The sequence below is a fragment of the Lepisma saccharinum genome, chromosome 11, assembly GCF_977018435.1.
Source record: "Lepisma saccharinum chromosome 11, izLepSacc3.1, whole genome shotgun sequence".
NCBI classification, from domain to species: Eukaryota; Metazoa; Arthropoda; class Insecta; order Zygentoma; family Lepismatidae; genus Lepisma; species Lepisma saccharinum.
Genome location: NC_139239.1, coordinates 13,007,968 through 13,885,467, shown reverse-complemented (window position 1 = coordinate 13,885,467; position 877,500 = coordinate 13,007,968). Strand labels below are relative to the sequence as shown.

The window sequence follows — 877,500 nt, the reverse complement described above, 5'->3', positions numbered from 1 at the left end:
ATTACCGAGTAATTGGAATTCTCCAAATTCGAATTAAAAAGAGTCCAATGTATATGGAATGTAGTAGAACTATTTAAAAAAAATTACAACTGCCATTCCACATAACTTGGCACAAAATTATAACATTATATTGTGTACTGTATTTTGTTAACGCTCGGCCTTCACACACATAAACACGGGTCTTCCCTTACCCGTTTTTTAAAACCTTTTCTGGCATCCCTGTTACCACCATTCAACAGTCTTATGGCTCTAGGTGGAGGTGCCGAAAATTTCATAAGAGGAAAGATATGATCGTAAACATAGGACAATTTCCTGAATTCGACGTTCCTTTTTCTTTTTTTGGAGCAGTAGGGTCTTAAATAACTCCCTGGGCAGGCCACTGTGCGTGTGGCATGTGCTGTAAAAACTATTTTTTTAAATGAAAAATTTAGGAACAGCCTCGAAATCTGGCTTTCGCATATCCACTTATCCAGTATCCGTTTTGAAACCAAAAGATAAACTGGATGACGTATAGATATCTGGTATCCGGATTGCGATTTAACACATTTAACGTCACAGCTTCTTCGTTGGTCGATCTATCAATTCAATATCTCGTCACACAAGGTTCCAGGTTCGAGTCGGACTTGGGTATGAATGTCCCTTTGTGAGTGTCGCCTCATTAGTTTCATCCATTCATCATTCATCCACATTGATACGCATTGATTTGTCCATCCACATCCTAAAATCATTCCCCCAAACTTTCCAAAAAATCCACCCTAAAGTTCTTCACAAATGTTATATTTGTGGTTATTTTGACCATAAATTCAGTTTTTACACCCTATAAAAACGACCTTACATCCCCCAGAAGAACAACCTCTGTGTCAGGGTTAACGTTAAAAGTGTAGAAAATTATGTAAAAATCATAGAGCACAAAACATAAATACAAAAGTAAATAACAGGCCTAGATTTATGTATTTGAAGCCCTAACAACATTGTGAGACCCCTCTAAATATAATGTCAGTTGTAATTTTAAGGTTGTCAGGCGTTTGATGTACTTATTTTATATTTTTACCACATTTTTAATATCTCATTTCTGAAGAAATTTGATGGCTCTTTCCAAGGCAGTGAAGGTCCCTCCTTTGCAACTCGAGTTGTAGCCCCCGCCCCCCAAACCCCACCCCTAAATTCAGGCCTGGCAAAATGCGTTCCTGCGCTATACTCTGTCGCGGAAATCAAGTCTCTGCGCAAGTGCTGACTCGAGAGGGCTCGTCCAAAGATGCGATGTGAGTGCATGGAGGGGGAAACGTGACTGCAGCTACCAGCTGTTTGTATCAGCGCGCACAGCTTTGCTCCGCCCACTCGCTTCTTCCCCTTCTCTTCCGTTATGCGCGGCGTTGCTCCACAGATTCCACAGACTTCCATCGATATAAATTGTCAAATTAATCCTGAATTATCTGCTCCATTTCAGCTGCAACGTGCTCCGTATGCTCTGACCACATCCCTCACAAGCTTGTAGAAGCTTTTTTTCTCACTCTTATCTACCTCTTAGCTCGAAGTCTTATCAGATATATAGTCTCTCCACTTCTACCCTCCCGGAGCGCCCATAGTTCCAGCACGCACACAGGCCCATTTGAGAAAGTGATTATCGATTCAAGGTAATTAACTGTAGTAATTATCGCCTTGCGTCATGGGGCATTGTTCCCCCTCACAACATCAATAACGACCTCATTCTCTTGCCTGTTGTTTTCTTTAGATCTGCCTAAGCCCCAATAGCGCCCTCATCTAAGTTCAATAAAGAAAGAGCTCCAAAAAAGCCTCTCCAAGGTTCAAGGTTAAAAGGGTAGGCTCATCGCTTCTCAACGCCCTCTGGTTTCACTTTCCTAAACGAATTTAAAATGGAGCTCAATTTATTTACACTCATTAATTTAAGGATGGCGACGGCCTCTCCCAATAGACCCACATACACCCTGCAACAAGAGATGATCTTATCCTCCCCCCCCCCCATAAAGCCATAAAGCGTATTAACATTATATTTTCAAATGTAAGCTTGTTCATAATGCAAGATGTTTTCAAATGCCATCATCTCCGAGTGGTTAGCACGTGTCTCACTTATCGCACAACACTTGAGCAACCTTGTGTTCTGACGTCACGACAGCTTTTTAATTTTAGGCTAAGTGCCTACATTGTTAGGCTAGGCTAGCTAGGTTTAGTTCTCTTAGCCTACATAATATAATTTTTCATTGTATTTATGCTAATGGAACCTAACCTGACAGGCCTAACCTAACCTCGTAGGCATTCCTCGTCTGACGTCAGAACACAAGGTAGCAAGGCTGTTGTGCGAAGAGGAAGACCCGGTTAGCACAGCGCGCTACGACGCCAGGGGTACCAGGTTCGAATCCAGGTCTGGGCATGGATGTTCTTTGTGAGTGTCCCTTCATCAAAATCATATCATCATCACTCATCTTCATCTTCGCAATTAGCCAAAATGGCAGAAAAGTGAAGAAAAATAAACAAAACCAAATCAAATGCCATCAATGCAATGAAAGACAAAACAGCTGACTATTTTTAAACTGAGAGCATTTACCATATTTTATCATTAGAATGGCATATTGTGAATATAAGAAAATTGACTCAGAAACTAATGGCTTTGGAATATGATATCGACATTATTTGAACCATATAGGAGATACTTTGCAAAATAGGTAGCCAATCAAAAGAACAACCTCTTACAATAAAGTTTTCGTAAATAGTTTTGGAATCATTATATTAAAAAGCAGTGGCGGCGATTAGGGGGGCAAGGGGGGCAGTTGGCCCCCAATTTTCGCCACTTTTGCACCCGCACTATGTTAAATCTTATCTACAAGGGGAAATATACTGTCTTTGCTCCCTTAGGTTTGGCACCTTGCCCCCCAGTTTTGGGACCCATCGCCGCCACTGTTAAAAAGATATTGCCTAGTGTCTGGCAAAATCTGTAGACGGACACTGGACCTCAGTACGGCAAAACATACTATTTCATACAGGAAAGAACTCGGACATATGTGCATCCAATGATTGATTGATTTAGTTTATTTTACTTCGCGTTTTGTGCCTCTTGGCTAATTTGCGAAGATGGGGATGAGTGATGAAATGATGAAATTGATGAATGGACATTCACAAACAACCAAGCCCGACCGGGATTCGAACCCGGGACCCTTGGCGTCGCAGCGCGATGTGCTAACCACTCGGCCACAGGGTCGGGCGCATCCAATGAAAACAGGCTTTATCTGTAATAATGAACATAAGTGAGGTACGCGAAATGAATTTGCAACACTTCCTTCAGACTCATTGGAGGTTTGGATTGATTTTAACGTGGCTTTTATTTCTCGCTGTTAGCTAATCGCGGCTATGAGCATGAATGATAATAAGGTAAAATGGGTGAATAGTCAAACACAAACACACGAGGACAGACAACGCTATCAGATGTGCATCCAAGCACCAGGGCCTCGTTTGCCTACAGGAATACCTCCAGGGTGTGCTGCGCGGAAGACTTGATTTGAGTGACTTCCGTCTTACTGGAGACTAAAGCTCCTCTTCGGATTGATCACAGCCATTGTGAGAATTGAGATTTTATCGCTCACAAGAAGTTCACAAACATGACCCTAATTACAATCATTGGGAGAAACGACGCCATCATTCTCATCACGATTACAGATGAACACTTACAGTTAGCAACTTCAAGCGGGACTCTGACACAATTCACTGCTGAAGAGTAATGATGATTACATCTCCGCTCTATTGACTTGTAGAGAGCCTACATGCTAACATGCATGCATTATACATAGCAGATGCATAAATCTAGAATGTAAGAATGACCGTATGCTTATTCTGTTTGGTCATGTCTATGATTAAAACAATATCAACAATTAAGTATCAATATCGATTACACTCGGATGGAAAATCACTGTTCATCCAAATAGGTTTGCTTTCATGTAGATATGATAAAATTATTATAATTTATTTGTGATTATTATTTGATTTTATCACAAGAAACGTATGGTTAGAAACAAAGGTGAGGGAGACTTGACCCCTACTGAAATAAGGAGAAAATATAGAGTTATTTGTTCTTCTTTTTTGTAACTCTTTCTGTTTTTTTTATTTTCTTCTATGCTCTTTGTAGCTTTGGATCTGCATTTCTCAGTCTAATTTTCTTTGTTCGTGCTTTCTTCCTTTCTTTTTATCTTCCTCTTTCTGTTTCATTTCCTTCTTTATTTCTCTTCCTTTCTCTCGATTCTTTTTTCTCTCTATTTGTTTCTCCTTTCTCTCTGTCTTACCTCTTCCTCTCCCTTCTTTCTTTCTTGTTTCTCTACTTCCTTCTCTCTCTATGTTGCGAATTTTTACTTTTCTTTGTTACTTTCTCTTTCTCTATTCCTTTTTATATCCTTTCGTTTTCCTTTCTATGTGCATGGTTTCTCTATTTATTTATTTTTCATCTGTCTCCCACTTCATTATACCGCTTCCATTCTGTCTCTATCCTCTCTTCTTTATTTCTTTACTGTCTCTCCTCTTCTCACTCCCTATCGCTTCTTTCATATCTCGTCTTTCCTCTCTCCGAAAAAAGTTTCTTTCATGTGATGTTACGTAAACATGACGTCATTACATTACAATTTTCGATGTTGAATCCCCTTCTTTGGAAACTTTTTTCTGCTGCAAGAGTCCATGGTTGAATATTCTTCCAGAGTTCATCTTAAGATAATGAAATTAGTTAACAAAATGAACACAAGAGGAATCACAACCAAAGACCCCTGGTATCGTAACATGTTAACTAAACTCTCCACTACAGAGGCCAGCTACGATTAACAATCACTGCTGTCGGGTAAATTGAGCCATACCTGATGTTTCCCCACCTCAACATGAAATTCAACACGTCATGATGCAAACATCATATCAGATTTCATTGCACAATCGCAACTGGAGCCACTTTTGACCACACGATAAGCCCAGGTCCAGATTCTGAAACAGCCTCGTAAATAACACACATGAAACACAATATGATACAATGTCCCACCTCCCACATGAACGCATGGGAATAGCATCTTCTTTTGTTTTGGTTTGATGTGACAGGCACGAAATGAAGCAATAAAACTGTTACATCTTTTCTTGTTCTCTTGGGACGAAGGCCATGAGATTTCTAGGGCACTGTGTAAGGAAATATTTCTCGGCAGCCATATTTAATCCTTTAAGATGATCGGATTGCAGCACGACTTGACGGACTCCTCTCGGGGCAGATAGAAAGTTCTGTACCTTTCAAGGTCAGCTGGATCTTGTGTTAGTTTGATAAATAAGCGGGTTCACTTGGTTTGAAAATTCTTACCTTCAGGGTACGAAATTCCTCTCTCTGAGTGGTTATTAACTCTGTTCATTGTTGGTGATTGTTGACGCAGAGCGCAGACGAGGGTCATGCTTGAAGTGTTTGTGTCTAGGTTAAAGCTTTTTGTTAGATTTCAAGAGCTTCGGTGAGCCCTTGGGAATTTTCTGAATGAAAAGGAAAGGGTAGAGGTAAATAGGTGGGTTGTGCAACGTATGCAAGGTTGAAATTGAACTGGTCAATCTTCCAGTATGTAGTGGTCAAATCTAGATGATCATTTTCTTCATTCGTTTTAAGTTTTCAACACACTTGGTAGAAAGGGAACAGCATCTCATACGCGCGGATCCTTTCATACTTTCTACGTATTTCGGTTAGGTTAATCGCAGCGATGAGGATGGATATTGACTGATAAAATGATTAACGAGGCAATCATAATTATACACACCTATGCCACATTTCTGGGTTCGAACCTTGGACCTCTGCATTCATGACGCGTTACAGTAACCACTACACAATTGTGGTCGTTGAGATCCGGTTTCAAGTCCTTTCTAGCAAACATTTCTCGCTGTTATTATATGTACAGTGTGAGTCAAAAGTGCCTGACCACCCCTTATAAAATGAAAGGGAGTGTATATTGCAGCAATTGGTCATGGTAGTAATATGTTAGGCCTAGGGGGAAACTTTTTGGTGCATGTCATGACTAGGTTTTTAACCTATTTATTCCTTTACAGGTATGTAAGAAATAATAAGTTATGTCAGAGTTTCGTTAAAAAACGCAACAACTGATGAAGTTTTATAGTGCCTAAAAGAACTATTTTGCTTGTTAGAACCTATTTTAGGTTCATGGGCCTAAATCAAACCTTGTTTTAGGTTTTTATATATTATTAAAGGTTTTACAGGATTTTTATGTCTCACAGAGACATTTGCTTTGTTTGGTCACGAAAAGATTCAATGACGAACGTGTTTGAAAGGTACTCTCTGTCGATTTCCCTTCCTCCAAGTCCATGGTGACTTTTCAAAGCTCTAAACAAAACAAAATGTCTGGTGCCACTGTTACCTGTATGACCCAAAGTGGTCTGGTCTGTGTGCTCTTGCTCACTTTAGCGTCACTTCGGTGCTTTGTGGCATTCACGCCTTGCAAACTTAACATTCCAGCATTGAAGTTTGCACCACTGACTATGCTTTTGTTGAAGGATTATTTTCAGCATATAAGATGATCCTCACAGACAAAATTGCGGAGTTTGACTGTGGATAACATGAAGAAAATTTTTTGCTTAACTATACGGCGAGGAGTGGATTTTAATAGCAACTTTCCAATGATAAGTTTTCCATCGCCGTAGGGTTAGGCAACACACATAACGTTATGCAAGATAGTACGTATTTCAGGGTATAGGTGTCCCATTTTCATTGTCGGTGACTATACCTAATCAGCATTTTTCAGGAACTTTGAACTATTTGAAGTTTTTTTCAGGATTTTTCGATCTTAACTTAAGATTTTTAAAACCAACGTATTTTAGGATTTTTAGAATCTATTTTAGGATTTTTAGAGACTATTTTAGGAACCGAAAAGCACACTTTTTTAGAACCTAAAAATCCGAGGTGTAGTCATGACAACGTCCGCCATCTTGGATCCAACTTCATTTATTTAAATGGGGGCATGTGGGGTACGGTTTTGGGCTAGAATTTCACCAGGAATTCAGTGGTGAGGTCAGATCTATGATTGATTTTATAAATTTTGGGCACTTCAGCACATAGGCTATTTTTGCCCCTCACACAATACGGGGATAAGCCTCTTAACTAAAACGAAATTGAGGTCAGGCCCTAATAAGAAAATAAAAGGTGTCCATTAAAATTTCGTTACTCATTTTTCAAAACGCATTCATTCATTACTAAACAAGAATTAAAACTGTACTATTTCCAAGGATAAAAAATTTCCTCACCTATTAAAAGCTGAGGCTGTAAAGGGACACTCAGCACACACAAGGAGAAACACAGGACTCCACGACTCCTCAGAGGATTATCCTGGCGCCAGAGCCTCGTTGTCATGCACGTAATAGTTACCGGTGTGTTCTACGGGAAAATGAGGTTGATTTTTTGGGTGTCTTACCAGATCACCCCTTACACTCTACCGCATTGATTACATACATTCATATGCACAAACACACAAACACATCCAGGCCGGCAACCAAACCATACTCTTTCACATGGGAGTCACACGCCCTATCGACTGTTACGTTATTTAACAGATCTACCATCCGTGACGGTTAAAGCTTCTACTAGGCTACCTATCAAAGCGCCTACGTATTAAGTTTCTCATTATTTTTTCTTCTTCTTTCAGTGAGTTCCTTCACGTATTACTGTTTTTGATTTTCTGAAGACAATACCTTTCTCTGATTCATGTACTTGTTTCGATGTTATGTTCTCTTGTATACTTCTACTTCCTTTCTAACAAGGGAGGTTATCTAAGTGTCCCCCTCCGATTTCCATGAAACTTGACAGGTGTATAGAGGGGCCCAAAGGAAGAAATACGTGTTTTTTTGTTTCGGCTAAAAAACAGTTTTAGGGGGCAAAACCCTATCAAATGTCAAAAAGAGGACAAATTGAAGTGGGCATTTGACCCCTGTGTCCCTCTCCGATTTCCATTAAACTTGGCAGGTATATAGAGGGGCCCAAAGGAAGGAATACGTGTTTTTTTTGTTTCGGCTAAAAAAACGGTTTTAGGGGCAAAACCCGACTCGAATGTCAAGATGAGGACAAATTGACGTGGGGATCTGACCCCTGTGTCCCCCCCCGATTTCCATGAAATTTGGTAGGTGTATAGAGGGGGCCTATACTGCCTGTTTCTTCGTATGCCATATTTACGTGGTTTCGGGGTCAGATCCCCACTTCAATTTCTCCTCATCTTGACATTTGAGGGGGGTTGCCCCCTAAAACAGTTTATTAACTGAAACACAAAAACACGTATTTCTTCTCTTGAGCCCCTCTATACACCTGCCAAGCTTCATGGAAATCGGAGGGGGACACAGGGGTCAGATCCCTACTTCAATTTGTCCTAATTTTGACATTTGAGGGGAGGTTACCCCTAAAATAGTTTTTTAGCCGAAACAAAAAAACACGTATTTCTTCCCTTGAGCCCTTCTATACACCTGCCAAGTTTCATGGAAATCGGAAGGGGGGCACTTAGATAACTTCCCTTGTAAGTACTTCTTTGTGGTGTCAATGAATCATTTTTTATTTCGCATCTTCTTGTTAGCGCACACAGCTTGTCCTGTTTCCTCCTCTTCACCACACTTTGTGGCCTTGAGCCGCTGCGAAATCTGCAATTAGCAACTGATGAACTTCCTCCCTCCTCAGTTCACATGTGAAGAGTGGTCTCTTGCAGGAAGTAATTTGTCTTCAATGCCTTTTCGTTGAACGATTATTACTTTTTTTTGCACGTGTGAAGAAACGCGAGTGTTGCCGCTGATTAGAAGTGGCATAGCTGATGGTCACATCCCAAAAATAAAGACTTTGGGCCACTCGCTTCTTTCGACAGTATCGGAGCTCATCAATCTTGAGTACCGTGAGGATATGTTGCTTAATTGGTTTGATGTGTGCTCAAGTGTGTTCATGTTCAGTGGAGAAAAAGAAGAGTTTAAAAGACAATGAAATGCAGTGGTAATATTGGTTGTTGTGGTACTGGTAGTTGAAGAACATGTCTACTCTGATTCGACATGTCGTTCCTCATGGCATCAGTACACGTTTTGTTGCGGTTCGCAGAAGTAAAACTAGTTTGGTAAAGAACATCCTGTCGCAGACAAAGATACACCACAATGAATGCAAAGAAATACAAGGAGAGGACAATGTTCGAGGAATAAGGACGAACTGAAATATTTACCTTCGAAGCTAACCTCGTTTCGTAGGAGATGGGGAACAAGAGAGGGCAGAAATATAGAAAAAAGATGCGAATTGTGGAACGGGTTTTCCTCGAGTTCTTTGGCCCTTGCCATATTGCTTGAAGACAATGAGATGCAACGTTTTCAGTTCGTGTACGGAAAATTGAGTTTGTCGTTCCAGGTACAAGAGATATCCTCAAGGTTCAACGTTCTCGGATGCATCGATAAAGGATAATGTTGCAGACAGAGCCAAAAAGAAGATTTTAGAAAGAATGTCCAATATATACTGTTGATGACAAGAACTGAACCGGTCTACAAGATGTAGTAGTTATAATTTGTTTCAAATCTTGGGCCGACTTTCGTAGCGGAGTGGTTACCACAGCACACTACGCCCCTGGTTCGAATCCCGGCATGTGCATGAGTGTTCTTCGTGAGTGTTCCTTCATCAATTTCCTTATATCATCACTCATCGTCGCGATTAGCCATAAGTGGCAGAAAAGGACGCTAAGGAATAAAAATTCAAATAAGAAATCTTGCGTAAGGCATTGGAGTTTGTTAAAGTATTGCCCAATTTATCCTTATTAAACTAAAGATGTGGGAAGGTAATGTAATGGTAATGCTAAGATAAGAACGCTTGTGCGTTCTTCCAACGTTTCTTCATTCCCTGAAGATGAGAGCAATGTATGCCCTCGAAACGTTGGAAGCTAACTCCAATTTAACCTGGCTGGTAACCCGAGAACACTTGTTCGAATCACGTCACCAATAAAGCTACAACTCCCACCACCGTTACTGTTAAAAGTTTCAGTTGGAATGAATACCAAAAACTACGTAAGAATAAAACAAACCACCATTTCAGAGTGATTCAAGCAGAATCAGACTACAATCTGGTAAATGTTGACTTTGAATAAAACAAATAACAAAAATTTTGAAAATTGTCACATAAAGTTTGGTTCAGTCATTTCAAAATTTATTTGAAGGTAGGGGGGAGGGAAATTATAAAGTAAGTTGCGTGAACATGAACATATTTATATTTTGATTTTCATAATGGACTCGTTGCTGCCTTCATAAATCACTCACTTCTGGAAAGCCTTGTTGCAAAGGTTTGTTAATGATTTGGAAATATTTTCTGTTTATTTTTAGATTGATTCTTAGTATATGATAACTTGACCTTTAACTTACCTTTCTCATCTCAAAGTTTTGCAACCTCTGTATGATGTTTTATACCAAGAAACCTAAAGGTTATCAATTTCAATAGAATATAAAACTAGATTTGAATATTAACATCATTGTATTGATCACTTGTATTTTGTACAAATCCAGTACATATTTTTTTTTTCCTAGAGATATACATTCATAGATTCAATTAAAGTGTCATCATTGATTGTAACGGATACTATAAACGTGGTGATCACAACCTGTATCAATAATTTCAACGAAATTTTATACCTAATTACTTTCAATTAATGCATATTTATGTACGTTTTCAAAGGTAATGACTAACTTCCCATTGCATTGTACGAGGTTCTCATTTATTTAGTGCCTCTTTCAATGCACAACATGCTAATGTAATGCTTCTCATTAACTGATTTAATGATTATTTCATATAACAGTGCATGCTGCCATCTACCGGTATAGATATCCACATTTTACTACCGTTTTCTAATTTTAGGGATTTTTAGAGTATATGAGTCCTGCTAGCAAGCATAATAATACAACTGAAATGTATGTGTGTATATATAAATGTGTTACATAGTTTAACGTAGTAACCATGTAAAGAATTGCAACCATTTCTTTCGTTCAACGAAGCCTTGTGCAAAAGTGTACAACATGGAAGAGGACTTTCGGAGAAAAAAATGTCTGCTCGTGAAAAACGACTAAATAAATATGTCTGCTGCTGTACACGCTGTGTTTTCTTTGCTGTGTGACAGAAACGAGTGGGGAAATACAACACAGAGCAGAGCTTGTTTTGGTGAAGAAAAATGAAGAAAAGTGACGCATACTAGAATGAAAATAATTACTTTGTGTGAACTGGAAAAGTTAGGGAAGAATCCGTGGACAGAGTCAGTATCCGGACGTGGTGTGTGATGTGAATTATTATAATGAAAGGGCTTTCTAGGGCCATAAAATCGTAGCATTACTTTAAATCAAATTAACTTATTATGGCTTGCAGTAGGTTTTCATTTATGATATATCAATGTTTCTGCTCGTTTAACAGCATACCTCGTTAAAACAGCCGCTCTTGCACTGCCATCGTTCATGTTGAATTGGTTATTCGGCAGGGAAACTTCTTGAAATACAGGAGTAAATTCATTCGGTGCTAAGTCTGGGATATAGGGGGGATGAACCGTATGTTCTCCCGAACATTTGAGTCGACAGCGCCCCAAATCATCACTGGCTAAACCATACGATAGCTCAGAGGCGTCTCCTGGACGCATGCGTCAATTGTGGGAAAAGGGACAGCTTGCTCTGTGACGACATTAATGAGCATTTCTACATTCTAATTTCTTCATATAGGAGAAGTATTTATTTTACACGAGAGCGCTCAACTAATATTATATTACATTTATTGGATCTGAAGTGGCGCATGCATCAATTGTGGGAAAATAATTATTACTTTCTTTCACTTCAGATCCAAGAAATGTAATATAATCTTAGTTGAGCGCTCTCGTGTAAAATAAATACTTCTCATATATGAAGAAATTAGAATGTAGAAAGGCTCATTAATGTCGTCGCAGAGCAAGCTGTCCTTTTTCCCACAATTGACACATGCGCAGCATGCACCGCATGCGTTCAGGAGACACCTCTGCGATCGCTACACATCTCGTCATGCACGATTTCATTACCTTGGTTGAACTTTACGATCTATTCCATCTCTCACGGCATTTTGACTGAACATTTCAAATATTTGGCAGTGAATTTTACATATATTGCATTCAAAATGCGGATAAGAGTATCAAAACAGCCATCTTTAACTAGGGTATCCACGCGGCTTCGTTCTAAGGGGATGGAATACACAAAAATTAGTATCCTAAAGTGATTACTGCCTCAATAAATGTGCATTTTGTTGAAAAGTAAGTAAACATAATAAATTCTGATAAAAATAACTACCGTTGGGCTATTAAAATCAAGTATCTTCAAACAATTCAAATTCAAATTATTTTTTTTATAGCATAACGATGTTTACTTTCAGAATATGCCTCACTACATTAGCGATTACGGAACCAGGTGCTGTAAACTAAGATCCAACTTGGCTAATTAAAACTACACAACAGTAATGACTAGATGTTTGATACAACTGGGCCTTATTATACTGTAAATGCGTGAGGCTAAGTTTGTGTTGCCCGAGCAGACCAATACGGAAACCAATGTTGTCTTTAAATCTTGCCTCTCTGTTCCCAATCAATACGGCACTGAAAAGAGGAAAAAGTGAAGAAGGAGATTTATTGAGAAATAAAATACCATCGAAGCAAATCCAAACAAACTGGGACTATAAAAGTCATAGATGAAAGAAGAGGTGGGGGCGCACCTCATACGTTGAGGATAAATAAAGGGGGAAGGGAAAAAGTGGATAAGGTGCGTGATAGGGAGAGAGGAGTATATGGTAGCACGTGACTAGAGGGAGCAAAAATTAAGGGGAGACGCCGAACAAAACTGTTTCGCGTAACACTCACAAGATGCCGCTAGTGCTGCTGCACTTGATTCCCTTCCCCCTTCTTTACAGCTGTTTAAAAGAGTCGAGATTTCAAAGCGGGTTGAAGGGAAGTTGTAGTCTTTCTGGAGGTATTTTTTTCTCGTGTTTTCTTTCATGATATCGAAAGCGGAACCACTAAAAGCCTCGTACGAGGGAGTGACGGTGCGGATTTACAAGGGATGCGATGGTGTTGCCATCTAGCGATAAATAATGCAACAGCACGGGTTTAATCTTTATGGGTAAGTACACTTGCTTACTTCCGTGTAATGTTGGATATAAAACATTAAACTTTAACCACACACATACACAGCAGCGGAAGAAGGTGCAAAACGTTGTTCGGGATGTAAAGGAGCGGCTGGTCTTACCTTTGAAGCTGTACAATTATCATCGTAACGTGACTGTCAATGTCAACCCCCCCCCTTTCCATTGTGCAGTTTCAGTTATAACTTTTAAGGCAAAGTATATTTACCACATCACAAATACCTCTTTTTAACTTTGTGGCCGTTTTCAAAGTAAGGCCTGGGCCTCCCCGATGGCGCAGTGGTAGCGTCGTCAACTTGTAATCAAGGGGACACGGGTTCGATATCCGGTGGAGGCACAAGTGGTTCGGAACCTACTTTAAACTGTAGGTCCAGTCCCGATTAGCCTTACTGTGTATAAAGTGGACTTAAAACAACAAATAAAATAAAATCAAAATCAAAGTAAGGCCTCTCCGATGGAGCAGTGTTAGCGTCGTTGCCTGGTAATCTACAGGTCCCGCGTTGGATACCCGGTGGAGGCACATAGTGGTTCGGATCCCGATTTAAACTGTAGGTCCAGTCCCAATTAGCCTTACTTTGCATAAGGTGGACTTAAAACATGAAATCAAATCAAAGTAAAGTTTTTCAGAGATCTAAAAAATCAAAGGTTTTTGTTCCGTAGTCTGAAGGACAGGTTACAATATAAACATTATTAAACAATTAATTTATGTATTTCGTAGAATAATATAAGAGCCATAAGAATAACGTGTTGAAGGTTAAAACCAAGAACTATGGGAGAATAATAAGGATATCTAAACTATTGTTTTTCAGACGTGCCACTGATTCGACATTCAATATCAAACATTTTTTTTCTATCAAAGTGTAAATTTTAAATATACAATAACATTCGCAATCACAATTCTCTTGTGTTTACTTTTAATCTAATTCATTCGCTGTAGCGAATTTACATTGTTTCACAAGGATAACACTCTCACATCATGTTTTCATTCTATAATTAAATGAATAGTGCATATTAACTAATCTTGATTGAAATAATTGAACATTATTTTTATGTACTGGGTGGGAAATAACCTTTTGCTAGGGGTTCACAGTAAAAAGTAACAACAATTAAGAAATTATGGTAATACCAAATGTTTACTACGACAATTGTGGTTACAAAAACAAAATTAAAAGTTAGTATGTCCACCGTTTGCTTCTTTCACAGCACGAAGACGATCAAGAGCTCAGAAGATTCGCAAACAAGTTTTCACTGATGATGTCTTTGCTTTCTTGAGATAGTTTTTGTGGACGCCCACCACTATAGTGGGCATAGCAATCGTCGTACCCTTTCTTCCAATTGTCAGTTACCCAACGTTCACTTCGATGCGGTTTCTTCGCGACCCATTTGCAGTTGATGAATGCTGCTCCACCTTCCATTGCTTCTCGAAATGCATTGGTTCTTATTCGATCGACAACTCACTGCTCCTCGCTGTCACACAATAGATTCGCCATCTTGGAATTTATTCCTGAAACACAGAAAAGAGCCTACTTTAACACGCCACACTTCAAATGACTCCATGTTAACGCAGTTTTCCTTCAGACCCCTAGCAAAAGGTTATTTTCCACCCTGTAGTACTTCGTTTGGCATATGGTTTTACTTAGGACTTTATCTGGCCAGGACTGTAGCCTCTTCCCTCCCCCCCAATAATTGGGCCAGAATAAATGTGAGACGAGAAAACAAACCCAGGATCACTGTTTTTGCAGCATGATTGTAACTACTCAACCGCGGAAACAAGTTTGTAGTGAAAGCACAAGCTCATTGATGGCAACACTACATACGATAGGGTAAATCTAGATGGTGTGAGCTGTTATTGCCCCTCCAAAAGTGGCCCGGTGCGACACGTAAGGGAGGGTTTTGCACTTGTGGTGACATGGAAACTGGTTCGAAATAAAAGGAAATAAAAAACAAAGCTTAGCAACGCTCCAATGAAAGTCCGAACCCGTAGCAGCTGCGACAGAATTATCACCGTCATTACATCGGAGTGTGACGAAATATATGAAGCGGGGAGGGCACCCTGTTACGTACTTTGATTGCATTATGCAGAGTGGAGCGTTACGCCAAGGGGCAATTGTTTGGAGGGGGGGGGTAAAGGGGATTATCTTGCATATGCTATTCCTCCCCATTATTACTAATTGAGGCACACTGGTGTCAGGAGATTCGACCAGCTTCGTCAGTTCTTAGCAAAGGATGTTTGTTCGTTTGGGCCGTCCTGAACATGGCGCCACTTCTTTCCTTGACAGTGTATTGTGATGCAGAGGCGTCTCGTGAACGCATGCGGTGCATGCTGCGCATGCGTCACTTGTGGGAAAAAGGACAGCTTGCTCTGCAACGACATTCATGAGCATTTCTACATTCTAATTTCTTCATATAGGAGAAGTATTTATTTTACACGAGAGCGCTCAACTAAGCTTATATTACATTTCTTGGATCTGAAGTGACGCATGCGTCAATTGTGGGAAAATAATTATTACTTTATTTCACTTCAGATCCAAGAAATGGAATATAAGCTTAGTTCAGCGCTCTCGTGTAAAATAAATACTTCTCATATATGAATAAATTAGAATATAGAAATGCTCATGAATGTCGTCGCAGAGCAAGCTGTCCTTTTTCCCACAATTGACGCATGCGCAGCAAGGACCGCATGCGTTCACGAGACGCCTCTGGTTAACAGACTTGATGGTGTGGATTTTAACTGTTTTCGGTTCATTACACAGAGTGTTTTAAAAGTCCTGTAGGATTATAAAAAGCTATAACTTTAAAGTAATAGATTTATTACAACGAAATATTGTTTTTTTTTTACACAGAAGAACATTTAGAATGTTGTTCTGCCCACACTGCTGAATGACGTGAGTGCAGGTGATCACGTGATTCCAATATGGCGTCGATGCAAGAAAAAGCTCATCCACACGGACTGCAAGGTCACCAGACCTTACGCTGGCTGTGGGGACATGTATGCACAGAAACCGACAGATCTTGACCACCTGAAGTTAAAGATACGTGATTCACAACATTCCGGACGAGCACCGTCAGAAAGTAATTATCGGATTCAAATAAATATTGCAAGAGTGTTTGAATGTGAATGATGCCCAGCTCGAGATCTGGCGATGAACCAAACCACACCAAACATTAATATTAAAGTTTCCTCTGTGTAACGAACAATATAGAATCCACAGTGGCCACGAACAGAAGTTTCGCAAGGGATATGATATGGCTGTAAAGTGGGGGAGACTTCTTTCTGTTAGTAAACAAGTGTTTTTATATTGTTTTCATGAACCTTGAGTTAGAAAAGCTATACTAAAACGAGGCATCCATATACCCCATCACCCATACCCGGACATGGACGTCCGCAGGATTTTTTCCAGGGAGGGGCAAGGAAGGTATTTTTTTCCAGGGGGGGCAAACGAAGGCAAATTTTCCCCCCAAATAGTGTTGTTCCCTAAAAAACATTACTTAAATTTGAATTTATGGTGTTCATGCAATAATTAACACATATTATTGTGGCTAAAATGAAATTATATGTGTGAAATACATATTTTTTGGTTGACTTTCATTTTCCAGGGGGGGGGCCACGGCCCCCCCTTGCCCCCCCTTCCGGACGCCCATGTACCCGGATACACCACTGCTTCCGCTGAACATTTTCTCTCTCTGGAACAGAACCAACAACACTATTGTAAATTTCATCTCCTTTGAATATCTCGTAGAGAAATCATTCTCAAGTGGGAAAGAGTACAAGATTTATTATTAATATTATTAACTATAATGATTTTATTATTAATGATGGGAAGCCACAGGTTTGACTGACTGGTTGATTTTGATATTATGGACACTTCAGCACATAGGCTATTTTGACCAGCCACACAATTCGGGGATACGTCACTTAACTAGAAAAAAACTGAACCACAGGGTCTTAGCAAAAAAAAATAAGATACGCCTGTTAAAATCTTCCTATATCAACTGCTAGAATTAATACTACTGAAAACACTGAAACTATACTGTCTTCGAGAATAGAATCATACAGTGAAGTAAATCGTTGGGTGTTCAAACCCAGCCTAAATTAAGAGAAGATTTTAACCCTCGCCCCGCAGACCGAGATGGGCTATAGACACATAGAAAATCAAGAAAATCAATCGTTGATCACAATCACAGAGAAGAAAACGCTAAATGTGAGTAACACTGATTAAGAGAGCATACAAAAAAGTTAACAAATTGTAGAGTACAAGGAGAAAATAATAAAATAAAGTAAAACAAGAAATATGAATTTAATAATGCATGTTTTATGAAGAATACGAGCCTGGGACCTTGTATTGTGCTAGCCACTCCTCCAGAGCGCCCAGCGAAAATCCATTTACGAAACACAAGTCAATTTTCATTTATTTCTATTCAGTGGCGGCGATTGAGTCCAGAACCGGGAGGGGGGCAAGGTGCCAAAACTGGGGGCGGGGGCAATGACAGTAGAGGGAAAGGTCTAAATATGGACCCCCCTTAATTAATATATCAAGCACCTGCCTTTAAAAGGCATATCTATGAAATATATACTTAAATGTAAAGTATAGAAGGTCTCCATTTTTTTTTTAAAAAAAAGCAATTTACAAAAAATGGTAAAATGATGTATTTCAAAATTGTGGTCTAAATATGGGCTACTAGTGGCAATATCACAAAAACCAATTACAATTTTAAAAAACAGTCATTTATCGCTAAAACCTTATAAAATTCATATTTACGAATAATATGTTATTTTGAAAATCACACGGAATGGGAAAAATCGAAATTAAGAAAAGCATCCAAATATTTGTTGAAAATGTGATCTCAACATTAGACCTCATGTCATAGCCCATATTTAGACCATCACGCTTCAATTTATTTTCGCTCTCTGTGGTATATATTTCACAAACAAATCATGGCATTATAAAAGCCCACATTTGTTTTATGTACCGCTAATATCATAACCTATACAAAGCATATGAGAATTCAGAAAACGCTGAGTTAAAACATACCTGCAAAACGTTTTCGGAGGTCGCAATTCTATAACAGCGTCGAAGGCCGAAACTAACCACCACTTTCTCTTGCGAATTGGCGCCGCAACCTTTGTCCTTGACAGATAACCAGTTCCAATAGCCTCTGCCAGGCTGCAGCACGCGGCAGCGCTGATAACTCCAAAACCCATATTTAAACCTTCGCCCATATTTAGACCTTCTCCTCTATATTTCCCTCCGTATATAATGTTTAGCATAGTTCGGGAGAAAAAATTGGGGCAACTGCCCCCTCGCCCCCTCCCCCTTAATCGCCGCCACTGTTTCGATTTATCTTTCCGCTTAACACCTTGCTGTCTGATCTGGTGCGCTTTTCTTGTCAACAGTCGGAGAAAATTCGTAAATTTGAAGCATCATGAAGGAATGTAGTGTTTTATAAAGCAGAGAAGAAAACAAATTGAAGTTTTTTTCGTTTTCAGTTGGGGGTTCGTGTGTTCCGTGAACCCCCTTCAGGCGACGCCTCTGGAATCATATCATAGATAGAAGCTGAGCTGTAAAGGGACGCTCAGTACATATAAGGACAAGTACAAGACAACACGATCCCTGACCATGGATCCAGGCGCCAGAGCGTCGTTAGCCTACAAGAAGAAATTACCCGGTGTGTGGAAGTGAGGTTGTCGTTTGGGTGTCTGCTTAGAAGGTAGCTCCTTGCACCACGGGAGGAGGCCACGGGAAGGGCCAGAGAAGTTATTTGACAATTTGAAAATCTCCTGCAGGTTTGTCTCTGTTCTTAATTATCAATTATCTTGACCTTCATTACGTGTATAAATTGTTGAACATAAACGTTTGTCTTCTCGTTTAATATCTAAGAAACTAAATGAATGGCTTATTGCAGAAAGGGACCTGAGTCACTTTTGCACAATTCTGAGAAAAACAATGAAAAATCGTATAATATTAATAGTGTAAGAAAGAAATGTGCCGTTGTTGGCTCAAATATTCAACATAATGAATAGTTAATTTTGCAACCCTCAATGCACCCCCCTGCAGTATGCTGCTAGACACAGTGGAGATGAAAAAATTAACTCCGATAACTCAAAAATGTGACTCAGGTCCCTTTCTGCAATAAGCCATTCAAATGTTAAAATATACAAAACAGTAATTTTGCCTGTAGTATTATATGGATGTGAAACATGGTCCCTTACATTGAAAGAGGAACATAAAATGAGAGTATTTGAAAATAAGATCCTTAGGAAAATATGTCGGCCTAAAAGGGATGAGGAGACAGGTGAGTGGAGAAGGTTACATAATTTAGAACTACATAATTTGTATTCATGTCCAGATATTACTAGAATAATTAAATCAAGATGACTTAGGTGGGCAGGCCATGTGGCACGAATGGAAGAGGAAAGAGGAGTTTACAGGATTGTTGTTGGGAAACCTGATGGTAAGAGACCTGTAGGAAGGCCAAGACGAAGATGGAGGGACAACGTTGAGATGGACCTAAGGGAAATCGGTAGGGATGGAAAGGAGTATATAGATCTTGCTCAAGATAGGGACAGATGGAAGGTCTGTATTGCTGCAGCCATGAACCTTCGGGTTTAAGAAGGCTAGAGAGTTAGTTAGTTAGTTAGAACATCAATAATTGCCCGTTCTTAACGTTTAAATGTAATTATCTGTGGCATTTCATATGCAGTCAATAGGTGGTCATAGTAAGATTCTTGCAAATGTGTGACGTTTCTTGTTGAGTAATCAGTTACCAACCTGATGCTCCTGCTACAGGGAGAATGATGATTGGCCAGGTTTGATAACAGGTGGAGGCATACAGCACAGGCATATTTCTTCTCTCAAACGGAAAAAACTATATAAATATAGGCCAATAGTACGCCAATACTGTAAAATGTTATATGGCTAACTTATATCTATATTTAAGTGTCATAAGCAGACTAGCAAGTTGAAAAATCATATTTTGTTATGGGTTTTCAAGACTGTCAAACCTGATGGTAGTTACTTTCACTTAACTTAGAACCAGACAACATTATATTCCATTTTTTTTTTCATTTCCGGCTTTCTTGGCTTTTAGATCATTTTTCAGTATTTTTTTGCCATTTGTGTTGCATATTTTATCATTTTTGAGGCTTCTTTTTGTTCCTTTCTCAGTTTTTTTAAAAAATAATTAAATGCATTTGATAGCAAAACTTACAAAATTAAATTTCATAACATCGTCTTCTTAGTAACTAAAATATTTAGCAATGAATTAAACAATTAATTGTCGTAAATCTATTTTTACTCCAGCAAACTTGAAATGCTTTGGGTGAGGCCTATTTCGAGGTTCGCTTTTCAGGCACCATTACTTTAATTTGTGGCCTTGAGGTAAAATTGTCAAAACTTTTTAAAAAAATGCAGCGGTTTTAAACTTTGTATTGATCAGGGTTTATATTGTACATTATAGTTTATTTGTTGTAATATGTGGCAAAAATACTGTTAATTAAACGTGTAGGTCTTAGAGTTTAACGTCATAAATTAACAAACATATTTTAAAGTGTATTTATCCATCATTAACATTAATGCTTTGGATTATCCAGCACTTATGCTTGAAATGTAGTTACAAACTGATTCAAAGTGTACAAGTAACACTAATATACTAAATGAAGCACAGCAGAGCTATCTGTTGGATAAAGTCAGTACTGGTCAGACATGTAAAAGAAATGAAGAAGGTTAGATTGCTAACTTTAAAAAGAAGATGAGGACCTTAACTGGTTAAAATATAGCTTGTCCCTTCTCTCTTATTTCGGAGATTAACTTTTTCTCCCCGGTATGCGGTTAATTAGCTTCTTGTGTGAAGTTACCTCTTAGTCTTCAATGTCAACCGTGACCGTGGCCCTTCCCTTGATTATTGCCCTAAGGCCACTGTTAGCTAACTAGTTCGGTTCGCAGATAAAACGGATCCACGAGAAGCTGTTTTTTTTCTCTTTTTATTTTCCTGTTCCTTTTGCGAGCGGGGAATTTATACGCGGTGATATTTCAGTAATTGGTTTGGCTTTTTCTTTCTGATACACTATTTCTTTCTCGGCGGAAGCAAAAAAAATGTCGTTGAGAGGCCTCTGACCCAATCTGCCTTTTGCCGCTGCCAAATTTGCATTCAAGTGAGAGTTTCTGTTATAATATATGTTGAAGAAAGGCGCTTAGCGTCGTTAAGACGTCACAGTGCTTATAGGGATACTTTTTCCAGTGCGTGTAAGAGAACTGACGACTCCAATCACTGAACTCTCCTGATTGCAGAACACAAAATGCTCATTTTTTATCAGGGCAAACCGTTGGCACAGAGAATAGATATTCCTTTTTTGAAAAACCAACAAGTCAACGCTTGTGGTAAGATATTTGTTTAAACAGGCAACAAACAAATTCTTGCTCAACATCATTACAGCAACAATTGGTTTATGTCAGTGCTCGAAGTGAGGGGGAATGCAGGGGGATGGTATCCCCCAGTTAGCAATATTTTTGCAAGGCTTCTTCACAGCTATCTCATTGTCACCTCGTTAAACCACAAGGCTCGATCAAACATACCTCCAGCTAACGATTTCCACTTCAAGCGCTGGTTTTTGTAATGAGTATCAAATCGAGCCCATTTACTAATAATTACTAAATAATTCAGTCAAATGTACCTCATTCCCTTAAGATAGTACTGGTTATGGACTCAACGCGCACCCTTAGGCTCGGCATGTTCCTCGAGCTGGCTTTGCCCTTATTTGCTAGTACACAATACACATTTAAAGTGTACTAATTTCTAGAGACATGCACATATCTATAGGTCTCGCGGGACAACTTGAGCTCAGGGTAAAGTGGTAATTGGAGGGGGCCATGTGGGTTTTGTCAAGAAAAAGGCAGGCTGGTGAAGCAAAATTCCAATGTTGCAACCTACAGTTTTTGATTGATTGATTGATTTGGTTTTTTAAGTCCACTTTATGCACAGTAAGGCTAATCGGGATTGGACCTACAGTTTAAAGTGGGATCCGAACCACTATTTTCCTCCACCGGGTATCGAACACGGGACCCCTTGATTACAAGGCGACGACGCTACCACTGCGCCATTGGGGAAGCCTACAACAATATCTGGTCACTCAGTTTAGATGTAGATTTGCATAATTGCCAGGCAAGAAATGTGGGAATAAAAGCACAATCCCCGTTTCCAAATATACCCGCCGATCTCCGTGGTGGAGTACTGGGTTCGAATCACGGCCTGTGGGTGGTATTTTTTGTGTCTATTCATCAATAAATCAATCATCCTCATCTTTGCGATTAGCCAAAAAGTGGCAGAAAAGCGAAGTAAAGTAAATCAAATCAATCAATTGAAAACCAACAATGCCATTGAGGCAAACCCAAAAGAGAGCCGCTGGCTACTCTTAAAAAGATAAAAACGGAATTTCGTGAAATCAGGGGAAAGTTTTCAACTCCTGAGAAATGGAGAAATTGTGAAAGAATGCTATAATGTACGATTTCAATAAAGAGGCTATTAGAAGGGTTTCAAGAGATTCGTTCGTTGTGGACAATACTGTACCTTTTAAAGAAGCTGCGAGAAAAAAAAATTCAATTTGGAACCATATTAAGGAAATGTTTACGTGATCTTTGTTTTCCTTGCAATAGAACTGAATCCAATTCGCGATTAAAATTATCGGATATGCCATCTGGTGAGATTTTCAGGAACCACTCCAAGTCGGACACTTCGCTTCACTTCGCTGTGTTGAAGCCGTTCAAAGCAAGGGGAACATGTGAAAAAATAACGTCTACTGTTCAGTTTTTTCCTCTAAATCATTTTGTGGGTCAGGACAAGTAAAAAGCTTACATGTGTCTTCCACCCCGTGGAATCAACAAAATGAAATTTGTAAATAAATCAGGGAAAATTGCTTTATTTTCAAACCATTTCTGAGAGCCCCAGTTAGGCAGTTACAACCGAGGTGCACTGCAGATGATACAGCACTGCTTTGAAGAACCAGTGTGTATACATTAGTTTCGTCTGCGTTTTCCGTGTTATTTTTGCCTATCATAATTAAATGCTTTGCTCTCAGCACAGCTTCACCTTCGTTATAGTTCCTGGAATTCACATCGCATTCGCAATATTTAAAAATATCGCGTATTTTAAAAGTGTCTTCCATACCAGCAATTACAACACACTGCCATTATGTACTACTACTGAATGTAAACAAAGATTTATCCTACATAGAGCGGCTATATTGGAAGCGACACTAGCGCTCAGGTGGTAATTTTAATCGCGAATAGGAATGTCTTAATGGAAGAACCAGATATTGTTATGTATATTGCGTGCGGATTTCTTGAGATATATTCTTGACTGCCAAAAGAGCCGTGTAATATTTAGACGAAACAAACATAAACGAAAATCATACGGTGCCAGTGGTAATCTGACAAAGACGTTGTAGTGCCTTTACCACCAAGTGGATAACGAGGAAGCTTATAATGGCAACTATTGACGTACCGCAGTTTCCTGTGGACTTCCGCAAATAAGATATTTGGGGCCCGTAGTGAATAATAGTATATATATCGAGAATACCATAACGTATATAGTATTGATGATGTCAGAGGGAGTGGACGAACGTTTTAACCTAAATACTTCCGTTACGGAAGGGAGAGGGAAGGAAATGGGGGAAGAGGAGCTCGCAGCACTGCGTACAAAGCAACCATGGCTGTAATAGATAATGTTAGAAGGTTGATATACTTCTTTTGTCAATTAAAATAGCATACTCTATGTATACAGAAATGTTCCTGGTTATCAGGCATTCTGGTAACATTTATTGGGAATAGCAAGAAATTAGTGCGGTTGCAAACATTGTTTTCGAAGGGCGAAGAACTCATTATGAGGGTTGTTACTGCCTCCGCGGTCAACTCGAATACTTTCTCCCCAGGCTAAAGTTGTGGCGCTAGACCTATAGAAATATATTTCAGGAGGGTCCTCATACGTTAAACTAGTGTCTCAAGTGTAAATAGTAATAATAATATATTTTTTTAAAAAAATAAAGTGCTTCCCTGTGCTTTGCACCAATCCATGAAGGCGTATAGGGAATGTGGAGTTAGGGCCCCACACTTTCTTGATCTCGGCCGAAGATGGGAGTGATGTGATCAGCACCACGCCCCTGGCCGCCTTTACCACCAGGAGTTTGCTCCAGGTACCCACTTTCTACGACGCTGGGTGGGCGCCGGAGCCGCTTGAACAGGTGGAAAGAATCCCTGTTCTCCCCCGCCGAGGATCGAGCACGAGTCAGAGGCCCTAACGACTGAGCTACCGCGGCTCAGTAATAATAATAATAATAATAATAATGAATTTATTGGTTTGTTAATTGGATCAGTAATTTTGTTGTTACCAAAAGGTCTGGAAATAAAAATAATAGTTATTACTTGCATAGATATGGTGCAACAATAGAGATTTGGGTTTGAATTATATTTGTACGCAATGACTGTCTCCTGTACTGCGGGTCAAGCAAATTAGAAAAAGTAATTTCAAATATTGAGAAAAACATGGTCGTTTTCACGTTCAGAAGACACAACGGCGCTTATGGAGAAACCGCACAGTGTTGCCAATACAGCGCTAGCTCATGTAGCCGGGAAATGATTACCTTCCTTCACAATGAAGGTGTTACATATTTTGTATATATAATGATAATTGTATGTAATTATTAATATTATACTGTGAAGGTTACAGTTACCCTTTTTACTATGATCCATTGCGATCACTACACACGCGAGTGTAATGCACGAATATGACACCTCAGAAATCACTTAAAAAAGTAAAAATCACTGAGCGCTCACGCAACTGAAAACACTTTTTGGAGAGAGGGAAAAAGTCTAAACAGACCAAAGCAGATCTCTCACTCAAGTAAGGAGAACCTGGCACATGGGTTACATTCAAGTTGCAACCCAAACAAACAAATGAGTTATGGCCCACGTGAACTGATAAGACGTAAATGACTCAAGCAAGGCATGTCATATTTCTATCTTGAAGCCCCATATTTTGTCACGTGTTGGAAAGCCTTTCAAAGGTTAATATGGTGTCTATGAATTTATGTGTACGTTGGAAACTGAAAGGTGATCTTCATTTCAGTATTAATGTCGAGAGTAATGTAAACAAAAACAACGTGTATTTGCGACAGCACTAATGTTGCTCACAACAGCAGCATTGGAAATAATTGTCAATTATTAAATTAAAGTAATTGCAATTCTATTATAACAAACTGCATGAAGTTCATATTTTTACTGAATGGAAATAAAATAACAACTCGAAAACTTGGTGGTGATTACCCGGAATGCTGCGGTGAGCCAGCTCAAGATGGCCAGACAACGTCTCCTTACTTCGCACGCAGTTCGGGTTAAAAAGAAACTCCAAATGCATGGAAATAATATTTCTGGGAACCTTTGAGTGGTTATAAAAAATAATTTCATTATTTTCTCCACAACTTTGTCGCTGGAAGTTTTTACTTGGAATTACAGAACAAAAAATGGCCAGCGACGACATTTTCTACTGCACGAATATAAAAAATCTCCACATACTTTATTTGAATATTTTTTAATGCAAATATGCTTTAAAGTATTGATAAATTCTGAGTACCACCGTCACCTATGACAATTAAAAAACAGTGTCAATTTTTTTAATAATGAATGCTTCAATTTTACGGCATGTTTCAACGTTAGGAATGAAAACAATGTAAAAATTGTGTTTTCACAGAAAATTTGCGTTTTTAATTTATCTAAAATTATGTAAGCTGTTGTGGTATTGACCGACTTATGATGCGTTGATACTCTGGTAATTTAAGTTAACTGTTTTACCTTAGGCGTAGTTCTACCAGATGAATAACACGGTACATCGATTTAGATTTTAGAATATTTATAATACTAAATAATACATATTGGTATGTAGAACCGTAATTACAACTGTCTAATATCGTAGATAATAGGAGACGCGCGCGTAGTATGTTGCACGGCCGAGCTCACATGAGCAAGTTTGTTAGTCTCTTCGCTGCGCGCGCATGCGCCGCAGACGGCTCGCAGCAGAATGCTTTCATTCCCGAACATACTCCCCCCGGTTGAATGAACATAATTCAACTAATCTCCGTCTTTACCTATGGGGAGGAGCACAATTTTACTAACACTTCTTCTAAAAACTCCGTCTTTCGTTTTCACTATCACTACACGCACTAGTCCATCGTTCCCAGGATGCACCGCTTCCACCTTAGCTAGTTTCCACTGTAGTGGGGGTACGTCGTCCTCCTTCAGTAGTACAACTGTCCCTGGAGATAAGTTCTTGGTGGAGGAGGTCCACTTCTGGCGTTGTTGAAGAGAATGGAGGTATTCTTTATTCCACTGCTTCCAAATGGATCTTCTCATCTTCTGTATCAGCTGGTATCTGCTGAGTCTATTGTCAGGTATGAGGGTAAGGTCAGGTTCTGGGAAGGTGGTTATAGGTCTGCCAATGAGAAAATGCCCTGGAGTTAATATCTGGTAATCTGATTCGTCGGGTAAAATGCAAAGTGGTCTTGAATTTAATATTGCTTCAATCTGGCAAAGTAAAGTACTTAACTCTTCGTAGGTTAGTATGGTGCTTCCCATCACTCTTCGTAGATGATGTTTTAGCGATTTAATCGCCGCTTCCCAGAGTCCACCGAAATTTGGCGCTCTTGGCGGTATGAATTTCCATTCAAAGTGCTCATTTGCAGCGTAGTCTTGAATGACATCTTGAAACTGGGTAGATTCAAACATATTGCGTAGTTCCTGAAGTTCTCTGTGTGCACCTCGAAAGGTACTGGCGTTGTCACTGTAAATGGCTGCACATTTTCCTCTTCGAGATATAAATCTTTTCAATGCAGCTAAAAATGCTTCGGTTGTTAAATCTGTAACAATTTCAACGTGTACAGCCTTCGTTGAGAAACACACAAAAAGTGCAATGAAACATTTTCTCGTCGATTTGCTCCTTGGCGCTCCAGTCTTTATCATTATAGGCCCCGCGTAGTCTACGCCACTGTACATGAATGGATAAGCGGCTCGGATTCTGTGCTCCGGTAGATATCCCATCAGTTGCTTACTAGCTTCTGATTTAAGTCTATGGCATTTAATACAATAGTGTAGGATGTGCTTAACTATTTGTCTTCCCCGGACGATCCAATATTTTTGTCTGATAGAGGAAAGTAGTAACTGTGTTCCAGCATGAAGTAATCTGCGATGTTCGTATTCAATTAACAGCCGTGTAAGATGGGCCTTAGGAGGCAAGATTATCTGATGTTTAGCTTCAAAAGCTAGATCGCTGTGTTGTAAACGTCCGCCCACGCGAACAATGGAATCGGCGTCGAGAAATGGATACAGATTTTTTATTCCACTGTTCGGAGAAACTTCTCTCTCGTGAGTCAAGTCTTCTATTTCCTTCGCGTAGAATAAGGCTTGCGTTACTTTAATGCACGTATCTGTGGCTCGTTGCAAATCCTTGGCATTCAGTTTCGAAGTACAAACATTTCTCTTCGTGGGCCCCTTGCAATTATCAATGAAAATATGACAAAGTGCCATAACTCTTATCATTGTCAAAAAGTTAGAGAATCTCGTAAGAATTTCATCTGATTTGTGGGTAGTTACCAATGAGGTTATTTTCACCTTCTTTCGTTCTGGTACTTCTGTAGGTGGATTCATTCCAAAACTGATCTCGTTGATGGCTAAATTCGGATCTTTATCTGATTGGCTTAGAAATGCTGGTCCTTGGAACCAAAGTGAGTTTTCCTTTAGCTTCAGGGGTTCGACTCCTCTCGATAACATATCAGCAGGATTATCCTTTGACCTTACTTGCCGCCAATCACACACCTGCGTATATTCCTGTCTCTGGGTCCTTTGCAATCCATGCCAAAACAATCTGCGAGTCTGTATATAAATATACCTTGTTTATTTGGAGATTCAATAAAGGTATCACTTTATTAACTAATTTTGCCAAGATAAGTGCTGCGCACAGCTCAAGACGAGGCAAAGTTATTTTCTTAATCGGTGCAACTTTCCTCTTGCTGCACAATAACCGTGAATTAACTTCTCCTCCTGCAGTTACAGTTCTGACGTAAATGCATGCGCCGTACATTCTCTCAGACGCGTCAGAAAACCCGTGGATTTGAATGTTTATAATCTTCCCTTTAGGTAAAATACATCGTGGAACCTTCATGTCTGAAATGTGACATATTTGTGCTTGTAAAGTCTTCCATTCGCTTAATACATCTGAAGGTAACTCATCGTCCCAGGATACATTTAATTTCCATAGTTTCTGTAGAAATTGTTTAAACAGTGCAATAACAGGCCCAATAATTCCGAGCGGATCGAAGAGTTGCGCGATTTGACTGGCAACCCTGCGCTTGCTTAATGTTTCTTGAACGTTCAAATCGTAGCAGGCTAAATTGTTTTCTTTCTTTGCACGTATCGTCGAAAAGCTTTGTTTATCGTAAGGAGTTTTGCTGCAACCAGCAGCCGTATTGTTTCTTTGATTGTTGATAGCTGGGTGATTGTTTACAAAACAAGCGTTGCTGTCTTTCTCTGCTTGATCCCGCGTAGGGGAAGTTATAATGCATTTCTTCCTCCCGTCGACTGGATTGCTGCGTGGATGGTAGGTTGTAAGATGATGTTTCTTCGCCGGTGCGAGTGTAGCCAACTCAGCATTGCGTTCTGGCGCTAGCGCTGAATCTCCGGCCGTTAATATGCAAAGGGTGTCAGCGGTGGTATTCCAATTGACACCTAGAGTTTTTGTACTGTCGTCGTTAAACAGAATCGTGTCTTTAACTTCCCGTAGTTCTAAAGGTATAGTTTCCATTACTCTTGCAGAATTGGATGCCCATTTTCGTAGCTTAAATCCTCCTGCCGATAATAATGCTGACAGTTCTTTACGTAGATTAATGGCTTGATTTTCGTCTTCTTGCCCTGACAGCAAGTCATCTATATAAAAGTCTCTCTTCAGTATTTCAGCAGCTTGTGGATAGTTGTGCATTTCGTCTGTCGCTAGTTGCTGTAGGCATTTAGTTGCTAGATATGAGCTAGATGTCAGGCCATAAGTTACAGTGTTTAATTCGTAGATCATCAGTGGTTCGTCGTGAGATTTTCTCCATAATATGCACTGTAATTTCCTATCAGAAGGGTGCATATGAATCATCCTATACATCTTCTCAATATCAGATTTCAGAGCGATTATATGGGTCATAAAGCGAAGCAGTAACCCGAACAGGTCTTCTTGTAGAACCGGTCCTGCACTTTGTAGGCAATTGAGTGACCTGCCACTGGTCGTTTTTGCTGAACCGTCGAATACGACTCGTACTTTCGTCGTGGAGCTGGCTATATTCACAACTGGGTGATGGGGGATGAAATATCGGATGTCTCCCGTTGCTGGCGCCTCTCGCACTTCCTGCACTGCTTGCATGTGGTGTAATCTCTCGTACTCGTTCATAAATTCTACATATTCTTCTTTCAATTCCAGTTCTCTATCTAGTCGGCGTTCTAACTGTAAAAATCTGGAGTGTGCATGTTCCAAAGATTCCCCTAATGCTGATCTATCTTCCGTCAAAGGTAAGCGTACCGTGTAAGTGCCATCTTCATTCCTTTCTGTAGTTTGGCGAAAATGTGCTTCCATTTTCTTTTCTTTAGGCGACATAATTTCTTCCGACAAATCTTCGACCGACCAGAAACGATGTAAGAGCATTTCCAACGGCTCACCCTGTATAAAGAATGATCTGCTTGGATGTGACGTTGTATTTGGAGTGTTGCCCACTACAATCCAGCCAAACTGTGTGTTTTGTAACGTAGGATAAGGTCCTTGTTTCGACATCTTCTCTGGCAGTAAGATATCGAAAAATATACTTGCAGAAATTAATATGTCAATCCTTGCAGGAACATTGAAGTTTTCATCCGCCAGGGCAATATCTGTAGGTATCTCCCATGTTGAAATATCCATTTTTTCTGCAGGCAAACGTTCCGTAATATTTTTCAAGGCAGAACATTGTGCTTCTACAGTAAATTCATTGAATCTTGATTTTAATTCCACATTCACAGCAAAAGGTGAATTTACAGTGTTGGAACTTATTCCCTGTATCAACGTATTTTGTCTCTGTCTTCGTAACCCAAGACGTTGTACCGTATCCATACTAATGAGGCTCACTTGAGACCCCGGGTCCAATAAGATGCGGCAGGGCAAGTATTTTCCATCTTTGTCCTTTGCTAGAACACAGGCAGTAGCCAGCAAAACATTCTGGTTCTTATTCTTTACTGAATACGATGAGCTGGTTCCCTCTCCGACTTGAGGGTTGGAAACACTGCTTGTTTCGTTCGCAGCTGATCTTCCTGGAGGAAGGGGACGTACACGGCGCTCGCCACCCCTTTCTTCGTGCAAACTCGTGTGATGACGCAACCTACAGTACCTGCAAGAGCCGGCTTTACAATTTAACACTGTGTGATTAGCAAAACGCAAACAGTTCGTGCATATGCGGTTCTCATGCAGGAATTTATATTTCTGTTTATTCGTCAATTTCAAAAATGACTGGCATCTGAATAAAGGATGAAAAGGAGAGGCATCCTTGCAATAGATGCAGCTTTTACCTGATGCAGTAAAATACGTGTTAGATGCTTGTGGCGTTCTTGACCTGACGTTACTAACAGCTGGTGACCTTGAAAACGACTTCGTTGATGTCGAAGGTTCATTCGCTTCGAATTTCTGTAGATAGTTGCACTTAGCTTCTAAGAATATAAGCAATTCTTCGATGGTACTGAATTCTGTATTGCTTGATTGTTTCTCAAAGTCTCTTCTCGTACATTTATCCAATTTGGCTGAAAGATACTGAACGAGAAAAATATCAATTAGGTCCGCGTCTCCCTGCATGTTTCTTAATGCTTCTATAGAACTTCTAATCGTAGTCGTGAACTTTCTTAATTCTGTTACACTTTCCTTAGTGACTGAAGATACATTCAAAATGTCATTTACGTAAGCAGCGGCTATTAACTTTGGATTATTGTATTTGCGCTGAATCAAGTCCCAGGCAACCTTGTAATTAGCACCTGTGAGTTGCAAATTCTCAATCGTTTGTAATGCATCACCCTTTAACGAAAGCCGTAAATACTGCAATCTTTGTATGTCTGACAAGGTTTCATTTTTTTCTATGAGGGCTACAAAAATATCTTGAAACGATGAAAATTGAGTATAGTTTCCGTCAAACGTTGGTAAAGTTACATCTGGGAGCTTGACTGGAGATTTAGTTTCAGGCTTACATGTGTTATTCTTTCTCGTCGAGTCTTTGTCTATTATTGAAAGCATTTTAGCTTCTAACGTGAAGTAACTTTGCTCAAGTGACGCTCTCTTCTCGTCGTGAGATTGCTCATCTGATAATTCGGATATCTTGTCCATTACATCCTCTAGTTTTGACCAAACACTGCCGAGTTGCTTATGCCTTGCTACAATTTCGTTTACATGACCACTTGCTTCGTCATAATTCGACACGTAGTTCTGAAGCCGAGTTAATTGTCCTTGAATTACACTGCGTTGTCTCACGAGCTTCTCAAGCATTTCACTTTCTTCCGGCATTTTCTCAGGCAAGGTTAGGAATATGAACAAACAAGCATGGAAAAGGAAAATAAAAGGATTTACTCACGTACATGGAATCTGCAGCCGTCGATAATTCCTCTGCTCTTGGCAACCCTGTGACTGGATCGTGCTGTCCGTTGATTCTCCTAGCTCGCTCTAATTTCCCCTCGCGCGGCGTGGCTGAAGTGGCGGGAAAACGGCTTTGTTCTGTAACTTCACTGTACTTTCACTGTCGGTAACACTTCACTTCACTAAACTGCACTTTCACCAGTCCCGTCGTTTACCGATATCCGTAATTCATCCGGTTTTGCGGAGGACCATATGTTGCGGTAATGACCGACTTATAATTCGTTGAGACTCTGGTTATTTAAGTTAACTGTTTTACCTTAGGCGTAGTTCTACCAGATGAATAACACGGTACATCGATTTAGATTTTAGAATATTTATAATACTAAATAATACATATTGGTATGTAGAACCGTAATTACAACTGTCTAATATCGTAGATAGTAGGAGACGCGCGCGTAGTATGTTGCACGGCCGAGCTCACATGAGCAAGTCTGTTAGTCTCTTCGCTGCGCGCGCATGCGCCGCAGACGGCTCGCAGCAGAATGCTTTCATTCCCGAACATAAGCAAGTTAACAGTTTTTTGTGTTCACCATCGTATTCTCTACAAAATTTCCTGCAAAACTGCAGGTACCGATTTTACTTAAGCTACATTTGTAAATCGAGAAATTTCACAACAGCGCGCTCGTATTTCCCATAAGAAAAGCATTGCCCATAAGAGCCCATTGTGTCTTCTGAACGTGAAAACGACTCAGAATAAAGCGCGTGCAGCACCTAGAATCAAGCAGTTTCAATTTGTCTGTAAATATAAACACCTTGCCCATAAATTAGCATTCTACAAAGCAATTATTAGGCCGTTACTTGAATACTGTTCCTCTGTACTCTATGGGGTTAATAGAAATAACACCACGAAACTAGAGAAAATGCAAAATTGGCCTATTCGTAGCATAAGAAATACGGCGCACACGAGCTCTCGAGCAAGCAGAGAAGAGCTCCCAATTACCCACGCTGAAATCCAGGCGAAAATATGCATTTCTAATAAAAATTCACAAGGCAATTAACACGCACCACCACTTATTAAAGGACAAAGTAATGATATCTAGTAATATACATTATCCCAATCTGCGATCCAATTATCACCAACAGTATCCGAGTATCAAAATGTAACAAGGCAAGATACGGATCAAAATCCCTGTCATCTCTGGCAAGTAAAGCGTGGAATCAACTGCCTGTAAATTGCAGAAAGGAGAGAAATTTGGCCAAATTTAAACGACAGATTAGGACATTAATCTATGAATACTGACACAGTGCATCATCTACCTCATTGCCTCCTTCATATAACGTAGCTGCAAAAATGTTTATTTTATTCAATTTCTTATATTTTTCAATTATATAAATTTATAATATTCCATTTTATGTATACTTATAATTTAACAAATAGCATAACTGTAAATTAATTCATGTAGGGCAAAATGCTGTTTTTGTAGTTACGGAATCAATGTACAGAAAATTGTAAGCTTAATTGTAACCCTACTTTAATAATAATAATAACAGCATACATTCACTATCTTCATTTTTCTAATTATGACCGTGCTATAATTTATGTGAAAATCAGCTGTTCTACCAAAGAAATTAACACATTGGTGTTAGATTTACAGAATGAGATTGTTTGTTCCAGCTGATGAAAGTAAGTGTCTGATTGTTTTACTCATATTAAAAAAATAATAATAGCCTATACTATTATCATTACGGTTATAAATATTTTCATGCATTAATTCTTGTAGACAACTGTCAAGAAACAATTTCCACAAGAAACGTTATGGAAGGTTTTATTTTAACGTGAATCCACTGCATTGCACCAATTCTAAATGCGTCATTGTCTCAATAGTATAAGAAAGAATTTCCAAACGCGGTAAACCTTAATATTCGTAATCTTTTATCCTTTCATCTATTATAAAAAAGCTAAAGGTTAAAATATACACAACAGTAATTCTGCCTATAGTGTTGTATAGATGTTAAACGTAGATCCTTACACTAAAAGAGGAACATAAATTAAGATTTTTTTTAAAAATAAAATCTTAAGAATTACATTTCAACCTAAAAGAGATGAAACATCAGGGAAGTGGAGAAGGTTACATAATACTCAACTGCGCCATCTCTACTCATCTGATATTATTAGAATAGTTAAATGAAGAAGACTTTTCAATGGACAGGCCATGTAACACGCATGGAAGAGAATAAAAAAGGGTTACAGGATCCTTGTTAGGAAACCTGATGGGGTAAGAAACCTGTGGGAAATCAGGGACAATTATAGTGTGACAATAGCTATAAAGATGCACCTTAAGGAAATTGGTAAGGATGGCCAAGAATGGATTATTCTTGCCCAGGATAAGGACAGATGGCGGGCATATATTGTTGCGGCAATAAACGTTCGGGTTTTGGAATACCAGAGCGATAGTTATTTATAAACGCACGTTGAACAACAATTGGTTTCCCGTTTTTTTAATTTTTTTCCCAACGGATTTCCTTGTGATAACTCTTTCCCTCTGCAAGATTTAGTTCAATGACCCATGACAAAATCATGCAATTCTCTCTGCAGACTGTGACGGTATATTCGCAACATAATTTACATTATTTTTGAAACGAGATCGTGCCTTTCCATCCTTACAAACCTCATTATCTCGGTAACTTCGACAACAGACGGAAGTGTTGAGGAAGTCCCATTAACAACAGCGCATGAGTATTTGAAGGTGAAAAGTGTTAGTTCCAGCAATTCGGTGGCCTTTGAGAACGCGTTGTGTTCTCGCCTTCATCGTTCGAGGAAAATGAGATTTTAACTTCTTGCACGTTATGAAGAGAAAAATAAGCGGCTGTTTTTCTAATGTCAGTATTATAGTTAATGACATGGGTTAGGAAGGAACACTTCCAGAAACGTATTTAAAGGCCTGTACAGCGGTAACAGAACGACAATATCGTCCATTATAACTGCATCGGTGTAACTTAGAATACGCGGATTTCAAGCGAGTTAGCAAAGTTCAGTTACCGCCACGGTCCAATTTGCTGACGACACTCAAAACTTCGTCGAAATGAAGGTCCTGTACAGTTGTTACTTGGATTCTTCTGTATCCCACTTATTCACTACCATGAGAACAACAATATTTATGTACGAGGAGCATCCAGAAAGTAAGTTCCGAAAGTGCCCCAAGATGGCACGAGTGGTCAGAGCGGGACGCGCTTGCGCAGGAGTGGAGGAGGAACACGTAGTCATAACCTGGCGCGAGCGCAGTTGTGTGGAGTCGGTGATGAGAGAAATGTGGTAAGGTGACACTTTGCGGCAACTGCGAAGGGCGATCCAGAACAAAAGACGTGAAATGTTGAGCGCAGGAATAACGTTATTGCATGACGACGCACGTCCCCATACAGCAAGGCTCACGCAGGCTACTCTGCAGCAATATGGTTGGGATATCTTTGACCACCCCCCTACGGGTGTGACATCCTGGTTCCAGTCCTTGGCTGCAGAATTCTTTGACACAGGCATACAAAAGCTGGTGCCGCGTTACGACAAATGCCTCAACAAGGATGGTGCATATGTTGAAAAGTAGGTTATGCATCACTAACTCCACGGTAATAAAATCATTGTCTTCTGATATTCGTCTTTCATTTTACAGTCCATCGGAACTTACTTTCTGGATGCGCCTCGTAGTACAAATGTGACCTGCATGCGATCTCATGAGCCTTGGTTTCGGGGTTGTGCGTGTTGTGGCTCTACATTATACATGAATTCAGGGGGTGGGCGCTGGTTACACTATACACATGAACAGTGGCGGCGATTGGGTTCCAAAACTGGGGGGGGAGGGGACAAGGGCAGTTTACTTTCCCTTATTATATAAGGTTTAGCATAATGCAGGGGAAAAAGTGGCAATAAGTGGGGGGACAGTTGCCCCCATGCACTTCCTAATCCCCGCCCATGAACATGAAGAGTATTCGAAATATTAAGAAAACGCTTTCTCGTGAACCAATTGTTTCACTCCTGTCTTTAGTACAAGCTGTACCAGGTTCGATTCCTTGTGGAGCTGAGCCAGATAATAGCGACGATGGGACTTAATGGGCTGACTGCTCGTCGCTCAATGTAAACGGCTTCTTCAAAGTGGAATTGTACCGTACCAGGGACGTCGGAACTTATTTCGGAATGGGGGGGGGGCAAGTTCACAAATCCACCAACTTCTTTTTCTAAATATCTTTTCCTATATGTAATTAATTAATTATTAATATAGTAAATTATAGTAATAATTATATTATTTATATATATATATATATATATATATATATATATATTCATTCATGTAATTTATATTACATTTTAGATTAAATTATAGATGCTGTCGTCCTCTCCGCTCTAGGTAATATAATTGCACAAACAAGCGGTGATAAATACATTAACCAGTCAATCGATACTCTTGACGTATTTAATGGCATTTATTCTCACCTCAGTGTTAGCTAAACTGTGATGCATGCATGTAGACATTGGAGCAATACCAGCTTCGTTGGGGTCACGTCACGATGTAGAGGAGCTCCTTAATACTGTAAATCAAAGTTCTTAGTTGTTCAAGACTTTCTTTTAATCATATCATTTAAATATAGAAAATTACCAATGGTTAGAACAAAGTTAGAAGAACGCAATGGCTGAGAATAGAAACCAACATTTTGAGAAGCCCTTGCATCGCGAGTTAGCGGGGTCCTGTAGAACAATTGTCCCCACATGGATCCTTGCAACCTGCTATTCAATAGAAGTAAATAGGTATACCTGGAAGGTGAAATGCTTTCTACGTGACTACCGGTTGCATTATCCCCTCTGCTATGTAGATTATCAATTGAAAATTGAAACCAGACATTTTTGTTTCAGTTCTTACGTTTATGACTTGCAAAAATTACTTAACATCGGTATTAATGCTACAGTTGGGAATTGGAAATCAAATTAGTTTCTTCATTGGAACCACCAGGGGCATTTAAACCCACAATAAACTGTGCACAATCAATAATTATATTTATCTGACACGGGGCAGCGCTGGGCCTCAGGAGAGTGCCCGAGTTGCCCCTCCCCGGGCCGGCTCTGCCCCCTCGCCCCCCTCTTCCCGAAAAAAGAGACGACATGCGGTGCGATGTGTTACAGTACCGTGGGATTAATATTTGCATTCCGTTTTAAATGTATACTATCAAACAGAGGCAATTACAGTTGCACATGTAGGGCCTCCCCGATGGCGCAGTGGTAGCGTCGTCGCCTTGTAATTAAGGGGTCCCGGGTTCGATACCCGGTGGAGCCACATAGTGGTTCGGGTCCTACTTTAAACTGTAGGTCCAGTCCCGATTAGCCTTATTGTGCATAAAGTGGACTTAAAACACCAAATCCAACCAACAGTTGCACATGTAACAGACTCTTGTGCAATGGATAAAGGATATGATGTTGATAGTCATAAATGAAGGAATCATGTATGTGCTTCCTCGGAAATCGAACACCTTGTTGTTAAGCTTTTAATTTTGGCGGCTTTACCATTACCACAATAGCTTCGTCTCATGTAAATGATCAAGAATAATTTTATTCTACTGCTTTCCTCCAAAAAGACGTATTTTGTGTTGGTTGTTCATTCACTCTTCCCCTGCAACCACATTTTCAGAAATACATTTGTTATTCACAAGTTTTCGATGCACCTGATAACTAACTATTGACGTGTGGTTTATGGATGGGCCAACCCAACACCAAACTTCAACTGAAAAGTTCGAGACGAAGCGTGGGAAAATTCAATCATCCTCCGAAACGCGCATCTGGACAAAGCTTTCCCGACAAGGAGGTTGTGGACATGCGACAGCAGGAGGGATGCAAAGAGAGCGTGGCCAGGAATTCTTCGAAGGATATTTGGTTCCTTCACAACACCTGTTTCACGGAAATATGCCACCTTGGATCTATTTCGGAACTGCAGACCGTTCTTATCTGAGTGCACCGACCTTTGCCCTCAGCCCAACCCTCCCTGAAGTATTGTTACGAGCGAGGCATCATTCCTAGAAGGGACAATTCACTTTTGCACTTGCTTTGAAAAGACGAAACTGCCATTCCTAATTTGCTTAGGGATGTGTCAGTCAAGTACTTCTTTTCTTGTTCTTGCGGAAACATCAGCCCACGTTCATTTGACGAGTGCAAAAATATTTTCTCAAATTTTCTTCAGAACCAAAAATGAGCAAAAAAATAGTATATTTTTTATGGCGCGACTGGGGGGGGGAATACCATATTCCCCCCCTTCGACGATTAGTGGGGGGCACAATGCCCCCCGGTTCCGACGTCCCTGTACCATACAATTTAGTATTTTGAACAGTGGCGTAGCATGGGCATTTCGGGTGGGAAGTCCGAAGGAAGGGTCGGCCCTTTCTTGCTTAATAATTTACTTATGGTATTAGTCGCCACAGGTATTGTTTATTTGCCTGAAGTCAGCTGGGTTTTCAATAAAACACCATCCATGCATGTTTTAGCTAGAAAATGAGATGCCTCACTTTGCAACAAATGTTTTGAACTCTGGTGTTTTAAACCTTTCGGTATGACGCAAATCATTATAAAACCTACCTGAATCACAAGCGCCTGCACAACAGTAGACGTCATTGTTGTGGATGATCCAACTACTGATTGATTTGGTTTATTTTACTTCGCTATTCTACTTCTTTTGGTTAATCGCGAATATGAATATGAGTGATGATATTGATGAAGGGACACTCACAAAGAACACCCGTGCTCACGCCGAGATTCGAATGAGGGGCCTCTGTCGTCTTGGCGCACTGTGCAAAACACTCTGACACGGAGGTGGGTGGATGATCCAACTATCGTACACTCAACTGACGTAACAGTGCCGATTAGTAATTCAGACCACTGTTTATTACATCTTGAGAATGCTGATGAACATTTTAAAATAATTTTGTCCAGAGACCATTCGATGTTAAGAGTTTTCAAATGAATGCTAAACATTTCCATTGACACAATATTAAGGAGTTAGATAATAACGAATAATAATAATTAAAAAATAATGGTTTTGAGGGTTAAGTGGTATAGCAGCCACAGGCTGAACTTCTACCACGAGGACTTCACCAACTTATTTGACAAAAACTGTGTTGATCTTTTAGTTTTTAATGCACATCGCTGTTCGTGCGATAAATTATACAATGCAGTGGCCATTAAGAAGTGGTATATTTGAGTTTGGTAAAGTTACGTCAGTCAATATTGCGTTTTGTAGCATCACATAGCACGAGTGGCAATGAGCGCGAATAACTGGGTAGGAATTCTACCGCTGTCGTCTGCTTCAGAAGGCAGGAAGGGTCACATGAACCAATCACGTAGCGTAGCCCTCTGCTCCGTACGCTGGCGAGAGCATTTGCGCGCGTGCTGTAGAGCTTTCCCACCAGATAGACAGCAAGGAATATAGAGTCCTTTACAGCGAATCTGCCCGGCGTCCGGCCAGGAAAGGGATTGAAAAAAATGCTAGAACGAGTGTTGTTAGTGGAGCGTTGCAAGCGAATCGCGAAAAATAGCTATTATAATGCCATGAAGGTTAAACATATATGAAATTAGTGAAGTTTTACTTTATATTTACAGCATTTACGCATTTTTGAAATTTTAAATCGGGGAACGCCGGGCGTACGGGCGTACTATAATGCTACCCCACTTATTTTGAGATACGTGTTTGTTTACGAAAAGAGATCATTCATTTTATTCTAAAGCACTATTCTGCGTAAAATGTGATTTCAACTTAAAAAAATGTATGATTATTAGGTACTATAAGGTAATAATAACAACGATAATTAACTTCTAATTTCCAAGCGTAGGTTGAAATGTACATGGAGAGTGCAAATCAATATTCCTCCTGGTTCAGTCGTAATGGTTAAGGGTACTGCTTCGTCATTATGAGAACTGCAAAAGAATTCAATGAAAATAAAGCGTTGTTATCATTATTTAACCTATATGTTAGGCCCAAATTAGAGTACGCATATATAGTGCGGAGTCCACAAACCAGTAAACAAATAGATCTTATTGAAAAAGTTCAAAATAAGTTCACTCGCTATAAAGTTTTTAGGATAGATGGTGCATATCCAAAGATGACACCTTATAACGAATTACTAATTAAATTACACATTACCTCTCTTGCAAACAGAAGAACCATACATCAGCTCCTTTTTCTTTTCAAACTTCTTAACGACAAATTGGATTCTTCATCTCTGCTTTCAAAAATAGCTTTCTATGTCCCCCATCCAAAGTTGCGATCAAGAAAGCAACTCTTTGCAATTTCCCGCACCCGTACAAAATCCGCAGAAATGGCTCCCCTGCGAAGAATGTGTAGCTTGAATGGTTAGAGAGGGGCATACACTTGCACATATTTGCTAAATTTTCTGAGTATAAACGCTATTTAATGGACAACATTCTTACTTAATTTTTTAATTTTTAATTATTTTTATTATTATTATTGCAATTATTATTATCTTTACCTTCATTCTGTGTGTATATATACCCATACATATATGAATGTAATTGTGTTAAGGTTTGATTCATTTTTTTATCCACGGTAATGTTTAAGGACGATATATATAACCTCTATATGTATTTTTATATATATCTGAAATGTGTATAAATATTATTTTTATGTGTATAAATCCTATGTAAGACATTTACTGTGCACTGTAAAAGGCAGATGCCTGTTGTGCGCAGGATAATAAATAAATAAAAAAACTCCGATGGTGTAAAAGTCACAGCTCAGATTTGAGCAAAAGTGCAAGACAAAGTAGCCTCTACCACACAGTGGTAACGCCGCAATCCTATAATCAGTGAGTACCGTGTTCGATCCTCGGGAAAGAACATTGTACAGCAGTTGGGATTCCACTATATCCAGTACCGATTAGCTCACATGAGCATTTAGTGGACGTAACTGTTGACCAGGCCTGAACGAAAGTTTTCAGCTGAACACCCATTTTTGTCATTTGGACGGAGTGGCGTTAGAATGCCAATGATAACATTGGTTTATTGTGAATATTCGTCTGAAGAAGATCCTGTTAGAAGGTAGAAACGTTACGTTTTTATGTATATTTTTTCTTTTATAAAAGTGTACCTTGGTCAGCATTTTAATGTTTTAATAGAATACCAGCATATTTGACTTTAGAGACTGAAATATGTTTTTGAATTTGATGCCCAATTGTTCGAGCTTATTATCGAACCCAGGACAGCTTGCATCGAAGGTGGGAGTATTAGCTTGGAATCCCATCTTATTTTCTGGCTTTGAGCATGTGGTAAACATAGGTTTGAGTCATCAAGAAGTTTGTTTACGAAGTGAGGTAGCGACGGTACTGAATCCAGACAGTCTTGGTTGAATGAAGAAGAGGTTCGTAATAGTAGGCGTACGTAGTGCTAGCTAGTATGTATACCAAGCGCGCGGTTGAAGCCCACTCGCAAGACAAGTCTGTCTAGAGTAGCGGACGACTTCGGAAACACAAAACAATTCTGGACAAAATCGTTGTTCCCTCTGGCTGAAGGCTCGAACCAGCATACTCCGCGTCTTAAACGTCACGTAGCGAAGCACCAATCGGTGACCGCGATTCGAGAGAGACCGCTCGACGTAGGAGCCGAGCGAGAGCCGAACTTGAACGCGAAAACAGTCAGGCCCGAGCTTTTCCGAGTGTCGGTAGGATTCTAGCGCAAGCCCGTGTGCTGCGAAACGAGAATTCTTGCCATCAAAACGTAAACACAATTCGTCATCATTCATCAACGTGCTGGATACGCTGACGTAAAGTTGTGCTTAGGATTTACCCAGACGCCAATCAACAAAATACTAACTGTGACAGTGTGTTGAAAGAAAGGAGAGAGAAAAGTTTAAAATTACCGTTTGTGTTAACAGTGTACGATGTGTGTGCTGTAAGAATGTTTTGAAACGAGTAAAAAGAAAATTGATAACGAGAGAAATACACAATTTTTAAGGAGAGCTAACTGTGAGTGTTGTGTCCCAGTGTTGTTTTGAAAGCACAAGAAGTTCTTGTAAAAAAAAAAATAGTGATTATAGTTGTTCCATTATGGAGTTTCGTGTATTTACAAGAACAAATCAGTGTTGACGATTACTTTATCGTTATTTCAGTTCCGAAAGTATAAATAGTGTGTGAACCTGACTAAAATCTACTAGAAGACAAGAATTGAGGATAAGAATCTTCTGGTCAAGTTGACTAAACTTCAAATGATGCGTGAGGTAAGTTATCGCTTTGGCTGTTGTGCTATAGTATATTTACAGATTACCGTATTTTAAAAGCATTAGATAAGTATTTATTTTATGATTAGATATAGATTTGCAATCTGTATTGGATAAGAAAGATTATTCCAGGGAGTATAGAAAGGGGGAGGAATATGTAACGGAATGTAGGCCTATTTCTTCAGTGGATTCCTTCGGTGTTTAGCAGAGGCGTCGGTCCTTCGCTTCGTAGCCAACGGTTTCTTTCGTAGACCCCGAACTGTCTGGAGTGGCGTTTGAACCGCGTGTGTTTCTTCAACCCACGCTCATTTCAGATTCCATTTAAACACCCAGCAGAGTCTCTTTCCGTTTTCCTGTTCGGCCAAAGTGTCGCCAAAGCAAAATACTTATCACGTGGCGAGATCTGCTGAAGAAGCTTCCAGCTCGCAGTAAATGCGATTTTGCTTTCGTGTTAGTACGAAACTTCCAAGTACTACTTCTTACCAGCGCAATTGAGTTAACATTTTTCAGCATTCTGCCGTTGACTATTCGACACACTATGACGACTTGAATCACAAATAAATTTCTGTTAGAAGTCGTACACCTGCCTCAATTAGTACTCCGGCAGTTTGTTTCTTTACACAGCATATTTGCAGAAGATACATTTGTATCTACAAGTGTATCAAGATACGCTGGATAAAACACAACTTATTACTAACTTCGTTGACCCTGTACGCTCAGAGCCTCGGATACAGTTTCTTCTCTTTCATAGTGAACCTATGCAAGGCTCCGGTTGGCCTTATAATGCTGTCGACTACAACCTCAAAATAGGATCGCACCCGGTACCATTCGCATCAGAGGTCAGAGCGCTACTTAGGGTATCAAAGGATTTATATTACAATATTCACTTCTTACGAAGGAACATACTGTATGTGCACTGCATCAGAATTTATTTATGATTGGGTTTATTTTGCTTCTCTTTTCTGCCATTTTTGGCTAATCACGAATATGAGGATGAGTGATGATACGATGAAATTGATGAAGAAAATTACACCCATACCCAGGCCGGGATTCGTACCCACGAGCATATATAATTAATCTTGACCGTGAATAGTGCTTCTTTTACTTGCATATTTATATTAATATCTTCTTGTATTGTAACTCATTTACCTCGAAGCGTTTTACAGAGCCCGCATTAATAAGCCGGAAGTTCAGTTCAAATTCTACGTTTGGCATTGATTAACACATATTGATCGAAATACTATATGAAAATATTGATAATGAGAGATTTCAAACATAACGCGGAACGCACAAAATAAACAATATTGTATCACGCGAGTACCCTCTATTTTTACGTTTTATGTGATGATCTGTGAATATTGAAATTATTTTTACATCGCTCCAGCCTTTTCGTATAATTTGCTCATTTTAGTTAACTTTGCATAAAGCATTCCGCTAAACAAACCGGTTTATTCAACTGTAGAACCAAGATACTGGCGTAGTCACCCATGGGTTCACCGGTTCGGTGGCCCTTCCGTAATGGATTTTTTACAGAAAATAAGTGTCGTTCACTGTAGATTCTGGGAAGCTGAATTACAAAATTACGTTAACTTCTGTCGATTCGTTCTTGTTTTCATTACCGTGCAAGGAAATGCAACGGGAACGACCCGCAGAACGGTCGTAGGCTTTTGTAGGGTCGATAACATTGCTTGTAGGTGGATAAAATTACATTGTTAGATTTTTAATGCATACTAAGTCGTGAAATTATGCGTGATTCTTCTTTCGCAAATTTCATATTTTGTAAAAAGCATAGACGCAATTATTATACACAGTGACCAATAATACATTCCAAATTATTTCAAGATTACCTGCTAAAAGAGAAGCAGTAATATTGAATGGAAGGAAAACAAGAAAAAATAACCAATAGGTGTCAGTGCTGTGAATACTTTTGTTTACAGAGGTGATTAATTTATATTTGGATTTTTTCCTCTAACATTTTCAATATTTATAATAAACATTTCAGCTACTGTTCATTACTATGCTGGCCACTCTTATCTCTTGAACAGTGCATTTTGCAACAAACAGTAATCTATTCGTACACAGTATATAATTGCAACAAATAGTAATCTATTCGTACACTAAGTATGGAGATACCATATTAATCCAGTTTTTCAAGTTTTGGCACTTTGGAGATAATTTTGACCGCGAAGAAAAGCGCATGTCTAGAGATTAGTTCAAAGTTTGAAATTTGCACTAAATCGGTTAACAAAATCAAAGAAAATAGTATCTTATCAAATAGTGTCAACTCGTATACAGGTGAAAGTAATTATGTTGTTTTATCCAAAGCAGAAACTGTTGATGAAGAAATTACATATAATAATCAAAACAATGATTCATATTCTATGCTGCCATTATACTTGGCAGAAAAGCGTTCGCAGCTGTGTTTCTTTTTTCACATCTTCAGCAAAATCGAAACGCATGATTGCCTATTTGCGCCCATTACATTGTTTCAGCGCAACTGTGCGTTCCTTGTCTGCGTGTAGACGGGCCTCTGCGATGTTGTGTTAACGTCGTCGCCTTGGGGTACAGGAACACTGGGTTCGATACCCCGTGGAGGATCATAGTGGTTCGGATTCAACTTTACACTGTAGGTCTTTGTCCCGATTAGCCTATCTGTGCATAAAATGGATTCAAAACTTGCAACTTCTACGTGTAGATACTCGTCGTGGATTTTATTCCTGCACTCTCAGGACCATCCCACATGGTTCCAAGACGTGCATAGGCCCGGTTTAGGCAGGGAAACGTTTGCGAACGTTTTATCTAGGGTATGTCAAAAGTCCTTGCATTTTAATAAAAGAAACACCTCTATTGCATATTTTATATTAAGATCTCTTATCTAGTTCATGCAAAATATATTATACAATCAACTTACTTTCTAATCACTTTCTGAAAAGAAATATCATTTTAAGAACTTAGAAAATTAAATATTTTGTAAACTTATCAGATTTTTGAGCAAATATTAACTGCCGTGGTAGCAATAGCACCAATTTGAAATAATTTTAGGGCAGGATTGATGTAAAAAATATTTTATATGTAATATGTGCAAAAACTGTGTATATAATAACCGGTCTTCTTGAGAAATTTTGGGGAAGCAGAAAGTGCCTTGCCCTCCCCCACAAAGTCGACGCCTTTGCATGGTGCATTCACATCTGACCCCAGACAACATACTGAAATGTCCCACTAAAGGCTTATGTACTTTTGTTTTGTGAATGTACTATTGCCATTGAACTGGTCATATGTATTGTGATTGATTGATTGATTTGTTTTATTTGACTTCGCTATTTGTGCCAGTGTTGGCTAATTTGCGAAGATTGGGATGAGTGATGAAATTTATGAATGGACATTCGCATTCACAAACAACCATACCCAGGATTCGAACCCGGGACCCCTGGCGTCGTAGCGCGATGTGCTAACCACTCCGTCACGGGGGCCGGCTCATATGCATTGTGTCAGCAATCTCTGATACTGATAAATTAAGGTCAATAAAATACAATTATTGTGGGTTTTTCAAATGTAAACATAATTGGGGTCGGATGTGACGGCTCTCGGAGAACGCGAATTCGATTCCTGTGGTATGTGAGCTTAATTTAAATTTTCTATGAATAAGCGACGACTTGCGGAGAAAATAAACCTTAGGGGAACAGCGGCCAGAACATTGTGTTGGTCATATCACGGGTCTGCCCGTTCGCACTTCATTTCTGCAACCTTGTGTTCTGACGTCAGACGAGGAATGCCTACGAAGTTAGGTTAGGCCTGTTAGGTTAGGTTCCATTAGCATAAATACAATTAAAAATTATTATTTAGGCTAAGAGAACTAAACCTAGGTAGCCTAGCCTAACAGTGTAGGCATGTATCCTAAAGTTAAAAAGCTTTCTCCCGTGACGTCAGTACACAAGGTTGCTAAATTGTTGTGCGATATGTGAGACCAATCACCGCCACTATATCAGAGATCGAAAATGCGTGTACCTTTCTGCAGAAAATGAAAACAGTTAAGCATCGCACACTCAATGACGACTTACTAACCATACTGCGACTATTCTACTTTACCCAGGCATATTCACATAGGTACGCCCTACTAGATCAAATTGTTACATATACATTCCTTGCAAGTTTTCTATTGATGGCTGAATCCTACCTATATTCTTAGAATGTGTGAATGAGTACCTATGTTGCATGTACATATTTTAAACATTATTTCTATTCGATTTTCCGAATATTATTGCGAGTTTCTTTTGAAACTGGTGTTGATTGTCGCTGTTACCGAACGCAGAGCCATCTATAGTTAGAAGATGCAGTAATATTGGCGGTTGTTTGTGGTTCTTTCTCGTTACTGTTAAAAAGTATTCTTTTATATCTATTTTGTCAGTGTTTCGATTGTGAAAAATGTTAATTACAAGGTCATTTTGCATAAGTGACGTCGAAGAATATTTATCTATAGCGTACACAAGGCAATATGACTTACCATGTGGAGAAAAGTTACCTTTTTGGTGCTGCAAAGTTGTCGGTTTATTTTGCACAAACATGTTATCTACCAACGTTCTTCCTTTCTACAAGTACGTGTTCAATTTGTGTTATGGAGTGCTCTGATTAGGTTATAGTTTGTGTAACAAAGAATATGATAGAACATTAACACTGTAAGGAGAAGAAGCGGTACGATTTGCGTAGTAATTAGTGAAAGATATTTCAATTCATTTATCTCCCTAGAGGAATGCTTGAAAATGATTGTAATTTTTGACGTTGTTGTGAGGTTAGGAGTGCTACGTTTGAAGGCGTTATCATTTGCGCGTGCTATTTTGCTGCTCGAGTGTGTATAAAACCTGTTTTTACGATTGAAAACGATTAAAGTATTGAGCCCCCCCCCCCCTCAATACTCCGGCTGTACTTTGGGATCAAATATATCTTGTTATTTGTAGTTTTCGCGCCCTGGGACACATTTTTTATTACATAAAACATCGAAATCAATCAGTTAAATAATAATTCGACATAATTCCAAGGCCCCCGCTACTATCGGATTAAGAATTATAGATACTCGAGTTTAAACTCCAATTAAAAATTAACCAGTAGACCTACATAAAAATGAGTTACATCAAAATTTAGCTTATTCAATTCTGTATGCTAACCAATGTTTTTTCGAGTATGTGTATAATTTTTATCGTCGTGAGAACAATAATACAAGATACTAATAATGTTAAACAGTAAAATAGTGTCATTAACATTAAACTGTAAATAAACATGGCAACTGATGTTACGCAAACTATTATTAATAAAATTGCCTAAATTCAGCTACATAGACTATTACAAAATTTAAATTGCAATTATATAGTTCATCCAGAATGTTATATCTTCTTTAGAAAAAAAGCTACTGAAATTATTTTAGTTTCATTAACACACTTAACAAACATTTTCATAGTAAATTCATATATATATAGTATCAGTATCAGAAACAGAAAAATAAATATATTTACTTATAATTTTTATTTGCTGTAATGAAACTGTTCAAATATTTTACAAGGCCGTTTATAAGAAAAACCGTTGCTATGAAAAACATATATCTATGTGTGTGGTGCCAAAAACCACACAATCAATTTTAAGCTTGTTATTTTAAAAAAAAAATAATAAAAAAAGATTTTTTTAAAATAAAAATCATGATTTGTATCCACCCTGCTTGCTTTCTATTTACATGAAGCTAATTAATTGTATGGTCCATATTTAGAAGAATGTTGGTCCCTTGCTTTTACTGGGAAGTTACATGTACTTGGATGCTATAATCATGGGAGACATATGATAATTCATCCCCTAAAAATAGCTATACAGCTCATATTAATAATTGCAGTTTGACAGAACCGTTTTCGGGGGAAATATTTGTGCCTAGTGGCGTGAACAGACATTTTATAAAGGGGAGAAAGATAAAGGGATTCAGTAGCCATTGATATAGCCTGTGTGTGCAAAGAATTTTGTTTTCTTGTTGAGGAAAGGGGCACCATTTAATGAACACGCCACTGCACATACTCCTCGGTGGTCGTGTCGAACTCCATTGTTCATTGGTTAGTTAGCAAAGATCGCTACGACGCCTGGTGATGCGGTTTTAAATCCTGGGTAAAACTTGGATGTTTGTCTGTTCTAAATGGAAAGGTACCTACAACTTTTACGGGTTCTTCTTTAAAAGAAAATGTAAAAAAAGCGCGGTAAGTGGTTGACATTCTATCTCGCCTCCAAAGTTTCTGTGTTCGAGTCCCGCCTCGGTATGCGTAGGCTATTACTTGAGAGAGTATTCCTTCACGGTTTCATCTAATCAGCACTTATCCTCATCGCCGCGGTTAGTCAAAAGAAGCAGAGAAGCGACGTAAAATAGCTCAAGTACAAAACAAAGGTATTTAATTCTTAAAAAAAGATTTATAATGTATTTCTCATTTTCTCTTGTTCATCTCTCTCTCAGTCTGTATAGAGATGTGTGTTTGATTGATTGAACTGATGTTTTCAGTCCACTTGATAAACAGTAAGGCTAATCGGGACTGGATATACAGTTTAAAGTGGGATCTGAACCACTATGTGCCTTCACCGGGAATCGAACCCGGGACCCCTTGATTACAAGGCGGCGACGCTACCACTACGCCATCGGAGAGGCCCTAGAGATGTGTGTGTGTGTGTGTGAGAGAGAGAGACAGAGAGAATGATTCCGTCTTTATTTTCAGATAGCCTAACCAAGACTAAATCTTAGTTTAAAGTTGAAATCAAACCGATTAATGACTGTAGGCAAATAGTGGTTCTGATCCCACTTTAAACTGTAGGTCCAGTCACATAAAGCTAACTCAAACCACTGTGCAATGTGCCTCTACAGGGGATCGAATCTTGGGCCTCTTTACCACACGGCTGTGTATATATTCATACTAGTGTTCGAGTGTTAAAGTCTCATTTAAGGGTTGCCAACTCCCAACACATCGAGTGTTAAAGTCTCATTTAAGCGTTGCCAACTCCCAACACAATCACAAATGGGTATCTTGTCTCGAAAACAGAATCAGCATTGTGTTCGCTGGCAATCCCGTTAACGTTAAGTATGTTCCAAAGGTCCCATTCTTCTTGTGAGCCGCGGTTTGCCAACCACTTTACATGTTGGTTTGGAGAAGTAAAGACCTCCCTCAGCATCCACTAATCTTCGTTCGCAGTGGTCCAGTTTTCGCCAAAATGCGGCGACCATCTCTCTTGCTTAAATCCGTTATCTTGACTTCGGGTACTGTTTGGCTGTATAATGGGCCGGAAATTATCTTAAGTAGGTATAAATATATGGGGCAACTGTTTATCTCTTTTGCTAATGGCGCCACCTGCAGGGGACGCTTTACGACCGTGTATCCTCATCCAGCAGAGACACCTGTGGGAGAGGGACAACAACACATCTTGTTGCGTGCTAACATGCAGAATTTAGAGGCCGGGTCCCGCTGTGGCCTGAGTCATGGGACTTGGGAGATGTAAAGTATTTTGGAGCACACTGCACAGATGGGAGGCACAATTTAACAGTATAATTCCCCAGACATTATTTATGTTTAGCAGTGTTGTAAATATTTGTTGAGGGTGTAGCCCACAGTAAGATAGTTTTTAGCCATCTGAGTAACTTTTGAGAATCATTTATGGTAAAGAAAGGGGTAAACAAAACGCAGAAGTAGAGATAAATGGAAATATAAAAGACGCAGAGAGAAAGGAAGGAACAGGGAAGATAGCAGGTAGATTTTATTGTTTATTTATTGATTTGGTTTCTTTTACGTCACTTTTGGCTAATTACCGTATCGTACCCAAGGAAGATGAGGATGCGTGATGATAGGATGAAATTGATGAAGGGACACATAGAACACCCATGCCCAGGTCAAACCCGGAACCTCTGGCGACGTAGCGCGGTGTGCTAACCACACTGTCACGGAGGTAGGCAGAAAATAGGTAGAAACACAGGAAGAAAGATAAAGCATGAAGCGCATAGAGAAGCATGGGATTAAAGAAAGAAATAGAGATAGAGAATAACAGGCAGATAGAGGATAAAAGGGAGACAGGAGAAGAAACAAAGCAAATCTTGTAGCATGATTTTTTTATTACTCCATATAAACCATATACATTGGTATACATATACACTTGTACATATATACATGTATGTTACTTTTTGTACATGGCTACCTGTGCTGGAGCAGTTTTAAAGGCAGTGACTGCGATTGGGTTGCAAGACTGGGGGGCAAGAACAGTTTACTTTCTCTGGTAGATAAGGCTTAGCATAGTGAGGGGGCAAAAGTGGGGGGCAAGTGCCCCCCTAATCGCCGGCACTGTTTAAAGGGCATACATGTTTCATGCCGTAAACACTACTAGAGAAAGTTTACCTGCACAGCCGATGCTAGGCCTCCACGATGTCGCAGTGGTAACGTCACCACATTGTAATCAAGAGGTCCAGGGTTCGACACCCGGTGGAGGCACATGGTGGTTCTCATTCCACTTTAAATTGTAGCTCCAGTGCCGATTAGACTTTCTGTGCATAAAGTATACTTAAGAACAAACTCAAACCCAGCAGAGGCTGGTAATCTTGACTCCGGACCTGGTGCCCAGTGAAACCTTTCAATTTTTTTCCCACCCGTTCAGGCCCATCCATTCTCGTCGTTGGAACTGTCCACCGCTTTTTTTTTGTGCCCGTGTGTGTCTCCGGATCAAATCACTTGTCGGTTACAGATTCCGTTTCATCAGATGCAATGAATTAATGATTCGCAGGAGCGGGTATGTGTCATCTAGATTGTTTGATTCTCTTCCTGGTATTATTTATAGATGTCGTCCCGAACGATTCGCAGTCGCATCCCTTGTTCCCGACATATCTGGTCCGCTGAAGGGGTGGGGAGGCGGATACAGGAAACAATGAAATATCGCCAGCCTGAAATTCACAATGGTAGGACTGGCCCTGTGTGACGGTGTTTTTGTCTCTCTCGTGTTGTGTCAAAAAATCTCATTCCTGGTCTTGTTTTCGCGCGACGAATGTTCTAAGTGATACATCAACGTTAGTTTTGTGATATCACCCGTGAGCGGTGAATGGTAACGCAGAGCTCGTTATATTTTTGTCCAAACAAGCAAAATTAATGCTTCTATGTGGATGAAATACGCGGGAATATGGCGTTGAGGAATTTAATCGTAATATTTTGCAAAAGGGGGTTGAAACTAATTTGACCTGTAAACTGAGTTGCTAGGGCTTCACCCATTCTTGGTTTCAGTACTGACAACAGATGTCAGGATGCTAGGCTGGACTGAACTATTATAAGAAACTCGTTCATATTATAAGAACTCCATTATTTCTACTTCTGAAAAATGAGTCTTCTCTAACCTCGTGCGAGAAGTGGTCCATCTCGTTCGCTCGTCAATTTGTAAATACCCGTCAAGATGAAACCAATGTTGACCATTTTTGCCAGTTTCCCTCAGGTCCATCTTAACATCGTGGTAAGGGTATCGTACCATCAATTTCCCAAAAAGGCTCCTGTTGCATATTGTCGACATTTTCCCAACCAGTGAGGTAAAAGAAAGGCAAGTTCATTAAGAGCTTGAAAGACGGAAGCCACATATTGGACAGGTTAGCCGTAGAAAGGCGTGAATATTCCGTAACCGGCCGTGACATAAGGTATGAAAGATTATGAGGAAATTGGAAGATAATTATCAAGCACTTTCAGTTAAAGGATTCAAACTGCTTCTTGTATTTCTGCACTTTTCCGGCTTTCAAGACAGGCAGGAGAGGGGAGGGGAGAGCTTCACTGCAGAAAAGAGAAAGTCGTGTTATTAGAGTTCCGCCTGTTTTTTTGGCTACCGCAAAGGAGAGGCCGCTTTGACATTCACAGCCTGTTAAATATTGCTTTTTTTTCTTGTTTCTTGAACCTTTAGCAGACAAGATATAAATTTTGAGGTTTTCGGTCTGTCGTCAGTGTACACAGTATTTGTAGGGCGTATCAACACTTTAGCAACCCACTCCATTGGTTCTATAAGGAAATAATTGTCACGTCCACACTATTCAGTCAAAGTGGAGGCGGAGTTTTTTTTTGGGGGGGGAGGGTCGCTTCTGGATATGTCGCTCTTTCCTGCTCCAGCGATATGACCAATAAGGAAGTGGTCTCTCGTAAAGTGACGGAGTAGCATATGCTGGTGCCTCTGAATCGAAACTGTCGCTTTAGATAACATTATCGTTTTTCCCGCCTTCGATTTGCCATTGCTAAGGAAGGATCCAGAGTTGTATGTGACGGATAACATGATATGTGGGCAGCTTATCCTATGAGACTTCTCCTCGGTTCTCTATTGTCTGTGATCTATGCTTCTGGCTCAAAAAGCAGAGTCTTACCCTAAACTTAGAGCCACTAGTAGAATTATGGTACTTGCCAGCGTTTTTACAAAGGATCTTAGTTCAGTCATAAAGGTTACATAATTGTGGAAGCCCTGCATAATTTCAATCTCGGTCCTGGTTAGCACCACTTACTTATCAGGGTAGAATGTGTGTGCATTCCCAGCACGAGTGTTACTTTGCCTTTGAGAGTTATACAGTAATAGACGTTGTCTTCGTTCTCTACCCGCTTATATCTTTACAGCATCGGGATGCCATTCTTCTCTGTTGTTGGCCATTGGAATATCTTCCCTAGTTTTCTTCCTATTTCTTTCACCATGGCCTCGCATGATTCCTTTTGATCTTGCCTCCAAGAACTGCTCGAGTTTCATTTCCTCCTCCATTCTGGTTACATGGCCAAACCATTTCATTTGTCTTTTGATGAGTTGGTTTTCAATTGATGTTTGCTCCAGCTCTTCCCTTATCCTTTCATTTCTTTCTGTCTCTTGTAACAGTCTCTATGGGTGATTTATCCACACACCCAACACCACCAAAATAACCTCAACATCCCCTAAACTTGTTCACAAAGGCCCAATTTGGGATCACACAATAATCACTTACACCCCTAGATAGAAAATTCTGGATAATTCCATGGTCTCTCAGAGATACTAAAGGCATTGTTAACGTTGAATGTAGGACAGTTATTGAAGTAGCATAAACAATGCTGCAACTCTCGATTGGTGCAGCGACTCCTTAAATGGTAGCACTCTTGATATGCAGTTCAGAGAAGGAGGTTATGAGTGCATTTCGCTTGAAATTTTGCATTGTTGCACTCGCAATAAAATTTTTACTTGGTTTACACGTGCTCGTTTCTGTACCTCTGCACGGGAGAGGAGAAGTGGATTGTGTTCATTTTGAATGAGAAAATGAGTGCGTTTGCACTGTTCCGGTTACTGCGTTCTCAGGCGTTCATTTCAGAATTGCGGTTCTCATAGAGGTTGATATTTCCTATTGGCTTTTCATCGACCGCAGGGGAAGATGGCAAGCGACGCGAGTTGATGCCTTTTCACGTTGATTCGAAGTCCTGAATGGGGTGAGACGTTGATATGAAGGCAAATATTTGGCTAAGCGTTAAAGGGTTCCTCCCCGTCTCTTATTGACTTCATTTCTATCGAAGTCGCAACTGGGAGAGGGGATAAAAGTGTCCCTCAAAGCGTTTCACTCCGATCAATTTCCCGTCCGCCTTGACAAACTTAGGAAGTAAGTGGTGGTACTAGAGGAACATTACCTGTTATTCTTGTCCAGGTGTATCCATAAAGATGGTCCCTGGTTCGATTCGAGGAAGGGCACATGCGTAAAATCTCTGCCTTCATCGTCATAGGTTCATTTTTGGCTATCGTGCACCATCCTCTTTAAATCTATGAAACTTTCCCCTTTCAAGTCCGCCAGAAAAGTGTCACCACACGCTCCTTTTGTTACTGATGCTTCTGGATACTCTTGGGCATTGCTTCATTTCCTCTGCTGTCCTATTACACTTGGACAGGCTAATCGGAACTGGGCCTACAGTTTAATGAGGGATGCAATGTGCATCGTGCCTCCACCGGGAATCGAATCTTTGTCCTCTTTATTATATATAGCTTTAGGCACGTCTATCTTTCGTGACGCCATACGCTTCTAGACAACAGCTAAATTAACTCATGTTCGGACACATTCCGAGTCATAAACTTAACATCTTGGTAATCTCAGTCCTGCCTTGCTTCGATTTCTAATATTTTCCACTGAAAATTATTCATGTGACAAAGTTGTTCATTTCGTGAAACTACCTTGAATCTGGCAACTTTTACAAGCAATTAAGACCTTTCGTTGCACGTAACTTTCCACGAAAGTCGTGTTTTCCTTCGGCTGTATGTCGCAGACAGCAATTGAAGTCTAGTTACTCATCGCCGTGGGCAAGTGTTCCACTGGTTGACAACATAATTCACATATATTTTCGAGAGCACGGCCTCGGCTCGCAGTAAATAAGCAAGCCTGTCTCACCAAAGCGGAAAAATACCAGTTATCTTAGCGAAGGTAAGAAATAACGGAACTAATGGCGAAATAATGTGCGACCAATGCAGAGACTTGTTTGGAATTTTGCAACATTATGATCAGCTCGAGTGTGATGTAGAAAGCCAAGCAGAAGAATGAGATACAGAGAGGAAAGAGAGAACGAAGAGACGAAAGAGAAGAGTGAGACTGGAAAAAAGAAGGATGGAAAAAGGCAACAGGAGAATTAAGACAGAAAAAGAAGAGCGGATATAGATAATCATGTAGAGAGAGAGAGCTGGAGGAGATGGAAGAGAGAGGGAAATGGGTAGAAAACAAGAGAGAGAGGGGGGGAGGGATAGAATGTAGAGAAAGGTGCGAGAAAGGGAAAGTAAAGAGATAGGGAGAGAGGGAGAGGAGGAAAGGGCCAATGAAGAGACTAAAAGAGGAGCAGGGAAAGACAAAGACGTAGAGGGAAGAAGATAAGGGAGGAGGAAGAGAGAGAGAAGGGGAAATGTGAGATACAAGAAAGATATTGAGACAGAGAGGGAGAGAGATTGAACAGGAAAGGGAAAACGAAGAGAGATGGTGAACTGAGACAGATGGAAAAAGGCAACGGGAAGATAGAAGCGAGGAAAAGAAAAGCAGAGAGAGAGAAAACCTAGAGAGATTATATTGATGACAACAAGATATAGAATAATGAGAAACAGGAACAGGTACGAGAAAGGGAAAATGAAGACAGAGAGGGAAAGAGGGAAACTGAAAAAAAAATAATAGGTGAGAGGACGAGAAAAATAGAGATGGAAAAAAAAAGAAGTAAGAATGAGTTCAGTTGAAGAGGAGTTTGTCCTTGCAGCCAGAAGACCTGTTTCTCGTTTCCGAACCTAACTGTCCAACAACAGGAGCGTGGCGCAATGAGGACATGCAAGTGTCCACAGCGTGGGCATTGCCATGCGAAAGTCTCTGCATAATTAGCACGGGCGCTCTTGATAGCGATGGTCATAAATTGCACCCTAGATTTGTCTTGGCCGACCAGCGGCGTACACGACATATCTCTCTTAGCATTAAAACAATTGCCGCTCGCATGGGGTCAAGTGGATTAATGACGCAGGAAGTCTTCCATAACTTATAAGCAAGATGGAGACTGTGTAGCACAGCGGGAGGGGGGGGGAGTGTCCCTTGCATGCGATTTGCATACAGAACATTTTTAGATGAATATACCTCATAAAAGAGAGAGATCTTGTGTGTGTGTCTTGGATGTGCAACGTAGTTAGAAATTAAAATGTTAAAAAAAAAAAAAAATTAAAACATCGCTGATTGCGCATATAACAATCATGGTACCATAACATGAAGTTAATCGGTGTATAGCAACACCTTTCAATTCCCTTATTATCTTGAATACCAACACGGATGAGTTCCAGCACATACTCAAGTGCATTCCTGTGCATCTCCGATGGCGCAGTAGTAGCGTCGTTGCCTTGTAATCAAGGCGTTCAGGGTTCGATACCTGGCGGAGGCACACAGTGGTTCGGATCCCACTTTAAAACTGTAGGTTCAGTCCCGATGAGCCTAACTGTGCATAAAGTGGACTTAAGACACCAACCCAACCAATGAATCATGTGTATTCCAGTAGAAAATGTATGATTGAAACCATGAAACACAATTATCCGATTTAATACTAAATCTTATATGTATATCTGTAAGATACTATAGTACTTTAGTATACTATATGAAGTTGGTTTTTATCTTCTTTTATGGTTAAATTGATCGGATTCGAACCTCTGCACTGTGCGTCAGTCGAGTGTCGAAGCCAGAATCATTTACTGTCCCAATTCGTCTCTGTAATTTAAAGAAAAAAATGTTAACAATTTTATCCATTATTGCTGTTAAGTACCTGTGCACGCTGCAGTTCTTTTCTTTTCTTTGTAGTTACAAATTCAAATTCGCAGCGTTTATGTAGTGAACTAATCTTATCTCATACGTTAATTGAAGCTGAAAATGAAAGATTGCACAATGATGTGACGAAATTTCGAAGTCTCTGCACGTAGAAGAAAAAAATGTCCACAAATGACAAGACATTTCACATTTTCATTCATTTATTTTCCTTTTCTTACCATTGTTTCTATTCTTGTTCATTTTTATCTGGCTTTCCTTGTGCTTTTCGTTTTCTTTACTTCTCATTCATTTCTTCCTTTTCTCTTCCCTTTCATTTATTTCCCCTTTTTTTCTTACTTTCTACCTTATTTTACTTTTGTATTTTCTTTCATTTCCGTCACTTTTCCTCTATTTTATCGCTTTTCTTTTCGTTTATTCCAATTTTCTATTTTCTTCTCTACCCTCTCATGTCCTTTCTTTTCCCCCTTATTTTTCTCTTCTCTTTTGTTTATTTCATTTCCACCCTTTTCCTCACTTTTATTACTTTTCCCTCTGTTTCCTTATCTTTCCCCTTCTTCCCCCATTTTACCTTATTTTCAATTCCCTTTATCGCCATATTTCTTCTCATTTTGTTGCTTCACTACCTTCTTTATCTTTGGAAACACCATACTTGCATTTAGAGACTCATATCGATTTTCCCTTCTAAATGGCAATTCATACATCTACGTAGCTCGTTTTAGAGGACAGAAGTTCTGAATCCTGTGGTTGGCGAGAGGGAGAATCTTGTAGATCTCGAAGCCAGTTAAAGCAACCTTGTTTACCGAAGCATCTTGCTGTTGATGAATCGCAGTCTCTGCTCGGAAAGCAGACGGATTAGAACCAGCAGGAACCATGCTGGCTCAGTGTTGCCATAACCACGGAGCTTAAAATTCCTAAATCATTTGGAATCTGATATATCTCAAGTATATTTGTAAAAATACTTTCCAAAAGTGGTGAAAGAAGGGGGGGGGGGGCAGTGTGTGAGTAACTGAAATTGCTGCGTCATTAAACGTCAAGACATGTTTGTTGTGCATTAGGACCCTATTTTTTTTTTTTTAAAAAAAAAGGTTTTGAAAAGGAATCAACCCTGTAATCATACGGTAGTGGTCCCTGATTCGAATCATGGACGAGATATGCATGTTGATTTATTCCCTCGCTTGTTTCATTTCACTCATCTTCATTTCCGCAAATAAACATAAAATAATGAAGACAAATTCGAAGCATTTGTTGTATACTGTGGTGTATAACACTGGTTTGGTTGTAGGCCACTCCCGATGAGTGTTTGTGTATAAAGTGAGCTTACACACAAGATGTTTGCTATTATTATTATTATTATTATTTTAATAATGTAACATCATTGTGTTCACTCCTTACCGTCAAATGTCTGAAGTCAGACATTGTTCAACACTTAAGAGTAATGTTACTTCATCACTGTAAGCAAAAAGACAAGTTGTTGTCCCAAAAAATGTCCCACTTCAATTCAAAATTAAGGACATACGTTCATTCACCGTAAACACTATATATTAATGGAATCATTAGCAAATAATATGTAATTGATACATTTTCATTACCAAAATAATGACTTACTTTATGATTACAATAATTACATAATTGTTCACATCATCTTCACACCATCTTTCGGATAATTAAATAATTTTGAATGAATTCCGTATAACACACTGCACGGTCATATGTACTAGGATATAAATAATTACGTTTGAGCTCATAGATCTATTGCTTAGTGTAAATTATGTGATGCTAAAAATGTTGAATATCTATGATTATTTTTTTTTCAATTTCTCCCAGCTGTAAATCTAATTGATTTGGATTGGATTGTTGTTTTAAGTCCACTTTATGCACAGTAAGGCTAATTGGGACTGGACCTACAGTTTAAAGTGGGATCTGAACCACTATGTGCCTCCACCGGGAATCGAACCCGGGATCCCTTGCTTACAAGGCGACGACGCTACCACTGCGCCATCGGGGAGGCCAGCTGTAAATCTAAAACGAGACATCAGACAAGTAGTACAATCTAAAATATGAAGGAAATATGACAAAATTTGGTTTGACATGCACATGAACTGATATCATTCATGCAAATTCACCAGCAGTTCTGCCGCCTTTTTGCATTCAGTTTAGTTTTCAATATCCCTATATCGACGATTGTTTAGAGTCATAGGGCAACACTGATCGTGGTTCGCCTGTGAACACGAGGAAAGAAGCATGCGCACAGTTGTATACGCGTGTGTGTTTTCTTTCACCACAACTCAGTGTTGCCAGACTTCGATGTGACTCTCCCCCTTTACTTTCTTCCGCGTTTCAGTGCCAAGGAGAAAGACAGGAATACACCCAGACACTGACGTCACGTAGGGGTGCACCTTTTCACTCTTTTTTGCGTCCTCGGCAAATTTTGGAGTAGTGGGGCGATGTGGAAAGAAAACATGCATGTTGTAGGCGCGTGTGTGAATCGGCTGGGCGTGTTTGTGTTTCGTGTTGCATGTGGAAGAGGGTGCGATCCTGAACTTCATAAAATCTCTCATTCGGGCGACGTTGCCAGATTTTTTTGGGAATAATCACGAAGTTGGAATAATTACTCAGCAGGCAATGAAAGAGGATACGTATTCGCAATTACTCCCTGTGCTAATTTCAGCTCATTTCATAATAACTTCAATATTAAAAAATCTGTTTTTGACATTAATAAATAAATACTCGAGATATTTATCGAAGCACTGAACCTAGTGTTGCCAATTGTATAGTTAAGAAACTAGCATTTTTGCAAATTTTGTGAGTGATCTTTCCTAAGTTTTAAAAGCTTCCAAATCCGTTTACAACAAAGGATCCAATTGTTATATTTGTATTGTCCATCAACAGTCGATAATGTTGGCATGATTACATGTACTTCCGTGTATACAGTATAAATAATTTACACATTCGATGCATAAAAGTTTTATGTTCGAATATATATATGCGCAGTAAGTTGGTTATTACTGCCATAAATTTTTGTAACTTTGCTAGGGAATTTGCAAAACTGGCCGTTTTCGTTGTTCAAAGGATTGGAACAAAATTCTTGTACGTACTGCATGAAAATATCAGCTAATATAAAGAACTGTTGGTCTTCCTATCATAATGCTCATATCTAATGGTGATACTTATTTTCATAACCAGAGGGCAGCACACAAAAAGGTGGTCTGCTTGGGCAAAAATGGAGAAATCGTTTTGAGGAGGATTCGCGCAATGCGTAATTTATTTGTTAAAGAAATAATTATACAAAATAGAAATCGGTTCAAGCAGTGTTAAATTTGATAGCAAATGGTTTATAATCAGAGTTAGTGCATTTAAATTATGTTTTTGTGTGTTTTTCTTTCTATTAATTTCTTATTATGTTGGTGTTTTGTAGTGGTGCTTCTAATGCTGATGTTTTGTGTTACAAAAACATACTGCATGTCTTGATGACTGCTGTTGCCGACCTCCGTGGCAAAGTGGTTATCACAGTGCGTTGCGGCGCGAAGGATCTCGGGTTCGAATCCCGTCCTGGGCATGAGTCTTCTTGGTAAATCTCCCACAATCGATTTCATCATATTATCACTCATCCTAATCTTCGCAATAAGCCAAAAGCGACAGGAATGCGTAGTAAGATATGTTGTGCTAACCACTCCGCCACGGGGCGGGTGTGATTACTTTTCACTTACGTAAGTGTCCTTTCATGAACTCCATCCTCATCGTCGCGATAGCCCGACCCTTTGGCCGAGTGGTTAGCACATCGCGCTGCGACGCCAAGGGTCCCGGGTTCGAATCCCGGTCGGGCTTGGTTGTTTGTGAATGTCCATTCATCAATTTCATCATTTCATCACTCATCCCCATCTTCGCAAATTAGCCAAGAGGCACAAAACGCGAAGTAAAATAAACTAAATCAAATCAAAATCAAATCATCGTCGCGATAAAATCGAGGTAAAATGAGAAATACAGAATTTGATATTCGAATATCTAATCTTAGTTTTGGAATCGACTGCCCATATTGGAATAATCTATGTAGGGAATTGTATACATAGACTATCGAATGTCGGTTAATTATACACACAGAGCGGTTCCATGTCAGTAATCGTGCCTTACCTCATTAGATCTTAATCGGCACCCAGGGAGGAGGAGAAAATCTCAACATGAGCATCGACCCAAGCTCATAACAGATTGAAGGCCAGTGTCGTTTGGGTGTGTGTCAGCGTACCGGTACTTAATCTAAAGCACATTTTCGTGCAACTTGCATATCCGTCGTTATTCCATTATCGTGCTGCAACCTTCAACCCTTTTTGAAGTCGGACCTAGCGTGCGCCAAATGATTTTATCGCTTATGGTCAACCCAAAACACGACATGACAACAAAACACATGTGCCGGACTTGGTAAGAAGGAAGGTCGTTGGCGTTATCCTGAGTTGAATGTGCAGAAAAACGTGTCGCAAGGTAAAACGTTATCACTTGCTGTTAGATATTGTAGGGAACAAACCTATCAGCTGGTGTTTAGTATTGTAGGTAACAATCACTAACACTATCATTTGCTGTTCATTATTTTAGGCAAAAACCACTAACATAATCAGCTTCTGTTGAGTATTGTAGGCAACAACCGCTAACATAATCAGCTTCTGTTCTGTATTGTAGGCAACAACCACTAACATAATCACCTGCTGTTGTGTATTGTAGGCAATAAGACCTTCTATTGAGTATTGTAGGCAACAGCCACTAACATAATAAGCTGCTGTTGAGTATTGTAGGCAAGAAGCACGAACATAATCAGCTTCTTTTGAGTATTGTAGGCAACACAACAATCACTAACATAATCACCTGCTGTTGTGTATTGTAGGCAACAAGAGCTTTTATTTAGTATTGTAGGCAACAAAAGCTTCTATTTAGTATTGTAGGCAACAAGCACTAACAGAATAAGCTGCTGTTGAGTATTGCAGGCAACAACCACTAACATAACCAGCTTCTGTTGAGTATTTTAGGCAACAACCACTAACACTCTTATCTGCTGTTAGGTATTATAGGCAACAAATAATGGCATCAGCTACCGTTATGGATTGTAGGGATGACTCTGGCGTTGATGACCAAAAATTCACAAATAATCCCTAAAACATTCATCAAATTAAAAGTACTTCAGATAGGCAAGGTTGATTTTTTTCATAATTGACAAAAGAGTCAGTATAACTAGATATTTGATGGTCGAAGCTTATTGGAGAAAATAGTAATTCAGTACCATTGTACTGGCAGCAACTCTAAGCTTTCGAGGTCTCGGGATCGATACCCGGTGGAGGCACAAGTGACTCTCGGATCCCACTATAAACTAGTCCCGATTAGCCTCACTGTGCATAAAGTGGACTCCAAGCTTTCGATTCTTTTCAAACTGTTGTTACCTGCGAATGGAACCTCCCTCAGCACTTGAACCAAAGTGAAAGATTGCGACTAAACTGCACGAGGGGTCGAAAACATTACAATGTAATAATTATGTTTAAGGAATTACCAGTAACGCCTCAAAAAGTTTGAAAAAATACAATATGAAAACTATGCTTTCTGGTTCTAACTAAAGTGAAACGGACTATGTTTAGCATCATCTTAAAGCTCTGAAAAAAAAACCAACTTGGAAGCCCTTATTATAAGCAGCAACCAGTACTTCTTGATCTTTTCGGTCCCCATTTACTTGTTCTCAGTAGCAGGTTTAACATTGAGCGGAAGTGTTTATAGATCACTAATTGCTAGCTTAAAAATATGTTTTTCATAACAGTACAGTAACTGACATACTGTTGAGAATGGAAGAGAAAGTAGAAAAATATGAAGAAATCAACGTTTGAAGAATGTTGATCTGCGATAACTGAGATACTGTATCTCATTTATATTTGCTTCCTGCAGTGATGGTAAACTGATACGGAATTTTTTTTACATGGAACCTTTGCCCTTAGTGTAATGACCCCATGATGAAATCAAGAAGATCCTATGACCGATACCAGTCTTAGTACGAGAGATTTCGTATACGTTGCTGGGCGCAATATGTATGAGTGTTCTCTGGCTTTACTTAGGTCGTAAGGGGACGGGAGGGGGTGGGGGTTGTGGCATCTGGAAGCTGCTCTTCAAATTCACCGTGGCGTTTATGAACAAGTGACAAACCGTGTCACTTGAAATGTTTTTACAATTTCCAACGTTGACTCATGAACAGGATGGCTAATCTGGACTGGTGCACTTTGCCATGAAGGCACATAGAGCTTTGTGTGGAAGTAGGGTCCCACACGTTCTCGAGCTCGGCTATGGAGGTTATGTGAGCGGCACCACGCTCCGGCCTCCTTGAAACCCCAACCCCTTCCAGGTATCCACTGATTCGAGACCGGATGATTAACTGGAATCCGAAATGATGCAGATGCAGAAGTCAACCTAAGGCTCTCGATCCACTTCTTTGTTCGATTACCGTGGGACATAACACCCTACAAGTACAACCTCTCGGCGTGACCCTTTCCGAAGACACCCAAATCCAAGTGTCAACATCCCTTGCACGTAGTGCACCCTGGACTGTATATTGAAGACTATGGAGGCTCTGGCGTCTTTACTCACGCCACTATAATCTTACCTAGGGCTCGTGTTGTGTCGTCCATATATGTTTCTGATTTTCGTTTCATCCATTTTATGATGTCACCATTCATCCTCATCTTCCCGATTAGCCGCAAGTGGCAGAAGAGGTAAATAAAAATAAATCATATCAATCAATTAATTAAGTGCAATCTTCCATAATCCATCGTCGCGATTGGACAAAGTAAAGAAAATGCATTTTCTGTCACCTCGGTTGAGGTGGATTCAAGTCTACTAACACGTACTAAGATCTGGATTCGAGCACCGAACTTGCAAGCCTTAATCACTTTGCATGAATGCCTGGAGCAGGAAGATATCTCCAGAATCCTTCAAGTAGTCAAGATATCCTCCAGCACAGACTGGAGAATCTTGAGAGACGCGCGGACTTTGAACATCTCCATCCAGTTCCGCTCGAGTGATCCCGAGCATCAGCCAATAACCTGCCCGCCAGCATTTTCTACGGATAAGCAGATGACTCAGAAGTCCACATCAAAGGGTACCCTGTGCCCCGTTTCCTGACTGCGTGTACTGTACTTACACGTTAACGGTATGTCTTCACCACAATTATCAGTAGATTGATACTAGTCCTAGGGCGGGATGCAAATTTCAGAGGTTATCGTGGCGTGCTGCTTTGTGATTCACACGGCCTGAAATGTTCATTATTGGTTGATTGATTCACACGGCCTGAAATGTTCATTATTGGTTGATTGTTGGGTAAGCTGATTAATATAGCTTACTCGTGCCACTGGATTCTCCGGTAGAATGAAAGTGAGATTATATGACATGAAACAACTGATTACCAATACTGTTTCGCAAAAAAAAAAAAAAAAAAAAAGGTAACAGTTCGTTATATCGGAGACACATTACAATCGAATATTTTGTGTTTCTTATGGTTCGTACTTACGAAATGTGTATTGCGGAACATAGTTGAAGGTGCCATTATGCTTTTTACACGAAAATCACATCGATTTTTCACATTACGAGTAATTCTTTTGGTTCCTTTCTTCCGTTGCGGAACATACAATATGGTGTGCACAGCTGTGGATCATCGCGCGTCGTGCTTGTGTTTTGTCGATTTGGAGTGGGTAAGCAGTGTTCAACCTTCTTAACCGAAAAATACCTACTTTCGTGTTCATTATGTCATCACAAACCAAACCATTGACGGATAGCCCCAAAAAAACCATTCGCGATAGCACCACAAACCATTGACGGATAGCCCCACGAACCATTGACGGATAGCTCTAAAACCCATTCACGATTGCCCCAAAAACATTCACGACAGCCCCACGGACCATTTCCGGCAAGGTTAGGTTAGGTTGAGTTAGGTTAGGTACGCATAGTTAAAAAAAAATCTCGTAAAAAAAGGCACGTTTGGAAACACTGGCGAGACCGCGTGACTTTCGACGCTCGCGCCATCTTTAGGTACATAATGGAAACAACGGCATAATGTTGTCGCTTTACAGAAAATGCAAGTTCCTTACATAAAAAGTGATTATTTCTTGTTCTGCAGCATTCTATGGTGAAGTTTTCAGTTTTCGAGAAAGAAAATACGAAGAACTAAGACAATGCTACAGAAACTTATTTCAGTAAGTAATTTCTCCTGTAAATTTGAAGAAAAGTGTCTCCGATACAACGAACTGTTACCAAAAAAATGTGTATCAATGCAGTGTTTTTTTGATCGATGCGCGTATACGTATGGCTGTTTTTTTGTATGTATGGCTAATAGCTTACTGTTAGCTTGCGATTTGGCACCTGTTGATTGAGCAATGGAATGGTGTGCCAAGGACCCGGGTTCCAATCCTGGTAGAGCATGCATATTTTGCTGAAATTTCTACTGTGTGTATAATAATAACAACCGTGGCTCAACAGCCGTGATTGCCTGGGCCTATCTACCGGCTGCCGGCCTCACTCCTACCTGCCGAGGTGGGAGATCATCCAACCAATTCCAGGGTGTGTATGTATAGTAAATATTATACGAAGTGGCAAAGATAAAGCTATATTCTACACATTGCAACATGCTAGCAAGTCTTATGGGATCATGTGCAGGTAATACGCCACACACTCCCAATATAGGCAATTTGTGAAGCTGATGTGATCAGCACCACCTCCCAGATTTGCCCCCAGGTACCCATTGAGTGAGGCTGGGTGAACCCCAGAGGACATTCCGACCTGAAATCGAACCAGGGTCTCCTGGTTGACAGTCAGACACGGACTGGACCAACGTTCCAGTGAAAACTGCAAAATCAAACATGGACGCAAAACTTTAGTAACTATTTAAATGTGTAAACTGTAATAGGTAAAGACGTGTAAAATTATGTAAACTAACAGAAATTAATAGAATAGATCTATCCTGGAGCTCCCGGGCATTCCAGGGTTCAATACCCGGTGAGAATTTTGGTGTTACCTCTGGCTTGTTAGGACAATTGTAGTAGAGAACTCTGGTCTAGAAAACTGGTTGATAGCGCGATGGGACTCGATACCAGTTATCACCCATTAAAAAAGCATTTGTTACGCATTGGCACTGAAACGTCTGTTGAATCATCAATTTTTGACGGTGGAAGGAAGATACTATCCCAGCATTTGCCTGGAATGACTTTGAAAAACCACTGAAATCCAGCTTTCTCAGTCCACACTTTTTGATTGATTGATTGATTTGGTGTTTTAAGTCCACTTTATGCACAGTAAGGCTAATCGGGACTGAACCTACAGTTTAAAGTGGGATCCGAACCACTATGTGCCTCCACCGGGTATCGGACCCGGGACCCCTTCAGTCCACACTTTTTAAATTTGTCTATCCATTAAGATGACATACCGTTTGATGGTCTTCTGCTTGCGCAAACAAGAAACGCCTCACATATACCACCAAAGTGATGAAATATTCAAATTTCTACCCCCTCAGCATCACCTTTTCATCAACCCAAATGAGAACTCAACCAAAATTTGCCATGTTTATTCGTCCACACGCAGCCGACATGCTGGTGATAATGATTCTCCACATAGACAAGCTGCACAGGAAGTGACGTAACGTAGCGTGCGGGCGGATTAAAAATGATAAAACAATTACGCAGCACACGGAAAGATAGAAAGTGGCATCCGAGTCCTTGACCTTATTTAAATGAGAACTGGTGAAGTATCGTTTGTCTACTGGGCGAAAGACACGAAAAGCTGTTCCTGGAGTAGCGTGACTGGATTGTTTGCTGTCTACTTACCTCGACCCTCCTAATCCTTTTTGGATCTGGGGTCGATGTGATTCTCCGAATAGTAGTTACTGCATCATCTGACCATTCCAGGAAGACACGAAAAAGCGCATTGCACTCTGGTTACCTGGGATCCCAAAGAGATTTTCAGGAAACCCTACCTACAGAGCAATGTGGATACTTTTCTCAATCCAGTTTTGTTAAGAGAAGATGCCGTTGATAACTATTTTTATTGTCTTTACAATTTGTAAAAGAAGGAGATTGGCTATTTTCCCTTCTATCTACAATTGTTGAAAGATGGAGGAGACTGACTATGTTCCCTTCTACCTACAATTGTTGAAATATGAAGATTGACTGTGTTCCCTTCCATCTACAATTGTTGAAAGATGAAGATTGACTATGCTCCCTTCCATCTACAATTGTTGAAAGATGGAGACTGACTATGCTTTCTTCTACCTTCTTTCTATAGATTGACTATATTCCCTTCTTCTACTACAATTGTTGAAATATGGACATGGCTATGTTTCCTTCTATCTACAATTGTTGAGATATGGATATGGCTATGTTCCCTGCTATCTACAATTGTTGAAAGAGGGAAATTAGCTAGGTTCCCATCTACCTACAATTGATAAAAGAGGAGATTGGCTATTCCTCCCTCTATCTACTATTGGGTATTCTCCCTTCTACGTATAATTGGTTAAAGGAGCAAATTGAACATATTTACTATTATTGGTAAAGAGGGAAATATTGAATAATGTTTATGTCGAAGTGGTAGTAGGAAATTAAGTAGTTTTCTCTATTTGGTGTTAGTAAATATGAAGAGTTCAGATATTATTAGAATAATTAAATCAAGACTTAGGTGGCCAAGCCATGTTGCACGAATGGGGGAGGAATGAAGAGTTTACAGTATTCTTGTTGGGAAATCTGATGATAAGAGGCCTGTAGGAAGGCCAAGACGAAGATGGAGGGATAACGTTGAGATGGACCTAGAGGAAATCGGTATGGATGGAAGAGATTGGATTGATCTTGCTTGTGTTGCTGCAGCCATAAACATTTGGGTTTAAGAAATCTACAGAGTTAGTTAGTTAGTTGAAGATGAAGAGTGCGTTTAATTTCGTTAGGTATCCTTAGTAAGTAACAATACTGGTAAGATTGGCGGATATTTTTATCTTGTCGTTGGTTAAAGAAATAATGAATGAAAAGAAACTGGGTTTGTTGCCCCCTTCAGGCACTAGTCTTTACAAGATCACATACCAACCTTATTATTATCATAGCGACCATTATGAACGTACAAATTGTAGATCGTCCATTCCAGTTGAGCGTTGTCCGTGTGTATTTTACAGATCTTCCGGGAAAATTGAACGAGGGAAATTTAATTGAACTGCTATGCAATAGAAAGACCAGATAATTTGTTTAGATTAAATTCCACGGGTCATCCATCCCCTTATCTTATTAGCAAGATGCCCTACGAATGCACTGAAAATGGTCGATTTCTTCAACGATCCCTGAAAATTCTGAGGCAAGATCTGGAATTGACAAGAGAATTTGTATACAAAGAAAACCGATGGAGATGCTACTCATAATTGTGCTGCGAAGGGAGGAAAAATTAATCCAAAAGTTTGACGCTGGAGCACAACCCTTTTATCGATATTGACTCTTCGCTGCTCTTTTTTTTTCCAACTGAAGAAGAAATCTCGGTAGTTTACAGAGGAAATCCATCATCCTTCACAGTCAATTCGTTCCAGGATCGATACTTTTTCAATTAATAAAAGTTGAGTCGTCGTCGAAATGACTTCTCTCGATTTCGCTAAGTGATGGACTCCTTTTGTTGACTTTTCCAGGATTCCACCGGAAAGGGGCAAATGAAAGTTGATGTCGAGAGCGTCATCGCTCTCCAGCTTCTTTTCGTGACCCCCGGTTCCTCCCCGACCCTCCAACTTTACCCGTTTGCCCTTATTAATGCGTTGGTTTAGCTGTTCGTGCATCAGTGCATGTATGCGGTTTGGGAAACTGTGGAAAACTGAGAGAATCAATCGCATTGAAATTATTGTAACAGTTTTAATTTTAGGCGAAAATGCCTGCAAAAGAACCCAAATATCAGTAAAGGAACGCTATGGGGCACTCGAATATTTCCCCCTGTGATACTATATTGGAAGTTGAAAAACTAATTAACATGTTATTGGTTACCTCTACGTACTATCTCCGTAGGCGTAACTAGCAGGTACCTTTTGAATTAACCCCCTATTTTCCACTTCATTTTCAATGCACAGCGTGTGGAATATCTCAATGTAAATAACTTATAGAAGAATCGATTAATTTGGATCCCGGAAAATATACTCCCAATTAAATCCACAAACATCTGTTCCATTCAATGTTTGTCGACAATGTTTTTCATTGCATTTGCTGTTCGTTGTTCCTTTCTTCTGCGGGCATTGTTTTTATTCTACAATGAGAGTTCAGATGACACTTATGCAATGTCTCAATCGTACCTGCGTTGCCTGTCTCCATGCAAGGTTTGGAAGCGTGATTGAGATTCAAAGTGCACTTTCCTACGTCTGCAAAAGACTTACAGGGAACTCTATGCTCAACAATTTTGGCATCTATGCAGTTTTGAATATGTGATGTCTAAGTAGGAATCGACTGGTCAGACTTTTCCGACTATCCCTCGTATATAGATATGTGCAGTATAATTCCTCGATGGCCGAGAGGGTTGAATGTTCGACTCACGAGCTTGCTGACGATAGTTCCGGGTTCGAATCCCGGCATATGAGTTTCGTTCGCCCTGTCACACATTATAGTCGTATGCCCAATTCCTGTGCTCTATTTTGTAATTAACGATTGCGTGAACAGGAAAAATCATAACATGAAAATTACATTTGTCCGGTGGAGAAAAATTACAAAACTGCAGAAAAAGGAAATAATCACAAAATTAAATTCAAGAACGCAACGTAACCTAACAAGCTAATTTAGAATCGTGTTCTAATTGCATACAAAAATTCAATAACTGCATCTAAATTTACAATTACATCTAAATAGGTTTATGCTGGGGATTGTGTTGAGAAACTGCTTTAACTAACTTGCATATTCTCTTCATGTATGCCAGTGCTGCCATCTAGGGTGTTCCATGGAGGATTTGAAAGATGCCATTTTTGAGTTTATTGTTCAACAATGTAACTTTGAGAGTAGATGGGAAGAATCAATTTTACCATTAACAAGTAACTATTAACCAATACGGGAAGAAGAGCGTTGATAACCAAATTAAAAGAAACCGAATAACTTTTGTTCGAGGTTGTATGTGTTGTATGTGGAGTTTAGAACATTGTGGCAGTATTTCCTACTCACTGTGTCTTAGTCAAGAATGTGAAGAAAGTCAAGATATTTTGCTATCTTTTTACAGTATAGTGAATTTACATTGTTATATACCTGTACTGGGATTTTATACAATTGAATATTTGGAAATCTAAAATTGTATTCAGTTGCTGTTAAGATGTGTTCACTTTGTTTCTTACCAATTACATTATTGTATGCGTGAAGTTTTGTAAAAATATTAAATAAAGTAATGTGGCTATTCCCCATCCAGTATGAAGTCTGAAGCATTTATTTTTACGTGCATTAATGATTAAAGCAAGTCTAAATTCATTCTAAAAGTACCGGCCTTGTGGTAAGGATTTCTCAATGAATCAAAATATCTATTTTTTTAAATTTACAACTACAATATCTTAAGTACGGGACGATTAAATAAATGTTAAGAAAAAAGGGGGCAATGGCCAAGAAAAAATCAAGAATTTTGGATTTATTATTTCGGTAGACATTCTGCTGTTGCACTGCACAAGACCTCCACACAGGAACACGAGTTTCCGATTAAAATCGTACTTCATAAACGTTACATGCAAACAATGGGATATAAACATTGAAAAGGCCTTATTAACACAAAGGAACTACCCGTTTAATAAGAGTGTCCGCGAGGAAACAGAATCGAGCGAAGTTCATGAACTGTTTTTTTTTCTGAAGCGCTGCCGTGTCGACGCTATCTTGAGAGACATCGCTTATTCTGAGCGCTATGAGAATTTTCCTTGTCAATTTCCCGCCATTGTTTCGCCTCTGTTTGTTGCTGCTGTGTGAATTTTCCCTTCCTCTTTTGATTCCTTTCCTTGCCTCTGTCTCGTCCTTCTTTTGTATATATTTTCTTGCCAGACAGGTTCATTGATATGACGTTACGTCAAAACGGATGTCGCTTAAAGCCACAGGACGTACTTTCGCTCCGAACATCACCGTCTCTTTTTTTAAATCTTTCGACGCGTCCGACTGTCCCTTTACGTCAAAGCCATTTAAACCATTACGTAAGTAGTTATGCCTTTAACACGTTTTCATTCTTGGAGCATTGCTTTTAATTTGCTGCAAGCTTGTCTGCAAGGCCTTTACATACATTACGTTAACGATCGGACGTAACTGAGCCCTCAAGTGCAATGCTGCTTCTCAGGCAGGGTGTCTCAAAAGTTACTTGGCTCTACAAGAGGAAATCCACATTAGGCAAACAGCATGGTTTTAACCAGGGCTCGAAAAATCCCGGTCGCCATGGCGACTGTGAGCTTTTGCTGTAATATTGCCGTTTTTTAAGTTTGCATGTGCGAAATTTTGAAAATTCTAAGTTCAAATTGCAGTAGAGCGTAAGTTAGCAAATGTGTTCTTTTATCAACGTTGTGAACATTCCATAGAATCAGTAACAATTTCTTACCCCTTGTCCTCGAACCCTTTAGCAATGTTTTTAATACAGTGATGCTCAGCTTCTTATAGATTGATTGATTTTTTATTGATTTGCTTTATTTTACTTCGTTTTTTGCCACTTTTGGATAATTTGCGAAGATGGGTATGAGTGATGATATGATGAATGAACACTCACAAACATCCATGCCCAGGCCGGTATTCGAACACGGGACCCCTGGCACATAACGCGATGTGCTAACCACTCCGCCACAGGGGCCGGCTCAGCTTCTTATAGTAAGCACTCAGGGTGCAAAATCCTGGGTGGGGACGGGGGGAAATCTCCCTCACCAACAATCTTGGCCTCAAAAATCCCCCTACCAAAAAATCCCGTGGGGAGAGTTTTGTTATAATAAACAAAAGATAAGGAATTACTTTTAATTTTTAATATACTTTACTAAGAATAATATCGAAAACACACACACATTCGTGTGGTTGTGAGTATTGAATGCTTTCTCTCTCAAGAGATCATTAACAAATCTACGTCAATACGCACAATAAAAGTAAAATAACTATGAAATCTAATTAATTTGTATTAACATAAAGCAAAAACTAAACAAAAACTTACACATAATAAAACCACTTCAACTATTTCATAATTTATTAACATCTTTAACCGGTTAGTAAAGGAATTAGTTAGCTGCTTTGCAATATCTCAAATCTGATATGTATAAAAGTAACAAATTAATTTCCTTTATGTAATTAATAATAATAATATATTTTTAATTGAGTGATTTATTTTTACTTTTAATAATACACATGTGGGGGAGGGGGGTTGTAGATTAAGAACTTTCTCCCCCAACCAGTTATCAATGATTTCGCACCCTGTGCACAATTACCAATAGGTGGTTTCCTGGCGCCTGATTTTTAGAGCTGGCGCCTAGCTCTGAAGAAGATTTTTCGAGCACTGGTTTTAACAACATTTTCAGGTAATGAATTCACCTTATTTTCTGATAATCCCCTGCATATGATCTTGTAAGCTTGTACAGTCTTGTAATCAGATTCCCAGGTTAGATTTCCGCTAAGGTCGCTTTAGGGTCTAACCTCACTCTACGTAAAGTGGTTAGTACAGTGCAGTACACGCCAGGGGTCCTGGGTTCGAATCCCGGTCTGGGCATTCCCGGTGTTCTTTGTGAGAATATCTTCATTCATCAATTTCGTCGTCGCGATTAACCAAAGTGGCAAAAAGAGCGACGCTAAATAACAAAAATCTAATCAAATCAAGTCACTCTGTGTAAAGTGAATTTCTGTTTGTTTTTTTTACAGTATTTATCATGTTACCCCCCCTTAATACACGGGCATCCCCAATGGCGTAACGGTAACGCTCCTGCCTCGGGGACAAGAGGTTCAGCTTCGATTGCCGGTGATGACACATTGCACAGTGGGTCTGGCCCTTTTTTCGCGGAGAACGTGGCAAGTTTTCAAATTCCCCTCGCAATAGAAACTGCCCGAACAAAATACGTGCTCTCTCCAGCGCCCCTGGCAATGGATGGAAGCATTCACGTGACGCAACACTTCGTGGCGGGAACTGTGCCTGGATAAGCTTTTTCGGCTATAAACATATTCTGATAGGCAGAAACCATCCTCCTTGGTCAGAAAACCCACGTCAAAGACGAAAAAATGTACATAGAAGCGTTGAAAGCAATATGTCCGTCAGTGTTGCTCCGCGTATAAATAATCCAGATAACAAGCTAAGAACTCATGAATTATAAAAATTGACATGTTTAAGGGAATGATGCTTGGAGTAGCGCTGACCTCGCAGTTACAAAACCGTGTTAAGATAACCGAAATTGCGCTTGGTGATTGACGTTCGCTTGGTTTATCTCCTTTCTAAATATCTTGGAGCTCTAAGGTCAGTGTAAGGTTGCTGTGGAACCTTTCCAGAAACAAACAAGAAACGGAAAGCGTAGATCTATCATTAAACGCTCGTATGGGATCGTTGTTTATTCATGATGTAACTGCAGATGAACAAGAAACAGCCATTGTTCACTTAGATTTTCTTAAATGCTGATCTCTCGTAATAAACGGTGAAAAAATGACAATCGGAAATAAAGTTTGCGCAAACTATCAAGGAACGCATTGAAGTAAGTAGCAATATTGAACATGATATTATACGCTCTTGAAGTCCATAAAACACCGAATATCATCCACATAATATCGGAATATACTGTTGATTCGTTGATAAGAATATGATAAATTAACGAAGAATTATATAGTTTTAGATGTGGATAGAATCATCTTATTTTGTAAAGCACTAGTTATAGTCCGGGCCAAAGTTAAAGTTTTTTTTCCTGGAATATATCTGTAACTGTCAACAGCACGCCCCCTACATCTCTCAGCTGATAGGATCATAGCTGGGGCTACGTCTACAGCGTTGCCACATTTTTGTGTTTCAGCCATCCTCCCATCTCTTGTGTTTTCTTCTGAACTTCCTTAGGAAAGTAAATTCTCCACGGACTACCAGTACGGTAGGTGTCCGTAAAAGATGTTGCAACACTGAAGTGACATGTGGTGGCTACATGCCTCGTGAAGATTGTGAGCAAAATAAGGTCCGGGTTTCTCTATAAGTTTGTCCGGAACTATAGGTAATCTCACATCCGCCTCGGTGAGCGAGTGCGTTGATTGAGAGTCCCACGAAGGTTTCGGGTTCGAGTCCTGACCTGTGTCTTTCATTTGTTTCCTCTAATCATCATTCACCCTCGTCGTTGCGATTAGGGCCTACCGATGGCGGAGCGTTGATGTCGTTACCTTGTAATCAAGGGGTTCCGCGTTCGATACCCGGTGGAGGCACGTAGTGGTTTAACTGTAGGTCCATTCCCGATTAGCCTATCTGTGCGTAAAGTGGACTTAAAAACTCAAACTCATGGTTACGATGAATCAACAGCGGGAGAAAAGCATCGTTAATCAAGAACATTACAAATACAATGCAACGGCATCCTCAGCTCTAGCGTATAGGAGAATGGATGTGCGTTCGTTCAAGATCTTACTTCATTTCACGAAGGCATCAGGGAAGAAAGACCACGACAGGTGTTATAAATCTGACACCTTGCATAAATACCTTCCATCAAACAAAAATGTCTCAATTCTCTCCAATTGATCAAGCCGGTTCACACTGACGCTGAAAAGAAATGACGTGATAAAAAGGCGAGGACGGACTTCTGACATCAAGGGAATGGCGTCTGCTTGGCCTCCGCCCAAGAAATGCATCCAGACAGATCCTCCTTTGCAGACTAAAATAAGTCGCGAGAGACACCTCCTACCCACTGCTTTCTCAAGAACCCATAGAAATAACTTTGGAAGAATGCGCGCTTCAACACTGCCAGCTGAAGAACGATTGTCAGGTAGAACAGTACATATTTCTTCCCCTTTTTTGTCCTCTTGCCTCGTGTTTTTTCTCTTGCAGTGCCCGAAATAACGGTTAGCTTCAAAGGAGAAAAAGTATAGCCTTAGATATAAAAAAAGGTGAACACTGTGCACGGGAACGGTGTTAGTTTACAAAGTAATATTCAAGTTGGATGGCTAGATATCATAGTCTCCCTCGTACCATTTAGTATAATGGAGACAAATTTGTCATGCCATAAATTAATTTTCTCAGATTTGTCGGAATGAATAGTAAAAGAGTACTAAAGTGCGCGTCAAATCTCCTGCATATGGCGATAGCCAATAGCAGCGCACTGCAGCGGTGCCATATCGAAATCTCACACGGAAAAGAGACAGCGTGGTTGAGCGAAACGCCTTGTCAAGGAGAGCACGGCAACGCCGCACGTCTGTGATTCGCTGGTGCTGTTCAGCCGTTCAAGGCCATATGCAGGATATTTGACGCGCACTCTAGTACTAGACTTGGCGTGTTCATTTGCTTCTCTAATGGTCTAGTTGCTAACGATGTCTCCAATCAGCAGACCTTTGGCTCAACGACCGGAAATGACGTAGTCTGCTCGAACTGCTGCGGAAACGTAGGATTTATTAAAGCGATGCACTTTCGTTAATGCCGTAAGAAAGTACTGAAAGAGCATCTTTAAAAAGTGTACAAGAAAGTGGAATAAACTACCAAACAACAATAAGAATTGCAAAGTGTCATTATATTCTGCTGAACCAACACAGAATGTGCTGAGCTAGAAAGCTTAATATGCAGTCTAATGTGATGCGGCATTTTTTTAAAGGTCGTCCTTAGTTATTGTCTAAAACTGTGTGAAAAGTATTTGTTGTGCTCAGGATACGAGGACAGCGTGTGTATTACATGGTTCATTACTCTTCGTATTTGTATACCATTATTTTCTTATTCATTCAACAATTCGTTGATGCAGATTAGTTTCTTTCAGTTCTGTCAGGGTCGTACTGCAGTGAAGCCAATTTCTTTCAGTTCTGTCAGGAATGTGCTGTACTAAAACGCACGTTCAATTCTACCAAGAACGTAGTACATTGCAACGAGGCCCGTTTCTTCCAGTTCTTTGAGAAATATACTGCATTTTGTCAGTCGTGATTCCTACATGACAGCCAAGTAATTAAGGCTACATTGTTTGAATCCAGATTGCTTACATTACAGATACAATTATATGATCAACTCTTGACTACCCATCATTGTCTGCACAGTGAACTTCAGTACAAACCTTGCATTTACTACGCAATGCAACAGGGAAAAAGCATGTGCCCTTGAAAAGTGCTTTCCTCATTGACAGTCAAGGCGTAATTATTTGTCTTGGACTAACCTAGTCTCATGGAGGGCGAAGGTGTGGGTAGGGGAGAGAAAGAGGCGTTGTCGGTTGGAAAAAACAACCACTGTCGTGACAACCCGCGGGGGTTGTGGGTTTCGGGGGGTTCTGAGAGTACAGAATCTGGACCGTTCCCTCTTCTTCCTCCTTTGCTTCTCTTTTTCTGTTATTGTGTGGCGAGCCTGGCTTTCACGTTGTGAAAACCTGCACCCTTTTTTTTCCCGCGGGGGTTAAATGTAAGATGGGGTCCTTTTTTTCCCGTGTCTCTTTCTTCTGCTACGTGCTTGGGTCTGCTTATTACCCTACAGCGTCCTAACCTCCCGCGAGGTGCTTCGAAAATCAGCTATGGCGGAGCTTCCAGGAAGTGTTGCCACACAACTACCCTCTCCAGGTGCGAAATTTCCCTCGTCACTCGATTTTTCCCTCACTTGAACGAAATTCTCAATCACAAGATGATTGATTGATTTGATTTTAATTAGCATTTCTGGCACTTCGAATAATCGCGAAGATGAGGATGATGAACACACTCACGAAGAACACCCATGTCCAGGCCGGTATCACAAAATGATACCATCAACAAAAAATATTAAGTTTTGTAGTCCTTGATTTTTTTTTTTTTTTTTTTTTACGACAAATGGTTTTAGGTATCAAAACCGTCCAACTTGTGTGAGTTTCCGAAAGTTTATTTCTCCCTCCTTTAGTGTTAGCGAACCTGTGTTCAATCCCCAAACATTCGTTGTCGACCCCACATCGTGACGACAATTTAGCGCGAGTTCCAATCAAGAAAGCCAGGAAGCGACGGCCATGGGACTCGAAGCGCTGTCCACGTGGCACTCGGTGAAAAACCGTTTTGGTGGTCTCAAAGTTTTATTGCCACAGCTAGCTCCCAAACTGAGACAACTTTGAGGAACTTTAATCCTATCCCTTCCTACGATTGGTGGCGAAATTTGACAAATAACTCGTCCGCGGAAAAGTTGGCCAATTCCAATTGTATCTATGTTTTCCAAATACCACCCGTGTTATTAACTTTTGACTTGGGAATAAAGTATGTGTCCAAATAAACACACGTTTTTATGCTGTAGAAAATACTTGAACTTAATATCTTCAAATTGATTTGTGACATTACTATTTCTATAGATTTTTTTTTCCTTTCATGGACGACTGTAGGCAGATCGGCGCTGAACAGCCCCCTCTGAGATATCTAAAAATTACAATAAAGCGTCAATTAATATAAGAGGAAATGACGATTGTAGTTACCAGTGGCGTGCCCAAGGGGGGTTGGTGGGGATCATAACCCCCCTTTGGTCCAGTATTCCTAAAAAAAACAACGTGTAAGGCATGAAAAGATGGCAAAATGAAGAATGACTACTAAAAATGTAAACGTAACCTCGTCATCCTGGTCTTAAAATTAAGCGAAACCCATAAAAATAATATAATTATTATTATAATATTAATTAATATAAGAGTAACTAACGATTATCGTCAGGTAACAGTGAGCCGTCCCCCAATGACAACTTCTAATAAAATTAAGCTATAGAGGTGACAACCACCGTCCTCAATTTTACCTCACCGGAGGAAATTTCCCTACGACTGGCAACACTGCTTTCAGTAGAGGGGAAAACCTTGAACCCTTCGCAGGTACACATGGATTGGAAAAAGGATTCCCTGTGCGGCGGACTCGGGGAGTTCCACCTCGTACAAGAAAGTCCACCTCATTTCCAGTCCTCCCATTCATCAGAACCCTCCCTCCCCCCTCCTTTTTTTGGTATCTTTTTCCCTCCTGCACTCTGGACGCGTCTGTCGTAGCGTTCCTCTTTTGTTTCTCTTTGGAAAAAGGTAGCTTGGTGCTGTTGTGTGTCTGTGTAGCTTGCCCTGTGCTCTGAAGTCCTGATGGCCTAGATGGATAGCGTCACGTCTTGTCGATTTGTAGAGCTGTGTTGTTAACTTTTGCCGCCTTGGTTATTAATCTGCAGCTCTAAAATAACGTAGTACTCTGCACTATTTTTCTTTTCTTTTTTTGGAAGGGAGCAGGGCTGTCAGAAAGTGCCATGTTATTTTATTTATTCTTTGTGAGCACGAAAGTCGCCAGGATTTTTTGTAGAAGGGGTCGGAGCATAATCAATTACAAACTGTTAAATAATTACATTGGTCGACACGGGTTTGGTTCAGAAAACAACAATATATTAACTACCTTAATTTCAGAATAAAATGTGTAGTTTCATAATTTCCACAATAGATGGCCCTGTTTACATGGTTGCAAAATATTGATTTTCTACATTACAAATCCTCCAACTTTGAACTATAAATGAATATAGAATTGTAAATATTTAATCCACCATCCCCGTAACACACTGGCATAAAAATGGTGTGGGCGTTGGTTACGTAAAGTGTTGACCAATGTTGTTATTGTTATGAATTTTTTATTTGCATCTCATTATTTGACCTTTTCCACGGGCATGGTTGAACCGCTGTACCCATGCCCATACAACCACATAGTTTCATTGTCATCATAGGAGCGAATATGGAGAGCTAATTATTACTATTTTTTCGCTCGTTTCTTCATTCATTTCACCGTATCCTAGTTCTATTTTAGGAGGGGTGGTTGGTCAGGCAACACACCCACATCTCAACCTCTCTTCCACGTAGTACACCCTGGCCTTAATTTTTTGGAGGCTGATGAGGCTCTGGCGTCTTTGCACACACCCAGGATATTTCTCTGTGTGGATTCTGTAGTCCGTATGTGTTTGTCGTTTCACCTATCTCATCTTATCATCATTCATCTCCTTCGTCGCGATTGGCCAAAAGTGGTAGTAAGCGACGTAAAATGAAAGAAATCCTAAATCGTTTTGTTCTAGGAAATACATGGAAATTTTAAATTTCGTGTTGTTACGTACGTTACAATTACGAAATTGTATTCTATTCGATGTACTATTCGAAGTAAGTAATTATGGTACTAATATTAATGTTTTTGAAAATTACTTGTGAGCGAATTTCTAACCAATAATAATACGTTTTACTTCATACTAATATTCATAACGATGGCTAAATATATTTTGTAATTCTACTCTTATGAATAGCGTCAATGTCTAGGAAACCCAAAATATTTTCACGGGGTGAAATCCAGGGTACTGATGCCCTCTTGCCCTGAGAGCCACTACTCTACTGTTGATTGGTTGTGGGGAAAAATATGTAACGCTAATTATACAATGTATATTATACACCATATATAAAGTAGAGAGAAAAGCTGCTCTCGAGTTTTGGGGGGTGACAGAGGGGAGGGGGAGAATGTTGCTCTCACGGTTCCTATAGAATGTTTTACGTACATTTTCGAGTTTCTGGCAGTTAGTTTCTCGCAAGAGTCATCTTGATGTACAGGCTTTGGAAAACAAACTCTTCTCTGCCATGCAATATTTATTTTTCCTTTACTGAAGTTTTCATCACAGTGGTTTCCATCCAGGTACCGTGGTACTTGGTAATCCTTGCTAATTATATCTACTAGTGTTGCCCACGAGACGAGACTTTGGCCTGTCTCGTCTCGTGGAAATGCTGTGAAATGCTGTCTCGTCTCGAAAATATTCGTTTGTCAAAGGGACACATGATCAATCTCGTCTCGTCTCGAATTTTTAAAAGTCTGTCCCGTCTCGTCCCGTGGGCAACACTAATATCTACATATTACATCAGAAAATTTGTAGTTTCTTCAGCACGTTTTGTAAATTGTAGCAACCTTTTCGCAGCAATTGTGCGTCAATTTGAATTCCACACTTTCGTAAAATTGAAGCGGAACTGGTTCTCCCCCCCCCCTTTTAATGGCCCTCAGAAATAATATAATAGCCTTGGTATAGTGTGAATATGTATCTGCAAACAATGCTTAGATGTTGTTTCACACACATGGACACGCACGATACTCCAACAATGCTAGTCCAAGCCATTCTCTTAAGAGTTTCGACTTTTATTTTCCCACATATCGTCGAATTTTTCACCGCTGAAGTGAAAGTAAATATGAAATTAACTTATCCTAGGCATTACATACAATAGTATTTGTTTTAACTGTATACCATATTGGTGACGTGTATAGTATTTAAGGGTAGCGAACATAAATTGATGGTGATAGATGGCAGCACCGTGAAGCAAACTTATTGTAAGTTGTTATAGACATTATATTAAAGATAATGAGAGTAAATTTTAAATAGAAGGATGGTGAAATATTAGATAAATATAAAAGAAACAGTATCAATGTAGCACAAAAAGGAAAATAACTAATAGAACTTTTGAAGTTGAACAACTCGCACTGATAGAACTTTTAAATAATTCTTGAAGTTTTCCTGGCGGCGAATATTGAAGAGGTTTTCCGGGCAATCAGCCAGGTGATTTCCGGAAAGGCTTTCGCGAGCTAACGTCACTCTCACCTTCAGGGAATGAAGATGAGAGTGACGTTAAAGCTCGAAAGCCTTTCCGGAAATCACATGGCTGATTGCCCGAGAAAACCTTTTCAATAGAACTTTTTAAGTTGAACAACTCGCTTTAGTTAAACTGCTTAGTTAAATAAAGTTTCTTAAGTCATCTCAATCACAAATTTTGTTTTTAGGGTTGTGTCAACATTTTTCCTGATTTTTGTATGTCGTTTTTGTCTCGTTTCGCCATTGGGTAAGCCGCACAAAGCTACTAACAACGTCAACAAAAAAAAAGTTAATTTCGAAATTTTCTCCCTGAAGCATGCTGCTTAGGCAATAGTTCAAAATATTTGCTCTTTATATCCCGGTGACAGAGAGTAATAATGGACCATATTGTTCTATTGACCGCTCCTCCTCCCCCTGCGGATACGATATTTGATCAAACTAATCAATACTAGCTGTATTGTTAATGAGCAGCTCGGAGCAGATGCAAGCAACTGATGACCTTTTATGGCACACGGCTAAAAAAAAAGTTGAAAACTTCCCAAACACACATGCTCAGTGTTGCACCAAGCATCGACAGGAATATTTATGTTCCAGCTTTGTTCTCTTTGATTATGTTTGCAATCAGTAAGTAAACAGCATTGTATTGTGTTTTCTCTGCTTATCTTTTGTGCTAACGTTTGTTTTAGCAGCTCTCTCTATCTCGCGAGCCAAGTATACATTTATTTTTTCCTTTGAGCCTCTCTTTTATTTAAATATATTCATTTGGTTACCTACTCCTCCTATCGGTTAGTTTGCACTTCTAAAGCATGATTTCTACTGCATAAATAAGAAATTAACATTACGTGTGGGCTCTTTCCCCTTTTTTTGCAATATAAAATTATTATGCTTTTATGTGATAACGCTGAAATTCAGTGTTTATTATTTTACACCGATACACCAGTGGCGGCGCCTAAGGGAATAGGGAAACGGTGCCGTTATATTAACCTGCCGAAGACAAACAAAACTAATTATTCATATCCTTCAGCTCCCTCCCAGACAAGAAATACTAGATATATAAATTCTCTTTTCACCCATGTTTGTTTTTTTCTGACGGCCGCCCCCCTTCCCCCCACAATCGTATTACATTTTGCCCCCAAAGACATGAACCAAAGTTCGTTTCAGGGTCCATTTTAGGCAAAAATAATAATAATGAAAAAAAATTAATTGAAACAATGAGAACCGAACTTACCACACCAAATCCTGGATATACTGACTTTTTCACCATGGACGTGTACGCTGATGATTCATTTTTTTTCACCTGAAAGTTTCGTAAGTTCATTTAAAAGTTTTAAGACATCAAAGGGTGTCGCCTGCCTATATTAGTATCATAGTCTGGCACTATTTAGGTATTCTATGTCCACTTTAAGTGCGAAGACAATGTAAACAAATACTCGTGACTTCTGAGAAATCCTATTGACTGTTCCCATGGAAACCGTGCAGGAATCTTGCGCGTACGAATATAGTACATTAATAAACCCATTTAACTCAACGTAGCTGCTATATTGAAGCTATGAGCTACTACCAATGTATGTATTCATGGGCAAAAGATCACCAGAACTAACACATAGAAGTCACGTGGTTTGGTTTATATTGACTTCGTTTTTACAGCGGATGGAGAATACAATATGTATCACATGCTTGCATACATACAGGATAGAAGATGCACCGAGATCCCAAACAAAATTTCGCCTTGATGTCTTCTACACGCACTGAAAACATTTCCATGCTGTGCTGTGCCCCTCCTCCCCAACACACACACACACACATACTTTCTCAAAATAGCAAGAGGTACGTACACGAGAATCTGGAGGAATGCAAAAAATATTCAGATCACGTTGGACCTCGAAAGTTCGAGCTGAGCACCGAGCACGTTGCCATGGTGATCGAAGTCTTGCGTTCAGCTCGTTTTTGAACCTACTGGAAGACTAAATTAAGAGATTGAGTTTTTTCGTGCCTGAAGAGAAAGCATTTGTAAAATTTTTAAGAGTCGTTGAGAAACGTAGATAGCGAGGTGGGGGCAGAGAAGTAATTTTATTCGCAACTCGATTCTTTGTTGTTGTTTCTGACGTCATTGAAGAAACGACAGAGGATTTATATTTATTTCTCTACCGGTTGAGTATTATTCGGACTTTTCGTTTGGCGTGGATATAGGGATAGTAACAAGACATTTTCATTACTATGTAACCTCTTCATACATACCAAGGGGGATATCTGAGAAAGTGTAACCTCTTCATACATACCAAGGGGGATATATGATAAGTGTAACCTCTTCATACATACCAAGGCGATTATCTGATAAAGTGTAACTTCCTCATACATACTAAGGGGGATATCTGATAAAGTGTAACTAACCTCTTCATACATACCAAGGGGGGATATCTGATAAAGTGTAACCTCTTCATACATACCAAGGGGGGATATCAGATAAAGTGTAACCTCTTCATACATACCAAGGGGGATATCAGATAAAGTGTAACCTCTTCATACATACCAAGGGGGATATCAGATAAAGTGTAACCTCTTCATACATACCAAGGGGGATATATGATAAGTGTAACCTCTTCATACATACCAAGGCGATTATCTGATAAAGTGTAACTTCCTCATACATACTAAGGGGGATATCTGATAAAGTGTAACTAACCTCTTCATACATACCAAGGGGGGATATCTGATAAAGTGTAACCTCTTCATACATACCAAGGGGGGATATCAGATAAAGTGTAACCTCTTCATACATACCAAGGGGGATATCAGATAAAGTGTAACCTCTTCATACATACCAAGGGGGATATCAGATAAAGTGTAACCTCTTCATACATACCAAGGGGGATATCTGATAAAGTGTAACCTCTTCATACATACCAAGGGGGATATATGATAAGTGTAACCTCTTCATACATACCAAGGAGATTATCTGATAAAGTGTAACTTCTTCATACATACTAAGGGGGATATCTGATAAAGTGTAACTTCTTCATACATACCAAGGGGGGATATCAGATAAAGTGTAACCTCTTCATACATACCAAGGGGGATATCAGATAAAGTGTAACCTCTTCATACATACCAAGGGGGATATCAGATAAAGTGTAACCTCTTCATACATACCAAGGGGGGGGATATCAGATAAAGTGTAACCTCTTCATACATACCAAGGGGGGATATCAGATAAAGTGTAACCTCTTCATACATACCAAGGGGGATATCAGATAAAGTGTAACCTCTTCATACATACCAAGGGGGATATCAGATAAAGTGTAACCTCTTCATACATACCAAGGGGGATATCAGATAAAGTGTAACCTCTTCATACATACCAAGGGGGATATCAGATAAAGTGTAACCTCTTCATGCATACCAAGGGGGATATCAGATAAAGTGTAACCTCTTCATGCATACCAAGGGGAATATCAGATAAAGTGTAACCTCTTCATGCATACCAAGGGGGATATCAGATAAAGTGTAACCTCTTCATGCATACCAAGGGGGATATCAGATAAAGTGTAACCTCTTCATGCATACCAAGGGGGATATCAGATAAAGTGTAACCTCTTCATGCATACCAAGGGGGATATCTGATAAAGTGTAACCTCTTCATGCATACCAAGGGGATATCAGATAAAGTGTAACTTCTTCATACATACCAAGGGGGATATCTGATAAAGTCAATCAATTAGTAACAGATGATGTGGATATATTAGATAATATATACAGCGTGAAAGGCACACCGAGCTACACGGTTTACATTAAATAACTATTAACTTTAAAGAGGAAGAGTTGCAATTTGAAAGAGGAAATGGTTATTTAATTGACGTTATATTGTGTTAACAAACTGAAAGTACACACATATTTTTCTTGTAACTTTAAGTAACCACCAACCTCATCTATGTATTGAGATACTACTGCTGTTCATGAGGCAGTACCTGGTGTTTGCATTTGAACTCCTAACTTATTCTTCCATACTATTATATCTGCTATAACGTATGTACTTAAATGGCGCCATTGCTTTGTACATAGAACCGTTTCGTAGGGAACGTTTTTTCGTATAGGTTGAATAGTTATTGGCTTTTTAAAACATGAGGCGCTATGTTGTTTACATTTCACTCGGGCGCCATTACATCCGAACTTATGACGTAGTACTCGTTTCTGATTGGCTATGCCACGCGAAATGGAAAGAATATTAGGACTGATTCTATCTGTGAAATACGCTAGGGCATCAACATGCTACAAGATTTCTTCGTAGTAGAAATATTAAAATACGAAGGAAAATGATTTCGTCTAAAGTGAGCGTTAAGAATAATGCTTTCCAAGGGGTTCCAACAAAATGAAGGGAAAATTGGAAATTTATCCCCGAAAACGGAAATTTTTATTTTGCCACTTTGGTACTTAGTAAAATATCAATACTGTTAATTTCCAGTACGCAGTATCAATATGTCACGCAGCATCCCCTTCCCCTCCTCCTTCTAGCCAGAGCTGAACGTAAACTGATCGTATTTTTTAGGTTCACGACCCTAACAGTTCGACTGATGGAGACCATATGTTGCGCACGTGTGTTACTCAACCTTTCTTTTTTCATATACGTTGGCCTCGCAGCCCTTAGGCCTTGTTACCTAACAGGCGACCATTGTTTCCAGAAAATTATAGCTTGCCATTGGTGTACCAGTTTGGCAGTCGTTTGAGCGAAAGTTATAGAGAAAGGTTGTAAAAGTTCCAGTGTAGGACAGTTGACGTCCGCAGGACTTTTTCCAGGGAGGGACAAGCAAAGGAATTTTAACCCCCAAAGGGTGCTGCACCCTAAGAGAAAAAAACTGCTCTGGTTTGAAGTTAACGTTTTCCTGGTACTATCTTTAACAGACTTAATAGCCCCTTAATTAAGGCAAATTACTTTGATTTAAATGAGATAAAATGTGTGGAATATCATCTTCGTCATTTTCCCCATCTTCCTCTCTCACTACCCCCTGTCTTCTGCTATCTCTCTCTTTCTCTCTCTCTTTCTATATACATAATAAGTAAACAAATGTGTATACATACACAGGAAAATGGGAGACTTACTCCTAGTCATTGCGCCGGCCCCCGGGGCGGAGTGGTTAGCACATCGCGCTACGACGCAAGGGGTCGAATCCCGGCCTGGGCATGGATGTTTGTGAGTGTTCATTCATCAATTTCATCATATCATCACTCATCCCCATCTTCGCAAATTAGCCAAGTGGCACAAAAAAGCGATGTAAAATAAAGCAAATCAATCAATCAATCCTAGTCATTGCACAGTGTTTGTCAAAGCACGGTGGGGGGAGGCAGATCCCATATATTCAAGGGGTGTGGGGGGTGACCTTCTGAGAAGGTGCCTAAATATCAACCTCACTTCCACCTAGTACAACTCGGTAACTGCAGTTTTGCAAGCCAACGGGACTCTGGCGCTTGAACGGCCAGTATAGTCTTCTGTAGGGGTGTGTTTGTCCATCTACGGGCTGAGTGCATCTTTACAGATTTAGCTTAACTAGGTAGGGAGATTTTAGATATCAGAGACAGGTATTGATTGTAGCTACGGTAAGGGACTAGACCCCCTAATATGACGGGGCAAATAGCCTAAGTGCTGACACATCCATAATTCAAATTCCAACCAATCAATCAAACCCATACATTGAAGTGCTGTCATAAGCATCGGCCCCCTTTATCCCCAGGGTTTGCGCCAGTTACCCATAGAGGCTGGATGAACTCCAGGGCCACTTTAGTCTTTGACGTTACGGGAAAAGTTGAGATCATCACCCTGTGAATTAAACCCGAGTCTTTCACGTGGCTCTCTCTACCAGAGCGTTTAAATACACACACACATTTCTTCATATTCCACTCCTCCATCTCTCTCTGCATCCATATATTTTGCTCTTTCTCCATACCTCTTGCTCTGCATATCTCTACCAGGAGCGAATATTCTAGGCTAGCTAGGCTATCTGCGAAGCCTGAAGTCTAGGGAATAAAATTCAGGAGAAAAATCGATCAGAAATTGTAAATATTATTATTCGTATCAGTGAGTTGGCAACCTGATTTCTTATGGGTTGGCAACCTGATTTCTTATGAGTTGGCAACCTGATTTCTTATGGGTTGGCAACCTGATTTCTTATGAGTTGGCAACCTGATTTCTTATGGGTTGGCAACCTGATTTCTTATGAGTTGGCAACCTGATTTCTTATAAGTTGGCAACCTGATTTCTTATGAGTTGGCAACCTGATTTCTTATGAGTTGGCAACCTGATTTCTTATGAGTTGGCAACCTGATTTCTTAGCAGTTGGTACATTTATTTCTATTCATAGCCTAGGACCACGTGACATAGTGAGATAGCCCAGATATTGGACCCAGTATACGCCACTGAATTCTACCTATCCCTCTCTCCGTTTCCCCTCCGAATTTAGATATCACCGTGATTCTTCGAAACTAGATATTTTTGAGGTGAGTCATTGCCGACACAACCAAAGGATCCAAAGTAGCCTTGCTCAGCAGCCTCGCCAAGAAACACAGCGAGACGTTGAATAATGGAGGAATATTCATTCCTGTCAGATGCTTCCTATTTCGCGTTCTTGCCAAAAGAAGGAAAAAAAGTTATTGTTTGTGTTCGTGCGAGAGAGTTAGTAGTTACCCGGAGTTAACTGCAATCATGTCATTTAACTTTTCCCCTCGCCCTCACGAATGCTAATCCGAGGGCATGTCCCGCTGCTCCTTAGTTTTGTGGGAAAGTAACCAGATCTTTGTCTCGGATCGACGTGAGTCGGAAGCAAAATTAATTCTCTCTTCTAATGAGGGTGGCTTCTGCTAACCTCCTGAAGACTTTAGTCATCCTCTCTCTGCTCTGTCCTCAGAGTTGCCAACTCGCAATAAAAAATCACTATTTGTTCAGTCTAGAGACTAGGAATTGAGATTTTTTTGAGCCGCGACTAGAAATTGAGACTTGTGGACTGAGATTTTTGGTGCCGAGAGTAAAAATTGAGACTTGTGGTCTTAGATTTTTGCAGCTGAGACTTGTGGACTGAGATTTTTGGAGCCAGGACTGGAAATTGAGACTTTTGGAGTCGAGACTAGAAGCTGAGACTTATGGACTGAGACCTTTAGAGCTGAGACTAGAAACTGAGAGTTAAGGACTGAGATTTTCGAGCCGAGACTAGAGATTGAGACTTAAGGACTGAAATTTTTGGAGCCGAGACTAGAAACTGAAACTTATGGACTGAGACTAGAAACTGAGAGTTAAGGACTGAGATTTTCGAGCCGAGACTAGTAATTGAGACTTAAGGACTGAGACTAGAAACTGAGACTTTTGGAGCTGAGACTAGAAACTGAGACTTAAGGACTGAGATTTTTGGAGCTGAGACTAGAAGCTGAGACTTATGGAGCTGAGACTAGAAACTGAAACTTATGTACTGAGACTTTTGGAGCGGAGACTAGAAACTGAGAGTTAAGAACTGAGATTTTCGAGCCGAGACTAGAAATTGAGACTTATGGACTGAAATTATTGGAGCCGAGACTACAAATTGAGACTGACGAACGGAAATTTTTGGAACCAAGACTAGAAACTGAGATTTTTGGAACAGAGACTAAATTTCTATGAGACTTATGAACTAAGATTTTTGGAGTCGAAACTAGAAGCTGAGACTCATAGACTGAGATTTTTGGTTCCAAGACTAGATACTGAGCCGTATGGACTGAGATTTTTGGGACTCCAACATCGAAGATAGCAGCTACATACTTCCTAGAGAAGCACGATGTATGCAATTAATTTATAAAACACGCATTCACACTCATATAACGCTACACGGCTTCATTGTTAGTGTTTTAATTGATCTCTGCGTGTTGCTTTCAGAACAAACGAATTCTAAGATTTGTCTGGTTTGAACCAGCAACCGCTGCGCGGTGCTTCGTTCGATTTGAAGCCTTTTCAGAAAGTTTGTCGTCTTTGTAATTGGAATCTTAAAATTATCAAGTTCCAGGAAAAGGAATTCCAAGAGACCAAAGCCAGTCAGTTTGCTAACGTTTCAATCGACAATATGAGGAACGGAGAGAAAGTGTTTCAACCGAATCGTATTCAATTTTCCAATATACTTTCACCCATTGTTCTCTTTAACACGTGACAGGTTCCTCTTGTGTGGTTGCTTTTGACAACAGTTCAAACGTTGCGTAAAGAAACAGGTATTTTTGCCGCGGTTGCGAAAACGACAGAGCAGAAGTGGGAGAAAAGAAAACAGAGCGAGAGAGATGAAAGACGCTAGTCGTTAAACGCTGTGGAATATTCATAGGGAAACCTAATTACTTGTTCATTAGAGAGAACAAACCACACAGCCTCAGTGTTTACCATTCGTTTCTAACTTTCCGTCACGACGGAAATTGGGAGAGCTGGGAGTCGCAAAGGGTACGACAATACAAGTGTTTTCCGCCCTGAAAGTATGGGATATTCGTGTTGGGTGCATGAGCCTTGCGTGACTATTGAGTTGACCTGCGAAATGTGATCAAAGACCCCGTTTCACCGTTGTACCTGCTGGAAACTTAGAATTCAGTGTACAGTCATCGTCAGAAGTGGATGTGGATCCTTACGCTTAAGTAAACCAGTTTGCCTACCGGGCAAGGTTGTTATTACTACGACGCATTACGACCGTATATGGCCCAATCCTAGCTGAGGATCACTCTCTGGAATGTGAATACTTAGTAGAATAAGCAAAAAATGTAGATTATTTACTGAAGAGGGTGTTAGCCCGTCCATTATTTCACCCGTAGGACAATCTGTGGTGACGTGATATTCCTTTCTGTACCATGTTGTCAGCTTGGAGAAAAATGAAGTTTCTGTCTTTGTAATCGAATCCTTCGAGTTTTTGTCTCATTATCTCCTCACCCGAGGTCCCGAACTCGATTTCCGGTCTCTTCAACAACTTGATGTGATCAATATTAAAGCACATCGTCGCGATCAAGAGATACAAAAGCAACGTAAGAATAAGCAAAGTACAGAAAAGAAATGTCACTGGCAACAGTGGATTTGTGGTGCTGGAGGATAAAGATTGAAGAAGTAAACAAACTTTTGCAAGAAAGGAGGGGGTCATGGCGTCATCATCGCGTTATAGTCTTAGAATTGTATCTGGAAAAGGAAAAATCATCTGAAACAGTGTCATTAAGATGAATCCGGTAATCGAGAATAGACCTGCAGTTTAAACTGTGTTCCAAACCACTCAGCAGGGCTCTAAACCGGAATTCCTTCATGACAAGACGAGAGCGTAATGCACTACATTGGAGTGGAGAGGCCGATGATAGCAAGAAATTTTAAGAGTATTGGTAAGGATAAATATAATAAATCTTCCAGTCGAACTCTTGTATATTCTTTCTGTAATTTCCTTGTATATTCAATGCATGGAGCCCTTCAGAGGGAATATTTAAAAACCAAATCCGTTTTTAACGCCTTATGCTATTGGCAGCACAGCAAGTAACCTACTGTGCCATTGGAGCCATATCTTACTTTTTCAGCTCCATTCGTATGTATTGTGAGTGACAAGGAGTTGGAAACTCTGACGATGAAACTTCTCTTCCAACACACAAAGGCGGAATAAAACGAGAAATCATCTCCGGTTGGGAACGTTTAAAGAAAATGTCACTCCCCTTAATAGCGTGCGCCCTTCTGATTACAGAAATTTCTTTGCCCCTTCGTACGGGGAATCAAATATCAGAGAGTTATTTAAATCTATCAAACGAATCGGCAGCAACATTAGGGGGAAAGATCAGCGGCAAATAAGCTCCACCAGGCCGCCAAAAGATTAAATGTAAATGGACTGTCTGGCCTGTCACAAATAATTGTTGCTGTCAAGTTAGCGGATAGATAGGCAGACGCAAGCCGCGCGTTTCTCACAGGATGCATACCTTCCAGGGGAAGCCATGCTATCGATCTTTCCCCTAGACAAGCGGACAAACGTAATGCGGGTATCCGTGCTGTAATATTATTAGACCTTTTAGTAAGGCCTCTTGTGTCTCCTGAGAGGTGGAGAACGTGCAAATGGAGACTGGAAAGTCTGGAGCTTCCAGTAGTATCAGCAAATTCCTCACGCTCTGATTTTTGCAGTAGCCAGATTGTGAATTAGTGATGGGTCGTTCGTGAACGAGTCGTTCAAAAGTAACGACTCTCTCTTGTGAGCGGTGAACGACTCGTTCACCAGAATTGAACGACACGTTCAAAGAGTCGTATGTGTGCCACGACTCCTCCGCCCGCCAAGCAACTATTATTCCATTATTCCCTCTCCTTTCCACGAATTTTGCGAGGAAGGCGCATGCGCAAGTGTATACTCGCCTGGCGGCCGGAATTTTTGAAAGAAAGCAAGTCGATTCTGCGGGCAGAAAATGGGGACTGGAGAGGAGAGGGAGGGGGGGGGTCCTCTCTGTTCCTTTTCCCTACCCCTAGTTGAGTGAAGCGGGCAGAAACGTGCCGTGTACGATGAGAGGGGAAGGAGCATGCTCGCGAGTCGACTCTTTCCTTCGTTCAAAGAGTCGTGGCACACCTTAGCGACTCTTTGAACGAAGGAAAGAGTCGACTCGCGAGTGTTGTTTGCAGAGAGAGAGCGCGCAACCTCAGCCCATGACGGGCAGCGAAGAACAGCCAACACATTTGTCCTGTAGTTTCAAGTTCGGCCAAACCATTAGCGCTAAAATTACAAGAAATTAAATGTTAGTAAAAAATATTAGGGGAGTCTTGTAAAAATTTTGAGAAGGTGTTAGGCACAGACCTCTTGATTACAATATTCCGATTAGCCTTTATGTGCAGATAGGATAGTCGGGACTGGACCTACAGTTTAAAGGAGGATCCGAACCTCCACTTTGTATTGAACACGGTACCCCTTGATTACCGGCGACGTTATCACTACGCCATCGGGGAGACCCGATTAGCCTATTGGAGCATAAAAGTGGACTTTAAACATTGTCTGACAAAATCGTTTTCATATGACGTGAAATATTTCATTAACATTAACGTGTAAATATTTTACTAATGAAAACAGCATTAAAGAATAAATATAGAAGTTTAATCATAAATCTCATCGTACATGATACTGCAAAAAAGCTTTTATTGAATGACTGCAGAATTAGGAACAACTACGTAAGATGGACATGGGTCATGTTCACGAGTGATATAAACAGCTGTTGGCCATCTGCGGTGAGCCTACGTGTTAAGGTGTTTTACTAGTAGAAAGCAACATTAAAAAAAAATACATACGTATAATTTGGCCCGCTTTATAGAAATTCGATCATACATTATGATATTGGCAGAAACTTATATTGAATGACTGTAGAACAACAAAAAGCTATGGATATGGGATGGACATGGATAATGTTCAAGAGCGATATATATTTCTTAAACACAGCTGTTAGCCATCCGCGGAGAGCGAGCGGGTGGATCCTACTTTAAACTGTAGATCCAGTCTGCTGGCGAGACTGCCGCCGCCGCGCCTTGTGTAAGAGAGCTCGCGACTCGCGAGCGAACGATGAGTGAGCAGAAGAGTCGCTAAGGCGAGCGAGTCGTTAAGGTGCTCCACGACTCTTCGTGCCGTCTCGAGAGTCGTGAACGATGAGTGAGCAGAAGAGTCGCTAAGGCGAGCGAGTCGTTAAGGTGCTTAATGACTCTTCGTGCCGTCTCGAGAGTCGTGAACGAATGATGGGGAAAGAGTCGTGGGACTGTGCTGTGACTCTTCGTGCTGTTTCAAGAGTCGTGAACGAGCGATGATGTGTCGCAGCGCAGATCTGGAGTGCATTTTGTTGACTCGCTTTCTCACATTTGTTGCGATATTAAAACCAGTGATCGAATGAAAAAAAGGAAGAATATGTAAATGCACGTTATTACTAATAAAAGGTTGATATAATTATATAGCATTTCTGTGTATGCTATCGTACTGCATAATTTGCATTATCCGCAGCATGAAATGTAAACTGAAACAAGATACAAATATAGAAAATCTCACTCATGAGGCAGAGTAATGAAAACAAGTATGTGCAATAAATTTTGTTTGTGTGTGTGTGTGTTTACTGTTTACACATATATGTATATCCATACACATACAGAATCGTATTTGTATTTTTCTTATTTTATGCCGCTTTTCTTCAAATTTTAAGTAATCGCGACGATGAGGATGATGCGTGATGATACAGATGAAGGGACACTCGTAAAGAATATCCTTGACCAGACCGGGACTAGAACCCGGGAACTTCTGTGGCAAGATCAAATGTCGATTACTTCAGAATCTTGGCCATCTAGTCGGCTACACGCACACACATATACACAAAAATGCAATACAATTTATTAATCTTGAAGGACGTACGTTGTGTTCGTTTACTTAAATACAATCATCTGCTTCAACACCTCCTACCCCCTTCCCCCTCTTCAGGCATGTGTTTCGAGAAAAAGAAGCTTGGCGACTCTTTTGAACGACTCATTTGAACGACTCTTCTCAGTGAGCGAGCGCTCATGAGTCGACTCGCACAAATGAACGGCTTGAACCCATCACTATTGTGAATACAGTGGCAGAGCTTGTTTTTAACGTTATTATATGCACGTACAAACTAATCGGGACTGGGCCTGCTATTTTAAGTGGGATCTGAACCATGAAAAATTTGATCTATAAATTATAAACTGTAGTCGCGATCTGCTTAGCTAAGACAAAACCCATGTTGCTGTGTCAGCATTGCCTGGTTCGAGCTTCGATTAATCACAGTCTTTCAGTTAGAATTTCTACATTTAATTTCTTCCGCGTTCAACACATTGATTCTAAAGTCATGGATATCATAGGCGTCCGCATAAAATTTTCGAAAATGGAGATACTGAAAAGTTGTTAGTTTCAAGAAAAAACAATGGGCCAAAAATCTTGTTGCACAAAAAAAATAATGTCTATGTCATCATAAGAAAGAAGTGTTTTATGGGAGATAGAAAAAAGAGAGATGAAAGAAGACGTAGAGATGACAAACACGCACACAGAGGAAAGAGAAATAAAGACACGTCAGAGAAGGAAGTAGGAAGCGAGAGAAAGAGAAAGAAGAAAAAGTAGCGAGATAGGGATAGAGAGATAGAGAGAGAGAAAGTAAGAAAAAAGAAATAGTGAAACGAGAGAGAGAAAGAATAAAGAACAAACAGAAATTTGAAAGCATGGAAAATGAATTATGTACTAAAATTGAGAAAAGAAGATCGAAAACTAGAAAGAAGTTTCAAGTCAAAGAATTTGACGAAGGAGTTACAATAAAGGGGAAGGAGAAATAGTCAATTTTCCTTATTGGAAAGAGAGGAGAGAGTGACCCCCCCTTGACACTCTTTGCGGGCGCCCATTCTAAAGTTGCCATACCGCCATTGAAAATCTGAGGTGGTTACATCTGAACCAGATCATAACAAAGATGCTAGTGCGAAGGGTTGGAGACAGGCAATCGTAAGTTGTCATCCCTTTTAGTAACTTCTACGTGCTCACCCTGCTGTTAGCTGTGCATGGTCCTGAAGACAGTTGTACACACTCGTAATGGTAGAGGCAGACGACTTGAAACCTGTAATCAAGAGCATTTTGAAGGCCACTCCAAGGGCAACTTAGGTTTGTCCAAAAGTCAGAAAAACGTGGGAATGTATCTGACTGGTAACGTTGTCTCTGTTTCCACCTTGTTCACTCGCTTCATCTCCTTTACAGATCTCTTGCAGCTTTCGTTTTTATACCTCCTGACGGAAACATTGCAGTTTTGTGTATTATTTGACCTCGGAAGCGAACAACGGAAGTGTGAGTCATATCTAGTCAACCAGCTGCTCTTGTTCAAGGTTAGAACCCACTACACTTCTATCTGGTTCACCACTTTTGATGGTGTTGCTCAAAGTATTTGCCCATTCTTCCTTACGGCCGAGCACATCGAAGGTTCCGGGTTCGTGTTCCGGTTTGCGAGTGAGTGTCTGTGAACGCCTCTTCATGCTCATCGTCACAACAATTCAAAAGCGGCAGAAAAGCGACGCAAAATAAAGAAAATAGCTAATGTCATAGGAAAGAGTGTTGAAGAGCTGTTATGGATAAAGCATGTACAATCAGGAGGAGGATAATTATGAGATGACGTTGTGATGTTTTCCACGTCACGGTAACCTGCCCAATCTCTTTGCGCGGTAGAGTTATGGGACACACTTAAAATTATGGTAGGAATGAGCCTTTTTAGTAAGTGATGTGAAAATGAAAACTTATCACTTATCTTGTGGCCGAGGTTTATTGAGATCATATTACTAGCCTATCAACACACATAGCAACAGGGCCTTCCCGATGTCGGTAGTAGTAACGTCGACACCTTGTAATGAAAGGGTCTCGGGTTCGATATCCGGTATTGGCACAAGTGGTTCGGATCCCACTTTAGGTTCAGTCCCGATTAGTGCATAAAGTAAACTTAAAACAAACAAAAAATGTCACTATTATCATAAACAACACTCACAATATAAATACGACGATCTTTCACAAACTGTCCCTTGATATATCTTCTTGTATACCTGATTCCGCCTCATTGCTTGATTCTGGATATTTCTAAACGCTTCTGAAAACCTGAAATAGGCTTGGTTTCCGGTGCAAATGCACTTGGAAAGACTACAAACAAGGGGCAAAAGGTATTGAGGCAGTATACAGTGTGGTGTTATAAAACTGTTGAGAATCATCGGGACTACAAGAAGAGGTAAGGTGAGAAATAAGAACAAACAGAATAGCAAAAAACGTAAGACTAGAATAGTCTGAATGATGAGAAGTTAAAGGCAAGACACCAACGGATAATGAGATGCTAGGATATATAATGGCCAATGGTATTGAGGGGGAAGTGTGGAGTACAGCGGTCGAACTAGAAGCCTTGACTCCTCAGTTCTCCATTTTTCACTGATCAGCACGAACGATACTATGATACAATGCCCTGCAAACAATGATTACGATAGCAGAAGTGCATTAACGAATACAAAGCTTTCACAGTTGCATGTACGTGACTTTATCTTACCAATGGTGTGTTCGGTGCCAGTCCGAAAGACAATGAGGAAACAATAAGTGGTCATTGACCAGGTGTTAAATTTTCCAGAGAACATGGCCATTGAGCAAGAGAATTTCGAGAACAGTCGAACCAATTCGAAAGAGAGTAAATGATTAGCACAAAGCGAGCGTTATCAAAGGTGACCGCTCGTCTTGTAATTATCTTTTATCGACCTATCCTCTCCGAGCGCCAATTGGAAATATCTTCCTCCCATTGTTCCCGACAGAGCTGAAAATTTCGTGCACTTTCTCCCTCGAACCATCAGGCAGAATTTGCATTGCAGTACCTGGTAATTTGGTGCAACGTTATGCTCTTTATGGAAGATTCGCCTTTCAATTTCCCACAAGAAACGCCAAACCCTCAGGGGGATATTTATTTTGAGAAGTCTTCACCTTCTCACAAACAAGCACGCACGCGTTCTCAGAAAGCAACAGTATTGTTGAACTCGTGTGCAGCGCGTTACTAGTCATGGCACAAAAACATTTTATATCTTATAATGGAATTAAGAGAAACAGTTTATACTGTAGGCGTATCTCAGCCGGAAGTATCTTTCCCATTTCTTAAGTTCAGAACTTCCCAGTGGTTTCAACTGAAAAATCACACACTTGTGTCTTGTGAACATGTGAAAGTATAGCGGTGTATACCATGATGGAGCATAAGTGAGCTGGTTCCTGTTTCTTTTGTGGATGGAAATTCCTTCCACCAGTGTGGCAGGAAGTTCTCACAGAAAAGCACCTGGTGGTTCTAGAACTATATGCCGTATAGTTTCGCACACGTAGATCGGTTCTCCTTCTGCTTGATAGATCGAAGCGCACTGGTGAAAATTGTTGGTAAAATTTAGGTAACAATGCAGCCGTTAGGAAGCCGTATATTGAGAGAATTAAACATGAAAACAGGGGACGTGGTGAGTACAATTTGGTTTGTATGTTGCGTGAGACCCACTGCTCAAAAATACAAGGAATCCATATAAAGGAGTTCTGGCGAGAGGATATACATTAGAGATATTGATTATCCTTTCTCTGTGTGTGTGTCTGCAAACATTCAGCTGAACAGGGATGGTCAAGATACTTTATCTTCCCATATGTAGTGCATATTGTAAGTAATCTCCCACGCATACACGCACACGTATACAATCTCGTTATTTTCAGTCACGATGCTATCAGTTTCTAAGAAAAATGAAACCCCACTCTGTAAGATTTTCTTTTAAACAGGTGAGTGAAAGTGTAAGGGTATGTAAGAAAATAGGGTCCCCACACATTTGAGGGGTCTAGTGAGAGAGGGAGCTATGCCATAAATCTTGACATTTTTATTTTTTGCCATTTTCAGTCTTGTCCTACCATCTGTCATCTATCATGTGAACTACAACCATGTGGCATAGCTCCCGCTTGTTCTGCAGCAGATTTTCTGAGTTCTTGAATACGTCCTCATCATTCTGAGTGAGAGAAGGAGGTATGCCACTTACTGATGGTGTCTGCAATAGGAGTAGCAGAGGTTGTGTTGCAGTAACCGGTGCTAGATTTAATATCAGCCCTGAAGTTAAAAGATCTCATGGCAATAATGCCTTATATTCCTCCAGTTCTTCATGGTGTTTACCAAAAACTAAAATCCACAGAAACAATGGACAGTGAAGAACCTCCAGAAGACATATGAAGTTGTCTTTATGTAGATCATATGTAACCCTGTGAACATGATTTACACTGAGGGAAAAGTATTTAAGCCTTGTTCAAAGTATTTGATGTGCTAGATTAATTTTTCCACATGGGTATACTACAACAATATACCATACATGTCCATAATAAATGGTATTTATATTGAAATTCATATTTTTCCTTTTGAATAATTTACCTAACAATATGTTCAGAAAAGAAAATTACCCTTTGTTATACAAATTATGACTCAACGCAATGCTTTAGAAAACTCAATTTATTTTCATTTCTTGTCAAAGTGGCATAGCTCTCTCAGTAGACCCCTCATTTACAAACTCAGTCATTTGTGGGGAGATGTGTTCAGCACCACTGCCCGGTCGTTTTTATTCCCTACGGTTCCCCCAGGGTTCCCTTTTTATTAAAAAAATTAAATTAGGGGCTTTGTGAATTCCAGGGACATTGCTGGAAAATTCTGCACCGGGAATCGAACCCGCTTCTCCCGCGTGACAGGCAGATACCCCACCGACTGGACCACTGCGAGTAAGAAATTGTTAAAGTATCGTAAAATAACGATGGTTACTTTGAAAAAGTAACAACCTTACGTGCGTTGAGCCACTTTGTTGGTTGAAGAGGTAGATGTACAGTAATCGACAATTCTGGGTTGCAATGGCCCCTCAAGTGGGGTCCGTCTATACAAGAGCAAACAGTACTCTGTCTGAAAAATACCGAACACCTAAGCTGTGCACAGCCATTTCGAGAAACTGCGAACGATTCTTGATCAGCGCTGCACTAAAAATCGATTCAGCCGTTCAAGATCTAACTGGAGAGAATATCGAAAGGGTTAGCAGGAGGAAAATCGCTCTCCTCACAAGAAGCAGGAATCCTCTTCCGTCGACACAACCGCTGGAGGCTGATCTTTACGCTTCTTGCTTCGTGATAAATAGTGGTATTTACATAATGTTCGCTCCCATCCCATTCTCTCTCTCTCTCGGAAGACGAACGGAGCCCCTCCTTATCATTGATCCCCGCTTCGGCTACGCCAAAGAAACAAGGCAGACGTTAATATTCCTCGGAGGAGGACTTCGACAGTAACAAGGTGGAGCATCGGAAAGATCACCAGACCGCTCCTCTTCTCCAGGAACGCGCAAGAACACTTCACATGAGAGAGCCGGATGCCTCTTTCATAAGCTTCGTGGTTCCCCTTCGGTGGTTTGGAACTTGGAGATGTTCCCAATTGCAGGAACAAGGAGAGCGAAAGGAATTCAGATCTGGTTTGCTACGTCGTGAGGGGGGGTTCAGATAAAAAAAAATAACCTAGTCGGATTCGTCGTTGAGTTTTCCGTCCGGTGTCGAGGATCACAAGCAGAGGAATATGTCCGGGTGTCTTCTTCTTTCATTGTAAGTGCTCAACCATGAGGTTGCAAGCTCTTTTAGTTTTCCTCTCACGAAAGCTTACACGCTCTCAATAATTTTCCTCCACATTTCCAAGTCCTCTTTTCATTTCTGGTCTTCTCTTCACCGAATTCTTTTCTTTTCACCCCTTCTCTGTCCTTCACTTCTCTACTCTACTCTTCCCTTTTATTTCGTACTGCATTCTTATTTTCATTTCTATATCCTTTGATTTTTTCCAGGATTCTTTTCTTTTCTCTTTTTTACTTTACCCATAGTCTCGTCTTATCCGCTTCTCTGCTCTGTTTTCCAGTCCTCTCACCTTTCATTCCTCACCTTATGTCCTCTTCATTTTCACCTCTTCTGTCCTCTCTTTTGTTCTCCGGACTGGGGGCTAATTTTGAATATGATTTAAGGAAAATTATTGCTGTACTTTACATTCCACTTCTCCCCTGCACTTCTCTCCAATTCTGTCCTCTCTTCTCTCGTCTCCGCTTCTCTCCTCTCATTTCGTCCCCTATCTTCTCCTCTTCTCTGCTCTGTTCCCCATTGCTCTCCTCTCCTTTCTTCTCTTCTCTCCTTGCCTCTCCTCTTGACATCTTTGGTATCCCTGTACACTTTCGGTGCAACTCGTAGCATATTTTTTTAGACCGACGGTCCGCCAAGATACCCCTGGAAACAGGTTGCCATGGTACCCTGTGTGCAAGACAGATTGGCAGACACTGATCTTCAAGATGAATATCTCTTGCACAGTTCTATTGTCTCTGTGCACCTGTGTGATGCACGGAACGCCAACGAGCGAACACCTCTGTCGCTCCGAGACTAACGGAGCGAAAAGAAAGGTGACGCGTCTTGGATCCCGCCTGATAGTCCGGACGGATGTTTGACTGGGAAACGTCACAAAAGAGGGGTCCGGAAATTTAATTTGCCCCCTAATGGGATTCTGTTGTAGCGAAGCAGTAGGAGCCGGAAAGTCGGACACATCCACTTGTTATTCCAAGCGTTCCTTTTCTATTACACCCCACTCTTCCGTGTTTCCCCACTTTCTGTATTTCTTTACCCCCTTTTCTTCCTATTCTCTCTCCCTTTTTTGTACTCCCTCTCTCCGAACGAACCCTGAATACAAGAACGTGAATCGCTTCATGAATTGGAGTAAAAACTATGCAATTTGCAAATGCCCCTACCTTATGTCCCCACTCTTCATTCTCCTCTCTAGGCATAACAATCTGTTCGAGGTTACTTACTAAAATGAAGTACTGACTGAGGTACAACGAATTTCGCATATGCAGTTTTCATATATTCTTTTGTTTTTATTTTATTTTATTATTCTGCATTTATGAATTTGCCGGCCCCCGTGGCGGAGTGGTTAGCACAGCGCGCTACGATGCCAGGGGTCTCGGGTTCGAATCCCTGTCTGGGCAATGGTGTTCTTTGTGAGTTGAGTCGTTGTTGTTATGTCCATTTTATGGGACTGTACGATTACGGCCCGTTTCGCCTTATTCCTTATCCAGTTTCGCATTATGCCTTATCCCGTTTCGCCTTATGCGTTATCCCATTTCGCCTTATGCCTTATCCCGTTTCGCCTTATGTCTTATCCCGTTTCACCATATGCCTTATCCCGTTTCGCCTTATTGCGTTTTCACTTCCCCTAATACAATTTCGCGTGATTTATGTGGCACTAACTTTCTAAGGCGAAACGGGACATCCCATTTCGCCTTATCCTGTTTCTCCTTACACACAAAAAAATCCCACCAGGGAATATTATCGACATGAAGGGTCATTATTATTAATGTATTATTAACCTAATCTAACCTAACCCACAGGACAATGAGAGCCAAGGTAGGCAACATCATCACAAGCTCTGCGCTCCCATTAACTCGATAATATTCCCAGGTGGAAATTTTTTTATGTGTACGGCGAAATGGGATGTCCCGTTTCGCCTTAGAAACTTCGTGTCACATAAACAATTTGAAATTCTATTGGGGGAGGTGAAAACTCAATAAGGCGGAATGGGATAAGGCGAAACTTGAGGACACGGACTGGACCTACAGTTTAAAGTGGAATCAGAAATACTCTGATGCTTCACCACCACCACGTATCATACCCGCTACACTTTTTCTCTTTGTGAGTATCCCTTCATGAGTTTCATCACTCATTCTCATCTTCGCGATTAGCCAAAGTCGCAGAAAAGCGAACTAAAATCAATCCAATCAATCAACATTTCTGAGTTTGAAAGCACGCGGTTTTCCGGTCATCAGAGCGTCTGACTGTCACGCTGTAGACCCGGGTTCAATTCCGGTGGTGGGAGGTTTTCAAGGAATATCCCTGAACAAAGTGGCTTTGAGGTTCACCCAGCCTCTAGTAAATGGGTACCAGGGAAGGGGTAAAAACAGCCGGAGCGTGGTGCTGATCACATCACCTCCAGAAAATTGTAGACATCGAGAATGTGTGTCCCCTCGACACACTCTATATGCCTACATGACACGACGCACAAGGGATATCTTTACCGTTTCTGTTATAAAAAATAATAAATCTTTTAGTTTATTTTCTAAATTGGATTGAGGGGTTCGGAGTTCGAATCCCATACTGTGCATGTCTTTGGGTGTCCCCTTATAATATCGTCACTCATCCCCATCTTCGCGATTAGCCAAAAGTGGCAGAAAATCGAAGTAAAATGAACCAAATCTAATCTAATTTTAAATTTAACGATACCGCTGTCCTTGAGCGGGTTGAACAACCCCCGCCCTCCTCACGACGCCCATCGTTATTAATAACAATTTACCCAAACCTACTGAAGTGTAAAAAGCTTCTAAATTTTCTCAAAATGATTGCACCTCAAAGTCATTGGATTACTTGGGGATGAAATTTCAAATGCTCGAATGAACAGCAGACACTTTACCACACAAATGGCCACTAATTCCGTTCTTAGAAGATATTGCATTGGTCCCAGAATTTCCTTCTCCAAGGCGAACACGGTTAAAGTAAATGTCACCCAATTGGCATTTATTCTGCTTCACATACCGTTCCGCAACTCGTGTAGGGCTTTTCCCTGGCACATAACTCCAGGCAAGTTTGGAAAACAATACGTACTTCCAGGTTTCCGCCAAGCCATCAAGCAAGTATATGGCTCGGCAATTAAATGTTGGTTACCGTACTTGACTTTGCCAAAGCTCTTCCGCGCGTAGCGTTTAATCTTCGAGATAGAAGTCGGTAACTCAGGAGTACGGCCTCAGAACCAAGAAGCAGGTCTTATTCTTAATTAAGTTTGTAACTGGGAGGAAACCCTTAGCAACGGAGTAAGCCGCGCTCTAAACAGGGGCGCCAACTGTATTGGGTGTGTAAAGTGTGTCCCAAACATGAAAATGTACTTATAAGATCCTTTTCCAGTCTTAGTTATTCAGTTACTTTATCTAGTACAAGTTTTATTATTTTAAAACACTAATCTGCCATTATGGAAAGCATTGGCAAGAATGTAGCGTAGAGGGCGTTTCAAGAAACGTTCAACAGTCAGTTTGCTTTAACAGAGGTTATCGACACAACTGCGCATGCACGAACTGGATGAGCCCAGTGGCAAAACAGGGGTGACGGCTGCAAGTGAAACAAACTATTGTCTCTTCTTACCACTTTTAAGGCGAAGAGGGACAATTACGCACCAAGCATGCAATTATTCCAATATCGTCGGAATGAGCAATGCTACTAAAAAGATCTCCGCCAGAAATGAAGAGTATGAATTTCTCCCCATGTGGCAAGTGGAAGCGGTTTCCTAAGTTGATTAGTAAGCCTTATACGATTTTTGAAAAATATGATGAATTAGTATTTACCGAATCCCATGTATTCCTTATGGGACATCAACTTCAACTTCAAGTTATGGCTCATCAAATGGGAGTTTCGACTTTTCCTACTACTATGACATACGTAGTTCAACGTGTCCTTTTTCCATCCATGTACTTTTCTACGTCATCGGATGTTTGATATTCCCGAGAGAACGAATAAAATAATGGTCCCATAAGCCTAGTGCATTTCTCCTTGCCTCCCACGGTCATCCTGGCAGTGTTGCCAAACCTGATGTTCATAATAGAGCTAAATTTCACCATTAATATAGCTAAAGAGGACTTTCAAGCAGCTAGATTAACGAAGGCTGCATAAAGTGCCTACTAGGGTAATTTTAGTTGTCAGAGGGGTGGGGGTGCTGCTATTACCGTTAGCTTTAAAGTGATGGCAATTTATTCTTAGTTTTCACCGCCTAGATTTGGCGGCATCACCCATCTCAACAATCCAATGATGTTAATATAAAATCGAAAATAAAGGGTTCCCGGATAACAAAATTGTCATCTTCATCTTAGCCACAGCGCTATATATAAAAATACATGGGGAGGAAAGAAGAGGTGGGTGACGCAGCCTATAGCTATACGAATATCACGTCACGTGCAAAATGTACACTCATGGCAAAAGTTGGTATTTATGGGCCGGAGCCTGTGGTGGCATCATAGTGGGGCAGAGGGCGGGTGCCACAGTTCACAGTCAAACGAGTGCACGAAAGAGCCAGATCTGGCTCCAAAAGAGCAAAGTTGGCAACAGTGATCAGCAGCTGCCCCAGCGAGAAAGACCTAGGGGAAATTGTCCCTCCTCGCCTTAAGCACATTCGAAAGTGTATCCAAAGCGTGTGTACAGGTTTTGTGATACGATACTCTGAATCTAATTCATTCGATCAGAATTCACACACACATCAAGTTTAAAAGTATTACAATTTGTACATATGTGTACGTACTTAATCTAATCGTATAACCTCTGATATGTATATTATCTCTTGACTGACCTCTGTCCGTGATATTTACTAAACGGACTATCGTTCTATTTACTTACGATTTGATAAATGACCACATCTTCTCTAAAGCTCAAACGTATATAAATATTGAACTTCAAGTTCAATTTGCCACTTACTATTTATCTTATATCTTTGCTAACATTGTCTAGACTATTTTAACAATTCACATCGGGAGTGTTCATGTTGTCTGCAAGAGGAATATTTTGTGTTATATAAGTGATTAAATGCATGAAGGGTAATGTGTTTCTCAACATCGGTTATGACTTATGGTTGTATATAAAGGCACTCTTGATAGCACATATACACATGTGATCGCGACGATGGGGATGAATAATATGAAGGATCAAGAGGCATTCACAAACGCATATGGACGACACAACACCAACCCCAGAGGATTGATTATTTATATAATATATATATATATATATCAGTAATAAACTATTGATATAGGCCCTTCCCGTTGGAGTAACGCCATCACCCTGCAATGAAGGAGTTCCGGGTTCGATACCCGGTAGAACCACATAGTTCTTTGCCACTCTAAACTGTAGATCCAGTCCCAAGTAACCTTTCTGCATAATTTTTTGTATTTGATTTTTTTTTACTTCGCATCTTGTGCCACTTTTGGCTAATTTGCGAAGATGGGGATGAGTGATGATATGATGAAATTGATGAATAGACACTCACAAACATCCATGCCCAGACCAGGATTCGAACCCGGGACCCCTGGCGTTATAGCGCGATGTTCATTTCTGCATAAAGTGGACTTAAAAGAAACTTCGTATTGATGCAAAAATTGATCAACAGGCCTACTGAAATACGCGTATGCTAGAGCATATTCGTACATCATTGCACGTTCGCACATGTGTATGTATATTTCTTTCCTTGGCATGAACTCCGTGACCCAGCACGAGGAGTGCTGCAGTCAATATATTGCTACGGAGGTTTAAGGTTCCAGTCTTGGGCATGGGTAGTCCTTGTGAGTTTCCCTGGCATAGAAGAACGTTACAGGAAATAGTATTCTCCTGAAAGTTGTTAAATCACGAAGTAGATGCTGAACATCTACTCTGCCAGATACATTTTCGAATCCCGTCGTCGAAAACTAGACTCAGAAATGAAGTTTTTCTTATAAAGAAGGCTAGATCTGAAATTGAAAAGAAATCTCCATTGTGGAGAATGTGCACCAGTTACAATAAACTGCTAATCAAGAATAACACCATTGACATATTTTCTATGATCCTAAGGGACCTCAGTAAAGCCACTATTAACACAATGGCCTAAGCTTAAACACAAAATTTCTTATTGAAATTATGTGATAAGTGTGTGTGTATATATATATATATATATAAAATAATTTTAATTATATTTTACATATGTGTGTTTGTATATATATATATGTATATGTATATGTATGTGTGTATTTATGTACATAATTTCTCTATATATTATAGAAATATACGTAATTGTATTCACTATGTATCCTTCATATGAGCTCTGTAATTAGGTATGTACCTGTTGAGTTCAATAAATAAATAAATAAAATAGACTAATACCAAAATCCAACACTTAATGTGTTTGTGTGTGTGTGTAGCATGTATGTACGTATATATAGGTACTGATGCCCAACTTTTGGTTTTTCTCTTTCTCATGCCTCGTTTCTTTTCCTTCCAGGGTGAACACAGAACCAATCCGCAGTAAATATGGCCTGATTACCGGTTCGCTATGCTGGAACATGTGCTACCTTCCGGGCCTCGAGCCCGAGTTCCCGATAGTACTCCACCCACCATCCCCGCGTTGCTGCTCCTCATCTTCATCGTGCAGGTGTTGCATTCGGCCGCCTGGGTCGAGGACGTGCGCACCAAGATGTATGTGCAGCTAGGTAAGCGTTGCGTCAGTTTCCTCTACTTTTTCTATGCATAGATACAGTTATTCTAGTGATGTGAGATAGCATTTATGTTTAGTAGCCAATTCTTGAGAACGAAAGTGATAAATTGGTTGATGCCTCATTAAAATTCTCTTCACCTGTAGTCTGTTATTTGTAGTGTTAAGTCGGCGGCGTTTAGAACCTTAGATAGAGTTTCCACTGGCCTGAAAAATCTAAAAACTCGGAGAAATAAACTCTATAGAAATAAGGGCATTTTCAAAATACACCCCAAAATCCTAGAAAAGACCGATAAAATTAAGAGTAATTGGAAATAGAAATAGAAATTCCATTTTTTCGTAAGTTATTCTACATGAAAATATTGTTATGAGAATATAGCACAACAGAATGCTGTGGAAATGTGTTCTGAAATTGCCTGAAAAACGTGGAAAAGTCGAGGAATTTCTTTTGGCAGAATAAGTTGGAAACCCTGTATTTTTGTTGGTATTATTTCTCAGACCCTCATATACTTTAAAGATCGTGGCCCTCGCATCAAATCCCATTGCCGCGGCTTTCTAGGCCCCGAACCTGCTGCTTCTGTTTTTTTCAAGTACCTTCCGTATTGTCCTCACGATGCTTGGTCGAGCGACACCGAAATGTTCAAGCTATATAGGGAATCAAACAGTGACGGGAGAGACGCCAGTTCCTAATAATCTTGGCTGCATATTTGATCCACCAATTATCCAGTCAAATATCTATTCGCAAGCATAGCTCAGTCAAATGCCTATACACAAGCATAGCTCAGTCAAATACGTATTCAAATGCATAACACAATCAAACATCTATTCACCATCATACCTCAGTCCAATACCTATCCGCAAGCATAGGACCGTCAAATGCTTATTCACAAGCATAACTCAGCGAAATGCCCAGTCAAAAGAATAGATCATCCAAATACCTATTTACAAGCATAACTCAGTAAAATGCCTATTCACAAGCATAGAACATTGAAATACCTATTCACAAGCATAGCCCAGTCCAATGCCTATTCACGAACATAGCTCAGTCAAATGCCTTCTCGCAAGCATACCTCAGTCCAATACCTAATCGAAAGCATAGGACCGTCAAATGCATATTCACAAGCATAACTCAGCGAAATGCCCAGTCACAAGAATAGATCATTCAAATACCTATTTACAAGCATAACTCAGTAAAATGCCTATTCACAAGCATAGCTCAGTCCAACACCTATTCACAAGCATAGCTCAGTCAAATACAAATTCACAAGAATAGCTCAGTCAAATACCATAAGCTCCACAAGCGTAGGTCAGTCAGATTTGTATTCACAAGCATAGCTCTGTCAAATGCTTATTCACAAGCATATTTCCTGGGCAGTCAGTTGCCACACAAGTTCCGTGCATCGTCAACCAGTTTGCGCCATTCAAAAGTGAATCAGTTTTTGACTCATCTTTTGATTCTCCTTTGATGAGACTTTACACGCAAGCACCACCCTCCTTTTCAAGAGCAGAGGTAAGCATATGTAAAGTAGGTCGCGCGATTGTTGTGCTGTAAAGTTCCTCTGCGTTACTTCTTGCACATACTTGCACATACGTATGGACGTTCCATGCTTGTTCATTCAAGTCCAGTTGTGGGAAACTGGTTCGCTCTGGGAGGACTTGCATAACGCTTTTGACTTGAGGTTTCTCGCTTCCGAGAAGAGAAAGTTGGAGTGAATTTGCGACGAAGAAAGTGCGACTACAACACAACCGGTGAAACTCCCACTCTTAAACAGGCGGATACGGCAAGTTTGACAATATGAATAGACCTGTAATCAGCCGAAATGAGAGGTAATTTCTTTTCATGGAGATTTTTTTTCCTGCGCGCCATCTACCTCTCTCTCTTTACGCCAAAAGCTAATGTGGCCTGACGGAAGTGAAGTTTACTTCGGCGCACACTTGTACACTTATCCGTCCGTATGTGGATGGAGCGACCAGGTTAGTGAAGAGGCTGAACTCGATGTCATATGGAGAGAGAATAGGAAATGGTGGAGACAGGAAGAGTTAGAGGGAGATGAAGAGAACGGAACACATGGAAGAATTAGGGGAAAAGTGAGAGAATGGGACACACATGCAGGGATAAAGGAGTAGAGGATAGAGAGAGAGAGAAAGTGAGTTACAGTGAGCAAGATTTAGAGAGGAAGAAAGAGGGTAGAGTGATGCGAGGAAGGGAGGGAAATGCAGATAGAGAGAAAAAATAGGGAGATTCAGAGAGAGAGAGAGAGAAAGACAGATGGAGGTTTAGAGAGAGAAAGAGAGAAGTCTAGGTAGAGAAAATATTTAGAGATGGAAATTGAGAAGTAGAGGGATAGTGGAAATTTAGATAGAGAAAAGAAATTGGTTGATTTGGTGTTTTAAGTCCACTTTATGCACAGTAAGGCTAATCGGGACTGGACCTACAGTTTAAAGTGGGATCCGAACTATTATGTGCCTGCCTTAACCGGGTATCGAACCCGGGACCTCTTGATTACAAGGCGATGACGCTACCACTGCGCCATCGGGAAGGCCTAGAGAGAAAAGAGATAGGGAGTTTAGATTGAGAAGGAAGGGGGGAGAGGGAGAGAGAAATCCTGTCTTCTGTCCTCACTTGCGTTTCATGTTTAACTCATACATATCATTGCCTTGTCTCTTCAGTGGCGTATTTAAGGGGCCAACGGAGATAAGCCCTTAGAAATGTTTCTGCGTAATATATAATATTGAATTTATATGTATCGAATATATATACATATGAGCGAAATAGGGCCAATATGCACTGCCAGTGCCAAAATTCACCAAACATTTTACAACACACTGTCATGATGTGTGTGTTGGCAGTGCAAAAGCTAATGAGCATCTTAGAAATGAATGCATATGTACTAGGTACATACCACTGCTCCGTCTTTGCCCTGTATGTTCATTCATAAGGTATTCAATACTTTACACCTTCCGCTCATAACCTGCTGGATACAGCCTAGAGAAGCACGTGTTTGCGCATCTGACGCGGAATCAGCAAAGAATCAATGATGAACCTGTCCAGTCTTATATTACGGTCAGCTCGAAGACAAGAGGCGTGTCGAATCAACCGCAGGAACAAAGTTAAGCTTCTGGCGGTGGAATTTTTGCACTAATCTTGTTGACGACGCACAGAGGAAAAGACAAAGCTGCTTCCTTAGAACTTAATTTTTTGTGAAGGTAACTTTGTGGGATTCCTGGGCAACGACCAATTAAAGAAGTTTCAAGGCAAACATGCCTACCTAACATGTAAGCTCCCTCGACATTAATTTTCTGCGTATGACTAAGGCGATTAAAAAGGTATGTGGGCATTGTTTTGGATTTTCCTAGAACTTCCAATACCGTATTAGCATAACCGCGTTGAGATTTCCTGGAAATGTCTGGAAAAACAATGGCACGGATCGGGAAGGGAAAATGCGGTTGAGCCACTTCTGGAACAAAGCTTATCCCATAGCGTATTTATCATCTACCAGTTGAGAGGGAGCCCTTTGGGGGGTGGTGATGCTGACTGAAGCTTTTCCTCCCTCGCTTTGTGCACACCAGGGGTCTCTCTTGCTAATGGCAGGTTTTCTGTTTTCTCTGCCGTCCATTTCTTCAACTTCCCTCCTCCCTGCATGGCAGGTATTCACTCACTCAACCTTTTTTCTTTCCCTCTTCAAGCTGTGCCAGCAGAACCGTTTCAACCGGCTTGATCGCTCGGGCATCAAGGGAATGTCAGATCTGATCGTGCCTGGTGAATGGGTGGCTGGTCGGTGCCTGTGAAAGTGTTACTACTTCCTAAATCCCGCCCACGCCCTGTTCTTTTTCTCTTTGTGATAGTTCAGGACGTTGGTCGCTCCTACGTAGAATAAATGCTCTCGGGATCTAAGCTTCCAAGTACTGTAGCTCCGGAGAAACCATGTATCTTGTGTTGACTGGACTGTATCATAATGAGCACCTCTGCAACTTACCTCTACTATGAGCTTATTTATAGTTTAATTATGTTTTTGACTTACAACAGATAATTTATATCATGAGAACAATGCATACCATCTCTCTTCTCTCTGTTTCTGGACAATGAACTTACCGGTTAACATTATTCGATTATTAGTAGCGCCCAAATTATTATGTAGGTACATCATTTTTGTTTTGTAAAGCAAAAATGATAAAGGTAGGCGAATTACACTGTAGAGAAAGGGATGCCTGAATTTCATATCAAATATTTTTTTCGGAGGTATTTTAACATATTTTTCATATTTTGAGGTATTGTATCATATTTTTTTCATATTTTGTGGTATTTTACATATTTTCCAATTAGAGTACATATTTTTGCAAAAATATGTTATTGGCTCCATTTCTCTAGTTTTCCAATTATCACATCAACGTCCTCCTCCCGTCCTAGCACTCAAGTATATAATACATAATCGGAACTACTATAATGTGACTGTTTCTGGTGATTCAAATGGAGAAATTTCTTGGCTTGGTTTGGTGTTTTAAGTCCACATTATGCACAGTAAGGCTAATCGGGACTGAACTACAGTTTAAAGTGGGATCCGAACCACTATATGTCTCCACCGGGTATCGAACCCGGGACCAAGAACTTTCCTGGCATAGCATAAGAAAATAAAACGGATATTGTGGTGGCATTATTCCTTACCGCTAGTCGGCCCTTTCAGAAGATAAAGACACAATCCAAATACGAGGTCTGCAGCTGTAGCACGCTTGTCAACTGGAAGATAGCCTAACGAGTACTCATTTTCTCGCAAACTCCATTTTCTGAAAATGCCCGTCGTTCATCTAAGTGAGGTGTGTATCTCATGATCTTTCGAACTGCATTTTAGCATCCGTGAAACTCCCATCAGCGAATCCTTTATGCGGCAAATTTAAGAGGAACAGTAGTAGTGAGCCTTACCTTCTGTCCCACTCGACCGCGCTCTTTTACGTGGGGAAAAGTGCTGTAACATCCCATCCGAGAGTGAAATCGTGACGCAGCATCATGATCTTCAACCAAGCTTTAAAAAAGAAAAGAAAAGCAACTCAATTTGCAACGCTGATTCTTTGATCCACTTTGCATTTCCCCTACGGGGCGAAAAAAATGAAAAGGAGAACAAGGAAGATGGAAACAAAACAACTCTTGAAGATCTACTTTAGAGGCGATAAAAGGTGCGGGAGTCTACGAGATGTTGAATCACAGCACGTTTCCGATGACGCAGATCGTGAAGCCGGGATCATTACCGGTGACCTTGAACCGAAAGAGGGCAAAATGGCCTAGTCACGATTTCAGTGTTTGTGTAAGATAACAGAGGGCAGCTCCAAAGATGCTGCTGGTTGTTCTGATTACTCTTTTGTTACTCATTAGCAGCATCCACAGCCGTCGTATCAAGCAGGATGTGCCCATGAATACGTCAAGAGCTCTTGCAGCATCGTTAGTTGATGCATTCTCTACCAAGTACACCAGCCACTGCGGGGAGAAGAGATGTAACGTTAATCTAATGGAAGGAGACTGCCTCAACCACTCTTGCTAGTGGAAATTGAGGGTCTTTGGCGTCAAGGTAACAAACAAGAAGCAAGAAATAATACGGTGCAATAGCAAAGGGCAACCTTCGTCAGCTATATTGAGGCTTAACATGTTAACTGCATTTCATATGGTTCTTTCCTGGTAAGACCACTTTGGTTCACTTTCCGTACTTGGCTGTGGCTGACAAGGTTTAGAGGCACACGTTCAGCTTGGAAGTTCTCACAGTTTGCAGTTCCCACTGGGGTGGAAGCGAGGCGAAACGAAGATACATTTTTTTCAAAAGAGTGCTTGTCCTCTCTAAAACGGTGCTTCGGTTGGGAATTATAACATTTCTTCTGCGACCTTGTACCAATTTTTACTTTACTTCCAGATAGTATACCCTGGACTGCATTTTGCAGACTACCGAGACTCCGGCGTCTGGGCTCACAGACGTTATCATCTTCTGTGGAGCTTGTGTTCCATCACAGTTCAAACGTATCTTCGCGATTAGCCAAAAGTGGTAGAGAGGCAAGAAAATCAATCATTCATTAACGTGAGAATATATGATTTTATGCTAACATTAATTTTCAATGGGGGGTCATGTCCCTTTGTACTTCCATCCGGACTCCTATGCCTGCCGGAGAATATTTATCGACTTTGAACAATTTTTGAAACTTGAATAAAATTTACTCTTGTTTCTTGTGTACGTTACGTGGCACCATAAGTCGTCAAGATACCTGGACAACAGCGGCAAAGCCAACTTTTGTGGCGAAGTGGTTAGCACATCACGCTTCGACGTCTGGTGTTTCGGCCTGGGCGTTCTTTGTGCATGAGTTTCATCATATCTTCATTCCTCCCCGTCTTCGCGATTAGCCACAGGTAGCAGAAAAACGAAGTAAAATATCAAATGAAGTAACCAGCGAAAGAAAACTACACGACTCGATACTCTAAAAGGAATTCTAGTCTAAACAGATGTAATTTTTCACAAGGTCGAATAGGCCTATCATAGCAGTGTTTATAGGAGAGGATTTTTTCGGAAACGTCTTTGCTAGCACAGGGAGAAATTCCTGCAAAAAGTTCTATTTTTTAGCTTTCTGACTTGTTTTCGCTTACACCCTAAATGTTCGTCATTCTACCGCTAGATGGGAGAGTCTCTCCACATCTGCGAAAATGACGAGGTCCTCCAAATTACAGCGTCCTCTCCGTGACTGCGGAAATAATAGGAGGAAAAATTCCATCCGGGGGGATCTTGACAATTAATTCCGGTCCCGCGAGCAGTTTTAACATCCCTGCGAAAGTTTCCACCATCCTCTCCCTCTCTCTTTAAAGATGCTTTCGCGATTAATTGTCCAGATCCACGACGGATTGGGACCAGGTAACGGAGCGTTCGCCTGGCAATTAATCAATCCCGGTGGCGAATGCATCAGATGCCATCGAGCGGAGCTAGCGTGCTGGAAACCTCGGAGAGAGTTTCTGCATTGTTGGATCCGGTCCAGGAGCCGGAGATGCCTCGTCTCCCGATTGCCGACTGGAAGAGACGGGAGGGATGCGTTCGGTATGTACGCGGGCACGGACCACTGAGTTTGTGTAATTAATAAACTGCCTGCCCCTCCCCCACTTTGAATGGATCGTTTTACGCTGATCGCAACACCTATTTTTACCTGCGAACTATAACTCTTGTAGCCTTATAGTCAAGGATTCTGGATTCGATTCCAACTCGTCGTGTGAGAACCAGAGGGACAACATAACTCCAATTTGTTAAACTTACAGGAGAGAGGAAAAAATGTATTCTTAGAAATATGTCTTAACTCTTTAAGAGTCAGTAAATTGAAGATAAGTGACTCCACCTTACTGCCAAGGATAAGAGTTCGTTTCATGCTTCATATCCCAGTTCTCTCTGCATTCTTGAACCATGGGGATTTTACGTGCCGTTTATACAGGGCGACCCCAAAAAGTTAACTGCTGTGGTTTTGTAGAAAGTATTTCGGTCACCTTTTTAGACCACCCTCTATAATATGATTTTTCTAGATAGATGAATTATGCTACTAACAATTATTAGTCAACACACACTAATCATCAAAGTGAAAAGCTTGGGAAAGGCATTCGTCTGATTAATGAACCTTTGAAATACCTTTAAAATGTTCTAATAAACGTTGTCGTACTTTTTTAACGTGAAAACAAGTGCATAATCTCAGTCCGTTTATTTCTCAGACCTGAAGAATTTAGACGGTTAAAGTTGTGGATTCGTTTTTGGGAGGTTCAAGTCCCGCCAGCTGTCATCTTGAACTAGGTTTCCCGCCAGTCTCTGTAGAAAAATGCTGGGATTGAGGCTTTCTTGAATTCACGCTCTCATTTTCGTACTATTTTGTTCCCTTACCTCCCACCGCTGTTGAAAAAAACTAATACATATAAGCAACTGCAATTAATTCAGCGAACCAACCAATCACGTCAGTGGAAATCCAACTCAGGACTTCAGCATGGAAGACACGTGATCATTCCAAAGGGGTGGGGAGTTGGATTAAAGTGTTTGAAAATGAAGACGGGTATCACCAACAACCTTTTTTTCAATGAACGTCCGCGAAACCACAATTCTGTGTAGCAATTTCCCGCTGTGTTACGTAAGGCAATAACGAAATTAATTACGCTGTTTCGGTTTTGCGAATTTTCATTACGAGACTCCCTGCTTCAATCTTAACTCTTTCGCCTCGTACCTCCGCTTCTCCGTATTCTGGGGGAAACAATCAGCCTAATGCGGCTTAATTGCTTTTGCAACTGGAGATCCGAGATTAGCAGAAAACCTCATCCATTGATCGGGATGCTGAAGCAGCCGCTTCCATACGGGAAACAACATTTACGGGTTAATTTTCTGCTTAGCCTAGCGAAAGTAGCAGATCTACGGTGGCCAGTTGCATCACCCTTTCCTCCTCCCCTTTTCCAACTCTACGTACCGCAGGCGCTTGATTGTCCGTAATGAAAAAGAACAGGGGAGGCATGTGCTTAAAGGAACATCGTGACGTCAGCAATTTAATTGCAACTGATGGGCTTTTTTGTCGAACCGGGATCACTTACCAGCAGACCAGTCTAATCAGTTCCAGTCCTCACCATTTAGCAGGCAGTGTTCCAGTTATCTACCGGGGTACTGTTCGAACCGCCTTCTTGGGTGACGCCTACTATGGAGCTTTTTGATGTTCTATAGTTTGTGAGGAAGTTGTGGTCAGCCCGTGATCATCGGTAAATTTGGACAGTCTACCCTGCTACTGCCTTCTCGTTCGCATTTTCCATGAGTTTTCTTTTGTGGGGGTTCTTCTATCGTCTCAATCTCATCATGGTTCAAAGGATGATGAAGTGGAAGAGATTTGAATGGAAACAATTGATATCTTGTGTACATTGTCCCTGCATATGTCTCTGTCATATCATCATGATCCTGTAAACTCGTCTCTGCTGTCCCATGCGTGTCACATATTCTAGACACGGAAGTCTTCTCAAGTCTTCTTATGATATTAGGGGAATACTGCATATTGTTTTGTTTAGTTCAGTAGGTATAGGACCTTCTCCAAATTTCTGTTTCTTCATAAAGGACCTTCTCCAAATTTCTGTTTCTTCATAACACAAGTCAGAAAATAGTTGTAGACACACACACACACAACAGAGAGAGAGAGAGAGAGAGAGAGAGAGAGAGAGAGAGAGAGAGAGAGAGAGAGAGAGAGAGAGTGTGGGCAGACAGACAGGGACACAGAGAGAGAGAGAGAGAGAGAGAGAGAGAGAGAGATGGACACACAGATTCAGACATAGAGAGAGAGAGAGAGAGAGATGGACACACAGATTCAGACATAGAGAGAGAGAGAGAGAGAGAAAGAGAGAGAGAGAGAGGGAGAACATGGGGCTTTGTGTCGAAAGAGGGAGGTAGACTCTTGTCCACCCAGGAGCGAGAGAGTGGGCAGATCCAGAGCGAGAGAGAGACGTGGGGGAGAGGGAAAATAAAAGGAATGGAATACAAGAAGGAGAGAGACAGAAAAACGAGAGGATGTAGTAATCCTGTCGAGATGGGGCAGGTCCCTTACTTAACTCAATGAAGACCATTCGTTACTTTTAGGATCTAAACGAATTCGTTAAGCAAATCTAGTTTTTATTGCCAGCAAGCGATCAGGAAAGAAGATTCTAGTAGTATTGTAAAAGAGCAAGTCACCCGTCACCATTGCCTCACATGAAAGATTAATGTTAGAAGACTAGGGAAGAACTATTAGCCTTACTTTCCAGTACAATGTCTTTTCTTCTCCCCTCCTTAAACCATTAGGGACTGCAGAAGCGATCCGTACACTGAACCTCATTTGAATGATTCTATTTACCCCGTAGGGCGTGGAAAGGGGAGAAGCATGTAACGTATCAAACAGTAGCACTGGGATATGGAAATAGCTTCTCTCTCCGCTTTTTGCTAGTATCAATAGTAATTTGTCTCCTGGCGTTGCTGAAAACTAATTGTAATCTTATTGTCCAATAAAGGCCCAAAATCCGACCCCCTCCCCTTTCCTCCCTCCTTCCTTCTGCCTCTTTTTTGTCGCCCTCCAATCGATGGCAAGTTCGAGTTATTTGTGGAAGCGGTAGCGAATCCAATTTGAAGTAAATCTCCTCGCTATCAAGGAATTGGTGTTCCCTGACACTACGAATTACGTCATTTCCCTTTAATCCCCGAAATGTTCATACACCCTCATCATTTCTCCTCGGCGCTTTTTTTTTATCCGTTCCCCTCCCCTACCATTTTTCCTTTTTAATCCTGTAAAGAACGGTTGGGAAAATTCGTTCCTCCAGTTCTCATAAAGTGAATTTATGGACTGTTGCGGCCTGTTTCTCACGGCGACTTCTGTTGCGTCGCATTTTAAAGTGGTCAAACAAGACGTGGTCCCTATTGTTGGGTGCGGAAGATAATGGTTCCCGTCTCGTTTGCCCTTCCTGCAAATAATTTTTGCCCCCTCCCCGCCCTTCTCTGCTCTCCACGAGAGGGGAGATTGATGAAAATAATGTTTGTTCAGGGAAAGTTGTTTGCGCTGGGGATTGTGCGAAATTTACAACGATTCGGTTAGCCGGAATGAAGTATTGTTGTTCCTTACTTGCTATCGCAACAATCCTGTCAATATCGTGGTTGTTGTACCTCCTTGGCTATATGCACCGACACGGAGATGCAACCTATGACTATACATACGTGTCATTTTCCTTCAGAGGGCCACTTCCCCCCATCCCTACCCTCGAATCAGATTAAATAAAAGTACTGCAGTCGGAATTGTGGACAATTGAGATCTGGAGCCTCCCTCATGGCGTAACGTCGTCTCCTTGTAATGAAGGGGTCCTGGGTTCGATACCCGATGGACAAAAAATAGTGGTTCGGATCCCATTTTAAGTTGCATATCCAATCACAACTAGCCTATCCATGCATAAAGTGCACTTAAAAGTCAAATTCAACAGTTAATATCGAGTTTTAGAAGTTTTCTTATAACATTCAGGAGAATCTTAGTGTGTTTAGAGCAGTGGCATGCCCAAGGGGGTTGGTGAGGGCCATAACCCCTCTTTTTTGGCCCAGTATTCCTAAAAGAAAACGTCAAAGAAAGGAAAAGATGGCAAAATGAGGGCTCACTACCAAGAAAAAGTGTACAGTGTAGTCTTTGAAGATTTTCCGAAGGGTGTGGCCTAGGATTCTAACACAAGGATAGTATGTACATGCATATACTTCACTCCCTCCAAGATTAAAATTGGCAAGCAGGGGAAGGATGCAGATATCATAGGGGGAAGGAAATTCCTCCACATACCCCTTCAAATACCACCATGTTTATTTGAACATATGACTTAATTTACAATACATGGCTCAGGGTTATCAGAACTGGACCTGCAGGTTAAAGTGGGATTCGATGGTTGAACCCGGAACCCTTTGATTACAAGGTGACGGAGTTGCCACTACGCCATCGGGAGGTCCAACTTGGTTATTTGCGTATATTAATCAGCATGTATGTTAACATAAGCGTGTACATCATGCGTTTCTACATATGTGAACATGTAGTACCTCAAAACCTCCATAAACCATTCCTCCACTTCTTCAATCAACAACTGACAACGGATAAACTTTAAACCGCTCAACACAACCTGGGCCGTGTGCTTTTCAGTTAGAAAAACATCGGAGCGTCAACGGACACATGAGCAGTGTTGCCACGTATGACGTCGATTCTCATTGAAGCAGAACTTGTCTGCAATCAATGGCAACGCTTGTGACGGACCATTTGACCCGTTGCGACCCGCCTTTCATGTAGATTGATTCCCGAGGTAACGGTGGAAAGCTCCTTCCCAGGTAGACAGAACCACGTGCGAGGCTAGACAGAGAGTTTGGCCTTGAACCAGCCACCCTGCGGGCACCGGTAAAGGCAGGCAGGCAGTCTTCGGGCCGGTAAATGGTAGGTTGAGAGTTGAGGGACATAACTTTCGACAGAGGGAAATTTTGGTGAGAATTTCAAAGTTTGAAGGGTAAAAAATGGTTATTTGAAAGTACTGTGGGACTGCGTGAGGAAGAGTGGATTGGATCAAGTGCAGCGTGGTCATGGAGAACTATTTTTTCTTCTAAGCAACAATTAAAAATTCAAAAACTCTGCTCTCCTGGGTCTTGAACAGCTCTAAAGAAATCCTTAAACCAAAAATGAAGTGGATTACATATTACAGATGTATGGGACAAACTCCAACAGAGAATTATACTGGCTTTGAATCAGGACGCCAGTGTCTCATTAGTCTGCAAAATACAGTCCAGTGTGTCCTACGTGGAACGGATATGTCTTCAGAAAGGGTCACTCCTTACTTGTAGGGTTATACTTGTATAGTGTTACATTCCACGGAAATCGAACCAAGAAGTGGATTCCGAGAGCCATGCTTTGCCCTAATCATCTGGATCATTTCAGATTTCCAAATTAACCCAAGCCCGTAGCAGAATTCATCTGGGGGGGGGGGGCTCACGGGTTATCAGGGGTGGCTTTGTAGACCAAGCCTATTTTCGAAAGTTTAACAGTATTAAATGAAGGTAAATTATCTGTGGGGGGAAGGGGGAGTCATCAAGTTAATGTAAAACATAGCATTTATAAATATCATGCAAAAACTACAGTTTTTTCTATATATTTTAAAACATCTCAAGTGTTAATTGACTTCAACTGACATCATCCCTTACTACACACTCCATACTACTTTTGATGATAAATATTTACATCATACAAGAAAAAATACAATATTCAATCATAGTGCCTACAGTACCTTCCACCCCGCCCGAAGCAATAAAACTCTCCTTCGTTCCCAAAAAATGGGACCTGTTGACCTTTGACGCAGATGTGGAAGGGGCAGCGATGATACAGATAAAGAAGTTCCCTTAAAACTTTCTAAAGTCTAGAGAATCTTCTACCTAGACTTTGACTCATAAACAAGATGAATGAATGCAATAGCAGCTGTCTGCATTTTCACTTTTCACTGCAAACAAATTATACAAAAAAATAGTTTTACCTAATGACCTCATGTCAGAGGGGCTGACGGCAGTGTCCCCCCCCCCCCTGGCTACTGGCCTGACATTTTGGCTTCTTCCGAAAAGGTCACCTCTTATATATCCTGTGTGTTGTGTCCTGTCCATCTCTGGCCTTTCATCAGCTTCATCTGATCACCATTTATGCTCATCTTCGCGATTAGCCAAAAGTGGCAGAAATGTGAAGTAAAATAAACCAAATAATCAATTATGTATACTCAAAATATCTGGTTCCTAATGATTGTATTTGCTTGTAATCGGACAAATTTTCTATACAGATTATCCTAATCTTATGTCAGGTTAAACGTAGCAAAGATGATAGAGCCAACATGACTAATCCAGGCTACGAACCCGTGATGCTGCCCGCTACACAGAGGGCACTTCAAAATTCCACTTTCACTATACATTTTAATATATAAGGAAATCAAACCCACTCTGACCCATTGAATAGAATGAATGGCTGTATTTATATCGTGCAAGGCCTCGTGAATACTTGCTCTAGATTCCGAAGAGAAACCGAGACAAAATAATTTCCACCTGCTGTTCCATTTCCTTTCAAATCTGTAACATTAATTACTAAAGAGTACCCGCACAGCAGGATCCAGGGGCTGCTTACCATTGCGTCCTAAGTGTATCGACCGTGAAGACTTTGTAGAAACAAGAAACTTTCCCCACTCATCTATGCTAATTGGAGTGATTATCGAGTAGGCCAAGACTCAAGTTTCTTCAGATTTAAGTCGGGCGTCTCGTGTTACGGAAACCTGATATTCTGATTTCATGTTTTTATCTTCCTTCTTCACCCGGTTTCGGTGAAGAGGTGACAAGTGGTTCTCTAAGTACGCCGACAACAACAAGAGATAACACCTGTGTTTTTCCGAAGGTGAGAAATGGGCAGTGATGCAGCCACGCATTCTTGATATGGAAGTATTGTAGGCTCACGGTAAGGGTGCTTGTTCTTGGTATCGTTTCGAGTTTTGAATGTCCAAAAAATGAAAAAAAGTTGCACAAGAAATTATCCACTATAACTAAAACAATATAATAAGTTCCAGAGCCAGGATTTTAGGCAAAATGCCTATTCGTTTCCGACGCTGGTAGACAAAAATTGAACACAAAAGTACACCGATCCGAAGATTCTTAACATTCTGAACAATACTTTATGTTGCCTTTTTTGCCTATTTCACCTTACGCTGTCTTTTTCAAACATTTTTGCCTTTTTTTGCCTCTTTTGTCACTCCGACAAGGCATTTTTTTAAAAATTATATTTCTCTTCTTCAATTTGATTTCATTTTTCAATAACCCTTGTTATTCAAATTACTATTTGAAAATACATTTTTAAATATTTAAGAAGAATTTAAGTCCTTCTCTTCAATTTTAATGCCTCTTCTTCAATTTTCACTTACTCTTTCTGAAACTTGACTTTCCTTTTTTTGGACATACACTGCCTTTTTTTTTAATTTTTCGTTGCCTTTTTGCCTGCCATTTTTAATGCTTTTCAGTGCCTGTGAAAGCCTACCAACTGCCGGCCTCACTCCCTCCAGAGGAAGATCGTCCAACCAGTTACGGGGTGACGTGTGGTCAACACGACGAACCCCCAATACATTTTTTCTTTTTTTTAGATTATTCATATGTCGCTGCCGTTTTTGAAATCAATGATTTCAGTGTTCGACTCTCAGTGCCGGACACATGGTTTGAATCTCACTTTGAACTTCAAAACCATTCACGTGTAGCCTCTGTATATAAAATGGAGTAAAACATTGTTCGTTTCGTAATAAACGTAGCAAGGAACGAAACGGGATAGATTTATGTACAAAATTTACAGGGATATATCCGTCCCAATTTTAGTGCATTTGTAGGTGTCCCTGCTGGCGTAGTGGTAACGTCGTCGCCTTGTAATCAAGAGATTCCGGATTCGATACCCGGTGGAGGCACATAGTGTTTCGGATCCCACTTTAAACTGTAGCGCCAGTCCTGTGTAGCCTTTCTGTGCATAAACTAGACTTAAAAACAAACTGAAACGTACAGTGAAAACCCATAATGCAGTTCGTTTGAACTTCCATTCACGGCTGAGATCGATGAAGTTTGAAGCCATTCTATACAGCACATCCTGCTCTTTGCACCGGTGCTGAACCTAGGAGAGCTCCACGGCATGTGCCCCTTTACTAGAGGGGAAAAGAGGATGAAGTGGCATTGATGATTGTAAATATTTACCAAGTTCACTGATATATAAAAGTTTGCAAACACTTCAAAAGCTGGCGTACCTTGTTAGCTTTCGCTACCGAAGCATTCTACCGAGGTGAAAGCAACGCGTGTTGCCTTTTGAAGTTACGCTAATGGTCCCGCTCGGAGCAAGAATGGGCAAAGAAATACAATGCATGTCCTCCTATTCGATTGTTACTTAGTCACTGCGGAAGAAAGTTTATTTAGAAACTTTGGTGAAACGACTGCAAGATGGTCTTTTGTGTGATGCCCTAGCATTTGCGGCTAGTTGGCAGTTTCAATCAAAAATAAATTTCCTGAAGGTGGCTGATGTGGTCGGGGATCTTCGACCGTATACGTGTACGTCATCCAGCAGAGCCGAAGTATCTGACATTCGTGTCTCCAGTCGCCATAAAGATATTTGGGACTACAGTTTAAAGTGGGGTCGAATCAACCATGTATCTCCACTGGATATCGAACCAGGGACCCCTTGCTTACGAATCGACGTCGTAACCACTAAGCCATCATGGAGGCCTTCATCAAAAAGGGCGAATACCTACAATTTCCCATCATAAAGCATGGTGCAACAGTTCCCTCAGTGACAGCAACTGTCAGGCAGCTTTTTCATTGGGTGACGCGCTGTCAGCGAATCGACTACCATCGCCGCTGCTATCGAGGCCGGAGTAGTTCCTCAATTGTCCTCACCGAGAATTTACAGGCTTCCATCGGGAATCGAACACGGGACCATACGAATCAAAGGTGATAGCACAAACTATTTGGCTACGCGGGTGTTCTCTTTCAATGATTAATTTCGATGAAATACTACCAATATATTTACCTTTATAATTTTTGAATATATTAAACAGAGGCTGACAATAGGCGATTTTTAAATAGATATCACCAGTATGCACGAAATTGGTGCATCCGTTAATTACAAGACGACAGCGTTACCACTACACCACCCTGGGAAAAGGCGGTCGAAGTGTGGTGCTGATCACACCACAGGAGAGAACTTTAACTATACCGCGTTTGTTACAACCTGTCCCGGTTCCCGTGCTAGCTGATCGCTGGCTTTTCTCCGTGCTGGGGAAAGTCAAAGCCAGGCAGCCAATTAAAATACGCAACGTAGCAACAGCGTCTACGTAAGCGCCTCTCTTCTGGCTTCCATTCGCTCCTCGCTACCCAACAGACGATTTTTTCCTCGTTTCTCATTGGCACCGAAACTGTCGAGCGATCCCTAGCGCGGGAAAAGGGACAGGTTGTGACAAACGCGGTATACATCGCGAATATTGGAATCTTACCTTGGCGCCTCATTCGCGATAAGAGGAAACAAATTCCGGTAAATAACATGACCTGCACTACAAAGCAAGATAGGCTCGTCACTAACAACTGAATATCCAAGACTCGCCACGAACGTGACACGGAAAAAGGGCCGTGACCTCAGAAAGTGAGCATAATCTCTTTCGGGTCATTCGATTTCTGAGGTAATCATCATCATCTCCCTCACCATTTCTACCCCCGAAACCTTTTTGCGGCGGTTTGACCCACTAAACCAATCCATCATTACCGACTTCTTTTTCCTCCGGGTTTTATCTAATGATTCGCGGTTGACTCACCGTGGTCGGTCGCGTGCTGGTGTCCCTCTTTGTGACGCACCAGGACTATATTTAGTGGCGAAAGCGCCGCGAAGCGTACGTAATGTGAGGGGGGCCTGGTGGGAGGTTGGGATCATTCATCTAGACGCGCAAGATAACGCGAGGCTAAGGTAGGAGACGACTCTGATTCAGAATTGCGAGGGCGGAAATGCCAGCTTGAAGCCAGAATGTGATAAGTGCGTTTGGGATTCACTCGTGCAACTTCTCGTCTTCTGCATACTGCCTTGCAGGAGAGTATCTGCTGTCTGTGTGTATAGGCGTAACTTGGCGGAGGCAGAGGGGTCACTCGCCCCTCCCCCCAAAGTTTTAGATTTGTTAAAATTTACAAGTTAAAGGTACTTTTGTTAACCTCCTGAGACTTGAGAAGCAAAACCTTAAAAGTAATATTTGTGATTTCGAAAAGATAACAGTTATTCAGCAAATTAACCTAGGTAAAAAAAGGTAAAGTGTTCCCCTGTGCATAGCACCACGCCATGAAGGCGTATAGGGGGTGTGGGGGTAACACCCCACAATTTCTTTATCCGGTCGTGAGTGGGGGTGATGTGATCAGCATCACGCCCCTGACCGCCTTTACCCCCCAGGGTTTCCCCCAGGTACCCATGTTATTCGACGCTGGGTGGGCGCCGGGGCCGCTTACGTTACTTTTATTGGGTGGGTTATTTACTCTGTCCCACTCCCCCCCCTCAAAATTAAGCCCCAGGTTCGATCCTGGCCATCCAAAGTTAGGTCTCCAGTTACGTCCATGGCTGTGTGCCTAACCTATCTCCAGTGATCGAACTGATTGATTGATTGAATTGTTGTTTTGAGTCCCATTTATGCACAGAAAGGCTAATTGGGACTGGACCTACAGTTTATAGTGGGATCCGAACCACTATGTGCCTCCACCGGGTATCAAAACCGGGACCTCTTGATTACAAAGCGACGACGCTACCACTGCGCCATCGCGGAGGCCCTCCAGTGATCGAAGTATATGCGTAAAGTTCAACTCGCAACAAACATTAACATCTCCATTCACACAAGAGAACCTTATGTCTCTAATCAGCCTTTGGTCCACGAACGTCTACAGGTTTTGTTTTTCAGGAGAGGTCAAGGATTTTTTTTTTTCCAACCGGTGCTGCTAGTGTTCCAATGGAACAAAAAGCCGGGGAAGGAGAGATTTTAGAAATGTCTTTTTTCCACATTTAGATTCTGATTTAGTGAATTATGACTTAACAAACCACAAGTAAATTCAAAGTGCGTCACTACAGCAAGCAGTAGCGGGAAAGTGTAGCATTATTTACTTAAATACCTTTGGATGATTTAAGGTCGGAAGTGTTTCGGTCTTGTCCCTGCATAAAGTTCAACCAGCCTCAAACAAATGGGTACCTGAAGGCAACCCTGGGGTCAACGGCGGCCGGAGCATGGTGCTGGTCACATCACCTCCAAAATGGCCGAGATCGAGAATGTGTGGGGCTCTACCCCTACATCCAATAAATGGTACGCTGCTATGTTTAGTAGGTACGGCCCACTAAAAGACACGGAGCGTGGTGCTGATCACATCCTCTCAACAAATGGCTGAGATCGTGCATGTGTTGGACTATTTCCACATTCCCTTAATACCTTCATAGATGCCAATGGCTCACAATGTGGGAGGGAAAGAAACTAGTTCCGTGGATGGTTGTGTTTGCCTGTCCTGAAAGAAAACATAGAGAATTGAGACAAATTCAGTGGTGTGACCAAGGGGGGTTGGTGGGGGTCGTAACCCTGCTTTGGCCCAGTATTCCTAAAAGCAAAAAGAACGTCAAGTGCATGAAAAGCTGCCAAATGAGGACTGAATACTAAAAAGTATACGTAACCCCTTCTTTCGTAAATACTGTGCCTGCTAGTGGTCAAATTGATATAAGAAAAAGAAAGACAGGGTGGCCTGCATGGAGTGGCTCAGAGGTACACCCAGTCTTTAACCCTTGGACAACCCTGGGGAGTAAATGTTGTCGGAGCTTGGTGTTGATCACATCACTTCCACATTTGCCTTTAAGCCTTCACGATATGTTGCAGGGGCCGATTTGCTTTTACCTTACCACCCTTTAAATATATATATATATATATATATATATATATATATATATATATATATATATATATATCTTCCATTATATTCTGTGGCCCAATTCAAAGAGGTCCCTTTCCAATTGGAAGGTCTAGGACTTTAGTTACTCCACCTTCCCTAAATAAGAGGCTGAGTAATCTTGATTGATTGATTTATTTTTTGTTGTTGAAGTTTCTGCCACATTTAGCTAATCGCGACGATGAGGATGGGTAATAATATGATGACATTGACGAAGATGACAATGATCCATGTCCTGGCCTGGATTTGAACCAGATACTTCTGGCATCGTAGCGCCTGTGCTGACCACTTCGCTAAGCTGAGTAAACTTGCGTAGCCTTCTATTAAGGAAGATCGCAAAGAAATCATTCACCTCTTGTCCTCGCCGTTTTACGATGTGCTTGTCATCGTCATGGACCTAGACTATCATAAATAATTCATGATAACATTACGGTGAATGCAGCAGAACATACCCGAAGATCAAACCTTAGCGTTAGAAAGGCGTTGATGTCGTCGCCACCAAAAGTGCCAACTGCTAATCAGGAAAGAAAACTCCGGTAGGAAATGAGTACAAATGTAGTGAAAGCTAAAGCAGGCATGCCAGGACATCGATGCTGCTCGTAGACAATCGCTGTCGGCGAGGGAGTGTCTCCGGATACGGTTCTGGTTCACCGATCGCTTCTCCCATCTTGGCAAAGCGTCAGGTAATCAAGAAATGACGTCATTCTGTGGTTGCACTCTTTGTGTGTGGCCTCGGAGCGAAGCAACATTGTCTCTCGTTGAGATGTTTTCTACCCCTCGGGCTGCTCTTAATAACATCTCCTCATTGGCTGTAGTCTCGTTTTATAGTTCAGCAAACAAGAAGCCAGAAAAGAACCACGAGGAGATTGCCCGAGGAGGGAAGATGCAGGATTGCCAACCATCTGTTGATACGAAGGATAAGTTAGTGTTGTTTCGTGGTTTTTGGTTGTCGAGGCCCATGTAGCTCTAGAGCGGTTAAATCAAATCGTAGAACATTGCTGGTGAGACGATGCGAACCTCAGTTGCTTGAAAACATGAATATATTGTCATAGTGGTAATCATTGTAGCTCTCGAACGGAGACTTGAACCAAGGCCTCTGGATACTACCTAATTTGTCTGGCATCGCAGCGAAACACGCTAACCACTGTCGCGGACGCAAATTTCTGATTATTACCCCAAACACACACACACACACCCCTTCTCAACCTCAGCGTTGCGATTTGTCCAAGCATATTGCACAGCATTGCAAAACAAAACACAAACATGCACACGAAAACAATGAGTTGTGTTATTAAGTCCACTTTATTCTCAGTACGGCTAATCGGGACTGGACCTACAATTTAAAGTGGGACCCGAACCACTATGTGGCTTCACCGAGTATCGAATCCGGGACCCCTTCATTACAAGACAACGACATTACCACATCGGGGAGGCCCACTGAAACATTGATTTGCATTGAATGTAGTTCACGCATATTGAGAACACTTGACATTTAGTACAAGTGGTCACTTACGCTGAAATCGTTTGTAATTAAAAGAACAAAAAGAAGATTAACGAAAATTAGTCAAAGGTGGCATCATTTGATATTATTTATCAGATAAACATTTATTCTGATACATGGCCGAAAGGCATACTCTCGGGAGAATATATCGACACTTGATTGGAGATCATCATATTGGGTGGGAAGTCTGTGGAAGAGAGATATTTTTTGAATTTCCAATCTAGGCTTTTTAATGTAAAATAGATTTGTGTTACGTGCTGTGCGCACAGGCACTCGAGTGTATTGCAGCGGAATTTACCATTGACAATTCTGTACAGATAATTGAAATCATTCAACAAACGGTGCTGATAGGAAGTCTTATAGGAACAAGGGATTCATTGTTGCGAAACCAGCGACTTTTAATGTTGAATATCAGTAAGGAGTAGTAAGATAAATATAGGTTTTTGAGGTGTCGGTATAATCGAACGATATCACCTATTACTTCTCCTGACCTTGTAACTTCAATTGTCTTTAGAATGCAACACTTCTGCTGTGAACTTTTATGTGTTCTGCCCAGTACCATTCTTTACAATAACTGTCGTTGGAAGCCAAGTTATTGGACTTCCTTCTATATACAACGCTGATGATATTTACGGCTTAGCTATGCAACAGTGATAATGCTTTAGTTGCAAAAGGGGATGGAACTAAGGCGTCTTTCAGCTAGATTCTAATGCTGATCAAGCATCAGCACTTTTTCACGGGCTCATCCTTACAGGATACTGTAGCAAGTTCTGGTGCATGCGTAAGGCAATTCTTCCACACTTCCCACATCCCTTGCTCAACAACCTTTTTGTTACTGCACTCAGGCACAATTGTATTTTGGTGCTCACTCCATGCCCACTGAATAAACAATGCATGCACAGCGAGCGCCATGAATACACATACGATCATTGCGAAGACAGTGAATCTTTGTTTACACCTGTGGCCTTTGTGTGCTGACGTGTCGTGCGTGGAATTTACTTACAGTGTTGATTCTGGGTGCAGCTACACGTTATCATTGCACCGTCAAACTTGCTCTGCTGAGGTTTTCTGCGTCGAAGACAGTCAAGTTTTCGACAAGGGCGTGGCAGGAGGGGTGTCCTGTTCTCTAATTTGCTTCGAACGCTATAGAACACGCACCTTCGAAAATATTCTCTTAATGATGCTCCAGAACTCCAGCCCCCTCACGCAGATTTGACCTCGGCGACTAATGATGGTTGGAGAAGCGACAAACGAGAAAATTCAAGAGGTGGTCCAAATAAAAGGGAGACTGTTACGCTCAGCTCTTATTTTTGGAGGGGAGCCTTCATCTACAGAAGTTGCTCATCATTGATGAGAGCTGACCCTTCAGGCTTGTGTATTGAATGCCTTGCCGGAGCCGGTGCAGTGATGCCCGGTAGGCATAGTGTGGAGATGGAACCGTTGCCCACGTATATGATGGAATGCTCGCCATGCTTGTTACAGTGGCAAGGTTATTGAAGTTCGTGTTCATATCAAGCTTCTGAGACTTGTCTTGGTTCTATGACTGACGCATCAGTCCTCTGAGCTCCTGGACCTACTGAACGGTTTGTCATTGGGTGACGCGTTGTAAGCGTATAGAGTCCCATCGCCACTGTTGTCTGGCTTTATCGGAGCCCACAACTTTTCAAGTAGCTCCCAAAATGCTTAATTAAGTAATATGAATCGACTATTTCTTTTTTTGGCCCAGATGTGAATAATGTAGGTGCACGTACAGTCATGGACACTTCTGGGTTGTAACGATTCCATTGAAAGTTAATTGAACTGTTATAACCCAGACGTGTCCGTGACTGTACATGTTTATTTCAGAATATGTGTAGAACATCTTTCAATAACACAACCGTAGACGGTGTGATCAACACCACACTTTCAAGTTCTCTCTTAAGAGACTGGGTAACAGCCTCAGACTACTGTGTCAATTTAAGTCGCTTTTCTGTCACTTTTGGCTAATCTCGACGTTGGGAATGAATGGTGGTAAGGTGAAATGGATGGAGGGGCAGCCATAAAAACAAAAAGACATTGATTGATTTGCTTTATTTTACTTCTGTTTTTTTGCCACTTTTGGCTAATTTGCGAAGATGGGGATGAGTGGTGATATGATGAAATTGATGAATGGACACTCACAAACATCCATGCCCAGGCCAGGATTCGAACCCAGGACCCCTGGCGTCGTAGCGCGATGTGATAAGCACTCCGCAACAAAAACACATAAACGAGACAAAACGAACTCCTGCAGAGGATTGAACTGGCTGTGCGTCCAAACCCCACAGCCTTGTTGGCCTGCAAACATGTACGTGGAAGAGAGGCTGGCATTGGAATGTCTTCACCCCTTCGTACTTGAACTGGGACGCCAAGACTCAAACCCGGTCTCTTGCAAAACAACTGCTGGAGAACGTTGGACACGAATGATAGTAGAATGTAGGTACTCATAAATGGTCTGAGAGTAGATGCTACAGTGTATATGTCTTCAGCTCTTTACTTCAGGGGTCCTGGGTTCGAATCCCGGCACGGATTCTCTTTGTGAGTGTCCCTTCATCATATCATTACTCATTATCATCTTCGCGATTAGTCAAAAGTAGCAGGAAAGTGAAGTAAAATAAACCAAATCAGTCAGTCAGTTCAGCTCTTGACTGCTTTCCTCTGAAATAACGCATGCCTCCAGTCTACTGCTGGTTTCAAAAGACGGCGGATAACATCTTGGGAGTGATTTTATATAGGAGAGTCTGTTATCCAAAAGACATTTCTGAAGGAACTTGCCTTCCAAACTGCGTGAGAAGCGTATGGAACAAAGCAAAGGCGAATGGGGAGGTGGGGAGGAAGCCCCAAAGACAGTCTGTTGGGGGAAGTTGAAGCCCTAGAAGTGTAGATTTAATGCTGGAATTTTGGCGGGGTGATTTATACCACTGCCGTGACCGTACTGGCTATGGGATTCAAATAAGCCATTCATCATAGTCAGGAAAGAAATCTTATTACTCGTTGACTTGAAGTGCTTCTGCTGCAGTTTACCCCCTAATGCCGGCGAAAATTCCACCCCCTTCTCTCCCCTTCTTTCCCAAAGGGTTAAACGTGTGTGTTGATTCGTAAAGCTTCTTGGTTTTGAAGAAGGTTTTGTGAGGCAACAGGCATACCCGATCGAGAAGTGGATGCGGTGAAAACTTTACATTGTACGTAAAATAGAAGTGAAACTTTCACGTTCGGTTACATTTCGTCACTTTTCTAACTTCATATTCTCATTTTCTGCCAGTGTTTTGCCTTGTATTTCCGTGTACTTTAAATCTTTCTTATCCATGGATTTTCTCTCTCCGTTTTTAGAGTTTTATTCTGTGTAAATTATATATTTACTTTCAGAAATTTTCGTAATCAAATTTCGTTATGGTGCGTACTAATCAGTTATTGTTTTCTCCAAAAAATGTTCTTATTGCTATTTCCATTTTTTTCTTACATTTTCACAAAATTTCGATATTCTTGCTCAATCCTACCCAATGTAATATCATGATCAGAATATTCGTGAACGTTTCGTTGCTCATAACCTCTACTTAAAAGCTTCATATTCACAAGCTTAGTTTATTGTCAAGAGATGGCAGCACAATACACTAAGGCTATCAATCAAAATGTGGAGTTCATGGAGTTATTGAACAGTTTTTGTGTTCCAAAAAGAGGGAGGTAGAGTTATAACTTTTGATTAATTTTATAATTAGAATTTACTGTGGTAGTTTTATTCGATGTGTGTAAAAAGTTTACTTTCTTTCATTTACATATACAGAGAAAAGTGAAATAAAAAAAGAAATAGGTCCAGGTTTTCTTCAAAATTATTTTAGAAGTCTTTCACATTTGTTTAGTTTCCAAAAATTTGGTCAAATTTAGTAAAGTATACCAAAATTTTTGTTTACGTTAAATCAATCACGTTTTGTTAATTGAAACAAATAAGTTTTTGCTGTGTGAAGATGCGGCACGGTGCGATAAACTAAACGATACTTGAGCTTCACCTTCAAGTATACTCAAGTATTGTTAGTTTGTTGTAGTGGCCTATTTTGGGAGATGCAGGACCCCGGTGCTGCTAGTTCATGGATTTAGGTGGAGTCTTGCTGAATGCTAAAGTAATTGTTCGACAGATTCATTCCGTAAACATATTGTACATCAAGCATGGTTAATGCCAACAGAATTTGCAAAGAAATGTGCATGCCCTGAGCAGTTGGCGAGCATTAGCAGGACGTTAACCTAGTTGTAAAACGTGTCAGAGTACGCAATTTTTAATCGCCGTTACAACCTTTCAGCGGAACCCGGTGGTATCTAATCAACAAGAGAGAGTTCTGGGTAGTTTCAAAGCTCAGGTATCGAAGGTTTGATGAAGCAAATTTCTCCGAGGAATTCTTGGAAGCCGAGACGTAAACAGTGATGTTTTGTCGTAACAGGACCACGTGCTTGGATGTGAACGATATGGAACATCGTGATAATTACGGCGTGTAGGTGCCTTCACTTCATTACTTGACTGTTAGTGTGCATTTTAAGTTCTTGTAGATGCTCAGAGACTGGCAAGTGCTATGTTTTTGTAGGTTTTACTTCTCCCTTACTTCGAAGCTTTTGAAAAACAATATGTCTCTCTCTCTCTCACTCTCCATTCTCTTCTCTCTCTCTTTCACTCGCACCCTACTTGTCTGATTCTCACTTCTCCTTCTTCGTCCCCCTTTCTTTTTCTTTCTCATGTCTGCATCTCCTTCTCTCTCTCTCTTTCACTCGCACCCTACTTGTCTGATTCTCACTTCTCCTTCTTCGTCCCCCTTTCTTTTTCTTTCTCGTGTCTGCATCTTCTTCTCTCCCTGTCTCTTTCTCTCTTTCACTCGCACCCTACTTGTCTGATTCTCACTTCTCCTTCTTCGTCCCCCTTTCTTTTTCTTTCTCGTGTCTGCATCTTCTTCTCTCTCTCTCTTTCTCTCTTTCACTCGCACCGATTCTCACTTCTCCTTCTTCGTCCCCCTTTCTTTTTCTTTCTCGTGTTTGCATCTCCTTATCTCTCTCTCTTTCACTCGCACACTACTTGTCTGATTCTCACTTCTCCTTCTTCGTCCCCCTTTCTTTTCCTCCTGCTGCTCGCCCCTCAGTCTTCTATCCCCCTCTATCCGCTCTGGTCCACTCTCCCTCCTTCTCTCCATCTCTTTCACTCTCTCTCCTTTTTGTCCTTATCTCCCCTCTTCCATGAAAATTAGCTTGCAACCCATTTATTTTGGTTTCCCGATCGAAGAATCACTCCAATATTCCAAGTTCTGATAAAATTACATATCGATAGGGTTGTCCCCATGGTATACATGGAAATATTGCTCTGGGATGCCCTTGCTGTTTTCTGTCATTTCCTAATAATTTCGTGTCATAGTAGGCCTACTTTATACGAGTAAATTCAATCTTGTTGTGGGGCCTCCACGATGGTTTAGTGGTACGTGGATCCCGGGTTCAATACCCTGTGGAGGAACATTCTATAGTGGTTCGGATCCCACTTTAATCTGTAGGTCCAGTCCCGATTAGCCTTCTGTCCATAACTGGTCTTAAACCAAAACAGATCTTCATGAAAATTATCCTGGATGGCTCGGGAAGAATTCTAAACGGATTCAGTTTCTTCAGACTTTAGACTTTGCCATTTATATTGAATTTAAAGGACAATAGTGACCGGAACGAAAATCGTACGTACTACTAATTCTTCTGCTACTCCTACTGCCACCAGGAATGAATTATAATCGTTCAGCTAGGCAGGAGATGGGTGCACCAGACCAAATGTGGACATTGTCTTGCATTTTCAAGACGGCCTAGCTCTGTTGATTGATTGATTTGCTGTTTTAAGTCCACTTTGTGCACAGTATGGCTAATCTGGAGTAGTTTAAATTTGGAATCCGAACCACTATGTGCCTCCACCGGGTATCGAACCCGGGACCCCTTGATTACAAGGCTCCTGTCTCTATTGAAATGACTTAGGGACACAGATAGTTGTTGTATTGTTCTTAGTGTCGGTCAACCAAATCTAACTGTAAACTACTTTGTGTTGTTGCTTTGCAGTTGATATCTGATTTGTGGAGGCACATAGTGGTTCGGATCCCACTTTAAACTGTAGGTCCAGTCCCAATTAGCCTTACTGTGCACAAAGTGGACTTAAAACACAAAATCTATCAATCAATCTGATTTGATTTTTTTTTTGTTATTTAGCGTCGCATTTCTGACACTGTTTGCTAATCGCGACGACGAGGATTAATGATGATTTGATGAAATTGATGAAGGGACACTCACAAAGAACACCCATGTCCAATCTGCGATTCGAACCCGGAACCCACGCCGCCACGACGTTCGGTAGTTGATACAATTTTGGAGGCAGTGATTCTATTTGAACGTTAGACAAGGGTACAAGGAAAAATTAAAGTTGTCTTGTGGTAAGTTGCTTGGAGATGGCTTTCAATTTTCAGCTTTTTTTTGCTTTGGAGAAACCTTTGTGCCGTCCTATCATGCATTGTGCAGCTGGCCGATGCTTTTCTTCTTTGATTAGTCTTTCGGTCCTTTTTCTTCTTTTTAAAGTTTTATCAGTCTTCTTTGTCCTTTTGTTGATCTGAATGGTTCGTTCAAAGAGGAGGAAACTCGTCGCATTTTCTCTGCCCCTCCTCTTTCACATCTCTCGTAAAGCACTCTATAAGGGAAAGTTTAATATATAAATACACGGTTTGGATGTCCGCCGGTTTCTCTTCAGTCTTCCTTTTTTTACTGAAAGAAACCGAACGAATTTTATGCCAATTTCCATGACTTTCCTCCTATGAAGATTTCCGCTCCCGGTGACCTTCTGCTTTTATATTTTCTTTGCTTCTTCTCCACCCCCTTTCTAGTATTTCCGCTTTTATTTTGAGTATTCTCCCCCCTCCCCTGTTTCCATTGTCCGTCTTCTGAGCTTACCCCCAGTCTTCCTTTGAAAAGCAAATAAAAACTGGCCATTGAAATTCTCAATGTTCCTTAGGAATTTGCATCGCTTGTATACACCTCCCAACTCTGCATGTTGTGTGCGGCAACCTAACGGTCAAACGTCCATAATCAAGTACTCTCTTTGTCGGGAATAAAGCATTATATTTCCTTTTCAGTGGCACTTTAGAGCGATATCGAGGTCTGGCTGTCAAAATCCCTGCTTTTTAGTTTTAGTATTGTCTTTGCCACTGCTTTTGTCCATCTTCTTCAGTATATTCTTATATGGACCTTGCGTTATTATTATTATTATTATTATTATTATTAAAAAAGCATGGTGTAGTATATGTCCTAAAGTTTACTCGACAACATGTCTGTCACGTTGTAAGGGCCTCGAGTTGGATACACGGTGGAGGCTCACAGTGGTTTGGATCTGACGTTCAAGATAAATTCAAGTTCCGATTAGCATATCTGAGCATAAAGTGTATTAAAAACAGACTTTGACCGTGTATACGACCTGTTATACAAGACTCCACACAAGAAGGTACATTTTCCATGAAGCCAAATACTAAGAGAGGCCTCCCCGATGGCGTAGTGGTAACGTCCTCGCTTTGTCATCAAGGGGTCCCCACATTACACAGTGGTTCCGATCCCACTTTAAATTGTAGGTCCAGTCTCTATTGACCTATCTGTGCATAGAGTGGACTTGTAACAACAATTCAATCAAACAATGCCAAATACCAACATGAAATTTGTAACATCTCATCCTGGCTGTTTTATCGAAGAATGTCGACGTGATAGTTCTATGAACGCAGTCACGTTCACTTACGTGTTACAAGGACCTTATTCAAAGTCAATATGGTCGCTACAATGCAGATCGTCTACGTGACTGTGCATTGCCTCCTGCAATGAAGAATACAGTTAGCCTTAATTGGTTACTTGGAAATGACAAATTAATTTTTCTTCTTTGGCTAATTGCAAGCCCTCAACAATCTAGGGAAATGTATTATGTATATATGTAATACTACATTAGTGCACACACTACACACAAACTAGAGTTGGTGACGCAACTTGTCAATGTATCGAGTGCCATCGCCGCTGTTTCGAGAACAGAGTCCAATACTCTTGCTTCCAAACAGCTCTCGAACTGGATGTACCGAAAAACCCTTGTGTGCTGCTAAAGAAACATTCACTGAATCAATGGTCGATTGTATTAACTAACTTGTTAATTAGATTAAGCCTGTTGATATATTGACATCTTGTTAAGTATTTCACACATTTTTCACGGGATCAAAAATCAACGAAGAAAACTCCTAACATCTCTCGCAACACACAGAAAACTACATGCATCAAATGTATTTGATGCCCCAGTTTTTGGCCTTTGCCTAGATCAGTTTTACAGTTTGATGTAAACTGTATCGTTTATGTATAATCATAACTCCAAAGTGCAAAGTGTCTAGTGACAGTTTCTATCCTTGTCGAGAAAATGAATGCGTTTTTTTACTTCACCTTTCTCGACGATGCATTTAGAATTTTGTTCTGAGCTACAGGCTTTATGCATTCTGATGCATTAACGTTTATGTATGTAGATAGATACCTTTTTCTCGCGAAGGATATGATACATAGAGGAAAGCAGGTCCGTTAGTAATCATTCCGCTCAACTCAACCGCCTGTGATCATTTACTTCAAAATCGCATTCGATTAATTCATCCGTTAATGATTCATTAGCGTATTGTGTAGGTTTCATTTGCCCCCCACACTTCCGCTCTTAACTTTTTTGTTCACTGTGCGTCCAAATACTCGTTTCATCATTTATATGATCGGCTGCAGGGTATTAAAAAAATTCCATTTTGGTTGTGAGGTACAGCTATTGAAAAAAAGAAAAAAAATAGCTCGTGTTATTTAGAACAATTATTTTCATGTTAACGCGTTCAGAAGATCAAAGGCTACTCGTGCTTTTCCGTGCTGTATATAACCACACATCTGGATGCATTACAATAATATCCAGGCGATGTGTTGATGAAGTGATATTGCTGTCAGTTTTGTGTATTAATTAGCTTCAGAACTGGTGTTACGTATTTATTGGTTCCAATTATAATTTTCTGCATATTTCATCAAAAAAGTTGTAATGAATTATCACATAATATTCTTCATATTTTGGAAAATACCGACATTCATTACATCTATTCATTGTTATGAAGGCATTGTCGGCAAAGTTCATTGTTTAATGGGCATTTTTCTGTTACATTGTTGACTCACATCCTCATTTGTTACAAATATAACCTTCCACATACATCATTATTAAAGAGATAGTGTACAAAACACTACATATTTAATATTTAGTTCGAAATTTAGAACGAAGTATTAAATATACGTTTTGCACATTACATGAATGAATGTCAGCATTTTCTCATCTTCCAAAGCATGAAGAATATATATGTATATACAACCTAACGCACCACGCAACTCTTGTGGAATTTTAAATTTATTTTTTCAATTCCTTGGTTCATGATTTTTGTTGCAAGACATACAAATTTGACCTTTTTAGAGTCGTCTGTTTGATGGGAATATTTTACCTCTAAAGCAAATATTGGGCTGCGTATTCTGTAGTGTATGCAATGCACACTACACGCATGAGAGATGGATAATCATACTTCTGAGGTTATTGTTCGGTGACAAATCACTGGTTGCCCAATTATTATCATTCTAATAACGGTAGATTCTTCAATTGATCGAGCTGAATGAGGTTATTGCACGTCGCTTTTCTTCTGATTTTGGCTAATCGCAACGATGGGGGATGAATATTGATGAAAGGATATGGATGAAGGGACAGTCACAAACATGGACGACGCCCCACAATTCCTACAGGAGATTATCCTGGTTGCAGGTCCAGGCGCCAGAGCCTCGTTAGTTTGGAAAAGGCAGTCCATTGTAGGTTCTTCAAGTATGCAAGCCCAACGGAAACATCTTGGTGGATCTGTTTATCGGTTTAAACAAGATTCAGAATATCAGCTCTGTACAAACTTGACATCCCAGTCAAACAACGACCTATATTCTTTGAACCAGACTATGATATCTCCGGTTTTTGCGAACGGAAAAGTCTAGAGCATGAAAGCAACCAATCGACAGTGTTGCCTTCAATTCGGTGTTCCATTTTCCGGTGCCAGATCATTGTTGGGATTCCATTGAAAAGTATCCTCTCATCGATGAAATAATCTGGCTTTGTGGAGAGAAAAATATAAAATGCATAAGCCTTATTACTTTAGCTGTTCTCTTCTGATAAGTTTTCTGTTTTGTACATTTGTTGGATTTTGAATTTCAACAGTGTGTTAAAAGACAAAAAACAAGAACGTAATTTTACACCGTTATCTGGATCTAGCAGGCACCAGATTTCCGCCAATAAAGGCTCGACATTGTGTTATATTGTATAGTTCCATGAATTCACTCCACCCCCTTTTTAGTTTCATGTTGATTCTTTATTTTGAAATTTAACGGCTGATATACTTGAAAAAACAATGACTTTAATGCGATTTGGTAAAGTTGTGTTTGATTCAGTAGCCACTGGCTCGTCAAATACCTTCACAACATTTCTAGTAATAGCCGCCTCATGTTTTGGCTAGTGATTTATGCACTTAAATATGCAATGTAATATGGTGCAGTGGCGGGTCCAGAAATTGCAATTGGTAGGGGTGCATTTCAGTCGGATACCTTACCTCACCTCACCGAGAATCAATTAAGCTACACTTGCTCTTTTTTACATAAACGATATAGCCTATAACATTCTAAACAGGAACCGAGTTGACTTCCGTGTTTTAGAGCTTAAGGTATTATTTTGCAAAAATAAAGTCCAGGGCTGGAATAGATTTCTATTATTGTATGTCGTTATCATAATTCTTCCCATTGCCAGGGTAAACTGAACAATCAGATTTGAGGAGTAAAATGAAAAATAGAAAGGAAACAAATACCTGTTACCCTAAGGGGTCTCGGGTTGGATCCCCCTTTGAGGCATATTGCAGACTGGTTCGAATCCAAATTTAAACTGTAGGTCCAGTTCCGATGATCCTATCCTGGACTGAAATCAAAGTTTAAACAATAGTCTAGAGCATCAGACAGAACATTTGAGTCTTCAAAAATATTAGGCATAAGAATATATCCCCAAAAAACTGGCAGTTGGGAAGTGCCACTCCTATCGCCCTCCCTGGCTCACTTCTCTAAGCAGGATATGGAGACTTGCCCCTTTAGAAACCTGCCCTCGAGAACAACTAGCTCCCTAGAAAGCAAGAAGAATGAGCGGCCCTTGGGGTTTGTTTTATCCTCAACGAGAGAAGGCCTTATAAAATTGGTGGTTTTGCTCCCAAAGAGAGATGTGGGAATGATGGACAGACGGTTGGAAGAAGCGGACAAAAATAGAATTGGAGTGTCCTGGACAGCTTTGTGTGCTTGGATTAACCTCCTGCAGGGGCCCGTCGCCCGTCAAGTAAGGAGGAGATTTTCAAAGAAAAAGAGAAAGTGTATCTCAGGAATTGTAACGGTGGTGGGCTTCCCTAAGGATTATACTCAAAATTCTGAGAATGATGGGGCTGTTCACTTCACTGCCAAACTGTTCAGATGGCGACGCCAGAATAGTTATGTCAAAAACTGATTTGGTTCATTTGGTTGCCCTAAAGCTTTACGTTGGAGCGCGATGCACCCTTGATTTATTTATTTACCAGAAAATTCCTAATGCAGCGTTGCCATTTTACATTGGAATGTAAAAATGGAAAATAACAGTAAGAATAACAATAGAAAGTAACAATAAAGAATAACAACATAAACTAATATATATATATATATATATATATATATATATGTGTGTGTGTGTGTGTGTGTGTGTGTGTGTGTGTGTGTGTGTGTGTGTGTGTGTGTGTGTGTGTGTGTGTGTGTGTGTGTGTGTGTGTGTGTGTGTGTGCGTGCGTGATAAAGTGACTTACATATTATTACACAATAGCCTTCTAAAATTTGCCTGGTTTTCAAAAATATCTATTCGGTTTGCTAAAGTGTTGTATTGGCTGGGTAGTCTGTGGAAGAGAGAACGCTGGATGAGGCATAATCTTAGTTCGTGATATGTGAAAAGCTGAGGGGTACTTGGCTTTACTTTTGGATGAAATTCAAGCAAAATTACTGTTAACACTTTTAACTAACCTGTGCGTGTGTGTTTGGATAAATGTATGTATGCCATAGTTGTGAAAGATGATCATGGCTTCATGTACAGTTGCGTCGGTGGCTAGAATGGCGGGATTTTCCAAATCTGGTGTGAAATATAAATGTTTCCGCAAAATAGAGTTGTAAGTTTTATCTTTATCAACCAGCGTATACGTTCGCACTATGCGTATATTCGTAGTCTCTGCGCCTATCTCAATAGAACACAAAACGTGTTTTACTGCATTTTTTTTTTTAAGAAAGTGCACTTTCGGAACATATATCTGATTATATTCACGAGACAAAGTTTACTTTAAATTTAAATTATATGTGTGTGGTTGACTTTCATTTTCCAGGGGTGGGGGTGAGGGCGGTTCCTCTTGTCCACCGGGAATTGAATCCTGGACACATTAAATATAAGGCGACAGCAGTAGCCATTACGCTAATCAATCATCTGCAATCAATCGTGTTCTCATTATTCTTCCTCCATCCTCTTTAAATGAATGGAAAATTCTATCTTTCCAACTCATCTATTTGCTGTTCTTTGTTCCTTCCACTTTATCTGGGATATGAGGACATACCGGAGTACTACTTCCCCCTTACTGTTCTCGGGGGTTACGTCGCGATCGGTGTTGTAATCGCCTTTGTTCTGGCAATTAAACAAAGGATACCCAAGGAGGACACTGCAGGAGGAAGGGTCCAGTTCCAATTATGAAAATGTTAACAACGTGGGCGTCCGTATAGATAGCCTCCTCGCCTACTGTTCCAAGTTTAATGCCCTGCAAAGTGCTGAGCAAACGCAATTTGGGACGCGCTCCTGGGCGTGGAGGAGGACAAGGAAACAAAGGACTCGGAAGGATTATGTCGAGGAGCTTCCAGATTTTGCCACATTGGTAGTTGAATTCGGCGCATTGTGAGCGGACAATCCTACTCTTGTCTTCAAGAATACTGCATTGCTGGACCGCGGTGAAATTTTAGTTTTGGTGACTTTCAAACAGAGACGCCAAATGCGACACCATATGACCATACGCCCTGAACTTTCCCTCAGATTTCCCCCAATATCCTTTCCCATAAATATTAGCAACAACACCATATTGGAGGTAACTCTCGAACTGGACATTTCGTTAACTATCTGCATCACAAATATCCCACCAAGAAGATTAACGCACAGTTTTCAATGTAAAAACTAAGGTTTATTTTAAATCCATGTTCAGATAGGTTGGTTGGTTGAATTGGATTATTTGACGTCGCTTTCCTGACACCTTTTGAGTAACTGCGAGGATGAGTGATGATATGATGAACCGATGAATTTGATGAAGGGCCACTCGCAGAGAACACCCATGCCCAGAACGGGATTCGAACCCGGAGTCCTGGCGCCATAGAGCGCTGAAGGTCGGCGATGTTCATATGGTTATTCTGAACTGGACGTCTTACACAGGATACAAAAACCTGAGACTTGAGTCTATGTTACGATCATATGTTTATATCTCTGCATGTATGTGTGTGACGGAGCATGTGCTTTGCTTCTTTACACTACCTTCCTGCCAGTTTTGGCTAATTGCGGCGATGAGGATGAATGATGATGAAATAAAATTGACAGAGGGACGCTCACAAGATCACCCGTATCCAGGCTGGGATTTCAACCCTGGAACTTTGGTGGCTAGATCGAACGTCGGCCACTTGACACTTCGGCCAGAGAGTTGAGTGTTGGACTTCCGATTTCCTCACCATCACGGTTCTAGATTCGAGTCCTGAGGTAGGCATGTTCCTTTGTCAATTTTATCCCATCATTACTCACCTTCATTGTCGCAATTAGCCTCAAGAGGCAGATAGCGACTCAAAATAAGAAAAATTAAAAAAGAAACTACTAGATAATAAAGTGCACAGGCGAGGACTCGAACACGGAACCTGCAGTGGTCATGAGTCGACCACTGCACGAGGCTTCTAATAACAATTGAGAAATTGTTCGTTGAAACTCGACTTTGGATTCCAAATCCGTTCTTGAACATCATATCTTCCTCTTAACTTCAATTCCTATTATAGCCCACATTCGACCAAGAACAGATTCCCAGCGTCACCGGCCAGGAAAATACCTTTGCTCTCTCTTGCGGCCGTCAGCGTACATTACCATCTCCCTTCGTTTTCTTCAGGGTTCAATATCCACGGATGTTCTTCCATTTTCTCTTCACGTTCATTCCGTTGTTAGCCGTTCTCATTTCTAAGGGCTTTGTTCTTGGTTTACCTGCGTCTCTCGCTTTCTCATCCATTCTCATAAAGTTCTTTTTTCCCATCCTCGCCCACGCCTCTCCCTTTTTTCAGTGTCTTTCCACACCCTCATTCCCTATTTCTTCTTATTTGAAAAGTCCCTTTTTCGTTTCCACTCTCTGAAAAGAACATCTGCCTCTTTTTTTTTTTTTTACACCGAACTTCGCTGACGCAGTACATTCTTAGTGTCGCGTGCAGTAATGACCTTTGAAAAGTTGCTGATTGGACTTTAAGACAGTGGGTACAAAATTATTCGCAATGAATAATAGGTTCGCGTGCAAAAGCGATATTTAGCACGGCGATTTATCATGTTTGTAAGTGTCGCAAATATTGTCAGGTTTATTACTTAGCTGAAAGTTGTGCTGCTATGCTTGCATGATCATGTAAAATATTTCTCATACTTCAGAGAACACTGGAGACCAAACAAGTAGCCTGTAAAAATATTAAAACAGATTCAAATGATTAGATACATATAATAAAAAAAGTGGTCTTACTTATGAATGCAAGTCATACATCGCTACGGTATTTTAAATGCAACTGATAGTGGACACGAATTTGACTTCCTTTATATGCTGCATTTTCTTGATATTCTGTAAGGACTACACTAACTTGAGATATTTCTAGTTTCTTAATTTCACCTGTCTTTTCCCCTTTTCACGTAGTCAGAGTTGTTCTTTCATTGGAACGTAATCTGTACTGCCTATTGAGAAAGTATGGGCATTATTTTATTTACTTCACAAGTAAAAGTAAATATTATCAGTCCCGAAACAGCACTTCCAAATACCAATTTCTTAGTTTACAGTTGTGAGAAGGTGCTAGGCAAAGTCAAAATTCTTGCGAAAAGAAGAAACAGATAAATACAATTATATCTTACGTATTATTTCACTCATTTCTGTGTCCTGGCGAATTTCAATCGTTTCTTCATGGCGGTATATTTTGCACGTTTAATTATTCTTCCATTTCTCCGTTCGACTGGTTGGACATGGGGCACTGGGTAAGTACGGATGAAGGGGACACACAATGATAATATTCATCCTTATCGCAGCGATTTAACTTTTGCCAGCCTTTATTCCACCTGCCCCCTCCCTTTCTCCGTTTCAAATTGCAGGATGTAAGCTTCTTCTAAGACACTTGAGTGTCATCCTCTTCTGCGTAGTACGCCCTGGATTGCATTCCTACTGGGATTCTGGCGCCTAGACTCACAATCTCTGTGAGGCTTCTGTTGTGTTCATTTCTTATATAAGTACGTGTCTGTCAATTTCATCTAATTTCCGACCTCGCGGGGGAGTGGTTATAGTGCAGGAGGCCTTAGAAAGAGCGCTTCGCGGGCTAACAGCAGACGTCGCTCGCACACTATTGCCGATACTCTCGTGTCGTCTGCTCCTCAGCCGAACAAACAAGCCGAGGTAGCAAGAGGCAGAGGTCACTCACCCTTCCAGAAGGGTGCAGCGAGCTAGCTGTGACAACCGGGCTCGCTCATTCGCAGACCTGATTGGTTCTCGCAGACACACCCCCATATTGTCGTCTGCTGTAAGCCCGCGAAGCGATCTTTCTAAGGGCTCCTGCACTATAGCACAGCGCGCTACGACGCCAGGTGTCCAGGGTAGAAGTCAAGCCTGTGCATGCGTGTTTTCTGTGAGTTGCCCCTAATCAATTTCATCATATCATCACTTGTTCTCATCGTCGCGATTAGCCGAAAGTGGCAGAAAAGCGACGCTAAACAACAAAAATCAATCAATTTTATCTAATCACCATTCATACTTTTCGCGATTATTGAAAAGTGACAAGAAGCGACATAAGATCTTTTATATATATATATATAAAAGTTAAAATTGGTTCATAATTTCCCTGCAAATTCAATGAGCAAAGAACATTCTCGAGTACATTCAATTGACGCTGCAGTGTGTTAGGTTATTGCTTCATCCTTTCAACCAAGACAGGTCCAGACTCAGCATCTTCCGAGGAAGGCATTGCGAAAACTCCTCAGGTGACCATCCGCCAAACAGACCATCCTCTCCTTCCACCTCATGTCGAGCATGAAAACAAGCAGAGGTTCCCTCCATCGGCTGAAACGTCGCATCTGGGCCCCATGGCTAGAGAGAGTCTTCGGGATTATCTCCAGGAGACGGGCTATTTATTAACCGTTTCTCAAAGGGGACCTTCACGTGAAGTCTGGCTTCTTGCCATTCGCAGTTATCGCCGTCCACGCAGAAACTGCAGGACCAGGGTGGGAGGCAGTTGGGAAGATTTATTCCGCTCTCCTAAATTGCCTTAAACATTCACGAACGTCAGCGTTGGAACGAAGAAGAAATAAATAGAACAGTCCCTCGAATTTCGTATGAAATTTTCACTCTAAGGTTCGTTCCGCATTCATGCAATGTTCACGAATTTACTCTATTTTCTGCTCGTTTCACGGGTGATGGTTCTCAACAGTTCATGTATTACGGGTTTGATTTCCACACAGAGGGCATTCTGAAACTTGTTTTATGGCCAGAGATAATACAGGGAGTTCGAGATGACAGGTCCACACGAATCTGTTGAATGTCCTGGAGAAAATACATGTAATCCTGCCGAACAAATGCACCAGCAGTTGAAACGAGCGAAATATGTCCGAGGAAGAAATTAGCGAAATGTACCAGAACAATGAAACTGCGAAATATGCCAGCGAGAAGAAGTGAACGAAATGTACCACCACAATGAAGCGAATGAAATATAGCAGCGGGAAGAAATGTGCGAAATGTACCAGCACACTGAAACGAGCGAAATATGCCAGCGAGAAAAATTGAGCGAAATGTACCAGCACACTGAAACGAGCGAAATATGCCAGCGAGAAGAATTGAACGAAATGTGTCAGCACACTGAAACGAGCAAAATATGCCAGCGAGAAGAACTGAGGAAATGTACCAGCACACTGAAACGAGCGAAATATGCCAGCGAGAAGAATTGCGCGAAATGTACAAGCACACTGAAACGAGCGAAATATTCCAGCGAGAAAAATTGAGCGAAATGTACCAGCACACTGAAACGAGCGAAATATGCCAGTGAGAAAAATTGAGCGAAATATACCAGCACACTGAAACGAGCGAAATATGCCAGCGAGAAAAATTGAGCGAAATGTACCAGCACACTGAAACGAGCGAAATATGCCAGCGAGAAGAATTGAGCGATATGTACGAGCACAATGAAACGAGTTAAATCCCCAGCAGAAGAAAAATAAAAGTTTGAAAACAGTCGGGGTATACACGAATGAAATTACATGTCATCAGTCCTCATAATTAAATTGTGTTACATATATATTGTACATTTTGGTGCGTATTTCCATATTATCAGTTTATTGTTGTAGCTTAATTTGTGTTATTATAATCATTGTTATCAATAGCTCTAAACTAATTTATTTTATTTTATCTTTCAGGTAAGTGACCGATTGTTTGATAAGCAGTTCGCTGTGCTAAGGTAATAATTGTTATTAGTTCTTTATTTGTGTGTGTGAAGGGGTATACATTCATACTCCTAGTATTTATGAAAGATTTGTGGTACTAGCCTATACTGTTAGTTCGAAGCTTGTTGAGCATGTTACTGAGATGGGGCAGATACAAAGCTGTTAACTCCAATCTCAATCGTGGAGGTTTCCGGGAGAAGGCGACGTGATCTTGTATTCTTATCAACAGTCATTCTTCCTATTGTTGCGGTTCTGTTCGTTGCATAGATATGAGTCCTGTCGCATAGTTAACTGTGGTCAGGATCGCCTGGGAACATTTGAAGCTAAAGTCAAGGGAAGAGGGTGGAATAATCAGTAATATTTCTGGCCGTTTGCACCCCACCGTGTCAATGCACTGCAGAATAACAAAGCATTCCACCCCATCAGAAACAGCCTGTAATCCGCCTTTCCTTTGTGGAACACGCACCCCTTGGAATGGGGCAAAGCTTTCCGAATTGTAAGTCGGCCATTAACAAGACACTGGCGTGACCTCGGCGGTTGGTCTTCAGTTCAGGAACCGTGCTTGTGCATCAGGCTTGGTGGATCTGCAGGGAAATATGGTCTCTGATCAATAGAAGAGGCTTTCGCTGGTATTGTGTGGACTTGCTTGCTCTTACCCAAGAGACGCTGAGAATGGTGGTTGGTGCAGGTTGCTGCTTGTGTCAATCACATGGCGTGGACGCTTTTTGTTCTGGATCGAGTGAGAGGTTGACACGTTTTGTTGACTTTTTTGGTTCCAAACTTTAGGCCTATAAATCAAGGTGCAGAACATAAACCTCAGGTTCCAGAAGGTTAAAAAAATACCCGTAACAGCCGCGGTGGTATACTCGGTAGGGCGTCAGACTGCCAAACGGGAGATCCGGGTTCGATTCCCGGGGTGATCGGAATTTTTCCGGCCTTGTCCCCGCCTAAGGCGGCTCTGGGGCTTACCCAAATCAATGGGTACCTGGTGGCAACCCTGGGAGGAGGGGTAAAGGCGGCTGGAGCGTGATGCTGATCACATCTCCTCCAAAATGCCCGAGATCGAGAATATGTGGGGCCCTATTCCCACATTCCCTAAAATGTGCCTTCATGGCACAGTGCTATATGCACAGGAAACTTGACCTTTATCTTACCCGTAACATGAAACATGAAAATTTTTGCCCTCACTAAGTTACGCTTATGGCTCCAAATGGTCACTAATCCGTACATTATTTCGTGGCAAATTTCAGTTGCTGAGAATGGCCAATTTCGGATCTTGCCGTCAGCGATTTATCCAGAAACCGCCAACAAACCCCTAATTTTTTCACAAAAGTCTAATCTGTGGTCATTCTGGCTCTAAATACGAGTATCATCAGGACGAGTGTTATGTGAGAATGGAGAATATTTCTATTGTATCCAAAGTTTATTGTCCTTACTTGTGAAAACGCGGATTCAGACAAAAAGAACTATACCTTCTATAGCACTTTTTTTCAGCGTGTTCGGTAGTTCTAGTGTGGGAACTCCATTACTTTTCCAAGTTTCGTTCCCATCCCCAATTTTTGTTCGCCAACCTATTAAAAGCATGCATTCCAACAGCAATGCTAGAAATGTTTGTAGCAAACACCAGTTTCCTGTCGATAGTACAAATTGAGGTCAGTGTAACTGGTTGTTTGTGCGTTTGCCTCATAAATCAATCGCAAACGTAATGTTGTAAAGCATTACACCTTATCAGCATGCTCAGTTGCTTTTCACATTCCTGACCAGCCAGCAACATTCCAAGTCCTGATAAACGCGAGTAGGTTATCCTGAAAACATTTTTCATTATATATTTTATTTGTATCCCATGCTACAGAGGTAATAAGTATTGCTTAGTACTCTACTCTGTTATTTTAATATACAGTATTTCCGAAGTTACATCATGACCGAAGTCAACGAAAGATAAAGTAGGAGAATTTCATCTTCATGAAGAATCATCGATTGGTGTGTAGGCGACAGTTTCGTGTACACCCTGCATCTCCAAAGATCCAAACTCCAAGAAAAAGAGGGATATATCCAGACATTTATCTAGAAATGCAATGCTGTCCGGCTCCGAGTGCGAGCGTGTTGAGTGGTGGACCTACGAACTCGCCTCCAAATGATCTGCATTCGAGTGGTGATATGCTCAAGAGTGTTCCTCTGCGAGTATCCTTTCAATGATTCTTCTAATCATTCATCCACATTTTCGCGATTGGCCATTAAGCGCGTAAATTGGTGATGGTGTCAACATTAGACTCGTGTGTGATGTGGTGTCTCCCGTGTATGTCGCTGAACAGTATGACACTGCACAACGTTTCACAGAGTACAGAGATCATTTAGAGAAGCAACATTTCTTAATAACATTTTCGTTTTGACGTCTCGTTTCCACGCTACGAACGCGTAGAGGAAATGTATCCTGAAAGTTTGCAACCTTCCTGTACGGTTCAAACAAACTACATGATTATCAATAAATAATCTACTTAGATATCCGCTTCACATGTAAGAGTATCCGAATTAGGGATGGTCATATCAGGATATCGGATATTCTGATATCCAAATTTTCCGGATTATCCGACCAAATTTTCCGGATTATCCGAATTATCCTAAATGTCTGATATCCGGATTATCCGAAATGCCCGATATTCGGATATATTCGGATTATCAGAAATGCCTGATATTCGGATATATTCGGATTATCCGTTGCATCCGAAACGAATATCGGATAATTTGAAATTCGCATTTTGTGGCCATCCCTATCTAAATATTTTCGGTTCTCGTTCTCTGTAAAAGGTCGTCCCGGTATCATTCCTAACATAAAAATCAGAACGTGCAAACGAGAACATTTTTAACTCGATACGAGACCGAGAACGAGCCTATTGCAACTGGAGACTGAATTTCCCGTAGGACAGGACGTCCGTCATGTGCTATTCCGTTCCGCCACCGGCTCAGAACCGTCACCTCCAGAGCAATGTTTACCTTCCACTGGCAGCACCGAAAAACATAAGAGCTCATCTTCCAATCCCCGTCAATATTCCTTTAAGACGGGTCAAATTACTTCCGCAGAAGCTGCCTTCAAAGCGTCCTCTCCAAGAGCCTCCTTCTCAGCCATGATCTTTGGATTCCTGTAATGACTGCTGCGTCCAAAGGCCTCTCCCCATTATCTCGCCGGTGCTCAAACTAGAAGTGCTTGCTGAATCGACAGGCGGCGTATCTTGCAGATCCCGAATCTTCCCGCAGAGTTTTTCTTTTGTTCTGGATGCGCGCACGCTCTTTGCCCTAGGCTAATGGTTCCATGCTTGTGTTTTACAGTGATACCAACCCGTGAATAATATTGCCAAGTCTGGATAAATTTAATTGCAGCTACGCCTTTCGAATCAGCACTTTAACTAATCGCAACGATGAGGATGAAAGGTGAATTGCCTTATTCGGGATCGAAACACGTGTCTTCTTAGATCGCTACTACGTGTACACACTCGGCCAAGGAGTCTGGCCACAAGTGACTACAGGTCCAGTCTTAGCCTGTCTGAGAGATCTTTTTGGCAACATCCATACGCCCAAAGGTGAGCCGACCTCTGTGGCGGAATGGTTATCACAGCGTGCTACGACGACAGGGGTCCCAGGTTCGAACCCCGGCGTGGCCATGGGTGTTCTTTGTGAGTGTCCCTTCATCGGAACTTCTATCTAGAACTTCTGAAGCAAGTATTTATTTATTTAAAATTTGACACCACAGGCAAATTTCCGTGCATATTTGTATTTTAGTTATTTAGCGTCGCCTTTCTGCCACTTTTGGCTAATCGCGACGATGAGGATGATTGATAGCATTATGAAGGAATACTCACAGAGAACACAAATGTTCAGGCTGGGATTCGAACCCTGGATCACTGGCGTCGTAGCTTACTGTGGTAATTACTGCGATACAGGGTCTACAAATCCTTGTGTAGTGTCCTCAAGAGATAACGATAAAACAAATGATAAAACAAAAAGTACAAAATAGCAAAAACTATAAATAATATTTACATAAACTTTCATGGACATTTTGATTTGTCCCTGTGCGATTGTCATTAAGAGTTATGTAAGATACATGCATTGTAGTGTCAGATTATTTTCATAACAACTCCAGCTGACCGTGCGGGTCCAGTTAGTGAGCCTACCAACAGTCCACAGCGCGAGCAACAGGGATAGCGATAGGTTCTGGGTAGAGATGACGCCAGCGGCTAGTTTGTTGATTGGCTGCTCCGGGACTTATGACTCGCTCCAAAGCTGCCAATGCAAGACAGACAAGAGATGTTACGATGTCACTCTACACATTTTTCGCTTCTTTAAAGAAAATTTTAGAACGTCCAGTTCAGTCTCCATAATTGCATTATCTCATTAGTCATGCGGTGTTATTAATTTCTATTATGTTATTGTTGTTATTCACTAACTTTCGGTTGTTGATTTCTGCACAGTGCAATGTAAATCATCACAAACCGCAAGCAGCTCATGTGGCGTTAAGGGGTTGGAAACACTTGCGCGTTCCCTCAAGTGCAGGCTCGTATCGCAACCGTCCCTTTGTGCTTCCCCACGCTCACTCTCTCCTCAGCATCCAGGGTTTATCTCGAAGACTTGAAGCGAGATCTTCGGCTGCCTTCCGCTTTTGGGAGGGTGACTGAAGTGTGTTTAGCTTGTTCTTCCCTCTCTCAACGCCCTTCGTTTTTCGCCCCGGGCGACGAACAGTGGCAGAAACGATGATGTTAACCCTCCCTCACCTCTCTCTCCGCCATCATTTCTCTATCAGGGCATAGGTTGCGGAGTTGGGGGGGGGGAGGGGGGGGTTGGAGCGTATGAAGAACAGAGGTGGTTTTCTGCTTTTACTAGGAACACTCGGGTGTGTTTGTTGGTTTCACACATCGTTGGCTGCATACAATTTTGTCGTATATCCATCTCTTCTAGCTTCTCAGCAGAGATAATTAAAAGTCGGATTTGGAATACACTACAAAATTTACACACGCATTTTATAATTGTGGGAAGGATGTCGAATCCACGCTTCCTAATAGAAATATGCACAATACATCGTTGGAAAGGGTATGCATCAAGGATTCCAGAAATGTATGATTTATGGTGAGGAAACAGTTGGAAGTGGAACAAAACGTAGTATTAAGTTTGGGGAACCTCCATTAAAATGAGATATAATGAGCCTAATTTGCGTGAAGATGTAACTTAAATTGTAACTTAAATGCCTAATTTGTTATGTTAGGCATGTTGGCTTTAGTTATCTTAGCATAAATATTACATTTACAGTGTATTTATGCTAAGATAACCAAACCTAACGGACCTAACCTAACAGTATTCCTCGAGCAACGTCACAATCAGACATCCTAGCTCGTGCGATAAGGGAGACAAGTGAAGTGAGGGTCTCCCTTATCGCACAACGCTAGGACAACCTTGAACATTAAAACAAACAAAAAACATATTTCTAAAACAAATTGAAGAAAAACAATTTACATTAACGAAAATAATTTACAGCTATTATAAAGTAGAAACTTCAATATCCAAAAATAACATGAAAATTATAAATACGGATGAAAACACGAAGTAAAGAAAGTTGAATCCTAGTGGAAATTCGCATCCATATCCACGTTAAAAACCAAAGTTCGACCTGGCAATACTGCGTGTTTACAACATGGATCGCGATAAAGGAAAACACGTATGGTAAGCAATGTAAGAAAGTTTGTATTATTTCACAGAACAGGAACTTCTAATTGAAAAATGCACAGTGCCAATTAGAAGCACGAATTAAGTACTACGAGTGAACAATCTTTTTTATGCTGAAACGGTAAACACAAGGGTCGATTGTGCAGTATAGCTTATAATGGTTGATAATTCACGCCAACTTACAAGCTGATACGTCGCTTCGGAACGTGACACATTAACATGTACGAACACGATAACGGCATCAAATCATTTCCGACTAAATTTGGAGATACGACAAAACATCATTCAGTCGGCGAGGTGTGCAGGTCTGATCTCATAGTCCACTTCCGTGTGGTCAGCTGCAAAGCCAGAGGTCTTGACTTGGAACACTGGGTTGTAATCATTGTGTTTGCTCCGTCATCCATTTTATGAGTTCGTCTTCATCGTTGCTACTAACTTCATAGAAAAGCGACGTACAATAGAGTAAATAGGATGAAAGCAAAAGTAAACAAGGCAGAAACAAAATAATCCTTGGCAAAAGTTGTCAAAATAGGCTAAATCGGACAGGGCAGGGCACAGCTTAAATTACGGCAACGAGAAATATAACCTTTAAGAGTAGCATGGAGTTTGGCATGAAAATAGTTTTCCTGGCCCGACACGATACAGAGACACCTAGCGACATATCAGGCAACTAGGAACGAACTTTGATAACAAGCTTTACGTTGTTAGATTTTTCGATTGTCGTAATGTGTGTGTGTGTGTAGGGGTGAGAAATTTCACCAGAATTTACAATATGATGATGATGCATGATCTGTCACAATGATCTCAAGTGCATTAACAAAGCAGAAGGCCTGGTGTGAGAAAAGTTGAAAAACAATATATATCGACGACCAGTAAGGGAATCATAACACCAGCAGAGCAGAACTAAAGTATCGGGAATTCTCTAGCGATAAAGCCTAACGTTTTGTGCGTGAAAATGTGTTGCTGTGCAGGCAATAGTCGTAGGGTTGAATTCCAAGATTAACCGCCACTTGTCGTTACTAGGGGCCCCACAGGAGTGGCTAATCCGCATACTCACAGCACAGGTCGACTTCATCCTCACATATCTTCCAGAGGATGAAGCCGAGGACTGTCGGAAGTAACCATCTCTGGTGTAGATTAGCCTCAATATATAAAGTTGCTTTTTTGAAGTAGCGCTACCGCCTTTAATGTCAGTGGTCCTGGGTTCGATCATCGCTGAGAGCTCTAAAATTTCAATGCTGACCCATCAGTGTGAGGACAATTGGATAGCCACATGACAGCAATAGCAGCGGCGATGGGCCATGATGGATATTGACCACGAGTCACCTAGTGAAAAGGTGTTCGTGTTGCACCACGAAGTTAGAACCTTACAACGATATTCACAAAACACTGTACTGTACGCCGGAACTTTTTAAACACAAAAAAAATTAAAAGGAGGGCTGTAGGCAGATTTATTCATGGACGAAGAAACTGACGGGAAAGAGTGGTGCCGAAAACTGCACCCTGTCGGTGACAATGCACGATTCGTGTTAGCCTGGGTAGATTTCGCATAACGTATCATTCTCCTCCCTCTCACAGCCCTCTTACTCTGTAGGGGGTGGAAGGGTAACGAAAAAAATCACAAAACACCCGCAGGGCTATGCCACACTCGGCCCGCACAGTGGCTTTCCCACGAAAAGCTCGGTCACACATTATTAAATTACCTTGCGGTAGGGTAACCTGGGGTAATGGGGCGAATGCCATGTTGCGACCCGCCAGATTCAGAGATCGCGCCCCACCCTTCCCCCCTCTTCCTCCGCCCGCGGATTCCCCGGAGCACAATTAAACATTGGGTCGAGCGAGGGGAAACACAATGACAAAGAAGGGTTACAATCGAATGACTACAGCTGTTCGGTTCGATTGAAAACCATGCAACATATCGAATCGAAATGGATTTTCTTGCCATTATATGTGCTCTCTATTGGCGGTTCTAGCAGTAGGGTGTTCCCAACAATTTATGTAGATTGAAATTTAGTGGAAACAATTCACTTTGTTTTGTCTTACGTGCAATTGATGCCGAAACCCCGTGTTTGTAATTAAAAGAGAGGAAATCAAAAGCCAAAACAAGAATGACGTCACATAAACAAGTATACTGATCGCGGGTCCAACTAGCGGCTGACCTACATAGTTCCTTCCATCTGTCCACCAATCGTCTGGGGGGGGTCTCGATGAGTTGTCAACAACGTCACTTGCGATGTAAAAGCTGTAGGGCAGGGGCGTATATTCTAGGCTACCTAGTCTATCTGCAAAGCCTGAAGTCTAGAGAATAAAATACAGGAGAAAAATTGATCAGAAATTGTAAATAATATTATTCATATAAGTGAAATGATGATGGTGATCCTGGAGTTGGCAACCTGATTTCTTTTGAGATGGTAGCCTAATTTCCAATGAGTTGGCAACCTGATTTTATTATGAGTTGGCAACCTGATTTCCTATGAGTTGGCTACCTGATTACCTATGAGTTGGCAACCTGATTTTCTATGAGTTGGCAACCTGATTTTCTATGAGTTGGCAACCTGATTTCCCATGAGTTGGCAACCTGATTTCCCATGAGTTGGCAACCTGATTTCTTATGAGTTGGCAACCTGATTTCGTATGAGTTAGCAACCTGATTTCTTAGGAATTGGTAAAGTTATTTCTATTCATAGTCCATGACCACGTGACATAGTGAGATAGCCCAGATCTTGGACTCAGTATAAGCCACTGCTGTAGGGGTAACATCGCTCTCCCGTTACACCGCTGCCAAGCGTACGTCACATTTTGTCAGTTATTATTAGCTTGTTTGTACAGTGTTTGGTTGTTTTGTGCACTGATTTGTGTATTATTGTACAAATTTTATCCAGTAATGACACTGTTCAACTCTCTCTCGACCCGTTTCGCAATACGTTTGGCAACATGCTCCGTATCCGACGCTCATTTGTTTCGTCCCGCCAGAAACTTTCGATGACACGAAAATGACCGATGTCAGTTGAAGAAATTTCAACCGATCGCTGATTCGTTGTTTTCCAGCAGCTGGAAATGCGACTAGTTTAATGAGGAAAGAAAAGGCGTAACGGACGGATAAAATAGGAAACTAAGGAAAGAAACGGAATTTAAATGCTATAGTCCAGAAGGTTGACCGTGGTACAATTCCCGCCACTGAATTGTTTGTCGTCTGCAGGCCCTGTTGCCAAACGTATGTTTGGTCCGTGCTGTTTCACGAGTCCTTGGAAAATGCATTACCTTATTCTTTTTTTTTCCTCTCGCCATCTGAAATACATCAGCCGTTGCCTACCCATCCCCTCTGCTGTAAATGTGCAACCAAGCGTTCGAATTCCCCTCGCAAAGGAAACGGCGAGCTCTGGGTGGCACAGAGAATAGCACGTGCTTTCTCCATCGCTCCTGTCGATGGATGGAAGCGCTCACGTGATAGCTGACAGATCACCTAGTGGCGAGAAATGTACCTGATAGAGCAAGGGAACTATGAACAAAAGTAATCCCCCCTGACCATAAAGACATGAAGGAGGTTGCGAGGTACGGTTCATATATATTAATGATCTCTGCCATACTTTAGGTGATGTGATAGGCACCATGCTCCGGTTTTATCCAATCAGGGTTGCTGGGTGAGACCTAGTGCGGTTTTGCGCAGCGATATTGTCAAGAAATTTTCCACAGAAGCAATTGAACGCATTAAACAACAATTATAAGCTACATTTAAGCCACACAACCTCCCCTTTCCTCCTCTCGTGAGCGTGTTTGAATAATTAAGTAATGAATCAGTTTTCATTGAGGCGAAAGTCGAATTTTCTAGTCTTAAACGAAACGAGACCCTACTTCAGCAGTCTCGGTCTCATCTCGATTTAATAGACGTCTGTCTCTTGTTCTCTTCCTCGTCTCCATAACAACCGTATTCTATTGTGTTCACTTCCGTTTTTGATGTTATTTTCTTCCTCTTTTTCTCACAGTCTGGAAGAAGTCCTCCTGAGTGGTTATAAAAATGAAAATAAATGTGAAGAAAAGAAACAAAGATAATGGTATGGAGTAGATTAAAGACAAGAACAAATGGAGAAATGCAACAAAGTAATCCTTCTCGATTTCATCTGCTCTTTCTGCTTATTTCTTGCTATAATTCATGATATTTTATCATGGCTTCCCACATGTCCTTGCACGCCTGTTTTTTTATTTTTATTTTTGTATGTGCTTCTAGGTATACTGTATTGATTGAATTATATTATTTTACGTCGCTTTTCTGGCACTTTTGGCTAATCGTCACGATGGAGATGAATGTTGATGTGATAAGATGGACGAACACATGTGGACCACACAACACAGTTTCTACAGAGGGTTATCTTGACTGCAGATCCTGGCGCCAGAGCTTCGTTAGTCTGCAAGGAAAGGAGCCCGGAGTGTACTGCATGTCTTCAGCAAAGGTCACCCCTTACAGCACGGGGTATATGATAAAAAACGTCCATTAGTCAACATACAGAGCTTCCAAGTTTGAGGGGTGAAATAAACAGTTGTCGTGTCAAATTATGCTTCTTCCTGCACTTCTTTTTTTAGGCTACAGCCCTCATATCCCTCAGTCTGTACTTTCACACGTCCTGTCATCAAAGGAAACGTTCACACCCAATACGAACTCCACCTCGTATCCATAACGTTCTGGCAAATCACTGGTTCCCTAACCCCCTGACGACCCCTATCAGCAGATCCAGGGATGAAGAGGTAGCATCCCCGCTCCGGGCTCCCATGAAACTAGGGGGATTCTTGTGGGAACTTGACCTTGGGGGTCATATGACAGGCGACGGCTATGAATTAAGTACCCGGGCTCACGTCCCGTTCATAAAACGTTTAACAAAAGTCCCTTTGTGCCCTCGGTTCGAGGAGGCAGCCGGTCTGCCAAAAACTCTCGTACAGATGAGCTATAATGACGTCACTACCCTTGGCTTGATGCAATTGGAACAGATGGCTCGCCAGTTTTAAATTTCCTCTTTCGTTCCGTAAGTGTTTTCAACCTATAATATTTCCTGCTACCCAGTTCCTTCCTTGAGTAATTATGATCTTGTAAGTTGCTTGCTGTTGTTTGTATTATTCATTCGTGGTAGATCTTAAAACGGGGGCGACATCTGAGATTAATTAATTAAACTGAGCGTGTGAGATTAATTGTATTATATAATATTTTATTCAATGAAGCAATCGGTTTTAAAATTTCACTATTCTCACTCATCTGGAAAAGTAGGAAAATTTTGGAAATATCCAAAACTTAGGAAAATGTCAGGCAAAAATCTTTTTTGCACTTACCAAGATTTAGGAATGAAACTAAAACGGGATGGGATACGTATACTTTATGTAAAATGTTTTTACAGTTCATTATTTGTTCGTTTATTTCTAACAATGTTCAATAAACTTGCTAACACTTAATGCTAGGTTACTTAGTTAAAGCAGTGAAGAAGAACCTGGATAGGTTGTTTTTTTTAATTGCCTGTAAAAGCCTGGAAAAAAAATTAGCCAATTTACTTAGCCAAAATGAGTGGGAACTCATGAATATATTGTAAACTTTATATAATAAGCACAACGCCACCTGTTGAGAAATTCTGTTTACAATTGAAGTATTTGCATGTATCTACGTCGAGAGGCTTGGCTGCAAAAGTATCGAAATTTTTAAAATATTTAACCCCTCTTCCCCTTTCTCAGGTGTTGAATTTCGGAAAATAGGTTCTAGTGAGTGCTTAGCTCATCAGATAAAAACACCCCTGACCTGAACTTTCAGATTTCTAGGTCCGTTGACTCAGTGACTGAGGACACTCTTTTACATATTAATATAATAAGTATAACTAGTACACAGACAATGTTTCCAGAAAATAAATAAACCTGACAATTCATCTTCAACACATTGGCGAACTATCTTATCCACCTTATCTCTTATACTGATTAAACTCATTGTTCATTAAAAATTCCCATTTTTCAATGCTATATTCATTCTTTGCGTCGTTTGCGGTTGTAAAGTTTCAAAAAGAAATACTATACACATTGTATATTTTCAAATATAATTTCAGCTTCAGATATGTGCAAGATACGGGCATTTTTCGGTCAAAGCAGTTTGCACCACTGCGCCAGTGCCCGTTCATATTAACACAACATTCCTTTCTTTCGGAACATTTCTTTTGTTCGGTACTGGGCGTTGAATGGTCGTCTTCGCTTTTTGTCCTATCACAATGCATCTCAATTCTGCCCCCATCCAGTGTGTTTAAAGAGGGGCTCTATTTCGTTTCCCTCCCTCGTGTAATTCATTCTTCTCCACTGCAGCATCTTCCTCTCTTTCTCTCGCAGAGCATGTGGACGGAACAAAAAAACGGTCAGGATATATTCAAGGAAATTGGGATAAATAATAGACTTACCGGGCTTTATTTAGCTTGCCACGGTTTGCACTCGTGCTAACGTGTTACTAAATCTTGCCAAAAAGGCCATTCCCGACCGTTCTTGTACAATCAAGAGCAATAGTGGGTTAGAGTTCGAGCGCACAAGTATGCAACCCGAAACACAAGAATTGACACATTGCATAACCTACAAGGAAGGACGTTAATGGCTATTACAAAGCTTAGTTTTCCCTGTCCCTTTCATGTTTAATTAGGGGTTTACTCTGGAATACAGGGGATTTAACAGATAGATCTCAAGAAGAGAGAGCACAATATGTAATACGGTTGTTATGGAGACGAGGCAGAGAACAAGATACAAATGTCTATTAATTCTGTGTGCCAGCAGTAAATAAATATATGTAGAAGTAAGATAAAATGTTACACTAATTACAAAAATAGAGAATACACCAATAAAAACAGAAATAGGTGAGAAAACGACATTGGAAGAAGCATGTAATAACGCCAGGGATAAGTGGAAAAAATATGAAAAAAATATCAACTGTAAGTGAGTATGCAATAAAAGGAATAAAGTAAAAATTAACACCAAAAACGGGAGTAATGTAAAAAAAATACAAACTACAGGAATAAAGTAGAAAATAATATCAACTTCAGGGATAAAGTAGAAAAATAATTCCAACTACAGGATTAAATTAAAAATTAGTATTAACAGGAGTAAAATGAGTAAAGTAGAAAAATACAAACTATGGAGATAAAGTAAAAATAATACGAACTTCAGGAATAAAGTAAAAAAATACGAACTACAGGAATAAAGTCAAACTAATACAAACTACAGGAATAAAGTGGAAAAATTCCTCAGGAATATAGTAAAAAAATACAAACTACAGGAATAAAGTAAAAAAATAATACCAAGTGCAGAAAGAGAAAGATTGAGACTCATTCTTAGCTACAAGTGTGAGTATACTTGCAAGCTCATTCATTTCCGGTATCGATGAAAATTGGGACAAGCCCTTGAAGCTTGACGATGACGTTTATCTTAAATTATCACCAAATGTCGCATGAACCAGAGTTGCCGGTTTTAATTGTCATCGTCCACACAGCCTGGGAACTCAACGAGACTGCATCTGCAACAAAGATTTCCAGACTTGCGAAACACGTGACACGTCTCCTCCCCCATCGACCACGGGATGCAACTCGAGATTACCCTTTGCCACGTGCTCGGCTCGCGCCTCATTTGTTACCGGAACGAGGAATGCTGGGAGTTCGGGCCAGGGGAAGACCCGCGGCCGGAATTATTGCAAGCGACGTGCAGTGAAAGCGTGTGGCTTCAGGCATCTGGGGGACACCAATGGAAGGGGAGAAGACTCTCTTGCAAATTGATAAACTGACGATCTGATGAATTGACGGTTTCTGCCAAGCTTCGGGTGGCAAAATTTAGGTTGCCTTTTTTTATTATTATTATTATAAAAAGAACTGGATAGTCACGAAAATGGAAATGGAATACAACTGGTTTGTAATCTTCTAGTGAATAGAAATTAATTGTTATTAATTGTTATTAACGTTGTGCCAGGACTAGGAAGTAAATAAAGATTCATAGATACTAGAAACGAAGAAAATAAGTCTAGGTAAAGTTCACAACACAACTAAGATTTTCCCAAATTTGCATCTGCAAAATTACTTTTGATATCTAAAGCAGCATTTTGCTTCGATTGAACAGATAGCTTCTTATATCTGCGTCATCTGTGTTTGATTTTCTAATTGTGAGTTTTTTGGGTACGATTTAACGCTATTTGTACACGTATTTTATTATTATATATATATATATATATATATATACGGGAGTGGAAAGGTCCCACTTAACAATGTAACAATGGGCAAGTAAACATGATTATAAATAAAGAAAGACATACAATCCATCATGATAGAGATGGAAAACCAGCGTCTTTCATAATTTACGTCGCTTTCCTTCCAGTTTAATTTGGGTAATCGAGACGATGACAGAATCCGCGCGCAAGATTTCACACACTCCATCATATCTTCTAAAACATTTTCACATTGGCCATTTTGGGGCTAAATTTATCTTGGTAAATTTCTTATCTCCGGAAAACTGCTGAAATTTGCTAGTTTGCATTTAATTTCAATATTCGTACTTACGTATTCTGCATTGAGAAACATTGCTGAAGGTGGCATTTCGCTTAAATCACGGAAATATGCTCTATTTGCGACATATCGGGTAAGTTTTCTTCGTTTCTTTTTGCCTTCGGTAACACGCAAAATGGAGGTGACAGTTTCACTACCGTACTCGGCATGCAGTGTTTCCACCCCACTGCACCCAAAAATACCTACGTAGCCCCACAAACCATTGACGCATAGCTCCACGAACCATTTCCGGTAAGGTTAGGTTAGGTAGGGTCACGATTAGGTTACAGTAGTTAAAAATAGGTTTAGAAATAAATATGCATAGCCCCACACACCATTCTCGCATAGCCCCACGAACCATTTGCGGAAACGTACCTTCTTCAGTTACAAAAACACGTGTTTGGTAACACTGACCGGGATTACGCCATCACACACAGGCTACATCCACCTGGAAGTAAATGGATGCAAGAGCTTTCGTGCATCGGTCACACATTTATATCGAAAAATAGATGATTTACCGGCAAAATTCAATGAACGATGCGAGAAAACACTTCTGAGAACTTTAACAACTATGAAGAAACTACATTCGGTAAGTAATTTCTCCTGTAAATTTGAAGAAATCCGTTTTCCGGAGATAATAAATTTTCCTTTATCTTTATACATACCTAAAAAACGGCCTTACACTCCTTCGCTTCATCTTTGAACACACTCATCCACGAGGTATAGGCTGTCGAAAGCTAGGGAAATACAACACGCGTCAGTAAACAAAACAGTAGATTACCCTGACAACACAAATAATAATGATAATCGTAACAATATAGCATTACTCTCCTCTTCGAGAAAAATGACCTTCAGGATCTTAAATTATTTTTTGTTGCCATCCCCTCTTCTCCCCACCCTTTCCTTTTATGTGAAGAGGCACTGCATCGCAATGGCAAGGTTGGCCCAACTGCTCCACACCAGTTTGTGCCAGCTGTTTGGAAACAGAAAGACAGCAGCAGAGGGGGGAAGGGAGGTATTAGTGGCGACATCTGGGGACGTAAACCTCCCCCTCCCTCCCTCCCTTCCCACCTTCTACACACAGACACACAACATCTGGTGCAACGCCCTCTACATGGCAGATCCAAAATCGCAGCGGTGGCATTTGAATGCACAAGACAAGAATTTAGCGTTATCGTTGAATTTAATCCACCGGAGGCCATCCCATGAATACTGAATTTCTGCCAGGGAAGGATAAGTTTTTTGGATAAAAGAAAAAGGAAGAGAAGGTAAAAGGAAACAGAAAAGTCACGTTGCATTAAAAAAAAAAAAAAAAAGGGCCGAGTAGTGGAACAGATTTTTTTAAGGCTAAGTAGTGGAACCTGCCCTCACAGTGGTACGAAACTGGGGATATTGGATAATTATCATCTAAATTATCCGAATATTCAAATATCTGTATCGTGTAATTATATGTCTTATCCGTTGCAATCTGATAGTTTGAATATTCAGATTTGAGTATTACACTGCCTGTTGCCTCGGGCGCCAGTGCCTCGTTCTCCTGCAGTTCCAGGCTGTACCACGTTCAAGAGAAATTCACTTCTTACCTTTGATGAAGGTCTAGGATGCTACGTGGCTATGGATGAATCTCTGTAAGTTGTACGTACCTTTCTGATGATGCATTTGGAACAATGTAGATTCCGGGATCCGGGTTCGAGTCACTACCTGGACATGGCTGTTTCTTTGTAAGTGTCCATCAATTTCATCTAATCACCATTCATCCTTGTCGTCGCGATAAGCTAAAGAGTCAGAGAAGCGGCACCGAAAGTACTGAAACAAGACGCACCTTTCCAAAAATGCTTTTGAGGATTTTGCAACAAATTTAACTTCTCGGAAACATAATTTTCCCTTCACGTCACTGTCTATAAGTGCGAATTTTCCTTTTGAAGATTCTTCAGTAGAACTTCTCCAATGTTCTTGCTTCTATCGTATTGTTAATTTTCCGTATTTTGATAAATTAGTAACAAATTATTTGTTGAATATTGCTTGGTAGCGCTGTCTTGTGTTAAATCCCCGGTGAACTCATATTGGACAGCGTGATCCCACTTTTAAACTGTAGGTCCAGTCAAGATTAGCATGTCTCATTACAAAGTGAACACGAAACAAACTGGAGTTTTTGACTTCACCACGACAGACAATCGCCTCTGGTCATTAACAGGTTGTTAGCCAGTCCACTTAATCGGGATACTCAAGTGCTAATAAAGTGTATCCCTTATCGATCTTTCGCCTGGTTCGTACAGCCTGCGGCTACACTCGTTTGCCTGGCTAAGCATTATGGAGAAGATGGGGCTATTTTTCAATCCACCTTCCTCGCCTACACCTTCCAAGCTCTCTTTTTTTCCTTATCGATAACATCACGACGATAAGCGAAGCGAAATGCATGAATTTGCAGATGAACCTCGGGCTATGCTCTCTTTTCGCTATAAATCTCTGTACGTTATGTCCAGCGAAGAGTAATGGGCAACAGGTTTGGAATTATTTTTCATGTTACGCCTGTCCCCCCCCCCCCTCACTCTCTCATAGTGCATCTCCCTTGTTGCAAAATTCGATGTGGCATTTAAATACTATTAACTCTTTTGGGGGGTTGGCAAAGAGAGAGGCTCTTACAGAGAACTCGAAATGCATTAACACAAGGTTCATGCATTTTTAGCGACACACTTAGACGTGAAGTTTTTTTGTATCTTTTCTGAAATGAAATCGTCTACTCTTCTCAGTTGATGCATTTTTGTGCATCCAGGGGCGTATATTCCAGGCTAGCTAGACTATCTGCGAAGCCTGAATCTTAGAAAGTAAAAATACTGAAGATAAATCGATTAGAAACTGCGAATTAACCTAATTTCAAAGAGGAGATAATGGCGATTCTGAATTTGGCAACCTGAATTCTTAGGAGTTAGCAACCTGGATTCTTAGGAGTTGGCAACTTGAATTCTTGGAGTTGGCAACCTAAGTTCTTGGAGTTGGCAACCCGAATTTTTATAAGTTGGCAACCTGAATTTTTATAAGTTGGCAACCTGAATTTTATAAGTTGGCAACCTGAATTTTATAAGTTGGCAACCTGAATTTTATAAGTTGACAACCTGAATTCTTAGGAGTTGGCAACTTGAATTTTAAAAATTTGCAACCTGACTACCGTTGGGATGGCAACGTGGCTTCCTTGAAGACGTTACGAATTAGCCTAGTCTTCTCCCTTCCCACATAGCCTAGGACCAGGCGTCATAGTAGTCTAGGTCTTAGACTCTACATACGCCTCTGTGTGCATCATACAGAACAGTATCTGATAAAAGTGCCATTTATGCATTTGTGTGCACTTTGATGCACCAAAAGTGCGTCATTTATGCATTTTAGTGTGTCACTGGAGTCAAGAAATGTATGCCAATTGACATATTTTGTGTTATGTGCTCGTAAATAAGGGGAAAAAAGAGGTTTAATGGTTTATTGTGAAGCATCTGAACTATGTGCAGATACTTTTTGCTTGCACACGCATTTAAGGCCTATCGAACCCCCATCTCCCGGCAAAAAGGTAAGATTCCGCTGAACGTTTGTCTTATTTCGTTTCGAAAAAAACATTACTATATTTCAAGTTCTGGCAAATCTGTTTGTTTAGATTTCCTTCTAGTAAATTTTCGTGTGGGTTTGTTTCGCTGCGAAATAGAGAGAGTGATCCACTACCGTTAAAGTAAACGAGAAAAGCAAGTTACAGGGAAAAAGTAAAACCAACAGTATCAATCTAACAATAATAATAGCCCGTAGCTCGACAGCTCTTGAAGGGCCTAGGCCGATCTCCCGGCTGCCAGTCTCCCTCCCACAATCCTACCTATAGAGGTGTGGAGATCTGCAACCGGTAATGGAATGACGTGTGATCAGCACGTCGAACCCCAAGCCGTTATAGATAGATTTCCGAGACCGGCTTACGCTACTCACTCTCAGGTCACAAATTTCCTCACGATGGTGCTATACACAGGCCGAGAATCCAGGCTGACTCGAACCCATGCCGCCCGCAGTCGGAGTCCAAAGCACAGTGCCATAGACCGCACGGCCAGGGAACAGGACAACAGTAATCACAAGAATAAATAAAAACTATTACCTACTACAGCAATAACATGAAAAATCATACAAACTTCGGGAATTAAGTAAAGAAGAAAATAATACCAACTACAGAAATAAGGTAAACACTCATACGAACTACGGGAATTAAGTAAAAATATTACCAACTACAGGAACAAAGTAAAAATACCAACTAGCTACTCATTTATTTTTACGAACTCTATATATTGCTGAAGTTGCAACTAGATGGCTCGTCCGTGGTATCGAACACGGGATGACTTCGTTTGACATTCGGGAGCGATGAGGCAATCAAATGATGTCCACTCCTGAATCGATTCCCTGCCGAGGTACCTTTCAATTGTTCGGCATCTTCAAACAGTGATCCCAGTCTCGGCTAGTCCTTCGTTGCATAAACACGGACTTGAAAGAAACGTTTGCTGCTTTCCTGCAACGTGCAGGTACGTTACCAACCCAATCTTACCCAACAGTCGAATATATGCAGTGTGTGATTGCTGGCACAGAGGACACGTTACTACGGCTTCTCCTGAATCACGAAAGAGATACGGGGACCCCTTCACTTATTCAATTTGCCGCCGAGCGTGACTCGTTCCGCTATCACCACGATCAGATGCGGCCTCTCCACACCCAGATAATCGAAACCCATACTTTGTAATCTCGCGACGCCAGCGTTCATCGCAGGGTCACGGCAGAGGTCGGGAGAATCTTGGTTCGTGACCCCGGAGCGTAATTTAATTAGCGTCGGGTGCAATAAATAACGCCCCTGGACTGACTCCGGTGGGTCATTGACTGTCGTCGGCGTCACCAGAAGTAGCTGACAATGACGAATGGCGCCCTCGTCAGCTCGATGACCCAGGCCGATGTCGATTTACTTTTAAGAACTTGTCCTTCTTTTCTCCCTCGCGAAGAAAAGCCTCCCTTCCGCCCCCTTTTTTGTGGGCTCTGTGTGAAGGCAGGTACCGATATCTGAAATCAATACCTTGGGAGCCGGTAGATGGTTCTGGTACGCCATTGTAAGCTGCGTGATGATTTTATGGTATCTGGTCATTAATTCCGATCAGCGCCTTCGATTTTTTTTTATCAGAAAATCCAGCAATTCTACGGTATTTTTTTTTCAAGAGTCATCTGTGGAAACTTGATCAAGTTTCAGTCTTAATTTAATTTCACATGTTTTTATATTTGTTGTGTAATCATTAAAGTGTTCTGTTTAAGTTGGAACTCCTCTTTGTAAAAGTATTTCGTATTTTACTTTAAATCGCACTTCCTCTATGTGATTTTGATTGATTAATTTGATTTATTTTACTTAGCTTTTCTGCCATTTTTGACTAATTTGCGAAGATGAGGATGAGTGATTATATGATTAAATTTATGAGTGGACACTCACAAACACCCATGCCCAGGCCGGGATTCGAACCCGGGACCCCTGGCGTCGTAGCGGGATGTGCTAACCACTCCGCTACGGGGGCCGGCTCTTCCTCTATGTGTTCTATAGGGTATTATGCATGGCATCGAGACCCTGGTCTCTGTAGTATACATTTCCAAACTCATCTGCATGTTTAGCAAAACTAAGTAAAAGAAATTGCTACGAGTAGGCTAAACCAAGTCGTCATGTATAGCAAAGCCACCTGCAGGTTTTTTTTCTCAGAAGGGGGGGGGGGGTAAGCAGTGTTCAAAGCAGGGGAAACGTGGAGTGATTATTTCCCCCAGCTAAGAAAATTCTCCTGAAGCATCCCCACCACTAAGATAATTTGCATACGTGCTTAATGAACTGTCTTTCATGGCACCCCTCGTCCATGGTTTTACCTTAGAATTTCACCATTCCACTTATATGAAACCTTTTCAAATATCTCGGCGGGGGAGGGGGTGCCCTTTGTGGTCACCCTTGATGTGTAGTTTGAAATTTGAACTTCAATCCCGGTTAATTCACGTCCATCTTTGATACGATTGACCGCTTCTCCTTTAGAAAGTAAACCAGTGATCAAAAACGAGTAGGGCCTATCCTAAGATTTGTATTTTACTCAGTGACGATATGTGGTCATTGCAACGTCGTGGAGGCCAGCACATATGCTTTTCAGTGGCGAAGCGTGACATTTTTACGTAGTCATCGCAAGACTTGCCAAACGTCAGGGTCAATCTTTCAACCCAGGAAGGGGAAGGGGGGATTTCCTACATTGATAATGATGATAACAGTGTTCGTACATGACGTGTGAAGTAGAGATGGCTAAATCTATTCTAAAAAAATAATTTAAAAAATGGAAAAATTGTTAAACTTCTCTCTCCGAAATTCGGATTGCTTCCGAAATCCGGGTAGTAGAATTTTTGAATCGAGATTTTTAGATTTTCCGGAATCCTGATATTTTTTGCCATCCCTGGTGTGAAAGTAAGATATGTTAGGGAAAAGGTTCTGTTTGAGTAAGTATGTTCACCTCGAGAACAAAAATCTTGATCAATCTTGTAATTTGTAAGCATAGTAAACACAAAACAGCAGGAAGTAATTCGTGTTTTGTAAACCAAGAACATTTTTTTCTCCCAAAAATCGATATTTGAACCGCAGGATCCAAAAAAAAATTAAAAGAAGAAATACTATGAAGAAAATAGAATGTATCCAGAACTGCTTTTTTTTTCAGTTCTTTCTAGCACTAACCGTGGGGAAATGTATGCTTTTGCTTACTTATATATGTTTTTCTATGCACCATTACTTTCATCATGTATTCTGTGTATGTTGCCTTGCGATGCTCTTCAATATGTTTTTTTTTTCTCTTAAAAAACAAGAGCGTTGCATGCTTTACAGTGCTGAGAAGTTTCATCTTGATGTCACAGAAACCCTGCCGTGGTTGTAAACAAGGAGCCTGAAAAAAAAAGTATCTTATGACCAGACCTTCAAAAGCGGGGGAAAAGCGGTCGAAGGACCTTGGATTCCCAGGCCTGCTGCGATGAGCTGGCCCGCCTGACACCATTGCACTCAACGGAAACGCAGCGGGACGGTTGGGCACGGGGGGAGGGGGTGTAGAACTGGGCTCTCCTTTCGATGCGCTAAACTTAGCGAATCTCTTACGTGTTTCTAGCTGTTTAATGGTGTTACTTGACTAATTTCGCTCAAATATGCGAGTATTCTAATTCTTCTTCTTCCCTAAAATATTAAAAAGCAATATTTTTTATTATTTTGCTTTGTCATCGCTGCATCTCCCGATGACCGAACGCCTCGCCTCTGATGCTTTTCCAATTGTACGTCTGAATCTATTTATTAAATCATGGCGATGACGTTAACGAAGAAGATGCTTGTTTTCTAATTGTATCGTAGGATCTACTGAAATCCCCCCCCCCCAGTCCTTTTAATCGTGTGTCATTTGAATAAAGATGGGAAAGTCTTACCGAAGGCATTAAATCACCTCCTAAAGTGGTTGCTTGGCAGAGGTGAACAGGGCAAGGCTTTGGGTTGGGGGAAATATGCGACGCGATTTTGGAAGTGACGTACGCAGGCTCGCTCGCACCTCATGACGTAGACAGAAGATTTAGAAGCGTGGATGGAAGCGGACCTTGAAGTTTCAAATTTGAATATACGCAAGTTCCAGAGAAGTAGCCTTTGCTGTGTTTTCGCTGTTGCGTGTTTGTGCACTGGAGAAGAACAGATGCTATTGAAGAAGATCTGTAAGATATTTTCGCATATCGATTAACTTATATTTCTTATTGACTTTTTCCATTAAACAAATTGATTAACATTTTCATCTTTATGAGCATGGGTCAACTTAAATTATTATAACAATTATCATCATTATTTGATTCCTGGTTTCAATTTTTAATTCCAAAATGTGAACTAGAAAAAGCACCCCCCCCTTTCCTAACCTTCTCAATGATTTATCATCCACATTTTAGCAAATGTTTTTAGCTTATTGAGAAGTGCGGGCCTTTTACACGGTTACACGTGTTGTTTCTCGTGCGCAGGTCCCTTTACAACTTGCAATGTTAATCTTTCTGAAGGGACTCTTTTCATCCATTTGTCAAAGGCAGTGGCGGCAATTAGGGGGGCGAGAGGGTGCATTTGCCCCCACTTTGTTGCCACTTTTGCTCCCACACTATGCTAAACCTTATGTATCAAGCGAGAGCAAACTGTTCTTGCCCCCCTCCCCCTCAGTATTGGCACCTTGCCCCCCAAGTTTTGGAACCCAATGGCCGCCACTATTCAAGGGTGAGGGTTTTAGATTAAGGGAATGTACATGTACGAAGAAGGGTGCAAAAATTGCCATACGTACTGAATTACCCCAAAATTTCAACTCACTCAATTTTCAATTCGAACAGATGGTGATGTGGCCGAAGTCTTTAACTCGGCATCCTCCATTGAGTGGACTAGCTTGTAAACTCCTGTTCAGATAAAGTGGTACATTCTTCAATTGTACAACCCTATAAAGTATGCCACTTTGTGTGAACAGGAGCGTACAGCTTGTACAGAACTCAAGATTGGTAAACCGTGTGCAGAATGTTGGCGTCCTGTGGAAAGAAAAAACAGGGGCTACAAACTCGGATTATGATTGTACCTTTCCTCAGAATGAAACAACCAGTATGTTTCTCCCACGCACAGAGACCGTGCGACCTTCCCCGCAAATTGATGTGTGTGTGAGAGACCTCAGAACGTTGACCCAACAATAGGAGAACTTTTGTTTGCTCTCCCAGAATGTGTGCCCGACCTCCCTTGCGTGAATTCTGCAACGACCAGCCAAATTGTCCCTCAGCTGGGGGTCGTTGTATCTGCATTCTGATAAACCCCATTGTATTCCAAAGTAGGTCTCGGTGCTCCTTCTTGAAATTAAAACATACGTGTCTCGCGAGCGTGTTGTGAATTTCAGTTTGTACAGCGTCGTACATGCATGTTGAAGGCGATGACAGGTACTGATAAGGACATTTTGTTCTGCAACGGGTGGTGGTTGCATTCTGCCTAGTGATGGGCACCATCGACTAATTTCCACCATCGACTAATTAGTCGTTAGTCGAAACAAAATATCGACTAATTAGTCGAAAAAATTAGTCGACTACTTTTTCGACTAATATTAGTCGAATTAGTCGTTCGACTAATATTAGTCGAATTAGTCGTTTGACTAATATTAGTCGAATTAGTCGTTCGACTAATATTAGTCGAAAAAGTAGTCGACTAATTTTTTCGACTAATTAGTCGAATTAGTCGTTTGACTAATATTAGTCGAATTAGTCGTTCGACTAATATTAGTCGAATTAGTCTTTCGACTAATATTAGTCGAATTAGTCTTTCGACTAATATTAGTCGAATCAGTCGTTAACGACAAATATTAGTCAAAGTGGAACTATATATTTTTCTTATTATTTTCAAATTCCTCCACTCTTGTGCTGAGCTGAGCCAGGCTAAATTGGACTGTTTATAAACGAATGTTTATACACACACACACACACACACACACACACACATATATATATATATATATATATATATATATATATATATATATATATATATATATATGTGTGTGTGTGTGTGTGTGTGTGTGTGTGTGTGTGTAGGCGCACAGAGAATAGACCCGGGATCTCTTCATTACAAGGTCACGCATGAGAACATTGAGAACAGTCTCTGTGGCCCGAAACGTTGAGTTGTGTACTCACGATGTCAGTCACCATCAAGGTTCCGGCTTCAAATAAAGACGTAAAGAAGACATAGGCAGGCCCATAGACGGGAATTATCATGTGTCTTGGGTGGGGGGGGGGACAAATCCTAATTGGAACAAAGAAAAGATGCGAAATGTTGTTTGTTGGAGTGTCAGATGTGACCGATAACTTTACTCTAGTAGTATTACAGTTAGACATACAATTATAGAGATGCTACATTAAAATCTAAAGTAACGGAACAAATCAATCTCACTGATAGATACCTCGCATACGTCGTACAGCTTCATGTTTGATGTTTACATATATTCTTAGAAGTATTCTAATAGTATTCTAATAGTACTGTATTCCTTAACAGTGTTTTCAAATTTCCTTTAATCAACAGTGGAGGCGAGTTCTTGCTCCCATACTATCCAACACATATTGGTCGAAATTTTTAAAGGGGTGTGACCATTATTTGAAGCTTTTAAAAATATAGTTCTGATCAGTTAAAAATTATTTATTACGATGTAAACTGCCTTTGGTGCAATATTAGGATGAATGAAATACTAGCGAATAAGTTGAAATTGAATAGTCTAAAACGACAAACATAATTTATTTGTGACAGTAAGCCTTTTTTCGGTATGAAACAAAAAAGTAAGACATTAGTTGTTATTGATTTGTGCATTATAGTCGAAATATTACACCTGAGAAAATTTACCAGAGTATTGCGAAACTGTGTGGAAAGATCATGCGCCGCTATAATTGGTTTCGTTCTCTAACGCACCAATGCGACGATTACGAGATGAGAGATTATAAACCATTTTTTTGACTGAAAAAGCAGGGTGCGACGGTTAGTTAGAAGAAACTCGGGACAGGGATTAAAAAGATTTGACTGTCCCAAAAAATGTGGATGTCTGGTAGACTTGCCGACTTGCATCAATTGTTATAAAACTACCTGGGTACAATTACCAAATATGGCAGACTGGAGCCTGCCTCTCTCCGCGAACAACCCATTCATTTATGCAAGGACGAAATAAAATTAATTCGTCAATTAGTTTGATAGGTTTTATATAGCATCACATTAAAACATTTCATAATTCGAAGGCGTAAATGCCCTCATCGCCCCTTGATTACGCGGATCTACATGGCTTTCTTTGTGAGTTTCGATTCACTAATTTCTTAATCGTCACTCATCATCGTCGTCGTGTTTACTCAAAAGTGGTAGAAAGGTGACTCTAAATAAAAATTCGAATACTATAAGAGGCTTCAATACACCCTTCTCAAGTAATGAGTTGCTGTTTTAAGTCCACTTTATGCACACTAAGGCTAATCGGGACTGAACCTACAGTTCAAAGTGGGATCTGAACCACTTGTGCCTCCACCGGGTATCGAACCGGGACCTCTTGATTACAAGGCAATGACGCTACCACTGCGCCATGTGGGAGGTCCTCTCTCAACTAATGATTACTTTCCGGTTCGAAAATAAGGTTTACAACTTAGAAGCAATATCATAATGTAAAATGCCTATTTTGTGTAGTGAAACAAACAACTTGAAAGAACGTTACTCATACCTGATGATTATTTGTTACAAGTTTCTGCAGTAAATAATCCTATGTCTTTCGTTATAATTTTCCAAATTTTTAGTCGCTTTTCTGTCTCTTTATGCTAATCAGGACAAAGAGAGAATAAATGGTGATTAAAGAAAATGAATGAGTAGAAACTTACAAAGGAACACTCCCATGAAAGGATTCGAACCCGGAGTCGTGATTGGCGGATAATGTGAATGGCCACTCAGCGCAAAGTGAAGATCAACATACAAGGTTGTATTATAGCGAGTGCAGCAAGTTTGAGATTGTACTTTACAGCGTAAAGTTTAGTATTTGCTCCAAGAACATAATTAGTGTTCATTTTTATTAAAACTAATTTTCCCTTGCCTTGCGTGAGAACTGGTTGATTTTAAACTATATTCTTAAGTTTGACATTAGTTTTAAGTTTAAGAATATTTTCATTACGGTACAATGCTTTTAAGATAAGATCTCTAGTTCACATGAAGGCCATACATTGAGATTTAAATATTGCGATATCTTTCTTGCACCACTAATGATACCTAGGGATGGTTAGGTCTTTGAATTCCAAGAAATTCTCCAAGTCCTGAATGCGTATCTCTTGAGAAAAGACACCATTGTAAACAACAAATAGCCACATGAATGACTACAGCAGGGGCACCTTTCGCTTTCAATTTGGCATGCTGTGAGGCGGTACCGGAATTTTCCAGTCACTCACCTTTCCAAGAAATTAAATACACCTGGGCCATTCTCCCTCGCATCACTTCTTAGCGATAAGCCCTCTCTACTTCAGTGGTCTACGCTTCGTCTGGAAACGGAATCAGAATCTGTTGTGTTCGATTTCCACTGATATTAGTCGGAAATAAAGTCGATTTCGACTGAAATTAATCGTGTGACTATTTCGTCTAATATTAAATGTGAGTAAATTTACTAATGTTGCGAAGTACTTACTTAAAAAAATAATTCTCTGCGTCCAAAGATCATGTGTCGCTCTAACTGGTTTCGTGATCTGATGCGTCAATGCGTTAATGCGACGATTGCGAGATGAAATATTATGCTTTCATAGTGTTAAGCCTTGTCAATCAAGATAGAATCCTCCCCCTCCCCTCAAATTTTGGCACCCAATCCCATCTATGTTTGAGGGCCTCCCCGATGGCGCAGTGGTAGCGTCTTTGCCTTGTAATCAAGGTTCTATACCCGGTTGAGGCACAAGTGGTTCCGATTCCACTGTAAACTGTAGGTCCAGTCCCGATTAGCCTTTCTGTGCATAAAGTGGACTTAAAACATCAATCAATCAATCAATCAAAACCATCTATGTTTGACTATCAATTAACCAATCATGATAATTAGATGTATAAAAAATGATATATTTTTAAATTAAGTATGTGATAGCAATGATACTTATAATGAAGAGCATGTCTGAACTCCACGAACTCTCCCTCAGAGTGCCCAGACATAAAACACGGAGCAAGGAAACTTTCCACACTGCAACGCCCAGACTCTCGCTCATACAACGTTCAATATTCCAAAGGCTACCGAAACAATTCAACAACATCTCAAACCAAGTAGATATATTCACTGCATATTCGTCTTTTATCACCAACTTGAAAAACATTGTACATAAGTAATGCATTGTGTAAATAATCTGTTTACCTTGGTACTGTCTTGTCTTGTTTATTATTTATATTTTGTTTATTTTCTTTTCTTTATTATAATTTTTTAATTTTTTGGTCTTGTTTAGTGTTTAATGTGTTCGTTTTAACACCAGTGTACTTTTTACTGTTGTTTCTTTCCGGTTTAAAATGGCTTCTGCTGTACTGGAAATTTCAATAAATAATTAAATGAAAAAAAAAAACATTTTTTCATCGTGAATGCAGTTCGAAGAAAGTCGGGACGGGGATTTAAAACAAGGACACTCTGGGCTGAATCCGGGCGTCTGATAGATATGCATCAATTAAACCTTTAAAGGTTATAATACTAAAATTATAAAATAACCAAATATTGTAGACTGCAGAGTCCTGGAGCCTATCTCGCTTCGCGAACAACCCATTCATTTATGTAAGAATAAAATCGAATTTCTTGCAAAATCTGAAAAATCGTCAATGTTATTTTCGTAGGTTTTACAGCTTCATATTAAAACATTTCATAGTTGGAGGGGGTAAATGACCCCATTGCCCCACCCCTTGAGTATTAGGCTGGACATGGATGTTCTTTTTGGTCAATTCGTCCTCATCGTCGTGGTTACCCAAAGTGACATACATCCTCTATCTTTCTTTATTATTATCCTCATTTTACATCGCTTTTATGCCTCTTTAGGCTAATCGGGATGATGAGAATGAATTGTGATTACAGGAAATGGATGAGTGGAAACTTACAAGAAACACCCATGTCCACCACAGGATTCGAACCCGGAGCCGTAAAAGGCGTAAATGTGAATGAACCACCCTGCGCGCTCTGCCACCGATGTTGCTGGCAAATTTGTACCCCATAAGGGGCAGAAAGGTAAATTAACATCTAGCGACTGCAGCAAGTTTGAGATCGTTCTGGACAGCGTATATTTTAGTATTTGCCCCACGAACATAATTATATTTTTAATTAAATTAATTTTACCTTACCTTGCATCAGAGCTGGTGTATTGTAAACTCTCTTCTTACATTCGACCGGTTTTTTAAGTTTAAGAATATTTCCATTCCAGTAAAATGCATTTATCATAAACCCTCTAATCCATCTGAAGGTCAGAAATGGATAGTTTTGCTTTTAAAATGTTGCGGTGTCTTTCTTGCACCAACAATGTGCACTGGCCTGTGAATACCAAGAAACTCTCGGAACTATGAATGTGTATCCCTTCAGAGAAAACAAAAATAGCGACATGAATGACGGTAGGCATCGCCCCCTGGAGGTAGGGGGGGGGGGGGTAGAGCTACAGCAGGGTCAGCTTTCCCTTTGCATACCAGCTCTGTCGCGGCATCAAGGGATAAAAGATTCCAGTCACTGACCTTTCCAAGAAATACCTACCTGCTTTGCTTCCCTTCTTGACAATAAGCCCTCTGCTCAAGTAGTCGATTGTTCGTCTGGAAATGAGACATGTTCGGTCATTTCGACTAATATTAGTCGGAATGTTCCCGACTGAAATCAGTCGAAATGTTTCCGACTAATATTAGTCGAAATGTTTCCGACTAATATTAGTCGGAATGTTTCCGACTAATATTAGTCGAACGACTAATCCGACTAATATTAGTCGAACGACTAATTCGACTAATATTAGTCGAACGACTAATTCGACTAATATTAGTCGAATGACTAATTCGACTAATATTAGTCGAACGACTAATTCGACTAATATTAGTCGAACGACTAATTCGACTAATATTAGTCGACTAATTTTTTCAGTCGACTAATTTTCATTAGTCGATAATTTTTTCGATGGTTTTAATAATCGACTAATCGACTAATATTAGTCGACTAATGCCCATCACTAATTCTGCCCCGTGTCTTTCGTGACACAAGAATAAACCGAGATCTGTTATTGGTCTCAAGAGCATGATGTTTACCTAAGAAAGAGCCGTACTGCTGCAAGGGCAATGGAGTATTCTCCGTCCATTGTATGAACGAAGTCAACATAAAGGAATTCACTTGAATTCTGAGACATCGTCACTTTTGCTTAATTGCGACGTTGAGGATGAGCATGGACGTCCGGAAGGGGGGCAAGCTGGGCCGCCCCCCCCCCCTGGAAAATGAATGTCCACCTGAAAATTATATATTTCTCACATAACTGTATTTCAGCTACAGTAATTTATGTTAATTATTATAAATACGTTGAAGGAACATGCTAATTTCAGACTGAAATAGTGGTTTTTGAGGTGGCATCACTATTATTGGTAAATATATTCCTCCTTTGCCCCCCTGAAAAAAATTACCTTGCTTGCCCCTCCCTGGAAAAAAAATCCTGCGGACGTTCATGAGGATGAGTGACGATGTGATTAAATTGAACACGCGTGAAGAACATCCTTGCACAGGCCGAGATTCTAACCAGGAACCTTCGATGGCGATATAAAAAGGGAAAAACGCCTCTTCGGTAACCTAGTGCCATCGAGATTTACCGACCTCGTGGCTAGCACAGCGAGCTACGACGCAAGGTGTTCTTTGCGAGTGTGCCTTCATCAAATCATCACTCATTCTCATGTTCACAATTAGCCACAAGTGGTAGACAAGCGAAGTACGAAAATCATAGAAAATCGAGGGTTTGAGTCGGGTCGGGACCTAGGCATGGGTGTCCACCAGTGGCGGCGATTGGGAGGGGCTTTTGCCCCCCCCCCCAACTTTTAGCCACTTTTGTCCCCCGCACTATGCTAAACCTTATATACCAACGGAAGGTAAACTGTCCTTGCCCCCCAGATTTTGCACCTTGTCACCCCCCAGTAAAACCCAATCGCCCCACTGATGTCCACTCATCAATATAAACCAATAATAATTCATGCTCATCGCCACGATTCCCCTAAAGAGCCAGCAAAGCATCGTAAAGTAAGAAAAAAGGACACCACAATTGGTGTAATTTAACACCCAAGCTGTTGTTAGCTGCTGTTGTTCTGTAGAACTTCAATTCTTCATTGAAAGATTTCTAACCGACAGGAGCAACTATGTATTATGTCGTTCTCTGTTCCTCGGCGATCTATTTCTATTTACATCGCAAAGGAGTGTCCACAAGAGGGATGAAAAACGATCCTACAGAAAACAACTATAAATCAAGCTCTAAAATTACCTTCCCATGAGCGCATGCGCGCACGAGATTTATTTGCAGAAGAATGAACTTTAACTTCTTTCTAAAAGAATTATCTTCAAGAGGCCCTAAAGTACGGATCGCTCCCAAGAGAAAGTTCGAAAAACCTGTTTCACTTTCTCCACAGCTCATAAACCAGAATATCTGCCTGCGAATATGGCGCGTTATGTCCACGATGGATTAGTCATATATGGAGGTTGTTTATCGTTGTTTGTTAAGCCGAGACAACATTCTCCCACGGAAAAAAAGTTGCTATTTCGTTACTTTCTAAGCAGTTATGGTGGATTAATTAATTTTCCCTTGTTTTAATGTTATATTTTATTTACATTGTAGAATTGTGTCTGCAATATTTACGTACAGTCGCGCCAAGGTTTTTGCATTTATGTTGACAATAATGTAGGTCGCTCTCAGGAACGAACAAGTGTGTGGTAGAACTGAAAAAAAAAAATGTGCAAAGTTTCAAATAACCTCGTATAAATGTAGTACCTAGTGTAATAGGAAAAGCACCAATCAAGACTCACCGGACGTGGAATTAACAATTCAAATACTTTACCACTTTCTAACTCTTGGGAGACTTGTAGGTCCAGCGAACTTTTGTTCAGTCCTCAGGGAGAGTTTGCCCAGAATTTCCATCCAGGGGTTTACGAGTACTATATTTTATTTGCGTTCTCGTATTCACAAGTGTTGAAGAGTTATCTTGAAGTTGTAACGCCTACTACATACATAACCTTAATAATATCATTTTTATGATTACGGTGCACACAACTATAATTTATAATAATTATCTCTCTTTGTCTTTCTGTGCGATATAATATTTAAACTGAAATTCGAAAATTTTCTTGTATATCTCAACGCTGTAATATAGGTAAAAAATATAACATGTGTGAGCGCGTTTTGTGATTAATGTTGAAGAGGTTAGCAGCACCATCTTTAGTTCTCATTTTAGCCACAGCTCGGAGAAGTAATGACATGAACGCGCATGCGCTACAAGAAAGGTTGCTTCTTTACTGAATGGACATGCAGACTGTCAAAAGTTGACGGTAAAATATTGTGAAATTTTCTGTCTAACAGTGCAACGTTTTTTAGAAAAGAAAGAATGAGGCAAAGTGAGGTATTTATCCCTCATCCAGGCACGTGTTTAGACAGAAAAATAACCGATTTGTTAGAACTGACAAAACACATTTGGTAACGGCAAACACTTTTTTTACACTTTGGTAATTCTCACCAAATGTGCGCGGTCCCTGAAAGATTTTTGAACTGGTGATCAATCTTTTGTTTGTCGCCAATTTATACAAATATTTGGTTATCTGAAACTATTTTTTGGTTATTCCAAACAACTTTTCCCTCCGTGTAGAAATATATTCTGTCCGTGACAATGGCTGAGTAATCTCACCACCAAAGGTTGTAGATTCGAGTCGTGACCTGCTCAAGTTCCTTTTTGTGGCGTCAGTTTTATCTAATTATCATTCATCCTCATCGTCGCGAAAACAAAAACAAGGGAACACCGCAGAAAAATCTAGAGAGAGGGGTTGATGCAGCGTACAGAGTAAGTCAATTGCATAACGTGTGTCATTGCAAACTATATGTACAGTTTCTTGATAATTGCTTCATACTTTCCCACATTGTTGTTTTAAATGACACCTTCCTCCTCATTTTCCGTCAAGCCATGAAAATTGCCAACAGTCAGAGTAACAATGCCTTCTGTTGACAAAGACACTTGTCATCTCTTACCTCTCTGTGTGCAAATGAAGCTAGAATGTCGTGATTTAAGTTTCGTCTCCAACGCCCTTCTTCTTTTTTTAATCTGCTGAAGCGCCATATCTAGTTACCAGGATAATGCCCCCCCTCCCCCTTCACTCTTCTCCTTTCTGAATATTAGCAAGTGTGGTTGAATGTACAAGATGTTAGCAACAGGCGTGGCGAATGACATTTGAGAATCACATGAGTCAATGCCGTTTGCTTCTTTGATAAATAATGTAGTTTGTTTCGAGGACAAATTTATCATTCGTGATTCACAAAACTGGGCCTTCCCGGTGACTTTGCGGTAACGTCGTCGCCTTGTAATCAAGAGTCCCCGGGTTCGATACCCGAAGACGGCACATAGTGGATCGGATCCTACTTAAAACTGTAGGTCCGGTTCGCTTTGCTTTGCTTTGAGTTGGTGTTTTTAAGTCCACTTTATGCACAGTAAGGCTAATCGGGACTGGACCTACAGTTTAAACTGGGATCCGAACCACTTGTGCCTCCACCGGGTATCGAACCCGGGACCCCTTGATTACAAGGCAATGACGCTACCACTGCGCCATGGGGGAGGCCCTTTGTAGGTACGGTTCCAATTAACCTATGCATAAAGTAGACAAAAGCTCAAAAATGAAACTGGGTTTCACCAAATTGTTATAAGACTTCTGGAAGACATCGGTCTCGTATCAAATCTTGCAATAACGGACAAAAAATGTAAAATGTTCTTGTTAAAACAATTTTTTTTTGCACATAAAATAACATATAAAACCTGTCAATAAACAATTAGACAGGTGGTTTTTCTGAATAAGTCGCAGAGCAAAGCAATTTATCCATATAGGCGATTCATATGCTTGGCTAGAATGTACTAGAGACTCTTCGCCTTGTTCATCATTCATGTATATATATGACTTCATTACAATACAACTTACCCAGACGATATTTGCATACAATGCCATCTCTAATTATGCATTGCTGGAACATATAGTACTTCTACAATGCAATAAAAGGGAGCACTCAGAATGCAAAGGCCAATATTGGTTTCATTTTCAAGGAAAAAGTTAGATCAATTTTGTTACATCTGTTTCCCTTTGTAATTCACCTCCCCCCTCCCAACTCCCCTTAACCATTATTCTTCCAAGCATGCCAGCTGTTCGTGGTATGCAACCTCATTCCAATGCTTCGGGGGCAAAAATCGCTCGATATTTTCTTTTTCTAAGCTTTGCTTATATCTGAATGTTCCCAGATATGGAGCGAGTTACCACTGAATGTCTTCTACATGACTGTCATTTATTTTACCCACTCCTAAAAGAGAGGTGTTTCAGTTTGAACATGAATAAATGTAGAGTTTTTTTTTATGTAGGCCTAAATGGAATATAGCTTCCGAAGCCAATTTTTGTGAAAAAAAATTAATAGTTGTAGTTTTATGGTGGCATCATTTTAGAAAATTGCAAGACAAAGGAATATACGCATACACTCTAAAAAGTATGCAACTGAGTTGCCACCAAAAGTGGTGTAACACCGTAATTGGTGTAGCACAACACCTAATAGAGTGTTCAAGGTCTCCATACTTGGTGTGGTGTGACGTCAAATAGTGCAACAGGACACCAAAAATGGTGTTAAACAACTCCAATTTCGCATTAACACCAAAAGGAGTGTTCTGTTAACACCACTTTTGGTGGCAACTCAGTTGCATATTGTTTTAGTAGAGAGCTTCATACAAAGTTAAGCATGCACAATAAATTTTACATAGATATTACATTGAGCATGCAAAGTTACAATAAGAAATAAAAATGGAAAATATTATAACATTTGCAATATTAACACATGGAATTAACTGTAAAATCCAATTACTTAAAGGTGTTTACTAGTAATAAAATTCATAGTTGTAATATATGCTACTCAGAGTTGTTGTAAAGAAATGTGTAATTCATGTTCCCGGGAAATAGCATTTGCCTGTACTGATAAATCCAAAACTACATATTTAAATATGTCATAATATTTTCGCCTTAGACCGCAACATGGTGATATTTTTGTGATTTTAATAAGCCACTTTATGGTAAAGAAATATTGATAATTTATGTTACTGGTGGAACTAATAGATGTCGATCCAGTAATGTAATTCAGTTTACACTGTTTATTATTCAGCATTAATATATGCACGTTGCCACTTCATTTCACAAAATAGATAAATTTAAAGTTAAATGAAAAATGAAAATAAGGAATGAGAATAAGATCGCGTAATTTGCTTTATCACCTCAATTCAAATAGGCTACTATAGAATAATAGCTATCATTGTTAATATTTTCAAACTAGTTTAACTTCACCCTGGCGAGGTTTTGTTAGATCTACTAATACCATCATATTATTGATGATAACATGCATTCTTGAATCAAGTAATTTAATTCTCACATGCCATATATATTTGAGTGAAAACTTAGATAAATGTATACTAGTGAGCAGTAATAGGACTTGTATGCAAAGTTAGATCTTGAAAAGTACACATGTATTCAGAGTAAGATGCACATTTCTAGCTAAAGGCAGGATCATTGCGTCGTTTTACATCTACTGAAGTATTTGAACTCACTTCACGAGGTCGTAATTGACATAAATAGAAAAGGTATATCCTTCTTGCAAGATAGAACATTTTTAGAGGGGTTTGAACACGACAATGAAAATGATATTTATTGATCACATTGATCAACACACAAATAAATATTTTATTAAGATGAAAAGCATGAACAGATACAAGACAGATATACGTATGTATACCAGGTCGGAAGAGTTTGCAGAAAGCATTCTACTGTACGGATGTACCGCAATATTACACATGGCGAAACAGTGTGCCGTATTCTAAAAAAAGTTTGAGAACCATTAAACTAGTCTCTAGGTACCAGATTGTTTAGTTTTAAGTAAATTCCATGAAGCTAAGTGTGAGATAAAGGCAAAGGTTGAATTTCTTTCTGAAGAATTCTCGGTACGCAGCGCCTCTCGTGGCCGTTTCCCTAAACATCCAGTTTGAGAATTTATTGAACACCCCCAGATATTCATCGCGAACTGTTTTTTCTATATAAAAAAAATTAAAAACTTTGTAATCAACATTCGGCTAGCGAACGGACAGCTCCATCGATATGCATTCCAATAGCCAGTCCACGGGGTCTCACCATATTGAGTTTGTGCAGCGGTTGTCGACGTTCTAATTGGTTCATAATGCTCCCTTTCGCAGCTTCTGGTCGCGGGTGAGGGCGTATGCCCGGAGAATGGGCGGTAATAACAGCATATTAAAACTTCCCCAAGAACACTGCAGTGCGAAATTTTCCCTTCCCTGGCTTGCGTAGGGAGAACCTGGATTTTTTTCCGAGTGGGAATACGGGTTTCTATACACTCTCTCTTCGAATATTCCCCGCTCGTTGGGTCGTCATTTTCTGCTATTACGTCAGGAATTGGTATGTTCAATAACGCCACACTGGAGATTTTGAACCTTAGGCGGACTGGGAGGAGAGAGGAGAGCGAGAAGATGAAAACGCCCTCCCACCGTCCTCTGCTCTTACATACAGACATCTTCGCTTCCATAATGGTGGACTATTTTACGTCACGAACACCCAAACCGTTTTTCGGCCTCCATTTCTGGATTCCTTGGAGAAAATGATCGGAGCGTGCAGAGAAATGTTCTGTTTGTATTTTTTTATATATAGCAAATGAAAGTGTAATCAGTAATTTTGTCGGTAGATGGCCACCCTTACACTTATCTACCTTTCGGTGTTAGATCCGGCATCGCCAAGAGACGGGATCAACTCGAATAAAGAAAGAAGCTGGGTTTTAATATGCTGGCCATCGGCGGTGATTAGGGAGGCATGGGAGGGGGCGTTGCCCCTCACTTTTGCCCCTTTTTATCTGCGCACTATGTGTACCAAGAGAAAATAAGCTACCCTGCTACTTTGCGAGTCCTTGCTCACACATCCACGCACTGACCAGAATTCGAACCCGGGACCCCTGGCGTCGTAGCGCGCTGTGCTAGCCTCTCCGTCACGAAAGTTGACTTTTGTTACAGCAATATACAACATTAATTACATTTTTAACAGTAATGACAGCGTGTTTACATCAGATAGTTATACACTCTGGATTTTAAGCAATATGCATTCAAAAGTTTGGAACATTAATGCTTAATACTTACAGCTTTTATTATAGACATGATACTCATTGGAATATTGTGATGTAATAAACAGTGCTCGAAATATTTTTTTTCAATGCTAGGTGCCAGCTCTGAAAATCAGGCGCCAGGAAACCACCTACTAGCAATTGTGCATACTACGTACATGTTTCAAAAGTTGCGCAATCCAAACTTTGAAAATATATATATCATGAAATATCATTGCATGCAACTGTTGGCATAATTTCGACCTGCTAGTGTTGATATATACGGATATATGTCCCAAAAATGGCACTTTTCACTCAACCCATAAAATCGCCAGTCAAAAATTCATCAAATGTTGCACATGACCAATATTGGTCGCAAATGACAGACTGACATGACATCAGTCCTCAAATGTCTAATTATGACCCTTCGATAATTTCTTACATGTTTTTCTTACTCAGAAGTTCATTTCTGGAAAAAATTGAATGCTGCTTTCCGTCAGTTATTAATTTATATAATTTTCTGTACGGAGTGAACTGATGATTTTAAGCATTGAAAAATATCTCATTGGATGAGGCTTTATAATGCAGAAAACCCGGTGTAAATATCTCGTACGGTTTTCATGATATGCATTTCCAAAGTTTGGGTTGTGCGACTTTTGAAACACTCTGTATAAGATGCTGAGGATTACGGTATTCAAAACATCGCTAAATTATTTGAGAAAGCAGGAAATGGGGTGTTGGGGGACAAAGGGTAAGAAATTGTTACTGATTCTATAAAATGTTCACAACGTTGATAAAAAAAATCATTTGCTAACTTACGCTGTACTGCAATTTGAACTTAGAATCATCAAAATTTCGTACATATTACAGCAAAAAATTACAGTCGCCAGGCTGAAATTTTTAGTCGCCCTGGCGACCGGTATTTTTGGAGCCCTGGTAATAAGATATAGCGATATGATAAGGGCTACCGCGTAGCTAAGTGGTTAACTCTCTGGTCTTTGGAGCGAACGGTCCCGGGTTCGATTCCGGCCTAATGCGCTGACCACACGTCACCCAATGAAAAATCCGCTCTGGCAGGCCCTGGCTGTTGCGCTACGGAGTTTATTTTTTTAGCGGTGATAAAATATGATTTTCACGAAATGTAAAATTTCGTCACAATCACTATTTTCCAATAGACGTGGAAATACATATGCTTTTGAAATCTTGTTTTAGCAAGATTTCCAGATTTCATCTTGTTGCGACGTTATTTTTTATTCCTTCACCTTTATGGCTGCAGAATAAATTTGGAGTAAGTGACAGACGCGGTCTTTTTCTTGCACTTTCAGCTTTGCGAGTGGCGTGTCTTTGGGGCTGTATCGACTGGGTTTAGCAGGGTAAAACAAATGAAGGAGGGGTCCTTGTTTGCAGAGAACTGCCAGTTCTGTTTGTTCCTTGTCCTCTCCAAACACCGTTATTGGGTCGGGGCACCACGCGGGAGGGAAAGGGGCGGACGAGTGTTTGCATTTCTAAGAGAACCTCACCGAGAGGTCCTTCCTAAGATTTTGAGGATGAAGTGCGAGAGTTGGTAATTAGCCGGATATCTATAATTAAAGCACTTGTGTCTTATTTATCTTTTATCAGATTTTCTGTTTTCGAGTCTTCCATCTTTTCTCCCCAGTACGGTAACTGAAGCGCAAGGATATTTGTGCCGTCAGAAAATGTGAACTACTAGCGCCACCACTTGAAGGCCAAGGGCGACGCGCACAACTGTAGAGAAGGGTGCGAAATCATTGAAATCTGGTGAAGGGGAGAGAAAGTTCTTAATCTTCAAACCACCCTCCCCCACAAACAAATGTGTAAATTATACTATATACATAACTAATGCTATTAAAGGTAAAAATAAATTAGTTAAAATATATTATTATTATTAATTACATAAAGGAAATTAATTTGTTACTTTTATACATATCAGATATTGCAAAGCAGCTAACTAATTCCTTTACTAACAGGTTAAAGATCTTAATAAATTATGAAATAGTTGAAGTGGTTTTATTATGTGTAAGTTTTTGTTTAGTTTGTGCTTTATGTTAATATAAATCAATTAGATTTCAAAGTTATTATTGTCTTGCATTCTTGTTTTACTTTTATTGTGCGTATTGATGCAGATTTGTTCATTTTCTCTTGAGAGAGAAAGCATTCAATACTCACAACTACACTAATTTGTGTGTGTTTTCGATATTAATGTTAGTAAAGTATATTTCAAATTAAAAGTAATTGGTTATCTTTTGTGTGTTATAACAAAAAGTACACCCCCTGGAAATGTTTGGTGGCGGGGATTTTTGATGCCAGGATTGTTGGTGGGGGGAAATCCCCCCGCCCCCCCTAAGATTTCGCACCCTGAGAGTGGGCGGAGTAAAAGCCTCCTCCCCTATCATTGGTCAAGCACTCTCGAGTCACTACTTGAGCAGAGACTTGTTTTTTTTTCATTCGCTTGCCCCAGAGATTCCCGAGACAGATTGCAATAAACAACACATTCATTACACTTCTTCTGAGGATACTTCATATAAGAATTAATCTCATTCTCTCTCTTTTTACATTTCTCTTCCCACCCTTTCTACCTTTTCCCCTCCTCTCTTTTGTCTCTCTTTACACCGGCTATACCGACCGAGATATACTTTTATCTGCTCAATACTTTGTCATGAAGGTAGGTTACAAATCTGTCGCCATCTGTCCGAGGTCTTGTATCAGACTTTCTCTGCTTTCGTTTTGCGCAAGGCTCATTTACAATTTGCACTTTTATCTTACTCAAGGAGTCCTTCACACCTCAATTTTAATTTTCGCCTTGCGTTTAAGATAACGACCTGTATAGACTTCTGATCATTCGTTTCCTCCGGTTTCGAATTCTGGCCTGGGCATGGGTCGATTTAATCATATAATCACTCATCCTAATCTTCGCTATCAGCAAAAAGTGGCAGAATAGCGAAGTAAAATAAACCAACTCCCTATTCTTCTTTCTTCTGTCCTCTTTCTTGCTCGTGAAAATTTGAGTGACACAATATTGAGGTAGGAAGAAGGGGGGAGAGAATTTGGAAGTAAGAGAATAGAGAAGTTGGGAAGATGAGAGAGAGGAAAAATGATGCATAAGGGAAGAGTGAAATGGGAAGGAAGAAAAGGAAGATGGGACAAAAAGAGAAATGAGAGCGAGATGAGGACGTTTGCATTTTTATTATTTTACGTTTAAGTTGAGCTGGATTATCATGTTGTACCATTTTATCCAAAGAGGGAAAGACGATTCCTCAGTTTGCAAAATTACAAAAATTGTGGTTTTATGTGCGACGTTATACAACTTTATGAGTAAAATTTTCCTTGAACAAGGTGTGTAAAATTGATTTTTAGTAGTTTTTAATAGTTATTATCAACCACAGTAATAATAATTATTGTTATTATTTCTATTAATATTTATAACTGGCCTGAACCCCCTACAAAAATTTCTGGCGACGCCAATGTTCCCCCAGTAATGTTCTGTACAGTTTCCTTCACGAAGCGAGAGGAGACCAACGAGAAATTACCCGGCTGGATTTTTTACAAGTGAGCTTATAGAGGCATCTAACATAACTGTCCAAGACAAGAATAGAAAGAAGGTTGAAGAAGAACCAGCTGCTACGGAAAATGTCGAAACATTGCTGTTATTATGAATTGTAGAGTGCTCTAATTTTCCATAAGAAATACATGAAAGTCTAAATACTGAATTTTAACTTTCAAGTGCAAGCAGGGATAAATTATAACCTAGAACTGAATGCTTTATTGTATTTTACGTCAGTTTTCTGCTATTATTGGCTAATCGCGACGATGGGAATGAGTGGAAAAATTGATGGACTGGGATTTGAATCCGGGAACTTCGGCCTCGAGATAGAAAGTCGACGGAGGCGGCGAAATGAGGCAGGTCACACATTATGAAAGAGAAGAAAGAAAGAGCAACAGAAAAGGGGAAAGAGAACTACCATAAAGGACCGGGTGTGATGAAATGCAATCAGCAAAGGTGATCGAAGTATACTTCCGTTTTCTCCTTATGACGAATATCGTCTCTCACTCCTAATTCCTTAGCTTCAACATGATTCGCGTGACCTGAACTGTCACACCGCACCGTTAGAAGTGCATGACTCATACGGAAAGGAAGGAATAAAAAAAAGTAGCATTTTTGCATTTCATTTTAATGCCTCCTTACCTGTTCATCGTGCGCAAAAAGAGAGAAAAAATTCATTTGATTCCGCATCGGGTAAGATCACCGCATTACGTGCGGAGGAAGTGACTGAGTCATTGCAGCTTTAAAATCGAATTTTCAAACACGGTTACTGGTGATGCATGGTAGCGGGCGCGAGGAGGGGAGGCTGAGGTACTCGGAAGTTGAGTCATGGATTTGCAAAACGGGCCACGTATACTGGTAACCCTTGTTTGCAGCCTCGTTAGGAGAAACACTGTAACGAACTGCGTGAGTTTTAGTAACGAGAAAACACGTTATACCTTATCTTTTCTTATTTCACATATTCTTGCCGTGTTTCGGGTAAACACTCTTCTCTCTCCTTCCTCAGTGACGTAGCGGTTAGCGTTTCCGGGGCTTTTGGGTTCGATTTCAGGCATATTCAATTCAATGTGTTCGTTATTTGGACCATACCGCCTTTCAAGATGCAAATTTCTTCTACAGACGCTAGGGATTATTAGGTCTTCTGCTTCTGTTTTTAAGTTATTATCTTTATTTTAATTGCAGTTCCCCCTGACAAGAGCGTCGGGACATGGAGTCAGTCAAACCGACCCCCCCCCCCCCCGGAAATTGGCATTGTTTAATTTACAAAAAGGAGAGAGCTCGTTATTTTTGTTGTTCATTTAGTTACTATTCGAAGAGAATAACCAAAGTAAAAACTGTATTAGATCGAAGAAATTAAGTGTAAAGTACAGAAACGAGGTTATTTTTTCATGTTTTACCATTTCATCCAAAGAGGGAAAGACGATTCCACAGTTTGCAAAATTCCAAAACTTGTGGTTTTATGTGAGAAACTTTCCCCCAACTTTTAAAATTTTCCTTGAACGAGGTGTGTAAAATTTAATAACAAAATAAAATAAATATGAATTTCAATACAGTAACTGTATGAAATGTACATAGAAGAAAGGCTGGATATTCAATCATCGAATATCAAAGTCATATTATTCATGTAATAATATTTTTTGTGTAAAATTGATTTTTATTAGTTTTTAAAAGTTATTATCAACCAGGGCCTCCCCGATGGCGCAGTGGTAGCGTCGTCGCTTTGTAATCAAGGGGTGCCGGGTTCGATACCCGGTGGAGGCACAAGTGGTTCGGATCCCACTTTAAACTGTAGGTCCAGTCCCGATTAGCCTAACTGTGCATAAAGTGGACTTAAAACAACATATCAATCAATCAATCAATTATTATCAACCACGATAAAAAATATTATTGTTATTCTTTCTATTAATATTTATAACTGGCCTGAACCCCCTACAAAAATTTCTGGCGACGCCAATGTTCCCCCAGTAATGTTCTGTACAGTTTCCTTCACGAAGCGAGAGGAGACCAACGAGAAATTACCCGGCTGGATTTTTTACAAGTGAGCTTATAGAGGCATTTAACATAACTGTCCAAGACGCGAATAGAAAGGAGGTTGAAGAAGAACTGGCTGCTACGGAAAATGTCGAAACATTGCTGTTATTATGAATTGTAGAGTGCTTTAATTTTCCATAAAAAATACATGAAAGTCTAAATACTGAATTTTAACTTTCAAGTGCAAGCTGGGATAAATTATAAACTGAATGCTTTATTCTATTTTATGTATATATTACATTAAATCTTACAAAATATGTGAGAAAATGAAAAATAGATATAAACATAATAAAATATGTATAAATAATGCAAAAAACTACAAAAGTAGAAAATAGCAGAACTGGCAAATAATATATACATAAACTTTCACTGACATCTTTTACTTATCTTTAGAGTAAAGTTTCTTCCTCCTGGTACTCGTGAGCTTTGAACAGAATTGTAATGTGTCTGATTTTTTCCACTTTCAGTGTCTAATTCCTTCTTTAGATCCTAACTTAGTTGTTCAGGATCGCTTTCCCTTTCCAGTGCCTAACCTCTATTTTAGAAAGATTTTTGCCTCCTTTAAGTGTCTATTTTCCTTCCTACTGCCTATTTGCCTGACCGCCTTGTAGCATTTTAGTGCCTATAAAATCTCACACGTGCCTAAAGAGCGCCATCTGCAAACGAAGTTTGAAAAACAAAACTATCGAAACAGCACGAGCGGGCATTTTATGGAACCATTCTTAGTGTTAAGAGATTTTGCACCGGCGAAATGGAAATGCGTAATTGCTTCCTGCCGAACAAGTGTTCGTTATAAAAATTTCCGGCAAGCCAGACAGACAGCTGCAAGGTCAAGATCCGGTGGATAAGGGCACAACCGTCAATGGGATACCTCCACTTCGGTTTCCGTCCCTCTCGACCAACAATGGAAGCGAAGCAGCTCTGGCGTGACGGCTGTTGCCAAGTTTCTGAGAACGGTGTTCCGGTACTTTCAGAGTTGAGTATTCACTTTGGAGGCACTTACTGGGGCGCGGATGTAGAGCTTCCACATTCTAGATCTCGACATTAAAGCAATGCCCGCTGCTTTAACGCTTTATCCATCCCCTTGGCACGTTTTGTCGGAGACTAAGATGTTAGACACCCAAATGTCAACTTCCCTCCTCTGGACTGCATTGCATTATGCTGACTAGCGAGGCTCTGTCGTCTGGGCTCTAAAAGGTTTTCCAACGCATCGACAATTGGCTGTTATGCATGCTCGTCACGGGTGGAACTACTCTGGCAAAGATACAGGCTCGCTGACCTGCAAGGCGGTGGTTCTCAACCTTTGCGAGCCCGCAGCCCGGCAAATTTGTTTTTTAAAAGGAACTTTACTCCTAAATAGCTTTCTATTTATTTTAACTTTATACGTTAATACGTACCCTTGGAATTTAATAAACAAATTATAGCATAATCATAGAGAGCATTAGTTCCATTATGTCTAAGCTTGTTGACAAATCGAAAATTTTATTGAAGATAGTTCACAACGACTGGATCCAATGTTTCCTCTGGCCAGTATCGTTAAATTGATTTCGAAAGTGCCGATTTTAATTGGAATGTTCCATTTCGGACACGGAAATATTCTGATTTGAAAAATTCAAATTAATTAGAATATTTCCACTTCAATATATTTGTTAATGTAAATTACTGAGCAAACTAAATTGACTGTGGTGTGAGACCCAACCGTTAGAATTCAAATTTGGAGGCTGGACGGGTGAGTCCCCTCTAAGCGGCTTTGATTCCTCACCAGCACTGGCGAGAGAGAGTTTCCTCTTATCTATGGTGAATCCCGAACGAGAGGTCATCTATCCAGGTGATTGCCAGCTTGGGCTGCAAGTCGCTACACCCTTCCGGCTCTAACTCGAGAAAGATCCAACGGTTGAAATTCAAATTTGGAGGCTGAACGGGTGAGAGTTTCCATCCAGTGACCTTGATTTCTCACCTTCATCTTTCCAGGTGGTTGCCAGCTACGGTTGCTACACCCTTCCGGCTCTAACTCGAGAAAGATCCAACCGTTAAAATTCAAATTTGGAGGCTGAACGGGTGAAAGTTCCCATTCAGTGACCTTGATTTCTCACCGTCATCTTTCCAGGTGGTTGCCAGCTACGGTTGCAAGTCGGAAAGTTCAGGAGAACCTCTCGCGGCCTGGCGGTTGAGGAACACTGAGCTAGACCAACAGAGATAAGAGAACTTTATTAGCGATAATTTCCAACTACCACAACCGTGCTCATATCGTTAACCCCAACAGGACGATGCTTCTAATTAATTTTGCGAGCGTTTACGCTGCGTATGTTCCGAGTTAATCAGTTCTCAGGAACATAAAAACTGTGAGGAAGAACCGGAGTTATTTTTGGAAGGGGTATGTTTTCGTTGGTCCGCCACCGCAGGCCGAAATGAGTCTTCCGCTGAACCTTGCAGACAATGCCATCCTCTCCAGTGCCTTCGAAGTTTCCGTCGGGCCATTTCAAGTCGCTCCTCGTCCTCCCGGCGAAGCTAACACGGCGATGGTCGCCGAGCCGTGAAGGTGGATTCTCTGACCACCAGAAAAGCCTGCAAGAAGCGTCTTTTCCCTCTTCTTGCTGCGGCAAAGTTAATTATAGAAGACTCGTGGCGGACATGATTTTTAATTACGTTTTCCAGAGAAAGTTCCAGACCATTGCCCCCACGGTCTTGCCCCCCTCTCCAACCCCCCTCATCCACGCTCTCAACCCTTTCATCTGTGCGTCCTCTGCATTGTCTGTGTTGCGGTTATGCTGGGAACCCACACGGAGGGATGCGCACATACGCGAGCCCCTGGTCCCTCGCAGGTACTATGCACTTTGTCGGTAGAGGATAATCGACCTCGTTGTTCGTCGTTTCAGTTGGGAGTTTTGTATCCGTCCGCGTCACGGATGCTTATCTCGGGTAAAACAATTATGAAAGCTTGGATCATGGAATTAGCTATCTAACACTTGTTTATTGTAATACAAATCACTATTGGGATGTACGGAACAACCTTTTAAGAAGGCACACAAATGTCAATCCCATTTCCACGTAGTACACCCCGATAACTGCATTCTTGCAGGCTAACGATGCTCTAGCGTATGAACCGGTGGCGTATATTGGTCTGGGCTATCTCACTATATCACAAGGTCCTAGGCTATGAATATAAATAAGTTTACCAATTCATAAGATATCAGGTTGCCAACTCATAAGAAAAAATGTTGCCAACTCATAAGAATGATTTCAGTATCGTACTTTGATCAGTGGCGCATACTGAGTTAAAGGTCTGGGCCAACTTCTAAGAAATAAGGTTGCCAACACATAGGATATCAGGTTGCCAACTCATAGGATATCAGGTTGCCAACTCACAAGAAATCAGGTTGCCAACTCCAGAATCACCATCATCATCTCACTGATATGAATAATTTTATTTACAATTTACGCTCCTGGTATTAACGTACGGCCAGTATAATCCTTAGTAGACCTGTGTTTGCCCTTATATGTGCTGACTGTCCATTTACAGCCTCAGCTTTTAAACTAGGAAAAGAGGTTTTAGTAGTCAGAGACACGTGTTGATTTTAGTTACGGGCTAGACCCCGTATAATGTGACTGGGGCAAATAACCCAGGCGTTGACGTACCCCAAAAATATATTTCAATAAATAAATAAATAAATCAAATTATCAGTATTGGTCGAAGAGAACTGCACGATGTAGTGGTTATTGATTGATTGAATTAGGTTGTTTTCGTCGCTTTTCTGCCACTTTTGGCTAATCGCGACGACGAGGGTGATTGATGAAATGGAAGAAGGGGCACTCGCAATGAACATCCACGCTCAGGCCGGGATTTGAATTCGGGACCCCTGGCGTCGTAGCATGCTGTGCTAAGCACTCCGCCACGGAGATCAGCTGTGAGGGGAAATTGAACACTTCGTGTCAATTCGAAGGGAGAGGTGTGGGCTACGTATACTCTTTTTTGTTACTAGTCAGCCCTCATTTTGCCATCTTTTATCGATGTTGATGTTCGTTTTTTTTAGAAATACTGATCCAAGGGGGGTTATGATCCCCCGGGTATGTCACTGATTCAATAAGCCACGTACAGTGGATCTTACGTGCGTGGTGACGTCACAAAAGGGTAAATTTACCCAATACTTCCACTCATCATCCTCACAGAGCTGTTAATTAACGCGTGGCATCGATAACCACGACGCCTCAGATGCTGCTATTATTATAGGCTAATTCAAGTACTATACGTTCAGAGGGCGTTGGTGCCTGCCTGCAAAAGAAGCAATTTAATTTCACCCACGTCGGATGGTGGCAATTTTAAAGTCGTAATTTAGAGAGGGAAGGTGTGGCTTGTCCCTGCTTGGGTGTGGTGAAGTCCTTTGAGTTTTAAAGGGATCGTCGGGGCATCTGAAGAATAGGCATAAAAGTGACATCATGGTTAAAGAAATGTGTTCAAAAGAGTTGCCAATGATTATGAAAATCTTCTGCATGGGGAGTGGTCTTGCTGTCAGGCTCTTGGCTACCATCAGGTTATGTTGGGTTTGGTTCCTGCAGCTGTGATGTTCCTGTTACAGGTGGGATCTTCAGACCAGGAAGTCCTTCGTCTCTGTTCCATGTAATTGGGCGTATAATATTGATTGCTGTCTTATCAATAACACATGCCAACCAACTTCCTTTTCTCTGTGGTGGATTCAATATTGCACTAACTAGCCTTGTCTAGTAGAGTCCGAGTACATTCGGAACATCTCCAGAAGCTGCGCGAGTCTAGCCAGCGAGCCTACGAGCACTGTACAGCGTGAGCAATAGAGTTAGCTATTGGCGCAGAGTAGAGATGACGTCAGCGGTTCACTTCTTGATTGGAGGCGTCGGGAGTTATGACTCGTTCCCAAGGTGCAAGCGCAGAACGGCCAGAGCTGTTACGGTAATAATCTCACTCTACACTGCACTTTTTTTTACTCTGCAGTCGCGCGGCTAGTTGGTTAAATGGTGCAACACCGACTCGTCTACTTCGTTTATTTGGTGTCAAGTAGTGTATTTGGTGTCTGCACCGTTTGCACTACGTTCTGGATCGGTGTAATGTGTGTTGTATGGTCACGTGGTACGTGATAACTAATCAAATTAACGTTTAAACGTCATTTCCTTGCACCAACGACACCAGGATACACCTGCACTACATCTAGTGTCAAAAAATGCAGCGAACTAGACGGGTCTATCGTCGTAGCCACTGTTCGTACCCTGTTTATGGCAAGATTATTGTTGCTGTTCATCCACTTCATTGCTACAAGAGAATCTGATCTCATGGAGATCAATCACACAATCTCGTTCTCGGATATATAAGCAACGTCCCCCACCCCAAGTGCCTTGTTATAAGCTAGATGGTTTGTATTGTACAGTTCTCGCCACTCGATGGTTTGTCATCTACTGCGGTTACAGTGTTGCCACAATATGAGGGCACAATTTCCCTTTCCAAGGGGCAAAATTTCCCTTTTGGACCCATTTTTCCCTTCACCTAAGCAAATCATAAAGTAATAATAAGTATTATTAGTGGTAGTAGCAGTAGCTGTAATTATTATTATAATTGGTGGTGGTGGAAGCAGTAGTAGTAGTAGTATTTCCGTTGGTCCATGTCCGTGTGAATAAAAAATTGTTAAATTTTTCACATGTCACTTGCATCACTTCCTGTCCAGATGTCCTGGGTTTGGATCCTGGTCAGGAATCCATTTAATCTTTAATCCTCATCGTTACTATTATCCGAAGGTGCAGAAAAGCCATTTAACAGAAATATAAATAGGTACAGGCTATATTCAAGGGAGCAGAAAAAAGAACAAATGAAAATGTGAATATGAAAGTGGAACATAACATTAACTGTAATAATGTAGTCAGATGCCTTAAAATTTCCCTGAAATTGTGGTATTTTTAATCGAAATTCCTTTTTTCCCTTTTGGCTAAAAATTCTGTCCTAATTTCCCTGCAAAGGGGAAATTTCCCTTCATGTGGCAACACTGCTGGGATACCTTGGCAGCCATCTGGTGGCTGCTTCCACCCACTGGAGAGAGCACGTGCTTTGTTCTCGGCCTATCAGAGCTCATAGTTTCCCGTATGAGGGGAATTTGAACACTCGGTTGGCACATTCAAGGCGGAGGGGAGGGGATAGCAACAGGAAGCAGCTATTTCAGATGACGAGAGGGAAATAATTCACTTCTTAATCTCTAAGGGCCTCAATTGCTCATTCATATAATTTTTCCTTTCAAATGGCTCGTAGAACAGAAGGGGCCCGGGTTCAATACCCGGTGGAGTTGTAGTCCCGATTAGCCTAACTGTGCATAAGTGGACTTAAAAAAAAACAACTGAAACTCGTGCAACAGCATTGCCAGTCCTCGTGTTTGCACGAGACATACGTTTGGCAACAACAGTTCGCGAACAACAGACCTCTTACTGGCGGGAAATGTACCAGGACGAGCCTTCTGGATTATAGATAAGATAGATCCAGGATACTGAAGGCTGCTGCTTCGTGCTACTGTGCGAAAAAGTCCAGACAGAATGAAGATATGTAATAGAGACATCATGGAGGTCGTTTTGTAGTCAAAATTTATTGCACTAATAAACTTCACCGAATTACGATTTGCTTTTTCAGTGTCAATGAGGGAGCCGGGGTCCCATTGTCTGTCGCTGGGCTCATTCCGCTTTATCTTTTCCCAATCTTAACGGACTTCCGCTTCTGTAACTTTGCGTGTGTTGAGTCACACCCCCACATAACTTTCTGGTGCTGTAAAAGCGTTACGGAATCGGTTCAGTGGAAGGCACTCCCCGCCCAAGAATAATAGTTTTTTGTTTTTTTTTGTTTCAAGTCGCTGTTTTACTCCTCTATGTTAATCGTGGCGACGAAGATGAACTGGTGGTGCTTCAGATGATACGGTCAACGAAGAAATTGTTAATGGTCTTATCTCATCTGAGAAACTAATGCATTTTGATCTATCTAGATGAAAGTAGCTGAAAAGCATCCTTTGGCGTGTTTACCCTGGTGCAAACTTGTTTTGGCGTACCGTGTCCGTAACCAGCATTTTTGCGTCAATTGACATACTTTTGGTTCCGTGTGCAGGAATCGAACCTAGGACTGATGACTATTGTCCTATATCAAGAAGTTATCCAGAAGGTTATAGATGAGAATTTGCCGGTTATCACTCAGTAGGCAAGATTTGGAAGCATTTGAAGTGAACAGTATACAATACAGAATTCTTCAGGGTTTATGTAATACTAGCATATTTAGTATTGTTTTCCATTAAAATTATATGATTGTTAATGATTACACTGACGTTTTTTTTCTTTTTTTAGGTAAGTGTTCCTCAATGGAGGTCAATGCAGAAGGTTAAGCTCCGTAAAGGTAAATGATGTTAACTTATAGTTTGTTCGGTAAAAGTAGCAGTCCGCTGCATCTTTCAGTTCATTTGTCACTCTTCCAAAATGAAATGTACACCCATTAGGTATTTCTAAAGCAGTTGTGGTCCTGTAGGTATGACTGCAACGCGGGATATCCAGTGGGTAATATCAGATGGGAATAGCTACGTTTTCCTTGAATAATCAGCTCTGGGGCTCACTCAGCTTCTAATCAATCTGTACCTGGGACCACATCACTTCCACTGTGGTCGAACACTATACGTAGCACCATTTAAGAAAGAGGTTGTACCTTCTGTCATGCGATTGGAGAACGAGTGCGCTGTTGCCAAATCGAACGTTACTGTCGTCTGCTGCGTTAGCTGGCCAATCCCGGCTAATGTATCACACGGGAAACTCCTTCAAGAACTTCTTCCCTTCTCCACAGTTAACAGTTGGCGAAGATTTGACAACAAAACTCGACCCCTATTCATTGTATATTGATGCGCTTCTCCAGGCTAACCACTTCATAGATGACGCTGCCTTTACCTCCACACTCTTACGTGCTTCACTGCACGGTTCAGTGCACAGGGGAGATTTTTACCTTTCGTCCTGTTACTTTTAATAGCACCCCCGTAAAGGTTAAAATATAGAAAGCAGTAGTTCTGCATACAGCATCATATAGATTTGAAACACATCACTTACACTGACAGAATTGTAAAACCAACATTTTTAGAATTGTGTTGAATTATACAAGAAAGGGCAACGACAGAGTATTAACTTTCCAGTACCTATAAATAATATTTTTATTTTAATCTGCTGCCCTTTCCATTGTTATCTCGCTGACATTTTTCTCTTCATTGGCTTTTTCGGTCCAGACCTTTCATAGAGGATGTCAAAATCACAGGCAAGAGGGAGGATGAATTCAGGTTGTAAATTTGGACAAGTATAGGAAGGTATCGATAGCTGGATCTTTGTGGGTATGCGGTTATATAACTGTCTCCCATAACGTGATATCAGATATTGCAGCGGAGACTTGTCCCATTTTTATAGACCTCGCTCTGGAGGACATTCTCAAATGCATCGGACAGCTGAATATATTTATGCTTGCCCAACTTGGACCGCGTCCAACTGGAGGATGCTCTTTTGTCGAAGATGCCTCTCCCAGAATTCCACACGTAATTTTCGCACGATATATTGTTTCCGGTTCGTAACAGTCGATTTTTTCATCCTCTCTTTTTCCTGGCTGAATGTCGGTGTATGTGGATACATGTTCATGAGCAACATTATATGATTTGCGCGATTCTGATAGGTGAATTTTTGATTTTTTTTGAATTTGAATTTAAATTTTTGGGAGCGTCAGCACTTAGGCTATTTTGCTCCCGTCACATTATACGGGGGCCAGCCCCTTACCATTACAAACAACAACTCTAACATTGCATAACTAAAAATTTTAAAATCTTCTGACTTCTGTTAAAAGCTGAGGCTGTAAACGGGCACTCAGCACACACAAGGACATAAAACAGGACAACACACACAAAATTATACTGGCCATAGTGCCAGTCGCCAGAGCCTCGTTAGTCTCTTGTCCAGGGTGCACTACGTGGAAGTGAGGTTGACTTTTAGGCGCCTAAGTGGAAGGTACCCCTTACACCCCTCTGATAGGTGAGGTATTGAATTTGTTTTATGGCAGTCTTCACTGTTTTAACACCAATGTACGCGTACGTTCAAAGAAAGATACTGTGTAGATTGAATTCACAGCAGTATACTTGAGCATGAGACGGGTCTTTGCCTACCTTGTTATTTGGCAATAGTTTTCATCTCCATTTTCTGCTATGGGAAAGTTATCAGGACTGCAAGGGTTATCCAAAAACACCTGAATTGAGGCACCACCTATAGTCGAACCCGTGGTCATCTGGGCTAAGACAATAACCACATCTACAGGGTTGTCATGTTATTTAGTAGATCTTTTGCAAAAGGCCAATTGCCACACAGAATTGAAGTTTACAAGAAATGTACAAATTATCAACCGTAATGATATGTGCAAGAAAGTGAAGCTATGTCTTGTTGGTGGATTGATTTGGTGTTTTAAATCCACTTTATGCACAGTAAGGCTAATCGGGACTGGACCTACAGTTTAAAGTGGGATGCGAACCACTATGTGCCTCCACTCCACCGGGTATCGAATCCGAAATCCCTTGATTACAAGGGCTATGTCTTGTGCATTACATCTGTTGTGAAGGCACATGCGGTGTGCGTCGTTCGTCTCCACAGATTCTTGATCTCTGCACGATAGAGGCGGTAACGTGATCAGCACCAAGCTGCGCCCGCTGAACACACATAAAAACAACAGTTATAATGTTCCAACCGTTCACGACAGCATCTTAAATAGAAAGTAGTTGTATCTATATGTCGATTCAAGCATACACACACACATAAATGTTTGTATGTACAATGCTCGGAGAGTTACTTCTTAAAGGCAACCGAGTTACAATTACAGTGTCTCATTTTAAAATGTAATTCGGTTGCAGTTACTGAAGTGTCGTAAAGTAACTGTAAAAGTAATTGTTGAAAACGGTATTTCAATTAAAAAAAAAAAAATACAAAAAAAAATTAACTGACCACCTGCCGTGTTCCAAATCCCTCTTTCTACAAGGTCATTAGGCGACCGCGAGCACCTGCAGTGAGCCCGCCGGTCGACAACAGGGTTGCCCTGTCAAGAAAAGTGAAAAAAAGTTCGATGTTCACAAGTAAAATGAATGAATTAATTATGGGGACGTTGCTGCAGAAAATGAAAATATCGATCAGTGGTTCTCTCGAAACATCCTTTCTCAGTGTTCAGTAAAAATTTGAAAATGTCCTGTCGACTGGTTCTTGAGATAATCGTGACCAAAGTTACGCCCATAAGCTTACATGGAAAATTGCTCAAACTTTCGCCGGAGTAAGAGATGGCCTTAATTACAGTTAACATTTCTAAGAAAAGAGTAACTACAGTCCAGCAGAATTAACTTGAGAGAAATGGCCGCTCTGTGAGTGATGCAACTGCGCTCGAATTGGCTAGGGCGGGGGACTTCCCGCTGTAACTCTACTCTAGAGTTTCCGTTGGCCCGTTACAGCGGGAAGTCCCCCGCCCTAGCCAATTCGAGCGCAGTTGCATCACTCACAGAGCGGCCATTTCTCTCAAGTTAATTCTGCTGGACTTGTAGTTATACTGGTCTCATACACACATTCAACTGCGTAATTGTAATGCAGTGCGCACAGCATCAATTATGAAACAGTCAAATTTTGCAGGAAGGAAACGTCTTAGTGAAAACGATGAATGCAACCGTCCATAATATTTATTGAATGTCAATATCTTCTACTTTTTCTGATCTTTCGTTCTATTTTTAAAGCCCGTTTTCCCGCTTAAGTTTGCGAAACCCATTGTCTCGTTCAAAGCGAGACCTCTGTGGTTGAGTAAATCTAGTTGGTTCGTAGAGTTCCCAATTTTAACATGCTTCACCTTAAAGTTAGTGCCGTGGTATATTCATGTATAACAATCCATATATAACTTTTGAAACCACGTGTACATACTTTGCATGGGATTCAGGTTAAGACAACATTGTCAGTTGATGAAGGATGGGGGGAGGGGTGGGGGTAGTAATTCCGGTCAGTGTAATCTACGGTTAACCTTATGCAAATGCGTATGTTACTTACGAGGTATGTTTTCACGACCGGGGGAGGGTAATCTTGGAAGAAACGCGTAACCAGACACCTGATGCATGCAAGCACTATTATATACGTTTCCTGGTGGTGCTTGTCAGGCGTGTGGAGACCCCCAGCTGGGCGGCTGGCGTACACTAGATATGTATACCCACGACGCACGCACGCCATTCACGATGGATATGGTGGGTACTTGATGCACGAAACGTGAATCATACATCATCTTGGAACACGAAGTACTTACTCTCTCCAAAAAAGTCCCCGGCTGATGCCCGCGGAGATCACCGCTAGAGGTCCTTCCAACTCCCATTAACTCAGGTGGAATTGCTTTATTATTCTCACGTGGAAAGAGATAAAGAAAATGGCGCGGTTTTTCTGCTTCGCTGACCATAACAGTTAAGAAATATGAGCCGGAGATGTTTGTCTACTCTCGTGGCTAACCATTACATGATCCTCGCGGAAGGTTTGTTTGTTTGTCAGTGAAGCTTGCGAAACGTATTCTGAAAAATTGCGGAAATGTCCGCTAGGTGTCAGTGATCAATATATTTGGCATCTGAGACAGTCGAATTTTTGAAAATATAGTGTACCATTCAGAGAGATGGTAAAGAAAGAAAGCTTTCTTCATATTGGAAGATCGGAGAAAACTTTTCCTCACCATTGGAAGGTCTGAGAAACTTTTCTTCAGAAAATTTTTCTTCACCATTGCAAGATCGGAGAAGAGTTTCTTCGCCATTGGAAGATCGGAGAAAACTTTTCTTAACCACTGGAAGATGGGAGAAAACTTTTTTCATCATTAGTTGATGGGAGAAAATTATTCTCCATCGTTGGAAGATGGGAGTTATCCTAAGAAAGAATTACACCGAAGCAACAGGCGTCACGTGTCGCTTGAGGATTTCACCAGTCAAGTGCAGGCTTGTGCGGCCTATTATGCAGATACTGTTTGAAATGGTACTGCTGATTGGCTCCTTCCCAAGCGGCATGTGTCGCGTGTTGGTTATCGCTTCGGTGCGAATTCTCCCTCAGAAGTTGCGTTATTATAATTCATGCAAGTACAAGTGATATTTTGTACAACTGTTCGTGACAATGTTGACAGAAGTCGACAGGACGAGAGTACGACGATTAGGACATGTGTGGAGGAAAGAGTGCCTATGAAGTCCGGGCAAAGGAAGGAAGAGGGGAGAATGAAGAGATAATTAAGGAAACTGGGGAAGAGAAAGAAATCGGAAAATAGAGAAGAATACACGGTAGTTATGAAGGAGTCGACGGTCCTTGACGGGCTGCAGCACCAAAGAATAAGTGTTCCTGATAGTATGTTTGGCTCCAAAATGGATCTCAAGATCTCACTGAAAACGTGAAGCGGAAGGGTGAAGGGAAGCATGATGTGCGTATCATTGCGTGCATACGTCGTAACCGCATCACGCCAATGACTGTCAAACAGGATGCCGTGAATTGGAAGCCAAAAGCTTCGGATACTTGTTAACGTAAATCGATATGCCATAACGGTATTGAGTGGAAGGCCATTTCGGCCGCCCCTGCTGAGACCTTATAGCTTCGAAACTCATCATTCTGGGGGAGATAAAAATTTACACCGGAACTTGGTAATGCATTGGAACGAATCTCTCCTCCCCCTCTCAGCTGGAAACGGGTGCTTTTTTTTTGCAAGCAGGAAATATCCGATGAATGATTGATGTTTGCAATGCTGGTGGGGGGGAATCTGGAAAAGGTTGGAAAGGTTTGGGTTCTTCATGTCTCAACTTTCCTACAAGAAATGAAAGCTGGACACTACATTGATCAAACTGTATTTATGCTTTAGGGAATTTTCATACCGAGGCGATAGTGTGTAGCTCGGGCCTCCCACATTGCGTAGTGGTAACGTCGTCGCCTTCTTATCAAGGGATCCCGGGGTCGATACCCCGTGGAGGCACACAGTGGTTCGGATCCCACTGTATACTATAGGCCCAGTTCCTCCTAGCCTATCTGTGCATTTTGTTCACCAGCTATCTATAAATAGATATCTCTAAGACCTCGACAAGTTCGTAGTTTTTGTGTCATAATGTCGATATTTCTATTTGGAGTTACGATTTTTTTATATATATAAATATATATATATATATTATTGTTAACACATATATTGCACCGTAACGACTCTTGCACGTCTTCTTCTTCCATAAAAAGGCGGGAAAATGGCGGCTTCCTCTGAAGAAAAAAGCATTGTGCCCAACAAAGACCGGAATTTTTGTTCCACTACAGTAGTGCCAATAGTTTGCTGCGATCATTTCCATGTCCTGTACTTTGTTGTCCAGGGGCGGAGGGGCATTTTTCTTCTTCCCCCGCATCCATAAATACACTCAATTTGCATAACTTTTATATAGTCCGAATCTATGGTTCATTCCGCGTATAACGGTACTTCATTCGTCCATCTAGAGCAATTAGCCTCCGAGCTACAATCATCTAAATGAAACTCTGCATTTTGCTAAACAAGGCCCGGTCCCAGCGTGCTTACCTGGCAAAATGTGCACGGTAATCAAGAGGTTAAGTGGACTGAATGCAAAAACTCAAACTCAGACGTGTCGCTTGAAGCCAACCCTCATTAATCAGAGCGACCTTTCGAACCGACATTCACAGAAGCTGCACGTGTTGCCTCGGTCTGTTCGCGCATGAACGGGGAATGCTTGCTTGGAGACTGAAGGGGCCTGTGTTGCGTGTCACTTCGGTCTGAAATCTCCTTTACATTACATGCGTCTTCAGTACCTGAAAACGTAGCACAATCGCAGAGCTAGATTTTGAGTTTTATTTCGAAGGGAGTTTAAGGGTCAACGTTTCTTTTCGGTGCAATATAATTGGTTATAATTCTATTTTCGCTGTTTTGCCTCTTGGTTTAATCGCGACGATGAGATGAGATTATGACAGAACAAACCATGACCAGGGTTCGAATCGGGAACCTCTGGGTACGTAGCGCGTTACTCTGACCAATCCGTCGCAGTTATAATCCAGGTCATCTAGAAAACATGCGAGAAACGGTTTTTTTTCCTGGATATATGCAACCACTGGCACAGCTTTACAATTGCCTCTAACGGATTGATTTTGCAATCACGATGAACAAAATGCACGTTTTTTTCTGAAAGTAATCTGGTGCGATTTGGTACGACTGAACAAATCGGGCAAAATTCCGACGATGAGAAAGTGATACCCCTTCCGTAAGATGCCATCGTCTGGCAGCGACTCCACGTCGTCGCCTATTTGCGGCCCTCGTCCCGTGGAGAGAGACATCGGATTCCCGCCCCGGAACTCTTTTTTTTTTTCTGTTACTTTTCCCTTTTTCCTCCCACCTCCGAGTCTAATCGATTTTTTCCATTAGGCGCAACAAATTGATTACCGAAAGGAACATCCTCAAGTCAATTGAGGTTTCCCAAACAAGCGCGTGAAGAAGACGTAAGTTCCTGCGGGGATTCCCCTCCCGTCCCTAAAAAAGCAGAGCGCTTCTCTGTTATCGTCGCCTTTGAGGATTGCCTCAAAGAGGATGGAATGCTTGGATTGCATTTTAGCACGAAACGCTTCTGTGTTAGTCTCGCTGGTAACATTGCACTTCTGGCAAAAAAACCGGAGGTTGATGGTACATTTCTGTTTTTCCAACCAAATTTCAGATTCCACGCCCAGTGTTTGCTTGAGAAAGGAGGTTACTGTAAGATTTCCTCATGTCATTGTTGTCGACAGAATGTTTTGTTCGATTGGGCTCATGGGTAAACCAAATATGTTTGCTTAGTTGTGCTCTACTTTAGTAGCGATTAAGATTCTCTGTCTCTTCTCATCTCCTTGTTTCTCTTTCTCTTTCCTATGTTCGTCAAGCATTTTGTACTGCTTTCTCTAAGTTTATCCCACTGTTTTTTCTTTGTGCTTGTGTTTGCCTATTCTAAATGATTATGGGCATTTCTATTGTCTTGCTATATGGATGGGTAAGAGCCCCCCGCCCCCAGATAGCGACACTTCTACCCCACCTCCAGGCTCTAATTCGTTACCAACTGGGAGAGGAAAATTCCCTTATCTCTGAGAATATGTACTCTCATATTTACTCTTCTTTATTTATATTATGAGTAAATGTTTAAAGTGGGAACGTGATAATTACTAATCTACTAAAATGTCAATTTTTTGGCGAAGAATAGAAAGAAACTTAGAACTCTATAAGTCGTAAAAGCTCAACTGAAAATTCAATCAACCAATGTTTCTTTGTGCATAAATCAGTTTGATTTTACCAACTGAAATATTGGTTTCGTTAGCTTCAATTTATTCAAATAGGTATTGAAATCCGTCCACTGATTTTCTAGGAAATGAACTGTGAAGAGGTCAACACCAAAAATTCAAAATGGCATCATACTTTAGGCGCCCGTCCAGGCCTCACTCTGATGATCTGACGAAGATTAAAAAGTTGTTACTTTATTGTCCTCTTTCTGCATCGTCGACACCTTACGGCGAAGCACCGCGAAACAAGGTCAACACGTAAGGCAGAACAATCGGCCTTTTCGGTTTACTGTGGAGTGGACATCATAATCCCGAAGAACCCTAGTCATCCCAATTTCACATGATGTTGACCTCGTCCGTGTAGATCATTGTGATATCCTTTTAAATCTGCCGCTGCTACAGCGAAGCTCTGTTGCAATTTACTTAAGCGTGGATTCGAAGCCCACGTCGTTGTTGATTCACCATCTTGATCCTCATCCCACACCGACTCACGCAACCCACAATTCCAAGCGGCTCAGTTTGGTTCAGGGAAAGGAACCTGACTTGGGAGGCAAGCTCCATACATTCCAGATCAATGATTCTATTTTGGTTGCTGCGCGTCACTCTAGATTAATCGTGATGAGAACTATGATTAGATGTAATCGATGGTTTCATATCTAAACCTTACAACGAATTCGTACCCGAGACCTTTGGCCCGTGGCTTAGGAGATTGGCACATTTCATATCCTGAGAAGACGGTGGTGTTGTGCCACAAATGTATCTGTAGTCTCGGAAAATGCGAACTAAAGGACCCCCCCCCCCCTTCCTTTTCTCTCTCTGACTATCCCGTTTATCTCAGCGCTCTTGAAGTAGCTTGCCTTTCCTAACGACACGTGTAGCTAATTTTGCTATTTTCATATTGTGGTATGTCCCACAGTTCTATGATTCTAATAAGCCAGAATTTAATCACCGTGGACATCACCTGGTGCCACCGATTCAAGGTCAGAACTACAGATATGTTGGTGGATCTATAGCCTCTTCCTCTGTCCTTAAACCATTACGCTTTCCTCAGCACCGGGGGTTACACATTCGATACTAGCGCCACGCTTTCCAGGTGGAGCAAGGCTGCGCATAGCGACAGAGAATCTCATAGCGACACGCAATCTCATTCCCTCTCACGTTTTCATTGGTAGAGCCGTCTCGCGTCACGGGACAGAGTATAGAAGCTACATGTATGTTGGATTTATACGATAGTGACAAGAAACTGGAGGAAACCCACTGAAAGAATCTCATCCAATAGGCTGGCCGCGAGATTTGAACCTGTGAAACCCTTCATTATTATTTTGTTGCTACAACTGCTTCAGATATATCGTCAATCGCATTTTCTATTTGCGTTACTTTTTTCATATCGTGGGTTGATCGCGACGATGAGATTAAATGATGAACCGATTAAACTGATGATGCCTTACCCAAGGTTCGAATCTGGGACCTCAAAGCGCGTTACATCGACCATTCCCCCGACACCTCATCCGTTCCGGTTTCGCTACTTGTAGAGTGGTTTTCGAAGAAACCGTTACCGTTAGTTTACAAGGGCTTTCGCTTGTCGACTCCCCAGATTGTGTTACTTTCGCTGCAGCCAATCACGTTCGAGCATTCCACGAGTTTTAAAGAAAAACGAGTCCCCAACCGTTTTCCGGTGTCTCAACATCTTTTCACCTAATGATTCACCTATGCATGCAGCTGTACGGTACACGTACATGTTGGAGAGTTATCGGGGATAGCGAGTGGTTTGTGAACGGAGAGAAACCGTTATGATCCCGACGCGATTGACGGTTTCCTGTTCGAGAGAACAGACAATGTGCTCGTCCGCCAGCTGTTTTGGCAGTCTTTTGTTCTGTCACTTTGAATTTATTGAGTGCCGAACTGGCAATTTGCTATTTCAGCAAATCCAATTAGAAGTTGGTTCTCGCCTGAGTGAGTGTTGAAGAAAAACCTCCTGCGCTGATTGGTTTCTTCGTTTCGACGCGGGGAACTCTGGGAGTTATGCAACTTACAGTGACGTTGCACATGCTTTTCAACTGTTTAAAAACGTGCACACATTAAAAAGGAAATTGACAAGAGAAGTTAATTATATTGAGGGAGGTTCCAAAAACTGCAAGACTTGAATTACTTGGATATTTCTGTCGTTACGCTAGCCGTGAAGATTGGACTGATGAACAAGAAATGGCTTAATTGATAAATACCCAGATACAAGCTTGCGTAAAAATCACAAACGAGTTTGCCTTAAACAGATTAACGAAGCTTTTACTGACATGCTTTGCGGTATATATACATAATGCATTTTCCGTATTATTTGATGGGGCGCGCCCACCCCATCCTCGCCACTCCCGACACTCGTGATCAGCACTGTTTGAACTAATGATAAAAAGATATTGTCTATTAACGAGAATGTCAAATCGTGATATACAAAGACACTTACTTAACACTTAACTTAACATTTATTTCTTTATTGATTTTGTTAGCCAACTGATAAATCTCTTTTGTGCACTTCTTAAAGAAAGATGATGGGTTAATTGTAATGTTCATTTTGTACATACAGTAGAGGCATTTTTATTTCCATGAATGCAGTATAACGTAGTTTCTCATTTCATAAAATGTACCTCATTCTATAAAAGTAGAGCGAATGTTGTGCTGAATACACCAGTTCAGTTGCCAATTAACGACTAGACATTATTTTGTATCAGTTAATACATGCATTACCAATTACCGATTGATATACTAGTTATTATTTTGTATTAGTTATTACATGTATAGCTCTCTACAGATTTATGCAGAAGCAACCGTGATAGATTCGTGAGGAACGCTATGTACTAAATATATATAGTCCGTGCCAAACGCTGTTACGTATATTGCGCACAGAGTCAAGTAGCCAATCCCCTTTACTCGCTTATTGCTGAGTCACTGATCGACGAAGTCCCAATCAGGTTTTTACGTTTTCGCGGGGAGCGTAAAAGAAGCTCTGATTCGCATACGTTCCGCATCTCATAAGTCCCAGGATGTTAAAAATCAGTAAAAGATATATGGTTGAAATCGATTTGAAAGAATTTTGAAGTAAGTAGGAGGACAAGTTCATTAGCTTAGAGACTCGCCCTGTGCGCTCGTGTTCTTATGCTGGGGAGGAGAACAAGCTGCCTGATTGAAGCAGAACCGATCCATCAATATCATGGGAGGCTGTGACACATTGATTTTTGTTGAACTGTAGAGGAAGCTCGTTAGGTGGAAAAGTCCGCCTCAGTGTTGTTTCCAAGCAGCAAAACGGACATTACAGCTAAAAAATGGAAAGAGAAGAACTTACGTAGGCTTATCTCTGAAAGTTGAAGAAGCATTTCATGATTGGGTTCCCTTTGTTCATATTCCAGAGAACCTTTTGGGCTGTCAAGGTGAATGTTCACACTAAAATTGGCACGTTACATGTAGCATGTCACCCGAATGTAAACATTCAGCAAAAGAGCATACCATTTACATAAATTTTTTGTGTATCAATAATAGTCGTAATAGACATGATGAAACATTTCAGTAATGATACTAACAACCATGAAACGTTTATACTAATTTAAAATATTATGCTGCCAATAATGTATAATTATTAAGTAATTATGAGTAAATGTACGAAGAAAAGTGTACTTAGGAATGAAAAAGAACTTGTACATTTCAGAAGTATGCCATCTATTGGCATTATAGATTCACTATTGATAAGACTGTCCCTTATCTGTTTGTGGAGTGAAGATTCAATGAATACAGACATTTTGCCTTAGATTGGTCATAGTAACACACCACCCCGTTGCATTGTATGGTAATCTCGTGGTTAAGTGCATAACATCTTTGGTAGAATCTACAATCACATTAGGAGCGATGCTAATAGCATACATTCTCCACATATATGCTGGGATATTTTGGGCAGTCTTATTGCGAAAAAAAAAATACATACGTTGGCGAATCCTGAATTCCCATTTCCTCACATTCTGGTGAGAGATAAGATCTAACAAGGCTTGGACAAGTGAAAGTAGCAAACTGCGTTGTAAATCCATCCTACACACAAGATAACTGTACTTGTTCTAGCACAGGACAGAAAGAATCGTAAGAGAATTATTTAACATTCCCTTCCAACCAGTATCACGTTTCAACTCGGCTGCTAGAAAAGTCAATGACACAATGTTTTTTGTTCAGCTGTTTCCAGCTCAACACCAACAGATGGATCTGTATAAAGGAATAGAAGTTTCTTCCTAATTTTATTAGCTAACTGATAACTCTCTTTTTGTGTATTTCTTGAAGGAAGATGGTAGAAAAATTGTAATGTTTATTTTATACCAGTGTAGGAATCATTCTATTTCCATAAACAAAATTTTACACATAATATATGTAAGAAGATATAAATACAACATATCAGTGGAATATGATAGAATTCTCCAGTCCAGCTAGTACCTATTTTGAGATGAGCAAGAAAGGTTTAAGTTGTCTCCCATTCTCGCCGAAGTGTTGCCAGGTGTTATGGCTTGCCTAGCGTTGAAGCTTTCCCGGAAAAGGGGGGGAAAATTATATCTCTTTAGGCAAATTAAATGATGGAAAATCAAGTTTTAAAGTTTTCTTCCTTGAAAGTCTCATAATTTTGAATTATTGATTTTTGTTATTTTACTTCTCTTTTCTGTCACTTTTGGCCAATGGCGAAGTTGAGGATAAGTGAAGATCCTGGCCGGGATTCGAACCCGACGCCATAGCGCGCTATGCTAACCACTCCGCCACGTAGTTCGGTTTGTTGTTTATGCGGTATACATACTATATGAGTGTATATCTGCGTTCAATAGCACAGAGGTGTGACGTCATGAATGCTTATACGCTAACAAAAAAGAAGCGGTTGAGTGCCCTTCAAATTAACCGTCAGAATATTAATTTTGAAATTAAACTTTTACTGTAACTTCTAACGGTGTATCACGACAAACATTGCAGAACACAGGTCAGGAGTTCCCTCGGTGCAGCTTCTGTTTTTGAAATGCGAAGTGCAACCATCGACCGAAAATTGCAGGAAACTTGGCAGAGGAAACTGCGCTGTGGGAGGTTGCTTTTGCCGTGATGGCAGGAGTTCAAAAACATCAGCACCGAGCTGAAAACATTGCGGTTTTTGCCTTCGGGGAAGTGGGTAAGAGGTCTCGACAAATGTGTACAAATGCGATATGGGGTAGGGAGGGTCTGGGAGACATTGAAGCGAATGGAGACGTGTCCTTGTAAATCGTGTCTGCTTGTAGAATACTAATCTGTGTATTGGTGTGCCAACATTTTAACCTGATTTTTTTTACCTTCTTCATTCCACCGGTTTATAGCGGGTAAAGGTCGATATTTGCTATTTATCATAGCTTTTCTACCACTTTTGGCTAGTCGCGACGGTGAGGATGAGTGATGATTTGATGAAATTGATAAAAGGACATTCACAAAGAACATCCATGCCCAGGGTGGGATTCGAACCCGGGACCCGCTGGCGTCGGAGAGCTCTGCGGTAACCACTCCGCCACGGAGATCGGCAGGGTGAAGTTCGAGAATGTGCCTTAAATAGGCAGACATTAAAATGCATAAACCGCTAATGATTAACTTTTGGTGAATCACAATATACACAAAAATGCATGAAAGGACACTTTTGTCAGCTGCTGTTTCGCATGATGCGTTTAACTGAATCGATTGATGCACAAAAAGTGCATCAACTTTGATTTGATGCATTTCGACTTCAGTGACTGAGATAAAGGCTCCACTAAAAACCATTTCCCCTTTTTTATATCTTCAAAATATGCTTTAATTTCAGTTTTGAATTTTAATCCGCTTTGGAAGATATTCACGATGTCTTCTGATTTCGTAATTTAGTTAAATAACGGGCAATATACATACAAAATATACATATTGCAAAATGATACTGATATGTATTCTTGTTAGATTACGTTCAAAATCAAGCGACGTGGTATCTTACATACTGGAAACTAAAGACAATAAACTTACGAAACTTGATTTATAGGGTCCATAGCCAGTTAGCCAGTCAAGGGGGCTGAAACTAATCTTAGAAAGGCATAATGATTGAGGGAAATACATTATTTAAGAAGTAAAAACATTAAAAGAGAAGTGTATAGCTTCACAAGAAAGAAGGAAGGAAGAATAACAAGATAGAATGATAAAATTATGGGAGAAGAGTTAGAGAGATTTGATATATTCAAATACTTAGAAGCACTCGTAAACAGTACAAATAGAATAACTGATGAAATTGAAGAAATTTCTATGTCTTAAGAAGTAGTTGAACAAATAGTAGCACGACCGGTGGTAGCTTGCAGATCAGAAACTTGGACCTTAGTGAAAATGGCTGAAGAGTTATTGAAAAAATGGGAGAAGATCTTGAGAGATGAAAATTGGAGCAGTTAGAGCAAAGGGAATGCTGAGAATAAGAACAAAACATGTGACTGTTGGAACTGAATAAAGGTGAAGATTTTTGCGCTAGAAATAAGGAGACGAATAAGATGGCGAGGATATGAATGTATAATGAAAGGGGAAATAGTACCTAACAGGAAGAACAAAGAGGAAAAGTAACACCAAGATGGGTTGACGACTTTAGAATTGAGAAGGAAAGCGGAGGATAGAGAACAATGCTTTATGATGGCAGCTCCCTCTATTAATTTATTACGCGATATTATTAAATAGTGTTATTTAAAGTCTCTAGCGCCGAAGAGTAAGCAGCTTCACATTGCAAGTGAGAATACTTATTGTAATGATAATGATAGACTTCTAAACTATGCAGATGATGTGAAAACTCTGAAATCTCGTTCTTCCATAAAGAAGAAACATGTCTCGGTTGATATAGTATCTGCCAAAGCCTGCTCTTTTTATGGTGTCGCGCATGTGCTCCAACATTCTAAAGCAAACTATTACGGGAACCTCCAACCAGTCTTTAGTTGGTTTTTTTACGTCACCATTTGTGTTTTTGGTCTTCCACCCCACATGCCGCAAAAGTCGCACCTTTAAATGCAAATCGCTCTCCCATTATCACTGAATGGGGACTGGAGTCAGGGTGGGGGTTGATGGTGGACGAAAATTGCTGGGAGGACCGGTTCTGTCCACGGTCAAGCAACCCCTACTCTAGACCCTCAAGCACCTGGGTGGTGTTTCGGTTGTTATATCAGGGGGTTGGAACCAGGTGCATTGTCGTGCGTGCAAGGCAGCTGTCGCTGTTTCAAGTGATGGTATTACATGTAGTGTTGCCAACTTTTTTGTAAAAAAAGGAAAAAAATCCCCTTGTATTTTCTAAATCGACATTGAAGTGTGTTTTCTGTGCAAATCTAAGCAAAAAGAAGAGAGACTAATTTTTATCAACATCACTTAGGATATCGGCCAGGCTAGTTCCGAGAAAATGTCATCATCATTCGCAGACGCAGGAAAACGGTTAGTAAATGTCAGTTTTTCTTGATCTGAAATTTGCCACTTTTTCATACTCAGTAAAGCCAGTATTTCTTTGTGTTTGGGTTTGCAGTTTGTTATTTGCGTGTCACTGCTATTGCATTTTGGGGCATACCTAGTCTTACCATAAATACTGTCCCAAAGTTGTAAGTAAATAGACACAAAATGGTGAGAGATATTGTAATATCAGAATAACATGAGGTGCATGGATGCATTATGAACCAAAATCACAAATAATTATTCGAAATGGCCACCTTTAGCACTGACACACTTCTGAAGTCTTCGTGGCCACTCATCAATGGAATTACGCAGCACATCAAGTGGAAACTCCGCAGCTGCCTTCTGAAGAGACCGACCGCTTTAAACTTTCAATATTGGGATGTCTCTTCTTCCAAGCCATCTCCTGAAGCTTGGACCACAATTTGTAGTCCAAAGGGTATAAGTCCGGACTTGCAGAAGGCCAATCTGAAGTGGAAATGAAGTCTGGAACATTTGCTAAGAGGACACGCTCCATTTCTGTGAAAAAGGGGTAAAAACATCAGCCAAAGTGTACCAGCAGACAGTGCTTGAGACACTATGCAAGAATCTTACCGACACCATCTTGCATGGAGAGAACTGGAGCTTCCAGCAGGACTCAGCCCCAGCACACAAAGAACGCACCACCCAGCAGTGGTTGGAGGCAAATGTTCCTGACTTCATTTCCACGTCAGATTGGCCCTCTGCCAGTCCAGACTTAAACCCTTCGGACTACAAATTGTGGTCCAAGCTTCAGGAGATGGCTTGCAAGAAGAGACATCCCAATATTGACAGTTTAAAGCGGTCTCTTCAGAAGGCAGCTGCGGAGTTTCTACTTGATGCGTTGCGTAATTCCATTGATGAGTGGCCACGAAGACTTCAGAAGTGTGTCAGTGCTAAAGGTGGCCATTTTGAATAATTATTTGTGATTTTGGTTCATAATGCATCCATGCATCTCATGTTATTCTGATATTACAATATCTCTCACCATTTTGTGTCTATTTACTTACAACTTTGGGACAGTATTTATGGTAAGACTAGGTATATGGCAACTTCCCAATAAAATGACACTTTTTTCAGTTCAGTTAAAAATTAAGAAAAAAACATTCTACATACACTTTTACCTAACTAGCTATTATTTCACTGACCAAGTAATTCACCTATAAATGTGTTTCTTGAGCATTGGCTTTCGGTATACATATTTCTGGCACTGGAGGCGATTTCTCTTGGTACACAATGCTTAGCATTAACAGGCCGGGCAAAACGTTTGGGGAGGGAAGGCAACTGTCCCCCCTTTACCCTTCGTAATCCCCACCACTGATTTATGTTTTTCTCTGCTTCCTTCTGTTAAGTAGGAAGCACATTACGTACGGCCGGCGAGATCTAGCACGGACCGGCAATCGCCTTTGATTTAACTCTAATGCGCTCTTTGCATTGAAACTGCGGGCTAGTCCTGTGCCTGGCCAACCGTTCATAAGGGGGATTCCCTGCTTCATTCATCATGTTATGTTACCAAGTTACCTTAGTCCACTATTTACTGTTCATAAACTAAAGTCCTAGCTTATCGATACAACATAACAAAATTGGTCAGCAAGTAATCAGTATTTGGTTAGTTGACAATGACTTGGATGAGTTCGCACCTCAGTATTCACCGCCAGATATGAATACATTCAATATAAATTAAGTTCCATTGGAGGAGTTTAAATTTGTAAGTCAACTTCATTCACAGCTAAGGTAATCGGGACTGGGCCTGCAGTTTAAGATGGGGTTCGAACCAGCATGTTCTTCCATCGGGTATCGAACCCGGAACCCTTTGATTATAAGGCGACTACATTATCATCACACCATCGAGGAAATTTCAAGTACTTGTAGGACCAAGCAACTTCAGCATAAAAACAAAAAGCGCAGGAATGCACTATTTATTTCTATGTATACTCTTATTTATGCAGAGAGTAGTAACAGTATAATTTTTACACACACATGAACATAAGACGGAGTATCAGATTTTAGTGAGTTTTTGCTGGATATTGCAACCCTGCTGAAGGAAAATCCAGGCTACAAACTGGTTTCGTACAAATCGAGGAAGGAGCATTGTTGGAAACTCTCATCCCTTGACAAGCTGTCATATTTGCGATGTAAGCAGAATGGATTTTTAAATTGTACTGTTCAGAAGGGTAGAAAACAGGAGAAGGCTATTGTTTATCTCCAACAATCTACCAGAAGCCATATTATTTTTATTGTCGAGTCTAGCATCTGGGAAATGAATAGACTGGTCGTAATATCTTGTGGCGAGTTAACTCGGCATTATAGCCGGTCTTCCAGTCCAGCAAGTTCAACATTTGCAGGCTAAGTTGTTTCTGAAGTAAACGTAGGGGAAAACTGTTGTCTATTGTTGAAGATCGTATATTTGGTTCCCATAGACAAACGGACTCGGTGGGCTAAGTCAGCGGATATAAACTAACATTTTCAAAGTAAACCCTATTAAATCTTACATCTCCGCCTTGATTAGTAACCGATATAACGGGAGTTAAATTATGTCAGTTGCCTTTCAAGAGGATCGTGATAATAAATGGACAAGAACATGAACTGATCAAAATGTACAGAGAAACCGGCAGAAAAATTCAGAAGTCTTATGATCTGTTTAATAGAAGCGGATTTAAATTGTGTCATTATAGCAGCAATGTGTACTATTTAAAATCAATTTTTAAATGCCACATCCGATTATATTTGAAAAGCAAGAGAATGAGAGAGGGCGAGGGAGAGAGATAGATTATGAAATAATGAAATGATGATATATTTCACTAGATTATATCTTATTTATAAATATATCGCATCGGTAAAATTATTGGTAATTATTCTAATAATACTAAAGGAGAGAAGCGAAGAGAGAGGGGGAGATACACCAATATGCCTTATTGATCAATACCAATACAGTTTCAATTAATCCGTCCTATCACTAACAATACAGGGTGATTATAAAGTTTCGATCCATTTCTGTAAAAAGGATATTAGAATCAAACAAATAATGAAAATGGTTTGATTCATTGATTGATTGAGATGGTGTTTTAAGTCCACTTTATTCACAGTAAGGCTAATCGGGACTGGACCTACAGTTTAAAGTGGGATCCGAACCACTATGTGCCTCCACCAGGAATCGAACCTGGGACCCCTTGATTACAAGGCGACAACGCTACCACTGCGCCATCGAGAAGGCCTTAAAAATGAAAATTGAAAACCTAACACTTAGTAACACATAATCTATCAAAGCTTCTACACATAATGTAAACCCAACCTCAGAGTAACACGTAATCCATCACAGGTTGCACTGAGTCTTATTCCAAATGACCACCCTGCACGTCCACACAAAAACTCCCAGCGACGCACCGCTGCACGAAACACCTTTTCTAGCATTGTACAATGTAATAAAGAAGGCGAGGATATTATGGCGAGAAGGGGGAATGGAGGAGGCAATTTTAAAATCAATTAAAAATAGTAATGTAGTATGTATTGGATACTCAGGAAATAAATGAGTACACTGATCTCAGGGAGATCCCAGAGAATATGCATTTGGAGTTCATGTGGAAACTCTTTCTATTTTTTCTCAAAGATTTGATATGCAGTCATCATCATCATCATCCCTTGCCGTTTCCTGCCTCTGGCAGTCTGCCCTCCAAATGGTGCAATTATTACTCTCCCAACCTAAAATTAATATGTAATACTGGAAATTACTGATGAACACTGAAATAGATGATGGTAATACATGCATTATCATTGAGGAGGAAATTTTATTTCCCCAGTTGTGCGCAGAATTTGTATATTCAGTTAGATCACTGTCTATGGTGCCTTGAGCTATCATCATTAGATCTTTACGTCCACCAAGTTTTGTCTTTGTAGCTCTAGTGGTTTCCGAGATATTTACGGTTGACGTCATTGCCTTCTATAATCGATATTCGATAACGTTAAAATTCCGACAGACTTACCATTCAGACAAGATACCCCCTTTCAAATATGTATCCTTTATGGCAGACAACCCAAATTACAGTGAAGATATGCCGGCTGCAGAAATATAAGGCTGTGCTTTCCTATAGGAAACAGAGCTATCGGAAAGGTTGTGTTCCGTATGACGTAGAGGGTCAACATTTTTTTTACGCTTGCGGCTGTACAAAAACTATGGTGGTTGAAACAGCGAGTTAAGAGGCTGCACTCAAGTGGTGACATTCATGTGTGGCACTTCCCTTATAGCGTGGGAGAAGGCTCTTCCGACAACGAATGAGACAAGGGCATTCTTTCAACATGCACGCGTTATGTCATTGCGGTTACAATAAGTTCATTTTTTAAAAGGAGTATCTCAAAACTATGGTTAGCGTAGCAAAGGAAGGTTCCTTTTAGGAAGAAGAAAACTGCAGAAATAGTTCCTTTTGAGAAGGAAAGAACTGGGATTCTTTCTTTCTAGGAAGGAATGAGCTCAAATAATTCCTTCTAGCAAGGAAGAAACAACAACTGGAAATTGGAAATAATAGCTTTTATGAAGGAAATAACCAGAAATGTGTACTTTTAGGGAGGAAATATCTGGAAATATTTACTTTTAGGAAGGAAATATCTGGAAATATTTACTTGTAGAATGAAATAAGTGAATATATTTACTCTTAGGAAAGAAATAACTGAAAATAGTTACTTTTGGGAAGAAAATAACTGGAAATTGTTAATTTTTGGGGAAAAAATAACTGGAAATGTAGGCTATACTCTTACTAACTAACTAACTTACTCTCTAGCCTTCTTAAACCCGAAGGTTCATGGCTGCAGCAACACAGGCCTTCCAGCTGTCCCTATCTTGAGCATGATCTATAAACTCTTTTCCATCCCTACCGATTTCCTTTAGGTCTATCTCAACGTTGTTCCTCCATCTTCGTCTTGGCCTTCCTACAGGTCTCTTACCATCAGGTTTCCCAACAAGAATCCTGTGAACTCCTCTTTCCTCTCCCATTCGTGCCACATGGCCTGCCCACCTAAGTCTTCTTGATTTAATTATTCTAATAATATCTGGACATGAATACAAAATTATGTAGTTTATGTAACCTTCTCCACTCACTTGTCTCCTCATCCCTTTTAGGTCTAAATATCTTATTTTCAAATACTCTCAAGTCTATACTCTTAGAAAGAAAATAACTGCAAAGTTACCTTGTGGAAGGAAATAACTGGAAATTCGGATGGAAATTGAAAACAGGCCATTACAGAAAGAAATAACGGTAATAGTCCCCTTTTAAAGTACAGAACTGATGACAATTGTTTGTAGTAAGGAAGAAGCACATAGTTACAGGTCTTCCTTCATCCATAGCCTTGTCTTCTGTAACGATGCACATCGCAAATTGGAGAAACAGAGCCAGACGAACGTCGTGCTGTCCTATTTTCAGCAACGGTTATTATCATCCTTGACCTTTGCAACGTCGAAACAGCGAGCAGCAACAATTAAGACGTCGTGATACAAGGCAACAGGTGAACACGGCAGCTTCCGACGCGCAAATCTCTCGCAGATAGAGGCGCAGGTGGCCCCACGCGTCCTTCCGCCTATTCTTAGACGATTTCCGAGAAAGAGAACGGGGGAGGAAGAGACAGACAAACAAGACGCACGTTTGACGTCAGCAGACGCCGAGGTCGAGACCCCGGGCTTCCCCGCCAATTGGCCGCCGACGCCCAAGAAATGGGCCAAGAATTTTGGCAACCAGTTGGACCCCTCGACATCAAAAGACAATGAGCCGGTTGCCGCCTCGGACGGAATTCTTGAGTTTTCTGGAGAGGATGTGGTCCTTGACAGCGGATGTTGTCACCCTTCCTTGGCCCTTGAGCCCTAAAGGAAGGGAGAGGGGGGTGCTCATTCAATTAATTCAGTGCATGGTCTCATAAACTTGCATTAAGGTTCACTCGCTTAATTATGTTCGGACGGAGCTATAATTTCTCGCCTGGAATCGATGCTACGTATATTATCTCGATTGTGCAAGTGACCCCGTTATATTTATAATTGTAACTCATCATTATGATGCAGATTTTAACCTGTTCCTTTTGCGTCAATGAGGATGAATGGTGATTGGATGAAATTAATCAAAGTCAGGAGCGTATATTCTAAGCTAGCTAGGATATCTGCGAAGCCTGAAGTGTAGAGAATAAAATACAGGAGGAAAATTGATCAGAAATTGTAAATAAAATTATTCATATCAGCGAGATGATGATGGTGATTCTGGAGTTGGCAACCTGATTTCCTGTGAGTTGGCAACCTGATTTCCTGTGAGTTGGCAACCTGATTTCCTATGAGTTGGCAACCTGATTTCCTATGAGTTGGCAACCTGATATCCTATGAGTTTGCAACCTGACATCCTATGAGTTGGCAACCTGACATCCTATGAGTTGGCAACCTGATTTCTTAGAAGTTGGCCCAGACCTTTTGACTCAATATGCGCCACTGATCAAAGTACGATACTGTCATAATAAATTGTTTTTAAAAACAGCAGGAAGTTGAACTGTAGTTAGTGGAATGAACTGGAAAGGTTTACTTTTAGGGAGAAGGGCCCTGGTAATAGTTCCTACCTAGGAAGGAAAAATTGAAATAGTTCTTTTTAGAATGGATACAGACATACACACGCGTGCGCCCTCACAGCGGCTGGTTGATCGATTTGACTTAGATTTTCTGTCACTTTTGACTAATCGCGAAGATGAGAATGAATGATATGATGAAGAGACAAATCACAAGGAACACTCATGCCCAGGCCTGGTTTCGAACCTGGGAACCGTGGCTTCGTAGCGCACTGTGCTAAACACTCCGCCACGGAGGTTGGCAGAGGAAATTCCTGAAACTTCTATTCTCTTGAAGCGCCCGAATTGTATTCCCCCCCCCCATACCAAAAATTAGCAACCAGACGCGGAAACACCCATATTCTGCCCTCAAATACCACTCTGTGTGTATGCGTGTGGATTGTACATACACTCACCACACCCCCATATATACAGGGTGTCTCATAAGTAATAGCGCAAACTGACACAGGTGAAAGTACACGATAATAGAAGCAAAAAAGTCTCAGTAGACATGGGCCTGCAAACGAGCCGTTTTCGAGATAATCGCGAATGTGTGATTACAAGCCGCCACTGACTTCAATGTTTGTAAACGTCGTCCTAGTTGGTAAAATGCTAATAATGTGTGCGAATGTGTGGTTACAAGCCGTCATTGATTGCATTTTGTAAACACCGAGTGCTTTACTCCTTGCGTGGTCGGAGGTTTGCTCTTTGTTTACAAAAGAGAACATTTCCGAGAGGTAGCGTTGTAATCAAACAGGATGGATACAGTCAGTACACAATCTAATCGTACTATGGGAGTCACGTCAGTTGTGCTGTACTTTTCTTACTGTATTATTAGCATTTTACCAACTAAGACGACTTTTACAAACAATGAAGTCAGTGGCGGCTTGTAAACACACATTCGCAATTATCTCGAAAACGGCTCGTTTGCAGACCCATGTTTACTGAGACTTTTCTGCTTCTATTATCGTGTACTTTCACCGGTGCCAGTTTGCGCTATTACTTTTGAGACACCCTGTATATCTTCTAGGGATATCACACTCTGCTAGAACAGTAACATTTGCAATATTGTGACAACAAGTTAGGCTAGCTACACCAGTACCCTGATAGCAACAATCCGAAGGTAGGGGATGGGCGGATTGCATTAGTTCCTGTATTTTCGGAGGGGATATATACTTTGTTGGCATGGAATAGTATATACGTGATCCTAGTAAATTCGGGCGCGAGGGCCGGCGCGCGTGTGCTTAAAGCAAGTGTTGCTAATTAGGTTTCTCGCGAGACGAGCAGAGTCTGTTCCAAAATGTGACATTTCGCAAATCTTCTTCGACGTTCGGGGGCCTCCCCGAGCGAGCGCTTGCAAGTTTGGCACTATTATTAGCCTCCCATTTATTTGCTCAAGTGATGGGTAGCAGGTCACGCCTTGTCTGGCTCGCACTTAGCAACTTCTGGACAGGCGACGTTGCCAAATTGGCGTTCTGGGCTGAATGGGTTCCATCGGACTCTTTCTTGTGAAAGTCCGACATGTTCGGTTTGTTTTGTCGTTCAACTTGGGGATTGGTGATCGTGATATCTGGAAGGATTCCAAAGCTGTGAAGTCACCGATTCTTTGATCCTTTTGTGAATCCGCCACGGGTCGTTTGGTTCAAAATTGTTTTTGTTCATCATCGTTGCATTTTGCAGACTAACGAGGCTCTGGCGTCTGGACGATCTCTGTGGGACTTGCATTGTCTGTTGTCCATGTGTGTTTGTGATTGTCGTTTCGCCAATTTCATCTTATCACTTATTCATCCTCAACTTCGCGACTAGCTAAAAGTGGCAGAAAAGCGAAGTAATATAAATCAACGAACCATAACCTTCATCATCGTTGATTTTAATCTAGAAAAGCGACTTAGGTTGATCAATTACCTTGCTTTTGTACCCCTTAGGTTCAATGATTAACCCCATTGACTCGTCATTGAAAGTTTCAGGGTCGAGTCTTGACCTCAGTGTGGATGTTAAATTGTGAGCGTCCTTTTATCATTCATTCTCATAGTTGTGATTAGCCAAGTTGCGGAAAAAGAAATTTATTTTTACAACAACTTAGAGGTGTAAGGGGTGACCCTTTCTTAAGACATCTAAGTGTCAAAACCTCATTTCCACCTATAGAGCGTTTCAGCCTAAAAATTCAGTATGGGTTAACTGGAGCGCGGCGTTGCCAGGTCAACAAACTGAGAAGCATCGAGTCGCTGTTAATCGCTAATTATTGTGACAAATTTACTTCCTTAATATCGTATAGCAAATCTTCAAAATGTATGTATTTGATGCATTTTGAAAAAGAAGAAAAACTAGAGTTACCTCAAGATTTGCATGTAAATGTTTACATTTCGACGTAACTATTTACTATTTTACATTTGCTTTATATGTGTAATACATACAACGATTGTTACATCTTTCGTTGAATGTTGTATCCTTTACATAAACAGAATTAAATAAATACAAAAACACACATTAAGATATATTTTTCAGAAAAAAAAAAAACACACTGCACTTCCTACGAACCGGGGCACATGCCTGCAGCTGAATTGTAACCTTGGTGGCGCGCAATGGATTTGATACGCGAGACAGCCCGCATAAACAAACTACGATTGCGGAATAAATAACGGTGCTGTGTAGTAACAATGCATTCTAAAAATAACTTCAAACAATGGTCAACACTTTTCTCGCTTGGTCTGCACGTGTATCGCGACAAACCGAAAAGTTTCTTGCTAACCAACTTTTTCGTGTTATGGTCTGATGATGTATACAAAATATCCAATGTATAGATATATAACTCTTGTCGTAAGCAAATTATTTCACTCTAGCGAAGAATATCATATCTACAAACACCATAGATCCCATAGATCTGGCGACGCAGCGGTGGTAGAGAAGGACAAAGCTATTGGCAAAACTCATGTATTAGAGAGAGAGAAGGAAGTACGCCATTTACTTCCATACTGACTTTTAAAGTTGAGACACTCTATAGTACACCCTGGACTGCATTTTGCAGACTAACGAGATTCTCGCGTCTGTATCCATGGTCAGTATAATCCTCCACGGGACTGTGTTGTGTCCTGTTCATTTGTGTTTGTGAATGTCCCTTCATCCATTTCATCTGATCACCGTCATCACGATTAACCAAAATTGACAGAAAAGCGAAGTAAAATAAATTAAATCAATCAAAATAACAAATTAGCGTAAGAGCAAAGCTCCCGTAGATAAATGGTTAGTGCCCTAGTCTTTCGTGCGATCCATCTACGGATTCGATCTCCAACGAGTGTTCAAAATATTGCTGTTGTCCCAGTGTCCTGAGGAAAAGTGGGGATAGAAGTAGCAGGTCCTAGATAGAAAAACAACATATAAGACATTGGCTGGATGTGCTAACCACGCGTCACTCAATGAAAAATAGTCTTAGCAGGGCTTTTGTCGCCACGGAGTTTTAGTATGGAAATGGGCGTAACTATACCAAAATTACTTTCTGTTACAGAAACGTGATAGATATCCTCTCTTGAAATGAAAATGAAATCGGAAATGGATTGCATTATATTGAGAAACTGATAACGTGCACAGGCACTAAATCGTGAACTTCTTTTCCAATATACATACTTGAACACGTAATGCATTGCTTCGGCTCTACTGTGCGTGCTTTTATTATGTCGTGAAGGTTTTTTTTAACTACAGCATAACCACTGTTGAATTTGTTCTTTCCACACACTTAAACGCGTTATCGTGCCGACCTATTTTCGTCGGTCGATTGGCCATTGGCGCATCCGATGAACGCGCGATTGGCTGCGTGCATCGGCGACCTCAGAAACGCCATCCTTTGCAGCTGAGTGCATCTCCTTGGCAACCTTGTCGAAGATTTCAAACAGAGTACTGGGTCTCCTCGTCTACAAAGCAGGGATATTGATCAGTGCCGTTTTCACAAAGAACTTTTTTCACGCGCAGCGTTGTGGAAGTGATTCGGGCCTTCTCATCGTCTTCCTGGAACGCACTTCAAACATCCCGCTGCCTGCATTTTGTCAGAGCTTGATTTCTGAATGCCTCCTTGGTCGAAGAACTTAGGTGGCTAGAAACCTGTGCTGTGGCGTTTTCGAGAATTTGGCAGAACGTTATCCACGTCCTTTAAGATTATCTGATGTCCATATTTAAGATTTGAGAAACTTGTACGCGTATATAACTTATAGATATTTTGGTTATGTCGGTGAGTGGTCAAGAATATTTCGAGAATCGGTAGACAGAAAATCTTCTAATCGTACCTGAGCACTGAGAAAGGACCTTTCTCGCGATTCATTGTTTGAAAATCTTAATTGTCATATTTCTTACCCAGATAAGAATTAATTAATGTTACTCTTAAAATTGTGATTTTTCATAATTTTTTCTCGACAAGGCAAACCTGCGAACTCAGCAGAGAATATCGTGCTCGTCCAATGAGCTAACAGGAGAGGGGAAACACGGAACAGGCCCTTTCCTCCTAGCATAAAATAGGTGTTAGGGTCTAAACACGAGTCCCCTTCCATACCCAAATAAGCTCTAGTAACGCATATTGCGTTAACCCTTGAACCAATCATTGCACTCGAAACGTCAAGAATTACGAAGGTCTCCCCGATGGCGCAGCGGTGACTTCGTCGCCTTGTAATCAAGGGGTCTCAGGTTTGATACCCGGTGGAGCAAGCTCAGAGTGGTTCGGATTGCACTTTAAACTGTAGGCACAGTCCCGATTAGCCTATCTGTGCATAGGGTGGACTTCAATCTGAAACCTCAAGAACTCTGCAACTTTTCTAACTTCGCAACCTGTGAAGACACCACTTCACAAAGGCTGAAATGAAGGAAAATAAAATTCCTAAACTGTGCATGCGTAGAGAAATGTGGAAGGCTGCGACACTCCAGAGAGTCCTCTGCGGGGTCTTCAGAACACACTCAGCCTTTCCGACTGTGAGCTGGTCTGTAAGAGACACCAAGATCAATGACTCCTGGAATCACATTGTACAGCGGATACCCTTTTTAATGATGGCAATATGTTCCTTCATCCCACACGAAGCAATGGGAAGGCAAACACCATGCTGGCCGGTCTCTTTTGAATCAGCAGGTACCACGTCGTCCTCCCTTGTTTCCATGCAGATCCGTTTATGTAGATTGTCAGCGTCGATTAATAGGCGACCCACGAAAACTCTTGAATGGGAAAGAGCGGATGAATGAAATCTGCGGATTCATGGTCAGCGGGTACAAGTCCACACCTGGGCGATCCGTAGAGGGAGGCATGTGAAGCAACGAATGGTAAACCCCGAAAGAAGCTGGCCTTCCAGCATGGGCAACTTTCTAGTCATTCGCTTCCAGGTTCTCCATAACCGTTCGCTGGACGGAGGACTTTATTTGGCGAAGAAAAAGTGGGAGCAAGGTTTACAACGCATGCGTAAGTGACCCACCGAATTAGGTTACCACTTTTTTTGTTCAGCCAATAGTAACTCCCTTGATTAGCGAACGGCGGCTGTCGCTCGCTTGGTGACATGTACAACAATCGTAAATATATATCACCGGAGAGATCGGACGATGGTAAAAACTAGACGACAAAAAAGGTGCAACCGCCCAGGGTTTTCTAAAGGGAGTGGTCTCGGCGGGTTGATTGAGTGAGAAGCTTTGCGCTTTTCCATGTTTATTAGGTTCCTGCGCGTGAACACCACCTGTTCTTTATCATTCTGGATGACTCTCCCAAAATTTCCGGACAGCCAAGGTCTTAAAGAACACGTGTTCACTCGCTTGATTCACAAAAATATCGTTTACTTTACATCATGTAATAAAACAGAAGCTTGTGCTCATTACAAAAATCCTGGTGAAACGATCCCTTATGAAGCCAAGACTCACTAAGCGAGTTTTTCATTGGGCGTTCAGCTCCTGGCCGTTTGTATCTGGATATCTCGAGCGAAGTTCTCCCTCACGATGCTGGATCAACACCGAATTTTTTTGAATTCGTAGAAGGATCGAACCTGAAACCACCCGAACCAAACCAAGAGCCCTGAGCTGTGTTTGCCGAAGTGCGAAGAAAGACTGGGTCTACCGCTTAAATTGTTCATCCCGTACGACTGGAATGTGCCCTCGCCGGGAATCGAACACACGACACTGATTACAAGACAGCGGTAGCAAATTGATGAAAAGAGGAATCTGGAACGAACTTAACGTATGGAGAAGATGATTATTGATTCAATGATTGGCAATGAGGTCAAGTTTGTATCTGCTTTGAAGCCACTTATGTGTGACTGGCGAGTAGGGTGGATACCAGAGCAACCTCAAATCGTAAAGATGTCATCTCGCTCTGCTACATTTTCGTAACTTTTATGTCTTCAATAGAAGATGGAAAACTTTATGAACAGCTACCTATTAATATTCAATTTCAGAATAACCTAATTAGTTTCTCCTAACATATTCGTTCGCTCTACATGTTCCTGTTAACTAAACTTGTCCGTTACTTTAAACTGAACGGGTCCGAAAGTGAAAAGTCTGTACTTTGAAACGCCCTGTTTTAAATGCCAACAGCAAATTTCCGTCATACATGAAAATAAAAATCCAGTTTGCATCACGATGACTATCTCCAAGGCTCAGTTGTGTGTACATTTATGAGTTGAAGCCCTTTGATTGTTTTGGACGTTGTTGCAGCGCAAAACATAATTCAAAAGAAGAGACGGATGATGTCGAATTATGATAATAAACATAACGCGACGTATGGATGGAATAAAATAGCTGCCCAGGGTCAGGTCGGAACAAACATAAATACCAGCGTGTTGTTCCGATCTCGGAAAGCAAATAGAGGAGACACGGTTCTGTTTGCAAAGCATAGCCTATAGCAATACACGATATGTTCTCCACAATCCTTCCGTCGATGTATCCTGCCCTTTCAGTCCCTAGGAAACATGGGCGTTTTGGAAATTCGTCTGCACCCCAAGATTGTTCTACGATTCTAGACTTGGTATCTTGCTCTTAGAAAAAAATATACGAGGCTCGATCGTTAAGTTAGGTTTATTAAAAGTGTTGGTAATGAAACCGTGGATTGTTTTTCGGGTTTGCCTCCTCGAACAATGATTTTTTTCCCATACATCGCACATGTCTACTGGGTATCTCGCTACGATACCAAGAATCCCGTGTAAGGTGCGTATGAGACTGCGAAATTGTCTATTCATCTTTTTCACGCTGTCCTCTGTTCTGTTTCGAGATTGTGGTCCACCAAAGGAATCCCGGGTTCGATACCCGCTGGAGTTGATTTCCACTTTAAACTGCAAGTTTAGTCTAGATTAGCCTATCTGTGCGTAAAGTGAACTCAAAACAAAAACTCAAACTGTCTGTCGTGGTTTATACAGGGTTTTCGTAGCTACGACTGTTCCTAAAACGTTATCTCGTCTTTCATCTTCTATACTGAACGCAGCTCCAACTGGCGGCTGATCCCCAATCATTTTCGGGGGCGTGTGGTCCGATGGGTGTCAACAAACTCAGTTGCGAAGTAAAAACTGAAGGGATCACATCGCTCTCACGAAGCAACGTTGCCAAGCGTACGTCTGTTTTTGCCAGTTTCTTTATATGACTGTGTGTCCGCCTGCATTGCGACCTGTGGGTGGTCCTTCCGGAAACTTCAACGTGCAGAACCACGTGTGTAATTGTACGATTAACCCCGCTGATTTCTGGTGCTGACAATACCGTTATCCGAGAAGACTCTTTCTCGCTTTACGGCACGTTTGGCAACATGTGGTGGACCCAACGCTAATTTGTTTCGTCCCGCGAACAACGTTCGGTACCTTGTGACTCGAAAATGCCCGATCCCAGTCGAAGAAAATTCAACTGATCGCTGATTCGCTGTTTCCCAGCCGCCAGTTGGAGTTGTGTTCAGTATAGTCGGACAAATAGCGGAGCTTCGCGACCACAAACATCATCAAAATTGACTCTTTCTTGCCATTGATGAGATTACGTTTAGTTGGCATTATCCATTGTCTCGCTAAAGTTCACCACAGTCCAGACTCAAGAGAAAGATAGTATAGCTCACTTATGCCCATAGTGCCCTTATTTTGTCCTATAGCTAGCCAAAATCCTTCTATGGCTCTGTCCGAAAGGTGCAAAGTACATACTTGAAGTGTGGTTTTGACGGAAGTGACGTCACCTAGTACACTTCGAAAGCGCCAAGAACAGAAGCACGCAAGTACGCAGCTCTCAGCACAGATGCTTGGTGACTAGGTCACGTGATATCCACACTCGTTGCTGATTTGTTTTGAATCGCGGAGATAGAAAGCCAGCAACACGGGCTAAATATGCGTTATGGGCCAGCAAGTTGTTGGTTAAAGTGCTTCTAATGTGTGGAAATGTAGCCTATATGTACGAACATTTGAAAATGCTATGTGATTTCTATAGTTACAAACAAGTGTTTAAAACGCGAGGGAAACAACGTATCCTCAGTTCTATCTACTGATCGTATTTGGCGCTGCAGTCGAAGTACAATTCGAAAGACTTTCACTTCCAGTCCACGACTTGAAGACCGCACTGCAAGACCATACTCGGAGGATGCTCGCTTCAAGTAAGGTCTTGCACCTTTCGGACACGGCCTATGTGTCTACGTCTACAGAAGGGAAATAGCAAGTTGGAATAAAGTTTGTGACTATGTATGACTTTATTCACCCCAGCCTCGATGCTTGGCTGTCATTTCGCGGTTATCTACACGATACATCTTTCCACAACTGCTGAAGGGGATTTTTTTTTTAAATCTCAAATGGTGCGTGTATGGTAGCAAATCATTGAAAAAGCAATATGTTTATATCGTTCACAACAAGACTGCTTTACGATGAGAATCTGCTTCAGGGAAAAAAATTGCTATGAAATTATATGCGCAATAAACTTCTGCGCATGCCTAGGAAAGGTGATCTTTCTGAGCAACAGTCAGCCGCATCTCGTGCGCAGGGTGTTTGGCGAATTAACTAACTATATGGTGCACAAGGACAACCCATTGTCATGCAATGTATTGCACTATTGTTTCAGAAACATAAGCAGCGGTCTTCCCTCTCTTTAACGAGCTAGAAATGTGCATAAACTTTATAAAACTCTCCCCTTTTTCTTTCTCGTTTCTCCAGCGCCATTATGACGACAAATGGTCAACGGTGGGCATTTATGACGTATGGTTCGACCAGGTGCGACTGCCAGCCTTATGAAGTGGAAGAAGCAAGCAAGAGGGCAGCGCCGAGAATGGCCATTTGAAATACGAGGAAAGTTTTCGGGGGGGAGAAACTTAATCCTTGCCGGCTTACCCCCTCCCCCGTGGAAGTTAATGCACTCACCGTTCCACACCTGCGGTCGCGCCAGGTCTTGGTGTGGACACCCGAAAGGATACTGTTACTTCCACGCCTACCACAGGGCTTTGGTAGTTTTTGTTGTGTTTTTCGTGTGTGATCACGATCGACTTGCCCAAAAGTAGAGTCCAAGAGTTACCGGAAGGGAAGGATATACATTCTGATTCACCAGGTAATTGATTTCATTTGTAATCCACTTTTTATTCCGGGTCCAGTTAAAGATTGGCCCAGACCATTTTTGGGAGCCGAAAAACAGAAGGGAATCAAAAGGAGACGACTAATTAAGGAAGTAATTAAAGCATAGGAGAAGAGATGTGTCTTCTGATAGTCTCATTCCAGCCATCGGAGTTATTTATTTGCGGTATAATTGGTAATCGGGCAACGGATGCATTCTCTTAGATCTTGGCCAAGAGAAAAAAAACTTGAACCCTCCATCAAACTGTAATAACTATTGGGAAAAACGTCGTTGCACGTGGCCAATGATACGTGGAGGAAACATCTCCTTCCCTTTGTTGCTTGGCGGAAGCTATTCCAGACGCGCTTTCGACAGTTGAAAAACGAAAGTGCAAAGGTTGACCAGAATGAAAAATGTCTAGCACAGGAATCCTACCAGAAAATCCTGTTTGACGCTTTATATGCATTATATCGGGCTGGGTCTTCCGGCTGCTAGTATTTTTTATGGCTATTCTTATCGTAGAAACGCTCGTGCCTTTTATGTAGCTACTTTTTCCATCTGTTTCGTCCCTTTTCCTTTTACACAAAAAGTATAACCGCTTTAGCAAAATCTCTCTCTCTCTCGCGATGAGCAATCAGAAATGCCTGGCTCCAGGCTGCTGGAAGTCAATAGACTGGAAATTAAAGAATTAAAGAAGCAACGAAGGTTTACAAGGATATTCACTTGTGGAACGACCACTGGAAAACTTTTACATCTTATGCATTCCACATGCTTTTATACATGATCTGATTTGGTACAACGTCTTTGGTATAAACATACACAAAAATAAGACTAGACATCAAGATCCTTGCATTTGTGTTGTTTTCCCACACATCTGCTTCGGCTACCCAATTGTATGAGAAGCCTAAGCTCCACTATGTTTGCATTAATATGTGAAACTTTTCTTACATGCTCTTTTCACATGACCTAACGTTTTAAGTGTGTGTGTGTGTGTGTGTGCGAGAGATAGAGTATATGTTTGCAGTATGAGCATCTTCGACGATATAGTGATAATACTGTCGCCTTCTAATCAAGGAGTCCCGGGTTCGATCCACAGTTGGGGCACATTGCACGCTAGTTCGGGTCTGGCTTTGCACTGTAGATTCAGTCCCGGTTAGCCTTTTCGAGCATTAAGTGGACTTAATCTTTAAATAGGCTAAGTTGTGTTTGTATATATTAATGTAACTGAAACAATCGTATGTTCATAGGCTATTGGTATTTGAGTGGAAGAAAATACTCTTTTCGACTTCAACACCGACATGTAAAATAAGGTGAAATACTACTATTATTACAACTACTAGTACTACTATTACTACTACTACTAATAATAATAATAATAATCGATAGTAAAGGGACATCTGTTCAAGAGAATTCTCATCATCACGCATTTCCACTCTGATAAGCAAACTTTACATTTCCGTCAAAGAGGCTCGTCTTTGCCCCCCCCCCCCCCTCCCAAAAAATTAAACGAAGGTTGGAAAAATGAGTTCTGAAACCATTAGAAGGCAAACAAGGCAATATCCGCATTTAAGTCGAAACCAAACACCTGCTGCTCTCGTCACTGTGAACCATTTAACTTCTAAAAGGTTTGTTTTACCTTTTAATAAAGCCGCTAAAGTCCGAAAAAGAAAGTCGATATTTTCCGAAATGACCTTGCCGTTTTTCCATTGGCGCCGACAAGTACAGGACGTTTTAGCCTTGAACTTGAGACCACTTCGTTGGTCTTCTTTGAAGTAAGGCGGGGGAGGTAAGTAACGGATGTGCCTGCGCTTTTCGCCTCGCCGAAAGGCTATTTATTCAATAAATATTGGCAAAATCACTTGTGCCAAGTCATCCTTCCGTTTTGGGTCCATCGCGAGCTTTCAAGCAACTTCAGACCTTCAGCTCGGCTTTCAGTAAATCCTTGTCCTGTCGAAATAGCTTTCAGGTCCAAGGTGCTTTTCTGTCCGGCGATGCGTGGTCAGGACACCGAATCTTATAGTCCCTTGAACTAGAGTGTTAAACTATAACTATTCTTATGATTTAATTCTGATCTCTACCGCTGATATAGTAGAATTCTGATCTATATCGCTGATATAGTAACGGATGAAGACATGAATCCTGATGTAGAGATAACTAATAATGGAAACTCCAATAGAACCGATAGAAACTCATAAAAATAAGTGAGAAATAAGTAACAATTGAAGCGTAAGCCCTAACAATAAGTAACAATTTAAGTATAATTCTGACCCAAGTCCTTAACATTAAGTAACAATTGGAGCATAATCTCCATCCAACACCACAACAATAAATAAGTAACAATTGAATCGCAAGTCCCTAACATTAAGTAACAATTGATGCGTAATCGTAATCCAGATAGATAACAATAGTAAACATTTGAAGCAAAGTTTCTGGTCCAGATGCACAATTATAGGTAACTGAAGAGACATAAATTTTGTTCCAAAGCAATAACAATTGAACCACAATCCTTATCGAAGTCCTTAATAGTAAGAATCGAAGCATGGTCCAAGTCCCTAACAATAAGTAACAATTGGAGCATAATTCTTATCCAAGTCACAAACAATAAGTACCAAAGAGTTATCTTAATCCAAATCTCTTACAATAGTTAACAGTCGAGGAAGAGACAGAAGTCTATGTCCAAGTTTAGAACGATCAATAAATGAGCGAAATTAATCACTATGACTTTACCTGCAATGTCCAGATTTCACAAATTTTGAAATATTTTATGAGAAGGAGTTGATTATTTTCTTCCTAAAAGGAATCAGGAGAAGTAAGATACAGTAAAGATCAACACTAATATTTTTTCATTGCATACGATCTAACATAATAACAAGGAAACCCATGAATGTTTCTCAAAATATCACACTTTTTTCTTTCTTTCTTCGATTGGCGGATCTCGGTCCAGTACTTCCGCATAGTTTGAGGAAAAATCTTTCCACAACATGTTTTCCTGCTCATTTCTGCTCTCAGACCAACATATTTAACATGGAATGACGTCCTTGGCTTGGTGGGTAAATACAAAAACACAAAGCAAACCTTTGGGCTTTTCAAGTATTTTAGAATTCCGCAAGATATTCTTAGAAGCGGGACGGGTAACATTCCAAGAAACTTGCATCCTTTGAAGTGTTTGGTCATTCCACGGTCGTTCTACAACGTAAATCCAGTCACGGCTGCGAAGATTACTTTTATAAGATTCGTTTCATATTTCACGTCTGTCTTTTTGTCTACCCACCCTTTCCCCCTTGATCTCTTCGTGGTCCAGATTTGTAGCTGATACGGGTTAGCTTCCGGCCTGCCATTGTTTCCGTGATGCATCGGTCTGAATCATCCAACTTCTCTTAAGTTTTCCCGAAAGGTGCGTGCGCATTTGCAGTGAACTGTTTGTTTACGAGCACGTTCTGCGTCCCTATGATGCATAACCCTAACTTTCGATGTCTGCCTTCAGCTTCCGAAAGACCAAAGTGAATGATCACAAGAGTAAGTTTTAAGAAAATTGGTTTCGTCGTTTTTCTTTCAAGCTTTCGATAAAACGGGAAAGGACAGCTTCTGGTTCAAGTTGTCACCTAAAACTTCCCACCCATTTCTGCCACTTTTGGCTAATCGCGACGATGAGGACGAGTGATGATATGATGAAGGGACACTCACAAGAAACACCCACGGCCAGGCAGGATTCGAGCCCGGGACCTCTGGCGTCGTAGCACGCTGTTATAACTAGCCACTCCGCCACGAATGTCGGCAATGATATATTGAGTATATCCATTCTGTTCTCTATGAACGTGGAACCTTTATCATGCCTGTTTTCAAGAAATTTAATTGATTCATCTTTGGTTGTCCATTGATGGCAATTTCAACCATGACCATTCTGAAGAAAGCCTTGAACGAGAATGTTTGTGAAATTAGGATATTATGGCAGTCAGAGTGATTAGGTACACTTGTAAATTGTTCGACAATTGGATCAGGTTTTCTTCCTCTTCCCCATTTTATTGTTGTTAGGGTTTATATTTCAATTGTTAATTATTGATATAGATAGGAACAGGATTGTGTTTCAATTGCTACTTTTTGTTAGCGATCAGGAGTAAGATTGTGCTTCAATTGTAGTGTATTGTTACGAGACTTGGACTATGATTGCGCTTCAATTGTTACTTATTTTTATGGACTCTGATCAGGATTGGGTTTCAACTCTTAATGCTTTGGAACAAAATTCATGTTACCTATAATCAGTGCTCGAAAAACCTTCTTCAGAGTTAGGCGCCAGCTCTGAAAATCAGGCGCCAGGAAACCACTTACTAGTAATTGTGGATACTATAAGAAGCTGAGCCAGCCCCTGTGGCGGAGTGGTAAGCATATTGCGCTACGACGCCAGGGGTCCCGGTTTCGAATCCCGGACTGGGCTTGGATGTTTGTGAGTGTCCATTCATCAATTTCATCATATCATAATTAATCACCATCTTTGCAAATTAGCCAAGCGAAGTAAAATAAAGCAAATCAATCAGTCGATAAGCAGAGCATCACCGTATTCAAAACATCGCTAAATTATTTGAGAAAGCGGAAAATGGGGGTTGGGGGACAAAGAGTAAGAAATTGTTACTGATTCTATAGAATGTTCACAACGTTGATAAAAAAACATTTGCTAACTTAATGCAATTTGAACTTAGAATCTTCAAAGTTTCGTACACTGAAACTTAAGAAACGGCAATATTACAGCAAAAGATCACAGTCGCCAAGCATAAATTTTTAGTCGCCATGGCGACCGGGATTTTTCGAACCCTGCCTGTAATTGTGCAGAATTTTTTGCATCAAATGTTATCAGTCTTGACTACGGTTGGCGTCTCGGTTGTTAAGACTGTTTTAGGTTCGTTTTATTCACTGATAGTCCAATCAGGACCTACCTTTTATAGTGTTTTCGAAACCAATGAAATATGACCCAACCGGAAAATGAATTCTGCATTTATCCATTACCGGAAGACAACTGGAACAACTACGCTATCAGGTAGACTCTAAATGGATGTATTTGTGGATGTTCATTGTTTTCAGCTTTACTTGAATCATGGATCTCTTGAAGAACTTCATTAGTTACCCCGTGGATGCACTCTGAAAACAGAAAGCATTTCAGCATGAATGCTCCCGCAAAAATTAACCAATCTTGCGTCTTTCGTACATTCCAGCTCCGTTTTTTTTTCTTCTTCTTATTGGAAGACCCAGTCACTTAAACCCTCCTTCCCGCACAGAATGACTTCCCATGGTCTCTATTGGAAATGGGAGCCGGAAACCCAATTAACGATTATATCTGCAAGATTGTAGTTCAGCAAATTTCTTTTTCTGTTTCCGTCTTATAGGCTCCAGAAACGAGTTTCCTCGCTTAATTTCCAGTTAAGTCTCTGAGGTCCGAATGTATTAAGATTCGAAGAGGTTCTCTGGCATCAGGGGAGGGGAGGAAGGGGATTTAAAGTAAAGAAGAAATGGAAAGTGAGAGAGAAGATAAAAGAGTTCTTCGGCATTCCTAATGGACAAGAATGCTTTTAGTATAATGAGAAGCCACTGGGATGTAGAGCATCCTCATTAGCCAACTCTATTGTGTAGGTGGAGACAAAAAAAATGGCAGGGTGCTTGCTTCTTCAATTATATCCCCCTCCCTGAGGGGAGGTGGAGGCCAAAACGAGATACTGGTAATAGTGAGGAATGTGAGCCTTTTATTCTATACTGAAGTAATCGAGATTATATGCAAGACGAGACCAATACTTCTCTTGTTATATTTGAAAATTTACCTAAACCAAATTTACTGTAGCGTGCAACGTGTTCAGACATATCAAGCAGATATTTATCTGAAGTCATATATTTTGTTGATCGCAATTGCAAAGTCAATCCATCAGTGATAATTGTAAGTGCGTTGTTGCATTTATTAAGGATAAAATTTCGTTTACCGAGGCTTCGTAATGTCGAAGAGTGCCGTCAATATAACAGAAAGGAAATATGTGAAATATATAATTGTCAATGCTTGCCTGGTTCAGCTAAAGTCTTACTTGATGTGATAAGTAAATCCAAAAATCTTAGTGCGACATTCAAGAAAGGTTGTGTCGTGGCGGAGTGGTTAGCACAGTGCGCTACGAGGCCAGGGCATTGGTGTTCTTTATGAGTGTCCCTTCATCACCCATCCTCATCCTCGCGATTAGCCAAAAGTGGCAGAAATGCGAATTAACCAAACAAACCCAACCTCCTTGTCGCAATCAAGCGAGATCTCAGACCGAAGCAACAGGCGACGAGAGACACGTGTCGCTTGGAAGCAAACCCTCAACAATAACTGCAACTTTTGAAACACAGATCTGCATCGTTTAGAATAGAGGTTTATTTTTGTTTGGGCGTTTGCGTTTTCTCAAAGGTGTGCATCGTGTTGCCTCGGTCTGTTGTTCGCGCACCGTGTCGCTTGTCGCTCCGGACTGAAAGCTCCCTAACATAACAGTACAGACCAACCAACATCGACTTTACCATAAAAGCCTTTAGGGTCAAATTATTTTTACAATAGCAGAGGATAACAGTGTTTCCATCCATCCACTCCGTTAACTAGATCCAAATCCAAATTTTCTTACAAGGGTTTCGCACATCCATTATTCTTTCTCTACTTCAAATCTAATGTACCTGTACAATTGGTGAAGTATACATATTCTATATACCTTTGCTACTGTTGTGGCCGTAACGTTACACTTGTTATATTAACATGATCATTGCGTCACAAGTAATATCTCTCTCTGGCTTCAAGCCAATGCGAGGCGACTGTGAATAGGAGTGTCCCTCTACGGGCGTTTTCTTAATACTACTGGAAAAAAATAACACGTCTTATTTGCATTTTAACATCCACCCTATAATTGGCATTGTGGGATGTCATAGTAGATGCATATTTGATGTACCGTCGCAGGAAATTGCATATGGCTTGGAAGAGATCATTTATTTATGCTTTGATGGTCATCGTTCGTTCTATGCATACGCGTAAATGGATTTTGCTCGTGTCAAATGTTTGAGATTGATAATGACTCTTTAGATAGTAGCGAGACAGTTGGAGTTACTGATAGGGCACCAGATGTTTTCGCGGATACTCAAGTTCTGCCTGCTCTGTGTGCGTATCAACACCTACAAGTATTCACAGCGTTTGGAGGGCATCAAGGCGAACAACTTTTTTCAGCAATGTTCTCTTCGTTGAGGCCTATTTTCTCTGCTACGAGCCCTCTGAAAACAGCAACTTTTATCCCGTATGTATGCAACAACGCGGAACGGATTCGCGGTTGCCAGAGACATTTTATTTTTCTCTCGGAATATAACTAATTTTCAGTACAATACAAACAGACCTCCTGGAACGTGAATACCTTTGACAAAGTATTTTTGTCGTGTAAAAGGCAACATATATGACAAATAAAGAATTTTACGCAAATAGATAAGCCCTATACTTTACCCTAAGCGTATTTCTGCTAAACTATTTTGTTGTCATAGCAGATCATCGCTTGTAGTATCGTGTACATTTATATTGATATAGCCGACCGTCGTGGCGGAGTGCTTAGAACACCGCGCTACGACGCCAGAGGTTACGAGTTCGATTCCCAGCCTGAACATGGGTGTTCTTTGTTAGCGGCCGCAATTTCATCATATCACCAGCCATCGTTATCGTCGTGGTTAACCAAAATTGCAAGAAAAGCGATGCTAAATACATATATGAAATCAGAACCTACGCTGATGTTCTCAATTTATCCTCATTTTTGCGATTAATAAAGAGAGACCAAAAATTAATTGAAAAATCCTTAAAGATGGAAAGAAGATACTTTTGTGTTAGAAAGGCTGTCTGACCCTCTCAGGACCAGGAGCGTATATTGTAGGCTAGCTAGGCTATCTGCGAAGCCTAAAGTCTAGAGAATAAAATACAGGAGAAAAATCGATTAGAAATTGTAAATAATATTATTCATATCAGTGAGATGATGATGCTGATTCTGGAGTTGCCAACCTGATTTCTTATGAGTTGGCAACCTGATTTCTTATGAGTTGGCAACATGATTTCCCTTGAGTTGGCAACCTGATTTCTTATGAGTTGGCAACCTGATTTTCTATGAGTTGGCAACCTGATTTCTTATGAGTTGGCAACCTGATTTCTTATGAGTTGGCAACCTGATGTCCTATGAGTTGGCAACCTGAATTCTTATGAGTTGGCAACCTGATTTCCTATGAGTTGGCAACCTGATTTCTTATGAGTTGGCAACCTGATTTCCCATGAGTTGGCAACCTGATTTCTTATGAGTTGGCAACCTGATTTCCCATGAGTTGGCAACCTGATTTCTTATGAGTTGGCAACATGATTTCCCATGAGTTGGCAACCTGATTTCTTATGAGTTGGCAACATGATTTCCCATGAGTTGGCAACCTGATTTCTTATGAGTTGGAAACCTGATTTCTTATGAGTTGGCAACCTGATTTCCTATGAGTTGGCAACCTGAATTCTTATGAGTTGGCAACATGATTTCCCATGAGTTGGCAACCTGATTTCTTATGAGTTGGCAACATGATTTCCCTTGAGTTGGCAACCTGATTTCTTATGAGTTGGCAACCTGATTTTCTATGAGTTGGCAACCTGATTTCTTATGAGTTGGCAACCTGATTTCTTATGAGTTGGCAACCTGATGTCCTATGAGTTGGCAACCTGAATTCTTATGAGTTGGCAACCTGATTTCCTATGAGTTGGCAACCTGATTTCTTATGAGTTGGCAACCTGATTTCCCATGAGTTGGCAACCTGATTTCTTATGAGTTGGCAACCTGATTTCCCATGAGTTGGCAACCTGATTTCTTATGAGTTGGCAACATGATTTCCCATGAGTTGGCAACCTGATTTCTTATGAGTTGGCAACATGATTTCCCATGAGTTGGCAACCTGATTTCTTATGAGTTGGCAACCTGATTTCTTATGAGTTGGCAACCTGATTTCCTATGAGTTGGCAACCTGAATTCTTATGAGTTGGCAACATGATTTCCCATGAGTTGGCAACCTGATTTCTTATGAGTTGGCAACCTGATTTCCCATGAGTTGGCAACTTGATTTCTTATGAGTTGGCAACATGATTTCCCATGAGTTGGCAACCTGATTTCTTATGAGTTGGCAACCTGATTTCCTATGAGTTGGCAACCTGATTTCTTATGAGTTGGCAACCTGATTTCCTATGAGTTGGCAACCTGATTTCTTATGAGTTGGCAACCTGATTTCCTATGAGTTGGCAACCTGATTTCCTATGAGTTGGTAACCTGATTTCTTAGGAGTTGGTAAATTTATTTCTATTCATAGCCTAGGACCACGTGACATTGTGAGATAGCCCAGATCTTGGACCCAGTATACGCCACTGCTCAGGACAGTATGGTAAAGCTGTCATCTTTCAATCAAGGATCCCAGGTTCGATCTCAAGCTGGAGGTACCTTGCATAGTGGCTCGGATTCACTTTAAAGCTGTAGGTCCAGTCCCGATTAGACCAACAAAGCATGAAGTGGGCTTAAACACGATCCAGCTGAGCCAGGATACTTTTGAATCACCCTGCTTACCCTTGAGAGGAAGTTTCTTATTTTTCCTCTTCAGGAACTTGACATTTTTTTCACTTATCTACCTTCATACTTGACCTACTTTTCTTCTTTCGTTTTTCCTTCTCTCCTCTCGCTTTTCGTCCTCTTTGCACGCGCGCCCTTTCTTCAGATAAGTATTGGTAAATTACTTGAGGAACACGCGGTGGAAACTTTGCCGTTTAAAACTTCTGACACTTAACCAGTCCCTAAGGTAATTTCTGTTCCTCCCGACCAGTGGGCAATGCGAGGAAGCTAAAAGCCCTTTCCTGAGAGCAAAGTAGGTGAGGACGGTGGGCGATGAAGTATCTACCTATATAAAAGGAGCTTCCTGCAGTGGTCTCCACAATACTGAGAGGCGAGTCATGTCTGCTGAGGCAAGACGAGTTTCTGCTGTCATTTACGTTTATCTTGTTGATATTTTAACGATGCCTTTATAGTTAGGACTACGATGTATGCAGTACATTCGGAAAATCACTGTAGCGCGGCACTTTTGATCTTTGAGTGTCTAAGTTTTGGGGCCTCCCCGCCCGATGGCGTAGTGGTTATGTCGTCGCCGTGAAATCAAAGAATCCCGGGTTCGATAACCGGTGGAGGCACAGTGGTTCGGATCCCACTTTAAACTGTAGGTCCAGTCCCGATTAGCCTATCTGTGCATAAAGTGGATTACTTTAAGTTTGCTTTAAACAGGATTGAGAATGTGGATAAATTCAACATTACTTCTCAAAACCGTACTTCATCCATCCAAGGAACCCGGTGAATTTGAAATTGTGACCTTGATTTGAAGTGTGGTTTCAGTAATTTATCTACACCCCCTAACACCCCCATCAAATTTTCTCAACACCCAATTTATGTAATTTTGGTACTAAATATGCCATTACATCCCTTAAACACGAACTTACACCCCCTCAAATGAAATATTCTGGACAAACTTCTGTATGGTTTGATTGATCTGCCACTTTTGGATAATCGCGACGACGAGGATGAAATTGATGAACATGGGCAGAAAGTCCCACAGAGCTTTATACTGGCTGTGAGTTCAGACGCCAGAGACTCGTTACTCTGCAATAGTGCCGTAGTGTAGTTGGACATGAGTGTTTTCTAGAAAGGACACTTCTTACACCCCAAATCTCATATGGATTTGATCCCACGAACTTGGATTTCGATATTGATTTGTAGGGATCGGATTGAAAGGTACTAAAAATGTCTAAAATAGGCAAGTGTGCCCTAAAATGACTGAAATAGGCACTTAAGTAGGCAGTGAAACATAACCTTCTTTTTCATTTCCTATCTAGCTGGAATAAATTTTCGGTTGGCATCCTCTTAAAGTACATATAAGTTCTCGCACTATACTCACCGAAGGTTCTGAGTTCGAATGTTTCCTTGAATTGTTACTCGAAGTCCACTTTATACACAGGTAATCGAATCGGGACTGGGGTTACAGTTGACATCTTCACACAAGCTTGAAGCGTATCCTGATCCCCTATATTTCTTGATTTAGCAGTTATCATAACTGACCATAATTAAAATTCGTTCATTTTTTTATTTTTAATTATAAAGGGGGTTTAGTTAATGCTTATTGCTACAAAAAAACATTAAAAAATACGTTCTATGTTAAATTCAAATAAATGAAAGAAAATCAAAGTGAACATGGCTGCTGGATCTCACTTTAAACCGTAGGTCCAGTCCCGATTAGCCTTTCTATGCATAAAGTGGATTAAAACATCAAATCAATCAATCAATCAATGACCATGGCTGCCCATTTTCTTAGCTACTGAATGCTCTGATAAGTTACTGAATTGTTGGTGGGCTTTATATTTTCTGGGGGATTCCCCCTCCTACCCCAGGCCACCCCCTGAATTCGTCACTGGGCACCATCCATCCTCGTCGCCGTGATGACGTAGAGAATCGACATAAGCAAAAGTACAAGTAGAACGAGGAGGGTATAATGTCCCTGGCAGTTGTTTACTTTTAGCCAAACAACCTTGAACACATGTTGCGGCGTATGAACTAATTGGGCCGCATTGTCCGAACAGAGTATCTTCGTTATCTTCCTTGTACACATGTGTATCATTTTTGTGCTTCACGCAACCCTTTCATGTGTGTACTCGGCTCAACAGCGCTTCGTATGACAAATGTTTATTTCCTGTGGCCGTCACACACGTGGCACGCTCGGATGGTAGATGGCGGACCGTTGAAGGCCAAAGTTCGGGCGTGGCCGAGTTGATCGCCGCGCCGCCATGCTGTCTGCGGCCACAACCGGAAGGACACTTCGCAGATGAAAGAAACATCTTGCAAAAAGTCTCCACGGCCGAACCCTTGTTCTTTTTGCATTTTGTCAAAGGGGGAAAGCGAAGATTTCGTATCGCGTACGTGCACGGGTTGCCAATAGGCTCTTTGTGCATATGTGTTCTTCCTTATTCTCTACCACGCCTTTTGATATCCCTAGCGATATTGTGGCTATTTACATACAATGATCAATAATGGAATATTATTAAAAACGACCATTTGTATGCGGACTTCGGCTAACAGCTGGTCGCCTCTATTTGTCATTCTGTCTTTGCTGTAATCGTCGTTTCGCGAACTCTTATATTGAAGTTAACTTGAGTGTCATTGCGATGGGTTTGTAGGCGGAAGGTCACTGGTTCTTGTCTCCGATTCCTGATAATCACAACTTTCTTATGGCCTGCATGGAAAACGTTGAGAATAATTCATATCAGGAATTCCAAAGCGATACAGATACGAGACAGGAGGTGTAGACAGAAAGAGATAGAAAATTGTTACTTATTTTTTTAAATATCATAGTTACTCATTACGATGACAGTTACTCATTTTGAAAAGTAATCAAGTTACGGTGACAGTTACTCATTTTGAAAAGTAATCAAGTTACGGTGACAGTTACTCATTTTGAAAAGTAATCAAGTTACGGTGACAGTTACTCATTTTGAAAAGTAATCAAGTTACGGTGACAGTTACTCATTTTGAAAAGTAATCAAGTTACGGTGACAGTTACTCATTTTGAAAAGTAATCAAGTTACGGTGACAGTTACTCATTTTGCAAAGTAATCAAGTTACGGTGACAGTTACTCATTTTGAAAAGTAATCAAGTTACGGTGACAGTTACTCATTTTGAAAAGTAATCAAGTTACGGTGACAGTTACTCATTTTGAAAAGTACTCAAGTTACGGTTACAGTTACTCATTTTGAAAAGTAATCAAGTTACGGTGACAGTTACTCATTTTGAAAAGTAATCAAGTTACGGTGCCAGTTACTCATTTTGAAAAGTAATCAAGTTACGGTGACAGTTACTCATTTTGAAAAGTAATCAAGTTACGGTGACAGTTACTCATTTTGAAAAGTAATCAAGTTACGGTGCCAGTTACTCATTTTGAAAAGTAATCAAGTTACGGTGCCAGTTACTCATTTTGAAAAGTAATCAAGTTACGGTGCCAGTTACTCATTTTGAAAAGTAATCAAGTTACGGTGACAGTTACTCATTTTGAAAAGTAATCAAGTTACGGTGCCAGTTACTCATTTTGAAAAGTAATCAAGTTACGGTGCCAGTTACTCATTTTGAAAAGTAATCAAGTTACGGTGACAGTTACTCATTTTGAAAAGTAATCAAGTTACGGTGACTGTTATTTTAAAAAAGTGCACCTTCTAAGCTTCTTTTGCAATTACTTTATCCTAGTTAAAGGAAACAACTCTAGTATTGCATGTTTCATGCATGAACCGGAAACACCTTACACTTTTTTCACTAATTTTCATTTCATTATAATTGGGCTCATGTGCTGATATGGGAAAATATAGTGGTAAGAACAGTAAAGCTAATCCAAATGAATAAGAACTTTTAATATGGTTACCATTTGAAGGAGAAATGAATTACAAGTAATTCGTTACTTCCTGTGATATTGTTAGAGGTCACCTCAAAGAGTGATCGCTTAGATGTGATGGAAAGGGTGATCAGATCGCCAATTTTTAAAAGGCAGAGTTCTATGTTCATTGATGATACATTGTTACTTTTAGTCGTTTCCGAAAGCATTGCCCCTTTCGCCCTTACTTAATATATCTACTTGGAAGTATCTTGTAGTGCTTCTTATTCGCTGTAATAGTCATTTACTGCTTTAATGTCGTTGCCATACAGGCACAGGTTCCATCGGAGCCATAAGAGAAGATGGTATAATTCGGTTGTATCTTTAAAACCCAAGACGCATGCGCAAGAGTTGGTATCCGAGCGAAGATAAGGAAACGCAATCGCAGCGAGCTGTGTCCACTGTGGGAGGAGCTTACCGCGCAATGACAGATCGCAGCTCGCATTGCGCTTGCGCTCCCAGGGCCGCTATGGAAGCAAGCCGACCGTACACGAGAAGGCGTGGATGCAAGAACTCTGGGGGAATCAATTCCGCATCGCAGAAGCGGAGACGTAGGCGTTCCTAGGCAATTATCTAAGATGAAGATCTGCTTAGACGCCGTTAAGTGCGAAATTAGCTCGTTAATAGCCTACCGCTTCCTACGCCATCTTTGTCGCGAGTTTCTCACTCTTAATGATTAAATGAGCTTTCTCCATCTTCGCGTTTCTCTTTTTTGGATTTCACCGTCAATCGTTTCCCCCCTCTTATCCCAACTGTCGGTCTTGATTTGCATCCTTCTCATCCTTCTTTCATCTTTCTCTCTGGATCTGCCAGAGTGTAGACACAGCCTCCTGAATCCACTCAAAATCTCCGGTGTTACGCCCCCTATCTCCTTCGTTCCCTTTCTTTATCTTAGTCTCTCACTTTCTCCCCCTTTTCCTTGCTATTTCAGCCAATTTCTTAATTCGCCTCCGTAGAATCAACACAAAGGAAATTGGGTGGATGCTGGGAGGATTGTTTTTAGTCGCCATGGCAACCATCTGCGTGAACGAGTGCCTCAAATGAATTAAATTGACCGACAATTCGCGTCTTCTGTTCGGCGAGTGGAAGGAAAAGATGGGAAAGAAGTGCAAATTAAACGCCATTAGAATTTTTTTTCTCTAAAGTTTTTCCTCTTTTTCTTTTATCAATTCACTACCACATACGGATAGATTTGATTTAGTTTTCTTTGCACGTGTTTCAATAAGCGTTCGGAAGTGACGTAATAGGTTAGGTTGGATTTAGGTAAGAGAGTCGGCAGTCGATGTAATCAAATGATATTTGTTTGTGTTTGAGATCCCACGACCGAGCTTTTCTCTTGGCTTCAATCAGTCGCCTGAGGCAAATGCTTGTATGGTGTCATTATCAACGACCACTGACGATTTTGTTCTCTTCACTTTTTTCCCATTGTCCATTCACTTATCTGATTAACCTAATTTTACAGATAAGTGACGTTTATTAGGTCAATCAACAAATTCTAGAATTTCAAGACGACATTCCACTGTTCATTTTCTAGACTCTCTAGAAGTAGACACTATCTAGGCTTCTGCTTGTCTTCGTGTCAACACAGAAATTTTAGGAACTCCCAACGGAAATCGAACCTGGAACCGCTCGCGCCAAGGGTGAAAGCCCTAGCCATACTCAGCACCCACGTTAAGAAAGTTCTGTTACAGACACTGGATAACGTGATGGAAACTTCGGAGAGTTCGGCTAGGCTAATCTGACTTGAGCCTACAGTATAAAGAGTAATTTCTATCACTAGAATGTACTTTTACCTGGGATCGAACCGTGGAATTCTTGATTAAAACCCGACAGCGTTATTCACTACGCCATCAGAAGCACCCACAGCAGGCTGTAAAGAATTGCCTTTTTCTCTAACCCAGAGAAAAAGCTTTCTCCCAAAGACCCATTGTAGTTATCTGCGTCTACAATAGATGGAGCAATTGAAAACTCGTCTTTAATTGTGTTAGTTAAAGATGGCCGTGATTTATACTCTTCTTCCACTGCTACACGCATGCGCGCACACACGATGGAGCAATCATTTCTTGCCCTCGTCGTGTGTTGAGAGGAATGACAATAATTGATAATAGAGGCTTCGAAGCGGTCCTCGAGAAGTTAACGTCAATCCACTGAGTTAACCCTTGCTTTTGTGATTGAGCAGTAAATTAACCATTGTGAAACTCCATTTCTCAATGGGGGATTCTTGTACGTTGCAGGTGTCCATCTTTCCTTTGGAATTTTCTCCACGCACAGGGTTCATAACCTTTTAGACGGACGGGAAGAAAATGGTGCATTGTATATTCACGACTTTCGCTCACTTTGTTCGTCATCTCATTACAGATCTAAGATACTAGATCTCTTTGATCATGATGTCCAGTTTTGGTGACACTGAGGTCGTTTCTTGGAGTTGAAATTCTGACGGACCTTGAAAGTGTTCGCGTTCCAGATTCAATCTCACGTCACTCTCATTTCGAAATGTTGGATCTCGTTAGCCAGCTACTTCTCCAGAGCGAGCGTAGCTGTTAATCCGAGAGAACCTCTTCACTTCAGGCTCTGAAGATGATAGTGATATTAGCTCTCATTGTTTGCAATCTTCTCCAGAGTTAATGTGGCTGTTAATGTGAGAGAACCTGATCACTTCAGGCTCTGAAGATGATAGTGATATTAGCTCTCATTGTTTGCAATCTTCTCCAGAGCTAATGTGGCTGTTAATGCGAGAGAACCTCATCACTTCAGGCTCTGAAGATGATAGTGATATTAGCTCTCATTGTTTGCAATCTTCTCCAGAGCTAATGTGGCTGTTAATGCGAGAGAACCTCATCGTTTCAGGCTCTGAAGATTATAGTGATATTAGCTCTCATTGTTTGCAATCTTCTCCAGAGCTAATGTGGCCGTTAATGCGAGAGAACCTCTTCACTTCAAGCTCTGATAATGATAGCAACATTAGTTCTCGATAGCTCGTAATATTCTCGTTTTCATGTGGTAATATAATATAATTTGGTTTCTAAATTGGGTTCTCCTATGTTTCGCACTCGGAAAATTTGTATAGCTTTAATGCAATCTGCAATCTGTCGTTTCATTTTCTTTATCGATAAACAAAGAAATGCCAACGTGTGGCAGACATATTGTCGGGCAGACGAAAAAAGCATGATCCCCCATCAAAATTTAACCGACAGCGTAAATTCTCTCGCAGCGTTTCAAATATTACGTAAACCCACACGTGCCAGAAATGAAGTGCAAATGCCAATCCTGGATTTCGGCACGCAGAAAAAAAAGCGTATCCCCACCTCCTCTTCACCGTAACTTCAAAGCCCGAAACCGTAATGGACAGGGGACCACCGATTGGTCGTCACAAAAGTACACATTGAACCAACTTTTATCGTCCATAAACTGCTCGTTTCATGGTTTTTAGCGGAACGTAGTCGCCACGGCATAAATCTAGCGTTTTCATGCGTCGGATCAGCGTGTCACAGAGGGGAAAAAATCTTCAGTGACGTTATTCGACCACAGTTTCCCCCCTCTGGCTATATTTCTCCACGAGGTCTTTCAAATTGGACAAGTTCGGGGCAAAACGCGACAAAACTTTCATCCCGGAGCAGTATACGTAAATGGAAGTTCATTAACCGAATAAAAACAGCACTCATCTTTGCAAATAATCATGTTCAACAATGCATACAACTGTCAGTAATCGAGTACAATGTGATTAATAGACTCATGTGTGTATTGTTGCGCCTCGTTCTGCTGGTAGACGAACCCAACCAGATAAAACTACTAACAATGGTACTCAATAGGCGTAATGTGTAAGACATCTAATAGCCTGTCATTCCTGTAAATTTGTTTTAATGTCAAGCCATATGCCTAATATCATGTATATGAAAACATATTCAGCCGGTGAACGTCATAATTCATGTTTACTTCACATTACTTGCAATTTCCTGTGTGAGGGAAAAAATAATCATATAGTTATGAAAATGATGTTTCTATTCAACCGAATGTCATCGGAAAAACGAATGCTATCTGTACTATAAAATTGCGGTGCAAGGTAACACCACAGATGGTGTAACCGAACACTCTTGTGGTGTTAATGGGGAATTGGTGTTTTGTAGCACCATCTTTAGTATTTTGCTGCACTATTCACTGTTAACATCAAACATGAGAGGCTGTTAACACGATTAGGCGTTGTGCTATACTAATTGTGTACAATTGGTAAAAAATAATAATAATCAAGCTCAAATTTTCGTTGTCCCATTTGGAAAAATGACCATGCGTTTTTCCAAACTATAAAAATTACTGAGTTGTCGCCAAAAGTGGTGTAACGCCCTAATTGGTGTAACGGTACACCTAATCGAGTCTTAAATGCCCTAATAGTTGGTATGATTTAATACCAAAGATGGTGCTAAACAACACCTAACACCTATTGCCACCACTTTCGTTGGCAACTCAGTTGCATAATTTTTTTAGTACTATTATGCTCTTTGCATAGTCTTTTATTGGCTGTGAGTTCACACATCACCATTATACCATTAATTTAAGTCCAAATTTTATTGAAATGAATTCAAATTTTTGTACATTTACTTTGTGGATGTTTTAGCTCATGTATTCTCTCTTTCGTTATAGGTAAGTCACTACCCCCTAAATCAAGTTGTTGCAGAACTCTTTTGGAAGGTATTTAGTATATACACAGTGTATTTTTTTCTTAAATGTAATGAAGTTATTTAATAATAATAATAATAATAGTGTAAGGAAAGTTATGTGGGATTATCCACAGAGAAAAATCTTGAAATATCCCAATTATCCTTTACGTCGCAAACTAAAAATAAAAACCTTCTGAGGAACCGGGTCAGTCCTAATATGAACCTGACAGGTCGGAATTTGCATCCAGTCGATTTTAACTTGTTATAAAGTTATTCGAATCTCTGCATAATTTAGTACCTTTTGGATCACTGAGGAGGTCACCACTGCTTACCTTATGTTTTTTACTAGCATTGGATCATACTTTGAAAGTGCTTTTAGTTCTGAAAGAAGTCATAAAATACAGCACTTTAATGCGTAGGTTGGTTAGAAGTACAACAAATTTATCTAACAAATTTGTTGTACGTGTGATCACCATCAGCACAAAGCTCTTATATAGCTTGTATTTGAAAGGAAAGAAATAGTAATGATAAGCATTGCCTATTTGCTAATTGATTATGTACAGCAACGTTATTCTCGTGGAGATGAATGATGTGATACGTAGAAGATGCCCAAACTTCCCTCTGCCCCATTCCGCTGTACAAGATAACATTTCTCACATTCTAATACCTGCATTGTTCTCCTTGCAAATCTTCCAGCAAATACGCCGATTAATAAGTTGTGGAATTAAGTACCTTAGTTGATATGTACTATATAGCTCACTTGAAAGCTTTACAAGAAATTAAACACTATTAAAGTGAGTGCAAAACGATGAAATTGGCTTTATGTCTTCCTGAATTGTACGTACATGTTTCTAAAACCTGCCAAAACTATCTTGAAAATAGTCATAATTGTTTTTAATTCAAAATTATTTTCTTAGTGTTACTTTTTTATTAACATTAATGTTATGCAGATTTGATTTAAAAATTGAGGGCTGTGTGTGTAGCCTGTTCTAAAATCAAATTACCCATGTTAAATTCGTGGAGGGTGAGCTTTGTACCCCTCCCCTAATCAAAAACGTTGCTGCGCCACTGTTCTTGAAAACATTAGAACCAGTGATGTGCCGTAGACTATAAGTTTACGTCTACATGCGTTGTCTACACGTAATCTACGCGTAGATTACATTGGGTTGTAGTTTACATAGACTACGTAGACAATCTAAAGTGCATTAAAATTAATTTTAAGGGTTTCATGAAAGGAAAGTGACATTTTCGACTATATTGGTGTCTAACGAAATGAAAAGAATCCTATTTACAACAAATTTCTCTTCTCTTCTCTTATCAATTATGGAAGAAGATAAATAGTATGCAAAAAACAAAAACAGATGGCAGTCGTGAGACAAAAGTGGTCTTTTCCCCATAAAACACTAGAATATTTCCTATATTATGTTTCTTCCTAGATGAGAAATTGTTCGAATTTGGAAGAAAGAGTATGAAAAGTTTTCCTCACACATCAGCAACTGATACGCAGTATAATTTTATTTTAATTCCACAGCGCCCTTTGCTATGTTATCACATTTCGCCATGTTGTTTACATATATTACGTAATCTACGTGTATAAAATAGTCTACGTGTAGAATGTAGACTATCGTTGTTTACGCGTAGACGCACATCACTGATTAGAACACAGCAAACAATTGAAGATAAATCAGTGTCATAGAAATGATTAGTAGGGAAGTATCATAGAAAGGAGTGCGAGATCATACTGAGCTCACGGTATCCCCTCCTATGATCAGTTATTACTTTAAGAAATATGGCAACTGGCAGTATCGGTCAAGAACACACTGGAATGAATAATGGAGAGATACTAATGTTTTTGTATGTGTGTGGGTGTAGTGGTGATTTATCGACCCTTGCATCCTTTTCCTTGCAACATGGCAACGGAGGAGAATAGACTTCCACCAAGAGGCATGCAGCTAAATTCCGAAACAACAAGATAGCAAAACCTCCGGATGCTTGTTTATCTCGGGAGAGCGGATTGATCATATCAGACCGATGACCAGGATCGGGTTATCTTCCCATGATAGGATCCGAGGAAGGACGTTTCACGTTGGCGGAAATACGTCAGTCATCGGGGTTGCCACGAGATACGCTTTTTCAGATAGTTCTTTTGTTCCCGCTGGGGGGTGATATGGAGGAAAGGGGATGGGTATGTGTGCCGCATGAGATACGCCTCGAAACAAAAGAAGATCAGATCTCGCTTCCTCTCGCGAACATTGGATATTTGTGTGAACCTGTCACGGTTCTGCTGCCTTATTTTTCATCCTGCCCTTGTCTTCTCTGCTTTTTTGTTCTCTCGAGTCTCCTACGAAAATCAGGCCTGTACTTGTGTTTCGGAATTGCGTTGTGTTTTATTATTAAAATGATCGTCGTTCAGTTATTGATCTATGACTACAGCAAATATAGGAATATCCTAGAGACAAGTTCCTCCAGATACTCTGAAAAATATTTTGTATTTCAATTGTTTTGAACTCTGGAGATTCTAATAGTCGGTGGTTCTTAATTGTACGGTCACCGGCAATGAAATTGAGACACCTACAGGTTCACCTGGAAGGCGTCATGTGTGTTGCCTATCTACACGACGGTGGTAGAAATTGGCATTCAAAATTTGCTATTAAAATTCACTTATCGCCGTGGAGTTGGACAACACACCTAACATCTTGCAGATAGGCGTACCATTTTTATTGTCGGTGACTGTACATGGCGATATTTCTTAGTGCCTTGACAATAGAAATTGCTCATTATAGAAAAACATAACATACATTTCTTCTAGAGAAGGAAGCGGATTGGGTAATGTTGATTACGTCTTTCAAACCACGATTCTAGTTTATCGACAGTCTAAACTGTAGGCCTAGTTCTGATTGGCCTATGTAAGTGTAAAGTGGACCTAAAACATTATATTCTGCGGCTCATATCAGCTCAAAGTGGAAATCGTTAGGGGGAGGGGGTTACGTGATCCTTGGAGCTAGTTTGGGGGGGGGGGATGCTGCGGTGTTTCAACGTGGAGACAATGAGACAACTGGGGGATGCTTTGCATAGGTTTTCCTATCTAGGAAATAGCACCGCACCTCTATCCGTACAATTACATTAATTCGAGCTTTGGAATTTAGTTCTTGAAGTAGATGGCACATATCCTTTGTGGAAGAGAATATAGGAACAATTTCATTGCGCAGACGTATAAATTCGAATTTGTTTCGTCGGATAATCTTGATTTAAAAAACCTATCATCCCGATGTCACAACCAATTTTACTTCCTACTACACACCTACTTTCTTCTCAAGCATCCTCACAACTTCATATTTCTTGAATCTTTACTTCCAACTATTGGTCTACTTTCTTCTCAAACATCCTCACAACTTCATATTCCTTGAATCTTACTTCCAACTATTGGTCTACTTCCTCACAACTTCATATTCCTTGAATCTTACTTCCAACTATTGGTCTACTTCCTCACAACTTCATATTCATTGAATCTTACTTCCAACTATTGGTCTACTTCCTCACAACTTCATATTCATTGAATCTTACTTCCAACTATTGGTCTACTTCCTCACAACTTCGTATTCATTGAATCTTACTTCCAACTATTGGTCTACTTCCTCACAACTTCATATTCATTGAATCTTACTTCCAACTATTGGTCTACTTTCTTCTCAAACATCCTCACACCTTCATATTTCGTGAATCTTACTTCCAACTATTGGTCTACTTCCTCACAACTTCATATTCATTGAATCTTACTTCCAACTATTGGTCTACTTTCTTCTCAAACATCCTCACACCTTCATATTTCGTGAATCTTACTTCCAACTAGAGTCTACTTCTCCACAACTTCATATGCCTTGAATCTTACTTCCAACTACAGGTCTACCTTATCACAACTTCGTATTTCTTGAATCTTACTTCCAACTATTGGTCTACTTTCTGTCAACTTCATATTCCTTTTAACTACAGGTCTACTTCCTCACAACTGTATTCCTTGAATCTCACTTCCAACGATAGGACTGTTTCCTTCCCAAACATCCTCACAGCTTCATATTCCTTGAATCTTACTTCCAATTATAAGTTTACTTCCTTGTCAAGCATCTTCACAACTTCATATTCCTTGTAAGATTGCTCCACGTGCGCCGTTGAAATCACAAGCTCCTTCTTCCACCATCTAACCGTACACCGCGTTCCATGCCGACGCTTATGTGTATTATCCCGAATGCAGGCGACCATAAATTAAATCATGATGGCGACATCTGCTTCGGGGAGAGGAAGCAATTGAGTGCAGAGACGTGACTGTCGTCGGAGCTAAATTATGTCTGAATGTGTGGTACGTAGGCTGCAATTAGTTGCCAAGGCTGAACCCGAAAGGGAACTTCGACGCTGGGATATCCTTTCTCTGCTGCCAGGAAGCGCTCGCACTCGCATTCTGGGTCGACCTAATTGTGATATACGCACCCACCGAATGATTAGTGTGTTTATCTTTCTTAAACGTGGAGGGAAACGGCATAACAAGGTCGGTGTGATTTCGGGGGGGGGGGGGGGGGAGATTGAAGGTGTTTGGAGACGGTCGTGTCCTCTGCGAAAGAACGCGGAATCAGATTTACAACGGCTTGGATTGATTGGATGTTTTACGTCGCTTTTCTTCCACTTTTGGGTCGACGATGAGGATGGACGGTTATAAGATGAAACTGATAAAAGGACACTTGCAAATGCGCATTGCCAGGACGCAACCCAGTAGCCTCATTAGTCTGCAAGAATGCAGTGTAGGGTGGGCAGTTTGGCGGGAGTGGGGACGCAGTTTCAATCCGTATTTACTGCCTTGTGGTGACATGCTCAGGTCCAGATTTAGGGGGACGGAACCTACAGCTACAAAGATCTCACCGGGCCTTTTTACATGACCAATGTTTGACACTTAGTCCGGAGACCGAAGTCCCCTTCCTAGGTGTCGGGCCCAGCTAGCGGTTTTGATTCCAGGGTACGTGTGACCGGATCGGTTTTTACCCCCGACGAATAGCCGACTCGTGCATAAAGTGACGTTGAATAATAATAATAATCAATAGATGTAGATAATAATAATAATTGATGTTAGCCAGCGGAAATGATTTGCTGCCTTAACGTTGAACTAAAATATAAATACCACCAGTTATGAGGATAAGTATACTATATGTTTAAACACAAATCATAGTCAAATCATAAATAACAAAAATGTATATTATATAACACACAAAAATAGACAGATTACACAACCCCTCACTATCATTCAAGCATTCACACACTCTCTCATACCGCAGGGGAATAATTACATTAACATAAATACATTGGCCCTTTTTTAGACACCACGCAATATTTAGTTTTTTTTTTTTATGAATATTAAACTGCGCCCGAAGACGTTAATTTGGTTAGAATTAAAGATACTAAACTTTCATCTGCGCGTGCTCATTACATTCTGCCAACGGGCATGACACGTAAACTTTTTATTCTTGCAATTTACCAAAACATTTAAATAATTATTGTTTAAATTATTACTAATGCGCCTTGGAACTTCAGTAACATTAGGCAGGGCACGCAACTCGTGCAACATAGATATCAACTGCAAGGCATACATGTTTACAGAAAAAATGAAAACACTTATGTATGAATATATATTAAAAATAGCACGCAGTTAATTTACTTCCTCACTTAGCAAACTTGAGGGATGATTTCTGCAATAGATACACGATTTATGCAGTTTTAATCAAATATTACCGAGTAAAGCATATAAGGTGACATAAACAAAAATATTACTCAACAGTTCGGCGCAGAGCGTGGAAAAACAACAGTATGCTGTGAATCGATCTTCCTAATTAGCAATTGTTTTGAAATTTAGATTATGTTGGCAAGAAATAATTATAATCAATACCTTCGCGACTTTTAACTTTAAATACTGGCATCCTTTCGTCCGACGGCCGATCTTTGGAGGCTTGGGTAGATGATCACTCACACATATAAAAAATTAACAGTAGTATACTATACCATCTCGGCGTTCAAGACGTTTCAGCGACGTTTACCGTAGTCCTCTAAACGGCGTGGTGACGTCAATCCGCGGTCCTTTTTGCGACACTAACACTTCCCCACGCTACTTCTTTGTAGCGGCACTTCGCAATCTTCTTGGACACACCTTCCTTCTAAGCTTCTCATCACGGCGATCATCTTGTCGGCCTCGTAATGGAGCGATTAATTGCTTCGCATCGTCTCTCTCTCTCTTTCTGGGGGGACGGCGAAAAACGGGCGAAGTTCCTTTACCGGGGGTACTCGTGGATTCTCGCTGCTAATCTCACGCGGGACGTCGGCGTCGTCTCAAGACGCAGTAGGTGTCGCTTCATTATCTCAATCTCTCTTCTAGACGGTAGATCTAAGTGTGGGCTGGTGTCGCTTCGTCTTCCAATTTCTCTCTCTCTCTCTCTCTTTTTCTCTCTCCGTAGAATCCTCGTCGGGCGTCGGCGTCGGCGTCGAAGTACTCTAGGATGCTGATTCGGCTTCGGCTTTCGGCGGTATCATTTCATGGTTTCTAATCGGGCTGTGGGCGTTATTCGTGGCGATGTGGTGTTTGTGACGGCGTTTTAGTGGTGTGGCGTCGCGACGCTGAGCGATGATCTGCTGCGTTGTCGGCTTCATGTAGGCAGGCTAGGAAGACCCATAGCCCTCCTTCTCTTGATTTTAGCCCGCCATAGTTGTATTAGTGTTCCTCGTCACAAAACGAATAACGCGAATCCAGTGCACAGGTCACTAATTAACACTGCGTATTCGTACAACCAGTCACTGTCACTCACTCACGCAGGATAAAATACACGGCGCGGTAGAAAAAAGACAATGTCCCGAATCTATACTCCGACTGTCGCAGAGGTGTTGTCGGTTCGAAAACTGGCGGTAGACTGTGTTTGTTTGTTCGCTCTGCCACTATATAAAGACAGCTTGAAACTTCGAATACAACGGACTGACTTTTAGGCGCGGGAATCTGAAGTTACGACGTTGGTGGTCAAGCGTCCATTTTTTGCCTGGTCCAGCTTCTTCAAGCACACGTGTTGCGTTAAAACGGGGTGAAAAGAATAGTTCTACCCTCATCCGGTACGTAACATGTTCCTCCAGTAATTGGCCTCCCACGTTGACTTTCCGTCGCCAAATGCACAAAAGTCGCTCAAGAACAGTGAAGGATTTATCACAGCATATTGTTGGTCCCGAGCTCCTACGACCGAAAGGGGGAAAAGTTAACAAAAGCAGAGAAACACAAAAGGTTCAGACACGTGATGTTTTTCTACCGAAGCTTCACGAGGATACGAAGTTACAGAAAAATATAAAATAACGAAAACCTAGGATAAAAAAAGTAGGTGACAAAAACTGATTGTCATAAAGAGGTCTCTCACTAGGTAAAACTTGATCAGAAAAGGGCTCCAAAATGGAAAAATGAGACATTTGAAATGTGTTAAAGACATAAGAAATATAACTAACTACTGGACGTCATCCGGCGTAACTGATAAGTGGGGGAGTTGAGACAAATACAAGAGAACAGAAATTTCCCACGAGCCAAATGTTAAAATTTACCTGGCATGATGCTCAAAATATTTTAAGTGTTTCTAGTGATAATATAAGACTAGAATTAACCTTTCAATCATGTTGTTACTAGATATTCCACAGTCCAACTCCTACCCCCTCCCCTTTGAAGTCTTATTAGGGGTGAAACTTACAAACACTCTTAATTCAAGACAATGCTTTGATATTAGATTCCAAACTCAGATATATATTTTTTTTTATTTAAAAAAGTATTTTTTTAAAAAAAATCCAATCAATACTTTCGTTCACAATCGTTGGCACGAATGAGTTCCGAAAAATTTCAGTAACACGTAGTCATGTATTTGTGGATGAACAAGAGTAAGACTGTTTGAGGCCACCAATACATATTGAAACAAGAACTAAGTTTCTCAAGATAGTTGCAAATATGCATTTTTTTCACTTTCGGACGTTTATTTCAACTAAGTCGTGTCTTTTGCAAACATCAGAAAGTATGTATGATACTTCTTTTACTCCCATCAGCTTTCTCCCCCCCCCCCCCCTTTCTTCATTTATTTTTAAGCCACCCACATAGAGTCAGTGCTTTTCGTCGTGGTTTACAGGCTTGCTTTGGCACCAAGTCACTTCCAAGTCGGTGTAACTGCTTCTTAACAGTAATTAAACTACTACACGACACCTTCTCGTGTTGCAGATGGCGCTTTGTGCTGTCAACAGCGACACCCAACGCCTTGCTTCAACGGATACGCCCTTGTCCTCAAGGAGATCCGACTCGGTGCCGGAACTCTCTGAAGCCCAAGCAAACAATAGTTTTTTTCCCCCCCCAGTTGTTCAGCGACAAGGCTATTCTGAAGCTTGGCCAGCCTTAAATACAGTTTCGCGCCATGCGCGCAGGTGTGATAAAACGTGACCATCGATAGAACAAGGTTTCTGGTGCTCACAGGTGTCGCTGGAACGTGACCGTCTCAGGCGGGACATATTAAACGGAGTTTTGGGACTGGTTATTGCACGATGCCAATAGGTTCATGGGGGTTTTCCCCATTTACGACAGCATTTTCCCGCCAAAAGCCTTTCGAAATGGCGAGAACCGGCTCCCAATTGCCGCGCTTAGAAGCTCTTCCATGGAATATAACGTGGTTTCATTGAAATAAGCTTGGATGTAGGCCAAGATCATTTCTAAAACGGTAAAAGGAAATGCCCCTTGGTACGGTTTTATGAAACGTTTCGTAAACATTAATCCTTGCATGGTTTTACACAATGAAGGTCACCCCGTTTTAAGAAGGGGAGGGGGGTTTACTTCTTATTTTTATTTCCACTTGTTTCTTTTCCTTTTCTTGTATCTTCTTGCAATTACTTGTTTTAGTGCCTTTCTCTTGCGTTCCCTGTCTCGCTATTTCTTTCTCCTTTTTCTGTCTGGATACGAGTATCTCTAGTTTTTTTTGTGCATTTGTCTCTAGTATTTCTGTTCTTCTCTTTGTACGTGTTCACTCCCTGCATTCCCCACTTATCTTTTGTCTCTTTCTTTCCTCTATTTCTGTTATATTTTCAGTCTTTTACTTTCTTTCCCGAATCTTCCTCCCTCTCCCAGTTTCCTCCTCTTCTCTCCCTGTCTGTTTCTCGCTCGTCTTTATGTTCTCCCCCTCTCTCTCCCTCCTGAAACATGTTTATCTCAGGATGACGTCATGTCACTGTTTTCAGCAAGTGACATGTTTATGTCACTTCAGGACCTAGCATTTTGATTTTGACCGTCTGTAGAAAACTTTCTGTAGGCGTCTATGTACTGTATGGATAATATTCAAGTTCATTGTAATTGGTTTGCAGTTAGACTGGACTTCTCATCCTTTTTCAACAGAATTTAGTCTTTTATATTACTTCTGTTGATAAAACGGATTCTACTTTAACCTGTTTTATTCTCATGATGTGAAAAGAAACAGAACTGGTTTCTCATTTGACTACCAGTGTCTATGATAACATGTGCGTTATTGAAAACAAAACAGAACTCCGTGGTGCAAAGATTCTTTGAGGGTTTGAGGGCGAAAGAACTGCCAAGCAGGTGACGCGTGATCAGCTCATCAAGGCTCATCGCCGCATGTTTCTGTCTTTCTAACCCGAGTCTGCGATTTCTTTTCAAGCAGCTTCCCACAATGCTGGATCAAGACCGACATCCGGGGCCTCCACCGGAAATGGAACCTGACATCGCTTGTACGAAATGCGACAGTGTTAACCGTTATCCTAAGCGAGGGCCCACATGACAATACCACAAAAGACAAATGTGCGATTTGTTTAAACTAACTGTAAATAAACAAATTTTGTTATCAGAATTGGATTACATTTCTCTTGTCTTATTTTCACAACTGCAAGAAAAGAGACGAAGCATTGTGACTGCATACTCTGTGAGCATACTCTGCAATTTAACTCGAGTTAAAACTTGGCAGCCTTGTCCCATATTTATCCAGTTAAAAGTTTGTTTTACATGCCAAAGTTAAGGCTGTAATCCTTTTATTCCACTTAAACATCCCTTTACTAACACAGAACAACAAAATAACAAAAAAAATATGCATATACGCGTATACACATGCTCATTGGTTGGTTTGGTCATGCAATCCCTGTAGATGATATCTTGTTTCGTATTTGTTTTTGTTTTTTTCCGAAGCACAATAGATGGTGCTACTGTAGAACAAATTTCAAATCAGCTAATGGTAACAGGTGTTGCAATATACGTAGAGTATACGTAATACACACAGAGCATTTGCGCTTTCTGCAACGTGTTCTTTACTACTGGCCGTTAGGGGGAAACCTTAAAAATTGCCCAATGGGAGGACGTATTTAATCCCGTAACAAAATTAAACAGTTTAACCTACCCTTCCACGACGACAACACGAGGCTAACGCGGGCTGCATAACCACCAGGATGTGATCAATAGAAGAAGCGGGATTTTCGCGTGCACCGTTTGGCTGTGAATCTGGCTTTGTGAGCGCGTTAAGTTATTAATATGGGCTACTTTCCGCGGTTTTTATGGCATTCCACGCCATGCGCTACCCGGATGTCTTTCGCTCCAGCCCCAGAGCCTGTAATCCAGGAGGGAAATATTAAAAGGTGCTAGCTTCACTTGAAACTTTGTCATGTAATTTCATCTTGTAGGAGTAGACTGCAATTCTGGGTGCGTTATACAGCGTGTTAATTCCAACGAATTATACCTTCTTCTGTAGGTATTTTGCTTGTTTTTATTGCTTTAGATCCAGTCACATTACGAAGAATAATTGCCTTTATTAAAGTAAATCTAAGGCCCTGCCATTACTTTGATTGATAGATTTGATTTATTTTACTTCGCTTTTCTCTCGCTTTTGGCTAATCGCTAAGATGAGGATGAGTGATGATGTGAGGAAACTGATGAAGGGACACTCACAAAGAACACCCATGCCCAGGCCGGGATTTGAACTAGGAACCCCCTTTCCTTTTTTCCCACATTAGGTTGCGGAAATGGTAAGACCATACACAAACAAAATCGGTTGAATTAAGGCGAGGAGGGACAATTTCCCCTAGGTCTTTCTCGCTGGGGCAGCTGCTCATCACTGTTGCCAACTTCGCTCTTTTGGAGCCAGATCTGGCTCCTTCGTGCACTTGTTTGACTGTGAACTGTGGCACCCGCCCTCTGCTCCACCATGATGCCACCACTGGCTCCGGCCCATAAATACCAACTTTTGCCATGAGTGTACATTTTGCACGTGACGTGATATTCGTATAGCTATAGGCTGCGTCACCCACCTCTTCTTTCCTGCCCATGTATTTTTATATATAGCGCTGTGGCTAAGAAGAAGATGACAATTTTGTTATCCGGGAACCCTTTATTTTCGATTTTATATTAATATCATTGGATTATTGAGATAGGTGATGCCGCCAAATCTAGGCGGTGAAAACTAAGAATAAATTGCTATCACTTTAAAGCTAACGGTAATAGCAGCACCCCCACTCCTCTGACAACTAAAATTACCCTAGTAGGCACTTTATTCAGCCTTCGTTAATCTAACTCCTTGAAAGTCCTCTTTAGCTATATTAATGGTGTAATTTAGCTCTATTATGCACATCAGGTTTGGCAACACTGCCAGGATGGCCGTAGGAAGCAAGGAGAAATGCACTAGGCTTATGGGACAATTATTTTATTCGTTCTCTCGGGAATATTAAACACCCGATGACGTAGAAAAGTACATGGGCGGAAAAAGGACACGTTGAACTATGTCATAGTAGTAGGAAAAGTCGAAACTCCCATTTGATGAGCCGTAACTTGAAGTTGAATTTGATGTCCCATAAGGAATACATGGGATTCGGTAAATACTAATTCATCATATTTTTCAAAAATCGTATAAGGCTTAATAATCAACTTAGGAAACCGCTTCCACTTGCCACATGGGGAGAAATTCATACTCTTCATTTCTGGCGGAGATCTTTTTAGTAGCATTGGTCATTCCGACGATATTGGAATAAATGCATGCCTGGTGCGTAATTGTCCTTCTTCGCCTTAAGATCTTCGTAAACTAAGGTCGTGCGTTCGAATTATTGATAAGATGGCTTGCATCTTTGTGCATATCGTCTTGATGAACTCAGGACGACAGAAATTCAATGCATAGCTTACCGGTACAAGATATGACATATCGATTGATTGATTGAATTAAGGTATTTTAGGGCGCTTTTCTGCCACTTTTGGCTAATCGCGACGATGATGATGAGCGATGATATGAAATTGATAAAGGGACACAGAAAAGCACCCATGCCCAGGCCGAGATTCGAACCCGGCACCCCTGCCGTCGTAGCGCGCTGTGGTACCCACTTCCCCACGAAGTCTGTATCACTTGAAAACAACAAGAAGGAAGTTCTCGAGACTTGAACCCAAGGGCCCTTTCATGTATCACAAGAATATTTTTATTTCTTCCTTTTTTATTTTTGTGTGCACAAATTTAATGTTGAATATAGAATTTTCTATGAATAGAAACACGTTCAGAAGTGTCCATATTGTGAATTCAAACGTGCCCAAGATGGTAATCGTAGGAGGATGCAATTACGAACAGCCGAATTATGAACCCACCGGGAATCGAACCCGGGAATCCCTGATTACAAGGGGGTAAACGTTAACCATTATGCTGTCGGAGAGGCGCTACTTGTGGCGAAGGGCGAAACATTCTTTCTTGTAAAGGGACGTGTCAGAGTTGGCTTCCCCTTAAACGAAGTAAAAAAAAGAGGCTATCATAAGCTTGGGAATATCAACAGCGCAACTTCATAACTTGTTTTAAGCGTGCTGTATTTTTCACTTCTTCCACGTCATCTCTCCCTCTCTCTCTCTCTCCCCACTTTCTCCCCGAAAATGAGAAAGCAAAATATAAGGAGAGAGAGAGAGAGAGAGAGAGAGAGAAAGAAAGAGGTGAACACGGTGTTCACGTTTAATCTTGGAAAACTAATATAAATGCAAATACAAGCCGACTCTTCCGTGGCGCGCACCCCCCTCCTTCTTTCCCGTTGTAGGTAACCCCGCCGACTTCAGGGAGGAGGAGGTAACCAGGCTTTCCCTTCGCCTGGCTACCTGAAGAGACGGCTCTCTCCTTTTACCATAGGAGAGGCGAAAAAAAAGGAACTCTCTCAGAAGCAGCCTCCGATGCTCATCTGTTCCCGTGCAGATGAAAGGGCTCTGTGTTCTCCGAGAAAATGGCCCCTGAAAGGATTGCCTCGCATCTTGGGGAGAAGCGCGGAGAAAATGTGCCGAAAGGGGTCTCGGAGAAAAAAAATACATTATTTTGACCTCACCATATGCGCTCATGTGTGTGTAATATAATGCTGCCATGTCTCACCTGAGAAGATAATGGGATTTTGTCACAGCGCTGTTGGTGTTGATAGTAAGTGTCATAGTCCTATAGGTATTGCGTCGTTGGACGACCGAAGATGGGTGTCGAGACTGATGTGCCTTAGTCAAAGATCTTACCAGAGACTGTGTGATTACTAGACCTCGGATTTTTAGGTTCTAAAAAGTGTGCTTTTAGGTTCCTGAAATAGGCTCTAAAAATTCTAAAATAGGTTCACAAAACCCTAAAATAGGCTCTAAAAATTCTAAAATAGGTTCACAAAACCCTAAAATAGGCTCTAAAAATCCTAAAATAGGTTCACAGAACCCTAAAATAGGCTCTAAAAATCCTAAAATATGTTCACAAAACCCTACAATAGGTTCTAAAAATCCTAAAATAGGTGCACAAAACCCTAAAATAGGTGCACAAAACCCTAAAATAGGCTCTAAAAATCCTAAAATAGGTTCACAAAACCCTAAAATAGGCTCTAAAAATTCTAAAATAGGTGCACAAAACCCTAAAATAGGCTCTAAAAATCCTAAAATAGGTTCACAAAACCCTAAAATAGGTTCTAAAAATCCTAAAATAGGTTCACAAAACCCTGAAATAGGCTCTAAAAATCCTAAAATAGGTTCTAAAATCCTAAAATAGGTCCTAAAAATCTTAAGTTAGGCTCGAAGAATCCTGAAGTAGGTTCAAAACAACTTAAAATAGATCAAAACTCCTACACCCCCTATACGCCTTCATGGCGTGGTGCTAAGCACAGGGGAACACTTTACCTTTTTTACTCCTAAAAAATGCTGATTAGGTATAGTCACCGGTAATGAAAATGGGACACCTATATCCTGAAATACACACTACCTTGCATAACTTATGTGTTGCCTAACCCTATGGAAATTAGCTATTAAAATCCACTCTTCGCCGTATAGTTTAGGCAACAATTTTTTTCATGTTATCCACTCTGCAATTTTGTCTGTGTGGATCATCTTATATGCTGAAAATAATCGTTCAACAAAAACATAGTAAGTGGTGCCGACTTCAATGCTGAAATGTTAGTTTGAAAGGCGTGAATGCCACAAAGCACCGAAGTGACGCAAAAGTGAGCAAGACCACACAGATCAGACCACTTTGGGTTGTACAGGTAACAGTGGCACCAGACATTTTGTTTTGTTTAGAGCTTTGAAAAATCACCATGGACTTGGAGGAAGGGAAATCGACAGAGAGCAAGTTTCAAACACGTTCGTCATTGATTTTTTCGGATCAAACAAAGCAAATGCCTCTGTGTGACATGAAAATTCTGTAAAACCTTTAAAAATATATAAAAACCTAACAAAAGGCTTGATTTAAGATCGTAAACCTAAAATATGTTCTAACAACCAAAATAATTTTTTTTAGGCATTATGACACTTCATCAGTTGTTGCGTTTTTCACCGAAACGCTCACATAACTTATTATTTCTTACATACCTGTAAAGAAGAAAATAGATTAAAAACCTAAATTCTGACGTCTAGTGATTACCAAAGATGGTCTGTCACTTTCCGGAGGGATACCCTCATGCAGGCAGACCTCGTGAGGGTGAGGGGTTACTAGACGTACACCGTAGGGGTGTAAGGGGTGACTTTCGCACAGGTCAATCAAATGCCAACCTCACTTCCACTTACAAGGGAGGTTATCTAAGTGTCCCCCCTCCGATTTCCATGAAACGTGGCAGGTGTATAGAGGGGCACAAAGGAAGAAATACGTGTTTTTTGTTTCATCTAAAAAACTGTTTTGGGGGCAACCCCCCCCCCCCCCGCAAATGTCAAAATGAGGACAAATTGAAGTGGGCATTTGACCCCTGTGTTCCCATCTGATTTTCGTGAAACTTGACAGGTGTATAAGGGGCCCAAAGGAAGAAATACGTGTTTTTGGCTTCGGCTAAAAAACTGTTTTAGGGGACAAAACCCGCCTCAAATGTCAAGAGGAGGACAAATTGACGTGGGGATCTGACCCCTATGCCCCCTGTTTCTTCCTATGCAATATTTACGTGGTTTCGGGGTCAGATCCCCACTTCAATTTCTCCTCATCTTGACATTTGAGGGGGGTTGCCCCCTAAAACCGTTTATTAGCTGAAACAAAAAACCACGTATTTCTTCCTTTAGGCCCCTCTATACACCTGCCAAGTTTCATGGAAATCGGAGGGGGACACTTAGATAACCTCCCTTGTTAGTATACCCCGGTAACCGCAATGTTGCAGGCTAACAAGGCCCTGGCGTCTGGACCTAGGACCAGTATAATCCCCTCTAGGGCTGTGTGTTGTTCTTTTATATGCTGAGTGCCCCTTTGCAGCCTCAGTTTTAGCCTAGGTAAGGAGTTTTTAGTTCTCGGATACAACGTGTTAAGTTCAGTTATGGTCCCCGTATAATGTGAGGATGAAGATAGCTTTAGTGCCGACGCATCCAAACTTTTTACTTCAATCAATCATTATTCTCAGAGACAATATAGTTTTAGCTCTTGTATGAATGAATGATTGAATTGAAGACTAAAATTGGTAAACTCTGTAAGTGCCACAATAATTCAAACACCGTTTTCCACGTTAAACTGTGAAATGTGCCATGCTTGATAATGTGGTAAACGTGAAATGTGGCTGGTAGCCCTCTTAAGTAGTTCAAAGGGCGTGTAAAGAGACACTAGTGTGAACGTTCCTACGGGCTGAACGATGCGATTTCCCAACACTTTCGCTTTTGGCACTTACAACGTTTACCACTTTTAGTCCTCAATTAGTTTTAAAAATTGGGTGAGGAAGTGTTTAAGACATATTTATTTTCTTGTTAGGAACCTGACCTCAATTTTATTCTTGTTAGGGACTTATTCCAGGCAAAAATAGCCTATGTGCTGATGTACCCACGATATAAAATCAATCACTCAATCGACATACACTGTAATTTTACAGTGAAATCACCGGGTCGTGAACTCCTGGTTGCGTCGTAAAATTATAGTGGTTGTAGGTTTTGATGTTTGCTGGTAGGAAGCTGAAATTTGATATTTGAATGAAGCTTAATCTGACGTAGAAGTCGCCTAAAAGTCTTGATGTTGAAGTAGACAACATCATGTCCACTTGATCCTTGATTCCGATCCGACGAATGTACTTCCAACAATATCTCTTCATTCCGTAAGTCCTGGTTGAGCCTACACTATACCTGAAGATATTTCTCTTGTTATCCACCTATTCCAGTGAATGCCGCCTTGAGAGTATTACAGCAACCGGAAACTGAAATAGATAAAAAAATAGGGCAAAAGTTTAGTCACGAAATACTACATCGAGAGTTGGAGAAAAAAATTCACATCGTCAATACTTTGGTGTTGCGTGATGTTGCTATGACAACGTGAGTCTTTTAAGCCTCAGGTTATGGTAAAATTAGTCCACCCCATCATTTGTACTTGACAGATTCGCGTCATCATGTTCCTCTTTCTCTCTCTCTCTCTCTCTTTGTGTGTCTCCGGGAAACAATTAAAGAGCAGCACCCAAGTTGGAAACATCTGCCGGGGTTGTATCGAGGGACAATCGACTTGCAAATGAACTCCCCCTCGCGAAGATAGAGACACGTTCTGGGGATCCAGTTCACCGACGGATCGATTTCGCCCAACGCTTTTCTCGTTAATAACATTCCCGGTGAGATGCCAGGTTAATTAACGGCTGATTTTGTCCGTCATTTTGACCCGATTTTCAGGATCGCACTTGGGAATCGTTTAGTTCTATTTTCTTTCGCATACTTTGTCTGATGTGGCAAGCATTTCATGTTTGTTTTTGCCTTCTCTGTTTTATGTAGGCTAACTGGATCTGCAGTTTAAAGTGGGATCCGAACCACTATGTGCCTTCACTGGGTTTCGAACTCGCAACCTCATGATTAAAAGGCTGCGACGTTACCAGAAAGCCATCGGAGGTATTGTCTATTCTGTATCTACACTCAGAGAGATGCACCAGAATGCATTGATTGATGCACTAAAGTGTGTTTTATGGCTTCTTCAAAGAATCAGATACACATTTGATGCATTTGGATGCTTTTTTGTATGCCGTCAAAGAAAGACCAAAGTGCATCATTTGATTCAAGTGAGGATTCCTTTCAGTCGAGATGCACCAAAGTTTTGATGCACCTTAATGTGTTTTGATGCACCAGAATACATCTTCTTTGATGATGCACTTAAACGTTTCGTCTGAGCTACACAAACTCATCATCCAAAAAGATGCAGGAAGGTGCATCAAGGAACATCAACTGATGCATTGAAGTGCATCTCGACTGAAAGGAATCTTCACTTGAATCAAATTATGCACTTTGGTGTTTCTTTCACGACATACAAAAATGCACCCAAATGCATCAAATGTGAATCTGATTATTTGAAGAAGCCATTAAACACACTTTAGTGTATCAATCAATGCATTCTGGTGCATCAATCGATATGATGCATTTAGTTTTCTGTGTGTAGGATGTGCTTCAGTCTAGTATGAGATCGTAAGCGCTGACCATTAGATTTCCTCTCCGCACCGAATTTTTAAAAACGTCAACTCTTTTCTATCAACGTGGTAATAATCTACTTTCTAACCATTTAAGAAACGTGAGTTCTTGTTTTGAAGTTCTTTATTTGCGCAGGACGGATAATCGGGACTGGACCTACAGTTTAAAGTGAAATCCGAACCACTATGTGCCTCCGCTGGGTATCAAACCCGGGACCTCTTCATTACAAGGACGACGACGATACCATTACGCCATCGGGGAGGCTCTAAGAATCGTGACGCCGGAAAACGTTTTTTTCTGTTTCAAATAATAGAAAATTCAAGATTCTTCTCAAATCGCAGGACCAATCTAAAATAAATCTACCATGGTTCATAGTTTAGAACGAAGAATCAATGACAAGGCAGACCTGATTACCAGCAAAAATTCAGAACAATCTCGTCAAAATATACTCTGAGGATAGCAATGGTTATGTCCGATTCTTTGAATATTCGGTTATGGGTTCTAAGATTTGGAATTCAGGACATGATATTGGATAAAGTATCCGAGATTCGGATATTGAACTAAGGGTTCCGGACTCAAATATCAGTAACATTATGCAGGAATTGGATATCCTGTTGCATAAAGGATTCGAGTAATTTTGAATCATGTTTGGATCTGAATCCACATCTCTATGTGATCGGAGGGTACATACACACACACGTGCGTGCATATGCATATGCTATGGTCAAGTAATAGGGTTCGTGTCGCGGCCTTGACATGGATGCTTAATCTTTATAAGCGTCCCTTGATCAATTTAAAGCAGCCATCATTTATCCTCATCTTCACAATTAGCATAAAGGTGCAAAAAGCGAGAAGTACAATAAAAAAAAACGCATAACAAAGCTATGACTCAAAGCTTTCTGCACCTAGCGCTATCTTGAGTATCTAGTTTGATATTGTTACTGTGTAACACAATTTATATAATATTAAATCAGTTACATGGATTCATACATTTTTATATTTAAACTTCTTTAACTTACAATAATATCAACAAGAAGTTGCCATAACAATGAAACTATGACTTAAACTTTCGAATATAAAAACCGTTGCCAGGTTTTGCACTTTTCCGTCATCTCCTTCTTGGTTTTGTTTTTCAACGTCTCTTTCTTCACACAAAAAACTAATGCATCAAATCTAATAATGCACCAAAAACACATCGATTGATGCACTAAAGTATATTTTATGGTCTCTTCGAGGAATCAGCTTTACAGTTTTATGCATTCTTTATATCGTAAAAGTAACACCAAATTACATAATATGATGCAAGTGTGTATTTCTGTGGAGATGCACTTTATGCATCAGTTGTTGCGTTTGTTATGCATCTTTTGTCGATCATGCATTTAAACATTTGGTCTGAGCTACAGACATTATGCATTTGTTTTGTTTCAGATGATGCATTTTCTCTTCTGGGTGTTGGTTTCAGTCACGCCATTTGTTTGCATGCACTTTGCTGTTGTCTGCAATTTCCTCCAAGCCTGAGAAAACATTTTGGCAACACGACCATAACAACTTACTTGAATGTCAAGTTGTTTATGAAGTATTGAGTACACTCCGAGTTGGAAACTTTTCTACGTAATAGAACTTGTTTGAAAATCCCACGCCTAGACAAAGGTCGTATCTTTGCTTGCCAGGAACTGCCTGCTCTTGCAGTGTTAGATTTCGAAACGCGACAGTTCTAATCACCGCTAAGCACTTCCAGGAGACATGGCAAGAGCGCTGCATTTATCCAATGATAAGTTTCTCTCGCAGCGTGTAGGATGACTTTAATTGCGATGGTTCGTAAGAGTGTGTCAAGTGCGTGGACTCTATTTCCGCTAATTGAGGGATAAAGAAGAGAGGAAGCTCGCTTGCAAGGACAGCAACCTAGTAACACTTTTTGCTTCTCTTCAGTAATTAGGAAGACCGCCTACAAAGGCAACAATGTCATGGATTTTCTTTTGAAAAATTTCCATGGTTTCTTATGTGGAGTAAGGACGCATTTTATTGACATGGCTGTCTTCCAAGGTTTTCAAGTTCTTACCGTGTGAAGAAATGTCAGTAATTAAATTAAATTCAGTTCACTTTCCGACAGCTCTTATCTACTTAGTTTATGGTGTCAATCTTCTCGCAAATACTGGCTTAAAGTTCTACATGTAATAAAGTATTACCTTCGTTGAAGGTATCATTTCAACGTCCCTGTAACTGCTCGCCGTAAACAAAACGAATGCAACGCCATCTCTTTTCCTAATTCTCCATCATCTGAAATAATACTTCAGGCTTTCCTGGCGGCGAATAATGAAGAGGTTTCCTGGGGATAACCCGGGAAAACCTCTTCATCACCATCATCTGTTTACCTGGAAGATTCATCAAAAGGTGATTTTTTCCTTGCGAGTATTTTTGAAGTTCTTATCTACATGGTATCAACAGAATAAATGTATAATTAGTTGATGGAATTAATGTGTGTAATCTCCTACGATATGTTCCTGGTTTCCTTATTATTACATAATTTTCATTACTATTTTCCTTCTACCTCTCTACATTATTAACCAAGTTGACGATGAATTATAAAGTAATGAAATAGAAGACTCCTCTTTGGAGCAGTGATCAGGCCAAAGGTTTCAGGTTTGAAACCTGGCTAAGGCATGGATGTACCTTTGTATTTGGCCCTTCAATTATTCACCTCATCTTCACAATTAACCCAAGAGAATAATGAAAGCAACGTTAGATAATCTCATAGAAAGAAATACAATGACACATCCGTGTTTCATCACGAATTCCAAGCCTATAGGCCCCTGGAGTCATAGTGCATTATGCTCACCAATACGCTATAGGCGTTGACCTGTTAGTCCTACAGATGTCGCACATTGCCTGCATTGTCTTCTCACCCTATTTTTCATGATTTTCCTTGACAGCATTTTACAGTGGTTGTGACTTACCAAGCATCAATTTCCAGCCTCTATCTATTCCGAAATCATTGCTTCATGTTTTTTACAGAATACCATTCGCCCTTGGTCCATTGGAACTTGTTGATTTCATGCGCAGTTGATTCTGTTCCCGCCACACGGCTGTGACGTAGTAGTGGCACGTGGGCCAAGTAACAAATCAGCAACGCTGTCGCGGTAGCCGATTGGCCTAGTTCGCTTTGCTGAATTAAGATTTTCTCTGGAAGAGGAAACAAGTTACACCTCACGCACTATAGCACACCCTCCTCTCTGCAGATGCCAAAAGGTCGCGCGGCATGAAATGAGCAACGCTACTAACTGCCATAACCTTTCTCCTCTGAAGAATGTTTCTCATTTGTAATTAAACACCATGAGGATCGAGTTGAATAATGACACCATCAAAAAATGAAATTACCTCTCGTCCAAGCTTTCCCCCCACTTTTCAAAGGGGAAAAGATGTGCTGTCTTCAACAACCCCCTCCCCTCCAGCTTTCAATCCCTCGCCATTATATCAGCTCGCCCTTTCCAAAGGTCAAGCGAACTTAATTTCTTACACAACATAAAAAAAAAGAGAAGATGCTTCTCGCAAACGGGATTTCTTTCCACAACGCGTTGATTGCCGGGATAAAACTCCGTCGTGGCGTTTCCATGGAAACTGGAGACTTGGTTGTGATGCCGTGAGGATGCAGAACAACAGCGGCACGGCAATAGCTGAGTCAGTGTTGCCATTATGATCAAGTAATTTCCCTTCAGTGTATTTATTTCCCGTTTTCTCACGATCTTCCCTTATTGAAGATTTTTTAATCCTGCACGCGCTTTAACGTTCAGACGGCAAAAGCGTGGGTATTGGTTTATTCAGAAATTATATTTGGTACTGTTGCTTCGGCAACCACCACTCCTGGCACTCTACCACCGCCAGTACGACTAGCACTACTGCTACCAGTACAAATTAGACAAGAAAAACGCCTACCTCCGTGGTGGAGTGGTTATCACTGGGTTCGAATCCTGTCCTGGGCATATGCGTTCTTTGTGAGTGTCCCTTCATCAATTTCATCATTTCACCACTCATCCTCATTTTCGCGAATAGCCAAAGTAGCAGAAAAGCGAAGTAAAATAAACCAAATCAATCAACACTCCTTGTAACATCTCGAAACGTGAGATATGAGCCGGGCGCGTTAAGTGGTCGACTTTCAATCTCGCCAGAGAAGTTCCGGGTTCGAGTCCTGGCATGCACGTGGGTGTTCTTTTGTGACTGTCCCCTCATGAATTTCATCTCATCATCGCTCATGTTCATCGTCGCAATTAGCCAATGGTGACAGAAAAGTGGCATAAATTAACAAAAATATAAGTAAACAATTAGACAAGCCAAATTGACTCTTATGAGAAAGATTTTTTAAAAAAGAACGGGCTGGTCGTGGGGTCGAATTTCGGGTAAGGCATCGCTATTTTTTTCCATCCGTAAATAGAAATTAATTTTCATGAAAACCATCAACGTTTATCATGATGCTGTAAGCCTGTTGCCTTTTAAATTTTTCATCAAAATATCCCGATTGCCCATAAAATATCCCTTTTTCCCCTTTATGCGGCAACACTGCAGTACGTGACAGGCAGTGAAACTGAAACAATCGGGAATCCAGTCACGTACCCGGCTGGTTGTTCTTGGCCTTTTATTAACTGTCCAGTATTCAGCGAAGGGAAAGAATCCCCATCCACCACTGCGTCGCATGACGTAAGATGTCACTTCAAAGGAGCTTTTTTAAACGTTTGTGAAAACTCTGCGGGATTCAGGTTTGGACCCCGCCAAGGCCACTTGGTTGCTCGTAAGATTTTCAACGAGATAGAGCGACGTGGTTTTTTCTAATATTGGTAGACAGTGGCTGCACTGGATGGTGAAAATGAGCATGGATTCACGAACTAAAGTGATTTTTCTGTTTTGTTATTAACTGGTTGCTATGCTCCCATGTCACTCCCTCGCTGACCAAGCGCGCTGGTAGATGGATCTGCTCGCTTTCTCGCCACAAAAGTTTCTGATCCTGGGTTTGAGTTCCGTACAAGGCATAAAAACGTATTCATTCCAGTTTTTATTTATTTTATTTATTCATCCTCATCGTCGCAGTAAACTTTAAGATAACAGCAACGTAAAATACCCTAACATTGAAAAAATAGGAGGTTCTGGGTTCGAGTCGAGGACTTGACATGGGTATTGTTGATGAACTTTCATTATCATTATCCATCATCACCGTTGCGATTAGCCAAAAACAGTCCGGTTCCCCCGAATAATTTCAGGGCTGGGTAGCCTGTATCCGAAATATTGTTAATAAATTTACAGTAAGTGTTAGAATATGTTTTGTAAGGCCCAGTTTTTTTATGTAGCCAAAATGTGCGAAATATATGCACAAAGAAGTAGAGTTAATTGCTGAAATATGCAAAAACTCTGAAATTCCTCCAGAATTGGTACGTTGTGTACCTTAATGGCTTAATACAAGATTAAGTGAAAATAAGTTGACAAGCCTGCCATAATCAAATAAATATTACCAAATTTTAGGATGAATTATATTTTGAATGTTTATTCAATAAATATATTTGTATTAATCATTGGAAACGAATGCATTTCTTGGCAAAAACTACTCCAAACGGAATATTTGTAATATTCCTCAAAATATGAAAAAATGAGAAAACATGTAATATATCTCAAAATATGAAATATATGGACAAAATATGGAAAATATGTAATATACCTCAAAATATGAAAAAAATATGAAATTATATAAAAACCAGATCCGACTGCATTTCTTGTACCGTGTTACCCGGTACGTGGTTATTTAACGCCGTACGTCGACTCTGGTAGAAAATATAGATTACATTTCCGTGGAGCGCAAAGAATAAGAAGGATGATAAATCTCTGCAAGATCGTTCTACGGAGTCGTGAGTTATCAGAAGACGGCGTTATCGCATTCCGTAGCGACTCTGTAGCCTGAAAAAGCTTCCGAGGCACGTGTCGGAGCTATTCCCTTGGCGGCCGAGTCAAAGGTACTCGAAGAATAAAAGATTTCTATCTCGTCTTTTCTGTGGAAGAAGCCGACAAGCTTCGCCAATCCGGAAGGGAAACTAGGCCAGTGGTCTCATCTCTCGTTGCGTTTCCATGGTTACGTGTCACGTGGCTTTTTGGAGAAGTGAGAGGGGTGTTACGTCACATTGGTTCTGTTGGGGGCAGGGGGAGAGGTTTTGATCCAAAATATTAATGTCTGGTTAGCTCCCCCCGCCTCCCCCTGTCGGTGCTCTTTTTCCATGCTTCATTCTCGTACGTGCAATGTTCGCCATTATTGCGGTCGTATACGCCCACTGTTTCTGAACTGAAGTTCAAAGTTTGAAGGGACTTCAGCATGCACGAATCAATGTTTCCAACTGTCGAACCAAATCCCTAAACTTTGATGTATTTTCTTTGAAGGCGTAAGAACGAGGGGAAAATTCTGACAACTGGTGTTGCCGAAGCAAGGCGAGAATTGTCTTGTTCTCGGTCTTGTCTCGATATCTCGGCAGAGATTCAAGATATAACCACCGTATGTTGAGAGTTCAATTAGACTAAGAAACAAAAGTATACCTGACAACTCCGAGTGAATTAGTCTTGCAGGAAACCAGTTGTGATTTAAGTAAGATTCTCAAATTCAGTAGAATCTAGTTTACTAGTCCCAAACGACTCCGAGACTCTCGGGCAAATCTCGGTCTTGTCACGAGATTAAAAAAATGTGCCCGGATCTCATGTTAAACCATTTCTTTTCCTAACTAGATATCGTACTTGATCGTGCAACTGGATGACAAACTTGGTCGTGTCCTTTTTTCACTACCAATCGGCTTGCTCTATTCTGGAAACCGTCATTTACATGACAAAGCTAACGGAGTAGACTTGTACCCAGGGTTTATCTAGAATGTCCAACATGTGGAGGGGATTAAAATTCGTATTAGGGGGTTGTAAGGGTAAATTTAAAGCCAGAATGAACATAAATTGCACTTTTTGCGAAAGATTTAAAGGAAGGCGCTGAGGAAATTGTAGGGATGTTAGGGAGTGTTTGGTATATGCATAAACCACACTGCTCGTACTCTCCTCCATGTCTTCAGGGAACAAATCAATATACGAGCTAGCGTACATACTAACTAGTAGGTAGTCGAGTAAGGAGGACATACGCATAAAGAGAAATTAAGCAAACCACAGACTCTATCACACAGGCGCGTCGAAAGAGAAGATATGCGAGTCAGAACCCATACTCCCTTTTGGTTTTATCGAACACAATAGGGCAATATAATTATTTCGCTTCATTTTCTACACATTATGGCATTCAACTTGCCTTTTCAGCAGCTGGTCCTCTCTCCTTTAAGCAATGGCTGGGTTCGTCTATGCTTTTATCATAATAAAATTCACATTAGAAATACCGTTTTTACTTTCCCAGCACGAATGAAGAACCATGAATCGTATTAGTTTTCCCCACCACTGCGTGTGATTTGGACTGTGAAACAGCGATGAATTACATTTGCCCAGTTGTCCCGCAGCAGAGGACAAATTCCCCATTTGGTTCCCAGTGTAGGACAATTTCGCACTACCCTCTTTGGAAACACTGTCGAGAAACTCTGGAGGATTTGAAGAAAACTACAGCAGTTTGGTGAGCTTGAAGAGCTTCGAGGCTGAGGAGCGAGGGAGGGAAGGAGGAGATTTCGTTTTCTGAAGAAACGGAAGTGAGGAAGGGAGTGACGTCATTTAGTTCTGATTAAGTTCGCTTCCGACCTGACTGCAGTTGTTTCAGGCGAGAGGTAACAGAGGCATGGTTCCCGAAAATTCTCTGGAAATAATATAACTGGGTCTTTTCCTTTTTCATTCCTTTTCCGGGAAGAATTCACTGCGGAATGATTGTTGGAGGTTCCCAAAATCTGTCAACAATAGTTACGTATTTTTACTATAATTTCAGCAGTATTCCATATAATAAATACCCTGTACGGTGGGATCCATGAGTATTACCGTGCAAATTGTCCATGGCTATTTTCATTAATTTTTCTCTTACATCCTATGCGTTTTTAAGCGATGGATTTTTATGTTCCCTGGTGCAGAAGTTGTCAACAGTTTGTTTTGAGTTTCTTTTAATTCTTGAAGTTCTTATTGGGTCAAATAAAGTGCACGAACATGGTGATGGACAATTTGCACGGTAATACTCATGGATCCCACTGTACTTCTTATTGTAATCTTGTACTCTTAAAACTTATGATATGGTGTCGAGAAGCAAATCACTGCCTTTGTACAGAGTGGTCACAAAGTGGGCGTACCCCATTTATTTTTGACACTACGATGGTTATGGTTGAATGATTGATATGAACATATACTTGACAGTTTCGAGAGTCCAGAACATTGGTATGGAGACAGCCATTTTTGTAGCACAGCCTAATTCTGCGCCATGTCCCGACACACTTCGCGTTGCAAGTGTGTCATTTACCTGAATAAGACCCGTTCCCGGTCAGTGGATTGGAAGCGGATATGAAGATTACCCAGCTCCCTTAGCCTTGCCTCCAAGAAGTCCCGACCTCACCTCTGGGGGTTCATAAATGACAAGAGTCATAAATAACCGTTATCGCACAACGCATGAGTTACCAGCAGCTGTGGAAGATGCCTTCACCCCGCATTATCTCCGTAAAACATCCGTATTGCGCAGAATTCGGCTGTGCTACGAAAATGATTGTCTCCATACCAATGTTCCGCACTCTTAAATCATCAGGTATGTCTGCATATCAAGAATTAAACCATAACCATCGTAGTGTAGAAAATAAAGGGAGGTACGCCCACTTTGTGACCAGTCTGTAGAGCTATCGAACTTTATAGCTACTCTAAATGATTTTAGATGTGTTCTCCAAATCAAATTTTATAGAAAGCATGTTTGTAATATCGCACCAGTAGGCTCAAAATGTAATCATGAAGTGTAACGTTTCATCTGCATACAAAGTTGGATTTTTATTTGCTCTATGTCAGATATTAATCACAAGTTCTGCGTTATGCAATTTTAAAATCAATCTTTACTGAAAGGAAAATGTTTGTAGTTGCTCATATAAGTGATGTTGCTCATTTTTACAAACTACACATACCTATATACATCTATGTTAAAAATACAACTTATATGCAACTTTTTAATATTAACCAGCTAATACATGCTCTCCGCAACAGTAGCTAGTAACTGGTGTCATACAGTGGCGTATGCTGGTTTTAACTAGTGGGTAATCTCCGACACTTGATTCATCCACCCACTCCTGAAGTCTCCCTGCAAATTTACCTCAACATCCATACAGGATTTATGAATATATGTGTGAAAAAATTTACCTTATTGTTGCGACCACTGTCGAATAATTGTTGTGATTGCACTTGCAGTTAATCTACGTTTAGAATTTCAAATGATAAAACAAGAGAATATAATAAATCTATAAGAAAAAACCTGTAACAAAGAATATGAAAGGAATGCGGTAGTGAAATAAAAACCCTCAATATTAATTTAAGTGTAAAATTCAAGTTACCCCAGTACCCAGTCACTCGTGCATTCCCGATTTTTGTTTTTATACACGGAAGTTTAAGTTCAAGATCTATGGTACAAGAGATGCTACTGACCTACCTACATTAACTATTTGAAATTTCTCCGGAAAAGATCCCGTTCCAAATATTTTCGCACGCAAATATTGTATTATATCCATTCATTGCCTTTAACTTCAGTGAAGACAGCACTAGCACAAATACTAAACCACTAACAGCTAAACAAATATTAAATTCCCGATTCGCTACAACACGCATTCAATTCCCTGCGCCAATCTTCTATTGTGGTTCCTTCCTGCTTGACACAGAATTAAATTCCCTATGGATGTTGAAAAATTCCCTTTCCCAGCTTTATATTCCCTGCGATGCGCGAGGTTCTATAAGTTGGAATCATTGCGTTTTTTGTTTATATATTTTACATTCAAAAAAGGTAAAAGTGTTCCCCTGTGCATAGCACCACGCCATTAAGGCGTATAGGGGGTGTGGGGGTAACGCCCCCCACTTTCTTGATCCGGTCGTGAGTGGGGGTGATGTGATCAGCATCACGCCCCTGACCGCCTTTACCCCCCAGGGTTTCCCCCAGGTACCCATGTTATTCGACGCTGGGTAGGCGCCGGGGCCGCTTCCACCGTTAGAAAAGTTCCCGGATTTGAACCGGCCGGGGATCGAACCCGGGACCTTGAGCATGGTAGTCAGACGCGTTACCGACTGAGCCACCGCGGCCATATATATTTTACATTCACACACTTTTATCATTATGATCATTGGGGGGGAAAAGCAACTTAAATTACCTAATATATGTGTACATATATATATAATTTATTTCTGATAGCCACCCAGCGTCGAATAACATGGGTACCTGGGGGAAACCCTGGGGAGTAAAGGCGGTCAGGGGCGTGATGCTGATCACATCACCCCCACTCATGACCGGACCAAGAAAGTGTGGGGGTGTTACCCCCACACCCCCTATACGCCTTCATGGCGTGGTGCTAAGCACAGGGGAACACTTTACCTTTTTTTTTTTTTAGCTTTCCCTTTTAAAAATTATTCATTTCTGTGAAAGAAGTACTCTCACTGGTTTTGAAGGCTACAAAGAAAGTAATCACGCATTTTAAAATACAAAAATGAAAAAAGTAAGCATATAAATAGTTTAATTACTTCATTAATCGATTGATTAAACTGTTATTTGACGTCGCTTTTCTGCCACTTTTGGCTAATCACTACGAGTGATGATATGACATTGATGAAGGGACATTTACAAAGAACACCCATGCCTAGACCGGTATTCGAACCCTGGAGCTCTGGTGTCGTAGGGAGCTGTGCTAACACTCCGCAATGGAGGTCGGTGTAATAGTTTTTTTTTTCCTTTGACAATATCTGTTGAAATAGCAGAGATCAGGAAGACAGAAGCAAACGTAAAATGAGAATTTTCATAGAATTGGTTCGCAAATGTTGTTCAGATTTCTCTGTTTCTCGCGCATTTTCAGATGTATTTTCTCTTCTTTCCTTTTCAGTACGTAATTTGTGAACCCAAAACCTGTTTCCTGATAAATTTCCCTATCGTAAACAACACAGCTCCTACCTACGATACAAAGGCCATCGGGGAAGAATGGCAGAAGAGGGTGCCAGCCAAGGGAACGGCAAAGGCTCTGGGGTGGAGAGTGCGACCGATGGACTCTTTCCAGAAGGAGCTTACCCTTGCCACGGAATAACCGCGCCTGAGAAGCAGTGTTTCCTTCCCCTCCCGTCAAGGGTTTTAAAGGGAGCCGGTGGAATCTCACCCTGACGTCACCAGATTCCACCAGCTGGAGAAAAAGCCTCACGGACATTCCGCGGCAAACGGTTGAAAACATTCGCGCGCTGGAAGCAAAGAAATATGTGATTCAAAGATTGGTTCGGAAGAATATTGCGAAGAAATAAAAAACAACTTTTTAAAAAATTATAGCCGGGTCATCTCCGATTACCTAGGTGACCCAGAGTATACGCCGCTGGTGTCATATGCAACATAACTGATCTCTTATTTGTAACGAGCGCCATCTTGAGATATGAGTACGCAGCACCTACTCTAAGCTGAAGCAGCCTATGTGCCAGGCACTCTGTTTTCTGGTTACTTCCGTTTATCGACCTACATTTATGACGTCATCCCTAATCCATAGGATGTAGAAACGATCATATAGCTACTCTAGATGGTGCGTAAAGTCACTGTCCTATATTTCTTTACTGAAAGTAAGTTGTGGTATTTCAGCACAACGAGTTAGTCGCACCCGGTAACAGTATGGTATAGTGAAAACACATTTCTTCAAATTTACAGGAGAGACTACTTAGGGAACTGAGTTTCTGCAGACTTTTGTAAGCTCGTGGAAGTGTTTTCTCCCTTCGTTCAACTTATTCGGCCGGTAAGTCATGTATTTTTCGACAATAATGTATCTCCGATGCACGATAGCTCTTGCCACCTTTATCGTCGACTATGTGAATCAAATGTTCCGTGCGTTCGATTATGTAACCCCCTGTTAGTGTAGCAACCACGCGCTAGTTTTACAAGATTACGTGTGAGCGTTTTTTTTTTTCAATTTAATTTTCTGTTTGCCTAACCTAACTGAACCTAACCTAACCTTCCGTGAATGGTTTGTGGATCAATTTTCGCTTAAAAACCTTCTGTGAATAGTTTGTGCTGCATTTTTTGGTTAATAAGTTTGGAAACACTGCATATCAGCTGGCGATAGACAACGTGAGTCAAGATTTGCCCACCATATTGTGTGTAACGAAAGCGAATTAGCAACGAACAATAAATACTTGTAATGTGAAAAATTACGCTTTTTTCAGTGAAAAAAGCAAAATCCCACGTTCAAAAATGTTCCGCTATGCATAAGAGGTAAGTACAAATGTAAATAATTAGGAAATAAACGAGTGAAATGTGTTTTCATTATACCATACTGTTACCGTCGCACCCTTCGACATATTAGAATGAGTCTACAAGAAGAACCTCTAATGATGGTAGTATTGAACATATTGAGCAAAAAAGTAGTGTAAAAAATGGTCAGAACAATTTATTGTCGCCTCAAGTTGGCAACCCTGTTTCGTCACTTGTGATTATTTGCTACTAAAACCGTTTTGAAAGCACAATAATTCTTCACACAAATTCCTTACTTTCCCACCTCTTTTACTTTTGGCCACAATATCCTGGATGCTGCAGCAACGTATTCAAATCCCCCGTAAACAATGACGTTGGCTGTGTTTATTGTTAGAAGATCCCACCTTGCGTAGGAAACAAAATGATTCCGTCCCTTTATCATCTGTACATTGCCAGCGTGTCTGTATTTCCCAATATCAACGGATATATCTGTTTCGCTCTCTCCCCGTTGGATGTCAAGCGGCGCTGCTCTCCAAAAGATGACATATTTATTGTTTTTCAAAAAAATATTAAAAAATGCTATCTCGCTCATAAAAAAACAGTGGTGTGACGTAGCGTGAAAGAGCGATAAGTTTGTAAGGGCGAGTCCATTAATCTTTATCCCATTCTCCGTCAGAGAATCCCTTTTTCAGTTATCTACGTTCACAGCAACGATAAGAGGAAGAAGGAAAAAAGTATGATTTTGTTTATAAATAGCCGAAATTGATGTTCCCGAGCAGATTATCTGTTATGGGATTGTCACTAGGACATTTTTATTCATCAACCGCGACTATCGACTTTCAAAACCGGCTTCATTGAAAGGCTCCACTTCCCATAATGACCTCGTGTGAAGAGGAAGCAATTTATGTATTCCGTGCGTTTATCGAAATTTCCATTTTCCTCCGGTGCTTCGTAGGAAGAAAGATGGATAAACTAGAAATTGAGTGGAAATGTAATGTCTACAATGTCTAGTTCGACTCTCTCTGCACTAGCGCATCTAGTTGGTTACACGGTGCAACACCAACTCGTCTACTTCGTTCATTTGGTGTCAAGTACTCTATTTAGTGTCCGCACCGTTTGCACTGCGTTTTGGAGCGGTGTATTGTCTGCTGTATGGTCACGTGGTGCGTGCTAAACTAATCAAATGAACGTTTAAAGCAGCAGACAGGCATTTGCTGAATCTTCTGAACTTGAACACCGTATTCTACTTGGTTGAACGTCATTTCCTTGCACCAGCCTTACACCAGTATACACCTGCAATACACCTAATGTCAAAAAGTGCAACGAACTACACGGGGATAATGGCCATCAACCACCGTGAGCAAATTGGGAAGCTACGAATGAGTAGTGTAACCGAGCCATAGAAAGCTACAACAACGTTTGGGAGTTCGTCGTGCTGCCCACACGTCACCAGTAACTTGTTGGATGATCGCCCACCTCTGCTGGGCCATGTAGGAGTGAAGGCGACAGTGGGTAGGTAGCAGTGTTGCCAATGAAGGGAAATTTTCCTTTATGAAGGGAAATTCGAACCAAATTTTAAGCGAAATGGAATGAAAAACACCAAAATCCCATGGAAATTTTAATACATCAAACTCAATATTAGTACAGATTATGTACTATTTATTATTACTATTATTATTATTATGCGATTTTTAGTGAAAGGGAAAACTGAGTAGCAAAGGGAAATTGTGCCCTCAGATTGTGGCAACACTGGTAGGTAGGCCTTTGGCCCTCAGCTGTTGCGCCACAGCTTATTATTATTGTTAAATTTCGTAGATTTATCTATAAACTCCCTAACATCTCCCAATTTTAAGCAATACCGTCCTAACAGTGTCCACCGATGCCCAATTGTGGGTCTATATTTAATGTCTAAATGCAAATCCACACCAAGAGTGAAGTTGCTGGCCCTGCGTATAAAAAGGCTTTGGCACCCCTGATCTAAAACTTTAACACTTATGAAATGTTAGAAAATAAGAACCACTCGTTGCAGATATATTCACCGACTTGAAACGCAAGGATGTAAGATCTGGACAACTATGCAAGAGGTTTTAGACCAATACTGAATCCAGTTTTTCAGACTTACAACAATAAAACCGTTAAACTGTACTCTTCTCACCGTTATTTACAGAAAACTGCTGCGTGGAGAAAGTGGGTCAATTGCAGCAGGTCAGTCGATAACTTGATCGCAAGTTGAGATTTATGGTGTAAAGTGGAGACACGTGGGCTTGCCATGCTTTTCGGAAATGTCAATTGATAGACGACGTCCCCGCGGACTTTCATGAAAGGACGAAAATATGGCTGTTACGAATGCATCAACGAAATTGAAGAGCCAATATTTACCGACTGTCCATTTCGTGTCTCTTGCCCTGATCGGCTATGCAAACTTGGCATTTTTCTCAAATTTCTTCAGTATTTGCATTTCCTTGCTGTCTGTGAAGTACTACCAGCGTCCTGTGACTCTTTGACAGACTAACGATGGGTTGAACTGCAGAGTTGTTAGGATAATTTGTACTCCATCTCTCAAACTGTCGGTTAGCATTGCTAAGTCTATCTATGAGGCCCACTTTCCTTGAGTGTCGGACGCACATTTGTATTCTCTATTTTTTTTTATTTCTTCCTCGTCTCTCTTTCTCTCTCCAGAGAAGATACTCTTACTCAGAGAAAGAGAGAGAAAAGTGGAAGGAAGAGAAAATGAGAGAGAGAGAGAGAGAGAGAGAGAGAGAGACCGATATATTGTGCAAGCCAAAACTTGGGATTTGGGCTCATATTGTTGCTCATCTTACAGTATATCGGATCCTAGGCACTGAAATGTGCTCACGGGTCATCGAACGCTATATCCCTAGGATATTTTAAAACTGTATGCCCAGTACCGACACGCGGACTTATAGCAAACTCTTTGTCGGAATCACGGCTCTATCGGAAGGTCCTCTTTACACATGGCAGAAAGCCTTCACTGTACCTCCCTTGCCAAAATCTTGAGACTGTGTGGTCCCATCGGTCACTTTGGCACAGAAAATAGAGAGGCCTCTTTGAGTAGTTTTGTCGTAGTTATCATGGGCACCCGGAAGGGGAGACGAGAGGGGAGGGGTCACTAGTTCCTTTCTGGAATAAGGAAGAATTGGGTAATTTTATTTGTATCTGTATACTCATTTCCTTTTCCTGTTTCCTTTCTTCCTTGTCTCCCTCTGTCTTAGTATCTCTTATCTGTCGTGCTTATTTGCGTCTCATTTCTTTTTCTATTTTTCCCCTCTGTATTCTATCTCATTGTTTTCTCCACTCTCTCTTCTTAATTTTCCATTTAGTCTCTTTTCTATCTTGTCTTTCTCTGTTGATTTTCCTCTGCTTTCTCTCTCTCTCTTCTATATTTATCTTCCGTTCTTTCTCTCTCTGTCTGTCACTTCTCTATTTCGTCCTTTTCACTGTTCTCTGTGAATCTAAATTTTTATTCCTTTTCCTATCTCTCAATCTCTGTCGTCTCTTTCATATCTTCGCTTTCCCTCTTCTCTCCCCCTCTCAAACCTTTCTTCCGCTCTCCACGATAGCTACTATACTTGTAGCCGATTCGCTGCGGTTAACGTGAGTTACTAACATGATATATCACACGCAATGTGATATATCCAAATGAAAGTAAAGCACCAGGTCCGTGCATAGAGAGTTCGCTGAAATGCGGTAAATGAGTCTGGGTTCACGGTATATGCAGATGATCCTTGCTTGCGCTTGTCAAAATGTTACCACCCCCTTGTTTTAAGTGTCCATAAAACGTTGCTGGAAAGATGGAAGTTTTAATCCCATATCGCAACACTGGAGAGGTTCTTTAGCTGGAGAAGAAGAAGAGGACGGCAATTACCTTGTGATTAAAAACAGAAGACGTTGCCTGTGATTCACTGTAACCTTGTCACGAACTGGAACAGGAGAGGTTCCTTGAGGGTGATGCGAGAAGTATAAGGTGGTGCGGGAGGAGACACGTCAAGGGTGGATGTATATAGAGTTAGCCAGGGGGCGCTTTTTTCCTCTCCCCATTTCCTCTTCGTGGCAAAAGGATGAGGCAAGGGAGATTTCCAGAAAAAAAAAAAACATAAAGGAAAGAAGTTCAAAAGAAAGACCGTATCTAGTCGTCTTGGCTTGAAACAAGTTTTTGCTCTATCTCTCTCTCTCCAGTGGTGGATCTCTTCTCGAACCCTGGAGGAACGTGGAATCCAAGAGAGTTAGAAATCGGGAACCGGTTCTTCTTCATCACAGATAAGATTCTCCAGACTTCTCCCCGCCTCTTTAATGTTTGACACGAGAGAGGTAGTCCTGGTGGATGCACTGCCGAAATGTTCGTTAGCCGGTTCTCATCCTTCTCAGTCGCTTCCAATTGAACTTCTGAGAAATTATCAGAACTTCCCACTTCGTGAAGGTACCGTCTCTAGAAGGTGCCATGTTAACGTTAATGTATTCTTACCCCCCACACGTTTCCTCCCAAGCGTTTGAAGTAGTGACGATGTCAAGAAATATCATTGGGAACTTCCCCCTTCGTTGATTTCCCGATGCGGGAACGGAATCGTTTTCAAACTGCTCTGCTGGTTATATTCCGTGCCGTAAGATTTGCCACTGTTTTGATTTGTTACAAGTTTCTATTATAATGGTCGCATTTCCAGTTGGCGGTCGTGACACAGCGATCAGTTGCATTTTTCTCGACTGACATCAAACATTTTCGAGTCACAAGGCACCGAACGCTGTTAGAGGGACGAAACAAATGAGCGTCGCATATACCACATGTTGCCAAACGTACTGCAAAGCGAGAGTTCTCCGACAACGATATCGTCAGCATCAGAAATCAACGGGGGTTATTGGTACAACTGCACACGTGATCCTGCACAGTGACGTTGTGGGTGGTCGATATGCAACTGGCAAAAACAGAAGTACGCTTGGCAACGTTGCTTCGGGAGAGCAATGTTACCGCTACAGCTTTAACTCCGCAAGTAAGTTCGTTTTGTTGCCACCCATCGAGCCACACACCTCTGAAGACGATTGGGGGACAGAAATAGCCATGAGAACAGCCGCCAGCTTTAAATGTGACCAGTATATGTGAGAATCGTCACAATTCTTGAGTTCGAAACTAACTTCACATTGTAGCCAGTCCTGGTTAGTGCACCTGGACTTGAACATTGCCCAAAGATTCGAGCAAGTGTTCTCGGGTTACCAGCCAGGTTAAAACGGCGTTAGCTTCCGTTTCGATCGCATACATTGCTCTTGTAATTATCTGATGATGAGACGTTCCCGTGACTGTACAGTCAGTGGCAATAAAAATGGGAACACTAGATCCTGAAATACTCGCTTCCCTGTAAGGCGCTATGTGTTTTGCCTAACCCTACGGCGATAAGTTGATTTTAATAGCAATTTTTTTCAATGGCAACTTCTACCACATATGTCTTGCAGGGAAGCGAGTATTTCAGGATGTTGGTGCCTCATTTTTATTGCCGATGACTGTACCTAAGGTGCTTAAAGATATGCAGTTCAAATCGATAAAAATACCCCATATCCAAAATAAAGCAGATAGGCTATAGTCCAGGCGTTTACTTCGTTAACGTCGAAGAACTAAAGAAATCCGCCGCCACAAACGTGGGTGGGGATAAATAGCGGGTGAGTTGTTTTCGTCCAATCACACTCAACCTTCAGCCTATGGGCGCAGCCGTCATTCTGCTCGTCTACTCCACGTGCAGTCTCAGTCACGTGACTGCGGATACGCTGTTGCCGTACTTTGCAACTTCAATGTGGAGACCGTGGGAAGGCGGAGGGACAAGGTGGCGTAGAGTAGATGTGTGGCAACACTGTGTGTTGAATATGATTGTTGCAGCTGCTGGGCGCGCTCCGTGGACTTCAAAGCCAGCCGGTCGTTAACGTAGCTAGCGCGTCGACTGTACTTACTAACCAGTGGCTTGCTGAAGGGGGAGGGGGTTGATGGAGGTCACAGCCTCTTTCTTTTGTCCAGTATTACTAAAAAAAGAGGCAGGGAAAGATGTCGAAATGAGGACTGACTGCTAAAAGGAAGTATACCTATCCCCCTTTTCTTAAATCCTGGGCACGCCACTGTTACTAACAGCACAACAAATAATTGCATACCAGAACAAACGGTGATACAAGCAGAATCATTGACAGTTATAAATAGTTCTCGTTTATTCTTCACCCCTCCCCCATGCAGTACTTTTGTGTGACGTCATTACATCACCTGCCACATAGAAGCCAGTGATTAAGTGACAAACGCACGTATGTGCAAGGAGTGCTAGGGACGTACTCCGTAACAGGCACCTGCACGCCCCCTTGATACGGGGGCAAATATTGGATGTTGAGTGTCGATTGTTGTTGGGAGAATTAGCCTGTGTTGACGATCAATCATCCTTGTCAGTTGCCTCGCGCGGCGACATTTACAGGTTTTCCAGTCCGCTCTCCGTTGCAGGCCGCAGTTATTTCGATACTGGCTTGTTTGCTGATGACATGATGCTGTATTCATGTTAACAGGCGACTTTTTAATACGAGGGACGTCCTGTCTCCCTGCGAACGTGCCTTCATTTAACCCCTTTTTTCCCCGTTTGATTGTTTCGGTTAGCTCAAGTGAATAACATGGATGGGAAGGTATTCGCAGAGAGAGATTCTGATTTCAATATATCTCCTGAAACGCTCAAATAGAGCTCTTGCCGTAAACACTCAATGTGTAATACGCTGTAAAATTGAACTCCCTTTCTTAAACGCTCGACACATAACATATTGTAACATTACTCAACACCTAAGATGCTGTAAAATTGAACTAATTTTCTCGAACGCTCAACGCGAAAGACACTGTAAAATTGAATTGTTTTCTAAAATTCTCATCATGTAATACACTGAAACTCCTTTTCTTAAACTCTCAACACACAATACACTGTAAAATTGACTTTTCTTGCTTAAACGATCTGCATATATTACTTTGTAAAATTAAACTATTTTTCTTAAACATTCAACACGTAATACATGTAGAATTGAACACTTTTTCGTGAACGTTCAACATATAATATACTGTAATGTTAAACACTTATCACGTAAAATACCATAAAACAGAACTTTTTCGTGAATACTGTAAAATTGAACTCTTTTTCTTAAATGTTAAACAAATAATCCAGTGTAATGTGGAAACATTTTCTCAAACATTCAACACGTAACACGCAGTAAAATTGAACTTTTTTTTCTCCTTAAACGCTCAGCACATAATGTACTATAAATGCCCAAAGGTCCGAGAATCGAGTCCTGACGTTTTTCTGGGTGTTGTTTTGCGAGTACCCCTTAATTAATTTCATCTCATCATCATACATCTTCATCGTTGCGACCAGCCTAGAGCGGCAGTCAAGAGACATAAAGATCCAATTACAATATATACTGTAAATTATAAGTTCATTAAAATTAAAATGTGAGTGCGCGCGCCCTCGACAACAGAGGCTCTCTACGAAATCTTGACTTTTACCTATCTTGAAACATTATACCGTGCGTCACGCTGCAGACAAAGTAGAAAGAAGACTGTATTTCCCGACAAAAGCGTTTGTAATACATGGAACATACCCAGTGGTGTTTCAACTTTCAAGGCTTTTATACTCAGGACGTGAAGATGTTATCCAGAGCGGCTTGATAAGTTAAAGTGAGCGAACAGCAGTTTCGGGGCGCACGACCCTCTCTAGAACACGCAACGTCTGACGTCAGGGTATGTGCGGGACTGCATGCAGTGTTGGTTTCTAGAAGCAAAGAGAGCTGATAATAGCTCTTTCGACTGTAAAAAGCGTAGCTCCAATTTCATGCTAAAAGTTTCGAATATGAGCACGAGACAGTGTTGGAAGGTTTATTGCAAAGAACGGAACAACTTTAAAGAATCAACAATTCGCGGACTAGAAATAGTAGCGATGATATGGAGACCACAATTTTATCTCGGAAGTACCTTGTCAGCATGTTAGATATCGAGAAATCGAAAAGTAATTAGGAATATTTTAAGGGCGCGATCTACACGTGGAGCATTAAAGGTAGACAAAGCGAATTCAGTTTATTTCCCGGGCAATGACGGCAATTGGGTTCCAAAAATATGGGGTGGGGCAAAAGTAGGAGAAAGTGTGGGGCAATTACCCCCCTAAATCACCGTCACTGATAATGGGTAAAATCGAGAAGGGGTCAGGCAGGTCAACGCATCTGCAGTCCATAAATATATGACAAAATTACTGTATTAATACGCTTTGACTTTTCTTCTCGTATTGTGCAATATGCACACTTTGACAAGGTAAATCCACTACAAGGCCCTTCCTTACACAACGGTCTCTTTAAATCCCCCCCCCCCCCGGTGCCATCTTGTATTGTTTTTGTTTTGTTCCTGCTGTTACAGTTTCAGTATAAAATCGTTATTCGGTACCGTGTCTGAAACTTGAATGTAGTAAGTAAATGGTGCCACCCCGATGGCGTAGTGATGACGTTGTTGCACATAGTGGTTCGGATCCCACTTTAGGGCCAGTGCCGTTTAGCCTTCTGTGCATACTTAAAAAAAATATGAATTAGTACTGTTACACTGAATTTCTAGATTGGAATCTAAAGTCTAATGGAGCGCTACTTGTGGCCAATGGCGACGATGGGTATAAATGGTTAACGTGTCACCTTTGGATGGAATAATCCGTATAACTGAATGGTAAATATCGTGTAAAATTCTCAGCTAATATGGCCAACCCTCGAAGCCTGCGTTGGACGTGACTCGTGCGAATTGTGAACATTGAAGCTAAACCCGACAAAAGGAAAAACTACATAGTACTCCGTATAATTTCAAAGCAAATCGGAAAAACCGAGTAGCTAAATTGCTAAATTCAGCGTGCCGAATGCAGACTCTGCCAGCAGAAGGCAGTAAAGACTTCGATAACTGACAAAAATACACCTTTCGTGAGCCGGAATTAGAAAGTGCGCGTTCGGGAGTGAACGGCACGCGATGATATCCCACGAGATTCGAGCACCGACCAAGTCGAAGGAGCAGTTCGAACGGGAAACGGATACATGGTCTCGTGTCATTCTCCTTTTTGCAACCCACCTCTTTTTTTTCTCTTTTTTTCTTTGAGATCCACAAGCGATCAATTCTAATTCCAACTTCTGTTTGTAGATGGCGGTAATTTTAGTCTCATGCTAAGGTAATTAATTACTAGTTAAAATGCCCCGAAGAAATCAAGGAATGACATTAGGAATTCCGAGAAGACAAGTTAAAGTGTAGTCAAAACCAGCAGATATGTACAAATGTCACGTTAACGTTCCTTTGGGCCCTTATATGACACCAGTCAAGACGTTTTCGAAAATTGTGCAATGATATGTCACGGTATCTAGTGACAGGTAAAACGCAGTTCGATAAAAATTATTTTTGTTTATTGATTCATTTGATGCACAAACCTGAAAGTGTGAGGTTTGATTTTATGTTGTGAATAAATTTGTATCCGAGGCAGACGTCGGGAGTTGGGGACAGGTTTTTCTTGAGTGACAGCGGAACTGTCTTTTCGGCTTAGGACATGACATATTTGCACCAACGTGGAGATAAGGAAAGATTGTTTTCGCCGCTACCGAGCTTGAGTCGCGGCAGGCGTTCGAACCCATGTTCACGGATGACCAGGAAAAACCAGCTGGAGCTCAAGCTTGCAAGGATCGACGACGCGCACTTGACCGCGTTTCAAGACAATGGACACAGGTCATTCGCATCCCCTCTGAAACAGAAGCCAAGCGACTTGAGCGTCATTTTCAACGGAAGAATTCGAATCTCTCTTAAATACGCGGTGCTACCATCCCAGACACAGTTTTTACCCGGATTTCACAGAGAGAGCATCTCCGCGCTACACTCTCGCGTGATTATTGTTTTGTGTCCGTGGACTTTGTTTCCTTACGTACCGTGAGTGAATCGCAGATAGAGCGTTACCAGTGTGCGCCTTATTTTGGTGAAGATTACGCGGTGATTTGTTTTTGCCAAGCGTGGACTACATAATGATGGAGGGCTAGAGAAGATAGAGAAGGGAGCCGTCGCTCCCCCTGACGCCTGCAACGACGCCGAAGCCAGTCAGCCAACGCCAAAGACGACACCAAAACCAAACACTGCCCAAAGCCCGAAGGACGCTTTCAGATCGACGTCCCAACCAAAGCCCGAAGGACGTTTCCAGATCGACGTTCCAACCGAAGCTCGTTACCAGAGAGAGAGGGGGAAGGACGATTCGAGAACGACGCCCAAACGAAGCCCGGCACCAGAGAGAGATGATTGCAGGTCGACGTCCAATTGATGCCCGACACTGGAGAGATTCCTGACCGGCGCGTGACCACGTACATCCGACGCTAGTGACAAGAGGAAAGCCCGAAGTACTAAGGAGGTGCAAGTACAACAGATCGTCGCAATTATTCTTCGTCGCGATCGACCTTGGAGGACAATTTCGCCACAAAGGAACCGTGTGCAAGTCCCGCGTCCAGGAGAGATGAATGACCACGCCATGTAGCAGAGTCTGGTACAGTATACTTCGGAGGGTCTCATGTACATGTAAACGTGCGTCGTTAGTATCAACACCGTACAGTTGACGCCGAAGCCTCACTTATTAGCAAAGTTACTCAGGAAAAACCTAAACCTAACCCCGCGTCTGATAATTTTTGGTATTGTTATAAAAAAGAGTTATTTCAGGTTCAGATGTGCTAATTTAATTGCTTGCATTCAGCGTTAGAAGCTCCATTTCATTTCTTTAATATTTAGTGTAAATTGTCAAAGTGTGCTCCATTTCTTGTGTAACCGACCGCCCCGTCGCGCCATTTAATTTGTCGATAGTTGACTGGTGAGTCCCTTTTAATTGTGGAAAGCGTAGTTGTTTTTATTGCAAGGTCGTGTGCGTGAAATAGTATTATTTGTTGCATAGTGGTTTTTAAGGTAATTTTTGCTCGCGCCGACGATTGATTAGTGTATTCCGGCAGCTGGAGCCAATTAAGTTTTTGCATCATTATGTAATTGAGTAGTTGTTCTCATGGGACGAGAGAGGCTTGTGTGTAACGCCCCCGTCCGGGAAACTTGTATAATGTCGAGCTCGCGACTCGATGCATACGTTCATTCGAACGAAAGATTTAACCACGCCGACCCAATTGTCTTAGTTAACCGCTTTCCGAGGGCTGGCACTTAAGTTAAATTAAAAGAGCACAGGAGCTGGCAGACAAATGCCCTAAATTCACATAAAGGTTTAAAAATTAAAAGGAATGATATGTTAATGAGATCCGTAATATGTATTTATATTTCATATGTAAAAATACCTCATGTGTGTGAAAGAGAAGATAGAGTGAATGTTGGGAGAGCTTGAGGAGGCTTTGTAAACAGTTGTTGATTGCAATATTTTTTGTTGTTACAATATATATTCACTTTTTTACCGTTCGTCAGTGTTGTTAATTTGACGTTTTTCAGGTACCAGATATTATGCTATTAGTGTTTTATGATTGTTCGAATCTACATATCAAAGGTAAACAAAACAGTGTAACATTTCAAGGTATTAATCTCCGCCTCGCAATACGATGACAATAAACGACCGTCTCAGTACCGAACTTGAAAACCTGGACCGAGAGTCACGACCGGTCTCCCGTACACATAACGACGTTTGGCCCCGTGCCGGGGTATGATTGACACGTCATTTCGGGGGCCGTGAGTGCACTCGTTACATTTGGCGCCGCGAACATGGGACGGCAACTCTTGTCATGTCTTTCCAGGAAAGCCAGGTTGCGAGAGCGGTAGAAATTTCATTGTTGTATACGTCACGCATAAAATTCTTGTGTTAGGTTCCTGGTTATTTGTGTGTTTTTCGTTTTGTATTTCGAGGGTTATTTTGATGTATTTGTCGTAGGTTCACGTGTAAGGACACGTTTTTGGGCGTAATTGGTAACAATAGGGCAGATATTTTTTTTTCGGCAAAAGCAGCAAGGGCAGCTGCATAGGGCATTTTTTATGTACTTTTTGTGTATTTTTTTTTTGTTTTTGGCGTAATTTATGGCATCAGGCTGAGTTGCGGGATAAGGGATTCCCGACGGACCTCCTTTTTCTTTTTATGTATCGATTTGTAATTCACATTTTTGTGTGAGCTCGCGTAAGTTTGCGTAACTGTTCCAAAGTGCGACATAAGATTGAGCAGATAATTAAGGAAAGGCCTTCATGAGATTAAGAAATCGTCGCATAGACTGTTTGAACAAGAGTGACGTCATGATGGTTTGCAAGGTTTGTGGACAGGAATTTTATGATTTCGAAGTCGACAGCGAGGGAGATTCCGGACCGGTTTGTCTCCAGTGCAAAAGCCCGCCAGGAATGGAAAGGGAGATACCAAGTGCCCAGGGGGGTACATCGTCACGTGCGGACAGCGACCACAGCAAGGAACAAGATGACGTAGGAAGTGGCAGTGGTGCCAACCAATTCCAGCTTATCCTCCAGATGCTCCAAGGAATGGAAACCAGGATGCAGACCGAGATGCGGACCAACATGCAAGGAATGGAAACCAGGATGCAAGGAATGGAAACCAGGATGCAAGCCAACATCCAGGGATTGGAAACCAGATTGCAGACCGAGGTCCAGACGAACATCCAGGGATTGGAAACCAGAGTCCAAACCAACATCCAAGGATTGCAGGCTGAGGTGCAAGAGATGCAGACCGACGTACGAGGGATGGAAGAACGCCTCCAAGGGACGGTTCGCGCCTCCGGAGAAGAAGTTACACAACAGCTCCTTCAGACGATCCAAGAATCCGAGGCTCGAATCGAATCCAGGATCGCCAAGACTGACGTTCGCCTCAATGAACAGGAAGCCAAGGTGGCAACACTGGCACAGAGCGTGCGTGAACAGGAAGGAGCTTTGCAACACATCGGCCAGCAGTGTGCACAGCTGGAGACGGCCTGCAATCGGAGCAACGATGCCCTCGAGCGACAAGTGCGGCGAGCAGCGAGCATAGCGGAAGGGAATTCCGACAAGATAAAGGAAATCGAGGATAAACTGCAACAATTGAACGTAGCTGACGTCCCGGGATCATCGCGAGAGCAGGCAGCTATGACGTCACCACAGCCAGCTGCGGTCCCCTCGTCTTCAAGGCGCGCGAGTGACGCAAGGCCGGCTACGCTTGTCAACGGAGGAAGCGAAGTGGAACCTGGACTACATCTTCCATCGCCGCGACCGTTCGAAGCCCAAACTTCAACCCGGGAAGATATACGGTCGGAACCAGCACCAACGAGAAGAGCTCTGTTCCCGCCTGAATATAAAAAACATTTCAAGAAGTTCTCGGGGGCCGACAGGATATTGCCGTCTGCCTTCATCGAGGAATTTGAAGCAACAGCCCGGGAGTTAGGACTTGCGGATGGGGAGCGATTACTCGTGCTGAAAGGCCTAATGCAAGATCGGGCAAAAAACTGGCTGGATCGGAATGAAAGACACTTTCATTCATACTCGGCGTTTAGGGAGGCGTTCTTGACACACTTTCAGCGCCCCATGCAAGTGGAAAGGATGCTTATCCAACTAAGGAACGAGAGGTACGACAGGAACGGGGGACTTACTTTTTCACAATATTTCTGGCGAAAGTTCAATGAGTTCCAGGCTCTCCAGCCACAGATGACCACGTCGGAGATAATTGCGGCTCTAATTTATCATTACCCGCAAGAGATAAGACGGCATCTCAACGGGGCGTGCGTTTACGATGCAGAAGCCATGTCGCTCACTCTAGAGAACCTAAACCAGTGCGAAGAGGAACGCGAGAGGACGCGAAACGAAAGATGGAACAAAAGAAGGCGACCGGAGGATGAAGGAAACCGGGGAAACAAGCACCCACGCGTCCATTTCGTCCAGAGGAGGTACGATGGGCAGCAACGCGCTCCAGGAGCCGAAGTTCTCCAGTTTCGAGATGATCCGCCTTCGCCACGACAGAGACGCCAGTATCGGGGACAGAGACGTCGAGGTGGTCAAACTCCTAGGTCACCGGGTCACCATGGCAACAGCGGCGACAGCAACTTTTACAACGGGCGAGTGAACAATGGTTATTATCAACGTCACCCCGACAGTAGACCGGAGAGCCCGCGTTCTGATAACGGGCACACAAGGCGCAGCCCGCCGAGGGTTCAAAGGAGCCCGACGCGAAACGCGAACGGTCCGAATCCCAGCAACACATCTCCACAGCCGGGGCCGTCAGGCCGTCAGCGCCGAAGGGAGGAATGGGATGGCGAAACATGGTTAAGCGACATCGCGCCATTTTAGAAGTATAAAAATAACATTGCGCCATACCCAGAGTGTATAAAATGTATATTTATTATGTAAATTGGAGGTATCATTTGTATCATGTGTTTTGTGTTATCGAACTGGTTTACTTTTCTTGTACAGGGTGTTAAAAAATTTGTAGTCAAAATTTCATGCCCCTGAGTAGTAAAAAATTTTATACGCCTACAGAATTTTTTGATCGGAAGGAGGGCGAGATGTCACGGTATCTAGTGACAGGTAAAACGCAGTTCGATAAAAATTATTTTTGTTTATTGATTCATTTGATGCACAAACCTGAAAGTGTGAGGTTTGATTTTATGTTGTGAATAAATTTGTATCCGAGGCAGACGTCGGGAGTTGGGGACAGGTTTTTCTTGAGTGACAGCGGAACTGTCTTTTCGGCTTAGGACATGACATATTTGCACCAACGTGGAGATAAGGAAAGATTGTTTTCGCCGCTACCGAGCTTGAGTCGCGGCAGGCGTTCGAACCCATGTTCACGGATGACCAGGAAAAACCAGCTGGAGCTCAAGCTTGCAAGGATCGACGACGCGCACTTGACCGCGTTTCAAGACAATGGACACAGGTCATTCGCATCCCCTCTGAAACAGAAGCCAAGCGACTTGAGCGTCATTTTCAACGGAAGAATTCGAATCTCTCTTAAATACGCGGTGCTACCATCCCAGACACAGTTTTTACCCGGATTTCACAGAGAGAGCATCTCCGCGCTACACTCTCGCGTGATTATTGTTTTGTGTCCGTGGACTTTGTTTCCTTACGTACCGTGAGTGAATCGCAGATAGAGCGTTACCAGTGTGCGCCTTATTTTGGTGAAGATTACGCGGTGATTTGTTTTTGCCAAGCGTGGACTACATAATGATGGAGGGCTAGAGAAGATAGAGAAGGGAGCCGTCGCTCCCCCTGACGCCTGCAACGACGCCGAAGCCAGTCAGCCAACGCCAAAGACGACACCAAAACCAAACACTGCCCAAAGCCCGAAGGACGCTTTCAGATCGACGTCCCAACCAAAGCCCGAAGGACGTTTCCAGATCGACGTTCCAACCGAAGCTCGTTACCAGAGAGAGAGGGGGAAGGACGATTCGAGAACGACGCCCAAACGAAGCCCGGCACCAGAGAGAGATGATTGCAGGTCGACGTCCAATTGATGCCCGACACTGGAGAGATTCCTGACCGGCGCGTGACCACGTACATCCGACGCTAGTGACAAGAGGAAAGCCCGAAGTACTAAGGAGGTGCAAGTACAACAGATCGTCGCAATTATTCTTCGTCGCGATCGACCTTGGAGGACAATTTCGCCACAAAGGAACCGTGTGCAAGTCCCGCGTCCAGGAGAGATGAATGACCACGCCATGTAGCAGAGTCTGGTACAGTATACTTCGGAGGGTCTCATGTACATGTAAACGTGCGTCGTTAGTATCAACACCGTACAGTTGACGCCGAAGCCTCACTTATTAGCAAAGTTACTCAGGAAAAACCTAAACCTAACCCCGCGTCTGATAATTTTTGGTATTGTTATAAAAAAGAGTTATTTCAGGTTCAGATGTGCTAATTTAATTGCTTGCATTCAGCGTTAGAAGCTCCATTTCATTTCTTTAATATTTAGTGTAAATTGTCAAAGTGTGCTCCATTTCTTGTGTAACCGACCGCCCCGTCGCGCCATTTAATTTGTCGATAGTTGACTGGTGAGTCCCTTTTAATTGTGGAAAGCGTAGTTGTTTTTATTGCAAGGTCGTGTGCGTGAAATAGTATTATTTGTTGCATAGTGGTTTTTAAGGTAATTTTTGCTCGCGCCGACGATTGATTAGTGTATTCCGGCAGCTGGAGCCAATTAAGTTTTTGCATCATTATGTAATTGAGTAGTTGTTCTCATGGGACGAGAGAGGCTTGTGTGTAACGCCCCCGTCCGGGAAACTTGTATAATGTCGAGCTCGCGACTCGATGCATACGTTCATTCGAACGAAAGATTTAACCACGCCGACCCAATTGTCTTAGTTAACCGCTTTCCGAGGGCTGGCACTTAAGTTAAATTAAAAGAGCACAGGAGCTGGCAGACAAATGCCCTAAATTCACATAAAGGTTTAAAAATTAAAAGGAATGATATGTTAATGAGATCCGTAATATGTATTTATATTTCATATGTAAAAATACCTCATGTGTGTGAAAGAGAAGATAGAGTGAATGTTGGGAGAGCTTGAGGAGGCTTTGTAAACAGTTGTTGATTGCAATATTTTTTGTTGTTACAATATATATTCACTTTTTTACCGTTCGTCAGTGTTGTTAATTTGACGTTTTTCAGGTACCAGATATTATGCTATTAGTGTTTTATGATTGTTCGAATCTACATATCAAAGGTAAACAAAACAGTGTAACATTTCAAGGTATTAATCTCCGCCTCGCAATACGATGACAATAAACGACCGTCTCAGTACCGAACTTGAAAACCTGGACCGAGAGTCACGACCGGTCTCCCGTACACATAACGACGTTTGGCCCCGTGCCGGGGTATGATTGACACGTCATTTCGGGGGCCGTGAGTGCACTCGTTACAGATATTCATATATTCAAAATTCTGAAACAAATCATGTGCTTAGAGTTGCTTCATGTAAATGAAGGTGTGCTGTGTGTGGTTTCCTTTCGCTCTCGTATAGATAGGCGAACAACTAGACAACATTGACACGTGAATGCTCTAGTTGGTCTAGGCAGATGATTTTTTTTTTCAGATTTTGGAGTATCATATAGCGATTTTCGGAAAGGAGAGGAATTTTGTAACGGGCAAAGGAATTTATGTGAAAAGAGGGAAATTTTAACCACACAAGGGAATTTCTGTTAAAAAAGGGAAATTATTACCACACCAAAGGATTTTCCGTGAAAAGAGTCGAACCCGCGGAGCAGAAAACGAGGTCGTTCTCGTGGCTGTTCGATTGGCTCGCTCTTTTACGAGTGACCCAGATCGAACAGGCTTCCACGGGGAGGCGAAATGAAACCTGTTGTAATAACGGGTTCGCAGATAAATAATTGCAAAGCGAGGCGGGTTCACTTTTACCCGAGCCGACCGTCCCGTGCGAATGAAGACGGACATTTCAGGAAGACCGAATCTTTCGAAGGCGGCTCGCGAGATCATGCTCTTCTCCTCCGAAACGGGAAACCCAGCGTACGTGCTTCACGGCCGAACGGTAATGTGTACATGATAGGTGTTACGAGTTCACGGAGCAAGTTAGTTGGAAAACTAACCTTCTAAATTAAATGCAACCATTGACACCACGGGAGCTTTCAGAGCGAAGCGACACGTATCGCTTGGAAAGGGACCCTTAGTAATAAATGCAAAATTTCAAACCGAAGCGACACAAGCTGCACATGTCGCTCTGACTGGGCCGTTTTCCCAATGGCGTGCATTGTTTTGCCTCGGCTATGTTCGCCCATGCACTGTGAATGTTTGCTTATAGACTGAAAGGGCCCGTGTCTCTCTGTTCTGAAAACTGCGTGTCGCCTGTCTCTTCTGTCTGAAAGCTCCCTTCAAATTGGACGTGAAGTTCGGACTGGCCGTTTTCACAATACCGTGCATCGTGTCGCCTCGGTCTGTTGGTAGCGCATGCACAGTGAATGATTTTCCTCATAATGGATTAGACCCGTGTCGCTTGTCGCTTCGGTCTGAAAGCTTCCTATAGATCGACCACAAGGAAGAAAACCTTGGGACGTAAAGTCCCCGCGCAGCTTTCCCTTCTTCCCTTCACCTCGGGCCATAAGGAAGCATGGTCCTCTCTCCCCCTCCCCTACTCGCGGGGGTACGGTGCACAGGAATCGCGGGTCTGCGCATGTTGTTTTGCTCGTGGTTCCACTATAGCAAGTGAAGGTGAAATAAACTTTATAGAGAGAAAGAATTGCCTGATTATATTTTGGATTTATATCGTAATTAAAGTCAGAACAAGATTTTCAGCTGATATTTTTGCACTTTACCTCACTCCTGTTAGAGTGAGATTACTTTCGTAACATCTCTGGCTGTTTTGCATTGGCAGCTTTGGAGAGAGTCATAATTCCCGGAGCAGCCAATCAACAAACGAGCCGCTGGCGTCATCTCTACCCAGCACCTATCGCTATCCCTGTTGCTCGCGCTCTGGACTGTTGGTAGACTCACTACTGGACTCGCGCGGTCAGCTGGAGTTGTTATGAAAATAATCTGACTATAATGTACTGTTAAGTCCCAACAGTGTAATGATAGGTTATTTATGTAAAAAGAAACAAAAACATCGTAATGATAGGCTATGTATAAAAAAGAAGCATCATAGACCAGATTCGTTTCTTGTTTTGTTTTCGTTAAATCTCTCCTCTTGGTTTAACTGTAATGTTGATTAAATGTCTGATGAAGGGAGTGTGTATGTTTTTTTTTTTTTTCGAAGAACTAACTCTCTGCCCTTCACATGTCTGTGTATGTTCTCCCGAAACTTTTTATCAAAACAAGTTTACTTGTAACAACCGCATGTTAGAACAGAAGTTCCCTTCATTTTTTCTACTTGAGAAATATGTTGTAATTATAGTTAAAGTAAGTTTAAACGGTATTTGTAAATAACTGTAAACTCCAGGGAATCGTAGATGAACAGGTGCCAGAAACAACAGTTTTTGAAGTCTCTCATTTCTGTGATGTAGTCATCCATCACAATATTCACACCATTTTATTTAACTCGACAAAAAAAAGTAGAAACTGGTCCGAGTTTTCCTCCGAAGCTTAGAATGTGTCCTTCTCATCTTCTTTGCCTGTTATAAAATTCCGAATACTCGGTCGAAGCGAACGCGCTTTTGCGACAATTCCTGCGTTGTTGCCGAAGTACCGTTTGGGGCAACCTGTTCCTTTGAAATATTTAGTGCTTCGGGAGACTAGAGAGGCCATACTGCAGGAAACATACATAATTTTGCTTCTGTTTCCTATGTCATTCTTTTTTCTTACGTGTCTCTGTGTGTATCCCCGGATGTCACTCCTTTTAGATCTCTCTTCAACATCTCACTTTTTCTCCAACATTTTCTTCCTCTACTTCTATATTTTCTAATTACTATTCTTGCACAACACTTCTCTAAACATTGTCTATTTTTCCTTACTTGTTATGCATTTTCTTATCCTCTATTTCAACCTACTTCTCCTTCTCTTCTCTTCTTCATACTTTCTTTTCTTCCTATATGCGGATGTGTCTTTTTATTCTCTTCTCGTTCACCATCAGTTCATCCATTCTCCAATTCTACCCCCCTTATATTTGCTTATTACAATCTATTTCTCATCTTCCAATTTTCCTACACATTTTGTATTTATTTCTTATACATTATTATCTTCCTCTTATCTCTCATCCTTCTACTCTTTCTGTGTCTGCCGATGCCCTCCTCCCCTAACCCTCTCTCCCTTGATGTGTTTCCCTTTCCCATTTTCCAAACTTTCTCTTCTCCAACATTCCCCCTATAGTTATCTCTTTCTTTCTCTGTCTGTTCACTTGCTACATTTGTCATTTCTTTCTGAACATTTATCTTTCTCTGTCTCCTCCTCTATTTCAGTTTATTTCTCCCTATCTCTCCCTTTTCCATTCTTCATATCCTTTCCATTTTCCAGTCTTCCCTATTTTTACCATCCATTTCTTTCTTGTTCCTCACTTCAGTTTCATTTCTCACTCTCCATTTCGCTCTCTTCATATGAACCTCGCCATTTTTGAAAACCGCCAGCCTCGTCACAGCGTCACGTCACGGAGAGGTACATCCCACGAAAAACTGCGGATGAAATATGCACACGAAAGTCTTGAACGCGGGTGACGCTTTGCTCCACTTCTGCTCATGAAAGATTCACTTACAGCTGTCGGCCAGCTACGCTAATCTCGCTCAAATTAAGCGAAGCGAGCGAAAAGGCGAGGAAGGTGTTAATACGACACACGCAATCAGGAGTGGCATGTCAGCGTGGGAGCCTTACAAGGCAAGGTCATTTGACATTTTCCTTCCTTTGTTCGTACCCCGTTGTAGATGTACGTTTTTTACGATCTTCCTAACCATTCTTTGTTCCATCTGTGTCATGGTTGTTTTAAGAGCAAGAAGTGCAATGTGCCTCCATCGGGCATCGGACCAAGGACCCCTTCATTATGAGCCCACAGCGACCACTAAAGAAATACAAAGAAAAAGTAAGTAATTCTTGAACTTTTCGAGCGGCGAATGAGGGATATTCTCTTACTTCAGTCCTGAAGATCAGAATGACGTTAGCTCTCGAGAGCAGACTTCAATCTCTCAAGATGAGTGGCGTTAGCTCTCGAAAGCGCAAAATCTTCTATCCCCGAAGATCAATCCCTGAAAATGAAAGTGACGTTAGCTCTCGAGAGCTCGGAAGCAGACTTCAATACCTGAAAATGAGTGACGTTAGCTCTCGAGAGAAGACTACAATCCCTCAAGATGAGTGGCGTTAGCTCTCGAAAGCTCAGAATCAGACTTCAATCCCCGAACATCAATCCCTGAAAATGAGTGACGTTAGCTCTCGAAGGCTCGGAAGCAGACTTCAATACCTGAAAATGAGAGTTAAGTTAGCTCGAACAATCCCTGAAGATGAGAGTGACGTTAGCTCGCGAAAGATCGGAAGCAGATTTCAATCCCTGAAGAAGAGAGTGACATTAGCTCTCGTAAGCTCGGAAGCATACTTCAATCCCTGAAGAGGAGAGTGACGTTAGCTCTTGAAAGCATAAGGCGCAAGATCGGGAAGCCTGCATGTTGCAGTGAAAAACCTGAGCATTGGGCAGAGAATGATGGATGTAGTTAGCAGTTTTAATTCCTTTTTTATTTAACCTTCACTTACTTTTCTTTGACCATCATTTATGTAGTTATATTGCTTGCGATTAATTTTTAATTTGGTGATACAATCAAGTCAGACAAGTAAAAACGAATGAACAAACATTCTTGCTTATTTATAGGTGTTGTTATAGGTATCATTACTATCATGAGCTGGAAATTCTACTGTGCAAATTTACAATATAGTAGCTTTACAATAAGAAATTAAAACAAATTGTATCTGACGCATGAAATTTGCTCATTTAGCATTTATCAATACGTCGCACCATCTATCGCACTATATAAGCTTTAGAATCTTCACCCGACAGGTTTACCCTGAAAGAGACAAGTGATTTCGCAGCTGATCAACTGTCGACATAGCAGATGACAATTTCACTGAAGATAATGTAATTCAACGTTGTAAAATGTTGACTCTCCTGTCATTGACCGTTCCAAGGTTGCAGAACGTGCTTGGGAAACTGTCTTTAAGACGAAGAGGAGCAAGAAAACCCCAGCATATGCGTGCACGCTTTTAAAAAAGGAAAATAACAGTCTTATGGCCGCCATAAACTTTTCGACCCCCCCCCCCTTTTAGCGCGAATTCTCAATTAAATGTTTTTCGTGGGTTTTTTTTGGGGGGGGGGGTCTATAACAGTGTACCTGCAGAACCATACAGTGTGCGTTCAAATCGAAGCATGCGTTACCCCCCTCCCTATGAAGGCAACTTAATCATTATCGGTTGTTGCTCTATGCGTGGTTCTTTGTTGATGAACAGCTTGCACGCATGCGTATAAGAATCTCAGTTCTTGCTTGCTTTTATTTTTTTATTACACCATGAAATGAACCATAAACTATCCAACGAAAGCGGAGATATAAAATGCATTTACGATTTTTCCCTCATGCTTGGTTGTTTGCTTTAGTGTTGCCTATATACTTTGTTTTCTTATTTGCATTCCAAAATGATCCGGGGAATTAAGCCGGAGTGCCCAGGACATGCTGTAACTGCCATTTTTACATAATGCTTGTGCTCCAGGCGACAGAATCGGACACTTTTTGGTTTGGCGACATTGCGATTAGTCCCTCCAGTCGTACAGAAGCACCAACATAATTGTAACTCTGGCCTTGAAGTGGTGGCGCTAGTGTGGGAGTGTGTTGCCCTCGAGTCGATGGCGAGAAGATGTCTTTCTTTTTAGAAGAGCTGGTCTCTTCCACTGTCTGTGAGGAAGTTATTAGTGCATCCGAACCTTTCTAACGTATTATGTTTGTCTTGTGCAGGTCACTTTACAACCATGCACTTTTAACTTTTTACAAGGGGCTTTTTACACCCTTTTTTAACTCTTCGGTTAGAATTTTAGATAAGGTGCTATTGCCCGGTGTACATTGAAGGGTGCAAAATGGTGATTTGTGCCGAAGTACCCAAAGATTTTAATTAATTCATTCATTCATAATGTAGAGCAGGAGAAGGGGTTATTTGGAACAAAGCGCCCCCCTCGCACTTGTGTTTTCAAATCTAGAAGTGGATGTGTAAGTATGTGTAACCGCAGCATTGAAGATTTGGGTGAGAAATGAAATTATGGTTTGTTAGACAAATCAAGTACCACAAACCTTGCTGTACAAAAAAGAAAACAGCAAAGTTAGCAACACAGGTATCTTGGTGACAGAATAGATAAAAGGCGAAACCTCTCGCTCAGTTGACCGAGGCTTTATGACCAAGTTTCAAACCTAATTCAGTGGAATACAGATGTGGTTCTCCTGGGATTTGACAGCCGTTTTTCAGTTTTTGCCCATTTTCGATTTTTTTTTTGATTTTTTTTTTGTTGAAAATTTTTTTTTCGGTTTTGATCTTTGATAACTGTTTTATTAGTTTTCATCTTTGGAACCGTTTTTCGGTTTTGGTTTTTGAAAACAGTTTTTTGGCCATCTGCAGTACGTTAGGGTGATGCTTGTATCCTGATGGCTATCGCCATGCAACTGCCGAGATGACGAGATCGCCTAGCTCCCTGTGTAGCGCGGAGACAGAAGGAGTAACTTCCTTCTGTTCATTAGTGTCGCCCGAACGACGCTGGTCACGTGACGCTGATTTCGGAGAGAGAGGAAACTCCCCCGAAAGTTGCGGGATCGAGTTAACTGAGGCAGCTTCCGTGCGGGAAGTGAGGCTCTTTTGTCAAACGCATTTGCAGGAACGGCCCTGCCATCTGGCGCTGAGGTGAGGAAACTTCGACAGAGAAAATCTCCGCGCCGCGAGTGCGGAGGTGAGAAAAAAAGGGAGGAGTTGCGCTTTTTCGAGCAAGGGAGAGGGGGGAAGTGAAGAGGGGGAAGGTTTATCCGCAAGGAACATTATAAAAGAGTAAACGGGATGAGTATTTCGTGTCGGGGTGCATGCGGCATCTTGCTGAGGTTTCTCTTCTATCTCGTGTTAGTGAATAACTTCATTATATCACAGAGGGAGGGGGAGAGAGAGAGAGTTGGGATCCTTATCTGGATCACGATCGGAGACAAGAGCCAGGAGCTTAGTGTGTTTTCTGCACACTTAAATGGTCATGCTTTTATCTGTTTTTGCATGCATTATCTACAATGCAGTACCGACTAGAAAATTATCCGCTTTAGGATATGCACAGACAAGAATCTATGCGCCCTCATGGTAAGATGTTAACCTCAAAACCTGGCACTTTTAAGGGGAAAAACTACTGGGATTTGAAGCCGGGAAATTGTTACGCTGCAGGGTAAAAACCTACCTGCATTTGTGGGGTTGGCCTCACTCGTTCAGTTTGTAGGAATAGACTGACTACCACGCTGAAGAGACCCGGGTTCGATTCCAAATGTTATGATTTCTAACCTAGTGGCGTAGTGGTAATAAGGGGTCCTGGGTTCGATATCCGGTGGAGACACCTTCCCTCGGAGCCTACTTTAAACTATAGGTCCAGTCCCGATTAGCCCATCTCTGCAACAAGTGGACTTAAAACAATTCAATTCAATGACGATTCTGGTTGGAATTTTCCCAGCGAATATCCTTGCATGGAGCGGTTTTGAGGTTCACCCAGCCTTTAATATATGGATACCCGGAGAGTAAAGGCGGCCGGAGCGTGGTGCTGATAACGTCAACTCCACAAATGACCGAAATTGTGAGTGCGTGGCAGCCCGTTTCCATATGCTCCCCCGTAGCTTAATTATGTGTACATATATAAAGTCACTGTAATAATATTCATAGCAAATGAACGGGAAATGTTAGACCACAAAAGCTCTGTTGCAAAGTGCCAAAACATTGAGATGATCAGTGAAAATTGATAATGTAAATTTAGACAGCATCGAAATAAGTAATCAGTTCCACGCCCCTACCAAATTCACCCCCAGACACCGATAGGAGACTGGAGGGCTTGTAGCACCATGTAAGTTGTGAAAAATGCCTCTTGATATCTCCAGGGTGGTACTTGGAGGGTGATACGGGGAAATTTCCCCGTTTACTTGTTAATGTTTGGTAGTACTCTGAGAAGGGGTATGTACACACAACATCTAATTTCTACCTCCATCGAAGCGTACTACATACTCAGGGGACAATTTTACCGTGTGTTTTTACTTGTAAAGTTAGAGTTCGCTAAAAATTTTGAATAAATTAAAATTAGTGCCCTGTGTAAGATTCCTGTAGCAACTATTTTAGCCGGATAAGAATGTGTTTTGAATAGATGTCCTGCAGGAGACGTGTGTGACGCGTTTGTTTTCTTTGTGACTTTACAAAAAACATGTCAAAATGTATTTATGTGGATACTTTTTGATGTGGCGGTCACATACTTCTATACACCGGATACAGTTGGCACGAGACATGAAAAGAAACCTGTGCTTTTATTTCCATCTTTACATCGTCGAACTTTACTTTTCACTTGCATCAACCCCCTCTCACAATCTGAAATGGAAAATTCAAAGACCATACTCTCTCAGTTAGCAAAAGAAAATAAAAATCATTCGCATTCAGTCCACAGAAACTTTTCAACTTGTGCTTTCTCGACACACTGATTAGTTTTTTCTTTAATCCGCTCTGGCCACTCTTTTTTTTTCTGTCCCCGAATAAAGACCATGTTATGACTGTCATACTTGTCCATGACAGTTTAGTTTCAAAAGACTTTCACCGGTCTTACCGTGGGTTGTGACTGAACCTCGCTTTTCCTCCCAGAATAAACATTAGGGCAATGCTCGCTCGCCAGGAAGCAGGTGGTAATTTTTGATGGCAGGTCTTCAGGATTTGAAAAGAGGGGGAAAACATCTGTCCTTGCATCTGGAAAGCTGGCTCTGCTATTCTTCTAACGCGTTGGCAGTTTTCGAATCTTGTTGTCGCATTGTGCTGAGTTGGTTTCTCACGTCTGACTTGCATTCAAGCCCGCTTTTTTTTCTTTTACCTGCGATGTTCATCTGGACTCATAGGCCTATTTGTTCTGAGTCGTCCACCCTGGCTGGCATTTACTCAGCATGTTTTTCCTGTTCTCCGCCGATGACTACGAACTAATTTTTCCATTTCATTATGTACCTTGTCCAAAATGTATGTCACTATCAAGGAACGTGTTCAAACTACAAGGTGAAGTTCTCCCACTCTGAACCACCAATGCATGCTGGGAGGAGAGGAACTGTCCCTATATTCGCAGAAGATTCTGGAAAATTATTTTTAAGAAATGGAAAACCTGGAATCGATCCCGAATAGCTTGCCAGTACGACACGGTGTTGATTAATATAATTCGCAAATGTTCTTACTACATTGGAAATACCGACGTGAAATGTTACGAATTTCTCCTAACATCGATTATCTTAACAGGCGAACTTGAAGGAAATTGGCTGGTTCAAAATGCTAGCAAATTGATGAGCCAAGTATCAAGTGAAAGCAGATGTGAACATGATCCATGCCTGGGTATACTAATAGTGCAGCTAAATTGTTCTCGAAACCTCTGAGCAATTTTAGCAACGAGCAAATTCTTTGTCTTTCGACAAAGACCACTTGTGTTCATGTGAAAGTATGTGCAGACGCAGTTAATGCAAATATTCCGTCAAATCATTCGTTCGGCCTATTCCTAGCTACCTAAGTAAGTCTTATGTGTGGTTCCATACTGATAAATAAATATAGTTGACTTTTCGCGAATTTAACGAAATTTGTTTATACGATTGGCAGATTTGCGTTTATTTGTACAGAAATAAGCTGCAGAAATCAGTGTATCAAATTCATTGTACTAGAACAGTTCCTAAATATGGGATGGCTGAAAGTAAATTGGTAATTTGTATTCTAAAAGTGATTTAAACTGTTTATCAGCTGAGTGACACAAGTTGTGGAAGCAATGTTATAGGGTGAGGAATTTCGAAGTAGAGTAGAGTAGTATTAGAAATGAAGCACAGATGGAAAGTTAAGAAGACATACGCTGAAACTACTCTTCTTGGTGAAAGAGATTGAAATGAGGGAGGAGAACTTGAAGATGGTATGGTAATTGCGTAAGGATGGACATCGAAGGAAGAAAGAAACAGGTGCTTGAAGGAAAGCCCGAGGGAGGAAGGAGTTGAATAGCAACATCATGTCAGTCATTTGGCAAGGGAAAAGAGGCGATGCATCTCCAGTTCTTAGGACAATGGCACAGATCCTAGACAGTGATGCATGAAGAAAAAGAAGCAAAGAATTGACTAACTTTCAGTATAGCTTATTCTGTGCCTTCGCTAGTCTCACTGCTTTGGCACATTCTGTTCAACACAAGACTACATACCAGTGCTGCAGACACAGAGTCCGTGGTTTAGTGGTTATTGTAGCAAACTGGCCCTGAAAGGCAGAAAAAACGATGTATAGAATACTGACATCAGTGCTGGATTTTACAATTGAGCACTCCACTTGCCTTATCATCAAACTGCATAAATGAAGCATGTAAGTACGGAATAAATCGAGCATGTACACATTGTGGTCACATTACTCTGTGACCTTCTGTGGCAACAACTGCCACTCTTTTTTACCGTTTCCAATTTTAGCACAGGCAGCTTACTTATCGGGCTAAACAACTCGCAATTATTGTCGGCAGCCCCATGCGTGCGTTGAAGAGAACGATTTACGAGCATGAAATTTCCCTCATGCTTAATTTAATAATCCGTTCGTTTTGGTCCGAATTTAGCTTCTGCGATAGAACGGGGTATGTGCGACGTAAATCCATTCGAAGGTCACAGCTGATTATGTTCAAATTATGTCGAGCAATCATAACTACTAATTCACCTTGTGTTTTGCTTTTAAGTGAGATTTATAATCAGATAGGCTAATCGAGAATGGACTGGCAGAGGGATCCTCTACCAGAGTTGGGTAAGTTACTAAGTAGAAGGAACATAATGTAAAGAATTGTGATACTCAAGCGTACCTAAAACGGGCACATTCTCGCTAAAGAGACGCTAATGAATGTAAGGAAATAATAGTATGCATTAGCACAGGGAAAGAAACACAAAGCAACAAAAGACGAAAAGAAACACACAATATACAACAGTACAATCTTAGCACAAAGAAAGAAACAAACGAAAGAAGAAATTCAGTCGCCAAAAACACAACAAAACAGTAGTCGTAGCACATAGAAAGAAAGAAAGAAACAAAAGAGGAAGAACAGATGCCAAAACAAGCATGAAAACATAATATTAACACAAAGAAATGAACAAAGAAAAGACTGTAAAACACATTCTAGAAAAAAAAATAGTACAGTCTCAGCACAAAGAAAGAAGAAAAGAAAAAGTAAAGAAAACAGGCTCCAAAACACAAACGATAACAGCACAGTCTTAGCATAAAGAAAGAAGGAAACAGAAAGTAGATACAACAGACGCCAAAAGACAAACGAAAACAGTACACTCTTAGCACAATGAAAGAAAGAAGGAAACAGAAAGTAGGTACAAACGTCAAAACACTCAAGAAAACAGTACAGTGTTAGCACAAAGTAAGAGATTGTAGACACCGAAAGACTCCCAAGAAAACAACACAGGGATTACATTGGACTCTTACAGATTGAGAGATGGCAAAACATTTACATTTCCCTGTTATCCTAATTGTTTACACTTCTTGAGCTGGGTTAGCAACGGGAAGATAACGCAAAGCAATTTCGTCTTCATCACGCGCCGCGAGTTGAGGAGTGGGCAGAGAGAGGGAGAAGGTAGAAGCCAAAGAAAAATTATGGTCGCAACGAGTAAAAAAAAAAGTTTCCAACTCTGGCAGTTATTAACTCACCTGAAATCATAATTCCTGGCAGATAAGAGGCAAGGGTTGTATCTCTTGTGCATTTGCATCGTTGCGAGGGAAGGGGGCAGCCGGCGACTCGGCCTTATCATGCCCGGACTGAAATATTGCCGAGCGCTGCTTAATTAGCTCGTTCGGAATGCTGTGTGTTATGCATCCTTCGTGCCTCGGGGTCATTTACTTAGCGCGGGAGTTAATGAAGAAAAAAAACAGTGAAATAAAACTTGGCTAATGTGTTTAGTCTTTACGTGGAGTTTTGCGCCTCCATTCTTGGTTCGTGGGCGATTGGAAATAGGGTAAGGGATGCCAGTGCATGTTGTTTTGATGTCCTGAACGTAGTTAGTAGAGGTTTGTTCTAACAAGAATACGTTTTCCTATTACCTTTCTCTCATTTTGTGTTCTTATCCAGCTTCAGACATGTAGCTGCATCTGTTTGTTTCTTGTTATACTAGCCCCAAGCTTTCTAAAACCTCGGAAAATATGCAAGCTTCCCCGTGACTTAATCTAGCGATACTGCTTCCTTTTTCAGGGCTTCAAATACGGTGGTGGATATCTACAGAAGTGTTACTTTTCTTTATGCCTTTATCCTATTGTATTTCCTATGTGTTCACTTCTCTCTGTCCCTTTTTTCATACTTAACACCTTTCTTTGTATCATTTATCTTATCTACATTCGGATATTGATTGATTTGATTTATTTTACTTAGTTTTTCTGTGCCTTTTGGCGAATGCGAAGATGAGGGTGAATGGTGAAAAATATGAAATTGATGAAAGGACAATCGCTAATACATATGGACAGCACACAACAAAAGTCTCACAGAGGATTATACTGGCTGCGAGTCCAGACGACAGCCTCGTTAGTCTGGCACAGTGTAGTCCCAGGTATGGGTGCCGAAATGTCACACCTTACAAGTTACAACCCCATTTTAGGACATGCAGTCGCATCTGATTTCATCATACTTTGTTACAGAAGTATTCCTTGTGTCCTTTATTGTATCTTGTTACAAAAGTAATATTTGACAAATTTCTTTGTGCCATTTCTTACACTTTTTTGTTGTAGAAAAGCTAATCATTACGGTTAATGGACCTTTTTCAGCCTACCATGTTAATTGCCTAGGTACACACGCACATACACACGTTTCATATTCTCGTCGATACTCCATTTCAGGCGTGAACCATTGTTCATGATCACCATACTGATCTTCATTGATTTGTGGCAGCTGTTAGTTTTAAGGTACCAATGTCATATTCAGACTATTACGTACTTAGCTATATTTAAGATTAATGAGGATCAAAATGACATGAAAACGAATATTCGTTGACTGTATAATCTCAATATTTACTAGCGATATTGAGGTGATGTGCAGAAATCAATTTCAGAACATGTGAAGTCAGTAGTCATTTATATTGCTTCCAATATTTATCCTCATAAAAAAGATTCCGTTGAGTGCAAAATCCAAACGAAGCATACAGAAGTTTTTAGTATTCTTGGAGTTCTTTACTTTCAGTTCTGTCATTTTCCATCCGCTGCAGCTGGTGGTTTCAGACACGCCATAAGTGTCATCTTTGTCTTCTGCCGCACATGAAGCAGCAGGGCAACACAAAGGTGTTCGTGCTGTCCTCCTGCCACAGGCACTAGTTACGCGCAGGTGTTTCCCAAAAATCACGCACAGGACCATGTGCTATCCTGTTTGTAGAGAATATTGCATATAGCTTCTTGGGAAGCAGTTTTTTCTCCTTCACCTGCTCATCCTGTCTTGTTTACTCCCGTAGCAGATGTGCATGTCCACTTGCACAAGTGTCAAGTTGCTTCTTTTATCGGTGTCCTTGACTTCTTTACTCACTCACTTTCATGCGACTTCCTTCTTGTGGAAGCGAGTGTCCATTCGCTTGGGATTACTGTTCGGTAGAAAGGAAAGTAACTTATTGCCAAAAAACATTGTGAACTTGAGCAAATGCTATCTCACAAAACTCCAAATTTAGAAATTAAATGCTATCTCACACACTATGAAAACATTACCTCCGATTCATAAGTCAAAACAACTAAGATAGATATGGTAAAAAGTCAGCAAAATTCTCATCCACACAAACATCCCACCAATAATCAATGCATACATGAGACAAAGTGTTATTTTAACCCTTAAACACCCAGGCTGTATTCCCGGATGTTTTCGTGAATATCCAGCGTGTTTTCAGTGCGAAATTTAACATTTCGCAATGTTTTGAATAAAATGTAATATCCTATCTCGGAAACTACGAACAGGACAATTACAAATCACACCTCGTTTTGTTCAGGACTTTAATTTTTTTTTTGCGAAAATTTAAATTTGGCCGTCCCTCACTAACTTCTCCCCCCCCTTGAGTCCCTCAGCCCCTCAGTCCACCCTCTCCTTTCTATTATTATCCTTCTGGGAAAAGGAAAGGTGAAGGATCACTTTACCATCCAGAAGGTCGTGTTTTTGTGTTCAGAATTGAAGAACAAGACGATGCTTTGAAAATCCGCGAAATAACATAAAAAAAAGAACGATTTTTTTCTATAAGACTCCTTTTTCAAGCTTTAGTCATTGAAAGCGTCTTGGAGGATATCCATGTTTTAACTTGAAATTCAAGTACTTTATATTTCAGTGTTATTATTGAGAATTGCAAATACTCTTTATGTGGGGAAAATCGAACAGTCAGTACGAATGTAGCCATCAGGTGCAATACGTTTAACATTTCCGTTGTGCAGTTTTGTACAACGTGAAAAAAAGTGGTGAAAAAAGTTTTCATTGTTCCAGCAGGTTATATTGAATAAACTCTCTTCCTCTCAAACCACCAGGAGCACTAGTTAGTTATTCCTTTTTTTAAATTTTTTTTTATCCATGTACGCCTTTCGGAATGTTGTATCTGGGAAGTGGCAGAGAGGGGTCTTGCCGATGAGAGCCCGAAGGCACCAACCGAAACGGGCCTTCAGAGACAACAAACAACGGGGGTTATTGGAGAGGCGGCCACATGCAAAACCACAAAGCAACGCAGGAGCAGACGGTATGAAAGTTTCTGTGCAAGACTACAGAACCATGTCGGCAGTCCGAAAAGGGCAAAGGCAAATTGGTCGAGTTTTCTCCGTTCGCGACAGAAAGAAATTGAAATTGGAAGCTCCCCTCAGTTCCATGATATTAAGCCAGTTGTGTCGCAAATGTCAAATGTGGGGAAGGAGTGAGGTAGATACAATGCTTCCACAGCTTTTTTCCTCCCACCCTCTCTTTCCAGAGGGTATCTGCATGCCAATGCGCTTCACGAGTGGTCGAATTGAATTTTGCAAGAGCCGGCACAACCCCCAACGATGTCGTTGTGCAACGGATTCTCACCGCCTTTCAAAGGAGGGAGAGTGGGGTTGTTTTGGAACAGACCTCCAAAATGTTCTTTACCCTCTTTTTTTCATTTGAAACGGTGACAACGTTATTTGGAGGATTTTGGGCAACTAGATTAGTTTCCTACACTGTTAGAAGGTACTGTTTTAACACTCTACCCGTTATATACAAAAAATAGGACGCAATCGTTTTTTTTCTGTCACCTCTTTGCGCTATGACTAAATAGAATGAGAAGTCAACATGGCGACGGTAACAGCTCATAATGTTAAACGTACACACACAATCGTACATGTTATTGGCTAAGATATATAGGTATTGATCTACAGTACAGCATTCAAGTTTAAATTTGAATAGTTCGTGAATAATTATACAGTAAATTGCAATTACGTGAACTATAAACTTTATATTAAAAAACCAAGTCATTAAAATAGTATTGATTAGATTAATTATGTAATAGCCAAGCTAGTCATACTTCAAAATCCGTAGTAATAAGTTTTTGCTGTAGTTGAATGGCGACGGAAATCGACGGTCTGCAGGAAGCAAATTGCACATTTTTTTCCAGTTCATTTACACATGAAGATAACGTATACCTTTACAGGTAATTTACTTTATTTGACAAGAATCAAGTATGCAAGAATGTACACGGCTAATATATTTGCAACTTGTCTCAAGTTCGATTCCCTTTTGAGGCATATTGCATAGTGGCTCGGATCTAAATTTCAGTTCCGAGTATCCTATCATGACCATAAAGCGGCCTGCAATTAAGCTCTAAACCGAACTCCGTGGCGTTGTGGTTAGCACAATGCGTTACGACGCCAGGGATCTCGGGTTCGAATCCCGGCCTGGGTATTCTTTCATATCATCACTCATTGTAATCACGGATTAGACAAAAGTAAAAAAAAATGAAAAGCGAAGTACTGTAAAATAAACCAAATCAATCAATTCTACCTTAAAAATATTCTGGATCCGTTAAACTTGGCGATAAAAGACAAGAACATTGAGTCTTCAAAAAAATATTAGGCATAATAACATGCTCAAATGCTTGTGAGTGGCGATCGCCCCACCGTTAGCACATATTGCAGAAGCCTCTTGAAACTCTATTCCTTGCAGTGTGATCCTATTTGCACTTTTCAGTTCGGAATAATTGACGAAAGTGATCCCTGCAATTTGGTTGGATCAGGAACGAAAGAAGGCGGAACTGCCCGTTGCTTCATTAGCCTGATAACGAAACTTATGCATTAAAGTGCACGGTAATGAACTTTTTTGCGTGCAGCGTACATACAAAACGCCCTCGCAGCTCCAGGTGATTTCTCCCATCAGGAATTCGATTACGTCATGTTTCTCGGAACGGCTACACCGGGGAAGAGGGAGAGGTTGGGTCACATATGACAGGTGGAATACTTTCACTTTATGGCCGAACGTACCGTAGGAGAACGGGTTTTCCGTCTCTTGTGGAAGCGCCCATCCATCCACTTGTAGCATGAGGAGTCTTGGATATCCGAGTCTGGCTCACCTGACTGCTGCTGCACCTAACGGTGAAGACGACTGTTTCTTTTTCACCACATCTTCGGTTCATCTCACCAACTCTCCACATTGGCAGCGATCTGTCGATTTCTTAATTTGGCTGCGTGCGCATTCACAGTTATGACTGGAATTCTCGAGGAGAAGGTAAATCAAGTGATGTCTTGCTATTTCTGATAATCTCGCTAATTTAGCATAACTTGATGTCAGTGGTGCGATTTTTGAGAATCTCTTTCAAGATTTTCTGACAAGTTCTTCCCTCAAAAATGTGCCTTTCCTTCCCAGAATTTTCTGCCATTTTGGGTATTTTCATACTGATTCTATCGTGGCGCTACGACGCCAGAGGTCCCGGGTTCGAATCCCGGCCTGGACATTGGTGTTCTTTCTGAGTGTCCCTTCATCAATTTCATGGTCGTAACTTGGGCCTAATTTTGAGGGGACAGAATCAGATTTAGGGCCTAATTTTGACGGGGCAGAATTAAACTTGGGCCTAATTTTGAGGACGCAGAATCAAACTTGGGACTAATTTTGAGGGGGCAGAATTAAACTTGGGCCTAATTTTGACGGGGCAGAATTAAACTTGGGCCTAATTTTGACGGGGCAGAATCAGACTTGGGGCCTAATTTTGAGGACGCAGAATCAGATTTAGGGCCTAATTTTGAGGGGGCAGAATCAGACTTGGGGCCTAATTTTGAGGACGCAGAATCAGATTTAGGGCCTAATTTTGAGGGGGCAGAATCAGTTTTAGGGCCTAATTTTGAGGGGTTAGAATCTAACCTGGGGCTTAAGTTTGGGGGAAGAGATTCGAAAAGAGATTCCAATAAAAACAGCGTACATGAATATTTGCTAAATAAGTGTGACGTTTGCGAAATCACAAATATTACTCTTTTATTACTTTGCTCCTCAGGCCTCCTAACTTGTAAATTTTAATGAACCTGAAAATTTGGGGGCCCCCCTTGCCCTCACCAAGTTACTCCTATGATCAATTTCATCATATCATCATCACTCATCCTCGTCTTTGCGATTAGCCAAAAGTGGCCGAAAAGCGACTCTAAATAAATAATAATTATAAAAAAGGCTAACCAGTATCATTGGTTTAACCTGCATGCAAGAATTCTGAAGAAATTGCGTTCTGTCTGCCATTTCTGACTGCGGTAGGAAGACGTGAAATTCAGAAAACTGTTCATTTTCATGTTCAGTTTCAACGTTCAACCAGGGAGATTCGTTATTTGTTATCAAGGTTCTTTTCCTCCTGAAGCTCAAAAGATACCCGAGGATAAAGGAGGCTCGCTGAATAGTTCTCGTCTGTGTCACAAGAAGGGACAGGCTCCAGCCCCGAGATAAAGGCAAAATAACCCGTCTCCCTTTCTCTTTATATTCCTTCCCTTTCTTCTCCCCCTCAACCCTTTATAACGTGGAGGTCCTTGCGAGATAGTGAACTCCTTCAAGGTGGCGGCGAAGAATGAAAGAGGTCCGCGCCAGTTCATACCAACCCTCACAGTCTTGTCGCCGGGAATAAAGAAAATTTTCTGGCGTTTTCAAGAGTGTGGCGTCGTCGTTACCTTTACATTTTCGACGTTGTGTTACTTTCAAACGCAATGTGATATTACATTTTTATTTACTTTACGTGGGCACACTACTAATGCTGCTGACAGAAACAGAAAAAAAAACGGTTTTGAAAACCGAAAACGAAAAACCGATTTTATGAGATGTCACTTTTCAAAAACAGTTTTTATAATATGTTGCTTTTCAAAAACGGTTTTTAGGATTGTCACTTTTCAAAAACAGATTTTATAATATGTCACTTCTCAAAAACCGTTTATGGATTCCACTTTAAACTGTAGGTCCAGTCCCGATTAGCCTTACTGTGCATAAAGTGGACTTAAAACACCAATTCAATCAATCAATCAAAAACCTTGTCGGTTAATAAAAATGACACAGCTAGTCACAACTTATTTCACTTATTGACAGAACAATAAGTATTCAACCGGACTATGAATCATCTATAAAATAGGGGCACTCCAGCGTTACGTGTGTGAAATTCACACTTAAAAATATAAGGTTCTAGACATGCGATTGAATTAAAATATTCATAATAAACTGATGACATAGCCTGAAAGCATGAAGAGTACTAACGAAAGTGTGTTACGTGTGTGGCGCTTTAAAAATGTAGCATGACTTCATTTGTCTGTGAAGCACAGATGCTAATAATTTTTTGTTGGTGAAAATATGCAATTTATATGCATTCACAAACAATTAAACCTAAATGCAATTAAAATCAATAATAATTTCCAGGTTAATTCATTTTGTTAATTTCATGAAATAGGGTTTATTTTCGTGGAATGCCCAATAACTCCACTTTCATCACTATGATGATGCTCACGTTCATATTTATTCCACTTTACCTCTTGATTGATTGAATTTAAAAGTTTTGGGTGCGTCGGCACTTAAGACCATTTTGCACCCTTCTATGTATACGGGGAAATATCCCCTTATCTAAAATTTACCTCTTGTACGTTATTCCGTCAACGAAATAAGAAACTTGTTGCTCGGCACTAACAAACTTTTTAGAATAATATGCCTGTCCCGGAACCGGAAATCAAGTTCTCTTCCAGGGAAGGTAGATTCAGGCAGGTTCATTACCTGATCAATTACTTTGATTGCATCTTGGTGCTAATTTGGACACAATCTTCTTCCAGTGATGAAAAATGCAGCCTTCATCCACAGCCCACAAAGTACGACTAAGTAACCTGTAGCTGATTGGTTAAGGGATGTGTCCAGAACAAAATACCTGTAGTAGGTATCACCCAACCGGACCACGTGAATGATAATATGTTTACAACATGCATAGATGCCGTTTTTTTTTAAACTCAATTTTGCCGCCAGAAGCGTAATTGCGCTTAATAAGATCGCTAATTAGCGTCAGTGGTAGCGGCCCGCTTTTGCAAATTGCGAGCAGGCTTCTAGGCTCCTTTCAAACGTGCCGCATGCGCTTTTTCCCAACGTTTTTCGGCTGGCATTATTTTTGCACCCATCGTATAATTTCTTGCAGTGAATTACCAACATGGGCATCTTCCCATCCAGAACACCAGAGAACGATTTCGTTGTTTAATTACACCGGCTGATGGGAGCTGACGTTTAATGTTATGCTAAGCCGTCATTGTTTGATTAGCTTGGAAACGGAAAACTAGGAATTGTTTGCGCTATTGTTCCTTTCAGGTGCAGAGGCGCATTAGTTACGCCGCTTCTGTTTCATCTGCTTGCGCGGGATTGGCGGGAAATTGGCTAATCTGCCCTCTTTTTGTCACCGGATTGTGGATCGAATATTCATGCCATTAACCTGGCTGATAAATATCTATGTGAGTAAGCTTTAAGTTCAAAGGAACTACTGGTGCAAAGGGAAAGTTATTAGGGAAATAAGGGAATGTAGCATGTTTATGAACTTAAGTTTTTTATCTCGACCTAAGGACCTCAACACGTAACAGTATATCCGATATCTGTTTCGGAGTGGTTAGCCCAACTCGCCACGACTCCAGCCGTCCCAGGTTCGAATCCCGGCCTCGACATGGGTGTTTGTGAGTCTCCATTCATAATTTTATTATATCACCACTCATTCTTATCTTAGCGATTAGCCAAAAGTGGCCGAAAAGGAAGTAGGAATTAACCAACTCAATCAGTACCATCTGGAAGGGACAGAGATTAGTTCCAGACAGACAGGGATCGAGACAAAGTATAATAAAGAGAAGACTTCGAGCAGAGTATTGCCATTTTCGTCACCATTACAGTATTTTATATGTCGATTTTTCCACAACTTAAAAAAATATATTATTCGTGACCTTCCTCAATGGTCTACAAGTTAATATAACGTACTGCATAACCGTGGTCTTGGGTTCGAATCCGGGTGATGAAAATGTTTCGTCATGTTTGTTGTCTTATCAAGATTTTCAGCTAGTTGCATCATTTCCCTAGGGACTCTGCAGTACTACATTCTGTAAAGTGCACCACATCATATTCGAATCAGAATCTCTATGTCCTCAAAAGCTATATACTGAAATACCCAAATGACACTGAATAATCTATACTCGGCTTGTGCAGGGTTTGAGAAAACACTGAAGGGAATTGAGAAACTTCAAGAGAAGAAATGAGATTCAGTTCCTCGGCGAGCACGGATTAAGATTTTGTGCATCTAGGATTATCGACTCGGGGAAAGTCAACAGAAGAAACGGGAGGTTTTACTTTCACGAGCGATCTCGCTTCCATTAAGAGGCAAATTAAACTGCCGGGACCCTGGAATCCAGCATCCAGCGCGCCCTGGATGCCTGAGCAGTATGTAAGTAGAAGAACCGGATTTTCGCAGTGTCCGGTTGCCTAGCAACGAGAGTGCTCAGCATCATCAGTTGTGCAATTTGTGAAAGAGAAGAGAACCCCTTGCTCTCTCCCTCTCTCTGTGCCCCTTCCTTTTTACCTCAAGCTCAATTTACCTGACGAAAGAGTCATTAGACTCTCGCAAGAAGTATCTAGGTTTTTATTTCTTTCCCTCCCGCCCTTCTCTTGTTCCGATGTGATCTTTCTCTATTCAGTTACTAATGAACTCGCGTTCTTATAACTCTGTATTGATGTGACGGAGGAGATCAAGTATCAATTTTCTTTCGGTTCTGTCTTGCTGTCTGGTCGACTTTCTATGAAAGATCGAAAGTTTCGTGACTTCCAATTTACCCTCCTGGTATAGTTCAAGTCCAGATTCAAAGCCTGTTCGATATTTTGGACGTAGCTCGAGAGGACGCCCGACGTGTATCTGGTTTCAAGCCAGCACTTGTTCTGAGAAACGCAGTGTTTAGACATCCAACACGAACTGCGGCGACGTTATACTACCAAGCTCTCCCATTGTATACGCATAATGAAATAAAAATTGCACAACATAAAAAAACAGCTTAGCAAAGATAAACCGCACCCTCACACTTTATGAAATCTCTAAAGAAACTGATTTGAAACTGATTCAGTTCCTAAAACGGACGCTATTGGTGGGAAAGCTTTGAGGGCAGGATTTACTGGGCTCCACGTGAACTTGACATATTGTTCTCGGACCGAAACAGATCTTTCGGTGCTTTCTTTGAAGTAAAGTGGCGTTGGAATCAGGACTATAACTTTACCCAAAGCTGTTTTCTAATGATGAGCTCGGGATGATACCGAGACCAGGTATCGAACCCTGGACCCCTTGATTACAAGCCGCTTCTGCAGACTAGAAACCAAACGAATTAATAAATGCCGGAAACTCAACATGAATATCCTAGTGCAAACAGTATTATTCCAATGTTCCACTATTGTCTGTCAGTCGAAGGAACGTAGTCGGAATAAACAAACGCACACGTGGGAAGTAGTTGCTATTTTGTGTAATTCACAGTGTTCATATTGATCTTAAACGTGCAGTTTAACGTAACTATGTGATATGGCTTAATTATTAATTCGCGTACGGAACAGTTGCCATTGGATATTAATGATACGAGTTCTCTCGCATCACAAATGCTTCATTCTTGAAGTGGACGAAGAATAGAAATGTACCGAGTTCGAAGCAAGATCTGAGTATAAACTCTCTCCAGACTTTTTAGTCCAAGATGGATTCTGTGGTCGAGTCCTTTGTGAGAATCCATTTATCAGTATCATATAATTACCATTTCATCATGTCGTTGTGATTAGCCAAAGGTGATGGGTGCCAAAATTAGGATGAACAAGGAAAATTTACGTTTTCTTATTAGACAAGGCTTAGCATTAAGAAACCATCGTGCGGGAGCAAAAAAAGAAGGCAACTGCCCCCCATGACCCCCTCCCCTAATCGCCGCCACTGGCAATGTGCCATAAGAAAGACACAAATATTTAGTCCAGTCAGCCACTACCAGTAACTTGCTGTCTGTGACCCGAAGGCTGTAAGCCTTATACTTGCAATCTCTCCTCGTAAGGCACCGAGTTCGAATCCTCATCGATGTGATTAGTCAAAATGGCGTAAAATAACAAGAATACGTACTAGTAGTATTCTGAGGCTTACACAGAATATTTACAAATTAACTCCCTGCACATCTTTTTACTCCCACTTAAAAACCCCACACAATCCACAGTACACTCTTCGCAGACAATATCAACACAATAATCCGCTACCAGTTTCGCCATGTAAAAATGAATTAAAAACAAGGTCTCTCCGCAAAAAATGGTATGCAAATGTTAAAAATGCTGATAAAAGAGCTTTAGAGCTCACTGTAACATTTTACAGTTTCCAAAAAAATTCTAATGGCAGACTGATAGCACGAGTGCATGCTTAATTTATGCATTTGCCGGTCTCCGCATTACAATAATCGATTTTAGTCCCGTGTTCCAAGTACCAAAGTGATTAATTGCATTAGATGAGCGTTCTGGTACCGAGGCACCCAATTTTTATTCATCTGCACCGAGCTACGTCATTAAGCCTTCTCTCTCTCCCGCGAAAGTCTTCATGCAACATTGCGATTATACTCTGAACTGCTTAATGCTTGATAACGGCACAATTTGTTTAACCCTGACGCTATCTTTTCGGGTTCGTCTCCTTGCGTTTTGATAGTTGCGTGACCTTCCCCGATGGCCTTCCATGCGCCTTGCTGCAATGGACGAACGTGACGGAGTGCTTGGTCACGTGGTACTACTCTTAAGCTGCCGACTTGGGAGTGGGTGATTAGGCGTGAAATTAAGCGTGGGGTGGAGGCCGATTTTTGGGATTGGATTACGAGGAAAACAGATTTTTTAAAAAAAGAGGGTACTCTACAAGGTTTGAAAGTAGGCGCCAAAGCACAGCGTTGTCACTAAAATTGATTTTCAGAAAGTCATATGCCACAAGGTTGGAAAGTAGGCGCCAAAGCTGACAACGTAGAGGCCAGAAATAATTATCAGAAATTCATATGCCACCAAGTTCGAAAGTAGGCGCTATTTGGCGACCAATACGTAACAGTTAGGCGCCAAAGTTGACAACGTTGTCACCAAAATTCATTTGCAGAAATTTATATGCCACAGGGTTCGAACGTAGGCGCCAAAACTGACAACGTAGTCGCCAGAATTAATTATCAGGAAGTCACATGCCACATGGGTTCGAAAGTATACGTTATTTGGCGACTAATACGTAATAACATTAAGCCGCCAAAGCTGACAACGTTGTCACAAAATTCATTTTCAGAAAGTCATATGCTACAGGGTTCGCAAGTAGGCGCCAAAGCTGACAACTTAGTTGCCAAAATTCAATTTCAGAATGCCAAGATGCCACGAGATTTACATTTTTTGGCAAGATTATGCAAGACATATAATCTTGTTATAATTACATACAAGGGTTTTTGTGAGGAAAATGGACATTTATGAGGTACGTTGGGGAAATTCTACCAAAAGAAAAAAAAAGATCACTAGATTACTCGTGATGTATGGAATTTGGTGGATGTTAAATTTTTTTATCAAGAATCAGACTACGTACATCCATTCAGTGGGTAAACAGTTCGTAAATAATTTCAGAGGTCTTTCCTACCTAGCACGTGGCAGAACTTGTAAGTCGAAAAATTGTATCTGTGGTGACCTACATACGCACAGGAGATCAGTTCCGACTGTGGACACGGACTGCGCCAGTTTCAAAGTTGCATGTGCAAGCATTTCAGGAAGAGGACTTAATATTCCGTCCGAGAGTTTCGTGGCATAAATTAGATTCCGTGAATTCATCAATGGCCCGACCGAGTCGGACTGGTCGGATTTTGGACGAACACTAAAGGGGAGGCAAGGGGGCGGGAGATTGGGGTGGGGTGGGGGTGGCGGTGGTAGTCGGAGAGCGGGCCGCAACAAGCCCAGAATACGAAAACGTATTTCAACTTTTTTTCCAACTTGAAATCCACGATGTTCAATATTTTTTTTTGGTCCCCAAGAAACCATCAGAAACCCGCAACAAATTTTCAGAGGACGAGGCCAAAACTTATCAAAGCGGAGATATGTTGGTCTCTTTTGTTTTCAGTCTAACTCTGGAATTGCTCAGGTAGGGAAGGAGACAAATATATGTAGGATAATTGGAGAAAGAGAGAGAGAGAGATGCAGAAAGAAAATGAAAGAGATAGGAAGGTAAATTAAGAAGTGTAGAGAATATCTCCGCCTTAACAAGGAAAGTTTCACACGGAAGTTACATGTGACACGTGTCACCTGGGAACGAACCATCAAGAGCGACCTTTCACATCGTACCGACATGAGACTCGCTGCCCAAGCCTGAAACAGATCGGTGTGGAGAGAGGAGGGAAGGGAGATAGACCCAGAAAGAGAGGGATAGAATGAGGAGGAGGAAGGACGAGAGCATTATTACGCTGGGCATTTACCCATCAACAGCAACTTTGAACACCGTAGGTGTAGCGTGTCGCTTTGGTATGAAATCTCCCTTGGAGAAAGAGAAAGCACGACTCACCCCCAGTCACCACGACGAACCCCCAGTCGTTGTAAATCACCTCACTGATAATCCATTAGAACCTTTGTCTTTGTGCACACAATGCAAAGAACTATGAACAAGAACCTAGCGGGTCTCCATGCTATAAGAATTAAGGAACTACACTCCAAAAATAAGAGTTTTAACTTCGAATCCCAAGCCTAGGTGTAAATTGTTTATCTTATTATTACCATAACTGAATACATTGTTACAATGAAGCCTACAGTAAAAATGTGCAACGTAAAACCAAAAAAGGAACAAAGAGAATAGGTCGGATCTGCTAAGTCCGGAAAAGGTGAAGCAGCTTATTTGAGTTCCCAGTAATATTGTGCATCATACACTGGAAAAAAAAAAATTGTGTTGACTCAAGTAGTAGTCCCAGGAGGTCCACACCACAGTTTAGTTAACGTTTAACCTGTGGTGTTAAAATGCTATTGAATGAAGGTAAACGTTGGCCAAAGCGTGGTGTGGACCTCAGGGGATCACAGTGTCTTTTTCAGAGCAATCCCCCCCATGGATGTGCAACTAGTTGCAGGCATAATTTCGAATCTGCAAAACAGGTACAAATAGGTAACTGTCAAATTTGACAGTTAGAAATCGTTCATATAAGTTTACAATTATGTTCGTGTATGTTGTTTGTTTCTTCATGAGCCACGATTGTATAAGCACATGTCTTACCTTTATTTGTATGTGATTACACTTATTAAAATTCTCTTTTTCTGTTTTTCATTAGGCGAGGAGCCAGTTCAACGGTTTACGGGGAACACATCGCATAAAGACCATTTCAAATTACTCGAAAAGGACAAAAGTTCATTACTAGTCGGTGCAAGGTAAGTGTGCCATTTGTTTATTATAATGATTTAATTAACTGATTGTTATAATGCTCTTGTTAACTTTAACTCTGGAGTTAAGCTAATTTTTACTCACTTAAAAACATTCTACTAAGTAACTAGCACAATTGTTATAACGTACTCATTCTTGTACAAAGCATAGTTGAATAGAACAAACTTTGCATTAACAGGAGCGTTTTTTTGCACCAAGTCTTGAGAGTTAATCACGCCACGCGTGGTGTTACTTTATAATATACCTTTTACAGTGTACCTTTTCATTTTATTATTTTATTAGCAATTATGTAGTAATTTTGCCAGGTATCAAGGGAAGTTAATATTATTTGCTTCTATGATAGCTGCTAGTCGAAAATGGATAACACATCCTGCCATCTACTGTAGGTATATATATAAAGTAGAAGCAAATATATTATATCAAGCAAAATCAGACACGTGTATCTTTAATCGCAGAGTTTCTATTATTTGGATCGTGGAGAAGAATTTTTCTATCTTTAATCTAGCTTGTTACCCCCTACCGAGACTATTTCTCGCGGAGCGTAAACAACCCTTTGTACCCGTCTTGATTTATTGAAAGTCGAAACTTACTTTTAGACATTGTCTCCGAGAGTGATCGCTTAAATTTAGACGTTACAGGTGAACGATCGCCATTTGCCCTATTTCTAATTTAAATTTATAGTGGGGGCGTAAGGGTGCAACCTTCTGCTAGGGCGCCCAAAAGTCAACCTCACTTCCACGTAGTACACCCTGGACTGCAGACTAACGAGGCTCTGGCGACTGGCACTATGGCCAGTATAATTCTGTGTGTTGTCCTGTATTTTGTCCTTGTGTGTGCTGAGTGCCCGTTTACAGCCTCAGCTTTTAACCAGTCAGAATGTTTTAGCTAACGACATTAAGTTATTTTAGTTATGGCACAATTGTGTTCTTACCCCGTATAACGTGATGGGTGCGCAATAGCCTTTAAGTGCTGATGCACCCAAAAATTTAAATTCAAATTCAAATTCAAAATTTATAGTGATAGAGCCACGGATTGTGACATGATTCATATACTTTTTCCCTTTGTGTGCAGCCTAGTAAAAATGACTAATATCGACGAATTTCGATATTAGGAACGATATGCATTAGTTTCATCTTACATAATTTTTGCATATTTAAAGGTATATTCAGTAGCGTGTGATGAGTCCATGATCTGAACTATCTCACTAGGAAGGGAAGAGAATATAGACCACCTGACACTACGAGTATGGAGGTAGGGAGAAAATTTTCAGATGAAAGTAGTAGAGAACTTGGGGAAAAAACAAAGTGGTAAATTCAAACCCCGCCCCCCTTTCCTTAAAATGTCCCCCGATTACTGTTCTTGTCCTTGAACAACTTTCAAAACGAAGGTTGAACCAACAATTACAAAATATTTTATTCTGTGTCCCGCCCTCCTATAACGTAACTATGAAATATCCACCTTTGCAATTACAGCCCCCTCCGAAATGAAAACCTGCGTACGTAAGTGGAGCAGTGATGTGCCGTAGACTAAAAGTTTACGTCTACATGCGCTGTCTACACGTAATCTACGCGTAGATTACATTCTTTGTAGTTTACATAGACTACGTAGACAATCTAAAGTGCATTAAAATTAATTTTCAAGGGTTTCATGAAAGGAAAGTGACATTTTCAACTGTATTGTTTCTTAACGAAATGTAAAGAATCCTATTTACAACAAAATTTCTCTTCTCTTCTATTATCAACTATGGAGGAAGATAAATAGTATGCAAAAAAGAACAACAGATGGCAGTCGTGAGGTAAGACTAGTCTTTTTTCCATAAAACACTAGAATATTTCCTATATTAGGTTTCTTCCTAGGTGAGAAATTGTTCGAATTTAGAAGAAAGAGTATGAAAAGTTCTCCTCACACATCAACAACTGATACGCAGTATAATTTTCATTTAATTCCACGGCACCCTTTGGTAAGTTATCACCTTTCGCCATGTTGTTTACATAGATTACGTAATATACGTGTATAAAATAGTCTACGTGTAGAATGTAGACTATCGTTGTTTACGCGTAGACGCACATCACTGAAGTGGAGTCATGTACTGAGTCATTAAGCAGACTTGAGAAGTGACTCAACCACGGAACCTGTAATGATTGTCACTATCCTTCGTTTCCAATTTAAATCCACGCTTCTCTTCTGTGCGCTCGCACCATTTGATCCAATTTTTTTTTTTTTTTTTTACTAAAAGCGTGAAAGCAACCCACCCCTCCGAACCCACATGCTGTACACGGCACACCACGAGAAGTGGAAGCACGGGGGGAGATGTGATTAATTGATCGGCGCGGTCAGGAGCCTGATAGCGAGGGACCAAGTAGCCCGAATATATATGATGTCCACGAAAGGGAGAGAGCTTGATTGAAACGTAGCACATCGCGTTGTGACATGGACAACAGCAGATGTATTGTGTACCGGTCCCAATTTGCAGCCCCCTTTTATTGTTCAGTGTACCATGTGGATATATATTGTGTCCAAAACACTTAGCTTTTGAAGCAAGAAAACCCCCATCTTTGACGTCATCACCTGACCTCTTCCTCTGTACCACAACGCAGCTATTATTATTATTATTTACTTATTCCCTGTAACAGAACTTTTACTCCAATTGCAATAGGCGTACATAGAACAATGGAAATTCATTCACAACAATTGCAGTACAATAGAATTTAATAGAAGAAATAAGAACATGGAGAAATAGGAAGCAGGGAAGAAAACACAGCTGCATAATTGTGGCACGAATGGGAGAGGAAAGAAGAGTTTATAGGATTCTTGTTGGGAAACTTGATGGTAAGAGACCTGTAGGAAGGCCAAGACGAGAATGGAGGGATAACGTTGAGATGGACCTAAAGGAAATCGGTAAGGATGGATAAGATTGGATTGATCTTGCCCAGGATAGGGCTTGTGTTGCTGCAGCCATAAACCTTCGGGTTTAAGAAGGCTAGAGAGTTAGTTTTGTATAGTTAGCATAATTGCTTAAAGTATACGAGTACAATATTATATACCTCAAAATAATAAGAGCACAACAAAACAACAATACCAAAAGTCAGTGGAATACCCAAGATTTTTAAAGTGGAGCTCGTGACCATGAAGGAGGATTACGTATTCTTTTTTTAGTAGTTAATCCTATACTTTGCCATATTTCCCTGCACTTTACGTTCTGTAGGAATGTTGAGGTAAATGGGGGACGGGGGATAGAACCCTGCCCCTAACAACCAACCCTTTGGACACGCCACCGCCAAAGGTTTTCTGAACGCTCAAAACAAACGATGGACGTGTATACACAGTCATGCGGTAAACAACGGGAGATGTACCGCAATCAAACCGGTTTTAGAAGTAATATTTCCTGATTCTGAATTATTATCTTGAACATTATAACCTTTCCATGTGAGTTTTTGTATTGAATATCAGGGACACTATGATGTTCCGTTCTTGAGTATAGAGGGCAGGATCTTTCGAATAGCAGCAACAGATCACCGCAAAAGCGCATCTGTTTCCGAGTTACAAGGTTTCGGTGATATTAACAACTGAATGTATTTATTTGTCGTGCTGCTGTATTTTCTTTAAACTTCTTCAGAACAAATTCAGACTGTATCTGCAGTGCTAATTAGCTCCCGTTATTTTTTTTAAATAATATACTTTTTAGTTTTATTGTTTAGAGGGATTGCATGTTTTTTCCATAATCAAACGGTTCTTCGCCATATATTTAAAGCCAAAGCAAGGAAATCTCCAGCATTACAAAATTGTATAGTAACATGCAATTTGCAGGTTACAATCCCCAAATGAATAACGCAACAATATTTCTGAAGATTTGTCGCAAATTGAAAGCTACACATTTTTTTATCTGTCGTAGCAGAATTTTTCTTCACGCTATGCAACTTAGCTACTAAATTTGCTAATATATTATCGCTTAATGAATTAAAATATTGATATATTTCTCATTGTGGTGGTAGGAAAGACATTGTGTTAGACACATTTTCTTTCTCATTTAAACAGAAGCAACCCAATACGAATGAATGCATTTGAAATCTTAAGCAGTAAACTTCGGTATGTGATCTAGTAAAGTATAATGGAAAGTCATATTTTAGAATTATCACTGAACGATCGTCTGGTTTGACTATTCAGTTAATAAGATAGGTACAATTTTTAACAAGGCTTCAAATTTCTCATTAGACACGATATCAAGACAAAACAAAACTTGACACATTGGTAAACTTTGAACTATAGGTACAGTCCCGATTAGCCTTTCTGTGCATTTTCTTCCACGATCCTCTTGTGTCTTTATCTGTACACGCTACCCAGTCTGCTAAATGCAATTTCTACTTTAGAAAAATTGTTATTGTACAATCAGACGAAGATGACAGCCTGCTATTTTCACACATGCCTACCATGGATTTGCCTGCCGCCATGCATGTTTGTAAATGCCGGTCAGTACCGTTCCGCAAATACCTTTTTATTCCGTCCAGTTTTCCGCAACTATATCTTAATTGCAGCGAGGCACGTATTAAAAGCAAAGAGATGTTCGCATATTTTACAGCGGGAGGGAAGCTATGCAACCACGCAACTCACCCCTTCCGTGCGGGAAGCATACCCATCCAGGAGTGTCATATTTATTGCGGAGATCAGGCTTCGGAGCAGATTTCATTATTCAGCCGTTAAAAAGTAAGCGTTCGGGACGGGGACTATATCCATTCTGCAATCGTTCGCTCCGGCAATTCGTGACTTACAGCCGTTCCATTTTCTAGAGATCTATGACGTCAGGGCCGAGGCTGCAGCTGCCCTCTATGTGTCAGGTCGTGAATCAACTGTGATGGTAAAACGAACTCCGTTGTTCAAGTCGCGTGATGCTCTTTTTTTTTTTGGCCCAATCGCCCCCTTCTTGCTCGAACCGAATTTTTGATCATGGTTGCCACCTGCTTTGCATTTCCCCATTTTGAGGAAGTTTTTTTAGCGTATCTTCAAATTGCTTGGAACACGCTTGACTGTTAAACGTTAGACTAATTAGAAAATGAACGGTTACAAACAGCACCTGGCAACCCTGCGGGTAATGCACGTCATGTGACACCAGGCGGTGCGTGCTCTTGTGATAGGGGGTCCCCCTTTCGTGTTCAGAGCTCGTAATAAGTTCTGTAGCTATAATTCTGAAGTGTTCGGTCTCCGATAATGCAAAGACATTATTGTTTGAGAACAGGATGCGATAGACAAAAGAGCATCGGTAAGTTTACAATCATAAGGCCCTGTAGAAATGAAGTTCGGCTCGTAAATTTTTTCGAGATGAGATATCGGAGGAAGCAGCGTGTCGACGTTGAGGCAATTTATTTTATAGCACAGTACGAATTAGTACCGAATATAGATAATTTATTCCAGGTCCCAGTTCGTTCATCAGCTTATTGTTGCGTTCTTGGATCCTATATATGAAGCATCGGGGGTGAAATCATTCGAGGTTTGTCAATCAAGACCGAGAACAGACCTGTGGAATGGAGACGGGAGACGAGACTTACTGTTCGAGATTCTCGTCAGGTTGGTGAACTGGAATATGAGTTAGAATTCCTTTACCTTCTGACTTGTTCTGATATGCCCAGGGGTATGGCTGTGTTTAGGTTATACAGGTGATCTGCATTTTTCGGTGTTCTGTTTCTCAAACGCCTGTCCCAACATTATTATTTTCAATCTTCGGTAGTTTTCCCCCCTAGTTTTGCGAAAAAAAACCAGCGTTCAGTGCCTAAACAGGGTGTCTACGGAATGAAATTGGTTGAATTTGGGAGGTTTGGCTTTTCATACGTCCAACGGGAGGAGTTAGTTGTCCATCGTCATTTATTCTTGTTACTGTATTTTTTTTTATCTATTGGAGAGGGGTTCATAAATTATTCACATACTTAGTATGTGTTTTATCAAGTGATCGTAAATGCTTAGTGTATTTTTTTTATTTTTAATATTAGCTCATTTTCGTTGTGAATTTGTGGGAAATTCGCCTTCAAACCCCGAGATTATATTTGAATTTTATGTCTTCGTAAGAGAAGAGAAAGATTGGGGGGGGGGGGGGGTAGGGGGAAGCAGGAAGAGCCACCCTGCTAAAACTATAGTAACCGAACGCGGAAGAATCAGATGCCGAATGACATCACTTCCTCCTTTTGCGTTCTTCCTCAGTCAGACTTTTGTTTTCCGGTTACCAACAATTGATACAAACAATAGGATGCCTTATAGCGTTGTGATTCGCATAAGGTGCCGTTGTGGTGTTCGTCATGCGTAATTGCATGTCCTTAGATAGCTTTGTACCCACCGTCGTGCTCTATCGCTTATCACAGTTCGATGTTTTGCGGAAACAGGCGTCAAAACTCTCCTGTCAGTACTTAAATGCACGCTAAAGAGGCTCTGGCGATTAGAACCATGGATGGTACTTCATGCAGCCTCGTCTCGGTCTTGAAGGCAAAACTCGAAATGATAGACGAACTTTTTACATTTAAATTTACGAAAGTCTCCAAACGAGAGAAGATTGTGGGGCATACGTTTCAGTCCCGTCTCGATGTCACAGTCATGTTTAACTTATTGTCACGAGGGAGCGATCACAAATGCACATGGACAAAACACAAACTTACTGATGACTATATTGGCGCCAGAGCCTCCTTACTCTGCGAGAATGGGAGTGTAAGGGGTAAGCACTTACATTGTGTGTGTTGTCCTGTGTTTTGTCCATGTTTGTGCTGAGTGCCCCTGCACAGCTTCAGCTTTTAACTAGTTAAGGATATTGTAGTCCTCAGACACACTTGTTGATTTTACGGGTGCAAGTATCCTAAGTGCTGACGCACCCAAAATTTATTTCTTAAAAGAAAGTCTGCGAGAGTGCAGTTTCCAAGGTGTACTGCATGAAATAGAGCATAGGCGTAACTTGGAGGGTGGCAAGAAGGGGCAGTCGCCCCCCTCCCCATAAAAATATTCAGGTTATGAGACCTGGGGAGCAAAGTAATAAAAAGTTTACAAATGTATGTTATTTAGTAAAATAGTCCTGCACACAAATTTGTATTTGATGGAAAACGTTTCGAAATTAGGCCAAAGTTCGATTCTACACCGCCCCCAAAATTAGGATCCAAGTTACACGCATGAAAGGTTTATTTAATTGTTTTCCGAATTCGTCCCCCCCCCCCCCCCCTGATTTGACAGTTCCTTGTCATGCTCTCGATTTCGTTTCGTTTTCCGAGAACAAAGACCGTCACCTCACGAACCTAATACCTCTTACGATCGTAACACATTACTGACGCATGAAAGAAAAACAAGTTTTACAATTAATTTTGCTGGTTTTCCGCGACAGAACCTCTCCAGAGATGTCGCCTTTTAAAAAAAAATGTCCCTGGTCGTATTTTCCTCTCGAAAGTAGGCATTACGCTTCCTTCCGGGGGGAATATAACTGGGAGTAAATACAGAGGCAACCGTTACTTCCGCACACAGGATGCGCGATGGCCCCGGAGATGTTAATTGCGTTTCCACAGTCAACATCCCAGGTTCGCTGTTGGCACCGAAGCGTTCCAAATGATGGGACAAAAGTATCTCGCCCACCGTTAGTTTTTGCGCTCGCAGCGACTGGAACAAAAAAAAAGGGGGGGATGGCAATTTTCAAGAAGCGCCATTAAATTAAGGATTCCTCGTGACTCGGGTGTCACTTTCAGAAATGTCCGTGGGAAATTTTTCCGGTCGAAGATTGTCCAGAAGAAAATCAAGAACTCTGTGGTATTTCTTTTTCTTTTTTGTTTACCGTAATCGAGGACGTTGACTCGTTTTGAGCGGGTTTTTTGTGGCGAGAAATAAACCTTGTAGGAGTCATCTGCGTAGGGGAGCTTTTTGGGAATATAATCTTCGAGGAGGACAGAATGTCATCTTCGGTCTCCGTGGCATAGCGGTTACAAGTAATATTAGGGTATAGTGCCACCTTCTAATAACCCTCTATGTATCGCCTAGCGAGCAAGCAAGAGAGAATGAACAAATCAATACTCTTTTTCCCCAAATACGTATTTTTTGTGTTGTATTTCTGGGTATATTAAATGTGACCCCCAGGAAAGTAGAGCCTCAACCGATGGCGTAATTGTAACATCGTCGCCATTCAATCATTGGGTCCCGGGTTCGATACCCGGCGGAGGAATATTGCGCAGCGGTTCGGGTCCCACTTAAACTGGACACGCAGAGAACTAAATGCATCATATCGATTGATGCACCAGAATGCATCGATTCATGCACTAAAGTGTGTTTTATGGCTTCTTCAGAGAATCAGATTCAGATTTGATGCATTTGGGTGCATTTTTGTCTGTCATAAACTCTGTAGCTCAGACCAAACGTTTAAGTGCATCACCCAAAAAGATGGAGGAAGGTGCATCAAGGAACATCAACTGATGCATTGAAGTGCATCTCGACTGAAATAAATCCTCAATTGAATCAAATGATTCACTTTGGTGTTTCTTTCACGACATACAAAATGCACCCAAATGCATCAAATGTGAATCTGATTCTGTGAAGAAGCCATAAAACACACTTTAGTGCATCAATCGATATGATGCATTTAGTTTTCTGTGTAGGTCCAGTCTCGATTAGACTATCTGTGCATAAAGCTCGAATCAAATTTCCCCAGCCATCCTCCCTCGCCTCATCACGAATACTGTTCTAAATAGCGTCGTCACTGAATACAAGTTAAAGCCGATCTCCGCGACGGAGTGGCTAGCACACCGGGCCGCGCCGCGACGCCAAGTGTCCCGGATTCGAATCCCGACCTGGTCGTGGGTGTGCTTTGTGAGTGTCTCTTCATCATATCATCACTCATCCTCATGTTCTCAATTAGCCAAAAGAGGGAGAAAGGCGAACCCAAATAACAAAATCAAATCGAATAGAGGTTAAAATATGACCGTAGAATACTAAGATAATTACGAAAATACTAGCGCCGTCACCGAATAGAAGTAAAATATGATTGTTGGGAACTTCAATAATTGAAGACTAAAATTGGTAAACGCTGTAAGTGCCACAATAATTCAAACACCTTTTTCCACGTTAAACTGTGAAATGTGCCATGCTTTATAATGTGATAAACGTGAAATGTGGCTTGTAGCCCTCTAAGTAGTTCAAAGGGCGTGTAAAGAGGTCACTTTCTTACGGGCTGATGTGCGGAACGATTTGATTTCCCAACACTTTCGCTTTTGGCACTTACAACGTTTACCACTTTTAGTCCTCAATTTCGGAAGAACTAACCGCTTTGCTGTTATAATATGGTCCGTGACAACTCCGATAAGTTTGGATAAAAAATGTATAGTGAAGTTCTTACCACAGAAACTGGTAGGGAGTTTATTCGGCGTGTCTGACTTCTTTGATGACAGTGCAATGCACAATAGAAAACAATCATTTGTCTGCCGATTTCGAATCCACGGTTCTTGATTATTCTCCAGTTTCAGTGGAACTGCTAGAGTCCTGTTTAATGTTCGGTTTACACTACTTGAATGTATCAAATTTATCGCCTTGTAATTATGAGTTGGAAAGAGGAGTTTACAGGATTCTTGTTGGCAAACCTGATGGTAAGAGACCTGTAGGAAGGCCAAGACGAAGATGGAGGGACAACGTTGAGATAGACCTAAAGGAAATCGGTAGGGATGTAAAAGAGTATATAGATCTTGCTCAAGATAGGGACAGATGGAAGGCCTGTGTTGCTGCAGCCATGAACCTTCGGGTTTTAGAAGGCTAGAGAGTTAGTTAGTTAGTTAGTAATTATGAGCCTCCAGGTTCGATTGTAGTTGAACGTAAATCTGATATTCGGTAACGTTTTGCAACTGTAGGTCAGTAAGCTCAGGATTTTTATCCTACGTGTAGAATGGGATTCACGTCTACCAGTAACGTCTTCTAAAGACACGCCTGAGAGTGAAGTAACAACAGATCTCAAACAGCAGGTTAAAGATCATTACCACAATAACACATAAACATGATTCCGCAAGTGCGTGTAGAGATGTGAATAACCTCTCCCGGCTGATGCCCTTGGAAGAATCGAACTAAAAACTTGTTCCTGGAGAGAAAAGGTAAAAGAAATCCATGAAGTTGTACGCGGTCGCTCATGGCCTGGGGGTTTAGCCGCTCAAAGGCTGGAAACTTCGTAGCAGACGGCGATTTTCATTTATGGCGGCAGATTAGCTCATACCCCCTGGACATGCTCTTAGGTGCCTCGCATAGGAAGGTTTTAAAAGCTTATGTTGCGCTTTGAATTTTAAGTCATTAAAAACTTCAAGGGCGACCGTAAATGCAAGAAAATTGGATGGTGGGTGTCGGGAGATTGGTCTGAAGTTTTAGTGATTCATTTATTTTCTGCATAATTGCTTATGGAGACTACAGGGTTATTAAAGATCCACGATATTTAAATAAACCCAATTCCGGTCCAGGAGAGAATATTAGCAAGAGTAAATGGGTTCTGGACCGTAAAGAATCTTTCTATGTTTTAAACATTTCAATTCGGTCCAGGAATAGTTTTTCCGGATGAATTTAAATACTGTCCAGGAACCTTTTCCGGATAGATTTAAATACTGTCCAGGGACCTTTTTTTTCAGGAGCAATTTAAATCCGGTCTATATTGAAATAAAACAATACGCAACTTGGACCGAATTTAAATTTTGCGAGAAAACAGGTTCCGGTCCTGTTTTAGAATTTATGGGTTCCGGTCCTGTTTTAGAATGTATGGGTTCCGGTCCTGTTTTAAAATTTGTGGGTTCCGGTCCTGTTTTAGAATTTATGGGTTCCGGTCCTGTTTTAGAATTTGTGGGTTCCGGTCCTGTTTTAGAATTTATGGGTTCCGGTCCTGTTTTAGAATTTATGGGTTCCGGTCCTGTTTTAGAATTTATGGGTTCCTCTACCTTTAACAACCTTGTGTGGATATACATCATACGGCTGTATCTTGTTTTTGTGTCCAACAAACGAGTAAATATTTATAGGTTTTATGATCCAGTGGAGATTTTCAAGAAGGTAGAGTGAGCTTACTTTCATAACACCTATGACATTTGCAACTTGGAAGCGAGTCACAGCTCCGCAGCCTCCAATCAAAAAAGCGATCTGGTGACGTCATCCCAATCCAGCACCAATTGCTAACCCTCGTACTCACGCTCTACAGTGTTGGTAGGCTCGCCATCTAGATTTGCGCACAATAGGCTGGAGATGTTACGAAAATCATCTGACTATACCGAATTTAGAATTAATGTTAGACATATTTGCTTTTCCACTTGTGTCAATAGTTTGGTGTATATTATCCCTCCAACAGCGAGGAAAGACTTAACATTGCAAGTAGCCATACATTAATAAGCAATGTCCGAAGCGAGTATAGTATGTGACGTCGGAGAGAAAGCCCCCCCCCCCCAATTCTAATTTTCGTTCCTCTGCGCATGATATTGCGCAACGTTCTCCACGTCATGTTAGACAATAGACAGTACTATACTGTGTCTGACAAGCTTCAAGATTAGGTGTAGAGATGTCGCTAGCCTGAGCTCTGGATTACTTCTAAGAGAATGTTCTTCAAATTTCGTTGTTATATTGTTTTCTCTAATATGTTTCTGGAAAAAATCACTCATGTGCTTATTGTCACTCCATAAGCTTTGCATTATCGGAGATGAATTTTGGAAGAGGTTCATGGTCTGATATCCACTGTATACATTTTTGATTCAAAGTAAATACCTATTATCCTTTTTCGATTTGCGGGATAATAATCGTAATTTTCTTATTTTGATTTGATTTTTATTATGTAGCGTCGCTTTTTTTCACTTTTGGCTAACCACGATGATGAGTGGTGATATGATGAAAGTGATGAGAGGACACTCAAAAATGGCAATGCCCAGGCTCAGATTCGAACTCTGGACTCACAATTCAAGGAGGTAAGATCATCACTCCTCACCCGAGGGCTTAATCCCGCCAGGGAAAGAGGGCAGATATTTCAAATTAATAGCTCACCAAAGAAATTCATATACATTTTTTTAAGAGTGACATCTTTTGACATGTTTGGTATTGAAGCTGTATTAATATTTTCAGCGCCAGTTCACACTATGAAGAAATAACTGATTTTGCGATCACAAGTTTAACTGCAATCACAGGTCTTTTTAACTGTGAGTTTCTGTATTTGCTATTTTTTTTAATCGTAGAAATAACAAGTTGGTGTGAATTCTGTGGTTATGATTTCTTCACATCTCGTTCACCAGTAGACTTCTCACCTGTTCTCACCTTCCCTTTGACGCTATTGTGATGTTACAAAAGAACAACGGTCAAGCTGAACAAATGAAAACCGAAACCCAAACTATAGTGTCTTGAAAGCACAATCCATGCAGTAAATTGAGCTCGAAAATTATAATTCTACATATGTTAAATGAGAAGAAAACTTTAATTACAATCCAGTCACAGCTGTGATTGTGACTTGTGAATCGTAGTGATTAAATCACAGTTCTGTGATTTTCGTGACATCCCTAGTTCGCATAGCACTCAAAAGCACAAGGAGTTTTATACCACAGTAGTTTGGTAGCTTCGTCTGTCTGGGTTCCAGACATTACAGCTTTTATATACATTTAATTTAATTTCAATCTGGGAACTTTGAGGCAAGACAGTTACGAGATGAAAATAATAATACATTGTCTTGCTTCGTACAATTCATAGCCCTAAAAGATCTGGCGTTCGTCCAAATAACGACCGTCCAACCCAAGACGCAATTAGATTTTTGAATCGCTGCGATATTTTCCCCAATGGAGGTTCATATCTCCGGTTGAAACCAGCTAGATCAATCCGCCCTTGAGTTATTGTGATCATTCTGGCAATGGAGCGGGATTCTTTTCATTTTCGGTCATGGCCGGCGAAGAATAGGACGAAAAACAGCTGGTGTCTTGATTCTCTCTTCTCTTTCTTCTATTACAATCGAGATTAGAACTCAAAAGGCCCCGAAACCATTCTTCTAAGGGGAAGAAAGCATTAACCCCACAAATGAAACAGTTGCGTTCATAGCTTCACCTCCCCCCCCCCCACACGCACTTCTAGTTTTTCTATATCTTTGCCTTCAATAGAAAATTTAGGGCCGGGAGCTTAAGGAAATCTTTTCACAAAGAGGATGACGAAGAAGCTGAGAAATATACTTTTTTCCCTCTTTGGAAAGGTCAGACTTGGCTCCGTTTCTTGCTCGAAGATTTTTTTTCTTTTTTTGTACCCGCCTTCGCATCTCTCCTGCGACCCTTCTTTTGTCGTCTGCGGCTTGGGATCTCTTCTTATGCTGGCGCGGCCCTTTCTCCTAAGTTGCAGAACTTCGAACTGATGAGTTGGACATCGCCCAACTTCAGAAATGAAACATGGAATCGTGGCGATTTGTTCTCCAGTCCGCATCTCTTCTGTATCGCTCCTCCATTCACGGTCTCGCCCTATTGTGTAACTCAGAAATCCAGACCGACCGCCCACACCTATTTATTCCATAAAGCGTAACTGTCTCCATACGAAACTGACATTTCTGGATCTCTCCTGACTTGAGCTTAGAATAAGCTTAGTACCAGGAGCGTATATTCGGGGCTACCTAGGCCATCCGCGAAGCCTGAAGTCTAGAGAATAAAATATAGGAGAAAAATCGATCAGGAATTGTAAATTATATTATTCATATCAGTGAGATGATGATGGTGATTCTGGAGTTGGCAACCTGATTTCTTATGAGTTGGCAACCTGATATCCTATGAGTTGGCAACCTGATATCCTATGAGTTGGCAACCTGATTTCTTATGAGTTGGCAACCTGATTTCTTATGAGTTGGCAACCTGATTTCTTAGGACTTGGTAAATTTATTTCTATTCATAGCATAGGACTACGTGACATAGTGAGATAGCACATATTTTGGACTCAGTATACGCTACTGCTTAGTACGATGCTAAGCTAAATAAATTCAAAGAAAAAGAAAAAAAGACAGAAATCTTCATGTTACGTCCTTTTTGATAAGCGTTCTAATCACGATCCAGCTACGGAAAATTTTAATGTCGAATTACACCAGCAAAATCTAATCATCATCATCGAGCGATCAAACCAAGCAAACGAAAATAAGAAAATGTATCCAAATACGTGCACCAGGACAATGATGACGTTTAGGAATTCAACTAAGAACAAAACCTTTTTTATTTTTGTTTTATTTTAGTGTTGCCTCTTACAAGTATTTTTTTTTGTTTTCTGTCATCATCATTCCTTTCTTCATCTAATTCTGCCCATATTAATGCTCGGAAAGGAGTTGTTTAATGGGGAAGGGAGATGCTTGATCGAGCTTTGTTCAGAAATTATTAAGTTTCGTGGTGAAAAATGAAGCAGTAAGGAAATTTTTAACGTGAAACATCATTTCCTATATGGAACGATGACCTCACTTTGCTTACCTCTCCTCCATGCATCATAAGTACATATAAAAGCTACTCCATTTGAAATACTCCCCTAACATGTTATGCAACGTGCTAAAACGTTTGCCGTTCGTGGTTGCCTATCTATAAGGATTGACCAAAAGTTTACATTCTTCTATAAATTGTTCTACTTTTGAATTCCATCTCACTTTTGCTCTCTCTCTCTGATTTTCTTATCGTTTGTCTCGCTCGCATTTATCTGTATCTTACCCTCTTCTTCTCACTCCCTCTTCTTTTTCTGTCTTCTCTATCACTCTCCTTTCCTGTTTGTATGACTCTTTGTTCTCTTTCTCTTTTCTCGTCACTGTTCTTTCTCATTTGATTCTCTTTGTGTCTTATATGTTTCTCTTTTGGTTTCTTTCTCTCTTTACCCTCTCTTTCCGTATCTGTATTTCTCTTCCTCTCTGCCTTTCTCTCCCCCCTCGTAAGTTAAACCATCTGCTCGGTTGTTCTGTGAGGAGGGAAAAAAAATTGCGATGTAGTTTAAGACTTGGTAATCCGATGGGAGCCCGAGGCCAGAGAAGGAGTTAGCATCAATGAGATCAATACGATCCAATTTTTCAACGGAGTTGATGACGGGCCAAGAGGAGGGGGAAGGTCCTATCCATTCTTTGGAGCTTCGATAAATGGGCGGGGGCGAGGGGGTGGAGGGGGAAGGGGTCCATTAGGAAAACTGGCAAAGCTTCGGCTTGTGGATATGGTTTAGAGGCCGAGGTACTGGAGAAAGTATAGATCTTATTGGGAAAACGAAAGTGATTTTTTCTTCTTCTTTTGGCGACGTAGCGAGATTTTTGAAGCGCATCTTACCGAACGAGTTTGGTGAGTGGTTAAGATGAGAGGGATTTGTTTTCTGTAAGCTGTAGGTTCGAACCTAGCGGCTATGATATGATGCACACGTTGGGGTGATGAGAGTTATATCCCCTCCCCCACTGGCTTAGAGCACACGCAAGATAAAACCGAAGCAGAACACCATTATCTAAAATTATTGCAGGCGATTGCTGAGATAGTACTTTTGGCGGAAACCATTTCCTCGTTTCTTTCAATCCTCTCGTCATGTTATCCGTCGCAATTAGCGCATCCCCACAGATAAGAGACGTTGGAATTTCGATGGCAATAACAGAAATGTTTTCACTCTTTGTTATAGTCTGATTCGTGGTATTGTTGTTAATATCAAATATCAGAGACGAAGTAAGACAATTCGATTGTCCCTTACCTGGTATATGGAGGCGTATCATACATGCACTAGTGCCATCTGTGGCGAAGCGCGAAACTATTTTCAAGTGCTTTTCATTTGCACTTACCCATTTCTTGTGTTCAATTCACAGCAAAGTCCTACCATGTAACCATGGTCACGTGTTGCAGAAATGATAAAATCTTGCTATCCTAACACCTGGGTTTTTACAATCCGAAATCGTGGAAAGATGCTTCCAACATTATCTCTTTGTTCGGAAATAACATCAGTTTAGTACATCTAAATTTTATCTTTCAGATGCCTGGAGTTTCATTTTATTTAGTCATTATGATACCACAAGATATAGGCGTATTAGGTATACATTTGATCATTCAAGGTAAGCTTCCAAGACAGAGACATCTGTTGGGTTGTTGCTAAACTGCAAGATATTTGCGTACAATACTTCTCCGAAGCAGTAGAGCTTTCTTACTCCTATTTTCTTCGATTAACATCTCCGAACAAGACTTGTTCTAGAACAAGCCATTGGCACCTAGAAATCCGTTTGAAAGTATGTGAGGCATATTATATTAAGAATCAATATATAAAATATCGCTATATTAGTACACACGGGACTCAAATATAGGTTTCGCAAATAAAACCTAAGTTTGCATAAAAGAAAATTTCGTATTATCCAGAGACCAAAGTTTGTTGAAATCCATTTTATTTATAAATCAGGTTATTGAATATGAATCTACAGTTTGAGTTGTGTAACCAGTAAATGTTCACACTATTAAAACCCACCTGTCGTTGAAAAATGTACTACACTTTAAACGTTTTTAAAAAAGGAAATATGTACTTTCCATTTACCCAACTCTTCTTTTAGTAAATCAATGTCCACGTCTGCCCCTTCTACACCACTAAAAACCCATTTCCGAAAAAAGGAGACTTCATTTTCTACTTCCAAACAACACGGTCGAAACCCAATATGGAAGCAATAAGGATGATTTACTTCGGGCAGTTACCGCTAGCCGGCGCTGTCTGTTCATATGGATCGTTTTTGTGAACCCCGTCATTTAATTGATAGCAACGACTTAGTATGCATTCCGATGCATTGGCGTGTCACGTACTTGGACCGTGGAGCAGGAATACACCCATAATAGCCCAGGATGCAAGGGGGAAGGGGTTGAGGGATTTTTATTGCTGAAAATGCAGCCATGTTACTCCGTATTACCCTAAATGCCTGCGGATTTTAAACAACAGATTAACAGGCCGTAATCAAGGGGGGTTTAACGGTTGTGAAAACCCGTGGAAGCTACTATTAAAAAGCCGTCACTCATCAGAGTTCATTTAGGGAAGCGTAACGAGGTTATTCAGGATTTTTTTTCGGGGGAGAGGGTGGCTAGTGTTGTGATTGCGCCTGTGTACGCTTGTCGACCAGGAGACCAGTCAATGGGATGGCTTTGCGTTTACTGTCGGAATATTTCGACCCAGTCGACGTTTGCCTCGCTTTCTCATATATTTTTTTTCCATTCCTGCTACACTATATTTCCACAGCGCAATTTCTGGTAACATCTGTTTTATTTATCACATTTGTGCATTCATTATTGTTTTCAATTTTTTTTTCGATTTTATTATATTTTCTAAGTGTTGTTCTTAAATTACAACGATTGTACTTTGTACATTTAGCTCATTAAGTTTTATTGTGCCACGGAAGAACATCAATCATTATCTCCTGTATATTTCGTATCATTGTGTGATTATGCATGACGCTGCAATTAATGCTCCTCCCACACCGCTTCCCGTTCGTCTACGCATGCGCGTAAGAGGCAAGGTTTGCCATTACGCATGCGCACTCAGTGTGCAAGTAAATTCTTCAGAAGCTCACAAGATGGCGCTGTTAATAAATCTAGGTATGATTTGCAAATTGAGGTTATAAAATTTATTTTTCTGAAGCAGAATGAGACGTACAAATCGATAAAATTATAGGCTCGAGGATATCAGTTAGCGCAAGTACACAATATCGTTATTAGCAGGAGTTGGCTAATAAAATAAGCTAGTAAACGATGTCGGAAAGCAGGCATGCATGTTGTTATAGTTCCTTCATTTGCAACAAAGAGTTGCCTGATTGGCTCTTTAATCAGAAGCCACGCGACCTGTTTTAGTACTGAGACATTTAATTGCGAATCTATGTTGTATCTTCCCGCGGATCTATAATGTTAAAATGGACCATGTGATACTTGTGCTGAGTGACATGTGCGTGAGATTACGCCTCTCTGTTTCTTTCTGTCTTATGCTTTTCTCGTTTTGACACGCATGGGGGACGAACTGCACCCTCCCCCCTTTTTGTTGCTAAAATAGACATCAGCGCGACCCGACAAGGTCATCGATCTGACCCCTCCCCCTTTCCCCGCCACTTTATCCGTCTCAACAATAAGAGAACAAAAAATTCCTATGCGTGACTTTAAGATAGAATGGTGACCTGGTGTAGGCAGGGAAAACCAGGTCAAAGATCTTTGACGTGCAAGGTGACACGGCATATAAGGGATTCCGCAGTGCATTTTTTGAAAACAGTGGCAAAGTAGGAAAGAGCACTTATCTCCAGATGTTCAAATCCCCACACCACATTTCCTTGCGTGTGCAGTTCGAAAATTTGATAGCTATGTTGTCTCTGCGAAGTTCGTGAATGAAGTTTCGTAACGCTTCAAGCATAGATGGATCACTTCCACAAGATTCTTGGTTGTATTTTTGTGTATTACTTAATGCGAGTCTATTGTCTTCAGATATACCAAAAGCCTCCTCGCAGATTCAACTGCGCATAATTGTTGCGCAGGTTTCTCCCTAGTAAGGTAGAGTTACTGACTAGCTATGCGGAATAATCCAAGCATTTTATGGATGTAATCAATCTGTCCTTAATAAATACAATTCGTAGCCTATCTAATGTTCCTTGGTATCAAATGCAGAGTATAGAGTATGATCGTTCTTGTTCATTGTACTCTGTATTCGTATTCCGTGGACCGACCTTCGCGGGGTCACGGCTTCAAATCCCTGATTGAGTATGGGTGTTCTTTGTGAGTGTCCCATCATATCATTACTCATCATCATCGTTGCGATTAGCCAAAATTGATAGAAAAGTGACGCTGAATAACAAAAAGTCAAGTTAATGTACCATGCGACTCAGTAAGTTATGAACCATTCACGTTGATATATCACTATTATTTCAGGCTTTGTAAATTAAATGTTATTGTAATTGTTGTGGTGAAGCACTGGTAGTACCAAGAGCTAACACATAGTACTCAGTTCAATCCGACGGAATTTTCACCGCATATATCTTGTTCAAAAGGCTCTAAGGTCCAGTAGATCTTCTCTCAGTTGCTTGGTATTCTTTTGTTTTGAAGAGCAGGCAGAAGTCACTCCATCTTTGATCGAGAAAATAAATTTACACAGCTACATATAATATCACATAGTTTCATCGCACTCAATGTTCACATCAAATACAGTCTGTCTCAGTTTGTTTCATCTTTCATTTGCCAGCGGATCTCCAGCTTTACAAACTTTCCCCACAGTTCTCTTACAATTCCCTGGACCTTTTTTCAAAACTTGACGTGTTCATCTGTGCCGAAGTTGCTCGATGTCCAAGACGCACACAGAAAACTACTTCCCTGTCTGGACCGGAGAAGACCTACTTCTGCCGCAAGAAAACCAGAGAGAGAGAGGATAAGGAGAAAAACAAGAGAGGATCAATGTGAAACTTTTATCTTAATTCTCAGTGATTTGTTGGTTCCTTGCATGCGACCCACGAAGCACGAATATTTCTACTCCTGGTTGAAGTTTGAAGGCGACTCCGACGGGAAAGGCAATTCTTCTCTTGTTTCTCCAAGAAAATTTTTCTTGTTTTATTTTCTGGACGCCTGTCTTTTGTCTCTTTCCGTCTGGGAGGGGGTGGAGAAGAAACGAGACAACGGAATCCTTCTCCTCCATCCATATTCCACTCAGAAGTCGGGAGGGTACGATTCTTAGTAGATTCCTCCCCCTCCTCGACACAAACCAGCAAGTCTCCAATGTGTCTTTTCGGGAAACCTTCTATACTTAGTTCTGAATGTGAAAGTTGCATCTCTCCTGACACTTGCTGGGATCACTTCAATTGGATTCTCGTCTAGTTCGTCTTTGTTGTGATGATGGTTGTTCCAAAATTTGATCTTTCGAAAAGTTTTTGAATGTGCTTTATGTAGACTAATTAGGCTGTTCAAAGTGGTACTCAAAGTATTGAAATGTGGCTCCGTACATTTAAGAACCATCGGATATTTGGAGATAAGAGTAGTCAGACTTTTAAACTTAAAAGACGGCAGGTTTACACTTTGCTGTTAATGAGCTTGATATTTGTTGGATATGAATTCAAGGTTATGGCAGATAAGTAAGAGGGTGTTTTCGAAATCCTATGAATTTGTTACGTTTGAAGAAAGTGCTTCCACCTATAGTCAATTTTCACTGTTCAAAGTAATGAATTACATCCTTTCTTTCTACTGTTCCTGAGTGAAAATCTTGAAATAGCTATGAAAATATTTAGCTTTCCTTATTTAAAGTAACGAATTACAATCTTTCTTGTTTCCTTTCATGTGAATGTTGTGAAAATGTTCACTTTTCATTGTTGAAAATATCGAATTACAATCATCCTTGTATCTGTTCATGTGGAAATTGCGAACATTTGTACGGTGACAAGGAGTTTGTTGCTTGTACTATTTCTAGACAAAAGCCCGCTGTGTAGCCTCGATACCTTCCCTTATTTCTATTGTGAAACCACGCTAGGCTTTCATCCATTTTTGTCTACATAATTATACCAGCTGACGTGCATATCTTTCAACTTCAGTCTGCGTAATATCAAAAATGACTTTACTGTGCTGCCGTTAGACGAATGTCGAGGTTATGAACCACCTTGTAGGATAATACCAAAAGGTTATTTAATTGGTTTATCTTCAGTTAAGTTTAACCTAACTATAGCCGTGGGTGTAAGCAGCGAAAACAAATACTGTTAATCGTGCGCAATTCATTTAAGTAGTTGTGAATATTTCATGCTCCGTGTCACGAGTTCCATTGAGTTAAACGAAGGTGATATCTCCCAGAGCGTACCTTGTTACCTCCGCTAAGATAAATATTGAGAAAGACTTCCGTGGCCTCTCGCTGAAAGGGAAACAAAGAAGAGAAGGGGGAAAGGGTTGAGGGGGTGTTCACATCTTGGGTCCGCGGAGAAAAGTAAAGAAAACAAGAAAGATACACCGGAAACTGTCTATCTTAATTTCTCCTTTGACATGGAATTCCGCCTCGCTATCATTATCTTTCATTCATTCTTCCTCGAGCGTCATCTTGGCACAATGCATGAAGATGTGAAACAGATGTGAGATTCTCACACTATATATGCAAGGTTTATCGTGTGTTCTTAAATGCCAGACTCCTCCGCATTGCCTAGTTGTTGTGAGTCGTTCAATAGAGGTTGAGAAAATAATAAAGGTGATTTTATTGCAACAATGTCCAGTTAAATGCGGAAAATAGAATTGATTGATGTGTTGTTTTAAGTCCACTTTATGCAGAGAAAGGCTAATCGGGACTTGGCCTACAGTTTAAAGTGCAATCCGAACCACTATGTGCCTTGATTACAAGGCGACGACGCTAACACTGCACCATCGAGGAGGCCCTGGAAAAATTGAAGTATGTCCTAATTCTCTTTTGTAATTTTACCTGTAGTATTATATGGGTGTGACACTTGGTCCCTTACATTGAAAGAGGAACATAAATTGAGAGTATTTGAAAATAAGATCCTTAGGAAAATATTTGGACCTAAAAGGGATGAGGAGACAGGTGAGTGGAGAAGGTTACATAATTTAGAACTACATAATTTGTATTCATGTCCAGATATTATTAGAATGATCAAATCAAGAAGACTTAGGTGGGCAGGCCATGTGGCACGAATGGGAGAGGAAAGAAGAGTTTACAGGATTCTTGTTGGGAAACCTGATGGAAAAGAGACCTGTAGGAAGGCCAAGACGAAGATGGAGGGAGAACGTTGAGATGGACCTAAAGGAAATCGATAGGGATGGAAAAGAGTATATAGATCTTGCTCAGGATAGGGACAGATGGAAGGCCTGTGTTGCTGCAGCCAAGAACCTTCGGGTTTAAGAAGGCTAGAGAGTTAGTTAGTTAGTTATTTTAAGTCAGTTTTTACCTCTGGTTTAATCGCGGCGATAAAGATAATGAAGATTAGTTACACCACTGGCGTCGTTAGTGTGGGAAGAGGAGGACGCACCAGTAAGTAAAATGCACCACGGCGAGCGAGAAATTGAAGTATTCTATGTCCCGGGAATCTCTGGAGCAAATGAACGAAAACAAGTGCTGCCCAAGCAGTGACTCGATAGAGCTCGACCAATAAAAGCATGAGCGGGGAAGTGAAACGCGGATGTAGCTACCAGCACTTTGCAGGAGCGACACGGCTTTGCTCAACTCACTCGCTTTCTCTACTGTTATGCGCGGCCTTGCTCCACACATTCCGGAGACAGAGTGTAGTATGTTGACGCTGCATATTAAAACAAAAACGAAGGTTTGGGCATCTCTGATTTAAAGTACGAAGGGCAGCTAACATTCCAACGATATTTTTTCTTGACGTTTATAGTCCAAGGCTTATAATATTGCCCCCTTGCTTCCAGTTTTCCCTTTAACGCCGAAAGCAGGAAAAGTGTGCGTCGACTCCTAAAGAAAGGCGTATCCCCTTACCAAAATCCTGCTTATCAATTAGTACAAGCATATATTTTAATTTTGTAACAGTGTGTTCAGAACTTGGGTCCTTTGCTATTTTTATGTTATGTCCAATTTTAATTTATATGTAAATGCAGTTCTTTTTGAAGAGTGAAATCCACTTTTGGGTGGGAGGAGGGGGGCTATCGCTGTCATTTATGAGGACAAAGGCGATATGGTCACTGATTGCAATTTTCTATCCAGCGATGGTTTTTCGCGCTGTATACAAAAGTGGAGAGCATATTGAGCATCACCAGACCGGTCAACTGTTTGAAGTATTCGGGCAGGGGTGTGTGGGAGGGGGGGGGGCGATGGCATGTGTGGCGGTAATGAGTTTTCACTGACCGAAGTTTTTTTTCTCTCCCTCTGTGTGTGTGTAAAAGGCGAGAGCATTAATCTGCGTTCACTTCGGTGTCACCTAGGTGACACGTTGCTGTCTGTCTTTTTTTTCCCCTCTCTCTCTTTCCGCAACGCGTGAAAAACTAATAACGGACCTGCAGACGCAATCTTGGAACAATAGCACAATGCCCAGACCGACTCGCACTTCAATAATTTCCTAACACCCGGGCCACGTGACTACTCTTCTTTCGCGTCACTTCTCCTCCTCCCCCCTCCCTTTCCGCATCCTATTGTTACCTTGACAATAGAAGAGGCGAGGGCTGATTTTTTATGACTGACGCTGGCAAGCAACACGAGACTCTGAAACTAATGGACACCCGTGTGTGTTTGTGTCGGCTCATCATGTGTAATTTTTGTCGTCTTCCTTTCACACGTTAAGCTTGTGATGTGTATGTGTTGTGATTTTGTATAATGGTGCTTTCCATCAAACGCGACGATGAGGATGAATGATGAATAGACGAAGGAACGAACACACGTAAATAGTCATGCCTTGTCCAGGATTCGAACCTAGGACCATTGGATTCTCAGTACGCTACGTTAACCACTTCACAAGTGGTATTGACAGCCTCAATCTTTCTTTAAGTTTCACCAGAACTGTACATTCAATTGTTTGTTTAATGATACCTAGGTATTGTCGTGTTTTGTACATTTTTATGTCATTCGGAAAGTGCTATTTGTCAATTTAATTTTGCAGGAGCCATACCCTCGCTGTAAAACGAGGCTACAGTGCTCCTTGTCCATAGGATTCAATCGCCTTCATCCAGATGTGGACAAATTCATGAACAGAATTTCCAACCATCTCTAACAATGTATGTTTAATTTTCTTCCCCATTTGATCCTGCTTTATTTAAAATGGTTTTTACAGTATCAGTTTAAAATCCTCTTAGACTACTGTGTTCAAAATAAATCAATCAGGTTAATAAATGATGATTAGATGAATATGAGCGTCCCTTCATCAATTTCTCGTAATCATCACACATCGCGATTTGCTAAAAGTGGGAGAAAAACTGTCAAAGACCCAAGATACATACAAATTCTGCCTCTATTTAGTACCCAGAAATGCAGGTCTGCAACACTGGACCTTCGCGTTATGAGCTTCTCTCACGTGCATTCGTCCGCGACAGTCGTTTTCCTGATGCATTGTCCTCCATTCAAGAAATCAATTGTTTTGCTTCTGCAGAGCACGCATAATTGCGCTCAATACGAGGAGAGAGAATGTACTCGATTTTATGATAGTGCATACAGCCATTTCAGATGCCTCATAATAGGCCAGAACAATGGACACCGCTCGAGTTGCTCCTGGTGGATCTACTGCAATTTCTTTTCGTCTTTGTCGAAAACTCCTTCTGTCCCCATCTGGAAAGGGTGGAGCGAACAGAGTCCATGGGGATTTTGCATTTTAAATAGAAAACAGCCCCATTTCAGACCATCCCCAGTCTCCGACAATTATTTTAATTGCTTATTGCTCTTCTGCAAGGGTCCTACAAAAGACGCGAAGGGTGTGTTCACTTGAATATATCTTAAGGAGGGGGTAGGAGTCTGTTGTTAGTATTTTTCTGTAAATGTTCCTTCCCCCCCCCCCCCCCCTTGATCGCATGGCTGGTAGGAGTAGTCCCTCTGCTTCTGATGCAGACAGCAACTTCGCCTCCTGTAACTTTATCATTTCTATCCTATTTTGTTGACATTAGGTTGTTTTCAGTATGACGATATGGTGAATCATAGATGGCAGGATTAACAAACATACATGTCTATCCGAGATTTTACCCTGTGACAATATCTCAGGATTTCTGGCGTCAGTACAGAAACTTCTCTCATAGTAATGGAATGTAAAATATATCCTTATAGCATTGACATTGTGTATGGTGTACTTGTAATGCATTCTTTTCTAGTTTCGCACATGGTATTGATGACATTTTCCCTTCTCTTTTGCAGAAATATCGTGTACAATATCAGCCTTCGAGACCTTACGGAATTCGTCGACAAGGTAAGTTTCCTTTTTATTTTTATTTCATGTTGCATGTAGGAGCATGACTATTATCATCCGTGCCTGCTTGTGATAAGAAGCTCGTACATATATTTGATGGATCAAGGGTGTCTGCAGAGAAATTTGTAAGGTGGTAAAAAACCGAGGTTGCATATGATACATATATAGCCCATATTTTAAAGGATGGTTGAGTTGTCGGAAATTACTGTGGGAAATTGTTCAAAATTATTTTTCTTATAAAGAAGAAATGAAACGTGCATTGTTCGTTGCAATAACAATAAATACTAACTGTGTAATTTATATATTTTTATGTATGTGTGTGTGTGTTCTCAGTTTGAATTATTTTTCTATCGTTTTACTATATACAATGTTTTCGTACGCTAACATTTCAAAATCAACGAACTTCTTTTCAAGACTAGTAATTTCATTGAATTTTCCACGAGTAATTTCTGACGAGTTAAGAGCCCTTAAAATTATGCCATGATAGCAGGGAAAATAACATCTAGTTCTCAGAAAGAAGTGAGAGGTAGATAAGATAGAATCGTATTAAGGTATAAGATAAAGATAAAGAGTGAGGGGGAGGGGAAGGAAACGAAGTTAGAACTTCTAAGGTACCATATTCTGAAGAAAAAAATATGGTGGAGTAAACCAATTTCCTGTTGTATATCTAGGCAACACGGAAAAGCCTCATGAAGATTCTTTATGGATTCTCTGGGAAACAGATATAATATTTCAGAATTTGGAGGAAATCTGATAAAAGACTTTAGTACAGGAGAACTAGGAATGGTATCGAGAAGAGATGAAACGATACTACATATTCGGTTCGACATAGCATGAACAACATATCGAGGTCATTAAGACAAACAACTTTTCTTCATAAAGTGTTTCTGTTTGAAGCCTGCTTTCGACGCCACGAGCCCGCGAAGAATTTAGTTTTATCCTGAATGTATGTACAGGGTGCGGCAGAACCAACTAAGCAGTTTTAAGGAGCAATAAAAAGTAAATCTGGATAGATAGAGAAAAAATGTATTTGTTTTCTAAATTAGTACAATATACCATTTTACATTCATTTAGTTTTGAAAATAATGTCCTCAAGATGGCGGCCGTCAGCATCAATACATTGTTGTAGACGATCCCTGAAGTTTCGAGCAGCTCTTGCACACATATCGCGGGGTATGGCATTCACTTCGTCAATAATCCGCTCTTTTAACTCTGGTAGGGTGTGAGGGCGGCTTTTGAAAACCTTTTCCTTCAGATATCCCCAAAGAAAGTAGTCACAAATGCACAAGTCTGGTGACCGCGCAGGCCACCGGACATCACCCTCAAAGAGACGAGGCGTCCCGGAAACATTTCTCTCAAAACATCAAGTGAAATTCGAGCTGTGTGAGCAGTAGCTCCATCCTGTTGGAACCACAAGTCCCCCAGTCCATGTTCTTCAACAATCTCGTCCATTCTGGGTTGCAGAAAATTTTGCAACATTGAAACATAACGTGTGGAATTCACTGTCACTGTCACTCCTTCCTCCTCAAAAAAGTAAGGGCCTACCACGCCAAATTGTGATATGGCACACCACACTGTCACTTTAGGAGAATGTTGCGGTCTTTCATGAATAATGCGGGGGTTATGTTCAGCCCAGTAGCGAAAGGTTTGCTTATTCACGCACCCACAAAGATGAAAATGTGCCTCGTCACTACTGAAGAAAGCTGCATTCGGAGGGATCTGAGCAAGCATTTGCTCACACAGATTTTTACGGTTGGCGTAGTCTGCTGGGCGTAATTCTTGAGCAATCATTATTTTGAAAGGATGGAACTTCAAATCGCAGTGCAGAATCCTTCTCAAACTGCGGTCTGAAATCCCCAATGCAACAGTATGTCGTCGAGCAGAACGTTGCGGCGATTGTTGAACTGCTGTTCTCACCCGCTGCACATTTTCTGGCGTTCTGATGGATCTGCGTCGGCCATGTGTATCTCTTCTTAGTGTGCTACCAGTTTCCTCCAACTGCCGAACCCACGACCGAATTGTGTTTGCATTAGGAACGGCATTGTTGCGTGGAATGTTGAACTGGCGCCGAAAAGCTCGTTGTGTAGCGATCACAGATCTGTTGTTTTCATAATACGCGCGAACGGCAAAACCACGATGTGCACCGGTCCAGACCATCTTAGCTACTGAAATGGGGTCAACGCCTGAACAAAGGCAGACCACGTGCAACTGCCTACCCCCACCACAGTTCCCGCGGTAATCGATAGAAACTGCTTAGTCGGTTCTGCCGCACCCTGTATTACTATAAACAAGATGTATGATTTTATATACGTATATTATATATATTTATATTTGCTTGGTATGTCTCATGTCGTCCAGTACAGGAAATTTGATTTAGTGAGATTTTCAATCATCACACCGAAGTCTCGGTCTCATCTCGAATTTCTAGACGAGACCGAGACTTGTCTCGTCTCTGTACCACCTCTAGGCAGGACGAAGGCGACGCACCTGATTATCACACACTAACTCGTCGTACAGCATGCAGCGCAGAAATCGAAACGAGCAATCGCCGAACGTGGGAGCAACAAGATCGGCACGGACCGGTCTTTCACCTATCAAGCTGGAGCCTATAAATAACGAGATACCAACCTGACCAGCGACCCAATCATTCACTCTCGCGGATAGGCAAGAAGTCTCGAAGACTGGTAATAAAAAGGAAAGGGTAAAAGACCCCGGCGAGGCCTTAAAAGCCTCATGGGGATATGGCAAGATTGGAAAGATGTAGATGTCCCGACAGCAACAACAACCTGTTCTTCAGGTCGGCTGCCTCCTCCTCTGCCCCCCCCCGATCTCCCCGTGGATATTGAGCAAGAGATTAATTTATGCGCGGAATCGTGCACAGACTCATCAATTCTGAGAAGCTGAAGAAGAAAAGAGATGCTGACCGTCAGGTTCTCCTTAGCAGACGGAGAGGAGCCGAAGATGTCCGGAGGTACCTTCTCCACTTTTACCAGTATGACCTGCTTGGAGACCTTCACTTTTAGTGAATGGCATGCTGGATCCTCTATAAGTTTATGTTTTTTCTCCTTTCTGTCCCTTTAGTATAATCGCGAAGATCAGTTGGGATAATTATCAGGTAAACTTGATGAAGGCTTGGTGGTAAAGCTCTGTCCTTATAATCAAAGATCCCGGGTTCGACCCTCAGTGGACACACACTGCTCAGTAGCTCGGATGCCACTTCAAACAGTGTACTAGGCCTAACCTCAGCTCCCAATTGAAGGCCAGGCTGCGATTCGATCCCGGACCCTTCTGAGTTGACCACTCAACACTCGCTCAGTCATCAAGGCAGCAGATCATCTTATGGATAGGCACTAGCATCTTAGAATCCAAAGAAAAGTGGTTATGCCAACACATCGATCTTCTTAACTGGTTGATCTCTTGGTCAGATGTTTATCAGCTCATTATCTAATGCTCACAATGTGGTATAGTCAGGTCCAAATTGTCACCATATTAAATTTGTTTTGCGGACTGTGAAGTTCGAGGACTGAAGCAACAAGCCAGATGAATCGTTTTCCAAAACCCAGAACTGCAAAACCATATCGTATAAGTGGATAGGTTGCAAAAGAACAGAAAAATCAATGCAGGCTAAACTTGGCAGTTCCTGATGCACAGTTTCAGTAGAATTCACAACGGGAAAGTAATCTGAGAACCATTGATTACGAGGCCTTAACCACTAGGTTAACGCAAAGGCCGTGGGGGCCATTCGTGATTTTGTCTTCAACGCTGGTGAAGAAAATTAATTGAAGAATAAGAGGAAGCTGATGAGTGGGCGAAAAGAAGCGACTTCAAAGTTAAGAGCCGAAAGTTGAAGACGAAAAGTTTTCACTTTGAACGTGATCACGCAAGAGGCTGAAGTATGTATTTGCTTCCACATATGTAATGAGCTTTCGTCAGTTTTCTCTACCCACCCTGACCTTGTGACAGTCATTAGCACTTTTAATTGAAGTCAACGGTACCGTGTGCCTCTTCACGTGAAGAAGGAGATGGTACACAACAGGCCTCGTTGTTTGTGTTAAGTTTAATAATATCTTGAACGTGACTGAGGTTCAGGCCATATACGAAATCATCTTCAATGTTAACACGCCATTTGTGTTGTAATTGCGGCCATGCTCTTTTAATATGCGACTCATCTCCTACGGTACTTCTATTTTACATTAGTCTCCTTTGTTTTCCTCGTGAACATGGCGACTATACATCTTTAAATGTTCCGATTGTATTGTCCATGACATGCTTTCTTACCACTTCTTCCTGTGTCCTTGGATGCCATTGAAATGCATACATCATTCTCATTTGCAAATGAGCTTACTTGTGCTTTAATCTTTCATCTTTATAAACTATTTTTGTACTTGAACCTTAAGGTCTAAGGAAGACAGAGTTGCACCTGGGTGCTATTAGTACTAAAACAATACTTACGGCATAATACAGGTGTCACTGGACCCATGGCCGGTCTCAGCTACAACGTTCAAATATCTGCTAGACTGTTCCTAATTCTAAGACATAGCATCTGTTCAGAATTCTTTGTGGTACATTCAAGTGAATCTTCGCCCGCCCCCGTGGCTACGACGCCAGGGGTCCCGGGTTCGAATCCTGGCATGGATGTTTGTGAGTGTCTATTCATCAATTTCATCATATCATCACTCATCCTCATCTTAGCAAATTAGGCAAAAGTGGCACAAAAAGCGAAGTAAAGTAAAGCAAATCAATCAAGTGAATCTTCAAATGGTTTGCTGTTAATGTTGTTGTCTATTGTTTAGAATTCTTTCCAGAGCATGCAAGTGATTCTTCGTGTGGTTTGCTTTCACTGTTGTTGTCTATTGTTTAGAATTCTCTCGATAGCATTCAAGTGAGTTTTGATGCGGTTTGCTTTTACTGTTGTTGATTATTATTTAGAATTCCTTGTAGAGCATTCAGGTGAATCTTCATGTGGTTTCCTCTTACTGTTGTTTAGAATTCTTTGTAGAGCATTCAGGTGAATCTGCATGTGGTTTCCTCTTACTGTTGTTCAGAATTCCTTGTAGAGCATTCAGGTGAATATTCATGTGGTTTCCTCTTACTGTTGGTTAGAATTGCTTGCAGAGCATTCAGGTGAATCTTCATGTGGTTTCCTCTTACTGTTGTTTAGGATTCCTTGTAGAGCATTCAGGTGAATCTTCATGTGGTTTCCTCTTACTGTTGTTTAGAATTCATTGCAGAGCATTCAGGTGAATCTTCATGTGGTTTCCTCTTATTGTTGTTTAGAATTCCTTGTAAAGATTGAGGTGAATCTTCATGTGGTTTTCGTTTTAGAGCATCCCTCCGCACACACATATGTTTTATTACACATAATATATATAAATATAATAATCTTCAGATTTCTCGTAAATAAAGTTACGAGAATTCGAGGAAAGAAACATCGGTGGCACGTTTGATTTTGATGTATTCAATAAATTGCCGCTGCTTCATGGGTTGGACTCGAGGTTTACCCATTATGCCCCGCGCATCCCCGCCCCCCAACGCGCCTCTGTTTAAGAATTCCGCATCTGTCGTCCTGGCGCTTTGTATTTCGCTGTCGACCCTTAAACATTTCCTTACCTTTTCCTAAATCTCTGACCATTTTTCTTTCCTCTGCGCCACGTCGTTTTTACCCGTCAGGAAATATTCCGAGTGATAACTTTCTGTGTCTTGTTCCCTCTCTCTCTCTCTCTCTCTCTTTTTTGTCATTCGCTCAGCGGTTGCCACGGAGAAGTGTTGCCAACTATTGTGCTCTGGAACTAGAAACATGATTTCTTTCTGTATATTCAAAATAAGAGAAACTATGATTTTCGTCTCCCGTTGACTAGCAGTAGGCAGTTTAAAACACTATTAATATAAACTAAATGTTCAAAAGTGAAATGCGATGTTTAGCTTGGTGACTGGTGTTGACGTTACAAAACCACGTAAAACTGTACATTTTAAGTATGCATCCACGCAGCACACTAGTGTCGTTAAACATTCTGAAAGCTTGTTCGTATTCAGTGTTATACGAAGAAAGCGCTCCTTCAGAACGATATCTCTGGGCATACCCTCTTAACTCTAATCATCCATCTCCACTACACCCATACATGTGTTACTTATTCTTTTCAATTTGATGGGGGAGGGGATGGAATTCGTAACTTTGACCTGTAAGTACTCACACTCTTTCTGTGATTCGGTACTCAGTCTGTTCTTACAGCTTTACATCGGAATTGTCGGGCGGAATACGTGGCTTTAAGAGGCAACCACGTGCCGCGTGGTTGCATACTTTCATTTTTTTTGTGCGTTATATTGTAACGATATCTCATTCATTGTATTATTATAAGTTGACAGACATTCATCCATCTATGAGGTTTAAACTGTGACACAACACATAGCCTGAACGGTTACTTCGTTGAAACTTTTGATCTTATATGCGAGGCAAAAGCTAACGAGCATACGTCATGTGCATTGAGTTGACGTCATCGTTTTCTGCGAACCATGAGCTTTTACTGGAGGCTCAGGACAACATGTAATGGTAGAGAGCATGGGGCTTGATTTAAGTAATCCTGCTCAAGAAGTTGAGCACACTAGGCCGCCTGGTGTTCGGGCTTCTCATCATATCATCACTCATTCTCATATTCGCGATTTGCCAAAAGTGGAAGAAGAGCGACGCTAAATAGCAAAAATCAAACAAATGTAGCAAGTCTCGATTAATTTGCCCTTACTCTACTACAGGGGTGTCCAAACTGTTATGTATTCAGGACCTACTTACTGCTTCAGCAATGTATGCCTCACAGTTTGACTCGTGGGCAGCAGTTTGTGCAGCCATGCACATAGCGATAACATCCGGCGCCATTTTGGCAGTGACCCTCTGTTGCCGCGTTTACCTACGAAGAAACTTGCGATCAAACAGCCAATTAGGCCTACCGTTGCCCCCCTGTTTGAGCAACAAGAGGCAACCTTACAATCCCTTCTTCCCGAAGCAGCAAGTAGGGAAGCCGGATTTTGTCGAAATAGCCATTCTGAGCTGTGAGTACCAGATATAGGGATGGTTAACAATTTTCGGATCTGGGTTATCCGGTTCCGAAAATACCCGGATATGTTATTACCCGGGACCGGGACCCGGATATTATTTCATAGATCCTAATCTAACCATCCCTAGCTCATATACGATGACCATTGAATCAGTTTTTGGTGCGATCTACTCTCAGTTGGCTAAACTGACCGGTTGGAACTTTTTTTTTAGAATTTTGTGTTAGTTGCGCGAGAGATTTGTTTTTGCTTGTGTCCACCGTTCATTTTTTTTTTTAGCCTGGAGGATGGAGAGGGGGAGCGGGGTGGGGGGAGGCATGTGGAGGAAATGATGATGGTGACTGCCAAAAACACTCCTGCGATTGGAACCGGTTCCTTATCCCCCCAGGGGGCAGGAGAATCGAGTCGTTTGACTTGTCTCGGTGGAGGTTGGGATGCCCCCAGGCAAAAGGACCGCCCAGATGACATGCATTGTTGCAACATTTTCCTACTTTTTTCCTAACCGTAAACTTTTCTTTAGCGCGGCCAGTTCACGAATATGTGAACATACAAACCTGGTAGGTCGGTAGATAGGCGATGCAAAAAATGTGAGTATGCTGCTAGTGTGATACAGTGGGTTGCAATAGGGCCTCAGATGGGATGCACGAGGACCAAGCGGTTTTTCATTGGTCCCACCGCTGCTGTTCTCTGGCTTTCGATACTCCATGCTATTGGTTTCGAGTATGTCCCCAGTTGTCCTCACGATGCTGGGCCAACACCTAAATTTCGGAGCCCCCAACGGGTATGGAAGAAATTATTACGCGGGGTCGAGACTATAAAAACTGCGGAGACAATGTTTATATTGGTGTTTTGTATTCTTGTTATTTTACCTTGCTTTTATGCCACTTTTCGGTAATCGCGACGATGAGGTTGAGTGATGATGAGTTGAAGTTGGTGAAGGTGACACTCACTGTCCAAGCGGAAACTGTCCACTCCGGGACTAGAACCCAGGATCTTCGGTGGATACAATGTTTGGCAGCTATCAATAATTGAAGACTAGAAGTGGTAAACGTTGTAAGTGCCAAAAGCGAAAGTGTTGGGAATTCGCATCGTTCCGCACATCAGCTCGTAAGAACACTAGTGACCTAGGCCTCCCCGATGGCGCAGTGGTAGCGTCGTCGCCTTGTAATCAAGGGGTCCCGGGTTCGATACCCGGTGGAGGCACATAGTGGTTCGGATTCCACTTTAAACTGTAAGTCCAGTTCCGATTAGCCTTACTGTGCATAAAGTGGACTTAAAACACCAACTCAAACCAAACCAAACACTTGTGACCTCTTTACACGCCCTTTGAACTATTTAGAGGGCTACCAGCCACTTTTCACGTTTACCACATTATAAAGCGTGGCGCATTTCACAGTTTGACGTGGGAAACGGTGTTTAAATTATTGTGGCACTTACAGCGTTTACCAATTTTAGTCTTCAATTGTAGTTGCATTACAACACAAAAACAATAAGCCTGGATGGAGGCGTTGAATTGCGCCCCCCCCCTCTCTCTCTCTCTATATATATATATATATGGTGGAATTTGAATTGGAATGAGGAAGAAGAAAAAAGAAAGGAGGTGTGAGATATTCTTCTCGAACCCAGGACCCCCTTTATTACAAAAGTGTATGCACAGATATGCAAATCGGGACTGGACCTACAGTTTAGAGTGACATCCGAACCACTATGTGTCTTCGCCGGGATCGAACCTGGGCTCCATCGAAGAGGCCCTATGAAGGCATATGAAGAACATACACGACAGTGGTGACAAGAATGAAAGAGGCGAGGCGCAATGAGCAGGCTTCTTCACGTGAACACAGAAGCTTCACATTGAATCTATGTATAGCAGGCGCGGCTCGTGCATTATTTACCCGGGGGTTCACTGAAGTCATGTGACATATATTCAGTTTCCGCAAAATAAACTTCCTTCGCCTAACAAAAGGATGGGGGGCGGGCTTAAAAGATTTGTCCAGAATTTTTTTTTATATGGGAGTATAAGGTTTTGTATTAGGGGTGTGCGAATAAATTTAGGGCTGAAACTACAATAAATTGTGCCTTTATGAAAAAAGTTGAGTTTTGTTGGAATGGACGTCCTCAAGTAGGGGCAAGTAATATATTTTTTCCTCAGGAGGAGCAAAAAACACTCCTTCAGTCTGAAGTTACTGCAACGCTTTTATAATAATTACCAAAAATTACTGTGACTGAAATTAAATTATATGCGTGTAATATATAATTTTTGGTTTACATTCAATTTCCATGGGGGGCTGCCCCCTTTTCCCCTTCCGGACGTCCATGCCGACTAATCAGAACTGGTCCTACATTTATTAAAGGGAAATGGCAACTAATGGCATGTGCATACTAGAAATCGAACCTGAGACCCTTTCATTGATACAAGATAGCTTTGTTCAAATTTGGGGCTGGTCGACCAGCACACGCTTTTTTTCAGTGGACAAGGAAGTTCGTTTACGTTGATTACGTGCATTTCTATCGGTCATTTCTTACCTGCGCGGACAGCAACGCCTACACTGCATCATGTGACATAACCTAGGTAAAGTCCATCCCTCGCTTCACTCGCAGCATCACTTAATACTTTCCAACAAGTATCCAAGCACTTCAAAAACTAACAAACTTGAGACGATTGACACCGAGCGACAGCGAGTCACGTCTTCGCGCCATTCTTTCTCTTTCGCGAACCCGAAGTGTTTCCACCTTTAAGGAAAAACCTCTGAATGCATGCACGAGCTATTTTGGTAATGTATCTCCTTTATTTTAATTCATCGCATCTAATTCCAGCTTTTATTTGTTTCCACTCATCCATCTCTGCCACAATTTTGCATTTATTCCAAGAAGTTCAGTACAAAAATGATACAAAGAGAATATTGAATATGTAATGTGTGCGCTTCAAACTTGAACCACACACAGCAACACTGGAAGGGAGGAAGCAGCGAGATCGGAGCCTTGTCCCGCGCCTTCTGCGAGAGAACGAACTGCGCATGACCGTTGGGTTGAACATAGGTTCTGCAAATCTCACCTCCCATGTATTTTGTCCTATACCCTCCTCGCGCTTCTGCTCCCGCACGAGGCTTTCACAATGGCAACAGCTGTCCTGTGGGGGTTCAACTGAGGGTCTGTATCAGGGCGGCCGAATCGCGGTTTCTTCTTCTCAGCAAAAGAGTTCACCGTATTACGGGCACAAATACATGACTTATTGTGTAGAATTTTTAGCGAAATAATGTGAAAATGTAAAGACATTGTTTATTGTTCATTCTCGAGGTGATTATCGTATATTACTGGGGGTTCACTGATCCTGTGCGCTATAGGGCCAACCGCGCCTGATGTATAGTGAGGATATTGCTGAGCAACATGCCTTTTTCCGGTTCGGCGACCAACAGACATTTACTTACCCAGTCTAGAGATGATTGCGTTCTTCTCAAATTATCTTCAAGATATGCCGTAACGGAAGACACGGGAGAGCTGGGAAAACGGTCCTTTTCTGTCTGGAGGCAAAGGACACTCCATTTGCAACAGGTGGTTGAAGTGAGATCTCACACGACGTCTCAATATGTGGCAACGTTGTAGAGAATAAGGTATGGTCGGTCTACTGTGGCCGTTCCGAGAATATTTGTTTACCCTCTCCGACACCCATCACCCTTTTATTTTCAAGTCTTTTTTGCTCTCTTTTTAGTCCTTCGTAAGTCTTCTCCTACTTCCTTTTTGTTTGCTTTTTCAATTTGACGCTTGCTTCATATATTTTTTGTTTCCTTTTTTTTTTAGTTCATTCCCCCCTCCTCCCCAACACCACCCGTCTCGGCCACAGTCATTTCTAAGTACAGGGAAATGGGGTGGAACGTGAAACAAGAACAATCCAAGCGGAAACAACATAAACACTTCTCCTTCCAGAATTTCAAGTTCCCCTCATTTGTCCAATTCCAGACATCCAAGGCTGGGAGATGCTCGTATCAGTTAAAGGAAATGAAGAAAGTGATTTAGGCATTTTCGAAATGCATTATTCATGTCCTATTGCCTTTATTTATTTCTTCTCCGTTCTTTTATGTGCGTACACGCCTCTGCAAGCTTTCAGAGGAAGCTAGTATCTGTTGTGAATTAAAGTTTCAAATATTAATTTACAAGTTGCGATGCATTAGCATACATTTTTCGATTTATGTACAGTATAAGTCAAATTAGCCGTTTGCATGTTAACGTTTCAGTTTTTATGTGCGTTATTCCGTTTATATTTAGTTTCTATTTGCTGTTTCGTTGTTCTTTTTCATTCGTTATATATTGTTTTTACACTTAAATGTTTTTATTTCGATATCCCTTTTTCTAAGTTTTTGTATTTTGTTTGATCGGCATTTTGAAACTATCTGGGTAATTCATAATTATCATATCTTTACAAACACTAGCGTACGCAGAATTTATTTCAATGCTTTCATTTGATTTTCTCAAATTTTCGGGAAGGGCTATGCCCTCATCAGCCAGCCCCCCTGCGTACGCCAGTGATGCACAAAGTGTATATCCTGAAATGGAAGGGAAACACGACAGTGCAAAGTAACTCCAGGAAAAAACACAGATGCCGCGTTGAAAATTTGCAATGCAATTCTCCAGATAGAGCCTCTCTGAAACGCCAGAGTGTAATCATAGCTTCCAACGAATTGAGCCTTTTCCAGTTCTCTTTTCAACCTATATTTATCCGCCGTCCCATGTACATCCTTTCCTCCTCCTCTCCTGCCGAATCAAGCACGTATAACTAACTTCTACGCCCCACACTTGATGTCTCTCTATTGGCCTCGGGGTAAACAAAATCCTCCGGTTGCTTCTATTGACCCTTCTTGCCTTCCTCCAATTTGTATCTATTGCCATTAGCTGCTCCACCCGCCTCTCCTTTTGCTCCATCCCTAACCACCTCCCTTCCTATGTGCCCTGTAATCTCTACCCCGGGTTCCTCCCGCGCTTTGACAATGGTTCTCGGCACCACCCTCATCACAGAAACCGGAAATTGGCTGTAGTTCTGAACGCACATCCCTGGAGGTTTGGAGGATAACAGCGGGGAAGAGAAGAGTAAAGATTTTCATTCCCAAAAAAAGGGAAAAGAAGTACTACAAAGGGAGAAACAATGATAAACCCCTGAAGGCGTATACATCAGGATATCAGGCATGTACGCCGGGTTGCATAACCTTTCAAAAGTTAATCTTGTTTCTGTTATATATGCAGAGGGAACGTTATATCACCAGTGTTCATTCATCTGTTTGATCTAGTGTACTTAGCTCACTCTTTAAGGTTCTGTCTTTTAGTTTTCCTTCAATACGGAACGCTATCCGTACACCAACTGCAAAATGCTATACAAATTGCAGTTTCGACACTGCTGTGAATTTCGTGATTGCTATTTTTCATAAATGAGGGATTTCTACCCCGAAATCACAGTAGTGATTGTGTTGAGTTGAGCATTTGTTTTTAAGTACACTGTATGCACAGGAAGGCTAATAAGTACTAGACCTACAGTTTAAATTAGGATCCAAACCACTTGTGCCTCTACCGGTAAGATAAAAGGTAAAGTTACCCATGTATGTAGCTAAGTGCCATGAAGGCGCATTTAGGGTATGCGAGGGTAGGGCTCCACATATTATCGATCTATGGAGGTGATGTGATCAGCACCGCGCTCCTGCCGCATTTACCCACCAGGGTTGCTCCCAGGTACCCATTAATTTGAGGCTGGGTGAGCCACAGAGCCGCTTTATGTAGGGACAAGCCACCCCGGGTATCGAATCCTGGTCTCCCGTGTGGCAGCCAAACGCCCTACCGACTAGACCATCGTGGCTCTGACTTATGAATCACAATTCTGGTATTTGCCTGACACATAAGCAGTATAGGATGTAAGTCAAATTGGCTGTAGTGAAATTGTATCGGGTAGATTTTAACATGTTTTAATCAACAGATCAGAATAGGGCAGAGACAGTCAACATTTGCAGCACACTGTCGATTTCAATATGGACGAAGATACACACGACCTTCAAAACTCCTCCATTCTCACACCCAAGAGCATCCTACTGGCATTTCCCAACACGCACCAGTTTCCTTCAATTGAAGGCTTCCCGGTATGCAGCCAGAGACTATATAAAATAGAGTATCACACAGGAAAAAGCATGTTACGGATGAGCAAGGGAACTCGATCTCACTGGATCACATGACATTTCCACGGGATCTGCTTAAAGTCAACCACCTCAATACTGACAGTGACATATACCGCACTCTTGTGTTTCTGGGAGGCGACGTGAAGCTTGGCTGCCTCCCGAATCCTGATGAATGGAGGGGAAATAGTTCGGCGGGAAGGACGGGGGAGGGGGAGGAAGGTATTTTATTCCAGAATGCATCGAGAAACAAATTTCCGTCGCAGTGTGAGTGCCTCATTTTGGAGAGGCGGGTAACTTTGGGTTTCCTGTCACCTTACATTCGGATACGTTACCCCTAATTCGTCAGATGGGAGGAAAAAACCTTGTAAAATTTATTACGGCAATATTGAAAAAGCTGGCCCGTTTTACCTTCTTACATTTTTTCCCCTCATTTGATAGTGTGTCCCATCGACTGTTACCACCTTTTACAATGTTTATGATTGATTTCCCTCAACTATTTCTGTCAGCGGCGTAGCAGAAATTGTTTTCAATAGGGCCTTATCTCTCGATAAAGTTTGTTGGAAAATTGTTTTTTTTTTTTTTTTTTACTATTTTCACTGTTTATTACTTGAAAGGAATATGGAAAAAAAATGCTAGAGAAACTTTATTTCACTTTATCCATTCCTATCTTAGGGGCACGATTGACAATTTTGGATGTTATCACGAAAAATAAGGTCCCTGTATACAGGGCTGTTTTGTTACATTCCCCTGCATAACATTTTAAAATCAATGAAGAATAGTTATTGTCATTTTTCGAATTCAGCACCCAAAAATATGTTTAAAAATTACTACTTTTTAATGCGCAAATTGCATTTAGAGCAATGTAATTTTGATCCTTTCCGCGTCTGTCACACAGAGAACACACACACAAGTACATACGAACATGTGCGGGCATAGTGGTAACGTCGTCGCCTTGTAATCAAGGAGTTCCGGTTTCGATACCCGGTGGAGGCACATAGACATCCCCGTTCGGATTCCACTTTAAACTGTCGGTTGACTCCTAATTATCCTATCTTTTTTTTTAGAATAGTATTTTTATTTTCTACTGAGCGAGGTTCAGCCTAGGGCTGCTCTACCACCTAACTCAGGACTAGGTATTACATAGTAGGATTACATGCAGTGATGTGCCGTAGACTATAAGTTTACGTCTACATGCGTTGTCTACACGTAATCTACGCGTAGATTACATTGGGTTGTAGTTTACATAGACTACGTAGACAATTTAAAGAGCATTAAAATTAATTTTCAAGGGTTTCATGAAAGGAATGTGACATTTTCAACTATATTGGTTCCTAACGAAATGAAAAGAATCCCATTTACAACAAAATTTCTCTTCTCTTCTATTATCAACTATGGAAGAAGTTAAATAGTATGCAAAAAACAACAACAGATGGCAGTCGTGAGGCAAGAGTGGTCTTGTCCCCATAAAACACTAGAATATTTCCTATATTAGGTTTCTTCCTAGGTGAGAAATTGTTCGAATTTGGAAGAAAGAGTATGAAAAGTTCTACTCACACATCAGCTACTGATAGGCAGTATATATATTTTATTTTAATTCCACGGCGCCCTTTGCTAAGTTATCACCTTTCGCCATGTTGTTTACATAGATTACGTCATCTACGTGTATAAAATAGTCTACGTGTAGAATGTAGACTATCGTTGTTTACGCGTAGACGCACATCACTGACTACATGTGAAAAGCATTAAACAAAATGGTTTAGAATAAATGATACATGAAAAAAATCAACTAAAAAATAGAAGCACACACCAATTCACACACACACACATATACAAAATTCAAAATCGTGTCGAAAAAAGGAAAGAAAAGTGTACACAATACGCTTTTATCGTGATGTCAGGCGGGTGTATGGATATTTTGGGGATTTAGCCATATGAGGAGTGACTTAATCGTTGTTTTTTCAGTAAGTATGGTATGATCTTTTCTTTGAAGTGTTTGACTGAGGTAGCAGACGAAATATCTCCCGGTAAGGCATTCCAAACAGTAGCGGACCAGAGGGAGAAAGAGCCATCCAAGCTGGCGACAGAAAAGGGGGGGGGGGGGGGGACGTCGAGTTTACGTCGACCTCTGGTGTAATGTGAATGCACTGAACCTCTAAATACAAATTTTTTGTAGAGATAACCTGGTGTTTTCGACTTAAGGATATTGAACATTAGGCAGTATTGATGCAGTAGGCGTCGTCGAGACATATTGAGGATATCATGAGCATTAAGTAAGGGCAAGATATGCTCACTTCTTCTGATCGAAAAAGCAAATCGAATGCAAGAATTTTGAATTTCTTTAATTCTATTCTTTGCAAATTTGTACCGTACACAACATCACAATAGTCAAATAGAGGGTATATTAATGTGCCAGTAAGTGCATTAAGTGGACTTTAAGAATAAACTAAAAAAATCATAAGAATTAAGACACGCTCAATACCATTTTTTTTTAAACACTAAGCATGTTTTAGCAATTTCTATTTTATTGTAGGCAAGTTAACATAAAGCGTATAGTAATTAATCATATTTTAGGGTAAGATCACATTCTGTTACGCCTTTATCCAAGTTAATTCATATTCCCCTCTTTGCTGTATAATTTGTTTTGTGTATATATTTGATTATTTTTACCAGTGTCCTGTTTACTTTTTTAATATTTGTGTATACGGTACGTACTGTCATCTCGGATTTGAAATAGACTTCAAATCGGCACTATTACATTGCAGATCTTTGTAACATTACGTTGCTGCATTGTACTGTAGTTTCGTTGTGTTGGTATCACACAGACTAAACTCTTAAAAGGCCTGTATCGTGCAGATATGGAGGGCATTGAACAACGATTTTCACACGCTATCGGTTGCTACGCCTATTTGCATCAACTCCTTTCGCGCTTTAATGCAATCTCGGCTCACAATACACTTCGCTGAGGCTACGAATAAAACCACCATAAACTTAATCGATTTCAACTACAGGGTGTTCAAGAAAAATTATTTTAATTTAGAACAACATTATGGGGTCAACATGGCTCATGCCAAATGAAGTGGAATGGGAGAATGCAATAAGACAATTGCATGCCGAAACAGATCAAGAAATCTATTTTGTGTTCAATAAAGAAAAACGTGTAGTTGTTGTGTGGGGATTTTGAGGCCAGGTAATATATTTTGGAAGCATTGCCAGTTCTTCTTGTGAAATAGTTTATCGATAGGCTGTAATTCAATTGGTCAGTAACTAGTAGGTTTTTTGGGGTATTTTGGTCAGTCAAGTTAGTAATTTTGACCCTTTGACTGTAGTGAAATCGTTGTATCTCCCGCCTTTCAGACAGTGACTCTCTGTTGCAGCGTTTACCTAGGAAGGAACTTGCGGTCAAACGGCCAATTAGCCCTACAGCTGCTCCCCTCTTTAGGCAACTAGCCGCAACCTTTGAAACTCTCCTCCCCGAAGCAGCCAGCAGAAAAACAGGATTTTGTCATAATAACCGCTCTGCGCTGTGAATGGAGACCGGTTCTTAGAGTGGCTCTACTCTAGTTTATTTCCCCAGACACACTAACTAGAATGCGTACAGCCATTATGAACTCTTTTTACGATATCAGGTTGACTGCAACGACGATAGTAAGGGTAATGCCGATTCAAAGTGCATTTCAACGCTTGGTTCTGTACGATGCGTGCACGCTTCGGAAGAAAGTTCCCCAAACTTTCAGACAAGGAAAAACAATATGGTGAGCACGTTAAGGCTCCTTCATACCGCGACGAAAACGCGCAGTGCAGACGTTCCGTTTTAAACAGATTTTTCAGTTACGAGCAAAGATAGGACATCGGGGTTTGTTTTCTATCCTTCAGAAAATATGGCTGCGTATCTCCTACAAAGCCGAAATTTAAAAAAAAAACCTGCTTAATAAGTAAATTGGGCATAAAAATGTGGAAAACCGTAATTTTCACAGGCAATTATCTCGTTAACCACACAAGCTTATGGAAAACTGTTTTGTTGGGGATATGCAATGTTCATTGTACTTGACATTAACATCATCACTGTAGAAGTCAGTTTTCCTATTTTGAGACTGTTTGAAAAAAACGAAACCCTTGCAATACGTAAAAGTCTCCCTGCACTGTGGCGACATCTCGTGCAGATAGTGAGAAGCGTTCTAAACCCCACCCACATTAGAACGCGGAGGGATACAACAAAATATCTCGTGAAGACAAAACACGATCGCATGAGACAGGGAAGTGTGCTTGCGTCAATTGGACGTGTTCAATTGCAAAATATGGGTGACGGCAGAAAGTGTGTTTGGCGTAAGATGTGGGCTCCGAGAAAATCGTCTGCTGCAGAAACAACAATGAAGTTTCAAGCGCTACAAAATAGCCGGCAAAATAAGGGTTCAGAATGAAATATAAATAATACCTATCCGTTTACTACATAATCAAATGGGGAAGTATTTATCGGTTTCCATTAGACGTTTACATTGTACGTACGTAAACCAGTAACGTTATTTTGAGTAATTCAATTAAACCGGTGTCCTTGGCAAATATTACGCTATAATACGTAGAACAAGTTTGTGGGGTCCGGACCCCCCCCCCGAAAGGATTATGAAGTACTAAAATTAAATAATGTAAATGTACTCCTTTAGCAATTTTTGCATATTCGATGGATAATTTCCTCTGAACGGGTATTGGAAGGAAGGATTATAGCTATAAATATAATACGGCTTTGAAGTATAGCACCCGAAATACTTATCAAGTACTACTATTTTTACTCTGAATATTTTGGAAGGCAATGATTAGGATTGAGATCATAAGGCTTTGAAAGACATAAAGGATTTATTTAGGGCGTCTGGACCCCCTCCCCCAAACGAAAAGATTACCAAGTAATAAAATAATAACAATACTCGTTTAGCATTTGTTGTATATGATGGTTGTTAGCTTTATCTGAAGAGACTGAACTTATTGGAAGGCAAGGATTATATTGGGATAGCACGGCTTTGAATGATATTACAAAGAAGGTTTATGCATACTACAACTCATAACAATATGTATACAATATCTATCAGAAACTTCACTGTATCTAACATTTATTTCGTTATGCAATTATGGAAATTAAGTGTCCGTTTTCTGTCAAATATGTAACACCTGCACATGCCATCAAGACGAAGAAAGTAACTTTCTGGAAATTTGACGAAGAGCTTAACGCCAATATCGTGAACACCACACATAATTACTATTACCACGTGTAATTATTACACGGAGAAGGTACTGTATCTTTGGTCTGTGGACACAGAAAGGTGTTAAAATAGAATACATCCAGAGAGATGATCAATTCTGGAAGAAGAATATGGAAACGCAGCTACAACAATTCTATGTTGAGTGTCTACTACCAAAACTTGTCTATCCACGGCACACGTGTTCAATGCAGATCCGAAATCCCACGAGAATAATCCAAGCCCAAAATAGAAGGGAAGAAAAAAAAACACCGGCAAACTGATCAAGAAGGAGAATCTTTCTAAACGAGGTAACCTTTGTAGGTAACGTATGCACTGTTTGTGGCATAGTTGGAAGTAGTTATTTCTGGGAGGCCTACACATAACGTACAGCAACAGATTTTACTATAGTAAGTATTTAGAGGCTAATTTCTTCATGAATTTGAACTTATTTATGTATTGCAGTGCACAGGAGGCGTTTTGTATAGCAACAGAGAATACGTTTACCTTTGAGACTGATTTTGTCATATAAATTGTTCGCAAAGTAGCTATTATTAGCTTATGTAACGTAATGTACAGAAACACAGGGCGCTTTCCAATTATTGTGAGAATTTCGTTGTCATGTATTTGTTCTTATTGTATTACATAGTGTATCTACGTGCACTGCTGTTCATGAATATTTAAGAAGCTCATTGTTTGTGTCCGTGTATGATTTTTTTTATTTTTGTAGCCCAGTAATTTTTTACCTGTTTGTCAGAATATTTTCTTTTCTTGTTATTTGTACTTCAAATAAGCAAAAATTGGAACAGTATACAGGGTGGGCCAGATTCAATTGGGCAGTTTTCGAACATTAGTAACCAATAAATCCAACAGCATACGGAAAAATTGGAAAGTACATTTTGTTGTCTATAGATGGCTGCATCATACGGTATGCTGTGAACGAGGTTGATCGCTGGATTGGCCGTCGAGGGCCTGTGGACTGGCCAGCCCGATCACCCGACATCAACCCACCAGACTTTTTCCATTGGGGTTACCTCAAACACAAGGTGTACGCTAATCCCATTGACAGTGAGCAACATATGCGTGAGGTAATTGTTCAGGAGTTCAAGAATGTTCAGGTTAACATGCGTAGGAAGGCGTGTGAAAATGTTGCTTTGGGTCTACAAGCCTTTGTTGACTTAGATGGTGCCCAGGTCGACCACTATCTTAAAAATCAATGACTTATGTGTGTGTGATTCCATTTTTGTAACAATTTTATAGCCGTTGGAATTGTTAACATTTGTCAATAAAAATAAAATGAAGAAAAATAAAAATAACATCTAATCAGAAGATGCCTAATTGAGTCTGGCCCACCCGGTATATCTACATAAGAAACTGTTACTTAAGCAAGAAAAATAAATGTACCTCGAGAAAAACCAGTCTACTCCGTTCCCTGCGATGTAGATGGCAATGTCTGTTCTCATCATCCCATTCATTACTCTTCACCACGAAATAAACTTTATCTGCAGAAAATAATACAGAAAGACTACTAATTCAGTAACGCACAACTTTGCTCTCGTTGTAAAAGCAAAGTTGTAAAACTACAATTTTAGCATACGTGTAGTTAATTGTACATGATCAGAATGATATGTGTATATCTTATGGAACACTGTCCATTCAATGAACCTGTTGTGATCACTGACTGGACAAACTGAAGAAATGTTTAATTCGTGCTCTGTTTTAAACTAACTAGTGTTGCCGGCTCCCGTGGCGGAGTGGTTAGCACATCGCGCTACGACGCCAGGGGTCCCGGGTTCGAATCCTAGCCTGGGCATCGTTGTATGTGAGCAGTGGCGCAGGAACGTTTTGAATTTGGGGGGGTACAAAATTCAATATATATATATATATATATATATATATATATATATATATATATATATATATATACATACGCACACACACATACTACTTCAAACCAAGTGTCACAATAATAATAATTATTATTATATTTAATTAAATTAAAATATTAATTAAATATGTAAATTAATTAATAATGAATTATTATTATTTCATGAATAGGTAAAATATAGTAAAATAATATAGATATAACAGCACGTATTTATTATCTAGCTTACGTGTAGTTAAGATCGACAAGATTTGCATAAAAACAACTGCCCTGGCAAGGAATTTAATGTCAAATAGAAAAATAATTGAATATTTATTAAATAACAAAAAAGGAGTTGGATCCAATTAATGAAAAATAAAGTTCCTGATTATGGATGATATTAGTAGTGTCCATAAATGTTTGGAACCCTTCAAAGCTGTATGCGTCAAATTCCTTGCCTTTCAATAAGTTCAGCGGAAATAATCATCGAACAAAAGCCAAACAATATTTTGATTATTTACTTTTACTACTTGGTAAGTCTTTCGGGGAGGGGGATCAGGAACCCCCCTTAAATACGTCCTTGATATCTAAGTATAATGTGAAATATTATATTTTAGAAAAACACACACGAATGTCCTGTTATTTAATGCATATTTTGCATAAATATTTTTTCTTTGTTTTTCTTAGAATTAAAAAAAAACAACAGATTTTAAAACCAGATAAAAATTCTGAAACATATAAAGCTCTGGACCTCATTCGGGGTTTGTTTTAATTTAACGGAACGGAAAATCAGGAGTTTTAAATGTGAAAATTGCGAACAAAGATACATCTATTCATTTTAATGCAGGTTGAGATTAAAGGGGATGAGGAGGATCTTGGTCCACCCCAACCAGAAATAATCATCTCCCACCCAATGGATATAGAAATTACATTATTAAATATATAATACTTATGGAGTTCCACTTCAGTTCTTTTCATTCTAATTTTAAAGTGCCATAGCTACGCATAAAAATATCTTAAACAATTTATGGCAGATGTGTACCACATCCAATGCCTTTTAGAAGCCATGTATTTGGTATTTTCTCAGACACCTATGGGGCGTTGTATTAAAAAAGAAAATAAAACTCGAGTTGAGATGGTTCCCGATCAACTCGTAAGAAGTCTAAGTTTGAAATATTTGTGAAACATTTGACAAAGCATTTATTTCTTATATAATTACAATTAGCTGTACCTAATGACACTCTGCAAGCACTTTATCATTACATATACAAAACCGAAATCCTTCAGATCTCAGAGGAAACAAGGGAAGTTATATGCTCAATCGTTGGTGGACAATATGAAGAGCCGGCCAAGGTTTCTTTTCATATGTAATGGTATTAAATGCAGGTGCATGCGTGTGTTTTTGGGTGACATGTCAATTTCTCGTTTATGTGAAAAGGTAAACTTTAATGTAAGGAAAAGCATGTGCGCGGCACAGTTAAAAATTTTCGCATCTACAGAGAAAATCCAAAACGCATTCCCACCTCGCCGGCCTCCGTGACGATGGGGGTTAGCATAGCGCGCTATGACGTCAGAGGTCCCAGGTTTGAATCCCGGCCTGGGCATGGGTGTTATTTGTGAGTGTATATCAATTTCATCATATCATCACTCATCCTCATCTCCGCGATTAGCCAAAAGTGGCAGAAATGCGAAGTAAAATAAATGAATCAAACACCTTGTGAATCCATCCAATCCAAAATATACCAATAGAACCTGCAGTGAATCTCATTTATGTCGTTCATTCATCTGACTAATGTAATGTACAGTTTGACTTTAGGGTTTAACTTAAAATGGCGTTGTGTTTGTGTTGCATTCGATATCACAATTAGATTATAAGCAATTAATATCCAATTATAAGTATACCCTAATACATAGGTAAAAATAAGTCCCCCTGATAAAGTCGCAAATTGCATCCTGTTTAAATGTCTAGGAAAAATTTAATTTCACCTAGGAATGATATCGCTATGCGATGAGTCGAGAATTGTCACAGCCTCATCTCATCTTCTGTGTGGTGAGGTCTTTCTCGTTCTTGTTTGTGCTTATTTTTGTTTCGGTTTCCATCTGAAGTTATTAAAACTTATTCTAGATTCACTTCATGCTCAAATAGGCTAATCGGGACTCTATTTCCAAAAAAAATATCTTAAAATATAGGTTTAAGTATAGTTTTCCGTACACCATCTTAGAAAGTTATGAAAAATATGGGTGAGGTACAGGAGTACATTGTACCCCCCAAGTTGGTCTGTCGTGTCTCGTCTCGTTTGTGTAAATATTTCGTTTCGAAAAATTACATTTTAAACATTCAAAAGAAAATGGAGTCAGTCATATACTCTTCTGATGAAGATTTGTATCTTATCTTCGAATCGACGAGACCACTTCTTTAGCATTCGTCTGCAGCATGATTTTCTGAGAGCAAATATGGTTCCATCGTTCCACACACATTTTAAACAATTTTCATCTCCTTAAGGAGGTTACCAAGAACACAGGTCAATGAACTAACTAGTAGCAAGCACAATGTAGTAGAATAAGTTTGCAATGGATTGAATTTCTGTGGTAAGAAAGATAATGCTCATAAATTATAAACAATATACACTTTTTTTATTGGGTGAATTGAAAATAGGTTCTTTTAACAGTAGCACCTTCCGTCTGCTGTAAAATTACCAAAAGGGGGTACAACTCGATTTACTAGGGTACAGTACCCCCTTTAAAAATTTGGGGGTACAATGTACCCCTGTACCCCCCCCCCCCCCGTTCCTGCGCCACTGTATGTGAGTGTTCATTCATCATATCATCACCATCTTCGCAAATTAGCCAAAAGTGGCACAAAAGGCGAAGTAAAATAAAGCAAATCAATCAATCAATCAAAAAACAATGTATTGTTATTATTACTATAAATACTAAAATCTAAACAAACTTGAAACACCTCGCGACAAAATTCTGCGTACGCCAATTATTGTTGCAAAAATTGTAATTTCTATTTAGGAACTGTAGATACAAAATAGGAACAGTTTTCGATTTTTCTTTCATTGCTCTTTATGGAAGATTAAAAAGAGAAAGAGAGAGAGAGAGAGAGAGAAAGTGCATTTTCCCCTCCCTGCCTCTCCCACATAATGATATATCCAAGATTCAAGACATGAAAGCGCGCTGTGTTTACTATTCCATTTCATGAATGTTTGAGAATCTTTTGTCATCAAATTACGGATTTACTATCCATGAAAAATTCGTTACGTGTTAAAAGATCGATAATTCATGTTTGTTTTCTTCGTTCGCCTGCGCGCCAGATGGTCAACTGCTTCACAACAAACAAATTTTCGTCCTCCTCCCTTGCAAGCGATTGTGTTTGTTTCTCCTCAGGTACTCCCCCACCCCAACTGCTCTCCCGTCAGCCGTGAACAGTAAACAGCGAATGCCTACCTTCAACGATCTCATATGAAGATCTGTTTCCATGTGTAGGTAATCTTTTATACTTTTTTAAAATCATTTCGCTGTTTCTTTAACATAACTTGTGTAGGTTCGTTAGGGACTATTTACTGTGTCGGAGCTCTACGAGGAAGTAGAAGCTGAGACCCAAGCAAACTGTGAAGACTGCCAATCTCGTGACGTACTCGGTTACGTCCGAGATACGGTACAGATTAAGCCACGCAAAAACCAACCCACATGACCCTCCTTTTTTCTTCTTCTTTCTCAGATTCGAGTTTCGTCAAATGTATGAAGGAGCCTTAAGACCATACAAATTCGTGACTTGCACAAACTCCAAATTAACAATCTGCTTCCTATTTGCGAAGGAGCAAAGGTTTCATCAAGCCTTTACGTAGCTTAACGCCAGCTCAAGAGACTTCCGATTAGCGAGAGAGAATCGTCCTATCGACTTCACTTACCCATTTTCCCAGTAGCCTTGCTTTTAAAAGTCGAGTCTGTTGTTACGTGATCAGCACAATAGTGCGTGCACACCCGGTGTTCTTTTTTTATATATTTTTTTCCTTTCTTTGTGTACCTTGCATGGTAATTCGTGCGTGTTGAACTTGCAGTACACGAGCGACTCATAGATGGCCTACAAAGCAGGATAATCTTGTACCACAAAGTTCTGCAAGTATTACACTCATATCTAGATAAGTGTTTTATTCTGTGCTGCAAGCCTTTATTAGATTTAAGCTCGATATACTAACAGTGGTTTTGCTTCAACAGAATGATGCGAAAGATAATGTTATCCGCTAAAAATCGAGGATATTTTTGTTGTAATATTATCCTGAAAGCAACAAAACACGCGGAACAGATGTCACTAATCGTGGGCCTCAGCGATGTACATTTACACGTAAACAACGATAGTCTACATTCTACACGTAGACGACGTAATCTATCTAAACAACATGGCAAAATGTGATAACTTAGCAAAGGCCGCCTTGGAATTAAAAGAAAATTACACTGCGTATCAGTTGGCAATGTGTGAGAAGAACCTTTTATACTCTTCCTTGCAAATTCGAACAATTTCTCATCTAGGAAAAAACCTATAGGAAATATTCTAGTGTTTTATGGGAAATAGACTACTTTTGCCTAACGATTGCCATCTGTTTTCTTTTTTTGCATGCTATTTATTATCTTCCATAGTTGATGATAGAAAACAAGAGAAATTTTGTTGTAAATAGGATTCTTGTCAGTTCGTTAGGAACCAATATAGTTGAAAATTTCACCATCCTTTCATGAAAGCCTTGAAAATTAATTTTAATGCACTTTAGATTGTCTACGTAGTCTATCTAAACTACAACCCAATGTAATCTACGCGTAGATTACGTGTAGACAACGCATGTAGACGTAAACTTAAGTGCACGGCACATCACTACTACAAATGAGCAGTAGCTTCCCAGCCCTCAAGTTATTTTTTTCCTTTTAAACATTTTTATTAAAAGTACGTCATTGTGCGCAATTGTAACGCCGCCATATAATCAAGGGGTCCTGGGTTCGATACTCGGTGGAGGCACATAGTCCTTCGCATGCCACTTTCAACTGTAGGTTCAGTCACGATTAGCTTATCCGTGCATAAAGTGGACTTCTAAAACTCAAGTGAACAACACGTATCAACAAGAAGTGGACATCGGCAGTTTGACATTCACACAAGCATAGTCTTTATCTCTCCGTTATCATTATCACTTTAGCGCCTTGCTATTGGTCCTCAAAGGAAAAGGATGTCCCATATAACTTGTCGGCTATTGCCACATTGGAACAATGTATTTTTCCTGTATTTTTGTGTGTACGTGGAAGTTGCAACATAGTGAATCCTGTGTTATTGAGCGAAATAGCCGTGGAAACTATTGTTTTTGGATGGAAAACCCCCATCAAGTTAGGCCCCATTCCTACATTTGATATTTAACACCTATACGGAATGTAATGGAAGTGTAGTCAGTATGAAAATTCATAGTTGTGTAATATGGATAGATGTAGTGCGCACAGCCGATGGCTCGCACATGAGGCGAGCAATAAATACTTACTATTATTTACTACATTTGATAATCCTGTTGGCAGACTAGCCAGCCGATTCCTATACTCGATCATACCATACCATTCACGTGGTGAGCATGCTGACAGAAACGGCCGTTGAATGCAAAGCAAACAAAAGTTTGATTGTTGTAGGAGTTCTTCCAACAATGAGCAACGTCTCAACAGATGATGCATTGTAACATACGACTTGTTGGCGCTTCTCGTGGCAGCATATGAGAAACGATAGCCATTTCGTAGCTTCCAGAAACAAACAGTCAAAAACCTAGATTGACAATGAATCTGAAGGTGAAAAAGGAAGAGAAGAATCATTGGATGTAAACACGAGAAGAAACCGGTTGTTGAGGAAACCAGCCCTCCCACCGGGGCATCCAGTAAGCAGTGTTGCATAACCAGATTGGTGTAAAAGAGCTAAAACTGGCCTAAAATCTTAAAAAGATGAACTATTTGTGGAGGGAGGGAGGATGTTAAGCAACTTCCCTTTCTCATTCTCGTCCTTCTAGGGGTTTCTAAGTACCCGGGCTTCCTCAGTGTTGAACCTGAGAATCTGTCCTGTTCGAAAGTTTAATCAAAATGGAGCTAATATGATTCTACTTTCCTAGGAGTGGTCAAATCCATTGCAAGACTAGAAAATCACGTAGGAGGGTTCCGTGATTTCTGGCACTCATGATGCTGGCTCCAAAAGAACCCAGTTGACAACACTGCTGGATTCTCCGGCAGTCAAAACACGAACCCGGTCTCCGCTGTTGCCAACACTCACGTGATGGCCAGATTTATTGAAATTTTGAGGCCGACGTTGAATTAGTGTGCCGCCGGTGATCTGGCAGAGTCCGAAAGATGTGACAACGCCATTGGTGGAGAGGAGCTACTCGAGTTCAACCTCCTTGGCTGACCCATAGACACACGAGCCGGCGCTGCCATTCACAGTTCTGAAGATGAGCCCAACCGGTCGGTTCATCCTCTTTTTTTCTTCGTTTCTTACTTACCTTCAGGCTGGGTATTCACGTGAGCATAAGAGTACGATGACTGCTTGAGAATCGGTCACAATATGAATGATGTCAGCTTAGTGGCGTGCCCAGGGTTTTCGAAAGGAAGGGAGAGTTACATATACTCCTTTAGTAGTCAACCCTCGTTTTGCATCTTTTCCTGCCTTTGACGCTCTTTTTTTAATATAGAAATACTGGCCCAAGTGTGGGGATTTATGACCCAGCAGTCCCCCTTGGGCACGCCACTGGTGGAACATCTCTATCTGACTTCACGAGTCTAGCTAGCGGGCCTACCAACACTGCAGACCGTCAGCAATGGTCTTAACAATAGGTGATTGGTAGAGATGACGCCATCTACTCTCTTGTTGATTGGCTGCTTCGGGAATTATAACTCGCTCCCAAGCTACAAGTACAGAACAGCCAGAGATGTTACAAAAGTAACCTCACTCTACTTGTTGACAAAGCGAGAAACTAGTGACGTCATCGGTCTCGAAGGGCAAGTCTGTTTATTATTACAAGTCGGATATTTTATGTAGTTTATCTGCCTCTTTTGTTAATAGCGGCAATGAGGATGAATGAAGGGAAAACTACAGTAATATGGCCTAACCGTGACTTGGGTTCGAACTTGGGACCGTTCTGAAGTGGTGATAGCATTCATAACGCGAAATGAGATACTGTAACGATGGACGTCGTCATTGTGTGGGCAAAGGTGGGCTTGAACCTACAGTGAAGTAGTGGCGCATTTTAAGAATCATTTATAAGAGGCTTAAATAAGCAGGAGATATAGAAAGAGAGAAAGCAATAAATAGGGGAAGAAGGAGAAGATACAAAGAGAGAAAAACAGGGAGAGTGAGGAATGGAGAAAGAAAGAAAAATAAAGATCATAAGAGGCTGAAATAAACAGAACGAGAAGGAAAGGAAGAGAAAAATAGGAATTCATAACACAAAAAGAAATACAAATGGATAGAGAAAGATACAAGGGAGAAGATAGAGAAACGGAGCGAAAGTGAAAGAGACAAAAGTGAGGCAGATAGAAATAAGGAAAGAAAAGTGAGAAATAGAGAAAGTACATAAGGTAGCATCGTAACAGTCAAAACCATCTAAGCCTAGCCGAGATGAGAATATTTCGTTCACCCTTGTGCCACCTCAGCGAAATTCTCTCGGACGCAGGCACGTAGCCAGGGGGAGGGGGGGGGGGGGGCATGGGGGCAGAGCCATTACTGAATTCCTAGAATTGTTTAAATTAAGTAGTGTATAGTGCAGTGGCGTATATTGAGTCCAAGAACTGGGCTATCTCACTGTCACGTGCTCCTAGGCTATGAATAGAAATCAGGTTGCCAACTCGTATAAAATCAGGTTGCCAACTCATAAGAAATTTCAGGTTTGCAACTCATAAGATATTCAGGTTGCCAACTCATAAGAAATCAGATTGCCAACTCATAGGAAATCAGGTTGCCAACTCATAAGAAATCAGGTTGCAAACTCATAAGAAATCAGGTTGCAAACTCATATGAAATCAGGTTGCCAACTCCTATGAAATCAGGTTGCCAACTCAAGAATCACCATCTATCTCACTGATATGAATAATTTTGTTTACAATTTCTGATCAATTTTTCTCCTATATTTTATTCTCTAGACTTCAGGCTTCGCAGGTAGCCTAAATAGCCTATAATATACGCTCCTGGTATAGTGGTAATTACTTTTACTTCATTAGCAGGATTAAATATTTTGAAAAATAAGTTGTAATATGCTGAAAGATTCATTTTCAGGGCTTCTACCTCCCACCTTTTCGCCTTTAAATGGTGGTTCTGATAAGTGATCCCCCCGAATAAAATTCTGGCTACGGCCCTGCTCGGATTCTAACGTCCTTCATCGATCCAATATTGCAAGGGACACAAAGCTTGCAAAACATAATCAAAATACATATCTCATTATCCGTACTCTCTGCAGTGCACATCCATTAATTACCACCCCTCCCCCCGCCTACCGATGCCTGAAATCGTATGTTTTACCCTTGACGTTGGTAACTGAGGGTTCGACAAGTTGACTTCTCAGCAAAATAATTGCGGTTTCCGAGATGGAACTCAGGGTGTCATCTGTTGCTGCCAGGAACAGGGTTGTGAGTGTTTTGTGCTTTTCGGAGAGCAGAGCTCTCAGCCGGGAAAGGGGGGAGAGGGCCGTCAGCTGTCAAAGGAAAAGTAGGGGCTGCTATTCTGAACAGCACAGACCTCAATGGCGGATTGCGAGTAAAACCTATGCAGTGGTGGTGACATTGCAATGCTGCGAGGGCGACATATCTCTGGTGGAGATAGCAGAGACGGTATTTTAAATTTAAACCAATACGGCTTTTGGTCTGTTTTAACTGCGGAACTTTCCTTCCTCTTCATATTTTCAAATATCGCTTCATCTGATCTATTGAACCGTATTTTCATGGTGGAGAGCCATTGGCGTCGTCGTTGAGAGGCGAGGTGAGATCTAGCCCAACTTGAAATAGTTTTATCCCACCCAAATAGCCTATGTTATATGTGCTCATAATTACATGTAGTAGAACCTCCCCCTTCCAAAAACGTACTTGTTCACATAATCTGCCAGACGACTTTTTAAGGGCACTAGCACTTACCTGGATATAACGACAACATGTTGTTTACATTCGCTTCTCGGAACTGTCCTGAAAATAACTTTCTGTGATCACTAGCGATTCTCGTTCTTATTCTTGGAATCGCAATAAAAACTTCGTTACTTATCATCACACAGTGACATATCAGTTCTTTCTCAAAACACCTTCAGGGCCTCCCCGATGGCGCAGTGGTAGCGTCGTCGCCTTGTAATCAAGGGGTCGCGGGTTCGAAACCCGGTGGAGGCACATGTGGTTCGGATCCCACTTTAAACTGTAGGTCCAGTCCCGATTAGCCTTACTGTGCTTAAAGTGGACTTAAAACACCAAATCAATCAAATCAATCAATCAAAACACCTTCATTTTCATTCCTAGAAAAGCGAGTTGTGCTGCCCCAAGGTATAGATAATACGAATCTACCAAAATCCCGTCAAGTTACCCCAAATTCCGAAACGTCCCTGTGGTGCACAAAGTGCATTTTTTAAATTGTCTCTTATCGAACTTTGTACTTTGGAAGTAAAATGTCAAGCTAGGTTAACTTACATGCAAGAATACATCTTCACGACTTCTTTGTGTGTGCGTCATTAATAAAGTATCAATAAGGACAGCAGTTCTCCAAGTTGTCGTGATTTTGGAATTTTTGAAACCTAGTGCACACCAGATGGGAGGGAGAGGAAAACGTATTGATGTGTAACAGTAACTTATTTCAAGCTCTCCACCTGTTGGTGATTTCTAAAGTACAAGTACAATCGAGATTAGCTTGAAAATAAAGATTCCAACATTCTATACTTCACTCTACGTGAGTTTTGTGACTGTTAAATCTTTTCAGAATGATGGATGCAAGGACTGCACCATAACACCACTCCTCCTTTCCCGCCAAATATTTGATCCAATACTAAGCTCGCCTGTTGAAGCACCGATGGCGTTGGAAACTTACGCTGATTGGTTACGGAGCTTACATTTGGCGCGAAAATAACAAAGAAACGCCCGACGCTCCGTAACAGTGTAAAGAATGGTAATATGCTGATGGAGTAACCGTTGTAGGTTAATAATACAAATCTAGTATATTTTCGCTTCAAGAATAACTCGGAATAACACTTCACTAGTGCACTCGGAATTACGACCAGTGACGACAGAGGTCAAAACCCTACCACCATAGTGGTAATAAAAGTATTACCATAACCAACCCTTTTTCGTTCTTCTCACAAATATGTACGCGTAGTTCAAGGAGCAATAAATTACCATTTTGCCTTCACGTATCTACCAATCGTAACGTTCACATTGGTCCATCTTCGTTCCGAAATGTTCACGGGCGTGCTGATCTCGTCAGAGATTACGTCACGCTTTTCTTGTAAAAACAAGGTAATAAACAACAGAATAACGGACTATTTACATATCACTTTCCGCGCGTGACACGCTGATATCTTGTGTCGCGTGCATGTGCTTGCGTTTTGGTTATTAATTGTGCTCTAGATGTGGAAAATGTCGTTCTCTCCGTTGTACATACTTACGACAGGCAATTTATTAAAGGAAATAAGGGACCTCCTGCTGGACAAGATGGACGGATACACCTGGTGTGTTCGGTTGTGCATGGAAACTGTTAACTTTCATTTGTTAGTGTACATTTAACGAAGGGATAAAGATACATTTTCTTTTCTACACCGCCCCGCTCCCCCCTAGTGCTTTTTTCAAACTTTGTATAGTCGTTGTCATTTTAATGGTGCTAATCCCTGCAGCCCTCACTTCGAGTCTCATATGTTGCATATGTAGATTGGTCACAACGACAATATTCTGAGTTTTTATAAAAATTGCCCTATTTGCTACGTCTGCTTGTGATTATTTCGTGCCACGGACCTCGCCTATATAATCAAAGGGTCCCATCTCCGATACCCGGTGGAGGCACACAGTGAGTCCGATAGTATTTTAAACTGTAGGTCCAGCCGCAATCAGCCTATCTGTATAAAAATGGACTTAAATCAAAACTCAAACATAAATACATGTAAGTTTTATAATATGAAATATCAGTGTACTTTCTTTTAGGATTTTGAGAGAAAGAGTACAGAATTTTTCAAAGACGTTCTGTATCTTGAGCCTTAGCAAGTGTGTCACGTCAAGGCATAAAAGCAAACTGAATGTAATATTGAGATCAAGAAGACTTGGAATATTACCTGTATCATATATTGGGAGATTGCATCCAGAATTCAGAGTTCTGATATGAGATTCGGGATTTGGGTATCGAATCCAGCAATCGACAATCAGATATCGGATCCAGAAATCAATATTCGGATATCGCATCCAGTATTCGACAATCTGATATCGTCACCCGGATTCGACAATCGGATATCGTCACCAGGTTTCGACATTCGGATATTGCATCCAGGATTCGACAATCTGATATCGCATCCAAGATTCGACAATCGGATATCGCATCCAAGATTCGACACTCGGATATCGCATCCAAGATTCGACAATCCGATATCACCTCCAGGATTTCACTAGATTGGATTCGAAATCCCATAACACATAACTTCCACGGACAAGAGCCAACACGCAACCCTAAGAGAATCACAGAAGGTGCAGCCCACTCCCATGCGGGAAGACACTGCGTGTCTACCTGATGCATCCTTCCACCCACTTTATGCATGTGTGTGTGTGTGGAGGAGGAGTGGTACGCATATTGTATCTTTCGTGAAAGAGGCTAATTAATTACATTCCCCGATAACAACATACCATTTGGGCTGATGAAATAATCAAGGAAGCACGAACAGCGTATGACAAGTTGCGGCGGCGCGGTGATGACGTTGTTTCACTTGCCTTTAGTAATTTCTCCACATGGGCGCAAGGAGCATGGTTTGCTTCACTGACAGGTTCCTCTCTTTCTCATCTTGATCTTTCTCTCTCTCTCTCTTCTTTCTTTTTCTGCCATCACGTTTCATCGTCGACTTTTCAGAACTGAATGTCCATCGCGTGCCCCTCGGCCATTTGTCAACTCTTTCATCCTTCTGCCTTCTCCCCTCCCCTCTTCCCCTTCCAAAGCATTGTTTCCCGGCAAATTCTGCTCCACTCCTATCCCCGCTCTTTTCTGCCGACTTGCTGACTGGCCGGAGCTGACATGTGCAATTCAGCGAATGAAAAAAACCAAAACGAGGATGTCGGCAAACAGTACAATGAGAGGCAACACCCACACGCACACACACGCAACTGTGTGGATGCGAGACAAATATGTTCAAAGAACTCCGAATGAAAAAAGGTGCATGGGAAAAATTTCCCTCGAGGGATTTTCCGTTGTTACCGTATCATTTTACTATTCGATTTCTTTCTCAAAAGCTGGACCACAATAGGGAAGGAAAATACCTTTATTCCACTACCAGAGGTATTTTCTGTGTATGTTGTAAAATCCACAGTATCCTTTTTATTCTTTAGGTTATATTTCATTAACATCAGTTGGTAGTATCCCAAAGGTAAACTTGCTATTTTCGGTAACATATTGCAGTACAATCACTTACGTTTCACTGGAGAGTACAGTCAGTGGGCTGTAGTGATCCCATTGGAAGTCAAAGGTGCTTGCTACAACCCAGAAGTGTCCGTGACTGTACAAGACACTCCTACAAAGTTACCCCCTGCACATTGCAACATACTGGGAAGGTATACTGGTAGGGACCCACACATTTACAATCTCGGCAGTTGTGGAGGTGATGTGGTTAGCACCACACACCTGCCGTCTTTACCCTCCTCCTGCCAGGTAGCAATTTATTACGAGGGTGTGTAAACTCAGAGCTGAACATTGCTAGAAAAATTCCCACCCGGAAATCGAACCTGGGTCTCCCTTGTGGCAAGCAGATGCCTTTACATCGCTTATCTGTCTCTTTCTGTGACGTTGCAGAGGTTGCTGTTCCCAGACAATTCTTTTGCGCATGCGCAGTAGGCTCAAGTTGAAGTTGCTGCGCAAACTCCGCGTGACGTTGCGGAGAACGCTCCACCTACTCAGCGTTCTTGTTCTGCACATGCGCACATATTCACTGGCAATTACCAATGTATATTTCTGAAGGAAGCGAACGACGATAAGTCTCTGGCCAAGCTAAATCCCGCCTTCATGGCAGTGACCTGCTGTTGCCGCGTTTATCTACGAAGAAACTTACGGTCAAATAGGCCTTTTGCTTTTCCCTGTTTGGGCAACCTTAGAATCCCTCCTTCCCAAAGCAGCCAGCATGATTTTGGCAAAATAACCGGGGATAGCTTATCCCGAGGTAGAGTGGCTCGAGTGGTCTCGAACTATGAACGCTAAAGTGAGTGCATTGAGGGGAAAACGAGGCTACAGCTACCAGCCGTTTCCAGCAGAGCGCACTGCTTTGCTCCGTCTATTCGTTTTCTCCCCTTCTTGCAGCCTTGCACAGATTCCCGAGACAGAGGCTGCAGCAACCTACAGAAGATTTTTTCCTGCTGATTGTCTGAACACACACAAGTTATGCTCCATTGCTTCTTGCCGAAGAAAGAATGGTTCAACATTCCTTAAGATTTTTTTTTATCGCGAGATTTTACGAGGACAATTACACGTACAGGAACACAAATGATATCTATTAAAGCTGGAGAAAATAACGCAACGCGTGACTCAGCACACCGCTGCAGGTGAACCAGAAAGGAAGGAAGAGGAGAGATGAAAAAAAGAGATGAAAAACGACCTCGGAGACATAAAGCCACGCTGAATACAAATCGTCCGAGAAGCAAATTGGAAGACAAACACATTGAACCAAGGGGGCAGGGCAATAAATTTGCGAAGTCATTGGAAGTGCAAGTTGAGAACGAAACGTGTCATCAGCCAATGGGAGAGGACATTGACACTGTGGGTAAGGATGGATGCCTCGTAATGAGGAGCAAGTCCGGACGCATAATTCTTTTTTTTTTCTTCTTTGCGGACGGAATCTCTATGCTAATTAGCACGATTGTCAGCTCTTTTTTGGCATAATAGCTGGCAGCGGCTTTCATTACGCGCAACACTCGAGTCAGAGGCTGTTATAACATCCGCTCTCTTGTGGTGTTAAGAAAGTTAAGGTGTTAATACCAGGCATCGGACGCGACTGAAGGCTCCTTAGGAACCTTCGTAACAAAAATGTATGCAATCTATTCTCCGCCTCCTTCAAGAAGCTTGTTCAAGATAGCACGTGATTGGGAAGAACTTATATTGGTTCAATCTTGTGGCAGTTGCACACACTTATGCTTTGATTGGTTTGATTTTACTTCGCTTTTTCCGTCACTTTTGGCTAATGGCGAAGATGAGAATGAGTGATGATATGATGAAACTCTCACTCTCAAACAACACCCATCCCCAGAACAGGGCTCCAACTTGGGACCCATGGGGTCCTACCGGACTGTGCTACCCATTCCGCCACGGAGGCCAGCTTCATTTATGCATATTATATACCAGTGACGACGATACCATCTTTGGGACTCCTGCGGGTACTGAAGAAGGAGCCCTACATAAAGTGACAATGATAACTTTTCAACTCAGTCATTTGAAATATTCAGGGGTTTCAAGATTTTTTTGAAAAAAATATGGTGTACTCAAACCCTTGAGTATTACTTTTTTGTTTTGTTTTTTCAAACCTCATAAATCCTTCCTCCCATGGATCATGACATTAATGTACACTAATAATCCATTCTTACTTTTTTTAAGTAAAACTTTAAATATTTTTTTAAAGATGTTATTTACTGATTTCAATAAGCACTCTACACGATAACAAATATAATAATATTATTTATATATAATTATTATAATACCACGACAAATCATTTGGTGGGCTCGGTCCCGACAATATACAAACATACCAATAACAAATGTTCTTTAATGACTGGCACGAGTGCCTCCCCGATCGTGTAGTGGTAACACCGTCGTCTTGTAATTAAGAAGTTCTGGGTTCAATACCTGACGAAGTCGCATAGTGGTTCGGATCCCACATTAAATTGTAGGTTCATTCCCGATCAGCCCATCTCTGCAGCCTCTTAAAACGCCACTTAATTGTTGTGTTTTCTGTAGTGTAGTAAATTTTGAGGGGCTCAACCCGAAATACGCCTTTGTTCTGGATATCCGCGATGACTTTTGCAAGACGAAATAGTGAGAAAAGGCATGCGTTTGAGTTTCATTGGTGCAGCACTTGAGATAGACACGACCTGACGCATTACAACCCATGCACGTGTTAGAAGCGGCAAGAAACTCTTGAGAAGAAGAATATAGACTTGCGATCTTCCAAAAAACAACCCCGAGGCTATCGTTAGAGAGGCTTGCTGGACCAGTGGTTGTCGTATGCAAAAAAAAAGCTGGGAGCCTCGGCTTTCATATTGTGTTTTGTTTCCGCGCCCCGGAAGAAGAGAGGAGGCCCATTCTCGGAACAGACGTGCGAATAATTCATCATCAATGTTCGGCTCGGATGAGCACGTTGGAGGCGATTGCCCCATACGTCAGTCACTTCTTGCCTCCGCTGTTTGGTTCAGCAACGATCTTCTTCCCTGAGGAACCGCAGTACCCATCCCGTTGGAATTAACATAACGGTCACTGCTTCCATATCATCACCTTCGCATGAGAGGTTCAGTACACTCTTTTAAGATTCAGAAGAGAGGGCAAATGTAGGACAGGCTGGTAATTTGGGAGACGGAAGACACGTTTCAAATGATGGAAACGGATGTTTGAAGAGGAAAGAAGAGGTTTTTGAAAGTGAATCCCAGACAGGAAGCGCTGCCAGTCAGCCGTAAGCGGGTAATGTGTATGTTAACGCAGATTTGTGCAAAAGTCCCGTGGTAAAAAAAAGAGGAAACTCTAGACCGAGACGTGTAATTAGTGATCAACACCCTAGAATATTAAACGGCCCTCAAAGGGTTATGCACCTCGCGAGCGAAGGTCATTGTCCATCGTCTCCGTTGCGCCTTTTACCACCCGAAAATTCTCACCGCGTAAACTACTCCAGAGTACATTAAGAGTGGTAATGGAAATGTAATGCACCGGAAGTTGTCTAACCTGCCAAGACCTGTTATAGACCTCAGGATGCAAGTGACTGGCTCCACACTTTCTCAACAACTGAACCTCGTGGTGCTGATATTCTAATAGGAAGGCGATTGGCAGTGTGTTGATTCTTTTTTCAATTTTCCACATCGTGTAGATGTATTGCTTATAAAAGATATGTTGTTTTATACTTTGCACTTATGATTGGAGACATCGATTTAAAACGTTGAAGAGCTAAGCGTCGAGTCAAGTGAGTTAGAATGTTGTAGTTTCTTATACTTTCCATTTTTTTGTCATTTCCGGTGTTGTTAAGGAACACGAAATGTTGATTCATATTACAGAATTGTAATTTCTTGTGGTTTCTAGTGTTATTTTAATTCACTAGATGTTTATTGAAACTACAATGTTGTAATATCTTGTGGTTCGTAGTTGTTTTAATTGATTGATTGATTGATTGATTTGCTGTTTTAAGTCCACTTTATGCACAATAAGGCTAATCGGGACTGGGCCTACAGTTTAAAGTGGAATCCGAACCACTATGTGCTTCCAGGTATCGAACCCGGGACCCCTTGATTACAAGGCAACGACGATACCATTGCGCCATCGGAGAGGCCCCGTAGTTGTTTTAAGAAACAAAACACTAAATGTTTATTGAAACTAAGAAAGTTGTAATTTCTTATAGTTTCTAGTTCTCTTAAGGAACACTAAATGTTTATTGAAACTACAAAGTCGTAATTTCTCGTGGTTTCTAGTTCTCCTAAGGAACACTAAATGTTGATTGAAACTATAAAGTTGAAATTTGATGTGGATTCTAGTTCTCCTAAGGAACGCTAAATGTTGATTGAAACTATAAAGTTGAAATTTGATGTGGATTCTAGTTCTCTTAAGGAACACTAAATGTTGATTGAAACTACAAAGTTGAAATTTGATGTGGATTCTAGTTGTCTTAAGGAACACTAAATGTTTATTGAAACTACAATTTGAAATTTGATGTGGATTCTAGTTGTCTTAAGGAACACTAAATGTTTATTGAAAGTACAAAGTTGTAATTTGATGTGGTTTCTAGTTGTCTTAAGGGACACTAAATGTTGATTGAAACTACAAACTTGTAATTTGATGAGGATTCTAGTTGTCTTAAGGAACACTAAATGTTGATTCAAAATACAAACTTGTAATTTCTTGTGGTTTCTTGTGCCCTTAAAGAACACTACAACGTTTGTCGTTTGTTCGTGCATTCAGGGAACAAAGGTTCTTCATATATACAGATATTTGACATACATCGTGATTCTTTTCTTTGCAAGCATTCAGCATAGTTTGGCAAAAAATCCATACCTAACCCTCCCCCCAAACCATATGGACCACTTCGGAGATTTGTTCGAAGATGCAAGAAACAACAATACCTTTTCCGAAGCAACGGGGAGTGGCAGGGGGAGGGGGTGCCTTGACGTAAAACATACCTTTTTCCAGTCCCTGCCGCAAAACTTGAGTAACGCACATTTGTTGTTTCTATCGGAAATACATTTGCCGAACGGCGGATGCGTTCTGCTGTTTTCACAGATGACGTGCATCTCCGCACAGAAGGAGATTCCCCCCATCTTTCAAGCAGCAAATACACTTGTACGACATCCATCAGAAGTTAAGTGCGTTTCCCCTCTCTTAAGTTATTTCATCGCGTGTCTTTCCGAGATGACGGCAGATGCTAACGTACTCAGGGCAGGGGAATATACATAAAGATGTGAGTTTTGGAGAAAAGTGGGATTGGGTGTCCCCCCCCCCTTCTTAGACAAATCAAAGTTAACAGCCCCTCCTTTCCTCCACGGTACCCTTGCAAACATAACCACTCGCATGTATGAAGGCGCATGCATCAGCTGAAATCGCATGCTAGATTCGCCCATCAATGCATATTTTGATACAGAAGCTCCGTCAGTGTTGCCATCTCTGGCTGCATAATTTCACTAGAGCACGTACAATGTTTTCCTTTCGTGCATTCGATTTTATATCCATCAGCAGAAATTTGGGACCCAACTTTGTAGTTATATCCTACCACCTAAAAGAAAAAAAAGTAAACAATTTTTTTAGATAAAAACAAAATGCAAATTTTCGTTTTCTTCTAATTTTCATTCGATTTTCTACCACTTTGGCTAATGGAGGCGATGTAGATAAATAATGATAAGATGAAGTTGACGAAGGAACATCAATGTCCAGAGCACGATTCGAACATGGGACCGTCGTTATCGAGCAGATACACCGAGGCAGATACATAAGCAAATCTACAACAGACGTACGTTTCAAATGGGATCTTAGGCAGTTAATTTTTGCCTATAGGAAAGCGAACAAGATCGTGTGATACCTTAAACATTACGTTATCGGGAAAGTACTAAAATCAGTTTTTTTTTGTATCTCTAAAAGTATATCTTCACAGGCTTTGCATTATTCTTTGCTCTTTTGGAATTATTTTAATTAACATGAGACGTCATGAGCATTGAAGGAGATTAAAACATATAATTGTAGTTATTTTAAAATGTTGTCAAATGTGATGATTATTTAATTCAAGTTTGAAATACAGATGGTACTGTGAAATAGGAGGACGAGAGAAAAAATATGTCGAAAACTCCCTTGGTCATGTATCTTTGCAATAGTTTTGAAGCTTCTAGAGTCATTTCTCCTCATTTTGCAACACTGATCTGCACGCTCCCTTCTATTTCGGAAGCTGATAATGGATTCTCTCTCTCATGCAAGTTGTTTCCACGCTTGATTGAAAGTGGAACATCGTCGTCAAACTTGAGACACGTCATCCCAGCATCTTTCAGCTGGAGCATCGCTTGTCTGTCCGGTGGTTGCCCTCCCCAAAATGCCCTCCCCCTCCTCCTATTTCCTCTCAGTGCCCAGACGCGCCTCCTCCCCTGGTGTTAGAAGAAATCCACGTTATGTTTGTCAATTATGAGTTTCAACACCCACTCTTCTCCATGTTACATGGTGATTACTTTAGTCTTCCCGCAAGTTCGTTCCTCTTTCGACATGAAACATTCACTCCCGTTTGGATTTCATTATGGACAAACACAGATATTAGAAACTACTGAAAAGCAATGCAAATGTTCTCCGACGATGTTAATTTCAATCTCGTCTCCTCGTTTCTGTAAATATTTGACCTTTGATGATGTCTTAAGTGAATTAGTGTATTCCATTAGGATTTAGCTTCTCGTAAGTTTGCCAGGTTAACACGGCGCAAGGTTCATGACACATACTTCTGATCTCGAGAGCACGTGTTCTTCACAAATTACACTCGAACCTTGCGGTGCGAAAGACTGCACGAAAGGAGAATGCTAACGTATATTCTGAATGATACACACCTTTGAGATTAAATATGAATTAATTTGAAGTTCAAAGATTTCTGAATGTTTCAAAGGCAGTGTGAGGTCAAATTATGAGCACAGTTTTGGTATGCATTATATCTCCGCCTTGCTTCTGGATGAAAACTGACGTCAGGGGAATTTTGACGTACAGCACCAATCGTGTTGGGAGTGATATTAAGCAAGTTACATTGCACAACTATGTATCCATCTGTGCACAACATCTTATCGGCAATATCAGGAGAATACTTCAAATTTGAGTAAATGCGAGAAAAACTAATTCGGAACAAGTCTTATGTCCGTATTGTTTGAGGTAAGTGAAGAAATTTTTCTATGTGTGTCTCGTTAAGACATGTATGAAATTAAAGAGAGTTCCTACCCTTGATGTTGTCAAAGCATACGAACCGAAGTAAGGTAGGCGATGAAGTATTGTTTCTTTGAAGTCCAGTTTACGCTGTGATAAGGTAATACGGGTGTGACTTACAATTTAAAGTGTGATCCGAACCACTATGCATTGTACTGAACTCTTAACAAGGATCGAACCCGTGATGGATCCCACTTTAAACTGTAGGTCCAGACCCGATTAGCCTTGCTGTACTTAAAGTGTACTTAAAGCAACAAATCTACCGAAGAGATTCGCTTCAAAGATGCCAAGACGGTGGTGTGGAATGGAATCGTTCTCTTTCTCCATAAGAAATTCATGCAGTTCTGCAAATATCTATTGATCCTTTATTTAAAGCACCGTTCCCATTACACCCATTAACAATAAAATATATATATGCCGGAGTTTTCATGACTATAAAACTTTGAATCTGGACCGCTAGGTGGTGTTGGAGAGCTTTAAAATGTATGTGAACAGTTTTGTAGCTGAAACCTGATCTTCTTCAGCGCCTCCTCGTTACATTATTTTTAATATTTAATATTATTCATTCAGAAAACAATTTGCTGACATAAATCCATCCACTGGCAACAATGACGATCTTGTCCGCAAAATCAGTATGTTGGAGGTTCCGTGCAAAGTTCACGAAAGTTTGGACCCACGAGGGAAAAGAAAGTTTAAAGCTAGGTGCCTGTCAAAAAAAGGCGTCCGAACGACCCCACGATCTTCTTCTGTCGAACGGTAACCATGGAAACGGTATCCTAGACGGTACAGGAGCTTAATAATGCTTTCGAAACAAACCATTTATGAGGTAATTAAACGGAGCGTTAAACTGGTAATTATACATACAATCGCACCTTTCAGAAGTAGTCAAGTGCATTTCTAGAAGAAAAAAAAAGAGGTGGGTGTGCGGATGCTGCTACAGATACGCTAATTAATATTTCCATCTTCTTAACGGATCGCAATCACGATGTAAGCTCCTTATTTTGCGAGTAATTTTTAGCAGATTAATTTCATAAGGTGGAGAGAGGTTCTCGATCCGTATTCGACACGCCGGTAATTTAGTTTACTTGGGGACTTTCTCACGTAGTAGTCACACCACTCGAACCTTCCTTTGTAGGGAGCGGTGATATTTTGGGCAAAAAAATTAAAATTGGGTTTTCCTCACTTTGACCTGTTTGACGATTTAGTGCTGATTATAACGCAAAAGTTGCGTGATCCCTTCCTTCGCATTCACTTCAATTAATGAGCATCTCCAACCGAAGGAGGAGCCACGGTGGTCTGTTCGATAGGGCGCCTGACTGCTACGCTGGAGAACCGGGTTCGATTCCAGGGGTGATGATCCAAGGACTGAATTTTCCCGCCGTTTTCCACGCGACTCACCCAGCATCAATGGGTACCTGGAGGCAACCCTGGGACGTAAAGGCGGCCGGAGCGTGGTGATCACATCACCTCCAGCAACCCCCGTATATGCCTCATGGCATGGTTCAAAGTGCACGGGGAACTTTTAACTTACCATCCTATGGAGGCGTAGATTTTGAGTTTTGAATTATGGCGAACGGATTTCGAATCTGAACACGATCAGCGTCCGTGACGAAGTAGTTATCCAGAGGTCGTAGGTTCGAATTCTTTGTATTCTGTCGATGCACCATTCAACCTCATATAATCGCAATTAATATACAAAGGTAGAAAAGCAACTTCAAGTTTTAAGGAATGTAAATGCAATAAGGTTGAAAGACTATTAGAGCATCTATATTTCTTAACGGATCTAAAACAAATATCAATAGATCATCGTACTAAATTATCAAAACGCATCGCTAGTACAAACTTATGCACAACAATGCAGAGTAGCATTCAGCTATTCCTATTATATATGCCGCGTTGGGTACAACCTTTTAGCGCATTTCCCACGTTAGCGATCACTCGGCAGTTCCCCTGTCAATAGAAAGCGAGGAAATGTCTGCTGGATCGAATGGGAAACAGAGAAACAGCGCTTACGCACGCAGTGTTGCCACTTCTAGTTTAATCCTCACTGTTCTATGACTTATTAAGAAACTCGTTTTGCATAGTGTTCGTGGGGGTGGTTAGTGAGCTGTGCGCACATTTGTGGATTCTGTAGTAGCTTATATGTAGCCTGGCGTCCCTCCAAACCTGGGGCTGACAGCAGGTAGCGACAACGCAGCGTGGTTTCTGCCAGAAATGTCAACGTTCGACAAGCACTGTAAGACCACATGGTTTAGGCAATGGTGCCAGTCTTTCCAGTAGTATATGCAGATTTCTTTTTTCCAATCTGGGGGTGAAAGATTGTGAAATAATGTTAAATTTAGTGTCAAAATGACCATGAATTGGGAAAAATATTAGGGAAGATGTCACGGAAAATTTGGGTGTGTTAGGAGGTTCTTTGGTGTGTGTGTATGAATCATCGATCTCTTAAGATATCTAAGAACATTTAGGGACGTGACGACTACCTCTATCCAGAGTAGCTATCAGAATCCTACCATTTGCGTCCACACCCACATGACTGTTTACACATTTCCAGAGAAGAAAACTAATCCCTTACCACTGCCACGAGGCATGCGCTACACGTCTCCTGATCCTGGAGATTTTCCAGATGTTTTCTAACGAAAGATACGATCCAGCATCCTTCAACAAACCAGCGTTCTCCCTGCGTGCTGTTTGGAAGATCCGTGGCGGAGATATTGAACACGAGTTCCTGAAACTCGCCCAAAGATCTGGTTCTCCTCGTGGATGCAATGAAAATACAAGGAAACAGCGTTGAGTAGTAATCCTTATCTTGGCCCCGCCACTATTACTAAAATTTACAGGATTTACAACAGATAACACAAGGGAAAGATTTATGAAAGAGTGCGTATGATGCGTGGTTTATGTGATACATGTACCGTTGGAGCGACAAGGAAGAAGAGAAGTATTCGAAGTGTGCTGTTATCGAATAATGGCAAAGGCATGTAGATGGAGCATGTTTAGGCCTGGATTTGTATATGTACTCCAAGGCTAAGTACACCGTAGACCCTTAGTTATAACTTTCAGACCAAATTGTGTCATATAGTGAAATATATTTAATATATTTGCCATATTTTACCAATATCTGTGCCCCTTGCAAAGCAATTTTACCATATTTGTCCTCCTTGCAAAGCAGTTATCTTCAGTGGATGTCCCTTTGCAGATTGAGCCACGACAATGTAGCCTCTCAAAGGATACGTAAATAGGGGATTTGCCATTTCCTGTATGAAATAATCCTTAAATTGACAAATGAAAAGCTAAAATTATGGAAAACTCGACAGAAGAGAATAGAGGATCATAGATCACAGACTAAGGCACCACTGCCATTGTTGATATAGGAAACACACGTTAATTTCTAATCTCGTTTCGCCGTAACTTATATTTACGCTGAAAGCGATTCGAACAATGCGGGCAACAAAATTCTGAAATCCATTTTTAATGTTGACTTGTTACTATGATTGATCATTGAATATCGTACATTATATTCTGTATATTTAAGAATAGAGCCATTTTCATTGCATGAAGCAGAAATATTCCAAATATCCAAATTAAGGTGAAATATTTATTTTTACAATAAATGTGCATATCTTCCAGTTATTGGCACGGTCAAATTTTATATGTACGAAAATGTAGATTGTATTTCATGTGACTTGAAATTTGTCTTTCTTTATGATGACATCATCTTATTTTATGAAATTGCAACGGTGATTCATTGGAGTTCAAATTGCGAGTAATTCTATCTTAAAGTTACAGTCATATATATAAATATCAACATTTCACGAATACATTTTTTTTATATATATAATGTGATTGCACAGAACTTCCTTTACAATTTATGTAGTAGCCCTTACTGCGCCACATCAGCTTTTCCTTTCAGCCAACAACGGATCTTCCATTTTATCACATCCAGTGGCGTTCAACCCTTTCCTTAATGGTCACAGATCAAACACGTCAACCACCATCCCTGTGGCGGCTTTTCCCGGACATCGGTGGTCGCAGGGTGATTTACATGCTACCCCCCAGGTTCCATATCTCACCCTCTCGGTTCTTGCAAGCGCGTCACACTTCATTGGGTGCGAGTCTCACTTAGGATCAATTGGAGGGGTTGCGTGGGTGGATGGTGCCCTCAACCCCTCCGTAATTTTTTTGTCTCGCTCTTCTTGCTTGCGCCAGCCATTCAGGGTGGGATAATCTCCCTGACGATGAGTGATGGATGGGCAAAGACCCGGGCCGTGACAGGTTGGGCGTCGCAGGAGAAGGAAAAAAGTGTGAGGCGGAGATGCAGACTAACCAAAGGCTGCCATCGTCAGCTTGCCCCCAGCCAGTAGCCAATGAGAAGTCTCCCTATTCCCTCTCTATCTCTTATCCGTTTCAGCGATTCAGCCGAGTAAAAAAGCACAGAACCTTTATACTTTCACTGCGCCTACAATCCTCAGGAATAGACTTGTGAACAACACAAAATTTGAAAATTTGCTTTTTTTAAAGCAGTTTACTGATGCACACTTGTAACTCTCACAGACATTACACCATTCATGCATATACTAATGCTATGTGCCATCTGTCGACACTTTTTGAATGATCTCTTCACACATTTATTTTTACGCCAAATAAAGTTCCGTCGGCCATTTTGTCTCTGTGAAGTCAGCAAAATGGTGTCACCGAGAGGGGAAGCACGACCTCATCTTTAAGAAAACTCTCGACATTTTTAGACGTGGCCATTACGATAACTCATAAAGTGCTGCTGAATAATCACTAGCATATGTAACTGGAACTTCAGAATATAGTGTATTTGAGGCACTCAAAATACAAGTGCAAGAGTTAAAATATTCGCTAAAATAAGTTTCGAATATGTTCGCCCCAACGATACTGTTTCAGAGGACTATTTTTAATGTAGTCCTTTGTAGACACCCTGTTTAAAACTTCGACTAACATCTTGAGTAGCACAGCTATATATTTACACACAGTGGCGGCGATTGGGTTTCAAAACCGGGGTGGGGGGCAAAGACAGCAGTATATTTCCATTTGTATATAAGGTTTAGTATAGTGCGGGGGCAAAAGTGGCGAAAAGTGGGCCCCTCGCCCTCCTAATCGCCGCCACTGTTTACACACTCATACGCATATGTATGCACGCACACAGGCTCGTATTTGAAGGTGGGAAGAGGCGAATTCACCCTCTGGTGTCTGCATCAACCCCTTCTTGTAAGTTTGTGACTCCTGGGGAAGAAACCTATTGTGTGTGTGTGTGTATCAGTGGCGGACATTGGGTTGCAAAACTAGGGGCAAGGTGCCAAAACTGGGGGGGGGGGGGGCATTACTTCCCCTTGGTAGATAAGGTTTAACGCAGTGCGCCCCCCACCCTAATCGCCGGTGTATATGTGTATGTATATATAGACCAGGTGCTTCAAGAATCCCCCCCACTGAAAATATTTCAAATACCACACTGAAGGTGTTCATGTGTGTGTATGAATGTATATAAAGTGAAAAAGTGATCACACGTTCATGGTTATATATGAGTGAGTTCTAATTGTGTATGTGTCTCATTAAGTGTTTGTTTGTGCTACAATGGAAGAAGTTATATTCCAATTAATTCGCTACTGAATCAACGTGCAAATAAGTTTTTCTAAGGTCAGGGCAATTTCATTTAACGAAGGCTACGGTAACATAAAAAGAATAGGTAACGTATGTTGCAAATTAATAAGGGAAAAAAATGACGAGAGGGTTTCGTTGCGGAAAATGCTCTTTAGTTTTGTGGTTTTCGTTTATAAATGTTTGTATAAAGTTGATGAAGGCCAATTTAACTTTGTTGTGCATGCGAACGTGTGGCAACGGAATGTGAAACGGAAAAAGCTGTTGGAAAAAAAAAAAAGTGTTTTGCGACTGGTCTGTCTGCTTGATGTTGATATCTAAACGAAAGACAGGTGGGAAAATTCTGCGTGAATATTATTCAGAATTTTCTGTCATTTTGTTCTAGAGAGGCAAGAATGCATGGTGAACCATCTATTTACTCATATCTCGCGAACTATAGTCTCTAGATGCATATAAGGTCTCTTGTCTGTTCACTTGCGATTTTTTTTCGGGGTTGGGGAGCCAATACTACTTTGAACCGATACAGATACTCTTGACGATTCCCATCGATAGCGATGCTTGAAAATTGTAACAATCAAAGTTTGTTCAAAATATTGATGAATATTAATGGTTGGGTGTACCACCCCAATTGTAAGCATCATTTTCCCAGAGTTTTGTTTCAAAATATTACAAAAATTACATCAGAATTTATAGTTTTTGTCATAATATTAGTACAAAATCAATGGAAACTTGCCGACCTACGTGGCGGAGTGGATAGCACAGTGCACCACGACGCCAGGGGTTCCGGGTTCGGATCCCAGCCTGGTCATGGGCGTTCTTTGTCAATGTCCCTTCATTAATTTCATCATTACATCACTACAGCTTCGCGATTAACCAAAAGTGGCAGAAATGAGAAGTTAAATAAACCAAATCAGTCAATGGAAACCTCGAATTTTGCATAACTTCCAGGATAATTATACACCGCCAAAGTATAGCCCGGTATCGGCAAATGAAATCTAACCGATACATACTGTAGATATTGGTATCGAGTCAGCCCTAGTTTTTTCCCTCTTGTAACTAGATTCAGCGGGAATTGCGTATAGATGGATACTGCTAATTTTCAAGTGGCGCAAGAAAGAAGTAAAATAGGAAACGGTTCGGATGTAAGTCCTTCTCCCACACTCCTCATCCCAAATGTCAGAAGGCGTTTTCCTCCGCCTTGTAATACGAGATGCGAGCTGCCGAAAGCGGGGGATGCTTCCGCGGAAAACATTAGGGAGACGGGAGATGACAATGTTAAATGCTGTTTCCATTTTAATAAGTTGTCAGAAAGCCGAATAATTTACGCTCAACGCTCAGACAGGGGGAAAGATTCCCCCCTCTCCATTTTTCTCTCCTTCTTACGTTTCAGCTGGTTTCAAAGAGGGATAAACGAGAAGGAAAAACAACGGGGGAAAAATTGCAAAAAAAATCTCGGATTTCGGAATTCTCTTCCAATTACAAACATCATTTGTTACCTTTCCTCAGAAGGTGGTGTTATTTTCGATTTATATTACTATTCGTTTGTTTTTGTTTAATGGCTTGCCGGGCTGACTTTTTAGCCTTTACCCCCTCCCCCCTAGGCTCTTTGACAAAATGATATTTAACTACGTGGGGCTCCACGGAGAAAATATCAATACCAATCTTCATCAAGCAGTAACACAGCGCGCAAGTTCAAATGTCACGCGAATCGTGCATTATAAAGGGGTGACCGAGCGTTTAACCCGCCCATGGAAACACATAAGGAGGTTCCCGTCATGCGGAGGGAGTGGGTTGGAGTTTTCACTCTGTTGGGTCTTTACGGAAGCAGATTGCAACTTCTAAGTACCGGTGATAACGAAACTTGGTCGATTGTTCTTGCTAATGGGCGTTGCTAATGAATCTGGCTTAATGGTGTGTATGAAATGTTGCCGTATGCGTGTTTTGTAAATATTTTGCCCGCCAAAAGAAAATCACGAATAACGTAGTTTTGCTTTCGTTTTGTAATCGTTATCCGAACTACGTGCAGCGCAACTCTGGGAAAAATAATAAGTTCAGGGTTGTAAAGGGAGACCTTTCAGAAACTTGTAACTACAGGCCAACGAAGCTCTGGCGCCTGCTCCTACGACCAGCATAGTCGTTTGTAGAGCTGTGTTTTGTCCATATACGTATGTGCTGAGTCCTTTACAGTCTCAGTGTTTAACCTGGGCAAGGAGATTATAGTTCTCAGACGGGTGTTGATGGTGAAGGGTCCCGAATAATGTGACGGGTTGCAAATCGCCTAAGTGCTCACGCACCCATAATTTTAATTTCGATGACTCAAATAATAATATTAGCATCCGTCATCCGAGTGTTGGACTGCTGTGATACACACTTATCCTGTTTATGCGTTACCTTCGAGGTTCGTTCGGAACTCGCCCGGTTTCTGCAGTCTGTCCTGTAAGTCCTCCGTACCCTAGAAATGAGCCAGAAGAACCTGAGTACGCTGCTTCTATTTTTCGAGTACCCCCCCCCCCCTCCATCTTCCTCATTGCCGCACAATTTTGGGATTCGATTCCTGGACCTCTCCCACCAGACTTGAAAGGAAGATTTTGTATACTGGGAGTGGGGCACGCCCTCCCCCGTCATCCACCCCGCAAATTTTCAGCTTTATTAAAATTTAGAAGTTAAACTTCTGGGATCTGCGAAGTAAAGTGACAAAGACTAATGTTTATGATTTTGCAAACATATCAGTTATTTAGGTTAATAGACCTTAACGCTATTTCTATCGACTGGGAATCTTTTCGATTATGATCTCCCCCTAAAATTGAGCCCCAAGTTACAACCATAACAACAACGGGATTTTTGAAAAGAGAGGAATGTTCGAAAATTGCTTTGTTGGCACATGTCAAAAGTCCAGTGCACCCTCATGAATATATATATACGTATATATAATCGTAGAACGGTAGGTAGTTGATTATGGCTGTACTTTTACAGATGCGTTTTTATCTGGAGGCTTGGAGACCTATGTCCGTAGCGAAGAAGCGAGGAGAATTATTTAACGCACATAGGCAAGATACCATTACATCGCGTATGCACTTGTTTACACGTACGGCTGTCTAGCTATCTTGTGTGTTTGCAATCGAGAGAGGTTCTCGCGTACGTGAGCATTGTTCCCAATTACAAAAGGGAGAGCTGACTGGCAAATTGCATCCATGTTCTGCAAGTTTCGCGGCAGCGGTGAGGTTGCCTGTTATGCGTATTGTGATGGCAGGTGATAAAGTGCTCCAACCTCGACATAATTCCATATCACGTGCGAGTAGCTGTCAGGTCATGCATAACAAGCAGGTCAGGATGGAGTAACTGAGACAATTTTCCCGTTTCCTTGTGAGGTTACATCGTATTGTGGACCTTGAAGAGTCGTTCAGGCACGGCTTCGGTTACTCTCGCCCAGGGAACTATCCAAATCTTCTAGATTCGTCCGTCCTTTCTACATCCAAAACCTCTCTCAGTCCCCGACCCCACAGCTCGTATCCTAATGTTTATGTTACCGGCAGAACTTCATTGCTGTGCGGGGTTGCATAACACACAGGTTGTAACTATTCTCGTAGCTTCTTCAGCTGTGAACATCGAAGATAAACATCTGTGGTTCAGTCCTCCAATCAAGTGAAGACTCGATCTATACCTACTGTCTGCATTAAAATAATGGAAATACTTACATTTGAGCAAAGGTATTATCAAACTCTACAAATTCCCTTTCACCCATTGTGGTATTCCTTTTAAATAATTTCATATAGTTCTAATTATTATTATTATTATTATTTTAAATATCGGATGTGGATTCCCATGTCTCACTGGTATCTACTCGTACATAACCTAGGGCATTGTGGGGTTGATGTGATCAGCACCACGCTCCGACTTCCTTTACGCCCTCATTTTATTAAAGTCTGGGTGAACCCTGGAGCCTTCGTATGAAGGATATGGTCTGAAAAGTTTCCCCATCTCGGGATCCGTGATGGCAGACTAACATTTAACATAAAACAGCGCGCTACGACGCCAGGGGTCCTGGTTTCGAATACCGGCCTGAGCATTTCATCATAATTCATTCTCATAGTCGCTATTAGCCAAAAGTTGCACAAAATCAATTCATCAACAAATGGTAACACGAGAGTTTGCACGATAATTAACTAAGGTCCAAAAGTCGGTAATAAGAAGGTTAACTGGTTGATAAGTGAAGAATTAAGTTCTCGGAAAAGAATGCTGAACGGACGGATGGATAAGACATGCGAACGCAATTAAAAAGATGGTCAAAATTGAGGGTACAATGTATACAAGAGAATTGTGATCAGGTGGATGGAGGAAGTGAAGGCCATACGTGAAAAGGGGAAGGAGAAAGTGGGAAGAAACGGATGTGAAGGGACTAAGGTTAGGGAGGAGAAATTGAAATCACTCCAACAAGATGAACTTGAGATGAGTCGTAAAGTGTTCCAGATTAATCATTGGGAAAACAACACCAGAACATTCCGCAGGGGTTCTATATCATTACTGCTTATGTTCAATAAATCTCTAGTAATCGTTCGTTGCTCGTCCCCTACCAAAAGCTGCTCATCATCCAGAATGAGAGGTAGTTATTCAACCATACCGGGAATGGCGAAACCCCTCCTCCCTAAGGATTATCGACCTGAGGGGTGAGAGACGTGGCACCCTGTACACCCACATCGCAACGTATGGGTAACCGCTTGCCGCAAATGGCCTCGATATACAAAGTGACCAAATCTGGACCTCGAGGAATAAAAAACAATCATCTCCTACGTTCGATGCGTTGGCATTGGGAACGTGGAGAGATTGGTTACCAGGCGCGTGTGTACGAGAACGATTTCGTGGACAAAAGAAAATCGACAAGGGAAAAAAAAGCGAGGGAGGGAACAAAGCTTGAGAAAATTTCCCCCCGGATCCATCAAGCTCATAAGGGAGGCGAGAGGGAGGGGGCGCCTGGATTTATGGCAGAGAACATCATAAACCTGAGGAATGTGGTGGACGCCAGAGCCAATATCAAGCCGTACTTCTATCGCCAGACGACGGAGCAGCATTCGACCCTTGTTCCAATTCCATTCGCTCGCTCCCCAAAGTCCTGGCCTGCGGGAGAATGGAAAGAGAGGAAAAAACACACACATTCTGCCAATATTGCGCCAGATGTGGTGGTCTAGCGGGTTTGTTGAAGCGACGCACGGTTGGGTGGGAAATCTTGTATGTGAAACCCTGCGAGGCCGCATTTCTATTGTGATTAAATCAAGTCTGTTGTATTTGTTTCAGCTCAACTTTTTGAACTGTTGAATATTTTATTTTGCCAAACATGGACAGTACTGTATTGCACACACGGTTCATTTCTCCTGCGTTTGCTATCCAAATTGTGAGATCATAATGAAAGATGGATGGAAATAAATTAAATTGCTGTTTCAATGATGTCAAGATAAAAAAATTGACATCTCATAACGCCAGCGATATTAGTTTTCTACCAGGAGGCTTTAACTTATAACTTTTCCATGCGAATATGCTGTTTACGAAAATGTATCCTTCCCTGGCAGATAAAGAAACTTTTTTTGTTACTGTTTACAATTCTAATTTATCTTCTAATTCCTTTACGTGCACATTCAACACCACTCTTCAAATGTGATTGTTCCGACTGCTCAACGCTCTAGACCACCAATGCGACATTCATTTATTTCCGTAAAAGTTAATCTATATTCCTTTTCCGGAATGTCTGGAGTAACAGAACGCGAACGTGTCCTGGGCGCACGTTGCGGCTGTGTGCCTCGTCCAATGAACGCGCGGAGGGAAGGGGACCGCGTGGGAGGGGGCGACTCGACTGGTCCAGTAGTTCTGTAGTAAACACGACAGCTCGCAAATTACTAGGGGAATTCTGCATTCTGCACCCTTCCCCACCTAGTCTGGCCCCGCCCACAAGCTTTCGCCTCTGCGCGTCGCTACTCCAGACATTCCGGGACTCATGCTTTAGAGAATGTAAGAGATGCTACCCTTTGGCCACCTCAAGTTGTCTGTTAATTTGCACAACGTGATACAACGCCAGGGTCTCCGGGTTTGAATCCCGGCCTGGGCATGGGTGTTCTTTGTGAGTGTCCCTTCATCAATTTCATCATATCATCACTGATCCTCATCTTCGCGATTAGCGAAATGTGGCGCGAAGTAAAATAAATTAATGTTATTTTATGCACTCCATATATGTCATTTTAATTCCATTGTAAATAATGTACATGTACGTTCGGAAGGGGCAGAAAATTAATCCCAATCTTAAGTTTTATATTTCACCCACATAATATCATTGCAGCCACAGTTATTTGTTAATTATTACAAGGTTGTTGCAGGTACATGATAACCTTAAACTGAAGTGTTTTTTGGGGGGGGCAATGCTATGTGCCGACGTCAGTGATAATGAACCTCCTCGATGGGTAATCAAGGTGTTCCCGGTTCGGTAGAGGCACACTTTACAGTGGTTATGATTCCACTTTAAACTGTAGGTTCAGTCCTACAGAGGATGATACCACATGTAGGGGTACAAATAAAGGGGAGGGTTTCGTTATGTTGCGTGAGTTTTCTACTTCTTGCGATTATGATAAACACAATGATACAACCATGCCTCACCCAGGGATCGAGTCAGAGATCTCTGGCTTTGTAGCACATTACCTTGACTACTCCGTCACGGATGTCCACAAATAATGCTGTGGGAAGATTGCATTAAGATTGTGGCTGGCAAATTGGGAACCGGTTATAATTTCAAATCACAACACGCGAGTCGCTAACTATTTGGAAATGTTAGCATTCCGTGTAAATAAAGTATTAGATATCGTCGATGGAAACGGATGCGAAATGTCTTCTGGCGTGACAACAAACGACCAATTCCCATGAACACTTCTGGAGCCTTGCGATTCCTATCTCCCAGCACACAGAACCGTTCATTAATACCTAACGAGCTGGTCATTTGTGTCGCTCATGACCCAGTTCATTAGTTAACTCTGACTTATATTACTTTTCCTGATGATAACTCCGCTATGCTTGCGTGTTAGAAGAAGTGCTGAGAGTACAGAATCATCATAACCATAGGAATGAACAAGTGAACCGTACACGATGAACAGATAATTGCGAACAGTTGAGTAACGGTTCATGAACAGTTCGTCTTCAGGGTAAAGTTATTATGTGCAAGTGGAAGCCACGGCTGTAAGCTTCACGATTTTTTTACCTTGTCAGAAAGTAACTTTTATGCATGAGTTTCAGACCACTATAGTATGATAAACTAGTAAGATATTAACCTTGTCCTTGGTATACAAGAGGATTGAACATTGAAGCATTTGTCTGAGGACCTCCCCGATGGTGTGGTGGTAATATTGTCGCCTTGTAATCAAGGAGTCCCGGGATCTGTGCACGGTGAAGGAACATAGCCGTTCGGATTCCGCTTTAAACTGTAGGTCTAGTTCTGGTTAGCCTATCTGTGCATAAAGTGGACTTAAAAGAAGAGACTCGAACTCATTTCTTTGTATTTGTGGTCTTTGTGTCCGTTTTCTGCTTCGCAAAGCAGTGGTGAATTTATTAAAGAGATGAACAAACACAATTAAATATGCATGCGTGCCTTAACTAGTGTTGGACGCTAGCGATTTTGGATCATAGAGTGCTAAGCTATAGTGCACAACGGCTTCCTAGTTCTAGCCACTTCGGCTCGGAGGCTGGTTGAAAATCAAAACTTGTCTACTCCTCTCTTCCTTTAGAGAGAGAGGGGGAGGGAGAGTGATCCCCAGTGACATCTCTCTCTCTCTCTCCTTTCTCACAGAAAAGAAGATGGAGAAGGAGAAGGAAGGAAGGAGAGAAAGAGAAAGGTTTTCTCTCTCTCTTCTTCTTCTTCTCCTATCTCCTGTGGTATATCCCCCCCCCCCTTTTCTAGGGAATACAAGTATTTGTAATTGTATTTATATGTGTGTGTGTGTTTACAAATTTGCATTTTTCTCGCCCTCTGTCTTTTTCTCTGCCTCTCTGTTTCTCTCCTTCCCTTTCTTTTCCTCGCATCTCTACCCTTTCCCTCTCTCTCCCCTCCCCTCCCCATCTGTCATCCTTCCTCTCCCCTTCTCTCTCTCTCGCTGCCTGGATGTATATATATGTGTACGTAATTGTAATATTTCAATGTTATCCTAAATTGATTTTCCATACTTTTTCTTTGCAGCGGATCGAATGGCATTCAACTCCTGCTCATAGAGAAATCTGTTACCTGAAAGGCAAGAATGACGTAAGTAGCACAGCTAATTAATGAACTTAACTAATTAAAATCGATTACTCGCCTAGGCGATTCATTCGCCCCTAACGGCAAGGTAAAAAATGTGAATGCACTTTCTCATATCCCATTATATTAACTACTTTTTTTTTCTGCGTAATGGAAATTGATATGAGAGAATAATTATTATTGTGCTTTGTTCGCATTAATAAAGAGACTATTGTTTATGTGAATGTTTTTAGCCTAACAAAGGGTACGTATACAAAGAGAAAATGTAATCACTTCAACATCAGATTATGCTGTATTTTTTATTATAATTTATACCAGTCATTGGGAGGATGGGGCAAGAAAATAATCGCGTTAACTTATAATTACATATTTCACACATATAATTTCATTTAGGTTAATTATTGTAAGAACATTGCAGTAACATAATAACTTCAGACTGAAGTAGTTTTTTTTTAGACGGGGTAACTCTATTGTGTGGGGAAAATGGAAGCAATACTTTGCTTACCCCTCCGTGGAAGAGTCTTCCGGAAGTCCATGGAAATAGGATATTTGTACATCATATATCTTCAATTTTGCTCTCTTAGTGTCTGGTACGCAGTAACCTATATAGCATTATCGAAATGAAAATATGTCCGATTTTTCAGTCTTGCGTTGCGGATATTCACCATGTTATTTTTTAATATCTTCCAGTGTGTTCGGGATTTCCCCGGTGTGTATTTGGCTGTATTGTTGTCTGTGTTTGTTTTGTAGTGGTTTTGTTCCCTTTCATACATCCACGAGGCATTCCTCTCCACCGTGTTGTGAATTGTAGATCGAAGACTATTCAACGGTATATTACCGAGATGCAGTGATTCCAACCGTAGCATAAGGTTGCTAGATGTGGTGTCAAGCTTGGAATGCTTGCCTTTTTGAAACAACACGAGTCCCATAGAGGATTATGCTGGCCATGGTTACTTCTCTCTTCATAAACTTTTGTCTTCTCGTTTAATATCTAAGAAACTAAAAGTTAAAATATACAAAACAGTAATTTTGCCTGTAGTATTATATGGGTGTGAAACTTGGTCCCTTACAATGAAAGAGGAACACAAATTGAGAGTATTTGAAAATAAGATCCTTAGGAAAATATTTGGACCTAAAAGGGATGAGGAGACAGGTGAGTGGAGAAAGTTACATAATTTAGAACTACATAATTTGTATTCATGTCCAGATATTATTAGAATAATTAAATCAAGAAGACTTAGGTGGGTAGGCCACATGGCACGAATGGGAGAGGAAAGAGGAGTTTACAGGATTCTTGTTGGGAAACCTGATGGTAAGAGACCTGTAGGAAGGCCAAGACGAAGATGGAGGGATAACGTTGAGATGGACCTAAAGGGAATCGGTAGGGATTGAAAAGAGTATATAGATCTTGCTCAAGATAAGGACAGATGGAAGGCCTGTGTTGCTGCAGCCATGAACCTTCGGGTTTTAGAAGGCTAGAGAGTTAGTTAGTTAGTTATGGATCCAGACGCTAGAGCCTCCCTCGCTTGTATGCAATATACAGTTAAGGGTTTACTACATTGAAATGATGTTGACATTTGGATGTCTTGAGAATGATCACTCCACTGGTATGCTTATGTAGAGACGGGAGCTTGTCTCCATGAAACTTGACTCTCAAAATTTTTACCTTCATAGAAAAATTGCCGTAGCTGGGAAGAGTGCTGCTTGCGAGATGCTACTGATAAATATAGATTTTGTCGTTTTTTTAATTTTATTTTTTCACTCTCCAAAATGTTTTATACTGCATTGCCGAGTGATGAGAGCTGATGTATAATGTTATACATTCTAGAATGTTATAATTGTTAGTCGTGGCACCTTTTTTCTTTCCGGGGGATGGCAACGATGTCGGAGAAGCAGAGAGCGAACTGGCTCTCTTTTATAGGGATAACTGGACCACATTGTATGCCAGAACAAACACTGTCCATATCGTCGGGCTGATTGCATTACGACTACAGCCTGCATCCACCGAGCCTATGTTGACGCTCCAGCAGCGGCGGGCAGTATAATTTCACCCGAGGAACCCGAACCGAGCGCGTAACGCATAAAGTGCGTGTAAGCCCACGCATCTTCCCCGGGAGCGCGCGTATCACTTATTCATCAACCAGGCAGCGCGCATCACGGGGAGAAAGAAAACGTGTCAGTCTAAGATTAACGGTGTATTCGTCGACCTTAAAATTTCAGCCTTGGGATATCGTCAATGTTTTATTCATCAAGATCCACCATCTTTCTTCCCTTCTCTCCTCTGGGTTCTTTCATTTCTCTTTCCACCCTGCGACTTCTTCCTTTATAGTCTTTATTTCTCTTTTTTTCCTCTCTCTCTCTCTCTCTCTCTCGTCTCCTTTGTTTCGTGCGTCTCTGTCTTTTCCGAGCAGTGGCACTTTATGTCTCGTCTTGGTTGCCACTCTCCTAAGATTGCACGTAAACCCCGGGTGTGGGTCTTAAGGGGGGGATGGAGGGGCGAGGTGGATGAGAGCGATTCGCCATCGCAGCGTCGCACCCAAATCGCACACAATGCCCGAAAATGTTGCCTTGAGGGAGTCGAGAAAATTGCAGAAGGCCGGATACTCATAAAAATTTCACCTCGCTCACATCTGAAACAGTTGTTCGGAACGCAAGCACCTGTCTTCAGGACTCCTTGTTTTCTCCTATGCGTGCGATCACGCGTGTGGGTGCGTACACCGGCGAGCTTCTTCGGAAATTCATTGCTTTCTGTCTTGATGGAGTTTTCGGAAATAGCCTAAGCTGTGTTAACGACTCCTTTTAGCTGTTGCGTAGGCCTTACGCACTCTTAAATTGTACGCCGTGAAGTCAACCGAACAGGGTTCGCTCGACGTGAACCGCTGCGATGTTTTTGTAAGGGTTCGCATTAAATTTGCACGGGAGGTCCTCGTAGAAAACAAGTACAGAGTTGTAAACGGACGAACAGGAAGTACCTACTCGATCATAAAAAGTACGAGTGTCCTTGCAAGGATTTCTCTTATTTTCTCGACGGGTTTAGGGGCGAGCAAGAGTCATGTAAACAATGTAACAGAGTAACTAATCGGCTTCTTTAAGAGCAAATAAATTTTGCTCAGTTGCTCTGCTCATCTTCTTTAAGGCCAAATAAGCTTTGTTCAGCTTCTTGAAGACCAAATAAGCTTTGCTCAGTTGCTCTGCCCAGCTTCTTTGAAGGGCAAATAAGCTTTGCTCAATTGCTGTGCTCATCTTCTTGAAGATCAAATAAGCATTGCTCAGCTTCTTGTATGCTAAATAAGCTTTGCTCAGTTACTCTCCTCAGCTTCTTGAAGACCAAATAAGCTTTGCTCAGTTGCTCTGCCCAGCTTCTTTGAAGGCGAAATAAGCTTTGCTCAGCTTCTTCAAGACCAAATAAGCTTTGCTCAGTTGCTCTGCCCAACTTCTTTGAAGGGCAAATAAGCTTTGCTCAATTGTTGTGCTCATCTTCTTGTAGATCAAATAAGCCTTGCTCAGCTTCTTGTAGGCCAAATAAGCTTTGTTCAGTTACCCTCCTCAGCTTCTTGAAGACCAAATAAGCTTTGCTCAATTGCTCTCCTCATCGTCTTGAAGGTGAAATATTCTTTGTTCAGTTACTGCTCAACCTGTTGAAGGTCAAATAAGCTTTGCATAATTACTCTGCTCATCTTCTTGAAGGCCAAATAAGCTTTTCCTAACCATCCCATTAACCAATAGGGATGGTATCGAGACGAGAAGAGACATGAAAGTCTCAGTTGCGTCTCGAGTTGTAAAGGCCTACCTCATTCTCGATTAAACGTCCGTCTCGGTCCATAATACAAACAATAATACTTAATGACAACGAAAGTAACCTGAAAAAGGAGTTCCGTTTTGCACTCTCCTCCTGGTTTACACCGAACTTATATACATTTTTGGCGGCTCGTATCGAATACATTAATTTTTTTCACCAACAATTTGTGTTTTCCTGCTAATGGATAAGTAAATCACACAAGTCGTAACTATTGGGACTGTAATATACTTATGATGTATTTCAATAAAATGTTGCATTTCCACTCGTACCACAGTATGCACTCCTATTAGTGATTGATAGTCTTAGATAGCACATTCTGACGCAAATTTTTCTTTAATAGTGACTTTTCTACTGCATTATATCACGAGCTGTCCCGTTGTGGTGTATTTATTTATGTAAATTCATATTTCGACAATCAATAGTGCATGTTTCCATGCAAAAAATATATTTGTAATTTTCTTTTCTTTCTGTTATATATTGTTAAAACGGTAAAAGTTCGTAAGGTAAAGTCGAAGTTTGTGATTACAATATAAAATGCATATATTGTGCACTTATAATGCGCAAGGGTTCAAAAGTGTCCTGAATTTTTTACGGGATATTATGGCATAAAGCAGTCGTTCCCTTCGCGACGAAACTCCAGTGCAGGAGACCTCCTACCAAGATGAACATCCATCTCCAGCATCCCGAGCTGTTTTCGGCAACAGCAACATCTCTCCCTCTCTCATTTAATGAGTGTCATCAACCTTAAACATGCCACTTTACACCCAGCTCGTTTGCTAGCAGGTGCCGCCATAAGCGACGAAGACGGTTTCTCAAATATTTCAATCTGCGTGTGACGTTAATGAAGCAGGAGAAGCCTTTCGCGATTCTTTTGTTTCATTGCGACGATCTTCCCCTTCCTCATCCTCTCTCTCTCTCGCGAGGTTGTCGCGGCACATTTTGATTCCAATATCGTAAAACCGCTGCTAATTCATTTCTGGAGCAGACCTCATTCTCACTCAGACGTCGTAAAGTCGATGATCTTCAAGCGGCTAGAACTCGGGCGGGAGCGGAGTCAGCCTTTTCTTCAAGATTCCTCTGGCGAAAGAAAGATGTGCTCAAGAAGGCTGCAAATTCAAACGATTAAGGCGAACATATATTTTTTCTGCTTCCAGACACACTTCCTGCAGGAATTAATTTCTGTTCGTGGCTTCTACACACGGTGCCTGCAGAAGCTGTTTTCGTATATGGCTTCTAAGAGACGGTACCTACAGGAATTCAGTCATTATACGTGACTTCTACGCTCTAAAAAAATTGCTACCAAAAGTGGTGTAACATAACACTTAATCAAATGTTAAAGGCTTCCACATTTATTGTTTGACAGTATATTGTACGTATAATAAGACACCAAAGATGGTGGTTTAGAACACCAATTCGTCATTGACACTAAAAGAAGTGGCATATTCCCACCACCACTTTTGGTTGGTAGTAAATCCGTTGCACATTTTTTAGAGTGTAGACACAGCGCCAACAAAAACTTACGTTTCGTTCATGACTTCTAGACACAGTACATGCAGGAATTTGTATGTACACGACTATTAAGACACAATACCTGCAGAAACTCGATTATTGTTATGCTGGAATTAAATTAATCCATGACTACTGAACACAGTTCCTGCAGAAGCTTAAATTATTGAGGGCTTCTAAACACAGTGCTTGCAGAATTATTCAGGACTTCTCGTAAATAAACACACTGTTATTGTTCATAGATTCTAGACACAATGCATGTAATAATTTTTCTAGACAAGTGAATAATGATTCTAGTGCCTATGGCAACTCGGTTGCTTTCTTTGGCTTGTAGAAAGGAAAAATAATGTTGGAAACATTATCTAAATTAATAGTTTATTACAAGTAAGATCTTGTAATTCTCATATTTGTTTATTATCTATTTCTGTTGTCATTTATTATTATGCAAGCAAGATACCGTAACGTCCTGTGTCAGGCTTTAACTTAGTTCAAAGTCGGCACATCATGATTTTATCGCAAGCGTACAGACTCGCTTCTGTTCAGACAATGCCGAAGCAATAAACTGCACCGTCATGTGAACGAGATCTGCTTTCCCGTGTCGTAACAATTGAAGCGCAGAGAGGCTGTGTAACCGTGCTACCTTGGAAAACACAGAAGTAACTGATGGTGCAGACTCACGGCTTACAAAGCACGTTTAAGGAAACTTCACTTGTTTCTTTTTACGGGAGTTGTATTTTGCAATTGCTCTGCGGGAGAAAAGAACGGAAGGATACAATGAGAGGGGAACAAATAGTCCCGTGTGCATTGCTCTGACGTCATCACGTCTGCTCTTGGGAACGCGGCGAGAAAAGAGTTTGCACAATGCAGGTCGGCGCCGTTTCGACTTCTGCATAACCGTTATACCATAGCTGCATCAGGGATGTAAGGACGGTGTCTAGAAATGGAGTTTGCATTGAAATTACTCCACTTCCTTCGTCTCTAGGGTGATAAGGTTATTTTTTTCTAAATATTCGCTATTCTAAATTCTAAATAGCTAAATTAATTAAGAATGGTCTGTTTAGAATTCCTTCTACCCTATACTGTGCAGCCAACTCTTATATTTTTCATTGTATACATGTATTTGTAACATGAAATATAGAGACATTGTATCTCGAAATTATTGAATCAAGACAGCACGAATATTACCGCAGTATGCAGCTGTAAACCTACCGAAACCTTCCTTATAGTTGAGTTATGCTAAGTAATAATCGTTTGTTAATGAAATAAAGAAATGAAAAAGAGAAAGAAATATTTGGTGGTGAATTGATGTGTACCTAAATTCACCGTTTATTAAAATAAAAGGAAGGCCATAATTGGAAAACAATCGTGTTATGACACATACACGTGTTCATAAGCTCATGCATATATGCAAAGGCTTCTACTGAAGTCCATTGTAACTGTACATGACCACCTGCCATGTCAAAACACACCACATCCGTCAGTGGTGGCTCGAATAGTAGACTGAGGAGATATGCTGTAGCCCACAATTACGTAATTCCATGAGGCCATTATCCTCGCATTTGTAAATCTTGGATACGATGAAGCCTCGTGCAAGAAAGTCCAAAGGGTGACTGGGGTTCCACATTCCTGGTGACCCCTACGTATCCAATTCAGAGATAGATGTTCACGTATCCACAAACAGAGAATTAATGCTAACGTTTTCATTGCTTGTATATGAATTACCAACGCAATGGCATGCCCAGCATTCGAACAGAATATTCAGATTTTACAAAGCTCTACCTAACCACTCCCTACAAGGGTTGTCTCGACGAATTGGCATTTTCACGAGAGTCGTTCCGGACACACACGTGCTCGAATATGAATTCTGTCACCACCACCCGCCTGGAAATAATACCAAAAAGGGGTAATAATTCGTGAGGAATTGTTCTTCGTTCGTCTCACCACTTTGGCATACTAAATCCACAAGGAAGAAGTTTTTGTCTTTTTAAGTCGCCAACAAATTTCACCCTTCGCGTCAACGTGCAAATTATTGTTGGAATTCGTTAATTTCAGTTCGAAACAATTGCTGGAATTTGTTAATTCCAGTTCGAAACAATTGCTGGGATTTGTTAATTCCAGTTCGAAACAATTTCTGGAATTTGTTAATTCCAGTTCGAAACAATTGCTGGAATTTGTTAATTTCAGTTCGAAACAATTGCTGGGATTTGTTAATTCCAGTTCGAAACAATTGCTTAGATTTGTTAATTCTACTTAGAAAGAATTGCTGGGATTTGTTAATTCCAGTTCGAAAAAATTGCTGGGATTTGTTAATTCCAGTTCGAAACAATTGCTTAGATTTGTTAATTCTAGTTAGAAACAATTGCTGGGATTTGTTAATTCCAGTTCGAAACAATTGCTTAGATTTGTTAATTCCAGTTCGAAACAATTGCTTAGATTGTTAATTCTAGTTAGAAACAATTACTGGGATTTGTTAAATCCAGTTCGAAACAATTGCTTAGATTTGTTAATTCTAGTTAGAAACAATTGCTTAGATTTGTTAATTCCAGTTCGAAACAATTGCTTAGATTTGTTAATTCTAGTTAGAAACAATTGCTTAGATTTGTTAATTCCAGTTCGAAACAATTGCTTAGATTGTTAATTCTAGTTAGAAACAATTACTGGGATTTGTTAATTCCAGTTCGAAACAATTGCTTAGATTTGTTAATTCTAGTTAGAAACAATTGCTGGGATTTGTTAATTCCAGTTCGAAACAATTGCTTAGATTTGTTAATTCTAGTCAGAAACAATTACTGGGATATGTTAAATCCAGTTCGAAACAATTGCTGGGACTTGTTATTCATTTCGAAGCAAGGCCGAAGGTAAGCTCATCAGCACTGAGTGTACAGTTTATAGTGGGAATCAACATGTCAAGTTACATCGTGATGCTTAGGGCAAAGCAAGAGGGAGAAGGAGCTCGATATCCCCATCCTGCCACACTTGCACTTTCCTTGGTACTTGCAGCCTCCCATAATCCTCCCCCTCAGTCGATCGCCTTCTCAGAGTTCCCTTCAGGATGGAAACTCAAGAGTTCCCTCTCTCCCTCTTTCGTGCGTTGTTGAGGAGGAGGAAAATAGGAGAAAATTCTCGCTCGCCATTTCTTAAGCGCAAGTCTAAAGAGGATTGCAAGGAATTCGGACCGTTGGCGTTATCGGAAATTCGGATGGGGGAGAGACGAGCTTCCAGCATTAATGAACACAATTGTATCGGTGTGCTTGTGTCCCAGGCGTATTCAGAAACACTTCACTTCGGGTCCAGGACTAAGAGTGAGTCGCAGTGTTTCCATCTGTTCAGCTATTGGCGTACAACACAGAGGCTATTCTAAAGGATGGAAAACACTTCGAGAAACATTGTCAATAGATCTAATTTGTTTCAGAATCTGCGATATGGGCATAGTGCTTCAAAACGACTGGATTGTGACACAATCTCGTTTCCGGTCTCTGAGAGAATTGATCGTCTCCAAAGTTGCGTTAGTTTTAAGTACACATTATGCACAGATGGACTAATCACCAGGAATAACAGCAAAGTAGTAGCAAAATGCAATATATATATAAAAAAAAATGATAAAATGCAGTTTTGAAAACGATAAAAAAAAATACTGAAAAAACTGCCAGAAAATGCAAAATAAAAGCATTTTCCGGTTCTAACCGAAGGGAAATAGATTGCTACGCGTATTACGTTCACATCAGTAAGACGTGGAACTTGTAATTGGACAGGCAAATAGGTGTAAAAAATTATGAAAAATAGGCACTTAAGATTGATTGATAGATTGATTTGCTTTATTTTACTTCGCCTTTTGTGCCACTTTTTACTAATTTGCGAAGATGGGGATGAGTAATGAAATTGATGAATGGACACTCACAAACTTCCATACCCAGGTCGGGATTCGAACCCGGGTAGGCACTTAAGAAAGAGGAAGTAAACAAAGAATACAGAAATACACATTTTAAGGCAAGATTGTCCAAAATAATCACTATGCCTCAAAATAAGCATTGCAAAATGCAATGTTAGGTTGGAAACAGAAGCGAATTTTAAACCTTAAAGCGCACGTTTCAGTGGAAAGTAGTAAAATATAGAATTGATTAGATTAGGTAATTTTACGTCTCTTTTCAGCCACTTTTGACTAATCGCGACGATGAGGGCGAGTGATGATATGATGGAATTGATGAACCACTCACAAAGAACACCCATGCTCCGGCCCGGAATTCAAACCCGGGACACGCTTGTGCTAACTATTCCGCCACGGAGGTCGGCAAAGGAATAAAAGAGCCAATCTGCTTCTGAACCCTGGTGACTGTTTCACACACACCCACAGCCTCATTTCCCTGAGCGACGAATAGACGATCTCAAAGTTTCCTCTTTAAATAAGAGGGCCTTAGTTACCGTTAGCAGAAAAGAGACGTGAAATATGAAACTATAAACTCAATGTTGTTAGGAGAAGGAATCGTGGGAGAGATACCATGTCGTTCTCCTTGAAGACAAAGTTTCGTGGAGGAACTAACCAATCTCACCCTTCTCGTCAACGCGCAAATTACTGCCGGAATTTGTTAATTCCAGTTCGAAACAACTGCTGGAATTTGTTAATTCCAGTTCGGAACAAGGCCAAAGAGCACGAAAGGGCGCAGAGGTGGAGTACATTGGTGTGTCCGATGCCATCCCGCTGCAACACCCCCCAAGGAGTCAAGAGGCCATCATTAGAGTCCGCTGTGGGCGTTTTATGGCTGTTTCATAGAGCCCTGGGAGCTGAACATCAGGCGCGGACGAGGGATGTTATTGGTTGTAAAGTCCTGTTACGACTTCCACCATGTTTTTGTCCAATGTGAAGGTTTCAAATATATTGATTCTTGTGTGCGTGTGTGCGTTTGGCCTGTATAGCTGTTCCTGACCGAAAAGTTGGTTTGTCCTCTTGTGTAAGGGTCGGTTTAATAGGCGTTTCTCTAGAACAAGACTCCTGCATCAGCTATGTGCTGTTTCAGTTTACCACTGTGCAAGCACCGTAATGATATTTCGCTCTTTGGTTCATTTGGTTTATTTTACTTCGCTTTTCTGCCACTATTGCCTAATCGCGAAGATAAGGTTAAGTGATGATACGAAATTGATGAAAGGATACTCACAAGGAACAGCCATGCCCAGGCTGGGATTCGAACCCGGGACCCCTGCCGTCGTTGCGTGCGTGTGCTAACCACTTCGCCATGGAAGTCTGCTTTTATTGCTCAGACGAAATGGCCACATAGAAGTGAGCAGGAAACAGATTTGTGTGTACTAAGAAGCATTGGATATATAAATATACATTTAATTATTTTAATCAAAATAGGGAATTAACAATTCGGTACTACAATTGTGAGAAATAGCAATTTTCATGAAGCAAGCGGCTTACCCAACTAAATAAATGCATTTACCTTACATGGCATTAATTGAGATGCGAAATTCAAATAAAAAATACGCTCTAATATATATATATATTAATACCAAAAACAATTAATACCAAATTTGTTTTTAAGTGCTGAAACGTGAATTTCCTCCAGTTGCCCCTAAAGGCAGTTTTAAATTGACTGAAACTGCGTTCAATATCGCATGAAGTAATGGGAATATATTTTAAATATGCAATGGACTGAACCGCGAAATCTTGAGTTTGCATTCTCTATTATTGACAAGAATGGTAGAATAACAAATGCATTGTCTATTGTCAAGATTTAAAACAAACAGAGAGTATAAAACGAACAGAATACAGATAAGCGGAAAAGAAAAACCTTTTGTTATTTAAGGTAAGAAGGGAAAATGTAGTAATAGCTTGAATGTGGAATATATGTCGGACGATCTTCGGTCTAAAATCTAATTATGAGAAAATATGGAAAGTACAAAGAGCATTCTTGGAGAATACATACCACGATTCTCAAAGATAATATAAAATAACAGTGGATTTTAGTTTCATATGAAGATATATATATAAATCCTTTCTCTGATTATGAACACCCCCCCCCCCCTTCCACACACACCCTCGTTTCGATAAGCCGTGGCAGTGGGTGGATGAAGTGTTTCATGCTTCGTGTCTTGTTCAGGGTGTGAACCCATGACTTGTACTTCCTGCTTGTCACACGCCAATCCTTCGTTTTGGCGACGACCACCTATCGATTACGGAAAGTCATAAAAAAAGGGGGGAAGGAGAAATTGAGGAAGAAAAGTGCAAGGCCAATTAAGATTTAGTCACACACGATCCGCCCGCTATTCACTTTTCCCCAGGTTCTTCCCGAACAGCGTTTAGCGTTGCCCGAAGCAATCCGCCCGTGAAATTAGCCAACTTGGGTGTTTTGGCGCAGAAAATGCTCCTCACGAATATTTTTAATTGTTCTCCGAAGTACGTGCCCAGCCTCCCTCCCCTCCCCAGATCACATCCTGCGCTGGGTGTCAGCGGCATGGAAAGTGTGTGTTAGATGGGGAAAGAGTGGAGAAGCAGGAAATACACACCTCAAGTTTCTGCCTCGTCTCGAAAGTCATCACGAGACCTAGACGAGGACGAGACCAGACTTCTTAGACTTGTCGAGACAAGACGATTCTCGGTCTCGTTCGTGATGTCAGGACTTGAAACCAACATTACTTTACCGTGCGACGTGTTCAGATTTACCAACCAGATATCTGCTATCTGATTGTTTACAGATTCGTCATATATATTATGTATATCGTAATTGAAAAGTTAATCTGTTAGTGGCAACTGTGTGAAGCTGTACAGGGTGAGTCAAAAGTCCCTGACCACCCCTTATAAAATGAATGGGAATGTAACTTGCAGCAATTGGGCATGGTAGTAATATGTTAGGCCTAGGGGGAAACTTTTTGGTGCATGTCATGACAACGTCCGCCATCTTGGTGACCGCCATCTTAAGTCCAACTTAATTTCTTTAAATGGGAAGGGAGGATTCGTTTGGCCTTGGTCAATTGCATGGTTCAGCATCTGCAAATGATACGTAATTATCACTTTCATATGCCCATAACTTCCTTATCATTAAAGTTTTCATAAATCTGACTTCACCACCGAATTCCTGGTGAAATTCTAGCCCAAAATCATACCCCACATGTCCCCCTTCCCATTTAAAGAAATTAGGTTGGATCCAAGATGGCGGTCACCAAGATGGGGGACGTTGTCATGACATGCACCAAAAAGTTTCCCCCTAGGCCTAACATATTAGTACTACCATGACCAATTGCTGCAATCTACGAGTACATTCCCTACATTTTATAAGTAGTGGTCACGGACTTTTGACCCACCCTGTACATTCAGCATAAAACGTTGTTTTTCTGGGATTTGCATCATTGAAAGGAGAATTCAAACTGACAAACATTATTATGGCCCGAATGGACCTTTTGCCGACGCCAGGGAAGCCATCGTCCTCACACAGTCACCCTCACCCCCCACAAGTCTTCCAGAGGGTGAAGTTGCCCTCCGGATGAACACCTCTGGATGAGACTGTGACAATCATGGCAAATGGGGCAAAATAAGAAGTTCAAATGAATTTGAATTTTTGTTTTGAGTTCACGTTTTACACAGATAGGCTAATCGGTACTGGACCTAGGTTAAAGTTGAATACGAACAACTATGCAATATTCTCCCACCGGGTACCGAACCCGGAACCTCTTGATTACAAGGCGAGGACGTAACCACCACGCCATCTGATAGAAGAATAAGAAGTTTAGCAGGAGTGATGTAGATGTGGATGTTCCAGGAGAATATTTCTTATTCCCATAATTTCACGGCTGCGATACGGAATTCGCATATCTGGGTCAGAACCGTGAATCGAACCCAGGACACCTTGCACCAAATCGCGGAGCTCAATTAATGCAGAGGGAAGTCGTTACATGAAACTCGAACGTGTATAGTCACCGGACCAGTTTCCCGAAATTGCACAAGGGTGGTCGACAGTTGAATTCTGCATCGTTGACGAACTTCTTAATGCATCCAGAAATGCATGAAATTTATTCTGCGACTAAAGCTTCAGAATGATATGATATGGCGAGGGGAATTTCGCAAAACCGCCTCATTTCCATAATAAATGAACTGGAATTTGCTAAGAGGAAGAGGAAAGAGGATGTAGTCTTTTTATTTCTATTTTACAGTTTCCTCTGTTCTAAAAAAAAAAACATCTCTCTGGACTTTGCATTTTTCACAGTACGAATTAAGGCTAATTTCCCCCACCCCCTTCCCGCCCCAACCTTCTGCGGTGCCCTGGGAACCAAGTTTGTCTTGAAGTAAGACAGAATGGCCAACGTACTTCTAAATCACGGAAAGCGGACAGTGAAATATGGCCTTATACCCCTGCATTGCGCCGTTTCGCCAGGTGCATTCTGGGACACCGACTGCTGCTGGCTGTCTTGGGTAGCATAAAACTGGCCATCACCCCTTCACCCCCCTCTAAAAAAATTACGCCGTCCCCACGTTTTCCACCCCTACTCCTACCCCCTTCCTCCCAAAACTCGTGTCGAGAAGTTAGAATCAATATGGAATAAAGGTCGTAATGTTAACATCCCTGAGAGAGACACGCAAAGATTTTTTCTTTTTCGTATTGCGAACGGTTGCTGTGAGAATTTTAAAGAAACTCCTGCCTTCTGGGTCGCCTTTCTTCATGTGCTTTTTTTACGTCATTCCTCAATAAGGTTTTTTAATGCAGTGGTGCCAACTCTTGTAAGAAAATACCACTAAATACGTCTTCATTGATTTTTCTTTGTACTGCTTATTGAGGTACAGCTGGACATTTGGTCTGCGACAGAGAAGACTTTTCGAAAATGTATCTAATTTCAGAAAACCGCCATGATAGTCCAAAATCTGAAAAATTACATCTGTTTAGAATTTTATCTAGAGCATTCCAGTGAATGTCAGTGTGGTCCCCCATATTTCCTATCGGTACAACAAATAGTTACCAAACAACTTTTCCTACAATTTCCTCTGGCGATGGAGGACATCAACGATGTAAAGCTGTATAGTATGTAAACATCGGTTAATAGTCCATAACCATGGGAATTTTCTGTTTCATGTAATACGAGGTTCTAGAAGGGAAAGAAAAGTGCAAATGAATCAGAGGGCAACGTTTTCTCCAACAGCAATGCAATTCTCAGTGCTTGCTTTTACATTTGATGTCCGCTGTTCAATGTGAAAATGGACGTACGATCAGTTGTCAATTTCAGATCATGTTTTCTCGTGAATAGAAACGTTATAGTGGTAGACGTTCCTCTCTCTCTCTCTCTCTCTCTCTCTCTCTCTCTCTCTCTCTCTCTCTCTCTCTCTCTCTCTCTCTCTCTCTCCTATTCCCTCCCCTCCGTCTCTCCTATTCCCTCCCTCCGTCTCTACTATACCCTCCCGTTTCTCCCCTATTTCCTCCCCTCTCTCCTATTCCTCCTCTTTCCCACTCCTTTTTTCCATCTCTCCCTCCTCTTTCTTCCTCCCCAATCGTTCCCCCTTTTCTCTTCCTTTTCCATCACACTCTCTCTTTTCCTCTCCCCATTATCATTTTCTTTCTTCCTCTCCTTAACTTTCTACCCCTCTTCTCCCTTCTCTCATTCCCCTCTATCCCTCCTTATCTCACGTATGTGATCAAGAAATTAGCATGTCACTGAGGCACCCTATGGATATATAAATGCACCCGGACATCGAAAATTGTATGTTCCATAATCAATATTGTTCGATTCCTGAGCAAAAATTATAATGTGCCTTGCACAGTAAGAATGTAATTAATTTTTTTTCTTCATAATTTGCAAGGCGATTCTCATCCCATACCAGGTCGCATACCAGCCTGACACGTTAAAGCAGAGATACCCAAGTCAGGCATAATAGAAGCAAGTCGCATTTGTTAGCCAGACAATAGTCGCTAACGACAGAGCATGAAATTAGAATCGATAATCGATTACGCCTTCTGTAACGTTGGAAGGGAAAGGGGAGGGGGGATATTGACGGGACCAGCTTGTTCATCGCAGAGCAGTAATGACCCTACATCCGCGAACGTTAAGGAGGGCGATGTGCGATACCAAAAACTTAATTAAGAGAGAAACGAGATATCTCCGACGTGCACATTAAGGTTCTGAAACGTCTGTACATGCCAACCATCAGTATGTCTACAACTATGATGTCTAGAATCTTAACGTATGGTGAACGGAAGAGCCTTTAATATATTCATAGTTCCATCGCGACATGAGCTGCTGCAATTTAATTGGCCGGTTTGCAAATCAGTGCTAGTAAAACAAGAGGTATCGCAGATCAATATTAAACCTTTGAAGTAGATAATAGGTTGCCGACTTCCGTGGCGTAGTGGTCAGCGTAAACGGCTACGAAACCTAAAGTCTCCGGTTCGAACCCTAGTTTGTCCCATCATCCATTTTATCATCATCGTCGAAATTAACCCAAGAAGTAGAAAAGCGAGGTAAAATAACAGAATAGAAAGAAATAACGCAAAAGAGCTGAAGAAATTGTGTAAGAGGAGAACATACTCTTTGAAAACAATAAAAGAAGAAAGTATTCACTTTAGAAACAGTAAAGGAGCAAGATAGACACTCAAAACAATAAAAGAGCGAAATATACACTTCCAAAACAACGAAAGAGCGAAATATACACTTCCAAAACAACGAAAGAGCGAAATATACACTTCCAAAACAACGAAAGAGCGAAATATACACTTCCAAAACAACGAAAGAGCGAAATATACACTTCCAAAACAACGAGAGAGCGAAATATACACTTCCAAAACAACGAAAGAGCGAAATATACACTTCCAAAACAACGAGAGAGCGAAATATACACTTCCAAAACAACGAGAGAGCGAAATATACACTTCCAAAACAACGAGAGAGCGAAATATACACTTCCAAAACAACGAAAGAGCGAAATATACACTTCCAAAACAACGAAAGAGCGAAATATACACTTCCAAAACAACGAAAGAGCGAAATATACACTTCCAAAACAACGAAAGAGCGAAATATACACTTCCAAAACAACGAGAGAGCGAAATATACACTTCCAAAACAACGAAAGAGCGAAATATACACTTCCAAAACAACGAGAGAGCGAAATATACACTTCCAAAACAACGAGAGAGCGAAATATACACTTCCAAAACAACGAGAGAGAGCGAAATATACACTTCCAAAACAACGAAAGAGCGAAATATACACTTCCAAAACAACGAAAGAGCGAAATATACACTTCCAAAACAACGAAAGAGCGAAATATACACTTCCAAAACAACGAAAGAGCGAAATATACACTTCCAAAACAACGAGAGAGCGAAATATACACTTCCAAAACAACGAGAGAGCGAAATATACACTTCCAAAACAACGAGAGAGCGAAATATACACTTCCAAAACAACGAGAGAGCGAAATATACACTTCCAAAACAACGAAAGAGCGAAATATACACTTCCAAAACAACGAAAGAGCGAAATATACACTTCCAAAACAACGAAAGAGCGAAATATACACTTCCAAAACAACGAAAGAGCGAAATATACACTTCCAAAACAACGAGAGAGCGAAATATACACTTCCAAAACAACGAAAGAGCGAAATATACACTTCCAAAACAACGAGAGAGCGAAATATACACTTCCAAAACAACGAGAGAGCGAAATATACACTTCCAAAACAACGAGAGAGAGCGAAATATACACTTCCAAAACAACGAAAGAGCGAAATATACACTTCCAAAACAACGAAAGAGCGAAATATACACTTCCAAAACAACGAAAGAGCGAAATATACACTTCCAAAACAACGAAAGAGCGAAATATACACTTCCAAAACAACGAGAGAGCGAAATATACACTTCCAAAACAACGAGAGAGCGAAATATACACTTCCAAAACAACGAGAGAGCGAAATATACACTTCCAAAACAACGAGAGAGCGAAATATACACTTCCAAAACAACGAGAGAGCGAAATATACACTTCCAAAACAACGAGAGAGCGAAATATACACTTCCAAAACAACGAAAGAGCGAAATATACACTTCCAAAACAAAGAAAGAGCGAAATATACACTTTACAAAGAATTAAAGAGGGAAATACACACTTTGAAGAACAAGGAAAGGGCAAAATAGACAGTTTAAAACAATGAAACATGACAATGGACATTTTGCAACAAATTAAGAGTAACACTAATGTATTCGGCCTATTTACATATACTGTTTGAAATGTAATGAAATGTAGCAAACGGTTTGAAAATATATGTGTAAAAAAATCGATGCAATTTTGGCACATAGGTAAAGTAAACAAGATGCGATTTGTTGTGTCGGACATAACAGTGTACGCAGCGGCAAACGACGGCGATGTTATTGTGTTGTGTGAGTTTATTCGTTGCCAAGAGTCTTGGCAACTCGATAATTAACATGTTGATGCCTCCTGGACGCAGAAAAGATCACAGCGTAGCTCGTTTTGTTGACGTTACCAGATCCTCCGTGTTAATTCCTGTGAAATGGAAGCTGCCGTGAATTCATAACGTGTCGGGACAAAATTTCGAAACCGTATAATCCCCTCCATATTCCTGCACTCGCAAATTCCACACCCGAGGTGCCAAATTACTATAGCTTAATACGCACCCACTAATATATACCTCTCTCTCGTCCACTATAATCGGCGAAGACGAAACTGCCTCGGATAGCCCATGTTCAAACAAACAGCTTTGTCAGACCGAGGTATGTCATGTGATGCAAATTGGGAGAGCCTCCGCCACTCCCCCTGTGGAAACGCAACACCCCTGTCGTCCCCAGGGATCGGTCCATGGCGTTGAAACTCTTTCGGTGAGGGGGGTGGGGTGGGCAGGTCCCCATTGCACCACCCGATCTCTCGCGACGCGAAATTTTATTCCAGGGAAGCAATTGGATTACGCCTGCCCCCTCCCCCTCTCCCGTAGGCTCGGCCACAAATTACCTGTAGGTCATAACATCGACGCTGGGGATGGAGCCGGCCTGGGGTTATATATACACGCACATGTCGGTGTCTGTTTGTGAAACGGGATATTTTTTGATCTTCCCTCCCCCCCTTTTTTTAATCTTGCCCCGAGAAATTGAGAACCTGCTATCAGATTTCCTCATTATAGCTTTGAATATTTGTAGAAAAAAAATTGTTCTCTCCGAATTCCTGTCCTACCTTTATCAACCTTTTTATGTCACTTTTAATAATTATCCAATTGAATGCAAGCGATGTACAATATAATTATTACGTAATGAAACAGGTTGCAACATTGTTCACGTAATAACTATACAGGACGGCTCGGTCTGGCGCTCCTCCATTGGTTCCGGATCGATCCTCGAGGGGTGATCCAAAAATTCCAGCACATGATCTTCAAAGGGCTTTGTCGCCTTGTCACTTCTAACCAGTATGGATTGAGCCGATCTTGCTGGCGTACTTTTTAGCATAGCGCGCTACGATGCCAGCGGTCCCGGGTTCGAATACCAGCCTAGGCATGGATGTTCTCCGAGTGTCCCTTTATCATATCATCACTAATTCACATCTCCGCGGTTAGCCAAAAGTGGCAGAAAAGCGAGGTAAAATTAACCAAATCAATCAAGCAACCATTCCTTTCTCAACTCTTTCAAGTCAAATGTTGAAGCGATTTATCTGACTGAATTACTTCTATATTTATGTTAAAATCCACATACACTACAATGGGCTGATTGGTTTGAGTTTGAAGCGAGATCCCAACCACGTGCAATGTGCCTCCAGCGGGAATCGAAAGCTGGATCCCTTGATTTGTAATCACGTGACGTTATCACCACGTTAGCGGGGAGGTCCTTGAATTATATTCATGCTGGTTTATTCCACAACTACAGTGAAGCACAAACATCAACACCATCTATTGTCTCATAGGCTAATCATATGATTGCATGCTTTGTTTATGATTCCTGTTAATTCATTATTTTAATAACAGGTAGCGCTTTCTTTTAAAAATGTACTTATTACTAGGCGCTAAATTGTCAAATTAAAAAATAATATTACAAGTTTGATGAAGTTGTACTGATATTATTACTAATTATTTTTGCAAATATCGATTCTAAGACGTTTTCCTAATAATTACTGCAAGAATAAGACTTCAACATTTTACAACTGAGAATCGCATTTTATTTCACACTAACAATGGCCAAAAATCCTGTTTGGTAATTTATGGTGCACCATTTCAAATTCAAATTCAAATTCTTTATTTGCGTGGGCGAGGTTCAGCCTGATGCTGTTCTGCCTGACCCCTTTGAACTTGTAGTCTTGATTCCTTTGAATTTATCGCGTCTGATCGTGTGCATTTTAGTGCAAGATATGAAACTTGAGCTGCTAAATGTATCCTTTGATGCATGTTTTGGTATACACTAGTATATACAATTTAATAAGGTACTGGAGTCAAAAGTATTAGGCATGTTTGTGTCCGTTGGCATACATTGGGTTCTGTATGTAATGAGTGGCTATTATACAAACATGTACAATGAGCCTTTAGAATGCAAGAAAACGGTTTTTTTCCTGTTTTTCAAGGAGGATAAAGCTCTAACGACTCTCGACTGCAGGTCGTTCGTGAGCGAGACAAGATAAAAAGCCGCCTAAAACGGTGCTGGAAGCTACTATCGCTTGGAAAAACCAACACAGGCAACATAAATAAGGCATACTTATGATCAAAGATATACAGAACGAGCGCCGTTTAGCACTGCCATTCCCCTTCTGCCCCAGTGCAATGCTTGGATCCTGTAACTTTCGATGGTATTTCAACGTTGCATGACGATCGTGTATCGAAGATGACTACCTTAATTTGCTTACCTGTTCTTATCAGGCACGCCACAGGTCCAAGCCGAAACAAACCTCTCATTACCTTCCCTCTGGTTGGCGTTTTTAACCGCTATCAAGCTCCTGCAGCCAGCGTCCTCTTTTGTTTTCGTCCCGAAGCCTCTGATTGTGTATATTTTACTTTCTTCCTTCGATTCTGTCGGTAAAAAAGCATTTGTTTCAACTGCTCCTTTGCTGGTTTTGCTCTTTTAGAGGAAGTGTTTTCCGTGCATTTCGTGGAAGCACGAGCTTTTAGAGTAGCTAAGTGGTTAGCGCGCGTGCTTTTGGTTCGAGCGATCATCGATCATGGGTTCCATTGCCCTAGCTCTATAGAATGGTGCAGTGAGAGAGAGAGCATTTCGCTCTAGCGCCAAATAGTTCGTAAGGACGACGCTAGATAGCGTACGGAATTGAGAGGTTCTTGGCTCGAGCGAATAACGTTCGAACAGGGAAAACTAACTGTATACACTCGAAGCCCAGTAGTATACATTTATCTTAATTTATGGTAGTGGGCACTCAAACATGGAGATGATGTTAAAATGAAGTTTAGTATATCTTACCAATGCAATAATACATGAAAATTAAATAGATGATTGTGGGCTGAAACTGCCAGGACGGTCATTTTACATATAAATACATGTGCCTACTATTACTGTTACCGTAGCACGCTCGAGAGTGGAGGACTCGCGAACGAGTACGAGCGAGCGAAATTGGTGCCATCCAGTACTCTACTTAGCACCGTGGGAGCTGCTTGAAAAGAAGTGATAGTGACAGGCTTTGGTCTAAAAAAACAGAAAACAACGGTGAAGGTACTCTCACTTAGTGTTGGGCGATATATCGTCTAGACGATATATATCACAATATCTTGGTGATATATCGGTGATTTTGTCGGCGATATATCGTCATGATATTTGGCGATATATATCGCGTTGGCGATATATCGTCAGTCACGATATTTGGCGATATATCGTCAGTCACAATATTTGGCCATATGTATCGTGTCGGCCATATATCGTCAGTCACGATATTTGGCAATATATATCGTCGGTGATATATATCGTTGCGATATATCGTCACGATATTTGGCGATATATCGTGGAGACGATATATCGACGTAATCACGATATGAAAAAAAAAATATCGTATAGTCTGTGATGATATTTCCTTGACGATATATCGCCACATCAATAGTGTTGCCCACGGGACGAGACGGGACAGGCTTTTAAAAATTCGAGACGAGACGAGATTGATCATGTGTCCCGAGACAAACGAATATTTTCGAGACGAGACAGTATTTCACAGCATTTCCACGAGACGAGACAGGCCAAAGTCGACGTTGAGATTGAATTATAAACTTCCAGAGTTCGAACAGTTGAAAATGGTTGGAAAAGTATTCCAACTATGAGAGCCAACAATCTATCTGCATACTTCCCTACCAGTAATAAAATAATAATAATAATAATAGTAAGGCTTCCTAGCAAAGTAAAATTTAATCGAAAAATAAAGACATTGTTATTCCATTAGAAATTTACAATAAAATAAATATTAATTAATTACATACAATATTAATAAATAAAAATACTATAGTCTGTGGTGACTTGTTGGCGAAAAATAGTAATGCTCACAATAAATTCAAGAAGTCCTACATGTTTATAATATTCATTTTCTTTAAAAAAGTGGCTGCTTTAATGGACTTGTGGAGTTACTTACTGGCTTAAAAAATAATTTCTGTAATTTTGTTGGTTGCGCATGTACCTATTACGGCTGCAACGTTGTAGGAAAGTTCGCTCTTCTTTTTAAAAGAATTAAAGATCGCTGATTTGATTTAAACGTCCAAGTGTATTCTTTCGTTTGTCGAATAGGTGCTGGCCCTCTCAGATAGCATAGTGGTAATGCTGCCACCGTGTAATCAAGGGGTCCGGTGGAGACAAAGAGCACGTTATAATATAGGACCAGTTCGTGTTAGCCCATATAGACTTAAAGTGAACGTTACAACAAACAAAGAGTTCCTATGCTCTTCTTTCCACAACCATTGGCAACGCTGAACGAAAGGTGACAACGGTTTAATACGTGTGGAAAATTTGCGTCTCATGCAGGTCTGTCGGTAGTGCACGTGGGCGTGGTGGAAAGATGTTGCCAGGTCATTGGATATCGCAGATGCTATCGTCATTTAATCCGCATAGTGCGAGGTGGAGACACAGGGACGTGGGTTGGGAGTGGTCCCTGCCTATCGTAAACAATGCACGTACAGGGTGACACGAATCTCCAGGTAACAGAGCTTGAAGATGAAAGAACATGATGGAATCCCAGTTTCCCCTCATGCGCAAGAGGTCATGGGTTCGATGGATACGTTATGTCGTGATCCAGTCATGCGCGTGATGTGGGGGTATCGTATGTCACTGATCGAAAGTCTCTCGGTGCTCCGTTTCATTACCTCCCCCCTCTCTCTCTATCACACACACACACCCACATGCCCACGCGCGCACACACACAATTTGTGTAGAAATTAATTACTTGTTCTGCTTTGCAGTTGATTTTTTTTTTTGCCCTGTAGTACACGTAGTATGAGAATTAACTTTCTCCTTGGGAAAGGGGGTCTGTTTTCCATTGCTGGTCTCGTGTGTAAATGGGGAACTTGCAATGAAATCACCCTCATTTCGGGAGACGATATACGAGGGTAAGTCAGTAACTAGGTCACAAACGTTGAGATACTGACTTGAAAACTGTTCAACATAATCTCCACCAACGTTGATAAACTTATCCCATCGCTTTATCGGTGCACAACACCTTCTTCTAAAAATTATTTGGCCTTATATCCCAGCCAAGCCACAGTCGCATTTCACGTTCAACATCTTCATCACCCGCGAAACGTTTCTCCGTCTAGCGAGAATTTATCGACCCACCGTCTTACGCGACAAATACTTCTCAACAGGAAACATTTCCTTATGAATATCCTTTGCAGAAATTCCTTTTGTCCACAAGGAACACTACAGCACGCTGCTCCTCTTAACGTACACTTCTCGAGCACGGTCGCCATTTTTAAACTCAGCTGCCCATGCGTGCGTCTGTTATGTAGCGACTGCTAACTGAATATCATCAAGCTGGATTGTGCTACCACCTAACGACATATTTTGAAACTACTCGCTACTATTTTCAGCTATCCCAGACCAGTTTGTGTCCTATTTACTGACTTTTACTCGTAAATGCTCAGTATTGTTATTGGTTTAGTAATGGTAGCAATAACCAACAAGGTTTCATATTACCAGTACCATGGAGATCCATAATGAAAACATTACCATCTTGAAAAACATTGCAATTTACCACAACATGAGCAATACCAAATAAATTAAGCACGTGAAACAATGTAACATGTAGGTAAAGTATCACATAATCAAACGTTTCACAAAAAAACAGATTTCTAAGGCTAGAAAATCGGCCAAAAACAAAGGTTCCTCTCGAACTTCCACCATTACACAAATGGCGATTTCAGGGGTCCTATTACGCTCAAGGCAAAGTAATAAACAAGTGACATCTTTCATCACCAGAGTGCAGCTGCGTGTTCTTCAGATATTGACGGTTTCCATATTACCATCTCTTCCTCTGTGATAAACGAACCTTTTGCACAAATCTGTGCCTAATGCCGTGTAAGTGAATATCTACATGCTTCGGTCTTCGCGTTATTTTGAACATTCGCTGTTGAACGTAAATCTGAATACAAGATATTCTCCCAATATCAGTGATTGACGAAGACTGGAATAAGCGGTAACAATTACGTTTAACTTTTCTTATCTCGGGAGATCAAAGTACGAAGTAAAAAATTAAAGCAGGGGCGAGAAAGGAATATCCTTTCAGATCTGTTTTTAAGCCACAATTTTGGCGGCTGTTAAAACGGGTTTTAACGCGGGGTCGGAGGTTGTATCTCGGCGCATTTACCGAGAGACCCGTGCTGATGGAAGATGCGCCCCCTACCAGCAAGACACTGAATCTCCGTAATTCCGGATCTCGTTTTATGGACCAGGAGACGGGAGGATTTATGGCAGGCAGGCGGCATGTGCTCCTCGGCTAAAGGTCCGGAGGTAAAAATTCACGAAGACGCTTCCATCTTGCAGCCTTGATACTGAAAGTGTGTCACGTGACGGCTCTCGCCGAGATGAAAACAAAAGACAGCGCAATAAAACTTCGTTCGGAGGATGCTGCTTCGAAGATTGGTTTGAGGGAATATGATGGAATCACCCCTTCCTCCACTTCCACTCTCCTTCGAATGGTCCCTACCTGCGCCCTAAATGGCTTCTTTTCTTATTCTTTAGTTGTGTAGGTTAAACCTTATAATTTTTTGTTTGTGTGTATTCTTACTACTCTCATCCGTAAAATCCTTGTACAAGTCCGAAATAATGCATCAGGTTATCCTGCTTTTGAAGAATAACTCGTTCTTTTATAATGAATGTAGTTCGTGTGTAACTTGAAGGACTGTATCTCGGAATATCTGCCGATCTTTGAACACAGAGAGCTCGATGTACGTCAAAGCAAACATGCGCATTTAGTGCATCAGTTGAAACAAGTCATTTGTGTAACCTGGTTTATTTGAAGTGGTTGTTATTGATCTTTGCAAATGATGCATTTTTTGTGTCAGTGGACACATTTTGGATTCTGTGTATACAGCGTGCATAATAATAGGGATCTTTGAAAGAGTACCTACTATTTACTCTATATGTAAACATTGCGTATGCGCTTGTATTTTCCTTTGACTTTTGGCTAATCGCAGTGATGAGGATGATTGATGACTGGATGACATTGATGAGAACAAAGAAACGCTCATGACCAAATCAGGACTCGAACCTTATGGCGAGATCTACGACTCGACACACCCTATCACTGAGACGACTCTTTAACAGAAAAAGAAAGGTTCTTCACATTCTTGATCATACACTACAGGTATCGTGAAATCTTGGTTCGCATCCAGTTGTCCTCAAAAGTGGCGAGGCGGCCTCGATTACCCAGATGTTCCTCACAGTCCACCTTTACGGAACTTAGATCTTTCTCAGACTTTTACCTTCGATAGCTCCCAGAAAAAAAAAGATGCTCTTTCCCCGGGCGTTGCTCCCGCTTCGTCATGTCACAATACAATTTCTCATCTTCGTTTTGATTTGCTGTGGCAGCGTAGCGTACACAGAACCAGCATGGACTCTTCCCGTTTGTTTAAGGTAGCGGAAATAGTCCTGTTCTGTTCGCTGTCTTCCTGTGTTCCTTGTTTACCTGTCAAAATTCCAGTGGAGTGTGATGGTGTTTGGCACCTCACATTAATCACACGGCGGTAGGTCGTATTGAAAAGAATGTTAACGATAACTGTGGTACGTGGCTGGAAACTGGAGCAAGCACCTCATTGTATTAAGAATCATGTACGAAATCCACATTAGATCATGGCAAATGCGTCCTCAAATGGTCAGACTTGTACTGCTGCAGTAAGTTTCTCAAGTTCATGCCAAAAACTAACGCAGTTTACAAAAATATCCCTTCATCAATTTCATCATACCATCACTCATTCTTATTTTCGCGATTATATATACTTGTTTATATATACACACACACACGTAATAGATGTTCCGTACATATAGCTTATGCATCAAGACACCGAATGGATGTTCCATACTTCAGCTTGTAGTGAAGAGATCCCGGGTTCGATCTCAGGTAGTTCGGATTCCATTGTAAAGTCTAGGTCCAGTTTCGAGTAGCCTATCTGAGCATAAAGTGCACTTAAAACAAACTTTGACAAACTGTGTAGCTATGTTCTGGTTCTGGTTCTATTCCAAACATGGAGTACACTTCCAATGTTTCTGGTCATACTTCAAAACCCAGGATACATGTTCCATATTTTCTACTCATGTTTCAAACCACAAATCACCTTCAATGCTCTTAGACATCAAGAAAAGAAGTACACGTTATATACCACATGAAATGAGTATGGAACGCTCCACAACGCACGTTCCACAAACCACTTTCATGCCATACTCAAACACATCAACTATAACATCATTTCTTGGGAATTTAAACTTTTCACGCTTGCGATATCTAAACTGATTTCAAGATATCGCCAATGTGTTCAGAATAAGCATTAGCTGCTCTTGTAATAGAGGTTTCCCTCCCCACGTCTACCACCACAGTGCATTTGAACGCTGAAATCATCCACGATCACACACTTTGCACAAACATTTGGAGTGTTTTGAAATCCATTTCCCTCTCCGCTCTGCCCAATTCCTATGTTTACTACGAACCATTCACATTCTCTTCTCTTCTACCCGTTGTCTTTTCAAGTATAGGCCACCTCTGATGACTCCCAACCTTTCATTTTCTGTAATGGTATATCTTTATTCCATTTTCTACTTTTCCTTTTTCACTAATTTGGTTTTTCCTGGTGTTCTGTTTCGCAAAGGTTCATTGCTTCCACTTCCCACTTGGGCCCATCTGTATTCAGAGCAAGATTTGATGTTCCGCAGTCGGTAATGCGTGAATCATGATAATATGATCCAAGAGTGTTGCCAACTGTTATATTTAAGATGTCTCCAAATACGACGCGCGTTTCTCTATATATCTACAGGTAACAACGGGGATCTTAGAATTTTCACTTAATTTCTTTGTACGCTCCAGATGATTTTAATCCAAGCGTGATCAACCAAGGAAATGCCGAAGAAGAAAAAGAAGGGTAAGATAAATATACGTATAAGTATTGCGAAAGAGGATGAATAAAAACACTGGGAAAATTCTTTCAAGATTGCGTGTGGGGTGGAACGGTATAATTTGTGGCGGAAATATGCACAGTTAGAAAACTTGAGATGGAAATATTTGATTTTTGACTTTTCTTTTCTGCCACTTACTGCTAATCGCGTCTATGAGGATGAGTGGTAATATGATGGATTTGATGAAGGGGCACTCACAAAGAACACCCATGCCCAGAGCGGGACCTCCTTTGGTAGCACATTGTTCTAACCACTCCGCCGCTGAGGTCGGCGAGATGGAAGTAGAATGCTCAGGCCCATACCATCTCCATTGTACTGTGAGGAGAGTGTTATCATGTTTGAGCCTGTTTGTTTGGTATAGCCAAGCAAAATTTATTCTTATTGTCTCGATTATCCAGAGACACTCCTAGTAAAATGAGCAGCTCATGATGGTGTTATATTATACAGATGCATCTTTGAGTTTATTTCCGTCTAATCTATCTCATCACTAGAGCCCGGAAGTTGGCAAAATGAATCTTTTTATCTACTGGATATATTGATAAAAATTTTCCGGATATACGTTTTTTATGTTGTTTCGAATGTTTTAGAAGCCTTTTCATTTTGCCTATTTTGCCTATTTGGGACCCCACTGCCTATTTTTAATTATAATGCCTTTTTTTGCCTTTTTCAATGAAATTGGACGATTTTTTTAAAAAAAGTGTGTATATAAATTATTTTTCTCCCAAAAAACGTTGTTGGCATTTATTTTTCTTCCGTTTATTATGTGAATAATTTTCGCTTTATTTAAGTAATAATGAACTCATGCATGTTTCAACATTGCTGAAGGAGAAAAGTGTGAGAGAAAAGTATTTCATGCTGAGTTAGGATATTGGCTTTCGGTTAACATTTCCTTGTGCATGATTGACTGCTGAAAACCTGTTGCAGAACATCTGCACAATTACGTCATCACGTCCAGCGTCCGTGTCAGGACGTTATTGACAAGAAACAGCACTAATGCCCAAGGGCCTTTGCATGCATTCCAAAATCAAGTTCTCTATCTTTAGTTTAGTTCTGCACTTTGGAGGGAAAGGATCGTGTATTTGTCATCATGCCAAAATTTAGTGTGCCATTAAGTGGTAAGTTACATGGTTACGTGCGTGAATTTGGTGAAAATTGAAATGCTCTTCCCAATGTAGATTTTAACATTTTGCCAGAAATTATAGAAAAAAGTAAGCGACTTCCAAATGTGCCTTTTTTTTGTTTATTTTGCCTTTTTTCATTTTTAGTGCCTATTTTCCACATTATAAATGCCTTTTTGCATGCCTATTTTAACGAAAATAAATGCCTGAACTTCCGGGCTCTACTCATCACTAACTGCCCATTGAATGAAGTGCGTAAAGAGAAATTAATCATCAACATGCTTGCGTTAAATCACCATAGACCAATTGTATTAGTCATCACGTAACACAGAGCACTTTCCAGACCGAAATTCCACCAGTCTGCAACACTGGTTAAGCCTTGCGGAGAATCATCAAGCAGTTGGTAATTTTGAAACGCCGGGCCCCTCGACGAATAGCGGATTGGTCCACGCCTTTTTTGATCCGTGTGCCACGTGACTTGAGTATACGTGCCGGAATGGGTGTACGGGGGGAGACGGTGGCAAAACGCGAGTTCAGTGACCACCGACTGTTGTTTTATTTTTTCCGGAAATGGAACATGCTGAAGGCAACAGAAGCGAGTCCTTCTCCTCCAGGATAGGCATCAGGCAACCGCTAATGGACTCATCTGCAAGTTTTGGGCGTCTCCTGGACATTCTACTTGCAAAAGACTCCAGAAGCTCTTCCGTCTCCCTCTGGTGGCAAAGTGATAATTAATGGTTACGTCACTCTGAGACGCACTGCCTTATGAGGATGCTGAACACTATCTGGTTGAAGAACTTCAACCCTCGCAGTCCATCTCTCATGTGACCGTCTTTGGTACGCGGAAGCCATAACTGTCTCTTCAAAAATCTTTCCTATTATTAGCCGCACCCTGTATTCGTCCTAAGTGATGGTGTTAGCTCACCGTGTGTGATTCATCCCCTGAATAATATAGTAATAACATTATTAATAAGTAAGAGTCTATTTCGATGTACTTCATATGGGTTAGCTCTCATGCAGTGGCGTGCCCAAGGGAGCGTTGGTGGGGGTCATGGCCTCCCTTTCGCCCGTCATTCCTTAAAAAAAGTCAAAGGCAGGAAAAAAAAGGCAAAATGAGGACTGAATACTAAAAAGAAGTATACGTAACCCCTTTTATAGAAACTCCTGGGCACGCCACTGCTCTCATGTAAACTTGGAGCTTATTATGCCCCAATGCATGAAGAAATCTCTCAGTTCAGAGGCGACGGAGAGGTACTAATTGTAAGGAAAGAGCCCATGACAGCATGTTGCTATTGAAGCCTTACGTTGCAGACAGGGCGCTCAAACAAGTTCCTGAGCATGCAGTTTAATATATAGGCCGACTTTTCAAGTATAACAAGCGAGTTAACACGATGGGGTTAATTGCTAAATACCTGCTTTAATAACCAGCGCGTGAAAGTAACATGACAGGCTATAGTAGAGCAACTTTTTCGAAGGCGTTGCACTCCCAAAAAAGACATTCCACATGCAAGTAAAGCACCCCCAAACTCGCATATCTGGTTTTTGGCGCGAACCCAGAACGCCCAAAGAATAATAGGTTAATTTGGGTGTATTGCTTGTAATCTCCTACGCTGTTTTTTCTTCTACAACCACTCTTTTTATGTTTTCGCGGGCTTTTTCGTCTCCAGAGGTCGTTGCAGTCACTGTAATCTTATCGGTAACGGTCGTGTCTTGCGTCTGCCGCTTCCCTCCCTTTACCCGACGAGGCGCACACCTGGAGATGCCATTGTTTGAGGTGGACTGGCGTGGGTGTCCAATTGAAACCCGACTCTTGTTGTGTGTAGAAAAGGCGATCCCGGAAAAAAAAAATGGGATAGAGCTCTGGAGATAGGTTATCTTGCATCACCATTTTTTGGGAGGGAGAGGGTAAATGTTGGGTAGGTTTCTTAGAATATGCATGAGGCGAAGTGGACCCTTTCTTCCGGGGTTGATGCTAAATCATCTTCTTCTTCAAAATCCGAAGGCGGGTCCGCGAAATTATTCGGAGAAATGGTGCGATTTTGATCTACAACAGACCATTTGGTCGGGCTGTTACCAAGCATCAGTCTTGTTCCGCACACCACCCACTAGAATCGTGAAGCAATAGTGCATTTACCAACAAAGCTTGCACATGTTGCAATGCGACTGGGAATGTTTTTATCATGACGGACGGTGGTATACAGCGACAGGAGACTTAAGAAGATCTCTGAATTCCTGTCTCGTTCTCATGTCGTGACGTCTATGGATAGTTAATAAAACAGAACATTTTTTTTCATTTTCTACCATTATAACCTATACCTGTGTAATCAGAGCACTAGAGCAATTTTTATTTTGATAAGAATCTTCTTCCACGTTAAAACTAATTTCTGTGAGACTCAAACTAGACGAGTTTCGCAATTATATGCTTCGAGCCTTTTTCCATTACTTTTTTTTTTACTCCTAGTAATATTAATAACAGCACAATGAAGCTAGAACTCTAATGGAGTTTCGGTCTCTTAGAACTACATTTATGTTTCAAGTCTTCGTACTGATCCTTTTGGTCAGTTCGTTCTTCTGTTTTATTTTCTTACGTTTTCTGTAACTATACTTTCTCATGCATCACTGCTACTACTACTACCACACTGAAAAAACACTGGTGTTAAAGCACCACGGTATGGTCCGCACCACACTCGGTCAATGCTTAACCTCAGTAATGAAAAATGGAGTTAATCACAACCATTCATATATGTTATTTTTACGCCACACATTTTTATTTTTATTTCTTTGTTTTTTAAATATACAGTGTACCAGGTTTCATTTAGTTTTTGATGCGATTGCTCCTTTTCATCTTTTTCCCATTCTTCCACGACATTATAATTTTCAAAACGGAATGTATAGTTTCATATGATTCTCAGGTTTCATGGAATGGTATCAACTCTCCCTTCTACGTAATGTATTTCAAATCTGAGCTTTTGTGATTTTTGTGTCAGCACGGAATTTATGTTTGCCTGAAATTCTCTCCTTCAGCAAATTTTAGTGCAGCATTCGTTTTCAGATTTTTCAAACATTTTCTGCGATTATGTTCATTGGAGATCCATACTCTTCTGTATTTTCAGCATACATCGTCGTTAATTATACTTGCAAGGAAACGATACACTGCAACGTTAATATGGAATCTATATATCAGAGTGACGAATTCTGTTCTTGGGGTACATCCATCATGATAGTATTTAGTAATCATGAAATTGCTTACATCACTCTGTCTATATCCTGCACACACACACACACACACACATACTACACAGGGAATGTTGTGTGTGTGTGTGTGTGTGTGTGTGTGTGTGTGTGTGTGTGTGTGAAGGTAATAATCACTTTTGGAAGTTTCTTGCTTAATGAAAACTGCTGGAGATGTGAAGATGAACCTCCCCCTCCCTTTTTTTAGAGTGATGGTATATGAAGCAGGACCCCCCTTCATTGTACGCTGACAGCCCGTGATGGATTTTCCTGTTGAACAACTTCCACCATCCAATCAGCGGGCTGCCAGAAGACGGCGAAAAAAAAAGGGGGGACGCGGTTATTGTCTTCCTATACTTGCACACCAGCTAAAGAATCATTTCTCATGCCTGAATCAGGAATTCCCCAACCCTCATCCACCCCCCTTTCCAGCCCTTCTCTTTCTAATAGGGACCCGCGCATCGATAATTAAAACTCCTCCCACAATTCCCGAGGAGTAGATTCTCCAGTTTTGGGACATTAGAGAATCGAAGGTTTGAAATTTGGAGTTGTATTAGCTTCATTTCTTCGCTTGATGAACAATGGAAGAATTTTTCCCCTCTCAATTTGGATATATATTATAGATACGTGTAAACTTCCTAGAACATCCGTTAGAGGACTCTGCACTTTAAAGTAGCAGCAAACGATTGTTAATCGAGAACGAGAAGTCGAATTCGAGGCGAGATCGCAGTTTAAAAACCGAGACTTGTCAACACGTCCTTCAGTTTGATAAATTTTAGATTGTTCTTGAAAAAAAAAAAAAAAACGCTTAAGTCAAAGAATGCAATTTTACAGCACACAGTTATTTATGATTGTTCTTTGGTACTACTTCACTATACCGGAGACACCTATCAATGATTTATTTTGCAATTTTTTACATTGATAACGTACTATTCTGCGTTGCAGAACATTTCTTTAGGTGAAATAATGGATTTCTAACGAAAATAATGTCTATTTCTTACATACGATAGCCCCACGAACCATCACGGGGACGAGGTATGCCTACTAGGTTAGGTTAGGCCTGTTAGGTTAGGTTCCATTAGCACTCCTTTCGTTCAGTTTAGCATATACGGACAACATCGGATTTACAAATTCCACGGCATCTTCCACACCCCGCAACAACTTCACGACGCATCCTCGACACATCATGTTGTAGCAGCAGCAATAGCGCGTATTGTGCTCTCGTGCAGAAAGCAAATGGCGGCAGCAGCAATAGCGCGTCGGAAATAGATTTTCGTAGAAAACCACATGCATTCGCATTAAAATGGATCAAAACTACATTCCCGAACATCAACAACGCTACAGAAAATGATTTGCGTAAGTACTTTCTCCTGTAAATTTGAAGAAATCCGTCTCCGGTATAGTAAAGTGTTACCTGTTCTTTTAATACCAAACATTACAGATATGATATACATGTTGATCATCACTGTACTTGCCGAATATAAAATTATACTATGGAACGATTCAAGCATATAAAGGGGTGATTCTTCGGTTTATCCAGAAATTTTCATCGGGGGAGGGGTAGGGACGATTTTAGAGGGTGTAATGATAATAGCATAAGATGACCAAACATCGAGCTTCTGTGAGGGGGTACGGTCACGAGAAATTGTTTTGTTCAAGCTCTTGTTTCCTTTCCTTTATTTTCCCTCTCATTTCACATTTTATTCTACTCTTCTTGTTTCTTTGTTCCAGAGACTTAAGTGTGTTATTCCTGTCTTCTGACCGTATCGACATTTCTATGTAGTTTTCGTAACCCTTATCTCTACTACTTGTTAATATATTGTAATGCCTGTTGAGGAAAATCTTTGGCCTTGGTGCACTTTATTAACTATGCTCTTTCATTTTTGCATCTTTTATTTCGAGAATCGAGACGAGATGAAGACTGGAGGAGACCGAGAACAAGACTGACGTGTACATCTCGTCTTGTTAACATCCATATTATCAACTCGGCTCATCTCACTTCTTCTCGTGACTGTACATGTACAGTCAGCGTCAAAAGTTGTTATAGAGCGTTTCAATTCAAGTATACGAAATTGCATACCTTGCAAGGATGTAACAGAACAAATCTGATGGGAAAGTAAAGGTGACACTTCGTTCTGTTGCTGCAGTACAATCAGACTTGACACTGCCTGAGGTCAGAATCGATTCTAGATCATTTGATTACAAGACCGTGCCTTTGCGCGAGGGGTTACTTTGGCTTGATTCAAAGGTGGGTGGCGAGAGAGACTACCATTCTTTCTTCCCTACCGTATCTCCCACTGCCCTCCTTTGCAGGTGTATGCCATTACGTTCTCCCAGGCTCTATGACTTCTATAGAGATACAAGGAACAGTGTATGTTTTCCCCTACCGTCTTCGACCTGGCTTCACGTCCCCTTATTTTATTTTTCTACGTTTCTTTTGCCTCCTGTGCTTTTATATATATAAAAGTAGTACACGACATCGAGGAATGGAAAATGGATTTCTTATCTCCATCCGAGCGGGCCGGGTAAGAGAGGGGGAACATCAGCCTTTATGGGAACAGACTGGAAGACTGCGTGACACGGGAAGACATTCGAAATTTAAATCAAGATGATGCTCCTCCTCACACCGCCCACCAGTGCCATCTGCAGTGGGATAGACTTACGAAGCGTCAGTATATTGCAGAATGTAGGAGCTGGAGCCCCAAGAAGGTGCATCAATATTTGTGTCTTCCAAAGAAAGGAAGACGAGAAAGGGAGATGGAATATCGGACAGGTCGGGTCGGATGACTCGTGACGTCATGTCAAGATTTCAATATAACGTGGAACATATATTTGGGGATCGTGAAGGGGGTTTGTCCTTGGAAAGTTTGAAATTTCAATCTGGCTAACGTGAGATGTATTTCTTTTTATTAAAATTTTGTAATATTTCTTTGGATTGTAGATGTTATTGATCACGCTTTATACTATGACTTTATGTATTGGACTACTATGACGTAAGCTATAAGTCAACAAGCTGAAACATTAATATTTATTTCTCATTTTGGTTTATTTCAGGATGACTGCCAGAATTACATTAGGATATTGGCTAAGATTGCCGATGACAAAGTGTTGATATGTGGAACGAACGCTTACAAACCATACTGCAGGCATTATCAGTACAAGGTAGGTCGAATATATAATCATTATTTTATGTGATGTATCATTAAGTTGGGTTAATTAAGGTTTCATTACAATGATAATATGAAGTAAACAAAGCAGGAGGAAGTAATTTTCTGTGTTGCTCTCTATCTTCGGTTTAGCCTAAAGGACGTATTACGCGTATCAATAAGTACTTTCTGACGTGGGCTTCCGAATCAGAAAGCAACGTGTGAAATAATGTTAAAATCACGTTGGAGATATAGAGTTGGTTTGGTATTTGTGGGGCCGGCCCCCGTGGCGGAGTGGTTAGCACATCGCGCTACGACGCCAGGGGTCCCGGGTTTGAATCCCGGCCTATTCATGAATGTTTGTGAGTGTCCATTTATCAATTTCATCATATACTCACTCATCTCTATCTTCGCAAATTGGCCAAAAGTGACACAAAATAAAGCAAATCAATTAATCAATTATATTTGTGGAAGCGGATCTAATAGCTCTTTCATTTTACTGACACCAATTTTTCTTGTCACATGCTTCTCTTCAAACCTCACTAGCTGACAGTGTGTTAAAATGATGTGGAAGTTGATGGTTGTAACGGTTATAACAGCTTTCAATGGGGAAGTCTTTGCGTGTAATACACCCTTAAAGATATATTACCATCCCAACAAGGATTCTGCAAACTAAATTATTTCGTCTCCCATATCTGCTACATGTCTAGTACATATGAAACTTTGTGTATTACATGTGAACTGTTGCGTAAAGAGTTTTCTGTTTCTTGGCAATATAATTAGTGCTTAAATAATTAAACATAGATATTGGGCCTCGTAATCGAGAGGCTCCCTGGTTCGATACCACGTGGAGGAGCATTGCACAGTGGTTCGGATCCCACTTTAAAATGTTGGTCCAGTCCAGATTAGCTTATTGTGCATAAAGTGGACTTAAAACAACAGTTCAACAACAGAGCTTGGATAGTACAGATAATGTTTATTGTTTTCCAAATTAATTTATATTTTTATGTACAGTGGTGAAAGAATACTCCCCCCCTCAATATTACTTGTAACTCTATGGGGGAATTACTTTTTTCCACCACTGTACACACTTCTTCTGACACAGAAAGTACAATTGTCGCATAGTTTTATATGATGCTTATATGTGATTTAAATACTGTGTCTCCTAATCGTGACTGGACTTACAGTTTAAAGTTAAATGAAGCAGTGTACCCGTGCATCCACTGCAGGGGCTCGAGCAACGGACAAGTACGCTCTCGGAAAGGCGCTAAGATTTAGTCTATCGTGTACAGCAATTATTTTCTTAGTTTTAAAAGTTATTATCAATAAGATCCCTAGTAAATATTATACAATATTTGCATAAATTTAACAGCCTCCTATTGAGCTGGATATATCCTGCAGGGAAATCTTGGAAAACTGGGACACTTGTAACGGAGAGGGATTTTGGGAACTGAACCGTGAGATTTTCCATTAGCAGCTTCTGTTTGGATGAAAGGGAGACTAGCAGAAGGGTGAGGGATTCGCGAAAAGGGGAGGTGGGGGTAGATTTGACAGAAAGGGCATTTTTTTACTCCCTACTTTATACCTTTCATCTTTCCTTTTTGCCTCCGACCTGTGTGTGTGTTGTGTTTCTGCGCACTTCATGCTACCAACCACTGCAGTTCTGATTCTTTTTCCTCTGCTATTTCTCTCCCCCTCCCCCGCGAGTTTCTCTCCCATGCTTTGCGTGCATGCCGTTCTAATTGTGTGGGAGTGGACATTGGTGTAGGGGGTAGCGTGGTTGAAAAGTGTGAAAAGGCAGATGTCAGGGGAAAACATGTAATCTCTTTATCTGAGAATCAAGAAATCGTTTTCTCTCCCCCTTGTCTTCAGCAGTGGGAAACTTTGCTAACTTTCTTCATACTTCCCTTCACTTCGATCGAGCACGTATCTCTGCATAAGCGTTCCTGCAAGGGTGGTAGGTCTGTAATAAATAGACACTTTCGGGCACTTTGCTTGTGCATAAACTGCACCAGCCCCTTTTTCAAGGAAGCAGAAAATGTTATCGATGATCTTTAATGCGCTATTCCAGTACAACTAACGCTTTGGTTCTATCACCTATCATCAGTGGCGTGTCCAGGATTTTCGAAAGGGGGGGGGGGGTTACGTATACTTTTAGTCGTCTCTAGTGTTGCGCGATATATTGTCCGGACGATATATCGCGATGTTGAAAAAATATCGTCCACGCGATATCAACTATACAATATATCGTCACGATATTTTGGCGATATATCGTCACGATATTTTGGCGATATATCGTCACGATATTTTGGCGATATATATCGTGTTTGCGATATATTGTCACAATATTTTGGCGATATATCGTCACGATATTTTAGCGATATATATCGTGCCAGTGATATATCGTCACAATATTTTGCCATCGTATATCGTGTCGGAGATATATCGTCACGATAATTTGGCGATATATTTCGTGGAGACGATATATCGCAGATATCACGATACGGAAAAAAATCGTATCGTATCGTCTGTGACGATATTTTCTTGACGATATATTGTGGTATCAAATTTCGGATATTTATTTATTTATTTAGTTTTGTTTATAATGGCGAAGATAAGGCTTTGTAGCCTTTTCTACCATTTAACCATGTTTACATCGAAATATCGTCCGTCCCTAGTCGTCACCCGTCACTTTGTCATCATTTCCTGCCTTTGACTTTTCTTTTTAGAAATACTGAGGCCAAAGGGGGAGTTATGGCCCCCACCAACCCTCTCTTGAGCACGCCATTACCTATTCTTGTCTACAGATTCTACACTTATTCTTGTCATGTAAAATATCTAATCGTGACAAATCTCTACCGGGTAGGAACTTGCCTCCATTTTCCGATTGCTGTTTTATATCCACTTTATGCACAGATAAGCTAATCGGGTATCGAACCCGGGACTCCTTGATTGCAAGACGACGACGTTATCACTACGCTATCGGCAAAACCATTATCTTATCGTACTTTTTCTATTACGTTTACGTTGCTAATTATGACAGTGAGTGGTGATTAGATGAAATTGATGAAGGGGACACTCACGAAGAGCACCCATACCAAGTCCGGGATTCGAATCCGGAACCTCTGTGCTAACCACCCCACCACGGAGATCGGCGACACATTTTGTGCTCTGCGTGAAGGAATACCTTTGTCCAGACCGCAACTCCACACAACTTCGGTGGCGAAATCGTGAGTCGTTCACTTGATGTGATTAAAGCATTCGTTATGAGAAATAATGGTGTATGTGTGTATATATATATGTATGTATGTATTTTTAAAGGGGACCTCATCCCATATTAAAGTTCAGAGGAAAATATTGGCATTTGCGGATATGAAGCTTCATCCCTCTATTTTCGGTTGGGCTCCTTACTCGGAGAATTGTGACAAAATCCCAAGGTTTCTAGAACCCTTATTACGTCATAACGGGAAGGAGATTTTTTTGTGACACATATTATTTTGGAATATACTGTATTTGTGGAGAGCGCTTGAGCTGTTGTAAGGTCTTGATGCATCGATCGATACAGTGTACCGCTGCAGCCTAACTACCACAGAGTGCTGAGTTCCCGAAATTGATTTCTTTCGCCCGCCGTTATGTGAATAATGTAAGGGGGCAATGCGGCATGTCCTTACTTACAGAAGACCTCTGCAGCAAGAAATGCAGTGATTGCCACCACACTCAGTTGGTGTCGTCCTAATTGCGAACACTTGCTGCCTGAACAGGAATATACTCGAAGGACTATGTCCTAATTGCGAACACATTTTTCTGCCGTGGGACCTACAACTTTCTCTCACACTTCCCGAATCTATTTAACGATTTTTTTTATTATTTTAAAGGGACTCCGTTTCAGACTTGAGACTGGTCAGTGTTTTGTTGGATCATTGAAAATTCGACATGATTAAAGTAGTCGCCAAAGTATATATAATTTAATAATAAAAGTGTGGCCTATTTTGTTGACCTAACAAAGCAGAAGACCGTGACAAATCAATCAGGTTGCTATTGTTGTTAGTCAAACCAGCTGTCTCTCTGCTTCACTACCTGATCATTTTTTTGAAAACAGTATTTTCAGTTTCGTGTGTTCGCAATTAGGACATGCAATTACAAGGGTTGGATAAAAAGTAATGGCAACACTGGTATAATTGCTAGTTGACTGTATGGGCAGAGGAGCACGTGTTACATTCCTTCAATGTCCCGCAGTGACCGCCCTATAGCACATATGATGGCTTCGCGCATGTCGTAGTGCTTCCCGCCCAGTGGTTCCTTCATTTTGACAAAACGGTTGTAATCACACGGTCTCATACCGGTGAATACTGCGGATGTTCCAGTACCTCCCACTACCAGTTATGCAGGAGCGCCGTCACATTGTTCGCAGTGTGACACCTTGCATTGTCAAGCAGGATGATGGGACACCTTGCCGTCGCTTCCTTCTTAATGCGAGACGAAGGTGGTGTTGCAAGAAGGTGCAGTAGTAGACTGCGTTGACCGTCTGCCTGAGAGACGTTGTTCTTCTTGCCTAATCATATTGTTAGGGCGCTTGCACTCTCGTCCTCTGCTTCAGAGCACTGCTGTTTTTGACTGAATAACATACAATCGCTCCCACTCACTATACTTCCTCGTCTGACATTCCTTTATCAACCACGAAACGGTTGTGGCGCTGTGACTCGCCCCTTTCACGGGACAGCAGTGTTGCCATTACTTTTTATCCAACCCTTGTATTTCTGTGTTCGCAATTAGGACGATTTAGGTGTTGTTCGCAATTAGGACACAACCCACTCAGACCGCTCCTCTGGAATTTCCTATAGATTGCAACACTTGATATGTAATTCATGAATACTGGGCTGAGGACTTATATGAGTTAAAAACTAGCAAAACATACTTGCAAATGTCCCGTAAAAACCTGTAAAATATGCACATTAAAATTAAACAGCAATTACGAATACAATTATACTGGTATGCTATGCCAGTGTTTCTCAACCGACGAGCCGGTGGTGGGTGGAACCTGGCTTGCATTAAAGCGTATCGCGAAATGTTTCCTTTTAGTTTACACTAAATTTTCATTGACAAATATATCATAGTGAAAATATCCTGATTATTCGGAATTTTTCGGTGTCCAAAGTTCAGAATCGTAATGAAAATCAACACTTACCAAAGTAATTTAATAATGTTGGCCTGAGGAAACTTCAAGATTTCAGTGGTTCTACTGGCTTGAAATCTAATTTGAAAACTAATTGAAACCTAATTTTATGCAGCGTGTTCCGAGAAACAAATGCTCACCGTTTAAAAACAGAGGAAGATGTTTTTTATTTACATTAATGAACCCAACAGGCTGACGCCCAGTTAGAGAGATCATGTTACATAATGGAACAGAGATACAGGTTATCATACATGTTCAGTGAGCGTTATTTGAGAGTGTTTTCGATGCAGCCTTTTAAAATTGCATATGTTTTTCATTTTACAAGATACAGAAACTCTCCGTGTTTATTCACCAATAGTGAATACACGTGCTTGCGCATGCGCGGGTTGACCCTTTCCCGAGACACACAAATGTCACTTTCCACATAGTGCACCCTGGACTGCACTTTGCAGACTATCGAAGCTCTGGCGTCTGAACTCGCAGCCATTGTGCCTTTGTGGGGATTGTGTTGTGTGTCGCGATTGTGTGTTTGTGATTGTCCCTTCTTATTACCATTCATCCTCATCTTCGCGATTAGCCAAAAGTGGCAGAAAAGCGAAGTAAAATAGGCTAAATCAACCAACCAATCAAATAACTTTTGCATGTAAATCAGCCAATGAATATGAACCAGTGTTTGTTTAAGTTATTTTACGTCCCTTTTCTGCAACTTTGGCTAATCGCGACGGTACGTGATGATATGATGAAATTGTGAAGGCCAGGCCAGGATCGAACCCAAGCCCCCGAGCGTCGTAGCGCGATCACGAAGGTCGGCACGAACCAGTGTTGCTTCACCCATTTTTATTTCCCAAGGCATGCAAATTAGCGACCCGCAAATCCACGAGGCGGTCCCCTGTCCAAACGTTCCCCTTCCCGCTGATTGTATGGGTTCCGCAAGAACATTTTTTTAAAACAGAAACATGCTTTCTATTCCACTTTCATTAGATTTCCCCCTTCTTTCCACAACCTCCCCTCGAGCTATAACGCCCCTCATCTCTTTACACGAATGAAAATCTATTACGTTTTGGAAGTGAAGGATAGGGTGGAAGGATAATGTTGATGTTGAGAGAACCGCCGAAAAGAGTATGAAGCGATAAAAATAGGATTAAATTGACTCCAAGAGGGAGAACCTCCCCCCTTCTTTTTTTGGGAAGCATCCTTTATCTGGCCCCCTGAGGGGTTGCAGTGCGCAAAAGTTGGAAGTAATTGTGCCTCCTTCTTGTCGTAACATGCTGGGTTTTCCCACGAAGCAGGATAATACTTTGAAAGCGCTTATAACAGTCTCTGCTTGAACTGATGTGAAAGTGAGACATTAAGGGGAAGGGGAGAAGATATTGGATATCGGACCTCTTGCAGTTTTTTCCCTCGCTGCTTACCAGGGACCGTCATATTCGTTATCATCAGTATTTGCGGGGTGGCCAGGGTGTTTTCCTCCCCTTTAAGCTAGGATCAGGGGCGTAGGCAGGGTTGATATTAAGGGGTTGCACGTACAGGGTAATAAAATGGGATAGTATAAGATTTTGGAAGTATCGAGGAAATTCACTTCTACAGAGGAAGAAACGAGTCTTTCTTAAATATATATATATATATATATATATATATATATATATATATATATATATCTGATGGCGGTCAGGCATTTGTTTAAATAGAAACTGGGATCCATAAACAGGGTGACTGCTCACCAGGAACTCCGGGAATTATGCGTGAATTATTGGCTCCGGCAATTGTGCCTGAATTCTGCTTGAATGTTTCTCCGTAGACGTGAAAAATTGCAATTTCATTAATGGATTAATAAAATATACTCACAAATGTTCTGAGGCAAGTTTACCACAATTTACGTTTTTTTTTTATCGAGGAAGAATAATAAATCTGCATGAAAAATAAAACAGAATTCTCTCAATCCATTTACTTTGCTAGTGTCCCTTGCAGAACAATCTATCTGACAGACGGAAGATTATTGCAACATAGGATATCTTGAAGTTGATAAGTTAAATTTACGTTTAAAATTCTTATACAATTAATGATTTTTTCGAAGATTACAATAACATTTGTGACTTGTGTTTGTTGATGTATTTTGAGTCTGAGAATGTAAAATGGCAAATACAAACCCCGCACCGTAAATTATTTTCAATATATACCATTTAATTGAAATGAAACAGATTTTGGATACATTGGAATCACACAGACCCTTTATAATGTAAATATATTTTGTGTGTGTGGGTGGTCAGGGGCAGTAATTCGTAAGGTTGACATGCAGAAAATATCTGCTTCTAGCCTTGAATTTTTGGAAAGTTCGCCTTGAAAACCGGGAATTATGATTGAATTTTATCGTGGTCCTAGAGTAGCCACCCTAATAAATCCCACCTGTTTCTTTGTAGAATTAGAAAATAATTTATACATAATGGCCCTTTTTTTAAGGCTAACATCTACGTATTTTAGTTTAGTTATCGAAGAAGTTTGCTTGTCTGAGCGTGTTTGAGTTTTAAGTCCACTTATGCACAGATAGGCTAATCGGTACTGGTCCTTAAGTTTAAAGTGCGATTCGAACCACAGTCTCCGGCAATAATAAATGGGACACCTAAATCCTGAAATATTAGATTCCCTGCAAGCCGTTATGTGTGTTGCATAACTCTACGGCGCTAGTAGATGTTGACATTGCAAATTTTCCATTAAGTTTAACCACAGATTCAACTTATCGCCGTACAGGTAGACAACACCATAAAGCCTTGCAGCGAAGCGAGTGTTTCAGGATCTTAGATGTCTTATTTTTATCTAGATTGCATGGCCGAGTTAGTGCATGTCGCTACGTGCGGTCCAGAATGTTTAGTCTGGTACATTTCCCGCCAGTACTTGGTCTCTCGTCTGCGAACTGTTGTTGCCAAAAGTATATCGACATGACAGCTGACCGTACTGTTGCAAGAGTCCTTCGAAAGAGCATGCAAATAATATAAATGAGCTATTCAAGCCCTTAGAAGATAAATAGTGATTTTACAGTCGAACAGGAAAGATCTGCAAACCCTGTCTGAAAACTTGATTTAATGCCTGCCTCACACGTATTTTTCGCCTGGAAAATAGGTTTCCCAATTGCATACTCGCGTGAATAGCAGCAGGTTAGATTTTGCACTCTCAATACGCCATTTTTATCACGTGAGACATCGAAAAGCGGGGCTTGAGTTGCACATCTGTCCCTGGGCCCCTGATGAGGCATAATAACAAGTTTTCTCACACTATACAACTGTCCAGACGATTGCGTTCCTTACTACTCACCGAAACTGCGTCTAGCTTTCAGTGAGGGTCCTTGTTATATTTGTCTTACTACTCAAGCTATATGCGATGCCAAAGGAAGCCATTGTGTTTCTGGGCGAGGTAACTTCTTTGAAGAGCGTAAGAGCCTGAAACAAAACGCATAACACAGTTCGCCCATTCTTCTAGCTTCTCTTTATCTCTCTCTATCTCACATCCGAAGAATAAATTGTCTTGTACTGTTATCTGTCCATTGTGGGTCGTTTGCTCTCCCTTACCTTTTTCTCTCCTTTTTTTACAAAACCTATTCCGTCTGTGGAATAGGTTTTTACTGTTGATGGAGTCGCCATCTTTACTACTGGGTGTTTCCACGCTGTTCCTCTGCTGTAAGGCAACAGTTGCCATTCAGGTAGAGATGACGTAGGTATTTTACTCTTCCATTCTCCTCTGCAAGGTTAAAAGGGGTGCCCGATTGTTTGGCTTTGTGGTCCTCGTGTATTTGATATTGTTTGCCTCAGATGTTTCTTCTTTTGTTCTTTTAATGCGGGGTCGCTGTGTTAAATAAGCGTTCTTGGTCGTTACTGATGATGGGGGGGGGGGGGAGGCAAAGCGGGATGCTTGTCGCTAGATGAAGTGACTGCATTCACTTGCCACACACATTGTTCCCTGAAAGTGAGCCGATGTATTTCTTTGAAGAATTGTAGAGAAATTTAGAATGGAATCCAAGGACTTTCCCCTCTCCCAATCTTCTTTCCCATTCTGGGCACTTCTACTAAATTCGTTTCCAACCGGCAACCTCTCCTCTGAGAATATTTGTATTATTTTATAGTTATTTTTTATTATTCATAAATAATTTTCATTATTAGAACTTAATTTTAAAGGAAAGTGATAATTATACTACTTTCTTGCCAAACCTTCATGAAAATAGTAGAAATCTGGAAATTGCAAGTTTTAGGGGGGCATTTAATAATATGCCTTAAACAGTACACGTTGTTGTTGTTATCAAGGGCTCCTGGGTTCGAACTCCGGTAAAGGCACATTGCACAGTTGTTTGGTTTCCACTTCAAACTCTTGGTCCAGTTTCGATTAACCTATCCGAGCAAAAACTTCGTTGCTGCTGTTGTAATTGCCTAAAAATTAAATTAATTTATATTAGGTTCTCAATTAATATAAATTTGCGAATTCTCCCACACACACTCACGCTCACCTTTCGTTCAATTCGAAAACTGTTTACAAGGTTGTGACCAGGTTTTAAAATCTATTGGTAATGACTATTCTCAAAAATAAAGAGAAGGAAATGTTTATACCATACAAACTTTAGCCTTAATATTTTGGGGACTTACCTTAACGTAGAAATGGACTTGAATTTTGAGTTGTCTTATCTGAACAATTACAAACTGGTAACATTACACTGTATCAACTGAAGCCATGCTCGTGTTTAACAGCAGGTCATGATTTTCGAATCACTTGCGTTCGAAGCAAACTTGAACTCTGACGTCACGGATTTGTTTTTCATGTGCATGCGCAGAAGACTACAACGCATTCAACGGCACATGCTTATGCGCAGAAGACTACAACGCATTCAACGGCACATGCGCAGAAGATGCTATTTGCAGCATTATAGGCCCCGGAACAAGCTTCAGGAATAGCTCTCCAAGCTACTAATCAGTTTCATTCCTCCGCTCTTCTTTCAGGCTTCTTGTTTCCAGAAGAATGCTCAACGAAGTCCAGTGGCGCTTAGAGAGAGGGAAATGCAGGCTTTTTCATTTTTCAGACTCTTCATGGCGGTTGCTAAGATAGAAACAAAGTGTTGAATCTAGGGGACAGGGGGCAGCATTTATATCTGCAGCTAAATTACCTCTGAACACGTGCAACTTCCCGGTATATGTGAGAGGAGATAAAAAAATATTGTTTCCGTTTCTTCTCCGAGCAATTTTTCTTTCCAACCCCTTCCACCCCCCTCTCCCGCCGTAGACTGCGGAGAGCGGCTAAGTGTCGTGACTTTTGGCAATCGATCATTAGTTCGCCTCTCTGCGTTTGCTATCAGAGCACGCTACCGTGAAGTCCGTGCCTCCCCCCTTCTCCCTACTTCCCCCCTATCTTTTGTCTCTTTCTCCCCCCCCCACTCCCTTCCCATTTGTTCTTTTCACTTTTCCTGATCTTAAATTGTGTTCTAAAACTCTCGGTTTCGCAGAAGACAATGACCGGAGAAAGTTTTTTTTCGCGATTAGAAGTTTCGGTGGGGGTTGGGGGGTTATGAATTGGTCCTAGTCATGTACCGCGGCATTTCCGAGTACCAAAAGTGCTCTTTCCGCGAATTTTTGGCCTGACTGAGCAGGTTTTGTTTCTGTATGGAAAACTGGATGTTTCGATCTATTTTTTCTCGAGCTTTCATGTGCACTTTTTTCTTCGGTTCGCACTACGTCGCGATTTAATTTTGAAGAACGTACATGACTTTGTACACTTGACCCTGTCAGCTAGATGACCTTTTAATCGGTCGGTTCTCCACGCAATAACAGTTCAGATTTTTCCCGATTTACTTTCCCCTCCCTCCTTTCTTTGCGTGTTCACTTTGATGTATGCCCGCTAGTGGCTGAAAAATATAACGATTTCCATATTTGGCCCATTAACTTCCTATTCTACATTTTCAACTTATTCTGTAAGTGTAATTGATTATATCCTGTACCAGACCCGTACTAAGTCTCGTACACTTAAGTCAAAAGTAAACAAATCAATAATGTCACGTATTATTTGCACAGGCACTAAGATTTTGCCCCTCTATATATTGTTGTGCCGTTCTCATAATTTAATCGAATTAATCCCATATATACCTATGTATTTCTGAAAGATATAACTGTTCTAAGCTTTTAAACTACCAAATTTTTATGCTGTCAACATCGAAATTAATGGGGAATATTTTCTTACTGAGCAACAGTACGGTAGTAGCGTATCATACCCTTAGGTATGAGGGAACTTAATGGGTATGTAGCTCACTCAATCATTCATCCTTGATGGTAGAGCAACTAGCTGCTCATTGTGAGCTGGATGGTAAGGAGCTAGAGGCTCCTTATAAAGATCTAGAAATGGCAAACAGTTAACACTTGTATTTTATAACCTTCGAACCTGAATCATACATGGTAAGGGTACCTGTCTAACCTGAAGTCTGATGATGAAGTTTTAAAATGAAGTTCTAGAACGAAGTGTAAGCCTGTACTGAAGGCTTGCTTCTCAAGCTAAGTCAGGAAGACTGACTTTTCGAACACAAAACCGAAGACCGCTGTTCACTATTCCAAGCCAATCCAAAAAGTGATTCTTTCTCCTCTATTCCTCCAACAGTGGTGACTTCGTCCACGCCGATTCGTCAAGTTTTGATTTCCTATATCTTAGCAAAATTACAACCTGCTTACCTGTGAGCAGTTTGCTACAGCAGTACTCCAGGAAGTCTCTATACACTTGACTCTTCATTTTGGACATGCCTGAGAAGAGCAACTGGCTGGTAGAATAACTGAACGACCCTTGGTCAGATTGTAGCTTTTAGAAAATGTACAGACTTACGCTTCGTTACGGTAGTAATAGCGGAAGGATACAGATAAAGATTTCTATGACTAAATTTTGGTTCTAAAGTGACTATCTTTTTTGTTCAGTTTTGATGAAATCGTTTTAACAGTGCCGTGTCAAAACACAATGCAAAGATGCTGGGTACGAATCTCAGATCCTTTATCATGTATCTACCCATCAACTAACACGAGTGTGAAAACATGCTCTTGAATGAGCATATGAACCTCCCCCCGAAAGAAATAGAAAAACAGCCATTATGGTGGCTATACGACCTGAGATATTTCCGCATGCAGCTGCCGAGGGGCCTAATCACTTGCAAAAACAATTTACAAGTCTGCCACAATCGTTCCCGTCTCGCGAACTGCTTTCGGATCATGTCTGCGGGCCGACATGTAACTGGTGGTTCAACAGTCTCTCTTTTTTCGGGCGTTGACCCACATGGGGATTCCATCCGCTCCTTCGCGTTCTTTTCAAAAGATCTCTCTCTCCCTCTCTCTCTCTCTCTCTCTCTCTCTTTTTCCCGAATGCATTCAACATGCGAGAAAAGGAGCACGAAGAAGTGTTGCCACGTGGACGAAAATTAAGCTAGAATTCTTCCCTTAAAGATTAAAACTTCGCTTCAATTGCTTTCGCTCCTCGTTGGCAGCAACATTTAAAACTTAGTGCGGGGGTGGGGGGGGGGGTTATGTAATCAGCACCACGCTCCGGACGCCATTACTGCCCAGGTATCCCATGATGAGAGGCTGAAAAAGACCAAGTCGCTTATTGGAGGATGTTGACCAGGAATCGAAACCGTATCTTATCACCATAACTAAGCTTTCAGATGAACTTTATACCAGATAAAAGCACAGTACACACCTAAGGGTTATACAAAGTTCCTTGTCTATGATTAAATCATGGGGTGTTGTGTTGAAGAAGGATTTTTATTGTGTGTAGATTCTGCTGTGGCAATAAGTGAATTTTCATAGCAAATTTTCAGTGGCAACATCTACCACCGCCATAGAGTTATGCAACACACATAACGCCTTGCAGGGAAACAAGTATTTCAGGATCTAGGTGTCCCATTTTTATTGCCGGTGACTGTACATCCAATTCTGCCGGCAAGCGGCTACACGGGAAACTGCATGTTAACCAAATGAAGGAAGGGACTGTAAATATGGATAAGGTGGACATATTTTTTGCATCCTTAATCTCAACAGAAGCATTGAAAATTGCTGTTCATTGAAAGAGATCAATCCTGGCGCCATAAGGAGTATTCACAGTATTTTCCCTCCGAAGGGAGACAGGGAAACATTACCATCAAAAGTTGGCAACAGTGGCGTGAAGAAGCAGAAGGGAGATAGGGAAAAATTACCATCAAAAGTTGGCAACACTGGCGTGAAGAAGCAGCCAAACGCTGCATTACATTGGAAGGCCATCGCCCATGGGTGATCATGGAGTGAATCTTTGAACAGGTGAAGAAAAGGAGAGAAGAATGCGAATATGAGGCAGGATAAAGAACCGACAGCTCTCATTGAGGTAGCCGAATCGAAAAGGAGGAATGAATGGCTGGGGCGAAAGGGAAGTGGAACAATCGGGGAAGCGGGAATGCGATGCGGCCTACAGAGAACATTGCGAAGCAGAAGGGGTGGACAATGTATGAATCGCTTAATGAGGACGAGTTAATTGGGTTCGCTCGTAACGACAATTGTGATCATTGGAAGGGGGGAGGGAACGTTTCACAAGGAATTTGCCAAAGGGAAGTGGAGGAATTTATGGGAATAAAAAGTGCAGTGTAAATTCGGCCACATCAAAAGTTAGATCCGGTGAAGCTGAGAGCCACGATCTCACCAAAGAAACCTTCCGGGTTCGAATCCCTGCCTGGGCAGGAGTGGGTGTCCCTTCATCAATTTCGTGTAATCATTTATCATCCTCATTATCGCGATTTGCCTATACAGGGTGTCCAAAAAGTAATAGCGCAAACTGACACAGGTGAACGGACTCAGTAAACATGGGTCTGCAAACGAGCTCTTTTCGAGATAATCGCAAATGCTAATAATGTGTACGAATGTGTGGTTACAAGCCGTCATTGATTGCAGTTTGTGAACACCGAGTGCATTACTCCTTGCGCGGTCCGAGGTTTGCTCTTTGTTTACAAAACAGAAGATTTCCGAGAGGTGGCGTTGTAATCAAACAGGATGGATACAATCAGTACACAGTCTAATCGTACTGTGCGAGTCACTTTTCTTACTGTATTATTAGCATTTTACAAACTAGGACGACGTTTGCAAACAATGAAGTCAGTGGCGGCTTGTAATCACACATTCGCGATTATCTCGAAAACGTCTCGTTTGCAGACCCATGTTTACTGATACTTTTTGCTCCTATTATCGTGTACTTTCACCTGTGTCAGTTTGCGCTATTACTTGTGAGACACCCTGTAGACAGTAGCGTACGCAGAATTTTTTTTTCTGAATTTGGTTGGAATTGTAAAGTGGATATTTCATAGTTGCGTTCTAAGTGGTTAACGTAGCACACTATGAAATATATTACAATTATCATTTATAATATTTGTTTTAAAAGTTGTGACAGAGATGGCAATCCGGGCCATTTTAAGGAGTGTACATTTACTACTTTGATCGTCCAGACTTCTTTACTGATTTTTTTCGTAAAATTGTGATGTTTCTCAAAATTTATGGAGGGGCTGTAGCCCATGAGCTCCCCCCCCCCCAGAGGTACGTCATGCCCTATAACGGCAGGAAAAGCTACGTGAAAATTACGAAACGAGTATCAGTGGATAAATTGTAAGTAAATGGGTAGATTTCTATTTCGCTTATTTTACGCCTCTTTTCAACATTTTTGGGTTAATCGCGACGATGAGGATGAATGATATAGATAAGTGGGATATCCTGTAAAGTAAAAGTAAATTATTAACAAAAACTATGAAATTAAATGCACAGTCTTACTGAATTATTATATGCTATTTTCACTATTCTCTAACCGACAGCAATAAAAAGACCTATAGCCTATTGTGTATTACTTGAATTGCAAATAACGTAATAGTATTTAAATATTCATGTTTTTTAGTTCCAATCTCTTTCTTATTGTTGACGATCGTCTTATTTTTACATACATATAATTCTAGTTTTCAAGCTCTGATTATTCGTCTGTTGTGTTCTTATATAATAACAGCAAGTCTAGCATCTAGTTAATGGAAGAAAAGTTGCCTGTCAGAATCGCACGGATACAACTACGGTGGTGCCATCTGCAATTCGCTTTTCCTGAACAGCCCCGTTGCATTTCCAGTCGTTTTCCAGAGTTTTATACTATTATGTATTCACATATACAAGTATCAAGTGCGTGCAGTCGATTACATTATTACTTTGCATAAAGCAGTGTTGCCAACCTGTTGAAAATATAACTATTCAACATTCAGTTCACACATAGGTGCACTGTTAAAGGGCAAGGAGTATATGAGCTCCACTCATGTTACTTCCGAGACCACACCATAAAACAATATATATGCATGCCATACCAAACTACTTTTTTTCTTCTTCTTTCGTGAAGCAATTTTCACTTGCAAATTACAATACCTGTTCTTCCAAAATGGCGGACTACCAACCCGAAATGATGGGTTCAGTGGTACTTCTGGTTTCGATAGGTTTCGCCACGTACCGACCTCACTTGCGGGTCCGCCAATTACCAGAGAAGTGCGTGCTTCGAATGCGTAAGTGGGGCCGTGGCAGGAAGTTGACATGGCCAGTTGTAACCATTAGAAGCTTTTTATTTTTCTCTGGCAGGAAACATCAAGCGAGATATATGCATTCCTTGCGTTCTTTGCTTTCTCGTTCGGGCATCTTCTTGAAGGCGTTAACCCTTCTGCCCCGTTCTTCATTGAACTGCAGGTTTCTTGTGTGTTGCAGTGGGGAGGGAAGTACGGGAGCCTTCTGATAGTCAGTGCTGCATTTTACTATCTTTTTATGTATTCCAACTATGCAAAATTCAAACAAAGGGGTTGTTGTACAGTCACGGACACTGCCGGGTTGTAATGAATACATCGACTTTCAATGGAATCGTTACAACCCAGCAGTGTCCGTGACTGTACACCCCCTCACCCCCACCACCACCACCATGACCTGGAGAGCCACTGAGGATAAGTTATGAGTTTGAGTTTTACGTAACACTTTGCACACAGATAGGCTAATTTGGACTGGTACTACAGTTTAAAATGTGATCCGAACTATTGTGCAATGTGTCCCCACCGAGTATTGAACTCGGGACCCCTTGATTATAAGGCGTTACCACTACGTCATCGGGAAGGATGGGTTATGAACCAGCGTGTCTGGCCGCTGGGGAATTCTTGAATTTCGGGGATTGTGTCCCGAGATGGTATTTTCACTCGCTAAAAATAACCTTCGCCCATCTTTACTGTAAAAGGTTGACTGGAGAATTACAATTCCAGCCCCCTCCAGTATTCAAGTGAATTTAAATGTTTCGCATACTTTTCATCGCCATTTTGTTACAAATGTTCCTTGTATAGTCGACGCGCTAGCTTCTTTAACGACCGGCTGGCTTTGAAGTCGACGGAGCGCGCTCACCAGCTACAACAATCACATTCCACGAACAGTGTTGCCACATCTACTCTCCAGATGCGAAAGGAAAAAGTCTCCACATTGAAGTTGCAAACAAGAAATTGACACGACAGCAATAGCGTATCCGCAGTCATGTGACCGAGACTCCACGTGGAATAGACGAGCAGAATGACAGCTGCGCCCATTGGCTGAAGGTTGAGTGTGATTGGACGAAAACAACTCGCTCGCTGTTTAACCCCACCCGCGTTCGTGGCGGCGGCTTTCTTCAGTTCTTGGACGTTCACGAAGTAAATGCGCTGACTTACTTAAACACCCGACTCTTGAGATTGGAGGCAACGGTTTGATATTTCAATTCGAAAAATCGACGTTAAATTTGACTCCACCATGAAAAGTATCCTCCGTCAACAATAATATGTTGGATTTCTGTTATCATCATTCAGCATCTTGTGCTACATCCATTTTCACATGTCGTCCCTTGTTAGTACGTATGAGGAGAAGTGTGCCTTGAGTAGGCGATCAAACGTACCCAACTCGTGTCGTAAAATCAATTTTCAAAGCCTCCATTGTTCCCACAGCCCATAACGGACTACGAAATAGCCGTTGTTGATGATTTAAATTCTAGTCTCTAGCGACGGGGATGTGCACACGGAAGCCTAATTCTATATTTTCATTTTTTTCCATATGCAGCGCGTACCACGCAGTTCGATCACGTACGGTGTCTCCATGTTGATGTGCAAGAAGGCTTTTACGCGCTGTGAAACCTATTGTTTTCCGTGTAATATAATCTTCACTGCCTTTTGTGCTCGCAATTGGAAATTTAACGGAGTGCACTGTCATGGCGTCGATTGCAACCGTGTTCGTAAATCTGCAGCAAAATGATCGTAATATAGGTTCGAAAACAGTAGTAGGATTTAACATCTCCGTTTATCTTCAAGCATAAAATGTCTGTCTTTAACTTGCGCCAGATTAAATGCCTGTCTTGCACCTATCAGCTTGCAGCGCGGCAAGATGATCGTGTGCTGTAGAATGTTGGAGTTTCCGCCAAGAGTTTTGTACCTTCTAGCCCAATGCGGTGGTGAGAATGTGTATCGTTTTACAGTAATGCCTGAAAGAACAGAAAGATCTTTTTTTAAATTCGGAACGTTTCGCCGAAGTGGCTAAATATTCCTCTTAGAGGAAAGGAGAATGCAAGTGGATGGAGCGAGGCAATAATGCACTGTTGCAAACGGCTGGTATCTGCTATCGCGTTGACCCCTCCATGCACTCACTTTCCGTCTTACGCGATGACGGGTCGTGCCCTCTCGAGTAACCACTCGCGCAGAGTTCTTGGTTTCGTTCGCTTGCCCCACAGACTTCTGGGACAGTTTGTGTGGGTGTGTGTGTGTACAGTCAACGGCAATAAAAGAGGGGCACCTAGATCCTGAAATACCTGCTTCCCTGAAAGGGTTATGTGTGTTACCTAACTCCTCGGCGGTGGTAGAAGTTGCCATTCAAAATTTGCTATTAAAATGTACTTATCGCCGTAGAGTTAGGCAACACACATAACTCTTTGTGGGGAAGCTAGTAGTGCAGGATCTAGGTGTCCCAGATATATTGCCGGTGATTGTACGCACGTACAGTCACGGGCACTTCTGCGTTATAACAATTCAATTAACTTTCAATGGATTCGTTACAACCCAGTAGTGTCCATGACTGTACATGTCTTTTCGAGTATTACAAGAAAGAAATTGTATGCAAATTGTGCATCACCAATTTCTTCCAGCTTGTTTTCCACATCATGAATTGAAATAAAAACGTCAATAAGCAGAGGTCTGCCTTCCCGTCAGCAGAATTTCATTATTTAAAACAACACAGGACAAAGAATAAAAAAGTATGAATAATAGTGGTGGACAATTTGCCTATTATTATCTTTGCCGTTGGCTGTACATACAAAGCCTGAGGAAATCTTCTGCACTAGGGGGAGCTTTTCAGTGGTTCACTCCAGCGACTTCCAAAAAGCGTCAGTTGGCGACATCAATCCCGCAAGCTTTCCCTTCGCCCCATTCCTTCCAACTCGTGACCACCGCCTGTGGAGAGCGGCCAAGCAGACTGTCGAATTTACCCAAATGTAAAACTTGCTTCCACCAGAGAAGAGGCACTACTTCATTCCGCCGTCGCCTTCCAGATTTCTCTCCATTCTTCTTTCTTTCTTTGCTGAGTTGGACGCTTTTTCCTTCTCCCCGCTTTGCACGGCGACTTATATTCTTAACGTCACCAAATTATTGTCCCTGAAGATGGATCGGGGGACGGTTTGGGAACAGAAGGGCTCTTGGATCGGAGAAGATGCTCAAAGACAGCGAGATCACTTCTCTCTTCTCTTCCATCTCTTGATTGAAGCGAGAGAAATCCGTTTCTACATGTCTGTCAAGACGTCATGCTGTGCGATGTAGTTCTTGCTTCAGTAACTCTCAAGCAAAGTAGATTGTCTTTCTCGGGTACTGCCACGTAGATCAGACTTCGCCACCGGGTGGCGAAGGTGAGACAGAACCACGTGCATACACACAGAGAGAAGGAGATAAACAGAGATAAAGAGAAAGGGATAGGGCAAGGAAGAGAACCGGCCTCTGTGGCGAAGTGGTTAGCACAGCGCGCTGTCACACCAGGGGTCCTGGATTCGTATCCCCCAAAAGTGGCAGAAAAGCGAAGTAAAATACACGAAATCAATGAATCAAGAAGAAAGAGAGAGAGAGAGAGAGAGAGAGAGAGAGAGAGAGAGAGAGAGAGAGAGAGAGAGAGATGGAATCAAGGGAGAGAGAGAGAGAGATATGTCTCAACAAAAATACACATCTTTCATAATTCTTTGAAAGTTGGCAGGGGAACCGTGGGTTCCGATATTGTTAAAGGGGGGCGAGGGGCACTACTTTAATATTATAAACATTCTAAATTATTTATTTGAAAAGCTTTGCATTTAGATCACAATCAGTTTCATCTTTTTAACTACCGTACTCTTCATGAACCGCCACGGGTTCGAATCCCGGCCTTGGCATGGGAGTTCTTTGTGAGTGTCCCTTCATCATTCATCCTCATCTTTGCGATTAGCCAAAAGTGGCTCAAAAGCGAAGTAAAATAATCTGAATGAATCAATCAAACTTAATGTGACGCGTATACTCTATCCCCGGTATGTCTAGAGCAGGCGAACGAAAATAAGTCACTGAGCAAGTAGTGACTCTGGAGTGCTCGACCAATGAACGTGTAAGAGGGGAAGTGAGTGCATGAAGAGGAAAATGCAGTTGTACCAGCTGTTACGTGCAGCGGGTACTGTTTCCGCCCACTGGCTCTGTCCCCTTCTCGACCTTTATGCGCGGTCTTGATCCACAGACTCCCAGAACAGAGTATACATTGTATGTGTATTATGGTAATGAACATTATTTCAGTGCAACTTTAAATAACGAGTAACTAATTTAAATAGAATTAAAGAATGTGGAATATTAAAGAAAATACCGCTCTGCTGTTGACTATTGCAACGTGTTTTATCACTATGTAACGTCATACAGTATGGGGTAATCGCCTCGCGTCAGGTTTATGATCAAATAACGGGCCAAAATTTGGAAAACCGATAACACTAAATTAAATCTGATAGTTAATTTGGAAGCGCGTTTCAATTGCACGTTTGTCTTAGGTACTCTTTTATGTTATGCTGTTCTGTTCCTTGTGTTCACATTATACTTGTATATTAGCACTAGTACCAACAAAAGAAATGTATTCACTGTCTGTCCGAAAAGTAACTAACGCTACTCTTTGTGTCTTTGTAGGATGGCCAGTATGTTGTCGAAAGCGATTACGAAGGAAAAGGATTGTGTCCGTATGACCCACACCATAACAGCACGGGGGTGTACAGTGGTAAGTTAAAAATATTATTTTTACTGCTAAGATGCAAGTTTCGTGTAGAATTTTAACCTTGTCGGTTGTATAAAGTCTTATCCCGTAGGCATCATCCTTTATACACTGAATTTCAAATTACTTATTGTATTGGTAATCTGTGATTTGAAAAAGAAAAAGAAAGCCGGTTTTGATTGAATTTTGAATGATTAAAGAAATTTGCCAACGTGTTTGTAATTAAATGCATGATTTAAACTTAATGTACTGGAGAAGGAAGTGTGTAATCTACAAACTGAATTGGTTAAGAATTATAAGAATATGTAAAGAATTTATTACCTAGAACAAGTTGCAAAACTAAAAGATCGGTCCAATTTACCAGGGGGGGGGGGGGGAACATGGTGACTTTAATGTTGAATAGTTAGTTACCTATTTGTTCAAGTTGTGATCCAGATTGTACTTGGCTGTATTGATCATAAGTTGAATTAATTTAAATTCTATTTTACGTTATTCTTATTGTGGTTTTGGTTAAACATTACAATCTCTTGGTATGAATGTATGTATGTATTATATACAAAAGTTGGCGATTTTCTTCTGCGTTAGCAAAATTTCAACCGTGCAACAGTGTTTTTCCTAATCTAGTTTGCTACAAGAAGCGCATAATGAGTGAGAGACTTGATAAAGCAAACTTTGTCCGAAAATATAACGTCTATTCGCAGAGAGAAATGTGCTTTGAAACCAAAGAAGTTAAAAAACAGCAGAGAAAAGGGAAGTTGTAAAGGCAGAGACATCTGTGTATCGTAACTGCAACTCCTGAGAAGGCCTGCGCATTCTATAGATCTCAACCCTCCTGTTCTTTAACGTCCGAGCACATCCTTCGCTTCTTTTATTACCGGTGGCTACTTAGTTGCTTCTCTTTAAAAGCTATTTGTTCCTTTGTTTTTGTCCATCTCCCATCACTCTGTCGTCCGAAGGAAGGGACGAGAAAAGAAAAAGAAACGGAACATCAACAAGGTCTTCAGGAACCCCGTGGAAATAATTTTCGGAGTCGTGAACGTTGTTTGTTTCCAGAAATTGCAGCCATCATCGCCGGTCCCTGCGTCCCATTAGGCGCGGCTATCCATGTCTGTCCCGTCTTCCTCAAACAAAGGGAGGAACGAGAAATGAAAAAGGGGAGAAGAGTGCACCTTGACATCTATGTTATACGGGGCTAACAAATGCGGAGAACGGATTCTTTTCACAGGAGAACAAGAAAAAGTTAAGATGAAAGAAACGGGGGGTGGAATGGAAGGCTTCGGTGGGGGGGGGGGGGAGAATAGCTCAGGAAGGGAGAATGAGAAAGGGATGTTTTTCTGGCCGGATACCTAACGAATGTATTTCCATACAGAAGCCGAATACGTTGGAAGATTGATCTTTTTTTTTTCTTCTACAGTGCTGGGGGATGATTTTCACAAAGCAAATTTGATACTCGGGTTTCAAGTTTTTCTTCTTTTGTCTAGATTTGCTTCGATGGTAACAATCTTGTTTCACGTTTCCAACATACAATTCTGTAATCTTCATTCATTCTACTTGAAACTGAAATAATAATGATACACCTTGTTCTTTATTGTTTGTACATCTTCGGGTAAAGCTTTTACCGCAGTAGTTACCGGCTCGGACCTCCATTTCGCATGTGTTCGCAGGGTGGGTACTCGTAGGGAATTTCTTGAATTCCGAAAATTATGCGTGAATTATTGGCTCCGGGAATTATGCTCAGAGTACGTGAAAAATTGCTACTTTTATTAATCCAAATCCCATTGAATTTATGCATGTTTAAAAATGCCCTGAGGCAAGTTTTTCACAATTTAGCTTTTATTTGTATCCAGGAAGGAAAAGAAAACAGTATTCTCTCAATCCGTTTACTTTGTTAGTGTTCTTTACAAAACAATGTATTAGACAGACTGAAGATTATTGCAAGATAAGTTGTCTTGAAGTTGTTTAGGTAAATAAGAGTTTGAAATCCTTATAAATTAACAATAAATTAAATATTTATATATTTAAATATAGATATGCCGTTTAATTGAATTGAACTAGGATTTTTGGATAGGATTGGAATCACACAGATATTTTTATATTGGTAATATATTTGTGTGTGTGAGTGGGGGGGGGTGAGAGATGGTAATACGTAAAGTTGAAATATTTAAAAAAAAAAAAAAACCGGGAAATATACGTGAATTTTATCATGGTCCTAGAGTGGCCATCCTGGGTACGTTAAGCGACATGATTGGCTCTTACAGAGGTATGGTAGTACCTAAGCCACAACACGTGGATGGAACAACCAATCAGACGAGCATCTTCTGGAAATTTGCCCCGCCATCTTGTGCCATTGGAGGTTGGAAATAACCACGACGCTCCAAATTTTGTCATGGCTCAATACTGGACGTTAAAGTTTCCCCTCCCGTGTTATTGCGACATGTATTTATGAAGGAAATTGAGTCATCTGAATGTTTCTGTGAAAAGAGCGGTATTTTCACGCCATGTTTTCAACAGCCAATCAGAATAAACTATTGTTTAAACTGACCTTACTGCCTCGCGATTGGTTTCTGGTTATAAGGATGGCTTTTTCCAGGTGAATGCTTGGGTGGTTCATTCAAGGAAGTCCGTAGAAATTATCTGTTTACAAAACTCCGACTTTCCATCAAAGGATAGCAGCACGTGATACTTTACGACAGTTCCTTAGTTCTTCTTATAGTTTCTGGAGTGGACTAACCTTTTTTCTTTGGGGGGAGAAGCAAGGTGCAATATTAGCCCTATCTGAGAACAAAATCGACATATATGCTTGGTCAGCATTGGATTTTTCCTTCTGTCAACATCCACTATCAGATGGATTCTATGATGACAATTTTCTATTGGACATCCGAAAGAAAAAGATGGTAAAAGGTACAAATAAAGCTTGTTAAAAGGCTACGAAAAGTGGAAAAGTCGATGTGACGTCAACAAATAACGACGACATTTTCGAAAGAAAAAAGTATATTACTCGAATATTGTAGGCATGTGGGCTACTGCCAATAGAGATGGACATGCACTTCTTGTAAAATAAAGAAAAAAATTAATACCTCAACAGTCACTGCGTTGTGGTATAATTCGTCCTGAATCTTAACTCTGTCGGGAGTTGGAGGAATTGTTTGTGCAAATATTTGGTTTTATCGTATTCATTTCCTTTAATTCCACCCACTTTTTGTCGTTAGTCAATCTTGATTGTTTGACTGTTTACTCTTCTCACCCAATGTGTTTGCGTGAATCCTATATAAAGTCTGCATTCAGGCCAATATCTGATCCAAATTTGTCAATATGCATGCACTCGTGTGGGACTTCGTTTCTCTAACCAGTCTCTTTTACATCGTGTATCAGGTTTATTTTTTTAAAAATATATATCTATATCTGAAACACAACTATCAGGTTTGCTGTATAACAATGAGAAAATCTTCAAGTTTTGTGTTCATGCGCAAGACTTTTGTAAACTCGGCGACATGTAAAGAAAATGGCGACTTTTTGTCTTAAAGTTTCCAGACCTTACACCCCTCAAGACTTCTTCATTTGGGGCTGTGTGAAATATAAAGTCTACGAGCCACTTATGCCGCAGATTGTGCAACAGCTAAAGGGGATAGATAATAAGAAACGCTCTTGCTTTGGTGGACGAGGAGTTTTGGGGAAAAGTGTCGCAAGAACTGGAATTTCGATGGGTTGTTTGTCACCTAACTTGTGGAAGCCACATTGAACATGTGTAGCTATTTGTAGACATTCGTAGAAACTTGATGTGTTACTGATTGATACACAACAAATATCATTGTTATATTCCATATAGTTTAGTAGAAATAAATTCTTAAAGTTGTATAGTCTATTATGATGCACCCTGTATTGCTAACAAACTGACAATAACTTACATAACATGCATTTTTAGTTTTTTACCGTAGCTATCTAGGTTCATTGCGATTCTTGCTTTCTGGAATACATGGAGATATCAGATCACTTTCGATGGCGAACCGTGCGGAAAAAAACAACACATTCTCTCCCATCCGTTCAGCTAACATCTTTGGTTTGTCGTGGTTCCTCTTCATTGATGTCCTTATCTTATTTTCTGACCTTTTTCCTTCTGTTTCGAGGAACGAGAGGAGAAATCGGATTCTGGTAACGTTATTGCACGGTCAGGTGTATCGAACCGTGAGGTAATAATGGGCGAAAGATGAGAAAAAGGGGAGAAGGGTGAGGGTCATTCGGAAAGAAAAATGCCGGTTTAACTCGACGACAAAAACAGCAGCTGCACCCTCCCTGAAGACGGGATGAAAACGAAAACACGGGATTGTTGACAAGGATGATAAGCGTTTATACTTCTTGGATTTCCTCTCGGTGGTCGTCCGGGAAATAACAGTAAATAAAACAGGACTTAGGAAACCTAGGAAAAGTCGCGCGGGCGTGAATATGAGATCGCAGGAAGAGGGGAGATGGGATAAGGCCGTTTTCAAAAGTTCCAATTTTACGGAAATGGAGCATGGAGGTCGTTTGAAGACAAGATCTTGTGGCTAGATTTTTTTTTCTCTTTTTCTTTCACGTTTCGTACAACATCGTTGAGCGAGAGAGATGGATGCATTGTCTTCGAAATGGCTCGTCCCTGTCCCACCCAGCCTCTCCAAGAGATCTCAGGCTCTCGGCTCTTAGGTCTAACCGAAATGGAGCCATTTCTCCATGGCTGGAATCCTGGAGAGAGAGGAAGAAGGCTCCTTCGTATAGCCATGCTATAAATACGCGGCTTCGGCCAGGAAGGAGGACAAGCCCTGGGTTTGCAGACTTGCCACGCGTAACTCCTGATTTCGGCGGTGACAAATTGAGGTGCGATGCTAGGAAGGACAAGGTTCGAAGAGCCGAAAAAAGGACACTTTCCCTGTTTATACATCCAGCATCTTTCTTACTTTTTACGTGCAGAACGATAGCTGGATATTGCAAAATTGTTGTTCAGAAACTACCAAACCAAATTTTGTGACGCTCAGAAAATCGGTGGTGTGTCCACATTTTTTCCAAAATCCCTCCAAAATTATTCAACGGTAGACAATTTATACGATCTAGCGACAACCTTTATTTCTGCTCTATTCTTTTCTGTATTTTCGAAAACAGAAAAATATATATATCTCGTGCATCACATTTTCCATATTTGACCGATGTGCTCTTTTAATTAAATTTAAATCGAAGCCTTTGTAATGAAGACAGTCTGGATCTTCAAATGTGAAGCCAGCGACTCCAGCCAAGAATGATAAACAAAATAGTACATTACTGCGACAGTTGTGGGAAGGGCGTATAGAGATGTGAGTAATTTAACCCAACATGCCATTTAAATTATTAGACAATTCTAATATATGATTTGAGTACATATTGTTCACATATCAAGATCCGACTTGTTCTAGGGTAGCACATAGTACATTCGAAGCAGAACTATCAAAATCCTGGAGTGATGCCGCTCTTTTGAAAAAATATCTTATCCGTTTCGTTTTCTTGGGGATATCAAACTTCCGATGGCGAAAAAGAAACATTTGATCGGGTAGAGGATCCATGGAAGATTATATTTTCGCTAGAAAGAGTCGAAACTTCCATTTGTTTAGCCGAAAACTTGAATTTGAAGTTGTCTCTCCATAAGGAATACATGGAATTCTGTAAATACTTATTCATCATATTTTTCAAACACGGTATCAAGCTTAATAATCAAATTTGGAAATCGTTTCCACTTGCAACATGGGGAGAAATTCATGCTCTCAAATTATGCGTGGATTTTCTTTAGTAGCAGTGCCCATTCTGATGATATCTCTCTATATAAAAATGGATGTGTTGGTTGTTCCAGCATAACTCTCGAACGCCTGGAGCGATTTCAACCAAACTTGGAACACGTATCGCTTGCAATCTCGAAACAAATACTGTGGGGGTAAGACACTCCTGGCACCCCTTGAGGTGGGGGTAGATGAATAGTGACACTACCAATGCCGCTCAACTCCTAGACACCCCTGGCACCCTAGGGGTGGGGGTGGGAAGTGGGTGATATGTAAAAATAATCGAAAATGACAGATATTAGTGTGGAATCAATAGTTTTCGGGGTCGCTAAGATGAATAGTGACACTCCCAATGCCATTCGACTCCAAGAAACCCCTTAGGGGTGCGGTGGGAAGGGGGTGACATGTAAAACGACGGATATGAGTATGGAATCAATAATTATCTGGGTCGCTAATATGAATAGTGGCCGTTCAACTCCCAAGACACCCCTGGCACCCCTAGGGGTGGGTGGGAATGGCTGACATGTAAAAAAAAAAAACGACCTATCTTAGTGTGGAATCAATAGTTTTCGGCGTCGCTAAGATGAATAGTGACACTCCCAATGCCGTTCAACTCCAAGACACCCCTGTCACACCTGGGGGTGGGAAGAAGGTGACATGTGAAACGATCGAAATTTGTGTTGAATCCATAGTTTTCGGGGTCGCTAAGATGAATAGTGATGGCGTTCAATTTATTTATTCTTCCTCTTGGAGGTAGAACTAAAAATGTTGTTCAAAAATTGTTGTTAAATTTATAGGCTATTATAGTGAATTTGTAAAAGATATTACTTTATAATTTGTATACTGTAATTATACTTTTAAATTCCTGTAATTAAAATTAGTTACATTTTACGCTATAGTTAGACTTCATTAGACACCCGGGCAACGCTGGGTAATCAGCTAGTATTGAAATAAATGCATGCCTGGTGTGAAATTGTCACACCTCACCTTCATTGTATAATTCTGCTCATTGTACTATTGTATGTGTGTGTGTTAAGAGTACAGGACTGTATTAAGAATTTTCCATTTGCGATGTTCAAGATCGTTTTTAGGGGCATAAAGGTGAATTTAGCACCAAAATAATCATAATTTTGACCTTAATGAAAATAAAATTGGGACTGTGTTGGGAAAAATTTGAAGGGATGGATTTAGGTGCAGGTGTGCGTTTATGTGGATAAATTACTGAGTATATGTTTCTTCCTTTACAGACGGCCAACTGTACACCGCCACAGTTGCAGACTTCTCCGGAACCGATCCAATGATATACAGGGAACCACTTAGAACAGAGAGATCCGACTTAAAACAGTTGAACGGTGAGTATCCAAGCAATGCATGTTCTGATTTCGTTTCGTATATTTCTTTTTTGTTTCTTCTTCCAATTCTCATTTCTTACTCGTTGCAGTAATGTCTTCTCTCTCTCTCTCTCATTTCATGTACTCTCTCCACATGGTTACCGTTTATTCTGCTCTTATTTCTTTAATACTTGCCTTTTGGACAATAGACTGCTACTCTATTTTTCCATTCGGTAAAAATCTGATATTCCCCGGACACCTATAACTTCTTCGTTTTGTCAATTTTTGACATTTGTACTTTGTTGGAGATTTATCTATAAAAGTAACCATGTTTATTCTTTCTTTATATATTTTATATTGCATATAGCTTCAATTGTTTATTTGTGTATTTCAAATGCCTTAAGTAACCTGCACTCCCATTGGGTAATTCAATCTTAGCGCGGTGTCTAGTTGCCGCCATTTTAGCGCGGTAGTTACTTCCAGCCAGTGTGCGTAGAGAGGCCACTCGGGACACAGCCAGAAACCGTCGCGGACAATTATGGATACCGTAAGCCCAACGTGGCTACGTTTCATTAGTGGCGCGTTGTTGTAACACCAGCTGCAACTTCGTGTAAACAGTTTTCCCTAGACAGGAGTGCATGGGAAGTGTAATCAAGTGTTATGTGCATATACCTTATAATACATAGTTATAGTTATCAGTGTGAGTGCCTGTGTTTTCTTTACAACTCCCAAGAGGATCGCGGTGAACTTTGCCCTGTAGCGACACAATCCATACCAGAGAGATGTAAGTGGTACCTACAATTTCACTTACATTTAGATCCTACCGGTTCGGATCATCATTCATTTCTGGTCCTTCACAGCCGGACAGGTTCTACATTCAGTTTTGGTCCTGTACGGTCCGGAACGCAAACATTTTGGTCCTCCGCAGGCCGCGATCTCCTTTGTATTGAACATGAGGTACGTTATCATCAGTGAATTTAGTGACATTGTGTTGTGCAAACTTTATTTTCAAGTACAGTAACTACAAGTTATTGAAAGCATTACGTCATTCGTTAGCGCGCGAGATATTTTTCACGTGGCTGAAGGATACGCCCGGGACTTCCCCGAACGAGAGCGCTCTCGTTGTTCGCTTGTCAGTGACGTTTCACACTCCTCTCCCTTCTCCCCTCCCGCTGTGTGAGGTTCGGTCGGCGACCAGTGACATGACGTCATACACCGGTGGTGTGTCCCTGAGTTATTTTTAGATTGCAGTTTTCTGTTCCTTCACGGGACTGGCTTTTTCGTTCGTTTTCGTGCGGTAGCGAGGAAAAACGTATCGCGGAGAGGTGCATAGCAGCCCACGCGTGCAGACGTGACATCACTATAGCAACCGTGCATCAGCTGTTCGAGTACCCGCAGTGTTGCAGCCTAACCAGGACTTCAGATGCCCAGATGGTCCAGTGAATGCCAGATCGGTTAGTACAACAGTGTTTGGTTCAATATTTCCTCATTTTTCCTTTCATTTCAATACGCATTGCTTGTCCCTCCCACCTTGAGGCATGGCAGACTTAGCACATCTTCTAAAGCAACGTGCCGCCTACAGGGGGCAAATAACGAGATTGCAGTCGTATATTAGCAGTGTTGATCCAGAGGCGCCGAACGTTCAACAGATAAAGGTTCGGCTGGAGCAACTGAACACATTATGGCCCAAGCTAGAAGAAATTCAGGATTGCATTGAATTTGAAGCCACAGACGATGAACACACGGCAGTTCGAGAGACAATCGAACTTTCATATTTCGATCTCAAGTCGCAGATGCTAACATTAATTGAGGGAAATCATTCAAATACAGACGGCGCGGAAAATGAACACAGGGCTTCGTGCAAGTCTCAAGTCAAGTTGCCATTAATAGAGCTTCCACATTTCAGTGGAAATTACACCCAATGGGTATCATTCAAAGACACATTTTCTTCGCTCATACATGATAATTCGGATATTTCAGATATTCAGAAATTCCAGTATTTACGTGTCGCACTGAAGGGTGAGGCATTGCAAATCATTGAAAGCATACCAATTACAGCATCCAACTACGGTGTAGCGTGGAAACAACTCCAAGAGCGTTTTGACAACAAGCGTCTCATAGCTGCTTCACACGTCAATGATATTTTGCATATAAAACCAGTGTCGAGAGAAAATGCAGAAGAGTTGCGAGCGTTCACAAACACAGCAATCAGTTCCATCTCAGCGTTAAAATTATTAGCAGGAGATAGTTCACTATCAGATATAGTGTTAGTTCAACATCTTACCTCTCAGCTTGATGCCACCACCCGAAAAGCTTTTGAATTAGAAGTGAATGATTCTGAATTCACCACTCTTGACAGTTTGTTTCAATTTCTAGAGCACAGAACCAAGGCTTTAGAGAAATTCAAACCAATTTCCAATGAAAGATCAACATTCAAACCACAGTTTAGTGGCAACACCAAACAACAAAGTCACAAACCTGCGCATCCTTCTCCTTCAAGATCGTATGTTTCTACTGTATCTCCTTCATGCCTGTATTGCAAGGATACTATGAAGAATAATAAGCATCCGTTGTTTGCGTGCAGTTCTTTCAAAGCAGCTACTATAGCTCAGAAGTACAAATTTCTTCGAGAAAACCAGATCTGTTTCAATTGTCTTGGACAGTCAGATCACCAGGGATTTAGGTCAGGATGCAAGGCAGGATCTTGCAAGTATTGCGGCGAGAAACATAATTCCCTTCTTCATGAAGATAAGAACAACAGAGAACGTCAAACACAGAAGCAGTCCAGTAAATCCAGAAGTAAATCGGCAGTAGGCGATGATACTCGTTTTCAGGATAATGATGTCCAGACTAAAGCAACATATTGTTCTGTCAAGAACAGAGAAACTTCGCAAGTTCTCCTAGCCACAGCAGTCATAAAAATCAAGAACGCATACGGCGAGTGGCTCCCATGTCGTGCACTTTTGGATGGAGCCTCGCAGAGTAATATTATGACAGAGCATCTTGCTCAGCAGCTACGCATCAAGAAACAAAAACGCCGAATTCCAATCCAAGGGATAAATGAAGCTACAGTGCAAGCCTTTCACACCATGGAGACGCAGATTAAATCCAGCATAAGTGGATTCACCATGGATATATCTTGTTCCATCTTGCCAAACATCACAGGTTCGATGCCAGCGCAGAGGCTCGAAACTTCCACATGGGGAATTCCGAGTGACATACATTTAGCAGATCCTAGCTTCCATACACCTGGCAACATTGACCTACTTCTGTCTGCAGATGTGTTCTACACGATTCTCAAGCCAGAAAAACTTTCAAGAACAGGAAACTATCCAGCGTTGCAAAACACTGAGTTTGGATGGATTGTAGCAGGAAGGATTCCCAATGCACCATCTACGAACGGACCTTCGAAGTCATTCTTTGTTCGCACAGAAGATACAGTCAATTTCCATTTACAGAGATTTTGGGATTTGGAGGAATTCCATGATAAGTTGTCTTCGCCAGAAGAAATCGCCTGTGAAAAACATTTCCAGGAAACTACATCTCGTGATCGAGAAGGTCGATACACAGTCAAGCTGCCCTTGAAGAAGGACAGATCTGTTCTTGGTGACTCTCTGCAAACAGCGATTTCACGATTTAACCAATTAGAAAGAAGACTGGATCGGAACATGGAATTGAAAAGAGAGTACACAGAATTCATGGTCGAGTACCAACAACTCAAACACATGCAACCAATTGGGACATTGGAAGATGTATCCAGAGACAAGGAGACAAGGTACTACATTCCACATCACTGTGTGATCAAGGAATCAAGCAAAACTACACGTTTAAGAGTGTTTTTTGATGGAAGCTCGCCCACAACTACGGGGGAATCGTTGAACAGTATACAAATGATTGGTCCCACGATACAAGAAGAATTGTTTTCAATCCTGCTCAGATTTCGTAGTCACAAAATCGCACTGACTGCAGACACGGCTAAAATGTATAGGCAAATTAACATGCATTCAGAAGACAGACCACTTCAATGCATCTTATGGAGAGCATCACGTGACGAACCGATCCATGTTTACAGTTTGAACACAGTCACTTATGGATTAACTTCAAGTTCATTCTTGGCCACAAGATGCCTCAAGCAGTTGGCAGAAGATGAATCATCAAATTTCACAGTAGCCACTCATGTCTTAACACATGACTTCTACGTTGACGATTTTCTGGGAGGAAATCATTGCATTGAAGGTGCAATAAAGCTGCGTGAAAGTCTCACAGAATTACTCCGGAAGGGAGGATTCAATCTACGTAAATGATGCTCCAATAGCAAGGCAGTGTTAGAATCTATTCCAGAAGAATTGAAGGCAGTACAGGATCTAGTGCAATTCGACACAGAAGGCACAAAAACATTGGGAATTTCATGGCGCCCATCCACGGACGAATTTCTTATGGACAGCAAGGTCGCCACAACAGTGGATGTAGGCTCGTTGAAGATCTTCTCAAAGCGCCAAGTTGCCAGCATAATTGCACAAGTGTTCGATCCAATCGGACTAATATCGCCAGTGGTGATAACATACAAGTCGTTCCTGCAGCAGTTAGGGCTCCACAATGTAGGATGGGATGATCCGCTTCCTATAGATTTGCAGAAAACATGGCGTCGTCTTCATTCGCAGCTCACATGTATTAACGAAGTAAAAGTACCACGGTTCGTTTTGGCTCCAGGAGACATACGTAAAGTTCAAATTCACGGTTTCTCTGATGCATCAGAGAGAAACTATGGCAGCGTTCTCTTCGTAAGATCAATTGATTCAGAGGGTCACATAAGTGTGAACTTATTGTGTTCAAAGTCCAAGGTGGTCAAACAGATCATTCACCAGTGCAACATATGCTATCGTTTGAAGGCTTCAGCAGCCCAGCAGCTGATGGGGCAGTTACCCTCCAGTAGAGTGAGACCCAGCAAGGCATTCCATCACGTAGGCGTTGATTACGCAGGGCCATACCACATCAAGACCGGAGCCGCAAGAAGCAGATCCACAAGAAAATGCTACATTGCAGTTTTCACTTGTCTTGCCACAAGGGCAATTCATCTAGAGATTGTCTCAGACTTGACATCGCAAGCCTTCATCGCAGCTCTACTACGCTTCACCGCGAGAAGAGGAAAGTGTGCAAGTATTTTTAGCGACAATGCTACGACGTTCCATGGTGCTAAAAATGAATTGCAGGAATTACGTAAACTCTTTCAATCACAAGAGTTCAACAAGGACATCAACAGATTTGCAGCAGAAGAGAATTTCCAATGGAAGTATTCTCCACCACGCAGTCCATCATTCGGCGGGATTTTTGAAAGTGCAGTGAAGTCTATGAAATACCATCTTCGCAGAGTAGCAGGAAACGCCGTGCTAACATACGAAGAACTAGTAACTCTGCTATGCCAAATAGAGGCCTGCCTCAACTCCCGTCCTCTTTCCACACTCCCTGATTCTCATGATGAATTCAGCTACATTACCCCTGGTCATTTTCTTATTGGAGGTCCTCTAACCTCATTTCCTGAACCAAACATTACAGATCTGGCTGCCAACAGATTATCCAGATGGCAGCGCATACAGCAGTTCCAGCAGCGAGTATGGAGGAAGTGGTCTCAGGACTACCTGCATAGTCTGCAGCAGCGACAGAAATGGACAGCCGTTCAGTCGAATTTGAAGCCTGGCACACCAGTGCTATTGAAGGAGGACAATATTCCACCACTCTCGTGGAGAGTCGGCGTCGTCCAAGAAGTGTTTCCGGGAAGGGATAACCTAGTGCGCGTAGTCACCGTTCGTACTAGAGACGGAGTCTACAAGAGAGCATTAAGCAAAATTGTGCCTTTACCACATTGGGAAGAAGACGCTCCATGAGCTAAAACATTGACAATGTATCCCCTAGTGTTAGGTTGGATGTGAACATTCCAACGGGGGGGAGTATGTTGGAGATTTATCTATAAAAGTAACCATGTTTATTCTTTCTTTATATATTTTATATTGCATATAGCTTCAATTGTTTATTTGTGTATTTCAAATGCCTTAAGTAACCTGCACTCCCATTGGGTAATTCAATCTTAGCGCGGTGTCTAGTTGCCGCCATTTTAGCGCGGTAGTTACTTCCAGCCAGTGTGCGTAGAGAGGCCACTCGGGACACAGCCAGAAACCGTCGCGGACAATTATGGATACCGTAAGCCCAACGTGGCTACGTTTCATTAGTGGCGCGTTGTTGTAACACCAGCTGCAACTTCGTGTAAACAGTTTTCCCTAGACAGGAGTGCATGGGAAGTGTAATCAAGTGTTATGTGCATATACCTTATAATACATAGTTATAGTTATCAGTGTGAGTGCCTGTGTTTTCTTTACAACTCCCAAGAGGATCGCGGTGAACTTTGCCCTGTAGCGACACAATCCATACCAGAGAGATGTAAGTGGTACCTACAATTTCACTTACATTTAGATCCTACCGGTTCGGATCATCATTCATTTCTGGTCCTTCACAGCCGGACAGGTTCTACATTCAGTTTTGGTCCTGTACGGTCCGGAACGCAAACATACTTACCTATCTGCTTCGCGGAACATTCTTTAAGGTGTAGCCTATCTGCTTCGCGGTTTTTCGTCCCGGAATCGGTGGGAAATTTAAAGAAACAAATTATTTTCGTTTGAAATTTTTGAGTCCAAATTTCCCACCGATTCCGGGCTCTGCCCCTGGGGTAATTGACCTACCACCCCAACCGCTAACGCGGCCCCGCCTCCGCTCCGCTCTGGCTCCCCGGCTGTCACTATAGACTCCCTGTTAAAGGCATGTTAGAAATTGGCCGGAGTCACCTGCCCTCAAATGAGCCCCAAACTTTTAAATTTGAAGAAATCCATTACATCACACAAAACACCTTCCAGATGTTAGACAATGCTACAGGAACTTATTACCGTAAGTAGTTTATTCTGCAAAAATGAAGAAATCTGTCCGGGGAATATCAGATTAGTACCTTCCATCCTATTGGTTTCCTAGATGTAAAGGGCCTACGTTCTTACTGGATAATACATGTGAATATTGCTTTCTTCAGCACGTTTCATTCAAGTGTAGCTGACGTGTGAAATCCACAAGTTAAGTTCTTCACTTCAATATATATCGATGTTTCCTGAATATATAGTAATTAATACTAATACTGGGCATATATTTATCAATTTCAAAGACTGAAATCGGGGAATAATTCGTAATTTCAATGTTTATTTTGCTTCGATTTATTAGTAATGTAATAGTTTTGTGGTTGTAGCTCTGTTGCCTTTCGCACTCTGATGTCACAGAAACATTCCACAAACTTAGTTCGAAGCCGGCTGCTGCTGTAAATCTAGTTGATTGGTTTCTCTTACTTCGCTTTTCTTTCACTTTTGGCTAATCGCAACGATGAGGAGGAGTAATGATATGATGATGAAAGAACATCCATGCCCAGGCCGAGATTCGAACCTGCGACTCCTGATGCCGTAGCGCGCTGCGCTAACCACTCCGCCACGGAGTTCGGCGCTGTCAATCTGGCAATGCAGTACAGAAACCACTTTGATCGGTTGAAAGAACAACGTCAATATTTCGTGCCCGCCCACGAAAGAGACAAATACCGATTGGCAGGTCTTAACTTAAAGCCCAGTAAAGATGACGACACGGAGAGAATGATGAAACGCGGACCGTTACGACCCGCGACCCATCATTTCAGCAACATTATTTGCACACACATTGATGATAATGGCGCGCATCACTGTTGCAAAACGTGTGAATTCTCCCCTAAAACGAGAAGTAGTTATTTCTAGATAAACAGCTGAGATGGAGTTTAACAGTGAGAACTGCACGTGTGGGACGCATTTCACAGTTTCCTGACCCCCCCCCCCCCATCCCTCTCCTATCCGCTTGCCCTCCCGCTCCCGAATCCATGGAACTTTATGCGGTGATAAAGCATCTATATAGAGCCGGGGGCAGTTTTGCTGTGCACGTGCTGTGTAAGCAGTTAGTTCGGCCAATATCACCACCATAGAGAGGGCGTTTGAATCGCAATTAGCTTGTGGAGAGCCATGTCCAAGTGGGAGGACTATGGTGCGGTTTGGCTTTGATCTCGTATCAAGGATTTTTGTTTTAATTCTCTGCGACACGAACGAAAGGTATTGTGGGTACATTGTTGATGGTGGAGAAACACAGCATGCATGTGGCGTGTCTAGCGCCGGTTGTTTGTACGGAAAGAAAGTTCAATATAGTACCGACAACCATTGAGGCCAACTTATATGGGCCTGAGGGGCTCGAGTCCACACAGTAATTTTGCCTATTGTTAATTTTATTTTATAAATGAAGTTCCCGCGTTTAAGAAAACAAAACGTTTCATCATTATACACACAGAGAATTCTCACAACTTAATTACTGACTGTTAACAAAATATTTCATAAATAAGCTGTTACATCTCCATATGATACTTTTCAGTGTCCCATATTATTTACTCTCTCCGTGGTTACATTGTTATCAGGAAAGTAAGGCAGGCTAAAAATTCTCAAAATAGGCAGGCAAAAAAGCCACAGCTTTTTCGTCATTTCCCCGGATTATACACTCAAAAATCAGTTATCTTCGAAATAGGCATTTATGACTAAAATAGGCCAAAAGAGCCACTATAAAATTCATATATTCCTCTCAGAAATTGCCTAAAATTGGTTTTAAACGTAAAAACTTACATTTTCTGGCCAAGGAAACAATCAAGGTATTTTAGGGCAAATCTTCAGTCTCCTTATGACAATACATTATTGCATAATGTTATACAACAAATCTCAAGAGTTCAGCTCATCCAGTGTTTTTCAAAAGTTGGCACCACTGCCGACAACTGAAAAAAAGGACCATACCCTTCTTGTTAGAACACTTGTGGACACGCCATTGAGCATGCTGTAACAGGGTTGCTACTGACTTGGACATCATGGAAAAATCAGGAAATGAACCTATAGATGGAAAAAGTCAGCAACTTTTACAAATGCACCAATAAACCAGGAAAATCCAGTATCTGTTGTGCTTGTCAGGATTTGGGACTGAAAATGCTTTATTGTTCAACCGAGCCTCCCCGATGGCGTAGTGGAAACGTAATCGAGGGGATGTCTTCTGCACAGTGGTTCGGATTCCACTTTTAAACTGTAGATCCAGTCCCGATTGGCCTACATGAGCTTGAAGTGGACTTAAACAAATTTCGAAATTGATTCTCGAACCAGCTTTTGACAGAAATTATTTTGTACAAGAATGTTTTTATAGTTTATTTTTTTTTAACAATTCCGAACAAACTTTATGAATGGGAAGATCAGTTTAACATTTAAAACTTGGTTGTTGACGTGTTCTTGAAAAATTTCCATTCCGTAGACATTTGTCGATTTTCTTCAACGTTTGGTTAATCGCGACGTTGAGGATGAGGTGATGATGTCACGAATTTGATGCAGGGACGCTCACAAAACACCCATGCCCACGTCTGGATTCAAACCAGTGTTGCCACATGAAGGGAAATTCAAACCAAATTTCGAAGAAAATGGGATGAAACATACCAAAATTCGATGGAAATTTTAAGACACCAAACTCAAAGATAGAACAGATTATGTACTATTTATTACTATTATTTTTAAAGGATTTTAGTGAAGGGAGAAACTGAGTGGAAAAGGGGAAATTTTGCCCCTTGGAAATGGAAAATATGCCCTCAGATTGTGGCAACACTGATTCAAACCTGGGACCTTTGGCATTGTAGTGCGATGTGATAACCACTCTGTCACGGAGGTCCACACGAACAGAATGATTAAAATTAATTTAATTAGATAATCTATGTAATGATTAGTAATACTTTAAAAACTGTCATGCTCTACGGTAGTTGGCTGACAGCGAAAATTGACAGATTCAGACCGCAATTTCTCTAGTCAACTTCTTACAGTGTACAGTCACCGCCAATAAAAATGGGACACCTATATCCTGAAATACTCTCTTCCCTGCAAGGCGTTATGTGTGTTGCCTAACTCCACGGCGTTCGTAGATGTTGCCATTGAAAATTCGCATATCGCCGTAGACACATCGGGCTTCTACGCTAGGGGTCCCGGGTTCGAATTCCGGCCTTGGCATGGCTGTTCGTTCGTGTCCTTTCATCATATCATCGCTTATCCCCATCTGCGCAATTAGCCAAAAGTGGCACAAAGTAAAATAAAGCGAATCAATCAATCAAATCATATTTATTGCCGTTGACTGTACCTGTTGATGGGTACAGTGAGTCCCTTATGTAGAGATATTGGCGGGAAATTGACCCACCCTCGGAACTAAACCAGGGTCTCCACTGTAACCGCACGGACCAGCGCTGCGCAAGAATTAAAAAGTTACGCCGACCAGCGAGTCATCGTGAAAACGTATATACGACCTCCAACGCACCAAAAAGGGCGTACTACCCTCCGTTTGCACAGAGCACTGTGTTCACGTATGCACACGGTTATAACGCATAATCTACTAATCTCGAATTCCCTCTGTGCGGTTGTCTCTTATGGGTGTGCCAACGGTGAATTCATGCCAGAGTGCAAACAAGGTTCTTTTGTTTTTGCAGGTAATGCAGCGTGCGTGCGCGTGCGTGTTTGCGCATCGGCGCATGAGAACGCATGTTATTTTTACTCGAGTTGAATTTTCTTTAGTAGGAGAATTTCAGGGTGAACAAGAAGTCAGGGGTATGTCAACACCATCCCCCTTTTAACTGGCGGAGATTTTAATTGTAAAGAAAACAATATGCTCCTCTCCTTGGTTATTTTTCCCGTCATATTTTTCTAACCGGAGAGCACTCCTTACGCCGAGTTTGTGACGTAAATATTTAAAAAAAATGTTCTTTCTTTTTATAATAATATGGGCAGGAGAGCCACCAAAATATATCTTATCTATTCCTTTTCCATAATCCGAAGAAAAACATTCGTACCCTTCCGAAGAACCAGAATTCCGAATTCTGAAACATCAAACCTTATGGCGTTGATGCAGTAGTGGTGGAAAAACTGTGATTTTGTTATCACAGGTTTACCTGAACTGTGATTTCTGCTTGGCAATCACAGTTCTATTCAACAGTGACTTTGTGTGATTGCTATTTTATTCGTAGCAAAAGCAAGTTAGTGTGAGTTCTGTTGTGATTGCTTCACACACACCAGTAGACTTCTCACATTCTTTGCGATGTTGCAAGAGACCACGGTTAAGTTGAACAAATGAAGAACGAAACTCAAACTATACAGGGTGATTCAAAAAGGACTTTACAACTTTGAAAGCATATAGAAACTTATTCAGATAACTTACAGAGTCGGTCGAGGTGCCATTGCAAAGCAAAACACATCAAGTTTGTCATACAACATTCATGGTGGGTCGATGTGGCTACCATTTGTAACGTGGCATACATTCCAGCTGAAGTCAATTTCATTCTAAACACAATCTTTAATGAAACCCCACAAGATAAATCTAACGGGTCAAATCTGGGGAGCGAGTTGGCCATGTAATTGGACCTGCACGACCAATCCACCGACCTGGGAATCGGGTATCAAGAAAATCTCGGACTTCTACGTGGTAGTGCCCCCATCTTGATGATACTAAAGGCGCCCATCTTGATCATCCTCGTCGAACTGAGGAATTATAACATTTTGTAGCATGTCCAGATACACGATACCATTTATGGTTGCCTCCTGGAAGAAGTACGGGCACACAGCGAGCACGTTCCGCACCAGTAAATGTAGCCATTTTCAAGAACAATGCTGACAGCGCTACTGGTGGGTGAGTTCGGTACTAATGGAATACGTGAATCAAAACTTGATATGTTACTGTGAATCTTCCTAGATAGTTGTACTCGTTTTTAAGGGAACATCCTTCGTGAATTACATCGGGCGATGAAAACATATGTGAAAGTGGGGAGATAAGGCCCACACATTATCTCGACCATACTGGAGGTGATGTGATCAACACCACGCTCTGACCGCCTTTACTCAACTAACTTATGTATGGAAAGATTCCATCAGCTCTTTTCCGTACCGTGAAGACTAGGTACCATTCTGAATAATCATTCATTAACCCCAAATGGTTACTTTTCGGTTCATGAGGCTGGCAACACTGATGATGGACACAGGATTGAAACTGTTTATTAAATTACATCCCCGAAACTGGACAAGCAGCGCGTTAAATTGCACCAGAAGCCTTATTTATACATTACTGCTCTCCGCTGGAAAGTTGTTCCTAATAAAAATGTTCGCAGGGGCCTCCTGGGACGTAACCTAACCTGCGAGGTACCACGCTTGTTGTCCGCCTTCGCACCTGTCTCCCTGGTATATTGCTCCGGACGATTTCCCCGTTCAAGGTCCCGGCGACGGCAATTTGCACCGATACCTCCAAGGTCTATGCGTGTGCGACCACACACACCATTGTTGCCAGCCAATTTTTCCTGGTAGAGACCGAGTCGTCTCTACAAGGCATGGACCTTTTGGCTGCACGCGGTAGCGAGACTGGTATCGTTCTTGTCTCGATTTCAAGGAGAATCAAAGACAATTTCGGCCATCTCGAGACTTCACTCTGACCATTGCACGTCCAGTACCACAAACATGATTATCGAACTCAGCTGTATTACGGTCCTTACGCCGTTGTCTCCTTATCACCTCGGAGATATTCTGGTAACTATATTATCTCCCCAGCTGTATGGTGTTCTTTTGGCAAGTCTATTATCTCCTTATCAACTAAACATTATTCAATGGCTAGTTTATTACATCGTTATTAACTATATAATGTTCCATGGCTAGCCCATTCTACCTATATTTATCAACTAAACAGTGTTCCATGGCTAATATGTTGTCTCCTTTCAACTAAACAGTGTTCCATGCCTAGCGTGTTATCTCCTTATCAACTAAACAGTGTTCCATGCCTAGCGTGTTATCTCCTTATCAACTAAACAGCGTTCGATGGCTAGCCTGTTATCTTCATATCAACTAAACAGGGTTACCTGGTCAGTCTGTTATCTCCTTATCAACTACACAGTGTTCCATGAATATACCATTTTATATTTATGAACTAAACAGTGTTCCATGTCTGACCTGTTATATCGTTTCAAGTAAACAGTGTTCCATGGCTAACATGTTATCTCCTTTCAACTAAACAGTGTCCAATGCCTAGCGTGTTATCTCCTTATCAACTAAACAGTGTTCCGTGGCTAGCGTGTTATCTTCTTATCAACTAAACAGGGTTACCTGGCCAGTCTTTTATCTCCTTATCAACTGCACAGTGTTCTATGAATATACCATTTTATACTTATGAACTTAACAGTATTCTATGGCTAATCTATTGTGTCGTATCAATTAAATGATGTCCGTTAGCTAGTACACTTTATTGTTTCAATCAACGCTCTTCTGTTGACCAATGCATTTTTTTCCTTGTCAATTCAACGGTGCCATGATGTCAGATGGACATAATCTCATTACAGAACTTAATGATGATACTTCAGTTTTCATCAATCTGTTACATGTACCAAGAAGTGGTAAGAGCTGAAGACAGAAGGTGAAACGTGACTTATTCTGTTCCAGTGAAGGCGACATTGTCAAAACTCATATTGTAACATCCTCTTCACAGTAACTTGGTCAAGGAGCTCCTACTGGTGGATCGGATTGTATTTGTTTTACACGAGTCTGACACAGTCGGCCTTGGGAATCAATGAATTATAACAATGTAAATCATTGTGAAGACAATTGGCGATTGTCTCATCCAATGCCATTTACAACTCCCTGTCCACTTGAAGCCAGGTACACAGAACCATCCCTGTTCTTGAAACCTCCCGGTGATGAATGAACCCTCCCACCCTCTCTACAAGCACAAAAAATCCCTCTGCATCCACTCACCGACTCTTGCAAGATTCGGCAATCAGTAAACCACCAATCGTGCCGAAGCTGATTCTGTATTCAAGGGGAACCACCCACCACCCCCTCCCCTTTTCCCAAACCCTATTGTGCCCTTGATTTGTCGCTGGTTTCAAAGTCATCCTGTCCAGTTTCCCACGCCGAAACTATCAAGTGTCCGAGCTACAAGCCTGGCCAGTTTCCAATTGACATAAACACCAACCAAGGCCGCTGGAATCGACACAGATGGAAGCAGGGAGGATGGGGGTCCTCTCGAGAGGATATGTTCAGTCCTTCTCCTCCATTGTGCAGAGATTGCTTTGCCCTTGACACCAGGAGGTTACAATATGATGTTCCTTACATCAGCCGATTCTAGAATCTGTCCCGTTGTCCCAATAAACGTGATTTTTTTAACCTTCGAGTTCCTTTTTTTTTTTCAGTTTTTTTTATTACGCACGATCAAACATGCAATACCGGATAATGTTCTCGCTAATAATTTCCCGCCCGAAAACCATTGTTTAAAGTTGTCCTTGCCACATCAGGTCTCCTACTTTGCATAATGATTCTTATTCTCTGCGTTTGAGCCATCGGCGATTGCAGATACAATCTTGATGTATGCCATGTCTTCTTCAGACTCATCTTTGTTGCTCGCGGACCCGAATAGGTTGTGTTCTATGCCATGTTTCCTCAATGTATACCATAACCTATAAGGTTTGTCCAAACACGCGTCGTTAAGGAAGGACGAATTTATGGACCCTTGCGGATGTCCGAACTCATTCGGTGATCCAAAAAATAATATCAACACGAGATCAAGCATGTAGCAGAACTTAGGATTCCGGGGGGGATCTATGGTCGGAACTTTTTCTACCTTGTCTCAGCATAAAGCGACTCTGGGGCTCACGCAGCCTCAAATAAATGGGTACCTGGCGGCAAAGGCGGCCGAAGCATTGTGCTGATCACATCGCCTCCAAAATGTACTAAATCGAATAATGTGTGGGGCCCTAACCCCCACATCCCCTTATATATGCCTCATGGCATGGTGCAATGTGCACGGAGAACTTAACTTTTTTATATATGTAGAGGTCATGGTTTAAAACCAATATTCAATAAATATCCGTCTTACATAATTTATAATCGTCATATATCTTTATGCATGATAAAATATTCAAATTTAAATAAAAAACGGTTGCGCCCTCGTTTTTGTAAACTAACAGGTAGTCTAAAATTTTCACGTTAGAATATTGTTTAACAATGCACTTTGTGTTTGTTTGCTCTATGACAGGATGTAGAAAGTTTCATGCACTGTACACAATAAATTCTGAATATTTTTTTCACTTATGTTCAGCGTTCTAAAAGAAATGTTTTCTTTGTTTCAGCTCCCAATTTTGTGAGCTCCATGTCGTACGAAGATTACATTTTCTTCTTCTTCCGTGAAACGGCGGTGGAATACATAAACTGTGGAAAGGTAAGGAATTCAATAGTTACACATGATTTTTAATTGTATTTTCTGTTTGGGATGTTAATTGTGATTAGACTAATTATAAAATTATGCGAATCGAAATGGAGCGAACCAGGGAGTGTTTGTTTATAACAAAAAGATAATCAATTACATTATATTTCAATTAATACTTTACTGAGGATAATGTTGAACACACACAAAAGCGTGCCGAGAGGTGTTTTGGGGGGTTCAATCTCCTGCAAATATATTTGAAATTGTAGTATTTAAAATAAGCATGAAAAAATTAGTTTCGTTTGTCAATTTCTTTTGTATCGCATTATTTCAATAGAAAAGTTCTGAAATTCTTGATTTCGTATCTAGATGAAATGTTTTGTACACGTACGTATATGGCTGACTGCACTGTGTTCGATTAAAAGTTTTCTTAAGCTTAAAACCTGCATAAGTAACAAGCCAAAGCTCTTAAAATATACCAGTTCTGATGCAAAATAAGGAAAGCTAATTTGATTTTGACCTTCAAGTGAAATGTTATTATACACATCAAGTCTCTGCAAATCACTGAGAGTGTGGGATATGACACATGCCCATACACGAGCCTTCCCCCGGGTTCGATTCCCAGAGAGAGACCCAAAATTACGGTGTTGACCCGGCATCGTGAGGACAATTACGGAGCTACTTGAGAACAAGAGGCCCAGAAAACAGTGGCGATGGGACTCGATGCGCTGACCACGCCTCATCCAATGAAAAAATAAACACTTAATCGTTTAAAATATTTTTACCCTGACAGGTTCATATTTCCGAGAGATGCAAGGGCCTTTCTGAAGACACCTCCCTTCCACGTAGTATAGTTTGGACTGCATTTTACAGACTAACGAGGCTCTGGCGTCTGAACTCACAGCCTGTATAATCATCTGTGTGGCTCGTGTTATGTCGTCCATGTTTGTGCGTGTCCCTTCATATCATCTCCATTCATCCTCATCTTCGTGATTAGCCCAAAGCGGCAGGAAAGCGAAGTGAAATAAAGCAAATTCCTTCCTATTTCCGATATATTGTGGAAGTACGTACAGTCACGGGCATTTCTGGGTTGTAACAATCCCATTGACTCTCAATACGATCATTACAACCCAGAACTGTCCGTGACTGTACAAGCAAAAGGATACTCCAAATGTTCTGTGAGCAATCTCATTCATCCGAATCGCCTTCATAGAGTACGAATTAGGATTAAAGGGATAGATTTTTCGAAATAAGATTCCATGTCTTCCGTCATTCCTGAACGTGCTCCTACAAACCGTACTCGCTTTCTCCACCCACTCCAGCTCTCGTCCTTCATCTTGAAGAGTCCTGGCTGATTGTCTTTTGATGAAAGGCTCTGGACACCAGAGACATCTTCCTATGACCGAAAGAAGCTTGGGAGAAAGGAAACGAGCCCTCATCTATCAACGAGGCCCCTTCACGCACTTCAGATGAGTCTGGTTTCTTCTTTCGGAGCCCATTACAAGAGTTAGGGGCGCGGGAACAAAACGACAGATCCCCCGGCCTTGTTAGCTCATCTAGGTCCTCTGCTGTTCTTTCCGGCATCCAACAGATAGCTTCCTTCCTCCTCCATGCGATGACCCAAGTCCAGGAGAGGAGGAAACGGGATGGAGGGGGGATTTCTTTAACTGGTCCAGCTTCCGGATGCTGCTTTGGCGCTTGCTTTCATCTTGTTCTCTTTGAGGCTATTTTTATTATTGCAATTATCCTGTGCCGTCTCGCTAGATAGAACAGGAGTTTATCCAGAATTTTCCATCTGTTGGTGGTGTGAGTTTGTGCTTCATGAAAGAATTTTGGGGCCATGTTGAGGGTGTGTGGATAATTCACTGCACTTGAACGTTTATTTAACATGAAGTGATTTGTTGTTTTGATGTTGTTTTTCAACCACAAGACCGTGGCATCAATTACACCTGTCCACGAGAGGTTCTCCATAAACAGTTTTTCCACAACCAACATCATTAAAATCAAATTAATAATATAGTTATCAGTTTTCTGAGTACAGCATGTGCGAGAACTCCCCGTACCCCTAGACTGTATTATATAATACATATTGGATCCCACTTTAAACTGTATGTCCAGTCCCGATTAGCCTTAATGTGCATAAAGTGGACTTAAAACACCAAATCAACCAACCAACATAATACATATTACCCACATTACAGTAATTTATTATAACATACTTGCGAGCTAACAAAATCAGCAACAAGTTACCAAGACAACAATATGATTTTATATATATATATATATATATATATATATATATATATATATATATATATATATATATATATATATATAAATGGTGATGTGTACTACATACTTAAACTTTCTAAAATACCTCAAGTCTTGACCGTCCTAGGGCGTGCAATCAACAGGTTGATGTAATTCAGTACCAATTGGTCTGTGAGTATAAAGTTGAATAACAGCCAATTTTCACAGTCGCAGCATCATACATGCAAGTAGAGACTTCTCGGACATCTATATAGTAATATAGTTATCGATTTCCCAATTAGTAATAACTGCAAATTTTCTGGGTTCAAATGCAATATGCCTATAAAATCAGCACTTACGACATTCATTTAATGTTGTTGACGTGAGGGAACTACAAGATTTCATTAAACCCAGTGGCTGACGACTAATTCAATTCTAATTTTTCTTATCTTCTTCTTGCACCACATAACCCTGTGCACTTACCATCACCCTTTTGACTTTCCAATAAAGTGAAACTCGGCAGCCAAACAAGTCAGATGCTTAATAATTGACGCTTCGGATTGATTTTTCCCACGTCAAAGAACCAGGTTAAGAAAAGTGGGATCCACCTCCGCATTAGATGTTGGAAAGGTCATTACGAACCCTAGTTGAGTGTATCTAAATATAGATGCCTGCACTGACGTCAATTCCATGGAGGTAGATAACTGGTTTCCTTTTTTGTGTAATTCCCCTTCCCTCCCCATGGTAACTTCTGCATACACGAAAATCAATGCTGCCACTTACACTCGCCAGAATTCCACATACAAAGAAGTGGAACATCACCGTTGACGTGGAACAATTCCACCGTAGAAACGTCGGTGCCAGAGATTTTTACCGTGATGTCTACTGGTAAGTGATGTTTGAAAAAGTACCGGGACAATGGGCGAGTTGAGTGGCTTGATGATTAGGTAGTGTTAGTAGTGTTCTTTCGTTTCTATAGCTAGGTTATTTTCGCAGCATTCTCAGTGATATATTATGAGTTGAGCGGAGTAAGTTACCCCTCACTGTTGTTTGTTCTGCGCAGGCGCAAGAATCTACTGCACATACTGCGCATCTTCCTTCTGACGTTGCACAGATAGCCCCTCCCATTCATTCCGAATGCGCATGCGCAACGAAGCAGTAAAGCTTCACCTTTCAATACATAGATGTTGCTGCCACGACTGAAATCAATGAATCCTTGTTTACTCACATGAGTTGAGAATTGATTAATGTACAGCAGCAACAAAATATATGAAGAATTGATGTTTGAAAACTTGAATTATTTCTCACCGTCTGTGATAAAGATCAAATTACTTGCTGTATTCGTTCTTCAGATTCTTACAATAGAATTTGTATATATATTTTTAAAATACGATCGTTAAGCTTTGATAGCCATAAGTAGTGAAGTTGTTCCAGATTTAGCACTAGATGAGTTTTAGGAAAGATTCCGGATACAGAAAGCTAGATGTATCTTCAGGACACTGAAGTTGGAAGTAGTGTTAGCTTTTGAAAACTCGGTGTTATCCTGAGATAAATTCTTCAACAAACAATCTGCAGTTTTGAGAAACAGGAATACTTACCTTACCGTTTGAAGACTTGGTATTTTCAGCAAGAGAAACGTACCCGTGGAGATAATAAAACTCAAAACCAATATGGAAACCAGTGGTTGTAAGTCAAACGTGCTCCTGGGTCGTGCAGTTTCCTCCGTTTTCCCACACAGAATCAGAGAATCAATTTCCCATCCTAAGTCCCCGCCAAGCAGTTTGCTTTTTCCTTAATCGAGCCATGCGAGAACATCAGCTACTTTTCCCACTGAAGCAAGCTAGAGGATCCCGGCTAAGAACCAAGGCGCCAAAACGTCTGCGGAGTGGAGGAAGGAGAAACCAATTTGAGCGGAGGTCCGGGAACCATCTAGAGCCCCCGATTTATTGCAGTATTGCCAACCTGAGCTGGAAAATATCTAGGTTTGGAGTCTTGTCTGATACTTCACGGCATCTTTATGGCTAAGTCGTTCCTCAATAAGTGAGTGTCCTTGGGTCGATCCAGGATGTCTAAACAATATTGAGATAGAAGTTGCATCAAAAGAAGAAAGAGAGGAGGATCAAGATTGTGATGAATTGACGATGATTTTGATTTAGTTTATTTCACCTCACTTTTATGCCACTTTTAGCTAAACGCGACGATGGGAATGAGTGATGATATGATGAAATTTATGAAGGGACATTCACAAACACCCATACCTGTATTCGAACCCGGGACGATGATTTTGAGGATATGAGGGTAAATAGGGAGGATTCGAGAAAGATTGTGTGGATGACCAAAGAAGTGCCAAGGGTTGAGAAGGGAAAGTGCAGGAAATGGATACAGATGACTGTCCTCTTAACTGCAAATGTTCGTCAGCTATTGTATTGCACTTTCTCTCTCTATATTTACATATGCTTAGTAGGTTTGACTTCTTTAATGTTTCTCTGCACTTTCCTAATTTTGTTTTTGAGAAGTTGTTCGTCGTATTTTGTGCTGATCGTGCTTCACTTACGTGTGAAAAGCGAGATTTCTTCAGGTCTTGACATCGTTCTGTATTTAGAGTCATAAATCCGAAAATGCCAAATATATATCGTAGTTTCCAACACAATTTTGATTGATTGATTGATTGAGTTGGTATTTTAAGTCCACTTTATGCACAGTAAGGCTAATCGGGACTGGACCTACAGTTTAAAGTAGGATCCGAACCACTGTGCCATGTGCTTCCACCGGGTATCGAACCCGGGACCCCTTGATTACAAGGCAACTACGCTACCACTGCTCCATCGGGGAGGGCCCCAACACAATTAGAGTAAATTAGATTCGGGGGAGGAGCAAGTGAAGTATTTGAAACAAGCTATATACAATAAAAAGCTGAGGCTCAAACAGAAGCATCTCAATGCATTTTGCGTGTGCTGAAATGGATGATGAATTAGAGGACAATATGCATAAAATACCTGCTGGCTTATCCGATTTTGAACCCCAGGCACCTAAATTCCAGAGTTAAAGTGTTTTGTTTGTTCTACTGAAACACAGCCTTCATCGTCTCATTGACTTTCACAGTTAGATCATATATTTATGCAATTTTCAAGCAGCTATTATCAATACTCTTTTTAGTGCAGTGTCAATAGGAGGTTCTACAGGTCCGTTTGGTTTCAAGTGAGCTTATATGTCTCTTTGAAGGTCTCTCTTTCATGATGGCATTTACTATTATGTTACTTCGTTTGTGATGTGGATCTTGTGCGCCCAAGGGACGTTGAGTTTGCCCGAGAACGATGCTACCAGCAAAGTAACTGAAAGAGCAGAACAACCTTTTGCAGGTTGGCAACACTGACTTAATGTTGACTTGATAGAGAGCAAAGTAAATTGAAGCCAAGAGTCCTCAATTAGTCCACGGCGTTTGGTAACACTGGCATCAATAACCTTCGTCGTTTGGTTGATGAAATCCCGGTATGTGAGCACGAGGGCGCTGCAGAAAGACAAACTTTCTGGAGTTGATGAGCCGCAAAGGATGGGTTGAGTTGGGAATGAGTGGGCCGAGACTGCTCTTTTCAAACCGGTGATATAATTGATTCTCCGTAGAGATGACCTTGCAGCGAGCTTTGGCATTCGAAGAATTGGTAAATCATTAAAGAAGCTAATTGAGCTCTTAAGCTTTTTTTTCCTCCGCCTCTTCGTTGACGGAGTCATTGGACGATTAATTTTCAACGTGTTGCCATGGTTTTCTTTCTTAGAAGCTCGGCGCTTATTTCATAACCAAGCAGCCACCGTAATGGTGTTCTTCGGAAGTCAGAAGTCCGGCTTTGACGTGGGAGATCCAGATTGGCCAAGGTTTTCTACCCCGAGGTCCGTTTATAAATGGTGTCCTGAAATACAACCGGAGCATAATCAAAAAACAATATTACCAAATAGACTAACCAGTGCGTAGTTAGAGATCGGTTAGTTCATTTAACTCCTCTGCCTAACTATTGCCTATTTTTGTGGGAGCAGGGAAAGGTTTACTATTCATTTTCCTCGAGTCATCTCACCCAACAGGTCAATAGGTGCTGGGGTTTGCCCGGAGATGATATTTTCTTGGAGATGAGGCCTTGCTCGAACGAAAAGATTTGCTATCCAACCGGAGCATAATGTTGAGTCCACCTTAATGACAAAGCATTTACTTTTTGTTCAGACTAACCAGGACTGGACCTTCAGAGGAATCTGACATGCCCCTTCACACAGCTGAAACAAAAAAAGTGAATAAAGTCGCTAGCTTATAACCTGTCCCAGCTAACTGTAGAGCAATGTCGCGCATAGCGTCAGAGAAGCGAGGGAAATCTATTGGCCAGAGCGAAGTGGGAAGGCTGGTAACTTCAGTCGCTTTCCCCCACTCCACGCAATTCCGTTCCTCACACGTGTTCATTGGTGGAGCCGTCTCGCGTCACTACTTGCGCAGAGACTTGTTTTCGTTTGCCTGCTCCACAGTTAGCTGGGACAAAGTATAGGTCAAATCTTTAAGTTTAAGTCCATCATCGAGGAAGGTGCTCAAAAAGCGCATAATATGATGCATTTTAAAATTACCTTTACAAATGCAAAAATGCATCAAACTGTAAGGTCCAAAAACACAGTTTAGTGCATCAATAGATTTGATGCATTTAGTTTTCTGTGTGCAGAAAAGGCCCTAGTCACCCCTTTTTGGTCAATTTGTGATCCTACTCATTCATTTTCATGTTTTCGTGAATAGCCTGAAATATCATTAGAGTGCTTGAAAACAAAACACCTAATTTCATACTGTAAGCGTGGAATTTAGTGACGAATTACTTGATATGACACTAATGAAATGATGCCTAAGAACACGAGGATAATACCACATTAGCAGGCCAGTGGAGTATATAAAACAGATCGCTGAAGACATGAATTGGAAAAGCTACAGAGGAAAAAAGCTAGCATCAGACTTGGACAAGTGAGGAAATGCAACACACTAGAACATGATATAAACCAATTCCACAGCCCACCTTCCTTAAATGTCAAGGCATGGCAAACATAGAAAGTCAGCAGGGAAACAATGGTGGAGTGATATTTTTTTCCGAATGGAAAAAATATCTTCAGCGAACCTTGGCGTGTATCGGAAAATACTTAACAGAACATTCCTTGTTTAAAAAAACCGCTATATTTTCCCAAATTCTGCAAAACCATATCTGCCTAGAATTCCTTCTAGAGCATTCAGCCTTACTTCGCTATGAAAGCATAACATATATCTACACAGCAGTTAAAGCAAACCACACGAAGAGTCACTTGATTATACCCTACAAGGAATTCTAAATAGATATGATATTTCAGAATTTGGAATATCACAGCAGTTTTTCTTTAAAGGAGAGGAATTTTCGAAAACTATTTAACTGCTGTAGGTAAAAGGTCCAGGAAAACATTTCTCCGTAAATGTACCAAGAAGCAAACGTGCACTTCTTTCAGATCACATACATTGGTTGGCACAAACTGATTATAGGCTCTATAGCAACGAACTTTCCTGTGTATCATTGTAGTTCTTTTCTTGGATATCGGATTTTCATAACCGTATGCACTTTTTCTCTTCCAGACTGTATACTCTCGAGTGGCTCGAGTGTGCAAACATGACAAGGGCGGACCTCACCAGTTTGGAGACAGGTGGACGTCCTTTCTCAAGTCCAGATTGAACTGTTCCGTACCAGGGGATTACCCGTTCTACTTCAACGAAATACGTAAGTATTTGTACAATTTTTTATGTTTCGGGTGTTTTGTTATTGGCTATCTCTATACTTAAACCAGCGATGTTTTTACCATTTTACTTCCGAGGTGGTATAATTTTTTTCCAGCTATGATGTGGAGATTTGTATCAACAGCGACACACAGAAAAATTGAAGGGCAATAGTACTGTTTGGAGGAGATGGGGGATGAGACAAAACTTGCCTAAAGTTCGTAAGTTAATACAGAATATTGGGCTATATGTCGACTAGGTAGAGTTTTATCCTGGGCATGGATGTACTTTGTAATTGGCTCTTCATCAAGTCCATCTGATCATCACTCAATACTTATCGCCACGATTAACCAAAAGTGTCGGGGGAAAAACACGCTAAATAACAATACAATTAAGAGAATATTTGTGTATATATAGGAATAATGATGAAAAACACATGATCACATGACAACTTCGAAATCTTCAACTTCCCTCTTTCAAATGACACTAAGATAGTATTAGTGAAAATATAAGCTGATGAAATCGTCCAATAATTTGTAACCACGCTGTATATTAATGATCAAAATATTTTTCTACGAACTGGAGGAGCTACGTGTGGACCTTTTACTGGGTGATCTGTCCCTCCCAAAATGCAATGCTGGAAAAAATCTAAAATCTACTTTTCTTATTTATAGAGTCTCTTTTCTATCACTTTTGGATAATCGCGTCGATGAGAATGAGTTCTGATGTGATGAAATTCATACCGGTACACGTACAAAGAACACCCGTGCCCACGGCGGGACTCGAACCTGGGTACTTCGGTGGCAAGTTCGAAAATCGACCAACGAGCTCGCCACTGAGCCAACTGTGAACTCCAGGAAATTATTTAGAGTCAACGAATGATGAGCGAGAACATTTACGACAATTCGTGTGTAATCGCAAACGGTGTCAGTTCTTCAGCATTGTACAATTATAATAGGGTTCCTCCATAGGTTAGGTCCTCGTTTTAGAAAGGGGGGGGCTACAATCAGAGTAGTTATTATTAAATAGTACTTTTTTTCTCAATGTCGTACATATCGCATCTTCTCATAATGAACTAGATTCAACATTCATTGGAGAGTACAGTATACTGTAGGGCTACAAAGAGTATATTTACATATATATATATTCTAGAATCTTAAGTTTCAACTTACGTTGTAATATTTCTGGTTTACTAATGTTTATTATTATTATTTTTAACCCTGGCACGTGCTTTTATATCATTTGGTAGATGGTTGAATATTTTGATTGCCATCTATTCGGTTCTTTTTGAACTAGCGTTAGTCAGATGCAGCATGGTTTTAGAAGTTGTTTATTTCGAGTGTTATATGTTATAATTAGTGTTATTATTAATTTAAATCTTGGGGAAATGTGTGCTTGAATATGCCAGTGATGCTGCTTGTCGAAGAAGACTAAAGGGAAACCCCGCCTAGTAGCTGCTAAAAATTCCTCTTTCATATTTCGTGCCACGTGTTCGACATCAATAAACAATGGCAGGAAGCACGAGGTAAAAAAAATTAGGAAGCAAGTGTTGCTTTGTGTATACAGCACCGGCTCCTTCCCTCAGAAGACATTCATTCACAATAGGACCATCAATACGGAAGGCAGATCGTTTGTTTGCGTCGTGTTTTGCGAGATGCAAGAATTTCTCGCCAGAGGGAACTTTTTTCTCTCTCTCTCCGCCGACCATGATTCCAAGGTTAGGGACGGCGATGTACTGCCGCTGAATACAATTAAGTATGTTTTGTGCCCGCTAATTATATTCTGCTGCGTTTTCTGCATCCTGGCCGAAATACATTAACTTGTTTCGGAACGTCACCGCCAGATGTCTCCGCTGTACCATAGCCCGGGGAAAAACAGAAGACCAAAGAACTTTTTGCGTCATTGTAAAGTTGAGCTTCGCTTTTCCGCGTTCAGGATCCTGAAAGTCTGAAAAATTGAGACGTAGATGCAACGGTTCAGTTGTCATAAACTTCCAATTAATTGTCTCCACAAAATGAATACAACTATCCCAAAGCTGTTCAGGAACGTAGTGTCCCAGAAATAATAATAATATAATATGATTATAATAATAATAATGTTTATAATTAGTACCCTAATATAATTTATAGGTGTTTTCATAATAATATATAGATTAATTAATATTGCTATTATTTCATGAATAGTAATCAGACGCTATAAGAACAGAGATGTATAACAGCGCATATTCATTATCTCTTATAGTTAAGGTCGCTAAAATTTTTATAAAAACGACTGCTTTGACAAGGAAATTAATGTCCAAAAAGTAAAGAATGGATATTTATTGAATAACACAAAAGGATGTAAGGTCTAGATAATGAAAAGTAAAGTTTCTGATTAATGTTTTATGCATGTTATTGCAGGTAGTAGTGTGCATAAATTTTGTTTGGTAATGGCATTCTAATCTCGGCGGAAATAAATGACCTTTGATTGCCCAAGAAATGCTAAACAGGTTTAGTTTTGTTATTTTATTTTAGTATTTGGTAAGTCTTTGGGGGTGCCCAGACCCCCACCCTAAATACGTTCTTGGGCCCGTTGTAGTTTCCGGGGTGGAACCCTCCCCCCCTTTTCACCAAGGCTGTTGCGTTACTGGGAGAAGTAGGCGACGGGATTGTTCGCTTCAGGCAATTGTCTTTCCTAAGCGTCACAACAGGTGCTCCAGGCAGCTAATCAGACGAGCATATTCTTGAACTCTATAGAGAGACCACAAGGGAAAGAACCTTCGGCGAAAAGTCTCCGCGCACCTTCTCCCTTCTTCCGTTCAGCTCGGGCCATAACGAAGCATGGTCCACTTTGCACAGGAGTCGCGGGACTGCGCAGGTTTTTTTGCTTGTGGTTCCACTATACCCGCGCTCTCATGCTATTGGAGGCCGGGAATTAAAGCCGGCGATTTCAACAAAACTACACATTAACATAGTTTTGTTTCGTAGATTATAGTGACATTTTTCATATTTTTGTTATTTTTTTTAATATATGTATTTTTAAAAGAAATAACCATCTGAACCACTGCGAGAACGGCCTAAACTTTATAGATATTCTGTTGCATCTTGGGTTCATAGGTGGCGCGACGAGAGGTCACAGTTTTCCCTGAGAATTCCAGGTTTTCACTTAGAGGTTCCGATTTACAGATAGATATCTTCGAGACATTTAATTATTCCGACTTAACAATACAATTTATACTCTGATACAATACACTGAGAAGAACATACCTTGCATATGCACATCGGTCACTTGCTAATAATTGCAAAGAAGAAATACATAAAAGTTTTCTACAACACCACATTTCAATTTTCCCCTTCTTTGACAGCATTAAAAATTCTAGGCCTTCTGATATCTGTGAGCTTAGTGTGATTTCTGCAGATGCTGCATTGAGACCAATGAACTGGCCTCGAGTTCGATATCCGGCGGAGTCACACATTGATTCTGATCCCACTTTAATCTGTAGGTCTAGTCCCGATTAGCCTATGTGTGCATAAAGTGGACTTAAAGACAAAAATTCACACCATTGAACGGTATGTAGGCTACCTAAATTTATGACCTGGAGTGTCCCGGAAAATCTGGCCAGCCTATCAAAAATAAGGGAGACCAAGTGTCTAGGACTCGTCTCGAAATTGCTGCGAGACGGTGAAAGGTCTCTTCCACGATCCTATTCTTACTGAGTTTGTTCTACGCAGACGATGCCGCGTTCTGGTTTACACATCATTATCTGCCCCTAAGAAAGACTAACATTATGATTCCAGATGTTTGTCCCCCCCCCCTCTTCCTTCTCAGCAAGTTCTGTGCAACATTCAGAAACTCACTTGGAATCTTCCCAGTAATTGCTAAGGACACTCCCCTTCTCCCCCTTCCCAATTTACTCCCGTTCTATTTTTGCAGTCCTCCAATTTCCTCTACCGTTTTTACGGAGCATCCCGCAAAATCAGAACGATTTCAATGCCCCGTGACTTCCTCCTTGTTTTTCGAGAAGCTTGGAAGGGGTTGGGGGTGGAAGAAATATATGAGTCCTAAATTACTTTCATTTGTTTTAATCTTGGTTCGTTTTGGGAATGGGTTTCGAGCTGGGAAAAACCTATCCTCTTTAGCCGGAGAAGGAAATGGTTTGTAGAGCCGCAACAGATAAATGCTGACAAGAGGCACCACCCACACCCCCCACCGTAGCCGCAGACAGGAGAATTTCGTAATTGCAGGGCGCATCCTGTTTTCAACCCCCTCTTTTGTTTCCCTCCATCCCCCTCCCCTCCTTCATTCCGCCCCGTAAGATATTTACTCTACGGAATCAGACGTAAAACGCCCTAGTACGTTAATGCCACGAAACCTCATTCTAAGAGCATCAGAGTGTCCAACCTAACTCTCGAAATGGTTCCCCCACGGTTCCAACCCCGGTTTTGTTGCAAATTTCGTTTGCAAGTAACTCGATTGTTGTTATTTTCTATTTTGTTAAAACATTTCGTGCCGCATTTCCTCATTAATCGCAACAGCGAGAATGTATGATCAAGTAGATTTAAGAATGTACAGGATTCGAACCCAGAACCCTCCTCTCCTTCACGTTACGCTAACTATTTCACAACGGAGGCGGGAAAAAACGATACATGCAACTTGGTGGCTTGCGAACCGAATATTACATGCATTTTATACATCTAGAGTGCATCATTTAATGTGTGTATGCGAGTACATATATTTTGAAGCATTTCTATTCAAAATTTAATGCATTTCCATGCTTTAAGACGCAACTCATCTCATGTAAATGCAGCTCAAAATGATCAACTTGTAACTCCAAATATCTTAGGGCTTTATCAACATAGCCTACGAGAATGGCATATCACGCCAATCGTTAACTGTACTAATCAAGCCAATTTAGTGTCTGCCCATTAAACATTCATGCAGTTTGAAGCTTTAATTTGTGTGCAGTTTTTGCTAACATTTCTTTCTCTGTACGTGAGCCGCTATTTTTTGTAGAGTTTGCGAAGAACGTGTATGGGTTGGCAGCACTGAACTCGTATAAAACTTTGGGGACGGAATGTTAGCTAGAAAGGGAGGGAATGGTGGATTTTTGTCACTTGACCTCTTCCTGACCCAACTAATGGATGAGGGATATCACGGAAAGGAACTACTGACTGTTCTGATTGATCGACTGGTAACGCCGAGGAGGCTGAGAAAAAAAGAAGGGGCGAGAGATGAAAAAAAAAGAAACGCAGAGAAATGTGGGGTGACACCCCTCCCTCTATCTTTTTTGGGGGGAGCCAAATGAGCACACTTCAGCTTCCATTAATAAATGGAGTTACACGATCCTAGAGGGCGTTGTTACGAAGCTACTGTCTTCGAAACTCTAATCTTCATTGAGACTGTATGTTATCCCCGAACCTTTTCAATCACATTTCTTGATAATTTTATTTTAGTTATTCTACGTCGCTTTTCTTCGGTTTTATAGGTAAATCGAGAGCATGAGATTATAGTATGAATTCATGAAAAAAGATGGCAGAACAACCATAAACAATTGTCGCGGGTTTCAAACCCGGAGGCCCTGAATTACCAGAACAATATATTTATAACACTAAGTGATTCATTTATTGTAATTAGAATTGTGGATACGTCAGTGATTTGTTTATATGCAGCGTCACTCGATACAGGAATAAGCCTTGTGTCGTCAAAAATCAACTCTGATTTGCACACATGAAGAAAATCGATATTATTGCAATGAGTATTTGTATGTCTTACTGCAAATATTTGATGATTGTGTACACTGGTAATATATCGGAGCCATTGGTATATCAAAGAAATTCTTTTGTCTCGAATCAGGCCTGTAGGTGAGTTTCACCTACGTCACGTACAGATACATTGTGGGATCGCCCGCCATGCTTCTGAGGTAGAAGAATAGTCTGTATTGCATAAAAAACACGGGGAACTTTTTAATGTTTCGTTCAGGATGGTAAAGTGTGAAGCTTTCAGTGTTCAAAGAGAAACTCCGCTTTATTACTGCGATTTTCTCAAGAAGGAAGCTACTGTACACTTTTTGTGCAAAGCAAATTATGAGAACTATGTATGTATGTATGTATGTATGCATGTGTGTGTGTGTAAGTATATGTGTATATACATATATATGTATAAAGACACGATATATATAATATTGTTTAAAGCTGGTCAAAGGCCGGGTTAAGCTCCCTAACACCCCGCCACCTCGTGGAAGCTACAAGTATCCTAAAGCAATTGAAACTTTTAATCCAGATAACTGAAATCAAACTTGCATCCCACGATTTGCAGAATTTCGTGAGCTTATCATGTGTGCCTATTGTCTAATTCCCTTTAAAGTTAGAAAGCAGTGACATTAATCTGAAACAGTTTAAAATACATAGAAACATAGTTGGTTATGCCCACGTTGTGGTTGCGACAGGCATTAAACCATTAGCTCGAGATGGAAACACTGCACGAAATTTGTTAATTATCCATCCCTGCGTGGAAAAAAGGGGGGAGATTTTGAGGCTTCTTATAATGCAGCCGGGGAAAGAAGGGGACGATGAAATGTGAGGAAAATGGAAGCTAAAGAATAGCGTGCAAGTGATACGAGGACCCCTCTTCCCTTGCCCTAATCACCATAGCCTATATATATATATATATATAATATCCAGGGTTCTGCCAACCTTCGACGGAAATTAACGAGTTTCTTAATTCCTAGGAGAAGGGGTGGGGGAGATTTACTTTCATGGGCATGAGGAAAAGCAATAAATTACAAACTGCATTTAGCATTCTCTATCAAATTCAGCTGCAATTCATCAAATCAGAAACTAAAGTAGATCGAAATTGCGGAACGAGAGAGATGCGGCTACATTCAATTGCTGTGCAACTACCAAAATGTCTAACATTCGTATTTATTTGCAAAACATGCCGATAGCATCTGATGGCTAGGCAAATGTTCAGAACCTACGTCCATATTTACGTATAATGTAAAACCTACCTATAATATTTGTCTAATGTTTCTGCGTACAATGAAAGTATGCGATCTAACGATATATCACTATGCATGTAGTTGTTTGTGCTCTGTGTAGATATCGTATCGAATAATTTCCCATAATTCCGTTGAACTGAACAATAAATATTTTTATGTTCGCAATTTGTGACTGGAGAGAAACATGTATTAACATTGAGGAAGAATAATAAGTTTAGACATTAAAAGTTGAGTTCATGCAGGGCCAATAAGGTATTTTAAGGAATTGAAAGATATTCTATAAGTACTAAAGTTGGGACACATAAAACTCTTTGGAACAGAGAATCACCTTATCTTTCTTTGCTTTGGTACAGAGCAAAAGAATGATATAACTGGTTACACGTTGATCATGTTGGTTCTCTTATAAGCATTTTAAAATTTTTCTGAATATTCCTGTTATTAATATTTAATAATTTGTGTTAGAACTCTCACAAACACCCACTTACCAACTCTATGAACATGTAAAGTTAACGTGCAAGGGGAAATATATTTCTGCCTTAATATGTAGTTACCAAAGAGTTATTCCGTTAATTTGGTAGGCCATGATGTCAACAGTACAAGGAACCAATATCGTAGACAGTGAGTGCAAAGGTAAGATATTGCTTTTAATAATATCGAGGAGTGACTCCAAGGAGTAAATGAAATGTAAATTCCGAGCTGAGCTGGAGATATCATGAGCTTAATTAGCATGCTATTCCCAGCGACAGCCCTTCTGAGCGGAAGGCTCAAGTTATCCCAGAGGGGCAAAATATAGAAGAACCCTCTTCCTCGTCGTTGCGACGATCCCTGCAGAGCTTCTTTGGTAATCCTACCCTGAAAATGGCTTTCAAATCTTTTTAAAAGATTCATGCGCTTTGTTCTTTTCTTTCCCTTCATGGTCTCACTTTACTAGTCTTTTGTATCGAACGAACCCTCTTGTCAGTCTTCAACTTCCACTTCTCCCGTTTCTTCTTTGTTTATTGATTGAACCTAACGTCATTTCCTAGAAGAGAGAGAGAGAACTGTATAAACATGTAGATGGAAGGGAGGAGAGAGTGATGGAATGATGGTGCATCTGAAGTAATGGCTCCCATCCAACCAAATTGATTCAAGTGCCACCTAGTGACACACTTTAAACTGTAGGTCCAGTCATAGGCGGATCCAGAATTATTTTGTGGGAAGGGTAAAATAATATGTATAAGTTAACTGTTTAAGAACAATGATTTTTGGATCGGAGTTAACCAGAAACATTTCTGAAAACAAATTAGCAAAAGTGGATAAAAAGTGTGCCATGCCATTCTTTTAAATCGCACAAGTAGAAGATACAGCCAATTGAATCGAGGTCAGTACTCAGTGCAATGCTGTTGCAAATGTGTTTCTATAGATCCACCAACCCATCTGAAACCCTGGCGTGGGTGCAGTGGCGCTAGTGTCGATAGGCTAAGTTTCTGGGAAGCCTGTAGTTCGCATATTTTCCGAGGTTTCAGAAAGCTTGGTGGATCTTATATTAGTGTATAACGTTTCTCTAGTGCAATATGCCTTCTGAAGATGGTAAATTTAACATTCTCTTCCACTTCTTTGGTGCCACCGAACGCCAAGTAGGGAAGCAAGTAAGGCTCGATTTGAGCAACATACTCCCATAGTACCTATCTGAAATCATGTGACCGACTGGTCCTAAAGTCGTTTTAACTAAGCATGCAGGAGAAGACATCCCGGCGTTGAGGTTTTTGATTCGTGAACATCATGGCATGAAATACAAAAGATAAAAGCAAATATCACGTTCACTTCATTGCTTATGCATATAAGCTGTATTTTCGTTCGCAAGGAAAGTTGAAGTGCTGTGAATGAACTGTCGAAAGCAACGAGAAGCAACAATGACTATACGTAACTGCCGACATAAGCACCTGCTTGCATTCGTATACAAAGAGCGAAGTAGGTCTTCAGTAATATTATTATCCACTTCTCGGTATCTGCAACGGTGTACAAGTAGCGTTACATATGCATCCCCGAACTGGCAACATTGCCTCTTAGCGAGGCTACATCTTGCAATAGTGCTTGTTCCTTGTACCTTTTTTTGTTACGAGCAAATTCGTGTATTGTCAGATGTAGTCAAGAGACTCCTAACACTGTGTACTTAATGAGAGAATGTAAGTAGCTAGATCCTGTAACGAATACACCACGCCCAAGAGCTTTCTGTGTTAAACAAGCTATAGAAGAACACTCATTATGTACATTTTCATAAATGGATTTTCTCTGGTTGTGCAAAAGTCTTCCCTTTTCAAGGTTGAAGTACTTGTTTTGCTGGTAACGTAGAAATAGATTATTTTCTGAATAGATCCGCTTACTAAGCTCAAGAAAACAATGCCGGGGTTAAAATTGATATCGACGTAGAAAACACGAAATATTGAATTCGAATAAGTTATCAAGGCAAATAATAGGAAATATTAAAACTAAAAAAGCATGCATATGTGAACAATACGTAAACTTTGTTCAGGCAGCCAGTGAAAAAAAATAATAATTTAAACACGTTCCACGTATCAACGTGTCGAGTATTTTTCAAAGATTCGTTAAACGTTAATCATATTGAAACACATTGACGGATTTCACTCAAATGCATTAGTCCTTAAGATACTGTACCCAGCGGCTATAATAATTTCAGTACACAAACTCTAATTTTATGTTGGTTATCGTGATCACAAAATAGAACAACTTCCTCTTTTTGGCCCAAGTTCCTTCTTAACTATGTAGAAAAGTTTTCATTGCCAAATTATAGCTCCATAAACTTTATGTGAGTCTATTTCTTTAAGCTCCGAAAATGTGTTTTATACAAAGCTTTGCAAAATGACAAAAAAGACATACGAGGTTTGGCTAGAAACAAACCGGATTGATGTTGCTATTGGCAAACAACGAATGCGCGAAGGTTGAGCAATGCATGATTCTATACTACCATACCCTGCCTACAGAATGACTAATTGCCCTGGGTGCAGGCCTCTCAGTTTCACTGTGGCACTTGGACAAAGCGGAACGTGCGTCTGTGCTCCGTCGGAAAAATGCTGAGTATTAAAATGGAACAGCGTGTCAATATGAAGTTCCTTTACAAACTGGGGAAATCCGCAACAGAAGCGTACGACATGTTAAAATCTGTGTACGGGGATGAGTGTTTATCATGCACACAAGTGTTTGAGTGGTTTCAACGGTTTAAAGAAGGACAGGAAATGATCCAAGACAACCCACGTTCAGGACGACCATGCACGTCGAAAACGGAAACAAACATTCAAAAAGTGAGTGATGTGATTCGAAAAGATCGTCGATTGACCATTAGAGCAGTTGCTGAAATCACAGGAATAGACAAAGAAAGTGTTCGACAAATTTTACACGAGAATTTGAACATGAGTAAAGTGTGTTCAAAACTCGTGCCAAGGAACCTGACATTGGAACAGAAGGAAGCTCGAGTGAACATTTGTACGGACACTTTGAAGAACATTGAAACAGACCCTACATTCTTAGAGAGAGTGATAACCTGTGATGAATTGTGGTTTTTCACGTACGACCCTGCCACAAAGCGCCAATCAATGCATTGGAAGACCCCGAGTTCGCCACGTCAGAAGAAAGCTCGCATGAGCAAGTCCAATTTCAAAGCCATGATGATTGTCTTTTTCGACATTCGAGGCATTGTGTACGTTCATTGGGTACCCGAGGGTCAAACTGTAAACCAACATCATTACATTAATGTGCTGAAAACCCTTCGTGAGCGAGTAAGAAGACGACGACCTGATTTGTGGCAACGGAAGTCATGGATTCTGCACCAAGACAATGCTCCTGTCCATACGGCCCTGTCATTGAAGACATTTTTGGCTAAATATGGCATCCCAGTGTTAGAACATCCGCCGTATTTGCCGGACCTTGCTCCCTGTGACTTCTTTTTATTCCCCAGAGTGAAGTCCGCCCTAAAAGGAACCAGATTTGAGACAGTAGAAGCTGTGCAAAGAAAAGCGACGGATGTAATGAACATGATCTCCGAAAATGACTGGCAACACTGCTTCCAGCAATGGAAAATTCGTATGGAGCAGTGTACAGATCGTGCAGGGGAGTACTTTGAAGGAGATAAAGTTCCTGTTGTACAAAATGCCGAATAAAAGATTTCATAGCATCAGTCCGGTTTTTTTCTAGCCAAACCTCGTACATCCAAAACCGGGTTCGAATTCCAGCATGGAGGTATCCGAAACAGGATACACTGCACCGTTCTTTATTTAAAACCAATATCCTCAATTTAACATTATATTAACTTAATATATTTAATGGTGCTCATGTATTATTGTGTAACAATTTCTTGCACTTTTTTTGCTTTCTGCTTGCTAAAATCAAACTTGGCCAACACGTTTTTTCGACGAAGAAGTTATTTCAAAGGAATTTGCATGTGAAATAAACTTTTTTTATATGATGAAAATAGAATTCCCGTGGAATTTCATTGTCCAAGTTCATTAGAAGAGTTCTGTAGCACTGATATTCTGTTCGGAGGTAGAATTTTCTGTAACTCCCAGAGATTTGTGCCACTGAAATATTGTTCGAGGGTGGGGTTGAGTTTCTGTAACCTCTCTGAGTTTTGTGGCACTGAAATACTGTTTGCTGGCCGAATTTGTGTAATCTCGAGGCTCAATGCATCAAACAAAAAAGAAGACCTGGAATAAAACAACTGATAAAATGCTGTTTCTCAGATCTCAAGATACAGAATGTCTAGATACTTCCATGGTTTGAGTTCCACGTACGTTGATACTCTCAACCAAACAGCTTTTATTGGTTCCCTGTACTCACCTAACAGGGTTTCTGTGTACAAGAGTTGTAGGCGTGATTAGTTCGCAGTCTTCTACCACGTGAATTGAAATTTTAATCAACAAGAATATGCAAATTAGCGAACAGAAGAGCTTGCGATTGAGTCCTGTAGACATGTGATAGGGAAAGAAGAGAAGATGGCAGTTTGCAGTCGACTAGAAACGAGTACCCGTGTCAGGAAGTGGTCCGAAGAAGTGAAGATTGTCGTCGAGAGCTGCTGACACAGCATCCTCGGTTTCAGAAACCATCTCCCTCTCTCTCTCGTTGCCTTCGTCTTCTTCTCTGTCGCTAAAAAACCTTTTTTTCAGGGTCACAGAGAGTGTGACATGTCACAGGCAATTCAGCTTCCCAATCGATAGATCGATCTGGACCACTTGACGAATAGAATAGAAGGGAGAGCACGGTGAATTGGGGGAAGGAAGGCACAGAAGAGATACTTAACATCCATTGGCATTCATGCCTTATATTAGTTGGCGCTGAGTGCGCACTTTGATATAAATATATGATGAAGTGATGCAGATACTCACTCTTTGTTGTCGGTTTCCATCTGCGATATTCACTTGTTTTAACTTGAATTCTTGTTCACGTTGTAAGCCTTTCCCTAGACCGTCATCATTGGTTCTTCCTCACTGTGTGCTTTTGCAGGTCTTCAAATTCTCATCCAAGTCAAATAATATTTTCAAATCGCATTTTTCGATCTGCGTTTCAAAATGTTTATTTCATCTCAGAAATGGGTTGTACCGTCAAGAATAAAGTCATCAGGAAGTGATTGAAAAACACAAATTCCTACAACTCACAACCCTATCCTGAAAATCGCCCTTGGCTCGTGATGTTTACCATTGCATGGTTTGTCTGTCAGAAACGAATACAATAGGTGTGTTTCACCTACGTCACAAATAGCTGAATTTATGGCTTCGAGCAGCCATTATTGAGACCAGTTCTTGTAAACACGGAATTCAAGGGGGCGGGCGGGAGATTTGAACCTTGTTTTCGATGGTACATTGTGCAGTATTCGGTGTTTCACGCAGAAGCTCACGTTATTTCACGACATTCCCTTGCACACAACAAACAAAATTGGCCGCAAACATGGCAGCTTTGCGCATCCTGACATCACATAAAACCCACTCTTCCGATAAAACTGCGAAGAATCGAGTAGGAAAAATGGTACTGAGAACTGCGCTGTGTCGAGCAGAACTGCAATATCTTGCCTACACTGTTTTGAACTGCACAGGCAGACGTAGTTGGAAACGTAGCGCGTGGTCCATTATTTTAAACAAAAGTTCAATCACATGGAATTTTATAAAGAACTAAAGCATACTTAATTGTACCAAATCCAAATTTTAGTCGGAAGTATTCATGCTAAATAATCGGTCTTTTTCATTTGGTACAAAATAATAATAATAATAATAATAACTTTAGCAGTGACTTTAGCACAATCACGTAGCTGTGGAAATTATGCTCTATCTATTTTGTTTAGTTTCACGAAAGTTGATATTGAGATTTGAGAAGCCTTGGTACTATAGTTATAAGCCAACCACTGAATAACTAACAATGGTTGGTCTGCTGACAGCTTACACCCCGGATTTCAAACCAAAATCACGTTGTGTTAATTTATGGGCGGTTGCCAGTGAGGCAACGTGAGATGCAATAACAACTATGACCTTGTACAAAGGTGCACGTGTGCTTGGTACAAACCCAGTGGGTTTGGGTTTGTGGGACGCGACAGTACTGCCAGAAACACATTGGATTAGTTCACGAAATATAGATACTTTTGAACTGGACGCCGAGTTATCGGGGTAGTAATCGAACAAGACTGGCGGAATATATATCCTAGCTATGGCGTTGAGATTGTCGAAAGTTTTCGATTCATATATTGAATTTTCGCGTTTTCAAGTTCTTGTCGACACTTTTTTCAACAATGGCGGAGCGTGACTACAATTTACCGTTTTCCTCGTTCACTACAGACGAATTTTGGGATGGTATATTTAAAGAAGGCCACAGACGCTTCCTTACTCTTCCCTTCCATCACACTCTCACCTCATCTCATTGAACCAAATAGTACAACAACAATAACAATAAGGGGGAACCCCCGAATGCAACCAAACCTCCACCCGTATGCATTCGAGGGCATACGCTTGTCCCAGTGCCTCTGCAATAAACTGGGACGTCTTTTGCTCGAATTACGGTTCCCCCGTTATCGTTGTGCACTACTATTTTATACCAAATAGTACACCCCTGTTGACATAATGTGGCACATTATAAGGTTAGACAGTTTAAGTATGTGCCGGACCCTGTGGCCGAGTGGTTAGCACATCGCGCTGCGACGCCAAGGGTCCCGGGTTCGAATCCCGCTCGGGCTTGGTTGTTTGTGAATGTCCATTCATCAATTTCATCATTTCATCACTCATCCCCATCTTCGCAAATTAGCCAAGAGGCACAAAACGCGAAGTAAAATAAACTAAATCAATCAAGTTAAAGTATGTGCCACTTTATCTGAACAGAAGTGTACAAGAAACAATGCGGATTGTTAGGAGTCGGAGATTGGGTTCCAAAAGTATGGGGGCAAAGTGCCAAAACGGGCGGGGGCAAGGATAGTTTACTTTAGCTTATTAGATAAGGTTTTGCATACTGCGGGCGCAAAAGTGGAAAAAAGTGTACCGCCCACTGGTACGTGGATAAATCACTAAATATCATATACACTGGAGAAAATTTATTCATTAGCAATCCCTTAATTGCAGTTCCAAATTTAGATAGATTGCAGTTTATAAAAACCTTTATCTATCTATATAATTTTATCTTGAAGCGAGCAGGTGATAATAATTTGGAAATAGTATTTTTTGTGTGTGTGGTATTGGGTGAAGGGTTAAGCCCCAGAAAGAAAAAAAGTTATTTCATGTTAGCGAACGATATCCAAGTTTGCAACACTCCAATCTAGGCGGCAAGATAACAGGGTTTCTTCCATAAACTGCATCGCAGAGCAATGAATGTTCGAAAAGTGATCGATATAACTTTCTGGGTAACCCGCTCCACAACAGACTCGCCAATCCATCGGGCGCTGTTCCCACGCACCGATATGCAAATCTAGCATTAGGAAGGCCCGTGGAGGGAGGTGGGCTCAGATCCTATTATTCAAAACGGACAAGAGCTGGAATGGGTCTCGTAGGAATAGCAACGTTGCCATGTTGAAAGTGATGGAATCTTCTTCCTCTTCTCTCTTTCTCTTCTGCAGAACTATATTTCCCGCAACAGAATATCAATAAACGCGATCCCCTGTTCCCCAGTGGGTGAATGAACTTTTGTTCCAAATATTCAACATCGTTCATCATCCTATACTCGAATGCGAAATGTTTTTATTATGGAGTCTATAACCCTGAAACTTTCTGCACCACTGCGTAACAACGTATGGGAAGGGTTGAATGGTGCGATTTTGAATTTCCGAACCTAGAAGGAGGGATGCACTTTCGATGGTGCTAGACGAGACGTGACGTCACACGTGTTCCGAGTCTCGAAATAATAGATACAAATAATTGAAAATGGAATGCAAACATGTAGGGACGACACAACACTGGCCCCACAAAAGATGATTATGTTGCATATTCAGGCGCCAGAGCCTCGTCAGTCTACAAAATGCAGTCGTGGAAGAGGGGTTGAGTTTTGGGTGTCTTGAAAAAGAGCGCCCTTTATACCTCAGTTCTCAAACGATTTTTTAATTATTTTTTTTAGATTAGCGTTTTTGACATTTTTGGTTAATCGCGACGATGATGATGAGTGATAATGAAATTGATGAAGGGGAACTTACAAAGAACACCCATGCCGGGATTCGAAACTCGGGTCCCTGACGCGTAGCACGATGTGCTGACTACAAGAGCAAGTCTTTTACACTGCTTTTGAGGAAGTTTTTTTTAATGTTGTGTTTGCCCTATGCAGGTTCCTTTACAACTTGCCCCTTCTCAAGGGGCTCTTCACATCCCTTTTTAAACTTTAAGGTACGGGTTTTAGATAAGAGAATTTTAATTTTTATAATTACGTGCCGATATACCCAAACATTTAAACTCAGTCAAACAAAAGAGACGAGACTCTCGTTGAGTTCCTGTCTCATTCTTGTCTCGGATCCTCGGTCTTGCCTCGAATTTCGAATTGCGATAAGACTTGTCACTCGTCAGTTCCATCCAAAGAGCGTACAACAACACAGAATGCTATTATTACAAGAACGACTAACGATAATAATATCGTCGCGATTAGCCCAAAATGTAGACAAGAGACGCATTTGTATGTTTATTTCAAGTCGCATTTCTGCTGCTTTTGACCAGCAACGTGAAATAATCAAAGGTAAATAATAATGCAAACGCCACTGTTCATGACATTGTAAACATGTTTGCAAAGGTATTAGGAACACAATGCAATTTATCATATCTTTTTAAAGTAAATGTGCAAAGTCGTTCCCGATGGATTCCTTGTTTCACAAACTCAAAAAACAAACAAGCGAATGAAAAAAACAATGTCTAACGCCGCTTTCTTGCCCAGTCCAAACAGGAACTTTTTCATTCCTGAATCGGACATCTTGATCTCTCCGGGGATATCAAAGGAAATGATGAATGACTGGGGAGAGAAGCTTGGCAACATAGTAAAGTAGTAGATCACGTGGTATCAAGATTCCTCCTTCCCCTAAAGGTTCGTTTCTATCGAAGTTTCCTTCCCGCTGCACAGCGCGAAGGGATAGAAAAAAAAAGGCCTGGGTGCAACTCAAGCCGAACCCCCTTTTAAAAAAAGTAGTCTAGATATCTAGCATCAGCCTATAATGGTAGAGTGCAACTGATAGTTATGGTTCTCCCCTTTTATGAGAGGGTTCGAACTAATGGAACGAAAATCAATATTCAATAAACCACAACGCTGCGGTTTGCAATTACAGACGCTAGCTAACTTTTAGTCATAATTTCCCCTGGCGGAAAAAAAGCCCCCTGGTTGTTTGTGACAGAGCTCATTTACTGAAAAGAAATTGCCAGTTGCATTAAATTTATTGGCTGTTATATTAAATTTCACGTGATGCGTGTTTTATATCTCCCTACCTGCCAGTTTGTAAATGCATGTAGACATATTACAAATTGAGAGTGCGAATACTACATGATCTTCCTACTGTGTGCAGATAAACTATCACATGAGAGGAGTATTACCTCACCCACAATATTAGAGATGATAAGAGGGGCCAGAAAATTCCAATTCTTCTGAGAACCCTATGATAATCATTTTATTGCTATTCATCAAAAACTTTCAGTGTTGGGAACTTGCATTTTAAGTTGGGGAAGTGATAATTAGGATGTATTGTTTTCCTACTTGCATTTTTTAGTCTTTTCTGGTTTATGCTTTTAGTTCGTGTTTAGTGCCTATTTAGGATAACTTTGCCTTTAAATTGCCTTTTTCTGGGGTATTTTTCTGTTGATTCCCAAGTTATTTTGCTACTTTGACTCACTTCACAACACAGTATAGAAAGTAATCTCTTATTTAGCGAGACCTTCATCAATTTCATCTAATCACCATTCATCTTTGTCGCGATTAGATAAAAGTAACAGAAAAGTTAACCAAAATTGAGAAAAATAAAGTGCAAAAATGCAAGTAGGAAAAATCAATAATAAGTTCATATTCAGTGCTTATTTTTGTATTTTTATATTTTTGTGCTTATTTATTTCATAATATAAGGGCCTGCTTTCATCATTTTTGTGACTGCATGCATGTTTATTTTATAACGGTTAATTTCCTACAAATCTCCACTTTGATGATAATTGTACATCCTGACATAACCTTTGTGAAAAGAATTGAAATCCTTCAATAATAAGTTATTATAAATATTTTTTTATTTGAAAATGGTGTGGAGCTTTTAATAAGCATTCCATTTATCCTAACTTTTGTTTTTGAGGAATAAAAAAGGCCTTGCGAATGTGACTATATGATTTATATTTTTCTTCTTTTCAGAATCTACAAGTGAGGTAATTGAAGGACAGTATGGTGATCGAAATACAAAGTTAATATACGCTGTATTCACAACACCCGTCAATTCAATTAGTGGTTCAGCTGTGTGTGCCTTCACAGTGCAAAATATTTTGGACACTTTCGAAGGCCCTTTTAAAGAACAAGAGAATATGAACTCAAACTGGTTAGCTGTTCCAGTTCTGAAGGTGCCTGAACCAAGACCAGGGCAGTGCGTCAATGACTCAAGAACCCTCCCAGATATGACTGTGAACTTTGTGAAATCCCATCCTCTTATGGATGAGGCAGTGCCTTCTTTCTTTGGACACCCTGTTGTGATTCGTATTAGCCTACAGTAAGTATGGTGATGGTAGAGTAACTGTTGGAAGAAATGTACATGCAAATACAGAATTTTGTTGATACTTTGCTGTATATAATTTAGTATTTGAGGCTTGGCTAGACCTTTAGCCAATGCCAGAGCAGCTGTTTTCGAATTATTCTCTTTCAAAAAGCCGCTATGATATTACAAAATATGAAAATTTTCATATGCTTAGAATTGCTTCTTGAACATTCACGTGAAGATGTGGTTTCCTTTCGTTGTTGCCTAGATATTCGCAAAAGTTTAGTGACTTTGTATAAGTCTATTAAACTATAAATCCAAACTATTAATGTAATAGTCTGAAATATGAAATCAGAATTAGGGCATATCGATTTTTTTAGTCTTCATTTCATTTGTAGCTAAATTTATCAACAGTTGTATATTTATAACAAGTTGACCATGCTTTTAGATATGGTTGTAAAACTTGTAAGTAAAACAGCGCATTAACAACTTTCATATTTTTCCACAGCCATAGGTTTACCAAGATAGCCGTTGATCCTCAGGTGAAAACAGCAGATGGAAAAGCATTTGATGTTCTGTTTATTGGAACAGGTAACGTTGACACATTGTTTGATTCAATTGCTTTTTGCAAAAAAATAAATGTTGTTATGTTAGTACTGTAATTCTTGTATGTGCATATATCCAGTACATTGTTGACAGTGTTACCAGGTCTGGGTTTATAAATAGGCATGTGAGTTTTCTTCCCAGAACTCAATACTTATGGGAAGGGTTGGGTTAGATTTTTTTAATTAGCCTATAAATATTTTGAAGAGATATAGTGGGAGGGTGTCCCACACCGTGGCTATGCAGTCTAAAGGGCAAGCTTTGGGCTCTGGCTACAGGATGCCTGCAGGTTTGAATCTCCTGGGGGAAGCAAACAACTTTCCCGATATTTCCATGTGTATGGGATCGGTGGCCGCCCACCATTGTGAGGAAATTGGGAGAGCTACGAATGAGTAGCGGAACCTTGTCATAGAAAACCTACAACAAGGACTGGGTGTTCGTTGTGCTGACCAAACGTCACCTCCGTAACTGGTTGGATGATATCCCACCACTACTGGTAATGAGACCAACAGTGGGTAAGTTGACACTACACTGGGCCTCACAACCTGCTATGCCATTGGTTATTATATTGGGACGGTAAATATTTTGTGGGGATATATTGTGAGGGACATAGTCTTACAGTGACTTATACAGTTAGTGTGTATTGTAATTCACATTTATTGGTTATTTATTAATTAGTTTGTTAACTTATAAATTAATGAATTAATTAATAATATTAGAAACTAATTGCAATTGATAAGTAGAATAGATAAGTTAGAGGCCCCACTTTGATAGTAAACTTAAAACATTGACTAAATCATGATTGTAGACTCTTCGTTGACTCAACACAATGTTTTCTTCACTTCTTCAAGTACTCATTGTATCTTTTATTTTTTTCAGATGATGGGAAAGTTCTAAAAGCTATTAATGCCCAGTCATACGATGACAACAAATATGTCAAGCCTGTAATTATTGAAGAAATTCAAGTCTTCCCAAGCAGTGTTGCTATTACAAATTTATACGTTGTCCATATGTCAGAAAATTTAGAAGACTCAAAATTAGTTGTTGTCTCAGATGATGAGATACAATCCATCAAACTTCACAGGTGCTCAAGTGATAAAATTACAAGCTGTAGGTGAGTGGAGGTCATCGTATATCAGTTTTTAAGAATGATAAGAGTTAAATTTTTGGAAGTAGCTTTTCTGGTAGAAAAAAATATATAAAATATATTTGTCAACTCAAATGGTTGTGCAAACTTCCAAGCTTATCAATGAAAGTAAAATTACAGGCGAATAAATGTTCAGTTCAGAGTAGCACACATGAAAGTTATTTCAACATAACTGCAATATTTTTTAAGTTTGAGTGGGAAATTAAAGTGCATTGCAGGTATATTTGCTAATTTAACAGAAGTGGTATTTTGTTTTCACAGTAAGCTTTAAAAGTCGATAGTATTTCCATTGTACTTTGGTTTCTGCCCTATCCCGAATGCACATTCACACCTTCTCCACTCTCTACACACACATACACACACTGACATTGGCATATTCATCCTCATCCAGGGGTCCTGGGTTTGATTCCCAGTGGAGGCACATAGTGGTTCAGATGCCACTTTAAACTGTAGGTCCAGTCCCGATTAGCCTTACTGTGCATAAAGTCCATCCAATCCAATATTCATCCTCATTGTTGTGACTGCTTTAGTTTGAAGTTATCACGTTCCTGTCAAAACTTGTTACAGACTTAACTGAAATTGTCAGTCCATTAAAATTAACACAAATTAATGTGACTGAAATGCAATTACATTTGTGAAATTTTTTAAGTCGATATTAATTTTAAGGAGGGAACATCCTCCCTTACTGGATGCCCCCGATGAGAGCTCGTCCTCATCACTTTTCACCTTCGAGATTAATTGTATAGATGAAAACGATGTGCCAAACAAATGCTCTACTAAGTTCATGGCAATATTTCCCAAAACATAATCTTCCTCATAAAATCACCACTACATACTTCTCCACCTAGATCACCGTACAAAAACATATGTAGAAGTAATGGAAAAGAAATATGCATTGTAAAATTGGTTCTAAATAGTCATACTTGCTCTTCTGGGATCATAATCTGCTATGCGACATCCTGCTGAGGAAGCTGGAATGACACCATCTGCCCCACAAATAATAATTGTCCACTTTTGGACCCTTCCAACCACAACTCGACAGAGAGTGTCACCTTTCTGGTGTTTCTGCAACATCGTGCCAGAGAAGTTCACAGAATTTCTGTGCGCCTGTTCTGATATTTGGTACCTTTTCCCCTGGAATTCTGAACTGAAACTTGAGGAATCAAAGAATCATGCATGAACGACTGTGTGCCTGTCTCTTCTTACCAAGTCTGGTGCACTTTTTATGTTTTGTGTAATCAGGAAAATGGTGGGATTTCAAGCATTTTGAGGGCTCTACAAATGTTTTATTATGCAGGAAACAGAAAACTTTATGAAGATTTCTGCATGTACAATCAGGAGTCCATATGCTCCTGTGAACCTCACTCTGTATAATAGTATTACAAACACATTATTATTTGACAACTATAACAGTGCTCTTGCTTTCAAATTCTGCAAGATAGTGTAAAACCTCTGTGTTCCACTAAAAAATTAATTTTACCCCTTCATATTTGATTTCAGGGAGTGCATCTCCCTTCAAGATCCTTATTGTGCCTGGGATACACAGCAATTACAGTGTGTCGGAAACAAGGGAAAATGGAGTTCGGGAAGCCGATACATCCATAGTGTTGTCACAGGAGAGCACTCATTGTGTACAGAAGGTGAGTTACTATAATACCATAGCATGAAAATTGCTTTTAGCTTCTTGTGGAATTCAGTGTTGCTTTTGGAACTGAATGCCTTGAATTTGACATGTAATACTTCCCATTTATATAGTTTGTATTCTTGTTGTGTACTTGTAGAAGAATGCTTGTATTTCAATAGTGTTTGAGACAAGTCGCAGAAAGCTTGATGTTCTAGCTCTAATGGATGTGTTTTTCTTGTACATTAATGACGTTTCCTGTCATATAGTGAATTTAATACTATGTATGCTGTTTTCTGTAACTTTTGAAATGCATTTCTATGCAGTTCTTCATGTTTCGTTAAAACGGATTATCAGATCACGTAAATTCGGTGAAAGTATTTATATATGGTATTGTTTCACTTTCTTCAAATATCTTATGAATTTGTTGTGGAATTTTACAGAAGACATTAATACTTTGCCTTGTTAACAAACATTTTCACAATTCTTTTTGGAGGCTTTGTAGGATAAACAGTGATAATTCACTACCTCTAACTTTTCTTACGGTACCAATAATTTACAATGTATCACATTTTTTCTGTACATGTATCTGTGCTTTACTCATAGTATAGTACACTAAATTAATGCACTTTTTATTTGTATTTCTTAGAGATACATTTTTACAACACTCATGACCATTTCTTATGCATATTTTTCAGTTTACTTGAGGTTAATAACTGTGAAAATTTTTAAAAGTTACATATCCAGTTCATTTAACTTTGGCCTAATAATTATTGTATTGTAAAGCACCACTCATGTATTTAAGAACAAGAAACTTTTGAAGCCGCTGTAAAAATATTGTAAATATCTCACTTGGAGGCATATGTTTCACACAAATCTTTATGGAGCTTTAGAGAAGCACACACACACATTACACATAAAGAAACTTCAGGGTAAGTTAATAGGTTGGTTTATTTTGCTTTTACATGTTAAAATTTTTGACACCTTTAAACATATATCGGATAAGTTTTATGAGGCCAAATTCCACCCATCAGCCTTTTTGTATCAATCAAAACAAAACTACTATAGAATACAAAATGAATTTCATTGTATGGCATCTCACGTTAAAATTATGAAAATATGCACCTTGAAGATTTTTATACAGCAATAATCCGATTTCAAGTACATATTTATTTGTTGTATTATAATTTAAAAATATTACTGTACTGATATGCAATGATGCAAATCCATATTGTAAATGCTAAGTATTTTAAGTTTACGTTCTATTTATGTAAATTGTAAAAAATTAAATAAAAAATGGCATAATCCATGATTAGTAGCTTTGCTCCATTTTTTTCACACTTTTGTGCTAATAAAGCAAAAGTGTACAAAATAAATGATGCAAATCAGCACTACTGAATATTAGCACTTCGAATTAAAATGCAAAATGTTATGATTAACAAACAAATGCTTTCGTGAAGTGTGTGCGTGCATATGGTGTGTGCATTTCTTTCATTTTGTTTGTGTGTTTGTGTGTGAGTACGTGTATGTATGTGTGAAAATTAACACAAATTGCATTGTTGATTTGCTTTTGACTCATTTTTGCAGTGGATGATCCTGCCCCAGTACAGATAGAGACAGCTAGCCCAAGTGGTGAGTGGCCCTTTGTATGTCCTTGTCTAAGCACTTGTACACCTCCCTCACTCACTTCTTGTTTAATACTTTCTTCTCGTTTCTTTTGTAATGTGCAACATCATGGTTTACTTCAGTCTTGGTGACTTTTTTTTTTAATTGCACCTTTAGGTACCTTTTGAGCACCATGATTCATTTTCAAAATAGTACAAGGAAAGCCATTACAATAAAAAAATAGGGAGATTTTAAATCATTGCCAGCATACAAAAGTTAGTAGAAAATTAAATTTTCATTTGAAGGTCACATATTATAATGGAACTGGCTTACATATTGCTCAAGAGATACTTTTAATTCTGTATTAATCACATTGACGCCAACAGAAAACATTCTTAGACTAAGTTGTTTCATTACAAACCATAATAATTTAGCATAATCATAGGAATTTTAACAAAAAATGAATGAAAGTTTACATAAATATTTGAAATATATGTATTATATAATATTTTATTGACCATATTATAAAAAAAATTGAAATGTTTTCCTAAAAATTTTGTATTGGCAATACAATTTAACAGTATTTTGATTAAAAGGGGAAACAGTATGTTTAACTGTAACTAGAAATGTGATGAATCTGTTTGTACCAAATCAATATTGGTCACTATAGACATACCAGTGTATTTGTTTATCAGTATGGCTGGCTTGACAACCACTGGTATCCACATTTGTTTCCCGAGTGACCCACATTTTTCACATAATTTTTCAGTAAGTTATATTAATAACATTTTTACATAAATTGTAAGTCAGGAACTATTTTTATTTGTGAACCAAAGCAAAGTTTAGTAAAGTTTGTTTTAGGTTCATTTTAGCCTCATTAATCCGAGTCAGATCTACAGTTGTTTCAAACCTCTGCATAATGTGCCTCCACTAAGGATGTGATGAGCATTAAATTGTGCAGAATATGTGTATATAGCTTGTAAACAACTTTGAGTTCCATACCTGGGGGGAAGCATAACAACTTTTCTCCTGGGATTTCACCCTGTGTATGGGACTGGTTGGTGGCCACCCACCATCGTGAGGAAATTGAGGAGCTAGGAATGAGTAACATAATGTGACCATGGAAACCTTCAACAACGACTGGGGGTTCGTCATGCTTATGACATGTCACCCGATAACTGGTTAGAGTAAATAGGCCTTGGCACTCATGGGCTGTTGCACCACGGGTTATAATCAACTTGATTTCTTTTTCCTTATTTTTCCAAGAAAGTTTTTCTGTGTTCCATTGTGAGGGTGGGGCAGAATTTTTGAAAGGGGGTTTTGTGTATTTTTTTTTGTAGTCTGCCCTCATTTTGCCATATTTTCCTGCCTTTAATGTTCTTTTTTTAGGAATACCGGGCCAAAGGAAAGGTTATAACCCCCACCAACCTCCCTTGGACATGCCACTGGGCCGGGGGATGATTATGATGCTGAATAATTCAAATGTAAAATTACTGGGGGGGGGGGGGGTGCAGTAAAAATTTATATTTCTATTGTTTAAAAAATCTAAAAACTCTGTTTATTCCCACTCTCAATACTTTACTACTAACTTTTGTATCTTCTAGTACAAAGTAAGGTGCTCAAATTTATAAACCAATAATAATGTTCTTGTTATTTTTGAATGCAAGATCTTTTTGTCCTTGTTTTCTTGCACACACCAAACAATGAGTTTTCAGCACTTCTTCGTGTGACTATTCGTAGCATGCATTAATGCTTTCTTGATGTACTTTCTCAGATATTCCTGTGGTTACTTGTGCACCTTGCGTATGTCCCAGTGCAACTGTGATTCCAGAAGTGACCAAAATGAACTTGTCAGAGGCGGGTTAGTGTTCAATTCAGTGAACGAAAAATGCTTCATTTATTTTTTAGCTCACCTAAATACAAGATCTAATACTTTCTTTCTATTGTACATACAGCTTTTATTTCCATGCTACATCATCGGTTAGCTGAAATGGGATGACTTACTAGCATGGGTATTGTTTGCAGCTTCTGAGGTGTATTGTTCATATTTTTTGTGGTGGTGGTGGATTTCTTGTTATTGCTGTTCGAATTTATAAATGTGGTTCTGTGAAAACAGCATTGGGTTTGGTGAAAGATCGGTGCTTCAGAATTGTTTTGCGAATACTTTTTGTTTAGTGAGAAACTACTGTTATGTGGGCAATATGCACTACAGGTGATTCATATATGCTTGGACAGAAAAGTAATGTCCTGCTGTTTTAACTATAAGATTTTTCATACTTCCATTTTTGTGTATTGCACTGAATTAAGATTTTTCGTAATGCCATTTGCAAAATGTTTAATGTACCATCAGAATGCATTGGTGTCACACTGATATACTAGTTGATAAATAGCTCATAGTGATCTGAGTATTATTCTGAAATGCTTCACTTAAAACAAGTAACCTATTTTTTTGTATTCTGTAATCAATCACCAAGATATACAATTTTAAAGTAAATTTTGCTAATGATGTGGTTCTCTTTTTGTATCCAACATAGTTTATTTTTATTCGTTATTCTCTGATGCTTGAACAGGAATGTCGGTTACCATATTTCAAGCAAAAAATTAGAATATCCTAACCTATTGCCTACATTCCTCAATTATATATTTTTTTGCTTCACCATGAAGAGTCAAATTGGTACAATTCAGTAAGATTTAGGAGTCAGGTGGATATTTGCTTTGATTAAATCTATTTAGACATTCTTCTAGAACATGCAATGTCAGTTACATATCATCATAAGAGAGAGAACCAGAGGAAGGCAAATCCAAAAATGCTGTTTTCAGTTTTGTTTAAATAATCTCCTCTGAAGAGCTCTATTCGGAATCAGATTGAGGTATCTCCACTTTTTAATCCTTAGCAGTTAGGTGGAGTCAGCTCTAATTTGTGGACTCTCTTTAAGAGAGAGATATTCCTAAGAATACATTTTTTCCTCTCTCCTGTAAATGTGATAAATTGGAGTTACACCCTTCTGGTTCTCACACGACGATATGTTGTGTTGCTTAGATTTTTGTAAATTAATTCAGTAGTGCCACTAAACTATTTAAAAAGCTCTGAACATATGTTCCACATAAATATCCTCTTGTATGCTCTGGGAGGATTTCTAAAAAAATATATAATTTTTGAAAATATAGTCATGATTTAGAAGAAAATAATTCCGAGGTAATCCAAATATCTAACTGCCCCTTATAGCAGTGATAAAATATATATTAGCATATCATTTTTACAGTCCTAATGATCAAGAACATTTGTTTTATCGTCATTACACATTTTTATTGATCCAAGTTTTTGCTACATAGATGTGGGATGTACTAGAATTGTATTATAAAGCAAGGTATAAAGAAGCTTCTTGGAATGGGACTTAACGTGGAGTGGTTTTTAACTAATGCTAAGCATTGGTTATTGGTTAAATGGATATAATAATATATGCTAATTGTTATGAGCACATTGTTATTTAGACTTGTACATAACCACACAAAACTAATTGTTTTAATAACTTCTTGTATTATAATGTTAACTTGTACATAAAGTGACCATAACTCTAGTGTGTGCGTGTAAACATTGAAATAATGTGAATACATTTTGTAATTTGATTGTGATTCATTTATTTGATACCATTTCAAATATAATATTAACATAAACAAAATTGTGAAGTGCATTTTTCCACGTTTTTATGTGTTGTTGTATCTGCCAAGTTGTAATTTGTGCAGAAAACAATGCACTGAATTGAAAAGAGAAACTGGTCACTTTATGTTTTTCTAAATAATAAACTGTACATAGAAAAACAAAGTGAAATCTGATCCATTGTTAGCTGCATGATGGATGTACGTAACTTTTTTGTTTTGTTTGTTCATTTCAAAATCAATATTTGTAAATTTATTTATTTTAGCATGCAAATTGCACAATTTCTGATTAATTCTGGTTTCTTAATTAGGAATAAAGTCTGGAGAACAGCTTTACATAATCATTATAAAATATTGACACAATTACTTCCTTTTTAGTCAATAAAAAAAATACAGCTAACATTTTCTGCTCTACATTAAAGAAAATAATAAATTCTGAACGAAAACCTAAATGTGCATAATGAACCAATCTTTACGCTTTTCTTCCTAGCAGGAGAGACAGATCATTCAAGTGATCCACTTAATGATGCCTACGATCCTGAAATTGAAACAAATGAAATTGTTATAGAACTCGATGAGACAAATATTATTCCTAATACTTTGGCAGAAATTAATCACGCAGGTAAGCCCAGTCCCAACAATTATTTTTTTTTTTTTGCTGGTAACAAATTGTTTCATCTAGCATGACACAAGACAAATATAAGAGTGTGTTTAAAGTATAGTTGTTAGTGTGTCTGCCTGTTTAAAACATTTGTAATACTTGTCTGCCTGCCTGTGCTTGTAACAATTTTTAACTGCATCATTCCGCAAATTTTGTGTAAATACCTGTGCACATTCTTAGATTTGCGTGTGTCGTGTGTGCATCTGTGTGCCCTTTTTTTAAAATTTTGCTCAACCAGTTTTCCCACTATTTATTTTTCTGTTGTGAAATGCTTGCATGATCTGTTGTTAATAGTGCATATGGCGTGTCTGTTTGTTATAATTGCAGTGTCTATTTTCCTAATGTATTACTAATATTAAATTTTATGTGTGGATGAAATAATTAACATTGTCTTCTTACCCAATCTAATCAAGTTTATAATTAACTAAAATTCACTTACATCTAACAAATGTTGTGAAACAATTGTGTATGAATATGACTTAAGCATTAATAACCTTATGTAAAAGCCCAGTCCTGTTAAGTATGCCTGCACTGCATCGGAAATTATTTTTCTGATGTTTTTCTTCAATATTCTATCATTTCCTTTTCCAATACTATAGATTGTCTATTCTTGATTTTGCTCTGTTGAAACTATCGGGCTTTCACCATTTGACATGACATATTGTATATTGTATTTATATCAGCTTTAAAAAATTATATCCATACCTTATACAACAGACACTCATTTATGCTTTCAATAAAAGGTGTAAAAATAAATAAAACCAGCAAAGTTAGTCTTCCCTTTAAATTTTTTGGAAGGAGGAATATATAAAGTTACTTTTAAAGAGTAAAATTTGAACTAATGCAAAACTTAAATTGAGTGTAAATATACAACATAACAGTTTGTTCCCAACATGCAACTGTTTTCCTGTATCAATGACGATTTCTTTCAGGATACTATTAAATTAGATATCCATTGTTTTTATGTCAGTGGCATTGTTGTCAACACAGACAATGAAGGCAAGGACCTTCGAAATTAATAGATTCCTGAAAGAAGTAGTATGGAAACAGGAAATCACTTCCAACTTGATAAACCAATCAGATTTACCACGCTACATGAATATTAATTTGTATTGATCAGAAATAGGTAAAAAATGCTATTAGTATGTATATGTATTATGTATATTTGCACATAACCTTTGTATATGTATTATTCTAAATAAGAAATATTGATGCTTTTTAAAAAAAATAAAAATAGGCAGGCAGGCAGGCTTTACAGGGACTGGGCTTCAGTATTTATTATTTGTAGGAATAATATTTGACTTATCTTTTAGGATGTCATATTGCGATTTGCCTCAAAGACAATTTGATTTCATTGTTTGTACTACAGACAAAGTTTTCTTTCAGCATTTTACAGGAGAACATTACATCATTATATGCAAATTAAATTGTGCTACTGTCTTAATTATTAGATAATTAAATTAGTGTATATTTTTATATATATATATATCTCCCCTTGTCTCTTTATGTATGCACGTGTGTGCATGTAAAATATAATAATGTGTGCAAGGATATATGTTGAATTTTATCTAATCTTAAAGATTTGTGGTATATTTAATTAGAAATAAGAGCTCTTGTACTTACCACCTCAGTGGCTGAGCGTATTGAGCCCTGAGTTTTAGTCCTGACCTGAGTACAGGTGTTCTTCTAGCTGAGTGTGTTCAATCGGTATTCATTCGCATCATCACAATTAGCCTAAGGAAGCAGGAAAACTAATGTAAAATATGAAAATACAAATACAATTAAACTGGATTTTTCAGGCAATAGTGTACCATATCTTTAATCTTTAGCCTTCAGAAGCCTTTTTTTATATACAAGTCTCTACTGCCCGGTTTTTAAGTGCTCATTTTTTGGAAACATGCAGTGATGTGCAAAGAAATTGGACAGCTAATTACCACAGACAACTGAGACTGGTTTTTCAATTAATCTGTTGCTTTTCACAGGGGTTAATACAGAATTTTCTATCTGGCTGTTTTTAGGAGGGATGCAAAATAATTTTAATGCCAAAATAACCATGAGTTGGACCTTTCTGAAGAATTTTAGGGCTATGTGGATAAACCATTTGCTTTTCAGAAGTGAAATTTTGGAAACTCTTACCATCAGGCACAGTTAGAAGAAGGTTTAAATGTTGCACAAAAATTCCTTTTAGGTGAGCCCCTGTGGTCCCTAAAATAAACTAAAGTAAATAAAAAATTCTAGAATGTAGTACTGTTATGAGCCTACTATAATGCATGGTTATGTTGAAGATCATTTGCTACTTAGTTGGAATAAAGAAAATATGAAATTGTATACTGCAGTGCTAAAACAAAGGAGTTTGGTGCTGAAAATTACAGCTGAACCAAGATGGCAAACTCAAAAACAAAAGTGAATAGTCATTTGTTTTCTCCTCTCGCTTTCCCTTCATTCTGTCTGAGTTCTCCATCATCTGTGTAATTTAAGTCCCTTGCTTCATTGTCAAAACTTCAACAACATTAAATATTATATCTCTACTCTCACTGTGTATGATATGACCTCTGGAATGGCATAGTCGTGGAGGCATGTAGTGATTTGGTCCCACTTTAAACTGTAAGTCTATTTCCGATTTGCCTTTCTGTGCGTAACGTGGACTTAGGAAGACAAACTCAGCTTCATGATGATACAAACATTTGGCAATGAATAAAAGTGATGATGCTGTGTTGAAGAATGCAGCCCATTTTGGCAAGGAAGGACAGTATTACTTGGTAAAGAGCTAATTCCCTCGCTCATATTCCCTCCACTCACAGTCGAAAATTCAACAACAGCACCAGAGAATTTTTCTCATCTTGGTCAAGCAGTACTTCTCAAGTGGTATGCTGGATTGCATTTTACGTGTACACACATACACACATGCACATATAATTTTCATACAGGTGCTAACATTTTCCTCGCTGCAGACTTACAGGGCTGGCCAAAGCTTAAAAAAATACATTTTGGAGGAATTTTAAGTGAATATTTTTTTAAAAAAAAATCCAACAAAAAGTTTTTATTTGTGTTGCTTACATTCTTGCTACAACCAATGTTTGGGTATAAGTAGCTACACTGATTTGTTGGTATAGCATAATATATTTTTTTTTACTTATTTTACCATGAACTACAGAACTGTTTGTGAACTAGACTTAAGACAGCCACAGGGATTCTCCAAAGGTGTTTTTTTGTGTGTGTAAAAGTCCCTTTTCTTCTTCTTCTGTTTGTTGGTAAGTGGGATGTACTTTTACTTTCTGTGAAATCCTAGGTCTTCCCTTACAATGAAACAAACTTTAATTCCCTGTGTCAAATAGTTCTCCTGCTAAGACTTTTTTGTACATAATTGCAAATTTGGAAACCCCACACTTTAAAATTCTATTTGGTACTTGTATTTCTTTGTAATTCATGTATGTGATACCTTCATACACACTGGCGTATGCAGGATTTTATTTCGGGAGGGGCTTGAATTGCAAAGGTGGATAGTGCATAGCTGCTTTCAAGGGGGGCTGCACACACAATAAGATATTTTCGTATATATTAAAAACTTAACACTCTCAAGAATTGCAATAATTTTAAGGCGAATTTGCATTTACCAACTCTGGTTTTCCTGAGTTCTTCATTATTTTTATTTTAAAAAGTTGATTTTCTCAAAATTTCAGAGGGGGCTGTAGCCCCTTCAGCCGTCCTCTGCATACGCTGGTGTTCCATGTATATTAATAACATATGTAAACAGGAATGAAATACCAAAAGTAGCTCTGGAGAAATGATGTGAATATAACAGTCGGGCAATCTTGAGAAATTATGTTCTGACTGGCAGGAAAGGTTTATGTGGATTGGGATATATATGTCTCAGCTGGCATGTAGAGGTTAAAAAATAGTGGAATATATCACAAGAAACTGGAAAAATAACATGGAAAAAATTAAAAGCAAAAAATATATAATTTCAATTTAATAATTGATCAGGTTGCCTGTTTTTGTGAAAGAATGAATTGAAAGTTTTGTTTTTGGTAGCAATTTGGAAAGGCAATATTTGTTTTATTTGTCTTAGTTGGCTCTGTTCTGTTTGCAAACAAACCTCATCCTTTCATAGTTGCTGCAGTAAATGCAGTTTAAGTATTGCACAGGTAAAATTGGAGATCCATCCCAGATACTGTAACCTTTGTTAATGAAGGCAGTGATCCTTTGAAATTAATCAGAAAAGTAACAAAAAATGCAACGTGGAAATACAGAAATGTGCCAATGCAAAACCTCACAGTATTCCAATTTTTTGTGAGTGCCAATGGGAACTTCTAATCACACATTTGCCTCAGTTAGAGGTAGTTGATATTAAATGTGAAAATATTCGCAGGTAGTTATTATGTAGTGGGTTCCCACATAGCCAAATTATTAGTGCTCTCACCTTAGGTGCAAGCATTCCAGAGTTTGATCCCCAGAGGGATACTCTTAAATTTTGACATTGACTCATCATTGTAAGGAGAATTTTCGAGCTACTGGAAAGGAAGAAATAGCAGGGTCTGGTCTCGAAAGCCAGAAAATAGAGACATTGAAACTCGATGTGCTGACCATGCATCACCCAATGAAAGAGAAGCTGCCTAATATTCCCTGACTCTTGGAGGACTGGAACGGTGCAGTTTTCTATCCGTGACCAAAATATTGAGCCCTCGGTTTGCGTGCATGTAAAATTGTACTCCATGGGAAGAGAAAAGTCAAATATACCTCATTGGAAAGCTACAAGTGTCTGCTTTCTATATCAAACAAAAATGTTCGTAAAAGTGTAGTTTTTTCGGGTGTCTTTTACATAAGTCGAATTCAATTGTGTGTAGATTCTTGTAAAACCGTCGTAAAAATATGATTTTTTTTTTTTTGTGATTGAACCTTGATTGTGTGGAAATATCTCAGCCAAATATAATTGTACTATCATCTGTGGAACAGTCACAATTAATGATTAATTATGATGTTGCAATCTCTGTAATTGTCAGCTCAATGGTCATGAAATGAATATCAAAATGATGGCTGTGGAATAAGAATAAAATTTTCATATCTCATTCTTGCACACTGTGTGAATTGAAAACAACAGAGAGAATTGTTTTTCTTGGCAACCGGTTCCCACGCAAGTCACATCGTTGCTAAAAATGCATGTAGAGGAAGTGAACTTTGTTGCCAAGCGTCGCTGCTTGCCCTTTAAAGTCCGTGTCCAAGCAGCTTTGACACGGGAAGTGAGCCGAAACAATGTGTTGCGCAAAGGAAAGCATTGTAGAGATGCCAAAATTTCCTTTTGTCACTTCTGTGTTTACATTCCTGCTATGAATTATCGGCCGAACTCCACATAGCCATAATATTTCTTACGTGCATTCTATCCAGCCAGTCGGTATGTCACAAGTTTGGGTGTTTATTCGTATGCACTGTATTGAGTGATGGGGGTTCTGTGAAGTTTTTTTTTTCTTGCATGAAAATGGCAAGACGGTAATATCATAGTGGTGCAAAAGAAATGATAGTCAATGCCAAGAGATATTTCGACCAGGGGAAATACATGGGTCACGACATAAACCAAGGTGTCAAGTGCACGGCGGAGTGTTTTCGGGGTTACGTTTACCATATTAGGAGTGCAAAAGAATAATTAAATTAATATCTGGAACCATATTTGATGTAGACATGAAAACTTATGGAATTTGATCAAATGTGTTATATCAACAGTTTTTTGCAATTTCATTGAATTTGTAACTATGCATTTCAAGTTTGCACGTTTCCCTAAAATGTCAATTTTTGAAGTATCTAGTAAAAATATGCATTTGAATTTTTCTATAGAGGTGCAAAAATAATCAAACTTCAAGTACACAAAATCTCAAGATTATATGTACAGTCGATTATGAACTGTATGATGTTAAGTTCCCCATTCGTGGAAATTGGAAGGAAAAACTACTTTTCAGTGAATTTTTCATTATAGTAAGAAAACAAAGTTAATAAAAAATTCAGATAGCTCTTATTAAAAAGTAGATACTTGAAGCTTTCCAATGAGGTATAATTGACTTTTTTCCTCCCACGGAGTACAATTTTACAAGCACGTAAACCGAGGACTCAATATTTTTGTCACGGATAGTAGTTTAGTTCAGTTAGTCATTATGTTGCATCTTTTAACATGCCTATTACAGAATTGAAACATAAAGTGAAATACGATATTCTCTATCACGTTATACCTCTGCAGTAAAGTCATTTTCAGAAATTCCTCTTCTTTTGAAAAATCTGGTGTGATATTCCAAATTACATCTCTTTGTAATTTCTTCTAGAGCATTCAAGTGAATTTTTGTGTGGTTTACTGTCACTGTTTAGATATAAGTGATAGAAAATAGCCCTACATTGCCATGAAGTTATTCAATGAGGATTATTTGTATCATAATTAATTGGAAATTGAATCAGAATTCATTATACAAAATTTTATTTACCTGTGTAGCATTTATACTTCCGGAAATATGGACCATGGTAGCTCAGTTGGTATAGCATCTGGCAACTATGCAGAAAAGATCCGCGTTCAAATTCCAGGGCAGGTGATCTGGACCAGGGATTTTTCCAGTCATTTCCTTGTTTCTGCGCAACTCTGAGGCCCACCCAGCCTTGTACCAATGAGTACCTGGGGGCAACCAAAGGGGGATAAAGGTGGCCGGGTGTTATGCTGATCACATCATCCCAACTATGGCCGATATCAAGAATATGTGGAGCTCTACCACCACATCACCCCATATGACTTCATGACATGTGTGCACATGCACAAGGGCACCTTTTATTAAAATTATGATCTTATTGGTATTTTTCTCATGAAGATATTTCTTCTTTTATTGGTTGTGGATAGGTTGTTATAATGCCAATTGTCAATTTCTGACTCAAATTGACACTTAGACAGATTGTTGAGATGATAAATATCCCACTATACCAACACCTAGTATTCTTTCAGTCCATGAAATAATATCTCTGTATTGGTAGTGGTTTCAAAACAATCAACTGAATGTTTGAATTGTTGATAGGACAGACCAATGGGGTACATTTTCAAGATTAAATTAATACTTCATGCATCTTTTGGTGTACCAAATTAGATGTTTATAGCATTGTTGACTTTCAGTAGTGGCGGTTGTCTGGCAAGACTGGGGGAAGGGGTAGGGTGGTAGACAAGGCTTAGCATTAAGAGGTCATGGTTTGGGGCAATCACTGCCACTGCCACTGTTTCGATGATTTGATTGTCGTAGACAGACTACCAGAAAAGATACTTTATGTTCTGTTAGCTGGTAATAGGAAAATGTTTCTCTTTGCCAAATTTTATGTTGAGGAGTAGTTTCTGAGAAATGAATAATTTAAAATCGATAAATCAAACACCTAACTTGAACAATTGAAATATACTGGTTAATGGCAGACTAATTAAAATTTAATTCCAGTTACCAGTTGTTATTCTTAATATTGCACTGATATGATAGTATTTTGTCATGCAGTGTTGGTTGTCAATCTTTGCATAAAACATTTCAGGATTTCATTCTGATCATTTTTGAGCTGAAGACCTAAACGTTAGCAGCTACTTGGTGATGCGTGATTCTTGAATTGCGATAAATTGTTAAACTATGCTATCTAGTTATCAGTGTGTGATAAAACACAGACAGCAAACCTTGCATGAAACTTTAAAGTTCAAAGTGGTTTCAATTGGCTACTTCGAATTCTATTCCCACAAGTGATGATGAGGATTAATAATAGTTAGATGAATTTGATGGCCGCGGTGGCTCAGTCGGTAACGCGTCTGACTACCATGCTCAAGGTCCCGGGTTCGATCCCCGGCCGGTTCAAATCCGGGAACTTTTCTAACGGTGGAAGCGGCCCCGGCGCCTACCCAGCGTCGAATAACATGGGTACCTGGGGGAAACCCTGGGGGGTAAAGGCGGTCAGGGGCGTGACGCTGATCACATCACCCCCACTCACGACCGGATCAAGAAAGTGTGGGGCGTTACCCCCACACCCCCTATACGCCTTCATGGCGTGGTGCTATGCACAGGGGAACACTTTACCTTTTTTTTTTTTTTTTAGATGAATTTGATGAGGGGACAACCAGTGCCCATGTTGAAACTCAAACATGGAAATTTCACTGGTGAGATTGTGAGTCAATACAACAAACTTGGTCATAGTGAACAGGTCAATGGATATACCATAAGCTTCAGCTTTCCTTAAAAATTTCACAAATCAAAGATGTATCAATATAAGCTGAAATAAGGTCACCTTGCTGCAGACAATTGTATGGTAATTGCTGTACAGTGGCATGCACAACTATTACTAGGTAAATTTGTCCATACCCTGTTGTATTTTCTATGTGAATTGCATTGTGATGGTGCTGATGTTAGTTTCAGTTTAGTTTCATTTTGTTTCAGTCCTTGAATAAAGTAAAAGGAACATGGCAATTGCCTAGTAATAGTTTTACTATTCATATTAGCATCCCAAGAAATCAACTTTCTGAAAAATTTTAAAATGTTTAGGTAGTCGTAGTTTCACCAAGTCAAGATATTGATTTCATATATCCAAACTGCTTTGTTTCATTGTGCATACATGTTTTAAAAACATTATCATAGTCAACTTACAAACAACTTTTCTGAATACTGCCACTTCATTCACATCTCAAAGAATACAAATTCAAGTTTCAATTTTTTAAATTTGTTTGTTCCCCCTTTCACTCATTTGACTTGTGAAATAATTCATGTAGTCAATGTAAAATGACCAACTACACGTAAGTCACTATTAATAGCAAAGAACATAGAGAGCACTGTATAATTTCATAGTTAACTTTCTAATTATGCAGACTGGGAAATGCATTATATCTTAGGAATGAGAGGGGTAATTTATTTTGGGGGGCTATACCTTAAATTAAATCTTTCCCAAAAGGAAGAGAAACAATTTCATTTCTAAGGTATAGCTGGGCCTTTAGTGTGTGCGAGGAAAGATTCTCTCAGGTGGAAGGTTCACTATAATATTCCAAATACTGAAAAAATTACAGAATTGTTCCTTCTGGAGCATTCAAGTGAACCTTTATATAATTTGCTCTAGATGTTGCCTAACAGCCAATAATAGAAAATATACTAATAGTGTCAGGAAATCATTTCAGATATCGGGACAACAAAATCAAACCACATAAAAGAGTCACTTAAAAAAAATAAACCAATGCAGTTTTCAAAATTTGGAAAATCATATTGTTTTTTTTCTCTTTTTTTTTGTGAATAAAGAGAATTTTTGAAGTTGTCTTTGCTGGGACCCGACAAAGGTCAATGACAGCTTCATACCCAAAAGTATCCATGGAAAATCCTTAGTTTCATCAATACAATCATATTACACTACAGTTCTGAACAAGAAACCCAGTATTTGCGTAAAGTGCAAGGAGTTTAAAACGGAATGAAGATGGTACATTAAACATTAAAATGGTTTATATTTTTATATATATAGCTTAACTTTGTTTTCAGTACAGACTGCACAATTAGGATGAATGCTGCAGGAGCAAATAATGCAATTTCTGTTTTGAAATTTTTTCACAGCTTTAGTTTCAGATTGCATAAATATAAGTCCTGAATTCACATCAGTATATAAATGCTTATGAAACATCATATTTCTCTTCTCCTTTCAGGTCCAAAATTACACTCATCACAACAAAATCTGCCCATCTACACTGCTGATACACTAGCCATTGCAGTGGCTACTTCTTGTGTGGCAGCCCTTGTTGTTGGTTTTATATCGGGGTTTCTGTTTTCCCGTCGATGTCGAGGAGAAGATTATAATTCAGGTTTTCCAGAAATGCCTTTTCCTGAACAGAGGCGTCAGCTCAATAGGTCAGTAAGAGTGTACTCGTACACTCATTGTACAAAGCAATGGTTAGCATATTATAGATTAGTGTTAGCATGCTTCTAATTTTGCATGCATTTAGATGATAATCTTCTTTAGTGAGCATGCTCGTATCAGCAATGATAGTTTCCCCTATTATCATGCTCTGCTTCAGAGTGTTATATATTTTTTAAAATATAAATTTATACTTTCACATTTAATTCTGCCATTATTATGCTGATTCACAAGTGCTTATTTTTTAAACCAATTAAATTATTATTATTATTATTTTATTTCAGTTTTGCAATACAAATTTTTGTGCCCTCAATACTTATTAAACTAATAAACATTATAAATTTTATGTTCAAATTAATTAAATTTATCAGTAATACACAAATGTACCCTTGATTGATAATTTTATGATATAAATAGAATTCAATCTTGAAATTTTCTAAATTTTTAAATAATTCTTAAATACTGAATATTATGTTATTAAACAAATCACTTCTTAATTTAATGTAAATTGTTATCTATTAATATGTAATTAATAGTAGTTTAAGTCTAATAAATAGCAATCAACATTTATGCTTACATAATACTGTATTTTTCCATGACACAAGGAATATGTTTGATTTATGGTTCATAGTAAAATAAACCTGCTAAGTAGATAACACTTAAATAACCATCAGAAGTAAGTTGAAAATCAAATAACTCACACCTTTTTTTTTAATTGCACTTGCTAACTTGATATACAGATTGCTTCCTTTCATCTCAGTAAACAATTTAATTTTTATTTTAAATTCATGCCCACACATACGATGGTAAGTCAATATATAAGTCGCAAAATGGAATAGAAAGAAAAGTTGAAATAGTTAACCTGATGAAATGTGGTTTCTTTTTCAACAAAATCTCCATGAACATTTAGGCACTTGTCCCAACATTTCACGAGTCCCTCAAAGCCAGCAGCAAAGAAGGTTTGTGGTTGGTGTTGTAGCCAGCTGGTAACCTCCCAATGGACTTCCTCCATATCCTGGAACCGGGGACCACCCAGGTGATTCATCAGTGGGCTGAAGAGATAAAAGTCAGATGTGCCAAATCTGGACTGTAGGCTGGATGTTCCAGTTATTCCCAACCTAGGGACCGTATGTTAGCCACTGTGGTATTGGCACTGTGTGGACAAGCGTTGTCATCCAACAGAAGAACTTTATCTCTCAAAGCACCTGGACGTTTCCTGCAAATGGCTGACCGTAACTTCATCAGGGTTCTGCCATACGTGGCTACAGTGACAGTGTGACCCTGGGGCAGAAATTCCATGAGTAGGATGCCTGCGCCCACAGAAATCGAATTATGGCCCATTGCACACCACGTGTACACTCGGCTAACACACCTGCCATCTTACCCACTTAGCACTTGTATGACTCACTACCGCAGGAGAACATGACTACTAGCACCGTATACGATACACAGTGGTGCTGCCACCTACACCGACACTTGCGAGTAGGATCAGTGCAACGACTGATATTCATAAATCAATTTCACATTGCAGCAATTCGAAGATATTTCATTTTGCGACTTATATGTTGAATTTCCCTTGTATATTCTGTCAGTACATGTCATGTAAAATATAAACCAATTATTAGAAGATATTTCTCATTCTTAATATGTAGGAATAGCATAGAAATTACATATTGACTAGATCTTTTGTAATATAATTCATTTTTTGAAAGTTGGTGTGTAAGATATTCAGTTTTTTTTCCATTCATATATTTTTGTTGACTACTTGATAGTTGGGCTTTATTGTATATCTGTGAAACTTTGGGTTTTGCTTTATGTATATAAAGTAGTTGTTTATGTGTCAATAATGTAAATTAAATTCAATAGAGAATTCATAAAAATAGAACACATATTTTTCTGGATGGTTTTCTTTTCTGCCCAAATGGATTACCAATATCCCCAAAAATAAATTTGACAAATTAGTTTGTCACAAATTTCAGTTTCTATTCAAATCTTGGCCAATAAATGAATTACAATTCTTTTACATTAACCTCACCAGCCTTGTTACTATTAACTGTAGACTGGTTTGTTACATCTGGTTTTGTGACTGTTGAAATGTCATTTAATCAATCAATTAATTAGTATTTATCAAAAGCTTGTTAAGCGAGCATGTAAAAGGAGGGATGCTAAAGCTTAAAATGTGTCTTGATAGCCATTGCATGTGAAAATCTCTCAGAAATTAATAATTCAGGTATTAAAAGTATTAAAATAAATCACAATGTGCACCATTGTCTTTTTTTTTAAATGGTACTGTACGCAGTCTTTATCTGAAGAATAATTTTTTAATATTTTTTTTTAGTGTAATGAAAATCAGAAAAAAATATTAACAACATAGATTTTGTTACGAAGACAGAAATCGTTATTTTCACTGTTCTTGTTCTTTATTCCTAACTTATTGAGATTGTAAAGAGAATTCTAGTTTATTGAAATTTCAATTTGTAATATAAAAGGACATGAAACATGCATTGAGGGGTTCTATTGAATCCAAATCTGATATGGACAGCCAATTTAAAATGCTAGCTCTATTTTAACAACAAATAGGAAGACACTGTTTACAAAGATCTGGTAAGCTAATATTATAACCATGTGGATTTTTGTTATTGCTCAAACTTGGTGTGACTAGTAATTAATACTGAAGAAACAGGATCTGAAAGTGTTTTCATAGAACTGGTCACAAGAAAAGCATAGCTGACCATGACCAAATGTTACATAGCTTATGAATATAATTGTATAAATCGTCAGATTACAATATAAAAAGCACTAAGATAGTTGAAAAGAAATATTGTATAAACAAAAGTGGAAAGAGTGTAGAGGTACAATAAATGATGGGAAGATTTAATTAGTAGAAATAACAATTAACAGTAAGAGACAAATACAAATTTTAAGAAGCAATTTTTTCTCTTTTTGTGTGTGTCACAATTTCTGATAATTTCTGAAAACATTATTATTGGATATGATAAGACCATAGATATATCATTATGTTATTTTCAGTGTGGAATACATATAAAATTATTACATAATGACAAATAAGTTTAGGATCAAAAGTTCAAAGAAGAGTTCATTAAATAATAATATAAGTATTTGTAACACCTTAAATTGTTTATGTGAAGGGAAATTGAATCTTATATGGCAGTGCATAAAGTGCATATTCCATTTTTAAAAATATGATAAAGGAAATTTCTTAAATGTGGAACAGGTGCCTCCCTGATGGTGTAGTGGTAGCGTCATCGCCTTGTAATCAAGGGGTCTCGGGTTCAATTCCTGATGGAGGCACATAGTGGTCCAGATCCCACTTTCTACTGTAGGTCCAGTCCCAATTAGCCTTACTGTGGAATTAAAACATAAACGTAAATGTGGAACATTTATAAAATATTTTGAGGCATTTGCCATGGTCAGCATGAAAGCAATGATGAATGATTGGTAGGCCTATTACATATATATTCATACTTATTTTTAGCATAAATAATAAAAAGCAACTGTAAAAATTGTGAATTTCATAAGAGTACAATCAAAGCAAAACTTTGTGCTTTTTTATGTGCTTTTCTATAAGTATATACACACACACAACTTACATTAAAAGAGAAAGAAGCCACTTCTTTGAACATATAATATAAATCCAGCAAAATACATGGATACATAGTGAAATTACATAATTTTTGAGATAATTCCTAGCATGCTACAAATTATGTCGTTAGAATGTGCAATGCAAATCCTTTGAATTTATATGCCAAAATTATTTGCTTGTACCAAATAATAAACTAATGAACTAGTGAGTTTTCCATGGGAAATAGAGACATAGAAGGCCTTCTGTTTTAATCATAGCTAATACTGCTTGTGTTTTATTCAGAGAATAGTTAGATATTCTTGAATGATTGAGGAGCATTTGGTGTATACCTGTGCAGCCATTGCCAAAATTTTCCTGGGTATAAATTACTGTTCAACTAACTGTGACAAGAGTAGTTTTGAAAACTACAATCACAAAAAGAATGCAGTTGTAGTAACTTTTTAAAGTGTGATAATTCACGGTGTTTTAATTTGTTCATGCATAAAGTTACCTTTTTTTGATGAAGAGTAGAATTGTGATTCTAATGCAAGAACATAACTTTTTTTTTCGGAGGTAGTTTGAAATTCTTGTGATCTACCATCTCGTTTACAGATAAGACTGGTCCTAAATAGAATGGTGAGGTTCCTAGTCCAGTGAAGTCTTTAGCAGATGAGGTGATTGTCTCTTGTTTAAACCCTGTCTGTCTAAAGCTTGGTGCTTTATTAGTGCACATCTTTTTTATCTTCATGGTGAAGGCATATAACACAAGTAATAATTATGTAAATATGCCTCTAACCCACACCAATACTCACCAGCATGTTGCCTAACTACCCTTGTCAAAAAAAAAATCGTGTCAATATAATATTTTTTTGTTGAACATCTTGTGTAGATTCTGGGGGTAAGGAAGCTTCACGTATCATCGGTTTTCAAAATTCAGTGTATGGTTCATTTAGCTTTATTATTGTATTGTGGATAAGGTTGTGTTCGTTGACTTTAATAAAGCATGCGGAAAATTGCAGTTGTTATATGTTGTGGCGTTTTGAGTCTGCTTTATACATGAAAGGAACTAGCATTCTGTACATAAAGAATAGTTGTCTGTTACATCTAACTTCTGTTTACAAGAATGCTTGTTTCAAATTTGTAAATAGTTATATTGTATAAAGTCTGACTGCAGGGTAGATTAATGGTACTGTATTGTAGAGGTGCAGAATGTGTAACATAAATGTATATATTAGTATTATGATCAGTGTGTTTTTGTGGTACTGTCATTTCAGAAATATACTAGAATTATTTTTATTAGGAATTATAAAATTGATGAGAGAAGCTAACAGACATAATGCACAGTTATTTATTGTATCAAGAATGTACACTTTTTTGTGTCATTTGGTAGGAAAATAAATTTTCACTTACAGTAGAAAGTTAAATTTATTTGTTCGTTTTACATTGATTGAATGATTTGGTTTATTTTACTTTGCTTTCTGCCACTTTCGACTAATCATTAATATGGCGCTGAGTGATGATATAATGAAATTGATGAATGTACATCCATGCTCTGACCAGCATTTAAACCAAGATCCCTGGCATCATAGCATAATGTGCTCACTCCACTACTGAGGCCAGCTGTTTAGTTTACAGATTGAAGTGTTAATTCATGTATCGGAATTATATTAAGTACTTTTTAATGTTATTTTTTTCTATACTTGAGTGATATTTTGAACATTTGAAATCTTTCATTAGCTTCTCTTTTAAAATTGTAAGGAAAGGTGCAATTAAGTGTACTGGTTAATTTGCTAATTTTTTGGTGATTCAATACTTCTACAAATAGTCTATAACCTTACATTGTCACTGATGTAATGAGTCAGTATTTGTAGAAACAAATGAGGAAAGGCCTAACCTTAGACATTTACAAATGTTACCTCTTTCAATGAGGAGGGCAGATTTAAGAAGTTACAAATCCCTCCCCCCACTCCCCCCGGATAAAGTTACATTAATGTGGTGACATATACAGGGAGGTTATTTCAGTCGTTCACCGCCAGCGTGACGGCCGTTCCGCGGACTCTTCATGCAACAGGTCCCGGCAAATTGCGTTCAGGAAGTCCGTAACAGAAACCGCTTGTTTTGTAATGTTTCCACTTTTCACAATTACAGTTACAATTACAATTGAAATAAGCACGTACCTTGTCGCACGGATGCAGGAAAAGGTGTCCTCCCAAATACAAATATTTCCGGCACCTTATTTCTGACATCTAATCTTAGATTAGACATCGCTACTTTATCCTCAGTTGACAGAAAGGGAAGACAGCATCCCGGCGCATAAAGCAAACCGAAAGCGTAAAATGATATTTAAAAGTAATAATAATGATGATCACTAACCTCCTGTGTTATAAGAGATGTTGAAAATGACTTCCTTCAACAGCAATACAACACGTTTCTTAGGTTCAAGAGATCCTGTCTATCGTAATCCCTGACCACTTTTCTGCAAGAATTCGTTTTCACGTAATTATCGTACATAAAAACTCTATGTTCAAGACTATATTTGTTTAACGACATAAGTAATGAATGAATAACAATTAACACACAATAAAGCACTGGCCACGAGTAAGCACATTACAATAACACAGTATAAGCAACACGCGTACTGATAAATGAACAGAAGTGAACATGAAGGTACACTGACGTCTGGTAGCCGACAGTGTTGCTAACCATTTTTCGGCAATGTCCCTACAGACGTAGTCAAAATGTCCCTACAACTGACCAAATGTCCCTACGCCAAGTAAAGTGACTAAAAAAAAAAAACCTCATGAGCATGCAAACAGAAGATAAAATATACACATTTACTTACCAAATCTTTCTGCTCGGTGCTTCCACAATTAATGAAGGAGCGAATTTACAATACAGGAGCTCTCCCCGATTTTTTGTAATATTTCGCATACTCACTAATTGAGGCCTCCTAATCACGAATTTGAAGTTAAAATCTGGGGGGTCACGTGTAGAAATTGCAAAATAAGTGACATTGAGTGGTCCGCGATCGGCACGATTGCTTATTATTTACCGGAAGATTTTGTGTTTCCAATACTTAAAAAACGAAATATACATTCCTGATATTACTACGACCCCAAATTTTAACTATGTTTGCCTATCCTAACCTAACCTAACCGTACCTGAATGGTTCGTGGGGCTATCCGTCAATGGTTTGTTGGGCTACCCGTGCATGTTTTTTTCGAGCCCAAATTTTAACTATGTTTGCCTAACCTAACTTAACCTAAACTTACCGAGAATGGTCAGTGGGGCTATTCCTGAATGGTTTTGCGGTAATTGTGATTACGAACCGATAAAAAATATTATTTTCGTAGCACTTTAACGGCAAACGTTCATCATCGAAGACGCCATTTTCGTATCCTGCAATTTTATGATTGATGTACTGTTGCCAAATTTACCTGTAATCAAATCAGTTCTTCTACATCGTGATTGTCGCTGTCACATGTAAGCACGTTCTTTGGGCAATATACTGAAATCCATAAGTTTATTAATTAGCCCACAGCCATCCTCCTGCACACTCCACCTAACAATCTGTACAACATTAACAACTTTTTTACTGTTCTCTTCCGCCATTCTTACACGATCCATGCTCTCCAAGTATGAAATCAACAGTGTGGCAACGCTGTAGACAGCGTAACTAATTTTAATTTGTTCATATCAACAAATATGGCTACCATACTTGTATACGGAGAATCATTGCGAGAATTGAAAAGCTTATTTTACAACTTCTACACGTTAATGAACATTTTTTCCCCCTCACCCCAACATGTTAACTTGAGATAAATAATCACGAATAATTATTTCGTGAGTATAAGACGTAGCATAGAAATTACAGAAGGGTCCGGTATTGTAAATTCTTGCCTTAATGAATAATAGGGGTGTGCTGGACAGAATTTTTTGGGTCGGGACGGGATCGGGATGGTAATTTTTTTAAATCCCGACATTCGGGACTGAAAAATTTGCAATTTCCCGACCAAGTCGGAAAATTTTCTGGACGGGAAATGTTCGAAATTTCCCGAAGCACTGGAAATCTCGAATTTTACAAGTCATTTTCACTTTAAGTGATTGTTTTTGCATTTCTAGAATAAAAACTTACAACTTTCGATAAGTTCCAGAAACTTACAAGGCAGAAAACGTCGAGAATTAACGACTTTTTAAAGTAAAGAATCCAGCACACCCCTAATGAATAACGTTGAGTCGTTTACTGTTGATTATGTTATTTGAAGTCATACATGCTGCTGCTGTGAAGAGATAGATGTTGGTTGGTGATGCTGTATTTCCTGCATTCTTTAACAATTTTGGTCCCATTTTATTTCCCTTTTTTGTTTTTGTATCACTTAACATTGAAAATATTCTTTCCGTTTCCGCGTTAGAATGCGGCAATGTTAGCACTATTTTCGCGAGAGTGGAAATGTTTTCAAAAAGGAACTTGCCTTGAAAGTTTTTGGTAACCGATAACATGTTCCAAAATTCTGATGGAGATCTGTTAGTTAGTTCTTTTTTCTCCTCCTCGCTAAAGTATCCAGATAAACTAATTCATAAAATGTAATTTACCAAGATTGAAAAAAGTACCTACGTTTTCCCTCATTTGGCAAAATCTGTCCCTACGTTCCTACGCGGGCGAAATTTAGTGAAAAGTCCCTATGCGTAGGGACATGTCCCTACGGTTGGCATCACTGCCGACACGTGCAGTATGAAGCGCCCTCTCGCGGCTGACAACTCACCCAACCCCCGATAAGCTGCAGGCGCTGTCGCGACAACTGAGAATAAAGTAGCGATGACTAATCTAAGATTAGATGTCAGAAATAAGGTGCCAGAAATATTTGTATTTGGGAGGACACCTTTTCCTGCATCCGTGCGACAAGGTACGTGCTTATTTCAATTGTAATTGTAACTGTAATTGTGAAAAGTGGAAACATTACAAAACAAGCGGTTTCTGTTACGGACTTCCTGAACGCAATTTGCCGGGACCTGTTGCATGAAGAGTCCGCGGAACGGCCGTCACTCTGGCGGTGAACGACTGAAATAACCTCCCTGTAGATATAAGATAACAAGATATATCTAAAGTTTCTTTCTTTGTTTGTACATAATCTGTAACTTCCACCCAAAAGTATAGAGACTCTCCCAGTATACAATCCAATCAGGTCAGTTCTCGAGCTTTTCAGAGTCAACGTCACACTCGTCTTCAAGCATAAAGTGATGAGGTAACCCAGTAAAGTACATTCCACCTTCCCTGGAATCCTCCAACACAGAGTACATATGTATAAACCAGATTGTTTCATACCTCTGCACTACTATCCCTGAAGATTAGGATGAGAATTATATTAACTCTCAGAAGCGTATTCAGAATTTATGCACTTGATATTCCAAAGAAATCTGCTCATTTGTAACCAGGATAGCTTTAAAATATATTGTTTACACATATCTGTCATTTTCATTTTTTTGGCCACATTTCTAAATACTATATTTTCTTCAATGATAAAGAAATATTAATTTCTAAGATGACAATTTTTTTTATCTCAAATTGAATTTGTTATAAGAGAGTGTTAATATTTACTCTGTGAAAAGTTAGTGAGAATACATAGCATACACAGAAATCTATATAGTTGTAGAGGTATTGGCATGGTACAGAATGCCAAAGACCTAGGTTCGATCCTTGCTTGAGCCTCAAGTTTCAACAACTTTTCAGTAAGTTATTTTTGTATGTATTGGTACATCACCTAAATATTGCAATTGTTTTCAATCGACATTCTTAACCTTTTGATGATGTCATATTCACCCTGAGAAAATATACCCCATAATTATTATCATTATCGATACAGTGGTAAATCTATGTTGCAGGTTGACTCATGATGGTAGCTTAAATGATGCGGCGTATCTTCCTCCAAGCAATAATAAGGCAGCCATCAACCTTGTCCTGAATGTCCCGCCAAAAAACGGGAATGGGAAGAATGCGAACTCCTCAGCCGAGAACAAGCCCATCCAGAAAGTGAAGAAGACGTACATATAGTAACAACCAATTTTGGAGCCTGGGAGGCTCCAAGACATCCGAGGCCAAGGAGAAGATCAGTTGATTATCTTGTATGATCCTTCGGTAATAGAGTGGTAAGGCAAGTGAAGACATGACTACATTCCGAACTTGCAAAGCGAAGCCGGCATTTTAGTGATAGCAGAATAAGTGGAAAGAATTAAGGGGAATTGAAGCACGTGTAAGTTGGGCACTGAAAAATACAAACTTATTGGTTGCGAGTGGAGAGACATGATATTAGAACTTCAAATATGTGTGAATGTGTGACAAAAAAAAAGTTGTATAGTCAGTGATAATGCAGGTGCTGAAGTATTTTTTTGTTTATAGAGAAGTTCCAAGACAGTTGTACAAGAGACATAAAATGCAGTACAATAGTTGTGCTAAAAAAAAAACTGTTCTTCTAAACTAGTATGAGTTCATGAGGAAAAGACAGATGGAGAACGAAGCATTATAGCCCACCAAAATTGCAGTATTCTTGCAGATTTTTCAGGCCTGTATAAGGATTACAATATGTTTTAAGAAGACTGACTATTGCTGAAATTATGTATGAACTCTTTGTATATAATATGTATATAGTTATGCATTGTTAATAATACATTTTCATTGCATCAGAATTGAAGGCAAAAAACTTGACCATAGAGATTGTTGTTTGTTAAAATATTTTTCTCTTTTTACTATTGTTCATGAGTTTGATAGATTGTAGTAAAAAAAAATGGTAAGAACAATGGATAGTTTCAAAGAGTGAATGCTTTCAAAATAAGCATTAAGTTAAAAAAAAGTTGTTTTTTTTTCGTTTTTTTTTTTCGAAATAGTGCACAAGTGTGGATGTGTTCATGATATTGAAATGCTTTGAATCAAAGAAAATGTGTTCTTCCATGTTTCATTTTTGTTTTATTGAAGAAGAGGTATAGTAGTAGATGAGCCAATGTGTGTATGCATGTGAGGGTGATAGTATGAAACTGTTGTTCATAATTATATTTTTTTCAACTCTTCCCATATTTTACGGTTCTGGATTTTTAGTGCAGAATTTTTGACAGCAAAATGAGAAAAGTTGAAAGCTTACTGTGGTCAAGTGTTTTGCCGCTGGACATTTTTGGTTAAAATAAGAAACAGAGCAGTGAGAAAGTTTTGTTTTCAAGTGGTATTAAAGAAAAAAAGGTGTGATAGAATTCTAAGCATTGTAGTGATCTATTATAACTCTTCTAGCCTTAGATATTTCTATGAGAATTAAAAGAATACAATAACAGCAAGTAGTGCCATTGAGGCAAGATTGTCAAGAGGGTGTTTATAACAAATAGAGCATAATGAACATCTCATGTGCAATGCATAATACCTTTAAATACATAATTAAGACCAAGAAATTCCATAAAGTTAAACTGGAGAATAAGGGTCAGTCTAATGAACTAGGTGCATTGAAATTTCCATGACATTTATGTTAAAACTGAAATTTTGTTACGAATGTATTCAAACATACACTCTTTTAATTAATGAATTAGTATTTTCTAATGTTTACTAGATATATATTGTAAGAAAAATATATAAGTCATATATTTATGTACTTGAGGTTGCCTCTTTGATTCTGGTTATGCAATGAAGTGGTCTTGGGTTCAGTCATTGGTGGAGGCACATTACACAGTGTTTTGGATCTCACTTTAAATCGTAGGTCTAGTCCCAATGAACCTATCTGAGCATACAAATAGAAATTTCTATAACCAAATTGCTTACACATGAATATAATATTGTCATTTGTTTCATCTAAGTCAATGGATTTTTAATTGCGCCTTATGCATGTTCTAAAATGAAACTGGGCATATATGTGAAACCAGTGAGTGAATTACTGATTGTTTTATCTTGTTACTACTACATGTGTCCCCATGTTTTAAAGTTCCAACTTCAAGTTTTTTAGGATATTAGGGATAATGTGGGGATATATCCCCCATTAACCCATCCCCTGGTCAGGGCACCACTAAAAAATCTTTCTTAGTACCTCTTAATGGTACCAATTGGTTCTCAACTTTTTAAAACTAAATTAACATTGCATATTATGAATAGACTTTCTCCTATTTCCTAATATAATGACAAAAGCCCTCTATTCAAATCACTTGCTCAATGGCATTACTTCTCAATCTTTCACCGTCCATTAACAGTAACTATAGAATGCTATGTTCATGCTATTTTGACAGTATATTGTCCAATAGTCAATTTTTAAGCTTGCATTGTAATGAATTCATTCTATATTGATTTCATTACGAATAAAGACTTTTCTTTTTAATGTACACATCTGGATTTGTAGCATTCAAGTCACTGTGTATCCAGAAATAGTTAAAAATTCATATATCTTCATGCATAATCCTGCCTTCCCTCTTCCTTCAAGCTTAGTATCACACTTAATGTCTTATGCTGTGCCTCTTATGCTGCTATGCAAGGCAACATTGTAAAATTTTATAAACCGCTGACAGATTTTGTTATAGAGCTGGTAAATAAGGGTTTGGTAAGTACATGATCTCATTATCCATAAGAATTAACCTTTATGTAAGGATGTCCAAGATGCTAAATCAGAATAACAAATACTTCTTGTCGAAAGTTATATTTTCATGTGTATTTTAATTGTATATTTTACCATGTATCATAATGATTTCTTATCAGGAATTTTAATATCTGTATATATTTGCACAAAACCTTTCATTTATGAACATTGTTTCCAGCATAATTGTTATTTTTGTTTATAAAAAACGATCCGTAGCTGTGACATGTGAAGGTGCATTGATAGATGTAAAGTTCTTTAAACCGTGAAGCAAAACGGCAGAAAACAATGTCTTCCTTTGAAAATATGTAGGAAAAAAATTATATTTTAATTCGTTACATTTGACATTTGTCTACTAGGATTTCATATGGGAAAGCTAGACTTGTAATAATACAATTCAAAATGTTTTTATTCATTTTGGAAAAATAATTGTATGGTTTAATCCTTTACTGTGTATATGTGACTTCTGAAACAAATTATTGAAGAATTATTTTTATGTCATACACAGGTGAAAATATATATTCAAATCTTATAAGAAGTAATTTTAGAAAGAAACATAATGACAAAAATTCTGTATCAATTAAAATTACAAAATGAACAAGTATCATCACATATAAAAAGTAAATCCACTTCAATAGACAAGCATATGTTTCACAGTTTCAAAACCTTTAAAGGTTTATATGGCAATTACTGTAAGAACCACTGCAGATACTGGCAGATTTCGTTCTTATGTATTGTGCAGCAGAATCTAGTTCTGTATTTAGCTCGTTGTTTTGCTTAAGTATGTAATATTTTTAGATATTTGTGGCAACAGCCTTTGCATAGTGTGTGACACAGTACATTTTATTAAGAAAAATTTAATTCCAAACAAAACTGCATGTTTATTCTAAGTCATTGCAGACATTTCTTCATGGGCATTATATGTTAATGGTTGTGGTGTAGAATATTTGAAGATAAAGTGAAATTTCCAGGGAAAAACTTGTATCAAGTGAGTGCGGTGTTGGCTTTTGTATCAGGAAAAATGGAGTCATTGGTTTTTGAGGTGGACATGGGGCTGTGAACCGAAAACAACAACCTTTACTTTTTTTCTTTTATTATTGTGCTGTGTTTTCAGTTTGTGCAAACTTATTATTGTTTCCATCATCACCTAAAGAAGGTGTTCGCTACATGCTTGCTGTTCTGTTTCTCGTTGAAACCAACATCATGCCTACATTTAATCTTTAAAAAATTAAGATCATTGTAAATACCAGACACCTATGCAAAAAAATGTTAAATAAAAAGTTGATACTGTAATATCTGTGTATTTTTTTCTAGATTACTTTTCCGACTGAAAACCCAACTGTAAATATTAAATTTCTAACTAAATACATGTACAATACAATCAAATGGACAATATCAGGCATATTGCATGTACATTATGTATTTTCTTATTTTGTCACTTTTCTGCATTTTTGGCTAATTATGGCAATGAGAATGAATAATGATTGGATGAAATTGATGAAGGGTGAACTGAAAAGGAAAACCCATGTCAAAGATGTGACTCGAATCTGGGACCTTTGGTAGCAAGATCTCGAGTAGGTCATTCTACATGCTTGGATAAAATTAAACATATTAATATTGCTTTAGATCTTGGTATTGACCTCTTTTTGTTGTTGTTTCCAACTCACTAGGTTAAATACGGAGAAACTAGTACTCACTTTTATCCGCGAAGCTGTTTTTTCTTCTTTTTCGATTAATTTCAGTGGCCATTGCCACACACACACACACACACACACACACACACACACACACACACACACACACACACACACACACACACACACACACACACACACACACACACACACACACACAAAAAAAAAAAACAGCAGCTTCGCGGATAAAAGTGAGTACTAGTTTCTCCGTATTTATATACTACCGCGTCTCTCTTTTCCCAATTATGAATCACTAGGTTAATTGAAAGTTTATTGTTATTGTTAGATATCTTGATTTTGGAAGGAGGAATCATTACTTAATCTTATATGATAGATGAATTAATGCCAGAAATCTAATCAGGACTGCTCACACTAAAGGCATAATCTCTAACTATTCTGCTACACGTGAGCCAAAAATGAAGAAAGTATTTTGAAAATTGTGCTGACCAGAAGTGAAATGCAAATAATGCAGATTTAACAATTGTGCACTCTTAAGTGCAAACAGAATTACTTGACAGGTAAGATTTCTGTGCAGTGATTTGGAAATATGTTTACAGGATGTTGTTTCTCCATAGTGTGAAGTTTTTTGTGTGTGGTGAGGGTCAAAGGGGATGAATCTCATTGGGTTTAATTAAGTAAAGATGATCATAATTAGATGTAAGTAAACTTTTTCCGCGAAAGTTTCTCAGAAAATGTTTGTAACTTGCTTACCAATTAGAAACTCATGTAGAGAATTATTTAGAGAAAATAAAATTATGACCATATATTCCCTATATATTTATAAAGTAATTGAATATGTACTAAAACACTGTAAATTAGATAAAAATTCGACCGTCCATCAGCACAACACACGTCGAAAAGATAACTTCCACATGCAAGTACACAGACTTGCTCTTTCAGACAAATCACCTCATGTTGCAGGAATAAAATACCATAACAAACTTCCCACATACATCAAAGAAATTACAGAAACTCACAAGAAACTGAAAGCAATTAAACAGTATTTAACAGATATACCTCTATATAATCTCAATGAATTTAAATAGTTAAACTGGATTAGTAAATTGAAGCATTTAAATTCTTTTGATATTGTATGGCTCCTATATTTGGATTATCTCTTTTACAAGTTTAGTATGTGACACTTATAACTGTTTAACCCATATGATTTATTTGTATTTTTGTGTTTGCATTTTGTTCTTTTCATTGTAATCCTACTCCATTTGTAATATTTAGTATTGTATGACGTTTTCCACACCCACGGAAATAAAGAATTTATTATTATTATTATTATTATTATTATTATTATTATTATTATTATTATTATTATTATTATTACATCTAATGTATTACACTGGGGAACAGTGAAGTTGCGGCACAGTGTTTGAGAGCTAATTTAGGGCGATTTCATGCTGCTGAATAATGATATAATAATATATTTCCTGAATTGGCTCTAATTTATGAAATAAATGCAACTAAATCAAAATGGCGGAAACATAAGACATACATATAAATGAACTTCCAACGACAATTTAATATTTATTTTTGTGATTACAATAATTATTATAAAAATAAATTTATATAGGCCTATGATCATAATAATTAAGAAAATATGTACACAATGAAGTAACAAACTATGTGAAACGTTTTCTATATGATATCCTGCTGTATTGCTTTTTAGGACAATCCCTCTGCAAGCTCCAACGGTAGTCGGCCATCATGTGGCGATCCCACCGTCCCTGGTACCTTTCTTCCATTATCCTTATATCCTGGTGGAACCTTTCTCCCTGTTCTTCACTAAAATCACCAAGGTTCTTAGGGAATCTGTCAATGTAGCTATGTAGAAAATGTATCTTCACACTCATATTAGCTCCCAATTTCTAAAAAATATTTCAACATATTTCCAACCATATCGCGGTAGATTTCTACTCTGTGATTCCCCCAAAAGTTTTTGACGACGGACACAAAGCTCAGCAAGGCCTCAGATTCGATGTAAGACATGTAAAATTGCCATAATTTATAAGTGTACGAATTTGTGGTCCGTCAAAGATTCCTGCCTTCAATTTTTATATACTTAGTCCTGGAAAAGTGTGGCATATATATTTGAAACAATCATGACTTGTATCTAAGGCCTTGACAAACTGTTTTATCAACCCAAGTTTAATATGCAGTGCCGGAAGGATGATTTTGTCCCTATCTATCAGCGGTTCATGAATGATATTAGCTTTTCCCACTGTAATATTTTCCCTTGGGGGCCAAACTTTTATCACAGATTAATAAGATCACTTACTTCCTATCTCTCCTTTGTAATCTGTGCGTATACCAAACCGGACATGTGGAGCCACCCTACGGCTGTTTCGAAACGTAAAGCGTTGTCATAGCAACTTCTCCGCCAATCATATCTTACTCTTGGCAGTGACAGTTGAATGCATCTCAGCGCAATGATCTGCTCACCCCACCCTCTATTCCTGCTTTTATTTTCTGCTAATAATTCGGGACATATCTCGTAAGGTCGAATTAATTATTTTATTTAAGTGCATAAAAATGTTCTACAAGGATAAATACCATTGTTCAGTTAATGCACGTTACGTTTGAATGATTTCTACATCTAAGTTACGAGATATACAGAATAAGTAGCCCAGAAGCACAACATACGAAAATAATTTTAAGTTCCTGAAATTCCAGCACGTAAATCATTCCGTTGTGCATGAAAAATGGTCCGTGTATTATCTGTGGTAATAAGTATTTTTATTTCATATTCTCCCTATTATGCGTTGCTTTCATGACATTTTGGGCAAATCGCGATTTTATCTTGTGTAAACTCTACGGCGATTACTTTGTTCGTAGATCAATGCATTTTACCCCTCCCTCGTCGTTTTTTATTTAGCGTCGCATTTTTCCAATTTTAGGCTAATCGCGACGATGCTATGAAAAATTGATGACACAAAGAAAGCTCTAACAGGGATTCGAACCCAGGACCCCTGCATTAACCGAACAATGGTATTTATCCTTGTAGAACATTTTTATGAACTTAAATAAAATAAATACTACGACCTTACGAGATATGTCACGAATTATTAGCAGAAAATAAAAGCAGTAATAGAGGGTGGGGTGAGCAGATCATTGCGCTACCCAAAGTGTTCTAAAGGGCGCTCGAGCCATGTTGCAACATTTCCCAAATTGTCTCTTTCTCTTCATAACAATTGCTGCACAGTTTAACGTGGGTGGCAATCTGCAGGATACAGCATACTTAATACCAGCAACTGTTTCTGGTGCCGTCACTGTAATTTTCTCCCTTGTGCAGGCCTACCATATTCAATCGCAAGATGTAGACACTTCTGATTTACCAACGTAGAAAATTCCATTCATCTGTCTATGGCCTCATAAAACGAAAGACAAATGCATCCACTTTCTCTGCAATTGATATCAGTGGAGTACCCTGAGGAGGGGGGGGGGGGGGAATTTGATGCTGAAAATGCCAGGGAAACAAAAGACAGGATTCGAAGGTTTTGTCTCAGGAAATAAGAATAAATCATCAAACGTGTATTAAAAACTACTGATGGAACATTAACGCTATTCATCTAACGAAACCATTACAAATCGGCTGGCGGCTTGAAGGTATGAAATATACTGGAATAAAAGATATATGCATATAGTCAGTCAGTACTTGTTTTCCAAACTTAACCACCATCCTAAGAAAATTGGGGACCTACAAGTGAGTAGCGTAACCCAGTCTGGGAAATCTCCTATAACAGCTAACGGTTCGATGTGCTGACCCTACGTCACCCCATTACTGGTTGAAGATCTCCACACCTCTAGGTAGGGTTGTGGGAGGCAGACTGGCAGTCAGTTGATAGGCCAAGGACCTTCCAGGGCTGTAGAGCAGTGGATCTCAAAATTTTTCAGTCGGGGACCCACCTTGAAGGATATTACACTTCATGGGACCCATAAGATGGGAACCAGCGGAATTACTTTGTAGGGGTGTGCACCTAGTCTATAATCATATATTTGCTCTTTTACAACAACACGGCCTGAATTTAAATTGTTAAAACAAAATATCTAAGTAATTTAAGGTAATAGGTTTTTAAGACCCAGTTAACAAAGTTTCGAACCCAACTTCCCGACCCACCAAATGTCCCCTCAGGACCCAGGAGTTGGTCGCACCCTATAGGTTGAGAAACTATTCTGTAGAACCATGGGTTATGTTATGCTGTAGATGAAAGTAAATATTTTACACTACAGTTAATTTCTATCACAACTTACATTCAGTGTTCTGTAGATGAAATAGTATTTTGGACAATACGACATAGAAACTAGTTCAGTGCCATCTGCCATGAGAGAATAGAATAAAATAATAGTTATGAGTGACACAGCTCATTGGGGAAGTTATCAAACAGAATAATTTCTGGAATAAAATTGTAATTGTTTTAATTCTATCAGTCTATTTGTAAAAACTACTATGATGGTGATAATGAATAGTTATAGGAAAATAGAGTAAGAAAAGGTCACACCTTTCACAAGTTAACCTAGAATGCCTATATAGCAACCACCTCATCTCGAAGTTGTACCTATTTGGAGACGCATAGTGGTTCGGATCCCACTTTAAACTGTAGTTCCAGTCCCGATTGGCCTTACTGTGAATAAAGTTGACTTAAAATACCAAATCAATCAATCAATCGAAGTTGTATGAAATTTCACTTTTCTGGTTTGCATGAGAGTAATTTCAACCCATTTCTAAAAACGTGTGAATGTTTGTAAGACACATTATTAACTAATCACTGCATGCTTATTCATTTTAGTATTTGTCAAAAATCCCTAATTTTTAATCTAGAATGGGAGTAGGAGTATGTCATACAAGCGAGTTTTGTTCGAAGTTACTTACTGGAACCACTCTACATATTGACTACAATTTCATCATATGGCATTACATATTTCATAGTTACACAAAAATCTGGACTCGAAGTATGAATGTCTTAGAATACAAAACAAAGCAGTCATTGAGTATGTAGGATCAAGCTAGATAAGCACACTCCCAGCCCCCACTCCTAAACACACTCACACAATGGAATTATAAATACACCACTGAAAGATCTTATCCTGCACAGATATGTATTTTATATATTCATATACTTAATACAGTACTGAAGATGATACAATCCATGCATTCAGAATAAATATTGCACATGCATTTTTTAAAGCTAATTAAAAAACAAAAGAAATGTGCAAAATTCCAGCTGATGACAAAGAAACCAACAGTATTTTTTGCAATTTAGAGAGATTTCACACCAAAGTGACATGTGACATATGCCACTTGGAAATGAACCAATGAACAACAACATTTCACTCATAGTGGATGCCATATTGACAAAATCCCTGCTACTTCTAAATAATGTCACACATGTTTCTAGTCAGTCTAAAAGAAAGTGAACAATAAAGAGTTAATAAATAATCATTCTTTCAAGCTTCACACTATCAGGTTGATCATTGGTGCATGTTTCTCATATCATCCCTTCCATCAAGAAGTAAATTTAACTTGGCCTCGTATTGAACATAGGTGTCTCACTCATGATGATTTGCTGCAAGGGCTAGACTATTCAATGTGTCATGTCTAAATGTTAAGTGATTGTGTTATTCCTACCTAATGTGTAGATTATACTTTCCTCAAACTTTTGATCTTACCAATTATTAACCAGGTTGGGAGAAAATGAAAGCACTTTAAGAAATGTCATTACCTTTTTGAGAAGAGCTGGGCTCTTATACTGTCTCTGAGGAAGTTCGTAGTTTTGTGTATGTCCTTTGCAAGCCTTTATAACATTTCACTTTCAACCTTTCTCAAGGGGCTCTTCACACCCATTTTTTAACTCAGGTACGGGTTCGATACCCGGTGGAGACCCATAGTGTTTCGGATCCCACTTTAAACGGTAGTTTCAACCAAATTAGCCTTTCTATGCATAAAGTAGACCTAAAAGAACAGTTCAAACTCAAGTAAGGATATTAGATAAGAGGATTCTTCTCACATACATTGAATGGCCCAATATGGTCATTATGCCTACAAGTCCCAACATTTATTTCAAGCATCTTACTTCCAATTACACATATAAATTATATTGTTAGCATTAAACATATGGAATATAAAGTAAAAGACTATAAGAAATCCTTAAAACCCTACATCAAATAATTTCTACTGTATTGAATATTATCATAATATTGTTAGTGAAATTCCATTAGACAAACCATTGTGTCATACTGATAAGTTTCTTGGTCGGACACTCACTATGGTGACATGTTATACTTCACCAAGAATGAATTTACATGTTGAAATACTCCAGAATAAGAGAACAGTTTCAGAGTAAGTACATTACTCTTAATGATTTAATACTCATACTGTGGAAATGTAAAACATTATATTCTATTGCTAATAACAAATGTAAGGGAAAATAAACAAACACGTTGTTATTCAGGTATATATATATATTTATTGAATCACTAGTAATTAATATATTTTGCATAATGTATGATAATCTCTTTGAGGTCCTACAGACTTTCACTGGAATAAAAGTTACTGAAATTATTAAAGCATCATTAACACACTCAACAAACATTTCCATAGTAGGTTCACATATGTACAGTCTCAAACAGAAAAATATGTGCATTTTATTTCCTTTAATCAAACTTTTCAAATATTTTACAGGACTGTTTAGCTGAAAATCATATCTTTTTCATCCATCCTGCTTGGAATATTTAGTGAAACATTAAATACATTTGTTTCTAACATCCTCAAGCAATGTATCGTGTTGTTAGGTGTTATGTACTTTAAGCAAAATTTATCTCTAAAGCATATATTCTTTTAATGCAGAAAAGGGAAAATACAATTTCTTATGCATGAGCCACATAACTGATGACAATGTTATTCCATAAGAAATGCAATATACTTACTTGGTTCTACATCTGGGTATGCATCATGCACTAACTTATTTCTATTAGAATTCATAAACATTTTCTCTGAAAAATTGTCTCCACAAACTCTGTAACTTTTGTATGTTTTGTGCCTCAAGTCCTTTCGCCATATTTTCTCCAACTAAATCTAAGCTCTACAAGAAAAATAAAAGACGAAAAATTATTTTAGAAACATATAACTATGCAAGACAAAGCATTCTGCATTTTATGTCACTCAAAAAAGATAAATTCCAAGATGCAAGAGTTGTTAGTGAGCTAAGGTCAAAGCGTGTCAACACAAAGAAAAGTTACTGAAAATGAATATGCATTAGATCACTATCTGTATCTGTTGAATAAAGTAGTGTCAAATGTATAAGGGTCCATTCTATGATAGCTCCTTCAACAATTGCGCAAAATCTTATGAGCTTGTCACCATTCAATTGATTTATTTTTACTCAATTTTCACATTATTTCTCATGGTAAATACTTCTTATGGCACCATACAGTGTGTGGTAATGCAAATAAAAAAATATTATAGATATTGCACTAAACTTCCTAACATATGAAGCAAAGTTTTACCACATTATCTTTTAGAAAGAGTCCCTGAAGCTTACTGCCTAACCTACAACTGGCTAACAACGCAATTTTGTCATTAAATGGATCATGGAATCTACTCCCGGGAGTGCTTTCAAGAAAAATGTTACGACACAACATATTTCTGAAGAAGATACCAGGACAGGAAATATGTCAACAAATCAAAATCACCCATACCATCTAGTAGATCAAAGCCCATGACCAACAACAAGAGCTATTACAGCAATAATATTAGCTACAGGTATAATTAGATGATTCCATCAACAAAATATATTATTATTAATAATAGGAGTAACATCCATAATTCTGCAGGGTTGGATTAAAGCACATAGATTAAAATGCGATTTGAAACACAAAATCTTCCTCCCGTGGCACCAGTGAGAAAGGATTTTTCTTTACAGTACCACATGGTTAAATGTTCGTAAAATATTTTGCATATATTGCACATGTAGGTTAGTTACACTCATTTCGTTTCCAAAACTAGTGATTACTTATGATTTGGTTCAATGTATGCTTTCGTAGTTAGGTTAGGCAGGCCAGGTTTGGTTCTCTAAGCATTATAAATAAATTACCTAAATTCATTTTACTAAGGTTCCGATTTACGTCTACATTAATTCCCACTAGTCTACGATACTTACAGTCCCTTGTCAATGGAAAATACATTGTCCTTGGGAAGCGTGCAAGCTTGCATAAGGTAATTTTTAAGTTGTTTTTTCAACATAAATATTTTTTAAAAAAACAATCCAAAGAGTGCTTTAAGAAAGGTTCAAATTTCGTGTGACAATGATTGCTAAAATTCTACGATAATTAGTCTTCCTGCTAAGAGAATTTTTTAAAAAATCATAGAACGATAGGAACCGTTACCTTAGGTTTCATTGCTTTAATATTTACACGCTTTTTTTCATCTCCTGTACATGTTGACAAAGTTTTAAATGCTAGAAGAAATAAACTTCATGCAGAAGCTGATAGGAGCGAGATAACTTGCAACTTTCTGCATTATAACATGCACAAATGAGCTTTTCCGAACTTCAAACAAACTTCAAGTCATTCCTACTATTCTCGTTGGCTTCCTATCCTCCTGTGTAACTTATAAATAACATTAAGTTTCAAAATCGAACCTTTAATCTTTCAGACGTTTTTTTTAACACATGTCCTTTTACTTAAATGAAGCAAAATACAGAATACGAAGACATGCTAGGAATTATTCTCCGTGGAAACTAACTTTATGGAAATTATTTTTACATAAAGAGCGAACAGAATTCATAAATAACTAACCTTTCAGGATATGACAGAACACGAACACAGCTCTGGATTCCTCTTCTGACAGTTTTTACAATAAAAATCTGCACAATAAGCCATTGTTTTTATTTTTTGTTCTTCTACATCCTTATTAAAATAGTTAGTGTACGTCCATGACAGATCATATGGAACGATGTTACGTCATGTAGAACTAGTGACTTTAAAAATACGATTTTTCTTAAACATGTTTAAGAAGGGAAAGGCATTTAATAAAATACAAAATCACGTACAAGTGATCATCATTGATTAATAGATACATAAACTAAATTTTTAATGAGAAAATTAGGATTTAGCATCGATGGTGGTGCCGACTGGTAGCTGGTTAATTCATGCACGAACAAATGAATTCCGAAATTAACCTTATTCGGATTTTTGCACCAGTGCGGGAGGCCTGCTTTTATCGTCCAATGCTTTTCTCTAGCACGACTATCCCACAAACATATGAGATATATTGCCTAGCAATACTTCATAAGTTGCCTAACAACAATTTAAAAATATATTAATAATTTTCTTAATGGGAATTTCAGCCCATTATCAAATTTTGATATTACTGAGAAAAGCGTGGAGTAATTTTACCTCCTACATTTTCCATGGTGTGTTGATTTTTTAAACTGGAGTCAATTCAACTGAACCAATCATACAATTGGCAATCACAGCTGTTTTGTGTGCTGAAACTGTTATAAACTTTATGCCACAAAATAAAATCTTTTTTTTTGTTCCCCAGTGTTATCAACTGCATCTTTTATTCCCCAAAGATGAATAAAGATGTTCAGATGAAGCAGACAGGGCAGTTAGGTTATCTACCCTCACTCCTGACAGAAACAACCTGTGTGAGGGCCTCCCCAAAACTAGGGTATGCAACATTGGCGAATGAAAGGGGGTTATGGGGCCCAGACCACCACTCACCTTGGGCCATCGTATTATTCAGAAAATTACTTACTTCTTTCCACAATTTTATAATGGGAAAATTCTCATCCTTGCATCCTTATCCAAATGTATCGAGGTAAAATATATGTATGATATTTCATATTCGCAAATATATTCTGATAGTAGCAACGTAGAGTCCAACAATTCAACTTCAACTAATTCCTTCATGCAGTGCGATGATCATTGAACAGAAGCAAAATGGCACAATCATTTTTCGTGCTTTTAAATAGCATGTGATAAATTTGATAAATCTCAGTATCCTCTACTATCAGCCACTCTGCAGAGAGGTTTTTTTCCTTTCTGAAAATGCCTAATATACTGCTTACCATCCTTCATAACTCCTGCCTGAAACAAGTCCTCCAAATCAGGAACAGACCTTCCATTTCGGATTGTTTGCACTTTTTCGTAAATGCTGAAAATCCCTTCTCCAGAATGTCATCAATAACTCTCGCCCCCCCCCCTCCCCACTATTCTCTCACTTCACTGCACCGACAAACAATAGAGACCCTGTGCAATGCAAATGATATGAATGAAACACTCACTGCAAATTTCACACGACAGAAGAAAGCAAAAGTCAACCTCCCACGGCTATTTCCGAAAACCGTACGTTCTTGTGGATGAATGAATTGGAGTTGCTAGTCCACAAAACATTTTGTAGAAGAGAGATAATTAAGCACACGTGGAAAATACGTCAGCATACATCCAAGAATACTTCAAAAGCTAAAATAAATTATGTTAAGCACAATATAACATCCAATTACATCACTTTTCAATGTCTGGGGAGAGGGAGGGTGTGGCCTCATTCGTATCCCATTGTAAGCATTGCGTTTATATATGTTTTTTCTTTCTTTTTAATCGTTCGTTCATATTATCGGGTCAACAGTCAACACCCATCCTCATCAACCTAAAGGCTGAAATACAATGGAACTCAAATAAAATGGGGCCTCCCCAATGGTGCAGTGGTATCGTCGTCACCTTGTAATCAAGGGGTCCTTGGTTCGATACTTGGTGGAGGCACTTAGGGGTTCGGATCCTACTTTAAACTGTAGGTCCAGTCCTGGTCAGCCTATCTCTGCATAACTTAAACAACAATTCAATTAAATAAAATGTGGATCCCGAAAGGAGATAAACAGATATTCTCGACTTTGAGAATTGAGTGAAACTTGCAAATTGTTCACATATTTTCCCCCAGACACAGTTACGATGCCAAAAGGGGGTTCACAAAAGACACAATCCTCAGTCGGTCAGTCCATTCTCCTTCTCACCTTCCTATACAAAAAAAAACCTTGCTAGTATAACTTTAACCTCATATAAATATTTTATATCTGATAGTTTACACGTATATATTATATATAATCTTCCACCACAATATATTCTTGCCTTTCTCTCTGATTCCTGCATCAGCAATCATTTTTCATAATGTATATTTATTGCAACTCAACACAGTGATCTATCTACGTGTGACTGCTAAATGATAGTAAGCTAAACATTCCAGAAAAAAATATATATCTTGAATACTGCCAACACTTCAAACGCTGCCGAAATCTTTGGTACCTTCGATGCTTAGAACAGGGAAAGAGGGGGGAGGGGGTGAGTGCGAGCAGACCCAAATGTAGTCTGGGCTGATCTGAGTCAATGGGGTTTGCCTTCCGAATTTCTAGGGTACCAAACAGAATAAACAGCGTTTGCTGGCAGAAATCAGCAGAAACGCGTATCAGGTGGGTGCAGTCAGGGGCGAAGTCACAATCGAGATGATTCGGGACTGCCTTCAGGAAGGCCAGGCAGGCTACAGGAGACAGGCAGCAGTGTGTTCATGCAGAAACCGAAATTTCTTGCAGTTTAAAAATGCTTTTGGAGTGATAATTGTTGAATTTTCATGTTCGGGGAAGACAAAAAGAAATGTTTATTTTTTCCTTACTGTGTTGTGGGTACGCATTGCGTACCCTGAATATGCTGCCAAAAATATATTTCTAGATTCGTGCTTGGTAATGGATGAAACAACAAAAGCTTTTTTTCCTTTCATATGTATATCACTGGCTGATTTCATGTGAGCTATTATTAGTAGATCATCACTAAATTTTCCTATTTAACCTTATGTACAGTATAAACAACCAAAGGTCACAACACATATGAAATGATAAACTTTTTGATCAAGGGTAAAAGTCAAATATGATATCAGTACACTCTCGTCTTTCGTTGGACTAAACATTAAACATGCTTCTTCGTCATTTAGTAATACATTACCATCCATACTATGGAGAATTTCTTAGAAGTTCTACCTTGCATGTGATTTTTCTAAAAAAGTATGGATGGGTTTACATAACAGGGTGTCTACCAGTAAAGAAATAAATGGGTAGATCATGAAAGTCAAGAAATTATACTTGTGGTCAAGAATTTTTGCTATCACAATGATTGATTTAGTGTATTTTACTTCGCCTTTCTGCCACTTTTGTCTAAATCGCAAAACTTAGGATGATTGGTGATAATTGAGGATGAATGGTGATCAGTGCCGAATCTACAAGCCACAAAACCTCGCAGTGCGGGAGACAAGTAAGCTTTTAGGGGGCCCTCAGCCATCGACATAGTAGATGGTTCGTATATGCGTATGTAAAAAGAGACTTAGTTACTCAGAGGTACAGAAACAAGTTCAATATGCACAGGTAAAGGTGAATTTAAAGTTCCCTGTGTATATAGCACTGTGTCATGAAGGCACATTTAGGGTATGTGGGGGTAGGGCCCCACATATTTTCGATATCGGACATCTTGGAGGTGATGTGATCAGCACTATGCTCCGGTCTCCTCTTTGTGGCTGGTTGGACCATGGAACCAATGTATGCGGGGACAAAGCCGGAAAAATTCCAACCTTAGATCACCCATTCCGGGTCTCCTGCGTGGTAGTCAGACTAAAATGAAATCAGGATAGAATTTCACGAGAAATGCAGTGGTGAAGGTTTCTTCAACCTATAATTAATCAGGAAAAAAGTTATGACTGCATGATTGTAACAAATGTATCATTTTCCAAGTGTGAGAAAACATTGTCAATATATATATATATATATCACATCACCACCGGTGCCGAAACCTTGAGGGAGGGTGCCAGGGCCCCTCCAATGTATAACTTTCAACATGTTACATAACTTTTGAACACAGAAACTTCGCACACAACAGGTCGGAAATTATGCAGGATTCAGCTCTTAAATGGGCAAAATCAATAATATGGAGACCTCTCTGATTGGGTAGTGATAACGTCATCCCTTGTAATCAAGAGGTCGCGGGTTCGATACCCGGTGGAGAGGCACATGCACAGTGTTCCGGATCATACTTTAAACTGTACGTTCAGTCCCCATTAGTCTTTCTGTACATAAAGTGGACTTAAAACAACAATTCAATTGATCAATCAATTAAATAATGTGGAACTATCACTCTGTTTGAGTGTATTTCTTGTGTCTTTCTTGAGATACTTCGTTCGAAATGGAAAGAAAACATTTGCGTAGCGCAAATAAAAATCTTGCTTCAAGTTCAGAGCTTAAAGTTCCCGATTGTTGTCGGGACATTGATAAAGAAAGAACTACATTTGTTTGCAAGAAATGTAAACAGCTTCTACATTATGAATGTTGTGGCCTAGATATTAGAACTGAAAGCTACGAAGCTACTGATTTGGTTTGTAGAGATTGTGAATCATTGTCTATGGATATTACATCGAATCCATTAAATATGTTGAAGCTTTAAAAGCCATGATTGAAGGAATTAGCAGGCAGCAAGTTGAAAGTATGGAAACCTTACAGGCTGATATTAAACAGCAAGCGGATTCCATTAAGAACTTGAAGGCTGATATTAGCATACAGTCTGAAACATTGCAGGCTGATATCTGCAAACAGTCTAAAGCCTTACAGGCTGATATTAAACAGCAAGCTAATTCCATTAACAACTTGAAGGCTGATATCTGTAGACAATCTGAAATATTAAAGGAAGATATCCTCTGACAATACATGTTGCTAAAGGATGATATCGGTAAGCAGCACGATGAATCTATGAAAGTATTAAGAGCTGAAATAGGTGAGATGGCCTGTGAGATTCAACAACTGAAGTTTGAGAACGAGGAAACTAGGGCACAATTCTCTGAAGAAATCCGGCAGGCTAGAGAGATAGACTTTGATGAGTTCTGGCGTAGCTTGGCAGCCGATGTAAATAAAGCCACGGAAAATGTTCGCACAGATGTGGAGGATATTAACTCGAGATTCACTGGAGAGTGCAATAGGATTATTGAAAAACAGCTGACAGTGGAACAGATGTTGACTGAGGCCGAGACTGACAAAATACAGTTCCGGGCTGAGGTCCAAGAAAATATTAGTCAGATTTCCGTCGTTGTGTCTCAAAGAAGCAAGGATGTTGAGGAAATAAAGACTCAGGTAGAACAACTTACAAATCAGTTAGAGACTATGTATGTTTCCCGGCAAACATACATACATAGAAATTGAATCTCGAACAGCTGGTCACCCGTCTGCAGTTGCTGAGAGTGCAGTGTTGCCAACTATGAACAGTGAACAAAATGAAGCGATGGACAGAGCTGGTGGAGAGAAAACTAAAGAAGAAAAACAGATCTGTCGCCCACGAGTTACTGTTGATTCCAAAGCTAATGAAGTGGCCTCTGCTATTCCACCTACCTTTAGTCTTTCAGGCGATGATAGAGGTTACAGAGAGCGTGAATCTCGCAGGGCCTGGCACAGTCTTTATGAAGAAAAGACAAAGGGGAAAGGAAGAAAGATCGCAGTTCCTCCTCTTCCAGCACCAGCTCTGACTCTCAGTATCAAGCAAAAATCAGGAAGCGAACACAAAGGCATGGAAATGCGAGAAGCAGGTCAGATGAGTCGCCGCCAAGAACTCAGCGATCAGCAATGACTGGAACTCCAAGGATGGCAGACCTTAATTCCTTGTCAATGGAGACCTGGAAGCCCAGAATGCTGAGCAGTACTTAAAGGAACTTAATATCAATTTTGATTTAATGCAGATTCCAGACGAATACCGATTGGAAATTATTCCTCGGCTTTTCAAGGGCCAGGCTGAGCATTGGTTTCGAGCAAACCAGTTAGAGTTCAAGTCCTATTCTGATTTCTGCCGTCATTTTCGCAAGCAATATTCTTCTGAAGAAGCCAAAGAGAGGCAGCTGACGGCAGTGAGATCTCGCAGATATTCAAAGCAGTCTGGTATGAGTATGGAGAAATACGCTTGGTACATTTACTCAGCCTACCGAAATCTGTCTGCCCGTTATGTAGAACTAGAGATAGTGAACTTAATCATCTCCCAGCTTCCATATAAAGCCCGCAGTCTGAGTTTGGCTAATTCTCCTCGAACTGTACGACAACTTGTTGATTTTTTTAAAAGATTTGAGGTGCTTGAGGAGCAGGACAGTTGGAAGACGGTGTGGTATAGAGAAGGTGCTGGTCAGGGAAATGCTAATAGACAAAATAGAATTGGAAACCAACAACCCAGGGTCAGCCAAGTTATGCAGAACCATGGAAATGGATATTCCAATTACAACAGGCGATGTAATCCTCCGAGAAGGGATGGCAGGAACAACTACGCACGTGGGTCATGTCGTTCCAGATCTGATCCAGAAGACCATTCCTGTGACTCCTCACGTAACGCCTCTGAACCCAGTAACTTTAGACCAACGGCGCCTCTGTTTGAACCTTCTGCATGGCGCTTAACGAACGAGCAACGCCAGAGCGTCAACATGACAAGAGACTTTTGTTGGGCGCCATCAACTAGTGTAATCCGAGTGGTATGCAGTCAGATTTAGCCAGTCGCCCAACGTGAATTCTTCATTCCCGATCACGGTTGGGCTAAAATCTTGGACTTCTCTGGGAACGGATGACAGCGTTATGAATAGTGAAGGTAATCATATTTTTGTTGTGCTGACTCTCAATGAAGGAGAACAAAGTTTAGATAGAGCACTACAACAGGCAGTTAGAAAGGAAAATTTACCCAGGGCTCCGTTAATTAAAGCCACTGTAACAGGCGTCGATTTAATTTGTGTTCTGGACACTGGCAGCGAATGTAATCTCATGAGCTACGCCATTTGGAAGAAGATTAAAGAGAAGCTGCCGTCATTGCAGTTACAACCATGTCCAGATGTTAGGCTGACTGATTTCACTGGGAGAAACAAAACTAGAGTTGTGGGATGTAGACAAGCATATCTGGAGATTGCTGGAAGAAACTTATTGGAGGACATGTTTGTCTTGAAAGGTCTCGAAGCTGACTTTATTTTGGGCTACCCATTCCTCAGAAAATATGAAGCAGGAATTAACCTACAGCGCGAGAAGTTATCCCTCACCGTAGACGGAGTTCCGGTAGAGCAGGACCTCGTGAATAATGGATCTTCGACAGGGACGTGTGTAAGAAATGTCCGTAAAGATTCCCATGTCGATCAGTGGACGGCTAGTCCTGACGACATTCTTCAGAAGGTCAATGCGAATGAGATTTTATGCGAAAGGGGTAGAAGCCAATTGAAGGAAGTTTTACTGAAGCATAAAGATGTATTTTCCGAGAGACCAGGTACTATTAAAAACTTCCAGTGTGAGATTGAACTCACCACCACACAACCTGTGTATCGATCTCCATATCCCATACCTATAGCCTAAAGAAAGCTCCTGGAAGAAGGATTGATAAAGTGGAAACAATGGGATGTTATTGTGCCTTGATATTCATCTTGTATGAGCACCTTAATTTTTGGTAAGCCTGATGGTAACATATGCCTCCAGTCGTTTTGCTGATTAATTATTCTATTTCTGAGACCACTGGATATTCGCCTGCTGAACTATTCTTCAATCATCAGAGAGATCCTAACACATTTCAATTGGCCCGAACGGGAAGAAGCCCAACCGGATTGGAAGTCCAAATTATTCTTAGCCCAAGCCAGGGAGAAGAGGAAGCTGTCGAAGAATATAAAACAGAAGGGAAACGCCAAGACAGTGACAGTTGTCACTTCGTGATGGTTAAAAACCATTCCTTATGCTCCTTACTAGATAAGACTATTCAAAAGTTGTTTATGTTGTGGGTAGGACCATATCTAGTAGACAAAGTGCAAAATAATATTGTGACATTGCTAATTCCAAGGACTAAACAATTACTGTATATTGTAAGGTTAACTTGCATAACCTAAAACTGGTGCGTTTTTCGGAGGATAAAAAGAAAGAGTTTGTACTTTAAAACTAAGTTTCCTCCAGCTAGACAACTTCCTTCCTGAAACTTAGTTTCCGAAAGGAAGGGGCAGATGATATGATCCATATTTTTATGTGACGTCAAAGTAAGAAAATATGTCACTAATATATTTATTTTTGTGAAAGTAAGCGTAATTTCCTTTATAACACCATTAAGCCTTGTTTCCATGATTATGAAAAACTAAATATGCTGACTAAAGCAGTAATTTATTTTATTAAAAACATAAACTAAACGTAACGTTTTTAATAAAATAAATTACTGCCTTGGTCAGCATATTTAGTTTTTCGTAATTTCCTTTTTATTCTATGTAATATTGCACCTTGTTTGTAATGTACATATTTTGTTTAATGATTATTGTATTTTATGCTCTATTATGAGTAGTTTAATGTATCTTCATGTTTGCGAGAGTGCACTATACGAATTTGTATTTCTAAACATGTATAGATGTCAGTTTTGTTGGTAGCATCTTTTTGTAAATAGTGAGTGATTCATCTGTACTTGAATCTGTGTTCTCGAAATAGTATGAAAGCGAGAATATCGCGTAAGAAATATCACACTTTCGCCACGGATCGATGAAGCTTTTAAACCTAAAAAGAACTCCTCGGTGTTGTGCATACATCTTGGTATGGTAGTTCTGGGTGCAAGCTAGGCCTATGCGATCATAGGTATGCCGATAGCCACGCATTGAGTTTATGCATTTTAGTCCAGTCAATTAATCGAAAAAGCGAAATCCTCGCCTTCGTCTCAAGTATATTCGCATTATAATTGCCATAAATAGAGAATAAAACCTTTTAGTTTATCTACTGCAGCAATGTGGTTTTATTTGTCGGTGCTGTGAATATTGTCTTTGCCTAACCCTATCCCTGTACCTGAGAGGAGTCTGTGTACTTCATCGAGTCTCATCGTTCACCGCTGAGTATTATTAAGTTGTTATTAATAAATATAATAATACGTTTAATAGTATAATAATACAGGCTTGACTTCAACGTATCATGTTAAGGAACTTTTGAATCGCCCCTGTAGGCCCTTGTATGTGACTATGTCAACATGAGATCAAGAATTACACACACACACATTATATACTTTGTAGTTCGCCTAATTTTTTCTTTCATCGCCACCCTAGCGCTGGGGTACATGTTAACTGCTCTCTCTCTCTCTCTCTCTCTCTCTCCCTAGCTATGGCGTTTCTACAGTGACTGAGCATGAAAAATAATGAGTGAGGAGGCAAAGGTGGCGAGAATATTTTCTCGTTCCTCTGTGAAGGGGTGGTCACCTCACAACTCCTTTGATCCACCCTAGTAATATTATACTAACCCTTCACCTTAATTTCATTTCATACTTAACTTTCGTCTCCCTCCCCATTCTTCGTCATTCTTAACTTTGTTCGCCCATTTCTGTCATCTCGCCCTTTTCATTCGTCTCGTCCTATCTTCCGTCATTCTTATCTTTATTTGCCCCCTGTCTCTCGTCGCCCCCTTATCATTGGTCACCTCATATCTTTCGTCACCTCAATCCTTTGCCATTCTTATCTTTGTTCGCCCCCTGTCTTTCGTCACCCCTTATCATTCGTCACCTCATATCTTTCGTCGCCCCTATCCTCCATCATTCTTATCTTTGTTCACCCCCTTATCATTCGTCACCTCATATTTTTAGTCGACCCTACCTTTCGTCATTCTTAACTTTATTCGCCCCCTTATCATTCGTCGCCCCTATCTTTCGTCATTCTTATCTTTGTTCCCCCCTTATTATTCGTCACCTCATATATTTCGTTGCCCACATCCTCCGTCATTCTTATCTTTGTTCACCCCCTTATCATTCGTCATTCTTACCTCTATTCGCCCCCTTATCATTCGTCGATCCTATCTTTCTTCTATCTTGTTTTTGGCTCCATGTCTCTCGTCGACCTCTTATCATTCTTCACGTCCTATGTTTCGTCATTCTTACCTCTGTTCGCCCTCTTATCATTCGTCACCCCTCTCTTTCTTCAATCTTATGTTTTTCGCTCCCTGTCTCTCATCGCCCTCTTATCATTCGCCCCAGTCGTATCTTTCGTTGCCTGTTTCGTCATTCTTATCTTTTATCGCCCCCTAATTATTCGTCGCCCCTATCTTTCGTCATTCTTATCTTTGTTCGCCTCCTTATCATTCGTCGCCCCTATCTTTCTTCAATCTAATTTTTCACCCACTGTCTCTCCTCGGCTCCTTATTATTCGCCGCGTTCTATCATTAGTCGCCCCTATCTTTCGTCATTCTTATCTCTGTTCGCCCCTTATCATTCTTCAATCTTATCTTTCGTCGCACCTCTGATAGTGGGGTGCCCTCTTTATTCCGCTCTTGTATGTTTCTTAATTGACACTATGTGTGTTATATTTCATTCCAACTGTGTAAATTATTTATCAATACATGAAAAAATAAAATAAGTCCTCGGTGGTCCACACGACGCACCCCTCAGGACCCTTTAATCCGCCCTTGATTTTACATTAGCTAATAATTTAATATAATTATTTTTGTACACATGACATGTATCTAACTTTCATGTCCAACATATGTTTTACACATATGCAACATGGAGCAACGTAAAATATAAGAAAATACATATGAAACATGTTAACACTAAATTGTGTACGTATTCAAAGTTTCTTTAATACATTTGTATAACATATAACAGATGAACAATAAGTAGGCAGACAATAAAACCGTTTAACAACAATGCCAAAAAAGAACTCACTGAGTTGTAGGCAAATATCGAAAAACACAAACAGAAGAAACAATTCTTATCAACAATACTGACGAAAGAAAAGACAACGGCCTCTGATCTTTATTGAGACGGCCTACTACAGGAAAATACGTATATGCGGCTTCTCTTTCGATGCTTGGCTGTTGAATACAATAACAGCGGTGTCACTAAAATACCTAATGTTCGAGCACTCAACGTGACTGCGACATACGACACTGTAAGAATTAATGTTTTCAACATAGGTTTTGAATAGGAGGTGCGGGAGAAAATTAGGGTGTGTGCAAGCACCCTTTCACGACCCCCTGGCGCCGCCCCTGTCGTTAGGCATTGTTGGATTTTAGTAAAATAAATTAAATGACCATGTAAGTACAAGAAAAAACTTTAATCTTTAGTGCACAATCCATTATATTCTAGGGTCTTAGTCCATCTTTCCACCAAAGTGCGGATAACCTGGTTGTACGAGTCCATGGACTTGTAGACGAAAAACAGCAGGATTTATTGTTGTTTAAGTGTATTGATTGATTTTTTTTATTTGCTCTTCTGCCACTATATGGCTAATCACAAAGATTAGGATGAGTGATGATATGATGAAATTGATGAAGAGGCATTCACAATGTCCCAGATTTGAACTCGGAATACTGCAGGACTATGTTTAAACATGTATAAGCTCTTCAAGTGCTAGATCTGACACTGACAGTGACTTGCCAAATCAGCCAGTAGTTATGAGCAGAGCTAGGAATTTTAGGTGCTGCACCTTAAATTATTTTGTTTGAAAATGGGTAAAAAAGTGACTCATCTCCAAAATAAGCACGTATTGAACTCTACTCATGGTGTTTCGGTTGCACCTTTTTGCACCTTTTTCACAATCTCAGAACCTTTTCCACCTTTTTCACAATCTCAGAACCTTTTGCACCTTTTCGCCCTTTTTGCATCTTTGTCATTTTTTTAATACAACTCGCGCGCTGTTTAACCCCACCCACATTCGAGGCACGGCTTCTTGGCACGCGATTCTTGTTTACCGCACAACAATGAATCGGCTTTCTTCAGTTCTTGGACGTTAATGTAGTAAGCGCGTGGACTTTAAACAGTGCCAACAATGACGCGTTACAATTGCTAGAAGTTGTGCTTTTTTTTGTCCTATGCTGTATTGTTTACGAATTGTTGTTCAAACCCTACAATCTACAACAAGGATGTGGATTACCGGTTGAAAACAAAATACGCACCACTTGTGTCTGTTGACGTTGAACGTTCTTTTTCAACTTACAAGTATCTGCTTAGTGACCGCAGATGTAGCCTCACTCAGAACATAGAAATTTTAAATGTAATCTATTTTAACAGTTTTCTAGATAACTAATTCTAAGCAAGTAAGAAGAAGCATATTTTCCTTCATGTCGCTTTCTAATGTATCAGAAAATTTTCTTTGCTTAGTTATATTAAACGATTTAAAACCAGAGAATACTCTGTGTTTATCCAGACAAGTTAAATCATATATGTATGCACTGCTCACAATAAATTTTACATCTGAAAATTAGCACCTATTTTAGCACCTTTTTTGTACAAAAATTGGCACCTTTTTTGCACCTTTATTGGCAAATTTTTGCACCTAAAATTCCTAGCTCTGGTTATGAGACACCCGAAAATATTTCATCACTATGTCTTTAGGTGAACTTTACTTCATTTTCTTTCTTTTTTGATGCTGGTGGAGATCATACCTGCAATTGACCTATGATTTTACTACAAATCCAGCATGCTTGACAACTACTCCATGAGGCAAACCTGCTTATTTCTAAAAAAAAAGTAATTACTGCGTGTTTATCCAAACTATATTTGTGTGTGGGGGATTTTGATGAACATCTTTGGGGGGATGTGTCCACAGCCTTGGGACTGGCACGAAAACCCACGGGAATGATTTCTAGTTCCACATTAAGTAGCTTGCAAATTATTTGTTTGCTTTTAAAATAGGCTATATTGTTTATTATGACAATATAATTTAGATCTGATTATTTTTAGATCAGAATGTCAGCAATTCTAATTGTAGATTTTGCCCATACTATGTGCTCCGTCCTGTAGAGCTCTGCATCAGAGATCGGTTTTCTACAAATACGGAGAACGAGGAAAGGTGGGAAATCCCTTGTTCTTACATCACTTTCTTATCTTGTTCCCTTGAACATATTCAAGAAAATGTTATCGCCGACGTTTCCGGAGTTCTTGCACGATTTAATTAAGGGAAACGGGATGTAACATCATCATTAGAATTGCATCGCGTCATTGTAGGTTGGAGATTCGCTGAACTAGAAACGAAACCTCCAAATAACACTGACATAGACGCACTGATAACCTTTGTCCTTTAGTAAACACAGCTAGTGTAATCTACTGGGCATTTCCGAAAGATTCAAATCAAGCACTCTTCATTTCCCCTCCCATCTTACTCGGAGTCAATTCTGTGAAGGGTCACTTTCCTGCAGACACCCAGCTGTCGAGTTTTGTGCGTCATTATCTTCTTCCCCCTCCCTCAATTTTGTCTTCCCCAGTTTGGACCCCTTCCTTTTCAATCATATGCAGCTCAATCATTCGACACTAGACGGGCTGATAAGGCGTACTGTGCTTGTTAAAAGAAGGACAATTTGAGATTATTGCTGTCTTTCAGTGCACTTGTGGTTCGTGGAAGGAAGAATTCGGTGATTGATTTTTTTTTTTAACTTTCAGGCTCCAAGAATGCGCGCGTGTGTGTTTTAGAAGTGGTCAAAGTTCACTGTGGCAGCCATTTCGTGGTGCAAACTGATAGTATTCACTATCGAAGACCGCCGTGACAACATTTTCAAGTGTTCAGATCTTTGAATTGACTTCAGAAACGGTAAAATGAAACCTACAGCCGGACTGTTTATCTTCTTTGTGTTTTTAGCAACATGGAAAGATGGGAGATCGGAAAATCGTCGGTAAGTATAACCTATTAGTTTACGAGATACAGAAGCGCCGAAAGAAAATGTCCAATAGCGCGCAGAAGAGCTTCTCTAGTTAAAATATGAAGGTGAAGATGGTTGAAGAAAAAACAACAACAGGAAATTGTGAAAGGTGCATACGAACGTGTCATGAAGTTTTCCTAACAACGAATGATAATAAATTGCTCTAGAATTATTGTTCATTTGATTTCTGGAAAGACTAAGTTTTTGAGGATTGATCGGTGGCGTGTCTAAAATTTTGAAAGAGGCGGTTATGATAGTTTTAGTAAGTCCTATATTTTGCCATTTCTTTTCCAGCATTTGACGCTCCTTTATTTTAAAGAACGCCGGACCAAATGGGTGATTACACACGCTAACCCACTAATCCCTCTTGAGCAGGCCCCTGGTTGTCATTCATATTTCAACTGAAGATAAGAGTGACCTTACGTCCAGTGGTTGCTGTACCAGCTTTGGAGTTATTGCAGAACTGAATAAGGGGCTCTATAAAAATTGAGTTTCTTAACTTTTCAACTTCATTTGAAAAAAAAATTGCACAAAAGTATAATGAGAACAAAGGTCCTAAATTACTCTCGTATGAAAGCAATCTTTTGTATAGACATTTAATTTTTTTTTCTGTCATTCTTGGCTAATCGCAACGAGGGGGGATGAAAGAAGATTATACACACGAGTGTGTAGAATTTTCAACCTGATTGGATGCGAGTGCATCTTTAGGTGGTAGCACCAAAATGGGCATACATTTTTAACTTTTCGAGAAACTGTAGAAGTTGTCGCAAATCATATCATAATCATAATCTTTAATTATCCGTTGACCCATTTTTTTCATGGGTATTAATATCGTCAGATACATGACGAAAACTTTAGAGGGGTTTGCGGATTGCTCCAATATAATTGTGAAGGATACCCACAATGAACACCCATACCAAGACCTAGACTCGAACTCGAGAAGTTCTATAATGTAGGTGTAGGGCCCCACATATTCTAGAACTCTGCCATTTTGAAGGTGATGATGTGATGAGCACCATGCTCCGGCCGCTGACCACTCCGCCATGGAGGCCGACATCGACAACAAGTCTACCTCGGCTCTCTTATAAGAAAAATAGACGGAAATAATTAATTTACGCAATTTTTTTTTAGCTAGTACTAATGGAAACAATAATCGTTAAAATATCATAATTAAAGTAAAATATGTAAATAAGAAAAAGTAATGATATAAATATTCCGCTTGTAGCTAGAACGAAAATACTATTCCCGACAGGCCACATTGAATTTATAATTATGTGCCCACATAGCTATACAAAACATGAGAAATTTAAATTTAACGGCCACTTGACTGCCGGCGGGTCAACTGGCCTCTTGGTAAAACACAAACTTGATCCGTCGGCGGTACAACTGTACATGCTATAGATAATTCGCTAAATTGCCCATGGCAGCTAAGGCGTTAAATAATTCTGACGGCGGTGAGAGATGTGTTTTTACATTTCTTGAACAAATTTGAACCGCCCATTTCCATTAATCACATACCACTTTACTATTTCTTGCAATTTTTAATGCTGATATTAGGAAACAATTATCCGATAGGGTTAGCAAGCTCAGGAATATCGCCTTTTTAATACAGCATTTCTAAAAAAAAAAACATCAAGTAATATAAAATGTGGCAAAATTCCTGGGTAAGCCAATGGATTTGAGCAGCAGTGTAATTTGGGCCCTAACCTCACTCAGGTTACAGGAGGTTTTAAGCTTGATTCACATCTACGCTCCAGTATCGCTCGGATCACCCTCCCCCCATGGTCACACCTGGCGCTGTGATGAGGGTTTGTTCAATCGCGTTCAGTTCGGTGTCCTGTCACGATCGGGTGGAAAGAATATTTGACTGGAGCGTGAGGGGGCGGAGCTTGACTTGATCTCGATCGTTGATGTGAACGTCTGATAAGGTTCAGTAGCATTCTTCAGCCCCGTTGCAGAGGGTACGTAACCCAGTTTTGTGCGTAGAAGATGAGACGTCAGAAGGCAATTACCTATTGAAACACAGAAAAAAGCGAGTAATGATAAAATTGATTGATGAGGGCATTGAGCAAAAAAAAAAAAATCCACAATATTTTTCTTCTTAATTCTGTTTGTAAAACATCGGTCAAAATATGTGATTTCATGAACCCAAGTTAAAGAAATTTAAGAAGAAAAAAAACCTGACCGAAACAACCAAATTAAAATTAGCAAATGAAAAATAAATTAATAGGGGACTAACCACAAATATGATCCGTAAACACTAGTTGTAACGACGGCCTTTTACCAACCCGTTGCATCAATTAAAATCATTAAATCAAAAAGCGGTCATATTTTTTCGGACAACCAAATTGCCATTTTTGTGTGTGCAAAGGGAAGGGAAGTGGTGGTCGACCCTCTGCCAAAGGAAAAATAATTGATATCTAGCCCCGAATCAAGATTAACAACGAACTTGTTCTTCGTTTACGGAAAACGATACAAAATAACTCCCTATTTTTTTTTTTAAAAAAAAAAAAGTCGAGGGAGGCCACGTTTCACACGATGTGCGTAACAATCGTGTCCCTGAAACTAGGCTTACAATCTGCTGTCATGTGTTGTATCTGAAACTTTCTAATAAAAGAAATGGCCAACAATGTCGATATGAAACAATGAGCCCGAAATTTTTCATGTCAAACCTAGATCGACAAAGTAGTGTTAGCATAGTTTACATTTACAGTTTCGCACATTGTAGTTGCAAATGAACGTTTACCGCTTTCAAACCAAAAGTATAACATCTATAAACAACATTATATTTATAATAGCCGACCTCCTGTCCGAGTGGTTAGCACAGCGTGCTACGATACCAGATTCGAATCCCGGCCTGGGCATGGATGTTCATTGTCATGTTCCTTCGTCAATTTAATCATCACTCATTATCATCCTCAAGATTAGTCAAAACTGGCATCAACGCAAAGTAAATGAACCAAATCAATGAATCCCCGCTTTCGCAATTCTTTTTCTTCTAATTAACGCCAGTGCTGCAACAGCCAAGCCCGTTGTTGAAAATCTCTTCAACATTGTAGTTAGCACAATCGGCAAGCTTTCATACAGAAAAATCGGTGTACTCTGTGAAGAAACCAACACAAGACTGACGTTGATCGTATCTTCAAGGGGGGGGGGGGGGACCTTGACTGCTAGTGTGGATACCTCCTGACCGTGAGCGGAGCGTTAGGGGAGAATTAACTGAGTGTTGCTTGAGCGTAGATATGAATCAAGCCTTACATCTCGAAATTTGGGAAATTTGGGGAGAGGGGCGATTCTTCTTCTTGCTTCCGCCAGGTTACGCCTATGGATTTAAGCATTGGCGGCGATTGGGTTCCAAAACCGAGGGGGGGGGGGGGCAAAGTGCAAAACTGGGGGCAAAGACAGTATATTTCCCTTTGCATGGGTGCTCATCCCCACCCCAAGGCCCATAACGCACTCCCCCAAAAAGGGTAGAACATCCCCCCCCCCCAGTTTATGCCGAATTAATTACTCAAATTATTTTTGTCACAAAATTTGCGGAAAAATATAATACCACAGGGCAACCAAAATGTTTTGTATGGGGCGGGGGGGCAAGTACCAGGATAAACGTACCAATTATAATAATAACATTAATAATGGCTTTATTATTATTATTATTATTATTATTATTACTACTACTACTACCAGTAATAGTAGTAGTATCAAATACGTTATTATCCTCGTAAATTACGCAAAATGGGGATAGAAGTCTGTGCTGAAGCATTTGTTTTGAACAAACGATTTGTAATGTTTTTTTAACATCGTCAATTTCACATAATGGAAATCAAGCACACAAACTGTATTTTTGAATGGCAGAAAATGAATGATAAATGCATTCCGAAGATACATGTGTAACTTTCATGTACAACATATGTTTTACACATATATGCAACATGGAGCGACATAAAATAGAAAATACATATGCAACAAGCTAACAATGTATTCAAAGCTTATTCAATACAAATATACAACACATATTATTTAAATGCATTATATTACAGAAAAGAAGTATAATGCAAGCGAAGCGAGCAAGGAAATTTTTAGATCCAATTTTTACAATTGAAAACAATATTGATTTAATAGGGCGAAAATAATTTCACTGGACGCCATGGCATTCTCTCTTTTACAACTTTTTTTAGATCATTCTGCGCCCATGGCCGACTCCCGCCGCCCTTAGTTACAGCTCTGAACTTGACGAAAACGAGAAAAGCAGATAATTCAAATCGATTCTAAAGACATAAGAGGTGGTGTTTCATTTCAACCCTATCGCCGCTATTACCAACAGGTAGATAGAAAAACTGTACATAATAATCAAAACTAAAAATCAATAACAAGTCAATCAAACGATACGATATACCCCCATATTTGTGTGAAGATATATAGAATTGATATAAAATTTTGTCTCCCCCCAAAATTCCCATGACGCAGGCGCGCCATGAACCCCCCCCTGTGGCCACCCTTGTCCCTTTGTATATAAGGTTTAGTATAGTGCGGGGGCAAAAGTGGCGAAAATTGGGGGGCTACGGCCCACCCTCGCTGTCACTGGATTTGGGTATAAGTAGAATCAGTAAGTTTTATGTATTACTCATTATCACAACATGCCTTTCTTTAAATTAACAATTCCGATTTGAAAATTGCAAATGAGTTTTATAACCACATTGCAAAGTTTATTTTCTTTCCCATCTGTCAGTAGCAGAAGCAGATCTGTCAGTGACGTCACCCGTGTTAGCCAATCCTCATCAATTTACGTCGGACAGTGTTTTGTTTTGTTGTACTTCCTTTTAAATGTAGTGTGGAGGAGTACTGTATTGTTTTTCATTATTTGGTAAAAGTTTGGTATATCGGAGACACATTAAAATGGGATAATTTCTGTTTCGCATGGTTCGTACTTACCTATTGTGTATTGCGGAACATAGTTCAAGGTGCCATTATGCTTTTTACATGAAAACAAACACAATTTTTCACATTTACAGTGATTTTTTTTATTCCTTTCTTAGCTTCCGTGACACACAATATGGCGGGCACATTTTGACTCAAGTGGTCGGAATGCAGTATTTCCAACCTTCTTCACCAAAAAATACCTACTATGGTGTTCGTCATGTGCAAATTGTACATTATGCAGCTGACGGATAGCCCCACGAACTGTTATGCACTGTAGCTGACGGATAGCCCCACGAACCATTCACAGATAGCCCCACGAACCATTTCCGATAAGGTTAGGTTAGATTTGTTTAGGCAAGCATAGTGAAAAAAAGAGATGTTGGAAACACTGACAGGGGATTACGTCATCAAACGTACGCAGCATGCAGTTCACGTAGGCGAAGCAAATGAGAGCAATCGCAATTGTGCGTCGGTGAGATATTTCTCTTGAAAAATATATTATTTCCCGGTCAAATATGTTCCACGATGAAAGAAAACACCTCGACGAACGTTGGAAACCTTGTAGAAACTCATTTCCGTAAGTAGTTTCTTCTGTAAAATTGAATAAATTTGTCTCCGATATTCCGAACTTTTAACGAATTTACAAAGCTCGGGAAAGTTTGTTACGTTATCCGGTTTTATCATTGTAAAAATCTATCTTCATTCCTTTCGCTGAAAACAGCAACACGTTAACAGCATACTCTGAGCCCCCTTAGACGTGGGACAAGCTTTAGAAATATCAATCACCCACCCTACACTACCATATACGTTTACTGTCAGTCAACACTAAAATACAGATTCCACTAGTGTTAATTCCATATAGATAAGGTAGACAAAGATCCCCATGCATATTGCACTGTGCCATGAAGCCACATTTAGGGATCGCTTGGGGTAGGGGCCCACACATTCTTAATCTCTGCCATTTTGGAGGTAATATGATCAGCATCATGCTCCGCTGCCTTTATCTCCCAGGTACCCATATTTTTGATGACGGATGAACCCTAGAGCCACTTTATGCAGGGACAATTCCAATCGCCCACCAGGCAGGGTCCAGGGAGGCTTAGCCCCCCCCCCCGGAACTGTCGTCAGCCCCCCAGACACTTGACATTAGGCAAAACTATTTTGTATAATTTATCTGCAGTGAAGAGTGAAAATGTAGACAGATATTTTTTTGCTCACAATTTTCATGAAGGATAAATTCACAGAAAATGAACAAGCAGCTATTACATTAATTCATCTTATTTATAAGAAGAAGTATAAGTAGCAGCAAGTATTTGGAAGATTCTCTTCTCTAGACTTTAGAAAGTTCTTTCACAGGGGAGCTTCTTTATCTGTACCTACGCTGTCCCTGTTGCGGCCTCCCGTTTAGACAGAAATCTGAGACTTTGACGTAATCATCAATATTCCTTCCATATCTGCGTCAAAGGTCAACAGATCCCAAGTTTTGGGAACGAAGAGAAGTTTTATTCTTTCAGCCGGGGGTGGAATGTACTGTAGCCACTATGATTGAATATTGTGCATTTTCTTTTGTGTGATATAAATATCTATATCATCAAAAATAGTATGGAGTGTTATTTCAGTAGCAGTCAATTATCACTTCAACGTAGTATATTTGTAAGATATTTCTAAATTTATGTAACTTAATGACCCCCCCTTCCCACACACATTTACACATAATTTACCTTAATTTAATACTGTTAAACTTTTGAAAAAGGGACTTGCTTTACAAACCCCCCCCCCTTGATAACCGTGAACCCCCCCCCCCTTGGAGATCAATTTTAGCTACGGGCCTGTCGCCCAAACTGGAAATCGAAATGTACTCTCCTGCATGGCAGTCAGATGCTCTACCGAATAGACTACTGTGACAGCTAATTCCATATTGTTTACAATTAGAATGAAAAACACCGAATCAGATATTCATCTCGAAAATCTTTTCTTCAATTACACTTGTCGAAATCCTACCTATCCCAAATCAACAAAACTTAATTGGACTTACAGCTTTACATGTGGCTGTTTAAGCCCAGCATAGTCCTACCTATCCCATTACGTAGGATTACAGAATTGTGGCATAACAGAATTCTCTGTTTTAAAATGTCATGTTATGAATTGGGTGGGCAGGCTAGAAAATTGATTTATTTCCTTAGAGAAAAAAACAAGAAAGGGTAGGGTGTCATGGGCATCATAAAGATGTGAGGCACATTCCCTATGAAGTAAATGTCAGCCTAAAATTTTATATTTCACACACATAAATTAATAAAATAATTTGCTTTAATTAATAAGAAATACTGATAATTATAAGACAGACTTGTTCAAGTTGTCACAGAAATGAAATAGCATAGAATTGAAGCAGTGTTTTTTGTTGGTGAGAATGTTTTGCTTGCCTCCTCTGGAAATAATATTGAGATGTTCATGTTTGAATTCATATGTATCCAATTTAAAACCTATGTAGATAAATATATATTTCAAAACCCTTCTCAAATTCTAATATTTTCAAAATTTCTAATCTCAGGAATAAAGTATGGGAAGAGATAGAAATAATGTTGGGTGATTGAAAAAGAGTAAATAAAATCATCCTGTAGTATTGTTTACTTCTGTGAAGACTGAAGAGTGATTCAAGTGTGTCTTTCGCCAGTCATAAATGGCTTATCCAGCATCCCTCCCCAATTGCACTATGAAAGGGGATCTGGGTTGTTGCAGCCCAGGCTTTTACAACATAGATTGAAAAGGGACGTATCAAGAGTTTGAGACAGAAAACTTAGCCTAGGTAAAGAACTGCATGAAAACCTATATGCAACCTTTGGTTTCCTGAATTTGATGCTTCACATTGTAAGGTTTCTTTGATGTTGATATTGCGCATATTTATAGTAACTCACAAAAAGTCCTATTGAGATGATGCTGGCCACAGTAGAAAACACCATTTGTTAGTGGTTGTGGTGAAAGGAAGGGGGTCTGAAAACTGACCAACTTAAGTAAAGTGGCTCCCTCGGTTGACATAACTGGTTTAACTTTCTGAGGTCTTAAAGTCAAAGGTAAGACTATTGAAAGTTCAGACACACCTTTACTTCTCCAATATGCATTGCATAACAGTTCAGATTGTTTTTATAATTTTTTTAAAATTCTCCTAGCAAGAAGAAGCATCGTAGAATTTTGGCAATCATTGTCACACAAAATTTGAACCTTCCTTAAAGTAATGAGCACTGTTTGAATTTCGAAAAAAAAAAGTTATTTATGTTGAAAAAAACAACTTAAAAATTACCTTACACAAACATGCACGCTTTCCGTGGACAATGTATTTTCCATTGACAAGCGACTGCAAGTATCATAGACTAGTGGGAGTTAATGTAGAAGTAAATCGAAACCTTAGTAGAATGCATTTAGGTATTTTATTTTAATGCTAAGAGAACCAAACTTGGTCTGCCTAACCTAAGTACGAAAGCATATATTGAACAAAATTTTAAGTAATCGCTAAAACTCTGTAGTATGTATTAACAGAAGTAAATCAAAATCGAACCATGTTAAAATTGCATTCGTAACATGATGAAATCCCAGTAAAACAAAAGGAACTTGGGCCATGCATTGTAATAAGTAGCAACACTACAATGCTATTAATATAAAATAAAATAATAATAACAAATTTCTGTATCTACTACTATTATTACTTTCGAATCATTCCACATCAGTTCAACCATACCATGGTACCTATGATCTCAGATTTTGATTAAACTTAACACATTTTGGTGAGAAACCACATTTTTTTGTCTCTAACTTGTCTGGTTTCATTTTCATTGGCCTCAAACTTTCAGGGATTCCTCTTTCCTTCCATTCCCAAAGCCTCCAGTGTCAGCTGCACTAAATAATAAATCTATCTACCTCCCTTATGAATTATTCAATCTTTTTTAAATTTGACAAACAATAAGGATTTCAGGAAAAAGATATGATAGCATATCACATATTTTAGTACACCAATAAATTAATAAAATATTATTATCTGATTTTTTTTTTAGCTGGAAACATGGCTTCTTAAAATTTGAAATATCATTGAAAGGGAAAGGTGCAACTAAAACAAGTATTTTTAAAATGAACTTGTATATATGATCTAACTTACCCAGAAATAAAATGGATATTTTTTTTTCATTCAACCTTCCATGGCAGACTGATTGCCACACTTGCATCTGCCTAAGCTTGGGAAACTTCCGCACATGTGCACCTGCGTTCTGTCAGGGTTGCCAAATGATATTGGTAGATACAATATGCACCACCTTGTATGAGAAGTTCTGATTTTTTTTTTCAAAATGGCTACCAGATTTTATATTTTCCAAATTAACTCACAATCTAAGAATCTAGCTTCAAAATATCATTAAAGAAAATTTTAAATAATGTTTTTATTGATGTCCAGAAGGTGGGGCAAGAGGGGATGTACCTCCCTCTGCAAAATTGATGTCAACCTAACAGTATGTATTTCACACATATAATGATGATGATTGTGAATAGTATTCTTGTGTTTTGTTTCTTGATTATTTACTCAAAGAAGAAAATGTATACCTATCGATACACATAATATTTTGTCGAATATAATATGTGGATAATTTTATGTGCAAATGTTTGTGAAATTATGAGAAAATTTAATATTTGAAATGTGTCTTTATCTTAACAAATGTAAATAGATTAATATAAGTAAATATAAGGATATGATTTCAGTCAAATAATCACAAGCAATAAGACCAAAACATTCATAGATGGCCATTGGATTTTTTCCATGGAGGGACACGTAATGACTATGACTGAAATAAAATTATATGTCTGAAATATATACTTTTCAGTTGACATCCATTTTACAGAGGGGGCAAACTTCCTTGCGCCGCCTGGCTTGAATGATATAGATTCTTAGATTTTGAGTTAATTTTTGAAAATATAACATCTGATATCCATTTTGAACAAATTTCAGAAATAAGTTCTCATATTTTCAGATAATACTAAATGAGCCTCAATTTTTTTTCTGGGTACATTAGATCATATATCCAAGTTCACTTTAAAATACATGTGTTGGTGTTGCACCTTTTCTTACAATGATCATTCAAATTTTAGTAAACCAAAAGCAACAAAACATAATAATATTTTATTAATTTATTGGTGTATTAAAATATGTTGTCATTTTTTTCTGAAATCCTTATTGTTTGGTTTACATTTTTGTCAAATTTCAAAACGATTGAATAATTCATAATTCATTTTCTAAGACAGTGCAGCTCACCCTGGAGACTGGGAATGGAAGAAAAGAGGAATTCCTGAAAGTTTAGGGCTATAAAAATGAAACCAGACAAATTAGAAGGGAAAATATGTGGATTCTCAGCACCATGGAAGGGCTACTACAAGTTTCATCAAAATCTGAGATAATGGGTACCATGGTCTGGTTGAACTGACGTAAAATGATTCTTTCGCAACTTTCAAATGAAGAGGTTATCCTTGAGCAAATATGAAGGATTCATGTCATGTTGTCTTTGTGATTGAGCATATTGAGCTCTTGACACACAATCGTACCACCAAAATTTCCAGATTCTGGTCCTGTCCTAGCCATGGGTATTTCTGTGTGAGTGTCCTTCATTACTTTCATCTCATGATCAGCTATTCTTATTGATGTGCTTAGTCAAAAGTGACAGAAGGGCAAAATATTCACCTAACACCATAAGTGTTGTTACACAGGAGCAGGTGACCGCTGTTAACTTCGTATACACTCCCTTGACTTTTTGCTACTCGACATCTTCTGATTTGTTAATGCAACATCTCGGGACGAGTCATTAAACGTTGTTTGAAGAGGCACTCTTTAACTTGGCATTCTTCCAACAAAATCACGCATTCACTTTCAGTTCTGCATTGGCTGCTCTGTGGATAGAGGAGGAGGGCTATGCATAATGAAACAGTTCCATACATAGGCTTTGTGTGAGAATTGTACACCAAGGTGCATTTTCCCTCCATCTTTGAAAGTCTTGCTTGATGTTCAGTACTCATGTACGCTTCAGGAGGCTCTCCATCGGATAATTTCAATAGCTGATGAAATAAGGAAGTGTCTCATTAAGTGTGTGTCAGGGGAGATGTGGCGTCGCTTTTCTTCTCCAGTCTAAATCCCCACTTCCAACTTTCTTTCTTCTTTTTTGTTTTATTGTTCTCAGATTCAGCCTACCTCAGATTATTTAACTAAATTAAAGTTACTACAATAGAATGTTTATGGATAACACACACACACACACACACACACAGAGTCCATATTATGTATAAGTAGTAATGCTAATGATATGAGCAGGGCTAGAAAAATCCCGGTTGCCAGGTCGCCATGGCGACTAAAAATTTAAGCCTGGCGACTGTGATCGTTAGCTGTAATATTACATGTACGAAATTTTTAAGATTCTAAGTTCAAATTACAGTACTGCGTAAATTAGCAATTTTTTTTTTATCAACTTTGTGAACATTCCATAGAATCAGTAACAACTTCTTACTCTTTGTCCCCTCACCCCGTATTTCCCGCTTTCTCACATGATTTAGCGATGTTTTGAATACGATGATGCTCAGCTTCTTATAATGATTTGCTTTATTTTACTTCGCTTTTTGTTCCATATTTGGCTCATTTGCAAAGATGGAGATCACTGATGATATGATGAAATTGATCAATGAACACTCACAAACGCCCATGCCCAGTCCGGGATTCAAACACGATGTGATAACCGTTCCACGAAGGGGGCCGGCTCAGCTTCTTATAGTATGCACAATTGCTAGTTGGTGGTTTCCTGGCACCTGATTTTCAGAGCTGGCACCTAGCTCTGAAGAAAATTTTTCAAGCACTGGATATGAGTTTTTTTTTTAAAATTTAATTCCTGTTGTTCCCTGTGGAACATAGGGCATCAACAAAGTATCTCCAGCTGGCCCTGCTGACTGCAATTCTCTTCATAGTATTCCAGCTCTTTCCTTCCTCCAATGCCTTCTCTGTTCCTTCTTCCCTGCGGGTTCCAGTCTAGTGTCTCTCACTCGACAGCCTCATTTTCCTTCCTCAACATATGTCCTATCCAATTCCATTTTCGGCATTTTATCTGTATGGGCACCTCGGTTTCTCCAGTCTTTCTCCAAAGTTCTTGGTTTTGAATCACTTCTGGCCAAAAGCTATTCAATTTTTTTCTAAGGCAGCGATTGATTAAGGTCTGTAGTTTAGAGGTGATCGTTTTTGTTACCTTCCATGTCTCACACCCATATAACAGCACAGACTTAACATTACTTTGAAAAATACAAAGTTTGGTCTTCATAGATATTTTCTTGTTTTTTTTTTACTGGATACAGCCTCACAAAGGTGCTGTTTGCTTTATGGATACGTTGAGAAACATCATGTACAGCCCCTCCATCTTTTGCCACCACACTACCCAGGTAAGTAAGTAAAGCTATCCACATCTTCACTAATCTTTTCACTGATACTAAACTGGTCTGTTTTTGTGGAGTTAATCCTCAGTGACTTGGTCTTCTTGGAGTTAATAACAAAGTCCTACTTTCTTGCAATTTCTATCAAATCTGCTAGTTTTGTTTGCATATCACCATGTGCTTCAGACAAGAAGCACAAATCATCTGCAAAATCAAGGTCTTCTAGTTTGTTATTCAATCCCCATTGGATACCACGTCTCTTCCCTTTTATTACATTTCACATCACTGCATCGATCACAATCAAGAACGTTGTGGGTGATAATATACAACCTTGCCTCACTCCAGACTGCACATCTATTGGCTCAGATACACGGCCTTCATGTATATCTCTACATATATAATCACGATAAGTTTCTTGGATAAGACTCAAGATTTTTCACTTCCTTCCACATTAACTTTCTGTTGACCAAGTCAAATGCTTTCACGAAGTCAACGAAAACTGTAGAGACGAGTTGACCATTCTATACGTGTTCCTTAATTCTGTTTAGGATAATTCTAGAGGAGACCTTACTCGGAATGGAGAGAAGTGCTAGATGTCTCCAGTTGTCACACTTTGATGTATCCCCTTTTTTCTGTAGCTTCACCAACAGGCCACTCCTCCAGTCCTTAGGCATCTCTCCCTCTATTCATATCTTCTGAAATAAGGGGTGCAACAGATTTACCATGGTGTTTATGTCACTTTTCACCACTTCCAGTGGTATGTTGTCAACAGCCTCTGCTTTACCATTACATCTCTCTTTCAGAGCCTGTTTAATTTCTCCTACTGTTGAAACATCAGTCCAAATTCTTACACTGGGGTCAACATCATCATAATTTTCCTTTTCCCCCTGGTCTATCTGAGCATCAACAGAGCGATTAAGGATTGCAGAGAAGTGTGCCTTCCAACATTTCAGTTGGTCCTCAATATTTGTAAGGAAGGTATCATCTTTACTTCTCACTGGTCGATTTCTCTGCATCTTTTTCCTTAACAGAACTTTTGTGATGTTGTACAGTTCTTTAAGATTTCTCTTCTTTGCTGCTTCCTGTGCCTCTTGGGACAGATTGTCTACCCAATTTCTTTGATCCATACTACTCTTTACTTGTTGATCCTTCTCTGTATACTTTGTTTCTTGCCCTTGTCCTGCTTGAGTTCATTGCCTCCTTAATTATTTTTTGCTCTTTAATCTTTCCCAGGTCTCCTCAATCATCCAATCTTTTTCCCTCCTATCCTTAAAGCCCAGAACCTTTTCATTTCCTTGTGTGAATGCAGATCGTATTTTTGTCCATATTCTTTCAATGGTTTAATTTTCCTCATTTACATCAGTCAATATTTGGAATCGATTTCTCAGTTCAATCCTGAATGTTTCTTGGAGATTCTTACTAACATCATACCACTTTCTTGTCTGTTTCGTTCTCTTCTTCTGTGCTTTTAATTTTAAAGTTAGCCACTACCAAATGATGATCACTATCAATGTCTGCACCTCTCTTGTTTCTTACATCATGTAGCGAAGGTCGCCACATCCATCCAAATGCCACATGGTCTATCTGATTTTCCATTCTATGTTCTGGTGACACCCATGTTACCTTATGGCATTTCTTGTGAGCAAATATATAGTACCACCAATAACTGAGTCATGGCTAGCACAGAAGTCCACGAAAAGTTGTGCATTCTCATTTTGCTCTCCTAAGCCATGTTTACCCATGACATGCTCAAGACCTTCGTTGTCCTGCCCCACCTTTGCATTTAAATCTCCTCCAATTATTATGATATCCTTCCTTTTTGCTTCTTTATTGTGTCATTGAGCAGCTTATAAAACTCTTCTTTATCTTCAGGCTCTGCTGCTTCTGTGGGTGCATAACAATGTATCATAATGATGTTGCTAATATTGGTTTTGAAATGTGCCACAATTATCCTCGCAGACACTGGGTACCATTGAATAAGGATTCTTTTTGCCTCCTTGTCCATTAATATACCCACACCATCATGGCTCAACCCTTCACCCTCAGGTCTTCCAGAATTTATGAATGTAACTCCTTCACGGGTATTTACCTCCCCAAACTCTGACCATCTCACCACACCTAGGATGCTCAGACCATAGCTCTTCATGCAGGCCACAGCCTGCCATAGTTTTCCACTCTCCCGCAGGGTTCTTATATTCCATATTCCAATTTTCGTTATCCTTTTCAGGCCAAATGTTGTCATCTTAGAATCAGTTCGGCTTCCTCTTGTTCATATTTCTTTAATAGTGTGAATTAAAGTGTGCAGGTTATTGGCCCACTGCACCCGATCTTGGTGATGGGGCTGCCACATAAGCCTCCAAGCAGGCTAATTTTCTGTCGGGGTATTTTCCCCTAGTCTTTGAGGATCCCTCCTCTTCACAAGACTGTGGCTTTTTCTCATATTTATACTCAATGAGAATGAGTGCCTCTTCTGCCAGCTATGCCATTCTAAGGTCTCCTTCTACGCCATAGTTGCCGTTGAGGTCTTCACCGCACCCTGGTATGGGGTCCTTACAAGGTGTTACCAGCCTGTGCCAGCTGGACCAAGGTTTTTTAAAGAGGTGTTACTCTTCCTGGTTCCTGGTTCTTCCACCTCCTTCGCCGTTGAGATGGCCATCCATCTTCTTCCGCCATTGACCAGTAGGTTGCTTCTTAGCAGTGACGTGCACTGAGGAGTAGCTAGTCTAGCAGAGATAGATCAATCAATCTCAAGTCTCTAATTATTTTCAAATCACAATATTTATTGTCTTGAAACCACAGTTCATATGCAACACTTCTTTTCCACGTGCTTCTCGTCCCTCGACGCCATCAGCTGGCAAGGCTGGATACCCTAGTTGGCTTTCCCTCCACCTTACCAATTCCAGGTATAGACAGCCGCCCTAAGGGAAAGGGAAGATTTCTGCCTCTACCTCCCTTGCCCCGTGCCCCTCGCTGCTATGGTTGAAAACCCATGCTTTCAGGTCCTCCAGTCTATCTCCAATAGGACAGATAGGGGATTGATTTCCCTTTGATTCCTTTGTAAATCCTCTAAAGCACTCGGGGGAAAATTTTTTGCAGTACTTATGTTCTCTGTATTTACACCACAACTTTACAATATTTGTTAAAAACGAAACACCAATATAAGTAAATTAAGGTTTAATCTCACACACAGTCATCCAGTACACGTGCTCGTCACAGAATAAGTATCCCGCAAAAAAGTACACAGAATATTCACATCAAAAACATACACAGAATACTCATATCAAGCAAATACACAGATTACTGCTTTTCTATTTCTAACAATATGTGTGTATAATATGGGATGTAGTTTTATTTGTTTATGAAATGGGAACGTACTTGTATTATGTGCAGACAAAAATTTTATGGTTTCATTTTCGCTCTCATTTTAGTGGTGTTCTATTTAAATATACTAACATTTTGGGCTCCAATAAAGAAAATGGGTAAGCTAAACAGTCCTAAATACGGATGTATTAATTTTGGCAAGATAATGCGTGTTCTAATTGTTGATGTTGGTTTGGTTTATTATACTTCACTTTTCTGCCACATTCGGTTATCGCGAAAATGAGGATGAGTTGATGAAATTGATGAAGGGACCTCAAAGAATAATTCAAGCTGGGATTCGAACCCGTGACGAGCACGCATTCTTGTTCCCATGTGTTGTACTCTGCAGTGAATAATGAAATAATTTGGAATGAAAACTGTATCTCAGAACTCAAAACCAAATGAATATTATCGAAGAAACTACAAAAAGGTGTTTATTGTTACCTGTTATCCCCTCTAATGTATTGAATTTTTGCCACCTTCCATCACTTTTTCTAGCTGCATAGATTTAATCGCGATAAGTAGCTCTTCCATAACTTTACCTAACTTCTGCCATGGCGGTGAATGTTGATTAAATTAAATGGGTGAAGAGTGGTTACAAAGAAATATTCATGCACAGGCCAGGACTTGAGCCCGGATCCTTCAGTAACGATATCGTGAGATGGAGAAATTAGGGAAATCAAGCAATGCAATTTTTTTTTTAAAAAAAAGAAGTTAAACATATACAAAGATGGTGTTCCAAAAATCCAATTGAAATTTACCACTGAGGAATAATGCAGTTTGTTTTACCGATACTCACGTATCCGAATAGTTAGAGCTCTCCACTCATCTTTGTTGTCGGGTGACCTCCGTGGGGGAGTGTAAGTGGTCCCGGATCGGTACCCGGTGGAGGCACATAGTGCTTCGGATCCCACTTTAAACTCTAGGTCCAGTCCCGATTAGCCTTTATGTGCATAAAGTGGACTTAAAACACCAAATCAACCAACCACGGGGTAGTGGTTATCAGTACATGCTAAGTGGGTTCGATCCCACCTCGGCATGCCTGTTATTTGGGTTTGTCTCTTCATTAATTGTATCGTATCATTTTCACATTTAACCAAATGTGTCAGCGAAGCTAAGTTACAAAAATCTAATCAAATCATTGATTGATTGTTTGATTTGGTTTGTTTTACTTCGCTTTTCCGACACTTTTGGCTAATAGTGAAGATGATACGATAAAATTGATGAAGGGACATACAGAAATAACACGCATGCCCAGGCCAGGTTTCGAACCCGGGATCTCTGGCCTAGTAGTCAAATCAACTTGTTTTTGATCTTCGAAAGGGGTTGGGAGTTACGTGTACTTTCATTTTGTAGTCCATCCTTATTTTATTTTCCTATCATTGATGTTCTTTTTTAGGAATACTGGTCCCTAAAGGGGGAAGGGGGTTATAACAAACACCCACCTCCCTTGGGCATGCCACTGATTGCTACCCCAAGTGTCGACATCACCGCACATCACTGCTTCTTAGTCTGACTCCTCACCATAAGCCTGCCCAGCATGGGAGACCCTACCAGTAGCTATGCTACCGCTGGTATAGCCTAGTGGATCATCAGAGTATGCAAGCCACCACCAACTACAAGGTCATGCAACCACTAGGTGGGGATGAGAGAATGTGACTTGACAATATTAACAGAAATGGTGGTAATTTTCAGGAGCTTTTGTTTTCAACTTAACAAATTCATATTCCTTGGGATATGGGCAAAAAATGATTACTTTTTTTAACACGGGACATTTTTATTTAAAATGATGTTCATAATTATGATTACCCCCTCCAGCCCTTCCATTGTAACAAGTGCTTGAAGTGGAAATTTTAGCTGGGGGAATATTTGGTCAAACATTGGAGCTAGCTGGAAGAATGTATGGTCGAGGCTTGGAGCTAGCTGGGGAATGTTTGGTCGAGCCTTGGAGCTAGCTGGGGGATGCCATCCCCTGCTTCTCCCTTCACTTCTTGCACTATCTGTAGCAACTGCTATTTTATGCAACATTTATTTGCAGACAAGAGGATCTGAACACATCCTACTAAAATAGTCTTGTTAAAAATATAGTCATGTCTTTAGCCCTTGAATGCATTTAATTCTAAGATGAAGGTGTTGAATTAAAATAAAAAAAAACATTGTGTTTGTTATAATAGGGCTGAGTCAATACCACCTAGAACCAATGCCAGTATTCTTACTGATTCCCACGAATACCAAGATATCAATGCTAGAAAATTGTAACAATTAAAAATTGTCTGCAAAATTGATTAATATTCCACTGATAAATATTCCACTGCATCAATATGCATTAATCTACCCGTTAGTTTGCTTTAAAATATTGAAGAATTATGTCAAAATATTAAAGTAGCTGTCATTCATTTAATCACAAAATCAGTTTTTTTTTACGTACTACTGCTGCAAAATAAATCGAAACTTTGAATTGTGCACAGTTTTCAGGATACTTCGGTCTTGAGAAAAGTGTCATGTATCATTTTTGGCGACCTCATCAAATAACGATTCTCTGGAAAATTATGAGTCTGCATTGATGTATAAATTCTTACCAATAGTTCCCGATTGTATTAATAAATTTCATTTTGTGTATTTGTTTTCATACTTCCTACTATGTCAAGTATGAGTAATTTCTATTTGAAGATGATGTTATAATTTGTGCATGCATTTGCATGAATACACATGATAATGCTTGCTTATGCAAGATCAACATAATAAGTTTAAAAGTTCAAGGATGATATCTGCTTTTGTCTATTCCTGCAACTTAAAGAAAGCATTTGGCATTGGAAGGAAGATTCAAGGGAATAAAACAAACTAAAATAAGATAAAAACTAGGTGATGCCGTAAGTACATAAAAACAAAGGTCAGCTTTAGAATCAAGCAACATGTGATATCTTAGCATTATCACGTTTCTACTCTTCCTTATTTTGTTTTCATCCTCTGCCTTCGTCGCATATGAGTATTACCACTTAAACAGAGATTTTTTTCTTGTGAGCATATTTTAGTATTGTTTAGAGTGGTGTTCGTGTACAGATATCAAATATCCAATTTAAACAGGTTGCATGCCTTTTATGAAACTCAGCCTCCCTAATAGCATATTGGCCAATATTGTTGCCTTGTAATCAAGTGGTTGTGGATTTCTCATTGGAGGCACATTGGAAGCTGTGGTACAGATCCCATTTTAAACTGGGTGCAGTTCCGATTAGCCCATCTCAATGGCATATTCTGAAAATTTTACCTGGTGCAGAACATACTTATTATTAGGTCTCGGAAGTTGATGACAGATAATCTTTTTTTATGAGCCATGAAAACAATGCTAAACCTAATATCAGTCCATTTCCCTTCAGTTAAAACCAGAAAGCATTATTTTTATTTTGCATTTTTGGCCTTTTTTGGTAATTTTAGCCATTTTTATTCCATTTGTCTTCATTTTTGAGTTTTTTCTCCTCCCTCATTGTTTCGTGAGTTTTATATGCATTTGCTAGCATAACTTACATATTTAAATTTCCTGATATGGTTCTATTAGCAAGTTCGCCATTAATCTAAAATACAGTCAATGGAAAAGTACATTATTATTTTAACTGAAATCATAATGCACAGGTGCAAATTACTCACTCGTGGCAAACTGAATAATGCTTTCTAAAAAAAATTTCCTTAAAAAAATATTTTAGAAAACATCTAAAAATTGTTTACTTACATGTTAGCGAGTGTTTTGTTGTTTGAGCAACGTTTCTGGGTTCCTACAGCCCCTTCTTCAGGCTTATCTTGGCACTAGATTATCAACATGCCGCGTCACATTTAAAAAAAAACAAGGATTGGGTGAAAAGGTACGCTTGGAAAATATAAATTTTTAAAAATCATGCAGAAGCCCTGGTAAAAAACTTCTCAAAAAAAGTATTACTCCCGTTAAGAATCCCTGAAAACGTTAAAAAATAAAAAAAAACTTAAAAAATGTCCCGCACTTAGTCGCCCATGATGATATCTTGTTCTTTCTTGGAACACGTAAGTAAACAATTTTTAGATGTTTTTTAAAATAATTTTTTAAGGAATTTTTTTAGAAAGCATTATTCAGTTATTTTAACTGAAATGTTAAATATAATCTGATAAACACTGGCCGAATACTGTATCATGGAAGGTCCACTCTGAAAGAAGACGAATAACTTACACAGTAAAACCTTGTGATGCATTTTATGTAACTCTGAAGTAAAAATAAAGAAAACTACATTAGTACTTAATTGCTTTTATCCCTTCTGTAGATCATTTTTTGACATTTGTTAGGCCAACTTCCGAGCCTTATTTATTATGCACCAGGTGTAATATAGAAAACACTTTTGCTGGTATGGAAGTAGAACAAAGACAGAAGTCTGACAATTTCAAATTTTTATTATTTATTACATCTTTAATAAAAAAATGTACATTCATGCTTTTCCATCCTGAATATACCATTCAGTCCAACTCTTTATAGCAAAATTCCCCCAATTAAAAAAATGTCCCTTTTTATCTCAATATAATTTCAATGTGAGTTTTTAGGTTGTGGTCACATGATGTACCTGTATGATGTATGCACACAGCGAAAGTTTTGCAAATTTTAAATTTGAAGAATTCTTTAATTTCAATTATAGGAGGGTTATTTTTCATTGTGTACAGTTTATTTTAATACATTTGATGTAATAATTTTTGTACTTTTGTTGTGTACATTTCATGCAGAGCCTTTTCAATTATTCTTTACAGGGGATTTCTTTTCACTGCTCCAAAACGACTTTTGGTAGACACCACAGAGATTGTATGTATATCCTTACACAATATTAATGAACCAGGTGATATTTATATAGATATATTAACACCAGAGACTGACGATAAAATTTCTACAGCATATCATAGGCATACAGGAGGTAAATATGTAGTTGTATCTTTGAAAAACTGTATTTCATTTTCCTGTTGCTTATGACTAATTAGATTATATTGATTAGCATCTATACATTTCTTACATCAAGGAGTAGAAAAAATGGAAATAATCAGGAGCCAGCCTTTATTTTGTTGGCAAAAATGGTCTAAGAAAGCCATGAATCCAACGAACATAAAACTGCACATTTTGAGTATGCTCTTAAAACATTTAATTTATTGATTAATACAATATTGTATTGAAAGTAATTAATTTTTGCACCAGAGTGGCCTTCCTAAAGAAAACTCTACAGGTAACAGCATGGATAACTATATTATACATTGTAATATATGGTTGACTCTTACCATACTGCCTCAGATTTAAAATTCAACTAACAACACTGCATGTTTATTATTCTGATTTAGTACACATAATATAGAAAACACACAATAATTTACAAAAAAAAAAGATAATGGAAATTTCCATAAGCAAACTTGAAACATTAAATACACACACCAAATACACACACACACTTCTATATAGAAGTGAATTTTGAAAATTCAGGTGCCAGTTGAAAATTTACAGGAACTATCGCAACCGGACACCTTGTATTTTTTTACTTCTGCTTATATCCATTGTCATATAGTCATATATCTGTGTAAGTTGTGTATATACAAAAATAATAAAAATTAGTATAATCAAGCTATTATTATGCACAGAGCTTAAACAAATTCTTGTAATTTCACCTAACTGAAAAAAATGACAACCATAAATGTGACTGGATATTGCGATGCATAGGGAGGGACATTATACAGGGCATTCGTTTTGACTCCGTGCCAAGATAGCCCTGTAATTGCAGAAAATTGTATTTATATTGCATAACAAGTACTGACCTGTGTTATAAGAGTTGTTCAAAGTGATGGCCAACTGCATTCACTCGTTCCCGGAATATATTTATCAATTTTTGATTGACATATTTGTTCTGTTTGCAAGTTGTTTTCTTGCCATTGTTAACCTGGGAGTTAGTGCAGTTACAGTGTTGTTATTCTTAACCATTCTGTGAAAGAAAATGCCATCACATTGACATGTAAAAGTTTTATGTTTATGTGCCTGGAGAGTGCATAAGTTGTCTGAAACTATCATTGCAGGCAAAATTGTTGCTCGTTTATCAGTACAGTTCTGTTCATTTTAGCGTGGAGGTGTACTTTTTCTGTTTAATTTAAGTGGTCCAGTCTCATAGATCACATCAGTGTTAGTTTTTTTCTGTGTAACCCCAGTGTGTGTTTATGTACCTTACTGTTCTGGAGTCGCCCGCAATCACGGCCAGGAGTTAAAACGAACGCATGGTACTATCTGATTGAGATTGAAAGTGAACACTGTTCCATATTTTAAATTAAAATCTTGCATTTCTTTAGGTCCTGAAGCATGCATAGAATTGTATATTCCTCCTACTACTCAAACACGTGGAAGGCTCCATCTACGAGGACAATTTGATGAAGTACACAACTACACTATTAACATGATTAAGGAAATTTACATCCAACATAATCCCCATCTGACATTTATTTCGACTGATAAACCTGTGTACAAACCAGGTCAAGACGTGAAGATAAGATTGCTGACTCTGAAACATGACTTAACTCCAGTTAAAGAACAGGTAAAGTATTAAATAATTTGTTGTGTGTTCATTCCAGTGCTGCGTTTATTATTATTATTATTATTATTATTATTATCATCTAATTTAACATATATTAATTTGCTTTAACGTTTCTTTTTTATACTTATTATAGTGTATTTTTCAGATACCAAAAGTGTGGATAGAGAATCCTTCTGAAATACGAATGGCTCAGTGGTTAGATGTGGAAACTCAGGAAGGACTAGCACAAGTAGATTTCCAATTGTCACAGGAACCTGTCATGGTAAGAATGTTAGCGTATATATAATCAAGATGCACACCCCCTATACACCTTCATGGCGTTGTGCTAAGCACAGGGGAACACTTTACCATTTATCTTTTTGCAAATATATATATATATATATATATATATATATATATATATATATATATATATATATAATGGATAAAAGCAAGGAGGGCCAAATGGGCTAAATAAAATCAAAGAAGGATAAAGGAAACACTCACCAGACAGTGGACATATTATAATTTTCGCAGTCTAACACTGCATCTTCGGTGTAAGAACAAAGACGGAATTGAATTTTTCCACTGTCTGGTGAGTGTTTCCTTTCTCCTTCTTTGATATATAAATATATATATATATATATATATATATATATATATATATTATTAATTTTATTTTTAATTACATGCATAGATGTACACTTGAGCTCACAAGTATGTGTATCCAGGCACCTGCTCAGTTTCTGAAAATGTGCACTTTTTCACTCATATCTGTATGTGAACATGCGTTCACCTCTGATGCAGATACTTACTGGTGAGAAGGTGCTTCTTGTGTGAGCAGGTTACTGTTATAGGTCTTTTTCTCTTATGGCAGCCGGCCAGAGTTCTGGCAAGGGAAGTGGGGAGCAGGGATTACGCCATAGACCAACCACGACGTGGCATGATTAAGTACTACGAGAACTTTGTTCTACTGGCTGCTGCATTTCTTATCGTGCTGGATTGGTCACTTCCCTGTTCCCACTTCCCTTGCCAGAACTATGACCGGCCGCTGTAACAGTAGAAAAGACAGTTAGCAGTTGATAATTATCTATGCATGTTCCCCATCTCAGATCCCTCTGGAGCCCATTCAAAGCCTCGGATTGCAGTGAAACTTGGTATAGAGGCTATGAAGACCACGGGGAAGAAAATGCAAACACAAAATAAATAATTCAAATTTTAACCACCAGGTGGAAATGTGTCACTGAAATCTAGTGCACAGTGAACAACATCCTGCTGCTCAATATTGATTATGCTGTCTTACGCTTCCAAAGGGTCATTTACACTGATGATACACATATTAAACACTTCTGTACTGACATAAACTAAAAATGAAAGTTTTGTCTCTGAATACTGGTTGTTGTTATTTCAGCACCACATTTCCACCTGGAGATGAAAATTTGAATCTCTATAGCATCTATACTAAGTTTCACTGCAATCTGATGCTTCTAACAGACTCCAGAGGGCTCTTAGTAGGGGGAACTTTTATTCTGACCATGCAGTATAATGTCAGAAAATGTAAAATTCGGCGATCTAAAAATTGAGGTTTCACTGTGTCCTTGTCTCTTAGAAATTGGAGCTGTGTGGCGTAGTTTTTAACATATTTAACCATTCTAAATTAAATTATTTAGTCATGTGTTGGATTCATCATGTTTTTGCCTGTCAAATATGTTTATTATTATTATAAACATTATTTTTACTCTTTACAATTATTCCTCATAGGGAATATGGAAGATTAAAACTTCAAGAGATAACGCTGTGCAAACGTTTGAAGTAAAAGAATATGTTCTACCAAAATTTGAAGTCATTATCAAACCACCAAACTATATATTAGGAGATGCAGAGATGCTAGAATGGAAGATATGTGCCAAGTAAGTTAGTTTAGGACTTATAGTTTTGTTGTAATTCACACTGTAAAAACAAAGCAAGATGGAAATGAAACTAAGTAAAAGTATTGCAAACGATCAAAAAATGTTACCTCATATTTAACTAAATATGTAATACCTAGAGCAAATATCAGAAACTGAAAAATGGCTCTTAAAAAAAACAGAAGTTGCCAGTCTTCACCACACATATAGTATGTGGTAAACTTACAAGTATGTGAAACTATTGCTATCTAATTTTATGGAGATTTACTGGCATGATATTAGTGTAAATAATGTTTTCATAGTCCATACAAATAATGCAACTTTTAATTGGATACACAGATAGGTCATTCACTTTCACTTTACTTCAATGATTTTTTTTTATTTTTACTGCTTGATACTTTATTTATGCTATTCAAACCCCTGTGATGTAGGGTTTCCAAAATGGGTCTTATTCACTTGGAGAGAATGTTAATAGCTGGTAATTTATATAAGCCCATAGCTCTGCTTTCACCCTTCTCAAAAATCATGGAAATTGCAATGAATAAACAAATTACAACTTCTTAAAACCAATAAGTTGCTGACCAGGGCAGTTTATTAAGATAAAAACACTTAACACGTAACGTTTCGACCCTGTATCAGGGTCTTCCTCAGAGGAAGAACTAAACTAAAATGATGAAATATACTACACACAGAAAGATTACATACACATAGCAGGGTCACAAGCCACATGACAACAAATCAAGTTGACAGTCCTTATCTAGGAAGATTTCTCCAAAGGAATTAAACATATCACCTCCTGACAGTTGTTGACTAATGGGTGTACTACACTGACAGGTGATTGGCAGGTCAAGATTAGCAAGAGTCTAGAACCACCAGCTTACCACTCCCCCACCCCTCCTGCCTTTTTGGTTATGGATGAATACCTCCTCCTCTGGTCTTCTTCTTTTCTCTTCTTTCTTCCTTCTTCATACTTCTTTTTTCTTCATTCCTTTTCTTCATCCTTTCAACTTTCTCTAACACACTCTTCCATTCCTTGTTTATCTTGAGTCCTCCATTCCAATTCATGATGTCTTCTCCTTTCTTTTCTATTTCTTTGGCCTCCTTCCATATTCTCACTAGTTCTCTCTTCTCTTTTCCTATTCGCCTAGCCGAATCCCATTCAACTTCATGTCCTGTTTCTCTAGTGTGTTTGAATATGACATTCCTGTCTCTCTTCAATCTCACATCATCCATGTGTTGCTTTAACCTGTCTTTAAGTCTCTTCTTCGTTTCCCTATATATACACTTTCACATCCTCTGCACTTCACCTCGTAGATAACCCCTTCCTCTTCTTCCTCTCTCTTTTCTTCCTTCTTCTTGCTGGCTATACTTAAAATAGTGCATCCTCCCTTCCTGTAAGTTCTTATACCCACTTTCCTCAGCACTTTGCATATCTTCTCTGTGGCATCTCCCATACTTCTTATACCAAACCATCTCTCTTTTTCTTTTTCTTCCTTCTCTTCCAGTCCTCTCTCTTTTATCTCTTTCCTTCTTCTGTTGATGTTGTGTCTGTCTTTCTTTTCATAGCCATTCTCTTCTAGTTGTTCCCACAGGCTATTAATCTTGGTTTCTTCTTCCCCTTTCTCTGTGCATATCTTCTTTATTCGGTCTTCCATATTCCTTATAAAATTACGTTTAGTTCCATCACCCACATCACTTCTTTTGTGGCAGAACACTCCTGCCGAACACTTCTTTTGATACCATGTAGCCACAATCCCCATTCCTCTCTTCTTTTTCATCTCAATATCCAAGAAATTTAATGTTCCTTCCTGTTCCGTTTCGAGCTCAAGGAATATCCCTGCTCTCTCATCTTCTACATCTTTAACAAGCTTACTCAGCTGCCTTTTTGTTCCCTTCCATATCCCAAAACAATCATCCACATATCTACAAAACAGACTTAACTTATCTCCTCCTTTCACTATCACTTCCTTCTCCCATTCATTCATAACTAATTCCGACAGCACAGGGCTCAAGCAAGAGCCTATATTCAGACCTTCACTAATCTTGATGATTTTACTCCCCACTCTGCTGTAGCCATTGTCCCAAATGGTTTCCAGCGCTTGTACCACTCTCTCACTATCCCATTCTCCTATAATGCTTTTCTCCACTTTCTTCCTCACTATATCCACTACGTGTCCCCTTTTGATGCTCGGGAACATGCTTCTCACGTCTAGGCTAAACATTGTGATTTTATCCCCAGACTCCTTCAGACCTTTTATAAGGTCCACCACCTGCTCACTGTTTTTCACGGCTCTGCTTTCTTGTTCTCTCACTAACACTTCAATTACCTTTTTTAACTTCTTCTCCAGTGGTTCCAAAATATTGTCCCTGCAATTCATCACTGGTCTCAACTTTATCTCTTCTTTATGTATTTTGGGAAAGCCTTTTAAACAGGGCAGTCTTCCTGCCTCCTTCGTGAGCTTTTTAAACCCCCTCCTTCAACAATCTTTTATGATCTTTTCTCTAATATTGCGTTCCTCTTCCATTCCACAAATCTCCTCATACGTGTCCCCTTTCAGGTCTTCAAACTTCTTCTCCTACCATTCTTTTTCCATCACGACTGTGGCCCCTCCCTTATCTGCCTGTTCCACCACCACATCGTTCCTTGTCTTGATTCTTTTCATACCCTCCCTTTCCTTCTGGCACAAATTATCCAATCTTCTCTGTTTATCCATTTCTTTCTTCAAAATGGCTGCTGTTCTTCTTCTAATCTTATCCCTTTCTGAAGAAGAAGAAGACCAGAGGAGGAGGTATTCATCCATAACCATAGGCAAACCATAACCAAAAAGGCAGGAGGGGTGGGGGAGTGGTAAGCTGGTGGTTCTAGACTCTTGCTAATCTTGACCTGCCAATCACCTGTCAGTGTAGTACACCCATTAGTCAACAACTGTCAGGAGGTGATATGTTTAATTCCTTTGGAGAAATCTTCCTAGATAAGGACTGTCAACTTGATTTGTTGTCATGTGGCTTGTGACCCTGCTATGTGTAGGTAATCTTTCTGTGTGTAGTATATATCATCATTTTAGTTTAGTTCTTCGTCTGAGGAAGACCCTGATACAGGGTCAAAACGTTACGTGTTAAGTGTTTTTATCTTAATAAACTGCCTTGGTCAGCAACTTATTGGTTTTAATATGGAAACAAGGCTTAATTATATTACAACTTCTTAAATAAAAACAACATAATATCTAAATCACAACATGGTTTCCGTAAAGGCAAATCAACAACTACAGCAATATTTGAATACATCGAACATGTCAGACAACTCCTGGACAATAGGGAACAGTGTGTAGATCTCTTTCTTGTTTTATCAAAAGCTTTCGACACAGTATCGCATGACCAACTTCTGAAGAAATTAAATCACTATGGAATAAGGGGTATAGTAAACATGTGGTTCATATCTTACCGCAAAATCGCAGTCAAGCTGTAGAGATCTTACATGTAGAAGGGACAAATACCAATGCTTCTTCCCATATCTAGGCTAGAAGAAGTGACATGTCGTGTTCCTCAAGGCTCTATTCTAGGACCAGTACTATTTACCATATACATGAATGACCTGCCTTCAAACTTACCCTCAGTTAAAACTACTTTATATGCAGATGACACGAGCATTGTGCTAACTGGCAAAAATGAACAAATTCTAAATTCAAATCTAAAAAACACCTCAAACGAACCCTGCAAATGGTTCCCCACAAATAAGTTGACGATAAATAAAAACAAAACTTTAGCAATAAAATTCCATCATTCAAGAAATAAGAACAATGAAGAACCAGTAATAAAAATAGAAAATAAACACGTGAAATATACAAATTCCATAAAATTCCTGGGTATTTGGATACAGGAAAATCTCAACTGGGACATACATATAGAGCACCTAGCAGGGAAATTAAGCAAAACCATATATGGTATACGAACCTTAAGAACCATAATAAACAGGGAGACAATAAGAATAACATGTTTCAGTCTTTTCCAGTCACAACTAACATACGGAATTGTATTTTAGGGGAATGCTAGAAACAGTGCAAAAAATTTTATTTTGCAGAAGAGAGTAGTACGAATTATGGCAGGAAAGAAAATAAATTAACCATGTAGGAAAATCTTCAGGGATCTTGGCCTTCTACCATTACCTTGCTATATATATTACATTTACTGTGCTATGTAAAACAAGTGTAACGCTTGCGGGGTGTCTGGCGTTACAAGGGGGACTATTTTCTCAGATGGTAGACATTAATACACAACCCGTTTAATATATATATCTGCTATTTATTATTCTAATGGTTAACAGTAGTGATTATAGACTAACTACCTATCTCTATGGCCATTTAGTGACTTGAGCTATTCCTATAAGTAATAAGTCCCAAGTGTCACCACTTGGTTAAGTTGAGGCTTACCCTCTAAGATAGGAGCAGCGAGCTATGGCGCGGCCTCTTGTCGTCTCTCGGAGTATCTGGACTCCGTCCCCTTATCTATGATTCTCCTAGTATTTATTAACATGGGCGTCCTTGTCTCAATTCCCCAACCCAACTTAGTATACCGTAACCTTGTGGTTATTTTAGCTGACAGTCCTTTCTGGGGGGGAGGTATGGCCTTGCTGACCATGACGAAGGCTTGTGGTCCGTAGACCTCGAGCTTATCGTCAGGGATGCTCCCAGAATATTCACGGCCAAGGCTCTGGTCTTGTTGAGCTAAACCACCAAACTTCCTGTAGGTAGCCTTGTCAGGAACCTTGCCCTTGATAGCTTTTGGGGGGGAAAGAAGGGCCTGGTCTGTATCACACGTGTTGAAGACGAGACAAGTGTTAGTGACGCAAGTCCTATTTCCTGGTTTTGCTTTCCTTCTTTTGGCAGAGACAACGCCCCATTATGTAACTTGCAGAAACGCTCGTTACACAAAATATGTCTAGTTTCTCCAAACGTAAAAATCACAATATGGTTATACAAACTCATAATACCACTCTCCTTGAAGAAGGTCCTAAATTCGTAGGTATCCACCTGTATAATAAATTACCTGATCACATGAAAACAATGGAATCAACTACCCAATTTAAGAGCGAATTAATAAAATTCTCATTACGATATTGTTTTTACTCAATACATGAATTTCAAAATTTGTAAATTTTAAATTACATAAATTGTCAACAAAGAGAGTTTGGTTGTACAGAAAATGGAATTATACTATTTATATTATCATGTACGAAGTATTCACTATATGCTATTATTGTGCCTAAATGATCATTAATTGGTTCTGTATATATATTACATTCTTCCATGTTGTATAAGTTACACATTTACTTTTACATTTTATTTTTACAAAAAAAAAAAATTCTTCGCTTATTATTGTGCTCGCCTTAAATATTGTATGTAATTTCACTCCCATAGTGTATTCTTCCGTTATTTGGATTTCCTTCATGTAGAAGTTCTTAAAATTATTTCTGTAATTCTTGTCTATAATTGTATTAATATTTTATTAGTGTATTTGGATTTCCTTCATGTAGTAGTTCTTAAAATCATTACTGTAATCCTTGTCTAAAATTGTATTAATATTTTATTACTGTATGTATTGTTATATGACGATTTCCATACCTATGGACATGGGTCAATGGAAATAAAGAATATGAATATGAATAGAATATGATCATAAAATAGCTCATATTTTAAAATAAATTATTTTCTTTTTTCATAAGCTTTCCAAGCTTTTGTTGCTGCATCTAATAGAGTCATCTTCATATGCACTTAAACTTTATGTAAGACTGTGCATGTGGGTGGAATTTTTGAGAGTGAATTGCTCATTTTTCAAAGTTATGAAGTATAAGAAATATTATCTAGACAAACTGTTATATGTAACTCCAACAAAAGATAAGTATTTATGAAGTAATTGGAATCTGTGTCCCCTTTAAACAGCTTTTTAAAATGACAGATATTTGTGTGAAATCGACAAATAAATTTTGTTCGCCTAATAAAACTGCTGATATCGTGCCTTTTACAATAAAGTACGAGTTCAATATATGTATATATAAGGGATGTCATTCTGTGAACAAACATTGTATAACCATCCTTCTTGCAAGTTAATTGTTTTACATGCCATTCTTTTTCTTTATGTAGGTATAGTTACGGTCAACCAGTCAAGGGGGATCTGCTTGTTGAAATAGAGCCAAAAAGCTGGTATGGTTGGGGACAACCAAAATTGACACCTGTTAATTTCAATACAAAGGTAATTTTTTTACAACTAATTTTATCTATTTAAAAGAAAAGCTGAACAAACAATTAGTTCATCTGTAAATGTTTTTATATATTGAAATGTAATTATAATACTTTATACAAACATAATAGTTGTACATTAATTATTTATCCTTTTCTTTTTCCAGATGGATTCTAAAGATGGCTGCTACAATTTTAACATTAGTGGGAGTGAGCTTGGTTTAAAAAATTCAAGAAGAAGGCCAGACACAATTACTTTTACTTCCTTTGTTACTGAATATGGAACTGGTATCACACAAAATGCAACTGTTGAATCAGAAGTTCATCGAAAAGCTTTTAAAATAGATTTTAATCAGTATAGCTCATCTCACTTTAAACCGGGACTGTTCTATAAAGCAAAGGTATAGCATTTTCTTTCTTTTAAAATAATATAGTTCGTCTTTTGAATTGATGCAATTATAGCCTTGAAAGTTTGAAATATGTATGTGAAAGAAGTAACTGTACAACTCTTTAGGGATGGAGTCTTGATAGGAAACAATAGGATTCAAGGGAATGCTGCTTAATATCCATTTACTCTTGTGTATTTCTACCACTATGGTAAAGTGACAATAAGAATAGCTGAAATAGATTTTATTCCAGTACCAATGCTTTGATAGAAGCAAAAACCAAAATAAATGTAGTAATTTTCAATTGTTGTGTACATACAAGGCGCATTTCAAAAGGAAGGGCCAATTAGTTAAAATAAGTGATGGGCAAGTACAGTCACATTGAGCTTCATGTAGTCTATTGGGCATGTTGCATCCATACATTTTCTTGTCTGCCATTGTTTGCTTTAGGGCTACAATGAACAATGTAGGCTATGAAAATAAACAATCAGTTGTATGGTCAGTCATTCAATTTCTTAATATAAAGGTTGTAATGCTGCCAAAATTCACATCGAATTGTGAAATTTAGGGAATGGCAGTAATGAGTAAAGGAAAAGCATGGAAAGGGCGTTGTAAGTTAAGGGAAGGCCTACAAATATTCACAATGAAGAGGAGTGGTAGGGAAGGTGTCACTTTGCAATTAGTACTTGTTCCATGCAATTTTCAGAGATTTCACAGGCAACATTGTTCCAAATTTTTCCTGACACATTTGGACTATCACTTACAAAACCCCAAAAAATACAACTGCACATGGATTTCTATCCGGAAGAGGGTGATAAATGTCTTTTCCCATGTTATGAGTGGTGATGAAATGTGGATTTCTTATGCCAATATCAAATCAAAACAACAGTTCATGCAGTCGAACTATTTGCATTCGCCAAAGGTAAAAAGCTCAAGTAAACTCGATCTGCAAGACAGATTATGGCAACTATGTTCTGGGAGCCAAAAGTCTGCTTTTTCTGGATTTTACGTAGTGGGGAACAACAATCACATCACAGGTGTACTGTGAAACATTTTCAAAAATTAGTTGTGTCATTCACAACTGGTGACATGAAATGCTAATTGTTCTTCATGACAAAGTGTGCTCACATTCTGCTGGCTGCACTATCCAGACAGTCCAGGTGTTGTGATAGGATACATTTGATCACCCTGCTTACATCCTGACCATGTACCTAGTAACTGCCACACATTCCTGCCCATGAAGAAGTGGCTTGCATCTCAATGATTCAAAGAAAATGAGGTATTGGCAAAGTCCAAAAGTGTGTCGAAGTGACTACATAGAGAAATGAAGTAGGCATGTATGTGTTCATAATCACTTATACAATTTTAATACAAGAATTATTTTTGCAATGAAAATGAACCACATGCAAAGTTGTGATTTACTGAAAACTTATACATGTTTTTTTGAGGGATTCATAGTTCTTATATCAACCATTGGTTCTGAGGTTTAGCATGATGTTCTATGTGATATTTTGTTAAAATAATTGTTGATAGACTATTCATTATAATATATCTATTTTAGTTAGCACATACTGACAGAAGATTTAGCACAGGAACCAATTGCAAAAATCAGTTTCATATTTGTGAAAAGTTAGTTTAGTTTCGTGGTTGCTTTCTGCTTTTTAAAATTTCTTTTTTAACAACCACCTATACTTTGCTCAGTTCTTAGTTCATTTGCGATCTAAAATTATATTAAACAATAAATGATACTTCCACTCAGTGGCGTATGCTGGTTTTAACTAGTGGGTAATCTCAGGCACTTGATTCATCCACCCACTCCTGAAGTCTCCCTGCAAATTTACTTCAACATTCATACAGGATTTACGAATGTATGTGTGAAAAATGTTACCTTATTGTTGCGACCACTGTCGAATAATTGTTGTGATTGCACTTGCAGTTAATCTACGTTTAGAATTTCAAACGATAAAACAAGATAATATAATAAATCTATAAGAAAAAACCTGTAACAAAGAATATGAAAGGAATTCGGTAGTGAAATAAAAACCCTCAATATTAATTGAAGTGTAAAATTCAAGTTACCCCAGTACCCAGTTACTCGGGCATTAGTGATCTTTGTTTTTATACACGGAAGTTTGAGTTCAAGACCTGTGGTACAAGATATTCTACTGGCCTACCTACATTAACTATTTGCAATTTCTCCGGAAAAGATCCCGTTCCAAATATTTTCACACAAAAATATTATATTATATCCATTGTCTTTAACTTTAAACACAGCACTAGCACGAATACTAAACCACTAACAGCTAAACAAATATTAAATTCTCGAATCGCTACAACATGCATTCAATTCTCTGCGCCAATCTTCTATTGTGGTTCCTTACTGCTTGACACAGACTTCATATTCCCTGCGATGCGCGAGGTTCTATAAGTTGGAATCATTGCGTTTTTTGATTATATATTTTACATTCAAATATCTTTTATCATTATGATCATTATTAATCTAGAGAGGGGGGAGAAGCAACTTAAATTACCTAATATATGTGTACGTGTATATATATAATTTATTTCTGATAGCTTTCCCTTTTAAAAATTATTCATTTCTGTGAAAGAAATACTCTCACTGGTTTTGAAGGCTACAAAGAAAGTAATCACGCATTTTAAAATACAAAAATGAATAAATGTATGCATATAAATAGTTTAATTACTTAATTAATCGATTTATTAAATTGTTATTTGACGTCGCTTTTCTGCCACTTTTGGCTAATCACTACGAGTGATGATATGAAATTGATGAAGGGACATTTACAAAGAGCACCCATGCCCAGCCCGGTATTCGAACCCTGGAGCTCTGACGTCGTAGGGAGCTGTGGCAACCACTCCGCCACAGAGGTCGGTGTAATTTCTTGAATTTCTAGTTAAAATTTTAATTTATTTAATTACCGTCATCTTCAATATTAAAGCTTTTTTTTTTCCTATGACAATATCTGTTGAAATAGCAGATATCAGGAAGACAGAAGCAAATGTAAAATGAGAATTAACATAGAATTGGTTCGCAAATGTTGTTCACATTTCCCTGTTTCTTGCGCACTTTCAGATGTATTTTCTCTACTTTCCTTTTCAGTACGTAATTTGCGAACCCAGAATTCTGTTTCCTCAGAAATTTCCCTGTCGTAAACAACACAGCTCCTATGATACAAAGGCCATCGGGGAAGAATGGCAGAAGAGGGTGCCAGCCAAGGGAACGGACTCTCTCCAGAAGCAGCTTACCCTTGCCACGGAATAACCACGCTTGAGAAGCAGTGTTTCCTTCCCCTCCCGTCAAGGGATTTAAAGGGAGCCGGTGGAATCTCACCCTGACGTCACCAGATTCCACCAGCTGGAGAAAGTGGCTGAAAGCCTCTCGGACATTCAGCGGCAAACGTTTGAAAAACATTCGCGCGCTGGAAGTAAAGAAATATGCAAATCAAGGATTAGTTAGGAAGAATATTGGGAAGAAATAAAAAACAACTTTTTTTAAAAATTATAGTCAGGTCATCTCCGATTACCTAGGCGACCCAGAGTATACGCCGCTGCTTCCACTAATAATAACATTCATTCCAATCTAAAAAGTAACTTACAGATTACGATAACGATTATCTTACATGATTGTCAGTATCTCGCTGTGTGAAAATAATCACTTGTGTGTCTTATTTTTGAAGAGTCATATTCAAAATGCTATGGAAAGTAATTTGTATTATGTATTTCAGTTGAGAGTTCAACATTTAGATGGAACACCTGTGCCTGACGAAGTCATAAAAATTTGTCTAAATTTGAGGACAGAAACTAATAGTGGTCGTAGATTAGTAGATTGTCAGAATTTTACTACAAATCGTGCTGGATTTGTTGGGTTCATAGTCCCACCACAAGAAGGGAATGTTACACTCTTGTCGTTTGTGGTATGTATGTGTTTGCTAGTCGTAAGATGCTCTTGACATTCATCACCTCTTACCTTTCTTATGTTTCCAATTCACCAACAAGAATTTCCTCTTTGATTCATAGTTATTCATCCCGCTTTTCTTTTCTGTCAAAATGCTCAAATTTCTAAGTATTTTAGTAGTTTTATTTTATTAATATTTTTTTTAATGGTGTACTTTGTGTCATTATAAATAAAACTTTGTCATAGTCTATATCAGTATGGCCAATACTGGAATATTGATTGCAGCTCAACCGATACCCTTACTGATACTGATAGTCTTAGCGATTCCCACCAATACTGGTACCAATGTTTGAAAAAAGTAGGAATTAAAAACTGTTTTAAAAATATTGATCAGTGTTAGTGGGTGAGTACTCAACTCCCAATATAAGGATCTATTTACCAGAGTTTTCTTTTCAATTATTAAAAGATTATATCGGAATATTAAAATACCTGTAATGTAATCACAAAGTACAGTTTTTTCACATAATATTGGTGCAGAATCAATGGAAACTTCGAATTTTGCATAACTTCCAGAATAATTATACTGCGTTAAAGTGTTGCATGGCAATTTAGTGGATCCCTTGAATAATCTAAATGCCAGAAAAGTATCGGTAAATAAAATCCAACCGATACTTTCTGATACCAATACCACTGGTATCGGCAGATACAATGCATCAGCATCAGCATGACCCTAATATTGATGCAAAATTGTCCTTGATTTTTCTGTCTTGGTGGATGAGTGGTGTTGACTGATCGCAATGCATCTTTGATGTACCAGTTGGCCAGAAGTGGTAGAGAAGCATGGGAAATGAGGAAAATTCAAATCTGGTATTTTGTTGGTAGAGTATTAGTCCATTTGCCCTGCTAACTAACTAACTAACTCTCTAGCCTTCTTAAACCCGAAGGTTCATGGCTGCAGCAACACAGGCCTTCCACGTTCCCCTATCTTGAGCAAGTTCTATATACTCTTTTCCATCGCTGCCGATTTCCCTTAGGTCCATCTCAACGTTGTCCCTCCATCTTCGTCTTGGCCTTCCTACAGGTCTCTTACCATCAGGTTTCCCAACAAGAATCCTGTAAACTCCTCTCTCCTCTCCCATTCGTGCCACATGGCCTGCCCACCTAAGTCTTCTTGATTTAATTATTCTAATAATATCTGGACATGAATACAAATTATGTAGTTCTAAATTATGTAACCTTCTCCACTCACCTGTCTCCTCATCCCTTTTAGGTCCAAAGATTTTCCTAAGGATCTTATTTTCAAATACTCTCAATTTATGTTCCTCTTTCAATGTAAGGGACCAAGTGTCACATCCATATAATACTACAGGTAAAATTACTGTTTTGTATATTTTAACTTTTAGTTTCTTAGATATTAAACGAGAAGACAAAAGTTTATGAAGAGAGAAGTAACATGCATTTCCTGAATGAAGCCTACTTTTTATTTCCTCTTTAATATAATTTTCATTTGTTAATATTACTCCTAAGTATTTGAATTTGGAAACTGGTTCAAACGAGTTGTTATCAATAATTAGATTTTGATTATTACCTAACACTTGGTTTCGGCCTGTAAGCATATATTTAGTTTTCTCTTTGTTAACTTCCAAACCTATCTCTTTAGCAGTTTTGAAAAATATTTTAGCATTATTCTTAATTGTATTCACATCATCCCCCAGTAAGTCTACATCATCTGCATATGCTAACAACTGAGTCACACCATTTAATTTTAGTCCTTCTTTAGTTTCTTTTACCTTCCTAACAGCATATTCTAAGGCAAAATTAAAGAGCAATGGAGATAATGCATCTCCTTGTTTTAACCCATCATGAATTGTAAATTTGTCAGACATATTAATACCCACACGAATTTTACTTTCTGTTTCACTGGTGCATACTTTTATCATACTAACAAGCTTCTTAGGTATTCCAAACTCTACTAATATATTATATAGTTTATCTCTTTTGACTGAATCATATGCTTTTTTGAAATCAATGAATAGCTGATGGACATTTTGATTATATTCCCACTTTTTTTCAAGTGTCTGTCTGATGTGAAAAATTTGATCTGTGGTTGATCTGTTACGTTTAAATCCACATTGATAATCACCTATAATTTCATTAGCATATGGGGTTAGTCTTGTTAAAAGAATGTTAGATAATATTTTATATGTTGTTGAGAGTAGAGAAATTCCACGGTAATTATTGCAGTTCATTTTATCACCTTTTTTAAACACAGGAACAATTATGGATTCTTTCCACTGTTGAGGGATTTCTTCTTTATTCCATATTAAACAAATTAATTTATGAATTTGACATATTAATGAATTTCCACCATATTTAATTAACTCAGCTGGTATTAAATCAATGCCAGGTGCTTTGTTATTCTTTAGCCTTTTAATAGCATCTTTAACTTCAGTCAAGTTAGGTTCTGGAACTAAAGGTTCTGCTGTGTGTACTTCATTCACTTCTGATTTATCTCCTGCATGGACATTTAAAAGGTCATTAAAGTAGTTCTTCCATCTATTTAGAATATCGCTTGGGTCAGCTAGAAAATCACCGTCTTTATCTTTTATCAAGTTTACTTTAGGTTGCCACCCCTTTCGAAACTCATTTACACCTTTATATAAATCTCTAATATTTTTATTTTTGCTGTTTGTTTCAATTTCGTTAATTTTGGTTTTCAAGTAATCTCTTTTTTTACTTCTAAACGTGCGGTTAACTTCTCGCTTTATTCTATTATAATTGTTTAGATTTGTATCATCAGAGTTATTTAACCACCTAAGTCTAGCCTGATTTCTTATTTCTATTAGATTATGACATTCATTATCAAACCATGGCTTACTTTTTCTCGGTTTATGGTATCCTATACTTTCTTTAGCTGCTGATTCTATTGCATTACGTATGTGCTCCCAATTCTTATTTACGTCTGTTTCATTTATATTTTCATTATCATTTAAATCCTGCAAAACATCAAATCTATTTGACAGTTTAATTTGGTAATCTTTCTTAATTCTTTCATCAGTAAACTTTCCTGTATCAAATTTTAGAACTTTTAGATTTTGTTGCTTATGATTTATCACTGAGAGTCTTTCTCTTAATTTAGCAATTACTAAATAATGGTCACTGGCACAGTCAGCACATCTATGTGTACGAACGTCAATTATACTAGTATGCCTTCTCTTATCAATGAGAATATGATCTATCTGATTATGAGTTTTACCATCTGGAGAAGACCAGGTATATTTATGGATATCTTTATGTTTAAAAGTGGTACTTTTCACAATTAAATTCTTTGAGGTTGCAAAAGTAATTAATCTTATACCATTATCATTACTTAATTCATGAAGACTTTCTTTACCAATCGTGGGTTTAAATGTCTCTTCTTTGCCAATCTGTGCATTACAGTCACCTAACAGAATTTTCATATCATACTGAGAAAATTTATCAAAGACCTGTTCTAACTCTGTATAAAAATCATCTTTAGTATTATCATCTTTATCTTCCGTTGGTGCATGTATGTTTATTAAAATAATTTTACACCACCTACCCTGTAAAACTGCATATGATATCCTATCATTAATAAATTCTACTGTTTTAAGAGCTGAGATAATTCTATTATTTATGAAAAAGCCTGTTCCAAAATTATGATTTTCAGTACCACCATAGAAAAAAGTATAATTTTTAGTTTTACAATTCCCTTCTCCTGGCCACCTAACTTCCTGGACAGCTACTACATCTAATTTATACTTAACTATCTCATTAACTGTACACTGAAATGCCCCAGGCCGGTAAAGGCTCAGAACATTCCAGGTGCCTAATTTAATATCCTTATTCCTAATGTAGATCTTATCCTTAGTCCAGGGACCTCCCAAAGTAGTCCCCACCCGGAGATCCGAACGGGGGACTATTTTACCTCCGGAATATTTTACCTTGGGAACATCCATTTCATACACAGGTCATATACTGTGAATGTAATCAAGGGGTCCTGAGTTTCATACCCGGTGGAGGCACGTAGTGGTTCGGATCACACTTTAAACTGTAGGTTCAACTCAATCAATCAATCATATACTGTGTAGAAATTTAAGCAACAAATTGGACTCAAACCTGCATCTGGCATAGTGTGTCAAAAGCCAAAGTTCAAGTCTTGGTCGTGCCTTCATTTTTCGCTGAACTTTCTAGTCTATATAGTTTGTTGTAAAAACTGTCCCTAAAATAGAAAATTGCACTAATAAAGCTGACATATTATTCAACAATTGTGAATATAAGTTTGAAACAATTGTTTAAAATCTACTAATCAGTACTGGACCTACAGTTTAAAGTGTGATCTGAACATGGAACCCTTTGATTACTAGTTGACAGTGAAAATTAAGAAATGAAATATCTATGATAAATGATCAAAATTTGACATAAAAATGTAAGACCTGCCAACTGTGAGATTATGTGTTGTGTCAACAACAAACAATTGATCATCTTGTAAGTGATTTAGCAAACTATACCCAACTCCATTGAATCTGATGAAGCAAATGAGATGTTTTTAAAATGTTAAACCTGCCCAAAAACTAACAATGTGCTGTTTCCAACTATACAGTGAATAATAATGTAAAACATAGTTGTTTGTAAACATTATATATCAATGGTAGTAACCAATTTACATTCCACATTCATTGTAACTTAGCGTTCACCCCTTTCCCCCCCTGAAGTGGATAAAGTTCCAAAACCTAATTCCTTTACAAGTATTAATATTGACACAATTTGAAATTTCTCTTACATTATTTTTTCATTTACTTGTTTTTCTTTTAAATATTAAATATTAAAATTGAGATTTTCTTTCAGGCATATGCACTTTCACAACCAGACAAGAAATTTGAACTGGGAAGTGATTGGCCTCTAATGATGCAACAATCAAAAGCTTATTTTGATGTAGATCCTTGGTATTCGCCTTCAGTTAGCTATTTAGAAATTATAGATTCGCAGGGAAGTCGCTTAAGATGCAACAAAGATCATGCAGTCGATATTTATTACACTTCACCCGAGAGTCAGAAAAATATTTCATTTTATTATGTGGTAAGTTAATGAGTGTGGTTCTTGCAATCACAAAAACACAATTTTTGGCATGACAGTTTGGGAGAACACACGCTCCCTTCATCAGACATTTATTCTTAGTTTAGTTTAGACAGTATGTTCTCCAGAAACATTACTCCGGACCCTGTGACCGAGTGGTTAGCACATTGCGCTGCGACGCCAAGGGTCCCGGGTTCAAATCCTGCTCAGGCTTAGTTGTTTGTGAATGTCCATTCATCAATTTCATCATTTCATCACTCATCCCCATCTTTGCAAATTAGCCAAGAGGCACAAATGCGAAGTAAAATAAACTAAATCAATCAATCAATACTGAAAGATTACATTAAAAATTGTGTTTTTGTGCTTGTGAGATCCTTAAACTATAAGAGTTATAATTTTACAATGCAGTCAATACATATATAAGAAATATTAATGAATTTATGTATACAAAGGCATTATGTAATTTTTATTAGTATGGAAAAGTCTCTATTTCTAACTGGCCCCCGTGGTAGAGTGGTTAGCACATTCCACTACGATGCCAGGGGTCCTGAGTTTGACTGGCCTGGGCATGAATATTTGTGAGTGTCCATTCATCAATTTCATCATATCATCACTCATCCCCATCTTTGCAAATTAGCCAAAAGTGGCACAAGAAGCGAAGTAAAATAAAGCAAATCAATCAATTAATCAATCTCTATTTCTAGAAATATTATCTCACTGTGTCAAGTTATGAATATGCCTTTTTTTAGAATGAAATGAGAATATTTCCTATGTACACATCTGTAAATTTTATATCTATATCATAAGAATATCACATTTACATATCCTCACTTTTTACATGGATTATGAATTGTTACAATTATAGTCCGAAATACTTGGACAGTAAAATATGCAATGGCATACAAACAAAGTGTTAGATTTATTATTTGAACACAATTATGGATTTCTTGGTAATCCAAAAAAATTTTTAATAAATAAATTAATTCATTATTTTTTTTCTATCCTTTCGAAAGAGGTCCATCATTGTATTGTATTCATTTTCTCTCTTTATAGAAGTGTAGTGGGTAAGAATTGAAAAGTCAACTTAAATTCCACGTAGTAGGCCCTTCAAAATGCATTCCTGTAATGTACTGCCTTAATCCACTGCCAGTATAAACCTCTCTGTGCAGGCGCGTGCCCAGGATTTTCGTAAAGGGGGGGGGGGGTTATGAATCCAACACATTTTCCAGTTCACAGGTCAAATTTCTTGTAATAAATTAGATAATTAATATACTTGGATTTTACCCCAATGAACGCAATCAATGTATTTGCTATGGATGCTTCATGTTTTTATTGCATCATATAAAAGCACCTGCTTGAATATTTCCAAATTATTAATATTTTATATTTAATTGCTCAAATATAATTTGTAAACAAAAAATATGTACACTCAACATTGTAACAACATTAAAGAGATTAAGACTACTTGATGTCTTAAAGACAGTAATAAATAAGGTACCACAGTTCAAGAATTTAAATTCTGAAATTTAGGCATCGAGGTTTCTGTGCGAGTTCTGACAATATGTCGTCACAAGTAACTTTTATATTCCGGTGAATGTTCAGAGCAGCTAACCCATTTAATCTTTCTTCGCAAATGGTATTTCGAAGATAGGTCTTCAACCGCCTCAAAGTTGTGAATGATTTCTCATTTGATGTTGTTGTTACCGGGATTGTACATAATATGCGCAAACGTGTCTTTACCCAGGGAAATATTACTTCACTGCACATATCAATTGCTTCAAAGAGCATTTACTGGACGTCTTTGCATTGCTGCAAGATGACGATACCGCAGTTTCATTTCAGTGTGAGCGTCGTCGCCTTGTAATCAAGGTGTCCTGGGTTCGATACCCGGAGGAGGCTCATAGTGGTTCGGATCTCACTTTAAACTTTAGGTCCAGTCCCGATTAGCCTTACTGTGCATAAAGTGGATTTAAAACATCAATTCAATCAACATTGTACTTGTTGTGGAGATGATTTTGCTAAATATTGTGTACATTTTTGGCATTGTATTATTATATTATTGGTCAAAACATTTGTTTGACAGTCGACAAACAAATACGAACCCCTTCAGTAATTAACATTTTCTACTACAGTGTCATTAATATGTCATATTCATTTTCATATTAGGTCTAAGGAGAGGAATTTTGTATGTTGTTAACGTTATGGAACTGAGAAACCAACTGTTGAAGGGGCCACTCCCCCCTTCTTTTCCGAAGCCCAGTACCGCACCACAGGATCTGTCACTGAGCCCGACAAAATCTTGCCAGACAGTGCTCGAAATGGAAATTCTTAGCCGAAAAGGGAGGGGATATTTGATCGATTTTGGAGATACGAGGTGGTACATCCTTGTATGGATCAACATGGAGACAATACAGTATGTGGAGGATGCTCAATATTCAAATTATTCTAATTGGGGGTATGCTTTGTGAAACTTTCTTAACTGGAGGCAGCATCCCCTACTTCGACCACTGATGCCAGAAAAGATGCTTTCAGAAAATGAATTTATTACTGCACACACATATTACTTATTGTATTTGTTGCGTTTGTACAAGAGAAATATTCAGAAGATTTGTAAGGAATATTTACAGTTCATAGGATGCCTACCTAGTCTATCCCGTGTCGTAATACAAATTTTATCCCTTTCCTACAAAATAATAAAACTGTCCATGGCAACCGTGATTTTATAACGTGGTTGCATAAATATACACTGTATAGCAGCACCAGGCTTTCTGGGACCTTGGAAAATACGTGAACCACAGGCTTCCCCGTGGCTTTAACTAGCGACATTAGTGCCACTGCTCCGACACCAGGGTTTCAAATACCTTGGTGGATCTATAAGATAGGTAATATCGTTTTTCGAGGGTTCGTGAACAAGACAAAAAGTAAATGATTTTAAAGTCCATTTTATATTCAGATACGTTAATCGGGACTGGTCTTAAAGTTTAAATCGGGATACGTACCACTGTGCAATGCACCTTCACAGGGGATCAAACCCAGGACCTCTTTCATTACACCACCATCGGTGAGGCCCCTGAAATCATTGAGGAAACTTGTTCATCTTCATGTTCTCTCGCCCTGCGAAAGTTTATTGGTGATATAGGGTGACATCCTACACACGTCTTCCAGACATACATACGCGGGCACCCCCTCCCCTGCACACACACGATTGTATGCTTACAGCACATGCTGTGCCCTCCCAGAAAAAAAATCTAAATCCGCCTATGGATAAATCTGCTATCAAATAATGAACGTCACTTACCTCGACAGATCCTTGACATAAGTTTGCAACAAGGTTTCCAATATCTTCTGTTATGCCTTCTTGTTGAATATCAAGAGTCTGAAAGTTCGCACGTTTCACTCTCGCAATTCGGATGGAATACCTCTGAACTTAAATCGACCTTTTCTGACGCTCTATGTGTGGAAGGTGAAGCTTCAACTTCCATTTTTTGTTTCTTTTGGAAATAATCTAATAATGTATTTCTCCTCTTTTCTCTATCCATCTTTCGTTCCACGTCAAAAATCTATTACACACGCAGAAACGTAACACACAACACGACCACTTCGACTTGCTACCTTGCAGACTGCAACTCGCTACAACCCCAGTGAACACCAGGACTTGGGACAAAGATACCGGGCGGTCGAATGTCTGAACCATGCATCCAGCTTGGTCCAGCTCAAATTACGTCACCAGTGTTGACAGCAACCAGTAGTGTCAGTGTCAGTAGTGTTGGCAACTGCTAAATTATTTACGCAGAAATTCAAGTGAGATCTTTCACAAATGTTACAAGAAAATTCAATAAACTGAAGGCTGGAAATTGGTTGAGAAGAAAATATCTAATTTGTAAAGAGCACAAGAGTAAAACGTATAATATTTTGGCATATTAATTGTTTTTATTTTGTTTATGAAACTGAGTGGGCCAGTTGGGCTATATAACGCATCCCTCCCTTCCTCCCGGCATGCTATTGTACAAAACATCGCTTGCCTCCTTCGTAAAACCATGCTTCGCTACTGCCTGCAACAATTATTATTATTATTATAATTATTGATATTTTGAAATAAATATGCATCCAGGTGCGATATAAGATTTTGACTTACTTTGCCTACTAATTGTAGTGATTCAAATCTCACAGAACTTTGCTCTGCTGGCATAAATGGTATAAGAAGGGGAAAGAAAGAAAAGGGAAGTTAGCAGCACTGTCGTAACAGGAAAGGGAGGGTCATTCTCCTAAGAGGGTCATCATGGGTGAAAGAAAGGGGAGGAGGGATTCCTTCAGTACGCATTCCAAGGGTTACAGCTCTTTTCTTGACCATACTTGGAAGGAAATTCTCCTTCCTTTTCAGTGACTAAGGAATGAATGAATGCATGTGCATTGCTGTAACTCAACTCCAATAGTATCAAAAGTAATTGAAGAAGCAATACATTTCTCATTGCCAAATGTAAACATTTTACAATATTGGCAATTTGGTACTCAAACACATTTATGAAATAAAATTTATTTTTGCTTTGAATTTTTTTAAATGACGAAACCAATGGGGGGGTTAACCCCCATCAACCCCCCCCTGGGCACGCCACTGTCTCTGTGTTCTTGTGTAATGTCTATCTGTGTGTAGCATGCCATTTTACAGCCTCATCTTTTATCAATAGTGCAATAACAAGGCTGTGTTATTAAATGTCATCGCTTATCCTCATCTTCACAATTAGTCAAATGTGACAGAAACCAAATCAATTGTTAGATATGATTTAATTTGTTTCTGATAGAGAGTTATTCTAGTCAAAACCTTTATTTTAATTTAATGACTTAATTATTTTTATTTGTTTAGAGGATTATTGCCTTAACTTTGGGTAATGATGTTGCCACACGTGTTATAAATCAATTACTTTTGCAAATCATCTATGTAGTCAGTCATCCTATAAGTAGGAAATTTTGTTTTTTAGTGGCTTATATGTAAATATTTTATATCATGATATTTTATAATCAATCAATAAATTTGTGTTTACAGGATAAATACTTCATGATGGATGCAGTAAACATGGTTTAAGTATTGCCTACGTGAAGTTTTATGTTTCTGTGTTGCACAATTAGATAGTTTTTTCCAATTAATTTCAAAGGTTCACTGTCTTTACAAGATAAATACTGTTTGTGTACAAACGTACCATGTGATTTATCTCACAAATAACTTTTGACAAGTGGCATTCCCAAATGAGGGGGGAAGGGTCCATGAACGTCCTCAGGGTTTTTTCCAGGGAGAGGCAAGGAAGGTATTTTTTTCCAGGGGGGGCAAACAAGTCACATTTTCCCCCAAAAGAGTGTTGTTCCCTAAAACATTGCTTAAATTTGAATTTATGGTGTTCATGCAATAATTAACACATATTATTGTGGCTAAAATGAAATTTTATGTGTGAAATACATAATTTTTTGTTGACTTTAATTTTCTTGGGGGGCCACGGCCCCCCCTTGCCCCCCCTTCCGGACGCCCATGGAAAGGTCATAACCTGCCTTTTGCCCAGTATTTCTAAAGAAAATAGAATGGCAAAGACAAGAAAAGATGGCAAAATGTGGACTGACTTCTAAAAAGTAAATATATACCCCCCCACCCCCCACATTTGAAAGTCCTGGATGTGCCATTGCTTCTGACATCACGAGCTATACATAATGTTTTTCTTACCTGTGTAAAACCAGGTGTGTACAATCAAATATACCATGCAAATAGTTAGAAAATTACGGTTTCACCAGCTTCCTTCTGTCATGATCAAGATAAAACAGGCAAGGAGGGTGGAGCAAACAGTCAAACCTTGATTTTATGTTTTTATGTTTTCAGGGGACCAAGCTGAAAAAAAATAAATTGCAGGAAAATGTAAAATCGAGGAATATTTTATAACATTTTGCTATGTTTGAGCCAGCAAGACTGAATGTATAATGCAGGAAAATGTAAAATCCGGAAACAAAAAATTGTTGTTCCACTGTCCACTCAAAAACTGTAGTTTTTTGTAAACTTTTTAATTATAAAACATCTATGTTGTATATATATGACTTACTTTGCCGTCCCAACTGCTAAAGTACTACATAAAAGCATAAAATTGTTTAGTAAGTTTTTTTTTATTCTTTCAGATAAAGTCGAGAGGTGATATTCGTAAAATTGGACATGTAACGTATCCAATGGATGAGACTGAAATGTTTGATCCAACAGTTTTTCCAAATATTTTGGGAAGCTCTGAAAGCAGTCATTGGAAGACGAGGAAGATTAGAAAATTCCCTTTGAATTTACATGTAACATCTTTAATGGCACCTGTGAGCTATTTGCTTCTTTATTACATAAGAGAAAATGGAGAAATTGTTGCAGCTAGTCACAAACTGAAAATAGATAAATGTTTTTCAAATCAGGTATGGCTAAAAACTCATTTTTTTCTTTACTCCTACTTTTAATTTTTCCAAGGAAAATTTTCTTTGCGATCAATTTCGCCACTTGTCTGGTGGCTTTGTCAGGCGTGTACTTGCTTATCAAAGTAAATTTCCTATCTCTGCATAACCGCCGAACAGATATCTTTAGATACAACATTTTTTTTTCTGTTTTTTGCTTTCTGTATTTAAATAATATTGTTGCACCATTGCCAAAACCATGAATGTGCAACTTTTGACTTTTTTTTTTACCTAATTCAGTTTCCGACAACTTTTTGTTGATAAGTTTCTATGCTAACTTATGTGACATAATAGACTGCCATAAGTAGGCACATATTTTATTGGTAGATATTTTTATCCAAATGTATAACTTTTTTATTACCTTGAATATTAAAAATGCTTTTATCTCAAAAGTAAGATTTAGCACATTGGCATTGGTGTGACCATGTATGTTAGTAGCTGAATTATTATGAATTTCTAGTTGTTAATCGATTAGTTTAAATAAGCAATTTAGCAATAGAGTATAATGTCTGTAATTGTTAAGAACATTAACATTATCATGTAAAAACTTTCAAATATATTATTTCAAAGCTATTATCAGATTTCTGCATCTTGTTTTTATTAGGGCTGAACTGATATCGATGTATCAACATCAGAAAGTATTGATTGAAATTTGGTCACTGATATCAGTTGATACTTCTCCAGATTCTGAATGTCATTCAGGGTTTTGATATCCTGAAAATTATGCATGAGTTTTGTTAATTATAATAATAATATTACCGGGTGCCAGAATTAAAGTTACCCAACTCAGAGCCCTCTGTAGCCTGTTTGAGGCATCGTAGAACTCTGAAATTTGGTGAATCCACTATGCAGACCATGGGGAAGAGGATGGCGATAAAAGAAAAAAAGTTCAATTTTCCGCCACTAGGTTGAAATGTGGTGCTGTAATAATGAATATTGAAAAACATAAGTCAGGTGTACAAATCTTTATTGTTGGTTTCTGCCAGTACAGCAATGTTCAATATGTGTGCCAGAAGTGTGAATGACCTGTTGGAAGCGTAGCACAGCATGATCAACAGTTGCACGAAGCGTGTCCCTGGAAATGGTAGTGACATGCCGGTTTATGCTTGCTTTCAGCTAAGGCAGTGTCTGTACACATTCCTGGTACACACGATCTTTCAAGTATCCCCATAGCCAGAAATCACATGGATACAAGTTCGGCGAACGGGAAGGCCAAGCATCGGGAAAACCCCTTGAGATGACATGATCAGGGCCAAAGTTGTCCCGAAGAAGTTCCGTCACTTGTTTACCAATATGCGGGGGTGCTCCATCTTGCATGAAGATTGTGGTCGCTGAACATCCTCGTTCTTGCAAGGCAGGAACCACATGCTGTGCAAGGAGTTGAGCGTTACGTTCACTTGTAATGGAACATCGGACTGGGCCTGGTGTTTGCTCCTCGAAGAAAAATGGACCCAGAATGAAATCAGCAGTGAAACCACACCAGACAGTGACGTAATCCGAATGCAATTGTTGTTGCTGCAACACACAGAGTGACAGTTCTGTGTATTTACCGCCCCATCAAGGGTGAAGTACGCCTCATCTGCCCACAGAATATTCCAAGGCCACATGTCATCCACAGCCATCCTTGCCAGAAATTGAAGAGCAAAATCAACGCGTAGAGGCTGATCTTGCGAATTTAACTGATGAACCACGTGGATCTTATAGGGGTACCACTGTAAAATGGACCGTAGCACTTTATGAACCATCGACCATGTCAGGGACAATGAACGTACCACAGCTTGCGCACTACTCGCAGAATATCGGGAACAAGAGGCTCTATCCGCCACTGCAACAGCCACTTCGGTGACAACTTCTGCAACACCCAGATCTCCAGTCTCTTCAAATTTCATCTTTCTTAACCCATGCATCGTCATGGGCCCCTTTCGAAGTAGTTTCGCATGACGATAACCTCGCAGTGTAGCTGCATTATTACTTCCGTCCTGATAAAACAACTTCACCAGCAATGCATGTTCTTTCTTATTTAATAGCATGGTGATCACTTCCGAACATTTGTTCAGCACTCACGTTAAGTGATTTAGCTGAGTTATTAATTAGAAAGACATTTGTTAGCGGCTGGAAGTTGCGAGAAAATAATCTCTTGTTTATTGCAAGATTGCAAGGTAAAGGCAAATCCATATTCAATTGGAGCAGTTTACATCATTATTACAACCCATCATGGAAGTACAGCACCACATTTCAACCTGGTGGCAGAAAATTGAACTATTTTTTTTTCTATCGCCTTCCTTTTCCCCATGGTCTGCATAGTGGATTCACCAAATTTCAGAGTTCTACATTGCCTCAAACAGGCTACAGAGGGCTCTAGTTGGGTAACTTTAATTCTGGCCACCCGGTACATTTCTTTATTAAGCAGGCATATTCCTTTTCATAACAAAATTGTGTGGATAAATTGATTTTGTGAAAAAATTAAGTAATTGAAGTAAGACTCTGGTAGATTACTATGATATAGCTCGAATGTAAAATTTATAAACAGTGCATTCTTTCTAATTGTGATGTAGATAATTCGAATTATTCTGTAATTCAAACAGAAGTTTATTCCCCTTGAAATTCCCATTGAAACCTATGTTAAAAATTCAAATGTGATTCAAATTTTCGAATGTTTAATTTGGATAATTTTGAAGGGAGAGGCCACTGAAATTAATAGAAGCTCTTACAAGTAAGTTTCACGGAAAAAGTTAGTAACTCACTTACGTCTGTCTAATAATTATCAACCATGTCTTTTATTCCCCAAACATGAATTAATTACTATTGTGAGAGAAATTGTTTTTGGCTTCCACTATAGGACCATGCACAAAATATGGCAATTTTTTTGCAGTAATGTCCACTACGTGTTCGTTATTTTCGTTCATACTATAATACAGTAGTTTTGTTTTATTAAGTCCACTTAATAATGCATGTTTTTGCTAATTCAATTTTCTTTATGTCACCTGGGAGTTCGAATTAAAAAGAGTCCACTGTATTAAAGTTCTGAGCTACCATGTTTCAATTTTCATATATCTGTATTGATCAGAATTGGAAAGATTATTACCTTATATGTAGTATTTTATATTTATGAGGGTTTAGTATTTTATTTTATTTATGAGGGTGGATCAAATGAAGATGAAACAGTGGATGTATTGGGTTATGAATGTGTGTGGCGACAACCCTGTGCAGAGGTATAGATCCACCAAGCTTTCTGAAACCTCGAAAAATATGCGAACTAACCGGCCTCCCCCACCCCCTTCTTTCACCCCCGGTGTTTGCTCTGGCACTGGTCAGGCAAGGACCTTCCCACTTCCGCTGACACAGTGTTGCTAATTTTACTCTCTTTAAGAATTCGAGGAGTGTTGTTGATGTGCGTAGACGTGTTTTTGAGTAAGTGTACAATGTCGAAAGTTGTGCACAGCAGTGAGCGAAATTTGCTACTACAAATGGCCGCGGTGGCTCAGTCGGTAACGTGTCTGACTACCATGCTAAAGGTCCCGGGTTTCGATCCCGGCCGGTTCAAATCCGGGAACTTTTCTAACGGTGGAAGCGGCCACGGTGCCTACCCAGCGTCGAATAACATGGGTACCTGGGGGAAACCCTGGGGGGTAAAGGCAGTCAGGGGCGTGATGCTGATCACATCACCCCCACTCACGACCGGATCAAGAAAGTGTGGGGCGTTACCCCCACAACCCCTATACGCCTTCATGGCGTGGTGCTATGCACAGGGGAACACTTTACCTTTTACCTTTACTACAAACCATCGAGAAGTGTGAAGAAGAGAAAAGAGACGGGTGGAATTATCCTCGCGATCAACCCCTAAAGAGATCAGTATATCTAACGGGATGGTCGGAGTCATTTCTTAAAAAACTGAATAGAGAGAAAAAAGATTTACAAACCCCTGACCAGAAATTATTAACTCCCGGTAAACGGAGACGTGCTCGACAGAATAAGATTGTTATTGACGACATGGATATGTGTATACTGTGAAGGAAAATCCATGAAATGTACGTAGTGAATACAATATTGAAACTTTTAGCTATTGATAAGCAAGAAATTAATTATCAGGGGGGAGGGGGGGGGGCGAGAAACATTACGGAAAATTATGAAACAAATAGGCTTTAAATTTAAAAAATGTAGAAACTCTCGCTTAGCTCTGGTTGAACGAAGCAACATTGTGGATTGGAGAGCAACAGATTCCGCAACGAAGGGAGGCCTTGGTGAAACTTGGATTCATCCTAATTACAAAGTAAAAAAAATGGCAGAGTGAAGATGTGTCAGGTGTCTTCACAAATGACAGTCCGGGGCAGAGACTTATCGTAAGTCACGCCGGGGGTTCCATGGGGTTTGTTCCAAATGCACTTATATTTCAGGCCAAAACAACTTCTGGCGATTACCATAACGAAATAAATTCCGAGAAATTCGAGAAGTGGTTGGAACAGAAACTTATTTCGAATCTCCCACCTAGATCTGTCATTGTTATGGATAATACCTCCTACCACTCAATTCAAACCAATAAAGCCCCGAACACAAAAAGTAACAAACTAGAGATTCAAAAATAACTATTAAAAAATAACATCACTTTCGATAACGAACAAACGAAGTCACAATTGTTGCTGAAAGTAAAAAATAATCTTCCCGATCCGGTATATCGAGCTGATACAATTTTGAAAACCCACGGCCACCACGTCCTTCGACTTCCACCATAGCACTGCGACTTGAACCCGATCGAGTACATATGGAGCACCATAAAGCGTAGAGTTGCCTCATGAAATGTAAGTTCAAATTTGAGGGAAATAAGGGCTCTTACTGAAAGTGCAATTGACAGTGTCACAGTGCAGGAATGGGAATGTATGTGCCAACATGCCATCCGTTTGGACAAAGGATGCCAGAGGAATGATGGAATTCTCGAAGATGAAGTTCAAACATTGATTATAAACCTGGAATCGGGTTCCGAAAGTAGCAATGTAAATAGCGACAGTGACAGCGAAAATTCGAATTCGGACCTCTCCGGAATAGACACCTTATAATCAACCGGAGGCAAGAACCCAAAAGTAAGTTGCTTTTTTTTTACATTTTTTTTTTATAGTTTACATAATTGAGAATATTAATGTTGTGTGTTTAAATTGTTGATATTCTTCTGCGAGACAGCTGGCGTTTTGAACTTTAGGGTCCCCCTCCCTCCTCTCTCTTATGTTATTTGAATTACCACATCTAGAAATGAAACTTAATATTCGGCCTGCATATTTGTTTACGCCCACTTCTAGATTTGGCAACACAGGGGGGAAAACACGTGTTTCTGCCATCCCTTCCCTTGCCCCAGAGTTCCTGAGCTCCCCTCCTAAACATTCGACACTAGCGCTACTTGTTTCTGGACAGGGTTTCAAATAAGTTGGTGGATCTATAGAGCTGGAGGTAAGGAAGGAGACCCCTACTGCATAATGGACTCACCCTAGATAATCACACGTGAGCACGTGATATGCATAGGTGATTGGGCAGCAGTATCGTCCAAGCAGCAATCAAGGCCAAATGGCACGACCTATTGTCCTCTGGAGTGGTTTTGCTGCAGTACAATGCACGGCCACATACATCAGCTGTTACAAAGAACATTGGCGATGTTTGGGTGGACAGTGTTGGAACACCCACCATATAGCCCTGATCTATCATCATGTGAGTTCCATATCTTTCGTCCGTTTTATAAAGGTGCTTCCACTTGGACAATGTTCGCAAATGGTTCTGATCTCAGCCAAAGGAGTTCTACGAGCAGGATATTCACCGCTTGGTGAAACAGTGGGACAATTGCTTGTGTAACTTTGGAGATTATGTTTAAAATGAACCTTGTTGATTTCATTCTGTGGCCCCTGTTCCGTTTTTATTTGATCCACCCTAATATTTATGGGTGAAACCCTTTCGACATTGTCCTTACTTTCACAGAAATTGTACATGGATATATGGGTAATTTCATCCCCATCAACGTCTACAAATAGTATATTGCATTTATCTAGTTTCCAATAGGTTCTTTATCAGTTTTGGTACTTCATACTAAGTAATCACTCCTACGCATAAGTGCATGCAAATTCTAGTTCACAAATCTTATTGTCATATGTTCATATCCTTTTTGCCACAGTAACAGCCTTAATTCTTTTATGAATGTTTTCAGGTGTGAAAGTACATATAGATCACATGGAATTTTATGTAAATTTTATTTTTAATGCCAAAAAGTTTAAGTCCAGTTTATGCTCAGATTGGCTAATTCAGTTGAAAGTATGTTCTATCTAAAAATCAAATCTATGTAGTGCGTACAGCCTATGGCTTGCACAAAAAGAAAATAAATCTATTCATTTCTCAAATAATAGAATACTGCTCTCCCATCTGGTCCGTGGCATGTCCCACTCATCTCTGTAGAATCGATTCAGTCCTTCACTTCTTCCTAGCTATAGTTTGATACAGGGTTCCCTCATTATGCAATTGTTCATCTCCATATCTCTTGTCTTTTCTAAACTTACAAACTGCTTATCAGCGATGTTTGCAGAATGATTTCAGTTATTTATACAAAATTGTGAATGGCAAAATCCGCTGCAACACACTTCTTGAGGAATTCCACTTTAGAGTACCTATGTGCTCAACTCGCAATACAAGATTATTTTATACAAAATAACCTACATTTGAAATTCAAAAAAGATCTATCTTTTACAGACTTGTCACACAATACAGTGATGTATCATCAAGAACTGATATATTTTCCTCTGAGTTTGCCTTTCGGTCATCTATTAGAAGAAATGTTTGTAAATAATATCAAATAGTGTCATCTTTTACTTATTTTTTATTAATTTGCTATTCACTTTTGTGTTATTTTGTTACTTTTCTTATTTTTTAATATTTTTTCTTCTTCTTCTTCTTATTATTATTATCATTGCATTTTCATTATTGACAATTTGGTGTAAAATGGCCAACTGTGCTGTATCTGGAATTTTCTCCATAAATAAATAAATGTACCCTGAGCAGGAATTTATCCCAGGACCTCTATTGCAAGGCAACGGGATTACAGGATTAGCCTGCACTTCCAGTGGTTATTGATGTGATTGGTTTAGATGAGTTATCTAGTGTAATAAATATCTGCACATTATCTTAATACAGGTTAAAGCAAAGTGGTCTGAAAGGCAGAACTATCCTGGATCAAGAGTTAATTTCCAAATTACCGCTTTGCCCCAATCTCTGTGTGCCATAAGTGCCGTTGATAAGAGTATAGAATTTCTTGGAACAAGAAATGATATCTCGAGAGAAGATGTTTTTACCAAACTCGATCAATATGAAATAGATGAATCCTCAGTGCCTTCGCAAGCAGATATTATGAAGCATTGCTCAAAAGGTAAGAGGGTTACTCTTTTTTTTCTTTCTTTTGCCAGCCTCTGTGGCAGTGTGGTCAGTACAGTGCAATGCGATACCAGAGGTCTCAGGTTCGAATCCTGACCTGGGCATGGGAGTTTGTGAGTGTCCCTTAATCAATTTCATTGTATCTTCACTCATCTCCATCTTCGCAATTAGCCAAAAGTGACAGAAAAGCGAAGTAAAATAAAATAATAAAATAAAAGTAAAATTAACAAATTTTAGGTGGGATTTAGCTCTTTTTTACTTATACTGGCAGGTCAGACTGGTAACTGGGCAGCTTTAACAGGCATATGAAAGTCCCCATAGTGCACTGTCCCAAAGTCTTCCCCTGCTCTTCCCTTGCATTCGCACCCTCTCCTCTTGTATTTCAGGGTAGCTCAACCGGCCTCCCTCTGCGGTTCTGTTGGCTGCAGAAAAAATGTCCTCTGCAATATACTCAGATGGCAACGCTGTTGGTTAACATATTTAACAATGTTGTTATTTCGTTTAAATAACTTTTTAATTCTTCATATTTTGCCTTTACCTGCGGTAACACCGGTTACATGCACGCCACCCTTCTGGTTGGTCCCATGTTAAATCCACATCGTGAGTTTCAACATTTTTGTGTTAACCTATCATTGTGAGGTAAGTTGTAGTCCAACTTGAAAAAAAAAGCAGCAGACTCTGGTGTAGACAGTCAGAAAACAGCAGCAATACTTTCAATGAAAAGTTGCTTTGCAAGGCTTGACTCTCAAAGAACTGTTGCAGCATGGAGTTATGTTAAATTTACATTTTCCTTTGCTATTACCAATTTGAAATTATGCAAGCATTGTTCTGTTGAGCAATTCAATTCAATGGAGCTCATCAATATATGGACACTGAATTTCGAGTAGTAGCTAACTAACTAACTAACTAACTCAGTAGCCTTCTTAAACCCGAAGGTTCATGGCTGCAGCAACACAGGCTTTCCATCTGTCCCTATCTTGAGCAAGATCTATATACTCTTTCCATCCCTACTGATTTCCTTTAGGTCCATCTCAACATTGTCCCTCCACTGGAAGTAGTAGCATTGAAAATAATCTAAAAGGAATATCTGCTTTTCATGAAATATACTTTTTCTAGTGGGGTAGACAAGAACCCTGTAATTCTATTTTTCACAATTTGTAAATATAAATAATCCCACTTGCTCATTCGCTCACTCTCTCTCTCCCTAACTGACCACCAACTTGCCTCACCAAACAAATGCAATTAACAGTATATATTATTTTGCACTATTAATATTCAGAAAAGAAGGTTCATGATTGCATTTTTTCCCCTTTTGGTGTTTTTTTTTTTTGTAATGATTGTTATGTGTGATTTATCAGACACTAATATTGATGACTTGTAGTTTTTTTCAGTAAAAAATTTAATTTTTATTGCAGGTGAAAGCCCCGTAAGAAATAATCTTGATTTCTGGGATCTTCGTCGTAAGAGGCGATTCCTCAGCAGATCACCTTGGATGCAATACACATCCAATTATGTTGATGCTGTACAAGCTTTTGATGTAAGTTAATTTATTTTAGGTAAGATTTATCACAATACATTTCTCAGCAAGACTGTTGCCAGATTTGAAATTTGTTTTTTTAATAAATATTTTTCATTTGTTCAGTTTTTCTAGCATACAGGTCTTGTGCTAAAGTGTACAGTTTCACATACAGATGAATCTGATTGTTTACCAGTATTGATCATATGAAATATAAACTTTACTGATATAGATTTTTACCAATTCAATATAAAGTGGAAAACATCTTGTGAAGAATCGGATTGATACCTGCATCTTATGAGGTTTACTTCATAGAAAGAAACTGTACATTAAAACAAATATGTTGCTAAACCAGAAAACATGAATTATACAAGGGTAAGTCAATGTGTAAGTCTCAAAATGGAAAAGAAAGAAAAGTTGAAATAGTTACCTGATAAAATGTGGTTTATTTTTCAATGTAATCTCCATGAACATTTAGGCACTTGTCCCAACGTTTCACGAGTTCCTCAAAGCCAGCAGCGAAGACGGTTTGTGGTTGGTGTTGTAGCCAGCTGGTAACCTGCCGATGGACCTCCTCCATATCCTGGAACGAGTGACCACCCAGGTGATTCTTCAGTGAGCTGAAGAGATGAAAGTCCAATGGTGCCAAATCCAGACTGTAGGCTGCATGTTCCAGTCGTTCCCACACATTTCAATTGGACCGGATGATGTCTTCCACTTTCCTCGTGGTAGCGTCACTGCGAAATTCTGTAGGACAACCTGGAGAAAACGGTATCACTGACGTTGGTTCGACCACGATTGAAATGTTTCACCCAGTTGTAAACTGCTCTCCTGGATAAACATTTGTTATCGTAAACAGGTAACATTTCCTTGTGCACTTGCTCAGAAGATTTGCCCTGCGCCCACAGAAATTGAATTACGGCCTGTTGCTCACCACACATACACTCGGCTAAACACACCTGCCATCTTACCAACTCGGCACTCGAATTACTCACCGCCGCACGAGAACGTGACTACTAGCGCCATATACGATACACGTTGGTGCTGCCACCTACACCGACACTTGCGAAAAGGATCAGTGCAATGACTGAAAATTTCACATTGCAGCAATTGGAAGATATTTCATTTTGCGACTTATATATTGACTTTCCCTCGTATCTCTCTGTATTGATAAAATAGCACCATTTTATATTCATTTACTGACTACATTATTCAGAGAACTATCAGATCATGAAATATCAATTTTACCAAGAAACAAATATGTCTGAATTGGTGGGGATACACACACTTGCACAAAAGTAATAAATATATTTCCTGTATGTATTTTGTTTTTCTGAGTATTTGTTATCTAATCATGAGCATATTTCTTTCTTGTAGGCATTTGGTGCTATTGTTATGACAGATTTGATACTGGAAACTAGACCTTGCAAAAGAACTTTTCCTCAGAACAATGTAGTATTCTATTCACCTAGAGCAGGTATGATGTGAAATTCAGCATGAAGGACACATCACAAGAAAGCGCTACTATTTCAATTAACTATACTGTCATTATTCCTGACTTACCGGTAGTTTTCTGCGGTTGATAAATGTCTCGTTTTGGGCATTAAGAGACCTTTATGAAGATTATTGGGTACAACAGAAAAATTTACAGATTTCTGATTACTTCCTTACATAAGCAATACTCTAATCCTCCGATTCAATTTTTTTTTGGAGATAGAAATTCAGAGCATCATCATAATGAACAGTCTTCCTAAATGGAGCCAGTAATAAAATGTTTAATATCAAAGTAAGGAGGTGTGAGAGTTGTGAAACAGAGTAATATTACTGCTCTATCATGGACTATTGTTGGGAAAGAAAAGGCAACATAATATTTTGCTTTAAGTAATCTATTTGAGTGATAGTGAAATGTACCAGTAAATTTGGAATACAAGAAGATATGACCTTACATATACAGTATATATTAGGGCTGAGCTGATGAAGATACGGTATCGTTTGGATTTTTTTTTACCAATACCTGTCAAAACTTTTCCGGAATTATGGTCTTTTACAGGCTCGGCAAAAATGCTGTGCAACACTTTCGTAATTGTGCTGGAAAACAGGCAAAATTCGAAGTTTATTTTTATTTTGCAACAGTTTTGTGTGAAAAAATTAAATTTTTTAATAACATAATATTTAATTTAATAATCTGATGTAATTTTTTAATATTTTAAGCAAATGTGTTGGTAAATTGTTGCAAATAATTAAGAGTGAATTACTTTAACAATAACCAATAATTTGAACAGCTTTCAGTTATTTCAATTTTCAAGTATCTGTGTCGGTATCGGTGCAAAGTGGTATCTGCTCAGCTCTCTCTCTCTCTCTCTCTCTCTCTCTCTCTCTCTCTCTCTCTCTCTATATATATATATATATATATATATATATAATATAAATCTTGACTTTTCTCCAGTCAGTCACTTTGCTGCACAGCATACTGATCCAGTCTCAGTAGTCAATCACATTGAATGCTTAATAAAATAGAACTCAGAGGTCAGGTTGCATGTCCTAGCCAGGGTGTGGCATTCCTTTGTGTATATTCATTCTCTTAATTTATGAAATTATCATCAATTCTGATCGCTATGATGCACTAAAAGAATTATATCAGTGTGTGTATGAAATGAATTTTAACGTACTGTCACTGATTTCCTTTCTTTCACTGATTTTATTTCCACGCGTCTGGTATGTCTCTCCCTCAGACCCTTCTTCATGCATCCATTTGGGGAGTTTTTTCTTCTTTGTTTTATATCTTCTTTTTTTTTGTGCTAAAACAAGGATAGTCCTCCGATCATACATGATAGTCACCTTGCAGAATGAATCCCTATCATGCTAAGCAAGATTGTTCCTTGAGGTATGCCCTGCCAAATGTTTCCAACACCATGCGATTTGTACCGAAAATCTGTTATTGGGTTTGCACAAATGTTTTGCATTCCCTGCTCGATAACCTTGATCCAATCAGCAACAAATTTGCCATCATTCCAATTCAATTCCTTTGTTTTGGTATATGCATCATATTCATACCGTAAGCATCACAGAATTTATACCAAATTTCTTTGCAAAAAAAATTGGGGTGCAACCATTATTTGAAGCTTTTTTTGAAAGAATTGTGCTGGTATTACTGGTACTTAAAAATCATTTAAACTGTTTTGGTGGAAGATTAGGATGCACACAATACTCATATACGTTAAAATTGAATATAGTTCAAATTGACACACATCATTTCTTTATGACAGTTTAAGGAACATTTTTCCAGTCTGAAAAAGAAGTTAACACATTAGTTGTTATTGATTTGTGTATTGTAGTGGAAGTATTACACTTTAGAAAATTTACTACAGTGTTGCAAAATACAGACTTTAATCTTCTGTGTCTAAATATTCTGTGCTGCTATTATTGTCTTGTTATATGATGTGTCAACGTGACGAGACGATGAAAGGTTATAAACCAAATTTTGTACTGAAAAAACATGGTGCAATGATCACACAGAGAATTATGGTACACATAGCTTTGCATATCTTTGGGACAGCCTCATCTGCCATCATCATCCATTTGATCTCTCTTTTCTTCATGTTTCTTGTACAGTGGGATCCATGAGTATTACCGTGCAAATTGTTCATTACTATTTTCATTATTTTTTCTCTTACATTCTGTGTGTTTTAATTTAATTTATGTATGCTGGTGCAGAAGTTGTCAACAGCTTGTTTTGAGATTTATCTTAATCCTTGAAACTCATATTGGGTCAAATAAAGTGCATGAACAAGGTGATGGAAAATTTGCATGGTAATACTCATGGATCCCACTGTACAGTCATGGACAGATCTGGGTGCCTGTGACTGTACCATCAAAATCTTTCTACACTTTACCTGGCACAGGTTGAAATTCACAAGCTTGGACTGTGGTCTGAATGTTATACTTCCATAAATCTATTCATTTTCTTTAGAAATGTTGTTATGACTTTTCATTATCATGTCTAGAGTTCAGATATGGCCCTAAATACTTTTTTTTCTTGATGGCAAATTCATGGGCTTCCATTTGTATAAGCATGTTTCAAGATATAATGAACATTATGTGTAAATTTTTTAGTGCCTAAAATCACTTATTTCAGTTGTTAGTGCCTATTTTGATAATTAGTGAATATTTCTTTATTACTATAGATTATTTACATAATTTATCATGTCCCCTTCATCTCTTTGTATGCATATAGGCATAGATGTAACTCAAGTGATATAACCCACAATAGAAATGGATGAATGTAGTACAGGGAGAAGCCAATGAAAATCTAAATCGTAGAGAAGCATTTGTTACAGAAAGTTACTTTATTTAAATTTTTCTCGCAGATTTTTCACCATACTTATTTCTCATCTTTCCCTCAGTACTGACATTATTCTTGGTCGAAGAAATGACATGAACATTTGTGTTTCATCATTTTTTCTTATTTATCATCATCGTCCCAGTTAACCCAGAAGGGTAACAAAGCAGCATGAAACAACCAAACAGAAGAGCAATATATATAAAAAAATGGCATCTCCAATTTTTTACACTGCTGTGTAATCTGTCATAATTCTTATTATTTCTTGGAAGCAACGTTGAATTTCATGAAGATTGATTGATTGATTGATTTTGGTGTTTTAAGTCCACTTTATGCACAGTAAGTAAGGCTAATCGGGACTGGATCTACAGTTTAAAGTGGGATCCGAACCACTATGTGCCTCCACCAGGTATTGAACCCGAGACCCCTTGATTACAAGGCGATAATGCTACCACTGCGCCATCGGGGAGGCTTGAATTTCGTGAAGAGAAATACTCTACTTCTCTGTAGGACCTCCCTGATGGCGCAGTTTCCAAGGAGTTCCAGGTTCAGTACCTGGTGCAGGTATGCAGTGGTTCGGATTCCACTTTAAACTGTAGGTCTAGTCCCGATTAGCCTTTCTGTGCATAACATGGACTTAAAACAAAAACTCTCTGTATTTATCTTCATTATTTTCAGTGTTTGTACAAAAATCTATAATTACTTGTTTTCATGACTTTATGTATACAGTAGTTGTATGCTTTCAATAGCTTTGATTTGAATACATTTTTACATGCATGTTTCGTTATAGGATTTTGGTTCAATTGTTATGACAGATTTTACGCTGGAGTCTAGACCTTGTGAAAGACAGTTTAGATCAATACAAATAAGCGACAACGACTTTATGATTATGCCATATTCTGAACGTGCTGGAGGTATGATGTGAATTTTATTCTAAAAAAAAAGCACATCACAAGAAAGGCATTATAAGTTAGATAGAATCTGTGTATACTGACACTTGTGGTTGCTCACTTCTAAGGATAGAGAATTACTCATGGAGTAGGAAGGAACCTTTCCAGTATTGCGTTTCAGGTGTTCTAACAATATGGAAACTATTATTCCGCTGTCAGAAAATAGATTTAAAGCAGTCTACCTGTCATTCAAAACATTATTTTTAACATTTATATATCTTGAAACCATTGCTTGAAGTGGAGGATAGGGAAATATGGATTAATATTACCACTCGAGCTAGCAAAACTCTGGGTATAGAAGAGGTTTAAATTGAAAATAAAAAATATAGAAGAATAAGACTAGGGTTTAAACTCCACACCAGCTAACTGTAGACCAGACGAGCGAGAACAAGTCTCTGCGCAAGTAGTAATGCGAGACGAATCCTCCAATGAACGGTGAGAGAAACGGGATTGTGTAATGGGCGACGGGAGTTATCAAATTTCCTCGTTCGCTATGCGGCACTGCAAACTTTTGAACAGGATAATTCCAAACGCACATGGCAAATGGACTGTATTTTTATCTCCAGGTCCGTACAATAGGTTTTAGAATTTCTTAGGGAAATATCAGGGATAAAACTGCAAGAGCAAATTTTGACAAGCTGTGCATTTAGCGTACAGACTAAGGTCTGGACCGTACATCTGTACATGTACAGTCACGACCATACGGTTGGCAGCGTTGCGCTTACACCACTTGGTTTTCCACCTCCTCTTCTGCTGCTATGCATGGCCCTGCTCTACAGTTAGCTGGGACAGGGTATAGCTGATACCAGTTGAACCAATATCCATCCTGATATGGATACACTTATCGATTCCCACCAATACCAATAAAAAGGTTGAAAATTGTAACAATTTAAAGTTGTTCAAAGTATTAATATTAGTGTGTGTGTATTCCACTCCAATTATAAACCAATTTGCGAGAGATTTTCTTCAAAATATTAAAATATCTGTTATGTAATTACAAAATACAGTCTTTCCACACAATATTGGTGCAAAATTAATGGAAACTTCAAAATTTGCATAGCTTTCAGGATAATTTATTAGACTCCATGAAAGTGTTGCATGACATTTTTACAGACCCCACAAAAGACCAAAACATCGAAAAGTTTTGACCCGTATTTTTAAATAAAATCCAATCAGTATTTTGATATTGATACCACTGGTATTGGCTGATACTGATACATCGGCAACGGTATCAGCTTAACCCTAAAAGAGAACACTGAAGGAAATATGAGTTGTAGTGTCGGTGCCAGAAAAATATGACTGAGGAGGCAGAGGTACCTAAATACCATATGAAATATCCATATCTGAGCTATGCAACATGAACATTTATTTGTCTCCCGATATGTTACATCAAAAACCATCTCTCAATGTTTGTAAGAACCGTAACCTACAAGAAGTATAATTGTACATTGCAAGGAATACACACATACAAGAACTAGTTTTTCTTGTTAGCTGGGAAGGGGAGGGGGTATGTCCTCTCTGTCACCATCACTGATGAGTGGTGATACTAGTGTATGATACATATGTATTTATTAATATCCTTTGTGTATTTGTACTCTTGCAATTTTTCCATTATTGTTTAATGGTGTTATTTAACTCATGTTAATGCAGTCATATGGAATGTAATCATGCATGGTTTTTACTAATGATAATGTTTTAAAAAGGTAGGTTTTGCTGGGAATTTGCATGATTTTGTGTAAGGTATGAGCTGGTTGAACCTTTTCTTTCGCTGATACTTACTGATTTGTAATTGAACATGTTAAGCATTGGTTTATTCTGAATTTTCCATCTGGAGCAGGCGTGTAAAGGCGAATTAAAAATTTTAAGGGGTGTTGCAGGCATGTGGATAAATCACTGATGTTGGATACTGAACCACTGCTGGAGATTTCAGAATCATAACTTGGCTTGGGCATCTTACTAAAGTTTGTGTGTGTAATTACACTCTCCTATATGATTACAGTGTTACTGTTTATACATGATAAGTAGGTTAGGATCCTTAGGTTTGATTTCTTTTGTATTTCCATGCTTTTTTGTATGTATGCATACATACTTCATTTCTATGTGAAAATAACGCTTAAAATACTTGGACAGACAACCTACTTTGCATAATATAATTCCTCACAAATTAATACCTTCTGTGTCCTAAAAATGCACAAATAGTTTCAAGGCCTCCCCAATTGCGTACTGGTAATGCGGTTGCATTCTAGGTTATTATGTTTGCATAACCACTTTTAACCCTTAGAAGCCGAGGCTGATTTTCCAGGTATTGACACTAATGCCGAGCATGTTTTCAGTGAGAAATTTGAAGTTCTGCATGCTTCTAAATGAAATTTTATATTTTCGGAACTAAGAATGTTAGAGGTACAAATGATACCTCGTTTTGTTCAGTATACTTTGGGCTATAATCCTGATGGGAAAAATATACATTTTCCGTAATCAGTTAGAAGAAGAAGAAAAAAAGGGAAAGCGACTATTTTTTCCATTACATTTGAAATTCTTCATACTCCCATGCAGGCTACGCCAGGACGTGAATCTCCAAAAGGTACCTGCATAATGCCTGGTATGTTTGCCATTGGTGTGGAAAAATTTATGTACTTATTGGTAATACTTTCGGAGAAAAAAAAATCAGTGCACTAACGCCGAGTTTGTTTTCAGCGAGAAATTTGAAATTCTGCATGCTTCTAAATGAAATTTTATGTTTCTGGGACTAAGAAGGACAAGACGGACGTGAATCTCCAAAAGGAGGCCCTCCCGCCACCCCCACCCATGCTTTTGGCACCAGGGAAGTCGGAAGGTTGTACTTCTATTGCCAAAAGTGTGTTTTGAAACACCAAATTTGAGAAACAAGCTATGTTTTCAAAACCAATGAAAATAAATAACAAAAAAATAAAAAATCACATTTTTTGGGTATCCCCTCAAATAGTAACAATGAAATTAATCTTTACTAATTGTTAATTACATACCTGTAGACTCATGCAGAACTCAAAACATGTACATCTGAACATTATCTGAGACACAGTATGTCCAAAAAGTCACATAATATGAGAAGAAGTTCCTTGTGACAATATGTCACAAGCTGGCATTGGCGCAAATACCTGCTGTGAAAATACATCACAGCCCAGCATTTAAGGGTTAATAGATGCAAAATAATGTACATTTATTATAAGTGGTTTTTATTTTATTTTCGTTTCCCATAACTTTCTCAAATCAAGATAACCACACATACAACACACAACCTTACACTGCTGTTGCACTGTAATCAAAGAATCTCAGGTTTGAACCTCGATAGAGGATCCCACTTTAAACAGTAGGTCCAGTCCTTATTAGCCTGTGTGTGCATAAACTGGTCTTTAAACAACAAGCAGCAAAAATTAGTTTATTCAAACTTAGATCCAAAATCATTTCCAATATTCTAAATTCATTCCTGAACTTTCCCTCAGAGTCGTGTTGAATTTCATGAAACTGCATATGTTCACCAGCCACGATAGAAAGTTCAATTCTGAAAACATTCTAAACATTTAACATGTGAAATTGTTTTATATGTAGTTGCATGAAATATATATCAAGCATCTCATGCATGGGAAACAGTAATATTATAATTGGGCAAATGTTCGTGTGTCATTTTTTTGTAGGATGCAGGTGTCCTTGTCTTGTCTGATATGAAGCTTTTTACCAGACCTTGTGTTGAAAATTCTCTGCATTCTTGTAACCCATGTCCATTCCAACACAGTCATGGCCTAAGAGCCATACTATTTGGAAGAACTGAAGGTAGGACCTTTCAAATAATACCATTCATTAAATAAGTTTTTGCATGGTTAATTGTTGGTGTGCATTATTCTAATAGTAGCAATTCTATAATATAACTTGTATCACCCCCTTAGTATCCAAAATAATTGGTATGAATTTTGAATTTCTCTTCTGGCATCCAAGTATCCACAGGGTGCACATTTTCAGTCCATCCAATGAAACTGTGTGGAGTCCTGGCGGTCTAGTCCATAAGGCATCTGTCTGCCACACAGGAAAACTGGATTTGATTTGTGGGGTGGGTGATCTAAGATTGGAATTTTTCTGGCCTTATCCCTGCATAAAGCAGCTCTTGGGTTCACCCAGCCTCAAATAAATGTGTACCTGGTGGGGTAAAGGTGGCCAGAGCATGGTACTGAACACATCACCTCCAAAAATGGTCAAGATCGAGAATATGTGGGGCGCTGCACCTAATATTGAAAAATAACCTAAAAGCCAAAAAATTCAAAATAAAATAATGTTTTCTGGTTCTAACTTTGATTTATTTGTTGTTTTAAGCCCACTTTATGCACAGTAAGGCTAATTGGGACTGGACCTACAGTTTAAAGTGGGATCCGAACCACTATGTGCCTCAACCGGGAATTGAACTCAAAACCAGGACAGGACCCCTTGATTAGAAGGCGACGATGTCTGGTTCTAACTAAAGGTTAACAGACTGATATCTAGTTTATCATTGTTTTCAAGGCTCAGAAAAAAAATTTCATCAACTTCCGAGCCTTGTTAATCAGATGTTTAACCACCTTGATATCTTGTTGAGTAACAAATGAAATGTAAAATTTTTTAAGAAATTGTACTTTTACGTCATTTTTGGCACCATAATTGTAATTTTAATATTTCAAACAGTTTCCACAACGGAATATTTTCCTTTCTGCTTGCTATTTCTGTTTTAATCTGTTTCTCATAAACGTTAAGTCGTGGTCTGTTTAAATTTGTGATATATTTTCCTTATCATGGTAATGAGGATGTGTAATGTTATGATGAAATCGAGAAGAGACCCTCACAGTTGGGATTCAAACCTGGAACCACAGATGTTGCATGCTGTGCTAACCATTCTGTCACAGAGGTTGGTTTATTTTTCTCTCTGTTTCGACATCAGTAGCTCATTTAGGTAAAAAGAGAGGGCGAGGCTGTCAGTATTGAAGTGCCGCAACATGTCCTTGCTCCTCAAAAATTACTGCTACTATCATTTGTTGGTAGTAAATCATTTTGCAAAACTAGATGTATTCAGTAATGAACTGCATTTACATTTTTAATGTCAGTGTAGTATTCCTTGGATACAACTACAAAACAATTATAGAGAAAATGTACTAATGCTGATGAATACTAAAAGGTGTTCCGTATAGGATGTCAAATTTGAATTGAGTGCTATTGTTTTGTTTTGAGGTTGGCAGACCTGTTTTTACCAATGTTGGTATCTGTTATCATGCCGATTAATGTAGCCTCAATTGTTTTAACTCTTATTTTCTTGTAGTTTACGGTTATTACAAGCATAAGAAAACAGTTTTTCTTTGTGACGTTTCAGGAGAACACACGCTCCTTTCATCAGACATTTATTTTCATTTTGACTAAAGATACAGTTATAACAATGGTTAGTAATTTTTAAACAAAAAGAATCCGTTATATAATGGACGTTGTCAATGTTACATTGTTGTAATATAGCAACTTAACTGTGAAAAAAAGCAGTCTGTTGTATTTTTATTTGAGATTTTTTAAATTATGAATCCCAAATATCATCAGGTAATTCAAATTCATCATTGTTTTCACACAGTCTCTTGATGTTTTCTGTTACATTAAATTTCAAAGATGGTGGCTTACTCCATTTGTGAAAAAGAAAACTCCATACTGGATCTACATTACCATTTTCATTATTTAATTTATTCCAGTGTTCTTCTGCAATGAACGAAGCTTCCCAGACATTCAACTCTGTGTTTCCCGTTAATCTTTTTAAAACCCTTCTCTTTTTAATCAAATGTTTCTCTTCGATGATATGAGTTGACAAACCTGTTCTTGGGTTTAGATTTATAATGTCCAAATCGTGTTCGTGCCATCTTATTGCCATTTTCCTTGCTGTTTGTCCCACATAATCCTTTGAACATGAACAACTTATATTATATATTCCTGTGGTTTCCGCATCTGGTAGAGAGTTTCTCATTTTGAATTCATTAAATGTACATTCCAAACTTCTTGGTGATTTAAAAACAATTTTGAAATCAAAACTTCTGAAAATTTTTGCAATTTTATGTGAGAATTCCTTGTGGAATGGAATGCACACAAATTTATTTTCAACAGATTTTTCATCTTTGTCTGTATTTCTCTTTTCCTTTAGTTTTCTTGCTACTTGTTTTTTGATTTGGTTTATTCTGTTAGTGTGAAAGCCATTTTCTTTTGCTATATTAAAAAGCCTTTCTTCTTCATTTTTGATATCCTCATTATTAGAACATAGTCTTTGTGCTCTCAGGAAAAAATTTAAAAATATGTTATCCATTGTTATACGCGAATGTTCTGAATTGGCATGGATGTATTTTTCACCCGCTAATTTTTTTCTATGGACTGATGTTTGAATTGTTGAGTCAGTTGTCTTAATTTGCAGATCAAGGAAAGAAATTACATTGTTATTCATGGGTTCACAAGTGAATTTTATGCGACGATGTGATTCATTTAACAATTTAAATACGTCCATGATGGTGTTATCATTTTTAGCAATAATTAGCACATCATCTACATATCTGATGTAGAGTTTGATATCCGCACCTATTGCATTAACAATTGGAGATTCTATGTAATGAAGGAAAATGCTGGAGATGATTCCGGATACTGGGTTTCCCATTGATAGACCATTACTTTGCTGATAGATTTTGCCATCAAATATAAAGTAATTGTAATTTGCACATACAGTAAACCATCGAACCATTTCCCATGATTCTACTGGGTTAACCTTCATCTCAATAAGCCATCTGTGTAATGCATCTGTGGCACCTTCTATTGGGACACTTGGATATAAATTTTCAACATCAAAACTTGCAATACGATACTCATTATTCCAAACAATATTTTTTAGTTTCTGTTTCACTTCATATGCATTTTTAACACTGAATGGTGTTTGTTGTTTAATTATAGCAAGTCTTTCAACTAAATATTTGGATAGTTTGTATGCAGGATGTGTGAAAGTTGCAATGATGGGTCGTATTGGAGTTCCTGGTTTGTGAGTTTTTGGTAGTCCAAAGGCAATCGGCAGGGTTGAATTTTTGACAATGAGTTTTTTCTTCATTTCCCTTGGTATCGTGATACTGCTTTCAATTACTTTCTTTACCTCATTTATTATTTTATTTATAGGGTTTCGAGAGGTTTCTGTGAAATTGTTTACTTTGAAACATTCTTCCATTTTTTCTTTATAGTCCTTAATTCGGATAAGGACAGGTTTATTTTCTTTGTCTGATTTTATTAAGAAAATGTTGTTTTCTTTCAACCAGATCTTGAAGCCATGAACTTTTTTCCCCAACCTTATATGCTCTTTCTCCCGTTCTGTGTATTTTGGACCTCTGTTATTTCTTCTGTTGTATTCAAAATTTAACCGTTCATCAAGAGCATCATGTGTGAGACTTCGTAATTTTCTCTTTTCATCCTCATCATCTAAGAAATTCAGTGCTTTTTCTATTGAAATCACAAAATCTTCTTTGTGTATATAAGCATTACCAATTGCAAATTTCATTCCGAATTGAAAAATTTGTATATACTCATCAGGTACCTCAATATCCGTAAGATTTATAAATAATCTGTTGTCAATGTTCTTAGTTTCTATTTTACCAGTGACATTAACTGCTTCTCTTCTTTCATTGTTGTTGTGTGTAACTTGTTCTTCTTGAATTAGCTGGTAGAATTTCCTATCAAGTCTCCTTTCTGAAAGCTTGCTGTAGTGTTCTACAATTTGTTGTGTAGCTCTGTTTACTTTATCCCATATGAGTGGATGCAAAGAATTTGACAAGGTGATGTGGAGATCATATGTCTTTCGAGAAAGGCTGTCCAATTCTGAGTACGAGTCCCTCATTAGTCGTCCTATCATTAACATTTGTAGCTTGCCTTTAAATTCACTGGTGTAGGTATTACGAGTTCTAACTTTCCACTTCAAAAAATTTGGCACTATATTGTTTAACTTGCATCTTCTCAAAAATCTGATTCTCTGAAGTGTTGTTTGAATCTTGATTTGATATTTCTGGAAGGTACGTACCTCTCTCCCCGTAATAGATGAATAATAGTTTTTCTTGTATGTACGCATTGCTTGCATTATAGAATTATTTTCTTGTAGTTTACGGTTATTACAAGCATAAGAAAACAGTTTTTCTTTGTGACGTTTCAGGAGAACACACGCTCCTTTCATCAGACATTTATTTTCATTTTGACTAAAGATACAGTTATAACAATGGTTAGTAATTTTTAAACAAAAAGAATCCGTTATATAATGGACGTTGTCAATGTTACATTGTTGTAATATAGCAACTTAACTGTGAAAAAAAGCAGTCTGTTGTATTTTTATTTGAGATTTTTTAAATTATGAATCCCAAATATCATCAGGTAATTCAAATTCATCATTGTTTTCACACAGTCTCTTGATGTTTTCTATATTAAATTTCAAAGATGGTGGCTTACTCCATTTGTGAAAAAGAAAACTCCATACTGGATCTACATTACCATTTTCATTATTTAATTTATTCCAGTGTTCTTCTGCAATGAACGAAGCTTCCCAGACATTCAACTCTGTGTTTCCCGTTAATCTTTTTAAAACCCTTCTCTTTTTAATCAAATGTTTCTCTTCGATGATATGAGTTGACAAACCTGTTCTTGGGTTTAGATTTATAATGTCCAAATCGTGTTCGTGCCATCTTATTGCCATTTTCCTTGCTGTTTGTCCCACATAATCCTTTGAACATGAACAACTTATATTATATATTCCTGTGGTTTCCGCATCTGGTAGAGAGTTTCTCATTTTGAATTCATTAAATGTACATTCCAAACTTCTTGGTGATTTAAAAACAATTTTGAAATCAAAACTTCTGAAAATTTTTGCAATTTTATGTGAGAATTCCTTGTGGAATGGAATGCACACAAATTTATTTTCAACAGATTTTTCATCTTTGTCTGTATTTCTCTTTTCCTTTAGTTTTCTTGCTACTTGTTTTTTGATTTGGTTTATTCTGTTAGTGTGAAAGCCATTTTCTTTTGCTATATTAAAAAGCCTTTCTTCTTCATTTTTGATATCCTCATTATTAGAACATAGTCTTTGTGCTCTCAGGAAAAAATTTAAAAATATGTTATCCATTGTTATACGCGAATGTTCTGAATTGGCATGGATGTATTTTTCACCCGCTAATTTTTTTCTATGGACTGATGTTTGAATTGTTGAGTCAGTTGTCTTAATTTGCAGATCAAGGAAAGAAATTACATTGTTATTCATGGGTTCACAAGTGAATTTTATGCGACGATGTGATTCATTTAACAATTTAAATACGTCCATGATGGTGTTATCATTTTTAGCAATAATTAGCACATCATCTACATATCTGATGTAGAGTTTGATATCCGCACCTATTGCATTAACAATTGGAGATTCTATGTAATGAAGGAAAATGCTGGAGATGATTCCGGATACTGGGTTTCCCATTGATAGACCATTACTTTGCTGATAGATTTTGCCATCAAATATAAAGTAATTGTAATTTGCACATACAGTAAACCATCGAACCATTTCCCATGATTCTACTGGGTTAACCTTCATCTCAATAAGCCATCTGTGTAATGCATCTGTGGCACCTTCTATTGGGACACTTGGATATAAATTTTCAACATCAAAACTTGCAATACGATACTCATTATTCCAAACAATATTTTTTAGTTTCTGTTTCACTTCATATGCATTTTTAACACTGAATGGTGTTTGTTGTTTAATTATAGCAAGTCTTTCAACTAAATATTTGGATAGTTTGTATGCAGGATGTGTGAAAGTTGCAATGATGGGTCGTATTGGAGTTCCTGGTTTGTGAGTTTTTGGTAGTCCAAAGGCAATCGGCAGGGTTGAATTTTTGACAATGAGTTTTTTCTTCATTTCCCTTGGTATCGTGATACTGCTTTCAATTACTTTCTTTACCTCATTTATTATTTTATTTATAGGGTTTCGAGAGGTTTCTGTGAAATTGTTTACTTTGAAACATTCTTCCATTTTTTCTTTATAGTCCTTAATTCGGATAAGGACAGGTTTATTTTCTTTGTCTGATTTTATTAAGAAAATGTTGTTTTCTTTCAACCAGATCTTGAAGCCATGAACTTTTTTCCCCAACCTTATATGCTCTTTCTCCCGTTCTGTGTATTTTGGACCTCTGTTATTTCTTCTGTTGTATTCAAAATTTAACCGTTCATCAAGAGCATCATGTGTGAGACTTCGTAATTTTCTCTTTTCATCCTCATCATCTAAGAAATTCAGTGCTTTTTCTATTGAAATCACAAAATCTTCTTTGTGTATATAAGCATTACCAATTGCAAATTTCATTCCGAATTGAAAAATTTGTATATACTCATCAGGTACCTCAATATCCGTAAGATTTATAAATAATCTGTTGTCAATGTTCTTAGTTTCTATTTTACCAGTGACATTAACTGCTTCTCTTCTTTCATTGTTGTTGTGTGTAACTTGTTCTTCTTGAATTAGCTGGTAGAATTTCCTATCAAGTCTCCTTTCTGAAAGCTTGCTGTAGTGTTCTACAATTTGTTGTGTAGCTCTGTTTACTTTATCCCATATGAGTGGATGCAAAGAATTTGACAAGGTGATGTGGAGATCATATGTCTTTCGAGAAAGGCTGTCCAATTCTGAGTACGAGTCCCTCATTAGTCGTCCTATCATTAACATTTGTAGCTTGCCTTTAAATTCACTGGTGTAGGTATTACGAGTTCTAACTTTCCACTTCAAAAAATTTGGCACTATATTGTTTAACTTGCATCTTCTCAAAAATCTGATTCTCTGAAGTGTTGTTTGAATCTTGATTTGATATTTCTGGAAGGTACGTACCTCTCTCCCCGTAATAGATGAATAATAGTTTTTCTTGTATGTACGCATTGCTTGCATTATAGAATTATTTTCTTGTAGTTTACGGTTATTACAAGCATAAGAAAACAGTTTTTCTTTGTGACGTTTCAGGAGAACACACGCTCCTTTCATCAGACATTTATTTTCATTTTGACTAAAGATACAGTTATAACAATGGTTAGTAATTTTTAAACAAAAAGAATCCGTTATATAATGGACGTTGTCAATGTTACATTGTTGTAATATAGCAACTTAACTGTGAAAAAAAGCAGTCTGTTGTATTTTTATTTGAGATTTTTTAAATTATGAATCCCAAATATCATCAGGTAATTCAAATTCATCATTGTTTTCACACAGTCTCTTGATGTTTTCTGTTACATTAAATTTCAAAGATGGTGGCTTACTCCATTTGTGAAAAAGAAAACTCCATACTGGATCTACATTACCATTTTCATTATTTAATTTATTCCAGTGTTCTTCTGCAATGAACGAAGCTTCCCAGACATTCAACTCTGTGTTTCCCGTTAATCTTTTTAAAACCCTTCTCTTTTTAATCAAATGTTTCTCTTCGATGATATGAGTTGACAAACCTGTTCTTGGGTTTAGATTTATAATGTCCAAATCGTGTTCGTGCCATCTTATTGCCATTTTCCTTGCTGTTTGTCCCACATAATCCTTTGAACATGAACAACTTATATTATATATTCCTGTGGTTTCCGCATCTGGTAGAGAGTTTCTCATTTTGAATTCATTAAATGTACATTCCAAACTTCTTGGTGATTTAAAAACAATTTTGAAATCAAAACTTCTGAAAATTTTTGCAATTTTATGTGAGAATTCCTTGTGGAATGGAATGCACACAAATTTATTTTCAACAGATTTTTCATCTTTGTCTGTATTTCTCTTTTCCTTTAGTTTTCTTGCTACTTGTTTTTTGATTTGGTTTATTCTGTTAGTGTGAAAGCCATTTTCTTTTGCTATATTAAAAAGCCTTTCTTCTTCATTTTTGATATCCTCATTATTAGAACATAGTCTTTGTGCTCTCAGGAAAAAATTTAAAAATATGTTATCCATTGTTATACGCGAATGTTCTGAATTGGCATGGATGTATTTTTCACCCGCTAATTTTTTTCTATGGACTGATGTTTGAATTGTTGAGTCAGTTGTCTTAATTTGCAGATCAAGGAAAGAAATTACATTGTTATTCATGGGTTCACAAGTGAATTTTATGCGACGATGTGATTCATTTAACAATTTAAATACGTCCATGATGGTGTTATCATTTTTAGCAATAATTAGCACATCATCTACATATCTGATGTAGAGTTTGATATCCGCACCTATTGCATTAACAATTGGAGATTCTATGTAATGAAGGAAAATGCTGGAGATGATTCCGGATACTGGGTTTCCCATTGATAGACCATTACTTTGCTGATAGATTTTGCCATCAAATATAAAGTAATTGTAATTTGCACATACAGTAAACCATCGAACCATTTCCCATGATTCTACTGGGTTAACCTTCATCTCAATAAGCCATCTGTGTAATGCATCTGTGGCACCTTCTATTGGGACACTTGGATATAAATTTTCAACATCAAAACTTGCAATACGATACTCATTATTCCAAACAATATTTTTTAGTTTCTGTTTCACTTCATATGCATTTTTAACACTGAATGGTGTTTGTTGTTTAATTATAGCAAGTCTTTCAACTAAATATTTGGATAGTTTGTATGCAGGATGTGTGAAAGTTGCAATGATGGGTCGTATTGGAGTTCCTGGTTTGTGAGTTTTTGGTAGTCCAAAGGCAATCGGCAGGGTTGAATTTTTGACAATGAGTTTTTTCTTCATTTCCCTTGGTATCGTGATACTGCTTTCAATTACTTTCTTTACCTCATTTATTATTTTATTTATAGGGTTTCGAGAGGTTTCTGTGAAATTGTTTACTTTGAAACATTCTTCCATTTTTTCTTTATAGTCCTTAATTCGGATAAGGACAGGTTTATTTTCTTTGTCTGATTTTATTAAGAAAATGTTGTTTTCTTTCAACCAGATCTTGAAGCCATGAACTTTTTTCCCCAACCTTATATGCTCTTTCTCCCGTTCTGTGTATTTTGGACCTCTGTTATTTCTTCTGTTGTATTCAAAATTTAACCGTTCATCAAGAGCATCATGTGTGAGACTTCGTAATTTTCTCTTTTCATCCTCATCATCTAAGAAATTCAGTGCTTTTTCTATTGAAATCACAAAATCTTCTTTGTGTATATAAGCATTACCAATTGCAAATTTCATTCCGAATTGAAAAATTTGTATATACTCATCAGGTACCTCAATATCCGTAAGATTTATAAATAATCTGTTGTCAATGTTCTTAGTTTCTATTTTACCAGTGACATTAACTGCTTCTCTTCTTTCATTGTTGTTGTGTGTAACTTGTTCTTCTTGAATTAGCTGGTAGAATTTCCTATCAAGTCTCCTTTCTGAAAGCTTGCTGTAGTGTTCTACAATTTGTTGTGTAGCTCTGTTTACTTTATCCCATATGAGTGGATGCAAAGAATTTGACAAGGTGATGTGGAGATCATATGTCTTTCGAGAAAGGCTGTCCAATTCTGAGTACGAGTCCCTCATTAGTCGTCCTATCATTAACATTTGTAGCTTGCCTTTAAATTCACTGGTGTAGGTATTACGAGTTCTAACTTTCCACTTCAAAAAATTTGGCACTATATTGTTTAACTTGCATCTTCTCAAAAATCTGATTCTCTGAAGTGTTGTTTGAATCTTGATTTGATATTTCTGGAAGGTACGTACCTCTCTCCCCGTAATAGATGAATAATAGTTTTTCTTGTATGTACGCATTGCTTGCATTATAGAATTATTTTCTTGTAGTTTACGGTTATTACAAGCATAAGAAAACAGTTTTTCTTTGTGACGTTTCAGGAGAACACACGCTCCTTTCATCAGACATTTATTTTCATTTTGACTAAAGATACAGTTATAACAATGGTTAGTAATTTTTAAACAAAAAGAATCCGTTATATAATGGACGTTGTCAATGTTACATTGTTGTAATATAGCAACTTAACTGTGAAAAAAAGCAGTCTGTTGTATTTTTATTTGAGATTTTTTAAATTATGAATCCCAAATATCATCAGGTAATTCAAATTCATCATTGTTTTCACACAGTCTCTTGATGTTTTCTGTTACATTAAATTTCAAAGATGGTGGCTTACTCCATTTGTGAAAAAGAAAACTCCATACTGGATCTACATTACCATTTTCATTATTTAATTTATTCCAGTGTTCTTCTGCAATGAACGAAGCTTCCCAGACATTCAACTCTGTGTTTCCCGTTAATCTTTTTAAAACCCTTCTCTTTTTAATCAAATGTTTCTCTTCGATGATATGAGTTGACAAACCTGTTCTTGGGTTTAGATTTATAATGTCCAAATCGTGTTCGTGCCATCTTATTGCCATTTTCCTTGCTGTTTGTCCCACATAATCCTTTGAACATGAACAACTTATATTATATATTCCTGTGGTTTCCGCATCTGGTAGAGAGTTTCTCATTTTGAATTCATTAAATGTACATTCCAAACTTCTTGGTGATTTAAAAACAATTTTGAAATCAAAACTTCTGAAAATTTTTGCAATTTTATGTGAGAATTCCTTGTGGAATGGAATGCACACAAATTTATTTTCAACAGATTTTTCATCTTTGTCTGTATTTCTCTTTTCCTTTAGTTTTCTTGCTACTTGTTTTTTGATTTGGTTTATTCTGTTAGTGTGAAAGCCATTTTCTTTTGCTATATTAAAAAGCCTTTCTTCTTCATTTTTGATATCCTCATTATTAGAACATAGTCTTTGTGCTCTCAGGAAAAAATTTAAAAATATGTTATCCATTGTTATACGCGAATGTTCTGAATTGGCATGGATGTATTTTTCACCCGCTAATTTTTTTCTATGGACTGATGTTTGAATTGTTGAGTCAGTTGTCTTAATTTGCAGATCAAGGAAAGAAATTACATTGTTATTCATGGGTTCACAAGTGAATTTTATGCGACGATGTGATTCATTTAACAATTTAAATACGTCCATGATGGTGTTATCATTTTTAGCAATAATTAGCACATCATCTACATATCTGATGTAGAGTTTGATATCCGCACCTATTGCATTAACAATTGGAGATTCTATGTAATGAAGGAAAATGCTGGAGATGATTCCGGATACTGGGTTTCCCATTGATAGACCATTACTTTGCTGATAGATTTTGCCATCAAATATAAAGTAATTGTAATTTGCACATACAGTAAACCATCGAACCATTTCCCATGATTCTACTGGGTTAACCTTCATCTCAATAAGCCATCTGTGTAATGCATCTGTGGCACCTTCTATTGGGACACTTGGATATAAATTTTCAACATCAAAACTTGCAATACGATACTCATTATTCCAAACAATATTTTTTAGTTTCTGTTTCACTTCATATGCATTTTTAACACTGAATGGTGTTTGTTGTTTAATTATAGCAAGTCTTTCAACTAAATATTTGGATAGTTTGTATGCAGGATGTGTGAAAGTTGCAATGATGGGTCGTATTGGAGTTCCTGGTTTGTGAGTTTTTGGTAGTCCAAAGGCAATCGGCAGGGTTGAATTTTTGACAATGAGTTTTTTCTTCATTTCCCTTGGTATCGTGATACTGCTTTCAATTACTTTCTTTACCTCATTTATTATTTTATTTATAGGGTTTCGAGAGGTTTCTGTGAAATTGTTTACTTTGAAACATTCTTCCATTTTTTCTTTATAGTCCTTAATTCGGATAAGGACAGGTTTATTTTCTTTGTCTGATTTTATTAAGAAAATGTTGTTTTCTTTCAACCAGATCTTGAAGCCATGAACTTTTTTCCCCAACCTTATATGCTCTTTCTCCCGTTCTGTGTATTTTGGACCTCTGTTATTTCTTCTGTTGTATTCAAAATTTAACCGTTCATCAAGAGCATCATGTGTGAGACTTCGTAATTTTCTCTTTTCATCCTCATCATCTAAGAAATTCAGTGCTTTTTCTATTGAAATCACAAAATCTTCTTTGTGTATATAAGCATTACCAATTGCAAATTTCATTCCGAATTGAAAAATTTGTATATACTCATCAGGTACCTCAATATCCGTAAGATTTATAAATAATCTGTTGTCAATGTTCTTAGTTTCTATTTTACCAGTGACATTAACTGCTTCTCTTCTTTCATTGTTGTTGTGTGTAACTTGTTCTTCTTGAATTAGCTGGTAGAATTTCCTATCAAGTCTCCTTTCTGAAAGCTTGCTGTAGTGTTCTACAATTTGTTGTGTAGCTCTGTTTACTTTATCCCATATGAGTGGATGCAAAGAATTTGACAAGGTGATGTGGAGATCATATGTCTTTCGAGAAAGGCTGTCCAATTCTGAGTACGAGTCCCTCATTAGTCGTCCTATCATTAACATTTGTAGCTTGCCTTTAAATTCACTGGTGTAGGTATTACGAGTTCTAACTTTCCACTTCAAAAAATTTGGCACTATATTGTTTAACTTGCATCTTCTCAAAAATCTGATTCTCTGAAGTGTTGTTTGAATCTTGATTTGATATTTCTGGAAGGTACGTACCTCTCTCCCCGTAATAGATGAATAATAGTTTTTCTTGTATGTACGCATTGCTTGCATTATAGAATTATTTTCTTGTAGTTTACGGTTATTACAAGCATAAGAAAACAGTTTTTCTTTGTGACGTTTCAGGAGAACACACGCTCCTTTCATCAGACATTTATTTTCATTTTGACTAAAGATACAGTTATAACAATGGTTAGTAATTTTTAAACAAAAAGAATCCGTTATATAATGGACGTTGTCAATGTTACATTGTTGTAATATAGCAACTTAACTGTGAAAAAAAGCAGTCTGTTGTATTTTTATTTGAGATTTTTTAAATTATGAATCCCAAATATCATCAGGTAATTCAAATTCATCATTGTTTTCACACAGTCTCTTGATGTTTTCTGTTACATTAAATTTCAAAGATGGTGGCTTACTCCATTTGTGAAAAAGAAAACTCCATACTGGATCTACATTACCATTTTCATTATTTAATTTATTCCAGTGTTCTTCTGCAATGAACGAAGCTTCCCAGACATTCAACTCTGTGTTTCCCGTTAATCTTTTTAAAACCCTTCTCTTTTTAATCAAATGTTTCTCTTCGATGATATGAGTTGACAAACCTGTTCTTGGGTTTAGATTTATAATGTCCAAATCGTGTTCGTGCCATCTTATTGCCATTTTCCTTGCTGTTTGTCCCACATAATCCTTTGAACATGAACAACTTATATTATATATTCCTGTGGTTTCCGCATCTGGTAGAGAGTTTCTCATTTTGAATTCATTAAATGTACATTCCAAACTTCTTGGTGATTTAAAAACAATTTTGAAATCAAAACTTCTGAAAATTTTTGCAATTTTATGTGAGAATTCCTTGTGGAATGGAATGCACACAAATTTATTTTCAACAGATTTTTCATCTTTGTCTGTATTTCTCTTTTCCTTTAGTTTTCTTGCTTCTTGTTTTTTGATTTGGTTTATTCTGTTAGTGTGAAAGCCATTTTCTTTTGCTATATTAAAAAGCCTTTCTTCTTCATTTTTGATATCCTCATTATTAGAACATAGTCTTTGTGCTCTCAGGAAAAAATTTAAAAATATGTTATCCATTGTTATACGCGAATGTTCTGAATTGGCATGGATGTATTTTTCACCCGCTAATTTTTTTCTATGGACTGATGTTTGAATTGTTGAGTCAGTTGTCTTAATTTGCAGATCAAGGAAAGAAATTACATTGTTATTCATGGGTTCACAAGTGAATTTTATGCGACGATGTGATTCATTTAACAATTTAAATATGTCCATGATGGTGTTATCATTTTTAGCAATAATTAGCACATCATCTACATATCTGATGTAGAGTTTGATATCCGCACCTATTGCATTAACAATTGGAGATTCTATGTAATGAAGGAAAATGCTGGAGATGATTCCGGATACTGGGTTTCCCATTGATAGACCATTACTTTGCTGATAGATTTTGCCATCAAATATAAAGTAATTGTAATTTGCACATACAGTAAACCATCGAACCATTTCCCATGATTCTACTGGGTTAACCTTCATCTCAATAAGCCATCTGTGTAATGCATCTGTGGCACCTTCTATTGGGACACTTGGATATAAATTTTCAACATCAAAACTTGCAATACGATACTCATTATTCCAAACAATATTTTTTAGTTTCTGTTTCACTTCATATGCATTTTTAACACTGAATGGTGTTTGTTGTTTAATTATAGCAAGTCTTTCAACTAAATATTTGGATAGTTTGTATGCAGGATGTGTGAAAGTTGCAATGATGGGTCGTATTGGAGTTCCTGGTTTGTGAGTTTTTGGTAGTCCAAAGGCAATCGGCAGGGTTGAATTTTTGACAATGAGTTTTTTCTTCATTTCCCTTGGTATCGTGATACTGCTTTCAATTACTTTCTTTACCTCATTTATTATTTTATTTATAGGGTTTCGAGAGGTTTCTGTGAAATTGTTTACTTTGAAACATTCTTCCATTTTTTCTTTATAGTCCTTAATTCGGATAAGGACAGGTTTATTTTCTTTGTCTGATTTTATTAAGAAAATGTTGTTTTCTTTCAACCAGATCTTGAAGCCATGAACTTTTTTCCCCAACCTTATATGCTCTTTCTCCCGTTCTGTGTATTTTGGACCTCTGTTATTTCTTCTGTTGTATTCAAAATTTAACCGTTCATCAAGAGCATCATGTGTGAGACTTCGTAATTTTCTCTTTTCATCCTCATCATCTAAGAAATTCAGTGCTTTTTCTATTGAAATCACAAAATCTTCTTTGTGTATATAAGCATTACCAATTGCAAATTTCATTCCGAATTGAAAAATTTGTATATACTCATCAGGTACCTCAATATCCGTAAGATTTATAAATAATCTGTTGTCAATGTTCTTAGTTTCTATTTTACCAGTGACATTAACTGCTTCTCTTCTTTCATTGTTGTTGTGTGTAACTTGTTCTTCTTGAATTAGCTGGTAGAATTTCCTATCAAGTCTCCTTTCTGAAAGCTTGCTGTAGTGTTCTACAATTTGTTGTGTAGCTCTGTTTACTTTATCCCATATGAGTGGATGCAAAGAATTTGACAAGGTGATGTGGAGATCATATGTCTTTCGAGAAAGGCTGTCCAATTCTGAGTACGAGTCCCTCATTAGTGAATTCAAAATGAGAAACTCTCTACCAGATGCGGAAACCACAGGAATATATAATATAAGTTGTTCATGTTCAAAGGATTATGTGGGACAAACAGCAAGGAAAATGGCAATAAGATGGCACGAACACGATTTGGACATTATAAATCTAAACCCAAGAACAGGTTTGTCAACTCATATCATCGAAGAGAAACATTTGATTAAAAAGAGAAGGGTTTTAAAAAGATTAACGGGAAACACAGAGTTGAATGTCTGGGAAGCTTCGTTCATTGCAGAAGAACACTGGAATAAATTAAATAATGAAAATGGTAATGTAGATCCAGTATGGAGTTTTCTTTTTCACAAATGGAGTAAGCCACCATCTTTGAAATTTAATGTAACAGAAAACATCAAGAGACTGTGTGAAAACAATGATGAATTTGAATTACCTGATGATATTTGGGATTCATAATTTAAAAAATCTCAAATAAAAATACAACAGACTGCTTTTTTTCACAGTTAAGTTGCTATATTACAACAATGTAACATTGACAACGTCCATTATATAACGGATTCTTTTTGTTTAAAAATTACTAACCATTGTTATAACTGTATCTTTAGTCAAAATGAAAATAAATGTCTGATGAAAGGAGCGTGTGTTCTCCTGAAACGTCACAAAGAAAAACTGTTTTCTTATGCTTGTAATAACCGTAAACTACAAGAAAATAATTCTATAATGCAAGCAATGCGTACATACAAGAAAAACTATTATTCATCTATTACGGGGAGAGAGGTACGTACCTTCCAGAAATATCAAATCAAGATTCAAACAACACTTCAGAGAATCAGATTTTTGAGAAGATGCAAGTTAAACAATATAGTGCCAAATTTTTTGAAGTGGAAAGTTAGAACTCGTAATACCTACACCAGTGAATTTAAAGGCAAGCTACAAATGTTAATGATAGGATGACTAATGAGGGACTCGTACTCAGAATTGGACAGCCTTTCTCGAAAGACATATGATCTCCACATCACCTTGTCAAATTCTTTGCATCCACTCATATGGGATAAAGTAAACAGAGCTACACAACAAATTGTAGAACACTACAGCAAGCTTTCAGAAAGGAGACTTGATAGGAAATTCTACCAGCTAATTCAAGAAGAACAAGTTACACACAACAACAATGAAAGAAGAGAAGCAGTTAATGTCACTGGTAAAATAGAAACTAAGAACATTGACAACAGATTATTTATAAATCTTACGGATATTGAGGTACCTGATGAGTATATACAAATTTTTCAATTCGGAATGAAATTTGCAATTGGTAATGCTTATATACACAAAGAAGATTTTGTGATTTCAATAGAAAAAGCACTGAATTTCTTAGATGATGAGGATGAAAAGAGAAAATTACGAAGTCTCACACATGATGCTCTTGATGAACGGTTAAATTTTGAATACAACAGAAGAAATAACAGAGGTCCAAAATACACAGAACGGGAGAAAGAGCATATAAGGTTGGGGAAAAAAGTTCATGGCTTCAAGATCTGGTTGAAAGAAAACAACATTTTCTTAATAAAATCAGACAAAGAAAATAAACCTGTCCTTATCCGAATTAAGGACTATAAAGAAAAAATGGAAGAATGTTTCAAAGTAAACAATTTCACAGAAACCTCTCGAAACCCTATAAATAAAATAATAAATGAGGTAAAGAAAGTAATTGAAAGCAGTATCACGATACCAAGGGAAATGAAGAAAAAACTCATTGTCAAAAATTCAACCCTGCCGATTGCCTTTGGACTACCAAAAACTCACAAACCAGGAACTCCAATACGACCCATCATTGCAACTTTCACACATCCTGCATACAAACTATCCAAATATTTAGTTGAAAGACTTGCTATAATTAAACAACAAACACCATTCAGTGTTAAAAATGCATATGAAGTGAAACAGAAACTAAAAAATATTGTTTGGAATAATGAGTATCGTATTGCAAGTTTTGATGTTGAAAATTTATATCCAAGTGTCCCAATAGAAGGTGCCACAGATGCATTACACAGATGGCTTATTGAGATGAAGGTTAACCCAGTAGAATCATGGGAAATGGTTCGATGGTTTACTGTATGTGCAAATTACAATTACTTTATATTTGATGGCAAAATCTATCAGCAAAGTAATGGTCTATCAATGGGAAACCCAGTATCCGGAATCATCTCCAGCATTTTCCTTCATTACATAGAATCTCCAATTGTTAATGCAATAGGTGCGGATATCAAACTCTACATCAGATATGTAGATGATGTGCTAATTATTGCTAAAAATGATAACACCATCATGGACGTATTTAAATTGTTAAATGAATCACATCGTCGCATAAAATTCACTTGTGAACCCATGAATAACAATGTAATTTCTTTCCTTGATCTGCAAATTAAGACAACTGACTCAACAATTCAAACATCAGTCCATAGAAAAAAATTAGCGGGTGAAAAATACATCCATGCCAATTCAGAACATTCGCGTATAACAATGGATAACATATTTTTAAATTTTTTCCTGAGAGCACAAAGACTATGTTCTAATAATGAGGATATCAAAAATGAAGAAGAAAGGCTTTTTAATATAGCAAAAGAAAATGGCTTTCACACTAACAGAATAAACCAAATCAAAAAACAAGTAGCAAGAAAACTAAAGGAAAAGAGAAATACAGACAAAGATGAAAAATCTGTTGAAAATAAATTTGTGTGCATTCCATTCCACAAGGAATTCTCACATAAAATTGCAAAAATTTTCAGAAGTTTTGATTTCAAAATTGTTTTTAAATCACCAAGAAGTTTGGAATGTACATTTAATGAATTCAAAATGAGAAACTCTCTACCAGATGCGGAAACCACAGGAATATATAATATAAGTTGTTCATGTTCAAAGGATTATGTGGGACAAACAGCAAGGAAAATGGCAATAAGATGGCACGAACACGATTTGGACATTATAAATCTAAACCCAAGAACAGGTTTGTCAACTCATATCATCGAAGAGAAACATTTGATTAAAAAGAGAAGGGTTTTAAAAAGATTAACGGGAAACACAGAGTTGAATGTCTGGGAAGCTTCGTTCATTGCAGAAGAACACTGGAATAAATTAAATAATGAAAATGGTAATGTAGATCCAGTATGGAGTTTTCTTTTTCACAAATGGAGTAAGCCACCATCTTTGAAATTTAATGTAACAGAAAACATCAAGAGACTGTGTGAAAACAATGATGAATTTGAATTACCTGATGATATTTGGGATTCATAATTTAAAAAATCTCAAATAAAAATACAACAGACTGCTTTTTTTCACAGTTAAGTTGCTATATTACAACAATGTAACATTGACAACGTCCATTATATAACGGATTCTTTTTGTTTAAAAATTACTAACCATTGTTATAACTGTATCTTTAGTCAAAATGAAAATAAATGTCTGATGAAAGGAGCGTGTGTTCTCCTGAAACGTCACAAAGAAAAACTGTTTTCTTATGCTTGTAATAACCGTAAACTACAAGAAAATAATTCTATAATGCAAGCAATGCGTACATACAAGAAAAACTATTTGTTTTAACTCGTTTGTTGTGGTTACGATATGGAACAGTTTACAATTGAGCAACATGCTCTCGTTGTGAAGACATTACCAAAGTGGTGAAAGTGCAACGCAGACAGTGCAAAAACTTGTCTACAGTTCGCAGACTAATGTTGAAGTTTTAGTCAACTGGTTCAGTGTCAACGGTGAAATTGCCTGGGCGGAATCGTTCTCGTCGGACAGAGCAACAAATAATTTTGTGGAGCGTATAAATGCATGCAGACTCATTAGTGGTGGACATATGCCTGACATTGTCTTTCATACGTAAATGGGAGATATTACTATTTTCATGATATTTTCCCTATTTTTATTTAATTTTCTAATTCGGCATCCTATACGGAACACCCTATACTATCTCGTAGCTGTAGTTGAAGCTTAATAGGTTAATGGTAGAGTAATTGGAATAAGCTTGCAATTGGGGCGCATGCAGCTTTTCACTACTTCTCTGGTATCAGTAGTTTCTTAAGTATTTTTGAATTACTGTTAAAGAAGGGGGCAGGGGCGATGCCGAGACTCTTACTGATACTCACCGATACCAGTACTGATGTTGGGAATTTGTTACAATGAAAAGTTGTTCAAAATATTGATTAACGTCATTGTGTAAGTATTCCACTCCAATTATTCAAGAATTACATCAGAATATTAAAATACCTCTTATGTAATCACAAATACATTTATCCCCCCAAAATACTGGTGTACAATTGTGAAAACATTGAAAACTTAGAATTTTGCATAATTTCCAGGATCATTAGACTCTGTGAAAGTGTTGCATGGCATTTTCTCAGGGCCCACGATAGACCAAAGTTCCAAGAAAGTATCGGTCAGTATTGGTAAATAAATTCCAATCAGTACCAATGGTACTGGCTGATACTGATATATCAGCATTGCCATTGCCTCAGCCCTAAAAAATATAATAGGATGTGTTATTTTGATAGAATCCTCTTAATGTTAATTTTTTTTTCAGAAACCATATTAATTAACTATGCATAAGGGCCGTTCAAGTGAAACATAGACAGAGTTGGCAACACTGTAAATATTTGACTGGGTGACTGGGTGGTGCACTGCATGTATTGGTGTATGTAGCAAGAGCACAGAACGTTGTTAGTCTGTGCAAAGTGTCTGCTGGGTAGAAGAGGACGTTCTCATTACGTATGCCCACTCCAAGTGGGCACAATGTGCAATGATCCAATTCTTGCGCAAAGGTGTTGCATAAAGAAAAATCTTTGAATTCAAGTGAGGTACTAGGATTCATGTTTGAAATGTAGTACTGTGATGAAGTGGTATGCTGTGTGTCGAGGAGGATGGGTGCGCATTGTGGATTGATCTACGACCTAGGCATGCATCTGTAATCAGTCAGGAAACAATGGAAGTTGTGGACATGTTAGTAAAAGAAAATTGCCACATAACCATACATGCTTTCAACGGCCTTCAACCCCATGTGCTGGGTCCATTCACAGCATCCTTATCAAAGAACTGGGGTACCGGAAATTGTGTGCCCAATGGGTTCCCCAGAACCTCACCAAGGCTCATTGCAGAGGGTATACAGAAACTTGTTGAGCACTGGGACCACTATCTAAATGATGTTTAGGCTCACTGGGACTGTTCTCAGTATGCTGTCTTGACCCTGTCTATGTTTCCTTTGAACAATCCTTATATAAATTGCAGACAGAGCAATAATATTTTCTTGAGATACTTTTGATATATAACATGAGTAAGATTACTTTAGGATAATTTTTCAGGAAAAATAACAATATTAACATTAGTGGACTTGCTTTCTTGTGATGTGTCTTTCTGTTTCATTATTCTATCAGTAGTGTTAACACACTTATGATTAGTTGAACTTTCAGAGTTCATTAAAGTGCTAATTGGCATGTTAATGAAACAACATTTATTATTATTTTATATCTCATAGTACTGGTATGTTTGGGAAATAAATTTTGTATGTTCACATGGGCCTGCAAAGATAAAATTAATTTAATGACATAATATGTTTCTGTTGCATTTAGTCGAGCTTCCTGGTCTACCTGGTATTGCTGACGTTCAACCCATGGCCCTTCCACCACAACCTATGTCGGTCGCAAGGACTAAGGGCAGGTCATCATATAATTCTAACTCAATCCCCACAACAGCAGTTGAAATTCGGACATTCTTCCCTGAAACTTGGCTCTGGGATCTAGTCTATGTAGGGTGAGTTTTTTCTTCAAGCCGAGTGACAGAAAACATACCTCAGTTTTCTCTTTCATTTGCTCTTTTTTAATCTTGTGGCCATATCTCAACATGTGCTCACTCAGTGCTATTCTTTGATCTTCATCTTTAATGTCTCTTTTATGTTCCTTAATAATCTCATTGATAAGAGAAGAGGGGAAATTGAAATAGAGAGAAAAGTTGCAGAAATGAAGCACATCTGCTTCTACAACGGGAGAGAAAATGAACAAGAATGAAGAGGAAATTGGAACAAAATAGGTGGAGCCACTTTCAATTTTCAGTGGAAGATTTTAACTTACCAGGCCTGTTATAGGTAAATGTGAAGGCCAGTGCCATAAGGAGGAGGGAAGAGGTCACAGGATAAAGGGGAAGGAAAGAATAACCAGTTGTAACACCTGGGGAGATACAGCAAAGTGGAAAATATAGTTTTGCTAGAAAGAAACAAGGACAGAAACTAAATATTCCTTAGAATGTAAGTGACTAGTCTTGTAAGGTTGTGTGTTTATCTTGGCTTGAGAACGTTATGGAAAACCAGGAGAAAACATCGCAGGAAAAATAAAAACCACTTAATATAACTACACCTCGTATAAAAAAATAATCATCCGATTTCAAGTGCACTGGCACCTTGAGCTTCCTCAACATAGGGAGCTTACCGATCTGGCTTTACACCATTGGCCACTGAGGTTGCCAGATTGTGATTTTTTCTTTGGGGGGGGGGACTCATGAAAGAGACTATGTATGTGCACCCTTCCAAGAACTGTAGATGAGCTGCTAAACCTCATAACAACAGCAGTGAATGCAGTAAAACCAAACATGCTTGCTCAAGTATGGTATGAATTTGACTATCGTATGGATGTATGCCGTGCATTCAGAGGTAGGCATACTGAGCATTTGTAAAAATTGTGTAACTAAAACTCTTTATATTCCAACATGTATTTCGCAACTTACTGCAAGTTTCTATGTTCATTGGTTTCCTTAATATAGCCTATTGAATTGGATGATTCTTTTTAATACACCCTGTATATTATATTATTTTCCATCCATAAATTAATTGTTTATTAAATATCACACAATTAATTTTATTATTACTACATAGACATGGTTTTTGTGACTAAGGAGCTAAGATCTTTTGAATTCATCTGAACATTTATGGCTATAGGTCTAGCATACATTTTTTGCCCCAGACCCCGCAACTGCATGGGACATAGGTGAGTGTTCTTTTAGCCCCTTTATTTGGACTGGCTTTGTTGACTAGATTTTTGAAATTCAGTGTTGTTTAATCAAATTTACAGAACCATTAGAATGATTAATTAATAGCCTCTTCTGATAAATAGTGATTTATATAATTTTGCAGGAAGGAGGGTGGAGTTGAATTGGAACAAGAGCTGCCACACAGTATCACTGAATGGGTTGGCAACACGTTTTGCATCTCCCAGCATGCAGGACTTGGCATATCACCTCCAGCACACATTAAAGCATTCCAGCCATTTTTCTTGGACTGCCACATGCCATATTCGGTCAAGAGAGGAGAAGTGGCTCACCTTAAAGTCTCTGTGTTTAATTATTTGTCTGAAAGCTTACCGGTAAGTTCATAATGCAATCTAATCGTACTGTTAATATTTCCATGTATGCAAGAACAAAAAGAGACACACGAACAGTGTGTATTTCATGTATTGCAAAAACCATTAAATTGATGACGATGATGATTTGATGATTTTTGTTATTTAGCGTTGCTTTTCTGCCACTTTTGGCTAATCGTGACAATGAGGATGAGTGGTGATATCATGAAATGGATGAAGAGATATTCACAAAGAACACCCATGCTCAGACTGGGATTCAAATCAGGGACCCCTGGCATCATAGCATTCTGTGCTAACCATTCTGCTCAGGAAGTCGGCGTGAGACCATTAAAACAGATGATAAAACTAGTTGACATATTGAAACATATCTATTAGATTTTTGTTCTTTTGCATTATTTTCTGACTTTAAATGAGAAAACGGTGAAGGAACTTTTGCAAAGAAACACCCATGCTCAGGCCAGGACTTGATCCTGATACCTTCAGTGGCAAGATTACGAGTTGAACACCCAAATATATTTGGCAACCAAGACAACATAGTTATAACTGAAAATTTACGTCACAATACAACTGAATTAATTAGCCATTCAGCATGAAAAATTAGACACTGGCGTTATGACGCTATGGTGACAAATTGAAGTTTCATTGAAGCTAGCATTGGTGGCAATATGGGTTGTTTGAGTGTTAGGACAAAATCTTGCAATGTGATGCTTGCAAGAGGAACTGTAGACTTACTTCTCTCTTAAATGCTTGTTGAGATAGTTGATAGCACTGCTGAGCATACTCTAAAGTACAGTTCTGTGAATTTGCTTCTCTGCCCCAGAGACATGACACCAACTTTCTTGATAAATCTGGCTTGGTTAGTCCTGCAGGGCATGATCCATCTTTGTTCTTTTTTTTGTATTTTCTTTCTAATACTGATTTGTTGAAATGAAGACAAGTACATGTGAATATATATTTATTTTTATTTACCTGAAAGATGTAAAATACTTTGCTTATAAAGGTTTCTTGAAGTTTTAGAAAAGGTATATGATAAATATCTTGTGGTACTAAGTACTTGAAACAAGGATTTTAACTTTCCCTTTAGCAAGTCGAGAGTTCCAGTTGCGAGATTCGCTGTTAAAAATAGCTTGCTGGAAGTTTTGTCATGCTTATAAATGTAATGTAGATAGAGCTTGTAAATTCCCTGTGAAAAATATACAATGGTGTAATACAGTACATGTTTTCTGTGAATATTCAGGATAAATGAATCAGTGATGTTAAAAAATTTCATCATAATAGGTTTACAGCAAGAGATGAATATGAATGTACGTAGTAAATTCTGAGTGTGATTTAAATAATCATTGTAAGAAGGGCACTGTTGTTTTGTTTTCTATTTGTTACAGCTTTTTTTATATTTATTTTTTTATGTTGGTCTTACTTTATGTATTTGTTATCTTTACTATGGGCATGTGAATTTTTCAGTTAACATGACTTGCAAATTTTTAGCAGTTTGTAGTTTCATTGTCCTTACAAGTTTCAAGTTGAAAAATTGTTTCTGATTTTAGACTAATTTATTAATTAACAATTTTCTGCTAACTGTTTTTTAAAACACAGTATTTACATCATATAATACTTTACTTGCTATGATATTTAGCATAAAATATTTTGAACCAATTTATTTATAAACTGATCATTTGTTGCACACCTCATTAATTTTTTGCAGGTAAAATTATCATTTGAAGACAATAATGACATAGAATTGCTTTCTGAGCAACCTTTCATTCAGACTTGCATTGAGGACAAAGGAAACTTTGTTCACACCTTTAGAATTAAGCCTACATCTATTGGAGAAATAAATATTACTGTATCAGCGGAAGTTGATGACATGTATCCTGAACCTTGTGGGCCTGACTTTTTAATTAGCAAGAGGTGAGGAAATAATTTAGAATTATACTAGTTGTGCTAAACTGTTCTTACAGTAAATTGAACTGAACTGATGTTTCAGTTAATATAAGTTTTATCGATACTTTAATGTGTCAGTTTTAATTTAATTACTGATACTAGATGTTTCATTAACTCCGTAAATTACTGTATGCAACTATAACATGTTTTGTTGTAGAAAATCAAACTGTGTATTTAGACATTTACTCCACAAATCAGAGGACATGAATTATACCTTTATTTTTATAAAATAAAAAAACAAATTGCAGGAAAATAGGCTCACGGCTGCAGGGTGCATACATACAAGGAAGAGTCAAATGAAATCCTTAATTTGTTTTTGTTTCTTATCTAAAGGGTGTTCCGTACAGGCTGCCGAATTTGAATCGAGTGCTATTGTTTTGTTTTGAGATTGGCAGACCTGTTCTTAACAATGTTGGCATGTGTTGTCATGCCGATTGATGTAGCCTCAATTGTTTTGACTCGTTTCTTGTGGTTTCCTTCCGAAAATCCTTGAATAATCCAGGAGCGTGAAATCCATCCATCCGCTGAGAACGACTGTGTGGTGTTGGTTTTGGGAGGTGGAGTGTGATCTTACACCTTGTGATTTCTTCTTATGGGGGTTTGTGAAATCACAGGTGTACGCCAACAAACCATGAACCATTTTGGAACTGAAGGCGGAAATCATGCGGGTGATTGGAGGCATCAGGACAGACATCTGCGAGAGGGTTATCAATAATTTTGTGGAGCGTATAAATGCATGCAGACTCAGTAGGGATGGACATATGCCTGGCATTATCTTTCATACGTAAATGGGAGATGTTACTGCTTACATATATGTGAAATGTAACTATTTTCATGATATTTTCCCTATTTTTATTTAATTTTCTAATTTGGCATCCTATACGGAACACCCTATAGTAGAGTTCTGTTTGTAAGGTTGCACAAGTTTGCTGCACAGACCTATTGCTGATCTACGTATATTTTCAACTTTGAGTAAGTGCCTTAAGAAGAACAAGTCTTTGGAGTCCACTTGCAGTGACTTATGAGCCATTGCGAAATCCTTTCCACCAATCTGCCTGCCAACTGAGGTCATTGTTGAACTTTCTCCTCCATTAGTAAACTTGATGGTGTGGTAAGCATGCACAGAAATTTTGAATTTTCGTTTGCGAGAAATTTCTGTTTTAGGCTGACGGAAGGCAAGAAACCACTCCTCTTCACTGGTGCAAGTGTGTATAGGAGGCGCCATCTTTAAGATATTTTTGAAGCTCACTTGATTAGTGTTCCAGCCTTGTGGTCGTTTTGTAAATAACAGTTCATACCTCACGTAAATTTGAGGTGTATACAGTCTGCCCTACAATTTTTATTGGACTTTTAAGATTTTCATTTGAGTCATGTAATATATAGGAATAGTAGATAGGCTATTACTGAAAAACGCTAAAAAAAAGCATGCCTATATCGATCAATACTAATCAAAGAAGCCAATTACTTTGTTCCATACCTAATATATATATTGTAGTATGTTATTATTTTCATAATTTACTTTATTCTGTATGAAGACTAAATGCATACTACATTAAATGTGGTTTAATAAATAAATAAAAAAGTAAGCAAAAAATGCAGGCTCAAACTGTGCCATTGCTCTACTACTACTTACATAGTACATCTCCTGTGTGTGTCAAAACATAAGGTGATATATCTACAACTCTACAATGGGAGAAACTAGGCACCAATGATATCAACAGTGTTTCAACGGCACCAGATCCGATTGCAGCAGGACTGGTAACATAGCGGAAGCAACAATCAGGCAACACCGGTAGCTCAGTTCGTAGAACAATGGTAGGACCTGGGTTTAGTTCCTGGTCGAGCCTGTATTTCTTTGCTCACATTTCTAACAAGTACCTACATCTTCTGTGTATACCAAATAATATGGTTATATCTAAATGTACAAAATGTTTGGAAAAAGTATAATTTTCCAATTACGTCATTTCATGATGTATGGCAACAAATGATTACATTTCATGAATTAAATAGCATGCACATTTGTTTTTCAGAGATGTACTTATCAAACCTTTGCGGGTGGAGCCAGAAGGATTCCCAGTTGAAGTTGTAAAATCTTCATTTGTGTGTCCAAAAGGTAAGGCATTTTCTTAACCCGTTAATTTTTTTTGTTAGAAATATATGGGAAAATAAATTTTCATTCTAAAGCTTTGTTGGAATTCCTTTGTTGTTTTCAAGATAAAAATTATTTGAGTACATTGGAATCCCGATTTCATGTTTCCAGATTTTACATTTTCCTAATTATATAAGGGTTGCCCAAATGAAAGTGAGACTCTTCGTTTTTTCTATAATGATTTATTGGTTGGAATATATGAACATGCAGGAAGTAGAAGTTATCTACACATAGTCACCCTCTCTGTTCAAGCTAGTGTCCCAGCTCATCACAAGAGTATGGATACCCTGAGTGAAGGACGTCCGTGGTTGACTACGGAACCATTCTTCAACGGCGTCATGGACCTCAGCATCGTTGGCGGACCGTCGGCCCTTCAGATGGTTTTTAGTGGCCTGAAGATGTGGTAGTCGAAGGGCAAGAGATCGGGGCTCTAAGGAGGATGGTCGAGGACTTCCCAGTGGAAACGTCACAGCAGATCACGGCATACCTGTGCAACATGAGGGCAACATTTACTCTTGAGGGTCGATTACAGTTTGTTTAGGCTAGTGCAGTATGTGGTTGCGTCCAGCCAATCCAAAAGCAATGGGTTCTTCTCGTCGAAGAAAAAAGTGAGCATCACTTTTCTAGCTTTGACGGAGGAATGAGCCTTTTTTGGGCTCCACTAACACCTTCTGCCTTCAAAAATTGAATAACTGCTCGCTGGACCTGTTTGGACGAATCCATGTTGTGAACGTGCTTCTGCACGTGTAAACAACACACTGCACCATCAGATCATACTAGGTATGCATACGATGTATGCTTTCTTACATACAACGCCACCTACCAAAGCAAACACAAAGCTGTGTGTAGTTAAGCTGCAATGCTACGACAAAAGTCTTAGTTTCATTTGCGCAACCCTTATATATTCAACCTTCATTGTTTCAATAAAGCAACAGCTGACCTCTGTGGCATAATTGTTAGCACAGCTGATATGATGCCAGGGTTTCCGCGTTCGAATCCTGGCATTTTCTTTGCGAGTGTACCTTCATCATTTCATCATATAATCACTCAGCGTCAGAGCTGTAACATTTCAGTTGTCATGGCATTACCACACTGGAGACCTGGGTTCGTTTCCTGGCTTTCCAGATCTCAGATTTCCAACAATATCCCTGAAAAAGCAGGTCTGTGGTCATCCAGCCTCTCATCACCTGGGGACAACCTCTTGGAAAGTAACGGTGGCCAAAGCATGGTGCTGATCACATCACATCTACTTTGGCCAAGATGGAGCATATTTGGCACATTACTTCCACACGTCCTATGTGCTTTCATGGCACGGGGGTGGGGGTGGGGGGCTATTTCTTTTCATTATACAATTAAGTTGTAGTTAATATTCACATCATGCATGAAAACTAACTTAAAACTAATCTTTAAGTAATGTTCGAATGGTTCATATTGTAAAAGATCTTTTGTTTTTTTCTGTTTTTATTCCTTTATTATGTGTAATAATTAGTAAATTATCCTTTCAGATTTTGCTGAAGACTCCATAATCACCTGGAGTTTAAGTTTGCCAGCTGATATTGTTGAAGATTCTGCTCGAGCTCAAGTATCTGTTATTGGAGATTTACTTGGACCAGCTATTGAGGTCAGTATATATTGTACAAACATTTGCTATTAAGCGAGGCAATTACTATTCAGGGTTTAAACTGTAGAAAGTTAAGGCTTCATCAAGTTGATGACTCTTAAATACGAAAAGCTTTCCCCTACTACCTTTTAAGAAGTGATGCACCTGACACACTCAGTACCTTCAGTTGGCCTTCACCTGTCGGGGAACAGATACTGACTGTGTTGAATTTTAGTCCAGCTGATTCGTTATTTGCGGTTCTTTGATCTCTGTAGTTGTTCAGTTGAAGAGTTAGCTTTAACGTAAGCGCAATGCATAGATGGACAGAAGTCATGTGCTTTGTTTTGCTGTATTATGTAGCTATATCTGTAAAAGTTGAAAACATATTTTATTTCTCTATGTAAATGTTGCAAGAGGCACGTTTCAACATATTTAACTGTTATTGTGCAAAACTAAATGGATACCACTCGCACTGAAAGAAATATAAGAAATGATTCATGGAATGGATGTGACAGGTGACTGTGAACGTGCGAGTTTCAGTGACTCTGAAGAGACATAGAAACTGATGATTCTGTGTTGACAGACGTCGACAACTACGATGTTGATCTAAAGTTTTATCCTCACAGTGTAACAAAGAAACCTCATAATGCTCCAGATTCCAGGTTTGAAGTGGAATCTTGCAATGAACAAAATTAACCATCTTGGAATGTGCAGCTTACCGCGCATGCTACGTTTGCCTATGGCAGAAATATTAAATGTGAATATGCTTACAAATGAAACATGTGAAAGAAACAAGGAAACGCTAGATCTTTGTCTTGTGACCAAGAAAGAAAAGGAGGATGACGAAAGTGTTTTGCAACAATTGTACCAAAGCAATATGTGTTTATTGCTAATATTATAACAAACTAATTTATTCATAATTGGGAAAGGAGAGCAAGATCCAATGAGGATGTGGCAGTGGCCACTGAAATTAATAGAACGAAGAAGAAAAAAACAATTTCGCGGATAAAGTGAGTACTAGTTTCTCCGTATTTAAACTAATTTATGTTATTGGTCAAATTTGATTGCCAATAATACTATATCTTTAAAACAAGAAAGTTATGTCATAAAAATCACTGTCTTAGCTTCAGTGTTCCTGATTTTTCACGTTAGGTCCCTAGGGTTAGTGACCATATTTCTGGTACTAAACAAAGAACTCCAATTCTTGTCTAAATATCTTGAATTAATATAATTAACAAATAAGAACTTGTAATGTGGGAAAATGTATAATTCGGGAAATTTTTATAACATTTTGCTTCACTGAAACCAGAAAGATAAAATGTTTAAAGTGGGGAAAACATAAATTTGTGATTTTGCTGTATATAAGTTTTTTTTTAATTTGGTGGTATTAGCTCTTAACTGTATGATGAATTTGTCACAAAACTGGCATGTGCAGGTCAAACTGACCCTGATATTTTTTCTTTAATTTTTACAAGCATAAGACCATAAATAAGACAAACAATATTTTTACTCATTATTTATCATGTGATTGCACATAAAGCAAAAATAATTTACACAAATATGTTTTATTTCCACACATTAGAAAGAAAAACATTTAATACTTTATATAAGTACTGAAAATATTTTCAATCAAATTACTGATTTTATAGAAACAGTTGCATCAAATTGTAGATATGATTGGACACATAAGCAAATCTTAGGTTGAGAGCCTCCACGATGGCATAGTGATAATATTTTTGCCTTGTAAGCAATGGGCCCCAGGTTTGAAACCCGATGGAGGCACATAGTGGTTTGGATTCCACTTTAAACTGTAGGTCCAGTCCCGATTAGTCTTATTGTGCATAAAGTGGACTTAAAACACAAACTCACTCATTCTAATCTAGTGTTAAAAGTGAAATATATTTTTGTTCGATTTTGCTCTTCTTGGGTCACTTGACATTCATTGCTTGACTCCTTTGTCTTCCTTTCCATTTTGGAGGTGCAAATGTAGCATTTTTTCCTTTTTCCTGATACCTTGGGAGGAAACGCAATACCGAGAATCTGACTCATCACCTGTTGGAGTTTAAGAGGACAATAATCATTCCAAATGCACCTTAAGATATTTGGCTTGGCTAGTTGAGGTCCCTAGTTTCCATCAAGAGGGTATTTTTTTTAACATTTTCAGCATTTACAGAATAATGGCGAATGTAGCCACTCACTCCAGCAATGTCTAGTATGACACAGAAGATAGCCATTGGCCAGCATTATTACACACCAACACGGACACTTCAAGAGACAAGTTCTTTGCATAGAACAAAAAGTGTCACTACAGAAGGTTGTTTCACGTCGATGGTAACGATTTCGATCACCAGGGAGCAGCACATAGTCACAGCACAGAGCAGCCAGAGCCGATAGGACGAAAGTACTGTGTGTTGACTTGCAAAGAAGACGGTTGGTGTGTGTGTGAGTGTTTATATGGCACCGAAAATTTCAGTCTTTTGGGAGGGGTACATCTGTGCCCTTTCCGACGTTGGTTATAGTTATAGCCAGATAATTAAACAGTGCCAGACGAAAGCCTTCCATGTGTCAAAGAAGGGCATCAACACAGTGTTGAATCGCCATAAAGCTTGCACCGTACCTGTTGCTGGAACCAGTCAAAGTGGGCCTCGGTCATATCGGAAGCCCAAGCGTTCCCCCGATGTTGTGCGGAAAGTGAGATCCTTGGTGCGACGTGAAAACCCTGCAACGCAAAGAGCGATTGCACAGGCAGTGCAATGTTCCCCTGCAACTGTAAATCGCATCATAGCCCAGGATTTACAACTAGTGCGGAAGCACAAGGCTCAAGTTCATAAGCTGCGTGCCTCACATGTCCAGGAGAGGAAGACCAACAGTCGGAAGCTCTACGAACGCCATCTGGCTGGGGACCGCTGGAAGTATGTGGTGTCCCTGGATGAAGCATGGGTGTACCTGTCGGGATGTGATAAAAAAAGGGCCATCTACTATCGTCCACGTGATGCAAGAGGTCGATCTGAGTGGGTACGTGAATGTGCTGAAAGTTTTCCACGTGGGTTCATGGTTGTTGGTGGTTACTGCTATAACGGCAAACTTCCACTGCGCAGAGTGGACAAAAAGGCTAAAATAAATGCAGCCTATTACCAGACGAATATTTTGGATCCACTTTACAGACATGATATCCCTTCTCTCTATGGCAGCGACACATCTCGCGTTGTCATCCACCAGGACAAGGCATCCAGTCATACGGCAAAGTCCACGCAGGCATACATGGATCGGATGGCACGTGAAACGGGCATTCACGCAATCCCCTTTACAGACATTCCTGTGAAATCCCCCGATGCCTCTCCCATGGATTTTTGTGGGTTTCCGTTGTTGAAACGAGCCTTGGGAAGCAGACGGCCCCGCACAATTGAGGGTCTTTGGAAAGCTTGTCAGGAGGAATGGGATCGTTTGGACCAATGTGTTCTTCAACGCAGTCTCCTCCAATGGAAACTTCGCTGCAGGGCCATTGCTGCAAGACAGGGGTATCAAGTGGAGCACCACCGCTGGTGGCGTCACGGATTTTCTTAAGGTGAGGTGGGTTCTAACTTTGTTACCATGGACGTGAAACGACCTTCTGTATTACCGCCACAATCACTATCATTTTCAACGTGTTCATTTTCTGTATCATGTTCATTGTCATGCACATTATCTTTCCAATCCAATAAATCACTTCAGCTGTTGTGGAATGGTTTGAACCCTGGAATGGGCATGGGTGTTCTTTGTGCATGCCTCTTCATCAATTTCATCATAGCATCACTCATCCTCATCTTCATGTTGAGTTAAAAGTGGCGGACAGTTAAGTAAAAGCAAACTAAATCAATAAATCACTTTCAGTGGCAGCAGTCATCCCTTGATTTATTCAGAGCAGCAATAATTGTTTCCTCATGAAAAGCTATGTTTTGTCTTGAACTGGCTACCAAAGTCACTACAAATATTCTTCTACACTAAGCAAAAAGGTTACAAAATAACAGCAATAAACAGAAAAAATAAATTGGATGTGTTCATAAAATGAAATTGTATCTTGATAAGAAAATGTAACATTTATGGTATGGAGCAGGTCAGGCAACCCAGGCACACTCTTGACAATCAGTAGAGCTCAACCAAGATAAAAAAAACTCTGGCAAACATGTGAACTGAAGTGGAAAGTCATTTCTAATTTCTTTTATTTTCCCTTCCCTTGTGTCCGAGTGCTTTGGTGTTGCCTTAGGTGTAAAGCTCCCCCCCACTCGCTTCACTGTCAAAAGCTCAAGAACATTCAATATTACATTTCTGCTTTCTCTGTATACAGTTTTCCCCTTCATGATGATACAAATACTTGGCACTGAATAAAGGTGACAAGATGTTTTGAAGAACCCTGCACATTTTTGGCAGTATCATCCATTCTCCCTCTGTAAACTTACTGATGAAACTTTGATGAAGGGGGTACTGTACCCCCCACAAATCGAGTTGTACCCCCTGTACACCCCATTGGTAATTTGACAGCAGACGCAAGGTGCTACTGTTAAAAGAACATATTTTCAATTTACCCAATCAAAGAAGTGTATATTGTTTATAACTTATAAGCATTATCTTCCTTACCACAAAAATTCAAACTATTGTAAACTTATTCTACTACATTGTGCTTGCTACTAGTTAGTTTATTGATTTATGTTATTGGGAACCTCTTTAAGGGGATGAACATTGTTTAAAATGAGTGTGGAACGACGGAATCAGATTCGCTCTCAGAAAATCACGTTGCAGACGAATGCTGCTTTGCATAAGGGGGATACAGTTTTCTAAAGAAGTGGTTCTGTCGATTCGAAGATAAGATACAAATCTTCATCAGGAGAGTATATGACTGACCCCAATTTCTTTTCAATATTTAAAATGGAATTTTCCGAAACTAAATACTTACACAAACGAGACGAGACAAAACCAGGGAGTCGTAACGTACCCAATTTGCGTTACACGGTACGTTCCATTTTGTAGGAGGAAGAGTATGGTTCCACTGCTGGTACCCATGTAACGTAACGAAATGCAATATCTTATAGAGTGACGTTACAAGGAACGTAACAAAATGTATTATGGTAGATATTAACGTTATAAAGGAACGGAACGAAATGAGCACATTGGAACATAACGTAATATGCAATATGGTATATACTACCGTTACAAGTTACAAGGAACGTAGTAACGAAATGCAATATGGTATATACTAGCGTTACAAAAAAACGTAACGAAATGCAACATGGTAGTAAATAACGGTACATAGGAACGTAATGAATGCAATCCTCCGTAACGGAACGAAGTGAAAGGCAATATGGTTAATTAACGTTACATAGGAATGTAACAAAATGTAAACCACTGTAGCGGAACGGAACAAAATGCAGTTGGGTACATACCATCTGCATAAGGAACGTAAATAAATTCAGTATGGTAGATGTTAACGTTACAAGGAAAGAACAATTCACAAATGTTAGCTGGTAACGTTATAGGCGCGTGACAAATGTAATCTATTAAACATCAAGGAAGAAAAAGGAATAGCCAAAATCTCTTACCTTTCTTTTGAACATTGCGAAAAATAACTCAGTATATCGTATGGGATTAATGTGAAATAGCCGTTAAAAATATGGTTGTTTGTAAAAAAATGAATTTCAACCAGGGTTGATAAAGGGTCAGGAATTTTAAATCAATTCAATTCCGGTTCAGCAGGGAATATTAGCAAGCATAAATGGATCTGGACCGTAAAGAGCCTTTTTATGTTTAAAATATTTCAATTCGTTCCAGGAACATTTTCTCCGGATCAATTGAAATACGGCACAGGGACCTTCTTTCCGGATCAATTTAAAGACTGTCTAAGTTCCATATTGAAATGAAAGAATACGCAACTTGGACCGAATTAAAACTGTGCGATAAAGAAGGTTCCGGTCTTGTTGCGGAACCCAATAGAACCCATTAGAATTTATGGGTTCGTGGACGTTTAACAACCCTGATTTGAAAATTACATTTTTGGCTCGAAATTGAATACAGCTTCCAACTAGTGTAGAAATGAGTAGTCATAGACGTGCGCACGGGGTGCAAAGGGGAGGGGGGCACATGCCCCACCCCCTAATCATTGACGTCTGCCGATATTTTCGACGCAGGGACAAGCAAGGTATTTTTCCATGGGGCATATTAACCAGATAATAGTGTTGCCCCCTCAAGAAACACCACTTGAATTCGAAATTATCGCATTCCTGCATTCCCATTATAATAAATTAATGTATATTACTATGACTGGGATCAAATTATACGCGTGAAATATATACTTTTAGCTGACATTCGTTTTCTAAAGGGGAGATGTGGCCATCCTCGCCCCTTTCAGATTTCCATACTCCTATATTATTATACTTTAATCCAGAAATTTAGGGTTGAGGAATCTTATCGCCGGTTATTAAACGATATTATGCTCTTGAAGAAAATGAAGTATTTCGAAGCCGATGAAAGTTCACAAAGCAACAACGGCGGAAGAAGGTGCAGTGGCACAACCACAGAGGGCAGGGGAGATTAGCCCTCAAACTTGTACGGAAATCAATTCTAGGAGGTAAGGAAGGCAAAAAATTGGACTATAGAAAGAAAGGTTGCAGAATCTAAGAGTAGCAAGACAAAGGGATACTGAAGATGGATTTAGTTTTCACGTCTGTCGTGCACTATTTCTTCCAGACGGTCAAGAGCACCTGCAAGGAGGCACAGAGGGGCAATTGCCCCCTCTTGATTTCTATCTTTATACAAATATAAATAAAGTTATATAAACTTGGACAGTTGCTGCTGCTTACGGTGTACGTTTTGCCCGTGTAAGGTAATAAATAGATGTATTATTAATTTTTGAAACCCCACCGTTCATTTATAAACACACTGTATATGAGTCATTGTGAATTCGAGTCAATTAAAACATTTTGCTTTGTTGGGAGATTATCTATTAGGATAAAATTTGGACATAATGAATCTAAGTAGAGAAAATGCAACTTGTATATCAAAATTGCCATGTCCAACTGATCTCCGAAAGTAGTGTTTAGCACGTCACATTTCAAGTATATTGTAATAATCTTCAATTAAGCCAAACGTTAACGAACAAAACAACTTTTATTTAACTTATAACTTCATGTTATATAAACTACATGAAATACATTTAACAAAGACAAAAGACAAAAGACAATCTCTCTCCAACTCGACTTGCTCACAGTATCTCTTCTAAAATTTTTATCTTTTATATTTTTCGTAACTTCTATCATATATGATTGATTAATTTGAGTCCACTTTATGCACAGTTAGGCTAATCGGGACTGGACCTACAGTTTAAATTGAAATCCCAATCACTTGTGTCTCCACCGGGTATCGAACCCGGGACCCCTTCATTACAAGGCGACGACGCTACCACTGCGCCATCGGGGAGGCCATTTCAAGTATAGTCCATGATTGTATCTAGTAGTATATGAACGAGATGTGTCCCTCCATTCAAACAATACGTGGCTTGTCCCTACCGAACGAAGTGTGTCACTTATAAATTAAGTTTCCGAAAGCAGGTATATTATGCATGAACAGAACAAAAAATACTCGTGAGAAATTACAAAAATTATAAGTAAGTTCGTGGCGGGAGTTATTGACGGTTTTCCCCACAACCTATCCGCTTTAGGTTCCGGGTTCGAGTCCTGGTCTGTAAATATCTTTTTTAGGTGTATCTTAATTAATTTAATCTAATTATCATCCATCTTCATAGTTTCGATTAATTATAAAAGTGACATAAAAGCGAAGCAAAATAAGAACAAATAAAAATAATTGCAAAATGATTACAATGTCAGAACTACATTTGAAAAATAAAATGCGAACAGAAGATTCATTTTCAAACAGGTATTTGGGTAGAATTGTGTAGACAGACAGCATGCTCCCGAAAGTTGCCAATCCACGTGTAGCATTACCTTCGATACTGGGGTTGTGCTTTTTCAGGAAAGTTTGCTCGACGCTCTTCAAGCGTCTTATCAAGAATGCCTCGGTGTTTGCAGCATTACCAACTTATTTTCCGTCGGGAAAATCTTTTTTCTCCTATTTAATCTGCGGTTGGCTCTACAATACATCATATTAAACGAGATACAACAACTGAATTACGGCGAAGTAGGTTAGAAACCCTGCGTGCTCAAGAGCAGCTTCGATAAGGCACCTGAATTGTTTCGAGCTGAACCAGGAAATGGGCGATGTTTATTCCCCAAGGCCATTCCGTAAAACTAATGCCACAAGAAGTTTTCTGTGTGGATTTGTGAGCATGAAATTGTAGGTTAATGATAGTGCTACAAGACGTCAAGTGGATTTATTTTTCTGTTTCGTTATTTTAGATAGCTTTCCTACCTATATAGTTTGAATAACTAATTAATCATTTGATGAGCAGACAAACACGAAGAAGCCGATCCCGTGGCAAATTGGTTAGCGTAATAAACTGCAAAGTCTAATGTCGGATTAGAGCCTGGACTAGAAAATATGTATGGGTTGGGTCATTGTCTTTATACCACTTCCATCACCTATCACATCCTTTATCATCGCGATTAACCGAAAGTGGTAGACGCGAAATAAAAATAGAACCTTTGCATGGAAGTCCGAAAGAGAGGCAAGGGAGGGGGGGGGGGGTGCACGACCCACCTGGAAAATGAAAGTCAACCAAAAACTATATATATATCACACAATTCCATTTCAGCTGCAATAATATATGTTAATTATTGCATGAACATAACTAGCTAACTAACTAACTCTCTAGCCTTCTTAAACCCGAAGGTTCATGGCTGCAGCAACACAGGCCTTCCATCTGTCCCTATCTTGAGCAAGTTCTATATACTCTTTTCCATCCCTACCGATTTCCTTTAGGTCTATCTCAACGTTGTCCCTCCATCTTCGTCTTGGCCTTCCTAAAGTTCTCTTACCATCAGGTTTCCCAACAAGAATCCTGTAAACTCCTCTTTCCTCTCCCATTCGTGCCACATGGCCTGCCCACCTAAGTCTTCTTGATTTAATTATTCTAATTGTCTCCTCATCCCTTTTAGGTCCAAATATTTTCCTAAGGATCTTATTTTCAAATAAGATGAATATGATAACTTCAAATTAAAGCAATGTTTTTTGAGGAGCCAACACTGTTATGCACCTTGTTTGCCCCCCCCCCCCAGGAAAAACTACCTTGCTTGCCCCTCTTTGGAAAAAAACTCAACAAAGTGCATTGTGAGGGAAATGCGTTTCAAGTTGTCAGGCACAGTTCGAGCTCCACAAAAACTTGGTAACAGTAGATCGGAATGTTTCATGCGTGATTTTCAAAGATTTTATGGAGTTTGCACTGTGCCTGGCAACTTGAAACGCATTTCCATCACAATGCACTTTGTTGAGTTCGCCCTTCGTATCCGCAATGCCTCATATTTTCAATTACTTTGAAGCATTTTGGACCATTTTTTATTTTTATAAGCAACTGCATTAATTGATAGAATGATCTTAAACATGAAACTAATTGTTTCTTCCAATGATTAACTGTTTTCTTTGCCTTTCATTACGCTAGGTCACTCAGCCGCTATCTTCGTTGTGAGCCTAGATTAAGTGTGATTGGAGCTTATCCTATATGCTTTCTTCATACAGCATGGCTGTCGGCTACATGTTTGACATCTTAACACAACTTCTTTCAAACATCGCTCATGAAATGTATTTCACCTATCGTCCTACGGGAATCAGAGGGACGTAACTACAAAAATGCTGTTTTCAGTTTCGTGAAAAAAAATCCTCTGAAGAGTATTTGGAGTAAATCGACATTTTCCACTTCTAATGCTTATCTGTAAGGCGGAGTCACGTTTAAGAGTCATATTCCTAAGAATACATTATTTCCTCTCCTATTAATTTGATAAATTAGAGTTAAGTCGCTCTGGTTCTCACACACGCTTTCAGCTCCTATTTTCCAAAATTTGGCACGTTAGGTATTACGCCAGATGTGTCATTTGGGTACGCTACTACATTTTTATTATATGCCTGTGGAGATTCGAACAGTGTTCTCGGCTTGCGAGCCAGGTTATATCGGCGTTAGCGTCCAACGTTTGGAGCGCGTACATTCCTCTAAGCAGGATGCTCCAATGTATGCGCTCGAAACATTGGACGCTAACACCGATTTAAGCTGGCTCGCAAGCCGAGAACACTTCGTCAGGAAAGCTACACTTTTTTACCCATGAAAGTTATTGTCCGTGGCCTGCAAGCAAGGTTCTTGCAACAAACTGCCTCGAGAGAATTATGCGTAGGCTATGTGTGACTTTTCTGTTTCTCAGACCACGTGTGACTACCTACAAATTATGTGAAACAATAACATAAACAACTTCCCATCTGAGTATGAGAAACCACTTGCATTCTAGCCGGGTTCGATTCCTGGTGGAGGCACAGTGATTCGAATTCCACTTTAAACTGTAGGCCCACTCCCAATTAGCCTATCTGTGCATACAAGTGAACTTAAAACAAGACAAACTTTCATTCTAACCTCAGTCACTTATGGGAGCTGCTTAGAAGTAGTAGTGTTGACTGCCATGACTAAAATTTCTGGATCCAAGTTCACTTCGTCTCAACGATTTTATTTGTTGTCCCCTTTATGCACAGTAAGGCTAATCGGGACTGGACCTACAATTTAAAGTGGGATCCGAACCACTTGTGCCTCCACCGGGTATCGAACCCGGGACCCCTCTCTCGACGATTTGACTGAGTCTGCACTCCCTGCGCTGCACTCCGCTGTCTATGCAATGTAGTTTTAAAAGTTATTAACTGAGGTATCCTAGTCACCAATTCCACCGCTGCCACCGGTTAGTCAAGGTGTGACTCATCATCAGCCAGGCTCGGACGAAACGCAACTCATTAAACCGTCGCGGACGAACTGTAGCATTTTTCTAGGAATTTCGCTTTCGGACGAAACGCTACTGAACCGTACAGCAGTCCCAGTGCCTGCTCCAAGTTGCACAGCTGCTTTCGGAGCTCTTGGTTTGGAAAGGGAGTGGGGATGAAGAAAGGGTCTTGATTTTTCATACTGAAGCTCGTTCATTTCGTTCTCCTATTTCCCTTGGTTGAATTTTCTGAGATACGGAATCTACCTCATTTTCCTTTTCATTACGTTTTATTGCGTCACCCACGGTACTCTTACATGTACTTAACATTTTCAATTTCCCTGTACCTGCACCCTTTGGTTAGGTAAAAATAAATAACTGCAGTTCGTCAAATGTTGTATTTTTGTTTTTGTTACCCATTTTTCTCGTACTTCAGTCAGGGGCAATGGAGCTACTGGTAACAGACGTAGTTAGGAAATAGCATGAATTGTTTCTTCCCCGCACTGTAGTTGACCGATAAAAGAACTATGTAAAGTCTCGTTTCTATTACCACAAATTTTACCGCGCAACATGACACGCGGCATGCGACGCTGCATGTGCCAAGCATTTGTTGAAATGGAAACTGTCTGCAACATGCCGCGGCGCAAGTGCCGGGGACAAAAATTGCCCCAAACGATTAAGATGCACAACGTGCGCGGCGACAATGGAAACAGCCTGCAGCAAGTTCCTGGGGCACGGGCATGCGCACTAGAGTAGAAACAGACGACGCGACTGCAATCTGTGGTCCAACAAGATTTAATAACAATGCAAAATCACTTGCAGTCATTCTTACAAAGTTTTCGTATCCACTTTGAAGACGTAAGTCTCTCATCAACGAGTTATATGCTCCTTCCGAATTTCTTTTCGCTAGAAAACTTCTAATCCACCATCTAGGTTGTTTTCGCCTCTTTTTTTTTTTTTTTTGTAGAAATTCATGATACGCGCCTGCCATAACCACAAAACCCGCCATAGCTTTATTGTTCATCTTTACCCAAGTTAAATCACCACCAAATTATTACAATACAAGAGAAGAAACACTGACTACTCTAAAGCACTGCACAACGCTACACTGCGATCCTGCACTCCAGTGTTGTTGCGGACGTATTTTGAAGAAGTAGTTTTGAATTGGAAGCAGTACGAGTACACTAAATGACGCGCAACATGCGCCGGCACATGTTGCACCTCATGGATCTGGAACTTGTCAGAATGGAAACGTAGCTTAACAGAAACAGAAGGCTTTCACGATTTGTCTGAATATTAAAGTGATCTCTTCTTTCACACCCAAACATAAATAACTATTTTCAGATTTGAAACCGTAACAGGGGTGTAAGAGGTGACCTTCCACGTAGTACACCCAATCGTCAACTTCATTCCACGTAGTACACCCTGGACTGCTCTTTGCAGACTAACGAGGCTCTGGCGACTGACCCTATAGCCAGTATAATTCTGTGTGTTCTGTTTTTTGTCATGTGTGCTGAGTGCCCCTTTAGAGCCTCAGCTTTTAACCTAACTCAGAATATTTTAATATTTCAGTTATTCGATATTACAGTTACGTTATTTGTTATGGTAAGGGGCTGGACCCCGTATAACGTGGCGGTTGCAAAATAGCCTAAGTGCTGACGCACCCAAAATTAAAAAAGAAAAAATGTAACGGGGAATATAGCTTTAATAAATGCCTATAAATATTTCACTATCGTTTATATTTATGTACATGTTATTAATTTTGAAATATTGTGAAGAAATGCAACAAAATGCTACATCTTCGATTACTAATGTGAGCCACTGTACATGTTATGTTTATATTTCATGAACGATGCGACACCACAGGTCCCGAGTTCAGATCCCATCCTGTGTATTGTTTTCATTATTTTCTTCGTGATGTCCTTTCATCAATTTTGTCATTGCATCACCCATCCTCGTCTTCGCGATTAGCCAAAAGTGGCAGAAAACCAAAGTTAAATATAACAAATCAAAATCAAACATTACTTTGCAAGACAAGAATGGATAGGTTATTTTGAAGCTGCTGTTATTAAAAGCAAATTGTATGTAGCTTTCCTCGACAGAAGTTTCAAACACAGAAACTGATTGATTGGATAAGGGCTGTGGATTCCTACTCGAGCAGAAAATATATATGTTTCAATTTATTACGTACAACAATAGCAGACTGATTTCCCGCTAAATCAAAGAAAACTTGCATTCACGGTTACAAATTGACGTGTTGAATGACCTTAACTACAGACTTCTCTCACTCCAATTCTGATTAATAGAACAGCACACCACAACGTGGGTCATTAAATATTTCCAACTTACTCTCGAGTTCCTCAACTAAAAATAAATCGACTGCGAGACAAAAACTCCTCTGCGATAACTATATACCACGTTATATGCAGAGTATACGTAAGTTGAAATTCCATCATAATAATTTGAATTCTTCAAGTAGTAGCTACAAATATAATTTTTCATGCATATTTTCTTAGCAAAATATGAAGTTTCTCACTTCACAAGGATAACATATATATAGTATTTCACAAGAGTTTTTAGTTCGAGCTAGTCGTAGGCCTAATATGAATATAAACGTCACTTCATTACTTAGTTTAAAAAAGTGCCAGGCAATCAAAATTCGAGGGTATGCCTGAAATTATTTGTAGTATCTCATGTATCAAGGGGGCTTTTTTAAGTAGTAATAGTAGAAACGTAATTATACTGCATGTTGCAACTGAAACCCTAGCCTCGAAGACCGAAGTCGTTGGGTGGTCCACTCATACACTCGGTACCAAACATTTCAAGTTCGAGTAGACACCTGGGCATGGCTGGTTTTTTTTGTAAGCATCCCTTCATAGATTTAATATGATCATCATTCATCTTCATCGTCGCGATTATCTACAAGTGGCAGAAAAGAGATATAAAACAAGAATAATGTATAACAAACAAAAGAGGATAAAAGGATGAACTGAGTTAATGATAGGAAGTTTTATAACATTACTGTTTCTTGAAGAATCCTGTCCTTTGTTACGATTTTATTTCTCAGTCAGACGTTGCTCAATGTTCACGTCGACTGTCGTCCTTACGTACTTGAAAATTACTTTCATGTCTGCCTATGCTCTTCTTTCAAACGTGGTAGGTGGGCGCTCTGTCTGTTTCTACACAAAAAAGTTTAATGAACCTCCTGTCCAAGAAGACAAGAATTACTGAAAGTAATTTTCAAAATTGTAAGCGGATGAGGGCCCTTGTAAATGATAAAATATACTGTCCTTTTATTCGATTAGTTTTGAGAATCACTTCCCATACAAGTCTTGCCTTCTTGAGAGTCCAATGGCCCTGTCTAGCCACAAACCAGTTGCACAAACGCGGTTTCGTTTGTTTCGTACAACAATTCCATCTAACGTTTCGTTTCTACGTAGTTTCTACTTGCTAAAAGTGCCTTTCATATCGCCCCAGGGCGTTCTCTACTCGGCTGCTTCGTGACCGAAGGTCACGTGTACAAAGTTTGAGGATTCACATTTTCCGATTTTGCGTGGTGCTGCTGCTACGAGCGAACACAAGGGAAAAAACCTTGGACGAAAAGTCCCAGCGCAGCTTCCCTTCTACTCTTCGGCTCGGCCCATAAGGAAGAACGGTCAACTCTCCCCCTCCCCTCCACGCGGTAGTACAGTGCACAGGAGTCGCGGGTCTGCACAGGTTTCTTTCCTTGTGATTCAGTTCGCCTTATCAAGGTCGTGCAGCAAGCAATTATTTTTCGTCTTCCGATAGGAAAAAGCTTGCCTCTCGCTTACGTGGATGAACGGGTAGCACAGATGATTCTTTGGTTGGTCCTTTATGTTTCGTCCTTCAGCAACTTAATCAAAGCACGAATCATTCTCATCGCCAAACACACTGTATTTTTTTAATTGATGTAACACATGTAAACTGAAAAAGAGAGAGAGAGAGAGAGAGAGAGAGAGAAAGAGAAAGAGAGAGAGAGAGAGAAAGATATACATAAACGTTTTCTTACAACAAACGTTTGTTTTCCTATCGTATAAAGTGAACGCACATGTTAAAATTCATCTTGCATAGATAATCAAATTAGAACAAATCCACGTAAAGTGATTTAGTATGCAGAAAATAAATATATTTGTGATAAATACATAGTTAATCAGTAAATTCCAATAACCAGGACTTCTGTCACGCCGAATCTTGTTTACGGATGTTTTCAAACGTTTTGTTTTACAATTTCATTTTTTCACTGACATCCAAAACGAAAATACGTATTATAATTTAATGACTTTCAAAATGTCAAAATACTGTAATGTTACTATGCTGCCGATCACAATTATGAGGCTTCTTCGAACCAGGGTTTCGGAGCGGAGCGGATCAACGCTCCAGCTGTTGCCCACGCTCAGGAGCGAGGAGCGAGATTCTAAGAAATGGTTCGCTCCGCTCCGGAGCGGAGCGATGTCTTAGCCCGCTCCGCTCCGGAGCGGAGCAGCGAGAATCGAAAAATTTCTCGCTCCGCTCCGGAGCGAGGAGCGAAGTTTTAGAAAATAGTTCACTCCGCTCCGGAGCGGAGCGCTACCTTGACACGCTCCGCTCCGGATCGGAGCAGAGGAAGTTGGAAAATTTCTCGCTCCGCTCCGGAGCGAGGAGCGAAATTTTAGAAAATGGTTCACTCCGCTCCGGAGCGGAGCGCTACCTTGACACGCTCCGCTCCGGATCGGAGCAGAGGAAGTTGGAAAATTTCTCGCTCCGCTCCGGAGCGAGGAGCGAAATTTTATAGAATGGTTCACTCCGCTCCGGAGCGAGATTATAAGAACTTGCCCACTCCGCTCCGGAGCGCTCCGAGGTTGGATAATACGAGTGTATACAGAAAACTAACGATCAAGGGTTCCGAGTACATTAGTAATTTTGTTTGTGAAATTTGTACGGCATTTGAACATCGCCTGTTATTGTTGTTATAAAACTGATTATTACTAAAGCTAACGCCACGGAAACAGTCCAGTCAAGATCACGTCACTCACCTACAGTGTTGCCAATAAGCAAGGAATAATCCTTACACAATACACCAGGGAAGGCACAATCAACCGCATACGTACAACGCGCAATGTGTCAACTGTGAAGCGTAGAAGAAGTGTGGAAAACCTGGAGAACCAGGGGTGTGTAGGAGGCAAGGGGAAGCTTTGATCTTCACTGGACTGTTTTCGTGAAGAGAGCGATATTATTATTATTATTATTATTACTATTATTATTATTATTACTATTTTCATTATCACTTTTACTACTCTACTACTACTTCTGGGGACAATATATTTCAATAGCAGGTGTGCCACCTGTGGTTTTATAAGTTGAGAGAATGGAACTCTCATTTCCTGCCACCAGGGATCGCGACTAAAACTCATTTCCGTTCGACTTCTGGTTCGGGCTAAGCACTTCGGCATATCGGTCCGACGTTACAGTCCACACCGTGGGAGAAATGAGTTATTCCGGAATATTGGTTCGAGTAACATTGGTCAAACTACTGCAGAGAATCCATTTGACCTTTCGAACGCCAGGAGCACGCAGAGGAAAGACGAAACAACGTGTACAGAGGAAGATGACAGGCAGACAGGTGTTCATGCAAAACAAAACACTCGCTGGTGCATGATTGCCATATCTAACTTTCTTTGCGCTGGTTATGATGATACTTTGAATGTAGCGAAAGATAAAAGTTTAAAGTAATTGGGAATTCAGGTTGCTAATTTTCACTGTATGTTTGTTCCGGCATAACTCTCGAACGCCTGGAACGATTTCAACCAAACTTGGAACACGTATCACTTGCAATCTCGAAAGAAATACTGTGTAAGACATCTCTGGCACCCCTAGGGGTGAGGGTGGGAAGGGTTGACATGTAAAACGACCGATATTAGTGTGGAATCAATAGTTTTCGGGGTCGCTAAGATTAATAATGACACTCTCAATGCCGTTCAATTCCAAGACACTCCTGGCACCCCTGGGGTGGGAAGGGGGTGACATGTAAAACGAGCCCGACCCTGTGGCCGAGTGGTTAGCACATCGCTCTATGACGCCAGGGGTTCCGGGTTCGAATACCGGCTGGGCATGGATGTTTGTGAGTGGCCATTCATCAAGTTCATCATATCATCACTCATTCTCATCTTCGCAAATTAGCCAAAAGTGGCACAAGAAGCGAAGTAAAATAAAGCAAATCAATCAATTAATTAGTTAGTTCTACTATAGACCTTGAATGATTACCAAGGTTTCAGATGCATGGAACTAACGATTAAAGATTTTATTTGTCGTTGTTGTACATTGTTTGCAATAATTGTAGACAGCTTATAATTCCACTAACCGAGACTGTTTCGGAAGGATCCCTCCATCCGTGTTAAAAAATATTTTAAATGCCCATAAATCAAAGTTCACAGGCACACATACTATGCACATACTTTTAGAAGAGAACACATATTTTAAAACGTCTCTTTAAGAAAGTAACAATACGCGTAAGCCAGAGTCGGTGTAGCACACTTTTAATACGATTGGCAACGCTGCATCTCCCTCGAAAAGGCAACGATCTGTCTGCCAAGTACGTACAACAGCAGAAGTCATGACGCAATGCACCTGCCAAGGAGCGAGCAAGACACTACGCGCCAGTTTCCTCCACCTTTCCTCTTGAAAGGGGAACAAGAAGGCCAATCCGCTAGCCGGTAGCACTGACGTCAGTCACCTACACAAGAAGCGCAGAACACGAAAACAAACAGGGCTGTCGTGTGGGGGAGGTAGCATAAGCAAACGTACAATCCCGCAACACTGATTGCTTGAACGGGTTCATATCCAAATTAAGATAAGGATGAGATATGATGAAATTGAAGAAGGGTCAATCACAAAGAACTCCAATTCCCAGACTGGAGTCGTGAAGCGTTGAGATAACCATTGATGTGGGGGTAGGGCCCAACACATTCCCAATCTCGCTCGGCCATTTGGAGGTGATGTGATCAGCACCACGCTCCGGCCACCTTCCCCCCCCTCCCCCGAGGGTTTCCCCTAGTTATCCATTTATTTGAGTCTGGGTTAGCCCAGGAGCCGCTATATGCTGGGACAAGGCCGGAATAATTTCGAAGTTAGATCATCCACCGCGGGATTCAAACCCTGGTCTCCAGCGTTGCAGTCAGACGCCCTACCGACTAGACCAGCAGTTGCGGTTACACCATTCATATATAAAAATAACTATCTCACCGGATATGAGCTTGCACTTCAAATGCTCCGATTGCGGATCAGAGCACTATTGTATCTCGCCCCGCTCCGGATCGGATCGTGCATGTAAAAATAAGTAACCACTCCGCTCCGGAGCGGAGTGCTGTAGTACCATGCTCCGCTCCGGAGCGGAGTGGTATCGCACCACGCTCGGCTCCGGATCGGAGCGTGGAAGCAGAAACATCCAACCACTCCGCTCCGGAGCGGAGTGCTGTCGTCCTACGCTCCGCTCCGGATCGGAGCGTGCACGTAAAAATTACTAACCACTCCGCTCCGGATCGGAGCGTGCAAGCAAAAATATCCAACCACTCCGCTCCGGAGCGGAGTGCTGTCGTCCCACGCTCCGCTCCGGAGCGAGGAGCGGAGTAGAACTGACGCTTCGAAATCGCTCCGGAGCGCTCCTTTAGTGCGCTCCGCACTCCGCTCCGAAACCCTGCTTGGAACACGCCTTCGATAACGGTATTTGCTATTCGTAACGGATATGTGTATCACTTTTTCGAAACAGACTTTTGTGGAGGGAAAGAACTGTAACGTTACAAAAATAACGAGCACAATTATACGAGAGACCTATGTTATTCTCTCCGGAACACGGCATCGGACACGGTATTGCACATCGGAACGTCTGTATGATACCAGCTATCAATAACGTTGTTGCTTTGAAGCAAGGAGTGTAACGTTTTTACAGTCGTGGCCTCAATTAAGTTACTGGTTAATTGTAACGTTACTATCACTTTCCATACACACTAAAGTTACTAGTCAATACGTGACAAACTTGTTTCTTACCCTGTAACGTTACTGGTTGCCGGCAATGGATGTAACGTTAAAGCGTCACCGAACGACCTACTGCTTTACAGATCAGTTATGGTTCGGTACCGTTATGCACACCTGTAACGTAATGTTCATATACCTGAGGTAACGTTTCTGTTCACGAAAAAAGTTATTCTGTTTCTGGTTGTAACGTAACGGAAACCGTAATTGAAAATACCGTTCCATTTCGTTACGTTACGACTCCCTGGACAAAACAGACCCACTTGGGGGTTACAATATACTCCTGTACCTCACCCATATTTTTCATAACTTTGTAAGAGAGTATTCCGAAAACTATACTTAAATCTAAACTATATATTAAGATATTCTTTTTGAAAATAGAGTCTCGATTAGCCTATCTGAGCATGAAGTGAATCTAGAATAAGTTTTAATAACTTCAGAGTGGAAACCGAAACAAAAATTAGCACAAACAAGAACGAGAAGGATCTCACCACAGGAGACGAGATGAGGCTGTAACAATTCTCGACTTATCGCATCGTGATATAATTCCTAGGTGAAATGAAATTTTTCCTAGACATTTAAACAGGGTGCAATTTGTGATTTTATTAGAGGGGGATCCTTATTTTTACCTATGAATTAGGTATAGCCTACTTATAATTGGACTTTAATTGCTTAAAAACTAATTTTCATATCTAATGCAACACAATCACAACACCATTTTAAGTTAAACCCTAAAGTCAAACTGTAAGAAAATTACATTAGTCAGATGAATGCATGAGATAAATGAGGCTCACTGCAGGTTCTATTGGTAGATTTTGGATTGGATTCACTAGGTATTTGAGTGAGATGGGAATTTTGATTGATTTATTTATTTAACTTCGCATTTATGCCATTTTTGGCTAATTGCCGAGATTCGAACCTGGGACCTCTGGCATCATAGTGCACTATGTGAACCCCTCTGCCATGGAGGCAGCAAGGTGTGAATGTGTTTTGGATTTTCTTTGTAGATGCGAATTTCGAATCTCGTCTTGAGATCGTTCGCTGCGGGACGGTGTAGGTTCGTATCTGGCTCTGGTCGGAATTTATTCGGCCTACGTATAGGGCCAGTGGCAACCCACCATCGTGAGGAAATTAGGGAGCTTCGAACGAGTAAGCGTAATCCGGTCCCGAAAACCTACTATAACGGCTGGGGATACGACTGACCCCCCCGACTATTCCAATACTGGTTGCAGATCTCCACGCTTAGAGGTGATGAAGGAAAGCGTGGGAGGGAGACTGGCAGTCGGTAGGTAAGACAAGGCCCTTCAGGGCTGTTGCGCAAAGGATTATTATTATTGATAGTACACTCAGTGCTTGAAGAGTGTCATTAGGTACAGCTAATTATATAACAAGTAAATGCTTTGTCAAATGGTTCACAAATACGGTATTTCAAAATTAGACTTCTTACGAATTGATCAAGAACCATCTCAACTCAGTTCATTTTTATTATTTAATACAACACCCTATAGATGTCTGAGAAAATATAAAATACATGGCTTCTAAAAGGCATTGGAGTAGTACACATCTGCCATAAACTGTTTAATGATATTTTTATGCAAAGCTATGGGACTTTAAAATTAGAATGAACTGAACTGAAGTGGAAATTTATAAATATGATATAATCAATAATGTGTTTTCTATATCTATTGGGTGGGAGATGATAATTCCTGGTTGGGGTGGCTCAAGACCCTCCTCACCCCGTATAATCTCAACCAGCATTAAAATAAATATATGCATCTTTGTATCTAAAGATAGCTGTTTGGCGGTTATGCGGAGATTTGCTAATTAACTCTGATAAGCTTACTATTCATTTTTCCGCGTATATATTTTTTTTAGTAAGCTTCTCAGAGTTCAGATGCATCTTTGTTCGCAATTTTCACATTTGGAACTCCTGATTTTCCATTCCCTTAAATCTAAATAAACCCAAAACAGGTTTCAGAATTGTTATCTGATTTTAAAATGTGTTTTTTTTTTAAAAAAAAAAGGAAAAAAAAGAAATTCTAAGAAAAACAAAGAAAAAATATTTATGCAAATTTTGCATTAAATGACAGGACATTCGTGTATGCTGTTCTAAAATAGAATATTTCCCATTGCTTCACATTATACCTAATTATCAAAGACGTATTTAGGAGGGTCCAGGGGTTCCAGACCCCCCCCCACCCCTGAAGACTTGCCAAGTAGTAAAAGTAAATAATCAAAATTGTTTATTGTTTATATAAATGTTTATCATTTGGGATATAATTGATGGTTATTTCCGCCGAACATATTGGAAGGGAATGAATTTGACTCATTTGAAGAGTTCCTAAGATTTATGCACACTACTAATGATAATATCCATAAAATATTAATCAGGAACTTTACTTTTCATTGATTGGATCTAACTCCTTTTTTTGTTATTCAATAAATATTAAATTATTTTTCTATTTGACATTAAATTCCTTGCCAGGGCAGTTGTTTTTATGCAAATCATGGCGATCTTCTCTACACGTAAGCTAGATAATGAATACATGCTGTCAGTGGTGGCTGGCAGCTAGTATGATGGGTAGTGCCAACGTGATCAAGAAATCGAAATATTTTCACTAGCATATGTCATAGAAATCTAATGAAAGGGGTAATTTTAATGGAACTTTGTTTACTAAAATTGCAGACAAAAATTCAGAGTTCCTAAGTTTGGTTTATTTTACTTCGCATTTGTACTACTTTTGGCTAATCGCGAAGATAAGGATGAGTGAACACTCACAAAGAACACCGATGCCCAGACCGAGATTCGGCCAGAGTTTCTAAGCAATAAATGCAAATATTAAAATTTCGACACCTGTCACCTTTACCATTTTTTTGATATTTCTAAATAGAATTGATGTTTAAATCTGGCGTTGGACAGCCAAGTTGTTTAACTTTTAATTTAATATCGTATTGTTCCTTGGAAAACGGTGTATGTAATAGTGCTCTAATCTGACTCATATTTACTAACTACCCTCCCTTTCACACACCATCAGACACTTTCACTTCACTAAAAAGAAAAACACTGGACAATTAGAGATACCGAGTCGATCGGTATTCTCACCTTGCTTTGTTTATAATTTGCAACCCCAGCACAGCAGATGGTACATCAACGATCGGTGTTACTAACAACTGAAATATGATTATCTGCTAAATGAACTGTAGATCTACAATTTTTAGAATTCAATACAAGAAATTGAATTATATTTCCAAGTGAAATGCTTATACTGATAGATTTTCCGTGTGATTTTTTACGAATATTAAAGTAAAAAATCCCCTGGTTATGCGAATTCCCTTTGATATTTAGGCAATTCTTTTGTACTTACAGTAAATGTTTTCAAAGTTGTCAACGTCAGTTGCAACACATGAGTGTCTGTGTGCGTGAGAGCAAGGGATATATCTTTTCTTAAGGAAGAAATCGATAACAAAAAAAGTCTGGATGGCTCTTTAGACGCATCTATCTAAATGGTTATATAAATTTGGGGAAGATATTACGTTCGTTCTTGCCAAATATGCAGGAAAGTATCTTTCTCGCGAATTACTTTTCCAACGAGTATTACAAATCAGTCAGGATTAGTCACTTCTCTGTGAAATTTGCAACTATGTCAACACAATGCGAAAGCTCTCGCGTCGTGCCACGACGCGACCTGGCTCGGTTGATTGTCTCATGGCTGCCACTGGGCTACCACCCCACCTCCTTGCTCGTTGACTGCGGAGACTTTTTCATGCCTCCGCGCAGGCCAGACTATGCTGGCCCAGAGCAAGTGAGAGAACAGCTGGGGATACGGCGAAGGAATTGAGGCGGCCCTAAGCTGGAATGCTTACGATATTCGAATCTACTAATTTGTAAATGTATTCATTTAACTATATTTTGGCAAAGCAAGTGCTATTTCTTTTTCTGAGGGTAGAGCCATGGCATGGCGGCTCTCCCCTTAGAGCCGCCGCTGCATGCTGTTATATCAGTATTCTTTTACTATCTTTTACTTATTCATGTAATAATAACAATATTCTTTTACTATCTTTTACTTATTCATATAATAATGACAATATAATATTAATTAATTTACATATTTAATTAATATCTTAATTTAATTTAATGTAATTATTCTATTTATTATTATTGTGACACTTGGTTGGACCCCCACGAAATGTATTTCTAGATACGTGCCTCCTAGGTATGGGTTCTGTACCTGTGAAGTATGTGTGTATATACATATATATACATATATGGGAGGCTGAATTTTATACCCCCCCCCAAATGAAAAACGTTCCTGCGCCACTGATGACATTGCCAGTGGGGTTTAACTCTTCTTGGTCAAGTTGTATGTAGCTAAGATGACAAATGACCTTGAAAGGTCATGAGAGTGATAACCGAGCATGCCTCCTGTAAAAACTGAAAAATGTACAAGAGAGAATCTGTGCTCTACGGAGATCTGACTCATATCATATCAGCTAAGGGTTAAACATATGTGTGGGTGGGTGTCAGTTATATATTCATCTTGCCTTTCAGAGTAAAAAACAAGATATTTGTTATTATGTAACGTACCAGATAATCCTTGAAAAAAATCTAACACAGAAGATAAAAAAAATTTAAGTTTTCATCTTGTGAATAAATTGCTAGAAAATTATAAAACTGGAATAAAAATTATAAACAATGTTTTTGTGAAAAATAAAGTACATAGAAATATTTTTTTTGGCTAGATTTGAGAGTTTGAGAATAGGTATACTGGAAATAGATAACTACATATGAAGGGCTCGGGTGCAAAACATGGTGACTGGAATTTTGGTAATTTCTGATTTCATTAAGAAAAAGGTTATTAGAAGCTATACTATAGATAAATTGTTTTTGTGTTGTGTTTACCAATTTTAGAAGGCTTCACCGAGTCCAATGCAAATTGTGTGACATGGCAATTTTGACTCTAAAATTGAAAGATGGCACATTTTACTTTGTAACTCAAAAATGACCAAAATGTCACTTACCCCGTTTTACACCTGAGCCCTTCATATAGCAAACAGGATAATAACATATTCAATGCAAATCAGTCCAAAATCTCTTCGAGATCTTGATATGGAAACTAAATTCAGTATATATCTTAATGGTTAATATCAATTAGTTGATGTATGTTTTCTATATAAGTAATTGGTATATTTTCCTTAGAATTTGGACAACCTTGTGAGGCTTCCAATGGGATGTGGTGAGCAAAATATGATTTTGTTTGTCCCCAACATCCACGTCATAAATTACCTTGGTGCTACAAATCAGTTAAGCTCAGATTTGAAGAAGCAGGCTATTGAACACATGAAAACAGGTAATCATTTATATACATTTTTATTACAGCATAAACTAAGTTCATGCAATAATGCACTCTTAAATGTTTATATAATAATAATAATATAATACCTTTTATTGTGAAGTTTTTTTAGAATAGTTTTAACTTAACTGTGTGACAGTGACAGTATAGAGTGTCAGTGAAATGGCAAAGCCAGGTACAAGTGCCAGCAAGCTATGGAATGCGTTAAGCTGTTTCAAGGAAGATTTCATCGAAATGGATGGTAAGATTATTCGCTGCACTTTAACTTTAAAAAAAAGGAAATGAAAAAAGATTAGTTTTTTTTTGCATTCCCCTAAAACTATTGTTTTCAATGAGAGCACAATATATACAATTCATGTATAAAAAAGGATACATTAATATAGTGGCGGCCGGCGGCAACTATGATGGGTAGTGCCAACGTGATCAAGTAAATAGAAAAAAAAAACCTCCGCAATGCCCCCCCCCCCCCGCCCCCTCCTTAAGGTTGCGCCACTAGCCAAGATGTTTGTCCTCCTTTGGTAACGTGGAAAACAACATGTGTTTAAGTAATAACGTACTAATCCGATTCATCTTCACTGACTAACCTATCTTTATACACTACAGGAAACTTCCCTAAAAATATAACAATTACAAGAGGAAAGAAAAAACAAATCCTATCACCTTCTCCTCCCCCGTGCACACGTATTCTAACTGGATGTCGAAAATATCTTTGTTATGAAAAGAAATTGTCGAAATGCAAAAGGAAACTTGCATCATCATAGGATATATTGTTAAAAAAGTCTGGATGGCCCTCTTGGTGCATCTATCTATTATCAAAAATGTTCATTTAACTTTGGAAAAATATTAGGTTCGTTTCTCCAAAAGTAGGCAGAAATTACTTCCCCAACGGGTCTTACAAACCAGTCGTATTTAGCAACTTTTTTCTGAAGGTGGCAACTGTGTCGTGTCAACACTGCGAAAGTTCCCTCGCCAGGCCAGGCTAAGACTGGCACGGTTTCTTATGGGCTAACCCTGCCCCCTGCCACTTTGTTCTCGGCTCATGGTGGAAATGTTCCTCGCTGAGACTTCTTCAACCCTCTGCACGTGTGTCAACTTGGTTAGGTCCATGATTAGGCCAGCTCTTCGGCAGCACGGACTGTTGCCTTGCGAGGCTATGAACGAAACAGCTGGCAATGCAGTGAGGAGGTTGGGGTGGTCGTCACGTCAGCTTGACCGGCAAGATTCGAATCTCCTTGTCTGTAAACTATCAATGTATTCATTTAACTTTACTTGGCGACGTATGAATTTCTTCTGAGGGTAGTGCCATGGCACGGCAGCTCTATCCCTTGAGCCGCCGCTGCATTAACATGAAATTGAATGTATCCCTTTATATAAAAGGTAAAGTGGCCCCCTGTTCTTAGTATCACACCATGAAGGTGTATGGAGGGTGTGGGGGTAACGCCCCACACTTTCTTGATCCTGTCATGAGTGGGGGTGATGTAATCAGCATCATGCCCCTGACCGCCTTTACCCCCAAGGGTTTCCCCCAGGTACCCATGTCATTCGACGCTGGGTGGGCACCGGGGCCACTTCCAACGTTAGAAAAGTTCCCGGATTTGAACTGGCTGGGGATCGAACCCGGGACCTTTAGCGTGGTAGTCAGACACCTAACTGACTGAGCCACATGAATGGTATATATTGCGCTTCATTTAAAATAATATTTTTAGTGCAGTGCAGAAAAACTAGTTCTTTTTTCCCCCTTTTTTTGGCAATAATTTTACCTTTTTTTGTCCTTTTTAGAGGAAAACATTTCCCTTTAAAATCCAGCCTCTAATCATTATAATCATAATCATCATGGTTTTGTAATTTCCCAGCAGAAGAGAATGAAAATGCATTTCAGTGTTGCTTCTAAGAAGTTTTATATTTTTTGCTGTTCAATTATTTTCAAGAGTGTTATGTAAACTTTATTCATTTGACTAGCATGTAATTCTGAACATTATGAGCTTCTTTATTAGTAAGTTAAAACATTACATAAATATCTGGAAATTTGTTTTAGAAAATCTGGAAATTTAATTTGGCAGAATGAATGGGGACTAATTTAGATTGAAACTTGACTTTGTGACATTGACCTGATCTTTACATGTCTATAGCTTACCAATTGTACTGGAATGTTCAGGAATTCTTGGAATAGACAGAACCTGTTTAAAATATCTAATTTGTTCATATGAAACACTTAGTAAGAACTTTCTGTAAGTCTGTTTACATTTGAAGTTCTACACATTTTTGTGACCTCTGCAATTATTGAACATTATTTCAGTATTTTCATGAGCTTGTTGCCCAGTCAGACAGCAAATATATGTACATGTGTATAATGTAAGTTCACACGTTCACAGTTTCCTTGTAGAAAATAAAATGGTTTGTTAATCTCTTTAATTTAATACAGGGCTAGCATAAATGATTCATACGTTTTGAAAAGGCTATATTTTCAAAAGTATTACACGTACACACATGAAAGATATATGAAAAGAACCACAAACTCACCAAGTTTATACATCCTCTACAAATGTTCGATATGTGCCCCTTTGATTACACGACACATGTCCAGACGATACTCGAGCTCATTCCATACATTTTTTAGCATAGTCCTGTCAATGGTCTGCACTGCAGCACTGATGAGTTCTTTGAGCTCGACTAAGGATTATGGTACTGGGGTACGTAAACAAGGTCCTTAACATACCCCCACAGGAAAAAGTCGCAGGGCGTTAAATCAGGAGATCGGGGAAGCCAGGGGAACAAAGCTAGGTCATTCTCACAAACATGCCCAATCCAGCGATGCGAAAGTTCATCATTTAGGTAGTCACGAACTGGGATGTTCCAATGAGGGGGTACCCCGTCTTGTTGGAAGAGAAAATCCCTGAAGTCAGCACTGAGTTGCGGGAAGAACCACAACTGCAACATATGCAGGTAACATTTACCGGTCACAGTTTGCTCAGCAAAGAAAATGGCCCATACATCTTTGTTCGTGACACTGCACAGAAAACATTCACCTTTGGCGAATCTCTTTCAACTGTCACAACTGCACGTGGATTTTCCGTGCCCCAGAATTGCACATTATGACAATTCACATTCCCGGATAAGTGGAACATTACTTCATCGCTGAATATCAACTTGGCAGCGAAATCCTCACTTCCTGCATGTTGACGCAAAATTCTAGTCGACTGGCGAATACACAATACAAACTTGGTGAGTTTGTGGTTCTTTTCATATATCTTTCATGTGTGTACGTGAAATACTTTTGAAAATATAGCCTTTTCAAAACGAATGAATCATTTATGGTAGTCCTGTATATGTAATATGTGACTGCAGTGGGTTTTACCTTTGGAACTCATATTTAGACATTAACTGTACACACCCATGGCATATAAATTATACATTGATATTCATAAATAATAACAAAATGGCAAAATTTTGCACTATAGTAACATTAGATAGGTTAGAACAGTAAAATATTGGTAATTTTTACTATTTAACCTCTTTCATTCCTTCTTGTACTAAAATGTCAACATTCTCAAAGGAAATATATTTGTTGTATGACAGTTGTATTATTTGATTAATTTTGTACTCGAGTGTATTGAGGTAGGATCGTCGCTGTGACGTGGTAGACTACCTCAGAGCTCCTCATGCCTCGTGGCTCGAGCGAGGTGGAAAGGGGGCGGTGCTAGTAGTTGCAACGGCAGATCGCTTGACGTCGGACTGGGAATCGAGCAGTGCCTTGACGTTTGTACGGGGTGTAATACCTGTAATTACGTGTTCGTATTGAATAAAGAGTAAGTCAAGGAAACTGATTCTTATTACTTCCCGTCGTCATAAGTATGGCGCCCGAACAGAAGGACTCGATCGTCTACGTCGTTAGAATCTGGTTGTAGCTGTTAGATGGAAGAATTCAACTTTTTCGTCTGTGATGTTGGAACGTAAGTACTGAACTTTTTCTATGTGGAAAAGAAGAATGACGAATAACTTTATCGTGCTGTGATTGTAGCACCGAAACTATAAAATAGTTGTACTGAATACGGCGACTAAAATTCTTAGCTAGCAGTAACTGAAATTGAAAATGGCTACAAAAAAGGAATTGAAGTTTCTCTTTAAACAATTTGAAGCTAGACTCGCGGAACAAGTCAATAGTGTTGAAGCTAACGTCAAAGCTGATATTAATAGTGTTGAAGCTAATGTCAAAGCTGATATTAACAGTGTTGAAAGGAACGTCAAAGCGGATATTAATAGTGTTGAGGCCAGTGTAAGTAATGTAGGCACCAGCATAGGTCTCTTAAGGCAAGACTTCGAATTATTGGAAGCACGAGTCGAAAAGAAAGTGTCTGATAATTTGGTCGAAACAAAGGAATGCGCCCATGAACTAAAGGAACAAGTGGTCAACTTGAGCACGAAATTAGAAGAGAAGATAAACGAGGTTTCTGTTACGTGTGTAAATCAACATAAAAAATTGAGAGAGGTTTTCGATTCTCATGTAAAACAGGTAGAAAATGAATGCGTAGAAATTAAGAAAACACTCGAAATAAATCAAAAGAAGTTTGAAAGTTTAGTCAACCTTGTACATGGAAATGAAAGTAGTATGAAGGAGTTGTTTAATAACATTAGTGGACATGAAGTTGCTATTGATGAGTTGAATAGTAAATTTAACGAAATTAGTGTTAAGTCTGGACAAACTATTCAAGATCTAAACTTGAGCGTTCAATCCGTTCAACAGAAAATATCTAGTAATGACATTACTGTTAAGGGTTGCTTACAACAACTTACAGAGAGTACTAACAAATATGAGGTTCTAGATGATAAGCTGGAGAATATTCGGTATCAAGTTAGAGATTTAACGAATGATTTTTCCATTTTAAGAGTAAGTGCTGAACCGGTAAAATCTTCTTTAGGGTTAGAAACTAGAGTACAAGGCTTAGTTAGTCCTGATGTTCCTAGATTGTCTGAACAGCAAAGGGAAGCAAGGAAAGCTTCTTTACCCATTGAAAAAACTGAATATATCACGTTTAGAAAGCAAAGACCATTACGTAAAGGAGAATCTGATTCAGATGTAAAATCTTCTAGCTCTGAAACTAAAGTTCAGTTAAGGGGGCTTAAACGTAAATCTGCAAGTAGCTATAAGACAGGTAGAGTTGCGAAAAGCATGTCAAGAGATAAATTTCATGATAGTAGTTCGGAAAGTGGAACTGATCACAAAAGTAGTAGTTACAGAAGGAAGTTTGTACCTAGTACACTTAAGTACTCTGATCTAGATAGGTTACCTAAATTTACTGCAACTAGGATGGATTATTTAGCGTCACAATTTCTTCAAGAGGTTGAGGATCGCTTGGATATGTTAAATGTTCCCAAAAAAGATTACATGAAGTATGTACCAATGCTTTTGAAAGGTGTTGCTAAAAATTGGTTCTCTCAGGAGAAACTACACATTGTAGATTATAGTTCTTTTAAGGTTCTTTTCCTTAATGCCTTTGAAAGTGCATCGTGGAAGTCAACATGTCTTGCAAATGTCTTGTGCAAGAGATACAGCAAAGAAAGTAGACAAACTCTGTTAAATTATTTCTGGTCACAGATTAATTTACTTAATTCCATTCAGCCAGACATGCCAGAACAGCAAAAAACTATTTTAGTAGCCCAACAGTTACCAAATAGAGTTAGAGAAGCAATCTTAAATCAACCTAATATTAGTCTTGGTACCGCTGCGGAATTGGTTGCGCGTCATGAAGCTTTGTATGCAAGTGCTGAAGGTGAAAGTAGGAGAGATGGAAGGCCTGTTGGTATTAGACAAGTACAAGTTGTTAATGAAACTAAAAGAAATAATCAATCTAGAGTAAGCAATATGCAAAATTCTAACACAAGCCATGAGACTAATGTAAGGAATTCTGGTAATTTCAGGAGATATGCCACTGATAATAATAGTAGTAATGATAGTAGATCTGGTCAGAGATCTTGGAGAGTAAACCGTTTTCCATATTCTGGTAATAACTATAGAAACAGTAACTTTCGAGGTAGATACAATTATAGTAACCAAAATCGTATAAATGCTGATAATAGTAGACCTAGGTATAGAAATACTAGTACAAACACTGTGTCACACGATGATGTTCACAACAATCCTCAAAGAAGTGAACCTAGATCTAGTACTAGGGAAGAAATAGAAAATGGTAATGGTGGGTCTTCACTTAGGGTGAATGCGCCCTGGTTTGTGCCTGAACAACCTTTAAACTAGATAGTGAGTCTATTGTTATTGTGACACAGAATAGCATAGACGAAGATGAGAATATTGTGTCAGTAGCCAATCTTAATACTGAAGATTTAAGAAACAAACTTTGTAATGAAAATTCTAGTAAAGCAAACTGTGAATCATGCCTTAAAAATGTATGTAGGGTAGATACTAATTTTTATGAAGACTTGTTAGAAGATGAAGCGAAATATAGTTCTAATAACTTAATGTTACCTGTAAACCTCAGGAACAAAGTCAAGAATACAACTTCTATCTTTGCAAATATTAATGGGATAGAGAGTAAATGCTTAGTAGATAGTGGTAGTGACATTTGTTTGATGTCAGAGAACAAATGGAAAAGTATTACTAGCGAAGTCACCAGACCTAAATTAGAGCCAATAGAAGATATTATTTTGGTTGACTATTCTGGAAAAAGAAAACAGAAAGTACTTGGAAAATTTTGTGTTGATATAGAAATGGAAGATATTATGTTTTTTGTTCAGTTTGTTGTCGTCAAAGATTTGACAGTAGACATTCTTTTAGGTTTAGATTTTTTGTATAATGTAGAGGCTCTTGTAAACTTCAAGGAAAATTCTTTATTGTTACACACCAAACAAGGTGAAAGGTTAGTTAAATTATTACCTATATCTTGTCCAACTTTTGATGTGAGTGAAGAGGCAGAGAGTAGTTGTCTTAATGTAACACAAAAGTCAAAGGAGGAAATAACTGTTGCTAGTGTAGAAGATCTTAAATTAAAAGCTATGCAAGCTGAAATACTCGGTGAAGATGAAAAGAACCAACTGTTTGATTTGTTACTTGAATTTAGGATGTTGTTTGATGAAAAACCTGGTTTATGTACTAAATATGAACATCATATTGAATTAGATACAACAGAACCTTTAGTTTCTAAGCCATATCGAATACCTTATCATTACAGACAAAATGTTAGAGATCATATTCAAAAATTACTTGAGTGGGACATTATAGAACTTTCTGATTCACCTTATTTAAATCCACTAGTAATAGTTCCTAAGTCTGATAGAAGTGTAAGAGTATGTACTGACTTCAGGAATATTAATCAACACCAAAAAGTTAGTCAAATTAGACCAATTAATATTGAAGAGGCATTACAAGGATTTGTTGGTAGACCATATGTATCACTGATCGATATGTCCTCTGGATTTCACCAGATTTTGTTGTCAGAGTCATCTAAAAAGTATACTGCATTTTTGTTTGAAGGTAGACAATACCAATACAAACGTTTAGTATTTGGTACATGTAATGGAGTACAAGCATTTACGATGGCAATGACCAAGGTATTAGGCGACATTCTGTCAGAGAATGTTATTATTTATGTTGATGATTTATGCATTAGAAGTGAATCTTTAGAAAGTCACATAGAACATTTAAGAAGTGTATTTTCTAAATTAAGAGAGAGTGGTATGACTGTACGTCTCAAAAAGACATTCCTCTGTAAAGAAAAGTTATTGTACTTGGGTCACATTATTGACAAAACAGGTATAAGAGTAAATCCAGAAAGAGTAGAGGCTATTCTCAACCTTCCTACTCCGAAGGATGTAAAGACACTTCAAAAAATAATAGGTTGTTTCTCTTGGATGAGAAGATTCATTCCAAACTTTGCTACCATATGTGCACCTTTATATGAATTGTTAAGGAAAGGTAAGAAATGGATATGGACTAAGAAGGAACAAGAGAGTTTTGATTTGCTCAAACAAGAAATTTCTAATGATGCTAAACTATTTCATCCTGATCTTAATCAAAGGTTTTATGTCCAGGGAGATGCTTCCTTACTTGGCATCGGAGGATATTTGTATCAAATAATTGATGGCGAGAAAAGAATAATAAGTTATGTAAGTCGTACACTGAAAGGTTATGAGAAACAATACACCATAACCGAGCTAGAATGTTTAAGTCTTTTATTTTGTATTGAGAAATGTAATCAATATCTTTTGGGTAAAGAATTTACTTTAGTTTGTGATCATAAGTGTCTCACTTGGCTGAACCATTCGAAGAATTGGAACCCTCGCTTATTGCGTTGGTCCCTTCAACTTCAAAAATACCAGTTCATTGTAGAATACTGCAAAGGATCTGACAATGGCCTAGCGGACTTATTGTCCAGACAATTTTCAGAGTCAGAGCCGATTTTGATGCACATCAACAATAATGTAAGGTTTAAAAATGAAGTATTGGATATACCTGTAGAGTTGTTAGTCCAAGAACAGTACAATGATAAGTTATTTCAACCTATTATTGATTATTTGAACAATTGTGAAAGTGTAAGTGTAAGTTTACCTCAAAGGTGTAGAAATTGGAAAAAGTTTTATAAAGTATGCAATGGAATTTTGATGATAAGAGATTTTCACTTTGAGAACATCTGGAAAATATGTATACCTCAATCTTTAGTTTCGGTAATACTGAGGAATTATCATGACAATATGGGCCACTTTGGTTGTGAAAAGGTACTCAGAAGAGTTAGGAAACTGTACTTTTGGCCTGGTATGAGAAAAGGTATTCTGAGTTATATCAAAGATTGTGAACTATGTATGAGAACGAAGCCGAGTAGACATCCGCCCAAGGGCATATTCCAACAACATTGTAACCAAGGTGAAACTATTTTGTTTTTAGATATACAAGGACCATTAATTAAAGGTTCACAAGGAGAAAGGTTTCTTCTAACCTTACAAGATGCTAACACTAAATATCTGTTTGCTTATCCAATGAGGTCAAGTACAGCCAACAGTATTGTAAAAGCCTTGCTAGAAGGATATGTCAGGCATTTTGGCATTCCACACAGGTTGGTTAGTGATAACGCCACGGTGTTTCATTCTAACAAATATGTGGACACTTTAACAAGCTTAGGTATAAAATTGGCGTATACCCCAATATATCACCCTAGTTCTAATTTAGTTGAGAGAATTCATTCCGAACTCAACCGGCTTATGCGTGTTTTTTGTAAAAACAAACACAAAGAGTGGCCGAAATATATAGATGTAGTGGTAAGCTTATTAAATGATAGTGTACACACACAGCTAGGATTTGCTCCCTCAGAGTTACAACTAAACAGAGATCTTAACTCATGTATTTTGAATCATTTTAATTTACCGCCTAATGAAATTTCTCTGTGGAAAGACAAACTATACATGGCTTTTGTAAAAGGTTTCCAAGCAAGGAAGAAAAAAAATGACAAGTACAACTTACAACAAGAAAATAGACCTGAAGTTAAAATAAAAGACCTGGTATTTGTAAAAACACATTATCTTAGCAGCCTCCTAGAAAATCGCACTAAAAAGTACTGTGAGGTCTATGAAGGCCCGTATATGGTAATTGACAAACAAGCAACTAATGTATACATTGTAATAGATTTGAAAACTGGCAATATCAGTGGTAACCATCACAGTGATAATCTAAAAATCTGGAATTGTACCATTGAAAAGAGAAGTTGTTATTTAAGCCAATTGGAAAAACTAAATCCAAAATTGTACAAACATTTGTTTTGGGTAGATCAAAGAAAGATTTAGATTTTGTTTCAAATTATTTATATTTATTTGCTATTTTTATATTTTCTTTAACATAAATGTTGTTGTATTGATTATATTTGATCATGATGTATACCAGTTTAACTGTAACTACACAAAGTATGAGTGTAGATAACATAACGATGTGTAAATTATAAATGGGTATTTTATTTTGTAAAAATTTCACTTGAAGGAAATTTTTCTCCCAAGAGAGGGGAGTTATGACAGTTGTATTATTTGATTAATTTTGTACTCGAGTGTATTGAGGTAGGATCGTCGCTGTGACGTGGTAGACTACCTCAGAGCTCCTCATGCCTCGTGGCTCGAGCGAGGTGGAAAGGGGGCGGTGCTAGTAGTTGAAACGGCAGATCGCTTGACGTCGGACTGGGAATCGAGCAGTGCCTTGACGTTTGTACGGGGTGTAATACCTGTAATTACGTGTTCGTATTGAATAAAGAGTAAGTCAAGGAAACTGATTCTTATTACTTCCCGTCGTCATAGTTGCATACAAAAACTTTTATTTATTTTTCAGCTGATTCCATTTACAACATTTGACAATTGTGTTTCTTCACACTTTTTCTATGTTTTACCACATTCTTTAATCCAAAGTATATTAGGCATAGGGAAATTCTGTGAAAAGTAATAGTAAGAATTTTGTCATTCACTCTTTACAAACTTAATTGGATTATTAACTGAAAGAGCTATGTACATTTCTCTCAGGTTATCAAAGAGAATTAAACTACCGCCATGACGATGGATCGTATTCTGCATTTGGTAATGATGACAAGGAAGGCTCAATGTGGCTGACCGCTTTCGTTGTCAAGTCTTTTGCCCAAGCAAGGGACCACATTTTTATAGATGATGAGGATTTGAAGAACAGCATGAGATGGATCACAAAAAAGCAACTTGAAAATGGATGCTTTCCTTTCCATGGGCAGATTTTCCATAAAGATTTGAAAGTAAGTACACTTATATTATTCTACCAAAATATCTACAGGGTGTCTCACATAAAATTGATACATATATTATGTATGGTTTATTACAGGTGTACCAGTTTTATGTGGGACACCCTGTATAGTCAACTTGGTGTCAAAGCACATTAAGTGGTCAACTTTTAATTTGTGCATCACTGTTGTTTGAGAGTGTCCATTCATCAATTTTCATCTAATCATCACTCATCCTCATCATTTGCAATTAGAAGCAAGAGAAAAGTGACATACAGGGTGGGAAATAACCTTTTGCTAGGGGTCTGCAGGAAAAAGTAACAACAATTAAGAAATTATGGTAATACCAAATGTTTACTACGACAATTGTGGTTACAAAAACAAAATTAAAAGTTAGTTCACGACAAAGCACCTTGCTTCAAGACAAATGCTAAAACCAAGACTTTCTTCGGCGAAGTGGCATTGACTTCTTCAGCAGTTCTGAATGGCCGGGTGCATCACCGGACCTGAATGCAGCGGAGCACTTTGGGGCTATTCTGAAGGATGCAGTTGAGTCCTTGATGATAGTGGAGCGCGGGCCGGACCGCTATTCCCGGGCAACACTCCTTGCACATCTGGAGCAAGTCCTCCGTGACATGGAATGAAATACGGACTGTTTGCGAATCTTCTGAGCTCCTACCCTGATCGTCTTCGTGCTGTGAGAGAAGCAAACGGCGGACATACTAACTTTTAATTTTGTTTTTATAACCACAATTGTCGTAGTAAACATTTGGTATTACCATAATTTCTTAATTGTTGTTACTTTTTATTGTGGACCCCTAGCAAAAGGTTATTTCCCATCCTGTGCAATAACAAAAATACGATACAAGTACAAAATATCTGTAGCCTCAGAAGATATGCTCTTCTTTCCCCTAGTACTACAAGGACAACTGTGTTGTAATATTGAATCAATAAATATTTAGTCTAATAATTAATTAAATATCTAAGCCATATACACCTTAATTTCTGAATAATACTAATACATAATGCTCTGAATGTTAGTAACAGAAGTTCTGCATTAGAATGCAATGTTAATTGTGTAGTGCTTTAACTATACACTACATTTCGAGAGAGCATCTCTTTTCTCATCTTCAGGTGAACACATTTCGTTTGCCAGTGGTGGGGAATGAACCTATGTCATGAAGTAGTTGTTTAGAGCACTGGTCTGTCGTAGGTTTGGTTCCCACCACTGTCAAGAAGAAATTTGTTCATCTAAAGGCGAGAGAAGAAGTGCTCTCTACAAATGCAGTTCAAAGCACTAGACAACGGAAAATGTCCAATTAACAGTGCATGCTGATACTAATATAGTAATAAATATTGTAGAACCACTTCTTCACATGGCTCCTCTTTCAGATTGGCTGAATTAATAGACAAACCATGTGTTCCTGCTGCTCATCCTTACTATCCTAGAGCTGTTGAAGCTTTCCCCAACACAAAGGGTTGCATATTCGATAATGGCACTGCTGTTTCAAGGCCAGGACAACACCATAAGTTGGTGGATCTATACTAGCAAAACATGTGAGGTACAATCAACAATGTTACAACTCCACATGAATTGATAATAGTAAAAATAGAAACAATAATTGAAGCGGTTACATGAAAAATATTGTACCCACCAAAATCCAAGTGCCACAGAAACAGCATAACAATCAGTCTTGTTGCTTTCCTTTTATACGTTTTTCCTCGAACAGAAAGTTCCACAGTGCAGAAAACTCTTTCATCTGTTCATAAAAGTGTCACCACTATATATTCTATAATGCAAAAACAATTTTTCCCGAACTTAATGTTGGTTACAATTTTGTTCGTCTGATCGATTCAATTGTCACTCAATAAATGGAACATGCAGAATCAGAATACTTTGTTATATAAATATATTATTACTTTCAGGGAGGTTTGACATCTGATTCATCGCCAACTGGACTCACTGCATATATTCTTATTGCTCTTCTGGAAACTCAGATTGAAATGTCACCATCTGTGGTTTCCAATGGATTATTTTGCCTGAAGGGAGAGCAAGATCCTGATTTGTATACACTGTCCCTGGTCACTTATGCCTTCACAGTCATGAATGAGACTCAGCTTGCAGAGGAATATCTGGAAAGGTTATTAGGACTAGCAACTAGAGAAAATGACTTACTATGGTGGGAGAAGGGTAGGTGTAGCTTTTGTTATTAATGTGAAACAATATCAATGTTCTTCTTGAAGGTTCGCATAACCACTTTTTGTACATGCAAAATAATCTAACACAGTTATTTTTAGTGTTTTTTATTTATTTTATCTGCGACGTTTTGTTCTGGTTTCCCAGAACTTTCTCAAACTACACTAAGATATACATACAAGAACACAACCTTACATGGCTTGTCACTCTACACTTCTGGAATGAAACGTCACAGATAAAATCAATTAAAACCACTAAAAATAACTGTGTTAGATTATTTTGCATGTGGAGCAATGTTTTAGACCTCCTCATGTGAGGTGACTGATAACCTCAACTTTTCACACAATATTGTTTAAATGAAGCAATCACCATTAACAGAACTGGAAGCAACGGATTGCTTTAATTGAGGCTTGAACTGGGTCATTGCTTCAAATGTGATTTTCTCATGTATCCACTAGTCGCTACAGTTCCTTCCAAAAGCTGTCCTCCTAGTAGTGCCAACTTTTGAAAAAAATTGTATGGGCTGAACTCCAAGGGTTTTTTTTTTCCCCCAATTTTGTAATTTTTATGCAATAATCTTTGTCAGAAGTAGGCTGAGAATTTGCCCTAAATTGCCTTTTTTGTTGTTCCTTTACCAGAAAATGTGGTGTTTTATATTTAAAATTCCTTTCAGGTAATTTTTAGAGGCCTTTTTTTTGCCTATTTTAATCATAATTGCCTATTTCAAAGATGACTGCTTTTTGAGTGCCTAATCTGAGAAAATTATGAAAAAACTGTTGATGTTGATCAATTTTAGTGTCTATTTTATACTTTTTGGTGCTTTTATGCCTGTCTGTTTTGAGAGTTTTAGTGCCTATCGATCTTCATCCTCGTTATAAACCCTTTTCTCCGTTACTTTCCTTATAACAATGCAACCAAGGATATGTTATATCTTCCTTGATGTTTTTAGAATTATTAATTTGTTGGTGACTTACAAAACCACTGTTTTTCTTAAACTATAGATAGTTTTCTATGAAATATTTTGATAACACTCAGTCAGTAATTAAGTTATGAAAATTTTTAAATATATAATGATAAAACATTTTGTTTCCTTAAGTGCCAGGATTTTTTTCTAAAATAAAGCATAACAACAAGCAAATTATTGGCTGGGCTCGAACCCCACAGGCCCACGTAAGTTGATGCCACTGCTCCTCTCCTTTTGTTTATACAGTATCACAGCAAACGCCTGTATTCTTCTTTTTCTCATTGTTCCTGGACATCATCTCAGTTGTCAATTTTAGCTAGAAGCTGCTAAAACTGGTGAAATTGTATTACCCCTTGATGACAAAATTCATGAAGAAAATGACAGCTGGCTTTTCTGGTTTCTTTGGAACTCTTCAGTGATTAATTTGGAAGACTAAAGACTAAGAGCGCTTGCACACGTACTGGTATTTTGTCGGAGTCAGTATCAGGAACGACACCAACATGGATATTGCACATGCACTAATAAAATCGGGGTTCTTGCCTATACGCGAAGTAATGTGTGGATGGTTCCTGCTACCTCCACTTTACAAAACAACTTCTTCCTTGACACAGCTAAAATTTATGGGTTCTGTGTCCTCTTTTGCATTACGTGAGATGCAGTGGGATTTTGTCCAACTGCCTATTTGTGTATTGGGGGTGAAGAGAGAGGGGAGCTCCAACTGCACATCAACCTCTCTGTGGTTGTTCCAGAAAATTTATCATGCAGGGCTACGTGTGCATCTGTACCATTAACCCCCCATTGATTTCTGGTGCTGACAATATTGGTGTCAGAATCCACACTGATTCTGCAAACACTCTGAGTAATACAATAGCCAATAGCCTGTTGCCAGTTTGCAGCACTCGTCTCAGTCATAACAATTGGTCACCTCATGTGAAAGAATACTCAGATGTATGAGGGCTGTGCAATGAAGACTGAGACTGATTTCTTATGTTACCTTGTATGTTATACTTTTTAATTACCATATTTGAAAAAAGAGTGGGTTTTCGTACATAATACCTGTAGATGGCAGCAGCATACATGTCTTCAGTTGGTAGCACTGTTCCTTTACTTAATTGTTGTTCATGTTTCGCAAAAATGGAATTGAAGCGAGGCAAGCAGTATGTGGCAAAAATATTCTATTTCCTTTTGAAGCATACACCTGCAGAAACTTGCAAAAAGATTAAGCAAGCCAATGGTGAGTTTGGGCTACCTCGTTCTACTGTCTATATGGTGTAAGGAGTCCAAAGAAGGCAGAATTTCAGCAGTTAAGCAAGGTGATCCTGTCACTTCAGCAAGTGCAGTTACAGAAGTCAACATTAATACAGCTGCTGTGATTGTCCATGAAGATTGATGGATAACAATAAGGCAACTTAGGCTGGCTTTAGACGAAAGCATTTCCTTTAACATTATGCTAGAGCCATTCGTCTCTACCTAAAACCATTTAATACAAAGCGTTATTCCTCTGGGTTTAATAGTTATCGTCTTATAAAAATGTGAAGCGATCCATTGTTTACATCTGACCATGACCTAGAGGTTGCTTCTGATTTGATTATGCTCCAAAAAATGCTACAGAAATAGAATGGATCCTATCCTTGTGAAATGTCATGGCATCTGAAATGCCATAAGATTTTTCACTTTACACAGTAGCGTTTTTGTTATGGCGTAAATGTTAAGAAAAATGCTAAGGATAATGCTTTCATCTAAAGCGGCCTTAGTGAAGCCCTGGGAATTTCAACTGGCAGTATTTTCACAATTCCCCATGATCATCTACATATGACCCAGGTTTGTGCCTGATGGGTGCCACCGCGGCTGTTGACTCCAGAGCAGGAGACTGTTTGAGTGGATACAAGCAAGCACTGTATGGAATAAGAAGCTACGTGGCCATCAATTTATGCCATGTGTTTGGGGACTGGCAGAAATGTTGTCATAGTACATTGAAGCGTGTGGGCACTACTTTGAAAAAGATTATGTCAACTTTGAAACAGAGTAATAAATAGTTGGAAAAAAGAAGTTGGTCTCAATCTTCTTTGAACAGCCCTCATGTGTATCCACATCAGGAAAAAGGCTAATGGTTTATCAGTAAAATTGTCGATAAATATCCAGTCTTACATTTCTGTAATTAGCTGACATAGTTCTTTCATTTTATTTTTATCGCAATTGAAACCAAAATCACGTATTTAATTTTTTTTAAAAAAATATTTATTCTCACCTATGTTGAATAAATTTGATTTATTTGATATGCACACAAAGTTGGACATAACATTTATGAGTATGTTAAATAATTATAGAGTGGCAGAAAAATTATTTTGAAAAAAAGTACCCAGGGATGTCAGGGAATTTAGTTGTGCAAAATAAGTAGGAACCCTACTTACCATTGTGATGTAATAGTACACTTAAAACCAATAATGACTTGTTCTCTGTTATATACACATACTTCTTTGTTGTTAAAAAGTATATGTTTTGTTACCACCCTTGTAGGAGCAAATTCTCTTAGCTTAAATGTTGAGATCACAGGATATGCCATTTTATCACTGGTAAAATTAGGAGGAGAGGAAAATATGATAAATGCTCTGAGAGCTGTTCGCTGGATTTCACAACAAAGAAACTCGCAAGGAGGATTTGTTTCAACACAAGTAAGTAGGAAGTACTAACATTTTGTAGACTCAAACAAAAGTTCTCGATTTTTTACTTAGCCTCCAATCAACATTGGAAATAAATGCCAGCTTAACTTAGGTGGTAGCTGAGAGCACTTGTTTGAATCATGTCATCATGAAAGGATAGCAGAAATTGCTATTTTGTTGGCTGCTTGTATTGTTTATACTTATTTTGTATCTTGGAGATTTTCAGTAAGTTGTTTTTTTTAAATAAGAGGGATACAGATTTATTTTAATTACCTTTTCACCTTCACGTTTATAGAAATATTATATTAACCTATTTCAATTGAGCAAGAGTTGTTTCAAAAATTGAAACTAATTTCATGACTTTTGTCAAAGCATAAGCATATGTATGTACATAAAAAAGGAAGAATTAGATTAAATGCCGAGATTTATTAAAATATTGTTGTAGTTCTTTAATGTGAAAAGTTTTTGAACCCTAACAATTGCATTTTAAAATTTGGTTATGATTTCAACATTTGTCAAAACTTATTCAAGATTCATGCACATCAACCTTGAGGCTTAAAGCTCTGAACATACTCGTATTTGATATTATTTTGTGATGGTCAACCACATGCTTTTGTAAGTTGATGACTTGTCGTCCACAGGATACAGTAATTGCTTTAGAGGCAATCACCAAGTATGCTACAATTTTATCTAAAGATGATGTCGATCTTACGGTGCTAGCAGTCGCTTCAGAGTTCGAGGAGACATTCCTAGTAAGACCTGAAAACAATCTGCTTTATCAACGTCAGCATCTACCAGTGCTACCAACACAAGTTGAAATAATGGCTGAAGGGGATGGTTGTGCCCTAGTCCAGGTAAATCATAGATTGATGCTAAAGAAAATTAAATACCCCAGTTCATACATACATAATTATGTGTCTATATATGTGTGTGTGTGTGTGTCTTCTTACACCACATGCTATTACTTGTTACCTGTCAAGAATGTTCAGGGACAGAATAAAATATCACATTATTTCATTTAGCTTATTTGTGCCTTATGCTAAAATATTATACTAGAGATTTCTCATATGTCTTCAGGAAGACTAAATTATTTGAGATTGGTTTTCACTGTCACCATTATTTACTTATCCTTATGCACAGTGTGATAGAATAATGCAAGCATGAGCCTGATATATGAGACTGCATATCACCACAGTAACTGTTTTCCTGATTCTGGCATCTGTGGTGGAAGTGGATCAAGTGGCATTCATTTTGAGGCTCGGACCATACCATAGTGGCTTGTGGCAAAAGCACAATGATATGGCTTTCGAGCCGATTATCTCCATTCTTCCTTGTTAATGCTATGAGAAAGTAATGAAATGCCAGCCTCTTTTGTGTGTAGTGGTAGCGAGAACAGCGTACGCTGAACCTCGCCCGCTCAATAAAGATATATTATTATTATTATTATTATTAGGGGGCAAGGGGAGGCAGTTACCCTCCCCCCCAGTTTTTACCACTTTTTGGCCGCGCACTATGGCTTTTAATGATAAGTCTTTTCCACAAAGATCAAGTAAACTTTCCTTATCCTCCAGTTTTTGCACCCAGTCAGTAGCACTTATTTTTTTTTTTTTTTTGTTAACATTCTCGACAGGAAAGAATGGAATAATATATGTGCAAGTTCTGTCCCCAGTCTTTACTATGTGCATTTTAATGTATTTTAAAATGCACGCTTTAACACTATTTGCTGTAAAGAGTTTTTTTTGTGAGAGTTTATCATTTGAAATGGCATTCTATATTTGTGAATAAGTTAATACAAATAAAAACAAAACATATTTTGATGTTCACTGTTCAATGTAGAAATCTAAGAATGGAACAAGTTTAACCTGGACTTTAAGGCATGGCATGCCATTGCTCTACCAACTGTGGTATTGAGCCAATCCTGGTTTCATCTGATTTTTCATTTCCACTGTATGTGGTAATTATTGCAGTCAATACTGCTACATGATCTGTTGCCTTTGAAACATTGGTCATATTTATGTCAGCACTGAACTGAATATTACTTTACATTTGTTACATGCAGGAGTTGTACTATGTAGAAATTCGAGTGAAAAATACAGGTTCAACAATATTCAGTTCTGTGCTGGAGGTACTTGCCATTAATTCATCACTGTTTCAAGGGCAACAGATTTCGTTGTGGCACCACTGACTTAGACAATTTTTACACAGGTAATACAGGGGAACCTAAAAATCAAGCCAAACCAAGGCTGGCTCAGTAGCTCAATTGACAGAGCAATGTCATGGTTTGGCAGAGACCTAGTTCAAGTCCTGGTCAAACCTGCATTTTGTGCCTAAATTTCTACATAGTACATATCCTTTGTGTGTCTAAATGTAAGGTAATAATACTTCACTGATTTCAAAGGAATATACGATTGACATGTCACTGGAATATTGTTGTTTGACCCATTTCAATCTTTGAATTTGTTTTGAGTTCTAACAGGGATTAACGTAAGTTTCATGGTGGATGCAGTAAATGCCGTTTCAATTTTGCATACATAAAGTTTCATGTTTCCATGTTGCAATTTGGATGTTATTTTCCTATTAATTTCGAATGACCACTACCTTCATTAACAGAGGATACGTCATCTGGGATGGAGCGGAAAATAACATCCAGTTTGCAATGCGGAAACATGAAACTTTAGGTAAGCAATAACAAGTTTGTTCTTGATTAAAAGTTTCCTAATTATAGCCGTTATTATTAGTGTATATTATTTTAGGCTATATTGAAGTACAATGTGAAGACACCCAAAGGAAGTGATGCATTTAGTTTACAAGTTACCACAGAACCTGTTGCCTCTGTTGACCACTGCACAGTTCAAAGGCTTAAGCTGTGCATGAATTATAAGCTGGCTGATGGCGAATCAAATATGGCAGTTGTAGAAGTTGGTATGATATCTGGATATATGGTAGATAAATTGTCTCTTGAGAGCCTCAAACAGGATGAATCATTAAGTAAGTTATTGCAATGTTTCTTTCGTTTTATTTTCACCTCTGTGTTGCAATATTGAAATTGTGTATTTTGATGTTCTAAAAATTTATTTTGCCAGTCACTGTGGTGGAGTGGTTAGCACATTGTGCTGCAATGCCAAGGGTCCTGGGTTCGAATCCCAGCCTGGGCATGGATGTTTGTGAGTGTCCATTCATCAATTTCATCATATCGTCACTCATCCCCATCTTCGCAAATTAGCCAAAAGTGGCACAAAAAGCAAAGTAAAATAAATCAAATCAATCAATCAATCAATCAATTAAAAATTTGTTTTATTTTATTATGGGCTGACATCCATGGCAGAGTGGTTAACACAGCACCCTACAACTCAAGGGTCCTAGGTTCGAATCCTGGACCAGACATTTGTGTTATTTGTGAGTGTGTCTTCTTCAATTTCATCACTCATCCTCATCTTCGAGATAACCAAAAGTGGCAGAAGAGCGAAGTAAAATAACCTAATAGAATCAATCGGTTATTTGATCATGAATGTGTGCAAAATTAATCTGCTTATTTTTGAAGAATAAATGTGTTTTATTTATCATGAAAAATATTGGTTAGAAAGGACAGGTTATTAACATGAAACACGAGTTACCATATGCATGTTCAAGTAGTGCTTTCCTGAAAGCATAGTATCTAATGCTTTTAACTTGTAATTCTGAGATTCTGTGTTTGATTCCTGGTGGAGGCACAGATTTAGGTGCAGTACTGATAAAATGAGCTTGAGCCTCTTTAAGTAGCATGGCAAATTATTGGATAATATGAGCCAGTATTGTATTAATTTTTATCAACAAATGCAGGTGACATATCATGTGTTGCTTGTTATTTTGGTGTGTAATCTCCCTTTTGCATTTGCTTCACTGCACCCAGCATGTAGAAACTTAAATTTAACTTGCAGATGCTCTAGATACTGATTTACTTGTTATCCATTATTTCTAGGCTTATTTAAAAGAGCATGGATGAAAATGTCAGAAAAAAATATACTAATTTTCTTTGTATCCTTACAGATATTAAGAGATGGGAAGAAGACAAGGACAAAGTAAACGTGTATTTTGAAAGTCTTTCTGAAAAATTGATCTGTATTGCATTCCTTGTTGCTCAGGAATCAGAAGTAGAAAATCCTAAACCAGCTCAAGTCAAGTTATATGATTATTATCAGCAAGAACTGTCTATTTCTGTGGTATGTTCACTTTTCAACAAATTGTTACTACAAAGGCTGTCGCAGAGAAGGTGAGACTAATTCCTGTATAGGAAAACAGCGACCTCCATTGGCTAGCAAATGTACTAGGTTGAGAATTTGGTTCATTAGCTGCTGCTTGAGACCAAAATGAGCGCAATAGGTCAAAAAGTCGTGACTGCGTAACAGTTAAAAGACAAGCATGTACATGGACCTCTCCAAGAATCATTAAAATGAAAGAAAAAAATTACAAACCACAAAATTTTTATTCAGAATCAGCCATATCGAGTAGACGTACATTTTTTTCAGAATAGGCACCATTGACAGCTAAGCAAGCGTCCATACGCTCCTGCCACTTTGTGAATGTCTTTGAAAATTCGTCGTCAGGTAGCGAACTGAAGAAAATTTGTGCTGCGGTGATCACTTCTTTGTAAAGCGGCCTTTAAAAGTGGAAATAGCGAAAAGTCCGGGCTGTATGCTGTATGCTATGTGCACTTAGCACTCTCACAGACATATGCCTATCATCACGAATAATTGCTGCAACAGTATTCACTAGCATCTTGTTAATCACGGACGGTCATTGTCCAGGATGCGGAAGCAAAGAGCCTGATTCGTGCCCATCTTCAAACAACTTGTGCCATCGGTACACTGTGGCTCTACTCAGTCTGTCTTGATCGTCATATGCCTGTTGGAACATTGCATATGTTTCCGAAGCACTTTTCCCTAAACGCCAACAAAATTTTATGGCATGTTGCTGTTCATCTTGAATACTCATCGCGAAAAAGCAATATTATACACAAAAACCTGGAGGGATAAACGAAACACGTTCCACGTAAATCAACACAGCTGCTCACTAACGTGGTTTCGCAACATGTGACAACTTGCTACGGAAACAGAATGAGTCATCCTACACGACGCGACTAGTGCCGAAACCATAGGCAGTGTTGCCAAGCCAGGAAAAAATCTGCCTCACCTTCTCTGCGACAGCCTTTGTACAAATTACAACTGGAAATATCGATGTTGCGATGATGGCTTTATCCGAGAATCAATCACCTGTCAGTTTTATCAAATTGATACTTACCTAGGTATAAGTACACTGGAACCATGCTGAAAATACTTACATGCGGGAAAATTTAAAATTGAGGAAAATTTTATAGCAATTTACTATCTTGGGACCATCATGATTTTATGTATAATGTGTGAAAATGTAATACCAGGGATTAGCCAGAAGTGACAGAAAAAATATGTGCAATAAGAAAAATACAAATGAAATGTTTTAATTTTATATCAGATTGGTACACTGTTCATTTAATAAAGTCCATGAAATTTATATTGCAACTCTGTTGATATTTATTAGGGATGTGGTGGATATCAGTTTATTGGTAATCGGGCAGATAATTTTGCCAAATTAATATTTCTATGTAGTTATTAATTGATTTCACAATTGCACAAGTACCATTTTTGTTATTGTTAATATAAATTTTGAGGCATGAATCATGTTCCCTGGTTTTCGTAAAATAAGATTAATATCCAATGGAAAGTTTCTTTTTCTATGTCAAAAATCCACCAAAGTCAAGATCAAATATATTAAGGAGGTGAATAAATCATACAGCCAATCTATATTGCACAGGTATCAATAAAACACTTATATTGTGTGGAACCAATTTTACAGGAGAATAAAAATAAATATTACAAGTCTTGAACATCAGGACAATGCAAATCATATGCATATGAAAATTGGAAAGCTGTGGTGGTTCAGGTGCTAAAACATCTGACTGCTTTGTGGGAGACCCAGCTTCAATTCCTAGGGTGGGTGATTTCAGGAGGATTTTTCTCAGAAATGTTCCTGCATTAAGCAGCTGTGCAAGTTCACCCACTGTCTAAAAATGGGTGATAACTGGGGAGGGGGAGGTGTAGGCAGCCAGAGCATGGTGCTGATCACATCACCACCACAAATAGCCGAGATTATAAATGTGTGGGTCTCTGCTTCCACATGTCCGTATATGTGTTCACATACGATGCAATGTGCAGGGCGTAGGTGGCTTCATATGAGAATTAGAATACAAGCAATTTGGTATTTGATTTTATTCACAATGACAAAATGAAAAACAAGTGTAGTATATATGTGTTATGAAAAACTTAAACTACTGGTATATAAAAATTAGAAGATACTCAGCAACACACATTTAAAAATACTACATCACAAAGGAAAATATTAATAACTATATTTAATATTGCGGACATTTGCTTGGAACACACCAATATGGTTCCCCCTAGACCTAACCTGTTTCTATCATGACCATTTGTACCCAGCCTAACTCCTTTACATTTTATAAGGAGTGTGAAGGGACTTTAGAATCACCCTGTAGTTTACATTTTCTGTAAATCATTTTTTGTTGGCTCTAAATAATACTTCTATAAAATTGTAAGATGTTTTCTGGTGTTCATCAGTTCCTACAATACAGATACCAAATCCATTATTTTTTCAGGAGTATATTTTGGAGGACAAATGTGAATTTGAGAAGCTTCCCCATCCAGAGCCAATGCCTTTTGATGACATAATAGAACCTGTTCCAATTATTGTTCATAAAGCTGATGAAGGTAAATTTTAGTTCAGTCTTGACGTTGTGAAAAATTCTTGTGTTTACTTTATATGTGAATCAGATGATTGATTGATTGGTGGCGTTTTCTCCCATGTTATCTGGTTTACCACCCGTAAAGCAACTTTTTTCATGTATGTATTATAGAAATTGCCAGAAAATTTTAAGTTTACTTCTGTATTTATTTTACTTGCATGCCTGCATTAGTGTTTCCTTTCTTTATATCTAATTAATATGTAATAACAAATAAGAACGGTTGTGGTAAACAAGGTCAAATTTTCAGAATACACAACTGATTGATTGATTGAATTAAAATTTTTGGGTGCATCGCTGGGGTGGCACCAGGGGGCCACAAGGGGGTGCTTCTGCACCCCTTAATTTTCTTCAGCACCCCTATGTTCAACTGAAAATACTAACCTTTAGAGTGTCATATTATGTCATGTCATATTGAGTGCCAAAAGTTAGGTACTGAAGTAAGATCATTATTATTTTATTTTATTTATTTTCACCTATAACAGAGCTTTCGCTCCAATTACAATAGGCTTACATATATTGTAAACAATTAAAAAATACAATTTCAATAATACAAAACAAAAGAACAAATAGAGCAAATCTACACTAATCATTGATTAAAGAATACTAGCACAAATTTTATAGAAAACATAAATATGACATTTACAGAAGTGTAACAAGATACATATCTATATGCAGACATTGATATATACATATATAAACAAATGTACATACATACAGGCATAATTATATTTACAAACATACCTACGTATACAAAAAACATCTATAATTATTTGATTTGTTCATGACATTCTTTGAAGGACAGACAGAAATTGCTTGAATGGCATAGCAAAATCAAAGTCTTCATGGTTTCTGACTATTTCATTGTGTTTAATACATAATCTTAGAATGGGCGAATTCTGGTGCACTGTTGAGTGGGATTTGTTGTAATAAAGAGCCTGCCTGAACCGTAACATGTCCTTCTTAGCATTAAAGTTTAATGTTTGGAGGAGACTTGGACTGTCAACTAGCCCATTGACTAACTTATATAAGAATAATTGATCTGATACCACTCTTCTATTGTACAAAGGTGTAACATTGAATTCACTGAGTGTTTGTTTATATGATACCTGATCCTGAAAAGATTATCTTTTGTATTTTTTGTAATACAAGTACCACTAGATTTGGTTAATTTCAGTTTGTTTATGGCTTCATTGCATTCTGCGTTGGTGATAAAATCTGCCACCAACGCTGAGATACTATCATATCAGAGGATTCAGAGATGTTATATGTTGGAAGCATTATTGTATACAACAGGCAAGAAGCACTGAAAGAGATGCCGACAAACATATTTTCTTGCACTTTCCTGTACTGGCCGCAGCCTCTATAAAGATCAGTAGCCGTTTTTCTCCTTTCGTCAGCATTGATGTTGTGAATTTTTTCTTCTGTTGTTTCTCCAAGTGATCTCTTTGTGCTTTTCAATAATTGCCTGTAGCTTCATGTGAGTTATGTTTTTCTTCTTCTTTTTTTTGCATTGTTGATAAACGATTTATTTTCTGCTTACTTTCTCTTCCTTGCACTGGAGAAAAAATTTAAGCTTCTTTCAAGGTATCACCAGGCCGTGCTTGGGAAATTACTTTATGCGAGTTGTAACGTGAAGGGTAGTTTTCTTGTTGACACGTAACATGTCTAGTAAACATACCATTTCGGGCTTTTTCAAACATTGTTAAGGAAGAGCCCCAATGTTCACGAAGAAATTTTACAGTTCGTTGTTGGAGATAGTGCAGCAGAAGGAATTTTAACGAAGATGTAGTTGTTGTGCACTTCACGTTTTGTCCTGAAGTGGTAGACGGAAGGTACATACTATGTATTATGTACTGTACTATGTGTACCTTTATTTGTTACATTGAAAGGTTCAAAAATTGCATTTTTAGAGGCAATGATAATTTCATTTGGCATTTCACTACATAGTTCAATAAGACTGCAACATGTATCTGAATGTTTACACTATATGGCCACTTTCTTCGAGTATATGACTTAATACATATCATCATGGACGTCCAAGGGGAGGACAAGGGGGGCACAGCCTCTCTGTGAAATGGATGTCAATCGAAAGTTATATATTTCACACATATAATTTTATTTCAGTCAGTTATATATGTTAATCATTTTCGGTGATTAGGGGTGCAGTTGCCCCTGCTTTTTGCTATTTTTGCTCCCACACTATGCTAAACCTTATCTACCAAGGGAAAGTAACTGTCCTTGTCCCCCCCCCCCCCCTCACCAGTTTTGAAAGGTTGCATTCATGTTTCATGTTTTTGTTATTTTCAGCATCGCACCCCCTAAATTTCTTTCCAAACCTCATCAGTACCCGTAGATGATTAATCCTGGTGCCGCTGCTGGTGCATTAGCATATATGGTCATTTTACACCCTTCAATATATGTGGGGAAAATCCCCTTATCTAAAAACCTTTACCTGGAAGTTGAAAGAGGAGTGTAAAAAGCCCCTTGATGAAGGTTAAAAGTGCAGGTTGTAAAGGAACCTGCACAGGACAAACACAACACATTAAAAACGTAAGGACACAGTAAAAAAATTTCCTCATAGAGAGAGTGGAAAAGGCCCGCTCTTGTTACAAAGCTAAAAACATTAGTTAAAACACTTTCATCATCATCTCCCAACATGGATAAATCACTAGAAAGGTTAAAACTTTGCCTAAGAAAATTGAAATCTGCACATTCAAGAAAGATGTATCGAACATTCAAAAATACATTACAAACACAGCTCAGCAGTTCATCCAGCCTTGAAATTAATATTGATAATGACAAGACCCTCACTTATGGACACCATTTCTGCAACAAATACAAACTAACATATGCAGGCCAGCAGACAAACTGTAGTTACAGCACACCTAGCACTAAATTCAACATGAACTTACCCACATATTATTATTATTATTATTAGCAGCAGCAGCACAAGAATATGTAGAGATAACTCATCTTCATGCTTCTACAGAATGTAATTATTTTATGTTTATACCTAAAATGAAAACACTTTTATCTACTTCCAATAGGTTCTGATGCAAGGCAACCATTTGCAGTCATCCCTCCTATTCTGAATGGACCAAACCGGACCTCATTTCCAGATATTTCAAATGTGGGAGAAGATTCTTTTCCAAGATTTATTCGACCTACGTGGCCACCTGCAGGTAAATTATGCAGTAAATATAAAGATATTTCAGTACAGTAGTATTTTTTAAACATACTAAATTGACATAGAATCTGAAAGTCAAATAAGATTGTTCCCATACATTTTCCTAAATTGTACATGAAATGGAAAATATTCAATTCCTTGGCCTGGCTGCACGATCACAGTAGGAGAAAATGGCTACTTAGGGTCAGTTTTTCAATGTATAATTAAGGTATATCATGCAAGAGTCTCTACGCAGGCCTCTCATTAAGTGCTGTACCTGTATGTTGAGCTACGAGCGCATACCATAGCGCTAACCCATCCCTGCAATTTATCAGGTGGGAGTCCCTACTTACGGCGTTCATTCTCTATGTATGCATCTCTGTCTGGCTCTATGCAACTCTCTCTTGAACGAGTCAGAACCTGGTATTTATACCTCCGGCAAAACTGGCCTGCCCCCAACCACCAGGGAAAAGGCCCTTTTGTTACCTTTTAAACTAGAAAGCTGTTGGGGGAAAAGTAACCGTTGACTTCCCCGGCTACCGAGCAAGAGGCAACTTTGACAAGAGCATTTACAAACATACAAATTTGGCACATATATTTTCCATTTTACAGCTGTGTGCGTCAAAAGCCACATATTTAAACACCAGGTTGTGTGCCAATCGATGTGGTTTGAAACTATTCTAAGATTAGGGTCAGTTTTTCAATATAATTAAGGTTTATATATTTCTGTACTTCAGCATTGCCAACACACTATGTATTTTGAAGTGCGAACTTAGGATTGGCTAACTGGCACTTACATACACATTGAAAAACCCGGTGCTGGTTAAGACTGGTGATTATCTCGAACTGTCAGATAGTTAAAGAAAAGATTAACTGGACATTGAAAAGACGGTCCTTAGTGGTGTACGCTGAGTCAAGATCTGAGCTATCTCACAGTAATGTAGTGTTGGCATTGAAAAAGTGAGCAGGTGAAGGACCACCAACTCCTAAAGCACCATCATCTCATTGAAATGAAGAGTTTTATGCACATCTACTAATCAGTTGCTGTTCTGTATTTAATCTCTGGCTTCAGGCTTTGCTGATAGTCTAGCTAGCCTATTCTATGTAGCTAGGTCTGAATAGAACATCTACTAGATCTTATTGTATGTACGTATCTGATATCAGAAAGATATCAGTCTCAATTTATTCTCTTAAACAATAACATTCCCTTCAGAACTCATTTATTCGCAATTTTTTTTATTTTTGCAATGTACTTCTTTTTTAAAAATATATAACATGCCTATTATTAAAAATATTGGCTACTCACCGGGAATTCTGCATGAATTATTGGCTCCAGGAATTATGTGTGAAATCTGCTTGAATTTTTATCCGAAGATGTGAAAAATTGCAACTTTTATTAATCCAAATCCTATTGAATTTATACATATTTATAAATGCTCTGAGGCAAATTTTTCAGAGTTTAGTTTTTATTTTTATCCAGGAAGGAAAATAAAACAGAATTCTCTCAACTCATTTACTTTGTTAGTGTCTTTTGCAGAACAATGTCGGACAAACGGAATATAAGATATCTTGAAGATGATTATGTAAATTTTAGTCTGAAATTCTTATACAATTAACAATTTTTCATAGATTAGAATAGAAACTGTAACATATGTGACTTGTGTTTGTAGATATATTTCGAGTCTTAGTATGTAAAGTGGCAATGTTAAATCCGCACTTTAAACTAAATATTTTAAATATATATCCCGTTTAATTTGATTAGAATTTTTGGATACATTGGAATCACACACCCTTTATATTCTCAATATATTTGTGTGTGTATGTGTGTGGGTGGTGAGAGACAGTAATACGTAAGTTGAAATAGAGAAACATGTGCTTGTAGCAGGCACGGTTGGCTGTATAGCACAAATGTGCAGTGAACCACCAGTAATATACAAAATAAACAATAACTGAGATGTTCATAAGCGTATAGTGGCAAATTCTCTTAGTGAGAAGAAGAACCCGCGTCCCAGAGCCACTCAGCTCCCCTCTAGTTCCGTTTGGTGCAAAGTCTCCGCTGAACCTCCTCAAGGCAACCCCTACCATGCTAAAAGCATAGGACGGCTAGCAGAAGCTCGACACATACATATGGCGAAAATACATGCAGTCGGATACTCCAGGAAGGTCGTCGAGTCAAAACGGACATGTGCAGTTCGTAGTAACACCAGCGAGCTGGAGTGAACCACACTCTTCTCTCTTCCAGTGTTGCACTATGTGTTTCAATTTGAATTGATTTGGCATTCTCTTTGTATTATTTATATTTTACAAGACTTACTAGATTAATGAAGAGGGTGTAATGTAAATGTAGAGGTGACCCCAAACGAAAGCTAGAAATAAAGATGATGGGACAAATAAGATAAATATGATAGAAAACAACTTGCCTACACATTCAGAATTTTTTTTCTTTAAGATGGAAACACTTCAGGAGGAAGGAGCCGAAATGTCAAAAATAGCATGAGGGCGAGGGGTCGCTTATCGGACAAGACTTAAACAACCTTTTGGTCTTCTTATGTCAGACTGAACGCTTTTGTTGACATGTTAGGCTTTTTAGGTTTAGTTGTCTTAGAATATATACACTGCAATTTCCGGGGCTTTACCGTGCTTGACCAAAAATGTAGTATTTACTCTTTATTCAAGCCTAACCTAACAATGAAGGCATTTCGCACTTACGGCAGAAGACGACCAAAAAGTTGTTTGGGTTTCGTTCGATCAGTTATACTCTAGCACGAGAGGGTGTTCGAGGGGACATGCGCGATTGACTTTGTTACGTGTCATTGTCTCCATACTTGTTAGTTTGTTTTGAAGTGCGTGGGTGGTGATTGAAATATATTTGGCGTGGTGATACGTTGAGTGGAGTGAGGTGGATTGTGTATTGGAAGGAGTGTAGTTGTTGCTGTGCGAGAAGTTAACTTATTGCATATGCATAGAATAGAATCAAATCGCTTTGATTTAGCGATATACTTTCGAATAGTTATATAAGAATTATCTTGTAATCAAGGAGTCTTGGGTTCGATTACTGATACATACTCATTTTAGCAGGCAGAGATTTGTATTTTTAACTGTAGGTTCAGGATCCAGTTCCAATAATATAGTCTTATTTGACAGTGGTGGGACCAGAAAAGAGTTGGCAAGAGTGGAAGAGGCAAAATTGAGGCGAGAATATTTTCTGAATTCAGAAACCCCTAAAGACAATACCATACGAAAATCTTAAATTAAAATGATCGCCCCTACACACACACACACACATATTTGGTGCTGTCACTGTTATCTGAACATAAAGCAAATTAACATTGTCAGTAATCTACCGGCCAAAATTTGATAATTTTCCCAGTACTATCTATATGAACCAAAGCGTGTAGTGTCTCAAAAGGTTTAGATAAGTCCACTTTGCATAATTTTGGTGAATCCCCAGGAAAATTATGCATGAGCCGCGCCTGGCTTGAATTTTTTTGAAAATCCACCTTGAAAACTGGGAATTATACTTGAATTTTATCGTGGTCCTAGAGTAGCCACCCCGAAATAATTATGGTATTATTTTGGAACAAAGCACTGAAAGGTTCACATTATTTGTATGTAATGTGATATTTTCAATTCTGTTGAGTGTTCAATATGTACTATGATTAACATTAGTATTGACTTACTGAAAAGTTAGTGAACATTTCAATGCCCTTGGTGCTCGAGCTAGTTTGAGCGCTTGATCTCACCATCGATGGTTCCAGGTTTGAGTGTGGGCATGAGTGTTTCATTGTGAGTGCTCCTTCATCAATTTCATTTTATCATTAATTGTCATTATTGCGGCATAAAATAAATGGAAAATAAGAAAGATGTAAAATTGTGAAAATTTAAGTTTCAGCAAGGAATTGAACCAGGGTTTTTGACATGCCATGTACTATAAAGTTAATATCTTGCTTTGCTCTAAATTATACTACTTGAATATCTCTGTATGCTTTGTCCAGGTTTTCTGCAACGTAAAGTTCATGTTGTTACCTTTAGATATGTGACAACTAGTGCCATCTGCCTGTAATACAGAAAACTATTCATTAGTATCCACATTAGAAGTACTGATTCCTTTCTAGTTTATTTTTTGGTAGAAAAGATAAAAGAAATCTGTGAATAAACACTCCTCACCAATTCAACGGTTCTGAGCTTTTTCACGACAAAGCTGATTAGAAGTTGATAACTGTACTTACAATTAGAATTATTTTGTGACAGCATGGCTAACTCTTAACCCTTTTCAATCTGTATGTGAGAAATTTTATATGTATGTTAAAATTGTAACTAACCTTTACCAGTAAAAGATTGTTTGATTCATTTTTTATGTCCTCTCTCATAAATAGGCCCAGTAATTTTTGGAGCCGTAGGTGAAGGTCTCAACCCCAACTTTACAAATGTGGATCATGAACTAGATGTTCCTGATGGAATAGAAGGACCACTTCCTGTATTTGTTCAGGGTGATGGTAAATATTAATTTACATACATACTTTCATGTACTCCCCTCCCCTTCTCTGTCACCCTCTTACACTCAATACTCACTCACTCATTTACTCACAAAACTCAGTGTCATTTATTGGGTACAGTTTTGTGATTTCTTTCAAATAGAATGCATAGTTTAGGAGGGGAGTGGGGATCAATTTATAAATATTTTAAATACACTACCGTAAATTTAAAGCTTTGGAGATGAATTTTGTACAGCCACTAGATACTTCTGTAACTGATCTCATATTGCATTTGATTTAAATCAATCAAAGTACTTCAAGATGGTGGACTTTAAACCCATAAAGCTTCGGAAACACATTTTGCGTGGTTGATGCCCAGTAGAGATTTTTTTTCTTGTTACAAATTCTCTGTTAATACCTAATACAACACGCCAATTGATAAACACTGTCTTAGACTGACAAATAATTAATATAAATATAAATTTGCCAGTTGCTACGCCCCTTGTGGGTACGTACTTAAATGTTATTTACCACGGCTACAGATATCTTAATCTCAGGGGGATAGGTTCTTTGTTTGAGAATTCCAAATAAGAAAGCGTTTTATAGCCAAGAGGATATAGTTAAATGCGGATCTTTATTCTGAGAACTATACAAAATACAGAGAAAATATATATATATATATATATACAGGGTGACTGGTAATTAGATGTATTCCCTGAAAGGGGTTAAAGTAGAGACAATTTGCAATAAATTTGACCATATGATACCCCGTCCGAAAATTAGTAGTTTTCGAGATAATCGAATTTCTTTTGTTTTTTTAAAAAATGACAATTTTCCACATAAAAACATGAATTGAGAAAAAACTGCGCAGTGTATGGAACTTATTTCAGCGTTTTCTGATAGCTAACGAATAAGTGGTTCATTGAAAAAAAAGTTTTTCCCAAATAACCATCACATGTAAGTACCGGGTGGGTCTAAACTTACAAGTGATGATAAAAAAATGCACTCTTAGTTTACTTGGCAATGTATTAATAACAAAAATGGTATGACACGAAGCGTACAAATTACTTAAATTACTTCCTTGTGTCATCTGCTATCCAACAAGGAACAAATGTTGCTAACATTCACATTTGTGTACAAGAAATAATACTTGGATCCCACTTTAAACTGTAGGTCCAGTCCCGATTAGCCTAACTGTGCATAAAGTGGACTTAAAACACCAAATCAAATCAAACCAAGAAATAATACTTCATTCATCTTCATGTGAATGGAATCAATGAACAATACAATTAAAGAACATTACACGTCTTGCTCAAAGTGGGCGCCTTCGTTACGAATGCAGGCACGCAGGTTTTTACGGACATTTGGTCTCTTAACTCGTGATGTGATGGTGTCCTTGATGTGTTGACCAGCTGTTAAAATCCTCTCCCTGAGCTCTTCTTGCAAGTTTACAGGTGTCTTGTCATGTGGCTCCAAATGTAGAAGTCCCAAAGCGTCAAATCGGGGGATCAAGCCGGCCAGGGAAACAGGCCACCTCGGCCAATCCATTTCTTTGGGTAATTTTCATCCAGCCACTGTCGCACGCCCAGGCAGAAGTATGGATGGGCGTCATCCACAATCATTTGATCGAGCCATTTTTCCTGCCCCAAATCTTAAATGACATCACTTATGAACATTTTTTGAGGAATGTTGTTGGAGGATGTGCCTCTAGCTACAAGACGTGACATGATTTATCAGCATGATACTGCCCAGCTCGATCCCCCAATCGATTTGACGCTTTGCGACTTCTACATTTGGAGCCACATGACAAGACACCGGTAAACTCGCAAGAAGAGCTCAGGGAGAGGATCTTAACAGCTGGTCAACACATCAAGGACACCATCACATCACGAGTTAAGAGACCAAATGTCCGTAAAAACCTGCGTGCCTGCATTCGTAACGGAGGTGCCCACTTTGAGCAAGACGTGTAATGTTCTTTAATTGTATTGTTCATTGATTCCATTCACATGAAGATGAATGAAGTATTATTTCTTGTACACAAATGTGAATGTTAGCAACATTTGTTCCTTGTTGGATAGCAGATGACACAAGGAAGTAATTTAAGTAATTTGTATGCTTCGTGTCATACCATTTTTGTTATTAATACATTGCCAAGTAAACTAAGAGTGCATTTTTTTATCATCACTTGTAAGTTTAGACCCACCCGGTACTTACATATGATGGTTATTTGGGAAAAACTTTTTTTTTCAATGAACCACTTATTCGTTAGCTATCAGAAAACGCTGAAATAAGTTCCATACACTGCGCAGTTTTTTCTCAATTCATGTTTTTATGTGGAAAATTGTCATTTTTTTAAAAAAACAAAAGAAATTCGATATTCTCGAAAACTACTAATTTTCGGACGGGGTATCATATGGTCAAATTTATTGCAAATTGTCTCTACTTTAACCCCTTTCAGGGAATACATCTAATTACCAATCACCCTGTATATATGTATAATCGAAAAGGCTTCTTCTCCTTTGGTTATCAAAAAGGCTTCTTCTTCTTTGATTATCGAAAAGGCTTCTTCTTCTTTGACTATCGACAAGGCTTCTTCTTCTTTGATTATCGTAAGGCTTCTTCTTCTTTTATTATCAAAAAGGCTTCATCTTCTTTTAATATGGAAAAGGCATCTTCTTCTTTTATTATCAAAAAGGCTTCTTCTTTTAATATGGAAAAGGCTTCTTCTTCTTTTATTCTCAAAAGTGCTTCTTCTTCTTTGATAATCAAAAAGACTTCTTCTTTTAATATGGAAAAGGCTTCTTCTTCTTTTCTTCTTTTAATTTATTATCTTTCTTTTTTAAAGCATAATCTTATTTATGCGCTCGCTTTCCCCGCTTCTTTGGCAAACAATACAAGCTATACTTGTAGAAAGAGTAGGGTCGACTAAACTGACAATAGCGCCACCTCCTATTTTACGAACAAAGGGGGATAACCAGGATCGCTAATAACAAGCGCTACCAATGCCCAGTGTAACTAATAAAGAGCGCAACCATAAAGTGCTTCGGGGCGTCTAATTTGACACAGCACCACCGGGGACAAACAACCAAAACACTGACGATGTTCTCCTCGTCAGAGAAATCAAAAGAGATAGATTTCTGAATTCGTTCGCTTACTTAATAACTTTCCTAAACGTTTCATATGCGGCCATATTCTTAATTATTTTAATTTACTATATACAACATTCTATTTATTTCTTTTATAGTATTTGAACTCTTCTTTTATATATTTCTCAATTTACTATAATATATATAATCCCACTTCTCCGCTCTAAGTTTTTTTTATAATTTCCTTTGCTCCTCTTTATATAGCGTGCTGCCATCTCTCGTCAATTCCGAGAAACCATTCCTCCTTGCAACCTTCATTGTGTCATCGAAACTGGCATGTGACACAATATCCCCCTTCTTGAGGATGAAAGATTTATATATTGGAAAGTTCATTTGTAAATTTATAAATTTTTACACTTTACATCTCATTTGACTCTTCTCAGTGGCTCTCATTTCTACTGCTTACATTACTTTTCACTTTCTCTGTGCAATTATATCTCCTGGCATGCAGCATTTTTCCTCATCTCTCTATTTCTCTCTTCTTTCTATTTTCGTTTCTAGATATCTTATCACCACGTTCCGGAAATATTCGTGACCTCTTAAGTTATTTTTAAATACAAAATATAATTCTTCAATAGTTCATCTCCTGCAAGTCTGCTCGTCTAATCTCTCCAAGATAGTCTTTACCTGATGATGTCCTGCCAAAATAGTAATTTTCGTTTAACCCTTTTCTTCTTTCAGCAATCTTTCTACACATTATGAGTTAGCTCAGATTTTTCCATTTCAAGGAACTCTCTCTCTGAGTTGACCATCCAAGTGTTTCCATCAGCTACAATAATTCTTCACATCAGCCTGAATTTCATATCAGCATGTATCTAGATATACAGGGAGGTTATTGCAGCATGCCACCGCTTCAGCGTCGGCCGCTTGCCGGCCCAGTCATGCAACAGGTGCCGGCAAATTGCGTAACAGATAGCCCGTTACACAAACCGCTTGTTTTGTAATGTTTCCACTTTTCACAATTATAGTTACAATTACAACTTAAATAAGCACGTACCTTGCCGCAAGGATGCTGGAAAAGGTGTCCTCTAAAATACAAATATTTCTGGCACTTTATTTTTGACATGTAATCTTTCTTAGACACCGCTTCAGCGTCGGCCGCTTGCCGGCCCAGTCATGCATCAGGTGCCGCCAAATTGCGTAACAGATAGTCCGTAACAGAAACAGCATTGCGGCGCATAAAGCAAACCGAAAGTGTAAAATTATATTTAAAACTAATAATAATGATGATCACTAACCTTCTGTGTTATAAATGATGTTGAAAATGACCTCCTTCAACACCAATACATTTCCGGCATCTGCGTATGAAATTCCTCTGAACATCCATAAGCTCCTCAGGTGTGATTCTGGCAATTTCTCTTCTTATATTTTCTTTTAAATCCTCTATTGTACGCGGGTTATTCTGATACACTTTGTTTTTTAATGTTCCCCATAAATAATAATCACAAGGAGTAAGATCGGGGCTACGAGAGGGCGACAACTCAGTACTGATAATTCTGTCCTCAAAAATCTCGGCAATAAAATTAAGTGATTCATAAGCAGTGTGAGCAGTAGCAGAGTCCTGCTGAAAAAATGACTGCTGGCATTCAATGTCCGTTAATTGTTCAAAAAATGGTTGTAGTATGTCTCTTCGATACCTTTCACCATTGATAGTACCTTCATAAAAAATAGGCCCTATTATTCTGTGCGCATTCAAACCACACCACACACCAATTTTTGCAGGATGGAGCGGAACTTCATGCACAAGGTCAGGTTTTTCTGCGCTCCAATAGCGATTGTTTTGTGAAATAACTCGGCCATTCAATTCGAACCAAGCTTCGTCTGAAAATATGATTAATTCTGGATTTACTCTGCCAGCAACAATATTATCCAGCATCCAGTTACAGAATCGAACTCTAGTCGCGTGATCGCGCGGTTGCAATTCATGAACCACTGTAATTTTGTAGGGTTTTAATCTAAGTAATTTAGTGGCATTTCGTGCTGAGGATTTTGAAATGCCTGTTTCCTGAGCAAGCCGACGGAGGGATTTTTTTTGGAGTATGTTCAAGTCGTTCACCAATTTCGTCTAGCTTTTCTTCCGTAAGAACACGTCGTCTGGAAACACGTTTCTTAGGTTCAAGAGATCCTGTCTCTCGTAATCTTTTAACGAGGTTGTAAACAGTATGTCTGTCCGGAACAGGATTGCCAGGAAATTTTCTTGCGAATCGCCTGACTACTTTTCTGCAAGAGTTCGTTTTCACGTAAGTATCGTACATAAAAACTCTTTGTTCAAGACTATATTTGTTTGGCGGCATAACTAATGAATGAATAACAATTAACACACGATAAAGCACTAGCACTGAACAACACGAGTACTGATAAACGCAAATCGAAGTGAACACGTCTAAACAACTGGTAACCGACAGCTGTCGCATTCGCGTAGTATCGACAGGCTTCTCGCGGCTTACCACTACTCCGATAAGCCGCTATCGCTCTTGCGACATCTGAGGAATTTCGCTTCTAGCGTCGGCTCTATAGACACTGGATGGACCAAATTTTGAGGGAAGCACAACAAAAGACTACTCTATGAGGATATGTAATGCTCCTGCCGCAACTTTGAAAAAAAAAAAAATATGGAAATTACGACGTTCAGAAATTTTGCGTAATTACGGGGAAAATAGAACTTTGGGATTTGGCCCCCGTTTCCCCCTGGACTCACAATTGTCGGAATTTACATAAAATGTTGCTTTTTGTTCATTCTTACATTTAGAATTTAAATTTCTTAAAAAGATGCAGTTGTTGAGCAGTTATAGCCTTTTATATTCAGTTTATCCCATAGTAGCAAAAGGGGAAAAGTGCTTATTTCAAATGGCGCTCTCAGAAAGAAAAACGCACACAGTGTATGATCGCTACTTTACTTCAAAAATATTCACACGTTAAAATTAAGTGACACTGTTAAATAATTCGTTTATCTGCGCTTTCGTTTTGCATAATAATGTATACGTAACCTCCCCCCTCGAAAATCTTGGGCACGCCACTGACTCTAGTGTTCAAAAGGATTAATCTTGTGTTATCTGCAAAATAAGAGTCACGGTTTTGTTTATTCGAAGGCAAGACAAGAATGAAAAATTGAATCCTTTATGTTGGATGAGTCATTGCTGTCAGAAGCGATATGGGCAGAAATAAAGTGCCAGAAATATTTGTATTTTAGAGGACACCTTTTCCAGCATCCTTGCGGCAAGGTACGTGCTTATTTAAGTTGTAATTGTAACTATAATTGTGAAAAGTGGAAACATTACAAAACAAGCGGTTTGTGTAACGGGCTATCTGTTACGCAATTTGCCGGCACCTGTTGCATGACTGGGCCGGCAAGCGGCCGACGCTGAAGCGGTGGCATGCTGCAATAACCTCCCTGTATTTATTTTCTGGGATTACAACCCAATTCTCTGAATACAACCGATTCTTCTTTAACTTCTGGGATTACAACCCATTTCTTTTACACTTTTCTAAATACACGATGACTTTTAATTGTATAAGCTTACAAAGAATTCATTTTACTGATAGTGTTCGATCTTCTATATTATCTTCTCCTTTTTTCCTGAGAGTTTTCTTCATTATTAACTTCCTTCTGTGCCTAACTGTTCTATCTTCTTCGTTCTTCTGTTCGTACAATTGAAAAGTTGATTTCCATTTTCCATATTACTTTCTTTGGCATCTTTCCTTTTACAGGTTTGATCTTCCACTATCGGTCTCATTGTTCCATGGAATGGTGATATAAATTAGCACTTATTATTCTTTCCTCAGATATAACTTGCAGAATAGATTTTCCTCCAAAGATGGGTATCATATATATATCTTTTTACAGGAACTAACATTAAAGAACTAAAATTTTCTTCTTTCAAATAGAATATTAATATTTGCCCAAACTAATAATTCCACGAATTTTTCTTCTGGTGAACTGGAACTTTTTCAGACACTTTATTAATTCTAGAAACATTCGCTTGCCAGTCTATAAATCATAACATTTCCTTCCTTTGCACTAGTCAGTCTTATTTGTTTCTTTCAATTCTTTCAAATACTCGTTGCTTGTCACTATCTTATTTTCTTTTTCTCTTCCTCTTTTTCTTTTCTTTCTTCTATTTTTTTTTTCTATTCTTCTCAAGATCCTTCTTCCTCCTCTTCCAACTTTCTTCCAGTAAAGAAATTACTTTCATTTCTCTCTTCTTCCAATCTGGTTTCTGCCAAGACTTCTTCTTATGTTCTACATCTTCATCAAATGCATGCTCTCCTTGTCTTTTCCGTCTCGTCTTCTTCTTCCTTCTCTTTGGTGAAGTAGCATCAAAATCCATTTGATCTATGTTGACCCTTTTTAGCATATTCTTAACTTTCTTCAGGTTCATTTCTATTTTTAATTTCTTTATCTTCTTCTTCTTCCATGTCTTTACGTGAATATATCTAAATTTAATTTTACTTTTCTTTCTTCTTTGTTTACATCTTCTTCTAGGCTTATGCTTCTTTTCTCCTTCCATCAGAAGCTCGTCACTGGAACTTTCTTCTTTCATTTTCATTTTGACATTGATCTCTTCATCATTACATTGACAACTAAATTTTTCATCCCTTTCTATTCCTCTTTCTTCTTCTTCTATTTTCTCATATTCCTCTTCTTTGACCTCTTTAAGTTCCTGAGTATTTTCTTCTCGTAACTTTATAGCTACTTCTTCTATCTTGCTGTCATGCTCGTCATTGGAACTTTCCTCCTTTATCTTACAACTTCTATGTTCTATAAGGACCTTCGCTTCTTCTATCTTGTCCTCGTTTTCTGCTATTCTGGATACATCTACTTCTGTCTTGCTGTCATTTTCTTCTGTTCTTGAAACAGCTACTTCTGTCTGAGAATCGCTTTCCCCAATTTTCCTTTCTGGACTTTCATTTCTTTGTCCATTTTCTTCTCTAATCTCTGAAACCTCATCTTCGCTTCTTCTATTCATTTCTAAACTCGTACTCTTGATCCAGCATTGTCCCTTCTATCTTTCTTTCCAACGACTTTCTATTTCCTTCACACGTTTCATTCAATCTCAAGAACATCTCATGGGTTTCGGATCTCGAGGCTTCCAATTTCCTGCTGTTTTCCTCGAGCCTTTCTTCCATCTTTTTATTACTTTCCTCTAACTTTTCTTCTAACTTTCTACTATTCTCTTTTAATTCTCTACTATTTTCATCTATCTGCATTTTTAACTCTTTCCTGCTTTCATCTATCTTTCTACTATTCTCTTTTATTTCTCTGTTATTCTCATCCATCTTCATTGATAACTTCTGAAGTATTTCTATCATGTTCACCTCTTCCGTCTTATTTTGTTTTTCCTTCATTTTCTCTTCTTCTTTTTCCCTTTTCTTCTCTTCTTCTTTTCCCTTTTCTTCTCTTCTTCTTTTTCTTTTGTCCTTTCTTCCTTGCAATTTTTGCATACGAAATTTCCTCTTTCACTTATTCCTATGTACTTTTCTCTTCTTATCTTCTCACATAGCCAATGTTTCATTTCTTTGCATGAGCTGCATAGGATAGTTTCTTCCTTATTTCCCTCTTTTCCACAGCAGTTTAATATTTCCTTTCTGTCTTCCATTTCCTCCAATATAGTTTCTCTGTTCTCGCCTTCAGTTTTATTTTCTTCCTCCATTTTGGCCTTCTTCCTTTTTCTTTGCTTTCTCAGTCACAATTCTGCTAGCCGCAACGTTGGTCGCCACTAAATGCTATGCCCCTTGTGGGTACGTACTTAAATGTTATTTACCACGGCTACAGATATCTTAATCTCAGGGGGTTAGGTTCTTTATTTGAGAATTCCAAATAAGAAAGTTATATATAGTTAAATGCGGATCTATATTCTGAGAACTATACAAAATACAGAGAATATATATATATATATATATATATATATATATATATATATATATATATATATATATATATATATATATATATATATATATATGTATGTATAATCGAAAAGGCTTCTTCTCCTTTGGTTATCAAAAAGGCTTCTTCTTCTTTTATTATCAAAAAAGCTTCTTCTTTTAATATGGAAAATGCTTCTTCTTCTTTTATTCTCAAAAGGGCTTCTTCTTCTTTGATAATCGAAAAGACTTCTTCTTCTTTTAATATGGGAAAGGCTTCTTCTTCTTTTCTTCTTTTAATTTATTATCTTTCTTTTTTAAAGCGTAATCTTATTTATGCGCTCGCTTTCCCCGCTTCTTTGGCAAACAATACAAGCTATACTTGTAGAAAGAGTAGGGTCGACTAAACTGACAATAGCGCCACCTCCTATTTAACGACCAAAGGGGGATAACCAGGATCGCTAATAACAAGCGCTACCAATGGCCCAGTGTAACTAATAAAGAGCGCAACCGTAAAGTGCTTCGGGGCATCTAATTTGAAACAGCGCCACCGGGGACAAACAACCAAAACACTGACGATGTTCTCCTCATCAGAGAAATCAAAAGAGATAGATTTCTGAATTTGTTTGCTTACTTAATAACTTTCCTAAACGTTTCATATGCGGCCATATTCTTAATTATTTTAATTTACTATACACAACATTCTATTTATTTCTTTTATAGTATTTGAACTCTTCTTTTATATATTTCTCAATTTACTATAATATATATAATCCCTCTTCTCCGCTCTAAGTTTTTTATAATTTCCTTTGCTCCTCTTTATATAGCATGCTGCCATCTCTCGTCGATTCCGAGAAACCATTCCTCCTTGCAACCTTCATTGTGTCATCGAAACTGGCACGTGACACAGTTCAAACATTTTACTGAAATAATGTTGTATATTATTAAAGCAAAAGTGACATAAAGCATCTATATTAAAAATTGAGAAATTTTGGCCAGTTTTCATTTAATTTCTCTCTTAATAATCACCAAATGGTTCAATTTAGTATGTTCTGTGGGGAGTTATAGTATAGTCAGATTGGTAAAAATATCAGCAAAATTCTGATGAATCATTATACTGAATTATTTTGTGTTAATATTGTTGCGCATTTCATTATATTCTGTGTATCTTAGAATTTAGCAAGCTTATTATATCATTATCATTTCAGAGTGGAAACCAAGTTGTCCGAGGTGCCTCCAAGCATTACCACCAAACTTCAATGACCTCTATTGCAATTCAAAGAAAGTCTATAAGGCATCGATTAAGAAGGTTGCAACAGACAAACATGCAGCGACTGTAAAGATTTTACTAGATGTATCGCCTGGTAGACAACCTGCAATGATTCACAAACGTACTTCCTTGTCAGTTTCTGAAGGATGTGATTGCTCTCCACTACAAAATAGTAAGTGAACCAGTGCTTATATATGTACTCATACATTAAGTGTAAATATGCATCTTAAAGTTCTTTTTCCAACAAATTTAATCTTTTCCATACCACAGTCTCTCCTGCCTGTATGCCTCTATGGATTGCATTTTCAGGTGCCTTTTCAAATATGCCATGATGAATAAAATAAATCAAAGCAGTTTTTTTTTTTCTTGAATGATAGGCCTCTCATGGGAAATGAAATGTATACATTTCCCTTCCAATAATGATAGTTCAAAATAGGAAGAAGAACAAGAAATTTAAATTTTACACGAAAATTCATATTTGGCAGGCTACAAAAGACTAAAATGAATGATAAAAAATTAGTAATTAGCACTATTATGTTCCTACAATCATGCAATGTCGAATTAAAAATCGCTTATTCTTGGTGGGGGAAAAATAATAAAAATGTATAATGGACCTATAAGAAAAGCAGTGTGTCGATGTTACTGAATACAGTTCCTAAAAATCGACTGTAGTTGCCCTGTATTGAAATTTGCAGGGAAGCGCAACACCATCTGCAAAGACATGCCTCTTGTATTCCCAACTCATAGAAAATATATGTCTATCCACAATTGACAAATGTTTCATCAGCAATTCGTGAATAATAAAGCATGTACGTAAAAAAAATAGTAAACTTGCAATTGGAGCAAAAACAGCAATTTCAGTTACTTCACTTACCATTGTGGCCTCTGCTTAACTCATGGAGGATTAGGAAGGCTTGGGCTCACTGAGTGTGCCACCCATTGGAGCACAGTAATGTTCAGTGTGCGGCACACCACACTTTGAGAACTTCACACTTGTCCTCTACCTCACTCCCTTTGCGGCAATGTGGTGCAGCTACAACTTGTCTTCTCAACCCAGTGGCCCATGGCTTCAGCCTCCTTGTTCCTTGATGTTGGCATCAACCCCTCCCCTGCATGGTAGATGGACCCAAGGGAGATGCCTCCCAATTTCTGCCATTGCCAGTACTAAAGAGCAGGGCCGGACTGGCCCACTGGAATACCAGGGAAAATCCTGTTGAGCTCTTCTGTTTTGGTAATAGAAATCTATTGATTTTTTTTACATCTACTTTTAGTATATAAAAAATGTGTATATCAATTCATCCTTTACTGTAATACTAAGCCATTACAATGAACAATTTTTTGGAGCTTCCTGTTGAGAAAAATTGCCACCGCCCTCTTGTAAGTCCCAGTCCGGCCCTGCTAAAGAGCATTGGAAACTCAGGTGTTTCAAGTGAGGAGAGTATGTCTGGAGGAGTAGGAAGGCATTGAGATTATCTTGTCCAAAAGGTGAAAAAAAAAGTTTCATGTTACAGGAATTTGTCATCCTGTTAGCCAAGTAACACACCCGATATGCCTTTTGTTGCCTTCCACTGCAATAGACATGAGGCAATTGCAATGGTTGTCGATGAAGTTCCCATCTACTACTGCCTTGGGGAAGTTTGAAAGGACATGGACCCGTCTCCTTTCCCACCAGCATGTTAACATCAGGTCACCTTTCACAAAGGAGCATATGTCACCCACCTATTTCAGTTTCAATTCCTTACATCCTATGCCCAGAGGCAGTCCCATCTTTGTGGGTTGATGGTCCCATAGCACTGGACTCTCCATGGTGTGGAATCATCAAAGAGATCTAGAGAACAGTTGTCCATAAATAACTTTTCCCTAATTCCAACTTTTCTAGTTAGTTCTGGAGCTGCTCCATGTGTTGCAGTCTGTGTATTTGTAACCAGTTCTCTGTCCCTGCCCAGATGTAACCTCTCATGTTATAGGTTCAGATCACATTTCAAAGGGCCTCACTAATGGCACAGTGGTAATGTTGTCACTTTGTAATCAACGTGGCACATGGCAGAGTGGTTCAGGTCGCCCCGATTAGCCTTTCTGTACATATAAAAGGTACCCCTGTGCATGTGCACGCATGCCATGAATGCATATGGGGTGATGTGGAAGTAGAGCTCCGCATATTCTTGATCTCAGCCATAGTTGGGGATGATATGATCAGCCTTTACCCCCATGGTTGCCCCCAGGTACCCATTGATACGAGACCGGGTGGGTCTTAGGGCTGTGCAGTAACAGGGATATGATTTGAAAAATTTCCTGGTCCAGATTACCTGCCCTGGGATTTGAACCTGGGTCATCCACGTGGTAGCCAGATGCTCTACCAACTGAGCTAAGTGGACATAAAACAACAAATGAGTCAAACAAACCGACTTTACACTATTTTTAAATAATAATGTGTCAAATTCACATCATTTGTTAAAGTTTCCTACTACAGTAAACCCTCGTTAACATGAATTCCAAGGGACCGAGATATCAAGAGTTCATTTTAAAAAAATCGTGCTAACCGGGGACTTAAATGTTACTGTTGCAATACAGTTCTTTCTACACATTAACCATTTACAATATGTATTATGTCATCATAAAAAACACTACTACAGTACTACAGTAATTAACTTTTGAAAAAGTACTCACAGATCATTTTCTGGTGAAAAATTCCTGTATATTATGCTGTCGCAGATGGGAACACAAATGCCTGGTAACTTAACAGCCAACTGTACTGATAGCTTCCGTAAAACTAGCGGTCAATTCAGATCAAACTTGTACTGGCTACATACTGAACACACAACTGAATTTGTTGATTGAATACGTATATGCTCATTGTTGACGCGATTATTGCCATTGTCGAGCAATTGTACCAAGTTTTAATCGTAATGTTACTCGTACTGGCTATGTTTTAAAGAATAGAAAAACACATTTGAACACAGTGTTGATTTGAATCTGTTGGTTACAATCTGTATAAGTTGATTGTTGACAAGATGATAGAGATTGTTGGGCGATTTCTTACATACCTATCAGAGGAACGAACGAGGAACAACAGAATAACTTTGAAAGTTCGTGTTAAATGAGATCTAATGAAGCAATGAACTAAAAAATAGTTCGTAATTCATGGTAACCAAAATTTGCATTAAGTGATAAAACTTTCTATAAGATATAATACATCCCTGCCAGGACCAACATTTTGTTCATGTTAACAACTGAGTGTTCGTCTTAAGTGCTTTGTGTTAGCGAGGGTTTACTGTAATATATATATGTCCTACATTTTTGACTTAATGTGCTACATTTTGGGACAGCGTGTCTTACTTTTTGCTATTCATAATCTGATAAACCTAACCAAGCTTCTTTTGATTTTTTTGAAGGTGGAAAACATATTTTGCTCTTGGCCAACTGGGATGATGATATGAATGAACCACCACAAGTTTTGCATCTTACCGAAGCAGAAACAATTGTCCAAGTTCCATCTCGCCCAGGACAACCACAGTCAGTGAAAGCAGCAAGGAATACTTGTACAATTGCCAAGTGAAAGAAATGTGTACCAATTTATAGGGCTTGGTAAATAAAGTTTTAGACACTTAGACCTGTCATTGTGTATAGTACTTTTTTTTTCAACAAGTACTCTAAGAATATTTAGGAATGTGTGGAAGAAAAAATAGTTATGTTTTTAGAGAAGAATGATATTGATATCATTGCTGTAAATAAATTAATTATAACAAGGAAATGCATGTGAAATTTTATGCACTTGTTCTACTCCCTCAAACATTATTAACAAAATTCTAATGTCTTGTGTTTCAAATTTGAAACATTGCATAATATAAGATTTTAAAAATTGCATCATGCACATTCCATGCTTTAAAACTAATTAGAGAATATTGATTATAAATAGACAATAATTACCAACTGACAGTGAATTATCAGTTTGTTGCTAAAATTACAGATAATTTTATGAATCTTATTTCTATAATAGTTTATAATTTGCATAAATTGTTTTATGCAATGTGTATATAATAGACAACATTCATGCTTACATTTTAAAATACATTTCTATGGCAAAATTACTTTGTCTAAGACACTCGTTGTTTTACATACAATGATAAACTTTTGGTTATTGGTAATTGGAAAATATATTTTCGTACACAGCAAAAATTATTCTATGGAAAACTGCATCTTTCAATTCATCTGTAAATATTTCTTAATAAATAAAATCAGTGGCGTTGCAAGGGCTGGGCCAAGTGGACAACCAGCCAGGGCCTCGCGTCCAATGGGGTTGATACGGAAAATGTAATAAAAAGAAGTGAGAAAAATACATGCAAATGGCTAATTTTTGTGGGCAATAACATAAAAACATTCTGTTTTTATATCTGGCTTTAAATTGTAGTTTAATGTTATAATTTGAATGAATATGTCAAATCAGAGACGTAACATGAAGGTGGGCTGGACCCTAAGACTTAGGGGCCCAAGGAAAGTAAAATCATTGTCGTATTTCTCATGTGAAACATTTACACACAAATTCACGATAACTTGCTTGGACAATTTTATCCTAAATATTTTCTTGAATAAAAAGCACTTTGTCTTGTCTTCTTTCTCTTGACCTTCCTCTCCCAGTTTCAATATGCTAACAATAAAACTCCTCCAACTGCTAGCTTTACCAAGCACCGACATTTTACGTGCACCCTTCGATATTTTCTTCTTCCATGGTTTGTGATCCTACAAATTTTGAAATAAAGAAGCAAAAAAACTCATTAAAAATAATATAGGTTATATTTAAAGATTTGTAGTTTGCATTTTTGATTTGAAAAAAAGTTTAGCATATTTAAGGATATTTCAGATGTCTGAAGAACATATTTAAAAATGTATTATTACTAATACTTCGGTTAAAGAAAATTCCAGCAGGGAGCGTTACAGTATATACTCTACAAAGTGTAAATTTCTCCGTCGCATATTAATAAATATAATTTTCATCAGTAATTTATTATTATTTAAATATGATAATTTGCTTATGTATTCTTGAAGATTTTCTGTCAATTCACATTCATATTTTAAATTTAAAGAACGGATGGGGCGTCACATTCTAATCTCGACCAGGGCCTCGCAATATGTTGGTACACCACTGAATAAAGTTATCTATATAAAATTGTCTGGAATGTTGTTTGCTCAATTATCAAGATTGTATTTTCTAATTAAATATCTCAGTTTTTATGTATGATTATTACTATTTACTAACCTTTCATTTTGTCTGTAAAATATTTTTGCATATGTAATAAAATATAAAAGTTTCTGTAAGTTTTGTGTGCCCAATGAGAATTAATATCTTTCCATTAATCACCATTATGTTGTGCATGTGTCTTGTTCTTCCTATGAGATTGAGTTACGTGTGTGATGGATATCTGTCATATAATGTGATTTTTGTTTCAATTGCCTTGCAAGTTCTGTACTTGATTTCCATTTTTTTGGCATTGGTTAGATATTCTTGGATATTTCCTTAGCTGGGCAAATTGTTCGGCGTATGTATGAGGCATTGGCAAAAAGTACTGGATAGGTAAAGAAAAGTGTCCAGAGAATTTTGTTAGATATATTTCGTGCACATTGTTGCTACATATATTATACTTTCTTTGCACATAAGGTTGATTGGGGTAAATGCGAATGAAGTAGATCATCACCAGAAACATGCATGGGCAAGGCACAATGTTCAGAGTTGTTAAAATTTACTTTTGTGAACTTCCTGGAACCTGAGAAGCAAAGTAGTGAATAATTATAATTGTGATTTCGCAAATGTAACAGTTATTTAACAAATTATCTTGAATGCTATTTTTATGGGATGGAAAACTTTTCGATACTGGGTGTCCTATTTATTTATATAAAAAGGTCACTTTACGGTCAGATATTCTAATCAGGTTTGGACCTACAGTTTAACGTGGTATCCAAACCATTGTGTAATACGCATCCGCCGGGGGTTGAACCTGAGACCACTTGATTACAAGGCAACAATATGCCATCAGAGAGGCCAGGATGCACCCCGTAATACACTTTCCACTCACATTGTATAGCGCGGACACTAAAATTACTAAGAGAAAAAATTAAGTATATTCTCTGCCTACTGAGTTTATTGAAATCAATTATATACTTTTTTTTGTATGTGTGTGAGCATGCATGTGCTGTATTGATGTTAAAGGTCTTTTTTCTCTCATGAAGAATTTTGAGTTTCTAAATTTGCAAGATAAGAAGAAAAATATTTGCCATATATGTGGGTTATCTATCATCAAAGGATTGAAGTTCTACACCTCTCAATGATTAAAATAAGATTTGCCTTGGGACCACTAGAAATGTGTAGACATCAGTGCTTTCGTTCATACATCTGACTCCCGACAACTGTGAATTGAGGTTTCTGATGTGACATGATTGGTCTCAATGAAATAATGACAGTAAATGAGAGACTTGGGAATGGCCGTCAGAGGTCAAGGGTTGATTGAAAAACAACAGGAGTAAGCTTCGGGATTGAAACATCTTGGAATGTCACTGCATTCATGGTAATTGAAGGTGGTTGTAACACAAGAAAATGCAATTTGTTCCAGATTGTACGAGGGTGGATCATTAAGTATCGCACAACAATTTTTTCCCGCAATGTTATTATGGCTGGGTCGTTGAAATTTTACAGATGTATAGTTTGAAGTTCGCGCTAGAGACTGCATTTGTTCGATCAGGTATAACTCTTGCGGCAGAAGCGTGAACTTAACAAACATGGCGTGTTATTGTCGTCAACGTGTGAAAAGAAAAGAGCTCTAGTTCGTTTTTTGTGGGGGAAAGGACAAAACCCTAGTGAAATTCTCAGGGAAATGAGCATGTTTGGGGAAGACTGTATGGTCCGTAGCAATATCTCCAGGTGGTGCACATTCTTTCAAGCAGGCTGTGTGAATCTTGTTGACTCGTCACATTCCGGGCGACCAGTAACAGCTGCAACAGAACGGAATGTTACAGCCATTGAGCAGGCAATTCTCAACGACTGGCGGATCCATCTCCGAACCTTGTCAGGGCGGTTCAACATTTAAGACTTCCATCTGTTTGTCCCAATGAAGAAATTCCTAGGTGGCGAACGCTTCAATTCCGATGAAGTGCAATCAGTTGTGCGCAGATGGCTGTATTCCCAATTGACGGAGTTCTATGAACAGGGTATATTGAAACTAGTGCCACGATGGGAAAAATGTGTTGAAAGACTTGGCTCCTATGTCAAAATGTAGCTAAAAGATGTGGTTTCAATGTGTATAATTTATGTTGTCTTACCTATTAAACTTCTTTTTTAAAAAATTGTTGTGGGATACTTAATGATCCACCCTCGTATCTTAACAAGCTGGTCTTTGTGGTTTAACCAAGGGTTTTGGTTAGTCTTGGGTATGATATTATTTGCAAATATAACAAAATTGACTATCTTAGAAAAGTCTATTTGGCATGACTAATATAGTGTAATTAACTTAAACTTCTTGATGACCAGTCTGTCACATGACTTTCTACACTGAGGTTGGTTAGAATTCAGGAGGCTACGCAATTGTTTTCGTGAAGTTAGTCCAACACAAGAATCAAACTTGGACTACTTGCACAAAAGACATTTAATTTGGGTGCCTGTAATGAATGCAGTACCTGTGCCATCAGAGATGCATGGATTTCTATGTAACCCAATTCCAGTCCGGAAGATTTTTAGTGTGCAAAGTGTAAAATGATACATTGACATGAACAAGGTTATCCCCTGCTTAGTTTACAGCCTAGTGATTTCTCATATCAAAAAACACCTGCTGAATTACTCAGCACTTTCTATTTTTTTATTCATATCATACGTTTACGTAATCCGTCAGCTTTTCAGTAGTTTCATATCAAGAAAGACAATGAATTATAAAATTATAAATGGGTAAACTATTTTAGACCATTCTCTGCCTGTCTTCCAACACTGAAATAGACCACTAGAGACAACGAAACTTCCGAATAAAATAAGAATTAATGTATTTATTAAAACGAATCATATGGATCTAAACTAGGCAGTATATGTCCACTCTGAATAAAGGACAAACACAAAATACCACACATGAATATAATATTATTATTACCCCAAATATATATGTATGTATGTAGTGTTTTCATGCGTTTCGATGTGACTGCCCCCTACACTATTTTCTCCCCCCCCCCCATCCAGTCACTTTTCCCTGGTGCCGCATCCATTGACAGCAGAGAGACCATCGAGTTGAATAATGTCAAAATTTCATGAACGCAGTTGATCAAGATCGTGACGTGTTGCGAACAATTGTCACTTGAGGATCAAAGTGGTGTTTCCAGTTCGATCCATGAACAAAAACGTCAAAGCATGGAATGATGTGGCATATCATCTCCTTGGCAGAAGAAAGTCAGGTTGCAGAAATCATGCATCCAAGACAATGGTGATTGTTTTTTGTGAATTTGTTCCTGAGGGAACCACAGTGAACGGACAATACTACCTATGTGTAATGTAACATATTTTCGCCGACATGCAACATGTCAGGAAGTAACTGTTCCAAAAGAACAACTGGCTTCTGTTACATTACAATGCTCCGGCGCAATGTGCACTGACGTTTTTAGCTTCGAAGTTGATCTGTATCTGTGTACTCAAACATCCATCATATTTGCCAGTTTTGGCTCCTGCAAGCTTTTACTCCACCTCCCCCCCCCAAATAAAGTGGACCTTGAAAGGTGAATGTTTCAGTGACATTGAGGATATACAACATGCTATGACCAAGAGACTGACCCGTTCAGGACTTTCATTGTACCTTTGAACACCTCTCCGACAGATGCAAACGTTGTGTGGAGTTGCAGGGAGATTATTTTGAACATTTCTAATTGCAAATTCTAAATACATTTCTTTGTTTTGGAATAATGATTGCTGTATCATTACTTAATGGCCGCACGGTGTATATATTTTCTAACGCTCATTTTTTTTTACTTTTATTTATTCCAATACTATGTTGTGAGAGATGAGAGAACACCTCTTCACTCGTCTTTAGGTGAAAAAACCTGTGACCAACCTGACTAACTAACTAAAGGATGTCCGGCCAAAGATCCAACTTGGACAATTCCAGAATTTTTGTCTCCTGGTGGCGGCGGTTCGAACTGCAAAAAGCGCTGTTGCCAAACGCCTGATTTTTTCTCATTCGTATAGGATCTGTTGTCAACACGCACCCTTCTCTCACAGATTGGAAGGGGGGGGGATCAGAGACCCATTTGTTTGCCACCCGGTGGCGACCGTTAGGCTTAGCGGCGCATTGGCTATGTCGGGGATGTCTTTGCCACCTATTTGCTGACAGACATAAGTTTAACAAAGCAGAAAACCTCAAAAATTTCCCCTCCCCATGATGAGTAAATATTAATATATCCCCAAAACGAATTAATAAATAAACCCCAGCAGTAGCCCAAGCAGATTGGTTCAAGGGTTCATTTGACCCTCCCTGCCTTTGGACGGAAAGGACAGAAATAAAATAAAATTTGAAGTTTGTTCTTTGTCCGAAAGGGAGTGTTACGTACCCGCACATGTAAACCATATGGCCAATGATTGAAATAAGGAATCATAGATGGCAGCACGTGGAAGAAATATTAGGATCGCAGATTATAGTAATAATGCGCACGCGAATTGAATGAAAGTGTTTGGGAGAACTGAAATTAATTGTGCTTATATAAATTTATGAACTGAGATAAACAATGGAGATGGATAAAGGTGAGATAAAGAAATGATCGACACGTGCAGCATATGTGATTGTATGTAAAGATTAATAAAGTTAAAAAAAGCGATTATAATTTTTATATCTGTTCCGTTTTAGTGGGAAGGAGTTTTCCCACTAGATCTTTTTGGTTGTTTTCCCTAGTGCAGCGCCAACTCAGTTGCGCCCCCCCCCAGCACTTTCGTTGCGGTACATGTATTGCTGACCCGGATCGAGGTCGAGCATGGGACAGGCGGCGCCCTTCGATTAACCCTTTTTTCTGCTTGTATTAGGTTATTGCGCAGCAAAAGATTGATTCGAATTATTGTTGCATCTTTGACAAAGCCCAAAAAGAAGGGAAATATAGCAGGGAAGATACCGGAATCAATCCAATGTTTAATAAATAAAGGAATTTGGATATAGGTGCCTTTGTAAATAAGAGATATATTTACTAGAAGAATAAATATATGAAAGGCATATGATTTCATCGATAGAAGAAGAAGTATATTAAATAATAGAACAACAAATTTATAGAAGAATAAGTATATTAATTAATAGAAGAAGAAGTTTATAGAAGAATAAGTATATTGATTAGTAGAAGAAGAAGTCTATTAACCAATTGATAGAAAAAGCCTCTTAACCAATAGATGAATCAGCCGATTAATTGATAGAAGAAGAGGAAGTCTTTCACATATCCATAAAGAAGAAGAGGGAGCCTATTAGCAGACGGAAGAAGAAGCTTGTTAGCCAAATAGAAGAAGAAGTCTATTAACCAGTTGATAGAAGAAGTCTATTAACCAGTTGATAGAAGAAGAAGTCTATTAACCAATTGATAGAAGAAGAAGCCTCTTAACCAATAGATGAATCAGCCGATTAATTGATAGAAGAAGAGGAAGTCTTTCACATATCCATAAAGAAGAAGAGGGAGCCTATTAGCAGACGGAAGAAGAAGCTTGTTAGCCAAATAGAAGAAGAAGTCCATAACGTATCCAGAAAGAAGAAGAAGCTTGTTAGCCAAATAGAAGTAGAAGTCCATCACGTATCCAGAAAGAAGAAGAAGCCTTCCAGTAGATGAAATATGTTTAATAGAGATTTACGTGACCAAGAAACAAAGAGACAGCTTTAAATACAATCATGTATATACATTTAATGTAATATGAAAATTAAGAATATACGGTGCATTGTACCTTCCGTAGTAGGTTAAACAAGTTGTTTCCTTTGTTCCTTTTCTCTTTCTAAAATAAGTTATCAATCAGTTTTAGTTGCCCTAAGAATCTCATGTTTTACCCTGGCCTAAGCCGGACTGGTGTCACCCTCTACCGGGCCCTAACAGAAGGAAGTATATGGCGGCAACAACACAAGCCTTCCATCTGTTCCTCCTATCCTGGGCAATATCAATCCAATGTTTTCAATCTCAACGTTATCCCTCCATCTTCGCCTTTCTGCAGGTCTCTACCATCAGGTTTCCCAACAAGAATCCTGTAAACTCTTCTTTCCTCTCCCATTCGTGCCATGCACGTATCTAGAAATATATTTCGGCGGGGTCCCAACAAAGTGTCTCATAATAATAATAATAATAATAATTGTTTAAATTAAATTTATTACATATGTAAATTAGTTTATATTGTATTTTATTATGTGAATAGGTAAAAAGATGATAAGAATACAGATATAACAGCACATATTCATTATCAAGCTTACATGTAGTTTAGGTCGCCATTTGTCATTTACTTTTTAGTTACTACATTCCAGGGAAGGACGATTATATACTTTCAAATGTGTTGAGTAGTGTTGCCCACGGGACGAGACGGGATAGGCTTTTAAAAATTCGAGACGAGACGAGATTGATCATGTGTCCCGAGACAAACGAATATTTTCGAGACGAGACAGCATTTCCACGAGACGAGACAGGCCAAAGTCTCGTCTCGTGGGCAACACTAGTGTTGAGGAGAAGGCTTTGTCTCTATGATCCTATCCTTTAATCTCCTAATCCTTTAATCCACAAATCACCATCCAATTTTTATTGCTATCTAACATACACGCCAACTCGAACCAGGCAGGGGCAGGGGGGGTCTCACCCTGTTCACAGAACATGAACAGGAGCTATTAGATTTGTTCATCTTGTTTGTGAGCAGAAATCTAAGTACCGGTAAGTGTTTAGAAGATTCTCTAGACTTTAGAAAGTTCTTTCATAGGGGAGCTTATTTATCTGTAACTTCCCTGCCCCTGTTGCAGCCTCTCGTTTGACAAATATCTGTGACTTTAACGTCATCATCCACATTCCTTCCACAGCTGCGTCAAATACCAACAGATCCATAGTTTTGGGAACGAAGAGGAGTTCGGTAAGCACTATGATTGAAGTTAATATTGTACATTTCTACTTGTATGATTTAAATACCTGTATCATCAAAAATAGTGGGCCTCCCCGATGGCGCAGTGGTAGCCTCGTTGCCTTGTAATCAAGGGGTCCCAGGTTCGATACCCGCTGGAGGCACATCACATGGCACAGTGGTTCGGATCCCACTTTAAACTGTAGGCCCAGTCCCGATTAGCCTTACTGTGCATAAAGTGGACTTAAAACACCAAATCAATCAATCATCAAAAATAGTAGTGTGTGTGTATTAAGCGATGGTGTGAGTAGCAGTCAATTAACACTTCAATAGATGTTTTAGAAGATATAGAAAAAACTAGTATTTGCATGATATTTCTCAATTTTATATTTTATAATAACATAATCCCCCCTCATACAAAGTCCCCCTGATAACCCGTGACCCCCCCTGATAACCCGTGAGCCCCCCCCCCCCGGAGATCAATTCTGGCTACGGCCCTGACTCGAACACATTAAAACAACTTTAAAGAGAAAGGTGTCGATTTACTTATTTAACGTCGCTTTTTGCCTCTTTAGCTAATCTCGACGATGAGGATGAATGATGATGTTTTAAATCACTTGGAATATTGTAGTTAGAATATTTTCTGAATTGAATTATCGTGGCAGTAGTATATAATCGCCCCTTTAACTGAAAGGTAAGTATGCATAGCAACCAGGTTCGCCAGTTCTGAATAAATTGTTTCTTTGGAGCTACAGACATCTCTTGCACATTTTACAACATGTTTACGGTCGCGATATCTATTCTGTTAAGACAATGGAAATTCCCAATGAATCAAGTTCACAGATACGCCCAAATCAACAGCACATTGTTCAGTGTTCACGCTCGCACGATTATCAAAATGTAACGCTCCGTTATTTGCGCGGAAGTTTACGACCGAACCTAATATCTCAGTAGAGGCGCGTGCATGATATTTTCGCATGAGCGCAAAGATTTTTTTCCAAGCACTGCTTCAGCCTGATGTTTTTGTGTTCTTGTACCCTTTGTACCAGTCATACTTGTAGTTATCAGCATGGACGTCCGGAATGGGGGGCAAAGCTCTCCCCCCTAGAAAATGAATATCTACCTAAAAAGTCTATATTTCACACATAATTTCATTTCAGTCACAGTAATTTATATTAATTATTGTAAGGGCGTTGAAGAAACATGATAATTTCAGCTTGAAACAGTGCTTTTTTGAGGAGGTATCACTCATGGGGGAAAATATACCTCCTTTGCCCCCCACTGGAAAAAAAATACATTGCTTGCCCCTCCCTGGAAAAAATCCTGCGGACGTTCATGGTTATCAGTCCTTTACCCAGCATACGTGAATTTCCTATTTTATTTAATGGAATTGCATAAATAATTTTATTTCTTTGTTTTTAAAATAATTTATGGTTATTTTAAAAACAACTTTTAAGAACAGACAACAAGCTCTGGACCTTGTTCCAATTGCCAGGGGTGCCCTTCCCCCCAAGACGAATGGGGCGTCTCCTCCCAGATCGTCATAATCCCTCCAAATAGTTTTGGTGAATACATAATTGAGTTTTATTTTAATACAATAGTCTGTCTATATTTTTAAATTTTTCAGATTTTCGAAATATGGAAAACTAGCTCATTGATTGGTTAAATGATTAAGTTAATCTCAAATGTCAAGAAGTAAATTATATAAATATGCGTTTGAACAGTATTTGTGGGTAGCCTCCGCGATGGCGCAGTGGTAGCGTCGTCGCCTTGTAATCAAGGGGTCCCGGGTTCGATACCCGGTGGAGGCACACAGTGTTTCGGATCCCACTTTAAACTGTAGGTCCAGTCCCAATTAGCCTCACTGTGCACAAAGTGGACTTAAAACACCAACTCAATCAAGTATTTGTGGGCAGAGAATACGATTTTAAAACCCACAATTTGAGTATTTAACACAATTATTTTCAACTTAAGATAGAAAATTCAACCTGGGCAAACCATGTAACGTGCGGCAGTTGTCTGTTAACCAAAACTCGCTTGTTCGTGTCCTGATTCAATTGTCATGGCTGGTGCAGCAAAATTCCAATGTTGCAACCAATAGGAAGGTTTTGACGGAAAAACCAGATATTGTTATATTGCTTGCGGATTTCTTGAGATATATTCATGGCTGCCGAAAGACTGGAAGAGCATTGTACTATTTAGACGAAACACACACAAAAACGAAAATCATACGGTGCCAGCGGCAATGTGACAAAGATACTTCAGGGCCTCTAACGCCAAGTGAAAAACGTAGCAGGATTATAATAGCAACTATTGACGTAGCGCAGTTTCCTGTGGATTTTCGCAAGTAAAATATTTGGGGCCCCTAGTGAAATATATATATATATATATATCGAGAATACCATAACGTATTGATGATGTCAGAGGGGGTGGACGGACGTTTTGACCTAATGACTTCCGTTAAGAAAGAGAGAGGAAGGAAACGGGGGAAGAGGAACTGCGTACGAAGCAACTGTGGCTGCAGTAGTAAGGTTAGAAGGTCGATATACTTTTCTCGTCAATTAAGCAACATACTCTATGTATACAGTTTTTTTTTAGAAATGCTCCTGGCTATCAGACATTCTGATACCTATTTATTGGGAATAGCAAGAAATTAGTGCGGTTGCAAACACTGTTATTGAAGGGAGGAGAACTCATTATGATGAGGGTTGTCTTGTCACTGCCTCCGCGGTCAACTTGAATACTTTCTCCTCAGAGCTCAAGTTGTGGCGCGAAACCTATAGAAATCCCTAAGGCCCAGGCTACAGTATAATACGGTGCCTCCTTCAAAGTACTTGCTCCTCTGCTTGGGGTAAATAATATTATTTTAGTAATCCATAACAATAATCACATGGATTTTATCTTAATTGCAAATTTCACTTGCTAAACTTTATGGACAGTAAGGCTAATCAGGACTGGACCTACAGTTTAAAGTGGAATCCGAACCAATATATGCTCCCACCGGGTATCGAACCCGTGACCAGTGGCGAAGCGTCATAAGAGGCCCGGAGGCCGGGCCTACCCTAATATAATTGGCTATTACGGATTATTTTATTACTTATAATTTCATTAAACGACGCTTTATACAAGAAAACTGAAATTCTAGGCCTTACGATAATTTCCACAAATTTCCATCCCTGCCATATATCGTCGCATGTTGAGCCACTTCTCCGAGGTACTCAGCTGGTCTCATAACATTCTATGTGATTCACGAGGGAAAGCATAATTTCAGGGGCGCGTTCGCCCGAAATGGATACAGCGAGTCCGGCCTCACGCAGTGATGCCAACCCTAGCATAATTGTGCTAAACGTAGTACAATTTGAACTTCATTGGCACCTAGCACCCTGTGTCTGTAATAATGGTAAAATATATCATCATCTATAAACATGTGCCCCTGGGAGACAAATAAAATGAATTCAGACGAATATGTTTTGAAAAAATAAATTTAAATAAAATCGCAAATCTTATTTGTTTCAAACAAAAGGTAGCATGCCGATCCAGCTACATCTGGTCCACCGTCTTCTTTTCATCTTTTCTTTATCTTTCCTTACTTATACCGCGTTTGGTAGAACCTGTCCCGCTTCCCGCGCTAGGGAGCGCTCAACAGTTTCGGTGCCAATGAGAAACGAGGAAAAAACCGTCTGCTGGGCAGCGAGGAGCGAATGAAAGCCAGAAGAGAGGCGCTTACGTAGACGCTGTTGCGACGTTGCGTATTTTAATTGGCTGCCTGGCTTTGACTTTCCCCAGCACCGAGAAAAGACAGGGAGCAACTAGCGCGGGAACCGGGACAGGTTCTACCAAACGCGGTATAGCTGACGACGAAAATTTTATTGAAGGAACTTGCTAGAAAGTTGGAGTCACAGATAAAACAAGCCGCCTCCTTTTGTAGTCGTCAAATTTTCTCAAACTTTTTCAAGCGTTATATGTCTTGACTAATTTGCGAAGATGGGGAAGAATGTTGATATGATGAAATTGACCAGAAATACCCATACGCAGGCAGAGATTCGAACCCAGGACCCCTGACGTTGTAGCGCGATGTGCTAACCACTCCATCACGGGGGCCGGCTTTCATTATTGTGAGCGTGAAGTGAGAAAGCGGAATAGTGACTTATATTACTCTGAAATGCTACAAAATCAAGCAAAAAGCCTATTACTGGGCATAGGAAGAAAGAAGTGGCATCGGAACATTGATGAATGCCACTCGAATGACATCTAAAGCATCAATAACAATAAAATCAAGAAATACAATTTATGAGTTAGCAGACATCAAGCGTTACTATTCAGGTACGTTGATAGATGCAAGAATATGTTGTTACATTTTCAAAAATAACTTTAAAGGTTATTTTTTTTTATATTTTAAAAATGTCGCACCCATAACAACACGAACTCACACGTCTGTGCCTACTCTTTCTGCGACACCACGCTTCGTCACTGCCCAGGACCCCTTGACAACAAGGCGACGAGGTGTTACTATGAAGTACAATTATATTTGTTTGTTCGATAGTGTCAAATCTTAGGAAACGTGACAATTTCTTCTAATCTGCACCAGCGATAATGTACTTTGAATTGGACAGTTCAATTGACAAAATAAAAAAAGGTTTCCTGCTTTCTCTTTTTAGGTTAGCAAGTTCCTGGCAGGCACGTATCTAGAAATATGTTTAGGGAGGGGGGGGAGTCCGAACCAAGTGTATCAGAAATAATAATAATAATGTTTAAATTAAAATAATTATATTAATTCAAATTAATGCTAATTACAATTATAAATTAATATTATATTATTATTACAGGAATAGGTAAAAAGACTTTATAAGAATATAGATATAACAGCGCTTATTCATTACGTAGCTTACCTGAACAAGTGTCCTGGCAATGAATTAACGTCAAATAGATGAATAATTGAATATTTATCGAATAACAAAAATGATGTTACATGTAATTGGAGAAAAGCAAGTTTCTGATTAATACCTTATACATATTATTTTAGGTAGTAGTGTACATAAATCTTCTTTGTTATGTCATTCAAAGCCGTATGATCCCAATATAATCCTTGCCTTCTAAAAAGTTCAGAGGAAATTAATAATCATCCGTTATGCAACAAATGCTAATATTTTCATTACTTAATTTTAATTCTTGGTAAGTCATTCGGGGGGTCCGGACCCCTGGATCCTCCTAAATCCTAAATTCGTCCTTCCTGTCCTTCAAAGCCGTATGATCACTATATAATCCTTGTCTTCCAATAAGTTCAGAGGAAATTATACAACAAATGCTAAACGAGTAGTTTCATTATTTAATTTTCGTACATAATATTAGTCTTCCGGGTGTGTGTGTGTGTGTGGGGGGGGGGGGGTCCAGTCCCCCTAAATACGTCCTTCCTGTCCTTCAAAGCCGTATGATCACAATATAATCCTTGTCTTACAATAAGTTCAGAGGAAATTATATAACAACGGCTAAACGAATAAATTTTTCATTATTTAATTTTAATTCTTGATAAATCTTTCGGGGGGCGGTACGGACCCCCTGAACCCCCTGGACCCCCTAAATACGTCCTTGGTTCCTGGTACTACCGTAATTATATAAAATGTAATTTACATATAAACGAGTGGCGTTGGGACAGTTAGTTACACACTTAATGTTGAAGATTAACAATAATTATTGAATTAAGGTTAATTATTAGTCGTCTATGAATATGAATGCTATATTCAGTAGGCGAGGCTTACAAATTGAAAAAAAATCTACAGCCTACAATATTTTTTGATAAATCCACTTTGGTTGGGAGACAAATTAAAAAATATCCTTCCCGAGGAAGTCGTTGTTAGCCATTGAATTTACGAAAAGGAGGTGCATGTGTTCTTTAGGTGGAATTCAAATAGCATTAGTGGCAAGTTTGACTTGGAATTTGAGTTTGACATTAAATTAATTTTGTAAGTGTTGATTTTCATTGGCATGTTCCATTTCGGACAGCGAAAAATTCCAATTAATCAGAATATTTCCACTTCAATATATTTGTTACTGAAAATTGCTGCCCAAACTAAATGAACATAGTGCCCGTCCGTCACCAACCTTCAAATTTCGAGGCTCGAAGCAAGTTACATTGTTTGTTCGCTCACCGCCACTGTCACGAAAGCATTTCGTGTTATCACAGTCGATCTCAAACCCGAGTGAAAGGTAATCTTTCCCGCTGGTTGCCAGTTCGGGCTGCAACTCGCTTCAAACTTCCGGCTCTAACTAGAGAAAAAACCCAACAGTTAAAATTCAAATTTGGAGGCTGCACGGATGACAGTCCTCTGTCTTGGCTTGCATTCCTGACCTCACAAGCACTGGCGAGAAAGGATTTCCTTTCCTTTTTTTTGCTGGTGAACCCCGAACGGAAGGTCGTCTTTCCAGGTGACTGCAAGTCGCAAACTTCAAGAGAACCTCTCGCCCGACCCTGTGGCCGAGTGGTTAGCACATCGCGCTGCGACGCCAAGGGTCCCGGGTTCGAATCCCGGTCGGGCTTGGTTGTTTGTGAATGTCCATTCATCAATTTCATCATTTCATCACTCATCCCCATCTTCGCAAATTAGCCAAGAGGCACAAAACGCGAAGTAAAATAAACTAAATCAATCAATCAAGAGAACCTCTCGCACCTCGGTATATCAATCAACTACGGAGGGGAGGAAGGTGCATCATTTCCTATGAAATTCAACTATGCAACTTCGTTCTGCAACAAATTGCTTGTAATTAACACATTAATTAATACATTTTATTCGTTAGTTGTGTTACGCTACCTTAATTAGAAATCAGTAACGGCTATTGGGGGACAACAGTGGGGAGGGGGTAAGGGCAGTTCAATTTTTGTTGGTAGACAAGGCTTAGCATTAAGAGGTCACAGTGTGGAGGCAAAAAAAAAAAATTGGGTGCAACTATCCAAAACTGGGAGGGGGGGGGGTCAAGGACAGTTTATTTTCCCCTGGCAGATAAGGTTTTGCATAGTGCAAAAGTGGCAAATAGGTGAGGGCTAATGCCCCCACGCCCCTCCTAATCGCCGCTGCTGGAAAAGGTTTGGTTGAAACTTGATTTCAGCTAGGGGAAGCCCCATCTTTATCATAGTGATAATGAGTCGACTGGATGGATGCTTTGCGAAAATTTTTCTTGGTTGGGTCGTCACCCGCCTCACTTCGAGCACTGCCTGTACAGGGCAAATTCAATGTTCAAATACATTTTCTAGTTCGTTAGATCGCCTAATTTATGATGTGTTGTAAAAATTAAATATGGGGAGAACAGCTGCAGATATGCCTGGATAATAGTGGCCACTTATCATTTATTTTACACTAAGTAATTGGCCAATCGAGTCGTCAAACTTGATACGAAATCTGGTACCTGTGTGGTAGGTGAACGTATTCAGTGACTGAGATTGTTCTTTGATTGTTGGCATATACAGTTTCTGAATAGGTCTAGCAGGTGAGACAAATTAATTTTACATGAATAAGTAGGACGACGTTTAAAATCTAAAGATGCGTTACGTTTATTTTCTGTTTGTTAGTTCCTCATTGGAGTACTGACAGTTGCACGAGTGTTAGCGATGTTCTCTCATTGGTTTCATCGTTATATCTGTTCTTATCGCCGTCGTCGTCGCCTTGTAACCAAGGGGTCCCGGGTTCGATACCCGGTGGAGGCACAAGTGGATCGGATCCCACTTTAAACTGTAGGTCCAGTCCCGATTACTGTGCATAAAGTGGACTTAAAACACCAAATCAATGAATCAATTCTTATTGCTGCAAATATTCAAGAGGGACAAATACGATGATAAAGAATCAAAGAGTACACGAACTACTTGATTCTTAAATGCTAACATAAAAATTGGGGTCCCATCCCCGATAGTCTAGCCATAAACCTGATATCAAGGGTTCCTGGCTTCCATCCCCGGTCGAGGTATAACATTTCATTAAGTGGTTCGGTTGGGATTTCACTAGAAACTGTAGCTCTCGTCCATACTGTAGCTCTCTGTGCATATTGTGGACCTTAATACAAATCTAATCAACTAATGATTGCAATACGGCGTGAAAATGAGCATGCTTGGGCAATTTTATTGCTCACAGTCTTAGTCCTACATCTTAATTGATTATCATTTGTGAGATTAGAAAGAAATTTCTGCAGTACCGCCATAATGGTATTCGTGCAGGAGAATCAATCTTTGATCCAATTCGGATTTTCACTAATCAAAATGCTCAGTGGATTTTCACTAATCAAAATGCTCAGTGCAAGGATTGCAACTCTATTAATTGCTTTTATGTCAATATATTTGTCTCCTAATGGAGGTGAATTTTTAGTGAAAATTTAGTGAGAGTGTCACCTCCTATGTTGACGGTATTTCTCGTATCCTTCCCATTTTTAGCCCTAAGTTCTGAATTTCAGTCGTCGAACAAGAAAACGTAAGATGTTTCATCATGACATCAGAGAAAATAATATCATTAACACATTTTCTATTCAAGGGTAATATTGTATATTTCATGCCTACTTTATTAAGTTAGTATCACTTTTCTGAAGCACGAAAAGCTACAATCTTTTGCCGCTCCCTGTTGTTGTGATTTGGACAATTTAGAGTTATGGCACACTATGAGGTAGAAAGGAACTAAAAATAAAAACCCTTCAGCACCTCCTTGCAATGGTTGAAACATTAAAATATGCCTTTTACGAACTTTACAAGATTTGTGTTATTGAAATGTTCATCCCCATAAACGGCTGTTTGCAGCAAATCAGGTGTTATCTTCGTAATCGAATTGGTAACGAGAGGTTGAGTGCTCCATCTATTCTCCCTTTGAGAAATAGCTTGCAAAATCTTTGGATTTAAACAAGGTTGTAGCCAAGGTTTGATAATATACGTATCTTATCGTATTTCTTGATGTTAATTTTCTCATTTTAGTAAAAAAAAAGTACTCAAACTCTACATAGAAATAGAATATTTATAGTGGCCTCCCACATGGCGCAGTGGTAGCGTCATTGCCTTGTAATCGAGGGGTCCCGGGTTCGATACCCGGTGGAGGCACAAGTGGTTCGGATTCCACTTTAAACTGTAGGTCCAGTCCCGATTAGCCTTACTGTGCATAAAGTGGACTTAAAACACCAAATCACAATTAGAATATTTATATTTAAACGATTATCCGTAGCTTTTATGACGTATTTTGTACTGTTCATATGAATAGTAATTATTAAGTCTGTGATATAAATCCACTCAAAAATGTCTTTGGAAGAGACAACAATAGAATTATTGCATTTTACTTGACATGAAAGATCCGTGCCTAAAAATACTTTTGTGTGTGATGGAACAAAATGCAGTGATTTATCTTTGGTAGTATCTGCTGTCACGTTCTCTTTATGCTGGAACCTCAAAAGAGATGCGCGTGGCAGCAAACTCGGTCTTTGTTTTATCGTGATTTCATCATGCTATGTATGCAATTACGTCTGTAACACATACTGTGAAGTTGTAGCGATTACTTTCACATAAATGTTTTAAGATTAGGTCCCTTAGCATTCTTCTAATAATAAACCTAAATGCTCTCGTAGTTAGGTTAGGTTCCGTTAGCATTAAAATAATATCGCTAAATGCTTTCTAAATTGATTGATTGATTTAGTTTATTTTACTTCGCGTTTTGTGCCTCTTGGCTAATTTGCGAAGATGGGGATGAGTGATGAAATGATGAAATTGATGAATGGACATTCACAAACAACCAAGCCCGACCGGGATTCGAACCCGGGACCCTTGGCGTCGCGGCGCCACTCTGCCACAGGGTCGGGCCAAATGCTTTCTAAAGAAAAAGGTTCTAAATTACATGTACGTTCATTCCCACTAATCATAAACAAGCATTTTTCTCGTCTTCATCTGTTCTTAAGATTTGTAACATCCTTTTAGCAGACGAATAACGTGGCAGGAGCAAATTTGACGCTTATTCTTATTGCTGACACTTGCGTGGCAGCATACTCGGCCTTTATCTTTGGGTGTAACTGTAAAATATGTCACTGGTAATAATATACCGTAGAAAAGTTTTACGTAAATACCTTTTAGTTGGTATAAGTTTCCCACCCGAGAATTTGACTCCAAAATCTTTAGCCCCCTCCCCCAACCCCACTTATTTCAGTCTGGCGCCGTCACTGTGCCTGCATCCTTCATGGCATGGTGCACATTACAAGGGGGATTTTATCTAATAATAAAACTTAAAACCGTCTTTGTAAAGAAATGGAAAGAGTGCCAACATTTGAAATTAAATAACAACAATAATATAGTTGACAGCTTTTCCTCTCATTGTTTTTGATTTTGGAAATTTTTGACTATGGGACCTGCGTACAGACATGGGTCTCACTTATTGCACAACACTTGAGCACCCTTGTGTTCTGACGTCATGGGAGGAAACTTTTTAATTTTAGGCTAGATGCCTACGTTGTCAGGTTAGGCTAGCTAGGTTTAGTTCTCTTAGACTAAATAATATTTTTTCATTGTATTTATGCTAATGAAACCTACTAACCTCGTAGGCATTCCTCATCTGACGTCAGAACACAAAGTAGCAAAACAGTTGTGCGGAGAGGAAGACCCGTACAGGTACATCCTCTGCACATGCGCTATTCACTCTTCTAGCATCATTCCCAGTGATCAGTCGCTATGGACGCTAAAATCCTTGAACGTACGTCTGCTACTGATACAATTCAATTAATATGATTTATCCACGATTGTTGTGTACCTGGCAGGGTGAGTAACTATGTGCTTCAGTAAGGACAAGGGTAAAAGAATGTTCTTTTCCATGTTTATGCTTAATAAATCGTCTTTGTAGGGTTTTCTTTAGTGCTGAACAGCACTACTTCCTGCGTCAAGAGGAAGTAGCATAGTTACTTCGTTGTTGAATAATTATGTTTGTTTTGGTTGTTGTCAGTAAGTTACATGCTCAGATAGGGTAATTGAAACTGGACATACAGTTTAAAATGCATTGTTTTCCCACCGGGGATCTGTTCGACCTCTTGATTAGAAGGTTACGGTGTTATGTTGTTGAATATTTGAGTTTTTGTATTAAGTTCACTTTATGCACGGACCTACAATTTAAAGCGCGACCAGAAACACTATGTGCCTCCACGGGTATCAAACCCGGAATCCCTTGATTACAAGACGACGACGTTACCACTACGCCATCGGGTAATTTGTTGTTGAATATGTTGCAAGGCGAGAGTTGAAAAGTACATTAGTTTGAGACCATTAATATAGTTTCGAATTGCATTTCAGAGCAAGATAAATTTATGCAGATTCGGTGATGATGTATACTCACTATAGAAAACCAACAGTTTCATACATCGGAGACACATTTCTCCAAGGTTTACAACGTTCGTGGAGGTATTTTCTTTCATCTTAGAATATATTTGACCGGGAAATCATGTATTTTTCAAGGGAAATATCTCACCGACGCACAATTGCCATTGCTTTCATTTGCTTGCCCTACGACAACCGGATGCTGCGTACGTTTGATCACATAAGCCCCTGTCAGTGTTTCAACCCCCCTTTTTTTTAGTATGCTTGCCTAACATAACCAAACCTAACCTTATCGGAAATGGTTCATGGAGCTATCGGTCAGCTACCGTGCATAATGGTTCGTGGGGCTATCTGTCAGCTACCCGTGCATAATGTATAATTTCCACCGGTGACGAACACGATAGTCGGTATTTTTCGGTGAAGAAGGTTGAAACACTGCACACCCACAACATGAGTCAAGATGTGCCCGCCATAATGTGTGTTCCGGAAGCAAAGAAAGGAATAAAAAAAAAAAGCACTCAGAATGTGAAAAATTGTGTTTGTTTTCGTGTAAAAAGCATAATGGCACCTTGAACTATGTTCCGCAATACACAATTGGTAAGTACGAACCATGCGAAACACAAAATATCCGATTTTAATGTGTCTCCGATCTATGAAACTGTTACCAATATTTCTAATGTTGAGAAACTTTGTATTAGGAAGAATGTACTTTCTTGCGTCAAGTTCTAATAAGACAATCAACACTATACACCCACATTATGTCAATTTTGCAGATGACGTGGCTGAAGAACTAGTGCATCCAAGTTCCGATTGTTTAATTCCGAACTAACCATTCTACAAACACATTTTGTACATAGTTCGATTTCGATTTATGTCTGTTAACACACAGTTCATAGTCTTAGTGATTACTTATTGTGTGTTTTCTGCAGAACGATTTTTCCCTTCTGTATAAGCACTCCTATATGGAATTGCTGGCTTGTCTGTGAGCAGCCAGTCGATTACAATTGCTACCATCAACTTGATGTGCGTGGGGTGTACAGAGGTATTACCAAGAATGTATTTAGGGGGAGCGTCGGGAGGTAGACAGGTCAAGTTTAGGGCTCCTGGCATTAATGTAAGATTTCTAGATGTTTAGGGCTCTTAACATTAAGATAACTTCCACAAATGCTTCCAACACCTAATCATGGAATATCTGGTCTCAAACTCTAAAGACCCTTCGAGCCTCACACAAAAATATGCCATAACTGCATGTCTGACAGTAGAATAAACCAAGAACAGCTGTTCTATGCAAAGCATGGATGCTTGCATAAGCTAATTTTCAAATATACATTTTTCTCCAATAAATAATACTTAGGCGTGGTGGAATCTTGTGAAAAGTCATGAAACACACGAAACAGTTGCCAAATAGTGACAATATTTGACACAATATATTCAACAGTACAGATAATATCACATAAAATGTCAATCACCATGTTCGTTCACTGTATTTCAGAACATGTGAGGTTCAAGAATAGAAGAAACACTTCAATGATAGGATGACTTCTACATGGTGGATGATTTTCCCAATCTGGGAAAGGGAAGGAAAGGATTTTAAACTTTTTGACAATGAATTAATGCATGAAGTGTGTGCAGAAAGTGAATCAGTTTTTTTTTCTTTTTCAAGTCATGGGAAGTAGTAATTATGACCAAATTTTGTATCTGAAGGTAATAAACACCTAATCATGGAATATCTGGTCTCAAACTCTAAAGACCCTTCGAGCCTCACACAAAAATATGCCATAACTGCATGTCTGACAGTAGAATAAACCAAGAACAGCTGTTCTATGCAAAGCATGGATGCTTGCATAAGCTAATTTTCAAATATACATTTTTCTCCAATAAATAATACTTAGGCGTGGTGGAATCTTGTGAAAAGTCATGAAACACACGAAACAGTTGCCAAATAGTGACAATATTTGACACAATATATTCAACAGTACAGATAATATCACATAAAATGTCAATCACCATGTTCGTTCACTGTATTTCAGAACATGTGAGGTTCAAGAATAGAAGAAACACTTCAATGATAGGATGACTTCTACATGGTGGATGATTTTCCCAATCTGGGAAAGGGAAGGAAAGGATTTTAAACTTTTTGACAATGAATTAATGCATGAAGTGTGTGCAGAAAGTGAATCAGTTTTTTTTTCTTTTTCAAGTCATGGGAAGTAGTAATTATGACCAAATTTTGTATCTGAAGGTAGGAAGTCGAACTTGTACTCATAAATTTCAGAAATGCATTTTCTTTTTTAAATCTTATGCATGTAAGGAAAAAGAAGGAACTGTGGGAATATTAAAACAGTCTAGCATAATCTATCTAATGTATTCTTTGGCATGTACAGGGTGTCATTTTAATGGCGACCATGGAAACGTATAGAGGACATCAAAACAAACAACTTTTCTCAGTAACATTTTTCTCGTTGGTGCGTCGTTTCGGCGCTACAGTCTTTCAAAAAAGCCTGTTTTGCCACCTGAATGCTGGCAACCACACACAACATTTGATGGCATTTGTGACGTCATATCCCGTCGTGAAGCAATGCGTTCCAGGGTTGCCAGCATAGCTACAATCAGCCTCATTATGTACCGTAAAACAAAACGAGAAAACATGTTCTGTAACCTAACAGGAAGTAAACAAACAATACGAAAAATGGTAAAAAAAAAGTAGAATTCAAATGGAAGTGGTCATATCGAATTTTGTCTCAGCTTACATGTCAAATATTTGCAAATCTAGTTACCAAGTTGGCATCTACAATTTAGTCTATCCACTTTGTCCTTCTGATACTAGTTGTCTGTGACACACTGAACAGATGACAAAATAGAAATGAAAGAACTCAAAATTCCAAAGGTAAGCAACAGGTAATACAATGTATATTCAGAGCATTATGAGGCAAGTGGGAAAAATGATTTAAAATACAGGGATATAGTAAGTAGTAATAATACAAGATGTAAGACGACTATGTTTTTATCTACGCACCGGATATACATGTAATAGTTTGCAAATGTGAACAGGGTAGTATATTCGGTACTGATTCATCATTAGATTGTTACTGTGGTTGTACTTGTTTTAGCCGTAATGTAACAACGTGAACCTCGGATACTTCCGTTATCAGCACAAAAGTACCGCATGGCATCTGGATACAAAGCTGTATATATCAACCTTGCAACGAGATTTGCAAATATTTGACATGTAGTTGGGCGTAAACAGCCACGTGTAAGCTGTAAGTCCAATAAAATTTATTGTTGTTGGTATTTTAGATGTAAGCTGAGACAAAATCCGACATGACATTTCATTTTGAATACGTGTTTTACCATTTATTATATCATTGGTTCACTTCCCCTTTCCCCTGAGAGATGACTGCTGATCTTCTGGCTGGTAGGTTATGATGTTCGGTCTGCTGGACACGTATCTCGCTTCGTTTTACAGCTAATAATGTGGTTGGTAGTTTGTCATTTTTCACAAAATCGTGTGTTCCTTGCAACCCTGCCGTGTGCTGTTTCGCCGCAGGATATGACGTCACAGGTACGATCAAATGTTGTGTTGGGTTGCCAGCATCCAGGCGGCAAAACGGTCTTTTTTGAATGCCTGTAGCGTCGAATCGACGCACCAACGAGAAAAATGTTACTGGGAAAAGTTGTTTGTTTTGATGTCCTCTATGCGAATCTGTGGTTCGTGGGCGCCATTAAAATGACTCCCTGTATAATGTATGTATGTAAAGGAGAAGTAAGTGTAGATACTAACGCAACGGGATCTTCCTAACCTACCCATGTGAACATTTGGTACAGAAATTATATTTTCACACAAATACACATTTAGAAACAAAGCTATGGAATATGTAAAAAAAACTCAATTTACTTTTACAAAATGTAAATGAACATAAAAGCACAGATGAAAGCACCAATCTCTTACCGGGAGTTTCTCCGATTGCTTTCAAATTCGGCATACTCACGAATCTGCAGTTAAAAATTGGAGGTCACATCTAGAAAATGCGAAATAAGTAGAAATAAGGGGGTCCGTGAATGAAGTAAACACCGGTGATTTATGAAGGAAACAACAATTTTTTTGAAATGAATACGTTCCAAAACTATGGTTATGAATACCCTGAATTTTAACTATGCTTGCCTAACCTAACCTTACGTGAATGGTTCGTGGGGCTACATGAATGGTTCATGCGGCAAGTATGTTTTCCACATTTACTGAAGATGCCATATTGTCTCATGTAAAGCAACGCTCCATGGAATGGATAGCGAACTTCACTTGTTTACATCATCAATCATGGCGACCATTAGTATCGACAATCATAGGCGGCCGCGGTGGCTCAGTCGGTAACGCGTCTGACTACCATGCTAAAGGTCCCGGGTTCAATCCCCTGCCGGTTGAAATCCGGGAACTTTTCTAACGATGGAAGCGGCCCCGGTGCCCACCCAGCGTCGAATAACATGGGTACCTGGGGGAAACCCTTGGGGGTAAAGGTGGTCAGGGGCGTGATGCTGATCACATCATCCCACTCACGACCGGATCAAGAAAGTGTGGGGCGTTACCCCCACACCCCCTATACGCCTTCATGGCGTGGTGCTATGCACAGGGGAGCACTTTACCTTTACCTTCTTTAATCATAGGGGTAATGTATGCACGGTATTTCATATTTTCTAGATGTGACCGCCAATTTTAACTGCAGATTCGTGATTTTGAGGTCAAAATTAGTGAGTATACCAAATTTGAAAGCAATTGGAGATACTCCCGGTATTCTGTAATTATACCGAATGAGTGATAGAAAAAACATTTTTGAAGCAATGGGCAATATTCATTATGTCTCTTACTTTGTCTGTGGTTGGCCAGGTGATTTGTGGGATGCACAATTTACTAGCAATACGCAACACATTTCTATTTTACACAGAACAACCTAGACTGGATATTTAACCCTTCATTGGTATATGTGTTCCAGAGTAATGCAGTTGGTATACGGCGAGCGTGGTGTTAACATATGGATTCCATTGTTTTTTTTTTTGTCATCTTTTCGATTATCTTTTTACATTCATTATATTAAAAATAGTTTATAAATATGTATTGCCTAATATACTACATCACTTCTAAGTTAAAATTTATCTTATTTACTATATAATAACAAAATTATATTCTTGTATTGCACTATTACTGATTACCTATTATGAGAGACAAATTGTGTAGAAATACCGAACGGTTTTTGTAATTTTATGTAGGAATTTACTTTTGATGTTAACTAATTTTCATAACATTAGTAATAAGTCCAATAATTAATGGGATAGATATACATTCTACTTCGTAGTTTTAATCCGGGCCAGTATATTGAGGAAAAAACAAGTAAAAATAGGCTCATCTTCATAAGAATATAATCACTCGGTTCAGCAAACTATGCTCAGAAATGCTGTTGTTCATTTGGAACAAATATTAGGTTTCACAGTTAATTTAGTCAGAAGTAATAGCAGTAATAAGCGAATCAAGTTATGTAAAATAATTACCGAAGAATCAAAGCAGAAAAAAAGTGATACAACATGAATTTAGTGTGCACAGAAATAAAATATATTTGCGGAAAATGGTTACATGGTTGGTACACATGTGAGCATGGCACTCATGAAAGACATTGTCATCAAAATGACATGTCTGTGCAGACAGAGAACAATGCTACGTCCTGTAGCTAACTTGTATCATCTGGCCATAGACATTACAAATGACAGCTACATAAGACCAGAAAGTGATATCATTAGCTGGGACTGAAAAATTTACAATTCTATCCTAGGATGAGCGACGCTCTCACACGTATAGCAATGGAAGGTTAAAGAAAAGAAGAAAAAAAGCTCCTCTTCTACAGACTTCCCACCCATTACCTCCCATCAAGTGTTGATATATTTTTCTCAGAGTAGGTCTTTCGATCTTCCATCAGAACAAATGCTGGTAAATATCAAATAGAGTCATGTCTGATTTATTTTTGTTAATCGTTTCTGTGTTATTTTATTTTTGATGTTGTTCTCTTCATTGTTGAAAATTTCAGCTTACAGTGCTCATTTGTCCTGTATCTAAATTTTGTCAGTGCATAAATAAATAAACATATGTGACAGAAAGCAGGTCTTTATGTCTGTGCAAGAAACTTTTCTTTAATTTATTAAAAAATGTATTTTAACTAAAACATTTGGATCAATTCAAGGGCATTCTGGCTACATTTTAATGTATAAAATCACATTCTTATATGTCAAGCACAATTGCTCATTGATTTACATTCTGGAAAAGAAAAATCAATTTGGAGGATCAAGTGTCAGCTTGAGTTTTTCCATCACCTGTCACTGAAACAGGCAATGCATTAATCACAAAAAAAGTGCATATGATAAGTTGAGCTCAGTATTTTAAGTAATTACAGTTTTATACCAGCATATTTAATCACATTAAAACTTGAAATATTGACAATTTACACTAATAGAACACTTGTCATTTTTTAAAAATATTTCAATTGATTCTACATATTTGTAGTGATTTTACATACATATTATTTTTTCTTTTTTTTGAAATTATCGTGATTTGTGTAATAAACTCAAAGATTCAAGAGTGTTATGCAATATGTGACATAGCTAATTCAGTGGCAACAGATTTTGTGGTTGTAACATAAATGCTTTTCCTTACAGATATATGACAACATGACATAATGGAAACAACCTTAACCACATGGGGGACATTAAAGAGAATGCCAAGTGTTTGCAAATTGGAACTGACAAAGCTTATTTATTAAAACATAATTCACTTTAAAACAATGGTTACGTGGCAGAGTTTCCGAGGAATATTAAGAATCCTATTTGCTTCAAGGAGATTATTATTTTCAATTGGCCTGTTTTGTTCTGCTGCTGTGTTATTCCTTGCCCATGAAACATATGTAACATCAGTTGAGTTCCAATTTTACAATGTTCATTTTGAAAATTATGTTAGAAACAAGCCAGCAACAACTTACTGTAAAATTCCTGATTACGATCCTTTTGATGGCAGTATTTTGAAATACATAACAAAATGGAGCTCTGTAAAATGTGGAAAACCACAACCATACCTCACGTATGTAGACCATGATGGATTTATCCATATTAATGAAACGGGTGCTAATAAATCGGGATATAAATTGACAAAAATTGATTGCATTTATCAGGAAATTATCAGACCTGCAAATGATGATAATGTGGTTAATTATTCCATACCACAGATATTCTCAGCACCAGAGAAACTTCCCTCAGATTATGTCATAGTTAAGTGTTACACAAAGGCCAATAAGCTTATCTACGAATCAGGGCATGCCCACGTTCCTCCTCCTTCCAAGGAGTTACTGCAGAATAATGAGAAGTTGAAGGAAGGTCGACCGAGCGTTTTGATTCTAGGCTTTGATTCCATGTCGAGGCTTAACTTCATCCGTCAGCTTCCGAAAACGTACAATTACATAATGAATGTGCTGAATGCGACTGTCCTCAAGGGCTTGACAAAAGTTGGTGACAATACTTATCCCAATATGGTACCCTTCCTGACCGGTATGCGGGCATACAAGAAAAAGGGTCTTCCAGGTCCGTCCTGGGGAGATAGAGGTTCGGGAAAAGGTTATTTCGATACTCTTCCTCTTGTTTGGAAAAATTTTAGCAAGGAAGGTTACATCACAATGCTTGGTGAAGATGATCCGGAATTTGCCACTTTTAATTATCTTGCGAAAGGCTTTAAATTTAGACCTACAGATTATTATATGCGACCTTTTTGGCTTGCCATGGAAAATATTAAACATTTTAAATCTTCTGATTGGAGGTGCTACGGTAATAAACCGAAGCACATGTATTTTTTTGATTATACTAAGGAATTTGTTACGAAAATGAAGGATTACAAATATTTTGCATACAGTTTTCTTTCTGATGCCAGCCATGATAAAATAAATTCAATTAAAGTAATTGACAGAGATATACACCATATGCTGAGGGACATGTATGAGAGAGAGAGTTTGAAAAACACGATTGTTATAGTGATGGGGGACCACGGGAACCGTTTTGATGTTATTCGAAGAACTGTTATAGGAAGGGTGGAGGAACGGATGCCCTTCTTCAGCATCTCATTGCCCCAGTGGATGAGAAATGAATATCCACATCTAGAAGTCGGTCTAAAGAAAAATGAGAAGGTTCTACTGAGCTGGTATGATTTGTACGAGCTGCTGATGGATGTTGCCATGTTCAACTTTGGTGTCGAGTCTGAAGTTGTGAGGTGGGGCTGGATTGGATTGTCGCCATTTCGACCAATTACAAGAAACCGCACTTGTCATGAAATAGGAATTTCCGATGAGTATTGCGTATGCACAGAAGAGATACCAATGCCTCCGGAAAACGAACACGCACAGGAAGCTGCTCATGATTTGATCAGCCATGTGAACGGTATTCTGGCACCGGTGAGAGCTTTCTGCGTACCTCTCATGTTGGTTCGCGTCGTGGATGCTCAGATGTTGCTTCCAAATACCCAGGTGACGTCGCCAGATGGATTCACGGCCAAGTTGCGAGTGATAGTTGAGGTGACTCCGGGGGGAGGTTTATTGGAGGGGTTCCTGGAAAGAACTGCTTGGAGTTCTCAGTATGAAGTTGTTGGTGACGTCAATCGCATCAATAAGTATGGAAACCAGTCTCACTGTGTAGAGGACAGGATCTTAAAACTCTACTGCTTTTGCAGCGATCTTCCTACTAATAGAATAGATATATGATTTTGGAAATTTGTTACCAAGGGGAAAGTATTCAGAAATAGTGTGTCTAGCTGAATAGTTTTTCTCTTGTGTATTTATATTTAGTATTTGACACTAAGTTTTTTTTTAAGCTTTAGTTATATGCATCACTCAGCCCAGGTTTTGTAGCCTTATTTTCTCCTTCTTTTGAAGTCAATTTAATTCAAAATGTGTGATATTGATTGTGTAAGTTGTCTTTTATATAATGCGCACATCTGTAGCATTATTTGTATCTAAATACTCATAAATAATGTACATAGAGGTACGTCTGTCTATCTGAAGATTAATATTCAGTTTTTGACACTAAATACTCACAGTATTTTAGAAGCTTTAGTTATATACATCACTCAGCCAACATTTTTTTGTAGCCTTTACTTCCTCATTTGAAGGGAGGGGGAGGAATAATTTAGTGTTGGGGCATTGAATAAGTATACTTTAGGGTACCAGTTGTATAAGCCGGAGACACATGAAACTCGTATATTTTCAAAATCGTTTCTACTTACCTCATATGCATACCGGAACATTTTTCAAGCTGGGGATCACTCTTTTTTCCATGAAAAAAGCGTTATCTTTAACATTATAATCATTTATTGGTCGTTGCTAATTCGGCGGGCAAGCGGGCAAATCTTGACTCACGTTGTCTATCATCAGCTGATATGCAGTATCGTCAGCTGATGTGCAGTATCGTCAGCTGATGTGCAGTATCGTCAGCTGATGTGCAGTGTTTCCAAACTTATGAACCGATAAATGCCGCACAAACTATTCACAAAAGGTTTTTAAGCGAAAATTGTGGCTAGACTACTTTACGCCCTTATCTGCATGGTGATTGCTTCTTTGCGTTCGTGGTGCGGCACCCGGCATCTCTTCGGGTAAGTACCTTTTTCTTTTTACACTTTCTGTTCACGATAGCCCCACTATCCATTCACGGGGTCGAGGTATGCCTACGAGGTTAGGTTAGGTTCCATTAGCACTCATTTCACCCCTAAATATGTTCCTCATCATCTAAAAAATTCCTCAGTACGTTCAATTACGCATATCCAGACAACATTGTTTTTTCTCGATTTACTCCTTCAGGAAATTTTTCATCGTTTTGGGATTTACGTTGTTGAATTCCTTATAAAATAAGCTTTCCAACGATATATGACACGTATTCCTTAGGAAAAGGACGTAAACTAGTCTTACCTTAAATTGGAAAAAAAAAACTGCTCACACGTCATCTTGTGAAACTACTGCGTGGTTGCTACACTGACGGGGGGTTACATGGTTGAACGCACGGAACATTTGAGTCACGTAGTCGACGGTAATGGCGGCACGAGCTATCGTACAACGGAGATGCATGAATGAAGAAAAATACCTTACTTACAAGCCAAATAAGTTGCACGATTCGAAAAAACAATTTCCCCGGCTTCAGAAAGTCCTCAAGAACGCAATTCCGTAAGTACTTTCTTGTCTTTTCTCCTGTAAATTTGAAGAAATCCGTCTCCGACTTATACAATCGTTACCTACTTTAGTAATATGTATATGCGTAGTGTTATTTGTCTTAGAATTATATGCCCAACTTTTATTCTGCAGAATTCTGCTCTAAGAATGCCCAGTGTCACAAAAGTTTGTCATTGTTCATAATCTTAAATGAGTAGATACTATAGACTCCTTTGTTACCCAAGTTCAAAACTTTTACATCAATGTCTCTGATAATTATTGTTATTTTGTTATTTATCAGATCTACTTGAGAGCTTGATTGGTAGTGCCACTGCAAAAATAATGATGTTCTGAATTTTCACCCTGTGCTGATTCACAGAGAGGGAAGATTTTTTATGCAAACTCTCTTAGGTATTGGAAGTAAGTCCTGAGTACAAAAATTACCGCACAATATTGCACATTCTTGATGTTACTGTTTCTTCTAATTAGTGTAATATGACAATACATTTAGCACACAGAACACAAGACTGGAGCATTACAAATCAAATGAAGTATCATTTTGTTGTCTTGCATGAGTATAATGTGGGCTACAATTTTTTCATGTATTTCTTGGGGGAGGTTAGTGATATTTAGACCTCTGATTTTAGGTTCTTAACCTTTTTCCTTTGGAGATAAATAAGAAATAACAAGTTATGTCAGTGCTTCATTAAGAAAAAAAACAACAACTCAACAACTGATAAAGTTTTATAGTGCCGAAAGTAACTAATTTGCTTGTTAGAACTCTAAATCAGACCCTTTTTCAGGTCTTTATATATATATATTTTTAAGGTTTTCTAAGATTTTTATATCACACAAAGGTATTTGCTCTAACGTTTTTGAAACATACTCTGTCGATTTCCCCTTTCCAAGACCATGATATTTTTTCAAATCTCTAAACAAAGGAAAATGTCTTGCTACTGTTGCCTGCATAGTCCCAAATGCAAACTTCTGATCCATGGGTCTTGCTTACTTTTGCATCAGTTTGGTACTTTTGTGATTCGCACCTTGCAACGTAATGTTTCAGCATTCAAATTTGCACCACTGACTATATTTCTGTTGAAAGATCATTTTCAGCATGTAAGATGATTCTCACAGACAAACTGCAGAGTTTGACTGTGGAAAACCTGAAAATGATTATGCATTCAGGGTGGCCACTTTAGGACCATGATAAAATTCAAGTATAATTCCCGAAATTCAAGACAAACTTTCCAAAAATTCAAGGGTACAAGTAGATGTTTTCCCTATTTCAACATTGTATATTACCCACCTACACACACACACACACACTCACAAACAGATATATTAACAATATAAAGGGTCTGCATGATTCCAATGTATCCAAATATTATAATTCAATTCAATTAATATATTAAGTATTTAAAAATACCAAAATATAGTTTACTTATGGTTTGTGAGTATGTACGGTATGCCAAACTACGTTTGGGGAGTCAACTGTTCCCTTCCTCAAGTTATCTATCTCCTTGGCTAGCGAAATTGCATTACCTGTGTGACACTTCAAAAATGTAGCAAATTTTAACTTCATTTGTCTGTGAAACATATAGATTGCAGATGCTAGTAAATTTTATTGGTGAAATGTGCAAATTATATGCATTCACAAACATTAAACCTTAATGCAATTAAAAACAATAATAATTTTCATATTAATTCATTTTCTTATTATATTGGAGTAGGGCCACTTTTTGAGGAATGGCCCGAATATGTATTTTTATTTATTGAAATTTCCAGTACAGCAGAAACCATGTTAAACTGGAAAGAAACAACAGTAAAGCAAGTGCGATTGGTTTGTCGCCGTGAATTTATAAATGCCCAGAATCTCTTTGGATTAGTAAAGAGATCATTTCTTTTTACATATTTGGTGTATTTCTGTTTCATAAGGTCTTGACTATGTTTACAAAGTGCTTTGAAGTTGTTGTGTGTGTGTGGGGATTGTATAAATTCAATGGGATTTGAATTAATAAAAGTTGCAGTTTTTCAAGTCTACGGAGAAAAAGTGATGCATAATTTGTGGAATTCCCAGTGAGTAGCTACCCTTGTATTGGGCCGCAAATTATACATGCATAATTAATTTAACTTTTGTTAACAGCACAAGTATAATATTACAATAATTTGTGGATAATTTTTAAAATGATATATAAAAATGAAAATATGGTTAGAAGCATGGACATCCGGAAGGGGAGGCAAAGAAGGGGGCACAGCCCTCCTGGAAAATGAATGTCTACCTAAAAGTGTATATTTTACAAGTAGTTTCATTTCAGTCGCAGTAATTTATGTTAATTATTATAAAGGCGTTGAAAGATTATGATAATTTCAGACTGAAGCAGTGTTTCTTGAGGGGACATCACTATTATGGGGAAAAATATACCTCCTTTGCCCCCTCCCCTGGAAAAAATACCTTGCTTGCCCCTCCCTGGAAAAAATCCTGTGGACGTCCATGGTTAGAAAATTAATATTTGGTTGCTATATATATGTACAGTACTGTGCAAATTAATGCGGACAAAGAGAAAAATATACATTTTTTTTTAGTTTTTACACTCTTTATGTGAGAAAAAACCGAATAAATACGTAACAGATTTATACTGGTAGTATCAGCTAACTTTTTGATGCGTACTTGAGAATGTTTACAACAATTGCAAGGTTTGAAGCATTGTTGTTGGTGTTTCATTGTTGTCGTTGTGCAATGCCAATATTATTAACCAACAGACTTCTGTGAGAGCTTGGCTGTAGTAAACACGCTTTTGTTGGGCTCCGTGTTCCTACGAGTTTTCATTATGGATATAACACCCAGAAAACGTTCTAAAATTATTACACTGGGTGAGAACACATCCATGACTGTGCGGCAAATCGCTGAAGAGGCTGGTGTTGGGAAATCAGCGGTGTCAAAAATTATCAGAAACTACAGGGCAACTGGTAGTTTTTCTCCAAAGCGAAAAGTAAAGTGTGGTAGAAAATGCAAAACAACACCTAGAAGTGACACGTTAGTGCTAAGAAACAGGAAAATTCACCCATACAAAAGAAGTGTGGACCTGCAACGTGATTTGCTTTCTGCTGGGATCAGTATTGATGCATCAACTGTTTGTCGTCGCTTACTTGAAGTTGGAAGAAAATCCAGGAAACCGGTTAAAAAGCAATTGTTGACAGCTAAAATGAAGACGAAACGCCTAAAATGGGCTAAGAAATACCAGAAATGGACAGTCGCTGATTGGAGGAAGGTAATATTCTCAGATGAGTCTCACTTTGAAGTGCATGGCTACAAAGCATGTGTTGTGCGACGAAGTCCAGGTGAACCTTTACGACATGAACATTGCATTCAGACAGTCAAACACCCACCCAAGCAAATGTTTTGGGGATTCTTTACTTGCAGTGGACCTGGAGGGCTCGTACCAGTGGATGGAATGATGAATTCCGCAAAATACATTGACATATTGAGGCGCAGAATTGTCCCACTCATTCAAAATCCCACTAACGACGGACAAGAAATTTTTCAGCATGACCTTGCTCCTTGTCACACATCAAAGTCTGTACGTAAATTTGCTTCTGACAACAATGTAACGATTCTAGATTGGCCAGGGAATTCACCGGATATGAACCCCATAGAAAACTTATGGGGTATTGTGAAGAAACGTGTTGCAAAAATGGACTGTTCAACGAAGCAAAAGGTCATTACCAATGTGATTCATGTGTGGTTTCATGACAGTGATATCAAAGTTATGTGTTCAAATTTGGTTCAATCAATGCCAAACCGCATCAAGCAGCTAATAGCAGCCAAAGGAGGACAATTTCATATTAGTGTAAGTGTACGTTATGTACATCTCCAAGAAAGAGTAAAAAATGGAAAAAATATATTTTTTTTCTCTCTTTGTCCGCATTAATTTGCACAGTACTGTATATATATACACACACGGTGATTCAAAAGTTGCACGACATAGGACAACTCCATTATTTGTGCAGATACTGAAAAAATGATAGAGGTCATAAGTGTAGGAAATGCATTGTTGGAAATCATGAGCGTAATTGTTGCGACAGCAGATGGACCATTTATTAGTCTGCTTGAAATCACAAACAAAACAAAACAAAATGACTGTCAAAATGGCAAACGGAAAGAAACACAAACAAATCAATGTCATAGCCGTACTCCATTTACGACCGAACAACAAAATTGACAATCGCAATAGCAATAGCAACCGCACAGAGTGGCAAACTGATACAAAGGAACGACCTGAACTGACATGTCCAGCAGCTGCACCGTTGGGACACTACCGGAGGAATTGTTCAAATTGATTGCCATCCTGTTGACGGCACATCCGAATACGGTTCACAGAACTCTTGCACACATTATGTAACACCATAAGTGTTATTGCTGCACAAGCTCCTCTGATGTTTCCCCGAAGTTCCTGCAGTGTTCGGGGCCTGTTTCTGTACACGACAGATTTGAGATGACCCCAGAGGAAAAAGTCAAGTGGTGTTACCTAGGTGGCCATTCCACGGGACCCCTGCGACCTATCCAATGCCCAGGTAAAACTTCTTTCAGCAATTTGCAAGTTGTTAGTCCGAAATGCGACAGTGCTCCATCTTGCTGAAAGAAAAAAAAAACATCATTTTGCTAGGGGTAGATTATCCAAATAGGGCAGGAGTGTCATCTCGAGATGCTCTCTGTACAGTCCAGCAGTGAGCTTGTTGTTAAGAAATACAGGACCAATAAGAACATCCCCGTGTATGCCACACCACACATTTAACCTTGGGTCAGTCTGATGATGAGCATCTACAGCAATGTATGGGTTCTCGGTTGCCCAATACACAGCGTTATGTCTATTCACTGTTCCGTTCAGATGGAACCAGGCCTCACCGCTGAAAAGAATATCAGCCTCAAGGTGTGGCTGCTGCGTTCGTCTTTCAGTAAACCACTCACAGAACTGCACCCGTCTATCTGTGTTATCTCCATGCAGTTCCTGGACAAAATGCACATGATATGGATGGAAATGATTTCTGGATAGTATCCTGGACACGGATGCTTGACTGATGCCACATTCTTGAGCCACTTTTCGTGTTGACCATGTTGGATTGACTGTCAGCTTAGCTAGTATGCTAGCTGAGGTTGCATGATCTGTTGCCGTACGTGGCCGCCCAGACCGTGGTTTGTCTGGATACTGCCTGTTGCCTTGAACCGCTCCAGTAAACGACCAATGATTGCATGATGTGGCGGTGGTTAATCTGGATGCCGTCTGTGATATTCCTCTGCAGCTTCCCATAGACTCATCCCTGCAACATGGTTAAGAACCATTTCCACCCTTTCCTGAATTTTGTACTGGGACATTGTTGTTGATTACTGGAAGAAAAAAAAGAAAAATCAACATTATGGTCATGATTTAAAATGTATTTTCCAACAATTTTGTTCTTGTTTCCTGCACACAATGAAAATAATACAAATGCAACATCACGGTTATGATTTCAAACATATGTCCAACAATTTTGCCCTCTATCGTTTTTTCGGTATCTGCACAAATAACGGAGTTGTCCTGTGTTGCGTGACTTTTGAATCACCCTGTATATATATAAACACACACACACACATATTAAAATGTATTACGGTGCTTTCCAAATTTTATTTTTAACGATTGTACCTAATCAGTATTTTTCAGGAATTTGAACCATTTTATGTTTTTTGGAACCTACTTCAGGATTATTCGAGCCTAATTTAAGATTTTTGGTACCTATTTTAAGATTTTTAGAACCTAAAAATCCGAGGTTTAGTATTTTAAATATGAGAGAATGCTGATCGCATAACATTTATTGAATTTGAAAAAGGGAAGATTTCTTGTACTAATCTTTTTTCTGAGGGTGTGGTTTCTGGATAAGAAAAAGTATTCTTTACATTTCTTGTAGCAAATACATTATAACTGTTTAGCATAATTAAGGAATTTTTGTGACAGTGGGCTCTTAGCTGTCCAAGGGCAGTGTTTGTTACTGAACTAGTCTTCCTTAAAGCATGTAATATTGTTTCACTATTTTTCTTATTATGCAGTTTCAATTGCAATTTATCACATAAACTTAAAATTTACATCAGCTGAAGCTAGTGGAAGAGAAAGGTAAGTGAAATAATTTAGCAGGAATGATTAACGTAATTTGTGCACAATGTATTGTTACCAGTACAACCACCTATTATGTGGGAATCTTAAAGCTAGTCTGTAGGTAAATTGAGGCATTGCGGATATGAAGGGCGAACTCAACAAACGTTCATTGTGAGGGAAATGTGTTTCAAGTTGTCAGGCACAGTGCGAAGTCCACAAAAACGTGGCAAGAGTAGTTTGCTCCGTGCCTGACAACTTGAAACACATTTCCCTCACAATGAACGTTTGTTGAGTTCGCCCTTCATATCCGCAATGCCTCAATTAAATATGTACATGCCTGCCTAGTTTACATTATATTGAAACATCCTGCAGTCATTATTTCTACAGCAATATGTGTTATATGTGCATTGTCTAGTCAATAATGTATGCAAAAAGTCAGCTACATGCTGCTGTTCAAAAATGAAACGATTGACCCATTTTACAACGAATTTAAATGTAACACTTATTTTAAGTGGTCAAGATTGAACAATTTCTAGCATACAGAAAAGATATACCACTTTTAAAATCCTGCTTCAATTATTTATATTTAGAAATTATATAATGATAAATGTTTGGAAAGGAATAATTATGTAAATAAAAACCTGTAAATTGATTTTATGTTTTTGTTTAATTTTGAACAGATGAACTCTGAAGAAATGTATTTAATTGCCAGCACAAGAGAGAGTGCATTTTTTTTGTTCATATATATATATAAATATATGTGTTTCCTTTTGCGACAGTTCAAGTTGTGATTTTTGTTACTCCTACACAGAACAATGTAGTTGTCGGGTCATTCTATGTTAAGTGGCCTAAGCGTCCCTGCTTGACTCTCTTCACTCTGATGAAACTTCTACAGTTTGTGTATACGTATCTCACATGGAGACCTGCAAAATTTCATAAATAGTTTGGTTGGGGTGCCAGGGTTGCTTCTGTGAAGGTGTAACTTTTCAATCCTGAAGCAAATACGAATGTTGAGATAAATTTGCCTCGAACTTTAACAAACTGTAACTAGTGAATAAATTGTTAAGCATAAATATTTGAGCAAGCAGGACACCATTTAAACAGCTTTACAACATACTCATGGCCCATAAACTGGAGAAACGTCAGCCTCTAAAAACAATTTATTCAGTAGTCATAGCTTACTAAAGTTTGGGGCAAATTCAACACAACATTTATATTTGCTGCTGCATTGAAAAATGGACTTCACAGAAGCAGTCCTGGGCCCCAACCCAACTACCTATGAATCTGAAACTTTGTACTCCATATGGTACACGTATGCATAACCTGTAGAAGTTTCATCAAATTGAAGAGGGTCGAGCAGACACCATATCTGAATTTAGGCCACTTGACATGGAATGACCCTGTCATAAGATACAGCGATTATTTTGTTGACCAAGAAATGAACACGTTTGTGCCTATGCACTTAAGCTGTAGGTTAGGTTCAGACTAGCCTATTTTCTCAAAACATTCTGCTTAAAATACATATGGAGAAAGTAATGTGAGAAAACTTGGTAGGGCGACACCCATTTGTTATATGAAAGTTATTGGAACCTTTGTTGTGAGAATGTGAGGTGACCAACAACTAAAGCAACTTGAAACTTATTGTGCAGATTTCATCTACATTAAATAATAGCATTAATATTCATTAGGTGAGATGTCAATATTTTTCTTGATTGTATTTGCAATTATGACACAAGTATACTTTTTTTATTTATTGTACGTATTTATAAGTCACTTAACCTATATAAGTTGTCAGTGTGTTGTTTCAGTAAATGATTATATTTTGTTAACTGTGGGTATTTAGAAGTTATATAGGTATATCAGGGCTGTTCCAAGGCATGCTTGCCAGAAGTAAGATGTGATAATGGGAGGAAATGTATTGAATAAGTGCACAGCCAAAATTGATTGTGTTGATCCATTAAAATCTTGGAAGCTGGAGGCAAATTAATCAACATAAGCGAGACAGCCCCATTGAATTTAGTCTGCATATGTGCCATAGAAGATAAGTGAACTTCTGATTTTGTTTTTGTTATTTAGCGTCACTTTTCTGTCACTTTTGGCTAATCACAACAATGAGGACGAGTGATGATGTCATGAAACTGATGAAGGGACACTCACAAAGAACATTCATGTGTGGGGCTGGAATTCAAACCCGGGACCCCTGGCATTGTAGCATGCTGTGCTAAGCACTCCACCAGAAGGTCAGCAAAGCTGAACTTTCAGGTGGATATCTGAATAAGGTAAATACAACAATAGAAAAGTTATTGTGGAAAACACATTTGCTGAGGAAAATTGCAGCCATAGTAAAGTTTTTGTTATTGATAACAATGATTGTTATGCACTTGGATACTCAAATTTATCATTTGCAATGATTGTGTTAATTGTTTAGCCAATTCTTAACCTTTAAGGTACTGTGGACCCCCTTTCAATATGATCTTTTGTTGCAAACCACCAGGACCTATCTCAGTATCTGGAGTCCTAAAGTGCATATTATAAACAATATTAATAAACATAATAAAGAATATTTTCATGTTTAATAAAGAGGATCTTTTCAGATATCATGCTCCCCCCCCCTTCCCTGGGCCTCTTGGAACACAGATCACTGGTTAATGTGCATCCATGTGGAATTGCAGTTATTGAAAGAAGAAGAAATTACTTTTATGTACTATTTATAAGTAATAACAAGAACAAAAATGATGTTTGCTCTATGGTGATCCATGCAAGTTATCATTGATATCACATTTTGAAATGTAGCAACCATGTGTGAGGGCCTTGGTGATACAGTTTTATCACACCCTCATATATCCTAAGGGCAGCTCTGATGTACATAGAACCTACTTTTTAACATAATGAAAACATTTTCATAGGCTCTGTATTGTGTAGTATGTGTTAGAAGAAATATGCAGTATTGTATACTTGCTATTTTCGTAATTTTGACTATTTAGTTTGTATGATATTGAAGCCTATCTTTATATTAATTATGCTTCAATATACTCTTATTAATAGTGAAGAATTTAAACGTGAGACAAGCAAAATACAGTAAAGTATATATTTGTCTCCAGTTTATTAAAAGAAATGAAAATGAAACTTATAGGCCTATAACATTAATGATTGTTGTTGTAGTAATAAGTATGTTCGTATTTTATCACAAATACTTTTTTGTCCAATTGTGTGTATATGTGAGAAAATAAACTGTACAAATTAAGGCAACATTATGAAAGCTGCTGGAAGAAAGTGCCTCAAATTATAAACATTGTTGGAAGGTTAAATGATCACATTGGCATATCAAATTATATTTTACTTCCTTTTGATAGTGTGGAAAATAACAGGACATAAATAAATGATGTCTATTCAAGTGAGATTGAAGTTTCATAATGAATAAGTGTATTGCCTTGAAAGTTCAATTAGTCCTCTCTTTCTGGCTTCTACCTTTTCATTTACTGAAGCTCTAGTCATATATGCCTGTGACTTATAACTGTGATAAATCATTACTGTCCTCACTGTTAGATCTGTGTGCTAAACTTTTGTACCGCTTTTGCAGTCACTGTCCATGTAGTATATTTGAGATATGTATGTATGTAAATTCATTTTCCAATCTTCAATGTTTGAGTAAAATGTGATAAATTTGTTAAATTTCAGAAAAGTTTGGAAATATACCTTGTACAAAAACCCATTTATGTGACTATATATTAGAAAATTTAACATATAAATTGCCATTGTTAGTGACCAATTGAACATGTACTGCACTGTGGCCGTGTGGTCTAAGGCTTGGGGCTCCGGCTACAGGATGCATGCAGGTTCAAGTCTACTGGGGCAAGCGTAACAACTTTTCTCCTGAGATTTCGGCCTGGGACCGATGGCCATTCACCATCAGGAGGAAATTGGGGAGGTACGAATGAGTGACGTAACCCTTTCATGGAAACCTACAACAATGACTGGGAGTTGGTCATGCTGACCACACGTCACCCCATAACACCTCAGTTGAGGGTGGAAGTCTGTAGGTAGGCCCTGGCTCTCGTGGCTTGTGCCACGGGTTATTATTTATGTTATAATTTAAAAACATGCTGAAATTGCAACAACTTACAGCCCTTGTCCTGGAAAATAATATGTATTGTGATATTTACCATTGCCTGGCTTCTCTGCCAAAAACCACTATAAATATTAGCAATTTTAAATTGTTTTTTAATGATTCTGTAACAATGGCAATTTTCACCTGACTGTACAAAGCTCAAGGAATATATTTCAGTATGTAAAATCAATATTTACATACCAATAAGGTGATTGAACTAAGTAAATTACTTTTATTTTAAAATTTTGGTGTACCTTAGGAAACAATAACTTTTGAAACAGAACCTCACAGAATATCTGCTTCAAACTTCACAACAAACAACATTTCGTCTACTGAGAATGAAAATGTTCTAATTCCAATTTTATTTTTTCAGGAGAGACCTTTGAAATTTAACATGTTATACTTATGGACCTTTATCACCATTGTGCTGAAAGTGTGTATCATTGCAAACGCTGACATATTGAAGCGCCTCTAAAAAGAAGTAGTTGTATGGCTAGGTATTTAGGCCATAATTAATAATTGAAATTTCAAATGGAACAATTACATGCAACACTATCTTTGAATTGAGAATGCCAGTGTTCTATCTACCAGATAGAACACTGCATTTTAGAAATGAGATCAAGTAGTTGTTCTGTAATGGAAATGAAACAATGTTGTTATAAATTTGTCATTCAGTAGCAAAGTAATAAACTAATTTGATTCCAGTATTACAGTGAAACCCCGATTTTACGTTACTCGATTTTACATTTTCCTGCATTATACAGTCAAGCTTGATGGTCCCAACATAACAAAATGTTAAGAAATTTTCCTAGATTTTACATTTTCCCACATTTAAGTTTTCTCAACTTAGTTCCCTGAGAAATGTAAAATCGAGGTTCCACTGTATTTATTATTTTTGTCTGTTAACAACAAAAGTAAGAACCGAAGTCCGCTACTATTTCTAAGCAGCTCCCACAACTGACAGGGTAGAATGCAATTGGTTTGTCTCATGCTCAGTTGGTGCTTATGGTCGGTTGATGGAAATTGTCCTAAGGTTTCATTGACTGTTGTAGCTGCTTCCGAATTTTGTAGATTAACCAAAAACACCAATATTGCAGGAATCAAACAATAGCAGAGATGAAACAGTTGCCTCCCAAATAGACCACAGACAAAATATCTTGATTTGTTAAGAATTTGGAGACAGAATATTTACATTCTCAATGAACGATTTGTTGGTAACATTTTGTTTGTTAATGCCTCGTTTTGAAGCTACAAACCATAAAAAAAAGAAGAAAAATTATTCTGTACATATTCAGTGATTCATGGTTGCCACTGTCATGTATTTCATATATTGGATAATGTACTAGAGAGATGCCAGGAGAGACACTGGCAGAATAAAGATCTTGTTTCTTTACCCCTCCCCTTAAATCATATGTGCATTGCCATTTGTATTCTGTTGCATGTCATATTTAATTATTTGTCACTGGATAACTTCATACTCTATAGGTCAGCCTTTGCGTTGATTGGTTGTCTGCCTGTACTGTACTGAAAATTTTGTTTAACCAAAGAAAAAAAATGTGAATGGCAATCATGAATATGACTCACCTATTTGCATACGTACAGGATATAAATGCAATTTGTTTAGGGCTTGTAACGTCAAAAAAAAGTCTTCATGAGCAAAACATTATTAACCCTTTTGTTATGTAGAACATGTAGCCACATTTCCGCATTATATACAAATTGCGGATAATGTAAATATATATTTTTAGTATTTGAATGCTCATGAAAATGTGTACATGTTTAAAGTTTTTCTTCATTTTTTTGCTGCAATAGTTTAATATATCAGTTCTTAATTTACTCTCTCGATAACAGGGCAAATGGTGTTTTTTTCTTTCTTATTCTTGCAGCATGTGTGCTGTGCATTCACTCACTTGACACACTGGCCAAGATGAGTGTTAATTTTTGCTATTTCTACTAGTATTAAAATTGTTTTATGTTTGCAACACTGATGGAGTTGTAACTCAGAATAAATATAAATGTTGTCTTATTGGCTTCAATTTTCATCAGTCACTGAATATTTAGGAAAACAAATAGAATGAATTGAGCAAACTTTTTTTTTTTTTAGAGATTTTAAATATTTTTTGGTTTGATTGATTGATTATTTGATTTTGTTTATTTTACTACACTTTTCTGCCACTTTTGGCTAATTGCAAAGAAGATGAGGATGAGTGATGATACAATGAAATTGATGAAGGGACACTCACAAACGCCCATTCTCAGTCCAGAATTCGAACCTTGGACCCTTAGCATCAGTGTGATGTGCTAACCACTCTGAAACAGAGGCAGGCAAAAATTTTATTTATTTAAAAATTTAAAGTCTGTACAGTACATAGTAAGGGAGTAACTAATTTTCAGAAAAGGGTCTGAAATAGTACGTTTGCTATGATATTTTCACTTCTGTGTACATGCACTGAAAATGTTAGGAAAAGTTGTTTCTCGTCCTTGTCTTGTGTTTGGCTGTCTGTTTCTCTATTCCACACCAGTTTGACCAAACCATGTCACATCAGCATTTTTAAACATATCAATATTTTAATCACTTATTTCTATATCCTTCAAATGTTCAAAATTGACATTGAAATTTTTTCAGGCTTGCATTTTGATCTGCCAGTCATTTTTAATTAGTTGGGTGCAGTGATTTTAATGTTTTCAGACATTTATGAAAATCGTTATAACTTCTGTTGTATAATTTCGAATGTAATGATTCAAAAAACAATTTCTTCTGAAATAAATGCTCTTTCGTTTAGTTTATTAACCATTTTTTATTAACATCTAATGTTCAGATTAATATTTCATATACATTTTCAATAACCTTTATTCCAAATGTATTTATAACTATCTTTTATCTAGCAATTTATTCATTTCCAAATTCCACACATGTTTTATTTAGTATTGTGAAGGGGCTAATTTTGGGGAAATTTAATCTTAAATTTTTATTTTATTTGGAAAAACATTCACCAAATTTGAATGTTATGTTGAATCTCAAGAGGTCTCACTGTGGTGCAAATTTAGGATTTTTCCTCTGTCTCCCACTTGGGGTCACAGAGCATAAACTTTTTTATTTTTTCAAAATTTTCAATTTTTGTACCCCACAAATGAGAAATTTTGAAAAAAAATTTGTCAGATTTATTGTAGTATAGCATGGAAACTACTAATCTGGAAGTAAAAATGGTGTTAAATAAAATGAAAGAGCATTTATTTATGAATAAACTAGTTTTTGAATCATTACATTTGGAATTATACAACATATGTCAAAGCGATTTTTATAAATGTCTGAAAATGCTAAAATGACAGCATTTGACTTATTGAAAATGGCCGCCAGATCTAAATGCAAGTGTGAAAAAACTTCAATGCCAATTTTGAACACTTGAAGGATATAGAAATAAGAGATTAAATTATTGATACATTTTTAAAAATTGTGAAAGGAACAAATTAATTCAAAATTCATAGAATAGTATGGAATAACCCTACAGACATTCCACATACATACAGGGTAACACATCGAAAGGCAGAAATAATTAAGTTTCCTCAGTCTTTCATTCAAAAAGTTTGAAAAGCTTGGATATGTGAATAATACAAGTGCAACTTCAGACTTGTCACCTCCTTTGATATTGAGAAAATCATGGTCATTGTAATTAGTCGTTACTCAAGCATTAACACTACTTGTTATACTCATACGAGGGGGCTGATAAGTTCTCGGCCCAGCCCAAAAAGACCTTAGCTACAGGCACGAAAGTTTCAGGCTATTCAACGTATTCTCCCCGAAGGTCAACACACTTGGCACTTCATTGCTCCAACTTCTCTAACCCCTCCAAAAAAAATGATTTCTCCTGGTCTGCAAAAAAAAACCTGTTCGACAGCTGCTATAACCTCGTTATCACTTCTAAATTTCTGTCCTTTAGTCTAGCTAAGATATAATAATCAGAAGGTGCAAGGTCTGGTGAGTAAGGTGGGTGGTCAATGCACTGAAACCATAGGTCCTTCAGAAAATCCATTGTTCTTCCAGCCTTGTGAACGGGAGCATAGTCCTGCAGAAACAACGCACCTCTTCTCAACTTTCCCCGGCGCTTTTCTTTAATAGCATCCTTTAACTTAGCCAGAAGACTGCAGTAATATTCTGATGTTATGGTTTGTCCCTTTGGAAGGTAATCTGATAACAAAACACAATCCTTATCCCAGAATATTGAGGCAACCACCTTGCCTGCAGACCTCTGTTCTTTCAATTTCTTTGGCCTGGGATTTCCTGAGTGGTGCCACTCACATGACTGCTGTTTGGTCTCAGGATCAAAGTAGTGGAACCAACTTTCATCCTGGGTAACAAGCCGATTCAAAAAATCGTCCATAGAGTTCGCAAAATCACCTGAGAAGATGTCACATGTTTGCGTTTCTCATCGGCATTCAAACGTATGGGCACCCATTTCGCGGAAAGTTTGTGCATGTCAAACTGATCCTGGATTATTTACCAGACACGTTCTTTGGATATGTGCAAGGTCTCAGCTATCACTTGAAGTGAAATTCGTCTGTTACTCAAAATCAGGTCCACTTTTGTCCAGAGTTGACACTGACACTGGCCTCCCACACCTTTCACCATTTTCTGTGGAAAAATCACCACGCTTAAAGTTTGAGCACCATTTCTTCACAGTGGCGTATTAAGGGCAATGTACACTAGGGTGGTTCGAAAAACCGTTTTTTTCTAAATCGGTCTGTGGCTAGTGCTTAAAGTTTGTGGTTGGTGGTCCTTATAACCCATAAAAAATTCCACCTTGATCGGATAATATCTTCAGGCTGCGCTTTTTAGCCAAAATTTTAAATTTTTATGAAAAAAGTCAAAATTTTGCAATTTTTCCTGATGGTTTCTCGATGTTTCTGGAGTGATTTAATGGCAAAAAATTACGTATATTGCTTGTATTTTGCTTAATGTTAACGATTTAGTGTGTTTCAATCAGGGAAAATGGTTTCTTAGTTCGCCAAAATTCGTCAAAAAATGCCAAATATACAGAAATGTTACGGATGTTGGGTAGGCAATAACCCACTTTAATTACTCGACCCCACAGACTTAAATTTACCAAAAACGATAAGGTAATAGGAAAAGAAGTAAACTGCAGCTCTTAGTTTATCGACTATCCAACACTTACCATGAAAAGGTAGATGCAAATACATTAATAATGCCAGAACCTGCGTTGCTTATATCTTGCACCTGTAGGACTCTTCTTCCATCACCCTAGTACTCCCATCGATCCCATCAATTGCTGTATGTGGTTATGACTCCCGAGATGGCTATATCAGAGCTCGATTGGAGGACAGGAAAATATTTCCAAAGTTAGATACCAAAGCGGACTTCAAAACCTAAATAGGCCAGTCTACCTGGGTGGGTGGGCAGGCGGCACTCAATTGCAGCCACCTCCTCGTGGTGAGTGCTGGATAGTCGATTAGTCGATGAACTAAGAGCTGCAGTTTACTTCCTTTCCTATTACCTTATCGTTTTTGGTAAATTTAAGTCTGTGGGGTCGAGAAATTAAAGCAGGTTATTGCCTACCCAACATCCGTAACATTTCTGTATATTTGGCATTTTTTGACTAATTTCGGCGAACTAAGAAACCATTTTCCCTGATTCAAACACACTAAATCGTTAATATTAAGCAACATACAACCAATATATGTAATTTTTTGCCATTAAATCACTCCAGAAACATCGAGAAACCATCAGGAAAAATTGCAAGTTATTGACATTTTTTCATAAAAATTTAAAATTTTGACCAAAAAGCGCAGCCTGAAGATGTTATCTGATCAAGTTGGAATTTTTTATGGGTTATAAGGACCACCAACCACAAACTTGAAGCACTAGCCGCAGACCAATTTAGAAAAAAATGGTACACCCAATGTGTCTAGCATGCAACCATGGATTTCCTTCGGCGACTTCTGTTGCAGGAAGAAGAACTTCATGACACCTCGCAACTCCTCCTTGGTAAATTCCACATTTGGCTGTGCCATGGTTCAATCAATGGCCTGTAAAATAACACAAAATATTACATAAGAAACACATTTCAATAATGAACAATTAAAAATGGCAACACGGTGCAGGGTGAACAACTTACTCACATTTCACTGAATGGCTGTCAGATGATGTCATGGTGACCACTCAAAAAGCCACACTTCCTGCTCTGATAGATCCAATCTTAACACTTTAAAGTGCTTCATAACTCTATTTACATTTGATTTGAAATGAAGAAAATACAATATTTTCAGTATTTCAGGTGAGTACCACACTCTTACCTGGATCACCAGAGCGTAAATACAGCTAAATTCTCATGTTTTTGTTTATGAGGTGGCACATGTCTATTCTGCGATATCTATTGGAGGTAGGTGATTGTGCTAGGGGATGGATATATATGCACTAAAATCAACCAAAACCAGCAGTAAAGATTTTAGCAATTACTCAAAAATTGTATATTGTGTTCTGATTTATAACACCCCACCAATAACCCTGGTCTATATGTGTGTCCATAATTACAAGAATTGAAGGAATTATCATCTATTGACCCATATTTCCTGCATTCTTGACTAATATAGGTTTTTCAGCATTTACAGTGAAAAATTATTGTATTTCTATTATTTGTATTTTGAGAATAAAGACGGTTTACAAAATAAGACAGTGCATAGAGTGTACTAGATATTGCAATTACAATTCTTGAAAGGTCAATAATCTAATAATACCATTGAGCAGTTTGTTCAAAAGGCCTCACAGTGTGTAACATTCAACTTTAGGCCATCCATTGTTTAGCACATCTGAACCCAGGCCCGTAGTCAGGATTTTATTATATTTAGGTGGGAGGGGGACTCATACCTTATCAGCACAGGCGTCCGCTGAAATATTTGTAGAGGAAGGGGGCAGGCAAGAGATAGAACATGATTAGTAGAAATAATGATGATGATAATTATTACCACGGTTATAAATGACATTTTTACAATAATAACAATTATAAGTTATTAAAAATAAACCAATTTTAATCCAAATTTATCATTATTATTATTATTATATAAATGGAGAGACATTGCACTGTATGAGTGAATATTCAACACAAGTGTTGCCCATTGTTTTTCATATATTTGTACAGTTAGTGTACTGCAATTTGTAGTTATTGTATTTTGTTATTGTTTTCCAAAATGAGTTAAGAAAAAGGCTTTAAAAGTTAGGACCAAATTTTACCCATGACCTCTCACAAAGAAAACTATACATTTTGAGAGTTGTGGATCCATTTATTCTTTGGATTAAATGGTAGGATATAAAAATAGTGGTTCCTCTATTAAACATAAAACTTTTTTGATCTAAGGTTTTATCCTGCTAAGGATGTAAAATTAACTATCTCTATACATTGTTTATATTAGATATTTGTAGGATTTCTGGGGGGGCTGTTCAGCCCCCTTGGGCCTCCCCGTGGCTACGTCCCTGCATGTAATCTTACCTTGCATTATCAAAGTGTTGCATTCTTCTCTACATCATTGTCACCTTCAGTCAGTGTCAAGTGATTGTTTTATCTTGAAGGGGAAAACTGTACACAGCGAAGCAGAAATGTTGTTGAAGTTTCTGACATCGAAACAAGGGAAGGAAGTTATAAACATGACAGCAAGCTGACCTCCCTGACAGAGTGCGCTAAGGTGCCAAAAGCTCTGGGTTTGAATCCCGGTCTGGGCATGGGTGTTCTTTGTGAGTCTCACCCTCATCTTCGCAATTAGCCACCCTCATCTTCGCAATTAGCCAAAAGCGGCAAAAACCGAAGAAAATTAAACCAAATGAAAACATGGAATCACTCGAGTGCAAGCGAAGGTGAAGTAAGAGGAGAAAACAAATTACTATCCACTTAAGTTTGCGGGTTTGGAACAGCTCTATTTAATTTGTTAAAATTGTAAGTGGTGACATTAAAATATAAGTACTTACATTAATTTTAAATCTGTGATTCACCTTGTAATTAAATGGTCCCGGGCTCGACACCCGGTGGAGGTACATAGTGGTTCGGATCCCACTTTCAACTGTAGGTCTAGCCCCGATTAGCCTTTTTGTGCATAAAGTGGACCAAATCAAAACAAGAAATGTGTGACGTTGAACCTTTCGAGTCACAGTAAAAATTTTAGGGATCCTCCCCCTGTTCCTGCACCACCCCCTTCCCCGTTTCTGTGCCACCCTTCTACCCCCCCCCCCCATTTCTGCACCACTACATTTGCATATGGGAGACAGTATGCAGTTGACATATGGTTGCTTACCTTCAGATTCACAACTGGTTCCTGGCTTCGGTCGTTTTGAGAAGAAGTCAAGCAAACTTAGCTGACATTTCGACATTTTCCCCTAGTGCTGCACTTCTAGCTCTTGTAGCATAGTCCACACAGAACAACTAATGCAGTGCTAACTGAACAATGGTGGTGGGATTTTCAGAATTCTCAAACGCTGATTTCTGGACCTGACAAATAAGCATACAGGGGGTGGTTCAGAGTGCACCCTGGCCCAGTCATCGCTACCCCGCAAGCTGACTGATGTGGGATGGAGAAATACAGACAATTTGGAGATTTATGAGTTTGCTCGGATTGGCTTGTGAGAAGGAAAACCTAAATGTGACACTCACTTGCAGAGGCTGGGATGACTGGAAAGGAGCAGTTTGGGAATGGGCAGGGTAGGGGAGAATTTAAATCATCCACGTGTTGAGGATTACACGAATAAGAAGAATGTCAAGTTGGCAGTTCCGAGAGTAGTTGTAAAGAAGCGGGGGGGGGGGGGGGGTCTGTCAACGTCCCAGCCCCATATGCTCAACCTTCCATCGGCATCGCACCATCAGCGAACAGAGCAAATTTCCAGAAAAAGGAGAGCAGCCGAAGTCAAGAGGAGGAAAAATAGTGAATTCCATTAAGGTAGTGGTGCCTTCAGGATGGGGGTTATGAACCCCACCCAACACCCCCCTCCTGGACATGCCAATGAACGAAACACCAGGCAAAACATAGATTAAGTAAGGTCGACTTCAGTTGCTTAAAAATTAAAAAATGCTGCAGTTTTATAAACCAACGAAGCATTTGTAGGATTGGGGGGGGGGGGGGCTTCAGCTCCCTAGCTCCCTCTTGGCTACGTGCCTGTCTGAACCATAAACATAACCCGTGGCTCTACAGCAAAGGCGCCGACTCCATGGGGCTTAAGGGGGCTCGAGCCCCCCAATGTTAATGATGTGGGTGCAGAGCCCCCCGAATAATTTTGCTTAAGAGGATCTAATGTATTAATTTTTTTTTCTTGTAAAGTTTACTCTGAATTGTGCCACATGAACTTAACTTTAAACACACATTAGAAATGTTCTAGACCATCAACTTTGGGGGGCTGAGACCGCTAAACCATCAACTTTGGGGGGGCTATGACCAGAGACAGCAAAACACATGACTTATTACTATATACTAAGTATATAATTATTATTTACTATTATACATATTAATCAGAGACATATTGAATTTAGCCAACGACTTGTTAAAGACTGTTTGGGAATCCCCTAAAAGAATGCAAATATTTAGGAATATTATTGACGTGAATGAGAAGGCTGGCCATACTGGACTGCGACCACTTTGCCCTTGTCGGTGGACGTTGAGAGCCTCCAGTGTGCAACAGATCTTAAGGAACTATGAAAACCTTATAAATTTTCTTGAGAAATTTTCTGAAGAACATTCTAGTGATGCATCATTAAAATGTGCTGGATTCCTGTGTGGCCGCGGTGGCTCAGTCGGTAACGCGTCTGACTACCATGCTAAAGGTCCCGGGTTCGATCCCCGGCCGGTTCAAATCTGGGAACTTTTCTAACGGTGGAAGCGGCTCCGGCGCCTACCCAGCGTCGAATAACATGGGTACCTGGGGGAAACCCTGGGGGGTAAAGGCAGTCAGGGGTGTGATGCTGATCACATCACCCCCACTCACGACCGGATCTAGAAAGTGTGGGGCGTTACCCCCACACCCCCTATACGCCTTCATGGCATGGTGCTAAGCACAGGGGAACACTTTACCTTTTTACCTTTTTTTGGATTCCTGGAGACTGCTTCACTTCAAGACATTTTGATTTCTCTCCCTCTACTGCCATGTGATGGGTCCAATAGAAGAGGTAAACTGTAAGATTCAGTCTCCACGCATTGGTGCTACAAAAGTGGAATCGAAACTAAAATACTTGACTGACATCTTTCAAGAAAAGCGAATGGGTTTTGAGCAGTTCTGGCAGAAATGCACAGAGGGCAAACCCAGCCTCGTTGATGAGCCAGAATTGCCCCGGCAACGTCACGTCCCTAAGAGACTTGAAAATCCTGATGCTGCCAAACATCACAAGTTCTACACTCCAAAATAATATTATAAATCAATATACACTGACGTGTGTGACACAGCAAAAATCATGTGTTAAACAAGGAGATGAATCTACAGGTCTACAAAAAATAACAGCTGTAGAGAAAGAATGCATCTCAACTGTGAACAGTTGCACAACAAACTTTGAGCAAACGCGAGAATTCCTTCGCCAAAATTTGGATGTCGATAGACTCTCCTTACACATGTCCATGCTTGGTGATATTGCCAAACAGAAGAAAGTGCTTCTAACTGCCATGAGTGACATAAGGAAGTTTCTTTTGGAAGACAACACCCTCCAGGACCAGGAGCTTCTGCCTGAAGTTGCCAAATTCACAATGGTCCTCGGTGTTGAACCCGGTGCTTGGTATTCGTCTGCTAATAATGGAAGTAAATGGAGTTTTCGCTGCAACGTCTGATTCTTTTACATGAAGCATTTCTATGAATGTGATAATTGCTATGATATTTGGTACAGTGGTCGTGAAGATATTAACGAACATTCTAGACAGTCGACCACGTCCTGTCCTGTTATCGTCATACTTTCGTTAATAATACGGGAGAAAAAATATGCGTGGAATGCTCTTGGCAACTAAATTTTTGTGTATGAATTAGGTTCATTATTATTATTATTATCATCATCATTTCTTTTAAAGATATACACACTGAAGCATTTGTATTTTGGATATTTACTGTCTCTTTTCTTCCGCTTTAAACTAATCGCGGCGATGATAATAATGATGATTCCATGAAACGACAAGGGGAACCCCACAAAACTTTCTTAGTGCCATCGACATGAGTGTAAGGAAACTTTCAAACCAATGGGACAAGCGACCCGGGATGTTCACACTGTCACACTAGTGACACACACTTCCAGACTGTAAAATAGCATTCATTGCACATGAGGGTCCAAACAGTTCATATGACGTATTCGCGTGCTACTTGTTACTTCGGCCGGAGAGCTCCTTAAAGGAAGGTGCTCAGACCGAAGCGACGCGCTACAGGGGGAGTTCCCAACTAAGTGACAGTGACTTGGTGCCTTCAGTCTATTGGCAAGCGTTCGCTGCTAATCGTGCGAACAACAGATAGGCGACACGAAAAACCGCACATTACAACAACAGATCTAGGCGACACGATAAGCCACAGGTGTCGCTTTGACGCTTGTGCGTCGCTCAAACTGGGCTATTTCCTCAATAGCTTGCAACATGTTGCCGTGGTTTGTTGTTCGCGCATGCGCGATGCAATGAGTGTCTTGCTTTAGGGAGATTGCGCACCAAAGCGACAAGGGGCACGCGACACTTGTCGCTTTAGGATTTCACCAACCGAATGCTGGCCTGTGCTTCCTGTCATGCCGCTACGATGTGAAATGTTGCTCTTGATTGGCTCGTTTCCAAGCAACATGTGTCGTTTCGGTGTGAAAGTTGCCTTGGACCGAATGACCCGTGTCGCTTTGGTGTGAAATCCTCGTATCGTTTGTCGTGTGTCTCTTTGGTGTAAAATCTCGTTGAGGAAACGGTGCAGTCAGAGCTTGTGTCCCTACGGTTCGAAAGGCTGCATTGATTACGGACACTTGTGGTTTGTCGCCTCGGTATGAAATATCTCTCAGGATACTATTTATATTCTAATAACATAGAAAAATTAAACTCTAGTACACAATCCAACCCTTGACGTCCGGAATCACTTTGCGATGTTTCTTCTTGTGTTACGCATGCTATTTATTTATTAATTTTATTTTACTTTTCTTTCCAAAGTAATGTCATTCCGTGACTGCAAATCACTCCACAAATATAACTGTTTCCATCAATTCACGTACCGCCTTTCAAGACAAACAAATCTGCATAATATATTCCAAAAACTAACAAAGCCGCATTACTTTCATAAGAAAATTAGCACCGACATTGATCGCACTGCCATCTATGTTTCTCATCTGTCTGGGGAACCAATTCCTTGGGTCGTTTTCCACAATACCTTATTCAAGGCGCTGTAGCGATACGTTAGAAAATATTTGGAAGGTGTGAGGACTCTTCTCATTTAAAGTTATGCATATTTCACACATTATTAACATTGTAAAGTTTGTTACTGTAATAACCATTGTAGTTTTCATATAGAATTCAGGGTAAATATGCGATAACGCCCGGACACCGTTAACTCATTTATTTCCTTAACTTTACCACTGGTACTTACCTTTTCTGCATTGCGTAACATTCTTTAAGGTGAAGTTATGCCTTTTTCCATAAAATAGTGTCAACTTTTCATATTACGAGCACACTACTCAAACACCCTTTCCCGGCAAACCCAGCCTCACTTATCGCACGCTTCTCAAACAACTTTTGGGTCATGCCTTCTGACGTCGAGCAAAATTCCTTCGTTGTTCGTTGCACTTGTTAGTTTTAGGACTTTTGGTATAAATAATAGCTTTTTGATTCAGCCCCGAGAAATGTCATGTATATTTATGCTAACCTAACAACGAAAGCCACAGGTTAGTTATTAAGTATTTAATGTTTACGTCAGAAGACGAAAGGCGGGGCTTGACACAAAGTTGTTTGGGAAGTGTGCGATCAGTTATAACTTCGACTTCTGACGTAGGCGCCTGGGTCAAAGAGCCAGGTCAAAGCAAACTATTGTAAGTCTGGCAGCACCCCTGTTGTGTCCCCACGTTTTTGATGGGCAATTGTTCTCACATTTAAATACATGAGGAATTTCATGCTGAACGTGCTGGTATTACATTAAATTTCAGGTTTAATTTCATCTTAACCTCAGAAATTTTGTATGATAATTGAATAATCAATGCTGTTGTAAAAATAAGATTTTTGAAAAGACGATCGTCAACAACAGAAAAGATATCGGAACTCAAAATTTGCACAGCACTTGTTTACGTTACTTACAATATTCACAATTTAAGTGCTTTACTGTTGTGAATCCGGTAAGGAATAATACATAATAATTCCGCGGAACTGTACTTTTACTTTTATAGTTTTTTTTTTAATAACAGATTTTTTTTTTACGTGATGTACTTTTCCGCATGCCAGGGCCGGATTACCCTGGGTGTTATTGATGCTGCAGCATTAGGCCTATTCCTGAAATAGGCCCAGATCAGGGTGCGAAATCATTTAAGACTGGTGGGGGGAAAAAGATCTTAATCTACAAACCCCCTCCCCACAAACATACATATAAATTATACGATATACATATTTATAATGTTATTAAAACTGAAAATAAATTACTAAATTAAAAATTTATTATTATTATTATTTACCTAAAAATAAATAAATTTATTACTTTTAAATATATCAGATATTATAAAGTAACAAACTACGTACTTTACTAACTGGTTAAAGATCTTAATAAATTATGAAATAGTTGGTTTTAGTATGTGTAAGTTTTTATCAAGTTTTTGTTTCCTTTATGTAACACAAATCATTATTATTTCAGTAACCACCAAACGTCTCTAATTCCCTTATTTTCGTATTTTTCACATTGATAGTTACGTATTCTGCATTCCTAAGGATTCTTCAAGTTCGCGTTTCGTTTTTTCCACGCAAATAATGTCAATTTTAGAAATATCGAGTATTTTTATATTGTTTGCTTTCGCTTGCGTTACATGCGATATGGCGGAGAAATCTTGACTAGCGTTGTCCACAGGGACGGCGACAGGGGTGGGCACGGGTGGGCAAGCGCTCACTCAAAAATTTCTGTGCCCTCCCGATTGCCCACCCACTCAAATTCAATAAGTACATTTGTACTTGGGGATATATGAATGATTCAATAAATACGTGTATTCTGGTGTTCATAACATGTACATTTTACTTGTGAATATTATCTATGCTAGAAATGTTCACATATTACCATCCCAAATAAAGCCAATTTTGTCATTAGAAAGTGAAAGTAATTACTAGAGCTATTGAAACAAAAACTGTGATCATGATTAGAAGCAGCTAGTAGGCTTAGGAGGCTCAAAATTATGCAGGGTATGATCAAGATTAGATCAGAATTTAGGGTGAACTTGAGGACTGCACTCTCCGGGCCTTCACTGGGAAAGACTGCTTTGGGAAGTACCACATAATGAAAAAATTAGGTACTTTGGATGTGGTAAAAAATATAATAACAAACCGCACCATATAACTTGGCGAGAAGTTCTAACTGAAAGAACTGAAACTCTGTAGAGGGGATTGGAATGAGGTCTTGGTGCCTCCACATACGTATATATAAATCCCGGCCTGGGAAAGGTTAAAATAATCTCAAATAAACAAATAAAAACATCATCTTAGCGTTACTTCCTCCAGCAACACAATAAATTATTTCGACTTTTAATTATAATAATAATTATTATTATTAGAATAATTTAATCAAGAAGACTTAGATGGGCAGGCCATGTGACACGAATGGCAGAGGAAAGAATAGTTTACAGGATTCTTGTTGGGAAACCTGATGGTAAGAGACCAGTAGGAAGGCCAAGACGAAGATGGACGGATAACGTTGAGATGGGCCTAAAAGAAATCGGTAAGGATGGGAAAGATTGGATTGATCTTGCCCCGGATAGAAACAGATGGAAGGCTTATGTTGCTGCAGCCATAAACCTTCGGGTTTAAGTATGCTAGAGAGTATATTATAGTTTTAATTAGCTCTACATTGAAATTCCAGAAGTGTCCTTTTTTTATTTCATTACAATGTTTATATACCTGCCATCTTCAAATATCAATATGGTATGCGAAATATCAATTTTATATTCGTTCTACTAATAAGAACGAATCACAATAATCACTACAATACCGAAGTGAATAAATTTTAATAAACCAGTTATGTATGGAAAAAGCTGCAGAATTATTCAATTGCTAATGACTGGTTTATCATATTTAGAAATCCTCGTTCGACACATAAATCTTGCCACACGAATCAGCCGAAAATGTCGACAGAATCTGTAGATGCAGCTGAAGTAAAGAGAAAAGTTATGTCACGAAGTAGAGTCCAGCGCAGATAATTCTGCCGTGCCATGCGCGAAACAACTAAAGAAGCAGTGTTGCTAATGGAGCAGATAGAAAAATCGCTGCAGTGCGCCGATGCACAGCTGTTACGTACAACAATAAAATTAGAGAATTCAGGTCTATCTAACGTTGAGTTTTAAACGTCATGCATTATACCAGGACTAGGATTAATATGTACTAACAAGTGGCTTTGTATGTAGCTACATACATATGGACTAAAAATTCGCAAAATATGAACTAACACATAAGTAAAATTACCAAAAATGCTGCAAAGAAGACTTCTTCATACGATTCCTTATTTGAGTGATTTCAAACAAAATAAAAAAATATATATATTATTTTTCATTGCATTAATGCACTGGTGGCGTTCTAACTTTTCACTCCCAAAACCCGTATACACTGGTATGGAACTGCAACGGCAGATAATAACATGCCAACGTGTTAAACCGCTACAATTGCACCATAACACTCCTCCTGAAGCAGTATTATTATTTCCTCTCTGAGATCGGCGACAGTCGGTTGCCTTTGTTGTACATTTACAAAGGATGCCGGCTTCCACAACAATAACAAGTACATATACTGCCACTAGACGATAAGCTGCGCGGCTTTTTCTTTTGTTATGAACCAGGGCCGGCGCTAGTCATTTTGCCTCCCTGGGAGGTGGCGGCAGATGCCGCTCTATTTCGACCCCCCCCCCCCGGTCATTACGCAGCAACGGAAAATTGAAAATCAATATATTCCTAACTAAAATATAAAATAAATAATGAGACTTCTTATGCTATTTCAATACTATTCAGCGCAAAAGAATATCTCGCTCGATCACAGTTTTCAATAGGCTTATTTTTTTCTTCTCTTCAAATTTTGCCGCTCTGGGCGATGGGACGGTTCGCCCTCCCCTTCCGCCGGCCCTGCTATGAACTTGGTCACCCATCAAAGCATGGCAATTTTAACACAGAAAACAATATGTATCGCATTAAGCAGCAAAAATGACAGCCTCCTCTATGCAATTTCTACAAGAACACGTGCCGGAGCCAGAGTTGAAATGATGTTGGAGCCACATAATTTATTTATTTTGAATAATTCCAAAATTATGAAATATGAACAATTTGTTGCTGCTGTTCGCTGCTCTCTTGCCAAAATGCTTTATTGGGATGCTAACACCATGACTGGCTTCCTCCTTCATGAACTCGTGCACGTTGCTTTGAATTTCCCGAGCTTGGCTATGCAAGGTTTTTGATTTCAACTTCGACAGAACTGGAGGCATTATGGAATTTAACGTTCATTAGCAAACACACACTTTTACATACACACACGCAATACACGCACACAACGTCAAACCGGTCAAATACTTAGTATAAAATAAAAATATGGTGCTTCCAATCCAACAAAACTCACCGCCACTTTACCTGCCTTTTCCCCTTCCGTGACAGAAATAGTGCTTCATTATTACAGTTGGCAACACTAGTTACTAGCTAGCCAATGAACACGCACTGCATAAAAGAAGCAAGCACTACGCCGTGCTATATTGCCACATTAGCGTCCCTACCGAACGGTGGGAACCACTAGCTGGAGCGCTATTCAATTGTTTTCAATGATGTTTGCGCGAGTGTGTCCAGGAATGGAATGACAATGTGGCAACAATAGCGAAGGTTTTCGAGCAGGGTAGAACACATTATGCTAAGAGAGAGGGAGACGAAACGAAAATTCGTTTCTACGCAACGGCAAATTTACGTGTGTGGCACTCTATCCAGAATACGATTTTGTTAGTTTGTTTCTTAGCCCACTTTTATGCTCAGATGGGCTAATCAAAACAAAACCTACAGTTTAACGTGTAGTACAAACCAGTGTGCATTGTGCTTCCACCAGAGAAGGGGGGAGTCCAACACATGACCTCTTCATTATAATGCGACAGCGTTATGCCATTGGGGGGAAAATATACAGAAAGAACTCGCACCAAACGTGTCATTTTATCACCACGGAAAATGCGTCCATTTTAAGAGGGTGATTGCCTGAGAAAAATTGAGACTTTCGGAAAACAACGTCAATGTTCACCGAATTAGCTGCCTTGATCCATTAATGAAACGCTGTTCAATTGAAACTACCACCTCAACTTTCTAAGAGGTACGAGCTAATGAAACTCCATTTTTGGAAGAGTAAGTCGTGGTTGTTTTGTTTTATTTTAAGTCATTTTCTGCTAATTTTGATAATGACTACGATACAGTTCAATTGTGATTAGATTAAATTAACGAAGGGGCGAAAACAAACACACGCTGACACTCAAAATACAAACCCTCATAAATGATTACTTTGACAGTGGTTCCAGGCGCCAGGGACTCGTTGCCCTGAAATAATAAAGTTTCCAGAGTATGCTACACAGGTTGACATTCTAATGTATTCGAAATGGTCACACCATACAACCCAAGTAATCTATAAGAAATAGATGAATTATTACTGGTACGGTGATCAACTTCGATGAATTCCTTGTGTCCTAAATCATTTTGTTACCTCAAAAATTATGTTCATGTAATCGTACGTGTGTGGCTTCTCCCGCATTAGTAACATGACAGTTCAGAAAACGAATAGCAACTTAGCAAATAATCTCTTCAATTCTGAACAGATTTTTCAATCTTACTTGTTTATTACCTGTGAGTGATATTTTGTCAAAATACCCTTTCATTAGCCTAGGAATACTTCCATGGACAATGAACAAAGAACTTGTTTTCCGTCTGTGCTTTAAATCATTCCTAATAAGACGTTTCAAACATTCAGTGGCGGCGAGGACCGAGAAGTGGGGCATGCAGTTCCCCCGCCACATTTTGCCACTTTTTGCCCCCGCACTATGGCCTCTTTATGCTAAGCCTTTTCTACTAAGAAAAAGTATATTATCCCTGCCCCTCAAATGTTGGCACCCAATCGCCGCTACTACAAACATTCAGATAGATTTCTCAGTTGTACAAACCTTGTATGCTAAGAAAAGTGACCCCAAAGGAGTAAGAAAACTCTTTCAGTCAAAAACTCATACGATGAAAATACTATGCTCAGGAACATGTCATGAACTTCACGATTGTCTACCATCACACTTTCTATCACTGTCGCGTCGGCTCCCGTGGCGGAGTGGTTAGCACATCGCGCTACGACGCCAGGGGTTCTGGGTTCGAATCCCGGCCTGGGCATATATGTTTGTGAGTGTCCATTCATCAATTTCATCATGTCATCACTCATCCCCATCTTCGCAAATTAGCCAAAAGTGGCACAAAAAGCAAAGTAAAATAAAGCAAATCAATCAATCAATTAAATCAATCTATCACTGTCGTCGAATACATAAAATCAAGTATGTGCCTTGTATTTGCAACACAAGCTTAAACCTAATTCACATTTATTTCACTGTATTAACATGCATGAAATAATGTGATTTAAATGTTTGGCTGCACATGGTAAACCCTTCCTTGAAAGAATTGTGTCCATCAGAGACAAAGCGAAAGGAAATGGAACAAGATGGGAGGATAGATTAGAAAATAATAAAGAGGAAAACAGGAAAAGGAAAGGGGAAAAAAAGTAAGAGGAGAATCGGGAGTGTACGAGAGAGGGGGATACATACGTCTTACATACACATATATACTATATATGGTCTTACATTTATACTGCCCACCCTAATCTATCAATATGGCGCTTCTGCCCACTCGGTCGAAAATTTCTGGCGCCGCCCCTGGTTGTCCATGATCAGTGGTTATGCAGTGCTGCAACCTTCTTCATAGAAAAATACCTACTTTGGTGTTACTGATTTTGTATTTCTTTCCAGATTCGAAAAATGCACGAACCATGCACGGATAACCCCACGAACGATTGATAAATAGCCCCACGAACCATGCACGGGGAGGTTACGTTAGGTTGTGTTAGGTTAGGCAAACATAGTTAAATTTGTTTTTTAAAATTAGAAAAATATTTTATTTCCGGTTCAAAAACCCCAGGAACCATGCACGGAAAGCCCCACGAACCATTCATAAATAGCCCCACGAACCATGCAGGGCAAGGTTAGGTTAGATTGTGTTAGGTTAAGCATAGTTAAATTTGTTTTTTAAAATTAGAAAAAAATATTTTCGGGTTCGAAAACCCCACGAACCATTCATAAATAGCTCCACGAACCATTCATAAATAGCTCCACGAACCATTCACGGATAGCCCCACGAACCATTCACGGATAGCCCCACGAACCATTGAGGGATAGCCCCACGAACCATTGACGGATAGCCCCACAAACCATTGACGGATAGCCCCACGAACCATTCATAAATAGCTCCACGAACCATTCATAAATAGCTCCACGAACCATTCACGGATAGCCCCACGAACCATTCATAGATAGCCCCAAGAACCATTCACGGATAGCCCCGCGAACCATTCATAAATAGCCCCACGAACCATTCACGGATAGTCCCATGAACCATTCACGGATAGCCCCATGAACCATTCATAAATAGCCCCACGAACCATTGAGGGATAGGACCACGAACCATTGACGGATAGCCCCACAAACCATTGATGGATAGCCCCACAAACCATTCACGGATAGCCCCACGAACCATTCATAAGTAGCTCCACAAACCATTCAGAAATAGCTCCACGAACCATTCACGGATAGCCCCACGAACCATTCACGGATAGCCCCACGAACCATTGAGGGATAGCCCCACGAACCATTGACGGATAGCCCCACAAACCATTGACGGATAGCCCCATGAACCATTCATAAATAGCTCCATGAACCATTCATAAATAGCTCCACGAACCATTCACGGATAGCCCCACGAACCATTCACGGATAGCCCCACGAACCATTCATAGATATCCCCAAGAACCATTCACGGATAGCCCCAAGAACAATTCACGGATAGCCCCACGAACCATTCATAAATAGCCCCGCGAACCATTCACGGATAACCCCACGAACCATTCATAAATAGCCCCATGAACCATTCACGGATAGCCCCACGAACCATTCATAAATAGCCCCACGAACCATTCACGGATAGCCCCACGAACCATTCACGGATAGCCCCATGAACCATTCACGGATAGCCCCATGAACCATTCATAAATAGCCCCACGAACCATGCACGGCAAGGTTAGGTTAGGTTCTGTTAGGCTAGGCAAACATACTTAAATTTGTTTTTCAAAAGTAGAATTTTTTTTCGGGTTCGAAAACCCCACGAACCACGCACAAATAGCCCCACGAACCATTCATAAATAGCCCCACAAACCTTTCATAAATAGCCCCGCGAACAATTCATAAATAGCTCCATGAACCATTCACAGATAGCCCCACGAACCATTCATAAATAGCCCCACGAACCATTCATGGATAGCCCCACGAACCAATCATAAATAGCCCCATGAACCAATCACGGATAGCCCCATGAACCATTCATAAATAGCCCCGTGAACCATTCACGGATAGCCCCACGAACCATTCATCAATAGCCCCACGAACCATTCATAAATAGCCCCGTGAACCATTCATGGATAGCCCCACGAACCATTCATAAATAGCCCCACGAACAATTGACGGATAGCCCCACGAACCATTCATAAATAGCTCCACGAACCATTCATAAATAGCTCCATGAACCATTCACGGATAGCCCCACGAACCATTCATAAATAGCCCCATGAACCATTCACGGATAGCCCCACGAACCATTCATAAATAGCCCCGCGAACCATTCACGGATAGCCCCACGAACTATTCATAAATAGCCCCATGAACCATTCATGGATAGCCCCATGAACCATTCATAAATAGCCCCACGAACCATTCACGGAGAGCCCCATGAACCATTCACGGATAGCCCCATGAATCATTCATAAATAGCGCCACAAACCATTCACGGATAGCCCCAAGAACCATTCATGGATAGCCCCACGAACCATTCATAAATAGCTCCACGAATCATTCATAAATAGCTCCACGAACCATTCACGGATAGCCCCACAAACCATTCACGGATAGCCCAATGAACCATTCATAAATAGCCCCATGAACCATTCACGGATAGCCCCAAGAACCATTCATAAATAGCCCAATGAACCATTCACGGATAGCCCCATGAACCATTCATAAATAGAGCCACGAACCATTCACGGATAGCCCCACGAACAATTCATAAATAGCCCCGCGAACCATTCATGGATAGCCCCACGAACCATGCACGGCAAGGTTAGGTTAGGTTCTGTTAGGTTAGGCAAACATATTTAAATTTGTTTTTCAAAATTAGATTTTTTTTTCGGGTTCGAAAACCCCACGAACCATGCACAAATAGCCCCACAAACCATTCATAAATAGCCCCACAAACCTTTCATAAATAGCCCCGTGAACCATTCATAAATAGCTCCACGAACCATTCACAGATAGCCCCACGAACCATTCATAAATAGCCCCATGAACCATTCATGGATAGCCCCACGAATCATTCATAAATAGCCCCATGAACCATACATAAATAGCCCCACGAACCATTCACGGATAGCCCCATGAACCATTCATAAATAGCCCCTTGAACCATTCATAAAATGCCCCACGAAGCATTGACGGATAGCCACACAAACCATTCATATATAGCCCCACAAACCATTCATAAATAGCCCCACGAACCATTGACGGATAGCCCCACAAACCATTCATAAATAGCCCGATGAACCATTCATAAATAGCGCCACGAACCATTTACGGATAGCACCACAAACCATTCATGGATAGCCCCATGAACCATTCATAAATAACCCCACGAACCATTGATAGCCCCATGAACCATTCATATATAGTCCCACGAACCATTTATAAATAGCCCCATGAACCATTTACGGATAGCCCCACGAACCATTCATGGATAGCCCCATGAACCATTCATAAATAGCCCCACGAATCATTCATAAATCACCTTAGAGATACTGGGCGAAAGGGGGGGTTATAACCCCCATCAACCTCACATTGAGCACACCGCTGATCCTGTGCACGTCATGTTGTCGCAAGTTCGTAATCAGAAATGATGAACAGTAACTTGCGTTTATTTACGTTCTAGAACTGTTACACAGTTACAAAACCGCGTATTTGGAAATACTGACCGGTTGTTACGTCATTAAACACACACAAAAATTTGGTTCACATAGTAGAGGGACATCAAGGGAACAGCTTTCGTGCATCGGAGTGACATTAATGTCGAAAAATTACATGATTTACTGGCAAAAAAAATTTAAGCGAGGGGAAAATACAATTCCAAGACCTTCCTAAAGTATAAATAACCTCATTTTGGTAAGGACTTTCTCCTGTAAAAGTGAAGAAATACGTTTTGGGGAAACAAAAATTTTATCCATAAATCAATTACATTTCATAGTTATTATTGTTTTGCATTCTTGTTTCACTTTTATTGTGCATATTGATGCAATTTGTTAACTCTCCCCCCCCCCCTGAAAATTTTTGGTGGGTGGGATTTTTGAGGCCAAAATTGTAGGCCAGGATTTCGCACCCTGACATCTACATATATATGCAGATAACTTTTATATAAGACTAAGGATGAAAAATCCTATAATTTTATTGTCTTTAATGTCTATTAAACACTCCACTTGTGAATGTCTCTAATCATCACAAGTGGGTATAGATCATGTATTCACCAGTAATTGCAATAGTGATGATTTAATCACTGATAAAAGTTGAAGGTATAAATCCTGTAACTAGCGCCAAGATAAAAATATTAGTGGTTAGATCTTCAGTAATAGGTACATGTAGGTCCAGGATAAAGAGTTGTATCTTTGGGTCCAGGCTATCACATTTTCCTCAATTGCTCAGTCTTGTCTAACTTATCAAGAACTGATGGAAGCAAAATGAAAGGCATGCAATCATTTTAACTCTGCTATATTCTTAGGTAATTTGATATACTATATTATCCTAGAACAGGAATGTTTCATGAGATAGATATAGTTTCTAACCAAATTCTAAGTGTTTATATAGAAACATAGTACATAGTATTAAAGACACACATTTTAAATAAAGGCCAACATGATACACTGAAGATGTCAAATATCTGAAATGTAATACAAATGGAATAATTAAATACTAATAAGATAATGGTGATTATGATGATTTAGTCTCCTGCAAATCTTACTGCATAGTAGAGTACATAAGAAGAACCAAATTGAGACAACCAAAATAACATCAAATAAGTTATATCCATTAGTGGTGATTGGGTGTTAAAACTTGGGGAGGGGGAAAGGACAGTTTACTTTCTCTTGTAGACAAGACTTAGCATCAAGATGCCATAGTGTGGGAGCAAAAAAAGGGGGTGGGGTGGGGTAACTGCTCTCCCTAATCACTGCCACTGTTTATGTCTATAGATATCTTATAAGATCCTTATAAGACAGTATGCTGGAATATGCTTCCAGATATTACATAATTTCAAAATGCTTTGTGCAAATAACACACACACATACACTCTCTCCTCTCTCATATGCACACATACATACATACATATTTTCCATATGTTGTTTCTGCATTAATTCCACTAATTAACATATTTTATTATGAAAGTTACTGAAACAATGATATGCAATTTGTATAAATATCAGTGCTCAAAGTAAGAGTGCCATTTTTATAAAAATCTACAAAAATAACATTGACAATATTTCAGACTTTGTAAGAATTTCGATTCCCCGCCCCCCTTCCTGTCATGTGGATTGAGGATAATAAAAAAAATTCTGCTTAAACTCTGAAGCTATGCTAAATGCTCCTAAATTGTGCTAGGCTATTATTATTATTATTATCTTTTTTTTTTTTTAAATAACTGTAATTATGCATCTACTTTTCGAGTTTTGAACTTGTGTTACTTATTATTCACAGTTATGTAATATTGTAAATTTTCCACAGAATTGTTTACAATGGCTCAACAAACGAAATGGGTTCATCATAGAACTTAAAAAGATTTGAGAAAATTGTTTGTTTACTCCCAACTTTCTACCGATTTCCTGCCATAAAATTTCCCCGTGAACTAAATCAAGCAAGACAAAAAAGTATAGAGGTTGGATCGTGGCATAGCTGTAAAAAGCTTGTTGCTGGCTCAGTATACTCCCTTTTGTTTGAAACATTTCTACTTGTGAAGTAGAAATAAGATTTGGACATAAGTAAAATTTTATTTCCTGATAACATATTCTTTGAATTTGATTTCCTTTTCCCAGGGACTCACGTTTGCAGATTATGCTACATTTTACCATTATCCCAAATGCAGGATGCTAGGTGCCAACAAAGATCAAACTGTGCTAGCTAGGTTTAGTACAATTTTGCTGGGGTTGGCATTGCTGATTGAGGAAACTCTTGCTGGTTCCTCAGTGAATCTTTTAACTGTGCAGCCTCCTCCCCTCTCCTGCACTGCCCCTTCCACTCCTCACCCATCTGGCTGTCCTGTCACCGGCGAGGTTCCTCAGCAGCAGCAAAGCCTGCATGTTCATTGTCTTTTGGCTGTGGCTGGAGCGAGCGACAACAGTCAACTCTTGACAGTAGCTAACCTAGTCAATTGTACGTACATTGCACTCATAGTTTTATAATGCACATTAAACTTCTAAAAATAGAGAACTGGAAATAAGTATAAATGAACTGTAGGATGTTCCTCACTTCCTACATGGAGGAATAGCCCCTGCATCCAGATCCAGCTAACATTTTCCACTTCAGGTGTGATAAAGATAATGTGGCTTCAAGTTTAGAATATTACAAATTTCTAATCCTTAAGATTGTAATGCTCCTTATTCTAAACTACAAGCTTCACTCCTTTCTCTTGTTATCTGAGCAAAACCTTCTGTCTTCTATGTACCCCATATGTATTGTAAAGTACTGATTTAACTGGCATTAGTAAAAATTTCATTGTATGAGAATAATAATCAAAATGTTACATGAAGTTATTGCCTAAGGATTTCTGCAATGTCATATTCTACATAAATGCTGGTTGTAAATCTTACGCCAAGTAATAGTGAAGAAGACAAATTTAATTGTATCTGTGGTGTGTATGTCTCTGTGTGTATTTGTGCATGTTTGTGTGTTAATAACAACTCCAATTTTCACATTCAAAATAGTGAGGATGCATGCATGCAAAAAAAGTTCGATGTTGTGCCATTAACTTCTGCATTTTTAAAATGTTGGCAGTTAACTACATGTTGTTATTATTATTTAGATTTGTAAAGCCAGCATTATGCTTAATCAAGAGCTGCTATTGGATGGAGACTGTGGTCCTTCAAGTGAAGATGCAGATGCTAATAATAACAGACAAATTTTAGACAAAATATCACCTGAAGACTTCTTGTACTTCCGAGTTGAAAATGGATATGATCCTGTACTGGAAGAAGATGGCTACATTTATTCTACATGTGAACAATTTGATGACCGACAAAGTGATCAAATGTCTTCTTCAAGTATTGAGGATGATGATTCTTTCAACAGTAATAATTGTACTTTTAAGTGTCATGAAGAAGATTCTCAAAGCAAAAGTGTTAAAAACATACATTCAAGTTCAGACATAGAGGTAAGAATAACATGGTTTATATTTTTCTACTTTTCTTATCAACAAACATCAAAGATACAGTAAATTTAACTGATGTTCACAAATGTTTTTCTCTGTTTAAAACAAAACTTCAAAAACCGGTACTGCTTGTTTGGTTTTATTTGAGTTTTAAGTCATCTTTACGCACAGAAGGCTAATTGGACCTACCATTTAAAGTGGGATCCGAACCACTATGTGCCAGCACCGGGTATTGAAACCCGGATCCCTTGATTACAAGGTGATGACATTACCACTACGCCATTGGAGAGGTTGGTAATGCTCATGTTGCTTGTTATACATCTAATGCATGAGAATCTTTTATTTTGAATGTAATTAAATAGTCATCACAATAATAAGTAACATGAGCCATAAGGGTTCAGTTTATCTTGACTACAATGAAGGAGACTTATTTGGTGGAGGTCATTGGCGTGCCCAGGATTTTCAAAAGAGAGGGGTTATTTACACTTTCTTTGATAGTCAGCCCTCATTTTGCCATATTTTCCAACCATTGACATTCCTTTTTTTTTTTTTTTTTGAGTGCTGGGCCAAGGGGAGGGTTTTGACCCCCACCAATACCCCTCCTTTTGGGCACACCACTGGTGGAGGTACATAGTGGTTTGGATCCAACTTTAAACTGTAGGTCCAGTCCTGATTAGGCCTATTTGTGCATAAAGTGGACTTAACACAATAACTCAAACTCATTTGATTCACAGGGCGAGTGATGTCAAGTATTATTTTTTTGATATCCTTTTCAACCCAGAGACTCACCTGTACCTAGGTATCTCATGAATGGGTACGTTCGAGGTAAATGTGACTCTCACTGGTGCTGATCACTCACCTCCACTGTGGCTGAGATTGAGAATTTGTCAAGATCTATCTCCAAATCCTACTTATGAAAATGTGAGCAGAGCCACTGCTCTGGGATGCCAGGATTGGGGACACCAGACTGAGGCCTGTCAAACACTAAAATCTTTTGTCTAATTTACAGTTTTTGGTATAATCAGTGGCGAAGCTCCTATGAGGCTTTTGAGGCTTAGCCTACCAAAATGTTGGAATTAAAATGTTATTGTACCCTGTAACAATCAAAGTTCGTTAAAACAAATTAAACCATGTAATCCGAACGTTTGGTTCCGCCGATCCTTCCAGATATCTCGTCAGTCAGGCGAGAAAGAGGAGAGTGCGTTCAGTCCGAACTGTGAGGCTTTTGACGAAAAGCCTTGCGTTAAAAGGCAGCTACAGCGTGAGCTCTGTGTAGGTGGAAGGGGAGTGTAAGGGGAGGGGACTGCCGATTCGCTGGGTGAAAGCGGCTAACCTCAGAATCAACCTGTTGTGCTTCTAGTCTTCTTGTGCAAAGTGCGTCGTTCATGCGCTGCATTGTTGAATGTTAATTTACTTGAAGTGCATGCGCGCATGTGTTTATGTGTGTGTCACATAGTGTATTTATGTTATAAAAATGTAATACTGTGAAATTATGTGTTGAAAACTCTAAGAGGATTTGCAGTGAAATAAATGTAAGTGAACAAGACTTCGTGGCTCTCAGATGCTTAACCTACAAAATCTTGGACACACTGACTGTACAAATGGAAATATGTTTTGGAGATCTTGAAAAGATAAAATTTGTTGAATTGCTAGACCAAAATAGCTTTGGAAGATATAAACTACATTTTCCTGTGATGAAATTAAATAACCTTCTGTCCACATATCCATTTTTCAACAAAGAACGATTAGAAAATGATTTAAAGAATATTTATGCTGATGAAGAAAAGCATTTACCTCCTGCAGACCTTCTAAAATTGATAGTTAGCAGTGATCTTCAAACAATCTACAAAGAAGTAACACAACTTATCAAGTTGGTCTTGACATTCCCTGTTACAACAGCTTCCTCCGAAAGAAGTATGAGCACCCTCAAGAGAGTAAAAAATTATCTCCGTAATTCAATGAAAAATGAAAGATTAAGTTCTCTCAGTCTCAGTACAATAGCCATTGAAAAAAAAAAAACTGGTTAAAGAACTTTCTATTGATCAAGGCTTCAAGGAAAGAGTAATTGATACTTTTGCGACCAACAAGAATCGACGCATGGACCTGCTGTATAAAGAAATATAAGCAGATTTTTCAGCCTACCCAGTATTTACGCCTTAGCTTTGCCACTGGGTATAATGAAAACTTTGTACAGTTTCACCTTGTATTTCTCCACTACAGAGAGATATGTTTCAACAGATAAATATTTACAGTAATTGTTACAATAACATGTAGAATCTTGAGATGGAAAATTCATTTCATTAACTTCCCGAAGTTCCATATTAGCCAGTGGACCAAGTTGGGTGTAGTTTATGGCACAAATTTCTAGGGGATGCAAAATCATACAAACCACAACAAAAGAGGCTAAGACACAGACTAATAAGTAATTTGTAATAAGTCCATTTATACACAGATAGGCTAATTCGGTACTGAATCTACAGCTTAAAGTGGGAACTGAGTCACTGTGGTGCAATATGCCTCGACGATGAATCCTGGAACTTCTTGATTACAAGGCTGCAGCATTATAACTACCCCATCTGAGGCACCTGAAAATCACTATCTTGTGCCATTGATTAGTGCAATAGTACCCAAACAAAGTTGTTAGTGATTGATTTTCTTCTACTTTTGGCTAACTGAGAAGATTGTGAGTGATGATATGATCAAACCCGGGACCGCTAGCATTATAGTGCGACCACTCTGCCATGACAGGGAAATTAATGCATATTTTTTTCTGCATGTACTCCCAGTCATCGACATGATTATCCAATGTGCAGAAATAGGGCTGACACACATATAAAGCTGGAATTTTTTTTCTGTAATACCTTCCTTCTTCAATGAAGGTAATTTTGTTGAATGTTCATTCAACATGTCAAACTTCTTATTAAATTTCATTATTTTTTTACTATGGATAATTGTAGAATTTGTGATTGTTTGGTAATATTAGGCATGGGGGGAGAGATTGCAAGACAAAAAGTCAAGTCAAGTTGTCCAATCATACCTGTTTTCAACAGTTTCAAACGTGCTTTATTTGTGTTGATGCATAATCTCACCAAAAGTTCAGGAGATCCTATATTGCATTATTCATTTTCCATAAGGCTTGGTTATTGAGAAATACCCAGGTTTAGAGGAAAATAAATTGCATCAAATATATTAACTGAACAAAAAGTTTCAATGAAATTTCATCAGCAATTATTATAAGATTAACCATAACCATTTGTGTTTCAAAGCATTGTCTATCAAGATAATAAATAATACTTCATTTTTCTGTAATACTAATCATATTTTAAAAAATGAGAAAGAAGGCAATTTCATATTCTTTGTAAAAGCAAGAAATTTATCTCTAACAAATTAAAAACCTAAATCTGTTTAGGTAAATCTACTTACAGAATGAAAATACCAAAAAATGAAGCATAGTTGCTGATTATTCATTCATGATTTATTGCAAGGGGGAGAAAAATTGTGTCTACTTTTGAAGTCAAAATTTTGAAACCCCAGCTTACTCCAAAAAACCTTTCTTTTAAAAATATTTGATAAAAATGAGAAGATAATTTTTAATGGAGAAACTATTTTCTGTAGTTTCATTTCTGCAAGGAGGGGGAGGGGTTGTTGCAAGAATAATGTTGCTTAATTTTTTGACACATTCATAAATGTTTGAACGAGCATGAATATAGTTCCTGAGATTAGAGAGAAGGTTATAACCCGAATGAGTGCATATTTTAAAGTATAAAATAATCTAACACATTTCAATAACTATTTTTAATGTTTTTATTAATATGATATGTCCATTACAGGTTAAATGCACAACTATCTGGGAAGTAAATCTTGCTGACAGTGTGAAATCTTTCATTGAACGTGCTAAAAGAAGATATGCACATACTATCACAGGTACTTTTGATTGTTGTAATTGTGTTTTTATTATCTACCCCTCTCTCTCTCTCTCTCTCTCCCTCTATCTACCTATCTCTCTCTCTCTATCACACACACACCCACAAACTTGTACATATATATTGTGCAGGTTGAATTTTAAATTGCTTCTACACAACATGGAAGCAATTTTAATGACACATGCTGTATAGAACAGAAAGTTGAGATACAGCATAAAACGAAATGCTACACAATAAAAATAAGTTAATTTTAAGTTTAACACTTCATGCTCAGATAGACTAATTGGAAATACATATAATAAGAAAATACAATATAGATAAATACCATAACAAAGAGGAGGATAAAAAATAAATGTGAAATAGGGTGGAAGTTCCATTTCTAGAAGGCATCTCAGAACAACATAAACAGGCTACTTACAGAAATAAGGATAAAACAGCATTTACAAAACAGTAACCAATATTAATACTTCTCTTATATAAAAGGGATTTGTAGTGTGGAAGGAATAAAGGATACATGTGGTGGTCTAAAACAGAGGGTGAAGGATAGGATTGAGGACCACATTAAATGTAACAGGAAGAAAATAATTAAAAAATGGATGGTTTTAAAAAAAAGAAAACATATTTGAGATGCTGCATACTTTTTACTTGATGACCCAGATTTCCTAGTCAGAGCCAGTACATGCTGAAAAATAAACATTAAGGAAGATATTAAGATTGCACAAACCATTAATAACCTTATTGAAGATGAATGTGGTAATTTAGTTTATTCCTGTTGCACTCAATTAAACAGATTATTTAAAAAAATAAATCAAATTATAATTCAGGGAGAGGAACAGAATACATAGAAAGCAGCATAAGTCATCTGTTGTAGGTTCAGTAATTGAGTGTAGTCAGGTTAATGGTGGATCTGGAAGTTATAGTTTGGAGGGGCAAATTTCAGTCGGATACCTGATCTGTCCTGAGACTTAATTTTAAGCTACACTTGCACTGTTTTCACTGTTCTATACAGGGTCCACCAGTGAATAGTGCGATTTTTAAGTGTAACACAAAATTAAGAGTATTGGGTATCATGATGCAGTTGCATTTATTACGAAGTACATACCTTAACATTTTTCAAGAACAAAACATAACATATCATTCCACTGAAAATATTACTTAAATATTACATCCTCAAGATGCCTTACACTATGCCACACACACTCAGCAAGCCAATTGGGAACACTATTCATGGTACGTAACACATCTGTGTGGTGTGAACAGTTTTAACACTACTACCTTTCTTCTTCACCCAAGTTTTTATGGCATGAGCTGACGGCACTACTGTTTCGATGATGAATCCCGAATTTCTTTGAAAATAAATTTTGCGTGGCATATCCATCATTGTTCTTATAAAATTATTTTATGGTGAATTCACGCTGTGCACCAGTCCACAACTCCATTTCAAACTCAATCTTATTCAAGGCCACACCACCTGGCGGTACCATTCCCCTTCTCCACTCATGCTAAAAATAGAAAGCACTGTTGCTAAATTGCCCGATTCACAGGCAGACTCTGTATAAACAATATATTAGTACTGTAAACAGACTGACTTCCATGATTCAGAGATTAGGGTATATTTTGCAAAAACAGGGTCCATGGCTGGAATAGATGGTTTTTTTATTGTGTGTCATTATCATAATTCCTCCCTTTGCTATGATAAACTGAATGATCAGATATGAGAAGTTTAGTACATAAACAACGAAAACAAAAATAGGTCTTGGGCCGACCTCCGTGGTAAAGTTATTGGCACAGACTGCTACGAAGATAGGGGTCCCAGGTTCGAATCCCACCCTGGCCATGGGTGTTTTTTGTGAGCATCCCTTCATCAATCTCATCATATCATCACTCGTCCTGCCATTTCGAAAAGCTAAAAGTTGCAGAAAAGTGACGTAAAATAACCAAGTCAATCAATCAAGGGATCTCAGGTTCGATCCTCTTTTCAGACATATTGCACAGTGGTTCGGATCCAAATTTAAACTGTAGGACTTGATCTGATTACCCTATCATGAGTGGACTTCAATTAAACTTTAAATAATATTCTCGAGCCTGTTAAACTTGGTGATCAGACAGATCATTTGAGTTAAGAAATATTAGTCCACAATTGTCCTCTCCATGGGTCCACACCTGAGTCAGGTATGGGCCTACTAAGAATTTCCACCTTGAGCACTGTTCTGCCCCTTATTTCAATTTGAATAGCAGTAACAAATTAGTAAATTGACTTCAGGTTTAATGTAGCATTAAATTTATAACTGTCAGAGAATTAGCTAAGATGTTAGCTATGCTTCATGGTATTTTTTCCTCAGTTTTTTTTGTTAATTTTCAACATACTCTATGCAATAGTAACAGAAAATATATTTTCAGGTAAAAATTCGGGACGGAAAATTAGAAATCACACTGTATCAAAGGGTTCAATGGGGTTTCTTAGCAAAGAAGCCACTGAGGAGCTGAGGAAGATAGAACTAATACCTCAAGATGAGTTGGTATCTTCTCCAGAAGATGCTATAGATTTTACTGAAATTACTGTTAAAATTTTACCTTCAGAACCAACATTAATAGCTCAAGATAGAATTGATAATTTGACAGAACCTAGATATAGCAGTGTAGCCACAGCTTCAGAAGACCCAAGTATTTTAAATCCCTTAAAGAGAAAAAGATATATTGATGCATGTACAATAAATGATTCAGGTGCATATACTCTAGAATCCAATGAGAGCTATCATAGCAAAATGGATCATATGTTGAAGGTGCATGAAGACGAAGGGTCACTTAGACAAGAAGAAACGAAACAGAAGGTTATTAGCGGCAATCATTGCACAGGCTTAAATGGAAATTCTAATAAAATAGGCTCCTCATACTTGGAAAGAATCCTCTGCTCTGGAACTATAATGCCTTTGAAGGAGAAACTAAAGTCATGCATTGATCCAAACATTCGAGTGTGTACTCCATCTGATTACAAACATGATCATACTGTACCTGCAAGTAAAAAGGAAATAGTTAAGAAAACTCTCTTTGAGACTGTCGAAGAACTTAGTAAACAGACAGTTTCTGTCGACAAGACATCAGTTAAACTAAAAGAAGTGAATTCGGAAACAAATCAGACTTTACATAAACCAAACAGTGATTCAGAATCCAATGTGGAAAACCAGAAAATGTCAAAACACACACAAAACCTTTCTAAGCACAGTAAACTCACCAAGAAAACAAATACAAAAGAAAATCCTGCAAGGAAAAATGACCAAGAACGTCCACTGAATCCTAAAAAGGTTTATCGTTTGTTTAGAATAACAGACGCCATGAAAAATTTCAAAAGAAAATACTTGAAAGTAAAAATTGATAATGATCTGAATGTGCCTTTTGTTAACCCAATTCTGCAAAGGCATGGTATCAGTGAGAAGTCTAATTTTCAATCAACAAATACTAACATCTCTGAATCTAAGAAACTCAAAACTAAAAATGAGAATTTAGGTCAGCACAAAAGAATGGAAACTGTAGAAAAGAAACATAAGAGAATAAACATCGACAGTACAAACCATTCAAATGGCCCTGAAATTAAAAATCTGCTGGCTGCTAATGATGAAAATAAACCGTTACCTGCAACACATCAAAGAAGTGTTAATTTTAATCCCTTCTTGAGACATAGTCCATTTAACATACACTCTGAGCACAAGTGCATGCAAGTTAAGCCAAACAACAAAGCTTCACTTAAAACAACAGAGGACCAAACGTGTTATGTTTCTGAGTGTTTAACAGTTTCCAATCAGGAGAAACTTCGAAACAATGAATGTATGACGTCATTCTCATATTGTAAATCATTCGATGTGCCAGCTGTAAGTTATGCTATTAACTACCCTGTGATGACTCCATACGTAAAACCCAATTCTACTCAACAATTAAGTGGAACATTATTCAGTAGACACGGTATTGTTTCTCCAGTCGGTATTCAATTTGTGCATGGAGTAACACCTTTAGCATCAAGGAATGCTTCACATGCTATGTTCCCAGACTATTCTTTAAAAGCTCATGCAATTCCTTACAGACTGATACCACACATGAAAAGCAATTCCAACAACCAGTTCATGGCACCAACCAATGTTGAGCCAAATGTGGATTTATATCAATCCTATATTGATCCTCTTCAACATATTTATACGACAAATTCTGCCCAAAATGAACAGATGGCTTGGATGATGCAGTACTTCAACAATGAAAGGTCGATGAATGCACATGTAGGAACTCCAACAGCAGCAAATCAAAACAGTTCTCCTGATGGTGTACACACTGCTAATGATTTTGCAATGGCAGACACTGAGGTAAGATACCCCACTGAAATTTACTATCTTTTTTAGCAGGAAGTTCTTTCATAGCTGGTTTCTATTTGTTAAGAAAATATGATTTTGAATTCAAATGTTCTCAAGAAATATTTTGGATATTTGAGCATTTTGTGTGTTCATTGTACATTGAATATTTCCATACACTTTATTGCAATATCCTTTTCTCCAGCAGTTAAGTGGGGAATGTTTGTTTTAAGCTATGAGGATAGCTGGAGCTTTGTGTATGATTCAACATGGTGGTTATGGAACAGGCTGCCCATGCTTTAGATAAGGAGATAGCATCTTCCCACATCTCTCCCACTTCCCACTTATGCTGTCTTTACTTCTTAAAGTTTATGTTTCTAATCCACAGTGCACAAAAACCCAATTTTTATTTTATATTAATAGATTGATTTGGTTTATTTTACTTTGCTTTTCTGCCACTTTTCACTAATTGCAAAGATCAGGATGAGTGATGATGCAATAAAATTGATGAAGAAACACTCACAAAGAACATCCATATCCAGTCTGGGATTTGATCCTGGGACCCCAGGCATTGTAGAACACTTTGCTAACCACTCTGCCATGGAGGTTGGCTTTTATTGTATATCATCTCCATAATTAAGTATTTACATCATTTACATCTCGCACCAACTATGGATAAATATTAAAATGTAATGTAATTTCAATTTTCTTCAAAATTTTCTATTATAATGTATATAATTGCATACTAGAAATTCAGGGTGTAGGCATGCTGAAGGCACTCTTCCACATAGTTTACACTGGGCTGCATTTTTGCAGACTAATGAGGTCTATAGCCTGGGTCCACAGTCAGTATAATCTTTTGTTGGGGGTTTGTGTTGTGTCGTCCATTTATGTTTGTGATTGTCCCTTCATCCCTTTTACCTTATCACCACCATTCATCCCAAACATCGTGATTAGCTAAGTGTGGCAGAAAAGTAGCCTAAAATAAAACTCAATCAACAAATATAAAATTCTAGAAATTAGGTTTTCTTACCACAATCTAGTTTGTTTTTAAAAAGAACACATCTTACAGCCATCAGAATTCAGAATTGGGTAGCTACATATTTAGAATTATTAAAGTTCAAGCAAGCATTGCAGATAAAAACAGAAAATTCTTGAACAAGTACTACATGTATTGTGACATTTAAAAACTTATTATGTCATGTGCTGGCAATATTCTTGTTAAAGAAACACACAAAACAAATAAACAGCATGATACAAGATATTTTTAAAAGTGTGTCCAAGTTTTCGACTATCTCCAGGTCATCATGAGGGCTGGTTGAGAGACAGTGTAGAAGCAGCAGTGTCTTGTATTGTGCTGTTCATTTGTTTTGTGTGGTTTTGAACAAATACTATATGTATCCTTGCAAAATGAATAATATGTAGTAAACAGTACTTTGAATAAGTTGCATCCTTTTTGTTTCAGACTGGTATATACCCAATTTTGCAAACCATGAAAGCCAATCTTCATGAGAGTACACTAGTGCCGTCTATGAGACAATGGTCTCCATCAGCACTAGCAAGATATGCAGGGCACTTACAATCAAAGTCTATTAATTGGAGACAACAATTGCAACAGGGGCCCATGTTCCTGAATTCACAGAATTATATGGGATGCAATTTTGACAGGTGAGTATTTTCAGTAGATTTTCGTTTGTGATAAAATTTGTACATGTTCATTCACATCCAGTGCCACTACACTTCCATTTACAGAGCTCGTATTATGCAAAATTCGAGAGAGGTTATTTTTTTTAAAGTTTTAGTTTTAATTTAAAAATTATTTCAGTCGAGGTGCTAGAACCCACATTCAACAATTTTGACTGTCTGGAAGGTCTGGCAAGAAAATTAAAAAAATTAGTTTTGGAAATATTTTGCATGCAAAATAACTGATTGCAACTGGAATGTTTATCTATTTCATTTGAGATCATTAGTTGTGGGAAGGCTTGGAATTTGGATGTGTGTGTTGGGGATGGGAGGGGACTACAGATCAGTGTTTTAAACTGGGGAAAAATTGCTTTGAAGGTCCACAAAGTGGAGAAAATAAGATATTTAAAATGTGACAAAATATAACTGCCTCTGACTTAACTTGCCTAAAAGTTATGATTGATATTTTTGTACAGGGAGGCCTCATGATGATGTTAGCTTTGAGACTCCACATATCCAGGCCTGCTTGTAGGGTGGTACTGCCACAGACACTGGCGTATGCAGAGGATGGGCTAATGGGGCTACATCTATTCCTGAAATTTTGGGAAAATCAAAATTTTAAAATTAAAACAGCAAAGAACTTCGGGAAAAATCAAAGTGGTAAAACTCCCTTAAAATAGCCCCCCCCCATTACAATTTTTGTCATTGAACAACTTTTAAACTAAGGTTTAAAATGGTAATTAAGAAATATTTTATAGTGTATCCTGTCCCTACTTAAAATGTAGCTATGTGATATCAACTTTTAAATTTCCAACCCCTTCTGAAAAAAAAAATCTGTGGCTCCAGATTCTCACACGTTATCATATTGTTATAATGTATGCAGTACACTGTACAAGGGTGGTATTTGTGAGGAAGTATGAGGGGGAATTCCCCCTTTCTGCTTGAAATGGTTTAAACTCTGGGAGCAAACATATTATGTGCAAATGCCCTATGCCTCAAATGAGGTTACTGGAATTTCTCCAGCACTGGAAATTTTTCAAATACCATATTGCCCTGCCTTCTTGAGAATGGAAATACATCTGCTTTCCCATCCATTGTCAGTCTGACCCATCTTATAGGTGGTGTGATTCAACTGCATTTACCAGACATTGATTAGAGATTGGGTAAGCTCCAGAGCTGCTTCATGCAACAATATTGTCGGAAAAACTCCACCTCAGAAATCAAACCTGGGTTTTTTATGTGGTAATCAGATGTCCCACTGACCGGACCACCACTTAGAGCAATATTGTAACCAATCAGACATGGTCCTGGACCATGGCTGTTCAGTCTAAGGTATGAAGATTTGGGCTCGGACTATGGGATGTGCTGGCTCTCCTGCGGGGAAGCATAACAACTTTTCTCCTAAGGTTTCGGCCAGTGTATGGAACCAGTGGCCACCCACCATCATGGGCAAATTGGGAGCTACGAATGAGTAGCGAAACCTGGTCATGGAAACCTACGATGACGACTGACGGTTCATCGTGCTGACCACACATCACCCCTTAATCGGTTGGATGATCTCCCACCTGGTGGGAGGTGGCCAGCAGCAGGTAGGTAGGTCACAGCCCTCAAGACTGTTGCAACATGGGTATAATCATTCATGAATGGTGTATGTTACAAATGCTCTAAGCTGATATTATTTTAATATTTTTGACAGGCAGCAAGCCTACTCATCGCAACAAGGACCAACAAATACAATGGATAGCTGGATGCCTAATGAAGTGTATCCTAGTCAGATGCATTGCTTCCAGAGATCAAACACTGAGGTGAACCCACTTCAGGAAATTAAACAGCCTTCTGATATGGCACCTTCAACTTCAAGTTCTACATCTATCTCTCATGGTCAAGATGTACCACAAGAAACAAAGAAAGGAAGAAAGCTAGAACAGATAATAGGTCGCCTAAGAGAAGGAGAACAATCCCTATGAAATGTATTAATGTTTTCATTTTGTATATTCATGTACTTATTATGTTTCTGTTGTAACATTTAATTCTGTATAAATGTTTTGTATTTTTCTCCCATGACTGATGTTTGATTGTCATTATTATTGTTCATTTTCATTACGAGTTATCACAAGTTCAATAAATAAGTTTTATACAAGATATTGATTTATTTTAATTCGTTTTTCTGCAACTTTTAGATAATCGTGAATATGAGAATGAGTGATGATATGATGAAATGTATTATATATAAATATTGATTCATTGATTTGCTTTATTTTACTTGGCTTCTTGTGCCACTTTTGGCTAATTTGTGAAGATGGGGATGAGTGATATATATATATATACTGGGTGATTTTTTTAACCTGAATAATTTGAATATCTTGAAAAAAAAATCATCCTACAAAAATATGTTCCAAATAAAAAGTTGATAGTTTGGAGGGGGAAGTTTAGTGGTGCAACAAAAGAACACCCCCTCCCCCTCTTGTAGGTGGGGCGGGGTGGGGCAACTTTGAAATTTCAAATAAGAAACCCCTATTTTTTATTACAGATTCGGATTTTACGGAAAAAAATACATAAGTTTTGTCTGAAACATTTTTTTCGGTTCGTGATAGATGGCGCTATAATCGACAAATTTTAATTTCTCGAATGTTTACACTTTAAAACCAATGTATTTAATTTCGCAATTCATTTAAATTCAAAAAGTAAAACATTCTCTTGCATGAACTGTGTACTAATTCTTGATAAATCTTTTGAGATTTCATTAAGCTGGTAATTCGCCTATTTACAACATTTAAAAGTTAGATTCGATATTTGTTTAATTTCTTTAATGTTGTGTCAAAGATGCTTAACAAAGCTACAACAGAAAAATAAAATAAAAAAATAAAACAATGTCAAGAAACAGTTCCTTTTTAGACTTTTCCTGTTAAATCATTGTTTGTTTATCATTGTTTGTTTATCATTGTTTTTTAGATCACAAGAATGCTCCGAGCGATTAATTTGACTAAGCTGTTGATACTTTTTAACATCAATGGATGTAGAAGAGAAAATTGAAATGGTTCTCGTGTATGGAGAATCTGGCAGGAATCTCCGTCAAGCTGTCGTTGTTTATGCTCAGCGTTTTCCAGACAGGGTGCGTTCTTTCGCTTCGTTTCAATGTACAGTCAATGAATTTACTACTGAAGGAAGTGTTAAACCTAAACAAAGGACCCGTCGAAGAACAGTTACTGGAGAAGAAAGTGAAATTAATGTGTTAGCTGCTGTGGCCCATGATCCTCATGTCAGCTCGCGAGAAGTAGCTCGAAATTCCGGATTGTCCCAGAGCAGTGTTTTGAAGATTTTACAGCATCATAAATATCATCCATATGATGTGTCATTGCATCAAGAACTTCATGGCGATGATTTTCAAAATCGAGTGACGTTTTGTCAGTGGGCACGTGAACAAATTCAAATAAACCCAAATTTCTTTCGTCTGGTATTGTTGTCTGATGAGTCATCTTTTACAAACCACAGAACGGTCAATTGGCATAATATGCATTACTGGAGTGTCGAAAATCCGCACTGGCTGCGCCAAGTTGAGCATCAGCGTCCATGGACTGTAAACGTGTGGTGTGGAATTATTGATGACAAACTCATCGGTCCCTACTTCATTAATGAAAATTTGAATGGTCAACAGTACCACGATGTTCTTCAAAATGAACTGCCAATATTACTTGAAGATCTTAACCTGGAACTGAGACAGAACATGTGGTTTCAGCAGGATGGATGTCCAGCGCACTATTCGAGAGCAGTACGTGAAGTACTCGACCGTGACTTCAATGGCCGATGGATCGGCAGAGCTGGTCCTGTAAATTGGCCTGCCAGATCACCAGATCTTACTTCACCAGATTTCTTTTTGTGGGGCTACCTAAAAGATAAACTGTATCGAGAATTGCCAACTACTCGTGAAAATATGATAGAGCGAATCCAAAACGCTTGTGCCATAATTGAACCAGAGGTACTTTTGAGTTGTGTACATTCATTCAAAGCGCGGATCAATAAATGTATTGAAGTTGAAGGTCACCATTTTGAACACTTAATGTAATTGAGAAGTGAATGTAGTTTACTAGACATCGAGATATCTAGAGCTAAGAATTGTCGAGTAATTTTGTATTTTCAAAATAAATTTATTTGTTTTACAACAATTTCAAGTCCTGGAACAAAAATGTTTTATTTTTTTAATTTAAATGAATTGCGAAATGAAATACATTGGTTTTAAAGTGTAAACATTCAAGAAATGAAAATTTGTCAATTATAGCGCCATCTATCACAAATCGAAAAAAATGTTTCAGACAAAACTTATGTATTTTTTTCCGTAAAATCCGAATCTGTAATAAAAAATAGGGGTTTCTATTTGAAATTTCAAAGTAGCCCCCCGCCCCACCTACAAGAGGGGGAGCGGGTGTTTTTTTGTTGCACCACTAAACTTTCCCCCTCCAAACTATCAACTTTTTATTTGGAACATTTTTTTGTAAGATGATTTTTTTTCAAGATATTCAAATGATTCAGGTTAAAAAAATCACCCAGTATATATACAGGGTGTCATTTTAATGGCGCCCACGGACCACAGATTCGTGTAGAGGACATCAAAACAAACTACTTTTCTCAGTAACATTTTTCACGTTGGTGCGTCAATTCGACGCTACAGCCGTTCAAAAAAGACCGTTTTGCCGCCTGGATGCTGGCAACCCAACACAACATTTGATCGTATTTGTGACGTCATTTCCTGCGGCGAAACATTGCACGGTAGGGTTGCAAGGAACACACAAATTTTGTGAAAAATGACAAACTACCAACCACATTATTAGCTGTAAAACGAAGCGAGAAACGCGTCCAGTAAACCGAACATCATAGCCTACCAGCCAGAAGATCAGCAGTCATCTCAGGGGAAGGGGGAAGTGAACCAACGATATGAGAAATGGTAAAAACGTATTGAAAATGAAGAGTCAATATCGGATTTTGTCTCAGCCTACATGTCAAATATCAACAACAATAACTTTTATTGTACTTACAACTTACATTTGGCTGTTTACGCCCAGCTACATGTCAATTATATTTGCAAATCTCGTTGCAAGGTTGATATCTACAGGTTTGTGTCCAGATGCCTTGTGGTACTTTGTGCTGATAACGGAAGTATCTAAGGTTCACGTTGTTACATTACGGCTAAAACACGTACAACCACAGTAACAATCTAATGAAGTAATGATGAATCAGTAGCGTATATACTGTCCTGTTCAGCGTTGCAAACTATTACATGTGTATCCGGTGCGTAGATAAACACAGTCGTCGGAGAGTTTTTTTTTTACTACTACTTATATCCCTGTATTTTCAACCATTTTTGCCACTTGCCTCATAATGCCTTGAATATACATTATATTATGTGTTGCTTACCTTTGGAATTTTGAGTTGTTTCATTTCTATTTTGTCATCTGTTCAGTGTGTCACAGACAGCTAGTATCAGAAGGACGAAGTGGATAGACTAAATTGTAGATGCCAACTTGGTAACTAGATTTGCAAATATTTGACATGCAAGCTGATACAAAATTCAATATGACCACTTCCACTTGAATTCTATTTTCTTTCTACCATTTTTCATATAGTTTGTTTACTTCCTGTTAGGTTACAGAACGTGTTTTCTCGTTTTGTTTTACGGTACATAATGTGGCTGGTTGTAGCTATGTCATTTTTTACAGAATATGTGTGTTCCTGGAAACCCTGTAACGCATCGCTTCACGACGGGATATGACGTCACAAATGCAATCAAATGTTGTGTGTGGTTGCCAGCATTCAGGCGGCAAACCGGGCTTTTTTGAAAGACTGTAGTGCAGAAACGACGCTCCAACGAGAAAAATGTTACTGAAAAAAGTTGTTTGTCTTGATGTCCTCTATACGTTTCCGTGGTCCGTGGGCGCCATTAAAATGACACCCTGTATATATATATATATCGAGTGAGGCACCTAAAAGTACCACCTGAAATAGCGAAGAAACCAGAAACAGTAGCGATGTGAGGTTTGCGGGAAACAATAATATCAAATGGGGCTCGTAAATCGGAGGTATGGGGTGGGTCGAAAAATATCAAAAAATGGGGCATCTGGAGCAAAGTCATATTTTTTTTAAATGGAACGATATACAATAACATGCATAATATAAAAGAGCACACGCAGAGAAACACAACGCCGTTGGTCTCATGCATCTACTGCACATAGGAACGAAGATATGGCCATGTGAAAATATGTAAACAAACTAACAAATGGCCCACTTGACCGTCAGTACCACGGCATGTACAAGTATGAGATGTCGGAAGCCATTGGACAAGATGAAGACAGAACGTGTTAAAGGAAGAAAAAATACAGTAGACATCGTCAGCACCATGTATTTGACAGTGTTACAGCATAATGAAAATGACCATGACAGTATGTCGAAGAACCACTGCGTAAGAAGCGAAAACCTGTCAAAGTGTGTGTTCAAAGTGGTGGCCGTCAGCTGCGATACAGGCAACGAGGCGCCCACGCAAAGATCGTTGCACAGAATGTAACATCTCGTAGGGAATGTCCCTACAGGCCGCAGTAATGCGGTGTTGCATATCCTCTGGAGTTGTTGGCACATCCCGGTAGACAATGTCCTTCAGCTTTCCCCACAGGAAAAAGTCTAACAGTGTCAAATCTGGGGAACGAGCCGGCCATTTGACAGGCCCTCCACGTCCAATCCAACGATTTGGAAATGTATTTTCCACACATGCTGTAGCGCATCTTGCACTGTGAGCTGGGCACCCGTCATGTTGGTACCACATTTCCCTCCTTGTCTGAAGTGGTATGTCCTCCAATAGTACAGGCAGTTCATGTTGTAAAAACTGTATGTATCGGTCAGCATTCAGTGTCCCTTGTATAAAAAAAGGGCCAATGAGATGTTCACCCACTATACCACACCACACGTTCACACTCCATGGGCGCTGGCGTTCCACTTGGCGAAGCCAATGTGGATTTGTCACCGACCAATAGTGCATGTTTCTTAGGTTGACATTTCCATGATTGGTAAAAGTTGTCTCGTCAGTGAAGAGGATACGTGACAAATCGGGTGTGTCGTGTCATAACATCCATGTGCAAAACCGAACACGGTCCACAAAATCATTCCCGTGAAGTTCCTGATGGAGGGAGATATGATATGGGTGAAACTTGAGTGTGTGCAGAATGCGCAATACACTTCGCTGACTCATCCCAGCATCCCTGGCAATTTCACGGGAGCTAACGTGTGGATTCACAGCAACAGCGGCGAGAACATTTGCCTCACCTGTAGTTGGCTTGTTCCGCACACGTGCTCGTGGTGTTACACTTCCGGTGTCTCTTAATTTAATAAATAACTTACCAAACAGACGTCGAGATGGATGTCGTCTGTCCGGATATCTCTCTGCGTACACACGGTAAGCTTCTGAGGCATTCTTTCGGCATTCCCCATAAATCAGGATCATGTCCGCTTTTTCTATGTTTGTGAACACCATAATCTTCGCTCTTACCACTACGACTGCTTGCTATGAACTAACACGATCTCGTGGACCTGCTATCAAAACTTGCTCTGCGTAAAGGCAGTTCTGTCAGGCACCTGAGAAGTCTTACATGCCGTGGTACTGACGGTCAAGTGGGCCACTTGTTAGTTTGTTTACATATTTTCACATGGCCATATCTTCGTTCCTATGTGCAGTAGATGCATGAGACCAACGGCGTTGTGTTTCTCTGCGTGTGCTCTTTTATATTATGCATGTTATTGTATATCGTTCCATTAAAAAAAATATGACTTTGCTCCAGATGCCCCATTTGTCGATATTTTTCGACCCACCCCATACCTCCGATTTACGAGCCCCATTTGATATTATTGTTTCCCGCAAACCTCACATCGCTACTGTTTCTGGTTTCTTCGCTATTTCAGGTGGTACTTTTAGGTGCCTCACGCGGTGTATATGTATATATAAAATGTACATTGTGTGTATGTGTGTACTGTAAACGTATATAGTAAAATTGGGTGCCAGAACTCTGTGTGTTTGGGGGGGGGGAGGCTGACGACACAGACAGACTTATTTACATATATAATATCTATAATCTCTTCTTGAATTTAAATTGTTTCTTTGATGCATTCTTTTCTATTTTCCTTGCAAATATTCGATTCAATACCTTTGAACCGTGGTGGTCTAGTCAGTAAGGCATCTGACTGCCATGTAGGAGACCCGGATTCAAATTCCATGGTGGGTGATCTAAGGTTGGAATTTTTCTGGCCTTGTCCCTGCATAAAGCGGCTCTGGGGCTCATCCAACCTCAAATCAATGTGCACCTGGGAGCAACCCTTATGGGTAAAGGTAGTTGGAGCATGGGTCTGATCACATTGCCTCAAAAGTGGCCGAGATCGAGAATGTGTGGGTCCCTACCCCCACATCCCGTAAATGTGCCTTCATGGCATGGTGCTATATGCGCAGGAAACTTTACCTTTACCATACCTTTGATCACTGGCGTCTCATCCCTTGCGGCTTCCGGGACTAAGCCCCTAAAGAAACACTGACATATTGACGTAATTATCAATCACCATAACGCATAACTACGTATCACACTATGTTTTAAAATGCGATTTTTACCCATGTAAGTTCAACGTCTGCTGCAATGGATACGAAAGCGCTCCTAGCGGCATTGATGTCAGTTATTTGTCTCCGGGGCTCGTCGCAAAGGAAGGTGTGGCCTACGCTACAGTCAAGGTCATGTGCTAGCAGAGAGAGAAGGGGAGAGTGCAATGGGTTTGAGTACTGAATTCATGGCTACAGTGCGCGTCAAATCTCGTGCATATGGCCTTGAACGGCTGAACAGCACCAGCGAATCACAGACGTGCGGCGTTGCCTAGTTCAGTGACAAGGCGTTTCGCTCAACCACGCTGTGAGATTTCGACATGGCACCGCTGCAATGTGCTGCTATTGGCTATCGCCAAATGCAGGAGATTTGACGCGCACTCTAGTTCCGTCGCATCATGTTCGATCTCGCATGTTGTACTGTAGTGTGGCTTTTATTCACTATGAATAAAGCGGATTTCTTGTTGGCAACACCATTTCAGACGTTGAGTGACAAAGAAAAACTTCTTGTTAAACAATTAGGTCCTGCCCATCCGAGTGTTACAATAAAACAAAAACATAAATCACAATCACACTCATTCAATCCAGACTGGTACAACAGGAAACCGTGGTTGACAGCTAGCGAGATCAAGATAACTATCTTTTGTTTTAATTGCCTTTCTTTGGTGGTGATGCTTCATGGATAGTTCATGGTATAAGTGATCTCAAACATCTTTCTGAAAGAATTAAGTCACATGAAACTAGTTCTTCGCACATTGGAAACTCGTTAAAATTGAGTTTGTTTGGAAAGGTTGATGTTCGAACACAAATTGATGAAGGATATAGGCTGTCAATTACAAGACACAATGAATTAGTCCGGAAAAATAGGCATATGTTAAATAGAATTATCAATTGCTTAAAATTCTGTGGTCGACATGAACTTGCTCTACGGGGTCATATGAAAGAGAAAAATCTTTAAACAGCAGCATCTTCCTAGATTTAATAAATGAAATTGCTAAGCTAGATAACAGTTTGCATGAACATTTAGAGGAATCCAAAGTAAATAAATACACATCAGCCATGATACAAAATGAGTTGTTAGACTGTATGTACCAGGTTTACAGTGAGGCCTTCCAGGAGGATGTAAACAAAGTGAAGTTTGTGTCTGTACAAGCAGATGAAACCAGCGACATTTCCAATAAGACACAATTGGTTATTGTGATTCGTTTTGTTTTGTAGATCATTTTCATGGTTTTGTGCAACTGACTGACAGATCTGCATCAGGGATATCCCAATGTATATTAGACACATTAGAGCAGTACAAACTAAAAGATAAATTAGTTTCTCAAACGTATGATGATGGATCTGCATTTCGAGGGGTACGGCTTGGAATCTAGAAACTTGTAAGAGATGTTTATCCATGTGCTTATTTTGTGCATTGTTATGCACACCAACTCAATCTCATAATGCAACAAGGATGCTCTACCATCACACCTATCAGAATTTTCTTTGTCATTATCTGCATTTCCTTCGTTCTTCTCTTCATCTAGTAAGAGAAAAGGTTTACTGCAGGAGGTATGTCATCGACGATTACTGCGAACGTGCCAAACAAGATGGAATTTCCAGAGGAGGGTAGTGTCGTCTGTTTTCCAGTGCAAGGAAGCCCTGATAGAGAGTTTGGAAATTATTCAGCAGGATGGCTCGTGCGATTCTGTGTCAATTAGGGAAGCAACTGGACTGATACATTTCCTTGAAGATGAGGAATTCATTTTTTTCTTGGATATCTTTAACAGGATAATGACCTTCGTCGAAATATTTTACAATATTTTGCAGAAAAAAAGTTACAACAATGGTACACATAAAGGAACATCTTCGTAACTTTGTTGCTGACATCAGTGATATTAGGAATGAACTGGCCAACTCTTCAGATGATAGTTCTGTTCTGTGTAACATCTCGAAGAAAAGAAAAAGCAGTGTTAACGAAACAGCATGCGCTATTGAGTGCTGCAATATAATTATTGATCAAGCCGAAGACAGATTTGGTACAACTGAACATTTGGAGTGTTTCAATTTAGTTGACCCTGCAAAATTCCATGACTGGAGGAAGTTTGATTTTCTGGATGATCGTGTAAGAATTGTGCCAAATATTATCCCTTCATAGAAGGGGGAAAACTAAAGAGTTTAAAAACATAAACTCTATCCGTACATTACATTCATTTTTCATTGAAAATAATTTGGAGGATACCTTTTCAGAAACAGTAAAAATGACGAACATAGTTTTAACAACTCCAGTTGCAACAGCTGAATCTGAACGATTGGGACAAGACAGACTCAATTCCTTGACACTTGCTTACAACAGAGAAAGAATACATTGCAAATGTAGAGGGCTTCAACGAAAAAGTAATAACAAAATTTGCTGAACAGGAGAGCACAGTTCTTGTTTAAATGAGAGTCAATGATTCGTAGAAAGGTATGTTTCACAACAATACAGGTTTCTTTTGTAATTCATGTGAATTGTTATTATATTTTAAATTCTTTTAAAAAATAAGTCCAGTTTTGTAGTTTAGAAGAAGATAAATACCTGTGTTTTTTTTTTGTAATTCATGTGATTTGTCATTACGTTTTAAATTCTTTAAAAAAATAAGTCCAGTTTTGTAGTCTAGAGAAGAAGAAAAATACCTATTTTTTTGTAATTCATATGAAATGTAATTATATTTTAAATTCTTTAAAAAATAAGCCCCGGCCAAATTTGAGGCCAAGAGACGCCACTGCCTTTGATGCATGTATTACATACTAACTGTTCTGCATTGTTGAATTACAGCATTCGCGAGTGGAATCAGCATCAGTCTCAGGAACCCCTCTGGCTCTTCTCCACACTATTCAGATCGATCTTTTATTCAGATGCTAGACGAAAATCTACTTTAGTAGTTGAACTAAGAAAACTGTCAATGGTACATACTGTACATAACATATTAGACAGTTCTTGTTTCAATACAGATTGGAACACGTGACCTGCTTATCAAATATATAAACTTAAAATTGCTTGAAACACATTACAATAGACCCATATAAAGCACAACACAATGAAAAAGTGGTTACAACATTTATATTAAAAATATATTAACACATAACATCTGGTCATATTAATTATGAAAAAATAACTATTTTCACATGTGCTACAGCATAATGAACAAAATAAATTGTGAAATAACCATTCAAATACACACATTTAAAAAAAAAAGAAGTTATAATTGGACTTCAACCAGAGGTGCTACTGCCTCCTATTTGCTTCATCACTGATTCTCCAAGTAGTAATCCTTGTTCTGGCTTTTTCGAACTGCAGTCTTGATGAGAAAATGTCCTTTTTTGCTTAATTTCCATTCAGACATGTTCTTCATTATAAGGATCATTCCATAGCATTGGTGGTCACATTCAGGGTACGAATTCCCATGGTGAAAGGAGGGTCTCCCACTTACCACCTCGTTCTATTAAAATTTTTCCCCCATCAAAATTTTCCGAGCGTAAGAGTTTGTGTCATAACAACAAAGATAAGCAATTAGTTTTGACTTCAAACATACTTTACTAAGAATAAGATAAACTCATTCAAAGAAGGAAGAACAAAGAATAATGTCTGTCCGTGTGTGAATGTTGCATACATCTCTTGTTCTCTCCCTCTTTAGGGCTGGTAACAGCATGGGGGTTAAAACGTACTTCTACAGTCATAGATAAGATTTTAATATTATATCAAATTGGTCTAGTAAGGAATGCAGCCGCAGCTGCGAAGAGGGTTGTCCAGGATATTCCAGGTCTGGAATACAGAAATTAGACCGACCTGTTATTTGTCCTCCATTTCTCACCTCCTGTCATCGGGAATAAAACATAGCACGTACATGTTAATTTCATAGGAAACTAATGTCTTCTTAAAGTTTCTCATTTTAAGTCCCTCCAACTAGTTATCTTTAATTTGCAGATTTGAACAATAACACACACTGCTTGAAAGAAGATGATGTGGGATGCACAACCAACTGCCCTTTTATCAGCCACATTTCTTGAATTTTAAGTTTTCTTTTTGTTGGATTCAATGGAAAAGAGTAGGTTCATAAAATTTCTACAATGTCTAAGTATGACAGCTACATCTAGGTAGGAGGGTGGTACAAATTCGGTGCAGGGGGTGCGAAAAATCTATTCTCATCCTGGGCACTGAAATCTCTAGCTACAACTATGATAAGAAATATTTCCTTTTGAGAGACCATAATAGATTTACACAATTATAATTATAGAAACATAACACAATAAAATTATGAAAATTTAATTATCATTAGTAACAAAAAGCAATAATTAAATAAAATGTCATATTTAGCTATCAAAAACATTTCACCTATCTTCTAATTTCTTGACATTTTGAACCAGTTGTTAAAGAAATTAATTTGATACTTTATAAATGTAGCAAATTAATTTGTTTATATATGTTTATAAATATAAATAAATATTAATTAATTAGTATTATTTAATTATTTAATAATTGATATATATTTCATGACAATTATATATATATATAAAACCACGGTTTCGGGCTTGGCCCCCCCTCAAAAAAATCCTGGGTACGGACCTGGTTGATGTCCACCTATGATAGTTTTGACTAAATGAAAACTTGACAAACTTAAATTACACACCAAACAGGCTAATTGACTAAAAGGCGTGTTGAACAGAACCATGCATTTATAAGTTTGAATTTCATATTAGAAGGAATAATACTTTTTCTTTTTGCAAAACATGTTTATTAATAAAACGTGCAAATAATGTAAGTAGAGACTCAGAATGGTAAAACTAAATTCATATGAATATGAAAAAAGACCCAGATTTAGAGCAAAGCTATCTATTAGGCCAATTTAGTTTGTTCTTTCCATTCTCTTTAAGAAGAGTATGTACCTAAACATGATCAAGGATCAATGTTGTCTTCCTATCTTCACAGTCACTACAAGCGAGATTATATACACTTGTAAATCTGTACATTAGCACTGCATAGAAAATAAAGTCTGAAATTGTCATACAGAAACAACACATACACATTTATCGTTACACTAAGTTATGTTGTGAAATATCGGAAAAAGTCTGTTTGCAAATAGTTTATTACAGGCACTTTCTTTTCTCTTTTTAAAAAATTACCATATTTTGGCCCACGACTTAGTAACCAAGTTAATTTTCACCATTTAATCATCATGGGTACTTTCATATTTCAATATAAAAGAGATATAAGGAGTATGTAAAAGATGTAGGAAATCCTCAATATTAAGATAATCTCGATTCAAAATATACATTTCTTACAAAAGCAACTCTTCAGTGCTTTTCTCTCTTACACGTCTCAGGATAGCAGCTTCGTATATGCTGATCGGCAAATGGCACATAGATTTGGTGTAGAGTAGACTGCACATTTTACAAATGCCACATAACTCGACTTCGCCGACATCTATGCGATGAGAGTATACATGACAGTCTTTGCTCTTGCCTTAAGAAACCAGGACGCAATTATTATCGCAATTTTTCACATCTTAAGGAGTTTCTTACTGTACCATATGCAATCTATTTTCTACCAAGTCCCTTAGAAATTCATTCACTTGTTGGTGGTGTCTTTGAAATACGAATACCGTCTAATCAAATCTAATGGTAATCTCAATGACCATTAGACCGGAAGATGTCGAAACCTGTTTGAACTTGTGCACTTGCTTCTGGTTCTCCCTTTTCTTCTTTTGCACTCGTGTCTTCAATTTCATTATATCTAACTGGATATGTCAGTTGATTACCTTTGTCCCAAGTGTAAAGCTCCTGAAAAGGAAAGAAAGTAGAAAATTTATTCATATATACATTCCTGATAGTACACAAGGCTATGCTGTACTGAGATATTTTTTCCTATATGAAAAAGAATATTTTTTTTACATTAGGGAAATGTAGATAAATGTGCATGTACAAATGTGTACGAATATACAGTATATCATGTATGAATATAATGCATTATTTTTATATAATTCATCAATTGATTTATTTTATTTTATTTTGCATTTCTGCCACTTTTGGCTAATCGCGAAGATGAGGATGAGTGATGATGTGATGAAATTGATTAAGGGATTCAAACTTGGGACCCCTGGCATTGAAGCATGCTTTGCTAACCACTCTGCCACATAGGTTGGCTCATTATTTTTAAATAGCTCTTGTGATTTACATTTGTGCCACTTTAATAAACTGATTTATGAAGTGCATTAGAAATTTTATTTCCAGATAAAATAATATATTAGAAAATCTAATGGTTTATTTGAAAGAAATGTGGAAATTATATTTCTAATATTGACTTCGGTTTTCATACACAAGAAAATAACTTTGTACTACTAATGTCAATATGTTTTATTTAAAAGAAATGTATCACATTTATAAATAAAATATCATCTCTGAAGATTCTGTGTTCAAGTTGTGGCCAAACACAGTGTTTCATCCAACTAATCCAGTGCTTTTTTTTTTTTTAGGAATTCTAACTGTAACTAGCTAACTAACTAACTAACTCTCTAGCCTTCTTAAACCCGAAGGTTCATGGCTGCAGCAACACAGGCCTTCCATTTGTCCCTATCTTGAGCAAGATCTATATACTCTTTTCCATCCCTACCGATTTCCTTTAGGTTCATCTCAACGTTGTACCTCCATCTTCGTCTTGGCCTTCTTACAGGTCTCTTACCATCGGGTTTCCGAACAAGAATCCTGTGAACTCCTCTTTCCTCTCCCATTCGTGCCACATGGCCTGCCCACCTAAGTCTTCTTGATTTAATCATTCTAATAATATCTGGACATGAATACAAATTATGTAGTTCTAAATTATGTAACCTTCTCCACTCACCTGTCTCCTCATCCCTTTTAGGTCCAAATATTAAACTGTAACTAGCTACTTTTAAAAATAAGTAGTGTAACTGTATCAGAGGTACTCTTTACAACAGAAGTAAGGTCATCAATATTTACAGTTATTTTAGGACACATAAATTCTTAACTTGTAATGTTGGGAAGAGCTAAATCTGGCATATCAGTTTCCAACCATACGTCTTCTCTGGATGCTAAGGTGAAAGGATGTTAGTGGAATCTCCTAAGGAGGAAGCTAGGCTTCTTTGCATGCTTAATTTTGAACATCTACACTATATTTTCATTTGCAACATGCTATAAAGAAGTCATTGTTTAATAAGAGAAAGTTTTTAAAGCATATGCTCTATATATATATATATATATAGAGAGAGAGAGAGAGAGAGAGAGAGTAAATTAATATGATTCATCCTTCCTGAAAACTTGACACCTTGCTCCATAATTTTTTTATTTGTGTAATAATATGTGAAGACTTACCAGAAACATAAATAAAACACATGTAGGCTAAGTCTTTTTCAACCAAATAACTGTAACAGTAGGTCAACTTTCTGTGTTGCCTTTCATCTGCACCATCAAGATTAGTCCCAGGGGTAGAAAAGAATAAAAACAACAACATAATAATAATAATAACAAAAAAACAAAAACACTTTCTACTCCTGCGAAACTTCTAAATATGACCTTGACAGATAGAACAAACATTACAAGTTCCGAAACACATCTATTGCCTTTACACCATTTCAAGGAAAATTTGTCGGAGTTGGCAACTCTGGCAGGAGTCCCCGATAGAAAGCACTCTGAGTGATGGCAGATCAGAGCTCCTGTTACAGGGATGCTCTCTGAGCGATGGCGGATCAGTGTTTCTCTTAAGGGGTGCTCCCTCTCTCCCTCCACTTCACAGGCAGACAGAGGGTGGCTAGCTTTATTCCGGTTCCAACTCGGTGGTTATTGGATTCCACTTTCCCCCATTCCCTACTTTTTTTTCAAACCCGCTTTTTTTTAACTTGCGAAAATGTTTTACGCATCGATTTCCAAAATTGGCAAACCACCTGAGTGATGACGAGAAAATAGTGGATTGGAGGAGAGGATAGATTTTCCCGCTTTTTGTAGGCCTGGTTCAAAGCGAGTGAGGAATGGTGTGTATTCGGAAGCAATTACGCTGACGTTCCTTAATGTGGAAGGGAACTGCTATGAGACCAGAGAACTTTGACTGAGAAGAAACGTTTAAAAGTTAAAGAAAAGATGCAAGCTGGTAAAGCACGAGGTCCCAAGAAAAAATGTCCCTAAGTGAACTGGTTTAGATAAGCAAGCTCTGAATGGTTTTGGATTTTTTTCAAAAGCTTGTTAAAACAAAGAGAGACCTTAATTTTATCGTTCAAGCTTCGAATTACGATATTTATGCTACTTTCACCGTGTTCTCTCAGAATCAGTGGCGTGCCCAGGATTTTCGAAAAGGCGAGGGGGGGGGGTACGTATACAATTTTTTAGTAACCAACCCTTATTTTATCATCATTTTCTGTCTTTGATGTTCCTTTTTTTAAGGAATACTGGGCCAAACGGTGGTTATGACTCCCGTCAACCCCCTATATGCACGCCATTGCTCATAATCTAAATGCTGGACAAATATGAAACGATACGGTTCCATATATTCCACAACAGAGAAGTTATTCTCTGTCCGCTGCAAAAACGAAGTCAATGTAAACAAAACAAACGTGGCTTTTGATAAATTCTATTGGTTGTTCGAATGGCGGCTCTGCAGGAATATTTCGCATAGGAATACATTGCATGTGATAACACACTCAATGTAGCTGCTACATGAAGTTGTGGAACCTTATACTACGTGCTGTACAGCTCATACTACGATCAATATATTCACGGGCAAAACAACAGATCTAACACATCAAATATTTCTCAGAAGTCACGTAGTTTTGTTTACATTAACTTCGTTCATGCAGTGGATGGAAAATAGAAGATACGCTTAGATTGTCACAAATGGAAGCTACTGCCAGGAGCCAAACTTCCTTATTTTCGTGTCAGATTTCTTGTTTATTCTAGTTCCCCTCCATTAGGGTATATGAACATATATTTCAGAATATATTGCAATTGAAACATATCAATTCTACAGGAATTATTTATCTATAGATGACCAAATGCTTTAGGCTACAAACTTTTATTTTTTAGTTTCAATCGATACAGTTACTTCTCCATGAGCAGTATATTTTCAGAAAATCAAGAAGTTCAAAAGGCGCTGGGACTATCTCTTCCACACGCCAAGTACAATTTCAGTGGTTTGTGTACGATATCAAATTATTTGTGGTTATTGCCTTTTTACATTCCTCAAATCGATAGCAACATGCACGAACGTATAGTCACGAACATTTCTGGATAGTAACGATCCCATTGAAAGTAAATGGAGTTGTTACAACTCAGAAGTGTCCGTGACTGTACAATCTTCCACGCAGGATATGTTGTGGATCATCAGTTATATCTTTAGTAACTACTTACACTGGTCGCATTTGCAGCTGGCGGCTGAACTTCTGGCTCTTTCTGTCCTCTAATCGTCTTCGATGGGTGTCAACAACATCAGTTGCAAAGTAAAAGCTGTAGGGTAGCATCGCTCTTCCGAAGCAACGTTGCCAAGCCAGTTGCATGCGGACCTGTGGGTGTGGGTGGTCGTTCCAGAAGCTTCATTGAGCAAGTCCACGTGTGCAGTTGTACCACAGAGAAAGGGTACTATTTGGTTGTACTGTTAAGGCTCGTTGATTTCTGGTGCTGACGATATCGTTGTTGTAGAACCAGTGATGTGCGTTTACGCGTAAACAACGATAGTCTACATTCTACACGTAGACCATTTTATACACGTAGATGACGCAATCTATGTAAACAACATGGCGAAAGGTGATAACTTAGCAAAGGGCGCCGTGGAAGTAAAACAAAATTATACTGCGTATGTATGTAAATGTATAGTGTACGGCACATTACTGCGTAGAACTCTCTCTCTCTCTCTCTCTCTCTCTCTCTCTTTACAGTACGTCTGGCAACCTTTGATGTATCTGACGCTCGTTTATTACGTCCCGCCAACAGCGTTCGGTGACTGTGCGAATCAAACTTTTGCTTTGGGGGGGTGGGGCGATGCCCACTCCAAGGCCTCCCGCAGGATATTTTCTCGGGGGGTGGTGGTGGGGGACACAGTAAGATTTCTTACCTTGCGCTTCAGTCATAGAAACTTGTACTGTTGTTGTTTTGTTGTTACTATTATTGCTATATTATTACTATTATTACTTTACAAATCATAAAATTCAAATTGAATTTATAATACTTTGGCACTGTATACAAGTTCAGACTCAAGTCTCCTATCTACGACATAGAAATTGAATTCGCCTTACTTCCTTTCCATAGAAGACAATATGTAGATTTTAGGTTGACAAAATCTTTTAAATATGATGTAAACTCTGGAGTACCGCAAGGATCAAACTTAGGGCCTCTTTTTTTTGTACTGTATGTGAATGACCTACCATTAAGTATTAATAAATCTAGTTGTCTAATGTATGCAGATGACATCAAAATATATAAAGAAATTACAAAGTTGCAAGATACTTGTCAATTGCAGGAAGATTTAAAGCGTGTTTATCAATGGAGTATTCAAAATAAACTTGATCTCAATATAAAAAAATGTTATTACATGGTATTATCTGCAAATAAATCGAACGTGCAATGTGAATACTTCATAAACAACCAAAAATTGGAAAGAGTCAATACTATGAAGGATCTTGGTATAATAATTGACAAGGATCTCTCGTACTCCACTCATATAATACAAATGGTAAATATTGCATACAAAAAATTAGGTTTTGTAATTAGAATGTCAAAATATTTAAAGGATTTGGATGCAATCACGTTATTATACAATGCAATGGTTAGGAGTACCTTGGAATATGCATCTATAATCTGGTCACCAATAGCTAAAATATATATAGAAAAAATAGAACAAATACAAAAACTCTTTCAACGTTATTTGTATTCCAAAAAACATGGTAAGAATTGTAATGTTTAAATGTTATCTACCAATACACTTCAAAAAGAAATCGACATGCCATCATTAATGTCAAGGAGAATTTTTATGCAACAGCTATTTTTGTATAAAATAATTAATGGCCTTATTGATAATGCTCAAATTTTAAGCAAAATATCTTTTAATACTACATGTTGTCATCTTCGAAATAGAAACTTGCTGAATTGTCAAATGGCTAAAACTAAGAAGTATCAAAACTCTCCGTTACAGCAAATGTTAGATTTGTACAATAAGTTATCAATGATAGATAATGAGTTAGACTTTTCGTATTCCCTGAATATTTATAGAACAAAGTTGCAATCATTATGTTTTACACAAGAAATTATAGAAATTATTGTCTTATAAGTGCAAATATTTAGGACTTCTGAATATAAATATATGTTATAGGTGAGATATTTATTTGTTATCATTTACTATGAGTGTATGTAGGGCTTTGTATTGTTTTGTATTCCCTGAATGTTTGCAAGACAAAATTTCAATCATTATGGTTTGCGCAAGAAATTATAGAAATTATTGTCTTGTAAGTGCAGACATTTAGGGATATCTAAACATGTATATATATCATGGGTGATAGGTATATTGTTACCATTTACTATGAGTGTAGGTATGGCTTTGTATTGTTTTGTCTTGTAAATATCTATTTGTGTGAAGTATCTCTTTATTTGTGTGTATGTGTGTTTTTATATATTATTAATTATGTATGTATATTTAAACTGTATGCAAGTCTCCCATAATTGGAGAAGCTTTCTCTGTTGGAGACAACTACAATTAAATAAAATAAACATCTATAACTTTGTTGATCGACCGTTCTACGTCTTTTTGTACTTTTTCACAAAATATAGATACCCATCAGATATCACTTGATCTACTGTCCTGCATGGTATGTACCTCTGATCCATGGTTTTACATGCCGAAGGACAGTGTGAAAAAGTAGTAATTGAAAATGACGGGTTGTGAATTATGATCCCGCAGCGTTTCGTCCGAGTTGCAGTGCAGTGCAGCTGATGATGAGTCACACCTTGACTACCTGTGGCACCAGAGGGGGCGCAAGGCACTGTTGGTCTTATTTGGATCAGTGCTTTCAAGGAGAACACATCTATTCGTAAGATGGAGTTTACAACAACTAAAAGGGGTCAACCGAGTTTGATATGTAATGGATACCGGTACACAAAGGAGAGGGAGAATCGGTCTGGTGAAGTTGTGTGGTGTTATTTTGTGTTGCGTGACCATGTCGTGGACAAGGTATTACCAACAACAGTGAATTAATTAAAGAAGATAGCCACGAGTGTGTTCCTGATGTGATTATGTATTTGAAGAAAGAAGCAGAACATTCAGATGCTAAGATTGTAAAAATGGAGCTGAATTTAGAAGGGGTGAAAAGGAAGAAGAAATATGTCTCGATGGACAACAGAATTTTAAGAGCCACTGAAGCAATGGAGCAGTCAGGAGACAGCCAAATTTTTAAGAAATGTCTCTTTCTTTACCCAAATGGATTAAAATACTTTGAGATTATAATTTATTCTTAAGATGTTATCTATATTTATATCAACTAACTGACAAAGCGACAGCTGCTAAAATTGAAGTATATAATATATCAAGCATTTGTGTAACACATTATAAATGACAAAGTGCAAGCTGCAATTTAATTTTGGGACTAGGCCTTACATTTTTATAAATTTTAGGCCGAGTGTGGTAATTCCATGCAGTTGTCAAGGTAATGTTCTAAAAATAACTTAAAATATCCATGGATTATCCGTGCGGGTCCACGGCGTCCGTGGGTCACTTACGATCCCCTGTCGTGCACGCCGAGTGCGAGGCTATACGGCAGGCCCACCTCTATTTTCATATAGGTGCCAATTATAGAAGACACGCAGTCCTGGCTGGCGCTAACAATGGACCTTATCGCACTGTAAACCTAAGCAATGAACAATAGGTTTTAAAGCTGCATTAAACACTATTAGGATGGTAGCCCTCGGACGAAACGCTACTCGGTGAGGTAAACGTAGGCGGCCTGTTCCTGGAATTCGGACGAAACGCTACGCCACGGTGAATTATATCGAGGTCAGATCCCAACTTTTCGTAATTCCGAACAGCCGAGAAATTCCAAAGGATCTTATTTGAAAGAAGCTAATTCTTGATATTTTCTGCGCTATAAGTGTCTGAAATTTCTTGAAATTAACAGTTTTTATTCCAGAAGTGCAAAAACAATCACTTGAAGAGGAAATAGTGTGTACAATTTAGAAATTTATTTCAGACCCGAACGTCAGGATTATCAATTTTTGCCTTCCCAATCCCATCCCGACGATTTTTTTTCCATCCTGCATATCCCTAGTTATACGGTAGTCGACGTGATTCTAGGTAATGTCCCTTCGGTGGAGGCACATAGTGGTTCGGATCCCACTTTAAACTGTAGGTCCAATCCCGATTAGCTTTCTGTGCATAAAGTGGACAAAAAACACCAAATCAATCCAATCCAATTCTAATGTCCCTTGGGAAACGTTCTCTCGTTATTTTGTTGGACATGGCAGTTAAGTGCTGTAACTGACATCCTGTAAATCGCAGAAAACAATACTCATTTTAATAATACTGTATATCGCTATAATTTCATAATTCGAATTACATGAACTTTTTCGAGATATCTGGAGTGGGCAAGTGCGCCCCTCCCTTGCTGGCGCCGTTGGCCCACTCAGTGGTATTTGTGATTTCATTTTTGGAAGTATGTTTTTTGAGTGTGCAAATTTGTACATGTTACCAGTCAGTAAACTAAACGATTGGCTTGCGGTTGCAAGTACCTTGAAGATTGGTTCTAACCTAGGCCATTAAATCTTACTTAATAAATTTATGACGTAATTTAGAAACAGTGAATTTACATTCTAACCAAAACTCTTACACAAAAATAGCTATCGAACTAGTAACACCGAAAACGTATCCAAATTTCCATTAGCATAACGTCCATTCAACAACCTAGGTTCTTTTAAACACTTGAATACATATTCTGAGAGGTTGGTCAGATGCAGAATAGTCCTACTTTAATCCAGAAGCTTACACATCATTTCGGCATGAAAATCTTTGATGACCTTACAATCAATGGACACGAATAATTTTTCTTTTGTGTTTTACAGTTAAGAAATAGTATACTGTATTCTTTCAATTTCATTTTCTTTGAGGGGAATAAAAACATACATGCAGGGATAATAATTTTTTTGCCGAGGATAAAATATTTTGTGGCGGTGGGGGATCCCCGGCATTCCCCCGTTAATTCGTACAATGGTTCGGTGCCTTGCGACTCGAAAATGCCCGATGCTAGTAGAAGAAAATTCAAACTGATCGCTAATTCGCTGTTTGCAAGCCACCAGCGAGCAGTACAGTCCATGGAAGTAGAGTCGAATTACTTTCGGAAAATCTCCAGCGGACTGCGCGAGTCTGTCTAGCGAACCTAGTGGGCGTGTAGAACCTGAGCAATGGGCTTAGCGATAAGTTCTGGGTTGAGATGACGTCAGCGGCTCGCTTGTTAATTGGCTGCTTCGAGAGTTGTGACTCGTTCCGAATCTTTAAATGCATAACTGTCAAAGATGTTACGGAAATAATCTCCCTCTAACAGCTACGTTTATCGCAAAACGCTAAGCGCACCAAAGTTATTTTTTTTGTAGTAACTAGAATTTACTTTCTGAATTAATGAGTCATGAAATTATCATATGCTTGTCTTTCCGATTTCTCATTAAAAAAAAAATGATTTTCTCAGCTATTGGGAATATAATACTCGGCGGGAAGCTTGAGCGAGTTCCTGACCAACTTCAAAGTAGGTATCTACAAAAGTTAACACATGAGGTTAATTACAACTGCCGCGCGGGAGACACGCGTTCGATTCTCGGGGTGGGTTATATGAGGCGCGAATTTTTCTGACAACGGCCCTCAACAGAGCGCCTCTGGGGTGTCACCCAGCTTGTAACCAATGCGTACCGGGGGAAACCTTCGGGGATAAAGGTGGCTGGTGCGCGGTGCTGATCACATCACCTCAACTATGGCCGAGATCAAGATTGTGTGAAGCCTTACCTCCTATGTGCCTTCATGGCACGGTGTAATGAACAGGGGATAGTTTTGGTCTTACCGAATTCATTTCTATAAATAAAATAAATACAACAACATGTTTGCAGTTTACGCATGAAACGTTACACAAGTTAGAATAAAGTTTCAAACTACTGGATTTTGAAATTTCCTGTCGTGATCCCGTCAGGAACACTCCTACTTGGAACACGCTGTAGTGCTGATATTAGAAGTTTGATGATTTTCTACTAAAGTATCCATTTAAAAAAAATGAATTTTGAAATGAAAATTTGTCATTTCACATTTTTTCTAATATTCCTCAGTAATATATTTACGTATTGTAACTGCAATTGTGTCCTACATTTTGGAACAGTATCGTCTACTTTCTGCTTGTAGCGATCTGGTTAGCAATACGCAAGAAGGATGTTCAACTTCCGATCTGAAACTAGATTTCTGTGGTTTTCATGTCTCAATCCAAGAGTAATTTAATAAGATTAAGTAACGAACTGGAAAAACGTGTTTAATTCGGTGTAGTAGTACGTAAAACCGACCGAATAGCTTCGAATGTTCCTTGCCATCAAATGGCATGGTCCTTGATTAAATAAATCCAATTCATATTCATTAGCAAACAAATTATTATTAGAGAGGTTATACAAATTCATAGGCATAACTAGTTATATATGCAAACAGTACATTAATATTCTAATTTAACTACAAGCTGTATGATTGTAGGAAAATCTCGACGGACCATGTCACACAATTTGATTAAATGTCATACAAGGCAATGAGACATACTGAGAGTGTATTTACATGTAGATCGACTTCACATCTTCAAAGTGGTGGCAGAGCTCCAAACAATCTTACCAGAATGTGCCTTTAATTACTATCACCTCTTGTTCAATGCAGGTGTGTTTCACCTACGTCACAAACTGTTGTATTTTGACTTTGACGTGACATGATTGAGGCTAGTTCTTGTAAGCATACGGAATTCAAGCTGGCGGGCAGGAGGTTCTAACAGACATTCCTGATTTGAAGCAAACGTGCAGTTTGTGCAGATGTAACGAACGCTACGTGGTGGATGTTTCCTTGCAAACGACAAATAAAATTGGCCGCAAACATGCCGGCTGTGCGCATCATGACGTCACATGAAACCCACCTATGCTGAATGTGAACGTACGCTTTGGAGACAATATTATCATGAGTCACGATCAGGATTGGGGTGGGATCGAGGCGTTCTTAAGCCCCCTTTCAAATTATACCTGTAGCTATATCCTTACCATACGCCCTATGACGCCACACACACACACACACACACCAAACTGTAACGTAAGATCTCATTACGTCATTTCCCTGGAACAACTCTGTCAATTCCTCCCCTTTGGTTCCCAGACCTGCATCTTAAATTCTTCCTTGCTGGCCGGTAGTGCCATGATGACAATAAGGTCAAAGAACCCGTTACCATGTTGTCTGCATCACAGGCGTCATCATTCATACTACGACGAAGGGTTACACGGACAAAGGTCATATCTAACTATGTCGAAAAAGAGTACGGTATGTAGGTACATAAAATGACAATGTGAATGGTACATATTCTTGTCTTTTCTATAATAAGTCTCAACTTACTTTCGAGATAACCCTCGTATATTCAAGAATTAGGATGTTGACAACATTATGGCGTAATCAAAAAAAAAATAATATACTAGTACGAATAAAAAGAGTTGAAGTGATACTCACAAGAGTCTATAGAGAAGCAGAATCCCTCGAGCTGCATGTGTGTGTGTGAAAAGTGTAGGTGAGTATCCTGAGGCAGCGAAGTGACAGCCACTGTGCGTCCCGACAGGAAGTCGATTGCTCACTCTTAGCACTGAAGTGTTGCCAATGACGAAGTTTGTTTCTGTCTATTTGTATTTTCGTTTATTACGTCGCTTTTCTACCTCCTGCGTTAATGGCGTCGACGAAGATGAATGATAAAGTAGCAACATAAAGAACGATGCAAACATAATAATCCATGCCTGACCAGGATCCGATCCTAATACCTCTGACCTCGTAACGCGTTACACCACGGAAGCCGACTAAAGCGATGTCGAAGGAGAAATACAAAGCGTGCAACGTTAATTGGACATTATTCTATTCTAGATTATGTACTAGTAAAAAAAGCACTAGACAATGGATAGATATTGTATGCTAATAAGAAGCCACTGTCACTAACAATCAGAGAATTATGAGAAAGATGAAAGTAACGAGGACCTGACTTCAACATTCACATTATTGTTGTGCATGCACAGACTAATGATTTGATTTGATTTGGTTTTTTAAAGTTCTTTTTTCTGCCACTTTCGGCTAATCGCAAAGATGAGGATGAGTAATGATATGTTGAAATTGATAAAAGGTAGCGGTGCCAGATTTCTAGAATAAAAGGAACGGGACATGCAGATTATATAGGCATGAATATAGTTAAATTTATTCTTTATAACATTGTTAAACATTACAAAATCAATTGCTGTTTAAAGCATTGTTAATCCCTAATTTTTTAACATTTTGACAAAATATATTAATATTTGAGTGAACTGTTGGCGTCTTTTAAGAGGACTTTTTTTCCCAAGGCATTACTATAAAATTCAGAACATCACTTATTCTCATTCACTTATTATTTCTTTAGCTAAATACGGGACAAATGGGCGTCCCGAGAACATTTTCCGGGGTACCGGGCCATTTTTTTTAAAAAAAGGGACAATCCCGTAAATACGGGACGTCTGGGAAACCTATAAAGGGACACCGACAAGGTCGGGATTCAAACCCAGCGTCGTAGCGAGCTGTGATAATCACTTTGCCACAGGGGTCGGCTCACAGACTAATGACTTTTGCTTAATATGCGCGTGCATTGTACATGCTTATACTTGAAACGCAAAGCCACCATTACTGGATATACGATAATCACTTCAATGTCAAATATTTAACCTTCCATCTTTCTATCTTGGTATGACGACTGGAACTAATGAAATTCAGCTGTACTGACAAATAATGTATTTCATGCAAAAACAGTGCTCGGAATGGGGGGATGCGGGGGCATAGTATCACCCCAGCTGGCGAAATTTTCACAAAGCATCCCTCCCACTTGTCTCACTGTCGCCATGTTAATCCATAGGAACATACCCCCTCGCTAACACCAGGGCTCGACCAAACACCCCCTCCCAACCCCAAGTTAATATTATCCACTTCAAGCGCTGATGCAAAACGAGTAATTCCAACTATTCTAAAGCTCCCAACCCAACTTGTGGACTACCTGTAGTATGAAAAGAAACTGTAGTTTCGTTCACAACTTACTACATGTTTCATACTTCGACAATCGACTATTCTCTATGAGGCCTTAAAAAGATCGCTTCGCGGGCTTGCAGCAAACGACAATATGGGGGAGTGTCTGCGAGAACCAATCAGGTCCGCGAATGAGCGAGCCCGGTTGCCACAGCTAGCTCGCTGCACCCTTCTAGAAGGGTGAGGGACCTCTGCCTGTTGCTATCTCGGTCTGTTTGTACGACTGAGAAGCAGACGACAGAAGAGTATCAGCAACAGTGTATGAGCGACGTCTGCTGTTAACTAAGGCCTCCTGCAGTATAACAAACCTGGATGCACTGACTGACGTCTAGCGACCAGCTGTTCTAACATTTCCTTGTTCTTACCTTGACTTGAGCCGCGAGGCGTTGAAGAGAACCGAGCTAACTTGTCTGGTACTTCACTATAACGCTCCTACCTTAAGGCCTTTTTCTTTACGAATAACTCAGTACACACTATTTTTTAAAAAATATATACAACTGTCCAGGCACGTATCTACAGTGCGTCCATTTCGATCTTCAGCCGAGAGATCGGGAGAAGCGTGGCGGGCGGCGCTGGCGGAGATGCCGACATTTGCGGCCTGTAATGCCCGCTTATTTTTATGGACATATGCAGACATTTATATAAATATTGCAAAACGAGCACTAACCTGTGTTATAATTTATCATCTGTAATTCATCCAAGTTCTGTCCTTATATACACAAATAAATACGCTTTAGAAACGATGTTAAGAGCCACAGATAATAAAACATTTTAATCATAGTTTTGACCAGTAACGTCCTGCTTAAGTTTATATCCTTGAAAGAATTTTGTGCCGATGGGGATCGTTTGGAGGTTTCGAATGTGCAACACTGTATCAAGATTACGCTGTAGACGAAACTGTTAAAAGTCAATGGTGTTCGTGAGCTTCCTTACAATCCGAAATCTCCGAGCTCGAGTTTTTTGTGGCGAGCAGATGTAAACCAAGAGCGTGTTAATTTCGTACTGTGCGCAAGAGTGTTATTCTTGGTTACTTGCCGTTACTTGTTTGTGTTATTGCAGTGTGTATGTGTATTGTGTCAGTGAGAGGATTGGAATGCCAGCCGCAAGGTTCACGTTACGAGGGAGACTGATAAGTTCTCGGCTGACCATTTAAAATTAACATTAATTTTTATTAAATCATAATAAAAGCATAATTTTAATGTGAAAATTCAGAGGTAATAGCGAATGGATATATAACGATTAACATCTTTTTTCATTTTGTAACAATTCATTACCGTCGAAAAACACAAAAAGTAACTGTTAACTTAGTTACTCATTACTTGGAAAAGTAACCGAGATACAGCTACTCAATTAAAAAGTAACTGTTACTTCTAACTGTGTTTCAAGTAAGTCGTTATTTCTAAACACCCCAAACAATGAAATCACCATCTTGCATAAAACGAAGTGATAACAATGAAGAAAGTGGATGAGAACTATATTTGGCATCAAGCAGAAAACAAATTGAAAATTCTTGCTGTTAGAATGCAGTAATATAATCAAACACATCGGAATAACTGCATTAAAAGTTCAAAATGCTTTTTCAAACACTCAAATGTTAACTACAATGATAAAATTCTAACAATTCAAAAGCTGAGCTAGGAGTATTTTGAAAACACCAGGATTGGGAATTGTATCTTACCTTATTCTTTGGATTGTAGCCAATCATAGTTGTTTTCCTAAACGGATTCGTGAATGCCAAATTGACATCATGGACCTTACGGCTGTACAGGTCCAGAGCGAACCTGTAAAATGAAAACACGAATTGTAGGTAATCACATTACGATTCAAATGGAGCGGATAGGAAGGGCAAGGAATGACATCCGTGCTCACTGAATGGAGACACCATCCATCCCTCCAAACAACAAGGAATGGCCCAGCAGCTGCTATGATCACATGACCACCCCGACTGGAAATATCGTGGTGAATGTATAGACACAACGCTACATGTTAGTCGAACAGCACACGTTAAAATGAGAGGTGTTGAGGATTTAACGTCGTTCCATAAGAGCATCAAGCGCGTCAATAACCCAGACAGCGACACTGGTCGGTGAAGGTGTACAGTGTGTGGCACAACGACCACCAAGAGGCAAAATTGTAAGGCCGTACGGAAGGTGACACCGCGGGGAGAGTCAAACGGCTCGTGACAGCTGAACGCACCATCAACATCCGGGAATTACGGGACCAATACAACAGTGGATGCACAACACCCATATCCTACGCAACACTGGCACGCATGAAGTTCCACAGTAGACGACCCACTCAACTCTAAAAATCCGTCTTTACTGACAACTCAGAGATCGGTTTGTTCATTGAACTCTCCAGCCTAACTATTGCCTATTTTTGGGGGGAGCAGGAAAAGGTTTATTATCCATTTGCCTTTACCCATCTCACCCTATAGGTCGTTAGGTACCGGGGCTTGCCCCGAGTTGATAGCTTCCTGGAGATGAGGCCTGCTCGAAAAATGTTTATTTTCCCGGTTTTTGCTACACCACTGTGACGGGCGTGTGCATGTGTGGCGCCAAACAGCATGAGGCTATGGACCCTTCCTGCATGGTGAGTGCTGTACAGGCGGGTGGGGGCAGCTGTATGGTGTGGGGTTGCTTCTGTTGGCATGGACTGAGAACATTCGTAAGTATGGACAGCTGTGTGACATCCGTTATGTATCGGGAGGTGTTAGGGGACCACTTACACCCCACAATGCAACACTTCTACCCACACCGAGAAAGCATTTTCCAGGGTAACAGTGAACTGTCCACCGAGGCGTGACTGTACTTGCTTGGCTGGAGGAACATTCCACAGAGATGCAGCATATGAATTGGCCCGCTAACTCCCCCGATCTAAATCCCATAGAGCATCTGTGGGGTGTTGTGGAACGAGCTCTTCGAACCATGCATCCTGCATCAACGTCAGTTGGCTCGTTATGGGATGCCATCAGGAATATATCGTGTCAGATCCCCGTGGAGACATATCAGAACGTCGTGGAATCCATGCCACGTCGTGTTCAAGCCATCCTCCGAGTCAAAGGTGAACCAACAAGGAATTAAGTAGGTGGTCGCAATTCAGTGAGCACTCAGTGTATAATTATCATTGGTTTTACTTTTATTATAAATCAAGAATTGAAGCCTTAGTACTGAATCTAGTTCATGTTCAAGTAATACTAGCAGTGGCGTGCACAATGTCGTTACTGGGGTCGTAAGCCCCTCCCCTCCCTTTGGCCCAAGTTTCCTATAAAAGAAAGTCAGATATATGTAAAGCTGGAGAATAGAGAACTGGCAACAAAAAAACAAGTCGGAAGGTCCCCCCTTGAAATACCAGGACATGCCACTGAATACTGAGATCTGTAATGTCTGAATAAAGACGACCATGAAACCAATGATACAATATACAGAGCATTCCCTGACATTCGCTACGAGACTCGGCGGCAAGCGGCCTGGCATCGGCGCTTGTCTTTCCCGGTGAACGGGTCCGCGACAGTCGCTTATATTAAACCTCGTAAAAAAGTTTAGAGTAACAGGATCAGTTCTGAATAAAAGTGGAAAGAAAAATGGGGAAATCTAAAAATAAAGTATACAAAGACAATCCGCACACCATCCGTGAGTTAAAAGAGAGTATTGTACGAGAAATCGGGAGAATTACAGTAGACGAACTTGCACGTGTAAATGCCAATTTCCTTCGGAGATGCCAGGAATGTGTTGCAGCAGAGGGACATAATTTTCAACACCTTCTGTAGTCAAGGTTAGTACACAATATGAAAACTGTAATTTTAATAGCCGACTCTAGCGACTGTCACTGACCCGTTCACCGGGAGAGACAAGAGCTGATGCCGGGCCGCTTGCCGCCGAGTCTCGTAGCGAATGTCAGGGAATGCTCTGTATATATTATAAATAATAACAAGCGAAGTAAAGTAACAAAACATAAGCACTTTTACAACTATACCTTCATATTTGTTTCTTTTGTTGATAATGCAAACTATTTTAATTTAGTTATGATGTAATAATGGTTAGAAAGTAAATAACATTAGTGATTAGTATACCCTTTTTTGACATCATTTGTCTCTCTAGGCTGATTGCAACCAATCAACGCGCTCACTCAGCACTCATAACGCTTGTTATTTTGTAGCTTGGACTCTATGCACTAGCGTAGCGCAGGCGTATTTTTCGAAGGGGGCTGAAATTTTAAAGGTGGATATTATATTACTGCTTTCTAGGGTGGGCTGAGTTACAAAGTATAACATTTTTCGTAATTTACATTTTTAATCTTAGTTTTAAAGAGTTGTTCAAATACAAAAAATTGTAATCTGGATCATTTAAAAATGAATTTTCACTTATCACTTTGTTTCCCCTAGTTCTTTACCGTTTCATTTGAAATCTTGATTTTCTTACATTTTCGGAAGGGGCCATCAGCCCCACCTGTGCATGCCAGTGACTGTATGGTTTGAATATTACTAGATCTCACCTGATTTTCGTATTCCTCTCCGTCACACTATCAACAGCATACATCACACCACAGACTATGAACATTTCTCCAACTTTGTGATGGTCAACACTAATGTTCCACGCATACTCTGTCTTCATGTGGTAAGCGTCCAATTTCCTGACGATGGTATTGTTGGAGGGAGCCAGTCCATAGATCACCCACACTCCGTTTTCATCCACTGAGAAGTCCACGTAATTGTACTCCGTAGTGTATAGATAGTTGTGGCCTGAGTCAGTTGCTCCTGGCAGTTCCATTTCTATCGTGTTCCGCTGATTCAGATCGTATTTAATTATTTTTGGAGCGCCTTTCTGGTTGTAGTAGAAGGAGCCGTTGTATACTACATGAGAATTACCCTGAAATTATACAGTAATTCTAACGACGACCAGTACAATGAAAACAGTCTGAGAAGTTTCTTAAAAACACCACCTTAAACATTTTACTGTCATTATTGAATTGTATGCATCAATTTATTTTTCGACCATAACTTCCTGTAAGGGAGATTTCACACCTAAGCGGCAAGCGACAGGCACAGGCAGCGGATTCTCACGCTGATGCGGTGTGGATCGTTGCTGTTGATTGGTTCGTTCCCAAGCAATATATTTAGCGTGTCGCTTCAGTGTGAAATCTCCCTTAGCATATCCAGGATAAAATTTTATAATTTTTTGTTAGGAATGAGATTGATTATTAGGTACTCGATCGGTATTGGCCGAAATAGGCATATCGATGTGTATATAAAGTTACCGATAATTGTACAAATTCGACATATTTGTAAATGACAATGTAATATACTTTAGAATTATAGCATTATCTTTTTATTTTCTGGATATAAAATTATTTTTCGTATACTACTGTAACTTTGCAAAGTAAAGGTCAAAATCCACAGCTTTTTTTCAAAGACAAAAATATGATTAATTAACCAACAATTCATATCCATCAAGAATATTTGCAATTTTATATTGAACCAGTAGATTACCGGGATCGGTTAATTTTGAAACAGTACTTATCGGTATTAGCCAAATTTTCATATTGGTCGACCCCTACATTTTTCTCTACGTCTACCAATTTTCTTCCAAATCTATTTTTCATGGCATAGGCAATACAACTATTAAAATAAAGTAAAGCATATAATTTGAAAACTATATGATTGTAGTCAATATAATGCAAATTATCCAAATAATTTGTAATTCTGGTGTCTTGAAAAGTTTCACATACAAAACACGTTTCGTTTTTCGGGAACTATAACAGATAGAATTTTGAAAACTGTGTGAACAAATCTACAGCCCCCGTCGGTTGGTCAGGAGTAGTTCAAACAGGCTTTCTCGATTAATTCAGCCGCCCCCGTGGCGGAGTGGTTAGCACATTGAGCTACGACGAAACCTGGCCTGGGCATGGATGTTTGTGAGTGTCCATTCATCAATTTCATCATATCATTACTCATCCCCATCTTCGCAAATTAGCCAAAAGTGGCACAAGAAGTGAAGTAAAATGCGGTCTGTAACAAAATAACTGCATCACCGCTAAAAAGGAGGGGAATATTGAAATATGTTTAAATTGCAATTGTAATAATGTGAAAGAAAAACGGTGGCAAATGCACTTGGGATTGTTCCTTGGTGCATCTTGATTCTTTTTTGTTATTTTGCACTGCTGTCTTTCATTCCACTCTCTGCCAACAGGTGTCTCTGACGTCTGTGTGCAAATGGCTGCCGCCTGTTCCTGACGTGCAGCCATGTTTACTGGTGGAAATCATGTGAATAGTGGGTGGAAAATCTGTGTAATGGATTTCACTCTATCGCTAGATTACTAAAGTGTGTTCCAGCCGTGTCTGAGAGGTAGTCGAGACTATTCTCAATTACTAAAGTGCAGTAACTGTGACCAGCGTACAGGCATGGGGAAAATCCTAAGTGACACGTCACCACGCAAACAAGGCAAGATAATGGCCATGAAATCAGGTGGGTTTTCATATATGGACATATAAAACAAGGCCCAGGATTAATCTAAAATAAAATATGAGCGGTATAATTAATTGTCTACATATCATCTAAAACACAGTTTGCGTTTCATTGTTGTGTTAAGTGGTGCCGTTATTTTGTTACAGACTGTAAAGAAAATCAATCAATCCATGTATAGTGAATCAATAATTACATTAAGGGAGAAATAAATTGATATATCATACAGAAACAGAGAGAAAGTGATAGACTAATAGCGGAGGAAAGAAAATGACAGAAAAAAGAAGTAGAAGAACAAAAGTAGGGAAAATAGAAAATATAGAGGAGAGAGAAAAAAACAAATTGGAAATACAGTACAAGAATTTATCGTCGCTTTTCTTCCACATTTGACTGATCGCGACGATGAGATGAATGATGACATGATGAAGTTGATGAGATACACTCACAAAGAACGCCCATGCCGAAATTCGAACCCGAAGCGTGGTAGCGCGCTTCGCTAAAAAAAGAAAAATATATCTTGGCGGTCCACCCTTGAGTCCATCCCAACAAAATTAATGACGTAACAATAATAAAGTCTACATTCACTTAATTTATCAATAAACATTTCTTTCACGTGGCACCACCTTACAATTTTCCGTAGCCTATCCTGGTTAGCATCCTCGTGAAACGAGTACAGACTCCCCTCTTTGCGACTTTACACACACTCGCGAACACACATATCCGAAAAATTCCACATCTGTATCTCTCTTTTCAGTTAATTTGTTTTTGCTCATGTTATGGAGTCAAAGACACATGTTTCACCGTTAAATTGTTTCTGAAGGCAATAAAGCTTGAAAGCCTGGTTACATTCGAAAAGAGAGACAGAGAGAGAATAAAAAAAAAAACAATATTACATTTCGGCGACAAGAAGAACGAATGGGCTGGAGGTCGTTGCAAGAGAATATCTTTTTATGTCATCAAGTACGCGGCATGAAAATGCAGTCCCAATTCCTGGAAAACTGGAATTGAAAAATGGGTAAAGATAGAGATATATCGTTTACGACACTGGAGGGAAAAATAACGTACGTTGCCCATGCCACGCTCACAGACCAAGCTTGCGAGTCGGGTGTGTAAAAGGTTGGAGTAAATCATTATTTCTGTCAAGCAGATATAAAGCAAAACGTGTAAGGTACTTTGATTTATACCGACAAATTCGGTCCCTGTAGTATTCTCTGTAATGGCTGCTTGAAAAAAAAAATATATTATTTTAACCTCCGGGAATCATATTGCTTTTCCAATAATTTTTCATTATTTTTTCAGTCGTTGAAAGGAAAATATTCCCTCTACGATATGTCCGTTTCTCACATCGACACCATCCGAATAACACACTTACCGTTGAATAACAAGATCTGCATGAAATTAATCGTATCAATTTTATGATTCCCGCCTGTGATTCAGTGCGGGTTGGAAAACTACATTCATTTTATAACTGTTTTACAAACGCCGTATGGATGCGTACAATAAGGGTTATGAGAGAAAGGAATTTCCCCCGTATACATAGAAGGGTGCAAAATGGCCGTGCGTGCCGAAACCTCCCAAAATTTTAAATCAATAAATCAAAACAGGGGTGTATCTAGAGTTGGTCCGGACCACCGAATATCACATTCCTGTGTACTTTTAGTGTAATTTTAGGCGTAATTATGTGCATGCCATACCTCAGATACTGAAATGTAATTCATATTTAGTCCACTAAAGGAGCTACGAACGAGGAGCGTAACCCGGTCATAGAAAACCTACAGAAACGACGAGCGATTCGCCGTGCTGACCACACGTCATTCCGTAACTTGTTGGATTATCTCCGACCTCTGGTGGGAGTGAGGCTGGCAGTCCGTAGGTGAGGCACTGGCCCTCACAGGCTGTTATGTAACGGCTTATTATTATTATTAACCCTAGCAATACCAAGCGGGGCCTCTCACGCTCACTGATTCATTTTTTGCGTATTCCATGTATATCCATCAATGTAAAAATTCATAAAAAATAGTAATTCTTCTTTGCAATATTTAGAATGACATCGCGTGACTTTCCCCAAAAATGTTAATTAAAAAGTTACTTTATTTCGTTGATATTATTTATGGGCCTCAAAGGACCACCCCTTGGTAATTCTAAGGAAAGATTTCGTAATGATGTTTTAAAGGTATTTCAATACATGAGAGGATATATTCAATTGCTAATCTATAGTAACAATTTGAAATAATGAATGTATGGGTAGTAGAAAAAGAAAAAAAAGATAACGTTGCCAGAATTTTGCACAGTTTAAGCATTGTTCCAAGTATCAACATTGTAAATGAAGAAAAGTAATAAATGTTACAGTGATTTACTATAATTACTTAAAAATCATTATGTAATTTGTCTTTCATGTACAACTAATCCATAACAAAACATGAAAGTAGTGTCTAATTAGTTAACTTATGTGTACAAATGATAGAAAACACACATCAGTCCAGTTCAATTGAACTTTCATTCATGGGCTTCTGAGGCCCCTTCCCCTTGGTAATCTGTGTAACAAAAAATACCTTGGCATTGCTAGGGCTAATTCTTAAATTAATTTTTGAGAATACTTAGAAAAAAATAAGACTTATACCTTAAACCTGTAAGGGAGCGTGTAATTTTTCGTTGAAATATTTTTCCGGAACATTGTCTTGTTGGCGAATTCGAAGAGACGAAATGTGTCGTCGTGTTTGGTGACCCAGTACTTCTCAGCATCTAGGCTGTTCTTCGGGAGGGCGTCTTGTATCCAACTACCATACGCAGCATCGGTGTAGCGCAAATAGACAGGTTTCCCCACAGCATACAATATGCAGTCTGAAAAAGAGAATGAAGATAAGATATGTGTTTTTTCTATTTTTTTTACAATGGTTCAAAATATTTAGACCACACACTAAATATTTTTCTAAGCAGAGAAATAACGTACAAAGTATGTGGCGGTGCATTTCACATAATCATGTGCAAAACATCTCTGAAAGCTCCAGGACTTACATGGCACAAATAATGACGAATTGGCATGGATTTTCTACTGTCAGGTTGGTGCCACGAAATTGCGTTCAACCAAGTACACTTGTATGCAAGAATAGTGGGGTGGGGACCAGGGGCGCCGACTTGTCAAAATTATTGGAGGGGGGGGGCTCTGATCACTGAAATAAATTAATGAATGACTCACTCTCTCCCTTTTTTAAGTTTTGGCCTCAGTGTTCGGAATCTCATAAAAGCCCATGAATTCCTTAAAAATATCAAACATTTTATTCACAGTTCGAATATTAATTGTCCACGGATGGATGTTACAAGTTCCGTCAACCATAATAGAAAATTATTCCAGACTTATAATAACTGCTACCACGGAGCGCAAAACAGATCTCATTAATATATCAATGATCTCGTTCTGAATGTCATGTGAGAGCCATTTGTAGCTCGAACGTCCCATCCACTACCCCAGTTCATGCACATTGTCTTTTGAAACTCTTTTTTAGTAAAAAAAAATTAGAATTACATACTTAGTATATAGTAATAAGTCATGTGTTTTTCTGTCTCTGGCCATAGCACCCCCCCCCCCCCAAAGTTGATGGTTTAGCGGTCTCAGTTCCCCAAAGTTGATGGTCTAGAACATTTCAAATGTGTATTTAAAGTTAAGTTCATGTGGCACAATTCAGAGTAAACTTTACAAGAGAAGCAAAATAATACATTAAATCCCCTTAGGCAAAATTATTTGGGGGGCTCTGCCTCCACATCGTTAACATTTGTGGGGCTCGAGCCCCCCATGCCCCATGGAGTAGGCGCCTAAAGTTTCAAAAATGCCTACGCGCTGCTTTCAACGTTCACTGATTGGTAAGTACATACCACGTGATCATACAACACACTGTACACCGCTCCGGATACGTAGCGCAAACGGTGCACTGTACCACTGTGCATGTGCATGGCAGGAAAGAACAAGAACAACCTCCTCTTTTCTTGCATTCTTCAGAATCTAATGTTATTTTCATTTTGCGGTCCTTTTCAAAGTTTCCCGTTTAGACCGCTTTTGCAGGCGGGACCCGGAGCTGATGCCACCACTTCCCGAAGCCTTGTCCCTTAATCTGGGACAGAGTTTACTTTTGTTAAATACTGACGTTCTGTTTATTATTTCTGGAAAATGAAGCTTCCTCATAATAAAAGTATAATATCCAAGAAACTAAAAGTTAAAATACACATGTAACGATTGAAAATTTTTGGCAAATCTTTTTAATATTTAATAGCCCTCGTATAAATTCATTTGGACTTTTAATCTTTTGACTGTACATTTTTATCTTTTATCTTTGTTAACATTGTAACGCAGTTTCGGCCCAACGAGAAAGAACGCAAAGCAAGTAGAAGCTTGCGTTGTTTTTCTTCCTTAACAACAATGAGTTCTTTTCGTTCGGCGCTGCGTGGGTTTGTAAATAAGTTTAGCTTGCATTGTGTTTCTGGATATGTCTTTTGGAAGGGGTAATTGTTAGATGCTAAAAATAACTTTTCAGTTTGTCGAAATCTTTTGTTGAGAAATAGGATTGCGCAATCTCGCAAGTATAAATATCAGCGTTCTCGCTGGCAGATTAAATCAGTATAGCAGTAGATTCCGGAATCGTTAGGTGATTAAATCGCTTGTCGAGGTCCAGGGCTGGGAGAACACAGGCGTTGTGAGGGGAGTGGCTGGTCAGCTCTCCCTTCTACAATGTCCTGCGTTTTCCGTAAGCCACCTTTCTGGATTTGTGCTGGTCAGCATGATCCTTAAAGGGGACTTTGGCAGGCTTGTAAATAATTTGATTTATACATAATTAATCTTAATAATTTAAAATTTTGTTTCATAAATTCTATCGAAGTTGGCACTGGTCAGTGTGACTCCGGTATAAATTCAAGTTATACATCCTTCTCGTCGAGTTAATTGTTTTAATTCTTAAATCATTTTGAATTCTCCTGGTCAGGAGGTTCATTTAAATAAATTTGTTTCTTTGATACTTAAATCCGAGAGCATACCTCTGGTCAGAGGATGTCTCTTAAATCTAATAACTTATATAGTTTCACGCCCGTTTCTAAAGTCTGAATATCCGGAACGTTTATTGGTTTTTCTTATTTTGGTTTTATGTTAGATATAATTTTGAAACAGTTATAATAGGTGACCGGTCGAGTAAATGTTTTTATAGAAATTCGTTTAAGGTAAAAGTCTATTGTTTTGCTTTTGCAATGTAAGTAGCCAAAAAGGGTAGACAGAGTCCCGTTATGTTATGGAATTCCACGCGAACATTTGTAGTTTGTGGCCGAGAGATGGCTTTGGTAATTGGGTAGAGACAGGCTCCCCTTATCTTTAGTTATGAATGTTATTGGAGGTTGGCCCCGAAGAGGGTAGTATACCTCGAGAGTTCTAAAGAACATAATACTGAAGTGAAAATATGACAGAAGCACAAATAGATATTTACGGATAAGAAGTTTATGTAATTTTATTTTGGTTTTGGTTAATGGAAATTGTCGATCATTGCTGTTAATTTGTCACCTGTTTATTGAAACCAAGTTAAGCTGGGATATGGACGATATATATATATATCTATATAAGAGAGAGCTCTCTGGATTGTATTTTATGAGAAAGCAAGTTTCAGTCTATGTTTTTCGGAAGTTATTTGAACAGAAATTAAATTTTGGCATTGTAATTTTCTCTCGATCTGAAGATTGTATACTTTCTTTTATCCTAACATATATATGGATTAGTAAATAAATTTATAATCGTTATTTGGTATTTCTTTGTAGTAAGTTTGCCTAATAAGTATAAATTAACTGACTTCCTTTTGGTTGGAGAGGTGTCCCGCCGTTACTGGTCAGTGAGGCGGAGGCCTTATCAATCCAAAGGACGCCAGAATTGATTATGCTGATTTCAATCGCGAATCGTATGCGTATGCTCACTGGTCAGTGGAATGCGGGTGCGATTGCGGTGGAGTTCAAGCATGAGAAAGGGCTAATATAATTTGAAGTCTTGGTTATGTAAGTGTAAATTTAACTTTTGATTATATTATTATTCAAAAGCAGACCCTTACCCGAACTTTAGGATGCGGGGTCTCATGCCCCGCAGGAACTGAGCGTAGTCGTGGCATTTATATATTTATAACAGAAAGATATTTGGTAGGCAGCGACGCCGGTCTTTGTCTGTCGAGGGGACCGAGCCGGTGTGTCGTGTGCTAGGCAACGTGGGCCAACCAAGCTTAACTTTGCACACAAAACAGTTAATTTTGTCTGTAGTATTATATGGATGTGAAACTTGGTCCCTTGCATTAAGAGAGAGGAACATAAATTAAGAGTATTTGAAAATCAAATTCTTAGAAAAATATTTGGACCTAAAAGAGATGAGGAGACAGGTGAGTGGAGAAGGTTACATAATTTAGAACTACATAATTTGTATTCATGTCCAGATATTATTAGATTGATTGAATTGTTGTTTTATGTCCACTTTGTGCACATAAAGCTGATTGGGACTGGACCTAAAGTGGGATCCGAACCACTGTGCCATGTGCCTCCACCGGGTATCGAACCCTTAGATATTATTAGATTGATTAAATCACGAAGACTTAGGTGGGCAGGCCATGTGGCACGAAGTGTCAGGCGAGAAGAGTTTACAGGATTCATGCTTGGAAACCTGATGGTAAGAGACCTGTAGGAGGGCCAAGACGATGATGGAGGGACAACGTTGACAAGGACCTAATGGAAATCGGCAAGATTGGAAAAGACTGGAATGATCTTGCCCAGGGTAGGGACAGGTGGAAGGTTTGTGTTGCTGCAACCATAAACCTTCGGGTTTGAGAAGGCTAGAGAGTTAGTTAAATGAAGTTTCCTTTTTAGTCATTATTTTAAACTGTGTCAGTCTTCTTCAGATTTGGTAACAAGGATGCTGTCATATAATAAGCTGATCACTGGTTTGTCTTGTTATTCTTTCTTTTTCTATCTGCTTCCTCCTTCATTGAACCTATTTCTTGTATCGTAGGTGTAATATTTACGTTTTGTTTTGTAAGATAATAAAATGTAAAAATACACGCAAATAAATTTACAAATGCTTTCTTTATTTAGCGTCGTTTCTCTGCCTCTTTGTCTAGTCGCGACGACAAGGATGAAAAAGAGTAGATAAAGTTAATTATGGGACATTCAGAAAGAAAAACTAATTGCCAGGTCGGGAATCAAATCCTAACACTTCGTTGGTGCCATCGGGAGTCTATTGCTGCATTTTGATTAAACTATGGTTAAATGGACTAGGAACTGTATATATTTGCGTTGTGTACATAGCACCTGGTAGTAACAAAGACACATACACTTTATTCTTTAGGTTCATAGAAAAGCACTGTCAACCTGGTGACGCTAAACTACTGATAGGTGGGGACTTTAATCTGACAGATATAACTGGTAGCAATTACAATCTAACTAGTTCATCAGCAACAACGTATTTCGATTTAAACAACTTTATTAATGTATATCAACTAAAAAGCTTGAACGACATTAAAAATAGCAATGGGAAAACACTCGATTTGTTTTTGATAAATGGGCAGGGAATAACAGTAACACGAAACACACAGCCGCTAGTTCCTGAAGACACACACCATCCCTCGTTGCTAGTAGATATTAATTATGTCAAAGAAACCCGCGACAAAACTTGTCATAAGCTACAGTACAACTTTAGTAAAGCCGACTTTCCATCAATCTACCACAAGCTGCTTAACACGAACTGGGATGTATTGAAAACAAAGAATGACGTTGATCAAGCTACAGACGTGTTTTATGAAATTATATATAAAATATTCGATGAATGTATCCCCTTAAAGAAAAGCCGCAAAAGACAGTACCCGTGTTGGTTTACGAGCAGCATTATTAAAAATATAAATAGGAAACATTATCACCACAAGAAGTGGAAAAAACAGGCGGGAGACTTTCGATACCACTACAATAAATTTAGCGAATTTCGAACAATAGTTAGTAAGGAAATTATTGATGCATACAACAGTTATGTTGCCAATTCGGAAATAAATATTGCAAAAGGTAGCACCCAGTTTTGGTCGTTTGTTACAAATAAACGCAGGAAAAGTAACCAAGATCCTGTACTGTTCCAAGATAAAGTGTTGTCAGACCGACTATCAGTAGTCGAAGCTTTTGCACAGCATTTTCAGTCGGTGTATAAAAAAGATCCCCCTAGATATGACATGAAAGTATTGCCTAACCATAAACAATATGAAACTTTGGATAATCTTAATATTACAGAGATACGAATTGAGGACGTAGAAAAAGCAATTAAAAACTTAAAACCTAAGAAATCAGCCGGACCGGACAAGATACCGCCCTATGTAGTCAAAGGTTGCAGTAATATATTGAAATACCCGTTATATCTCATTTTCAATTTAATTCTTGCAAAACACAAATTTCCTGGAAAATGGAAAGCCACGGCAATTTGTCCACTTCCCAAAAGTAATAACACTAATGACGTACAAAACTACCGACCAATAAGTATATTATCAGCCCCAGCAAAAATATTCGAAAAAATCATGCACCGTTACATATTTACCCACGTAAAACCTGTAATATCATCGTTTCAGCATGGCTTTGTACCACGTAGATCGGTGTTGACCAATCTCTCCGATATTACCAATTTTATTAGTTCAACATTGGACGAAGGAGGTCAGGTTGACGTAATATATACCGACTTTTGCAAAGCGTTCGACTTGGTTAACCACGATATTCTATTAAGTAAATTAGCATGCTTCAATATTTCTGAACCACTGCGTCAACTGTTCGCTTCCTATTTGCAGAACCGTAAGCAGTACGTAACGTATAAAGGCCACACATCCGACGAGATAAGAGTCACCTCTGGAGTACCTCAGGGGTCTAACCTTGGGCCACTTCTTTTCACATTACTTATTAATGATTTGCCGGATTCATTTGAAAACTCACACAAATTGCTGTTTGCAGATGACCTGAAATTTTACAGGAAAATAAGCAAACAAGATGACAGTGTGCAACTTCAAAATGATGTTACAAAGTTAGAAACGTGGACAAAAATCAATGATTTAACACTAAATATCAGTAAATGTCATTATGTAACATATACTCGAAAGAAAAACCCAGTTGAATTTCAGTATCAAATATGCAACAATACTCTAGGAAGAAATTTTACAGTCAAGGATTTAGGGGTTACTTTTGATTCAAATCTTACTTTTAATAAACACGTAGAACAAATAATTAGTGAAGCGTTCAAGAACCTTGGGTTTATTCTTAGAATGGGGAGGGATTTCAAGAGTATAGAGACACTAAAAGTTTTGTATTATTCATATGTAAGACCCAAACTCGAATATGCATCTGTTATATGGAATACAGACACAGCAAAGTACAGTGTAGCAATTGAAAGAGTCCAATCGAGATTTCTTAGATTTTTAAAATACAAATTTCAGAAAGTTTACCCCACATTTGAACACTACGACAACCTAATATATGAATGTCGGTTTACAAAGCTGTGTCACAGAAGAAGATTACATGAAATAGTATTCTTGTGGAAATTGTTAAATCACGAAATAGATGCTGAACATCTACTCTGCCAGATTAATTTTCGAATCCCGTCGTCGAAAACTAGACTAAAGAATGAAGTTTTCCTTATAAAAAAGACTAGATCCGAAATTAAAAAGAAATCTCCATTGTGGAGAATGTGCACCAGTTACAATAACTTGCTAATCAAGAATAACACTATTGACATCTTTTCTATGAACCTAAGGGACTTCAGTAAAGCCACTATTAACACAATGGCCTAAGCTTAAACACATAAGTTTGTATTTAAATTGTGTGATAAAGTGTATATATATATAAAAATATTTTTAATATTTTATATATATATATATATATATATATATATATATATATATATATATATATATATATATGTATGTATGTATATATGTATATATATTTATATATAATTTCTATCTCTATATTACAAAAATATATGTAATTGTAATGACTATGTATCCTTCATATGGGCTCTGTAATTAGGTATGTACCTGTTGAGTTCAATAAATAAATAAATAAATAAACACCTTCTACCAATAAGGCGGTTGTTTTCAGAAGTTTTGAATTACTGTATTTCTCTTTTTGTAGTAATAATAATTGACATGTTTGCTTAGTTCTATATTTTGTTAATAAAATATTTGGAAGATTATTTTATGCTCACTTCCATTTGTACTACGTATTCCTAAATTTACACTTTTCTAATTTACTGCCTCCTTCTTCGTATTTCGTGTGTTGGAAGTTCAGTTTTTTCCTTTCATGATATATTTTCAGAGATATCTGATATCACGATACTCCTCTCTTTGTTCATCTCTGTACCTATATAGATGACCCCATTGTGAGAAATTCTAGAAAATCCCACCAGATGGCACGGTGGCTAAATAACATCTCGAACGCACTCATAAACACGGTCGCTATGGAGACAGAAGTGGCGGACGGAACAATGTGGTGTGCGGTTCCTGCCTGAAGAGACGAGTATTAAGGAAAACATATTTCTCATCAGATATAATCGATGACCGAGCTCCAACTCAATGTCTAATGACGCCATTGTTCATTAGGAAACCATTACCAGCGCAGATGCTTCCGCGTATAATAGATTCCAGGCACTGAATAGCGGGCGACGGGAACATTTTAGGAATTTAATATCCGGGATGGCGGCACTCTGTTTTTTTTTAAACCAGGCTGATCGAAGCATTCAAAGAATTTGACGAAATGTTCATCTCCGAAATCACTTGGCGTTGCAGGGGATCTACTTCCTCTGCAGGCGAAATGGAGTGTATTCTCAATGGACAAAATTAATTATTCTAACTTGCAATATGAACTCTGATAAAACGGGTTGGAGATGCAATTGTGATAGAACATTGCAAAATCTCCTTGTTCCTTGGTTACAATTAATACTTGATTCTTCTCTCATTATACGGGTCCCGGGTTTGAATCCCGGTCCGGCAATGGGTGTTCTTTCTAAGTGTCCCTTCTTCAATTTCATCATATCGTTACTCATCCTCATCTTCGCGATTAGCCAAAGTGGCAGAAAAGCGAAGTAAAATAAACGAAATAAATCTTTTCATTATACGCTTGGTAGTTTTCTGAACGCCGAAACGAGATGACCACTGTTTCTTTATTAAAATTACTATTTTATAGGAATTTTACACACAAAATATACCGTATTTGCCGGCGTATATGACGCACCCAATTTCTTGTGCACATTTTTGAGAAAAAATCATTAGCACTGCATATTATAATTAATTTACAGTATTTCAAATATGAAGTAATGTGTAGGCCTACTTTCGACAAATAACTTACCTAATCTAACTAGGAAAGAATACATTTTAATTTTCTTCTTCAAAACCCAGTCATTCATCTCAAGAACTAAATGAAGAGTCAGTTGAAACCTCATCTAAATCAGAATCTGAGTCCACAAACAACAATTGTCCTCTGTACCATCCAGTGCATTACTAATGCCACACTTCGTAAATGATTTAACCACTGTCTCAGTTTTCACAACATCCAAAAAGCTTTGACTCATTCACAAACGTTTGAAATGCTAGGCCTGTTCCGTCTTCCCAAGTTTAGGCCTAAAAGACACACACTGTTTTTCAGGCCTATTTTTAAAGTAAAGAAGTGCGTCTTTTTCGCCGGCAAATACGGTATGTCTGCTTTTATTTGCTACGGAAAGATCGCTATAATGAAGATATTGTTAATTTTTGACTCTCATTGACAGACAGCCGGGCCTATCGATCAACATGTTTAATATCTCATTATCCTAGCATTTGATATATCTTTCAGCCCAACAAATTATATATTTATGTATATAGGAATTACAGATATAGAGGGACGAAGAGGTTTTCTCTGGATATAGAATGGTTCAATTGACTATCTTCCGGTACACCAAATTACATGTTTTTAGGTTGATTTACTGCTGGGATGGACATCGTTTGTGGACGTTGGATTGTTTGTTGCTATAGCAACAGTAAGTCAAGTGAACAGGGAGGAAAACAACACATTGTTAACGTGAAAGATCTACTTCCTCGTACCTTCATTTGAATTCAAGATAAACATACATGGGGTATTTCTACGGAGCTTCCAACGGATATATTTACATTTAAAATTAGCCGCTTGTTACCAGCGGTTGTTAAAAATAATGACGTCAGCTGCCGTACCCATGGTCCTGTTCGGAAGGCCTGGAAACGTCTCGTTGCCGAAGGGCAGGATCTGCAACTTCCCGACAAGATCGATGAGATAGAAGCCCCCGTCCTTGCAGGCGAATTCCTTCGGATCGGGACACTCTTGGCAGGTCGGAGGCGGAGGGCAGAGGTCATCCAGGTCGACCCTTTCCGGAGGAACTTGGCCGTAAGTGACGACCCCTTTTCCGGTCACTCCTTCCAGCGGCTTCACCAGGTTGGGGTCGATCTCTGGAATATTCAAAAAGTGCATTAGGCGGTGTCACCATGTAGGTATTCTACCGAGTTTCGATCTCCTAAATGGGGTGTTTCTTACAGAAGCATTCACTGAAACGAACGTCTTTAGAGAAGGCCACCAATGTCAGAATTGAACAAATTGTAGAACTTGGGGAACTTAATAAAACCTATTTTCCACACTTAGAACTACACACAGTACATTAAATGCAACAATTGAAAAAAACTATGAAATGCGTGAGCGCATCAAGAAAAAAGTTGCAGAAATGTGCAAACGCATCAATTGATATCTTAAAAAGTACAGATAGATATCGAATGATATACTCACTTGCCTCATATACGTTACCTTTTTTTTAAAAAAAAGTAAAGTGCTCCCCTGTGCTTAGCACCACGCCATGAAGGCGTATAGGGGGTGTGGGGGTAACGCCCCACACTTTCTTGATCCGGTCGTCAGTGGGGGTGATGTGATCAGCATCACGGTCCTGACCGCCTTTACCCCCCAGGGTTTCTCCCAGGTACCCATGACATTCGACGCTAGGTGGGCGCCGGGGCCGCTTGCTACCTTTACAAACGATATTTACATAATGATATGTGAGGTTTGCACAAAGAAATAACATTGTTTACAAACCAATCAATGAGGGAGTGACGTGTCACAATTTCTTACCAGAAAACCATGGATTACACATCATAGTCTGGGCAAATGAAAGGTCCTTTATCATCTTTAGTGGGTTCCACACACACTACGTGAACATAAGAGTAACAAATGTCACATCGTCACACTTGCGCATGTCTTTCACGATGTATTGTAGGCCATATTAAGTACACCTTACATATTGTTATTTTTCCTTAGTTATAAACAGTACTTTAGATTAAAGTCTAAACTAAGTACATTGTTGTAAAGTATAAATTATGAGCTATCATATCATGTACTATACATATAAATACCTATTACTTGGAGGATGTAGTAAGTAATAACTTCACTATGCAATGACAAAACACGTAGAACACAATCACGAGGCTCAGCTATTTCGCTTCAGCCAACTGATTCAATCACGTCATCTGGACAGTCTAAATAACGTCATCTGTTGAATTAACCATGTAACACATGGGAACACAAATAGGCCATATTGGGCACTAGGCTATATTGGGTTCAGGTACCTACTTAGTAAATTGTTTCCAGGTAGAATTTTAAGTTCTGGAAATGTTTTTCTGATAGCGATAACCGACCTGGAAATGGGTGTACAAGCTTGCCACAAGCTTGCCTTCTCCAACTGGCTTTGACAAGCTACCTCAAGCTTGCCACAAGCTTTCGTGCTATCTGCGTATTAACTGACATTCTTTGGATTTGTTCTGTGCGGTTCTGAAATGTTCCACTGTGAAGTTTATCTTCTACCATCACTCCGAGGAAGACCATTACACTAGGTATGTGAAAAAAGGATAAAATACAACAAGGAGTAGCTGAAATCCCTGGGAAAAAGATTTTTAATGGTTTCTATAATCCCTTACAGAACTCTTGAGATATTTTCATGCAAAATCTCGAAGGATTACCTACAAAACTTTCTTATGGGTCCGTGCTCGATGCTTTAACATTGCCAATGTTGACTTTCTTGCATGAAGTAAACATACATCATGTCATAATGCTGCTAAAAAACGAGCAAAGAAAAACCAAAGTTAACGAGTTTCTGAGCCTCTAGTTTTATTTGTTTTGTTCCGCTCTCCCAGAAAAATATACGACGTCGTATTTTTTTCCGTTTGGAAACAAAGGCTTTCAAGTTTTCACAACCCAATGTGGCATTTTCATCCCCGTCCTTGCCTTTTTTTTTGTCTGTGTTTCGGGTCGTTGCTTTGCTTCTGTCAAACTTTCTCTACTTATCATTGATTCGTAGCTTTTCGCGTTTCCACACGCTCCCTGATCCACGCTAAGCCTGACAATGTACAGAGAAGACGGATGGCGCAGGTGGTTGCTTTCCGGTAGGACTAGCTTCGCATCTATGTCTTCTTTTGTTTCTGGAAGGCTATTCCGAATGCCATCTATCACTGTCGCCCAGAAGCCACAGGGAAGTATCTTTCCTGGGGGAAAGTTTCAGGGCAGGTGGAAGAAAAATAAAAGAGCGAAGAACAGAAGTTGAAGAAGAAATTGAATGTTCTGTTTCACTTCTAAGGGTTTTCGGTACAGCAACAGAACAGTGCAGGAGCGTGGAGGCACATGGCACAGTGGTTCGGATTCCACTTTAAACTGTAGGCCCAGTCCCGATTAGCCTTTCTGTGCATAAAGTGGACTTAAAACAACAATTCGATCAATCAATCAGTGCAAGAGCATCCTGACTGACAGCAATATGATACGAAATGAACACATACTGTATAATGCATTACAGTTGCAAGCACGTGAAAATTTACACAGGAAACTTATGAGATTTCAATTATCATCATCTTTATCTTTTCTGCTATATATTCTGGAAGAACCTGTTTTTTATTTATATTATTTATTTTACTTCGCTTTTCTGCCACTTTTGACTAATCGCGAAGATTAGGATGAATGGTAATAAGATAAAAAGACTGAAAGGACAATCAGAACACTAGTCTCACAGAGGGTTATACTGACTGAGTCTAGACGCCACAGCCTCGCTAGTCTGCAAAATGAAGTCCAGGGTGCATTGGCATTTGGGTGTCTTTAGAAAAGATGTCCCCTTAAACTCCGAGACTGAGGGTTTGAAGTCCACTTTATGTACAAATAAGCTGATAGGGAATAAAGTGGGGTCCGAACCACTATGTGCGTCCTCTGAGTATCGAACTCGTGACCTCTTGATGACAAGACGATGACGTTGCCACTTCGCCATTGAGGAGACCATGTAAGACCTGCTAGGGAGCAGGAACAACGACGGTTCTTGCGACCACTTTGCCACTCCTCACAGACTATACATTTCCTGTGACTTAAGCACTAGCTATAGGTTGCGACACTAGAAAATTGAATCTTTGCTTGACGGTGGTTATAGGGGAAAAAGTGGTCAGTAGAACGACCGACTCCCTCAAAATCTGTTTCGCTAGTTTTATTCCGGATCCATCCAACACGCATCTGATCAGGAAGATTCATTCAATAGATCTTGGATGAAAACACTTACTTTGTAAGGCACAAGGAACAAAATTAGATAATAGTATTTACATTAATATTACTAGGTAAGGTTTTAAAAGATGAAATATCAGGACAAATTCAGAGGAAATAAGCAGTTTTCGAATTGAAGGGGAGAGGTTGGGGGAAGGCGTGCGGAACCCAGGGAATTTTTGAACATTCTTTCCAATGCTAATGTGTTGAAAAGTACTACGATTGGCTTGTCAAACTTTTATAAATAGAATAAAAATTCTATAAATATTTTAAAAATATCAAAATTGTTTTTATTAAATGTACCTTAAATAGTTCTCGAATTGACTTCTATTTGATCGGTCATAATGCTTGTTGCTATTTTATTTTAAAAGCACAATTTGTGTGAATTGATTTCTCTTACGTAGGTCATCAAATTAAACTTCCAGGCAAAATAAATAGTTAGCCCTAGCAGAACATACTTAATATCGAGTGGTACCGCACATGGCCTGGATAACCACCTCAATCCTGTGTGGTAGGGAGCATGTGGAAGTGTGCAACATGTGGAAGTGAGCAACATGTGGAAGTGTACAACATGAATGTGCAACCGCACGTCCGTCAGGAGGCCTTGAAGTTGCGTGGATGTCTGTTCGTGACGTTTCGTCCGCTGTTTCAAATAGTTCCAAAAGTTCTCGGTGGGATTCAAATCTGGGTAATCAGCGGGCCATTCGAGGTGAGAGAGCGTTGCCAGGCAGACACATTCCGACCTCGATGCAGGTGGCTATTGTGGAAGACAGGATCATTTATGTTGTGTGTTTCACGGATATATTGGCTAAAGAGTAACACTTTGTCACTCCGAATGCCGGAGTGTACATGCTGGTTCAAGGTCTCGGCTACTTGTACAGGAATACGAAACGTACTTCCAGAACCTCATCCAGCTTGATAAAACCTGCAACACACAAACCCAATGAAGGGTTTTACTAGAGCTAGGGTGCCTTGGTTGCTTCGCATATTTGGAGTACAAACAGAAACGTCATCATATAATATTACATGATTCCAGTCCTTCAGAGTGAAGTTTTTGTGCCATCAAACCTACGTCAAACATGCTGCTTTGTGAACTGCTGTTATGAGTGTCCTCTTCCGTGACACTCTGCACAAGATGTCAATCGCAATGCAGTTCCCTTCTTAATTTTCTTTCCGAAATTGGTTCGGATGGACCTTCATTGACTTTATGAAGTAATTCCTACTGGTTTTGCACCTTCTAGGCGTGAAACACTGCGGCAGTACCACCTGTTGGTGAGCATCCTTTTCCCGCCCATGGTAACGACGGCGATACGAGGTTGGTAGCGAGGTAAACCACTTCTTGTGCACCTTTTGAAAAGTTCGCCGTGACACACCTACAAGCTGGGCAACTTCATTCACGACATGAAACACACTACCTCTCCAGGTAACTGCAGACTTCTGGCAGAGACGGCTGCTTGTCGTCATCCTGTATCACTCTCAGGACTAGGGATGGTCAAATCCGGATAAAGTTTTATCAGGATATCCGATAATTTCTTATCCGGATTTTGAATATTCTGATATAGGATATTCTGATATCCGAATTATTCAGATTTCAGAATTATCCGGATATTCGAATTGTCAAGATTATCAGGATATCCAATATTCGGATTATCCTAAGTATCTGTATATTCTGATTATCCTAAGTATCTAGATATTCTGATCATCGAAATGTCAAGATATCTTTTGGGCGAGAAAGCAACTGCTACATTTTCTATCAGGGACGACTGATTTTTTTGTCCGACGAGCTGTAAAGAAATAAATTTTCGAAGTATCCTCTATACTTTCAAAATTTCGAACACTCAGAATTTGTTATTGATAATGCAACACATACATTAAACCATTGTTACTAAACGTAACAAACTGTTTAACAGAGTTCGTAGAGAGCACGTCGGATATTTTGAGTGATTGATTTAGTTTATTTTACTTCCCGTTTTGTGCCTCTTGGCTAATTTGCGAAGATGAGGATGAGTGATGAAATGATGAATGGACATTCACAAAGAACCAAGCCCAAGCGTGATTCGAACCCGGAATCCTTGGCGTCGGAGCGCGATGTGCTAACCACTCGGCCACAGGATCCGGCACGTCAGACATTGTCCTGTTGTGTACTTTACTATACCTTTCACTATTTTTGGCTTCATGAAATGACCATCATTACTGTTTTAGCACTGATATTTAATTTTAAATTAGTATAGTTTTCTGGTCCAAAATTATTGTTTAGTGCAACCAAAATCAGGGTTGTTATCTTATTATGATTTCTATAAATAAACTTGTGTGTTAATGATATTGCTATTAAGACAATTTGTCACAATTTATCATTAAAATATATTTATATTATAAAAATGGAGTCGCATTTGAATGCACAGAAAGTATTTTAGGATGTTGATTATTATATTAATAGTGATTGTCTTTGGTGTAAATAAATATGGCAAAAACGTAAACCTCACCAAAGGTTGACCAAATATGAAAGATTCTATTCCGTCAGATAATTAATGGGCTGCTGATCATGCTCAGACCAAAGAGTTCCAAAATTTGACACTAATTTTAAATAGTTTCCCATCAACTTTCTCTTTTTTTTCACATACGACGTTACGACCACGTCCACGCATTTACTTTCCCGTATACAATAATTTATACTTACCAAACAGCGTAAATGCTCCTTTCGTCAGACCAAGTTCATTCTTGCTAATGCAATGATACCGATCAATATCGGCCTGGGTTACTCGCGTGATGTTCAACTGCATTCTCACCTGAAATGCAAAGGGATAACGAATGCGTTAGAGAAGGGCGTTCAATGGTTTCAGTAGCGAAATAAGTTATGCTTAAAGGTATAAACAGGCTTCAAGCACTGACAAAAATGAGCATTTGCTTATGATATGAAGGTAAAAGTGAGGTCACAGACAAGTGCAGACATTGACTTAAATTGTTTATCCGATCCAATGGCGTACTGAAGGGAGAGATGATGGAGCGCAGCCTCCAAAAAATAATGAACGAAAAAATAAAATTGTCACAAGAAAATTGGGTTTGCCACATAATTTATAGAAGTATAAAATTACCCCGATGCAATATGAATGCGTACGAATTTTTCGTTTATTTTTTATGGAATTCCGAGACAGATATGCCTATTATCCGGAGAGCGACCCTCATGAGGGAAGACCTCACTCTAACCCTCTGGGAGACTTGTAAGGCTGAGGATGGGGGCGTGTGAGATGAGGTGAGGGTGAGAGAATTTGATTTAAAATGAACACCTCTGTATCATTTTTGTTCCAGCTTGATGTGAAACATTATTTACTAATTAACTCATATTACTCATGTCAGTTCACTGGAAAAGACACGAAGCCGCCCACACACATGAGATAACCCTTTTCAAAAAGACAACAAAATGTCATCTCACTTCCACGTAGTACACCCTGGACTGCATTTTGTAGGCTAGCGATGCTCTGACGTCTGGACCCACGGCCAGTATAATCCTCTATGTGCCTTGTGTGCTAACCAAATATAATTGTGATTGTCCCTTCATCAATTTCATATTATCATCCTTCATCCTCAACTTTGCAATTAACCCAAAAGTGGCAGATATCCAAAGTAAAATAAATCAAATCATTCACTCATTCATACACACACGCACACCATCACACCCACCCACACACTCATATATATACAGGGTGACTGGTAATTAGATGTATTCCTTGAAAGGGGTTAAAGTAGAGACAATTTGCAATAAATTTGACCATATGATACCCCGTCCGAAAATTAGTAGTTTTCGAGATAATCGAATTTCAATTGTTTTTTTTTTTTAAATGATAATTTTCCACATAAAAAGATGAATTGAGAAAAAAATGATCATTGTATGGAACTTATTTCAGCGTTTTCTGATAGCTAACAAATAAGTGGTTCGTTGAAAATCAAGTTTTTCCCAAATAACAATCACATGTAAGATACGAGTGGGTCTAAACTTACAAGTGATGATAAAAAAAATCACTCTTAGTTTACTTGGCAACGTATTAATAACAAAAATGGTATGACACGAAGCGTACAAATTACTTAAATTACTTCCTTGTTACATCTGATATCCAATAAGGTACAAATGTTGCTAACATTCACATTTGTGTACAAGAAATAATACTTCATTCATCTTCATGTGAATGGAATCAATGCACAATACAATTAAAGAACATTACAAATCAAATCGGGGGATCGAGCTGGGCAGCCATGATGCTTGTAAATTATGTCACGTCTTGTAGCTAGAGGCACATCCTCCAACAACATTGCCATCCCGTTCCTCAAGAAATGTTCAAAAGTGATGCCTTTTAAGATTTGGGGCAGGAAAAATGGCCCGATCAAATGATTGTTGATTACGCCCATCCATACTTCTGCTTGGGCGTGCGACTGTGGCTGGATGAAAATTACCCAAAGAAATGGATTGACCGAGGCGGCTCGATTCCCTGGCCGGCTCGATCGCCCGATTTGAAGCCTTGCGACTTTTACATTTGGAGCCACATGACAAGACACAGGTAAACTCGCAAGAAGAGCTCAGGGACAGGATCTTAACGGCTGGTCAACACCTCAAGGACACCATCACATCACGAGTTAAGAGACCAAATGTCCGTAAAAACCTGCGTGCCTGCATTCGTAACGGAGGTGCCCACTTTGAGCAAGACGTGTAATGTTCTTTAATTGTATTGTGCATTGATTCCATTCACATGAAGATGAATGAAGTATTATTTCTTGTACACAAATGTGAATGTTAGCAACATTTGTACCTTATTGGATATCAGATGTAACAAGGAAGTAATTTAAGTAATTTGTACGCTTCGTGTCATACCATTTTTGTTATTAATACGTTGCCAAGTAAACTAAGAGTGAATTTTTTTATCATCACTTGTAAGTTTAGACCCACCCGTTACTTACATGTGATTGTTATTTGGGAAAAACTTAATTTTCAACGAACCACTTATTTGTTAGCTATCAGAAAACGCTGAAATAAGTTCCATACAATGAGCAGTTTTTTCTCAATTCATCTATTTATGTGGAAAATTGTCATTTTTTAAAAAAAAAACAATTGAAATTAGACTATCTCGAAAACTACTAATTTTCGGACGGGGTATCATATGGTCAAATTTATTGCAAATTGTCTCTACTTTAACCCCTTTCAGGGAATGCATCTAATTACCAGTCACCCTGTATATATATATATATATATATATATATATATATATATATATATATATATATATATATATATATAGTATATTACGCTGCAATCGTCAATATTGTAAACTACATAAAACAACAGAAATAATAAAATTAACCGACAAAATTTCCAAGATTTAGCGTACGCTTCAAGATCTGAAACTGAAAATTAGATTTTAGAGTGATTTAGTGTAGGGTCGTATTGCGATAGATGACCGAAAGAAAATCTTACTAATGTTTCCTATATGAAGCACCACCCTCAGTCCCTCCAAAAATACAGTTCTGGGTAAGTTCAGGGGCGGCTTAAGGGCCGCGCACCGTCCATGGATTAGAGCCAAAAACTTATTTCTGATTATATAAACATGCCTATTTCTTTCAGTCAATTTTTAAGTCTGCCTTATGCATAGAAAAGCTATTCGGGACTGGGTCTGCAGTTTAAAGTGGGATCCCAAACACTACGTACCTCCATCGGACACGTGACTATTTGTTTAAAAATACTTCGATATAGTGTTGACAAGAATTAATGAAAGTTACTCAGTGCATTAACAATGTAAGTATATTTAAAAATCATGTAGCAATTTAAGCTAAACTGTTATTTGATGTTGTAACACACCTACAATAAACAGTAACGCTTAAAGTACTTTTGAAATACGGCTATTATTTCTTGCCATTAAAACCGTAATGGAGGAAAGTTGAAGGGACAAGGTAGAAAGATGGGGGGGGGGGGGGAGCTGGGACGCCAAAGATTCACCTTGTCCGGATATACGTTTTATCTGGAGCCTCCCCCGGGTAAGCTTCTTATGTACGCGTTCATTTCCTCAGCTACAGAAAATTAAAAATACCAAGAAGTCAACTATGTGCATTTTCCAAGAACTTCAGAACCGAAAATGATCGTCTGTGTCTCCTTGGCAACCAAGTTAGCAACGCTGCCTAGCGAGGATAGGAAGACAGCGGTCACCTTACACCCTCGGACACTCGTTCTTCTCAAACCGGAAACAACGTCATCGGAAGCTTCGGCACGTGTGACTATCGAATTTGCAGAGGAAGAGAGGAGGCTGAACTTTCTACGAGAATTTCGTTATTCCGCCTTTTGCCAATCTGATTTCAAAAAGGTGTAAAGTTCCGGACAACGGCTCCTAAAGCTGGAAACGTGGAGATAGACAAAAGAGAGGGAAAACGAAGTTGCCGGAGTTTGACGAATCGCCACGGAGCAAAGTTTACCCAAGAACGTAAAAATGAAGTTGCGAAAATCAAGAGATTGTCCGTGCTTGATCTTCGAGGGAACCCAACTTTCTTTTTTATATTATTTGACACCAGTTGGTAGTTTCAGAACGAAAAGTGTATAAATTCAGGTTCAAATTGAGAATATTTGCTGAAACTTTGGTGTCATTTAGTACACGGTCAGCTATGAATAAACGTGACGAAATAAATTATCTCACATTTCAAAACAAATTTGTAAATTTACTCGAAAGGGTGTATCCTCTTTCGTATGCAACCCAACTTGCTTGATTGTATGGTTGGTTGCCGCATTCATTCACTATGGAGTTCGCTGTAAGGTTTTCCAAAATTCATAAATTACTGTAAGTGCTTCTCTGGAAGAAGGGTGTATCTACCAACCACCAAAACATTATGTCGCTACTCGTAATAGGTACCACGAGAAACCTATTCTTGAATTGCGTTCGTCTTCCATCCCAATGCTGTCAATAGCTGGGCGGGCGTAATCTAATATATATAAAATGGATGTGTCTGTGTGTGTTTGTTCCAGCATAACTCTCGAACGCCTGGAGCGATTTGAACCAAACTTGGTACACATATGACTTACAATCTGGAAAGAAATACTGTGGGGGTAAGACGGCGCTAGGGATATGGGTGGGAAGGGGTGACATTTAAAAATAATGGAAAACCAGCGATATTAGTGTGGAATCCATAGTTGTCGGGGTCGCTAAGATGAATAGTGACACTCCCCATGCCGTTCAACTGCAAGATACCCCTGACACCGCTAGGGGTGGGGTGGGAAGGGGGTGACATGTAAAAATAATCGAAAACGACCGATATTAATGTGGAATCTATAGTTGTCGAGGTCGCTAAGATGAATAGTGACACTCCCAATGCCGATCAACTCCAAGACACCGCTGGCATCCATAGGGATGGGGTGGGAAGGGGTGACATGTAAAAATAATCGAAAACGACCGATATTAGTGTGGAATCTATAGTTTTCTGGGTCGCTAAGATGAATAGTGACACTCCCAATGCCGTTCAACTCCAAGACACCCCTGGCACCCCTAGGAGAGGGGGTGGGAAGGGGTGACATGTAAAACGACCGATATTAGTGTGGAATCCATAGTTTTCGGGGTCGCTAAGATGAATAGTGAAACTCCCAATGCCGTTCAACTCCAAGTTCCTTTTACACTATAGTTAGAATTCATTATTTGCCTGTCTAATAGAAGATTGGGATAAATAAATATCCGGGCAACGCAGGGTAATCAGCTAGTTAGTTATAATGGCTACCGTTTTACCAGACGCAATGCTACGATCTACCAGATCTATAGCCTGATTGATACGAATACAACCAGTGCTGTAGTCCCAACATTTTAACACGGTATGCGCTAAGTTTCGTGAAATTCTAATGTAGACCATGTTTCCATTAAATTTTGGATTATGTTTGCATTAAATATATAAATGAAAGCATTTAACTTCTACAAAAAAGTAATTTATGGTAGAATACTGATGATAATGATTCCATGTCCATAATTGGCATAAAAGAAGCATATTGAAATAGAGAAGGTAAAGGTATTTATAAATTAAAAGAAATATGAAACGCATAGAATGTTATTGTATTTTATTTTCTTGCAGATATTGCTTTTGTGAATTATCAGGTTGTATGATATTAATAACTTTAATAATACTGATAATTACACTAAAAATGAAATACTTGGGGAAAATACATCTATAAAAAACAGAAAAATTTAACAAAAAAGGCAATAATTTTTTCCCCCCGTGTTTAAAACTGAAATACAACAGACCTCAATTATCACGTTTAAAGATTATAGTCTACATCGGAATCGCAAGTCATGTAAGAAATTTCCACATTGGTTTTGATAACGGAAGGCAGATCTCAATAAGCTCATTGGAGTAATGGCCAAATTCCATAAATATGGAAGATAGACGAAAGGAGAAGGTATACGCGAATGAGTAAGGTTAAATTCAGGGTACACTGAGTATACCGCAGTATACCTTAGCGTACAGCCCTGGTTAAAACAGATCTGATGACGAAAATAGCAAAGAAAGTTAATTGCATATGGAAATGAAGAAGAATAAAGATACAGTGCGTTCGTTTTGGCTCTGGGCCGAGATAGCGTGTGACTGCCGACAGCGCGGCATGGCGTGGATGCCGGCATTTTCGACTCGTGACGTCCCGCTTACTTTTCACACACATATCCTAAGCATGCAGACAATTATATTTATATCGCATAACGGGTACTAACCTGTGTTATAAGAGTTTCTCAAAGTGGTGTCGAACTGTATTCACACATTACAGACGTTTGTTGATGAAATTTTGATTGATATATTTGTTGTGATTGTTTTTTTGTCATTGTTAACCCGGAAAAATGCTCTCTGGATAAAAAAAAAATACCCAAAAGAAAATTGCTTCTTAAGTCCAAATTTTAATTGTTTTAAGACAAGTAATTAGTAATACATTCATTGACTAATATAATTTTATTAATTTTGAACATTTGAATTGAATCACACATTGATAAAAACGAGGAAAAAAATAACACGCTGTAATACCAAACTGAAACGTATGACCGCGCGTTGGGTGAAATTTATCCAGGCAGTGTTTCTACAGCTCTGTGAACAAAACTAAGGAACAAACTCACAGTCGATTGAAGGTCCCGACGCTAGGAAGCGTTGCAGGCGAAATTGTTGCTCGGTTATCAGTACAGTTTTGTTAGCTTTACCGTGGCAGTGTAATTTCTCTCTGTTTAATTTAAGTGCGTGTGTGCGCGATTGTCCAGTTTCATAGATCACATCAGTGTAATCCCAGTGTGTGTTTGTACGCGTTTAATAAGAATGTGAGATCATTGATATGCCAGCCGAAAAGTTTGTTAGAACAAAGAATTTTTATGTCGCAGCTACAGATAGAGAAACAGGCAAATTGTTCTGAGAACAGAACTTACAAGAATTACGGAAGATGTGGAGAATGTGTGAATGCATTTGGCCCGCACTTTGAACAACTCGTATAACACAGGATAGTAGTCGTTAGGTAAGGATAGTAGTCGTTAGGTAATGTAAATATAATTGTCTGCGTGCTAAAAATATGTGCGTAAAAATCATCTGGACGCCACGGATCGATCATCCGCGCCATGCTGCGCCGTCTGCAGTCACGCGCTATCTCGGCTTAGAGCAAAAAGAGAATGCACTGTAGAAAACGAAAGTCATTTAACAGACTATGGAAGAAACAGTGTATCAAACAGCAACGAAATTCCGATAAAGCTTACACTTTGTGGAAGTTCATGACATTTACAGACGTCAAGAACATCTTCTAGAGTGGAAAAAGTTGGTTAAAAATAAGAAATGTAACAGACGGGACTTAGGAGATTTATCAATGATGATGAAAAATGTTGCTTTTTAAAGAATTTTCAGGAAGAAAGCCTAGAACTCAAAAGTACTGAGTTTTATGGTCAAAATAGCGACTTGAAAATCTACATAGGCGGAAAAACATCCTTTAGTGGGATTTTGCGACTCATAATTTTGAATTACTTTCAAAGAGCTGAATATGTTATCGCGAGTGTCTCTATATCATCTAATCATCACTCTTCATCATCGTCGTGATTAGCCAAAAGTATCAGAGTACAGACGTTAAATACGAAAAATTCAAATATGGATTTGAATATTGGTAGTGCAGTTAGGAACATTAATGCATAAGCGAATGGCATTGCCTGATTATCTTTGAGAAGGGAAGATTAAATACCTTGATATTAGCCCTTTGACCTTACTAATTCCACCAGATGGCACTAAAGGCAATCTGAAAATCAATTCCATCAATTATAGCGTAATTTACAACAGACATTAATGCAAATTTCACGTAAACCGCATCAGATTAGATTGTGAGAACAGTTCTGCGTTAATGAATATGCAGATTAACGGAACATCTTATATCAGACTTTAAAAGCAACACACCAGATTCCACAAAAGGTCTTTATTGGTCATTCCTCTCCACAACTCAACTTTTACGAATTTTTTTACTGTTACTCCAGCAGGCCTTTGGAACAAGCTGCCAATCATAAGTCATGCCTCTTTCTTTATTGTGACGTTCAAGAAACTGTTAAAATTACATCTAGTAAATAATGAAAACTAAAAATTTGATGTTCTAAACTAAGTAGCAGGTGCACAGAATTAGAGAAGATAGTAGGGCTAAGGCACAGGAACAAAAAAATGATTACATGTAATATTTAAGGTGATGTTAATGTATACCGCTTTGAACTATGTTTAGCATAATGTTATGTATTTGCTTGTACGTACGTGTACGTAAGGGCGATTTGATTGATTGAGTTGGTGTTTTAAGTCCACTTTAAGCACAGTAAGGCTAATCGGGACTGTACTTACAGTTTAAAGTGAGATCCGAACCACAATGTGCCTCCACGAGGTATCGATCCAGAGACTCGTTAATTGCAAGGCGACGACCCTGATAGGTTTGAGTGAAGCACATGGTAATGTAGATTAATAGACGTTGCACAAGAAAAAAACCAGACGGTGAACAATTAACACATTTAATAGAAACTGGACGTTATGTCCGAAACGTTCAAATATATTGAACCATTATAGCAAGATTACACGCAGAATACATCTGCTTAGGATTTATCTTCTTCTGGCCGTGAAGACCAAGCCTTGTAGCCATATGCTTAATACCTGAACCGTATCATCCCTCCAGGTGTCCCATTAAAAAAAAATCAGGTATGCTGATGACCGTATCGATCTGGTGGGTGTCGAAAGCTGGTAGACCTTCTCAGAGACGAGTGAGGCGTGCTAGAACCTGGTCCTGGGTATCCGGCTCTGCCTGGGGTAGGTTTTGGTACTGTTCCACCGGGATTGGCTGAATTTCTATTTGGTATTATAACGTTGAAGTCGTCACCATCTGCAGTGTCACGTGAAACACGTCTCTTCAACCACCTGGGGTATCTCGTAGAGGATACTATACCCAATACGACGAATGACAACTCCTGGGATGTAATTTGGAGTACCGTGTTTAGGTGATTGGCCCCAAACTGCTGAGTTGATGGCGAAGGTACCACCATATCTCATCGAAGAGTCGTTCCGAAACTTTGCTGACTTCCTCGGCTTGAACGGAGATTCAGTCGACAGAGGCACATTGTTTGTTTCCCATCAAAATCTGGGCCGGTGCTTCAAGACCGAAAGTGCTGGTAGGCTTCCTTTTCCACCCAGTCGCGTGTTCCGAAGGATGAAAAGAAGTTTGGCGATTCCCATATCAAGTTCAAGCGTGCTCAGATTGGGTTTGTCAGTTATAAGCTTGGCAAGAGCGGTTTTGACAGTACGAACGTATCGTTCGGCTAAGCCGTTACTAGGCTGTGATAAGGGGATGAAGTAACATGTTTGATGCCATTCTTAAGGCAAAAGTTATGAAATTCGAGAGAAGTGAACGTTGGGCCGTTGTCGGATACGATGGTGTTTGGTATCCCTAACGTGGCGCAAGATTGCATAAGCCAGCGGATTGTTTCTTTGTGTCCAAAGTATTTACAGGCCATATTTCTGTCCACTTGCTGAAGGCGTCTACTATCAGTAGGAACGTACGACTTGCAAAGAAAAAGTGGTCTATATGCCATCTCTCGTTCACGTACGAAGCGAGAGGCCATGAAGAATCGGGTCCGTTGCGGACCTTAGGAGCATTAGCTCGGCATGTATTGCAGCTCGCTACAAAATCTGTAATCTCTGCTGATATACCTGGCCACCTAAATCTGGATAGACACAACTCTTTCATGCGAGTTGAACCTGTGTGTCCATCGTGTAAAGCTCTAAGAACATCTTTCCGTTTGTCTGTGGGTATGATAAGTCTACCTGACCACATGAGCGTTCCCTGCTCGTACGTAAGGTGAGCTCTTCTTTCGAAGAAGAAAACCCTGTCACTACGACATCGGGGAGGTCTGTGTAAGAGCGAGAATGTGTATGTGCAATATAAACTGTACTGCGTTTTGCTTATGTGTGTGATAAGGTGAGCATGTGTCTGTGTGTGTGTTTATAAACTGTATTATTTTTTGCATTCTGTTTTAACCTCTTTGTTTTTCTATTTTATCAGTAAACAGATGTAAGACAATATCGAAGTATTTGGCTAAGTGGAAGAAAAGGCATTACTTTGCCATGTATACAAAGCTGAAGTAAATATATAATCCGACCTCGTTGGGGGGTGGTTATGACAGCAAGCTACGACGCCAGAGGTCTCGGGCTTGAATCCCGGCCTGGGTATAGATGTTCTTTGTGAGTCTACCTTCATCAATTTCATCGTGTCATCACTCACCCTCATCGCATAAAAGCGAAGTACAATAAACCAGATCAATTGTCAAAAATGAATGAATAAGTGCCTATTGATCCCTCTGTTTGCAAAACCTTCCATCATTGCCAGCAAATAACCTCTCGGAAACTATTTCCACATATTCCACACTTCGAACTGGATATTGTGTGTCGGGCGAGCTCGGAAGCGTTTTCTTTGCAACGCCAGTTTGCTGGCGAGAGATCGATTGTCGAATTCCGTTCGACAAGGGGAGAACCTTCCTCTCTGGTTTAACTTCGATAGACATTCATTTGTCACAGGAAGTGACGTTCGCTTGTAATTAAGGGAGTGCCTTTTCGAGAAGACTTGGCTCCAGTGTCACGCACCCGGACTGACATTTGGTCACTTTCATGGATTTCGAAGCCATCTACTCCCATTGATTATCTGCACCCGATGGGCCGTTGGCAGAGAGAAGGGATTCCAAGCGAGCTCTGGCAACTAACACTTCTTAATTGTTCGCATTTTTGGCTTCCACTATGAACCATAAAGGCACAAGCTTATTGAATTAAAACAAGCGCTATATTTTCCTCTGTGAAGCACCACCCATAGTCCTTTCGTCAGTTTGAGTTCAATTTTATGTTCACTTTATCTACTAATCCGGACTGCACCTACAGTTTAAAGTGGGATGCGAACCACCTGTGCCTCCACCGGGAATCGAACCTGGGACCCCTGGATTACAAGGTGGCAACTTTACCCATTCGTCATCGGGGATGCCCAGTGCTTTCGTCAGGCCGAATGGCTGACATTTAAGTTGCTGGTTCTTAGCAACCATGGACGTCCGAAAGGGGAACAAGGGGAATCACGGCCCCTCCTGGAAATAAATGTGAACATAAAATTTCATTTCAGTCACAGTAATGTATGTTAATATATTGCAAGAACGTGATAACTTCAGACTAAAGAACTTGGAACTGAAAATATGCCTGGTTTCCCCTCTCCCTCCCTGGAAAAAATCCTGCGGATGTCCATGTTAGCAACGATAATTATAATTGCTACAAAATATAAGAGAAGCATATACTAAAGAGAGCTGTGCGAAAGGAAGTAATTGATTAGAAATAGTCAAATAGAATAGAAATTTATTTATGAAACGTGTTTGTTCATATTTTAATATCTCGAAGGCCGCCTCACAGGGAGAATTCACATCGAAGCGACAAGCGACAACCGAACACAATCTTATTCGGCCTCTCATGCAGCTACGGTATAAAACGTTGCTGATGATTGGCTCGTTCCCAAACGACACGTGTCGCCTGTCGCTTCGGTGTGAATTCTCCCATCGTGTAGCAATTAACGCCAATGCTTTATGACACAGAGGTTACTGTTTCAACATCCATAAGAATATGTTTCAGTAATTCAGAATCATGTATGACGTCAAGGAGACAACGGGTCACCTAAAAATTCCTCTGCCCACCAAATTCAGTACGAATTTAAAAAAAAAATGCTTTCATAAATAAATATATTCTGGGCACATTATCGGTCTTAAAGCAGTATATTAGAAATTTCAAAACAATCAGTATGGGAACAACAATATATCAAAGAAATCCAGTAAACAACAGACAGTAAAAAATAGGAATTTGGGTTATTTCAATTTAAAATAGTTTTCCATGCACAATCATATTAGTAGTGTGTTGGAAGTTTAAAAATCTGTTTGTATTAAATGAGATCATAAACTATATTAGATTGTAGACCATTAGATTACAAGTCATATAGATCATAAATTTTAAGTGAGATCTTGGTTTGAATTTATAAATTGTATTATGTATTATGTATTAGTAGTATGTTGGAAGTTTAAAAATCTGTTTGTATTAAATGAGATCATAAACTATATTAGATTGTAGACCATTAGATTACAAGTCATGTAGATCATACAATTTTAAGTGAGATCTTGGTTTGAATTTATAAATTGTTATAAATTGAAGGGACCAGGTTGAGAAAGTGCCAAGCTTAATTTTCGTTCTTGTGAGAAACAGAGATTTGAAAGATTATACCACTCCACAAATCTGTGTTTACACTCGAAATTTATTTTGCCATCTGTATTCTAGTCTAATTCGTCGTAAAATCAATTTTGATAAGTGTGTAACGTATTTTCATGTCACTTCTTTTGAAATGTTTTTACAAGAGAGTGGTGGTTTGGCACTTTCTCGTTCCTACCCTTTTAATTAACATCAACCACAAAACTTATAACTTTGTGTCTAATGTGTCTGTGATCAAACAGACAATCTGCACACATTCAACTGTTTTTTTTTGTCGTTGGGCAAGCTAAAATTTATAACAGCTAACCATTTTATCTTTTTGTCTAATATGTCGTGCGTGTAATATTATATTAAATGTTCGTCCATATTCTTATCGAATGTACTGATTTTAGTATCCTCAGACAAGGCTATAATCTTTCCAACTGCTTATCATCCATGTTGGAAGTTGATGACAGTTTTAGCGAATGAGCTTTGACTTTTCAAGAAGAGTGAGCCTCTTACGTCGTTTCTAAGGAAGTTTAGACAACCCTTACCTTTTTAATGTATTGTGTTTGTCCTATGCAGGTCCCTTTAAAACCTTGCAGTTTAATCTTTCTGAAGGTTCTCTTTACACCTCCTTTTTGACATTAAGGTAAGGGTTTTAGATATGGGGGATATTTCCCCGTACAGATGGAAGGGTGAAAATGGCCATATGTGCCGACGCACCCAACAATTGTAATTAATTAATAAATTCATTTGCAACAATATGAATACATATACAACGTGATTTCTACGGTAGAATAGACATGAATACCTCACCTTGTATGTACCCTGTTCCATATTTCTCATCCTATGCTTCTCGCTAGGCTCCAGTAAGCGTCCGTCTGCCCGCTCCCAATACAAGACAGCTTCGGGGTAGGCCTCCACGTCGCACTCCAGGACGGCGTTGGTTCCGTTCGCCACACCAACCATCTGGTTCTGAATTCTAATTAACGGTGGGACTGAAACACAATTAACACTTTGTGAGTCATTTTAGTTCCGTTATAGTCAGACACAAAAGTTTCAGATCTAGAAACAACAACTCCAATGCATCCACTACTTGTGAATGGCAACGATGAGGATAGATAAACAAACAAACAAAATGAACCATCCCTTAAACTCAGGTTTCGAAACTGGCTTCGCAACACGATATGCTTACCACTCATCCATAGAGACAGGAGTGAATTGAGGACTAAAAGTGGTAAACGTTGTAAGTGCCAAAAGCAAAAGTGTTTGGGAAATCGCATCGTCCCGCACATCAGACCGTAAGAACGTGCACACTAGTGATCTCTTTACACGCCCTTTGAACTACTTAGAGGGCTACCAGCCACAATTCACGTTTACCACATTATAAACCATGGCACATTTCACAGTTTAACGTGGGAAACGGTGTTTGAATAATTGTGGCACTTACAGCGTTTACTAATTTTAGTCTTCAATTTCACGATGAATCTACTACAGTTTTGGGGTATTACAATATGTTACTAAATTTCTTAGTTAAGCAAAGATAGATGTGTTTTCAACCTGCACATGTAGTGAAAAAGCAGTTGACTGATTCTCAAAATATTATTAATCTCAGGTTATACGGTAATATTCAATACATTATCAAAACAATTGACAAGAAAGAATGGGTTTGCACCTAAATACTTCTTACAATGCTCTTATAACAATTATCAATTACTAATTATAGAAAAATAAAAATACATGAGATAAATCACACTACGCTTTGATCAAATACATTTCTACTGAACAATAAGCTCAACTTTAATGGCGAATTAGGAAAATCAACATTAATTATATTTTAATTTAATTATAAATATAACATGCCATGGATTGTATAAAAGTATCAAGTTGCTCTATTATTAATGGCTGTTTAATGTAGGGACACAAAGGATATTGTATTCGGGAAATGTTTTGTGTCGCCTACGTAAACAGAATGGAACAATGAATAAAGCGAATATGCTAATTGAACTTTCAGTCGAGTGGTACGATGAAAAACAACGAGTGTGCATTTGCTGGAATTCACCCTTAACGGATTTAAAGCAAAATAAATTTGTAAATTGATTGAAGTGTAGAGAGATTTGCGAGCAGTGCGTTACATAAAAAAATTAACATAGCGCTTCAATGTTTGTACATTTTTATACATTCCGTTCTCACATGCAAGTTTCATATTTCTAGTCCAGGATTCCTGGACTCGTTTCCAAGTGGTGTCAGAGTTCAATGATTCAGATTCCCAATAGCCTATCTAGGCATACATTGGACTTGAAATAAACAAGAAAGAAACACGTACAGCTCACCGCTCACGAGAAGATCCCCAAACGAGGGGTGACGGGGAGCGGGTGTGAAGGAAAGGGACGGTCCATTTGCAGATTTTAGGGGTACCAGAAAACCTTCCGCTGCGGCTTTTCGAAGTGCGTGGGAGTTGTTTTGCGTCAATCACGCAGAGCGTGTGTCCGCAGTAACAGTTTGCTGCTTTTCTTTCAGTGGCCAGAATACTTTTGCATTGCTTATCCTGTGCATTATTTAGACTGTATTTCAAAGAATTTTAAAAGAATATACGGCAACGACTTTAGGGTTAGCAGATGACAAACTTTAAAAAAGAAGGCATTTTTAGATTGCAAAATGTTGTTAACTTTAGACGAAGAGACACGTTTTGTGCTTACTGGTGTTTTGGTGGGCTTGTAGATCACACACCCCTGTAAAATAATTTTACAACGTTTCCGTATAACTAATAATAGGCCTCATTGTAGGCAAATGTCTGAATATTCTAATATTTATTCACTATGCTCCTAATATTATACGGTTGTGAAGCTTGGTCTCTTACTTTATGAGAATAACATAAATTGACATTCCTCCTCGGATCTTTTTTCTTCCAGGCCTAAAGTCAGAAAACCGTTTTTGTAAGACGTCACTAAAAACACATTTGCATTTTGGTATGGCTCAGATCGCTGATCGACAGAATTTCATTTCTCCACTGCCATGTAACAACTAAGAGTACGGCAGTTAAAAATTACTGTTTATTTCTGAAATCTGTCATGAAACTCAAATCAAAGTAAGTCGCGGGGAATTGCATATTCTTACCTATTGTCAGAAACTTGCCGCTCACTAAGAGCCGCGGTAGATGTTACAAATGCTTTGAAATCAAAACCTCACGTGGCGCGGCGGTGACAACAGAAGAGACGCAAAGGTCCAACAATTTTTCTTTGTTGCAAGAAAAGTTTATTTTCTTTGCGCTTGCAACTGAGAGTGTTGTATTTCTTTACTTTGAAATTGAAAACGGAAACAATATTAACAATTGTTTACAAATAACATTTTGTTACTAATCTTGAAGTTAAGCTGTCTATACCCCCAAAAATAGGATATTTCCAAATTTTCCTAAAAACCCGCCCGGAGCATTTTTAGTACCCGAAAAACAGGATTTGTCCGGGTAAAAGAGAACTTCTGGTAACCCTAAACGACTAGCGTCGCTGCACCGATTGCAGCGAGCCCACATGTGTTTTTTACTCAGGGTGCACACCCCCGACCCTAATAGTGGAGTCGCCTGCTGCTACGTCACTTCACTTCCGTCAGGGATCTTCTCCTGAGCGGTCAGCTGTAGTTTCTAAATTAGGTACTTTTACAAATATGGTTGTTTTTTTAAATTATTATTACAGCGTACTTACCGAACAACAATGAAATAAAATTGTATAAATTTTCTAAATTCATTTTCTTGTTCTTTCTTTCCACGATAACAATACAGTAATGTCTCGATAATTTGAGTTTGTTTATTACTACGTTTCATGTAATCCGAGGCAACAAGAATCCGAGTATTCTTGTGATAAGTGTAAACGGAAACGATGCAATGTCCTGAAGCAGAATACACTTGGTCATTTTTATAAAGTGTAAGTTCAAAATTATTTAACTATTTTTTCCCTTGACACGATTGCTACTACTGTACTGAGCAATGTAAGTACAATATTCATAATAATACAGGGTGAGGCAAAAGTTACGTTACATAAGAAAACAAAGACGTCCATACAAACGTACACATGATTGATATGTAATGGTTAAAATTACAGAACATGAACAATTTGCGCACCATCTGCTGGAATGCGAGCTTCAATTGGACGCTTCCACTTGCATAAGACGCCTGCTGGTTTGGGAGATGGTCCCTGTGGATCCTTTCTCTGAGGTGGTCCAGGCTCTTAATTTTCTTAAGAGTACACGGTGGCCTTTACGTGCCACCACAAGTAAAAATCTAAGGGTGTTAGGTCTGGTCATCGTGGTGGCCTTTCACTTATGTAACCGGACTTCTATACTCTGTCCCTGGAGTCTCTGGAGCGAGCGAACGAAAGCAAGTCTCTGCGCAAGTAGTGACGCGAGACGGCTCGATCAGTAAACATGTGCGAGGGAACGGGATTGTGTGGAGGGGGAGAGCGTCTGCAATTACTAGCCTTTGCAGCAGCTTGTACTGGTTCGCTCCGCCCACTCGCTTTTCCCCCCACCTTGTCTACCTTTATGCGCGGCCTTGCTCCAAAGATTCCCGTCATACTCGCCCTGCAATGGACGTGCCCATTTTTCATACTGTAGTTCTTTGTTATTTTAGTTTTTTTTCGCCTTTGCAGGTTCTTAGGTTATTCCGTGTAGTCAGACATTTTCGTAATTCGAGATTATCTTGGTCCCAACCACTTCAAACTAACCACAATCTATCAATATAACCGTGCCTCATCTACAGCATTGCCTCCTTCATATAATGTATCTGCAAAAATGTTTATTTTATTCTATTTCTTATATTTTCAATTATATAATTTTTTAATATTCCATTTTATGTATAATTATAAACAAATATCATAACTATATGGCAAAAAGCTGTTTTTGTAGTTATAGAAAATTGTATATAAGAAAATTGTAAGCTTAATTGTAACCCTACTTTAATAATAAATAATAATAATAATGTACTGTAATTTACTAATTAAGATTTTTTATAAACAGGAATAGGTTTCATTTAATTTTCGCTTCCCCACATGTAACTATTACACATCTACCTTACAGAAGAATGAAATAAAATTGTATAGATTTTCTAAAATGATTTTCTCGTTTCTTTCTTTCCACAATAACAATATAGCAAAAGGAAACGCAGCGTTTGTCACGTCTATCCGAATACCTACTTTTCCAGGACCTCCAAGGCCAGTGATTTATGAACACCACCCAACAGCCTCTAATACCCCAAAAATCCTATCAGCACCAACGTTTTTCACAAGGGCCCAAATTATGGCAATTTTGACTGTAAATTAACATGGACACTCCCCTAAATACGAATAGACACCCCCCATATGGAAATAAACCCCAGCCTGAGGCAATATCCAAGTTTTATCTTATTTAGGATTTCCGTTGCTATCCTACGACAAATAAACAGAGGACTTGCACAACGGACCGGACACGGACCGACGCTACGATCCATTCCCTTTAACGAGAGGAAAACTCAGCACGAACATCTTCCACCTCGCACCACCTTAATATTTCCTGTTCTTCCGATGGAATTCCCAAGCCAGGACGAGGCATCGGAGACGCCAATATGGCGAAACTGGAGAAGCTATAAAACAAACGGCCTGCCTCGTAGTCCCCCCGCTGCGAGGAGAGAGTCCTTACTTTTCAAGATGGGCCCAGACGCTTATCAGGATGGAAGAACCCTTAGATATAAATATATTTCCCAGCAGGGAAGAATACATTAAGGATTACGAAATTACGATTTATAGCAGTACGAGTCAGAATGCATATTTCTTCCTGTAGGGAAATATTCCAGTTATGTTTATTTAGATACATGAGTATAGGTACGACTAAAATGCATATCCTAAGAGAAAGTCATAAATTTTGTCGAAAATATTTATCTTTGCCAACGTATTGATATATTAGATTCTCGCTTCCCAAATGTATTGCTTGAATTATTCTATAGTACAGTACATATGCACTGTAACAAATCAATCTCCTTTGTGTAACACTTTGCTTATCTATGAATATTCGCTGTATTCTTTTGTGTTATTTATTCACGAAACTCATAATTTCCATCGTCACGATTAATATTAAGAGACGAAAAGCGACGGGAAGATAAAAAATACAGTCCGAAATATACTATATTTAGAATAAATTAATATGCTTATATTAGTATAAAACAATAATTGTTAGACCGTAAATGGAATATGTTACTATAATTTGGTCTGTGATTTTGAAAATGAACAAATTAGAACATGTTTGCAAATTCTCCACAAGTTGGATTATAATATTGCTTGGGAATAATCTTAATTTTAAATCATTGTTCGTAGCTTTCCATTTTAAATGCGTCATTATTAGCATTACGAGAAATGGAATACAAGACCAAAAATTACTCATTAAAAAGGCCACAGTAATAATTTTACACGAAGAATACGATAATAAATCCATGACATGAACTTTTGGTCACACTATATTTTATAATAGAATTAGTTATTTGTGTTGTAAAGTAAATATGCTACAGCCACATAGAATGACAATGAAATGACTACTTTGTACATAATGTTTAATAAGTTCTACGCCATGTTGAAGTTATTCATAGTGTAATAATAATAATAATAATAATAACAACAACAACAACAACAACCCCCTGGCGCAGCAACTCTTGAGGGTCAAGGCCTATCTACAAAATGTCGCCCCCACTCACTCCCACATGCCTCAGGAGAAGTGGACAGTGGCCACCGTTTCCATAGCCTGGCCGAAATCTCAGGATTCACCGAAGGATACTAGAACCAGAGCGCGTCCTGTAGCCCAAGCCCAAAGCCTTAGACAACATGGCCACGGTGTGGAATATTCATGGTGTATTATATATACCAAAACAGCAAATGATGACGCCATTATCTCAATACTAATTACAATCACTACAATATATAAGCTATTTAAAGTGCTAACATACTTACAATGCACTTGTACCCTGAACGTCTGTGATGACTGAGGAGGAACACCATTGTGTGCAATGCACTGATATATTCCCATGTGGGCGCGGTTTATTCTCGTTATATTCAACGTGTATCCATTGACTGATGCGCCTGCAAAAGAGGGAATCAAATATTATGATATCTGCCAGATGAAATACATAGACAACGAAACAATATAATAGCACAACATATTTTAAGCTGTTAATATTATTAAAATGTGTTACGCCCCTGCTAAATTGTGGTTAGTTATTAACCATTTAATTAAAATACATTTTTTGTCAGACGTCGATTCTAGTACATGAGAAAATTGTGTAATCTCACAACGTTGTTAACAACTAACCTGTAAATTTAGTGTTGGTAGGAGATTGTTGTGGGCACGTTATGGATATTTAAATCGAAAGTTGTATGGTTTGACGTACAAATTTAAGTGGAAAATACATGCTCGACCAGGACTCGCACCAGGGTGTCTGGCATATCGTGCCATTGCTCTACCAACGAAGCCACCGAGGCAGCCTCATTTTTCGCTTCGGTTTTTCCAGTGTTCAATTCTCTCTGACAGTCGTACTGCGTCTCGATATGAAACACTAATGACGTCAACGGTGCCTAGTCTTCCTGTTTTGTTTGTGAAATTTTAACAATTGTAATCAATGAAAAGTTGTTCGATATTTTATTGTTATTTCACTCGGTGTTTCTTTCAAAAGCGTGAAGTACTATATCTAACTACAGGTAGTATTACTGGAAGCTGTGTTTAGTGTGGAACGAGATGCAGTGTGGATGCCTAAGGTAGTGAATCATATACTCTCTTTCTTGGATCTGCAAAAGAGAAGGCGAGTGAGCGGAGCAAAGCAGTGCGCGCTGCTGCAAACGACTGGTAGCTGCACTCAATTCCCTTCTCTCGAGTTCATTGGACAAGCCTTCTCGGGTCACTACTTACGCAGAGACTTGTTTTCATTCGCTCGCCCCAGAGATTTCAGAAACAAAGTACAGGTTCCATATTTTGCCCCAAGTCAGACGTGGTTCCCTGGAAGGCCATTTGTGTCTTGTTTACGTCTCGTTGTTCTCGCCAGGGGAGCGAAAATTCAATTATTGAATGACAGACAGCGTAAGCTAACAAATGGTTGTTTCTAAAACACTGAAACGTATCTTCATTACCATGTGAAAACAATACTCATCTTTAATATGTGTTAAATAAGTAATCCATATATTGTATAATCCCGCTCGTGGAGAGCAGTGGAGTGCCCATGGATTGTTAATACCTTCTGTTTTTGACAATTATAATCTTTTCTTCTATCTGAGATTATTTTCTTAGTATGTGGACCAAAGAAGCGGTGGCGGGGTTTGTATGAACCTTAAATACATCCTTGTTATTCTAGATAACTATAAGCAACTAAAACAATAACATATTTCATATTGCACAAAGCCGAATAAAAAAAATGTTATGTTACATTATGACGTTAAGATACTGAATGTGGCCCAGAGCCTTAAATAATATGGTCGTGTTTGGATATCATCCCAGAATGTAGGTGTATTTGATAGTGTGTTAGATCGTACACACGTAAATAAAAACATTGATGTACACCACCTATTTCAAGTTCATTTGAAATACAGTAAATGCATCAAGCGATGCTTCTAATTTAAATGACTTCCTTTCCGTGTAAACGCACTCCCACGAAATTAGGCGGGTGGCAGAAGTTCGCGGTGTTGCCACGTCGGAATACAATCCCGTGTGTTCGGAGGTTTAAGAGAATGAAAGATCTTGTGTAGAGATGGTCTTAGTAATCCATGTGATACAAACTGACAGTATTTGCTCGAAGGGTCATGGATGAAACAAAAGTTTGAATTTGAATTTAAAATTTTGGGTGCGTCAGCACTTAGGCTATTTTGCACCCGTCACACTATGCGGGGTCCAGGCCCTTATCATAACAAAAATAAAAGCGTGCCTGAAAACTAAAATATCTTTACCTTGGTTAAAAGCTGAGGCTGTAAAGGAGCATTCAGCACACACAAGGACAAAAGACAGGACAACACACACAAAATTATACTGGCCATAGTGCCAGTCGCCAGAGCCTCGTTCGTCTGCAAAATGCAGTCCAGGGTGGAAACAAAAGTGCCCCGGAGAGAGGTCGGTCTGACGCTCGAACTATACCGCGTTTGTTACAACCTGTCCCGCTTCCCGCGCTTGCTGATCGCTGGCTTTTCTAGCATAAACCATGCGGCGTTGCTGCTGCAGACCGCGTGAACTCCGTGCTGGGGAAAGCCGAAGCCAGGCTGTGAATAAAATACGCGGAAATGCACAATTTCACAATTCCCCTTCCTGAATGTTCCAGCTAAGATAGCACTAAACACAAAAAGGACGCAAACAAATATCACCACGCTTACAAATCAAGCTTCTTCAACAAGACAAAAACAAAACACGTGAGTTAGACAGCAACGTGGCAACAGCGTCTACGTAAGCTACTTTCTTCTGCCTTCAATTCGCTCCTCGCTGCCCAGCAGACGACTTGTTCCTAGTTTCTCATTGGCTCCAAAACTGTCGAGCCATCGCTAACGCGGGAAACGGGACAGGTTCTAACAAACGCGGTATAGGCTTATCCACTGTAAAAGTTATAATAGATTTCATGCATTCGCACCTATTTCGTTTCATTATATACTAGTTTTGATGCATACAGACGCTCTCTTTATCTCAAATGATGCATTTGATATTTTCCTCATTTCTACCTCCTTCTTCAAAGGTTGCATCTATCTCCTTCTCCCTATCGTATCAGTTATTTCATATCCGGCATACAAAATTAGTGGTTGGGGAGTGAAATGTACAGGTTGAACCTTATTCGTAATCTTCTCTCCCCAGTTTTCCCAGAGGAAGGGAGGGAGGGGGGGATCAGGAAGAGTACTTTGGATAACTGGTAAGACAAGAAAAAACCCACGTCTGGAATAAGCCAGAATTAATTTGGAACATTTTTTCTTTTTTTCATTTTAATCATGTTACGGAACACTTTCCATCGAATTTCAGCACAAGAAATAAAAGCTAGGGGGGGGGGAGGGGAGAAGGCTAAGAAAAAGTAGGGATAAGACGGAACAAGTTCCGAGCAAATAAAGATTTGTAGCAGGAATTTCTTCCGCGGGAGCAACGTACGTGACCTCCTCCTTCTTTCTATCTCACAGAGAACAAATGTTCCAATCTCGAGTTGGATGTTTGTAAGAAGAGAAGAGGAAATAGTGGATATTAATTATAGACTCCTGGAGGATTGTGGATGATTAAAAATGAGACTATGACGAACGGGAGAAGAAAAGGGAACCGCAGATTAAAACTCAGACGTTGTTAAAGAAAGAGAAATGAAAAATGTACATATGTTTATTTTTAATCAAGTTTCTTTGTGCGAAGACGGAAATAAAATTAAATGATGTTCTACTTCTGTTTGGTACACACAATCAAAGTATGAACTTCGTTGCTAATGAATCATATATCATTTGAGGTTGAATGAAACAAAAAGAAAATGAAGATAGGATTTTCACCATCCGAATACTTCATTACGTGATAGGATGTTTCTAAAGTGGCTGCCTGTTACGCTGCAATCCACAATCAGTGAATCAATTTTCAGCATAGAATATTAATTTTAATGAGTTCTCATGAAGTGCAAGGTAACTGAATTCATTTCTAAGAGATTTTTGGAGCTGTGCGTAGGCTGAATTGCGTAAACGCATACAGCAAGTGGTTTCGTTTTCTATCTCTTCTGGATATGTTCGATTGATTGATTGATTGATTTGGTGTTTTAAGTCCACTTTATGCACAGTAAGGCTAATCGGAACTGGACCTACAGCTTAAAGTGGGATCCGAACCACTATGAGCCTCCACCGGGTATCGAACCCGTGACCCCTTGATTACAAGACGACGACGCTACCACTGCGCCATCGCGGAGGCCCTGGATATGTTCGAACAGGTAAAGAAACGTGAGAGGGATAGTGATGAATTAAGATTGCATACTAATAAGGAGTCAATTTGACTAACATTTAAATAAGTGCATGAAATAGATATTACATAGTAATGCTGATTCATTTCTGTAATATATAAAGTATCAATAATTATTTTGGAGTTCGTTGTTACAATCTCAAATATATGGAGAATTAAATTACCGTACTGCCTAGTATTATCACTGAAGATTTGTCGTTATTGTACAGTTAACGCTCTTACAGGTTTTGTCTTGTTCTTTATATATATTTCGCAATATTCCGCTGAAATTCAACTCTGAATTCTGATTTATTTTCTCGTTTGCATTACTATTTAGACATTAAATTATTATATTTTACCTTCAATATTCTTCTTTAGCACTGTAAAGAACTCTCCTCTTAAAAATAATTTTAAAAAATCGAACCTTTTTATCCTAATCAATACTAACTTATCATGCAAATCTAATTCTATAAAAATAATATTTGCTACATTTAAGTATTTAATGCAAATTATCTGAATTATAGAAAAATAGCAGAATGAACAATAAATAAAACAATACTTTGCCAAGCTCCGTGAGGTATTGTTGAGGTATCTTTCTTCACCCACTCCACTTCCGGAAGTGGGTAGCCAGTAGCGGCGCACCTTAGTCGGATATTCTCTCCTTCATGCACGATGATTGGCTGTCTGTCCACTGCCTCTCCTCCTGAGGAAGGAAATGTAAAATATTATTAATATTTTAATATGCATATATATTGAGTTCTTTTAGAAGAAACTATTGGTTCAGTAACGATCTTCACACGTATCTATTTTTCTTATCGATATCAATAAGAATCAAGGACTAATCTTCGTTAATAGATTTGCGAGTTATGTATTAAAAGTTAGATGAATCTATGACAGTGGTTCTCGACATTTGTGAACCCGTGTCCCAGTTAATTATTTTGTCAAAAGTACACGCACTGATTCCAATTATTTTACTCGTAAATAGTTTTCTATTTTTTTTAACTTCATACATTAATTAATATGTATGTACCCTTGAAATTTATTAATCAACAAATTATGGCATATGTTAGATCGATTATATATCTAGGCTTATTGACAAATATAAAATTTGGTATAATTTAATTGACAATGACTAGATCTAATGGAATCTTTTAATTTTCTCTGACCAATATCATTAAATTAATTTGGTAAGTGCTGATGTTCATGCGCAGGTTCCATTTCGGAGGCCAAAAAATTCCAATTTATCAGAATATTTCCACTTCTGTATAATTATTAATGAAAATTGCTGCGCAAATTCAATTAACAGTGGTGCAATCTCCAAATTTGGAGGCGGGAAGCATTGCGCATCTCAGTAAAGATTGCTTGATCACTCATCGTGACTATCACGAAAGCATTTTCTGTTATCGAAGTAGAATCTCGAACAGAATGCAATCTTTCCAGATGGTTGCCAGGTTTAGGAAAATCTCTCTCGGCCGGGTAAAATTGACGACAGGCCCTGGTGGTTGAGAAACACTGATGTATGGGCATTGGTAGATTATCTTGGGCTATTTCATATACTTCCTTGAAGAAAAATCAGAAATGAAAAAAAGTACAGCATTGCAATGCAAGCCGTGCTTAAAGAGTGAAATGAAATTTTCTTAATATTGTACAAGGTAAATAAAGGATAATGAATTGAGATATTATAAATGAAGTATTTCTATTAACTGAGACTGCTCTTGGCAGCAGATACTAAGCTATGTACATACATACTAAGAAGATATAAGAAAACTATGAATTTAAACAATATTGAATATTGATTGATTGATTTGGTGTTTTAAGTCCACTTTATAAACAGTAAGGCTAATCGGTACTGGACCTACAGTTTAAAGTGGGATCCGAACCACTATGTGCCTCCACCGAGTATCGAACCCGTGACTTCTTGATTACAAGGCAACGACGCTACCACTGCGCCATCGTATTGAATATTCATTTCATAAGCTCTATTAACATTCTCATCAATCGTACTTTTGTAGATAGTCTGAACTATAGTAGCATAATATAAACTATATGTTACACAATTACTACCTAGTGTATACAATAATAAACTAAGAAGCAGAATTGTCATAAATAAGACAATGAGAGTTTCAGAAATATTCAAAAGCGTAATGTAAATTAATGTACAGCAATAAACAATTTGAGACTACATAAATGGGTTAGCCAGAACTAGACCTAGTCTCAAGTGGAAGCTAAGTCATTGAAATACTCTCCCACAAAAATAGAATATATTTACCAATACTGTTTTGAAAAGGTTCAAGACACACTCACATGCTCGCTCGCATTAAAAGCAGCCGGTCCGTGGGGGAGCTATACTGTTAGGCTGTTTGCCACGTACAGTACACATATCATAATCTGTTATCTGAAGCTTCCAGTAGATGAAAGGAAATAAATTAATACATCGTCGCATCACTGCTAATACAACGAATGTGCAAATATTGACTTTTTCATCTAAGTGTGGTTTCTGACTATTTTTGTTGATAGATTTTTATAAGGTCCTAATAAACAGCCAAATGTTAGTACATATTTTACCGATGACAATATTTGTGCACAAGTAAAACCTGTTTTGTGCAGGGAATTGAGTATTATAATGCTTTTATATCAAAGATAAGATTAGCACAATCGTGGTTTTGGCACTGATGCAACGATATGTGATTGCTGTCTCCAGGTTACTCTGAAACTAACTAAATTCCATTCTCAACAAATCTCTAAGGACCAAGGCCTGCCATTGGATGACGCCTGGTCAGCGCACCGCCGCTGTTTCTTGGCTTTCGAGATCGAAGCCTGCTACTTATTCTTTGTCAAGTAGCTCCTCAATTGTCCTCACGACGCTGGGTCAACCCCAAGAGTTTGGGGAATAAAAGCGGGGATCGAACCCGGGACCGCTTGCAACAAAGGCGAGAGCTCTAGCCATTTGGTTATGCGGGAGCCCCTTACAGTAACTCATTTCCCTTATTTAAGTGGGCACGAACGAGACTTCCCCAGTCGATGAATGATGACTTGGTTCACATCGACTTATCAACGAATGACAGCATTTCCCACAGCTCTCTCTATTCCTCCGCGTCTCATCATGTTGATGAGCGAGAGTGGGAGATGAATGATGCTGCGAATCTCGTTCCCAGACTCGCGGCACCGCCGAGCATTAGTAATGCTCATATTTCACCTCGCGTCGGATCGCATGACATCTCTATGCTCTCTCGAAACTCAGCCCTGCATTTCCCCCGAAGTTCACACTTTTCCCGAGAGATGGAGGAGCTGTCAGCGACAAGAACAATCCAACCCTTTGGGCTCGCAGACATCTGGCCTCCGTCAGACAGAGTAATCACTGGCATAAATCCTTGGAGAATAATGACGGAGGTATTAACCGGGGGGAGTTAAATATGAGATGGAAAATGCCGCAACTGAAGAACAAAACAGCCGCGCGGATGCTGCGTTAGGAGCTAAGAGGACGTCTCTTTTCGTTTGGTGGAGAGAGTGTCGGGCTTTGTTGAGCTTAGAGTGATGTCACTTATTAAACGGGTTGGGTTTCATTTGGAATCCTTTTTCAAAATCGCAAATATGTGATATCAGGCAGGTTGCTGCTCGGCAAGATAGCAAAAATTTTCATTTAGACATTCGTTTAGCAACACACAAGGAAGCAAGACAGCGCAGTACAATAATTTTCATTTGAAATTTGATAACAGGCTCTGTAATGACGAAAGGAAGAAGAAAAGTGAACCACAGAGCAACCACATAGCCACACCCATGCTGACGTTACGAAATGAGAGGACATCTACGATATTTTAGTTCGGCGCAGGAAGTGTCGCGTTTTGCTGAGCTTAGAGTGATGTTGATTATTATCGGTAAAAGGGTTACGTTTCTTTTGGATTTGACTTGCGGTTCAACTGGATAGCGAGATTTTAATTTAGACATTTATTTAAATGAATAGCAACAGACAATGGTAATGCATAGTAATGTGTAAGATTCAGTAAGACTGAAGTACAATCGACCAATTATCATATGTTTCTGAGACACTGCCGAACGGAATAACAAAGGATTGACCGATTGGTCAATTTGGCTTATTTTACTCTGCTTTTCTGCAACTTTTGGCTAATCACGAAGATGAGGATGAGAGATAATAAGATGAAATTTATGAAGAAACACTCGCAAAGAACACCCATGTTCAGGTTGTGATTCGAATCTGGGATCCCTGGATCGTAGCGCGATGTGCTAACAACTCCGCTGCAGAGATCGGGGGAATAATACAATAGAACCACATGTTAAAAGTCAGATGCAGTAAAACGAAGAAAAGGAAAGAGAGAAAATTAAATGGTGTTCTACTTCTGTTTTGTATACAGAATCGAACTATGAACTTCGTTGCTGCTGAATCATGTATCATTTGAGGTTGAATGAAACAAAAAAATGAGGAGAGAATATTTCACCAATGTTTCTACATGTTTAGAATGTGGCTGGCTGTTATACTGACTGTTTCCACTGCAATACACAATCAGTGAATCAATTTTCAGCAGAGAATATTAATTGCAGTGAGTGCTTATAAAGTGCAAGATAACCGAACTGTGCTGTAGGCCATATTGCGTGAACACATACAACAAATGGATTACGGGGCGAATATTTATTTGGGTGGAGATGAAACGAGAGCTGAAGGAACCATCCCATCTCTTACACACAGAAAATTAAATCGAACAGTTGAAACAAAAATGCAGTCTGTCGCTCAGATCAAATGTTTAAGTGCATAATCGAAAAAGATGTTGGAAGGTGCATCAAAAACGCATCACTTAATGGATTAAAGTACAGCTCGACAAAGAAAAACACTCACTTGCATCATATGATGCACTTTCGCATTACATTTACTAAGGTTGTACAAAAATGCATCAGACTGTAAACATGTTACTTTGCAAAGCGAATAAAAAAACTTTAATGCATCAATCGATATGTTTCTTGTGCATCAAATAGATATTTTCTCTGTGTAGGTTCCAGAAAGTCAGATAAAGTGGCGGTGAGATTCAATGAGCTGATCTTAAAAAAAAATCTGCTTTAAAACATAAGGATGGATGTGCAGTCACTGGCAATATAAATGGGTGATCTACACCCTGAAACACTCGTTTCCTTCCAAGGTGTTATGTGTGTTGCCTAACGCTACGGCGTTGGTAGAAGTTACCACTAAAAAATTTCTATTTAAATCCACTTATCGCCGCAGAGTTAGGCAACACACATAACGCCTTGCAAGGAAGCGAGTATTTCAGGATTTAGGTGTCCCATTTTTATTGCTGGTGACTGTACGATGGGACCGCAGCTGTGCGACATTGAGAGAAATATATGAAATCAAGTGAAAACTCCCTGTAAAGAAGAAGTGGTTGAGATTATACAGTCACGGACACTTCTGTGTTGTAACGATTCCATCGATATTTAATGGGAGTGTTACAACTCAGAAGTGTTCGTGACTGTACTAGATGGCTGGTTGGGATGGACAATGGAGGGTGATGAAACACATTCCGCCCAGTCGAAATTACTGCTAGAAAACGTGTGCCATAATCACGTTCTACCGTTACCTGCAATAAAATTTGCGCCCAAATAAAAAAATATGCATATCCCGTCAACCGTTTACAACTTAATGCATGCAAAAAGAAACAGCTTTTTTATGACGTAAGCGTCGGGCGGACGAGTCCGTGTATTAAATTTGCACTCGAGAGTGTGGCGGAGTGCATATATTGCAGGCGCGTCCCGCAAACGTGCTAACTTGGTAAGCATGTGGATCGTGAACAAACAAGGCTCAAGGGAACCTTCCCCTCCTGGCGACAGAGCATGTTGGTCTCCGGTTCGGTAAATTTGTGGGAAGCTACGTGCCGAACGGGGAAATCATGCAGCTGAGCTCGTGGTGGACGCTCTTGTTTTTATGTACAGGTTTATGGCGTTCGATAGGTTTTCGTCTGTTTGTTAGAAGGGGAAATTATACAGTGTGACCTTCCAATGTTTGTTTTTTGCTCTTTTTAAACTTAAAACTGAAAAAAATATGAATATGTCGCAGCCGGTGTCTAGGTAATGACACTTGTCAGCTGACGTCATCGCTTGTCTGCTTCTAACTGGTTCCTTGATTGATGGAATTTATTGGAAATTGATTATTGAAGGGAGAGGGATGATAGGGAGTGGAGGAAGCGAGAGAAAAAGATTGAGTGAATGATAGACAGAGAAAGAGAGGTAGAAAAGAAAGAGGCAAGGAAGACGGAGAGAGAGGTATAAAAGAGAGTGTGCAAGAAGGCGTTTCTCTCTCTCTCTCTGTGAGACAGACGGAGAGATATACAGAGAAGAAGAGAGTGATACATACATACATCTATGTACACACACACATAATACATACATATATATATAATGAAAAACTCAATATGCTGACCAAGGCAGAAATTTATTTTATTATAAGACATAAACTAAACGTAACGTTTCAACCTTCTAGCAAGGTCTTCTTCAGACTCTGTACCAAGTACAAATGTAACAAGGTACAAAAACAGGACGATATATATTCACAAACATTGCTCCCCTCCTGACTATTAGAAAGTTGTTCTGGAACATTCTAGCAGGTGGCTTCTTTCTTTCTTTCTTTCTTTTTTCTTTCTTCCTTCTCTCTCTCTCTCTCTCTCTCTCTCTTTCTTTCCCTTTCTTCCGCTCTTTCATTTCTCTCTCTCTCTATCGTCTTTTTCCCTTTACTCTTCAGGTCATCCCCATCCTCCTCTTCTTTTCTCTTCTCTTTCTTCCTTCTTCTTCTTTTTTTCGGAAGAAAGACAGAAAAAGATGTTTCCTCTTTCTCTTCTCCTTTCTCTTGTTTTTCTTCCTTCTCTTCCTCTTCAATGGCGGGCAGGGAAATTTTACTTAGCGTTTCTGCCACTTTTGGCTAACCCCAACTAATCAATCGATTAAAGAGCCGTTTTATGCAGACACATGAGAAATATTCCATCCTATGAACAACAAGAGAAAGAAAGATAGAATTATGGGAGACATGGGGAGAAAGGGAGGGAAATGGAGACATAGAGAATGGAAGAAAGAGAACGAAAATGTGAGCGAAGAAAAGGGACAGAATAAGGAACACAGAGATACAGGGAGGAAGAGAATGGACAATGAGAACGAGAGAGTGGGAGAAGAACAAAGAAAGACCAGATTGAAGTTTTGCTGCAGTTTTTTTTTAGGTATTTTACCACTTATTTTCTTCAGGAGAAAAAGAAGGCGCCAAAATTGTGACCTGGAAATAAGTGCTTCCTTGTTAATGGAACGGGGATTTGGTCTGCTTTCTCTACCAGAAAATCACTTTTGTACACTATCGCTCCCCATGGGATCGGAAATCCTTTCTTCATCCTGATTTGTAGGCAGGCAGTCGTTCCTCGAGCTCTCTGCCGGCGAGGCCTTCCTTCGGGACCTCCGAGGCGGCGTTTCTTTCTCTCCCGAAGATTTCTCCTGATGAGGTCCCCGAGAGGAGCATTGTGCATGAGCATTGTCTTTGAAAAGCATTGCGATAAAAAGGAATTTTCTATCTTCTGCGATCTTGGAGGCCTCTGGTGGCGGGAACGCGAAAGCGTTGCCTTTCTGAATGGTTCCCTGTTGGTTGTTGCAGCGTGCACTTTGCCAATACGAAATCAATTCAGGAAAACAATCGAACGTTGATTGTACGACGCTTGAAGAGGTTCTCTTTCTAGTTTAAGAGACACCGTGTACTAAAAATAGAACCTGTTATTTCAGGTCGGCGCACTTAATAGAAGAGAAAGTAATACTTGCAAGTTTTCTCTGTATTTAAAATGCCCAATTTTTACTGCATTTCATTTATATCCAAGTATATGATTTTTAGTATAACGATATCTATATTTGGCGCCGTAGTCGGTAGGATATCTAACTGCCACTCGAGATACCCTGGTTCGATTCACGAGATGATTGATCTAAGGTCGGAATTTTTTCCGGCTTTGTCTTCGCATGAAGCGGCTCTGAGATTCATCCAGCCTCAAAACAGAGGGCATGATTCTGATTCGAGGCACCAAAATCAGATGGTAAGCGCACGCCTATGGTCTCTTTGTTTGTTAAAGTTTTTGTTTTAAGTCCACTTTATGCACAGATACTAATTGGGACTGGACCTACATTTCAAAGTGGAGTCCGAACCGCTATGCGTCTCCACCGGGTATCGAACTCTGGACCCCTTGATTACAAGAACACGACGTTGCCACTACGCCATTGGGGAGGCCCTCACCTATGATCTATCGTGCTCATAATTCTCTCTTTTCGACAATCGGTTCTACTCCATACAGTAAAGTTGATCACATACGTACTAAACAAGTTATATCGTCAGTGAGAATGAAAGCTTATTTCATAGTATTGTTTTATATCTAAAGAAATTGTTTGCTCTCATTCCTAGTCCATATATAGCATTCCTGTATCTGCATTTATCCTACATATTAAAACTAATTGTGATTTTAAACTTTTTCAGTGTGAAGGGGTTAACGAAAATTGAACATTTCGTGGAAAATTATAATAATATAATTTGTAAAAGTAGAATGAAGTGTGTTCCGAAACGAAGAATTTATTTTTCACGTAACTGCTGTAGGAATTGATAATGAGAAATATAACTCATAGCTAGGGCTTAAAAATGAAATACAATGATTTTGTCTGAAAAAATCTAAAAAAAACTCACGGGTGATTATGCTTTTAAACCACTATTCAAATTTGACTTCATGATGTCTGCTAAATTAAAAAGTATTGTTTAGTAATTCTCATTATGTTGACAAATATTAATTTCTTTTGGTGTACAGTAAAGATTAGAAATTGTTGCACCCAATAGTCTTTCAAAATATTCTCAAATTATCAATGGATTTTTTTAATTTTTAGAAACTGGTTACTTTTTGGATACATTAGTTGGAAACACTAGAATTAAACTCAAAGTTGCGGTTATTAAAAGGCGGGAACGAGGCCGGATAAAGGTTTCTTGAACATATGAAAACATTTTCTGCAAGAACATTTGTTCGATTCGTTCCAATCCTCTTCTGTTGCCTCTCTCTCGGCTCTTAAGCTGTTCATTGAATTAAGCCACTTAACGAATAATTACGCTTTTCGCCTTTTCTTCAGGTTTCTTCTCAGTTGCGGTTTCCCCCTCCTCGCCTTCTCTGCTTATTCGTTGGGAGCCTGTGTTCTGAGCTGTGCTGGAACCCAAGTTCTGAAATATTCATGCGTCTAATACCGTTCTTTGAGAGTCTGAAGCCAGACTGAAGGATGAAATGAAATGAGAAGCTGCGGTCGGCTTTGCAAGTTCTGTACGGATATTTCGCTTTTGAAGGCTCGCGATTTTGGAACCTGCTTTTAAGCATAAATGTGAGCTAATAGTGTTGCCTTTGCTATGAGGTTTAGAGATACCGCATTATCCGTCTAGGTGAACTAATATTTAAGTTTGATAGAAAAACATGAGTTAGTGCCATGTCAAATTTATCTAGCTGTACGAGCTAATTGCAGTTCTCCGGAGTTAGCTCTTTACTGGTTTAACAAATCTATGCGAGGTAATAGCAATCCTTTGGATTTTCAGACAGAAATTCTCTGTCCGCTGGTTTAATCAATCTAGGTGAGTTATGTACAGTTCTGCGGATTCACTGATAGAATCAGCTCTCTACTGGCTTAACCAATCTATCAAGTTAATTGAAATTATTCGAATTTTCAGGCAGAATTTCTCTCCCTACTTTTGTAACCAATCTAGTGACTAAATAGGAATTCTCCAGATTTTCAGACAGTAATTATTTGTCTATTGGTTAAACCAATCTAGTGAGTAAATTGGTATTCTTTAGATTTTCAAGCAGAAATACCTTTCTACTAGTTCAACCGATCGAGTGAGTTAATTGGAATTCTTTGGGTTTTCGGATAGAAATTGCCTCTCTACTGGCTTAACCAATCAAGGTGAGTTAAGTGGAGTTCTCCAGATTACTTTAACTAATCTAGGTGAGTTAATTGGAGCTCTCCAGATTAACAAACATGAATTAGCTCTCTACTGGTTTCTCCGTATTTGCAGATAATAAAAAATGTGAAATAAATGCAGTTCTTCGAAATACGTATTTAAAATGAAACACTTCCTTGGCATCTACAGAAGAAATTCGCCGATACTTACATCATTGTTTTGGTTATACTAAAATAAGAAAGCCATATTAATTTACTTTAAAACCTATGTCAAGTTATTTTAAGCTCTAAATGCTACTCTTGGTGGAAATGTAATACAGTGCATTCTAATAATCCCTCCCCTTGACATATGACCAATCAGACTTCGTCAAAACCCGAAATACTTAACGTCATTCATTCCCCAAGAAAGAACCAACTATCAACTTACAAAGCATCATTAAGGAAGAAGCAGAGTTGTATTTTGTTTTCTTGTCATTCTCCTTAGAAAGGGAACGACAGAAATTTGAAAAAAAATGTCAATGCAAATCTTATAGATTCTTCTGTAGCTCCGTAATTATGTTATGTTATTGGGCATAGTTTCAGTTAATTGAGTTGGAAATGAATAAAAAAACATGATTTGGATATTCATTTTCTTAACGATTACGTTAAATAGAGAGAGCGGATATTGTGTTCATTTGGAAGAACGTTTCCCAGAGAAATACTTAAAATAAATTATGTAAAAATCTTCTCCCCAAATTAAATACATTCGTAATTTTCTTATTTAGTGTCGCATTTCTCCAACCTTTGGCTGATCGCGACCGTGAGTGATGATTAGATAAAATTGGTGAAGTACACTCACAAAGAACCCCCATTTCCAGGACGAGATTTGCACCAGAGAACTTCTGTGGTCAGATTGAAAGACTACTACTTAACGCGAGCAGCCACCGGTCCGACCAATATATGCGAAGATTGTTATAAAATTTTAATGAAAATACTTTTCTGTCTATCAACAAGAGAGCCTACATAATCTGGCAGTGAAGTATTGACATTTTACATAAGAGATCACTGTTCGATTCTAGGAAATACTGATCTTTTACCATCTTCTAAATAGTTCAGATTGTGACCATGATATTGTAAAATAGACACATTTTCTGTAAACATACACTGCATATGTTTAATTATAACTCCATTAAGCCTTGTTTCCATGATTATGAAAAACTAAATATGCTGACCAAGGCAGTAATTTATTTTATTAAAAAACATAAACTAACGTAACGTTTCAACCTTCTAGCAAGGTCTTCTTCAGACTCTGTATCAAGTACAAAAGTAACCAGATACAACAAGAAGGGTAATATATATACACAAACATTACTCCCTCCAGGCTATTTAGAAAGTTGTTTAGAACTTTCTAGCAGATGACTTTCACTTTCCAACTATACTTTCACCTAACAGGCTAAACACAATTACTTCCATATAGAATGTGGTTGAACTTTTTAATCTCACGCTCTTTTCCCTTCATTTTTCTTCCTTCTCCTCTCCTCTTTTTCTCTTGTCCTTTCCACTCTTTCCAACATCTTCTTCCATTCTTTGTTTAACTTCAGTCCCCCATTCCAGTTCATTGTGTCTTCTTCGCCTTTCTTCTCTATTTCCTTGGCTTCCTTCCATTTTCTCACTAGCATTCTCTTTTCCCTTCCTATCTGCTTAGCCTCATCCCACTCTATGTCATGTCCTGTTTCTCTCGTGTGTTTAAATATTGCATTTCTTTCTCTCTTAAGTCGTACATCATCCCTATGTTGTTTCAACCTGTCTTTCAGCCTTTTTTTCGTTTCTCCTATGTACACACTCTGACATTCTTTACATTTTACTTCGTAGATAATCCCTTCTTCTTCCTCTTCTCTGTTTTCCTTTTTCTTGTTAGCATTCCTCGCTATTCCTAAGATGCTTCTCCCTCCCTTCCTGTAAGTTTTAATTCCTGCTTTCCTAAGCACTTTGCATATCTTTTCTGTGGTCTTCCCCATACTCCTTATTCCAAACCTTCTCTCCTCTTTTTCTTTCTCTTCCAATTCTCCCCTGCCCGTTTTCTTACTTCTTCTGTTTATGTCCAGTCTATCCTGCTTCTCATAGCCATTCTTTTCCAGCTGTTTCCATAGGCTATTTATTTTGCCTTCTTTTTCACATTCTTTCATGCATATTTTCTTGATTCTGTCCTCCATATTCTTTATAAAATTTATTTTTGTCACCTCACTTACATCACTTCTTTTGTGGCAGAATACCCCTGCTGCACACTTCTTCTGATGCCAAGCGGTTTCAATTTCTTGTCCTCTTTTCCTTTTCATCAATATATCTAGATAGCTTAACTTGTCTTCTTCTTCTATTTCAAGTTCCAATAATATCCCTCTTTCTTCATCTTGAATTTCTTTGGCAAAAATGTCAAGCTGCCTCTTCGTTCCCTTCCATATGCCAAAACAGTCGTCCACATATCTGCAAAACTGGAAACCATTT

At 39.2% G+C, this 877,500-nt stretch overlaps 6 protein-coding genes across 17 annotated transcripts in view; 4 read left to right on the top strand and 2 right to left on the bottom strand.

Annotated features, from left to right (window-relative positions):
• Positions 1–26,265: 26,265 nt before the first annotated feature.
• LOC145995377 (uncharacterized) lies at positions 26,266–31,741 on the bottom strand. The gene is made up of 2 exons (XM_083131982.1): positions 28,694–31,741; positions 26,266–27,075 (listed from the first exon to the last, which is right to left on the bottom strand). Exons 1-2 carry the CDS (start codon positions 31,739–31,741, stop codon positions 26,266–26,268), a joined length of 3,858 nt encoding a protein of 1,285 aa, XP_082988108.1.
• Positions 31,742–41,466: 9,725 nt separating this feature from the next.
• Positions 41,467–529,420, top strand: LOC145994644 (semaphorin-1A-like). Of its 9 annotated transcripts, XR_014442390.1 has the most exons (20): positions 41,467–42,066; positions 104,612–104,819; positions 314,533–314,629; positions 339,360–339,411; positions 393,350–393,412; positions 427,666–427,773; positions 448,133–448,220; positions 455,236–455,340; positions 470,576–470,664; positions 478,514–478,655; positions 496,443–496,791; positions 497,285–497,367; positions 498,259–498,493; positions 500,027–500,166; positions 501,735–501,779; positions 503,527–503,613; positions 505,900–506,031; positions 515,729–515,930; positions 520,133–520,194; positions 525,419–525,455. XR_014442390.1 is itself a non-coding variant. In XM_083130744.1 (19 exons), exons 2-19 carry the CDS (start codon positions 104,663–104,665, stop codon positions 525,567–525,569), a joined length of 2,340 nt encoding a protein of 779 aa, XP_082986870.1. In that variant the 5' UTR covers positions 41,467–42,066; positions 104,612–104,662; the 3' UTR covers positions 525,570–529,420. The 9 variants fall into 9 exon arrangements, 8 of the variants coding, with proteins under 8 accessions (XP_082986870.1, XP_082986871.1, XP_082986869.1 ...); XM_083130744.1 differs by lacking the exon at positions 520,133–520,194 and having other exon boundaries at positions 505,903–506,031; positions 525,401–529,420; XM_083130745.1 differs by lacking the exon at positions 520,133–520,194 and having other exon boundaries at positions 525,419–529,420.
• Positions 529,421–551,949: 22,529 nt separating this feature from the next.
• On the top strand, positions 551,950–716,089 carry LOC145994643 (murinoglobulin-1-like). 3 transcript variants are annotated; one of them, XM_083130742.1, is made up of 30 exons: positions 551,950–552,451; positions 572,951–573,111; positions 574,517–574,758; positions 574,904–575,020; positions 576,499–576,647; positions 582,782–582,890; positions 583,045–583,278; positions 587,010–587,198; positions 592,049–592,279; positions 598,427–598,699; positions 605,894–606,125; positions 607,546–607,667; positions 612,776–612,899; positions 637,762–637,942; positions 639,315–639,543; positions 641,243–641,448; positions 643,512–643,594; positions 645,136–645,251; positions 669,324–669,474; positions 679,978–680,216; positions 682,128–682,392; positions 685,880–686,034; positions 686,664–686,876; positions 688,776–689,010; positions 690,049–690,221; positions 692,708–692,819; positions 695,902–695,973; positions 700,397–700,516; positions 710,715–710,948; positions 714,169–716,089. In XM_083130742.1, the coding sequence occupies exons 1-30, from the start codon at positions 552,375–552,377 to the stop codon at positions 714,330–714,332; spliced, it is 5,208 nt and encodes a 1,735-aa protein (XP_082986868.1). In that variant the 5' UTR covers positions 551,950–552,374; the 3' UTR covers positions 714,333–716,089. The 3 variants fall into 3 exon arrangements, with proteins under 3 accessions (XP_082986868.1, XP_082986865.1, XP_082986867.1); XM_083130739.1 differs by having other exon boundaries at positions 551,951–552,451; positions 695,902–696,036; XM_083130741.1 differs by lacking the exon at positions 612,776–612,899 and adding an exon at positions 609,024–609,123 and having other exon boundaries at positions 551,951–552,451; positions 695,902–696,036.
• Positions 716,090–733,493: 17,404 nt separating this feature from the next.
• Positions 733,494–754,202, top strand: LOC145994642 (uncharacterized). Its single transcript, XM_083130738.1, has 2 exons — positions 733,494–733,605; positions 740,848–754,202. Exon 2 carries the CDS (start codon positions 740,973–740,975, stop codon positions 742,926–742,928), a length of 1,956 nt encoding a protein of 651 aa, XP_082986864.1. The 5' UTR covers positions 733,494–733,605; positions 740,848–740,972; the 3' UTR covers positions 742,929–754,202.
• A 23,365-nt stretch (positions 754,203–777,567) lies between these two features.
• On the top strand, positions 777,568–792,566 carry LOC145995142 (uncharacterized). Of its 2 annotated transcripts, none has more exons than XM_083131687.1 (6): positions 777,568–777,671; positions 780,170–780,517; positions 784,345–784,438; positions 786,838–788,786; positions 790,237–790,439; positions 792,151–792,566. In XM_083131687.1, the coding sequence occupies exons 2-6, from the start codon at positions 780,188–780,190 to the stop codon at positions 792,419–792,421; spliced, it is 2,847 nt and encodes a 948-aa protein (XP_082987813.1). In that variant the 5' UTR covers positions 777,568–777,671; positions 780,170–780,187; the 3' UTR covers positions 792,422–792,566. The 2 variants fall into 2 exon arrangements, with proteins under 2 accessions (XP_082987813.1, XP_082987812.1); XM_083131686.1 differs by lacking the exon at positions 777,568–777,671 and adding an exon at positions 777,737–777,877.
• An 11,053-nt stretch (positions 792,567–803,619) lies between these two features.
• The window catches only part of LOC145995376 (uncharacterized), a 532,139-nt gene continuing 458,258 nt past the window's right edge, over positions 803,620–877,500 (bottom strand). Inside the window, exons 6-14 of the mRNA XM_083131981.1 lie at positions 865,640–865,783; positions 861,117–861,245; positions 854,971–855,152; positions 842,090–842,198; positions 836,058–836,309; positions 826,454–826,674; positions 821,867–822,240; positions 819,051–819,153; positions 803,620–804,876 (exon numbers count right to left, since the gene is read on the bottom strand). Coding sequence (XP_082988107.1) covers positions 804,724–804,876; positions 819,051–819,153; positions 821,867–822,240; positions 826,454–826,674; positions 836,058–836,309; positions 842,090–842,198; positions 854,971–855,152; positions 861,117–861,245; positions 865,640–865,783 — 1,667 coding nt within the window. The 3' untranslated portion in view covers positions 803,620–804,723. The remainder of the gene's footprint in view (positions 804,877–819,050; positions 819,154–821,866; positions 822,241–826,453; positions 826,675–836,057; positions 836,310–842,089; positions 842,199–854,970; positions 855,153–861,116; positions 861,246–865,639; positions 865,784–877,500) is intronic.

What these genes read in the sequence shown, in the direction of transcription:
- LOC145995377 (XM_083131982.1), bottom strand. Translation starts at nt 31,741, where the DNA reads ATGCCGGAAGAAAGTGAAATGCTTGAGAAGCTCGTGAGACAACGCAGT. An exon ending in AAGACAGCAACGCTTGTTTT is followed by an intron (nt 27,076 to 28,693) that starts GTAAACAATCAC and finishes TTCTCAACGAAG; the next exon opens with GCTGTACACGTTGAAATTGT.
- LOC145994644 (XM_083130743.1), top strand. Translation starts at nt 104,663, where the DNA reads ATGCTGGAACATGTGCTACCTTCCGGGCCTCGAGCCCGAGTTCCCGAT. An exon ending in AATACATAAACTGTGGAAAG is followed by an intron (nt 470,665 to 478,513) that starts GTAAGGAATTCA and finishes TTTCTCTTCCAG; the next exon opens with ACTGTATACTCTCGAGTGGC. An exon ending in GGCAGAAATTAATCACGCAG is followed by an intron (nt 506,032 to 515,728) that starts GTAAGCCCAGTC and finishes TTCTCCTTTCAG; the next exon opens with GTCCAAAATTACACTCATCA.
- LOC145994643 (XM_083130739.1), top strand. Translation starts at nt 552,375, where the DNA reads ATGAAACCTACAGCCGGACTGTTTATCTTCTTTGTGTTTTTAGCAACA. An exon ending in ATATTCTGAACGTGCTGGAG is followed by an intron (nt 612,900 to 637,761) that starts GTATGATGTGAA and finishes TGTTGCATTTAG; the next exon opens with TCGAGCTTCCTGGTCTACCT. An exon ending in CAAACAGGATGAATCATTAA is followed by an intron (nt 689,011 to 690,048) that starts GTAAGTTATTGC and finishes GTATCCTTACAG; the next exon opens with ATATTAAGAGATGGGAAGAA.
- LOC145994642 (XM_083130738.1), top strand. Translation starts at nt 740,973, where the DNA reads ATGGTTACGTGGCAGAGTTTCCGAGGAATATTAAGAATCCTATTTGCT.
- LOC145995142 (XM_083131687.1), top strand. Translation starts at nt 780,188, where the DNA reads ATGCTTAATCAAGAGCTGCTATTGGATGGAGACTGTGGTCCTTCAAGT. An exon ending in ATTCAAGTTCAGACATAGAG is followed by an intron (nt 780,518 to 784,344) that starts GTAAGAATAACA and finishes TGTCCATTACAG; the next exon opens with GTTAAATGCACAACTATCTG. An exon ending in ATGGGATGCAATTTTGACAG is followed by an intron (nt 790,440 to 792,150) that starts GTGAGTATTTTC and finishes TATTTTTGACAG; the next exon opens with GCAGCAAGCCTACTCATCGC.